The 1108306-nt window shown below is 46.7% G+C and overlaps 2 protein-coding genes and 3 long non-coding RNA genes across 7 annotated transcripts; 2 read left to right on the forward strand and 3 right to left on the reverse strand.

The window, feature by feature from the left end:
• Nucleotides 1-121896: 121896 nt before the first annotated feature.
• On the reverse strand, nucleotides 121897-297969 carry GOSR2 (golgi SNAP receptor complex member 2). 3 transcript variants are annotated; one of them, XM_069634156.1, is made up of 6 exons: nucleotides 297702-297969; nucleotides 279509-279573; nucleotides 265246-265354; nucleotides 234059-234191; nucleotides 231247-231387; nucleotides 121897-123110 (listed from the first exon to the last, which is right to left on the reverse strand). In XM_069634156.1, exons 1-6 carry the CDS (start codon nucleotides 297728-297730, stop codon nucleotides 122949-122951), a joined length of 639 nt encoding a protein of 212 aa, XP_069490257.1. In that variant the 5' UTR covers nucleotides 297731-297969; the 3' UTR covers nucleotides 121897-122948. The 3 variants fall into 3 exon arrangements, with proteins under 3 accessions (XP_069490257.1, XP_069490258.1, XP_069490259.1); XM_069634157.1 differs by lacking the exon at nucleotides 297702-297969 and adding an exon at nucleotides 297358-297376; XM_069634158.1 differs by lacking the exon at nucleotides 231247-231387 and having other exon boundaries at nucleotides 297702-297860.
• On the forward strand, nucleotides 297918-645230 carry LOC138521371 (uncharacterized). The gene is made up of 3 exons (XR_011283029.1): nucleotides 297918-298048; nucleotides 356113-356217; nucleotides 645027-645230. It is a non-coding gene; the product is annotated as an uncharacterized lncRNA (long non-coding RNA).
• LOC138520623 (uncharacterized) lies at nucleotides 420558-421078 on the reverse strand. Its single transcript, XR_011282819.1, has 2 exons — nucleotides 420955-421078; nucleotides 420558-420867 (listed from the first exon to the last, which is right to left on the reverse strand). It is a non-coding gene; the product is annotated as an uncharacterized lncRNA (long non-coding RNA).
• On the forward strand, nucleotides 421224-421968 carry LOC138520624 (uncharacterized). The gene is made up of 2 exons (XR_011282820.1): nucleotides 421224-421394; nucleotides 421497-421968. It is a non-coding gene; the product is annotated as an uncharacterized lncRNA (long non-coding RNA).
• Nucleotides 645231-763633: 118403 nt separating the features above from the next.
• Nucleotides 763634-827297, reverse strand: WNT9B (Wnt family member 9B). The gene is made up of 4 exons (XM_069634159.1): nucleotides 827117-827297; nucleotides 789741-789997; nucleotides 785276-785541; nucleotides 763634-769115 (listed from the first exon to the last, which is right to left on the reverse strand). Exons 1-4 carry the CDS (start codon nucleotides 827206-827208, stop codon nucleotides 768642-768644), a joined length of 1089 nt encoding a protein of 362 aa, XP_069490260.1. The 5' UTR covers nucleotides 827209-827297; the 3' UTR covers nucleotides 763634-768641.
• Between the last annotated feature and the right edge of the window lie 281009 nt (nucleotides 827298-1108306).

The raw sequence follows: 1108306 nt of genomic DNA on the forward strand, positions 1-1108306 counted from the left end.
TCCAGCTCCCAGCATTATGGGGAACCCACTGGGGAGAAGGGAGGCGATGGATACTTGAGGAAAGCTAAGTTCAAGGACCAGTGTATTAGCAGAGGGGGTTGCGAAGGAAGGCACCCAGGCTTGTGGGCCACATGATGGCCAAAACAAAACTCACAGCTTCTGCCAAAGGTGCCTAGCTAAGGGGAAAGGTATGTGACAGAATTGCTGCTGTGTCCGTGCATCCCTGTATCACCAATGACATCAAAAGCAGGCGGGTGGCCTCAAGCGGAGTGTATGTTCCATCAGCAAGACGCGCAGGCAGGAGTGCCGGCCACCGGAGGGAGTTCAGTGCCTGGTGCATTCATGCACCCGTGGGCGGCAACGCCTGCCTCGGTGGTAGACATCATGGGCATTACTGGAAGTGGTGATGCAGAGGTTGGGGCAGGCCTTCATGCTGCAGGTAGGGGGTACAGCATTATTTTATGTAAATGACTTGTGATGTAAGGCATGTACTAGCGCAAGATGGCGCATGAAGGGCAGGGCCACCTTGGCAATAAGAATAGTCTGGCGACCGCCACATTATCTCATTTCAACACACCAGCATGCAGAGCTCCTGGGGTTTCCCTGTCCATGCCTGAAAGGACCAACCAGGTTTGTTTTTGCTTTGGATTCTGGGACTTGTAGTTGCCCTAAATTTCAAATGAGAATGAAAAAGCTATAGGTTCCACAAATGAAAGGAAAGGAGCGTGACTGGGTGGTCTTCTCATGCATGGGTGGGGGTAACTTGACAGCTCTCTATCCAAGCCCAATTACATGTACCCATCACCTTATCCCACAGACCCTGGTGCAGGACCCACAGACACCAAACCATGCACACATGCACTACAGCTGCAGGCAATCCAAAAAGGAACCTCAAACACGCAGACAGCGATATGACATGTGCACACCACATTCCTGCCCACAAATGTAGGTCCAGAGTACAGAATCATGTTGTGCAAATGGCGACATGCCCCAGTGAAGTAATGTGTGGACTAGATACGTATATAATCTCACCCAAGTGCAGCCACAGATGCCACATCCAGCTCCCAAACAACTGCCACAGCGTGCCCTGCAATACACACCCCACTGACCAGCAAACTGAAAGTTAGGACTGCACCAACAGGGAAGAAGGTCCTCCTAAAATCAGCTGTCACTACTGCAGGCAAAGGAAAGAAAGGGAAGGTGAAGCCACTTGCCAACCCGCACAACCTACCTAGCAAACCCAGCCAGCACAACCTGCCTAGCAAAAACAGCCAGCACAACCTACCTAGCAAACCCAGCCAGCACAACATGCCTAGCAAAAACAGACAGCACAACCTGCTTAGCAAACACAGCCAGCACAATCTGCCTAGCAAAAACAGCCAGCACAACCTACCTAGCAAACCCAGCCAGCACAACCTGCCTAGTAAAAACAGCCAGCACAACCTGCCTAGCAAACCCAGCCAGCACAACCTGCCTAGCAAAAACAGCCAGCACAACCTACCTAGCAAACCCAGCCAGCACAACCTGCCTAGCAACAACAGCCAGCACAACCTGCCTAGCAAAAACAGCCAGCACAACCTGCCTAGCGAACACAGCCAGCACAACCTGCCCAGCGAACACAGCCAGCACAACCTGCCTAGAGAACACAGCCAGCACAACCTGCCTAGCAAACCCAGCCAGCACAACCTACCTAGCAAACACAGCCAGCACAACCTGCCGAGCAAACACAGCAAGCACAACCTACTAGCAAACACAGCCATCACAACCTGCGTAGCAAACACTGCCAGCACAACCTGCTTAGCCAACCCAGCCAGCACAACCTACTTAGCAACCCCAGTCAGCACAACCTACCTAGCAAACCCAGCCGGCACAACCTACCTAGCAAACCCAGCCTGCACAACCTGCCTAGCAAAAACAGCCAGCACAACCTACCTAGCAAACCCAGCCAGCACAACCTACCTAGCAAACCCAGCCAGCACAACCTGCCTAGTAAAAACAGCCAGCACAACCTGCCTAGCAAACACAGCCAGCACAACCTGCCTAGCAAAAACAGCCAGCACAACCTACCTAGCAAACCCAGCCAACACAACCTGCCTAGCAACAACAGCCAGCACAACCTGCCTAGCAAAAACAGCCAGCACATCCTGCTTAGCCAACCCAGCCAGCACAACCTGCCTAGCCATCCGAGCCAGCACAACCTACTTAGCAACCCCAGTCAGCACAACCTACCTAGCAAACCCAGCCAGCACAACCTACCTAGCAAACAAAGCCAGCACAACCTACCTAGAAAACAAATGAGACTGATAGAGACCCATGTGTGTATAACTGAGGGGGGGTGGTAGCCGCCAGTTTTGAATTAGAACATATCTTTAATATTGTATGTTATAGTATTCTGATATAGCTAGATCGGTGTTCAAAGCAATCACCAAAGACCCAACATGAGAGTGTTCTTTTAGTGCTCACATGCAATAAGATGCTGAGGCTAGTTTGGAATAAATAACAATCCTGTTCCTAGTCTCGTAGGTATCAAAACAGTACATGAGTTTAATTACATGTTATAAAATAAAATGATATTAGAACAGTTAAGGCAATACATACCATTTTAGCTATGCAAATGAAAGACAAAGACAGTATGCATATACATAAAGCTGAACCTTGGCCTGTGTGACATAGATTATTTACATAGGAAGGACATTACTTTGCAATTAAAAGAACCATCCATTGAGTTCAAACAAATCAAAAAGAAGCCAAAAGGAAATAATTGCAATACGGCTGTTGAAGTACAGTGATGGAACTCAGTAAGAGCAATTTTTCAAAAGCAATTGGAAAGAGAGAACAAAGCAGCAGACAAACAATGCTGAGGTCTGATAATGAATAATTTTCAACTAGTTGTAGGTCTAGAGAAAAAGGATGTTCTAAGTATGGGGATGTTCAAAGTCCAAGGGAACAATCAACTGGGTTGATGTCCTGTAAGGTGAATTACTTGTTTTTATGAAAAGAGAAGGATGAGGGTGTTTCACCCTAGTTTGGGAATGACCAGTCCTTGGTCTACGTTGGGAAAAAACTTCCCAGATTTTAGCTGCCGGCAGGCTGGTGGTGGGGCCTGCTTCAGGGACGTTTCGGCTTCCAGGTATGGTGCCTTCTTCTGGCCCGCTGGATTGTGTCACTGATAGAGACCCAAGCAGTGTAGGTGTGTGGTGCCAAGATGATCACATCCTATCTGATGACCATCACCACATCACTTCTACACAACAGTCCACACATCCCATGCCAGTCCACATGCCATCCAGGTTGGGCCAGGCTTCCAGGTTGTATGACTCCAGTGAGGCAGAACAACAGGCCATCATCGATTGCCTCTGGGAGCTGGAGACCCGACTCCAGCGGCAGGAGGACCTATTGATGCCCAGTATGAATGGGCTGTAGGACCTTAGAAAGGCCTTAGCAGTGTATGGCAAGATGTCGGGTCAGCATGTGTCCCATCTGGCATACAAAATGGATGGCCTTGTGGTGCCATAACTCTTCAAAGCCAGCACATGCGGGAGAGACGACTCAGCAGGGCTTCCACCTGCTACCTGGTATTTTGGAGCAAATGGAGCGGCCAATGCAGCAACTCCAGTCTGTGGTGTCCAGAACCCCCACAATATCCAAAGCTGTCATTCACAGCTCTCCATATGGCAATACAGGGCATGCAGACCCTCCACCTCTCAGCCCACACGGGAAAGGGAAACAACATGCCAGTAACTGTGGCCACTGAGGACAGTGGTATCACAAGCAGTCTTGTTCGAGCTTTGTCGGGGTTCACTTCTTGGAAGAAAGAGGTGTGTTGGGGTTCACTTCTGGGACAGAGAAAGGGGATTGTTGGGGGTCACTTCTGTGGAAAATGGAGGGAGGTGTGTTGACGTTCACTTCTGAAGAAAGGGGAGGGGTAGCAAACAAAACACATGCGAGCCAGCCGTGTACAATAAAGGGTGCGATGTATACATTTGCGTCAGACGTGTCATGCACCAGTGTTCACTTTGACAATGTTAGCAGGCAAGACCCTCGTGCTGATGGTGCAGTCTGAGATAGTTCTGTTCTACTGTACACATGCATGCATGCATGCATGCGCGTGCTTCCTTCAAGACGACATGCCGCATCTCCTGCTGCATTCACACGTGCAGCTAACAAAGGTGGTGATTTAGAGGTGCAAAGCTACGTAGGGGCCCTCCAGATCCGAAGGAATGTGTGCCTTGTGCTCAAGGGGGGTTAGCATTGCAGATATGCGTGAAGCCAAGAAAAGGCGCATGTCACCTCTCAAAAGAGAGAAGCCTGGTTGTACCACATATCAGCCCCATTCGGAGGACTGGGATGAGCACTCCATGCATCGGCGGGCGTGTTACTCCTGTGCACAACACCTAGGCCAACAATCTCATAGTGCCTGATTTGGCCATTTCCACTCCTTGAGCACTGTAGGGTGTACACCTTTGAGAGGGGTCACCTTATATGCACACTGAAAGGCCCCTTATGTGCTAGGACTATCTTTGATATTATAATTATAATTGGTTATTTATAACGCGCTTAATTCCCAGAGTTTTCTGAGCGCGGACCCGGGGATCGAACCTGTGTTGCTCCGCGTCGTCTTGCTTCCAAAGAGGGAGCGCGTTGCCTGAGACACTTAGAAAGTAACTCCACCAGATGCTGCCTCATGATCAGGTCTTCCCGCACATCCCAGTGGGGACGTCCTGCTGGTGGACCCCCCACATCATTATCCTCATCACCGCCAGGCGGAATGTTCACATTGTGGCGCATCAGCACATTGCGCTTTATGCACAGATTATGGAGCATGCAACATGCAATGACAATGTGGCCGACCTTCTGAGGAGCATATGCTAGGGCTCTACTGGTTCTCTGGAAGAACCAGAACCTTGCTTTAAGGAGTCCACATGTCTGCGTGATGATGACGCTGCACGTTTGAATGTGGGCAGCACTGTATTGCCTCTCCTCTAGCCTTTGGGCATTTCTGTAGGGTGTCAAGACCCATGACTGGGGGGGTTATCCAGTGTCATCTGTATAGTAGTGGGTAAGTTAAGAATGCTTCCATTAGTCCTATTTTATAGACATGACACGGGTGGTTGTGTGTTGATGGAGTGCATGGTTGATGAAGCTAAGGAGTTGTCTTGTGTCCCTAGCACAGTGTGTGGCATCTGTGCTCCCCCTCCCCAAGCACTCCCTGTGCTTAAACCACCCTCAACAGGCACTGACTTTGTTTAACCACCCGGCTTCCACCAGGCATTCCCTGAACCAAACCACACACTGTCACCAGACCCCCCATTTCTTTACCTCCTGTGCTCAACCACCCACAAGTCACTCTCTCATTTCAGTTTACCTAAGAACCACACCCATTGACCTCTGTGGGTAGCCATGTACGCTGGCACGGTACTGTTTCATGGTGCCATTGCATAATGCATGCTACCGATTTCTGTAGACATGCTCTGTCATATGAGGGGCCACCATGGCACATGTGTATGGCTCCTATAATATTAGGGAATTGTGCAAGGTCATTGAAGCATCTTTTGATTGCATGTATTGATTCAGGGGTTGTGGGCCATGCGAAGTGTGCTGCTGCATGACGTAGCAGGTCCATCAAAACCCGGATGAGGATTTGCGAGAAGGTTGGATGTGCAATGCCATGGACCATGCCAACTGGAGGTTAGAATGTGCCAGTTGCTAGGAAATGGAGGACAGCCCCCGGCTTCAATAGAGGTGATATGTCTGCGCACATTCTTATTGACTTTCAAACTCCCCCTCAATGAGTTGCAGCATGAAAGTGATTGCAGCCCTGTCCAAATAATATGTTCTCAGTACCTGGGAGTCAGTTAGGCATCATGTGGACAGTCTGACTCTGGGTATGGGTGGCCTGCATTCTTCCCGCCCTCAAAGATCAGGTGCAGCTCCCCAAGATGCAGCTGTACTGCTCCAGCATCTTGCATGGGGGTGTCTGTTGTGTGAGGTTTGGGTGGGCCTTTTGTGTTAAATGACCTGCACCTATGATTGCTTCCCCTTACCTGGCAGCCATTACCACCTCCTTTTTGCAGGAGGAAGCATTCGTAGGTGTTTCATGTGTTATTTTGAAGTTAGAATCCTCCAATACTTACTGCATCAATTATTTCAGTCCCCGCATCCAGGATGTTTCCCATTCAGTGTGCCACAGTTACCGTATGTGTTGCCCGCACACTTCATGTCCGGTGTTCTTGCATGTGGTATGCAACACCGGAACGTGCTGAGTGTTGAGACATCTGGCATTCAAAAATACTGTGGGCCCGATTCACAGAAGTGTTTTATAATGGCGCAATCCCATAGGAAAATTCTCTAGGAATCAGGCCCTTTAAGTCTTGCCACCATTGCCAAATTTGTGATCAGCTGCTAGAGAGCGTATCTGTAATGGCTGCTTAGGAGTCTAGCTCTGCCATTAAAGCGTTATCTGCAGTACAAGTGACTACATAAGATTAATGGGGGAGATCCCAAAATCCATTCCTTCTACGGAGTGGATACCTACCTTGGTTTTGGGAAAGACAAATAATTACTATAGAGAAAGGTAGGAGAAAGGTTTTGGTCAACAGTTATACCCTATTACGCCGAACTACATGCGTATTTCACAAAAATATATTTATTTTAATAATTTACATTATAAAATGTCTCATAAAATAGAGAAAAGTTTGTTACATTCATCATCACACTCTAGAAATAGAATAGATTCTAACAAAGACAAAGCACATAGATACAATAATTCTTAAAAAACAGATAAGCAGCAAATGTATATCTCTCATTGGTAAATAGACCGGTCTACAGGACAAATGTACAATCTCTAGGTAATTATGAATAATCTAGACTATTCATAATTACCTAGAGATTGTAAATGATCTAAAACTGTGTCCTAATAGGATTTGTCCTGTAGACCGATCTATTTACCAATGAGAGATATACATTTACTGCTTATCTGTTTTTTAAGAATTATTGTATCTATGTGCTTTGTCTTTGTTAGAATCTATTCTATTTCTAGAGTGTGATGATGAATGTAACAAACTTTTCTCTATTTTATGAGACATTTTATGCTGTAATTATTAAAATAAATATATTTTTGTGAAATACGCATGTAGTTCGTCGTAATAGGGTATAACTGTTGACCAAAACCTTTCTCCTACCTTTCTCTATAGTAAGTACAAGTGACTACACCTGAAGGGAAATTGAGCCCCTCGGATTCCTGATTCACCCGGACACTTCTACGGCTCTATCTTTTCACACAGTTTTCACACACTCTTCTCCTATGCACCCCCCCCCCTCATGCCCCTTCCCCTCCGCCCAGGGTCCCCAGGGCTGGAAAGTGAAATGGTCCTTGAGGGCACAGTAATTGCTGGGGCAGACACAAGATAGTAGGGGATATTAGGGGGAGTCAGGGAGGCTCTACAACCAGGCCTCCCCTCCCACCTGCAGTGCCCATCCACACACAATAGAATACAATCATGCAGAAATGTAAACACAGAAATAATGATCTCTTTTTGGAGTAGGGGTAGTAATCACATGATATGTTTACCCTGCTTTTAGATCACACCCATACAGAGCAGTGTTAAGGTACATGACAATGCAATGACAATATTGCTGAGAGATTATAAAGAGATGCCTGTGGGCCGGCGCCGCCATTATGGAGAGAAACGTGAGGCCGCTGGAAGAAGAGGCCTTTTTTTCAAAATACTAAACCTCCCGCGAATGAGCGGGAGCTTCAGGATTTTGAAAAAAAGGCCTCTTCTTCCAGCGGCCTCACCTTCTTACCATTAATGGTGACGCTGCCCCTCCCCCGCTGGCGTGGGGCAGCGCCACCATTAAGGCTGAAAAGGCGAGGCGCTGTCCCCTGCCAGGAAAGCCTTTAGAAAATAAAAGCTGAGATCAGCACCCACTCCCCCACAGGGGAGTGGGTGCTGATCTCTACAAAAGGCTGCCTGGGAGGGGTGCTTGTAGTTCATTGAGCCGGGCTCGTCAAGGGGGCGTGGCCTAACGTGTCAGCATGTGATCCCTGCCGTTAGGCCAGGCCCCTTTTATGAGCCCTGGCTCATTTTTTTGTCCCACTTAAGGCACTGGTCTCAGCCAAGGCTATGTTCAGGATGATACTGAGGGCAAATGTGGCTAGGAAGAAAAGAGAAAGGGAGTCGCAGGGGAATCGCCTTAAAGCATAGTTACGTGGCCCGAAACAGGAGGTTTATAGATCAGAGAGAGGAGATGAGGAGCCCATGGTCAATCTTCGAAAGGTGAAAGAAAAGCTCAAATCTCTGCTTTTACTCAGCCAATCAGGTGGTGGCAATGTGGTTGGGAACAGACAATGTACTGCCGATGTTTTCCTAACCACCTGAGAAACTTCCCCGGGTGCCGCCATCTTGTTGGCACCTCCCTGTCCCTGCCCTACCTTGATCCTTCCCCTCACCGCCCACGCCATCTCCAACCCGCACCCCACTTACCTGCTAGGGCTCCCGACACCGCCGCTCCTTCCTAGTCGTGGTCGTCATCGAAATAGAAAAGCAACTTGATCTCTTTTCTATTTTCTTTGGTGGCGGCCATTGTGTTTTATTTTTACGGAAGATTGGGAATCTCACAATACGTGTGAGCCCAGCACCTACAAAAAAAATATATACAGCTATTTGCACACCTGTCATACCACAGGGTGCGAATAGCAATCACCTCTGCATAGGGCGGGGGGTGGGAGGGCATACCGTACTGAGCCCTCACCGAGGCCCTAGCTGCTGTTGCCAGCCTCTTGCACCCTCCTAAATTGAGGTGTTTGCTACATTGATGGTAATTATATATAAGTACATTTTATGAAACAGAAATTCTATAAGAAAGGTGACAAGGCTGACACCATGATGTCCAGGAGATTACAGAAACAGAGAACAGATCTTCTGGTAGCATTGCTGTTGCATACTGTTATGAATCAGATGGACTCATCCCTGCTTTCCCAGCGGTGACCTCCTCCCTTGTGGCCAGGGGGCAGCCACCACCTGATCCTGGGAGATACCCTGAGTCCATCGGGGGAGATGCAGTATTCCCCCTTCCCCATGAGGAAGATTCTCTAATACGAGTTTTTAATGGCCTATTGTTACCCTCATCAGACCCCCACCTTTGACCCAAACACCCACAACTCTTACACAACACCTTTTGTTCTAATGTATCTTTATGTGAAACCTCTGAGAAAAATCATCTGAGAGTTGAAAGTCCAATGACATCCAACTCCCATAACCACTCAGGTACTGAGACGAGGGGGACTCAGTGCAAAGGAGCAGGAGCTCGAAATACAATATGCAGGCTAGTTGTTTTTCCAAGTCTTCAGTACGCAGGACATTTAAAGATGGCAACCGCATTAGTGTGGGGGAGATGTTTAAGCAAATGTTACCATAGACAGATAGACCAAGCGCCTTATGGTATGTGCTATTGTGGTACAGCTAAAAAAACTGTGAAACACACAAGAGAAGTCCTGGTAGGCAAGTATACCAGGCAGCTAAAATTGTATAAAGATTCCTTGCAGGAGAGTATACCAAGACCTGAAAATCATAAGATAAGTTCTGTCAGGCGAGTATAGCAGGCAACTAAAATTGTATCAAGATTCCTGGCAGGGGAGTATACTAGGTGATCTTCAAAGTTACAAGAAGTACCACAGAAAGATGACTACAGAACTTATTGGTTTAAAACAAGAACTTTGTGAGTCCAGTGAAGGCGCAAAGGAACTGTTATCTAAAGAGACATTTTTGCCATCCTCTTTAAAGAATCCAGGGGAAGGGGATCACCCTCTGGATCCAAGGGTCTTTTCCCTGGAGAACATTTTCGTTGGAGACATTTTCATACTTTTGGTTTTTAACACTTTTTCTAACATCACGTTAAAGACATTTCCTTGCACCCTTTGCTATTTTGTTTATAGTGTGAGGGTCAAGAGAGGAAGTTATGGACACAAGGATGGCTTTTCAGTTACTGACATCCTGACACAGACAGATCCTTAGTTCACAGATATTGTGCCTCGTATAGGCCTATATCATTGCTAAATGGTGATGCACATGTGTTTTATAGAGTGCTAGTGGGAGAAATTGGACTATCCACACGGCAAGCGTGCACTCACCTGGGCTTTTTCTGTTTGTTTAAAATAATGAATGATGGGGCCATTACTGTGCACATTTTCCATCGCTCTCTGCACAGCAGAAAAATAGTCATGTACTCTGGGAGGACACAGCTTACCAGCGCCGCCCTCCCGTGTCATGTGTAGCTGACACCTGACAGCCATGGGTACATCAAAAGCCTTTGGCCATGGGCAGCCTGATTAGAATTTCAAGGCCCCATGGATTTGCTTCTCCATTGTCAAACATTGCTGTTGGCGGCGAATACTGAAAACTGTTAATTAGCAGACCTCACGGAAGTCCTGGGTGCAGGAAGTGACAATGGAGACCAGACGCCAACACCTCTTTGTAATGCAATGTGTCAACTTGGTACTAACACCCCTGCTTGGTATGAAAGGGCAGTGAATGTCCTGTCCTGAAGCACTCTTTTCAGAGGAGGGAAGTATGTGAATTGTAGGAGACAAACGTCTGACTGGAACCCCCTACTTCAAAGGAGGCCCGTGTTGCGATCAAGCCCTGCATAGGGCTCAGTTAATTGTGGAGACACTTGGATATACAGCAGACAGGAAGATGGGTGGGACTTAGAAGTATATGTTGCCATCCTTCCCCTGTCTGTTGCCAAGTGCCCTGGTTCTGACCTGAAGCATCACTGAAGATTGTTGGTGGTGACCCAGGATTGGCTCACTCAAGTTAGGCTTGGCCTACACCCTTCTCTGGGCCCCATTTGCCTTTAAAAGAGGGCGAGCCCCTCACTGATCAGATCATCTGAAGACTTTGCAAGGAGTAAGAAGAAGGACTCATTTGGACCCGGCTGCAGCTCCCAGGGAACAGAGGGAGATACCGGACTCAGAGGACCCGTCCAGCAGCTCCTGAACTGGTACCCAGCCAGCACACAGCATGCCATGCTAGGTTCTGATAGCAAGCTTCCTAGATGGGAAGTGCCGGAGAGTCTCTGGACAAAGGACAAAGCTGTTGCCCTGCGAAAAAACCAAGAGGAGTGCCACACAAGCATCATCCAGCATCCATCTTTTTAAGGACAATTTCGAGACAGTCGAGTCCTCGAACTGCATCCGGCTGCACCGCTGACTGTTGTCACGCCATAGTCGCCAGAGCCATCCGAGACGCCTCAGCCAGCATTCCAGATCCGCCAACCAGCACAGAGACAACGAATCTTGGCCCCAAGCCACGCGCCAGACAGCCTGCAGATGTCTGTCCAGCCTCGCTTGCCGGAACTGCCTGCCGTCTGGTACCCGCAGCTGACTCCCGCCACTAACTCTGTCACTCGGGCTGGGAAGCGCCCTGGAACAGCCTCAATGCAGTTGAGCACCAAGAACTTCTACAGCACCAGGTACATTGTGGTTCTGCCCCCCTGGTCCTTCTCTGATAGCCCCTAGAGACAGTTAATACCCTTTGCCCCTTTGGTGTCTAAACTAAATAACCTTGAACAGTAAGACTGATTGCTTTACCAGCTACCCTTCCGTCAGTATCCAGAGTGCATCCCTACCTTCGTGAGACCGTCTTTCCTCTGTGTTCCTTTACAGTGTGGTTTGTAATTGTAGTGCGCTAGAACTGTCTGTTGTAGTAATAATAAAGTAGATATTTTTATACAATCTTGACTGGACAGTCCCTTTTATCATTAGGTAATAATTGTATTTTCGCTGTGTTGCAACTAACCAACGATCCACGACCTTGCAGAGATAAGCCTGCCGTTCCGTCCACATTACCAAAATTGGACAAGGCGGTCTTAAAATTCAGTTGTATACCAATCTGTTCGGATGCCTTCTGGTGTACTAGAGGTGTACAGTTAATTGATTGTTTAGAAACCAACATTCATCCCTGGACCACTGGTGCCCCGGAAGTTGATTCGTCACAGTTAGCTTCCACAATATGTCCAAATTTAACCTGACCAGATTGGCTTCCTAAGGGAACAACAGGGAGACAACAACATAAGGAATAGGATTGGCCTACAACATGCTGCAGTACACCTTCAGACTGACCCCTTTCACTCTCACCGGATGCCAAGAAGTCTTTCGATTGAGTCAAACGAATGTTGGTCACAGAGGAAGAAAACAGGGGATCTCCACAGCACCCTCATTGAGTTGCCAGAGTGGGCATGGGAATCGCCATGTGAAAACATACCAAGGATCCATTGATGTCTATTCGGGAGGCTCAAGCAGCACACCCTTGAAGACTTTTCGATCTGTCACCTGGCCCTGGCGACAATGTCCCTTCCTGATACCAAAGCCTTTTGGCTAAAATAAGAATGGTTGCCCGCCCCTGCAAGGGAACCAAGTTGCCAGACGTAGAAGTCAGCAGAAGCTTTAGGGATTCAATATAACTCTAAAATGAAAGACCCAAGGATACATTGTGTCCCCTGGCATCCCTGCTGGAGGAAGCTAAACTTTACATCGATTTTTTTGATGCATGTACTTCTTTTGCAACACAGCCGAAGAAATCATGCAAACAGGTGACACAGACCAGCGTGGTCCAGAGGTCCAGCGCTGATACAAGCACTCCACAACCAATGATTAATAACTAGCTCGTTGCGGTCCACCTGACTCGCCCTGGTACCTTGTTACAATCCGATGTTTCTCCTACTTTAGCTAGCATCACAGGAAAGACAACTCCTCCCGGACAAAAGCTTTCCATTACAGAAAAAAAGCTTCCCTAGCTCACCTACGGACTTCTGACTCCTGTTTTACATACTTAAGAGGCAGAGGGGCTCACAGTAACGCAGGAAGTCTCAGCGCGGCATCAAGGGGAAGAGAAGGGCATCCCTAAAGTGTCCGAGGCATTCTGGAATCCAAGATGGTAGCAGGCGTTGATATAACCTCTTGCCATGATCCATCCAGACCATATGACACACGCATGAGCCAATCTCAAACCACGCCAGCCTACCCTACACAGGTGCAACATCCTCCCCTATGCTCCATCTTAGCAGAGGAGGAACTGAGGGTTCAAGCAGGAGGTGGAGACATTTTTAAGTTGTTAGAGGAGAGTGGCGAGAGAAATGTGTGTAGACAAGGAAGGAGGTTAGAGGAAGTAGTTGGAGTTTGGAAGGAGGAATTCGCTTTGCAGGAGGAGGTTTGCCATCTAAGAAGAAGACGTTGTTTGGAGGAGGAGGTTTAGCATCTAAAATGACTTGTTGGGAAGAGGAGGTAACTTTGGAGGAGGAGGTTTACCATTTGGGGAAAGGAATTTATTGCTAGCAGATTGTTTGCCTGGAAGAGGGTTACCATCTGGGAAGGGAGTTTCTGTGCAGGAGGCCTACAGGGTGATAGTCAACCCTCAGGACAAGGCTGGGAGGGAGGCCATCTGGCGAGAGGAGGGAGATAGCCATCTTAAGCCTGAGAAGGTAGGCAGAGACGATGCTGCATGTATGAATAGGAAGGCTCCGGCAAGCCAAACTGGTACAGGACAGCCTTTAGAGGTGGGTAGAGGAACGAGCTGCTGCAACTCTACAAAGGGCAGTGAGTGTAAATTAGCCCCCCCTCCCATATCCCTCCTCCAGTAGTGGAATACGAGGGCCAAAACTGTACACCAGGAAGATTATCCACAAAGAGAAGTACATTCCAACCCTGTCCTGAGGACCTGGAAGAGTACATCATGGCGAGAGACGCTGCAGCACTGCTTGAGACTGCCAAGGTGAACGCCGGGTTCCTTCCTGTGTGGACAGATATGCTTGGGAGACGCATAGCCTTCTACCAGGTGCAGACACGTGGAGATGCTTGACATTTCCCTTGGCCCCCGACATTGGGGAATAAAAGTCTAGGTCTAGATTTGTGGGCAAAATTAGCACCCGAAACAATCAGAAAGAGAACCAAAGTCATAACACCCTGTCCTGGAGAATATAGGCGGCAGACACCCCAAATAGGGATCGATAAAATTGGAAAAACTACAAAGGCAAAGATCAGGGAGACCCCAGAATTGTGGGCTGTTGACTGAGTCCTGGTGGAGGGCTGCCTCAGAGAAGCGGGAAAGATATATGCTTATTTCTCAAAGCTGGGACATTGGATCCCTAACCTCTTGGCGCTCTGAAAGGATTAGCGAGAGAGACTCTGGACTGCTGGACTGCGCATTGCTGTGGTATTTTTGACCCCCTTTATTTTACCCTCCTGGGTGCAGAAATCTCAGTCCCGGGAGTGAGAACTAAACACCAACAGAACTCTATTGCAGAAGTAAAGCCATCTTTAGTTGGGCCCCCTTCTCACCCCCTGTTTAGAGCTGTAGTGAAACTATCCTCAGATGTGTTTTTCCGTACCTCTTCTCTAGGGACCACTTCTGTCTGTGGTATGTCAGCACGCTCATGCTCCTTTATGTGGGGGAGAACTACAAGTCCCAGCTACAACCTGGGACATGCAGAATTGTGGATCATGGAGCCAACGCTATCCATCCAAGCATGCATAAGAACATGAAGTCTGACAAGAGTCGCAGATCAAGCAGACGCTCCAAGATGGTGCCCGAGGCCACAAGCCTTTTTAAATCCTCAACCAGAAGTAATAGGATGACATCTTCAGGCTCAAATACCATTGACAACCCCCGAACTACCAGACACATCGCTCTTCTTGTATATTCTTTGCACATTTTGTATATTGGCTTCCATTATAACTAAGTTGAAAGTATACTTGTAACCTCTGTGTTAAAGGCGCCGGGATACCTTCGGGTCGGGTGCGCCATACAAATAAACTAAACATACAAACAAACAAACATCAGAACTGAGAAACGTGGAGGCTGTGGAAACAGTCAATCAGGAGTCAGTTTACAAGACTTGTGTGTAGAAGAGAGGCTGTTCGTGGCAATAATTGTGTTTCTTGGACCTGGAGGATGTAGATGCGCCTGATGCTGCCCCATGCCTGCAAGGGAGACTGCTACCTGTGTGACAAAATGCCTGCCTGACCACGCTCGCAGGTAGGATAACAGTCACATCTTTGGCCCCTTTAAGTAATTCAAAGAACAGCATTCCTGTGGGATCGGCAGCTCTCCTTCCACGGGCACTGAAGCTGCTCCAGAATCCCTTACAATTAGCAGATGAGCTTCCCAAAGCTGCGACCCAGATCCATCCAGGCCCAGAGAACTCTGATTCCCAAGTTCCCCATGAGAAACTGCCCCCCTGATCCCCATTCCACCAGAGGGAGCATGGAAGGAGGGTCCAAAGCCCTAGCTCTGCAATAGACCCTCTGCCTTCACCTGAATCTTCCCCTAGGGATTGGATTGGAGGGATCTCCTGGAGCTGATGCCTTCCTGGTCCCTGGCTCTGCCCATAGGAAACTCTCATGGTCTTCATTCTCTAGCACTTGATCTCTATCCGTCCTGCTCTTCCTCCTGCTCCTCGTCCTGCTCTTGCATCTCCACTACCTCCTTGTCCTGCTTATAACCCGCCTCCACATGCACCGATTGTTCTCACTCTTCCTTCTCCTCGCTCCTTCCTCTCTCATTTTATCCCTCTACTCCTCCCCCAAATCGTCTCTTCTTCCACAAACCACAGCTCCCAGGAACACTGACCTCTCCCCCACACATCGAGTGGAGACTGGCTTCTTTTGACACTGTTGGCAATGGGGTCATTAGAGCAAAGAGTGCTCTGATTGGCAGGTGTGTTCCTTTCTAGATTACACTGCCCTTAATTGGCCTGGCCCTGTGTGCTCACTGCCTCGCATTAACGTCAAACCTCCTGATCTCAAGGTAGGAGGAGTTTTTTTACTGGTTTAGTTCATGTGCACATCATGTTAGGGTCAGATCGGATGGTCATGGCTGCTTCGCAAACCAGAAATATACATGGGAAATTCAAGGCAAATGTCTTTCCCCGTGAAAAAAATATCCCTGGAAAGTTTGCCGGGAACTGGCTCGCTGTTCTCTGATCATGCATCTTTAACTGAATGCTTGATTCCTGTCTCTGCTGTAGGTTTTGCCTTAGACTCCAGTTCATGATCTATGTTGGACTTTGTCCCTCAGGAGTACCCCGTGCTGAGGCTCCAGCTCCGTGCATAGACTTGCGGACCTTAAACTGAATATATCTCTTACTCTCGACTGTGTGTGAGCTTTCAAACCCGGTTATCTGTTGGAAGCCTTTGTGCTCTAGGTCTGTCTTGCCAGCATTCAGCTGACTGAGGGAGCTCTGGGGGAGCTCTGGCGGACCTTGGCGGGAGCCCCACATGTATTGGCTCCAGGGGTCACAGCTCTCCTAGTCTCCCTTGTCTGGTGTTGCCATAGTTATTTCTCGCATCCCTCATGAATTAAAAGTATCATTCCATATCCTTCTTGTGCCAAGTCATCTTGGGCAACTCATCCATCTTTTTCTTAAACTCTGTCATAACCCAGCCGCCCAGCTCGCCTGTTCCCCTCATATACTTCTTGTATTGTCCATTAAATTTCAACAGGTTTTGCCACCCGTTGCTCTGGACATTTCTTCATCAGTGTACTAATAACTCTCTAAATGCTTTTTACCAATTTGCTCTGGAGCTTTCAAGCTTAAACTCTCCCCATGCTTTTTTCTAGCATTCTTTTTTGGTTGTTCGTGATTATTTCGAATATAAACATTTCAAATAAGAAAATGTTGAATTCTAAAGGTTCATATTCGAAAGAAGCACCCCAATGCTAAATGGCCTTTCTACACCCTGCTCCCCCCACGCACCTACTTACGTTTTGGCGGCACACTTCGCCGTGTGCCACCAAGTCCCTGCAGCGGAAGTTCTCTTCAGTTCCATGGATAGGAACCAGCGCTGCAGGGTCCTTTTCTTTTTTTTCTTTTTTCAGAACGTTGTTTTGGATGCAGGGTTACCCCTGCGACCTCTGATTCCATTATAGTGAACAAGGGTGCAGGGGATGCCCTCGATTCCCCTGTTCGCAATAATGAAAATCGAATGGTTGAAATATTCGTCATTTTCAGCTGTAAGTAATTTTGGTACAGCCGAAATCCAAACATTTCAACCATTCGTTTTTTTATTTATGATTTTTTTCGGTCTACAACGTCTTTTTTACCTTGTCATGAGATAGAAGGTAAAAGATATCAAGGTACTCCCTGCACCATATTCATTCCTTCACCATTGTGGGTACATTTCCCCCCAATTAACAGGGGTGCTATTGTTACCAGAGATTTCAGCTTTGCTGGTGTTATACGGATGGGATGCCTTCATACTGAGGGTGGATCTCCTTCTTTTCATTTGTTACTTGCCCACTTTGCACACTTGCCAGGGGATCTAATGGCACTGGAGCACTGAGTGTGATGGGTGTTAGCTGCTTGCTCGGAAGTGATGTGTACAGCTTCTATTGGGGGTCCAAGTGGTGTCAGCTCAGTGAACTTACTCCAAGATACCTTTGCTCTGTCAGGGGCAAGGGTGTCTCCTTGTCAGGACCCTACCCCCCTGCCACCCAGCACCGCTACATGCTCAATTTCAGAGACTCTTTTATGGCATATTTGTGAAGTTAAAACTTTCAAACTGCCTCTGCATTCATTTACTTGCTTTACTGCTGCAGTTTTGGACCAATCTAATTTCATGTTCCATTCCGATTTTTGGTTACAACCGCAGATGCATTCTGGTATGTGTATGCTGTCCAATACATTTGTTTGCAGCAAGCTACTAAGAGCTGGAGAGGCCCTGATTGCATTCACCTGTTCCAAGCTACTGCAGGCTAGGCTGCCAAGAGCTGGAGAGACTGTAATTACAATCGACTGCTGCAGGCAACTGAAGAGAAGACTGGGCTTGATTGACCACAGTTGCCTGAGACTGCAATCAGCTCCACCCTGTTGGGTTGTGGACTTGGAGGGATTTCCTAAGCTCACTGTGAACAGCAGTAGTTGTTCTGTCAACTGCTTCCATTGGGACTACTTGCTTTTGTGTTTCTGTGACCAGCTTTTGGACCTTTTCTGAATATCCTGCTTTTGGCTTCTGAATCCTATTATAGCCACTTTCCGTTGCCTTTTCCAATCTGCTTTTACAGCTTGCCTGTTTTTTAACCTTTCATTGAAATCCTGCTTTTGACTTCTGAATACTGCCTGCCGTAGCTGCTTTGTTGCACTCCTGTCCTGTTTTGCTGTTAAGGATATCCAATTCTAAATCGGTATCTTTGCTGCCTTTCTGACTTTCTGCAAACACTCTGGTTTCTGTGAGCATTTCTGCTTCACAGACTCATCCTGTTTCTGCCTATGCTGTTTTCTCTCTTTCTCTCTGCAATCCCAGTCTCCTGCTTTACTGACATTGGCTCCTGTTATTCAATGCCATGAATTTGCAGAGTCAGCTGCAACCTTGAGTATTACGCTTTCCTGTGTGTTTCTAACTTGCCTAATTACTAGACTTCAGTCCATAGTTTAAGTGCCTGCTCTTAAGTGCACTGAGTTTCCAGAACCCCTCATATTTGCGTGTTGGCAGGGACCTGACTTGCCTGAGCCTTTTGCTTTGTTTGTCCTGATATTCCAGTCTCTCTTTGTTTCTCTATCTGTCCTGTGCCTTATTTCTTTGAACGCTACTTTCAACCTGTATTACATCTTGGTCCACTGTTGTGCCTCTGCTCTGTATCCGTTTACAGTTTCTCCCCGGGGTTGGTCTCTGTTCAGATCAGGTAAGGGAAAGACTTCTGTTGCCTTCATCTAGTCCATTGGAGTCTTACCTGCCTCAGTATATGGTCTCCTGGTTTACCCTTACACTGAGTACAACAGTCTCTGCAGCACGCCTAACACATGACACTGCTGTATGACAGTTGTTAAGAGTAATCTGCTGGTACCGATCCCAAGGGCTTTCACTAAATCCTGGAGACACCTTATCATATTCCAGTACGCCCTTTATTCTGATCAATCCATGTTGCCCAGTGTATTTCCTTTCCTTTGTTTTCCCTGTGTCTCTTTGCTTACAGCCAGCTCATGCAGTCCATGTGAATACCTTTTTCAACTCAGATCAGCTTGGTGTGTACCCTGTTTTTGTTATATGCTAATGTTACCTCGGGAATTGCCCCTAATCTACATTGCATACCCTGAGGCATAGCTTTTGCCCTGTGCTCTCCAGCCAGACTTCTGACACTCATCCACCCTTTTTACCTTATTGCTGATTGGGTGAGGGGGTGGAATGACAACTCTGTATGTCCATGCCACTTAACTTTTCCAACCCCTTTGCATCATTTCAGCTTCACCCTTCCATCATCATGTTCATCACATCCAACAAAACCTTTTATTTGGCACCTTAATGTAGCTGTCTCTTGGGGTCCTTCTCTCTAGTCTGCTTCTTTTGTTGTACAACTGAAGTTCCGGATGTTGCTGGAACCAACCCCTAACTCCTTTCAATCAGCTGCTCTAACACTGTGTACCCAAAGTAGCTATGGGCTATGTACCTCTAATTGGGTTTCCGTGGCCCTCTTCTTTTCACTGTTTGGCCTGGGTTGTGGGAGTGGAACGGGACGGGTTTTATGAAGTTCCCTGCCTGTCTTTGGGGGTAGAGGGTGGGGTGGTCACAGGGGCCACGTTTCACCACCCATGGCATGATGCTGTGCCCAGTGCTAATATTTGGGGATCCCTTAGATCAACCCATCATGGCCCAGTTCTGTGGCAGACCACGGTCACATAAAGGATGCCATTGGTAAGGCTGTTCCTTTAAGTGATGCCCTGGTCTATATTGTACAGCCCTGTTCTGATGCCTGATACATTAATTCTACCTAGCCTGGTGAAGTGGGTGAGACTCACTGTAGCTGCAGGAATGTCTCAGTCCAGTTGGAAGCATGCTCTGGCAGGCTGGTGGTAGAGTTCTGCATAAGGGCTGATATCCCAGCAGCACTTAAACTGTGCATATAATTTTCAAGATGGCGGCCAAACACTATGAAGACATGATCAGTGTTACTTTCACAATTTGCTCCCTTTGTTCTCTCGTTCCCACCCGCTGTGGGCCTGCTTTGGGGTTCATTCCCTATTGGACTTCCCTTTCCAAAACTTATGAGACAGTGCTGTGGGAATTTGGGAGCTTTAAATCCATATTTTCCATGTCACTTCCCTTCTGGATCGATTCCAGGATTTTGGCAGCCAGTATGCTGCTTTTATCAACAGACTATGCTCCCCAGAATGCCTGGGCCACTGCTTCATCTAAACCCTTTCAGGACAAGGTTGAGTGTGGGATATACAGCACCGGCATGCTAGCAAACAGCACACCTGAGCTGTGTCCTCGTTAGCAAGCTTTAAAAGCTTCAGTTGGCTTCAGTCCAGTGTTGGTCATTGTTGCAGAGTTTCTGTTTGTAACCGGTTCCTTGTTCCGGGTTCTTCTGCTTAGTGTCTAGTTCTTATTTTCTTGCTCCTGGATCCTTGGATTCTGAATGTAGTGTGCTTATTAGTATTTTCTGCTTCCTGGATTCCCTTTTTGTCTTCCTCTGTTTTGCAGTCAACACTTCCCAGTGCTTTCCATTTCCTGTGCAGCCCAGTTTGTCTCTGTTCTTTATTCCTTTGGCATTGCCCTGTTTTTCAGTGTAACTGTGATCCTTTAGACACCCTCATCGAGAGGTTTGCTATTTTGAACCTGTTTCCTTCCATGGGTGGGATGACGGAGGTTTTGCACTTGTGATTTTGTTTTCCCTGCTCCTGTTCCTTTACTTTGTTTTGGAGCGTGTTCCTGGTTTTCCCTTGCACTTCTCTCTTTGTTCCTCATTGATTCTTAGGTGTGGTATGATGTTGTACCCAGCTCCTGTGTGAATGCTTTTGTGTTGCTGTGTAGCCGCGCCACTCCTCCAACACATTGAAACCAGGAACCTCCTTCAGTCCTACCAATCTGGCTTCAGATCCAGATGCATCACAGAAACAGCTACCATCATGGTAATTGAAAATGCCCTTAAAATCCTTGATCATGGCCATCCTTACCTCCTAGCTCTCCTTGATCTCTCAGCAGCATTTGACACAGTAGACCACCAGACACTGAACGGCAATCTACATCAACACATGGGGATCAGCGAGATAGTCCTCAGCTGGTTCAAATCCTACCTTGCTAATCGCCAACAGTGTGTACAAGTGGATTCTTCCACATCACCAACTCTGCCCATCATCTGTGGAGTCCCACAAGGATCCATCCTGTCCTCTGTGATCTTCAATCTTTACATGGAAGCACTCGTAACCCTCCTAGCTCCACACAACATCCACATCCACCAATACGCACATAACACACTGATCTACCTCAAGATATCCTCCATCGAAGACACCCACAGGCTCAAGGCCTGCCTCACACCGATCCAGTCCTGGATGTCTATTGCATACCTGAAGCTCAAACCCGCCAAGACTGTATTCCTATTGCTCACCAACAACACTGACCACCCGGACATCCAGACCTGGCTCTCTGCTATGAACATCGAGGGCTTTACAACCCAGCTGGCCACCTCTGCCAAGTCCCTTGGGTTCAACATTGATAGACAACTTACTTTTAAACAGCACATAGCAAGGAAGACACAAACGGCTTGGTACCAACTTTCTCTCCTGCTGAAAATCAAGCCCTTCATCCCAGAAAACGCCTTCAGGTCTGTTGTCATAGTATTGGTCCTCTCCCACCTCAACGGTGGCAGTGCTCTTTTGGAAGGTCTTCCAGCGACTACCCTGGCACACCAGAGATGTGCCCTGCATGCTGCAGCAAGACTCATCAAAGGACCTGCAAATTCGACTACATCACCTCGGCCTTCGTCAAACTGAATTGGCTCCCACAGAAAGCCTGTATCATCCTCAAATCCTGTTGCATCCTCTACAAGGCTATCACCCTGAAGTCCCAAAGCTACCTCACTAGGAAACTCAGCATCTCTGGAGGCCTGCGATCCACAGAAGGAAATATGCGGTCTTGAACTCAGACGGTGCAGAAAGGAAAGAATCAGAAGACAGGTCTTCTCTGTCTATGCTCCAAGGCTCTGGAACATCCTCCCTGTCAACATCAGGTTTACCCCATCGTTTCTAAAGTTCAGGCAAGGTCTCAAGAGCTTCCTCTTCTGGAAATGTCTCCTCCCTAACATCTAGGTCCACACACCTTGCTCTCCATTCCCTACCTGAGACTCTGTAATTTGATCCCCACTGTCTCCTCCCCTGGTTTCTTGCAGATCCTGTGCTGTCATTTGCCCTCCCCTGTTAGCACACCTCTCCCTTCTTCTCTGCTTCCCTCGCTGTGTTCTTCCCCCTTTGATTGTAAAGTGTTCTGTTGCTTCCCAAAGCTAGGTCTGCGCTCAATAAATATCCTAATAATAAAATAATAATAATATTCGGCTAGCACTATTAATACTTGTCGCTTGTCAGGAGTCTTATGTACTAAGTTAGCCTCCCTTTGCTGTAATAGCCTTTCTGGGTCCCTGTTAGATCAGCATGGTTTGTGGGCTTCGCTGACATTCCAGGTGGTGTGTCTCACACTTGTGAGTATTGTCTTTAAGTTACCGAATACAATACCATCAAGGGTGTTAGCTCAGAGGTCCTGTCATTGCTTGTCCTGTATGTGGGTTTAGCACTGTCAGTACCTGTAACAGCCATTGTGGGTGAGGAGCTTGCTGATGTTCTTTGTAACCATAAGGAGATTCTAAGTGCTTACACCACATCCCTTTTCATATATTTGTATTCTTATCACGCTCTACTTACACATCCTGGGTTTTAGTGTACATGTATCTTGGTTCCTGAATGCATTTTTGATACAAGTCTATTCACTGTATAGCACATTTTAGTTGGGGGTCCATCAATACCTCTAGTCCTTTGAATTGCATATCAGCCAGCCAACCTTTTTTTAGTCATTTCCTCACATGAAGCGAAGACCGTATTGGTTATCCCCCCCACCTCAATCCCCCCGTATCGGGTTCCAAATGTACTTTAATGAGGCGGTTGCACTAATTTTCAGACCACAATTGCGCAAGTTTGACTCCTAATGAATACTTCACGCTTTGAGTCACTTACATAGACAAGTGTATTCACCATAGATATAAATGTAACTAACGCTACATTTAGGAATCCACACACCATTGTAACTTTATAACTCTCAGGTCCACTTATCAGGATGCACCACACACACTTTCGAGAGTCAGAAAGAAGTTGACTCCTAATAAATACAGCACATTGGAGTCACTTACAAAGACATTTAGGTATGAAGTCATTTATTTAAGGTGTTTGTACGCTACGTGCTTTGTTTACCTATGAGATCATCCGTGAGTGCTCAGGATCGGGTGTGTTTTTTTTTGAAGTAGCAACAAGTGAATGCACGTTACGTTCTTGGTTTACGATTGAGGTCATCGGAGAGCGTTCCCATACGGAAGACCGCTAGCAATAAACTGACCATCACGCAGCTGTGCGCATGACGGTTGCAGGCGAAATAGACAGCACGGCCAGGCCATGCACGCATCAAGTATCTCCTGATCCCCTGCAGAATGAGGGTGGGTGCGATCCGTAGTTAAGTGTAATTAGCTGCACGTATAGTGCAACTCACACTAACCAAACTCCCTCTATACTTGTGATTATATTTCAGAACCACGTTGGTGCTCGAAGATTAAGACTAGCGTGCGTTCCTCACTGATAAGAATCTCTGAAAACTTGAAGTGTGCCCGTTTAGACAATGGTGGCATAGATTCGAATATGGTAGGATTTTCTGGACTGCAGTCTCAGTCCTATTACGATTTTGACGTTTTATCCTTGTGGCATGTATGTCATATGCTGAACACGACCATTTTATGTTTGACAGGGTACAGGTTCCCCCATAAGGGTTTTTGCACAAGTGGTGTTTAAGACGAATACCAATAAACCTACAGCCCTGGACCCTCACCAGGTAAATGACTACCATACAAATCATGACAGATTATAGACCTCTACAAATAGTACAATACACTAATGAGAAAAGTTAAGAAAGATTCTAATATGATGTAAACATGTCTTACAGATACTATCACAATAGGAAGAATATTGGTGATTGAAGGAAGATTGATTGCTCCTGATTAAGGGGATTCTCCCCGAAACGCATTGAGATTATGAAAAATTGGACTATGTTCATTGATTTATTTGTGTACAATTTCACTATATGTGTGAGTACTTGAATATATCTCTTAAGCAATTAAAATATACAGATTCTTTGCTCGGTTGGTTGATAAAGCAGAGTGAATGTGATTTCAAATTTGTATGAAATGTGTTTTCAAGATAGACTTCAATTAACAGTTATTATATGAACGTGCAATTCCCTCTCTTGGGGATCACTTATTCAATGTCTTCATTTAGAAACCAAAGTGTTGACTGGTACCCAGGTGTTATAGGTGTGCATGGGGCACGAGTGTCCCGCAGACTGTGAGCACTCTGATGTCTCTAACATCTCTAAGAAGTCAAACTATCAGCTGCACCTCCTCAGAGGTATTCTTCCTTTTCTCACTTTCCCCCAGAGGCTCACTGTCTCCAGAGCTCTGGTCCTCTCTAGGCTGGATTATTGCAATAGCCTCTTTCTAAATCTTTCTGCCTCTACTCTTCGACCTTTACTACTTATCCTGAGAGACTCGTCCTTGGCCTCAAGCCCAGGGATTGTATCTCTCCAGCTCTGAAATCTCTTCACTGGCTCTGCATGGCTGCAAGAATCAACTTCAAGTCCCTCTGCATCACCCACAAGTCTCTCTCTGTATCCAGGGACTGCTCGACCTCCAACTTTCTCTTCCAAAACATCTTCCTTCTCGAGCACTCTGCTCATCCACCTCCAACTCTCTTAGGGTCAGACGCTTTTCCAAGCAGAGAATTGGTGGCCGATCTATTTCCTCGGCTGGGGCCTCCCTCTGGAACAGCCTCCCTCTTCATATTTTTCTGGTTCCATACATAATTATGACACACACACAGAGTCAACACAACAACTTTTTCTGCCAAGATACCTTAAAATGAAACCGGTAAAAAGAACTATTACAATCCAATTTCACCTATGGACTTCAACTCCCAGCATTCTGAGACGAGGAGGATGCAGGAATTTGAACAAGATATCAAAGAACAGAAACCTAATGTGCACTCTAGTTGTTTTGCAAAAGCACCTGTGCGTGGGACATTTAAACCTGCAGAGCGCACTATTGATAGTGGCAGTACCGGAGGAAACATTGGCTCCTATCCACGAGCTCGAGAACACGAGGATCACGTACTGGCGTGGCAGAGCAGAGGAGGCTGCTACGCTAGAAGGAGAGACACAGTGCCAGAGATAGAAGTGCCATGCAGACATTGGGAGTCACGAGAGAGATCCTGAGCATTTGGCAAGTCAAGAAGGTGGCGTTCTCCATTCCGGGACCTGAAGGGAAGCATGCATGTAACCGGAGAGCCGCGAGGGAAGCCGACAGAATGTCTACAGCCTATAGTTGGAAAGCATGTGAAAATAACATGCGGCAGAAGCACAAACCGGACTCGAGATGCTGGAAAAGCTGGTGAGTCTACCTGAAGCCAGTGGGAACCGTGGGCCGCTCCGGCAACCGCACCAACAGCAATTGAAACCTAATGACATTGAAGAGTTATTTGAATGCAGAAAAGGACAAGTACAAGCCCCAATGAACTATGAATACCTAAAGTGCAATTGTGGGGAAAACCTTGAACAAACCTTAGCACAAACCTATACACTAGTCCAAGACGAATACATACAGAATTGGCAACTATGAGTAACTGTAACACGTATGAGAATGTCCTGGCAAGCAAGACACCAGGAATTTGAGATATAAAGAAAGTCCTGGCATGGGAGTATACCAGGCAAACGAAATCCATAAAGTGAAGTCCTGGCAGATGAGTTCACCAGGTAATTGATGTTGCAGAAAGAGTTCTGGCAGGAGAGTACACCAGGTATTGGTCATTGCATAAACAAACCTGGCAGGGGGGTATATCAGGCAATTTCAAGTCCAGAAAGGTTAAAGAAAGACTGTGCTTTCTGAATCAAGAAAAATATTGGTGCTAGTTTTCTAAACCAAGGAAACATTCATTAGTGCCTATTTTCTGAACCAAAGATACATTGGTGTTTGTATTCTGAACCAAGGAAAATATTGGTGCTTGTTTTCTAAACCAAGGAAAGATTGGTGCTTGTTTTCTGAACCAAAGGAAGACTGATGTTTTGTTTCTGAACCAAGGAAATGACTGGTCCTTGTATTCTAAACCAAGGGAAGATTGGTGTTAGTTTTCTACACTAAGAAAGTATTGGTGTTTGTTTTTTGAGACAAGGAAATATTGATGTTAAAGAAAGACACTGTTCTTCTAAATAAAGGAGAAAGTTGTATCTAAGAAGGATTGTTACAGAATGTGTTGTTTAGGAAGCAACACAGGAATTAAAGGAACTGCCAGTAAAAGAGACTGTTTTTCATTCTACTCAAGAATCCAGGGGAAGAGATTCACCCTCTGGAACCAAGGGCTTCCACCTTGCAGAACATTTTTTGGTTAGACCTAAATAGCCTGAGCGTCAGGAGTAGCTATCATTTGGGTGTGGTGGAACCGAGGTAGCCTAAGCTCCACGATAAGCTATTGTGTAGATGTGGTGGAACCTAAATAACCTGAGCTCCAGGAGAAGCTATCATGTGGGTGTGGTGAAACCTAAATAGCATGAGCTCCAGGAGAAGCCCTCCTGTGGGTGTGGAGGAACATAAATAGCCAGAGCACCAGGAGAAGCTACTCTGTGGGTGTGTCGGAACTTACGTAGCCTGAGCCCCTGGAGAAGCTATCCTGGGGGTGTAGTTAAACCTAAGTAGCTTGAGCTCCTGGAGAAGCTGTTATTTAGGTGTGGTGTAACCTTAATAGCCTGAGCTCCAGGAGAAGATATCATGTGGGTGTGTTGGGACCTAAATATCCTGAGCGCCAGGAGAAGCTATCATGTGAGGGCGGTGGAGCTTCAATAGCTTGAGGCAGCATGAGAAGCTATCTTGTGGGTGAATGTGGTGGACCCTAAGTAGACCAATCTAATGGAAAAGCTATGTTGTGGGTGTGGTGGAAACTAAATAGCCTGAGCACCAGGAGAAGCTATCATGTGGGTGTGGTGGAACCTAGGTAGCCTGAGCTCCACAATAAGCTATTGTGTGGATGTGGTGGAACCTAAATATCATAAGCTCCAGGAGAAGCTATCGTGTGGGCGTGGTGAAACCTAAATAGCCTGAGCTCCAGGAGAAGTTATCGTGTGGGCGTGGTGAAACCTAAATAGCCTGAACTCCAGGAGAAGGCATCCTGTGATGTGGTGGAACATAAGTAGTCTGAACTCCAGGAGAAGTCATCCTGTGGGTGGTACCTTATTAAGTTGAATCTTAGCAGAAGCCATCTTGTTATTGTTGACCTTTTAAGTTGCCTTTCATTATTTATTTGGTATAATTGTAATTATCACTAATAAACCCTATTTTAAGTATATCTCTCTGTGTCTGCCTGTTGTTGATTCCACTTGGCTTCATGACACGGGTAGCAAGGTCCAAAACTGCCACTGTTCCACACCCTTTCCAGTGCAGTAATGTGGGCATTTTGCCCGTTTATGTCTCCCACAGATTGTTCATGTGCCCATTCATTTGCCACACATCCGCTTGACTCTAATGCCCCGGGTAGGGTTGTAACGGTAAACCGGTATACCGGTATAAACACCGTTGTCAATTTCATTTTGCTTCAATAACCGTTACTGTGTTTAACGGTAAACCGAGTGAATACACTTCAATTAATGCATTGCAAATAGGGCTGGGCCGGCTGTGTGTTGTTCACTGACCCTGGGGTACTGGAGGAGGTGGAGTTTGCCTGGGCCCAGGCTGGGCTGGGCTGGCTTCAGCAAGCCTGTTTTTGTTTTCCACGTGTACTGCAGTGCACTTCAATTAATGCATTGTAAATGGGACTGGGCTGGCTGTGTTGTTCACTGAACATGGGGGACTGGAGGAGGTGGAGTTTGCCTGGGCCGAGGCTGGGCTGGCTTCAGCAAGCCTGTTTTTGTTTTTCAAGTGTACTGCAGTGCACTTCAATTAATGCATTGCAAATAGGGCTGGGCTGGCTGTGTTGTTCACTGAACCTGGGGGACTGGAGGTGGTGGAGTTTGCCTGGGCCCAGGCTGGCTTCAGCAAGCCTGTTTTTGTTTTCCACGTGTACTGCAGTGCACTTCAATTAATGCATTGCAAATAGGGCTGGGCTGGCTGTGTTGTTCACTGAACCTGGGGGGCTGGAGGAGGAGGAGTTTGCCCGGGCCCAGGCTGGGCTGGCTTCAGGGAGCCTGGACTCCCTGGAGGAGGTGGAGTTTGCCCGGGCCCAAGCTGGGCTGGGCTGGCTTCAGCAAGCATGGGAGTGGGAGGAGGTGGAGTTTGCCCAGGCCCAGGCTGGGCTGGCCTTAGCAGCCTGGGAGTGAAGGAGGTGGAGTTTGCCCAGGCTCAGGCTGGGCTGGGCTGGCCTTAGCAGCCTGGGAGTGAAGGAGGCGGAGTTTGCCCAGGCCCAGGCCCAGGCTGGAACATTCCTGAATCGTGCATGTGTCACTGTTTGGGCTGCATACCCTGCTGTCACACTTCCAAACTATACGTGCTGTGACTGTGCCACGGATTTCCAAGGTTCCAGGAAGGTAAACAGCCCCCAAACCAGGACCGCTTTCCTCTTTTTCTTCCCTCCCTTCTCATGGGCTTCTTTCCCTCTGTCCTGCTTCTCCCCCTTTGTTCAAATCTAGTGCTGTATGATTAATGCCCCCTTAATACGTGTGATTGCTACTTAAATGTGTTGTTATTATCTATCTACTATTATTTGAAATTCTATATTTTTAAACAATTGAACCGATTTGGGTGCATCACGCAAGGAAATTTGGCTATCACACTAAGTTGTCAGCACCAGCTCGTAACAAACTGTCCCCTGAGCTGCACGCTCCATAGACTGATAATGAAGGACATGTTTAATGAGCAGGTCGTAAATAGAGGAGGGTTCTACTAGTGCTGCGGGAGAAAAAAGAATGGCATTGCAGTTGGAAGCACGAGAAGGGTGTGTGTGATGGTGTCCCAAACTGAGCTAAAGGAGATGTGCCTATTGAGTTGCAATTAAGTGGTACGAGGGTGGACTTCCTACTTTAGGGTTCATACATTCACCAATGTTCCCAATAGTTGGGGTGACTGACAGTCTGTCAGGTTCTGAGACCTGTTGTCTGTATCACATGCAGTGGTCGAAGTGTGCAGGAGCAGTGCTCCCATGCTTTTCTTTTTTGCATTTCACTGTTCCTATACTTTTACTTTATAAAGAAACCGCTCCGGAATGGTTTCTTTTTTAAATAAAAGTATAGGAACTATTAGAAAGTCTGCGTCTGCTGTCTGACCCGGGTAAGGGTCGTGATGTCTCAGCTGTGCCTGTGCTTTTCTACATTAAATGCATGCGACCACTAGTGCGCAGGTCGTGTTGGAGTAAAGCACTCACTTTATGTGCCTGAGTTTCCCTGAAGTCTGCAGAGTGACACAGAACCTCTTAAGATTCTGCTGCTAGTGTGCGATTTCAGCACACCCCAAGGCACCTCACACTTAAAGGTAAGCCAGCCTTATAATTAACCAGTCGTTTCATCCCTGGGCCTGGCCAAGTTCTATTGCAATCTGTCAGCAAACGCACGAATGTTAATTTTTATTTTTGCATTTCATTACCGTTGGGTCCCACATGGCATATGAACAGAGATCTTTGCATTGCCAATGCCAATACTACGGTCATGAAATGCAAAAGTTAAAAGCTCAGTTGACATGTGTTTTTTTTCTCCATTACTTGAAAACCCATGTTTTAATTCAGTTGTGTGGCTGTGGTGGGCGGGAGCGGTGCTCCTATACTTTATTTTAAACATTTCACTGTTCCTATACTTTTATTTTGTAAAGAAACCGCTCCGGAATGGTTTCTTTTTTAAATAAAAGTATAGGAACTATTAGAAAGTCTGCGTCTGCTGTCTGACCCGGGTAAGGGTCGTGATGTCTCAGCTGTGCCTGTGCTTTTCTACATTAAATGCATGTGACCACTAAGTGCGCAGGTCGTGTTGGAATAAAGCACTCACTTTATGTGCCTGAGCTTCAGTGAAGTCTGCAGAGTGACACAGAACCTCTTAAGATTCTGCTGCTAGTGTGCGATTTCAGCACACCCCAGGGCACCTCACACTTAAAGGTAAGCCTGCCTTATAATTAACCAGTCGTTTTATCCCTGGGCCTGGCCAAGTTCTATGGCAATCTGTCAGCAAACACACAAATGTTAATTTTTATTTTTGTATTTCATTACCGTTGGGTCCCACATGGCATATGAACAGAGATCTTTGCGTTGCCAATGCTAATACTACGGTCATGAAATACAAAAGTTAAAAGCTCAGTTTATATGTGTTTTTTTTTTTCCATTCCTTGAAAACCCGTGTTTCAATTCAGTTGTGTTGCTGTGGTGGGCGGGAGCGGTGCTCCTATACTTTATTTTAAACGTTTTACTTTTCCCATGCTTTTATTTTAAAAAGAAACCAATCCAGAATGGTTTCATCTTAAAATAAATGTGTAGGTAGAAGTTGAAATTTGCACCTCAATGCATGAATGCACTGCACTCAACATTCCCTTAAACAGCAGGTGTCTTGTTTGGGGTTTTGAATTATGTGTGGGAGGGAGTGGGACGATGGGGTTTGGGGGAGCGTGGTTCAAGTCAGCAGGAAGCATAGCTCCACTACTTCATTTCGCACACTTCGACCACTGATCCATCCTCCCTTACTTGTCTCTTGGGAATGGTTTTTGTTTAGAGACCTGTATTTATATAAGTGATTTGTTTTTGAATGAGCATCATGGTCACTTTTGGTGGTTAAGTGATTGCCGTGTGTGGCCTTGCAAGGCAGTAACAAGCCTGTGCAATAAATAGTACGTTATAATTTCAATTATGTTGTATGACAAAAAGTGTTGTTGTCCAGTGTGTGGCCAGGCACTGCTCCTCGGTCTCTAATGGCAGAATGCAGTTGCTGGTGCTAGGCAGTACTTTGCACCCTCGGGTACTAGTGTCATGTAGGATTCCCTGTTGTGTTTGCTGGTGCCTGGGACTTAGTCCCTGGTGCCTTTCCCCTGATGACAGGGAAAACTCGAAAACGTGATTCTCTTATCAGGTAAAGCTCCCTCTCTTTGACCATACTATGTAATTTGTTAGTCCCTTTTGCAGCTTGTGGGGGGCAGTACCACTATACTCGGGCAGACACGATATTGCTCTGGTCTTTACACGGTAGGATTCTTTGCTAATTATTCTCCTGTTTGATTACCAAATTCCTTGCAGAACTGTTGGTGTCCACCATGCTTATAAACACACGTGCGCACTATACTGCAATAACCGCGGTATACCGTCATTTCAAATGAAGGTTATCATACCGTCAAAAAATCAATATCGTGACATCCCTAGCACCGGGGTCCACTGAATTCGACATCGGGACCTCCGCCAAGACTACACATATGCCCTTCATGCTAACGCCTTCCGCGCTAGCCCGCTATCGCGCAGATCACCTTTCAGGTTGGTGGTGCCAGCCCCAAAGCTTATACTACATGTCTTCACATTAAATGTTCCTATCTTCATGTGAACCCGTCACCCCCACCTCCCCAAGTCTTGTGTTTTGTCCTGTGCTCCAGACAACCACCTGTTTTAACATTATGCTCTCTCTCCCTTGTAGAGCGACATCCGTAGGCCCAGAAGAAGGCAGCCTTCACTTCCTGCCAAAACGTCTTTGGACCAGCACTTACCTTGCAGTCCTCTCCATACCACCAGGAAATTGTTTTCCGACGTTGACCTTGGATTGGTCTCTACATACCCACTATGACCATATACTGGTTAGCTGCATAGCCAGAACACAATTCCTTTTGAACTGGTTCAGAGCCTAGGATGTAACGCACAGGTGGCAGTAAGGCATGTTGCCCTCATCTGACTACATTAGGCTTAATTTTTAGTGGGTTGTTGATTTGACTTCATTTTTTATAATACTATTTTCTAAGAATTTGTTTGTGATGATCATGCGTTTACAAAACAGTTGTTGTTTTGATTTAGATATATATGCATTTCTGTATTAGATATACATGCATTTTTGTGTGAACCGTTGTTCAAAAATGCAATTTACTTTGTGACCTATGCACGCTCTATGTTAATTGGCTTTACCTTTTTGATTGCATGAATTATGTTTGGTGAAAAATATTACACAAATATAGTTAATAAATAACGGCTACTAGGCTAGCCGTTTTCTCTGTTTATATGGGCCCTTGGAGTGTGCCGTTTATTTAAATATGGCATGCCTGTGCTAATTGACTCTGTACACTTAGGGGCGTGACACATTCATCCCTCCTTCTGAGACTGGTTTGATGTATTCCTCCTCCATCTTTGTCTGAACATTATCCACACTGAAACTACAAGTGTGGATTTAAAACTGATATGGGAGGGCTACATTTCTGGTGTTAGGACATCTGCAGCCTCTCAGAGTGGGGTCAGCTCCTGTGCTGCACCCCGCCTCTTGGAGACATTCATGCAGTGGTGGTGTTCCGCCCCGGCCTTCCACCGCCTTACTTCAGCCCTCTGGGTAAGGACCTCTAGGTATCCTGGCCTGCTCCCCTCTTGATGCTGCCCTTTCGCCACCAAAATCCTTCTCTGGTTCTTCTCTCTGAATTGAACGTGAGGGAAAGGCGTATGTCGTGCATAGTTCAACTCAAGTTTGCTTTTCTTAGTTCCTTCCCTCTTGAGCTAGGAAACAACGTTTCCTCCCCTTTTTGCTGCCCACTTTTTACACATTTTATTATGTATACCTTACCTTGCTCTTTATTGACTGTTATTCAGCTGCCATGTTTCAATCTGCTTCTCACTACTGACTCCCTTCACGCACACATCAGTGACTGTCCCTTTTTCCTTTCAATGACATTAAGCCTGGAACTGTCCCTTGTTCCCTTTCAGAACACTGCGCGTCTGCTAATTCCACCTGACAGAGCTTCTCGCTTAAATTATAAAGGTATTGAGTAAAGCATCGAGCACACACTCTCCAACTACGGTAAAAATAATAATAATAATATGCACGTTACCTAGCCCCTGCGCTGTGCTGTCATACACTTTTAAGATGGGGCAGTTGGGCCGAAAGGGGGCAGCCATTCTGACGTGGGTTATTGGTGTCCCTTAACAGTAGTCCTCATCTTTTGTTATGCGGCGAACTCTAAAAGGTGCTTTGCTTGTGGCGGGAGGGCCTTTTCATTTCCTGTTGGCAGGAAGTGGCTACTCCTGGAGTGCCCTTATGTTGCACCCCACCCCCACTTGAACCCCTTCTTGCTTCCGCTCTACGACTTGCACCTATACATTTGCTACTGGTGGAATAGCATGTCTTATCCAAGTGTTCCTACAGCTCCTTGATTTAAATATGTTCTTTGCACTGAAGTCAGGTTAAAAAAACATTGACAAAGTCAACAATTTTGCCTTGTGAATAGATATCATATTGGATAGACATTTGGCAGGAACTGCTACCAGGGGCCCGTCGCCCAGGCAATCACTCTGTTTCTTAACTGTTGGGCTCTTTGGGCCAAGTAATACCGTATTGGCAGGTCCTGGAAAACGTCTATCGCGTTCCCACAGCCAAGTCTCCATTTCAGCATCGTACTTGCCCATCGCCACATACTTGAGTACCGCAAAACTCTCCTTCTGCTTGCAGACGTTTTGGTAATTAATATGAGCGAAAATTGGACATGTTGATATTGAGAACCTGGCAGTACTGGCCCATTCCAAGCACTAGCGACCCTCGGTTGGGTAGTGCAGGTGCTCCAGTTGGTAGCACATGCGCCCCCATACATGGTGTGAACAGGAAGGTCATTATCCAGATAGTCCTGAGATGCAATAACATCCTGACCCCACCAACCTGACCCCACCCCCACCATGCAAACCTAACATAACTAATTGCTTCTGAACGTCTGGGGCTATTACTGTGGGGCCCCAGAAGCAGCACCCCTTCATTGTTAGCTCATCATAGCTGCTGCAGAAGGTCCAACAATAGCACAGCTGCAAGGTGGCATTACTTTATGTGCGGTCACTCAATAACGGGGAAACGTACCTCGGCCAAAACGAATGTAAAGCAAGGGGAGTGCTCTCCCATGGGTGATAAACACAACAACACGTAGAGGAAGAATGTGCACACTTTTTATGAACAATCTCAGAGCAAAATCACAGAGCAAAATCACACCGTTTAAAAAAACGTAAAGTGCACGTGCCTCGTCTACGAGACGTTCGTTTCCTGATGCTTATTGTGTAAAATCAAGGAAGAGACAGCAATTCTGGTCCAGCCCCTGAAAGAGAGGTAGGACACTCGGTTCCCCTACACCATTGTAACACGCAGCCCACTAGGAACTCTTCCATCATGCTTCTGTTCCTCTGGCCCTTCTGGCATCCTCAGCGAGGGGTTCATCCACCCTATTTAGAGACCAATGGGCTACATTTGGCCCAGCAGCTGAGATACTGAGCAGCTGAGCAGCTCCACTGCCCCATTATACCATGAGGCACCATGTTGGATTGGGTTCTGGCTCACTCGTAACTCTGCTTCCCTCCATTTTGAGACAGGTCTGTCTCGACAGCCTTTCCATTCGCCTGGTTGGGCCTCTCTCCTTACTGTAGGGTTCTTCTGCCTTACTTAAGGAATGATCAGCAGCGCAACGGGAGCATGGTGTGTAAGCACGCTGCCAATGTGCTATTTGGCTGTTTGGCCTGCTGGCCCTGGCCTGCCTATAGTTCTCGAATCGTGCAGCATTCCTATATGGTCTGCCCAAGTGAGGAATTGTCAAGTAGGATACTTTTCTGCTGCCACCTCTTTCACCTACTGATTCTCCTCTTCCTGTATTCTCTACGCCCAGAACCACAATCTTCCCATCGCTTTCTACATATATTGTCTAAATCATCTCCAGGCACCTATAACCCAATTCATTGACCCTTCTTTTTTTATTTGCATTTAGTTTAAAACAAGCTTTTCACAATATGTATATAATACCACTTGCACCCTAAAAATATATTAAATGCATCTCAAATAAACATACTTCAAAATACACAATACATGGTTACCAAAATAGGCACTCATTACAAAAGCAATTCAAGCAGTTAATAGGAGTTCATGAAGCTTTTAACAAACATTTGCTGTCTCTAGAATTAATGATGTTTGAAGCCCATTTAAAAGGCAAATCCAAAACAACTTGGTAGTCAAAAACTCAGAATCATGAACAAAACATCATACCTCATTACTTCAGTGCTTTTGCAACTAATAAACCAAGGCAACTAATAAAGCAAAGTTTCCAAAGATCCCAATCTTTTGCAAAGTCTAAAGATCCATTAATCTTCCCCATGGTGATACTATGGCCTAATTCCTCCAGAGTATCCATGAAATTTCCCCCGAATATCATAAACAATGCTGCACCTTCCTATTCGGAAATCCTATCACATACTGCTGAGGTTGCTTATATGAGCGAAAGATTTGAACATACTCTCTTTGGATCCCAAATGCTGGTAAAGGATTAAATGATCCCATTTTAATGCCTTCATTTTAATTTTCTGCATTGCAAGGGCATAATGATCACTAGCGTCTACACAGTGATCAATCAATTCCAAAAGGTTTGTACAGCCAGACAACTATCGTTCCAAGACAAGGATTTCTCCCCTGTGCAGAATTTCCTTTAAAATGTAGAGACGCGAGTTAGGTTCAGCTGCCAAAATTTCAAGTACAATGCCAACCTTCTAGCATTGGCTGAAGGGTCTAATGACAAGAGTCCTATCTCTGTTCTAACCCCCAAATAGGGACCAATGTCGGCATCCCTATGTTGGTCGCCGTAAGCAACCTTTCAAAATATATATTTAGCCACTCCAAAGGGAAATCAAATCTCGTTTCAAAACCGTATGACATGGCAGTGACCAATTTCTTCTATATGCTTCAAGTAAAGGCTTTAAAGTATAACCTCCGTGACACTTATCAAATCCTCTTAGTGAGGCCAGCATACTTGAAGCTTTACGTTACATTTTATCATGCACCTGAAATTCAATTTTCCCTGTCAACAACCAAACTTCAAAGTGCAAAGATTCCATAACTTCCTCCAGTTTATAAGAGCCCAGGTTCCAAGAAAAGGAACTTTTTTTCTCTTCTTGTTGTGAAACTCATAATTTTGGTTTTACCAATAACGATTTCTAAAGAATTCTCCTTTGCAAATTCCCAAATGGCTTCTAGGCTATAATGAAGGCCTACATGGATTACATTGAAAATTACAACATCGTCTGCATATGCCAACCAATAAACGTGTTCAGAGTCCAACCTGGGGGGAGGGGGTTGAATTTGAGGTCTTGCAAATGGTCAGTTCGAGATATGCCAACTGTAACTTAAACAAGTAAGCAGCCAAAATGCACCCCTACTTTAAACCACAATTAATTGGATTCTCTTTAGAGAACACTCCTCCACCGTTCGGCCTTACCCAATGTGAAGTTCCAAGATGTATTAATAAAATCAACTTCAAAAGAACCTTATCCAGACTCCAAGCATTTAGTACGAACTATGGAAGGTCCCTATCTGTTGAAAAAGCGAGGTGAAATCCAGAAATGCCGCATTACCTCTAGACAATAATAGTTGCATTAATGTTCGTCTGCATTCCTTTACAGAAAACTGTTTGGCATTTTGAAATGATGTTAAAATCCTTTCGACCAGCTGGTAACTTACTTTGCAATAAAGGCAGCAAAAGATCTTGCTGGAGAAATCAAATAGTGCAATAAGCCTACAAGACCTCAGATCTTCTGGGCTCATTTTCTTCAAAATAGTAATCACCAATGATTGAGTTCATATTGCAGATAATATTAAAGAAGTCATTATTTTAACAAGTAAAACATGTCAAGTATTTTAGCCCCTTTTGTGGCATGTTTTTTCATAACTATATTTTCAGTGCCATAAAAATCAGGTACTCTAGAGTTGATTACTCTTTTGATAACTGCATTTATATTACCTTTACAAAAAAACATGAAATTCCCTGTTCTTGATTGTAAGAGTCACTTATCTATGAGACTGGACTACTGTCTTGGACAGATTTGTTCATAAGAGTCTTTACATTATGAATAATTCACCAGTCACATACACACCATACGTTTTTAAACTTACTTGCTAGGACCCCAACCTTTACCTCCTGTTTTGCCACCCATGGTAAAAGGTGTTATCTCTTTTTTACACACTGGGGTTCTTCCCTGTAATTCCACACCCTTTTTGTCATTGAGTACACTTAGACACAGAAAAACACAACCTCGCTGATTCCGTTTTAAAAATGCCTTTTTTATATGCACTATTGTTTGAAAAACAGGTTATGCAGTATAAACATTAATACAAAATAGCACCTCTACATTAGATTACATGACCAGCCTGTGTTCATAACAAAAACATTTGCATTTCATATCTTACCCAGACATTGGGTCCCAAGGCAATTGGCAGACTGTACAGTCTAAGAGAAGAAACAAAAAAAACAAAAGCCTGACAGCATACCAAGTTTTTTTCCATTTACACTTCAGCGTTGATTATTTCCAAATGCTAAAAAAAAACTGTTCATAAAGTGACCACTTAATCCTGACTGACTGTAAAGATAAACTCAGTTATCCACACATGCTCCTCAATTTTACAAATACTAACTTCCAATGTGTAAAACGTCTGTGCTGTTAGCACGGGAAACCTCTCTCTGAAGTGGATTATCAGCACACAGGAGTATCGCGAATTCCGCAGAGCTCTGCCACCCACGAAGGACAGCTCAAGGCCCCAGCTTCAGGGAAACCTTTGCAATGCACAATTCTGCTCTCTGTCTGCTGCTCTCCCATCCTTCTCTGAACCACATCTGCCAACACTCCTTCTGAATCCTGACTTTATATGTTAGCTCTGTCACTCTAACCAAAACCTGCCCTTTTCATGATGTCTACACATCATCCAAGCTGGTTGGCATTTCTTCCCTTAGGGAAAAACCTCCCAAGGATGTTTGTATCCATTGCTTCTCCCAATTGCATATTTTCCTTCGCAGCTTGTCTAAATTACAGCTAATGCACTCTGCATGTTATAATTCTACTATAAAAACAGCACATTACCTTTGACATTTCATCTGAGGCATTGTGCACTGCTTTGTTAAAGGGAAATGATCAATGAATGGGAAAGTGTTTGTTGGTTAGTTTGAATTAATATATGTATACAGTACAAACTGGACAGATGATCTGTTCACCCTGAAGTGGATCATTTTAAACGTGCTTAATGTACATTTCCATTTGTATGCCAGCTATGTGATGTTTGTATTCAGTTTACTGCCTCTTCTGAATATAATGTCATGGCTCACCTCCTTCCCCTCGTATACAGTATCCCTACATCTCCTCTCCTTCACTACCATTCTCAAAGTGTTTTCCTTCTTGTCGCAGCATAATAACCCTCCTCTCCTCCTCTTTCCATCGCCTCCACCCTCCAATCCCAAATTACTAAAAACCAGGCACAGAAGTCCTCCTGGTCAACTTTCTCACTCAAAACCTCCTCTACCCTACTACCATCCTCATTGGAACTCGTCTCTCACCTCCATTCCCCTTGCCTCAGTGTACCTTTCTCAAAGTTGGCCTTTTCTACTGAGTATATTGACACCATTATCCCCAGATTGCGGTCAGGACATCCTGAGACATGAGGCCACCCCCTGTGAAACAGCTACGCTTGTTGTCCTTCAAACTTAGGCTGCTGCTTTCTCCTGACTCCCTTTTTGACCAAGTTGTTCAACTCAATACCGGAGGGGGAGGCAATTCCCTCTTCTTTATTAGAGGCCCTCATTACGGTCATACACAAAGAGGGAAAGGATCCTAAGAGTTGTGCCTCGTACCACACCATCTCACTATTAAACCCAGATGTCAAGATGTTTGCTAAGGGCCTGGCCTCATTGTTAGATATGGTCTTGCCCAAGGTAATGCATACAGATCAAGTATTCTTTTTCATAGGATGTCAGGAGGCAGAATTTAATACAGTACATGAAGCAGAATGCAAATAACACAGTCCTGCTTTCCCAAGATGCCAAAAAGGCATTTGGTCGAGTCAGCTGGGATTTTATGCTGCAAGTCCTTGCCAGGGCAGAGTTTGAAGAGAGGTGGTTGTGGGGGATTAGGGCATTGTACTCTAACCACAAGACCCAGGTAATAGTTAATGGACACCAGTTGGGCATTTTTTCCATATGCAAAGGGGCCGCCAGGATTGCCCTCTGTCACCTATGTTGTTCATATTGGTGACGGAGTCCCTAGCGGAATCCATACTACAAACTCTCTAATAAAAGGGAACAAGAGTAAGGGGGTGAGAATTCAAATTAGAAATGTTCTCATATGACACTTACTATATCTGGAGCAGTCCCTCTTTTCTTTACCAGACCTTGGAAGACTACAGTCGTTACTCTGGTTGTTTAGTTTTTGTGTGCATATTGTTTATTAAAACTTATACTGAGGATTTAGAGAATACTATTATAAATCTGTATTATTCTGCTTGGGCAGCCCAGCTGAGAATACTTTGAATGACTTCGCCTCCCTCCCATTTGAGGTACAGTGATCAGCCATTAGGTACCTAGGGAATTACTTAAAAAACGTACAAGAAAAACCTTCTCCCTAAAATGCAAAAGACTGAGTGAAGATATTAATAGATGGTCTAAACTAACCATATCCTGGTTGGGAAGACTGAACACAATTAAAATGAATATGTTCCCAGTTAAAATGCCCAAATCAGGAATGTGGGAAATAACTACTAAAATGATGAGATTCCTTTGGCAAGGAAAAAGGCTGCAATTGCCTACCATAGCCGGGTTCTTCCTAAAGAGGAGGGTGGAGTAGGACGTCCACACATTGAGAAATACTATTAAGAGTTCCTAATTGAGTGTCATGGTTGACCATTGTGGGCGAATCTTATTTTTTCTTGAAAACCAAATCTTAGCACCACTAACATTATGTGAATGGCTTTGTGTGCCAGCGGATATGCTCCCCAGAAGAGCCAGGGATCATCCAATTTTGGGTTTGTTGCAGGACATTTGGGAGAAGGAGAAGGATATGATAAACATGTCGAAATGGCCAACCCATTCAATTTCCTGTGGGCACCATTGATCAGGTATTCCATAGTAGAACCCTTGTGATGTGGTTTATAGTCAAAGTTTTGAATACATAGGGCCTCATTACGAGTCCGGCGGTAACCTGCTGGTTTTTCCGGCTCGGTTACCGCCGGACTCGTCTTACCATTCCGCCTTCGTGATTCCCGGAATTACCGGGGCATTACGACCCCGGTGTCCCGGGAATTCCGGAGGCGGAATTCAGTAAATCCCCATTCCCATTGAGTCCAATAGGACTCAATGGGAATGGGGAAGTGGAAACACCGGCACCATCTCGTGTTGGTGCTGGTGTTTCCACGTCCGCCTGCAGGCGGGTGGTGTTAAACCCGCCAGGTCAGACCTGGCGGGAACGCCACCTCCCGCCTGCAGGACTCGAGATCGGGCGGTCCGGAATTAACAGTGGCAGCGGGTTTACCGCCATTGTTATTTCCGGACCGCCCAACCCGTAATGAGGCCCATAGTTTCGAAATGCAATGCTTTTGAAACACAAGGATCGAGAAAAAAATAATTCGAATGCACGTTTTTTGTGGTTTTTTTGGCGGAGTCCCCCCTCAACTGCTGTTTTTTGGGGGAAAACCACTTATTTTTCCTATACGAAACCCCCCCAAAAAAAAGACATTTAAAAAAAGCATTCTAATTATTTTTTCGATCCTTTTGTTTCGAAAGTATTGCATTTCAAAACTATGTAAACTTTGACTGGACACCTTGCGATGTTACTAAGGGCGGACTTGAACGAGTGGACCAATTATTTTAAAAAAAACTTCCTATTAATACAACAATTAGAAGAAGAGCTTAGTGTAGGTAGTCAGTTTGTCTTTATATACATACAACTGAAGGCTATCCTTTCAGCCCATACATGGATTCATTAAGCTACAAATGCACCTGCCATCCTTTGAAAAAGTTCTGGATACACATACAGGCTCTAACGGTCTGATAGCTCAGCTTTATGATTAAGGCTGACTCAAAGGGGCTTGGGAGAAATAACTAAAATACATGCATGGGTATAACCCTCACTGGTGACAAATGGGGATCCATGGGCACAATGGCCTTTACAAAATCAATAGCCTTCCAATATAAAAGGCACAAAATAAAACCATTACATAGGTGGCAACTCGCATCACTCATGCTATCATGAATCTTTCCAGATGTGAGTCCTATCTGCTGGAGGGGGGGGCAGGCTCATTTTGGCATGCTTGGTGGTCATGTACTAAGATGCAATCATACTGGAAAAAGGACCTGGGCTGGATTGAAGAATTAGAAGGCTTTCAAAGGGAGATTGACCCCATTCTAGTACTCTTCAGTATCCAATTTGAGGAGGAGAAAGTCTGTCAGCTGCAACATATGACTCACTTCCATGTTCCTAGCTGCCAGAGCCCATTTAACAACATAAGGACCATATCCACCCTCGAAGAAGGATTGACTATTGAGAGGTTGAAACATTTATGGAATGGAGAAACTGACAAACCTATTGAGGGAATCGGGTAAACACATTGAACTTGAGTGGTTTCAATTTCTGGAGAAATACCAAGATGCACAATCTCACAAGGCCGAACCAAACAGACAGGATCTGAAGACGAACAATACTTTGGGGCGTAATAGAGTTAATAAAAAAACGATCACTTGGGGAGGAGGAAAGGGGGGGTGGGAATGGGAATAGAGAAATACATTTGATGTTCTTTTATGTATATCAAGTCATGTTTTGTGCACATCGAATGTAAGATAGAAGTAAATTAAAGAAAAAAGAAAAGGCTGGTTAACATATCACTAATTTATACAATTTATTTAACATATCTAACAAAGCCACTTGCCAAGATATGGGGCCTCTGGGGCAGGTGACCAAGGAGGGCATGCATATCTTAAAACTAGTGCAAAGTTAGCATGAGGGAGGTAATGGGAGGATCTCTTGGGCACTCTCCAATGGTCCATGTTGCGTAACAGGGAACAGTCACAGAAGGAATCTATATGGACCTCTTAACAGGTGAAAGAGCTTCAAAGTCCCACTAACTAGACTCAAAGTCCCCCAGAAGAAAAACAAACACACCAATTAATCAACAGTCAACTTTGCACACAAGGTTATTGTAAAATCCACACTGTTCCTGTTGCCAGAAATCCAGTGGTAGACAATAACTCAGTTCAAAGGGTTCCATGTGTTAAAATTGCGGCAAAAATGGCAGTGGACACAAAATATTGCGGCAAAAAAGGCTGTGGTTTTGCCGCTGCAATCCATGTAAAGGATGCAGGGCACACCCCCGCAACCCCTGCTCCCCTTAAATGGTGTAATGGGGTACACCTTTAACGGGTCAAACCACAGCATTTTTGCTGCTATTTCTTTGTACAGGCGACATTTTTGCTGTGATTTCATCACTTCATACTGTTCAAAGGCCTGCAGAAATTCTCCCAGAACCCTGGGTTCATGCTAACGACACAATAGGCCTAATTACGACCCAGGCGCTTATGGGTTAACGGCACCGTAAAAGGCTGCAGCGCCGTTAACCTATTAGTGCCTAATTACAAGGTCCCTTTACGGGACCCGACCTTAACGGCTGGTGTAGACCAGCCGTTAAAGTAGGGACCCGCAAAGGGACCTTGGTGCTAATTACGGTGCCGCAATTTGCAGCACCATACTTAGCGCCTTCCCCATTCCCATTGAGCACTATGGGGCAAAAATGGGAATGGGGAAGGGCCATGGAGGAAGGGGGAATTACCGCCCCGCCAACCTTGTAATGGGGTGGTAATTCCCCCTTTCTCCATGGCGTAGTCGGTAACTTACCGGCATGGACCATGGTGCTAATAGCACCATGGTCTTCCGCCAGGGTTGTAATGAGGTCCAATGTTGCTGTTGGCAACTCCACACACCTGGATTGTCTTCAGGTTTCTTGTCCTGGTGAAGTGTTTTCGACCTTCACCAGTAGCCACAGTGCCTCCAGTTAGTACCGAATTGGTGGAAGAGTGGACCCCCGGGAAGTCACCAGAAGGGAAACCCTCACAGGGAAGAAACCCCTTCTCCACATGTCACCCAGAGATGTTCAGGGGTAGAGAAATGTTGCAAGGTGTTTTGCAAAATATCCAAGGCATTTGGAAGTCTTGACATGAACAGGAAGGACGGGTTAAGGAAAAAACAATACGAGTCAATAGAAGGGAGCAGTTGCAACTGAAGAAGAAGGCAGTGTTGGTAAGGAAAGGCAAGGACAAAACACAGGGGGTGCAACAGGAGAGCAAGGAGGCAGACAACTAGAAACTCCTGGAAGAGGCACTGGAGAAAGAAGTTGAAGGGACGAGGACTAACAGGGAAGGAGCGTCCACTACAGAAGGGCATACCGGAGCATTGAGATTCAGCTGCGGCAAACCGGAATGAGGTTTTAAGGTCCACAATGGAGGATACAATGAAGAAGCGGAAATGATGTAATGGTGTATGGCAGTCACCAGCATGGAAGGGGATAGATTCTCCTATGGTGGTCTCCATGTTAAGTGGGGACCATTGGTGTTGGAGCAGAAACTACGGTGTAACAGTGCCCGTTTATGGTTTTCCAACAGCAATTCTAAAAGTGAATGATACAAACTTGTCTTTACAATGCCTGAAACCAGAGTTTTCCTTTGTGGGTAATACAAAGGTGCATTTCTACTAAATATAAGCATTTGCTTCAAACTTAGAGGGATTTGAGAGACTATTAAAGGATTTCCCACTATCAGGGTCATACGCTGGGGAAGCAGGAACACTTCAGGAGTAGAATGGAGGAGTAGATTCCAAGATGGCGGGCAGGCCATATACATTCTTGGTCCAGTCCCTAAAACCAAGAATAAGCTCAGTTGAGCCTATGAAGGGCAGCCAATCACAGCTCCTCACCAATTGCAAGGCATAGGTGGAGACCCTCACACTGAGCCCAGCCCAGGAGGAGGCTGAAGAGGGCTGTATTGGCCCACAAGCTCATTCTGGGCGGTTGTGTGTTTTGGTAGATAAGGTCAGAGTTTACAGAAGCCAGAGAGAGGAGCTTGGAAAACGTTGGCAAGCGTGGAGAGTACAAGGTGGAGGTAGGAATAGAAATCCCAGAGGCTGGACGAGGCCAGGAAAGGAGGAACTGGGGGGGGATAAAGACCAAGGAGGCTGGGGACCAGGAGGTTGGTTGAGGCCATAATAGGGGATCAGGATAAAGACACGGGAGGTTGGAGGGGAGAACTGGGGGACTGGGTGCAGTCTTGCCAGGTGGGGCCTGATCTGGTTATATACCTGGGAGGCAGAAGGAGACATCTGGAGCTGTAAAGAAATCATCAGGAGGGGGTTGAAGATTCTAAGGAAAAGAATGGCGATTGTGAGGAGAATGTTGGTGACAACCAAGAGGGAGGTGAAAATAAAGGGGAGGTAAACAGAGAAGTTCTTAAAATTGTGGGGGAGACTAGTATTAGTGAGGAGAAGGTTGGAAGATGTCAAATCGAGAATGGGGTCATAAAGCAAATTGATGGTAGTGTGGTGTAGGTTGGTAAGTGTTAAGGGGGGGTGGAAAACAGCACGGTATCGAGGGAGATTTAAATGAGACATTAAGCAAGACTGAGGAGGAGGCTGGAAGCATTGAGGAGACAGTTGGTGACGGCAAGAAACAGGCTGGTGACCGCAAGGAGAACATTGGTGGAGACATTCTGGAAATTGTGGAGGAGACCAGTTACAGTGATACGGAGATTTGGGAATCAGCTGGAGAATGGAGAAGATTTGGAGAAAGTGCTTGGCATATTTGAAGAGAGTGTTGGTGTTGGTGGAAGATATTAGGAAATGGGCAGTGACCGTACAGTCGAGGTAGTTGGTGAGGGGGGTGGTAGGGGGTGGAAATTATCAGGATGTTGGAGGAGGAGAGCAGAAGATTAGAGTGTATGAAAAGGAGGGGTAGGAGAAGGAAGAACATGAGAGGGGTTGGCTTAAATCAGGAAGTGATAGACAGGGAGAACCTTTCAATCCTTGAGATAACGATGGTAGAAAGATGTAAAAAGGAGATTAGAGAACAGCAGGAGGAACAATTAATTAAAAGATAGTCAGATCAGGAAGGCTCTGGCAGGCTGGTTGACCCTAGGCAAGTGTTAGAGGTGGGCAAAGGACTAAGCACCTGGTAGAGAGTGTACCTCTACCGCCAAGAGGCAAAGAGGGGGCAAGCCCACAGAAGGAAGGGATAGGCAAGTCCAGGAAACTCAGCCAACAGCACAGCCCTCCTTGACTATTCCAACCCCCAGGAGAGAGGTTTCTCTAAAAAGGGAAAATATTGGTGGAAGAGCTGGGTGATGTTTTGGTAGACAAACTCCAGCTAAAAGTATCCTTCATTAACAAGGCCAAACAGATACAGCAGTGCAAAGATGAATCTGCTTGGCAACCTTTGGCATGGTGATGAAACCCTAAAACTAATGACTAATGTCTGAGACTGGAATTTATAGAAGGGTTGAGGAACCCATGGAAGCCAGCAGTGCTAGGTCTGGGAACCCCTGGAAGACCCACAAGAGCATGAGTCTTCAATTGTTCAATCGTTGGCTCTCCATATGTTTTGGACTGCAATTCTCATCAGCCCTAATCAGTATAGTCAATGCTGAGGGATCATGGGAGTCGTAGTCCAAAACATCTAGTGATCCACAGGTTGCAGACCCCTGCACTACTGAGTAGTTGGGGGAAAACGTTGTTCCCGGACTCATTGTTATCGACTTTTATTAGAGCACTTGAGGGACACAGAGAGTTTTTGATTAAGCTCCCAAGACGCTATCCAGACCCTGGAGAGATCATCCATGCTAACAATTTTATTTGATAAAGACACATTTCATTAGACATTATGGGCCCGTAAGTATGCTGTTTTCCAAATAAAACACTTCGTAAATTGGACTTGCTATCTGGCCGGACTTTTGATCTCGTCTCCTACGTGACATATTCTTTAATAATTTTTTCAATAGTCTGCCACACTCATATTTTGTACAAAATAGCAAACAAGACTCTTGACATGTTGTTTGACTTGGCATTGCAGCCTACACTCAGAGTATCATAGAATGGCAGTGGTAATAGGTGGGCGGTAGGAGCACTGACCCCAAGAGTGCGCTTTGCTTTGTTGTGTCAATTTTCCCAGACAATTTGCTGATTCTCCACAACCTTAATGAAGCAAGCATTCTCATGTGTGCACTTTGCCTCTGGAAAAGATAGCTGGAAGCTCCTGCCAATCGCCTTTATCCAAAACACACCCAACACTCAATTGTTCAAAGTCTGTAGACCCTCTCTGCATCCCGCCAGGCTGTGAAAAGACCTTTATTTCAAGCAGTATTTTTAAATATCAGTTTCTTGCTCTTTTATCTCTTTCCAACCAGGCTCGTACTGGCCCATAGGACAATAGGCCCATGGCGGAACCAAAAACACAAAATGCTGGTGGGGCCAGTATTTTTGGTCACAATGGAGCACTTTTGTGGCCAATTCGGGGCATTTTGATGAGTTAATTCTCTCTGCAAGTAGTATTTTTGATCAATGTTGCTGAATACATATTCTTTAAAATGCACAATTTTCATCACATTTTATCCAACAACCAAAAACCTTGGTTACTATTCAAACAGTGTCACAAAAGGAATGAATAGTCATTTGCAACTGTGGCCTCTTTTTCCATTGGTGCCTGAGACCATTTTATGTCCCAGTCCGACCCTGTTTCCAACAGTTCATCAGTTGCAATTCTTGCAGTGATTTCTGGAAATCTGGAGCTGATATTGACATGACGTGTCTCTTTGGGAAAACATGTATCCGCTCTCGCTGCCCCCTTCACTGGGAGTGACTTTAAGAGCCCTCAGGATTCTATGATGTACACGCTTTACAAATGTCCTCAATAAAAAGGCCAACAGAGGACCTGTCTGCTTTGAAAGAAGGTTCCGGTCTCTCCTGACTTAGAGAACATTCCATATGCAAAATGGACCACTGAACACATCCTGCCACCGTTTTTAGTTTTGGGGATTTAGTGCCACCCATGAAGCCAAAACCTATTGGCCTGGGAGGACAGATAGGAAGACGATGTGATCTGAGTAGGGACACACAGTCTGTAGCTGCTGTTTAGCTTTCTATACCTTACTGAACGCCTATGGCCATACTCATCCCTATGGCCTTTCCCACCCACTACTCGAGGCTCTCCACCCAAAAGGAACCCTCCTGCGTTCTCTTTGAGCTATCTCTGTGGTGCAGTAACATCAAACTATAGACTTTTAAGGGCCTGCCATTGATGTTTTTAAGCAGTCCTCTAAAAGGTAATAGATTAATTGCAGATGTTAATCAGATGCTACTGTAATACAATTCCTTGATCAAATTGTGCCTTCAGTTACTTGTTTAATGAGTAATATGTATGTCCTTGCATCGGTTCCTCACATTGAATTTCTGGTCTAAACTGGCACCGTTAAAGCCAACAGCTTTGGCTCTTTTAGATAGGGTTTTGCCATCCCTGAAAACATTGTTGCTATCTTATGCCGGCTAGTACTCCTATGACAGAGACAGTGCCTACACGAATACTAACGGGCTACCGTCCAGTTGCGCTTTCTACAATATTGATCGAAAGGTACTATCCAACTTCTAAACAATAGTATGTTGTACTTATGTGGATTTAGCTGGCATTGATCAGAAAGGGGTGCCTTGAGCCCAAGGTCACAAAGAGAGCCTATCTACATTGACTTGACCACTTGCGCTATACCATACTTCTTATTCAATAAAACGGGCTGTCTCATTAACTCAATATATGCACCAGTCCTTTGTAAATTGTTGAACAGTTTTAGTGGAAAGCCAACACGTGTTTCGACGCCTACAAGAGCTTTTCCTCGGGGAAATTCTCTCTATGCCTCCACTGAAATCAAATCTCACACCACAACGTGGTCACTTCCCTGAACTTAGTTCCTCGCTTTGTAGTTGTACACCACGTATAAGCACTCCCTCAAGTGGTACTTGTGGTAGAAAAAAGTTTTTACTGGGTTCAAATCCTGTCAAACCAAATTACTGAGAGTCAATCATTATATTCAATGCCTTCAGGCTGGATAGGCCCATGCACTCGGGCGGTTACCGCGGCATTCAATGTGGCTAATTGAGAAATGCCTGCCTATGTCATGCCTGCACAAAAGCCAGACCTGTTGGCTTTGTCAATGCTTGATTACGATGTACTGTCACCAAATATCAGGTGCTTTTAATACAATATATATTTAACAAATCATTTACTTTGTTCTCACCTTACTAGATTATTGCTGGCTGCTGAGAAGATGTACAGGCTGCTCCTTTCTTTTTTTTGTATTTGTGTTATATCAATAAAAGGATTTTTACAATGAAGTTGTCAACATAATTGTTCTTTAGATTCTTTCTTCGAACAACTTGGGTTTCTTCGGTCTTGGTTAAAATATCAATTTGATTCCTTGTCTCGTACAATTGTCATCACCTTACAGAGGGAAGGGGGGCTTCTTGTAGATCCGTCAACTTGGACATTATTTGTTGTAGGATTTTAAACGTAGCTAGTAGCCAGGAAGGTTTATCGCCGTTTATCACCCGGGACCACCAGAGGTCTTCATTTGTTACCAGAGAGTTTGACAAAAGGTGTTTCAGATACTGCGACCTGATTTCCGTTGTACCTGGACAGGTTAGAAGGAGATGTTGTATAGTCTCTTTTTCGTTTTCTCTTAAACAGAGCCTACAATTGTTTGTCACTGAAAGACCTCTGGTTGCACGAATTTCATTAGCAGATAAGAGGCTGAGGCGTGCTCTTAAAAGAAAATTTCGGGCCGATCTGCTAGGAAATTTTTTGATGAAGTTCTGCAGTTCATTCAGTTTTTCTATGTTCGCGGGTAAGTGGGCTGTCAGTCTGCCCTTTCCAAAATGTGAAGACTCCCACCTTTATACAGGCCTTGAGTGCCCATGGGAAAATAGAGCAACTAACCTCATTGCTCAGCAAGATGTTATTCACATCTGATGGGTGACCAACCGCAGCGATGGAATCGGTGTCCACCAATCAAATGGGACATCCTCATTGAACTCAGAAAGAGGAAAAGGGCATCCCAAGAGAGACTGCTTACAAGTGATGGGGCGTCCAGGAAGAAGTAACAGATGAGTAAGATCCCCTGTAGGAAAGAGATTCCAGGGATACACATGACAGAGGAAAGTTGGCAGCTATCCCATTCTCCCTTGAAGGAAGGAACAGGAAGTTGAGCCACGCTCTGATACCATAGTCAAGAGAACATGGAGTCGCAGTGTGATGGATCTGGAAACACCTGGGCCACACCATTTGTTTTAAAGAGACATCTAGAGCACGGTTACCAGTCATTTGGTCGAAAACCAAAGGATCGAATGCCATTTGATGGACAGTCAAATGGTCGAAAAAAATGGTCGATTTTATTTATTTATTTATTTATTATGGGGGGTCCCCACCCCAACCCCCCATTTTCTTTATTAAAAATATTTTTTAACCAACCAAAACTAAAAATATATATATAAATAAATAAATACAAAATTCGACCTTTTTTTCGACCATTTGACTGGACACCCTAGAGCACATCACTGAAGAACAGGACATTTCTGAATCAAGGCTTTAAGTGGCTGGGGAAGAGCCCAGGCAGTATCCAAAAGCGGCGCCTGAGCCGAGGCTCTCTGTATCACCCTTAAACAGCCCATGCGATTTCGCGTGTGCACGAGTCTATAGTCTGAACGTGCACTTCAGTAGACTCCAGATACGCAAGAAGGACTGGGTGGCTGATTTACAAGCTCAGCAAAGTGTTTAGAAACATGAGACATTGCCGTTCACTTGCATAACAGCCCAAGCCTCACAGCCATAAGCTGCCACTAATCGACAGTGTATACGTATTGTGGCTTACAGACATTTTACTGTTACACTGAGGGTTGTGACAAAATAAATAAGCACAGAGGTCAGTGTGTAGTCGATGCTCAGTAGGTTTGCAGGCTTGAATCACCATCAAAGACATATATAAAATATAAAATGGTCATTCTTAGGTTCCCAAAATACTGTTGGATGTTTTGCAAACCGCCAGCAAACCACATTGGTGCTATTTGTCCCCCTCCCCTTTCTCATAGCTGATTTATTTTCATAAATATGGTGACCTATTCACTGTTTGAATTGTTTATATATTAAAGTGAGAAAGGGATTAATTTACAAACCCTAGATACATGAATAAACAATATGCAGACTGGATGCTAACAGTACCATTGCATCCCACGTAAAACACTGCTCTGAATGATATTATGACTGAGTAGGAGGTGACAACCTTCCTGGCAGAAGAAAAGGACTACAGTGCTTGGAGAATCAGTTCAATTCAGATTCTGATTCCTCGATTTTGTTAAATATATCAAAATGCCCCTTGAAATAATAAATCTCCCATTAAGCTTATACAAACAAGTTACTTTCCCTATGCACCAATGGCACTGTAATGTCATCTCCAAGCATATAGTTCGCGGGTGCAGCCCAGGGTGTACAGCTGCAGTAAAGAACCGCTTGGTCTCTGACATGAGGGAGACCTGCAGTTTGCAAGCTGGTGCACCACCAGTGGCAATGCAAGCATTTGCTAAAATACCGCCACTTTTCTAATTTAAGAACATTTTCTTAAGCTTTCAGTAAATTTGAAAAGTGGTGCTGCAGTCTAGGAAATGCTCTTTTTTTATGAAAGGAAAATATGTGCAATAGAGTTTAGTGGCACCTCGCTTGTGCCGTATTCTAACTCCTTTTTTGACATGCAAAGTCGGGGCATTTGGAAGGCAATCGCCCTGACAGCACCTGCCCTGAATTCCCGTTGGTTGCCAGGACTGTTGTGAAGTCGTAAATCAGGCGCATGCAAACGTCAAGGCTTTGATGGCAGGTGTCACTTTGACAGAAAACGGTGCTTTTAAGAAACGCGTTGTTCCTTCAAGGAACGACACTTTTCTATTTTTGCATGCACCTCAGAATCGGGCCCAGATTCATTAGCTTGTGACGGCTACTAAAGTAGGCTTCTGCCATAACAGGACCTTAAATCAGTTCTACAGAAGGGAGCCCTCGAGAAGGGGGTGTGGAGCCTGAACAGTTTAGAAGATTTACATGGTTAGACCCAGTCTACCAGGTGACTGAGGCGAGCTCCAGGACTTGCAGCGCTCATGACCAAAACTGGCGTGCCAGGGTTTGGCTCATCCATGATGGGGTTGGGAAGGAACACAAAGCCTTCCTCAGTATTTGTGTTGAGGTACGCCGGCAAATAATTCTTTACACGTGTTAAGTTTAATCAAACAATGGTTTAACAATGGCAATAACACAAACCCTATCAACTGCGAAAGTGGAGATTGGGTGAGCTCTTAAAGAGAGTATCTGTTTCGAGCTGCCTATTACAGTGTAGACAGAGGGGTGATAGGGGCGTATGATTGCTGTGCAAGAGAGCAAAGGTCATGGAGTAATTGCATACTCTGATAGCCGCCCGTGATACTCGGCGCTTGCGAAGCCGGCTGTCTGAAACAATGAGTCTTATTTTATTTCGAATATAAAGAGTAAAGTCCATAACTGTGTTTGAAGTACTCGACTTAATTTTGTGGCGATAGCAGGGGCAGACAATAGAAAGTGTGTGTACTGTGTGGGGGGCGGCGTCTGGCACACAGAGGACAGGGTTTGGCGAGGCATTTAAATGTCCACTGTTGCCAGCATGATCCATTCCAATCTGTAGCAGCGTGTCCCTTCCTGGTTTTCTCTTTGCATTCTGGGACTTGCAGTTCTGTTTTTATCTAATTCTAAAACTCAGACTACATTTCCCAGAATGCAAAGGAAAAACAGGACTGGATAAGCAGCTACAGATTGCAGTGGATCATGCATACTTGCCAACCATACCGACAGATTTGGCTGTTTGATCCTAGCGCTTTAGTGTGTCTGTCAAGTCGCTTTATGGCTCCCCAGGCGCTGATGCCAGTGCCAGTAGCTGCAAAACTCGGACATAGCTGCAGAATGGAGTTCAACTGTGTGCGATTTCGGCTGGGGGGTGGATGTGAGTTATGGTCAGGGCTGATGAGATCTTTCTCTAGTTGGAGCCGAATGTTACCTGTCCCGACACCATTGCAACGTGGAATAACTTGGGAAGTTGACGTTACCAACCTTCTGCAGATCTTGTAGTAGCAGGCCCCTTATTGATGTAGAAGATAACCATTGCTTCTTCAATGCTTTTTTTGTAAGCACGCATCTGGAAGCTGCGGTTCCTTAGATTGTGCACATAACAAATGATATAAATAAAAGTCAAGCAAACTTAGCTGGGCCATCCCTTACTGTCGGTCCCCCTACCCCGGGATCCAATGCATTGATGCAATAGTTACCATTCCACTCACAATAACCACAGAAACAATTGTTTGTTTTTTGAAAACACAAAGATCAAATTTTATTGGAGCAAACAAATTGGGGCGGTCTCAGACACCTAAGCAAAGCAACGTCCTTAGAAATTTCTCAGGTGGCCCAACAGTTTCCCGGGCTTGCAACAATTATTGTCCACGGGTGACACGTGTCACTTCCGGTTTGCAATTTGCAAAGTAGCGGATGTCCGCCTCCGGTTATCAACTGCCAGGCCATTATAGACCTGGGACCATTGTACTTGACGAGGAGTCTCAACTGTTCCTAAGGGGGAGTCAGTGCCCGTCGTCTGAACTTGGCTTGAGTGCGGCCATTTGGAAGCGCGTGCGGCTGAAAACCGCAGCGTCAAAAGCCTCCGCGAGTTAGAACCGCCCCGTAACTCTGTCTGTGACAGAAAAATAAAATGCTAGCAGCACTATTACCAAATAACATGAACATCAGCAGTAGTATCCTATAGTACTCCATGCGTCACTGAAAAGGAAATGTTAGTATCAGAGTATACATTTTATATAATAAAAGCAATCCTTAAATCCTCACCATAGGAACTATTACCTCAGCTGGCCCTTATCTTTTGGACATTACTACAGAAAGAGGGAGGGTGGGACTTTAAGCAGAAATGCAAAAAATTGAAGGAACCTCAGCAGCCCCTGCCTTATGAGTGATTCCCGGAGCCTGTGCCGCATGCGCCTGGGCCCGTGGACGCCCCTTCGGCCTCCCAAGGAGGAGAAGCGAGGTGTTGGATACCGCCCCCCACCGGCGGTTGGCCTTTGTCTTCAGTGTTTCAAACAACGTACACTGCAGTGTAACTGTATTTAATAACCACGCCCATTCCTACATCGTCATATCCACTCAAAATATGAAACTTGCATTATCTAATTACATAAGTCATGACCTGTATTTGCATACGATATGTTGTACTGGGTTGAGTTGCTGGCACATTGAACTAACACTACATTCTGACCCTTTGCCGTGTCGATTTGCAGCAGTATCCTGATCAAGCCACTCTCGGTTCAACCTATAAATGACCAAATCGTGCATCTGCTTCAGGAACTCCCGGGCCCACTATCAGTTTGTGGAGCTCATCTAAAACAAATAGGGAACGGCATATCCGGTGTTTCTTGTGTGTTGTAGGTCAGTGGTAATATTCAGCATTTGTCTTTCGTGCCTACACAACGACACAACAGACAGAACTGCATTTACGCCCCTAGAGACCACGTACCATTGCAGTATGCCTCATGTTCGTTCCTGCAATGTGTGCAAAACACCTGTCTGCAAGCTGCTCTGCTTTTAGCTGTCGTGAAATTGTAGGGGAACTCTCGCTCTCGAACTGCAGAGTTCCCTTTTAGCTCTGCATCGTGTGCTTTCAGCCGTTAACCATTGAACGTATGCACAAGTAGCTCAGTTGTCCTGCATGGATTACTGCCCAGCCAAAAGCACTGTCTCTTGACCATCAGCAGTTCTCCTGCCGTTGCCAAGGCTCAGGAACGTATTAGAAACTGGCTCCGGAAAAAGACTTCTGCAATTGGTTACTTTATATGCAGAGGACTAAAGTTCAGAAACATTTGTCATTAATTCGCAAGTATGGAAGTTGGTGAAACTGGAACCAAATGGCCAAAGCATCTTCGTTAGAGAAGGATGTTTTCAGGCACGGCCCCAGGGTCTTTAGGCTTCTTCAGTGGAAATGGGCCACGAGCTCCTGTGGTGGCAGTTTTAGCACAAGTAAAATAGCTTTTAATAGAAAACGTTAAAGAGCCGATTCATGGAAAAGTGCGCATTTTTCCCGCAACGACACTGCAGGTGCCGGCGCGCAGAATAAAAAATGCACACCCTGCATGTTCATGTAATTTTCTGTACAAAGTAACGATATACCCAAGTTGCGGCCGGAATGCCCCCGACACGCCCCCACGCAAATGAAAGACAGCCAGAACAGCCACCTATACGTGCTCACACAGGTTCGAATACACGCACCCTTCAAACAGTGCGTGGGGTCCCCAGCAAGCAGGCCTGTATCTCAGGGAACCTGCACATGGTCCCCTGTAACTGTTACCGACACCACGACAACATGCGTACGATGTATCGTAATTGGGGTAAAACTTGGAAAATCTGCGTGCAAACCCCTTCAAACTGTCCCTGCACAACACTACACTGCGTACACAGTCCGATCGTATCCCCGGCTGCGTTCACGCACCCCTAAAACCAACATGCAAACCCACCTCCACGCTGCGATTCCTATGCACAAGTGTACTTATGCCTGCCTTCGGGTGGCGGAGAGATGGAGGGATTTGTGTGGCCATTTCGCAGACGAGAGGTTGCACGGTCACATCCATGAATATGCTTTGTCGTGCGTTTTTGTGGGCTGGGGCCAGCCGGGGCTCACTAATCTCCCCTGGCAGCCCCAGCCACTACATGACAAGGATTTTTTTCTAAAGCCTGAAGCTCTCGCCCATGTGCGAGAGCTTCAGTCTTCAGAAAAAAATGCCTTTCATCCATAAGGGATGCGCCACACCTGCGAAACATCCCTTCAAGCAAGAGATGCCCATGGGCCGGTGCCACCATTATGGAGAGAAAAGTGAGGCCGCTGGAAGCAGAGGCCTTGTTTTCTAAATCCTGAAGCTCCTGCGCCTTCGTGGGAGTTTCAGTCTTTAGGAAAAAGGCCTCAGCTACTAGCGTCCTCACCCTTTCAGCTTTAATGGTGATGCTGCCCCTCACAAGCTGGCGAGGCGCTGTCCCCTGCCAGGCAAGCCTATAGAAAATAAATGCAGATATCTCTACAAAAGGCTGCCTGGCGGGGGTGCCTGTAGCCCAATGAGAAGGCCCATCAAGGAGCGTGGCCTAATGCACCAGCAGCAGACCCCCCACGATTAGGTTATGTGCCCTTGATGAGCCCCAGGTCATTTTGCAGCCCGTCCCTTGTAATGCCCACTTTTCCTTTGTTCTTCCTCATTTTCCCAGTTCCGTCCCCTACTGCACCCTCTGCGCAGGCCTCGCCCATGCTCTGTGTGGTGTCTCGTGCAAAGCACTGGACCACCCGCAGAGACGTGCCGAGCACGCACAAAGTCCCCACAAGTTACAAAAAAGTGTAGCGCAGTCGATTCCACGAATCGATGAACAGGGTTTCGCCCAAATTCCTTGAATTTCTACTCGAATAATTCCATGAATCGGGCCCTAAATGTGCACTTTGCAGATCGCATGTTACAGGCTGCCTTTTCTAGTGCCCTTAGGCTGTCAACTCCCGCTGGCCTTGCAGTATCCGGCAGCATTGTCTGCCGCGCACAATGCAGCATTGAGAATCAACAAAATGGCCGCACTGGGTGCCAGGGCAACCAGCAACAACAAGACTCCAGCCCGGAGCGTCACCGCCACTGGCCCAAGCTTTCATTGGCCTCCTGTGCCTGCCTGCTCCACCCCTCCCACCTAAAAGGGAGAGGAGGGGGACCGGCAAGTTTGGAGGAACAAAGAAAGAAGAAGACCCCAGGGACACCGGAGTGCTCCCCTGCTTCCTCGCTGTCTGCCGCGCAACATGCGGCATGTAGAATCAATAAAACAGCTGGACTGGTTGTCAGGGCAACCAGCAACAACAAGACTCCAGCCTGGAGCGTCACAGCCGCTGGCCCGAGCTTTCAGTGGCCTCCTGTGCCTGCCTGTTCCTCCCCTCCCACCTTAAAGGGAGAGGAGGGACACCGGCAGGCAAAGCCGTTGGGTGAAGGCCTTGGGATAAGACCTCTGATGCGCTCTGCAGCTCTGCTGCGAGAGTCCCTGCCAAGTTCAGAGGAACAAACAAAGAAGCAGACCCCAGGGACACCCGAGTGCTCCCCTGCTTCCTCGCTGTCTGCCGCGCAACATGCAGCATTGAGAATCAACAAAATGGCCGGACTGGTTGCCAGGGCAACCAGCAACAACAAGACTCCAGCCCGGAGCGTCACTGCCGCTGGCCCGAGCTTTCATTGGCCTCCTGTGTCTGCCTGCTCCTCCCCTCCCGCCTTAAAGGGAGCGGAGGGAGACCGGCAGGCGAAGCCGCTGGGTGAAGGCCTTGGGATAAGGCCCCTGATCCTCCCTGCAGCTCTCCGCTGCTCGGAGATGCTGCCTGCTGCCAGCCCAGACATAAGCACTGCATACCGAGGTAACCAGCCACCCGCTAACTTAGCGGACATATCCTTTCCCAATTGTCTCCCTACGTATCACACGGCACGCCCACCCATGCAAAACTCCCTTGCAGTTAGAGCCACACGCCTTGGAGGGCGTACCCATACATCCCCACTCACCTCATTCGCCCAAACCATCTCTACTCGTAACCGACGGCTGGGGTCCAGGATCTCCCTCCCTTCTAGTGTCCCCCACGCCATGTTGCATCGAGTCTAACATGACAACATGTTCTCTACATTACCCTTGCAGGAATCCTCGAACTATAAAAAAACCACACAATAAAAACTCCACGCCAACGCTAACCTGGAGGCGCAGGGAGTCACGGCTTCCAGTTGCCAGGGCTATACAAAGACATCCCAAGAGCCCCAAAAGACTACCATGCTCTACAATTCTGAGGGAGCTGCACGGGTTACAAGCCCCACAAATCTGCATTTATTTCTACCTGTATTTTTGCAAAATGAATCTGCATTACTAGTTGCTCCCGTGTTAGCACCAGTGGCCCCCACGAATGTGCCTGTATTTTTGCAAAACGGAACTGTCTTACCAGCTGCCCCGGTGTTAACACCAGTTGCCCATACCTATGCGCACAATCATTCCTCACCTCCAGCTAATGTTGATGCTAGCCCCCCCCGGAACCTTCCCTCTCCTTCCCCATTCCTGTCAACTCCCCCGCCTCCTCTCAGTTGCGCCCTTTTTAACGCCTGGTTGCTCCCAGCACATGCTCTGGACATTCACGATTTCATCACCAGCCACAACCTTGGCCTACTGATCATCACCGAAAACTTGACTTCACAAAGCCTCTGGACCGGCTCTTGCCTTAGCCCTCCCTCAGGGATACACCATCTTCAGGCAAGATCGTCCCCTTCAGAAAGGCAGAGGGGTTGCCCTCATAGCTAAAGAAACTATTCCTATCAGAAAGGTGCAAGGAGAACTTGGCTTCAACAGTGACTACCCGCTCATCAAAGTTAACCCATCCCACAACTGTACTTACGTCCTCCACATAGTGTACCGACCACCAGGGCCTGGCACATATTTTCAAGATGCCCTGTTACACGCCATCTCAGATAATCTAAAGAAAACACCAAAGCAATCCTTCTGGGAGACCTCAACCTAGGTCTAAACGACCCGTCCGATTCCCACGCTGCCACCCTCAACAAATCCCCTAGGGTTCAAACAAGCAGTCAAGGAGCCCACCCACATCAAAGGACGCGCCGTTGACTGGGTCGCACACCACAATTGTCCCCCCATTTTCTCAGCCATCTCACCCATTCCGTGGTCTGACCACCACTCTGTTTGTTTCAATCTCAACTTTGCCAAAGGACCACCCCTGACAGTTATCCCACTCCCCCCCACTCTCGCCAGAAGAGCCACACAGCTTACCAAGGATAGGCTTCTACCCTGCCTAATGGTGCCTGCCCTCAAGGCCCCATTCTCCAATGACCCAGATATCCTGGCATCGAGCTACAACACCATCATCACCCAAGCGGTTGACGCCAATGCCCCATTCACTCTCAGGAAAGCTAAGCATAATAAACATACTGACAATTGGTTCTCCTCCGAACTACTCAATATGCGTGTTAGAAAAATAGCTGCACACTCCGTCTGGTTAGCTAAACCCAGTAACTCCAATGAAGTAACATTCAAGACAATCTCCAAAGAATACAAAACTGCCATTATAAAAGCCAAGGGCAATTCGTTCAACACTAGGATAGCAAACGCTAAATTAGGCTCCAAAGAAATCTTTGCTATCTTCAGAGAGTTCGAATCACCTGCCCCCACCCCGCCATCCACCACGAAAAATGAAGACTGGTGTAACAGCATCCAGTCTGCCCTGCTTGACAAGCTCGACACCTTGCAAAACAAGATCATCGCCCACCAACAGGCCCTGAGCCAACAAATTGCTGACATCCACACTAAAACCTCCTGTGACTCCCCCTCCTTTTCCTTCAAGGAAATGAACGAACCGTAAGTCATAGCCCTACTTAAATCAATCAAACCATCCAACTGCAAAGGTGACGTCTGTCCTGCACAACTTATTAAAGATTGTGCATCCACCCTTACCCCTTTCCTGACAGCTTTTATCAATGCCTCCTTCAAAACTGGACTTGTCCCAGCATGCCTCAAAGAAGCCTGGGTACACCCGCTCTTGAAGAAACCCACACTGGATCCAACAATCCCAGGGAACTACAGGCCCATTACCACAGGCCCTTTCCTGGTAAAACTCCTCGACAAAGCAACCTACCTGCATGTCCAATATTTCCTGGATACCAATAACCTTCTCAGTCTAAGCCAGTCAGGCTTCCATCTCGGCCATGGGAACGAAACCGCAGGTTTAGATCACAAAAATGAAACTGATGATCTCAAAGATACAGGCAAACCAGCACTCCTCCTTCTACTCGATCTATCGGCAGCTTTCGACTTGGTGGATCATAATACCCTCTGCCATCATCTCGCATCCACTGCCAACTTCTCCCCGAAAGCTACAGCTTGGATCGCATCATTTCTCCAGGATAGAGTTATGAACGTTTTCTCCGACCAAGCCTGCGCTAACCCTGATCTGATCAAATGTGGAGTCCCACAGGGCTCCTGCATCTCACACCCCCCCCTCCTCTACAACCTTTATTTAGCTTCCTGGACAAGCTAGGCATCTCGTACACTAACTACGCTGACGACACGCAAGTCCTCATCCCTATCACCGGCGACTATGAGGCTGACACGGAAAAGCTACACTCCATCTACTCTAAAATTCAAACATGGATGGCAGAAAATTGGCTTTGGCTTAACAGTGAAAATACGAATTGCTACTCATTGAGTCCCCAGCAACCCTAAAGAAACTTGATAAAAAGTACACCTCCTTTACCATTGACAATACTCCAATCCCCGTATCACATTCGGTCAAAACCTTGGGAATCTTCCTAGATTCCAACCTAACAATGAGCAGACAGGTAAACGCTATAGCATCTGCTGCAGCATGCCACTCCAAACTGCTCAATGCAGCAAGACCGTTCTTGTCCAAACAGAACTGCCTCACTATAGCAAGAGCTATAATCGGATCCCGGCTGGATCATTGCAACGCTCTTCTAGTAGGCACCTCCACAAAAAATATTTGAAAACTCCAGACCATCCAAAACAATGCCCTCCAAGCTGCTACCGTCGTCTCTAAAAGGGAACATATTTCAAACACCAGGAAACTAGTCCACTGGCTCCCCATCAAGGAACAAATCATCTTCAAAACTCTCGCCATCACACACAAATGTCTCCATAACACTGCCCCCCTTTACCTCTCTCAGAGATTTGTTAAACCCTCCACTGACCGACCTACTAGAACTGCCTACACTAACCTGATCACCATTTCCAAAAACCTGAGGACCCGCGCAGGAGGATCTTGCTTCCCTTTCATTGCCGCGACTCAATGGATCTCCCTACCAGTGGTGCCCAAGTAAATAAAGGTTTACATAGCTGCAGTCTTCATTTGATGAAATCCTCGTCTTCAACTGAGATATGTCCAAAACCTGACTCCCACCAGGCACAGCCGTTCCAGAGGGCCCGCCGTGAGAGAGGCACACATCACAAGAGTGCCACACGTGCCCCTCTCCCAAACAATTTAAACTAAAAAGTGCAGGTCCGCGAAGGGTAAGCTCTGCGTGGAAACCCACCGTACTGGCAGAGCCCTTTGGGCATGTGGCTAGGTCTTAGTAGTTGTATGCGCAATGCAGGGCAGCTGCAGGGCAGCTGCAGCATGATGCTCCATCCCGTCGGACTCGAAAGAAAGAAACTGGAGGTTGGGCGTGGCATGCAGAGGTGGTACCATGCAGTGGTTGGCAGGGTGCACCACATGCAAATATTCTGCATGGCTGCTTTGCAACACGCTCCAGTCCGGTCCCCAGTTCACAAGGATGTCCCATGAGTATGGACGAAAGGGGATGGGATGTAAGAGTACTTGTGATATCGTTTTCACATTTGCAAAAAATTTTGAAGCCTATTTATGAACAGATATGTTATGATTTTTTGTAGTGGTATTAAATAATATATTTTGCTTTGGCTCAGCAGAAACTAACTATCTTGAGGAAGTGCCGAATGTGGTGTGAAACGTGTCGACAATGCGTTGTTATCAATTTGAATACTGAGTATTTCGGAAGACCTCTGCACCGCAAGATTGACACTGAAAACAATAGAATGACATTCTTTGGTTCATTGAAACACTAGGGACATCGAACTTGTGAACATTCTTTCATGGTAACAGAACACAGGTGCTTCTTCTGGAGGAGTCCCCCACCCAATGTCAGAAATGAACTAAGGGAGTCTAGAAGTGGAGAGTACATCCATTGTTAACTCTCTGCCCCTTCATAATAGTATTATCAGGATAGATATTGAGCTGACTCAGGAACAGGGGTCAGTTAGGAAATGCTCATATATGCAGCTTTCATGCCATAGATTGTGTCCATGAAGGGTTGGTTATCTTTCCAATCATACACCAATTAGGTAAAGTAAGGTAACACCTGTGCATATGATCCAGCATTCCATATTCACCTCCCTGTAGGCCAGCAGGCTTGGATTTTAACAGGGTACCCTCTACAGCCTCCATAAACTTCAATTGGTAACTGCTAGAGCAGTCACAGCCAGCCATGCGAGAGTACTCACAGGACAAACCGGGCACATGGTGTACACTGACCCGGATAGAAATAGGGACTATAAGGCGCACATCAACAATATTAGTGTCCCTGCTTTAGCGCCCAATTAGAACTTGAAAAATAGATCAGGAAAAATTCAAAAACCTCAAGGGCACCTTGTCATAGTGGCAACCTTGACCCAGACAAGGCAACTACAAGGTCCGGCTCGCTCACGGTTTCTATGGCCTCTTCAGGGCTCCACCAGATTTCTGGGTCCTCCACAATGGTTAGAATTCAAAAACTCCAATGGATTATCAATTATATAGTATGCAATATGTATATAATAAATAGAAGAAAAGCATTTGATTCAGAATCAAAATATAAATAAAAAATAAAAATATATTACCTAGAATTAAAGAATAATAAATACATAATCATATATTAAATTAGGTAAAATGTGGTATCATATGTGATGTCATCAGTGTGCTTTAGTTTCCAGTGAGATCACTGATGGTCAGTATGCAGTGCTGTTTGTGATATCATTTTTTATTATTATTTATTTTATATAGTTCATTACAAACTTTTAAAATATCATACATTCATATTTTGCATTAGATTATTCTTTTTCATGCAGTTTAGAACTTCTTGCACGTTTCACACTAGGGCACAGACAATGATACATTTTTTCAACACACATCGGGTAAAACATAAGTTCAACATATAAGAGACAATCAGCAACCTCCACTCTCCTTATCAATCAGGTTGCGTTCTAGTTTTTCTAAGAAGAATATTAGCGCAAAGTTTAGCTTTTTATCGGTTCCTTCAGCCATCAAATTCCACCAATCATCTCCACTTAGATGAGGTCTTTTTGTGATTTTGTTCCCCAAGTGTGTGGTTCTGATATCAATTAATTTCCTGCAATATATCACCAGATGTTTCAGTGATTCTTTTCCCAGACCACAGAACCTACAGCAATCATCAGGATTCCTTTCGTTACTTCTCAGATTCACCACCATTTTAGTATGATGCAGATTTAAACAACACCTCATAAAAGTTTTCCTTTTTTTACCACACGGAAATGTTTCTAAGTACTTAGGTAGCATATTCATGGATCTAGATTCAGGAGCAGCCTGTACCATACACCTATGCAGCGCTCTCTGCTCCGAATTTTCACACTAATCTTGGTTCCACAATTTTTCTTAACTGCATTGGGTTTTGGATTAACGTTTCCTTGTCTACTTGCAGTTGAGGAAGGAGGGTTTCACAATTTTGCTTCCACTTACTCAATGACTCCGTCATGACATCTCCCATGTCTGATACACCTATAAGCTACTTAGCTACACTTCTCCAAATCTAAACCGATTGCCCATCTTAACACCTGGTTCACTCCCACACTAAAAGCCTTACTCAAAGAGAAACGACACGCAGAAGCTTGCTGGAGAAAAAACCCTTCTCCCCTCAATAAAAATCTCCTCACTACCCTTACTAATAGCTACAAAAAACAAATCATTCAGGCAAAAAAAGAGACCTTTAATGACAGAATCAAAAAAGCGAATTTGAATACCAGGGAAATCTTCTCCATCCTGATAGAATTAGAATCCCCTATCGCATCCATAGACTCTTGTACCAAAGACAAAGCCTGGTGCACTAACATTCAAAAGGCCTTATGCAATAAAATCACTATGCTACAAGACAAAATATTAGCCAAAAAATCTGCCCTCCACAACATCGCCCTCTCCACGCAAGAGACAATACTTCAGGAACTTGAAGGTGCCGCCAACCAAACTAAACCCCCGAACCAATTTAGTTTCAGAGCCATTTCTATTGCGGAAACCAAGAACATCATCATGTCGCTTAAACCGTCCCGATGCCTTGGTAACACCTGCCCAGCCCCAATCATTAAAGAGGCTGCTAATGAACTAGCCCCCTTTATCACTTAATTTATCAACTCATCATTCAAAACATGCTCTGTGCCAACTAACCTTAAAGATGCCTGGATATTACCTCTCCTTAAAAAAGGCAAACCTGGACCCCAATGTCCCAACAAACTATAGGCCCATAACAACTGTCCCGTTCCTCCTTAAAATCTTAGATAAAGCTGCATATCTACAAATCCAATCTTATCTGGAGATCAATAATCTACTAGGGACAAGACAATCAGGATTTAGACCGAGACATGGAACGGAAACGGCCCTCCTCGATCTTAAAAACCAACTAGACGAGCGCAAAGATAGAGGAAACATCTCTATTCTCCTACTCCTAGACCTATCAGCTGCCTTCGACCTGGTGAACCACAAGGTACTTTGTAATCACCTCAAATCGGCGGCCAACTTCTCCACAAAAGCCACGGAGTGGATAAACTCATTGTTGGATCAGAGAACCATAAGAGTCTTCTCACCTACATCAGCAGCGGACCCAGTCCCCATCACCTGTGGAGTCCCTCAAGGTTCATGTGTTTCCCCCACTTTGTACAATATTTTCACAAAGCCTCTCTTTGACATTTTGGACAAACTAGGGGTCTCATATACCAACTACGCTGATGATACCCAGATCCTTATCCCAATCCAAGGGGACTATGATAAGGACACTAGCCTCATAAATAAAATCTACCAAATCATCCAAACCTGGATGGCCACACACGACCTATGTCTTAACGACAAGAACAAGCTATTAATCATCGGATCCACCAGCAAACTTAACAAATGACCCCATCTGTACAACTCCATCACGATTGATGGTATCAAAATTAAGGTAGCCAAGGAAGTTAAAACCCTAGGATTCTACCTAGACTCGGCTCTCACCCTCGACAAGCAAGTAAATGCCACAGCCTCAGCAACCAGTTACACCTGCAAACTAATTCACGCATGTAAACCATACCTTTCCACAGACAGCTGCACCACCATAGCGCGAGCCCTCATCCTCTCCAAACTAGAATACTGTAATGGACTGTATTTAGGCACTAGTAAACATAACATTAACAAACTCCAAACCTTGCAGAACAATGCCCTTAGAACAGCCCTAGGTATTCCTAAAGGACATCGCATATCTGTCCACAGAAGAACCGCCAACTGGCTGGCCATCAATGACTGTATTAAATTTAAAACTCTGTACATTACACACAATTGTCTTAACAACAAAGCACCTGCATACCTCACAGAAAAATTCACTAAGCACACATCCGGACGACCGATCAGAAAGGCCCTCTCAAACAGCATCAAAATCCCAACTTTAAATTTAAAAGAACTGCTGGGTCCAGTTTCCCAGTTCTAGCAGCTCAGCTCTGGAACTCCATCCCAGACGCACTCAGAGCCACACCCTCATTCCATGTGTTCAAAGCTAACGTCAAACTTTGGCTTCACACTAATGACTGCTAAATGCCTCAACTGTACCAAATACCCTGTACACTTACTGTAAATTACTTGTAACTGCTACATATCCTACATGTAAATTGTCTGACATTGTAACATAAGAAATGCTTGATAGACGATCTTGTAACATAAGAAATGTAACATATTTATGTACTTGTAACCCAAGTTTTTACTTTTTGCAAGCGCCTGTAACATAAGAAATGCAACATATTTATGTACCTGTAACCCAAGATGTTAACTTTGCAAGCGCCCAGTTGCTTAACGGCCAGGTTGCGCTCTATAAATAAATAAACAATACAATACAATACAATACAATATCGATTCATCTGGGTTATGCGAAGCTGTACGCAGGATTTGGTATTGCGAGAGATCATCTGCACCAATTGCTTTCCTATAAAATGAAAGCATGTTCCACATAACCTTTGCATTGATCGAGGTTAAACCAAGCTCGTATCTGATGCAGGCAAGGGGGACTCCTCTCGGTAACTGTAAGATTTTGCTCCAATATGTATTTTCGTACCATGAACATATTGAAGACAGACATCCCAACATTGCCTCACCCCCAAATATCAATGATGGTACAACCTTCGATTTATAGAACTCAATTGCGGGCTTCAAGGTAAAGCTCCCATATTTTTGGTTTATTACTGCTCCTTGAACGGTGAAGAATTTACATTTCTGTCGGAATTTCTGCACCATTGGGTCGTCATTTATGCCTGAATTTATTAGCACTCCCAGGTATTGGGCCTCCATTGTGAGTTTTATTGGATCTTTACCAATTGACCACTTTAACTTTTTCGCAGTCATTCCTGTCAAGCCTGTTAAGTTTTGCAACACTAGTATCTCCGTTTTCGCGCTTGCAGCTTCCTCTGTAGACCAATCTGAGTAACATCTATTAGGACGCTGCCGTCAGCATACAGCATGTAACTCAGTCTGTTCCCATTGATCTTTGGTGGAAAGGCTCTTACTTCGTCTATCGAGCTTCCCACATCCGAAATGAGCATATTAAACAGGGTAGCTCCTAGAGGGCAACCCTGTTTCACTCCTCTTGATGTTTTCATTGCTGAGGAAAGGGTCCCCTTTTGACCGAGTCTGACTTTTATGTTAGTGTTCGAGTAGAGCTCTTATTTGCTCTTTATTTGCACAAAGCAGACTTGTTGGACATCACAGATAATCAATTTTAGTCCACAACAGCTCGTGATCGATGCTGTTGAAGGCGTGGGCCAAATCTATGAAGGCTAAAAAAATTTAGTTCTTTTCCTGATAGCCTCTATTTTCAGCAAGTTGATTAAGAATAATTTCATCCCACAGCCAACACCTTTGACAAAGCCTGTTTATCGAATGTCAGCAGCCTCTTTATGTTTTATCGGTTGCATCTCATTTCATCACGGGATATTTTTTCGCAGGTTTTTTTACCATGATTTTTTTCATGAAAAAACCCATTGAATTTTTTTTTTAACATTATTTTTGGGGGGTCCGCCTCCAGCCCCCTGTTCACTTTCAGTTTTTATCGATTCCCAAACACCCACATCTCATATATATATAATTTTCTAACCCCCCCAAAAATAATTAGATGGGTTTCTTCGTTAAAAAATTCACAGTAAAAAACCTGTGAAAAAACGTCCCATGATGAAAGGACGTTGTACCGTTTTATCCACTTTGTTAGTTGTTTCAACAGCTGAGATGCAAAAACTTTTCCCACAACATCCAAAAGTGCTATCGGCCTATAGTTTTTGGGGTCCGATCTTACTCCTTTTTAAAATATTGTCACGATTACAGCACTTTTCCATGAGACAGGCACCCTTTTTTCTATCACAATGTTCTTAAAAATGTTGTTACAGAATTCAGCCCACTCCTCTGGATGCTGTTTCAAGATTTGATTTGTCAGACCATCGAGCCACGGGGCCCTGTTTTCAAGGATATAATTCTTAGTGATGGTAATATCCCATGGGTCTGATGAATCATGTTGTTGGTATTGAATCTCTGTGCTCTTTTTAAACAGCTTTGTGTAGTGGTCTATCCATTGTGCTTCTGTCACCATGTTATTTTGAATTGCAAGAGTTTCAAGGTTATTAATGACTTCCCAGAACACTCTTGAATTTTTCAGGGATAAGATCTTCAGCATTTTTTCTGCGTCATTCTGCAGCAAGATACTTTTGTGGGAGCGTAGCCAGTTCTTATATCTTGCTTTGGCTATATTTTTTCTCTTTCTTATACTCACAGTCAGAGTTTTTCTGGAGGCCTCTGATGATTTTTCTTAGCTCCCGTTTTTGGGCAACAATATCAGCGTCATGAACATGATTCCTCTTAAAGTTGGTTAAATTCCATTCCCTTTTTGTTTCTGTGCAAGTCTGTAATAATAAACGGTATTCTATCTGATCTGTTATTTTGTCTTTCGTGTTTCCAAGTAGCATCTTTGTTAACTTTGTGATTTGTTCACCGTCCAGTCTGAGTCGGTTTCTGCCTGGCATTATCTTGGTAACATGATTCCATTTATCTTTGAGGATCAGGTTAAAACTGTGTAGGTTTATTTTCACCAGATTATGGTCACTATGTGGCATAGCTATAACATTTAGCTCGTTTATTTTATCAGCCAAGTTTTCAGAGGCATAGAAGTAGTCCAGAACTGATTTGGACTTTTCGCTTCTCCAAGTGGGCTTTGGGAGAATGTCACCATTGAGATTCCCATTAAATAGTAGCATACCTCTAACATCCATCTCTTCGTCCCAGGCTGCCTTTATTTGATCCTGTTGTTTATATACCTTTGCACTTGTTTGCTCCATGGTATTTTGCAACATTATACATTCCATATTGAGGTCTCCACAAAGTATGATGTTAGCACTCTTTTCATTATTCAGTATAGAGTCTATCAGTTCGCCTATTAAATCCAGGAATTCCCACTCATTCGTTGATTTATGCTGCCAATACTGGTTAAGAACATACAGTTTAACATTTTCTTCATGGTCTTTTCCCTGAATTTCCATGGTCACTTGTTGGATATAAGGAGATGGGTTTACTACATTCACAATACGTAAACCCTGTTCTACCTTGACCATTGTTATCAGACCAGCCATAGGGCGACCTTTTGCCTGCTTAATGGCGGGATTCAACACAATTTCAAAGCCTTCAGCAGATGGGGAGGCTGCCAGCCAGGTTTCCTGTAAGCAAATGATGTCAAGTGCTTCCATGCATCCCAAACTATTATTGAATACATTAGTGTGTTTAAGTTGCCTGCAATCCAACTCCAGTTTTTTTGATCATTTTCAGCACTTGAAACATTTCCCTCCCTTCTCGATGTTTCAACAGGCCTCTCTTTAGATGCAAATGTGTTTTTTATCTGTCTTTTTGCTTCTATCGTCTGCTCTTCAGGACTGACAAAATCAGGAACTCCTTCATCCACTTTGACCACAGATCTTGACTGTGTAGGTTTAGTATTCAACCTTGTTTGTAAGCTGGTGCAATCAGTTCTCTTGGGCCGAGAGTTATCCTTCTGATAATTTGTTGTTTGTTTAGCCTTGGAGGATAGAGCATCTACCCAGAGTTCCTTTATGTCAAAGCCTAAGGAGTTCAATTCAGGAATGTTTGCTACAATAATGTCTCTTATGGCTCTTGAATAGATGTGAAGTAGTACACGATCAGTCGTCGTGTCTTTTACAAATTCCACAGTTTTTATATCATTCGATGATATAGATCTCAATTGAGGGATATGATTTAATAGTTGTAGCACATTATATCTGTTCAGAATTAATCCGTCATCGGGTTGGAGAGATCTTTCTAGCAGAAGGCAAAAGTTTGAGGTTATTGTTTGCCTCTTCTTGGCCGATTGAGTTGCTGTTATTGGAGGCAATCTCTCATCCTCTCTCCAGTCCTCCGTGGCCTCCACATTTTTACGCTCTTTTAGCTCACTGATTTTACTGTAGCCTGTGTCTTCCACAGTCTCTGGTACATGAGAGGATCTATTTAACGGCCGGGGATCATGGGGCACCTCCCTCTGTTGATTCAAGAAATTGGCGGTTTTAGTTGTGACTGGCGCCCATCTCTCATTGAGTATTAGACATTTTTTTGAAGTCGTCACTTGATCGTGTTCTTTGTTACTCCATTTTTTGTCTTTACTTGGAGTAATAACAATTGTACATGTTCTTCTGTGCCCAGTTTCCAGTTCATACACCATCTGGGCGTCATTATCCCTGTGCGAATCCGATATAATTCGAACCACAGCGTCCTCCCCTTCTTCCTCTATTAGTTCTTCACTATCTATCTCATACGTTGATAGATTTGCTAGCTCTTCCATTACTCGGTTGTCATTGTTTTTATCGTTTTCCGTTGGAACAGACGTAGTTACTTCTTCCCTCTGAGTCTTAGCTGTCTCTTCAACAGCAACTACTGTGTTTTCTGTTTGCAATCTTGCTCCATGGTTGTTAGGGTCTGTTTGTATCATCATGTTTAAAGATGTAACATTCCGCAAGAATAAGCAAGAGTTCTTAGAGTTCAAATTTTTCCTATTTTGCATATTTTTTGGTTTTTTTGTCCGTTTTAGTGACAAGTGGGATTTCACATATTTCTTCGTCGCAGTCCCTCTTTTTGCTTTGTCAAAGATGGAAAAAGTGTTGTTTTTACCCATTGTGATCACTGTATTATCTTTAGGTGGTGAAAGTGGTTTTTCTGAGAGTCCCTCAGCGTTAGCTGAGGTAGAGGGAAGCGAAAAGTCACGCTCGGCTTCAATTGTCGCGGAAGTCGACTGTACTTTGTTGGTAATTATCATCACTTCTTCTGAGACATTGGACAGCCGTCCACTATGACTTGCTCCTGTGCTTATCGAGAAGACAGCCCCCTTGGACGACAAAATAGTTTCACTTATTTCTGAGCTCTTTACTTTCTCTTTTTCATTATCAGTTATGACGGTGATGGTTCCTCCTTCCTTGCGGTGTAGCTCATTTTTAAGCGAGCTATCTGCACTTTGCTCCATGGATATTCCTATCCTTTCATCATTGATTGTTTGTTTTCTTTTTAGGATTATTAGCACCTCTCTCGCCACTTCAGATAAAAGTCTTTTATCATCAGTGTAGATAATGCTTTGTTGTTCTTGATGTCATTGATCGCTTGGAGTCTTAAATCCTGCAATAACATTTCCATGTTTATCATTTTCGAGTTAGCAAGCGCCCTCAGAGTTTTTTGGTCTTTATAGCTCTCATTTAAATGTTCATATAACTTAATCAGAGGTGCAACAGTGATGGTTAGTGCAGAGATTATATTTGGTCTGAGTTGGTTAATCACTTGCGCAACCAACTCGAAACAATCGGGCAATGGCTTTGTGGAAGGTATGAAGTTCTTTTCATTTGACGCATGTGTTTGGCGTCTGACTTTTGGGAAGTCTCTTTCCACTATCGATGAATCAGAGTCAGAAGAGGTCTCATTGTTAACATCGGTGGGGGGTCTGATGTGGAGCTCCTCAGGTAGGATCTTACTGGAATCCTGTTTACTCTCCTTCTTAAGCGCGACGTGTCACGGTTTCTTTGTATTTCACTAGTTAGTCCTTTTTTGTTCTGGGAGCACGAAAGTGCTGTTATTGGACTAGTACTTGAGTCAAGTCTTCTTCGTTTGTTAGGTTGGCAGGACTGCTGTGAGCCATGTAACACTGTTTTGCTTAGTTCATTGATCTTACAAGTTTCTCTCACATATTCGTTCTCTTTAATCGGCAACTGAGATTTCACAGTGTTCTCAAGTGATTCTGAAATGGAGTCAGGGCCAGCTAACGTGGCATTGATTTTGATCAGGTCTTTAATAAGCTTGTCAGCCACAGAAAGCGAATTGCGCCTTATATTTTTTGTATCATTTTGTAGGTGTGGACCCCCGGTCATAGAATCACGAAGCACACTTGAGTCCAACCCGAGGATCATCTCACTTATGGAGTGAAAAACGTCTTTGTCTTTAGCTCGCTGCAGAGTATTCTTAATACACCTTGGGCCTCATTACGACCCTGGCGGTACGGGGTAAACGGCGCCGTAAAAGGTGCCGGCGCCGTTTACCCCGTACCACCTCATTACGAGGTCTTCTCGCGGGACCCAGGAAGCAACGCCTGGTCAAACCATGTGTGCTTACCGGGTCCCGCGAGGGGAAGAGGGAGCAAACAACGGGCCAACTCGTAATGGCCCGTTGTTTGCTCCCTCTCCCATTCCCATTCAGCCCTATAGGGGCTAAATGGGAATGGGGAAGGACCGGGTCCGGGTCCTTGGAGGGAGGAATTACCGGGCCTTCCGAACTCGGAATGGCCCGGTTATTCCTCAATCTGAGGACCCGGACCCGGACCCGGACGCGATTTCGGCGGCAGCCATGCCGCCAATAGCGGCATGGCTACCGCCAAACTCGTAATGAGGGCCCTTGTGTCATCACTTACGGATGCATTCTCGCAGCTCTGCCTCGTATTTTGCTGGCATTCCGAGCGAGCATTCAATCCGCTTTATTTACTTAATTCACTTTATTCGCTTTGTTTGCTTTATTGTCACAGTCGACTACACGCCAAGCCAAAACGCGGAGTGACGGCAACTCTGCGTGTGAACTGGTCTTTTCCATTATTTCCTTCTGCAGACACGGCTGACTTCCTTGATTATTACTCCGCCTTTGCAGTGGCCCGTTGTTTATGGAAAAATCTGTTTTTAACTCCGCCAACTGCAAACAGGAGCTTCGCGATACGCAACGGGCGCATTGAACATCATCCGCACCCCCGTCCCTTATTTACTTCTTCGTGTGCTGCCTTATTGCTTAAACAGCTTGCGGCTATGCGTGCGCGGCTGTCAGCACAGTCACCAGCACACGGAGCACATGAAGCTCAGCGATTATCTGAGGGATCATTTGAGTGGACATTTGAGGAGGATTAGCAGTCTCTCTAGGCGCGGGGGGCATATTAGGCAGCGCTCGCATGATATAATTAGTGTGATTAGATTCAGTTAGTTCTTTCTTTGTGAGTGCTCTTTCAAAACTTACTTTTTTGGTTTTGCTGGGAAGAACTCCCGTCGTCTCTGATCGATAGCGCTGCAGCCTCGCCCGTGTTAGAGGCAGGAGTGGTGACGGTGATGCCAGGTGCAGCTCCATTCAATCACGACACAAGACAACGTCTGTGGCTGCCCACGCCACCCACACCGATCACAAGGAACACTCCCAGACACTCTGCGACGCTCTGCGTTAGAGTAGGGATTTTAACCAGTTCCGCCTCCTTATGTAATGGAGATTAAAAAAATACTCAAATCCAGCAGCAGGGCAACAGAGCTCCGAACACAAGGAACACTCCCAGACACTCTGTGTGATATAATCAGTGTGCTTATGAGCTGCACAATGGGGGCCAAGGTGGCATAGCTTGCAAATCCTGCCACATTTCAGGGGGTTTGTTGCGTTAAACCAGCACTTTTACGTCACTTCAACTAAAGATAAGATCAACAGTTTTTCTGATAACAATGTTCAGACTAATTTAATTCAGGCTCCTCCTAAATTATTGAGAGTCTATTTTTTCAATTCTAAATGTATCCTAGATCTGTTGCGGAACTTGAATTCGGTTGTTTCCCTATTTTTTACATTTCATGGTCTTGAAAAGGGTTGCAGGCTCGCCGAAATGTTTTTTGTGAGGTTAGCTCTTGACTGCCCACTGTTGGATAAGATGCACGGAATCATATGGTGGTACGAGCTTGGGCATGGTGCATTGCAACACCTGTGTTCCTCTCATACTGCTTCTGGCCAGGATAAGTGATGCAATACATCCATTGGGGGTGGGAGAGAGGAATCCAGCAGGAAGATGGATTGGATTTACTTATATTTGTATCCAGGGCTTGATTTCATTTTTAGGATATCGCCTTTAGTAACCATGGTCTTTACATAGGGCCTCATTAGGACCCAGGCGGTAAGGGGTTTACGCCGGCGTAAACATAGCCGACCCTTACCGCCTGAGTACGAGTTCCCTTAGCGCCATGGCGGATCTAACACCTGCTTTTAGCAGGCGTTAAAATCCATGGCGCTAAGGGACCTTGTTGTTAATTACGCCACCGTAATTTACGGTGGCGTAATTAACGCCTTCCCCACTCCCATTATGCCCTATGGGGCAAAAATGGGAATGGGGAAGGGTAAATGGGGATTGGGGACTTACCGCCCCGCCAAGGTCGGAATGGGGCGGTAAGTCCGCCAACCACCATGGCGGAGTTGGCAGCTTAGCGCCATGGACCATGGTGCTAATAGCGCCATTGTCCTCCGCCAAGGTCCTAATGAGGGCCATAGCCTTTTAGAATTTCCTTTTAACAGATCTGCAATTGCTGAAGTGGCATCACAGGGCTACTGGCTTGCCTAGCCTGACAGCACCAATGTAGGTATCACTAGTTGCACTGTCTTATTTTAGATGTCTATGCACATTGTTGATTTGCTGTAGGCTTTAGATTCCTAGACGTGAATAGAAAAACAGTAGAATGGTAGGATTACATTTAAGCACATTATTAATCATATTGTGTGAATCGTTTGTTTGTCTACATTATTTTTAAATCTCATATCTCTACAAGATAATAATATACATACATGCTAAATAGACATGTGAGAGCATTCATTATGTGTTTGTTAATGCAGTGACATCCAAGCCTAAGAGAACCCTAGGGAAGAAAGAGGAAAGATGGACTTGCCCATTTCAGACCCAAAAGGCCCAAGGGTTCAACGACCACCAGAGGCCAGCTACCATCCCCGGAGGTGATGTGTCCAAGAAACCAGACCGCACTATGATAAACAAGAGGATGGGGGGCCCATATAAACTCATGAGGACTACCAGTGACTTTGTTGGACTTTGGGCATCTTGCTTTCTAGAACACGGCCTGAACCTTTAGAGGTGTACCAGTGATCGTTCTAGAGCAGAAAATACAGTGGCCCTCATTACGACCCAGGCGGTAAGGGGTTTACGCCGGCGTAAACATCGCCGACCCTTACCGCCTGAGTACGAGTTCCCTTAGCGCCATGGCGGATTTAACACCTGCTTTTAGCAGGTGTAAAAATCCATGGCGCTAAGGGACCTTGTTGTTAATTACGCCACCGTAATTTACGGTGGCGTAATTAACGCCTTCCCCACTCCCATTATGCCCTATGGGGCAAAAATGGGAATGGGGAAGGGTAAATGGGGATTGGGGACTTACCGCCCCGCCAAGGTCGGAATGGGGCGGTAAGTCCGCCAACCACCATGGCGGAGTTGGCAACTTAGCGCCATGGACCATGGTGCTAATAGCGCCATGGTCCTCCGCCAAGGTCCTAATGAGCGCCAGTGTGTTGTTTGACCAACTTGAAATTGTTTACAGAACAAATCCCCTCTTCTATTATATAAAGAAACTGCTATGGATTCCCCCAACACTTTCTTGTGATCCTCACTGTATGGGAGTCGTGGTCTGCCGGCTGTCAGCAGAAATAACCTGGGTAGGGAGACTGTGGGGTGAAGGGAGACATTGGCCCTCATTACAACCGAGGTGCTAAGTGCACCAACTTTACCACCATGGTGTAAACTACGTTTACACCATGGTGGATGGCGGATTTACCGCCCCATTACAAGGTGAGTGGGGCGGTAAATCCCCATTTCCCATTTTCCCTTCCCCATTCCCATTTTTGCCCCATAAGGCATAATGGGAGTGGGGAAGGCGCTAATTACGGCACCGTAAATTACGGTGCCGTAATTAGCACCAAGGTGCCTTAGCACCATGGAACTTAACGCCTGCAAAAAGCAGGCGTTAAGGTGGGAATCAGGCGTTAAGGGTTAACGGTGGCGTTAACCCTTAACGCCTGAGTTGTAATGAGGGCCTTTGTGCTGTGGTTTACTTCCGGTTTCCCAGTGGGTTTGCAATTTCTGTTATTCCCAAAGCGTGTATCCGTCCTCAGAGTGTAAATAAACCTATGTTGAGAACTCCAAATTACAGTCTCCAGCTTTTCTGTTCATCCCTCTTTGTGGCAAAATGGAGGAAGCATTTATGATAAAAAGTAAGCTCCATTCAAATTAAATCATATTATGTGCATGCCCTACTGTGCATGCCCTGTATGAGGAAGTGCAGAGCAGGCCAGAGAAGATGCAGATTTTGGTCAGATTTGCATATTGTTAAGTGGGTATCCTAATTACAGGGTTTATATGGCCCCGTTTATCGGGATTGCATGAACATCTGATTCCAACCACTAAAGCCATACAACGGCAAATAAATAATCATAGATGTATGTTACGTCAGTCAGAAGACTGTATAGTTATGTGTTTTGTGCTATCCTTTATTGTGTGGGGTGCTGAGGATTAGCTGTAATTTCTTTTATTTCGTACAGTAGTATTTCTCTTCATGGCTCCAGGACAATACATTTTTAAGGCCAGGTTCACAAGTCACTATATTGGCTGCGATCCGGAGTTAATAGACTCCCAGCATAGTAATGTTCAATTTGCTAAAAATGAAGCACTAATATAAACTACACCATAGTTAGATTGTCCCCTTGCAAATAGCTTGCTTTAATTTGAACTGACGGCTTTGGGGGTTTTCTCTGTTTTGTTAGATTTATCATGCAGCCACTATGGACTAGTCTCTAAGTGCATTTCAACTTTCCTAGTTTACCTCAACAGGATGATTTTTCAGGCTTTTCTGAGGGTAAATTGAATGAAGTCACTTGCAGTGTTGGTGTTGGTGGGGAAAGTGTTACAGAGGGTGGCAGCCTGGGCAGAGAAGCATCGGTCATCCTTTCAGCATATCTTGTATTGAGGGTGGACATTCTGAATTGACACAGAACAAAGAAGTCTGTTGGGAGTGCAAAGCCTTAATCGGTTTGAGAGGTAAACTGAGCCTGTGAGGGAACCCTGAGTTATTCCATCTTCCAGGTCCATACAAATATGATGCTTGTGGTACCGACAGGAGCATTGCACTGGCTGTACAAGTGCCTTGGAAGTGTTTTAAGGACATGTTAAAGCAAGGAATTACTGAAATAATGGGTCACTTCAACACTCTTGGAGTTGTAAGGTATTTGTGGCATTTGTTATGAGATTTAAGACACACAATAGATACTAAATAAGAGCAATGGCTCTCTGTTCCTTTCTATATTTACACTTACATGTCATTTATGAAGACATTTGTGTGCCTACATAAAGCAAAGGGACAGCATGGGCTGCATCCACAGAGGCCCCCCAACACTAAAACAGACCTCAGACCGGGGTTGTTGGACATGGGACCCTATGTCCACCCCTTGGGAAATTGGCTGATAGCAGTAAGATCATTCTAAATAATTCAACGAGTACCCACCAAGTTGTCACTTCTGGCTGGAGCCACTCTTGAATGCCGACGTAGAGCTGTACACATTCTCCAACACTATACCATGCTTGTTGTGATACATGCCAACCCAAATTGTCTCCAAGACCTGACTGTCTAGACAGTTCACCAATCCCCAAATTCCACCAGTACTGGGAAACTCCTAGGCTATCCTCAATCAACGTGATGAGATTGAAAAAGAGTAGACAAAATTAGAGGTCTGTGTGCATCCACAGCTTCACCTCTGCACAAGCTCCGCCAACATACACACCCATTAGCTTCCATGAATCAGTATCTGCCTGCCACTGTACGAGATCAGACAATTTCTTGCAGATCTATGCTGTGTCTGTAGCTACTACTTCTTTTTCTTTCCTCTTCCTCTGGCCTCTTTAAATGTCCTTTTTTCTATGCTCGTGCCTCAACAGATCAACTTCTAATTATTTACTGTGCAATTTTCTGAGGTAGATTCTCACTATGCGTTGGCCACTGGAATCGCAGTCCAAGCTAAACCCTTTGTGTTCTGCCCCTTAACAGTCATCCCCATTATGTGATGTTATTTACCTTCAAAGCTTAAAAAAATATCTCTGAAAAACCATTCCATAGAGCTGCGTGCTCGCAATCTTGCTTCAAAAGCTAATTTTCATAAACAATTCTTAGCTTTTGAAGCATGGTAGTGGGTACGTAGCTCCCTGGAATGGTTTTTGAGGGATACATTTTTAGGATGTTCTAGTCGCCTGAAGTGCTTACAGCATTTTCACTGTAGTGCTCCTTGAAGTTTTGGAACCTCTGAAATATATATATAAAAGCAACAAAAAACATTGTTCAAGGGACGTTATGGTTAAGTTGCGCTACTAAAAACCTATCACCTTCACTGAAAAATCTATACTGAAGGAACTTTCTGGATCCACTGCCCTACTAAAAACCTATCAAATAAACCTACAAAAAAAGTTGTTAAAGGCACGTTATGGTTAAGTTGCACTACTAGAAATCCTATGAAATTCAATGGAAAAACATTGCTACAGGGACGTTATGGTTACAGGTCAAACCGAAAATCCCCAGAAATGTGCCAGTTATGGTAAGGTACGCAACCATAACTTGCGCTACCACTGTGCACTGCAAGGACTAACACCCATGGCCTCAAAGATGACATCACAAATGTCATTAATGACATCACTGATGCCATCACATGTCTGGCTCGCTCTTTTTTTGTTCACTGACATATGTAGGGCAGGTGGTTTTATTCACTGACAGACACAAAGTGAACATTCAAAAGGCACTATATTTGTAGACCTTACCCTTCTCATACGTCCTTACACTCTTTTCTTAAGGGTTAAGTCACATAATGTGATACATGTACATAGGTGGAGAAGCAGGCCTGAAACAAAGCAATCATTTCTGTGCATGAAGATAATCAGTTAGGTTATGCACACTTTCTGGTAATACAGCTGCTTCTTTGCTTCCTTTACTTTCCCGATATGTGGGCATATTTGTGTGCGTTGTGCTCTCTTCATGGTTTGTGTGTAGTAGTACAAATATGTAGTAAGTGAGGGGGTATTAGGTACTTATTAAATGTTTCACAGTACACGAAACTCTGAAAATAAAGCATTCACCATTGTACTATGTAACAAGGCAAACATTTGAATATTGAACCTCTATGGTGCATGCTGCAGACAATGCCTATGTTTCTGCATGAGGGGTTTCTATACTGGAAAGAAGTCTGTAGTGCAATGGTGTTTATAGCAATGGATTGTATATTGATTTATGTATCTCATGATAGTTCTCCTAATGACCTCTGATAGTTTTGTGGCAACATTATACTAACAATCCCCTGTGGAGGCTTGTTATTCAAACTAAATGCACATGTTTTGGCATCAGTGATGTCATCAATTACATTTGTGATGTAATCTTTAAGGTCATGGGTGTTAATCCGTGCAGTGCACAGTGGTAGCACAAGTTATGGTTGCGTACCTTACCATAACTGGCGAATTTCTGGGGTTTTTCCGTTTTTACATGTAACCATAAGGTCCCTGTAGCAACTTTTTTCCATTGAATTTCATGGGTTTTTTAGTAGTGCAACTTAACCATAACGTCCCTTTAACAACGTTTTTTGTTGTTTTATTTGATAGGTTTTTAGTAGGCCAGTGGATCCAGAAAGTTCCTTCAGTATAGATTTTTCAGTGACCGGGATAGGTTTTTAGTAGCACAACTTAACCACAAGCATAACGTCCCTTTAACAATGTTAAATGATGAGCACAGTAACCACAAACTGTACGTTTGTGTGCATATAGCGGCTAGCAATCAAACTGCTGGAAACAGCATGAGTTCTCTTACATACTGCTACCATTCACCAAAGTGAATAAACATGTACAAATAGCATCATGTATGTACATTGCAAGGAGAATGAAGTGTGCAAACTCTGTACTTGTGAAACAAACAGACCAAAGGCATAGAGTGTGCACCATAATGGAATGTACCAGTACACGAAGTGACGTGTGCGTCCAACAATATTACCACACTGCCACTGTACATGGAAACAAAGAAGGAAATAGCAGAGTAAGGAATGCAAAGTATTGAGAGCAGAACATAACTGCAACATGGTAACTACACTGAAGTCTCTCCTATGATTGCAGAATTTCTGCAGTGTACAACAATAGCAAACCATGGGATTTGTTTTTTTTACACAACAATGCCATGCACTCTAAAATGGCTGGAAGAGAACGTCCCTCTTCACTAACTGAGTAATGATAGTAACTGCATTGGCAAGCAGCACAGTCTAAAAAGTGATGTAGTTATTATGTATTGCTTTATGTACACTTCACACATATGTTTGTGTGTAAAAGGACATACTTTACATTGAAGGAATGCATCAGAAGCGGCACCTCTTCCGCAACAGCATATAGCCACACAAAATCAATGAGACGCTGTAAAAAGCAACGTACAAAGCCTGTACATAAAAATGGAACAATTGCTAAACAATTAGTACTACCCCTACCCTGTCCTAATACTGGCGATGTTTCCTACAAATTAAAGGTGTACATGTAAACTGTCAGTGTGTGCGTAGTTGTTGCTTTGGTGCTGTAATTGCATTGTGACTCTGTAGCGCACAGTGCTGCCTGAGATGCCTGCAGGTAAGCAAAAGGGAGGTTTCCTACTGAGAGTGCACCGGCCCTGCGTATGTCCAATCACAATGGAAGTGTCTGTAGGACTACAGTACTGGCCTCATGTCTGCATCTTCTCATTCACTTTTAATTAGTCGTGGCAGCAGACGTCTGTCGGTTGCACAGCTATATGTATGTGTATGTCATCCTCTGTCTCCTGGTAATGCCGCCCCTTTCGCCAACCCTACCGATTCATGCGACAGGCTACAGCATTTCAAACAGTGCTGCCGTCTATGGATTTTGTGTTGCAAAGCTACCGATTTATGGCTGTGTCACGCCTTGCTGCCTGAGGCCCATTGGGAACAAGGAGCAAGATGCTCCAGTCTTCAGTGGGCGTGTTAAATGGCCCATTGATTTGATTGATGAGCTGGTTGCCCTTCCATGACCTGTGAAACAGACACACCGTCTCTGCACTTAGCACCGTGAGGTTACATAGCAACCTGTTCACTGCGGTTTGTACAGGTGCATAAAAGATTGCACTGCACATATGACAGTCCGTAGTGAGTCTGGAAAATATGAACGCTCTTGCTGCTTGCTAACTCGCAGACAGTTAAATGTAAGCACAGCTAAGTAAACAACAAAATCTTCGGATCTCAAAGATTATGAGTGCCGGTTGCAAAGGTACTGTGGCTGTGTGCAGCTGCCTAAACAACTGTCTTGTTGCTCTGCCAAATGAAACTGCATCTCTCCTGATGAAAAGCATTCCTATGTGGCAAAATGTATTCATCTCCTTGAATGCTACAGATACGGCTAATGTCGTGCCATCAAGTGACAGTACTTTTGCTTTGATGCACAGATTGCTGTATTTGAAGACGTACATATAGCAGTTTTGTGGCGTAATACATGTCATACAATATGCTGCAGATCAATATCTGCGAAAACACATTACCCGTGGTGAGACATTCAGACATATGGCAGCGCCACTGCACAAGCTGTTTAGGACTAGTGCTTCAGACGTTGGATATATACATTCGCTGTAGTATTGTACTGTTCATAGCAACCCGTAGAGTGGCCCTTTGTTCACAGACTAGTAGAAAGGAACACAGTGGGTGTTGGGAGCAATTTGCAGTTGACGGCTTTTATTCACAATGCGTGTCAAAATCCCTGCCCACCCTTTGCAGTAGCTATTGCAATTACCTGCTAGCAAGATTATATACAGTGCTATAATGGTTGCATACTAATTGACCTTTTTACAATTGACCTTGGGAGAATTGACCTCGGGAGAATTGACCTAATTTAGAAGGTCAATTAGGACATATATGTGGGGGGAAATCCCCCGTAACCCCCTACCCAATCCAAAACCCCCATGCCACCCCCCACCCAATCCCCCCAAAACCAACCCAATACATATATAAAATAACTAAAATATTATAAAGGTCAATTGTGCAGAAGGTCAATTCGGACCACTATAATTAGGTCAATTGTGCAAAATGTCAATTGTAAAAGGTCAATTTGGGTAATACCGCTATAATATTTAATTGGAGACTATTTTGCAAATGTTATGCTTCCAACACTTTCTTGCTCACACCATACCCAGAAGCCTTATTGCACAATCCCTTAGCTTCCACAGACCCATTTCAATGCGCGCCATTTTACAAATGGGCTGGATGTGGCACGTGGAATCCCGGAAGTAAAGCAGTGACCATGTACTTTTCGTGCTGTCTGTGGGCGTGGCAGAATTAATTTCAACCCGGACAGTGGTTTTCATATGTAGTGGTGGCTCTAAAAAGAGCCTTTTGTGGTTTTGTTTTTTAGATGCTTTTAAGGAAACACTCTCTGTGGTTTTTATAGAGATGTTTATTTTACTGCACTCTGCCCATTCTTACAGTTAGCTCTTCACCGCATCCTGTAGATGGAACAACAAAATACCATTGCCAATAATGGACAAAGAAATGCCATTGTCATGGAATAAGTCAGCATTTTTAGAATCAATTATGTAATTGTTGCAGAAGAACATTGCAGCATTGTGCAAAAAAGTAGATATGCTTCCATTGATGATACACCTTCCGCCCTCTCGCTGTTAACAAACTACATTCGAATATCGCATACTCTTCTTAGTGGTATGGATAAGAAAAGGATTTTCGCTTTTTATAGAGATTCTTTTTCTGTACTCCACACATTCTTACAGTAAGCTCTTCAACGCATCTTGTAAAAGGAACAACAAAATACCATTGCCGATTGTTGGACAAAGAAATGCCATTGTCATGGACTAAGTCTGCATTTTGAGAATCAATGATTTGTATTTGTTTATTATTTGTATCACGCACCAAACCCTGAGGTAATTTGGCGCTTGAGAAATGTATAGGCAATGTACAAAGGTGCAGGCATAATTCAAACATTAAAGATGACGATGAAGGACCCTGGTTACAGGTGGGTCGGTGCTTGAGAAAGGAGGCATAGAGTCAAATACCAATATGAAGAACACAAGATGAGTTAATTCTTAAATATAGTTCTTAAATACACAATGGTAAGTATGCAGGGTAGCGGTCTACTGAAAAAGAGACTTGCTGCTCAGCCAATTCTTTATATTGGCTTTGAGGTGTGGAATGAGGGTTCCTGTCTGAAAGGGATGGGAATGGAATTCCATCGTTTGGCAGCCTGTACTGGGAAGCTGTCTCCTCCAGCTGTTTTTAGCTTGTATCTTGGTACTATCAGATTATGTGAGTGGATGTCAGGATGGTCAGTTATGTCCTCTTCTTCCACTGAGGACTCTGTCTCTCCCACCTCTCCTTCCTCCTCACCTCTGCTTTTGCACCGAAGAGCCGGCTTCTTTCTTCCTTTTGGTCCGATCCTTCTTTTTTTATGCAGATAAGGGCGGCCGCGGAAGGACGCTGCAGTGTCACCTTATAGGTAAACTGTGGCAATTCTCCGCAGTCACCAAGAGGAGGGGAAAAAGCCAGTGGCACAAAAAAACCCCTAAGAAGTCTCCACAGGATAAGGTGAAGTAGTCGAGTTCCGGTAGACTTTGGAGGAGATTCCAAGAAGAGAGTCTTGAGATCTGGATAGTAGCAGATAGAATTCTGGGGTTGGAGATTCAACGTGAGTAATCCTCAGAAATTGTTGACAGCGGCACAAGAAGCGGCTCTAGCTGGAGCCCAGAGCCGGGCTTGAGGAGGCAGTCCAGGGACAGGTGTGGGTCAATAAACACGATGGCATAACTCAATGGCAAAAGGAGAAGGCGGACCAATCCAAGTAGCAGGACAGGAGTCGGTGCACAGTAGGTCAGTATGAGCGAATGGAGAAAGGTAAAAATGACAAGTGGAAAGGAAGGCGAGCAAGAGAGGAAGCAGAGAAATTAACGGGAGGCGGAAGGAATGGGAGGAAAGGTAAAAGGGAAATGAAAGGAAAGGAGGATGGGCAGAAAGCGGAGGGAAATGGAGAAAGGCAGAAAACAGAACGGGAAGGTTTAGAGGAAGGAAACGGAAAGGAACGGTAAGCAGAAAACAGCAGGAGCGTAGGCAACAGCAGACGGAATACAGGACGTTGCAACGCAACAAAAAACCCGGAAGTGAGGAAACAAAACAACCGGCGTCGGACGTGCTGCAAACAGGGAAGACTAGACCTGCACCCGGCGTTGTACGGAACGTAACGGAAACTTCATCGAAGGATGTCGTTTCCATCGGTTCCAGAGCCGCCAATTTCCCCAAGTCGTGACAGTGGGCTGATCTGGTAGTACTAGTGGGAAGGTGTTTGCAAAACTTATCAGCCAGATATTTTGGGGCAGAATTGGTTAGGCATTTGTGCGTGATGGCTAGGGTGCGTAACGTGATTCTATCACGGATGGGTAGCCAGTTGACATTCTGTCTGTGAAGGGAGATGTGGCTGGCTCTAGGGAGGCTGAGTGCTGCTCTCAAAGAGTTATTCTGAAGTACCTGGAGTTTGCGTAGGTTTTGTTCAGAAGAGCCCAGGAAAAGGGTGTTACAGTAATCGAGTTTGGAGAGCGCAAGAGCTCTGGCCAGTGTTAGGCAGCTACTTGTTGACAGGTAGGCTTTACAACTGTAGATCAGTTTGTTGGTGTAGGCAGTGGAGGATACTAGGATGTTTACCTGTTTTTTGAGCGAGAGAGTTGAATCAAGGTAGACCCCTAATGTTTTTATTTCTCTGGAAACCCTAATAGTGTTGCCAACAATGACAAAGGAGGAGTAGTTGGAGTCGAGTTTGTTCAGGGGGCAAGGTTTTTGGCACCTTCTTTGATTAGTGTAGCTGGACAAATGTCACCTTGGCAGTGAGAGGGTTTCAGGCTTTTAATAATGTCCTCTACTTCCTTCGGGGTGACTTGAGAGAAGCTGAAGTGGGTGCATGTGAGTGGGGATTTCTTAGGGTCCAAGGGATGCTGGGCGTTAGAAGTGAGGCTTGCCTTCTTGGCCTTGATCTTATTTTGGAGCAGGGTGATTTTATCAGAAAGTGCTTGCTGAATTTTACTGCACCACTCTGCATCTTTGATGCAGTCTTGTGAAGGTGCTGCAGGGGATTCAAGCTCTTTTAGGATACTGAAGAGTTCCTTGGTACTGGATTTTGCATTCTGGATTCTGGAGTTGTAGTTATCTTTTTTCGCTGAGAGGATAGCCTCTTCGTAGATAGCAGAAGCTGACGAGAATGCTATTTTGTTATTGAAGGACGGGGATTTGCGCCAGGTGGATTCGGTTGCTCTTTTTATGTTTCTGAGACTTTTTAGTTCGGGGGTGAACCATTTGTTAAGGTGAGCCTGGGTTTTGGCTTTTTTGAGTTTGAGAGGGCTTCAATATCCAGAGCACATTTGAGAATATTGTTGTATAAGTCGATCAAATTAGATGGGTCACAGGTGCTGAAATTGTTCTCGTTGAGGATGTCGCTAATGAGAGGATGGATGCTGTCTATGGTTATGTTACCACAGTTCATGGAAAGCAAAGGAGGTGCTAAAGAGGTTTTGGTGGGGGATGGGCCCAGGATTGAGAATAAGATGAGATGGTGATCTGACCAGGCTACAGGTTCATTTTGGGTAGTGGATTTGGAACAATTTAGATCCGCGATCCAGTCTAGCGTTCAACCTTTGGAATGGGTGGGTGTGGAGATTATATGCAAGAAACCCAAGTTGGAGATGGTGTTGTCCACCACTGGGGCATGCAGATCGTTGGGGTCTAGGAGGCCAAGGTTCATGTCTCCTAGGAGGATAGTTTGAGATCCTAATTTAGTATGCATGGAGAGGAGGTTCAGGATATCCTCCTCAAAGGAGAGAGGTGGGCCGCGAGACCGGTAGATAAGGTGCAAGAGTATGGTTTGGGTGGGTGAGAGGGTTAGTTTCACAGAGAGAGGTTCTGTTGACGGGAAGCTAGCAGATGGGGTGGCTCTGAGGCCTAGCTGGGTTTTGGCAATGAAGGCTAATCCTCCACCTTTGCCGACAGTTCTATCTGCCCTGATGATAGTATAGTCTTCAGGTAGGGCAAGGGAGAGTGCGGGTCCGGCTGCCTGGTGTAGCCAGGTTTCTGTGACTGCCAAGACGTCTAGGCTATTTGCAACGATTAGGTCGGCGATCTCTGCGGCATGGGCTATCAGGGATCGAGCGTTGATAAGGGATGCTTTAATAATGGGTGGTTGTGGCGCAGTGCTGGAGGATATCGACGTCAAGGTAGAGGGGGTGGGGATTATATTGTGCAGTGTGGGGTTGCAGTGTTGGGATTTGTAATGCGATTTTGTGAGCAGTAAAGTGTCATTGTGTTTGAGGAATCGGGAGCCTAGTCTTTGGTTCTTGATGTGGACTGAGAGAGGGATGAGTGGTGTAAGGGGTGTGTCAAAGTGGTGTAGCCATTCGAGCGGGCTCAGTGACTCACTCAAGGCAGTGTTTGCAGACATGCTGGTTGGTAAAAGAAGAGAGGTAGGAAACAGGGGTGATGGAGGGCGGTATGGGGTGGCTGGGTGCATTAAGGGAAGTAGTGAGGCTAGGGCCAGGGTGCTCCGTAGAATGAGGACATGGTGAGTTGTCTGTAGAGAGGATAGAGTGCGTTAGGGAGATGATCCAGGCAGACACGTACTGGTTCGACGTTAGCTAGGGTGTACACGCAGGGCAGGTTCAGAATTTGCCCAGAGGCTAACAGTAGGCACAGAGTAGGTAGGTTCGAGATTAGCTAGGGTGCACACAGTGGGCAGGTTCAACATTAGCTAGGATGCACACACTAGGCAGATTCAAAATTTAGCTAAGGTGCACAGATTCAACATTAGCTAAGATGCACAGAGTAGGCAGGTTCAGCATTAGCTAGGATGCATAAAATGGGCAGATTCAAAAATAGCCCATAGGCTAAAATGCACACAGTAGGCAGGTTTAACATTAGCTAGGTGCACACAATAGGCAACTTCAAAATAGTCCAGAGGCTAAGAAGCACACAGTGGGCAGATTCAACATTAACTAGGCTGCACATAATAGGCAGATTCAAAATAGCCCAGAGGCAAAAATGCACACAGTAGGCAGATTCAACATTAGCTAGGGTGCACACAGTAGCTAAAATGCACACCGTCGGCAGAGTCAGCATTAGCTAGGGTGCACACAGTAGGCAGATTCAATGTTAGCTAGGGTGTAGATTCAACATTAGCTAGGGTGCACACAGTAGCTAAAATGCACACAGTAGGCAGATTTAGCATTAGCTAGGGTGCACACAATAGGCAGATTCAAAAATAGTCAATAGGCTAAAATGCACACAGTGGGCAGGTTCAACATGAGATAGGGTGCACAGTTAGGATGGACACCGTAGTCAAAATTAGCTGGGATACACATAGTGGACAGGTTAGAGATTAGTTAGAGTGGGTACAGGGCTATGATTTAGCATATGCACCGATATCTAAGTACAAAGGTAAGCACACAGGTGAGCACAATGACTAAATATACACCAAACGATATTGTTATCATGAGCACAGTATCGAGACGTTCATAGAGCTGTGATTAGTGTAAGGGCACAGCAAAACAACATTCAGGCATTTACCGCGGCAATGATGAGCGAAGCATTAAGGCACACGTTGTGTTGTGCTGAATTCAACAGCGGGCAACGTACGGTCGGGAGGTCAAGTGCCAGCAGCATTAGAATGTCTTGTGGCAGGTTGCTGCGGGTGCAGAGGAAGTGTGCAACGCGTATGGAGGTCGGGCGTGGGGTTACAATGCCTCAATTAGCCGATCGCGTGCATTGGGATGCAAGTTTTGAACAATGCGGTATAGTGTCACGTGGGGCGAAGGGTGAGTGGGTTTGGGCGGGCAACGTTAAGACAGGGCAATATAGGGAACAAATGAATACACGTACTGTGAGCGCAGTATACAGATAGTAAGAGGTAGATCTTACCAGGGTGGCAGCAGCGCACAGTGCCCAAAGCCCATACGGCCGCAGACAGGCTCACAACAGGTATGTGCCTTGGTCTGGGCACTGCACCTGCAGTGGGAGGGGAGCTCCAGCTCCTCTTAGGGTTAAGGCAATACTGTTATGGGCCTCCAGGCTCACGACAGGTATGTGCCTTTGTGTGGGCCGGCTCAAGCCTGCCGGCTCACAATTGGTTACTGAAATAGGGCTAGGAGCCAATGGGGGAAAGCGATGGGGCCTGGTGTTACTCCTCACAGCCAGAAAGGCCAGGAAAGCACCTTGAACTCCTGGGTGACTATTTTGGAGGGGCTTTCTGCCTCGTGGTTGCAAATGGAGATTTGCACAGATCGGTGCCAAATCGAATCTATTTGGCAGAAACTGGGGATAAGAGGGACATCCAGGTAGAAGCGTCGAAATAGGGAGGTGATCCACTAGGATGTGGAATTAAATACCGGTGGCGGGCGGCATGCTACGTAGTGTTGCAGGAATTAGGCAGGCAGCCTAGCATCAATGCGGGTGCACATCAGAGCACCTCTGATCTGGGCACTGCTCCTGCAGTGGGAGGGGAGCTCCAGCTCCTCCTAGGGTTAAGGCAACACTGTTCTATGATGTCATTGTTGCAGAAAAACATTGCAGAATCACACAAAAAGGTAGCCATGCTTCCATTAATGATACACCTTCCACCCTATGGCTGTGAACAAACTGCATTAGAACAGTCCCACCCTCTTCTTGGCGGCATAGATGAGAATAGAATTTTCGCAGTGGGGAAAAAAACCTTCACTGCTTTCATCAATCTCTTGAGTTGATGCAACACATATGAACAAGACGCGTAACCCAAATGCTGACCTCCGTACTGTACCACGACAACATGAAAAGGCACTAAAGTGACCACTTTTTTGCAAAGGTCAAGGACAATGGCGAAATTGCAGACATCGGCAGCGCACCACAATGCCACCACTCCTTCGAACCCGAAATTGCCATGCAAGTCTCTTTCCTGGGCATACCTGTGCAAATCTACCACAAAAGCATCACCCAGTAACAGCACTTTGCGTCTCTCCATTTATGCCAGTCTGAGTGCACGAAGTAATGTAAGAAAATGTTACCGCCCCTTCCTGTGAAGCGGAACCTAAGCAGCTAATTGGATAATCCCCAGTCACATTACCATTGGCCAGCATGCTTAGAAGGGCAGAATGTGGCACGTGCTCTTTCCGAACTAGCGCAAGGTCCGTGCCCCAGTGAAGCAGGAGGAGTCTTCTTCCTATTGGTGTGCTTTCCTGTGACACACACCATGAGCACCTGATAGGACAATCCCTACAGTCCCATTTCCATAGGCCAGCATGGTGAGAAGCGCAGAATGTGGCACGTGTGCTTCCCCAAGTATGGCGAGGGCTGGGCCCGAGTGAAGCATTAGTCCTTCTTCCTATTGCCGCACAACCTAATCACCTGATTGTACAATCACCACAGTCCCATGTCAATTGGGGAACATGGTGGGAAGGGCAGATTGTGGCACTTGCGCCTCACAAACTACCGCTAGGGCCGCACCCCTGTAAAACTGGAGCAGTCTTTTTTCCCTTTCCACTATCATCTCTGCAGCACTATCTCATTGGGTTACGCGTAAATAGGCACACACGCATCCACCAATCTCATCGAAGCTGCCATCATCCAACACGGTCACTCCTGTACAACACTTCAAATGTACTGTTACACATTTACAGTACAAGTGTCGTGCCATTCCAAAGCACGTCCACTGCAAACTTCAGTAAAAGTATGCACGATTTCACCACCCGCATACATCCACATGGCAACCCTGGATGTGGCACGTGTAATCCTGAAAGTACTGCGGAATCCGCTACCTTTTCGTGATAGTGTGGGAGGGCGGCGGGGGGTGGCAGGGGAAGCAATATCAAGCTGGGTAGGGAATTGAGTCTTCCATCGTAGATGTATAAAGTTTTCTTTTTTTTAACGTGCGTGCGAGCAATTTACGGAACCACTGCATATTTTGCCACCTCATGATCTCATAGTGGGTGGAGAACATGCCAACACTGCATAAATTCACACATGCTTCTGTTTATAACACAACTTCTGACCTCTGGCTGGGGACAAATTGCACCAGCATGGGCCCATACTCCTCTTGGTGTTATGCATGAGAAAACGACCTTGGCAGTAGGAAAAATCTGCATCACTGCGTTCAGCAACCTCTTCAGGTGACAGATTAAACGTCCACATGACATGTAACCCAAATGTAGACTTTCATAGTGCACCACGACAAAGTCTACGTTTGTGACGGAGGCCACATATCTGCAAAGCGAACCATTCAGCCGAAACTGCATTCACCCTGACAGCCCCAGAAAGTGTCCATTCCTTACAACCTGAAATTACCAGCAACACTGCTTTGCACACAACACCTGCGCAGATGGCGCACAAAGGTATCACCGACGATAAGCACTGTGCGTCTCTCCATCTCGACCAACCTCACGACACAGTACTGGGAAGATATGGTACTGCCCCTTCCTGTCAACCACACCCTAAACACCTAATTGCCTATTTCCCACAATTCAATTTCCATGGCCGCATGCTCATAATGGCAGGATGTGCTACGTGCGCTTTCCCATCTAGAGTGAGGGCAAAGGCCCAGTAAATCGGACACACTACTTCATCCCTTTGCGGTGCCATTTTTGCAGCGTTCCCTCATTGGGTGCTGTCAATTTATCAAACACACATGCAGCAATCACATCCAAAACCTCTGCATTGCACACTATAATTTCTGTACATCACTCCATATTTACCGCTAAACACTGTCAGTGCACGTTCCGTTTGATTCCAAAACCCCTCCACCAGAAACTTCTGCTAACGAATGCACGATTGCAGCATCACCAAAGATCCTGCGGCGCTCCCAGCACACCTTTGGCCATGCACACAACAGTTCAGCCCTTGCCCACACCCACCACAACACTATGGATATATGCATGCGACCTTGTGGGCAGCTAACATTATGTATAAACGTAACATACGTACTGGCACTTCTACGCAACTCCCCCACACCACAGAACATCCATTCATGAAAATGTGTCACAATTAGCAAAATCCACAAACATACCACAGCCTGCACCACCCCACCTACTGCCATTCACAAAGTCTTATGTCACTGGCAACCTAAGCGCAACAGCTTCACAACATTGGGCCTACTTCATTAAATCTGCACACAGCACACTAACCAAGCACATTTAAGCTGCTCTTCAACCATACCCTCTTCCACTCACATTATATAAACACTGCACACCTTCACACTGCACCATCTCCTGCCACACACCAAATACTGTAGCATGTTGCAACTATCACCACAACCATGGAACTACAATGTGCTCCACACCCATTCTCCAAAGATCACCACCCTGTGCCTCAAGCACTGTCAAACCTGCATTGCTGCAGTGGGTGTGCTCCTTGCAAACATTCACTGCACCGTAATGCATCCATGCATGTCAGAATGTCACCAACTACCACTGTGCACATACGCACCACTGGCACCAGCACTCCTACCCAACCTCTGCACCGCAATGGAGCTATACAGCGCGAAATGGAACAGTTACCATATTCTACAAAAATGACACTGTCTCTGGCACCCCTACAGCCTTTCATTCATATACTATGGTCTTACCCACTTCCACTATTGTGTCACTGCCAACCTAACCACAAACTGTTCACAACATTGTCCCTACTCCAAGCAATCTGCCCACAGCGCTCTATCCAAGCACATATAAGCTACACTTCAACCAAACCCTCTTCCATACTGACAATATGCAAACACTGCACCCAGTGCCCGCACTGCATGACGTTTCACTGCACCATCTCCAACAACACATGAAAAACTTTACCATGTTCTAACAGTGACCTCACCTGCAAAACCAAACGTACACGCATGGCAGCTCACTTCCGCTGCTCTATTGCATCTGAACTGTGCTCCACAACCATTCCGTACAAGTCACCACCCTCTAACTGATGCAGAGTCACAAATGCATCACTGCCGTGGGTGTGCTCAAGCCCTAGGCTCTTGAGTGCATGGCCTACGGCCTACGGCCTTCGGCCATGCACCCAATAGTCTAGGCCTTAAACACACCACACCCACCGCAACTTAATGCCACCACGCATGTCACGATGTCACCAAACGTGTCACAAGCAGCATCCACAAACATACCACAGCCTGCACCACCACTACCGAGCTTCAGCTGCTTTGGAATTTCTTTCCAGCAGAGGACGCTGCATGTTGATGCCTGTCAACTCAATGTCCTTTGGGGGCCTCCGTCTCCATGTCAACGCCATTGATGGTATGAAGCGTGCGCAGCGACCGCTGGCTTCAGTTTCGTTTTTAAAGTGTGTATAGGATATCCTACACCCAACAATTAATCCTCCTGAAAGAGCGAAGACTGCAATCGCATGGAAGATTTTACTGCGGGGCAGGTTGGGTGGAGTGATGAGGAATACATCTAGTCGAAAAAATGTTACCATGGGTAAGTAACTTGTTCTTCGAATGGATTGTGTCATCCCACGTCTTCCTCATCGTATGATGAACTCCTAAAGCAGTGTATGTATTTCTAGAGGAGGGAGTCAAGAATTTTCAGACTCATGATAATTTAGGAGTTCCTTTATAGGTCTCTGTGCACAGAATGAAGCACTGCCTTTCCAAATAAACCTTCCCGGCTTGAGGAAGAGTCTAGATTATAGTATTTGGTAAAAGTATGTATGGAAGACCATGTGGCTGCCGCACAAATATCTTTAATGGGACACCCCTCTGTAATGCAGAGGAGGTAGCCATGCCCATGGTCGAATGACCTCTAAGACCCACGGAGGATCCTTTCCCGCTAATCTGTAGCATTGATATATTCCAAAAATAATCCAACTTGGTGAAGTTTGTTTTTTCGAAATTGTCATACCGAACTTGTGGCCTGTGTAACCTACAAAAAGTTGGTCATCGTGTCTTATTTTAGAGATCCTGGAGATGTAAAAACTCAGTGCATGCCTTAGATCAAGCCTGTCTAACCTCTCCTCTTCCTTTCCAGGGTGAAGATAAAATGAAGGTGAACATATTTTCTGAGTTAAATGGAACTCAGATACAATCTTAGGTAAGAAAGTAGGTTTATCAATAAGGACCAACCTTATAGAAAATTATATAAGGAGGCATGCAGAACAAGGCCTGAAGTTCACTCACTCTTCGGGCTGATGTGATGGCTATTAAAAAGATGGTCTTTAAAGTTAATAACCTTAAAGGACAGGTATGGATAGGCTCAAAAGGAGCACACATTAGAAATCTCAACACCAAGTTAAGGTCCCAAGTTGTGACTTGAAATGGGACCGGGGAAAATGTATTTGTCAGTCCTTTTAAGAATTGTATCACAAGTGGGATATTGAAGAAAGATACCGATTCAGAAGAGCGCTTAAAAATAGAGAGCGCTGCCAGATACCAATTAATTGTACAAACCTGGAACCCCAGGTTGGCCAGGTGTAATAAAAATAACACCATGGATGTACTGCATGTAAATGGATCCTTATTCATATCCTTGCACCAGCTGCTGAGGTTTCTCTCTTTGTGGAAGACGTATTGGAGGGCAGATGGACATGTCCAGAAGATCCGAGTACCACATCCTCCTGGGCCAATCCTCAGAAACTATGATCATGGATTTCCTGAACCTCCTGATGACTTGAGGAATGACGCGGACTAAAGGAAAAGCATACAGGAGTGTCAACGCCCAGTCCACTATGAACACGTCCAAAGGAGCTCCTCTTGCAGGAAATTCCCATCAAGAGTACCGCTCACACTTCTGGTTGACACTGGTCGTGAACAGATCCACTTGGGGGTTCCCCAAAGGGTGAAGATCTCTTGAAGGACTTCCCAAGCTAGTTCCCACTCATGGGAGACTGTGCTCTGCCTGGGTTGGGATGGAAATGAGCCTATCCCACCCCCTTAGGCGCTTTCAGGTGAGGAAAACACCATATGAGGTGATGTAGTGTATAAGGGGGAGCAAAACCGCATCAGTAAACACCATGTAGAAGCACTGTAGCATTAATAGTAGATGCACGGCATTAGAAAAAGACACAGCATATGAGTTCATTTTGTATTAGGCCTAAAAAGCCTAGGCTTACACGATCATGCTGTCTGCAACCCCAGTTCACTAGGCCCAATCTCAGTAAAACAGAATGAATCTGCAAAGACAGTTCTCATAGAAGTTCACTTCCCCCTTGTCCCTTCACTGTTGCAAACATTTAGTATCATTCAGAGGAATGTGCTTTGCAAGAGCGTGAAACAACACCAGGATCCGCGCTGCGTCCTTTCATCTCCACTAAAATGCCAATAGGCCTCTAACACCCACCCAGTCAATCCGGAAGCAGCCCCACACCACTGACCCGACCCCCACACCTTTGCATTCCCTGACAAGCAAGCGAAACCCCAGTCCCAACACAAATCAAGAGTACACACAAGATCTAAGCATGCATGGCTGTATTTCTTCAAACATGATGGCACGTCTCTTGCAACACGAGGTACAGGGAGGGATAAATTAAAGATCAAAACCACGGGTGGAGACCTTGAGTGCGGGAACCGCGATATCAACTAAACCCTGAATGTGTGGGTCAGCGTGACTGTATTTCATCCTCCCTTCCCGCACCATTTCGCATGCCGCCCAGGTGCATGCCACAATGATATATTAACTGTTAAGTTTAGAAAGAAACAATGTTGTATATGTGTGCCCCGACTTTCACCGCAACAATGAGCCCAGCTGACCCAAGTGGATCCTGATCGATGGGAACAAACCAACCAATTGTAGCCTGGAATCCCCTATCAAGCAGGCCCATGTGTAGGGTGCCACCAATCAGTGGCACCAGTTATACTGTATGTAATGATGTTTTCTGGGTTTGTAAGCCCTTGCTTGTATCAGGAAGAGCCAGAGTAGTCTCGAGCAGCAGAGTCCTTTGCTGATATTTATATTCTGTACATTTAAACCTGGTCACCCTTGCAAATCTATCTCCTGGCGTATTTCCCTAGAGGGTTGCCTTTATTCTGGAATGTGCGTAAAAAGGGACTTGCCTTTACCTGCTTAGAGAGTTTGCCGCTGTATTCTCCACTCCGGCTAGGTGAACTGCCAATAAGGAGATTCCTTCTTGAATTGCCCATTACCAGAGCTGCATTGCCTCTCTGCACAGTGGTAGTGACCCTACACCTCCTCTCTTGTTGAGGTAGTAAATGGCCACTTTGTTGTCCGTCATTATCAGGACATTCTTTCCCCGTACCGAGTGCAGAAAGGCCTTCAGCGCTAGTCTGATTGCCCTCAGCCCCAAAAGGTTATTTTTTATTTATTTATTGTGCAGTTATTCAACACATTTGATTTATGACTTTTTACACAGTTCCTTAAATTCAACTTTTATTGCAAAATGTGCTCTAGACCTTTCATCATTTATATGCTGTTAAAGGGTCATGATTGTTTATAATGATATTCTTGTACAGTTTAATTCATTTAATAATTTCAATAGCTGAATAGTCATGTAGATTTTTTTCCCAGTCGATAATCTTATCCAAAAGTCTTGCGTATTGATCCAGTCGGTATTGTGTACTGAGCTGGCAAAATATTTTATTCTTAACTTCAAAGTTGTTTTACATGTTATTAGCAGATGTCTAATGTCTTTTGTGAGTCCTTCTCCACATAGATCACATTATCCCATGTACACATCTAATTTTTGCCAAATTCTTTGAGTTTCCTTTGTTTTAATCAGGTTTAATCAAAAGTGCAAGAGTTCTGTACGCCAGCAGGATTTTGCAACATTTCATGTCACAGAACGAAGCTCTGGTTGAGATCCAATCTGTTTTCTTTACTGCATGTTTTACCTTGTCTGGATGTATTGTTTAGGGTCTTTTGCTAAACAGTATAGACCTTGCGAAGAAGCAACATGACAATATGTGGGCGTACAGCACGTTAACATGTCCCAGAAGCAGTACACACTTAACAGTAACATCTATGCCTCGTGCACAGTGTGGAAATACATATGGTATGGATGTAGGAACGCCCACCTTCAACATTTCCCTTACGCAACGGAAACATGTATTGGTATGCAGCGATGTTCCAGATTCAGTACACACCTAAGAGTAAAATCTATGCAGCGTAGACAGTGCGGAAATAGATGTTATATTGATGTAGGTACGTCCACCTTCAACAGTTCCCTTACACAATGCCAACACATATTGGTATGCGGCAATTAGCAATCCACTACACATTATATATCTTTAGCAAAAGTTGTACTTATCTGAAAATGACATCAACTAAAGGCATCTTTCCTTCCTAAGAAACAGTCGCATTTCTGTGATGATGAAGCATGAGAAACAGTGGCGCTACCGTATAAATGACAAAGGCACACAAGTTGGCGCCGTACATCTACCGACCCATATTACCGTTTGTTGCCTCTTTGCTCATTGGCGTTAGCAAATTGCCTTATGACCTGCCGTACCAAAAAATGAAGCCTACTGTAAACAAAGGTAATAATGCGGTAATTATGACCGTTCACAGTGCAAGAAACGTTTTTTTTTTTAAAGTACATACAATCCAAGTACAGCATATTTCTCAGTAGAATACATAGACGTAATAATTCTTGCCAGTAATAGTCTAAATTTGCAAAGCAGTAAAGTGTGCTAATAAAAAGGAAGATTACTTGTTGTAATCCGGGGCGGTTTTGGCGGGTCGGATTACAAAAGAAAAATATTTTTCAAGATGACCGCCATAGAAAGGGAAAGTGGTTATTTTGTACGTAGTTCCTCTTCCCTTTCCATGGTATGCTGCAAAAAGCACAAGTACTTGACGTGACGCAGGACCTGTACATAAAGATACAGCGAGGTGTACACTAATAACTTACATATCGAAAATAATAGACTGCACTGTAAAAGAAAATGTGAACATTTTAGAGTTTGTAAAGTAGGTTTATTTAACAGCAAACTGTCAGAGACCATCGGAGTAATGCCAATTTCAAAGCAATGTTAACAATGGTTGTAAGGGCGGCATTGCAAATGTTTATGTAGAGGAACACGTGGGTTGTTTCGCAAATTTTTTTTTCGGTTCTTGGTTAAAGTAGCCGCTTTGTTTACACAGTGATTTCCAATAAGGCGTCATGAACTGCGGCCTACAGCACCATAAATGATGTGATGGTGCTCCGAATAGAGAGTTCAGCGTAGGGACAAAGCGGAATTAGGGTGTCATCTCACATAATTGTTATGGACAGGCAACTGGCCACGAGCAGTTGTACTTGCCGTCCGAAAAAGCCCACACTTGGCACCTGGAAACCATGGCACGGACAGTACGTAAATATATCCCTAGGGGGGGGGGAAATGTTACAGGAAAGTACGTATCAATAAGCAACCTGGATCAAAAAATTTCAAAAAAGACACAACAAATGTGCAAAGTCATACACAAATGTTAGTGGCCAAACATTACATTGTACTCAAAACGTCTTAATGACCATGTGTAAATGTCGTAACAGTCTACAAAGGCCGGGAATCTGCATGCACCGTAAGAGAGAAAAAAAAAGCCAACTACACAGGAAGGCGACAATGTAGTTAGGGAAGCAAAATGAATGGACAATTAAAATATTATTACATCGCGTGATTTCAAAGAAAACCAAAATAGTGTGCAAATTAATACACAAAGCTATGTGGGCAAACATAACGTTTGAAACAAAAGTATTAGGGGTAAGAAAGGATGAGAGTAGGCATACTGTACAAATGAGGAACGTGTGCAATCTCCAATATTGGAGGAAAAATGTAATAGGGCAGAAAGGTAATACATGAGTTATATGGGCACAATTAGTAAAAATTAAGGGGCGGGACACTGTAGAGTGGGCAAAAGTAAACTTACATAATATTTGTCTCCATTCTGTTTCTGCAAGTCAGACACCAATGTGTTTGCAGCATAGATTCTTTGTCGACTGCTCTTGCATATCCCTCACAAACTTTTTACAACATAACCTTATCAATTGCTATTTTTTTCGAACCATTCATTCAGTGAATTTCTTCAAAGCTTTCCCTTTCGCTCAAGGTCAAAAAACAATTGCCCCTTATACTTTCACTGGGATGCACGGGCGTATTGTGCGTCCAACCAAAAAAAGCAACTCATGTGACCTTCACTCAGAAGCCAAGTACATTCTTAAGTTGAATCAACATATTGAAATTCAATTGTGAGAACCGCTACTCCCATACACCTCCATTATCGCTGTTTCTAGCAAAGAGTGCAGATGTTGCCTTAGTTTTGAAAACTTAGGACTCCAATCTGACGGCAATAGTATTCCAAAAACATTTTAACCCACACGCACTAATTGGTAATGGTACTGTGAAGACGAACTTCCATTTAAACGTATGACTTAGGTGACAAGAAAACTCCACTTTTTCAGTTTGTGCTCCCATTAGTGGGTACAAACTTTTTCCCCCATTCAGTCTAAGGTGAAAAGAGACATTGTGAGGAACAATCCCCCTTATAACTTTCCATCCCCTGCACTAAACATCACCAAAATGTGCAAAGAAAACCAGAGTGTTTGATATATTTGTTTTTCACAAACTTTGGTGAAGAATCGTCCAAGGGGAACAGATTTGTAAGGCACCCAAAAAGTGCTCCTCCTAAGAAAAGAGGAACTGCACCATAAGAACACAGCCACTAATGTACCTGTGTAATATGCAGTAGTGGTTGTCTGCAGGACCTAGGCATGTGGATATAAGGCCATAATGAGAATGTATGGGGGTACATTGGTTGATGACGTCACTGCTTATAATGTTGTTCCTGGGTGCATGGCCTTCGGCCATGCTCCCAAGACTGTACACACTCCCCACAACCATGTAATCGGCAATCAATAGTGCAGGTGTACGCATTGCTCTGGCATGCTGCGGTGGTTGTGGCCAGTGCCTAGAGTGTTGGAAGTATGGCCTTCGGCCTACGGCCATTCATCCAAGACTCTAGCCCCTGGCCACAACCACCGCAGTATGTCACACCCATGGCGGCGTAGTAATCAATAGCACACCCATAGTAAAATGGAAATGTAGTAATGATAGGTACTCAATTGTAGCGGTTGCTAACACCACACGTGTTCTTACATCAGTTTAAAGTTACCTGCCCACAGCATGGACTGAAACAGTACCCTTACTAGATCCCTCATTTTCTGCATGTACAAACATCCCAAACAAGGTGTGCAAAGAGAATACATCATTAACGACTGTTGCCCAAAGTACAGTATTTAACCCATTTCTAACTATCTGACCCTCCCAAAGCACTGTAGGAGATCAAAATAGGTTCCTAAACAGCAATTCGCATGGGGAATAGATCATTAACAACTGTCGGCCAAACAAGTGCATTATGTAACCCATCTCTTACGCTGTAAACCTCCCCACGCACTGTAGGACAGTAAAACAGTTTCGGAAACAACATTTCGGTTCTGCTGATGACCGCTCTGTCCTAGGATCCAAGATGCCGGGCGCATCCACACAATCTGACGCACATTACGGCTCTTTGCAGACAATCGGTGAAGATGTCGCATGTCCGCGGTCATGACACCACCCCCTGGCCAATCGGTATGTTGTCTGCGGAGCAAACAGGGAAGTGTGACCGCAGAGCGGACATAGATATCACACATTTTTTTAGACATTTTTTGGGTCATTTTAAAGGAAACTACTGGACGGATTGTCACCAAATTTACAAAAGCACGCTTTCCAGACCAAGCCCCTGCCGCAAATTTGGTGAAAATCCGTCCAATGGTTTGACCTGTATGCGTGTGCAAAGTTTTTCCCCCCATTCAGTCTATGGGAATAAAATACGTTTTGGGACCCCCCCCATAACTTTTGCCCATCTGCACCAAACAACACCAAACTTTGCAGAGTACCCCCTTACACTTTTTTTGCAAAGTTTGGTGAGGATTCGTCCAGGGGGAGCGGAGTTATAGGCCGCCCAAAAAGTGCTCTTCCTATGGAAACAGGAACTTAATCATAACAACACAGCCACTGACGTGGCTGTGTAATACTTTGCAAGGTCAGCAAGGTAAAGATTGAATAAGCAAGCTGCTAGAATGTATCCTTGACGGATTCTGTTTTCAATCGCAATTTCTGCCGACAGATCTCCCTTCATGTTCAGCCTCACTTGAATGGTTGTCCGGTCATGCAAGGCGATTAGGATGGCTAATAGGCCTTTGGGTATCCCCTAATTACTTAAACTTAATCCATCATTTTGCTCGAATAATCAGATCAAAAGCTTTAGTTAAGTCTATTAGGGCCATATGAATTGGTTTTTGGGTACTCATGGTACTTTCTACCTTAATAATGTTCAATATGAACCTGTTTGCTACTGTTGACAATCCCTTGCGAAAGCCGGTTTGTTGTTTGGATACAATTCCTCCAGACTGTGCCCAGATTTCAAGCTCCTGCAATACCATGCTGGAAAAGATTTTACTGTCACAACCCATTAAAGCGATGGGGCGATAATTGGCTGGATCTGTTCTATCACCCTTTTTATAAATGGCAATCACAATGGCGCGTTTCCAGGACTCTGGCAGGGTTTGGCTGGAAATGATATCTTTGAAAACTCCAAACAGTATTTCTGACCACATGACTGGATCTCTTTTGAAGATTATATTGGTCAGGCCATTTGGCCCAGCAGATCTTGATCTAGTTGATTTAATAATAAGGCCTTCTATCACTGCTCTCTCTATATGTAGTTCCCATTTTGCTTCTCTCAACATGTTAACTGATGAGGAGTTGGGTTCTGTCAATTGTTCTGTGTAGTATTTGACCAACATTATTTGCAGTGACTGTTAGTGTTGTTCGCTTTGAGATTGCGTCTGATTATTTATAATCGACCAGAGGTTTCTCACATTCATTGGAAGTAGTGCTTGTAGCATTATTTCGCCATCCCCGCATTGCGAGCTTATCTAGGAGCTCTTGACCAATTACGATGTGTTACGGAGCTCCTTTTGTTTATTTCGTAGCTGCTCTGTGCGAGACCTTGATGTTTTAGCTCATAGTGATTTTTCGTGAAAGCTTTTTATTTATATATACATCTCTTCAATAAAGTTATGTAAGTGATTTTTTAAATATACGGGGTCTTTATTTTTTAGGGGTTCCAAAACCCACAGGAATTTAATAAAGCTGCCCGGTGACAGGAAGTTCTGTCTTTCGTAGTCCGAGGTATCCGCTATCAGATTTCCAAGCTTTCTATTCCGAGTGGCACCTTGTTTATTGAATCGTACTAGGCGGTATCTGCTCAGGTTGACTTGGATCTTAGTTGAGTATACCTTTTTGATAGATGTCTTGTTTACAGCAAACTTTGGCTGCAAGGCGCTATGGTCGCTATATTTCATTGGTTTGACCTGGGAATGTGTGCAGATTTGGAAAAGGTCTTCAGATACAACCAAGTAATCAATTGTTGAATAGGTTCTCCCGTTTGACCATGTTTCAGCGGGCGCCAGGTCACCTACGTTTCCATTTAGGATCAATAGGTTCCATTCTTGGACATCTTTTCCCGGAGTTCTCCATTATTTCTATTTAAGCATTACTTGACTTTATTCCTACGGACGGTGGAACGGTGCATTTAGATCTCCTGCAATAGTTATAGCATATTTGGGGGTGGAAGAATCATGTTTATTTTCCGATGAATGAGTCTAGATCTTTGCTCCCTGTGTTCAATATACATTTATCCAGGTTAAACCCTTCATTGTAGACCCCCAGTTTACGCTGCATCTCACTGCAAGTATTCCCGGAGTGGTTGCATTTATACATTCCATATCATGTCCAATCGTATTTCGCATAGCTATTAATAGTCCTCCAGAGGGTCTTCCTCCATTGGGAAAAATAGCACATTGCTCAATAGTTCTAAAACCATCTCTGCATTTTTTCTCGAGTCATGTCTCTTGGAAAAAGATATCATGACCATGGAAAATGTGTGTACTTGTAGTATTGTCTCTAATGACAAGGGTCACCATGTATTCCAACACACAATTTTGATGTTAAATTTTTTTAAAGAAAATCTTTGCTTTCATTGAGTTTCGGAAAAACCTCACATAGAATTGTTGGTAAAAGCGCCCAGATTTTGTTTTTTTCTTTCTCCCCATTACGGTAGCTGCTTTCTTTTCTCTCAACGGACTTTGTAAATATTGCCACGTACTGTGTAGTGTCTTCCCTAGTATCATTCTTTTTTGTTTTCTCAATTATTATTGGTGGTTGGTGATCATAGACTTCTACCCCTAGTTCATTTATGCATGATGGGTAAAGTACGTGCTCCTTCTCTGGTTTTCAAGATGAGCTCCACTGTACGAGTATATTTTTTTGTAAGGAAATTATATGCATCAATGTCTTTACTTGAAATTAGTTAGAGATCAGGCACTTTTTTGTGTAATATAGAATGTTACTACGATTCATGGCCTTTTGATCGGACCTCTGGTTAATTTGTTGTATCCACACTTTCGGCGCCACACATGGTCTGCTCGTAGACTTTGGATAACCTTTGCTACTTATAGCCTCTAGATTATCTGTATGCATATTCGATTTTCCTTATCTGGAATAATTACATTGGTTCTACAAAAAATGGGAGCAATTCCTAATGTTTTAACTGGATCTTTTGAAATGTCTATGGTTTGAGAGCCTGTACTTGCTCTTGTTTTGCAATGGGGATTCAGGGCCTCTTTTTCTTTGAGAGTCGCTGGGACTTCTTTTTGACATTTCTTTTTGCTATTGTTTTGCGCATGCATCTCTGATTGTGTTTCAGATTTATCATCCATTGCACTGATTAAATTCATTTCAGCATGTTTATTTAGTGCATTGGAAAAGGTTTTTGCCTGATTTTTTTCAGTTGTTTATGCTTGTTTTTTGTTGCTTTCGGAGCCGCGTTCTGAGTAGTCTCCATTATTATAACAGAATCATTTTTCTTATTTGTTTTCCTTTTTTTCTTAGTGGGCTTATTAGATGCAGATATGTCATCCCCAGATTGTTGTGTTTCCCGGTACTTAAGTTTTGCCTGCACTCCGGGGGCATCTCTTAAAATCACATGCTCTTGCGGGTCAGGCCCTTCATGTGAATCAATTGATTTTATGTCCCATTTGGTTTTGGCATTCTGTTTTAGCTCTATCTCACTGGCTATTAAGGCTATACGCAAGAATTCCACCAAAACCGAAGCGGATAGGGGGTGTCATCTGCATAGAAAGTCTCTAGGGGCCTCATTACAAGAATGGAGGTAATGAAAAAAGGAAGGCGGAATGGTAATAGCGGCATCGTTAACGGGTCCGGGTCATTATGACCCGACAAACCGCCCATACCGGCACCGCCGGTACTGTGCCCCCTCATACCGGCATGGGCACATACACGCGCCCCTTCGGGGAGCAAATACCGGCATGCCAGTAATTGGAGGACATCACAACCCACGCGGGCATGCAAATACCGGCATCCCGAAGGCAGTAATTAGGGGCTGCACGAAGGCGGCCATACAGGCATCGCGGACCACCCGTAAACAGCAATCAAGGCAACTGCCACAGGTGCACACAATCACCACAGGTGGACTCAATGGTGTCTGGCCCAGTATAAAAGGAGTACACCCACACACCACACCCCTTCCTACACCAAAATGCTACCACTAGCTGTTGCAATCATGGCGCTGGAGGACATGCCTATACTGCTACAACTACACCAACAACAACTACAGCAGCAACAAGGGGCAGCACAGAGACGACGCAGGAGGAGAAAGAGGGTGAAACAGGCCCAGCAATTACCACCAGTGCAGCCAGTAGTTCCACGTAGGCAGCCGCCAATCCCTCGCATCAGGCCCAGTCCATTCAATCTAACCCCTGAGCAGATCCACACCCTGTACCGGTTGGACCGGGACACCATCACCACCATAGTGGACATGATACACAACGACATTGACAGCCTGAGAGAAATACGCACTGCCATCCCCCCGCTACTAAAGGTGGTGTCTGTGCTCCACTTCCTGGCCACAGGCACCTACCAGCACACAGTGGGCCAGCTGCATGGCATTTCACAACCACTATTTTCACGCATGCTGAACCAAGTGCTGGATGCACTCCTGAAGCACGCTAGCACCCACATATCCCTACCATGGACTGCCCAGGAGATAGCCGACACCAAAGTAGGCTTCCATGCACTGGCAGGCATGGCCAATTGTGTTGGTGCCCTGGACTGCACCCATGTAGAATTGGTAGTCCCCCATGTCGTAGAGGCGGTGTACCGCAATCGCAAGCTATACCACACCATCAATGTTCAGATGGTATGCGACTCCAGTAAGATCATCACGCATTGCTGCGTGAGATTTCCTGGATCAACACATGATGCCATGGTGCTGCGTTACTCCATGCTACCCCGTCACATGGAGAGACATGCTGGACCACCTGCCTGGCCGCTTGGTGAGTTGCCCGAGTGGGCCATGGCAGTGCATCAGGGTATGGATGTGTTGCAATGCATACTCCACCTGGGTGGGAATGGGGGGATGCATACTCCACCTGGGTGGGGACGGGCAGTGAGTGGAGAATGCATGCAGAGCTAATGACACCTGACCTGAACCCCCCAAACCCAACAGGACACATCATTGGCACACATCTGACCATTAACGCATATCAATGACCACATCTAAGACGCACAACCTGCCCACCATGTGTATGTCAAGTCAAGCAATGCATGACTAAACAGGATTGCAACTATGCAAATGTGGCTAGTGTGTCAATGCACAGTGTAGTATACACAGCATAAATGGGAGGCTAAACATTGTCGTACAACCACAGTACATCCGCCTCAGCATGCATTATTTCACCCTGCATCATCTATTGAACGCCATCCAGACTACCACTCCTCATAGCAGTATAGTATGCATCTAGATAACATTCGTGCATACGTACAGGGACATGTGCATATCCACACCAAATAGCTGCGGCCATGACTGTGATTCCTGAAGGTGGCTGCTCAGAGTGACACACACCTATTTGTATTTGCTTGCAGGTGATGGAGGATATCCCTTGAAGCCGTGGCTACTTACCCCTGTGCGGAACCCGCAGAACAGCCATGAAGAGGAGTACAATTGGCTACATACCCGTACCCGTGTTGTGATTGAGCAGACCTTTGGCCTGTTGAAGGCGTGGTTCCGCTGCCTGAGCTGGTCTGGTGGAGCACTCCTTTATAGGCCTGAGAAGGTGGCAAAGATCACCATGACCTGTGTCATGCTGCACAACATGTGCGTCCAGAGAAATGTACCACTGCCACCTGACATTGACATGCATGCACCGGGTGAGGATGATGAGGATGGAGACGGAGGTGAAGCAGCACCCGTGCTAGTACGTGATGCACAGGATGGTCATGCAGTACACCAATCACTGATTCACAAATACTTCTGAACCACAGGGACTATGATAGACATGTGTCAGTGACACACCGGGTCCATGTGGACATGCACACAGGGAATGTTTGGAGTTGGGCACTGAACACCGTCATACATTAAATGGATACACACAAAATTAACAATGTCCAGGCATTGAATGTTTTTTCTCACAACGGGTGTTGGTTCAAACTGCAAAAATATGACAACCCCCCACCCCTCAAACCCCCAGTGAACTCCCAAACCCCCCCAGTAAACTCCCAAACCCCCCAGTGAACTCCCAACCCCCCCCAGTAAACTCCAACCCCCCCCAGTGAACTCCCCAACCCCCCTAATAAACTCCCCCAAATGCTCCCATTCACCCCCAACACCATGTGAGCCACTCCCATTGTCCTCCCACACTATTTGCGGGACTTCTTTCTGTCCGGGGGCAGCATTTCAGTGTGCTTCGCACTCCTCCTAGGACACACAGGGCTGGTGGGGACAGAGGAAGCAGGTGTGGTGGCTGATGAGTCGGTGGGGATTTCCACGCCTGCTGCAAGTCGTGGACGCTGCATGTGCAGCAGGCTGGATATCAGTACCTGTGTTATGGCCCCCAGACAGTCTCTCATCAGCACTGCTGAGGCATTCACTGCGGCTGTTTTGGCTGTAATGGCGGATGTGGTCCCCGCTATGGCTATCTCCCACCTGGTGTCCTCGCCATCCGCTATGTATTGGCGCAGGAGCTCCAACATCGACTCCTGTCGTGCCTCGACTCTCACCAGCCGTGACTCAAGGCTGTTGGTGGGAGCAGGAGTGGTGGGGGGTGCTGTCACAGGGCCTGCATTATCAGTGCTGTCCTCGAGGAAGGGGCTCAGGTCGGAATCATGCAGGCAGGGATCAGCATTGCTGTAGGCGGGTGAGGGCTGAGTTTGGGGCGGGGGGTGGACACAGGGCTTAGGGTGGGTGGCCATGCCACTTCCGTGACTCCTTCCTGGTCCACATACTCCTCCAAGTCATCTTCAGTGGTGGCCAGTGCTCCTAGGGACTCCCCTTTCACTGGTGTGGGCAGCTGGGTGTCGACAGTGTCAGGCACACTGGCTGTAGGTGTTGGCAGCTGGGTGTCAACAGTGTCAGGCGCACTGGCTGTAGATGTGGCCTGCGAGGCTGCCCCGGAGGTGGTGGTGTTGGTTGCCCTTTTCTGTGGCCGGGACGTGGATGCCCTTGTGGTGGTATCCTGGCTGGCATCTTCTCCATCGGTGCCTGGGGGGTAGAAGAGATGCAGGGCATCAGTGATGGTGTTACATGCCAGATGCATACTATGGTGCTGTTCAGTATTTCATTAATCATGCATTCATATCTTACAGGTATGTCACACAGGGTAGTCTGAGGGGGCATTTTGGCATTTGCTGCATGGCAGGTGGCATGCCGTTGTATTGGGGTTTGTGTGATGTATTACATGGGAACTGTCCATGTGTGTTGGCCGTGTGTTGGTAATGGGATTGGCGCTCAGCATGCATTTCTGTGTGGCAGGGTTTGGCCCACCATCTGGACTTGGATATGTTCATGTGGGTGTTGGGACATGCATTGCCTTGCCTAGACTCTCTTCCACATCACTTGTGATACATCATAGTTTCTCCTACAGGGATCTGCAGGGTCACTCACATCCTTCTGGTGATGTTGCCGCACCCGTCTCCATCTCCCCAAAACCCTCGATGGACTCCGGACTGATGAAGGTGCTTGCCGTCTCCTCCCAGGTGGTCAGTTTCGCAGGAGTGTGGACCCCCGCCTGTGGCCATGGCCTCCCTCCTGTTGCTTTGAAGGATGTTATGGACCCTGTGGCGGAGGTCATCCCACCTCTTCTTGCAATCCCTAACAGTCCTTCTTGCGGTGCTGCACCTCTCGCTTCAGGTTCTGGGATTTGATCACATCAGCATGTACAGCAAGGGTGTCCGCAAGCATGTTTAGCTTAGCATTTGAAAAGCGCTGTTTCCGCAGGCGGGGGGTGGTCTTCCGGGTTGCCTTAGACATAACAAAAGTATTGTCACTGAGCTCTCCTGGAAACAACTGGTGGTTTGGGAGGATTGCAATGGATTGTGTTTTTAAAGATGGCTGCCGGCACATTTCCCGTTCCGACGCGATGACGTTACTTCCGGTCCGGTATTACGAGCCCATTATTAGCATGTTGTTATTACCGGGTTGGTATTAAGGGGGTTCCTCCTAGGTGGTGGCGGTATCAGCCGGTCCCGTGATGGCGCTATCGGGGGGTCGGAGGGCCTTTAGCAGCATGCCGGTATGGCCATTACCGGCATGGGGGTTTGTGCGTGCTCGCGCACTCGTAATCACCCACTTATAGCAGCGTCATACGAGCACAGACCCGCTCGTACCTCCATGCCGGTAATGACCCTGTTTTTACCACCCTACTCGTAATGAGGCCATATGTCTTTTCCCTCGGCACCTGATGTTACTACTTGGGTGTCCTTTTTTTGTTCGAGTAACTCTGATTTTTATTTCTTTCCAAATTTGTGAATGAGATGTTTTCAATGCTTGAATGTCAACTTTTAATTCATTTAGGTTGCCTGTATGTCCATTACCATTCTGTTTTATTAAGACCACAGGTCTTTCTTAATATGTTATCCGCTCTTGTATTTAGACCAATAGACACTTCACATACCCCCCATGTCTTTTCAGAGCTCCATTAGGATGCCAGAATAAATGTGGACCTCTCCTTTAAGAGATTCAAAAACATTCACAGGGGAATTAAAAACAAAACTCAAAGCAGTTATGGTTGGGTCTTGCCGTTTCGGTAGAACATAATTTTTAATGGAATTGTGCTGAGTATGCCTGTCTTGAGGTCGATTGTGTCGTTCTTTTTATAGAGGTGCTTCCACCGTTTGGGACTAATTGGAAACTCTTTGAAGTGTCTGCAGGGCTTAAGACTATCGGCCCATCGTTACTGGAAAGGGGTTTGTGACAGAAGTCAGGCTCCAGTTCCTTCTTCTGTTGTGTCTTCCGCATGTGTGGTAGGAACTTTTCTGCTAATATCAATCCAGTTGTGCAGCTGCTGGTTGCAGATCGTGAATGATATGTTTTCTATTGCACTGAAACTGCATTCTCTTTTCTTGTATTCTAAATTATGTATCGTTTTTTCATTGACGTTGTTTAAAGTGTGCAATCCAAGCGTTTGTTTAATTATGTCTTTTACGGAGTGTCTGGGTGTTGTTGCCAGATCCATGGAAACCGGGGCATCTGTTTGTTTGCCGTATTTGAACTGGACACATGAATCATTCTTGATTGAGAAGGAATTGTCACTTTTGTTCTTAACACATTTTTTGGAATTGCGCCAAGTGTTTCTAATTCTGGTGCTCTGAGGTCATCATTGAATATGGCACTTCTCAGATTATACATGCTCGTCATTTTGGCTTTGAACAGAAATGGCTCCTTATAATAATGAAGAGTCCCTCTTTGTCTTCTTTGCCAACTTAGTCAGCACGTTCTCAAGGTTTTCAGTGACTTAATCTGTCAATGTTTTTTTGATCTTGATGCGTTGGTAAACAGATGATTGCCTACGTTAAACAAGTTCAAAGGCACAGAGGCCCACAGCCACTTGTTTCTTAATTCTGTTATGCGGCTCATGCAGTGCAAGTATTGTTCAGAAGGGTCAGGAAGGAGCACAATTGAGAGTATGGCGATGGCGGCGAACAGAATCAAATCACGTGATTTGCTTATTAGCTTGTGTATTGCAAAGACTAAAAGTTTGCTTACTTGCTTGGTTATTTGCTTTGCCGTCCTGTGATTCGGGAAACAGCTTTGAAGTAAGATCGCTTTGCCTTGGCCTCCCACACCAGCAACACTCGGTGCACTCTGCCCACTCCTGGAATGGGTCATGAGAGGTACGCTCCTCCTCCACACATGAAAGCAATGGTAGGCAGTCTCTGGAATCAGAGGTAGATTTGTGGCAAAAACTGCAGAATGCAGAGCAACCAGCAACACTCTGCTTGCTCCGCTCCTGGAATGGATTATGAGTGGTAAGCTCCTCCTCCACACAGGGCAGCAATGGTAGGCAGACTCTGGAATTGGAGGTAGATTTGCAGCAAGAATGGCAGAATGCAGAGCAAACAGCAACACTCTGCGCACTCGAGTTGATATGTAGTTAGGACTCCGATGGAGACCAATAACTGCTCGTCAGTTCATTGGTATGTGCTCCCCACCCTTCGAACGAGGCATCTGTTACTACCTTTATATCTGGCCATGGCTACCAAAAAGGTTCTCCCTTCAGAATGTTGTCCTCGCAGGCCCACCACAGGAGATCCTGTGCGACCCTGCTTGGAACCTGAAGGAGATCTGACATCCTGCCTGAGAATTGAGACCCGAGAGCCCACTGGAGAGATCTCATTCTCAGGCGCGCCTCTGGCACCAGAGAAATGCAGGATGCCATGAGGCCGAGCAACTTAAGGAAGTCGAAGGCCGGGAGACGCTGGGCACTTTGGAATTTTGGTGACCATCTGCAGAATGTCTTGAGCTCTTCACTTCTGGTGGTGAGGCTTTTCCCAGGGATGCATCTAGGACTGCTCCAATGAAATGGAGCCTTTGAGATGGTATCATATGGGACATCTTGAAGTTGAGGGAGATGCCCAGCTTGTGGAGGGAATGACAGGTGTAGCTGAGATGTTCTAGGTCCTGATCGGGGGAATTGGCCCTGATCAGTCAATCATCCAGGTTGGGGTAGACGTGAATCCCCCCTCTCCTAAGACTCGCTGCCACCATCGCCATCAACTTGGTGAAAACCCTCAGGCGGAGGTCAGCCCAAATGGTAGAACTTTAAACTGACAATGAGAACCGCCGACGGCGAACCTCAGGTACTGTCTGTGCTTGTGAGTCTCTTAAGTCCAAAATGGGTCTCAATCCTCCGTCCTTCTTGGGAATTAGGAAGTACGGGGAATACCAACCCTTATTCCTCTCTGCTACAGGTACTAGTTCTATAGCACCTTTCTCTAGCAGGGTCAAGATTTCCTGGAACTTTAAAAGAGCTGTGCCCTGGTGGATGACTCTGAGGCTTTTTTAGAAAGAGAAGGCAGTAACCCTGGGCAACTGTTTCCAATGTCCATGCATCTGAAGTAATGCCTCACCATTATTTCAGATGCAGTGAGAGTCTGCCTCCCGCCGGAGTCTTGTAAACTAAGACCTCAGAGAGGTTTGAGGCAGCTGTAGCAGTGGCTGCTGCTTGGGCGGTCTTAGTACCTCTTCCCTGTCCACCACGGGGGAATCTTTTTTTTATTTTTAAATATATTTTTATTGTGATTGACAGGTGCATCGGCCATAAGGCTCAAAAACAATTAACAACTTAATGGGATCACAGAGTACATTTTTCAGTTTCCAGATAACATGTGTGGGAAAGATCCCCCGACCACATAAAAGGACTGAGTCGGAAGGTGGAGAGGGGATAGTAGAGAAGAGTCGAAGGATAGTTAAGAGAGAAGTAAAGAAATAAGAGACAAGGTGCCCGCCCCACCCCCTTGCCTCCTCTTGTGGGCCTGTTCATGGACGGCGGCGATCAACTAGTTGAGTTCAATGTTCGCCAAGTGAGCTTGACCAAAAATGTGAAGGAAGCTTGGCGAATCTGACGATGAGCGCGATGCAGGGGAACATTTCTGTGTGATGATCTCTTTGAGGACTACTTTCATGTGAGAGCTTCAGTTCAATTAGGATGCAGAGTCTTAACTGGCAACTTGACTCGCACTGCAACGTCGGCGAGGGGGTCCCCTCTAGGGCAGGGCAGCCAGAGCCTCTCTGTGATACTGCATGAATGGTAGCCATTGCTGGTCTATATGCGTATGTGTTAACATTAAAAGGGCGGTCAGGCTTTCCATCTCGTACATTTCTTTTGCTTTTCTCAGCCAATCCGCTTTTGAGGGAAGAGAGAGGGCTTTCCACTTAATTGTGACACAGCTGCGAGCTGCTATTAGCAAGTTTCTTGGCATGTGTGGGAGGAGCGTGTATCTATCTTCGACTTGTTCGACCCCAAAAAGGATCAGGAGGGGGGATAAGTCTACGAATGCCCTCAATCTTGTAGATCCACCCCAAGATCTCCTTCCAAAACAACTGAATCTGGGGACAGCCCCACCACTGGTGCCAATAAGTGCAAACCTGTGTACACCCTCTCCAGCAATAGGGGGAAATGCCTTGGTACATTTTGGCTAATTGTTGGGGGCGGAGGGGGGCATGGTGCCATTGCACTAGTATTCTACAGTTGTGCATCTTATACTGCATTGCAATGGAAGATTTCCACACCAACCTGTATATGGCATCCCAACCCGCCTGGTTGTCCTCCCATCCCAGATCCAGGTCCCACTTGGCTTTGGTACTTGGAGGGGGGGGAGATGGCCTCTGTCGATGAGTGCTCTGTACATGCATGTTATGAGACCTTTGGTGCCTGAGTGCGTGTTCAGTATTTTTTCAAATGCGGTCAAGGGCCGCTGCAGCTGGTCTTCCCATTTGCGGTCTGTGGGAACTCCTTTAAGTTGCAGATAGGGCAGGGGTTTGATGATCAGACCTTGCTGTGCAGCTTCAAGTTCCTCTTTGGTTAAAAAAGAGCCCTCCTTCCACATTTGCCCTGCTCTAACCAGGCCCTCCTTGTACTGGGGCTGGAATCGGAGGGGATTTACGATGGAGACCCTGATTGGTGGAGCCCAAATGCAACTAAGCGGCAACGGCCACGTTATAATACCCTTCATACCTGGGTTTCTCTTGTTCCAGAGGGCTCAGTGAGCTGACAGTACCGGGAGTTCCCTTGCTCTACGTGGGATAGCGTCTAGAGGGGCCCAGAGCCATTCTACCAAAGTCACTGGGGCGAACATTCCATTCTCTAGAGTCACCCACTGCTTACTTTTAGACTCCCAAATGTGATCCACTACGACGCGGAGTAAGGCTGCAGCGTAATAACAGTGGATGTATGGATAGGTGAGGCCCCTTTTTCTCTTTTGCTAGGATGAGAGTCTTGTATGTGATGAAGAAATGCTAGCAGAGTTTCTTTGACTGTGTTCAAAAATGTGCTGGGGAGTGTGATCGGGAGCGATTGGAAAAGGAGTCGTGGCAAGAGGTTCATTTTAATCGCTGTCAGTTTACCTGCCCAGGACAGGTTGAGTCTTCTCCAGTTGCCGAGATCCTGCTGGATCACTGCCCATAATGTTTTGTAATTGGACTGGAACAGGTCTTGGCTATGTCTGGTTATCGTTATCCCTAAATATTTTATGCTGGATTGTGAGACTTGGAAACCCCATGTCTGTGGGGTAGTGGCGGTGGACGGATCAGGGTCTTTGAGAGGGAGAATTATTGTTTTGTGTCAGTTTATGCGAAACCCAGATTGCGCCCCGTATTCCTTTATTTCAAGCAGGAGGGCTGGGATTGATTGTTCAGGGTGAGTGACATAGACCATCACATCATCTGCAAATAACGCTAATTTGTACTCTACGCCGAACCTGTGGAAGCCTCTGATCCCGGTGTTATGCCTGATACTTTGGGCCAGAGGCTCCATGACTATGACATATATCAACAGGGAGAGGGGGCACCCCTGCCTAGTTCCCCTTGTCAGAGTGAACTGCTGTGATGAGACTCTGTTTACCACTACTTTGGCTCGGGTACAGAGCTTTGGCACCCCCCTGATCCAGTCTGGACCCAGACCCGCCTTGTGCAGGACCTCTGACATGAACCTCCACTCTACCCGGTCGAAGGCTTTTTCAGAATCGACCGAAATCAAGGTGGGCTCTACTTCTGATGCTGGGATGGAGGCTATGAGATCCAGAGTTTTACAGACATTCTCCGTGCCCTGCCGTTCTGTAACGTACCCTGCCTGATCGCTGTGGATCAATTGGGGAAGGACTTTGCTCAATCGCTTGGCCAAAATGCTGGCATAGACCTTGGCGTCAACATTTAGCAGCGAGATCGGCCTGTATGAGCCACAGTCCAATTTGTCTTTCCCTTCCTTGGGTATAACTATGATACTTGCTTCTGTGAAGGAAGGCGGGGCAGTGCAAAACTCCAGTATGCTGTTAAAAAGGAGAGTAAGGAATGGGGTCAAAGCACCTTTAAATCTCTTGTAAATAGCGGGGGTGAACCCGTCGGTGCCCGGTGCCGAGTCTGCTTTCAGGCGGGAAATGGCATGATCAACCTCTTCTGTGGTTACTGGGCTGTTTAACTTGTTTTGGTCCTCACTCGTTAGCAGAGGGAACACAACCTTTGACATTTATTCTTTGGTGCTTTCAAGGGGAGGGGAGGGTGCATCTGAGGCGTAGAGCTGTTCATAGAATTGAGCAAATTGGGCCGTGATGTCAGTGGTATTTGTTTAGACTAAATTAGAGGATAACCTAATCTTCAAGACCGCCCTGTCCGCTCTCTCCTTTCGAAGTCTTGCTGCTAACAAAGTGTGGGCTTTGTCCCCTCTCTCATAATATTGCTGCTTTATAAACCACATAGTGGTTAATGCCTTCCCTTCCCATATATCCTTTAGCTCCTGCCTAAGGGATCGGATTTCTGCTCTGGTATCGGTGGCATCACCCCTCTCTTGCACAAGGGCTTGCTCTTTCTCTAATATCTGTTGCCTGACCTGGGTTTCCCTCATTTGTTTCAATCTTTTGACTGAGGCGCCTTGCGCTATTATGAGCCCTCTTATTGTAGCTTTTGCAGCCTCCCAGACAGTTGAAGTCGGGACATCCCCTGTGTTGTTTCTTTTGAAGAAGTCACGTATTTCCTCATTTAGGCCCTCCCGGAAGGGCGTGTCTTTGAACAGCGTATCGTTACACGTCCATCGACTATCTACAGGTGTGCTGCGCCCCAGATCCAGGTCGACCGTGACCACATCATGGTCCGACCATCCCACTACCTTTATGGCCGTCCCAGTGATCAAATGTTCTAGGTTACTTTCCAAGAATATGTAATCTATTCGTGTGACTGTTGGATGGGGATGTGAATAAAAAGTGTAGGCTTTTCGCGCTGGGTGTGTTGTGCGCCAAGCATCTATTAAAATGGTGAGCAGTAATCAGGTGCTGGAAAGACTGGTTGTCGGGGGGGGGAGGGGCTCCTGTGCGATAAGAACGCCAGTCTAGCGTGGGATCCGTTATTTGATTGAAATCTCCGCCAAAGATAAGAGGGCCCACTCGTTCCCCCTCCAAGGTCGCTAGCAGGTCTCTGCAGAAAGATAGTTGCTGAATATTTGATGCGTAGGCAGAGCACAATGTGACTGGGGTGGACCCCAAGGAGCCGTGTACAACTAGGAATGCTCCCCTCTGGTCTCTGCGTATGCGAGTAGTTTGGAGTCTCAAGGAGGAACGATATAGTATGCCTACTCCCCCCTTTTCTTCTGGCCCCGAGGTCCATAGCGACCCTCCTATGGAACCCCCTTTTATCTCAAATTCCCCCTTCTTTTTGAATTTTGCTTCCTCAACAAAGAGTATATCTAGTTTGGCTTGCTTGAAAGTTCGCCTCAATATTGACCTCTTCTGTGGCGAATTTAGTCCCTTCACGTTGAGAATCCCTATTCTGAGTGCATCAACCCCCATCGTCATTCACGTGGATGCCTGCCTGATGTTTTCCGAGGTCCGGATGGTTTGGTCAGGCCCTGCAATTCCCTCCCCCCACCCAACCCCAAGAAGGAATAAGGAATAGTGAAGGAACAAGAGAGATAGAAGAGAGTAAATACATTCCCTCCGTAGCTGCAGAGACGCCCCAGGTGTGAACATACGGCCACACAACGGGTGTCGTCCCTAGAACCTTTCTGCGAACGATCACTCCATGACTACATTGCGTTAGCGAATGCTCAATTTCAACTGTCTGTAGTGCCTAGACCGGCAACTCTTGAGTTTTTCTCTACATGCGTTGCCTTCTCTTTCCGTTTCATGTTACGGCATGTTTAGTCTCTGAAACTTTTTGCCGCCTTTAGTCTTGCTTTTTTCGCTTCCATGGGCCTGTGGGCTTTCGTGCCGGCTCCGATGTTGACGGTGCTTCCTCTCCTGCGTCCGTGTCCGGTACTGCTCGTCAGCTCTTGAGGACTCCCTCGGCCTCCTCTCATGGGGTGACCCTGAATTCTTCAGTCTAATAGGTGAAGACCAGGGCAAACGGATGATTCCACATGTATCTCGTTCTCTTTTCTCGCAGCCAGGTAGCGAGGGGACGGCATGCTCTCCTCTGGGCTATAGTGGTTGCTGAAAGATCCTGGAAGATTTTGACCTTGGAATCCTCAAAGTTTATTGAGTCCAGTACTCTCACCCTCTGGAGGATCTCCACCTTAGGTTTATAGTGATGGCATCTTGCCAGGACAGATCTTGGTCCGCCAGGTGGGCCCCGGTGGACCCTCTCGAACTACAGTTGCGGTGTGATCGGGGCAGGGAGTATAGACGCTATGAGATGTTTTACTCTCCTTTCTAGCGAAGCCAGCGTCTCGCCTGGGGAATCTTTAAGGCCTTGTATTCTGATGTTTGCCCTTCTCTCTCTATTTTCTAGGTCATCAACCTTCGCCTCTAAGTCTCGGTTTTTCTGTTCTAGCTCTTGAAAACTGCCCTCCATGCTCATTTCCATTATGTCTGCTGATACCTGGTAATTTTCCAGCGCCTCGACCATGTCCTCTATTTTGTGGATCTTATCCTGTAAAACACTGACCGCTGTGGTCATGCTGGTTCGAAATGCATGAATTACCCCCAGCAAGAGGCGGATGTCTACTTTGTTGGATAGTTCTTGGTCTCCCCTGGGATCAGAGGGTCTTCTTGGGTAGGGGGAGTGGCCATTCGTATGGTCTCTCAATGGTATTTCTGCAGCTTTTGGACAGATGTGACCGCGGTTCTGGTCTGCATACAGGGTGCGCTCTCGGTTCCTCTGCTGGGGTGCTTGTTTGTCGTTTGTGTATGGAGGGCGTGCCCCCATCAGCTACCCCCTGTGCAAGACTGTGTTGCCTGCTCCCTTTTGTAGCACCTGCCCCTGGCAAGGCCTTTGTTTTGTTGCTCTCTGTGCTGTCACCAGCAATGAGTTAATGAGCAGTGTGCTGGGTGTTGCTTGTTGCGCCTTTTGGGCAGAAGGAAGGTGTACTGTGGGCCCTTAACTTGGGTGACGTTTCCGCTCCGGGGTCTAAAACGCACCACTCATCTGAACCGTGGGTGAGGGAGTCGCTTTACTTTCCCCGTGGGAGCTGCGGAGGAAGATAGCCTTAAGCACTGTGTGCCACCTCCAACGCGCAAGTATTTCTGTTCACTTAACCACTCCTGGGGTGGAGAGTTGTCTTGTTTGGGAATGAGCAACCTTAGTACGAGACCCCTCCTGTTGGGCCAGGCAAGATGGTTCCGGTCACTGCTTGGTCTCCCAATTGAGCTGGCGCGCCCTTTCTGAGGGCCCTATCCAGGGCGGCGAGCCAGTGGTCACTGCTTTGCTAACCCTCCGCTGCATAGCGCTTTGCTGCACTCAAGGGGGTGGGGGGGTTTGGGTTGTCTCTGATGATGGTGAACATGGTGCGAAAGGTCCTTTCTGCGGGCTGCTCAGCCACGTAATTAGCGACCAGAAGGACAGGACCCCAGAATATCCTCCTGAATACTGATGGCACTTGTGGGCCTGTGTGCTGCCCGTGGCCCTCCCCCTCTCCTTACCTGGCCGGTGCGTGTTAGGCAATTAGGGCAGTCCTCTGAGGATTCCAGATGTTGGTGGGCGCCTGGCAGGCAGGGACCCCGCTTTCCCACCGGGGGGCTCTGCAGGCGGGAGCGAGCACACTGCGTGTGCCTGGGGGCCTCTCTCACTGTGGCGCTGTTTTCAAATCGGGGTAGTAGTGTCTCCAGGCTGTGCGGTTTACGTACCCGTGAAGTGGGTTTCCTACAGCCATGGTGGATCCAGATCTTGTTTCGACCTCTGGCCCTGTGTGCTGCCCGGTTCGCAGTAATAGGGGCGCGCCGTGAGAGCGCCTCTCCGGTATGACGCCACCTCGCTTCCCTCCGCCCCGGCTGTCTCTAGTGTTGGGGGGGCGCAGCGGCCCTCCACATCTGCAGTTCCGGTCTCTGCTCTGATGTGATGTGTCCGCCCCTACAAGGGCTCACTCCAACCCCCTTCCGGGTGCCAAGGCCACGGACCCCTCGGTGTTTCTGACTTCGGTTCGCTGCAGCCGACAACGCCTCTCCAGGTCCGCTCTGTCTCCTTCACTTCAGGCCGTTTCCCCCTTTGGAGCGTGCCGGGGCTCCGGCTCATCCGGGGACGGCCCTCTCTGGCACGATACAGAAAGCCTTAGAAGCATCCACGAGGAGGGCTGATACCGCTAGACACTGCGCTCCGCTAACAGTGTTCCTGACGCTGTTTAAGTTTAAGTCTCCCATGCCGGAAGACTCTCCCCTGTGTCTTCCCTTGCGGTCCGGGATCGCCCCCAGGCAACTCCGCACGAGCACTGCGCTCTGCCTCTGGAGGCCTTTGCCCTGGCGGGGGTGGGAGCAGATTGCAGGCAGCATTTTCAGGGATGACGGGTCTGATTTCAGCCAAGATTCGAGCTAATGGTGCTCGGCTCCTTCTGCTCACCGTCCAGCAAATTTCAACTGTTTGCCGGCTGGGCTAACTCCTGAAATTCGCTTTTCACCGAGCGTTTTAAGGGAGTTTGGCAGTCAGGCTTCCATGCAGCCTGCGCCTCCGGGGGAATCTTTTATGACCTCTCTGATTGGACAGTCTTCTCTCCCTTCCAATTGAGTAACATTGAAAGGACCTACCCCTCCAAGGTGTGCGGGTGGGGGCGATTTTGTGGCGGTCTAAATGCAGCACCAAGGGATTTTGCTGCTATTTTAGAGGTCTTCAGTTTCTCCAGGCTCTCGTCAGCCTTGCTACGAAATAATTGTGTGCCATCAAAAAGCATGTTAAGCAGTCTGGATTGCACATCAGGAGCAAAACCGGGCTTTCTTAACAAGGCAAATCTGCACAAAATTGTACTAGTCGCCATGCTGATACTGTGAGCTGTTTTGAGATCTGTCTGGAGGGATTTGCACATTGCATCCTTCCCATCCTTGACTAGATATAAAAATAGGTATCTTTTGTCCCCTTAGGGGATATGCTAAGCCACCATTGCTATACATTCCCAAATAGTATGAGTGAAACTGGCCAATGTGCACATAGCATTCACTAACTTTAGGGCCATACTTCTCGCAGAGAAAACTTTCTTGGCCAAGACGTCATAACCCGTGTCATCTCTGTCTGGAGGAATAGTCGGGTATGCATTTTGGCTTGAGGTGGATGTGGCAGCCTATACCACCACACTTTCAAGAGTGGGATGTTTCATCAGATAACTGGGGTCACTACTTGACGCCCTGTATTTGGATGTTGGTTTTTTATTTACTGCCGGAATTAATTCTGTCGTCTCCCAATTTGTATTTACTCTCCTTTGCAGTGCCACATGAAAAGGAAGAAAGGATCCTCCTGGGGGTACTTTATCTAGGATGTTAGTAAGATCATCCTGCTCATATATCCGTGTGGGTCTTTTCCACCCCAAGTATTCCACCACCCCGGACATTAAACGTCTGTAAGACCCTTCTGCATGGTCAGGAGGATAAGGTCTCCCAAACTCTAATTCTGGGGACGTATCTAGTGCACTTGCTTTTGCAGGGACTCCTGTACATTTTTCAACCTTGACACTTCTGAGATCAAGGGCTCAGGGACCCCAGGTGATCCATATTGTAGACCAAAGGGACGTGAATCATCAGAGGAATGTTCTGCTTCCTCATAAATCGAAGAAAGTGATTTAAAAAAATATTTTCTTGGTAGTGGTGTATATATTTTTCTGTAATCCTCGATGACGTCGATTGTGGTTGAGAAATCTTCGGCATCATTGACGTCGAGGACTTGCCAGGGTCTCACGAGGAGTCTTTCGGGCCGATGCAGCCAATGGCTTCCTCCTCGAGGAAGATTTGTCTCGACTCGAGGGATCCTTCGATCGCTCTTGCTGAGATTTTTCCTTGCCTCCCGGGCCCGAGGGTGCACAGGTTTTGCCCTTAACTTTCTTGTTGAGTTTTTCTACATGGACATGGCTTTCTTAAGTCTTCGAGGGGGTCAAGGACGCAATCTCGAATACTTGCATCATTTTAACTCTGAACTTCTCCCACTCAGCCGGGGAGGCTGACTTTGTCGTGCATTTAACCCGTTCTGGGGAGGAACTTGACGACGAAGACGGTGACCTATGGTCATTTTTTCTTTGAATGTTGCGAAGAGGAGTGGTGAGAACCACTGTGTGATCTCGATCTTTTTGTCTTCTTACAACGCAGAGAAATATTTCTTGACTCGTCTGAAGACTGTCGAAGTCGTTGACAGGGATTTTGACCTACCTGCCGCTAGTTTTCCTCTTCGCTCCTTCAGGGTTTTTGCCATAATCGATAGGCAGGCTTTACAGTCAAAGGTAGTGTGAGAGGAACCAAGGCACCACAGACACACCCAATGGGGGTCCGTAAGGGACATCTTCACCCCACAATCCTGCCACTTCTTAAACCCTGATCTCAGAGTCGAAGACGCTGATGCCATTTTAATGATTTTTACTCAAAGATTCTAAGGAACCTAAGCTCACCGTAGCCAAAGCAATAGCTTTCGCAGAAAAACGGAACTGCAGCTAACGGTCAATGCACACGCTTTATACCATCTATGATGTCGACATCGAGACAGAGGCCGCCAAGGGACATTGAGTCGACAGGCATCGACGTGCATCGCCCTTTGCTGGAAAACATTTATGTAGCTAGATATGGAAATACGTGGGAGGATACAACCCATTCGAAGTCTGCATCACAGTGCACACAGTTCGTAGAAGTGGTGCAGGCCAAAGCACTCTAAATAGGATGTGTAGTCTTTCTCTTCCAACCATGCATACTGCCAGCATTATGACATGCAGAGGGATGAGCCGTTAAGGGCAAAAAGGAATAAATGCAAGCTTAACAAAAAGCATTTTGTCAGCGAACAAGGAGAAAAAGGAATAGCCAGAAGTAGCTAAAGAGGGTGCCATTGCCAGGCATGCTGCCTAGCTTCACTTTTAAAAATTAGTTTTTGTGGTGCAAGACACCTCCTCTTTCATTGCTGCTGGGAAAGAAATCCATGAGTATGAAGGAACATTGTCTAGCAGTAATAAAGTAAAAGGCATCTGCAGAGCAGCAAATGTGGAATGACATTAGTGATCAATGCTGTCCGATTATAGAACACTTGCATTGATGACATATACATTGTTCTAATCTGTGGTGCAATGTCAGCCTCAGGGTCTTGCCCTACAGCACGAGAACGATACTGCTGCTTGACATCATTGTAGATTACGTTTTGAGAAAGGTTTCTGGGGAATACTATTACGAGGATATTGTGACTCCATTTACTTTTCCATAATATAATCTGCAGATAAAAGATTCACAAATTTTTAACTCCTTCAACACAAGCATACAGTTTCTCCCAGAAGATACCCACCTCTTTGGTTGCGAGTAAAAAACGTTGATTTTTTGTTTTTGTTTTTACGGAAAACCAGAAGATGGGGTGTTGGGGTTAGATATATACAAAGTGAGGGCCTGGGGAGGTAAGGGGGTCAGCAGGGGTTTCACCCGACATGTTGCAGTGAAACAAACCATTTTTTTTTTAAAAAAAAGGAGTGGCTTGTACCTGCAATCAAAATAATTTGTTGTTCTAACATACAGCCACCAAGAGGCAAACATGGGACCATATGGGGGTTGAAGTCACATTACATTATAACCAGCTGCAGGGTTTACTTGCACAATGTGATTGCAGGAGCTGCATTGCAAAAAAATGGGTAAGGAAGTATTGTACCCCACCAACAAGCCTGTAATCTTTTTTATACATGCTGTTGAACATACCCAAGTCACCAGTCTGGGATTCGGAGATGCCCTTTTCCATTCCTCCACAGATAACGTTTAGATACCTCTGGCAGAAGCACAATACATTACTGCTCAGAGAAGCCACAGAGCTGTTAGATCACTACCATGGTGGGCTGCGAGCAGCTGTCCCCCCACACCTTTCAGGCCTGGTTCCGATGTATTTGGTGGAGTATGTGGTAGGAGCATCCATGGTTGTTTTGAAATGCTGGAGTGCCTATGTGCTGCTGTGTGGGCAGGCCATCGGGTCCAGTGTTGGTGACAAGTTCAAGGAAACCAAGGATCCTCCTGCTTGTGCTTCTATGTGGCTTTGGGTCCTGGGAAGCGTGAGTTGGACTGGGTTTCTTCTATCACTTGATGTTCTGTCATTGATCAGGGACACCTCACCCTCAGGAGACCTAGCACCCACTCTGAGCTTAATGGGGCTAATAGCTCATTGTAGCTCAGCATCTAGTCTATATAACAAAGCTGTGGTACACTTTGAAGGCCATATTAGTTGTGCGTCATCTAACTCAAAGTAACTGTTCAAGATATTGAAGGAATTGGAGTGGCCGGATATTATTCTAGTAGATGATGTAGTCAAGGATAAAGATTGGTGTGTTAGAATACAACAGGCCATGCTCTTCAGGCATTCAGGTAGCTAACCTGAAGGCTGCGGCTTGCCACAAGGTGAACTTGATGATTCCCCAACGACCCTTCCTTCCACCATTATGGAGGTACTGCCATTTAGGAAGTTACGAACAGTGAAATCTCAGAAATAAGTCTGAGTCTTAAGCCAACTAACTGTCCAGGGAACCCTGTCCATTGAAGATGATTTGGTTTTAAACAGTGCACGTCTAGCCTTGCTTCCGCAATCTCAGGCTTTGTCAGCGCTTCCTTTAGGCCCTCAAGTGCCCCGCCTTCTGTTTAACAGACGTGGATTACTCCATCTTTTTAAAAAAAAAAAAAATCTCTGGACCCAGATATTGCAGCCAATTATAGACCTATCACTAATGTGCCCTCTTTGTTGAAGATTTTGGACCAGGTCACATACTTGCAAATATGAGTCTACCTGAAATGCCACAAGCTGTTGGGATTGAGACAGTCTGGCCTTCAGGAGTATATTATACTAAATACGCTGATCATACACACATTTTGTTCAAACTCTTGGGTAATTATGTTGATGAGACAGTCAGGATTAATACTGTGTTTGAAATAATCCAAACCTGGATGACACATAATGGTAAGGGCCTTAACGAATAAATGACAGAGCTGCTATTAGTGGGCCCTCGACAAAGACAGTACAAACTTCCTGCCCTATATAAGAACATCAATACATCAGGCTGTTCCATTGATGTGCTTCACAGAGTTAAAACCTTGGGGGTTTACCTTGATGCCACTCGATCCATAAGGGCCCATGTCAACCCTGCGATTGCTTCCTCAGTGCATCACCTTACATTGTTAGGCAAGATGCAGCCTTTTGTTTCAAAAGATAATTGTGCAGTGTTAGAAAAGGCAATCATGGGAGCCAGGATTGACTATTGTGGGAGTATCTTGGTTGAGACCGCTGAACACAATCGCTCGCCTTCAAGTAGTTCAGAACTGAGCAGTGAGGATTGTGTCACGTTTAAAGTACAGAGAACATGTCACTGCAGCGGCTTCCCGTGAGGGAACAGCTGAGGTTTAGGCTCCAGACAATCACTCACAAATGCCTTCTCAGCAATAATCCCAGGTATCCGAAGCAAAGACTGAGATCAAGTAATAGCAATCTGCTTTTTTGCCACAATTTAAATTGAAAAGAGCTGGCAAACGCTCATTTGGCTATCTGGAGCCTGATTTGTGCACTGGATTGCATGTTAATATTCAGGCAGAGGTCTCCATTGATCGCTTCAAAAAAAATTGCTTAAAACCTATTTTACATAAAGCTTGGTTTTTAGTCTGTTTTTATCCTTTGTTTCATGCATTGCCTTTTATTCTCAGGTTGTACTCATTTTATGGTGTATTATGCAGTTATTAGATTGAATTGTTTTAACTCTCTCTTTATATCTCTTCCCACTTTCTTTCAACTTTTAGGATTGTGTATTTGTCTCGCAGCACCCATTTTCCCATGGGCCTAAAGCAAGTGCATGAATAAATAAATAAGCCTAAAAGGGCCCAAAACATGGTTGACGGAGCTCTAAGGCAAATGTAGTTTTTTGTGTACATGCATGTAACTTGCTTTGTTAATGTCCTGAGGATCCCCAGTCTGATGACAGGGAATATTAACAGCATGAGAGTCTATGCTCATTCTCAGTGGAGGGGCTCGGACATTGATAAAAATAAATCATAACAATCGGACTAAGATGGCATTTGTCATATTTTGACTTGCTGGCATCTTTCAATTTATTGTGGGAATGAAGGTTACTCCACTCATCTGAACAAATGATCTGCTGAATGTATTTAATGGAACACGAAAAGACAAACAGCAGAACACTAACCTAATTTTAAAGGCAATTGTTATTGAACTGAGAAAAGCATCTCCCTGTTTTGGAACTCACCACTCCAAAACGAACGTTTCCTTAAGGTGCAATGTGTATTCCTAGCAAGAATTTCACAAAACAAACGATTTTCAAAGCACTGTACACGCTTGGATACTTTCCACTCTGAAAACTGAGCCAGACAACCTCTATTAGATGTTTACCGCATTTGTAGCACAATTTATGGTATTCTGCGGATGATTTGTGCATGCAACATTATTTATCTTTCTCACTAAATAGTCACAGAAACAAAATATATTAGATTAGGCAGCATAACCGTTGGTGGAAGAATAATTGCTCAACAGACCCTGAAATACAAACAGAAGCAAAATGGGAAGTTACAAGTAATGCACAAACATAGGATTAAAAGAGTAGGATTGCAACAGACATATACACACCTACATACAGGCACTTTTCTAATATGCCCACCCAGTTGAGAAGTCCTGTGATCTTTACTTTTTTTCCACACATCATCATATTGATTTCAAAATCCTATGCGGGTGGCATGAACATTTTCACAGGTTGTAAGGGAGTGGGTGAGGGCTGTTTTCGCAATATGAATCTTCTCAGAAGAGGCTTGAGAAATACAAAATGTTAATTCTCAGCAAGAGTCGGGCAATTGTACTTTGGCTATTCAGATAGCTCTGCACACAAATGTTATTTTAACCACAAATATGCGGTGCTGAGGAAACCGCAGGCTTTCAGTAGTGCATCAAACTACTTTGCGGAAAGCTCAACCACTCATCAATGTTGTTCTTGCTTTAGGCAAACGTGCTTCTGGTAGTAGGTCATTTCCAAGAGGTACAAAAAGTTTCCTTGGGGATTTCATCCTAATCACACTTGGACCATGGCACGTTTCTCCAGTTCAGCCATTTCACAGGTTAAATTCCAATATAGTTACTGTTTGAGGATGATAAGAGAACCACCATTCAGTAAGATCAGTTGGTCCGCAGCATGGGCTCAGGTCAGGTACTTGACGACAAGAAACATGAGGACACAGGTGATCACCATACCCCCAATCATAATGGCCTTGTCCTGGAAGGCTCGTTTCTCGATGAGTCTCATCACAGTGTTTGAGAGTCCCAGCATGTTGGCAACATCCAGGATCTTTTTTTGAGCACCCTGCAATATGAGAAGTGAACAAATATAAATGTAAGTAGTAACCAAAAGTGTGGAGTCACAAACAAAGTACTTGTGCGCTATTTATCACTACTCAATCCGTGAAGCACAATATCAATGAAAAGGGTGTTAGCAGCAGTCCAGTACCCACCAACCAATCCACATAGGCTGGCGCTAAATTAACAGTTATATATTGAGAGGGGTAGGATTGCGCTTAACACCATTAAAGTACAAAAATCAACAATCTGGGTACAATATTTTAATGAAGATATATTGAAGAACAGCCGAAACGTGTATCGACACTTGGGTCGTCTTCAAGGCTGAATCACAAACATCATTAGCAGATGATAATCAACATATTCAATAGATAACAGTGAAGAAAGTGTTGTTGAAATAAATGCGAAAAGGTGTTTAAAGGATATTACAGAATAAAAGACATACCAAGAAACAGGTAAGGGGTGTGGTACAGCAGTTGCGGATCAATGTAGGTACACAATAAAAATAAAAGAAGAAATGGACAATAATCAAAACAGGATTCATCAACATAAGTTAAGGTTAATACCCTATTGCCATCTCTAGACTAGTTATGACCAGCACCCCGTGGCACAACCACATGCGAATCCAGACACCAAAAGAGTTCAGGTGATAACCAAAAATCTAGATAACCCCAAAACAATAATTGTGATATTTAAAGGAAGAATACAGGAATGAACACATTAACCACTAAGTGGTGACAAAAGGCAACTCGAAACACCAATTATATAAAATCACAACATCCTATAGTAAGGAGTCCGTCAAAGAGTAATGGGACACAATAGAATCACTTACCACACAAAGCTACAAATAATCAGTTCAATGGCGATATCCTATTAAGTAAAGAAGTAAAATAGACCTCAGTTCGGAAGCTTCAAGGCGTCCTGAATCAGATAATAGAGATTTAAATAAAAACACTCACCGATTGTATATGCTGAGTGGTTCCCGTCAATCAGGACATATTACGAGTGAAAGAAAACAAAAGACAAGATGCCACATTGGCCGGCAAAAATATATAGCCTGAAAGATGACCAAAGTTAGTGAGAAACTGCGTTATTAGGGTGAGCAAGAAGCAGATACTCGCAAAGAGATGATTACTTACTCGACAAATCGAGTGAGATTCAAATATAACAGGACAAATCCAACCTTCGGTAATCGTGAACGCTCCGAAATAATAGATGCCGCCGGAGACGTCACAGGAGTGACGCCGACGGAACCATTGACACGTTACGTCGCTGTAGTGACGTATTATGTCAACAAAGTGACGGTAGTAGAAAGAAAAGCAACCGCAGTCGCAGGCAATGACGTTTAGTGTCAACACAGCATTGAAAAAAGTTCCAAATACCGGCGATTGCCGGAACACAATACAAGATCACGGTGAGGTTCAAATAGATCAACCTTTCCAACCGCAGAAGCGGGATAAAAAGAATGGAAAGTTGTTTGTTGAACTGGTCTCAAGTAGAGAGCAAATCATATATGGAATCCATCTGCACATTAGACAGAATATCCAAATGACACTGTTAAATAAAAGGTATGGTAGGTGCTGGCGATTGGACGCGCATTAGTGGTGCGCCACGGTGATGACTGGCCACAATCGGACAGATGGCTTAATCAATGATGCACACACCTGAGAACCCATTTAAAAATTCAGAATTAAACATTAATAGGTGAACTGGATTCACAAAAAAACGTGCATCTCATGGTCAGAGTTTAATCCACGTGTGGTGCATCTCAGAAGACATTAGTTTTGCTTCCATCTGCCGCAGTTTAAGCTGGAGATTCCCGCTCCTTTTCCCCTTATGTGCTTTCATCAGTCCAATAAAACGCAAATCAGCGATTGAATCAAGTTGATGTTCTAATTGCCAATGAATTGCTAGAGGAGATTTTGGTTCACACATCCGGAGACTGGCCAAGTGTTCTCTAATACGAATTCTAAGCTGGCGAACAGTACTGCCCACGTAGAGTCTGCTACAGACACATACAATGGCATATACCACATGGGTTGTCCTACAATTAATAAAATCCTTATAGTCACTATAGATCCAAACTTATCAGCGAAGGTTTCACACTTGGGAAAAGCCCAAGGACACTGATTGCAGTTCCCACATTTGCGAAAACCCGTAAGTTGCTGTAGCCATGAAGGATTAGCCATTTTGTTATAAAAAAATGAGGGACTCACCCATGACTTAATAGTAGGTGATCTCAGATAAGTGAATTTCAGTTTAAGTGTCAAATATGGCTCTAAATCCTTGTCGAGTCTCAGGATGTGCCAATGTTTAGCAACCATTTTGTACAACATAGAAGAATCAGCCGTAAATGGGGTAACCAAAGAAATATGTGGTGAAGAGTCTTTGGGTTTGGGCGCCTTGTTCAAAAGGTCCGGTTGAGTGACATTAGTAAACTTAGCATGGGCTACATTGATTACAGAGGCTTGATATCCTCTGTTTAGAAAGCGTTGATTAATGATATTACATTCCATATCAAAATAATTAGGGCGTGTGCAATTTCGCCTGGCCCTGTGGAACTCTCCCGCAGGGATATTGTTGATAGTAGTTCGTCGATGGTTGCTTTGTGCTGCTAATATGGAATTCACCTCAGTGGGTTTCCTATAAGTATGCGTATTAATTTGTTGATTCTCAACAAATATGTGTAAATCCCTTCCAAATCAGGAAAATAAAGCGTTGCCATGTAACGATATTGGCGTTATACTGATTTTGAAATTTGTCTTAGCTAATAATGTTTTTCTCTTTAATGATCAATTTTATCTCCAATTGAAGGGGGTGGCCATGGGGGCTAAATTTGCACCCTCCTTGGCTAATCTCTTCACGGCATATTTTGAAGAAACCCACATCTTGAATCAAAATCAGTATAACGCCAATATCGTTAAATGGCGACGCTTTATTGACGATATTTTCCTGATTTGGAAGGGTACTGAAGACACTTTCAATGACTTTCTTACCTATGCCAACACCAATACATTTGGGATTAATTTCACCAGTAAATGTCATTGTAAACAAATTGACTTTTTGGATTTACACATACTTGTTGAGAATCAACAAATTCATACGCGTACTTATAGGAAACCCACTGAGGTGAATTCCATATTAGCAGCACAAAGCAACCATCGACGAACTACTATCAACAATATCCCTGCGGGAGAGTTCCACAGGGCCTAGCGAAATTGCACACGCCCTAATGATTTTGATATGGAATGTAATATCATTAATCAATGCTTTCTAAACAGAGGATATCAAGCCTCTGTAATCAATGTAGCCCATGCTAAGTTTACTAATGTCACTCAACCGGACCTTTTGAACAAGGCGCCCAAACCCAAAGACTCTTCACCACATATTGCTTTGGTTACCCCATTTACGGCTGATTCTTCTATGTTGTACAAAATGGTTGCTAAACATTGGCACATCCTGAGACTCGACAAGGATTTAGAGCCATATTTGACACTTAAACCGAAATTCACTTATCTGAGATCACCTACTGTTAAGTCACGGGTGATTCTCTCATTTTTTTATAACAAAATGGCTAATCCTTCATGGCTACAGCAACTTACGGGTTTTCGCAAATGTGGGAACTGCAATCAGTGTCCTTGGGCTTTTCCCAAGTGTGAAACCTTCACTGATAAGTTTGGATCTATAGTGACTATTGAGGATTTTATTAATTGTAGGACAACCCATGTGGTATATGCCATTGTATGTGTCTGTGGCAGGCTCTACGTGGGCAGTACTATTCGCCAGCTTAGAATTCGTATTAGAGAACACTTGGCCAGTCTCCGGATGTGTGAACCAAAATCTCCTCTAGCAATTGATTGGCAATTAGAACATCAACTTGATTCAATCGCCGATTTGCGTTTTATTGGACTGATGAAAGCACATAAGGGGAAAAGGGGCGGGAATCTCCAGCTTAAACTGCAGCAGATGGAAGCAAAACTAATATGTCTTCTGAGATGCACCACACGTGGATTAAACTCTGATCATGAGATGCACTTTTTTTGTGAATCCAGTTCACCTATTAATGTTAAATTCTGCGTTTTTAAATGCGATCTCAGGTGTGTGCATCATTGATTAAGCCATCTGTCCGATTGTGGCCAGTCATCACCGTGGCGCACCACTGATGCGCGTCCAATCGCCAGCACCTACCATACCTTTTAACAGTGTCATTTGGATATTCTATGTTTAATGTGCAGATGGAGTTCATATACAATTTGCTCTCTACTTGAGTCCCGTTCAACAAACAACTTTCCATGCTTTTTATCCCGCTTCTGCGGTTGGAAAGGTTGATCTATTTGAACCTCACCGTGATCTTGTATTGTGTTCCGGCAATCGCCGGTATTTGGAACTTTTTTCGATGCTGTGTTGACACTAAACGTCATTGCCTGCGACTGCGGTTGCTTTTCTTTCTACTACCGTCACTTTGTTGACATAATACGTCACTACAGCGACGTAACGTGTCAACGTTTCTGTCGGTGTCACTCCTGTGACGTCTCCGGCGGCATCTATTATTTCGGAGCGTTCACGTTTACCGAAGGTTGGATTTGTCCTGTTATATTTGAATCTCACTCGATTTGTCGAGTAAGTAATCATCTCTTTGCGAGTATCTGCTTCTTGCTCACCCTAATACCGCAGTTTCTCACTAACTCTGGTCATCTTTCAGGCTATAAATTTTTGCCGGCCAATGTGGCATCTTGTCTTTTGTTTTCTTTCACTCGTAATATGTCCTGATTGACGGGAACCACTCAGCATATACAATCGGTGAGTGTTTTTATTTAAATCTCTATTATCTGATTCAGGACACATTGAAGCCTCCGAACTGAGGTCTATTTTACTTCTTTCCTTAATAGGATATCGCCATTGAACTGATTATTTGTAGCTTTGTGTGGTAAGTGATTCTATTGTGTCCCATTACTCTTTGACGGACTCCTTACTATAGGATGTTGTGATTTTATATAATTGGTGTTTCGAGTTGCCTTTTGTCACCACTTAGTGGTTAATGTGTTCATTCCTGTATTCTTCCTTTAAATATCACAATTATTGTTTTGGGGTTATCTAGATTTTTGGTTATCACCTGAACTCTTTTGGTGTCTGGATTGGCATGTGGTTGTGCCACGGGGTGCTGGTCATAACTAGTCTAGAGATGGCAATAGGGTATTAACCTTAACTTATGTTGATGAATCCTGTTTTGATTATTGTCCATTTCTTCTTTTATTTTTATTGTGTACCTACATTGATCTGCAACTGCTGTACCACACACCTTACCTGTTTCTTGGTATGTCTTTTATTCTGTAATATCCTTTAAACACCTTTTTGCATTTATTTCAACAACAATTTCTTCACTGTTATCTATTGAATATGTTAATTATCATCTGCTAATGATGTTTGTGATTCAGCCTTGAAGACGACCCAAGTGTCGAAACACGTGTCGGCTGTTCTTCAATATATCTTCATTAAAATACTGTACCCAGATTGTTGATTTTTGTACTTCAATGGTGTTAAGCGCAATCCTACCCCTCTCAATATATAACTATAAATGTAAGTAGGGCAACAGCTGCTGCATAACAAGACAATATGATGGTATACAGTGAAACACATTAGAATATCTCATCACCCATTGTTTCACTCAGTTCACTTTGCTCCAGTCATATATCCACACAACTCTTGCCTCTGCACTGCTTGTATCTTACAAAGGCTCTTACAGCTAACACATGGATCATGACACCATTGCTGCAGGCAGCGTGAACACTCACTTATGCTAGTGTACCACTCTCCGTCATGCTGGACAATAGAACTTTAATTCTTCAGTGTCTTAAATGTCACCTCAAATTCAAAATGAAACATTCTCCCTGTGCACATCAATACTCAACAAAGGGCAACGCACCCATGAATGTGTCCTTTTGAAATAACAGGACCCAAGATGTGGGCAGGACTTCAAGAGTAACCTACTTACAGTGTCTTCAATCGCATTCTTGCCCCACCCCCCCCCCTTCCGACTCCTGAGCAATCGTGCATGCATCAACTCAACGGAAAAACGTATGTCCGCTGTTGACAAGGGGTTCCTAAATGAAGTAAACTTGTGATGTCGCTAAGCGCCACTGGCACTACAAAAGTTGCCCGACTATAAAGGCCTTACTACTTTTCAAAAACTGAGACAAGGACCTGTTTTTTTTTTTTACATTCAATAACCTTTCTTTTAGGCTTGGCTATTTGTACTAAACACTGATCCTACTGCCCCACTTATCTTAAACCTAACACTTGGAACAGGGACCGGTCATTAGGGTGAAGTCGTTATAGATTTTTGTTCTCACCACTTTTATAATAAAGTGCATTTATGTTGATATTTCTTGAGGTTTATGTTGCATATAAGCCGTTAAAGCAACATTATGCCACGGTACTGGGTTTTCGTTTTTAGTACTTTAAATAAGAGGACCTTATTATTAATATGTGTACTTTCATAAAGAAGCCAACAAAACTCACTGGCACCTAGGCGCTGGTTACAAAGGCATAGAAACAGCTGTGGAAGAAATGAGACAAGTGGGAAACAGTTGAAGAGGTGGGTTTTGAGGAATTTGAGGTAGGTTTGTCTCACAGGTAGGGTTGGAGGTCATTCCAGAAGGCAGATGGACTCAGACTGGGAAGCTGAATCCCACCTGATCTTTTACAGTTGAATCTGGGAGGGATTAGGCAATGTTTGTAAGCCCATTTTAGAGGCCTTGCTGAAGAATTTTTCTTGATTTTTTGAGCAAGATATAGATATATATATATATATATGATATATTTTATTTGTATCTCACTCTTACACAAGTGTTTCAGAGCGCGACAAGGCAGGGGAGAACAAAACAACAATCTTACTAGGCCCAGTGACATTGAGATTATGCAAGTGCATGGGAAAGGGGAAAAGTGCATGGAAGGGGGAGAGTGGAAAGTGCAGGTCAGCGGAGAACAGATAGTCAAATACAAATACATAGATAATGGCACAATAAACAGGGGTAGTGCAGTCAGCAAGTGGCAATTGCTGGGTTTACGGCAGCAGAGCTGGGTAATTCTGATAAGTGCATAAAAAAGAAAATGGGAGGGGTGGGTGACTGTATGGGTACAGATATGGTCCCAAGTGCGAAGGGTGGCCGGGAGGCAGTGCAGAAGGGTGGCAGGGTGAGCAGGTACCAGGGCCCGGGGGACAGAGGGTGGCCAGGTGCACAGTGCCAAGAGAGCAGATCAGCAGGGCAGAGGGGGAGCAAAGGCAGATGCAATGAGGAAGGACTTGACGTGCTTCCGGAACCGGAAATGATTCTCCTCAAGTTTTAGAGTGGCAGGGAGGCTGTTCCAGAGGGAGGCTCCAGCCGAAAACAGGGATCTCCCTCCAGCTCGTTTCTTTGAAAAACGACTGACCCTGAGGGAGTTAGAGGTAGAGGAGTGAAGGGCTCGAGAGGGGAGGCATTTGCGGAGGGATCGCTGAAGGTACTTTGGACCCAGGCCCCAGAAAGCCTTGTGGACAATGCAGAGGGTTTTAAATTTAATCCTTGCATCCACTGGGAGCCAATGGAGAGATTTCAGAGCTGGAGAGATACGATCCGAGGGCTTGAGGCCAAGGACAAGTCTTGCAGTCCTGTTCTGGATTAGTTGCAGAGGGTGAATAGTAGAGGCACGTAAATTTAGAAAGTGGCTGTTACAGTAGTCGGACCTAGAGAGGACCAGAGCCTGGGAGACAGTGAGCTTCTGGGGGAAGGAGAGGAAAGGAAGAATGCCTCTGAGGAGGTGCAGTAGGAAGTTTGACTTTTCAGATACCTCCGAGATGTGGGCGGAGAAGGAAAGTGTAGAGTCAAAGATGACCCCAAGGTTCTTAGCCTCGCAGGTGGGGATACGAAGAGGGCCACGTGAGGCCGGCCAGAGAGAGAGAGAGAGAGAGAGAGAGGAAAGGATGGAGAAGGTGTGCCGATGAGGAGGATCTCGGTCTTGCTGGCATTCAGACAGAGATCATTGGCGGCAAACCAATCTTGAATGGCCGGTAGGCAATCTGAGATGAGAGAGGGAGAGGAGGTGGCCGAGGGCAGCCTGAAAATGAGTTGAGTGTCATCAGTGTAGCACTGGAAATTTGAGCATAGAATGGCAATGCAGTGGGCGAGAGTTGCCAGGTATTGGTTGAAAAGCCAGGGCGAGAGGTTAGACCCCTGGGGAACACCACAGGTAGAGAGGAAGATAGAGGATAGGAAGGACCCCAGTTGAACCTGGGAGGGTCGATCAGAGGGGAAAGAGGTCAGCCAGGCCAGAGCCTGATCAGTGATACCCAGGTTCTCATGGAGGCGATTGAGCAGGATGGTATGGTTGACCGTGTCGAAGGCAGAAGAGAGATCCAGCAGGATGAGGACAGACGGAATGTTTGAGTCAAGGATGGAGAGCAGATCTTCACGGATGTTCAGGAGAGCAGTTTCCGTGCTTCTGGCCACTCTGAAACCAGACTGGTGGTCATGGAGACAGCTAACAGAATCAGAATTAAGGTTAAGCTGAGAGATGGCCAGCTTTTCCAGGAGTTTGCCCAGAAAGGGAGTAAGATTGGGCGATAGTTAGCCAGACAGGAAGGATCAGCTGTGGGTTTCCTGAGAAGAGGATGCACTAGGGAGTGCTTTAGAGGGGAGGGGAGGGATCCTGAGGCAAAGGAATGGTTGCAGAAATCAGCAAGGGCTGGAGCGAGAGTGTCAATGTGGTCCATGATGGTTTTAGAGGAGCAGGGAGGGCGTTGTTAGAAAGGCATCGGTGGGTGATGGACAAGAGCTTGAACTTGATTCTGTCCTTGACTGGGATCCAGTGGGCAGATTTCCTGGGCTCCAAGATGCGATTGTGCATGCCAACGTCTAGTGCGACCCAAGGGCATTGTTTTGTATCATTTGTAATTTGTGAATGTTTTTCCGGAGGTGCCGCATAGCAGTGAGTTACAGCAGTCACATTTAGAATCTGAGGGCACGGGCTACTTTTAGACGATTCTTGGCAGACAGGAAGGATTTATTAGCGTTGATGAGCTTGGTACCGTTGCCCGATGACGAAGCAATGTGGTTGACTTAGTAAGTGTTGCTTAGTAAGGAGTCAAGGTACACGGCCAGATTTTTGACAGACAGAGATAGAAACGTTGTGACAGTCAATTATGAACGCTTAGTAGTCCTGGTTTAATTTTGCCAGGCGGAAGAGCCGATTCAGAGAAACTGTTTTTTCATCATTCAGACAGAGGCTGTGTGCGGCCATCCAGGATTGGATAGCTTCATCGATGGAGTTTATTCCGAGAGTGTCCTTGGAGTGTTCGCCAGTAAGGGGGGGGGGTGAGAATTTGTGTACCGTCGGCATTGATATGATATGATTTATTGGGCATTTATAAGGCACTTGTACAGCTAGAAAAGTGTTTCAAAGCACCACAAGGCAAAAGGGACTGAAGCAAGGGAACAAAACATGACAATGGAAGAAAATGGGAACGAAAAAACAATCACAGCAGCGTACCTACAAGGTCGTGTGATATTTGGAGCGTGCAAGTGCAGAGAGAGAGGGTAAGGGGGTGTGGGAGCAGAAGTGCAGGAGGGGACACCCAGGGGGCAAAAAGCCAGGGTGCCTGTTGCAGTGCAACAGATCAGTGTGAGGAATTGACCACCTGGTAGGGGAGGTCAGCAGCCAATCAAAAAGTGCACACCTGAGTAACACCAAAGGCAAGGGCCCGAAGGGCAAGTGCAGGGAGATAGGGGGCTGGGGGGCCATGCTTTAGGAGATTGGATAGAAGGCTAGGACCCCATTAGACTCTTAAGGGTCCAGGATGCCAATCTCATCCTGAGGAGAATTAGCAAGGGAGGGAAGGAAGAGGAGAAGAGGAAAGTCTTGAGATGCTTGCAGAATTTGAGGAGATCCGGCTCAAGAGAGAGGAAGGCTGTTCCAAAGGAAGGAGCCAGTAAAGTAATGGGAAAGACCATCAGCTCTCTGGGCTGGAGCCCCAAGGATATATCTCACAGCCCTATTCTGGATTAGTTGGAGAGGGAAGAGGAAGGTAGATTAAGGACGAGGCTAGGGAGAACCAGAGCTCTGGAGACATTGAGCTTCTGGGGGAAAGTGAGGAAAGGGAGAATGCCTCGGAGGAGGAGAAGTTGAAAGTGGGCCTTCTTGGCAAAGCCCAAGATGTGAGGAATGAAAGAGAGTGAAGAGTCGAAGAGGACTCCAAGGTTTCTAACTTTTGAGGAAGTCTGGGGTGAGAGGAGCTCAGAGGGTGGCCAGAGTGAAGGTGGGAAAAAGGGGACCGGAGTCCCGATGGGAAGGATCTCAGTTTTGCTGGAATTGAGACAGAGATCGCTTAAGGTACAACAAGACTGGATAGCAGAAAGGCAGTGAGGAATGACAGAGGAAGAGAGGCAGTGGGAAGTTTGAAGAAAAGCTGTGTATCATCTGCATAACACTGGGACTGCGGGGAGTAAGTAGAGATCAGGTGATCCAGAGGAGCAAGATAGATGTTAAAGAGCCTAGGCGAGAGGATAGAGCCCTGGGCAACACCACAGGTGGAAAAAGAGGTGGTGGAGGAGAAGGGATCCAGCATCACCGTGGAAGGACAGTTAGGGAGAAAGGAGGTCAGTCAACCCAGTGCATGGCCTGAAATACCAAGGTTATCATGGAGCCGCTTTATGAGGATGGGGTGGTTGGCTGTGTCAAAGGCAGAGGAGAGGTCAAGTAGAATGAGAACAGCAGGAGAGTTAGAATTGAAATTTGTGAGCTATTCTTCACGGGTGTTCAAGAGAGCAGTTTCCGTACCTCTGGATGCTCGTAATCCAGATTGATGGTCATGGAGGCAACCAACAAGCTCAGTATGCTGGGTCAGTTGGGGGAAGACCAACTTCTCCATTAGCTTCCCAAGGAAGGGAGTGAACGAGATGGGGCGATAGTTGGCCAGACACAAAGAGTCAGCAGAAGGCTTTTTCAGGAGGGGGTGCACAAGGGAGTGCTTGAGAGAGAAAGGGAAAGACTCAGATGCAAGAGTGGTTGCAGAAATCAGTGAGCGAGGGAACAGATATTGTCCTTGATAGTTCTGGAAGAACAGGGAGAGACCCATTTAAATGAGATGTTCATAGAGCTTTAGTGACCTCATCCGATGAGACAGGAGGGAGAGGGTCAGAGGGGAAGGGCCAAGAGGGGCAGGGGAATATGGGAATGAGTAGGGAAATTAGGGGGTGGGGGGAAGAGAGAAGTCAGGATGTTCCGAGTTGTAGCAGTGAAGTGGGTGGACAGTGCAGTGCAGAAGACCTGGGAAGGAAGAGATGAAGTAGAGCCTGTGGACAGATTGGCTAGTTCCTTGCAAATTTTGAAGAGTTCAGCCGTGTTGTTAGAAGTACCAGAGTCGCAGGCCTGGATGTTACCCCTCTTCTTGGAGCAAATAGAGAGACGATATTGCCTTTGGAGTAGGCGACAGGCCAGTTTATCAGAGGATAAGCTCAACGTCTGCACTTGCATTTAGAGCTGCAAAATCCGAATCGTACCAACTGTTACGTTTGCCGACAGGCACAAGATTATCGAGAGTGTTAGTGATAGCTGTAGATTGTTGAGAGCAAAGTCAGTGGGTGAGTCAGCAAGGGGGAGGGAGGTTACGGGGTGATGAAGGTGGAGGTAAATGCAGCAACTGACACTCGTCCCTTCAGCTGGATGACCACAAAAAAGGTTGTCAGCACAGTGGGTGGGGAGGGGGCTCAAGAGGTCCCAGGTGGGAGGAGACAAGGGAGTGGTCAGACCAGGAAAGCACGTTGGAGAGTGGGCAAGAGACGAAAAGATCAGTATGGATGAAGGCATCAAGAGTGTGTCCAGCAGAGTGGGTAGGACCCGAAGGAAGAATAGAGAGTGAGAGGGGTACAGAGTTCAAAGAAAAAGAGTGGAGGCCGTGACGGAGGAGTCAAGGTGGATATGGAAGTCACACAGGAGGAGGAGTTTGGAGGTCGAAGTCAGGAGAGAGGAAGAGGAATTGGCCCATTCCAATAGGAAAGGAGATGAGGCAGGGGGCCTGTAGATGGTGACAACAGTGAGAGAAGAAGTCAGTATATGAAATGGCGAGATGGTCAAACAATAGTTTTGTGTACACATTGTAGAGAGAGGAGGAGACACAGGAGCCAAGGGATAAACTGCAAGACGTAGGCATAGGTTTAGCGACAGCATTCATGGCAAAGACTTGAGAGGATCTATCAGCCAGGAAGGAGGCAACCCATTTGGGCTGAGGACATGAGGTCCTGGCAAAGGATCTGGTGGTCCACAAGTTTGAAGGCTGCCGATAGGTTAAAGAATAGGAAAAGTGAGAGGCTGCTGCGGTCGGTTGCATCATCAAACCGATTCTTCAGGTCTAGAAGAACAAGTGACTTACCCTTGGTAACATTCTTACGATTGGGTGTTCCTCCCACATATTCCTCATTTTATGATAATTATCCTTCCAGCTTCAGCTGCTTCGGAAAATCTTTGACAGGGGCGCTGTGTGCCATCTCATCGAGTCGATGTCCCTCGAGGGCCTCTGTTCAACTGTCGACACCATCATCAGTATAAATAGTGCACGTACTGCCCGTTGGCTGTTTACCCCTCCTCTAGAGGAATTACAAGGCGTACCATAGACCGTAGGCTCCAAGAAAGCGTAAAGAGTAAAGACGTAAATTCTACACCGCGGTACGCTCGGAGGGGCAATGAGGAATAAGTGGGAGGAACATCCAATGGAAAGAACGTTACCACGGGTAAGTAACTTGTTCTTCGAATGGATTGTGTCCTCTCACGTATTCCACATCTTATCATAGACTCCCAAAGCAGTAATAAGGTGGGAGTACGAATTATATTTAACTGTTGTCATGGACTGAATGAAGGACCGGTTTTCCAAATTGTCCTTCCCAACAGGAAGATGAATGCAGGCAGTAATGTTTCACAAACGTGTGAATAGACGACCAGGTGGCCGCTGAACAAATGTCTTTGATTGGAACACCTCTCTGAAGAGCAGCAGAGGTTGCCATGCCCCTTGTGGAATGTGTGCTCAAGCCTTCCAGCGGGTCTTTGCCCGCTAACCTGTAACATTCCCCAATAGCCAGGATGATCCATCTGGATAGGGTCTGTTTTGTAAAAGCTAAACCCGATTAAGGGCCTATATATAGCCAATGAATAATTGGTCATTTTGACCAAATTTAGCCATTCTTGATTTATAAAAACAGAGCCTTTTTTGGGTCTAGCCTATGTTATCTTTCCTCCTTATTTTCAGGATTACGAGGTGGGTAGAAAGATGGCAAAAGGATCTTTTGTGACAAGTGGCAGTCAGAGACTACTTTAGGTAGAAAAGAAGGTTTCACCCCGAGAACAGCCTGGTCTTTATAGTAAACCACCTGCGGGCTGACGTTACTGCAAAACAGTTCTCAAGGTTAACGGTCTTAGTCGGCATGAGTGTATAGTCTCAAAAGGAATGCATGTTAGAAACACTAACACCAGGTTAAGACCCCCATACAGGGACTTTGAATGGAACTAGTAGAAATATGTTAGTAGAAACCTTTAGGAATTGGAACAATCAGAGTGATTTAAAAATATGAATCCTCCTCTGAAGAGCGCTTGAAAATAGATGGCACCACCAAGTAACCTTTAATTGTTCCAATCTGGAGCAGCAGCTTCGCTAACTGTAACAAGAAAGAAAGCACCATAGGTGTGTCACATAGAATACTAATCCCTGCACCAACTGCTGTACTTGTTCCAACAGCAGCGGTACAAAGATTCTGTTGCTGGCCTTCTGGTCGAAAGCAAGATCTCCATTACGTCATCGGGGAGGTCCCAATCCTTGAATCTAAACCTCTCAGAAACCAGGCGTGACGGTTGAGAGTCTTAACCTATGGATGGAGAATCCAACCCTCCTCTCGCGAGAGAAGGTCCTCTCTTTGTGGAAGACGCATTGGAAGGCAGATGCACATATTCAGCCAGAAGGACCGGGTACCACATCCTCCTGGCCTAATACAGAGCATTAGGATCATGGATTTCCCGAATATTCTCAACCTCCTGATCACATGAGGAATGACTGGGACTGGAGGAAATGCATACAGGAGTGGAAATTCCCAGTCCACTACAAACACGTCCCCTAGAGCTCTTCTTGGAGGAAATTCTCTGGAGCAAAACAGTTCGCACTTCCGGGTTGACACTGGTCGCGAACAGATCCACTTGAAGGATTAACCAAAGGGTTAAGATCTCTTGACGGACTTCCCCAAGCTAGTTTCCACTCATGGGAGACTGTGCTCTGCCTGCTCAGATCGTCTGCTGCTGTGTTCTCTCCGGCTAGGTGAACTGCTGATAGAGAGATTCTTTCTTGAATTGCCCCAAACCAGAGCTGCAATGCTTATCTGCACAGTGTTAGTGATCCTTACATCTCCTCTCTTGTTGAGGTGGTACATGGCCACTATGTTGTCCATCATTATCAGGACATTCTTTCCCCGTACAGAGGGCAGAAACGCCTTCAGCGCTAGTCTGATTGCCCTAAGCTCCAAAAGGTTGATGTGTAGTTTGGACTCCGATGGAGACGACGACCGCCGATTGTCAGCTTCTTGGTGAGGCATCCACTAAAGTTATCTCCAACCATGGCTGGCAAAAAGATTCTCCTTTGAGAAGGTTGTCCTTGCAAGCCCACCACAGAAGGTCCTGAGCGACTCTGCTCAAAACATTCAGGTGGTCTGACATTCTGACTGAGAATTGGGACCATTGAGTCCTGAGAGCCCATTGGAGGGATCTCATTCAGAGACGAGCCTCTGGCACTAGAAAAATATAGGATTCCATGAGACCGAGCAACCAAAAAAAAAAAAAAAAATGTGACCATTTGCAGAATATGTTAGCTCTCACCTGGGAGGCCAGGCTTTCCCAGAGGAAGCATCCAGAACTACTCCAATAAATTGGAGTCTTTGAGATGGTATCAAGTGGGACTTATTGCAAATGAGGGAGAAGCCCAGTCTATGGACAGAGTGGCAGGTTACGCTGAGATGTTCACGGGCTTGTTCGGGTGAACGGGACCTGATCAGTCAATCGTCCAGGTAGGGATAGATGTGAATCCCCATATCCCCTCCTGAGACCCGCTGCCACCAACGCCATTAACTTGGTGAAAACACATTTGTGTGCAGGCCAGACCAAAAACGGCAGAAACTGAAACTGATAATGAGAACTGCCAACTGAGAATCTCAGGTACTTTCTGTGCTTGTGATCGATAGGCACATGAAAGTAAGCATCCTGAAGGTCCAAAGACACCATCCAGTCTTGGAGTTGAAGAACCTGAAGGATTTGGGAAATCGTAACCCTCTTGAACGTGTCCTTCCTGAGGAACTTGTTCAAGTTTCTTAAGTCCAAGATGAGTCTCAATACTCTGTCCTTTTTGGGAATTAGAAAGTATGGGGAGTACCAACCCTTGTTCTTTTCCGCTACAGGTACTGGTTCTATACAAACTTTCTCTAGCAGGGTCAAAATTTCCTGCACAAGGAGCGGATCCTGTACTTCGAAAGAGTTGCTCCCCGGTGGATGATCCCAAGTCCTTTTTTTTTTTTTAAAGGAAGGCAGTAACCTTGTTCTACTGTTGCCAGTGCCCAAGCACCTGAAGTAATGCTGCACCATTCTTTCAGATGCTAAGTCTGCCTCCCACCAGGGTCTTTGAGTCAAAGCCTCAGAGTGGTTGTGAGGCAGCTGAAGCAGCGGTTGAGGGTAAAACTGCCCCTGCTTGGGCTGACTTAACACGTCTCCCTCGTCCACCACAAGGAAATCTTCTCTGACCTCTTTGACTGGCTTGTCCTCTTCCTCTCCCAATTGAGGAGTAGAATCGAAAGGACTTACCCCTCCAAGATGATGAACCGGAGTAGGGGTGTTGAGGCTGTCTAATAGCGGGGAGCTTTTCCAAACTCTCATCAGCATTGCTGCCAAACAGCCTCGAGCCGTAAAAGGGCATATATTAAGGAGTATAGACTGCACATCTGGTGCAAATCTGGACTTCCTCAACGACGCATACCTGCACAACACAGTGCTAGTTGCCATGGATCTGCTGATGCTGTCAGCAATATCCAGACCTGACTGGAGGCATTCCCCAATTGCCTCCTTACCATCCTTGATGACAGCCAGGAAGCCGTCTCTTTATTCACCTTTCGGGATGTCAGCTGCCATAGCTAAGCACTCCCACAGGGTAAACGTAAATCTTGACACAGTACAAGTTGCGTTAGTTGACTTTATACTACCAGCAGTAAATATTTTTCTCGCCCAGGGATCCACTCTCTTATCCCTCTCAGGACGGATAGAGGTGTGAGCCGATTGCTTAGTAGATATAGCAGCTTCAACCACAAAACTTTCTGGTGTTGGATGTTTTGTTAAGTACTCTGGATCACTGCTGGATGGCCTATATTTTTTTTAGCAACATTTGTATTTACTGCAGTCGCAGACTCTGGTGTCTCCCAATTTGTTGAGACCCTTTTTTGTAGTGCAATGTGAAAAGGCAAAATTTTATTTTTTAGGGACCTTGATCCAAAATATCTGTCAGGTCATCCTGCTCGAAAGGAGTAGTAGGTATGCTCCAACCTAAAAACGATCACCTTGCTCATTAGCTTCCGATATGCGCAGTCAGCATGGTCAGTAGGATCTGGTTTACCAAATTCCAGTGCAGGGGAGGTTTCTATACCGCTGTCTGACTGAAGGTTATCATACAAGTCTTTTAACCTAGACTCAGAGATTAATTCCTCTGGCATATTAGGGGTGCCATATTGTAACCCAAATGGTTGTATGCTATCATCTGAACGTTCATTTTCTTCATAGAGGTTAAAGACTTTAAACAAATCTGTCTTTGGCAAGGGTTTGAAAACCTTTTCCTGGGTTACTGTTGGCTTTGACAACTTCAAGGAAATAGTCGACAAAAACTATTTTTTCGGGAGTCAACTTCGACACTGGTGTCAACAGCTCCAAAGCTAAGGGTGTTAGCGAAGGCGTCAGTGTTGTTGACTTTTTATGCTTTTTATAAAAAGGTACCCTCGATGGACTGGATTCCCGACTTGTCGAAGCCCTTCTCGTCGGATCAAGATTTTTCTCAATGCTGTTGCGGTTTATGGCTCAGTTTTGAACATTTTGTCTTAACTTCCCTTTGCCGCCTTGATGCAGATCGACAGGGGCATGGGCATTTTGCTTGTCCTTCGAGGGGATTCGGGGGGGGCGGAGCCACATTCTTGAAGATTTTTGGCATTTCTTTACAAAACTCATCCCATTTTTCTGGGGATTCCAACTAGTTGGACATTTGATTACCTCAGCATCACTAGAGGTCAAAGGTGACCTGTGACGCCGTTTCTGGACTTTCTTCGAAGAAGAATGGCGCGATCGACTTCTCAATCAAGATCTTTTCCGTAAAGGGAAATCTCTAGACTCATTGGTCTTTCTTTTTCAGCTCTTCGAAGGAGACTTCGAAGGCAACCTCCCCCCTGCCAATTTGCCTTTATGATCTCTCAGAGCCTTTACAGTCATCGACTGACTGGCGTTACAGTCGGCGGTACGGTGACCGGTACCAAGACAGCACAGACATACGCAGTGGGGGTCAGTGGTCGACATCTTCGATCCACAGTCTTGACACTTCTTGAAGCCTGTCTTAGGCGTTGATGGAGACGACGGGGAATACATTTTCCTTGATCGAAAATAACTGAAGCGCGCCGTAATTCTTTGAAGCATTAGCTCGGAAAATGGAACCGGAGCCAACAGGTGCAGCGTGCGCTATATTGACTGATGATGACATTGACAGTCGAATGGAGGCCCTCGAGCGAGATGGGACACAGCACCGCATGTAAGAAAAAAAATTCCAAAGCAGCTGAAGCTGGAAGGATAATAAATCATAAGTTGAGCAATACGTGGGAGGACACAATCCATTCAAAGGGCTGTTTCGGTCACATGTTTGGGGCAGAAACCAGATTGCCGTCTCCTCAAAATATGGTGAAGTTTGAGGAATTTCTGGATCTGCAAGTAAGTTAATGTCCATAATTTTCAGGAGGAAGGGGACCGTTGTTATGGGTCGGTAGTTGGTGGGGATTGCGGGGTCAAGAGAGGGTTTTGTGAGCAACTGGGAAATCCAGGATTCTTTCAGGGCAGGAGAGAAAGTGGCGAAGAACGAGTTAATGATGGAGGAGATGAGTGGCTAGACAGATATATCCTGTAAAACGTGAAGGCTTGAGACCTTTGATGATGATGTTGCCGAGGATAGAGGTACTGGTGGGTTGGAACTGTGGAGGATAGTGAACAGTTCACAAGAACTAGAGGCTGCCTTAGTGATTCTCTTGTTGTAGGTAGCAGCTTTAGAGCCGTGGATACATTGATTGCAGTGGAGGGAGATTTTTGAAAGGTGTGCTTTATTTACTGCAGTCAGGTCTTTGTGCCGAGCAGCTTCTGCAGCTTTTTTAGAGGCTCGTGTGGCACAAAGAGCAGGGGTGAACCAAAAATAAGAAATAAGTATAATTTCTCCTGCAGCTTAATAAGTTCAGCAATTTCCAGTATAATATCCATCTCCGCTCTGGGACCCAATATGCATGTACTCAGACAGGCATCAGCACTAAGAGATTACGATATCAGCTGGTGCATTATAAATGAAAATGTATTCATAATTGTAAAACATGAGCTTTGAAATATAGGAGCAGTACTTTAGATTCTTTCTTGCGTTGATATGCAAATTTAGCACTGGGGATTTCTCCCCGTCAAGTGATTCTCAGAAGACTAAGACCGGGACCCCGGGGTCATAAGAATGCAGTCTTTTGGATCAGATTAGCTTTAGACAGATCATGGCCTTCACATCAAGTTTAATTATAAAATGCAGCATTAGTACTTTCTCACTGTCGAGGAGTCTATTGCCAGAATGTGTGGCTAAAACAGGGCTGTAAAATGTATCAGCCATTTATTAACATTGACTATTAGTCACAAGGGCTTGTGTATAAGCCAACTATTTGGTGGATCAATGTGTTGAAATTAGCAAAGTGCTAAATTGCACCAGTAGATTGGGAAATAATTACGAAATAGTAAACAACCTCTAAAACATCGGGCTAGTTTGTGTGTTAAATTAGTTTAGTTTGATGAGCACAGTGCTCCAAACTTGCCCGTTTATATAGATAGATACGACTCGGACAACGCAGGCCACGTCTACCTTATCCATTGCAACACTATAGTCGTCAAATTGATGTATAAGCAAAAGGCTACCGACCTTCAAGCAATGATAAGACTGATAAACTAACACTAGTGAAGACAAACTGTAGGTGTGTGCACAAAACAAAAAGCAAGCCCCTTTAAAAAGTATGCTGAGACACCCCCTAAAACAATAAGGGGCTAATAGTCAAAAAGCAATAGTACAAGTATTTTAAACAAATTTTCTAAATGCAAGACAAAAGATGCACAGTAAGCAATTGCCAAAAATGCGCCATTGCCAAAAAAGGAAGTTTTTCTCAAGGACTAAAGCAACCTAATAGAACTGCATTCAGCCAGCCAAAATACCAAGAATAAATGACAAATGATTAAGACCAAGCATATAATGAAACCGTTTGCTAAAGCGCAAAGTGCTTGAAATCTAAGTGCATAAAGCAATCATATCAGCAACAATGTATGGTTTGTAATAACCGTGTGATAAGTATTCTCATAAAATGAGGTACATACAGTTACACATGTTGGAAGTGCAAAAGTGCTTAAGGTCTAAGTGCATAGTGCATTAGTATCACCGACAATATGAGATTTAGAACAATGTAATGTCTATTCGCATAAAATGAGATACATGTAATTAGTCCTTGAAGATAGGATAAAATATATTGCTAAAGTGCATGGTGCTCACGATCTGAGTGCATAATTCATGCATAGCAGCAACAGTTGGGAGGATACAATAGCAATGTAATTGTTGTTCTTATAAAATCAGAAACACAGAAGACAAAGTAGAGATAATCCCTTATCTAGAATAGTACATAATTGGTATGGTCTCTGGTCAAGCTTAGTGAATAATTATTATAGGCTAGTTGCTAAACGTGCATGGTGCTAGAGGACTATGTACATTAAGACTGCATGGGACGGAACAGATTGAGAAGGCAGTAAGAATCAAAGAATATCAGAGAATACCTAAACCTAGAAAGCAGAAGAGCAAACAAGCAGACAAGAGCTTCTTATGTTACAAGAAAAGTGTAAAGTTCTTCATAAAGGTTGTGTCCTTTCATTTATTTTGTTTCCAAGTTCAGAATACTTTTAGTTTCCAACATAAGTTGCAACATCAGATCACGGTTTCTGCCTCTAAAAGGTCTCTGGATGGTATGTATTGCAAAAAATCAAAGCGGTAAGTGTACTGCCATGTTTCTTTAAAATGGAGAGACATGGGATATGAGGTGTCACAGTTCTTTATGGCTTGCATGTATTGCAAGATTCGTAATTTTAGTTTGCCAATAAGATATCAAAGATTGCATGCCCACGTCAGAATGTAAGCTACAAAGTCTGTAATGCAACAAATTCTGGTTTGGATCAACATCATCTTCTTTATAAGCGGATGAACAGAACTATAATACCCAAGTAATGGCAGTTACTATGTATGGGGCACCAATTTGGGGCTTCCAGAGGGCTATGGAAGTGCAAATTAAAGAGAACCAATTTATCAGAAGACTGCTAGGCCTTCCAAACTCGGCTGCAAGTATTGCGATCCAGCATGAATTGGGACTAGTGTTTTGGGAAGACCTGTGGGCATTGGCCCCAATTTTGTTTTGGATTTAGCTGTGGACAAATGAATTTGCTTCCCTCTGCCATTTTATTATTCGCTCTGTATTGGGAAAGGGGGAATGGCGCAAAATTCCTTGGTTGTACTACATCTCTAAAGTCCTTGAGGAGGGTAACTTAGGAATTCTATTCCCACCTGATATGTTAATAACAGAGGCGGAAGGGAAAAGTTATAAAATAGTGGTGAGGGAGGCTGTCACAAGGAAAAGAATGCTATTAAAATATGGCACTAATTCAGGCCAAATACATTCTACGATTAGCAGGCCCATGGTGATTCAGCCATATTTAGTTTGGGGGTCTAAGAAAAAGACAGGTGGCTAATTACTAGGGCTAGATTTGATTGTCTTCGTCTGCGTTGTAATACAGCAGAATGGAAAGGATTCCCAGAGTCCACTTGTTGTCCGGTGTGTGGTTACTGGCGCGAAGATCTTTCCCACGTATTATCATTTTGTACGGGTTATGCTGGGATACGCAAAGTGACTTTGCTTCCTGTTTTAAAGAAGACAGAGATCCGTAGCTATAAGGCAGCTATCATCTATCTCTTGAGTGCAGATACCATATTTACCGCCTGGGCACTGCTCTCTTTTCTCAAAAGAGCGATGTATTTTAGAAAGGGGATGATTAGATTACAGGGAGGTGGAATGTCATAATAGTTTTAAAACTTGGCAGTGGTTTTTAAGGTTTTAAACATGGGAAGTTATACTACTGCATTTTTATGGATTTCTGAAATTGTATAATGTGGAAATGTGTTGTGTTTTGTATATGCATTTGTATGTTTAATGTATATTTTTATCCGAATAAACTTTTTTGACAGAACTAGTTTTGTTGTGTGCGTACGGACAGGATTTGCATGCTGACCATTTGTAGAAACCTGTGGGTTGCTTGTTTAGCCAAGTTTCCAATCCCCAGGGTCTTTCAGGTGCATATAGCTTGATAGCAGGAGATCTTTAAAAGGGGTTCATTTCATGTACGCTATACTGACTCTTTCACCAATGTCTAGATCAAGGACCCATCATAGCGGCAACAGACAGCCTCTTGGAACCATTGGCTAAATACTTGGAAACAATCCTACAACCCCTTGTACAGGAAACCCCAACCTATATCAAGACCACCACTCACTTTCTGACAAAATTAAAGGAGATAGAGTATCCCTATCCTTGACAAACTCTATTTACTATGGACGTAACCGCTCTCTGGACCAATATCGTGCATGAAGCTGGCCTAGAGGCTGTTGAATGGCTACTATTAAGATGTGACAACTGCCAGGGCAACAAGATATTTGTGTTAACATTGCTCAAACTGGTGCTAATGAATAATTTCTTCTTCAGATTCTACCTACAAGTCTCAGGGACCAGTATGGGGGCCGCAATGGCCCCAGTTTACATGGATACTTATATGTATCATCTGGAAACAGAACATGTCTTGACATTGGCAAGGTGGTTACGTCATTGACCATCTTTGTAAGATACATAGATGATGTTTTGGTATCTGGTCAAATCCGGACAATGAACTAAATGAATTCTTCTGCATGATGAATGAAATGCATCCGAGGATCAAGTTTAGACAAGCAAAGTTACGATCAATTTCCTGGATGTCGAAGTCTACTTCAAAGGAGATAATCTGGAGGGACAGATTTTCACTAAAGCCACCAACAGGAACAGCCTCCTGCTGGCAACGAGTTTTCATCCTCGTAGGACAATTGACAGCGTCCCCTTAAGCCAATTTCTACGCTATCAGAGGAACATCTCAGAAGACACCGAATTTGTAGGACAATCAGCATCCTTTTGTCACAAGTTCAAGGAAAGAGGCTACAACCCAACTACTATAGCCCAAATCGAGGAGAAAGTAGCAACCATCAAGAGAGATACCCTACTTGCATCCAAAAATCAGAACAAAGATGACTCGATGGTGTATGTTACTACATATTCCACTCAGAGTAAAAAAATCAGGAGCATTATCCAAAGAAACTGGCCAATGTTGCAAATGGACCCCCTAACACAACCACTCTTTCAACAAAAGCCAATTTTCGCTTACAGAAATAGCAATACCCTAAGAAATAGTCTAGTTAGAGCAGACTTACCCTTAGCTCAAGGGACACCGACAAACTATAAGGGGACACAACCACGTCATAACTGCCAGCATTGTAGTAACATCCTTCCAGGAAACACAATCTCACACCCACACACAGGAAAGCCCATTACACTAAAACACTTGTGTACTTGTGATTCCACAAATGTCGTTTATGCTCTCAAATGCTCCTGTGGTTTTTACTACGTGGGGATCACCATGAGAAAGGCGAAACTGCGTTGGTCTGAGCATAAATCCAACATTGGGACAAAAAGTCTCAGATCACCAGTGTCAATGCACATTTTGGAAGCAAGGCATTCAATTGGCCAACTAAAATGTATGATTTTGGAACAAGTGAAGGTGGGCCCAAGAGGGGGGAATGTCCACAAGAGACTACTCCAGAGGGAGATTGCTTGGATTGATCTATTGGATTGCCTGAGCCCAAGAGGAATGAATTGTGAATTTGACCTTATGTGTTTTTGTAGTGTTTTTTATAGTGTTGCTTGTAGTGTTTAATTGTAGTGCTTTTAACAGTGCACCTCATAGCACCCAGTACAGCAAGCTTGAGGTTAGATCTTGAGCAAGAGTCGTTGATAAAATTGAGTTGAACATATACTTGCCATCACATGATGTTAAGGCAACCTGTCTGAACATTAGCTAGCTGTCATGCTCCACTGTGACACTCCAGATTGTGAACGGCCTTGGCACTGGGAGATTCAAGTAGGTTTTGATAAATCTTTCAGGTCTGGATTTAAGTATCTGCTTAACCTACCAATTGATCAAAATGTGAACAGCTCTAACACCGGGAGATTGATAAAAATCCATATGCAACTGTTGGTTTTGTCCAGCTGTCTCACTGAGACCCATAAGCCTTGATGTATTTTTTATACTAGGAATATTGCCAAGTGTCTACACTATGCCATTAATGTGGTGACCCTCAGGGAGAGGGGGGAGTTGGCAGTCTGCCATTTGACAACCCCACTTTTGCCAGATGGTTACCTTAATTGCTAGCGGGAGGTAGGGGCACCACGGAGTAGAATGCTGCTTCGGTGCCCCTCCACCCACCCTTAATCTTCCTCTAGTGCCACTAGAATCCTGCTTATTAGCCATCTCTATTACTCATGTTGAATACACCTAGCTACTTTTATCTTCAAGTGCCATTATAATCTTACTTATCAGCCATCTCTATTACACATGTTTAATACACCTAGCTACCTACTCTGACCTTAATTGCTAGCGGGAGGTAGGGGCACCATGCAGTAGATTACTGCTTTGGGGCCCCTCCTCCTGATCTTAATCGTCCTCAAGCGCCACTTTATCCCGACTCATCGGCCATTTCCATCACTCGGGTTGAATACACTTTTTTACTGGTTTGGACTCGGGTATGAGTCAGGACTGACCAAGATAGACCGCTATCTCTTTTTATCATTTCCAATTGGTATGATATACACTGACATCCTCCCACTCATGACGCTGATGCGTTGAGTTAGCAGCGCCCCACAGGACACTGTACATACTAACATCTTGTTGTATACTATCAGGGGAACCCATGGACATGCGCACATCTACGTGCTGCTTTGGAGACTATAGTCTTGACGCGTGTGCGCAATGCGATCACATCTACCTTAGTCCCCCACACAACGGGGCTTCACAATACGGTCAGGCACTTGGTCCCCATGGAACCTGTGCCTTCGCGGGGCTCAGGCCCAGCTAGGAAGTGACATTTTTAGCAGTTACATCCTGTAAACATTATCTTGCAGACGACATGTCCCACACCAAGATTTAGCCGGGAGCATGGACGCGCGTGCACACTGCTTCCATGGCAACCACTAGTACAAGCCAGAGACAAGCAGCGCGTCTTTGCGACGGGCTGCTCGTTTTTCCTCGGTCTATTTTGGTCCTTGAAGGCGAGTGACTTTAGGGAGATACCCTGAGCCCTGACTCCTCCGCTCTCATATATTGCAGAATCACATTTGTCCTGTAGAAGACGAGCGAGCACTCGTCCAGGGGCACAATTTTCAAGACGCCATTTAGTGTCACACCACGGACGGTGTGTGCTATTATGGAGTTACATTTTTACCACACACGAATACAGTTACTTAAGTTTTCACTTTTCTGGTTCCAGTTAGATTCCTATTCAGCCACAGACTTTATTAATTTATAGGTCTATCCTGAAGCTATGGTGTATATTCCCTAGACATGAATTGAACACCTTCCACATCTCTCCTTGCCTTTAGCCGCCTACACTGGAAATCACAGTCTGCCACCTTCACATTACTCGGGGAGAGGAGTTGGTCTTCCCACCGGGTAATTAGATTAAACTACATATGTATCGCTCGAGAGTGAGACTCTTACTTTAGAATGGACACTTACAATTTGTGTTATTTTGCATTTACCACGCAGGTAGTTGCCAGTATTTTCTACTTACACAGCAATCAAGGTTAGTGTACTTCTACTTACATGAGAGCAACTTGATAAATCTCCCTGTTACCATAGAGGTCTAATTAGTTTATCTTTATCCATTTTAGGAATTGAAATCTGTTGAAACTAAAACGCGCCCTGCCCTGAAGATGGATTTTGATTAATCCGAAATGCGTTGGCACACATGATTTTATAGGAGTGTCTTTAGGAAGCTCTGAGCAGAGTGAATGATACTGCCCAGAAGGATAAACATGCTAATGTGGTTTTTTAGCCACAAATGAATCCCTTCTTTAAGTGCCTATACTAATGAGTTATATTGTGTATAAGCTTCTTTATATTTTACGGTTTTTGTGAGTGCTGCTTTCAGCTCAACTGTATGACTGCCATTGCTTTTGAATTGTATGAAGATATAATTTTGCTTAAGTGGTATCCCACACTATACTTTAATAGTGTGGTGTAAATCATTTTTTTGTCAATATATAAAATACATTATCTGTCTAACTTTTGGTTTGTCTCAGCCTTGTGGTTCCTGACTGCAGACAAGCAGATTGACAGAGCTTCATATACATTGCTAATAATTGAATACCATGTAAATGATGAGAAACTTATTACGTTGAAACAAATTTACAGAAGCAACCATCGTAAGTCAAAACACTTCCCACTGGGAGTGGAATTGGACTTACGAGGTTGAAAAAACATTGGGGACTAGGTCCCAATAGGAGTGCAGCTTAGGGCTACCAGCTGGTAACAGCGTGTGTGTGTCTTGTGCTTTAGATCAAGGACATGCCAATGACAGTGTAATATTTGGCGAATGACATTTGAATGTGCACCATATGTGAGAATGAGCCTTACTGTGTCCTAGTCTGGGTTGTTTTCAGATGTATTATTGGCACGCAGAAGCAGATTTCTATACAGTTCTCTTGCTTTTATGTAAATCACATTCAAGAATTGCCTTGGGATACCTTTGTTGGTGAAAATTCTGAGCAGTAATTCTACATTCTCTGTCGAAGCTTTCCAGTTTACTCCAATTCCGCCTTATTCTTACAACTTCACCATACAGTATACTCTACTTGAGCATGGGCGAATGATTGCTGCTTGCAAAAAGCAGTGTGTTCGAACTGGTTGGTTTACGATCTAGCTCTGTGATGATTTCACTTTGTTCCAATTTCACTAATACGTCCATGAAGATGATGGATTCCTTGTTGTGTGTTTCTGTAAACTTAAGGTTCAACTCATTGTTCAAAATGTGCACAAATTCCTTCCATTCATTTTCAGTGCCATTCCATAGGATGAATAAATCAATATAGTGTAGCCACAATAAGATTTTCTCAATATATTTATTGTTTTTGTCTGTTCACACAATGGATTTTTCCCACCAGCCCATGTTAAGGTTAGCATACGAAGGGGCAAAGATTGTGCACATTGCTGTTCCTTGGAGTTGAATCTAGAAATCGCTGTTGAAAAGGAAAGAAGACAATGTTGAGACACATCGATCATCTAGATGATAATTTTACTGTGGGACATGTAATTCAAAGACCTCGTGTCGGAAAACATTCACACGCTCGTTTTCCATCAGTGTGTTGGATCAAAGTGTATAAGGACACCACATTCACTGTAGCCAGCATGAAGGTAGCTTTCCATGGTTTGCCATTGATTTTAGCCAAAAAGAAATGAGGGGAGAGTGAGAACTAGAGGTAGAAGAGTTTCGTTCATGTATTTTGAAACATTCTCCAAAGTGGCTCCAATTAAGGTCACAATAGGTCTGCCCGGAGGAGTGGTCATGCTTTTGTGAAGCTTGGTAAGAAAATAGATGGTTGGCATAACTGGAAACTTGTTGTCAAGGAAACTACAATCATCATCCAGGATGCCTGCACCAGCCCATTTTCTGAGGAGAGTGGTAAGCTTAATGCTTATTTCTGCTGATGGATCAGTCTCTAATCTCATTTCTCATTGGTTATCTGAAAGTTGTCTAGCGGCTTCATGAACATAGTCGGTTTGGTTTTGAATAACAATGTTGGTACCTTTATCAGAAGCCTTGATGATACAGTTAGAGAGATTTTACAGTTCCTCCAAGGTGGTCCTTTCCTTTGCTGAACATTTTTTAGGCTGCTGTCACGCTCACCTGATTCCCACGGAGGCGCAGGTCTGGCTTCGAGTGCTGATGCTTCTTCAATGGTGAAGCGCAGGACTCTGAAGATGGACAGGTAGGGCCCCTCTACTCTGGCTTCTCTGGCTCGCAGGAATATTCCCCTGTGCGTGAAAAGGGAGTATTACCTACTGACGGAATAATGGTCACGCCTCCCCCTCCCTTCCAACCCTCCACGATACCCTTCCACGGTTCCCCGTGAAGTCTCACCTTAAGGTCTGGAAGGATGAGTTCTCCATCCTGCTTCTGATGCAGGGGCGCGTTGAAACCCAGTTACTTCACTGGATTGAGGTTTGATGGGAGTTCAAATAAGCTTGACTATTCAGGTAAGGCGCTGTAAGAGTTCTGTAGCAAGTTCAAAAGTTCAAGCTTGATAATAATGTTCATTGTCTTATTGCAGCAAGCGCTAACGCTTATGTCTTTTTCCCCTTAGGGGCCGGGGTTCGGAATGCCGGAGATATGGCGCCGACCCGAAGTGAAACGTACAGTTCCAGTAAATGACAGGTAAGTTCTGGATGAGCGTTCGGGTAATGTCTTTGCATTCGCTCATTCAATGTCTTTGTCTTTTTTCCCCATAGGGGCCGGGGTCCGGAATGCCAGGAAGCGGCAGGACCCGAAATGAAATGGGAATGACCCAACAGGTAAGTCTTAGAAGGAAACTGAGCTTTTCCTATTCCCTTCCTTCTCTCACCTTGTGTTCTTGTCTTTTTCTCTCTAGGCTCTGGGAAGTGGCTGCGGATCCGGATGATCGCTGCTGAAGATGGAGGTGCCCAGGAAAGGTGAGTGAAATGCAGCGCTGCAGCGATCGAAGCGAAATGCTTTTAAAATGATGTCTTCCCTTTCAGGATCGTCGGTGTGATGTCTCCGTGATGCAGCTCTAGCAGGTAAGGTCTTCTTTCTCTCCAATTCTCTCTTAGCAGGTGACCCAGGATGCTGACAGGCGTGGCTGAAGTCCAGATGCAGGAGCTGACACGGTGAGCGTCCAGCTGCGAGGAGCAGAACAACGCGAAGCGTGAGTTGCTGATCGGGCGTGGTTTAAATAGCTTTGGAAGAAGTTCAAGGTATGTATCCTTCCACCGATCAGGTATGTATCCTTCCCCGACCAACACCCAGGTGGAAAGTAGTCCCACAGGTAAAGTAGTTCCATTCAGGCCTAAAGAGGGCCTGGATGTAGCAGCATGGTCTGCATCAGGTAAGTGCACATTGAAACACTTGAACACATGTCTAGCTTTATGAGCCTGGCGCCTAAGGCGCCAGGACAGGGGTCCAACATGAGCCTGGCGCCTAAGCCGCCAGGACTGTGTCCAAAGGGCCCCAGCTTGGGCCCGCTGGAACTTCCCTGGGGGGAATGCCTGCCTGCCTCTGGGGTTGCTGGGTCGGACCTGGCTCCTTGGAGGTAGGCATCATGACAGCTGCTGGCTTCTCTGTCGCCTAGCTTTTTTTATTGAATGACCAAATCCTGAAAGGCTTCAGTATGTCCTCCAGCTTGGACTAGAGGATTGAATTTGAATTTGTTCCTTAGTTTACTTTTCATAGGCCAAGCTGTATTCATTTTTAGAGTATCAATAAATGCCATATCATTTATTATATATATATTATGGCAATTATAATACGCCTATACACAATTGTTTCAAGGCGATACATATATAGCACTGTCTTAGGACGTTTGCACGTTGGGAACAGAGCATGCGCACAGCCATCATTACCATGAGAACGGGATAACATTCAAGTGACATTATCACTGGACAGCTCGTGGAAACAACAGGGACTGACGTTGCAGCCATGCTATCCCCACATCCAAACCCAGAAGCTGTCCAAAATCAGAATATATGGTCAGGTAAATCAGGTTTCATTTTACAAACAAGTTAATGTAAGGGTGAATTGGAAAAAATTAATATCATGTTTAGTGTGCATTATTTACTTAGTGATTCAAGCATACAATCCTTTTTATCATGGACACCTTTGTCAAGATTTACAATGCATTTGCACCTTTATGCATTAGTGGATTTCCATCAGAGCTTTTTAAAGTGGTAGTTCGGTCAGAAAGATTATGGGCCCAATCAATCGGCATGTGTTTTAGAGCATAAATCGATCGTCCTCACCAACATCATAACGTTACCTAACGCAGGAACAAAAATACAAACATCCACAACGGAAACAATAAAAACAGTTTATTTTGAAGAAAACAGCAATAGTCAGGAGCGTAACAAGTACTTTTAATTTTGACATAACGTTGATTAGATGTAAGTGCACACTTTGCATGGTTCCAATTTTTGAACTGTGAACGGTTATCTTATAACCGATCGATTATTCAAAGTCTTTACATTCTTGTTAGGCAGAAACCTGTGCAGTTCCCTCAGGGACCACTGCAAAAGATTTAAGACTACAGGTGGTTGGCAGTAAACCCAATTGGTAGCAGTCTGTACCACCCAGATTTACCTGGTAGCTGTGGCTGAGCAGTCAGACTTCTCCTAAGAAGAGTTAGGCAGTATACAGAGCAGTATACAGAGTATTCACAATAGGTCAAAAGAACACAGTAGAACAAGCAAACACTGAGCAGAGCTTGGTGTAAAAGAGATATAATTATTTATTTAAAAACACATCTAGTAAAACAAACTGGCACTAATATCAAGCAGTTTAAAAACACGGTCACTAAAAGATATACACTCCCTTCAACGATTAGACAAGTCTTAAGTAAAGCAACACTTATTTTCAGACAGCGGTGAGCGCTTAACGAAGATGGCACTCTAATCAATCGGTTTAAGAGGGAGGGAAAGGCAGAGCAAAGATAGAAACAGATCCCAACACTTTCGGAAGAACACAGTAGGATTAGAAGGCAGATTAAAACCGTAAAGTCAAAGTTAACAAGGCCGGACCCACTTTAAGAGGCTCCGGTCGAAATGTGTCCAAGGTCACACGGTTCAAAGTGCCCAAAAGTCTCGCAATAAGTTCAGAAAGAGTTGGACAAAACAGAAAGGGACCAGTTAGATGGTCAAGGCGGCCAGCCCAGTCCAGAAGGTCAAGGGATTATTGTTACCTTCTAGCAATCTTTAGAAAGGGAGGCCTGGCGGACACGGTACCTTAAAATGGTGGGAACGCTCCAGCGGGGGCAGTTGTTCCTGGCAGCGGGTGCAAGTCGGTGCTTCGTCTGGAGGGAGAGAGGATCTCGTCGGGGAGGAAAGCAGGAGTCCGTTGCACTGCCAGGGAAGAAACCAGCCGTGGAGTTCTCAATTAAAAGGAGAGGTCCTTTTATTCGCGGTCCAGTGTTAAGTGGCTATCCGGTTGCCGGGGTGCTTGGCACAGGCAATTCGACCACAAGACGCCCTGGGATGCGAGAAAGGAAGGTAAACTGGTTGTGCCCACCAGTCAGGGGAAGAAGACTCTCGAGCAGGGAGATCTCCTCTGTCGTTGGGCAGTGGTGAGACGATTCAGCAGGGCTCCACCGGTGGTGTCGTCGTAGCAGGTCGGCTCAGCTTCTCCCTCGTCAGATTTTCAGGTCCTGTGGCGACTTCTAAAGTTCCAGTCCCAAAAGCCCTGCTTTTATGCAGCACACCCCCATTCACTCAGCCTAGCTGTCAATCAAAAATGCTAAGTGGTGAGCCGGCCGGCTCACCACTTGGGCCAATCACACAAGAGTGCGACTTGAGTTACCAAGGTAACTCAGTCCAGGGTGCCTAAACCCCCTCCCACAACCCCTGTGGTACCCAGACAGAGTGGCACCACTTTTGGAGGCTTCTGTGGAGAAGCCCGCCAAAAAGTGGAACAAAGGGCTTGACCTTTGTTTTGGAATTACAGAGGCAAACACAAACACCATTTTATAACCGAGTTCTGGCAGAAAATACCAACAAGTGAATTAATATTAAATAAATAAACCGGCGATATGTTAGAGGCTATGTTAAAAAGTATTAGCCTCAAACAATGGGAAAATCCCATAGAGATATATTTGCGGTTGAATGTAAAAAGTAGTATCCACTGCCACCAGCCAAAACTCGACGAGGGGGGACGGGACAGTGCCCCCTCGAACAACAGACCCAGGGGCAATCGAATTGCCCCTACCAGTACGTCCACAATATGATGGTTTGTACTGGTTCTGTTAGTAATTTGGGACTAGTAAAGCCAATGGTGACTTTACATGCCCTGGGAGACAGTATCAGTCCCAGGGTATGGAGTCTATGGTGTTACTGCACTGAGGGTGCGGTGTAACACATAGAAAAAACATATGAGACCCTATGGAGTAAAAGACCCCATAGCCCATGAAACACATTAACATTCAAAGGAACACCACAAATCATGTCCAAGAGTGGGAGAAAAAGAGTCTCACTCTTGGCAGGAGAAAAAAACAAACTCCAGAAATCCAGCAAAGCTGCTGGGGGACTCACTAGGTTAGGAAATTCAGCCTAAACCGAGAATTCTCGCTAACAATTCTTCACATAAAGTTATATTCCATCACTGATTTCTGATCGAGGCACATGGCGTTCCATTGCAGAGAAGAAACAAGTGGTTTAAATTTGAAATGCAACACTTTCACATGTGCATGTTTTCAAAACCTATAGGCTGCCATGTTGCACCTTGTTACTGCAACAGGAAAGATTGGTGTCTGGTGATCGTCCCAGATAATGGTCATCACAGATGCGTTGATAATTATAGTCCAATTGCAGTAAACTGTACCAATGACAGCCGCAGATCGGTATAATATAATTTAGGAAAATTGAGAATGCAAAAATATATTTCAGTACCCAATCTATAATTGTATATACACAGTACATATTTATGCTAACAATTTAAGTTACAATAAATACGTACAATGTCTATTATTTGCACCATATTGAACATTCATCAGGTCACAATGTAAATCATGTAGCATATACAGCACACTTGCCATCCTTACTTGCATAAATATTATTTAAAACGTTGCTTATTTTGTGTCCATTCTCCTCATGTAATGGATGACCAACCGCTTCAAAAGACAGATCTCAGTAACAGAAACATAAAATTCCTATGTAAGCTTTCAATGTAGTGTATCTTATCACTTATTTGTGGATATTGGACACATTTTGGCCTTCAAATTAATAGTGCAGTGGATTCAAGGACACATAATGCGACCCTTCATCTAGCATTCACAGAGTGTTAGAGGGAGTTTTGGGAACACATGCCACAAAATTAATAGCAAACTGTGCAGTGAAAAACAATTTAATATGTACTTCCATTTCAACTGTACTAATGCGCCTGGTACCACAACATGTTCGTATTGTTTCAAAGATGACCTTAGGCGAGGTGCAGACAGGCTCAGAGTTCCCTAAACTCAACTCCAATAGGGCAATGCCCTAAAACAAATAGTGTGGGGCAGTTTTTTGGGCCAAAATGGGCCACTTCTTTTCTGAAATAAACAGGATTCAAATACAAAAGTGGTGGGCTAATATATAAAGAAGGCACGAACGGACCGGGAAAGGGGGAGGAAGGGGGGGCATGTCACACAAGGGTGGGTGGAGTGTTGCAGCCAGGACAACACGTGCAATGAGCAACAATAAAAAGAAAAAAAAATGTACATCCCAAAAATGTCAGCATGCCTCGAATGAGAAGGAAGACTTACTGGCGTCTGGGTATATCTATTCCAGCAATTATATTGATTTCTGCACTGATGCATGAACGCCTGGTTTGTCTCCACAGTAACATGTAAATGTGCAAAGGCCACAGGCGCATGTTCATAGTGCACATTGGCAAGACATTCCTTTGCTCGTTATTTCAATGTTGGCGAACACTGTGGCATATGAACCTTTGGTCTACTGCTATTTGCAGCCATTTAACATGATTCCTACTTTCCAGCAAGATTAGACTTCTTTTATTTTGTTTATTTATTGGTTATCTATAAAGCGCCTATACAAAATAAATTGTGTTCAAGGCTCCACAAGACAAAAGCAATGTGGGGGGGGTGAGTGGGCAGGAAAGAAAAAGAAAACGGTCCTATTAGGCCTTGTGTCATTTGGAACGCAGTAACAAGAAGTGCAAGGGGGTCGGGGGGAGAAGAGGTGGTGTACTACGCTACGGGGCAGAAGGGAAAATGCTAGGGTGGGAAGGAGGAGCGGGGCAAGAGGACACAGGGAGGTATACAAGGGCAAGGAGGGGGGAGGGAGGTGGAGGAGAAGAAGAGGGCCAAGGGAGCTAGGCAAGTGCTAAGGGGAGGCCAGGTGGGCACATGCCAGGGGAAGCAGGGAGAGGGGACCACATGCAAAGCACAAGGAAGAGGTGGACCCGGCTCGGTATGAATGCACACCCCAGAAGGCTTGTCAGGGGAAAAGGGCAAAGAAGGGCAGGTTTTTGGGGGGAGGGGATGGAGGAAGGGGCCAGGATGCTGGGGTCTATTGGGCGAGGAGGGCCTGGTACCCTGTGAAACTCAGAAGGGACCAGGCAACCAGTCAATGTGGCAAAGCGGGGCATTAGCGGGGGGAATAGGATGATGAATAGAAAGGTTGGGTCGTGGAATCTTCCAGAACTTAAGGAGATCAGGCAGAAGCCCGAGAGGGGCTGGGAGGACATTACAGAGGGATGCTCCTGCCAAGGAAAGATCTACTCCACTCTCTCTGCTTGGAATAGCATCTGATCGCCAGAGAATTGCAGCTAGATGACAAAAGGTCTTCAAGAGGGAGGCATTTAGGGAAAGTGTCGGATGTAGTGGGGTAATTGGCCCCAGAACACCTTATGGATGATGCATAGGGTCTTGAACTTGATCCTCGCAGCCACCAGAGATATTTTTGGCCTTGAGAGATGCAGTCCCTGGGCTTGAGGCCCAGGATAAGTCCTGCAGTCCTATTCTGGATAAGTTGAAGGGGGTGAAGGGAGGATTTAGGCAGATTGAGGAAGAGGCTGTTGCAGTAGTCCAGTCTGGAGAGGACCAGTGCTCTGGAGACATTGAGTTTCTGTAGGTCTGTTGCTCAAGTTTTCTGCTTAGATTATTCAACTATTGTGAGTTCATTACAAACAAGGCTCTAAATTAGGATTGGATAAGCAGGAATTAGAAGCAGTGCCTGGGTATTCAGCAGTAACCGGTCACCAGGAGCTACCACCGTTAAACAAGGCGCTAGTTTATAGAGTTACATTTGTTGGCCTGGGGGAGCCAAAGGTAGCTCCTGGTAACTGTTGGTTTTAAGCTCACCAGTCTCTTCTACATTGAATTTGAGTCACATTCTTGAAATAATCAGACAGACATGTATTCTAATATAAATCAAATATATTGACAGCAATAAAAACACAAATCAAAGAAAAATAGAAATGTTAAGGCCTATCTAGCGACATTACTTCACAAACAGCAATTAAAAATGCTTTTAACAATTACAACTCAAGTGACATACTATTCCATTAAGTGTACAATGAAAACAGTTTACAAACACTGTGCAAATGCGTGATACTGTCTTTGTTAAACATTGTGAAGAGAACACGCATCATTTGAATCTTCAAGTAAACCTTTCAACAAGTTCAAGTTTGGGAGGACAACCCTCTTTTGCAATGTTCCATGGCATAGATTGCGCCCAGGAAACAAAATCTGGATCAATTCCATGTATTTGCATGGCCAGCAAATTCAATGTCAGATCTTCCACAAATTCAAAAATCATCATCTGCTGGAGGATTGCCTTTGCCACCCACTTTATGCTTCTTTTGATAAACTCCTTGTTGTAACGAGGCATCCTGAAAAATCCTTGCAGTTTTTGCATGTTCCCTTCCAACGTTCTCGTTGTGTGCAAGTACAGTCAGTGTTGTTCTGGCCTCCATACCGTCTATGCCAAAATGTAACCTATTAGGCCTGTACTTTAGGCACGGATTATGGAACACCTCCAAATCACCAGTGTGGCAAAACTCGGAGAGTCCCTTTATGTCTCTTGAAAGCGTTTTGTCGTACACAATCTTCTCAAGTGCTGTGAGAGGAGAGGAGGCTGGAACCAACCACCCTTTCTTATGCTTCTGGGCCTTGCTCAATGGTCCATGTGCACATTTGTGGAAATGTTTGTTTTCTTTCCAAGAGTGGATGTTAGAACAATGGTGCATCAATGAGCAAGCAGAATATCTACAGATCCATCACACGTTTTTGAGCTCCACCAAAGATGGTTGCTGATAGACTGACCCATTTAAAAGGTTCTCTGTAGCCTCTTTTTTCCAACACTGATTTTGCGACATTCCATATATCATACTGATGCTTTTTCTGGAAACTGCTCTTGCATAGCCTTGGCTATTGAAATGTGCCTATCAGTGGCTAACAGGTCTATTTGCATTTCTCTGGACTGCAGAAGTTCAATGCAACCATATTTTTCCATGGCAACAGATGTACATTCAGATGCTTGCACGATGACTAACTCACATTCTGTTTGGTTTCCATGTCTTGAAAGTGTAAGTGCAGTATTGAGCAACAAAAACTGGACTGTCACACAGTCCGGAGGAACAAACTCAGGGGAGATCCCAAAAATCCACTCTCAGGTGGACTCCTACCTCGATTTTGGGATACAGGAAACTTTCATAATATAAAGAAAGGTAGGAGAATGGAATGTCAACAGCTACTGCTTTTATCAAGAACTAGATATCATTCAAAATCTTGCAAACTTTATTAGTGGTTTCATGATAAAAATTTTCATAAATATGAGGGACAGTGCATAAAAAAATCCATATTCAGACACTCTAAAAAATTACACAGCTGTAACAATGACAAAACAATTTTTTCAAAAGGCTAATATTCTAAAACATAGAAACGTGTGTTAATACAACTATCTAAAGTCAAACCTTTGCCATGAATCCCTATATATTTTTAAGTTTCTGATCCTTTTGGATCTCTAAATGCTTCTACACAGTCTAGTTTTTCTACTAGATTGTAAACTCAACATGTTTCAGTCCTCTATAACAAATGGTGGGACTTTCTTCAGGAGTAGTCATAATCGTTAATAGAGTGATAAAGCAATTGGTCTGTGATCTTCTCTGGGTGAAGTCTCTTGTTTAAAATTGTAGTAGCTGTTGACAAAACCAAAACATGGCCAGAATCAGTATTTTATTAGTATTCTAGTAACACGATTATTAGTGTTGAGGAAAAACAGGATAAACTAATTACCCGAAAATCCTAGTGTAGTCGCTCCCTTAATAGGTTAAAAAAAAAAGTCCACATTAGTTGGGCGTATTTCCCTCCAGGGGGTTAGAATTCTTCCTCTGGTTCCTATCATTAAAATTATCAAAACAGGGAGTCATTAGCTCTGTGTTAAAAAAATAAGTCTTTGTTCTTTTCGAGCAGAATTTTATTTTTAGTGTTATGGTCGTAGCCTCGTATCATGAGCAATACGGTCCATTTGAAATCCTCAAAACCATGTTTAGCTTCCACAAAATGTTTCACTAGGGGGGCATTAGGTACCTTGTTTTTTAGGCAGCTCTTGTGTTCCAGCATTCTGACTTTAACTTTTCTGTTTGTTTTGCAGGGGCAGGTGATCATATATATGAGGTATTCAGAATTGCAATTTGTCATTTGTTTTTGTTGCCACAGATTGGGTAATCCGATGTTCACTTCTTTGGTTTTCTGTGTTAACTTGCACATCATGCAGCTTCCACATGGGTAATGTCCTACAATCTGATTAAGACCCCAGGTTTGGGTTGGGCTAGTTGTTTCGACCGTGTTAACTTTTAGTTTGCTACTGCTTACTCTTACCTATCGTGGCCGATTTCTTGTATGCAAACATAGGAGTGGGTATTTCGAAATTTCCATTTTCGAATATTTTCCATTGTTTCTTCACTATTTGGTTTATCTTTAGGCTTAGATTAGTGAAAGTATTAACACATACTAGACGCTCACAGGGAATTTTTTAGTTTATCGTCTAGGAGTGCGTCACAATTATTATTGAACGCTCTCTTGGCAGATTTCTTCACTAGCTTTCTGGGGTAGCCTCTGTCTTAATTTGATCATCAGGTGTTGTGCTTCCGCTTCAAATGCTGGTTTTTGACTGCTGTCCCTTTTGAGGCGCAAAAATTGGCCGTATGGTAAATTGTCCCTTAGATGTTTCACATGGTGACTTTCATAATGTAAAAGGGAGTTTTTCTCTGTAGGTTTATGAAAAGGTTTTACAAGTAGGCAGCCATCTTCATGAAATATGGTCAAATCTAGGAAGTCAATTGAGAGTTTTTGAATATTAATCGTGAACTGCAGGTGTCGATTACGGTTATTAAGCCAGTTGAGGAACTCCTCTGTTTTTTCTGCTGTTCCTGTCCATACCATCAGCACATCATCAATATATCTTGCTCATGACTGGATATGATCTTCAGACTGATTGGGCATATAAATTGTTTTTCAAAAAATTCCACAAATAAATTTGCTAGGCTTGGAGTCATAGTGGCTCCCATTGCTGTACCTTTCGATTTGCTGGAAAAAATGTACTTTGGAATTCAAAATAGTTACGTGTGAGGGCCAGTTCTATACGCCAGAGAATGAACGAGCTGGGTACTGGATCTGTATCAAGTCTTGTAAGTAAAATTTCACTCACTGTTTCTAGGGTGGCTTGTTGCGGAATGTTCGTGTAGAGTGAAACTATGCCGAGTCCTATTAGGTAGGAGTTCTCAGGGTTATACGGTAATTTTTCATATTTCCTTATTACGTATTTGGTATCTTTTAGGTATGATTTCATCTTGACCAAATAACCCTTAAAGTAGTGGTCAGCACATTTTGAAAGGGGTTCTAGGATAGAGTTTATCCCTGAAACTATAAGCCTACCATGGGGGTTCACTAATGATTTATGAATTTTTGGTAAACAGTAAAAGTTTGGTATGGTTGGTTCCGGATTGTTCAGAAAAGTCCATTCCTGTTTGCTGATCCAACACCTTTCCAGGGCCTTGGTGGTTTTCAATTCAATTAGGTGTTGTAGATCTTTAGTTAGATTTGCACTTAATCTCTTGTAGTAATCTTCATTTTCTAGTGGTCTCGAACATTCATCAACAGTCTTTTTATTCAGCATCACGATGGCATCGGCTCTTTTGATGCCGATTTTGTCGTTTGTTACGAATGATTCCATAGCTAATCTTTCTTGCGTCGTTAGATTATGGTACATAGGTATGTCTTGTTTTTCCAACTTAGTTACTTCTGCCAGAACTCTTTTCTCAAAGAGAATAGATTCTGGTGAGTAGGCATAAGTCGGAGGACAAAAAGTGGAGGGGTTCTTCAGAGCTGAATGGTTCGCTGTATTTGGGTCTCTCAGTGTATCTGGCTGTGTGGCAAAAAATTCTTTGAGCCTGATTTTGCGCATGAATTTGAAAAGTTCTGTAGGAAACAGAAAAGGATCAGGATTGTTGGAAAATACAAATCCTAGGCCTTTTTCCAATAGTTGTTTTTCTAGGCTGGTCGGTACATATGTCGATAAAACCCCCAATACACCATACGCAAACAACTCCACAAATACATACAAACGAAGGCTATGTTTAGAATATACTTTTGCACATACTATAGGTCCAGAATACAAGTAAGGACAACTCACAGATACAAAACGCTCGGAATATAAGCAAATACATACAATATACCCAATTTGCATATGCACAACAAATGCAATAAATGTGCATCACACATGTCATCCCCCAGACAGACAGGTGAATCCTCAGACTATGCGCAAGCACATACAATATGGACCTATACTACACTCTAAATATGTATACAGACACAATTTGTATATACATTACAATCAGAACACATGCAAGCAAGAGGCAGATGCTTGGCATGTGCATACACATTATGCACACATGGAACATGCACAGCCTCGGAAAAGGTCGTATGCACATCAAATACGCTCAGGCTGTAAATAAGCATGATATGCAGCTATAAAATCCAAAAAAACTTAAAGGACCACTAATAATAAGCTCTCAATCTGCATGCACAAACACACTATACACACAATGTGTTCTGAATGAAGGTAAACACAGACTATGCAACAAATAAGCATGCAAACTCCCAGGAACACAGTCAAACAAAGAAACTCAAATCAGTGAAAAAAACGAAAGACAAGTTATAGTTAATACCTATAAAAAGATTAAGCCTATTAATATTGGGAAATGCCAATTTGTGCAACAACTCAGTCCAAACAAACCATTTCCCCTGGTACTAAAGCCATCAAACTAGAAATTGAACCTTAAACTCTCACTGCACCACTAATTCAAAACACAGGCTTTAAATGTTTAGCAGCTTGCATCGAGTAGTGGAAGTAAAAATGTAATTCATAGTGTAATGGATTATGTTTCAGAGCAATATTTCATAAGGACTAAGTGTTTGCACTTTATCATTGCTGTTCCCAACTTTTGCAGACTTCACTGATGTTACCTTTAAACCGAGTGTGCTACAATGTTGACAATCCCAATGTGTCCAGATTCCTCCTTTTTAAAGGCAGAAACCTGAAGTCTTGAAAAAGATTTCCCTCATAGATTACCTATATGTTTAGCTATATATCATTCAGTGCGATCAGTAGCCGGGAGACAGAGGCTCTCATATTTTGAACAATTTGCCATTGTAGGATATAGTACAGAAGAACAAGTTACTTTTTTTACCTGGTAATGTTCTTTCGATGGGATGGTCCGACGACGTATTCCATACCTATGACAGGTAATCACCACAGCTGTGCTGCTTCGGAAAATTTTCGGCATCAGCGTCCTGGGTCGATGTCGATACGATGTCCTCGAGGGCCTCCGTCAAGCAGACGTCACCAGTAGGACGCACGACGCCCGTAGCCTCAGTTGTAGTTTTTTCCCCAGAATGTTTGGCACCAATCTTCTGCCAGTAGGACCACAAAAAGCCTTGCAGAAACGTAAGCGCCAATCGCATAAGAAATTCTGTAGCGGGGCAGGTAGGGAGGGAGCGATATGGAATACGTCGTCGGACCATCCCATCGAAAGAACGTTCCAGGTAAGAAAGTAACTTGTTCTTCGAGGGGATTGGGTCCTCCGACGTATTCCATATCTATGACAAGACTCCTAAAGCAGTATCAACGTATGGAGAAGGGAAAAGAATTTAGAATATAGAAATTTAGAATGCCCAATCAAATTGCAGAACAGAGGACCGCCTTGTCAAAGGCCAGATCCTGCCCATGGATAAAATCTAGGGAGTAGTGTCTTTCAAAAGTATGGACCGAAGCCCATGTGGCTGCTTCACAGATGCTACGAATAGGAACACCCCTCTGCAGGGCAGTAGAGGCAGCCATACCCCTAGTAGAATGGGCCCGTAAGCCTATCGGAGGGTCCTTACCCGCCAAGCGGTAACATTCAGAAATTGCCAAGATAATCCATCTAGACAAAGTCTGCTTAGTAACAGCTTGTCCCAAACGCCTTCCAACATATCCTATAAAGAGCCGATCGCGCACTCTAACCCGGGACATACGTGAAATGTAGAAACTTAAAGCTCTCCTAGGAGCCAACCTATGGAGCCTCTCCTCTTCCTTACCAGGATGCGGAGGAGGATAAAATGCCGCAAGAATGACCTTCTGGCTTAAATGAAATTCCAACACCACTTTCGGAAGAAAGGAAGGACGAACCCCAAGGACAACCCTGTCCTTATGAAACACTGTGAAGGGTGGCTTAATAGAAAGCGCCTGCAACTGACTCACTCTGCGAGCGGAAGTAACCGCAACTAAAAATACAGTTTTAAGGGTTAACAGTCTCAAAGGACAAGAAAGTAAAGGCTCAAATGGAGCACCCATTAGGAATTTTAGAACAAGGTTCAAATCCCACCCAGGCACCAGAAAAGGTGACGGTGGAAACAAATTAGTCAGCCCTTAATAGTAACTGAGAAATTAAAGGAATTTTGAAATAAGAACACTCCTCAGACGAGTGCTTAAATATGGACAGCACCGCCAGTTAACCTTTAAAATGGTACCCACTTGCAGGCCCTTGTGGGCTAAAGAAAGCAAAAAAGACAAAACCACAGGAATGTCACATGACAAAGGATCCACATTCTTAGCCCTGCACCAGACACAGAACTTTCTCCAACGACACCGGTACAGGGACTTAATTGCAGGCAGTCTGGTCGAAAGCGACACCTCTGTCACGTCTTCAGGGAGGTCTCAATCCTTATACCTCAACCTTTCAGAAGCCAAGCGCGAAGGTTGAGGGATCCGACCTCTGGATGGAGAACCTGACCCCCCCTCCCGTGAGAGCAGATCGCCTCGGTAGGGAAGACGGCGTGGAGGGCAGATGGACAAGTCGAGAAGGTACGGGTACCCCGTTCTCTGGGCCCATTCCGAAGCAATGAGGATCATCCGGGAAGCGAACCTCCGTAGCACTTGCGGGATGACGGGGACTGGAGGAAACACGTACAGCAGTGGAAAGGACCCCTCCACCACGAACGCGTCCCCTAAGGCTGCTCTTGGAGGAAATTCCCGCAAGCAGAACCTTTCGCACTTCCGGTTGATGCTGGAGGCGAAGAGATCCACTTGTGGGGTACCCCAAAGGGCGATGATCTCCAGGAGAATCTCCCGAGCCAGCTCCCACTCGTGAGAGATTGCGCTCTGCCTAATCAGAGCGTCTCGCCGTCTCGTTTTTTCGTCTCCGGCCAGATGAACTGCCGAGATCGAAATTTCCTGCTGGATGGCCCAGAACAGAGCTGCATCGCCTCCCTGCACAGAGGAAGTGACCCTGTCCCCCCTTTTTGTTGAGGTAGTGCATGGCCACTGTGTTGTCCGTCAGAATCAGGACATTTTTCCCCTCGCACAGTCGGCAGATAATCCTTCAGGGCAAGCCTGACGGCCCTCAGCTCCAACAGACTGATATGGAGTCTGGACCCCGACGGAGACCAACTCGTTGGCATGAGCTATCCATCCCGTGAGGGATGCGTCCGTCACGATCGTCACGTCCGGCCAGGGTAGCCAAAATGGAGCCCCCTTCATCAGATTGCCTTTGACGGCCCACCACAGAAGGTCCTAGGCACCTGAACGGGGTACGCCATCCTGCCGGAGGACTGTGACCACTGCATCTTGAGAGCCCACTGCAGAGATCTCATCCGCAGTCGAGCCTCTGGCACCAAAAGAATGCAGGATGCCATGAGGCCTAGCAACCTCAAGAACTCGAACGCTGGGAGACTCTGGGCATGTTGAAACTTGTGCACCATCTGCAGAATGTGATGAGCCCTTACCTGGGGAGGGAAACAGCCCCAGGGATGTGTCTAGCACTGCTCTGATCTACTGGAGCCACTGGGTTGGGGTCAAGTGGGACTTCAAGTTGAGGGAGAAGCCCAGCCTGTGAAGGGAGTGGCAGGTGACTGACAGATGATCCAGGACTAGCTCCGGAGAGCGCGCCCTGATCAACCAATCATCCAGGTAGGGGTAGACGTGAATCCATCCTTTCTTGAGATACGCTGCCACCAAAACCCTCGGGGCGGAGGTCAATCCGAACGGCAGGACCCAAAACTGAAAGTGCGAGTCGCCAACCGCGAACATCAGGTACTTCTTGTGCTTGGGATGAATCGGCACATGAAAGTAAGCGTCCTTGAGGTCGAGAGACATCAACCAGTCCTAAAGTTGAAGGGCCTGGAGGACTTCAGAGAGAGTAACCATCTTGAACTTGTCCTTCCTGAGGAGCTTGTTCAAACCACGCAAGTCCATGATGGGTCTCAATCCCCCGTCTTTCTTCAGAATCAAAAAATAAGCAGAATACCATCCCTTGTTCCTCTGCGCTACAGGCACCAGTTCCATGGCGCCTTTCTCCAGCAGGGATTTGATTTCCTGCTCAAGGAGCGGATCCAGACTCTTCAAAGAGATTCCCTGGTGGATTGTCGTGAGGTCTCTGCCGGAAAGAAAGACAGTAGCCGTGGGCTATGATCTCCAGAACCCACACATCTGAAGTAATGGCAGGCCATTCTACAAGATGCTGCGCCAGCCTTCCCCCAACCGGCGAACCATGGGACATGGTCTCATGACTGAGCTGAAGCGGCTGTGGCAGTGCCTGAGGGCAAAGAGGCAACTGCTTGAGCGGCCTTGGCACCTCAAGTACCCTGTTTTCCACCTCTGGTACTCCTACGTTGCCCCTTTGACTTGCAGCTCCCCTCGATTGACCAAAGGTCGAGTAATATGAAAAGAATCTCCCCTCCATTGCTGTCCCCTAGGACAAAAAGGCAGAGGTTGGCGAACTGCAGCGCTCACAACTTTGCTGCAGCCTTCGAGGTCTGCAACCTCTCAAGGCTCTCATCAGCTTTGCTTCCAAAAAGATGGTCACCATCAAAGGGCATGTTGAGAAGCTGGGCTTGTACATCCGGCGCAAACCCCGACTTCCGCAACCACGCAAATCTGCACATCACGGTGCTCGCCGCCATGGACCGGCTGACACAGTCTGCCACGTCCAGACCCGACTGAACGGATTCACACATGGCCTCCTTGCCATCCTGTACAAGAGCAAGAAAACCATCCTGTTCCTTCCCTTCGGGAATATGTTCACCCGCTAAGGAAACACAATTCCACAGAGTATGAGTGAAACGTGCTAAGGCACACACAGAGTTGACGGTTTTCAAAGCCATACCCCCTGAAGAAAACACTTCCTTCGCCCAACCGTCAAAACGCTTGTCCCGATCAGGAGGGATGGTAGAGTACGACGCCTGTTTAGCCGGGGCCGTGGGCGCCTGCACCACCAAACACTCCGGAGTAGGGTGCACGGACAAGTAGCCGGAGTCGCCACTGGCTGGACGGTATTTTCTTGGCAACGACTTCCCTACTGCTGGTAGACTCTCCGGAGCAGGCCAAGCTGCCGCCACCCTTCTTTGCAAGGCCATATGGAATGGCAGAACCGGGTCAATTGGTGGACCTAGGTCCAGGATATCTGTCAGGTCATCCTGCAGAAAATCCACTGGGGGTGCAGACCACCCTAAGTACTCCGACACCCTTGACATAAGCCGCAGGTACGAAGACTCGGCATGCGGACCAGGCTCAGGCCTACCAACTCCACCTCCGGGGAGGTGTCCAGACCACTGCTGTCATGCAACGACTGATGCAGGTCTTCAATCTGGCTATGACCAGACAATATTTCGTCAGGTACCTCATCAGGAACCAAACCTTCTTCGGACCCTTCTTCCACCTCAGAAATATAATCCAGAGGCTGGAATGGGGGCACAGAAAAAGGGACATACATTTTTGGGCTTGGTCAGAGCCTTTTTCGGGGGTTCCACCGTGCCACGGGGTACCTCCGACAAAGCATCCTCGAAAGGCGTCGAGGGTGTCGATGGAATCGGCGTTGACGTCTAGGTTAGGCACCGACGGCCTTGACAGTCCTCAGAGCCGGAGCCCCGAGTGAACCTCTCCAAAGACATGGCGCCGATGTCTTCAAAGAAGACCTCACAGGCTCCGATGGTCTTGAGGGCGTCGAGGACCGGGACCTGGAGCGGGCATGGCTAGAGCGATCCACCTTGTCCGATCGAGACCTCGAAGGTTCTCGATGATCGCGCCGACCACCCGAGCCCGAAGGCGTGCGAGCGGTGGCTCTAGCACGTCACGGCCGGCTTCTCTCGAAGGCGCGGACGGACTGGAGCACTGCGATTAAAAAATCACCAACATTTTCTTGCGAAATGCCTCCCATTCCGCAGGAGTAGAGTGCTTGTTGGGACAAGCAACCCGCCGATGGGCGGAGCCCTCGGACGAGGACGGGGAAGGCGACCGGTGACGGCGCTTCTGCGAGTGCCTCAAAGAGGCAGAGGAATGGTGGGACCGAGACCCCCCTGGACTTACGCCGACGACGCAGCGAGTCGCCCCTCGAAACGTCAGTGGAAAGTCCAGTGGACCTCGGTTTACGGGGTTTGGAAACCCTACCTAACGAAAGCTTCTTCTTCCGCTCCCACAAGGCCTTTGATGTGAGCGACTGGCATTTGTCACAATCGTCCGTAGCGTGCTCCTCCCTGAGGCCCCAGAAGCAGGCTTTGTGCGGGTCCGTCAGCGACATCTTGGAACCACAGTCCCAACACTTCTTGAAACCCGACCGCGGGACGGCTGAAGAGGAAGACATGATACAACCTTAAACCAAGTTCGAAGAACCGATAGAAACTCAGAAGAACCGAGGCGCGCTAAGATCTCCAAAGCGAACACGTTCGCGGAAAAAAAGGAACTGAGGCTACGGGCGTCGTGCATCCTACTTTTAACATCCAGTGACGCCGGCTCGACGGAGGACCTAGAGGACAGCGTATCGACGTCATCGACGCAGGAGCCGAACATTTTCCGAAGCAGCACAGCTGTGGGGATTACCTGTCATAGATATGTAATACGTCGAAGGACCCAATCCCCTCCAACCTAATAGTTTTATGTGGCATCACACACTGGTTATCAGTTGTAGGCAAAAACGTATTCTTATTTTCATTTAGAGTTATTTTATATTTGTTGCTGCCATTATGGCTCAGTATAAGTGAACTTTTAAATAAATGCAGTGAAAAATGGGCTGAACAGGTTCAAGCTGACAACAAAAGGAAACAAACCTAATGTATCTGATCAGCAATATTTAGCTTTCAACAATCTAAGAAAAGAAGAGTATTTTGTTCAAACCTTCAGACAAAGGAAGGAATATTGTGACTTGGTGTACTAAGGATCACATGAAAGCGGCTAATATTCAAGTGAACAACTGTAGTTCCTACTTTATTTTACCGTACGGAGCCTAGCTTAGATGTGAATCACTGAACCTACTTGAACAATGGCTTGCTAAGGGCCTGCATACAAAAATGCGTCCCACTGACCCCCTATTAGTTCTACAGGATCTATCACAGAACCTTCTAGTTTTGCAGATTTTATTTTTTGGGCGATTGCGAGTGCCCTTCCCTCTTGGACGAAGGATACTTGAACTGTCCTTAATAGATTACATTATGTTGCTTTGGAGTCAGACTTTCTTTTGGTAACGTTGAATTTTACATTACTATATAATGTCAATAGAGTACAAGCATGGTATTAAAAAAGAGTCGAGTACATATTTTACCGAACAGAGCAACCGGTTTGCTCGTGCACACTAATAGGTTAATGGAGATAAATTATTTTGTTATCTGAAATAATAACATTTTGTCTAACAGCCAATACTTTGGGTACCCAGTCCTTAGTATGCAGAGGAAAAGGAGTAGGGGGAACATGAGGATAATGGCCCAGGTGAAATGCCTCAGACATAGTGATGAAGGAGAAAAGGGAGCTTGGCTGTGTCTAGCACCATAAAGGTGGACCATATGTTGGGACTACAGAAAAGAAGGTGAGAACAAAATATATCTGGCATTAAAAAAAATGATGTCCTATGTGACGCAGGTTAGAGGGGCAATAGGTAGTTCATAAAAGTATCTTGTTGCATGATTTCTAGCCACCCACTTAAATCATGGCGCCTTCCGAATACAGGATTACTTGTTAAATTATTCCATGAGGCAAACTCACAAATGGTAATTTGGGACTGCGAAGGCGGGAAGCCAGATGTGGCCTGGTCTAGAATAAGACCAAGAAAGATGGATGCATTTGGAGAACGAAAGTGTACGATGGGACAGGGTTTGAAATTGCTACAAGCTACTTGGCTCATGCTTATAGTCTAGGAGAGCCTGGTTAGCTTCACACCAACAGCTACAAGGAGCTACTTTTGACTCATAGGTCCACTGTGCCACACACACACATATCGGTATCTGACATTAACTATGCCTTTGGTGTGGGAATATACATGATGGTGCCTTCTAATAACTTTAGGAGACATTTATGGAAAAATGGGTGATATATAATGGGCATACAAGACATGGTTTGCCTCTTATGTGGAAGTTTGATTTGCGGAATCTAGGTACTCCTTGTTCAGCAGCTCCTTGTTCCCCAGAGGAAGCTCTGGTTCATTCTGCAATGCCAGATAGCCAGGAGCTGTTTTTAGCTTCTGCTAATCAAATCCTTATTTCAATCTTTGTGGCTGCAATGAATCTGTTGAAACATTCAAGGATATGTTGCAATCCTAGCACTCATAAAAAGGAGGAACTCATTTGATATTCTGACCTATTGTTTGAAAGTGCAGTCACTGCATAGCTCAAGATTCTTGCACAGGAGGATGTGTATGTTATATGACCATCACCATAAGGCTATGACACACTCAAAGCATTCCTAGTGCTCTAGCCACAGAAAGAGCCCCCTCACAAGACTGCAAGTTCAAAATGAAACACCAGTGCCTCCAAAGATCATGAATGACCATTTATATAGAAGAAATATGTGGGTGACCTTCAAACCCTTTCCTGGTTAGGGTGACTGTCAGTATGCAGGGTCCCTGCTGAGGATACAGCCCCAATGTTGCTGTCCAAGCAGTCATTGGATCCTGCCAGCAAATCTGAGGACTCCAGGGGCGTATGACGAATAGGACACTCTTTGGCAGAAGGTGGGCTTCTTTGGGAAACATTTGCATATAAACCACCTGTTTCCAACCACTTCCCAGAGCTACACTTGGATCAACCTAAACATCTTTAGGCAAACATCTCAGTTTAGGCAAACATATCAGTTCAGTAGATAACCTGCTCCTTGTACAGCAGTGAGCTGTCTACACGCCCAGAGTCTCAGGACAGTCTCCAGATCCAAAGTGGAGAAAATTAACTTGATACACCAGGGAAATTTGATCATAAATTATGATTTCCAAACAAGAGAAATAGTGACAGAGTCAACAAATGCACCTAGCAATATAAACAATTGGGATTGGCTGAATACCAGACATGCAAATGCCCACTTTTATGACATCATACAAACTTTGCTAAATGTTAAGATTTCATTGGGGCAAAATGTTACATTTTTTCTTTGTTTCGTTACATTGCACATTTTTTTATACGGAGCCAAATAATCACCGTGGTCTCAGAACACCTAGGGTTTGGAAAATGCTCTATTGAAGACTGAAAAGAAGGAGGGGAAAAGGAAGAGTATAGGAAGAGAAAGTTACAGATAGCAAAAGATAAACTAGTAGGTAAAATAAAGAGGCGTAATATATGTGAACATTTTGGTGCATGATGCTCCAATAAGGCTGAAACATGACTTATTGTGCAGAAAGTTAGTAGCAAGTAGAAAAGGAGACTATAGATGAGGAAGGATTACCCTTGAGCGGTTTGTATAAAGTGTTCGCCTGCGCAATGCATTCAAAATGATCTCAAACTACCCATGGAAGCTTGTCGACTTGCATTACCCGGGTGTATGTTTAATTTCTCCCATAAAAACTCCAGTAATTCTGGCACTGCCAATCCCTTTGGCCAAGAGTAGTCATGTCAAGAACAGACAGTGTGAACAGCAAACGTGGATAGTGACAGACAGGGTGAATATGGCGCGAAGGGCTATATTATCTTCCAGCATGCAGGCACATTCTGGCACCTTTTTTGTGCAAAAGGTTCTAAGGACACAATTATGTTTTTAGCGCAGCAGTGGTGAGCCTTTTACTCCTTCCACAGATATATTGGAAACAGGGTCACAGAGCTCGAGCATGTTGAAAACATGAACAAGGGAATAGTAGAGCAAAGCCATTCCGATTACTACCATATCCCGCAAATAGCCAGGTTCTATCAAGAAGAACGCTGGGAGGAGCTAATGGCATTTTTACGTGAGGGTGGGTTTTGAAATGTGGCGGCCTCCAAAACAAAGCCCTAGAGAAAGCTCCCTGAAGTTCTTGAGGCCTGATGGGATCTTTATGGGGATGAGGGAAGAGTGGACTCCGCTGTTGTGCTGAAGCTGGGCTCTTCTGGTATTTAATCTGCACAATCCAGCCTCGCCCATCATTCTCAACCTGGGTTGCAGTTACTTTGTCCTGTTAAAAGAGTGCAGCATGGAGCTCTTAGTTCCAAAAGGTGTATGGAATTTGTTTACCAACTTTATTTGCAGGTCTACTTTGGGCGCTACAGCACTTTTCACGAATGAAGTACTGTTTTCAAGTATATAATTTATTGATTTATTTGTGTAGCTTTTGGCAGGTTACTAGTCACCATCAGGAAGCTTTAAATCACTTGCTTTGTACAGATTAACATGACATTCATGTGAAACAACATGAAAGAACAGGACAGGCTACAACACAACTTAATCAGCTTGAATGACAAAAAACATTAAGCACCAAAGCAAAATAAAAAGGGAAAAATGTATAAAAAGAGCAATTAAAACCAGAACATTTAATTTGGTTAAAAACTCATACACCTGGAACAGGTTTAGGTATAGATGAAGTCAGGGAGGAAGTTGAAATTCCAACTGGAGCGTCAGGGATGGGGGAGCGGGGAAACACTTCAAAAGGAAGGTGCACATGACATTTAAGGCAATGATGCATTTGGGAACAATGCACACAAATCAGAACTGAACCATCTTTGCACAGCACACCCTAAATGTGACATGGCATAGGATAATGTGACCTAATATAGCATACCAAGCCCAAGAAAGCATACCACTTTCGAAGCAATACATAGTGAAAATAGCACAAGGTAGCATAGAACAGTTACACAGCAAAATCATGGGATAGCGTAGCATGCCAGACAAATAATGTAATCCAGCAAAATAACACTGCAAAGGTAGCATGCAGTGAAACGTTGGCATATTGCCCAATAAAGATGCAACGAAAAGTACCCAAAATTGGCTGGAGTGATTGTTCTTGTAAAGGTTTGTTTTCAATACGGCAAAGACTGACCAATCACACAAACACACGCACCAACACGTCATAGCACCACACCTAGTTTGCTGCAACTCTTAGTAGACTAGTTGTGCTCGTCAATAAGATGCCAAAAGCCTTTCCCTACAAGCTGTTTCTGCATAGTGTGCGTTTATATATTTTGATCTGTAAAGAGGAGAAACATTTTCTTTTCCTATAAAATATACAGATGAAGAAAATTATCTTGAGGAAATGGAATTTTTATGGTTATTCTACCAACTAACCTTGAGTGGATTAGCTACCTCAGCTGTACTTCTAGTATTGAAAAGGTAGTCCTGGGATTTAAGGGAAAGGATCAATTATTCCTAGAAATCTGGACAAGATTTCTGGTCTCAAAGGGGAAGTTACAAGCAGCACTAGATGGACTGCATGAGGAGGTGCATTAAAGCGAATGCACTAACCCCACAGTCGAGTGTCTCAAACACACAATCTTAGAAATGTTCATTGTTCTGTAGGCTCATGGATGGATGATCAATATACAGCATAAGTATATGTGTCATAAACCACTGCTATTAGAGACATTGCTGCAGTGCACCCAATGAAGATGCGTTATGTTACCTTACTGAGATTTTATACTATGCCAGCAGCCAATCTCTTAGTTTTACAGCATCAAGGCTCGTCAGAAATTGACAGGTGCACTATGTGTTTTGTGAGTTTCATTCTAATTTAAATGCAATAAAATATTACATAGACTTGATGGCCAGTGAGACATGAACAAACTGCTTCAGATCAATGCGCTTGGCAGCACATTTCTGGACTTCGTGTAGGTTCACAAATGTTTTTGTAGGGAGTCCACCAATGTGCCCATTTAGGTAAGCGAATAGGACAGGACAACCTACAGAATGATGGTCACCCCTGGGGGAGGGAATGGATTTGAGGGTGGCTATGAAGTTTATGAGGAGATGTGGGATGCCAAGAGCAGAGCAGGGATTGCCCCAGTGTTCTAAGGAAATATAAAGTAGATTCATGATTTTGCTGATCTCAGGTTTGTAGATGCAGATATCTTATGCACCCTCTCCTGCCATAAAATGTCTTCACTGGCTCAAATTCAAATCTGTATCATTCACAAGGCCGTCTGGGGCCAGGGACCACACCATCCGCAACACTCTTACTAAATATTCACCCTCTAGACCTCTGCACTCCTCTGGCAACAACTCCTTGTGTGTAAAGCGTTCGCTAAACAGAGGGCAGGAGGACAATCACTTTCCTCAGCTGGCTCCATTCTTTGGAACAGCCTCCCCCTCCCTCTTGTGCAGGACTTTCTTAAATTAAATCCTCTCTCTCCTCTGCTAATCTCACAGTTGCTCGTTTGGGGTTCAGGGCCCTTATGCATCCTCGGGGCCCGACCTCACACACCGAATCGCCCCAGCTTCTATCTATCCTGAGTACTTGCCTTGGCTCACCCTCCACCCTTGGAGGCTCACGCTTACCTTACATTGCAGCACCTATCCCACTCACTCTCCCCTCTGCACTTCACGTTCTGAACACTCAAGGCATAGTAGGTTTGTACTCCCCCACCCCCCTCCACTGTATTCAATATTTTTTTAATGCATTTTAATTGTTTCTCATCCCATGTCCACTCCCTATTGCCCTGTGGGTGCTTTGAAACAGTATTTCCTTCCTGTATAAGTGCCCAACAAGCAAACAATAAATAAAATGTTTTCTTTCCATTATCAATCACGTGATCTTGTCTGTAATTTGTGCAATTCTTTTCACATCAATATTTTGAGTAGACGCCATTTCCTTTCTTTACAGCTAATAAGTATGGACTTAAACAGAATGGTTAGTTATTTATACTATGTGTTTCCCTGTTCACTGTACTTTTGGGACAAAGTGCATCATGTGATTGAAACATGGAATTTGCAGAGGCAGCAGTTGTGTGAGAGGCACCAGTTGTATCGTGTGGTATAAACAATCTCAAACTATGATTTGAGCAGGTAGACAATACCCAACGTGTTTGAGGTAGAAAATGGCAATCATCGACTTTATTTGGGCCTTCCAGAAGGATCCAGGTTAGTCAGGGGAGACAACTGCTTGGACAGCCATCTTTGATTATTGTAGAATGAACTGGACTGAGGAGGGAGGCCTCCTTTCACTGGACAGTGGACTACTGCATTTGGGAGTCTTCTTTGGGTTTCAGTTTTACTGATGGGGTTGAGAACATTTGTGGGATATATTTACCCACTCAGCAGTACTTCACCACATCACCAAGCTGCACTTCAGCCGAACCAGCAAAATGGCTGCGCTGGCTCTTGTGAGCACCACTGCCGCACACCAAAACTGCGTTTTTGCGACAAAAAGATGGCTGCACCACCTTGCCAAGCACATATTGGGCAGGATGGAACAAGGGGGCACACTGAAAGAGCCTGCCAGTGTGTTGCTTACATGTACAAAATAAGAGGCGCGAAGCAGCAGCACTGCTTTGCTGCAAAGCCCAAAATTCCCATTGAAAAGGGGAATATTTCACCTTTAAAATGATGCTGCTCTGATGCTTTTTTCCTCTGTTTTCATCAAACTGCTTTTATCAAAAAGACCCTCTCATGCCCAGCCATATTCACATTGTACTCCACATGTGTCAGAATGGGCTTTTACAAACCAGAGGAAAGAAAAGCCTGTTTTAAAAAGTACAATATTGAATGAAAGGTTGCACGTGCCTAGCAATATAAAGGGGGTTGTTGCTGGGGAAACATTTATAGGCTATTTTATTCAACAGGCTGTTTTGATTCAGGACAAAATAAAAGAAAAAGAAAACAAACTGCCTGTACTGGATTTTGCAAGCTCCCAAAACAGGTTATTCCTGTTGGCAGAGCCAAGGCTTCCCCCAAAAGGGAACCACCATAAACTTCCAGGACACCTGGCTGATAATTGCTAGGTTGGACAACTGACTGACCAAGACAAAAACTACACATACTAATCAGACTTGGGTCTGGGCTGAGCCATTTTACAATGGAACTTCTAGGACACGTATGTGCGAAGTGAGAAAAAAAAAGATCACACCTACTCGTGACTGCTACAGGAAGCTTCAAAGGAAATCTCTGACAACTCTGGATTGGGGGGGTAGCCTTGGAAAGGCATGGCCATGTATGGGGAACAATACTGACATTTGCCTCCAAAGACTATTTACTAATAGACTTTTCACATTTTTGCAAAGTGTTGCTGCAGAGATAAGTTAACCGTTTAAATGTGATTTTATGGGCTTTAATTTAAGATGTCAGAATTCACTGACACATGGGGAATAGAATAGAAATGGCAGAGAAATGGGTATTATAAGGGAAGTATCCATGATGCCATTACGGATTTTAATACTTACATGCCTGACGATAATCCAGACCCACGTATAAAGTAACAGAATTTTTTAGGCCAAATATTTCATACTCAAAATGACTAAAAGTATTAGAAGGGAGAAACAAGGTCTTGCAGATTGCAGAGATGGACTGGTATGTTTTGCATAAAATATGTAACCTGCTTATATAATTTGTTAAGATGCTTCAACTGTACAAATGGGTCCTATATGGCAAAACAGGATTTTAGCTAAAGTAACTGTGGGAGGTTTTTAACATTGTAAAACTCACATCATATAGCCAACATCCTGCCCCTGAAATCCAACCAGCTGAGAGTGAGGTGGGGACCATCACCCCTGACCAATCCAGTAGATTAGAGGCATGCTTAGCTAGGTCTGCCCCACCATATACTTCTATGATGTCACTATGCATTATAAATAAGAGTCGCTGACAGGACTCTTGACACTTCTGAATTTCTTGCGGCTTCATTCCTGATCTGCTCCATTAATCTAGCCGATTCCAGATTTCACTACAAGGCCAAAGCATTGCTGATCCTGTCGTAGCAAGGCCATTGATCCAGAAAAAAACCCACTAAAATCCCATTAAAAAATGGAAAGGCTGTGGTACCTTTTGCATCCTGAGATCAGACCAGCTTGCTGCCTACTACCCGAGTGCCTGCTGCAACCCTGCCATCCAGCTGTCCTTGCCATCCGGTGACCAGAATTGCCCAGTTGTTTGCTGTAAGGCGCGCCCGTCGTGTGGTGACCAGACCCAGTTGGCTGCTCCATAACTCCAAACCTAAGCGTGGATTGCAACTATCTCCCCATCACAGAGAAATACAGTCTCCTCATCTTGACCCTTTTCCATAACTCCAAACCTAAGCGTGGAATGTGAGTATCTCCCCATCAGAGAAATACAGTCTCCTCATCTTGACCCTTTTCCATAACTCCAAACCTAAGCGTGGAATGTGAGTATCTCCCCATCAGAGAAACACAGTCTCCCCATCTTGACCTTTTTGTCTGTATTACACTCTCTAAGAAATCCTATTTATACCCTGGTAACTTGTTAAAATTGGCAGAATTCTCTGTGCACCCTGTCCTTGATTTCTAAGTGCTAGCACCATCTCTCTTTTCATTTCTGTCTGGTGTAAATCCTAAACCCTTAGTTATATTTTGAGTAATCAAACTAATTTCCAGTTAAAGTTGAGCACTGGGGTGATAAGGTTCACCTCGCAAATCAACCTTGGAGCTTACTGTGATCCTCTAACAATATAGTCTAGATAATTAGTTTAAGTAACATTTGCCTTTCTTTCAAAACCAAAGTTCATTTTAACTGCTCTACTTTTCCTAAAACTGAACCACATTCCACCCCGAAAATCTCATGCAAATGTTCAACTACCACCATTCTTTCACCTTGATATTGTCCCTGTGATATACATCTGTTCCCCAGACCAAAAACCGCATTGCAATTTTCAGTATTTCACCCGTTTTTATAATAATAAAAAAAAAAAACGTTTGGGTCATTTTAAACAGGAATTGAGAAGATTGCAACTTTCCAACGTATCATTCGGCTGCAGCATGTTCTAACTTTCCACTCATTTTCGAATTGTATGCTTCTTGTTGATCCTTTGCATTGCGATTGCTAGTGTTTCTGCATTCCTGTTGTTGGGAGAAATCATATTTGCCTCACACATTTAAACGCACATTCATTATTTATCAATTTCCGAGTGTCATTACATGCCTTTGCAAAGGGTTTAAAATCTTTTTTTGGCTCTCATTCTGTGAGGAAAGGTCGGATTTTGATTCTGATTTTGATTCCGTTTCCTGCCACTGTTTCCTGGAGTACCTGCTGCTTCTTTCTATCCACTAATTTGATTAATTGCAGGTTTAGGGAACTTTGCAGGGGGAAATCCTAACTTGGGTGCTATCTATCCTAATTCAAAAAGTGTTCCTATTCACTTGTGCTTTGTATATGTTCTACTAAAAGGTTAACCAAGTACATTGCTTCCATTTTCTTTGTAATGATCATCCCATTGGCGATTGCTGCCCCATATTAAAAATGGAATGATTTCTTTTGAATTATAAAAACAAATGAATATTGCAATTTCACCAACCGGCCTGGTTCATGGTCCATTGTGACCCGGGGTATTTGAAAAAGGGGGTGTAAGATGAGTTGTGTACCATCTCAAATTGAATCTGCATACCCTAAAGAGAAAGGCATCTTAAGTGATTGCTCCATCCGAGGCTGAGACCAAGGTGTGCGTCGCCCGATCACAAATTTGGGGCTCGTAGCCGGGATTGGGTTTTGGTTGCCACCCGTAGCAGTCTAACACAGCAGACTAACCTGCAAGGTAGTGATACTTTGTGCGGTTGGAATACTGTGTTACACTGTACAAGCACCCCCCCCCCTTCCCCCCATAACAAATACTCTAAGTACCAGGCCTGTGTATAAATTGAAAGCTAAATCAACCCCAAAAAAGAAAGAAAGCAATAGAATGCAGGTTACCCCTACATAAAAAAATAAATTAATAAAGAAAGAACAAAATGACTGTTTCAGTACAGATCAATATGGCTAGGGAACACCTTCTGCACAAGTTATTTGTCAGAGGTGAATGGCCAGAACAAGATGAAAAAGTCTGGCTAGAAGAAACAACAGGTCACCGCCATGAACCTGGATATGTGGCAGGACGGTGGCCTATTACACCAAGCATTGAGTGAGTTATATATGACCCCAAAAATTAAAGAGGAGCAAATTAAAATAGTCAGAATCACGGCCTACATGTATCCCCCCACATGGGAGTGATGCAGGAACAGCATGAGGAAAAACTACTCTTGCGCAGAATCAATCTGAATTATTAAATAAAATCCAGACGGAACTAAAATTAGCAGAACTAAAATTACAAAAGAGCCACAATTTGGAGGTAGAATCTGGAAATTACATTCTAAAAAGTAAAAGAGGACTTGGCTCTCCAACAGCAGAATAATGTAGACATAGAGGCCCAAGTAAAAATAGAGTGTCAGGAAAAGGTCAACTCTCTGGAAGAGAGTCAACAGAAACAATTAACGTATAACAGGAGCTGCTCAGGACAAATAACCATGCTGCAAGATCAGGTCAAAAGGTTGGAAGAGGAGAATAGCAAATACATTATTAAAGAACTCCACTCCCAAGTAGAATTCGATCAAGAGCACCAAAAATTAAATACCATCAAGAAACAAAAGGGATGACCTGGCTGAACAGAGGGGCACCCTAAATCATGAGAAAGACGCCCTATGCCAGGAAGTAAGCAATTTAAAAAAGAGTTACAGGGAAGTGAGTTAGGCCTCCAGCAACTAAATGAACTCAAAACAGAATATGTGAATCTACTGGAGCACGCCAAATGGATAGAAGGTGCTCTGGAAGAGAATACCCAAACCAAAAATGCAAACTCAGGAGGTGAGTCTCCTGCAACAAAAATTGTCTCAGGGTGCCCAAACTATAGAGGTAGCACAAAGAGATAACGAGGCCCTCTGTGAAGAGAACGATGGGCTCCACAAACAAGTGGCAGTGCAAGAGCGGGTCATAGAGGCTAGTAAAACCCTGAGAGCTGAACAAAAGGCTCAGATCTTTGCCTATTATCAAGAGATAGGGGCTGAGAAAGAAAAACTAGCGAGGTTGGAGAACGAGTATCCTAGATCTAATACAAACTGGAGGGACCCCGAACAGGTAGAGGGACAGGGCAACCCCTGATCATAGTAGGATGACCTCTATACTAAAAGGGACTCGCACCCATTTAATCCTTTGCGCACTGCTGATTTCATGGCTACCGGTTCACATGAGCTGGAAACCATGAGGCCATCAGAATTTAATTTTAATAGGCCAAGCATAATGGAGCCGACAGGTCAGCATCCCCCAGAAATTGATAGAAGGGCGTCCCTATGCAGGTACAAAAATATAAAGGCTGATGGCTCTTACCAGGAAACCTCCTATGAGGAGAGAGGTCAGAGAATCAGACCTGCAGGAGCCCTACCTCCAAAGGGACCAGTTGGTTCAATTTGCTCAGGAACAACAGAAAAAGAGGCCCATAAGAGCATCCTGAAGACCACCACCCAATCAGGGCAGTGGGGCGGATACTCTGCCAACCCTGGGAGCAGGGAGGAGTCATAAGACTACTCTCCTGTGTGCCGTAGGAGTGAAGAAACTAGGCCCCACCATTCTGCAAGCCCCTCTCAAGCTCACAGAATCAGGGAGCGCCTAGATGATGAGGGGACCTCAAGTAGTAGCGCCTCTGAGGGCGAGTGGACTCAGGTGACCAAGCCAAAGAAGGCAAATAAACTCAAGGGAGTTATGACGAAGGACCCCATTAGGCAGATTAAGGCCATTAGGAGTTTCATAACCCCATACCATAAAAACGCAAAATATTCTGTCTGGGAACACTTGGAACTCTATGAGCAAACGATGGACACTTTTCACCTTAAAGACAACCAGAACTGCATAGAGTATGTTAAATGGACCATCTCTCCAGAGTACTCCAGCTTCTTTGCTGGACTGGAGGTCCAGAACCATTCAAGATGGTCCACCTACAGGGCGGCCATCTTGAAACACTTTTCCGCCCACAGAACCTCTCCCACCCCCCCAAGAGGCACGCAAAGCGGCCTACAATTTGCAGTGCCGGGAAGGTTAGGCCCCACGAGAATTTGTGCAGGAGCTCAAACGCGCCTTTGCACAAACTACTAGGAGGGTGCACACGGATAGCAGGGAGTTTATACCTTCTTTCATGCGCTCCAAAGTATATCATGACCCAGCTGGTGAGGGATTTCCACGGTAAAAGATCTCTGGGACTGGGTCATAGAGCAGGCGACCCGCATTTATGAAGTCCAAAAACCTGCAGAATACAAAAATCAGACCAAAAAACCCAAGCCAGCCAACACCCCTGCTGCTGCTAAGGTAGTAGAGGTGAAGGTTGCCCCCATTTTAGACCTAGAGATGGGGGGGAGCCTAAAAATGTACCTACAAAAAAATCAGAGATCCAGAAGGCCTTCAGGCCAATCACAAACAGGTGGCGGTCAGGGAAGTAATCCCACCAATGGGACCACTAACTCCCCTGATTATACAAGTCCCAGATACAAGGGCAACCAACCAATCTTGGGGTATGTATGGACTCCCCCAGCCCAAGGGGGGGATCCAATCAGGTAAGTACTGCCCCAGGAAACTTCCCTCCTAACCTCCCCCAGGAGGGCAGTAATCCCCCAAATGCTGGGTTAAATTGCTTTCCCCGGGACCCACAAAACCCCAACCTGCAGGACAACCCTCCTTTCTTTCCCCACTTTCAGGAAACCAGACAACCGAATATGGGAGAGGGGAGGCCAAGGGTGGAGGGTTACCAAAATTCACAATATCCAGGGTACTACGGGAGAAGGGATAGTTACCCTTCCCGTGATCCACCTAGATTTGAACAGAGACCCCGGTACCAGCTGGAACGGGTGTCCCAACTGGAGAGTCCAGGATCTGGGTCGCATGTTGAGGGCTCAACAGAACCCTCAAATGAACATGGCGGCTTAGAACCACACAAACTAAGGGTCTGGCACCCCAGAACAATGACGGGGAGACAACCCTGACAACTCACCGGTTCCAAAGGAGGCGGCACGGGGGAAAGGGGGTGTAAAGCCCTAGAGGAAGCTTTCTTCCTCACTTGTGAAAAGCCCCTGGACACCCAGGAACCGCAACAAAAATCTCCTGTCCCTGAAAATCTGCCACCCAGGGAACAGAGGGTGGTTAGGAGAAATAGAGACCTCAAAAAGGCCCATTTTGGGTAGTAAGTTAGTGTCCTCCAATTTGAAGGGGAAGAATCCTTAGAGGATTCTGGGAAAACAATCTTCTCCTTCAGGGACGGGGGAATTCCTCCCAAAAAAAAAATGGGTCCCAAGAGATCTAAATGAAGACTAGGTGGATGTGGGTCTGAATCAGAATCGCCCCTCCTTGAACCCCAGAATGAGCACCCTGAGAATCAAGTATTAAAAGGAGGGATCGCAAACCTCACAAACCGATTCTGGTGACTGCCTCCAAGAAGGGGTGAAGGTGGGGGTCAGCCCAGAATCAGAAAAAGGGGAGCCCGAAACTCCCCAAATATCAGAATGTCAAATTTTGCTTTCAGATGCCCAAACTCCAACACAGAATTATGCCCAAACTATCCATGTGTCGGAGTACAAAAAAAAAAAGAAAATGACCATCCAGCTTGCCCAAAATGGCCATTACCTTTGCCCAATGGAGGTGAAAGAAGGTAGATTCTATGCCTCCGTCCAAGTGCAAGGGCAATGTGCATTTCCAGCACTGGCGGACACTGGATCCCAAGCCACACTTCTGTCAAAATGGGCCTTTTAACAGCTAAATTCAGGGAAAGAGATACCAGATCCCTCGCACCCCTCTTCCTGTACAACTCCAGAACTTTGACAGGAATGAAATTCCTGTCGAGGAGACTGCAGAGCTGGAAATAAAAATTGGGCGACACAAGATAGCACCCGGTCATAGTCGTGGCTCCAGAGGGAACCCCGTCTATTAGGGAATGACATCCTTCGTAGGTTGTCTCCCCTAATCGACTATGTGAACAAGGTACTCTGGACCCAGACTCGCAGGCCAATAAAATTAAAACAGAGCGTCAACCATGTTAGTCTAAATGGCACATGCCACATGGTTGAACAAAAACCCAAGTTTCATCTTCAGAACAATCAAATACCTGACGTGACAGTAATTGCTGTTGGACAACAAACTGGTGATGGGAACTCCTCAATTCCTGAAAATCAACCTTCCTTACAGTTTTAAGTGGCATTCCACACTGGAAGGAAATACTTTGAAATTTTATACTGATTCACAATCTGAAGATCCCAATTATATAGTCAAAAGTGATGAGAAACCAGCTCAAAGTTTAGCTGATATTCAGAAAATTAGAGTACTGTTGTTCATCCCTATTCAGTTAAATGAGGGGAAGGAGTCTGTTCTCGCCCGAGTGTGCATGAACAACAGTAGGAGCTTCATCAGCGAAGCCATGTTCCGAATGCTCCCAGAAGATCCAGCTATTCCCACATTTAAATTGATCGCTAAGTGGGAAATGGGACTGGAAACTCCCAATTCCATACATCTCCTGCCTAGCAGGTGTATGCTCAAAATTTCTATAGGAAACAAAAGCATAGAACATAATTGTTGGGTTGTGCGAGATGTCCCTGCTGCATTCTATTTAGGCAGTGACATTCTCAATCGTTTTGCTATTAATTTGGACCTGATCAATTACAAAGCCTGGTCCCGACTAGGGGGAAATCCCATGGACTTTAATAACTGATTATTCAGAAAAAGCATTTCGGTCAGCCCAAATGCTGCCGTATGAAGTATAGGTTCAAATTGGAGAGAAGGTCACCATCCCAGGACGGACACTATTGTTCCCACATGAATTACAAATTAAAAGAGGACAGAAACTGAAATATTCTGACGCATATGTACACCTCAATGCCCATCTCCAACAGCAGGGGTTGGGGTTAAACCGAACACCATTAGTCAATACAGACTAGAACACCATTCCAACATTGGTGGATAACAGCGACCTCAGCAGTATCACTCTGGGCGCAGGCACCATTATTGGAATGGCGGTTGATGACCGACATTTTTCCATGGATCTAGGAAATGAACTTATAGGACCAATCCCCAATGACTGTTTTGAATATGACAGTGACAATGACTTACCACCAGACAGGATCTTCACCCGGCAAGGGGGGAATTTCCTGGTGTAGTCTTTCTGCCCTTGCGGTGAGGAAGAGGTGACCTGTGAGATCAGGCAGGATGAGGTGATATTCCAGGTCCACAAGGACTGCCTCTCCTACTCGAAACCCTCTGTCCAGGTCAATACTCAACTAGAGACCACGCCACCCAGCTGGAGGAGGCCGCTGAAACCGGAAGTCTTTCCAGGCTTCAGGCAAACAGTTGAAGAGCGGGTCGACCTAGCTGATGCCTGTGAGACTCCGGAGCAAAAGCAACAGTTGAAACAGGTATTCTTAGATTTTCAAGATCTTTACGATGGACTCGTACGACTGTGGTCGCACTGAAAATCCATACAACCATTCCCACGGACCCTGGAATGACTCCAGTGTTTGTGAAGCAATATCGCTTGCCTCTCGCATCCATGGAGTCCCCGACAGAAATCATCAAAAACCTTGAGTCCCGTGGGATAATTTGTCCAGTCGACAGCACCTTTAATAATCCAGTGCTGGGGATTTTAAAACCAAACGGCCAGTGGAGACTCTGTGCTGACCTTAGGGACCTAAATAAACGGGTTCACATGTCCCGATGGCCTCTCCCCTACATTGACCTGGGGTGGCCCAGATGCAGGGGTCAAAGGTATACACTGCCATTGACCTGACCAATGGGTACTGGACCGTACCCGTCAGTAGGGAGGACCAATACGAGCTGGCCTTTACGTTCGGGGGGCAGCAGTAGACGTGGACCCGGACTCCCTTCGGATACATAAACTCCGACAACAAATTCAACATCTTCCTACATAAGGCCATGCCCGACTTGGGTGAAAGGGGTAACCTGGCCTATGTGGATTATGTCCTGATAAAAAGCTCAACTGTGGAGGAACATATAGCAGAAATCTGTTATGTTCAGACCCAGTTGAGGGTAGCCGGAGCAAAACTGTCCTTCAAAAAGGCACAGTGGTGCAGGACCTGTGTCAACCTCTTGGGCCATGAGTACTCCATAGGGTCTCTGTCCCCAGGAAAAGAAAATGGAAGCACTCCTAAAACTAAAAGACCCCACAACTCTGCGTGCCTTAAGAAGCATCCTTGGACTGACAAATTACAGTAGTAAGTTCATTGAGGATTACGCAGAGATCACAAGACCCCTGATCCATCTGTTGAAGGGGGGGGGGGGTCAAGTGGGAGTGGGGTCCAGAACAAGCAAAGGCAGTAAAACAACCCAAAAGAAGCCTCTCACAAGCGCCCTGTCTAGCTTACCCTGTCAAAAACAAGTAGTTCTTCTTGGAAACAGGGTTCTGGAATACATGCTTGACAGCAGTATTATATCAAAAGCATGACAAGGTCAATAAAGTCATCTCCTATGCAAGTAAGACTTTATTCTCTGTGGAGAAAAAATTCAACGATTGTGTGAAGGCACTCCTGGCAACGATGTGGGCATTGAAAAATGACCACCCGTTCATCCAGGGGTAACATCATAGTGGAGACTCCACACCAGACTTTGCAATACCTCCAAAGTGACAGAATCTGGGACGGAAATGTGAGTAATTCCAGAATTACTTCTTGGATTCTGTCAATGCAAGGCTTTCCTGTGGAGGTCAGATATGACCAAAACAAAAAGACTCCTCGCGCAAGGTCTGGCTGACTTGCATGATTGTGCCAGAGAAAACTGTCTCGAGGACGAAAGTCTTAAAACCCGGGACAACATAGAGGCGTACCTGAATTCCCCGCACAAAGTCTTGAAGAAGACAAGTGCGAGGGAATGCCCACAGTTTATGTGGACGGGTGCTCCTACCATGTTGACAACAGGGAAAAGGAACTGGTGGCTGGTGTTGGGAATGCCTGGGTGAATGATGCCCCGCAACCCTCCACTCGGTACAAAAGCGGTCTTTGAAGAAGTCAAGTGGCGGAGTTGATGGCAGTTCATCAGGCCATCCTCATTGCCGTCCAACACCAACTCCACGAACTGTTCATAATCACCGATTATGTCTGGAACAGGTTTGTGGAGCACCTGGTAAATTGGAAAACCAGAGGCCTGCTATGTGCTAACAATAAAACGCTGAAACATGGCAAGCTAATCCAAAATATTGATGATCTGGTCACCTCTACTGGGATGACCATCTATTGGAAGAAGATAAGGGCCATTCCAGAATAGAGGGGCTAGACAAAACTGGAAATGTCTTAGCTGACCAGCTGGCCAAAACCAGAGCCATCCAGGGGGATGTCCTTGAGATCAAGTCCCTGTTGGGGGAAATCAAGGTCACTGCTATCACTAGGTCCCAGACAAATGCTCACAATGAACTCAACTGCCCAGTGGAGTAAGGAGACCCCAGATGCTGATTTAATAACGGCACAAAAAGGGGATCCGATTATTGGTAAATTTTATCAACACATTGAGGACCCTGAGAACTTTTGCCCTGACGGATACAGATTACATTGCGAAAGGGGACCTCAGAGTGTTGATGAAGTGTCCAAAAAATTTCCGAATCCAAGACGGCTTGTTGGTAAGGAGATCCATATATGGCTGTGAACAGTGGGTGGTCCCTACCTCATTCCGAAGCCTGATGTTGAGTCATGCCCATGATGCAGCCACAGTCGGTCATTGGGGGGTTTCACACTACTTTAGAAATCTTGCGGGAGGTTGCATACTGGCCACACATGGGACAGGACCTCGACCAATATTTGAAAGGGTGTCTTGTGTGTGCACAATTTCAGCCAACTTCACTCACCCACCGATCTCCCCTCCGATCTCCCCTCCAGAAGAGGGGGATGACACTGCCTTGGTCAGATTTACAAGTAGATTTCATCAGGCCAGTGATTCGTTCATCTAGGGGAAACAAGTACATGTTAACCGTAACATGCTTGTTTACCAAATGGGTGGAATGTTTCCGGGCCCCAAATTGCAAGGCAGAAACAGCAGCTGCCCATATGATCAACCACATCTTCTTGCGTTTTGGCCTACCCCAAAGGATTGAGTCAGACCGAGGTAGCCACTTCACCAGTGAAGTGATGACAAAGATGTGGGAGATACTTGGGGTATAAAGGAAACTTCACATTGCATACTGCTGTCCACTAGTGGGGGAGTCGAGAGGTACAATAAATATTGTGAGCATTCTAGCAGATTCTGGGCCAAGTTGGGACATCCGATTACCGCTTGTCCTGATGCCCATCAAATCTACACCGTCTTCTGCAACCAAGATGTCTCCGTTTGAGCTGATGACTGGACGAAGGATGGTGCTACCTCAGCATCTGCTCTATAGAACACAAGAGCAGACACTGATAAACACCTCCACCTCATGAGTATGTTGAGAATCTAAGAAAACACCTTCAACATGCTTTTGCGTATGTTCAACGGAATCTGGAAAGATCTGCAGAGGGTATGAAGACTCAATGATTTAAAAACCACCAAAAAGGAATACCAAGTAGGAGACAGGGTCTACTTGTACAATTTCCAAAGGAACCAGACCAAAGAGCGTACATTTTTGCCAAGCTGGACCTTTTGAAATTGTAGATAAAATTTCATCTGTCGCCTATACAATCCACATTCCCAAAAGAGATCAGACAGAAGAGAAATGGGTCCATATCAGTTAAAGAGTTGTCACCCTAGGTACACTTGCAGCTTATTGAGGAGCCAGAGAGAATCAAATAGAGGAGACATCTGAAGAATAAGAACCAGACAGAGAAGAACCAGAAGGGAACAGATAGATATATTGATAGGTATAATTATGTAACAGGGAGTATTTTTCTTCATTGTCAACTGTCATTATTGAATGAATGTGTGTCCAACTGATATCATCCTTCCGGGGGGGGGAGGGGCAGTCAGTGGGAAATTGTAGCAACCGGTTTGTTTTTATTTCATAGATTCGTACTGGTTGCACCTTCACAACCTCCCCGGGGACCTGGAAAGGAGAAATCGAAGAAGATCTGGGGGTGTTGCTCAACACCATAAAGGAAGATCCAAGAGAAGCTGTAGGTGTCGCTCCATACTACAACGAGCGACAACCGAAGGATCGTGGAGTACTGCTCCCGGATGATGAAAGGACTACACCTGATGAACCCCGTTTTGCCCCATTGATGAAATCCAACTTTCCCCTATTATCCCTCGACAAGGAATCTCAGTATAGTCAGAGGGGGGGGGGGGGGAGAGAGATTTGTGGGATATATTTACCCACTCGGCAGTACTTCCCTACATCACCAAGCTGCACTTCAGCAGAACCAGCACAATGGCTGTGCTGGCTCGCCTGTGAGCACCACTGCCTCACATCAAAACTGCATTTTGCAATGACAAAATGATGGCTGCACCACCTTGCCAAGCACATATTGGGCAGGATGGAACAAGGGGGCACACTGAAAGAGCCTGCTAGTATGTTGCTTACATGTACAAAATAAGGAGTGAAAAAGCAGCGCCGCTTTGCTGCAAAGACCAAAATTCCCATTGAAAATGGGAATATTTCACCTTTAAAATGATGCCGTTCTGAAGCTATTTTTCCCTGTTTTCATCAAACTGCTTTTATCAAAAAGACCCTGTCATGCCCAGTCATATTCACATTGTGCTCCATCAGAAAATAGCCTCATTCCTGAATGACAGACTCTGCCAGCCAAACCTGAGAAAATCAACAAAAGCTTTCCTTCAGCTACACAGGAAACGCTTACATTTTGCTACAAAATGTCAAAAAAAAAATCACTGCTTGAAAAGAAAATCATAGCTTTCTGTGCACATGTCAATTTCATGAAGACTTTTGCCTTGTACAGACTGTTGTGTAAAACAAGCTGACTACAGCTACAAAAGCATGTGGGAATCCAGATGGAAGAGCAAAACTGAATTTGAAAGGAATATGCCAGCTTTCACCATGTGTGTCAGAATGGGCTTTTACAAACCAGAGGGGAAAAAAATGCCTGTTTTAAAAAGTACAATGTTGAATGAAAGCTTGTCCGTGCCTAGCAATGTAAAGGGGTTTGTTGCTGCGGAGTTCGGGCAGAGTTCAGTCTGCGGCAGTCCGCGGCTGAACGCAGGTTGAGCCAGGAGCGTTGGGCTTACCTACTGGGGAAGGTAAGAATTCTAACCTTTACTCTAAAAACTAGATGACTGAGCCGGGGCCACTGACACGTGCTATGGCCAGGCAAACGCTCCACTCTAAAGAGAAGTCAGACACGCTTCGTTCGGAAAGTTCCCAGCTGCTCGGAATGGACGAGCGAGGGCTTGCCGAAGTTGCAGAATCTATGGAGCTTAATCCAATTGATGGAAACTTCATTCAGAGGGACCTTCAGCCTAAAGCTGGAGCGCTAGAGGGATACGAGTGGGGAAAACAGAGCGGGCATCATGCAGAAGGCGAAATGTTGCCTTCGGACGATTTATGCTCGGTAAAATCGGTTAGTCCCCACTCGGCGTCACTCCCTCCGTTACAAACAATGAGCAACGTACCCAGCGCTACCTTACTTCAGGTATCATCATCGGCCTCCTTAACAGTGATTGATACCGTAGTACGACTGTCTGAATTGGAAGTGGACGAGTCGTTCCAGCCGAGTCTCCTGTCTAAACAGCTAGTGAAGGTATTTCCAGTTGGAGGAACGTGCAAGCTAGCGGCTGGCATTGGGAGAGGCCCGCATGAGGAGGAGTGCTCTAATTTCCCAGCCAGTGCTCAAACTGAGTTCGAGAGAAAAGAAACAGCCGCCTCCATGAACGTTCCTCATCCTCTGACTAAGTAAATATGGCAACGCTCCAGTCCTCGTTTGATGTGACGGATCATGAACTTTTAGAGCTCGAGGTGGTGTCGGAATGCACTGAACCTATAAGGTCCAAACATAGGATTCCTGATAACAAGCGAGAAGACACACATATTATGGTGAGAACGAGCAGAGGATTAATCGACCGTGGGAAAGCGATGTCATGTTGTTTGCCGAGTCTTGCTGTAATAGAAAGGCCGAAAGTCGCAGCGAGAACAAATGCTGACATTGCGACTAGTTTCAACAAAGCAAAGGCAATTCGGAAGGAGCGATGCGCCGCTGCAGAGTTATTAAACAACTCTATGCATAATACCCTTGAAAACAACAGTACGGATTTTCAACAGGCGAGTTATAATGACTCGAATCATGTGCTGGACTTAGCCGGGCGTGAAGCTCGACTAGCGGAACGTCTGAAAGCTGACTTCGAGAGGATGAAGGAACGGTTGTCTGTCAGCTTTTCAAGACCCGAAATGGAGTTTGCTGATAAGCACACCACGAAGCCACCCTCCGTAGGTCAGGGCAGAGCTATAGTGGATCATGATCTGCCAATGGCCTGTCCTGAAACAAGGGAGGTGCTGGAGAAGGCGGACGAAGATATAATCCTCCCTACAAGTGGACTCCTATGGCATGAGGCCGCTGGTGGTGCCATTTTTCCAAGCGACTTGCAAAACTCGAACTAGAGGACAGCGTCTACATGCTCAACCCCCAAGGTGCAGGCAGCGTTCAACACCTTGAATAATAAGAGGGCTGAAAGTGAGGGTCTTAGTGTAAAGAAGAAAAAGGACTTGGAAAATCTAAATTATGAAATTGTCGCCGAAAGAGGTAGCGGCAGCACTTAAATCAAATTTGTCGGCAGCAGCAGCACTACAAATACACAATAATGTGCTAGCCGCGACTTCGGTTGCCCTCATGCCCTTTACTAAATTATATGAAAATTTACATGATGCCATCCAATCCAATGGAGGGCTGCTCTCCCACATCTTGGAAAAACTAGACAAGCAAGACCAACTCATCTCACAGTTGCAAAAAAATATTGAAACCGAAAAAATTTCACTAATCTTAATGCACAAGCAAGTAAATGAAGGCATGGTCAAAGAAAACCAGGAAAAGAAAGAACTGATAACAGCGATTACGGCCTGTTTAAATCAAACATCCACAACAATGAGATTGATGCTCCCGACAAAGGTCTGTAGCTCGGGAAAATCACAGGTCGTTAAAGCTCCTTTGGCGGAGTCTATTAGTGACTGCCAAAAGACAAGTCCATTAGGCGACTCAAAATTTGAACTCAAAAGAAAAAGAAATAGTTGGAACTACATCATCTGATATAACAGCGACTATGATGGAGGCGCCAGTAGAATTAGAAGGCGTGACCGTTGGAGTTGGAGCAGAGAAACCATCAACAGCGTCTCCTAAATCTAAGCAAGTAGTGGTGGAGACAGAGCAAAAGAAACTGGAATCCAAGAAATGTGTCAACTCAAGCTCAAAAACTTAAATAAAGAAAAAGTAAATATCACGAAATCAAAAAATATGCAACACTTCGAAAAAACGAAAAGAAAAGAAGAACAATTGCGAGCCTCGTCAACAAGCTAGTAAATCAAGGAAATTCATACGCAATTTGACGACTCCAGCCAAACCGAATTTTTTCTCAAGATCCATAAAAAGTAATGTACTGCAGTTTTTTTTTAAAGGGATGAAAAGAACTGGCAAAGACGTGTCTGAAACTGCAGAAGAAAAGGGAAATCCCAAAAAACGACAAAGACTGGAATCAGATGATTTGGTAAGTTTAGCTGGAACTCCATCTATTGACTTATGCAATCTATCTACGTATTCTATCGATGAAGATTGCGAAGCTATTAACTCATATGTGTCGAACAGCACGGTGAGTAGCTCTGATATAAATGAGTCCATCAAGTCTGAGGCGTCAGTGCTGGAAAATCCATGGATCTTAAAAGCAAAATCAGGCTCTACGGTCGCCGAGCCACAGAGAAAGCACAATCGTGCCATCACAAAGGCGCTCAGGGCCGCTACCAATAACGCGAGGTCAAATATCAAAATTCCAAGTGATGGGTTGTCTGCACAAGGACAACGTGGTGGCATAAACAACCTGAGAAGTCTGAATCCAAAATTAACAGCTGGACAGAGATCAAATGAGGCAAAAAAAACCATAGTTCAATGGACCGTGAGCCTCGAAATGAGAAAATTCCCCGAATCGCAATTGTGAACATACTTAAAGACGACCCTGATGCGCCTTTTACACTCGGTGCCGGCACTGAGAACGGTGACTACTGACGATATTGCGATCATTGAATATATGTCAGAAGAGCACGCGGATCAAGTATATTTACACAGAACTTCTTATGCAGTGCGTAAGGTAATCCTGGCAGCTAAAGACGAAATATTGCAGCTTGGCTTTGAGATCAGCGAATCTCTGACTGAACCCCTAAGATCTGTATCCCTGGGTGAGAGAAAGGCATCAAGCAGGTTGGCATACAGAGTACCGAACCAAGAGCAACGGAAACACGAAATAAGACAACAACTGAGAATAGAACCTCATCTATATCACTCTGTGAAACCTAATAAGCATGGGGCGATTACTCAGTAGCTGGCAGCTGATAAGGAACAAAAAGTGCTTTCATTGGTCTCTTGGAATACGAGAGGATTTCGTCATCTCTATGAAAGCTTCCCAATCAAGTTGGAAAACAATCTTATAATCTGTTTACAGCAAACGTGGTTAAGGAGCCCGCCAGTGAAAGATGGCTATGTCACAATGCCAAATCCAGCAGGAAAAAATGCCCATGGACGACCGTTTTCTGGTCTAATAACTATGATGAAAATTGGCTGCGATTGGGAGGTGCTCAAAAGTGAAAATCCCAACATGTTTGTGCAATGCACGCTATTGCAATGGAAAGGATGCGGTGTAAAATCACAGCAACACCTCCTAGTAATAAATGTGTATTGGAACCCGGTGATGATTACAACTAAGAACTTTGCAGCTACGGTAGCAACCTCGCTAGAAAAACACATGCAAGAGAAGATTAACACCACGATTATCATATGTGGCGACATGAACTTGACTTGGTTTGACAGGAATGGTGGCAGGATGCACAGCACCCGAACTCATGGTTTTATAAATCACGATAGAAGGAAAGTTTGGGATAACATTATGGAGTCCTACGACTGCGACATGGTGAATGGACAAATTGATGGTGACAGGCCACCAAAAAACACATGGCACAACATGGGCAATGCTAAGGTACTAGATTATATCTGGGTATCTAAACACGCTTGGGATACAATTAAAGAAATGAATGTAATCTCATCTAAAAACAGCAACCATGATATACTGGCGATGGACTTGAATATAAAATCGGGACAAAAAAAAGCTGCTATCGACACAATCCCTCGAAGTAAACAATGGGAAAAATAGGCTACGATTGTCTGCTGAATAAATATACAGCCTCACTAAGAAACTAGATGCTGAGAATATTCTGATCGGTGGTAATGTAGATTATGTGTCGCTTGTACCACGAAAAAACGAACCGACTTTATGGAAGAAAAACTCAGAGAAAGTGCACACTCACGAATGGAGCACGAGAGTAAATGAAGAAAAAAAGAAACTAAAACGTGAAATATGCAATTTGAAAGCACAAGGGGGCATCGATAGTATCAGCCTGATTCAAAAACGGAGACAAGCTTACCGCAACTGGTCCAAAGCATTTAAGTACCAACGTGATCAAGAACGGGGAGAAGTAATGCTGAAATTGTTGAAATCTCACAAATGCAGAGATATTTGGCAAATACTTAATAACTGCACGGCCAACCAAGTAATCAGAATGGCAAATGTGGTGACTGAATCTGAGTGGAATCAACATTTTAATAAAGTCTTCTTAGGAGATGTAGAAGTTGAAGTTAAACATCATGACTTAAGGTCCGTAAGGTGGGACTGCTCTGAATCCGCTGATGATATATTATCTGCAATTGAGAGACTGAAAAATTCACGGGCTGCCGGCCCTGATGGCATCACTAATGTAATGCTTAAACAAGATAAACTGGAATGGTCGAAATTTATTGAGATTCTATTTGCTAAGATCGCAAGGTATAGAAAAATCCCGGGATCTTGGACATCCGCAATCATTGTACCGTTTTTCAAGAAAGGCGACCGGGCAAACCCAGCTAATTATCGCCCGATCGCCTTGCTGGATACAATCGGCAAGGTGTTTGCGAATTTTTTGCAAAAAAAATTAACCAAGTGGGCCACAATAAGTAAAATCACAGATTGCAGACAAACGGGTTTTACAAAAGGCGTTGGCACTGAAAATAACTTGACTCTGCTCAACATACTAAAATTGAATGCAATAGCAAGAAAAACGAAGCTGTTTATAGCATTCATAGATCTTTATCAAGCCTTTGATTGTATTGATTGACCGGGAAATGCTGTGGGCGAAACTAAAAAACTGGAATTGCCCACAGGAGATCCTGTTCCCTATCATAGCACTACACACTGCCACAACCATCCAGATAAGGCTGAACGAAGCAGGGCAACTATCGGAGAAAATGAAGACCCAGAGAGGGGTCAAGCAAGGATGTCCAATTGCAGCTTGCTTATTCAAGCTATTCATTGCAGACATTCCAGTAGCCCTGAGTGACGTCCGTTGCTTTCCACCGAAATTAAATGGATCTCAAATAAACTGTTTGATATACGCGGACGACTTAATTCTAGTAGACACCACGCAGATTGGACTTCAACGTCTTCTACATAAATTACATCAGTACATGAACTTAAACCATTTGACTATAAATACGTCGAAAACAAAAATCATGAAAATCGGAACTCAGAAAGAATGAAAGAAAAATCCTTTTACTTGGAGAATTGGAAATACGATGGTAGAAGAAGTAACGGAAATCAGATATCTGGGCATCATGATATCTGCCTCGATATGCAAGAAGATCTGGGCCAATGATGTGGGTTACCGGATGAAGATTCTGGCAACTCAAGGAGTACGAATTCACAATCTCTTTGGCAAATTTTCTCTAACACTGATCCGTTTATTCTATCTCCAAAAAGTAATTCCATCCATCACCTATGGAGCCAAATCTGGTTGGAACCTTGACTATAAAATGTGGGCAAAATTGGAAGTTCAGTTCTGGAGACGTATATTAAGGTTACCGAATTGCTTTTCAATATCAGTCATAAGGCATGAATTAGCCTTGGATGACCTATATACAACAGTGATCTGGAAATCGTTAGCATTACTGAGAAAGACGCTAATAACGAATAATGAACCTGCCTATGCGATCCTGGCGGTGGATGACGAGCGAGTTGCTGGGGGAATACTCGCAAATTGGTCTGTGAAGCTACAGAAAGTCATGATAGCTGCTAATATAAGCAAAGAAATGCTGATAAAATGGCCACAAATAGCAAGGAAAAAATTAAAAGAATGGGCATGGGCGCGAAACATGGACAATCTGGAAAGTCAGGCATCTGCGCCCAAACTTGGGCCGACAATTAATAAAATGAACAAGATGCCGGGATATCTCCTACAGTTTCCATCAAGACATCATCGTGATCGTTTCCTCATATTACGAATTAATGCGATAAAAACAAAGGAAATCTTATTAAGAAGAAAGGATCCAGAGACTCGAGATAATTGGTGCAGATTTTGTCAAAGTGAAATTGAAACTGTGAGACACTTGGTAGTTGCTTGCCCTAAACTCCGATCCATAAAATCTATACATTTGAGCAAATACGCACCGAGAAATGAGAATATGGAGGCTGGTGGCATTGAATCCTGAGTGGGAGCTCGGTCCACCTTACGTGCTCGGTGATAAACTTTATTGATGCGCTCGATGTATAAGTACTAAAGTGGGACAAAGGGCCTTTTGCCATTGAGTAGAGAGGTGTCTGTAACAAAAAGTTTAATAATAAACTATGTTTAATTAAAAAAAAATATATATATATATAGGCTGTTTTATTCAACAGGCTGTTTTGACAAAAGAAAAGAAAAAGAAAAGAAAACTCCGTGGGCTGGATTTTGCAAGCTCCCAAAACAGATTATTCCTGTTGGCAGAGCTAAGGTTTCCCCCAAAAGGGAACCACCATAAACTTCCAGGACACCTGGCTGATAATTGCTAGGTTGCAAAACTTTGACTGACCAAGACAAAGAAACTTGACATACTAATCAGACTTGGGTCTGGGTTGAGCTATCTTATAATGGAACTTCTAGGACTGGGATGTGCGAAGTAAAGAATCGCACCTACTCGTGAGTTCTACAGGAAGCTTCAAAGGAAATCTCTGCGACAACCCGGGATTGATGGGGTAGCCTTGGAAAGACATGCCCATATATGGGGAACAATACTGACATTTGCCTCTAAAGACTATTTATTAAAAAAAGTGTTAAAGACTTTTATCTCTGCAGCAGGACTTTGTAAAAATGTGAAAAGTTAACCGTTTAAATATGATTTTATGGGCTTTAATTTAAGATGTCAGACTTCACTGACACATGGGGAATAGAAATGGCAGAGAATTGGGTATTATAAGGAAAGTATTCATGATGCCATTACGACTTGTAATACTTACATGCCTGACAATAATCCAGACCCACGTGTAAAGTGACAGAATTTTAGGCCGAATATTTCATACTCAAAATGACTAAAAGTATTAGAAGGGCAAAACAATGTCTTACAGATTGCAGAGTTGGACTGGTATGTTCTGCATAAAATATTTAACCTGCTTATATAATTTGTTAAGATGCTGCAACTGTACAAATGGGTCATATATGGCAAAACTGGATTTTAGCTAAAGTAACCGTGGGAGGTTTTGAACATTGTAAAACTCATCATGAATCTCACATCCTGCCCCCGAAATCCAACCAGCTGAGAGCGAGGCGGGGACTATCATCCCTGACCAATCCAGTGGTTTAGAGGTGTGCTTAGCTAAGCCTGCCTCACCATGTACTTCAATGTCACTAGGCTCTGGACACACTCTCTCCTGAATATCCTGCGGCTGCGTTCCTGATCTGCTTCATTCATCCTGCCGATTCCAGATTTCACTACAAGGCCAAAGCATTGCTGACCCTATTCCAGAAAGGCCAAAGCATTGCTGATCCTGTCCTAGCAAGGCCATTGATCCAGAAAAAAAAAACACTAACATCCCATTAAAAAAGGGAAAAGCTGTGTTACCTTTTGCATCCTGAAATCAGACAAGCTTGCTGCCCACTACCTGCATGCCCGCTGCAACCCTGCCATCCAGCTGTCCTTGCCATCCAGTGACCAGAATTCCCCAGCTGTTTGCTGTAAGGCGCGCCCGCTGTTTGGTGACCAGACCCAGTTGGCTGTTCCATAATTCCAAACCTAAGCGTGGAATGCGAGTATCTCCCCATCACAGAGAAACGCAGCCTCCCCATCTTGACCCTTTTGTCTGCATTACACTCTGTAAGCAATCCTATTTATACCCTGGTAACTAAATTGGCAGAATTCTCTGTGCACCCTGTCCTCGATTTCGAAGTGCTTTCGCCATCTCTCTTCATTTCTGTCTGGTGTAAATCCGAAACCCTTAGTTATATTTTGAGTAATCAAACTAATTTCCAGTTAAAGTTGAGCAATGGGGTGATAAGGTTGACCTCGCAAATCAACCTTGGAGCTGTGCTCCTCTTTAACAATATAGTCAAGATCAGGGGTGCACAACTGATTTTGACAGAGGGCCGAAAGTACCTTACATGATGGCTATAGTGGGCCGAAAAGTAAATGTGGGTAGGGCGGTAGGTGCGGCGGCGTGGGAGTAGGCTTTTTCAACCCCCAATTTGTATTAAACACATGGAAAAAGAATACGTTTTTGAGGTATAACGATTTTTATTTGCATTTCAAACTTATATTTTGTACTACACATTTTCCATGGTTATAATTTATTACCATTTAGTTATTGCATATCGTCTGTTTAATTAAATTAGATATATTTTATTGCCCCTTGATTGGACATTCCGTTATTTTGGACTGCTATACTTTGCTGTTTGTGTTGCCCAAGGGGAGTATGGCCTTCGTTGAGTCAGGTTTCCTCAAAAAGCAAAGTGTGTACATCTCCTAACTGCCACAGCTCAACCAAACATTAAGCCCCATGGCTCCCATGCCCCAACCAAAAACTATGCCCCACAGCCCCCACCCCTCAACCAAACATTATGCCCCATGCCCCCCACCCCTCAACCAAACATTATGCCCCATGGCCGCCACCCTCAACCAGATACTATGCCCCATGGCTCCCACCCCCGACCAAACACTATGCCCCATGGATCCCACCCCCAACCAAACACTATGCCCCACGGCCCCCACCCCCAACCAAACATTATGCCCCACGGCTCCCACCCCTCAACCAAACCCTATGCCCCACTACTCCCACCCCTCAACCAAACCCTATGCCCCATGTCCCCCCACCCCAACCAAACACTATGCCCCACGTCCCCTACCCCCAACCAAACACTATGCCCCATGGCCCGCACCCCTCAAGCAAACACCATGCCCCCACCCCCAACCAAACACAATGCCTCATGGCCCCCACCTCCCAACCAAACATTATGCCCCATGGCTCCCACTTCTCTACCAAACCCCATGTCCCATGGCTCCCACCCCTCAACCAAACACTATGCCCCATGGCCCCCACACCCCTCAAGCAAACACTATCCCCCATGCCCCCCCCATCCCCAACCAAACACTATGCCCCATGGCCCCCACCCCTCAAGCAAACACTATCCCCCATGCCCCCCATCCCCAACCAAACACTATGCCCCATGGCCCCCACCTCCCAACCAAACATTATAGCCCATGGCTCCCACCCCCAACCAAACACTATGCCCCATGCCACCAAGCATGCACCTTGCATACATACCCATACAGACCCCAACCCCCATCTCAACATACACTGCACATACATACAGAAACAAACATCCATACAGACCAGACACCCCCATCTCAACATACACTGCACATACACACAAATACAAACACCCTTACAGACCTGAACCCCCCCTCCACCCCACTCTCAATCATCTCAACCTACACAAAAAAAAAAACAAAAAAAAAAAAGGACAGACCCGAGACACACAAATATACAGCCCCCCATACACCTCCCCCCCCCACAGTACTTACCAGACGTGCTGGCATGCTGACAAGGCTTCTGGCACTACAGCTGGCGTAGGCGTGGCAATGCTGAAATGCCTTCCGGAATCAAGCCTTACTGACCACGCCAGCCATAGTGCTGGCACTCCATTGGTGCAGCTGCAGCATACACGCACTACATGGCTCGTAGGAGCGACATGGTGCGTGTGCACTGAACCAATGAGGGTCAGTGTTTTGTCCGGCCTGGAAGACAAAGACTTTCCTAATGGAGGGCGGCCGATGCAGCTTGCGGGCCGCACTCCATTAGGAAATTCTTTGTTGCTGGCGAGCCGGACAAAATGGCATGGCGGGCCGCAACTGGCCCGCGGGCCGTAAGTTGTGCACCCGTGGTCTAGATAATTTAGTAAGTAACATTTGCCTTTCTTTCAAAACCAAAGTTCATTTTAACTGCTCTATTTTTCCTAAAACTGAACCACATTCCACCCCGAAAATCTCATCCAAATCTTCAGCTACCACCATTCTTTCACCTCGATATGTCCCTGTGATATAAATCTGTTCCCCAGACTAAAAACCGCATTGCAATTTTCATATTTCACCAGTTTTTATTAAAAAAACGTTTGGGTCATTTTTAACAGGAATTGAGAAAATTGCAACTTTCCAACGTGACATTCGGCTGCAGCATATTTCAACTTTCCACTCATTTTCGAATTGTATGCTTCTTGTTGATCCATTGCATTGTGATGACTAGTGTTTCTGTATTCCTGTTGTTGGGAGAAATCATTTTTGCCTCACACATTTAACACACTTTAATTATTTATTTGTCGATTTCCAAGTGTCATTTCATGCCTTTGCAAAGGGTTTTTGCCTCTCATTCTGTGAAGGAAGGTCGGATTTTGATTGTTTTCTGCCACATATTCCTGCCTACCTGCTGCTTCCTTCTATCCACTCAGAATTTGATTAATTGTGGGTTGAGAGAACCTTGCAGGGGGAAAATCCTAACTTGGGTGGCATCTATCCTAATTCAAAAAGTGCTCCTATTCATTTGTGCTTTGTATATGTTCTATTAAAAGGATAACCAAGTACATTGCTTCCATTTTCATTGTAATTATCATCCCATTGGCGATTGCTGCCCCATATTAAAAAATTGTATATGTTTTCTTTTGAATTTTCAAAATAAATAAATATTGCTATTTCACCAACCAGCCTGGTTCATGGTCCATTGTGACCTAGGGTATTTGAAAAAGGGGGGTGAGACGAGTTGTGTACCATCTCAAATTGAATCTTCACAAAATAAAGAGAAAGGCATCTCAATTGAGCGCTACATCCTAGGCTGAGACCAAGGTGTGTGTCGCCCAATTGAAAACCTTAATATGAAGGAGAATGTCCGGTGAGTGGGGAATATTTTTGTGGGATTGTTCTGGCAGAGTGAACATGTAGCTCTGTAGATTGTCTTGCAAGAAAATAAAGCTGTGTCTGTCTTTGCTACAACATGAAAATTAGTGCGTGAGCACTGTTTCTCCAATAGGTTCAAACAATGGATTGGAGTCAAAGGATTGTTTATGGGCAACAGTACCAGGTTGGCCCGCCCAGGCTGATGAGTAAGCCTTCAGTAGTTTACAATGTGCAAACATCCACTCATGGATGAGAGATAGGATTAACAGACCCCAACCAATTGGCCCAATTACACAATTCCAGTTTCATGTGTGGTTGTGTGCCATCAGCAAACAAATGGATCAGACCAAAAAAACAATTTATGAAGTTTAATGTGACACACAACCTACAAAAAGGAGAGAACCTCGAGAGATATCTAAAAAGACAAACAAACAGCCCTACCCGGACTTAATGTCAGCACAATATATAAAGGGGTGTCATATATACAGATTATTTGCTGTAAAAATAAAATCTGCTTTAAACACCCCAGGTTTTGCGAAAATAGTACACCATCACAATTCATTTTTTTTTTTTACCAATCATGTGCTCCTGAAAAATGTTCAACATTGTTGCGAAAAGCAACAGAAATGTCAAGCTGATGTCTGGACATTGTATAGCTAAATATAAAGCTGAATGTATACATTGTTAGTAGGTTGTAACTCACAAGCATTTTACAGGCCATGGTGTTGCTGATAATTTATTGATGCATACAGTTGATGCAATCCTTTTTCCTGCCAAACATGTCTTGAAAACAAAAGGAAGACAGAACTGGTTAAAAATACAAATTGTTGGATTGGAAAATGAAATCGATGCATTATGCATGCTCTTTTTTGTGATGTCGCTTGTGATGAATAAATGAAATCCCTGATTTTTTGACTGCAAACTACCTGCATATACGACAACCGTTTATATAGTGTGTTGACACAAGCAGAGTATCAGAGATCAAGATAATCTTTCAAAATTAATCTTGCACAAAGAGTACACAATCAGTTGCGCATAGTTGGACTTTGTCTGCAAGCAGTATTCAAACCACTTCCAGGTAATGTCAGACATATCCATGGAATGTTACAACTGGTCAAGCAGGATAGCCTCATTACAGGACAAGGTCTACGGAGTAGTGACTGAGGATTCAATAGCTGAACAGAAGAGACCAGACATGAGTGGATAATAAGCCAGGACCTCTGTCTGATCAGTTGGATTTTTGAGGATTGGGTTGCTGGTGGCAGGCACAGCTCCAGGCGGCATTGTGCCCATACTACTAGAAGCATTGATGAACTTGGTGAGAAGAGGCCAAGTTTGGTATTGCAATCGAATGCTATTAACTAGTATGCCAAAATTAGTTAACGTGGTCCTTCTAGAAAATCAAATTGCATTTGAAAATTGGTTGTATACTAATTGACCTTTTCACTTTTGACCTCGGGAGAAAGGACCTCGGGACAATTGACCTAATTTAGAAAGTCAATTACGACATATCAGGGGGGGGGGGGGAGCCACCGCAAACCCCACACCGAATCCAAAAACCCCTGAAACCCCCCACCGAATCCCTTTATATTATTTATAATACAAAACCAACCCAATACATATATAAAATAACTAATATACTATAAGGTTAATTGTGCAAAAGGTCAATTGTAAAAGGTCAATTTGGGTAATACCTGATATACGTCCCTTTGACAATCCAGCCTCATTAGTTAGCCCATTGAACCAATTAGATTTAAATATCTGTTACTTTTGATTTTCCCACACAAAAATATGTGTTCATGCAGGCATACCAAATTTTGTTAGACGAAGGTGATTCTTGGAAAATTAAAAATGTGATGTTCACATTGTAATGACTCAAGACAACACCAGAACTCAGAAAACTGGATGGGGTTTAAACAAAGGTTTTGAGAGAGCTAGACCCAACCGGCATTTATTTATTTATATTATGTATACCGCGCACAGAGACAGGCCCGGCGGCATAGAGGTGCCAATAAAACATACAACAAATAACAGAGAAGCCATAAGGGTGAAGGAGAAGAGCAGGCATGGAAGGCAAAAGGTTAGCTTGTTGGCATGAGTTTACTCAAATAGATAGTTTTCAGCCTGCTCTTAAAGAGCATCAGATGATTCCAAGATGGCTGCCGACGGCAGCTCCGGGACTCTGCGGCCTGGATCGGGCGGCCCCACCACCCCCCCCTGTACTAAGGCACAGTTTCCTTGGGGCAAACAGTAAGGCAGTACAGGAGTGACTAGCGGAGGAGCCCACGGCGCCGGTGGAGCAGGTGCAGAGAGGAGAAGCAGGCAGCCCCTCCCCACTGCTGGAGGAGTGTGACGCAAGCCCGGGTGGCAAGATTCTAGCCCGGTGCGATCCAGCAGGAGTACCCGCGGAGGTGCGCCGGGCCCCCATGCAGTGCCGCCGGAGGAGCAGAGTGCAAACGGGGGGGGGGACAAACGGGGGGGGGAGAGGGAACCTAGCCCCTCCCCCCCACCCGAGTGGGTGCAGCTGAGACACGGGACAGCTGGGGAGGCCCGGCGGTGGAGGTACCCCGGCCCCTGGCGGCATCTAGGGAGGACAGTGGACTCGGGGGGGAAAGTCCCACCCCAGGAAGGGCGTGCATCGGAGCAAGTGGCCAGAGGAGAGGTGCCCCACAACGAAGCTGCGGGGAGAACTAGAGGCAGCTGGCAGAGGCCCCGGAGGAGCAGGCAAGGGAGGAGAATAGGAGACAAAGGCGCGGCACCCCCCCCCGGCGCTAATATATTACCGGCAAAGGTGAGGAGCGCAGCAGTGAGTAGTAAGGTGAGCAAAGAGCCCCAGTAGCTGCGGAGAATGAGAGGGGTGGCGGTGGGTGGACCCCTGCCGAGCGATAGGAGAAAGCGGAGGCCTGGAGGCCCTTGTATGGTGGAGGGGCTCCAGCAGTCAACACACAGCATTGAAGAGGACCCAAAGGCCTCTCTCTCAACGTAGGAGTGTTGTGGTGCTCAAGCAGTGTTGAACCACATCTGGGCTCAATAGACAGGGGGAGGAGCATACGCCAGGGCCTGCACAGGCCAGGGGACAGGAGACTAAAGGACACTGAGCCCAGCTGACAGTTACCTAGAGGCCCCCTGATGCCGGAACGGAGAGGACTGGGAGATAAGGAAGGCGGGGCCCACGGGCTCAGAAGGTAGTGGCGAGTGGAAGCCCGCTGGTAGAGGACTGTGCTACAGGGCTTAGCGGCTGAGACGGCCACCCACAGGAAAAAGGAGGGAGAGCCCCCCAAAGCAAGAGAGGAGACAGAGGAGGGCCAGGTTGTCGGAGAGCGACGTAGCCGAGTCGCGGGTCCAGCCTACTATATATGTCTTCCAGGTCCAAGGGGGGGACGGGGAAGGCTGGGCATCTTGCGGGCGAGCCCCAGGGGACATTGTCTGCGCTCTGGCCCGCAATGGATAGCAGGGACTCTGGCAAAGGAGGGGTGGTCAGTCGAAAGAGCAACGGGACAAGGAAGGCTTTGAGGAAACGTCGCAGATGACGAGGCAAGACCTTAGTTAGTTAGTTAATTTATAGAGCGCGACCGAACCCTCTGGTAACTGGGCGCATAATCATATGGACAAGGGGGAAATGCAGAACTTGAGGGAGTCCCTGGCTAAAACTTTCCAAGAACAATTCCAATTGATGAGGAGTGACCTCAATGTGGCCTTAGGAGGAAACGGCCCAGCTGGGGGAGAGGACAGATCTATTGGAAAGAGGCCTCCAGGAGTGTGAAAAGGACACAATGGCAAACAGCGAGGCCATAGACCGTCTGGACATTGCTACAAGGAATATGGAGGCATTGGTGGAGGATCAGGATTAAATCATTGCCGGAGTCCATCACGGATAGACAATTGAAGGAAGAGATCTAGGGGGTCTTTGCAGAGCTCCTGGGCGAGGAATCCCCGGGCGCGATCGAGCTGGACAGGGTACACAGGGTGGGCCGGGCCCCGGGACGTCCGTGCCAGACCGCGAGACACGTTGACGGCCTTCGCTCGGTATAGCCAAAAGGAGGTGGTGTTGAGTGCGGCCAGGCTGAATGAACCGGTTCTCTACAAAGGGCGGGAAATCTCCCTGTTCCAGGACCTGGCCGCTACCACGTTGATGAAGAGAAGAAGCATGGGCCCCGTAGTGAAGGAGCTGGCCAAGAAAGGAATGAAATACAAATGGTCCTTTTGGTTTGGATTGGTGTTCGAGTGGGAAGGGAGCCAGAGGCGAGCAACTACCCTTCAAGAGGCAGCTAGTATAATTCGTTTGGAACTGGAAGATGGGGGAGGAGGCCAGGAAGGGGGGGCCACCGATCTGAGGTAGGCAAAGGGAAAGAGGCAAACCGTGGGAATGGTCTACAGTGGGGGAGGGGGAACGAGGTAAGAGGAAGATGGCGCTGCAGGGACCAACAGCGGGGGCGACAGGCGGTGCTGGGGAGGGGAAGGATGGCAGCGGCGCAGGAGGACCAGGGTAACTAGATTCTCGGTAGAAGGCTCTCTTTGGGGTGGTGGGAACTGGGGCTTTTCATGGGGGCCTAGGAGGATGGATTTGAAAATATTCTGGAACGCATAAGGGCAGGAGTGTCCGAGGGGAGGTGCAAAGTTGAGCAGGGCGTGTGGGGGCGGTCTCACCCTAAGTTGGGAATTCAGGGTGGGAGAAGGAGGGGGAGGGTGCGGGGTAGGAGTTTTGGGGGGGCCATAGCGACCAGTAGAGCAACACAGGCTCGGTTGAACAGGGGGACGGAGGCAGAGGGAAAAGATGAGGGGTTGGGGGGTCGGTACACCCGCCGTAGGAGATGGGGGGAGATCCAGGGCAGACCCGGGGAGGAGATGGTGGGACGACCAAGAGGGGCATTCTCTAATCCAGCCCAGTTTTCAGGTGGCTAACACATAATGTTAGGGGGCTGAACTCCCCTCTTTAACAAACTAAACTGGAGCAATTTACTAGGTCCCATAAGCCAGATGTGCTGGCGCTGCAAGAGACCCACTTACTGAGGAAGGATCAGAATCGCCTGTGGCTTAGGGATTCACACAGATACTGTTTGCATCGGGCCCCACAAAGAAAGGTCGGGTGGCCCTAGCATTCGGGAGGGAGATAGACTTCAGAGTCCAAGATATAATTAGGGATAAAAATGGGAGATACATTATGGTGAGGGGAGAGTATATGGGCTCGCCTTACACCATAGCATCAGTGTATGGCCCGAATGCTGGTCAGGATCAGTTCATGCGAGACCACCTGGAGGACTTCGCGAGGGGGCAAGTAATATTGATGGGGGATTTCAATTTAGCTTGGGACAGGGGGTGCGACCGAATGCAATATGAGGAGGGCATGAGGGGGGTGGGGGGGGAGCGGTGGCCTCTCCCTAGCTGAAGGAGCGGCGGAAGCTGGATTGCGAGATGTATGGAGGGCGATACGGGGAGGGGAGGAGGGCTTCACGTTTATCTCCGATGTCCATAGAACCCAATCAAGAATCGACTACATCTGGGTGTCCGCAAGTCTGATCGGGGGGGGGCGGAGTCTGTCGAGGTAGGTGTCATGGGGATAGCAGACCACATGGTCGTGCAGATTAAGTTTTTGCTGTGGAGGCAAAGGCCAGGGGTGTGGAGCTGGAGATTCCCCGAGGCACTCCTGAGAGATCAGGTGATGCGGGAGGAGATTGGAAGCAAGATCCGGGACTTCTTCGAGAGGAATAATAGCTCGGACACGAGCCTCGGCACTAGGTGGGACGCCTTTAAAGCTACGTTGAGGGGGGGGGGACTCATTGGTCTTAAGACAGAGAGAAATAGACTGGCGAGAGGGCTGGAATCTCAGTTGGAAAGAGAGGTGCAGGCTGCCAGGGCACGAGTGAGGGAGACCCCCACAAGGAAGGTGTACAGGGAATACAGGTTAGCAGAGGGCCAACTGGGGATCCTAAGGACTAAAAAGGCGGAAGAGGCAATGCTGAGGGTTAGGCAAAAATTCTATGCGAAGGACAATAAGACAGACTCACTCCTGGCTCGCCTTCTGAGGGAAGCAGGGAACGGAATGTTACAACGGCCATGAGGGATGGGAGGGGAGAGAGACTCGCCCAGACCGAAGAGATAAAGGGGAGGATGGCAGAATTCTACGAAACTCTGTACTCTTCACAGTGCCCACAGCCTAGGCCACAGAGGGAATTCTTGGGGGCCTTTCCCCTCCCACGTTTAACTCGGGAAGAGGGGAAGGAGCTGGGTCAGGTTATTACGGAGGACGAGGTAAGAGCAATCATAATGGCACTCCCCCTCAATAAGGCCCCGGGTTCGGACGGCTACCCAGCATCATTTTACAAAACCTACTCCCACTTACTGGTTCCGCATTTAACGCAATTATTTAACTCATTTGGGTCCAGTGGCAGAATTACCCCCTCAATGGAGGAGGCTAAAATAACACTTATACATAAAGCGGGCAAGGATCTGGAAGAATGCACATCCTATCGACCTATTGCCCTTATAAACACAGCGGCAAAAATGTACACTAAAATATTGGCGAAACGTCTGGAAATGTATTTACCCTCGCTAATTCACCAGGACCAGACAGGGTTTGTGATAGGGAGGCAGACCGCTGACAATATCAGGCGGGTGGCCCACATGCTGGAGAAAACACAGAAGACATCCACTCCTGCGATCCTTTTAGCGCTAGACGCCGAAAAGGTGTTTGATCGGGTGGAGTGGTCGTTCCCGTTTCAAGTTATGGAAAAGATGGGTCTGGGGACAGAGTTTATTAGTAGGGTCTTGGTAAATAACAAGACTCCCACGTCGCGCATCTTAGTAAATGGAGAGATGTCCCATCCAATCAACCACCTCTCTCATCCACCTCCTCTCGGACAACCTCAAAAAGCAGTCTAAAGCCATTCTCCTGGGGGATGTCAACCTAGGGCTCCGGGATAGTAAGGACATAGCAGCAAAATCCCTTGACTCTGCCCTTAAGGCGCTAGGGTACAAGAACACCATACTTAGCCCAACTCACACCCAAGGCAGAACGCTGGACTGGATAGCACAACACAACTGTCCACTCATCATCACTGGAAACACTCCCACCCCATGGTCGGATCACCACACTATCACCTTCAGCATCCCCGCCACTAGTTCCCCTGCTACCCCTTCACCCCAACCACTCCCTCCCTGCCTCGCCAGAAGCTCCCGCCAACTCACTAAGGAGAGATTACTGCCCTTCCTCCAAGGCCCAGCCTTCAGACCACCTTTCTCTTCAGACCCTGAAACACTCGCATCAACCTATGATACTGCCATCAAAGCAGCCATCAAAACCATTGCCCCACTCAAACCTCGAAAATCCAAACCCACTGCACATTCCAATTCTTGGTTCACGCCGGACCTCCTCTCACTCCGCAACGAGAAAAAAGCCACACTCACACAGTGGCAAAGGTCCCACTCCGAAAAAGATAAGATGATCTTCAAAGCCCTTTCCACCAAATACAAAAAGGCAATCACCCAAGCCAAAGCCAAATCCTTTGAATCCAGAATCTTGGAAGCCCAATCCAGTACTAAAGAAATATTCGCCATTTTCAGAGAACTCGAAACACCCACTCCCGCCTCCCAGAATTTCACCAAAGACAAGGACTGGTGTGACGGAATACAGAAGGCCATGCAATCCAAAATTAGCCTCCTCAAAAACAAAATACTAGCCACTAAACAAGCTCTACCGAGTAAGCACATCCCAGTCCCACCGCCCGCCCCTGATCCCCCCCGTACCCTTCTCCTTCAAACCCATTCAGGAAAAAGACGTCATCAACATAATGAGGAACATTAAACCCTCTAACTGCAAAGGTGATGCTTGCCCAGCTTCCATTATCAAAGACTGCACAGAACCGCTAGCCCCCTTCCTAACAGCCTTTGTAAATGCCTCTTTTACCACAGGGATAGTCCCTGCCTCCCTCAAGGAAGCCTGGGTCCGCCCTCTTCTAAAGAAGCCAACGCTCGATCCCACCTCCCCCAATGACTACAGACCCATCACCACTGTCCCGTTCCTCCTCAAAATATTGGACAAAGCAGCCTACCTGCAGGTTCAACACTTCCTTGAAGAGAACAAACTCCTTGGTCTCCGCCAATCTGGTTTCCGCCCCAGACACGGAACAGAAACCGCCCTACTTGACTTGAAAAACCAGATGGACGATGCAAGAGACTTGGGCAAACCTGCACTCCTCCTACTCCTAGACCTCTCAGCGGCCTTCGACCTTGTGGATCATGGCATCCTATGCCACCACCTCACCACCACGGCCAAATTCTCCCCAGAGGCTACAGCATGGATCACCTCCTTCCTACAAGACAGAACCATGCAAGTATTCTCCGACTTAGCCGCCGCATCACCAACCACTATACTCTGTGGGGTGCCCCAAGGCTCCTGCCTCTCCCCCACGCTATACAACATTTTTACACGCCCCCTCTTCCTCATCCTCGACGCCATGGGCATCTCTTACACCAACTACGCTGACGACACACAAATCCTCATCACTCTCACAGGCAACTACAACACTGACTCCCTGGCCCTCAACAACCTTTACAATACCATCCAAGCCTGGATGGCAGACAACGGTCTATGCCTCAACTCTGACAAGACGGAACTCCTACTGGTAGGCTCTCCAGACACCCTAAAGAATCTAGATGCCCAATTCAGTCACTTCACCATTGATTCCATTAAAATTCCAGTCTCCGAATCTGTCAAAACCCTGGGAGTTTATCTGGATTCTAGCCTATCCATGGACAGACAAATCAATGCAATTGCCTCTGCAGCGGCATATCATGCCAAACTTATCAATGCAGTCAGACCATTTCTCTCCAAAGAGAACTGCACTAACATAGCCAGAGCCATCACCGGCTCTAGGCTAGACTACTGTAACGTACTCTTTCTAGGAACCTCTAAAAAAAACCTAGAGAGACTACAAGTAATACAGAACAACGCGCTCCGGGCAGCCCAAGGTATTGCAAAAAGAGAACACATCTCTGAGGCCAGAAAACTAGCCCACTGGCTCTCAATAAAAGAAAGGATATTATTCAAAGCCCTGACATTGACCCACAAGTGCATCCACCTCACTGCACCTGCATACCTCTCACAAAGGATACACCCTGTCTCCTCCACCAGGCCAACCAGATCACCCTACACCAACATGCTCTCAGTACCTCTAGTAAAAAAAGTAAAAGCGGGCGGATCCAGCTTCCCTTACCTTGCGCCCTCGCACTGGAATGCCCTACCACACACTATCCGTAGAGAGGCCTCCCTCACCACCTTCCGCAAACCGCTGAAGACTACCCTGTTCACTTAAGGCTAGACATACTAGCACGATTATCCCATGTATATCGTATCATATGTTCAAAAGCAATACTTGTAACAACAGTACGTCATCCTGCAACAATTACAATGTGTCAACATCCGCTATTTTACCTGTACCATGTAACTAAGTTCATTGCAAGTAACAGCGCCTCAATGCCCCTGGGCTGCTTGCGCGCTATATAAATGTAAATAAATAAATAAACCTCCGGCGGGGGACGAAACAGGGGTGCCCCTTATCCCCATTGATTTACGATATATATTTGGAGCCCCTTCTTCTGGCCATAAGAGAGGCAGACAATATTCAGGGTATACCATTCAGGGGATGCCAGCATAAAGTGGCGGCATTCGTTGATGATATGTTGCTTACGCTGACGAACCCGAAGGAGACCATCAAGGCAAGCATAGAGCTGCTGGCCAAATTCGGGGAGGTTTCGGGTTTGCGGGTCAACTGGCAGAAGTCGGAACTGATGAATTTGTGCCTAGGAGAGAATGAGGTGAAGGAGCTGAAGTCAATTTCCCCATTTAGGTGGAGCCCGGGTGGGCTACGATACTTCGGGTCAAGATAACCCCCACTCTGTCGGGATGGTATGGAGCGAACTATGCCCCCATGTTAACAGCGATTAAGAAAGACCTGAGGAAGTGGAGTGCCCTTAGGATATCTTGGCTAGGAAGGGGGGCAGTCCTCAAAATGGTGGTTCTTCCCTGTGTACTTTATCTATTTCAGGCGATTCCGCTCTACGTACCGGCAAGCTTCTTTAAGGAATTAAAATCGGGCGGTCAAAGAGTTTATCTGGGAGGGTAAGAGGCTGCGCATGTCCAGGCGTCTTCTTACGGCGTACAAAGGGGAGGCAGGCCTGGCTCTTCCAGACTTCCGACGATACCATGAGACCGCACAACTTCGGGTAATTAGGGAATGGTTCGCGGAGGACTACAATAAGCATTGGGTGAAAATTATAGAGCAGTAGCCCGACACCATCTGGGGAGGTATTATGGCTTCTACGAAGGTTGAGGCCGCCTCACATCTACTTGAGTGCCATAACAAAGGGAATTGTGGACATTTGGGACAGTGCGGTGGAGAAGCGGGGGATCACGTCCTTTCAATCCGTTTACCCCCATCTTCAATAATGGGGATTTTACGCCAGGGTTAGAGAGGGGGGCGTTCCGGGGGTGTGAGAGGGGGGGGTGGTGTAGGACACTGAGGCACATGTTTCACAACCGAAAGGTGAAAACATTTGAGGAATGCAAGCAGGAATTCGGGGTGGGCGAGGGAGAAAGGCACAGATACTTCCAGATTAGACACTGGGTCATATCTGCGGAGGTAAGGAAGGCAACTACACGTGACCTAACGCAGTTTGAACGGTTCCTCCTAATGCACGAGGGATCCAGAGGTCTAATCTCGGACCTATAGAGGCTCCTAGAGAGCGCTGGCCCGAAGGTTACTTGGGCGTACATGAGGGGATTCTGATGGAGCAAGACTTGGTAAGAAAAATGTGGGACAGTCTCGATGGAATGGGCAACATATGCGGCTAATAATAAGCTGGGGAGCTTCTCAGCAGACTGGGGAGAGACGCTGGACTACTTGAAGGGGGAGTTCAGGGAACAGTGGTGCCCCCAAAGACTAAAGTTTCTGGACATTCACGGTTAATCTGCTGGAAGGGGGGAAAGTGGAAAGAAGGACCTACTGGAGCCATGGCGGAAGTTGGGAGGGGTGGGGTTCATTTTGACGTTGCTTGGTTTGTTCATATGTTGAAAATAAGTTTTTTAAAAAAAAAAGCTTTAGATTAGTGACTTCAACTCTAAAGGAAGGGAATTCCATATCCGAGGAGCAGCATGAGGATAAGATCTATCCTGCACATAAGACAGATGCGTTCTTGGTGTTTCTAGTAAGCTAGTGTTGTTAGATCTCAGCACTCTAGGTGCCGATTGGCGCAAGACACGGTTGGCCAAATACGGGCTTGCCCTGAGATACAATTATGCGTAATGCATAACACTCGGTAGATAATGCGTCTGCAAATGGGGAGCCAATGTAACGCTCTAGCTATTGTGACGTGTTCTTTCCTTTGTAGACCTGCGACAATGCGCACTGCCTTATTCTGAAGCACCTGCAGCCGGGTCATGTCTGGTTTAGCGATTCCTAGCAATAATGTAGAGCAATAATCTATTTTAGTTCCAATAATGGCTCGCGTCACTATGGCGCAATTGGCTGATGACAAAAAGGGCTGTAACTGAGCTAGGAGCTTCAAATGTTAACACGTACAGGAGACAAGACTATTGACCTGATTTTTCATAGACCATTATCTTAACCTTATTCTGGGTATTGATATTGCAGTCCGCGATTTTAAAAGATATGTATTCTGTCTTAAGCTTCAGTTGTGTTGCAGTACCTAGTATCATATGTTCTGTCTTTGAACTATTTAGGGCCAACTTATTAACTTGCATCCAGGATTGGAAGAGTTCATAGATGGAATTTAACAAAGCAGAGTCAGAAATGTAATCCCCTGTCAGAGGCACAAAGCACTGCGTATCATCCGCATAATTCACCTACACTACACCAAGTTTATCTAATTACTCAAATAATGGGAGCATAAAGATGTTAAAAGAGTGAGTGCAACACATGAGCCCTGTGGGACCCACACACGACAGTGAACACCTCAGCCATGATGTCATCAAAGTAGACCCTTGCTCTACGGTCCCTCAGGAATGACTTGACCCACTCAATCGCTGGTCTAGAGAAATGTGCTGCTGTCTGCAAGCTCTCTGCCAAAATGCCATGATCCACGATATCAAATGAGGCAGAGAGATCCAGAAGCAGGAGCATGGTAATTTTGCCCCCTGCCATGGCTTGCATTATGTGGGTCTTCGGCTCAAGGAGAGTGGATTCCGTGCTGTGACCTTTTCTGAAGTCAGATTGTTAGGGCCCCAAGATGCCATTTGTGGCCAAATAGGCTTCAATCTGAAGATGAGCTACTTTTTCCAGGATCTTCAATAGATACAGTACATTTGTAATGGGGCGATAGTTGCACGCTACACTAGGGTCAAGCGAGTGCTTTTTTATAACTGGTGAGATCCATGCTCGTTTTATAATGCTCGGGACGGCATCTGCCCTAAAAGATACATTAACAAATGTTATCAAAAGGAACCAGATAAGGAGCACAGGCTTTAACAGTAATAGCCATACAGACATCACCCTTACAGTTAGTAGGCTTGAGTTTGCCCATGATCTCGGACAAGTCCTGCTCAGATTTAGGCTTGAAGGCAAACTCTGAGAACGATTTGGCAGCTGCCTGTTCTACAGTGTCGTTCACTTCCACCGGGCAGTCCTTATTTTTACGGCGAATGCTTTCCTGTGTCTTTTTCCAGTTTGTACAGGAGAGCCTCCTGGATATCATTACACCATTTGGCGTCTTACCACCTGATTAGGCTAAGAGCAGGGGCTTTCCAGCTCTTTAAGGATGATAAAGAGCTCCGTTGAGCTGGAAGCTGCTCCAGAGATGCGAAACTCAATTCCTTTTTGCAGAGGTAATGGATTATTTATAAGCCTTAACCGCCTGTAGATATAGTTTATCCTCATTGGAATTATTTTTATCCTATTGTTTATGTGCTGTGCGTACGTTATTGCTAATAGGCCAAATATCCGGAGTATACCATTTTTTGTCAGGTTGCTTGGTGAATACGCGCCACTTCACTGGCGCTAATCTTTCGACTGCTGTGTTCCCATGCCTTTTCCAATGCATTAAGACACAGCTTATCAAGGAACAATAAACTGATCTGACTTCAGACTGGACAAATACACAGGACAACTTACGATTGTAGGTTGTGTAAGGTTGGCATGGTATCCAACAGTAAGACAGACAAGTGCATCACAGTTCAAGGGTGTTTATTGAACTTCAACTGGGTTTGAAAAATACCTAACTAATCCTATATCTAAAGATGGGAGCAAGTTACGACCATCAAATAATAATAATGAAGTCCTAGTGGTGTCTTGTCAAAATAAAAGGGATTATACTAATAAACCTATTGCCAACCCTTACTTCCAATTACAAATAGTGTGGGAAACAATGTTAAGAAAAAGAAAAAAGTGTTCAAGAATTGATATGTCAGGATATTCAAGCCGTTGGCTTCCCTTCCCCACCTTTCCAGCACGGGACAAGGCAGCACACATTCGATCTTAGCAGTCTCTGGCTTCTCTAGCACAAGGATGCAGTTCAAATCTCAATATTAGGGCCTTCTGTACCAAAGTCTCTTTGCCATTCAAAGTCTCTTACTTCGGAGGGCCTGATACGACAAACATTCAAAAGTTCCTTTCTCCTCAGAATTCTCATTTGCAACTTCTTGGATGATTTTCACCCCGGGTCTCCCGCCGGGCTCAGGCCCACTTTAACACAAACTCTTCAACTGGTCAGCCGGCACACAATGCAGGATTCTTCAGCCTGTTTGCTTGGTATTATGTTTTCCAATCTTGCCGACTCATGAAAGCAATGGTTGCTTGTCAAAAAGGTCAAGGGTACTTCCTCCATGGGATCCCTTTCTGTTTCACCGTCGTTCTTCTCTCGTTAAACTGCCATCTTGGAACTGCTGTTTCCTCGTGCGTTTTGCCTCGCTCCGAGTGTGCTCTTGTGCTCCACCTTTTAGCTGTGTGGGGAAGTGTAACGGAAGTCAGGTGTGAATAATTGTTGATAATTGCCTGACCTTGCCTAACCATGGCATTGGGACAGGTCAGGTGCACGGCTCGGGTGTTAGTCTGTTTTCCCTTAGAGTAGGCCATCAGTGAGAATGTGTTTATGTTGTAAAAGGGGGTGGGGGTAGAGTTCCTAAATATCCTACCAGGTAGGATGGGGTAACAGTGTTTCAAGGAAGGGGATACTGCGTCTCACCATCTGGTGTCCCACTCCCACAAGGACCCTTGACCCAGGTGATACTCCCGCACTGGTCCAGCCCCAGTAGCTGGATCCAAAAGCAATGGCCCTGTACTGGACACCTGCATGACAGATCTCCAGGGACTAGTGGGTGAAACACTTTCTGGTTTCTCATAGTTGATATGAAGAGTGAGTGTATTATGTGAAGACTGATCGGTCTGATGAAAGGCAAAGGATATTTTATAGCAGTGAGCTGGTCAGCGGAGAAAAGGCAGTTTACAGTGACACACTCCTATTCTGGGCAGTAGAATTACATGGCTAGGTGGAATGGGGCGAGAGAAAGACTGATGCACAATTTCCAATCCTGTACCTCAACTTTGTGCAGAGGTGTTTTAACAGTTGTCCTTTCTGATGCAAAGTAGATCGCATATCTCCTTCAACTTACTTGGAAAGTACTACAATAAAAGGAATGTCCAAGCAAGACTCCGTAAAATAGGCTTTACTAAAATACAGAATAACTAGATACCAATAGCCCACCCCTGTAAAAACAAACCGTAATACAGACTAAATATATACCATGGGTAGGCTGAAAAATTGAGAATTGTAGTACAGAACCAAGGAATAACCAAAACAATATGTAAATGGTTAATAAAGGAAAGAAAATGTCTTCGGGCCACCAGGGGGAGCAGGCATAATGGCTGCCTGAATGCTGTGCTCCATCTCATGCCTCGAGTTATTGTGGAGTCCTAGTGGAGTTGGGCCAGAGAAACGAGGGCTAATGTGGAGAGGCCTGCGCAGGGACGCTGAGCCCTCAGTGTGCGGCCCAGCGGTGGACGAGCAGAACAGCCATGCTCTGGAATGCAAAGCCCCACGGACAGAGTGCTGGGCCCTGTCCGAGTCGCGATTGTGAAGCACTGACAGCTCGTGGAAAGAGCTCTGTTAGTTCAGTGGACAGCGCAACAGAGACTTGCTGATTGACTGGGGGCGGGGGCGGGGCGGGGGGGAGCACTGTGGATGCATGCCGGCAAGTTTACCCTTTCCTACGAGTAAACATTATCTGTGGATTGTTCAAGGGCTTGAGCACATAATGGGAGCTCCAAGCCCACGCTTAGTGCGACCACGTAGCCTAGCTCAGACATTGGTAGGTGGAGCGACCGAAGTAGTCCCACAGCATCAGTGTGGGGGGGGGGGCGGGCTCTGGTGCACCGCCTGCATGCAAGTCAGCAAGGAGAGATGCACCCCCCCAGGAGAGGCGGCAGTAAAGGCCTCCTACCGAGTGGGAGTTGGAGGACAGCATAGAAGTGTTGCAAGCTGGACTGGGTCAAGGTAGGCAGCAGAGGGAGCCGACAGTGGCGGACTTTACACAGAGACCAGTGTCAGGGGCACAGCGACATTACCAGCTTGGAGCAGCTTGAACAGTGTTAGGCAGCAGAGGCCAGGTGCTCTGGGGGTGGGGTGCACAGACATCTAGCAGTGTGAGCACCTTGACGTAGGAGGCCCACAGAGGAGCACTGGTCTGACGGGAACCACTGAGGAGGCTGCCCAGTAACAGAGGGCCTGGGTGGCGGGGGAACCACTCCATCCAGGTGGCTGCAATCACCTCCCCAGCAGCAGGGTGAGTGAGAACAAGAGAAACAGGGATCGGGGGGGCAAGGGGAGGGGCACGGTCTGGGCATCACCTCACAGGATGATGCAGCTTGGGGGAGCACAGGTGGATGAGCTGGAGAGGGGCGCTTTTGCAGTTCCACTTCACGGATAGCAGAGAGATGGAAAATGCGAAGGGAAATGTGAGGCCCCACCCATGCACCACAGAGATGGGTGCAATTAAGAGCAACATTCAAGTTATTCTGAAGGCAATACAGTGGATGAGGACTGACATAGGGGCCAAGGTGGTGGACCTCAATGAAGGTAGAGACTTTTGAGGAAAGGATGGAGAGTCTGGAGGCGAATCACCCCTCGGTGGAGATCCTGGAGTCACAGATGGAGGCAATTCTCCTGGAAGTGTAAAGGCAGGAGGACGAATTGTGCCTAAAAGTGAACGATGTTGAATCGCAAAAGGCGCAACAAATTCGGCTTCTTTGAAATGAAGGAAAAAGAGAGGGAATCGCTGGCAAGCCTGGAGCAAAAGATTCATGAGATCATAGCCATGGCTCTGGGTTCCAAGGAAGGTGAGCGGGTAGTTCTGGATAGAGTGCATCGAGCTGGCGGTGGATGTAGAGGGCCGCATTCGGTTCTGCCTCGACTACACTATTATGAGGACAAGGTGAAAATCCTGGAGAGGGCAAGGCAAATGGGGAACATGGCATATGAGGACTCTAAGGTTGAAACTTTCCAGGCCGATACACTTCTGAGGCGCAAGAAATGTGCCCCCCTCACCAGATGGCTTCAGGAGAAGAGTAAAATATTGCTGGGGCTACCCTTTTGCACTTGTGTTTGAGTGGGTGAGCAAGAGGTTCCAATTGGTTTCGGAGGGAGGCAATGTCCGTGCCATGGAGAAATGTATGGCTACCCAGGGAGAGGCGGGATCCAGGCCTCGCAGAGAACCCCAGGGTCTTAAGAGAAATTAATTTAATTTCAAATCTTGGAAGCCACAAAGTCCAGGGAGTGAGGTAATTACTATGTAATACTCCCGCACCTCGGAAAGACGACACGTGATGGGGTCTTGGTTCCTAGTCAGGGCCCTTCTTCTAAGTGTGCAACAAGGCCCACTTTTTGGGACCTCGTCAAGTCCCGTTGGCATGGAGGGAGGGAACTGAAAGAGGGTGAGCAGGAGGTCTGATGAGGTGAAAGGTTGACTCTTTAATGCAATGTTCGGGGGAAGGGGATGAGGGGAGTTTGGGGGAATGTTTTATGAAGGGGTGGAATGTTTGATTAAGGGGAGGGGGCAACTGTGGTGAGGGCTCCAACGGATTGCACTGTGATGGAGAAGTGGAGGCCTAGGGCTGCTTGAAAATGGTGGACAGCAATTGTGGTCAAGGCCAGGGTCGCATCTCTGGTGGTTCAGCTGGTGTGACCATGATTTTTGGGCCACATAGTCGAACGCCCCAGGGAGGGTTGGGGGCTGGGGGGGTGTGCTGTGTTCGTAAGGGTTGGAGGCTATGGGAGGGGAGGAAGGCAGAGTGGGGTGGGGTGGGGATGGATGGGGTGTGTTCTCATGCAGCAAGAAGCTTGTACTGGATGTGGGGGTGGGGGGTCTACAAGGAGCAGCAGGAGTGAGCAGAAAACTGTGAGAAGGGGTTATAATTTATAAAATCCAATCCTTGTTATTTTGGTGTAGGTATCCACAAAGCGGATATCCTTTCAAAATTATCCCATTGGAGTCTGAATGTTAACATCAATATGATTCAACAGTTTGAAATTTATTTTTAGAATTTGATTAGAAAACATAAAATGTGTGAAACATGGACGGGGTGTGTTCCGAACAAACACAATTATTGTCAGAATACAAAAATACACTTTTCAATGCGTTTCAAAGAAGCATAAAACAAAATGATCAGAGAACAAACAATATACAATAGGAAGGGCACATGAAGTGTGCACAAGAACTTCCAAATAGTCTAGACACACACTACAAGCTGGGTAAGGAATCCATAATAATAAAGGGTAGAGACATTGGAGTGTCTTTTGGGCTTCACACAAGGACCACAAGAAGGAAGGGGCGGATATTCTGCTGAGGAAAGCCTTTCAGATGATGGAGATTCAGGTTAAGAAGGGGTTTGGGTGTCGGTTCTCAGTGATTAAGGAGCTTTTTGAGGGGGCCAAAGCCACATTAGCCACAGTATATGCACCCAATGCAGTCCAGATGCGATGCCTGCGATAGATTTTAACATTGTTAGACGACTGGGCTGAGGGATCCATGCTCCTGGGGGCTACTTCCATATTATAGCTAATCCAGCGTTAGATTGGTGGTCGGCAAAGGGGGCGGGGGTGGGTGGGGGCTAGGTACTGGGAGTCCAAAGAAAGCTAGTAAGCACAATAGCGACTTTGGGTATCTTTTAAAGGATAATTTTTGGACTGATGTCTGGTGCCATCACTTCTCAGGCCGGGGGATGCACATTCTTTTCTCCTCCACACCAGACATATAGAAGGATAGACCTCCCTGTTGGTCCTGCAGGAACAGGCGGTGGACGTGGGGGCAGCCAGGGTATTCAGTGATAATGTTTCTGTGAAAATGGCTGCCAGGTGGTGACATTTGCCTCAAAATGCACCCTCCAGACAAATCCCCAAATATTTTAGGACTGGAGGCAATATATAATTATACCCCTCCTAGAATATTTGGGGAAAGAATTTTAGGGGGCAGGAAAACACAGCAACATTATCACATGGAACCACACCTAGGATAGAGATGATTATGTGGTCAGACCACGAGCTAGTAGCAAAATGGAAGGCAGCGAGGACCCACAGGCGAGTGCCTAAGTGGAGATGCAATGATCGGGTGTTCAGGGACTTTCTGGGTAAGGAGACAGGGCATATTGTGAAGTGACTGACAACAGGGAGAGCCTACCGCAACAGTATGGGAAGTGGCTAAAGCCACGATTAGAGGACTAATTATCGCTGAGGAGGAGAGGAAAAAGAAAAATGGGTTTGGAAGAAACCAGATTATGGGAGGAATTGAAGAGTTTGAGATCCCAGCTTGCGACGAAGGATTCTAAAAGGGAGAAGTTCTCTTAATGGAGACGAGGGACAAGAGGCAAGAGCTGTCTCGATAGGGGAAGTGGTTAAAAGATTGACAGACACCAGGCAGACAGGCAGAAATATAATGAAAAGGGAGACACAGTGGGTACTTTGCTGGCAAACAAGTTACAGGGGTGCCAAGATGCGAGTTGACCAGATACGCGGGGTAGATGGGACTCTAGTGGGTGGAGAGGGGGATATCCCAGCCCAATTGGCAGCCTACTATAGACAGCATTATGCCCAGCGAGCTACGACCATGAGAGATGGGATAAGATATCTTAGTAACTTGCAGATCCCCAGTCTCACAAAGGAGAGGGTGCTTTATTGGACGCGGAGATCACTAGAGAGGAGGTACTGCTAGAAATCCAAAAACTAAAGACGAGCAAGGCCCCTAGGCAGGATGGGTTCACCGCAGACTTTTATAAGCAATACCAGACTCGGTGGGCAGCACCCCTAGCCAAGCTCTTTAATCGATCACGGGAGAGGGAACAATACAGTTGATATTCCTTCAAGCATTACTAGGAGTTATCCTGAAGCCAGGGAAGGACCATACCCCACTGTGTTTCGTTAATGTCCCATCTCACTGTTAAACGTAAATGCAAACATAGTTTGCTAAAAATACTGGCGTCCAGGCTCAAAATCCATTTACCCAGGTTGATTCATCCAGATCAGACAGACAGGGACCTGACAATTTACGCAACATGCTGCATATTCTCAATGCGATGACGGTGGAAAGAGAGGGGACCCTACGCCTCAACCTGGATGCCGAAAAGGCTTTTGATCGGGGGAGTTAGATCTTTTTGGGGATGGAGGGGGGCTCTCAGCTATTGGGAAGGGCCAGAAATGGATGTGGTGGATTGCAGCTCTATACTTCAAACCAATGGCCAAGGTCGTCATAAAAGGGAGTGGATCCAGGGTTTCCCATTGCAAAGGGGCATGCGACAGGGGTGTCCGCTTTCACCACTATTTTATGCATTAGTCATGGAACCGTGGGCTATAGGGGTGAGAAAGAGTGCAGGAATCTCAGGGGTTTTAATAACGGGGAGTGGAACACAAGCCAAGCCTTCTTGCTGATGATGCCCTACATTACCAATCCTAGACAGCTGGTGCTGCGCTTGCTGGAGAGCGTAGAACGCTATGCGAGTTCTCCATATGCATAATAAGCAACATAAATCCTTATATGCCCCTTCTTTAGATCTCTAAGAACTAAACATCTTGGCCAAATGTTAAATGAATATCCACTGAGGAACGCCGAAGAATGGTGGCAGCAGATGTTCATGGGTTCAAACACAAAACTGACAAGGGTGTTAACCCTGTTTTTGCATGAGATTGAAAGGAGCCTTGAGATATCTGACACCGAAGTATAAGGACATTAGGATAGTGTCTAACATGGCTTAGTCATCACACGAAGCAAACTAATCACTCCCTGACAAGGCTCCTTTGGCACTAAAGACACAAACCGTGTCAAAAGGACAGAACTTTATCTCATGCATATGTTTTGTCTTGTTTTGTTATGTATTGGGTCTGGACTAACTCGAAGTGTTTTAAAGGTTTGTATAAACCAATAAAAAAAAAGAAGAAAAAAAAAAATGAACACGTTAAGACTAAAGAAAACCTTTGTGGTTTTAATTTTCAGATCCTGAATGGTAAACTAAGTCCCAGAATGCAAGATACATCTATTTAAGCCCACTGTACTTTGTGATTTAAGACGCGCAATAAAAGAAGTTGCCAGCTCGTTTTTATTCATGATGTTGAAAACATTAATTAGTGACATAAGTCAACTATTATTTTGCACGTCAAGACAGCAGACATTATGGATATAAACAAATCTTTAAATGGGCGCTATATTTGCAAGGTAACTGGTGCTTTGCAAGCTCAAGTTGGAAATGGTCCATCATGCATATGAAAGGCTCCGTTCCGTCACTGAGAAAAGCCCATAGGACTGCATCTCTCCAGCCCTAAAATCTCTCCACTGGCTCCCAGTTGCTGCAAGGATCAAGTTCAAGACCCTCTGCATCATCCACAAGGCCTTCTGGGGCCTGGGACCCCGCTACATCCAACCCTCTCTCCCCAAAGACCTTCCTGCTGGAGCCCTTCAGACTAGCTCCACATCTCTGCAGATCAGACGCTTCTCCAAGCAGAGAGTGGGGCTAGATCTCTCTCTGCCACAGGGGCCTCCCTCTGGAATGGCCTCTCTGCCCCCTCAGACTTGAGCCGGATCACCTTAAGTTCCAGAAGCTTCTCAAGACTTTTTCTCCGCCTCCTTCCCAGCTAATTTCCCTGTCTGCCTCTTAACTGGGTGCCTGGTTCCGTCAGATTCTTACAGAGCACCAGGCCCCTTCTCATCCATACCCCTGCAATTTGTCTCCCTCACCCCCCCCACACCACTTACTTGCCCTTCCAGGCTCCCTCCCCCCGCACTAGCCTGGCTGGGTCTGCACCCCTATGCCCTTCCAGCCCGTCACCTTGCACTTAGCTTGTGGACCTTCGTTCAGCTGCTCTCTGTCCACCTCTGTCCTGCTCTCTGGGAAGTCTCCTCTGGCACTTGTTTTCTCACAGACCCTAGGGCTCTGACCTGCACTCCTACACCCCTTCCATCTCCCCTGCACTTCTTGATACAGCACTTGCACAATCCAAATGTCAAAAAGCCTAGTAGGACCGTTTTGTTTTCGCTCCCCCCACCTCGAAACACTTGTGTATAGGCACATTATAAATGCCCTATAAATAAAAATAAATATCCAGTTTCAAAGTTAACCTGGAGAAGTTGGTGGCCTTTACGGGCAGAGGACTGTCAGTCAGAGACTACATAGGGTGTTGCCGTTTCAGGAGGTATGGTTTAGCTACATGGAAATACAGGTTTCGCACAATTATGGGGATCTGTTCGCAGATAATGGCTTGCCATTCTGGTCAGCGGTACTAAATGATCTACACAGATGGGCTCGGCTAAAGCTCTCTTGAATGGCATGCCTGAATTGCATTAAGATGGCATTTGTCCCCAAATGTTGGTTTTTATTTCAAATGCTCCCAGTGGCGGTTCCATCAGCCTTCCTGGATGAGGTGAAATGCACCCTGTTGAAATTCCTTTGGCCTTTGGGCAGGGGTCAAGCACAGGGTGGCCTATAGGGCACTGATTCTTCCAAAGCCAGGGGGAGTTGTGGGGGTTGGGTTCCCAGACTTTAAAGCATAAAACCTACTACATAAACCTACTACAGGGCAGCCCAACTCCAGGTACTGGTTATCACTTTGGCCCCCAGTCCAGAAAGCAGTGGGTGCATATGGATAACATAATACTGGCTTCAGGCTTTCCCAGTCTTTGCACGCTCACCATCTTGCCTGTAACCAATATGCTTGTTCTTGCACTTCACAATCTGACTATGCGCTTTCTGTAACTAGCCTCCACTCATCAAGGACCCCAGGAAAGTGTTTCTACCGCTTCTAATCAGACATTGACCATACAATAGGGCGATGGGCTGGACTATCAGCAGCTTGAACTGAGTGACGTGCTAACTCCATTTATAGGTTAAAATTGAAAAATTGTGGCTTCCATGCTACCTATTGGGCCAAATGCAGACATCGCTATTGTGAGGTGTCTCCTCCTGCCTTAATTCCCAGATTGCCTTGCTCTTGGTGGATTCAAAGGGAGCCAGAAGCGAACCATGTCGAGAGTCCCAAAACGTGGAAAGGATCCTCCCTGAGATTCAATGCTGCACTAGCTCTGCCCATATCATTACACCTATAGAACAAAACATCTGTCTGCAATTACCTTCCCTTGCCATAATTAGCCCCTGCGGATCAGTCTTCATTGGCCTGCTTTGGCACACAGTTCAGCCTTCTAAAGTCCCCCTTCAAATGTGAAGAGAATGTGAAAAGTGTCAATTGAAATTAGAAAATTGCTTCCTGGACAGGGTCCCTGCCAGCTGGTGTATTTCCCATGACAAAAACAACAATGGCCGCAACTTAAATTCAGTTCTTACACAGCAACATCATTTGTGAATATGCTGCTTTATATTATGATGTCTGTTGTGACAGTGCCAGAAGTAGGAGATGAAGTCAGCGGTACAAAATGTGCTTTATTTAACTTAAAAGAAAACGCCTACCTATCCCTAATTATAAAAGGAGTTATCCCGAACAGAAAAGAAAGCGCAGGAGTACATTGTCAGTATGCCCAAAACTGAAACATCAAGTCCTCCATTCGTAACTTCTACTCTAGCCCCGTCACAACTTCAACAAAACGAAAATAAAAAGGGCAACCCCCTCCTCCTAGTAGAAGGACCAACAGGATCGCAATGTCCCTCAAGTGCCGAGACTTGTTTGTTGAACCGGAAGAATGCCTCACACTGCCAATCAATTGAATCAGTTCCGCTGTACCTTTCTGTAAGGGTATTCTGTAGCTGCCAAGGTTACTTGCTTGTCAGCAGAGACCCGTTTCTCCCTTCAAAAGTTCAGTGGACTTATGTCTGCCGCTGCATAGAGGGACTCTCCCTCCCGACACTTTGTTTTTCTGATCACAGTTCACTTGGTTTCTATGGTCATGTGACAAGGCCTGAAGTAGGGACCAGTCTCTCTCACTCCTGCCCCTTCTGGACCACCTGTACTCCCAGTTACCTTTGCGGACCTCCGTGTACAGTGCCTGACCTTCCTGGGCTATGTGGGCGTCTCTTCCCAGCTTCCTTCGGCCTTCCTTAGCTTCAGTGGTTCTGCAGCAGTCCTGCGGTTCAAAGCTCCCTGCAGTATCAGCACAGCTGTTGGACCACACAGTCCACCTTCCACTGGAGGTCGCGCCAATGCCTCAACCAAAATCAGAGGTAAGGCTCTGTCAACAGTGCGGTTTATGAAATAATTGACACTGATGCAGTTGGTAGGTTTAAGGGGAGGGTTTTATTATGAACAACCAGTACTCTCCCAGGTCAGCCTCTGTCAGGACCAGGGTTGACACACCACAGCTTGGTGGTGCCAATACCCTCACTTCTCTGGGGTACGGCCTTTACCGAGGTCCGTTGATACCTGGTCAGTCCAAAAGTCCCACTTTGGATGGCGATCCGCAATCCTGCAAACTCCCCAAAATGTGGGAAAACCCCTGCAACCGCTTCCCATTTCTCTCACTGGCCCTTTTGGGAGCCGAGCAAAAGATCATCAAAAACACCCAAACCAAATACTGATGTTCCCTCGAGGGCGGCAATCCGCATTATGGGTAACTTCTCCCTTTTACCCAGTGACCCTTTTACCCATTGAATCGGGAAGGTTCTGTCACCTACCATTCCCAGGTCACTAAAGGCAAGTCAGAGCCTGCCCCACTCTTGCAGTCCCACGTTGGCGGCGTTTCGCATGGTAGTCCAGCCCACCCACCTCGCCTGGGAATTCTCTTTGTCCTTGTTCTCTCGGAAGCCTGCGAACCTCCACGTTCTTTGGTAATCGCTTCAGACATGAACATTGCTGCTTCCCAGGTCTCTGGCTTCTTTTCAGTGCATGTCTCCAACTCTCCACACAGGGATCCAGTCCTTAAAACACCCAGACAAGGGTGTTCTCTTCCGACACCACCTGCTCTCACGCCTCGACTTCGCCCGGCTCTGTCCTCTGTTGCGCGCCCTACAGAGAGCGAGAGAAGGGGAAAAAAAACCAAAAATAAACACACTTGGTTAATCCCCCACAGCTGTCCCTCCACCCGACTTCACTTTGTTCTCCCCGCCCTGCCACACCTCTGTAGCCGCGTTCTGACTCTGCAGCCCTGCTACCGTTGTGCTCCCTTCTCCCTGCAGCCCGCCTTCTACCATCCTGCCTGGTGGAGGATCCAGACTCAGGACTACTCACAGGCTCCTTGCAGTATCGGCACAGTTTTTGGATAGAACAGTCCACCTAACCCTGGAGGTCGTGTCACTGCCTTGCCAACTGCTTTCTAACTTTGCGTGAGGGTCCTCCGCACTCTGGTCAGTTGAGCCTCCAGGACACCTCTGCTAATGGCTATCCACCTTGTTGTTCTTCTGGTTCTGGCCGGGCCAGTTCGACAGCCATGTTGGTCTGTTTTCTGTTTTTGTAGGGCACGCTGGATGAAAACAAGGCCCAGTCTCTCGTTATTTTTCCAGACTTAATCCTCTTTACTCCTTGGTGATTACTGGAGTCACACTACAACATAGGTGAAGTCAGGGATGTGTTATGCAAGTCAGAGATAGGATGTGTGATGGGGAAAAGGGTGCGATTGTGTAGAATGAGCGTCATCTCCACAAGGGGAATCCTCCCCCGACAGATCCTCCCTCGTTGCATCACCCCAAGGGGGAATAGTCAGTAGCAGTCGCACCGCCCTGGCCTGACAGGAGAGGGTTTCCCCCATGGGTAGCAGTGACATTCTTAGAATTGCCACACTGACCGCAAACCAATTATGAGCCTGCTTGGGCTGACCCCCCCAGATATAACAAATAAAATGCCAATTGAGTATTGGCATGGGGCTTCATATTAGAAAAGAATAACATTCTGCTTAGGTATCGTTTTGGGCCAAGCTCTCACCAGGATTAATATTATACATTCTCGGAGTATTAGCTGTGGTGGAAAAAATAAATCAGCGGTGCCAAGCATAACAGGTATAATAGGATTTCAGTTTTCTGACACAAAGGTTTTTAAAGGGGAGTAAATGGCTGCTGTGACAGAATTACTACTGCTCTGGGCGAGTACATGCATAAGAAGTGGCTAAACTGCCTACTCTGCCCCACTTTACTACCAAACCAACAGTGCTGCCAATCCAATGGTGAAACTGACACAGCCCAAAAAGTTATGCCTCATTTGGTAACTTGGGTTTAGGGGAGGTTAAATCTTCAGATGGGGTGTGAACCGATAACAGTAGCCAGCCTAGCAGCTTTAGTGCAAAGGTTCCAAAATGAAATAAAGTGTACAATAAAAACAAAATATAGAAACTTTAATAGACAAATCAATGCAAGCTAACTAATTAAAAACACTAAAACTGCACCCCTGTAAAGGAAACGGAATACAGAACTTGTGAAAAAAGCACTCTGGGTTGATAAACAGGATTTCTGCAATTGCCAGTGTTCAAGGATATGTTCTTGTAGATGAAGGTAGAGATGAGGGGTGTTAAGTCACTATGGTCCCAAAAAGAGGACCAGGGCACAAGTCCTCTTCACAGTGCTTTCATTCTCGTCTTTGGTGCTCGACATGGTCGAGATGGGCTTCTAGGCACTCTGTTGACATTCAAGTCGATGCAATCCCACTGGCATTCTGCGTTAAGTTGGTGTGAAGGTGCACGCTCCCGTTGGCTAGAGTCAGATTTTGAGAAGATCTCTTCCAACAAGTCGAGGAAGCGGTCGAGTCGGCAGCGAGACAATGGCTCTGCTGGGTTAAATCGATGTGCGAGACGAACAAGTTCAATGGTTTACAGCAGGTCAGGTCAAGTCAGCCCTCGAGTCGTTGCTTCCACAGTGTCCATTTTGCAATCAAGGACAAGCCAGAGAAGCCAGTTCACGTGTCCTGTGGCAGCTCGAAGGCCATTGAGTACGGATAATCTGGTTTGAAGATGTCTCCGGGTGATGAAACAGGATTCCTGCTGCTTCTGGAATGCTAGGAGGCCCAATCTATGGTCCAGGACAAGGTACTTCAGTTATGAGTTTCCACTCCAGGATGTAGGCAGGCACATGCAGGGGGCTCTGCATGTCCAGTGCAGACTATTGGATCCAGTGCAACAGCCAGAAGAGGTGTCTTGGTCCACATCAGTTCGCCCCCCACTATTCCCTGGGTATGGTAAAAGGAAAGAGCTCCCTCTGCCTTGGATACCTTCTGTCTTCACCTCCCTGACAGAGGACTTTGGGATAGACTGTCCCCAACAGAGGTCCAGGGAATCCTTGTCTTGAAAATACAAAGAAGAATACAAGGAAAGGTAATTATCACAGGGGATTTGTCGAAAGCAAGCCTGGGGGCAGGGGAGGTTCCTGTGCCCTGGGGGAAGGTGGCTTCTTGACCATTGCCCCACATGGCTGAAGTGGAGACCTCCAGGCCAAACACTGTAATGCATCAGTTCTTTCCTAACTGAGACCTGCTCTCAGAACGGACACTAGTATATCAAAATGCTGTGGCTGTATAATGCGTTACCTTAGTAGCCACTATTGCACAATCAGGCAAGGCTTAAAGATCAATGTGCCACCAGGCTGACCAAGAGGCACAATTAATGTGTTTTGTATCAGAGGGGCAAAGATTAAAAATCAACTTCTGTCTGCAGTCACTGTGTTCCAGCAGCAGTCAGGAATGCAGAGGACCTTTGAACCCGCCCTGTGAAACTCCCTCAGAAAAGGCATGTTTACACCATAGTTTTGGCATGGAGCATTTATGAACGAGGGTATGATTAGCAGACACCCCCTCAAAAATATTTGCATGCATAATTTTATTTACCAAAAAAAGCACAAAACAAAAGTGGGTTTTAACACCCTTCCAGATGGCAATCCTTCACAGCCGCTATTCAGTACAGTGTGTGCACATTCCTCTGCTGTATGTAGCTCTATTAATGAGAAGGGTATATGTCCCCCAACAGCAGCTGGTTTGTCAGAATGCACAAGAGGAAGTGAACACATTAATTGATATATGGATGTCGGCTATGTCAATATGCTTTTATAATGCACCCAAAAGTCACCACCGTATTAGTATCAGAGCACCTAGGCTTTTCCGTTGAGTTGGGTACTGTGCTCCCCCATACCTTCGCCTGCTGGAAGAAAGCAATTGAGTGATTGGGAAGATAAGAGGATGCAAAAGCAGGGCAGATGTTACAAGTAGAGGGAGGTTGCGTCATATCATGGGTGCATGCCATTCCAGCTAGGTGAACCATGGTTCTGCAAAAAGGAGGAGGTGGACAAGTCCTAAAGCGTTGTGGTAATTGGATTGTGTTTCCAATGCATATTTGGAAAATTATAAGTGAATACACAATATAATGTTGGATGAATGAGGGGCTCAAGTGTTCGCGTAATCGTGTACATTTGGTGGCTTACTTGTTTAGGCAACTCTTTACAATGAACCCCAGGTAAAACTCCAGAATGTTAATTGTGTGAATGCCAAGCCTGAACCAAGAGTGGCATAGTCTAGAATAGACTGTGTGTAAAAGTGAATGTTGTTGGTAAACAGATGTAAAGGGGATGGAGAGAGGAATGGTACAGTAAAAAAATAAAAATAAACCTGGAACCTTGATGTCAAAAAGGTAATTATTAAGAGTTTATTCCTTGTCATGCCGAACTAAGTGCACAGCGAGACTGGGTGCTGGCTTATTTGGAAGTAAGCTATGCAAGTATAGAAAGAAAAAAAAAATTATATATATATATATATATATATATATATATATATATATATATATATATATATATATATATATATATATATATATATATATATATATATATATATATATACTGCGTTCCCAATGCAGGAGGTGTTTATTGGACAATGTGGAAAGCGGAAGTAAGGAGATGGAACAAGATCGGTTGTGGAGAAGGGCTAGAAATCTGTCCTGTATCCTTTGGTTAGGTTACTATGCGTTGACACTTCTAGGGCTATGGCATGCTTTGTACAGCGCTTTATGCCAAAGTACGTCCACCTGACAGAAATGAGGAGCAGGGAGGGAAGCTATAAAGTCACATGCCAACAAACGGAATACCAGTGTGCCCAGAGATCAGCACAGCCAGCTTTTCAGAGTGGAAAGAGCGTGAAACAAGCGAATGTGCTCCAAAAAGGACTTCAAGACAATTGTTAATCTGGACATCTTGTGTACCTGAAAAACCCTTTGATAACATTTGGGAGGAGTTGTACGCTAGAAATGCAAATTTACCATTTTCACAACTCCCTGTTAAACTGAAGAATTAGATATATGGTTTCCTTTTGTTTTCCCTTAATGTTTTAAAGATTTTATACTGCACCAAGTCACCACCAACACAGTCTAAAAGCACGTAGGCTTGTTCTTTTGTGCAAACGGTTTACGAACATGGGCAATGTCTTTGGCTCAGCAGTAGTCGGACCTTTAACAGTCCCCAGGTGTCATTGTGAGAGTGGGCATGTTGAACCCATCCCCAAGAAAACACAAAGGCAACGCACTTCCACTTACTCCCTTTGGTACTGAATGTCAACAAATGGGCAGGTTCGAGAGGCAAAGAAGCTGGACGGATTTTTAGGCGATGGTGGTTTTTGAACCATAGCTCCATGGCAGAAGCCCTGGATCTTGTTTTCTGGAAGTTCCTGAGGACTTTTATGAACATTATGGGAATGGTTCTACTGGTGTGCAAGTCCAGACTTCTCTAGAGCTGTGGCTGGGCTCTTCTGCCAGTTAATTTATATAATCCAGACTTGCCCAACCTTCTACCTTGGATGCAGGTACTTTGTTTGAACCCAAGATATGTATGGTGCCCTCTGTTAACAGGACAGGGTTGCAGAATCTGGTTACCAGATTACACTTGCTAATCTCCTTCGGGCATTGAGGTCCTTTTCATAAAGCAAGTGCTGCTATAAGAAAAATGCAGTTAGGCTAGCAGGTCCACTACTAACACAATGTTTACGCACAGATTGTATTAGGAAAGTGAGCTGGTGTGCCAAATCTAAAATGTCACGCAGAATCCATTTAACTAGACTTGGGGAAAATACAGATGTCACCTAGCAGATAGAAATCAGTCACAGTTAAGAGCAAGGACCTAGCAGAACCAGATCACTTCAAGATACACCTCTTGTATACCACGAGATACCATACATAGAGAAGTATGGGACATTATGTTGGGCTGACAAGCACATAATACAGGATTGAAAGACGGGTGGTGGAAATAAGTAATGAACTCAGGACACCGATCTTTTACATGACACATTTACAATTTCATACACAGGAAAAGAACATTGCTTGCTTAGAATCACTAGGTTGTTCATCACATGGCAATACCAGGATTAGAACACAGATCCCCGGGTTTCCAGGGCAATAAATAAACATACAGAAATGTATTGTATACTTTGACATTCTTTTTCTTAAGGCAAGCAGAGACCATACCATGTAGTCATAAAAAAGAAGCATAATTGCAGAAGGTTCTGCTCAAACGTCTCGAGAGCTGGAAGAGAGTGAGAATCTCAACAATGCAAAAGGGAACACCCAAAACCAGTGGTCAAGTTAAGTGCCGAGTTTGCATTTGGTCTAGAACCTCAAGAAGGCTTAATCCCATTCCCAGTGGACATGGTTTCAAACTGAAGTTATACATCATAGTTTCAGCGCCACTAGATCGTTTGAACAGCAGGACGTCTGGAGTGACATTTTCAGCTGGATATACAATTGAAGCACTGCACTTCACCAGAATTTTATAGATCAGAATCAAAGAACAATGCAAGATCTTGGAATGGATAAAGTACATGAAAAACAAAGATAGTCGCATTTATGGAGGATCAGAGTTCATACTGTGTAGTGCTGAACTTGCCAAACCATGTTATAGTAAAATCCAATCAGATTTTCAGGATATCCACAAGACACATTTTCGCTAATTGAATTTCAATTAAGATAATTAACATACCTCATGGTCATTTGGAAAACCAGACTCAGATTTTACCACAGGGTGGGATAGCATGCCAAGCCTCAAATGCTGTGCGTGGGGGGCTGCATGGTAAAGATCTAAGGTGGGGGCAATACTAAAATACAAAAGGGACCTGTCAGAGTGGTGCACTGGGAGCAGTCAGAGAATGGGCCAGTGATCATGCACACTAGTGATCCCTGAAGGAAGGCATATGCCTGCTTAAAATCATATATACGGTTTCCAAATACATGAACTACTATTCTTTGTACTAGACCGATACGATGCAGATCAGGGGTCTGGATGTCCAGACACTAAATATAGTGTGATGACTTCAGAAAAAACGTATTTGTTAAGTCATACTTATATATAACGCAAAAACCTTTGCCAAAAATAAGCAACGTTGGCAACAGAATACTTAACTAACAGAAAAGGTTTTGCCAAAGCATACATGTGCTGGCATTCAAAACCTTCCCACCAATGCCATCAGAGTGAATGAGGGCCAGTCCATATTGGTGCCCCCGTTGGCTTTCCACATTTGAAAAATGTCCCCCACCTTCAAGGTCCTTCTCTGGTCCCTCAGCCCTTCCAGGATGCTGGTTCCACTGCCCAGCAGTTCATCCATGCCCCGGTGGGCATCGTGCAGTGAAGAGTTAAACTGTAATGTCTCATCCATCGGGATGGTGGTCGCCGAATCCTGTGTGAGAAATGTAGTGTCCTGGTTATCGAGCTGAAGGTATTTAATGATGCAGTTCATTTGGCTCTTGTGAAGATGACAGCTTAACTTTTTATCCATAGATCAAAGCCTAAACCTCTAACACTGCCCTCTTCACCCATGTACAGCGTCCATGCTCTGCAACGAGGACGCTAACTTTGTGCAAACTGCACACAATGGAATCTGCGTACACAGATGCTGTGCTCCTATACAGCAGAACCAAGCCACAGATCCAGTCATGGCAGTCAGATCTGCATTTAGAGGACATTGCATGCCACCTGTTGCCAAAGTCACTCAGATTCTACGTAGACCATGAATGATCCATCAAAACTGAAAACAAACACATAGTTTGGTACCAGTTTAACCTTCCACACAAAATAAAACCATCCCTCATGCCCTACACCTTACACTCCATTCCCCAGTGCTCTTCCATATGGATGGTGGAAACAAGCTTCTAATTGGATATCCAAGCAGATCGCCCCTTCATGGGAGAGGAGAGAGAGAGAGAGACAGAAAGAGACAGAAAGAGACAAAGATTTCCATCTCCCAGAGAAAAGAGTTTTCCATCTCCCAGAATGCATCACATTAAATGTTTATCATCTACTAAGATTTGCATTTTTAAAAAACTCCATTATCTTTCCAACAAAACTTTCATCACCAGATGGTTCAGGTTAAATCGCGGTCACACCACTGCATAACTGTAGATCCAGAGCACAACCAAGTGAGAGAAATTTAAGACATGCGTTCTCCATCCATGCTCTGCAATTATAAACCTGTCAGTAAGGGTGGTCCATCTCGCCTTCACTTCCAAAAACAACTCTAGGCCAGGTTCTAACCTGGTTCTGTAACACCTTGACCATGCACTAGATACTCTACCTCACACCTAGCCCCATTTGTCCATGACCTTCACTTCTCTAATACTTCAGTCTTTTTGCAGCAGAGATCCTTAGTCATAAAGTGACGCCAACTTGTCAAGTCCACAACTAGAAACCATCTTGCATCCCCGTTCAGCTGTATACCACCCCCTCAAGTGCCATTTAACCATATTTCACTCGTAGATCATTGCTTGATCCAATAATACTATGGCACTGAAGCAAGCAGAGCCCTCAACTGGCAGCAAGCCAGAGTTGCCACTGCCTGCAAGACGATGTGGGGGAGAAGGGGAGCTTTTACTCCATCTAATTGAAGGACAAGCTATTGGTTACAATTAGATTTAAAGAACGTAATACAAGCAAGAGATTGTGTGATTGACTGTGGGTAGGAAAAGATGGAAGGTTTTGAGGGATGAATGGTAGGATTTGGAGCGTACTCCACAGTAAGGCAGAACAAGAGTTTATAGAAAGCACATATTTCAGAAGTATGAAATCTGTGTGCAGGTAAGGATGTGTTAAGAAAGATATTTTAAAAAGAGCATATATTTCAGAATAATGCAATCCATGAATGCCACTATTCTTATTCTAGGTCCAGTGACAAAAAGCACATACCATTCCTTCCTCGCCATTTACAATCACTCTTCTCTCATATGCATTCTCTCATTCACCAAGACTATACCAAGGCAATATAATAAAAAGTTGATGGGGCAATTGAGCTTGAACCAGCTGCGCTGATCAATTTAAGGAAATAATGTACAAAAAAAAAAAAAAAAAAAAAAAAAAAAAAAAAAAAAAAAGGGGGGGGGGGGGGGGTTGGTGGAACAGTATCTGTTGCTGGAGGCCGTGCCGGGAAAGGACCCCATACCCCAAGTGTCCTGCAAAACATGTAATTCAACAGGTACACAACCACACTGCGCCGATTAAAACTGTCAAGAAAGACTCAATTTAATTAAAAGCGAACAGCCGACACGTCAAACATTTAACTTGGCTCAGATGTCACCCAATTGTGGTTAACAGGTGGTTGATTTTGTATTCATTATGTAACCTAATTTCAATCTGTTCTGGTCTTTCCCAACCCAATTATTACTCATGGTCACTTGCTTTTGATGTGACCTATTGGTATTCTTTGGATTGTTATGTTGCGTTAAACCAATGGGCGGACAACGTACATTCAACATTTTGTTTTTTGCCTTTGTTGGACTCCATGGTCACAAAAACGTTGGTCTTTCTGACCCTCATGCTCTTGATGTTTGTGCTCTGTGTGTTTCAATGATATAATGTGTTGCTATGTTAATTTATAAAGTGTAATAGTCCATTATATTTTTTTCTTTTTGCTATGTTTGCACAAACGCCTGGAAGACTGAGGTCAAAACACGTGTTGGCTGTTCTTTTTATTAAATTGAGTCTTTCTTGACAAACAGTAATAAGCGCAGTGTGCTTGTGTACTGTTGATAAATGGAGGCAATATGTGCAAAGTGAAAAGGTTACAAACGGCCACTAATGGCCATGGAGGTCATCAGAATGCCAGGCAACAATCTCACACACAAAAGATCAAAAGTGAGGCTTCTGAATAAACACAGCAACAATAAAGCATTCCAGCAGATGGTGGGAAATGGTAGATCCAACTGGCTGCAGAGTACCCATCTGTTGTCCCTTAATCCAATAGATTTCTAGTCGTTTTTTGTTCAAAGCTCAAACTTACTGGTTTGTTTTTAGAAAGCCCAGTTGTGTTCTTAGAAAAAATCAATATCATGCTAGTCATTTTCCCTCGTGATACTTACATTTGTGGTGTATGTTCGTGTCATCAGCTCCTCTCGCTCCCTCTCCTGTTGTTCATGTGTATACCGCCGGTGCTGGAAATTCCGCAACGCCGTCTGTAGGTGTTGGACATCATATTTCAGCTGGTCAACTCGACTACAGAAAACAGATGAGGGTGAAATGCATTTCTGGTAGACAGATTTTCATAGCACAGTGGCACCAATGGATATGTCATTTAATTTAGGTTATTCTTAGCATTTCTTTGAGTGATTGACAGTGAATGGTGCATTATACTTAGAATATCCTAAAAGCTCCCATACCCTCAATTGCCTGATCAAATATTACCATATTATTGCTTTCCTCATCAGTTTAGCTTGCTCCCGCCTACAGAGCGCTAACAGAGGGTGAACTCTGATGACCGCCTTGAGTTAAAGAAAAGAAACAAATATACTTCATATGTCTTGCGGACACACAGGCCATGGCAGCGTCAAGAGATTCTCATTCAAAGATCTAACAAGGCCATTATGGCCAAAACCCAAACCATACCTCACACTAACCGATCTACAAGAGGCTAAAACAATCACGCACATCCAGATACTTACCATAAGGGCCAAGAAAAGCCTTGCATAACTCTCAGCTGTATTAGGAGGTGAAAATGCCACTAGGGAGCCCCAGTCCCTAACCACTTTAATAATCAAGAGATACCCTGCAAAGCCCCAAACAATGTACACACTTGGATGGAAGATAAGCTGTCCAAACACAGTACAGCATACAGCCCGATTCTCCCGAAGCCCCCCCAACCCCTCCACCGGCCCTAGCAACATATATTGGGCCCAAGTCTTGCATTGCATCAACCAGTACTTTTCACTGGCATAGGCTGCTGACATACAGCAATCGGTCTGCACATCTATCAACACCACAAAGGGTTTAGGGGTGGTCAGCTGTGCCAGTCACCGTCCAACTTGCCCACCCGGATCTAAAATATGCCTTGTGTGATCACCACAATGCTCACGCATAGGTCCAAAAAATGCTGCACACAATCCCTTATGCATTGATGGCCAGCACTTGCCCACAACACGATACACCCCACATTTTGAGACTAGAGATGAGCCTTGGATAGACGCCAGCTTTTCTGAGACTGAAGCATTACACTATACAAAAGCTAGATCTGTCTAGGAGGCAAATATTCTGATCAAGAATGGTATCGGCTAAGATCAAAGGAATGTCACAGATAACTGAGCACTGCTTAAACAGATACTATCTTAGCTTAAACCAACAAACGGCACACACCAAACCAAGTCCACCCAAGGAGGCAACATTGGTTACCTTTTATGAGAATGGTCTCTGCTAAGTGTTCTGTGAAGGAAATTGCACCAAGCATAAAGACCAAACAAGTACTTGCGTGTATTCTACAGCAAGCGCAAGCTAGTGACCTACACAGATGATGCCCCCCGCCGTGCTCCCACATCAGTCTATTCACATTGCTTTAACATACATGATTCAGGTACTCACAAATCACAGACAAACATGGCTTAAACACCTTTGCCATTCCTAAAAGAACGTCCCAGGCAGTATATAGTGTAAGTATATGGCAGTACAAGCGCTTTGGATTAAGGCGCTATATAAATAACACATCATTATATGGAAAGACTGCCTACAGCAATGATGCCTGTCTAATGGTAAACCAACACGTTTTTTTTAACTCTATTCTTGTGCAAACTTCCTCAGCTATCCTGCCAGTTGGCAGACAGCCCACAATGTAACAGATGAGGTAACCTCTGACTTTTTTCTAGATTTCCTGGGTTTTGGACCCCTCATCCAGGCTTTATCCAAAAATTGAAAGAATTACATTGTTTTTTTGCACTCCGCCTGGACAGTCATGACTCGTACAGCAGGGTTTTGCATAGTGTCCCAGAGAAGGTACCCCTTTGTCAGTCATATGGTTAGGCTGCTGGTGTTTTTTGTGTAAAATTGCTTCCACCTTGTCAAGACCACATTACCTGGCTGGGGTTCATTTATTTTGTTCCCTCCTCCATCATTCACAAAATGAAGGTTGTCTGTTGCCTAGAAGACCTGAGCAGTCACATGACTATCCCTTGTCCCCCTCTATGTGCATGGGAGAAAGTGGACATGTTTGGCCACTTGATGCCTCTATTCCAGGAATGGAAAGCCTGACCACAGTTCCGAGGCATACATACATGCCTGTGTGGGATAGTATGGATTCCCTTCTATGTGTATATGATACCCGCTCGAGTACCTTGATTTGCTTAAGTGTCAGACATTGGGTGAACACCCCTCTGTATGAATGATGCTTGGAGTGTGGTTGGCAGCTGCGTTCACTCACTGTCTCCTGAGGGGGATAAAAGGAGCCCGCTTATCACTCTCACCTGATCTACTGCTGGAACTTTGGATCTGCACTCCTAGAAAGGTTTGCTGTGCGAGAAAGGGCCAAAAGCTCTACACGAGCATTCTGTGAAACTCCACCAAATCAGATGACAATGCCCATCCTCGTTGAAGACTAGGATGCCATGCTCCCTCGCACAGATCCTGTGCAGAAAACTGATCCTGTGCAGAAAACTGGACCAACTCCACTGCTAGAAGGCCCAGTCTCCCTGAAGCTTTTGAACGTGCCTGCATTGCTGGATCCTTTGCTGCTGGGCTCCTGGAGACTGTGCCATCCGAACCCTAGCTTCTTCATTCCAGGACATCAAGCAAGAGCCCTGGTTCCATCAATGAATCTGTGAACCTCCAGGGGCATGGGTGGCACTTTTCCCTTCAGCCACACCACAAACTGTTCTCCCTGTCCCCCCTAAATTCCCAGGCCCTTCTCAGATGCATTTCAGGGGGTGACTATTCAACAATCATAATGCCCAGGTGGGCATTCAATGCTGACTGCAGCATCTTTGTTTTTAAGTGGCACTGGCATGGACCCTCGACCCTGAAAAAGCTAAATCTTCAGCAATCCTCCATTCCAAGGGTATTGGGGCCCCTCCTGCAATGGTGTGTAGTCGCTGAGCCCTTGGTTGTAGCCAAATACTGTGCACAGTGACCGCCTCTGGAAATCATAAAACTGCCTGCTGCGGGACTGCTTCTAGGACACAGGATATTGCTCACCCGGCACTCTGGCACTGCTGCAGAGCACTTTCTTCATATGGATCTCCATCTGGGGGATCCCCTTTCTTCACAAAGGGTCTTTGGTGGTGTGAATGCCACCAGAACTCCAGAAACTGCTTCTTTGGAAATGTTCACAAATGGTAACTTTACGCAAACTCCAGATCAAATCCACATAACTGGTTATCCGTGGCCTCTTTAAAACTCTTCTTTCCCCTAGACAGGAAAAAGATTTTTGTCATCTAGGAAAGACTCCATCTTGACCGTTTGAGAGTTCTTGAAACTTGAACTCCTACCCAACAGTGTAGCAGCTTTTGTTTTATAAAGTTTACTTACCAATAGTGCAGAGATCGATCTCTTAACCTTTATTCTTACAAATAATATATTTGCATACAAATAGTGTATGGACATTGTCCCATTTGGTATTTGTAAAATAAATGTGTATTGTACTGGTTAAGGTCCATGCTCATAAGATTGGTCTGTTCCACCAAACAAACTGATTCGACAGCCTGGTGAAGCTGTGGGAGTTAGTGGCCACCTCGTGGGACACTGGAAAGCAGGTGTCTGCGACGGCAGTGGGGGCACAGTGGAGAGGTCCGCCGTACGTGGAGTGACTGGAGCGTGAAGCAAGGCTAGGCCTGCATCAGGGGCCCAGCCCTGTAGCCCGAGACATCAGGAGAGGAGCGTGGGCGGCCACGGAGTGACCTGGAAATCCAGGTAGGAGGAGATTACCAGCTGGAGGTAAGCTCCTGCTGGTGGAGACGAGCAGAGACCCCAAGGGGCATCTGTATTGTACCAAGGAGAGCGGGCCTGCACCCCGTGCCCCCTGGTCCATGAGCTGGAGAGAGTCTCTACAGAGGTTCCACTTTGCAGACCGGGACAGGGTCGGTTCACCCTGGGACCAACATGGAAGGGGAGCAGGCAGCCACGAAGTCAGATGTTGCGGCCCTTATGGAGGAGATCAAGGGAATCAGATCAGCCCTTGACCAGAGGTTGGACAACATGGATCAGAGACTCTCATGTGTGGAAAATCAGATCCAAGGGCTAGGGGCCCAACCACACCTCAGTGGACACCCTGGAACTCAAAACGGGGGTGAGGTTTTCGGAACTGGAGGGAGGCGGAGCCCACTCTCAAATTAGACAACAGAAAACAGGGAACGCCGCAACAACCCTACTTTTTTGGCTTCCCAGAAAAGGAGGGAGAAACAGAGGGCGACATTAGGAGAGCCATTAGGGAGGTACTCTTGGAGGGTCCAGGGGGGCCCTGCTCAGTGTTGGCGGGCTTCTACTACTACAAACAGAGAACAAGGATCCTTGAGAGGGCCATGAAGGCAGGCCTCGCCCCCTCCCCCATCTACTACGGTGGGGCCCAGGTCTCCATCTTCCAGGACCTATCGGCTCTCACCCTTACAAGGAGAAGAATGTGTGGACCACTAACCAGGTGGCCGACGGAGAAGGGGGTTCGTTACCGTTGGGGTTTTCTATTCTACCTCAAATTTGAGCATGATGACCAAAACTATCGGCTGGCAATGGAGAGAGACATCAGTCGAGTTTCAGATGAACTCATAGGGGACTCACGGCTCCGGGCAGTATGCTCGGTAGAGACCGCTGGACCTACGGCTCAGCCTGCAGGTGCCAGAAACAGATGCAAGATGTCGGGTGCCAGCAAATATAAAAAGCTGAACACCCCGCCTAGGGATCGTCGGGTCCCTCTGACCCGGGATTAGGCGTTGCTTTGAGGGGAGGGGTATCCCTGAAGAGGGAGTGGGGTAAAGGTTTTTTTGGTTGCGTGTAATGAGTGGGAGGGTAGGAGGGGCTCAGACATGGTGAAGAGTTTTAGAAGGGAGTCCCGTTTCTGGACTTTTTTGGTGATCCTATCCTGGACGGAGGTGGGGCATGGTCAGGATTGGATGTCGGGGGGCCGGGGGGATGAGGGAGGGGTTGGGTAAGCTGAGGCTAAGCCATAGGGGTTTGACAAGGATGGTTCATTGTTTCAGGGTTAGCCCTTCATGGGGCGCAAATTGCTCAACTGTGTTTTTCGAGTTTCTCAGGGAGGGATGGTGCAAATGTGAGGCACGGGTACAGAGCCATGGCTTTGAGATGTGAACTTGTGATTGGCTCGCTCAATGTTTGGAGGGCTAAACCCGACTACCTAGTGATCATTGACCATGCAGGAATTCCGGAGAGCCAAATTGGATCTCATGATGGTACAAGAGACACATTGGCAGAGGGGCAGGGAGCCGTGTCTGTGCGGATGGCGGGTGATGGGGGTTTGTGGCCTCAGACCTGGAGAACAAAGGAGGGGTGGCAATCATTCTTTTGGCTTGGCCTGGTGGTGGACGAGGTACAGAGGGACCTGTGTGTGTGTGGGGTGGGGGTGGTATATGGGCTGTTCCTTTTTTTATAAAAAAAGGGATGCCTGAATGGTGAAAGGATCACAGTACGCTCGCTCTACGCACCCAACGTGGGCCAGGCAGATTTTTGGGAGGGTGTAAAAAAAACGAAGGCCACTAAACTGCGACTTTATAAAGCAAAGCTTAAGGCTATACTGTCAGGACACAGAAAATCAGCTGCTGGATTTATAACAAATAGCATGAGCACGGGGAAATAGACAAAATTCTGGCGTGGAAGCTACATGAGGAGAGGAAAAGAAGGTCGATTGGGACTATTAGTGGAGAAGGGGACAGGGAGGTGCATGATCCGGTGGGTATAGGGAAGGAATTTGCTAAATTCCACGAAGAGCTCCATTTGTCGGAATTTGCAGATAGCCACATTCCTGGATCCTCTGTCGCTGCCAGGAATACCTCTGGTGAGACTGAACGTTTCGGGGGAACATATTTCTGAACAGGAGATTGCACAGATAATCAAGAGAATGAAGTCAGGCAATGCTCCAGGGAGTGGCAGGTTCTTTGTGCTAGTCTATAAAAAAATTCAGATCCATGCTAGCCCCATACCTGGCTGCAGTATTAAATGCAGTGCTGTCAGGGGAACCCTTACAGACCCGAATGCTGGAGGCCACGATTGTCACAATACACAAGGAGGACAAAGAACCAGCAAGGTGTACCTCCTACCGTCCGATCTCGCCGTTAAATGATCTGAAGATCGTAGCTAAAATTCTAGGTTCCAGATTACAAGGTCTTCTTCCGTTCCCCAATCCATGGTGATCAAGTTGGCTTCATATAAGGCAGACAAGGTAGTGATAACTTTCAGAAGACTATTAACCTAATGTATCGGGCACAGACTCAGGGGAGTGATGCGTGCCAGATCGCCAGAGCCTCGAAAAAAAAGGCATTTGACAGGGTGGAATGGCCTTTGGTCATCGGGAGGTTGGGCCCCATACAAGGTTTCCTGAAATTGGTAGATGCCTTGTATATGCAGCCCACAGGTCAATAACATGCTATCTGATGCTTTTTGCCCGACACGCAGCACGAGACAGGGGTGTCCTCTGTCACCACTGCTGAATGCTCTCACAATGGAGCCACTAGCTGTCGCAATTAGAGCCAATCAGGGGATCAGTGGCATCCAGAGTGGAGAGGTGGAGATCAAACTGTGCCTGTTTGCAGAGGATATCCTAGAATATCTCACCGAAGTGGTCTCATCGCTTCCCAAACTCCTGGAACAAATAAGAGCTATAGACGCCTCTCAGGCCTTAAAATTAATGTAGACAAATCTAGCATTATTCCCATTGGTCTCTCGCTACTTGGGGATGAGGGTCGAACTAGGGGTAGTCCTCCCGAGAGACCTTTGAGGGATTGCCAAAGCTAACTCTGACCCAATACTGGTAAAGATCAATGAAGATCTCAAGAGGTGGGATCCCCTGACCGTCTTTTGCTATGGACGCACGATATCCGTGAAAATGAACATCCTCCTGTGCTTGCTCTATCTGTTCACCACCCTCCCTGGAGGCACCCGGCAGCTTTCTTTAGTGAGCTAAAGGGGGCACGGCCTAGATTTGTATGGCAGAATAAGACGCTGCGAGTGAAATGGGCCACCCTCATGCTCCTCCGTGAGCAGGGAGGTTTTGGTTCCTTGGACCTGTATTACAAAGCTGCACGAGTATTGCAGGAACATTCAAGGGAGGACCTGAGAACGTACTGGACTTATTTGGAAGACCTGGAAATGCACCCGCTGACAGTGAGGGATTACCTGTGGGCCCCCTTCAGGGATATCCCAGGGGTTGCAAGGGACCACCCCACGCTGGGTATTTTATGGGACCTTTGGAGAAATAGTGGAGTGAATAGGAACTTCTTGTCCTGGCCTTCGCTCATGTCTTCGAGGTGGGGCCTTCCATTCAATATGTCGAGGAAGGGGATGAGGTGCGCCCAGCAGTGGTCGGATAGGGGTCTGGAGAGAGGGGGTCAGTTGTTTGAGGAAGGCCACATTAGGAGGTACAGGAGGGCCCGGGTGGGAAAGGATCATGATCTTTGAGTACTTAAGGCTAAAAAGGGGTGTTCACAGACTTAGTGGTGCGCCCAGGTATCCAGGGACCTCACCCAGTTTGAGAAATGGTTGGACGGGTCTACCTCCCCGAACATCTCTCTTTCAAGCATATATAAATGATTGGTCTCTACCCCAGATGTAGGGAGCTATACATTTAAAAAAAAATAATAATAATTTAAAACAAAAAAAAGGTACTGGGTGGAACTCGCAGGGGAGGAGATCTGAGGAGGATTGGGTCACAAATTTTGGGGTAACTTTCCATGGCAATCTATTCACCTCCACCATGGAACACAATTACAAGATGCTACAGAGGTGGCATAGGGACCGGGTGAAGATCGAGAATGTTTGCCCCAGGGGATGTGGCTGGGTGGGTTTCCTCTCCCACATGTGGTGGGAGTGTCCCAGGATACGTATCTTTTGGCAGGAACTCTTAGCTGGATTAAGGACTATTTCGGGGTTCAGCTAAGCTGTTGAGGGTCCCGGCTAGAGACCGGGAGGGATACAGGTTGTCCAGGGTATGTGAGGCCATGCTAAGGGCTGGCAGACTGGCGATAGCACAAAACTGGCGGGGGGGGATGTTTGGGGGACACCCACAAAACTGGAATGGGAACGGAATCTTATGGAATGGAGACGATAACTGCCATTGTTAACGACTACATGGGATCCTTCCTGGAGGAGCAGGGTCCTCTGCTGGCTAAGATGGAGGGCAATAGAGCCTAACCAATGGGGATGGAGTATTCAGATGGTTATCATTAAATATGTCCTGAATGGGGGAGACAATCCATTCATCAACAGCTTTATTTAATGAACTTAATAACCATAAACAAACATATTTCGACATGAAATTCAAAAAAGCAGTACATCAAAATCACTTGGCAGATAAGTACTTACAATTAAGAACATATTCATTGTTTTACCCAACAAGCAGCTTAAAAACAAGTTGGTTCCTCTTCATCTGAGCATAAACCTAATATCTTGGCCTTTCTCATATGGATGTTTCCAGCCCAGCTCAGGTAGTTGCTTGTAGCAGAGATGGCCAATACATCTGCAATATCCAAACACTTAGCCATTGCTTCACTTAGTGACCTGCAGTCGCGATCTAAAAACAAGGGCTTCAAAAAACACTTCCTCAAGGGCTTAGTCACTGGGCAAAGCAATAGGTAATGCTGCAGTGTCATCGACCTCACCGCAGTGAATACATTTTGCGGGAACAGCATCATTCCATCGGTGCCAGAGAGGAGCCGTGGGCAGGACTCCAATGCAGAGCTTTAAATACACAGCCCATTCCCACCTGGAGGTGACTTATCCAGATACTCTTTGAAATCGACCCGTTTCTTAATAGCAAGGTATCGGGCCAGTTGCTCCGAGACCCCGGATTTCGCCAGGATATCACGCTGGCCCTTAGTCCCTGCTGCGCTCGTAATCGCTTCCTCAGACACAGATGTTATTGAAGAGGGGTTAGACCAATGCTCCAAGCCCAGCTGACCCCAATAACTTTTCACATGGATCACCCACTTCAAAGAGCTGCTCCCTTGTGGGATAAAACATCCATGACTGCTTCTTTATATTTGTGCAGATGGCTATTTGATCATAAACGGGCCCAGTAGAGCACTGGGCGCAATTTGCAGATGCACTCGAACCCTTCTAGACCAGTTTCCAATAGCACTGGAATGTTCGGGCAGTGGTGGGCAGTCCATGAATATTTCTCAGAAATGTGCTCTCCACCACTGCAAGGGGCTGAATCTCTGCTTGTCCCCAGAGCTCAGCCCCATACAGTGCTGCCTGGAATGCTTGTGCTTTATAAGCCTCCAACAAGACCCGTACCACCCCATTCCCATGCTCATTAGTGAATCTAGCAAGGGCCCCACTATACCTAACCAGCGTTAATATCTTCTCAACCTGCATTTTCCATCCACATGACGCCAAGACTCTCAAACCTAGGTAATCGCACGACTGGACTTGCACAATCGCAGCATACTCCAAAGAGTGTTAGAGCATTCTGCTTCTTCCTGGTGTTGGCATTAAAAATCATGGCCTTGGTTAGTAATTAGTAATGTTCAGGGAGAGCCTGTTCCTCTTGGTGAAAGCCACAAAGATCTCCAGACGTTTGCAGGCACTGGCAGGTGTTGGGAAGAGGAGTACTGCATCATCTGTAAACAACAGAGCTGGGAAGTTATCGACCGCTAGCGAATGGGCAGTCTGGGTGGCCAAGAGCCTCTTCAGGACTTCATTAATAAAGATACAGAACAGCTTGGGTGCCAAAACACACCATTGACAGACTCCCTTCGGTATGTCAATGCTGTGGGAAGTATTTCCATCAGCGCCTAAACGGACCACCGCAGAGTTCCCTGTATAAAGGCTCTGGATCGCTGACAGCAAAACAGTTGGAATGCCAAGCTCCTCAAGTATCTTCCAGAGACGTGCTCGGGGTACAGTGTCGAATGCAGTTTGTAAATCAACGAACACTGCATACACATTTGCCTTTCTAAGTACAGTGTATTTCTCACAAACCAGTCGGAGACCGTCCAGGTAGATTAAGAGTGCCCGGGCAAACACCCCCCACCCCCCAGAATCTAACAGGGAAATGGGTCTGAAATTAGCAGGCTCATCATGTGCCCCCTTTTTATGTATTGGGACAATTTCTGCCGAAGTCCAAGATTGCGGGACCTGTATGCTAGCCAGCACTACATTGAATAGTTCAGTCATATAAGATACCCATACCCTGGACTTGTTTCTGAAAAAGTTTCAGTATTCTGTCCGGGCCCGGCGCCTTATCTACCTTTTGGCGCATCAGTGTCAGCGCTACATGGGCATCAGTAACTATCAGTGGAGTGGGGAATTGATATTTTATTTGTATCGCGCTCGTACACAAGTGTTTTAGAGCACGACGAGGCAAGGGAGGGGAACAAGGAAGAAACAAAACAACAATCTTACTAGGCCCAGTGACATTGAGAACGCACAAGTGCAGGGGAGAGGGAAAGGGGAAAGTGCATGGGAGGGGTGGGGGAGGGTCGTGGAAAGTGCTGAGCAAAGGAATAAATAAATAAATACAAACAAACCAACAGACAGTGGTAGAGCAGCCTGCAAGTGGACAGTGAAAGGTTAAAGACAACAGACAGGGGGTGTCTGATAAGTGCAGAAAAAAAGGAGATGGAGGGGGAACTGTAGGGTTACAGATACAGACCCCAGTGCAAGGGATTGCCAGGAGGCAGTGCGGGTGGGTGGCAGGGTGAGCAGGCACCTGGGGCCGAAAGTCAGAGGGTAACCAGGTGGACGATGCAGAGGCAGAACAGATCAGCAGTGGAGAGGAGGAGCAAAGGTAGAAGCTAAGAGGAAGGTCTTGAGGTGCTTTGGGAACCAGAGATGGTTCTCCTCAAGTTTTAGAGTGGCAGAGAGGCTGTTCCAGAGGGAGGCCCCCTGCTGAAGACATATCTACCCCCAGCTCGTTTCTTAGAAAAACGACTGACCCTGAGGGAGTTGAGGTGGAGGAGCGAACTGCTCGGGGTGGGGTATTTACAAAGGGACAGCTGAAGATATTTTGGACCTAGGCCCCTGAAAGCCTTTTATTGCAATCCAAATGGTCTCGAATTGAATCCTTGCAGCCACTGGGAGCCAATGGAGAGATTTCAGGGATGGAGAGATACAAACCCAAGGCTTGCAGTCATGTTCTGGATAAGTTGTAAAGGACGGAGAGTAGAAGCTGGTAGATTTAGAAAGAGGCTGTTGCAATAATCCAAACTATAGAGAAACAGGGCTCGAGAGACAGTGAGCTTCTGGGGGAAGGAGAGGAAAGGAAGACTACTTCTGATGAGGTGCAGTAGAAAGTTTGACTTTTTAGAGACGTCAGAGATGTGGGCAGAGAAGGAAAGCGTGGAGTCAAAGATGACCCTGAAGTTCTTAGCCTCACAGGTGGGGGTAGGAGGAGGGCCAAGGAAGGCCGGCCAGAGAGCGACAGGAAATGAGGGTGTAGGTGTGCCGATGAGGAGAATCTCTGTCTTGCTGGCATTCAGGCAGAGATTGCTGGCGGCACACCAATTCTGAATGTCAGATAGGCAATCAGAGATGAGATAAGGAGAGGAGGTGGCCGAGGGAAGCCTGCAAACGAGTGGAGTGTCATCCACATGGCACTGAAATATTAGAGCAGAAAATTACAATGCAGCGGGCCAGAGTTTCCAGGTATTGGTTGAAAAGCCAGGGTGAGAGGTTAGACCCCTGGGCAACATCACAGGTAGAAAGGAAGATCGAGGAAAGAAGGACCCAAGTTGGACCTTGGTGGGTCGATCAGAGAGGAAAGAAGTCAGCCAGGCCAGAGCCTGATCAGTGATACCCAGGTTGTCACTGAGCAGGTTGAGCAGGATGATATGGTTGACAGTGTCGAAGGCAGAAGAGAGTAAGATAAGGACAGAGGGGATGTTAAGAGTCAAGGTTGGAGAGCAGATCTTCACGGATGTTCAGGAGAGAAGTTTCCGTGCTTCTGGCAGCTCTACAGCCAGACTGATGGTCGTGGGGACAACCAGCAGAATCAGAGTGAAGGTAAAGCTGCGAGATAGCCAGCTTTTCCAGGAGTTTTCCCAGAAAAGGAGTGATGGAGATCGGGTGATAGTTAGCCGGGCAAGAAGGATCGGCTATGGGTTTCTTGAGAAGAGCTCTTCAGAGGGGAGGGGATGGTTCCAGAGGTGACAGAGGTTGCAGAAATCAGCCAGGAAAGGAGCGAGGGTGTCAATGTGGTACTTGATGGTTTTGGAAGAGCAGGGAAGAACCTGTTTTGATGAGACTTTCATAAAATCAGACTTGTCTAGAGACCTCGTCAGGGGAGAAAAGAGGGAAGTCAGAGAAAGAGGGTGGGGAGGTGGCTGTAGGAGGGCCAGAGTTCACAAAAGGAGAGGGGAGAAGAGAGGGAGGTGACGAGAGGGTGGACAGGATATCCTGGGTTTTTTAGATGAAGTGAGAGGCAAGGGCCGTGCAAAGGGCCTGGGAGGCGACAGGAGAGGTAGAGACTGCAGCAGGGTTGGCCAGCTCCTTGCAGATTTTAAAGAGTTCGGCTGAGTTGATGCCGCAGAGACATAGGCTTGGTTGTGGGCTCTCTTCTTAGTGTGGACAGCGCCGGTATTGCCTTTGGAGCAGCCGGCAGGCCAGTTTGTTAGAGGATGAAAAAGAAGCCTTCCATTTCCTCTCAGCCACCCTACACTTTTAAGTGCATTTAAGTGTAGCTAGATCAGAGTTGTACCAAGAATTGCACTTGGCTTTGGGCTTCAAACGGATCGTCATGACAGGGGCAAGAGTATTAGAGATAGAAGAGTTGAGCATTGACAGGGCTCGGTCAAGATGTGAGCCTGCCAGAGGCTGGTGGGGGGGGGGCCTCGATGACACACGCTTTATGGCCCCGATGTCCGAGAAGGTAGGTGGCAATGTTGGGGTTGGCTTGGCCAGGGGGGGTGGTTGCGGAGGGGAGAGAGGGAGAGATGAGAAAAGAGGAGGGAGTGATCGCTGCTCCAGGAGAGAGGAGTGGTCAGAGGGATGGAGAGGGAAAGGTCAGAGGAGATCAAGACATCAAGTGTGTGCCATGCAGAGTGAGTCATCTCAGAGGGGAGCATAGAGAGGGAGAGGGAATCGCAGAGGTCACAGAAGAGTAGAGGAGGAACAAGGAGAGTCTAGATGGATATTGAGATCAGCAATAAGGAGGAGTTGAGTGGATGGGGCCAGGAGGCGGGAGGAGAGGTCCGCCCACTCAGAAATGCGGTTATCTGACCAGGAGGCCAGTAGATAGCTGAAGAGAGGAGGAGAAGAGAGGAGGAGAAGAGAGGCGAGGAGGAGAGGGGAGGAGGAGAAGAGAGGAGACCCCAGCTGGGGCAGCACATTCCCTGATGGTACACGACTCCATGAGTCCCACAATCCTCGCGATAAAGGTTACCATAGTATTCCGCCCATGTTGCTTCACGGATCAAGCCATGCTGCGGTCTATGGCTCCCTCGATGAGCGGCCCCCAACTTTGACCAGACGCCCTTTAAGTCCCTGCGACCAATTGCTTCCAGGAGTGCCTTCCACAGGTCATCATGCCACCCACTTTTCTTGTCATTCAACAACTTGTGATTTTTGCCTCTTACCCATCTAACCACAGCGGCCACTATGACCTGCCCCTTTGTCTCCTGGCACTATCATACCAGGGGTTTGCTTTCTCTTTAAAAATACGGGCTGCTTTAGCAGGTCTAGAGTAGTAAGCTCCCACCTGCGCTATGATTTCCTCGTGGAGTTTAATCAAGGGTGCGGCATCACTCGAATCCAAACTCGCAAAGGCCTCAAGGAGGGAAGAGATGTCAGCAGACACCAGTGGGAGTATTCCCTCCAGCTCCAAGCCACCCCACCTCAAATTCTTTCTGCCTCGCCGTGGACTTCAAGGGAGCATACTGTTCGCCCATATGCAGCTTGGCACCCTCCTAGCACCCTCCCAGAAGTGCTTTGTCACTGCCATACATAGGGGGTTGTGATCACTATCACCCTCTCAACCACTTCAAATGCACTGATAAATCTCCAACCCGCGAGATTAACAAACCTATAATCAATTTTACTTGAGGACCGGTCGTTATAAAAAATTGGGGGCAGCAGGCCAGTCCCCAGGAAATCGACGGTTACATGCCCCAAGATTGGCCGAGGCTAACATAATTGCCAATTCTTCTGCCGATTCGGGAGGGCCAGGCCCCAGAAGCTATCCTCCCGTCATGATATCTTCCAGAACACACATCAGCTCTATCTGTGCATTACGGTCCCCCATTACTAAAGTTTGTGGGTATCCGGTAAGACACACCCTCCAGGCCATGATTTTGTTTGAGATTCTTTCTACCAGTGCCACCCCCGCTCCCAGGGCCACCCCCGTTACAAAAATGAACAAGCAGCACTGATGTGCTGTCCAACAATGTTATGTCCAATGCCAAGACATCAGGCGAATGCATATCTATCACTGTTACTGTTTTAAATAAGGTCATATTGACCCAAGTCACCAGGCCCACACACAGACATTCCCTTGCTCCCTTAGATACTGGGATAGAAAGGGTTGCATACCCTTGCAAATGCGTAGGTTCGATGTCCCATGTTTCCTGGAGCAAATTCACATCAGACTCCCTGATAAATGTGCGACAGTCTTCGTCAATAAATTACTTGTTGACCTTGGCTATGTTCGAATAGAATTCCAACCCTGCTCAGGGTGCCCCGACATACTGTAGCCCAACCCCGATTCTCACTGAGCTGAACTAGGCGTTCTTGAATCCCAGGGATGTTGGGGACAAGGCATCCTAGTGATCCTTCTACATCTTTCTATGCCTCTGGAAATACTCTCAGTAGGGGGCCAAATACTGGGTGGCTGGGAAGAGTGTTGCTGTAGTCCTGGGTTACGATAGAGTCCGTTTAGCCATCCCAACTGTCACCTAGAGCCCCCCCACAGGGGGAGACTGGTGCCACCCAGGCCCCATTTAATGGACATTTTAATGGAAATCTGTAGGCGAGTCAGGGGTAGGGCCCACTGCTCCAATTTAAGGAGACCCTTGATGAGAGGAGCCCTTCACCCCGACTTTGATGGCGTCTGTCCCCTGTGGGCCTAATAGCCTCTCACATGAGACCAAGTCACTGTGGATCATTGACAGGCAACCCCTCCTATGCCTCAGCATTTTCTTCCCACATGAGCTCCAGGAATTTAAAAACATGAGTGCAGCCCTCACAGCCTATGCTAACCGTGTCCCCCACTCTTACAGTGTCACATCTGGGTCCCCCCCCATTAGGGGACAAGGGGGGGGGGGGGGGTGGCAACATAGTCAGGTACCTGCTAAAATGTGTAGCCATATCTTCTCCCAAGGTGGCCAAGATCTCGGTAGGGACCCCCTGGTGATACTGTATGTACTCTGCTGGGGTGCCGTCCCACTCGGCACTGGCGCCCTCCTTCACACTCTGGGGTGCTACCCTCCCCACTACACAATCCTGGCTTTTAAGCCAATTAGAGCAAACAGGAGGCGGGAGCCAGCCCGGAACAACTAAGGCCCATAATGAGGCCCCTCAGTCATTGATCCTCACCCCTCCATGAGAGACGACAGTGACGCAGAGCCTGCCCCTTGCTCAATCCACCATCTAAAGGCCTTGGACGTAAGGTTTGTCAATTTTCAAAACCACACGCAGTGCTTTTGGCATCCCTCCTTCATTTGATGTAAATTGGTGCCCTGCCTTTGCATCGCTTCACGGCCTCACAACATGCTCTGTGCTGACTGAATCTGCTGTTTTACATCCTTTGCTTGGACCCGCACCGCATTGCCCTTTGTTGTCGGGAGCTTCAAAAAATGGCAGAATCTTTGGCGCACTAAACTTGCTACCTGTGGCCTGGCCCTGCTCCCCTTCCCATTGGCTGCTCCTGGCTTTTAAGCCAATTAGAGCAACCGGGAGGCAGGAGTCGGCCCGGAACAACCAAGGCCCATAACGAAGGTCCCCGTCTGCTACCAGAACGCTACATGAGACTATTACCACAACCCAACCCTCCCTGAGGTTGACTCACTCAGCTATGAAATTGGACTACCAAGACTCACTCACCATGGGTTGGTTCCCTTCTTCAGACTGCCCCTTTTTCCCTTCTTGAGTGCTTCAATTGCTTCTCTCCTTGTTCTCAGTCCGTTATGCTCTCAAATGCACTTGTTTCTGCATTTCCCTCTAACTTCTGAATCATTCTGTGATTCTTTACCTACTGTGCTTTAGCATTTAACCTTGAAAGTCAAATGTAGGTGTGTATTGCATTTACCTTTGGCCATTGATTATAACTTGCTAGCCCAGTGACTATTCCATACCGCTGTACTTGCATTCTCCTCACACTGCCTCATCTCCTACTCACCCATGGCGCTTTCTGTTTCTCCTATCTATTCCAACTGCTTCTCTATCAACTATCCCTCCCTTCTAACTAAGTTTGGGAAGAAGTAGTTTAAAAAGGATATCTTGGCCTCCAACTCAAGTCTCCCTGTTGCTGATACCTATTCCAGCGCCTCTTCCAGACAGACATCCTCTGTCATTCCTTTGCCAGATCTATGGACCCCCATATGATCCATGTGCTCTGTCCTGTCTGCTCCTCTCCCATTAATGGTGGCACCCGCTGGGAAGTCCTCATGGATTCCATCGACTCTTCCAGAATCATCATTAATGTCTACTTAAATGGCACTGTCATGGTCCAAGGACCTCAGGCCAATCTCCTCTTCTATAGGCGGTTCCCTCGCCTCATCAACTTCCTTTCATCCCTGGCTGTCCCCCCCTCCCTTGGCTACCTTACCCTCTCTTCCCTCCTCATCAGCCCCACTTCAGGCTCCCTCCACACCTCCGCATGGCATACCTCTGATTTGTTCCCCTCCCGGAAGGTCTTTAAGGCTGGCAACCTTCATCTTGCCACCCTCAACCCTCGCTCTGCTGGCAAACACTCCTCTGACAACTGCCACCTCTTGGAAGATCTGGATGTCCCTGGTCTTACCCATACATGGGTCACGGCCAGCTCTGTCACAAGCTTTGACACTCTCCTCCGTGATGGCTACAAGATCCTCGCAGCACCCAGATCCACCGGGCCCGGAGGAGGATGTATCCCCGATCTTTCCTGAGTAGATTCCCGCCACTATCATTCCCACTCAGATTTACTCCTTCCTCCGTGATGGCTACAAGATCCTCGCAGCACCCAGATCCACCGGGCCCGGAGGAGGATGTAGCCCCGATCTTTCCTGAGTAGATTCCCGCCACTATCATTCCCACTCAGATTTACTCCTCTTTCAAATGCCTTGTCTGCAGGCTCTCTCTCTCTCCTAGACACTCTTACTGTTGCTACTCTCTACCGGCTCCCTGGTCAAATTACCTCTTCTCTCCGAGTGGGCAGACCTCTCCTCCTCCCTCCTGGCCTCAACCACTCAACTCCTCCTCCTTGGTGAACATCCATCTCGATTCTCCCTGTTCATATGTGCTCTTTTGCGACCTCTGCGATTCCCTGTCCCTCTCCATCCTCCCCTCTGGCCCGACTCACTCTGCAGGGGGAACACTTTCTCCTCTGGCCTCCCCCTCTCTACCTCGCCAACCACTCCTCTCTCTCTCTCCTGGAGTGACCACTGCCTCATCTAATCCCTGGAGTGACCACTGCCTCACCTCATAATATGCATCTCTCGCCCCCCACCCACCAATCCTACCCCAACATCGCCACCTACCTTCTCTGCCATCCAGCCCATGAAGCGTGTGTCAGTTGAGGCTTTCGCTGCCACCTTCAGCCCCGACCCCACCACTTCCGGCTGACTCACACCCGTACACAGCCCTGCCCTTCTCTACTCTTCTATTTCTGATACTCTTGATGCTCTTGCCCCGGTCACAAGGATCCGTTTGAAGTCCAAGGCCAAGTGCAATTCCTGGTACAACTCCAACCTAGCTACACTTAAACGTAAGTGTAGGGCGGCTGAGAGGAAATGGAGGGCTTCTTGTTCATCTCCTGACAAACTGGCCGGTCACCTGCTCCAAAGGAAATACTGACTCTGTCCTCACAAAGAAGAGTCTCTACATTAAAGCCCGTCTCTCTGCGGCATCTAACAACTCTGACAAACTCTTAAAATATCCAAGGAGCTGGCCAACCCTGCTGTAGTCTCTACCCCTCCCCTTGCCTCCCATGCTCTTTGCAATGTCCTTGCCTCTCACTTTATCTCAAAAACTCAGGACATCCAGTCCACCCAGGTTTGGATAGTGGCGTTATGATTTTTGAGGGTGTCTATGTCCGCCTCATAGTCACCGGTCAGGTGAATGATGACTCGTATGTCATCAGCATAATTAGTGTATGTGATGCCCAAGGCGTCCAGAATGCGGAATAGTGGCCTTGTGAACAGGTTGTAGAGGGTAGGAGAGATGCATGTGTCCTGAGGGACACTGCATTTAATGTTGTTAGTACGGGCACAGGTTGAGTCAGAGAAGACTCATGACTACCTTGCAGGAATGAGGTGATCCAAGCAATGGCTACGGGGGAGAAGTTGGCAGTGGATGAGAGATGGTGGCAAAGGGTAGTATGATCCACCAGGTCAAATGCTGCAGATAGATCCAGGAACAACAGGGATGCCAGCATCTCTGGAGTCGTCCAGTTGGTTCGTAAGGTCTAAAAGTGCCGTTTCGGTTCTGTGTCCTAGATGGAAACCAGACTGAGACCAAGCAGACTGTTCTCCTCAAGAAATTTCTAGACTTGCAGATAGGAAGCTGTGTCTAGAATTTTTAATAGGAATGGGACTGTGGTGATGGGCCTATAGTTCCCGTAACATGCCTCCTTGAGACCAGTAGGGACATGGCCTGACTGGAAGGAAGCATTAATAAAGGCTGCGATGAACAGATTTGGGGACGGGGCACAGTCTTTGATGAGTTCGCCGGGCAGGCATCCCCTTTGCAGGAGGAGGGTTTGATAGATTTGAGGAGAGCCGACCTCCTGTTCACTCGCTTGCCTAAAGGTAAAAGTAGGTAAGTCTCCATCAGTCCTGCCTTGTGCTTCAGAGATTTGGTGGCTGTGAGCCCGTTGGTGGGCAATGATTTTATCTTGCAAAGTGTGGAGTTCGTCAAGCCTGGCATTTTGTATTTTGTTACACCAGTCTTCGTTCTTGTGCAGAGAGGGTGGAGGGGGAGTGGCGTCTTTAGCTCCCGGAAGATGGCAAAGATTTCTCTGGTCCCCGATTTAGCATTTGCTATCCTACTATTAAACAAGGAGGCTTTTGCTTTCACAATGGCTACTTTATATTCTTTGGAGATAGCCTGAAAGGCTGCCTTGGAGGAGTCCGGACCCTCGCTCTGGCACTTGCTGATTGTTGCAACCTATCCTTTGCATCAGGATCCTTCCCCCTCCCCTCTTAAGCACCCCCTTGTGCATACTCTTCTAAAGAAACCCACAGCTGATCCTTCCTGTCTGGCTAACTATCACCCCATTTCCATTACTCCCTTCCTTGGTAAACTCCTGGAAAAACTGTCCATCTCTCAACTGAACCTTCATTCCTATTCTGTTGGCTCTCTCCATGACCACCAGTCTGGCTTCAGATCTGCCAGAAGCACGGAAACTGCTCTCCTGAACATCTGTGAAGATCTGCTCTCCAACCTGAACTCTAACATTCCCTCTGTCCTCATACTACTTGATCTCTCTTCTGCCTTCGACACGGTCAACCATATAACCCTGCTCAACCGTCTCCATGACAACCTGGGTATCATCGATCAGGCTCTGGCCTGGCTGACCTCTTTCCTCTCTGACCGACCCTCCAAGGTCCAACTTGGGTCCTTCCTATCATCCATCTCCCTCTCTACCTGTGGTGTTCCCCAGGGGTCTAAACTCTTGCCCTGGCTTTTCAACCAATACCTGGCAACTCTCGCCCACTGCATTGCCATTTACTGCTAAAGTTTTCAGTGCTACGCTGACAACAACTCATTTTCAGGCTGCCCTCGGCCACCTTCTTCCTCTCCTTCTCTCATCTCGGATTGCCTAACTGCCATTCAAGATTGGTGTGCCGCCAATGATCTTTGCCTAAATGCCAACAAGACTGAGATCCTCTTCATCATTACACCCTCACCATCCTTTCTCCTCACTCTCTGGCTAGCCTCCCTTGGACTACCTCCTACCCCTACCTGCAAGGCCAAGAACCTCAGGGTCATCTTTGACTCCACACTTCTCCGCCCACATTGCTGATGTCTTAAAAAGTCAAACTTCCTACTGCACCTCCTCATAGGTACTCTGCCTTTCCTCTCCTTCCCCCAGAAGCTAATCGTCTCCCAAGCTCTGGCTCTCTCCAGGGTGGGCTATTGTAACAGCCTCTTTCTAAATCTTCCTGACTCTACTCTCCGCCCTTTACAACTAATCCAGAACAGGACTGCAAGATTGTCCTTGGCCTCAAGCCCTGGGATCATATCTGTCCAGCTCTGAAATCCCTTCATTGGCTCCCAGTGGATGCAAGGATTACATTAAAAACCCTCTGCATTGTCCACAAGGCTTTCTGGGGCCTGGGTCCAAAATACCTTCAACTATCCCTCCGTAAATACCTCCCCTCTTGAGCTCTTTGCTCCTAACTCGCTCAGGGTGCGTTTTTCAAAAAAACGAGCTGGTGGTAGATCTGTCTTCGGCTGGGGCCTCCCTTTGGACAGACTCCCTGCCACTCTGAAACTTGAGGAGAACCATCTCCGGTTGCAGAAGCACCTCAAGACCTTCCTCTTTGCTTCTGCCTTCGTCCACCCTGTCCCTTGCTGATCCGTTTCTCTCTCTGCACTGTGCACCTGGCCACCCTCCGTCCTCCGGGCCCAGGTACCTGCTCACCCTGTCACCCTCCTGCACTGCCTACGGGCCACCCCTTGCACTGGGGTCTGTATCTGTACCCATACAGTCACTGAGTCCCTTTCTTTTCTTCTGCACTTATCAGACATAGGGTAACTGGGCGCTGGAGCAGAGGAAGTTACAGCATACAAGATGATAACAGTAAGTGCAGTTGACCGCGTTACATGATGGTTGGCAAAGAAAACGAGTACATTAAGTAGTGTGTCAGATAGCAGTGGGGTTCTTTTTGGTGAGCCGGGACTTTGTTTTGGCTCTGAAAGTCCAAAAGGAGGGTTCTGCTCCAAGGTTCAGCAGTATAGCGTTCCATTGTTTGGCAGCTAGGACCAGGAAGCTGGAACCGCCTGCTTTTTTTTAATATTTATTTATTTTTTTGGGAGAATTTGGGGATGGAAAGACAGTGAGAGTACAAAGTTCTAGTTGGTCTGATAGAGGTGTGTTTGATGAACGTGTCTGCCAGGTACTTGGGGGCGTCATTGGAGAGGCATTTGTGGACGATGACGAGGGATCGGAGAGTGATTCTATCTCGTACAGGGAGCCAATGGGCATCTTGTCTAAAGCTTGACATGTGCGAGTGTAGCGGGATACTGAGAGCGGCTCCGATTGCATTATTCTGTAGCACCTGCAGTTTATTCAAATTGCATTCGGAGGAGCCAAGAAAGAGTATTGCAGTAGTCAATTTTTGAAAGCACTAGCGCTCTGGCAAGTGTAATGCAGCTGGAGGGTGAGAGGAAGGGTTTGCAGGCATTGATGAGCTTAGTCGTATAAGCTGTGGAGGCGGCTGTGGCGTTAACCTGTTTTTTGAGCGATAATGTGGAATCTAGATAGACCCCTAGAGTTTTAATATCTTTGGCCACAGTGATTAGGTTACCGTCTATGTTGATAGATGCGTATCAACATAGATGGTAACCTAATCACTGCGGGGTCCAGTTTGTTTAACCGTGGTTGGGAGCTGACAATAAGGAGCTCAATGTTCTTGTTGTTGAGGCATAAGCCGTGTTCTGCCATCCAGGCTTGGATCTCCAGGTAAAGTTTGTTGATCCGTGTGGAATCCTCTTCATAGCAGCCTGATAGGGTGATGAGAACCTGGCTATCGTCAGCATAATTTGTGTATGTGACACCTAGGTTATCAAGGCGGTCAAACAATAGCTTAGTGAAGATATTGTATAGGGTCGTCGAGACGCACGACCCTAGTGGAATGCCACAGAGGATGGGGATGGGGTGCGCCGACGTCCCCGGAGAGAAGACCCAGGTGGTTCGGTCGGCTAGGAAGGATTGGACCCAGGCAGTCGCCTAGTTCAAGAAAGCAGCTGAGGCAGTCAGATGTTCTGTGAGGATCTGATGGTCGACAAGGTCAAAGGCTGCCGAGAGGTCAAGCAGCAGGAGAATGGCTAAATTGCCCTTATCCTTTGCCTCGTCCATCTGGATTTTTAAGTCCAGGAGGGCTGTCTCTGTTCCATGCCTTGGTCTTAAGCCAGACTGTCTAAGGCCCAGGAGGTTGTTCTCTTCCAGGTGCTTCTGGATTTGTAAGTAGGCCAGTCTGTCTAAGATCTTTAGGATGTATGGGACAGTGGTGATTAGCCTGTAGTTGGTTGGGTTATTACGGTCTAGGTTAGGTTTTTTCAGAAGGGGTATGACCAAGGCCCCATTGAGGCTGCTAGGGACTGAGCTCTATTTGAAGGAGTCGTTGATAAGGCTGTCATGAAGGGGCCAGATTGTTGGCGCCTTCCTGGATGATGGGAGCTGGCCAGGAGTCCCCTTGGCAAATGGAAGACTTGAGGCCTTTGATGATGCTTTCCACTTCTTTTGTAGACACCGGGGTAAAGGAGAAGGGGGGGCATGTTGGAGTTTCAGAGGTGGGTGGGGGGTTATTTTTTTGGCTAAGCTGAGCTTTTTCTGTTCGATTCTGGATTGAAGCATGGTGATTTTGTCCTCTAAGCCTTTTTGGATCCTTTCACGCCAATCTGCATCGTTCACGCAAGTTTCTGAGGGTGCGGAGCGGGACTCGAGTTCCCTAAGGATGGCGAAGAGCTCTTTTGTTTTAGATTTGGCTTTTTCAACTCTATTGTCATATGTCTCTTTTTTGGCTCTGAGGATAGAGGTTTTGTAGGTGGAGGCTGCTATCATGAATAGTGTTTTGTTGGCCTGGTTGGGAGTTTTTCTCCAAATGGCTTATGTTTCTCGTTTGGTGTTCGAGGATTTTAAGCTCTGGAGTGAACCATTTGTTCAAGTCGGCTGCTGGTTTATCTTTTGTGAGTTTGATAGGAGCAATGACATCTACTGCTGATTTGAGTGTTTTATTATAGAGGTCAGCAAGTTTATCCGTATTTAGGTTGGCATAGTTTGCGGGAGTGAGGATGCTGTGGTTGTTCCTGGAGAGGGTTTGCGGAATAGTAGCTGGAGGGGCGTTTGGATGAGTCTTAACTTGGATGGAGAAGGAAATCGCGTGATGTCTGACCATGGGATTGGCTCATTTTTAAGGATGGGTGTGGAGCAGTTGTGATCCGCTATCCAGTCCAAGGTTCTGCCCTTGTTATGTGTTGGATCTGCGATCCTGAGCTTGAACCCTAGTTGGGAGATGGTATTTTCCAGGGAGAGCGCATTGGCGTCACTGGGATCCCCGAGGCCCAGGTTAAGGTCTCCTAGTAGGATAATTTGAGATCCTATTTTGGTATTGGTGGACAGGAGGTCGGAAATCTCTTCCTCGAATGAGGAGATGGGGGTCTGGGGGTCTGTAAATGAGATGCAGAAGGACGGTTTGTGTAGCTGAAAGTTGGAACTTAGCAGACAGAAGTTTAGCGGACAGGAAGCTGGATGGAGGGGTCATTCTAAGGCAAAACAAAAGAGGTGATGGCTGAAAGGTTTAGAATTTTAGAATGAATCTTAACCTCTGGCATTGCTCTGGGCAACCCTCCAGACCATCCAAGCCATTACATAAGGGGGAAAAACCATATGCAAATCAGGCTTGGCCCCACCCCCAAAGGGGTAGTCCAGCCCGAACTGCTAGGTCACATCCCTTCTGCACGAGACCACAAGCATCCCCAGACATGTTTCAGCCTTGTTGGGCGTCATCAGTGAGGAGTAGCTTGGGTCTCTAGGCCCTGCAGGCACGGGACCCACGTCTGGGCATACCCGTCCCACTCGGGGTGACAAAGCAAAAACAAAGAGGTGATGGCTGGAAGGTTTAGAATGAATCTTAACCACTGGCAATGCTCTGGGCAACCCTCCAGACCACCGTTCTTCGCCTGCCAAGCCATTACAGGAGGGGAAAGACCATATGCAAATCAGGCTTGGCCCCACCCCCAAAGGGGTAGTCCAGCCCGAACTGCTAGGTCACATCCCTTCTGCACGAGACCACAACCTTCCAGCCATCACCCCTTTGTTTTTGCTTTGTCACCCCCGAGTGGGACGGGTATGCCCAGACGTGGGCCCCGTGCCTGCTGGGCCTAGAGACCCAAGCTACTCCTCACCGATGAGCCCCAACAAGGGCGAAACATGTTTGGGGATGCTTGTGGTCTCGCGCAGAAGGGATGTGGCCTAGCAGTTTGGACTGGACTGCCCCTTATGGGGTGGGGCCAAGCCGGATTTGCATATTGTCTTTCCCCTTCTGTAATGGCTTGGCAGGCGAAGAACGGTGGTCTGGAGGGTTGCCCAGAGCATTGCCAGTGGTTAAGATTCATTCTACACCTTCCAGCCATCACCTCTTTGTTTTTGCAGGGTCATTCTAAGGCCAAGAGATGATTTGGCGATAAAGGCTACTCCTTTACCAGAGTCCCCGTCGCTCCTTAAAATTGAGTAGCCTTCTGGGATGGCGAGGGATAGAGCTGGGCCTGCTGCAGCCAGGTTTCAGTGATAGTCAGAAAATGCAGGTTGTTAGTGGAAAGGAGGTCTGCGATGTCTAGCGCATGGCCGACCAGTGAACGGGCATTGATGAGAGCCCCTTTGATCAGGCTGTTCAGTTATGTTGATGGGGCTTTTTCAGGTTCCTCCAAAGTTTTTGAGGCGCTAGCTTGAGTTGGGTTAGGATGAGTGAGGGGGTGTTTTTTTATGAGACCTGCGGGTAAGAACTGTGTGCCGAGTCTCAGGTTTCTGTCCTTCACTTGGCAGGGGTTCCAGGGTGTGGGAAGAGTAGCAAATCGGCAGATCCATTCTAATGGGCTGATGGCGCAATTTGGTTGATCGAATTGTACATACCCAGTCTGCTGCCTTAAAACACAGCACTTGCCACTTGATGGCTGCACTATCACCGTCTTTTGCCTTTTTATTTATTCATTCATTTTATTATTATCAGTTTCTCCTTTGCTCCGCACTTTCTACTTCTCCCCCTTTCATCCACTTCTCCCCTTTCCCAGGCACTGGCGCGTTCTCAATGTCACTGGGCCTAGTAAGATCGTTGTTTTGTTCTCCCCTGTTCCCCTCTCTTGCCTGGCCGTGCTCTGAAATACTTGTGTACGAGCGCAATATAAATAAAATATCAAATCAAAATATTGGTGCAGGGGGAGCTGCTTAGACCTGATCGGGTTTATCACCAACTCAGCATCAGGATTAGCAGACTGGAGCCCCTGTTGTGCCACGGTAGGTGTGACTTCAATCACACAAGGCGCAACCCTTTTTCCTGGGTCTGAATTCCCTGCTACCAGCCTATACAAATTACCCTCCTGCTGGCCGGGCATTTTCCTCGATGGCATAATCCCCAAGAGATTCCTTCGATAAGGATATTGGCTTCCGTGTGGGAGCTCTTTTTAGTGGGTGAATAGGACGGCTTGTCGGGGGATCTGGGCCAATTTCAGTAATGCCATTGTGATGGTCCTCTGTCACACAGTTGATTTGGCCTTAGTGAATGGGGGGCGGGGGGTCCATCCGCTAGGTTATCCAATATCCCCTCAATTTCAGAGATTACAATATTAACATCTTGGATAGGTTTGGCTGTTGTGGCCTCTCTTTTCAACAGGACTATGGTTGTTTGTTGGAAGATACTCCAGCTACTATTAACTTTTTAGTGACAAGTGAAGGACTCGATGAGTGTAGTAATGCTGTTAGATCGCTCATATGACTAACAGTAGAAACCATTAAAACGTTTTTAAAAACCAGATAAAATAGCCAAGAACAGTTAAAGCTTAACAGATCAAAAAAACGACAGCATGGATCATGTAAACGATTAGCCCCCTTTGGATCCAATGTGTGGTGCAAGGTGGAGAACGCCCAACTGGCTAAGGGCATCCGTAGTCCGTCTCCCCCTCCTCCCCTAGTCTCACCAGGCAAGTTGAAATTTAAGAATTATCCAGCCCGGTCAGAGAGTTCCATGTACTAAAAGTACTGCAAGTGCGCAACCTGCTCGAGGCCCGCTGCACCAAATATATCCCTCTTTAAGAAGTGCTGCGCTAGGAGTCTAGCTCCGGCTCGATCTCTGCAGAGCTGCAGAGGCGAGACAGAACAGTAGCCGAAGCAGGCACACATTACAAGTGCCGAAATGACCAAGCTGCTCAGGACGCGCCACATCGGCAGAATCCCCCTACAGGAAGATACCGCACTGGGAGACTTGCTTCGGCTCAGCCTCGGTGATGGCAAAAAAGAGAAAGAAAGGTACAATAGTCAAAACAGGCATACAGTCACATGGATGGGGCCCACAGCGTGGAGGGAGAAGGGAAATAGGAGTGGGAATGGCCAATTGCGCAGTCCACTTACTATACACTTTATGTGGCGAAAGTGCAGTCTTGAAGTCGTGCTCAAAGAATACAGGGCGGCTCTTTTTCCTGGCAGCCCACTCCTTCAAACGGTGATGAGCCTGTTAGTTACCGTTCTTCCAGTGTACCTTTGCCCAACAGTAACAAGATACCCGCTTATGTATTGTTGGACTGTATGCAAAGGACGCTGATGACCAGAAGGTAGAATAGGGAGGCCAATGGTGGGTGGAAGGTTTCTACCCACTATCTGTGTAATTCTAATAAAGGAAACGTAAGCACCAACAATCCTGCATCCCTGTGGCAGTTCCATTAAGCAGATGCGTCTATTGGCGAAAAAGCTCTGTACATCTTATCTCCTAAAACTTTTGACACAAAGTGGCAAGAAACCCTGTGCTAACCCCAGGACATTGGCTCCAGTGGTATGAGGGCAGGCATCCCTGCCCAAATAAGACATGGCTCTCATACTGCAGGCCATGCTTCCCTGTGCGTTTCCCCTCTCCCCCAAGACATCTGGCTGAGGGGTGCTAGGCCCGATATCCCTGGGCCAATTTCCTAAATCAGCTTGCACACGTGGTATGCTACATATTCTGATGAGATTGCCCTAATGCACATGGCTCAAGAGGTGGACGGTTCTACATCCATCTAACGATTCTCTAAGACATCTGGCAATATTTAGGCCTGGCCTGTATCCCTATGCCCCTCGGCCAAGACTTCAGCCTCCAATATGGCTGTGTCTCTTCCTTAGCCTCACCCCTAAATGAGGCAGGTTTTCTATCCCTGTGCCACGACTCCAAGACACCTGGTTAATGTACGGTTAGAACTATATTCCTGTGCCACTTTGCCCAAGACATCTCGCTCTAAGAGTGGTGGTCCTAGCATCTCTGGCAAGCCCAAATCACCATTCGGAGGTGAAACACTGCAAATATATGCCAATACTGATAAGTAACTGATGGTTGATCCAGTAAGCTGCCAACTGAGGGGGGTGATGAGTGTGCCACTTCCGTGAATCTACCCAGTCAAAGAGGCAAACACATGTATATAAAACCATGATAAAAACAAAAGTGAGCGCCTGCATGTCAATACCAGAATTTCAAGTTGAAGAAATTCAAGGCGGAAAGCATGCTCTGTTCAATCCATAGAGCTAACATTTCCTAGAGGTGAATGCAGCCCTACAGATAAGGGGTGCATCAGCCACTTTTACTTCCCAAATAAATAACACTGGGAGAAAAATACTCACAGCAAAAAACAGGAAACTGGCACATGAGGTGCCCGTCCCCCCTACTTTCAACCACACAGCTTCATGGATAGGTTTCGACAAGTAGTGTCAAAGGAAGAAATTGCTATTATTACTGCCTGATCTGATGTACAAATGTATCTTTTAATGTGCATAAATATCTGGCTGCAAAGAAGATTTTGACAAAAACTTTTGTTTGACAGTAAAAAAAAAAAATTTTGCTCGCCTATAAAAAAAAAAAAAAACCCTTTAGGAATGGGACTTACTTTTTACTCTCTAAAAAATAATTATACTGCAAACTTTAAAAAATAGGGAGTAAAATACTCCCACTTAATTCTAGCTGGAGCACTGGGTGAAAGCATATCTGTACCAATACCCATAGCCATCCAAACAGAGGACAACATTGCCAGACCATATTCTTGTGCTAATCACTGGAGTGTTCCTGTGGAAAAGGTCTGTGAATCATTTAATTGAAACATGAATGAGCCAACTAATGCATGCCTACTGCACGACAACACCCAAGCAATCCCATCCTCTCGGTGAAGGACTATACACCATGGACTAATCCTATGACCACCAAGGTAAAACAATTTCAGCATTCGTTCTGGGAAGCTTGCTCCATGAACTCCAAGTTACCTTTCTTTTTAAGGAAATAGAAATGCCCCAGGTCAGTGTCGGAAATGTGAAAATATTTGTATCCCTTTTACTTTCCAATTATATTTTTATTGCTGTGAGGTCAGAATTCCATCAGAGAGTGAACATACAGAAGGTGATAACATCTAGTGCTGCAAATTCAAAGGCAGGATCAAACAGATCTTTAGCATAACCGCTAAACCTCAATCAGCCTCCAGAAGGGAACAGAGATGTAATACAGGAAGTAAAGTAAATTAATTATTACTGGGAACTTTGCGGACGCTTCTAAGTATTGTACTGCATTCCTATACCAAATGGTTTTAAATGGGAGCTTCTAGTTAGCCCTTTCAGAATTAATATCAGTAATAATGGTGAATCATGTAGCTAACACTACAAACTGAAATGTCCAGTGGAGCTCAAATAGCAGATTTAACTACCAAACGTAGTGGTACTTATTTTTAGAAATCTGCTTTAGAAATCTTAGAAGGAACAAAAAGGTAAAATCGTCACTACAGGATTCGAACCTCCGATCTGCGAGTCACTGCTCAGCCCATTCAGCTACCTTTCTGCGTCAACTCTACCCATTTTCTAAATGTTCTTCTGGCTGCTTACAAGCCATGTGGGGTAGTAAAACAGCATGATGTAATTTCAAATTAAAATCAGTCCAGACAGCGGCAAGCAAGCATCATTGGACCCAGCAATCCATGCCGGAGCCCCCAAATCTCAAATTGACACAAAAGGGATCCAAGAAGAGTTAATTGAACTATTACACAGGGTGTGAATATGCATTACACCATAGCCATCCAAACTTTTAAAGTACTGCTGATTATATAAGGGGATAAGAACCCAAATTAAATATATGGCAAACAAACTCACACATGATATTTTAATTACTGAGTGTAATAAAATGACAATCTTATAAATCAAACGAATAAAGCACTTTATCACAACAGTCAAGAGTAAATACCATAGCCACAAAACATGTCATATTCAAAAACCAAATTACTTCCAAAGTTCATCATTCATAAACTAACATGTGAACATGTCAGTTATGATGTTCTCTCTTGCAGACATATTTCCACATCCTAAAAGGTAGCCAGTCTACTCATCTTTTATCTTCCTCAAGTCTGACTATTGCGCTTCCTACGCAGGAATTCAGGAACTGAAAAACAGAATCAACGCATGCCTTAAGTGTCTTGTTTTACGACAACTGGCTATATTCAAAAGGTTATATATTTTGGCTGGAATCAGTCAACCATTTAGTGAGGAAAAAAGTGTATTTGTTTGCACACTCCGTTCCATATGTTTGGCTAACTAATCAATCCTTTTCCTGTAAATTATCCACTCCTCGGTGCCAACTTTAATTTTGTGGCGGGACCAGTTATAGTGGCACAAAGATGCAGCTCAATACACCCCAAGCTCTGAAAATCTACTGCTCCATGGGTATGAGATCTGGGTGGCAGAACGGAACTCTGGAGAAGGTGGGTTTAACTTAGTAGAAGCCCTGTAGCATGCTATGTCCAGTCCCTGTTCAGTAAACCCTTGCATCCTGGTAGCAAAATCTGGGGTGCTACTGGAGTGGAGCAGTTCACTCACTCAATATGAGAAGTCCAGTAGTCTGGCCTTGTCAAAAGGGGGGCAACTACAGTCCGCAGGAGGTTCGAGGGGTAAGAAGGCTTCTAGAGCCAGGCCCGGCCCAGAGAATAGCGACAGTAGAGAGGGTCCCAATTCCTGCCCTCTCCCATCCAACATGTGCCAATCTGCATTGGTACAGAACCATGTCTCCAGCCTTGCCTCCATGTGCAAATGCTTGCCAGTATCCTTTTGCCTTTTCAGATGCTGCCACGCAAGAAAAATAAGACTGGGAAGCCAGGAGGGCAGACAGATGAAACAGAAGCAATCACCTCCCTTTGCATAACTCCTACAGCACCGAGACCCGATCACCATGGCAGAGCGGTTCCCAAGCGAGAGGCAAACTCTAGCCACGTAGCAGCACATAACAGATGCGTCAACCCCCCTGAGCAGACACGCACGGAGCAGTACCAGGTAAAGGGACTAAAAGATATGACCCAATGTGGTTGTCTCGAAGATGTGAATTCCCACTGCATGCAACTTTTTCTTGCTGTAGAAATTCTTTCGTGCTGTAGAAATTGTCATGAGGAACAGACAACAATGCTGTATATTCCTGAAACAAAACCGCTGCATATAGTAGTGACATTTACATTTGAGAAACGAGCAATCACACATCCAGGTAAAAGTTGCAAGCCACTAGCCAGGCACAAAAATAAAATAAGAATAATAAAAGCAATTCACTGCCTCAATTCATGCATATGGTGCACATTTCTTACTCCCCACAGGTAAATTGACCCTTGACAACACAGTCATTGTGCAGAGGGGGCTTAGACTCACACCTCTGCAGCAAACAGATAAATATATATCTGTCCTTCAGAGACCCTGCCCTGCAGATTGTTAATAGAGTTCAGATTCTGTGATAACTGGATCCGTGTGCTTTCAAGACAAAGTTGTCAATTAGTAGAAACTATGGCAGATGTTCTACAGCAGTGGACTTCCTCCCATGCAAAAAGGGAGCGATCCCAAATTATGCATTTCACACATGCCGCCTAACATTTCCTAGAGGAAGTGTAATCCAGTGTCTAACTTGTGAAATTGAAAGGATACTAGCTACTTTACCAAATCGTGCTATCCTAAGGTAATTAATTGATGTTCCAGTAGATCAGTTCTCTAATTTGCAATAAAGGTTTTTGTGACAAATGTAAGGGGACTTACAGTTTGGCATTCTGGCGTTTATTGGGCGGCTCTTTGCTGGACAGGATTTCGAGGCGTTCCAGGTTACTGAAGATCTGGTCTATCCGAGCTTGGGTTTCGTTTTCCACCACTGGATAGCAATGCAAAGAGTTTGGTAAAGGCAAAGCTGCAAATTACTATACGCATACACAGCACCTCTTCAACAATACCAAGTACATAATGTTCACAAGTACATTTTTATTTTACAAACTGCCCAAATCACCCTCATTTTAGCACCATTGTATGTATAACAATGTATTGTATGGATTAAAACACCAAGGCTAGAAAACTTTACATTTAGCCCCATAAAAGTGGCTGAGTCTAAACTCCTGTGATCCTGCAGGCTGTCAAAGAAGGTGAGTTTATATGGCTATGTATCCTTAAAAATTTAAACACAGAGCGCTAGAGGGCCATCCAAGATGGCGGTCCCTCTGTGAGCTCCTGGTGGGCTCAGAATAAATCCTGGTAAAGCGCGGCGATCCTGACATTTTGGCGTATGGTCCAGACACTCGCAACATATCCAGCGTTCCGTGGGCGGTCTGAGCCCGAAATCGCAGCCAAAATCGCCCTAGAAGCACTGGTGTGCCTGGAAAGCGGTGACCTACATGGGACAAGGCCTGCAGAGCCCGGGCCGGCGCCCTCCCCCACCCCTCGATAGGAGCAGAGGTTTGCGGTACTGGACCGCGGGGCGCAGTTGCCGGTGATCCCGTGGAGCTGGGTTGCAGCACCCAGATCTGGGAAACCGGTGCAGGGCGCAGACTGGACCTGCGGCCCGGCGGCAGCGCCTGTGTCGGCATAGGGGATCACGGAGCATTGCAGCGGCAGGGCCGCAGAGGGGGAGGAGCAGGTCAGAGAAGAAGCCGCCAGCTTTGGCGAGGACCGCTTGCAGGAGGTAAGGAGTACAGCGAGGGCCCTGGCTACATCCCGGTTGCATAAAGGAGAGGGCGAGGAGGTCAACGGAGTGTGGCGGACCCGCGGGTGGGAGCTGGGAGAAGGCAGCCCCCCCCGCGGTGCTCCGTTACACGCTCCAGATCACACACTGCACATCCCCAGTTTCAGGAGCCCTGAAGACACCCCGTGTGCACAAAGGAGAGGGTGAAGAGGCCAACGAAGCGTGGCAGACTCGCGGGTGGGAGGCAGGAGGAGGTGGCCTTCCCGCGGTGCTCCGTCACGCCCTCCCTAACACACAGCACATTGTTAGAGTTTCAGAGCCCGGAGGGGGAGCTGAGAATGTGGGGCTCTCTCCCGCTGGGCCCGTGAAACAGTTAAAAAGGGGAAATAAAAAGACTGGCTCACGGACTCGCCTCCCCAGGAGGCATCAGCCAGTACAAGCCCTCACACCCCACCACAACCGGAGACCAGCAAGAGCCCAGGGGCTGTCCCCTGCAACAGCAGTCACTACATCTAGGCCCTTTCAGCACGTGTTGTGCCCGAGGAGCACATATTAGCATCTAGCAACCCTTCCCAGGGGCCTCATCTCAGCCCAAATCATCACCGCCCACCATCAGACCCCACGTGGCAGGCCGACTCGTCCACCCGCCGGTGACAACAGAGCCCGAACCTGCAACCCCCTGGCAGAACGGCTCCTACAACCATCACCAGCTTTATAAGCCATCACTTCGGGCAACCCGGCCCCACTTGATCTCCTACCCTATGGGTGCGGGACGCCCCCGACACTTGCCTTAACAACGCCAAGATGGGTAAGCATGACAAATCCCAACGGACACTTAATTTTGACGCTGGTCCTGCATCGAAAACTCCCAGACAGGAAAACTGCCCAGACTCCGAATTGGAGGATGAACACCGGTGGCAGGTAGACATCCGCGAGATCCTCCTAGAGCACAAGTCAGGGATCGGAAGCCTAGACAGTAAAATGGACAGGCTGTCGTCCAAGGTTGATCTTCAGCACAGCCTGGACAAGCATAAAGACCGATTGGATAATGTCGAACAGAGAATCTCGGACCTGGACGATGGCGCTACCTCACTAACTGCGAGAGTAACCTCCCTCGAAAACCAAATGAAAACAGTCATGGCTAAGAATGAAGATTTGGAAGGGCGCTACCGACGCAATATAAGAGTGGTCGGAATCCGGGAACAAGTAACTCTCAACAGAATGGAAGACCACGTGGAGTAAATGTGTAGAGATCTGTTTGGCGATGCAGCTCTTTCTCAATTATTTGTGATTGAAAGGGCCCACAGGATCCCAAACACCAGACCGGCCCCCGGGGCGCCCCCACGCCCAATTATAGCCAAGTTTTGAATTTCACCAAACGGACGAGTTGGGAGTTGTCCGTGTAAGGTTTGGTTCATCAGAGATGTTGCGTTTGAGCTCCGGCTGTCCCCAGACAGGTTCTTCCCCCTGCCGCCACGCACCGCGTCCGTCTTACGGAGCATAACTACATTTATAGACAGACAGCAGCGTCACCACAAGACAACACAGATTCGACCCCAGCCCAAGCAGCGTGAACAAAGATCCAGCCCAGCTAATTCAAGGTAGCAACGTGGAACATTAGGGGTGGCAACATTCCCGCAAAAACAAGGAAGATCCTACAGCTCCTCAAACGCCACGAAGTAGACGTGGCGATGATTCAAGAGACTCCCCTCACCCCGCAAAAAGAGCACCTATGGGCCCGCAGCTGGGGATGCCATCGCTAATTCTCCTCCTACTAGTCGTACGCTAGAGGAGTAGCCACTCTTATTAACTCCAAAGTCGGCTTTCACATGAAGAGGGTGGAGAAGGATTGCGAGGGAAGAGGCCTCTTGGTACAAGGCGTCATCTCAGGGAGAGATGTCACGCTTATAAACTCGTACGGCCCCAACGTTGATGGGGCGAACAACATTGACTGGGTCTTTTCACAACTCATGAAGCGAAGGTACAACCATCATCTGGGGCGGTGACCTTAACACCAACCTTGACCCGCAAAAAGATAAATTGCAGACCACCTCCGCAGACAGCTAGAGCGAGCCTTCAAGTACAGGAGATTTGCAAGGCATACAACTTGGTCGACATATGGAGACACAGAAACTGGGAGAAACGCGAGTACACTTTCCACCCTGAAGTTCACCATTCCAGCTCTCGTATAGACTATCTCCTTGTCTCCTCTCAAGGCGCATTCCATTGGGGGGTGCTGCCAGATCCTTCCGAAATCCCTTTTAGACCACGCCACAGTGACACTCAAATGAGACCTCCCCCCCCCCAATGCCCCACCAACGGCACCTCACTGGCGCTTCAAACCGGGTGCGCTGACGGACCAAGCATTTGCAGTGGAACTTTGCGAGGAGATCACTTCTTCATAGACAGCAATCAGGACTCAGTCGCCTAAGTAGGAACATTTTGGGAAGCGCTAAAGTGCTACATAAGAGGTGTGTGCATCGCGAAAGAAAATGGAATATTAAAGTCTATACGCCGTGAGTTAGCAGCCAGCGAGGAGCGTCTGAAAGGTCTAGAACGACAGAGTACTGACACACTCTCCAAACACACCCAAGCGGATCTCAAAGAAGAATTGCTTACATTTAGAGCGTTGGCGGAGCGAGAGTTGAAGTTTCTACGCCGCGGATATTAGATACGCCAATAAAGGGGGGCAACGCCCTGGAGCGCTCTTGGCCCGTCTGATTGCCACCGATAGAAAACCCACTCTAGTGGAGAGAATCCACACTCCACGGGGGACACTAGTCCCCACAGAAACAGAACTAGTCGACACTTTCCACACCTTCTATCAAAACCTGTACAGCACACACCACTCAAACGATTCCAAACGCCTACGCAACTACTTAGCAGATACAGAATTATACTGGGTGGAGCAGGCGCTACGCGAACCACTAAACAACCCCATCACGCAGAAAGAGATCCTAGAAGCGATAAAGAGCCTGCCCAACACCAAAGCCCTCGGACCTGATGGCCTAATTGGAGAGTTCTACAAAGCTTTTGCCCCATTGATAGCCCCCTCCTTTTGAAAGTGTATGAAGAAGCGGCAGAGAAAGGTATTCTTCCGCAGACCCCAAGGGAAGCAAACGTAATCTCCTTAATAGATTTAGATAATAAAATATTGGCTAAAATTCTCTCCACTAGACTAATCCCTCTGATGCCAGCATTGGTTCTCGCCGATCAGTCAGGTTTTGTGCCTGGTCGCAATACGTCATTTGGCATCAGGAGACTGTTTCGGGGCCATGGCAGCGATAGAACCCACACAACAGGCAGCTGCAGTTCTTTTAGACGCCGAGAAGGCCTTCGACTCTGTCGAATGGCCCTTCATGTTTGCGGTACTTGGCCTGGGAAAGCAGTTCATTAAACTAGTGGCACTACTATACAATAAACCCCAATCAACCATTATTCTAGGCGCATCAAAATCGGCGCCCGTCCACTTCCAACGCGGAACTAGACCAGGGTGTCCGTTGTCTGCGCTAATATTTGCACTGGTGATGGAGCCGCTGGCCACCGGCCAGCACACTCGGCATCTCCATAGAGGACTGTCTATGGGGCCCCCACAGGGTCATCTAACTCTACGCCGACGACGTAGTGCTACTCATTCAAAACCCCAAAGAAAATCTAAACCCCATAATGCAGGAGGTACTTAAATTTGGTCTGATCTCAGGTCTGACAATCATTCCAAGTCGATAATTTTCCTTTAACACACTGCACCAATAAATTCAGACGAGTTCAATTTCAAATGGGAATGCGCCCACGTTCGATACCTAGGGATCCTCCTGTCCTTGAACCACCGTGAAATCTTTAAAGATAATTATGAGTCCACCTTTAAGGCTCTACAAGAGACGGTAACCAGGTGGAAATTACTACCACATTAGTTAAGATGGTGATCCTACCAAAACTCCTCTACCTGTTCACTAACGTTCCACTCTTGCTCCCTCAACGCTATCTGGGGAAACTAAAAAGTCTCATCCTAGAGCTGGTCTGGCCCAGCAAACCGTTGAGGGTGGCTTCCACAACTCTCATATTGCTGACAACGCGGGGTGGGCACGCACTCCCATACATGGAACGCCATTACTGGGGCCGCGCAGGCACATTTCCTCAGCCACTGGTACTCTACTCCTATTGTCAGACCTCACGTACAAATAGAGCGAGCTCTGGCGTCGCCCAATCTATTGAGAGCTGTAATTATAAGCCAACAATCGGTACCACACACCACACTAAACATGGTGCTCACCACCTACGCAGTCTGAAAATAAAAAAAAAAAGATATGGAGTGTCAGTCGGGTACTCTCTGCTACTACCCATCAGATTCATCCATGGGATACCTCTGACGAACGAGAAAGTGTTCCTTCAGGGGGCAGATAAATTACAAATTCAATCACTCAGTGACTTGTTTGTCGAGGATACCTTCTTATCACCCCAACAGGCTAAGGAAAGAGGCAGCACATCCTCGCTAGATGTATTTATATACTTTAGATTGCGTCATGCCATTCAGGGTATTTTCCCATCCTTCCACGGCAACCTTCGACTTGATCACTTCTCCATGGCACGATACAAGCACAGGGGGGGGGGGGTAGATTGGTATCCTCATTATACAGAGCTATCCTAACAGACAGCACCTGCAAACAAGCACAAGAAAGAGAGGTGGGAAAAAACACTGCAGAGCACCATCCCTGAAGAAGAATGGACATACATACTCAACCAGACTCAGAAGATTGCACTAAACTCGCGGTTCAAACTTATTCACTTCCACTTCCTACATCAAACTTGCTACACCCTGCTAAGAGGTACACGCACAGTCCTGAATCCGAGGCGAAATGTGTGAGATGTGGGATGCTGGCAGCGGACTTCATTCACCTTGCATGGTGTTGCCCAGTACTGTCCAAATTCGGGGCACTGGTTATCCAAGAGGCTGAGGCGATAATTGGCGAAGAACTAACTCCGATCCCCACAGTTGCTCTGCTGGGAATGACTAAACTACCGTCACCCGCAGTGCAGAAATTAGCAAATATGTTGTTGATCCTGGCACATAGAAGGGTGATCATGGCCTGGGGTCAGGGCTCCCCTACCTCCGTTGCGAGCTGGCAGAGGGACATTCTCTACTGTCAGGACATGGAATCTGAGTTCATAAAAACATTCCCCTTACATGCACAACCTCTGGACATTTAGGGGCCCTATGTAACATACTTGATGAACTCCAAATGTGATTCCTCATCCACCTCATCCTCAGGTTCTTCCCCCTGGCTAGGCACTGATGGGCAGAAGCTGCAGGAGATGTTCCGAGAGCGAATAACAGCGGACACTTGTGAATGTTATTGGGGAGTGGTGTTGTGGGGGGTGGGAGGGGCGAGAGGGGCATTATTATCACAGGGCTTGTTATTCGTCCCATTGTTGGGCTGAGTGAGTGTTAACTCACGACTGCCCTTTTTTTTCCTCTTTTCTGTTTGGAAAAACAAAGTTTAAAAAAAAAAAAAATGTAAAAAAACTAGGATAAAACTCGTTTCATGGTATGTCGATCAGTGTATTGGTAAATGTGTCACCAGCATAATCAATATATGGAGAAGCAGCACTGAGAAAGCAAACGTAGAGGTGAGGAACACGCAGGTATTGTCCTACTAATAGTAGGCGTTGGAATGGTTAAAGTGGGTCTGTTTAGTAGCCCTTGTCAGAGTGAATTGTCCGTTTTCCATCTTACTGCCAAATAAACCTATGATCTGTAGCTAGGGCACCAGTTTTCTCTCCCATGAAAAAATATTCAGAGTGACGAAGTCCTCTCCCTGAACTTGGGAGATCGAAGGTGGGGTGGTCAAAATGGGCCAGAAACTGCCTAAACCTAATGGATGCTGGACAAAGTGGTATACGGGGGAAGTCACCAGACCACCACGCCGAAAATCCTCAGGTTATTTCTCCTTTCACGATTTTTCAAGTCATCAACCTTGAGTCGGCGATCCTCCTCGCAGCGTTGTAGCTCCCTAAACCTTGCTTCCATCTATGTTTCAAGGAGGTCCGTCAATGCCTGGTTGTTTTCCACCCCCTCCATCTGGTCCTCCAGCGTGGAGACCTTGGCTGTGAGGTCAGCCAACTTAGCCCCATGTCTGTCCTCATCCCTCCGATTTCATCGAGGATCGTCTGAATATTATTCTGGATGGTGTTCATGTCTGGGGCCGGTGCGGAGGGGGGTCCAGTTTCCATCTCTAATTTCCCTGGCGCAAATTGGTATTTCGCCAGGGTCTCTTTCCAACTCATGAGACGCCGGTGTTCCCGGGTTGCTGTGGCTTCTCAGTGTGCCCAGTGGTGTCCTCCTAGCAGCAAGGCTTGTGTCCCCACCACCACCATGGTCTGTCTATGCAGTTATGTAATGTGGGGGTCGCTGAAGCTCTTTTCACCTGTTCAGGGCGTGCGCCAATCCCTGGTCCCGCTTTGCTTCACTGGTCTCCCCCAAGTCAGCTTTCAGTGGTGCATTAAATGTGCGTTGGTGCCCTGGGGATGTTTTAGTGCCTTCCTTATTACTCCACTTAGGGGCCGGGGTGATTCCTCGTTGGGACCCCTGGGTCTGACGTCAAGATACTCCTCTTACCTTTGGCGCCACTTTATATGTCCCTCACGTGCCTCCCCAGTGTGGCGAGGAGGGGCAGTGTTCCCAGGAGGTCACCTGTGTCACCCCCTCCAGAAGTGCCCACTGCTAGCAGTTAGGTCCCAGTGAGTGCTCAGGTCAGGGTGGGGGCCCGCTGAGCTGGTGGCCCCCCCGAGTGCTCACCTGGGCTCAGCTACGTGCGCAGGCTGTCAGGGCCGCCTCCCGGTGATGCGGCAGGGCGGTGCAGTTAAGGCGCTCCGCTCCAGGGACTTCTGTTGCGGCCTCGCATTGTGAGGTTAGGGCTCCGCGCACTCCACGTTGTTAGGGAGGTTACCCAGACGTCCCTGGTTATGGGGGGGGTCAGATGAGAGGAGGTGGGGGGCCTGGCCGCGCTCCCGCGCCAGCCCAGGCCTGCCGAGGAGATGGTTGGGAGGGAGAGAGGGAGGGAGAGAGGGAGGGCAGGGTCGCCGGTGACTGTGGCGGGGCCCCTCTCCAGGCAGCCCCAGGCGAGCCCTCTCACTCGCCGTGTGTCCAGGAGGCCTTGTGTGCCCCGTGCAACGGGTCCAAAACACAGAAGGGGAGAAGGAGGGGCCCGGGCGCGCTCCCGCGTCGGCCCAGGCCTGCCGAAGAGATGGTTGGGAGGGAGGGCGGTGTCGCCGGTGGCCGTGGCGGGCCCCTCTCCAGGCAGTCCCGGCCGAGCCCTCTCACTCGCTGTGTGTCCAAGAGGCCTTGTGTGCCCCGTGCAACGGGGCAGAAACGCAGAAGGGGAGAAGGAGGGGCCCAGGCACGCTACCGCGTCGGCCCGAGCCGGTGGGGGTCTTCGCTGGGGGACCACGCTGCTGTCTGTCCTGGGACGCAGTCGCCCCCCCCTCTCCCCCCCTCAAGTATGTGAAGGGCTGCGCGGCGTCTCCGCCCGCTGCCCCTCCCGATGCCGCCTTGGATCTCAAAGGCCTCCGAGGGAGGAGGGCTGGGGGGCTCTCGCCACAGATTCTCCTCAGGTCGGAGGTCCCGGGGGGGGGGGGGGCAGCTCTGCCGCATGGTATCGGGGTGTCTCGAGCCTTCACTGGCGGCCAAGGAGGAAGCTCAGATGGGGCACCGGACTCCTCCCCTTCGGTGCGGTAGGCCACACCACGGTCTTCGTCCCGCATTGATTTCAGGGCCACGTGGGGGAGGGGGGAGTTCCAAGGCAAACACCCGAATATCTCTGGATCAGAGGCACCCCCAAAAGTACCTCCAATGCTCGTGGGTCCCCCAACAGTTCCCACCTCCAGATTTCGCCAATTGAGGGGGGTCACATTCCTTTAAGCGGCATAACTCTGCAAGTTTCCCGGGGCCATACAGTGAGCATGAGGATCAGGCTGCCATCTTGCCTGCGCCCCCTGGTAACACAAGGTTTTGATAACCTAGCATGCAACTTTTACAGACTGCTTGGAATAAAAATTGGTTTGCTATAAATCACTGTTGAAAAAAGAAATAGATGCTTAAATACAGATCAACATTGAAAAGTTCAGTAAGGAAGATCCACGGGAGAATCATGTCAATTGTTTACGCCTCTACTGACGTTTAGTGAAAGAATTATGAAGAGTATTACATAAAAATAAGAAATTACCGATAACCTGTGGTGGAGTTGATCCATTTGTAAAATGTAAATGTCTAGTTATTGATATAAGACTTAATACATAGCAGAGAACTGAGGAACGGGGAGATTAAGTGAATACCCAAGATCATGCATCGTAGTTAAGAAGAGAAATTGAACTAGAACCCATTTATCCTAGATGCACATTTCTTGAAAGGAGGAGTCAAGCAACAAGACAGGTGACTGGTTAGACGAGAATAGAATCAGAGACGGAGTGGCATCAGCTTTTAGCATTAAAATGCCCCTATTTAAAATGATCCACCTTAACTCTACTTGTATTACCGCCCTCAGAAGACAAAGGCTAAACCAGGCACACCCAAGATATGGCGGAGCCTATCCAGTCCGATCAGCCTTACAGTAGTATTGCCAATTATAAAGTCTCTACATTTTAGTATTTATTTATATAATACTAGCGGTACCACCCAGTGCTGCCCGGGTATGCATGTGGGGATCTGCTATAGCCTTGTGTACGTTTATAGCACCACCATTTGCTTTGGCTCCTGTAGCACTACCATTACATTTGACGAATAAGTGTTCTAGCTGGTAAGTGGGACTTTAACAGTAAACGGGGTGGGGGGGAGCAAGGGATTTGGTATAGATATGCGGGATATTATGTTTTATTAAAGCTTTTATACTACACTCTAGTCACCACTGTAGTGGTTTCAGAGCACCAAAGCTTGTCTGGAAGTTAGGGTACTGTGTCACATCAGGGGTAACCAGACACTAGTATGCAGAGTAAAAGGGATACAGGTGTAGAGGTAGGGAAAAGAGCAAGGATAAAACAAACCGGGATTCAGGCAAAGTCATGTTAAAGGGAGGTTGATGACGACTTGTAGCTTAGGTGCATGTTGATCCAGCCAAAATGGATTGGGAATCTGGAGTCCAGAGGCAGTTTTGTGGAAGATAAATAAGTATTAACAATTGTGGTTTGTGGCACTGATGGACCCAAGATATGCTCAAGGGAACCTCTGGACACATTGAGGTTTTTTGCCGTCAGGAAATGAGATCGATTTCTCTTACCAAAATAAACGCTAGCCTAGTTATACTGGACTACCAAATAGAGGCCAAGAGTAAGAATGTCAACAAAACAAAAAAAGATAGCTTAATGGACCAATTAGGAGCGCTGGGATGGGTGTGCAACCCTCGATATGCAGATGTCCGTCACCCCAATTGAATAAAGTGTTGTAGGGTTAACAATGGCTTGATTGTCAAGTTCCATCTAGTAATAGTTCAGCTAGTATTGATCTAGGTATGGTGAACTAAGAATACCCAATTGAAATGTGACATGCAACTGACAGTGCACATTGAAATGCACTGGAAATGGGAGGCAGGTGAGGCAGGGGAATGGATGCAAACTGCTCTATACTTTCATGTTGATTGTCCTTTAGCCATGCAGGCTTCTCCCAGTGGCTTCTCCCAGTCTCTCTGTGTAGACATGCACAGCAGGAGTTCCCTTTAGCAAATTCAAAACTAGTGGCTTTGCCAATACTTGTTTTAATTCACAGCCTATCTACTTCATATATCTACCTTACATCAGGCCTTAGGTTGGTGGATGTGATCTTAACTTTCCTTACAATGGTAATGCACAGTTACAATGAGACTTCACCATATTTAGCTAAATTCTAGAAGGTAAAAAAACAATCCAGAAACATTAATGCCATACCTTCGCCATTAGCCTCAGTTGGGATTAAATAATACATCCTACATAGTTCAGCCACAAATAACAGTAGTAAGAGGAGGTCTAATTCTACAGTGCGCCACACACCTTCAGATTTGCTTTTATACAGGTGTTAACTGTAAACATGGGGGCAGTAGACTGTGTGCGAGGGTGCAGAAAACGGAATGGTCTACCAATACGTCACCCAAGCAGAATCAGTCCTCAACAAAATTCCTGAAGTGCATCTCAACAAAACTAACACTAATGATGCTTCAAATAGATTGTCAGAATTCATAACAAGGAAATGAAAAAGAGAACCTTGTGTTTGGTTACCAGAAGCATCAACTTCACACATTAAAACCAATGAAAATGCCAAACTACAGAACTATACATGAAGCTCGGAGTGCTGGATCGGTTGATTAACACCACACGCAGCAGGAAGGATGCTACCTTGTATATTGCCTTCATTGATTTCCACAGTGCCTTTGATCAGGTGAACAGGGAGACACACTGTGGGCCAAACTCAGAGCTTCGAACTGTCCCAGCTGGCTTTTGCATATTTTGAATCTGATGCATAGTGACAATTCGGCTAAAGTCAGACTGAATAATGAGGGGGAGGTATCTGACCCAATATATATAAATCTGGGGGTGAAGCAGGGGTGTGTGGCAGCCTCCATGATTCAAAATCTTTATATTGCAGATCTCCTCCCTCGCATGGTCTCCAAGTCTAATTGCCCCCCTAAGATATGAAATTATCCTATCGTGGGCATGCTCTATGCCGATGACCCGATTCTGTTTGACAGGACCATGTCAGGGATAAAAAGTATGCTTAATGAGTTGGCCCGCTATGCGACACAGCTGGGACTGTCCATTAACTTGGGGAAAACTAACATCTTGGTGATTGCTGGAAATAAGATAGGCCGTACTGGAATTTACACCTCTCTGGGCACTATAGAATATACTCAATCTTATCCATATTTGGGCTTGGAGTTTGAGACACAGCCTAACTATGACCGGATTATCAGCAATAAAAAATAAAATTAAAATGAGCTAAAACACTCACGCTCCAAGCTTGTAAGTTTGCCAGACGCTCAGCGGGGTATAGTATGGCTGGGATTGTTAAGCTCTACCTACAATGCTTTGTCCAGGCCATTCTCTACGGCCTTGAAGCCCTTGCTATCCAGGACCTGTCATGGCTGAATAAACTGGAGGGCCATTACTGGAGAACTGTGCTGAGGCTAAACCCAACATGCCCCATGGAACACCTTCGGCTAGAATTAGGTCTAACATCTTTAAGAGGCATCGCCCTTTGTGCCAGGGGGTCTTTCTACCCAAAATCTTGTGCAGACCCTACCTGTAAGCTACTGGCAATGGTTGGGGATAGGTATGATTCTGAAAGGATCCTGCATGGTTGTAATCTTAAAACCCTAAATGAAACCATATTTATGAAGATTGACTGGCCATTTGCCAAAAAGAGGCCATTGCTTTGTTCATTTAAAAACATCTTTTGAACACAAACTCAACAGGTGGTACTAGTGTGAGAATTATATACATCTGGCAAAGTTAAAAGGATACGAGGCGGTATCACAGGTTGTGCACCGCTTTCATAAGATTCAACCTTACCTACAGATTTGCCCGGCCCCTGATGTTAGACAATTCATTTTAAAAGTTACGTATAAATCAACTGCCAATAATGGCGGTGTTGGGCTCCCGCTTGAAGGTACCCTTGGAACTAAGGTTTTGTCGAATATTTTGCAAATCTTACCAGGTGGAGACAGCACGACATTTCCTTACTCGATGCATGGAACTGGGGCCTTTATATATGTGTACACTGGGCAGCCTGGTCCATTCCTATGAGGCAATTACGGCTGACTGTTTTTGGGATTATTGTCTGAATGCACATTCTATCTCAGTCCAGCTTGCCTTATTTAGAATCTGATTAATGAAATTAGACAGTGGTGTTTTCCCCCCTTTCTCTCCCGAGCTTCCGTCTTTTCTCCATGAATTTGACCCATGATTTGATTTGAATTGCCTGATGCATTTGGTAGTACTTGGAAGTGGAATTTATTTTGCAGTGGAATTGAAATGCCCAGATGCGCATCGCACACTAGTCATACTTTAGTCACACTTAAATTATTTTTACTTTATATTTCCATTTTTATCGCTGCACTGGTTTGCTGAATTAAATACACACGAAGTGCCTGTAAGGGCTTAGCACCACAGAACTATTCGATATATTGTGATACAATTATGTTGCTGCGTTGCACTGTACTTTACTTGTATACTTTTATCTGTATTCTTTATCTGTATTTCTGCACATTTGTATTCTTGCTTTCTGTATTTTGTATACTAATAATTTTATGTTGTGTATAGTTCAAATGTTGGATTAGATCACAATAAACTAAATTATTATTATACATGAAGCTGTACTTGCGACCATCTATACTTTTAACAATAAGCGAAACAAGACGAATATTTAAGAACGTGCTTAAGAATTGCTATTCAGTTTTATTCATAGATTTATTGTATTCAATCTAAGTTTGTAAACTGTATTACAAATGTGATAAGGGACCAGGCCCTATTTGCAAATGGCCTTTCCCTTCTAAGATGGCATGGCAGGCCGATAAACTCTTGTTTGAGGTATCGTCCAGAGCAATGCCAGTCATTATGATGTATTCAAAACCTTTCAGCAATCATTCTTCATGTATTATAGTGCATTAAGTCACCCTAAGTGGGACAAGTATGCCCGGACGTGGGTTCCAAACGTGCTGTGCCTAGAGACCCAAAACTACTCACTCATAACCGCCAAAAAGCCCAACATTTTGAGGTGGTTTGTTGTCACAGGCAGAAAGAATGCGGCTTGGCAGTTCAGGCGAACATCCCATTTTAGGGTGGGACGAAGCAAGCCCAATTTGCATATGGACTTTCCCCTTCTATAACGGGATGGAAGGCTAAAGAATTTTGGTTTGAGGCTGAACAGAGCAATGAAGTTTTTAGGATGTATTCAAACCTTCCAGCCATTGATCTATGGGTTTACAAATGTCATGCAAATACTTCACATGTGCCAGCGATCTACCTAAAGCTCCTATCCACAGTGTAGCACCATGCCCTTCGAAGGAGAACATGCTCTTTGCAGTACGAATTTTGTGTGCTTGCCCTCCAAAAGTATATTTGATGCCTTCAAACTGGAAAATCTGTGCCATATTCAAATGTTGGGCAGATCATTTTGTGTGGAATCCTTATTGGCAATTAAATAGTACATATATACAGCATGGGAAAACCTTTGATGAGGAGAGCAGATCACACCTAGGACCAATATAAATACAGTGAATCAACTTATGGTTTGGACAACATTGGTCCTTGTCGCTAAAAGAGTGTCCCATATGTTAAGATGGTGGTGATGTATTCAAAATGAGTCCAAGACTGTCACCTTCTGCGCTAAATACTCACAGTGAACAGACTGCTTGTCCGAGGTTTCCAACCTCCCCATGTGGCTTTGCACCTCATGCACTTGCCTAGAAAAATAAGAAGATATTGTTACAGGTGAAATTTGACAAGAGTACAATTAATGATTTGTCATACTTTACAATTAAGTCACTCATTTCCGTGCCCAACTTGACCTGGAGTCACCCCATCTGAAAAGAACACAGGGAGGAGGACAGCGTATAGGCTGAGAGACTAACATATGTTTAATTTCTTTCACGCCTTCACTGGTTCCAACCCTCTAGCTTCAAACGTACATAGGTTGGAGTCAGGGCATGGGGTGTGTCAGACAGACGTAACCATGAAGAATGCAACATGTACGAATGATTATGCCACATTGTGATGAAGGCAATCCCTTACCGGAGAACCATCAGATGTCAGAGATAATGTAGGATGTATTCTCCTTGTCTAGTCCATCAGTAAGTACACATTAGCAACAGACAACGCCATTATGCAGGAAAAGTCACACATTATCCTGAACAACCTAGCTATATACACTGGCAGGTGAAAGTTAAGTTCCACTACAGGCCAAATGAGTAAAGAGCAAAAGAAATGTTCTTCGTCAGCGTGACATCACATTGGTAAAGAAAGGCTTTCTCTCACTGTCTAGCTGGTCTGCAGACTTGGAAATCAACCATCTAGTAACCTCAATAGTCTCAATTCCCAGTGATACAGGGAGATGGCTTTCGGAAACATAGCCACTGCCTATACCAGAATGACAGAAGTGCAGTGGAGTTTTCTGCCTATGGACTGTTCTATAGCTTCCCTGCACTTGCTGTGCACCCACATTTAGGTCTGCAAATGGGACTTAGTCACCAAGTACTAAATGTTTCAGTCCAGAGAATTACTTTAATAACCAAATATATTCTAGCGTATTTTTGCACCTTTAGTCCAACTTCATGTTCACAAACAATCGGGCCAAAGTACCAGATTGCTTTGGCTTGGTAAATGGAAAGGGGCATATGAACCAAGTGACTAAGAGAGCTATAGTAATCCTACTTACACAAGATGTTAAACAGGACCTCTAAAAACTATTGAGGCAATTGGTTGCAGGCCCATATAAAGCTCAAACCCCATGGACGCCCTTTCTACATCTGAAATGCAATCATCTGAAGAGGGCAGTTAGCCCCTCCATCATTAGAGGCACAGGGAAGTCCTTGTGAACTCCCAACTTTTGTACTTCCAAGAGAGATCATTGCAGGGTAGAGGGCAGCAGAAAGTACTACTAATTCTTCAACAGAAATAAGAGTTGGTGTTTCCCTTCAGAGAAAAAGATTAGATTTATATACATTACTCGGGGTTTGAAATCGTTGGGAGCCATTTATCCTGCTTCTAGCCCAAGAGAGCCTGGTAGCTTAAAACCAACAGTTACCAGAGGCTACTTTTAGCTCCCCCGGCCATCTAGTGCCTTAGTGACATTAACTTTCAGTGTTTGAGAATGCAAATAAAGAATTAGGACACATTTAAACATAAAGGATACTACCTAATGGGCAAAAAGTGTGCATCTCATGTGGAAGTTATTTTTAGTGTGCAGTGTATCCACTCCTGGTTCCCGCCTACTGGGGGATGACCAACTCCCAGGAGCTAGTTTTAGCTCCTGCTCTATCAACCTTAACTTTTAACTCTGCATTACTACAAAGTAAGAATGTGTCCCCGAAATACAATATATAGTCAATTAGAAAGTAGATGTAAAAATACTGTCACCTTTGGAGGTGGACTACATTTTACACCTGACTGTGCTACTCTGGAACTTTCTGAATTAATAACTTTGGCTGCAATTTTCTATGGAATATTAGCAACAAAATCAGAAGACTGTAAATGACAGCGGAGAAGCCCAACAGCTACAGGTGCCAGACACGTTACCGTAGATTTCTTTGACTAGCATTTCCCCTAATGAGATTTCACTGAATATATTTCACTGAAAAAAGGTAGAGGAAATGGTATATGTTTAATGCATAATTGGTGGGGTGTGGGGTTAAGGGTAAGAGCTAGGATAGGGAAGGGCCGTTTTATTTTTATACGCAAAGAAAAAGTAAAAAGAAGATTGTTTTTCAGTGAAATCTCCATTAGGAGAAATATTCGAAGAAATCCCATACATCCGCCAGAAGAGGTACAGAAAATGAATAGTAGGAAATGATGGCCCAGGTATTAGGAAGGGATGGTGCTAGTGAACTAGTCAGAAATAAATATTGTTGTGAGGAGTTGGCAGGAAAAGGATAGCAATAAAAAACCTGTTAAAATCCACTTGTGGTACACAGCACATCTCCTGCATGACATGCGATCATAGTGATGGACACCCACAAGAAGAAAAGGAAGGGACCTTTACTTGTGGAGAGGTCTTGACCACGCTGAGCATACCGTATCAGTAACGGTCACATAGGAAACCTGGAACAGGTGCAAAATGAAGGTAACACACTTCTAAAACGCACACTAAGAGAACCATCAACGCTTAGGTCAACTCTACTTTTCCGAAGCTCATAAACAGGTCATGTTTTGCATGAAAAGTCTTCTCGGAGAACTACAAGGAGCACTTTTCTATCCAGGTTATAGTTTATGTAGTGTCTGCCACTAAGTGTAACTAACCAGTTTTGATGGGAAGGCCGTTTAAAAGCAGCAATCCCATGGATTTAGAGCTGGGATAAATATTTCAGAAAGGTTTATGTTGTGTGGGAAAGCAACTAATATCAGTAGAACATTATTGCAACACAAAACGTATAAGCTATTCTTGGTTTCCCAGACTATTTTACCACCTTCAAAGGGGGGGGGGGGGTGAAGGGGCAGAGGGTCGGTTTTGCATTGCACCTACGTTGTGAAGCCTTTCCACCAGCAGCATGGAACTATAGTATCTTGGGGTGGATAAACATTTACATATGCTGGAGAGGATACATGACTAACACGTTATGTGAAATACAGTGCTAACTGCTTTGTGTTCAGACAACTAGAAGGTGAAACAATAACCATCAATACATCCTTTACTGTTTAGAAGAAAAGAAAAAATCTGGTGGAGATACGAAATAGAGAACATTGGACTTTGTTCAAACACTACTCATTAAAAAGCCAATCGTTGACAAAAGCAGATGTTGAAAAGAGGTGAAGTTAGGCCATCAAGTGATCTAACTCCATGGCAGCATGAAAGGAGAAGCCACCACCTCCAACTACACCATCGAAACATGGCAAAGACAATGTTTTTGTCATAAGATACATTTTTACGCTCTGATAAGGTAATTTACCTCTGGAATACTGACAATGGCTTCAGATATCGCGTCTATAAGAGAATTATAAGTTTAAGTGGTTCTTAGCAGCGTGCCCTAGTGGAAAGATCAGAATTGCCCAAACCAGCAGTTAACATGAGAGGCCAATACCCTGTATGTAAATGCAATCTAAGATAAAGCTTCTTTCCAAGGATGTTCTGTCCTAGGTAGGCCAAACATTAATAATGTGCAATGTGTGCTCAAAAGAAATAAGTCAATTGGCAGTACAAAAATATGCCTTCAAGTCTTAAATAGAGTGCCCTCAATCAGGCCTCAAAATCTGCACTCTCCACTAGCCATTGGCGAGTGATAATTGACTCTTGGTGAGTAAGAAATAGCGTGCATGTGAACAATTGAGGAGTGTTCGACTACCTACAGTACCCAGCAATTTAAAATGTTCACTCCTGTTCTCAACACAAAAGTCATGCAGGCTTCCAGCCATGGGCAGATGCAAGCTTATTGGTGTCAATATCTCTGAATAACAGGTTCTCTGCAGACCAGTTACGTAGCAATTTAACTAAATGCATTCTCAGTACTGAAAAAAGAACTCCATCACGTCAGTCAGTTCAAACTATTTGCAAACCTTTAGTGCTGTGTTTGGAACAGCAATCATTTTAAATTAAGGAAACCTGGCCATTCTTTGTACACTTTTATGAGAGGCTGTGTTCTATCAACACAGTAGTTGCGACAGGCATAAAATGAAAACCTGGGATGAAAGACTTTTTTCCAGATGCAAGCAGTTTTTTTGTAATCAATAACTCAAGCTATACATGTCTCACTGAATAAGACATCTTACCGATCCTTTTTGCAATCTGCAAGGATGGGGCAATTTCTTGCAAAATGTACTTGTATTGGCTAGTTATTTGTGACTCCCAGAAGTAACCCATGGTACCCTATTCCTGTACCCCAAATTCAGATCCCTTACTGATACTTGAAAATAAATATCTGTTTTCTGTGGAGCTACTGTATATTTGAGAGCCTGGCTTATGAATCTTGACAATCTCTTTAAAGATTTGAAAAATAGGTCTAGATCCTAGGAGCTCTGAGTAGAGCATAATCAATGAGGTTTTTGTTTTAAAAACAGAGACTGCAGCTGTTCTCACTTTTTCGGCGGTCCATGATCAGCATGTGCGGGGACTACCTTGTGAGGATACACACTGTGTGATATTCTATGCTGGGTTCTGGGTGCCATCTTTGTGAAGATAACTAGTGTTTTACAGTACAGTACCAGAGCTATTGGCACACACTCTTGGCAAGATCCGCTGTGAAAAATACCCTAATTTTGTAGCTCTCTCCATCTTGTTGCAAGACCCAACCAATTTGTATAAAAACATATACAAGTTAGAGCTCATCAGTTTAAAAGATTGCCAAAACGCATGAGTTCATACGGTTTTCGAATAATAGTGGACACCATATTTACACATGTATGCTGAATATAGGACCGACAAAACAAACCAAGCAGGGGCAAATTAAACGATTTTGGCGTTTGCAGTCGTTGACTAAATTTTACATGTATAGGCATGCATTTTTCTTGGCCCCACAAAGAATCATCTCATCACAGAGAACATGCAAGCTGATTATTAGGTGAGTTGTAGGATTCTGGTGGCCGATTAAGTACTTCTAACATTTTATATAAGCAGCTGAGGTCTGATGCTGGCAGCTTACACAACATGCTAAAACAGCCCAAACAAAGATTTTGATCTCTTTGCCATCCTGAATGGCATTTTCAGTGTTACAACATAACGTTTAGTCCCAATTACCCAGGCTGTTATGATGTGTAAGAGATCAGGGTAACCCCTAACAATTTGTAGGCAACAAGGCCAAAAAGCAGGACTGTACCACAGTGAAATAGAATAGAGAGACATTATATGGCACAATGTGTTGCTTGTTAACCTGTTTGCATAAAGATGAGAATATTTTGCTGTACCAAAATCAAGGACCAATTTACCCATCATGCCTATGCAAAGAGGGCATCAACATTCGGATAAACATTCTAGTTGTAACTAATGTAAGGAAGACCTGATTGCATCAGGCAAAAGGTCGGGGGAAAGGAGAACGAGACTACTACAAAGGCCAAGGGCTATGATGTTCAATGGAGAAGGAATGGGACTACAAAAAAAAAAAAAAAAAAAAGGACTGCCGCAGAGGAAGGGATGCGATAAAGAACTGTGGCAAAGGAAAAGGACCGATCAACGAATGATGAAGGAAAGACTGTGAAAGAGGACTGCGAACAAAGACTAAATTAAGGAGAAGGAAATACTGTGATAAAGATTAATTACTTTCTTAACACACTTTCCTATAGCACTGTTTTGGCCTCCGGGTGATGCTTATTTTTGACACAACAAGAAATACTGTGAAAGTTTTCCAACTTTCATCCAAAACAAAAAATGGGATGGGAGGAAGGTTTTGGCTTAATCTTAACCACTGGCAGTGCTCTTGGCAACCTTCAACACCACCATGTTTTAACTTGCCTCCACCACTGCACAAGGAGTACCGGACATATACAAATCACTGTTACCACTAGCACCAACTGGAGCAGTCCTCTCCAAACCGGCAGTTAATTTATTCCAAACTTACCATTCACCACTCTTCTGTGTTGCATATGACCACAACTTCTATATTCCCTTTGGGCGAGGACAGAATTTTACCTTGCTGGGTCAAAACGATTCAAATCTCTCAAAATAGTTAGATGCCATATACGAAGAGGATTTAATATCCCTCATTCTTCATGAAGAACATTTTCCGTGAAACATCAACCTCATAGCAATACTAATTTCCTTGCTCACAAGTCGGCACTCTGGTAAATTATATCAAAATTAGGAGTAGTGATGACCTAGCTTCAGGACATAGAAAAATGCTTATCTTCCGCTTATCTTCCAGGTACAAAATAAGGTATTTGGATTAGAAAGCCATCGCTCAAGCCCATCTCGACTAGGTCAAACCAACTGCCCTTATATTTAGAAGTGAGCAGATCGGTCCTCCAAGGTTGCTCTTGTACTCTTTGGATGGAACATGGTGTGCAGAACCAGATACATTAGGTGAGAGTGAAAGACTGAAATCTTTATCTTTTTTCTCTCTCTCGCAGAAATGCAGTGTAAACTGAAAGAGTGTCAACTACAACATGGCGGAGAGAGGTCTACGATTTAGAAAAACAAAGAAAAAGACTTTCTCAAGAGAGGGCTTGGATTATGAAAAATCCATCAAAAAAGCTGTGGCAAAATATTTTTTTAAAAAAGGAAAGAACCATGTTTTTAAAAATAAACTTACAAAGAAGAAAAAGTTAAGTTCTGAGAATGAAAGGTGTATTGATGATGTTATGAGAAAATAATAGTTGCCATCTTTGGGGTATTGGGTATGCCCATTGTATTCCCAAAGCTTCCAATCATCCCCAGATAGACAATGAGGGGACTTGAAAATGTGTTGAGCAATCTGTCCATTTATGGTACAATAGCTGAAACGTACTTTGTGCTGGAATTTGTCCACTTCCATGTGCTGTAATAATAAATATTATCTAATTTAATGGAACTCAATTTTAAGACCTCAGAAGGATGAATCGTATGTCAGCCCTGAAAAGATTCTGTCCTCTGAATGCAGTTCATACACTAAAGTATCAAGCAAGCAGGGAAATGACATTTAAAAATGGAAAGAGATGTCAGAAAACATTTTGAAGCATGGCAATTTGGGCAGAGGAGCGGGGAGATCAGGTTGCTAAAGAATAGTACAGCAAGTTATGATCTATTATTTCCGTGGATATATGCATATGCTACATATCTTTAAACGGAGGCATGCAATCTGTTCTAGCCAGGATGATATGATTGATTTTATTCGTGCGGCTTTGAGTTGTAGATCCTGAAAGACCTTTAGACTTTGTTCAGAGGTATGAATGAGAAATTAGAATGGCTAGATTGTCAGATGACCATGAATCAGCACAGGTTTGCCACCAATATTAAGCCGACAAATATGCAAACTGAGTAATATGTATAGGTTTTCTGGACCATATCCCCCCTCAACTGATTAAACTATGCAATCGTTGGCAAATGGCTCGACGTTTGCACTGCATAACACACCTAACACATACAAGGTTTACTAGGACTACCTGGTACGTTATTGGGTGTTCTATACAGCCCTCTGGTGCCGTTTGCATGGTCTGATGGTGCTATGCAAGTTGAAAAAGCGGGGGCTTGGTTTCAGAAATAGGGTGAAAGTGAACATCTAAGCTAGCTGTGTTTAGGTTGCAAAAACCCAGGTTCTTGTTGCAGGTGTGTTCCTAAGTGCTTTGTGCCAAGAGCACTTGAGGTATCTGTCCACAGAGGTATCTGTGTGCCCATAGTGCAAGAGTGACGGTAGGATTAGCAATAGGTATTAAAATTGTAGGCTTGACATAGGTTCCCTTAACAGATAACTGCGAACATGTTATTTTTAAAGAAGCCCTTAGCCTCCAAAACCATAGAATGTCCTTTTTAGGATTCAGCTGTTGACATGCGCTCACGAAGCAGGCACAGTGGGTTATATTAGCCTAGGAGCAGCTGTGTGAAGTAGAGTTAAACCACAGCAGGAGTTCAATTTTATCTGAGTCAATGGCCTGTTGTAAAACTATATGAAGATGTGCCTCTTGTCAATGGGGCGGGGGGGGGGACAAAGATACTCAGATGGTCGTTTGTAAACCATGCTAGGCACGCTGCAGCAGAATAAACCTGTCTCTCTGAGCTGTAAACCAACATTCTGTTCCAGTGTCTCATTTTGCCATAAAGTTATCTTTTGAACACAAGCGGGAATACCAGAAGTATTCTCTCAGAATTGGCGCCACCAGATGGGACCTCATTGCAGTTAAAATTCAGTTGGATTAAATGTGCAAAGGTCGGAGAGCAGGCAAAGGTTGGGGGTCAGGCATGGGGCACAGTGCGGTTATTTGGACAAGAGTTTTCTAGCAGCCACACCTTCACCAACCTGCTGACCTCCGACACGTTGATTCCTGCACCAAGGATCCCAGTTTGTGAAAGGAAAAGGGGATTTACAATCCTGGTGAAGCAGTGGCACAGAATACTGCAGAAAAAGGGGCAAGACCGTTTCAGTATTTCGTATGGTCTAATGTTCAAATGAAATGCATTTCCTATGGGAGCATACTGTTAATGAACAATGGAGAAATGCACCTTCAATATGTAATATGTTCCCTGTGGAATCATATTGTTAATGAACCACAGGGAAATACACTTATGTAATGTAGTGTTTTCTATATGGAGCATGCGGTTAATGGAACTATAGGGAAAAACAGTTGGTGTACACAAGTTGAAACCATGGTAGAGATTAATCATGATATAAGCATGTAGATTTCATTGACTGTGAGTGCACTGCACTTAAAGCAGGACATTATCAAAGCAGCTTTGTGATCACAAAGTAATGAAGAAACAGAAGTAATTAGGACAGAAATGGGATTGCAATGTTGTAAGAGTCGACCAGAATTAGAAACACATGTACCTGGCCCCCTGGAAGGTACGCCAGGATGGGAATTTATGAGCAGGAGAGGCTTGGGGGTGGTGTTTTTGCAAAAATGGCATTACAATTCCCAGTGCACGAGTCCTTCGACCCAGAAAAAAATATTTAAGGGAAATATTAGCCGCTAAGCGTGATAAGGCCATTAGACCCCTGCAATGGGAAACGTGTAAACAGGAAGAATATGCTCCACAAAGATCTAAAAAAAGGAAGCACAGATTTAAAAAACGTAAGCCACAATCTGAAAAAGTTAAAAGCGTGCACATTTGATAATGATAAAAAGAATTAAGGATTGCGTAGAAGGAGACCGTGAAGATATAAGAATTAGGGGTGTGTATGTAGCCAGGACTTACCCTCAGCCCCGACAGCCGAATCAAAAGTACCTTAGAGGATGAGTTAAGCAAAGAAAGAAGAATTGTTTACCCCTCTCTACACAGACCCGGAAATTTGAGATGGGAGTGGTACTTGCATGGTATTTAACATACAGAAAACATGGAGATCACACACTCGATGCATATCAAGAATGCAGTACAACTGAGATAATGAGAAAATATACCTATTTTAATAGTACATGGTACAAAACTTAAAAATGACATGTTAAAAAGACTGAACAAATAAATGTAGTTGGTACAGTCAACCCATCGAGCTGAAATAAGGAAAGCCTGAATCAGAAGAACACAGGGAAACCGGTCACTAAATGAACAGTACTTTATGAAGTTAATTCATTAGACTATTATCATTAGTAGTCTTTCTATGAGATAGTCAACATGTTTCGGCCATACAATACATTGGACACTCTCTCTGGTGTCTTTTGAAAAGTTGTTGTTGTGGCCATCTTCAGGACTAAGGATTTCTTCCAGAAACACTTCAGATAAATGATTAACCCTGTTAGTGATGTTTTGACAGCATCAAAGATTTTCTTTTCCAGGTCAGGTGAGAAACAGAGGTGACTTGAACAGATCAATCTAGAGGGCGAGGCAGATCCATTGTTAAAATGTTTAAAGGTAAAAAGGCCTCCTCCACCGCCATATCAGGTACCTAGTTATAAGGTGGTCTTCTCGCCACCTCGTGCCCACAGTATTACAGCTCACGACACAGAAACCGCAGAAAAGGTAGTGTTGGCATGGATCAAAAATGGGGTGAAGGAGTAGTACAGGCTAAAATGTATGTGCCCCAGCAACGAGATATGCTTATATTTGCAATAGTACAAAGGATATGTAAACAAATGTGGCTGTTACATAAAAGGGTGAATGAGAACAATGAAGTGTATACCCTGCCAGATGATCAAGCAATCCAAGAGTATAAACTTGATTCAAACTTCTGTCCTGCAATAGAGCCGAAATGTTTATTGTGGAGCATAAATGCCCCATCAAAGCCTATGGTAACTCAGACGTGTCCAATGAGAAGTGCCTGGGTTTGACATCGACAATCCAAGGCACCAGGTTCATGTCGCTTGGAACCGGATGAAATTACTGTCTTTTACTAAAGATTATCCAGATATTAGACAAAATCCAGAACAGTGGTATACCCTGACAGACCAGCTACTTACAACAGGTTGCCGATTGGAGTGTTGTCAAAACACCATTGGGGAGGCCAAGACACGCATCCAGGTGGATGACTGGGTATCTGTTGAGCAGGTATTGCACACCACTCAGACGGCAGCAAAGATATTGTGGCTGCTAGTTTTGGAGCCACACTTTTTGATTATCCACACCATTGTCTGCCGCGTTTTGTCCTACTAGCACCCTAAAAGAACATTCTGTTCTGGTGTTTCATTTTGCTTTAAAAGTTATTTTCTGAACACAGGTGAGAATACTAGAAGTATTCTCACAGTAGCTGGCAGTGGAGGCCACAATCAGCACTAAGTTTTTTATCCGATGTAGCCATGCAGACGTTCTCGTAGGGGTGCAACTTGGAGCAGAGTCAACGCGGAAGAGTCATGGGGCTCCCTACAGTGAGCAGAAATACAACTGCAAGTAAGATTGTAGGCAAAAGAAAATCTCAGTGGAGCAAAACAATGCAGAAGAGATCTGTGGAAGCCCAAACATGATAGGGTTTATCAGACTATTATACACCTCCCCCGGTGCGCGGGTTCGAGTTAACTCACTAACATCCGAGATTTTCACGTTATTCAGAGGCACCCGCCAGGGCTGCCCCTTCTCCCCAATTCTCTTCGCATTAGTGATAGAACCAATGGCGGACTATGTCCGCTCAAGACACTCTCATAAGGGAATAAGATTGACAGAGGAGCCTGAAATTATATCCCTATACGCAGACGACGTCCTACTCTATATTAGAGATGCCACAAATCATCTCAATCCCATATTGAGAGATGTCACCCGCATTGGCACCCATTCCGGTTTTACAATTAACTACTCCAAGTCAGAGATCTTCCCGCTCACTCAATCTACCATACAGCCCGTCTCCGAATATCCCCTGCGCTGGGCCTCTGAGGGCGTTAAATACCTGAGTGTACATGTATCCCTGACTAAACCCACCCTACTCACTGAGAATTACTCTGCGGTAGCGCTGATAGTTGAGGCCAAAATCTCACGATGGCGCACTCTTCCGTTATCTGTTGCGGGTCGGCTGTCACTGATTAAAATGATTCTGGTCCCCAAGCTCCTTTACACCTTTAGTAACATACCCGTTTGGCCTGGGAGGGCATACTTCACTAAATTGCACACACTCTGCGCACAATTTCTCTGGCACTCAGGTGCGGTCCGCAAGAAGTGGACTGACATGGCACTCTCATACAGACGGGGGGGTATTGCTGCCCCTGACTTTGCTACATACTGGATTGCGGCCCAAGCCCAATATGCCACTCACTGGTACCCGGGCGCCCCAGTGCGCCCTCATGTTAAGCTGGAACGGTTGGCAACCGCTGGCATTAATTTAATGTCCCTAGTGCTACAGCGACACTACGCCCCGGACTCCCCAGTTGATCCCGTCGCAGCTACCATGTTTGCCTGGACACGCATACTAGGCCCATCTGATGGGATCTCCCCGTACTACAAGTGGCTGCCCGCATGGGCCTGTCCCGGGTTAGAGCCCACGCTGGACGCTGCCTTGGCCCGCCACTGGGAGGCTCTGGGGTATAGGGCACTGTCAGACTTCTATCCAGAGGGTAAATTCATAGACCCCCAGACTTGGAGGCCGGGTCACACTAGATCCCCCTTAGAAACTCTTCAGTACTACAGGCTCTGCGCTGCGTTCCGCTCTAGGTGGCCCTCTTTCCCTGATGAGCCCCCTGATAACCCGGCAATAGCGTACATTGCTAACTCGGGCGGTGCACGAGGCGTCATCTCATCATTATATCATATCCTGCAAGACGTCCCCTCTACTCCGGTCCTCGGAGCGCGCAACAAATGGGCAGACGAACTGGGCCTAGAAATAACTGATGAGCTATGGGAGAGCATGTGTCTCCACACCCAAAAAGTTTCTCTCAACTTCCGCTTTCGGGCCATGCAATATAAGCTCCTTAATAGGCTATATTATACACCGCGCAGGACTTCCGGGTTTGCTCGTTTGGAGGTGCACCTCTGCCCACGGTGCGGGGCCTCGGACGCTGATCATCTACATATGTTCTGGACCTGTCCGAACTTGTTCAACTTTTGGGACAGGGTCCTAAAGACACTTAGTGCAGTAATTGAGACCACTATTGATCCCGATCCTATGGCAGTCCTATTTGGGGTGTGGAGCACTGAGGAAACTAAACGCCTGAAAAAGTTTTTAAATATAAGTTGTATGATTGCCAAGAAGTGTATACTCCAGAGTTGGAGGTGCCCCTCTCCCCCGACCCCGCAGAGATGGTTGGGCCTGCTTACTTGGTCACGGAACTGTGAGGAGGACTACTTGACCATGCTGCCGGCCCAGTCTCGTCCCAAGAACATTTGGAGTGAATTTAACACATATCTCAATATTCAGTCCGAGGCTGGGTCGGAGTCCTGTCTGTCCCCGGACATCACTCCTGCATCATGATCTCCTCAGCTCTCCTCCCCCATTCGCAAAACATTGTAGTCACTGCTGTAATGTTGATAAGGTAGCCTGTAGGCACCTCCATGTTGTATATGATTCATATGCCTGTTGCCTTGATGTTTGTACCTTGTGAACCTTTGCCGATAAAAATAAAAGTTTAAAAAAGAAGAGATCTGTGGAAAAGCAACAGGGGGGATTCTCAAAAGCAAATCACAGGTGGGACCACAAGGAGGAAATAACAGAGGGGCAATAGCATGAGGAACTACACTAATGAACTACAAGTTATTGTTATTGTTATTTTGCATTTATATAGCGCCTTATATACCATTGGTATGGTCTGAAGGCGCTGGTAGGTTGAACGCCCTTGGGAACCGAAGTTCATATCAGTAGAGAGAGTCAAAAAGGTGCGTGTGAGCACCAGGTATGTGTACAGCTCGTGCAGTATCAATGTAATAGCTGCTTTCTAGCGGTAGGTGTGGTGGTTGAGAGGTCAGGAGTATGTGTTCGTTCTGGCAGGATTAATCCAGATCGGATGTGGCTGCGTTAGGCCTGAGGAGAACGCCTCGCTGGGGGGTGTGTAACCAGCAGTGATTATTTAGAATGATGTGGAGAGAGCGGCGAATGTTGATATGAGAACAGTTATACCGAATGGTGTCATAGTATCTCTGTGTTCTAGTTGAGTGGTGATGTAAGGAGAGAGTAAGCGTGTTGGTGAGATATGATGGGTTTCATGCCCTTTCAGAGACTTCTAGTTCACAGGGAGGCTATTGGGGACACTTCTAAATTCAACTTCATAGAGAGGCTATTGGGCACATTTCTAAAATCAACTTTCAGGGAGAGGCTATTGGGCACATTTCTAAATTTAACTTTTCACAGAGAGGCTATTGAGCACAATTCTAACTGCAACATTTCACAGCTATTGGGTGCACTTCTGAATTCAACTTTCTAAATGTACTTCTAAATTCAACTTTTCACAGAGAAGCTATTGGCTACACTTCTAAATGCAACTTTCTAAATGTACTTCTAAATTCTACTTTTCACAGAGAGGCTATTGGGCACACTTCAAAATTCTACTTTTCCCGGAGAGGCTATTCGGCACACTTCTAAATTCAACATTCCACAGAGAGGCTATTGGGCACACTTCTATATTCTACTTTCATAGAGAGGCTATTGGGCACACTTCTGAATTCCACTTTTCACAGATAGGCTATTGGGCATACTTCTAAATTCAACTTTCCACAGAGAAGCTATTGGGTACACTTCTAAATGCAACTTTCTAAATGTACTTCTAAATTCAACTTTTCACAGAGATGCTATTGGGCACACTTCTATATTCTACTTTTCACAGAGAGGCTATTGGGCATACTTCTATATTCTACTTTTCACAGAGAGGCTATTGGGCACACTTCTAAATTCAACTTTCCACAGAGAGGCTATTGGGCACACTTCTAAATTCAACTTTTCACAGAGAGGCTATTGGGCACACTTCTATATTCTACTTTCATAGAGAGGCTATTGGGCACACTTCTGAATTCCACTTTTCACAGAGATGCTATTGGGTACACTTCTAAATGCAACTTTCTAAATGTACTTCTAAATTCAACTTTTCACAGAGATGCTATTGGGCACACTTCTATATTCTACTTTTCACAGAGAGGCTATTGGGCACACTTCTATATTCTACTTTTCACAGAGAGGCTATTGGGCACACTTCTAAATTCAACTTTCCACAGAGAGGCTATTGGGCACACTTCTAAATTCAACTTTTCACAGAGAGGCTATTGGGCACACTTCTAAATTCAACTTTTCACAGAGATGCTATTGGGCACACTTCTATATTCTACTTTTCACAGAGAGGCTATTGGGCACACTTCTATATTCTACTTTCCACAGAGAAGCTGTTGGGTACACATCTAAATGCAACTTTCTAAATGTACTTCTAAATTCAACTTTTCATAGAGAGGCTATTGAGCACAATTCTAAATGCAACATTTCACAGCTATTGGGCACACTTCTAAATTCAACTTTTCACAGAGATGCTATTGGGCACACTTCTATATTCTACTTTTCACAGAGAGGCTATTGGGCACACTTCTATATTCTACTTTTCACAGAGAGGCTATTGGGCACACTTCTAAATTCAACTTTCCACAGAGAGGCTATTGGGCACACTTCTATATTCTACTTTTCACAGAGAGGCTATTGGGCACACTTCTAAATTCAACTTTCCACAGAGAGGCTATTGGGCACACTTCTAAATTCTATTTTTCACAGAGAGGCTATTAGAGATGTCATCTAAGTGCGGCATATGCTAACAATCACATTACTGCCTAGAAGTGGCGCAGTCTAATCAGTGTGGTTCATCAGTGTGGTTCTCTAGGGCAATGGTGCTGGTTAACATTAGACTGCAGGCTATTGAAAGGTAAGTGAGAGTGGCAGGAGCTTTCCGGAGTAGAGTAATTGCTCTACCCCCCACCCAAGCCAGCACTTACAGTTTTGTCGGTGTCTGGTGGCTTCCTTGGCTTCCCCTGCGGACACCTGCTGACACTTCCTGGAGCCGCCCTTGGCCTTGGGGCCCTTAGCCGCTGGGGCTGCCGGGCAGAGGGCTGCCCTGGGAGGATGCGGCGGTGGGCGGGTTGGGAGGCGGGAGGGGAGCGGGAAGCAGGTGCGGGGTGGGAGAGGGACGCTCGGAGGGCGTGGGGGCCCAGTTGGCGCCCGGAAATCGGCGGCATGCCCGGATGGGCCTCCTTACCTCGCGTCGGCAGCCTGCAATGAATGCAGGGGCCGGTGCGAGGAGGGTTGCTAGACCCTTTCAGCTGGGCTCACGGCCCAATCAGAGCGGCGGTGGGCGGGTTGGGAGGCGGGAGGGGAGCGGGAAGCAGGAAGAGGGTGCGGGGTGGGAGAGGTTTGTGTTTGTAGGCGAGGGTCTTGCCTAGGGCACGAGTCTCAAATACGTAGGGAGTTTGCAGGCATGGTTCTCGTTACTCACCTCAACCTTGCCATAGAGCCTGTGGGCTTCACCTTTTGAATGGGGAATCCCACTGCCTTGGTCATGGTGGATGCTTGCTACCTGCAAGACATTTTCTCCCTCCTCTTCCACCATCCAGGGCATTTGCACCCCCCAACCCTCCCTCTCCCCCGTTTGCAGCCTCGAGAAGGGAAAACGTGTCCCCAGAGATTATGCCAACCAGCTCTGTTTGCAAATCCCACACTAAAACAAGGTGGACATGAGCCACCAATGTTACTCATATTATCAGCCTCAGAAGGATGGACCCGTTTGCCAACTCGCCCAAGGTGCAACCTACACACTTATCTGCAGCAGGTGCATCAACTGGCTGAGGAACCTTCGGAATTACAAAGTATATATAAGTGGGATTACCACCTGGAGGATAAGTAAAAAAAGGTTGGCACAAAATAAATGTAATTCTGGAGGGAAGAATGGAGTAAAAATCAAAATGTGATAGATGCAAGCCTTCTACTCTACAATTCTTTAGCAAGCATGTGCCATTACAGAAGGCAACTAGCTATAAACAAAAGAAGTCTTAGTCCAGAAATTGAAAGCTGAAGTTCAATCTCAACTGCTTGGCAACATCCTCACTACACTGGAACACAAGCCACCCCAGACATGTTTACACCTTGTGGTCTAGCAATTTGAGCCGGACTGCATACATTACTCATAAAACCAAGGTTTATATGCAAACAATGAAATTACATGGGATGCTGACAAGAGCAGTGCCAATGGTTATGATTGACTCAAAATATTACATCCATCCGTTTTCAGTTGTGGCTATAAGCTGAACCACTGCATTGGAGTACTGAGGAGATGGGCTGTGGGGAGGGACATAGGCTGTGGGCATCGTTTGGTTATTTACGCATCCACTACCTAACGCTCCACGGCCAAAACACACCCTTCTGTAGCTCTTTGGACTAGGTGTAACACAAAGTAACATCAAATTCTGTGCTTCACAGGATCTGACAGTATTTTCTTTTAGAGTTCCTGGCTTAAATAGCCTTGTAAATGGGGACCTGATAATCGAGTGGGCCTTCAGTCACTTGATGTATAAGAAATGTGGCTGTGCATGTATTACTTACAGTGAAGTCCTATAAATAATTAAATAAAACATTTGCAAAGCCAACTGTTTTGACTTGTATATAGGAATGTCAGGCATTTGCCAGCATATAACATCATATGCCCACTGGTACTAGCATCATTTTCCAGCTGTTGCCATCTTTTGGCCAAGTAGTACCCTTATGGCCCGACAAACACTAACCCCATGCCTACACAAAGCTGAAACCGTTAGCTTCGCCGATGCCTGTTGGTTTTAGTTTAAAGCTTGTTCCTTTTAGTTTGTACCCCCAAGTTAGCCTTAGATGTGGGGTTCCTTGAAGGCCATGCCTAGAGAATCAAGCTGTACTTCACTGACTAGGTCCAACAAGGGGTACCTTTAAAGGCCATGGCTAGGATGGAGAGTGTAGCCTACATTGAGTTCTTCACATCATGCGCACCTACCTGATGGTTTCTGACCTTAATAGAATAGATCTGTATGTGCCCGACAGAAGTTGTCATGGTTCGCAACCGCAAGTACTAACCCGATAACCACACACGGTTTTAATAACTTAAGAACTGTATGCCCCAATAACTATCATGAGTGTTGCGGGGCTTGTTTGGAACACTACATGATGCTAAGGGATAGACTACGTCTGCACCCACAACCAGTTAATTTGGTCATTTTGATTGCAACCTTAGACCACCCAAATAAAAACAAAACCTGGAGTCGGACATCACCTAGACACACACCACAGCACAATTATATCCGATAGGTTAACCACACACAGAGTTCTGCATCTCACTGTCACACGTCGGGAGCTCTAATGCAGACACTCACAACTGGGGTCCTAGACCTCGACTCCATATACACTTGGCAATCACACCGTAATCTCCTAAACAACATAGCATATTGACCCATGTATCAGAGCCAACCACCACAACTGGAACTCTGCACCTATGGGTTTGCGTTGATCCTCAAGACAGAGACCCGCCCTAGCCCCGCTCTTGGGACATTAAAGCTTTCAATCCTTCAATTGCAAAATCGATACCTCTCAATCTGTCAACTCGCCAAAGGGGCAAAAGTGGGGTGCTTGAATCCTCGGAGGACAACGTATGTTAACTTTTGTTTGAAGAAGCGTACAGTTTTGGTGCAAGGAGACTCCCATTGAAGACTATGGGTGGCATTGGGCTTGTTGGGTGGGAAAACATAATTTCATGGGAGTAGTAGTAGTATGACAACACATCGTACACACAGCTGGCTGCTGAAATCATCACCACCACCACCACTATCTTCTTTCCTCTCCCACATGCCTCCACTACTAATAATTCCCAGCATCACAAACAGTGTAACCCATTCATACAGTATGACCCGCCCCCCCGGACTCGCCCTCACTTGTTGGTCTGGTGATAGAGAGCCTCCATGCTGCTCGCCGGTGCCGCACTCCCCTCTGCTCCCTCCTCCTTGTCTCTGCGTGGCGGCGGCGGCGGCTCAAACTCCAGCTCTGACAGCCCACGTCACCATACGCAAGAACACTTCCGCCGGCAACAGAGTAACTTCCGGTACATTGAGCAGGCTTTGAGTTCTAAAGAATATGCTAGCGGTACAAGTGGCTAACGCAGTCCGGATTCCGGAGCTTGCCATAAACCTGGCAGTTCACACTAAAGTCCAGCGGCTGAAGTTTATAGATCACGACAGTCATGCATGCCCGTCTTCCGTTGCTATTACGTTTTGCCCAACAGGTAGTTATTTTCATTGTGGCACTCTATTATTGCCATGGGTAGAGCGTTCTTGTGTTTCAGCAAATTACATTAACTGTGCCTAGTTAAGTAATATTATTTAGGATTTATTTGTGTTGCTAATTTGCTGCACTGTAAATGGTAGTTATTTTAAAGATAAAACTCACATAGTGAAAGAACGAATGGTCAAGTATTCTCGGGATTTGTAACCCGTGAGTTGCATTTCACACACAGATATTTCCGCCAAGCATCACTGAGCCACATTAGCAGCTACTTGTAGGGTTGGTAATCCTCGAATTTCTTATACCGCTGTCGCTTTATAGCGGGCAACCTTACTTTAATGTCTAATGCATTTTAATGCAAAGCAAAGAAGCGGTGGCTGGAAGGTTTAGAACAGTGCTTTAAACGGAAAAAAAGAAGTGCAGGTACTCGGTGCTTTAAGTGGGGTAAGAAATTGAGGTGGGGTGCTCATTCAGCGCCCAGTTACCCTAGAGTTCGGTGCACGATATAAATAATAAACAAATACAAAAAAAATTCAGGAACATGGCTTGCATGGTGGGCGTGGTCTAAGACGTGATGGCCGCGGCCTAAATAACTAAGTGCATATCGCAACACATTCTTCTTGGTACAAACTAAATAGATAAATCAGCCTGTGCGCCGGGTACACAATGCATAAATAAACCGGGTTGTGTATGCAGGTGAGGCCTTGTGACCCAAGAACTGTTCCCGCTCAGCCAGGACCAGGTTTATTTATTTATGCATTGTTGGATACACCTGCAAACACCTCCAAAAATTCTTTGAAGTAGTTGCTCAGGTAGCCCAGCAAGAGCAACCATGTAGAAACTTGGAAGTGGGCCTCACTTACCGTATCAAAGGACCACAGTGGAGGTAAACTGGAGCCACAGGCAATGGGGGGAGCTTGATGACTGATGATGTCTATGCTGTAACACAACTATCAATGTGTTGCTAGCAATCCCCCCTGCCTGGGTGTTGCTCTGTGTCATGAATGCTGTGCGCATCGGAAGAGGAATGAACAGGTGCCACTTTTTTAGATGATAGACTGTAGAGGGAATGTGTGGGACCAAACACTTCAGCCTATCAAAATACTAACAAGGTTGCAGGGACAATCAAGATTCAAGGAAAACCAAAAAGAAACCGGCATGTAGTTGTTGAGTGCCTGTGTGATGAGTCTGTCTATGCATAAATGATGTCAAGCTGCTGTTAGGTCATTTTGCATTATTTCAAGAAGTTTCTTCCGATTAGCGTTTTGTCAATTAACTCTTCTCCAGGCTCCCTTTCATCCCTTTCTTGTTTGTTTGTTTGTTTGTTTATTTATTTATTTCTATGGCGCACCATACCCAGGGGCAGCAGGGCGCAGGCAGAAAGAATATGCGAGGCTTACAATGTTACAGAAATATACAGTTGAGATAAAGTTACATACATTTGCAATGAAGGATTACAGGAAAAAGAATATACAAATCTTCACACATAGAAATATCAATATCTATACAAGGAGTGAAATATACAGATATGTACAGGGGCTGTTTATGGCGACAGCAAAGGCCTCACACAGAAAGTATCCGTATCTATACAGAGGTGTAAAATGTATAATTAAATATGGGGGTTGTTGGAGTTCAAATGACTGATGAGATTCCTTCTAAAGTGCAAATAGGGTTGATCGGCTCTCAGGTTGTGCGGCAATGAATTCCAAAATGAAGCAGCTTTCACAGGGAAGCTGTTACCTCCAATGGTAGAGAGTTTAAATCTGGGAATTATCAGACAGTTGGAATTGATAGTTCTTGTTTGTCTGATGGATGACTTTCTCTTTACTTTGTCCATCAGATAACTGGGGGCAGCATTGTTGAGGGCTTTATGGGTTAGGGAGGCCAACTTTAGTTTGATTTTATTGTCAGTGGAGAGCCAATTGTGTTGGCGTCTGGTAGTGGAGACGTGTTCTCTTATATTAATGACGAGGGCAGCTCTCAAGGCATTATTTTGTAGGATTTGTAGCCTATGGGTAATGGCTTTGTTAGCACCGCTATGTAGGGCATTACAATAATCGAGCCTGGAGAGTATGAGTGCTCTTGCCAGGATCATACAGCTATCATTGGACAGGAATGGTCTGCCTGCTCTTATTAATTTGCAGGTGTACGCAGTGGTGGATGCTAGTGAGTTGACCTGTTTAGTGAATGACATAGTGGCATCCAGGTAAAAGCCGAGAGTTTTTATCTCCCTGGATACTTTGATAATGTTGCCGTCTATGTTGAATTCGGCATATTCAAGGCCTAATTTGTTGATATTAGCGGGGGTACCCAGGATGATGAGCTCTGTCTTGTCATCATTCAGGCATAGGCCATGAGATGCCATCCATGCCTGAATGATGAGATGCACTCTGTTCACCAACTCTCTGTCCTTGCTGTGATCCCCTGAAAGTGGGAGGAGAATCTGAGTGTCATCTGCGTAGTTGGTGTAGGTGACACCCAGATGATCCAGATTGTCGAACAGAGGTTTGGTGAAGATGTTGTATAATGTGGGAAAGACGCATGAGCCCTGCGGGACTCCGCAAGTAATAGGAGAGGGGTCTGCTCTGCTGATGGGGAGAAGACTCTCATTGTTCTCTCGCTCAGAAAGGATTCAATCCATCTGATAGCTTCTGGGGAGAAATGTGCAGCTGAGTCCAGGCGTCTGCAGAGGACCTTGTGGTCGACAAGGTCGAATGCCGCGGAGACGTCAAGTAGGAGGAGGAGTGCTGTCTTTCCCTTGTCCCTCAGATCATCAATTTGGGTCTTCAAGTCAATGAGTGCTGTTTCCGTGCCGTGTAGTGGACGGAAACCTGATTGTCTGGAGCCTAGTAATTTGTGTAGTTCTAGGTATTTTTGGATCTGGACATAGGCCACTTTGTCCAAGATTTTAGTAGAAAGGGTACCGTGGTGATGGGGCGGTAGTTAGTGGGGATGAGAGGATCAAGCGTCTGCTTTTTAGGGAGGGGGAGCACCCAGGATTGTTTTAAGTTGGAGGGGATGCTACCTGAGGAGAAAGATGTGTTTATAAGTTTGGAAATGAAGGGCGATAGGTCTCTAGCTGCGTCCTTGATTATGTGTGCAGGGCAGATGTCGCCTTTGCCGTTTGAGGGTTTGAGAGAGAGTACGATTTTCTCGACCTCCAGGGTGGTAGTTTTAGAGAAGGAGAATGAATTAGTGTGTGTGCTTGGTAAAACATTAGGCGGAGATGTAGGAGGGTTGGTGAGGTTTAAGGAGTCTTTTTTTAGTTGAATTTTATTTTGTAGGGTGTTTATTTTATTTGCTAAAGCCTGTTGGATGTCTGTGCACCAGGTCTGGTCCTTGGTGCAGGTGTCGGGTGTGCCAATGGGTGACTCAAGTTCCTTCAATATGGAGAAGAGCTCCTTCATGCTTGTGTTGGAATTGGCAATGCGGTTGTTGTAGGAGTTCCGTTTAGCTAGGCAGATTTCAGCTTTGTATTGACGAGAAATCGTATCTAGAGTTGCTTTCATTTCACTGGAAGGGCATAGTTTCCAAGCAGATTCACATTTTCTCTTTTTTTAGGCGGAGGGCTTTGAGTTCAGGTGTGTACCATTTATTTAGATGGGTTTTGGGCTTGCTGGTGCGAAGTTTAAGTGGGGCAATTTTGTCCATGGTATTTAACATAATTTTGTTGTATTCGTGAACTAGTGTGTTGGGATCTAGATTGTCTGGCTATGGTGGAGGCATGTATGTCTGCTGGATCATTAAACCCTAGGTTGAAGTCACCTAGTAGCAGTAGTTGTGAGGTGGTTTTTGTGTTGTTAGTTAGTAGGCTATGCAAATCTTCCTCGAAAGTCCAGAGCGGACCAGGTGGTCAATAGATCAGGTGGATGGTGAGGGATTGGGTGTTATTTATAGGGAGTTTGGCAGTGAGGGATTTGCATGGTTGCAAGGTTTGAGTCGGGGCTAGTCTGAGAGCTAAACTTTCTTTGGATATGATGGCGATGCCGCCGCCACGGTTGCCCACCCGGTCCTGCCTGGATATGGTATAGCCATCTGGGATGGCCAGCATTAGAGACGGGCTTGCTGTATTGTGTAGCCAAGTTTCAGTTAGAGCAATAAAGTCTAATTTGTCTTTAATGATTAGGTCTGCTATATCAAGGGCATGTGCGACCAGTTCTTGCCTTTCCTCTCTTTCCTTGCTCTCATTGCTTCACTCCTCTGCTCCATTCTCATCTTGCCTTTCCTTTCCTCCTCTTTTCAATCCTTCACCACTCTCACCCCTTTATTTCCTCTTCTTCCAGCTCTCCTGCTTCTCTTCCATTCCTTCACCCCTCTTCGGCATTCTCACCCTTGTCATTGCTCTTCTTCCATGGCTCCTCTCCTCCCTCTCATTCTTACCCCTGTCTTTCCTTTCCTCTTCTCTTTCATTCCTTCACCCCTCTTCACCAGTCTCACCCTTATATTTCCTCTCCTTCCATCTCTCCTTTCCTCCTTCTTTTCCCCATCTTCTCTATTTGCACCCATCTTTTCTTTCCTCTCCTCTGCTCTCATTCCTTCACCCCTCTTCTCCATTCTAACCTTCGACTTTCCTCTCCTCATTTTCTTACCTAATTTATCTAATTCTTTCTTCCATAACATCATCATTTTCTGTCACTTTCTTGTTTCTTTCCTCCTTTTCATTCTCTTTCCATAATTTTCTCCCTAATGTATGCACCCCTCGACTCTGTTCTGTCCCTATCTTTCCTCCCCTTATTTTTTTTCTCACGTTTCCTTTTCTCTATTTAATTTGAATGTTTCTCTCCTTTTTTTTCCCTCTACTTACCACATCGAATCTCCTCTTACATTTCTCCGTACTTTGCTTCTCCCCTTTTCACTCTCGCCTTTCATCATTAATCTGCTCTTCTACTTCGTTGGTAATTCCTGTGCCCTTTTCCGTCAAATATTTTCCATGATTCAACCTTCTCTCACCCCGTAGTTACTCTTGTTCTTTTCCCTCCCTTTGCTCCTTCATTTTTTCTGTTCCTTCATTCCCCTTGCTTGCCTTTCTTCCTCTCTGTTTTTCTTATGCTTTTCTGGATCTCTTCCCTACCGCCCTCTCCTCTTTGTTTCTCTTCATACCACAGCTTTTCCCTATTTAGCTCTCTTTTTCATCAATCTGCTCTTTTCTCTCCTTCCCCGTTTCCTTTCCTCTTTTATCTCCCTCTCTCTGTTGTTCCCCTCTTTGCATCGCTTCTTTTCACCACTTTTCTTTGTCACTCTGTCCTCTCCTACTTTTCCCTCTGTTCTTCAGTCTCACTTGTTACTCTACTTCTTTTCCCGCCCGCCCCCTCACCTTACTTCACTGCTACCTACTTGTTCCTTTCTCTGTTCTCACACCTTTGGTTTCGCTCCTTGAACAGACCTGATTTATTTATTTATGTATGCATTGTTTGTCGGATACGTGTATCCAGCAAACAATGAATAAATAAATAAATTAACCACGTTGTGCGCAGAGTGGGAACAGACGACGAGCTGGTTTATTTATGCATTGTTTGTCGAATACACATATCCGACAAAAAATGCATAAATAAATAAACTGGGTCTGTTCAATTGTGGGCTTCGTGATCGAATCTGCAGCACACAGCCCCAGGTTCCCCGAGGGTCAAAGTCGCTTCGGTAACCTGGGGAGGGAGGTGTGGGCATGATTCTGCCCACAGGCAACAAAGGGACTGTAACTTCATCGGAGGGTCAGGAGAGGAAGTTACAGTTTGGAGACGCTGCAGTATGTTTCCTGCAGACAGCTGTGACTGATAGAAGTGCCAGCAAAAAAAATAACAAGGGCTCCTGGCTAGGCCCTGATATGCCCAGGTGGGTAAAGCGTAGTATTTTTTAAAAAATCAGGGGGAGAGATCACATATAAGGTTCTTTTTTGCATTATTACATACTCATATATTGAAAGACTGGTAAACGGAACTGTTGGGGTTACCAACATTTTTTTTGACCCATTGTTGTTTATTTCGCAAGACAATTTCTTAGTGTTTATACATTTTTACCAGACAATCCCAAAAACAGATAACTCTCACTTTGGCAAAGTGATAGTACCACTGTGTACCATCCTCCTGGATGCAGAGGATTTAACTCAAAACAATGCACATTTTAGTATCATACATGATACAGTATTTACAAACAAGCATGTGCTTTCCAGGGCATGCTGCAACTCTGAAGTACCAAACCAAGACGTAATGTGACATAAAAAAACAAGACGTTGTGACAGGAAGGTCGACACTATAATGTTTCGGGCAAATGTAGCTTTTCTTGAAGCTTTTAGGGAGAGTGGCCTTCTTCAGGATGTGGGAGAAGTGTTCTCAGAGTCCGTAGGGTATCTGTCAAGGGATAATGTCAGTTGGAAGTGTATGTTAGAATGATGTGTGATCTCGATATAGGACTATTTAATAACTTAAGATTCTTATTAGATGCTCAATTGAGCTAAAATCGCCAATGTCCCAATGTGGAACGCTGGTGTAGAGCTTACCGTCATAAACAAATGCTGCGATAAATACTCATAAACCGGTCCCTCTATAATTGGCGGGGGCTGCTTTTTCAATAATGCTCCATGTCCACCACATGGGTGTTGAAGAATCCAGTGTCTCTCTATAAGATCAAATAATCAAAAGATAAAGGAGTGCCTGTGTCAGTATAGGCTTGTTGCTGTGCCCAGTGATTACTCTATTATCGGGGACAAAAATCTCTTCCCTCATGTGTACGTGACTAAACACATCTATTGAGAGGTCCAGCTCAGAGTTCAAAACGTGTATTGGTACCAGTCTTGATTTGTGGATCTGCGGATAAACATATTGAAGACTAGTGTCATCCAATGTTCTCCATGCAAATCCTACCAGTCAGCCCAATTGTGACTAATACAAATTCGGGGTTGTGCACGTTGTAGAAACGGCCCGTCTGCGGTTGGGTCATGCATGTGGTATCCGTTCCGTGTGATATAGTCATGCATTACATAGAGGCGACGGTATGTCTGTTTTGTGAATACGTGAGTAGTCCAGATCCACAGCTCCCGGAGGAGTGTCATGTTCGGGTGGTGGGGACTCGTGACACGGCAGATTAATTAGTGCCGGGCAATCTAATGTGATTAGAATAGGAACGCTGCGATGTGCAGCCCAAGTGATTGCCGTATTGTTTACTTGTAGAGGAGTCAAGCCGGACCCGCACGCCTGCCTCGTACGTGCGGATTCTTGCAGCAGTGCTGAGTAGCTGGTGCAACGTTGCTAAAGAGAAACTATAAATATTTGCCTCTTAGTCCCTCCCCTACTGGTGGCGTCCAATCCAGAGTGGACAAATGGACCTTACCTCACAGACACCTATTATAGCGATCTGCAACAACAACAATATAGCAATTACAACAGACGCACTAGGGGGTCAACTTTTTATGCAGTTCAGAATCATCAAGTGGCAGCGGCCCCAGTCTAACAGGCGGCAATACCACCTTAGCTCTGCCTCCTCAACACCCGTTTTTTCAGAGAGGGGGCCAACGGGGACGCCCCAGGAGGAGACAACAACAATCAGGCCAATATATGCGCACCCGACAATGGTATTCCAACCAGCCGTAACCCTCCAAATACCAATCTTCAACCTATCCTGCAGGATTCGCAAAGATTCAGAAAAAGCGCTTCTAGATAGAGGCCTTTCTTTTGTGCCACCTACGAAAGCAGACTCATTTCAGACTGAGGCTGAATTGAAAAGATTTTTTTGAAATCTAAGACTCAAATACTTCTTCGAAGTATATATAGCAAAAAATCAAGACACTCCAAGTGGTCCCGATGTAACACGAGAGAAAAAACAGGAAAACATCACGGGTTTCTAACCAAAATCCAATTTCATGCCACCTCCTCACACCATCCCAGTAGAATTTGACACTTTTGAAAAAGTGGTCATGAAAACAGTAATGGAGGGATTGTCCCACAAGAATTTCTATCAAGACAACCTCAGTCGGGAAGAAAGGCAGGCTATCAGTGAACTGAATGCAGATCAATCAATCCCCATAAAACCAGCGAACAAAGGAGGCGGTATAGTGATAATGGACACCTCCGAGTACAACACAGAATGCTTACGACTTCTAGCAGATGCTACTTCATACAAAAAATTAAACTGAGACCCCCACCCAGAGGATATAAGAGGAGATCATGAGCCTCACGAAGTACGCAGAAGAGGAGGGCTGGATCTGCGAGGATGAGCACACATTTCTTAACAAAACACACCCCAGGATTCCGGCATTCTATATTTTATCGAAGATGCACAAGCATGCGACCAAACTCCCAAGGAAGACCGATCGTGTCAGCATGCGACTCACTTCTGGAACCCTTATCCTTATACACAGACTTCTTTATGAAACCTTTTGTAGGCCAGATGAGCTTCTACATAAAAGACACGACAGACACCATAAATACACTACAAACAGTTTATCTAAGATCGAGTTGCATGGATGTGGAGTTGTTGTACATCTCTATCCCCCAACAAGAAGGCCTGGAAGCATTAACTATATGTCTCAACAAAAGAAGTGACATCACAACAACACCTACGAACCTCATTTTGGAATGCATCCGTTTATCCATGAACTTCTTCCTTTTTGAGAAACAAATTTACCAACAAATAAAGGGAGTAAGTATGGGCGCTACTTTCGCCCCAGATGTGGCACACCTGTACATGGCCCAATATGAGGATGACCATGTCTATAACAACCATAACCAAAACTAAACCAAATAACAAATAACCAAAAACTAGGTTCCATCTACTCCTCATTCATAATCGATGGCAACATCATAAAAGTAGAACGCAAGGTAAAAACACTTGGCTTTTACCTTGACTCAAACCTTTCATTCACTAGGTCAACTCCCTAGCATCCTCCATGGCCTACACGTGCAAACTGATACGCACTGGCAAGCCATTCCTCTCTAATAGCAGCTGCATCACTCTGGCCAGAGCCCTAATCCTGTCGCGCCTGCATTACTGTAATGCCCTTTACCTAGGATTGACTAAAGCCCCCCATCAAAAGAATCCAAACTTTACAAAATAATGCCCTTAGAGTGGCTTTAGGCATCTCCAGAAGAGACCACGTTTCAGAGATCTGTCGACAGAACAACTGGATCCCAACCTACGACAAAGTCCTCCTAAAAACTCTGTCGCTTACCCACAAATCTCTCAACAATGCCGCACCTATCTACTTCGCGGAGAGATTCCACAAACAGACCTCCATGAGACCAGTAAGACTAGCCAACAGAGATAGACTCTCCATACCATGCTTCAAACAATCCACAATTAGAGGTAACAGCTTCCCGGTGAAAGCGACCAAACTATGGAATTCTCTGCCTCCCAGCTTGAGAACAGAACAATCTTACCACAAGTTTAGATCCAACACCATCATATTGTTGTCATCTAATAACCAGCATTAATAACCACTGCTTAGGATACAGTTAGAACTGATCGGCCACCGGCATGGTACCCACCATATGATATGATATCTTCACTTCTATGCTAGTATCCTTGTAATTATCTCCCTTCACCCGATTTTATTCTGTATGTAATGCCCTCTGGTAACTGCTTGCATATTATTTGCTGTATACTATGCCTGTAAATAAGCACCCTCTGTATATACACCCTTGTAATTATTACCTGTATGTAAACTGTATACATTTCTGTGTAACTAAGCTTCGCATATACTTGTAACTGCTGCGCCCTGTTACCCTAGGGTATGATGCACATTATAAATAATAAAACAAACAAACAAACCTACAAATGGAACATTAAACTATGGCGACGATACATAGATGACGTCTTTTTGATATGGGAGGGCACGAAAGAAGATCAATTAGCCTTCCACAAATGGCTCAATTTACGCAATGACCACATAAGATTCACCATAGAATGGCACCACCAAACAGTAAATGTTCTAGACCTCCACATCTACCGATCTGGCAACAGCCTCAAGACCGAACTCTTTAGAAAACCTATGGACACGAATAGTCTCCTGCATTTCTCTTGCTACCACCCAGAAGGACTAAAGTACAATTTACCATATGGTCAATTTCTCTGCGTATGAAGAAACTGCACAGAAAGAGACATATATGAATTTCATGCGAAGCAATTGCAAACACGCCTCACTGAGAGAGGCTACCCCAAGAAGTCCATTAAAATGGCCAAAAAGAGAGCAGCTAAAACGGAGCGAGAGATCTGTCTCACAGCAAAAGAGGAACATCCTATAAATAGGACTGTATGTGTCACTACATACAACCCTCTCAGTAATTTGACAAAAGCATCCATCAACAAACATTGGTACCTCATCCAGAACGAGCGTTCTTTATACAGGAAACCCATGTTTGCTTTTAAGAAAAATAAAAACCTGAGGGACACATTGGTGCACACATTTAGCGAACCTGACAAAGAAACAAACACACTATAGAATCTACCACCTGTGGTGGGCAATTTTAGCTTTGGTCAATGTGTGGCCTGCAAATACCCGAAATCAAGCAAAACATTTCCACACAAGGTTTTCCATTGGACCCTCAGAAACCACACCAACTGCGAACGCAAATTCGTCATCTATGTCATCAGATCCCCCTGCGATCTAATCTACATCGGCAAAACCATCAGATCCATTAAACAACGTTTATGTGAGCATAGGTCATGTATCAAAAATAAGGTGGCAGATAAACCACTTGTAGACCATTTCGTGAGATTTAGACATACCAATGAGGATCTAACCTGGACGATTTTACAACAATTGTCCCCACAAAAAAGAGGCAGCGACATCAATCTATCCCTCACAAAATTGGAACAGCAGTGGGTACATAGACTGGACACTAAAACATGGATTAAATATCACAGTGGAATGGAAGCATTTCTGGAATTTAAAAAAAAGCAGAGAGAGAGGACATAAATATGCTCTAAGAACACAGTCTTAGACTGAATACAGGGCCCATCAGAGCCATTGATCCTACTAGAGCCAAATGTACAAACCAAAAACTCATGTTTTACCCATGTCAGGCATTTGAGAGAGAGGGACATTGATAATGATTGCATGCCAGTAATTCTCTACGCCCCAACATTCAATGATATGAGTAAAAACACATTCCGAAATTGGACAAGAAATTCATTACACATCAGTATCGTTTCATTTTTGCATTCTTGATCTTTCACAATTTCCCATTGGGTTTATCGATTGAAATATGTGTTCTCTTTCAAAATGCATTAGGTCTCTCCAAATCTAAGACTTGAGCTGCACAATTCAGATTGCCCATGTTTTAAGCCAATGCAAAATGTGTGTTTTTTCAAATGCATTATGTCTCTATCCAAATGTAATATTTATGTTGTACAATTCCAAGGGATGTGAGATAATATACACACTGCAAGGGCGACTATTTGCTCAGATCTGTTGTATTCCAATATACTCTGACTTTTAAAAGCGTGACATAACATCAGAAGGGTCCGCACACACCATTGATTTGAGAATCTCTTTATAGGCTCTTGCTGATGAGAACTACACGTCCCAGCATGCCTCATCCACGATGGCAGGCCACTATGGTATGCCAGTAGATGGCGCAGGGCAATATAAGATATAAAATGCATTAGGCCTCTCCAAATGTAAGACTTGAGCTGCAAAATTCAGATTGCCCATGCTGTATGCCAATGCAAAATGTGTGTTTTTTCAAATGCATTATGTCTCTATCCAAATGTAATATTTGTGTCATACAAGTTAAAGTGATGTGAGATATTATGCACACTGCATAGGCGACTATTTGTTCAGATCTATTTTATTCCAATATACTCCGACTTTTAAAAGCGGAACATAACATCAAAAGGGTCCACACCATTGATTTGAGAATCACTTTATAGGCTCTTGCACATGAGAACTACACGTCCCAGCATGCCTCTCATCAACGATGGCAGGCCACCTTGGTATGCCAGTAGATGGCGCAGGGCAATACAACACGAGTCCTACATGATGACTACCACTCGAAACATGAAGCTTTTTGCTCCACGCATGATCGCCGGACATTACACTCGATACAATTCCAAAGTACCGGCAGCTCATCACAGTTTATGACAGCGCGCTTTGGTGCGCCCACCCCTCTCCCCATTGGTCCATTTGTCCACTCTGGATTGGACGCCACCAGTAGGGGAGGGACTACGAGGCGAATAGTTAGTTTAGCTTTAGCAGCGTCGCCCCAGCAACTCAGCACTGCTGCAAGAATCTGCACATATGAGGCAAGCGCGCGGGTCCGGCTTGACTCCTCTACAAGTAAGTAATACGGCAATCACTTGGGCTGCACATCGCAACGTTCCTATTCTAGTCACATTAGATTGCCCGGCACTAATTAATCTGCCGTGTCACAAGTCCCCACCACCCGAACATGACACTCCTCCCGGGACCCGTGGATCCGGACTACTCACGTATTCACAAACAGACATACCCTCGCCTCTATGTAATGCATGACTATATCACACGGAACGCATACCACATGCATGACCCAACCGCAGACGGGCTGTTTCTACAGCGTGCACAAACCCGAATTTGTATTAGTCACAATTGGGGTGACGGTAAGATTCGCACAGAGAACATTGGATGACACTAGTCTTCAATATGTTTATCCGCAGATCCACGCATCAAGACTGGTACCAATACACGTTTTGAACTCCGAGCTGAACCTCTCAATAGATGTGTTTAGTCACGTACATATGAGGGAAGAGATTTTTGTCCCCCGATAATGAATAGAGTAGTCACTGGGCAGAGCAACAAGCCTATACTGACACAGGCACTACTTTTCCCTTTTCATTATTTGATCTTATAGAGAGTCACTGGATTCTTCAACACCCATGTGGTGGACATGGAGCATTGTTGAACAAGCAGCCGCCGCCAATTATAGAGGAACCTGTTTACAAATACTTACTGCAGCATTTGTTTATGACGGTAAGCTCCACACCAGTGTTCCAAATTGGGACATTGGCGTTTTTAGCTCAACTGAGCATCGTAAGAATCTTAAGTTATTAAATAGTCCTATATCGAGATCACACATCGTTCTAACACACACTTCCAACTGCCATTATCCCTTGACAGATACCCTACGGACTCGGAGAACACTTCCCCCCCCTGTACCAAAGAAGGCCACTCTCACTAAAAGCTTCAAGAAATAGCTACATTTCCCCGAACCATTATAGTGTCCACCTTCCTGTCACAAAGTCTTGTTTTTTTATGTCACATTACGTCTTGGTTTGGTACTCCAGAGTTGCACCATGCCCTGGAAAGCACATGCTTGTTTGTAAATACTGTATCGTGTATGATAGAAAATGTGCATTGTTTTGAGTTAAATCTTCTGCATCGAAGAGGATGGTACACAGTAGTACTATGACTTTGCCAAAGTGAAACAGTTGTCCGTTTTTGGGTTTGTCTTGTAAAAATGTATAAACACTGAGAAATTGTCTTGCGAAATAAACAACAAAGGGTCCAAAAAAATGTCAGTTCCATTTATCAGTCTTTCAATATAGGAGTGTGTAATAACGCAACAACGAACCTTATATGTGATCTCTCACCCTGATTTTTTGAAAAATCCTAAGAAGTGCCAGCCAGCCACAGCGTCGCTGAAACAGTTTGGGTGACGCTGTGGTTGGCTTGCACTTCTGTCAGTCACAGCTGCCTGACTCAATCATGGTGACGGGCTCATTTCCCGTCGAGGCTGCGGCAGGATAATGACCCAGCGCAGCGTGGTGGGACCGGGGGCTCAGCCTCACTTTTTTGAGACTGCCGGGGCTCAGCCCCGGCCCACTGAAAGCACCGTAGGTACTCAACAAACTATGAAGCCGGGCATTCCGCGCTGCGCTTTCGGTGCCAGCCGTTTTGGCGCAGGTCCTTGGGCCTAGGACCCTTTTAGGCACACCCTGTTTGCAGGTAATGCCCATGTGATTATATTATGTGCTAAGCAGCGCACACTTTGGTAAAGCAGTGTATCTGAGATTCTTACTCTCAAACTTCCAGTTTGTTGTTATGCACTGTGCTAAGAAAGTTTGAATAGCTATATTAAATGAGATTTTCTTTTTTGCGTATCAAACTAGCAGATGTCATAGCTGTAAGCAAGTTTAGAAGGGGAGTTTTATTATTGCTCGCTTTCACTGCCTAATAAAAAATTCAGTATGTAACTGGAGATGTGTATGAGTTTTCAGTCAAAAACAATCCATCACAACTCCAATTACTTAAACATTTGCATATACGAATAGGCACTGCTAATAACAAAGAAACTTAAAATGTAATTTTACAGGCTTCCCATTAAAGGACACCAATGGTAAAAGGTTAAGCCCCCTTAGCAAAACCGTGTTCTGCGCCTGTTGTGCTGAGAGTACAGTAGATACATGTTTGTGTCTCCTTTTTTCTGCAGGGTTGGCCCTGACAGGATATTATGGGCACTGTGGGTGGTGGAGAGAGGAGGAGGGAGGCTGCTGCTTTCCCTGACAAAGTCTGCAGGAGTTTAGTCCTTTACGTTGCAATGAAGTGAAATGAAAAGCTTTCATTTTCACCTTACAATATAATTGAGTACCGTACTCTCCTTCAGGTGTTGAGAAGTGCAGGTACTCAAATGCTCAAAAATAAGAAGTGCAGGTGCTGAAGGCCGGGTAGGACCGGCCCATTTAAAGCATTGGTTTAGAATAAATCTTAAACCTCTGGCAATTGCTCTGGGCAACCTGCCAGGCTATCGTTCTTTGCCTGCCAAGCCATTACAGAAGGGGGAAAGACCTATGCAAATCAGGCTTGGTCCCACCTCCGACGTGGCAGTTTCACCCGAACTGCTAAGTCACATCCCTTCTGCACGAGACCACAAGCATCCCCATATATGTTTCGGCCTCATTGGGCATCATCAGTGAGGAGTAGTTTGGGTTGTAGGCCTGCAGCGTGGGTCCTGTACCTGCTGGGACTACAGACCCAAGCTACTCCTCACTGGTGAGGGCCAACATGGCCGAAATATGTCTGGAGATGCTTGTGGTCGTGTGCAGAAGGAATGTGATCTAGCAGTTTGGCTAGACTGCCACTTTTGGCGTGGGGCCAGGCCTGATTTGCATTGGGTCTTTCCCCTTCTGCAATGGCTTGGCAGGCGATAGACGATGGTCTGGAGGGTTGCCTAGAGCAATTCCAAAGGTTAAGATTAATTCTAAACCTTCCAGCCATCACCTCCTGTGTTTTGCTAATGCATTTTAATGGCAGCTAAAATACATTTTTGTCTGCTTTATGGCAGGAATACATTCATGCTCTACACATCCCTGTTTATTTTTTAGGTAACACACATTGTAATTCTAAGGCAGTACACAAGGCTTCGTATTATGTTATTGGACTTTATAGCACATTCTGCTGATATTCGCATGATCTCTTGACACTCACGATCTGAAAAAGAGATGGTGTTTTTTTTATAGTGCAATGTTGTGTTGGTCTAGAGTTTGATTTATAAAAGTTTGTTGTAAGTGAAGTGTTTTGATGTCTGTTGGGATCGCAGTTCAATTGCCATATGTGGCCTGGTTGGTGTACATATTGTGTGTTGGAATGTAGAAGTTGAGCATGTTCGTGCAGAGACTGTCAGTGTCAACCCCACTGGGTCTTTGGAGTATCCATCAGGTGAGGCTGTGATGAAGTTGTGCATCTCGTTTAGGGTACTTATAAGTAGAAGTCGTGAGGCACTGTGGAATTAGATAGTATCCCTGGCAATGGACAGTGTGCATCACCTGGTCCTGTATCACAGTGAGAAACGACGGAGAAGACAGAGAGGAGCAGGCAGCAATGAGTGCTAAGTTAATAATGGAGCAAAACTGCTCCAAAGGTAATGTCACAGTGGGGACCTATGGTAGGCATAGTCATGGTGGGGCATCTAGGAGCAAAATCATGGTGGAGCAAATCACAGTTGGACACGTCGGAGCAAAATCACACCAGGCAAAATTACCCTCGGGCACCTGTCTGTGAAATACCTATAGAGGGCATCTAAGAACAAAATCGGATCAAGTTAAAATCACAGTAGGACACCGTCTGCAGCAGTTCGAAAAGGAACCTGCCCTCCCCCGTGACTCATCCCATAGCGTGGTAGTATGCCTAGTACCTGTGTGTGATACTATAATGGCAGAGCCTTAACTGCAGTGCAGAATGTAGAAAAGTGGTACAGCGTGAGGTCCCATGATGGTTTCTTGATCTGATCGGATAGACCACGGTTGTGTCGATTTCAGGAGAATCCTGGACAGGAAGTGCATCATGCATCTAGAGCCAATGAGTTCTGTCACCGCCAATAGACAAACTACTCGACACTCAGAAAGTAGGTTTCAACTGAGTTTATTTTGTAACACAATATATCCTAGGATTCAGAGGGGACTTGACATAATGGCAGGAAATGTTAATCCCATTCACCTTGCTTGATGACCTTACGTCAGTCAGTCCATCCCTTACTACCATGAGGTTCCATCTCCTGGCGGGTTAAAAAAAGAAAGCACTCCCAATCAGTAGGACTTTAAGTGTCCCTTGCACTTCTTTTGCGGTTGGTTTGGGTCAGAGGTCTGAAACCTTTGGCTCTCCAGATATTTTGGACTAGAATTCCCATCAACCCTACCAAACATAGTCAATGTTGAGACACCAGTGGAGTTGCAGTTCTAAACATCTGGAGAGCCGCTTGTCGAAAACCCCTGGTTTGGGTTTTTCTGTGGCTATCGTAGTAGCCAGGTGTTCACCCTCCTACTCTCCCTGAGCTCACGAAGCTTCCACGCCAAGATTTTATCAGCTTTTTCACCCTTCTCCATGTATTTTTGTTTAAGGAAGGACAGCTTCCTTTCCGTTTGTCCCTCAAGGAGAGATGCGAGTTTCGCTTTAAGTTGCTGGAGCTCAGCCCACTTCCCCGGAGATATCTGGGACTTTAAATTGCCCCCCGGCTGAATAGCTTCACTTTTATCCCTAAGGAGCCTCTCCTCCCTAACACTCTCCCGCTTCCTTGCTGCTCCCAGCCCTATAACGACACCTCTGATTGTGGCCTTGAAGGCTTCCCAGTCCCCTTCCAAACCCACCTGCCCATCATAGAATTCGAAGAACTCTTTTATGGCAGTTAGAATAACCTGAGCTAGCTCCCTGTCCTTCAGCAGGAGATCATTGCAGGTACACCTCCCAGGCCCTGGAACTCTAAGGGGGATCCCTAATTGGACCTTTACCATGTCTTGGTCGGACCACGGGGTCACCTGAAGAAATAAAACATCAAGACTCAGCCTATTAAACTCCTTCACCACCAAGGACCTTTTATAGGGAGAGTTAGACCTTGCATGTTTAAAGAGCCCAGCATCAGCGGATGATTACAATCGGCCATCAAGTAATTCAAGACTAGCCTTTGATCCCCGGGAGCTCAAACTCCCTTGAGATGACACTCCCGACTGATTCTCCAATGGCCCCACGAAACGTGCATCACAATCCAAGTAATCGGATCTCCAAATGGTTAGAATAAAAAAACACACCCAGAACCCCACAACAGAACACCCCTCCTTCTCTCTAGATCCCCTCCTTTCCGACCGCCTGGAATAACTGCAACATCAAGTTGTGGCACAACCAGGCCACCATGGGCCACCTCCACCAGGGCCGCCAGCAACCTGAAAAAACCACACCTTTCCGAGCCCCCCCCCCCACTCATGGATCAACATCAAATACTCCCCTCAGACCCCCCTCCCTTTTGTAATGTTACCCATTGCTTGGACCACCCCCCCTCCTGGAGGTACGCGGACCAGGGCACCCCCGGGGAATCCTGGACCGCCACCCCAAATCGCGTGGCACCTCAACACCCTTACAGGCAACCCAGGAAAAACGCACCCCTTTCAGTTAAGTCCCAGGCTGCCCGGGGGATGGCGGCACCACCTTTCTATATTTCCTGTGGCCCCGGATGCGACACCTTCCTACGAATTCTGAAGCCTCACGGTGGTCTCCGTCTACTCCACTCGCGCCTTCTTCACCGGCTTCGTGGAGGAGTCTCCCAAAAGTTCACTCGTCACTCTCTGAATATCGGATTCCGTAACTAGGGAATATTTATAACCTTCAACTTCAAATCAGAGCGAAAACGGGTGACCCCACCTGTATCGCACTCCCTTGGTCTGCAGCCACTTCGTCAGAGGCCTGCAAAGTCTCCGGCGTGAGCGCCGAAAGATACTGGTAGATCGTTTTTTAGCAGCCCTGCCAGTCAATGGGGCCTTTTCTTCGCGCTAGCTCCAGGATCTTGGTTTTTTCGGCATAGTAATGGAATTTCACGAGGATTGATCTAGGACCTCTAGCGCGAGCTCCCGCTCTATGGGCTCTATCAATTGTTGACTCGCTGGTGTGTCCTCCGTCAAACAGATTACTTATGATTGCTTTGACCATTCTCGCGATATCTGCCTGCGTAGCATATGCAGTAGCGGAGGCTGACAGACCACTAAAAGTTCCTTCCTCTGAGACCACAAGCAGGAACACTACCAGTAGGGAGATTAGACAGGGAGGGCACAGTGGGCAATGTCCCAGCCGGGCCACAGCTCTGGCGGTGAAAAGTCACAGGCTGTTCCTAGTAAGCACACAGTAGCTTGGATTATGTCCTCAAGGCCAGCCCGTCACCATCGCCTCCCACGGACCCTGTTTAACAGGCCAAGCTTCGTTACCATACAGCGCTCTCTCTTCACAGTACGTAGTCCTCCGCTAGGATGCCCGCCCTGCCCAACACCTCACCACCAATGAAGGGGCACCTATTGTCCCGGTGGGAGGGTGTAGCGCTCCCAACATCAGGGCGGGCACAGGTGGCCAACAAAGCTCTTTGGTGATCTTTATACGGCTGCCGAAGCACCTCTGTTACTGGGGCGCTCTCCTCTACCCCACACTCCAGTGAGGGGGCTCTCAATGCCCTCTCAATCTGGGGGGGTCCCAGCAGCGCCCTCAGTCTCTCCCCGGACAGCCGTTACAACAATCAAGGGATCCGCCAGACCGCAACCCGTACTCCTTCTCCCTACCTCACTCTGGGGGTATTGTTGCAGGCCCCTAGTCCAGCCAAGGAACGTGTCTGTTTTCGTTCGGAGGCACTCTATTCCCTGCTGCGCCGACGGATCCAGTCACGCCGGAGTATGGGGCGCCTCCTCGGCTGCTCGCTCAGGTGACTCCGCTGTCACATTCAAGAGCTAGCGTTCCAGGCTCCGCGCCTCTCACCAGCAGCGCCTCAAGGGGTCCACGGGATGACTCGGCCTCCTTCAGTGGTCCGCTCAGTCGGGGGATCGTCTGCCCATGATTGCCGCTTGTGTGGGGGCCTCCTCCGCTCACCAGACCATCAACAGTAGGGCTCCCAGGGCTCTTAGCTCAGGGGCCGCCAACGGCCAGGTCCGTCGCCAGATGCTACCACCTGAGTCCCGCAGTCCGGACAACGGGCTTCCTTCGGCACCTCTCTCACCGCACCTCACGGCCAGAGATGCCACAGCCGACGCCGCAGCCCTTCCCCCACCACCTAGCTGAAGGCTTCGGCGTGGGTTCCCCAGCCAGGGCGACCTCTGCACTGCTCCCGCTCACTGCCTGGATGCGTCCGTTCTCGGGTCTCATTGCCCCTTAAGACTCCAGGATTGCACTCAGCTGCCACTCGGGGGGGTGTCACACAACCTCTCGGGGGGGGTCCAGATTTTACTCCCGCAGGGCAGGGGGGCTCAATTCCCAAAATTAGGCAACCCCGGGGAGGAGACCGACTGAGACACGTCAACACATCTCAGCGCCTCCTGGTGGCTCTCCGTTCACCATTGTTAATGTAGTTAGGATGCAGAGCTTTTTTTAAACAATCCTGCCACCTGCCATAATCGTGGGGTTCAGGCTTGTTTAAGGTCCTTACACACTTTGGTCACACTTCACCAAATATCACTGTGTCCATGAAGCTCTGTGATTGCACCATATAATACTGGCAAATGGCTCTGCCACAATCGCTGTCAGCACAGATTTAACAAGTACACCATTCTTAGGACCTCTCTATTTTCCACTTTGTAAACAGTCTTTTTTTCCCTCTGTCTTCTGCCTCTATTTCCCCCTTAATGCCCTGCAACGATTTTGCATGTTTAACTTCCCCTCCTAACTTCTCTTCTTTTTTGTGGGTGATTTCTGAGTACTCACCCTCTGGAACCTCTTCTTCTTTGCGCTAAGGTCTTTCTTATACTCTTTCTGGCTTTTGCGCCTGTTGTCCACTGTCTGGGTCTGTCCCTTCTGCCACCATTTTTACATTCTCTTCCTCTCTCCAGGTGTTATTCCCCAGGTTCTGTCTCTCTTTTCCAAGGCTTTCTCACCCACTTTCCTCTTTGCTTTTTCCTTTCGCCCCCTCATCTTCGTATTTTAGCGTGCTTACTTTCCTCACCTTCCTGCTCACTCCATTCCTTTGATCTCCCCACCACTTCCTCTCTCTCCTATCTGCCCACTCTCTTTTCCTCCCCACCTCTACTGTTCTTCCCTTTCTGCTCCACTCCATTACTCTCCCGCCTCATCTGCTCTCTCCTGTTAACTCCAACCTTTCACTCTCCCCTCTTCCGCTGTCCTCTTTTATTTCCTTTCTGCCACTGCTGACTGCCTCCCAACACTCATTGCCACTGCCATCACACCAAATTGCCCCCTCAAACACATTTCAATGGACTGTGGACACACCGCCTGGGCCCACAAACAGTAAACTCCTATTAGCTGTGGTCCACGTTCTGCTCGCACCAGGGTATCCCAGGATATGCTTGCCTTATTCAAACTTCAGTTCACAGATGAATCTTGTTGGGCTTCCATGGACAATGGGACTCAGGGGCAAATCATTAATGAAGGTATCCGCCATATTCCTTTTCACATCGTCTGGGTAGCAGCTGCAGTACACGGAATGGTCCATGCTCTGACACCTGTCAAACTCTAATGGCAGTCCTTCAGAGCCCTTCTCTGCCATCACAGGGATATCCCATTGATGTTCTCCTCATATTAAAGCTTTGCACAAAACTAGGCTTATGTGCCCAGCAAAACCCCGCAGAAATGGTCTCAGACTCGCCCCATGCTCCTACAATTCTGAAAATAACTGTAGACCACCTCTTCAAGAAGTCTCTCCTCCTCAACACCTAGACCATCACATTGCCTCTTACGCCAGCTGACTCGATAGATGCCGACCGCCCCTCTCCTTCCTGCCCCCGGTACAGCTGTACCCCTCCTCTGTGCCCCTCTGTATCCTACCCCCGCTGTATATTTGTTCTGTTGTTACCTCTGAAAAGCGCTCCGTTATTGTATTTGTATTGTATTTATTGTGTTTATATAGCGCTTTAATCCAAAGCGCTTTACCTTATAACAACAGAATACATAGAATATTATAACAGTAGAAGCAATTTACATCATGAATCAAACCAATAAAAACAGTAAGTAGAGCAATTAATCTGTGAGGGAAGGGGTGAGGAAGGGGTGAGGAAGGGAAGGAAGAGGGAAACAGAAGGGGTATAAGGGTGAAAATAAAGGATGGTAAGGGGCAGGGTAGAGAGGTTCACAGGAAAGATGCGAGGCGAGGAGAGAGAATGAGAGGTGGGGAAGGTTTCATGGTGGAGAATGGAGAAGGAGAGATTTCAGGGAAGTGCAGAAGGAGGAAAAGGTAGGTACAGAGCGGATTGAGAGAGGTAAGGAGTTCCAGTGCACGGGGGCTAGGAGCTGAAAGGAGCGGAAGCGGGGGGAGGCACATGGGGAAGGAGGGACGGTGAGAAGGAAGTGGTCAACGGAACGAAGGGAGCAGGAAGGAGTGTAGAAAGAGAGGAGAGAGGAGAGATGAGGGGGAGCAAGATCATGGAGAGATTTAAAGACTAGACAGAGGAAATTAAATTTAAGTTGGGAATGAATGGGAAGCCAGCCAAGGAAGGAAGGCGAAGAAGAAATGGAGTTATGCATCCGTAATGGTGTACACCTCTGTAAAGCGCACCGTTATGTATCTGTATTAGTGTATACCTCTGTACAGTGCTCCATTGCTTCTCAAAGTCAGGTACGCCATCAATTAATACCATAATAATAAAACAAAATAAAATAAGGATGTCATTCCTTTGGGTCCATTTCCCAATGCATGCTGATTTCCCAAATCAATAGATCTGGTGAGTCATAATTATAACAAGGAGAGTCAGATGAGCAAGACATACAATATAGGTTAGAGAGGGGCTGGGGATCATCCCTTTACCTTCTTTAGGTCCTACATAACGTTGTTAGTGGCAACACCCGGCCCCCATTTCCTCCCCAACTTTATTGCCTAAGCTACAACAAGAGTATTATCACATCTTCCGGAAGACCTCCAGTGGAAGAACTGATGGTATAGCTTCTTAACATTTTTTACATTTGCTTGTCTCCGGCCTGCTCTGTGAACCACTGTAAAGGTGCATGACTGTAATGTGAGAAACCACCTAATAATTTGGTTTCTTTTTTCATTCTGGGTTACCCACTGTGAGAAACCAGAGGGTATCTCACCCGCTAGCCGCCAGGGATCGATCTCTCAGGTGGCCAGGCCACGGCCATTGCCTTTGGATCTAGACCCCGGTGGTGGACCTGTGCTGGAGGATCACCTGGGTGAGGGGTCTTTGGGGAGTGGGGGTGAGATAGCCGATGGTGAGACGCGGTATTCCCCCCTTTTTTGTCCATCTACCCCATCCTGTTGTTTAGGATTTTCCAAAGTCCCAACTCGCCCCCACCCCTTTTTACACGAAGAAGGTGACTGAGAGTAACAAGACTAACTCCCTCACATCATACTGGACATGACCCGTTAATCGGGTCAGGCAAAGCAGTGCATACACCTGATACCAATTAGCTCTCCTCAGACAAATAAAAGGCAACACCCAAAGACACACTCTGAGCAAGGTGGAACACGAGAACGAGCAGAACTTCTGAGACAAAGGCACGCCTACTGTAGCAGAGCAACGGACCAAGGGACGAGAGCAGCGGGCCGAAAACCCTGAGGCTTCCCTAATGGAGGTGGTTTCCTCCGGCACACCGTGAAAGACATGTGGAAAAGACCAGATCCCACAAGTGAAGATTGCATTCTGTTTCAAGGACGCCAGCTAACCTCCCGGGTGAACGGCAGAGTTGGAGAGGCAAGGTCAAGCCTGTGGTACTAACCATAACTCGAAAATTGTAAAATGCAAAACAAGAAAGAAGCACACACAGCCGTTGAGTTGGCAAGCGACCTGAGAGACCGGTGTGTGTTAAAGTGAATGAAGTAGCAATACCATATCACAAGTGAAGGCTGCACGCGTGTGAATGAAACGCAAAGAAAGGCAGACCTGTGAATGAACTTTTAAAGTAAAATACTGCAGCAAGATTAGCGATACTAATTAACAGAGTGGTCTGGTGAAAGGAAGTAGCCCATGTGAAAGGTGTGCATTGTTTGAAGCAAAAAGGCGAACAAACAGCAAGAGGGAAAGTAAATAGTGAACGTTGAGTCGCAGTGGTCCTGCGGTGGTCTGCAACCAAAAGCCACGCACATTCAAAAGACTGTGATATCCGTAAGTGGTCCAAGCCCGATTGAGGGAGACCCGAAGTGTATTGAGCTTGGGGAAGGGATCCCCCTTGCAACTTTGTGTAAACTACATTGTGAAAGGTCTGAGCCCAGCAGAGGGGGGCCTTTGTGAACGTTTTGGTTGAAACATTATTTTGAAAGCCAGAGAGAGGAACTTTAAAATGTGGGAGACCAGGCAGACGTTCCACGGTTGTGAACTGTGTACTGTGTTGAAAGCTGGGCCAGAGTTTGTCATCCTGCCTACAAGGTTTGCCTTACCTTGTGAGGCCTAACGTGGGGAGGAGAGCTGGTTCAGCCACATTATCATTTGAACATTGATTATTTTTCCTTTTGCATACATGTATCCCTTTTCCACAGCTATTCTATAAGTGTAAGGGCAGACATTGGTTTTCTTTTAGTATAGGCCATCGTTATTTCGACTAAAAGACTGACTAGGACTGTGTTTTCTTTATTTTTATGGTAAAGACTACTCCCATCTTAGTGTTAGGGCACGTTAGGAGTTTTCCAACACCACAAATATTAAATAAAGTTTTTGAAAACGTATTTCATTTGTGTCAGTCTCTACTTGTGATACCATACCTCCCCTACACCACTCAAAGGGTGGTTGATCGTTATTAGACAACATTGTCCCCTCATGTGGTAATACTTGAGACCCTCAATTGCCATTTTAGGGTGAGGTGTTCTAATTCTCTTATGGGATAATGCTTTTCCTGGGAAAATAAATTCCTGCTAATCTACAGAATAGGCAGTAACCCCCTTTCTCAAGATGTTACTGCTACCCCACTTTCCTGAGAAAGTACTGCTCACAACCCTACTCAAGAGGCATCTGTTTGCAGGATAAAGGGTTGAGTAAAATCTGTCGGCATTAGGACTGGCAGATGGCACAGGGAGCATTTACTTTTTTCAAAAGCTTCTGACGCGGTATTACCCAAATTGTTCGTTTACCATTGTTCGAATGAACAATTGACCGAATTTAAAGGGTCACAATTGACTGGTTTCGGGGGGGTTTGGCGTTTTGTGGGGGGTTTCCCGCCACATATATGGTACAATTGACCTTCACAATTCGGTCAATTTTGAAAAGGTCAATTGTCATTCGAACAGTTGTAAAACGAACAATTCGTATACAACCTTCTGACGCTGCTCATTCCACCAAAGTTTGGTAGGTTGCAAGGCTTTCATTTTGTGGACTAGCATCTAGGAACATCATGGTTCTATTAAAGAAACAGTTGTGAATGATTACACTTCTCAAACTTGAAATCTCTGTATTACATTAGTGATAAAATATATATGAAACCAGTTCTATGACTTACCTTCCCATTAACACCAAGGAAAGGAGTAGTCATAAGTGAAAATATCATGTGACCGTAGCTATGTAACAAAATGCATGGTATTGTCACTGCTGCCATGGGGGAAGCCCCTTCCCATGGGTCGAGGGAAGTGAGGCCACTACCCAATAGTGCCCCTGGGGGTGGTACTCAGCGGGTGGATCTCAAGGGGAGGGAAGTTCTCCAAAGGACCAGTTACAATCACTTTGGGAGAACACAGTATTCACCACCTTCATGTCAGTCTCCTCCTTCCTTTCACCCCACTCGGGACTCTCTGGTTCCTCACACCTCTATGTATCTTTGAAGAATAGAGGATTGCATTCCTACAAAATATACTGGGGCGAGGGAAGAGTGAGGCTTACCTTTCTAGAGTAAATACGATCACTGACATGAAGAAGATCAAGCAAAGAGGCAAAAGCCCACCGTGCAACCAACATATGCGGTGCAGTCTGTTGAAGTCTGGTTCAGTGATAAAAAGTGAGGAAGGACTATGTGTGAAGAGAAGGCAGCCCAGGAGCAGAGACGGAGCAAGCCAGCCCTGGAGGAGCGAGGAACCAGACGCTGGTTCCGTGGCAGGAGAGCCAATGTGAAGGGAACAAAACACCACCAAGGAAGCACGAGAGTCCTTTAGAGGCGCCATGGAGAGGAACCCTGTCCGGTGACTGGGAGAGAAGAGACCTGACCGGTGAAGCCAAAGCAATGAAGAGAAACGCAGCAGGGTACGCGAGAGAAAGCTTACCGCTGTTTAGCTGTCGAGGACAGAACACTGACCGCAGTAGTGAAGAAGTCCCACGCTGCTCCCATCCCAAGACAGACCAGAGACTGAGATACAATTTCCCAAAGGTAGGGAAAGGGTCTGGCCGGCTGGTGCGAGGCAGAGGGCACGAAACAAGTTAAACAGATACAAGCCAATATCCCGGGAGACAGAAAGGGATATTGAACAAACTATAAAAGCTGGAACAAACTTTGTAAAACTCCCTATGTGGAACAGTACTTGGCATGAGAGTGCACCAGGTCTGTTCAGTGGGACATTCAGTGGAGCAAGGGTAGAGCACCCACAGAACAGCACTCCAGGGTCTGGGACCCATATGAAGAGGCAGAAAGGGATAACCAACAAACTTTATTAAAAATACCCTATGTGGGACAGTACTTGGCAGGAGCGTAAACCAGGTCTGTTCAGTGGAGCAGGGATCCTCTATCAAAACAGTACACCAAGGTCTGGGACCCATATGAAGAGACAGAAAGGGATAACTAACGAACTGTAAAAGCTGGAATAAACTTTGTAAAACTTCCTATGTGGAACAGTACCTGGCGGGAGAGTACAGCAGGTCTGTTCAGTGGGGCATTGAGTGAAGCTGTGGTAGAGAACCCACAAACCAGGGTCTGGGACATATATGAAGAAGTAGAGGGTGATAATGGACAAACTGTAAATGCTGAAATAAACCTTATAAAATATTCTACGTGGACATTACCTAGCAGGAGAGTCCACCAGGTCTGTTCAGTTGGACATTGAGTGAAGCAGGGGTATAGAACCCACACCAGCAACACACCACAGTCTGGGACCCAAATAAAGTTGGGCGAGGCCCACAAAAGCTAAACACATGGGTCACAGACCCAAACAAGACACAGAGTCAAGGGGCTGAGGCCCATAACAAGTTGGGGAGAGCTAGAGAGAAAGGGGGCTGGTACTCATTCAGAGGAAGTAGAAGAATAAGTCGGGTGACCCTGAGATGCCTCAGAGGGATCTGGGACTCGTGATAAAGAAGAAAAGGTAAAAGAAGCTGAACAAAGAGGGTGAGGACCCATTGCCAAAGGAAGAGACAACTATTCGAATTACAAGCTCTACAGTCAAGCCTGGCAGAATAGTGTACCAGACTAGATGCTGCAAGTTTAAGTTGGAGAAAGAAACAAGCGGATAGGTCTTTCCCACTGCAAACAAGGAAAATCTATTTTGGGGATAAGAGGGTCTACAGTTAATTCGGGCAGGAGAGTGAACCAGAGTTAACATTACGTTTGTGAACTGAAGAAAAGAGCAAGGGGAAGAGGCTTCCCCTTGATACTTGGAAATGGTGTTAAAAGAATCAGTCATTGAATATGTTAATCAAGAACTGAACACTAAATCCAGAAGGAGAGAAGTCTTCTTTTGGATTAACAGAACACACAGTTTTCCTTAGTTAGTGTAAGGGACGGAAATAGGTTTGGACACAGGATGATGGACACTTACAAGACATTCTGACAGTCATTAGTGTTTTGTTGAGGTAGGGGAACCCCTCATAGCAATAGGGCAAGATACGTTTTTCCTTTTCTTTACGTTTATAATAAAACTTTTTGTCAACAAACATGCCAGCACTATGTCAGACTCATACTTTTGCACCTTTACACTACCAAACACTGCCCATCATCACATAAAATGTCCTTGAACCGGAACACTCGTCCTCTTCCTTGATGTGAAGATCTGTATGGTTTCACTACTCTAACAATGTACAACTTTAAACCACCAATGCTAATTAGCTGCTCTCATACTCCAATTCACTTGGTTCCTCTCGGCTGCCTTTGTCTCGGCTCCTAAAAGAAACAGCAAATATACTCCCATTAAGTATTGTGTGGGCAATTACTCTTTGCCAAATGCATTCCATAATTATTCATCAAAAACAATAAAAACACCTTTTCACAATATTAATTTGAGTCTTTTTAAGGATATGTAAGAAGCGGTCTAATTCCTTTAGCTAAGAACAGACATCACTCTTAATGCATCATCATCAGACTTTTAGATTGCTAGAGTGGCATAACACTTTGCCTCTGTGTAATAGGATCATGACTTTCCTAAATGATAGTATGGGAAATCTGTATTCTATGGCAAAATCATATTATCCTTGTTCAAATCTTATTTACTATAAACAAAGTTACTAGGTTGAACGGTTTGAAGTTAAAGCTCTTAAAAACGGATTCTCTCGACTAATCTACTACCTTCATAATGTCTTCCAATGTGGTACTCAGGTTTCTCACAGTACGTTTGCTCATGCCCATGTGTCATATGTGCATTGTTATGAATCTGATGATGTGATCGCTCCTTTTGCCGGGGTAGCGTCTCACCATGTGGCCAGGGAACGGCAGCCACTACCTGATCCTGACCGTGAGGATGGTTATATGAGGGATGACCACATGGGGGGGCGACCCTGAGGGGGATGACACAAAATCATTGGAGGGAGTCGCATACCCCCATTCCCTTTTAGGGATGTTCCCTCCATTCCTCATGCCCTGATGGCATTTTCTAACAATCTCCCTCAAACACTTGCTAGGTCTACTTCAAGTATTCCCCAATATCACACAAGGAACAGGGTGTCAACAACTGAGATGATGCTAGGCAAGGAGTAGTGATGATCACTCTCAATGAGTTTCAACATCAGTTTCCTCAAAGCCACGCAAGGAACAATGGTGCATGTATATAGTTAAGGGAAGTGTACATAGTTAAGGTGCTCTTCAGTGATGCATAATCTAGGAATTGTAAATTACAGGTGTTCGATAGTAGAGCACTATACATGTCATCAGCTGTGGGAAGAATGTTGGTTTGAGAAGAGAGAGGCAGTTGAGTTCTGGCTGCAGAAGTCTGGGGCTGCTGCAGCGTTATAGGAAATAAAGAACCTCGTGAAACTTACCAGTGCCTGCTTTCTTAATAAACAGCATGGTAAACACTGAGACGAGAAAGAGGGAAGGAGCAATGTAGATGACCAAGACCGGCAAACCAACACAGCAGTCTAGTCTTTGCAAGTTGTTCAATCATGCTGGGAAACTTAAATCTGCCACAGCTGACAGACAGGGGGGGAGATCTGCAGAGGCAGCGTTTTGCCGTGACCTGTCATGACCGATCGGACCGCTGAGAGAAAGCACACCGTCGGAACTAGTGTGAAGGTGAATCCAGGTAGCGGAAAGGGAAGCCGGAATGCAGAAAGCCTGAGAAAGCGAGACAGCAGGAACCGGGCACAGCAGAGAGGGACGCAGTGAAGCCGCACCAGCTAAGGGAACACATGATGAGCTGGCAAATGGAAAGCAACAGAAGCAGAGAAACATGAGAAACATTTGAAGTACCCGTTAAACTCAGGGAAGACGGCAGGTTACTGAGTTTGCTGAAAGTGTGTGCGGTTTCATAAAAGTAACGCGAGAGACATAAAGTGAAGCCTGTGAAGAGATTAACATATTTGTGAACCATGCTATGAATGGGTCGCTGAACCCTTATCTCAGGAGAGAAAGCAAAGTAAATATGAATTGTCTTGTCTTGGAAAGGGCCAGAGACTCTCTGTGTGAGAGAAGAAGTGAATATTGAAACAAACTGTAATAAACAGGGACCCTGACTGCAAGGTAAGCCCTGCCGGGCTTTAACTCAACGAGCCATTTAAAAATGGTGTCCACCACGACGACGGCCGCAACAGATACATTCAGCCTCACCATATGCCTGCTTATGCAGGCATGCGATTGGAGGCCAGTTGCAGAAAAATAGCATACCAGGGTGAGCCAGCAGGCGATACCGGCCCTCTGTAAAGGCCAACTTTCAAGTCCCTTTGCAGTGCTCCCTGTCTGGCCCAGTCCGGCAATGGCCCCAGGCCCAATACCTTACACACAGCATCCTTCATCATGCATACCCCACCAACATACCTAATCTGCTCACTCTCCCTTTGGAGACACATGCCCAGCCGGAGATATTCCAGGCATGGGCACTAACTAATGAATTGCCCCATGTATGCTGACCTCTTCTTTGACTGTCCGCCGACATCCTGCAGCCTACTCTTGCACCTAGACTGTTTCTGTCACCATACCTTAACATGTAAATGCACCCCAACTTTCATAGCCCTAGCAACACTAATGTGGCTACACCACCCTAGAACTATGCCTTTACAATGTGTCACCCATACTACACCTGATTAACTGTTCACAGCGGATGTAGCTCCTGGCAATGCTGAGTATGGCTTTACCAGCCTGTGCATCTACATTGCTACACACATTATACCTGCTTTTGAAATCATCATTGTGACACTTCCCTTTACTTTGCTTGCGAATAATGCATCGTACTAGCATTCCAGCCTCTTTCACCTTGGAGTGTGGCTACACTAGTATACAACTATATTTAATAAGTAGCTTTTTCACTTGACTTAACAATCATAGCCTTAAATAGTATTATATAACTGCCTGTGGTGTACCTCTTAATAACTGGTAACTGTAAAGGCTGGATGGGGGTATCTGTACTCCTGCTCTCTATATGGCAGAGTAGAAGTACAGCGCACCCCAGCCAAGATTCTCTGTTTGGTATATGTGGACGAGCAATCAAGGCTTAAGCTCTCAGGAGGTGATGTGGGCTGGATCTTAAGTACAGTGTACTCCCCAAGCACCCACAAAGGAATGTCCACACACTATGTTATTGATAACAGTCTTTATATAAATAAGGTTCAAGTTATATACACAATCACAATAACATACTTTGTACTCTGGCAATACTATAATGGCAAATATATATAGGTCTACGTGGTACCACTCTTAACCATCGATTCCTTTGGAATGCATCCACTGCTAACAGCTCAAATGACATACGAATCAAATGGTAAGATGAATCAACGATAGACCACAGAAAGAATGCAAGTTAAATTAAGCGATGGCAGAACCGTCTATCCCACTACCATGAGACCGTTCTGTGTGAGGATCCCCCCACCTAGGCAACGTAAATAAAGCGTATTGACAAGCCCAGTCCAGATATGCGTAGTATAGTCTTGGTTGCTTCTAAAGGTTCTACGACCCCAATGTACCTGGTTTCGTATGGGCCCTTCTTGAGTGAACTCCCTTTAAGGCAGGAGCCATGGGTCGTCGAGATTCCAAGTGAAGGAAAGGTGAACGATGTTGTCGGGGAAGCAGCTTCGATCCTCGCGTGCTTGTTGACGAAATCTTGTGAACGTCAAGAGAAGATGAGGCGTGCAGTGCCTCCTCAGCGATGATAGTTCGTTGCCGCAAAGAGTCAATGAAGAACTTTGGCCCAGCAAGGGCGTCTGTTCGTCTGCGTCAGCGATCGGGACGTGACCATGGCAGGTTGTCGGATCTTCAGTGGCTCCCTTGAGGTCTTCAGGTGGCAGGAAACCCACCGCCGGATTCTTCTCGGTCGTCTACGACCTTGACTTTATCCAGCCGGAAAAAGCGGTCAACGATGATGAGCAAGGGGGTCCCTGAATCAAATGTCTTTGGCAATGGAGCGTTGCGGCTCTGGTCGTTGAGCAGCACGACGTCAAGTAGTTCCCGCTTCTGGGCAACACACTTCAACGGGCTTCCTGCAGTTATAGCAAACCTGCGAACCCTGGTCAACAACGATGGACGGATGTCCAGGTGCTTCACTTCGGATTCCGCAGCGGTCCCCTTCTCCGGTCGGCAGCCTTTCGAGGGTCTTACTTCCAGGGAGCTTTGGCAAAGATCAGCTGGTGCACGATGGTACCTCGGAGTTCGGGAAGAGGTCTCCTAGGCAGGTCCTCTCTTGGATCAGTTTCTTGAAGGCACAGCAGCTTTCAGATTACGTGAAGGGAAACAGCAGTTAACCTTCTTCTTCGGCTCGGCTTAGAGAGTAAGCATCCATTTCGACTTCAGCTTCTGAACGATTTCCATCAGTGAGAGGTCCCCAGATATACTGTTCAGTCTCTCATTCACTCTGCTGGGTCACACTCAGGCAACCAATCATTCAGAAGGGCATTCAGGCAGGGAGCCAATCGGGCTCACAGTGCATTCAGGCCATTCTTCTCCATCCAAACACTCACAACAAGGAATGTGGATTGGGACAAGTACTCAGCCATTCAGCACTCCACACTGCATTCATACCAGTTTCGGGCAGGGCTGGCTCAGTCTTTGTGTCACATACCAGAAAGCAGACACCCATAACAGGAAATGTGTGTCACACATTCCATTCACCCAGGTCCCACCGCAAGGGTGTACCCACAACATACAGTCATTGGGAAGGCTCTGGCCAGTCTGGCCTGGACTTCCCCACAATATTGTAACTTCTACCCAAAAGCCAGTCAGGAGAAGGGACAGAGTCAGGGCTTCCCGGGACTTCGGGAAAATAAGGTAACAGGCAATAGAAAGCTAGAGGCCACAGGGGCCATCAGGAATCAAATGATTTCAATGGCATGGCCTGGGTATCCCAAAATGGAGGATAATCTGAGCACCTGTCAAATTCAGCATGGAGCTGCCACCAGACCATACCCTGCTCTGTGGGCCATGCACAAGTGCCCAAAACATACACTAGGAGTACATGGTTGTACCCCCCACCCATGGGTGCGATAGGGGTATCCCAAGGGTCTGTTCACCAAACCAAAAAGAGGAAGAGCTGCACTGCCAGGAGTCCCGCATGGATTCCTATGCAGAAAATAACACAGAACACACATGATAAAAGGACTACAGGACAAGGACAAGGAGGCCCTGTCCCTCCAATGCATTTCCAGCATCACAGTCGCCCCCCCAGACTGAGGTTAGGGTGGTCTAATCTCCCACGAGATTGACACCGTCGTCTAGACCGTCAACATACCTCCTGGAAAGGCCATCAGCCTTATCATGAGTCTTCCCTGGCCTATGCTCAATGGTGAAGTCTAGCCCTTGCAGGTTAATGGACCACCTGAGCAGTTTCGGGTTTTCACCCTTCATCTGCATAATCCACTTCAGGGGCTTATGGTCAGTTTGGATCTTGAAGGCAGACCCCGTAAGATAGTGCCTAAAACGCTTAAAGCTCCAAACTATGCTAAAACATTCCTTTTCAACAGTAGCCCACCTAAGTTCTCTACTCTTGAGTTGTCTACTGATGATTATGATAGGATGTTCTCTCCCTTTGTCATCTAACTGGGACAAGACGGCTCCAATTCCTTTGTCGCAGGCATCAGTCTGAACGATAAAGGGTTTGCTGTAGTCAGGCGCACACAACATAGGTGCCCTACTCAAGCCAGTAAAGGCCCTCTGACAGTCTTCAGTCCAATTAACTTTCTTTGGTTGTTTGGGCGAAGTCAGAGCTGTCAGAGGGGCAGCTATGGTTCCATATTCCGCCATGAAGTTGCGGTAATACCCAGTGAGGCCTAAAAAGGCTCTCACCTGGGTTTGAGTAGTGGGAGTCTCCCAGTCATGTACATGCTGTACCTTACTGGGGAGAGGTTGGATTCGACCCCCTCCTAAATCATAACCAAGATACGTGACTTTCCCCTGAGCTATATGGCACTTGGTGGCCTTGATAGTGAGGTTAGCCCTTTTCAAGGCCTGCAACACCTTATCCAAGTGAGTCAAATGCTCTTCCCAGGTGGAACTGTAGACAGCAATGTCGTCTAAGTAGGCCACACAAAAGGCCTCCAGCCCACTGCGCGCATGATTGACTAATCTTTGTAAGGTGGCAGGTGCATTTTTCAACCCAAAAGACATGACTCTAAACTGGTAGAGCCCCTCAGGTCTTGAGAATGCAGTCTTTTCCTTGGCATGGTCCCTCAGAGGTATTTGCCAATAGCCTGATGTAAGGCCAAAGGTGCTCACAAATTTGGCAGCACCTATGGTGTCCACAAGCTCATCAGCCCTGGGCAATGGGTGCGCGTCGGTTTTGGTGACAGCATTGACCCCTCTGTAGTCCACACAGACCCGGCAATCCTTGGTACCTGCCTTTAGAACTTGCCTTGGGGACAAGGATCACTGGACTGGACCAGGGACTGGTTGAGGATTCAATAACACCCAGATCCAACATCTTGGCAACCTCAGCCTGTATGCGGTTCTTCAGTGTTTGACATCCTGTAGCATATGCTTTTGACAGGTACATTGTCACCAGTGTCAATTTCGTGCCTGCACCACGGGGTGAGGCCTGGTGTCAGCAAGAACAGAGGGGCATACTGCCAGAGCAAAGCCTTGCAGGCCCTCCACTGCTCTAGTGTCAGATCTGGAGAGAGATGCACTCCCTCCACTGAGCCATACTGAGGGTTGCTATGCAGCACATCAGGAAGGGGTCACTCTCATCCTCTTCTTGCTCTGAAGCTAGCAAGAGACATGAGACTTCTGCTCGCCTATGGAAAGGCTTGAGCCTGTTGACATGGAATACCTGAGGGGCTACCCCAGGACTCCCATGTCAACCAGATAATTGACTTTGCCCATCTTCGAGATGATCCTGAAGGATCCAGTCCACTTATCTGCCAAAGCCCTAGGCTTGGTAAGCTCCATCACAGGGATCTCCTGTCCTGGAGTCCAATCCACTTGTGATGATTTAAGGTCATGCCAGTATATGTTCAGTTCCTGGCTTGCTGTTACCTGCCCCATCATCTGTGTCATCCTCTCTCTGAGGCCTAACACATGCCCCCCACTTGCTTGGCAGGACCTGGAGGGGTGGCTTCTAAACCTTCTCTGATCAAGGCCAGGGGCCCCCTCACAGGATTTCCAAAGTTTAACTCAAAGGGACTGAAACCAACAACCTCTTGAGGTACCTCTCTGTAAGCGAACAGCAGGCATGGTAGGAGGAGATCCCATTTCCTCCTTCGGGGCTCTTTCAAAGCACCCAGCATGCCCTTGAGAGTTGTGTTAAATCTCTCAACCAGACCATTGGTCGGGGGACGGTAGGAGGGGAACAACTTGTAGGTTACTCCGCACTCTTTCCACATTGTTTTCATGTAACTCGACATGAAGTTGGATCCTCTGTCAGAGACAACCTCCTTAGGGAATCCAACCCTAGTAAAAATGCCCAGGAGAGCCCTGGCAACCACCTTGGCAGTGACAGTTCGAAGGGGTATAGTCTCAGGGTACCTCGTGGCATGATCTACCAAGACCAGGATGAGCCGATGTCCACCTGAAGTGGGAGTGTAAAGGGGACTGAGAATGTCGATGCCCACCCTTTCAAATGGTGTGCCCACCACTGGCAACGGATGCAGTGGGGCAATGACACTGCTGCCAGTCTTGCCAGACAACTGACAAGTTGGGCAGGTCCTGAAGTGGGCCGCCACTTCTACTCCCATCCGGGGCCAGTAGAAATATGCAGAGAGCCTCTGCTTAGTCTTCTTGGTACCAAGATGACCAGCCAAAGGCACCTCATGCACCAACTGCAGTAGGAAGGGCCTGTAAACCTGGGGTACCACCAACCTATTGAAGGCACCAGGTTCAGGCTTAGTGGGCTCTCTACAAAGGAGCTCACCCTCCCAGTAAATTCGAAAAGACCTAGGTACTTCTCCTTGTGCCTGGGCCAGGGCCTGTTTCCTCAGACCCTTGAGAGAATGGCACTCTCTCTGACCCTTACAGAAGTCGGCTCTAGAGGGTCCCCCCTTCAGCCAGCAAGGATTGAATGTCGGGGTCATCCTCTGGGTTGAGCACCTGCCCAGCAGGAGGGCCTTCTGGCTCTTCTCCCTCAGGAGTTGAGTTTGGGTTTACCACTGGACGCAGCCCGTCCGGAGCATGAATCCCAGTGGGTGCTACTGAAGCAGCGGGAAGAAAAGGGGCCCCCTTCGCAGAGGTGGCCTTCTTACTCTTCCGTCTTCTTGCCTTGGGTTTCTCCCTTCGGTTTGGGTACCAGACTTTCAGCCGGACCCGGTGCGACCTGTGATTGGGTGACTGCCGCAGCAGTCATGGGTAGACCATCCGCGATCATCCCCAATTCCACCAAATCATTGCCTAACAAAATGTTAGCAGGTACATTGTCCTGAACCAGGATAAGAAGCTTCGCTGTCTTGTCTCCAATCGTAATGTTGACTAAGACTACAGGCGAGAATTTGGGAGGCCCACCAGCTAACCTGGTAGTTCTCAGAGGAGCACCTACATAGTCCTCTGGCTTGAGCAGGGTCCTGTCCACCACTGTCATGCTTTCCCCAGTGTCTCTCAAACCAGTAGAAGGCTGGCCATTCAAGAGGACACTTCTAAAAAACCTACAGGTGTTCTGTGGGGTTGTAGTCAGTACTTCTGCATACTGGTCCCAGGCCCCAAGGGACACTAGGGAAATCTCTACTAGAGCACCAAATGTGATTCCTGTAGAGGAGGGGAGGACAGTGGTCTCCACCTCAGGCTTGGGGTAAGGGTAGGTCAGGCTGACAGCCTGGACTCCAATGCCTTACCTTTACACTTGGGGCACCCTTCTTGTGGTCCAGAGCCCTGCCAACAAGTGCCAGGAATGCGCGGGTACGGTACTTCAGCCATTGGGAGCCTGCTTTGCAGCAAGAGGACCACTGTTACTCCCACCCACATAGGACTTATCCCCACTAGATTTTTGGGTCTTAGGAGAGGAAGTTTTTGGTTTACTCAACTGTGAATGCTTTTGGGACTCCTCAGCCTTCATAGGGGTCCCCTTTTCTTTGTCCTTGTCCTTCCCACTGGGTTCCTTATGGGACACCCACTTGCCAGCCAGCCTGGCCACCTTAAAGGGATCTAAAATGTTCTGGTCAGCAACATACTGACGCAGCTCGGGTGAACAGGCTTCAGAAAAATGCTCAAAAAACAAAAGGTGGGACAATTCAACAAACGTTTTCACTTTGTAACCATCAATCAAGCCCATCATGTTCATATGTGCAGCACTCAGGCAATCCAAGACACATTCTCTCTTTTCTGATATTCCCTGAATCTTTTAAGGTATTGGGTAGGTGTCTTGCCAAACTTGGCAATCAAAGCAGACTTCATGCACTCGTACTAACCCCTTTTGCTGTAAAGCGCATTGACAAGCCCAGTCCAGTTATGCTTAATATAGTCTCGGTTCCTTCTAAAGATTCTACGACCCCAATGTACCTGGTTTCTTATAGTTCTTCTACGAGTCGTCGAGGGGCCCTTCTTGAGTGAACTCCCTTTAAGGCAGGAGCCACGGGTCGTCGAGATTTCAAGTGAAGAAAAGGTGAATGCTTTTGTCGGTGAAGCAGCTTCGATCCTTGCGGTGCTCGTTGACGAAAGCTCGTGAATGTCCTCTGAAGATGATGCGTGGGGTATACCTCCTCGACGATGATTGTTGCCCCAAAGAGTCAATGAAGAACTTTAGCCCAGCAAGGGCGTCGGGTCATCAGCGTCTGGCGTCGGCGATCGGAAACGTGACCACAGCGGGTTGTCGGATCTTCGGTGGCGTCCTTGAGGTCTTCGGGTGGCGGGAAACCCACCTGCGGATTCTCCTTGGTCATCGACGACCTTGACTTTCTCCAGCCGGACGATGATGATGAGCAAGGGAGTCCCTGAAACAAATGTCTTAGGCAATGGAGTGGTGCGGCTCCGGTCGTTGAGCAACACAACGTCAATTGGTCCCCGCTTCTGGTCAACACACTTCGACGGGCTTCCAGCAGTTGTAGCAAACCTGCAAACCATGGTCAACGACGATGGACGGCTGTCCAGATGCTTTACTTCGGATTCTGCGGCGGTCCCCTTCTCCAGTCAGCACCCTTTCGAGGGTCTGACTTCCAGGGAGCTTTGGCAAAGATCAGCTGGTGCACGTTGGCCCCTCGTAGCTCGGGAAGAGGACTCCTAGCCAGTTCCTCTCTTGGATCAGTTTCTTGAAGACAAAGCAGCTTTCAGATTACGTTGAAGGGAAACAACAGTTAACCTTCTTCTTCCGGCTGGGCTTCGAGAGTAAGCATCAGTTTCGACTTCAGCTTCTGAACGATTTCCATTAGTGAGAGGACCCCAGATATACTGTTCAGTCTCTCATTCACTCTGCTGGGTCACACTCAGGCAACCAATTATTCGGAAGGGCATTCAGGCAGGCAGCCAATTAGGCTGACAGTGCATTCAGGCCATTCCTCTCCATCTAGACACTCGCAACAAGGAATGTGGATTGGGACAAGTACCCAGCCATTCAGCACTCCACACTGCATTCATACCAGTTTTGGGCAGGGCTGTCTCTGTCATTGTGTCAAATACCAGAAACCAGGCAGCCATAAAAGGAAATGTATATTGGTCACACGCTCCATTCACCCAGGTCCCACGCCAAAGGTGTACCCACAACATACAGTCATTGGGAAGCCTTGGGCCAGTCTTGCCTGCACTTCCCCACAATACCATATGGAACTTCCACCCAACAGCCAGTCAGGGAAGGAACAGAGTTAGGGATTCCCGGGACTTCGGGAAAACAAGGTAACAGGCAATAGAAAGCAAGAGGCCACAGGGGCCATCTTGTCTTCTATCAGGAATCTACTGATTCCAATGACAGGGCCTGGGTATCCCAAAATGGAGGATACTCAGAGCACCTGTCAAATTCAGCATGGAACTACCACCATCCCATACCCTGCTCTGTGGGCCACACACAGCTGCCCAAAACATACACTAGGAGTACAGGGCTTTACCCCCCACCCATGGGTGCCATAAGGGAATCCCAAGGGTCTGTTCACCAAACCAAAAAGAGGAAGAGCTGCACTGCCAGGAGTCCCGCATGGACTCCTGTGCAGAAAATAACACAGAACACACATGATAAAAGGACTACATGACAAGGACATAGAGGCCCTGTCCCTCAATGCATTTCCAGCATCACAGTAACTACACTTCGATTTACTGCAAACACATTATGACCTACTTGACCTGTGCACCCTTGCGTTGCAAATATAATTCCTCTAACATGACTTGTGTAGCCTTGTATTGCAAATCCTACTCGCCCTTTTGCCACTTATGTAACATAGCTTGTGCAACTACCTGTTTTGACATGGCTGCCTCTGTGCTGTATATGGAACCTACCTTGTATGCTGTTTCCTGTTTTGCATATGCCTGTCTGCAAGCCTGTTGTACCCCCTGTACCATGAGGTGATGCTTTCCCAGACTGCACACACGCACCTTCTTTGTCTCGTACGCTTGTCTGCATGCCTTGTTTAGCCCCATGTATTATGAGGTGAGGCTTTCCCAGACTGCACACACCCATCTACTTTGTCTCACATGCTTGTCAGCATGTTTGATGTAGCCCCCGTACCATGAGGTGAGGCTTAACGAGAATGCACACACACACCTACTCTGCTGTTGAACTTCACTAAATATACTATGCACTTTCTGAAAGAAGCATCTAGATGCCTCAGGGTGTTGTTCACTGAAATAAATGCAAAAATAAATAAAATGAGGCTCGATAAACCAACATTGTGCAAATATAATTTCATGGATGAAAGGAAAAATAACTGCATACAAGTCCTGAAAGGAGCATATACCAGGTAAAGCCACATGTTTGAAAGAAACCGCAAGAGAAGTGTTTCAAAGACTGCTGTAATGTCCTGGCAGGAGAGCATACCAGGCAAAGTCAAGTGTGTGTAATACGTTACGGTAAGAGGAGAACCTCAAGGAAGATCCATGCCATTGAGGGTTTCAATTGTTGTAAAATGTGGAAAAGAGCCTGGCAGTAGAGTATATCAGGTGACCTGCGGGTATGGGAGTCGCACCCAAATTGTAATGCAGTGAAAAGATAATCCCAAGGAGGACACATGCCCTTAGGATTGTGAACTACCTTGAATGTGAAGAGAAACCTAGGGAAGGGAGCCATTTCCCCAAGAACTGTGAACACGCCAAGAAGAGGGAGTTATCTTGGTTATTCTTTGTTTGAAATGTTTGTATTGGTAAAAAGGAATCTGGGGAAGGGAACCCTTCCCTGGAACTGTGAACCTTGTCCACTTGATTCATTGTTTGAACTTTTTGTCTTGGTAAAAACGAATCTGGGGAAGGGAGCGATTCCCGGAGCCATTCTCGGGAACTGTGAAACTTGTCCATTTGATTCTTTGTTTGAACTTTTCCTGTTGGTAAAAAGGAATCTTGGGAAAGGAGCCATTCCCTGGAACTGTGAACATTGTCCACTTGGAACGTTTTGCTTATACGTATGCCTTTTGTGTTGAATTTGAACTTTTGTGCACTTTGAAAACAAGGGGAGGATCACATGGGGGAAGGCAATCCTCAGGGCGATGGCACAACATCAGTGGAGGAAGTCACATAACCCCCATTCCCTTTTAGGGATGTACCCTCCTTTCCTCAAGCCTCGATGGCATATTTTAACATTATCCCTCAACCACTTGCTAGGTGTACCTCAAGTATTCCCCAATATCACACTATGAGCAGGGTGTCGACAACTGAGATGAGGAAGAGGTAGGGGCTAGTGATCATCACTGCCAATGAGTTCCAACATCAACTTCCTCAACATCACACGAAGAATAGCATGGTAACAACTGAGACAAGAAAGAAGGACGGAGCAATGAAGAAGACTAAGACCGGTAAACAAACACAGTGGTCGTGTCTTTGGAAGTTGTTAATTCATGCCGGAAAACTTAAATCTGCCACAGCTGACAGACAGGAGCGCTGAAAGAAAGCACACTGTGGGAAGCGGTGTGAAGGCAAATCCAGATAGCAGAAAGAGAGGCCGGAATGTAGAAAGCCCTCTGCCTGAGAAAGCGAGACAGCTGGAACCGGGCACCTTAGAGAGGGACATGGTGAAGGCTAAGGCGACTAACGGGACGTACGGCAAGCCAGGAAATTGAAAGGAACAGAAGTGGAGAAATGCAATAGACATTTAAAGTATCCAGTAAGCCCAGGTACGACAGATGGGTTACCGGGTTGCCTGAAAGTGTATGCCATTTCATGAAACTAAAATGAGACGCAAAGTGAAGTCTGTGAAGAGATTAACATATTTGTGAACCATGCTACAAACAGATTGCTGAACCTATATCGCAACAGAGAAAGTAAGTTATATGCTAATGGTCTTGGAAAAGGGGCAGAGACCCAGTCTGTGAGAGAAGAGGCGAATATTGAAACAAACTAACAAACAAGGGTCAATAAGCTAACATTGTGCAAATATTTAATGAATAAAAGGAAAAGTAACTGCATACAAATCCTGGCAGTAGAGTATACCAGGCGAAGTCAAGTGTGTATAATAAGTTACGGTAAAAGTAGAACCTCAAGGAAGATCCATGCCCTTGAGGGTTTCAATTGTTGTAAAATAAGGAAAAGAGCCTGGCAGGGGCATATACCAGGTAACCTGTCCGTTTGGGGCTTGCATCCAAATTGAAATACAGTGCAAAGAGAATCCCAAGGAGGACACATGCCCTTAGGATTTTAAACCATCTTGAATGTGAAGAGAAACCTGCGCAAGGGAGCCATTTCCCAGAGAGCTGTGAACACACCATGAGGAGGGAGTTATCCTCTTGGTTTACAAGAAACCTGTTTATTCTTTGTTTGAAATGTTTATATTGGTACAAAGGAATCTGGGGAAGGGAGCCATTCCCTTGAACTGTGAACGTTGTCCACTTGATTTTTTTCGTATTGGTAAAAAAGAATCTGGGGAAGGGAGCCATTGCCTGAACTGTGAACCATGTCCAGTTGATTCTTTGTTTGAACTTTTTGTATTGGTAAAAAAGAATCCGGGGAAGGGATCCATTCCCTTGGTTTAGTTGTCTCCTTGACCATCAGTCTGGCTCCAGAGCTGCCAGAAGCACTGAAACCGCTCTCCTGAACATCTGTGAAGAGCTGCTCTCCAACCTTGACTCCAATACCCCCTGTGTCCTCATCTTACTTGATCTCTCTTCTGCCGTTGACACGGTCAACCATGCCATTCTGCTCAACCGTCTCCGTGATAACCTGGGTATCACCGGTCAGGCCATTGGCTTGGCTGACCTCTTTCCTCTGCGATCGACCCTCCCAGGTCTCCTCCATCTCTCTCTACTTGTGATGTTCCCCAGTGGTCTAACCTCTCTCCCTGACTGTTCAACCAATACCTGGCACTTCTTGCCCACAGCATTGCCACTCTCTGCCCCAAATTTCAGTGCTATGCGGGTGACACTCAGCTCATTTTCAGGCTCCCTTCCGCCACCTCTTCTGCTTCTCTGTCTGTCCGCTATCCAGGAGTGGTGTGCCACCCATGATCTCTGCCTTGATGCCAGTAAGACTGAGATTCTCCTCATCGTCACACCTGCTCTCTCCTTTCCTGTCACTCTCTGGCCGGCCTCTCTTGGCCTTCTTCCTTCTCCCACCTGTGAGGCTAAAAGGCTTGGGATCATCTTCAACTCCACTCTCTCTCCTTCTCTCCTCACATATCTGACATCTCTAAGAAGTCACACTACTAGCTGCACCCCCTCAGAGATATTCTCCCTTTCCTCTCCTTCCCCCAGAAGCTCACTGTCTCCAGAGGTTTGGTTCTCTCTAGGCTGGACTCCTGCAACAGCCTCTTTCTAAATCTGCCTGCTTCTACTCTCTGCAACTCATCCGGAACAGGACTCCAAGACTTGTCCTTGGCCTCAAGCCCAGGGATGGTATCTCTTCAGGACTGAAATCTCTGCACTGTCTCCCAGTGGCTGCAAGGATTAAGTTCAAAACCTTCTGCATTGTCCACAAGGACCTATGAGGCCTCAATACCTCCAACTCTCTCTTCCTAAATATCTTCCTTCTCGAGCTCTTCACTCATCCGCCTTCAACTCCTGCAGGGTTAGTCGCTTCTCCTAGCAACGAGTTGGTGGTAGATCTTTCTTCATCTGGGGCCTCCCTCTGGAACAGCCTCCCTGCTTCCCTGAAACTTGAGAACGATCTCCGGTTCCGGAAGCACCTCAAGACCTTCCTCTTTTCTGCTACTTTTCTCTCCTCCTCTCCCCTGCTGAACTCCTGACTGAAATTGCACTGGTCACCTGGCTACCCTCTGATCTCGGGCCCAGGTCACCTCCCCCGTCAGCTGCACACCTGCACTGCCTCGCGGGCAACACTTGCACTTGGGGGCTGTTTCTGTTTCCCTACAGTCCCCACCAGCTCTTGACACTTGATGTCTGCATTTACCCCTGCACTTTTACTTACTGTTTTTATTGATTCTATTTATTTTTTACTGTTGGTCCTATGTATTGCACTGCCCCCTCCCCCTACCCGCACTTTCCCTTTCCCCCGTCCCCTGCACTTGCGGTATCTCAATGTCACCTGGCCTAGTCAGATTGTTGTCTCTGTCTTCCCTCTGTTCCCCCTCCCTTGCCTCGTCGCACTTTGAAACATTTGTGTATATGCACTATATAAATGCCATAACGTATATCCCTGGAACTGCGAAATTTGTCCACCTGATTCTTTGCTGAACTTTTCTTACTGGTAAAAAGGAATCTGGGGATTCCTGGAACACTCACCTACTTTGTTTCACACGCTGCACGCCTGTTGTAGCCGCCATACCATGAGGTGAGGCTTTCACAGACTGCAAACACCCACCTACTTTGTCTCATTCGCTTGTCTGCTTGCCTGATGTAGCCCCCATACCATGAGGTGAGGCATTCCCAGACTTCACACACACACCTACTCTGCTTTAACCCATATGCGTGCTCTTGCACTTCACTAAATATACTATGCACTTTCTGTAACTAGCACCTAGATGCCTCAGGGTTTTGTGTGCTTAAATAAATGCAAAAATAAATAAATAAAATAAGACTCGATAAGTTAATATTGTGCAAATATTTCATGGATAAAAGGAAAAGTAATTGCATACAATTCCTGGCAGGAGCGTATACCAGGCAAAGCCAAGTGTTTGAAAGAAACCACAAGGTAAGTATTTGAAATATTGCAGATATGTCCTGGGAGGCAGGAGAGTATACCAGGCAAAGTCAAGTGTGTGTAATAAGTTACGTTAAGAGGAGAACCTCAAGGAAGATGCCCTTGAGGTTTTGAATTGTGGTAAATGTGGAAAAGAGCCTGGCAGGGGAGTATACCAGGTGGCCTGTCTGAGTCTTGGACCTGCACCCAAATTGTAATACAGTGAAAAGAGAATCCCAAGGAGGACACATGGCCTTAGGATTGTGAACTTGATCTTGAATGTGAAAAGAAACCTGGAGCAGGGAGCCATTTCCCTGAGAACTTTGAACACACCAAGAGGAGGGAGTTATCCTCGTGGGTTACAAGAAACTTATTTATTCTTTGTTTGAACTTTTCGTATTGGTAAAAAGAAAATTGGGGAAGGGAGCCATTCCGTGGAACCGTGAACATGGCCCACGTGGAACATTTTGGTTGGAGTTATACCTTTGTGTTGAATTTGAACTTTTGTGCACTTTGAAAACCAGAGACAACCTACTTTGCACCTTAAAGTTGCTTTTAGAGTGTGAGGGACAGAATAGGATTTCGGACACAGGACATATTTTTGCTTTGGGCTTCTTGACAAAGGACAGATCCCTTTGGTTGAGGTAGGTAAATACCTCCCTAGATTAGGGTTAGTGAGGCATTTTCCAACCCCTTTTTGATTTAATAAAACTTTATGACCACAATCATAAGCATTCTGTTTCTGTGTCTCAAACATGGCTCCTGAAAGCATGTAGAGCATACACTTGCTCAAGGTGTTTCTCCCTGCTGCTGATTATTCTGTGTCAATGTGACATAATGCCATTTGTGAGGGCGGACTAGCATGAGCTTTTTCTTTTATTTTTGTAACCCAAAATGGCACTGGTAATTCTGCCTCTGAAAGTGAGCTTTGCTAATCAGGCTCACTTTCATAAAGATTTGTGCTGAGTATACTGTAAACCTGTAACTCTGCTGACATCTCTCAACAGCTTAGCTTCCTTATAGTTTGGTGACATGACCGTTACAGAATAACATGTTTATTCCTGCAAACTGCCTGATGGAACCCAAAGTACAAATAACCAAGGACTGCTTTTAACTGTGTGCAACCCTAATCACAATTATATAATGTTGTGCTCCCAGTGCCTGATGACAGAATACTACCTAAATAAAAGTCATGCCTCGTTTTAACATGATGGCCTCTGGGAAACTACAATTATGCTGGCCAGAACACATTGATGTCATTTTATTGTCCGCTTAATATCTAGTGACTACAGAGGTGGAAACAGGGACACTAACAATTCTGGTGTATTGGTGGACAATTTATTAGTAAAAAGCAACAACTGGACAGACCCAACTGCAGCACGAGTCTCTGATTCAAGTTCCCCCTTCCCTTTGAGCCCCATTCTCTTATACCCAACGGAAAACATTCTCTCCAATTGAAGAGGTGGTCCCAACAGGTCAAGGTCACATACTGAACTCCTCTTGCTAACGGAGAACAAAGCCGCATTATACAAGCTTTTGATACCAGCTGCATTCTTTCTTGTTAGCGAGTGTTATCAAAAAGGTCAACCTGTCGTAATTCTGTTAGTCAAGGAGAATATACTCCTTAAAGATTCTCTCTTGCTTTGAAGCAGGCGAGAGCGCTTGCAATAGGACGACTTCAACCCATTAGTGTCGCTTTTCCCAAAAAAGCAAGAGCCTAAAACGCGCTTGCATATGCCAAAAGGGAAACACATCAGAAGCGAGAGACATGAAGGGGAGCATTCCAACAAGCTAGGCGAGAGGCCCTCATTGCAAAGACATGTGCAGTACAATCTACAGTCTTTGCCTCGCATGAGCAAGAAACAGTACTTAAACATGGCAGTTAACAGCACCTATTGTGAAGGCATCATGAAGTACGAACAAAAGAATATTTATTAACTTAAAAGTCAGGATGGTTGAAAGCCTAACTTGCCCTACGCTAAAGTGGGATGTTCCGGAATGGAATTAAGGAAAGTCTGAGTCAAAGAATTCAATTTAAAAGTCTGTCTGTGTCCAAAACCTATCCTTGCCCTCACAACTGCAACAAACCATTGTGTAGGGATGTAACAGTCAAAAGACACAGTGGGCAATCAAACGTTCTGAGCTTCTTTCAGCTCGCAGCATTCTTTCAGCTCCCTTCCCCAAGTTTAAAACAGTTCCACAAAAAGTGTCAAAGTTGTCTTTTGTTTTCAAGTTCAGGATTGTACAATGTGGAAATAGTTCCCGGGGTTCCCGTTCCCCCAAGTTCCAAATGTCACAGTTCAAAACACCAAAAGAAAAGAGTCATGACATTTCAGGATTCCCTGTTCCAGGACTTGTATTTCACTGTAGTTCACAACTCAAAAGAAAAAGGGATGAGTCTCAGGGTTCCCTTCCCCATGACTTGTATTCCACCAAGTCAGTGATTTATTTTAACCTGAAAAGTTCAGTTGTGTCCAAAATGCAGTTTGCAGTTATTTTTAGTGATTGCACAGTTACTTTCACTGCTAAAGATATCGTGCAGTATTATCTGCTTAATTATAACGTTTACATTCAATTTTGGATTCTCTGGACATTGATTTACCTTAGGGTCTTGTTTTCATTCAGCCCACTATGGAATATTGGTGCCTTTGACTTTAAGAGAACTTCCCCATACTCAAAGACTTTTGTAACCGTTCTGCTTTAAGAAACGTGCCCAATCCGATACTAAGTATTTTGTATTCGTATTTGTTTTATTTATAACGCGCAAGCCATCAGGCCCGTAGGCATCAGGGTGCAATTTGTACAAAGTTACAATAATGCATATATACAGACATAACATTACATTAACAGAAAACTAACAGTGTTTCTATCTACATACATTACAGTGCTTACAGTACCGCTAGGGCTTAACAGTGGAAATAACCAGGGGTGTACGGAAGATAATAACGGAAGTCAGTGGGCCAGAGTATGTAAGACAAGGCCGCAGAGCATGTCTTAGTGCTGGTCAGAGAGCCATGATTTTGTTTTGGCCTTGAATGTGTTGAATGAGCCTTCAACTCTGATTGTAGCGGGGAGGGAGTTCCATAGCTTGGAAGCTAGGACAGGGGAAGCTGGTGCCCCCACTTTTTGAAGTGTAAACCTAGGAATCGATAGACAGTGAGTCTGGGCAGTTCTAAGAGGTTGGGAGGTCGAGTGGCGAGACAGCCGACTACAGAGGTAGGTAGGGGCCTTGTTAGCCAAGCATTTGTGCGTGAGGGCAAGTGTTTTTAGTGAGATTCTCTGCTCGACAGGTAGCCATTTTAGGTTGGTTCTGGATTCTGAAATGTGGTGGTTGCGGGGGAGGTTGAGGGCAGCTCGAATGGCATTGTTCTGTGTTGTTTGAAGTTTATTCAAGTTCTCTTGGCTGGTACGTAGGTAAAGAGCACTACAATAATCTATTTTGGCCATAATGAGAGTTCTTGCTAGTGTGACACTGTTAGGGGTGGTGAGAAACTGTCTGCAAGCTGCAATAAGTTTGCACGTGTATGCAGAGGCAGATCTAACTGCATTTATTTGTCGAGATAGGGATAGGGTGGCGTCAAGGTAGAAACCTAACGTTTTTCTGGCTCTTTGAAGTACACAATGGAAAAAGGCCTAGAAGTGCAGACCTTGCTCTTGTGAAACATGCTCTGATAATGCCCACGACTACTCCACTGCTAGTTACAATGTATTTCAACACAAAGGGAAATGTTCATCATTTGCACTTCATGCACCAGGTTTTTCATGTTGCAGAAATGCACTGGTCTCTTCAGTTGCTGTCCTCGCAGCATAGAGCACACGATCTGCAGAGTCTTCTGCTTGGCGTCCAACTCTGTCCCTTTTGACACCCCTTTGTTGGCTTCTCAGCAATGGGGAACAAGCACTTCTTTTTTTAAAATTTATTTTATTGTAACATATAGTTTATTACAAACTTTTATTGCAAAGAAGAAAATCCTCTCATTTCATTTCCTAATTTTCTGTCTTCCACCTATCGCATTGTGTATCTAGTAATTTCTGCTCTCTACAAGTCAGACTTTCCATTATAGTTTAACCCATGATTATGTCTATAAAATGTATGACTGAGCATGTCAGGTGCACAGAACTCCCACTTAATATTCGGAACCACCAATCGTCCATGTTCATATTTATGGGAGCATTTTTTGCTAGATGCAGAGTTCTCAAGTCTTTAAGCATTGGACAATCTCTTATTAAGTGTCTTATTGATTCTGTTTCGATCTCACAGTATCTACATATGTTGTCTTTAGTAGCCTGATCATGTCTCATTAGCAGCATTTCTTTAGTTTTGATGGCATTCAGTCGCAGGCGAAGAAATCCAACACGATGATATTGTGACGGAAATTGTAGCGGATATCTCAGCATTTTGTTCAATTTATTCTTAGTGGATCCGAGTTTCGGAGCTGTGGATAATCCTTCACACTTTGCCAGGTTTTGTATCCACGCCCATTGTTGCAATTTTCTTTTTGCAATTTGCGGTTGCGCCGTCAGCATATCACTGTTTATGTCGGTGGCTTGCAGAATCGCCTTTAGTCCTTGGACCCATTTCAAGAGTAATCCCGCATATGGTTGCCTGTTCTTAGGGGCGAGTATCTCGTACGCCGGTTCTGGATTTGGAATTATCATCTTTCTTAGGAGTGATAGCGACTTCCAGATCACATTTACGTACAGTTCATCTAATGCCAACTCGTGTCTGATGACGGTAATCAATATATGTTTTGGTAATTTTAATACTCGCTTCCAAAATAACCCTTCCAGTTTTGCCCAAATTCTGTGGTATAAGTTCCACCTTGCTTCAGAGCCAAAGGTGATGGCAGGTATTACTTTTTGCAAATAGAATGTCCGTACTGGCGTTAAGGTGAATTTTCCATACAGGCTGTGGATTTGTGCACCTTGTGAGGCCAAAGTTTTGATGCGTCGCACAATGTCTTGCACCCAACTCCATTCCCGTATTGATTTGTTGACCATAACCCCCAGATATCTGATTTCAACAATTTCTGCGATAGGTATGTTTTCGATCATCCAACAGAAGTTTTTATTTTTGGCTCCTTTAACTGATCCAATTTTCATGATTTTTGTTTTAGAGACATTTATTTTTAGCTCGTTGTAGTTCATGTAATACTGGAGCTTCGTCAGCAATCATTGAAGCCCTATCTGGGTCGTGTTGGCCAAAACCAAATCGTCAGCGTAAGTTATGCAATTAATGAGGGGGCCTTTATCTTTGATGGGAAGCATTTCACATCACTCAATGCCGCAAGCACATCGGCAATTAACAGTTTGAACAGGCATGCAGCAATCAGACAGCCCTGTTTCACTCCCTTTTGCGTCTTCATTGCTTCTGATAATTGTCAATTTTCATTTATTCTTATTTGGATTGATGTCATTGTATGTAGGGCTTTTATTGGTTGTAAAAGACTTTACGGGCATTCCCATTTTTTTTAGTTTCTGCCACAGCAATTTGCGATTGATTGTATCAAAAGCTTGGTGCTTATCAATAAAAGCTAGGAAGAGCTTTGACCTTTTTTCCAGGGCGTTCAATTTTAGCAGGTTTACCAATGTCAGATTGATTTCAGTCCTTACACCTTTTGTGAAGCCAGTTTGGCGACAGTCGGTAATTCTCTTCTTAGTTGCCCAAGCTGTTAGTTTCTGCTGTAAGAAATGTCCAAATATCTTGCCGATTGTGCCTAGAAAGGCAATCGGGCGGTAGTTAGCTGGATCGGCCCGATTTCCCTTCTTAAAGATTGGGACTATTATGGCACTTCACTTGAAAGGAAGAGGGGCAACCTTTCCGCCCAGATCCCGTATTTGCCGACAGTAAGTTCCACAGAGCTCTTCCTCCCACACTAGGCTGTTGCAGGTCACCTCTCCTGGCAGTCTTGAGCGTTTCGGTGTGCTGTACACCTCGGACCTCTCAACGGCAGTTCCCTCCATCGGCTCGCCTCTCTTCCAGCACGGTTCTCAACTTCTCATACAGGACTCCCTGCTGCTACTCTCTGTGGTGCTTTTTCCTCCTCCTTTTATACACCTGTAATCTCCCAACAGGTTGTACGTGTGTTATCTGAATCAGTTTTGCCTGACCATAATTACGAGGACATGCCTGACCTTCACACCACCTTGCAGGGATCTTCCTCGTCCCAGTACCAAAGTGGTGAAAGTGTGTGGCGTTCACTACTCTCAGTTGCCTCTTGCCTGTCGAAGTACTAGAGTGGTGAGAATGTATGGTGTTCATTACTCTCAGTTGGCTCTTCCTCGTCTCACTACCGTCAAGTGTCCCAAATGGGGAATTGAGGGGAGCAGTCTTAAAATATCCCATAAAGGTCGGGAGAGGGAAAGGTTGGTTGACATTAGGAAAAGGGAGATAACGTGTCTCGCCTGAGGTCATCCCACTCTCGATCCGCAAGGACCCTCCACCCAGGTGATCCTCCCTCGCTTTTCCGCCCCCAGAGTTAGGATCCAACAGCAATGGCTGTTCCGCTGCCACCTGCACAGAGGGTACAAGGGGGGTTAGGAGTGAAAACACCCTCAGGTTTCTCACATACCCTTCCCCAATGTGGGTTGGACCAAGGTGCTTCACAGGGAAACTGGGAGAGGAGGTCTACGTTACCTTGCTCTCTGCCTTTCCGGTGTTCTACTGTGAAGTAATGCGGTTGAAGGTCCAAGAACCACCGCATTACCCAAGGGTTGGACTTTTTTCTCTGAGCAATCCAAACTAAAGGGGACTGGTCTGTAACTAAACAAAACTTGCAACCTAAGAGGTAATACTTTATGTGAATTATGGTCCATTTGATTGCCAGTTCCTCTAGCTCGATGACTAAATAGGTCCTCTGTCTGTGAAAAAGCTTCCTGCTGATGTATAAGATGGGATGTTCAAACCCATAATAGTTTTGCGATAGAACTGCTCCTAATCCCGTTAAAGAAGCATCAGTCTGAAGAATGAATTCTTTGGAAAAATCTGCCGTGCCTAAAACGGGGCTCTGATATAAGGCCTGTTTCAAGTTCGTATAACAGATTTCATCCTCTTCTTCCCACCTGATCTTTTGGGGCTCAGCATATTTCAACTTGTCTTTAAGTCTAGATGTTTTACTGGAAAAATTTGGAATGGATCTGCGTTAGTACCCGATTAACCCCAAAAAGGCCCTTAGATCTTTGTTTTTGGAGAAGGTGTGTCCAAAACAGCCCTCACCTTCTCCTGTTGTGGTTGGATGGTGCCATTACCCCCAGAAAATCCAAGGTACTTTACCTCTGATTTGGCCAGCTTACTTTTTCTTGATTAAGGGTTAAACCCGCTTTCCTCAAGACTCATGATGGTATAGAGGTGGTATAAATGATCTTCTCAGGTCTTGCTATGTATCACTATGTCATCTATGTAGGCTCTGCAAAATTCCAAGTACGGTTGTAAAAGTTCATCCATGAGTCTCTGGAATGTTGCAGGAGCACCATGGAGCCCAAAAGGCAAGACTTTAAGTTGAAATAACCCTATAGGAGTGGCGAAAGCAGTTTTTTCTTTATCAGGCCCATACAAAGGAATTTGACAATATCCCTTAATAAGGTTGAGGGTTGACAGATCTGCAGTATTACCCAGCCAATCTATCAGATCATCGATGCGGTGCATTGGGTAACCATCAAAAGCAGAGATGGCATTCAACTTGCGAAAATCTATTCAGAATCTCCAACTCCCATCGGGTTTTGGCACCAGCATGATGGGAGAGGACCAAGGGCTATTAGAAAGTTCAACAATGTCAGATTTTAACATAGTTTTGTCTTCCTGAATTATGGTTTCATTCCTGGATTCAGGTAATGAATATGGTTTTAGATGTACAACTTTACCTACTGGAGTGCAGATATGATGATATACATCCTTCACTCTCCCTTGTTCTTCCCGAAACACATCAGTATATTCCCTTATCATTTCATATAGATCTTGTTTCTGATTGTTATTGAGGTGGAATGAAATTAGAGCCTTACTTTGTGTCTTCGGGCAATATGCAAGATAATATTATGGTTGGAGATTCCGTGGGATTCTCTTTCCATTTTTTTAAAAATAAATTGATGCGATAGGTGTGAGAAACCAAACGGTGTCTCACCCACTAGTCCTCAGGGACTTTTCGTCCAGGTGGCCTGCACACAGCCATTGCTCTTTGACCCAGTTCCTGGGGGTTGACCACTGCTGGAGGATCACCTGGGTGAGGGGTCTTCGGGGAGTGAGGGTGAGGCAGCTGGTGGCGTAGCTGGTGGCAAGACTCATTATTCACCCCTTTCCCATACCCATGATCCCTCCTATTTCATAGGATTCTCAGATGTTCCAACAGCCCCTCCTTTTCCACACAAACACTGGGCCAAGGAAGAGGGCGACTAAGTGTAATAATGCTAACTCTGACACATTGCATTGGACATGTCCTGCTAATAGGCTCAGGCAAAGTCGGGCACTTGACTCTAAGTGCATACATCTGATACCAATTTGCTCTCCTCACACGGATAAAAGGCGGAACATAGAGACACACTCTGAGCAAGGTGGAACGCGAGTAAGAGCAGAACTTCCGGGGCAAAGTCAAACCTACTGGAGCAGAGCAACGGACTGAGGGACGAGAGCCATGGTGGAGAACCCCAGGAGTTCCCTGTAGGTGGTCTTTGCCTCCAAAAGGCAGCGAAAGACACAGTCCCAAACTAGAAGACTGCATTGTCTTTCAAGGACGCCAGCGACCCTCCCGGGTGAACTGCAGGGTTGGGGAGGCGAGGCCAAGCCTGTGGTACTAACCTTGACTCGTAAACTGGAAGACAGTAAAGACAACAAAGAAACACACTCAGCTGGTGAGTTGGCATGCAACGTGAGAGACCGTGTGTGCTGAAGAATGATTGAAGTGCCAACAATATATCGCACAATTGAAGGCTGCACGCGTGTGGATGAGACACGAAGAAAGACAGACCTGCGTTTGAAACTTGAAGTAACGATAGCTGTAAAGTCAGCAATACTGAGTAACGCAGTGGTGCGGCGAAAGGAAGTAGCCTACTCAAAAGTCTCTGTGAAAGATGAAAAGTTTGTAGCGATAAAGTGAATGAACTGTAAAAGCGAGGTGATTGACCCTGAGAAAAGGGGAGAGTAAAAAGGTGAACGTTGAACTTTAGTGTATAATACAGTGAACTACCCAGACCAGGAAGCACTAGGGCAAATGACATAGGAGTGTGAGTGGAAAGCTGGAAAGTCAAAGTGGTCCTGCAGAGGTCTGTAGAAAAAAAGCCACGCACATTCGAAGGTCTTCGATATCAGTCTGATGGAGGGAGACCGAAGGTGTAATAAGTTAGGTGAAGGAACCCTAAGGGAGGTGAATTAAACTTGGGGAAGGGAGCCCCTGCAAGTGTTGTTAAACTATTGTTTTGAAAGGTCTGAGCCGGACAGATCGACAAGTACCTTTTGGTGAACTGTGTTTTGGAAATTGTAAAGTAAAACTTTAACGTAGAAGGCCAGCTGGGCCTCGATCCACGTCTTGGACTGCCTTTATGTTAAGAGCCTGAGCCAGAGTGTGTCATCTTGCCTACAGGGACCTCATCACTCTGTGCTGTCCAACGTGGGGAGGAGAGCTAACTCAGCAACATTTATTTTTTATATTTGAACACTGACTTTCCTTTGCATACATATTCTCCTTTTCACAATTTTTGTACAAGATATAGGGCAGGCATTAGGTGTTTGTTAGTATAGGCCATTTTGATTTGACGGACTGTAATGCTAGTGTGTAGATCGATATGAAAACTGGTCGGAATATTGTCCTGGATTCCTGAATCATTGTGTTCTGCTTTATTTTGGCTTTTTGGTATTGCTATAGTTTTAATTGGTCTTTGTTATTGTGTTTCATATGTTCCTAATATATAGAGAATGATTTATGGATTTTGGTAGTTGAGTGTTCAAGGGGTGGAGTATAATGCTAGTGTGTAAAATGCAAGCCAGATTTACATGGCGTCGATGAGCAGCCATTTTGAACACTCATCTCCCATTACAGTAATAAAGTCTGCGCTTCTGCAGGCCTCAAAGAATGAACGAGTAGCGGGGAAAACGAAGCAAGGTCACATAGATATTTTGCAAGCGGACTGACTACAGAGAATAATTATTGTATTGTCCAGTGAAGGACGAATACAGAAGGAGAGTTGGAGTGTGCTGCAGCTGCACAATAAGGGGTCTGGGAATGCATGCAAGTAGAGGAGCGCTGGGTTTTTCCACTTCCATCTGGAGTTTTCCAACCTCTGTCTCTTCGACTTGTGATCTGCCTTTCGGCCAAGGGCAGAACACAGTTGGAGGGCAGGGGTGGATGCCCCATAAAGGAGATGGCATCACAGAAAGGTCAGTGTTGGATGTTGAACCCTGGGTGTTGCAGTCTCGCTGAAAGGGAGGACGTTCCGCTTCAGACCCCGTTGACCACAGTAATCTCTTCACCTACCTGCTAAGGGACTAAGCATTGTTGTTTGGTGGCCAAGATGATGTTTTCCTCTGCCTCATGGATAACAGTGATGCAACCTATATTCTAATCTATCTGTGTGTATATGTTTGTATGTATTGTGTTCTCTTTGTTCATTATATAGTTATTTGGTATGAATAAAAGGCCTATAATGAGCCATTTTATAACCTAATGTGATGTGTGCATGTTTCTTCTGCTAGTTTGAGTCCAATTACTTATTATTGCGAGAAGGGGCTGGGGAGACGTAAGTGTTTGTGTTCTTCCCTTAGGTCCCAATAGACGCAATACATTATTGGCGCTGTGAGCAGGGCCTTTGTGCTGACATAGATGCCAAAGGATCTTGTTAATAAATGAAGGTTAAGGTTTATGATATTGAACAGTAGAAGAAGAAGAAAATAAAAGTGGAGAATTCTTTTTTTTCCCCCTCTGGAACAACGATCATTGAATATATTATTGTATAATGGCATATTTTTGTTAACGTGTAGGACGTGAAACATTCATTCTGTTATTATGGCTTCTTCATTTAAAAAAAGTGTAGCTCTGCTGGCGGAGATTGCCCAGATATAACGATTCCAGGATGGTCAAAAAGCCCTAATGATAAAATTGCACATACTTGGGCATGTGGTATGGGATTAAGTGAAACATGGGATACTAGCATAGGAGAAGCAAGTACGGGCAAACTAATTAAATGTTTACAATTGGTCCCCGTGGAGAAGGGGGAAGGAGTGTTCAGCTTTCAGGAGAAGGGGATGGATTTTATTGCATGCGTTCAGAAAGATGCATCAATTGAATGTAGGATTACAATCTTCTGTTCAAAAGTTAGAAAAATAATTGGCTGCTGAAAAACAGATTGCTTTGACGCAACAACTTCAATTGAAGTTATATCATAACAAAGCTGATAAATATCAAGCTGTAGCTGAACGTGCTGTAGTAAGAGCCGCACAATATAAATATCGGAAAAGAAAAGGCAGGGTTAATTCATGTAAGGTAGCGACGGTAATTGCTGCCTTAGATGTGAAATGGGATCCTGATGAATGGGATTGCGATGTTTTTGATAGTACTACTACGGGTAGTGATTCTGATACATCAGATCTTATAACAAAAGCGAAACCCGCATGTAAAGAAGTGACGGTTAATCCCATCATTCGCAGGAAAATAGGTCACCATCCATTGAATCCAGGAGGCGGTGTTGTAGATATGAATGCCCTTGAAGATTGCTCGCAACAAGAAGTTGGTGAAATAATCAATAGACTAAAACAAAGAACTGGTGAATCTTTGCTGGCTTGGATGGTCAGATTATTTGATTGAGGGGCTGCGGGTTTGTTGGTTGATACTACAGATTCTGCTAGATTTTTGCTTTTATCTAATGATGTTCAAATTCAGGAGACCCTGCGTGCAGGTCCTCCTCATGATTGTAATGGTGATGATGGACAATTATCTCTTTTACAATTGGCTGCACAGGGATGTAATCACAAATATCCAATTACGTCGGACTGGCTGACTAATGATAAAAACTAGTATACATTAAAGGAATCAATTCAAAGGATAAGAGAACATGCTATGAAGGAGGCTATTCATCCTGATACTCCTGAACATATGGGAATGGTATATTTGTCTGTCTCAGCTAGAAATGTGCTGGTACGTACGGCCCCTCCAGCATATAAACATGTTATAATGACCTTGTTGGTGGGAATGACAGGAAGGGTCACTGATGAGGTCGTGGAGGCGATTAGACAACTGTCGGATTTGGGTGAATGGGACAAACCCCAAGAACAATTTCATGAGAGGGCGAGTCCGTCAGAAAAAAGTACTCCTGGTAAAAGATTTGATAGCAGAGATTCCTGCGTATCCAGAAAGGATAGGTTTTTAGCTTTACTAAAAGATGGTGTCCCTAGGGAAGAAATAGATGGAATTCCAACACGTGATATGTATTTATTATATGCAAAACGAGGTTTGGATGGAAAAGAGCGCAACAAGACTTCCATAAGCAAAAAGATGAATTAGATCCTTTTGGATCGTCACAGGGGGGGGCTGATGAAGAACTCTCTCAGATTTCGATACCCTCCCAGCCAACATGTGCTGATTTGAGAAAAATGGTGAGTGCATTAGTAGACAGAGAATCGAAAGACAATTATTCTAAAGATGAATAGGATATTGGTCAAGCTTCAGTGTCAGCGCCCCATGTTGAAATAGACAGAAGACCTCATGTTAAAGTTAAATTGTTTTGGCATACCGGTAATATGCAAGAGGTTTTTGATTTAATTTATGCTGGAGCGGAGGCCTCTTTGATTCACGGAAACCCTTCCAGATTCAAAGGTAAACATTTAATGATTACTGGATTGGGTGGTAAAGAAACCTCAGCTGTACAAATTGAAATTGACATGAAAATCGGGCAATTGAAGAGAGGAACTTATCAAGTATTAATCGTTCCCTTGGCAAAATACATTATTGGATTTGATATTCTAGAGGGGCTGAACCTAGGATTAGGAGTTAAAACATATCAATTTGGATTAAATGCTTTTACTTGTTCACCAGTTGTAGTTGGTCAATTGAAAATACCCCCTGTGCAGGTTCCGATAGCAACTAAAAAAGTGTCTATGAAACAATATCGGATTCCGGGTGGGCAAAAGGAGATTTCAAACACTATCAAAGATTATGCTTAAGCAGGCGTATTACGTTCTGTGACTACTGCCTGGAACAATCCGATCTGGCCTGTCAAAAAACCTGATGGCAGTTACAGAATGACAATTGATTACCGCAAATTAAACAAATATACTCCGCCATTGGTGCCTGCGGTACCTGATGCTGTAACATTGGTTGAGAATATACAGAAATGTGAAGGCACCTGGTACATGGATTTGGATTTGGCTAACGCCTTTTTCACAATACCGATTGCAACTAATTGCCAGGAGCAATTTGCATTTTCAATCGTTTGCCTATGGGCTATATGCATAGTCTGCCTATTTGTCACCGGCTGGTGGCTGAGCATTTGGACAAAATCCCATGTAAACCTGATGTGCAGATTGTTACTATATTGATTTACTAATTCAGGGCAAACATGAGCTAAGTGTGGGCATACATTTGAACCTTATCATGGAAGGTTTGCGCAAAGAAGGGTGGGAAATAAATGATGCTAAAACACAAGGTCCAGCAGAGACCGTAATTTTTCTAGGAATACAATGGCATAATGGACATTGTGGAATGGTGCCTAAAGCTAAACAGAAAATTCTTGAATTTCCCACACTAAAAAACAAGCACAACAATTTATTGGTTTATTCGGATTTTGAAGGTGGCATATTCCACAATTGGGACAAATTATGGCACCCCTTTACAAAGTTACACGTAACAAATTTGAGTTTTTATGGGGTGAAGAGCAAGACATGTCATTTCAATTGGCTAAAAGTACCATTCAAAAAGTGCTTGATTTATGGCTGTTGAGGGAAGGTGAAGTTGAGTTGAATGTTTCTACTCAAGATTCCTACATGGATTGGAGTCTATGGCAAAAACAGCATAGAAAACAAGTACCTTTGGGGTTTTGGACTAGGAAATGACCTGATGCAGGTGATAGATATATCCCTTTTGAGAAACAATTATTAGCCTGTTATTGAGCTTTAATAGACACTGAACAGATGACTGTGGGTCATGACGTAGATATACAACGTGAAATACCTATCATGCAGTGGGTGCTTAGTTCTCCAAAGACACAGAATTGGGCATGCTCAAGAAGCTTGTGTTATTAAATGGAAATGGTATATACAAGACCGTGCCAAACCTGGTAAGACGGGCGTGGCAAAGCTACACGAACAAGTGGCAGGCATGCTGCTAATTGATCTCGAACCAGAGGGTGAGATGATGGTGGAGACATCTCCAGTTACTTGGGGGGGTTCTCCTATGGAGAATTACCTGTTGAACAAACTGTACATGCCTGGTTTACTGATGGCGCAGCTAAATATGTGGGGATTGAGCGATATTGGAAAGCGGTTGCATATAATCCCAAGACAAAAAAGGTGCTTACTACCTCAGGAAAAGGAAAAAGTAGCCAATTTGCAGAACTATATGCTGTACATTGGGCATTAAAACAGGAATCACCTGGTACCTGTCATATTTATACTGATTCATGGTCTGTTGCCAATGGTCTGGTAGTTTGGCTGCCAACTTGGAAAAAGAATGGATGGAAAATTCACAAAAAATAATTGTGGGGAAAAGAAATATGGCAAGACATTGCTGACATGCTGGTGCACAGTACCGTTACTGTATATCATGTAGATGCACATTGTGCAACAGATTCATTGGAAAAATGGTTACATTCTGTTGCAGATGGACATGCAAGAGTTTAAATTATGGACTCAAAAGCTGAGGAAGAGGACTTGCTAAAGGGGCCCACCAGAAAAGTGGACATCTCGGAGAGAACGCTACTATCAGGTGGGCACAAGACAGGGGAATTAATATCCCATTAGAGGTTGTGAAAACTGTGATTTTGCATTGCCCTGTATGCCAACATCAGAAACATCGGTCTATTTCTCACATAATTCATGGCACATTAAAACATGGAAAGTTACCAGGTCAAATTTGACAAATTGATTATATTGGCCCTATGCCCATAAGTAAGGGTTGTCAATATGCATGTACGATTGTGGACACATATTCAGGCTATCTAATGGTTTTGCCATGCAAGAGAGCTACCCAATTGAATACGAATAAATTACTTGATTTGGTAGCTGTATATTATGGAATCCCATTACAAATTCAAAGTGATAATGGCTCCCATTTTAAAGGTAAAATGGTCATTGATTATTGCGTTGACAAAGGGATAGAATGGATTTTTCACTTTGTAAAGACTGGAGGGGGGTGTCTGTACTCCTGCTCTCTATATGGTAGATGAGAGGCACAGAGGACGCCAGCCAAGATTCTCTATTGTTGGTAGCAATGGATGAGCAATCAAGGCCTAGCTTCTCAGGAGGTGATGCGGGCTGGTTCTTAAGTACAGTGTAGTCCCCAATCACCGACAAAGGAATGTCTGCACACTGTATTAGTTTAAACACAGTCTTTATATAATTAATGTTCAAGGTTATATACAATATCACAATAACTCACTTTGTATTCGGTTAATCTACAATGGCAAATCTATACAGTTCTACGTGGTACCACAATCACGATTCGATCTCTTTAATGTGCATCAACTGTACGGTTAAATGTCACACAAATCAGTTTGTATCGGGAACCAACAATAGATATAGGAGGAAAGCAGTTGGTTAGAACAATTGGAATACTGGCACCTACCGTTAGACACAGTTCTGGGTGGAGATCCCCCCCCCCAACCTGGGCAACCTATAAGATAAAGATATAACACAAGCCCAGTCCATATATTGTTCACAAGAGTCTTTCCAATATTTCAGCAACCCCAAAGTACCTGGTGTTGTAGAGTTCCTCGTCGGGAAATCGACGTCCCTTCTTGAGGTCACTCCCATTAAGGCAGGAGCCACGGGTCGTCGAACGTCTGGCGATGAACGGGGTGAACTACGGCGGTGAAGTGGCAGCTTTGTTCCTAGCGCTGCTCGTCGATGACGGAGCATAGACATCCTGCAAGGAAGAGGCGTGCGGGGCACCTCGATGTCGATAGTTCAGGACTGCAAAGTGTTTGAAGAACTGTGGCCCAGCAAGGGCATCGAGTCGTCATCGTCTCTGTGGTCTTTAGGTGGCGGAAAACCCACAGGTGGATGCCCCTCGGCGTGTTGACGGCCTCGACTCTCTCCGGCAGGACAAAGTGGTGGATGGTGCGGATGAGAGCACCCTTGGATCAAAAAGGTTCTTACGCAACGGGAGCACTGCGGCTCCGGTCGGCGACGGCGGTCGTCAACGGTGACGGACAACAGTCCGGGCGCTTCTCCTTGGGATTCCGCGGCAGTCCCCGTCTCCGGTCGGCAGCCTTTCGTAGGACTGTCTACCAGGAAGCTTTGGCAAAGATCAGCTTGTGCACAATGCTGCCTCGTAGCTCGGGGAGAGGTCTCCTTACCAGGTCCTCTCTTGGATCATTTCTTGGAGACACAATTGCTTTCAGATCGGCGAAGTAGAGCAACAGCAATTCTTCTCTTTCAGCAGGGCTTCAAGATCAAGCTTCAGTTTCAACACCAGTTTCTCTTCAGCTTCTGAACGAATTCTAGCAGTGAGAGGCCCCCAGATATACTAGTTGATCTCTCATTCATTCTGCTGGGTCGCACGTCATTCAGCAGAAAGTCAGCTAATCAGGCGCATGGTGCATTCAGGCCATTCTTCTCCATCCAGACACTCACAACACAGAATGTGGATTTGGACAAGTACCACGCCATTCAACACTACACACTGCATTCATACCAGTTTCGGGCAGGGCTGTCTCAGTCATTGTGTCAACCACCAGATACCAGAAATCCACAACAAGAAGTGTACATTCGTCACACACTCCATTCACCCAGGTCCCACCCACAGTTGTACCCACAACATATGGTCGTTGGGAAGGCTCCAGCCATTCTGGCCGGCACTTCCCCACACTACCATATATGGAACTTCCACCCAACAGCCAGTCAGGGGGAAGGGATAGAGTCAGGGCTTCCCGAGACTTCGGGAAAACCAAGGTAACAGGCGATGGAAGGCAAGAAGCCATGGGGGCCATCTTGTTTCCATCAGAAATCTACTGATTCCAATGACGGTGCCTGGGCATCCCAAAATGGAGGAGGCTCAGGGCACCTGTCAATTCAGCACAGAGCTGCCTCCAGCCCGCACCCTGCCCTGTGGGCCACACACAGGTGCCCAAAAACATACACTCGGGGCACAGGGTTGTACCACCACCCATGGGTGACATACGGGTATCCCATCGGTCTGTACACCAAACCAAAAGAGAGAGCTGCACCGCCTGGAGTTCCACATGAACTCCTGCGTGGAAAGCACAACAGAACATACAATAAAAAGCAGTAAAGGACAAGGATACGGAGGCCCTGTCCCTCCGATGCATTTCCAGCATCACACATGTCCCTTATCACCCGGAAGCATCTGGTCTGATTGAATACATGAACAGTTTATTGAAACAACAATTGTGCAAAATTGATGATGGTACTTTGCGAAGCTGGCGCAAACACTTCTCTGAAGCTGTCCAAATTTTAAACAACCGTCCTATTGCTAACGATGAAACTCTGTTAATGCGTATGTTGACGCCAGCCTTTCAAATGAATCCAAACCGTGCACATGAAACTTTGCTTTATTGGGAAACATCTCCTGGTGCTTTAGCTCCTTATCGCGCCACTCCAGAGTCTGCAGGTTTGGATTTACATGCTAGAGAAGAGATTTGTCTACAGTTTAGGGCATTGCTGTAATTGGTTTAATTGCTCCAAGATCAGGATTGGTCCTAAAAGATATCCAACTATCGGCAGTATAGTTGACGCAGATTATCAAGGCGTCATTAAAGTTATTCTTTTGAACATTGGTGAAAATATGCTGCCTATTCATAATGGAGATAGAATTGCACAATTGTGGTACCTGTTAAAATATCCATGATAACTAAAGGTGAACCTCCCACGGCATTGACTATTCGGGGGAATAAAGGATTTGGCTCATCTGACACAATGGTTCCTGGTGCAAAGGTATGGGTAGAGAAACCTACTGGTCCGCCCATGCCTGCTGATGTAATAGCATCCGGAGATGATCAAGTTGTTTTGGTTATGGAACCTGGAAAAAAGAAATGGATGCATATCCCGGCTGATAAGTGTTATTTACGTGAGTGATGTACTTCACTGATATCTTCCTTTTCTGAAACTATGTTTTAGATCCTGAATGTGTTGAGTGCCTGTGTTTGGCACTTTGGAGTCCTTTCGGAAGGGTCCTGGTTGCCACCCTTTTCCCTTCTTAAGGAACCCTCCAGCCCCTTTTCCTTTGCAGATGGGGAGCAGGTGCAAGTGGATCTAGGTCACCTGGCCTAAGCCCCGCCCACTTGATGCCTTCCATGTTGCAGCTGTCTTCCCCACTTAGTAAGCCCCGTCCACCTGGTTGCCGCTCTTTTCCCTACTTAAGGAGCCCTCCAGCCTCTTTTCCTTTGCAGATGGGGAGCAGGTGCAAGTGAATCTAGGTCATCTGGCCTAAGCACCACCCACCTTCTTAGACCTGCCTCTTCCTTCCTGCTCTTAACTCTTAGATCAAGGGTGTCTCTCGTCCGGGCATCTGAAGCGAAGGGCAGATGAAGAAAAGGTCAATTCCTGTTCGGACCAGGATGACCCACGGCCTGACCCCCTGCTCAGACAGCAGGTAAGCATGCACCAAGATGTGTTTACTCCCTCTGTCCCCACGGGCCATCCCCACTCCCTCTGGTCCCCCTGTGCGGTTCCCTTGTGCCTCCTCTTCTCGCACACAGGTCTTGCCTGTTTTGCTTGATTCTTCTATCCTGCTCACCCTCCCCTCCTCCAGCCTACTTCTGCAGGGGTCTGTCCTGATACATTCTGGTTTCACCATCACAGTCGTGTGGCCAATGCTGGATTTGACTTTTATGGACTTCATTGATTCACGGTGCGTCACCCTTTCTCAACTCGCATGCTGGACTTCCTTTGCATCTTGTACTCATGGTGGCCCTGAATCATGCTCTTCCCATCTTCATCTTGTATCCTGTCTTGCAACATTATCTGTTACTACTGACTCTGCAATTGTATTCGCTCTCCCCTCTTGCTTCTTCACTGTTTTTGACTGCTTACTCTCTGTCCTCTCCTCCTCAACCTTTCTCCATTCTCCTATCTCCTCCCCTCCTCCCCTTACTTTCTTCTATGCACTTACTCTATCAGAATTGTCCCTGGACCTAGTATGATAGCAACCTCGTCTGTCTCTTCCCCCCTCTTCTTACTTGTTTCCCCCTCCCTTCCTCCAGCACTAGCTGAAATGTCGTCAGGCCTAGTACGATAGTTGCTTGTTTTGTTCCTCCCCATCCCTCTCCCTCAGCTTTTTGTTTTTCTCCGGCTCTACGAGAAATGTCGTCACAGGACTAGTGTGGTAGTCACCTGTCTGTTTCCATTTCCTTCCCACTCTCCCCCTCACTTCCTTATCTATGTCTTATCTCTTGCACTATCTGAAATGTCGTCAGGCCGAGTACAATAGTTAATTTCACGTCCTTACTGTTCATGGCCTGTAAGAATGTAATTGTATTTTCCCTTGTTCCCTCCCTTGCCTTGAAGCGCTTTGAAACACATTGTGTATAGGCGCTATATAAATAAACTATCATATCATATATCATTTCCGAGGATGTTTCTCCATTCTGCAAGTGGAGCGTGACATCTGGATGAATAATGATTCACCGCCTATTGTCTACACTCCTGAGGATGCATCTATTGCCGCCTATCGGATTGCATTCAGAAAACGAAGTGAGCACAAAAACGAGAGTTTTGTCTTTGTCTCTTCCAGGAGTTACTACTTCCTTTTCCCATCAGGGTTACTCTGCGCTTGTCAAACAACCTGGAAATGTCTGGGTCTATTTGGCCCAAAGAGTGCTTAACATTTCACACTTTTGTTTGTCAGATTTTCACAGTTCTGCAGACCTGATTACTACTTGTTTAGTGGCCATTTCGACGCCCACGTTAGTTTTGAAAGACATATTTGGCACATTACACAATGATTCTTTGGTGCAACATTCGGACATTCAAAATTCGTTTTCAGTGTATGAATATGTAAAATTCTGCAAGGACACAATTCATAAATATAATAATATGACGTTTGTTACTACACACGACATTGCTCATGCTGACGTTTGTTAGAGCATGGCATGTGATGCTACATATATCAGAAAATGTCAACAATTGAAATTGGATAAACGATTGGAAAGTACTGATTTTGAGAAACGATTGTGTACAAGATCTATTGAAATGTGCGCTGATGTTTCCAACCATATGATATGCAATTTTACTATTGTCACTGCTAGCCACTAGAAGCACGTTAAACTTCTGCCTGGTTGGTTATTTTCTTGTGGTAATTTTTTCGATTCTTATATTCCTGCTAATATTTCAGGTGGCCCCTGTGCTTTGACGCGGCTTGGTTTGATGATGTACCCATTAACATCTGCAATTACACGTTCTGTACGTGCTGCTTCCTATTCTACCTTAACTCCTGATTGCAATTCTGATGTACATTTACTCTCGGAGTCTGAAGTGATAGCCCTAACTGTTTCTATTATTGGTGTTTGGGGTTTAGCTGCAGGTACTTATAAAACCATGATTAAGCTTGCTTGTTCAGTAGTTAAAGGGCTTAATGAAACCTTGCAAGCATTAACTGAATTATTACTAGATAATAGACATTTTAGAAAAGCTATTCTTCAGAATAGGGCAGCTATTGATTATTTATTCTTGAAACATAACTTAGGTTGTGACGCAATAGAAGGCATGTGTTGTTTTGATTTAGGTGATCATTCCCGCTCTACCGAAAAGCATATTAAGAATATAAAGGGTCTGGTTGCGAAAGTAACACAAGATCGATATGAAAACTGGTGGGAATATTTAATATTTCTGGATTCCTGAATCATTGCGTTCTGCTTTATTTTGGCTTTTTGGTATTGCTATAGTTTTAATTGGTCTTTATTGTTGTGTTTCATGTATTCCTAATATATGGAGAATGATTTATGGATTTTGGACTTCTCCTGAACAACATACCGGTTATGTTGAGTGTTCAAGGGGTGGAGTATAATGCTAGGGTGTAAAATGCGAGCCAGAATAACATGGCGTCAATGCACAGCCATTTTGAACACTCATCTCCCATTGCAGTGATAAAGTCTACGCTTCCGCGGGCCTCACAGAATGAACAAGTAGCAGGGAAAACAGACCAAGGTCACATAGATATTTTGCAAGCGGACTGACTACAGAGAATAGTTATTGCATTGTCCAGTGAAGGACGAATACAGAAGGGGAGTTGGAGTGCGCTGCAGCTGCACAATAAGGGGTCTGGTAATGCATGCAACTAGAGGAGCGCTGGGTTTTTCTACTTCCAACTGGATTTTTCCACCCTCTGTCTTTTCGACTTGTGATCTGCCTTTTGGCCTCGGGCAGAGCGCAGTTGGAGGGGGTGTGGGGTGGATGCCCCGTAAAGGAGATGGCATCACAGAAAGGTCAGTGTTGGATGTTGAACCCCGGGTGTTGCAGTCTTGCTGAAAGGGAGGATGCTCCGCTTCATGCCCCGTTGACCACAGTAATCTCTTTGCCTACCTGCTAAAGGACTAAGCAGTGTTGTTTGGTGGCCAAGATGAAGTTTTCCTCTGCCTCATGGATAATGGTGAAGCAACTTATATTCTAATCTATCTGTGTGTATATGTTTGTATGTATTGGTGTTCTCTTTGTTCATTATATAGTTATTTGGAATGAATAAAAGGCCTATAATGAGCCATTTTTATAACCTAATGTGATGTGCGCATGTAACTTCTGCTAATCTGAGTTGAATTACTTATTATTGCGAGAAGGGGCTGGGGAGACGTGTTTCTGTTCTTCCCTTAGGGCCAAATAGACGCAATATGCAGACTCAACTAGGACTGTTTTGATTTATTATTTGCTGGTCGAGATTACTCCTATTTTAGCTATAAGGCAAAGTAGGAGTTTCTCCAATCCCATTGAAACTTCAATAAAGGTTTTGTACCTTTTGTGTCAGTGTCACACTTGTGATACCATGAGAAAAATGTGTAGTTCCTATTGGTAATAGAAACTCCCGTCCCCTGCACACCATTCAAGAGTGGAAAGAACATTTTCCAAACAAATCTCAATATTTTCTGTAATTTCAAATATTCGATATATCACTCTTTCAAGAAGTTATTTCGCCACAATCAATGTAAACAAACATTGAAAGTAAAGTTCAATCAACAAATTTTCACCTTGAAGGTATTCGTTTTTTTTTAATAAAGATATTTATCAAAATTGTACAAAATAATATTGTTTTTTCTTTTGAGTTCAATTCACTCAAACCATTGTAATTCAACAAATAACCAAAAGTAATTTCTTTCAACAAATTCAACAAAATTCAGAAGAATTGATATGAATTTCTAACAGATTCAAGGGAGTCAAGACTGTTCAAAAAAATTGGTTTCTAAAGTAAATTTCTACACAAATTTCTAAAAAAGGGGGGATAGTAATGAGCTCAACGCGTTTCGAGAGATTTGCCTCTCTTCTTCAGGAGCAATGACTTACTGCTAACTAGTACAGTAGTCACTAATTTCAACAATTGTTCATAATAATTTCAAAATGATACTTCAGTGTGGAATGAGAACAACATCCCCTTTTTTTTATAGTGAGTATATCCTCAGGATTTTTCAGTGGCAACTATTCCATTGTGAGATGATGGAAACGTCGTCTTTTCGCAGTTCCCAATTCGTTTATAATTATCTGTGAATAATATAATATATGTATTATTGATTTAATGAGGCAATGAAAAGTTGTCTTTAGCTCTAAATAATGCAGAGTTGTACCTGTGTATTCCTCTACTCTCAGTTTAATGATGAAAAAGCTTCTTCCAAATTCATTTTCAGTATGGAATCTTAGCACGGTTTGAGCTTGACACAGAGTTCCATTCAGGGTATATGGAAGTATGTTGTGGTCAATTCAAGTTTCCTCCCTGTGTATTAACAATTGTTCGAGTTAGCGCACTATATGGCATTTTCATGTAAGAGTGATTTTCATTTTATAGTTAACATCACTGGAACGGTGACTGTTTGCAGCCGCGTACGTTTCTTTCCTCTGTGCTGTTTCCTATCGTGTCGCTGTGAATGTATCTACCTAATCAAAATGTTGTCTGTTAGCGTTATATTGAGCGTGTTACATAATCAAGTCAACGCTGTGCTCAGCATATTCATTATTCGAGTTGTTACCCCAGTAAGAAAGATTTCTGCTGTACCTGAGTTAAGTGCTCTGCCGTTCTTGAGCTTATTTCTCCTCCTTCCTGCTCACTCCAAGTCAACCCGTTATCTAGCAACTAGACCCTATATTATCATGTGATCTAGTCACCGGACTCTTAGGAATTATGGGAATCGTGGTTTGAATTACGCTTCATGCCTAATATCCGATCCCTCCTTCTATTCACAATGTAGTAGAGTGTGATCTCTTCCTATAACGACTGTGCATTCTGGAGATCGTAGTTACAACTGCATTTACTGCATATGTACAATTTACACGGAAAAGATGATCATATCTTTATAAAACAGTTCAATATGAGGCCACTGCTCATGATTCTTATAGTAATTTGCTTGGGTTTAAGTCACTCTCCCCTGTTTTTAACTAGGGACTGATATCTGCATGTTTAGTTCGTGATGTTGCATTTGGGTTATCCACAATTTGAAAAATTTAGATCGTCTTTCCATCAAATCACGATGTAATTTACATTAGTGTTGCTCTTACATTCAATTAAGTTTTTCAGCATTGCTTTCTCTGTGATGTAGTTTATACCACAGCCTCCATTTTCATGATTGGGAATGTTCCTGTAAATCGCCTACTTTATCCCTGTGTGGTGATGCTAAGTCAACCTTTCTTCATAGGAATGAACTCAGACTGTATTCTTCATTCATTCCTCTGGGTTCCAGAGCATCTAACTTGTGGACCCAGAACATTTCTCTGCGTGTTAATGTTTGTTCCAGATTACCTCCTCTAGCTGGTCTTGTGATTACCTCCAGGATTACAAATTTCAATTGTGAAATTGTATGGTGTTGCTCTTTAAAGTGTCTTGCAACAGGTGATTTTATATTTCCAGTCCTGATGTTCGATTTGTGTTCTGAGATGCGATCTTTTGCACGTCTAATGGTTTGTCCAACGTAATATTTGCCACAAGGACAGATCAGTCCATATATTACACATTTGTTCTCGCATGTTGCATAATGTTGTAGGGTGATTTTTTGTCCTGTGTATGGATGCCTGATTGTCGGACCTTTTTGCACGTTGTTGCATTGACTGCAATTCAGGCAAGGGAAGGTTCCCTTTTTTTGTTTTCCAAATAATCGTTGTTGCAACGTGTTGACTCTTTCGGCTTTTACTAGAGAGTCTCTTAAATTCTTTATTCTGCTATACGCCATTAGTGGTGGTTTTGGGAAAAGTCCACAGAGTTGTGGATCTAACTTTGTGATTTTCCAGTTCTTCTGTAATGTCCTTTTGATATGTGCACTCTTCGTAGAGTATTTTGTTAAATAAATCAGTGGAGGATTGTCTCTATCTTCTTTCCGTTGTTGCATTAAAAGTCTGGTTCTTTTCTTCAGTCGACATTTCTATTTAGCTTGGGATAAGATGGTTTCTGGAAAACCCTTTTCTTCAAATCTTCGGATTTGTTCCTTCTCCATGTCCTCATATGTATCTTCTTTAGAAATTATTTGTTTGATTCTTTGAAATTGGCTCAGTGGTAAATTCTTTTTCAGGTGGTGTGGGTGGTGACTTGTAAAGAACAAGCTGTTGTTCACATCTGTAGGTTTTCTAAACACAGTCGTATGCAATTTCCCTTGTTCTGGATAAATCTTCACATCCAAGAAGTGAACCGATGAATTGCCTATTTCCAGGGTGAACTTTATGCGGTTGTTACATGCATTTAGGCATTCAAGAAATAATTCTAGTTCCTGCTTAGTTCCTTTCCAAATTGCAAAGATATCGTCTATGTACAAGTATGTATTGAGTTTCGAAGTGGAACATGAAAATATTCGCATATGCTGGGGCCATTGCTGACCCCATCGATGTGCCGGATATCTGTAAGTAATATTTGCCTTGAAATCTGAAATAATTATTAAAGAGTATTATTTTTCCTAATTCTATGGCAAATACTTTATTGGCCGGAAAGAATTCTTGTTGTAATAATATCCATTCCAGAGCTTCCAAACCTTCTTCATGTGGAATCGATGTGTATAGTGATTGCACATCTAATGTAAATAGAATCCAACTATCGTCAATTTGGTCAATGTTGTTTAGGACATTCAAAAAATGTGTAGTGTCTCTCAAATATGTGCAGGTAGCTTGCACAATTGGCTGGAGTAGTTTGTCCAAGTATCTTGATAAAGGATCGAACACAGTCTCTGTAGCCGCCACGATTTGCCTAAATGGGGGATTCACAAGATTTTTATGGACTTTAGGAAGTCCATAAAATACTGGCAAAATGGGATTTTTGTTGGTCAGAAAATCTTTCGTCTTGTCCGTTATCCACTCTTCTGTTGCAGCCTTATTGACTATTTCTTCTACCAATCGTAGAATTTCTAAAGTAGGATCATGGTCCAGGATCATGTATGTGTTGGTATCTTCAAGCAGAGATAAACATCCTTGTTTATATAGATTTACATCCATTATTACAATTGCCCCACCTTTGTCTGCCGGCTTGATTTCAATTGTCCTGTCATCTGCTAGTTCCTTCAAAATTCTCACTTGATGTTTCCGGAGATTTTGACTTTTCATGTCCATATATTTGATTGATTTTAGGTCCTTTTTCATCTTCATTTCGAAGAGGTCCAGTGTGGAATTTCTGACATTCGGACTAACTGTACTTTTGGCTTTCATTTCCAAACTGTCAAAGGTGGCTGATCTTTCCTGCATCGGTGGTATTGAATCAAAAAATAGCTTTAATTTCATCTTCCTAATGAACTTAAAAAGATTTACTTCTTTGTTGAAAAGATTAGTTTGATTCGTTGGTACAAAAGATAACCCTAAACCCAGGAGATCCAATTGTTGTTTCGTAAATATTTTACCTGAGATGTTTATGATCAACTTTGGGTTTTCTTTTTGCTCCTTAGCTTTCTTCCTTCCTCTTCGTGCTCGGCGTCTTCTAAAAAAGGGTCCGGTAAAGTGTCCTCATTTTCTGGTATTGGAGTTATGGATGCTGTTGTGATTCCCGATGTTGAGGGTACCACTGTTGGTGGTTGGCTGGGCCTACTCTCCCTTCCTTCACTGAATAAGTCACTCGATGGGTCTGTGCTTTTGCTTCCTCTCCTAGGTGTTTTTTGAAAAGGTGCTAGTTTCTCTTTGTTTTGAAACTGTTGATTCTGTTGGTGATAATACTCTTGCCACGTATACACTATATCTCTTGAATAGTCCAAAGTATCTCTGCGATATTTTCGAATCTTTCTTTGTTCAATGTCTTTCTTGTAGGAATCAAGTTTCTGATTGGTTAAGGCTAAGGTATTTTTAAGTTCTTCTACTGATGTTAATACAACTAATTGTTCTTTTATTTCAGATATTTCTGTGTCTAATTTGGTTAATGATGCTGCCAATTCTTCAATTGTTAAAAGAATTAGATCTAGGGAACACTTATTTAAGATACGTTCCCATCTTGCTACAAAGTCACTGTTGTCTTTGCAGAGAGTAGGTTTAAGATATATTCTTAAACCTCTAGGGATTTTTTGAGATTTGTAGTATTCTGTTAACGTGGTGGCATGCAATTTTTGAGCAATCTCTCGTCTGATTAGTTTTTCTAAGTTGTTAATTATTCTATCTGGATTTTCTTGAGTTGTTGTTGGTTTGCTAGTGCTTTTAATTAGACCAAGTATTCTAATTGCTTCTTCTTGTGAAAAGGCTAACGTTTTTGCATGTTTTGTAGTCAATGCATTCATTTTGGAAAAAGACAGGTTATCCAAATATATTCTGATCGGTTCTTGATCCGTTTTGGGGTGCTAACCTCTTTGTGATACCACACCAAATGAATGGGATTTTTTAAAGCATAAAAGAAGAAAGTAGGGAAAGCACACCCTATCTTATGTGTATTTTCTATGTACAATATTTTAAGTGTTTTTTGTGTTTTCTAGTACTTGTGATACCATGCCTCCCTTAAATAGGGCGAAGAGGAGGAGGGAGGGTAACTGTGGGCTTAGTGCCAACCCTCGAGCATGATCACTGCTGCTGGCATTGTCCTTTTGCCATCTCTCGCGCTTTGCACTCAGTGTACTGGGCCGCGCTGCAGTAACTATTAAGGCAGACTGAAGCTGAATTAGTGAGTCTTGTAGTTGGAGCCGGAGTTAGAGTTGGATCCTGACTCTGAGCTGTTTGTCTGTTTGATTTTACTAGTGCTAGTAAACTACTTGACTTTGTGTTTTTAAACAGACCTTTCCCAATGTATACGATATTTGCAGTGAAGTGCTGTTGGGAAACCAGTGGGAGGGGGGGTAATAACTTCTACCCCACCTGTTTTTGCCTTGTTGTCTCGTTGTCTATTCGCTTTACGCATAGTGACAATTGTGGCAAAACTTGGACAAAAGAACATTAAAAACGCGCCAAGTAAGGCTACAAGTCAACATGTGCCTCATCCCATGGTGCTCCTGGTTAGCGCACCTAAAACAAGTCGACAATACTCTCAAACCACTATAAGGTGGACACTCAGAAGCCATACGCTGGAGGGCATAACCTCTATTAGCACCAGGGCAGCTGGAGGTGTAGATAGAGGAGAACGAGATCGAGGAGTTCTTGGAGGGTCTCCAACTTTCCCATTACAGACCCCTCCAGGCCAACAGAGACCCGGACCAATCCAACTTGAGCCATCGCCTGACATTGCACCGTTATTACTAGATCTGTCACCGCTGCTAAACTCGTCACTGAGTTCTGCTTCAGCTGTATGCCTGAGAGGACCTGGGACGCTTGAGGCAATTACCCAGCTGAGCCGAGAGAACAGTGAGAAAACTGATCATGTTAATTGAACTCCGGTTCCATTCACTTTTAACCACCAGGGGTGAGCCCCCACCCCCAGTAAGCGACAACCAGGAAGTGGAGGAATGCCATCGGAAATCACAGAGCCATCAGATAGATCTTTATTGGACACTGGTGCCATATGCAATGGCATCCTATGAAAGGACCGGGGGTAAAATAACTTTGTTGCACTCCGCGTCAGAGACTTACACCCAATCCCCGAGTACAGAGCGCATAGTTGGGCAATCCAAAAGTGACATTGTCCATAGAACACGTAGCCAACTGAAAGTTCTGAATTCCAGCTCAGCAATACCAGCATGCACTGGTGTGATTTTTTGATCCAATGGGCCCAGCCGGCAATGCGCTACCGGTACACAGGGGGGAAGTCCCAGATGAAACTGGACAAGCCGGCGGGGGTAGGGTGGGGTTTGATGCTCACAGATGAGAATCCCGCACCATCTGCATCACCCACTGCTCTGCCTATTATTCCCACCCAGACTGGGGCGGGGTCTTGTCGATTGATGAATGAGCAAATGGATTCCTTCTCTAGCACAGAGAACATACAGGACATTAATATTCAGTCCAATCAGTTTCAACCATATTACAATATAGACAGAAGTGGCCACCCCCTTCCTACCGCTAAGTAGAGAAATATACTCGCCCAACAGCCAGGTGCTCTCTCCGTGTTAACGTGCCATGTACCCTGGCAAAGTGGAGTACTGCAAAACCATTGAGTCGTGTGTCGATCCCGGGAAACGTGCACAGCAATGGGTAATGAGTTGTTCTGCATCACAGACCATCTGCACGTTCAGGGAGTGGAATTTTTTCTGATGTATATACACCATCTCAATGGCATTTCTGGAAGTCAACTCCACATGGGTGCAATCTAGCGCACCTATGCAATTGGGCATGCCAGCAAGGGTGATGAAGGCCACTTTGGTGACATTCACCTGTGCAAGGGTTTGGGGTAGGGCAATGTGGTCTGACACATGGCGCAGCAGCGCATCCAGTACCTGGAACAATATCCGTGAAAAACAGAGTTGCGACGGCCCGTGCGGCTCACCAACGATGTGCTGGTATGTGCCGGTTGCTAGGAAGTGCAATACCGACACTACCTTCAGCAAGGGTCGGATTGCAGTCTGGATGTTTATGATACTGCAGATGTCATTGAAGAGGCTGACTATTGACATTATGGTGTCTCTGTCAGGCCAGTATAAGGTGTGGATTTGGCTTGGGGTCAGGTTTCAGGGCAAGGCACTGTTGCGGGGTATTGGTGGCTGCCTGCGGGGTGGTACCGGCTGCAGAATGATGTTTGGGATGGCCACCTGGTTCCTCATTCGCCTCCCGCGCCTACGCCTCCTCCTCTGCCTCAGTGCTGCTTCTAACTCCATAGCTGCTTGCCGGTTCCCCAGCCCAATTGCTTCTAGACCGACTGCCAGCATGGTTGTGTTGGGAGGTGGGTTGGGTGTGGGTGTGGTCCATTTGTAGCTTTCCAGTGGCCAATGGTGTGCAGCTGGGCTAATGTTGGCCACCTTGGGCCTGCTTATCAGCATGGTTGTGTTGGGAGGTGGGTTGGGTGTGGGTGTGGTCCATTTGTAGCTTCCCAGTGGCCAATGGTGTGCAGCTGGGCTAATCTGGTGCTCTCCTGGCACTGTTTAATGCCTGAACAACAAAAGTATTTCCCCGTGTTGGAAATGTTTGGTTTCCTGATGGGATTTGTTTATATAAATGAATAATGCATTAGGAAATGTTAAGTGATTTAATCACATAATTCAATATGCATGGTAAATGTATATGGTATAGATGTGTATAGAAACAATACCACACAAGTGGATGAAAGAAAAGAAGAAACAAATTGAAAAAAGCAAGAAAAACAGAAGTTGTATTCTTTTTTAGTTTATGTGATATACCATGAGGTAATTTGCCAAGTTTGGTCGTATTGTTCGCGGGATGTGTTTATTGTCCCAGTCTCTACATATCAGAGATCTAGCACTCGCTCTTCTGTCTTTATTAGCTGAATTCGACCATGGGCTCCACCTAGGTCCATGCTGCACTTGCTGCAGAGTCAGATATACTTCCCAGCTGTGTGCACGGGACATCTCTAACCCAAGTCTACTTTTTTTGTTGTTGTAATAAATCTTTTTATCAGTTTGTCAACACAAACACCATTACAAACTCGAGAACGAAAGGTACCCCAACATCATCATTCATTACCTTACATTTGTTTGTCCCATCTTGGAACAGTAATAAGACAGCCATTGATACATTTAACATTACAGTACAATATTGCGCATATCCCATATGCAGTTCGAGCCAGTTGTTCATCTTTAATCAGTTTCCTTCCTCCCATTTGCCCCAAATGTTCATGGCTTTGATGGGGCATCCGTGCGCGGTATAGATCCGGCTTTCCAATGCAGCACACATGTCCATGTCGGCAGCCCATTGGGACAGAGCCGGGCCATCCGGCGAGCCCCATCTTTGTGCTATATTACATTTTATTAAGCCAGTTGCAGTGGATAGAAATAATCTCTCCCAGCGAGCAGTGAAATCCTACCCCGGGATTCCAAGCAATAGCAACTTGGGGTCCAAGGGCACTGTTTTCCCCAGAACATCTGACAATTGTCTACAGCATTGTTGTCAAAAGATGTGAATCCTAGGACATTCCCACAGGATGTGTATAAAGTTGCCCTCCTCCCTCTGACACCGCAGGCAGTTTGGATCTGGGGCTCGGTTCCACCTGTACAGTGCCACCCTAGGCTAGTAAATTCTATGCAAAATCTTTAGTTGTATCAGGCAGAGCCTGGAGCTAATTGCAGTTTCCCGTGGGTGCATTAGGGCCAATATCCACTCTTCCGGGTCGATACTGCCCACATAAACTTCCCATTTGAGTTTCAGATTGTTTAGTTCCGGGGTGGAAAATGCCATGATTGCAGAGTATAGTGTAGATGTGACTTTAGTAGGAATACGCTCTACCGAAAGGTTGCGCTCCAGAGGGGTGTTCTGGCGCATATCCGGGAATGAAGGTAGGTATCTGTGCAGTGTGTGGGTCATTTGTATATAGTGATATTGCTCCGCATCTAGAAGTTGAAATTTGGTATGGAGTGTTTCAAAAGGAGCAATCTTACCCTCAGCTAGAATATCTCCCACTGTTTCAATCTTAGCCCTAGCCCACTTTGTCCATCTCCGTAATTTGCCCATTTCTGATAGATTTGTGTTACTTCACAGGGGTTGCATCTGTTTTATCTTCCCTTCCCACCCAATGTATCTATGTGCTTTTTTCCATATTATTGTCATGTGCCCTGCCATCATCAGTGGGGGGGGGGGATTTCGGGAGGGACTGGAGGAGCCATTCCCTCAGTGTCATGTCCTGAAGCACCCTTCCTATTGCTTTAATGTGGGGTAATTCCCTGTCCCCGTGGAATATACAGTTCACAACCACCATCTGGCTGGCCCAATAATAAGTTTGAAGCCTTGGAAGTCCTATTCCTCCCTCCCATACAGACCTCTGCAATTTACTAAGGCCAATGCGGGGGTGCCCCCCTCCCCAGAGCAGCTTCCTCAAGCTACCTTCTATACAAAAAAATTCTGAATCTGGTATTAGGAGTGGGACATTTTGTGAAATGTAGAGGAACCGAGGGAAGGCCAGCATCTTGAAGAGCGTGCCCTGCCCAGTAGTGTCATGGGTAGAAGCGTCCAGTGTCAGACATCGTTGACAAACCGGTTAACAATCGGAGTGTAGTCCACTATGTCCCGTGAGATCTGGATTCCCAGATAGCGGAAGCTCTCCCTCTCAATTTGGTACGGGTAGGCCAGTGGTACAGCGTGCTCACCACCCTTCACCGGAAAGAAGGGTGAATTGACCCTCAATCCACTAAATGTCTCTGACCGTGCAAGCATGTCCATGACCACGAGTGGGCAGAGTCACCCAGGTATATTAGGAGATCGTCGGCATATAGGGAAAGTTTGTCTTCCCTTGCCACGCAGCGGTTTGGCGGAGCCAGCATGCCAGGGGCTCTATGGCTAAGGGGAACAGGAGCAGTGATAGGGGACAGCCCTGACGTGTTCCTCTGCCCAGCGGGAAGGATCTGGAGGGCCATCTGTTGATCCTAACATCTGCTTGTGGGGCATTATAAAGCAGTTTCACCCAGCTCAGAAAAACCTCCCCGAAACCCATCCTACCCTTGACTTCCCAATGGCTCTCCCAGATTACAGAATCAAACGCCTTCTCGAAGTCTATCGCCAGAAGGGCGAGGGGGGTGTCTAGGATTGGGGCCTGTTCCAAAAGTAGGTGGAGCCGCCATATATTCATGTATGTGGATTTTCCTGCCATGAAACTGCACTGATCCAGATGGGCCAATGAGGGCATCACCGCCTGTAATCTAGTAGCAAAGAGTTTCGCGAGGATTTTGGCCTCACCATTGATCAGAGAGATTGGCCTGTATGAGACACATCTTTCCGGGGCTTACCTGTCTTCGGAATCAACACTATGCTCCAAGTCTACCTTTTGATTCACCCATTGAAAGCTCGTACTGACTGATATTGTTATCCTTCAAATTAGTAAGTACTATTTTTGATCTGGAGCCTTTCCCTTTTAAGTTCACTCTTCAAAATAGATATTGGATCCCTCTTTCCTTTTTTTCCTTCTTCCATCAATAATCTATATTATGCACATCCCTAAACATTTACTCTAGGACTATGTAACCTCTCCCCACCACCTTTTTAAAAAGCACACTCGTAGTGTAGTGGGTGGTGTTGACTTTCGGTGTAGTTTCCTTGCTACCCTTTCTTGGACTGATTGCCTAGCTTCACCTACAAACAAATTTCATTGATTATTCTAGACATGGTAATTATACTATATGGGTCAAATTGAATGCTAAGCATAGCAGGATCTTTCATGGCCCGAACATTCCATTCAATATTTTATTCTTTACACTTTTTTAGGGGCTGAACAAAGACAGTTCTTCCTGACGAAGGTGGTGTATACTTCATTCCCCACGAAACACCAGCTGTGCCGCTCACGCTTGTGTACTTTTTATGTACAGCATTTTTTGTTATGACAATAGCGGTTGGCACATCACGCTAACATTGTAAGATTGGTTTATGGTTTAATGATAGCGGTCGGCGTAGAGCCTACTAATATCAGTCTAGTCTATCAGTCTATCAGCCTTAATTGCCAGTTCTATACTTGTTGATACTTTCATTGTACTTTCTGTAAAAATTAGATTAGGATGCCTCTTGGCCCCTTGGATGATTAAATTGATGTTAAAATCACATAACGTACATAAGTTAGCTAGGGCCAGATAGTAATCTTAGTTTAGCTCTGGCACCTGCATTATAATTTATGTTTTCAGAAGCCACATGCATGTGTTTAATATGTTTTTCAGATAAATGTTTGTGTTTTTTGTGTTAAGTTTTTCTCTGTTGTCGCTCCTTTTTGGAAGAGTGTCAACATAATTAGCACTCACTTTATCAATTTCCTTGCAATAGAGTTTGTGAATATTGTTGCTTTTCTACTGTCACACTAAAAGATTTGTTTATTTACCTCATGGTATATCACATAATATAAAAAAAGAATACAACTTCTGTTTTTCTTGATTTTTTTCAATTTTTTTCTTCTTTTGCTTTTGTTTTATCCACTTGTGTGGTATTGTTTGCATATAAATCTATATCATATACTTTTACCATGCATATTGAATTATGTTATTAAATCACTTAACATTTCCTAATGCATTATTAATTTATATAAACAAATCCCATCAAGAAACCAAACATTTTCCAACACAGGAACATACTTTTCTTGTTCATGCTATATTGCTCCTTTCAGTTCCCGTTGTTTCCCCTCAGTCTTCCCACTGTTTAACGCCTGGTCGGCGGTAGCGGTAATACAGACGTGGCGGTCACAGTGCTAACATCATTTTTATGGTGGTGTTTCCATGAGAGTGGTACTCGTAATGTACCCGGTATACCGGTGTGCTGGTAATTCAGGGGTGTCCAGTGATTCGTCCTGCTGTTTGGGGTCACTTTGCAGTGATGGTGTTTCCACCATCGTGGCTCGGAATGTAATGGTCCGGTAAACAGTGCCAGTACAGTGCTACCGGCACCGTTAATTCCGGACCGGAAACTTGTAATGAGGCCCACTAACTTCTAGTATCAGCAGTTTTTACCCCTTGCTAAAAAACATCGTCTTCCTTACGCAGACTTGGTTGCACTCACCTCCCGAATGAGTGGCTGATGGCAGGTAAGGCAGCGGAGAGGGAGTTTGCGACCAGTTTTGCTTGTTATTATGCCAATGTTAGGAGGGAAATTGAATTGAATTGAAAAAAAAGTGCAATTTTATTATGAGAATGCTAAACCCATAGCCCCAAGTGCCAGTTACGCTCACTGGTTCAAATATCTGAGAAAACGGAATTATTCTCTGCCTTATGGCAAACCTGCTTTTTGTGAGTGAGTCTACACTTTCGTTACAGAACAATGGCCCCACTGAGCAGAAACGCGCATGCTCGTAGAGCAATATACATGACATACTACATTTTCTGTTCTTCTCCCCAATATTTGTCGTCCCTAGGAAAATATTTCTCTTTCCATTGTTGAGGGAGTGTGGAGTGAGGCACGTGAAAGGAGCTCTTAAGCCAATTCTTTCAGTCACAGATTTGACCGCAGCACAGTGCATTTATTCTTATATTGAGAGCGCCCTTTCGCTTCGCACCGAGATGTTACAAATAAGTGTTGCTACTTTTTATTCATGCTTTAATTATTTTACATTGTTGTTTTACTGTTTGTATTATTTTTATCCTTTTACATTTGCATCCTATGATGGGAAAAATTGTTTCTGAATAAAGAAGATTTAATTGATATGATAGATTTGTGTTTTCAGGGGACGATCAGGTTGTGCGATTTCATAATTAGAAGTACTCGTCTGTTCTATTACTTCATATGGTCCATTCCACTTGGATACAAGTTTGTTTTCTGAAGTCGGTAACAGGGCAAGTACATTTTGACCAATCGAAAAGGACCTAAGTTAAACCTTTTCATCGTATGAGGTCTTTTGTTGTTTTTGCGCCTTAACCATGTCAGCCTGTACCAGAGATCTTACAACCTTCATGTGTTCTTTCAGTTTATTCACCATTTGGGAGAGCGAAATGAAAGCTGCCTCTCTCTCTCTTCCCAAGTCACAGCTAGGACATCCGGGATTCCTGTCCTTAAAGGAATTCAAACGGGGAATATCCTGTTAAGGCCTGAGGAGTTTTCCGTACTGCAAACAAGGCCTAGGGTATCCTCTTATCACATAAAAAGTAAACACAAGGACTCCTTTTGGTGCGCTCCAAAATTGATTTTATCTCAATTTGATTCTTGCAAATTTGAATTGGGAGATATGTTACACAGGCTCCTTGTCCACCTCTTTTACTGTGATTTGCATTTGAATGCTCAGAGACTTTCAAAACCGTTCTGCTTTAAGGAACGTGACCACTCTGATACTAAATATTTCTGGCTCTTTGAAGTTCACAATAGAAATAGGCCTACAAGCGGAGACCTTCGGAAACGTGTTTTGATAAAGCCTGTGACTACTCCGCTGCTAGTTACAATGTATTTTAACACAAACGGAAATGTTAATTGATTCACGCTTCGCACAAAGGGTTTCTCATGTTACAGAAACTCACCAGTCTCTTCGGGTGCTGTCCTCGAAGCATGGAGCACACGATCTGCAGCGTCTGCTGCTTGGGGTCCAACTTCTGCCCCTTGTGACAGCGCTGCGCAGGCTTCTCAGCAATGGGGAACAAGCACTTCACTTGAAAGGTAAAGGGGCAGCCTTTTTGCCCGGCTCCCTTATTTGCCGCCTGTCCATTCCACGGAGCTCTTGCTCCCACACTAGGCTGTTGCAGGTCACCTCTCCTGGCAGCCTTGAGCGTTTCGGTGTGCTGTACACCTCAGACCTCTCCACGGCACTTCCCTCCAGCGGCTCGCCTCTCTTCCAGCGCGGTTCTCTGCTTCTCATACAGGACTCCCTGCTGCTGCTCTCTGTGTTGCTTTTTCCTCCTCCTTTTATACACCTGTAATCTTCCAACAAGTTGCAGGTGTATTCTCTAAATCAGTTTTGCCAGACCATAATTAGGAGGACATGCCTGACCTTCACACCACCTTGCAGGCATCTTCCTCTCCCCAATACCAAAGTGGTGAAAGTATGTGGTGTTCATTACTCTCAGTTGTCTCTTCCTCGTTTCAGTACTTGAGTGGTGAGAATGTATGATGTTAATTACTCTCAGTTGCGTCTTCCTCTTCTCGACACTGTCAAGTGTACATATGGGGAATTGAGGGGAGCTGTCTTAAAATAACCCATAAAGGTCGGGGGAGGGTTAGGTAGGTCTTAATTAGGAAAAAGGGGATACGATGTCTCGCCTGAGGTCATCCCACTCTCAATCTTCAAGGACCCTCCACCTAGTTGATCCTCCCTCGCTTCTCCGCCCCCAGGGTTAGGATCCAACAGCGATGGCCTTTCCCTGGCCACCTGCACAGAGGATCCAAGAGGGTTAGGAGTGGGAACACCCTCAGGCTTCTCACACTATTCAATATCATAATGCAGTACTGTGGAAGGGGAGTACATAACATTTTTCTTTCCCAAATTTTCCTCCAGAGTCCCCTCCTATGAGACTTTCTCTCCAGTCTCATTCCACATATCGTAACACAGTCCATTTTTGGTAACATGACAGTACAGTACCCGAGCAGTTTGTGAAACTCCACAACAGGTATTGAACAATCGATAACAGAAGCACTTACACAAAACATCGATAGACGGGTGTGATTAATCTGAGGATGTTGTCCCTTCTTCCCTAGGGGGATACCTTTCCCATGGGGCCAGGGTGGTGCGTCCATAGTGCAATATCCCCCCTGGGAGTTGTGCACCGAGGGAGGATCACGTGGGAAGGAATCCCCCTGAGGGATTGGGGATGATCATCACTAGGGAACGCGTTACCACTCTGCTTTACTTCACTCTACCCTTTTCCCAAGACTAAAATGCTTATGACGAGTTTGCTGGTATCCAGCTGGTAATTCCAGCGAGATACCGGCAAACTGCCCCTACTGTCACCAGCGCCTGATATCCCAGTATTACCAGGATATTTATTCCAGGTGCCAGCAACGGCAGGAAATCCCCATGGGACTGCGTGGAGGTAATTGCAACATTGTTTTGCTGGTGGGGGCCTGGTTTGCCGGCAAGTCAGGCCTGGAGATGGATCCATGGCCCCCCACAGAAAACCTGTGTTTCCCTGGTCTGATTTAAAAATTCTGGTGCCAGCAATTTGACCGGCATTTTTGCCATACTGTGGAAACTGTAATGAGGCACTAACTCCTACTATCTCGATACAGCTAATACATCTTACTAAGAATGATACTTAGTGTAACAAATGTGGGTTATTATGTCAGTAATATTGCTTGTGTACTCTGGTATGAAAGTACAGCCTTCTCTCCTCACGACTGCACAGAAGCCGCCTTGTGAGGCTAGGACAATATCTAGAGCCATACGATTCTGGAGCACAATGGTTTGGATGGCTACTTGTTCATGGAACAACAAAGTCATGGAGGAGGCAGTGGCATTTGCGATATCCTCCAATAAACGTGACAGCTGGGTTAAATGATCTCTGTTTATCTTGACCCCAAGGGCTGATATCACATATTCCATCCATGCAACAAAGTTTGCCCAGGCAGGGCTTTTCTTAGAACGTGACTGAGCAGGAAAGGTAGGGGTATGACGCACTGCGGGCCGAATATACACCATGCACCCCATGCAGAAACCTCTCCCCAATCCATGGAAAGCCAAGGGTAAGCTTTGTCCCCACAGATGAAGTAAGTTCTGGAATATGTTGTGTATCAAGAACGGGAGAATTACAAATTCTGATCAAGGGCAAATCTGACCTTATTAATCACGACACAAGAATTAGTGGACAGATAATACTGAGATTTCTGCAGGTTTAATGCGTGCTTGTTCCGGAGTGATGAAATTCGGAGGACCAGTAAAACCCAAGTGGGAGTGGGCATCCCTACAAGGTCCTGGGCCTTGAGACTGAGTAACCAGCTTGAAATCGACACAGACATCATCCCACTGGAAGCGGATGGGTGCAGTAGGAAACCTGGTGGATAAATCATGTGGCAAATGAGCACAAACTGATAAATTGGTCGGATCACAAATGCAGGCATACTGTCAAGAGAGATGCAAGTAAGTATTTTCACCTGTACCCAGGGATGTGCAGAGGAACCATCATTATCATGGTAAGTAGTATGGAACGTATCTGTCAAAGTAAAGCAAGAATATATCAATATCTTACGGCAACAACAATAGCAGAATTAAAGCCGTACATTCTTCCCATTAGGTCCATTCCTCAACTGTCAAATATCTGAAATCGACTTGTTCCCTAAGGACAACAGTTTGTGGTTTGCAGAAAATGTCCACTTTGGTTTATCCCAGCTAGTAGGATACAGTGCATGGGTGAAAGAAATTTGCTAGACTAAATTTCCAGTTCAACTTTTCAGGCTCCGTGATGCTGCGACAAAGTGCATATCCCTGTCCCACCTAAGAGTCCAAAACTACAAAAACTTGAGAGGCCAGAGCCACACGAAGATAAGGGTCATTGTAACAGAAATAATGATCAGCAAATGATAGCGGCAAGAGCCAAAGCCTGCAGATGCTGGTGAATCAACAGCATTGGCACCTGCTCTTCGCCAGCGTACTGCCGCCTCAGGGGGACTCATATTCGTTGGCTGAACAAATCCAGAAGGGAGTGACTCGGCCAGTTGCCACTTTGGTCAAAACTACTGACTCTCTGGTATCTTTCCATGTGATCACAGTGCGTACCTCTTGCAAATTGCGTTGTGAGGGCCAGAGGGGTCAGGCACTGGAGATGGTATGCCAACACTGTAGTCTGAATCGAACCGCCTGATGAAAGAGCCTTCACACTGTTGAAAAGACTCAGAAGCTGCAGATCCTGACTCAGTACGTGGACGTATTGACTGATCAAGTGTCTTTCCCTCGAGCTTCTGATTCTGGCCACTCTGTTACAGGAACCCTGAAAGAGTCTGCCACCGGCAAATACTCAGAGTAGTCCCTGGTGGTGGTGGTGTTGGTGGTCGCAGAGGAACTGGAGCAATGGGGGACACATGGAACACTGGGACAATAGACAATAGGCATGTCTCCCCTGCTAATAGAGATGGACTGGACTTGAGAGATTCCAAAAAGGAATGACAAGGGAAAGACAGTTGGACAGTGACAGTTGAAAGAAGGATCACAACAGGAAAGACAGATGAACAAAAGAAGAGCAGAAGAAAATGAAGAGTCATCCTCCCTCGGGTGTGACAGACTTGAGTGCCTCTGCACCACCCACCCTGGCCTGATTTGAAGCCACATGTGGAGTGTGGCCTGGGTGAAGTAAACGCCCACGCCTGTGTCCACGTATGCAGGCGACCCCGAGATGAGAGCTTGGACTGGGAGGTGACGGCCTACCCCGAGGCCAGTCCGGACGGGCTAAGAGGAATGAACCGACGGGCTGTGTCATACCAGTAGCCCAGTGAAGTGACGACCCAGCCCGGGGCCACGGGAGACGCGTCCCGAACTGGGCCACGGCCTGCAGGGATACGGTCTGTACTGGGGCCAGACCGGGCAGACAGGAGAAAGTCCCAGGCCGCACATTTACAAGTTTTCATATAAAAGCCTGCAAGGGTAACAAAACTCCCCTCTGATGTACTTTGCCTTATTTAATATCAGGAACCCACGATTGTGGCCTATCTCCTGTACTAACAATTTTAATTGCAGGTTTCTCAGCGCATCACCGGAACAGCTGGTCTGGGATGGTGTGGTGGTTCCAGTGTGGTCCATTACTGACCCGGGATAATTTTAGTATTGTGCACCCCCGTACAGGGCCATAAAACTAGGGGCTACAAGAGCACTTCTGCTTTGGTAGAGTTTAACTTCAGAGAGTGCGAAGCCATTCAATGTTTAATGGCAGAAATATTGATAGCGAGATCAGAGGGGAGTTCAGAAAAAGAGAAGATTATTTAGGGGTCCTCCACGTAGAGGTGGTATGAGAACCCAAAGGAGGAGATTGGTGCTCCAATAGCAGAGGTATAACTGTGACCATGGCAGCTTCTCCCTTACTGAGTAACACTTTCCTGGTCCCAAAACACAGCAAGGGGTTTCCTCCTTAAATGCTTTTATGGTCTGCAGGTATATGAAGATGGAAGGTATTCACTTCTTATGGGGCACTCTCATCTAAAGAGACTGGGTGGTAGATGTGGTTTTGAAACATACCTATCCTCTGATTTCCATTTGGGACCATCACTAGGAATACCTGCAGTTTCTCTGGCAAAATTGCAGATGGCAATTTGCTTAACTCTTTGGTGCTTCACAAAGCTCCTGTAGTCGATGATATCTTACTGTGAGAAACCTGACAGTGTCTCCATGGCTGGTCACTGGGGATCTGTCATCCAGTTGGCCAGGACACGGCCATTGCTATTGGATCCAGTTCCTAGGGGTAGCCAATGAGGGAGGATCACCTGGATGGGGGGTCCTTGGGTAGTAAGAGTGGGACACTGACGGGCGAGATGCAGTATCCCCCTTCTTTTGACACCTTTTACCCATCCTACCACGTAGGATATTCCAAAACACTGCCCCCTCCCTTTTCTGTACAAAAACTTTTACACAACACGAAAGACAACAGACTAACACCAAAGCCGTTTACCTGACATATCCCAATACCAAAGTCAGGCAATTGACCCGAATCACACACACCTGACGGCCCTTTCCCTTCCCCACAGGGATAAAAGGTGGAGCACAAGAGCATAGGACGAGCAAGACAGCTTGCACGACATGAGAGCTTACTCAGCACAGCAGTTCAAAAGGAGGAGAAAGACGCCACAGACAGAGGGTGACAAACAAAGAATCAACATTGCCCTTTCTAACCAAGGCCTCTGAAACCTTGCTGAAAGTATAAGACCGTGAACAATAGCCAGCGGGTTTTGCAGCAGATGTCTACAGTACACAAAACCCTCCTCTGCTGATAAGCAAGCTGGGGAATGACGCTGGTCTTGGTGGTACCAACCTTGACGCCAAGGATAAAGAAAGGCACGTGCTTCATCGCAGCCGGTGAGTTGAGGGGAGAATTGATAAGAAACTGAACTGTGTTGAACGAAAAGTAGCCAACGGCTAATTTGAACTTTGAAAGACTTAATGATACATTGATAAAAGAAGGGGAAAACCAGCAACAGAGGAGTGTGGCACCATGTGGGTGCTCAAGCAGGAAACTCTGGGTCATTACCCGAAGGTAGAAACTACTGTAACGAGAAGCCCTTAGGATGAGGCGAAGAAATGTCAAAGTGGTCATACGTGGGTCTTGTAAAATCTTCTGTATTATCAAATGTCTTTGACCAGCAGGTGATTGCGAAAGCAAGGGAAGTGAATCCCGCACCAAAAGAAAGCAGGGGAAGTGAATCCCTCAATCCTTAAAAGTAAAAAAGGAATTGAGAAGTGGCAAGAGTGAACCCGATGGAGGGATGCCAATCGAGAGGAACAAAGTTTAAAGTCGCAAGAAACAGTGTGTTAACAAAATTAACCCGGCAGAGTGATGTCCACGAGAATTGTTTGAAAAGACATTGACTGCTGAAAGTTAAAAGGTGAACTGTCTTTGTGCAAAGCCATTGTGAACCCGGAAGAGGGCGGATGAGAACTGAGACAAATATTCGAAAGGTGCCTGCGCCCAGAAGAGGGGAACCCAGGGGTAAAGAATCCTCACCTCTAGTGCAATCCGAAAGGAACTTTTGAAAAAGACATTACGATTTGTGAAAGCAAGAAGTATTGAAAGAAAATGGGAAGGGGAGTGTCCCCCTTGTCATTTGGGATCCGAGCCTGGCCTACGGAGATACAGGGGTGTAAAGTTACCACCCAAAGTTTGCTAATAAACGAACTGTCTTGTTACTTAGTTGAAAGGGTTCAGAAGGGTCAGCGCCCAGTAGAGGGGGACCCAGGGGTGAAGCTGTCACCTAACGTCTTCGTAGAACAGAACTTTGTGTTTGTTTGTTGGAAGTATCAGGCCTCGAAGGGAAGAGACTTTTCATTATAAAGAGACTTAACTATCAAAGGACCTGATAGCTGATACAGAACTGTTAGCGCGTGTTCGGAAGGCTCGAGCGTGTGGTGTGCTCCAAAGTCCCACCTTGTCCCGTGCTAAAAACATGGGGAAGGGAGACCTCAAGGCAATTGCATCCTGACTTATTATTTGAACACTGTTTCTTTTGTTTTGATACCCTATCCCACACTCATTCTATGATTTAAGTTGTAAAGATTTGGCAATAGGCTTTTCTTAGTATAGGCTCTTTTATTTTGACACAACACCGCTAGTACCGCCTTATTTTTCATTTGATGGTCGACGCTTGTTCCAATCTTTTAGTTTAGCCGTTTTTCCACCCTGCATTTATAGTTCAATAAACACCCTTGAACTATGATCACTTGTGTCTGTCTTTTCTGTTGCTACCATGAGTTCCTTACACTTACCTACCAGGGAGTGGGAATAATTAATTTACCTAAACAATGGCCGTCATTCCGAGTCTGGCTGTAACCCTGCCGGTGCCACCGGTGGGTTGCCGCCGGACTCAGAATAATGTATTGCCATCTAACCACCAGGTGCCACCGGCTCATATCGAGTGCGGCGCCTGGGAAGTCAGGCGCCAGTATATTTGTAAATCCCCATTCCATGGAGTCCTATGAGACTCTATGTGAGTGGGGACATGGGGGCACCGGCACAGTGGCTAACAGCGCCGGTGCTCCCGTGGAAAGTCTGCCTACCATGACCGCTGCACCCAGCAGGGTCAGACCCGTCAGGCAAAGCGTTCCTGGCAGGCAGACTTGTTGTTTGCCGGTCCGGAAACAAGGTTCCCGGTGAGCTTCCCGGCTCCCTTGTTTTCAGACCGGCAAACTTATAATGAGGCCCAATATGTTGTTGTTGACACATGACAGCAAGTTCTTGGAAAGGAATCACTCCCCGACAGTGAATCTTCTGCAGAGTTTCAGCTTTTTGGTAAACACCAGACAACCCATGCAAACATCTACACAACCCACTATATTTCTGGGTTTGCTGTAGATTCACAATGGTGCATTCTGCTCCTTCAAAAGATTCAGATGGAAAGAATGATGCAGGAGATATGTAAAATAATAATAAACAGTGTGTTTTCTCCTAGAATGTTAGTAGGGGCAGCCGCTATCCAAGACATATTTCCAAAGACCCTCCATTTCAGAGCCCTCCAGACATTAAAAGACTGCCCCCAGTGCAACAAGCTCTCATATTTCGAGTTGGTTCAGCTATCCTGAGAAGCCAGGGAGGAACGTCTATGGGGCTGAAGTACATGGAGCCCCGCAACCGAAAAACAATTTCTGTTTCACTCAGTAACCTGGTGAGGCAAGCTTGTTAGAAATCTCTCTTAAGAAATGGTCAGCAGTAGAAAGACCCTTGGCGTTGTAGAGATTTGTAAAAGATCGAATTAATTGTTGTCTTTCATTATGTCAGCAATTCATTAGATCAAGTTCCTGGGAGAACGAAGTCTGAGGGCCTAGTAGAACTAGCTAAGGATTTCTGGCCTTTCTGCTTGGACAGGGACATTTCTCTTCAGGTGGAATATCTTGTCAATGAAGTGGCAGAGTATCTACAAGACACAAGAGATTGCACGTTAGACCAAACTTAGTTCCCAATGAAGGTTAGAGTTATGGTTAGGGAGGACTTGTTCACCTCTTGTTTCAAATGCCATATTTCCATATTCTGCAACTGGATCTGAACCCAGACTCTCTGGCATTAGACATGTTCCTTCAGGTTTGGTCAAATATTCAGGATTATGCATTGCCCCCTTTGCTATGATACCCTTAATTCATAACCCAAATTTGGTTACCATCACTTCGGGAACTGATGGTAGTCTTAGCCTTGCTTTTGTGTCGCTTTCACATCTGCTCATGGACCAGTAAGGGAGGTTCCAGAAGTTAATTCTTCTGCCAACTATCTCTGGTTGCTTAGATGATTGATTCAGTGCAACCTGTCCTTTCCTAGGACTTTCAACTGATACTTTCCTCGTCATCAGAGATTCTTAGGCAATGTCTACCTGGTTCAAATATGTATTTGCATGTGTGTATTGGGTTAACTGGCAGGTGGATGGGCACTTCAATTCCATTCCTGCTCCTCCTTTAGAGGTGGGCAGTTTCTTGCTTGTCCTTTTTAAAAAGGAATGGGGTAGTCAAGGGTGCCACCTCTCACCAGGACGGTTGCAGGGTATTCTCACCAAAGATATGCCCAAGCACTACCTGCGCTTTTAAGCAGGACCCGTGCAGGTAGCTCCTCAAACCCGATATAGGTCAATATATTCCTTTTCATGGAAGCCACCAGAGGTAGGTAATCTGGATGTTTATCTTACTGGGCATCTAAAGGAGAGCTGAGCTAAATCGGCAGCAATCTGCATGAAGGGTGTGCTGCAAAATCCCAGCGGGTGACTGATATGTGAAGGAGGTGCACATAGCAGCATTACAGCATGACGATGGATTTGAATATGGCAGACAAGTCTAAAAAAAGCTTGGTGCATGGTTCTGCGCAGTGTCGCATCTCCCAATTACCCATAGGTGAATCAAGTCTTCATTTCCTGCTGCACCAAACAAGACCACCAATCATCAGTCTGAGGTGTAGAAAATCACACACCTGACGGCCTCATTTGAGGGACTAGGACCCAATAAAAGCTGCAGGTGTTGTGGAGATTCGGATGGTGAGAGGAGTTGGAGTTTGAGCAGCGGAGGTGAGTGGTGGCAGAGAGAACTACAGGCCCGCAGAAGAGAGATAAAACAAACTGAGGTGGAGGCAAGGAGGAGAAAGACAGAGGAGGCTGAAGTGGAGGTGCGGAGGATAATGAAAGAGGAAGTTGAAGAAGGAGCATGGGGCAGGAGGAGGCGATAGAACAGAAAAGATGAAAGAGGGCAAGGCTTGGTGGTGGTGTGGCAGCTAAGATAAGAAGTAAAGCAGTGAGACAAGAGGGCCAAGGAAAGGACAGGAACAGCAAGATAAATGCCAGAGGAGGATACCAGAATCTTGAGAAGGGAAATACCTGAAAGGAGGTTGACTGGACAGGTAGACAGTAGAGGTACAGAGACGTTAAGGAAAGAGGTGGTATTACCATGGTAACCAGGCTCTTTTTAGAATTTTACAATGTTTTCATGAAAGTTGAATAAGCCATTTGAGCCAAGTCACGCATGCCACAGCGCCACCGAGTAGCCACCATTGGAAGTTCACCTTGAATTCAGGACCATATGAGCAAAGCATTGTGGATTGCGATTTTAGCCTCAATACTAGCTTCTAGCTCCAGAATATTGTATTTGTCTTACAGAGCAGTTATTTTATGCATGGCTTCTTCAACCAAAGACAGACAGCTTTCAAGGTTGTAGACAAATGCATGCTGGTTTCTCCCTTATTAGCGACCATTGTTAGGTAACATTTCACTTACTGCTATTTTACCTCGATATTTGTGGTCCCCCTAACTTTTGCTTTTTGCTTTTGATTCAGCTGCCTGTCCTGACTTTCTGCCATTGAAGCACTGCCTTCATGCCATCATGGACTACACAGACTGGGCTTTTGTTTATCGGAAACTGACTTTTCCTTCTGACAGTCAGTACTGGGAAACATTGTTTCCCGTAGTACTATGACTTTGTTGCCACTTTTGGCAACTGTATTTCAGTGCGCAAAGTACATTACAGTACTGCGCACTGGGGTCCCTGTGTTTTCGGGACCTAGACATCACTTAAGGATTTTTTGGTAACTGGACAATGTGCCTAGGAGTAGACTGGTGGCAGTAGAAGCTTTTTTCATGTATCTGTATTAATGTTTACGGCAGAAGTGTGGCTGAAGTGTTCAGATGTGTTCCAGGAAACGCTGTGCAGAGACACTCTGATTACGTTCTTTTCGTCCTTTCGTGCTTGGAGAGAGGAACAAAGTGCTTGCTTTATTCTTTTCATTTTCTGCTGGCTGCCGTCAGAAATTCTACACTGCACCTTTAACAAGATGGACAACAGGTGGGACAACAGACTGCTATAATAGCCATGGTGTACATGAAAGCGAAGCAGAAGTGTGGCTGAAGTGTTCAGGTGTGTTCGGGAGTGGCGCGGAGTGGCACATTCAAATAAGTTCTTTCTGACAAATCCTGTACTTAAATGCTCTCTCCAAACAATTAAGGATCTGGTAAGCACTATTTCAGCATGCCAGAGGATCTCGTGTTTTGAGTCAAAGATATAACATTCTGCGGATAATAAGCAGTCTGAAAGCTGCTAAAACAGCAGACTTTCCAGGCTAGAAATCAGCTGAGGGGAACGCGGGAACAGCGCCCCTTGGTGCTGGTTTTCTACAAGTGTGACATCCAATTATAGACTGCCACATTGATTACTCACACGAGTGGTGTTAAGCGGCACTTGGAAGTGGGTGGTGTGTGGGTGAATGATCATCGCCCCCTTGAAGCTGACCTCTGGAAATGTGACTTCACGTGTTTTATTATTCTCTGGAAGCATTTTGAAAATACGTTGTGGGCCAATCCTGAGACTGACTGCCCTGCAGTGATCTGTTGTGATTGAGAATTCAAACAACAAAGAAATCCTATAGAGCTTTTTGAAATACCACACTTGGCCCTGGGTTTGATTTAAAGCTTCTAACGTCCAGGAGACTATGGGGTTTTGCCCTTTGATCCTGGTGTTAGGGTGGCTTTGAAATAATACACTTAGCCTTGTGTTTGATTTAAAGCTGCTGACATCCAGGAGACAGCAGGACAACCCTTTGACCCTGGTATAGGGTAGCTTTGAATTTTCCAGGCAAAATCTGATGATCCTGATCAGATCCTATACAGAATTTAAGCTGCTTCTTATTTGCGGGTTCATTGTGGCAGTGAACCCTCAGGAGACTGTGGGGTTCTACCTTTGATCCTGGTGGAGAGGTGCTCCGAAAACAGCTATATGTTTTTCGAGAATTAGGCTTGAAGAATTTTGACGTTCAAACATGCCTTTCAATAATATTTGTATTTTGAAAAGAGATACAGAAGATTGTCACAAATGGTTACAATTTAAGAAGTGGCATAGGATGTTCCAGTACTATTTGGAAGGATGATCTTAGGGCTCCTGAGACTGACAATATGCAAGGTTTTGAAGATCAAGATGCCAGTATGTCAACACATTATCCTCAAATTCACCACGTTCATAACGAGGGGCCAGTTGATCTGAATACTGATTTCTCTGCTCAACTAGTAACATCTAGCCCCGCCCCCAGACTATCTTAATGTCAAATATACTGCTGAATAATTTGGACTATACACTTTCAACCTCATCAATCAAAAAAACTATTTGAATGGGAACATTTCAAAAATAACTTTTAAGTGATAGTGCCACATGCGATGGTCCGGATGAGGGTCCAAATCATAATGGCAGAGCAAATGAAGAAGAAGCGATGAATCTAACGGAACATGTCGAGGTGCAGACAAAAGAAGGGGGGGTGTCGGCGAATGTGATTTACGTTCTTGAATTTCAGGATCCCACTCCTATAGGGAGGGAAGTAAAAGATACAGAACAAAGCCATCAACATCAAAAGAAGACTCTAAGCTTTACGGAAAAATCTCATTCTCCTTCAGAGTATACACTCTCTGCATTGTTTTTTGTATTAAACTCTTTAGTCAGCGTGTCTGAACTGTTAAAATCAGAGGTCCAATCTAATTCAGGGACTTTATTGGAATTACCCAAGGAGGTGGGGGACTTTGAGTCTGCAATGATAGGGCGAAATGGTCTGACGCAAGCTTCAGTTGAAAAAGAGATAATTCTCTTGAGCAAAGAGGCAAAGCAGAATATAACATTGAGCAAGGAAATCAAGGCCCTTTTGGTCAAACTTGATTCAGATTTTGTATCCTTAAAATCTAATGCAATGTGCACGAGGAAGGATTTGTCGGAATTAAGAGAAGCAAATCGGGAGGCACTTATGGAACCTTTTCCATTAGATGACACTCCTCTGTCGCAATTAAGATTGAAAGAATTTGTAAGATTAGCGCAACTGGGTGATGATGTTGTGGTCATCGCTCCACGGGGTGCTTTTAAGGATAAAAAACAACAATAAGAACAATACAGATAAAGAATCTCAGGAGACAAATAATGGGGGGAAAACTTCTGGGAAAGCAACTTCAGGTTTACCTGACCAAAAGGAGGTATCACCCGAGAGTGATAATCTGAAGAATCAGCAAGGGGAAAAAAAGAAAAAATGATGCACAAATGTATGCGGAAGACTGGGAGGCACTGATTGTGCCTACTCAGCTGCATAAATCTAAAAATAAGAAACAAGGAAGACAAAAAGTTGGAAGTAAAAAGACATTTTTTAAGGCTTTAAATAAAATCTCAGAAACTCCACCACAGAATCGAATCGGGAAAAGCAAAAGGAAATAATTCTACAAAAGATCAGGAAGACAGCTCAGGAGTCTGGAGTTTGGGTATAGGAGTATCTAAAAGTCCACAAAAGGTCAGCAAGGTCAGCATATGCCTACAAACTGAAGATGTAATTGGACCCATTAAGACACCTCTCAGAGTAGCTCCTATATTTCTAAAAAGGAAAACAAAACAGTTTGAGGAATCAAAAGTAGAGAAACCCATTCAAGAACGTAACCTCGAAAAAGAAGTAATTGTCATAATTGATCAGGAGGAACAAAGTAAAACCAGGGATTTGGGTGAAGACATTCCACAGACGGAGGCAGCTCCACAGCCCATACAATTGAGCCAAGGTGTAGCCGCTAGCGAGGAGTTGGACATAGGTCAAGGTGGTCATGATCCTATGGAGAAACCTGTGACTCCTTTTGCGAGGCCATAATTGTGGCTCAAAAGGTCTAATTCTACTAAGGGCAAGGGACGTCTTCATAGAAGCTGTATCCTGTCTTTGACAAGATCAATACCTGACCTTTATCTTCTATCAACGCAAGACATTGATCATATCAGTTTTTCGTAAAATCAGGCTACATGGGTGGTGGAGGGGGGCACAGCTGTACAGAACGCGGCTGCTGACCTGAGCAAAGTCGGCTTCGAAGTCTGTCTATCACTGTCGATATTAGAGCATGAACAAGACCGACATCATTGCATTTCTGTCTCTCAGACAATGGGGCCTTCTAAAGCAGGTCATTCACCGAGGGAAGATGGAGTCACTGAGCTCACTAAGAGGGGAAAGAAGCAGGGGCAAAACCCAAAAAAATAAGATCTGGGCTCTCCTTGCGGGTATCATCACAGAGGTCTTTCAGAAGCTGTCTATGGTTGATGACTTTCTTTAGTGAAGAAAAGTTTGGGGTTGGTCAGTAGAAATACGCTGGGCTCTAGTTCATTTAGGGAGAGAAATATGAAGTCCTATATTTTTGAGACTTATGATGTCGTCCTTTTACAGGAGACTTGGCTTACAGAAAAATTGAATCTTGATGGTTTTACGTCATTTCATCAGGGAGTTGAAAAAGCTACAAAGGGAAGACCATCTGGTAGTATGACGACAATGATAAGAAACTCTCGCACATCCCGATTGGAACAACTGCCAATTAGTAGGCAAGGGATTCTTGCAGTGAGGGTATCGTTTGGCTGTGATAAACTCATTTTTAAAAACTGCTTGGACTATTATTTGTTTATACTGGAGCCCTGCCCATTCCAATCTGTCTGACTTCCTGGACAATCTTGCTGATCTCTTGTCAAATGTCTCAATAAAATATCCTGATAACATCTTGTTGTCAGAAGATTTAAACTCTTTTGAGGAATAATGTATGTGCCAATGAGAAAGCTCCCTCGGTCAGATGTGGTTGTCGATGGTCTAACGTCTTTGGGGATTCACTAATGGTTCAATAGAGGGTGACATTCCAGCTGCCAAAACATGGAGAAGTGGTGGAAAGTCGTCTACTATAGACTATTTTGTCATGTCAGACCACCTCTTTGCTAACTGCAGGGAATGTAAAGTTGTGGACAGAGGGTCTAGTGACCATATCCCGCTCTTTGTTTTTTGATTTACAGAAAACGTCACAAGCTAGGGACTTATATAACATTGCATTATCAGTAAGTCAGAGAGGAAATTGTGTCCGCAGGTTTAGGCAGGTTTAGGCAGCAGGGTGGTCAGTTAAATAAATTAGATAGACAATTGAACAGTACTAAGAGTGACATCATCCTACTAACATCTCCAGCTACATTTGTGGAATCCCTTTAGGAAATTGATAAACCTATGAAAAAAAGGGAGGTAACCAAGCTAAACACCTGCATAGTTTTCATCTAGAAACCGTATCCCGTAAAAGAAATTTGAACCGGCTTGTACGTAAGTGCAAACGGGAAAGGGGTGACTATGAAGTGATGCTCAGGGAAATAAAATCTCTACAAAATAAACATTGAAATTGGTCTCGACTCCAAAGGGCAGGTAGACTGGATTCAGATGGTAAAGGCATGTTGGGGGCACTAATGGAGTCTAATTGCAGACATTTCTGGAATTTAATCAATGGTTCCTCGTCCATGAATTCCATCTCTCAGTCTAATTGTATTGGCGAGTCGGCCTGGATAAAATATTTTCAATCTAAATTTGTGGAATCTAATCCAATTGATTGTCAGCTGGAAAACGGCCAGAAGTGGGTGTTAACAATGAATAGAAAACAGATTGAGCACCTTATTTCCACCTCTATTACACTATTTTTAAAAAGGGTGAGAGATCCAATCCTGCCAACTACAGACCTATAGCATTGATGGACGTGGACAGTAAAATCTTCACCAGACTGGTTCTCAAATTTTTGAAGATTGGGCAGATAAAGCAAATATAATATTGAAATATCAAGGGCCTTTCTACTGCAATAAATGGTACAATATTGACAATCTTGTCCACCCATAATTCAAAACAAACAGGTCTGTATGTGGCATGGATGGATCTCTCTTGTGCATTTGACACCATCAATAGAGGAAAGCTATGGTGCAAATTGAAGAAGTGGAGTATACCACAGCGGCTGCTAGCAATAGTTATCCCTCTCCACGAAGCCACCTCAACCCAGGTCCGTTTGATCTTGGGGGGGAGATTTGTCTACAAAAATAGAGACAACAAAGAGCATAAGACAGGGGTGCATAGTGGCCCCCTGTCTGTTCAACATGTTCTTGGATGACCTCTGGAATTACCTCATGGGCTTGGCATTTGCACCACCATGGTTGGGGGACCAAAAGATCTCTGCCCTAGGCTATGCTGACGACGTAATACTATTTGATTGTACTGAGATTGGTCTGCAAAGACTGATCCTTGCATTTGCAAACTATGCAAAAGAAAATGGTCTGCTGATGAATCCCTCTAAAACGGTTGTGATGGCCTTAAAATCAAGTAAAGGAGGTGTTGTAAAAAATGTAGGTGGTCTCTTGATAACATCAAACTGCCTACAGTAAAAGAAAATATCTGGGTTAACAAATCAGAGTAAATTCCTCAATTGTAGCGATTGAGACTTAGCTGAATAGTAAAATAAGACAGTTGGCAAGTCAGATGAAATCAATCCTACATAAATACTGCAATTCACTTTGGCTCCTCTGTGGAAATTTTATCAAGGCAAAGTAGTACCAGTTCTGATGTATGGGATGGAACTGGAATCCTTGACGTCGAAAATTAACTGGACTCGATTGGATGGTGGATTGTGGAAAAAACGTCTAAACCTGCCATCCTCCTTACCGATGTCGCAGTTAAGGTATGAACTGGGTATTCAAATGCTAGCTTCTCAAGCGGAATGGAAAATAATGGCCTTATATAGGCTCATTATAGTTCCAAGACATTGAGCGTCTTCTGGAACTAAATACCAACTGCTTCTCAAGTGACCTAAAAAGAGATGTTATGCAACAGCTCACACTTTGCAATTCAACAGAAAGGGAGTTGATTGAAAATCCAGTAAAAGTGAAGAGAAAGATAGCGGAGACTGACTGGATTGTAAAAAGATCTCAGTTTGTGGAGAAAAAAAGTTTTAATGACATGTTACTTCTGGACAAATCATTAGGTCATTTACCAAAGTACTTGTTAAAATTTCCAAATAATTACTGGAGATCTAATTTTTGAAGGTTCTGAATGAGCCTGGTGGTAACCAGAGAAACCCTTAGGATAAGAAATAAAGCTGTTGAGAGTGATGGAGTATGTGATCGATGTAACTCAGTTTTAAAACAAAATGTGAATCATTTGCTGATGGTATGTTCAGGTACTCTCATTCTGAGAATTAAGTTCTTCGGGCGAATTGTTCACGATCCCAATTGGTTGTTAGCTGAGGAATTTTGGAAAAGACTATGGGAAGGGAATGAGGTTTTCTTATCGTTAGAAGTCCTGAGATTCTTAAAAGGAATTGAAACCTTGACTAAGACTTGAATGTTCATTGGTTTACTTAATCTAGAAATGAAGTCTGAGCTTTCATAAAGAAACAGATATTCGAATAAGATTGGACTGCTTAGTTACTAAATTTGAGGAGTGGGGGCATATATTAAGAAATATGCTGAAAGTTTCTTTCCCTCTTGCTTTGTTTCTTTTATGAAAAGTCGTGTTCTTGTTTTAATTAAAGAATGTATTAGATAATGAATGACATTGTTTTTAAGTGATGTATTTGATTATTGTAAGAATGTTATTCTGTTATTAATTGTTTTGTGTTCTTTTTGTGTATTGTAAATTGATGTTTGTGTTTTGTGTTGGTATTTGTGGAAAAAGTAAAATTTGGACTGTCACAATAAAAATAAATGTTTTAAAAGAATTCACGTTTACCAAGCCATATCGAGCTTACCGCCTGTGGCTCATGACTGTGGCTAGTGGGCGTTATGGCCGTGCCACAAGGCCTTTTGTCTTCTCCTTTGGCCATTTTGTCTGTTGGCCTTACCCTTGCTCTTTGTGACCCGGGGTGTCCTTATGCATGTCAGGTGTGTGGGGATTGTGAGATATCTGAAAGTGTCTCACCTGCTAGTCCCCAGGGATCTGTCATCCATGTGGCAAGGACACAGCCATCGCTTCTGCATTCAGTTCCTGGGGTGGGCCCGTGTGGGAGGATCACCTGGATGAGGGGTCTTCGGGAAGTGGAAGTGGGACACCGGAGGGTGAGATGCGGTATGCCCTTCCTTGTAACACCTTTTCCCTATCCTACCAGGTAAGATACCTACGAACTCAACCCCCACCGATTTCCCGACACAAACACTTTCTCACGGACAGATCACCGTGAACGACAACGGACTAACACCAGAGTCGTATACCTGACATGTCCCATTTCAATGGTCAGGCAGGGTCAGGCAATTACTGATCATTATACACACCTGACTTCCATCACACTTCCCCCCCCACGGATGAAAGGCACGAGGAAACAGCAGTTCCTAGATGGCAGTTTAATACAAGGAGAAAGACGGCGAGTCCATAGAGGGGTGGCAAGGAGGGAAGTACCCTTGACCTTTAAAGATCGTTACCTGGAAAGTAAGTAGCCTAAAACCAGGAACCAAGGCTGACCAAACCTGCACAGTGTGTCGGAGGTCCCCAGGGCTCTCTCGCGTCGATAACCACAGCGGCGAGGAGCAATTGCCGCTGTGGTACTGTCCTTGGATCCAACAACAAAGCAGCGTCAGTAAAGACAGCACAGCCGGTGAGTCAGAGAGACTGATACCAAACCAGCTTGTGTTTTGATCCAAGTTTGCAAAAAGCAACATTGTATAAGAGAACAGTGTGTGAGGCGTTTGTGACGAGCGACGCAAATATAATTGGAAACCAAAGGGGTAGATGCACTTTATAAATGAATTTTGGGAGGCAAAGAATAGATACTGTAGACATAGTGGTTGGGCGCCATGTGGGTGCTCATTCGAAGGTCTCTGTTCAGAATCCAACTGATGCTGAGTGTAAGAAAAAGGAATATTGAGATCGAAGTGGTCATGCAACGGATCAAGCTAAACCCTGTGCACATTCGAAAGTCTTCGATAGTTCAATGTACATTACAATTGGTCCGAGCCCGGCTTCGGGAGACTAATTGAGTGAAAGAAAGGGATCTGAGCCCGGTTTAGGGGGATCTGGGGCGAACCGTGAGTCACCCGAGAAAGAATTCTCTGAACATTGTTTTGAAGGGGATCTGAACCCGGAAGATGGGGATCCAACGTTGAACTTTTCTTTTGAAAGGAATCTGAGTCCAGCTAAGGGCGATCCAGGGAAAACACCCAAATTGAATATTGGTAAAAGGAAAGGAATGTTTGCGTGTTGTTCTTGTACACCAGACCCTCTGAGTCAAGAGACTTGCAAGAAGTAAAGAGGCTTGGAGACAGAAGGTTGTGAACTGTGAAAATGGAACTGTATCCTTGTGCCGCAGAATCCAGAGTGTGTGCCTTGCTCAAGTAAACCGGCTTGCCTCGTGCTGAAAACATGCAGAAGGGAGGCCAATGGCCCAAACCTCCTGTCATATCATTTTGTGAAAACTCCTTTCACATTACCCCACATTATTTGTAAAGTAGTGGTATGGATTGGCAATCTTTTTTTTTTGTAAAAGCCCTTTAAATTTGATGAGACTCCACTAGGACTGCATTATTATTATTTGATGGCCATACCTTGCTTCCATCTGTAGATTTAGGTTTAGATAGGCAGTTATCACACCCTTACGAAAGTTCAATAAACTCCCTTGAACTGTGGTCACTTGTGTCTGTCTTACTGTTGAAACCATGCCTTCATTACCTTCCTTACAGTGTCCAGGAAGTGGGCTGGGACTGTCTGGTCCCAATCCACAATACTGGTGCCAGGATGTCTAGTGTGCACAAGAGCATGAGAGCTGCAGTGGTTCCTGATTCGACCACTGCTGGCATGCACGAGTGTGGCAGATCTCCTCATTGGCCAGTTGGGTGCACTCACTGGACTTCACGATATGAGGAGGGGCTCTGAGTGCAGACCTGCAGATGACTTTTAGGTCCGAATCAACCTAGACGCAGAGCCAAGTATCCTGAGAAGCGAAGCTGATCCAAGGACTGTCCGCAACCATGCAGAGAAGGTTTGGCACCCTGAGCCTGCTGTCTGGTAGAGCTCTGCTTTGCGCTCAATCTCCTAAAACCTGCAAATGTGCTGCAACCCTTTTGAGTGGTGCAACCAATCACTCTCAACGCCTCCTTGGTGGCCTGCAAACAAGCCTTCTCAGAACTGTCCCTGGGCCCTCCAGTGGACTGACCAGCTTTTACATTGGCACCCATGCTGGAGCGTTGCTAGATCGAGTTTTGGCTCCAGCCTTGGGAGAACCCTAGTTCGCACTGTAAAGCCTCTTCTTGCCAAATCTCTTCATCCGTACTGCTTTGGGCCGCAAGAGAGAAGCTTGTGTTAGTCTGCGAGACTTGTGTGTTCCTGCGTCACTGTGCGATAGAGCCGGTCACTGCTGGCGACTTTCCCGTCTTTCTTCAAGTGTCCTGAGACCAGCTGCATCAGTGCTTTCTGTATCCTGCATTTGTGACGAGAGATGCAACTCCAGATGTAAATCGGACCCGCATCTGCAACCCGCAGCACCTCTGCACTTTGAAGCGTAACCAAGGATGGGATTTCGTAGTCGAGGCGACCTTCTTCAAATCTGCCAAGTTTGAACCTGAAGTGAGCTAAGGGGGATCAGTAATCATACCACTTACTGGTGGCCCCTAGTTCATCCATACCGGTTTTTACACACAAAGGATCCCTTCTGGTCTGAAAGTAGGGGACAGCTTTGTTCTCCGTAGCAGACACGCCTCTGACCAGGGTCATCATTTAGGAGTTGCCAGTGGTCACAATTGGAGGTCTCCCTTGCTACCCCTGTGATCTCCCTTGCTACCCCTGAAAAAACAAAACTTTGTTTTAATTTTTTTTTAATTTTTTTTTTTAAATGCAACCCCTGGACTGTGACCAGCACCATGTGGCTCTTTGCTTCTGGAGTGGCTGGCTTTCTTGTTCAGGCCTCATTAAAAAAAAGAAATGTGAACACTTTCAGCAGTGACCCTAAATAAGAAAGAATAGGAATAACAAATAATTTGTCTTTCTGGAATTCTATACAAAAATTGCTAAACTAATTAAAGGTTTATTTCAGGGACACTTCAGGGGATGAGTCACTGATTTAGTCTGTTCTTAAAAACCTCAACTCAGCCTTTCATTCTTCTGAAGTCGATAAATGAATACCAACACAGATTGGGTATATTTGTTCTATATAAAGTGTTTAAGCGTGCGTGCTATATAATAACACATAATTATCATTTGGCCATGGGCGTCTGCTTGCATTCACAGTAATTTGGTAATATGGGCCTATACACACTGATCTTAACGATACATATGGTGATCCATTCTTGTATGAAATGTATATCACATTATAGTGATATCGTAACCATATTTTTCATAGTGTCATTAGGAATCCAAGTCCTCACTTGGATCCATGCCAATGACACTTAGCTTGACCTTCCCCTCCCACATAGACACTAGACGTCTGCAACCAGCTGAATGACATCCGATCAACTAGACTGAACCGTAGTTCCGCATTTTTTCTTCTTTTCCTTCTGCTTTCCTTCTATACTTACCTTTGATCTATCGTGAACTGTATAAACTGCACTTTTCTTGATTTAACTGCGAACTGCATAAATTGTATTTCTCCTGTAACTAAGTTCTTAAGCAATCTTGTACTGTTTGCGCCCAGCTACCCCTTCGGGTTTGGTTCTGCGCTATACCAAATAAACAAACAAACAAACAAACAATGCTATGTGATGCAACTTCTTGTTTTGTCAAGGGGTGAAAGGTGGTGTTCCATCGCTTCCCGTGATATCACTTTGGGGTGGGGTCAAATGATATCACTTCCTGTGATGTCATCAGAGGGCAAGGGTCACGTGATGTCACTTGAGCTACCCCTGGCGTTTTGGTGAAATGACGTCCCTGCCTCTGAGTCTTGGAACCAAATTCCTCATACTTCAGTTTCCGCTTCTTACTTTTCCTTCCCATTGAAGTTTGTCCCTTCTGAACTTTATGCATCGACAAGCGCTTTTACGCACGTACATAACATTGAGCACAAAGCTGCAATCTTCGTAGGGCTGGACTTCTTAAGTTAGGGATATCCATTTCTGGAGTTTGCCATTGTGCTGAAGTTTTTTTGCTTTCCCTCCTTAAAGGTTTTGGCGGGAATCCGCACTTTACTGCATTGACCGACAAGTGATTATATATATATATATATTAGTGTGTGTTTAAGTAGTAGGATTACTGTGTTCTTCATTATTCACTTGTGTTTGTTCCGGGCGTAATACATTGCATATTTTTGATATACTACTATCTAACGTTAATTCTTGTCCTAGTGTGCATGCTCATCTAAGACCTTCGATCACCACCACTACTCCTGAGACCTAGCCTTGACTGCTCTCCTAGTTACCTTGAATTGTCCTGGCTAACTTCGCAGAAGTTGTCCCTGTTTCACTAAACAAGGGTGGCCTCCTGAACATCTGTTCACCAGAGCCAAGTTTTCTAACAATCATCAGTGCATTGTAGTCTGACAGCCTTCGGATTGGAGGATAAGGGCATGTATAGCAAACACCAGTGAAGTGTTTAAAAAGGATTGGCAAAAACGAGATTCATAATAAACTGTGAAAGTATATGTGTAGTGAAACTCTGAGTATTGGTAGACTAAGTGTTAAACTCTTAGCGAACTGGAAAGAATTTGACTATTGAAAAATTGCATTTTGGGAACTGAGTGTTAAAAGATACATCAAACCGAATAATCATCTGTTTGCGGACATGCTGCATGTTTGGAAAGTGAACATGAAAGGGGCTATGTTTCTGAGTATGCGGTGGCCTTTAACACAATAGGCGTCATTACGAGTTTGGAGGTAGCCATGCCTTTCATAAGGGCATGGCTACCCCCAAACTTGGGTCCAGCTCCGGCTCCCGCAAAAGGGGATTTACCGGGCCATTCTGACCTTGGAGGGCCTGGTAATTCCCTTTCGCGGGACCCGGAGCCGGTATGTCCCCATTCTCAATTGAGCCCCCATAGGGCTCAATGGCAATTTGGACGATGGTAGCAGCAGTACCGTTCATAACGGTACCGTTGCTAACCTCCTGGTCGGCTCGCGGGTGCCGCTCTGCACGCCGGGTCTGACTAGGCGTCCAGGCGGCACCTGCGAGCAAACTCGTAATGTTGCGGCATGGCAACAACGGCACTGATGGCACTAACGTCGCTGCTGTTGCCTTAACGCAAAATTCGTAATGAGGCCCAATGCGTTTTCTCATATGCTATGTTTCAATTGTCCAATGCTGTCTCAGTTCACTGAAGAGTCAGTGAACTGAGAAAACTGAACTTGGAAAACTGAGTGTTAAAACCCATGTTAAACGGTGAAAACGTATGGTTACTGAAATATTTCATGTTGAAACATTGTTAAAGCCCACAGCAAACTGAGAAAACTATTTATTAAAGATTGAAGGTTGTGCAACAGAATGCTAAAGCCTACAATTAACTGAACGAAAACTTAATTACAGAAACACTGTTTTCACTGAGTTTTTCATAGTGGCACATGGTGTGATTGCTGCTCACAAAAGGCTTACAGGCATCTGAGCAGTTGAGTGGGAGGCAAGTGACAGACAAATGGGAGCAAAGGAAGCACACTAACACATGTGGAAGCAGAGGCAGAAGGCTCAGACATCTGGGTAGCAGCAGCAGCAGGCTCAGGGAGCCTTTGGTCAGCATTCCGCCTGGATACCAATTATCGAAAGGACTTTCGCCTGCTGAGAATGTGCTGCATTTAGCTCCATACCACTACCCAAAATAAACTTGCGACTCCCTCAATGGCTTTGAACTGATAGCTTGGGATACCCTTTCTGCTCACGGAAATGGAGGCGTCATCTGTATACATTCAATTTGCATGTACACATGTACCAGGGTTACATGTGATTTTAACGAATTAAATTACAGAGAATGCTGGAATAACGAAAATGTTATAACGAAAAATATCGAATTTCTTATTTTTTTATTTATTTTGGGCCCCCAACCCTCTGTTTCCCTATGCTTTTAAACCCACCCCAAACTCCTGTCCACCCATTTTAACCCCTTACCCCACCCCATATACATTTTAAAGAAAAATTCTATATTTTTTCATTATAACATTTTCGTTATTACAGCACTCTCTATAATTGAATTAGTTAAAATCACTGCATACCATATACCGGCTTTTTTAAGGTTCATTCCACTTCTTACAACGCACCATGCACAACAGCCAACCTCCACCCATAGTCAGATGGTAGCCAGCACTGCTAGTCCATAGTGAGAGATGGGCATGGCTGGAGCCGCCTCTTCTTCCCACGCTTTTACCCAGACTCCAAAGCAGGGACGTCAGGCTTGAGCGGGCAAGGCTCACCCAAAATAAATGCCCACTCAGGAGCTTAGCTGCGGGGGCAGCAGCGAGATGGAAGAGCTCAGACTCCACCATGCAAGTCAGGAACAAGGAAACTCTCTCTGCTTCCTAGTTCCTGTCTGCATGTAGCTCATGAGCTAGTGGCCTGAAGAGTACCATTGAATGCAAAGCTGGTTGAGAAACAGGTAAGATTTAAAAAAAACAGGTTTGTATGTGTTTGTGCTATAAGGGTGCAGAAGTAAGACTCTGACACTGAGAGGTCATAGTGTTTGCTATAAACCTTTATTCAAGGGTAAAAAGGAAAAGAAAACCCTATCTCACCCTAACTCTAAAAGGGGTTTCCCTGCCTCAATTGCAATAACTAGTATCAGAATGTCCAAAGCAAAAGTCCCAATGTCCAGTGTCAAAATCCTAACTTTGTCCCTTAAACACTAAGCTAACTAAATTAAGGAGATGTCTTGTTGGTCCAAAGGAATGACGCCCTTTCCGTGGACAAAAGGCAGTTCTTGTCTGGGTAAGATTTCCCTAATATGGTTTCAGCCACTGCTTGGCTGATAGGAAAGTGTCTCACTTTTCCTAGCCTTCCTCAGCCTTACAAATGTGCATACCGGGTTCCCTCTCACTAGGTACTGAGATGAAGAAGAATAGCCTGGACACACTTCCCAAGCTGTAGGGTGTCCTTGACCTTGGTGTGCAGACCTGGTTCCCTCTGACCAGGTACTGAGATGAAGAAGAATAGCCTGAATGTACTTCCCAAGCTGCAGTGGGTCCCTGACCTTGGTGTGCAAACCTGGTTCCCTTTGACCAGGTACTGCGATGAAGAACAATAGCCTGGACACACTTCCCAAGTTGTAGGGTGTCCTTGACCATGGTGTGCAGGCCTGGTTCCCTCTCACCAGGTACTGTAACAAAGAAGAGTAGCCTGGATGCACTTCCCAGGCTGTAATGGGTCATACAGGCTTAATTCACTAACCAGCCAAATACAGTATGGACATTTTATTGACTTCCAATTCTCTTTATTTGGGTGTGAGTCCCAGACTTGCAATTCTGGCTTTAGTTTTCCTTTCTGTGGGTTTGGTTTATTCTCCTGCTCAGCCTTAGTGCAAGTCCATGTACCTCTTTGCTTTTCTCGCACTGCGTTAGGGTCCCAGACCCTCCTTTCCCAGCCTTCTGATTTGTCCGACCACCTCGATGATCTTCAGAGCCTTCTCGGCTACCGGCGTAACTTGTAGTGTGGTTTGCATGAGTTTTGGCTCCCTTGTGATAGCAAGGGTTTGTACGCGGGACTCCGGTAACTTCCCATAGCTTCCTTTGCTCTGTGGCAGCTTTGCAGTCTTCTTTACTTCCGGGACAGTGTGGTTTCGCATTCTCGCACTTCCTGGCTCTCTGGGGCATTCAGAGTTTTAGTCCGCTAGCGGGCTGTGCCGTCCTCATGTCCTGGACCAGCCTCAGACTCTCCCTATTCTCGGCGTCCCGGTCAGCACCCACCAGCACGCCGGGCTCATCCTGGCTCTCGCGGTTCCTCCAGGGAGGGCTTCATGACCTGTCAAGTCCTTCTTCGGTTTTTATCTTGTTTCTTCCAATCAATTGTTGTGAACTACTAGACTGGTAAAAGTGGTTCTAATGGTTATTCAATATTGATCTGCACTTCCTCCTCATTTCAGTATTCAGTGAGTGCACTTGTCACTAAGATTTTTCCTCATCTCAGTACTCTCTATTTGGACTGCTTTACAAAAGTACATAGGGAATGAAGGTAGGATTGAAGAGGAGGGAACCGGGTCATTTTCGTAGTGCTGCATGGCATTTTTTACTTGCATTGAGGGCAAAGCCAACATGATGAGTGTTGCTACATGGCAGAGAGGGGGGCAATTGTACAGCCAGGCAGTAAATGTTTTTTTAATGTGGTATGCCATTTCTTTGCTGGAATTAAGGACAGTGACGAGCAATCTTACGAGGGGGACCTTTTTTACAGTCCAGCCAGAAAGAAAAGAAAATGTTTACTTCTCCAGCATTGGATCTTTCATGGATTCACATGCTTAGAATATTCCCTGTGGACAGACTGGGAAACCTCGGTACGCTTATAAAACCGTTTCCTATAGGAAAACGTTCGACACTTTTGTGTCCTATCTACTTCGTTTTGGGCCCGCGCACGCATGCCCCACTAGGACGTAGCGGTATAAATGCCCCGCCCCCACGGCTCCCTTCAGATTTCAACTGTCTCCAAAGTAGTGGGAGCACCTCGTGTAGTCTACTATTTTGTCTAGGTTGTGCTGTTGGAGTTTCTCCTGATGTCGGGGAAAGCGGTGTTCCGCCCGTGCGCTACGTGCGGGTTGAAGAAGGTGTACGAGGGGGACGGACATATGGATTGCATATATTGTCTACACCCTCATCGTTCAGCAGACATGTGCGACATATGTAAGGGCTTCTCCCAGAAGACTCTTAAAGATCGAAGTCGAAGACTTGTAGCATGGTTAAAAGATGGAGCGGGGGCATCCCTGCCTTTCGGAGGTGGGCTCCACGCGCAGCGTGGCCTCAGTGTCAAAATCTTCAGGGGCCCCGCGCCGCTCGACATCGTCGGAGCCCCGGTGAAGAAATTACGACCGGCGGAGAAGGAATCATCGAGAAGCCATTCTAAGGAGTCTTTGTCGAAGAAAGCCACGTCATCCTCATCTTCGACGAAGAAAGACAGAAAAGAAAAATCTAAATCCTCCTCGGGCGATCATCATAGATCGACCTCGAGTCGAGATGCAGAGAAGCGTAGGTCGAGTTTGGAAAAGGCGGGAACGCCTCAAGGACCTGCACGACCACCACCGTCGTCGACGGCAGGGCAGTCGTCGACCACTTCTCTGCCACTGACACAATTGGTCTCAACCGTTCTTGGACTGCAGACAGTAACGACGTCGACGACGGGGCCAGCTGTAGCTTCGTCGACGGAGATCCCGCAAGAGGCCTGGCGACCAGAGGTATACGACCCAGTTTTGCCGGAGACACTACTGCAGCAAGAGGCCTTGTCGGTGTCCTCGGGAGATGAGGATGTGAGAGTAGCTGGCCCTGCAGACCTCGGGTTACGAGGGATTACCAGGCCTCTCTCTGGGAGCATTCCGGGGTCTACCCGTCTTCTCAATCCGCAGTCACTCTTGTCGCTGGAGGTCTTATCCACGTTGCAAACGTTGCTGAAGACACAGGACGACAGACTACCTCAAGCAACTCCGGCTAGGGCGGCCATCGACGACCCGGGCCCGTCTCGTCGGCCACCTCCGTCAACCCCCATGGCATTGCCAGCGGATGGAGACCTCTTGGCTCCACGCCGCGAGGAAGGAGAGCTGATGGATTCGGACTTGGGCCTTAGAGCCTTATCAGATGTCTGGCTTTCCCCCTCCAGCAATCCAACCTGGGAGTTGGAAGCAGAATTAGAAACCCCGAGAAGCCCGGCTCAGCCGTCTCCCCCAGACGACATTGGGTCATTTCACACCATGATGGCCAAGGCTTGTACAGAATTCGGGCTGGCCCAGGAAGAGCAGAAAAAGGATTTTCTTTTCGACCACATGGGAAAGAGGAGAAGGTTGGTGTTTTCAGTACCCATCCTGGATCATGTGTGGCAGGAGGGGTTACAGACCATGCGCCACCCTTTCTCGGAACCAGCGATAAAAGGTCGTCTGGAGAAAAAATGTAAGGCTCCAGGGGCTCTCCTCCCAACCAACTCCTGACTCAGTGGTGTCGGCAGCGGCGGCGAGAAAGGGCGAGGGCCCAGCACAAGTGCACAACCCCCTCGGAAAGTGATGCCAGAAGACAAGATGCTTTTGGCAAAAAAGTGCTGTCGGTAGGTGCTACCACAGTGAAAGCGGGCAATTCTCTGGCCATAGTAGCCAGATACGACAGGGAGATGTGGCACCGACTGGCTCCTATGCTGGAGCATCTTACGGAAGAACATCGTAAGACGGCGATGTTCCTGGTCAGGGAAGGTGAAGAGGCCTCCAATCATGCCATAAACATTGCGGTGGACCTCGCGGAATCGGGGTTTAAGCAGGTGAATAACGGTGTTCTCCGAAGGCAGGCATGGCTGAAATGCACCAACTTCCGACCAGAGGTGCAATACAAGGTGCTGGATATGCCTTTTGAGGGAGACCATCTGTTCGGCGAGACGGTGGACGAGGCCCTGAAGGGCATGAAAGAGGACTCGGATACGGCGCGTTCCTTGGGGGCCCTCCAAAGTGGTCAAAGTTTACGGTCTTTTCGTCCCTTCAGGGGAGCATCGGGAAATTCCAGATTCTCAGCATCGAGAGACAGATCCTTCAGTAGGCCAGCATACCCCTTCCAGGGATACAGATGGGCTTCTCAAGTGGCAAAACGATGCCGGGTTACCAGGCCCCCAAGAAGAGAATAGGTTACTCGTCAACGAGGGATAAGCAGACCAAGGACCAGCAATGACGGGCATCGGAACGTTCTGGGAGGCAGGGTATCGTGCTACATCAACGAATAGGAGCAAATAACAACGGATCGATGGGTGTTGGACACTGTAAGATACGGACATTCCCTGCAATTCAAAAGCAACCCTCCGCACATTCCACCGGCGTTTGTAGCTCAACCCCATCTGAGCGTGTTGCAGCAGGAAGCAGCACTTATGCTACAAAAAGGTGCTATAGAATTGGTTCCGTCGTCACAGAGGGGTCAAGGGGTCTATTCCCGATACTTTGTGGTGAAAAAAACCAAACGGAAAGTGGCGTCCCATTCTAGACCTGCGCGATCTAAACAAAACGTTGAAAAGCCTAAAATTCAAGATGCTCACGCTCCAAGAAGTGATCCGGTCAGTTCAAGAAGGGGACTTTCTGGCATCTCTGGACATGCAGGGCGCGTACTTCCACATACCGATGTGTCGGCAACACAAAAAGTTCCTAAGGTTTGTGGTAGGGCGGACTCACTACCAGTTCACAGTACTCCCTTTTGGGCTGAAATCCTCTCCCAGAACGTTCACAAAATGTTTGGCCCCAGTGGCGGCCTGGCTGAGAAGGGAAGGCCATCATGTATACCCGTATCTCGACGACTGGTTGGTGAGGGGGTCCTCCCTTATGTCGACTCACACAAGTTTGCAGGCCACCATGCACCTCTTACAACGGCTGGGGTTTGCGGTAAACTTCGAGAAATCCTTGTTAACGCCATCGAGAAGCTTGGTGTTCCTGGGCGCACAGTTCGAGACCCAGTCAGGGTTAGTGAAGCCATCCCTCGACAGAATCACCAAACTCAATCGATTGGCAGGTCAGCTGAAAATCAATACCAGACTATCAGTGAGAAAATATATGTAAATTCTGGGCGCTATGGCGTCCTGCATTCCTCTGATGGGCAACTACTGCCTGTTCATGAGGCCGGTTCAAAAGTTTCTGGCGGACCGGTGGACGCAGGCCCAAGGGCTCTGGTCGGACAAACTGACCGTCGACGACGACGAGCTCCTACTAGCTCTTAAGTGGTGGCAGAGCTTCCAGAATCTATCCAGAGGGGTACCCCTACAGGAGCCGGAGTTTCGGCTAACCATAGTAACGGACGCGTCCCTGACAGGCTGGGGAGCACACATGGGCACTCTACAAACGCAAGGTCGTTGGTTTCGGAGGGAATCTCCCCTGCACATCAACGTTCTGGAACTGAGAGCAGTGCGCTGGGCCATGAAGTCGTTCCTGCCGCACATCAGAGGGTCCATAGTGAGAATATTGACAGACAACACAACAGCGATGTTTTACTTGAGGAAGCAAGGGGGCACGCGATCCAGAACCCTTTCCACCGAGGCTCAGAAGGTGTGGCATTGGGCTCTGAAACACGATATATCCATCGTAGCTCATCATCTTCCGGGTGTACAGAACGAGCAAGCGGACTCAATGAGCAGAAATATGGACTAAATTCACGAATGGGAGATAGAGAGCGTTCAGTTGTCGAAGGTCTTCGAGAAATGGGGACGGCCTCCGCTGGATCTCTTCGCTACGAAGAGGAACAAGAAGTGCGAAATGTATGCCAGCAGGTGGCCACAGGAAGGCTGTCTGGGGGAAGTGTTCTCCTTCCCGTGGACAGACAAGTTCCTCTACGCCTTCCCTCCGTTCCCTCTAATACGGAGAACTCTGCAGTGGATACGCAGGTACAGGTGCTGGGTCATCCTAGTGGCACCGTGTTGGCCGAGGCAGCCGTGGTTTTCCGACCTGCTTCACCTGTCAGTGGATCAACCAATAACATTCCCGAAGGTTCCCAATCTCCTGTCCCGGGACGAGGGAACAGTGTGGCATCACAATCCAGACAGTCACAATCTCACAACTTGGCTCCTGACTTTTTGGAATTTGGTGCCTTGAGCATTTCGTCGGAATTTCGGAGGATCCTGCAAGCAGCGCAAGCCCCTTCCACCAACAAGTCGTACAAGTGTAAGTGGAGAAGGTTCTGTACGTGGTGTCAAGGACAGACGGGAGTGCAACCTCTAAGGGTCACTCCGGAACAGCTTCTGCCGTATCTGCTACACCTAGCGAAGAGCGGATTATCTTTTTCATCAATAAAGGTACACCTGGCGGCCATCTCTAGATTCACGAGGAGAAGGAAGTCGTCTCCCTTGTTTAGTGACAGGTTGGTGAAACACTTCATGAGGGGTTTGTTCCGGACGTTCCCTCCGGTTAAACGTTTTCCACCAACGTGGAGCCTTAATATGGTGCTAGCAGGGTTAATGAAACCACCCTTTGAACCAATGGCCACATCGTCGATGAAGTTCTTGTCATGGAAAGTGGCCTTTCTAATAGCTATGACATCAGCTAGGCGGATCTCGGAGTTGCAAGCGTTGGTCATAGACCCTCCGTACCTAAGGTTTTTTAAGGACAAAGTGGTTCTGTCAATGAATCCTCGTTTCATTCCAAAAGTTCCTACGGCTTATCATAAGCACTCATCCATTGTCCTGCCCGCCTTTTTTTTCGCGACCCCCTCATCGGCTGCGGAAAAAGTCCTACATACCTTGGACGTCAAGAGAGCTCTAAAATGTTACCTTCATCGGACTCAGCAACTTAGATCTGGGTAACAACTCTTTGTTGCATATGGTCCTTCGGCGAAAGGAAAAGCAATTTCAAAGCAGGGACTGGCCCGATGGGTCTCGTCGACGATTGCCTTCTGTCATTCAAAAGCGGGAAAACCGCTACAAGGGCGTCCGAGAGCTCATTCCACAAGGGCAACTTCGTGGTCGACGGCGTTGTGGGCAGGAATCCCGCTGACAGACATTTGCCAGGCGGCGGCATGGTCAGTGGCTCACACATTTACCCGCCACTACTGCCTCGAACGGCAGCATGTGGACTTAATAGAAAAGGGAAGAGCAGTCTTGTGCCATCTGTTTCAATAAGGTAAGCCCTTTTCAAGAAGGGTCTGTGCTTATTTTGACATATGTATATATGGATGTATATAAGGATGTATATATATATTTATATATGTGTATATAGCTATTGATCTGTGCATGTACTGTTGCGCATTTTAAATTGGCATCCTACGTAAGCGTGGTTCGCTATACATATGCTTAGGAGGGTGCCGGATTGCATTCACAGCTCCTCTTTTTCAGGATCACTGCTGTGCATTCTATTCTAAGCATGTGAATCCATGAAAGATCCAATGCTGGAGAAGGGAATAGTTTCTTACCTGTAACTCCATTTCTCCAGCATTGGTATCTTTCATGGATTCACATGCGCCCGCCGGCCTCCCCGGAATGCAATCGTCTTGTATATCTAGGTTTCACCCCATTCTGCTTTGGAGGGGTTGAAATCGGAAGGGAGCCGCGGGGGCGGGGCATTTATACCGCTACATCCTAGTGGGGCATGCGTGTGTGGGCCCAAAACGACATAGATAGGACACAAAAGTCCTTAATGTTTTCCTATGGGAAACGGCTTTATAAGCGTATCGAGGGTTCCCAGTCTGTCGACGGGGAATATTCTAAGCATGTGAATCCATGAAAGATACCAATGCTGGAGAAATGGAGTTACAGGTAAGAAACTATTCCCTTACTGTGGCATGGCATTTTGTACTGGCATTAGGGACACAGTCAACCTGATGTGTCCTTACATGGGGCGGTGGGGTATTTGTGCAGCCAGCTAGGGTATGTTCTCTCACTGTGGAATGACCTATTTATTGGCATTAAGGGCACATGCAACATGAGAGTTCTTACATGGGAATATTTGTGCAGCCGGCAAGGAAATATTATCTTACTGTGGCATTGCATTTATATTGGCATTAAGGGCAAAGCTAGAATGAGTGTTCTGACTTGGTGGTGGGTGGGGGGGCTTTTGTGCAGCCAGCAAAGAGATATTTTCTTACTATAGCAAGGCTTTTTCACTAGCATTTAGGGCAAAGCCAACATGAGTCTACTTGCATGGGTGTGGGGCTGCGTTTGTGCAGCCAGCAAGGAGGAAATGTTTTCTTATGTGACACCGCATTGTTTACTGCCATAATGGTGGGGGAGTCATTTACACGGCCATAAAGGAGATTGTTTTTCTTACTGTGGCATAATATTTTTACTGGCATTAAGGACAAAGTCAACACGATGAGTGTTTTTACATGGGGGCATTTGTGCAGAGAACAAGTAGATGTTTTGTTGTGGTATGTCCCTTTTACGGGCATTAACCCCTTAAGTGCTAAGGACAAGCATGCTTGTCCTTTTTCCATAGACTTGATTAAAGCTCAGCAGTTAAACGGTGAAGGACAGAGTTCATATGAGTGTTCTTACTAGGGGAGGGACATTTGTGCAGCCAGCTAGGGTATATCGTCTTAGTGTGGCATTGCATTTTTATTTACTAGCATTAAGGACACAGCCAATATGATAAGTGCTTTTACTTGGTGGGGGAGGGGCATTTGTGCAGCCATCAAAGAAATGATCTTTTCTTACTGTGACAATGTGTTTTTACTGGCATTAAGGGCAAAGCCAACATGATGAATTTTCTTACATTATGGTAAGGGGCATTTGTGCAGCAAGCAAGGAAATGTTTTCTGCTGTGGCATTGCATTTTGTTCTGACATTACAGGCAAGGTCAACATCGTGAGTACTCTTACATGCTGGGGGGTGGGGGGGATTTATACAGCCATCAAGGAGATGATTGTTTTTTTTACTTTGGCATGGAATTGTTTTAATGGCATTAACGGCAAAGTCATCATGATGTGTTTTCTTAGATGGCGAGTGACCATTTGTGGAGCGAGCAATAAAATGTTTTTTTACTGTGCATTGCATTTTTTACTGGAATCAAGGGAAATGCCAACATGAGTAGGGTAGGCATGGTGGGGGAGGCATATGTAGAGCCATAAAGGAGATGAGGTTTTCTTACTCTGGCATGGCATGTTTTACTGGTGTTAAGGACAACATCAATGTTCCTACATGGGTGGTATTTGTGCAACTAGCAAGGGGTAGTTTTCTTACTCTGGCATGGCTTTTTTACTGGCATTAAGGGGCAAAGCCAACATGATGAGTGTTCTCATATGGCGGGGGAGGCATTTGTGCAACCATCAAGGATAGTGGTTTTTTTGCTGTGGCATGGCATTTTTGTACTTGTGTAAAGGACAAAGTCCACATGATGAGTGTTCTTACATGGGGCAGGGCGCATTTGTGGAGCCAGCAAGAACATGTTTTCTTAGTGTCACATGGCCTATGTATTGGCATCAAGCGCAACACCAACAGAAATATGTTATTACATGGAGATACTGGAACATATTGGCAGAGCTAGTATCAATAGGTTGTCTTAAAGTATCATTGCTGGCATTATGGGCACAGCCAACATAAGTATGTTTTTATGTGGGAATACTGGTAGATATTGGTGCAGTCAGCAACCAGAATGGACATATATGGGCAAAGTCAGCATGATTTTTTTTTTTTATACTGGCACATATTGTAAAATGCAACATGAAAATGATGCTATGCATTGTGTGACTTGGAATCTAACTGATTTTTTAATTTCTTACCCTAAAAAACGGATTATAAACTGTGTGGATTTTTACCCAATTTTTCACAAAACATGTGCTACAAAACGCACCATTTTAAACCATTATTTAAAAAAAGGTTTGTGGGGCCGTAACACCCCCCTGAATAGACTTTGCTTGGTTTAGGTTCCCTCTCTGCATGCAGTCGCTCCCACATATTTGACCAAGAACAAACCTCCTCTGCGGGCCTTGCTTAGAGTGGGCCCAACCACATTCACTTCAGACCCCACTTGTTAAACAATCCTGGCTATGCCTCTCCTCTAAAGACTGCAAGCAGATCTGCAAAGTATGACCACAGGTAGCTACACTTTTCTAAGTTGGTTTGTGTTGACAAGGCCAGTGTCCTTGACTTGTCGGGTGGGGCGGTCTCTCTCGACTGGCTTTAGAGGAAGAACCAGTCCTACCCCTGAGCCAGACATTGGCAGCAGACACTGCCCCAATTCCTGCCCCCAATTGCTGAGTTTTTTGTGTGCAAACCATTAATGTCTCCAGCCTTGACACCAAGAACAGACACTTTCCAGTATTTCTGTGTTGCTTTCACAAAATCAAAGACCGAAGATGAGAAGAAACCAAAAAGAATGCCAAACTGTGGCCAAACTGCAAAGAAGAGAGAGACTGCCAACTAGCTAGAAAGAGAAGAATCTGTCAAAGCTGCTGCCAGACACAGGAATTTACTGTGGTTGCGAATTAACTAGCCACTCGTTGAATCTGCTGATATATGCGGTGTACTCCTCACAGGGCTACTGAGCAATCAAAGGGAACTTTCCCAACATAACTGTGACACCCTTGACCATCAGAGACATAACAGGGAACCATATCCACCATTCCCCAATGACCTCACCGGGAGACCGGGTGAAAACAAAGTGAGGATCACGAACAGGAACTCTTGCTCTCATGGGCCACCATCCCAGTTATGCAGCAACCCCACGCAAAGAAAATGGGCGGGTCTCAGCCCTCTTCTTATGACTTTTCATTACACACACGCCTCAGGTGGGGAAGATTGGGCCTGATTGGCCAAGGAGAGCTACCCAATCTTGGCAGAGAAGGGGTGATATTAGCAAGGGACAGGAAACAGGAAGTGTGGGTTTTTTCAGGTGAGGTAGAGGTGGATGATGGGGAAGAGGCCAGAATGAGGAAGGAAGGTGTGGTGGATGATGAAGGGTAATTGTAGAGCAGGTGCGGTATTAGCTAAGGAGTGCTAGTGGTTCTGCAGTTTGAGTGTGTGTGGTTGTGTGGTGAATGGATAAACGAGGAAGTATAAGGAGTGATGGTGAAGCAACTGTTACTGAGTGAAATGAGGGTGCTTGAGTATTGGTTTAAAGGGTGGCGTAATGGTTTGGAAGGAGGTGTGGGTTGGAGGAAGGAGTAGGGGTTGAGAGCAAGGTTTTGTGGTTTGGAGGAAAGAGTGGGAGTGTGGGGGAGGGAGTAGAGCAGAGGAGGAGGATGAATAATAGTAGCAGAAGGAGAACTTACATCAATGGGTGGAGGCAAGGCCTAAGAGGAGTGAGAAAAGTGCATGGAGAGTAGATTGGTGTGAGGAGGGAGACAGCCTGGACAAGAGGAAAGCCTAGTAAAGGAAGAGATGAATGTGGACATGTTAGACACAGCCTGAACCAAGGCACAAGCCCATTACATCACTTACAACTGGATACAGTAGGGACAGATAGAAGTCCCTGAGGAAGGGCCATTCCATGACACAACTGTGTCTCAATTGTGCTTCCTGTCCCATTTGTCCTTCCGCTGTTATTGTGACTTTACTCTCCCTGGAGAGGTTTTTTTATCCACTGGCAGCCCATCTGACAGGAATGTATTCCTCTGTCTGGTTAGAGTAGGGACGGTTAGAAGTCCCCGAGGGAGTTTAGACAGCCATCATTTACATTATCATCTCTAGCATCAGCCAGCTTTTAGCCAGTATGTGTCAATATTCAGTAGCACTAACCAGGAGTTACAGAAACCTCAGTTAGGGGAAGGTCTTAATAAAATAAGAGAGAGAGGGGTGGTCCTAGACCCCACACAAATAAAAATAAAAACCCTTGATCCATCTCCACACCTTGGAGTGATTCCAGTGACACATGGTGCCAAAGTGGGATCTCTAAGCCATGGTACCGAATTCGCCTGTTCTAAAAGTGGTGCAAATTATGACAACAGCAAGGTTACCGTCCAGTGCCACCCCCACAGCTGCAGGCTATGACCTTTATTAGGACGAGGATGCAGTAGCCCCCATTAGAAGAAAGACGCTGGTCAGGATTTAGCGCCGTACTGGGGATCCCGAGGGAACATATGGGAGAAGCATCCCACGGCCCGGGTTAGCGCATAGGCACTCACTCGATGTAGGAGCAGGAGTGATTGAATGGGACTACCAATGAGAGATTAAGATCGTCGTCTTCAACCCTTCAGGATTAGACACAGCCAAATTATAGCCTAATTGTTGTGTGAGAACATCTTGAACCCAAAGGTAAAAGTTGAGTAAGCCGTCTATACAGCAGTACCTGAAGCGGGGTGGTAAAAGAAAAAGACCACGCCACTTGAAGTGATTCTTGTGCCACTTGTGACATTTGTAAATTGCAATTATCTCCTAAAATAAAAATGTATGGCATGCATCTTTACACTATGAATAAAACACATGCTATTGAATTAATGTTAAGTCATCTTTCAACCTGCTACATAAACATCCTGTTGAAACGTTATTTACAAATCTTCGACATGTTTTAGAATATAATGAACAATAACGTAGTACCTTTCTTACTTTTCTTACATTAAAAAGATCAGCCCGATCCATCTTCCGACATATAACATTAACACTGAACTACTAATCAATATCATTATCAATACACCACATAATTTCACTATAAAAGCTAAACCTATTTGCATTGTTGATCTCTTTTATTTTTTTCGATGGGAATTAGGATGGCGTGATCATTTGCTGGTGTAGTGTGGGTATAGTCTGACCAGAAGACAGGTTGGTATTCCAAGTATTGTATTTCGAAGTTGGGAGAAAATAGTAAGTGCCTCATTACGAGTTTGGTGGTATTACGGCGTTAAATATGCAGGAATACTGCCAAACGCAATTACCATTTCTGTCAGTTTTCCTGGCGGATTTACTGCTTGATTATGTTAGTCCCCATTTATTGGAGAGCATAGGAATTTAGACGGCATTACCGCAAGCAGTAATTCCGCTGGCAATAATTCTGCCGATTTACAGTGGTAACGCGGCAAGTTTACCCACTTCTTTTTGTTGGCGGTAAATCCTCCACTTCACCATTGAAATTGTAGTGCAGCAATGCAGCGGTAATGAAATTACCACTCTGTTACCGAAATGTTTTACTGCACTGCCATACTTGTAATGATGTCCAAAGTCCATAGCATGAACGGCCTTCTGGCTAGAGGAGTTCATGTGTTGGTCCAACTCCATTAGCTCCAGAGCCCATTGACAGAGATCCCTTTTTGTATGATATTTAGATAAATAGCTGGCCATTACATATCGTCTGCCCTTTCTATCCATAGCGAAGATTGGGTATCGTATGCAGATTGCACTACAGACAGACCGCTAGCTGACTTTGAAAAGTGGTGCAGAGAGTATTACGTATTGGCTAAAATGAAGGAGATGGAGAACAGATCTTTGGATAATGGTGGTCGTAGGGTGCTTTTAAGGGCATGATTATAGAAAAGATGGGAACCAGACGACCTGGCCCTTTTTCTCTGTTAGGACTTGGAACACAGTTTTGTAGTCAATTGTGGAGAAGGTGGTTGAGAGGTCCAGAAGGATGGGGACGGTCACGCCACATGCATAACACATTTACAATGGCGCCCATTTTGTAGGCTGAAAGCAATATTGTCTTCTTATTGGGGTCCCTCATTCTGTCTGGGAGGGTGCAGGGCTGCAGAGGCGATGCTGGGGGGAGGGCTCTAAGGGGGGTATAGCCTCTGGTCCTTTGGTTATAGCCCCAGATAGAACCTCAGGAGCTACAATCAAAAGTCTAGCTAGCCCCCAGTCCCGACATTAGCGTAGCCCCGGGTCTTTTCCAGACCTAGCAACACCCCTGTGCAGGGGTCAAGAGAGAGAATTTTCTGGTATTCATGGGTGGGTGGGGAAGAAGGAAGGTGAACATTTGAGAAAAAATAAGAAACAGCCGCCAGCTGTTTTACTAGCAACCTCTTCTTGACGTTTGCTGTGTCAAATTGAAATGAAAATGGTAAACACACCCGAATTCCTCAGATGAAAGGACTTCATATGTACTCGGTGCTTACTTCAAGTACTGCGTACCAAGCTGGCGATGTCAGTCCGCTCTGCGTCTCCTGGGCGCTTGTTCCCAATTGGTAAAGCTTCAGACATAAGGCAACGTAGGGGGACAAGAATGTAGTACTTCAGATGAAACGTGCACATTTGGAAACAAAACACAACACGTTAAGATGGCAGGAGGCTGGGCGAGCACAGCTCCAAGCGAAGGTCCGTCAGCAAATTGACTCTGGTAGCCACAACAGCCGGAAGCGCATGCGAAAAGGAGTCTTTTCGTGCAAGCAAAGCTGCTGTATTGTAAACAGGATAGGGGATAGAAAGAGTCACTTATCGTCGGCTGATGTGTCCTGGGGTCATTCCAACCCTGGACCCCTGCCAGCCGGGCTCACTGCAAGAATTCCATGTGTATTTATGCCCTGCCCAAGGAGAGACTGTAGCCAGGTCACCCTGCTTAGTCAATCGTGGCCTCAAATTATAAATATACCTATGATAATTTTCTTAAAATAGATACCCTTCTTTTTAGACTACGTTACGAGGCATTCTTCTCCCATCAGATCGACTCTAAAAGTGTTGGTCCTAGGGAAAGGCCAAGACCATGGACCTGCCAGTAAAACAGGATTTAGGCAGGTGAGAGCACATTGAAGTCTATGGATGGGTAACAGGCTTTGTGAGTGAGTGAACGGACTCCATGGAGGTTGCACTCAACCAAAAGCATGTGAGTTGAGATTTGTGTGCTAGGGCGCCACCAGCAAAAGGGGTTGGGTGGACGGATTTCCCCCACAAACTACAAGCAGCATTATAGTTGCCTTTGTGATGTGGCTAATGTTGTATTGTGCAGGGAGTCATAAATAGTTGAACCAGCCTTTCTCTAGCTAAGAAGACTGTGGACAGCAACGCTGTGGGCAGCTTGGATGCACAGGTTAAGTGCTCAGACTTTGAGTGTTATCCCAGAAATGTAGGTAATACTGCATCCAGCAAAAAGGGGTAAATTCCACTAGCAGAAGATTAGCCCCAATTCCATAAGTGTTCAATACAACTTGGCTGAAAAAATGCTTCACAGGTCTACTGTCAAATTACCTTCGGTGGTAAAACTGATGGTGATGGTGAAACAGTACCTTTTATTTTACACTGATATGCCCAACAGCTTCTCATTTCATTTTTTACATTTTCTCTTTAGTTGCTTTAAATAAATAACAATTCATGCAACTCAATATCAGAAACCAAATATATTATTTATTGGTATTTTCTTTTACCTGTCACCATTTCCGGTTCCCATTTTCTTCTTTCACAACCTTTCTTTGCATTCTATGTTATGTTAATGTTAAAGGACATTTGTACCGCGCACTATCACCACCGAAGTGGTCCCCTGGCGCTCTGGCGGCTCTGAAAAAGGGGAGGAGAGGGGGTGGGTTAGTGGGAATAAGCTGGGAAAGTGCAAGAGAGCAGTGATGTGCTGTTGGCAGCCTCAGCCCGGTGGATCTGTTGGCTGGGCTTGGGGGTGTTTTATGGTCCGTAGTCGTCGCGTGCTGTTGTGCAAGTCTATGTGTGGTTTGGTTTGTTGTTGCATTGTTGTGAAGTTTGTGCGGATTGCTACGTTTAAGGCTTGTGGTTGTGTTTGGTTATAGTTTGAGAGGTGTCTGCAGAGGGATGGAATTGTTAGTTGGTTGGTTAGTTGGCATTGCTGTCCTTGCAATTGTGGGATTCCTTCTAGGTGCGGTACATGCTAACAGTCACATTTCTATCTAGATGCCGCGCAAGCTAAAGTTCAGAATTCCATACTAGTGTGGCACAAGCTAACAGTCACATTTCTATCTAGATGCGACACAGGCTAGGTTCAGAAGTGTGGTGCATGCTAAGAATCACATATGCTAACAATCACATTTCTGAAATTCCATCTAAGTGTGTCATATGCTAACAATCATATTTCTATCTAGATGCAACGCGGGCTAAGCTTGAGAATTCCATCTAGGTGTGGCATATGCTAACAGTCATATTTCTGCCTAGATTCGGCGCAGACTAAACTTGAGAAATTCCATCTAAGTGTGGCATATTCTAACAATCACATTTCTGAAATTCCATCTAAGTGTGGCATATGCTAACAATCACATTTCTAAAATTCCATCTAGGTGTGGCATATGCTAACAATCACATTCCTGTCTAGCTTTGGCGCAGACTAAACTTGAGAATTCCATCTAAGTGTGGCATATGCGAACAATCACATTCCTGTCTAGATTTGGCTCAGGCTAATCTTTGTGGTTCTCTCAGGGTATGGTACTGGTTAACATTATACTGCAGACCATTCAAAGGTGAGTTAGAGTGGCAGGAGCTTTCTGGAGTAGAGTTATTGCTCTACCCCCCACTCATGCCAGCACTTAGTTTTGTCGGTGTCTGGTGGCTTCATTGGCTTCCCCTGATGACACCTGCAGACACTCTCTGGAGCCGCCAGTGTAGGAGCCACCCTTGGAGCCCTTAGCTGCAGGGGCCGCCGGGCAGAGGGCTGCCCTGGGAGGGGTCATGATATGGGGGGAAATGACCAGTGGGGCTTGGGGGAAGGGTCGGGAGGTCGGATTGACCAGGGCAGTTATGGGACATGGGGAAAAGTGCAAGTAGCGCAGATTGCGCTGGATCGCTATTTATTTAAACACTTTTACAGTGTTTCTGGCTGTTTGGGGGGCATTTGGGCAAGGCTCAGGGTCACAACTCACCTTAGTCTGCTGCCTTCCTTGTGATGGTGCCGGCGGGGACGCCTCGCTCCACTACTTTGCATATTGTTTCCAACCGATTTCATTTCTACAAGTATCTTTCCCCTGACGAGATCTCTAGACAAGTCTGATCTCTGAAAGTCTCGTCAAAACAGGTTGCTCCCTGTTCTTCCAAAGCCATCAAGGACCACATTGACACCCTCTCTCCTGCCCTGGCTGATTTCTGAAACTTCTCCTTCACCTCAGGAATCTTTCCCTGCCCCCTGAAACACTCTCTTGTGCACCCTTGTCTCAAAAAACCCAGCGCCGGCCCTTCTTGTCCGGCTAACTATCACCCAATCTCCATCACTCCCTTTCTGGGCAAACTCCTGGAAAAGCTGGCCATCTCGCAGCTTAACCTTCACTCTGATTCTGTTGGTTGTCTCCATGACCATCAATCTGGTTTTACAGCTGCCAGAAGCATGGACACTGCTCTCCTTAACATCTGTGAGTATCTGCTCTCCAACCTTGACTCTAACATCCCCTCTGTCCTCATCCTACTTGATCTCTCTTCTGGCTACGACACGGTCAACCATTCCATCCTGCTCAACCGTCTCCGTGACAGCCAGGGTATCACCGATCAGGCTCTGGACTGGGTGACCTCTTTCCTCTCTGAGCGACCCTCCCAGGTCCAACGTGGGTCCTTCCTTTCATCTATCTCCCTTTCTACCTACAGTGTTCCTCAGGGGTCTAACCTCTCACCCTGGCTCTTCAACCAATACCTGCCAACTCTCGCCCACCGCATTGCCATTTTCTGCTCCAATTGTCAGTGCTATGCTGACGACACTCAACAGATTTTCAGGCTTCCCTCAGCCACCTCCTCTCCTTCTCTCTCATCTCTGATTGCCTATCTGCCATTCAGGATTGGTGTGCCGTCAACGATCTCTGTCTGAATGCCAGCAAAACGGATATCCTCCTCATCGGCACACCTTTACCCTCCTTTCCCCTCACTCACTGGCCGGCCTCCCCTGGCCCTCCTCATACTCCCACCTGCCAGGCTAAGAACCTTGGGGCCATCTTTGACACCATGCTTTCCTTCTCTGCCCACATCTCTGATGTCTCTAAAAAGTCAAACTTCCTACTGCACCTCCTCAGAGGTATTCTGCCTTCCCTCTCCTTCCCCTAGAAGCTCACTGTCTACAGAGCCCTGGTTCTCTCTAGATTGGACTATTGTAACAGCCTCTTTCTAAATCTACCTGCTTGTACTCTCCGCCCTTTGCAACTTATCCAGAACAGGACTGCGAGACTTGTTCTTGGCCTCAATCTGTTACATCTCGCTGTGCACCTCATCCCAGAAGACGGGTTCGTACATCAAAGGGCATGCGCACTCTTGTATCCCTTCCTTCTGGTGTGCGGCGCTTCACTCCCCTGTTCCTTTCACAATGGAGATTACGGCAGGGAATCTAACAAACTATGATTCCCATGCCGCTCTGCTGCTCTGTCAGGTGCCCTGTTCCTCCAATCAACGTGCTCTGACGTCTTGCTTTCGGTTTGACAAAAAGCAGCGTTTCATTCAGCTCGCCGCTTCTGATTGAAGTTGCAATCCCCTTGAAGTTACGCCTTCAGCATTATCTTGATCTCTCTGTATACCTGACCTTTGTCTGCCTAACGGACTGCATTGTTTGCTGCTTTTGTCGTCTTTGTCAGGTTAGTGTACCAGGACTCGTATCTGCCTTCACGGACTGCCTTGCTTAACGATTTTGTACTCCTGCCGCCCGCCTGTTTACAGGACCTTTCTTCCTTCCTCCATTGATTGCTTTGCCTAACATTTTGTTCCAGTTATTGCCAGCATGTAAAAGAAGAAACTGCCTGTGTATTTTTGGGTTGCTTTCTTATTTGCACATTTGTCTCAGATACTGTTCAATTGCTTTCAGACATCACAGCTTATACCCAGCATTTTTGTAATCTGCACTGGCTCTTGTCGCCTATCCCCAGACACCAAATACAACAGCCATGTGGGGTCCACTGATATTGCTATCTTATGAACTACAAGATATTGGGACATCTTTTATCTCTATCCAACAAGTGCACAAGTGGACGCTGCGCAGGGTATGCACCCACCAGGACCTAGTGCGCTCCTCATGCCGTTTGGGTTAGAACCCTCACTAACCTTCCTGTTTTTTATTTTATACTGCCGTTTTGTTCACCCTTGGATTATTCCCAATACTACTAGTGGTAAGGAGTGTTTAATTACTATCCCAATTCATCTTAGAGTGCCCCGAACAGTCCTGATTTTGTTATCTGTTTTCTAGGTAGTAATCTGAGCCCCGATAACAAGATAAAACATCAGGTATAACTCATAGCAGTTTTGACTGTTTCTCACTGAGAATTTGTCACATAAAACTCATCCCTTCTTCTTTATTTTGCAGCTGGTATCTCGTGGCGGTGTGTTCTCCCCGCTCTTTTGAATGATCAGGCTCTTTATACTGTCCACTCAGTAGAGGGTCATATCATTTTAAAGATCTTTACCCTCACAGAGAGGAGGCTCGGTTGGAGGCTCCATCCGAGCTCTTCAATCAAAACTGTGCATACCAGACTGGTCCGAAGAAAAACCCGGCTGCATACCTAGCCTCATCCTAGTCGGTGAGTGACACAATCCCTGGGATTGTATCTCTCCAGCCCTGAAATCTCTCCATTGGCTCCCAGTGGCTGCAAGGATTACATTCAAAACCCTTTGCATTGTCCACAAGGCTTTCTAGGTAAATCCAACAGATTGTCCACAAGATTGTGGAACTCTCCCGTCCCCTGCACACCCTTTATACTGTAGAAACAGTCAATATTTCTATACAATGGTAATATTCAGTTTCTTTCAGAAAAAAGAAGAAATTAATGAGAGAAGCTAATTCATGACACTATTATAATAAAACAGAATGATGGGGACCATCGGTTTTAATTGAATTTTAAATTAATTGTTATAGATATGAATTTCAATTCATTCATCATCCAGTCTTTGTAAACATAATAACATAAATGTGTTCATTTTGAGGTTACATTCAATATAATAATACAAGGGCATACAAGGTACTCATCACACTTTCTATACAATAGGCTTTTCACATGGTATATCCACAGAAAGTAATGATGAATATTTTCTCGACGCGTTTCGGGGTGTCCCCTTCTTCAGGAATTGATAGCCCTCTTCATTGCCGTTAATCTTTGTTTCGTCTATAATGTATGATACAATGATCAAATTTTAGATTCTCACTGATAACTGTCATTTAACTCTTGGGAGAAATTTTTAATAATAATCACCTGGATGTTCAATGTGGAATATCCTAACTGGATTTATTATCAATAGCAATATCAGCCCAATAATGGTTATTCAACCTGTAGATGTGATAAAAAGACAATAGGGAAAGCTCAATTAAAAACGGGATCTTAATTCATGAAGGAAAACCTAGTCATGTAATATCTAAGAAAAAATATTACCTTTCTCAGGAAGGAGGTAAGAGAATCCTTTGTAAACAGCTCCCCAATTGCATATCATGAGCCTAGAGGCCTTCACAGAACACTCTCCACAGAATGATCCCACCCCATTGTTTTCGTGTATCTAATATAGTATATATACGTGTTTTTACAGACACGAGTGGAGGAATCGCCCATTACTGCACTACCTCCGTACCTGAGGACTCTCTACATACCACAGCGACCCATTCCATGGATGTAGTAGCTTTTTACAGAAATACCGAAAGGTAATATTTTTTCTTAGATATTACATGACTAGGTTTTCCTTCATGAATTAAGATCCCGTTTTTAATTGAGCTTTCCCTATTGTCTTTTTATCACATCTACAGGTTGAATAACCATTATTGGGCTGATATTGCTATTGATAATAAATCCAGTTAGGATATTCCACATTGAACATCCAGGTGATTATTATTAAAAATTTCTCCCAAGAGTTAAATGACAGTTATCAGTGAGAATCTAAAATTTGATCATTGTATCATACATTATAGACGAAACAAAGATTAACGGCAATGAAGAGGGCTATCAATTCCTGAAGAAGGGGACACCCCGAAACGCGTCGAGAAAATATTCATCATTACTTTCTGTGGATATACCATGTGAAAAGCCTATTGTATAGAAAGTGTGATGAGTACCTTGTATGCCCTTGTATTATTATATTGAATGTAACCTCAAAATGAACACATTTATGTTATTATGTTTACAAAGACTGGATGATGAATGAATTGAAATTCATATCTATAACAATTAATTTAAAATTCAATTAAAACCGATGGTCCCCATCATTCTGTTTTATTATAATAGTGTCATGAATTAGCTTCTCTCATTAATTTCTTCTTTTTTCTGAAAGAAACTGAATATTACCATTGTATAGAAATATTGACTGTTTCTACAGTATAAAGGGTGTGCAGGGGACGGGAGAGTTCCACAATCTTGTGGACAATCTGTTGGATTTACATAGGTTAAAACAACCCAGTGTCAAGGTTGTTATTCTCCCCGGCACCCCGTAAATTTTCAACAAATCCTGTAAAAAAACCTTAAACCTAGGTGTGCGCTAGGCAAACAAATATTGGATTCTCACAAGGCTTTCTAGGGCCTGGGTCCAAAATACCCCCAGCTTTCCCTCCGTAAATACCTCACCTCTCGAGCTCTTCACTCCTCTACCTCTAACTCCCTCAGGGTCAGTCGTTTTTCAGAGAAACAAGCTGGGGGTAGATCTCTGTCTTCTGGTGGGGCCTCTCTCTGAAACAGCCTCTCTGCCACTCTGAAACTCCTGGAAGTCTCGCAAGATGGGATCATCCCGATTGACTAGAGGCACCGACCAATCAGCCGCGCTGCCACTAAGGTAAGACAATACAAAGGCTACCCTTGACTGGTCGTTTGGAAAGGCCCCTGGCCTGCATAGAAAATGAAGTCGGCACTGGTTCATGAAAACCGCATACCTTTTCGGGTCTCCTGCAAAACGTTCTGGATGTGCCAAAGGTACGGCTCCTGGAAGGACCACTTGAACTGGATTGCTGGGTGCTGGCAGAACCGTTGATCCCAGTCCGGGTAGCGGTGTTTGTCCCGCGTGGGATTGTAGCAATTGCTTAGCAAGCTCATCGGTATGATCTTTAGCCACAATCAAGTCCCTTCTTAAAGCATTAGACTCCTGCCGGGCCGAATGTACCTCGGCCCTGAGTTCCCCCAAAAGCTGGGCCAATTGGTCAGTCTCTGAAGTCTCCATAACGCCCAGGTAGAGAATTTGTAGAAGGCTTCGGGTTCTGTCACGCTCACCTGGTCTCCACGGGGGCGTAGCACGTAGTCGTATGACCGATATCTGTGCTGGCGCAGTTTTGATGGTATATTGGCGTCCTCGCCCTTTTAACCTCCCCAGAAGGCGTTAGCCTGCAATGGGGAAACAAGATGTTAGCTATGAGTGGATTGGATTGGTCCCACTACTTGCCACCACCTGAGGCCCGACTCCTCTCCTCTTCACCTTTGAGTTTGATGAGGTTGGCTCTCCGTCCAGCTTAACCTTCAGCAGGGGCGCGGTAGGCACAGTATTTTTCTGGGCGCAGTTACCTCACTGTTCCAGAGTGCTGTTACTGTACATTTCGGAATGCTGGGATTATCGGGTGAGTATCTACCTCAATAGCAGCTTGGTATGCTCAAAGTCTTATTGTCCCAATGTTTAAACATATTTGTTTTCTCTTGCAGATGCAGTTTTGGTGCAGGAATCAAGTAGAAGATTCGACTCTCCCAGGATGCTAAATAGTTGCCTCCAGGTGACTATAATGCGGATGAAAGGTGCTAAGTGACTGGAATAAATGTTGGTTCAGTACTGAGCGCGACGAACCTGCTGTTCTTTTCCTGTTCCCTTTTGCAGGCCCGGCGCGGTCCCTAGATGAAGAATGGAAGAACCGGTCCAATGAAACCAGGAGGAACGCGGAATCCCGGGTGAGTATCGGCACCTGCGTGGATGTCCTTTCAACAGGGGCGGCGATCAGGAAACCAGCTGGAGATGCGACCGATGGACCGGATTGCAGGTAAGTGTTTGGTCGCTGAAGTAACATCTGTTCTTCTCTTTTTCTATTTCCAGGCTCCGATGGATGGAAGCTCTGACGGGCGTGGCTGTAGAAGCTTGAGGACAGAGCAGTCACGGTGAGCGTTACGCTGCAGGAGTTCAGAATAACGCGAAGCGTGTTCTGCATGCAGGGTGTGGCTTATATAGCCGTGTAAGTAGTTCCAGGTAAACTAGTCCCTTTGCCACACCCTGTCTTCCCAAGAAAAATAGTCCCTCTGCCCCTCCCTGGATTATACCAAGGCCTAGCCTCACTAGGCAGGTTAAATAGTTCAGCCCATTTCATGAGCCTGGCGCCAACGGCGCCAGGACTGAGTCCATGAGGCTCTGGGGCGCATCCTTGGGGCCTGACAAGCCCTTCAGGGTGGTGGGGACTGGGATGGGCCCAACAGCTCCAAGGGATTTCAGAGCTCATACCATGACAGCAGTCCCCCCCCCAAGCCTCCCCTAAAGGCGGGGTCTTCCCTTGGTCCTGGTGGCTATGATGGAACCTCTTTAACAAATGTGGTGCATGAATGTGTTCACTAGGTTCCCAAGATCTTTCTTGTGGTCCATATCCTTTCCAGTCTATTAGATAAAATAGTTTTCATTTTTGAGTCCAGGATATCCTTGATCTCAAATTCGGGTTCTCCGTCGACCAAGATCGGTTTCGGTGGTTTCAGTATCCGGGTTCCTGGTTGTACTGGCTTCAGAAGTGAGACATGAAACACAGGATGAATTTTCATGTGTGAAGGTAAATCCAACTTTACGGCTACCGGATTGATGATAGCCTTAATGGTGTATGGACCTACGTATCTGGGATTGAAGGTTCGGGTTCCTTGAAGGGTATGTGTTTGGATGACAACCAGACTTCATCTCCAACTTGATACCTTGGAGCTTCACTCCTATGGTCGTCTGCTGACTTCTTGTATCTTCCCTTGGCTTGTTTCAGCTGGTCTGTTGCTTGCTTAAAAGCTTGAGTTATGGTAGTGTGCAAGCTTTTCACTGCTGGCATTTCCAAAGCTTGAGGAGAGTCAAGATTAGAGGTTCTTGGATGCAATCCATAAATGGTGTAGAAGGGAGTTGTTGTAGGCGTATTCGGTTATCCATAAGATGTCTTTCCAATTTTTTTCTGATTGGTGTAACATACATCTGAGGTATTGTTCAAGAGTCTGGTTGGTCCTCTAGGTCTGACCATCGGTCTGGGGATGGTGGCTAGTAGAGAGTCTTACATCGATTTGCGCTAATTCGAAACACTTTTTCCAAAATCGAGAGATAAATTGGCTGCCGCGATCCGAAATTAGGATGGAAGGGAAACCATGTATTCGGACTATCTGTGCTAAAAATTCCTTAGCTAGGGTTGAGGCTGAGGGTAGGCCCTTCAGTGGAATAGAATGAGCCATCTTTGAAAACAAGTCCACCACCACCAGGATTGTGTTGAACCCGTCACAAGGAGGAAGGTCAGTTATGAAATCAAGAGACAATGTATGCCAAGGCGTAGGTGGAATGTCCAGTGGTTGCAGTTGACCTGGTGACCTCTTCTTCGAGGCCTTGTTTTGAGCGCAAACTCCACAGGATAACACAAATTGTTTGATGTCCTTACGCCAAGTCGGCCACCAATAGTATCGCTTGATCTTGGCTTCGGTCTTAGCAATCCCAGCTGGAGATGTGACCGATGGACCGGATTGCAGGTAAGTGTTTGGTCGCTGAAGTAACATCTGTTCTTCTCTTTTTCTATTTCCAGGCTCCGATGGATGGAAGCTCTGTCGGGCGTGGCTGTAGAAGCTTGAGGACAGAGCAGACACAGTGAGCGTAACGCTGCAGGAGTGCAGAATAACGCGAAGCGTGTTCTGCAGCAGGGTGTGGCTTATATAGCCTTGTAAGTAGTTCCAGGTTAAGTAGTCCCTTTGCCACACCCTGTCTTCCCAAGAAAAATAGTCCCTCTCCCCTCCCTGGATTATACCAAGGCCTAGCCTCACTAGGCAGGTTAAATAGTTCCATGAGTTCAGCCCATTTCAGTCCATGAGGCTCTGGGGCGCTTCCTTGGGGCCTGACAAGCTCTTCTGGGTGGTGGGGACTGGGATGGGCCCAACAGCTCCAGGGATTTCGGAGCTCGCACCATGACAATTTCAGTCTTGAGGATAGCTTTTCAATATATCAATACATTGCAGGAGCACCCAATATATAGGAGGTGATTCATAATACCTACTAATTGGGCAATATAGTAGTAACCATAACAAAAAGGAATAACAGATAATCAGAGAGAGCAATTACATGAATTTAAATCCCATTTAAAACAAACCATATTTTATTATACATGTTGAAACACATACAAATTCACAAAAATACACATCAAGAGAAAAACAACATTTGTAATGAAGAAGTACCCATACACAAATGAAGGATATAATATATAAAACAAGCATCAATCATATCAGTACATCATTATGCCTAGTCGATCTGGTAACAAATGCACAAAAGAATGAATCCTCTATTTTCAAAAAACATAATCATAGTGTTATGTCCCAACCCAACATGTTTATTTCCATAAGACTGCCAATGATGGATATTCCTCAGGGGTTATAATACTTAAATGTATCTCCTTAACCGTAGATGCCCCTGCTTAAGTAAGAATATTCACTGTAGATGTCTCTATTCAGCAGAAAAGAAGAATTCTATTTTGCTGAAATTAATTATAGCCAGACAGGCATATATTGAATAGATGTGACCAAAATTCCACTTAATGGCTGACAGAAAACAATTCTCATTTAATTGTTAATGATATTGTTAACTTCAACCAATTTGTACACACTTCAATTGTGCCAACTTCCAAATGATTTCAGACTTATATACATACTGGGTCTTAATTACGTTCACAGAGTCAAATATTCTCTAATCCGCCGTACAATCACGCGGCACCATGTTCACAACAAAGAGTGTTTAAATTAGAAGCTGTCTCACAGTTAACAGAGTTCCATGCGAGAGCCCCGTAACCACCTATTAATTTCCTAATTTTCTAGGGTATGAAAGATAACATCTGATGATGTAGAGGATCTTGGAATTGGTGAAGTTACCAATACCATCAACAATTATATGAGACTTGTTTTCTTTGTCGGTCATCAAGTGGATGGTTGGGTACCCTACTAAAAATCTCACCCCTCTGCATACATCTCTCAAACTTTGAACCAAACACAACCATATCTCAACAGCACAACAAACCGCATGCACTTCACTACACCACAACAACAAAACAAACCACACATAGCCTTGCACAACAGCATATGACGGCTACCAACCGAAAAACACACCTAAACTCAGTGAATGGTGTAAACCGAACTGAAGCTGCCAACAGCACATCAAAGCTCTATTGCTCTTTTCTGCCGCTCAGTCCCACTAACCTCCACCCCCTCACTCTCTTGCCTTACAGATCCGCCAAAGCACCAGGGGACCATGCAGGTGGTGATATTGTGCGGTATAAAAAACCTTTAACATAGCATATCATAACATCTGTTCAATGTATTCCTGACTGGCTATAATTAATTTTGGCAAAATAGAATTCTTCACTTTGGCGGAATACAGACATTTAAAGGTAACATTCTTACTTGAGGAGGGGCATCTACGGTTAAGGAGATACATTACAGCATTATACCCCCTGAGGAATATCTGTCATTGGCAGTTTTATGGACAGAAACATGTCAGGTTAGGACATAACACTATGATTATTAGTGAATCATTCTTTTGTGCATTTGATATCAGATTGATTAGGCATAATAATGTACTGATGTGATTGATGCTTGTTTTGTATATTATCTCCTTCATTTGTGTTTTGACACTTCTTCATTACAGGTGTTGTTTTTCACTTGATATGTATTTTTTGAATTTGTATGTGTTTTAAAATGTAAAATAAAATATGGATTGCTTTAAATGTGATTTAAATTCATGCAATTGTTCTCTCCGATTATCTTTTGTTTATGGAAAGCTTTTCAAAACATGTATCCTGGCGGTTGTGGTTTTACATCATTTACATTGAACCAGTTTGGGGAAAGTATCAGATGCAATTGTTTGTAAAGGGAAATCAATGATTGAAAACTATTTCTGCCCATGCCATAACCTCTTGATCAGGCTACACAATTCCATGCCTGCTACAAGCCTCTCTGAGAAAGGTGGTAAGGTCATGGGTCCCTATGGGAGAAATCAAATTAGGAAAGATACAATAAAATATATATATATATTTCTGAGGCTTGTGGATCTGCTTAGATCACATGCTATGCATAGGCCTACATCTAGTGATAGTCGCAGAGTATTACATGATTTGTTTTCGAAACTCAAAAAGGGTTGTTGACTGGGCGTGTCAGTAATACTATCCCTAGTGTAACGTCTACTTTACCCATGGTGCTTCATGCGGCGAGGTCCCTTCGATTGTTTTCTTTCTCCATCGTGGTTGGTCTATAGTTGCAGAGTTCCTCTCTGGCTAATGCCTTAAATTAGACTAAGTTTATTCGTAGACTTTCTCCCTATCATTTATAAACCTCCTGTTTACTGTGGGATCAGCAACTACCTCAACGGAGGCTCCATTGTCGACAACGCTTGACTCTCGACGACTGAAGACTGCGGCCTTCACAGGCCTCATCGGGCTTCGGCTTTTCACAGTAGAGAGAGTGGGGGGGAGGTTCATATAGCTGTACCCTTTTAGAAAATGCATCTTCAGACCCCCTATCTTCTGTTTTGTTTCTGCGCTGCCTTTTCCATTAGCAATGGCAAATACCCCTTTTAAATGTTGTCCTTCCTGCAATAGGAAGTTCCCTTGGAAAGATACACACAGGGTGTGCAACCACTGTCTACCCAAGGACCACCCTGAGAAAAGCTGCAAGTGCTGCAAAATGTTCTGCCCTAAAACACTAAAGGACCACTGAACTAAACGCTGGCCCGCCCACACCATGCAGGCCGAGGCCTCTGTTGACCTGGTGGGAGAATCGAGCAAGGGCAGCATCAACGTCCTTAGTGACACTGAAGGCGACCGGGGTTTGTCGGAATCCCGTGTGTGAGCCCCTGACTCCAATAAGCAGGCCAGCGGCCCTGTGACAGAGACTACACCCGGCGGCTCATGCGCTCACTCTTCCCATCACACTAAGCACACAGCCTAAGGCCGACCGTCGACAAAATCGTTGACAGCCACGTGGTGTCCATGCAGAGGTCTGCTAAATCATCCCTGTCCTCTGGGACATCACTATCACATGGGCCGCATGACAGAACTCCAAAACAGTCACTGAAAGCCATTTCGGACACCACGACTAAAAAGGCCCTCCTTTCACACGCCAAAGGGCATGCGTTGAAAGGTGCTTCGGTGTCCACAAAGCACATGCCAAAATTTAAAGAATTCATAAAGAAACACGTCCCGGCTACCCTTTTAGAGACAAAGCCATCGAAAATAGGTAAATCTTTGACGCCCTTACCTTCCCAGCCCTCGGTCTCCCAAGATATAGGTCTTTCTTCCCCTGAAGACTTCCTCTCAGGGACTATGCAGCACAAAGACCAGGCCTCCTCACTGCATACAACTACCCCCTCTGCTATTCCAACATCCTTTGAGTGGACCCCTGAACAATTTGACAGAATAATGAGGAGAATGTCTTGCTTTGTCGATTTTATGGACAGCCATCCTGATGAACTAAGGTTTCTTAGGAACTCTTCACAAGGCCGGCTGCTAGTAACCAGCCCCCTACCAAAAATCCACATCTGGATGTCTCGCAGCCCGCCACCTCCACCCAGACCGTGTCCACCACCCAACACCAGGACCCCTCTCAGGACCTGTATATCCTAGATCCGTCAGGATATCAGGGCCCCAGTTCTCACGACGATCCGGGAGATCAATATAATAAAGACCAATATTATCACGACGATGATGATGATATCTATGTTATCCAGTCGCCAGACCACCAAGACCAGCCCGTGGCTGACTCCCCAGTGGACAATCCGCTCCAATACAATGAGCTGCTCCTTAAGGCTGCCCAACATTTTAAAATAGACACCCAGGAGTCCCAGGTTGCCAAGGTCTTTGTGGGGGACAAGAAGTCAGCCACTCAGTTTATCCCTCTTTTGCAGTCCATCCAAAACCGCATCCAGCCTTCTCGGCCTACGCCAAATCTCACAAGGGCGGTGAACCCTTGTATTGAAACATTGTTCAGGCCAGCCCATACAGACGGCCTGTACATCAGGGATCAGCTCAAACCCAACTCGCTGGTCGTGACCACTATGAGGAAAGGAGCTGGCACACCTTTGGCCTCTGCTGAAGCCTTGCCAGATAAAGATAGTTAAAAGATGTACACCTTCGGCAGAAAGGTTGCTTCCTCGGCTGCTTATCAGGCCCTAATCGCCAATAATACCATGCAACTGGCTAGTCATAACTGCCATAAATGGAACGAGCTAGACCACCAAATTGAGGCAGTCCCAGAACCCCTAAAGTCTCAACTGCTAAGCACTATATCAGAGGGCAAGCAAGTATCGAACTGCATTCTTAAATATAGCCTTGACACCGCAAACAATGCAGGTCGCATCATTGCGGAGGGCACTTTAACCAAACACCATGCCTGGCTATGGCAGTCAGGGTTTCAATTAGAAACACAAGCCACCCTGCCCAACATGCTTGTTGAACATAATGCCCTTTTTGCCAAGGCGTGGAAGATGCCCTTAAAAGTTCAAAGGAGGAGTACAGCACACTTAAGTCGCTTGGACAATTAACAAACAAACCCTTTGTCCAACAGGGTTCCTTCAATACTAGAAGGTTTCGGGGGCAGAGCCCACAATGCTCATCTGGGTACAATCAAGGGGGCCAATCATCATCACGGGGCTCCTCACAGGGACAGTCCTCCTCTTCCAGCTTTCAAAGAGGCTATAAAAGGTCCAGAAGCTGAGGCAGAGCCTCCTCAGCCAGAGGCTCCACTTCTCCCAAACAATGACGCCCTGCTCCAGGTCCCCTCCCATGCCACTCCAGTAGGAGGTTGCATTTCTCAATTCACAGACACATGGGAAGGTGATCACATCAGACCAGTGGGTGTTGTCCATCACTGGGGGCTGGTACTGCATAAAACCACTATAAAAAAACGCAGAACCACCCACCAAAGCCCAGAAAGATGACGCCTGAAGAGAGGTGAATATTACTGGAGGAGAGGAAGCCTTGTTGGAAAAAGACGCCATAGAGATTGGCCCAGCAAACCAGGTAAATAAGGGTATTTATTCAACATACTTCTGTGTGCCAAAGAAAGACCTCACAATGTGTCCAGTACTAGACCTGCACCCAGCAAATACATACCCCAAAAGTTTTGCATGACCACGCTCCAAGAAGTAATCCCCCTCTTTAAAACGGGGGGATTACATAGCAACATTGGATATGAAAGATGCCTACTTTCATAGTTACCAGTGAACAGAAAATATCTGCGGTTTCAGATAGTGGAAAAACACTAACAGTTCAAGGTGCTTCCCATTGGCATCGCCTCAGCACCAAGAGTGTTCACAAAAGTACTTGCAGTAGTGGCGGCACACCTTCCAAGAGAGTCAATCCCAGTGTACCCTTGTTTAGACGACTGGCTAATAACCGGGGAGTCTCCTCTAATCTGCAGATACAACACGCAAAGAACTATCAACCTTCTGTTCCAATTGGTATTCTCCATCATCAAGAAAAAGTAAAGTCTTGTTCCCAGCCAAATATAAATAAATTCCGGGAGCCATTTTAAAAACAAAGGAGGAGCTAGCTTTCCTCAAAGCAGAGAGTACAAAATATGCTGTTACAAGTACCTCACTACCTAGCCGGTTGCCAGATAACTGTACGCAAAGCAACGTGTTTGCTTGGGATGATGGCCTCATGCATACACTTGGTTCCACACGCGTACCTGCGCATGCGCCCAATGCAGGAGTGGTTAGTGAAACAATGGTCTCAGGCAAGCGGTCAGTGGGACAATCTAGTGGTTATTTCACTAACCCTGGTACAGGCTCTTTGCTGGTGGCCCAGGGACAACCTGCTAAAAGGAAAGCCCTTTCGCAATCCACCCGTTCATGCGATACTATCCACAGATGCCTCACTCTCCGGATGGGAAGCCCATTACCTTCACCACAAAGCTCACCGCCTATGGACACACACCACAGCCCAAAACCACATCAACCTCTGAGAACTTCTGGCAGTTCTCAAGGCTCTACAGGCTGTTTAGCGGCAACTGGTAGGTCAGACAGTGCAAGTCCTCACAGACAGCACCACTGTCATGTTTTACATAAACAAAAAAGGGGGCACGCATTCTCCAAGGCTGTCCAGGCTGTCCCAAAAGGTTTGGAAGTGGGTACTGAAGCGGAACATGGTCCTAGTCTCACAACACGTTCCAGGGGTACTCAATGCTATAGCAGACTCCCTAAGCAGAAACCCACTGCCAGAGGAACAAGAGTGGCAACTCAACAGAGATATTCTAAACAAAATCTTTTCCCAGTGGGGTTATCCTCCCTTAGACTTGTTCACCACATGACAAAACATCCAATGCCCAGACTTTGCGTCCAGGTTTCCCCAACCAGGATTCAAGGGGGACACCCTGTGGATTAATTGGTCAAGGAAATTTGCCTACGCTTTCCACTGACACAACTATTCAGCAGGAAAGTGCACAAGATGCACCAGGAACAAGTCACTCCAATGTGGGCAAGGCAACCTTGGTTTCCACATCTGCGCAAACTGGCGATGTGCAATCCAATCAATCTTCTGTGCACCTCCAACACGAGGAAATGACACTCCATCCACATCCTCAGTCTATGAACTTGGCAGCCTGGCTCCTGAGTTCATAGAGTTTGTTCACTTAATTCTTCCTTAAAGGTGTATGGATATTCTAAAGGAGGCACGAAAACCCAACACCAGACACTGTTACTTCAACAAGTGGAAAAGGTATGTGGTATGGTGCCGATCACGGTCCTTAAACCCAATAGAATGTTCTCCATCCAACATTCTACACTACATGCTTCATCTACTAGACTCTGGCCTAGTATTTCACTCTATCAAAGTACACGTAACGGGCCTTGACCTCATGCACCATCTCGCAGAACAAGGTTTCTTGGTGGAAAGTGCCTGTTATCAAGGCTTTCATGGAGGGAGTTAAGTGATTATACCCTCCCATTTCTAACCCTCCACCAGGTTGGGACCTTAATGTGGTACTCTCAAAAATCATGGGTCCGCCCTTTGAGCCCATGCACAAAGCCAGCCTAAAACACTCAACATACAAAACTGCCTTCCTAGTAGCCATCACCTCAATATGATGAGTGCTACAGGCATTATCTGTACAATACCCTTTCTTTGTAATCCACAAGGACAAGGTGGTCCTTTGGACACATCCTAGGTGTTCACCTAAATTCATCTCCAAGTTCCATGTCAACCAATCCATTGAGCTACCTACTTTTTTCCAAAATCCATCTAACTCAACTGAAAGGAGCCTCCATACATTAGATGTAAGGAGACTTTGGTCTCAGCAAATGGTGCACATATGCGGGGCAATGAGCAGGCCTCAAACACACACTTCATTTGTATACATAACAAGGAACTTTAATGTTATCGGGCCTCATTACGAGTCCGGCGGTAACCGAGGTGGTAAAACCGCCTGGTTACCGCCAAACTTGTATTACCATTCCGCCTCTGTGATTCCTGGAATTACCGGGGCATTACAACCCCGGTGACCCGGGAATTCCGGAGGCGGAATGGTGTAAATCCCCATTCCCATTGAGTCCCACAGGACTCAATGGGAATGGGGACCATGGAAACACCGGCACCATCTCGTGATAGTGCCGGTGTTTCCACGTCCGCCTGCAGGACTCGAGATCGGGTGGTCCGGAATTAACAGTGGCGGCGGGTTTACCGCCACTGTTATTTCCGGACCGCCCGACCTGTAATGAGGCCCAATTGTCATTTTCTGGTGATGTTGTTTCTTTCTTACTTACTGTAGTTTCCCTATATGTGTCTCTGATTTTTCTGCATTGTGGGTTTTCATATGTATTGTTTGTACAAGTGTGTAGTAACTCTTGAATTGTTAGCTATTTATTCCATGTGTAATATTAGTCAAAATTCTCATGGGGTTGCATTCATTATTTTACCCCCCAATCTTACCAGATTCAAAATGCTGTACTTCTATGGTGCATGCTACAGCCATTGCCTATGTGTATGTGTTATTAGCTTCCCATATTAACAACACTGCAATCATGTTTTCTTTAGATTAGTGCATTTTTTAATACATTAAGTAGTTCATGAGAGGTCTCCCGATCACCCCTGACATCTTGTTACCAACATTGTAAACACAACCCATTGTAGTGACTTTTCATCACAATTAATTTCATTTGTGATGTCATCTTTGATGTCCTGGGTGTTAGTCTTAGCAGTGCACGGTGGTGGTGTGAGTTATGGTTGATTAGCTTACTAAAACCGGCGAATTTCTGTTTTTTCGGTTTTACTTGTAACCATAACACTCGGGAGGATAGCTCATGGGCAACGCTCTCACCTTGGACGCAAGACGACGTGGAGCAACACAGGTTCGATCCCCGGTTCTGGGTATTAAGCACGTTATAAATAACCAATTATACAATTATAAAACATCCCTTTAACAAAGTATTTTCACTGAATTGCATAGGTTTTTATTAGTGCAACTTAAGCATAATGTCCCTTTAACAAAGTTTCATAGGTTTTTACCAGACCCCCCCTTAATTTGCTACAAGTTCATTATATTATATTCACCCCCAATGTAGCAGCTGTAGAGTCCGCAGACAGTATAAAAGTCTGCAGACAGCAGGTATCAACAAAACCCAGAAGCACAGGGCACAACAGAAAATGTTGTACTCTTCAACCAACAAACATATACATAAACAACATTACTTATATTTACTACACCCAAATATACCTTTTTGTACAATTCAAAATGTAATCATTTTTTTTTTCATTTGGTACACAATATTATGGAATGCTCCAAGCACAAACCATAACTGCACACCTTATATTATCAGTTTAGTACAATTTTTCAAACAGACTGAGATACAACAGGAGCTCATTGGAAAACAACCTCTTACCAAATAGTAAGTACACTGTATTTATTTCTCTATTATTACCATTCATTATATAAACATTTCTCATAAGGAAATATCACTATTTCTTTTATTTTGACAGAAATGACAAACCCACTTGAGTGGCTAAAAGAAAACACCCCCAAAGAATAAATGAGTCATGATGACATCTCTAATGGTAAACTATACATCTTTCAATATAAACAAATAATGTAATTTATACAGAACTCATTGAAATAATACATTATTTTCTTAGTACATACTTTATATGAGGAAATAACACCACAAATTAATTATGGAGAATCTCAACAATCAGAAACACAATCCCAATCCCCTAATGTATGCAATGAAATCATGATCTTGTCTTCAAAATTGGATGAATTTAGCAATGATTTTAAAGAACGTTTAAATTATGTTAGAAATCATGTTATTAGAAATGTTGATTATCACTGTGCTACTTGTACCTGCCCCCTTGCCTCAAGCAATCACCCCAAGCAAATTCACAAAATATAAATCAAATGCGGTTTGATGAAATTTCCCTCCCTCTCCGATGATTACTTTATACAAATTCCATATTCTCCCATTTATGTTTCCCATTCCGATACCCCATCCCTTTCATAAATAAATGTATTTTGTATGCTATGATGAATATTATTCTGTGATAAATTCCCTTTTTAAAAAACGAAACAATTAATAGTCCTCAGACTATACGACTGTTCAGGGGGGTCTATTTACGAAATATGGTGTCCACAGACATCATGCCGTGTTCGGACATGTCCGGTTTCACATGATGCACTTTTAATTGGTCCACAGACAAGCCCCCTTTTGCAGACATCCCTACGCATGTGCAGAGTTCCACGGACACCTGTCAGCATCATGGACATCCCTGGATGTCATCATATGACTGCACCTGTGCGGCGTGACGGTGTGTCCGCAGACAGTGTCCATGCACCGTGGACAGTTTGAAACTGCATTTTTGACCAATCTAGGATGCTTCAAGTTCGAATTATACCCTTGCAGAGCTCCTGAACCCATTCTTAGTTGATCTGTGAACTTTTTACAACTTTTGAAGGCCTATTTTCCACTCGATAGAGTTGCCCCGTCTGCAGACGGTTCCTCTGAAGGGACCCACTCGTTACTTTTAGTCATTCTCAATCTGGCTATCTAGGAGGGAGCATCAGGAGGGAGCAGCTGCTTTGCAGATCACTTACCCTGTATCTATGGCTTCACTCATGGCTATTCCTCCTCCCTAGGAGCCACCACCACCATCACCACCTGCAGGGCCTGGACAGGGTCACAGGCATGACGATGCAAAGGAGGATCAAGAAGACTAGGAAGATGAGGTAGAGGAAGTTTCTACCACCAGCACCAGAGAGTTATGGTTGTGGCAGGTTTGTACTCCCGTATGGGGGTACCAAAGGCTCGGGCTGCCAAGGTGAAAAGCACTGAGTGTGGAGTCGTACTCGGTCATGGACAACCTGTGCAGTACTCTTTTAGTAGGTTATCTTCCTCTACCCCATCTTCCTCAACCACTCCTGCCACCACACATGCTACTCCTGGGGGGGCAGAGGATCCACTGGCTGCCTCACAGGCCATACAGGACACTGTTGATCCTTACCTTTCAAGGGTCACAGTCTGTATGCGCTGCAATATACCACTCTGCAGGTGGGAGCAGTTTCGGAGTGCTTTCGAGCCTTTGGTTAAGGAGCATGAGAAACACTGCCCCTACCTTTAGATTAAAGGCATGCCCAGCATCTTCCCCTATCCACCTGCTCCTCCGTATCTATGGTCGGTGCCCATTCCCTCCCTTCCCTCTCTTACCTCCACCACCTTTTCACCTCACCTCTCCTGGAGAAAATAAATCCCCAAAAATAAAAGCCAGACATACCCCAAAAAAAGGTTCGTTTTAGAGTCACCTTTCACAGTTAAAAAATAGAATAAAAAAAAACAATCAAAGCACCTTTTGCACTCTGTGTAGTCCGCGGACAGTATTATACCACAGACAGCTGGAAAATTCCAGGGGCGGGGTGGGAGAATTCAAATCAATTAACTTGTTTTTCTTCAAATAATTGTATCTCTTATAATAACCATTTAAAAAAAGAAATGGGGGGGGTTTATATACTGAACTAACAAATGTTCTACTGAACTTAATTATTTTTTCTAACTTTCACAAAAACTGCTTCTACTGCTTCAAATTATTTTTCTGTTTTTGCTTTTTTTACTACAACTACTAAAAAATACTTCAATGCATATTTTACGTGTTGACAGAAACGGTTGCAATGCATTTTGAACATTCTCAAGAAAAATCCGATTGCCAACATCAGTCAAATGCACTCCATCTCTTTGAAAAATATTGACAATTGATTGTGAAAAGATGTAATTCCAACATCCTGCTAAAAAGCGCATACAGCTTTGTTTACATTGCACTTTCCTTTCTCGATTTGTGGACAAAATAAATTAGAACGCTTCCATATTTGTCTTTGAACTATCTGAGAAAAAACAATCTCCGAATGTGGAAACAGTTCCATTAACTTTGCGGATGTATCCTTCATGGCAAATTCTGGTGACATAGCCCAAACTGTTTCATCCACAGTGGACTACAAAGATGTCCGGAACCTGCACAGTAACCATATACTCGCCAAAACAGGAGCCCACTTCATTCCTCAAACTCCATACCAGGAAACTTCAAATTCTTCAAATCCAAGATTCACAGGTAATTCACACTGCTCACAGTACACCTTTAGCCAATGGACCCAGGAATCACCCACCAACCAGACACCCTGCTTAGTTAGCCATAGCCATCTTCGCTGCACACAACAAAGATAACTCTGGCTACCCAGTCTTCTTGTACACCACACCCACAAAACCTGATTGGCTTGCCCCCGATGTTCACGACAGTAAGCGGTCACTGCATTGCTCTTTCCATGCCTGGCATCCTTAAAGGACCTGGATGGCATGCACGTTGTCAGCTGAATACTGCCGTGTCCGCGGACACTGTAGCACTGGTCAATCCTTCTACCCCTTTTACTTTTATCTTTGTAAGACTACCTCGTTGGCTGCTTTCAAACAGTCACACATCCATCCACCAATCACATCCAAAAACTCTACATGTAACTCTGTCATCTCAGTTCAACACTTCAGATGTACTCTTGAACTCTCAGAGCACATGTCTCCTGTTACTTACAGCCACCTGCATCAAAAACCACTGTGCATTTTTCTAATATTTCTATTTGCAGATTCAAGAACATCTGCATCTAACAAGACGTGGGGCCTCACTATGAGTGTGGTGGTCTGGAAACAAGGGTACCAGTAAGCTCACCGGCACCCTTGTTTCCAAGCCGCCACACTACGTGTCTGCCTGCAAGGACCATTGAACCCGGCAGGGTCAGACCTGCTGGGCGCAACTGCCCCTGCAGGTAGACTTTTCACGGAAGCACTGGCACCATTAGCAACAGTGCCTGTGCTTCCGAGTCCCCATTCCCATAAAGTCCTATGGGACTCCAATGGAATGGGGACTTACAGAATCCCCCGCCTGACTTCCCGCTTCGTCGGGATTTGTAATGTCCCACTGGCACCGGGAAGTCAGGCTGCGGATTCAGTGTTTCAAGGTCGGGAGCAACCCGCTGGTACTACCGGGGGGTTACCACCGACAGGCCCATAGTACAGGTAGGCCTATGTTTTTAAAAGTATATTTTTTCAACACTTTGACAAATATATATATATATATTTCTGAGGCTTGTGGAATCTGCTTAGATCACATGCTGTGCATAGGCCGACATCTAGTGGAAGCTGCGGAGTATTACAGTTGTTTTTCGAAACTCGAAAATGGGCGTCGACACAGGGCGTGCCAGTAATACTATCTCTAGTGTGACGTCCACTGTACCCAAGATCCCTCATGCGTCTAGGATCCTCAGATTGTTTTTTTTCCGCCATACTGGTCGGAAGCATTTTGCAGAGTCCCCTGGCCTTAGCCATACTTTTGCTAAAATATAAAATAATAATCTATTGACATCCTTCCCCACCCCAACGTCGAACTTCGACACTCGACGCCGGCTGGAGAAGAAATCGACCGTCGGCTGCTGCACGACAGATTTGGGCCTCGGCAGGCCGCTGGCCTCGGCCCGGGCCTGGTAGGCCGCTGGCTTCGGCCCTGCAAGTAGGGAGAGTGGGGGGTGGTACATACTCTACACTCTTGGTATATAGGTACACCTTATACATTTCCTACACTTAAAAGCCCGCTGCCTCAAAGTGCGTATGGAGGGTACCCCTTTTCAATTCTGCCCCAAGTGCAATCGCAAATACCCTTGGGTCGACAGGCACGCCACGTGCAATCTCTGCTTGCCGAGGGACCACCCCGAAGCGAACTGCAGAGCGTGTAGTAGGTTTAAACCTAAGACACTTAAGGACCTTTCGACGAAGCGTTGGGCCCACCACGCCAGACAGGCGGCCATGGCAGCGGAGGGCGCCTTCAGCGATGCCGTACTTTCGGACGGCGAGGGCATCACGGCGTCGAAAGACAGCTGAGTGCAGGTCCCCGACCTCGGAAGGTCGTCCGGCAGGGCGGCTATGGGGAAGACCCCCGGCGACACAAGCGCTTCACATACTACACACACTAAACACACTAAGTCCAACCGAGACTCGACGACGTCGAGTTCTCGGAAAGAGGCACAGACAGAACGGTCCGATTCGGTGTCCTCTGGGCGCTCTCGATCAAGATCGCTGCATGACTCCAGGCAATCATCCACTCTTGCCAAGAGTGCCTCGCTCCCTAGGCTAACAAAAGTTCGATCGTCGGAGTACGAAGACGACTTCCACCCCCAGGCTGCGCTCCAGGAGCCGGAGCCCGCAATTAAAGCCAGCGAGGCCCCACGCTCGAAGGACAGGGACACCTCTCCCGATCCTCGATGCCAGGCGTCGAAAAACTCCGGAGCCACTAAGGGACAGGGAAAACATTTTTCTACGCACGGGGAGGGGGGAAAACAGCAGAAGAAACTACCTGTACATTCTTCCACACCTGTGAAACACTCCACCCCCCCTAAACAGACAGACAAGCCCAGGTCTGCTGATAGGTCCACAACCAGCAAAGCTACTCAAGATAAATCCCATAGACTTGCTGAGAGAGTCATTCCCAGTTCCAAAAAATTGGTCCAGTGCAAGGGGCCACACCCTCAGGCTCTACTGATCCTATCCCCCCGAGTAAGAAGGCCCGGTTTGAAACTCCAATGAGGTCCGAACCCTTCGAGGTACAACCTTACGCAAGATCATTCTCACGGTATCAAGAAGAGGCTTTGAGGTACAACCTTACGCAAGACCATTCTCACGGTATCAAGAAGAGGCTTCTTTTTGTGAAGACCAAGATTTTGGGTTGATAGAAGAGCAAACCGGGACGCCCTACTATGGGGATGATGAGGACCAGAAGGAAGAAGAGGATGACCCGGAAACATACAGAGAAGATTCCCCGGTAGAGAACGAAGCCCCGGTTACCGACTCCCCGGTCGATAACCAACCCCTCCTAAATGAGGTTCTCGCTCGCGCAGCAGAACATTTCCACATTGACACCCACGGTGTACAGGAGGAAAGGGACTTCGCAGAAGAGTTCGTGGGAGAAAGGAGGCCTGTTGCCCAGACCATCCCTATCCTTAAATCCATTCAGCGGAGAATAGATCCGTCCCTGGTGAACCCAAACCTCACCAGAGCAGTCAATCCCAGGGTTGAAAAACTTTTCAGGGCAGCTCAGTCTGACCCTCTCTATATAAGAGGACATCTGAAGCCAGACTCCCTAGTTGTCACCAACACTCGTAAGAGGGCTGGGACACCCTTGTCTTCGTCAGAAGCTCCTCCCGACAAGGAGAGCAAAAAACTATACGGTTTGGGCAGGAAGGTAGCCTCAACGTCCGCCTATCAAGCAAGGATTGCTAACTCCACCACCCTGTTGGCCAGCTACAACTGCCATCAGTGGGAAGAAGTCGCGGCTCTCATAGCCTCTGCTCCTGAACCGTTAAAGGGCCAATTAGCACGGATTTCCGCAGAGGGTAGAGCCGTGTCTGGTTGCATTTTGAAAGCAACCTTCGACGCTGCGGACAACGCAGGCAGATTGATAGCAGAAGGTACTGTTATCAAGAGACATGCGTGGTTACGGCAGTCTGGTTTCAAGGCAGAAACACAGGCATCATTGTTAGACAAACCGGTGGAAGCCGATCTGTTGTTTGGTAAGGCGGTCGAAGACGCACTGAAAAATGCCAAGGACGAATACGAGACACTCAAATCCCTTGGTCAGTTAACCAATAAACCCCCTAACCAGAGAGGGAATAGTAATTTTCGTCGCCCACGCGGCCAAAATTCCCAGAGAGGATCTAACTATTCCCAAGGGCAGGGTACACAGTGGAACAACAACCAACAGTCTACCCAGGGTTACGGCAGAGGTAATAGGAGAGGTCGTGGTAAAGGCAGAGGCAGCCCCAGCAAGGGAGGCGGCACGCCTCCACCAAAGGAGTGACGCTCAGTTCAGGGTCCCTTCTCACGCAACCCCAGTAGGGGGACGCATTTCAAACTTCACCCAGGCTTGGGAAGGGATCACATCAGACAGATGGGTGCTGTCAACAGTATCCACGGGATATTGTATAGAGCTACTGCAGCGTCCCCGGAACCATCCTCCACGACAAAGAGTACACTCCTTAGAACATCAGAAGATTCTCCTCGAGGAGATCGCCATTCTTCTACAAAAGGACGCGATAGAACTCGTCCCGGGACACCAGGTAAACAAGGGTATTTATTCAACTAACTTCCTTGTGCCAAAGAAAGACTTGACAATGCGCCCAGTATTGGACTTACGGCCTGCCAACAAGTATGTCAAGCCCCAAAAATTTCGTATGACCACGCTACAAGAGGTAATCCCCCTCCTAAAAAAGGGGGATTACCTGGCAACCTTGGATATGAAAGATGCTTATTTTCATATTTCCATGTTCCCAGCGCACAGAAAGTACTTGCGCTTCAAGGTGGACAGTTAGCACTACCAATTCAAGGTACTGCCCTTCGGGATAGCTTCAGCACCAAGGGTATTCACCAAGGTACTGGCGGTGGCGGCTGCACACCTACGCAGGGAGGCAATCCCAGTGTACCCTTATCTGGACGACTGGCTCATAACGGGGGAAACCCCAGGAATTTGCAGAACAAACATTCAAAGGACTATCGGCCTTCTCCACGAGTTAGGCTTCTCAATCAACGAGAAGAAGTCAAGCCTGGTGCCAAGCACCTCAAAACAATTCCTAGGAGCAATCCTAGATACCCAGGAGGGGTTGACCTTTCCTTCAGAAGAAAGAATTAGGAATATACTACTGCAAATTCCGCATTATCAGTCCGGTCAACAAATAACGGTACGCAAAGAAATGCGTTTACTGGGCATGATGGTGTCATGCATTTACCTGGTCCCCCACGCGCGCCTGCGCATGCGTCCCATGCAAGAATGGTTGGCGAAACAGTGGTCTCAGGCAAGTGGTCAGTGGGACGATCTAGTGGTCGTTTCGCCAACACTGGTACAAAGCCTTCACTGGTGGACAAGAGAGAATCTCGCACAGGGGAAACCCTTTTACGATCCCGAGGTACAGGCAGTAGTCACTACCGATGCATGTCTGACGGGGTGGGGAGCTCACCATCTCCACCACACAGCTCAGGGTGTCTGGTCTCACTCAGTGGCCAAGAACCACATCAACCTGCTAGAGCTTCTGGCAGTATTTAGAGCGCTTCAGGCGTTCGAGCCCCACCTACTAAACCTGTCAGTGCAAATCCGGACGGACAGCACTACAGCCATGTTCTACCTGAACAAGCAAGGAGGGACTCGCTCGCCAAATCTGTCCAAGCTTGCCCCGAAAATCTGGATATTGGCACTCAGACGGAACATCTTCCTGTCATCACAACATGTTCCAGGGGAGCTCAATTCCCTAGCGGATGCTCTGAGCAGAGACTCCCTCCCAGAGGAACACGAATGGGTTCTTCACGGAGAGGTCGTAGAAGATCTCTTCTCTCAGTGGGGTTTCCCCACTATAGACTTATTCGCCACAAGCGAAAACAGACAATGCCCAGGATTTGCATCCAGGTTCCCCCAACCAGACTCCCAGGGGAACGCCCTGTGGATGAACTGGTCAGGGATGTTTGCGTACGATTTTCCACCAACTCCTCTCATCAGGAAGGTGGTGAACAAGATGAACAGGGAGTCGATGACGCTTGTCCTAGTTGCTCCCATGTGGGCAAGACAACCGTGGTTCCCAGACCTACGCAGGATGGCGGTGTGCAGGCCCATCAAACTTCCAGCCTGGTACGATCTACTGTCCCAGCACCAAGGTCAAACAGTGCACCAGCAACCCAACTCAATGAACCTGGCAGCATGGCTCCTGAGGTCATAGAGTTTGGACACCTCAATTTACCACAGAGGTGTATGGACATCCTAAAGGAATCTAGGAAACCAAACACAAGGCACTGTTACTTTGACAAGTGGAAGAGGTTCGTTATCTGGTGCCAGAGTAGACAAATCAACCCAGTTGATTGCACTCCTTCCACTATTTTTACATACATGCTCCACCTGCTAGATGCAGGATTGGTTTTTAACTCACTGAAAGTACACCTGGCAGCCCTCTCGGCTTACACCACTTCCCATAGCAAGGTTTTGTGGTGGAAAGTACCAGTAGTTAAAGCCTTCATGGAAGGAGTAAAGAGACTTCACGCTCCTATTTCAAACCCACCACCAGGGTGGGGCCTTAATGTGGTGCTAGCCAAGCTCATGGGCCCCCCTTTCGAACCCATGCATAAAAGCAGTCTCAAACACCTGACTTATAAAACGGCCTTCTTAGTAGCTATTACTTCTATAAGAAGGGTCAGTGAAATTCAGGCTCTGTCAGTGCAGGATCCCTTCTTTACGATCCATAAAGACAAACTGGTTTTACGCACACACCCTAGGTTCTCACCTAAATTTATATCTAAATTCCATGTAAACCAGTCCATCGAGCTTCCGGCTTTCTTCCAGAACCCGCAAAGCTCGGCTGAGGTGAAACTACACACCCTAGATGTGCGTAGGGCGGTCCTCTACTATGTAAATAAAACAAGACCACTAAGGAAAACCGATCAACTGTTTATCTCCGTAGCTACAGGCAGAGAGGGGGATCGCGTCTCTAAAGGTGCCATCTCGAAGTGGATTATTAACTGTATCCAGCTGTGTTACTCACTCTCTGAAAAGACTCTGCCTTTTATGCCAAGGGCCCACTCTACTAGAGGCATTGGGGCCACTCTGGCTTTCATTGCAAATGTACCCCTTGACACCATTTGCAAAGCAGCTACTTGGAGCTCTATTCACACTTTTACTCAGCATTACTGCATTGACACCCATTCCAAGGCAGATACACATGTGGGACAAGCGGTTCTAAGACACTTATTTGCTCATGACCCTTCTCACATCCCACCTCCTTCTTCTGGTACTGCTCGCTAATCTATGCACAGCATGTGATCTAAGCAGATTCCACAAGCCTCAGAAGGGATACATTACTCACCGTAATCGTATTTCTGATGCTTGTATCTGCTTAGATTCACATGCGACCCACCCTTCCTCCCCTCCGAGAGAAGGCGCATGATTGCTTGTAGTCTTACCTTTCTGTCTATCTGCTTGGATTATCTGTACTCGCGCTACTCCTCATGCTACCTCATGTCAGAAAAAATACAATCTGAGGATCCTAGACGCGTGAGGGATCTTGGGTACAGTGGACGTCACACTAGGGATAGTATTACTGGCACGCCCTGTGTCGACGCCCATTTTCGAGTTTCGAAAAACAACTGTAATACTCCGCAGCTTCCACTAGATGTCGGCCTATGCACAGCATGTGAATCTAAGCAGATACAAGCATCAGAAATACGATTACGGTGAGTAATGTATCCCATATATACGGGGTTGCTGCCACGTACTCTGTAATAAGATTCTCAATAAGCATATTCTCATTTTTAACCACTCTATCAAATGACATGTATTGCAGCATTCTGCACCTGGTCACATAAATTGGCAGTTACTTACATTAAACTTCCACGCACCAAGTGCCACTTAAAAAAGTTCTACAAATCGTTTGCATCTGTTTTTCCTTTCTTTTAGAAAAAAAGTTACACACAGTGCTGCTGTAAATGCACATATGCATTTTTTTACTTTCAACAAAATGCTCCTAAAAAGAAACATTTTTAAAGGCACAGCATTTTCTATTTTTCATTCCATATAAAGGTCATACTTTCCAACCTTTCTCATTACATCCCTTGTAGTGCTTCCATTCTCCACCTGTTCTCACATATGTTTATACTGCCAAAGTATCTATATACAACACTTCACCGCACATATAAACTACTGTTCTTTTCCAACCTCTACTATAAAACAGCAAGCACTGCTCCAACTACAATCTGCCAATGCATTACCACTATGCCACAGTTTCCCTATTCTTTAAAAATACTGCAACCCATTACAAATAATTGCACCACAAGCACATCACTTCTATAAAAATGACCAGCACATAAATAACCTAGAAATGCATCTTTTTACACACCCATTGCTCTGTTCCTTGTAATGTCCCAAACAGCACTAGACCATAGTCCAATTCTTCTAACAACATGCTTAACATGCTTTACTACACCACCCATAAAACAATTATTTTAACTTTTTTTCCACCAACCCCTCCTACCTGAATAAATAACAACCCCTCTTACTAAAAGTACTTCACCTTTACTACATATACCCACAAACCTTCTTTTACAATTATAGGAAAAAATAAGATTGACAAAGACAGCAACCGGAGAAAGAACACTCTTTACATCCTACAAAGTACATTACTATACCATGTATATCTCTCTAATTGTAAAAATATACTTTCACTATATATTAGACTAGAATATTCTGTTCTACTCGACAACATTGTATTTCACTCTTGCCCATTATATTGCAACATGCACACTTTCTATTCCGATCTAAACATTGATCTTTATTCAATACACCACCAATTCTTACTGCCTAACAACACGTCTATCCCTCATCAACCTATATGCCACAATTTAACTTCCTTACTATTCCATACCCCTGTGCACATGAGGCCCTAATTCCAACCCAACAACATTCAAACTCCTTGCATTCCAAATCACTAACACACCTAAACACACTTCTTCACCCATTTTCCATTACACCCACACAACCTTCATACCTATGCACTAAATCATGGCATTATAACAACCACTGTTTTCCTCAAAACATCATAATGTCCCTACTTATTCAATCACACCGCCACTCCCTTACTCACTAACCCAAGCCCATCACACCTGTACAGCCTCTTAATCTTACAGCCTTCCCAACCACACATATCATCCCAATGCAAAATCAAACAACACTCTATTAATCTGTGCAATCACACTCACACTCATGCATAATACATGCATAAACATTAAACAACTTTCAAACACAAACTTTCTTTTTTTTCCAACAGACAGAACAGAATGCCTATTAAAAACCAACTTTGTAGAAAACAAAGAAAAAATAGAGCAGAAAACAATTAAAAACAAGCCACATAGTCATTTGCCTTTAAAACAATATATAGGAAGCATTCAAACAAAACAGCTAGTAAGGTCACTCAACAAAACTAAAGCCGCTGCCACTATAAAAATAATGCCCTTTTTGCAAAATCTCAAAGTAAAAAAAGATGTACAATCAAAAGCAGACCTACTAATCAACCTAACAGTATATCTATCAATATTAACGTAGCTACAGTAAAACAATCCAAAACAATTATTTTATAAAACAATTTCCACCATAGAGTTTTTAGCAATCTTATGAAAACATTTACAAAGTCATGATCTTTCCTTAAAAACTACAGCAGAAAACAAATCCTAAAGCTCTAACTGGCATTGCATTTCTACTAAAGAGAAAGTTGTTTATATCAATTTTAAACAGAATATGAAACCACTGGCTAAATGAATCTATGCTTTACAAAAAGTACTTCTAAACATGTGCAATGCCAATATAGATACCTTTTCAAACTTATGTGAAGGTGAATGGATTCACACAGCAACACAGATCCATATTTCAAAGAACACGCTTATAAACAAAAAACAAAAAAACAATTGCTGTAGACAATGAGGGCCGAAGGTATGAAATGATAGGAGACACCATTATGGCAAAAGAAACCCTTATAGAAAAAATGTCCTCAACAAACTTTCAACCAAATGTTATTTTTGCTTAAACCAAACCATCCTGTGTACAAATGGACGTGCAGCTCAATAGTTAACGTACGCCTAGAATCCTTCAAATCTTTACGACAATTCCTCAATCAGTATTTGAAACTAAAAGATAAAAGTATAATAAAAACATTACAAATCATGAACTCCTACCCAGTGCGCGTCCACACTGGATTGTGAGGACATTCATTAGCCTGTATTTCAAGAACTGCTTGCCATGGCACCTTCCACCACATCAAAATGTAAGCAACAGCATTCCGCTATACGAAATCTTGTGCATAGACTGTACTATGCAAAAAGTCCTGCTCTAGAACTGAAAAATTTTAATAAAATTCTTGTACATGGAACAGCAAAGAACTCCTTCAAGAAATAAAGCACATCCAAAGTAAATATTTTGGAACTGAATTACACTTAGAAAATTCAGTAACTTTAGAAACTTTAGCGAAAACCTAACAAACACCACCCACCTTACAAACACATACAAAAAAGAAATAGCTAAGTTTCAATACACATCTGCTGAAATAACAGACAAAGTAGGTGTCTGTTGTCGCAGAACTTTTTATAAAAAGAACACAAAAGTAGTACATATGGCCTACAGAATAGAGGACAATGAGGAATACCAATGGTTCCAATTAGCTTTATATCTAACAGCAGAAAATAAATACAAAATAACTGACCCCTCAATAGTTTGCAAATACTGCAATACAAAGCTTGACAATAACCAAATGCCATCACAGCTATCACTAATAACTTAGAAATATTCCCACTTCCAAAAGCTCTCCAATAGCTTAACTTATATGAGAACATTATAATCCAAACAGTACACCCATTTCAAGCTATAATATGCCTTCAACCAAAATGGGCAAATTGCCTCCATCTGAGTTACTAAATGGCATTTGTGTCAAAGTAGTAAATTTGCCATTAGATCATAAAGAAAATATAGATCCTCTAGGAGTACAATGGCCAATAGATCAATAATTGATTGTACTACTTAATGGTGTACCAAGAAAAGACATAATTTGTGAACAACTAGTCGACTTAAACAAAGTTAGATAAGCCTTACAATATCTCAAAGAAAACAATGAATACTACAAAGATATAAACATAGAGGAAAACGTAAAAGAAACCACCCAAATAATTAAGGATTCACCACAAACTGGCCAATTTGAACATGTAGATCCTGTTACTGCAACCACCATTTTAGACCAGTATACAATTCACCCACTACACTCCAAAGACACCATAGAAGATGCATTAGAAACATATCAAATGCGTCAAGCCAAAGGCTCCCCAATGAGCATATGGAGAAAAGTGTAGAAGAATGTTATTTTCCTCTACTCTTTAATACAGGGAAAGGAGGAAGATATTGATGAAAGATCCACACAAATTACTGCATCAGAATATCGCTCTTTACGAATGTAATGTGAAGATACCAGATTCAGACAAAATGTAGAATACATTTTCCACCTCCTGTTTCAAAGTGAACTAGCAACTCTATGTTATGGAGTTGAACACTCATTAAAAACAGGCTCTGATTGTTTTAAACGTATTTGCTACCCAAATAATTCAAAAGATAAAAGACAAAGATTAAGTTTTGTAGTCAAGTGCCACAAATCTCTTGACAAACATGTGTGGTACAAAGGAATACTGGCTCCAATGTCACGCTGATCTCCGTTGTATGGTAAGGAACCTACGCCCACCCACATGGTGTTACTTTAAGTGGAGCAGAATATGCATTGGGATGACTTGCATGACCTCTTATGCACTGCAAACCAAAATAAAGAGGGAATAGATATAAAAGCACATGGAGAACTCTGTTCTCTTGACCATGTCAATGTATCAAGGTCCTTTCACCGTCGCTTCATTGCCATGCTGCACTTCATCTGCAGTAAAAACACCCCTCCACTCGGAGAAGTTAAACACTTCTTTTGGAGAAAAGTATATCAATCCAGAGACGCACCACACATCCACATGCTTTTGTGGATAAAAGATGCTGCCAAATTTGGCCATGAGAGTGACGCCACTGTTTTACAATTTATTCAATAATACATTACCTGTGACATCCCTTCAGAAACCACACATAGTGACCTAAGTACATAAATCTTACGCTTCCAAAAAAACATAACATTGGACAATACTGCCGATGTCGAAATAAAAACAGGTTAATACTATACCAAATATTGCTTTGGCTTCCCTAGACCAGTTTGCACAAAAAGGACACATAAATAGCTTGATATCTTCTGTTAGACACAGTGTAAAAGGGAAATCCCCTAAAAACACATACAACATTAAAAGAGACGACGCATCCATGTACATCAATGATTACAATGCAATCATTGCCCTCTTGTGGAATGCAAATATAGACATGCAATACATTGCAGACAATTCCACTGCAGTTGCACGATATGTCCCAGCCTATCTCACCAAAGCTGAGAAAACAGAGCTAATAGACTTCTGGGATGACATATCATCTGACAAAACACTGTCAAAACACTGTCACAAAAATTGTACAGCTTCGGTATAAAAATGATCTCCCTGTAAAGACCAATGAACTGAATTTCACTCTTGTTTTCCAATTAGTGGCAAGACTGCCAATGTAATGCTAGGGATAATCTTTGATCTTGGCTGCCCAAGCTGTGTATGTGCTCTCTAATTTGAATTCGACATGAGTGAAATTCAGTTCATTGGTCTTTACAGGGCCAGTTTGAGTAAGCGAGGGGGGGACATTATTCATCGCTTGAGATGTTTGGAATCTAAATTCTGAGCATGAAATGCATGTATGTTTTACTTGATGCTGGAATATGGCTTTTGCAATGTCTTATTCTTGTAATAGCCTACAGAATATGTCTGTCTGAATAATTATTCTAATGAGCCTTATGAATTGTATTTGCTATTGTGCAATAAGCAGCAATGATGTTTAATAATTGTAAGATGCCAGTGTTTTTGGTTATAGTTATTTGGACACTGCCAGTCTCATTATTTAGGAATGCCACTGTTACTGGCTTGTAACAGCCCCTAATGTTTTGAGATATCAACAAATGCCGATATACATGCAAGGATGAGGGCAGCATAATAAACATACCGATAAATGGGAATTGCAATAAAATATGTCATAGGATTTTTCAGGGAGAGAAATGAGGCTATTAATTCGATCTGCAGTATTAACAGTTTTCAGGAAGTCAAACATTTGTGAAATTGACAAGGTTCAACACTAATTTCTTAGTTGCGCTGGATGTTTAGAATTTTATCGGTCCAGTAGTAAAACGCATGGGATACGTTGAGTACGTTCTGCGTGTACCCGGAAACTAATTATTTAAAGGGAAGGGGCGCATGCGCTCGCTGTAAGCTCTGGTGCCGGAACAGATGAATCCAAATATAACATCTGTAGCTAATGATAAGTCTTCTGGTAAAGCAGATTACGGGAGCCACATTACGGCTAACAGTAAGGCATTTTTACAGAGTACACTCTGTATTATTTGTAGGGAGTTCAGAGCCACTAACTAGCGGGAGTGGAATGGAGATGAAAATATCGCATTGAAGGCACAATCCTTAGTACAACTCTACGTGCAGCAGGTAAAAAAAGGTAAGCGCTCGTGTGAAAATATCAGCCTCATAGCTAAATGAGACACACTCAAACTAATCATGATTGGGGTTACCACCCCTCAATCACGTTTATATTGTGGTTTATATCAAACAGCTAAATTGTGGAATACTAGTACACAGCGATCAGCAACAACATTACTGTTGCAGGACAAAAGATTCATCTAATTAAACACAAGGGGTAAGAGAATCATTATTTTACTACTGACACACTACTATTTTCAGATTTATTTTCTTCTGGGAAATTAACCCTGTCTCAGTCTCTGATTACTCATGTTGATATTACTTATTTACAGAGTGACACAAGTTCATGGGGTGAGTGTTCTAATATAGAAATTGGGAATCACCACACATATTCTCAGGTTGCAACACTGTTTAAAATTTTAGCTGATACTATTACACGGCATGAAGGGTCTTCACATTCATGTCACAACAAGTAGGGGGAGGCAGATATGCTAATCATGCTATCCAGACACCAATTTGGGTGATCATAAACCCTTGCATGGTATACTGGCATTTGGCTTTTCGCACAAGGATGTTATCCTTAATATTGTGTCATGTACCATGCGAGCCACAACAGACTATCACTTATAAGGTGATTTGTGGTGATAAGCACTGCAATACGATATTTAGTTTAACAATTGGTTAACCTTTTAGATATTCATACGTCATTATCATGTTTTTTTCCATGCAACTTCTGGTGATACTACCGCATACTCAACTCCACCCTGGTATGTAGAACTATGTTATTACCATATGTTATGATTTTGGGTTTTAATCAATTGAATATTATTTTTGTGATTGCTCACTGACAAATGGCACATGTTGCCATGATTCGATTACTTTGTTAAACTGTCATGTAAATATTGGTTCATGGGGCAGCCTTAAAAATGACAACTTTGTCGAAACAGGTGTTGGCTGCAACGGCATAATATGGGCACCAGATTATTATGAAGAACTGAATAAACATTAATTTGTGTTGCTAAGCGCATTGGACCAGTATATTTAACTTTGACAAATTGAGTAAATTGCTATACAAATGTAACAATCAATCTTCTTTTCCAATTGCCACCAATTGTTCACAACATTTGCTTAACTGGTTCAGACCAGTTGTGTTTGCAAATGCTCATCCTTCATAGAAATGCCACAAATAATCCTGACAGCACTTAGTGTCTCAGGTATAAGGCAGGAATTGGACTACTGTACAGAAATGGTAAAATTCACCATAAGCACACAGGCAGATCCACAAGAATTCCTACAAGTACTAGAAACCAAAAACATCCCTATGAAGGAAATCTTCCAAATTTCATACACGTGGAAACATACATGCATTCTGCAACCATGTTTCACAAGAGCACATCCCTAATGAACGATGTGGGTTTGTATCCATACCAAATTGTGAACCATTCCATTTCACCAGCTTCAGCAGAAGCAAATCATAGCATATTATGGCCTTTTTGCAATTCAGACAATCGTTCCAGCATACAAATAAACTCACATGGCCAATATGTCATACTACTGCTTCTAAGGTACCATGCAGAGGGCACCCAAAATAACTGTAAGCTCACTAGCTTTACACATGGCCAAGTATCTCTTGGCAAGAAAACCTTCACAGCAGTAGGCATAATCTACCACACTGGTGCCACAACCAGTTCAAGGTACTATACTGCATATGTCAAAAATGGAAGTGGGTGGTTTGAATGTAACAACACTTCTGTTACTCCAAAACATAGGTTACTAGCATATCTAACAAATGCCTACTTCATATTCTTTCAACCCAAATGTATTCACTAAAGTACAGTACAATGGAAAGTTAAAATACGGCAACGGGTACCTAACTACATCCATAATACTACAATAGTAATATTAAATTCCAAGACAGTTAGACTACGCCAACAGGTATCTAACTACTTTAAAAATACCTTTCAAATGGATTGTGTCCTCCCACGTATTTCTTATCTTTGATAAATCCACTTCCAGCTTGCTGGCCTCGGAAATATTTTTCCCAGTAGAGGGCGCTGCATGTCGACGTCCCTCGAGTCAGTGTGCCCTCGAAGGCCTCCATATCGGCACCGACGTCATCATAGGTATATATAGTCTTGCACAGCGTCCGTTGCTCAGTTCTGTTTTTCCGCGTTTCGTAAGCCTCGGAGACGCAACGCTCGGTTCCTCAGTGTATCTTTCCTAAACTTCGATTTATTGAAAAATTCTTCGAATCTACGATGGCATTTTAGTCCGCTTCATCGATGCCGTGATCCGATTTCAGAAAATGCCGGGATTGTGTAAAAAAGATGTTGTCAACCGATCCTGACTCGTGGTGCCTGGGATCAGAGCACCAGTGTTCGGAGTGTGAGGAATGTATGTGTCAGGAGTGGATCTCACCTGTATCTCGGTGTCTGATTCACTGGAGGATAATTCCGATCCAGATAGTTCTGTTGTCTCTTCGGAAATTCCTTTTTTAGAGAAGAGAAAGGGTCTGTTTCGGGAATGCGCCACAATGGTTGCTATTAGGAAACAGACTGCAATAATTTATGGCACTTCCCTCTACAGCCCAATATGGGGGAAAAAGTCAGTGGCATAAAAAACCCCAGTAGTATTCAACTCCGAGACCGAAGGAATAGGAATGTCCGAAGTCTTGGTCTTGAGATTCCGCAAACAGTACTTAAACAAAGGTTGGGCTGGAGATTTCCAAGAATGTCCTTAAGCAGAGGCTGGGCAGGAGTCTCCCAAGTCTGCAAACTGTATTACCAGGGGCTGAAGCATTCAAAAACCACTCGGTATCCAGATGGAAGGCAAGCCGGTGACACAGGAAGCTTAGGAGGAGGGGCTTCAGGTAAGCAAACATGCGAAACGAGTATAACAGAAGAAATTGCGTAAGCAAAAGAGAAAAGAAAGAAATAAGGAAAGAAAACGGACTAAGAGAAAGGATACCCCCAATCTCCACGGAAAAAACTCACCGAGCCGTGATGAAACCGGAGCCTTTAGAGATAAGAGTGAAAACCGAATGTCGTGAAATACTTAAGCACAGGAGAGAGAGCAGGGGGAAAGAATAGGAGGTGGTAAAGATGGCAGAAAGATGCCGGTAGAAAAGAAAAGCTATAGGGATAGACCAAACGCAAGCCTGGAAAAAAAAAAACGGAAGGTAACACGGAAAAATACAGATGAACGAATGGAGCTGAAAGTCTGGTAGGCAAAGTGGGAAAGAATCAGATGGGAAAGGAGACACAGGAGGGAAGGAGAATCCGAGGCTGGAAACGCTAGGAGCACTGAAGTAACGGCTTCAGTGGAGCGAGGAAACGAAGATTGTTGCAACGCACTGAGGGGGCGTGGCTAACCTCGTTATGAATGCCACAAAACATAACTACTAGAACGGCGCAGGAGGCGCCGTAATGTGTATGTTAATGGTGCTTCCATCGGGACCAAAGCTTCCAGCCTCCAGCCCTCATAACAGTATGTCCATGACGACGAAAGCCTTGAGGGAGCGTAGGGGGAAGCTGGAAAAAGGTAAGACAGTTAAATCATCTACCACTTCGGAATTGTCCTCGGCCGAGTCGAGACCTTCATCTCTTCGCCATCGGAGAAAACATTCCCGCTCGAGATCTCGTAGTGGTTCTCACCACTCATCCAGATCGAGACATACTAAGAAGAGGCATCATAGATCACCTCCCTCTTCATCTTCCAACTCACCAGAAAGGGTAACCTGCCCCACTAAACACAGCTCTCCAGCTAAGCGAGAGGAATTTCGTAAAAAAATGCTAAGGGTCTTCGAGAACTCAGCCTTGTCCCCCTCGGAGATTCCTGGAGGTGATACCCCGGGTGAAAGACCCGAAAAAGAGAAATGCAGTGAGTCGTTGACCTCAGCGAATAAAAACCCTCGAGAGCGTCATGAACCCTGGAGTAGAGACAAGGGCCCTTCGAACAAGACTGCGCCTTCGACACATAAAACAAGGTCATCGACACCGTCGTCGACCCCAACCATCAAAGCCTCATGCCCCGACCGCACCATCGGCACTCGGGGCGTCGAAGGATCCTTCGATGGCGTCGAAAGGGGCTTTGGCCACATCGACAACATTGAGTAAAATTCCGATTCTCTCAACGGCATTCAGGCCATACTCGAGTATATCGACGCCGTTTGTAAGTTTGTTTTGGCAACCATGGCCGGAGATAACAGTAGTCACAGACGCCTCACTCACGGGATGGGGAGCCCATACCAACAACTTAACCATCAGCGGTCGTTGGTCTCCATCGGAGTCCAGGATACACATCAACCTATTAGAGCTGATAACAATCAGACTAGCACTCAAAGCTTGTCTGCCATCAGTACAGAGAAAGATAATTCTGATAATGACGGACAACACAGTGGCCATGCACTAACTCAACAAAAGAGGAGGCGTAGGGTCATTGCCATTGTGCAGAGAGGCAATGCAGCTCTGGTTCTGGGCAATTCAAGAAGGAATCTCTCTATCGGCAGTTCACCTGGCTGGAGAGAAGAACACGGCGGCGGACGCTCCGATTAGACAGACCACAGACTCCCACAAGTGGGAACTAGCTCAGGAAGTCCTTGAAGAGATATTCACCCTTTGGAGAACCCCTCAGGTAGATCTGTTCTCAACGAGTGTTAACAGGAAATGAGACCGATACTGCTCAAGGGAATTTCCCCTGAGAGGAGGTCTAGGAGATACGTTTGCGTTGGACTGGGAGTTTCCACTTCTGTATGTGCTTCCTCCAGTCCCCGTCATTCCTCATGTAATAAGGAGGCTCAGGAGATTCCAGAAACCCATGATTCTAATTGCCCCAGATTGGGCCAGGAGAACATGGTTCCCGGATCTTCTAGGCATGTCCATCTGACTTCCGATTCGTTTTCCACAAAGAGACAATCTTCTCTCGCAAGAGGAAGGTCAGGTTCTCCATCCGGACATCAGGACTCTCAACCTTCACGCTTGGTTTCGGAAAGGTTGAGATACAAAGATTGGGACCTCCCGGATGACGTAATGGAGGTGTTGCTCTCGGCCAAAAGGCCAGCAACTCAATCTTTATACCGCTGCCGTTAGAAAAAGTTCTGCAGCTGGTGTAGAGATAAGGATATTGATCCTTTTTCATGTAGTACACCGATGGTGTTATCTTTCCTGCTATTTTTTGCCAAATTCAGGACTTCAAGTTGGCACAATCAAGGGTTACTTCGACGCGTTATCAATCTTTAAATGCACAGCGGAAGAACCCTCATATTTCAAGTTGCCTCTAGTCATTCAGTTTCTGAAAGGGTTGACTAATGTCTTTCCCCCAACTCCTTTTCAGGTTCCCCTGTGGGATTTAAATCTAGTCTTAACATTTCTAATGGGCTCTCCATTTGAACCTCTTCATTCCTGTCCATTAAGGTTTCTCACTCTAAAAACAGTCTTTCTAGTGGCTTTAACTTCTGCCAGAAGAGTGAGCGAACTACAAGATTTATCTTGCAAACCTCCACATAACATCTTTAACAAAGATAAAGTAGTTCTTCAAGTGAAGCCGAATTTCCTCCCACAGGTTGTCTCAGAATTTCATATCACACAAAAAATAACCTTGCCTTCATTTTACCCTCCTTCTCACTCAGGGAAAGAGGAAGAGAGATTGCACAGGCTGGATCCAAGGCGTGCCTTGAGTTTTTACATTAACAGACTTGCAAGGATTAGGCAAGCAGATCAGTTGTTTGTGGGGTATGCAGGACATAAACTAGGTTTACCTATCACAAAAAACACCATCTCAAGATGGATAATACTAACTATCATAGAGTGCTATAAATTGGCAGGAAACTATCCTCCTCAACACCTCAGGGCTCATTCAACCAGGGGTATCAAAGCCTCGTCAGCTCTCCAAAGAGGAGTTCCAATTAAAGACATGTGCGGCTGCCACATGGTCGTCCGCACATACTTACATCAAATTCTACAGTCTAGATTCCTCCACTAGCAAGGAGACTAAATTTGGGAAAGCTGTGTTGCACTCTGTGCATTCTTAAAATTGTACTCCCGCCTCCAGTACACATTACTGCTTTGGGAGTCTATCAAAGATAAGGAATACATGGGAGGACACAATCCATTTGAAGAACAAGTTACCAACTGTAACGTTCTTTCGACTGGATGTTCCACGTATTCCTTATCGCTCCTCCCATCCTACCCCGCAGTAAAACATCCCTTGTAGTTGCAGCCTACGCTTCTTCAAGGGTACTAACCATCTCATACTGGACAAACACAGCACCTCAAAACAGAACTGAGCAACGGACGCTGTGTGAGACTATATATACCCATGATGATGACAGCACCGATACGGAGGCCTTCGAGGGATGTTGACTTGCAGCGCCCTCTACTGGGAAACATTTTTCCGAGGCCAGCAAGCTGGAAGTGGATTTATCAAAGATAAGGAATACGTGGGAGGAACATCCAGTCGAAAGAATGTTACAGTTGGTAAGTAACTTGTTCTTCATTGTAATACACTTCAAATATTTACAGTTATTGTTACTGCAAAACGTCTTGTAAAATCCAATATAGTTACAATTTATCAACACACTTTAAACAAACATCATATCGCATTTAAACTCACATAATCTATCCATGCTACCACACACAAGTATTCTGGAGCATGTCCATTCCTTAAAACTATGTAAATGCCAAAAACTGTGTGTAATTGCAGCAGGTTTGTTTTAATGCACTATGGATTTTATTTTCCCAATGAACCAATGTTTATTTAATGTCAGTACAACAACAGTGTACCAGGCACTAATGTGTTACCAAACATAGTACGTATAATGTACTACTTATGAGGGTCAAAAAAGTAAATCTATATGTACAATTGTATGCAATGAAAGGTTTTAAACTATCTTGTTTAACAAATTATACTGTTTTTTCACAGAAAAAGAACCAGAGATTCCAGCTTTATTACCACCGTGGACAACAGCGGGAGTCCGCGGATCCAATATTTCGACCGTTTCAAAAATGACACACACCTTGTTTTTTAACATCCATCTTCTATGTCTGCAGACACCAAGCTGTCCCGATTGTCCCCGAGGCGTCCGTGGACTCCGAATCAGGAAATGAGTCTGAGGAGGACTGGACCCAGATATCACTAAGTATTTTAAACCTACTTTTTTGGCATTTTTTTTAAAAAACTACTGGATGGATTTACTCCAAATTTACAAAGGCACACTTTTAGGATCAAGCACATTTTTTTCTTCCATTGTGTCTATGAAGATTTCAAAAAATGTGGGACCCCTCCTATATCCCACCCGCCCCTGGATGAAACCACAGCAAACTTTGCAAAATCATTCCGAGGTGGCCATATACGTTCTCTGCAAAGTCTGGTGAGATTTGATTGAACGGCGCCAAAGTTATAAGCTGCGCAAAAAGTGCTCTTTCTATGAGTTGAGCAACTTAACCATAATTACTAGGCTGCTACCCCAAGCCATGTAATATATTTATTTATTTAGATATATATCTAACCTGTCCTTCTCCTACTCTTGGACCTATCTGCAGCATTTGACCTTGTGAACTACAACGTCCTCTTCCACCACCTTACATCTACAGCCCACTTCTCACCCAACGCAACCTCTTGGATCACATCCTTCTTGCAAGGTAGGACCATGCAAGTCTTCTCTGACCAAGCTTCTGCCTCCCCCGCCATCATCCTATGCGGCGTCCCACAAGGCTCCTGCATCTCCCCCAATCTATACAACTTATTCACTAGACCCCTTTTCCACATCCTTGACTCACTAGGTATCCCTTACACCAACTACTCGGACGATACACAAGTTCTCCTCCCACTAACTGGTGACTATGAGTCCGACGCCACAGCCCTCAACGACATGTGCACAACCATTCAAGCCTGGATGGCTGTCCTGGATGGCCGTGAATGGGCTATGCCTCAACAGTGACAAGACAGAGCTTCTCCTGATTGGCTCCTCTCCTTCCCCCAGAACCTCACTGTCTCTAGAACCCTGGTTCTCTCTAGGCTGGACTATTGCAACAGCCTCTTTCTAAATCTGCCTGCTTCTACCCTCCGCCCTCTGAAACTCATTCAGAATAGGACTGCGAGACTTGTCATTGGCCTCAAGCCCAGGGATCATATCTCTCCAGAACTGAAATCTCTGCATTGGCTCCCAGCGGCTGCGAGGATTAAGTGCAAAACCCTCTGCATTGTCCACAAGGCCTTTTGGGGCTTGGGGCCTCAATAACTGCAGCTCTCTCTTCCTAAATACCTTCCTTCTCGAGCTCTTCGCTCATCCGCCTCCAACTCCCTCAGGGTCAGTCGCTTCTCCAAGCAACGAGTTGGTGGTAGGTCTCTGTCTTCAGCTGGGGCCTCCCTCTGGAACAGTCTCCCTGCCTCCCTGAAACTTGAGGAGAACCGAGAACCATCTCCGGTTCCGGAAGCACCTCAAAACCTTTCTCTTTGCTTCTGCCTTTTCTCCTCCTCTCCCCTGCTGACCTCCTGGCTGAAATTGCACTGGTTATCTAGCACACCTGCACTGCCTTCCTGGCAACCCCTGCACTTGGTGTCTGTTTTCTGTATCCCTACAGTCCCATGACCAGCACTTGACTGCTGATGCCTGCACTTACCTTACTTTTACTTATTGTTATATATTCTATCATCCCATGTACTGCACTGTCCTCTCCTCCTGCACTTTCCCCTCTGCCCGCACTTTCCCCCTTTTACGATCTGAATGACACCTGGCCTAGTAGAATTGTTGTCTGTCTTCCCTTTTTTCCCCCTCCCTTGCCTCGTCGTGCCTTGAAACACTTGTGTATAGGTGCGTTATAAATGCCATATCATACCACTGAAAAAAGAAACTTGACAACCAATTCCTCCACTTTATGATTGATAACATCAAAATCACAGTCTCCGAAACAGTAAAAGCCCTCAGAGTTTACCTAGACTCAAACCTCTCTATGTCCAGGCAAGTCAACGACCATCACGTCTGCCGCAGCATACCGTGCCAAGCTGTTAAATGCAGCCAGACCGTTCCTCTCCAAGGAAAACTGCCTCACCATTGTCAGAGCTATAACAGGGTCCAGAATCGATTACTGCAATGCCCTCTTTGCGGGTACATCACTAGAAAATATGGAGAAGCTCCAAATGATCCAAAATGGCGCCCTCCGCGCAGCCATTGGTATCCCCAAGAGGTACCACATATCTGTCGCCAGGAAACAGGCACACTGGCTACCCATCAAAGAGCGCGTCCTCTTTAAAACCTTGGCTCACAAATGCGTCAATCAAGCGGCCCCTCTCTATCTTACCCAAAGAATACACAATGAAACTAGTCAGAGCGGGCGGCGCTAGCTTCCCTTACGTAGCAGCCTTGCAATGGAACACCCTTCCACCGTCCCTAAAAGCTGAAACCTCCCATCTAGCTTTCCGTAAAGCTATCAAGACACTGCTCTTCAACGAATCCTGTCGATGTTCTGTGTACGTTTTCTCTATGCCTGCCTGCACTATATGTATGATGTATATAATGATTCCACAATGTCTGAAACATGCCTCATGTAACTAAGTTCTTCACTTGTAACAGCACCTCGATACCTAAGGGGTATTTGTGCACTTTAAACATTTAAAAAATAAAAATGTAAATAATAATGTATTGTGTTTTATTCCAAAAATTAGAACTTTACACAAAACTTATTTACAAATTCCAAATTTGAATAAAGCAACAGCATTCCCAGTTATACAAAGATCCAAAAACTTCAAAATCATCAGACAGAATAAAATTACATAAAATAAATGTCTCTAATTAAATGAATAAGTACATGCATAAACAAGTGTAAGACTCAGTAAAGTGCCAATGCATACCTATAAATCAATACCAGCTGCTAAGGAAACAGAGTTTTATAATGGTATGTACAGATCAGCAGTAGTAAGTTGAATTGGTAGCAATAGATTTCTGACCTGTGACCACACTCTGAACAGGGCAAGTTGAGATGATATTGTATATGAATTGAGACAGTAATCCTAAAATGAGTCTCCAACAACGCTCTTGTATCTGTGTACCAGTCTTCCCAGCAGGTTCATATATAATGGTCCCAACTTAGGGCAAGAGGTAAGGACGTGTCTAGCAGTTTCAAGGGAGTCTGGTCTCTTACAGATGCGGCAGGCCCTGTCACTTAAAGCCAAAACCTGATGTAAATAAATATATAAATAACTGTCACCTTTCCTTATTTTTTTGTTTTCTTCTTACCTGATGCCTCCACAGTATTATTTGATTCTCTGTTCACAGTTCCCTTGACTCATGTCTTGATTTAAATGTTTGTTTCGTGAACCATGGACAGTTCGTTTGTCAATATATATTTCTTCTATTTTGCAGCAGTTTGGAAATTTACTAATTAGGTGACTGTTTTATATAATCCTGCATGTGTATCTGGCAGGGTAAGGTCTCTGCTTCAAATAAGGCTGTGCTTGCATAGGACTTGTCTGTTCAAGGTACCAAGAGTTTTTTTTTTCTCACAAAAACTGCATTAACAATTTGTAATAATCATAGGGGTCATGGCCCCCAGAGGTATGATCGTCTGGATGCGCAACTTTGCATGAGGTTTTGTTCTAGTTCTATAATATGCTTTTATAGATGTTTTCCTGTACAAATATTGCATTAGCACTTTAAATAGAATGAGAGCTTTTTGCAGATATTCTCACCTGTCAGGAAGAGCTTTTGTCTTCACAGGGTATTGTTCTGTTATCAAATATGTTGTGCAGAGGAAATATATATTCAGTTTGAAATATGCAGTTTTGACCATGTATTGCATTAGCACTTTACAGGTGACAACTCTACAATTTAAATGTTTACATGTCCAATGGGCATAAGCAGATACATTGCATTTGCACTTTATAAACAATCACAAGAGTGAAAACATGTTTACTTGCTAAACTTTACACAGGTTCCCTCCAGTATTGTATTAGAACTGTATATTCAATGAGGGGTGACCAGTGCTCCAGATAAGATTTTGAAGTGTTAGTATTTTACTCCACATTTTTTAAAGTTGGGAGTAAAAAAGTAAGTTCCATTTGCAATGGGAGTATTTTATAAGGGAATAAAAAATGTTTTACTGTAAAAGAGAAATATTTTTGTTTCAAAAAATGTATTGATCCTAGTTATTCATGCACATTAAAAGATGCACCTTTACCAATTTGGAATGGGCAGCGATCATTGTAGTTTCTTCCTGTGGTACTATGTGCACTACTGGTCCAAACCTATCCATGGAGCGGTGTGGGTGAAGGCAGAGGTGCAAGGTTCTATGAGTGTTTCCTATTTTTTAGGGTAGTATTTTTACTCCCTGTTTACATTTTTTGGGAGTATTTGCCTATTTTTAGGAAGTAAAAATGGTTGATACACCCCTTATCTGTCAGGCTTGTGGTGACTAATCGAGAGTGTACATTTGTTTATATGCTCAATTTTGCACTAGCACATATATTGCATCAACACTTTACATACAGTAAAGGGGGAACAATTCTAGAGTGCCAACATGTTTACATACTCAATTTTGCACAAGTCTACTTTAGCATGCATTGAGACCATGCCTTACACTCTTAGCTATTAGATTTTAGATATGACAGTGTTCATTACTAATGAGCGGAACCTGTGCCACTGCCATCATGGAAACACAGGCGGAGGCGGATGTACCGCCACAAATGTTTCTGGTACATCCGCCTCTGTGCGTGCATGCTGGACATGGCGGCACCGCATACGCGCAGCCGGAAACACCGGAACCGGAAATACCGTGATCGTCGGAACCAGAAAGAGAGCGGCGGCCATTACTAAAATCACAATCCACTGCAATCCCCATGTACCAGAAGCCATCCAGCATCAGTGAGTGGGCCAATACACACAGGGACATGGCTGCAAGGAGACCACAAAACCGTGTGTGCAAGCCACGCTTCAGTGAAGCAGAACTCACCATGCTGGTTGACCATATTGTGGAAACCTCAGGGGAGCTATTCTCTGCTGATCTGCTGCGCAGCACGCAGCTGAGGGGCAAGGCCATATGGGCTGAGGCTGCCCAGAAGGTGAGAGCTGTGGGTGTCACAGCCCGTAGCGTCAAGGACTGCCACAAGCAATGGGATGACCTCCTCCTAATGTTGCGGAACCTTCTGGCAGCCCACAGGTGTCGATGCACTGCAACAGGTGGCAGACCACACTCACCCTAAAGCTGCTCCAATGGGAGGACAAGTGCAGCAGTGTGCTGCAGCTCGAGGGCATCGATGGGAGTCGGTGCAGCGGAGGCAGGAGCTGGGACACCTGGCAAGGCTGGTGAGTACAGAAAGTGCACAAATTAGAAGCTGAATCAAGCTAATCTTGCCCCCCCATCAACGCACATCAATGCACATCACCCAGACCACACCCAGTACTCACATGGCCCCCCCTCACAGAACACAGTGCAAAGGAAGTAAGATGCCCTGCCCCCAGTTATTACCCATACACACACACATGACAATGCAGCACACCTAAATGTGTGTAACCACCATGTGATCTAGCTTGATGACTGTGTTGCATGTAATTGTACTATACTCATCCTGTCAGTCCACTAACAGCACGCTTTTCATCACCCAGAGGAACATCATCTGAGACCAATGGCGGACAACCAGGGACGTCGAGGGAGACGGGACCTGCATGTCGCACAGCACACCGGCCTTCAACATCTGCTGCAGTCACCTCGGCCATACCTGAAGTCACACAAGCCCAGGTACACCACGCCATGGAGACCGACACCCCTGCTGTCCCTGGGACACAGCAAGCACCTCAGCCCAACATCCCTGCTGCCCCTGAGACACAGCAAGCACCTCAGCCCAAAATCTATGCGGCCCCTGGGACACAGCAAGCACCTCAGTCTTACATCCCTGACGCATCTGCAATCCCACAGGGACGTGCACCACCACCACCACCCCACCAGGCCGTGTCCCATAGCATGGACAGAAGTGCAGATGAAGTGGTTGTTGAGGCAGTTGAATCGGCAGCGAGGAGAACCTGAACACCCCTGAAGCACTGGGCACATTCAGGCCCATGAGCCCCAGGAGTCCCATGCGCTCCCCCACCTCATATTTGCAGGAAATCAGCAGCCGTATCCAACGGATGCAGGAACGGCAGGACTTGCTGGCCAAACTGGTTCATCAGCACCTCGAGGAGTCTAGGTTACAACGTGAAAGCAACCAGACCATTGAGCACTGGGTTGCACGTGCCATTGGGTGTTGTGCCACATCAAATATGCAGATGTCATGGAAGGTCCGTGATGACAACAGTGTCCAGTCGAACATAGCAGAAACAATGGCGCTGGCTCTATAGGCCATCATGACACTCCTACCACTGCATAGCCCCACAATGCCCTCCACCAAGCACCACACCACCTAGCTCCCAGGCAGGCAGCCGCAGGAGAAGGTCCGCACGGCTGTCTGGGGCATCTCTGAGGGACAAAGATGCGGCCAAGCATGGCAGGAAGTAGTGTTGATTGACTGACACTTGTTGCACATGTTGCCATTTCCGGACTGGAGCCTGGGAGCTGGGTGGTTATGTTTGGGAGGGGGGTCCATAGTGGGGATAGGTAGTTGGGGCCTGGGAGCTGCGTCGGTATGTTTGGGAGGTTAAGGGTAGGTCCATAGTTGGGATAGGTAGTTGGGGTCTGGGAGCTGGGTGGGTATGTTTCTGTGGTGGAGCGGGGTTCCATAGTTGGGATAGGTAGTTGGGGCCTGGGAGCTGGGTGGTTACGTTTGTGAGGTGGGGGGGAGGTACATAGTTGGGATAGGTAGTTGGGGACTGGGAGCTGGTTGGGTACGTTTGGGAGGTGGAGGGGGGTCCATACTTGGGATAGGTATGTGGGGCCTTGGAGCTGGCTGGGTACGTTTTGGAGGTGGAGTGGGGTCCATAGTTGGGATAGTTAGTTGGGGCCTGGGAGCTGGGTGGGTACATTTGAGCAGGTATTGTTGTAGCACCTGTTTAATTTTGTCATAATACACTGGGTTGTTAATCTGAATAATGAGTGGACAATCATCATCTGTGTGTGTTATGCTCACCTGGTCTCTGCGGGGACGTTGGGGCACGGTTAGAGCCCTCCCTGGAAATGGCTTCCCTTTGTCAGGCTTCTTGCCCTGCTCGAGTGTTGTGGACTGCGCTGGTTGTTGGCACTGCCCCTGCAAGGATATGTGAGGTCGTGAGAATGCTTTGATATGACTGCTGTGTCCCTCGAACCCTTCTTCCCAGAATGTGGTGAGCATAGGCTGACCCATATAGTCTCACCTGTTTAATGATGATGGCGAGCTCTCCGTCCTGCTTCTCACTGCAGGGATGCTTTAGATGGACCGAGTTCCTTCACTGGTCCATGTGCGTGGCTGCCTAGACTGGCTGTGGCTGAACCACTCCAAAGGTAAGTATTAATTATTGTTCGTATCCTTTTATAATGTATTTCCTTGGCTTTCTCCCAATAGGTGATATGCGGCCCAGGGGTAGTTGCGGTGCAAGAAGCGAGCCCCAATGGAAGAGAACGGAGTTCACAATGTTCCAATAGATGGTAAATTTTAGTTTTAAGGTCAAGCGCAAGGATTTGTCTAAGTGCGACCTGAGCGTAATGTCTTTAGCAATTTTCTAACCTTGTTTTGTCTTTTTCTCTTGTAGGAACTGTCTGTCAATGTCGGACTGAAGTGCTGCTATCTGGAGATCTGCCTGCGAATGAAGGATGCCTGGTTCTGCGATGATGCTGGCCGTAAGCGGACTCCCGGGTAAGTGCTGTGGCTGGTAGTCAGAATCAGGTAAGGATGTGCTCCGACTGCGGTTGCTGTTGGAATCAGGTGAGGATGCGCTCCGACTGCAGTTGCTGTTGGAATCAGGTAAGGATGCGTTCCGAATGCGGTTACTGCTGGAATCAGGTAAAAGACGCTCCGACTGTGGTTGCTGCTGGAATCAGGTAAGGATGCCCTTCAGGCAGCGGTGAGCGTTACGCTGCCACAAGCAGATTAACGCGAAGCGCTTGAATGCGGGCGGGGCAGGCTTAAATAGCCTGGCTCCAGCCACGCCCATTAGTTCTGACTCGTGGCCCCACCCTGCCACTCCTAGAGGATGCTGCACCTGCAGCCCAACTCTCTCCTAAGGCCACGCCCGAACTGGCTGCATGTGGAGGCCCTGCAGGGGAAAACCAGCACTTGCACCAAAATAAAAGTGTGCAGGGCACACTTACTCATGAGCCTGGTGCCAAAGGTGCCAGGACTGGGTCCAACTGGACCCTTTATGTTGTGGAGTCTGTGGTTCTTGCCCAGTGGCCATGCCAGCACTCCCTCTCAGGGCCCCTCTCACGGGTGCTCTTCCTCCTGGTCCTGGCTTAGTGGGGTTGTTGTGATGGAAATGTCTGATTAGTCGTGGAGCATGGACAAACTCACTAGGTTCCCATGTACGGTCTTGAGGTCGTAACCTTTCCAGTCTATAAGGTAGTACAATTTAGAACACACTATCTTGGAATCCAGAATAGTCTTGACCTCGTATTCCGGTTCTCCTTCTATGATGTCGGGCTCGGGTGGTGCCTCAATCCGAGGTACCTGGTTTCATTGGTTTCAAGAGAGAAACATGGAACACTGGATGGATCCGCATATTAGATGGTAAATCCAATTTCATGGCAGCAGGGTTAATTATGGCCTTGATGGGATAATGTCCCAAGTACCTGGGACGGAAGGCCCATGGTCCTTTCAAGGGAATGTTCTTGGATGCCAACCAAACTTTGTCTCCGACCTGATAATGGGGAGCCTCTCTTCGTTGTCGATCTGCAAATTTCTTCTGTTGTTCTTTGGCTCTGGTCAGATTTTCGGCTGCTTCTTTAATGATTTGAGTGATAGTTTTGTGTAAGGTTATAACTGCTGGCATTTCTAATTCGTCAAGTGAATCAAAAGTGGACATTCAAGGATGTCGACTATTCCCTGTGTAGAATGGGGTCTGTCCGGTGCTAGTGTGGATGGAAATTATTGTAGGCGAATTCGGTCAACCAAAGGATGTTTTTCCAGGACTCCTCAGTATGTTGCAACATACACCTCAGGTATTGCTCAAAGGTCTGGTTGGTCCATTCGGTTTGGCCATCGGTTTGGGGATGATGACTAGTGGATAATCGGAGGTCAATTTTGGCTATTTTGCAACACCTCCTCCAGAGTGCTGAGACAAACTGTGTTCCGCGATCAGAGATCAATACCGATGGGAATCCGTGTAGCTTGACAATCTGTTCCAAAAACACAGTGGCAAGGGCGGAAGCAGTGGGAAGTCCCTTCAATGGAATAAAATTGGCATCTTGGAGAATAAGTCTACAATAACCACGATAGTGTTAAATCCGTTGCAGGGATGGAGATCAGTGATAAAGTCCACAGACAGCGTACGCCATGGTGCTGGTGGTACAGTCAACGGACATAGTAACCCTGCTGGACTTAACTTCTGAGATTTATGTTGTGCGCAGACACCACAGGTCGCAACGAATTGGGCAATGTCTTTTCTCCAGGTTGGCCACCAATAGACCTTTTGTATTTTAGCTCGAGTCTTGGCAATCCCTGGGTGTCCTTCCACTAATGAATCATGATAGTTTGCTATTATCTGGTCTTGTAATTTCTTGTCCTGAATTTATAGTCTCCCTTGACAATAAGGTAGATCATTTTCGATAGTGTATTGGTCTCCTCTAGCCAGCCACTCCTATTGTGTTGCTTGGTTCATCCGAGATTGGAGATCGTTTTCAAATCATCCAAACAGGTGGTTGCAGAGATTTGGTTTTGGATTCCTTCTTTGGGAATGATGACCACAGGCTCAGACGTGGTGAAAGCTTCTTTGTCCTCACTCATGCGTGACACAGAGTCTGCTTTCCCATTGCGTACTCTTGGTCTGTAAGTGATGATAAAACCTTATTCCGCAAAGAAGAGAGCCAAACGAAGCTGGTGTGCGGATTGGGCCTTGGTAGTCTTCAAGTATTGTAGATTGCGGTGATCCGTGATGACTGTGACCGTGTCTTGCCCCCAGAAAATAGTGTTGCCATGTTTTGAAGGCTCCCTTAATTGCTAGCAGTTCCTTGTCAGTGATTGCATAGTTCAACTCTGGTGCAGAAAACCTACGGGACCAAAATGCTATGGGATGTAACTGTCCTGTGTCGGGGTCTTTTTGCGATAATACCGTTCCAGTGGCTACGTTGGAGGCATTTGTTTCGACCACGTATGGCAGGTCTGGTCGAGGGTGTCGAAGAACTGGTGCTGTGGTGAAAGCAAGTTTCAGCTCCTGGAAGGCGTTCTCCGCTTCAGGAGACCAGAAGAATTTCTTATTTTTTCTCAGTAGGGAGGTAATTGGATGAACTATCTGCGAAAACCTTAGAATAAACCAATGATAAAAATTGGAAAATCCGAGCACACTCTGTTCTCCTTTTGTGGATGTTGGTGATGGCCATTGAAGGATAGCATCCACCTTGCATGTGTCCATGTGTACCCCTCGTGGTGTGAGCATGAAGCCCAAGAATTCAACTTCTGTAACATGGAAGAAACACTTTTCTAATTTGGCAAACAGCCGATGCTGTCGAAGTTTTTCCAAAACTGCTCTTACATGGCCGACGTGGTCCTCCTTGGAAGCTGAGTAAATAAGAATGTCATCAATGTAGACAAGTGTGCAAACGTCCAATAATTCATGAAGCACATTGTTCATAAAGAATTGAAATGCCACCGGGGCATTACATAACCCAAAAGGCATGACCAGGTACTCGAAAAGCCCATATTTGGTTCGGAATGCCGTCTTCCACTCGTCCCCCTTTTTAACTCTCTTAAGGTGATGTGCTCCTCGTAGGTCCAGTTTTGTGTAAATTTGAGCATTCTTCACCTGATCTAGAAGCTTTGGGATGAGTGGCAGGGGGTATCTGTTCTTTACCGTGATTTGGTTAAGCGCTCTATAATCTGTACAGGTTCTTAAGTCGCCCACCTTCTTTGGTACGAAAAAGAGAGCCAGGGAGGCAGGGGACTTAGACAGGCGGATATAATCGTTAGCTAGGTACTGATCCAGGTAAGATTTTAGATGCTGGTTTTCTTGCTCCGTTAGAGCATAAATTCTGCTGCAGAGAATTTGTGCTCTGGACACAAGATCGATTTGGCAGTCGTAAGGCCTGTGTGGAGGCAGGGTGTTCGCTTGCTCCTTCAGGAAGACATCCTGGTAATCCAGATATTCAGGGGGTAGGGAACCAGAAAGTTCCAGAATGGATTTTGCCTTGGGTTCCCGGCTCTTCACATTTTTGTTGTAGCAGATGCTAGTACATTCTTGAGGGAAGGTCAGAACTGGTTTTCGCCAGTCGATCCTAGGGTTGTGGGTTTCCAGCCAAGGCATTCCTAATATCATCTGGAACTGAGGAGCTCAAATGAGCTCGTAGGAGATGTCTTCTTGATGACCATCCTGACATATCAGCATGGCTTTTTTCGGTATGTTGCATCACTGGGCCGGATGACGACTGCGAACCATCCACTGCTTTGACGTTTTCTGATTTTAGCTTTTGCCGGAGAGGAAGGCCCATTCGTGCAGCCAGATCTTGATCAATGTATTTTCCCACTACTCCGCTATCAATATATGCCTCCAAGGCATGTATCTTGGACGGTTGTTGGTGGTTGACCAAAGGTACCGGCATGACCAAATGTGAGGTCTGTGCAGATTCCTTCTTGTCGGGCGTTGGGGTTTTCCGGATTTTGTTCCTTTTCATTGTTGCCATTGTCCATTGCACCAACTATCCTCTTGGGTGGTTTTACCGGGCATTCCCGGAGGAAATGTCCTGCTCTCCCGCAGTATAAACAGAGCTGTTGTTGTCTTCTTTTCTCTCTTTCTGCCTTGGTGATAGGACTCCATATTCTCTCAATCTGCATTGGTTCAGTTTGTTCGTGGGTTTTGGTTTGGTTGTCCCGGAGTCGCATATAGACCGACCTCCCTTCAGTTCTTGTACGATCAATTTTTTGATTCTGCAACCTATGGTCAAGCTGCATAGTCAGGTTGATGTATTCTGCACAACCCTCAGGGGATTGACCACTTGGGCTAGAACATCCTTACGTTCCCCATGCAACCGCCGCTAAAAGAGTGTGGTCCTCTTTCCTTCTGGCCAATTTGTCTGTGCTGCAAGACGATTAAAAGTAGCGATGTAGGTGAGCAGGTCTTGATTTCCCTGCTTGAGTGACAATAGTTCATTGTCCAGAGCTTGTCCCTGAGTATGCCTAGCAAACAATTTTTCCATCTCCCGCCGAAATTCCCCAAAGTCTCGGAGCAGTGGGTCATCCTGGTTTACTAATACCGACCAGTCCGCTGCACTGCCTCCTAAATATGAGAGAACAAAGGCGACTCTTGCGCTATCGTTAGGAAAAACCCCGAGCTGGCACAAAAATTGGAGGCGACATTGGTTCATGAATATAGCATACTTATAGGGGTCGCCGGTAAAGCGTTTGGGCGGGGCCAGTGGCACTGCACCTGGAAGAACCACTTGAACTGGTGGTGATGGCTGCGGTATGGGAGAATGGGCAAGCCCAGGTAATGGAACCTGACCTGCATGGGTCTGAAGCATTTGTCTTGCCAAGTCGTCAGTTCGTGCTCGAGCTACAACAAGGTCCCTTCTTAATGCATTGCTTTCTTGTCTGGAGGCATAGACTTCTGCCCGTAATTCCCCCAGTAGCTGGGCCAACTGGTCTGTTTGCAAGGTTTCCATAACACCCAGGCAGAGATTCGGAGTGGCTTTGTGTTCTGTTACGCTCAGCTGGTTTCTGCGGGGACGTTGGGGCACGGTTGCAGCCCTCCCTGGAAATGGCTTCCCTTGGCTTCTTCCCCTGCTCATGTGTTGTGGACTGCACTGGTTGTTGACACTGCCCCTGCAAGGATATGAGAGGTTGTGGGAATGCTGTGATATGACTGCTGTGTCCTTCAAACCCTTCTTCTCAGAATGTGGTGAGCATGCGCCAATCCATATAGTCACCTGCTCTCCGTCCTGCTTCTCACTGCAGGGGTGCTTTAGATGGACCGAGTTCCTTCACTGGTCCATGTGCGTGGCAGCCAAGACCGGCTGTCGCTGAACCACTCCAAAGGTAAGTATTGATTATTGTCCGTATCCTTTTATAATTACTTTCCTTTGCTTTCTTCCAATAGCTGATATGCGGCCGAGCAGTAGTTGCGGTGCAAGAAGAAAGCCCCAATGGAAGAGAATGGAGTTCACAATGTTCCAATAGATGGTAAGTTTTGTTTTTAAGGTGAAGCGCGAGGATTTGTCTAAGCGCAGCCTTAGCGTAATGTCTTTGGCGATTTTCTAACTTTGTTTTGTCTTTTTCTCTGGCAGGAACTGTCTGTCGATGTCGGACTGAAGTGCTGCTATCCGGAGATCTGCCGGCGAATGAAGGATGCCTGGATCCGCGATGATGCTGGCCGTAAGCGGACTTCCGGGTAAGTGCTGTGGCTGGTAGTCGGAATCCGGTAAGGATGCGCTCCAACTGCGGTTGCTGCTGGAATCAGGTAAGGATGTGCTCCCAGTGCGGTGGCTGTTGGAATCAGGTAAGGATGCGCTCAGACTGCGGTTGCTGCTGGAATCGGGTAAGGATGGGCTCTGACTGCGGTTGCTGCTGGAATCGGGTAAGGATGCGCTTCAGGCAGTGGTGAGCATTACGCTGCCATAAGCAGAATAACGTGAAGTGCTTGCATGCGGGCGGGTCAGGCTTAAATAGCCTGGCTCCAGCCACGCCCATTAGTTCTGACTCGTGGCCCCACCCTGCCACTCTTAGAGGATGCTGCATGTGCAGCCCAAATCTCTCCTAAGGCCACGCCCGACCTGGATGCACGTGGGGGCCCTGCAGGGGAAAACCAGCACTTGCACCAAAATAAAAGTATGCAGGGCACATGTCATGGCCACTAGTCAAGGGCCACCACCTTTATCATCCAAAGGGTCCAAATGGCGCTAGGCTCATAAGAAAGTGTGTTCTCCACACTTGGTGTCTACGGCACGTGTATCCAGGCCAGGCATGGCCATTAAGAAACATTGGAGGGCACGTGCAGAAGTCTGTGGGAGGGGCAAGGTGGAGCCACAAGGCACAAGGCAAGGTGGGGCCATGCTATTTAAGCCAGCCCCACCCGCATGCAAGCGCTTCGCGTTAGTTTGCCTTCTGCAGTGTAACGCTTACCGCCGCCTGAAGCGCTCTTACCTGTTTCCAGCTCATCATCTCAGCATCTCATCAGGTTCCTGAACTACTTCTTCAGCGCACACCTACCTGACTCCAGCCACACCATCGCTTGAAGCGCAGCTTACCTGATTGCAACTTTGCATCTTCAGTGCGCATCTTACCTGCCTCCAGCAATACCATTGCTCGACACGCAGCTTACCTGACTCCAGCAACTCCATCGCCGGACGCACGTCTTACCTGTCTGTCATGATGCCTACCCCCGGAGCACCAGGCCAGGCCCAGCACCCCCGGGAGCAGGCATCATGCCCCCGGGTAAAAGCCCAGCGGCCCTTTATAGGGGCTCTTTGGACTCTGTCCTGGCGCCGTTGGCGCCAGGCTCATGTTGGACATCAGTCCTGGCGCCATAGGCGCCAGGCTCATAAGGGGAAGTGTTTGGTGCACTTACCTGAAGCAGACCATGCTGCATGAAGACCCAAGCCAAATGAGGCTTAGGAGGGACTATTTTACTGAAGGGACTATTTTGTTACTTGGGTGGGGCTGTGGAAGAATACTCACCTGGAACTTCTTCCAAGGCTATTTAAGCCACGCCCGGACAGCCACACATGCTTTGCGTTGTTCTGCATCCCAGCAGCTGAACGCTCACCGTGTCTGCTCCTGCACCTGGACTCCAGCCACGCCCGCCTCGAACCTGGAACACCTGTAAGGAAAGAAGAGAAGAGAAAGGTGAAAACCAAGAACTTATTCAAACTTCTTACCTGCATCCGGAATCTTCACGCCAGCATTCCTGAAGAAAGACTTCCATTTAAAAGCACTGCGTTGCTCGCTGCAGCGCCGCGCTTCACTCACCTGTTCCCGAGACGCCGCCCGGCTCCATCGCGGCTCTCAGCACCGGTCGCCACATCTCTGCACCTAGGGGAGAGAAGAAGAGACAAAAGGTGAGCAAAGGGAACACAAGAGGAAAGCCGAATTTTCAGCCATATTACTTACCGGCTTTTCTTGGTGAACCATTCCACATCTCGGGTCGGCGCCGCTTCTTTGGCAGGTACCGCACCCCGGCCCCTATGGGGAAAGGACAAAAGACATTTAAAGGGGTCGCCCTCATCACTAACTCACCTGATTTTACCATCGGCAATTTAACCCCTCAACGCATCGCCTTCGTTCTGCACCTGAAATAAAGGACAGATCACAGGTTAGGAAAACAACATAAAAGGAGGCTCACACTTGAACTTTTGCATCTTCATACTTACGGCGTATCGCTCAGAAAAGTCAAGTGGATTTGCCAGCGCCATTCTGGAAACCAGTGAAGTAACTGGACGAACGCGCGCTCCTGCACCAGAAGCAGGATGGAGAGTTCATCCTTCCAAACCATAAGGTGAGCTTAAAACTGGGGTTTTGGAGGAAGTCCGAGAAGAACTAAGGGGGAAAGGGGGGAGCAAGCACACTATTCTGTAGGCAGTTAATCCCCTTTCTCGTCTGCAGAAGGATATTCCTACGGGCCAGACAAGCAAGATTTGGGGGTCCTGTTCAATCGGTGGTCCGAGTTCTGCGCATCACGCTTGAAGAGGCCACAGCAACCCAGACCAGACCAGCGCCTCCGTGGGAGCCAGGTGAGCGTTACAGAACGCAAAGCCTTCCTACAAATTCCCACCCAGGCGCTATTGAAACTTCTGAGACTGACTAGTTGGCCCAACTACTGGGGGAATTACGGGCCGAAGTACACGCCACTCGTCAAGAGACTAATGCTCTCAGGAGGGAAGTGATTGTAACAAAGGAAAGAGCTGATGACCTGGCTAGACAGCTTTTGCAAGGTCAAACTGGACAAACTCCTTTACCCGGTTCCGGAGGGAACCCCGCTCCTGTGCTTTCCAGTAACCCGGTGCAGATTAATCTACCTGGAAACATGCCGCTGGCCCCACTCGAACGCTTTGCTGGGGACCCCAAACGATTCGCCGTATTCATGAATCAGTGTCGTTTGCATTTCCTGTGCAGACCTGGGGCCTTCCCTAATGACCAGACCAAGGTAGCCTTTGTATTGTCATATCTCAGCGGCAGTGCTGCCGATTGGTCAGTTCCACTGGTAACTCAAGATGACCCGATTCTTCGTGATTTTCAAGGATTTCAAGCAAGCATGGAAAGGTTATTTGCTCGTCACTCCCAGTGGCAGGCTCTGGATGACGAACTTCTATCTCTGCGACAGGGCAATCAAGACCTCCTATCCTACATTGCAACCTTTAATAGACTAATTGTGGAAACTGGGTGGCCAGAGGATAAAAGAATCACGTTATTTTATCGAGGTCGACGTGGAGAACTTAAAGATGTCCTGGCCCAAGTTGTGAATCCGCCCCAAGAATGCTCAGAATATATAGACTTAGTGGTCCAATTGGATCACAGACTGCAAAACAGGAAAGCAGATCAGTCCAAGTTTGAGACCCGGGTGTTGGTCAAGACCCATGTTAACCTCAAGGGGGCTGAAGCCTCTGAGCCAATGCAAATCGGAGGGGTTAAAGGACCTCTAACTCAAAAGGAACGTGAAAGAAGACGACAGATGCAATTATGTCTTTATTGTGGGTCCTCTGGACACTTTCTACAAGATTGCCCGGCAAAGCCGCCCAAGAAGGTGGTAGGAGCCACTGATAAAATCCATGAAAACTCTGTATCGGGAAACGACCACGCTCGACAAGCGTAGGGGTCGGCTTGCCGAGCTTGAAAACGAACTCTCAGACCTCGCATTTCATTGTGCCAATGGTCCTCGTAGATCCGGAACAGCCTAAGCGGTTACATGCAATAAAAGCATACATCGATAGTGGGGCTATAGGAAACTATGTGGATCGTGAATTGGTCTCCAGGATTAACCTCCCTCTGCGTCCTAAAACCAGCAAAGATGTCATCACCACAGTTGATGGAACCGAAATTGCCTCTGGACCGGTAACACATTCCACAGCTGAGGTGACACTTGTAGGTCTGGACGGCCATCGGGAGGCAGTGTTTGATGTAATCAAGGCTCCACAGTTTCAGGTTATTCTCGGAATCCCTTGGTTAGAGACACATAATCCTCGAATTGATTGGCGAGCGAAGAGAATAACCTTCCCGGATTGTGCACAAACCTGCTACCCAGAAAATCTGAAGATCAGTCTAGCATCAGTAACCTCTGGCTCCATGCAACTACCTCCGGAATACCAAGACTTTCAGGACGTCTTCCAAAAGGAACAGGCCAACACGTTACCTCCTCACAGTTCGTACGATTGCCAAATCGATCTGGTACCCGGTGCACAACCCCCTTGTAGCAGGATTTATGCCCTTACTGAACCAGAGAATCTGCATTTGAGACAATATTTAGATCAATACCTAGCCAATGGTTTCATTCGCCCATCAAAGTCTCCGGCATCCTCGGCTTTGTTCTTCGTGCCAAAAAAAGAAGGCGACCTTAGAACTTGTATCGATTACCGCGCATTGAACCAGATAACTGTTAAAAATCGTTACCCTCTGCCTTTGATCCCTGAACTCCTTGACCAGGTGAAGGACGCTTGCGTATACACCAAGTTAGATCTCCGGGGGGCTTATCATATGGTACGAGTAAAAGAAGGCGACGAATGGAAAACGACCTTCCGTACAAAATATGGACTATTCGAATGATGCCTTTCGGGTTGTGCAACGCGCCTGCTGCCTTCAAATTCTTCAGGAACGATGTCCTTCGGGAACTCATCAATGTCTGTGTTGTCGTGTATATCGATGACATTCTGGTGTACTCCTCTTCGGAATCAGATCACAGAAAACATGTCATGACCGTCCTAGAGAAATTGCGCCAGCACAAACTGTTTGCAAAGCTGGAAAAATGCGTTTTCCATACCACCGAGGTTGAGTTTCTTGGATTCATCCTGACACCTAAAGGGGTCGGAATGGACTCACGGAAAGTGGATGCCATCCTCAAATGGCCATCACCTAGTTCGGTGAAAGGTGTCCAAACCATGCTTGGTTTTGCCAATTTTTATCGCAGGTTTATCCTGGAATTTTCACGGGTGGTGCAACCCATCACTGCACTCTTGCGGAAAAATAAACGTTTTGAATGGACCGAGGAGGCTGAACAGGCCTTTCAGGAATTGAAAGCTAAATTTACGTCCGCACCTATTCTGAAACACCCGCGTCCGATCTCCCATATATAGTCGAAACCGACGCATCCAGCTTAGCCATGGGAGCTGTCCTGTCTCAGAGAGACCCCGAAACCAACCAACTGCACCCCGTAGCATTTTGGTCCAGAAAGTTCTCGCCGCCGGAGATAAATTATGCAATCACTGATAAGTAATTATTAGCCATTAAGTCCGCCTTTAAGGCTTGGCGGCATTATCTTCTTGGCGCCAGGCATACCATCACCGTGATCAATGATCACTGAAATTTACAATATTTAAAAACTGCCAAGGCTCAGTCTTCACGACAGCTCTGATGGGCTTTGTTCTTTGCTGAGTTCGATTTTGTAATCACTTACCGTCCCGGCTGTAAGAATGGCAAAGCGGACGCGCTATCTCGAATTGGAATGGGAGAAATGGACACAAACTCAGAACCAGTGCCGATAATTCCCGAACAAAGAATTTTGGGGATACCCACTTTACAAACCCTTGAAGACCTTCAAGAACGGGTAAAACAATTCCTGGACTCTTCAGCCTTGCAGGATTGGATCAAAAGGGGGTCTTACTTTTCAGTCAACGATGGCTTACCTTACTTCCAAGGACGCTTATTTTTGCCAGAAAAAGAATTGCAAGAACTGGTTATTTCCCGTCATCATGATACTCTGATGGAAGGACATCCTGGCATTGCCAAAACAGAGGAAAAAATTAAACGACAATTCTGGTGGCCTTCCTGGCGAAAGGATATTAAATCTTTTGTGATGTCCTGTGGAGTTTGCGCCCAAAACAAAGGTCAAAAAACAACCCTTAGACATTCCACCAGCACCTTGGCACACCTTGTCACTCGATTTTATCACGGACCTGCCCTCTTGTAATGGATACAATACTATTCTGGTTGTGGTGGATTTATTTTCCAAGATGGCCCATTTTATTCCGTTGAAAGGATTACCTTCAGCTTTTGTTCTTGCCAAGGAATTCCTCAAAAATATCATCCGTTTGCATGGATTCCCGTCCATACTAGTCTCCGATCGGGGAAGCCAGTTTATTTCTCATTTTTGGAAAAAGTGTTGTCAACTGGCACAAATCGACGTAAGACTCTCAACCAGCCACCACCCACAGACCGATGGTCAGACGGAGAGAACGAACCAGACCCTTGAACAATATCTACGATGTATGTTGCACCAATCGGAAGGGTAATTGGAAGGATATTTTATGGGTGGCTGAATATGCATACAATAACTCTATACACTCTGGAACTGGTCTGAGCCCCTTTTATACCCTATATGGACATCACCCTCGTACTTCAGACTTGGACTCACCTTTGAGCCTTGAAATGCCCGCAGTGGACCATTTGCATTCTACGATTACTCAAGCCTTCAAGGATGCAGCTGCACACTTACAACATGCGAAAAGGAAATACAAAAAGAATGCGGATCTGCATCGAAGAGAGGCGCCTCCATACCAAATAGGGGATCAAGTATGGTTGGCTACCAAACACTTATCGCTCAAGGGACCTCAGACTTTTAATCCAAGGTATTTAGGCCCTTACTCATCAAAGCTATAATTAACCCAGTAGCAGTCAAGCTAGATCTACCAGCTAACATGCGGATTCACCCCGTTTTTCATGTGTCTTTTTTGAAACCAGTGCAACCAGGAACCAGATTAATAAAGCCACCAGAACCAATCCAGATAGATGGGGAGCCTGAATTCGAGGTGAAGAACATTTTGGATTCTAAGATCTCAAAATCAAAATTTTTCTATCTAATTGATTGGAAGGGGTACGGCCCTCAGGAAAGGTCTTGGGAACCCAGCGACCACGTACATGCACCTCGGCTAGTAAAAAGGTTCCATCGGAATTTCCCAAACAAACCGAAACCTCCAGAGGGAACGACCTTGGGAGGGGCCTTGGGGGGGGGAGTGCTGTCATGATGCCTACCCCCGGAGCACCAGGCCACGCCCAGCACCCCCGGGAGCACGCATCATGCCCCCGGGTAAAAGCCCAGCGGCCCTTTATAGGGGCTCTTGGACTCTGTCCTGGCGCCGTTGGCGCCGGGCTCATGTTGGACATCAGTCCTGGCGCCATAGGCGCCAGGCTCATAAGGGGAAGTGTTTGGTGCACTTACCTGAAGCAGACCATGCTGCACACTCACCTGTTGCAGACCATGCTGCATGAAGACCCAAGCCAAATGAGGCTTAGGAGGGACTATTTTACTGAAGGGACTATTTTGTTACTTGGGTGGGGCTGTGGAAGAATACTCACCTGGAACTTCTTCCAAGGCTATTTAAGCCACGCCCAGACAGCCACACGTGCTTCGCGTTGTTCTGCATCCCAGCAGCTGAACGCTCACCGTGTCTGCTCCTGCACCTGGACTCCAGCCACGCCCGCCTCGAACCTGGAACACCTGTAGGGAAAGAAGAGAAGAGAAAGGTGAAAACCAAGAACTTATTCAAACTTCTTACCTGCATCCGGAATCTTCACGCCAGCATTCCTGAAGAAAGACTTCCATTTAAAAGCACCGCGTTGCTCGCTGCAGCGCTGCGCTTCACTCACCTGTTCCCGAGACGCCGCCCGGCTCCATCGCGGCTCTCGGCACCGGTCGCCACATCCCTGCACCTAGGGGAGAGAAGAAGAGACAAAAGGTGAGCAAAGGGAACACAAGAGGAAAGCCGAATTTTCAGCCATATTACTTAGCGGCTTTTCTTGGTGAACCATTCCACATCTCGGGTCGGTGCCGCTTCTTTGGCAGGTACCGCACCCCAGCCCCTATGGGGAAAGGACAAAAGACATTACTGGGGAATATAAAGACATTTAAAGGGGTCGCCCTCATCACTAACTCACCTGATTTTACCATCGGCAATTTAACCCCTCAACGCATCGCCTTCGTTCTGCACCTGAAATAAAGGACAGATCACAGGTTAGGAAAACAACATAAAAGGAGGCTCACACTTGAACTTTTGCATCTTCATACTTCGTATCGCTCAGAAAAGTCAAGGGATTTGCCAGTGCCATTCTGGAAACCAGTGAAGTAACTGGACGAACGCGCGCCCCTGCACCAGAAGCAGGATGGAGAGTTCATCCTTCCAAACCATAAGGTGAGCTTAAAACGGGGGTTTTGGAGGAAGTCAGAGAAGAACTAAAGGGGAAAGGGGGGAGCAAGCACACTATTCTGCAGACAGTTAATCCCCTTTCTCGTCTGCAGAAGGATATTCCTACGGGCCAGACAAGCAAGATTTGGGGGTCCTGTTCAATCGGTGGTCTGAGTTCAGCGCATCACGCTTGAAGAGGCCACAGCAGACCAGACCAGCGCCTCCGTGGGAGCCAGGTGAGCGTTACACTGTCTCTGCAATACCATCGCCTGCAGCGCATCGCATCTTACCTGATACTCATTGTCATCGGAGTCTGAGCGCATCCTCACGTGTTCCGAGCGTCTAGCAGGAGCCGCCTTCTTGCCCAGCATCCTCACGGATCCATCCATCCAGCAAACTCTGTCAGGTCTTCGGATAGTCGCTCCTCTTCTCGTGCCGCCAGGCCATCCCTGCAAGAGAAAAGGAACACAAGTTAAGAAACTGCATAAATACCTTACACTTGGTCGCGCAACACATAAACCTTGCGTACAACCTTGAAACCCTACTTACCTTCTAAGTGGGTACCGCGCAACTCCCTCTGGCACCATTTGGACTTGCTTCGAAAACTGCAACTCCGCGTGGCCATCTTCACACCTATTGGGGAGAGAAAAGACATTACAGAGGTTACGGACAATAATCATTGGGAAAAGAATTGTAAAAGGATACGGACAATAAGCATTGCTACGAACACTTACCTTCAAGGTGGTTCGGTCACAGCTGGTCTGGGCTGCCAGGCATACGGACCAGTGAAGCAACTAGGTCCATCAACAGCGCCCCTGCTGATAAGCAGGACGGAGAGCTCATCCTCACAAGAAAACAGGTGAAACTATATGGGTAAACGCATGCTCACCTCATTCTGGAATGAAGTGTTAGAGGGGAGTCACAATCCAATCGCAGCATTCTCACTGCCTCTCGTCTTCTCTCCGGGGCAGTGCCAGCAACCAGAGCAACACACACTACAGCAGCTGGGAAAGAGGCTGATCCAGGGGAGCCAAGTCCAGGGAGTGCTCCAACTGTGCCCCAAGACTGCAGAGACCAGGTGAGCGTAACAGCACACTTACTCATGAGCCTGGCATCAAAGGCGCCAGGACTGGGTCCAACTGGACCCTTTATGTTGTGGAGTCTGTGGTTCTTGCCCAGTGGCCATGACAGTGTGTGTATGAATTATTTAATGTAAGTGTTACAAATTACGTGTGTTATAATGTGCTCCATGTGCTTGTGACGATTGTTCAGAAAAATTGTGAATAAGTGCTTCCCGTGCAAGTTGTCCATCCATGACACCCCACCCTGGTTGCACACCCATCCCATCATCATAATCGTCGCCATTCTCCTCCTCATCTGCAGGGTCCATGTCCGGGGGCGGTGCAATGTTCCACCGTATGCACATATTGCACAGCATGGCACATGCTAGCACAATTTTGCCAACCTTTACGGGTCTATACATCAATGTCCCACCGGATCTGCTGAGGCAGCGGAACCTGGCCTTCAGCAGTACAAAGGTTTGCTCTATGATGCCCCATGTACGTATGTGTGCCCGGTTGTAGGCCTCCTCATGCCTGTTCCATGGTCGTCTAACGGGTGTCATGAGCCATGGCGTGAGGGGGTATCCAGCATCAACTGCATGGGAGTGACAGAAAGGTGATAGGATGTTTATGGTGGGAATTTGGTGTTGACGATGATAGCATGTACACAGTCTCAGTATTTTGTTAGCACACAACGTAGTACATACCACAGATTTCAGAATGCATTCTGCTAAATTGTCTTGGATCAACTTTTCAATATTACACACTTGGCTCACTCATTCCTACTGAGACTGTTCGGCCTGCTCAACGTCTGCATTCATGATATGGACTTCTAGGCAACTACATGTCTTATTCCTTTCAGTTTACACAATGGTGTGTTTATACGTACTAGGTGCCTCATATCTTGTAAGGTGCTGACAAAATCAGCATCATGCATCCGCAGCGCACAAAAGTGAAGACACTGCTGCATGGAGCGGGAGAAATAGGCATTTATTGTGCACATGGGAACACCCGATACTCCCATTCACATGTCCCCATTGCATGGTGTGCCACTCCATGGTTAGGGGGTATTTCCATTAGCCAGTATATGGATTCCTGTCACATGCCAAACTGTCATATACCTATTGCAGCGGTAAGCTGGGTGAACTCTGGTGAGTGTCTGTTTGCCCCCCCACTGCACAGAGGACTTGCATTGGTCATTCTACTCACCCAACAGCCAGGTGCTTTCTCCGATGTAACTTGCCATGTACCCTGGCAACGTGGAGTTCCGCAAAACCATTGAGTCACGTGTCGATCCCAGGAAATGTGCACAGCAATCGGTGGAGTTGTTCTGCATCACAGACCATCTGCACGTTCAGGGAGTGGAATTTTTTCCCATTTCTATTCGCCGCCTCAATGGCATGTCTGTCAGTCAACTCCACATGGGTGTAATGTAACGCACCAATGCAATAGGGCATGCCGGCAAGGGCGTGGAAGACCACTTTGGTGGCATTGATCTGTGCAGGGGTTCGAGGTAGGACAATGTGGTCTGACACATGGATCAGCAGCGCATCCAGTACCTGGAACCTTATCCTTGAAAACAGGGTTGTGATAGCTTGTGCAGCTCACCGACGGTACGCTGGTATGTGCCGGTTGCAAGGAAGTGCAGTACCGACACTACCTTCAGCAAGGGTGGAATTACAGTCCGGATGTTTATGATGCTGCAGATGTCGTCATTGATGAGGGTGACTATTGATATAATGGTGTCCCTGTCAAGCCGGTATAAGGTGTGGATTTGGCTTAGGGTAAGGGTCCAGGGCGAGGCCCTGATGCAGGGTATTGGTGGCTGCTTGCGGGGTGGTACCTGCTGCACAATGATGTTTGGGATGGCCACCAGGTTCCTCATTTGCCTCCTGCACCTACACCTCCTCCTCTACCTCAGTGCTGCTTCTGCCTCAATAGCTGCTTGCAGGTTCCCCAATCCAATTGCTGCTAGACAGACTGCCAGCATGGTTGTGCTGGGAGGTGGGTTGGGTGTGGGTGTGGTCCTTTTGTAAGTTCCTAGTGGCCAATGGTGTGCAGCTGTGCTGGTTTTGTACACCTGTGACCTGTTTACCAGCATGGTTGTTTTGGAAGGTGGGTTGGGTGTGGGTGTGGTCCTTTTGTAAGTTCCGAGTGGCCAATGGTGTGCAGCTCGGCTAACTCCTGTGGCCTGTGGTTGTGTTGGGAGGTGTGTTGGGTGTGGGTGTGGTCCTTTTGTAAGTTCCCAGTGCCCAATGGTGTGCAGTTGTGCTGGTTTTGGTCACCTGGGAACTGTTGCTGCTCACCTAGCACTGTTTAACGCCCGGTCTGCGGTGGCGCACGGTGGTCACAGTGCTACCGCCATTTTGATGATGGTGTTTCTGTGTAGGTGGAACTACTAATGTACCCGGTATACTGGCATGCCGGTAATTCAGGGACGTCTGGCGACTGGTCCCGCTGTTTGCGATCACTGTGCTACCGGGTGCGGTTGAACTGTGCGGGTCACTTTGCGGTGACAGTGTTTCTGCCATCAATGGTCGGAATATGCCGGTCTGGAAAACAGTACTACCGACACCGTTGATTCCAGACCGGAAAGGTTGTAATGAGGCCCATTGTCTCTTATTGGGAACGAGGTTGTATCTAAATGGAAGATTTTATATTAGTACTAAAATCTTGCGCACTATTCAATAAATTACAGCATATTTGTTGTTCCTGTGTTCATCTGTGGAAAGGCCTACTCACCTACATTGGAAGTACTGTTTATTGGCACTGTGCCGTTAACACATGTTGGAATATCTCAGCATTCATTATTTCTATTGGTACCGGCACTATACCGACATTATAATGCTGTGGTTCAATTAATGTTTTCCTGTTTAAAAATGGCTACCATGTTAACAGCAGTACACCTGTACTACATAAACCTGAGTGAAAGTAACAAAGGACTAAGCAGTTACCAACTACACTACAGTCGGATAGAAGAACGTTGGGTTCTCTTACTTTTTATATATGAACAAGCACCTGGGGAGGTGCGAAACGCATCAATCAGGCGAAAACATTCTGCCTGTTTTGAAATGAAGATGTCATAATAAAGGATTACGTCTTACTCCGGCTATTCAGCTTGTTGATTTCATGGGTACCTTGGAGTGCAGTTTTTTTATAGCTTTGCTCGAGCTCCTTAAATATATATATATAGGGATCTGGTAGCTATTTAGCTCCTGCTTGTTGCCTTTTGGAGCTTGGTTAGCTTGACATCAAAATCTACTAGGAGCTACTTTTGACTCCTCAGGCCAACTGATGTCGAACAAACACCTATTTGAATTTAACTCTGTGCATTTGGGACAGTCCATAAATAGACATTAGGACACATCTATATAACATTTAAAGCATAAGAGATAATAAATAATTGACAAAAGTATATGTTTGCATATTATATGGAATTTAGATTTGCAGAAACACTTTGTACTAACTCCTTGTGTCTGGTGATACTCCTGATCAGTGGCTAATGCTGGATAACCAGGACAGGGTGCAAAATGTGCACTCGCCACTAGCTATTGGCTAGTGATATTTGACCCTTGGCCAGTACGAAATGGTGTGTTGTGTGTATGTTTAGAATTGAGGTGGCAAGCAACTTTTTATGCCTGGCTAGTAGAATGCGACTTGAATTTTGTTCCCTGACCAGGAGCTACTTTTAGCTCCTGCTTATACAATAGTAATTTTGATTAATGTGTGTGTCTGTATTATAGTGCAGCGGTCGGCGCACTATATTTAAGAATTGGTGATAACTTTTGACTTGGACAACAAATTTAGCTGACATTTTGCAGACAATTTTGTATGTGTGGGCCTCCCCCAGGCTGGAAATTCTGGGAAAGATTTGTTAAAAAATAAAAACGTTATTAAGAAAACAAAAAAAAACACTTGCAGCCTAGTCCCCATTCACTTTCCTGTACACAAAAAAGGTCTGTTTTGGGAAGCCCGCACAGCCAAAAATGCTGAATGGGTTTGGACCAGGTGTGAAACAACTTGGGCACAAAGCGTTGACTCACAATCCTTTTTTGGTTTGGGATTTTTTTGTTCGGTAGTTTTTTTTATATTTGACGGAAAAGGGGGTGCCCCTTCTCCCCAAAGAATAGAGATATCTCCCAGGGTGCATTGCAGCAGAGAGGTTTTTGAGAAATTAAAATGCTGCCATCTTGTTCTTTTTCCAATTTGAGAGATAGCTGCGGCTATACCCATGAATACCAGAAAACCACAGCATGTGAAATTTGGGAGTTGGACGGGAGCCAGGGACCAAGTTAAGGGCACAAACCATTTCCCTTAGCTGCGATTACACAGAAGGCTATTTGTGGCTACAGAAGAAAAGGCAAGCAGGAGTTAAAGTGTGTCACACAGAAACGATTGTTGTGGGCGAATGGGAGAGGGCTGAGTAAGTGAGGAGGCCTTGAGGGGAGTGGAGAGAGCAGGCACATGTGAGGAGGCACTTTGTGAGTGCCAGGGAGGGCAGGAAAGATTTTTTCCTGTTGTTTTTCCCGATAACCGCAGTTATGTAAAAACTACAAATAACGCAGCTAACTGTAAAACATTTTTATTATATCCGTGCTTATGGGGGTAAAGTTAAATAATATATATATATTTTTTTACAGCTGGTTGGAGTTGATAAATCACTAGTCGTGGCCAAAGGCTAGTGTCCTGGTAGTGTTTTAAACAATAAAGTGGGCGTGGGCGAAGGCCGGTAGGGTTGTAAAATATAGAGTGGGCATGGCCGAAGGCCATGGCTAGTGGCCTGGTAATGTTGTAAAATATAGAGTGCCTGTGGACACTGGCTATGGCCAAACGTTGTAAAATATAAAGTGGAAACGGCTGAGGGCCATGGCTAGTGGCCTGGTAGTGTGGTCAAATATACAGTGGCCTTGGCCGAAGGCTATAGCCAGTGAGACGGAAAAAATGATGCTATTGCAAAACCCCTGAAATTCACTGAAAAAACTTTAGTTAAGGTGCCCAAATTTATCGCAACAAAACCCCTGAAATTCAGCGCATTTGGGAAGTCAAGACCGGCTTAACTCGGCCCGTTCCCGTTGCAAAGCCCATGAGCAAATACATATTATATAAGAAGGGATTCACAAAGACATACAATACGGCATTCTGAGTGGCTGTAGCATTATTGGTGGACATCAACGGGAACGCGCTGAGTCTGCCGACTTCCAAAAAATGCGCTGAATTGCAGGTGTTTTGTTGCGATTAATTGTGGCACTTTAACTAAACTTAAAGTTTGTTCACATATATATATATATATATATGTGATATATTAGGCTCAGAAGAAGCACAGAAGCAGCTGTGAAAAAGGCTTACTTGTTACAGGATTGGCCTCTGTTTTAATCAGCATGTACTGAACTTGTACATTTGTTTCACTTTCACTGATGGATGATCGAGATTCTCTTCAGGTTTAACTGCCTTGATGGTCTCTCTTTTGCCTCGGAGTTATGCCACTTCAGTTGTGAGAACAACTAAAAGCATATGTAAATATGAAGTTGTTACTGGTTTTATTGAGTCAACGGTACCGTATTCACTACAAAAAAGGCATAACCACTTCACATCCGGTTTAAGAATGTACAAACTTCAGCAAACGTTTAAAAGTAGCACAATTGCTAGAAAGCCGTACATGAATTGGCAGCCAGTTGTACTATAGCGCTCGCACATGCATACCTTTCGTGCTAAGCCTCTCATTTTACTGAAAGGTGCTGGGCCCCTTCTCAATGTGTTGGCTGACCCTAGAACCCCGGTCGGAATGGGATGCGCCCGAGGTCAGACGTATACCGTGGCCCCTTTCCTGACTACAGCATTATTATGAATACCACAACATCGCTTTGATTTCAATCGGCTATTGTATTGTTAGCTCTTTAGGATTTTTTCTGGCTGTGGTTGGATAGTTACATGATTTCAGGCTAATAGTATTCCTGGACCCTCTCTACTGCATGCTGGCTTGGTTATTTAGTTTTTAGTTTTGGCTATTGGGTGACACTTAAGCTCCATCTATTAGCCAAAACTAGTTTATTGGAGTACAGCCAGGAGAGAGATTGTCATGTGTGTTGGGACACACAGTTGTGGGTGTTATTTGGTTATTTACCCACCCATTGACTACCTCTGGACATGTCAATCCATATGGACATTCTCACCCACTACCTGCCGCACCCTGCCCAAACCACATCCTCCGGTGATCTCTTTGAAGCTAGCTGTGTGAAGCAGTAACATCAAACGTGTGCCCTGCCAGTTTATCTGTAAGCACTATGCTGATATGTAATGGATTAACTGTAGCTGTAATTGTGCTCCTAGTGTCTTAACCAAGTGGCCTTCAGCCACTTGATTTACATCTGTTCTTTGCACAGAAATCCAGTTAAAAAAGCATTGAGAAAGCCAACGGTTTTGGCTTAGGTATTAAGCAGTTAACGTCAGTCGGACGTGTGGAACCTTGCTGGTATTTCCAGCAAGCAGTTTTTGGTGTGACACAGTTTTAAAAACCGTACTGGTCACGTACGGAGTGCCAGCAGACTGGGTGAGTCGTCTTTGTTATTCCAAAGACTTGCGATAAGCAAGCTGAACCCCTTCATAGTAATTACTTCAATTTTAAGCCTGTGTCCTTTCGAACACAGCGAATACTGCAACATTGCCACACTTTGAATCGCACTCTTTGCCGGCTCTAAATACTTTCTATGTACAACTTGAGGAGTCGAGCTATCGGTATGCAAGTTGAAGAACAAAAACACAAAAACCCTAATAGGTGGGAGGCACTAATGTAAAGCCCATGACATGGCCCCATAGGGGCTTAGGGCACCATGGCATAACATGACGGAGGGGCCAAGCCCCCCATCTCCACCCGCTCGCTTTCTTCTCCTTGGGAGAAGGAGCAAGAAGGAGTCGTCACTGGGAAGGTGACCCCACAGGAAGAGGAAAAAAATCAATAAAGGGACTTGAGGAACAGGAACGGGAGGAAGTCCCCTCCCCTGGGTTGTCCCCTTATTGGAGAGCGAAAGTATCGTCGTACCTACATAGGTGACATCAGGGGGCCTCTATATTTAGTGAAGGTGCAGGGGGATCGTTCTCTTTCCCCGCTCTAGACAAATACCAGGTGTACAGAACAGCATCGCTGATGCTGTCACGACCCACTTCCTGAAACCCCCCGGCAGGCCCATGGACCAGGAGGGGTCTCGGCTCGGGCCCCCAACAAGCTTAGGCATCCTTTGCCTAGGCCCTCTTGGGGCCAGTCCTGGCGCCTTTTGGCGCCAGCCTCATACTTAATGGAGACTTGTGCTTGGGAACTACTTTATTTCAATGCCAGTCAACATGGAGGCATCCACATACCTTGGCTCCTTGGAACCAAGCTATGCAGTATAGTGTTTTGGGTGTGGTAGCCTGGGGACTATTTTACCTGGACTACTTTGTTGATGCTATTTAAACCACACCTGACTTGGAGAACAAGCTTCGCGTTGCTTGGCAATCCTGCAACGTGACGCTCATCGTGTTCAGCAGCATCTGCGAACCTCGGAAGAACAGCACCTGAAAAACAAAAGGGACATCGTTATTAGCAGCAGCTTACCTGTGATTCCACCGTTAGCTGCCCTCTGCTCCTGCAAAACAAAAGAGTTGATGGCTGGAAGGTTTAGAATAAATCTTGACCTCTGGCATTGCTCTGGGCAACCCTCCAGACCATCGTTCTTCGCCTGCCAAGCCATTACAAAAGGGGAAAAACCATATGCAAATCAGGCTTGGTCCCACCCCCAAAGGGGTAGTCCATCCCGAACTGCTAGGTCACATCCCTTTTGCACGAGACCACAAGCATCCCCAGACATGTTTCAGCCTTTTTGGGCGTCATCAGTGAGGAGTAGCTTGGGTCTCTAGGCCCAGCAGGCAAGGGACCCACGTCTGGGCATACCCTTCCCACTCGGGGTGACAATAGCAAAACAAAAGAGTTGATGGCTGGAAGGTTTAGAATAAATCTTGACCTCTGGCATTGCTCTGGGCAACCCTCCAGACCATCGTTCTTCGCCTGCCAAGCCATTACAAAAGGGGAAAAACCATATGCAAATCAGGCTTGGTCCCACCCCCAAAGGGGTAGTCCATCCCGAACAGCATCCAAGGAACAGCGAGCCTCCCGGACCGTCGGATCTGCAAAAGGAGAGAAACAAGACATTAGACATTTACAATTGTGCCGGCAGCTTACCTCTCAAGTCGCCCATCGACCACCACCGCCTTGGGACTTCTTGCTCCGGGTGAGCACCGCAGAAGACAACAGGTTAGCAAAGGCAAGGCATCATAGCGCTGCGCATAGCGCCTACTTACCGCATCAAGGCGCTCTCGAAACACCATCACCTGCCGGTGAGTCCAAATTCAGCCAACGTTCCACAGCGAACTTCCGCGCATGTAAGGAGAGAGAAAAGACATTATTGAATCCAAGAAAGGCTTACAGTATAACAGTAATAAGACCTATCTGAAAGACTCTAAAGGGCAGCATCAGTGAAGTAACTAGATCGCACTCGCCCACAAAGGACAACGCGCCCCTGCCAAGAAGGCAGGACGGAGAGCACACCAAAATCCATAACAAGGTGAGGAAAGGTCCGGGGAGGGGCTGCGGGCATACGGGGTGTTGGGAGGCTCTTACCCCAGTTGCCCAGTCTTGAACATTGCCCACCTGTTTTCCAGGCAGAACTTCCCCACTGATTATACCAGGGAGCGGCTGAGAAGGGCACCACAGTCCCCGCAGCTGGGTGGCGTCCCCGTGGATACCAGGTGAGCGTAACAGATGCATTGTCTCGTTTCCAGTGGCAGAGATTCAGGCAGCGCACACTAGTGGCAGAGGAGAAGATGACTAATGCTGGAGTGTGTCTGGGGGATAGCAAGATGCTCTAGGAACATTTGTGGAGAACTTGTTGGCCCCAGGTCTGTTGCAATGTTACAAGGGTCGTTTTGACAACTTCTTGACAACAATGAAGCCCAGGGGAGCAATTCAAGAGTAAAATGTGGTAGACTTCATAAAAAAAAGTGATACAAGGCCAAGAAGGGTAGGGAAGGGCATGGGCAGCAACGAGTTTAGCAGCAGTGGCACTTCATTGGGACCAGAGGTGTGAAGGACACCACAAAAAGCAAGCTTACAAGAGCAGCCATGAAAGGCTGGGACAGGCTGGAATGTAGGGAGCCAGATCATAGGTGCCCCATTACATTCCAAGACCTGACAGAAATTATGAGCAAGATCTCACTCGTTTGCAAAGGTGAATACGAGATGAAGCTCTTCAGGGCAGTGTTCGTCTTTAGGGTAAGTGAAATTGCTGTGGCCAACAAGGCAGGTGATGGCCAACGGGGCTTGAGAGAGGCCGACGTAGCGTTACAAGAACAGAAGGTTAGGATATTACTGAGAAGGTCAAAGACGAACCAGGCAGGTAAAGGGCAATGGGTCAGGCTGCAGTGCATACGAGATGGCAGCTGCTGCCCTGTGTGTTTGCTAAGTAATTATATGGCCGTCAACCTATGGGTGCAAATAACCTGCTGACCCACAAAAACGGGCTACCATTACCACTTTTTCAGTTCGGGACAGTGATGGGCATGTGTTAAGAAGAGTAGGTAAGGATCCAAAACATTACGCCACACACTCATTCAGAATAGGGGCAGCCACCACGGTAGCATGATCAGGGGCAATCATTTATGGAATTAAGGATATCGGTCGATGGAGATCGGGTGCTTACAGAAAGTACATTAGGATTGAAATGATGTGGAGCATGCCAATGACGGTTATATAGTTTTCTCTCCCTGTGATGTTGTTGGCGGCAATTAGGATACATCATTATATTATGCAGGGAGGTGACAATTGGTGGTATACATTTGTTTGATGTCTCATCAGAAAGTAGGTTTAAATCCAAATGAATCTGTTCAAAGTGGACAGATTTAAACACCAAAATGATACGCGGATGAAATCATTTATTTAATCAAATACCACCGAAAATGACAGGGCACAATGAAGGCTGAGAAAGCAGCAGATCAGAAAGATACCTCTCTAATAATGTAACTAACACTAACAATGTGGGAAATCCTAGATTAGAATTAGGAGTAAAGCAGCCCCTGAACTATCATAAACTGACCTCAAAAAGGGTATAAGTAACGGCCAAGAAAAGAGAAGGTGTCCTCACACTGTCAGAATAACTGGAAACAAGAGGCTGGGGCAGCATGGAAGACAGAGAGGCTGGTGAAGAGGACCACGAAATTGGCCTCTAAGCCAACAAGCTAAATGCTTCTAGTGGGGCAACATGTCTTCAGTCAAGAACACCTAAAAGCAAGGCATGCCAACAGGAACAAAATGGATCAGTATTTTATTTCAAAATCCAACTAAGATGCAGCAAGAAACGGGTGAGGTTTGGTTCAGATGTACAGCGTTATGGCAATTGTGAGTACAGGGAGCTTTGAGGCCACAGAGTGTATAAAGTCGGCTCTTACCAGGAGTGTAATCAGTGAGTCGCATCAAGGAATTCCACCTCCTGAGCATATTTTTCCAGGTTCTGATGATGATGCCCCACCACTCCTAATCTCAGAACCTGGAAATCATACGGACAGGAATAGAATCCAGATTGCTCAAACTGAACAGGGACAAAACATGTGTTTCTCCTCATCAACCTTCACGGTAGACCTCTGCAACCTCTCATCATGACCCCTCTGTCATTCTTTCCCATTGCGTTCTAAACTCAAGAACTTTAGTTTCCATTTCAATGCCAACTTGTACATCCCCACTCTTACAACCAATCAGTGAGCTCCTGCTTCTTTTACTTACACCATCTAAAAAGAATGCCCCTGCCTGAATGTGGTGTTCATCTCCCGTTCCAGGGGCTGGAACGGAGGATGAAGACCATTAGCACCCCGGGTTACCAAAGCGGTAAACCGGGGTGTTAAAAAAAAGGATATTCCTTCCTGCAACAGGACACGCACGTCATTCCCGCTGTAGGAAGGAAAATCCTTTTCCAAGATGGCCGCCATTGAAAGAGAAGTGGGGCTCTGTACAGAGCCCCTCTTCCCTTGCCATGGCGTCCTGCAGGAGGTAAAGGGAAGGAGCGGATGCAGCGGTCGAAATAGAGTAAGTACAGGTGTGGGAAGATTTAAAAATAAAATGGGACGCAGGGTGGCAGGCGTCTTGGAACACGGGCTTGTACCGACGGTTCAAGTCCGCATTACTAGCCATCTGATTGGTTGGCTCCCCCTGCCCAGGTGCTAATGCACATTATCAAACAAAGTCACAGTGACCAGCACAGTTTCTTTTCCAAGGCTGAACTACGGCAACAGCCTATACGTTGTACTTTTCACATTCCTTCTCTACAGGCACCAGAGATTGCAGAATGTTGTGGTCTGCTTGCTACTAATAATCCAGAGACACACAAACATCTCCATATCCCTGCCCTTACTGTACTGCTTCCCGTGGATAAAAGACTACAGCTTAAGTCTCTCTCAATCATCCACCTCTGGGACTAATCATCCACTCCTACTCCTGCGAGAAAAAAAAATGGTAAGTTAGATCAGTGAGAAAAAAGTGCACTCGCCACAAACTATTCGCTAATGATTGTCTCTTGGCGAGTAAGAAATGCTGTGCTTTTTGCATGTGTAGAATTGTGGTGGAGAGTGACTTTTTATGGCTGGCTAGTAGCTTGTAACTTAAAATTGTTACCCTTGAGTTAATGTTTTAGCAACCTTTTCACCCCGCAAATTCACAGCTCCATGTGGTGAATTCATGAAACACACAAAAAGAGTATATGACAAAAATTGGCAAAAATATGCAAAATCAGCGGAATTACTGCAGCAGTAATTCCGGTGAAATCCCCCATGCAGTCCTATGGACTCCAGATTAATGGGGACTAGCACTGCCACCACCACTTGTAATCCAGCGATAAATCCACCAGACCAAGTGCTGGTAATAGTAATTCCATTGGGTGGTATTCCAGCGGATTTACCATCGGAATACCGCCCAACTTGTAATGAGGTATTTTTTCTGAAACAGGCAGAGGACAATTGGAGCTGCTGTATTCAGAGGGTGCTCCACACACCCTCTCAATCACAGTACGTAGCAGCCACATGGATGATGTCTGAAGAAATTCCTGAGAAGCTGAAAACTGCTTAGAACCTGAGACAGCCTGGAAATCCACGAATAGAGCCATGAACATGATGGGCATCATGAAGTAAGACACAGACAACATATTCACTTTTCTAAAATAAAATGATTTATTTCTTTATTTTAAAATGGACTAAGGCCTAACTTGCCCTATGCTAAAGTGGGATTTCCCTACCTAAAGAAACTAAGGATGGTCTGTGTAATTAAGTTCAGCTTGAAAGTCTGTCTGTGTCCAAAATCTATACTTGCCCTCACAACTAACGATATACAATTTGTATGGATGTCAGCAATAAAAGAAACAGTGTTTTAACATAAACCACAGAGCTTTTTCCAGCTCCTGGCCTGCTTTTCAGCTTCCCCTTCCTCAAATTCAAAATGGTTCCACAAAAAGGTTTTAGGGTTCCACACACACAGTTCAAACATACCTTGGGGTTCCCTTCCCCAAGGTCAACACAGTTCACAAAGAGCTGGGGTTCCCTTCCCCAAGAAGGCAGCTCTTTCAGCTTCAAAACCACAGTCAATTTAAATCTCAGCTTTCAATAATGATTCCAAATGAACTTTATAATATAATCTTTCTGGCTTTTGAACAGTTCACGTAGAGTTCCCCTGCCTTTAATCACTTCAACACTTGTTAGGCAAAATAGCTTCAGTATATTAACTTTCCTTGGTTCTAGCCAAGTAGGGGTTACTCGGTCTAGGCGCAGGTATCGGACCACACGGTCTACACATTACACATCACCCAACCGATAACCATTGGCACTTTGTTATATTTAAATGTTCTTATTGAACTTCCTTGCCAACACGAACCTTCCCTCTAAACCTGTGTCATTAGTGCACTTTCAATTCTGTTTCTCCTTGGCAGTCTCTTGACTCTGCCACAACGTGCTTTGTGGTGTTTATTCCTTTTCACCACCTTGCTTTCATATTGTCCATAAGTGCTCATTACTGGATTTCACTTTATTCATATGTTCACATTGTCCATCAATGTATCTTTTGCTTTCATTTACCCCATAAGTGTTCGTCACTTGTTTTCACTTTGTTCATACCTTTGCATTACTTCCTTTTCACTCATGCAGTGTTTTCATATACTTTGCATATATACTTGCATAGCTTTCTTCTAGTTCGGTATTCAATAATATTTTTTGTATCTCAAAAGTATTTTGCAGCTTGTTCGGTATTCAGAATTCTTCTATTCTGTCTCCAGAGCTATTCATCATATGTTTTCATTCGATCTGCATTTTCATCTGCCCAAATCCAGCCCCTGTGGCGCCCCGGCATGAGTGTTCCCTCTTTGTCACTCACTGGTGTACGGCCGCTCCTCCAGTTGCCTTCTGTTTCTTCTCCGGCTTTCTCTTGTTCCTCTATCACTTGTCAGGAGCTCCAGAGAGCAGCGTTCACCTCTCCTCGACCTTGCTACTGCGGTCAGTGGCACACTGGACCCACAGCTCCGGTTCAGGAGGCTGCGGCCCATTCAGGCCTTTAGCGTCTTCCTCGCCCCTGTGCAGCGTTCAGCATCCCTTTTACCGGCCTCTGTCCAGCCTGCTCCACGTCGGTTTACCGCCTCTTTTGCCGGTCTCTCTTTTTTTGCACCTGTATCTCTCAATTAGTTGCATGTGCAAGTCCTTTGCCTGACCATAGTTAAATTGATTAGTGGGGGATACCTGACCTTTGTAGTGGTACTCCATAGTCCTCTTCCTCATCACAGTACCAAAGTAGTGTTTATGAATGGAAGTGTGCATAACTCCCTGTTGCCTAAAGAAATATGAATGTGGGACAGTGTGTATGTGCGAAAGCGAGACTGACAATAACCTACAATGACAGGGGGGTAGGGTGCCTTCAGACAAGGGAAAGGGGGATACCATGCCTCAACTAAAGACATCCTCCCCCCACTGGTCCCTCCACCCGGGTGATCCTACCTCACATATCCACCACCAGGGTCGGGATCCAAAAGCGATGGCCTTTCCCTGGCCACCTGAGAGGAAGATGGGAGGATGCCCTCAGGTTCCTCACAGCACCTAGACCTGAGCAGGGCACTGGAAACTCTCACCTGCACCTAGGCTGTGAAAGGTGTGCTGAGAGCCCCCAAAAAGCACCCAGAACTAGGGATGGGTGGTAGGAATCCTGGAATGTGCCCCGAAAAGAGCTCAGGATAGGAGGGCATGCCAATTTCTGTCATCCTCATCAACCAGGTTTGGTAGAAGGTATTTCAAAGTCTGATTAAAACGCTCAACTTGACAGTCATTCTGGGCCAATACACAGAAGGACAGTGGGTTTCAATGTGTATGAGAGCTTTTAGTTCTGTCACACGTTTGGATATAAAAGTGGACCTTTGCTCCATAAGGATTTCCTAAGGCAAGCGCACAAAAGAGAAATGGGGTGCAAGATGATTTATAATTTGTTGGGTAGTATTGTTGTGGAGCGGCAAGGCTCCAGGGTGCAAGGGTGACGTAGTTGACAATGACATGTGTGTAACGCTTAGTGACTGTGGATTGACTGAGTGGCCCCATGATGTCAACTTATTACACCTTCTCTGTCCATTCTCTTTTGCACTTGTGGGGCAACCAATTCTGAGTCACATATTGTGGCTCCTCCTTTCCTCTTACCATTTAAAAGAGAAATTCCATGGCACCATTGTGTCTCAGTTGCGCTTCCTGTCCCATTTGTCCTTAGTTTGTTATTGTGATACTCCTATGTCCCATCCTCCTCCTCCATACTGTATGGGGGCGTCCCTCACTAGGGACAAGAACTGAACCTTTTTCACCAGAAGAAATGTATTTCCCCTTTAGATTTAATTGTGCGTGGGGGCGCGGCCCCAGGAGCATGCACTCCCCTGACTTCACCCACCAGCGCCACACCTCCATCCTCTTTTCTGCGGCGACAGGAGCCGACCTGCCACACCAACGCTGTGGTTCAGGACTTTGAGTGGCCCGTAATTCCATGCGTGTTAAGTCTTCCCCCGGGATGTTTGTCTGAATAATTTGTATCTTTATTTCCTTTTTTTTCTTTTGGATTGTATTGTACACCGTCCACCAGTGCCTCGCCCCTCCCCAGCGCATGTCAGCCTCGACGGGTTTTAGTAGGTGCCCAGCCTGTGACGGTTCCTTCCCTACGTCATCCCTGCACGTGCTCTGCCTCCAGTGCCTAGGCAAAGACCACAACTGGGAAGGTTTTACAGCATGTAGTGCACTTAGACCCCGGTCTCCAAAGAACAGGCCGTCGACGTGGTTAGAGCTTGTTAACAGATTTTCTCCGGACCACATAAAGGAGCATGTAAGGAGAATGACATAGAAGGTACGTATCTTGTTTTCGAAAGCACCCCGCAAAGGCGACTGCTTCACTGGAAAAAGACCTAGCGGCAGGGGCCTAGTAGGTTCTGTTACCAGCAAGGGTATCGAGCTCAGGTAACTACCGGCCTAGGGTTCCATGGATCCTCCCAGTCCGTTAGCTGAGGGGCCACACTGCTCTCATACCGGGCCAATTCCTGAGGGGCTTTGCTCTGATACCGGGTTTATGCCTGAGGGAGTGCCTAAACGCTGGGATCAATGCACTACCGGCACCATGTCCGAGGGCGAACAGCCTACCAGATCTACACGTGAGGTGCAAGGCAGGTCTGAGCTTACGCGATCAGGCAAATAGGCGAAGTCCAAAGCCAGTACGTCCATGGACTCGCAGGCTGCACGTGGGGAGGTACACGACAAAATGGCAGCACAGCCAGTCAAAATGGTGACACGTTCAGAAGCGTGCCATTCAAGCAAACCCCAGAGGCTGGATTTCACTCTGAGAGTGCAATGGTTTCCCATGTCAACGCAGCAGGTCACATGGTGCACTCCTTCCTAATCTCATTGGGGCAAATGTGCTACCCGGACATGGGCTACGCCCAGAGCAGACACAGCACAGGGACAACTCAGCCATACATGCCGATCCAGGCAGCCGTAACGGTGCAGGAGCATGCTTCACCAGCATGTGAAGAATGCTTTTTTGACAAATTCCTCACACTCATGAAATCACCACAAATGTGGAACATACTCGAGGGGCTCATTCAGGACATGATCCTGACTATGCTCCCTCCACCGCCAGCTCCAGTGCAACCACCAGCTTCAGTACAGCCACTGTCTCCAAGTACCGCGGTAGCCTTGTCGCAGCCCATGTAGACCCCGGCACATGCCCATCCCAGTAGCCCGGGCCAGTCTCTGCCTCCTGCGGTACCCCACCCTGCGGCTCCCCTAACTACACAGCCCACAGATCCTACGGACCCGCAGGACGCAGCAGACAAGGTAACATGGATGATGAGGAGCGAGACACCTCTTCGTCCACAACGGCTTTCCATGACAGATTAGCCGGCCTGGCGAGTACCTTGGGAATTCCTCAGCCATAAAAGGAGCAGCCAGAGTGGAGGTATGAACCATCCGCTCATCCACCAGATCAGGTATACTGCTACAAAAGGATGTGGAGGCCCTGGCTAAGAAAGGCTGGACAAAACCCCATTCCAACCAACAAACGACTGGATGGAAAATACAGGAAGGCAGAAGGCGATTCTCTCCTTCTGTCTGTGAACCCACCCACAGCTGCACTTGTTGGTTATTGTGGCAGCGACAATGTACGCCAAACCTCAGACATCCACACCAGCATCCACTTCAGCCCTCTTAGTCAAGGACGAAAAAATCCTGGAGGCTGATGGGGGGGAAAAAGGTGTACTCGTACGCCACTCTCCACCTATGGCAAGCCAATGTGGCTACCATGCCATCTGCCGCAATTCAAAGACTATGGAGGGAGATTGACGATTTTTTCCCGGATATGCCGGTTCACAGACAGGCTTGCTTCAAGGCCAGCCTTGCAGAAGCCAGAATGGTGGCACAAAACCTAATGGAGTAATCTGTGGCTCATATTAATACAGCTGGCAGGGCCATCTTTACGGCTATGGACATGAGGCGGACAGCGTGGCTCAAGGCTACCAGGTTTAATCCAAATGTGCAAGACTGCATCCTCAACCTCCCATTTGAAGGAGGGTACTTCTTCCACTGATAAAGAGTTGGACAAGAAAAAGATCAGCTCCCAGACAGCCAAATTACTGGCTATACTTGCAAAGCCGGCTTCTAAGAACTTTGGGCAGGGCCAGTCGCGATCTGGCAGAGGTGGTACCTTTGGCGGTTTTAGGGGCTTCAAAGACCGCCGTACTAAACAGTCCGACAAACAGCAGAAAATGTAACACAAAGGCTTCTGCCAATCCCCATCTCAGGCACCAACCTCAGAGGGAAAAAAGCAATGACTGGGTCATCAAGATCCACAGCTCTCCGGTGCGGGGCAGGCTTGCTCTTCACTTTCACTCCTGGCAGACATGGTTCGCGGCCCTGTGGATACTATCATTGGTATTCCAGGGCTTCTTCCTTCCCTTACCACAAGTCCCCCATGTCCTCCCCCACCCTCCCACAGATTGGGACGCCATCTCTCCTTGCAGAGATTTGCCCTATGGTAGTGAGCGAGGCAGTAGAGGAAGTCCCCCCTCCCCTTGCAGAGAGGCTTGGGATTTTACTCTTGTATCTTTGCAGTACAGAAGAACAAACAGGCAGGGCTACGGGTCGCCCTTAATCTGTCCTTAAAATGTTACCTACCCCTCCAAAAGTTCAAGATCTTTACGCCAGCACTGATATCGGAGTCCCTACGTGGGGGAGACTGGACGTACTCCCTGGTTCTGAAGGATGCGTACCTACACGTCCCAATTTGGCAGTCCCATCGCTCGTTCCTACGGTTTCAGGTCAAGGGCTCACACTTCCAATACAAAGGCCTTCCGTTTGGGCTCAATTCAGCCCCAAGGATATTTACAAGGCTCATGAATGCGGTGGCGGCACTACGCAGGTCAGAGGGAACCATTTATACCCATACCTCGACACCTGGTTGGTTTGCGCGGATTCGCCAGCGGAGGTCGACAACACAGCAGCCAGGCTAATGCATATGCTCTATGAACTGGGGTTCTCCATCAACCTCAAGAAGTCGCAGCTCCAGCCTACACAGTCTTTGACCTTCTTGGGTCTCAAATGGGATACGAAAGCAGAGATGATATTCCCCACTGTGGACAAGGTTGCAGCGATCAAAGCAGCAATGGGGCATTTCCTCAGCAGGGCGGTGACTTCGGCATGGTGGTACCAGCACTTGCTAAGCATGCTCAAGTATCTGGCAAACCGTATTTTACCTAGGTTGTCATGTTCCCAGCACAGACGCTTACCCACAAGACAACAAGCACTTGTCTTATCTTGGGATTTTGTTTTCCTGTTTTCCAGGGAATAGATTACTACAGATTGCTGGCTGTAAAAGGTGAGCACCTTTTATACTTTGCCAGCATGTTTATTGGTACATTTCCTCTCCAGTTAATTTTTCTGTTGTTCGTTACTTTGTTTTAAAGGTCCAATGCTGTTTTGGCTTGCGTACTTTCAATTGAACTACATTTGTACATTTCACTTTAAGATATGTTCACTTACTGTGCGTATAGTCATGGGTGCCAGCTTTTGATTTTCGCTATGGGGGCAAAGGTTCTCACACAGAGTGAAGGGAGAGAGCTGTGGTCATCCCCAGTCAAAACAACACATTTTAAAGCAAATGTTGCAGCGGGGATAGGAACAAAGACATGATTTACAGGAAAGCATAAACATATAGCATCTCAGCAACAATCACCTAACCTGCTGAGTTGCCTTTTCAACATTCTGCTATAGGATCCCCTGATATTTCCACAGACGGCAAACCGTTTTGGCCTGCTCACCCCCTCCAATCAAGGCTCAGTGGGTACATTAATGAGACTCCTGTAAGGAACTCATGGTGGCAACAGGAAAGAAAAACACAAGTGATCACAGTTCAAGGGTGTTTATTAAATTGTATATGCGGGTTGGAAAAACGCCTAATCTAAACCTACATCTAAGATGGGAGCAAGCTACAACCATCAAATACTAATAAAGCAGTCCTAGTGGCGTCTTGTCAAATAAAAAGGCCTATACTAAAAAAAAAACTATTGCCAATCCTTACAACTAATACAAAAGGGTGTGGGATAAGATCACAAGAAAGAAAGAGGTGTTTGCAAATGATAAGTCAGGAAGTGGTAGCCAGGGGTCTCCCTTCCCCGCGTTTTGAGCAAGGGACACAATGGGATTCTGGAGCACAGCACACGCTCGAGCTTTCCCAGCATGAGCCAACAGTTATGCTCCCAACAATCAGGGCCTTCAGTGGTTAAGTCTCTTTTCTACAAAAAGTCTCTTGCCTCAGAGGACCTGATGTATCCAAAATAATAAACAAAAGGTTCCTTTTCTGCTGTATGCTGGGTGATGCCTTTTTATTTGCTGCCGCCTTTCTCCTCCTCTTGAACGGCAATGCTGGTTTAGCTCTCTCGTCATGTGGTCTGCCTTGCTCGTATTGTGCTCTCGTGCTCCACCTTTTATCCCTGTGGGGAAGGGAAAGGACTGTCATGTGTGTGTGATTCTGGTCAATTGCCAGACTTTGCCTGACCCTTGTGTTGCGACATGCCAGGTAAACAGCTCTGGTGTTTGTCCATCGTCTTTCGTGGTGTACGAAAGTGTTTGTCGGAAAGGGGGGGGCTGTTTGAGTATCCTACGTGGTAGGATGGGGGAAAAGTGTTCTAAGAAGGGGGATACTGTGTCTCACCTGTCGGGGTCCCACTTCCACTCTCTAAGGACCCCCCATCCAGGTGATCCTCCCTCACTGGTCCACCCCCAGGAACTGGATCCAATAGTGATGGCCGTGTCCTGGCCACCTGGATGACATATCCCCGGGGACTAGTCAGGGAGACACCTTCAGGTTTCTCACACTCCCTTCTCATTCTGTAATGAGAAGCACTTGACAAAGATAGTTATCTGCTTGAAGTTTATTTCTTTTGATAGTCAAAATAATCCTTATCTCCACCAAATTGAGTGCTCCCAGTCAAATCATTTTATCACACTATGCGTTATCTACTAAAATTAGAAGCCTCTACAAAGTGGAAAGGTCGTTTTCACAAATCAAAGTCTTCATGGGAAGAAAAGGAAGGAGAAGGATGGACACAATGTCCCTGAAAAAGTATTGCATGATTTACTACTATAATTTACACATGTAAAAATGTTAGATATTATTGGATTAGATTAGACGACCCTTCATCTCGCAGATTACATTAGTGAAAAGCCTAAAATCACATACCGTAAAGCCAAAACTATAAAAATGACTCCGAGTCCTTCACTACTGCCAGACCTAAATCCAGAACTAACAAGAACTTGGCTGGACACCGGAGTGTCGGGCTTTTGTAAATGTGGGACATGTATTATGTGCCTTTATGCTAATGAAACTACTACAAGCTTTGAGGATGCAAGAGGAACACGCATGAGCATAAATGAGAATATTAACTGTCGCTCCAAATATACGGTTTATGCTATAATCTGTCCGTGCAAGATGATATATATTGGGAGCACAAGAAGAGAAGTTAGAATCCGCATCCGCGAACATTTCGCATCATTTGGGAGCCACGATGCGTCACTGCCGCTGGCCCAACACTGGCAATTACACCACCAGATGGATGATAAAAAAGACAGAAGGAGGTGTCATTTCTGAGGAGAGTGGGGAGGGCATTCCACAACTTAGGAGCAATAGTAGGGAAGCTTGATCCTCCTGCTTTCTGTCTTCTGTACATGGGAGTGATGAGCAGATTGGTGTACGGGGAGCGGGTTAGTCTGTTGGATTGAGCTTTGCGGATAAGATTACTGAGGTATAAGGGTGCCTTGTTAGCAAAACATTTGTGACTAAGCATGAGGATTTTGAAATTAATTCTGTCCTGGACAGGGAGCCAGTGGATCGTCTTGCTGATGGTAGAAATGTGTTTGTGTCGAGGAATGTTTAAGGCAGCCTTGATGGTGTTTTTCTGAACAACCTGTAATTTCTTAATATTTCCTGTGCTGGTTCCTGCAAATAGTGAGTTGCAGTAGTCGATCCTGGATAATGTCAAGGCTCTGGCCAGGCTGATAGAATTATCGGCAGAGAGGAACGGTCTACTGGTTTTTATAAGTTTGGCCATGTAAGCTGCAGGGGAGACAACAGCTTTGACCTGTCTATTTAAGGTAAGAGAGGAGTTGATGTACACCCCCAATGTTTTTATTTAATTAGCGACAGTAATAGTATTACCATTAAAGGAATGGTTCGGTAAAGTTTTTTTATTGCCCCTACGGGTCGGCCATGTGTTTTTAAGCCTAAGTCGCTCGATTTTAGAAAAATTTCCTATGGACCTTACCCGAGTTTTCGTCCATTAAACGCACGCGAAAACAGGCATCAGGGAGCTGCCATTTTGTGATAATCCTATCATTTCCCCCATCGCCCTGGCTGACCTGCTTTTGCGGCACTAAATCATATCCCCCACCCCTGAGCCTGTCATCAGCAGACGTGTACCGCCCATTTCCCAACGCCAAAGCACGTCTCGTGTCAACATTCGCTGCGCTTCAGCTAATGACGTGTCGCCATGGAAATGGCAGGACGCCTCTTTCCTCAATAAGTATAAACAGACCGTTTCACAACACACAGCAGCAGATTTTCGATTCCATTCCTCTCTCTGTGTTACTTTGAGTATTCTGTGACTCGTTTCTGTGCTCTGGTCAGCTACCTTCGTTGCTTGTAGCCCGTGTGAAAAGATCCCAGTACCACCGCTGTAGATTATTTTAGTTTGTTTAACACACAATGGCTACAATAATGCCCTACATGTACGAGCCGAGGATACCGAGGAGGAACTACTGGAAAGGGAAAAACGCAAAAACGATGGGGCTTCGGACGGCAGTTGGGAGGACGATTCAACAGCTGAAGAGCCTGGAGCCATGGACGGTGTTTCCACCTGGTGCACATGCAATCGGTACGAGCTAATGCCAACCGAGGACGAGAACTGCTGCTGCTGTGAAAACTCGGGATGCGTGGCCTACATTTCGGAAGTCGAGCCAAGACCGCAATGCATCACCGAGCTGCCAGACTTCAGGGCAGCCTGCCTTACACGGTCCGTGTTGAGGATAATGATGGTGCTTATGCACGAACTTCGCGCAACTGTTCGTCCTCGTAATCCGAGTAACGAGTATGTATACTCTGCTTGTCATGTTTCGATTTTTTAAATGAATCAAGTGTGTCTCCATTCAAGGATGGACGTCAGACATCTGTGATCCGAATGGGTGAAGGTCAGGTCGCTGTGAAGCAGGGTGGTCACTATCTATCTAAGCTAACATAAAATATTCTCAATAATGCATGCACTAAATAACACTTGTTCACAGTCTTTCAGTAGGTTATGTCTCTATAAATGTCACACATATATCTATACTATCAATTAACATTGGCTTATACAGGCCTTAGGTTAAGGGTCTTGACCACTATAATACACTGGTTGAAGTGTGGGTCTGTGCTCACAAGAATCTCCGGTATGTGGCATTTGTTATTGATAGGCAACGATATACTGCAGTAGGGGTCTAATGTTAATTGGGGATCTGCTAGGTGGGCATCATGTCGTGGTCAGTGGTCTGGCACATGACGAGAATACCTTGCAGGGACACAGGTTCACAATTGCAGTAACTTTCCACTGGCGAGGGTGCGTGGGCAAGGACACGTTAATGGAGATGAACGAGCTATGTGCTTATTCAGGCTGGTTCACATGCAGGACAGTGATCTCAGAGGAAGCGTGATGTGTTACATTTATTAGCTGTTGCAAATACCTCTGGAGTTTTCCAGTCAGATTGGGAACGAGGGTGGGGGCCATGTGCTCTGCGCGCTGTACTATCTCAGTGAGGCCTCGTCAATAAGATGGAGTCGAAAGGGGGTACAAAAATGGATGCCCCGTGTCCTACTCAGTGGTCCCATCTATTGTCAACCAAAGTTATCACATAAGGGCAAGGGGAGAACCCACTACTGGAGGCACTTGGTCCGAGTTTCTACTGAGAAGTAAAGCATGAGAGGGGCCTGATGGCCCCTCGCTCCCACACACTTATCTGCACGCCCACCGGCCCATCCCCCCCCCCTATCAAAGGCGGTTCGCACCATTGGATGCGCGCTGGCATGGGTAGCTGTCTGGGGCGCAAACGGCCAAGGTGCCAAACAGCATGTACACTTCAAAAGGTATCCCACGCCAAAGGGGCAATCGCTCACATGGCCTCCTCAGACCCTGTGTCTCCAGGCAGGCCTCCCCTGAGGCAGGCCGCCCCCCTGCAATCCACATAAGTGTGTCTCCATTCAGCAGTCTTCCTGTGCCTTATCTGCACGCCCACCGGCCCATCCACCCCCCCCCCATCAAAGGCAGTTTGCACCCGTGGATGAGCGCTGGCATGGGGGGCTGTCTGGGGCGCAAACGGCCAAGGTGCCAAACAGCATGTACACTTCAAAAGGTATCCCACGCCAAAGGGGCAATCGCTCACATGGCCTCCTCAGACCCCGTGTCTCCAGGCAGGCCTCCCCTGAGGGAGGCCGCCGCCCTGCAATCCACATAAGTGTGTCTCCATTCAGCAGTCTTCCTGTGCTTTATCTGCACGCCCACCGGCCCATCCACCCCCTCCCCCTATCAAAGGCAGTTCGCACCCGTGGATGAGCGCTGGCATGGGGGGCTGTCTGGGGCGCAAACGGCCAAGGTGCCAAACAGCATGTACACTTCAAAAGGTATCCCACGCCAAAGGGGAAATCGCTCACATGGCCTCCTCAGGCCCTGTGTCTCCAGGCAGGCATCCCCTGAGGCAGGCCGCCCCCCTGCAATCCACATAATACCACGACATACACACGTCATTTATTCACAAACACACCCCTGTTTCTAATACTTTATAAAACACTTGATATGTCTCATGAGAACATCTTTGCAAGTCAACTCCTGAACGTTCTAACTGAGAAGCACTGAGATCTATGCTAATCTACTCGTCGTCGTGCCATCTGTGACCGCTTCGAGCAAACTCGTCAGTGTGCGACCTGTGGCCATCTACCTGTTCTCCTGCAACATACTGCTCGGCCTGCTGAATCCAACTGTTTGTTGGTCAAGGTAAGGCCATGTATCCTACTCATATTTCGGTCATTTTTAAATGTCTATCTATTTGCGATTAGAGTACCCAATAGTGCTATGTTCATTTGGCTCATTGCTATTGACTTGAGTTTCAATTGTTCTGCTATCAATAGATCTATTTATTTTCATCTGTGTCAATTGTCATCGAATTGCATCCTTCTGGGGTCCAGTTTATAATGTAAGCATGTTCCCTTCTCATGCAAGACAGAACATCCAAGGGACGAGTCACATGTTCAGAGTTTAGTCACATTATTTTACAAAATTCTGCAACTTATGCAAATACTAAGCCGCACATGATGAACTGGTATAGTTCCGGCGAGTAAAACAAACTTTGCATTGAACATTGTATGGGTCATTTACTTTTGTATCACATTTTTATTCATCTAGATTGTTTAATAATGTCGATATTTACTTTTCAGAATTTTCAACAATGCCTGCCTGTTCGATTAGCGGTTGCCCTTCGAAGACCCATGCTAAATCTGAAGGCACTACAATGCATGTATTCCCAAAAACTGTTGATCGAATAAGAGAATGGGTCAGACATTGCAGATATCCACTGGATGAGCTTGAAAGTAGAGTCCAAGAAGTATCACAGGACAAGAGGGGTGATCGATTCCGCATCTGCAGCCGGCACTTTTTCTCGAACATGTATGCTACATCTTGGGTAACAAAGAAGAATAAACGGCGAACAACACGAAAATTGCTCGCAAACGCTATTCCCACTCTATTCGTCCACATTCCGCCACTGGTAAGTCAAGTGTCCGTTTTTAGCTTTAGGCCTTGCGGTAGTGTGTAGGTTGCCGAATTGATTCATTGATATTTTAGGTGTTGTTTCCAATTTGTAATACTTTTGACATTGATATGAGTGTATAGTTTTTGGAATAAGGACATTTATCAATATATTATTTTTAGATTTCATAACCCACAAACGAAATCTATATATGGGCACAGGGAACTGTGCTATATTGCGCATTTTCAATAGCATTACTCAAGTATTCTGTCTCCTTACATGGCAATTTTAAATATTGACATTTCATTATCAAACAATAATTTACCTTTACAACTGCTTGACTATCCCTTGAATCTGAAGCAAGAACATTCTACTTCCGTGACGTGCTCGCAGTTATCAACCACTTCTAGCGCGTATCAGGTAATCTTACTTGGCTATTCCGCTACAGGCTTGTTTTATGCATGTCAAGTAATAGTTTTTATGTATTGTGTGATTATTTTACCAATTGTTTGGTTAGTGCTTTCCAATTGATATACACCTTAGTTGTCGTCCCCTGGTGTTTGTTTTCAGTTATAATTAGTGTTATCCATACTAATGCAAGTACTGTCTTTCAGGGAGATGCTGAAGCGTCCACCACATTGACAACAGCTCTAGATGTTCTTCAGCAGCACGAGGTATGGATACTGACAGCTCCATCGACCGCGATCATCAGGACTGGAACACTTGTCGTTTGTTCTACACCATGTTTCATTTGTGGTTATCCATTGATATGTACCTGTGCGGTCGACCCCAAGTATGTGTTATGTTTTCAATATTGTAATCCTTACTAATGCAAATACTATGTTTCAGGCAGTTGTTGAAGCGTCAACACCCGCACTTGATGCAGAGCCTGACAATCAAGTAATTCCAGGTGAAGTGGAAGCAGGACCATGTGGATACGAATCGGCGCAACAGCTTTCGGAAGTGCGCACATTTACAACATCCCTAGATGTTCTTCAGCAGCACGAGGCATGGATACTGACAGCTCCATCGAGCGTGATCATATAAGGTGATTCCATTTGCTATACTTTCTTCCCTATTAACGCAAGTACTGTGTTTCAGGGAGACGATGGAGCTTCCACTACAATCACAACATCCCATTTAGATGATGCAGATGTAAAGAAATCAGACAAATAAGTCGATTAAATCTGATCATATTTAAATATTCCTTGATTCTTTTAGACAAAGCATCATTTGTGGTTATCTCTTTAGATGTACCTGTGCCGTCAACCGCAAGTGTGTGTATGTTAACAATATTGAAAACCATTCTAACGCAAGTACTGTGTTTCAGGGAGTTGCTGATGCATCCTCTTCAATACAATCATTCGTGGCAGTCCATGCAGAGCCAGAGGTATTGATACTGACAGCTCCATCGAACTAGGTCATCAAAGCTCGAATACTTGTCGTTTGATTGTTCCACACAATGTTTAAATCGTGTTTGGCTATTGAGATGTACCTGTGTGTTCGTCCTCACGTGTGTTTTATGCTAACAATATTTTGATACATAGTAATGAAAGTACTATGTTTCAGGGAGTCGATGGAGCCTCATTCCGTGCTGCCTATGCGGATACAGAAAATATAGTCGTTGCAACGCAACAGGAAGGGAAGAGATGCGGAAACGAACCGGAGCTACAGCGTGCAGATGTTGAAGGTCGAGTCAAAAAAGTTGCAAAGAAAAGAAACAAAAATAAGGTTAGTTACAAACAGTTCATAACTTTAGAATTTTTTTTTGTGGTGCTGGGGACTATTTTATGTTTTTTTCCAGTCTATTGTACTATACTTTATCTTGTGTTTAAACTGAACATCCCTTTTCCAATCTATCCTCTAATTACCCGTGGGTGTCCGAACTATACATACACAGACAGTGAAGCGAATAAGAGATGGTGCTTGCCAGACCATTTACACTATGGAGGAACTATTAATTCAGACGCGGCGTGTTGAGACTCGAGATGCTCATGTCCAATGGCCAGAACATGAAATGAATGTGTCCGGAGAATCCAGCAAATTTGTATTGGACCATTGCTACAGTACGACCGCAACAACATGATACTGGATGTATTGAGGATAGCTCTAAAGTAGTCGCAGATCAATTTACACAATCTACACCCGCCAAAAAATTGCCACCAAAAAAGCTGTCGACATTGTTGTGTTCTCCCATCAATGTTGAAGTAGCAGATGTTGAAATGACAGAGAATGAACCAGCAGCAGCATTCACCGGCGCATCAGAACTTGATAGCAGCAAAATGTCTTTCAAATGTGGTTATATATCCTCAACGTCACAGGCCGAAACAACTTTGACGCCGGATGACAGTCTAATGAAAGAGGGCAAATACATAGTATGTGACAGTTGTTTGATGAATATTATAAGTATTCTGAAATGTGGGCATTCCGTTACAGGGGAAGTATGTGGGAAGCCATTGATTCATGTCACTCGTCCAAAAAAAGGCAGTAATGTCAAAATAAATGCCGCCTGTAGATTAAATCATACGTTCCCATGTTCTGCACAACCGATGCTGGGGAAACTGCCAGCAGGCAATCTACTGTGTGCAGCTGCATCACTTTTTAGTGGGTCCAGTTTTAGTCTTTCTTTCAGTTTGTGGGACTCCATTTCATTTAAAAAACGCAGTACTACAAATACCAACATGATTATCTGTTTCCGGCCATTAGTGATGCTTGGAAAATTGAACAATTGTCTGTAGCAAGTACATTCGAAGGGAAACGATTCAGGCTAGCCGGCGATGGACAGTGCGACAGCCCTGGATTTTCTGCCAAGTACTGCACCTACCACTTTCAGGACATGGATAGTAAGAAAATTGTGAGTTCGGTGGTTGTGCAGGTAACACAATGTACATCCTCAGTGGCCATGGAGAAACTAGGATTTATAAAATCAGTGGAATATCTACAATCGAGGGGAATGCACATCGACCTCATAGCCACGGACAGACATGTTTCAATTGCCAAGACAATGAGAGAGCAGTTCCCACATATTAAACATCAATTTGACGTATGGCATCTTGCTAAATCAATCAATAAGAAAATCTCGGCTTCAGGGAAAACAAAAGGTTTGGAAAGTATTTCAGAGTGGTCCCAGTCTATCAGCAACCATCTTTGGTGGAGCCCCAAAACTTGTGAAGGGTCAGTGGAAATACTACTTGAAAAATGGCGGTCACTGATGCGCCACTGTACCAACGTGCACCGCTGGTCAGAAAATCTACATTTCCACCAATGTGAACATTATTATTATTATTTTTATTTTTAATTCTTATAAAGCGCCAACATGCCCGTAGGCCTCAGGGTGCACATAGAACCTTAACAGGACAGACAAACATATAGAGTAGCCTGTAAAGAGCAGAGAAGGAGCAAGGTCAAGGAGTTATTCCATGTTGAAAAAATTGATTTTTACGGCGTGTTTGAATACGGAGTAGTTCTGAATCTGCCGCATCTGGGCTGGAAGTTTGTTCCCAGAGGAGGCACGGAAGAAGAAGTGGTTGATTCCATCTTCACCGACACACAAAGCCATTGAGAAGATTGTTTTCGATAAAACTCTATCAAGAGATTTGAGGGGACTGACAGAATTCTGTCACACGGGAGGTTTAGAGGTGTTCCACAATATGTGCCTAAAGTACAGGCCAAAGCGCTTGCATTTCAGCATACAGGGCATGAGACATATGACTCTACTTGCCGTCTTGCCCCATAATGAGAATCTCGGCCATGAACAATCTAGGACTACGGGTTATGTAAGGATGCCTCGCTACACTAAGGCCTTTTCAAAAAGAAGTAAGCAATGGGTGATCAAACCAGTCTATGAGGAAATGGAGTTCGACTTTGTCAAAAGCCTTATTGTTGCTGTATTAGAGAAGCACAGATATGGAATTTTGAACGTTTCTGTGCAGAGCACTGATCCATTGCCACCAAACATTGCCACTGTGCCATGTCCACCCAAAGGAGAGCTGGTTGTGAAGTACAAATCCCGGTTTAAATAATTGTAATACGATTGTCTTTTTGTAAATAAATGTTATTGTACAGTGTACATACAAAGTATGCTAACCCTAACCCCTACCTTCACCATCCTGGGTGGCGAACAACCTGGGTGTCATCTTTGAATTCTCTCTCTATTCACCTCATATTGCTGACCTTGTCTATATGTGTATGTATATATTTTTGTTGATGTAACACATTTTTCGCAATCTCATGTAAATGCTGCGCACTGTTAACCGAGGGGTGGCTTGCGTATTGCAAATAATAAACCAAACAAACAATAAATCTCACTTTCAACTCAACTCCTTGGGTACTTTATACCTTCCCTGACCTTCCCCCAAAAATTATCAGGCCGATTCATGGAATTAATGTGCGCTGAAATTTTCAGCACAAGCGTGCGAATCGCAGTGCCAGTGCAAAAATCGCAGCGAAAACCGGCACATCGATTCATGGAAGTCCGTGCGCGTGTGTTAAGACGGATTTCTGAACTCTGTCCTGGTGGCGCAGAAGTTCAGAAGGCCAACCTAATTACTTGGAACAGGGTAACCTCTGGACGAGCCAGACCAATCAAGGTAGCGCTCGCGGCGGTCAAGACTAGGTCTCAAGAGGGGTGAGGGTGACTGAAAGCCCGCAATGAGCACACAAAGCAAGGACACTTACAAACTACTCCAAACAGGTGTTATATTAAAAATATATACACATTTATTCCAAGGCCTTTAAAACAATGACCGTAGCGAGAAATCACAATACAACTCTAGTAAACCAACACATACCATACCAATACAATATCTATACAAATACAACAAGTCTCAAGCGTTAGATGCACGAAATGTGTAGTCCACCTAAAAGGGAAGGAAAACAGGCAGTGCGAAATAATGCTTAGACCCAGTCCGCCTTCAGAGGCACCTAACTAAAAGGAAGTCCGAGCCCTACGAAGAGTGGAGCCTTGTGCTCAAAAGTACCTGCAAACGCTGGTGCCAACGGGCAAAAAGGGGAGTCTCTACGAGGGAAATCAGGCAGTTCAGTTTAGTGCACAAATGAAGAAGAACAAAGTTCCGCGACTCAAGCGCAGCCTCCACTGTGGGCAGAAGCAGAGCGCGAGTACGGAAAAGGGTGCTGTTTTGACACAGCGGGGAAAAGCTATGGGCTCCTGCAGGAGGGCGACCAGTTCCTAGCTATGCTACTCACCGGTCCCCGATGCAAGCAGACCCAGGCTTCTCCGCGTCCGTTTCAGTCGCTGGCAGGTTCAGAAGAGCAGGGGACCTCTCGTCGTCGTGTTGAGTCTGCAGCAGCAGAGTTGAGTAAAAGACGTCCCAAACGAAGGAACCCGCACAGTTTGTTACCACAGCAGGGCAACGGAGCGGCCGTGTGTATCTGAGCCAAATGTACACTACTCACTTCAGACCTGGGAACGCCAAGTGTACGAAGCGTGTGAGAGTGACAAGGACTCGAAATACTACACAACCTGGCGGCAGTTACAGAGCAAGACTCCTGTGTAAGATGGTCAGTCTGCTGGATGGCCCAGAGACGCTTCCGAAGGCTTACTGGCAGGAGATGGTAGAGATACCGAGAATAGCTGTTCCCGCTATTCCAAGGGTCGAAGTACCAGTACAGGCCTTCTGGTTTGATCAAAGGTGAAAAGGGTTTCACAAGGTGACAGCAGTGCAGGGGTGCAGTCCTTCAGCGGGTCACCAGCGATTCCTCGGTTCAGCCTCTTGGTTGCAGGATACTTGGCTCCTGTATTCCTTTGTTCGTGAGAACTCAGGAGATCGACATGGTAGTGGTGTTCCCAGCCCCCTCTTATCCACGGTTCCCTTCACGCCAAAACGGAGGGGACCCTATGGGAGATCCGCTCATCAACACTCACACCATTCGTGGACCAATCACGGACCACGGTGGTCCCAGGCATTCACACCACCCTAGACTCTGGCACCCAGGATGTGTATTGGGACCAGACATCCCAGCCCACATCCTGGAGGCACACACTAGGCATGTAGAACCCCGCGAAAGCATCTGTGTTTCGCGGGAAAGTACATGCCCAAATAAGGAAGGCCCCGGGTCGGCTCGACCTGGGGAAGGTGAAGGGAGCAAGACGGTCAGCGGACAGGACAAAGGAGCCTCGTGGTCTGGCCATTTTGGGAGCCAGGCCACCATTTTGGGTTAAGCGCGAAAAACGTGCTTAGAACGCCAAAAGGAGCTCAAAACACAAGAAACGATCGCTGCCACTATTCCCGTCCGTGAATCACTTGCACCGATCAGTTACAGTCCTAAAAGAGTATCTAGGGCCCGTAGAAGGCTAGAGACCCAAGAGAGCAGTAACTTGGCTTACAGTGCCGTCTTGTGTCATGTTGCACGAAAGCCGCAACATGATAAAAGAAACTACGGAAAACAGCGTTTCCCGGTACTGACTGTCTTAAGGGCATGTCAGTTTCCCCGTAAGAAAGGAGCGAAAGCCCAGAGGAGTGCGGCAGAAGGCTGCACTTCTCTGGCAAAGTCGAGAACAAGGTGAAAAACAACAGCAAAAAGTTTAGGGGTTGCCACATGGAAGTAAAATTACCTACAATTACGAAATCTTTCCTAACAGCGTGTAAATCCCAGGATGTGCGCCAAAATTCTGCGTGGCGCACGCTGGCGCACACATCTCCAAACAGCGTACGCTAAGCGCACAGCAAAATTGCACATAGCGCGGCGCACACAACAAAAGTAGGAGGAACAGAGGGAGTGACACGCGGAATGGGGAAAAACGTGTGAAAATGTGGGTGTCACGGGGGAAGTACAGGAGGCAAATGCGCGGAACGCCCACACGCACGTTCAAAACACGTATTCATGGATTCGAACGGGGCTAACGCGTGCGCCAAAAAAGACGCGCTAATCCGGAAACACGTACGCCAGCAGGAAGCAGGCGTACGTGGACCCGCACAGCATAAAAATGCACGCTAACAACAAACAAGCTCAGACGCCAGTATGAATATACCGTTCCTAGCAGCAGTGGTCGTGGGATACCACAAGAGGAGGAGGAGGATAGTCAGGCCCAGAATGTTCACACCCAGAACCAGCCTTTTTGGGATGCCTGATGACCAGATGTATGGGAGGTACAGGTTTCCACCTCACATAATACTCGACCTGGTGAGTGAGTGGGAGGATGACCTCACATCAACCACCCTGTGCTCCCAAGCACTCAGCCCCCTGGAGAAGGTCCTCAATGTACTGCACTTCTTGGCCACTGGATCATTTCAGCGGACAAGTGCTATAGTGGGGGGGGGTGTCATAGGCCACGCAGTCACGCTGCCTACACCAGGCCTTGGCCATCATGACAGCACGCCCATCAGTCCGCAGGCACATATACCTGCCCAGAACACCTGCAGAAAGGCAGGCTGCCGTCCAGGATTTCTACGGGGTGACACAATTCCCCAAAGTCCTAGGTGCCATTGATTGCACCCATGTGGCTCTACGTCCCCCCAGGGCATCAGAACACATCTATAGAAACCGCAAGCACTGGCATTCCATCAACGTCCAGGTAGTATGTGATGCCATGGGAATCATCACCTCAGTATATGCCAACTATCCAGGGTCCACCCACGACAGTTTTATTTACAGAATGTCAACCCTAAACCGGGACCTAGAAGCTGGACGGCATGGCGATACATGGCTGCTCGGTGAGTATAAATGCCACAGCACATGCATGCATGTCAGACACTGAGTAATGTCACAACCCCACTAATGATACCCATCACCACCTCCCCAGGGGACAGTGCCTACCCTCTGAGCACCCACATGATGACGTCAATTCGGAACCCCACCACGCCACCCGAGGTAAGATACAACACAGCCCACATTGCAACCCGGGGCATAATGGAGCGCACATTTGGAGTGCTCAAGTCACGCTTTCGCTCCCTTGACCGTTCTGGCGGGCAGCTGTTATACGCTCCCCCAGTAGTGTGCAGGATCATAGTGGCAGCATGTGTCCTGCACAACGTTGCAACACGCCGGGGCCTGCCCGTGGACATGGTGGTGCCCCCACATCCCCAACCACATGCACGGCCACTGCGCATGGGAGAGGAAAGGGCACGGGGTGAGGCAGCCCGTACGCAGCTGGTGGCTAATTACTTCATCTAAAATCACACCCCTGTGGAGTGCACACAGCCCTGGCACATACCATCTGACAATCAATGATAATGACATAAGGGACAGTCAACTGTCACAACCATACCAGCCTGAGATTGGTCACCTGGAAGTGTTACATTGTGTGCATCCCTACCTACACAAACACCCCCAATGCTGTGTCATCAAAAGACACGCTTCTATACTGCTAAATTCATTACCCCCTTGCAAAATACAACATGATAACAGTGCCATGTCACCCAACCCCTCCCCAGCACGCCACCCAACACACCATGGCATGTCATGCTATGTGAGAGCAAACAAAGCAATCCCCAAAACATGACACAAGTGTCACAAAGTACAGTGTCCCTAATGGAAACTGGCCACACACAATATGCTCCCAGTAATGTAGAACTAACAACACACATGACCAAATACTTACCAACAATACAATGCAACTACACAACCTCAAACATAGCATAAACATGACAGTACTAAGTTAAAGTAGTGGTAGTCTTACAACCTGATTATGCCAGTACATCGACCACTTCCAACTGTACAGTGTTGCTGCCACGCAAATGTGTAAATGCACTGCTTACAACATGAACTCCATCTCCAAAGTAGACGGCCTTGTGAAGACATGAGGAATGAACCTGCAAATTAGGAGGAAGACATGGATGCACAAGCACATATCAATAACACCATGCAGTGTACAATACAACAACAATATCCACTAGGAATGTATACACAGTATTGACTACAGACTGCCCACACAGCTCATGGGAGTCCAACGTCACTGTGTGAGTCACTGTCACTTGGGCACACCATTTGCAAGCCCATGGAAACGGGAAGCAGGAGGGGTGTGTCTCACGAACCCAAGCATCTAACCCAAACTCAGGACAAGCCTGCATGTGCCCAGCCGGAATACAGTGGATGCCCACGGGAGCCACACAAGGCAACACACTGTAAAAAAAATTTAAAAAAATCAAAAATGGCCATGTGGGGGGCACGGGGGGGGCACCCAGGAGGTCCGAGGACAGGGTGCGCACCAACAGCCACCTGTGTGGATGTTGGGAAAAAAAAACACCTCCATGGGCTCATGGCCTGCACGGCTATGCCAATGTGGGAGAACTTCTGCTGTCGCTCTCATCACCCTCTGCTGCTGCCACAGGAGGTGGTGGTGCTATGGGAGGCAGCCCACGCAAAGCCCTGGTATGGTCCTCCATGGCAGCAAGCATGCGGGTGTGGAAGGTCTCGTTCTGGAGGATTATAGTGTGGAGATCCCCATGCACCACCTGACGTGATGCCCGGTCTCCTCCCGATTTGCCTGCATCTCAGCTGAGAGCGAACGTATGAGCCGCTCCAGCTGCTGTTCTGTCCTCAAGTTAGTGGAAGCCTCAAGGTCAACAGAGTGTCCCTGAGGTGATGGAGTTCTACCCTCAGGGCTTCCCTGTGGCCCTGGGACTCTATTGATATCGATTGGCGTAGAGTCTCCAGTGCCGCCAGTCTGTCCCTGTTGGGCGCCAACATGTCCTCCCTGTGTGATTTGCAAATGGAGTCTGTTGCCTGCTGTAGTTGCTCCATCTGCCTTTCAGGGGGGACAGTGGAAGTGGCCACCCTCTCCATTGCTTGACCCATCATCTCAACTGATGCTGCCTGTTGGGTTGCCATACCGTACATGGATTGTTCCCATCCGGTATTGCCTGGTGGCGTACGGCCACCACGTCGGCGGGCACCACACCTGTTTGGGGCAAGGCGATTTGCGCCTTGCTGTGCCGGCACTGCCTGAGGCTGCAGGACTGCATTCCTGCTCTGATCTGCTGGCCCAGGAACAGGGTCAGATGTTGTGGAGTGTGACCCTGCATCCTTAACCACCAAAGGCGGACTTTCCAACACTGACATCCCCATAGAGGGTTCTACCCCTGGTGCAGGTGGGTTGGACAGAACAGAATCCCTGGCAGAAACACTTACCTGCGACGGCACATAGGTCTCATCATCCGAATCAGCACCTGAATAGAGGTCTGGGGAGGTGCACCTAGAGACACCCCTGGACAGAATGGTCTGCAGCAAGATTGGGTTCTCACCCACCACCACACCACATCCCCCACTGGTGCCCAGTCGTGCCTGAGATCCCTACTGGGTCTGCACCATCTCCTCAACAGCATCACGTGCGTCATCCCCTGCAAAAACATGAAAGACAAAAAATGCAAACAGGCATTAGCACCATAGCACACAAATAAGCCTGACAAGCTACAGAACCAGTACATGATTTACACATATCCCACATGACTATAACCCTCCCATGCATGCACTGTCACTGAGTTGGAAGGGGAGGCAAAAGGCATACACTGATGACACCAAGATGGAAGAGCAACACATTTGCTGCATGCTGGGTAGCACTGCCATCACACATTGGCCTGTGAGTGGCATGTCCAATACACATACATGACACATGCCATCACACAGATGGCATGTACCATAGCCATGGTACATTCCACAAGTACATCCATATGTCAGTGAATGAGTACTGCCAGCCATCCATGTGAGATGGACATGATGAGATGAAAAATGCTACATAGTGTGACAAAATAGGCATATGCCACACACTGAAACACATCCAGTGCACAAAAATACAGTGATTGCAGGCTGATGTACACATCAATGATTGTGCACTTCAACATGACAGGAAACAACTATCATGTTCCACATTCAAAGAGGCCCCAAAAATGTATGTCATCAGGCCAATACTCAATCAGCCTGAATGGTCAAATCATTCACCTAACAAGGTAACACATGTGGGCCAATGTGGGGTTCATCAATGACAGAAGCATGTCACAAATGTGACAATAGGGCTGAGGAATGCGTAGCAAAAGTGGGAGAATTGAAACAATCAGCCTGAACGAACACTGAAAAATACAAACAATGCTGTTGCAAGATACCACTTCAAGGGCAACTGCCGTAATGTTGCGCTAAATTACTATTGTGGGCAGAAGGGATACTGTCACACCCAAATCCAAGGCCTCTGAATGTTTTGGATGAAGCACATGGGTGACCCATACCACTCAGGCACACACACCCTCAACTGGCACTCAATCAGAACCCGTCACCCAAACAACATACACATGCATCACACACACATGCATGGGCACTCACCGGAAAATGCATCATAATCAGGTAGTTCTCCGACTCCTTGGATCTGTTCCTCTGTGACGAAGGCCCCAGCAACAGACTCATGTTCAGTGAGTTTGTTGTCCTCTTGTGGAGACCCACCGCCAGTCACCAGAGTAGCGGCATGATTTGAGGCCAGCTTGTTCTTTGCTCTGCGTTTCAGGTCATTCTACTGCTTGTAGCAATCAGCAGCTGTGCGCCTCACAAATCCAAGGGCACTTATGCGGTCGGCGATGATCTGCCAGTGTGCCTTACGTGGACCAGTTGTGGTCTTGGACCCTGCAGCCACCAGCATTTCGTGGCTATGTGTCGACACATAGGACACAAGTGCATCAAGTTCTGCCTCATTAAAGCAAGGCTTCCTTGAGGTACCGGAGTGTGTAGCCATTTCTGGGGTCTCAGCCTGTCGTGCCAGAGCACCCTTCTTCCTCTTCTTTAAAGGTGGAGCAGAGCCAGAGTGGCTTACGCCGCTCTGGTCAGTAGGGGCAGAATCACCGGTGGACTGGGTAGTAGGAGTGTGGGAATGCACAATGACCATAGGTCTTGATGCAGGCATTGGTTGCAGGGTAATGTTGTCAGGGGGAACGTCAGTTTGATGGACCTGGACTGACACTGTCCTGGCTGGGAGAGTCAGAGCTGGGGCGGATGGAGCTACAGCTGCCCCTGCAGCTTCCCCACCCTGCATACTTGGGGCAGCAGATGACATAGCTACCCCAGATCCACGTGGCTTGGTGACAACTTGCACTGCCACACGTGGCCTAGATTTGCTGACCTGGAAGTCAGCCAGGGATTCATCCTGTGCCAGGTCAGGTGCCACAGTGGGCTGGTCCAACAGGGGCTGAGCTGGGATGGTGTCAGCCACGTTTCCCTCAACCATGGGCGGGGGGGCATGGGTGTCCCTGATTGTTCCTCCACACATGGGGGTATAGGGGCACCCTGCAAATTCCGGCCACGTCTCCTACCGCGCCCACCACGCCCACCTTTTGAAGGTCGGCCACCTTTGCCTCCCTTACCGCTTGGTCGCCTCCCAACCATGGCACTGATGTTGTTGGGCGTATGGGAGTTGTGGTAAATATTGTCCTGGGCAATTGGGGGTCAAAGGGGTAGGATACTAGATGGAATTCTTACCCTAGTGCTTTAAGAAGGCTGTCTGTGACCCCTGGGGGAAGATGACGGGTTACGCAACGCACAGGCAGCCCAAAATCAAAAATTAACATGCACGCAACCCCTCGTAGACCACGTGCGTGAAAAAATGAACCCGCACTACACTGTGGCACCCAGAAACCCAAAAATAAGCGTATGTGTAATACACGCAGCCTACAATAACCTCTGATGGGGAACGCGACACACGGGGCAAGCACAGTTGCTAAGTACATGCGGAACTCACCGTCTGCCTGGAAAAAGAATGTGAAAAATACGCGTTGGCAACACCCCGCCAAAAGAAGAATTGTACGCTGTCTGAGGAGACAGGACAAAAAGAGAAGTGAACTCTGTTTGAGGAAACAGGCCCAACAAAAATTCAGAAAGGAGCTGTCAGAGGTAACAGGGAGTACGAACTAGAAACGCTGTGAAGTAATCGCGGGTGAACCGACAAGAAGTACAGATTTCACCCACTCGCTCTCCACGAAAAGCACGTACAAGGAAATGGCGTCCTATACGTAGCTTTTAAACCGGCCCACACGTACATGTCAGATACGCGTGTACGTGGGCGCTTTCCTCCAATTACACGCGATGACACTCGGACGTGCAGTTTTTCCACGTGTGCTCTGTCATCACGTGCTATGAGGGAAACGCCCGCACGTGTAATGTAACTTACGCGCTAAGGTGATGACACTCGTATGTGCAGTTTTTCCACGTGTGCTCTGTCGTCACGTGCTATGAGGGAAACGCCTACACGCATAATGTAACTTACGCGCGGACGCGCTAAGGGCCTTTGGTCCAATGAAATCACGTGCGTGTGCTGACGTGCTTACGCGCTAAGGCCCTTTCCTCGAATTACACGCTGACGTGCAATTTTTTCACGTGCCAAATCACTCCGTATCAAGCTGGCCACGCGAAAACACACGGAAGACCACGCTCCTGCCCAGAAGGCCGAATTACTGCCCCCCAGAGCCCTGAGCACGATCCCACCTGCCATCTGCTGCTGCCTGACTGCCTGCTGCCCACATGCCCTGCCATTTGCTGCCTGCACGTCAGCCAGGGGTGTAGTTGCTGTGACCACCCCTGCTGGAACCGAAGACTCCCGACTGGGATTCCATCGCTCCACGGCCCAGCCCCAGGACCCAGTTGCCCACCCACTCCTGCCTCTGGGGTTGCCATGTCCAGCACAACACCATCTGGCAGCACTGGCAACCCCCAGCCAGAGAGGCAGAGGGCCACCAGCTTCACTGCCACTGAAGTTGGTGTCCTGGTGGAGCAAGTCCTGGGGGAGTATGATGCCCTCTTTGGAAGTTCGCGCGCCGACAATGAAGGACGGACCAGGATCTGGATGGACATCGTGACTGCCATCAACGCGGAGGGGGTGGCAGTCCACGACTTACATCATGTCAAGAAGCGCTGGGAGGACTTCAGGTCCAGGACCCTCAACAAGGCCCGGCGCCTCGCTAAGGCAGCAGATGCCAAGGGGCTCCGGGGCCAGCTGTCGAACCATCAAATGAGGGTCCTGGAACGCATATGCCCAGCGCTCTACGTCCAGATCCTTGAGAGGCAGACCCGTCTGGAGTCGAGCGGTAAGTGTACATGCATGTTGATAGTATTTGTGTGCGTGTCGTGGTGTGCCAGTAGTGTGCAGGTTGCACATGTGTTTATGTAGGGCCATCTAGGGATGTGTATGAACATGGGCGTGAGGCTGCCACATGTGAGTCCTCTCAGTTGTGAGACACGTTCATGGTGTATGTGTTGGTAAGCATGCTGGGCAAATGCAGGTGTGGGAGCACACATGTTTGAATTTCTGTGTATGTACTTTGCCATGGTTGTGGCATGGATGGTGGTTCATAATGCATGTATCTGCACTGTGTACATGTGCATGTATGTGTATCTGACAAGTGTGCAACTGTGATGCAACATGGATGCATGTGACACTGATATGTAGAAGGATGAATGGCAGATGTGACATGTATGGCGATCTCATCACTGCAACAGTTGAAGGAGATGTAGACATGCATGTAAGTGTGGTGGCGTGTGTGCATGTCTAGTGCACTCCTTGTGTTTCATGTGATGTCAGGCTCACCTTTGGCTGTTCATGCTGTTGTATGTGTATGGATGGTGCTGCCTAGTGCAATATTGCTGTTGAAATGTTCATGTGTGTGAGTTAAAATGAAATGTGTGTCGTGGAGTGTGATGCCGTGTCTGTAGTTAAACAATGCCACTCATGTGCAACTGTCATGTGTGTATGAGTCCATTGTACAGTGCCCTGATGCCTGTGTTTTATCTCTCCCTGTCTGCAGCGTCAACTGAAGAAGAGGACGGAGAGGGTGCTGTGGAGCACAGCGGCAGGGATCATCCCGCCAGCCGGAGATGCAAGGCCCGGCTCCCCTCCCAGGTTGTCATCTTGTCGGGGAGTGATGAGTCTGGTGCCGCGTCCCAGAGAGGTCCAAGAGGCGGAGGTCGGAGTTGGACTCCTCGGCAGCAGAAGGGGCAGCTGAGACCCCACAGGGTGCGACGGAGGAAGATGGCACAGAGTCATCAAGGTTGGTGGGGGGTTTGGTGGAGGAAGAGGCTGTGCAAGGGACAGACAAGGGGTCTGGAGATGGGAATTCCACTGGTGCTAGTGGTGCAGTGCAGGGGCAGGGACAGGAGGCAGCACAGGCCACTGCGGAGGTGCCTGTGTGTAATCCTGTCCCCGATCCTGTGTCTGCATCATCCCGCACCAGCAGGGATGCCTACGTCCGGACCCGTTTTCAGGGAGGGGATCCGCTTACAACAACTGGCCTTCCTCTCCCTGCGGACGTGGCTATCCGGGACCGGGTTGAGCCTGTCCTGGGTGGGGTGGCGTTGCGTCAACGGGCCATGTGAGGTGACATGCAGTCTTTTTATGAGGAGAATGCACGTCTTCTCGAATGGTTCGTTGACCTACTGGGACAGCTCACCAGGGCCGGATTCCTCCATTTTCTGGACCTTGTTCCGAACCCCTCCTCAACTGAACCCCCTATGCGCCAGTCGTACTCCATGCCATCTTCCCACCCATGTATAACCTGGGTACCCTGTGGAGCTGCCTCTGACCCTGCGGCCAGGCTGGTGGAGGACACATCCCTGCCACAGTTGGGAGTCAGACGTCCAGCAGGAGTGGCCATATCAACAACTGCACCCCAGCCGGAGGAGGATGTGCAGGCAACAAGAGCCAGGGCACAGGCAGAGGCACAGCAGCAGCAGCAACAAGGTGGGAGCCATGATGGCTCGGGGCCTTCGTCATCGGGGCAGAGGGCAGGAGGACCCAGGACTGGAAGTGTCTTCCGTGTGGCAGCGGTTAGGCCATGCTATAGATGCGGAGCGGCACAGGGCCCTTTCGCGTGTAAAACTTCCCGCAAACCCCCGGAATACACGTACCCTGCTGAAATGGCGTGTGAGACTTCCCGCGAACCCCAGTAATACACGTACCCCGCTCGCACAGGGCCCTTTCGCGTGTAAAACTTCCCACGCACCCACGAAATACACGTACCCTGCTGAAATGGCGTGTGAGACTTCCCGCGAACCCCAGTAATACACGAACCCCACTCGCACAGGGCACTTTCGCGTGTAAAACTTCCCGCGAACCCCAGGAATATTGTCCCTGTGCGAGTGGGGTACGTGTATTGAGTATTAAGAATAAAAAAAAAATAATAATCCAAAGAAATCCAAAAGAAATGGTGTCCAAAGTCACAGTCCAACAAAGCAAATCCAAGGGAAAAAAGAAAGTGAAAACCACTGCTCCATGGTAAAAATAAAAAAAAAGAGAACAATCCAATGGTGAACTATGTACAGATGAACAATCCAGGGTCCATGAGCCCAACTGATGAAATGAAACCTATCAAAAATACTACCTAATAAAAAGCCATATACAAAAACCTGGTGCATTGTCCAAGCGCAACCAAAATAAAGAAAAAACAAAAGGAAACCTAACACTATCTAACTATATACAATGGCGGCTGGCAAGTCCAGCGGCTCACTCTGTGGTGTCCCGGGCCAGGGCATCATCGAACTCCATGTCTATTTGGCGCAGGCGGGCCTCTGTCCTGGCCCCGAGGTCACGCAGGGAGGCACTCATGGCCTGTTCCAACTCCCTGCGAGTTGCCTCGAGGCACTCTGCCCGCCTCAAAGCCCGACGCATGGAGAACTCTGCCCTGACCATGGTGAGCCACGCCTCTTCCGCCCGCCGCTGCTCCGCACCTATCTGCTGGTCCAACCGGTGCCACACGGAAGACACTCCCATTCCTGGGTCCTCCTGCCCTCTGGCCGATGCCTGCCCCTCCGATGTTGATGGCCCCGAGCCATCATTGCTCCCACCTAGAGCCTGCTCCTGCTGTCCATGTGCCGTGTCTGATGGTGCCTGCACATCCTCCATCAGCTGGTCTCCAGTTGTGGTGTCCACCCCTGCTGGGCCGCCGACTCCCGCCTGTGGCAGGGATGTGAGCTCCACCAAGCTGGCTGTGTTGGTCGGGCCAGGTCCACAGGGGGCCCTGGTGGAATCTGGGCCGGAAGACGATGTGGAGAACGACTGGCGCATAGTCTCCACAGAGGAGGATATGTCCGCCAGAGTGCGCGACACATGTAGGAACCCAACAACCAGGGCCCCTCCCAGCAGTGCCACGTCATGACGCTGCTCTCCGTGATGGCGTGCGTTCTCCGCCCAGGAAGAATGCATGTCATCACGAATGACACGCGTACGCAACGCAACACCAACCAGGACGGAGCCCATACATTTGTGGGACCCCTCGTCCGCAGGTAGTGGAGAGGCAGATGACATGCCACTCTCCCCTACCTGCGGACGGGCCTGGGACGGGGCCTCCCTGCTGGTGCATGGTGGTGCAGTCACAGGGTCAGGCACAGTGACATGCACAGGCCCCTCCCCGGTGACCTGTGCTGCCTCCTGGCCCTGGACTGCACCACTTGCACCAGTGGTACTACCCCCACCAGGCCCCATGTGCGGCTCAGTAGCGGGCTCCTCCTCCTCTGTGGAGACCACCAACCTGGATGTCTCCACACCGTCTTCCGCCATTGGAAGCCCCTGTGGGGTCTCACCCGGCCCTTCCGCCACAGCCGTTGTGGCAGACGCAGCACCAGCCCCCTCGGTCCCGGATGATGATAATTCCTGGGAGGGTGGCTGGGCCTTGCGTCACCGCCCAGTGGAGGCATCCCCGCCGCTTGGCTCCACAGCGCCGTCTCCGCCCTCTTCTTCACTTGACGCTGCGTAGAGGGAGACATAGAACACAAGCATCAGGGTACAGTACAAAATACCCTAGATAGGAAGCAATAACACATGAGTGGCACTGTCAAATGTCACTTCCATCCTGTCATTCCACAACACATGGGTGAATGCACACAACACACATGCAGAAACAGTCCTGCCGCCTGCAATCAACATCCATGTAGAAGGGCCCCTGTAAACCAAGATGTTGCCTTCAAAGTCACATGCATCCATGGCGTTTCAAAGTCACACACACACTTCTCAGGCACACACACACATGTGCACCATACATGTACATGACATCAGCACCCATTCCTCACCCCCACTTCATGTCCAGGAACAGAGACAGCCATGCTTTCATGTGTGCATTCCGCATAGAGCTCCCCATGTTGCATTAAAACACATGCACCAACCATGTGGTTCACACATAACTGGTCTCACATGCATGACCATGATGTCCCTGCACACACACATCCATACATGGCCTATGTAACACATACAGGCAAGCATCAGACTACCAGCACACTGCAACATGCCCTGTCTCACACAGCAATGCTTGGCCACTTACCGCTCAACTCCAGACGGGTCTGCCTCCGAAGGATCTGGGCGTGGAGCGCTGGGCCTACACGTTCCAGGGCCCTCATCTGGATGTTACTCATGCGTGCCCGGCCCCCCTCAGCGAGGTGCCGGGCCTTGTGGAGGGTCCTGGACCTGAAATCCTCCCAGCGCTTCTTGACGTGCTTGATGTCTCGTGTTGCCACCCGCTCCGCGTTGATGGCAACCACTACATCGTCCCAGATCCTCTCCCGTCCTTCCTTGTTGGCGCGTGATGTTCCGAAGAGGGCATCATAATGCCCCAGGGCATGCTCCACCAGGACACCAACTTCGGTGGCAGTGAAGCTGGTGGGCCTCTGCCTCTCTGGCTGGGGGTTGCCAGTGGTGCCAGATGGAGATGTGCCCGACATGGCAACCACAGAGGCAGGAGTGGGTGGGCAACTGGGTCCTGGGGCTGGGCAGTGGAGCGATGGTATCCCAGTCTGGAGTCTTCTGTTCCTGCAGGGGTGGACACAGCAACTGGACCCCTGCAGATGGCTGATGTGCAGGCACCAAATAGCAGGGCACGTGGGCAGCAGACAGTCAGGCAGCAGCAGATGGCAGGTGGGAGCGTGCTCAGGGCTCTGGGGGGCAGGAAAATGGCCTTCATGGCAGGACTTTGGTCTTCTGTGTGTGTGTGTGCGTGGCCAGCTTGATATGGAGTGATTTGGCACGTGAAAAAATTGCATGTCAGCGTGCAATTCGAGGAAAGGCCCTTAGCGTGTAAGCAGGTCAGCACACGTACGCGATTTCATTGGACCAAAGGCCCTTAGCGCGTAAGCGCGTCTGTGACGTATCGCGCACGGGCGTTTCCCTTTCGCGTGTAAAACTTCACGCGAACCCCAGGAATACACATACCCCACTCGCACAGGGCCCTTTCGCGTGTAAAACTTCACGCGCACCCCCGTAATACACGTACCCTTCTGAAATCACATGTGAGACTTCACGCAAACCCCACTTATACACCCCAATCGCACAGGCCCTTTCACGTGTGAAACTTCCCACGAACCCCAGTAATACACGTACCCCGTTCGCACAGGGCCTATCGCGTGTGAAACTTCCCGCAAACCCCAGTTATACACATACCCCACTCGCACAAGCCCTTTCGCATGTGAAACTTCCCGCGCACCCCCGAAATACACGTACCCAGATCCAATCGCGTGTTAGACTTCCCGCGAACCCCCATAATGCACGTACCCTCTGAAATCGCGTGTGAAACTTCCCGCGAACCCCAGTTATACACATACCCCACTCGCACAGGCCCTTTCGCGTGTGAAACTTCCCGCGAACCCTGTAATACACGTACCCTGCTCCAATCGCATGTGAAACTTCACGCGAACCCCAGTTATACACGTACCCCACTCGCACAGACCCTTTCGTGTGTGAAACTTCACGCGAACCCCAGTAATACACGTTTCCCGCTTGGCGTTTGCTGTTTGGCAGCCCTGTAAACTGGTCCAGGGTTAGCGCAGCCCTTTGCGCTGGATTGGGGATTTTGATGGCTTTTCCTTGCGTGAGGGCGTTCTTGGGGGCGTAACTGGCGCTGCTGCAGGGTCGCTGCGCCACTCTGCGCCACGGCTGGTTTTGGAGGCTAAAATCCATGAATACGCTGTGCGCGGAAATCGATTTTAGCGCACGCGGCTGGCGCAGACATTCACACGCGCACACTGTGCGCCAGCCGCGTGCGCCACTTGTGCGCGAAATTCTATGAATTACCCCCTCAATGTCTCCATAGTTATGGTTCTTTGGGGCTGCAAAGCTCGCAGACGAGGACAAAATTGGGGGCCTTAGAACGCGCCAGGCAAGCCATTGCAGATGGGAGAGAAGCCAGTTCGCATTTGCACATTGAGGCACAGTACATAGATGGATTCGAAACTTCAAGTTCTCACAGATGGCTTTACTACGGGATGTTGCAAAGAAAGAATGTATGCTTATTACTAGTGAAGGTCAGCGGCTTTGATTTTCAGCTTGCGGCCTGAAGTGGCCCACAACTCGCACTGGCAGTATAAGGTTCTATTGTTTTTTGACCTTGAGAGACAGGGACCATGCCGAAAGAACTTCATTTGAAGGGGGGGGGCAATAACGTAAGAGACGATAAGGCAGAAAATTCTGAAACTAGACAGAGTTTCATGTTAGTTCAGTATACGAAAAATCGTTGTCAAGAGCACAGTGGGATTTACGGACTGCATTACGCAGAGACACAATGGAAATTGCAAATATAATGTAAGTAACTCCTTAGACGCTTTTATACTGGAATGAAGAATTAATGAATGGATGCATGAATAAATGAATGAATGAAGAGCTAGGAAAACGTTTGTGGGATCGTCCTTGTAGTGGGCACATGGGCATGCAGGTCCACATTCCACACGCATGTAGACAAACAGTCGTTTCTCATTGTGTGCTAACCTCGATTTATTTTGTTACTTTTCGCATTGATTTTAGAGCCGAACATATTCCATTGCACTATCCTTGCAAGCAAATAGTTTCAGATCGGCCGTAATAAATAAAATGAACAATTTTAATAAAGATCGGCTGGCGAGACTAATTATAATTTTTATGTTTTCAAAACAGGTATATCCTACCCTACTGCTACTGCCACCAGTTTCAGACCCCAGCAGACGGCTTCTTCAACCACGAGCTGCAGCTTCTTGTCAACAACTGCACCACTTTGATGATTTTATGGGACGATCGTCAAGGGCCCATATGCCCTTATGCGGTACTAGCGGCTAGAAGCAACATATCAACCTTTACGCTGGCCTAGTGCCTAGTTGATGGAACAGCCCTGCGGTTCACTGTGCGACCAAAGTGCTTCTTCTAGCGAAAACCAACACCCTGTGTACCATAAAGGAACAGTGCGTGACTCATGATAAAACGGAGCAGTTTTTGCGGATAGAGATAAAAGAAAATAAATGGCATTCCAAGTTAATATGGCAATTGCTGAATATTCTATAAACATTTAATGCCAAATAAATGTACTTTACCAAACGTACCGTGTTGCTGTTTGATTTTAAAGTACAGTTTCATATTCCGAATTGTGGCGCGCTGTGTTGTGAGTTGATCTGTGTTGGTTTCCGGGTTCTGTGTGAAGCCGGGTAGAAGACGACTGGGCACGTTTGCCTACGCAGCAAAGAAACGTCACAGAGAGAGGCGGGGAATATGAATGTTTTGATAATGTCAGGCTCAGGGGCGGGGGATATGATTTAGTGCAGCAAAAGCAAGTCAGCCAGGGCGATGGGGGAAATGATAGGATTATCACAAAATGGCAGCTCTCTGATGCCTGTTTTCGCGTGCGTTTAATGGACGAAAACTCGGGTAAGTGTCAGCCCTCTGAGAATGTTCAATCTCCACCCTTAACCTTTCTCCCCTTTCCTCCTCCTCACCTGAAGATTGTTCTTGAATGGATGATATCTGTGGTCTTCTAGCGCAATAATCCTTCTCCTTCTTTCTCCTTTCTTTTTTTTCTGAGAAAGTGTCTTTCTCACGAAAGGAAGCCACAGTGTACTGCTGTGAATAGCACTACCTGCGGCCCCTCTCTAGAGAGGGACAAACTGGGGAAAAAGCAAGCCGGCACAAAAAAACCCAGACGTAGAACAGCAGCAGCGGAGGTCCGTCGTAAGGATTCCAGGTGGAAGGTAGGCTCCAAAGGAACCGTGAGGTAGCCGATAATGACGGCCAGCGGGAGTCAACAGTACGGAGAAAGAACCGAAAGGGAGCCGGAGAAAGGGAGGCAAAACGGAGAGATAAAAGGGAGCAGGAGGAAGAGGGAAAGGATAACAAGAGGACCGGGAAAACGGGGAGGCAAGAAGCGGCCCGAGGGGCGGCAGAGGAGAGAGGGGAAAAAGGAAAGAAAACAAGCGTAACCGCAACCGAAAGAAAGCAGTCAGGGAGCTGACCAAGTGGGTTGCAACGCACTGTGAGCCAGGGAGGCGTGGCTGTAAGCTTCCCGGCTCGCAGTGAAGGAAACACTAGACTGCTACAGCGACGTTCGAAAACGTGGTGGAACGCTGCAATGGCAGCCCCCAAGCCGCACCCTGGACCATAACGTCCACGGGAGGCGGCGTATGACAGTATGCCCCCTTCCAATGTTGCAACCCCCGGCTTTCCAGGGTGAGCCCTGTGAAACTTCCGCAACAACCTAGGAGCATGAACAAAGGTAGAGGGTTCCCATGAATCTTCCGCCCTCGAGTATTCCTTCCAGTGTATCAAGTATTCCAAGCGACCTCGCCTGTATCGAGAATCACATATTTGAGATACCTCAAACTCTGCTTCCTACTGGGGCGGTGGATTCAGTGGAACTGAACGGGTAGAGGATCCCACGGGAGCCTCCCTGAGAAGAGAGGAATGAAAGACAGGATGGACCCTGTGCAAACAGGGAGGCAATTTCAGGCGAAAAGCCACTGGGTTGATTTTAGCCATGATAGGATAGGGTCCAATGAAACAGGGGGAAAGTTTGGAGGGACGAGTCCACCGGGGAAAATACTTCGTAGAAAGCCATACCAGGGTGCCCACCTTCCACTCCGGCACCGTCTGACGGTGTCAATCCGCTTGAGCTTTATTTGCCACTTGACTGTCCAAAAGACTGGACTGGGCAGTCTTGTGAGCCTCCGGAATCTTGGACAACACACCTTCTACAGCGGGTAGGTTGGATTCAATGGATGGAACAGGGAAAATAGTGCGAGGATGAAACCCATAAGTACAGTAGAACGGAGTGAGCCCAGAAGCGGAATGACGAGTGTTGTTGTAGGAAAACTCTGCCGTGGGAAGAAGAGACACCCAATTGTCCTGTTCCTGGTTTATGTAACAGCGTAAGTAATGTTCGAGAGTGCCATTTAATTGCTCAGTCTGCCCGTTGGTCTGAGGGTGAAAACCGGATGATAATGCCCGTTCAATGCCCAACCGATGACATAAGGCTGTCCAAAATTTGGAGACATATTGGCTGCCTCTATCTGACGTAATTTTGTCGTGAAGACCATCCAGACGGAAAATATCCTTGAGAAATACCTCTGCCATTTCTGATGCCGTGGGCAATCCGGGAAGAGGGGAGAAATGAGCCATCTTGGACATATAATCCACTGTTACCATGATGCAGGTACAAGCACTAGTAACTGGTAGATCCACCACAAAATCAGTGGAGATGTGGCTCCACGGATGTAAGGGTATCGCACTCTGTTCAAGTAAACCCAAAGGTTTGGTAGTGCGATTCTTACTGCTGTTGCAGAGCCTGCAGGATTGGACATACTGTCTGATTCCGGATCGCATTCCGGGCCAGTAGAAATACCTTTTGACGAGATCTAATTTGCCAGCCTGACCTCTATGTCCGGCCGTCTGGTGATCATGACACCATTGAATGACTTGTCGTTGAAGGGGACCTGGGGGAATAAACAACCGATGGTCCTGAAACAAAAGCCCTTCTCTGTCAATTAAAGCTATCTTCTCCTTGGGGGTAGCCAGAATCGTAGCTTCTTTAACCTGCTGGAGAAAACTGGTAACATGCAGGAAAACCCGATTTCTGGGAAACAGTCTTTCTGCCGGTGGTAAATGGGATGCTTCCAATCCACCCTTCCGAGATAGCGCATCAGCAAGAAGATTCTGACTTCCAGGGATGTACGTAATGCGGAAATCATACTGGGAAAAGAAATGGGCCCATCGGGCTTGGCGAGAATTGACGCAGTCCATAGACTGAAGGACTTTTAAGTTCTTGTGGTCTGTTCGAATGGTGAATGGACAGTTACTTCCCTGCAGCAGGTGTCGCCATTCCTCACACGCGAGTTTCATGGCCAAGAGTTCCCTCTCAATGACCAAATAATTCTGTTGACTGGAAGTGAGGGTGCGTGACAGATGGGATGTTCATTTCCGTTATGTTCCTGGAGTAGGACTGCTCCTACGGCGGCAGCAGAGGATTCAGTCTCTAGAATAAAGGGTTTTGTCTGGTCCGGGTGCCGCAGAATGGGAGCTTGACAAAACAGTTCTTTCAGGTGTTTGAAATTTCTTTCAGCTTGGTCATTCCATAAGAATGGCAACGAGGACTTTTTTAGCAACTGAGTAATGGGTAACACAACTTCAGAAAAAGAGGGAATGAAACGCCTATAGAAGTTGGCTACTCCCAGGAACTTCTGTACTTCCTTGACTGATCTGGGAGAGTGCCAGCCTAGAATGGCGTCCAACTTTCTTTGATCCATAAGAACCCCCTGTGATGAGAGTACATACCCCCGATAGGGCACGGTGCTGACCCCAAACAGACATTTCTCCTTCTTTATCAGAAGCTTATGTGCTTTCAGACGAGTTAAGACTTTCGGTGAGGTGTTTCTGATGCTGTTCGGAATCTCTAGAAAATACAAGTATATCGTCCAGATAGACTATAACCGAAACAAACATAAGATCTGAGAAGACCCAGTCGATAAATCTGTGAAACACTGCCGGCGCGTTGACTAGTCCAAAAGGCATAACATGGTATTCGAATAGCCCAAATGGAGTACGGAATGCCGTCTTCCATTCGTCCCCTGATTGTATGCGCAAAAGGTGATAGGCACTACGTAGGTCTAATTTGGAAAAAATAGTCGCTCTTTGTACAGCCTCTATTATGTCAGAGATAAGGGGCATGGGATAGCGATCCCGTATCGTGACTTTGTTCAAACCACGATAATCAATACATGGTCTGAGTTCAGGAGAATCCCTCTTTGGTATGAAAAACAAGGGAGCACCTGCTGGGGACTTGGAGGGACGGATTAGACCATTCTGCAAGTTGTCGTCCAAATAAGTCCTGAGGGCTCTCTTTTCTGTTTGTGATAGGGAGAACATTCGACCAAAAGGAACTAGGGCATTAGGAAGAAGATCAATGGTGCAGTCCTCTGGCCTGTGAGGAGGTAGTTCCAAAGGGTTCTTTTCTAAAAAGATATCTTCGAAAGCTGAGAAGTCCATGGGAAGGGAGTTTACACCTACGGTACTGGCTTGAGGAACGGTATGGGCCTTGGCTTCCATAAACCATAGGTCCTTTAAACAGGTCTGTCGACAAAACCCCGATTCAAAGGTAATACTGTTGGTGGACCAATTAATCTGCGGATTGTGTTTGCGCAGCCAGGTAATGCCCAAAATGAGTGGAAAATGGGCCGCACGGATGATATTGAACTGAATGGTTTCTGAATGTTGTTGTATGAACATTTGAAGAAACTCAGTAGTCTGCGTAATAAGGCCTGAACTGAGGGGACTACCATCCACCCCCTCGACCTTCTGATCCTCCTTGCGGTCCATGCGTCGTAAGCCGACAGAATCGGCCCAGATGGTGTCCACAAAGTTGCCGGCGGCCCCACAATCCAGTAGGGCCAATGCTTCAATCTTGCGGTGGTCTATAAACAATAGTACCTTGAGTACCATTAGCCTCGAATCTTCCTGTGGATTCCCTGGACCCACTGATAACGACACATAGGGACTGGTTACTTCCCCTCGGATTCCCGTCCCTCCTAGGTCTGAGGGTTCTCGTTTACCGCTCGTCGTGAAGGAATCTCGGAGCAATTCTTTATTTGATGTGGGTCGGATCCACAATAGGCGCATAACCCCAAGTCTCTTCTTCGCTTTCTTTCCTCTGGAGTTAAGGACGAAAGTGTGGTTCCAATCTGCATAGGTTCTTCTGATCGTGCCGATGCTGAAACTGGAGGAGGAGGAATATGGGGGGGAAAGGTAGTATTCCAATTCCGTCGCCTTTCTATTCGGCGTTCGTAGAGTCGATGTTCAATTTGTAAAGCTGAGGTTGTCAATTCTGGAAAGGATGCAGGCCGGGGAGATCGGGCTAACTCATCTTTAATATCTTCCCGCAATCCTCTTCTGAAGATGACATATTGGGTCTGCTCCTGCCAACCAGCTTCTGTGGCTAAGCGTTTGAACGTGGTAAGATAGGTGTGCACATCCGTCTGGCCTTGACGGATGTCTAACAGGTCTTCGCCTGCAGAAAACGAAATTTCAGGCCTCTCGAACTCTTGTTTTAGTCAGCCTACAAAAGCCTCGTAGCCTTGCAGTATAGGGTCTGTTCCCAACACAAGCGGAGTGGCCCAGGCCAGGGCATTACTCAACATGTTGGAAATCATGAATCCCACCCGGATATGACCGGTGGGAAATGTATGAGGTCTAAAGGCAAAATGGATACTACAAGCTTCCAAGAATTCCTTGAGCTTCTTTGAAGCCCCGTCATATTTCCCTGATGGGAGTGCCATGGGAGGCAAGTCCACTGGCTTGGGTTCACGATTAGAAACCAGTTGTTTTAACATGTTATTTTCAGTCCTTAAGGTTTGCACCTCCATAGATAAATTTCGAACCTCTGCTGAGAGGTTTTGAACAGCGGCCACCATCTCTTGCAATTGTAAGGTCCATAGGAAATTTTTCTAAAATCGAGCGACTTAGGCTTAAAAACACATGGCCGACCCGTAGGGGCAGTAAAACATTTTTACCGAAGCATTCCTTTAATATTGAATGATTTGTATGTCTGGGGGAGGTTGCTGAGTTTGGTTTTGTTTCCAATGAGGATTAACTCAGTCTTGTCGTCGTTAAGGCACAATTCATCAAGCGGCATCCAGGCCTGGATGGCCAGGTATATCTTATTTAAGTTTTGGTGTCGGTGTCGTGGCATCCAGTAATGGGTATGAGTATTTGCGTATCATCCACATAGTTTGTATATGTGATACCCATATTGTCTAGTTTATCAAATAAGAGCTTAGTGAAGGCATTATATAATGTGGGTGACACGCAAGAGCCTTGCAGGATGCCACAGATTACGGGGACTGGAGGGACTGTCGAGTTGTCAGAAAAGACCCTCATTGTCCGATTGGTAAGAAATGATTTAATCCATTTGATGGAGTCTGCTGAGAATTGGGAAGCGGTCTCAAGGTGTTGGCAGAGAATGTCGTGATTGACCAAATCGAAGGCTGCAGAGAGATCTAGGAGAAGGAGAATGCACAATTCCCCTTTGTTTTATATTGATCCATTTGTGTTTTCAAATCTAATAGGGCGGTCTCTGTGCCGTGACCTGATCTGAAGCCAGATTGTCTTAGACCCAGGAGGTTATTATCTTCCAAGTGTTTTTGGATCTGCAGATAGGCTGCACGATCGAGTATTTTTTAGGAAAAACGGTACAGTAGTGATGGGACGGAAGTTGGTGGGGATGGTGGGGTCTAGTGTTGGTTTTTTGAGTAGAGGTAGAACCCAAGCTGTTTTTAGGTTGCGTGGTCCTGTATTAGAAGCAAATGAGCTGTTGATGAGGCTGGTGATAAAGGGTGCAAATGCTGATGCACATACTTTTATCAAGGTTTGCCGGGCAGATGTCACCTTTGCATCTCAATGGTTTTAAAATGTGGATAATATTAATAGTATCGGATATGGAAAGTGGTGAGAATGCAAATGTATTAGCCTCCACTGCGGGAGGTGGAGTTGGCTGTTTTTGGTTGAGGCAAAGTTCAGATTTTTTTTGTTATTGTTTTAGTTGAAGTGCAGAGATTTTGTCAGCTAAGGCATTTTGAATGTTAGAACACCATAGTTCGTCTTTGACAGTATGATCTGCTGTAGGTGCTCGAGATTCTAATTCACATGGATGGTGAATGGTGAATAGTTCTCTAGTATTGGATTGGGCATTGGATATTCTCTGGTTATAGACCTTGCTTTTAGCTGACAGAATTTCTTTTTTTATAGTTATTAGCTACTGTCTGAAAGAGGTTTTTGTTTGCTATAATTGGCAATTTGCGCCAGTTATTTTCTGAGGATCTTTTTGATGAATCCAAATGCATTGTTCTGGGGTGAACCAAGGGTTGATGTGTGCTGAGCGTTTAGATTTTTTCTTTATAGGGGAGCAAATTTTTCAATAACTTCTGACATGATTTCGTTGTATTGACATATCAGAATTGATGGGTCATTGTCTAGATGCGGTGAGTATAATAAGAGTGTTAGGAGAGGTAGCATGTTATCTTTATTCATATTCATGAGACATCTGGAAGGTGCTGTAAGTGCTGGTGCTGGATAGTTCTGAATTTTAGTTATAATAGTGGTGGTAAAGATTATGGTGTTGTGGTCCGACCAGGGCGTAGGGATATTAGATTGTATGTTAGTAGTAAAGTTAGTGTCCGCTAACCAATCCAGAGTACGTCCTTTTTCATGGTTAGGGGCATAGATCCTTTGGGTGAACCCTTGGGCTTCAATGGATTTGGCTAATAGGTCTGTATGGATGTCTGATGGGTTGTTCAAACCTAAGTTGAAGTCGCCCATGATGACTACTTTGGAATGAGGTTTCATATTGTGTACCAGGAGTGTTGTGATATCGTCTTCGAAGGTGGAGCTAGCCCAAGGTGGCCTGTAGACGATGTGAAGAGTGAGTGTGCAGGATGGAGTAAGGGATATTTTTAAGGTGATGACTTCACCCGCATTGAAGGGGAGATCAGGGATATCCTGATACTTAGAGCATCCTTAGCTAGTACGGCTACGCTGCATCCTCTTGATGTGTCTCTATCCTTTCTTAAAATGGGGTACCCCTCTGACATGGCTAGGGAGAGCTGTGGCCCTGAGGCTGAGTTTAACCCAGTTTCTGTAACTGCTAAGAAGTCGGGGTCATTAGATGTGTTAATGCCTGCAATATCCAGGGAGTGCACAGTGATGGATCAGGCTTTGAGTGCCCCTTTTAGTGTAATTGCATTCATGCTAGCAGAGGCTTTTCTAGGGGAAGCTTTGTGGGGTTTAGAAATATTTGGTGTATGTGGGAGTGGTGTGATATGATTCGTGGCGGTGAGGCTTTGACTTTGGCTTTGACCTGTGATGAAGGTAATCGTGAACAAATATTTGATGGCAGATAAATTACTTGTAGACGTCTTAAAACAGAAAAAAGCAAAGCTGCTGTGATAATACATTTTAAAAAAAGGAGAGGAAAATAAATCAGTCTGACATATTTAATCAGGCGCCTCCACATCAGCCCAAATTACCAAGATCGCATTATTTGAGTCAACAGCAGAGCTATGAAAGTATTTAGGAGATCAAGAATGAAGAGGAAATTCAAGCAGTAGAGTATGAAAGGGCAAATGATCAAGTTAGTGGGGAGCAAAGAAAGGACATAAGGGGAAAGAAGATGATGCAAGTAACAGGGCAACACAAGGTAGTTGAGTGCTGTCCCAAGAAGATCGGGAACATTAGAACACAGGAGAAGGAGGATTAAAGGAACAGATTGGGTCTATTGGAAGTGGAGATTAGGGACCTGGTGCGAAGTATTTTGGAGGCTAAGAATATGAGAAAGTAGTAGAATCAGAAAAAGAGTTTTTTTTTAAATCAAAGTCAGATGTTATTTACCAGGATAAGATAAGCCAGCAAGAAGGGGAAAGAATGGCTAAATGGCAGGACGAAAACTTAGATTGCTGTGTATCAGGGGGGTTTAAAGGGAAAAGCAACAATAGAGGGAGTGGTGAAGAAATAAGATCACAGACTACTCAGTTACGCGTACCTAAAAATCCTGATGGCCCACGCTTAATTCTGAACTATTTATTTGATATGGGGGGGGGCTGAATTCTTTGCACAGGATGGGAATACTGGCTTTGTTTAATGAGATTCCGGCACTTAAATTTATAACATCAGGTGATATACAACTGGTGGCTTTTATCCACCTGTTACGTTATGATTTTGTGAGACTTATTATTGAATCACCTCTGGTAAGAAACATACTGTTGAACGAAACACTTAGCCTGCAGAAATATGGATACAATATTTCAGTCTTCAAACAGGAGGGCTTTGTAGAGAAGACTCAATAATAGAGGTGGGAAGAAATGAGGAATGAAGGAAAGTGAATGAAGAAGAACTTAGACAAAGTATATCTAATGGTGAAGTACCTATTTGGAGGTGGTTGGCAATAACTTAAAAAAAATAATCAATTCCCCAGATGAAATCTTTAAGCCAACCCCTTTAGAAATAATGGAACACTCAAGTTCCTGACCTGGAATATCAGGAGTCATAAGCACTTAATTATCAATGAAAAGTCCTGTGCGGGTTGAAGGAAAATTATATAATCTTCTTTCAAGGATCTTGGTCCACTTCTAACCTAATTTGGGATGGGTTTGTGACAGCAAATATCTGTGCGGTACAGGCATCGAAGGGAAGACCCAAGGGAGGCATGACAATAGCGATCAAAAAGGGTCACAGTTTAAAGAAAAGTCTGGAATGGATAACATGTTGAGAATTGGGTTAGAGGTTAAGGGGGTCAATGGAATCTTGTACTCCTAATAGACGTATATTGGCCTGTTGCGATTAATTTGGAAAGTGCAATTGTCATGCTAAACCAAAGAATAGAAGAATGGTATTTGTTGCATTCGGCGGGGGGGATTCACGTAGGAGATTTTAACGCGCAATGCAACATTCTAAGCATGGATAGGTTGAATCATCTAATGGTGCATTATGCACAGTTACCTAGATATAAGAGAAAATAGCTGAGGGAGGGATGTGGTTGAATTTCACAGAGAGTTGGGGTTTGATACTAATGAAGAATGATTGCCCCACGTCCGTGGCTAGGGCATACACCTCGGAAATTGATTCTATTTTTATGTCCATACATCTTTTTGCCAGGATACTGAATTTTGAGGTACAATTCACAGAATTGAGTGATCATGCACAAGTGAGTGTTCAATTAAATTGGACTCTGCGTAGGCCATTTCAATATGGGAACCTGAGTGATTTGAAGGTCAATAAAAGTGGGAACAGATTGAGATGGATGACGAAGAATGTGAGCAAGATGAATTCGATAATGTTGAGGAATTTGATGCAAGTTGTTTGGATGATAAATTGATTATTGAGGAATTCATATAAAACTAAAGGCAGACATGTCTTTAATCTTGAGATTAAGAAAAGGAAGACTGAACTGCATAGAGAGATTGGAATGACCCAAAGGTATGGGGGGAATGGTGAAACTGGGATAGAGAGGATCAGGTTACTAAAACAAAGGTATACAAACTCGTTGAAGTTTGAACAAGCTAGGTTGCATCAAATTGACGGAGAAAAACTATTTGAGAGTCTCAAAGGGACATCAACTAGAGCTTTCTAGGACATAATAAATAAGACGGAAGAAATCCAATCTTTATTAGTCAGGAATCCTATTACCGAGAAGATTTGGGTACAGTATTTAGAGGATATGCATAATATAAGTGTTCCTAAAACTAATGCACAGAAAATTGTGGGCTATAAGTGGGAAATAGACATCTCAGTAGATAACATCGAAGCAAATACTAAGAAAGTTAATCTTTCTAGAGCAGCAGGCCCTAATAAACTAACCGATATTATCCTGAAACAAAATGTGGGATTATGGGCCAACGTTATTCATATAGAATTTAATAATATTATAGATCTTCAGGTTATTCCAGAAACATGGAAAATGTCTCATGTGGTACCTATATTCGAGAAGGGTCCCAAGCGACTTCCAAAGAATTATAGATCCATCTCTATTATGTATGTGGATTCTAAAATGTTTGCATCCATTGTGCTAGAGCACATCGAGAAATGAATTGCTGCTAATAATATTCTAGACTACAGGCAAATTGGATTCCGAAAGAATATGTGGACAGATTGTGGGGGATTATTGTTAAATTGTCTGCATAGACGGGCCTGGCCGTGTACTAATTTTGCAATATATATGGCCTCAATGGACTTAAGTAAAGCGTCCGATATGGTAATCAGAAATTTACTGTGGGAAAAATTAGATAGATTTGGCATGCCTAAGGGTTTATTGAATATCGTGACACATCTACACAGGGATTAAAAAATGAGGATCAGATGGACTACTTTCAAAGGAATGTAAAACTGGGAGGGGGATATGTCAGGGTTGTATTTTGGGATCCACATTGTATAACCTATACGTTTCCGAAGTAGGTTAAGTTTTGAACAAGCACACTCTGGCCTAGAAGAATCGCCAAAGGGAAGGATAAAAAAAAACTACGTTTAAATGGGTCTGGGAAAATAGTGTGCTGGCAGTAAAAGACAACCTGTTATTCTTAGGCTACCCAATTGTGGCAAGATTTACAAAGATTTTTTATAGGAACATTTTTTATAGGAATTACTTAAAGATAAAAATCGGTGGGAGTATCGGACAAATTGGCAAATTTTCTCTGATGCCATATAGAAAATTCTATAGGTGTAAAGTATTAACATCGATTTGTTATGGTCTAGAATTTCGGCCAAGAGGTTTACAGGTGGAATTTAAGGCAATAGAATGCTTAATTTGGAGATCTATTCTTTATTATTTTCCTAAATGTGTCCTGATTCAGGTTATTCGGTACGACCTTGACCTGCAGTCAATTGTCAGCATTGTGTCTTGGAAAATGTTTTCTTTATTAAGAAAGTGTGAAACCTCACAGGATGGGTCCTTGTACAGATTATTGGAGACTAATGATATGATGGGATATGTGAAGGATCTTTGGGAAGATTGTGCAATAATCCTAGGGAATTTGGGACTTTCTCTTGAAATATTAAGAACCAAACCGACAAAAGTTAAAAAGATTGTAAAGAGTATGGATTGGGAGAGAAATAAGTCGGTGGTATTGCACTCTTGTGTGTAAGGACAAGTTGTTTCTCCACAAAAAATTCCGGGGTCTATTCAGAAGTACTTAATAAAATATTCTAGTAGAAAGGTAAAAATCGGTATAATGAGGTTTAGATTTAATGTGATGTTAACTAATTAGATACATTTATTCGACATCCTTGTCAAAGGACTACAGGTATTTGCAGATATTGTAAAAATTAATTGGAAAAGGAATAATAATAATAATAAATAATAATAATAAGAATCATTGTTTCATTTATTAGTGATGTGTCTGGAATTGCTTATCAGTAGGAGACAATATTTTAAAGATTTTATAAATCAAGAGTGCATCGAGCGGCAGCATTTTTGGCTTATCCTATTACATGGTGACTCAATGTCTTTAAAGCTGATTGTCTTATCATTCTTGAAAGTTGGTTGTAACATTGACTAATCGAGTGAACTGAAAAAACATGGGAGTAGCAAATAATGCAATATTATACACTATTTATGTATTTGATTATTGTTTATATAATTTGTATAATAGGGTAATGAGGACAAATAATGCTGTATGATTTGAATAGGATTGTCCATTTGGGTTGAAAAGTGATGACATTGAAAGGATTAATTTGTTTTAATATATTCTTAGTTTTTAATGTAATTTCTCTTATTGTAAAAAAAACATGTCATATGTAAGATGTATTTGAAGATGTATTCTTGATTAAAAAAAACTATGTTTCATCTTTGTAAAGGTTTATATTAACCAAATACAAATAATAATAGAAAGTCCTACATTTTCTGCTTAATTCCTTCATTCTTTTTCTCCTTCCTTGCATCCCAGCTTCCTTCTCTATTACCTTTTGTCTTCCTTTGTCTGTATCTTCCTTCCTTCCATTATTTTGATCATTATTCCTATCCCCACTCTTCCTTCATGTTTCCATCCTAGTCTTCTTTTTATGCATGCTTCCTTCATTCCCTGCTATTTTTCTTCCTTCCTCCCTCTGTCCCTCCCTTCCCTCCTTCCTTCCCTCCCTTCTTCCCTCTCTCCATCCCTTCCTTACTTCCTTCTTTCCTTCCTCCCCTGGTCCTTCTCCATTGCTCCATCCTTCATCGGTACCTCTCTCACTCCCTCTTCTCCTCCCTCCCCTTTCTTCCTTCCTTCCCGCCCTCCATTCCTGATCCTCCCTCCCCTTGTTTCCTTCTTTCTGCCCTCAGTCATCTTTTTAACTCTCTCCTGCTCTCCCTCCTTCCTTCCTTCCTTCCTTCCTTCCTTCCTCCCCCCTCCTTCCTCCCACCTACCATCCCTCCCTCCTTCCTCCCCTCTCCCACCCCTCCCTCCTTCCTCCCCCCTCCGACACCTCCCTCCTTCCCACTCTCTCCCTCTCTTCCTTCCTTCCCTTCCTTCTTCCATTCCTTCATCCCTTCCATCCCTCCTCCTGTCACTCCCTCCCTGTTCCGACCCTCCCTTTTTTCCTTCATTCTTCCTAACTCCCTTCCTCCTTCGCTCCATCCTTCATACCTGCCTCTCCCACTCTCTACTTCCTCCCTCCCTGCATCCCTTCCTTCCTCCCACCTCCCCTCTTCCCTCCCTCCCCACTCTCTCCCTCCCTCTCTTCCTTCCTTTCCTTCCTTCCTCCATTCCTTCATCCCTTCCTTACCTCCTCCTGTCACTCCCTCCCTGTTCCGACCCTCCCTTTTTTCCTAAATCCTTCCTTCCTTCCTTCCTTCCTTCCTTCCCTCCGTCACTTCCTCCCTGGCCATTCCTTCATACCTGCCTCTCCCACTCTCTCCTTCCTCCCTCCCTGCACCCCCTCCTTCCTTCCTTCCTTCCTTCCTTCCTTCCTTCCTTCCTTCCTTCCTTCCTTCCTTCCCACCCTCCTCCTTTTCCTTCCTTCCTTCCTTCCTTCCCTCCATCACTCCCTCCCTGGCCATTCCTTTCCTTTCCTTCATTCTTCCTCTGGGTCTTCTCTTCCTAACTCCCTTCCTCCATCGTTCCGTCCTTCATCCCTGACTCTCTCGCTACCTCTCACCTTCCTTCCCTCCCACCTTCTTTCTGTCCCTTCCTTCCTCCATTACTTTCTTCCTTCACTCCCTCTGTCACTACCTCCCTGGCCCTTCCCTCCCTTTACTTTCCTTCATTCTTCCTCTGGTCCTTCTCTTCCTAATTCCCCTTCTCCATTGCTCCTTCATTCATCCCTACCTTTCTCACTCCCTCTCTCCCTCCTTCCTTCCTTCCTTCCTTCCTTCCTCTCGCTCCGTCTCACATTCCCCATCCTCTCTCCCTTCCTCCCTTCCTCTCTCTCCTCTCGCCTTCCCTCTTCCTCTCTCCCTTCCTTCCTCCCTCACTCCTCCCTTCCTCTCGCATTCCTCCTTCCTCCGTCCACTCCTCTCTCTCCCTTCCTTCACCCCTCTCTCCTCCCTTCCTCCCTTCCTCTCGCATTCCTCCTTCCTCCCTCCCTTCCTCTCTCTCCCTCTCACCTTCCCCCTTCCTCTCTCCCTTGCTTTTCCTCCTTCTCTCCTTCCTTCCTCCCTCCCTACCTTCATTCTTCCCCTGGTCCTTCTCCATTGCTCCTTCATTCACCCCTACTTTTCTCACTCCCTCTCTTCCTCCTTCCTTCCTTCCTCCCTTCCTCCCTTCCTTCCTTCCTTCCTTCCTTCCTCCCTGGTCAATCTCCTCCCTTACATTTCCTTGATTCTTCCCTTGGTCCTTCCCTTCCTAACTCCCTCCATCACTCCGTCCTTCATCCCTGCCTCTCTCACTCCCTCTCGCCTGCCTTCCTTTCCATCATTCCCTCCCTCCTTCTCTCCATTCCTTCCTTTATTCCTTCCCTCCCTCCCCCGTCATTCCCTCCCTGTTCCTTCCTTCCCTCCCTGGTCCTTTCCATCATTCTTCCTGTAGTCCTTCTCTTCCTAACTCCCTTCCTCCATCGCTCCATCCTTCATCCCTGCCTCTCCCACTCTCTCCTTCCCCCTTCCTTCCCTTCCTTCTTCTCTCCATCCATCCCTTCCTTCCTTCCTTCCTTCATTCTTCCCCTGGTCCTTCTTCATTGCTCCTTCATTCATCCCTACCTTTCTCACTCCCTCTCTCCTTCCTTCCTTCCTTCCTTCCCTCTCCTTCCTTTCTTCCTTCCTTCCTTCCACCCCTATCCTTCCTTCCCCGTCTCTCCTTCCTTCCTTCCTTCCTTCCCACATCCATTCCTGGTCCTTCCCTCACCTTTCTTTCCTTCTTTCTGCCCTCGGTCATCTTTTTAACTCCCCTTCCTTCCTTCCTTCCTTCCTTCCTTCCTTCCTTCCTTCCTTCCTTCCTTCCTTCCTTCCTTCCTCCCTCCCTTCCTCTCGCTCCCTCTCGCATTCCCCCATCCTCTCTCCCTTCCTCCCTTCCTCTCTCTCCCTCTCACCTTCCCTCTTCCTCTCTCCCTTGCTTTTCCTCCTTCTCTCCTTCCTTCCTTCCTTCCTCCCTACCTTCATTCTTCCCCTGGTCCTTCTCCATTGCTCCTTCATTCACCCCTACCTTTCTCACTCCCTCTCTCCCTCCTTCCTTCCTCCCTTCCTTCCTTCCTTCCTTCCTCCCTCCGTCCCTCCCTGGTCAATCTCCTCCCTTACATTTCCTTGATTCTTCCCCTGGTCCTTCCCTTCCTAACTCCCTCCATCGCTCTGTCCTTCATCCCTGCCTCTCTCACTCCCTCTCGCCTGCCTTCCTTGCCATCATCCCCTCTCTCCTCCCTTCCTCCCGCATTCCTCCTTCCTCCCTCCCTTCCTCTCTCTCCCACTCGCCTTCCCCCTTCCTCTCTCCCTTGCTTTTCCTCCTTCTCTCCTTCCTTCCTTCCTCCCTACCTTCATTCTTCCCTGGTCCTTCTCCATTGCTCCTTCATTCACCCCTACCTTTCTCACTCCCTCTCTCTCTCCTTCCTTCCTTCCTTCCTTCCTTCCTTCCTTCCTTCCTTCCTTCCTTCCTTCCTTCCTTCCTTCCTTCCTTCCTTCCTTCCTTCCTTCCTTCCTTCCTTCCTTCCTTCCTTCCTCCCTCCCTCCCTCCCTCCCTCCCTCCCTCCCTGGTCAATCTCCTCCCTTACATTTCCTTGATTCTTCCCCTGGTCCTTCCCTTCCTAACTCCCTCCATCGCTCCGTCCTTCATCCCTGCCTCTCTCACTCCCTCTCGCCTGCCTTCCTTTCCATCATTCCCTCCCTCCTTCTCTCCATTCCTTCCTTTATTCCTTCCCTCCCTCCCCCGTCATTCCCTCCCTGGTCCTTCCTTCCCTCCCTGGTCCTTTCCTTCATTCTTCCTGTAGTCCTTCTCTTCCTAACTCCCTTCCTCCATCGCTCCATCCTTCATCCCTGCCTCTCACACTCTCTCCTTGCCCCTTCCTTCCCTTCCTTCTTCTCTCCATCCATCCCTTCCTTCCTTCCTTCATTCTTCCCCTGGTCCTTCTCCATTGCTCCATCCTTCATCCGTACCTCTCTCACTCCCTCTCGTCCGTCCTTCCTTCCTTCCTTCCTTCCTTCCTTCCGCCCCTCTCCTTCCTTTCCTCCTTCCTTCCTTCCACCCCTATCCTTCCTTCCCCCCTCTCCTTCCTTCCTTCCTTTCTTCCACCCCTCTCCTTCCTTTCTTCCTTCCTTCCTTCCCCCATCCATTCCTGGTCCTTCCCTCACCTTTCTTTCCGTCTTTCTGCCCTCGGTCATCTTTTTAACTCCCTCCCTCCCTTCCTTCCTTCCTTCCTCCCTTCCTCCCTTCCTTCCTCCCTTCCTCCCTTCCTCTCGCTCCCTCTCGCATTCCCCCATCCTCTCACCCTTCCTCCCTTCTTCTCTCTCCCTCTCGCCTTCCTCTTCCTCTCTCCCTCCCTCTTCCTCTCTCCCTTCCTTCCTCCCTCTCCTCTCTTCCTCTCGCATTCCTCCTTGCTCCCTCCCTTCCTCTCGCATTCCTCCTTCCTCCCTCCCTTCCTCTCTCTCCCTTCCTTCCTACCTCTCTCCTCCCTTCCTCTAGCATTCCTCCTTCCTCCCTCCCTTCCTCTCTCTCCCTCTCGCCTTCCCCCTTCCTCTCTCCCTTCCTTCTTTCCTCCCTCTCTCCTTCCTTCCTTCCTTCCTTCCTTCCTTCCTCCCTCCCTACCTTCATTCTTCCCCTGGTCCTTCTTCATTGCTCCTTCATTCATCCCTACCTTTCTCACTCCCTCTCTCTCTCCTTCCTTCCTTCCTTCCTTCCTCCCTCCCTCCCTCCCTCCCTGGTCAATCTCCTCCCTTACATTTCCTTGATTCTTCCCCTGGTCCTTCCCTTCCTAACTCCCTCCCTCCCTACCTCCCTTCCTTCCTTCCCCCTCTTTCCTCCCCTCTTCCCTCCTACCCCTCCCTCCCCACTCTCTCCCTCTCTTCCTTCCTTTCCTTCCTTCCTCCATTCCTTCATCCCTCCTTCCCTCCTCCTGTCACTCCCTCCCTGTTCTGACCCTCCCTTTTTTCCTTCATTCTTCCTAACTTCCTTCCTACCTTCCTTCCTTCCTTCCTTCCTTTGTCCCTCCCTCCCTCTCTTCCTTCCTTCCTTCCCTCTGTCACTCCCTCCCTGGCCATTCCTTCATACCTTCCTTCCTTCCTTCCTTCCTCTCTCACTCCCTCTCGTCCGTCCTTCCTTCCTTCCTTACGCCCCTCTCCTTCCTTCCGCCCCTCTCCTTTCTTTCTTCCTTCCTTCCTTCCACCCTTATCCTTCCTTCCGCCCCTCTCCTTCCTTCCTTCCTTTTTTCCTTCCTTCCTTTCTTCCGCCCCTCTCCTTCCTTTCTTCCTTCCATCCTTCCCGCCATCCATTCCTGGTCCTTCCCTCACCTTTCTTTCCTTCTTTCTGCCCTCGGCCATCTTTTTAACTTCCTTCCTTCCTCCCCTCTTCCCTCCCACCCCTCCCTCCCCACTCTCTCCCTCTCTTCCTTCCTTTCCTTCCTTCCTTCATTCATTCATCCCTTCCTTCCCTCCTCCTGTCACTCCTTCCCTGTTATGACCCTCCCTTCCTTCCTTCATTCTTCCTTCCTTCCTTTCTTCCTTCCTTCCTTTGTCCCTCCCTCTCTTCTTTCCTTCCTTTGTCCCACCCTCTCTTCCTTCCTTCCTTCCCTCCGTCACTCCCTCCCTGGCCATTCCTTCATACCTGCCTCTCCCACTCTTTCCTTCCTCCCTCCCTGCATCCCTACCTCCCATCCTTCCTTCCTTCCTTCCTTCCTTCCTTCCTTCCTTCCTTCCTTCCTTCCTTCCTTCCTTCCTTCCTTCCTTCCTCCCTCCCTCCCTCCCTCCCTCCCTCCCTCCCTCCCTCCCTCTCTCCCTTCCTTCCTTCCTTCATTCCTTCATTCCTTCCTTCATTCCTTCCCTCCCTCCCTCCCTCCCTCCTTCTTTCCCTTCCTTTGTCCCTCCCTCTCTTCTTCCTTCCTTCTCTCCGTCACTCCCTCCCTGGCCATTCCTTTCCTTTCCTTCATTCTTCCTCTGGTCCTTCTCTTCCTTACTCCCTTCCTCCATCGTCCCGTCCTTCATCCCTGCCTCTCTCACTCTCTCGCTACCTCTCACCTTCCTTCCCTCCCACCTTCTTTCTGTCCCTTCCTTCCTCCATTACTTTCTTCCTTCCCTCCCTATGTCACTACCTCCCTGGCCCTTCCCTCCCTTTACTTTCCTTCATTCTTCCTCTGGTCCTTCTCTTCCTAACTCTCCTCCTCCATTGCTCCAAACTTCATCCCTGCCTCTCCCACTCCTTTTTCTTTCTTTCCTTCTTTCCTTCTTTCTTTCTTTCTTTCTTTCTTTCTTTCTTTCTTTCTTTCTTTCTTTCTTTCTTTCTTTCTTTCTTTCTTCCTGAGCAATCCCCTCCCTTAACTTTCCTTGATTCTTCCCCTGGTCCTTCCCTTCCTAACTCCCTCCATCGCTCCGTCCTTCATCCCTGCCTCTCCCACTCTCTCGCCTTCCTTCCTTCCTTCCTTCCTTCCTTCCTTCCTTCCTTCCTTCCTTCCTTCCTTCCTTCCTTATCCTTCCTTCCTTCCACCCCTACCCTTCCTTCCTTCCTTCCTTCCTTCCACCCCTACCCTTCCTTCTGCTCCTCTCCTTCCTTCCCACCATCCATTCCTGGTCCTTCCCTCACCTTTCTTTCCTTCTTTCTGCCCTCGGTCATCTTTTTAACTCCCTCCCTCTCTTCCTTCCTTCCTTCCTTCCTTCCTTCCTCCCCCCTTCTTCCTCCCCTCTTCCCTCCTACCCCTCCCTCCCCACTCTCTCCCTCTCTTCCTTCCTTTCCTTCCTTCCTTCCTTCCTTCCTCCATTCCTTCATCCTTCCTTCCCTCCTCCTGTCACTCCCTCCCTGTTCTGACCCTCCCTTTTTTCCTTCCTTCCTTCCTTCCTTCCTTCCTTCCTCCCTCCCTCCCTCCCTCCCTCCTTCCCTCCCTCCCTCCCTCCCTCCCTCTCTTCCTTCCTTCCCTCCGTCACTCCCTCCCTGGCCATTCCTTCATACCTGCCCCTCCCACTCTCTCCATCCTCCCTCCCTGCATCTCCCTCACTCCCTTCCTTCCTTCCTTCCTTCCTTTGTCCCTCCCTCCCTCTCTTCCTTCCTTCCTTCCTTCCCTCTGTCACTCCCTCCCTGGCCATTCCTTCATACCTTCCTTCCTTCCTTCCTTCCTCTCTCACTCCCTCTCGTCCGTCCTTCCTTCCTTCCTTACGCCCCTCTCCTTCCTTCTGCCCCTCTCCTTCCTTTCTTCCTTCCTTCCTTCCACCCTTATCCTTCCTTCCGCCCCTCTCCTTCCTTCCTTCCTTCCTTCCTTTCTTCCGCCCCTCTCCTTCCTTTCTTCCTTCCATCCTTCCCGCCATCCATTCCTGGTCCTTCCCTCACCTTTCTTTCCTTCTTTCTGCCCTCGGCCATCTTTTTAACTTCCTTCCTTCCTTCCTCCCCTCTTCCCTCCCACCCCTCCCTCCCCACTCTCTCCCTCTCTTCCTTCCTTTCCTTCCTTCCTTTCCTTCCTTCCTTCATTCATTCATCCCTTCCTTCCCTCCTCCTGTCACTCCTTCCCTGTTATGACCCTCCCTTCCTTCCTTCATTCTTCCTTCCTTCCTTTCTTCCTTCCTTCCTTTGTCCCTCCCTCTCTTCTTTCCTTCCTTTGTCCCACCCTCTCTTCCTTCCTTCGTTCCCTCCGTCACTCCCTCCCTGGCCATTCCTTCATACCTGCCTCTCCCACTCTTTCCTTCCTCCCTCCCTGCATCCCTCCCTCCCTCCCTTCCTTCCTTCCTTCCTCCCTCCCTCCCTCCCTCCCTCCCTCCCTTCCTTCCTTCCTTCCTTCCTTCATTCCTTCCTTCCTTCCCTCCCTCCCTCCCTCCCTCCTTCTTTCCCTTCCTTTGTCCCTCCCTCTCTTCTTCCTTCCTTCTCTCCGTCACTCCCTCCCTGGCCATTCCTTTCCTTTCCTTCATTCTTCCTCTGGTCCTTCTCTTCCTTACTCCCTTCCTCCATCGTCCCGTCCTTCATCCCTGCCTCTCTCACTCTCTCGCTACCTCTCACCTTCCTTCCCTCCCACCTTCTTTCTGTCCCTTCCTCCCTCCATTACTTTCTTCCTTCCCTCCCTCTGTCACTACCTCCCTGGCCCTTCCCTCCCTTTACTTTCCTTCATTCTTCCTCTGGTCCTTCTCTTCCTAACTCTCCTCCTCCATTGCTCCAAACTTCATCCCTGCCTCTCCCACTCCTTTTTCTTTCTTTCTTTCTTTCTTTCTTTCTTTCTTTCTTTCTTTCTTTCTTTCTTTCTTTCTTTCTTTCTTTCCTTCTTCCTCCCTGAGCAATCCCCTCCCTTAACTTTCCTTGATTCTTCCCCTGGTCCTTCCCTTCCTAACTCCCTCCATCGCTCCGTCCTTCATCCCTGCCTCTCCCACTCTCTCGCCTTCCTTCCTTCTTTCCTTCCTTCTTCCTTCCTTCCACTCCTACCCTTCCTTCCTTCCACCCCTACCCTTCCTTCTGCTCCTCTCTTTCCTTCCCACCATCCATTCCTGGTCCTTCCCTCACCTTTCTTTCCTTCTTTCTGCCCTCGGTCATCTTTTTAACTCCCTCCCTCTCTTCCTTCCTTCCTTCCTCCCCCCTTCTTCCTCCCCTCTTCCCTCCTACCCCTCCCTCCCCACTCTCTCCCCCTCTTCCTTCCTTTCCTTCCTTCCTTCATTCCTTCATCCCTCCTTCCCTCCTCCTGTCACTCCCTCCCTGTTCTGACCCTCCCTTTCTTCCTTCCTTCCTTCCTTCCTTCCTTCCTTCCTTCCTTCCTTCCTTCCTTCCTTCCTTCCTTCCTTCCTTCCTTCCTTCCTTCCTTCCTTCCTTCCTTCCTTTCTTCCTTCCTTATGCCCCTCTCCTTCCTTCTGCCCCTCTCCTTCCTTTCTTCCTTCCTTCCTTCCTTCCACCCCTATCCTTCCTTCCGCCCCTCTCCTTCCTTTCTTCCTTCCTTCCTTCCCGTCATCCATTCCTGGTCCTTCCCTCACCTTTCTTTCCTTCTTTCTGCCCTCGGTCATCTTTTTAACTCCCTCCCTTCCTTCCTTCCTTCCCCTCCTTCCTCCCCTCGTCCCTCCTACCCCTCCCTCCCCACTCTCTCCCTCTCTTCCTTCCTTTCCTTCCTTCCTCCATCCCTTCCTTCCCTCCTCCTGTCACTCCTTCCCTGTTATGACCCTCCCTTCGTTCCTTCCTTCCCTCCTACCCTTCCTTCCTTCCTTCCTTCCTTCCTTCCTTCCTTCCTTCCTTCCTTCCTTCCTTCCTTCCTTCCTTCCTTCCTTCCTTCCTTCCTTCCTTCCTTCCTTCCTTCCTTCCTTCCTTCCTTCCTTCCTTCCTTCCTTCCTTCCTTCCCCCCCGTCACTCCCTCCCTGGCGATTCCTTTCCTTTCCTTCATTCTTCCTCTGGTCTTTCTCTTCCTAACTCCCTTCCTCCATCATTCCGTCCTTCATCCTTGCCTCTCTCACTCTCTCGCTACCTCTCACCTTCCTTCCCTCCCACCTTCTTTCTGTCCCTTCCTTCCTCCATTACTTTCTTCCTTCCCCCCCTCTGTCACTACCTCCCAGGCCCTTCCCTCCCTTTACTTTCCTTCATTCTTCCTCTGGTCCTTCTCTTCCTAACTCTCCTCCTCCATTGCTCCAAACTTCATCCCTGCCTCTCCCACTCCTTTCTTTCTTTCTCTCTTTCTTTCTTTCTTTCTTTCTTCTTCCTTCCTCCCTCCCTCCCTGGTCAATCTCCTCCCTTACCTTTCCTTTATTCTTCCCCTGGTCCTTCGCTTCCTAACTCCCTCCATCGCTCCGTCCTTCATCCCTGCCTCTCCCACTCTCTCACTCCCTCTTGCCTTCCTTCCTTCCTCCCTCCCTCCCTCCCTTCCTCCCTCACCTCCCTCCCTCCCTCCCTCCCTCCCTGGTCAATCTCCTCCCTTACCTTTCATTGATTCTTCCCCTGGTCCTTCCCTTCCTAACTCCCTCCATCGCTCAGTTCTTCATCCCTGCCTCTCTCACTCCCTCTCGCCTGCCTTCCTTTCAATCATTCCCTCCCTCCTTCTCTCCATTCCTTCCTTCATTCCTTCCCTCCTTTCCCCGTCATTCCCCCCCTGGTCTTTCCTTCCCTCCCTGGTCCTTTCCTTCATTCTTCCTGTAGTCCTTCTCTTACTAACTCCCTTCCTCCATCGCTCCATCCTTCATCCCTGCCTCTCCCACTCTCTCCTTCCCCCTTCCTTCCGTTCCTTCTTCTCTCCCTCCATCCCTTCCATCCTTCATTCTTCCCCAGGTCCTTCTGCATTGCTCCATCCTTCATCTGTACCTCTCTCACTCCCTCTCGTCCATCCGTCCGTCCTTCCTTCCTTCGTTCCACCCCTATCCGTCCTTCCGCCCCTCTCCTTCCTTCCTTCCTTTCTTCCACCCCTCTCCTTCCTTTCTTCCACCCCTCTCCTTCCTTTCTTCCACCCCCTCCTTCCTTTCTTCCTTCCTGCCTTCCTGCCATCCATTCCTGGTCCTTCCCTCACCTTTCTTTCCTTCTTTCTGCCCTCGGTCATCTTTTTAACTCCCTCCCTCCCTCCCTTCCTCCCTCCCTCTCTTCCTTCCTTCCTTCCTTCCTATTTCCTCCCTTTTTTTTCCTTCATTCTTCACCTGGTCCTTCTCTTTCTAACTCCCTCCATCGCTCCGTCCTTCATCCCTGCCTCTCAGTCCCTCTCGGCTTTCTTCCTTTCCTTCATTCCCTCCCTCCTTCTCTTCCTTCCCTCCCTGTCACTCCTTCCCTCCTTTTCCTTTTCTTCATTCTTCCTCTAGTCCTTCTCGTCCTAACTCCCTGCCTCCTTCGTTCCGCCCTTCATCCCTGCCTCTCTCACTCCCTCTCGCCTTCTTTCCCTCCCACCTTCTCTCCCTCCCTTCCTTCCTTCATTACTTCCCTCCTTCCCTCCATGTCACTCCTTCGCTCCCTTTACTTTCCTTCATTCTTCTTCTGGTCCTTCTCTTCCCACCTCCCCTCCTCCATCGCTCCATCCTTCATCCCTGCCTCTCTCACTCTCTCGCCCTTCCTTCCTTCCTTCCTTCCTTCCTTCCCATTTCCTCCCTTTCCTTTCCTTCATTCTTCCCCTGGTCCTTCTCTTCCTAACTCCCTCCATCACTCAGTCCTTCATCACTGCCTCTCAGGCCCTCTCAGCTTTCTTCCTTTCCTTCATTCCCTCCCTCCTTCTCTTCCTTCCCTCCCCTGTCACTCCTTCCCTCCCTTTCCTTCCCTCCCTTTCCTTTCTTTCCTTCCTTCCTCCCCCGTCCTTCTCCATTGCTCCATCCGTCATCCCTACCCCTCTCGCTCCCTCTCGTCCTTCCGTCCTCTGTCACTCCTTCCCTCCCTTTCCCTCCTTTCCTTTCCTTTCCTTTCCTTTCCTTTCCTTTCCCTTCCCTTCCCTTCCCTTCCCTCCTCCTTCCCTCCCTCGTCCTTCTCCATTGCTCCATCCGTCATCCCTACCTCTCTCACTCCTTCTCGTCCTTCCGTGCGTTCTTCCTTCCTTCCTGCCTGCCTCCCTGCCTGCTTGCCTTCCTTCCCTCTCTCTCCTTGCTTTCTTCCTTCTTTTCCGCCCTCCATTCCTGGTCCTTCCATCCCCTTTCTTTTCTTCTTTCTGCCCTCGGTCATCTTTTTAACTCTCTCCCTCCCCCCTCCCTCCCTTCCCTGGCCATTCCCTCCCTTCCTTCTTTCATTCTTCCCCTGGTCCTTCTCTTTCTAACTTCCTCCTTTGCTCCGTCCTTCATCCCTGCCTCTTTCACTCTCTCCTACTCTCTCATTCCTCCCCTCCTTGCTCCGTCCTTCATCCCTGCCTCTTTCACTCTCTCCTACTCTCTCATTCCTCCCCTCCTTGCTCCGTCCTTCATCCCTGCCTCATTCACTCTCTCATTCCTCCCCTCCTTCCTTTCCCCCTTCCTCTCCTCGCTCAGTCCCCACCTCCCTTCGTTCCTGCCTCCCTCCATCACTGCTTCCATCGCTCTGCCCTTCATCCCTGCCTCTTGTACGCCCCCGTGCCATGTTTGCTCGCCTCTCCTCTGCCCCACACTGCGCTAGCTTGTCTCGTGAGCTGAGCCCGCCACCCTAATTCCAGGTCGTGTATGGCTTTGAAAGTGAATCAGAGCAGGACGCGGGGACAGACAGAGAGAGAGAACTCCCCACAACTCCCCACTGGCCGATGAGCCTCATACCTGAATTCAGCTGGAGGCCACTGGGATGACATGCTCGAACTTTGACATGCTCGGCTGCAGCAGTCAGACCGCACAGAGCGCCTGCCATGCCTTCGGGCGCATTGCAGGGGTGGGGTGGGCGGACATGACAGGGGGTAAGCGCTTCATCCATCTCCATCTTTCAAACATTTGGGCAATGTCTGAACCTCGGGCTTGCCTGGGCATTCCCGCGCTCTGGCAGGAGGTGGGTGAGGTCTGGTGGCCCGAGGTCTGCAGGCGTCATGGCTCCAGCCTGACTTCAGGCGCATCACTGCTCCTTCAGCTATAAACCTATGCAGGGGGCAGTGGTAGTACAGCACGATAAGGCCTGCCAGTGGGCGCAGCATCCTCGTGATACCCAGCCCCCCCCCCTTTACTTCGTTAAGGTTGTAGTAAGAATGGTATGTGACAGAGCGGAAGCGCTAGCTATCCTATTTGGGGTTACTGGTGTACTGGTGGAGCAGTTTATTGGGGTTCAAATACTGGCACTGAAGGAGACGCTTCAAGTTCGGAGTTGAGATGCAGGCACAGACTGGCTTATAGGGCAGTGCCCAAAGTGTTGGCCCAAAATGCCAGTGTGGCTAAAGTGGGCTAAGCACTGTGCAATAGGTTACAATAGTACAGGAAGACACGCAAATGATGAAAGGAAGGAAGTTACATTAGGCAGGAGAGGAGGCGAGGTGGGGAGTGGATAGCAAGTGGAAAAGAGTTCCAGTATTTAGGGAAAGAAGGGAGAAAGAAGGGAAATGGGACTGTGCGCATTGCTGGCTGGGTCCAGAAAGAAGACAGAGTGATTAAGATCGGAGAGACCAAGGGGAGGAAATACAAGGGAATGAGTGAAGACAAGACCGTGAAGACATTTAAATCTAAGGCATAGAAAATGGAAAAGAAGCCGGGATTCAAAGTAGATCCAAAACAGCGAGTGGAGGGCAGCAGAGAGACCGAGGAGGGAGAGATAGGACAATTCCAACCGAGTAGTAAATGGAGCAAAGCGGGGCTCAACGAAAAGCGGGGAGACCCATAAGAAGGGAAGAGCAGTAAAAAGCGAGAAAATACCAGTGCCGACACAAGGATATTGGTAGCGAGAAAAGAAGGAACAGTTCTAATTTTCACAATATTGAACAGTGGGTATCAACAGTTTCGGGAGATATTAGAAATGTGGGTAGAGAACGTGAGAGAGGAGTCGAAAGTTACGCCAAAAGATTGTGTGCAGAATCAGAGAAAGGAAGAAAGACAGAAGAAATGGGAGGGGAGGATAAAGTATCAGAAGATTGAGGCAAGAGCACTTCTGTTTGTGTTTAAAGTGTGGATGGTTGTTGAGTGGACGAGTAGGGATTATCAGAAAAGTTCGAAAGGATTGAAAGATCTATGAGTCGTCAGCATAAAAGTGATATGGGAACCATTTAGCCATAACAGCGGGGAGAGGAGAAGTACAGAGAGAGAAAAGAAGGGGCCCAAGGACTGAGCTCTCAGGAACACCGAATTGTAGAGGGAGGGGAGTGAGGAAGTACCTGCCCAAGATACTGTGAAAGAAGGACCAGAGAGATGAGAAGACAACCAGGGGATAAGACCATGCCAGGGAAACGAGAGAGGGGTGCTCCACGGTATCAACATTCACACAGAGGTAGAGGAGCACAAGAACAGAGGACTGTTTGAGAAGGTTTTTAGATGATCTGCAGAAAGTAAGGCATACGTGAAGTAGAGCAGGGGAATGCATAGGCCCAAAACCTGATTGGTGGAGAGGAAGCAGAGAGTGTGTAAGAAGAAAATCAGACACTTCGCCATAGACAACTCGCTCTAGAAGGCTAGAGAGGAAGGGGTGGAGGGAGATAGTACAGTGGCTAGAAGCGAGGGATGGACCGAGTGGTTTTTTTTAGGATAGGAATGTTTGAAAGCCGAGGGAAAGGTAGCATTGGCGAGAAACGAGTTAAAGGGTGCGGTAAGATAAGATTTTAGGAAAAAGAACAGAGTCTAGAGGGCCATTAGGAGATAGCTAGCTTGATGAGTTACTTCACTATGCAGCGAGTAGTGTCCCCCATTGTTACTGAAGAAATATTCTGTAAAATGCACAATGTACAACATTTAGTAGTACCCTAGCGGAAGTGTTTACCAAAACACTTCCGCTAGGGTACTACTGAAGCAGTGTGTCACAAAAGGGATGAATTGCCATTTGCGGCGGTGAGCCACTGTTTCATTGGTGCCCGAACCGATGTAGTGCCCCAGTCCGACCTTGTTGAGATGCCTATGTAGGCTGTTGAGAAGTACTGGTAAACTGTTGGGGGGCTTACTACTGAAATGGCAGCAGCTGCTGTAAGTGGGAAGCGGCCTGAGGGGGCAGTCGTTCCTGAGGGAACTGTGGTCTGCAAGGCACGCAGCCTGAGTGTTGGGGATGTTCTGTGAACTGAAATCAAGGTGCACTGCAGAGCTGGGGCCATGTAGGCAGTGCACTGCAGAGCCGTGGCCATGTAGGCAGTGCACTGCAGTGCTGTGGCCATGTAGGCAGTGCACTGCAGAGCTGGGGCCATGTAGGCAGTGCACTGCAGAGCCGTGGCCATGTAGGCAGTGCACTGCAGAGCTGTGGCCATGTAGGCAGTGCACTGCAGAGCCGGGGCCATGTAGGCAGTGCACTGCAGAGCCGTGGCCATGTAGGCAGTGCACTGCAGAGCTGTGGCCATGTAGGCAGTGCACTGCCGTGGCCATGTAGGCAGTGCACTGCAGAGCTGGGGCCATGTAGGCAGTGCACTGCAGAGCCGTGGCCATGTAGGCAGTGCACTGCAGAGCTGTGGCCATGTAGGCAGTGCACTGCAGTGCTGTGGCCATGTAGGCAGTGCACTGGAATAGAAGTGGGATAGGGCCGAAGTGCATTATCAGCAATGTGTTAGGCCCCACCGGTACTAGATTAGTAGGTAGCGACAGAGGTCTGTACCCCTTAGGAGCCGTGAGAGCACCATCAAAAAGGTTGGGCACTGACAGCGCTGGCTGGGAGTAGAAATGCTGTGTGCCCTTTAGCACAGCTGTGAGTGGGCAGTAGCAGAGACATGTGGGCACTAATAGAGCTACGCGGGCAATAACACAACTGTGTGTAGACACTCGCACAGCTCTGTGTGGGCAATAGCAGATCGGTTTGTGGGCATTAGTAGGAGTACGTGTGGGCATCAGCAACGCTAGGTGCATGCTAACAGAGTCAGACGGGCACTTGCCAAAGTGTATGGACACTATGATAGCTGGTTGTGTGGACCATAGCAGTAGCAAAGATATATGGACAGGACTTTAGTAGTGCTGACTGCATGTGTGTGTGCACAAAGTTATGTGGGCACGGGTGGAGATGTGCGGTACTAGAACAGCTGCATCTGGAAAATAACAGCTGCATGGGCACTCGCATGTGTGTGCCACAAGTGTAGCGGTGTGGCAGTAGAAAAGCTGCGTGTGGGTACTGTCAAAGGTATGTGGACACAAATGGAGATCAGCAGTGTGGGCACTAGAAAAGCTGCGTGTGGGTACACAAATGGAAATCAGCAGTGTGGGCACTAGAAAAGCTGCGTGTGGGTACACAAATGGAGATCAGCAGTGTGGGCACTAGAAAAGCTGCGTGTGGGTACACAAATGGAAATCAGCAGTGTGGGCCCTAGAAAAGCTGCGTGTGGGTACACAAATGGAGATCAGCAGTGTGGGCACTAGAAAAGCTGCGTGTGGGTACACAAATGGAGATCAGCAGTGTGGGCACTAGAAAAGCTGCGTGTGGGTACTGTCAAAGGTATGTGGACACAAATGGAGATCAGCAGTGTGGGCACTAGAAAAGCTGCGTGTGGGTACTGTCAAAGGTATGTGGACACAAATGGAGATCAGCAGTGTGGGCACTAGAAAAGCTGCGTGTGGGTACACAAATGGAGATCAGCAGTGTGGGCACTAGAAAAGCTGCGTGTGGGTACACAAATGGAAATCAGCAGTGTGGGCACTAGAAAAGCTGCGTGTGGGTACACAAATGGAGATCAGCAGTGTGGGCACTAGAAAAGCTGCGTGTGGGTACACAAATGGAGATCAGCAGTGTGGGCACTAGAAAAGCTGTGTGTGGGTACTGGCAAATGTATGTGGACACTGGTGGAGATGTGTAGGCACTAAAACAGGGTAACAGCTGTATGGGGAGTAGCAAAAATATGTGTTCTGCTAGCACAGCGGTGTGGACACTAGAAACACTTTGTGTGTGTACTGACAACGTTTTGCGGACACAAGTGGAGATGTTAGCAGTGTGGGCACTAGCATGTGTGTGCCACAGGCATAGCAGTGTCATAACTAGAAAAGCTGTGTGTGAGACCTGGCAAAGGTATGTGTACTTAAGTGGAGCTGTGCGGGTACTAGATCAGCTGCATGTGGAAAATAAAGCTGTGTGGGCACTAGCAAGGATATTGTGCTACTAGCTCATCACTGTGGGCACAAGCAAAGCTGTCTGTGGGCAGTAGCAAGGATATTGTGCTACTAGCTCATCACTGTGGGCACAAGCAAAGCTGTGTGGGCACTAGCAAGGATATTGTGCTACTAGCTCATCACTGTGGGCACAAGCAAAGCTGTCTGTGGGCAGTAGCAAGGATATTGTGCTACTAGCTCATCACTGTGGGCACAAGCAAAGCTGTCTGTGGGCAGTAGCAGAGCTGGGTGTGGGTACTAGCAAAGGTGAGGGCGTGTTAGTAGAGCTGTGTAGCTACGAGCACATAATGTTGTGGGTGCTATTAAATCTGTGTGGGCCCTTTTAGAGCTGCGCAGTGTCTGCACATGAGCGCTAACAGGGCGGTGGAAAGCGGCCTTGGGACGAGCAAGCTGGAGCATTAGCAGAGCTGGCTGCGCACTGACACAGTTGTGGGGACACTAGCAGAGCTGCGTGGCCTCTTAAAGGGCTGTTTGGAACGTTACTAAGTACCTTTGGCACTATCAGTCCTGTATAGGCATTTGCAGAGTTGTAAGGGCACTAGCGAAGCTGTATGGACAGACTAATGTGGCATCTGTTGGCTGCCTAAATATCCATGTAGGCAATAACAGAGCTCCGTGGGTAATAGTCGAGTTGCTTGAGGACTGGCAGGGTTGTGAGGGCACAACCTGTATTGTAGGGTTGTTTGGGCACTGATATGACGGTGGGAGCACTTAACAGTTTGGCACCTAAACATCTGTTTTGACAATAGCAGGGCTCCATGGTTAATAGCAGCGTTGCTTGGGGAGTGGTAGAGGGGTGAGGGCGGAACCAGTATGACAGACTTTCTAGGCACTAGGAGAGTGATGCTGGCACAAACAGAGCCCGATGGGTGCTAGTAAACATGTGTGAACTCCTGCCTCCGGTAACTCTGTAGCCGCAATCAGAACTGTGTGGCACTATACCAGAGCTATGTGGGCACTAGCTGAACTGTGCCAGCAGCACTACATCAGGTCTGCGTGTAAGCAACACCATGCAGGATTTCAAAGCGCAGTCGTGCTGTATTGTATTTTATGGAGAGTGCAGGGTGTTTCGATCGGAAACACTTTACAAAGTTAAATAACGCAGCCCGCATTTCCCAGCATATGGCACAATGATGTTAAATACAAAGTTCCACAGCGCCATGTTTTAAAGGATACTGCAGTCAGCTCCTGCTGCCAGTAGGCAGTGATGTAGAGAGTAAGGGCCTCCAGGGCGCGGCATTGGACGTTCTTGGAGCAGCAGCTTGAGGATGGATTACAACTAGAGGTTCCGTCGTTCGTATGTACCATTGTAAATACATGTATATGTCACATTTCTGGCTATTATTAACAGCACTGGTTTCCAATCCCTAATTGACTAGAATGATGTCATACCCCTCCATTATTTTGTATAATTGATAGAATTTATATCAATCCTTGGATTCTTTTTACAGAGAACATAAAAAGTGCAACAGGCAATACTTGAAATGGGAATACACAAGTGCAGGTACCTATTATCCCAGACTATCTGCTACTGTTGAGAAGTGCAGGTACTCCTTCATTAAAAGTGTTGTCTTCCTACTAAGAAGTGCCGGTACTAGCAACAAGTAACATGTATTGTGGTCCTATATTGCATTCAAGGGTTTCTAATGTATTTGCAAACCACTCACTCTGTCTTCAAACCACACATACCAACACGGTGTCAAAATATATATATGTTTGTTTTTTTTTTTCACAGAAAAAACGTTGTTAATGGGACGTTATGGTTAAGTTGCACAAATGAAAACCTATGAAATTCTGTGAACAAACTTTGTTAAAGGGACGTAATGGTTACAAGTAAAACCGAACCCCCCAGAATTTCACCAGTTATGGTAAGCTAAGCAACCATAACTCACACCACCACAGTGCGCCGCTAAGACTAACACCCAGGACATCAAAGATGACATCACAAATGTCATTCACCAAAGATATTTCACTATTTTTTGTACTTACATTATGACACTTTTCAAAAAATATAACACGGACCCATTTGCAAAACCATGCTTTTGGGCACTTGCCAATGCTCCTTGCTCGAGTTTGCTGCAAATCTGTCCTTGTTTTATTTTTTGAAAAGTGTCAAAATGTATGTACAAAAATAGTCATATAACTTAGCCCCCCACTTGACAAAATCCATTCAGACTTTGCAAAAACGTTCAAAGTTGGGTCTACAATCTTTCTGCAAACGTTTGTTTCGATTTGTCAAATGGCAACAAAGTTATAAGCCATCTAAAAATGTTGAGACCCCCTCTAATTTTTCCCCCTCTTGACAAAATCCCACCACACTTTGCAAAAACATTCAAATCAGGGTCTAAAATATTTTTGGAAACATTTGTGCAGATTCGCCAGACCAAGTGTATAAGCCTTTCAAACATTTTGGGACCACCCTCTAATGTTGTTTCCTCTTGGCAAAACAGCACAAAACTTTGCAAAACCATTCAGGCTTATGTCTTGAATGATACTACAAAAATACATGCGAAACCTCACCAAACTTTACAAAAAATGTATATTGCCCCCTCGGAATGATTTTGTGATATTTTGTGCGGTTTCGTCCAGGGCGAGCAAAGTAATAGGGGGGTCCCAACATTTTTTTAAATCCTCCTAGACGTAATGGAAAACCTTTTTTGCTCACGCCTACAGCCCAAACCGCTGGACGGATTTTCACCACATTTGCCCCCGCACACCCATCTCCCCAATTCACATGGTGTCCTCTTTCCTCCTCCCACCATAAGCCAAATGACATTTCATCGTTTTTCCTCTTCCAAATGGCTTTTTTTTCTCCATGTTTTGTTTTTCGGATAACCCCAAATATTACCCTGAATATTTGTGAATATCTCTCATATCGAACAAAAAGCCTTGCTTCTGCAAAGCACCATGGGGGATATCACTATGATTTTGGGAAAAGAGGGCATTGCCCCCCCTGCACCCACCTGGAAATTCATGAATACGATTTTGTTTGCGAAATTTCAGCCAAATCCGTTGTACAAGTGAAAAGTTATTAGTAATCAATTTTTCGGTTTTCCTATGGTGTTTGATACACAAACACCCTATAATATCTAGAATTTTCAGTTTGATACAATTCACACATGTTACAACGCCACCTAGTAGCCATCCAGCATATAATATTTGCCTAAATTGTGAATTCAAATTGTACAAATAGTCTGCCATATAATGCCCACATAATTTGCAGAAGTAATATAATGTTTACAAGATTGGGGCAGTTTTGTCTAGATGAATGGTATAGATTGGCTAAACTTATATAATGAAACAATCCTTTTCAAAATGGCTGCATTGATGGCCGACAGCTCTCTGGTAATATCACCTGATTGCCATGGATGGGGCTAAATGTGGTGCTCTGTTTGTCGTTATAAACCGGCAAACGAGTCAATGGGCCTCATTATGACTCCGGCGGTAAAAACAGCATGGCTGCCGCCGGAGTCATGTTTTTTCCAACGCCGAAAAAAGAAACTCCCCATTCCCATTCGAGTCCCATTGGACTCAATGGGAATGGGGAGGATGAATGCACCGGCACCGTTTATAACGGTACTGGTGCAAACATCAAAGTCTGTGTGCTGTTCCAGCTACCAGATCACTCGGAACTCGGAGTATGCCGGTCCGGTAACAACAGTGCCGGTATACTCATAATGAGGCCCAATGACTGTAAAGTACTATAGACTGAAGAAGCTCGAGTATAGAGCGGAAACCTGTGGCGTTTTTAACCCGGATGGGTGAATTAAATTCTGTTGTTTGGTTCACCATGATTGTCTACATTGTCAATCTTTTAACTGTGTGATGCACCTTATATAGTAAAAGCTGTAGTACCAAGCATTATCTACCAGTGCCCGGGCATTTTGTTGTTTATTTGTTTGACATGAGGAGGCAGTCTGTTTGAGAAACAGAGCTGAGCCCATATATATATATATATATATATATATATATATATATATATATATATATATATATATCCACATCAGCAAGACATTTTGGATATACATATAACATATTATATGCTCTCTGAGGAGGAGTCAAGAAGAGGCAACGTGTTCACATCCCCCCCCCGCCCCATCCTCTGAAACGAACAATGCGCACCTGCCAACATCCTTTAACCAGGGAGAGGTGGGATTTGCAAGCTTCAATTAGAATATTAGAATGATGGTGGCATCACAGGGAATGACATGGCGTGACCTTTGACACAGTGACATGACATGGCATGGCATTGTTATCAAAGAAGTTGTGTCCGTACACGATGTGCCATACAATGTATGTCCAGAAATAAACCAATCACCAGAAGAAAATGACAACCCACACCTGCCTACATGTCACCTGCCGACTCGAAAATACACTTTCAAATTGGCACACTTCTTGTCACTGAACCTCAGACACAGTGTTAAGTTCGATAAGTAGATTAACATAGCCGGGAAAACAAGATCAATGCTATGAGAGTCGGCAAGGAAGGAAAGGAAATGGTGCAAAGCATGTGTCTGGTAATATGTCATTCCCGTGTCAACTTCTTTCATCTGTTTACACCCCATCGTACAAATGTAAGCACTTGTGAGTTATCCTTGTATATGCCATAAAAGTGGCAGGATCTGGTAGTAAAATCTATAGGTAGTAAGACCACTTAAAAGCAGTAGGCTACTGCCTAAACCTGTAAGGAGGACAGGTATACGCCAGCATTGGCAATGCCAACAGTTTGGGCTTTTGTGTGGGCATGGGAAAGGCACTTGCTAGGTACTTCCGTAGTGGTATTTATTGGCCATAGATGGTAGCAGGTGAAAATATTGTGAGTACCTGGCCATCAAATAACAGTGCCTGTCAAATGCCCAATACTTATACAGAAGCCAAAACTGTTGGCTTTGCCAATGCTTGATTTTAACAGGACTTCTGTAAAGGACACCCATCATGCTTAAAAAATGAGTGGCTGAAGGCAGGCCTCGTTAAGACATTTTTATTACACAAGTAGTGCTTTTACAGCTCAAAATAAGTCACTAAGGGCCTTATCACAAGTTGGGCGTTAGACCTTAAATGCGGCGGTAACAGTGTTACTGCTGCATTTAAGGGCTGGCCCAATCACAAGTCTGGCTTGTTTACCCCCAGCTCAGAGCTGGGATAAACACACTGAGAAAATGCCCATTTTCAGAGCAATTACCGCCAGCAGTATTACTGTGCGGTAATTGCGATGAAAATTCCTCATTGAGTCCAATGGACCCAATGGGGAATGGGGACTTACAGTTAGCGCCCAACCCATGATCCGGCGGTAATACTGCCGGACGGGGGGGGGCGCTAACGCTAATAAAGTTGGCCGGTATCCCAGACGGGATACATCCCAACTCGTGATCAGGCCCTACCTCTCAGAAGACTGCTTTGAAAAATCACTGGCAGGCACTTCAAGCTCAAAGTTTGATGGTAAGACTTGATTAAAGCGGTCTCAGAGAGTTCCCATGAGGAGGTGCTTCGGGCGGGGAGGGGCAGGAACTGGGTGGGAATGGCCATAGGGATTAGCATGGCCTGGGCAGTCAATGGATTAGTAAATCACCAAACAACACGTACAAGCTTTGTGTCCCTCCTCATATGCCATTTCTCCCGTGGTATAATACAAGCTGCGAGCCATGCTGTGGGAGCCCCTCTTACCCTCAAGCTCCTCAACAATGCAACAAACCACAGGACACGTCACTCTCCGGGCCGGCCTGGACCACCATGCATCCACAATGTCCCTGATGATCATGCTGTTGCAGGGGTACACACACACTTTGCACAGGAACATTTCCTAATGCATTTTCATGCCCTTCCATGCAATATATGCCAGCATAAAAAACATGTTCATGCTTGCTTTGCCCATACATCTCCACACTGTTTTCACCAATATATGCCAGTATTCCCATAATAGAACATACTCATGTTTGATTTGCGGGTAATGCCAGTAATGATGCTATAAGAAGAAATGTCGAAGCTGCCTCTATCAGTACATACAAGTACCCACATACAGACATAGTCCTGTTGGCATTACCATTAAAAATGCCATACCACAATAGAAAACATGCCCAAACTGGGTCTTATGTAGGCCAGTTTAGACATGTAAGTGCACATATCCTTGCTTGATTTATCGTAGATGCTCAGTAGAAAATGTAATGTCACAGTAAGAAATAGCTAGGCTTGCTGCACCAAAATGCCAGTCTAGCCATGTAATAACACATATCATGATTGTTTGCTTTATTATAGATGCCAGTTACAAAATGTCAATACATTTTATGAAATGGTTAGACTGACTGCAGCAAAATGCTGTCTATCCAAGTTATGACATATCATGCTTGCTTTTTCATAGAATCACAGAAGAAAATGTCCTCCACAGTAAGCAATTGCTAGACTGGCTGCACCAAAATGACAATCTAGTGACGTAATAACACCAATCAAGTTTGCTTTGCCCAAAAATGCCATTAAAACATGCCATGCAACTTGGGGAAACGCAACATTGCTCTGGTGCTCCCCAGGCACACTCACACATAATCACATTCAAACCCATTCAACCACCAGTCATTCACCCAAAAAAAGTTCTCCCACATTCACTTGCACATGCACCCAGATAATTCACACTGCAGTACCCAAACATACACCCACAATCACATTCATACCCATTCACCCCCGAGCCACTCACCAATACACTTTATCTCACATTCACATACACATGCTCTCAGAACAGTCACAATGCATTCTGCAAGCGTGCACCCACAATCGCCTTTGTACCCAATCCATTCACTAAACAGTCACTTACCCATGCACCTTTCACGTTCACTCAGACTGCATTCTCCATACATACACCCACCAACAAAGAACACTCAGTCACATTCGTACCCATTTACTCACCTGCCACTCACCCTTACGCCTTCTCTCACAGTCACTCACACTGAATTCTCCATATGACCACTGGCACCCACCCACCCAGAACATTCAATGTCACATTCATACCAATTCACTCACCTATCCCTCACTCATACATCTTCTCCCATAGGCACTCATTCTGCATTCTCCACAGTACCCACCACCCAGAACAATCACATTCTTACCCATTCACCCACCCGTCACTCACCCATACACCTCTCACATTCACTCACACTGCATTCTCAATCACACGAGCACCCAGAACATTCATTCACACACACTGCATTCTCAATCAGATGACAGATGTGCACACACCACCCATACATACATGCACCATTCATATGGACGCACAAACATATATCCATAACATGACATACTTACATACACAATCACAACAGACGCACTCACACATACACATTTCCACAAAAAAAGTTTCTTTGCCTGTTCCGTGCGAGTGATGCACCTTCTTGCCTCCGGGTCTCCAGCTCCTGTGCGGCATGCAGACAGGAAGCAGGGACTCTGCTTCCTGTCTGACGTGTGCAGCGAGCCACAGGTGAAGTGCCTCCTTACCGCACCAACAGAAGTCAGGCCAAGCTCAGCCCTCACCCTGACTTAAAGTCAGTGCCCCTCTGGATCTGGTGTGGCCGGGGCCCCCCCACACCTCAGGCGCTGCCGGTGTCCCTGTTAGACCAGTGCATTTCTCCCTATCTGTACTCTAATGCAATAGTTTTGGCTTATAGGTTGTGCTTTCGGCCAAACTAAAAATGGAGGCTCACCCACCATAGTGGCAGCTGACACGGGCCACCAGGCTCGGACACTCCGGGCTCTGCAGCTGGGCCTTAGTCTGTTTACGCTTTTAACACTAGATTGGGCCCTCTCTGCACTGCTGCCCCCAAAGCACGCTACCAGCCTCTCCAGGGGCTGGTGCTTGTTTGTTGTTTGATTCCCAACAAAAACCAAAACTTCCTGATGAAAACAGAACCTGCAAAAGCAGCCCGAAAACGAGCCGCAATCTGATGAAGGGCTTGTCCAGTGTCACTCCAGAGGACGCTTCCCTGCCCGGGGGTGGAAGCGTCGGTGTGGGCGCCATCTCACAGCGATCCCCTTTCACAGCGCAGACCTCCAGGAGAGGGAGACTTATTGTTATTTCCCTGTCTTTGCATTCTTCTCTGGTAGTTGGGGGAGGTGGACACTTTAAGGAGCACAATCCAAGTAAAGCATGTGGACCTTTTGCAATAGGCCTCTTTCTGTGACAGACACAACAACAACACTTGACAAGTGTGATATCCAGGCGGAATGGCGCAAAAACGGGTATTCCATTCTCGGGTGGCCCAGACATGGAGGGAGTTCTCTTTTGTTATCATCTTGTGGTCTGCAAACCATGCCCCACACCCGCCCCCAAATTGCACATACTAGTCTGTTTTTTTTAAATTCATTTGTTAAAGATACACATAAGTCGTGGCTGAAGATGTGCTTGGTTTTAGGCGCTATATAAATTAAATAAATACAATACAATGTGTGGGGCCCATTTCAACATGATGGCGCTCCCCCCCCCCCCCCCCGTTGCTGCCACTCATCACGAGACAGCGAGCCAGCAGGGCGATGAAACACTGAATGCCCGCTGCACAGCTATATGAATCCTTCATTGTAAGCAAGTGGCTGACATGGAGGAACCAGTGCTGATAGGCAACACAGTGAAAAAACTTCTGATTTCACCGATAGAAGTGACACCCGGATGGGCTCCCGCAAATGCAGCTTGTAAGGCGAGCGCTGCAAAGCGCACACTGTAAGCTCCAGAACGTAAATAATGTATAAAGGAATATTTTGCTGTGTTATTATGCTGCTGACTGGCAATATGGGGGCAGTTGCTGGGGCCTCCCCTGAGGCTCCTTTTGTTTGAAAAGGTTGAATGGCCTTGATACCGGCACTGCTTGCATGATGCGCTATTTTCAGAAGGATAGGTTTGCAGTTATAGGGTATGGTTAGGTCTGTGCTCTATATTGTCGCCTCACAGTGGCTTGTTCGATGTGCATGTAATGGGAATGTGGCCATACTGGGCGGCCTGTGGGCCAGAAAGAGAAGCCGTTCAAGGAAACATGGAGGTTTTCCCCGAGAGATCAAGAGATGGCATGGGATGCGGTAGGGCCGATTTGTGGTCACATCTGGTGTCTGCAGATGTTGGGTACATTGGTCAAGGCAGCATTGGTCTTATTGCCAAAGTTTCAGCATTGCTTATCTCTTGATTGGGTAGGGGCAGCGCTGTGGGTAGGTACCGCCACAGCGGCTTAGGATGGCTCGTCTGTGGTCACAGGTAATAATAAAAAAAAAATAATAATAATTTGGCATTTATATAGCACTACGAACCCTCAGGTATCTGAGCGCTACTTATTATTACCCACGGTTTGTGGTGCTCATTTATCGACCTCGGAAGGATGAAAGGCTGAGTTTGGCCCTGCCGGGATTCGAACCTGCGTTAGCAGGTTGGAGGGGGAGGTTGTTTTTTGTATCTGGTATATCTCGTAGTGGGCCACCTCACTGCGGCTGTCTCCCTGCATTTTTTGCGGCACATTTAAACCCTCAACTACCATTAAATATTTAAACACAATATTATCTAATACCGAACACCCATAAAATGCAGGGAAACGGCCGTGAAAAAAAAAGCAGGGAAACGGCCACAGTGAGTTCGGCCGGTACAGTGTTTTTTGTCAGGACCTCGTGTTTATTAATAATCAGGTGGTTGGTTCCAGTCTTGTTGAGTGGCTAACATTGGAAATGCGCTTCTGTGGTTGTGGCCGGTTCGTGGAGTAGCTTTTGCAGACATACAGTGTTATATTATGCTATGTTATGTTGATTTATCCCAAGCACCGTGCACCGCTACCACCCCAAGGGCAGTCTACAGGGGCTCACGTGGCTCTGCAAGAAAGAGGACGGGGTTGGTTAGCTAGGGTAGAGTGAGAGGATAGGTCCAGAACCAGGAGAAACTGGCATCTGTGTGTGTTGGCTTGCAGATGGTAGGTTGCATGCACTGGCTTGTTGTATCTGTACGTGTGAGGTCCAATGCTTGCGATGATTTCTATGTGACTGTTATGTGTATTTTATGTGTAGGTTGGCAGGTAGTTTAGGTTGTACGCATTGGCTTATTGTGTCCGTACGGGTATGGTCCTGGATCTGGGATTGCTTGTTGTGTGTGTTACTTGTGTTGGGTGTGTGTTAGGGTATAGGTTGGCTAGCCCGGTGGGCGTGTATAGTGTTTGGGTGGCGTGTTTGAGGAAGTTGGAGCGGGGTGGTTAGTACATTGGCTACTAAGTTCTTCTATGTGGCTGATCTACACAATCCTATCTGTTGTTACGCATGACTAATCTCAACAATTCTTTCTAGTGATGCGGATGGTTAACACACGGACCGCCTGATCAGTGCTGGGGCACCCAGCATTTTACGTAACTGCCGTGATCACACGTACTTGGACAGTTGCCGGGGGCACCAGGTTATTCAATATAGTCGTCAGCACATGAATGGACAGTGGCCTGGGGGCACCCAGGTTACACATACAGATCTGGGGGCAACCAGATCAGCAGGGGGGCTGCAGTACCGTGGCCACACAGCATCAGCCTGCAGTCCCAAAATGAGACAGAGACAGAAGTGCCACGCAGGGAGTCTGCCGCCATGCCAACCACACGTACCGGCTGATGCTCCTTTTACTGGAAGCCCGTTATGACAAAGTCATGATACACAGTCTTAACGGGGACAACACCACACTCCTCCTATTTCATAATAAACAAAACAACAGTAACCAAATAAACATATGCATAGAGCATGTTAACTAAACAGCATAGCAGTGGATGCATTCGAGATTCTTACTCCAGTCTCCTGATGTAGCTTTTCCCCTGGATTGATGGTAAGACTCCTGCTCATCTTCCTGGGCACTAGCTAGGAAGAAAACATCCTTCCTCAGCCTCGTCTTCTTCCCATATGGGCCCTCTTCCCTCTGGTGGCGCAAGCTGAGCCACAGAGGGTCTGGGCGGTGGCCTTCCAGCTCCTTTTCGGGTATACTCCGTTGAGTGGGTGGCTGGTGATGGGGCTTGACAGACCCTTGCAAAGTGGTCAGCTTTACGCACCTCCCACATATGTGCACTTTGGCCGGACACTAGACAGACGAAACCGTGAGTTTCCACATGGTAACCCCATATGCACTCCTCACGGGACGATATCCTTTAGGTAATTAAAGCAATTCACTATGTCATAAGTAATTAATATGCATAGCTCTCAAATAGAGAGCAGGTGCTCATTCATAGTAAACTTGAAGTATTGGCAATGGAGCCAATTATAGTAACTACAAAAATGTTCTAACAAAGCTATAAGCATAGGTTTTTATGTTTTAATACAAGAATAGCGATTTTCCTAAACACAACAAAATTCACCAAATGTTTTCAAATCAATGCATAAATAACTAGTGTTTACATCATTCACACTAGCGTTTTTATGAACTCATTGAAGTCTCTAAAACACATTCCAAATAGCACCATTAGATTCAATCATTTGCCAACGCGTTTCGGATTATCACAGAATCCATCCTCAGGGCTAAGGTAACTATTTGTTCCCATTCTTCATAATGTTTCACAATTCAGATCACTAGAAAGTAACAGAAAGATATAATCACTAATAATTAACATACTATACCTTAATTCAATCACTAGCAATAAAGGCTAAAGAAATATTAGCAAGTCAAATATTTACGCGCTAGTGCCTCCCACCCCCCATTGTTTTGTCACTTTGGCCGGACACTCACATGCGTGCAGCAGTTCCCATCCACACTGTGGGCGGAATGAGGCACCTCCTACGCCAATACCATTCCTGGGCCATTCACTTTTCCTGAAGGCCCTGCTTCCCTGCTCTTTTCCTATTGCACAGACTTCCTCCAGCTTTACCCTCTGAATGGACATGTCCATGGCAGATGCTCTTACTTCTGCAAGTTCATGGGATCACCCCATCTCCAGAATCCTCGCCAGTGTTATATCGGGCGCTCTGAGGGCCTGCCTCCTCAATTTGGCTGAGTTGCAGACAAAGATGGCTTGTTGCCTGATTTCATCATCCTTTCTGTTGCCCAATGCACAGGATAGTGCAATGTGCCTCAGCCTTCCATGGAATGTGTCCAAGCTCTCAACCTCGTTCTGCCTTGCAGATCTTAGCCTGAGCCGCTCATAATCGATGGTAATCATGGCGTAACGTACTAATTTAGTAGTTCAATGGCAGCTGCATACGAGGGATCTTTAGGCCGAAGTGTCTTAAACCGTTTTTGTACTTCTGGACCTGCAGAGTAGAGCATGGTCGGACGTTTCGTCACGGTCACTGACCTCAACAGCTACGAAGTATAGCTCCAGCCTTTTGACCCATGGGGTCCACCAAGGCCCAAGGCTGGATGGGGCCCCCATGATGTCAACTCATGCCAGTTGTCCCTTTTGACGGGGCACTCTGCCAGGCCCTTGTTCTCCACCCCTGTCATCTTCCATGTCGATAGCACAGGTTTGTTCCCCAGAGCCGTCGTTGAATACCTCAGATTATGTGGCCCTTGTGTGTTTGGGCACACTTTTCATCCACTCTTCACTATTGGGGCTTGGTGAATGGGGTGCACCTTCCGAAAAGTGATATTGCACAAAGTCTCCGCTGGAGATAAACACACACCCAAGACGCAGGGCACATGAGCACCCCACCAGTACCTGTGTTGACTGGGATGGCCTCACCTGGTAGGCTGAGTCTCTTCCTCTTCAGCTCTGATCTCAGGGTATGGAGGAATCATTTTCCACCAGCTCTTTTAAATTTATGTTTCGGTTCAGTACCACAGCCTCAGACACGCAGTGCACATAAACACACCTTCCCCGTAGCTCCAATCATGGATCACATAGTAGCATGGGATGTGCAGCCTGCATTCTTTCTTTTACATTAACTTTGTAGCTCCAAACACGAAGCATGTGCATATACTGCTGTCTTAGCGCCGACACTCTCAGTGGGGGCACAGCTACACAAGCTTCTCACACCCACACACCCTGCATCCCCCTGTTTCCTACCCGCTACCCTCCTCCCTGAGAGCCAGCACACAACAAATGGCATGCCCCGCCGCTGGTATATATATATATTTTCAGCTCTGGTGACGGAGTGCGATGCAGGCACTTGACTTTTTTTTTCCAGCTTCAGGCTCTGATCTTGGAGTGCAGGAGTGCCCACACAGAGGGCTCTTTTTCTTTTTTTGAAACTCAGATCATGGAGCAAACTGAAACTTTTCTCCAATTGAAGCTCTGGTCACGGAGTGCAGACACTGCACCGCCGGAGGCCCGGGATTACCCAGGGAGGAGTGCTCTCTCTCTTCCAGCTCCGAACGCAGAGCACGACGAAACGCTTTCCACGTCACGCTCTGATCACGGAGCACTTCTAATTCGCAGCCTCGCGGGCCGGGGACACTGTGGCAGGATCGACGCGGGGCTAGCCACCAGGCAAATGAGACGCTCGCCACTGCAGGGACTGCCAGGTCACCCGGCAAATGCATTCGGCAGTCGGCACCACTGGGGTCTAGCTTCCCTTGTCGCCATTGTTATAGGGCGGTCCGATGGGCACACGGCCATCTTGATCAGTGCTGGGGGCACCCATTATGTCACTCAGTTGCCATGATCATACGGACTTGGACTGTTGCCGGGGGCGCCCAGTTCTTTGATAAAGCCGTGAGCACATGGTTGGACAGTGGCCTGGGGACACCGGGGTTACACATACAGAGCTGGGGGCTGCACTACCGTGTTCACACAGCATCAGTATGCAGGCCCGAAATGAGGCACTGAGACAGAAATACCATGCAGGGAGTCTGCCGCTGTACCAACCATACAATATTGGGAGCCTGTCATGACAAAGTCATGACACACATTCTTAAAGGGAACAACACCACATAGTGTCGAGGATGGTCTATTGAGAGATACCAAGTTTACACAAGCTTTACACAAGTCGATTGTGTAAGTAGAAGAAGCGGTTGAAGCGGGCAGGAATTAAAGGGTACCACTTTCCTCTCCTTTTTGCTAAAATCAGCCATTGTTTTGTTAGTGTATGTCAGCTAAGAGCACACTTGTTTTTTTTTCTGCCCCCTTACTGGGGATTCGAACCTTGGTTCTGATGTATCACTTTTAATGTCGCATCCGATTTGTGCTATCGTCCAGCTGCGGGTGTTTATTTCAGTAGCATGATCAGGACATAATGCCCATTCCCAAACCGGCTAATAGCCCTTCTCATGCAGTGATCAGTATTTGTCTTCTGTATTTAAGCAACTGATTAACGTGAATTTGCTGCAGGCACAGCTGTGTTTGTAGGTAATGGGTAGGAGGTTAGTTGTGGCTTCATTTTGTGGCAAGGAATAGTGTGCTCAAAATCGTTTTGGTCTTAAAACAAAGGCAATAATAAAAAATATACAATAAACATATTTTTATTGAAAGTTCCTATGTAAAATTTTACACAAATCATGTTTAAACCCCTTTCAAATCAAGCACTAGGAGGCGTCCATTTTGTGAAATGGACGAGCCTCCTGTGCTTGAGTTAATCTCTGCCCTCACGGCACTAATGAAGCAGAAGCCACCGGCTGGTAGCTTTTATTACAGCTGTGGCTTTTGCTTCATTAGTGAGACGCGGAGAGCAGAGAAGTGCTTTTATAAATACAACGTTGTATTTATGATTGCTGTGGTTAGAAAACCATGAAAATCATAATACGTTGTATTTATAATTGCAGTGTCTTTCGCTTTGAGTCTACCGGGCTCCATGTGAGACTCGAAGCGAAAGCCAGCATAATCATAAATACACAGCGTTGTATTTATGACTGTAGCGGCTTTTGTTTTGAGTCTCCTGGGCTCCCCCGGCTCGGAGAGCCCTTTCTGGAGATGGCCGAGGCTTGGCCATGGCTAGCCCCGGCTCACTTAAAACCCTGTGTGGGGGACAATTAATGAAAGTAATGGTGGTCGTTTAAGTGTTTGTAGTACAATTGTAAAACACAGTGGTGGGGTAGAGTGGAGGGAAAGCAAAATCTAGGTATGGGGTTTGTATTGTGGGGTGTAGGTATGGTGTTCGTGGTAGAGGGCCAGCAGAAAATATAGTTCCACTACTTTTTTGGGTACACTTCAACCCCTGAGTAGCAGCATTGAAAAATGCATATCTGTATGGACTTATCTGTGTTATTAAAAGAGGAGGAAGCCGCAAGATCGACAAAGAAGGATATGATGGCAGTTATTCCTTCTTCCACTGTTGGTCACCTTGAAAGTGGATCACTTCAAAGCTGGGTTTACCAGTGCCCCGACTTGTGCGATGAGCTTGACCACAGACATCAGACTCCGATTCTCCTGTCGTGGCTGAAGGGCGGTCAGCAATTTGAAAGACTTGGATGCATGTGATATGAAATAGGAGAGAATGTTTGCTCATAGTGTAGGTTGGCAAAGTAACTTTGAAGTGATTGTTCCAGAGTTTGAGCTTTGGGGCTCATTTGGGGCATTTGTTTCCAGTAATATCTGAACTCCTTTTCATTTTTGGGGCGAGCCTTCACCTGTTTAATATAGTATATTTTGTGTTTTCCCTTTGGGCTGGGTGCACAGGGCTACTTTTTCTGATGTCAAGGACCTGAGTGTGACATCACTATTTTTTTATTGGAAAGTCTGCTTGGACTGCAGTGAGGGACTTTTCGTCATGTGGGCAGTTCGATATCCAGTGATTTTGTATCAGGGAAGGACCCGTTGCCATGCAACATTGAAAGACGGGTGACGGGACCAATAACAGAGGACAGCATGACAGGGCTTGACAGTTGGTGCTCACATGTTCCTAAGGAGAACGTGAATGGAGACTGAGGCAACCAGACATGGGTTCAGGTAAGGGAGGATTTATACAAGTCCCAGGACTAGGGGCTTCCCAATGTGAGAGCACTTGCCACCCAAGAAGGAGGCTGTTTGAAGGATAGCCAAGAAAGAGCACCTGGTCAGATTTTGGTAGCAGGTTGCTACGAATTATGACTTCACAGACTGACCGGCAGGAGGACTGAGAAAGACTTGTTCACATTCAGCTTTAAGGGTTCTATAACCCCATAAATGCCCTATATTTACCTTAAGTAGTTATAAGAGAGTTCACAAGCCCCCAATGCACTACCACTTTATTACATGTTTTAATCAGGGTGAGGGTTCTACAGTCCATTAAAGCCCCTTTTATTTATGTGAAGCCATTCTGGAAGAGTGAGGGTCCAGAAGACTCTCAAGTATCAAATCTCAGGAGGAGTTCAGAGGTTGAGGGTCCGTCAGCCTTTGTGATTCTGGAAATTTTCTTTAGGTGCTCAGCAGGTACCATGGAGGTAAATATGTAGTGGAATAGGTATTCTGAGGTGCTCCTCGGGTCCTCCGTCATCTGTGTATTTGGGAAATTAGGAAAATAAAGGCTCCTGTTGCATCCCCTCTCAGATCCCACTTTGTGCCTCCAAGCGCTGTAGTGGTCAGGAGCGCTGGTAGTGGTGCCACCCGCTGTCCCACTACGGTATGGCTGCTGGGCAGTGAGATGAAAATTCTTCACCGCCCGCCATATTATTTCCTCAGATCACTACTGAAATAGTCTCGCTGGCTGTTCATCTGGTTTGGCAATGGGAACTATAAGCTTTGGAGAAAACAAAATTAGTTCCAAGGCATGGCTAGGAGGCTTCCTATTATGCACTTCTTTCTTTTTTTTCACTCCGCAGCAGTAAGAAAAACAATTCATGAAAACGCACTACAACCTCCCACAATCCCCTTATCACAGCCTTTCTTCCATGCTTCCTGTAAATGACCTCTTCTCCCAAAGTCCTAGCTCTTTCTTACTGCTCCACAGATAAGTTAACCTTTCGTTCCTGCTTCCGGTGGGTGGGACACTGCTAGCAAATTGTTTTCTTGTGCTAATCTCAGGTGGCCTCATAGGACCGGACAGGCACTGGTAGAATGTGGTGTGCACATTGCATTGCCAGGGAGGAGACGCAGCGGGTAGAGTAAGCCCTTCTAGTACTGGTGCAAGAAAGCTTGCTGGGCCGTACCGCCTCTCTGGGTATGCATTCTCACTAGGAGCAGCACGTGTTGGGACAGCTGCCTGCGGCTAATAAGATCAGTAGCTGCAGAGGGTGAGACAAGTTTGAGTTACTGGGTGCTTTAGAGGAAAGCACCTGGCAACATGTGTATGCACAATGTTCTGCCCAGAGATTTTGATCCCACCCCAACTCCCGGGAGTGGGTCACTTCATGGCCCGAAGGGGAGTGTGCAGGGATCTTTCTTAAACAGAAATCGCATGAGGGCTGAGTGCCCTGGCCCGTTATAGCGGCAGCAGAAACCTCTGCACCTTCAGAAGACCCCAAACTTGTTATGTTTTTCCCCTTGTATGAGAGAGATAGCTCAAAGGGAGTGGACAGAGCGTGACAACCTGTGAGGACAGGTTTCTCAGCATGGTGGGGCCCCTGACTAATATAATCGATTTGGCAGAGGAGGCCAAGATAGCTGGGATGCTGTTAGACTCCCCTGAGATAAGCAACTGGGCTCAGAGGGCCATCTTTTTCTTTGGGGATGCCAACGCCTACATTATACAGGCGAGAAGGAAAGGCATTCTACTCAAGATCAGTCCTAAACTAGGAGGCCTGGCAGGCGCTAAGGTACCAGATTCTTCCGGGCCCATTTTATCCATGTGACAGCTTTGTCAATTAGTTGGGTAGATCATGCTTCACTGAAAAATATATTTGTGGCTGCGGTTTCTCCTAGGGCTGGTCGGGGAAGTGGTAATTTGACCGGTTGGGGACAACGTGTTGCTGGCGCCTCCATCAACGGGCAAAATCAAGCTTTCCCCACACCTAGGGACTCTGTCTTTCATCCCACAGAGATCCCAAAGGTCAGGGGATAGGTTCGGGAGGATAGCTCAGGAGCAACATGCTCGCCTTGGAAGCAAGACAACACAGAGCACCACAAGCTCAATCCCGGGTCCGCGCTTAGAAACCTCTGGGTATTAAGCACGTTATAAACAACCTACCATATCATATCATATCAGGCGGTAGAGGCTTCAGTGTTGGTCATGGACAAGCTCACTTCACCCAAGGTGCGGGACCCGCCTATTTGGGGAGGTTATGATTTTTTACTAAAATGTAGCTAAAGGTTTCACAAGATCCTAGGTTCTGCAAACTACACAGGTCTTCCGGAAAGAGTTTGTGACTCCCCCAGTGCCGTGCCCCCCCGAAGGGTGAGCTTCATGTCTCAAGCGCAGAACAGGCTAATAGATCAACGGATCATGGAATTGTTGGTCAAAGAAGCAATACAGCAGGCATCAATTCATCTCAGTGGGTTTTGCAGTAATATATTTTTAGTCCGGAGTTGTATCAATTTGTGCTGTATCGTCACTTCAAAATGGAACGGATTACTATCTTGAAGAATGTCCTGCAGCCGGGGTATTGGTTTGTGAGACTGGATCTCAAGGATGGTTATCTAACTGTGCCAATTTATTGGCCACCAGGTGGTTTCTGCAGTTTACATGGGAGAGCAGGTGTTACCAGTTTGTGGCCCTTCCCTTTGTCCTGTCGACCGCACCTTGGTGCTTCACCAAGCTTCTCAGGCTGGTAGCAGAGTTTCTCAGAGCCAGGGGGTCCATCTCATCATCTACCTAGATGATATCCTGATTATGATGTCATCCCTGAGTCTAGCTCAGGCTTTCGCCTGGTGGGTGGTGGATCTTTTTCCGTCTTTGGGGTTTGTACTGAACAGAAAGAAATAGGACCTCACCCTGGCACAGTTAATGACATTTTTGGAGTTTTTGGAGGACTGCAGGGTGTCGACTCTTTGGCTTCCCCATCAAACATCAAAAGGTTGTTTGCATAAATAAAGAGGTTCGAAGAGCTGCCGGGCTATCAGTTATTTCGATCAGACATCTGACTCAGTTAATATATCTTCTGTCGTCATCAATCCAAGCAGTATTCCTGGCACCTCTGCATTACAGGGCCCTACAGGGGTTACACATTTAGGCTTTGCATACAGGTTTAGGTTTTGTGGATTGCGTGCCGCTTTCCGTAGATGCAAGAGAAGAGTTACTTTGGGGGGGTGTGCATTTGTACGCTTGGAACAGCAGGGCTATCTTCCCTTCTTCCCCCAAACTACCATTAGTATTAGAATCTGACACAAGTCAGAGGGTTTGTGTGAGGAATTCAACCATCCGCATGGTGGGAGTGCACTCACCTGGGCTTTTTTTTTTAGCTTTTAAAAGAAATTGAATGATGGTAGATGAACCTCTGGAAAATGTGTGGAGCTAATGCGCACACATTTTCCTATGGTCACTGCATGACATACACATGACATGATATGATATGGCATTTATAACGTGCCTATACACAAGTGTTTCAAGGCACAAAGAGGCAAGGGAGGGGGAACAGAGGGAAGACATACAGCCTCATTACACGGATGGCGGAGAACCAGCACCGCCTTGGCGGAAAGGGGAATTACCGCCTCATTCCAAGGTTGGCGGGGCTGTAATTCCCCCTTCCACCATTGCCCTTCCCCATTCCCATTTTTGCCCTATAGGGCTCAATGGGAATGGGGAAGGCGCTAATTACGGTACCGCAAATTGCGGTACTGTAATTAGCTCCATGGGTCCCTTTGCGGGTTGGTTTTTAACGCCTGCAAAAAGCAGGCGTTAAATCCCCCAACCCACAAAGGGACCTCGTAGTAAGGCAGTAAGGATTTACCGGTACCGGTATATTATCGGTACCGGTAAATCCTTGCCGCCATCCGTGTAATGAGGCCCATAGACAGCGATCTTACAAGGCCAGGTGACATTTGAGATAGCACAAGTGAAAGGGAGGGGAAAAGTGCGAGGGGAAAGGGGAAGGGGCAGTGCAGTACATGGGATCAACAGTAATAATAAATAAAACCAATAATTAAAAACCAATAAATAACATTTTTCGGCCAGCTGGTGGCAAGTGCAATGGTAAGTGCAGACATCAAGTGTCAAGTGCTGGTAGGGGACTGTAAGGATAAAGAAACTGCCCCTGAGTGCAAGGGTTGCCAGGGGGGCAGTGCGGGTGTGCAACTGGCAGGGAGGGGACCTGGGCCCGAGGTCAGAGGGTTGCCAGGTGACCAGTGCAGTTTTGGTTTCAGCCAGGAGTTCCGCAGAGGAGAGGAAGAGAGAAAGCAGAAGCAAAGAGGAAGGTCTTGAGGTGCTTCTGGAACCGGAGATGGTTCTCAAGTTTCGGAGAGACAGGGAGGCTATTCCAGAGGTAGGCTCCAGCCGAAGAAAGAGATCTACCACCAACTCATTGCATGGAGAAGTGACTGACCCTGAGGAATTTGGAGGCGGATGAGCGAAGAGCTCGAGAAGGAAGATATTTACGAAGAGAGAGCAATCCCAATATGAAAGTGTACATTCTTAAAGGCGTAAAGTAACCATGAGAGAACAATCATTTTCACTATGGCTACCCGAAAGTGGAAATTTATCCCAGAATTTCATGGATCCTTTCACTCCATCCGCCACACTAACCGTGTTTCTAACATGCATATCCTCAGGCCTATGTGCTATTTGAATACCCGGGTACCAGTATGCATTTCCCATTTCAACCCCAAGTCCGGCAAGTTCTCGACATCATACTCCCAAAGCTCAGACAGAGGGAAGAGACATGACTTCTGCTACTGAATGAAATTCCAGACAACTTTGCAAAGTCATCCAAAACATCGAGGATGATGGGTAGGTTGTGATCTGGCTAACACAGATATGTTATTATTATTATGATTATTTATTTTTTATATAGCAGCACTTGCCCATGGGCCTCAGGGCACACACAGAACTGTAAAAGACAAACAGAACAGGAAGGCAAAATAGTGAGTCAGGGTGGGGGAGGCTGTGGAATCACGTACTCATCACCCTGGTTTGAGGTTAAACAGGTAGGTTTTCATAGCTCTCTGAAATTCTGTCAGGGATTGGGAGGCTCTTAGCGCTAGAGAAAGCGCATTCCATTCTTTAAGTGCCAGCACGACAAAACTGGTTCCTCCATATTTTGCCAGCCTGCACCACGGTTGCTTAAATTTATGACTGTCATTAGAATGCAAATGCTGGCTTGGTTTATTAACGGTCAGGCGGTCCAAGAGGTATCATGAGCAGTGGCGGTCCAGCATTTGTAGGAGAGTGCTAAAACGTGTGAGAAATCCTGTGCCTGACAGGAAGCCAGTGTAATGCTTTTCTAGAAAAAGTTATGGGTTCACATTTAGATGAACCATAAACCACTCGTACAGCGGTGTTCTGGGTGGTTTGAAGGGAATGGAGATTAGCTTGGCAAGTCCTGATGAGAAGGCTATTGTGAGTCTGATATTTACTAGGGCTGTGGCCAAAAGCGATCTGTTGCTGATGGAGATATAGGGCCTGATTTGATTCAAGAGCATTGTGATATAACCACAAGTTGATCGTATATGAGCCACCTGGGACTTCATAGTCAGTTTGGCATCCAAATGGACACCCAAGGTCTTGACACGGTGTACCGTCCTTTGATCGCGGGACTTTTCATCGCAGGGTTTTTTACTGCAAATTTATTTTCGAAAAAAAACTCATCGTATTTATTTGGGGGTGGGGGTTAAAAAATGTAAAAAATGTGTGTAAGGGAATAAAAAAATAAATAAAGTGAACGGGGGTTTGGGGGGGTAACCCCCCACAAAAAAACAAAAACATTTGATGGTTTTTTTTTTCGAAAATAAAATCGCGGTAAAAAACCCTGCGATGAAAAGTCCCACGATTAAATAACGTAGAACCCTTGACACATCTGGTTACAGTAATCTTGCTGACTGCGATATTAAAGCTTGTGTAGGCTGGATCCAATTTCTTGAGCGGCGGCCCCATAGCCACAATGAGAAGCTCCATTTTCTCATTTTGGGCACTAGGGAGCTTGAAGCCATCCAGGACTGGATGGCAGCATAGACCCCATTCAGGGCCTCAGAAGAGTCACCCGACAACTCTAGGACCACCTCAGTGTCATCAGTGAAGTTGGTATAACGGACACCCAAGCAGTCCAGGAGGACGTGGTTAGTGTAAAGGGATATAAGGTGCCTGTATCCCCCCACCTCAATACCATCTTCCAGGTATTCTTGTCACAAATACAGTGACATGGTTCTAATGCCAGTATATACAGCATAGCCGATTATGGGCACCCATAGTGAGTACCTCGCTATATATCCCATGAGTCCGATAACCTGCCTCCCATTTTTCACCCTGGCTACCCATTGTGTATACAATAACTTGACCCAGCGAATAAAGCCCCCCAACCCAAAACCCCCCTGCAGTACCGCACACATCCATTCCCAAAAAACAGAATCAAATGCCTTGATGGCGTCCAGGTATGCCACTACATACATTGCATGCTGGGGGTCAGTTTGGTCTATTATGTGTTGTAAGTAGCAGAAATTCATTGAGGTACTCCGTCCAGGCACAAAGCCCATCTGGTCTTCATGTATTAAGGCGCCAATTACTTTACGCAGTGGCCCAGCCAACAATGCAGTCAATATTTTTATGTCGTGGTTCAACATAGGGAGAGGGCAATAAGGTTCTAAACGTTCTGCCGGTTTCCCTGGCTTAGGGATGGAAACCACGAGTGTCTCTCGCATACTAGGCGGAAGCAGGCCCTTCTCATAAGCCTCTTCAAACACTTCATGCTTATACAGGCAGATATAGGATGCGCTAAATATGTCATTTATCGCCGCCTGAGACTGCCATGGTGCGCCACATTCATCATACAGTAATGTAGTTGCACGTCTAGACTGCTCCTTCCTGAATAGCCACGCTAGTAACCTTCCTGACTTATCACGTGCAACCTGTGCTGTACAATCAAATTTGTGAAGCCTCTCCCATGCCTCTGTGCACTGTGTTTCGCATCACAATAAGGTCCACCTCTATCGGCAGTGACTCAGGCTATGCATGCTCTATAATACAGATCTGATGTTCCATAGCACCCAAGTCTTCGCGCAGTGATCTCCTGATACCCCCTGTGTCAGCATTATTTCTTTCTAGTTACCACCTTTAGAATCCCCCAGATAGTCCCCCGGCTATCAGCACTACCCACATTAGATTCAAGGAAGGTCTCTAGGAACTCCTCCATCTGGTCCCTGAAAATGTCATCCCGCAATACATCTGTGGGCATACGTCAGAGTGGAACGGGAGGTCTAGGTCCCCTACTATCCCAACAAACCATCAATGGGGAGTGTTCAGATATGGAGCGCCCCATATACTCTGCGTCCAAGAAACTGCTAAATGTTCAGTCCCAATGAACAAATAATCAATCCTGGTGTACAACAAATGCGGGGCAGAGTAAAAGGACTACCCCCTTCTGTCGGTATGCAATTCCCTCCAGACATCTACGAATCCTAGTTCAGACAGGGCCATGTTAAGGGCCCCCAAAGCCTGCAAAGGCCTGCCCATGCAGGAAACGACCTATCTAGTATGGGGTCACAAATACAATTAAATCCCCTCTCCAAAGAAGCAAAGGGTTCTTCTTCATGGTGAGTCGGCCACACATTGGGCGCACATATACCAGTATCATATGATTTAGGAAAGTAGGAGTTCACAATACATATTTCCTGGTGTTCCACATAGCCATGCACCAGCACATACCTTCCCTCTCTATCTGACTCCACCTCTACAAGTTGGAATGGGACCGCTGCATCCACCCACACAAGTACCCCTCTAGCCAACTTCGAGTATGTGGAGCCGTAGCCAGACCCCTTTGCCCACACACCTAGCAATAACCAGATCCTGTTTTTCAGGGAGTAATTGTGTTTCCTGTGATAAAGCAATGAATCTCTTCTTCCTGTATACGTAGGATCACACTCGGTTCCTACGCATATAGGAGCCCAAGCCCCTGACATTCCAGGTCAATATTCTAATCGGCATCATCTGAATAACTTGGCAACCACTTCAGCAACAACTGCCAACTTTCCAAGTATAGCCTCCATCTCACTATCACCCCAAGAATTGCACCCGCAACAATAAATCGACCGTACCCCCACACATTACTTCCAAGCTTCAATGCACTCGACCTCGACTTCTATCCATACCCAGAATTCTAAAAGCAATCGTCACCAAACCACATAAAGCAAAAATAATATAACAAAAACAATGCGCCCTCAATCAGAGGGCCAGAACAGTGCGCAACAGCAACTAGCTGTTCGGGCGAGCCCGCACCTCCAAGGCCACTCAGAGGCATTGGGTACCAGGCCAAGGTACCAGCAACAGACCGGCACCAACTGTGTCAACTATTCCAGGAGTGTCAGAGATCCACGCTATGGGCAGTGGCATCTCACTCCTGCTGCAAAGCGGCTCTCTAGCTGCGCTGTCCAGACCATCCTCAGGTATAATCAATAACCAGCCGCATTTCCCACCTTCCAGATGAACCAAGGATTCCCCCTTCCGTTATCCGATCCACCATCCAACCCCTTTACTGCCATGCCATTGTGGTCCATCCATAGATTTGCTGCCTGTGGGCTCTCAAAAAAGAGCGCTTTACCTTGTAGAGGGCCTTCAACTTGGCCGGGTAGACAAGCATGCATTGAGTCCCAGCTGATGAAGCTGATCCTTTGTGAGGATGAACATGTTCCTTCTCCTCTGCACTAGCGGCGTGTAATCAGGATAAATGGCAAGCATGGAGTTGCCCCTCTGTATTATACCGCCCACCCTGGAATGTTGTAATACCCCCTGGCCTTAAAATTAAGAACCCTAGAGGGGGCGTGGCTTATAGCGCCATCGATGTGGTCGCTCCTCTGAGGCCGCCCGTGGGATGCCCGCCGCCGCCGTCAAATCCCGGCGGTTCTAAGCGGGTTTCCGCGTCGCCAATGCCATCTAAGGTGACCGGAACCGACATGGCACAACCTGGCCAAACATAGCCTTCGACCGAGGAGGCGTTCTACCAGAATTCAGCGGCCGAACTTCTCCCCCGTCTCCAACCGAAGAAACCAAGATGGCCGCCAAGCCGGAACCCAGCAGCACACTCCGCACCTAGTGGTAGCGGGGCCCTAGAACGCCAGGGAGCTGGAGAGGGGGAGCGGACTCTAGCACAGAACCATCCGATTCATACCAAGGCGGCCCAGAACACACCAGTGTGCACCCTCGGCGGCTGGGGCCTGAGTTCCCGGCGCACACTCCGAGGGACCAGGAGAGCGGGCTTCCACCCCTCCCCCGCTACGCGGAACGAGTCGGGACCTCCGCTCAGCGACAGCCGGCATCATCACAGAACCGCGCACGAGAGGCTCATAGAGGGACCTGGAACTTCCACCAGCGAGGGACCACCGATGGAGAAGCAGCGGAAGACTTGCTTTCATCCAGAGAGGCCTTGAACCTGTGGGCCTCATCGTAGCGACATACCCCCCGCCCTCATGCAACAATCGGCCATCCTGCACCGTTCCCAACAGAGACCCTCCCCCACACCAACGCTTCCTGGGGCGCCCCTGCCCACTCAGCCAGATCTGGCCCAGAGTGGAGGTCGAGTGCGATATACACCCCGAGTGCAGTCTCCCACCGTCCTAGGCCCCGCTGCTACTCTCTCAATCAAGACCGCCTGACACGAGTAGTATGTCGAGGCAAACGAAGGTGAGCAAGGGCACAGATATCTCCGCCATGTTTACTGCACCGGAGAAACCCAAGAAACAGGATCCTCCTAAACTGACCCCACAGAAGCCACAAGAAGACAGGGGCACTCTCGCTACCAAAGGAGACCTGATGCCTTCATGGCGGATATTAAATCGGAGTTTCGCTCCTGCCTCTCGGAACTCACCGCTAAAGTTGATCAGAAGGACCAAAGGGTCACAGAAATCGAACAGAGACTCGGAGAAATCGAGGACCATTCTCAGGATCACACTACCACACTGGGGGAAGTGCAAAAATCCATTGATTCCCTGCACCACAAATACGAGATCCTGGAGTTCAAACATGAAGACCTTGAAAATAGGGCACGTCGCAATAACCTCCGCATTCGGGGCGTCCCATCCTCTATCCCCGACAACAAGTTAGCGGATTACGTGGGAAGCTTCTTTGAGGCCCTACTCCCGGACCTGGACAAATCCCAGCTCCTGCTGGACCGGACCCACAGACTCCGCCCGCGCCGTGGGACAGATTCGGACCCCCCCCAGATGTTATTACCAGGGTCCACTTCTTCACGACCAAAGAGGCAATATCAGCGATCAGTCGCCAAGGAGATGAGATCACTTTTCAGAGCACCCCACTTCAAATATACCAGGACCTCTCACCACTTACTCTCCAGAAAAGAAGAGCACTTCGGCCTCTGGCAGTGTTCCTTCTGGAGCAACAGATCCGCTACAGGTGGCTGTTTCCGACAGCTCTCCAGTTTACATATAATGGCACCCTACGCCGAATCAGCCATTTGGAAGACGCAGAGAAAATCTTACACCCAGCCTCGCCCCGAGATCCTTCCACGCCAAACCCGGAGGGGACCGAAGACTCTGGACCGCCTCCCTCCCCAAAGCCCAAACGCACGCCATGGTCGTCAACCCAGCGGAGCAACAGAAAGAGATGAACAAGGACGCTTCCACGGTCCCAGGTTCCGTCAGCAATTGAGCCTGGACGCAGATGCCCCATACCTAAAGTAGGACCCGCCACCTATGTTTCGAGCTAAGGAACCTTGAAGGCGGTGGCGGCGGGCCATACCAATGGTTCATACCCACTCCAAGGATACTTTCCAACCTTTGTTCCTTGGAAACCCACAGTACACGATACGTGATGGGACAGTTGGCCCTGTTGGCCGAGGGTACGACCGTACTTACAATGTCGGTCTACCCCCCAGTTAAAGTTGCGCCCCCCCGTTGGCGTTCCGCGTTAAAACCTCAAGTGCAGGATGATATCAAGAGATTCCCTAACAGACATGGCAGTTGAATCACCGCCCCACGACCCCCCCTAACCCAAGGAAAGGAGAGTGAGTCTTCAGCGGACCTCCAGACGCTTCGGGTCCTCTCCCTGAATGTTAATGGCCTGAACTCCCCTAACAAGCAAAAGGCAATTCTACTGAAACTCCGGGACGAAGACGCAGTGATAGCCATTCTCCAAGAGACTCACCTGCTGCCGGCAGATGTGACCCGGCTTTGTTCCCGGTTATTCCCGCTCCAATTCTTCGCCTCTGGCACAAACAAAAAAGGAGGTACGGCGATCCTCTTCAGGAAAGACTTGAACCCACAGATCCTGGAAACGAAAATATGCCCAGAAGGCCGAATACAGAGGTCAAATGCCTCCTAATGGGAGACCTATATACTCTCATCTCAGTGTACGCCTCTAACACTGGACAATCACACTTCTATGACTCCTTGGGCACATCTCTCGCTAGCTTTGTGGAGGGCCAAACAATTGTCGGTGGGGACTTCAATGGGGTTCCCGACCCCACCAAAGACCGGTCACACCCCCCGACTCCAAGCGACTTCGCCCAAGCACTTAGCCTCCTCCGACTCTTCAGGACCCTGGAGATAATAGACTCATGGCGGGTGTTCCACCCTGACGAAAAAGATTTCTTTTTTTACTCTTTCGTCCATCGCACCTTTTCAAGGATCGACCTGTTCCTGATCTCTCAGCAAATGTTCCCCTCAGTCAAAGAAGTCTCCATCGGCATAAGAGCGATATCCAACCACGCCCCAGTGCTCCTGGAACTCCGGGTTCAGAACCCTAACCTCAATAACCCACATAAATGGATGTTGTGCGACCCGATCCTTAACGACATGGCCACCAGAGACAAGATCGCAACAGGAATAAGAAATTTCTTTAACGAAAACCCAGCCTCAGACACCTCATTAGCGAACAACTGGGACGCCATGAAGGCAGTAATCAGGGGCTCCCTGATAGCCCAAGGTGCGGCCTACCACCGAGACAGGTGCCAGACCCGGACGGCTCTAGAGAACGAACTAAGAGAGGCTGAGGCACTCCATAAGGAGAAAGGCTGGTCCCCCAAAACGCAATGGATCATTCGTACAGCACGGAAAAAACTGGAAGCCCACTATGCGGAACAAACCGCCCAACTAATGGCGAAGGCCAAACAGTCATACTACGCGAAGGGTAACAAGGCGAACAAGTTCCTGGTGGCCAAGCTAGCCAAGCAGAGACGCGTCAACGCAATCACGGGCCTGCGTGATTCCAACAGGGTCACACTATACTCAGAGCCCGAAAAGCAACGCCTCGCAATAGATTATCTGACCCAAATCATGAAGGCAACCCCACGAAACTTACCTCAACAGAAGGAATACCTGCAGCAGGCAGCAGTGCCCCGTCTCTCCGACGCAACGAGAGACGAACTGGAGGAGCCCATTACAGGGGAGGAAATTGAGGAAGCCATCAAATCACTTAAAACATGGGCCCCTGGCCCAGACGGCTTTTCAACCAGGTTTTACAAACTATTCAGAGCACAACTGACCCCCCACCTGGTTACCCTATTCAACTCCTTCAGGGAAACGGGAGCGGTGACCACATCGATGCAGGAATCAACCATCATCCTCCTGCCTAAACCTGGAAAAGATCCAAGAAGCATAACGTCCTACAGACCGATCGCACTTTTAAACATCGATGCGAACATATACTCAAAAATTCTAGCAACCCGCTTAAACCGCATCTTGCCGAAGATCATTCGCCCCGACCAGGCAGGTTTCATCCTACACCGGACAGCAGGTGACAACATCCGGAGAACCCTGAACCTGGTGGACCTTGCCTCCCGGAACTCCCAAAAACTAGTCTTAGTGGCTCTCGACGCAGCTAAGGCATTTGATAGGGTGGATTGGACATTCATGAGACACACCCTAGGGGCCTTCGGCTTTGGGCCAGCTTTCCAAACGATGGTTCTAGCCAACTATAATAGCCCTAAAACTAGCCTGAGAATCAACGGACATAACTCGGCCCCAATCCCCTTATCGTGCGGAACCCGGCAAGGCTGTCCACTGTCGCCCTTGCTCTTTGCACTCACCATGGAGCCCTTCGCACAAAAGATCAGGCGAAATGACCAAATCAAGGGCATACAAAGTGGCCCCACGCACCACAAAATCGCCCTATACGCGGATGACATTCTGCTCACGATCTCGGAGGCCCACTCATCTCTAAAACATGCGATACGTGAAGTCGCCAGCTATGGCGAAGTCTCAGGCCTCACCATAAACTTCGATAAATCACCCGCCCTGGGTATCGGTCTCACCCCAGCAGAACGAGAACCACTGACTAAGATGTGCCCGATAACATGGGAAAAGAGTGCCATCCCCTATCTAGGGGTCCACATCCCGGCTGACCCAAGAGACACGTACAAAGCCAATTTCCCCCGACTCTTTAAAGAACTGGAAGGCGACTTGAAGCGCTGGGAGACCCAAGAGATCTCACTGCTCGGGCGCATCACTGCATGCAAGATGAACCTCCTTCCGAGATTCCTATACGCCTGTGCCTCCCTACCAGTAGCGATCCCCACACCAACTCTTCGAGGGATCCAGAGAAAAATGCTGAACTTTATCTGGAAAGGTAAGAAAGCGAGAATCCCTCTCGGAACTATGCTGGGGAGTTCCAAACTGGGAGGGCTGGGGGTCCCAGACTTGCAGGCCTACAGAGTGGCAGCCCAACTGGCCCAGGTCCAGGCTTGGCAAAATACGACAAACCGCCCTAGATGGGTAGAGCTGGAACAATCACGAGTGCCCCTACCCTTACGATTTCTACCACACATCCCGCCCCCCCTCATGACCCAATGGGGAGAGCTCCTGCTATCAACCAAACACACCCTTAGCACCTGGGACTGGGCGCTAAAACAAAAGGGAGTGCCAAGAGGACTGAGCCCACGCTCCCCGGTCTTCCATAAACCAATGTTCGCACCGGGAACGAATCCTCGCAATTTTCGTAACTGGATCAAAGGCGGGCTGGAGACCATAGACCAGCTGTATACGGGGGGGAGACCTCTCACATTCACCCAATGCAAGGAGAAATTCCAACTCCAGGAAAGGGATAGATTCACATACATTCAATTACGCCACTGGTGCTCACATCCCCAAACTCTGCAAGCAGCGACACACCCTCCTACTGCCCTAGAACTCAACCTGGGAGACCTTCCAACCCGCGGCAGAGTATCCACCCTATACAGGCGCTTCCTAAGTGACTTCCTGACCACAAAAACCTGCTGCATGGCCCAATGGGAGGCGGACCTGGGTCACCCGATAGAGGATCAAACTTGGGTGGACATATGGACCAGAACACACACCTCGTCCACCTGCATCACCAATAGGGAATGTGCGTACAAGATCACGCTGCTGTGGTACTACCCGCCCCTCAGACATCACCATATGAACCCCAGGTGGATCATTCTTGCTGGAGAGGATGCGGCCACCCAGGCTCTTTCTTCCACATGTGGTGGGCTTGCCCGAAGATCCAACAATTCTGGAAAGCATGCATGGGGTCCCTCACACAAATTACCGGAACAACGATTCCCCTGGAACCAGAACCGGTTTTGCTGGGAGCTCCAATTCCCGGGACCTACCCGCGCTCCGGGACCAGAACGAAACTACTAACCCACTGCCAGGGAAGCAGGGAAAACGGTGGTGGCCCGAGCTTGGAAAACTCCGGAAGGCCCTCACATAGCCCAATGGTGGACCAAACTTTGGGACATTCTGGTAGCGGAGAAGGTGACGGCAGCACAAGCGGGAACTCTTCATCGTTTCCAGAATATCTCGGCCCCAGTGCTGGAATTCGACCAGCGCTTCCCCGCCCTGACCTATAAACCTACCGGGGCCCGCTGGATCTTAAAAAATCAGGAGATCCCGGAGGAAGATACATAGACGCTGAGGCGCAAACTGGACAGCCCGGGAGGGAAGAGTCCGCCTACAATGCCTAAGGGACGGATGGACCAAAGGGAGGAGGGAGGGAGGAGACTCAGGGGGGATAAAGGACTGGGGATCAACATGCCTAAATAATCACTGCTTATAATGTTTGTACTTGTCATCCTGCCTTGATTTAAAATAAACAAAGTTAAAAAAAAAAAAATTAAGAACCCTAGCGATTACAGGGCACAGGTGGGATTCCTGTGGTGGCCTCTTCTGTAGTGCTCAATGGGCCCTTTCTATTGTGAAGCTGTGAGGCAGCCTCCCGTGGCCAACTTCTTGCAATATCAAGTTCTCAATGTATGAGGTAAACTGCTGTCTACAACTTCTTTGAATGTGTGTCACACACTGAGTAAAATGCGGGCAGCCCCAGCACCCATCACACCATCCATCATCAGAGGGTTCCATCCTCCTTCCAGCAGCCTGCCATGCGCCATCCAAAGCCCTGTCTGCACATATTTGGAGCCCGGCTATCCAACACGGTAAGCTCAGCCCCTCCATAATGGCGACCACATGGCCAACCAGCTAGATTCAAGGTTGCTGTATGTGTGCAGAGACAGGATCGTCTTCCACGCTTATGTGAATAAGAGCAGGAGCCAGCAAGGTCACAGGATCCTCTGTATGCTGGAGTGCCGCACCCAACAGCCCCTATCAGCCTCTTCACTGGCGTCCCGTCTTTCCGTTGTGGGTCCGGGTCTCCTCCCAGCAGACATGCAGCACCGGAGCAAAGTCTCCTCTGTGCACCATTCTTCAGGTAGCTCTTATACCTCAAGAGAAGTCAGTACATGCTCCTGTCTGTTACGACACAGCTTTGATCAGGACAAGGGCACTGGGGCCAGCTCCAGACCGGTAGCCGCTACCACTGCATCGGGTGAGCTGCCGCGGTCGCCATCTTGGGACATGCATGTCACGGTAGGCCGCCAGGATTCCTCGGCTTCCCAGGCTCCGATCCACGTTTTAAACACACGTAGGGGGGTCACCCAAATGAACCATTCAGCAACTGATTTAGTGGCCCAGTTTTAGCTCATACCAGGTCCCATTCCATATGCTGTTTGAATCACCACACAGAATAATACATATAATACACAGTGTTTGTCATTTTATACAAAATAGTTATCATTTATTGCGTAGGCCATTGATCCTACGTTAACAAAGTAAAAAAAACACATAAATACATATATCGATATGGAAGATGTATATATACATCTAATAGCATTTCAGTGATTCAATCATAAAACGAAAGGTGACACAGAAACAATTCTGCAATAGGGAGGAAAGCAGGCACAAAACACTGTCTTCCTGGCCCTATCTGGCTAATGAGTCGCAGAAATCCTCCAAAAAATAGTGTCACCTAATACACATTCTAGATCCACGTTTGACAGACACCGCAGTCACAGGCAGCGGTAATCCAACTCTACAGGTTTTAGGATGTCAGCCCATCAAATGGCACCACAGCGAGGATCATTAATAGGATTGAAGCACAAGCAGACACCCGAGAAACATCCTACTGCATGGACTCTGGCCACGCCCCCTGTCTTCTTGGTACTTATCTGAAGGTACAGTATGCCTTACATCTTCCTCCAGTGAAGGAAGGCCAGGACCTCCAAGAGGGAAGCATGATCCCTCCATTAAACATTTCCCAGGGAACAGAGGGAGATAATAAATCCAGATGACCCCCCAGCAGCTCCTGAACCAGTACCCAGCCAGCACACAGCGTGCCCTGCTCGGCTCTGCAGCAGGCTTCCTAGGTGGAAAGTGCCAGAGAGTCTCTGAACCCAAAGAAGGACAAGGCTGTTGCCTGCAACACTCTCCTCAGCTTTGGGCCGTCCACCTTAAAGGATGACACAAGCCCAGTGAACAAGCTAGGAGAAGTGCATCGACAAGCATCTACCGAAAAAGAATCTACCTAAAAGAACATTTTTGAGGCAGGCGAGTCCCTCGAGCTGCAAACCGACTGCACCGCTGACTGTTGTTAAGCCACAGTCGCTAATGCTATCTGAGGCGCCTCACCAGTGCTTCAGACTCACTGACCAGCACTGAGACAAAGATTCCTGACCACAAGCTAACGTGTAGGCCAGCCTGCAGCCCTCTGTCCTGCCTCGCTCGCCGAACTGCCTGCTGCCTGATACTCGCAGCTGTTTCCCGCCTTGAACTCTGTTGCAGAAGCTGCAGAGCACCCCGAAACCGACTTGACCCTGTCGAGCAACAAGAACCTCTACAAGTACAGGTTACATTGTGGTTCTGTCCCCCTGGTCCTTCTCCGAAGGCCCCTAGTGACATTTTTTACGACCCATTGCTCCATTTGTGTTGAAATCAAGTATCCTTGTACTATTGCAATTAATTACTTTACCGACTACCCTCCTGTCAGTAACCAGACTGCATCCCTTTTCCTTCTTGAAACTGTCTGTCCTCTGCATTCCTTTACAGGGTGGGTTGTATTGTGTAGTGTGCTAGAACTGTCTGTTGTGATAATAATAAAATAGATATTTTTATAGTACCTTGACTGGACAGTCCCTTTTATCATTGGGTGATAATTGTATTTTTGCTGTGTTGCAACTAACCTGATCCACAACCTTGCATAGATAAGTCTGCCGTTCCAGACACGTTACCAAAATTGGGCAAGGAGGTTTATAATGTGCTTGTGTTTCCAATCTGTTTGAATCCCTTCTGGTGTACTAGAGGTGTGGGGCTGATTGATGGTTTAGAAACCAATATTCATCCCTGGACCACTGGTGACCCCCGGTAAGTTGATTCGTCTCAGGTTTGAGTGCTAGGTGTGAATGGGGGGGGCTCTGGTTTCTGCAGGAGTCATATTGGCACATCCTGTTTAGAACTTCCTGCTGGCTCTTTTGCAGTGCACTGCTTTGCAGGAAGATTCTCGCATTATGTGGCATGCTTCCTGATGGACAATGCAGCAGCAGTATGATACATCAACAAGCTGCGGGGCATTCAGTCCAAAGCGCTCACCAATCTGGTGAGCAGGCTTGGGGGATTTTTGCCTGAGATACCGTGCCAAGGTTCAGGCCAAACATCTGCCAGGAACATTCAGTCTGACAAAGGACTGGTGTTCAAAGAATTGGGTCGACAACAGCGACTGGAGACTCCATCAGAGTCTTTTTCTGGGGTTGCGGGCTGCCTGGGGGCAATTGCATATGGATCTCTTTGCGTTCAGTTTAAACACCCAGTTACCAAATTATTACAGGTGGTGGTCAGATCCCTTTGCCAGGTCAACCAATACAATTCCAGAATGTGACAAGGGGAAACATTACGCATTTTGCCCCTTTTCGGTTATTGCTTGGACTCTCTCCTAGATACAACTACAGGGATTAGAGTTGATTTTGGTAACCTATCTGGAGGGAGCAGCCTTGGTGTCCACTGGTGCTGTCCATGGCACTGGCTCCTCCCGCACATCTTCTATTTTTCCCAGGGCTCCTGTCAGATCCGGCGTGGTGCCCTCACACACTGGTGCTCACATGGACACTTCAGCTGGTAGCGTGGTTGGTAGCAAGGGACACTGGACTTCGAAGGGCTTTCGGAGTCGGCTTCATCCAGTTCTCTGCTGCAACCAGCACCGCTCGGTCCTCCAAGTCGGCTTGGGATTCTAGGTTCACTGGTGCTTACCCAGGGGTCTGGATCCCTTTCATGCCAGAGTCGTTAATGTCGTAAATTTGTAGGCAAGTCTTGCTTCGCCATTGCCCTACTGCGCAACCAATGTCTACCGTTGGGCGGTTTTCTCCTAACACAGACTGGTGTCTCGGTTCCCGCTGGGGGATCATCCTTTAGTTTGTAGGTTACTGAAAGGTATCCGAGTTGCCAAACCTCCTGCATTGTCTGTGTACTTCTGCCTGTGGGATGTTGATTTGGAGATTTCTTTGTGTGGACATAGCCCGCAAATTCCAAACAGTCTTTGCAAACCCTTTCAGACAAATCGGTGATGCTTGTGTGCTTAATATCCTTCTGGAGAGTGGGCAACGTTAGAGTTTCCAACCTCTCTGATAGGCTCTTCTATTCGGAAGGCGTGCGCTTCCAAGTCAGGCGTAGGACCAGGTCAGGTTCTATGGTTATTTCCTGTTCCCTCTTTTCCGGATTCTCTGCAGATGTGTGTGGCGCAATGTCTTAGAGAATAGGAGTCTCGCACTTCACACGTGAGTGAGAAGTGGTGTGTGGATCAGTTGTTTCCGTCCTGGCTTTAGCCCTTTAGGCTGATATCTTCCCCGCACACTGGTGTGTTGGGTTCTGTGGCTGATGGGGCAGGCTGGGGTTCATGTTTCTCTCTTTGGGGCCGACTCTGCAAGAGGGGCCATGACTTCTAAAGCCTTTTGGGCTGGCGCTAGACTTGAGGATATTCTGCACGCTGCAGATAGGTCCAATGCTGAAACATTTTGCAGGATTTATTGCAAATATATTGTGCACGGATTGAACGTGCATAATAGGAAGGCTGCGTGCAGTGGGCGATGACTCATACGAGCGAAGGGGGGAGTTCGATCGTCGGTGTTTTATCTCTGCTGTACTAGATGACTTGTTCTTGCAGCCTGTCCCTTTAAAAGGCTGCCTCAAAGGGAGAGCGTGGATTGTCTCAGCAAAGAAAGGCTGGCCTTGAACAACACTGTGCTATGAAAAATGCTGTTTCAAGAATGCCAAGGTACAGGGGCTCTCCCTTGCACTGCACAGTGGTAGTCCCACGCAGATAACGTTGATGCTATAGCGCTCATCTACAGGCCCGATTCTGAGGTGTCGGCAAACGTAGGAAAGTGTTCTTCCATGAAGGAGAAACACTTTCCATACATCTTTTGGGTGTGCCTGATTTATGGCTTGACAACAGCCCTAGCAGACATCGGGAATTCAGGGCAGCCACATGGATAGGATTATCCTCCCAGCAGCACTGGTTTATGACAGCATAAAAGGAGCTAAAATACGGCACCTGCTTATGGCACACTTTTTCCCTTTATAAAAATAGCCTTTCTTAGACCTGAGCATTACTTTTCTAGTTTACTGAAAGTTTAAGAAACCTTTCTTCAATTAGAAATGCTTGCAATGCCACTGGAGCGCATGTTTCTCCCACAATGAGAGATTTTAGCAGCTTTTGCTCCTGGAAAGCACGACATCTCCCCTCCAATACTTCCACCCACGTTATTTATTTATAGCCTTTGTTAAACGTCCAAACCCCGAGGTATCACGGCATACGTTACGGAGTGCACACTTGTCTGGTTACAGGGTAGAAACGTTACATAATAAGCAGAATTGACATTAGGATAGATACAGAATACATATTCACATTTGGCTTACAGGTGGGTTATGCAAGCAGGTAAGAAAACAGTTCTAGGTTACTATATAAGCAGTGCTATGTTGAAGACGGGTAGCAAGTTACAAATTAGAACTTGTTGAAGAGCCATGTTTTAATGAGACTCTTAAAAGGCTGGTGTGAGGGCTCGTTTCTAATGTGGGAGGGGAGGGAGGTCCAGATTTTGGGTGCTGCTACTGGGAAACTCAGTATTGAGCCCTAAATGTTGATGGGGCGCTACGCGTGGCCCTTGAGGGGTCCTTCCTTCCAGGAAGCGTAAAAGCGTCTAGGACTGTCCAAAGAGTGGCATTGAGGGACTCATTGACTTGGCGCAATAAATGCCTGTCAGGTAATTAATGAATATTTGCTTGCCAGTTAATTAATATGTTTATTTATAATATGCTTAATACCAAACAGGGTTCTAAGCGCAACCCGGGATTCAAATCTGTGTGCTCTATGTCGTCTTGCTTCCAAGTCGAGCGCGTTGCCACTGGGCTATTCTACCCCTGTAGATCTATTACCCAAGCCTTGTTTGGATGAAAAATGTTTAGTGAGGTAAGGGAGGAGACGGGGCAACTCACGAGGACCTGCATGACATGGAGGCCTGAGATTTTTGGTAAAGTGTCCAGTAAGGACTGCTTTCCCTCAATATGACTGAAAACATTCAAACGTTCCAAAATTGGCAAAGATCTACGTTTGCCCCACAGGCAATTATAAAAAAGGATGCACTGCTATTCCTGCATGGCAACATGCCCATGTAATTTGGGAAAGCCTCAGTCCTGTTCTTTTTGTTTGCATTCTGGGATTCGTAGTTTTGGTTTTCCCATTAAAAAATCAAGGATTTCAAGTTTCATAAAAATGCAAAGAAAAAATAGGCCTGGGTGATCATCTGCCAAGTAACTAAACGTTCAGGCTTTATTTGTGTACTTTCTTAAATTACAATTATACAATTGTAAATTCATGCAGTGCAATCTTTATATATAAAGCTGAATGTATGTATGTGTGTGTGTATGTTCTTCCGGCTATACAAATCCACACTGTTGAACCCACGCCTACCAAATTTTGCATGGATTCCTCTTTTGTCCTTGGCAAGATCTATGTTTGGATGCAAAAATCTTATATGCAAAAAAATGTTTGTGTGTGTGTATGTTTGTCCGGCTAAAGAAAATCCACACCGTTGAACCCACTGGTACCAAATTATGCATGATTGCTCATTTGTTGGCGGCAAGATTGTAGTCTCTGGATGCAAAAAATGTACTCCGTAGACACCATCGTTTGCTGATGCCCACCCCGATTCACTACAGTAGGTACTAGAAGGAGGCAAAAATTGGAAAAGTGCCTGAAGCAAAATGTTCGATATGTTGGTTATTCCTTTAAAATGTATTAGTACTGTATACAGTTTGAAACTATTTATTAAAACATTTTTAAAGGGAATTACAAAAATAATTTTACATTCATTCATGAGACGAGAGCACACTCAATCTTTCTTCAACATTTTCTCAAATGTGCTGAAGCCATTAAGTGACTGAAACATGGCGCACAAAAAACGAACATCACTTGGAAAAGCTCCATCTGATGCAAAGCGAAAATCAATATCAAGAGCTTCTGAAACACAACAACAAACAGCAGCACGACTTGCCAACCAGAGGACAAGAGCACAGTTCTACAGGGCAAATGGGATGCCAGAGCAAACGGAAGCAAGACTTGCCGACAAGAGGACAAGAGCAACATCCTCCAGGGCACATGAGATAGCACTCGATAAGTACATGGGCAACACCGGGTACCCCAGCTATGAGTTATACAGTATAGAGGCTGATACATAAATACACGTTTTACAGACGAAAAACAACAACAGTCATGTGTGGAAGTGTAAACACATTTTAGGAGGCCTCCTACGCACTGGGCTATCACTTCAGATGTCTAAAGCTCCCGTGTTTCAGAGAAGCAATGCTTTTAGTGGGATTCAGTTCTGAGTTGCCATCACCCAATGAAGCACTGTTGTCATTTTAGAATACCCATTTTGTCTAAATGTTTGAGATTTTCCTGTTATTGCATCACTAAGTGAAATTCGTGCTTACTTGGCTGTTGGCCCTTTTAGGAATGTTGGTTGTCCATTCTGAATTTTATCTTGGGCCTAAAATGAAGTATGTTGTTAATTTCTATGTATAGAAGATAGCATGGCAATAGTAGCTGCGCCCTATTAAAAATGCCATGTTCGGGATCTGAAAGCAATATATGAACTACCATGGCAATGTGCTTACCTGGAGAAAAATGTGGACGCTCCTCTTTAAATTTGCATGGCATTATGTGATTAATTGGGGCAGTTTGAAACTGGTTTGGTAATCTGGAAATTGGCTTTGCAATGTGTAAGCTAACTGGCATGCACACTGAGCTGCGCGCCGCTGAATGTGAGAGTGCCATGGTGTATATGAGCAATAACCCTGACCGATAGGCATCTTGAACATCCTCTTGTTAGCAGCACACTGGGTTATATGAGAGGTAATCATTCATTCTCTCTCTCTCTCTCTCTCTCTCTCTCTCTCTCTCTCTCTCTATATATATATATACTTTTCAAATAATCTGGAATAGGGCGTCAGCACCCTTGCGCATAGAAGCAGCATTGAACACTGTCAATTCCGATTTATTTGAATTAGGACGTTGAAGATGATGCATCATATCTTAAGGCACAGTATTTAAAAATGGTATGGAATTTGCTGTCGCATAGCTTATGATAGTTTTTTCCCAATGTGGTAGGGGGCACTGCTTAAGGATGTGACACACATACCTGCTACTGTGCCAGCCTGTGGATCAGTAAAATAGATGATTTGCTGCAGAGAATTACTTCTGTGTACAATGGCAGACCAAGTATCTGGAGGATTGGAAGTTGGCAGGTGATCCCATTCAGAACTACCTAGCTATGTTTTTTTTTTCTTTTATAAATTGTGCTTCCAAATTTACCAGTCCAATCCATAATCTGAAAGAGCCTTCAGGGGTATAGTCAACCCAAACTCCTCTTGAGGGAGCTGAGCTCTCGCATTGGTTTTACGCTCGCCTTTCTTTTGGGTGTGTCTTTCCGCCCACCTAATGGTCTTGTTTGTGTTCGGAGAGTTGGAATTCTATTAATGGCATGGCGGCGAATACTATCCTTCACTGTGCTAACCCCCTAATGGTCTTGTTTGTGTTCGGAGAGTCAGGATTCTATTAATGGCACGGAGGCGAGTGGTATCCCTCAATGTGCTGTCCCCCTAATGGTTTTGTTTGTGTTCAGAGAGTCGGGATTCTATTAATGGCACGGAGGCAAGTGGTATCCCTCACTGAGCTGCCCCCCTAATGGTCTTGTTTGTGTTCGGAGAGTCGGGATTCTATTAATGGCACGGAGGCGAGGTGGTATCCCTCACTGTGCTACCCCCCTAATGGTCTTGATTGTGTTCGTAGAGTCAGGATTCTATTGATGGCACCGGGGCGAGTGGTATCCCTCACTGAGCTCCCCCCCTAATGGTCTTGTTTGTGTTCGGAGAGTCGGGATTCTATTAATGGCACGGAGGCGAGTGGTATCCCTCACTGTGCTGTCCCCCTAATGGTCCTGTTTGTGTTCGGAAAGTCAGGACTCTATTAACGGCACAGAGGTGAGTGGTATCCCACTGTGCTGGCCCCATAATGGACTTGTTTGTGTTCGGAGGGATGGGATTCTATCAAAGACACGCTGCTGCCCTGCTAATGGTCTTGTTTCTGTTTGGAGAGTTGGGATTCTATTAATGGCATGGAGGCAAGTGGTATCCCTCACTGTGCTGCCCCCCTAATGGTCTTGTTTGTGTTCGGAGGGATGGGATTCTATCAAAGACACGCTGCTGCCCTGCTAATGGTCTTGTTTCTGTTTGGAGAGTTGGGATTCTATTAATGGCACGGAGGCGAGTGGTATCCCTCACTGTGCTGTCCCCCTAATGGCCTTGCTTGTGTTCGGGGAGCCAGTATTCTATTAATGGCACAGAGGCGAGTACTATCCCTCACTGTGCTGCCCCCCTAATGGCCTTGCTTGTGTTCGGGGAGCCAGTATTCTATTAATGGCACAGAGGCGAGTCCTATCCCTCACTGTGCTGCCCCCCTAATGGCCTTGCTTGTGTGTGCTTGTAGATGACGGATTCGGGAGGCAGACAGGGCTTCCACTAGACGTGGACCGGGTATAGAAGGATGGTCTCATTGGAGGTTGTCCTTACTGGCATTGCTGTTCTTCCTACCTCAGACATCATTGGCAGGCGGCTTGCGTGTCGCAGTGGGAAAGAGGAAGGACTTTGGGAGGAGATGCCTTTTATGGGAAGCATGAAAGAGAGAGGCTGCGATTGGGCGATTATGGGAATCGTAATGTGTATTCATACATTGATTTTCTTATGGCTGTGGAGTGAAACAAAGGAAAGAAGTGCACATTGCTCCCCTCTGTGCCATTAATAGAGGCCTGACTCGCTGTCACAAGCTAGGAGTAATAGAAATCCATGCTTGTGTGCCAATATGGATCTATGGGCATAAATAAACCGTATGAATTGATACACAGTCCGGCTAATCATGATGAAATCATTGACTTGCAGAACAATGTTCTCGTGTCTGTGGTGCACTTTTTACTCATGTTTATTCCATGGCACATTATGTTTGTAAGGGGAGGAGGACACATTTACCAGTTGCCCTTCATTCTGGGATTTGGGGCTCTCGAGTGCCACTCGGACGCATTCCTCCATCCATCAGCAGGCAGGTGTTACCATGGTGAGCTCAGCTGGCATGTGCTGATTGCCTCTTCTGCTGCAGACTGTGCAGTTTTTTTCCTCACACATGACGTGCACATTAATAAAAGAGGTGTTGCACAAAGGCCGGGCAGTCCAGAGTTGCCAGCTATGGGTCATTCGACGCATTCAGCCCAGCTGCGTCTGTCATTAAAGAGCTGAGAATGGATGCGTGTCATGTGACCTGCAAGATGTCTATCCACTGGTCGGAGGTCAGGTTATGGTCAGTTCCTCTTGATGGAGCTATTTCAGGCATGATGGTTGAGGCACGTGCAAGTTTGGGGTTGAGTGTGGGTCCGCGTTTGGTTGTGGGACAGAAGGAAGGGTCTGACGGAGAAATTCCAGCATATGTTGAAATCGTGGCACCCGTACATGAACTTCTCATGGTCAGATGGAGACAGTGTTGGAAATGTAGTTGGTAAACTGATACAATGGCATTGTTTCACCTCAATGCAAACTCAACTAAACTACTACAGACTGGATATGTTATGTGACGATGACCTTTATAAGTGATGCTATGTAAAGAGTCGTCAAAGCACAAAGAAGCACAATTGAGACCGGAGTACAGAGTAGGTCATTAAAGACAGAATAAATCTTACGCCTACATGCGAAAATCCAGCTTGCACTACATGCACGTAAAAGCTGCTGTGAAATAGCCGGTCCCCTCTCCCCCCAACTTTGAAGACCCAAGCCAAGTCTCACTGAAGCAGCAGAGTGCCCTGCTAGCCACTACAATACACGGCCTACCTGGCCGGATAACATTGCAAGGGATCATGAATGGTACAATACGTGCGTTGGACTATGTCTTATGTGTAAATGTACCTTCCTAAACGTCCTCTAGAGAAATTAAATGAAGTATAAAGGGTCAAACTGATGATACTATTCATGACATAGTCAAGCCATCAATGACAGTGATATTTTATTTGTAGCGCGCCTATACACAAGTGTTTCACGACTCTGAATGAAGGGGGCATGGTAGGACACTCGTGGTTCCCCACATGTGTGGGCTTACCTCTGGTGGATGAGCCCGGGGTCCCTGGCTAGCCTGCCAGTCATGCAGGGCCCTTTATGAGCAGAAGAGTCTTGCATTATTGCTCCGCCTCTCTAGCACTATACCCTTGGTGTCGATCAGCCGGGTGAGGTGGTGTGGGTAGCGGGGGATCAGAGAAGACAGAAAGCAAGCCTCCGGCCCAAGGGAAAGCCAAAGGGCTCCATCTGGAGTGACCTATTTGGTGTCCATCTTGTCTTGTCCAACGGGACAGCCTCCAGTGGAAGGTCGAAAGCACGGGTACAGCCAGAATCTCACCACCACTTTGGCATCCACCACTCACAGTAACAGCCTTTTGGAAAAGGCCAAATTAGAGGTGTAACCAAGACCCCATCACACATGGGCATAAACCACACATGAGGGTAAAGGGCAAGGGTCCCCACAAAGCAATGGACAAATACCCATCCAATCATGATTTCCTCTCCGGCAACCAAACCTATGATGGATCCTTCACAGCCCCCCGCTCGCATCACCCCGAACAATCCGATGCCGCCACTAACCAGCTAAGGAGCCACCCATTAATCCACAGTGTAAGGAAGAAACGCCAAAAGAAAACTCTGCCGGAATATGAAGGCATGAATGCAAGTTCCACAGACATCTTTGAAGAGGCCCATACAGGTAATGGCCGACAGGATGAACCCTCCATGCAGCATCCCCTGGTGCTCTGTCCCTACATGTCCCCCCTCCTCGCACAGCACTCCATTTCCCGTCAGCTGGGACTGTGCCAAATGCATCTACATAATTAAAATGCTTTTCATACTTCGGCACTACATTAACCTGCCTGCACATCCACTGAGATTGAAAGCTCAAAGCAAGCAATGCAGACACCGCGCTCCTCACCACTCCCATCCACCTACTTCATTGCCACTGCTGTTTCCACCAATAGATGCTCAAACAGAGGCAGAGACCAGGTTCACCCTCTGACTGTCCTGCCTCTGTCTGAACATGTGACCCTGCCTCCAGCACATCCCACAGAACCCAGAGCCACCTGCTCCAGCCAACATACAGCATGATGTGAGCCCGTAGGCCCAGACAGGACCCTGCATCGACACCTGACATGGGACAACCCCTGAAAGATCCCTGCGCGCACGACCCCCACACATACTAGGGGAACCGTGCACAGAGCGTGTGTTGCCCTGCAGGTGCTTCAAAGCATTGACCAGGAAAGGAGATATGCTAAGTTGTAACATGATGGTATTTTAGTTCGTTTATAGCACTTCTGCTTCCCCAATTCGTCTTTAAAATGTTAAAGAGGAACTGGAGTGAAGAAAGAATGGGACAGGGAGAGGGTAAGGAGCTATATCAGGGTTATGTTCTCGACTATATGAAGTTTAATTGTTAGTGATAGTGTGATGGCGTGATGAGGGTGTGTGGTGGTCTGTTGTAGCTATGCAGGGGTCTGTTGCAGGAGTGTGATGGTTCGCTTGGAGCTATGTAAGAGTCTGAGGAGGATATGTGAAGGCCTATGGATCTGTGAGGAGCGGCTGATGAGGGTGTCTGAAGGTTTGTTGGGGACTATGTGAGTGTCTGATGAGGATATTTGAAGGCCTGTTGGAGCTGTGAGGAGCGGCTGATGAGGGTGTCTGAAGGTTTGTTGGGGGACTATGTGAGTGTCTGATGAGGATATTTGAAGGCCTGTTGGAGCTGTGAGGAGCGGCTGATGAGGGTGTCGGAAGGTTTGTGTGGGACTATGTGAGTGTCTGATGAGGATATGTGAAGGCCTGTTGGAGCTGTGAGGAGCGGCTGATGAGGGTGTCTGAAGGTTTAATGGGGACTATGTGAGGGTCTAGTGAGGATATTTGAAGGTCTGTTTGAAGTAATGTGAAGGCCCTTTGGGAGCTATGAAAAGCGATGACTTTCGAAATGACGTGTTGGGAAACATTGACATGCGACTGAGAGCCTGGAAAGCCAGCAGAAAATCCTTGCCAATGCAAGCACTGGTAACATGCAAGCATGCAAGACTTGCTCATGAAAATGCAGCCCAGGAGGGAAACTCATATGCGGATAACCTTCCAGGAGAATAGCATGCGAGAGGGAAAACAAAGACAGGCGATGCGACGCAGACTGCGAAACAGTGACTGCAGGGAGAGAGTAGATTGCAGAGGCGTCTAGAGGTCAAACACGCAGCCTTAACATCATGTGCAGGGAGAGGTCATCACAGTCATGGAGGAGCATGTTAAAGCAGTAGTGTAGCTTGAATCAGCAACAGACACCCACATAATAAGGAACCCAACAACCTCTGCCTGTGGACCAGAAGTAAACTATAGACTTCCCGCTGAGTCAACGGTAAAAACATGGTCATTTAGCAAAAAATACCAGCAAGCGAGCACAACTAAGAACGCAGCACCCGGCCTTCATAAACCCAATTGGGATATATTGTGCTGTTTCCATAGGACTGATGCGTCCTTATACTGACGTGTATAGATGATAATAAAGGCATTTACCCATCTATCTTTATAATGCTGTTACATGGCATTTCTATATTGCTAAACTATCTTTGCAATGCCATCAAATACTGTGGGCATTGCCAAACCCGTTCTGGTTTCTCTAATCTATACCGTAATATGGCATTACACTCAGCAAATAACAAGTGTTCCTAATTCTGCAGGAAACACCTAGGGGGGTGCATAGTCGAGTCCTGACGTAATTCGGCGACCTGTACGCATGCACTTTGGCGTGCACATGTCTCTGCCCCAAATTACGGTAATGTGCTTGGTGAAGTGCATAAGTACAGGGCAGAAGGCAGTGTAAAGGCATGCACACCGCCGTTTGCCCTGCATTTTTGCACTCTGATGTGCAAACGAGTAAACACTGCCTACCAGGTGTGCCTACCAGGTGTCCTTGGGAGGATAGCTCAGCGGCAACGTGCTTGCCTTGGAAGCAAGACGACACGGAGCACCACAGGTTCGATCCCAAGGTCTGCGCTTAGAAACCTCTGGGTATTAAGCGCGTTATAAATAACCTATCATATCATATCATGGCAGGAAAGTGTTTACAATGGATAACTACTGAGTCCGCCTGCTTTATGCTGGCACATAAAACCTGTGTGCTGCATAGGGATCGATCACATTGCAAAGGCTAGAGTATTTGTATGGTGGGGAGGAAGGGAGTCAGTGGAAACGCAAGTTGCGCTCTGCCCCTCCGGCCTCCGCCATACAAATAGACTAAAACGGGACGTGACGTTAAAGGAAGGAGAAAAAGCCCTTTGCGGGGCTTTTATGCCTTCCATTAACGTTACGCCTCTCACCAAAATGAGCCCCCAAGGCAGGGTCGGAAAGGGGCATAACATTGGCTCCGGCATCAATGGAAAAGTGCCCACGTTTGCAAATTACAATTTACTCCTTTTGTGACAGACTGTTTGAGTAGCACCAAAGGGGGCGTTTTTTGTTAAAATGTGATGCAAATTGTGCATTTTAAAGAATATTTATTCAGCGACACTGGTCAAATATACTAGCCGCAGAGTGAAGTAACTCATCAAAGTGGGCCACATTGACCGAAAAAACTGGCCCACACTAGCATTTTGGCTTCAGGCGTTTCCCTATTGCCCTATAGGCCAGTCCGAGCCTCCCGCTAGGCGGGTGTTTGCATTGTAAAAATTGTCTTCAGGTAACACACGTGCTTCTTCAACAATCCGTCCAAAGATCATGGGTAAGAACAGCAGATGCTATTAGAAAAGTCTGACTAAGGTGGACACTGGCACCCACAAAGATGCAGTAGGAAACTACATGTATTTGTGTACAGTGATGAAGTGGGATAACTGCTTGCCACAGTGCACCCAGACATTGTAATTGGAAAGGCAGTTGACCAATGACATGTGTGGATCATATATAAACTGTCCGATTTAAAATAAAATTCAGGTAATTGTTATGAAAAGTAATTAGGTCCTTAGTGCAAAATGTTACCTTTGATATGTTAAAAAACGATTTTGGGCCTCATTACAAGTAGGGCAGTAAATTGAGTGGTAATTCTGCTGAATGAAATTACTGTTACCACCGTGCTGTCTGGTGGAATTACCGTCATATCACAGGTTGACGGGAGTGTGCACAAACCATCAGCGGTAACAGTAATTCTAACGATAATCAACTAAGAACAGTAAATCCGCTGGAAAAATGGAAGAATTACTGAACGGTAATTCTGCCGGCGGAATTATCTCTGGGCGGAAGTAGCGTCATTTCGCAAACAGAAGCTCAGCGGTGACCATCTTTAAAAACACAATGCGTCTTCAATCCACCATTTCCCTGTGCCATCCAGCTGCCAAACTTTGAAACATGCCAGGGGACAAGGGCAAGATGAGGGGACTGAATTGAGGGTCTGCAAACCCAAATTCAGTGTGGCAGTGCTGCAGGTATTGGCAGATGAGGTGGTGGTCAATTCTGAATATCTGCTTGGAGCAAATACACGCAAAATATTTGTCTGCTGCAAGAGCACAATATGGGCCAACATAAGAGACAAGGTAGTGGATTTGGCTACCGTGCAGTTGGAAATGGAAGACTACAGGAAGAGGTGGAATGACCTCAAGGCGCGTGTCCGCAGTCTCCTTGCCACTCATAACTGTGAGACGACTGCCACTAGAAGAGGTATAGTGGAGCCATGGTACCTTATACCCTGGGAGGAGAGTGTGGCAAGCATCCTTCAGACGGAAGGGATAAAGGGATTCAGAGCAGCCGAGACAGGAGCAGGAAGCCACCCAGAACCGTGTGAGTACCAGAGAACACCAAAAAGGAAGGGAAACGTGAAGGCAGTGCGTGTGTCCCAGCTATCATTAGGCTAACACACAGGTGACAATGTTGTGGTTAATCCCTCTCTGGCTCACCGTCAACACTGCCACAGGAATACGTACGACGACACATTCCATGTGTACACCTAGAAGCTGCACCATGTGTCAAGACATTTAAACAAATGTTATTACTGTAGACATCAACAAACTAGTCATCTCATGCACCCTTGACAGCTAGAAATGCACAATGCCATGACAAGCAACCCAGAAATACCCCTGGTCATGCCATAATCACCATGTCAGATAATTATTACCAGGCCCCCACACATGAGCTAACACGTGCCATACAGCATCAAAAAAGGTATCCACCCTATGAGTCAGAGCACTATTCCAAGCATGGGAGGACGCATAGGGCTGGACAGACAACCTCCACAAGTGTAGTCCTAGGACTGTATCCATCTGTGCCAACATCCCAGAGGACATCACACCAGGATGATGACACACATGCACCCTGTATCAGTCACAGACCAGCTAAGTAATGTTGAAGGTGCATAGGCAACACACACCCCAGTGCACTATACAGAGGACAGGCCTGAGACCCAGACGCGTAGATGAACCCAGGCCCCTGACCATTCCCTGTGTTCCGTGCATGTGCATGCCACAGTATGTATACTGAATCTAGGTCTTTACTCTCATTACAGGCACGCAAGGCAGCCAGAGTGAAGGTACCAGTGGCAATGAAGAAGCGCCTCCACACACTATGCGCATCAACACAGCAGTAGACCCTGCACCCCCAAGCACCACTTCTGCCACACATGCACTACAGACATCAGGCAGTCAGTGCAAGAACCCAGCCAAAAAAGCTGGATCAAAGATGTACCCGGAAGCAGCTGCCACCTGTACCAGCATTGTCATCTCTGTAGTGACCTCTGCACTAGTCACTACCACAAAGCTGCCTGCCCCTATACCTGCTGCTGCACCCATCACCCCTCTAGCTGCAATTCCCTTGCCAGTTGTACCATCCCTCACCTCAAATGCCAGCAATGTACCTGGGTCAAGTAAAACAGGATTACCACTGGCGACCGCTACCATCAGGCACCCTTTATCAGTCTCCAGCATCAGCTCTTTGTCACAGGTCAGGGGTGGGGCATAGTTGACCTGCCCTCATCCAAGCCACCCCATGCAGGCATTGGTTCTCCTGTGTTCAGTCCTCCCCAATACCTTGTGACCTACAGTCACGCACACAGCCTGATGACGGTGGTGATGCTTCCATCAGTGGTGGTGCAGCAATCTTTGAGAGTGATGTCACACCCACCACCTCACCTGTTCCCCTACCTGCTGCCCGCCAAATGATGCCTTATCTACCATCTCAGAGAGGCTCACAAGAATGGAGCAGTGCCAGGATGGTAGAGGATGGATGGAAGAGCTCACAGAGCTCCACCAGCAGCATACACAGGCAATGCAGAATGCCGTGCAAGGGACACATGGAGAATATCCAGGGAAATGGAACGTCAGTGTCAACACCTGTCTGAGGATACAGTGGCAAATACTGTGGTGGGCATGAGGGTGCAGAAACTTACAGAGGCACTGTTATATGGCTTGGCAAATATGCAGAGGGCACTTCTCACGATGCAACACATTTGTGGCCTGGAGTCTGTCAGCTCTGCCTCCATTACCCCCACAGAAGCGTCATAAGCAGGGAGTGCCCGCAGGGGATCACTGCACCGCCATTTAGACACTAAAGGTTTCTTCAGGCCAGGGGGAAGCTCTGTGAAAAATAATTGCGTGACACCAAGATGATATTGGGGATTGAGGGAGGTGGGAGCACATGCGTGTTGGGGGTTGAGGGAGGAGGGAAGGCATGGGTACTGGGGATTGAGGGAGGTGGCAAGGCATGGGTGTTGGGGCTTGAGGGAGGTGGAAGGGCATGGGTGTTGGGGATTGAGGGAGGTGGGAGGGCATGGGGTTCACAGACTGAATACATGGAGTTTGCATCACAGGTGAAGACCAGTAGTCTGTTGGGTCGTGTCATAGATTTTAATGTAGTGATTGACTACAATGTGCATTGTGGATATTGTTTTCAGAAACATTGTGTATCAGTTCTTAACGCTGCATGTACCGATCCCTTCCTTCTGCACAGCCATCCTTTTCTGGTCTGCCAGTCCATGTCTTGTCACCCTCCTCCTCTGAGTCTGCCTGTGCCACGTCCTCCTCCGCAGGCAATGGCACATTCCTCCTGATGCACATATTATGCAGCATCACACCCACAAGTACTATCTTCCCAACCTTCTTTGAACTGTACATAAGTGCCCCTCCAGTTGAGTGGAGGCACCAGGATCTACCTCTCAAGAGTCCCAAAGTGTGTTGTAGGCATCCCGTGGTCCCTGTGTGTGCCTTGATGTAGGCAATTTTATGTGGCATCCCAGTGTTCCTTATTGGCGCCATGAGCCGCCATCTTAGCAGTGGGTAGCCACAGTCACCATGCAAGTGAAAAGAAACTGTGTTACTTTCAAATAGTTCATGGTCATATGTCCCTGTCCTGACTACGTGGTGCATGCTTTTCACTTCCATGCAGTTGTTTGAGTACACCCTAGTGCCATCGGGGTGCGGTTCCCTTGCATTTGACAATGCACAGTGACTTGTGCCCATCCTGCTCTGCAGCATCTGTATGTGCCCCTATAGTCTGGATTCCCCAATCGTCCCTTCACATCCCAATGGTTAATTTGAATGCTGCGTCCTGTGATCCCTTTTACTTGGCCATTGCAGTGTATTTGATGTGTGCCTGTGGCAGTCTGTTTGCTTGGTGTTTTGTGTGTTCCTGGACTGTTGTGTGCTACAGGCTATGGTAGGGTGCTTTCCTTTCTGCTACCGTGGGTGACCTCCTGGGCCCGGCATCATTGCTGAGGGGGAGGGAGGGAGGCGCTCTACCACAAAAATACATTTTAAGATATGGTTTCCTATGCATTGAGGGACTTGTGGTCCCTTCAGCCCAGCTGCTTTAGTGTGATGGGGCATGTCATGTGGTTTTTCTGAGGCCATATGGATCATGTCCCACGATACTTTGTGCTACATGTGCATCTTTAACCCCCCCTTTCACTTTCACATTCACATTTGTGGATACATACCTAGAATCCAAGTGTGCTGTCCTCTGTGGGTCTCGATCTACGCAGGAAGGGTTCTGCTTCGTAGAACCATGGCATCATGAAGTCACCTGGGAAATAGGCACAGCAGTGGGTCACAGTGAGGTCTATGTCGCATGTACATTGAACATTCAGGCAATGCTACTGTTTCCTGTTTTGAAACACATGCTTTAATACCTGGGGTGCCACCATTGCTACATGCGTACAGTTCAGAGCTGCTATTACATTGGGGAAGTGGGCAGTGGTGTAAAATCTGGCCTTTGTGGCGTGGACCTCTGATGGGGTACTGTGCAGGGAGATGTGCTGGTGCACATGTTTCAGTAGTGCATGCAGCACTTCCCAGCATTTTGGAAAAGGTTGGTTGTGACATGCCATGCACCATGCCAGCAGTGTGCTGATATGTGCCTGTGGTACAGAAGTGCAGTACTGATACCAGCTTCAGCAGCAGTGGTATGGTTGTTTGTATGTTGATGGAACTCTCAATGTCCGGCTGGATAAGGGTGAGGATGTTTGCAGTTGTTTGGAGGTTGAGGCGATACAGTGTTATCAACTGTGCATCTGTCAGTGAACAGGGCGAGGGTCTGACTCTGGGTATGGGTGCTTTCCTTCTCCTCCGTCTTGGCCCTGGTGAGATCTGTTGTTGGTGCTAGTGTGCTTTCCTCTGTAGGTCAATATATAGTAGGAGTCCCTGGATGTCATATTTGGCAACTGCCATGGGCTGCATGGTGCTGGGGAATGAGTTTGGGGAAGGTGTGTCCCATTGCATACCTTGTTTGAGCCAGTTGGGTGCCCCTAAGGCTTCATTTTCTTCACCTGGATGCATTTACCTCCACCTTCTTGGTAGAAGCAACTGCACCCACTTTTTGGTGGATTTACCATCCATTTTTGGCAGTTTGTCTGCAGTATTTCCTCTTGCAATGCAGTGGAATTTCCATTTTTATTCCTGACGGTTATTTCGCTGGCGGAATTAGTGCCGAGTCTAATTCCACTGGATTTCAATGGTAATACCACTGCTGCTACTTCCACCTGTGCTAAGTCTGCTGGTGGAATTTGCGCCTATTTCCTGGAACCCTTAACGCAGCGGAGTGGTAAAATTGGAAGTAACGGAATTACTGCCACCTTTCCCACTTACCGCCGTACTTGTAATGAGGCCTTTTGTCTCTACGATATTCCAGCATCAAGGTTTTTTTTATTTTTCATTCGCAGAGGCTGAATTAAACAGCTGTGATAGAAATAGTTTTGTGTCCTTTTATGGTGCTTCATGTCAAACCCCCCCAGCTACTAAGCACTGTAATAACGGGTGGTATTATTACCCATTTTCTAATGATACTTTATATATCAACCTTGGGGAAATGAAAGGCCAAAGAACCATTGCTGAGGTATTTCAACTTGGGAATTTCAGCATTCTCTCATATCAGAGACTATGGGCCTCATTACAAGTAGGGCGATAAGGGATACCGGGCACCGGTAAGGAGACCGGTGCCGCTAATCCCTTACTGCCCTACTACGAGTTCCCTTAGTGGGTCCCTCCTCTAACGCCTGGTCTGACCGGGCGTTATGGACGGGACCCGTTAAGGGAAATCAGAGCCAATAACAGTACCTCAATTTGCGGTACCGTTGTTAGCGCCTTACCCATTCCCATTGCGCCTATGAGGGATCAAATGGGAATGGGGAATGGCTTTTTCAATGGGGACTTACCGGTCCCGCAAAGGTCAGACTACACCGGTAAGTCCCCATTGAACCAAGTCGGAGTCGGTACCGGTATGGGAGGTAGTCATGGCGCAAATAGTGCCATGACTACCACCATACTCGGAATGAGGCCCTATCTCTTTGCTCGTGAAGCTGTCCATCATTGCGATTGGAATAGTGTTAAAGATTCATTTTGAATGTCAAACCAGCTCTTTTCCATAAGCAAGACGCACAAGTTAACAATCCCACACTGTAAAATGAGGATTGCAAGTATGGCCCACAACCAAAGAAGCTGCGAGAGAAACCAAGGAGATAAGGCAGTTCCAGGTAATGGGAAAACCCACAGTGATAACTGAGCCTATTCCAGTCCCACAATAAACACTTAGAGCACCTGGAGTCACATGAAGGAGGTAAACATGAGGAATAAAAAAAAGAGAGAAACCAGCCAGTAAGTACTCAGTGAAGTTAGTCAACTGGTGCAAGTGGACCTAGGTCACGTGAACTCTGCCCCAACCCACCCCACCTGCTAATAATTTGTGTGCCTTTTTTGGCACTCTTTTTCTTTGCCCCTCACCTCTATTTTCCTTCTTAAGCTTTTCTTTTTCAGTTGTTCAGCTGGTGCAAGTGGATCTAGGTCATGTGACCTTGCCCCAGCCACCTGCTAATCACTGCTAATGTTTTGGTGCCCTTTTTCTTAGCTCCACCCCTCACCTTCCCATCTTAAGCTGCCTTTGAGACTTTTCTATTGTAGTTGGTCAACTGGTGCAAGTGAAGCTCTGTCACGTGAACACTGCCCCACCGACTTGCTAGACACTGCTAACCTGTTGGTGCTCCTTTTAGTAGCTCTGCCCTATTTCTTTCTCTTCTTAACTCTTAGATCACAGTGCGTCTCTCACCCGGGAAGACGAAGCGAAGAGCAAACATAGCAAAGGACTGTTCCTGTTTGGCCTTGGAAAGGGCCTGAAACCCTGCCCAATGCCTCCCAGGAAAGCCAGCATCTCTTGCTTCCCACCTCACTCAACCCTTCCCATCCTCAGCCTCACTCACACACGCAAACACTCAGACTGCACCCCTCTCCCAGTCACTTACAACCCACAGAACCTCATCCACATCCCTCTCATCACAATCCACGCTTTACCCCAAAATACAAACGCAACCTCATGCTCATTCTACAGTACTACCTGCAGCAGACATTGCTGAGATCATCACTACTCACAGCCTACACACACCCCGTATCACAAAGACATGGTTCACCCCAACCTCTACACACATCCTGCATTTTCTTGCCCCACTGATGACAGCATCCAACAGAAGGACAGCAAAGGGAAGTCTGGCAGAGAGCTCACTATTATCCACAAGGCCTCATAGTTATGCAACCTCCTGGAGCATACCACACCTGCATACAGCGAACTCAACACTTGCCATTTCACGCACTATCAAACAGTTACTTTCTACCTGATACAACAGCCACCCCAAAACAACAAGTCAATTCTCGATTAAATCATATACCTCATCAGAACAGCACCCATCAACCACCACAAATAACATATTTTTCAGAGGCGTCAACCTGCATGAGACCCAAGCCACTAAGAAAACCAAAGAGATACTGCTTATACTGCTCAAAACCATGGACATCGAGCAACTTGTCACAGAACCAACCTAATATTCATCAACCCCCCCATCCATGGCTTGTCTTCCCACTACCTTTGGACTGGACAGAACGCACAGCAATCCCCGTCCTGCTAAGCCACACACCTCACTCTCATCAGGTCCATACCAAACCAACTAAGAACCCCACACCTCTTTCAAGAACTTCCCCCTGGGTGTACTGGAAAGAAACTGCATCACCTTTGCCTCTAAATCCGACCACTTGGAGATTGTCAAGCACTGCTCAGAGAACTCAACCAAACCCTAAATCAGACTACCATCACCCATGCACCATTGAAACTTTGACCCAATAAACATAAGCCCTCCACACATTGGTACACACAAGAATCATTAACAGCAAGTGCCATCCACAGAAAATAAATGTTCCAGAGAAAATCCCAACTAGAAGACCACGTCACCCCGATAATCCTCTGATCAACATGCAGGGCCCTCATAACGAAAGACAGAGCAAACTACTATACAACGACCTTCATGTAAGCATTCCAAAAAAGAAGAACAATCTTCTGAGCTGAAAACAGTGCATCAATCTCCTGCCACACCCAACAATACCACAATCCACTGACAAATGCAACACCATCATCAGTTTCTTCACAGACAAGCTAAATAAGATAAGGCGGCTCCAAACAGACCACAGATATCCCACCCATCCCAGCATGCAACATATTAAGGTGGATCAGGGATCAGTCACACGGTATGAGCAGATGCAATCAAGACGGCTCCAGTATTTTGCTAAGTTTGTCTTTGTCTCTCCCTGCGATACGCGGACGGCGCTGCCGCTTTCCCCATTAATCACTTCTGCCTATTTGACCGCACATGAAAGGGACATCGGAATTTACAACGTGTCCGTGTCTAATGCCAGCGCTCGCGGCTTACCACTCCATCAAGGAGTTGGTAGTGTCTACTACGAAGACCTGTTTATCCATCCGTCTAGTAACATTAATTGTGAATAACTATACGGTTGCATGAAATCCACCATGAAGATAATACAATCTTGTTGATATATGGTGTATTAGGAGCCAAGACCTATTGTTTTGATAAATCGCCATCTTTCTCACCCCTGAAGAAGTTCTCACATTGTCTCTACTAGTGTTAGAGAACGAAACATGTCGGGTTTTTTCTGTGTGTTGTACTCTAACCAACACTGTGCAATGAAGAATTGAATAATTGAGAACTGCATACCAGGTCTGAAGCGGATTCATTGAATAAAAACATAAAGTGTTGAAAGAAAGTACCCCCTATGATAAGGACTATCTTTGGTATTTAATAGGAGAGTTTTATCACTTTATAGGGTCTCTTTTTCTGTACTATTAGTCAGTTATTTCTGTTAATTAGTTTATCAGATTAGGTTTTTTAGAATGTTTTGAGTTATGGTTTAACGACACTTTGTAATTTGTATATTTAAAATGATATGAAATGTGTTTTTAACAGTTCAGTGTTTTTTGCTGTATTTTACAATCATATTAATATGATCATATTACTGTCAATTTAATAAAATATTAAAAGTGTATGTATTACCCACTGGCATAATTGGTTTGTTTGCTAAGGTGGCTATCTAATTGGTGGTTTTCATGCTTAGGGAGGGCCTACATGGGAGTCACGAGATTCTCTTGTTCGGAAGCAGTCGCAAGCCTTATTAAGGGGACGAATCTCTGGGCTATTTGCAATCCCCTGAGTCTTTCTTTTGTTAAATGGGGGATCGAATTGAGGACAATTACTTCAGAAGGCCTGACCAACACTCTTGCAGCCCTCAAACCACTAACTACTAAGACAAAATTCTCTCTTCCATTGTAAGGGTCATCAAAGGTGAAGCGCTCACACCACTTCCCAATGTCATCAATGCATCCTTCATGCAAGGCACCTTCCCAGATGCACTGAACTCATGGCAGGCCCTTCCCGTGCTGAAAGAAAACTCATTTGACCCACATGACCTAGCCAACTATTGCCTTATCATGTATCTACCCTTCTCGGGAAGGTGATTGATAAAATGGTACCCTCTAGTTTCTCAAAAGGATCACTTAGCAGAATCTCCTAAATGTTTAAGTCTCAGAGATGGTCCAAGTGTTTTTATTTTTGTTTTTCCAAACTCTCAGGCTGTCCCTCCCTCATATGAAAAGCCCCACTCCTCCCTAGCTCAGGTGACCCTATTCCTTGCTTAGTATATACCACAGGTTTCACTCTAGTGTCTAAATTATCGCTTATGCTCATTGGGACAATCTAAAGGCCAGCACCTTATCTATGTAAACTCCCTCAGGTACTTCCTTAACTGTCCCTACACTATCCATTGGTTAGTTACCTAAAGAAGGATTTGTGATTGTGACTTCCAGGCACTCTGCCCGATTGGGTCTTCCTATTACGCTCACATACTCCTCTCCTTCCTCTTCCTGATGTTCCCCTACTGCTACTCCCCTCCTTTAATCACCATCCACATTCTCTTTTACTGGTGTCCCTTTCCACTATCCCTCTGATGTCTCTCCTCTGTCCCTCCAATGTCTCTCGCTGCTTCTAAGCCTTTCCTCCACCCTTCGATGTTACTACTATGCCCAGTGCAGTACTACTTCCTCCTACCTACAACTCCCCCTGCCTTCACACTACTACCATGCACGCTACTAATCGCTCTGCCACACTACTAGTACTGCACCCCATCTTTTACTCAAACACCCTCCTTTCACACACACGTACTTCACATTCACTCTCTACTAGTCCCTCTCATAGACACGCTTGCCACTCTTTCACACACACTCACAATGGGCTACCACTTGCGCTCACTAACCACTGCCTCTCCTGACAGAAAAGTCGCCTCCACACTCCACTCCACCGTCCTCCCTCTTAATGGTCTTTTGTTCTTCCACCTCCTCCAGTTCTGACCTCATTCAAACAACCCACGGCTCCCTGTTTCCTGGTCCTCTTTAACCCTCTCCCTCTCCTCTGGGTCTGCTGGCTCCGGCCAATCTAGCCCTGCCTTCCCCAACTGGGAGTTTACAAGAAAACTTACACATAGGTCCTCATTATGATGTTGGTGGTGACAGTATGAACGGTGCCGGTAAGGCACCGGCACCGTTCATATCGTCCCGCCGAATTACGAGTTATACGTGCGGGTGCCTGACAGCCCGCCAGGTCTTACCTAGCGGGCTGTGTGGCACCTGCGAGCATAACTCGTAATTGCGCCGGCACCGTTATCAACGGTGCCGGCGCATCCATGCTCCCCACCCCCATTCTGCCCTATGGGCAGAATGGGGATTGGGAGCCCGGCAATACCGCCACCCACGAATGGGCAATTACCCGCCCATTCAACTCGTAATCGGCCGGTTATTTCCCAATCGCGGGTGGCAGTGCCGGTAGCGAGCATGGCGGTAGCCGTGCCTGCCATACAGGCATGGCTACCACCATGCTCGTAATGATGCCCATAGTATCTTAAGCCTGTCCCCTTTCTATGCGCTGGGCAATGCAGAACAACAGTGGAAGTTCGTTTTGTACAATACCCCAGTTAATTCTATTGGGGTCTGGCTGGTAGCCCCTAAAGTAAGTCTCATATGTATTGGTGGGGTTTTCCTTCATGCCCCTACTGGTCAAGGAGGGGCCACACTGTTCTCCTTTTTAGGTGGGCCGAGACTGGCATATGGAAATCAGCTGCACAGGACCTCTGGCTCCTCTGTCTGATGCTTACCCTCCAGCAGTGCTTTCTGTGTGCCCTTCAGGTAGGACTTCTGGCGGGGGAGCCGTGGCTCTGTCTTTCTTCCTGTTAGCTCTCTGCCAGAGTGTTCAAAAAGCTTGTTAAAATACTATTATGGAGCCATCCAGTAGTCTGATTTAAAATTTTGGCTAGTGTTAATTCTCCTTTTTTCCAGGACTACAACACCTAGAAGTCCTTCTGCGAAAGGAGGAAGAGAGCAACCCAACAGCCAGAGAGCCGGTGGTAATCAGCAATACTGTGGAGTGAGACAAATTGCAAACCATCCATTGGGAAGATCCAAGCTACGCGACTAAGAGCTTGGAGAGTCAATGCCTTTGTAGCGGCCTCCCGGGGCACAATTCTGGCTGGACCGCACTGAAGATCAAATAAATAAGAACTTTGAAAATTACTATAGTTCATGCGGGCAGCTGTTTTAGAACTCGGGCAGATCCACACTTCAAAACCACATGCCTATGATATGAACTCTGAAAGTGGGCCACCAGGGCAAAACTCCTGTGGTTCTACGGTTGAGGAGGGGGCAGGGCTTCAGCGGCCTTTGAAAGCCTCACATCTGTACAAAATGACCCTGGAGAAAGAACAGGCTGGTAATTGGTGCAGCGATCAATGGGGAGGGTGAGGAGGAGCATAAAAGGGGACCTGGGAAGCAGGGCAGTGTGGGTTGTTTGGGTGAGGTCAAGGGAGGAGAAGGCCGCCGGAGAGACCAGCCATAGGAAGGACGGTGCAGCGGAGCGTGAAGGAAGTTTATTGAGCGCCTGCGCAAGGTGAGGCATTGGTTGGTGAGGGAAGGTGGTCAGCATCAGGTAAAAAGCATGAGGGTCTTCTGCGGAAAGGCCCTGAGACCCCCCCCCAATTGTCGCTAGGGGGCTTGCCTGGCCTTGCCGTGCAGCCCTCTCCCGCCCATTTAAAAAAATCCAGCTGTGAGGGCTGCCAGGGCAAGACCCAGCGACCCCTCGCAATTGTGCTGGGGAGGGACACCGGACCTTGCCCTTTCGGCCACTCCCGCCAATTAAAAAATCGAATGCATCTGTGGGTGCCACCACGGCAAGACCCGGGGACCCCTCCAGTAAATGAAAAAAACCAATTCAGCTGCAGGATCTGCTATAGCAAGACCCAGCGACCTCTGCAGTTGTGCTGGGGGCACGGGGGGAGGGGGATTTGCCGGAACTTGGGAGCTTGCCCAAAATGTGCCCAAAAAATGCAGCTTTGGGGTTTCCGCCAGCGCAAGACCGGGCGCCTGCCTACAATTGTGCTGGGTGGGCCGGTTTGCCAGGCTTTGCCCTGGTGGCCCCTCCCACCAATAATAAAAAACGATGCACCTCCCAGCGACCCTTGCAATTGTGCTGGGGGACTGCCTGGCCTTGCTCTGGCAACTTCGTCCTATTTTTAAAAAAAATGCAGCATTGTGGGCCACCGGGGCAAGACCCGGCGACCCCCACAATTGTGCTCTAGGGTCACCTGGCCTTGTCCTGATGGGCCCCTCTCCCAATAACAAAAAAATGACTTGGGGAGCTGCCCAGCAAGACCCTGCGATCCCTGAAATTGTACAGGGCTTTGCTGGGGGGGTCATCAGGCTTTGCCCTGATGGCCCCATCTCCCTATCAAAAATAAAGTGGCTGCAGGGGCTGCCAGGGGGAGACCTGGTGACCCTCTCAGTTGTGCTGGGGGTGTCACTGGGCCTTGCCCTCATGGCACCCACTCCCATTAAAAAAATATAACTCCCATTTGAAAAGCAGGTGCAGGGGGCACTAGCGCAAGGCCCAGTGAGCCCCGCACTTGTGTATAGAGTTTTAAAATACAAAACAATATGGGGGGCTAGCATGGCAAGGTAGGTTCACCGACCCCCACCCCATGCAACAATTGGGGGGTCACCAGGCCTTACACTTGCATACTCCATATTGTTTTGTCTTTTAAAGCTATTCAGGTTACTTTTTGGCTCCAGACGAATACTTGGACCAACTATTCGGTATTCATCCGAATAGTAGATTCACTATTCGGTACAGCTCTACTTTAAATAGGTTATTTCATGAAAGGTTGTCCAAGCAGACAGTTAAATAAGATGCTAAATGAACTATCATTGTCCTTGACAGCCTCCACAGAACTTTTGAATCAAGGAATGAAAGGCCTCATTTAGTGTATGCTGGTGAGGAATTAGAATGCTGGTAATTCTGTTTACCGGAACGTTTCCCCACCAGCAGACTCCAAATTTGATGGTGGAGTGGACAGAATGACCTCCTAGCTCGGAGCTGAAGGTAATTCTGGCACCTCACCATGGAAAACTGATGGTATTACTGTGGTGCCGGTAATACCAGCTACTACCCCCATGGAGTCCTATGGGATTCAATGGAATGGGGAGTAACTACCCTTGCCTGCACTTGGAATCTCCCGGTAATTCCTGTAGACCAAGTGCCAGTAACGGTAATTCTGTTTGGTGGTATCCTGCTGGATTTACTGGCGGGCTACCACCAAATTTGTAATGAGGCCCTCAGTGATGGTCAATGTTTTGAGTGACCTTTGACCCTCAGAAATTCTACAAAGGAGCACGGAAAACGGCCTTTGATCAGGGATGGTACTCCGCATGCTGCCTGCTTTGGAGAGCTCGAGCCTGCAGAAGGCCTGGCCGCTCTGCCCCCTCATTATAGTCTTAGTATGGGGGTTTAATGGCTCTCAAGCGATTCCTCCTACCTGAAGCCAGCGCTCGCTGCTTTCAAGCTCTCTCCAACCTGTCATGGGACACTAATCGCTCACCTTCTGCAACTGGCTGCCAAGGAAGGGGCTCTGCGTTCGGGTTCAATTATCGCCGCGTCCGGCCGAGTGTGTCACGCCTCGAAATTGAAAGCGAGCTCTCCTGAGCTCAGTTCGGGGGCAGAGATTATGGGGGGTGCTGTTCTAAATCCTCCTTCGTGTGTGACGTCTCCGTGAGGCCAGCTTCTCCCCCCTTGCTCTGTGCACCACAGCAGCATATCATTCCTGTTCGTCCCCATCACTTCTTCACAACCACCACAGCAGGGCCAACCCACTGGCAACGCACCACTTTCGAATCAAGACTTGCATTGTGCCCCCTTGCACACGGCACTTTTTTTATAATCTCAATTCCTAAACGCTACACGCCTACTGCACACCTTTTCTGTGGTAATCAAAACCCCCACAACAGCAAAAGCCAACCCACTGGAAACGTTACTCTCGCAAACCCACTCATTGCTGCCATGACATCTTCCTTAATGCACCTCAGGACCTCTGTGAATGTGCTATAGTGAGTACCTCTCCTCGCCTCCTGCATGAAATCAGTGACACCACCTCACTTAACCACACTACTAAAATCCTAACATCCACAAAGGCGCACACTGCCAAACAGTCACTTCACCAAGCATGTGTGTGCCAAACAGCAGACACTAGGCTGTTATAAAGAGCAATTGCTCCATTTAATGGTTAACCCATCCCACTCTGCACACCACACCGGAAAACCATCACACCTACACACTAATCACCCAGAAAGTATGCAAAACCACCACATACAGAACATACCACATCCGTGGCACACCAACCAGTCACATTTTCAGACCCGCTCTGCATGATTCTGAGAACTCTGTGCCACAGCGCAACCAAGAAGGGCAATTGTGACCCCCCCATCCCAACCAGCCAACAAATAGAAGTCGCATTATCAATGCACACTCAAACTTGAAGACATAGAATGTCCTAGACACCCACACAAGAAGGACGCTACACTTATCTTGGGTTTCAAATAAGCTGCAAACAACCGAATGTTCACAAATTATAAATGATCTGAATTGGTGGGGAAATGCTCCTGATTTTGGGTTTACCTATTTAGGCGCCCTGCCAAGAGAGCTGGTAGCTCAGGGTCAATGCAGGGAGGTTCATTGCCCACCAGATCCGGCTTAACCTCCACCATATTGGTACCCTACCACACCACCACCAGATTGACCCACTGGGCCTCATTATAAGTGTGGCGGTCTGGAAATAAGGGTGCACCGTGCCGCCACCCTTTCCAGACCACCACAGTAAAATTCTGTGGGTGGGCGCCATTGCGCCCAGCTGGTCTGAACTGCCGGGCGCAACGGCACTCGCCAGCAGAGTTTTCACAGAAGCCCCGGCACCATTCCTAATGGTGCCGGTGCTTCCGTCTCCCCACTCCTATGGATTCCTATAGGACTCCATGGCAATGGAGATTAACATTTACGGGCACCGGACCTCCCGATCTTGTAATGTCCCAATGGCAACGGGAAGTCAGGCGCTGGTAAAGTGTTGCGAGTCTGGCGGCAACCCGCTGGAAGCAGCAGCTGTGTTACTGCCAGACTCGTAATGAGGTCCACCGTCATTGACGGACTTGGACCTCTAAATTGATGTTTCTCTTGGGGTTGAATGCACCATTTTGCACCTTGCTTCCCATTGTCAGAGACAGCATACTAGACCCATCCATTTCCCGGCTACGTTGGTGCATCCATGTGAGGCCACCTGATGCCACCACAGCTATGCAGGCACAGAGACTCCATGGCTGGTCATGCCCTTACCAAAAACTATCAGCTGCCCACAAACACTAGCTTTCCCTGCCAACCAATAGACACACACCAATCACATGCACTCCGTAGTCCCGCTCCCGTTTCAGAGAGTCAAACCCATAGCAACCCCTCTAGTGTGGGGGAGAACAGGCTGTCCGAATTTTGTTTATAAACTCTTATTATGCCTTTATGGCTCAACCAGTCCTGGTGACTCTCCCTCTGCAAACATTGTCCAGTACATCCGTTCTGAGGACAAAAGCCACATTCATAAAACCCTTAGGAGAAAAGTTGGAATGTAATTTCCCCATGCTCCCCGAAAAGTAGCCAGTTGACCAAGACATGCACCCTCTTTTCATTCGCTGGCAGATGATGGAGTTCCCTGCAGCTCCTCTGGCCGAGTGCGCTCATAGGGCTTTTAATAATCAGCCAACATGTCCCACATTCTTGGTGTACTCCCCAAACCTCCTCATGAGTTGCTTAGAATAATGTCCCATTTCTGACTGAGTGGGTCCTAAAACCCTGGCTTCCAAACCGTGCTGGACCAGCCTCAACACAGTGTCAAGTTGATGTACTAACATTGATGTATCATCCCTGTGCTGGAGCCAGCTTCCTTGTGCTCTTGGCACAAGGTTTTTTTTAATCTTACTTTAGGCACAAAGGCCCATGGGTCTCCCTTTGTGCCGCCACTACCTCCTGCCAACGTGGCGGTTAGGGTTGTCTCATTAATCTTGGGGGATGAAAGCACTGCCATCATATTGTCTTATGCACCCAGGTCAACACTACTCGGGGTTCCTGGGAAGGCCCAGAAGGATGAAACCTGAGAAGGTGAGATGTGGGGTCCTGGAGAGATGTAACTGTGATCTCTGAAAAAGGGTGTAGTATAAGGTTCAGAGAGGGGGTGCATTGAGATCCAGAGACAGGGTGGACTGTGATGTCCAAAGATATAAAACCTTGAGGTCAGGGTACCTGGAACCTTTTGCCCCTTGAGGGTAGTCCGCAAGGACAAGAGTGGTGACACCATGCGGTCAAGAGAGGTGGACTGCTGAGCAGGATGGCCATAAGATCTAGGAGCTGAGAACAGTCAGGCCACTGGGAATGAGTTTTGTTTGCGAGTGTTTGTAGGGGGTGGGGTACGTTATACTTGCCATGTTAGGCTGCCTGGTCATAATGGTGTTTGTCATAAATTGCCTGCGTGTGCTAAAAGCTGCCCTTTGCGCAACTCCCATGTTCATTTGGCTATCACACTGTCAGTCTTAACGTAAGGTTCACCTCGTTCTGTGAAATGAGCAGCCCTCTTCGTGTAGTGCTTCGACTTATTGTATTGCCCAAAATGAAACTGAGAGCTATAAAGCCATCTCTGGGGCAAGCTGACACTCATAATCGTTCTTGAAAGCCATGTCACTGGAACACACTCCTCAAGTCTTGAACCTCCCTTTAGCAAACAGATGCACCATGGGAGTTGCACTTTTGGCTATTATGGGAAGTCCGACTCAGGAGGCGGACAGGAGGTCATGAATCTTAAGTCTTCCTTATTGTGACAGGAAATAAGGCATAACTTTTACCTTTGTCTAACAAGGTTTTTTCCCTAGAATATCAAAATAAATGTTTCACAGGTGCTTGTCAGGATGTCTTGCAATGAAAATCAGCCCTCCGTCAGAAGCCTAGTCTACTCTGAGTCTGTCCCTGCCACCAACAAGAAAGGATGAACAAACATTCTACCAGAACATGTCCGGAAAGAGATTTCTTCTCAATCATGTAAACTGTTGGCTGATTTCTGACTCATGCCTAAATGTCTCTCAGGTGTCCTTCCACCTCACAGTTCAAAGTCCCTTAGGAAAACAATGGGCCTCATTACAAGTTTGCCGGTCCGGCAACAACGGACCAACAAACTCTGAGTTCCGGTAACCCGCGAGCAGACCATGTCGGATGCACCGGCACCTGCCAATGGGAATGGGGAGTAATTAATACCGGCACCTGCCAATGGCGAAATACAGGGTCCACCAGGGCTGTAATGCACCTGTATTTCCCCATTGCCAGGTGCCTGTAAAATTCGCAAGTTCGGCAACAGCCTGCCGGTTTTACTGGCACGGCTACTGCCAAACTTGTAATGAGGCCCAATGTCTCTTTTCTCAGGTTTCTTCCAAGCCATTTCCTTGGTTTTACAGTTCCAAATTCTGATTTGTGCTTTTCTCCCTGTCTTGTTTTTGTTGTTGTTGCTTTCCGGTGCACCACAATAGACTATTGGGATTCTCACCTCCACTTGGGGTATAGTATTTCTCATATCTTCCTGGATTGTAGTATTTTTCAACCCTTCATGGGGCATCTGGGCTTCCACCCCTACTTGGACTACTTTCTCTCTCACCCCGGCTTGCGGCTCTTTCTCACTTTCCTCGACTGGGACACTTTCTCTGTCACTCCGGCTTGGGGCTGTTTTTCCCTCACTCTGGCTTGGGGCTCTATCTCTCTCACCCCTGCTTTGGGTTGCTAATCTCTTCCCCGGCTTGGGGCACTTTCTCTCTCACCCCAGCTTGGGGTTGTTTCCCTCTCACCCTGGCTTGGGGCACTTTCTCTCTCCCCCCCTGCTTGCGGTTGCTTCTCTCTTTTCCATCTTGGGGCTTGGCCGATCTTCTCCGCCCTCCCTCTGCTTCCCTTGAACAACTGTGTACCTTGCTTGCTGTGGCAGCGTTCCTCCAGGGAGGTGGTCTCTTGGTTGGATGCAGAGCCGCAGCTCAGGTTCCTTCTTGATCTTCAGCACCTTTTCAGAGGTGTCGGTTCGTTTCGTCGATACTCGACGGGTCTTTAGCGTCGTCAGTTGCATGTGCTGGTTGACCAGCTCTGGCATGGTCAGATCCCTCTTCAGGCAGGGTTGAGCCCCCTTCACTGGGTACTGCACAGGGTAGAGCGGCGTTACGTGGATCCTGTAGCTCCTCAGCTCTGCACATCATCTGCGTGGGGCAGTCTCACGACTCTGTCCTGCAGTGGGACGTCTCTTCCTGCTGCTCTACCCATGGGAATTCCTTCTCTCTCTGTGTCGATTCTCACAAGTCTTTTAAACTCCAGGTTTAATTTAATTTAATGTATTGTTCATTTGTAATGCGCCTATACACACGTGTTTCGGGCGCAGGAAGGCAGGAGGGATGAGGAACGGGTAGGAGAAAAGGTAGCGAACCTAATAGGCTTTATGACATTCAGATCGTGCAAGTAAAGTAACAAGAAGTGCAGGGTGGGGGTTAGGGGAGTGCAGGAACATGGCAGAAGGGCCCCTGGGAAGGGGGAGTGCCCGGGGAGGCCAGGTGGACAGGGCCATAGGGAGGCAGAGTGTGCAGGGGAAGGGTCCACAAGCTAAGTGCAAGGTAAGGGGCTGGAATGATTCAAGGGGTGCAGGCCAGCCAGACAAGTGCAGGGGGGGTGTGAGGGCAAGTGCAGGATGGGGGTTGGTAGCGGTGGGTCAGGGGAGAACAAATGCAGGGGTAGATTGGGCAAGGGGTGGGGGCTGGTGCCTTGTATGACTGAAGGAACCAGGCCGCCAGTCTAAGGCAGATGGGGAATTTAGCTGGGTAGGGGAAAGGAAGAAGAGAAAAGGAAGGTCTTGAGGAGCTTCTGGAACTTAAGGAGATCCGGTTCAAGCCTGAGAGGGGCAGGGAGGCCATTCCAGAGGAAGGCATCTGCAGAGGAGAGAGAGATCTACCCCCCACTCTCTGCTTGGAAAAAAGTTTTATTTGCAGAAAATTAGAGGTAGACGAGCGAAGGGGTCTAGCAGGGGGGTATTTAGGGAGAGAGAGTTGGATGTAGCAGGGTCCCAGGCCCCAGAAAGCCTTTTAGATGATGCAGAGGGTCTTGAACTTGATCCTTGCAGCAACCGGGCGCCAGTGGAGAGATTTAAAGGCTGGAGAGATGTGGTCCATGGGCTTGAAGCCAAGGATGTGATGAGATTGGACAACCTCCTGTTTTTGTGAGTTGGTGTAAAAACTGGAGGTGGTATCTGTATTTCTGCCCCATAGGCAGTTAGGGAAGAGGCCCAGAGCTCCTCAGCCAAGGTTCCCTAATGGTAGCAATTGACAAGCAACCAAGGCTGACACTCAAGGGAGGTGATGCAGTCTGGTTCTTAGGTACAGTGAATCCCCAAACCCCCACAAAGGAACGTCCACACACTATGGTATGTGCTAATACAGTACCTTTATATGAAAGTTCAGGTAAATATATATACACAAATAGCGGGGCCTCATCACGACTTGGGCGGTAACGGTAACGCTATTAGCGCGGGCGGTATTAGCCCTACCGCCGAACTCCCCGGCGCTAATAGCGCCGGATCACGAGTTCGGTGATAATGTAAGTCCCCATTCCCCACTGAGCCCATTCGGGAATGCCCCATTGGGCTCAATGGGGAATCTTCGCGCTAATACCGCCGGCGGATTTCCCGCCGGCGGTAATAGCGCAAATTTTCGGCGGATTTCCCCCAGCTCAGAGCTGGGGCGAAATCCGACGAAGCCCTGATTCGGCAGACCCTTAAATCCGGCGGTAATAGCGCTACCGCCAGATTTATGGGTTACCACCGAAGTCGTGATGAGGCCCTTTGTATTCAAGCAGCACTATCCTAATATTGGCAATTATGTACACACTTTGTGGTACCACAATATGATTTTATATGATTGGTTATTTATAACGCTCTTAATACTCAGAGGTTTCTAAGAGCGGACCAGGGGATCAAACCTGTGTTGCTCTGTGTCGTCTTGCTTCCAAGGGGAGCACGTTCCCCCTGAGCTATCCTCCGGAGACAATACTTGGATTAAGTAAATATGCACCAACTGCTGACAGTTATTAAAAAACATGAGGATTCTAAGCAAGGTGTAACTTCATAGATTACTGTAGGAAGGCAGAAACTTTGGTAGAATGCTTTCTTTGAGTAGATAAACAATACTCTGTGAGGATCCCCCTACCTGGGCAACCTATATGGTAAAGGTTATGGTGTACCTTATCTTATATATTACAGCCCAGTCCAAATATGTTGAATAATAGTCTTCTTCTCTTTCTACAGATCCCACTACCCGCAAAGTACATGGGAAGCCACAGAAGAACAGGATCCAAGACGAATGTGGGACTCCTGGCTGGATGCTCTTCCTCGTTACAGTACCTTGGGTGCCTTGGCAGGCGAAGTGGTGGAGTTTCTTGGCTTTACTCAATGAGACCCCTTGAGGATGGACTCCCTCACCCCCTTGGAATAAGGAGTCACTGGGATGTCGAGAAGAATAAGGGAACAAAGCAGTGTCGGAAAGGCAGCACTTTCAGTCTTTGTCGTGGTCTCCATTGGCAGGTCGTTACTCCGGCTGTGGATGTCCCACAAAGGTGAGGCTTGCTATGGACCTTGACATGGTCTGACTGAAGATGATAAGACCCTTGGTGGCCTTGGATGACTTTCGCTAATGATGGGTGCAGTGGCAGAATTAGGTGTTGTGTTTTGGGATTTTGTACTTTACCGCCTTTCGGTTCTTCCGTGCTGCAGCTGCAGCACAGACCTCAGGATGGCTTCTGGAAAATGGACAGGACCACTGGACTGGACTGTGGACCCTCATCAAGTCTGGACACTCGGCACATCTTTTTCGGATTTTGGTGGCGGGAAACCCACCGGCAGACACTCCTCTGCAGGCAGCGACCCTCGACCTTTTACGGCATGGAAAAGTGGGCATATGTAGTGGCAGGGATGTCCCTTGAAGGATTCTTCAATGATTTGGAACTTTTGCAGCTCTCGATGTCAAGCAGCAGTATGCCAAGGTACCCCCTCCTCTGGGTGATACGCAGCAACTTGGCTTCCAGTGGTCATGAACACTGCTCTGGACCCTGGGCAACACAGATGAGCTTCTTAGCTTCAGGATATTCAGGTACTCCTCTTCTGGATCCACGAAAATCCCTTTTCCAGACAGCAGGCACACAGGACTGGCTTCCAGAACAGTTTCAGTGAAGAACAGCAGTTGCATGATGTTCGCTCATGGCCTTTGTAGAAGGTGTCTCTAGGATGCTGGTGTCAAGAAGGGAACCAAGCAGTGTCTCCAAGGCAGCATTTCAGCCTTTGTGGTGGTCTCCATTGGCGGGTCGTTACTTCGGCTGTGGATGTCCCACAAAGGTAAAACTTTCTATGGACCTTGACAAGGCCTGGCTGAAGATGATACGACCCTTGGTGGCTTCGGATGACTTTGACTGATGATGGGTGCAGTGGCAGAATTAGCGTTTTGGGATTTTGCAGTTTACTGCCTTTCGTTTCTTCGGTGATGCAACCGCAACACAGACCTCAGGGTGGCTTCTGGAAACCTGGATATGACCACTGTACTGGACTGTGGACCCTCACCAAGTCTGGACACCCGGGACATCTTCTTTGAAGTTTGGTGGTGGAAAACCCACCAGCGGACACTCAACTGCAGGCAGCGACCCTGGACCTTTTCCGGCATTGACAAGTGGGCATTTGTAGTGGCAGTGATGCCCCTTGAAGGATTCTTCAATGATTTGGAACTTTTGCAGCTCCGGGTGTCAAGCACCACTATGCCAAGGTACCCCCTCTTGTGGGTGATACGCATCAACTTTGCTTCCAGCTGTCATGAACACTGCTCTGGACCCTTGGCAATACAGACAAGCTTCTTGGCTTCAAGATATTCAGGCACTCATCGTCTGGACCCACGGAGATCCCTTTTCCAGACGGCAGGCACACAGGGCTTCCAGGACACTTCGGGTGAAGAGCAGCAGTTGCACGATGTTCCCGCGCGGCTATGGAAAAGGTTGCCTATCGAAGTCCTCTCTGGTTCAGTCCTTTAATCAGCACGGCAGTTTCTGGATTTGATGAAGAGATGCTTCTGCAGAGTTCTTCCTCCAACTGGATTCCAGGATACAAGTTTAAGATTACTGTTTCAGGTGTCTTGTTACAGCTTCTGACGAGGAAGTTAGTGTGAGGCCCCCTGTTATACAAAACACTCCCCATTCAACTCAGGCTGAGCCGGGCTCAGCCAGCCAATCAAACACAAATGCATTCATGCAGAAAGCACCCAATCATGCTCACAGGGTTCAGGATATTCACCAGAAACCAGACACCGACAACACAGGATGTGGATTGGGGGCTACTCCCCAGCCTTTCAATGCACCACAATGCATTCATTCCAGTTTCAGTCAGGGCTGGCTCAAGCATTGTGTCACACAACCAAAACCAGAGACAACACAGAATACATATTGACTACTCACTCCATTCAGCTAGGCGCTGTCTCAAGGGTGTACCCACAACAAGCAGCCCCAGGGAAGGCTCCAGCCAGTCTGGCAGGAGGCAGCCCCAGAGCTATATGTGGTCCTTCCACCCAACAGCCATTCAGGGGAAGGGGACAGAGCCAGGGCTTCTCATGACTTTGTAAAACAAGGGGGTAAGGCAAAGGAAACTAAGAGGCCACAAGTGACCATCTTGCCTTTGTTTAGGAATCCATTGATGCCTATGGCAGGGACTTGGAATCCCAAAAATTGAGGAAACCTGGAGCCACTGTTACATCATCATGTAGCTGCCACAGGCCCATTCCCTGCTCTATGGGCAACACACATGTGCGCAAAAACTTACAGTAGGGGTACTGGGTTGTACCCCTACTAGTGAGTGCCCTAAGGGTATCCCATGGGTCTTTGTCCACCAAGAACAAAATGAAGAGCTGCACTGTCAGGGGACCAAACTGAACTCCTGTGCAGAAAATAAGCAGAACACACAGAATAAGGAGGTATAGGACAAGGGCAAGGAGGCCCTGTCCCTCCAACACATTCCCAGCATCACAGGTGGAAAACGTTGTTAGCATAACAGGATCAAAAACCATACCAACCATGTCTAAAGGGACTTGCATACAATTGTCCTCTTTAATTCCCATATAACCAAAAAATAAATGGGACTTTTCAGGTAAGCGAGGATGAATAAAAACTAGGTTTGGATTTTCTTGTCCTCTAAGGGGGAGCCCCCCCCAGTGGATTCTGCTTGCCCTGGCCCCTAGGGGGTGTTAAGTGTATCAGGCTCACCTCCATATTCCCAAAGAGGGTGCAGGGGGGGGGTTCCCATTGGGGAGAAGGGGCCAATTCTCGGAGGGACTTCAAAAATAAATGGTTTCTTTTTGAAGGAATAGGGCTCCCCTCAACACTATGATGTGTGCGTGTGTGAGTGTATAGTGAAAGGGTACACACTTAAATGTATAGGTGGGTGCCTGTGTGAGTGTATGGTGAAAGGGTGCACACTTAAATGTATAGGTGGCTGCCTGTGTGAGTGTATGGTGAAAGGGTGCACACTTGAATGTATGGGTGACTGCCTGAGTGTGTGTGTGTGCTTGTATAGCTAAAGAGTGCACACTTAAATGTATGGGTGGCTGCCAAGGTGTGCCTGTATGGTGAAAGAGTACATATTTAAATGTATGGGTGGCTGGGTGTGCGTGCATGCGTGTGTTTGCATGTTGAATGGTGTGTATGCTTGTGTTTAGGGGTGCAACAAACCCTACATTTTTGGCAGGGGGTGCTAACCCTTCAAATGTTGGGAGAGGTGCTAACTTCACGTGCAGCTGGGGAGGGGCAAACTTATTTGTGTGGGGCATCTAAATTCTTTATGCATTCTAATTAGACTATTCTAGTGCAGCTTCAATGTTACAAGCAGTTAACTCTCCTTTAAGTCTGAAAGCACCCACTTATGGCATTTGAATGCAGGTACTAACAGTGAAATGCGTTATGGTAGTAATTGCTTTGCCTTTGTTAGCAGCGAAACCCAGGTGGTGTTTAACATCTGTGTCCTGTTCTGTCTGGCAACGGCTCTCTAGGTCAGCCAGGTCGAGTCCACATAGCCCAAAATGTCAAGGGGGCGGGGCTGGCTGAAACCCAGCCAGCTCAATTGCGTTGTGCCACTACTTGTGTTTAATCCCTTGGTTACTTTTTGGTAAACTTCATTACTCATAGTCCTATTCTTCCTTGTCTCAGTACTTGTGTATCAGGCACTTTGACTCATACACACGTATTGGGATGAGATAGAGGGGCATGGAGGTAATGCCTGGCTTAGTTACCTGTTATTTTCATTACTCCTAGGCCCATTCTTCCTCATCCCAGTACTTACCTATGAGGCAAGCATCGTCATATGCAAGCACCGGGACAAGGAAAAGGGACGTGGAGGTAATTCTGGGCCAAGAAGCTGATTTTGGGGTTTGGGGCAAGGGGTGGGAGGGAGAGGGGATGTGTGGTGGGGAGTGGGGTGAGATGGGGATTATGCGATAAATTGTAATGGTCATCCATGTCCAGGCTAAGCAGGCTTGCTATGTGGTATTAATGACTAGAGAGGCATTTTGGTGCAGCCAGTCTAGTAATTTCTTAGTTTGGCTTGACTTTCTTTAACTGGGTATCTCTGATAAAGCAGTCCTGCTAAGTGCAATTACCTGGCTAGACTGGCATTTGCGTGCTGCCAGCCTAGCCTTTTCTTAAGGCAGCATTGTATATTTTTCTGGGCATCTGTGATAAAATAACCATGATCAGTGTTATTGCTTGGACTGGCATTTTGGTTGCAACCATTCTAGGTATGTCTAAATGTGGCCTGGCATGCTTTACTGTAATATGTGTCTAGACTGGTCTACATTGTGAAGCCATTTGGACATGTTTTCATTGTAGCATGACATTTTTAATAGCAAAGCATTATATTAATTAAAGCATTAATGTTCCTGTGCACTGTTGGTGACTTGCTTGTATTGGATTATTAGATTGGTGTTACCCTACAAAACAATTGCAAACGCTCTGGCCTTTTAGACAATTTTTCTCAGAAAGTGTGCTGTATAATGCATTGAAACACATATTTATATCTTTCTCCTAGTGCAGTGTGCGGTGTATCCCTGCAGCAGCATGTTTGTGTGTATTGCACAAGCGTGGTAATCTAGGCCGGCCCAGAGTGTGGCGCAACCCGTGATTTGTTACCAAGTTGCAGGGGGCGGGTCTCAGCATGGCTCACAGGGGGGCCCCCAAATTTTGTGTTACGCCGCTGATTACAAGCCATGGGAAACAAAGTGCTCTTGGGTATTAAGTACATTCTGGCTTAATATTTAACTGTACGATACGGGGCCACTTAGTGGCCATGTTGGAAACTGCTTTTTAGGGTTGTGACATGCATCGCGCTCTTCCCTTCTGATTTTTGGTAAATATAAATATAATCAGATTCTGGTTCCAATCAATTCTGATTATTTATTGTTGTTGTAGCGCCAGCCGACACGTGTTTTGACTTGAGCGTCGTTTTCAAGGCTGACAACATCATTTAAAGTAATTGTGTAGTGATTTTCAAAATGTTCAACAAGTCATGGGATATGCGAGTACAGAATCCTATTCAAAATCACAAACATTAAATTGAAAATGTAACAACATTTAGATACCCCAATAGCAGTCATATTCACAGGATACAGGGAGGGAGAACAGAACAGCTAAGGACAGAATAAATAAAAAGAAATTTAGAAACAAAGTTCTAATGGAAACTGCATGACTACTTCAAGAGTCAGAAAGGGGGGAAATGGCTACCTTTAACAGAGTAGGTGAAAAGTAAAACCTGACCGTTAACACATTTTTAAAGCAGCTCTGATATAATTGCCAGACAGAAATTCTCACTCCACTTGGAAGATGCTTTTTCAGTGCAATTTTTTCTTTGCTTTCTGGGACTTGAAGTCGTATGTCTGATGGATCATTTGGAATTACAAGTCATACAGCTCATTTTGGACTGTGGCGTAACGTGAATAGAAGGTGTAAAAGCCTTGAGTAAGGCTGTAACACCTTCCATTCCCACCACACCACATTTTCATACATTTGTATGGCAGAGAGAAGGGGCGGAACGCAACTTGCGTTTCCTGCACCTTCGTTTCTCTCTGCCATACAAATGCTCCAGCATTTGCGCCAGCATGGATTTTCATGGCAGCGCAAATGCTGGAGATCCCTATGGGCTCCACCAGCTTTATTCACAAGCATAAAGCAGGCAGACCCCATAGAGATCCATTGCAAACACATTTAAAATTACAATTAAACACTGCCTGAAATGCTTGCATGTCTGAATTTGTTTATTTGTGATAGTGAGCAGCATTTATTTGGAATTGTGAACACTGCTTATGATTTGCGCATTGTAAGCCATTCTCACAATAAACATTAAATGCTGCCCGACATGCGAGCATGTCGGGCAGTGTTTAATTGTAAGTGTGAGCGCCACTTGCCATACAAGCATGGCAAGCAGCGCTTAAAATTAAAAGGAGCATGACACTCAGCATTTACTCACTTTGTACAGCAGAGTGCAAAAGTGCATGGTAAAAGGCGTTTTTTTTTTCTTTTTAAACTGTTATTTCTGTTATATATCCATTGCCATATATTAACTTTTTAAATTGGTGTTTGTACAAGTGTGAGGGAGAGAAACCTTTTGTTAGAGTGTTTCTTGTAGTTTATTTTGATAGGCAGGGAAATCATTATCAGGGTAGGGATAGTGAGGCGTTTATCCAACCTTTTGTGTTAATAAAATAGCATCTTTTTGAAAAAATCTTCACAAAGTTGTCTGCCTCACATTTCTGACCCCTCACAAGTTACATTTGAAGATACAAAAGTGAAAACAGACAGCATGAAGAGAATGACATCAAACTAAACACAATACAATAATCTACAAATCTTCTTAATGATGAGTAACTAGGCTTAACTGCTTTAAAATTGTAGAGCTCAGAGATAAGAATATTGACATGGGAACTAGGTATTTAAAACAGAGTCAGTCTTTTGGAACAATATATAACCAAATCTCTCTTACTACATCTGTACGTCCTGAAACAACTTCATTTGGACATAAAAGAAAAAGCAAGACTAGTGATTTTAAGAGGATCAATAATTCCAATTTGGATATTTATCTGTCCTATTCAAGTAGAACTTTGCCATTACAAATAACAGAATACATTTCATTCTTCATTAATTTAATTCCACCAGGAATGACAGTGTTCAACCTGTCCATCCAGTATCCTTCACATTGTTCTAATCTTTTAGATTTTAGAAGGTGGTCGGTTTGACGTCAATTACTTCTAAGATTTGCAATCACATTAGTGTTACTTGGTGTCTGTGGGCAGAAAAATGTCAAACAATGGATGAATTTGGATTGTAAGTTTGGCTGTTGAAACAATATTCATTCCACCTAACGTTCGCGTTTCATTTGGTTTGTCCCACATAATACAAATCACATGGACATCTGATTGAATATACAATGTTTGTGGTGTCACAGGTTGCACAATGTTTAAGTGGAATCATACTGCATGTTATAGAATGAAAAACCACACCTCCTTTAATTATGAAATTACTGTTGCTGCAATGTAGGAACAAGTAGGTACTGTGAGAAACCAGAGAGTGTCACACCCACTAGTCCCCTGGGATCTCTCTGAGGTGGCCAGGGCACCGCCATCGCCTTTGGACCCAGACCCTGGGGGTGGAACAGTGTGGGAGGATCACCTTGGTGAGGGCCCTTCGGGGAGTGGGGGTGAGGCAGCCAATGGTGAGATGCAGTATATCCTGATACCAGTTAGCTCTCCACACATGAATAAAAGGTAACACCTAAAGACACACTCTGAGCAAGGCGGAACACGAGCATGAGCAGAACTTCTGGGACGAGTGCACAGCTACTGGAACAGAGCAATGGACCAAGGGATGAGAGCAGTGGGCCAAAAACCCAGAGGGTTCCATGCTGTCGGTTGTTGCCTCCGACTGACCATGAAAGACACATGGAGAAGGCCAGATCCCATAAGTGAGATCGCATTGTGTTCCAAGGATGCCAGCGAACCTCCCAGGTTAACGGCAGAGTTGGGGAGGCGAGGCCAAGCCTGTTGTACTAACCTTGACTCGTGAATTGAAAATAAAAAAACAAGAAAGAAGTGCACACTGCCGGTGAGTTGGCAAGCGACCTGAGAGACCGGTGTGTGTAAAAGCGAATTAAATAGCAACATTGTATCACAAGTGAAGGCTGCAAGCGTATGGATGAGACACAAAGAAAGGCAGACCTGTGAATGAACTTTGAAGTAAAAAGCAGCTGTGAGATCAGCAATACTAAGTAACGGAATGGTCCAGCAAAAGGAACTAGCTCTTTCGAAAGTCTCTGTGATGGGTACATTGTTTTGTAGTTTAAAAAGCAAATAGACAGCAAGAGCAAATCAAGTAAACGTTACTGTGAACTTTGAGTCGAAATGGTCCTGCGATGGTCTGGTAAAAGTGCCACGCACATTCGAGAGTTTTCGAAAGGGGTCCGAGCCCGATAGAGGGAGACCCGAAGTACAGTAAACTTGGGGGAGGGAGCCCCTTGCAATTTCTGTTGAACCGTGACGTGAAGGTCTGAGCCCAGCAGAGGGGGACCTTTGTAAACTATGTGCTGTAATGTCTGAGCCCGGCAGAGGGGGACCTTTGTGAACTTTGTGTTTTAAGGTCTGAGCCCAGCAGAGGGGGACCTTTTTGAACTGTGAACTTTATGCTGGAAATACAATTTTGGAAAGTCAAGGAAAAGACTTTAACGTGGAAGGCCAGATGGGCCTCAATTCACGATTTGGAAATGCTTAGAGTGTTAGAAACCGAGCCAGAGTATGTCATCCTGCCTACAGGGACAGCCTTACTCCATGAGGTGTAACGTGAAGTGGAGAGCTGGTTCAACTACCTTTATTCTTTTGAATACTGATTTTTCCTTTTACATACATTTCTCCTTTTACACGTTTTGTATAAGAGGTAGGGCAGGCAATAGGTTTTGTTAGCATAGGCCATTTTGATTTGATAAGCACCATTTGGACTGTTTTGTTTATCATTTTGTGGTTGAGACTACTCCCATCTTACTTATAGGGCAAATTAAGAGTCTCTCTGACCCCCAACATTTTCAATAAAGGTTTTACAAATTGTATCCATTGTGTCAGTGTCATACTTGTGAGACCATGCCTTCCCTACAGTATCCGTTCTACTGTTACTAGTCCTGGTGATCTTATCCGGATTAGTACAAACCAATAAACCCTCAAATACAGGAGGTGTTACAAAGCGTTTACCTATGCAGTTTTCACATTGTAGAATTTCCCAGTGTTTTAAGGCACTCTTTTTAATCTTATTACCCTGTGTGGAATATTTAGTCACAAAAACTAGAGCCGTCTGAGACCGGGAAGATTTGTTGTGGATAAGAAATTCTCTCATCTTGATTGCCACTTTCAACTCTGCTTCATTAAGCTCTTCCAGTAGGTACCCACTTTCCACAACATTTCCCATTTGTTTCTCAAATTCATCACAACACTGGTCATCGTTATTGACAATAGGGTTAAGCCTTAGCATTTGACTGTATGGTAAGCCTTTTAAAGTATGGACTGGATGGAAGCTGAGGCGATGAGAAAAGGTTATTTCTGTCAGCCAGTTTGTGAAAAATGTTAGGATGAAGTTGAATGATGTGGTTTGTGGATGTGGTTTAACATCCACATCCAAAGAAGGAACTCATGGATGTCCAATGTTTGATCAGAAATGAATATGTTCATGTATGGCGTTTAAATAGCAAGAATATTCCCTAGAATTTTTTGCAGTCCATGTCAAATTGCAAACATGTCATCTATGTAACGTCCCCAATATTTGAAGCCCTTGTGCCAGACTGGCTGATTAATAATATGGTCATTTTTAAATATATGCATGAGGCAATTGGCATACACAGGGGCCATTGTGGCCCCCATTGAAGTTCCAGCTATCTGTAAATGATGTTGGGCCTCATTATAAGGTTGCTGGTCTGGTAGCAATGGTACCGGTAAGCTTGCCGGTACTGTTGTTACCGGACCGGTAAACTATGAGTTCTGGTTGCGAAAGCCTTTTCGTCTGCCAGGTCTAACCTGGAGGGCAGACAGGCACCCGCGAGCAGGCCATGTCAGATGCACCGGCACCATTCACGAATAGTGCCGGTGCATCCAGCCTCCCCATTCCCATTGAGTCCAATGGGACTCAAATGGGAATGGGGACTAATATTTTCCGGCGGCCGGGAATGGGCAAGTAACGGGTCTCCCCGGGCTGTAATGACCTGGTAATTGCCCATTCCCGGATGCCGGTAAAAAATGACTCCGGCGGCAGCCGCGCCGGTATTTACCAGCACGGCTACCGCCATTGCCATAATGAGGCCCGTTGTCCCTTGAATTTGAAATATTAATTTTGTGAGATGAACTCAAGGAATAAAATGATAAACTCTTTTGCTGCACCAATTTAAATATTCTGCAATCATTTCCACTCAACTGTTTCTATGCCTACGGAATGTAGTATCGAAGTGTAAAGACTTTTTACATCTGTTGTTACAAGAACATCTTCCTCTTCCAATTTAACAAATTCTAGAATTCGTAGGAAAGGTGTTGTGTATTTTATGTATGTTGTAGATTTTTGTATTATAGGCTGAAGAAAGAAGTCAATCTATAATCCCAGGGTTTGCAGAATTCCTTTGGTGGTTGCTACAATTGGTCTGCCTGGTAGTTTAAAAATTGTTTCTGCATTTTAGATAACACATAGAATACTAGAGTTTTGGGATACATACAAACCAAAATTGTATTTTTCTTATAATTAATCCTACCCCTTTCTTCAGCGTAGTTCATAATAGGTATTACATTCGTTTGAATGTACCTAGAAGGAGCTCCATCAAGTAGAGCATACGCTTCATTGTCACTGAGTTGACAATAACACTCCTCTTCGTATTCAAAAGTATTTAAGCTAACTAGTGCTCTTCCTTTGTCTGCTGGGCAGATTGTAATGCTCTCATATCCATGAAATAATCTTACAATGCCCATGCCGTTTGTTTCAGCCTCTTAAAGGATAATTTTCCAAGATCTTTCAAAACTGACTCATAAAAATGTCAATAGAAGGGGTAGTTATCAGTGGCCTAAATATGCTTTTTGGGCTGGATTCTACATATTCATCTTCCAAGCTATCATCATCATTTACCTGTGTGGTGTCTAGATTGGCAAAAAAGCTTTCAGATTTAGTTTATGAATAAACCTGAATTATTCAACCTTGATATCAAAAAGGTTAGTGCTGTAGATGGCTACGAAATGTAGTCCTTTCTGTGAAACACTATGTTATTTCATGTTTAAGTTCTGTCTGATAAGTTAATGAGTACTTTTTTTGTCTGAATGTGTGTCTGAGCTTGCTGGTTGTGGAGGTTTTCTCCGTCCCCTCCTTGTTCTTTTTCTGTTGATGTTTTCTCTAAAAAAGGGTCAGTTGTTATGTGTCTATTTTCTAGAATTTCTTGAGGTGCCTAGCTAGCTCATTGAGTCTATCAAGTTATGCTCATGTGGTACTACAAGGAGTGCCATCCAAAAAAGACAGAACATTGCACATACAATAATCCCTTCTGCGTACCTCAAGAAATACCATGCAGTGAGCTGTTGCAATGTGTTGCCATGTTTCTTCAGATGCTGCTTAGCGCCCATGAGTCCATAGGATCCTGATCCTGTTAGATCAGTTATAAAAGTGGTACACGAACTGAAGCAAAGTCCTGGATGTAGCATGTGCAATAACTGGCCATCCCCAAGAAGGAGCACAAAGCCAAACGATTCTGAGGACTAGGAGTCGATGTAAGTGCCGACATTTTTTCAGGATAAGGTTGCATTACTTCTTTGGAGGAAATGTGCCTGAGTAATGTTAAGGTGTGCTTGCAAAATTCACTTTTTTCTCTGGTCAGAGTCAAATTTGTTTCTTTGAGAGCCATGCATACTCAGTCCACAGTGTGGCATCTAGGGCTATGTGAAATTGTTAAATTCTATTCCTCCAGCCGCAGAAGCAAAATGTTGATCCGTTTTGCCCCAAGCCCCGTTCCGCCACCCCTCGGTTTTGAAAAGAGCACTGCAAAGTTTCTTGTGCCACTGCGGGAACCTAGCGTGAAACGAAATGATCCGCACAATGTTTCTTGTGATGCTGCGTGAACCTAGCACGGATCGAAAAGAGCAGCACAAAGTTTCTCAAGCCGCAGCGCAAACCTAGCACAAATGGAAATGAACCACTCAAAGTTTTTCGTGCCACTGCGTGAACATAGTACAGATCAAACAGTGTCGCACAAAGGTTCTCGTCGTGCTGCGTGACCCTAGTATGAATTGAACAAAATCTGTGCTGAGTTTCTCATGCTGCTGTGCAGATCTAGCACGGCTTGAAAAAAAATGTGCGAAGTTTCTCTTCCTGCAACAGAAAACTATCACAGATCAGTGAAACCGTGTGAAGTTTCTCATGTTGTTGCACAAAATTACCACAGATCGAAAAAGAACTGCATAAGGTTTCTCGTGTTGCTGTGCAAAACTAGCACAAATCAAAAAAAAACTTGCACAAAGTTTCTCATGTCGCTGTGCGAACCTATCACAAATTGTAAAACCGTGCAAAGGTTCTTGTGGCACTGCACGGAACTAGCATGGATAAAAAAAAGACCTGTGTTAAGTTTCTTGTCAAGTTATGGAATGAAACACCATGCTCCATGGGAATCTGCAAAAAACTGAGTGAAATTTCAGTGGTGACGGAACCGTAATGCTGATTTCACAGAACAGGCTGAAGCAGATTCCAATGCAAATTCCACAGTTTTCACTTCGCTGGCAGAAGTTTCACTCTCCCATAGTGGCATCATGAGCTTCCTGAGATGTTTCAAAGAACAGACTATCAACACTGTAGTTGAAGTATTGGGACTATGTCGAATGATACTGTGAATTTCAGCTTGAAAGATGTCATCTTCAGATCCATTCTTAACTGCAGAGTCTAACTGTGTGGCTAACATCTTGACGAAATTTCCAGTTCTAATTGGTGATAGGCCTTGCTTAAGTTGAGCTTCTAGAACGTTGTTGCACCACTGAAGAGGTGCATTGTGTAATCATTGGAAATGTATGCACTTCCCTGTGTATTGCCTAATTGGTATTCTCACATTCACACAAATACTAATGCGATTGTCCGAGCCTATTTTAGAACAGGAACTGTGGGCGAAATCCAGTGTCAGTCCCTTGGCAGGTACGATAATGTCCTGGTCTAACAATGCAGGGGGTTCATTTTCAATATGTTACAGAATGTTGAATGAGTTGCCTCGATAATATGCAATGGGTTTAATTTTAGTATCAATCTGTAGTTTTATCTGATGATTCTTTCAATTTGCCAAGTCCTTGAAGCAAAAACAAGAAAAGTGTCTCTATTGAGTCCATATCATTGTAGTGATGACATACCATCACATGATATAGGATGTGTACTAGCCTGATTTGCAAAACTACCTTCAAGTTAAGGGTAAGTCCATTGCTAGACTTTGTTTGAATGACATTTATGCCAATTTTGGCAGTGTGTTCCTTATACAAAGAGATGGATGAGAACATCTCTAGAAAGGGTAGTGCCAACTGGGAGTCATGTGGAAAAAGGTCAATATCAGTTGTGTGAATATGTGGTGGTCTTTTCGGGGTTGTAGATTTCTTTTTACCTATAGCGGTAACTGTGGCTCCTGTATCAATGAGGAATTCTAATGAGTTTACATTAGTTTTCAGCAGGACGATCATGACATATTTAGTAGCTGCTGAAATATATAATTATAATTATAATTGTTCTTTTAGAACGCGCTTAATACCAGCGAGTGGTTTCTAAGTGCGGGATTGGGATTCAAACCCATGCTATGCAAATACATAATATTCCTTTCTGTTGTTGGTTGATGAGGAATCAGTGTCACTGGGCCTCATTACAAGCATGGTGGTCCGGGAACTACGGTACCGGTAAGCATGCCAGTACCGTAGATCCCGACCGGCCATACTACGAGCTGTGCTTGCGGGTGCCTGACAGCCCGCCAGTTGTTTCCTGGCAGGCTGACCGGCACCCGTGAGCACAGCACGTCGGATGCAACGGCAGCATTCTGAATACGCCGGTGCATCCGACATCCCCATTCCCATTCAGCCGTATGGGTCCGAATGGGGATGGGGAGTCCCTTGTTTCTGGCACCCGCAAATGGGCAATTACTGGGTCCGCCGAACTCGGCATGACCCGGTTCTTGCCCATTCACGTGTGCCGGAAAAAATGCAACTCCGCCGGCAGCCGTGACGGTTTTACCGGCACGGCTACTGCCAGGGTTGTAATGAGGCCCTGTATCACTAAGACTTGGCCAAAAGGTGCTGAAGTTTGAGATGCTGCTTGCATATATAGTCAGGATTTGGTGAGGTATATGTGTATTGTGGCGATCCTCTGTGCTTTTCAGGCGAGTTTCTTCTGTTCTTTTCCCGCTATGGTGAGCGTCTCAGGCCACGTGCACTGGATGTTTCTCTCATGCGAATGCAGGCATTGCTGGAGATGTGGGAAACTGCTAGAAAAATGAATACATGGGCCGCAGGATTTTTCCATTACTGGGCATGTGCCTTCATGTGGAAAGACAGATCCACGGGGCATTTTCCCAGTAGACTTCTTCGCCTTGGTGTGTCACTCACTGGAGAAGGCATTATTTGAACTTGTGACAATGTGCCATCTGTGAGGGCACACCAGCCTGGGCTTTTTTGATTGTTAATACAAAAAAAATGATGCCGGTACTTCTATCTCAGAAAGTGAGATCTGCTAATCAGGCCTTACTTTCAGAAATGTTCCATTCTAAACAGTGTACATGTGCTCTCTGAATACTGACATACCAGCAACTGAACTGTAGTTGGGCAGAAAAAGAGTAACATGTACATTCCTGACAGTCTGCTGAAAGTAAATTCACCTGCATCAGCACTGGGTAGCACTTTCAAAAGGGTTCCATCTGATTTCTTCCATTAAAAAAAAGGGTTTTGGTTGCCAGAGTTGCTACAAAAGATATTACAGTCAGCAAATGGGTACGCAGGCATTTATGACTACTCCAGGAAGGTGCTGTAAGGAGGATGTCTTACTGCGTGTGCAGAACCATAGTTATTTCAACATTCACACTTTTATTTTTTTAGAATAAAAACGAGAATCCCTTTGAAAGAAAATAAGCAGTTTTCAGTTATATATAACTGTATCACTCTTTGACCTGTTGGCAGTTGGATTAATAAATAAATGTAAGCCATATCTGGGTTGAAATGTTGGCTCATGGGACGATACAGCTATACTGGCCGAGAAACCCCTTCGATGTAAGGTTATTGTCAGTCTGGTTTCTAGTGACTCATTCAATTGTCAAGGTTTTTGTGTAGTACTCTCTGGGACTAAGCTATACCCAAAACAAACCATTTGGATTGAGCCCTAAAAGCCCCTCTAGTCTCACTGCGAAGGGTTGTCACCTTCCCAAGAGGACAGGATATAAACCCAGGGAGTAAGCTGGGACCAAGTGCTTCAAAGTCAAGCCATGTATGGACAATGGAGAGGCCACACCCGGGTGACAAATACTGAAGTCTATTTAATGTAAGGCAGACCGTAGCTGGGGAAGTTAGTTGCGGCCACAAGAAGGGTTCTATCATCTTTGGTTGTGTTGGGCCACTCTCACTTCCTGTGCTCCCGCCCAACATACTGCAGACAAAGCATACTGAGACTGACATCACCAATAAGAGACGCTTGACATAGCAGTCAGAACTGGACACTTACAGGAGGATTTTAATGGACAACCCACTGTGGCAAAATGAGTAGATAGGGGGGTAAGACCCCTCCTTAAGTTGAATCACCTTTGGGCATCAGAGGAAGAAGGTTTTACCTTCACATTTATTATGGGGCAGACTATCGAAAGTTCACTGTGATAGAGGTGAATATAAAGCCTCCAGGGAGAGAGCAAGACCCTCCCCTTCACTGATCCCAGTTGACCATTTGCAGTGACCTGCTTGCTATCTGAGCACTGGGAAGCAGGAACGTTCCCACTGCAAGTGGCAGCCCCTGCAGGTGCTCTCTGGCAAACTTGAGATCACTGCTGGCTTAGTAGTAGTGTGTGGCTGAGTAGGTGTTTTAGACACTACTCATCCCTGTACTGCTGCAGAACAGTAGTCATTTCGTCACAGTAAAGCTCCTAATCCACTTTTTTTGTTCGGTGTAAAGTTATCATTTATACTCTCTTTAAGATCTACAAATATGATTGGTCATAGGTGATTTTACAAACGTTCGCACCTGCAGACAGAATTAGCAACTGTCTCTTGATTATTGACTTGTGGCCCGTGGTACAGAGATTAACGTCGAAGTTGTGCAACCATCACACCCACCTGTAGCCCAGATTGCTGGAGTCAACGATGCCAAAAGGCAAAGGTGCGAGGAAGGAAAATGACTCCATGTTCACATGTCCCTTTTGAAACGGAGTAAATGGAGCGGAGGTAGAGTAGGACACGTCCTCATACAACGTGATAGCAACATGTATAAAGCTCACACAGGGATGTCATTTCACAAAAATGGTAGGGGTAGCGGACCCTTGATCTCTGATGACATCACATGACGTGATGTAATTTGGCCCCACCCCGAAGAGATATCACAGGAAGCAATGGAACACGATCTTTCACCCCTTGACAAAACAGGAAGTGGCATCACATAGCAGTGTTCCTAAGCACACTTCAAAAAATATGGTTACAATGTCACTACAATGTGATATACATTTCATACAAGAATGGATCGCCTTATGTATCGTTAGGATCAGTGTTTATAGGCCCATATTACCAAATTACTGTGAATGCAAGCAGACGTCCATGACCAAATGATAATGATGTGCTATTATATAGCACTTACGCTTAGCGACTTTATATAGACAAATATGCATACAATATCACCCAACCTGTGTTGGTACTCATTTATCGACCTCAGAAGGATGAAAGGCTGAGTTGAGGTGTTTAAGAACAGGGTAAATCAGTGACTCACCCCCTGAAGTGTGCCTGAAATAAACCTTTAACGAGTATAGCAATTATTGTATAGAATTCTAGAAAGACTAATTATTTGGTATTCCCATTCTTTCTTATTTAGGGTCACTGCTGAAAGTGTTAGACTTGTGGAACCTCTGGTCTTTTATATAAAAAGAAAAATTTAAGAGGCCTGAACAAGAAAGCCAGCCACTTCAGCAGCAAAGAACCCCATGGTACTAGCCACAGCCCCGGACCTTGCATTTAAAAAAATGTTTGAGGTGTTGCAAGGGAGACCACAGGGGTAGCAAAGGAGACCTTCGGGGTCGCAGTTGCGACCCCTAAATGACGTCCCTGTGCTCACATGACTAGAATGTTAATGGCGGTCATGCCACAGACCACAAGAGCCAGCGAAGAAGAAACAACTGCTATTGCCACAATGGAGCCACCATTGAATCAGCAGTCAATACATCTCTACTCCAGTGGTAAACCAGAGTATATGCAGAGAACCACATCACACCCCAGACACTGGGTCATGCCTGCCAACAATTGCAGGAACGACTGCACACATGTATGAAAACGGAAGTGCGCCATTCAGCCCACTGCAGGAGCGGAGCATCAGAAGGATCATCGAACACCACAACAGCATCTTAACTGAGGCTGCAGTACAGAGAAGTGATACGAGTGTGGGACCTGCACGCACAGCACCAGTGTGGAGTCCTATTCAAATAAAGCACAGGAGAACATGCGTGGTACTTGCTTCCTTCTTTATATCTTACTATCTGTGTCCCCCCCCAAACTTTTCCAATACTAACCCCTTTATTTCATGACCTAATTTCCTCCTTCCCAACCTAAGCCATAGTCACATAACGATGCAGACTGGGTTAGGACATCACATCCCTTTGCTTATAGAAAGGAAAGTGGGCTCAGGATAGCGTGACCAGATTTCTTGGCTTTGCGGGGATAGTCACAGCTGTTTACACTGTGTGCCCTGGTCTGGGGTGGACTGGGAATTTATAAGAGGCCCTGGAAATAATTTGAAAAGTGGCCCCATATTAAACATTTTCAGCAAGCCCAACCCTTTTCCTATGAGAAAATGTGGAAATAAAATAGGTTATCACACAAAAGAGGTGCAAAAGCCTACTGGGAAATCTCCAGGGTTCCCTGTAAGCCAGTCCACCCCTGGCCCTGGTCCCCTTGTCCACTACAGACTACAACAAAAGAGTGACTTTCAGCCTCAAAGCTAGATCTTTTTTCAGAGCATGTTTCAACTGTGTAGAAAGCCCGGTGTGAGGGGGGGGACACCACAAATGTAGTCTTGTCTAATTGCTGGCAGAAGATCAGGTGGCTGGCACATCAAGAGAGGAATGGGTGAAAGAGAGTGTGAGGAAGTGAGAAAATGTGTAATGAGGCCAGGTGGGAATAGAAGGTGTATAAAATGATAGAGGGTGCAGAGGAGAGACATAGAAAATGCAGGCACATCCATTCCCCCAATAAATATGCTAACCCTCCTGCTTTAGGTGGGAGACTTAAACTGTTTCTCTCAAAAATGTTGCTATTTTTTTCTTTCTCCCTCCTAAAAGAACTCTAACTCGTTTTATAATCATTGCATCGAATGCAAAAGCATCTAATGCCATACTAGAGAAAAAAAGCATCGAAAAAAAGCATCGAATGCATTTTGTTCATGTTTTTTTTTTAATGGGGGGGACGCACCCCAACCCCGGTTTTTTAACCGTTAAACCCATTTTAATTCAACTAAACCCTTTACATTTAAAAAAAACATTCAATGCTTAGTTTTCTCGATGCTTTATTTTGACCAGATACCCTCTATATAACTCCAATGCAATCCAGTGGGAAAATTCAGTTCTCCCGCTTTCTGTGACAAAATCTCAGTCCCAAGTGGCCCACAATGTTGGCATGTCTGCCAATATATCAATGGTGCCATCAGTCACCAAAGCGTATCATCCTCAGTTCACCCAACTACTCTACATGAAAATACCCCCAAATCTCCATAAAATTGCACTTGAAATAACCCTTAAATGCCAGTGAAAGAGATTAAGGCTACCAACAATTAGCTGTAACAGAAAAAAAAAAAAACTCTGACGGTCTGGGCATTGTAGTCCACAGGTGGGCATAGCTCTATACTCTCGTTGGTCATCGACTCATTTCATGTATCTCAGCTGAGGGCCAGGGGGGCTGGTTTGGAATATTAGGTATAAACCCCACCCTCAAAGGCAGGCGCTATACAGTGGCAACGCGTGCCTGCCCAGGACGATGGTAAAAGATCTAGCCGTGTTTTCAAAGGTGCTGCCGCCTCCAAAGCCCGGCCCTCTCCTTAATTGGGAACTAGGGTCATGACCTCTCATTGCGCCCGGGGGTGGCCGTGCCAGAGCTGGGGGAGGGAGTCGGCCGGGTCATGCACTCTGCCTTTGTTCTTAAACTGTCCAATTTCCCTTCTTTTTGAGACGGAAAAGAACTTTATTTCGGATTAGCGTAAATCTCATGTCTGCGACAATTTTAACCAAAGAAGGGAGGTAGCAGTGGACAGAGAGTCTACTTCCGGGTCTGACTGACTACAGTCAAGACGTGACGCTTCTGTACCCTATCTTCGCTATCTGTACTGAATATCAAATCGTTTAGCCAAAAGGACAAAGTGAGGGGGCGCCCAGCCCTGGAATGAGGATTTTTGGGGTGTGTAAGTTAACTGATAAATGGCGTCGCCGGCCGGTTTTAGTGTGTTAGCTTAATTCACCGTTTGAGGGCAGTTTTCTGGAGCCAGAGGCGTGCAGGACAGATTGAGGTGCATTGGCAGTTCACAATGTGATGCCAACATGGCACATTGCTTTGGGGAGATGTTGCTCTAGTCCAGGTTATCATTTGCATTCTGGGATCTGTCAAATCTTGCACTTAGAGTCCCAGGATGCCAAAGCTGTAATCAGGCCATGCCTAGCAGCTCCCGAATAGAATGGGGCATGCATGCTATAGGGCTAATAAGTGCTCTCACACAGGTGCCAAGTGGAACCTTGGTAAGTATAACACCTTGAAATTGTAATGGCTGGCGATGCAACATCTAATTGCATTCTGGGACTTTGAGTTCGTTTTCCCATTACAAGCTTTGCCTACACGGCCTAGCATGCAACTTGCTGTTGGCTAAAAAGTCAGGGCACAATTCTGTCTGACAGGGCGATGCCCATCATGGCACGGGCATGGCAGATCACGGGTGAGGGTTGAAACTGGGGTCACATTGCACAAACACATAGATCCGTGGTGCATCGAGATGTGTGGGCACTCATGAATTACCCCTCCCCCCGCCTCCCTCCAGCCCCCTGAGCTTTGCCAGTAACTGTGTCTATTAATCCAATCAGGAGTGATTGTATAGAAATGGCTATATAAACGATTGTAACCTGCATCGCGAAATATGCAGTTTTAGTGCAGTGTATTTAATATAGTTCCCATGAAACAACTTCTGGAAGGTTCATAAACCTCCAAACATGATCTGAAGGCAAGCACATAATATTTTCCTGGTGTTTTTAGATAAACTAAGGATGGCCATGTGTCCACGAGACTGTGTAACCTAATCCATGAGACTCGGGGTTAAATGAGAGTTCCTAGGATGTGGTTTGATACAGCTGGGGCATCGGCTCGGTTTTGCCATTCAGGTGGGCGGGGGCACATAGAGAGAGCTGGGTGGTGTCTATATAAGCATAATTGCAGGGTCTGCTAGAGGTCAGGGCTGGGGCAGCGACAGAACTCTTCTTTGCTCGGCAAATGTTTTCTCTCACTTTCACAGGCGCAAATCTGTGCCTTGCACAGAGGTCAGATCATTAGCATGCGAGGTGTGGCTGCCAGCACGTCTAGTCTAGCGGCTCTGCAAGATGGCGGCCAAGGCGGAAAAGACGCTGCTGCAGGTGCTGCTGGATTCCCACCTGCATGCAACACCGGCTCCCTTCCCCCAACTGTCCCTGCCTCCACTCCCGCCTGACCTACAGTTTTCTAACCAGCAACGTTGGTGGTGAGAACAGCAAATGCAATTCGGGGTCAGATCCTGTGGAATTTGGCTGTAGGCCTTTTGCTGTCTCTGGGAGTCATAGCACGCCTAGTTGGAAGATCTAAGACTTGGGCTCCACCGCCTTCCCGGCCCACCCTTGAATGGATTTCAACCGATATTGGCTAATTTCTCTTCCACCTCCTTTCTCAACCCTGCCTCAAATCATACCCTGACCTGCCCCCTCGTCAGTGGATTAATCTTTAATATGACTTCAACCGCCCTGGGCCAGATGACTCAGCTGACTCAAGCCTGATAAAACTGATAATTAACTTGTGGGTGTGTGTATGCACATTGTTGCTTTTCCATTCGGTACGTGCATCGAAAGGCCTCCCGTTGCCCATTGACTATCACTGACGTCAGTTCGCCGGAGGTCTTCAAGCAGACATACTGCAGGTGCGCGTGCCTAATGGTTGGTTTCCAAGCTCAGGGGCGCATGACGCCCACGTGCTTGTTGAATGGCGGATCAGACCTGCTGATACTTGCTGGATCCAACCTCCAAACCTATGTCTAGGATTGGAATAGGATTTTGCCTCTTTATTTCTGAGACGCTTAGTCTGCTCTGTCTGCCGCCCGGCACGTCCTGAGGCCAGAGACTATGTATTGTTTAGTGCAGCCATACAGACAGTGAGCAGGCTTGTTGCGTCATAGATTTGAGTGCCCGGAATAGACCTAGTGCAAATCAGTAGCGGCAGCAACCAGTCACATGAAGCTGTTCGCTAGCGAGCAAGTGCTTGGAAGACATTGTACTAGACTTTGTGATTACACACTGCAGATTTCCGACTGTAGGCCTGCCATCTTTAGCCATCTCTAAGGAGCTTCAACTAGCATCCACCAATGATGTATTTCGTAGGCCCCGCGCTTAATCGCTTTCATAATGTAGACTATTTGATGTTCTTATAGGTAATGACAAATTCTCAACCCTGTGCCTCCTTAAATTGGATTAAACAGGGATCCCTCTTACTGCTGTAGGGATCAAGCTCAAAAGGAGAGAGCAAATGTTGGTTCCACACCACTGACCAATGAAATGAGTCCTTGGCTTTTTTAATACCTCCCCTGCAGCACAGGGAATTTTCCCTGATAAGTCTCAATCCCTCCTGATCTGACTAGGATTTTCCAGCCCACTGTGCAAAGTGCTATGGGGTAATGTTTATACCAGCCCCTCCTGACTCCTAATAATAAAAGAGCAATCCTGTTCTTTAAATAAGTTCAAAGATATCAGTGAGGGCATATATTTCTACCACTCACCCCAGGGCTTCCAGCTTCTATTATGGGACCAATAATCACACCAGGTTTTCAGGATAACAACAGGCTGTGTAAATAGCTGCCATGTAGGTTCAGCATATTCAGATTTATGTTGTGTCCTTACCTGAAAACAGGGAGTGGATTTGGATTGGAGAACATTTATTTATTTTGCATAAGGTGCTGTTATGAGCCAAGGGGTGCCTCTAAACCGTGCAACAGGAGAGGATGCAAATACAAAAAAACCACAAAATGGATGCATATGTGTGCTTAAGAGAATGCTTCTTAAGTACTGGTAATACCTCTGGCTAATGCTCCATTGCATAATTTATAGCTTGTATGCATCATTGCAAATTTGGGCAACTATCAACAAATCAATCTTGACACCCCAAATAGGGGGCCGTTCACCTTCAACAGCCAGACTGTGCCTGCTCTGCATGGGAGCACAACCAGCATCAGACTTGCTTCACCCTTGCCAGGCCTCAGCTATGAGGTGAGGCTTGACTCTGTGGGCAGCGTGAGCAAAGGAGCCACGCCTACATATACCGTACCCCACGCCACCATATGCCATGCGTAACACCTTCTGAAATTCCAGGCTCAAGAGTACAGCCAACCCCAGACATGTTTGGGCCTAAAAGTGTGATGTCAGCAGTACAGTGACGACCTCAGGGGGACTACAGTGATCCACGCAGAGTGAGGCACCATTGATGTGAATGTTGTATTTTAAAGTTGCTGCCATTGGTATGTTTTGCAGTTCTTTATCCTAGTCAGAAAGTGCATTCCCTGCACAGCTCAGGTGTCTGACTGACCAGAGTCTGGTGTCTGAATGCATGATGGCTTGGCAGGATGGCTTGGCTGCAGATTGCCTTTCTGTGGTTACTTAAGGGTTACTTAAGGGTGTGTAGCGTAGTTGGAGGAGTTCTGAACTAACAATGTGTGCTTGTGGCTGCAACAAAAAATAAAGAAACGCATCACCAGTTGAACTTGTCTAAACTAGAAAACTGTATTCTTTTAGAAGTTGTAAATCTTCACGTCCTTGCTTTTTCTACTAGAAACCTTGTAAAAATCGCTTTCAGCGATTATAATCTCGTAAATAAAATAAATAAATAATAAGAAAAAAATAATAAAGTTCATGTATTCTTTTAAAGTGGTTCATGCTGCATTTCTCCTGCTTCTAAGCACTCTTAATAGGTGTTATCATCAAATGTAATGGTATTCAATTTGTCAACCTCTGAAGTATGAACGACTGAGTAAATCTTGCCAGGATTTAAACTTGCAGACTGTACTCTGGCCCCATGTCGGAGATGAGAGTTTAACTAGCTAAGCTCTCCACCTGGGCTACATTTAGTGAAGGTGGGCAGTGAGGTGAGTAGTGCATGCAGTGACTGGTGCCATGCAGGATAGCCTCTGGTATTGGGTTTCTCGCAATGGCTCCTCGGCCGGAGCAATGTGCATTTAGCATAGTCTAGCTTGAGGGCAGGTTTGAGGTTTGAAGTTACCTGGAATTGTGTGTGTCTGGCGGTCGCCCATACCCAAGAGTTGAATGAGTTCAGCCATAAGTGAAGCTAAGGTCACACATGTGGGAATTTATTGTGATCTATGGGCCCATCCTTATTTTTCTTTTTTACCATTCCTTACTCTATTCAATATTCATGCTTCTATCACAACCCACGGTTACTTAAAACCGGTGACTCTGAAATCAGCAATTGAATGACTCTGTTGCCAGTCCCACAGAATGATGAGTACCGAGCCAATGTTCATGTTTTCATGAACAACGTTATACTAACCTAATCACTATATAAGAATAAGTTATGTAATTTTGAATTTCGGTTAACGAGGAGATTCAGTATTATCTAAAGTCATGGAATATTACATATGTACACTATGTAACTGTATAATTCACTGAAATTGAATAATAGTTTTTGGTTTTTTACAAGCAACTGAATGAATGTTTTCTTTTTGTGTTAAGAATCCAATTTGGGCCATATGAAGAAAAGGAAAGTATCCTCGAAACGCGTCGCCAAGTGAATTGGACTCCATATGTATACATCTCTTTCTTCAGAAAAAATCCTTTTTCGCTTTTCAGAAAAAATGTTTTTCTCTCCAAACTTGATGTGATCTTTTGATACCATTTGTGCTTCTTTATGTTGTAAATTTCATGTCGAAAGAATTGAACCACATTATTTGTGATATATAAAAAATGTCTTTGTATAATTTTGTCTATTGACATTTCTTTTTATGAAGTATTACTCCTTAAACATTCTGTTGATGTATAAAAATAACAGTATTGGACTTGATCCAAACACCCAAAAGTGTGCAGGGGACGGGAGGATTCCTAGGTTGAATCCTTTTCTTTTTTCGTTTTATGTGTCAGGGTTTTGTGCCATGACTCCAGTTCCTCCTCAGTACCTAAAATTATCTGAATACAACTTCAAACTACCTAACAATCTTTATTGAACCAGAGGTGTGCACCTATACTCAACCTTTCTCTATGGGCCCATTTTCCACAGGCTATATCAGGGCTTGCTTTCCGATGAGTGACTCTCCATTCACGTTTGGGCCTCATTATGGGTTCAGTGTAATCCGCTGGGTCTACTGGCGGGTTGCCGCCAAACACATAACACTGTGTCCGCCGCCTGATATCCCGGTGCCACCGGGACATTACAAGCCCTGCTGGCCCGGGGTATCAGACGGTGGAAAGTGTAAGTCACCATTCCCATGGACTCTGATAGGACTCCATGGGAATGGGTACATAGAAGAATCCGCACTGTTGCTAACAGTGCCATTGCTTCCATGACAACTTCGCATACCAGGGCCGTTGCGCCCGGCAGGTCAGACCTGCTGCGTGCAACGGCCCAGGACAGCAGAGTTGGAGTGTGGCAGTCCGGAAAGAGTGCTGGTACGGTGCGACCAGCACCATCATTTCACACTCGGAAGTTGGCTATGAGTGAGGCCAGGCTTCAAATAGGTCAGCCCACTTGTAACAATTGAGTATTAAGAGATCTGTGTGTAATAATGGGAATCTGATTCATCCGTTGAGTTCAACATCAAGGAAGATTGGTTTAGAGCACCATGCAAGGCTCACCTGTCTCCGAGTTTTGGCAAAGCTTCCCAAGGTCGTGTTCTAGTGTCAGAGCACCATCAGACCAAAAAGGATCCGTAGAAGCTGAAGCAACCTGTGTGCTCCAAGAGACGAGGCCTTTCGATGTTTCCGGCTTATCCATGATTCCTTCCTCTTGGGTACTCATTCCCAATTGCATGTCTGGTGTAGTAGGATTTTTCTTCACAATTTACAAACCATCGCGATCTGCTACAATTCCAAAGGCATTTTTTCGAGACAATAATCTGCTGCTGGAGTAGTGAGTGAATGATGTCATTGAGCAATTAAGGTCTCAGGGGTATAGACATCCAGCGATACAGAAGAGGCCAGTTCAAATAACCTTAATGTTGTGACTTTTCCTGATAGGTGCATGGAATCCTGTCCCACCCAGGCTGAGGGAATACTCTCTGTGATGCTGATGGTACTGAAATAAGGGACTGGTCTACCAACATGGTGTCACTTGGGACAACAAACATTAAAAGCTCTGGGTGAACAGGCAGGTGGTTGGGTGGCTAAAGGGATGGATAGCGAAGGATGGGAAGGATTGATGAAAGGGTGTATAAGTAAGCTGGATAAAAGGAGGAGATAAATGTCTAGGTAGGCAGGTGTAAGCATTGATAGCGAGTACGCGGATGGGTAGATGGATTTCTGGATAAATCAATAGTTTTGATGTAGGATAAGACTGTTTCATGTTTTTATGGGGGCATGAGCACATGGATGTTTAGGTGGGTACTGTGAGTTCATAGGTGGAGTGAGATGTGAAAGATAAGAAAGCATGACTTCCTAGGAGCATGGGCAGAGGATGGGATGACTGTGTGTGGGTGTTTGCATGGACTGACGGATGGAAGATGGGATGGCTATGTGTGTGCATGAGTGTATTGCTGGTTGGATGGGGATGGGTGAATTGTTGGGTGACTGGAGGGAAGAATGAGTCTGTGCAAGGCTGAATGGTTTTATGGATGGGGAATAAGATGTGTGAGGTTGTGAATGGGTGCATGGTTCCAAGGATGGAGGATGACATGAGTCTATGTGTTCATGGGTTAAAACACTACAGCATTGAGTAGGTTGCTGGTCACATGACCAATCCCTGCCACTCAGTTGCTCCGCCCCCACCTTCAGTTTTTGCACCTTCCAAGCTTCTACTTAAGGACTCTAGGCAGGGGTCAAGTCCTAAAATTCAAGTGGGGGGACTCTTCAAAAAACGCAATGGGATGTGACGTTGCCAGAAATTAACATATCAAGATGAAATATGCACATTTCATCAAATTGGCTTTGCATAACAACTGAAATTGCACAGGATGAAGAGATTTGCCTTTCATAAAATCAACACACACACAAAACCAAGAGAGGATATTTTCTTCTAATAGTGTTTTTGAAAACATTAAAAAGTGTGCATGTTTTAAACTTCAAGAACCAATGCAAATGTTTTCCCTGGGACTTGGGAAATCTCACCTTTAGTTGTTTGTTATTTTTCATCATGTTATAGTGAAGTGTTGAAATGTCCAGCCTGCAAACCTGACAGCTGCAGTTCGATCCCAGAGGTCAGCTTTAAATAGTAAATTCAAAGAGGACATTCAATATTTGTCATTTTAGCTGGGGGGACTAAGTCCACCCTCTGAAAGAAGTGGGTGGACTCCGTCCCCCCGCATGTACCCTCGACTTGAGCCCTGACTCTAGGCCAGCTCCAGGCAGACAGCATTTAGTGGCTGCTGGTCACGTGACCAGGCCCTGCCACTCAGTTGCTCTGCCCACTACCTAGTTACTCAGTCCTCCTTAGGTGTCCTCTGCAAAAGACAGGCAAAGACATGGAGCTCACCTGTTTGTGCCTGTTGGGGCCTAATAGCGCCAAGGGCATGGCCTGCTAAACTGCATTTCACCTACAAACTAGTCACTACTACTGTTACTCACCAAAAGACATCACAATGTGTCTCTTCCCCCCACGGCCAATCCACACTCTCACTAGGGGTTCAATGGCCACGTGCCCTGAGCCGCCCCAGCAAGCTACCCTAGCGATCCTCCTCAATATTGCCCTTGCCCCCATCCAACACCCAGGGACCACATGCACACGCCCTCTCATGTTGATCAAAGCTCGCTCAGCAGTCACTAACACTGCAGATATCGCTGACCTTATCTCATACTACAACCTTGATGCCCTGTGCATCACTGAAACATGGCTTACCCCATCCTTCCCACATGTTTTCGACGTTCTCCTACCCCAAGGGTACTGCACCCAACATGTGGACTGGCAAGGAAGGGCAAGAGACGGAGTGGCAATCATCCACAGGAGCGATTGGCCATGCTCCATCATCCCCTCTTTCAGAACAAGCTTATTTGAATCAGTCACCTGCCGGTTCCCTCTCGCGCAAGGAATCCATCACCTTTGACCTTATCTACAGACCACCTCGTAGGGTTGACTTTTTCTTTGCAGACATCTCCAACTTACTCCCCTCTATCAAATTAGCACATTCTAGTAATGTCTTTCTGGGTGATTTTAACATCCCCGGGTCACAGACTGACAAATACACTCAAAGCATGCTTTTTGCACTGACTACTTCCATGGACCTTAAGCAAATTGTGCTCTCCCCCATACATAATAAAGGCAACACCCTAGACTTCATTTTCCCCATCTTCCCCCTGTATCACCTGTGCAGATCCTATCCCACTTGACTGGTCTGACCACGCCGCCATCCCATCATCAGTGGCCCACTCGACTACAGCTCACAAAAGCCAGGCTAAAATATCCCTCACTCAATGCAGCTGATTCTAAACCTTCCTGATCAATGACCTGGAAGCAAACTTTACAGATTTCCCCACCACAGGCAATGCCTCTGACCTCCTGGAGTTATTCAGCAACATTGCTATGAAACTGGTGGACACTCAAGCCCCCCTAACATCCCGCCGGCCAAAGACCAAACCATCTGCCCCATGGTAAAGCCCAAGCTAGCCTCCAACAAACTCTCCAACTTGGGAGACCTCACCAACCTCAAATTTCTCTGCACAAACCATAGGATTCTGTTACCGAGGCCAAAGCTGCTTTCTACTCCACCACCTTTGTGGCAGCCTCCAACAGGAACAAAACCCGCTTTGTAGTAGTGAAGCAGTGTACCAAACCCTCACCCGACCCCGAGATACCAGCAACTCTGGAAAAATGCGATGGAATCAACACATCTATTATTGAAAAATAGACAAATCCGAGAGACCATTGAATCGACCTCTCACATCATTATCATCCCCTGCACCACGGCACGCACACTGCCTCTCTGGACCGAATTCTCTCCTCTCTTTCCCCCGGATCTCCTAAAAATGATGATCTCCCTCAAACCTACTTCTTACTCTGACAGGATAATTCCACCCTCCATCATTGAACAATCCTTAGCATCATCAATGCCTCCTTTGCAGAAGGAAACCCTCAAACCTGGTCTCATATGACCTCTTTTTAAAAAACCAACCCTAGATCCAGATGACCTAGCTAACTACCGGCCCATTACGAACTTCCTGTTTATTGGAAAAATGTTGGAAAAAGTAGTTGATACACAACTACTTGCCAGAATCGAAAAACTCCACCTCCTAAATGACCATCAGTTAGGGCTCTGCCCCAAGTGTAACATCGAGTCAGCCACTATCCATGTGGTGGATGATGCCCGCCAAATCATAGATAAGGGCAACTCATCCCTCTTCTTTCTCCTTGACCTCTCGGCTGTATTCGACATCATCGACCACTGTATCCTTCTCTCCCTCCTTGCTGACAGGATGGGATTCTCTGGCACTTTCCTGAATTGGTTTACCTCCTGCCTCTCAGGCAGACACCAGGCTGTCAAATGAACTTGTTATGCTCTAACCGACTCCAGGTCTCCTGCAGAGTCCCCCAAGACTCCATCCTCTCACCAATCCCTTTTAACCTTTACATGGAGCCTTTGGTCACTCTCATCAAAGATCCCAATATGTGTATGCTAATTGACCTTTTCACAATTGACCTCAGGCGAATTGACCTTGGGAGAATTGACCTAATTTAAAAGATCTATTAGGACATATATGCGGGGGGGATACCCACTGTAACCCCCCCACCCATTCCAAAAACCCCTGTAGCCCCCCCACCCAATCCCCTTATATTATTTATAATCCACAGCCAACCGAAATACATACATAAAAAAACTAAAATAATATAAAGGTCAATTGTGCAGAAGGTCAATTAAGACCACTATAATTAGGTCAATTAGGACAAAAGGTCACTTGTAAAAGGTCAATTTGGGTAATACCTAGCCATCCACCAAAATGCAGATGATACTCTGTTGTACATAAGAGTAAATAGCGTGCAACACATCATTTGTTTCCGCGATTACCTAGCCATCATCCAGTCCTGTAGGATGATGGCTGTGTGTGCATGTATGGGTAGCTCGAAGATGACAGTCTGTGTGTGCATAGTTGCATGGCTTGATGGACGAAGGATGGAATGAGTATGTGGGCCCATAGCTCAATGGATGGAGGATGAAATGGGTCGGTGGGTGGGTCCATGGCTTAGTGGACGAAGTATTGGGGTGAGCCTCTGTGTGTATGGCTGGATGGAATTAGTTTGTGTGTGAATAATTTCTTGGCTCGATGGATGGAGGATGAGCTGAGACTATTGGTGCATGGCTCAATAGATGGATGGGTGCTTTTATGTGTATGTTGCTGGAGGGTGGGATGAGTGTGATTACTTGAGTGTGTGACTTGCTGGCTGGAGGATGAGGTGGGTGTGTATGTGCATAGGGCCATGGCTGGGTGGATGGAGGATCAGATGATTCATTCTGTGTGTGCATGGGTGCATGGCTTAATAGATGCTGGATGGAATGACTCTAGGTGTGCATGGCTCAATGAATGGATGGCGTGAGGAGTTTGTGTGTGCATGGGTGTATCATGGCTAGGTGGCTGATCGGGTGTGTCTGTGTGCGTGGCTGGATGACTGGAGGATGGGGTGAGTTTGTGGGTGCATGGCTGGGTAGCTGGAGGATGAGACGAGTCTGTGTGAACATGGGCGTACAGCTCAAAGAATGCCTGATCGGATGTGTCTGTATGCATAGCTCGATTGATAGAGGAGGGGATGAATCTGTGTGTGCTTACTTGCACAATACATGGCTCGTTGCATGGACGATGAGATGAGTTTGTGTGGGCATGTCTGGGTGGCTGTAAGATGAGAGTCTGTGTGTGCATGGGTGCATTGCTCAATAGATGGAGGATGCAATAAGCCTTTGGGTGCGTGGCTCAATGGATGGAGGATGGAATTAGTATGTGGGTGCATGGCTCAATGGATGGGGGCTGGTATGAGCAAGTGGGTGCGTAGCTCAATGGATGGAGGATGGAATTAGTCTGTGGGTGCACGGCTAAATGGATTGAGGCTGGTATGAGCCTCTGGGTGCGTGGCTCAATGGATGGAGGCTGGTTTGAGCCTTTGGGTGCATGGCTCAATGGATGGAGGCTGGTATAAGCCTGTGGGTGTGTGGCTCAATGGATGGAGGATGGACTGAGTTTGTGGGTGCATGGCTCAATGGGTGGAGGATGGAATTAGTCTGTGGGTGCATTGCTCAATAGATGGAGGATGGAATGAGTCTGTGGGTGCATTGCTCAATGGAAGGAGGATGGAATGAGTCTGTGGGTGCATTGCTCAATAGATGGAGGATGGAATGAGTCTGTGGGTACATTGCTCAATAGATGGAGGATGGAATGAGTCTGTGGGTACATTGCTCAATAGATGGAGGATGGAATGAGTCTGTGGGTGCGTGGTTCAATGGATGGACTGAGTCTGTGGGTGCAGGGCTTAGTGGATGAAGATGGCATGCGTTTGTGTGTGCATGCATGGATGAGTTGGGTTTTTGCATGAATGGGTGCATAGCTCGATGGCAGGGTGATGAGCTCAGACTATGGGTGCATGGCACAATGTATGGAATAGTCTGTGTGTGCATGGGTGCATGGCTTCATACATGGTGGATGGGAGGAGTCTGTGTGTGCATAGGTGCATGTCTCAATGGATGGGGCGTGGTGAGTTTATATGGGCATGAGAGCATGATTGGGTGGCTGGAGGATGAGGCGAGCCTGGGTGAGGAGGGGTGCATGGCACGATGCATCGAGATGTGGTCTAATGGCTACATTGCTGACTTTGATTCCTGTGGAACTGGGTTCTAATGTCATCTTAGGCACCAAATGATCATGTGATTTTTATCACCCTGGGTCTAACATTGTAACTATGCGTAATGTAAACATGCGCAGCCAACTGTGTTGTCTACTGTAGTCCAATTGCATGATGGCTCAACCCTTGCTCATCAGATCTTGGTTTATGTAATCCAGGCTCAACTGGGCCTCGGATACACCACGCTGCTCTTTGGCCCTCGTCTGCTTTTTTTAGATGCTTCTGCTACAATACATTTTTAATATAAATCTTTCGGCTGCACCAGAGGGAATCTATCCTCGGTGTATGATTTCCCTAAAAAAGATGGAGAGCAGGTGAGTATGGGTGTGGGGCTTGGTCGGTGGGACAAATGGAAGATGGCATAAGTTACTGAGCTGAACACGTTGCATGTGGGTGGGAGTTCAGATGTGTGCGTGTGTCTGGATGGTGGGTAGAATGCATTTGATGTGGTTATATATCTTTTGGTGGGTAGCCGGATTAAAGGAGGGAATCCCGAGGGCACGGATACGCTAAGGGAGAGTTCACGTTTTAATGGCTCGGTGGGTTTCTGCATGGAAGGAGATCATGTGTGTGTGGGAGCATGATAAGGTGAGTCCACATGCGAGAGGGCTGGGTACATTGCTTCAGCTTGCCATATCTTTAGGGCATGCGTGAGTACTAGGTGGAAGATGAAATGAGCTCATCTGTTCCATGTGTAGGGGGGACGAGTTGATGTGTGCAGGAGGGTGCTATGCATTTGCCTGTGCATGGGTAGGTGAGGGGTTTGAGAATCACTTGAATGTGTGCACGGATAGTGGATGTGGATCACTGCATAGGAGAAGAATGGGGGGAGTCCATGTGTGCATAGGTTGATGGGTAGGGAGGTGGATTCAGGAAGTTATGACATGACTGGTAGGTACATGGGTGGGTGAGTAGATGCAAGATGGAATTATTTGTGTCCAACATCTATGGTGGATACGTTGCATGGTGCTTTGGGTGGTTCGTGGATGGGGAGATGAGGTGTACACATGTGTGGGTGGTTGGATGAATTGATGGCAGCATGCTATCACGTCTGCAGGGGTCAGTGGCTCGTTCTTTGGGCTGAGGACAGAATGGCTGGGGCCGGCAAGGCAGATGGTTGGATGGAGGGAGAATGGGAAGAACGGCTGTGGTACACCCGGGTAAATGTGTGAATGCATGGATGGAGGATACAGGGATTTATGTATGCTTTGGTGGGTGGATCACAATGTCAAGAGTGTGTGCATGCGTGCGAGGGGGCAGTAACGGAGGGTAGATGGAGGAATGAAGATATGTCAATTTCATTGATGGAGGGAGTTCATGCATGCGTGTGTATGTATGAGCATCAGTGGTTGGTTGAATGGGGATGATTACGTTTCATGTGTGCATGGGTGGATGGATTCAGGATCTCAGGTGTGTGTGTGTGTATGGAAGGGTGCTTCAGAGTGGGTGGCAGGAGTTTTGTACAATATGTGAACAGACGTGTGAATTGGGTCGATATCGTTAGTCCCTGCATCCATATGCGTGTGTGTCAGTGGTTGGATGAATGGGGATGGCCTGATATCTCATGTGCACATTGGTGGATGGGCAGGTGGATGGGTTCTGGACGTCAAGAGTCAGTGTGTTTGAGTGAAAGGTTGGGCAGTAGGTGGAGGCTGGAACGAGTCGTGTGCGATATGTGAACTGATGCATGCATTGGGTGGATGGCGGAATTTCACGCATGCATGTGTGTGTGTCAGCGGTTGGCTGACTGGGGGTGGCATAATTTCATGGGTGCTTCGATAGGCGGAAGATCTCATAAAGGTATAGATGGGGTGGATGGAAGGACAATGGAATTCATTGATGGATGAATGGGAATTTCTTACGATGGATGGTAGTAGCAGAGCTGAACAGGCGGATTAAAGGGTAGAGGATAGGGGAGGTAGCTGGTGAGTGGGGGAAGGAGAGAGTGGGTAGACGTGTTATCAGCTACACGACAAAGCATTTGAGGCACAGCACAGAAAAAAACAGGCTCTAGTCTATTGGTCATTGAAAAGTGGATCGGCTCAATTGCTTATCATTTTTAAAGATAGCAAATACATGCCCTCTTACCATAATTGTCGATGCCCATGTTCTTTGCATTGTCAAGAGTCGCCAAGATTTCCTATGTACCTTCCAATCATGTGAAGGGTTGTATTTTCTCACCCCCATGCTGTCCCCCACTGCCCCAGCCTCGCCAGCCACCCCCCATTAACCTTTTCAATAATCCACACGGAATCCAATAAGAGCGCCTGAGGAATTCTCAGAATCGCATTCCTCCCGCTTGCCAAAAAAAATCATCCCAGCCACCCCCCCCCCCCCCTCTCACTTATGGAACTATTCTGAGTGTGAAACCACAAGTATTTTAAGCTGAGATGAAGGGGGATGGAGTTTTTTAATCCGAAGTGACAGGCACATTATGACCAGGGGCAAAAGGAGTGGGTGAAGGGTAGACTGCCATTAGCTGGGTCGGGGTGGGGGCTTTGGGGGGTGGGGGAGCGCCGTGCACCGCCACATCTGGCAGGCACCGGCTTGCGAGGAGGCGAGAGAGAGGCTGGTGGGAGAACGCACCGGGATGTCTGTGAGCTCACACAATGCTTGGCGGGACTGTCCCAAAAAAAACGGTGTGTTTTAAAGTGTTTTTGTTTTAATGAAGATCCATTCCCTGTTTATTTCCTGCTATCCCCGACAGAGCTGTGCGCGTGCTCTTCCCTGCTTGGGAGCAAATAGGGTCGGACTAAGCCCACAAATGCGACGCAAAACCAACGAGGTTCGCATTGTTTAGTCGCGATTCGTGATTTTTCCTGGCCAGTAGCTGGTGGGCATTTCTCAGAACAGTTGTGCATTTAAACAGGTCAGTTTCTTGCAAATAATGCACCCTTGGCTAAATACTAGAATGCACCCACCACACCTGCCACAAACACACATGCCAACGCGACCCATTGCATTCAGGAGATGTTTGTTCAGCCCTCTTATTTAGTTTGGGGTATTAGGTGTCGCTTGCACCACCTATAAGCCAAAACTGTAGCCTTACAGTACAGATAGGGTGAAATGGCACATGAGGAGGGACACACAGCTTGTAGGTGTTGTTTGGCTATTTGCCCTCTCATTGACTGCCCATGGCCATGCTAATCCCTATGGTTTTTCCCACCGAGTTCCTGCCCCTGCCCACCCAAAACACCTCCTCATGGAAACTCTTTAAGCTCACTTTATTCAAGCCTTACCATCAAACGTTGCACTCGGTTGCCTGCCAGTGTTTTTTCAAAGCAGTCTTCTGAGACTAAGGGCCTGATTCATGGAATGTTTTGCACAGTTCAAACTGCTGAAAAGTGACTTTGCACTGCCGACACAAAACCTGATTCATGGAACTGTGCAAAGTGTATTTTTGCAGTGCAAAGTCCGCGCAAAATCATGTAGTACTGCAAAAATGACTATGCACTGACTTTGCTCTGCAAAAATACACTTTGAACAGTTCCATGAATCAGCGTTTGCGTTGGCAGTGCAAAGTCACTTTTCAGCAGTGCAAAGTCACTTTGAACCGTGCAATAAATTCCATGAATTGGACGCTTAATGACTTAATTGGAGCTGTCAATCCGCTGCTGGTGTAATAAAAATGTCTTAACCAGGTCTGCCTTCAGCAACTCGATTTATAAGCACTATCTGTGTCCTTCACCAAAGTACTGTTAACAAAAAAAAGCATTGGCAAAGCCAACAGCTTTGGCTTGTGTATAAGTCTTAAGCATTTGCCCGGCACTGCCATTAGATGCCCAGGTACTGGAACCATTTTTCACCTGCTAAAATCAATGGCCAGTTAATACCACTATGCAGTGCCTGGCAAGTGTCTTTCCCATGCCTGCACAAAAGCCCAAACTGTTGACATTACCAATGCTTGTTTTATTTGCATGGTGGGACTTGAGATCCCAGATTAATAATGGTAAAATCATGCACTACAAGTCCCAAAATGCAAAGAAAATACTAGGGCTAGACTTCTATCTCCTAAATGGAATGGAGTATGTTGGCATGTATGGGCAAACCCTCCACTGAATCCCTCCCCAAACTCATCTACTTCTTGAGATTTAAACCATTTTATTGACTTGTACTTAAAATTAGTAAGGAGACCGCCGCAGATCACACAGGAAAGAAGAACATTTCCTGAGGGAGCAGTATCTTGAATGCTGAGATCAACTTACCACGCTCCATCACTCCCAATATTCAGCATTCTGCCTATTGAGGCAATCTTGTGCAGTTCCCGAGCATCTGCACTGCCTACAGTGTGTTTTTGAACTGTAGCACCTCTACTTGATATTGCGTGCAGCGTGGTCAATGGCCGCCGCCTTTTCCATAAAGCCGTTGCCTGCCTGACGCCCGACTTCCTGCCTGACCATTGCACAGCCACGGATTGGCTGAGCTTGTTTTTATACCCACGCCTCCAGCACTGTTAGGCGGAAGCCGCCGAGAGGAAGCGCTCGCAGAAGGGCGAGCAAAAGGGCCTGTCTCTGCCTGTCTACGCCGGGCGAGCGCGAGGCACGTCCCCTTGCCCTACCAACTTTCCAAAAACTGAACCTCACCCAGGCACCCAAAGGACTCTTAACAGCTAGAAAATGTGGTAAGATCTGCCTATGCTTAGCCACCCTTAGCATATCATGTATTAGCACACCTCGTTACAGCTTGTATCCTTGTCCATCCTCTACCTAAACACGAATGCTATGCCCAAATCGTAAGCTGCCGGTTGCACCTGGCCTGCCTCCCACCCACCGGCCTATACTCCCGTAGTATTCAAAGTGCCTCCACCCAGCATGCCCCATCTATAAAGTGCTGTCGCTCCTGTTCAATCCTGCATAATCTTCACATGCGCAGCCGTAGCAGCCTTTGCTTGGAACCAGTATATTGCTTTAACTGCCCATGCCAATCCTACTGCAGCCCGCTGTATGCCTAGCCTGTGTTGAATCTAGCATCTCGTGCAGCCTGTGTTCACCTAACTTCCCATGCCAATCCTTATTGTTTCCCACTGTATGCCTAGCCTGTGTTGAATCTAGCATCTCGTGCAGCCTGTGTTGACCTAACTGCCCATGCCAATCCTTATTGTTGCCCACTGTATGCCTAGCCTGTGTTGAATCTAGCATCTTGTGCAGCCTATGTTGACCCAACTGCCCATGCCAATCCTTATTGTTGCCCACTGTATGCCTAGCCTATGTTGAAATTATCATCTTGTGCAGCCGGTGTTGAAATTTGCTTCTTGACCTAACTGCCCATGCCAATCCTTTCTGCCGCCCACCTCATGACTAGCACATGTTGAAACTTGCATATTGACTTAACTGCCCACGCCAGTCCTTATTGCAGCCCACTGTATACCCAGCCTGAGTTGAAACTAGCATCTTGTGCAGCCTGTGTTGAAATTTGCATCTTGCTTAACTGCCCACCCCCAGCCTTCCACTATGTCCTCCTTCCACAGAGCCACGCTAGCGCTTGCCTCTCTCCTTCCACTAGTCCACCCAGGGACACCAGCACTCCCCAACCGCTCCCACGACACCTTACCCCTACCCAAACCCCACTCTCCCCTCACCACCCTTCCCATAGTCCATGTGGCCCCACTCAGCCCATCTGAATGGTTACAACGTTACGCCACACGTCCCACACCTCTTGTCCCACCACCACTCCACATACGTAACCAAAGACTTGGCACTCGGTTTACTAAACCCTAAGCCTCTGCCAAGCCCAAAATCATACCCAGCCCCTCCTCTCACCCTCCTCCCCACATGAGCACTAAAATCACTGATCCCGCGCTAGTACCTTCTAACATCAAAGGAGCCCTAATCAATGCTCGGTCCCTTGTGGCACACGCCCAAGAGATCTCGGACATTATCACCCTCAACAGTTTGGACATCCTAGCAGTAACCGAAACCTGGCTCCACCAGGCAGCAGGCCCTGCTCTCTCCTCAGCTCTACCAGAAGGCTATACCATCATCAGAGCCGACAGAACTTCCAACAAAGGCGGGGGAGTGGCCTTCATCACCAAATCCCACGTAGCACTTAGAACCACACCCCAAATCAACTTCCACTCCGCAGAACTCTTATCTGTGAAACTCTCATTGACTCCAACCACCACAATACTCATGCACCTTGTCGACCAGCCCCCCGGCCCGTCATCCACTTTCGAGACCAACATTCTTGATCTCCTCTCCACACACACCAAACTCGCATCAAAAACTATCCTCCTAGGCGACCTAAACCTCGGCCTCCATGACCCCAACGACCCACATGCCCTATCTTTGGCCAACTCCATATCCAACCTCAGTTTTGCACACAGAATTTCCACGGCAACTCACTCCAAAGGCAGAACCCTGGATTGGATCGCTGACCTTAACTGTGCTATCACCATCACCCAAAATGATGATGTTGCATGGTCCGACCACCACCTCATCCAGTTCTCCATCCCGGGACCACCCCCTACAAAAGCCAACATCGAACCTCCATCGCTAGCCAGAAACTGTCGAAACATCTCCATAGAAAGCCTCCAACCTCTCATTAAAAATATTCTTGGCGAGCCAAAAGTTAACAACCTCGACCCAACATACCTAGTGGATCTCTACAACACCCTCAAGTCAGCCTTAGACATTGTCGCACCTCTCAAACTCAGGAAACCTAAGCCCCAAGCTCACCTCAACAAATGGTTTACTCCTGAGTTGAAAAACCTTAGAACTTTAAAAAGAGCCGCCGAAACAAACTCATATATAGTTGCAAATCCTTCCTATCCATAAGTAGCTGCCTAACACTAGCCAGAGCACTCGCTCTCTCCAAAATTGATTACTGCAACACACTATTCCTCAGCACCTCGGAACATAACCTCCACAAACTTCAGGTGCTCCAGAATAACTCATTAAGAGCAGCACTTAGCCTCCCGAGATCCTGCCACATCACCACTCACAGACAAAATGCCGAATGGCTGCCCATCCGTGACAGAATTACCCTTCGCACCCAGGCCATCACGCACAAATGCCTCACCAATTCCGCCCCGAAATATCTCGCAGATAAACTCTGCCTCCACCAACCCACCCGCATCACTAGATCTTCAAACTCCACAAACTTAATGATCCCAAGATACAACCTCAAATCAGCAGGCGGCGCCAGCTTCCCAGTTCAAGCAACCAAACGCTGGAATGCCATCCCCATCACCCTCAAACAGGAACCCTCCTTCCTTACCTTCAAAGCTGGCATAAAAACATGGCTAAACAGCAACCCTTCTCAGTAAGAGACCAACCACCTCACTTACAGATCCCAATGTAACCAGCATCCACCGCTGCTTTATCATCTGTGTATCTTGTAAATCGACCCAACTGTAACCAGGGTTACTGTAACTCGCAATCGACCCAACTGTAACCAGGGTCACTCCCTCAGTTATTTACTGTTATAATCTGCATACCTGCTGTAACCTGCAACCTACATTCTCAAGCGCCCAGTTACCCCTGGGTTCGGCACGCGATACAAGTAATAAACAAATACAAAATACAAATACAAAAACATAGAGAACACTCGTACAAACTGGCATGCATTTTCTTAATCTATGTGATTGTCTGAATGAAGGGCAGTCTCCTGGATTTTGCTGCCATAGAAGCATCTATTGCTGCTGCGTGATGTAGCCTTCCAAGCATTAAAAACAGCAATTAGAAATGTTATCATGCAGTGAAAAACCTCTTTTAAGTACATATGTAATGTTAGGCTATTGACTGACAGTGCTTCACACATCTGTTAGGAGGCAGATGAATACGTCTTTCATAGCTTCTGCCCTTCCCATGGCCCAATGTCGTAAATGTGAGAAACGCTACTCACTAAGACAACCGTACTACCCTTATCTCTGCACGTACAGCTAGAAATAGACACAGTCTATGCTGAAGATAGCAAAGGTAATCAAACTAATTTTGTAACAATAGATGTGCATGCATTAGACATGAAGCAAAAGTGCACTCAACATAAAGAACACGCACACTAGGTAATATATGCACTTATACATGAAGAATATTAACATAGCATCCATAAGACATGAAGAATACTAGCATAAGCAATGTATAGGCTGAATGCGACATGAATGACTGCGAATATAGCTCACTAACAAAGAAACTCGAGAGTAATGAGAAACCGTCTTTTCCAAAATGAACGCCACAGCACGCTTTCAGATAGACAAAGCCTCAATGATGCTTCGAGAGAACAAAATGCTGGAACCACTGAAATACAGATCTGTGCAGAGCCCAGGCAAAAGCTGTTAACCACAGCCAAAGTTACCATGAATTAGGGTAGGGTCATAACGTTGCTGAGAAGGCACGAGATAGTAATTCCCAGGATGCAGATGTATACTCCCATATTAAAGTTTAGAAGAGAAGAGCACAACAACCATTGCTAGCCAGGTTTGTGCAATTCTAAGTCGAGAGAAATCCACCCAGAATAACTCAATACTGTCCCCAGTGGTAAAAGAAACCATAAAACTCACATTAATATTTGCTAAAATCCCAATAAATGTGGGGGGAAATAATTTCAAACATGGTCCCATCACACGTGACCCATAATTGAAGAACACTGTCTATTCATTAGCAACGAACACAGATAGGACACCTGCCTTGCGTCTTACACATACACTCAGACATGAGACGCTGCAAAAGGGCAAATACAAAGAGAAAGAGATCACTGTGGATCATAGCCTAGAACTGAGGGATGGTATCTTCTTTAAGTGAAAGGAAAGCAGTCCGTGGACCTCTCTGCCCAGCTCCTGTCTGCCTCATATCTTGACAGCTGTCAGTTGACCAAGGTTGGTTAGTACAATGCCAACCAATGAAAATCCCCAATGTTACGCCACCCATGAAGTAGGGTGCCAGTCAATTACCTATTGCAGAGTTGATATCCTTTTACCTTTATCAATTTAGAGGTGGTCTCAGGAGGAGCCATCAGAAAAGCATTACCCAATTAGAAATGTAACCCCTATAGAATGTATATATAATCACCATCACTAACCAATTCCCATTCTCTTTAGGTATTTGGTAAATAAGATTACAGTATGATGTCAGTTAGGACAAATGCTGACTATATAAACCATTGGTTTTATGTAACGAGCGAGAGCTCCTACACATTCAATGCTAGTATGCTATCCCTGCTTTATTTTGATTAAAATAAAGCTGGGTTTTTCCTTGCACTTTGCCTATTTCCATTATTTAGTCTGATATGACTGATTCATGAACCTCTGTGTAAATTGGGACTTTCCAGGCCATCTTAACAGGTGATAGCAGAGGTCATGATTTGCTACAGGTCTTCAGAGTCTCAAGGGATCCCTGCGGCGTCCCTGCAGGCTGTGCAGGTGACCTGTGGAGATTGGCAATGCGTACAACCTCAGAGAGGTTGACAGGAGCCCATTTTGGAGAAAATCCTGTCTGGTCACCACAGACCGCCCAGTGGGGCGTCAAGGAGTCGTGAGGCTGATAGGGGTGACCTAATGCCGAACACCCTCTGCAGATCCACAGATTTAAGTATGACATTGGCCTGGCAAAATGGGGGGAGGAGATTGTTTGTATATTGAGGGATTGTGATGAAATGATGAGATAAACGATGAAGTGATTGCTTCTGACAAGGGTCAGGAAAGATCATGTGTTAAACTTCATTACACGGTAATAACAAAAAGAGATGAATACCTCACCAGGCGTTGGGAAGATGGCCGTATTGTATTTATTTTTGTTGTAATTGCTGGCACCAGCCTTATGTTGTAAGATAGCTTAGGATTTGTAAAAAGTGGACATTTTGTGTATATTGGTATATACTGTGGAGGATGTCAAGTTGTGGTGTGGACCGAGGAGGGTGGCCCGGTATGGGAGCTGCGAGGTGGGGCTGATCAGAGCATGATGGTTGTGCTGTCACTCAGATGGTTTGGAGGGAACAGCGAGGTTTGGCTGTTCGAAGGGTGAGTGGTGTTTGCAGTGCTGCTCTGAGGCATTGGGTGACGCAGGAGGCATGGTCTCAGAGAGAGAGATGCAGAAGTATTCATTTGTGGAAAGGGTGTGAAAGGGAGGCAAAATGAGGGTGAGTGAGAATTGAAATAACATTTGTTAAGTATTGGTAAGTTGAGCTGTGATGTATTATCCTGGGAGACACCTGTGCAAGACAACCGGTAAAATGACAACATCCTTAAATACGACACACAGGGGGTGTGAGACACGGCAGACAAACTGTTTATGCCCTGGCCACAAGAAGACCGTTTTGCAACACATGTGCACCTATTTACATGCCACGGATAAGGGAAAACAGTTGCAGAATCAACTAGCCATTCAGGAACTTTGAAAAATATATGGAGAAGAGTTAGAGGAGCCACTGGCTAAAGACTGGATGCTTAATCAGCATGCTCAGATGAGTACAGCACCCATTGCTCCCCCCTCCCCACGAGAGCAGTGATCCATCTTCAGAAGCACAGGGAGTATATCCATTACCAGCATTAAAAGCAGCGACAGGGTATACTGATCCCACATATAACCCCCCGCATACAGTATTGAAGACATTATAATCGCGGAAAAAATTAAGTAAGCAAGGACCAGTGTCCACACACGTGGAATTGACAAGCACTGCGATTTACAAGCAAAATTCACTCAAGCCAAGGAGGAGGTCCAAAGAGAAAGAGGCAGGCAGGGCAACATGGATGAGACAGAGATTGTACCAAATTAATGGATAGAAGGACAGATATTGCTCAAATTAGAAAGGGCATGAATTATTTTAAAGAACGGGAAGTTAGGGAAAGAAGAAGAAGAGAAAAGGGCACAGGAGGAGAGAGAAAGAGAACGAAAAAGAGAGGAGAGAGGGAAAGAAGGAATAAGGAAGACAGAGAAGAAGTGACAGAGAGAGAAAGAGAGAAGAGGCGAGAAGAAGAGAGAAACAATGAGAAATGAAGAAGTGAGGCGAGAGAAAGAGAAATGAAAAAAGAAGAAGAAATTGAAAGAGAGACAACGAGATGAGGAAAGAAGTAGGGAATGGCAATAAAAAAATGTTGGTGATATTATTAGGGGGCGTATGCTTCCAGACATAGAGAGAGAGGAAACAAGGACAGAGAGAAAGAGAGAGATGAGCTTAGAGAGACGACGCAAGGAAGTTGATGAGATTCTTAAAAAAACAATCTTCCAGATGAAGGGGACGAAGGGGCTATACAGAGGAGGATTGGCAATCTATGCGGGAGTAGGAGAGATGGCACCGGCCGTATAAAGGGGAGTAGATGAGGGTCTCCGCAAGATGGGGGAAGGAATATATTGGAGGAGGTGATGAGTGGAACGTATAGGATGAATCCCTTTGTGAGACTAGATTTTGAAGATAGAGAAGATGAAGGTGATGGCAGTGACAATACTATGTTGGAAGATGAAGAGAGAGAGGAAGGCAGAGAGGAGGAGGCTGCACAAGCCTGGGGATAGGGAAAGAGAGAGCATGTTTAGATTTGGAAGAACCAGTGAGGAGGCCAGAGTCCGTTGAATATCCCAGATGCCTGAAGATGCGATCAAACCGAGGAGAGAACGCTGTATGTTATTGCTAGAAAGAGAGTTAGTATGACAGACGCAGTGACAAAGACAAAGGGTGAGGCTGCACTCGCAAAGAGCTCTGGGTTTACAGAATTCCCCTTATTTGAGAAAGGGGGAGGACTGCCACAATGCATCCATGCCCACAAATGAATACAAATAATTTGATTTGTAAAATTCCCTCACTTATATCAGGGGTGGGCAAATGAATCAGTTAGAAATAATGACAGCTGGGGTGACCTTAGCATCAGGTGATATAAAAAGCCTGCTTGCTTCCATATTAGGAGAGCATCAGATGACATTTGGAAGTGAGCAGGATATCCTGGAGTGACAGCACAAAATACTAACCATGACGGAGCACTTTTTAATAATTGTCGAGCTGACGTAAGGCGAACACTTAGGGTCCAGTAGCCGGACTCGTTGTACATGAGCGCAATTATGACTCATAAATGAGAACAGACGAAGATATGAAGGCTTATATTCAGGATATTCAAGTAAAATAACGGGTAGAAATTAGAGCACTGTGTGACAAAAACATAGCTATTTTTATCACATTTTATGTCAGGGACTTCCTGAGGAAGTGCAAAGACAATTGAGAAAAATTGTGGGAATGGAAACAAAGCCATGGGTGCAGATACAACTGACGATTGTTCACCATTGTCAGTTAAAACAAGAGAAAGACAGAAAGGTGAGGACAGGAAGATTGATCAAGCAAAGTTAGTTCAGAAGAAATTGTTGAAATGTTTAGTGGAAGGAACAGTATTGAGAAGTGGAGGAGAATGTTTTAATCCACAAGGGCCACAGCAGGTACAGCCAGCAGCGAACGGAAATTTTTCTGGAAGGGGAAAGTATAATTATTTTCCAGAAGGGCGAGGGTTTGCACCGAGAGGCAGAGGGTTCTGGTTTCAAGATCCACAAGGAGGAGGGTTTAATGGGGGGCAACCAAGGTTTGGAGGACAGCCACAGCAGTGTTGGACATGTGGGAAGATGGGACACATTTCACGTGTATATAAAAGTAGGGGAGGGATGCAACAGAACTAGCAAGGAGCAGATCCAAGAGGGGGGACAGCATACCACCCACCATGTAATGCAGATCCACCCAAATATTATGTCCAAGATCACACGCAGTGTCAGGCACAAGCACCATAAATACAACAGACGCAACAAGGGATGCCACCCCTAACACAACAAGCACTAATGCACACATAGCAAGCCCCAATGCAGATACTGCAAGCACAAATTCAGGCTCAGGCAACAGCACAACAGAAAGCAGTTACATTTTGGAACGCAAACATATTGCTGCAGGCACCTACACCTAGGATAGAGGGTATAACATTAGTGGGAGGGGATCCTTTCACCAGCACAGGACTGGACACGTATCCACAATAGGACAGCCTACAGAAACACTGGATGAGTTCTATCCTATTGATTGAGGTATTACACAAATTGACCTTTTACAATTGACCTTTTGTCATAATTGACCTAATTATAGTGGTCCTAATTGACCTTCTGCACAATTTACCTTTATATTATTTTAGTTATTTTATATATGTATTGGGTTGGTTTTGTATTATAAGCAATATAAGGGGATTGGGTGGGTGGTTGCAGGGGGTTTTGGATTGGGTTTGGGGTTGCAGTGGGTTTCCCCCACATATATGTCCTAATTGACCTTTTAAATTAGGTCAATTCGCCTGAGGTCAATTCTCCCGAGGTCAATTGTGAAAAGGTCAATTTGTGTTACACTCACCTGGTCTCTGCGGAGGCGTTGGGGCACGGTTGCAGCCCTCCCTGAACTTGACTCACGCCCTTTCAGGGCTCTCCCTTGGTAGACAAGCAGTGAGTGGTGGAACGTGGCGATACTGCTCCTGTGAATTATGGAAGGTAAGCTCTCCATCCTGCTACTTCTGGCAGGGGCGCGTTGAATGGGATCTAGTTCCTTCACTGATCCCTGGTCAGGATTAGTCCAGTCCATCTGCGACTGTGCTTCTCCTTATGATTGGTAAGTGTCTCTTGGGCTCTTGTGATTCTGTTTGTTCTGTTTAATGTTTTTATATGTTGCTCCTTATGCCCGCAATAATGTCTCTCTTCTGTTTTCTTCCCTTAGATGGAAATGTCTTCTCAATGCAGCTGTGAGACGCGGTCGGATTGGAAGATTGATGCTACCGCAAAGTTCGACAGCAGGTAAGTGATGGTTTAAGGAAAAGCGCAAAGTATGGTGAAGCACGACATTGAACTGACTGTTTTTTCGATGTCTAACCTTGTCTTCTGTTTTTCTTCGCAGGCGCTGCTGTCGATGATGGAGCGTGTTGTGCTGCGGTGCCAAGATGAAGATTTTGGCGTTCCGGAAAGTGTAAAGATGAATGCTCGGTTCGCCGAAGAGATGTACAGGTAAGAACAGCTTCGCCCAGTTGGTAAGTATGCTGGCAGGAAGCAGGATGTCCAGGATGCGACCTCAGGCGACGGTGAGCGTTACACTGCTGGTAAGTGCAAAATAACGCGAAGCATCTATCTTGAGGATTAGGGCAGCTTATATAGCTGTGAATCCATTAGCAGTCACACCCAAGAATACACTTGGAGCTGCTTAATGGATGGAATGTTCAAGGTTAATGCACCTGAAGTGCTTAATGGATGGAATGTTCAAGGTTAATGCATCTGAAGTGCTTAATAGATGGAATGTTCAAGGTTAATGCATCTGAAGTGCTTAATGGATGAAATGTTCAAGGTTAATGCATCTGAAGTGCTATGTCCATAATAAAAGCTTTTTGGTGTTAAATGGATGTTCTTGTGTACTTTTGTTCATGAGCATGGCGCCAAAGGCGCCAGGACAGTGTCCACCCAGGTCTCCTGTGCATGCAACCCCTGCATGCCTGTGCCCCTGACTTCATGACCATGACAGCACTCCCCCTCAAGGCCCCTCTCAAGGGTGGTTCTCCTCCCGGTCCTGGTTTGTTGGGATTATTGCGATGGAACTGTCTGATTAAACGCAGAGCATGGACATGTTCACTGGGTTCCCATGTTCGGTCTTGAGGTCCGTAACCTTTCCAGTCAATTAGGTAATACAATTTTGATCCAACCACCTTGGAGTCCAGGATGGATTTAACTTCATATTCTGGTTCTCCATCTATTACTTCGGGCTCTGGCAGAGAACTAAGACGTGTGTTGGATTTCATTGGTTTGAGGAGAGAGACATGAAATACGGGGTGAAATTTCATGTGAGATGGTAACTCCAATTTCATGGCTACAGGATTGATTATGGACTTTATAGTATAGGGGCCTAGGTATCTTGCACGGAAAGCTCTTGGCCCCTTCAGGGGAATATATTTGGATGCTAACCACACCTTTTCTCCAATCTGGTAGGCGGGAGCTTCCTTCCGATGCCGATCAGCAAACAGTTTTTTTGGTGCTCTGTCACCTCCTTAAGAACCTGAGTGATGGTTTTATGCAAGTTTATTATGGCTAGCATTTCCAGGGTTTCGGGTGGATCAAATACTGATGTCCTCGGATGTCTTCCGTTCACAGTGCAGTTGTCCTGTGCTTGTGTGAACTGAGTTAGTTGTATGCATACTCAGCTATCCAGAGAATATTTTTCCAAGAATCCTCGGACTGTTGCAACATACACCTGAGATATTGCTCTAAAGTTTGGTTGGTTCGTTCAGTCTGCCCATCAGTTTGAGGGTGATGGCTTGTGGACAGCCGGTGGTCGATTTTGGCAATCGTATAACACTTTCTCCAAAAGGCAGAAAGAAATTGAGTTCTGCGATCAGATACTAATATTGATGGAAATCCATGCAATCAAACAATTTGCTCTAGGAACACAGAAGCGAGATTTGATGCAGTTGGGAGTCTCTTCAGAGGGATGAAATGGGCCATTTTGGAGAATAAATCCACAATGACTAATATGGTGTTGTATTCATTGCAGGGTGGAAGATCTGTGATGAAGTCCATCGATAAGGTATGCCAAGGTGCTGGTGGTACTGTTAGGGGATGTAGTAAGCTAGCAGGGTTCTGTTTCTGAGACTTGTGTTGTGCACAGACTCCGCAGGTTTCAATTAATTGGGTGATGTCCTTTCGCCAGGTTGGCCACCAGTAGTTTTGTTTTACCTTAGCCTGAGTTTTGGCTATTCCTGGGTGTCCTTCCACTAATGAATCGTAGTAATTTGTGATGATTTGCTTTTGCAGTTCTTGGTCTTGGACATATAATCATCCTTGGAACTACGGTAGATTGTCTTCGATGGTATACTGGCCACCTTTTAACAGCCATTCCTGTTGTGTTGATTGATCCATTGGGGAATCCAAACTGGTTCTTTCGTCATCCACACACGTGGTGGCAGCTATTCTGGTTTGAATCCTTTCCTCAGGAATTTTGGCCACGGTGTCAGATTCTGTAAAAGCCTCTTTTTCTTCACTCATGCATGATAGAGCATCTGCCTTCCCATTGCATACTCCAGGTCTATAAGTGATAATGAAATCGTATTCTGGGAAAAAGAGGGCCCAACGAAGTTGATGCGAGGATTGTGCTTTTGCGGTTTTCAAATATTGCAAGTTACGGTGGTCCGTGATGACAGTGACAGTATGTCTCGCCCCAAGAAGGTAATGCCTCCAGACCTTGAATGTTGCTTTAATCGCCAGTAATTCCTTATCTGTGATTGCATAGTTCAACTCGGGGGCTGAAAATTTGTGGAACCAGAATGCAACGGGGTGTAATTGTCCTGTTTCAGGGTCTCGTTGTGACAATACTGCTCCCATGGCTATTTTTGAAGCATCTGCCTCAACTATGTAAGGTAGGTCTAGCCGTGCATGTCGAAATACTGGTGCTGTAATGAATGCTAGTTTCAACTTCTTGAAGGCCTCCTCAGCTTCTGTCGACCAATGGAACTTTTGATTTTTCTTTAACAAGGAGGTAATTGGATGTACAATTTGTGAAAACCCAGGTATAAACCAACGGTAAAAGTTGGCGAATCCGAGTACGCTTTGAACTCCTTTCGTGGAAGTTGGTGAGGGCCATTGGAGGATTGCATCCACCTTTCGTGTGTCCATATGTATGCTTTGTGGTGTGAGTATGAAACTGAGAAACTCGACCTTGGTTACATGGAAAGAACATTTTTCCAACTTGGCATACAATTGGTATTGTTGAAGCTCCTCTAAGACTGCCCGGACATGGCCTACATGTTCTTCTATGGAATTTGAGTAGATAAGAATGTCGTCAATGTAAACAAGAGCGCAAATGGCCAATAGTTCACAGAGTACATCATTCATAAAAAATTGGAATGCCGCAGGGGCATTACGTAGCCCGAAGGGCATGATCTGGTATTCAAAGAGCCGTACTTCGTGCGGAAGGCCATGTTCCACTCGTCTCCTTCTTTTACTCTTACAAGATGGTACGCTCCTCTTAAATCCAGTTTTGTGTAGATTTGAGCATGTTTCACTTGATCCAGGAGCTCTGGTGTAAGTGGTAAGGGATATCGATTTTTTACTGTGATCTGATTGATGGCTCTATAGTCGATGCAAGTTCTTAAGTCCCCCTCCTTTTTAGGCATGAAGAATAAGGGCGAGGAGCCAGGTGACTTGGACGGGCAAATGAAACCGTTCGCCAGGTACTGATCCAGATAAATTCTAAGATGCTGGTTTTCCTGTTCTGTTAGAGCATAAAATCGGCTGCAAGGGATCTGGGCTCCGGGTATAAGATCTATTTGAAAATCATAGGATCTGTGCAGGGGCAGAACGTTGGCTTGCTCTTTTTTGAAGACATCCTGGTAATCTTGGTATTCAAGCGGTAAGGAGCTGATGAGGCCCAACACGATTCCTTTCTTCGGTTTGATATTGGTGTCTCATTTTTTGTTACATGTGTCGGCATAATCATGAGGAAATGTCAGTACTCGTTTCTGCCAGTCGATCCTAGGATTGTGGGTCTACAGCAAGGGCATTCCCAATATCATCTGGAACTGAGGAGCACTGATGAGATCGAAAGTAAGGTCCTCTTGATGCCCGTCCTGACACAGAAGCTTGACTTTCTCGGTGTACTGTGTCACCAGGCCGGATGATAGCTGAGAACCATCTACAGCAGTGACATTTTCCGATTCCTGCTTCTGTCGGAGAGCAAGGCCTATTCGGAGAGCCAAATCCTGGTCAATGTAGTTACCCACAGCTCCACAACCAATATATGCCTCCAAGGCATGTATTTTTGATGGTTGCTTGTGATTCACCAAAAGCACTGGAAGCACTAGATGTAAGGTCTACACGGATTCCTTTTCCTGCTCGACAAGCGGACCCTACACTTGCCGTGCATTGGCGTTTCCCGACTTCTGTTCTTCTTCTTCATCAGTTTTTTCTGTTGCCTCAACAGTTTTCTTGGTTGGTTTTACCGGGCAGTCACGGAGGAAGTGACCTGCTTGTCCACAATATAAGCACAGCTGTTGTTGTCTTCTTTTTTCCCTTTGTGCTTTGGTAATGGGACTTCGTAATCCACCAATTTGCATTGGTTCAGACTGTTCATGTGGTTTAGTCTGATTCTTACGAGGTCGTACGTAAACTGACCATCCCTCTGATCTAGCTCGATCCATTTTCCGATTCTGCAACCTATGATCGAGTTGCACCGTCAGGTCTATGTAGTCCGCACACCTCTCAGGGGGATTCACCACTTGTGCCAGTACATCCTTAAGTTCTCCATGTAACCCTCTGTAAAAGAGTGTAGTCCTCTTCTCCTCTGGCCAGTTAATCTGGGCTACAAGACAATTGAAGGTTGCAATATAGGTTAATAGATCTTGACTCCCTTGTCTGAGTGACAACAACTCGTTATCCAGAGCTTGTCCTTGAGTATGAGGGGCAAACAATTTCTCCATCTCATGTTGGAAATTTCCAGAGTTCCGGAGTAAAGGGTCATCTTGGTTTACCAAAGGTATAGACCAGTCTGCCGCACTACCTCCTAAATACGAGAGTACAAACGCCACTTTGGCTTGGTCATTAGGAATGGCTCCTGGTCTGCACAAGAAATGAAGGTGACATTGGTTCATAAATATAGCTAATTTGTTTGTGTGGCACTTCTCCAGGAAGAACCACCTGAACCGGTGTTGTTTGCTGTGGTTTGGAAGAATGAGAAGAATGGGTTACTCCAGGCATTGGAGCCTGTCCTGCTTGTGCTTATAGCATTTGTCTTGCCAATTTGTCAGTTCTTTCTTCAGTTACAATAAGATCCCTCCGTAATGCATTGGTTTCCTGTCTTGAAGCATGTACTTCAGCCTGTAATTCCCCTAGTAAGAGGGCTAACTGATCTGTTTCTGAAGTTTCCATAATGCCCAGGCAGAGAGTTTCTGAGGCTTCATGTTCTGTTACGCTCACCTGGCCTCTGTGGAGGCGTTGGGGCATGGTTGGAGCCCTCCCTGAACTTGACTCACCCCCTTTCAGGCCTCTCCCTCGGTAGAAAAGCAGTGAGCGGTGGTACGTGCTGATAATGCTCCTGTGAATTATGGAAGGTAAGCTCTCCGTCCTGCTACTTCTGGCAGGGGCGTGTTGAATGGGATCTAGTTCCTTCACTGATCCCTGATAAGGATTAGTCCAGTCCAGCTGCGACTATGGTTCTCCTTATGATTGGTAAGTGTCTCTTGAGCTCTTGTAATTCTGTTTGTTCTGTTTAATATTTTCATATGTTTCTCCTTATGCTCGCAATAATGTCTCTCTTCTGTTTTCTTCCCTTAGATAGAAATGCGGTCTCAATGCAGCTGTGAGACGCAGCCGGATGGAAGATTGGGGCTACTGCAATGTTCGACAGCAGGTAAGTGATGGTTTAAGGAAAAGCGGGAAGTATGGCGAAGCGCGACCTTAAACTGACTGTTTTTTCGATGTCTAACTTTGTCTTTTGTTTTTCCTTGCAGGCGCTGCTGTCGACGATGGAGCGTGTCATGCTGCGGTGCCAAGATGAAGATTTTGGCGTTCCGGAAGTGTAAAGAAGAATGATCGGTTCGCCGAAGAGATGTACAGGTAAGAACAGCTTCGCCCAGTTGGTAAGTATGCTGGCAGGAAGCAGGATGTCCAGGAAGCAGGGTCTTCAAAGGTAAGCAGGTCTGACCTCAGGTGATGGTGAGCGTTATGCTGCTGGTAAGTGCAGAATAACGGGAAGCGTCTGTCTTGAGGATCAGGGCAGCTTATATAGCTGTGAATCCATTAGCAGCCAAACCCAAGAATACACTTGGGGCTGCTTAATGGATGGAATGTTCAAGGTTAATGCATCTGAAGTGCTATGTCCATAATAAAAGCATTTTGGTGTTAAATGGATGTTCTTGTTTACTTTTGTTCATGAGCAAGGCGCCAAAGGCGCTAGGACAGTGTCCACCCAGGTCTCCTGTGCATGTGACCCCTGCATGCCTGTGCCCCGGACTCCATGACCATGACAATTTGTATACAACCATTGATTACACCAGATCCACAAGAGGAGCTGAGGGTTAGGGTGACCATAGGTGACAAAATATTTTCCTTCTTAGTAGATATGGGGGCGACTCAATCTTGTGTTAAATAGGGAAGGTTCCCAATGTCAGGCATTGCCATGAACGCACAAGGATTTTCTGGGGCAACAATTACGGTTCCTTTTACAGACGCTTTACCCATCACCATAGGCGAACATAACAAGTCTATGCCATTGTTGTACTCTCGCGAGACACAAGTGAACATGTTGGGGAGAGACTTGATGAGTAAATTAAATATGACAATCTCATTTACTGACCAGGGGATGATCTATCCTATCCCAGGGACCCATTGTGTGAATGCACAAAAATTCATACCAGCATTTTATGGTCAGGAAGCACAACGATGAGTGCCATTAAACCGAGAAGTATTCCTTCACGGGTTACACATATTGTTAGCATGGCTTCCAAGAGTACAGGACAGACTATTGTGGTTACCCAGAGAATTTTTGTTTCGGCCGGAAGTACCCACGAACGTGTAGGAAAGGTACATCATTTCTGTTAAGTTAGAAGCAGCAATATTGAGGGAAGACAGAGCAATTTTACACGGAGTTGATGAGGAGGGGGCAAACTGCAGAACAGTGATAGCTCTTGACGAATGACATAGATTGACTGATTTAACAGATGAAAGCTTATTTACAGATGATGACTCAGATGACAAAGTGATGTTTAATATAAGTCTTACATATCAGTTAAAAATTAAGAATAGGGAAATACCTCAGAGAATGTCACTAATAGAGAAAGTACTGTCCTTTCTCCAGGAAGATTTTGCATACGTACGGAGCACATTGTGTACCAGCAGTCCATAAGACGTTGGTCTATTGAAAGGAGTAGGGGTGGTCAAAATGAAATTGAAGCAAGGAGCTATTGTACCACGAGTAAGAAAATATCCCATGTCCAAAGAAGCTGACAAATGTATCTATGAAACTATTGCCTCCTTAGTGTGACAAGGGATATTAGTGCCTTCAGAATCCCAATGTAACACGGCTTTGTACCCAGTGAAAAAAGCGACAGGGTCATGGAGATTTATCCAGGACTTACGCCCCCCTGAATAATATTATTGAGGCAGGGTTTCCGTTGGTCCAAAAGAATGCTTTCTTTTCCATCACCTTGCATGACGAGTCACAATATTTGACCTTGTTCACTTGCCACAGAATTAAACTAAAACATACTCATTTATCCCAAGGGTACTGTGAATCCCCCTCAGTCTTTAATCGAGTGCTGCAGATGGACTTTGGAAATATAAAACTTGACAGCACAGTAATAGAATATGTAGATGGCATTTTAGTGTGCAGCAAAACAGAGGAAGAGTGCAGGAGAGACTTGTGTGAGGGGTCAGAAATGTGAGGTAGACAACTGTTTGATATTTGTTCAAAATATCCCATTTTATTAGAACAAAAATAATATCAAAATACCTCATTTGCCCTATTCTACTGTGGGATTCCCTTTCTAACAACACTAAGGGGAAACCGTTTAACACAGGAATGCTGGCCCTCACTGTAAACATCAAATACAAAAGAAAATAGATGTCAATTCAGTTAACATCAACAATGGCATTTACAATATATTGATAACCTTTTAGCAACGTTTGTGAACCCCCTTCCCCAGAATCCAAGGTGTATTCCTCTTTAATTTTCAGCAAAAAGAACATCAGGAAAATCCATATAGGTAGTAAAGTCTCAGATCAGTTCTTGAAAAGTCAATATCAAGGTAAAGATTTGTTAACCACTGCTCCAACAACAAAAGTTCTTCCTCTGATGGAAAAGAGACCTTCCACTTTCTCAGAATAGCGTCAATGTTTTTCTCAGCCACAATGCCATTTTATCACTTCCCTTTATCCAAGAAGACTTGAAATAGTTCAAAAAGAAATACAATTTGCAAAAGGTTCATGGAACAAAAGGTCTTGGTTAACAATGAGTATTCGTCTACGAAGTAGGTATATTTGTCAGAATGACTTTTCACTTCTGCTGCTTCTACTTCAACTACTTCACTTATACCACAGTTTACCACAAGGACATTCTCTTTGACCCCATAGCCTTCCACTTCATTTGAACTACTGAAGTCTTGCATCCACTGACATCCCAAATATACCACCACAGCTTCAGTACTTTGTATTTGAAAAACAGGTTTGGACAAAATTCACTTTAATGCACTGCAGTACCTTACATTTTAAGTGTGCCTCTACATTTACTAAGGTTCGAGCTAGAACGGGCAGAGGTGCATTGTTGTTTTTGAGAGCTGTAGAGTCAGGGTAGTCACCAGCCTTGCGCATTTGTATAATTAGTGCAAAGTAGCACTTACAAATTTGTGAATGTAGTGGGGCATCACTATCACCTTTTGAGAGAAAGGAACTGTTATTCAAAAGGGAGAGCATTACATTTGTCACAAACCTTGGTATTTAATGGATAGTTTTTGAATTAGTTCTGTCTAAATAAAATGTATTGTGGTATCTCAGCACAGGTGGTATTGCCCGGGACAGGTTTCCTCAACTGATGTTTTTGCTGTTTTGTTTTCAGAGCTGTTAGTGTCTACTATGACGACCAGTTTATCCATCCGTCCATTAACATTAATTGTGAATGAGAATACGGTACACCATCAGCAGGACAGTTTTATTCCTGCTGGATTTTGTGCTTGAAGTTAAGAGTGTACAACTCAAACTCATAGCTGTCTTTCCAGGTTGTCCTTCCTTAGGTTGCATGAAGTTCACCATGAAGATAACATAATCTTATTGACGTATGGTGTTTTAAGGAGCCAAGACCTGTTTTTGTTTGATAAATCGCCATTTTCTACCCTTGAAGAAGTTCTCACATTGTACCAACTATCGTTAGAGAACGAAACATGTCGGTTTTATTTGTGTGTTGTACACTAGCCAACATTTAATAATGAAGTATTGAAATGTTGAGAACCGCATACGAGTATTGATGCGGATTCACTGAATAAGGACATAAGGTGTTGAAAGAAAGTACCCTCCAGAATAGGGACTATGGTATCTATCGGGAGTGTTTATCATTTTATAGGATCTTCTTATTTTGTACAAACAACCGGTCATTTATGATAATAGTTTGTGATATAGGGTTTTTAGAGTTTTTTGGTTTATGGTTTAACAGCACTTTGTAATTTATATAATTGAAATGAAATTAAATAGGTGTTTTAACAGTTCAGTGTTTATCACTGTATTTTATAACTATATAAATATGTTCATACAAATGTCAATTTAATAAAATATTAAAAGTATATGTATTACCCAATGGCATAATTGGTTTGTTTGCTAAGGTGGTCATCAACTTGGTGAATTTCATGTTTAAGGAGGGCCCACATGTGAGCCACAAGATTCTCTTGTTTGGAAACAGTCGTAAGCCTTGCTAAGGGGACGAATCTCGGGGCCATTTGAATTCCCCAGAGTCTTTCATGTTTTATATGTTGTACCTTACACTAGACAAGGCACTCTTCCTCTGAAAATCTCTTCAAAAGGGGCAGCCTCTTTGCCTCTCTTGTCTGTCTACAACCACAACACCTTCACTATTGTATTTTAGCAGCAAGGTTTTCCTTCCCCAACTTTGCCTTCTCCTCTTTGCCACTGTCAGCCACACAATTACTCAAAAGCCCTAATGCCACTCTCTTGGCTTTTGGTAATGCTTGCACAATTGTACCATAGGCAACTTTGACCTTCTATTGGGCTCACAATAATTATTAGTACATTTTTTGGCTTTAAGAAAGGCTGCTTCACTCTCAATAGGGGAATACTCTAGGCTTGGGCAATGCGTGTGCTCTCGCCAACTTGCAGATATAGAATTGAACACTTGACTTCCTTTAGGAACAATTATTGTTTGTTTCACTGAAGATGTAAAGTTCACTCTTCCCTTTGAAAACAAAACTAGGCAGACGCGACCACTTCTTCATGTAGTTTAAAGGCTTTACGTGTTGAACAATGGTGTTTTGGTAGCATTCAGCTTCTACACGAGTAAAGGAAACATTTCCATTCACACGCAAGTGCTACTTTCCATTGTTCCCTCATTAGAAAATGCATCAAACAACTTCAGCTCGCTTCTGCACAAGTGAAAGATAGAGTGGATAATGTTGCCGGCATTGCTCGCGCAAGGAATCAGAATGTCAGTTTAGACTCACCGGCTTCTGTGATCCTTGTTCTGCGGGTTACTCGACTTCCATGACTTCGGGCACAACCTCTACTGCTTCTGGCTTCACAGGGACACACATCCATCCTCTGCTCAGGTGTTTCAGGCCTGCCACTCGATCAAGGAGCACCTCTCGCTCCTGAGACCTACGACTCGCCCACATCTCTTCGCTTTGGTCTGCGGCAGGTTTCCTTCCCAGCAACCACAGTAATCAGGCTCACATGGGGAAAGACAGCCTCTCTGCACGTCTTCCGCTGCACAGCCTCTGCACTTCAAAGTTTGGGGGAACAGGACCCTCTCAGAACAAGCAGGTGAAATCTGCTTTATCCACGTTCCGGCATCCCTCTGGTTCGCCCACTTCTGCTTGGTTTGCCATCTCTGTGCCTTCTTCTTTCTACTTCTACTGCTCCAGATAGGAGCTGAGAAAATGGGGGCAGTTCCAAGCTATACCGTTAGATTCCAGGGTTGGTGCCTAAGAGCACTGTGACACCTAGCCCACATTTGCCAACCTCCATTTTCACTGAATACTTTTGTACACATTATTTTTACACTTTGTTTGCTGCAAAAATGCATACGGTAAGTGGGGATAAGGTATATATAGAGGTGGGGGTAGTAAGGGGAGGGTTGGGGGTCTCCCCCTGAATTGTGGCCACACAAAAAGTGGAACAATCAGTGAAATGAAGTTTGCCGTACATGTAGGTCGGCAAAGAAATGCAGCCAACTTTCATAGAACCACTGTGAAGCTATCTTAAAGTGTTATAGAGGAGGAGGAGAGAAAAGCAGGTATATCATGAGGTGACCCAGTCATGTTGTCATATGATGTGAGTATGTAGGCAAAGGACAACAATATCTGCCATATGGTCTGAGTACATTGGCATGTAAGGGCAAAAACTAGCACATGGTGACAGTGAATATATGATGCCACTATGCAAAAAATCGAATGAGTACCTGGGCATAGGATAGCACTAGCTCTCTAATGCTGTAAGTACCTGGACAACTCCCGATCCCTTTGCCTAAAACCTGAAAAACAGAACGTAATGGGCAAAAAAATTGTGTTCCCAAGTTGAGCAATAGTTTTTTTTCCCCTGTGTCCAGGTAAACAGTATGGAGTGTGTCTCTAAGTCACCAGCACACCTGTTTTTGAATGAGGTGATGGGCTTTCATTTAGCAAAGCAATGCATTCTGGGAGATTTATTCAGTCTTGTTGATTTCAATGATATTAATGTACTAGAAAACAGTGATGTGTAAAAAAACATGGACAGCTTTCGAGAAATGGTGTTCCTTTGACATATAGTCACCCATTTGATTGCCCTAAAAAAGCAAACACAAGAAAATGGGCCCAGTAAGATCCCGCCCCCTTCCAGCCCTCTTCTCCATACAGTTTTTGTTTCAACCAGCACAAAAAAACAAAATGCCGTTATGGCCTTCCATTAGCCCCCAACCCTTTATTCTGTCAGTCCAGTGACTCTGGAGCAATTGCCATTCTCTGACCGAGATGTTTATTTTCGCAACGACATGCAACAGTGTTGTGCATTGTTAGCATCTAAAAACGTTAATCAGAGCATTTAAGCCTTTGCCTGCCTCATGAGGGTATACATTGACATGATCCGGGCAGGCTTCTGTCTTCTGCCACTGTCCCTTGCTGCTGCTGCCTGTTAACCCCTTAAGGTCGCCCTTTTTTGCATAGACTTGCATAATAGCCGGGCACTTATTTTTTTTTTTTCTTCACATTTTGGGAAACTTTATTACCATTCAACAAAATGTACTGACACTATAATGTCGTGGACAAACATCCCAATATTCATACGAGTAAAATACATTGATATAGTTGGTAAGTATGCTAAATAGTGATGCCACCCAAAGCCGCCTCTTGTATCTAAAACAGTGGCTTGTAAGCTGGGCACTTATTAATGATTAACAAAACTAAAAGCACGCTTCTGCTTCTCCCTGGTGAGATTAACTAGGCGTCAAGAAGTGCCCCCTCCCATCTGTATCCCAGGACATCGCCCAGTTTGCCTGCTCCCAGAAACATCCTTGCATTTAAAGCACACTGGGCCAGCAACCTTTGTAAAAACCACTAGGTGCACAGTTCACCAAGTCATCGAACCAGCAGAAAACCGACACTCACTGATTGGCCTTTTCAATCGGTACTTTGGGAATTGTCTATTCCTTTGCATGCCAGTCGGATGTTGGTTGCAACCAGTATCGAACTCCATCTGTGTTCTCCCCATTTCTGACTGCAAAATATTTCCTTTGTCATTTTTGCTTATTTGTTTATTTTCTTGGTTTCCGTACAACTTAATCAGGATACCCAGTTGGTTGCCATGAGTCCTGAATGCAGCTCCATGCTTAGAGAGTTATTCCAAGAAAGATGGCCATTAACGAAAACTGTGCACTTGACTGAGCCTTAGATACCAGAATTCCTAAAATCGGGAATGTTTTTCTCCAAATTTTAGATCCATAGTTTTATCAGCAACGCTGCTTTCATGTTGTACTCAATATGTTTTGGCATTAATCGTCCACATTAAATAAAACATAGTCAACACACTGAACAAGCTGCCCCCTGATCCAGCACATCTGGCATAACCAGGGATCCAGATTAGATTTTGTAGTGGGAGTATTTTACTCCCTATTTTTTGAAGTTTGGAGTAAAATGATTTTTATAGCAGCAAAAACGTAAATCCCATTCCCAATAGGGGTATTTTTTAAGAGGAGTACACATGTTTTAACACTTAAAATATGTTTCTTTTTGTACTTCATACTTTAGCACCTAGTAATTCATGCACATTTAAAGGTTCCTTTTTCATCTTCAGATCAGGGAGTAATTATAATAGTAGAACTCCTTCCTGTGGCTCTGATAGGAACATATTCATGGATCAGTGAGGGTGGAAATAGGGAACAACGTCCCACGTGTCCTTTTTTCCCTATATTTTGTTGAGAGTATTTTTACTCCTTGGTTAATTTCTTTGAGGGAAGTGAAGGCCTGCCTTTAGGAAGTTACAGTGGCTTTTACACTGCTTATATGTAGGGCCTAACCCTCAGAAACGGTAATTACATTATCGTCAGAGACAAAGAAAGCGGGAACCTGCACCCTGTGGTTTTTCAGCAGGCCAACAATCAAGTTTGGCAAACACCAGGCACCCTTCAGTTGTGCAGTAGTAAGTGTAACGTTGATATTATCCTATTTTAGGGGGACCAACTATCTCAGGGGTCTGCAATCTTTGTCTCTCAAGATGTTTTGGACTACAACACCCACCAGCCCGTGCCATCATATGTCAATGGTAAGGGATCATGGGATGCAAAGCTCAAAACAATTGGCGAGCCGTAGGTTTCAGGCCCTGGAACTATCACATCTGCTATTTGTCAACACACACACAGCCAAGCTTTCAATTATGAATTTGCTCAGCCTCCCACTTTGGTTAATACATTAATTCCTGCACGAGATCCGCTAGAACCAGAGGCCCCAAAGGGGTTAGCTCTCTGTACATAATGCCTCACCATTCAATACGCTCTACGCGTAACACCTTCATGGACATCATGCAATCGAAAAGGGCAAAAGCCACCCTTTAGCCCTCATTCAGGTGTGGTTTGGCCACAGCTAAACCACTGTATTGGATGAGTTTCTTCTTCAAGTCATGAAACTATCTTCAAGTATAGAGAGTCCAACAGAGGAGAAAGAGTTGCCATGAGCTCTGCCGAAGGTTAACCAATCGCTGCAGTCAGTGGCCTGACGAACCAGCCTTCGAGTCCTTGCCCACATCCCGAAACTACCACTAATGCCTTCTTAATCATTGAAGTTGCGTGCCAGGAGACGGGGTATAATGCCTTGTTTAGAAGAAATCTTCAATCAGGCCTTGTTCCTCATTAACATGTCAGGCAGAAAATCCTTCTCATGGGTATTTTCAGTACTTGGCAAGATGCTGAAGTGAACCGTGGGGCGCATTACGAGTCTGGCGGTAGCCATGCTGGTAAAACTGGCAGGCTGACGCCGGACACGTAGTGAATTACCGGCGCCGGACTTGTCAGAATTACTGGGGCATTACAGCGCTGGTGGTCCGGTAAATCCGACACCTGCAATTCTTTAAATCCCCAATCAAGTGGTGTCCCACTCCATGGAAATGGGGACCACGGAAACACCAGCACCATGTCGTAATGATGCCGGTGTGTCCGTGCATCTCTGAGGGCGGGTGCCATTCCTCTACAGGTGAGACCTGGTGGGTGGGACAGCACCCGCCCACAGAACTCATAGTTTGCCCGTTCCGAAAACAACGCTGGTACGGTTCTACTGGCACCGTTAATTCCAGACTGGCAAACCTGTACCCATGTCTCTCTTTACACCTTTCACTGAAGGTCTTGAGAGAAGCACATTTCCCCACCTGCAGTCTGAGCGAGAGAGAGAGAGAGCAATTTATGGGGAGAAGTTGCAGGAACTGCCAATGTGACTTTGGAACAGTAAAGTCCCAGATAGAAAGGGAGGTGGATTTGCAATAGGCTACTGAGAAGCATGAGTTGTCAGCTCATTAACTAGGGAGACACTTCAGTAAAATGGGCTGTCACTGCTTCCGAGGGGATTTTATGGAGTGTGAGACTGGGAGTTTGGATAATTCAAAAGACGCCCAAAGACACTTTTGGTAGATACCTGGGGAACAACTCCCCTACTTACCTTGTTATGGATTTGTTTCCTTTAATGTGACGAAGATCACACAACTGAAAGCATGCGCCCATTGAGATGTGTAAGAGTGTGTCTGTGCCAGCATTACAGGTATACAGCCCCCACATGCATAAAAGATGCTTAAGGCGCTAGCGTTTGAAATGCATGACGCCTGGATTCACTCCAACCTGGATGTCAAAGTAGCTAGTCCTGAACTGTCTTCTAAACATCCTGACTTTGGTCTTTGCTCTTTATACCTCATGCTGGAAGATGTCACGTGCCAGGTCTCCTGTTATGAGCGGATTGTTATAGCAGTGTAACTACAGAGGCCAGAAAAATCACTTGAGAGTAGGAACATCGTCACTCATTGTGTAAGGCATTGACAACATATGGAGTGCTGTTTGTTCTCTCTTGTGTGATGTCAGGTAGTTAAACAGTGGCTGTTGAACCCTATACCCTGACAAGTAGGAGTAGATTACCAAAACCCACTGTGGACATCATGGAATCTATTACAGTTTTGCCATGAGTAATCCACTGGTGGGAGTGTGTGTCGGGTGCGGTTTGAAGCCCCTGTGCTGAAGTGTGAGAGGGGATGTGGATACTGATGTGGGAAGGGCGTGAGGGGAGTGCCGGGCTGCGACCAGGGAAATCATACTTGCTTCCTGTTGGCAAGGGAGAGGTCAGGTGACAGTCTACTAAGGCCGGTGAGGTGATCAGGGAGCTGGCCTCTAGGGGATCAAGGGAGTGGTGTCTGGTGTAATTGCCGGATGTGTTGGTTGCCAGGTTGAAGAGAGATTTCACTGGGTTAGGTGGCATGGGGAAGTCCATAAGGGTGTATGTGAGGAGGATGTCTTGGATCTGGAAGAGGGATAGGGTCAGGAGTGAAGTATAGAATGCGTCTGGGTGGTGTGGTGTCTGTTTTTTAGGGGATTCTGGGGGGTCTGGGGTTTGTGTGTGTGAGGGTTGGATGGGTGGCTGAGCGGGGTGTTGCGGCTAGAACTTCCCAGGCTGAATTTAGGTATCCAAAGAGTGGGTCATGGCGGCGTGGAGAGGAGGAATTATGTGATGGAGTGGAGGTAGGGAGGTCTTAAGGAGGAGGGGTCTTGTTGAGGGCAGGGACAAGTGCCGGTGGCCTGGGAAATTGATGTGGGAGGCTTGAGTGGGTGAGGCGGGAGGGTGGGCCTGGGATGGCCAGGCGGCAGGTTGTGTTCTCTTGGGGGGTGGCAGGCTGGTGAGGGTGAGGTGGCATGTAGGGGCGGGGTCTGGACGACAGTGTAGTAGAGTTTTTGGTGCGACAGAGTGCCTCTCTAACTTTGGAGCTACTAGGCATGATGGGGGACCTGCAATCTCGGCTCTAAGGGAGGGAGGTGTTAGAGTGTGGGAACAAAGAAGAGCAGCAACTGCAATCAGGTGAGTGCGCCACAATAGCGGGTTGGGGGTGCCGACAGATCTCTTATCGGAGGTACTGTGTAGGCAAGTGCAGTGAGGTGGAATATGACGGTATTGTCCAGAGACCAGCACCTACATCCCTGCGAAAACAAAATGCAAGCCTACAACACAGAGCAATTGCCAGATGTTTACGATTAATTCTAAACATTCCAGCCCTCACCTCTTTGTTTTTGCTGTGTCACCCCGAGTGCGACGGGTATGCCCAAACGTGGGTCTCGTGCCTGCTGGACCTAGAGACCCAAGCTACTCCTCACTGCTGATGCCCAATGAGGCCAAACATGTCTGGGGATGCTTGTGGTCTCATGCAGAAGGGATGTGATTTAGCAGTTCGGGTTGGACTGCTCCTTTGGCGGTGGGACCAAGCCTGATTTGCATATGGTCTTTCCCCTTCTGTAATGGCTTGGCAGGTGAAGAACGATGGTCTGGAGGGTTGCGCAGAGCAATGCCAGAGGTTTACATATAATTGTAAATCTTCCAGCCATCGCCTCTTTGTTTTAGCCCACAATATTATCCCTGTGGAGAAAGATGCAGAGTAGTGGCAAACAACAGCAGCAAGGTTCAGAATGTAGGCCTACAACCCTATCCCTGTGGAAAAAGATGCAGAGTAGTGGCAAACAACAGCAGCAAGGTTCAGAATGTAGGCCTACAACCCTATCCCTGTGGAAAAAGATGCAGAGTAGTGGTAGACAAGAGCAGTGCAATTCCAATGCACGCCTACAACACTATCTCCTACCTGATTGTCGCTGCAGCCAGGGGTCAGGTCTGGCAGGGCTGGGTCATCCCGGGCAAACAGACAAACAAGTATGGAAGGTGTCCAAGGAAGGTGCCCGGGCAGGCTGCCCTGGTTGATGCGCGGAAAATGCTTCAGACCTAGGTGAGCTGATCCGAATGGGCAGCCAATCCGTGTGAAGGGGGGGCAGACTAGGGGAGGGAGAGAGGAGGCCCCGGTGGAAAGAGGCAGGGGAACACTGCACCAAGCACAGAAGTAGGTTCAAGGGCCATAAGCTCACCAACTTACCCACGAGGTGGATGCGGCAGCTGAGTTCTTAACATGGAAAAGACAGAGTCCATTCGGAGATGGATGGATGGTGTTCCTTGGAACTCTAGCCAGCCAATATGTGTGAAGGCGGGCGTGCTGGGGGAGGCCGAGAGAGGGCCTGGGGGAAGGAGGCAGGGAAACACTGAGCCGAGCACCGAAGTAGAGTCGAGGGCCTGGTGCCCTGCAAACACAGTCAGGGTCCTGCAAGGGCCCAAGGGGGGGATGCAGCAGCTGAATCCTCAATGTGAGGAAGCAGATTACACTAACAGAATAACAGATTATAGCATGTCTTTGTATGTGCTGCGACATTTACCCCAATTAACTCTAATTTTGAAACAATGACCAACCAATCACCCTTATTAGAGGATCATCTGCTCAAGCTACTCGAGCTAGACATGTAGGAAAGGGGAAAGCAGCATATTTGGCTTTGGCACCTAGGCTATGAGACCGTCTCCCGCACGGATGTATCTGCTCCCTGACCTGATCTCTTTACTGGAGAAGGAAATGGCTTCAAGTTGGCAAGAAGACTTCTCACTGGTTCTTTCTGGCTGTATAGATCTCTTTGTGTAGGCCTTGCCCTCTATTAAGGGCCCGGTGTTGCCTATTAAGAGTCCCAAAAATCCAACAATTATTAAACGTTTGACAATATTCCATCCTAAAGCCATCAAGAGAATATCAACATCAAACCTATTATCACACAGTGGCTTACCAATTCATCAAAGAAAACTTGACCTCTAACAACAACCAATCCACTTTCGTTACCGCCAAACACTATGCTTGTTACACACATGTCATTTCAATGTATCCATAAGAAACAATGGAAACATAATCCTCAAAGAATTGCCAACCCTCTTCTGTCATCACCCAAAAACCATAAAAATGTGTTAATCGGACAACAGCCAGCCCACTGTCTCGACAGATAGTTATTACCATAGGGTCTTTGACCAGTAATAAATAACCCACTGTCTTCACAAGACATCAGCTAACCAAATGTCCACATCCTGTCATGAACAACCCACTGCTTTATTCACTCACATGTCACCCAGCTGTCTTTAACAAACACGGAGATCATGGGTTTGAGACAACGGTCAATTCCCTGTTTGGTGAGCACATGCAGAATCCTGTATAGTCAGTAGTCTACTCAGGTTCTTATGATGTGTCCTACCTGAAAGGAATCTGGATCAGCCTCGTGTTGGGGTTTCCGGTGTCCAGTCATAATGTCGAATACAATAATGTCGAAAGTCAAAATGTCGAAAATATTTAGTCGAAAATAAAAATGTCGAATTACAAAAATGTCGAATTTTTTTCGATTTTTTTTTCGAATTAATGTTTAAATAAATAATTAATTAATTATATTGTATAAAACATAATTTTTTTAAATGGTTAAAGGTATATCCATGGTGAGTGGGGGGATGGGGAGGAGGGGGGGTTTGGGGTAGGGGTTTGGGATGGGGTTTTTTAATAATTAATTATTTAATTAATGTTTTATTAAATACTTTTTAAAAAAAATTAAAGGTATATCCATGGGGGGTGTTGGGGGGGATGGGGAGGAGTGGAGGGTTGGGGTAGGGGTTTGGGATGGGGGGTTTGGGGGGGACCCCCCCCAATAAAAAACGTTAGTATGTGTGACATTTTACATAGTTATTTTAACATTGGTTTTTCGATTTTTTTTCGACATTTTATTTTCGAATTAATGACTTTTTCTATTATATGTATGTGTTTTCGACATTTTTGAATTCGACATTTTTGAATTCGACATTTTTGTAATTCGACATTATTTTTTCGATATTATGACTATAAACTGGGGTTTCCATATCTTGGGCGTAGAATAATAGAAAGGGACTGTACATAGCATGTAATGCCCCAAGCTTAATACCCAGCTCTCATTTGAATTGTTCTGGACATGGGTTTCAGACAAGTCACCAAAGCACTTTGCCAAAGCATTGCATGGTATGGCTAAGGGTTAGGCTCCCTTCACCGTAGTGGGCTACCAGTCATAATGTTAGTATGCTTCAAACACAATTACAATAAACCTTGTCACTATAGAGGACCCTCTGCCTCCTGCAACTGGAACAAGCATTGAATCTTCCAGAGATGCCTGCAGGTAAAACTCCCCCTAGGAGTTCATCAGAGGTTCAGCTCCAGTCAAGACGATTACCCAAATAGATCTGCATGAAGGCCTACCCTGGAAGCTTCCCGTCCAGGCTGACATTTTAGGGACAGTCTATCTTGATGCTGTCTTGGTGACGAGGCATTTCAGGGCAAGCACAGCAGAGGGTTGTTGACTGTTCTGTGGCAGAACTCATAGTTGCATCCCTGTCTTCATTGGAAAATGTAGGCATTTTCCTTCACTGTCCAACTATAGGTGCCCTGTAGCTGGGAGGTGTGCCTTTTTTCCCCAGTAGAGTTGAAAGTCTTACCTGTGTTTGGTTTCTGAAAAGGAAGAGGTTGAGCCGTTAATAGCTCTGATGTGTTTTTAGTAGTGCAAGTCAGGCGATCATCCTTAAAAACCACTTTGGTTGTCAATGTATGGAGTTTAGGTCACCTGAATGTCAGAGGTTCCAATTTGCTTCGCAGAAACCTGTCCCACATGGGTGTGCAAACACCAAGGCAGAGAAGGGGTTACGACATCCGTTATGCTAATGCCAAGTGTCAAAGTCATCACGAGAGAGAGCATTAAGAGGCTGACACAAAGATATTGCTTTTAAGGTCATGTGGTTGTATTTTCAGTGCAAAAGAAGGTCAGGACAATTCTCAAATAATTAATTGGGATCAAAGCAATGTGACTGTTACAAAGGGCTGGGTTTGTCCTGACTCTGTTCCAATGTCCAATAGTTTACCCACTTCCTTGTCTTTGGGTCGCAGGTTTTTGAGTTTCCTGAGCCCACTTCCTCTATGATGAGGGTATAAGCCATCCAAAGCACACATGCCGCGGGCGGGTAACAGCCTTAGGTTCTCCTCCAAAGGTTTGAAGTACCATTGGATAGTCTTTCACAGTGGTTTTCTCACTCAGGGCCTAGGCAAAAGGCTCAAGGTCTCTCCTCCTCCAACGACCTCCTCAATCTATCTATAACTCCAGATGTTTCCAACACCTCCTCCAACCTCGTCAATTCTCTCCCTCTATACTCCAAATGAAATCTCTCTCCTTCTTGCCTCATAGATATTCTCCATATAGCCTCCAACTCTCCCCGGCAACATCCAGCCTCTGTCCTCCAGCTTAACTCTCAAAAGACCTCTGGCTCACTCTCCTCCTCCAAATACCTTGCTCTAGCTCCTTCTCAAACACCACACACGGCCAGCCTGAGCTGGCTGACTTTTATTGTCTGGTCCCTCCTCCTCCGAGTATGGCGCTTAGATTCATTGATTGTCTTGGGATTGGGCCATGTGGGTTGCAAGGAATTTAGCCTGAGGTTATATTAAGGCCTGCTGCCATCTTCAACTTCACCATCTGGACATGTGTGTCATCCCCTTCCCCCTGGTCTCTGTGTGTACATCTCGAGCAAGGAAACCCTCTAGTAAGCATGTCGAGCTGTTCATTGTACATTTCATTCTTTTGTTCTGGGGAACTTGAAACTTTTTAAACCCCATGAGGCTAACTGGAGTGGGAGAAGAGTGTGTGTTTATTTACTTTTTTCACGTGGACAACGTGAGTCAATTTCACATTGCTTGAGTGCAACTTTATATACGATCGCTTCAGTCTGCGCAAGTTTCGCTCATGATCAGAAATGTTTCGCCTCAGCATTGGTGCCCAAGAAAGAAAAGTATTTCGCAGCTTGCTGGTGAATTTGAAATTGTACATCGTTGTTTCCTTGAAGGGGAAGGCTTTATTTTTTACACTGGGTGTTTGGGTCTGTCTAAGGAACTAAAATGGCTCCTTAGGACAACATTACTTTTTAAGGGATTCTGACTCCCCCTGCCTCCTTGTTGGTCATGGGTGTTTGTTAGAGGAGTGAAGGGAGTTGAGTGCCCACGTGGCTGGCCCCTGCCCCCTGCCTGGGGAGCCAGTTAAGGTGGTTTGACAATCCCTTGTATGCTTCCTCCGAGTCCAGCATCCACTAGCCTAGGGCAGCCCCCGGTCCTACTGCCCACCCATCTGTCGGTCCCCAAGGTTAGGCAAGGGACCTCACCACACAGGTGATCCCACTTCCATAGAATAACATAATGGCTATGAAATAAGAGAAGTATGGATGTTGCCATTATCTATAGGTATTTCCAAAGTGTAAAATCCCAGCAAAGTATTAGCAAGCCAATGCTTTCCTCCCTGCTTCTAATACTAGGGCGATAGTTATGATTAGAGAGAAGAGTGCTGAGTGACACTGCCTTAGACACATATCTGTCCAGTAGACATCCAAAGGGTGCCGTAAGAATGAATTGGGCGCACTCACCATTGAGCATTGGGGGATGTGTTGTCTCCTCCTCCAACCCTATCCATTGTCCGCTGATGCGAATGGACACTCTGCGAATATCCTCGAGAATTACCAAAAACATGCGTCAGGGCAGCCACCAACCACACACATCCATCATTGACGGCCCACCCAGTGTCCTAATTAGGGGACCTTCAACTTCTTCAAATCAGACTGCATTGAACCTGTTCTAGAATTCAAACAATGCCCAGCTTGTTATAATCTAACACTGGCCAATTAATCGAAATGAGACCACGCCCAACGTGGTTTGTTCTTTTATTCATAGCTATTTTATTCATTCAAAGGGAAACATCTTACAGTTCACATAGACCAAAAAAGAAATGATTACCAGTCAACTGCCTAATCTCATTAAGCTTTCCCATTTTGTAATTGCACAATGTGACAATGACTCATAAATGAGGGAAAGGGTAACGTCGGGCGTAAAACAAACAATCCTCACTTGTACTAAAAGAGTATCATTATAAAACTTCAACCACAGGAGTTCACCATTTAATTCCTTCTCGGGAAACCAAACGTTTCTATTGTACAAGCGTGTTTCTTTCTTACAGAATGCTCTTTGCTCCTAATTTGAAAGCAGGGGCATGGCTGATATCAACCAACAGCCTCTTCCATTTGGATTCCCAAAATGTTAATGTTTAATTCATAGCTACTGTATGCAACAATAATAATAGTTATCATTCGTATAGCGCACACCATAAACTAAATTGTCTCCGGGCGCTGGGAAGAGGGGTTATTATCACCCAACACATTGATACCTACCCCAGTAACCTCTGAATGATAAAGGGCTGACTTAGCCAGGCTGGGATTTGAACCTGTGATGGCAGGATGCACACGGGTGGCAGATGTGGGCGCTTAACTGGCAGATCCTACTAGAAAGAGGGGCACCGTTACAGTGAGACCCAGTGGTAGAGACAGAGAATATAAGTGTTTCGCTGCAGAGACAATACATTCAAAGGAGTACACCTAGTAATTGGTAGATTCTACCGGATCAATCCTGCCTAATACTTCAGCCCGACTCCTGAGGAGCAGCCCCAGCGCATGTGCACTAAGGTGCCTGCATAGCTTTAACACAGCCAACAGTAATCCAAGACCAAGCCGGGCTAGTTGGACAGGTTCCCCGCGCGATCAGAACATTATTTTCTCTTGTGCATATCACAGCTGTAGATTGATTTTTCTGCTCTAAATATGGTGACAAATTATCATGCATTGGGCATCACCAATCACCACATTCATGTCCCTCGGGAGGCGACACCGCTTTTCTCATCATCCGCTATAAGCTCAAGTTCACATCATATTAAATCATTTGCATCCTCACAATCAGGGAGTACTCCACTCGTCATAGTCCTAGTCCGGCAATGCACTGCTTGCTCGCATAATTGTATACATCTATCAGCCCGCTGTTATATTCATAAAAGAGTAATAGGAAAGTCTTGTTTAGTCAATGGCACATCCACTCTTGTTATTGGACTACAGACCTTTGGTTTTATCTGAAATTCCAGACTCAGCGAGTAACGGTCCCTACCTACATTGTGTTAAGGCTCCAATAGTTTCAAAATTGATGTTCCAAGTAACAAGGCATAAGGGAGTGAGTATCTCTTCTAGCATTTGGGACTCGGTGATGTAGAATATTTCAGGGATGTTGTTATCCATGATGGAGGTCTAGGTCTTCTTCTCCTCCTTCTCCTCCTTCTCCTTCTCCTCCTTCCCCTTCTCCTCCTTCTCCTCCTTCTCCTCCTCATCTTTCTCTTCTTTCTCCTCCTCCTTCTCTTTCCCCTTCTCCTCCTTCATCTCCTTCTCCTCATTCTTCTCCTTCTTCGCCTTCCCCTTCTCCTCTTCTCCTCCCCCTCCTTCCCCTTCCCCTTCTTCTTCTTCCTCATGCTAAGGCCAGTTCACATCTTTTGCGCTCCAATTGGCATTTCCCTTTCATCCCTGACATATTCTACATCACCCGAGTCCCGGATGCTAGTACTGATACTCACTCCCTTACCTTGGAACATACATTTTGAAACTATTGGAGCCTTCACACAATCTAGGCAGGGACCGTTACTCGTGGTGTCTGGAATTTCCTGACACAGATACGGAAAGCTCGTACATCAGCTGTCTCTTAACACCTTTGCCCGATTCTTAGGTTACCTTTACATATTTTGCACTTTGCCTAAATCCGTCTCAGATTGCTCAACCCAAGGGTCCATGCTGCACGCACCACTGCATTCCTCCTCCATGGTGAATGCGCGTGTGCCAGTACCGCCACGCATGTGCAGTTGTCTTTGCACCGTCACAAAGACAGAATCACGCCTGTCCATTGACCACCGATTGTGCTGAATGGGTATGCATCGGAGTACTGTTGTGTGACACAGGGGCCCCGAGTAGCGGGCCCTGCTAATCATAAACCTTCGCTTGATGCCTCAAAGAGCCCAGGCCTCCGGGGAATCCGGTAAAGGCAAGGTTGTGGAATTTTAATATTCCTGCAAAGAGCAGACAAAAAAGCAGGGCTTCTACAAAACTATAGGCTCTTTTGACAACATAAAATGGACATGCAATGAGAAATCCAAAAAAAGGGGGATGGCGAGGCGCGCACTCCAGTTCCCAGTCAAAATAGACCTGATACAAAAAGTAACTGGGTTAGATCCCAAAAACAATTTTACAAGTATTAACAGGGTTGAATCCCAAAACATTGAAAAAGTATTAACAGGGTTGGATCACATCTGCTGTTCAGTTGCTCTGTTTTTCTTCTCCTCCTGGGAACTGGAGTGCGTGCCTCGCCATCCCCCTTTTTTTGGATTGCCCGGAGTCCCGGACTCCAGAGGCAGCAGCACTGGGGTTACTGTGCCCCACTTTAGAGAACCACACAGATGTTTTTCGCCCCTCCCCAAAATTTGGGAAAGACGTGCACTAGGAGGGGTGTTGGTTCCTGGTCACCTGATTTGGTAACATGTTAACACTACAGCTACCAGAATCCCTAGAGACTATATGAGCTGCTAATTGGAATCACATGAATACCAGCACAGCCTCCCTGATGATTGTTTGTGACAAGAAAGCGCTAGGAGGAGAAGAAAAACAGAGCAACTGAACAGCAGACGGGATCCAACCCTGTTAATACTTTTTCAATGTTTTGGGATTCAACCCTGTTAATACTTGTTAAATTGTTTTTGGGATCTAACCCAGTTACTTTTTGTATCAGATCTATTTTGAATGGGAACTGGAGTGCACGCCTTGCCATCCCCTTTTTTTCTTACAATGAGCAATCCATCCTACAAATGGATTATCGAACTACTGAGGACACAGCAGGGTCACCCAAAATGAATTTTGTGGCCGGGAGTGCAAACATCTTCTGGCCCCCCGAACCAAAACAATGAGAGGACCTAAGAATTACTAGACACACCCTTCCTTCCTCCCAAGCCTGTAAGATGGCTAAGCGGGTTAAACGCTCCCTGCTGTGTTTTGTGTTTGACCTGCAGGTCGTAGGTTCGAAATCCCAGCAAGGCCAACTCAGTCTTTCATCGATAAATGAGTACCAATTTCGATTCGGTAATTAAAGTAATGTGTGTAAATATGTCATATGTAACATGCTTTAGATTAAAGTGCTATATAATAACAAATTATTATTATAACATAACAATCATAACCCATAGATTGATGTTTCCTGGCAGCAATTTAAATAAGCATGGGTACTGCCTTGACGTCCCCTTACTCCATCCATGCTAGAAGGACAATAATAGCCAAATGGCAACGATATCTGTCCATGAGGAGGGTAAGTGTGTTCTAGCAGAGGTACATGACGCATTTAACGACAGCAGTCATGTCGGGGTGGTATACCGGCTGTAGTATGGATGCATGACAAACATCAGTAGCCACATGAAAAAGGTGCACATACGCAGGTTATAGATAGAGAACTCACATTACCAGCCTCACAGAATGCGCCCGGGTACAGGGCATTCACTGGAAACAATGAGTAGGGTACACATAGCATCACTTAGATGACAGGTATACATTAGGATACATAAGCTTCATTTACCTGAGCATAGACTGAACTAAGAAGAGGGCCATAGTTTTCAACTATGGTTTCCATGAGTGAGCCAAGAATCGAATTTTGGAGTGTAATCAATAATGGACTCCATATTATTATCTATGAAACAACACTAAGGCTAGTTAAATTATGAGTGAGGTTTTTTGAAAACAGTACCCTGGCTACTAAATTACTTTTACGGACTTGCAATTCTGAAATATTTAGTACTGGCAATTTTGGCAGTTTGGGAGTTGACCAGGGTCACATATTTTGGTGAAGTGGTGAAGCTAGGATTTGAGTCCAATTTACAATGTACAATGTTGTCACTTGTCCACATTGTTTCCCAGATCTAGTGACATAGTAAGGAGTAATTATTTGTGAAAGTTTGTCTTTCAAGAATTACAAATAAAACAATTTTTAGTAGAATTTCCTTACAGAGTACACAAAATGGGCATTGACACTTTGACCCCAGTGTCTAGAATTTGTTTAACTAATCATCTCTTCTGATTTGCACCCAATGCTCTTCATTGTATGTGGCAGTCTAGTTTTTACAAATCTCATTTGGCACTACAAAGCTCTAGATCTGCACCATACTGAAACTATGTTGCTTTTTACAACTGGCGTGTTCTGGTACATGGATGTTGTTTTGTAGAATAGTAGGCATGACTGTCACCAACGTTTATATACTCAGGTTTATCGATCTCAGAGCGAGGGGACAGGCTCAATGTGCCTTTCCAGGCTTTGGAATGGTTATTTATCATATGAACCCAGATCTTTGCCACAAGTGCTTAACACACTGAGCTATCGTCTGAACCATTGTTGCACTCAGGTCTACCAACATGAATGTTAACCTTAGTTAATGCACATGATCAATATATTACCCGAAGAAAGGTGAACATGCTACACAAGTTGTGTCCAAGTTAACACGCAAACTCAAATGTACTACAGAAACCATGGAACGCATTACGGAATGAATTGATGAAATCAGAACTTACTTGTCAACAACAGCCAGGCAGCAGCTCAGTGCCTCAGTAGCACACTAGGCAATATCATGGTGTGTGTTCTTTATGTTCTGTAAAAATGTGCGCTGGGTTCTTTGAATCAGGAGCCAGGTGGGGGTCCACGGCAAGTAACGGTCCAGGGCAAGCACCCCTTTTGCCCTCCCATTATGATGTCACTTTCCAGTAGTAAAGAGTGCATCCATTGAAACGTACTCTCTGTTAATAATTATTGGCCTGATATTGAGGGAATCCGACCTTCCTTTGTATTCATTATTCACAGGTTGATCAATGCCACTGTAGTGAGGTGATCTGGGATTAACATTTTGAGTGGCTAGGTGCCTTCTCCGCCTAGGTCAGCAGTCTGCAACCTTTGGCTCTCCAGATGTTTTGGACTTTTACTCACATCAGCCTTTGCCAGCAGAATCAAAGGGGAGGAATCATGGGAGTCATTGTCCAAAACATTTGGAAAGCCCCAGGTGGCATATCCCTGGCCTAGGTGTGTGTGCATCCCAGTGCTAGAGGATTTCTATTAATACCTCATTAAGGCACCTTGGAATTCATGCCATAGTATTATGCCATTCACATAGATATGTGGTCTCCTCGTCCGGGCCTCAAGAGCCAAATCCACTTTTAGTTTTTAGGATATCCATGCAAAACTCATTTGAATACAACAAATCTGAATTTGGTAGTTTTGTTGTTGGTGGTTATCCTGGAATCCTGGTGAAGTTGGGTCTCTCGAGAGCCCTACTTGGGGACCTTAGCTCTAATTTAGGGTCCTGCAACCTTTGGTTTTCAGGGTACTTTGTACTACAACTCCCATCAGCCCCATCCAGAACAGTCAATGGTCAGTGAATTAAACTTATTGAATTTGTATAGCGAGGCCACTGACCCGGAGGCTTAAGGGCGCTAGGAGATAAAGACGACAAGAAAAACAAACAAGTATTTAAAAAGGAGAAGTGGGCAAAGTCCCATCTAATAAAACAGTGCTCAAAAGGGGGTGAGTCAGGTTAGTTGACTAGAAATGTCTTGAGTCTTTTCCTAAAGATTGTGATTGAAGGTTCCTCTCTCAGACTCAGCGGAAGGCTGTTTGAGGCAGCCGGCCCTGTTGCATAGAAAGCTCCTTTCTTATCCTGTGCCAGTCTGCAAGCAGGGATTTTCAAGTGAGAGGAGTTGTTGGATCTCAAATTGTGAGCATTGGATTTAACAAGCAATTCCTCCTTCAGGTAGGCTGGAGCTGTGCTTCTCAAGCATTTATGGGTGATCACCATGAGACGGAAGACAATTCTATTTTTGATCAGAAGCCAACGTAGGATTCTTTTGGCCTCAGATATATGAATCCTCTTCTCGCGATCCATAATAACCCTAACCACATTATTTTGCACCACTTGTAGTCTATTAGCCTCTGTTTTTGGTAAACCAATAAGGAGGCAACTGCAGTAGTCAATTCTTGATCCCATTGTCATGATTCCTGACCCTCATGTCCCCAGCCCTCCAAGATGTCAGGCTGGAGCCAGGCCACGATCACCTACATGGCCCTCATTGGGGATTGGACTTGTAGTGCATTGATGGGGACAAGATGGATGCCCCCACATATTTCGGTTCCCAGAACTGTATGTGTAGTATAGTCTTTTGGGTGTGGTTCAGCCCAGAGAGACCTGGGATACCCAAAGACTATTTAAGCCACGCCCCGGCTGAGAAACATGCTTTGTGTTTTCTGCACCTGCAGCGTGACACTCACCGTGTTCGGATCGGTCTCCAGTAGGCCTGCATCTTTCTTCTGCGTTCAGCTCCTGCAAGAACAAGAACACTGTTAGGAACAGCCTTGCCTTGCGGCGCTCTGCCCATCATTCATCGCTCCTTCTGTTCTGCGGGCATCTTCGGCGGTGTCATTCCCATCCCGGCACTCAGCTTCCTAAGGAAAAGGGAAAAGAACAGAAAAAAGGCATTACTAAGCCTTCAGCAAATCTTTGCTTATTTTTAAAGACTGTATGAGCTTCAAACGCTTACCTGAATCCCAGCCACTCTGGGGGAACTCTGTCTCTGGAACTTCTCATCCATCTGCAAGAGGGAAAAGACACTCCAGGTTAGCTTGGAAACATCTAGCGGCGCCGCATACCGCGCTTACTCACCGCACTTCTTCTTCATAACCAGCATCCACGCTGAAAACGTTGCGGCACCTAAAAGACACAGAAAAAGAACTCAGTTCAATACAAATACGAAAGGGTCGCATCGCGCTCTCACTCACCTTCAGCTCTGCTCATCTCAGCAGCACGTCGCCATCCCTGAACGCCGGCCATCATCTAAGGAAGGAAAGGAACAAAGTTAGAGAACTGTTCAAAAGACTCATTATACTTACGTGTCGAACTCTTGCCAGTGAAGTAACTAGGCAGCAACGAGCCCGCATCAATCAACGCACCCCTGCGCTGAAAGCAGGACGTAAAGCACACTTTCCAAGAAAACAAGGTGAGCTGTGGATCAAAGGGAAGGGTTGGACCCCGGGGAAGAAGGGGTTCAAGCACACAGAGACAATAGGGAGTTAAACTCTACCAATCCTGTGTTTCAGGCCCAGTCTCCAGTCGAGTATACTCCAGGGACGGGTTCGAGGTCGTAAGTGGTCAGAACAGGCTGAGTGACGTCCCTGTGGCTACCAGGTGAGCATTACACCCATCAGCGTTCTTGCCAACATTTCCCGATTCTCTATCAAAATAAATGGGAGCGCATGGGTCCATAGCTCGATATAATAAGAGGCCGAAGGGACCAAGCTTCTAACTTGGGCTTTCATGTTCAAGTTGTGATCCAGGTAAACCCCCGAGGGTGTTGACTTTATTTTTAGTTTTGATCACAAAACCATCAATCTGAAGCTGAGCATATTCCACCTCCATTTTACAGGTTTTAAATTCAGTCCCAAGTAGCATCCGCTCGGTTTTGCTAGTATTAAGTGAGAGGCCATTGTTGCACATCCAACTTTGTATTAGACCAAAGACCCTGTTGATGTTAAGTTCATCGTCTACAAAGTTGCCAGACAGGGGGATGACACATTGTGTGTCGTCGGCGAATTGTAGTCGGAAACATCAGGCGAGCCGCAGGTTGCAGGCCCATGCTGTATATGCCCTTGATGATGCATGCAACTTCCTTCTTAAGGGTCCGCACATGCTTACGTAGCACCAACAGTCCACTCAGCATTGTGCAGAGGAAATAACACATTCAAATGGATTAGACCAAAAAACTCAAATTACAGTAATCAGACACAATCAAATTGGGTTTAGTGAGGCTCTGCAGTGCTTAAACTCTTGCCCAAGAAAATACTGGGCACCCTTGAGTTAGCCGGTACTTGAACTCAGTAACATCTGATGTGACGACGTATCCACTGATAATACTAATCACATCTGCAGGAAGAAAGGGGCAATCCATGGCTTTCACAGGGAGGCGTTTCAGGGGGGGCAGAGGGTCGTGAAGTGGGCGACCGGATAACCCTAATGCCTACAGCACTTTCTTTCACAAACACACATTCTTTGGCAGCCGCACGCACAGTATGAAGATTACAGGAACATTGATTGGCTCTCTTCTCTTTGTAAATATTGTTTTTTAATATTGCATAAGCCAAATAGCCACTTGAACCTTTGCTTGAGCACACGAAAAGCAAAAAGGTAGAATAAACAGCCGAGTGCAAAGAAGACAAAAAGGGAGGGCATCAGGGTGACTTTAAAAAAGACACCACAATCCAGATGTTGTAATGGTAATGCTTGCACCTGTGCATAGCAGGTACTTGGCAAAGACCCCCTGATCTGCCTACTGTCATCCGTTGTGCTATAGGCTGTGCTCCTGCAGGATTTGAATGCAGCCTTAGCTAGGATTGGGTGTGCAGATGCAGTCGTGTGCTTGCTGTGACGAGGGACTCCATCCACACATCACTGATGAACTCCAAAGAGGCCGAAACATGTATGGACTTTCAGCGTCTTCTTACTGGAGAGGATGTGGTTTAGAAGCTTGTACAGGACTCCTCCAATTGGAGGAGGGTCAGAATAACCTGCACGTGGTTGGTCCTACTTATTTCATCTAAAAGGCCCTGTAACCTTTGACTCTCCGGATGTTTGCACTACAATTCCCATCAGCCCTATCCTGCAGAGCCAATGGGGGGTGAGGATAATGGGGGTCATAGTCAAAGGATGATACCACTTGGGAAAGGTGCAATTATTCTTATCATAACTCTTGATAAAGGAAGGAAAAGCGGGGAAAATGTATGAAGAGGAAAAGGAAGAAAGAATGAGCCACTAGTTATATAAATGAGATGCAAGACAAAAGTAGAAAGGCAAGGAAGGTAAGTAAAAGATATAAGATGCAAGATCATTATGAAAGTGAAGAAATACAACCGTAAGGAATAATTCCAGGAAGCATATGTAGATTAAAAGAGAATGGTGTAACAAGGTATACAAATGTAAAACGAGGAATAAGAAAAATGAGGTCAAAATGAAAAAAAAGGTGTTTAAACTTACTAACAAAGCAATGCACTAGAACTGTACAGAACAGCTGAAGGCCGTTCCCATCGTAAGAGAAACGAGGTAAAGGGAGAGTGAGAGTCAAAGGCAGGGCAGGCTAACACTGGGGGAATGAAAGAGCTGACAGCTGATGCCATGAAACATGAAGATGAACATAAAATGTCCGTGCAATGAAAGACAAAACTGGAAAATATAAAGAGGTGGAGAAAAAAAAGGTGAAACATTAAAAGGATCAATTCAACGAGGTGCAAAGTAACAGATTGTAAAACAGTACACCAGGGACAAAAGAATCAAGAAAGGGCCCAATCAAATGTACGCATGTTTAGAGAAAAAGAAGAAGAGAAACATGAACACGGAGGGAGGAAAGCAGAATATGGACGTTGCAAAGGAAAGGAGAAGGGGGGACACGATCCAATGACATGAAGTGTGGCTGAAGGAAGCAAGGAACGGCGAGAGGGAAGATGCACACGAGGGCCATAGATTCTGCATGAAGGCAAAGGCTGAGCACGGTCTGAACTTGCAGGTCTCTAGCCCCCAGCTGATTAGCATGCGAATTGTGTCAGAAGCTGCTCAGACCCAAAGTGCTTAACCGTCCTAATCCACAGTGACTCACATTCCGCCCGACAGAAAGATCCCCCAGCGAAGCTCTCATTTTTCCCTTTAATGAAGGGCTGCGTGATTTTGGGAGGGCGGGGGTTCGAGTCCAGGCTGGGGGAGCAAGACGGGTGTGTGTCTAGGAGCTCGGAGATGAACTGGAGTGGCAGGATGAGCCCTCGTCCTGCCTCCTTGAGTCGGGGCAGATTAAAATGTCATGGGAAAGAGCTTCTGGCAAATGAGGCGGACGGTATGTCCCGTCTGTCTGCTCATCCGTTCGGCCATGCCTCTAATCCTCCTTCCCCGGCTTCATCCGGATTCCCATGGCCAAGGCTACAGTATAAATGCTCCCTGAGGACCCACCTGCTGAGCTAAAGGATATTGATTTCTCTGAAGGGCATTTGGCCACCTAGGTGCCTTGCGTTACTGCGTCACATACCACCCGCATGGCCAGAGCATCCTATGCCGTATATTGCAACCCCCCTCCGTATGGCAAATATTACCCCCGGTGCATGTACAGCACGCTGTTTCTTCGTAGCTGGTGCCTTGCGTTACTGCGTCACATCCCACCCGCATGGCCAGAGCATCCGGTGCCGTATATTGCAACCCCCTCCGTATGGCAAATGTTACCCCCGGTGCATGTACAGCACGCTGTTGCTTCGTAGCTGGTGCCTTGAGTTACTGGGTCACATCCCACCCGCATGGCCAGAGCATCCGGTGCCGTATATTGCAACCCCCTCCGTATGGCAAATGTTACCCCCGGTGCATGTACAGCACGCTGTTGCTTCGTAGCTGGTGCCTTGCGTTACTGCGTCACATCCCACCCGCATGGCCAGAGCATCCTGTGCCGTATATTGCAACCCCCCTCCGTATGGCAAATGTTACCCCCGGTGCATGTACAGCACGCTGTTGCTTCGTAGCTGGTGCCTTGCGTTACTGCGTCACATCCCACCCGCATGGCCAGAGCATCCGGTGCCGTATATTGCAACCTCCTCCGTATGGCAAATGTTACCCCCGGTGCATGTACAGCACGCTGTTGCTTCGTAGCTGGTGCCTTGCGTTACTGCGTCACATCCCAGCCGCATGGCCAGAGCATCCTGTGCCGTATATTGCAACCCCCCTCCGTATGGCAAATGTTACCCCCGGTGGATGTACAGCACGCTGTTTCTTCGTAGCTGGTGCCTTGCGTTACTGCGTCACATCCCACCCGCATGGCCAGAGCATCCGGTGCCGTATATTGCAACCCCCTCCGTATGGCAAATGTTACCCCCGGTGCATGTACAGCACGCTGTTGCTTCGTAGCTGGTGCCTTGCGTTACTGCGTCACATCCCACCCGCATGGCCAGAGCATCCAGTGCCGTATATTGCAACCTCCTCCGTATGGCAAATGTTACCCCCGGTGCATGTACAGCACGCTGTTGCTTCGTAGCTGGTGCCTTGCGTTACTGCGTCACATCCCAGCCGCATGGCCAGAGCATCCTGTGCCGTATATTGCAACCCCCCTCCGTATGGCAAATGTTACCCCCGGTGGATGTACAGCACGCTGTTTCTTCGTAGCTGGTGCCTTGCGTTACTGCGTCACATCCCACCCGCATGGCCAGAGCATCCGGTGCCGTATATTGCAACCCCCTCCGTATGGCAAATGTTACCCCCGGTGCATGTACAGCACGCTGTTGCTTCGTAGCTGGTGCCTTGCGTTACTGCGTCACATCCCACCCGCATGGCCAGAGCATCCTGTGCCGTATATTGCAACCCCCCTCCGTATGGCAAATGTTGCCCCCGGTGCATGTACAGCACGCTGTTTCTTCGTAGCTGGTGCCTTGCGTTACTGCGTCACATCCCACCCGCATGGCCAGAGCATCCGGTGCCGTGGCTTCCTAGCGTTACCGCATCACATCCCACCAGCCTGGCCAGGGCATCCCGTGCTGTATATTGCAACACCCCTCTGTACCGCAAATGTTACCCCAATGCATGCACAGCACTCGGTTGCTCCCTAGCGCTTTATAAAACCCAAGCAGAGACTGCAAATACATCATCAATTCCTTTCTTTACTGGCAACAGGCCAGTCACTTGTGTGGTGAATGGGATGTAACAAAAGTTGACTTGGGGTTGACTTATATAAGGGGAGAGGAAAGTCAGCAATGTAAGGTTGAAAAAGTTACAAACTTACTTGCAAGAAGTTGCTTTGCTTCCTTCAAACGCCCACAAAAGCCTCATCCCATAAAGTACCGCCCGCGTTCTGTGCATCCTGATTGGCTGGCTCCGCCCCTTCAGGGCGCTAATGTCAGATAGCTATTGGAATATTGCAATGGATTGGTTTTGAGCCGTCCCAAGAAAGTTGATTGGTAACATTCCGACTGCACCATCACCCATAATAGCCCAAATGCAATGTTCATGCCATATTACTCCTATGCTCCTGTGATTACGTTACTACCGGTGGCAGCAACGATTTCTTTTTTTAACTTTTTTTTATTGCTTTAAATGATTACAATTTTTCAGCAAAAAGTATCAAATTCCATCCAATTTAGAAATGAAGTACAAACAATGAAAAGATGCTTATAAAATTACAAAGGAGTTTTCCATGAGAGCGAACGTCTAGTCTCCCTATTTTTGTTTGATTATTTTGTCCATAAACGAGACAACTGCTATCACAAGTGAAGTTTTTTCTCCGCTCATCAAGACAGCCCACCAGTCCTCGCGTCAAGTGAGGGGAACTTTGATATCAGCTGACCGAGTAGTTTCGTCCTCTCCTCGGTTAAACCTGGCCAGTGCAGCAAAAGATGTTTCAATGTTTCAACACTGTCTTCTTCTCTGCAAAATCGGCACAGATTCTGGTTGGATTTAGCTCAAATTGCAAGGACTTCGTTTGTTAGTATGAGATTCAAACGTGTTATAAGACAGTGGTCGTGATAGAATATATTCGGAAACTTTTCTAGGGAGCCGGGAGGTGCGTTTAGTTTTCGTGTCTCCGCCGCCAGGTGTGCAGTGGATTGGTAGCAAAAGGCACTTGCAGGAGTAGTTATCCAATCGTTCTCTCCTAGCTTCATTTTTTCTCTTATCAGGTTTTCTTTTAGGTCGTCTTCAGAGCATTCAATTTCACTTTGTCTGTTATTTCTAGTCCAATTTTTTAAGGTTACGTTGGATTCTGCCATTAGTTCTTTGTTGATGATGTCCAAAATCAAGGGCTGAGAGGCTAAGATGCACTTTCTGTACAAAGCCAGGCTGTTCCATTCTACTGTGGCTTTTAAAGAGAGAAGGCCAACCTCTCGTCGGATGATCTGTATAGGTGTTGACATTGCGACTACCGGAATTTTCTTCCAAAAGAGTCCCTCTAGCCGAGGCCATACTTTGTCCGACATATTTAGCATCACCTCCGTACCATAAGTCAGCGACGGGACCACCTTTGATATGTAATAATTTACCACTGGCAGTATTGAGAAGCGGCTAAATTTCCTATTCAGTGACGCTGCTTGGCTGGCCAGAATCTTTGTTCTCTCTCGAAGATGATGCACCATTGGGGTTTTGACTGTGCTGTTGTTAAACCATACTGCTAGGTACTTGAAAGATTTGACTTGTTCGATAGGTGTACTACCGAGGAACCATTTCGGGTTTTCTTTGTGCCTATTGGTTCTTTCAAAACACATTATTTTCATGTTTCCTTTATTTATTTCTAGGGCGTTGATGTCGATGTAGTTTTTGAGGATGTCTAGCTGTCGCTGAAGACCCACTGGAGTTTGGTCTGTTAAGACCAAGTCATCAGCCTATAGTAGTCGGTTTAGGACGACGCCTCCTATGGTTGGTGGAAAACATCTGAGCGAGGTCTGTGGCTCCATGATGTCTGCCAGAAAGAAATTGCACAGGGCCGGGGCCATTGGGCATCCTTGTTTTACTCCTCTTGCATTAGGAATTTCAGTTGATAAGAGACCTGACCGATTCAGACGTACTCTCATGCTGGTCTGGGAGTGCAATGCTGTCAAGGGTTCCAAAATGGATTTCGGACAGTTCTGAGCAGCCAGTTTTTCCCACAGGCGTTGTCACTTTACTTGATCGAATTCTTGGGCGAGGTCCACGAAAGCCACAAAGATCCTTGGTGTGCCCTCCTGTCCTCTCCCTTTCAGCATAATGAGAAGTAATATGTTTACTGCTGTGCCAATGCCCTTGACAAAGCCAGTTTGGAAAGGGTTGTTGCGCCCTACTGCGTGGGTCCATTCTTTCAGCCTCTGTAGGAGCAGAGAGAGAAAAATCTTTCTTTCTGACTATGTCCAGGAGGGCAATGGGACGGTATTTCTTTGGGGTTTTTCTCTTCCCCCTCTTGAAGATTGGGACCACTATCACCTTCTTCCAGGAACTCAGAATCAGGTGTGTTTGGGTTATTTGGTCAAAGAGTTTATGGATGAATTTAGCCCATGCCTTCGGATGTTCTTTCCGGATGGCATTTGTTAAGCCATCAGGCCTGGGGGCCCGCAAGCTACTTAGATTCTGAATTTTCCTGGTTATATCCAGTACGTATTGGGGGATGTCCCAGGGTGAAATTGTGCTTACTAGAATTGGGGTGTCAACAGGGTTCTTATTTGCACTAAAGAGTTTTGAAAAGTGACTTACCCAATCTTGTTTGCTGACACTATTCAAATGCAGGTCGATAGAGTTGCCTGCAGCAGACTTGGCCATGGTCCAGAAAACTTTTACCTTCCTTCCTCAGATCACTTGTAGCATTTTTTCAGCGTCGTGTTGGTAAATGTTTAATCTATACGAGTGCAGCCAGTTTTTATAGCGTTTACGAGCCATTGTCGCTTTATGTTGGTCGTCAGGATGGTTTGATTTTTTCGCTACTTGTCTGGCTTTTCTCAAAGTTCTTCTTTTTTCTACAAGCAGTGCATCAAAGGCGTGAGATCTATTTGTAGTCTCGGGGTGTGATCCCCATTTATTAGTGCGGTAGCATTCTAGGAGGGGGTGTATTCCACTTTAGAGCCCTCAGAAACAAAACCTGTTGTGAGTTTGTCGATTGCTGACTTAACCATCTTTAATCTGGCTTCTCCGTTATATTCGATCACTGCTGAGGCCATTCTTAGACTGTCGCAGACCGCCACGGCAGGCCAGTCCATGTACAGCAAGTTGTGATTGCTGCTGGCTGTCTACACCACTTTGAACAATGTGATGAATGACAGGAGGTTCCTAGATACAAATATATAGTCAATTACTCATGATTGTCCTTCTCTCCCCCAGGTTGCAGCGGCGATATGTCCCCATTGGGTTGACTGTTTAACATATGCATGTCTCTTGAGGCTATGAGTGACATCCATAAGGTACCTCTTGCGGCCTATGCACTTTCCTCCTGGGGGCCCTCCTATTGATTGGTCATCCTTTAAACATCTGGCATTTAAGTCACCACAAGTATGCTGGTTAGTATATGCATCATCCATCAGGTTGGCCGTCAGGTCCAGGAAGGCCTAGTTGGAAATAGCCTGTGGGTTCCAGTAGAGGTTTATCACGGCCATGGAAGAAAGCTTGTTTTGGGCTTCTGATTTTGATGGTTGCTGCCACCCTACTAACAGTTCTTGGGCGTATAAATTAGAAACAATTGTTTTTATAAGGTTGAGGTCACTCCCAGATTTTAACGCGGTCAGTAGGCCAGAGGTGGGCCTACCTTTTTTCCCTTTTGCTGCTGGGTTTAAGATAATTTCGTACCCGTCGAGTGTGGGTTTATCACGTAGCCAGGTCTCCTGGAAGCATAACAGGTCGTAGTCCCCCAGATTTACATCGCTTATTCATGTCAGGTGTTTGAATCCTCTGGTGTTCCATAAATCCATCTTTAGGCATTTACTTATGGTCCCATCAGGGTTCTGACAGGCTGTCTTTGGCGGAGAGGGGGATGATCATCTTAGGTGGCTACACGTGCTCATGATGTGCTAGAGCACTTGGCAGCCACGACCAATTAGGTGGTTTTCTCCCTTGTTCAGAGTCCCTCGTGGTTATTCTGCCTTGGCCCGATTGCTGGTCTGGTAAGATGGTAATGCTGAGATTGGATCTGGGCCCTCTGGCACACAACCCATCCACAGGGGGTCGTGAAGGTGGTGTGTTTCTGGTGAACCTTTTGATCCTGCTCTTCCCTGGTAAACTGGTTTGTCAACTCTTTCCGCTCTCCCATTGTCCCCCCGGTTAGCCACCTCTTGATCTAATGGTGGGTCTGGAGACTCTGTGGGCACTTTCACCTGTGTTAGGTCGAAGCCTAACATTAACAGACTTTCGGCTGTGTCCAGCAGCATCTCCTTGACCACGGGGAGGGGGTTATATGGAGATATATGCTGCCCATGCATCGTTCATCCCCAAATTCGATGATTCTCAAATCTTTTGACATCACTTGCCTTAGGTTTGGGATGCAATGGAACAATTCCATTACGGTTTTTCTATTAAGTATTAAGTCGTCCTCCCTATCCCAGACTCTTTCAAGTTTCAAAGCATTCACACTAGTACCTTTTGTTCTCACAGGTTTGAGCCTGGGATTTTGAGAGTTGGGTTAATTCTCCCCTGTTGACCTCTGATTCGCTGTTCTGTTAGTGACAAAAAGTCTTTCTCTGGATGAAGTTGGATAAAAAGTGATGTTAACATTTTTTCCCTTATGTAGGATTTTCCCTCCACAGGTAGGAATTTGGTCCTGTTCTGCCTTTGCTCTTGCTGGATGTATCCCAGGTGTTCTCTGCTCGTGGTATTACCAGAGTGTAGTGTCTTGGCCTCACTGGGTTCTTCAAGACTTAGTTTCCCCAACGCTCTCTTTCTTTTCTCAGACAGGATCAGAATGAAAGGGGAGCCAGGGTCCAAGGATGGCATTGGTGTGTTGATGTCATTATCAATCTGGGGCTTAGAGACCTGGGCTCTTTTGTCCTCTGTAACCAGTTTGGACTCTGAGTCTCTGATTGAATATAGAGATAAATTCATCAGTACTTCTAACGTTGGAGTTTCTTCTTTGTCGTTTGCTGATGTTTTCCTGGGTTCCGCATCTCCAGACCCGGTATTCAGTGGAGATGGTTTGAGAAGGTTCAGAGCATTAAGTGTCCACCCTTTTGGAGGGGCTGGTTTGGGTGCTGCCTTTGAGCCTGGTTTTGGTTGGTTGACTTCAGTGTAAGACGTCAATGATGTACTTGGGGGTTTTGCCAGCTCCACTGTCCGGTCTCTCCCGGTGTCTTTCTTCTTCAGCCTCTGAGAAAAGATCGAGAAATCCTGGTTGATTGAGCATGAGGATCTCGGTTCATCTTTCTGAATTATTTCCACCTCCTTTTCTGTTGACACACTTGGCCCCTTTGGGACTGCTAAAGGGCCAATGTTAACATCCCCCTTTGACGATTTCAGGGGGCTAGGTTTTACGGTGGCACTTTCTTCACCGCTAGGATCAATTTGCACTAAGCCCATGGTTGAGTCTGTGTGGATTGTGGGCGTTTTGTAGGGAAACATGGTTTTCTGTTGATCTTGCGTTTATAGGGTAGAGGTGCGAATTTCCTGTGTTGTGGTTTCTTGACTCATTGGAAGTTAGGTAGCCTTCTATGGACAAGAGTTTAGAATGCACGATCGCCATCAGTGTCGTCTGATCCTTTAATGTATCGTTCATCGACTCGTAGAGTTTGATGAATGGTGCTAAGGCAATGGTTAGTGATGACTTGATTGTTAGGTAGACTGGTTTGCTTTTTCTAACAGGCAATTGCGTTTGCTCTGACCGTTTGTTGTTTTCCAGTGTATGTAAAGTGGAGAAATCCAGTGAGGAGTCAGACATGGGTGTCGGGTTCTGGGAGTCCTGGGATACCCCCCTTGGATGATGGTATCTGTCACGGTCAGGAGTGGAAAATCCTACTCCCATAGTTGCAGACCGCCTCTGGGGGATGGTGGTCCGGGACCCCGACATCCTTTTTCTTTTCTGCTAATAACTTAGTTCTTGGTGCCCAGTTTAGATGTTGCTAAACCTTAGATGGGAACTGGCTGGGTTTTCCTCAGGACAGTTTCTGGACAACCTGTATCCTCCCCCGCGTGGACTTCCATGTGGCCTTTCTTTCCCCCGCTCTCCTCCTGTCCCTGTGTAGTAAAGGCGGGGGCTGTTGATTGTTGCAGGGCTTGCTGTGTTTGGTTCTCTCTGTCTTGGGCAATTTTGTATTGACAGGAGTTGGATGTAACGAGGGAGCTCTCGTTCCGGGGCACGCAATCCTTGTCCCCAGGCTCAAGTGGGTCACCCACGACTACCAGGCCACTGTCCCCTATTCCCTCGACCATTTCAGTGTCTGACAATTCTCCTAATGTAATAAGCGCGATGTTTCTCGCTGTTTTGGGTTGAAAAAAAAAACAGACATTTTAATGCCTGATCAACTTCCTTTGGGAATTGCCTTGTGATAAGTTCTTGGTGGGTTATTTGGTTTCGCCCCTTTGCCGGAGTTTGATTTGGAGTGGAGGGACAGGGGCAAAGCAGATGTCTTTTTTGTCTTCCTCATGGCTATTTGACTTGGATCATTAGCCAAGACTGATGTTGTTGAATTTGTTTGTGCGGATGGCCTTCCATTCGCCACTCAGGCTTCTGTTCCATATTCAGGATCCTTAAGTCCATGGGTAAGTGCTGGGAGTCTGGTTGGGAGACATCCTCCCTCATGTCAGCTCTAGACAGGGCAGCCGGAGACCCCTCATGGTCCTTATCAAGGGCTGCATCACCAGAGGTCAGGATAGTCGGATGGTCGTTTGATCTTGGTTGGGAAGCCTCCTGTACAGTGTTCAAGTCGTATGGGTGGAAGTTGTGCACCCGGGCCCGCACCAAGATCTGAGTTTTGCAATGAATTGGGGTTTTTAGATTCCAACTGCTCGAAAGTGAGGCTGTTGAGATCTTTAAGAGGGTCGTCGATGATGTTGGTGAACTCAATGGAGTGGTTGTGGTGCACCCTGGTCCTGAACTACATGTTTGTCTTCCCCAGTGGCCCAAGGCCATCCCCTCACCCCTGCACTTTCGGGCCACAGAGGTCCAACTGCCTCCAGTTGGGCTGCTTCTGAGTCGGCCACTATGCTCCTTTTCTCCACACTTTTTGTACAGGGGTGAGGTGCGTCCTGCCCCACCAGGCCTAGCCGTGGCTAGGTGCAGTTTATGCTTGGACTGCATTCTGACCCAAATACAAATAGTTCAGAGAGTGCTGAGGAGCAAGATGGCTCCTGAATACTCTGGCTCTCGCTCGAGGTGAGGATGGTGGTCACCTGAGCAATCGGTTCTTGCAGGAACAGATGGGGTGGCTATTGGCTAGTTTTTGGTTTAGGTGATTTCGGGATAGGGGTGGGGGATGAGGCCAGGGAAATGTTGATTGTTGAAATTTTGCAGTGTCGCTTACCCGCTGAGTTTGTTGGCCCACCTTTGGGGGGTTGTGTTGTCTTTGTCATTGCTGCAGCTCAGGTGTGTTTGCGGGGGTCTTCTTCTTTACGCACCTCAGAACTTCTGAGGTTCCGTCCCTCCTCCATCCCTCAGGCTGCCTTCTAGCCTGCGCAGACTATGCAGACTGTGAGTCCACTCGACGTCTAACTCTGCGGAGAGAGTGGGGTTTTGGTTGCAACTCCTCCTCTTTCAGCACAACGATACGCCTTAATGTTCCACGTGAGGAGCAGTGTAAGGAGTGTTTCTTTGGTGGTGGCACAAGGTCAGGCCCACGGGCCTCACAGATCACCAAAAACCACAAAGACCACTTGCCATCCACTTAAGATAAGGACACAGTAATACTCCACTGGACGGCAAGAAGACGGCACACTCGGATCCCCAACAGTGTTTTTCAACATGTGTAGCTTGGGTTGTTATCTGCTGCAGCTCACAAATCCATGATTAAAGCCCAGGAAGCCAAGGAACACCAAGAACACCCCTGCAAAGATTGTTTACAAGGAACAATCTATCATGCAATGTTCGATGAGTTTGAATGTCCCTCACGAATTGTAAAAACAAATCCTGTGGGACGCACCACAACTACCTCTAGGATGAGCATCTAGTGTAAGGTAGTGGGACAGTGCTCCCAGAAGTCTTGAATTGGGGGTGTAATGTTTTCTGCAGAGGGATGTTAAAATATGCTAAGACCTGCCCACTTCAAAACCCCCTCACCCCCTTAAAAGCCTCCCTGTGAAAGCCAGGGATTGCCCCTTTCTTCCTGCAGATGTGATTGGTATAATCAGTGGGAAAAAAAGTTCTGTTTAATGTCCATAGGTCGTTAAATAAGATGTTACTGAGTTCAAGTACTGACTGACTCAATGGCGCCCAGTATTTTCTTGGGCAAGAGTTTAAGCACTACAGAGGGTAATTAAACACAATTTAATTGGGTCTGATTACTGTAATTTGAACTTTTTGGTGTAATCTATTTCAATGGGCGTCATTCCAGTGTGGCCGTCTGGAAATAAGGGTGCCGGTTGCACTGTACCGGCACCCTTTTCGGACCACCACACTCCAACTCTGCCTCCCGGGGCCATTGCGTCACGGTAGACAGAGTTATCATGGATGCACCAGCACCGTTAGCAACGGTGCCGGTGCTTCTGTGTCCCCATTCCCTTGGAGTCCTACGGTACTCCATGGGAATGGGGACTTTGCGCCTCCTGACATCCCGGGCCAACAGGACTTGTAATGTCCCAGTGACACCAGGATATCAGGGGGTGGAAACAGTGGTACGAGTTTGGCGGTAAACCGTTGGTGCTACTGGTGGGTTGCCGCCGACCTTGTAACAATGTGCAAGTAATTCTGACCCTCCTCCAATTGGAGGAGTCCTGTACAAGCTTCTAAGCCACATCCTCTCCACTAAGAACATGCTGAAAGTCCATAAATGTTTCAGCCTCTTTGGACTTCATCAGTGATGTGTGGATGGAGTCCCTCGTCACAGCAAGCACAAGACTGCTCCTGGACACCCAATCCTAGCTAAGGCTGCATTAAAATCCTGGAGGATCACGGCCTATAGCACAGTCCGAAAATGACCTATTGTGTTTCAGAATGAAACTCAAAAGCAACTTACCTTTATAACCACCATCTTCTCACAACTAAACAGTGATGCATGCAAGCATTTGGATACCGTCACAAAGGTTTGAGTTCTCTACAGCTCTCTACAAATTTACGAAATAAAACAAAAGAGTCCATGGGAGCTGTAGTGAAAGGATTCACACCTAACGTGAATGCTACAGCTGAAAAATGGCTTGTTCCCTGTTGTGAAATGTTGATGCCAATGGGGCGTCTGCTGGGTTCTGTGAGAAACCTGAAGGTGTTTCTCTATCTAGTCCCCGGGGATCTGTCATCCAGGTGGTCAGGACACGGCCATCGCTTTCGGATCCAGTTCATACGGGTGGACCAGTGCGGGAGGACCGCCTGGATGGGGGGTCCTTGGGGAGTGGGAGTGGGACACCGATGGGTGAAACGCGGTATCCCGCTTCCTTTAACACCTTTTACCATCCTAACACATAGGATATTCCAAAACACAGCCCCCCCCTTCTGAAAAAAACACGAAAGACAATGGACTAAAACCAGAGCCATTTACCTGAAATGTCTCAATATAAGGGTCAGTTAAAGTCAGGCAATTGATCAGAATCACACACACCTGCCATCCCTTTCCCTCCCCCACAGGGATAAAAGGTGGAGCACGGCAGCACCCTACGAGCAAGGCAGACCACACGATGTGAGAGCTAACTCAGCACAGCAGTTCAAGAGGAGGCAAAAGACGGTGCAAGTCGAGAGGATAGTAAGGGGAGAAGTGACCTTTCCCTTATCAACAGAGACCCGTGAAGCCTCAAGAGAAGGAATCGCAAGACCACGAACAATAGCCAGCGTGTGTTGCAGCAGATGTCAACTGTGCCCGGGAGCCTCCTCTTCTGACAGCCATGCTGGGGGTAGACTCATGGCCCAATGGTGCCGGCCTTGACTCTACAGACTAGAAAGCAAAGCAGTTCATCACAACTGATGAGTCAAGGGAAAAGCTGATAAAGAAACCGAACTGTGTTGAACGAAAGTAGCAAACAACTAATTTGAACTTTGAAAGGTTTAAAGAAACTAATGATGAAAGGGGGGAACCACAGGAACAGAGGCATCCGGCACCACGTGGGTGCTCCCACAGGAAACTCTGGGAGAGTACCCGATGATAGAGACTACCGTAACCAGAAACCCTTGGAAAGAGGCAAAGAGAGGTCAAAGTGGTCATACATGGGTCTTGTAAAATCATCTGTTCCGTAGAAAGTCTTTGACTGACATATGATTGTGAAGGAAAGGGAGTTGAATCCTGCATGGTGAAGTTAGCGAATGCACAGTGTGAGGGTCTAAAGTTCTATGAACAGTGTGTTGAAAACCCAAAAGAGGGAGATACAGAGATGGGAAATCACCACCCAACGTTTGTTGAGAATGGAACTGTTGAATTGTCGAGTATGACTGGGAAAGTCTGCACCCGGAAGGGTGGGTCCAGGGGTGAGACCGTCACACAAAGCCATACGTGGAATAGAACTTTTGTGTTTGTTTGTTGAGAATATCAGGCCCTCGAAGGCAAGAGACTTTTTATTGAAAAGAGACTCAACCATAGAAGAACCTGATTGTAGCTGGAACGGAACTTTCGACTTGTTCTGGGAAAGCTGGAGTCTTTGCTGTGCTGAGGAGATCCACCTTGTCCGGTGCCGAAAATTTCGGGAAGGGAGACCCCTGGCAATCACATCCTGACTTAATATTTGTGAACACTTTTTCCTTTATTGAAATACCTATCGCACACTCTTTCTATAATTAGTTGTAGGGATTTGGCAATAGGTTTTTATTAGTATAGGCCCTTTTTACTTTGACAAGACGCCACGAAGACTCCCTTATTTTTCATTTTGATGGTTGACGCTTCGTCCCATCTTAGATTTAGGTTTAGCTTAGGCGTTTTTCCAACCTGCATATTGTTTAAATAAACACACTTGAATCGTGATCACTTGTGACTGTCTTTACTGTTGCCACCAAGAGTTCCTTGCAGTTTCTATTGGTGTAAACTAAGATTCAAATAGATTACTGGTATGGACCCACTACTGTAGCTAATTCCATGATCAGATATGGAGAGAGAGAGAGAGAGAGAGAGAGAGAGAGAGAGAGAGAGAGAGAGAGAGAGAGAGAGAACATATTTATATATATATATATATTATATATATTCACTGAAAAAACTTTAAAGTGTCGTTAAGTTAAGCAGATTTAACGCAACAAAACCTTTGAAATTTAGTGGATGAGGGAAGTCACAACCAGCTTAACTCTGCGTGTTCCAGTTGTAAATTCTATGAGCACATACATATATGGGGGCATGGCATTATGGGGGACTTCAACAGGATTGTGCTGAGTCAAGCTGGTCATGGCTTCCCACATTCACTGATTTTAAAGGGTTATGTTGTGGTAAATCTGCTCAACTACACTTTAACTAAAGTTTTTTCTGTGAATTTCAAGGGTTTTGTTATACAATCGTTTGTTACAGGCCAGTAGCAATGGCCTTCGACCAAGGCCAGTGGCCATGATTTCGGCCGTGTCCACTGAACATGTTCCCCCAATATCTTTTTATTTGGACCCACTAGGTGGCCATGGGATTTGGCTATGGCCACTATACATGTCTTTCGGGCCAATCTGGCCAGTGAGCATGGACTTCTGCCGTGCCCTCTGTATCTTTTAACCCACTCACTAGCCATGCTCTTCACCCATGACCATTGGCCCCGGCCTTTGGCTGTGGCCCATTTACATGTTGCGCCAATAGCTTTCTTCCGTTCCCACTAGCCATGGCTTTAGGCCATGCCCAGTGCCCATGTCCTTCGGCTGTGGCCACTCTACATATTGCTCCAATAGTTTTCCTAAATTGGCCCACTAGCCATGGCCTTCGGCCATGAATAGTGGCCCGGCCAGTTATCCATAAATGCTCACGAATAACTGCGGTTATCCATCAAAGCACGCCAAATTGCAAATTCTTCCCTGCCCTCCCAGGCACTCACCAAGTGCCCTCTCATTGTACCATGCTCTCCTGACTCCCCTTAAGTTCTTTTTCCCTGTACAGCCCTCTTGCATTCTCCTCAACACTCAACCTTTCCTCTGACACACTTTCATTCCCAATCTAGTTTTCTATCATAACCGCAGTTATCCCACCAGAATTCCCGGTAATGCAAAAATGTTCAAGCTCTGAACCCTGGCATCCGCCCCACCTACAACTCCCCAATTTCACATGGTATCTTCTTTCCGCGTCACCACCTCTAGCCTGATGCCATTACATCCCTTTTCCTCCTCCAAATGTCATTAGTTCCACTTTCCAGGTTTGGCTAACTCTGGTTATAACTGTTATAGCCGCGGTTATCTCTCGCATTGAGCAAACAAAATATGGCAACTTTTTCATTTCGGAAAGGTTTCTCTGATGCATTGTGGGACACCCCCTTCTCCGGCAAATATTTTAACAACTGCTGGCCGTAATAACTCCAGACTCCTCCTGGAAATTGTATTATGCCTTTCTCAGGCTCTCTGCTGCAATGCATCAAGACCAATATAAAGGTTTTAAGGACCAGGGGGCACGCCACTCTCTTTTGAATATTTTAAGAACTACTGGATGGATTTACCCTAAATAGGTCAAGGAAATTAAGGGCCTCATTACCCGGTAGGCGGTGAGCCATGGCGCTATTAGCGCCATGGCTCATGCCGGTAAAATACCGGCACTGCCTTGGCGGAAAGGGGATTTACCGCCCCATTCCAAGGTTGGAGGGGCGGTAAATCCCCTTTCCGCCATTGCCCTTCCCCATTCCCATTTCTGCCCCATAGGGCTCTATGGGAATGGGGAAGGCGCTAATTACGGCACCGCAATTTTGTGGTGCCGTAATTAGCTCCGAGGTCCCTTAGCGGGTTGGATTTTAACGCCTGCAAAAAGCAGGCGTTAAATCCCCCAACCCGCAAAGGGACCTCGTAGTAAGGCGGTAGGGATTTACCGGTACCGGTATTTTACCAGTACCGGTAAATCCCTACCGCCATCCGTGTAATGAGGCCCTAAGTCATTGTTTCGTGCCCAAATTGTTTCTTATTTGGTCCAAATCTTCCAACCGGTTTTCATGCTATGGCTGTTAGAAAACTCCACTTTTTCTCTAATGAAAAGGAATGGGAGTAGGCTGACAACTGCATTTCTATTTTTTCTTAAGAACTTTTTCATTTTTTGACTAATTGTTCCCAGAATTTCCAGTTTGGTGGGGGCCCTGACAAAACCTTTGTTTAGAAAATGTCCTCCAAATCCATCCAGCAAGTCAAAAGTTATTAGCCTCGCTCATCCTCTCTGCTGTATAAAGCACCAAGGCCGATATAAAGGTTTTAAGGAGCAGGTGACCCCTTTCTCTGTCAAATAGTTTAAAAACTACTGGATGGATTTACCCTCAAACCAGTCAAGAAATATAAGTCAACGCTTTGTGCCCAAGTAGTTTCTTCTTTGGTTCAAATCTGCGGTTTTCACGCTACAGCTAGGAATGGGAACATGATTGAGCTGAAAACTGCGAAACTGTGGTGTTTTGTTTTCCTAATAACTTGTTTCATTTTGCATTTTGTTCCCGGAATTGGCAGTTTTGAGGGGGAGGGGGGATGGGTGCCCTTGCCAACTCTTTGTTTTGAAAATTTCATCCAAATCCAACCAGCTAGTCAAAAGGTATTAGCAATACAATTTATGTAAACAATGGGTGCTTTTTCATTTCTGAAAAGCCTGTCAGCCTCTCTGCGGCAAAGCACCATGGGGATATAGCTATAATTGTTGTAGAAGGGGGCACACCCTACCCCGTCAGATATTTTGAAAATTACTGGACCGAATAACGCCAGACCCAACCCTGGAAATCGAGTCAGCGCTCTGTGCCCAAATTCATTCGTACCTGGCCCAATTCCTTCGAGCAGTTATGGCTGTGCGCTGGACCAAAATGTTGACTTTTTCTCTGTGGGGAAAATGAATGGGGACTAGGCAGAAACAGTGTTTTTTTTTAAACTTTTTTTAACTTTTTAATGGCTCTTTCCCAGAATTTCCAGTCTGGAGGGGTGGGGGTTTCAGGCTGTCGGTAAACATTTTGTTTCCAGAATTTCAGCCAAATCCATCATGCGAGTCAAACGTTATTAGCAATTCATTTTTCAGATTTCCTATGTATCACAGTACTCAACTGTAGAGAGGCAGATGTACACGTCATTTATAGAGCCCATCCCCTCACCTACGTCATAGTGGAGGAACAACAAGAAAGCACTGTGTTTGACACCTGGTATTATCCTAATACCACATCGAAGCTATGAGAGACACTATGCACTCAGACAACCGTATTGAATGTACCCTCGAACCGATACAGTAGACATGAGCCTGCAGACACCACTGTACATAGAAGAAATAAAAGTAAAGTCTGACAGATGTAAAGGGCTGCTACAAAAGAAAAGAGAAGATAGATGGGCGTACTGAACTCGATCTATGAATATCTAAAGAGCGAAGAATGAAGTAAACATATATGCGAATATGAAGAAAACCATATACACTAAGAAGACAAGTGACAAGAGATGTGATAAATGTATATATGCAGAAACGCAAGGTAGATGAGACATATAGAAGCTTGGTAAAGTAGGAAATAGAACATGAGTAAAGCAGCCATGCTAAAAGAAATGGATATCAGCATTGTATAAATAGTAAGCAAGAAGCCTCAAGAAGGGAAATCAAGGCTTCAATGCTGACAGGCACTAGAATACAAATTTGTGTAAGAGCAAAGGGTATTTGCTTGGCTCAGAATCAAGGATGCATTTTCACAAAGCAAGAGCAACTACAGGGACGTAACTTCACCAAAATGCCAGGGATAGTGGAAGTGACATCACATGACCTTTGACCTCTGATGACATCACAGAAAGTGATGTCATTTGAACCTCACCCTGAAGTGACATCACAGGAAGCGATGGAACACAACCTTTCACCCCTTGACAAAACAGGCAGTGGCAGCACATAGCATTGTTTCTAAATACAATGCGAAAAATATGGTTACGATATCACTGTAAAGTGATATATATTTCATGCAATAATGGATCACCATATGTATTGTTAATATTAGCGCATATAGGCCCACATTACCAAATGACTGAATGCAAGCAGACATCAAAGGCCAAATGATAATGATGTAGTATTATATATCACTTACGCTTAAGTGCTTCATATGTAACAAATATACATACAATATCACACAACCTATGTTGATACTCGTTTATATACCTCAGCAGAATGAAAAGCTGAGTTGACCTTGCCAGAAGTCACACCTGCAACCTGCAGATCACACACATAGTGCAGCAGCGAGTGCTCAACCCAGTGAGCTATTTTACCGGCTAGAGCTATCAGAAAACCGGCCATTGCAGAAACAAAGAGCCACATGCTGCTGGCCAAAGCCCAGGAGCCTCAATAAAAAACAAAACCTGGTGACCCCTAAATGATGTCCCTGAGCAACTACATGGCTCGAAAGGAGTCAAAGAGGATAAGCTCTGTACGCAGGATATATTTCTCTTAGATTAAGTAAAGGAGTGAACAGTTGTGAATGACAAGTATTGGTCAAATGAAGGTGCAGAAAACACATACAGAATGGAGCAACCAAGTCCCCATAGGCCAAGGAGAGTAAAAGCACCCAATATAATTGAATCAAATAGTACTAAATAGAAGGGTAAAATGAACAAAATCATGGTCTCCTCACACGTGATTCAGGACTGGAGAACAAGGCCTATTCATAAAGCTCCAGACGAAGATAGCAATGTGTCTTCACTCCCTTTAAGATTCTGAGGAAGAGAACAGTGATCAAGGTCAACTACGACAAAGCCTTGGTTTAGGGCCTAACTGATGAGAGATGGTAGGCTAATTAGCTAAGAAAGGCAGTTGTCTGATGTTCCTTTGCACCTGGGTTCCGTTGCTTATGTGCTGCTAACGAGCCGAATGTTCAAGGTTGGTAAGAGAGTGCCAACCAATCATGAGGGTCTATATAATGGTGGACCAATGATTGTTGCATGGGCCTATCTGCTGCTGGTATTACGTTATTATCTGTATTTTATGTAGTTAGATGTGGCTCAAGGCGTGCCAACCAGATAAGAGGCATCCAACGATGATACTAACACTTACACAAACTATATGTATAGGTTTCCCTTAACCAATCCCCCCAGCCAGTAGGTCTTTACTGTTAGCCATGTAGAATGACATCAGAGCTGACGTATATCGAGGTATAAATGCTTTTGTGTAACCGAAATGCATTGCGAGTGTATGAGCTGCAATCTGGAATCTGTTTGTTCACCAGGTTTCCCTACCACATTGAATTGATAATAAAGTAGCATTTTGCCATATTCTTTGAGTCTGTCTGGTTATTTGGGCCTGAGATCGTTTATTGTGGTATTCCACTTGAAACACTCCACATGCTTTTTCACACAACTAAACAAGAGAGAGAAAGACAGGGAGAGAGCACTATTATCAGATGTGGGTTGGCATCATAACATCAAGGTGGTATTAAGACAGATAGGTTTTAAGTAGTCCCCTTTAGGTCATTATGTTCGCAGGGTGGCAACCTGTGGCTCTACAGATGCTTTGGCCTACAACTCCCATTAGCCATAGAATATGTGGTCAATGGTAAGGGATCATGTTTGCCCTAGGCCAAAACATCTGGAAAACTCCCGTTTTGCCTACCCCTCCAAAGTTTGTCTGTCAGAGAGCCAAAATATTCCTGCTTTGCTCATGCATTTGCCAGGTTAGTCACGCCAGGTGTTCAGCTAAACCCTGACTATGTAAATAATCTCCCTTTTAGATTCACTCTAATGACATTTATTTTGACTAGATATCCTGAAATTATGGAATGGATTTGGCTCTCGAGGACCAGACTTGAAGAATGTGCACTAGATATAAACAAATACAAAATCATAATCCTGCAGTAAATATATTTTGGCTTCATGTTGTATGTACTATTATTTTTCACATTTGTTTAAAAATGTGCAACACACCACCAAGTGACTTTATGCATCACATGTTTACTCGGGATCAGTGCCCCCAGGCAGCCGAGGATGAGTGTACCATTATTTGTGGGCCTCTCAGATCTGACTTCGTTTGACATGTTAATGTTAATGTTAAAGGATATTTGTACCGCACACTATCACCACCGCAGTGGTCCCCTGGCGCTCTGCCGGCTCTGAAAAAGGGAGCAAGGGGGGTGAGTTAGTGGGAATAAGCTGAAAAAGTGCAAGAGAGCAGTGATGTGATGTTAGCAGCCTCAGCCTGGCGGTTTCGTTGGCTGGGCTTGGGGTGTTTTAAGTCTATGAGTGGTTTGTTTTGTTGTTGCAATGTAGTGAAGTTTGTGCGGATTGCTGTGTTTTAGGTTTGTGGTTATGTTTGGTTACAGTGTGAGAGGTGTATGCAGAGGGATGAAATTGTTAGTGGATTGGTTAGTTGGTATTGCTGTCCTTGCAATTGTGTCTAGGTGTGATGCTTGCTATCATTCACTATTCCATCCGAGTGTGGCACTTGCTAAACTTATATTTTGTCTAGATGTGAGGCAGGCTAGTGATCAGGATTCTATCAAGTGTGGCACTTGTCATCATTCACTGTTTCATTTAAGTGTGGCGCATGATAACATTCACAGTCCTGTCTAGATGTGACGAACCTAGAGTTAAGAATTCCATCTAAGCGTGGCACATGCTAACATTCATATTTCTATAAAGATGCGACGCAAGCTAGAAGTTAAGAATTCCATCTAAGTGTGGCAGATGCTAACATTCATATTCCTATCTAGATGCGACGCAAGCTAAAAGTTAAGAATTTCATCTAAGTGTGGCACATGCTAGCATTCATATTTCTATTTAGGTGCGACGCAAGCTAAAAGTTAGAAATTTAATGTAAGTGTGGCACATGCTAACATTTATATTTCTATCTAGATGCGACGCAAACTAAAAGTTAAGAATTTCATCAAAGTGTGGCGCATGCTAACATTCATATTTCTATCTAGATGCGACGCAAGCTAAAAGTTAAGAACTTCATTTAAGTTTGGCGCATGCTAACTTTCATATTTCTATCTAGATGTGACGCTAGAGTTAAGAATTCCACCTAAATGTGGTGCAATTCTGTGGCAGTTTACGCTACGGAAGGTTAAGGTAGAGTGGCAAGGGCTTTCTGGAGTAGAGTGATTGCTCTACACCCCACCCATGCCACACTCACAGTTTTGTTGGTGTCTGGCTTCCTTTGCTTCCCCTGCGGACACCTGCAGACATATCTTGGAGCCGCCTCTGTAGGAGCCGCCCTTTGCCTTGGGGCCCTTATCCGCAGGGCTGCACGGGCAGAGGGCTGCCCAGGAAGGCTCAGCTAAGACAGGCGAGGTGGCCAATCAGGAGCGGGGGGAGGAGGGTGTAAGAGGGATCGGGAAGAGAGGGAGGACTGGGGCTAGGAGGTAACAGAGGAGGGGCAAGGGGACTGGGCCCCACTAAAGGTGGATTTTGGGGTGATTGAGGCCCGGAGGGTCGCTGAGGAGGTTGCTCCCACCTGGATTGCTGGAGCAGCACTGGGTGGAGGCGCGAGAAGCGTGGGTCTGTAGGCCCAGCTGACTCGTGATCTGAACCAATCAGGGCCAGTGTTATGGGCCTCAGATAGCCCATCAGGAGCGGCAGGAGGTGGGTGTAAGAGGGATCGGGAAGAGAAGGAGGGCTGGGGCTAGGAGGTAACGGAGGAGCGGTAAGGGGACTGAGCCCCACTAAAGGTGGATTTTGGGATAATTGACGCCCGGAGGGTCGCTGAGGGGGTTGCTCCCATCTGGATTGCTGGAGCAGCATTGGGTGGAGGCGTGAGCAGCGTGGGTCTGTAGGCCCAGCTGACTCGCGATCTGAACCAATCAGGGTCGGTGTTATGGGCCTCAGATGGCCAATCTGGAGCGGCGGGTGTAAGAGGGATCGGGAAGAGAGGGAGGGCTGGGGCTAGGAGGTAACGGAGGAGCGGCAAGGGGACTGGGCCCCACTAAAGGTGGATTTTGGGCTGATTGAAGCCCAGAGGGTCGCTGAGGGGGTTGTTCTCACCTGCGTTGCTGGAGCAGCTCTGGGTGGAGGCGCGAGCAGCGCGGGTCTGTAGGCCCAGCTGACTCGTGATCTGAACCAATCAGGGCCAGTGTTATGGGCCTCAGATGGCCAATCAGGAGCGGCAGGAGGTGGGTGTAAGAGGGATCGGGAAGAGAGGGAGGGCTGGGGCTAGGAGGTAACGGAGGAGCGGTAAGGGGACTGAGCCCCACTAAAGGTGGATTTTGGGCTGATTGAAGCGAAGAGGGTCACTGAGGGGTTTGCTCTCACCTGGATTGCTGGAGCAGCACTGGGTGGAGGCGCGAGCAGCGTGGGTCTGTAGGCCCAGGTGACTCGTGATCTGAAGCAATCAGGCTCAGAGTTATGGGCTTCAGATGGCCAATCAGGAGCGGCGGGAGGCGGGTGTAAGAGGGATTGGGAAGAGAGGGAGGGCTGGGGCTAGAGGGTAACAGAGGAGTGGCAAGGGGACTGCGCCCCACTAAAGGTGGATTTTGGGCTGATTGAGGCCCGGAGGGTCGCTGAGGGGGTTGCTCTCACCTGGATTGCTGGAGCAGAGGGTTAGGTCTCACGTTGGAATGGTGAGGACCTTGAATTATATCTTCACCCCAACAGGTAGACAAAGGAGCCTGCTGATAGCCCGTGTAAAGTGTGCCCTCGCTGCTGAATGCTTCATCATTAGCAGGTAGTGGGCCAGTGCATGTCACCCATTCTTCATGGGGCAAAGGCTGCCTGGTATGGCAGGGCGATGGTCATCCACTGTTCCCCTGTAGGGTTGCAGCCAGGATTTCATGAAAAAGATGGTCGGGCCCCATAAACAGGGGACCCAGGAGTCCCCAATAACTATTATTAGCGTGTTTATGTTTGCATGGTCCCGCACACTAGCCTGAAGCCTGTGATTTTTGGGGCTATTGAAAAGTTACAAACAGACACAATTCAGCCAAATGCTACGTCAAATCTTGATCTTGATTGTTGAGGCCATTTATTTACCCGATATCACTCACTTTCTCCCGATCACTTATTCCCCGTCTTCCGTCTACCCAACCACTGCTCAAGCTTCATCTCTAAAACCTCTTTCCCTGCTCCCTGCCTTAGCTCTGCCCACAATTAGTGATTTGTTTTCTTTATGTAGTACTCACCACCAGTTTTGCACTTTGATAATGCTGCCAATAACTATTGTTACTATGACCAAGCTAAATGGAAATGCTTCTATGAACCTCAGAGATGACAGAGCAAGTCGTCACTGCTGGCAGTGAAAAATATACAGGTCGGCTACACGCAGATCTTAGAGAGCTACGTATAAATGTTTACCTGGCCCATTGGGGTGAGCACTCTTAATTATCATTTGCACCCGGGACTCCGGGCGCAGCCAATCAGGTTGTTCGGAATACAAGCTTCACCCACCAGTAGAAGCCTGCATTCCAGGTAGCCTACTGGCTGCTTTGGCTCTAAGCTGCTCCCTCCTCCCATGACCCTCCTATCAAATAAAAAAAGCCAAACTTACCTGCCCACGAACCCACTCTTCAACTGCCATCCTCCCCTCTGCCTTCAGCTGGCGCTGGAAATGGAAAATAAACTACTCCATTTATTGGTGGCAAACTTACCTCTATGTTCTTTAGCGGGAAAAAATGTGTTGCATCCTCTGTATGACTCAATTTTTCCCTAAACTATTTCCACCCTCAAAAAATATAATAGGGTACTAATTAGGTGTGTGACAAAATGACTACTCCTCTGCAGGAGTAGAGGGATGAGTAGTGGATAAAACGCCTACTCAGATCCACACTACTACTAAACCAGCAGTAAAGCCAACAATAAAGGTGAAGCAGGCACATCCCGAGAGGTATACCTCCTTCGCCTCTTTTGATACCATGTGCCGAGGGCAGTCTATATTCTTCAGGAGAGCTGTGAGCTGGTACAGTTGTAAGACAAACAACAATAGTAAGGTGACACCAAAATAAAAGAATGCCCAACAAAGGTTCTAGAAAAATAGGAACTTTAATAAAAACTATCAATGCACACAACTAATTATGAACATTAAAGACCCACCCCTGTTAAGACAAAACAGAGAATGTAGACCTTAAGAATAATGGGAGCACTCTGGGTGAAGACAGGAGACGGGGGAGGCACATGATTTGAGCAGGAAATGTCAATCTTCAGGGGTATGCCTTTTAAAAGGCAAATAAGGGGAGGCTTAAAAGTCACTAACGTCCCATAAGGTGAACCAGGGGGACATGGCCTCCTCAATTACCTTTGGGTGCTTGTTTTTGGGACTCAACAGAACCGCGCCAGGCTTCTTGGTGCTTTTCTACAATCAAGACAGTGTCAAGATTTTCGATTCATGCTTTTGTATTGGTGAGTCGGAATTGAGTCAGCTTTGAGAGAGGGATCTCTGTGGATCAAGTCGGCCCTCGAGATGTACGTTTGTTCTCATGTTACCTTAATATGCGTGCTATTTTGGTGCGCATTCCTATCTAGCGTGGGTTGTCTGTTGTGCTTTACTTCTTCATTCACTTCATGGCTTTGCGCTCGGTGCATGGTTCAACTCCTGGCGTGGACTTGGGAGCTTGGCCCAGTGCTGTATCATATCGTCCACATACACCTACTCTGCCAACACATTTCTGGGATCTTCCACTTCTCACCCGAGGCAGTCCGATGGATCACATCCTTCCTAAGTGACTGTACCTCCCGAGTCTTCATTGATAACCACTCAGCCGACCCCATCACTGTCCCGCAAGGTTCTTTCCTTTCCCCAACCCTCTGCAATACCTATGCTAAACCCCTCTTTGATACACTTGACACAATAGGCATCACCTACACCAACTTTGCAGATAACACACACATTTTCATCCCCATTTCTGGCAAATACACTAATGACTCTAACACAATTAACAAAGTCTTGAGCATCATTCAGTCATGGATTGCTACCCATAACCTTTACCTCAATGACGAGAAGACAGAGTTACTCATGGTAGACTCAGCCACTCGCCTCAAAGCCTTCAACCCCTCTTATGCCTCCTTCATCATTGACGGCTCTACCATTCCTGTCCTGAAACATGTACCTTGATGCAGTATTAACAATGATGAGGCATGTCAATGCTTTGGCATCTTCAACCTGCCACACGGCCTAACTTAACTCATTAAGCAGACAATTCCTGAGCCCCAACAACTGTCTCACACTCTCTAGAGCCATTATCCTGAGTAAACTAGACTATTGTAACACCCTATTCAAGGACACAATCGTGTCCAATCTAGCTAAACTACAGCTGCTTCAAAACAAAGCCATACGGGCGGCTCTGAGCATCTGCAAATCAGACCACATTTCTGCAACTCGATGAGAAGTCCATTGGCTAGTGCACTGTTGCATCTACAATGAAGCCCCCATGTACTTGAACCATTGCATCACAAATAAATATCACTGTCGCTCATTCCGCTCCTCCTACCTGCTTACCCTAGCTGTCCCATGCTTTAAACTAGCCAGACCAGGAGGTGTTAGTTTCAGCACCTCGGCCTACCCTTTGGAACTCCTTACCTCCACACGTAAGAAATTAGCCATCCTACCCAGCATTCAAGCGACAGTTGAAAACTTGTGCATTCAATAAGTATGACTAACACTTTAAGCATGATCTGTCTCCTACTGTGCCCTTACTACTTCTTACTAATTCAATGATCAGTAACGTTTATTTTTACTCTGTTACTACCCTGTACAAACGCTGTGATACCTGTGGGTCAGGGAGTGTTAGGAAAGATTTCGTAATTGTAGGGAATTTTCCTTCCATGTGGCAACCCCTAAACTTTTTTGCTATTGTTTTTAACCTTGTTCTTGACTTTGCCAGAGAAGTACAGCCTTCTGCCGCACTTCTCTGGGCTTTCGCTCCTTTTCTTACGGGGAAACTGACATGCCCTTAAGACAGTCAGTACCGGGGAACGCTGTTTCCCGTAGTTTCTTTTATCGTGTTGCGGCTTTAGTGCAACATGACACAAGAGGGCACTGTAAGCTAAGTTACAGCTCTCTTGGGTCTCTAGCCTTCTACAGACCCTAGATACTCTTTTAGGATGGTATTTGATCGGTGCAAGTCATTCAGGGACTCGAATGGTGGCAGCGATCGTTTTGTTTATTTTGAGCTCCTTTTGGCGTTCTGAGCACGTTTTTGCACTGAACCCAAAATGGTGGCCTGGCTCCCAAAATGGCCAGGCCGCGAGGCTCCTTTGTCTTGTCCACTGACCGTCTTACTCCCTTCACCTTCCCCCGGTCGGGCGACCCGGGGCCTTCCTTATTTGGGCATGTACTTTCCCGCGAAACGTGGTTGCTTTCGCGGGCTTCTACATGTCGTTTGTGTGCCTCCAGGGTGTGGGCTGGGATGTCTGGTCCCAATACACATCCTGGGTGCCAGAGAGTCTAGGGTGGTGTGAATGCCTGGGACCACCGTGGTCCGTGATTGGTCCACGTATGGTATGTGTGTTGATGAGCGGATCTCCCATTGGCTCCCCTCCGTTTTGGCGCGAAGGGAACCATGGATAAGAGGGAGCTGGAAACACCACTACCATGTCGATCTCCTGAGTTCTCACGAACGAAGGAATACAGGAGCCAAGTATCCTGCAACCAAGAGGCTGGACCGAGGAATCGCTGGTGACCCGCTGAAGGAATCCTCCTTTGCACTGCTGTCGTCCTGTGAAGCCCTTTCCTCCTTGGATCGAACCAGAAGGCCTGTACTGGTGCTTCGACCTTTGGAATAGCAGGAACAGCTATTCCCGGCGACTTCATCATCTCCTGCCAAGTAAGCCTTCGGAAGTGTCTCTGGGCCATCCAGTTGACTGACCAGTTTACAAGGGAGTCCTGCTCTGTAACTGCCGCCAGGTTGTGTTGTATTTCGGGTCCTTGTCACTCTCCCACGCTTCGTACGCTTGGCGTCCCCAGGTCTGAAGGGAGGAGTGTACATTTGGCTTGAATACACACAGCCGCTCCGTTGTCCTTCCTGCAGCAACAAAACTGTGCTGGTTTCGTCGATTGGGACGTCTTTTTGCTCTACACGACTACGAGGCGTTCCCTGCTCTTCTGAACCTGCCAGCTGCTGAAACTAACGTGGAGAAGCCTGGGTCTGCTTGCTTCGGGGACCGGTGAGTAGTTTAGCTAGGATCTGGTCGCCCTCCTGCAGTATCCCATTGCTTTTCCCTGCTGTGTAAAAACAGCACCCTTTTGGCCGTACTCGCGCTCTGCTTCTGCCCGCTGTGGAGGCTGCGCTTGAGTTGCGGAACCTGTTCTCCTGCTGTGCACTAACCCGAACTGCCTGACTTCCTCCGAAGAGCTTCCCCTTTTGCCCGTTGGCACCGGCGTGGCAGGTACTTTGAGCACAAGGCTCCACTCTTCGCAGGGCTCGGACTTCCATCTAGTTAGGTGCCTCTAAAGGCGAACTGAGTCTAAAGCGTTATCGCACTGCCTGTTTTCCTTCCCTGGCAGGTGGACTACATATTTCGTGCTTTAAACGCTTGCGACTGTGTATTTGTATATATATTGTGTTGATTTGGTATGTGTTGGCTTAATACTGTGTTATTGTGATTTTCTCGCTACGGTCGTTGTTTTAAAGGCCTTAAAATAAATGTGTTTATATTTTTGATATAACACCTGTTTGGAGTAGTTTGTAAGCGCTCTTGCTTTGTGTGCTCATTGCGGGCTTTCAGTCACCCTCACCCCTCCTGAGACCTAGTCTTGACCGCCGCGATCGCTACCTTGATTGGTCTGGCTTGTCCAGAGGTTACCCTGTTCCAAGTAATTAGGTTGGCCTTCTGAACTTCTGCGCCACCAGGACAGAGTTCAGAAATCCGTCTTAACAGGGAGTTACACAAATGTTAAAATAAATAAATAAAATAAATAAACTGTATTAATGCCTTCTTCCTTGAAGTACAACAAATACAATACAAATATGATGCTATGCGGTGCTATACAGTTCTATTGTCCTCTTCTTGCTAGCTAACATTTTTCCCTCGCATCTAACTTGCCTCTGTCCCTCACTTCCTCTGCCTCCAGTGTAGCACGTCACCCATCATGGTCACATCCCAAGCACAGCTGGCCATATTGCCTACCTGCACTTAAACATTTTGAATGTTGATTATCCTTTATCTATGTATGTACACTTATTCATTTTCCCTGGTGACTGTTCGATTTACCCCCTCTCCACAAGCTGGTCAGAATGTCCCTCAAGCTCACCCCATTGTAAGAAGCTCACTGCTTCCGATGCAATCTGATTCCTTATGGGGGGACGCTTGTGAGCCCGATCAAAATGGCCACAAGTCTGTGAGCTCTTGGCTGCTCTTGCAGAAATCCGATGATTAGTCTGATGAAGTGGTGCCAGACCGCCACAAAATATTGTGCCTCTGCCTTGTAAGCCTGCTGGGGCATCGCCTGGTAGTTACTGGGATCCAGATCAATCCTGATCCGCTTGTTAATGGGAGAGACTGTAGTGGCATGAGTGCCCGAGGTGGCGTGCCGGGCCGGTGTGTGGCGCATCAGCTGGAGACTTCCAGATTGAGAGGCTGGGCTAGCCATAGCACGCAGCAGCAGCTCGGATGAGGGGCATGGCTTACTGTGACTCTGGCCAGTTGCTGGGGGAAGGCAAAGGTGAGAGAGGAGTGAAGTGACTCTGGTGCGGACAGTGGTGAGGACCGGCGGGAGCAGATGGAGCCCATGTCCACAGGGTTTGGCCGCGGCGGTGGGCCTGAGGCCCCATCTGTGGATGACAGGGGTGCCCAGTTGGGTGAGTGAGTGCAGGATCTCAAGCATGTTGATCCTCTGGTCGGCGGCCCACTGAGTGCCAGTTTTCCCATCCATGGTTTTAGGGTTTGGGGTCTGTGCAATGCCCGTAGACACTGAGCATGCTGGGGAGGAAAGTTGAAGAAGAAGACTGGATCGGGCAAGGGAGGCCTGTCTATCTGCTTGCCGAAATCAGTGATGGCTATATGTACTGTGTGACTGGTGTCTGTCATGTACCAAGGGGCACTTGACACCCGTTGGTTCTTCTGGTGGGTGGCTTTTGCTGGCAGCAGGATCCTCCTGACTCTCTTCAGGGATCTGTGTGGCATCAGCATCTTGTAAAGGAGTCCAATTTGGGCATAGATCTGTAGCGCGGATTCACTGGAGTATAAAATACAGCCATGCATGCTGAGATGTGTTAACTGCTGGAGGAGCTACATATATTCTGGAAGATTTGATGGATTTGGGCTGTACTGTGGCCCATCATGGGTAAAATGGAGAAAAATCAAACCAAGCTCCATTTTGACACCTCTTCCCATTCTAAGAAAACTAAAGCTACTAAAGAAATACCTTCTAGAGAGGATCCCCCTCTGTTGGTAGCGGCCTCAGGTGCGGCTCTAAATGACATCCATGAAATGTTTACACATGTACAAGCAGGTATTCAGTCTGTTGATGGTGAAATTGATACATTAACCTGTAAAGTGGATTACATGCAGATCCGGCTGGACAAACATGGGGAAAGATTGGATGAAGCTGAGACAAGATTATCTGCGGTGGAGGATGAGTCTTCTACGACATTGTGGGAGCTTACTCAGGTTCAGAGGGTACTCAAAGACTTAGCTGATAAGCAGGAGGATTTGGAATCTCACTCAAGGAGAAACAACCTAAGGATTGTTGGTGTACCTGAATTGGCTAACAAAAAATCCTTGGAGCTGTTGGTGGAACACATTATACACTAGGCGTTGGGTTCTGAGGGTTTTTCCTCAGCAGTTATTGTTGAGCGTGCGCATCGGATTCTCAGTGGGGGGAGGCCAATTACTGGTGCACAGGCCCGTCCAATCATAGCAAAATGGCTGAACTATCGGGACAGAGACTTGGCACTTCATAGAGCGAGTGAAAAAAGGTGCTCTGACATACAAAGGCGATAACATAAAATTCTTCCCTGACTTTTATAACAAAGTACAGGCCTCCAGGAAAATATACGTCGATGTTAAGAAAAAGCTCGGCAAGGGATACTTGAAATATGCTATGTTGTTCCCTACGAAACTCAGGGTAGAACACAATGGGTGTGCATTATTTTTTCAATCACCGGAAGAGTCCAACAATTTTTTGAACTCTTTGCCACAGGCTCCCAGACATGTGGGGCATGGCAGTGATTATGGTGCCACTCCGTCGAGGGGCATTGAGTGATAAAAGCAGTTGTTGAGGGCTGGGTGTATAATGTTGGAGTTGGAAGTGGTGATGGGGACCACATGAAATAGAGGGTGAAGGGGTGACTGGTCTCTCCAGGGTTCCTCAAGCGTTCGCATATGGAGGGTGTTGTTCATGGGGGGTCTAACTGGTGGGTTGGGGTTGCCGGCGGGGGGAAACAGGAGGAGGTTCATTAGATCCTGCCTGCACCCTCCCAATTTTACAATGTGAACAGCCAAAATATCGGGTTGCAAAATTTAAAATCCAGGTAAATAGCTCACCCAGATAGAAGCCCCCTTAGTTATAATTTGCATTCAGTGTTAGTCCGATTCCTTGATCAGATTGCATTGTATTGGTTTGGACAGGGGGTGAGGAACTGTTAAACATCCCCGTCACAATAGAGGAAGTGCATCAAGCGATAAAGTTCGGGAGGGCGACGGGGCCCGACCGCCTTACGGCAAAATCTTATACAACGTATGCGAATATCCTGGCCCCTCATTTGTTGGGATTGTATCAGCAGGCAGAAGAGGATGGAGTATTTCCTAGCACAGTGCGTGAGGCGGTGGTTACTATACTGATGAAGCCTGGAAGCCTGGGAAGGCGGCTGACGAATGTGCATCCTACAGACCCATCTCACTAATCAATCTGGATAAGATATTGGCCAAGACGTTGGCTGCTAGGCTGGCCCCTCTAGTGGGTCAATGTGTCACAATCTGGATTTATACTGGGACAGTTTTATAGAAGACCCATCATCCACACTCACACGGAAACCTGGAGACACAAAATAGCATGGACAAAAATACAAGAATAACATTCCATTTTATTTGATGGTTGCACATTAGAGGGAAATCCATATTGGTCGTTTCACCTGTTTGAAGTCCCTGTCAAAGAGACTGTGCGATGTGAGGATGATCCTTAAAAGGGACTGGGTGCATTATTACCATCTCTGGACCTGTCCCCTTGGCACAAAGTTGCACAAGGGGACTGGGTGCATTTTACTAACATCACTGTGCATGGCGCAGTGACCGAATTCTCTTTGCCGTCGGGTGGTTGGGTTAGACCATCTCCGGACCTTGCCCCCCTCTGTTTCTCCAGGATAGTTGCCAGCGCAGTTCATTGTAACGTGTTGTGTGCAGACTGAGCATGCAGTGAATGAACATCTGGAGCCTGCTTTCTGGCACTGCAGCTGCCCCTGGTGGGGCTGGAAAGCTGGGGCCTGGTGGCCGGCGCCTTGAGTCTTACTTGCCAGGTTGGGCGTGTGTATGTGTGACTCTTGATATTCCACACCTATCCTTAACTTGTCACCTGGATTCCTGAATTGGACTCATGTGGCCTGACTTTCAACTTCACCATTGTTCTGGATTAACACTGCATTTCTTCTTTATGGGTTATCTTTTTCTTTTTCCTTTCTTTTGTATCCTGTTCTTCTATGGCATCCTTGCTATGTTTGTCCCAACCTGTTAAGTTTTGTATAGCCCCTTGGCATTAGGTGCTATAGAAGCAAATACAATACAAATACAAAATACAAATGTGTTCTGCATATTCTTCAGCTATGTCAAGTCATGCTATGTTATAATGTGCTGTGCATTGTTATGGTATTATGTTCTATGTTACACTATACCATGATATTCTGTGTTACGTTATCATATGCTGGGATTGTTTTAATTTATATAATAATAATTTTATTGTGATTTAGTTTACAATGAAACTTTACACATAAAATATACCTTAAATAAGAACAAAGTTATAACGAGAGAAAACATTTAATTTATATTGTTTTTAAGTTTTATGATAGTAAACTAGGCCGAAATGTGTGTCAGATAACCGAACATGAATGACACACATTATATAGATTGCCAAGTGAACAAGCTTTTACAAAGTCAATAGTTTAGTCGTTAGTTTGATCAACAACTTCACTGCCCAAGTCCCACCCATCTCAGCGAACCTGCAGCGTATTGCCAAAGATTATCATCAACTTCCCGGTAACTTGTCCCATTGCCAAAGATTATCATCACCTTCCCGGTAACTTGACCCATTGCCAAAGATTATCATCAACTTCCTGGTAACTTGTCCCATTGCCAAAGATTATCATCAACTTCCAGGTAACTTGACCCATTGCCAAAGATTATCATCAACTTCCCGGTAACTTGTCCCATTGCCAAAGATTATCATCAACTTCCCGGTAACTTGACCCATTGCCAAAGATTATCATCAACTTCCTGGTAACTTGTCCCATTGCCAAAGATTATCATCAACTTCCCGGTAACTTGTCCCATTGCCAAAGATTATCATAAACTTCCTGGTAACTTGTCCCATTGCCAAAGATTATCATCAACTTCCCGGTAACTTGACCCATTGCCAAAGATTATCATCAACTTCCTGGTAACTTGTCCCATTGCCAAAGATTATCATCAACTTCCCGGTAACTTGACCCATTGCCAAAGATTATCATCAACTTCCTGGTAACTTGCCCCATTGCCAAAGATTATCATCAACTTCCCGGTAACTTGTCCCATTGCCAAAGATTATCATCAACTTCCCGGTAACGTGTCCCATTGCCAAAGATTATCATCAATTTACCAGTAACTTGTCCCATTGCCAAAGATTATCATCAACTTCCCGTTAACTTTCCCCATTGCCAAAGATTGTCATCAATTACCCACGTGCCTGCCCCATCGCCAAGGATTGCCATCACATACCCAGGAAAAATATGGTTCATTGACAGGTTTGCCAATAACTGGCCAGGTATTATCCCCATGGTTTAAGATTGTCATCAAACGCACATGAACATGTCCAATTGCCAATGATTGCCAACAACTGGCATAGTTCTTTCCCCATTGCCAAGGATTGAAATCAAATTCTGTGAATTTGCCTCATTACCGAGATTGATATGCACGGCTATGGTTCTTACACCAGGGAATATTAATGGTATTAACTGTCCGGACACATGCTCCTTTGTCAAGGATTGCTATCACCAAGGATCGCCATCAAAAGTCGAAACGGTTGTCGCATTGCTGAGGATTGGCATGTAATGTCCGAAAGCTTGTCCAATTGTCAAGGAGAGCCAGCACTTTCACTGATACTTTCCATTTGCCAATGAGTGCCATCAACTGCACAGGTACTTGCCCCCTTGCCAGGGATTGCCTCTCATGCATTCCCTCCCCTGACCCTTCCCACTGCCACTGCCTATATCTGGTCCCCCAAAGCTTCCATGAGCGGGAGAATGCTGCATTGTGGCGCTCTCCTGGCCCAGCCACTTTTACCCAGCAGAGAATGGGCAAGGCTGAGAGAGTGCGGCTATAAGGTTTGGCATGGGTGGAAGCAAGACATGGCGCACAGGTACTGCATGCATGCCACGCTTTATATCCTTGCTGCCAGGTGCGCTGGATCCACGCTCCACCCAAATTCCGTATTGGCCTCGCCTTCCCTTCCCGCCATGCCACATCCTTCCTCAGCATGGCATCTTCCTGGAACTTTAAGGAAACAAAACCCCCAAAATGTAGTCTGTTTCTGCAATCTAACTGCAATACCTTCGCATGTTTCAGTGAAGCATCTGACCCAAGGGAGCAGCTCCTTTACTGGGATGAGGCTGAGGTTGCTCTGTTGGTTTGTCATAACTTCTTTGCGCTACATTGGACGACGCCAAAGTCGCTTGAAACCTCTGAAAAGGCAACGAATTTGTCATTGCTGTCTTGTCTCTTCGCTTGGCTTCGCCATGGAGCCTTTGATCGAAACCAGCATCAAAGGTTCTGCGACAAAAACCGGTGTGGTGGTCCTGTAAGCCATCAACTGTCAGAATAGAACTGCAGCACCCTGTTCAAGGGGCTTTTGCATTCTAGGGGTTTCATTTTGCATTTTGCGTTGGCATCACTGGATGTCAGCTGATCTGCCACCTCAGGCTGCCCTGACCAGATGGTATAGATGAGGTACACAGGTCCTAGCATCCGACCAAACAACAGCCTCAAAGAGAATGTATTGATAGTACCAGGGGGTGCATTGTGATAGTCTTTAGCAGCTGGCGTAGCCCTGCATCGGTGGGACCGTTGCGCAAGAACATTCTAGAACGTTTGTTGTTACTGCCCATGAATCGTTCTACTAAGCCATTCGCCTGCATTCTTTGGCTATACGTTACATTCTCTTCCACACAAAAAAGGCCTATTATCAGTTGGAATCTCAAATGCCGGGAAAACTCTGTCCAACGCCAGGATGCAGTGGCCGCAGAAGTAGACGTCACTGCTTGAAAGTCAGGATATCTCAAGTGTTTGTCTCGTATTAGAAGCAGGTAGTGCCCGGTGGGAAGTGGAGGGAAGATGGTTGCTGCTGCGCCTTCCCAAAAGCCCTTTGGAAAATGTGCGATTTGTAGAGACAAAAAAATGCTTGTAGGCCCCTCTTCCCAAATGACCTCGGGCATTGGTACCATTTGTAGAGGCGTGGGACTGACCTTTCGCATAATGTGGAAGGTTTTCAGGGTTGTCTCGAACATGTGGTTAACAGGGGGAACTAGACTTCCTGGCAGATTGGTTGTTGCTACTATGACACGATGACCCTCATGTGCAGTGTCCACCATTTTCTGTCTGAGGGAGTCTGCGACGATGATGCAGTGGCTTCTTAGTAGGACACCATCAGTTAGAGTGAAAGTGCCGCTTGTTTCAAAATGAAAGTAGGCATTTCCTTCACATTGACCTGGAAGGTTCTTTCGCAGGCTTCCAGCTATATGATGGTATGAGCATGTTCACCAATTTCAGCATGGCGTCCAACTGCAAGGCCAGGCTCAAGGTCCCCTGCCTCCTTGCACTTACCCAGAGCCGCACTGCCCTGCCTGCACTTACTCAGAACAATGCTGTCCTGATTACACTTCCCCCTTCACTCTCCGTGTCACTCTCCCTCTCCCTTCCCCCTGCACTTTGCGTTGTCGCACTTGCATGATTCGAATGCCTCTAGGCCTCGTTAGATCGTTTGTCTTTTCCACCCCTCTGTCTTCCCTCCCTTGTCTTGTCACGCCTAGAAACACTTGTGTACAGGCGCATTATAAATGACATATATCATAAGGCTGTCAGTGACACAGTCAGGGGTTTGGCTTGATGCAAAGCAAAGTAAATCTATGCATCAGCAGTTGTCTTGTGCTCTCACTGGGGTAGAGGATGTCTTGGGAATTAGTTGGTAGGATTCTGTTCCTTCATTGGATGGCAAATCATATTGGATTTTTAGCTCCAGTGACCTTTTGATTTTAGGTGGACCTTTTACCCATAGGTTGCTATAAATAGTCCCATGGGTCAGAGGGTCTGTCACCACATCTCCTATGGGGACAAATAGGGATGTACTCAGGCCCACACAACTGCCAGACTTTCCCTTTCTGCCTGAAAATATGCCCTTTCGGTATCTGATAGGCCGCTGCTGGTACGTTACATGGGGTCATGACCTGGGTTGTACTGCCCCCAAATCAGTTGGACAAGTGTCAACACTCAGTTCAGTGTATAGTAGTGGGTGGAAGTAGACGATGGAATCGGCATTAGCAATCATGTTCTTGATTTGCATGAAACACTGTTTGACACAAAGGCATTAAAGTGAATTTTCACCAATGACAGGGCACTGATCGAAGAAAAATTGGGAATGTAGAAGGCACAGTAACGGGCCATGCCTAGAAAGGACCGTAGGTATGACAGCCTGGTATGGCGAGGCATAGAGGTAAGATCTTGCCCTTTGTCAGGGTTGGAAAGAGTGTGTGCCCGTAGAACTTGAGAGTTGATTTGGTGAACTCGATAATCTTTATTCATTGTTAAATATGCTTCTTTGAGGGTCATGTAGACTCTCCTCAGCACATCATCATGCGCCTCTTGATCAACCCAAAATACCAAGATATCCTTGCTGCAGGTTACAGGGTGAGGAACATGTGCCTTCCCATCAACTCAAGATTCCAAGATGTCATCACTGTAGTTACAGTGGAGAAACTGCCTTATGACCTTTTGTCATGGGGGGCATGGCCTGGAGCTCATGGCGCACAGAGGCTGAATTGCTGAGCTCCGGCCGAGGCGCCGTTTCTAGACCCTGTTGCCGACCTAATCTACACTCTCGGAGACAGAAAAGCGACTCCGAGGACGGAGGAAGCGGTCCCCGACAAGGCAGAGCTGTTCCGCTGAGAAAACGGATCAACAGGACGCGAGGGACCGCACTCGAACCGGTCCCCCCTGCCCGTCCTTGACGACATCCAAGATGGCGGATAGCCGATGAATGCAGCCTTCCTTGGGGGCGAAGCCAGCCGCCGCCGCTCCTAAGGGCGCTCCTCCCGGAGCTTACTGGAACACACTGAGCCCCGGCCTGCCTCAAGAATACCGGCGAGACACGCCCCGGCGCCCCTCACCACACCAAGGACTGCCGTGGGGTTCCTGCCCCGAGGGGGATTGGGGTCGGCGCGGACCGCGAGCCGCCTGGAACTGGGGAGCGGCTCGTGTGGCCCGGAGTCTCCCGTCCAGAACTCCTTCCCGTCGCGGCCACGCCAAGCACACTTGCCCGGATACCCGGGGGCTCGAGACTGCGGCCGGAGGCGGCGGGCCCCTGATTACCCGACCTCACTGAAGCGGAGGCGGATGGTTCAGGTGAGGAGCTGGAGGGAATCACCCATTGCGCCCGCCATACGTGTTCCCTGAGACGCATCCAGTAGATGCGAAGGGCCTCGCCACCGGACATAAATGTACAACAGACCCTTGACGACTAAGCATATGCAATTGGGCCCGAGGCACGGGAAGCCAACTTCTGGCTCTCTGTGTCGTCGGACATAATCCTGCCTCAACGTACAAAGACTGGTACGCCCGCCCAGTCCTGAACTTATCCGGATCACCCCACAAATTGTATGCCTTGCCTCTGCAGCACGTCGGACAACTCACGACTTGAAGATGGCTGCCAGGAACAAAGGGAAACCAGCTACCATGGATTCATATGTTTCCACTAAATCCAAGACCTCCACGCAAACTCTCCCTCCCACCCCCGAACCGGCACAGGCAAGAGAGGGTGAAACAGCTGACAACCATACCCAAGTAATGGAGGCTATAGCTTCGCTAAGAACACACATAGACACTAAAATGGAGGAATTCAGATCCGACATCCAACTTATACGCCAAGATGCCAGAAACTTGTCTGAGAGGGTGAAAAACGCTGAGACAACCATTTGTGAAACGACTGAAGATACCGTAGCCCTGAAGGCCAAAGTCATAGACCTAGAAAGGAAGGTGACGGCACTAGAGACAAGATCTGAGGAAGCCGAGGGTCGGGCCAGAAGGGGAAATATCAGAATACTGGGAGTGCCCGAGGGAAGCGAAGGCCCGAATCCAACGGCCTACACTGAGTCTCTGATACTACAGGAGATTGGCGCAGCGAAGCTAACCCAAGGGTTCTCAGTCGAAAGGGCGCATAGGTCCCTCCAGAAGAGGCCTCCGCCTGGCTCGCACCCCCGACCCATAATCGCCAAAATACTCAACTTTCAGGACAGGGAGACCATCCTGAGGTATTCCAGAGAGGAAGGCCCAATAGAACGGGGTAACTCCAAAATCGCTATCTACCCTGATTATACCCAGAAAGTTCAGAGGGAAAGAAACTCATTTGTACCAGTGAAAGCGAGACTAAGACAGCTAAACCTGAAATACATGCTCCTCTACCCCTCGAGATTGAAGGTCATCTTCAAGGGAAGGGCGATATTTCTCGAAAATCCAACAGCCGCCAATATGTGGCTAGAAGATAACAACCTCGCAGAAGGGACGGACGCTCCCCAGACCGCATGAGATACGACCCCAAGGAGGGACACGTCAACCACAAGTGGCCGGACCACGGAAGGTAATCCAGCTAACAGTCAGCTATACAGAAACGGCCCTCGTTCGGCCTCGCCGCCAGGCACCAGACCTATCCCCCGCAAACAACCTAGGTCGGGCCAATCACCTGTCTAACCTACCTCACGCCCGATACCCGGATGGGTCCTGACGGCTTGAGAGCGCCTGAGCACCACAATGACGATGTAATCGCTGGGCGCACCAGTTTGAGTTTTGTTAATTGTTTTGTTAGTTACACAGTCTACATATCACTGACGTCGAAAATGGGCAAGAAGAAAGTATATTACGTCTCTGGGGGTGTGGAACCGGACTACCTTCGCCTGCTGTATCATAACTCACGACTAGGATTGATCCGAACTCCCGTTGAAGAGTGGCCCGCTGGGCCCGAAGCGCTGCCCCGATGGCGTCACATCTCAAAGTAATGACGTGGAATGTGAGGGGGATGAGCTCATATTTGAGGCGGAATCGAATACAGTCCTATCTCCGTAGGAAGAAAATATCGATTGCAATGTTGCAAGAGACACATCTCACGGAGGAAGCCATGTCTAAACTAGCCGAAAAATGGGCTGGGACCGGGAGAGGATCATCTTACTCCAAATACTCGAGGGGAGTGTTCACCTGGGTGAACCCGAATGTACCCTTCCAATTACAAGGATTCGAATCTGACAAGGAAGGAAGGTACGTGATAATGTGGGGTACTATTGAACAGACTCCAATTTGTTTAGTCAATTCGTACTTCCCGCAACATGGAATACCTTCGCACCTCAAGGCAATATGCTCACGGATGACACACCATCGAAATAAGACCTTCATATGGGGAGGGGACTTCAATTGTGTCATAGATGGCTCTAAAGACAGGTCCACGCCACCCCCACACCCAAGAAACCCTGCTACGTCTGCCTTGACAGACGCGCTGGAACACCTTGACTTGGTTGACATCTGGAGGGAACAGCATCCCGAAGAAAGGAACTACTCCTACTATTCGGCCCCACACAAGGTCTACACAAGAATCGACCACTTGTTTGTCGACAGAGAACAAGCCTCACTGGTTGAAACCACAATGTACTTGGGAAGATCAATCTCTGACCATTCCCCGCTGGTCATGCAATGGCAAATCGTAAGGCCTAGACCTCCAATCCCTATGTGGAGAATGCCCACGGCGACCCTCGCTGACCCTGTGTTTAAAGAAGACCTCGCCGAAAAACTTGAGGAATATATTGATATTAACAAAGGCTCAGTATCCACCTGGAGCACATTGTGGGAGGCCATGAAGGTAGTAATCAGAGGAGAAATAATATCCAAAGCTGGGGGCACTCGTAGACAACTGAGGGCCGATCTCGAAACACAGGAGGAGGAGATCCTACGACTGGAATCCACCTCATCCACTACACCAGAAGCTGAAGGGAGACTGAAGGAAGCCCGCGAGAAATGCCAAGCTTCCTGGGATAGACTGGAGAAGTTTGATTTTGCAACATACACCACTAGATCCCACAGGGAGTCCGACAAGCCCGGAAGACTGCTGGCTTGGCTGTGTAAGCGAGAACACCCCAAACACCTCCCAACGGAGATACTTGATGAAAAAGGGATACGGCACAGGACACAACTGGGTATCAATGAAACGTTTGCCGAATTCTACTCCACGTTATACTCCCATGACACTCAAATACCCAGGGAGGATTTTAGAGACACACTAGATGAGATAGGCCTCCCTAGAATATCCAGCGAACAAAGAGAAGCATTAGAATTGGAAATCACGGCTGAAGACGTGACTGCAGCAATAAGATCACTGGCCACCAGCAAGGCCCCAGGAAGCGACGGCCTTCCGCCCGAATTCTACAAAACGTATGAAGCCATTCTCACCCCGATTCTTCACGGGGTTTATCAGGAGGCTTATGAAAATGGGGTATTACCTAACACAATGAAGGAGACGATAATAATCCCCATGCTTAAACCGAACAAACCACCCAACGATTGTGACTCCTACCGCCCTTTGGCCATGTTAAATTACGACAGCAAGATTCTTACCACCATACTGGCCTGCAGACTTGCTAGGGTGGTCGGGTCCCTCATACACGAGGATCAGAATGGCTTTGTTCCAGGACGCAACACCACGGCCAACCTGAGACGGCTCCAGCATGTCATGGCCGAAACCCGTGAGAGCGAAGAGGATCTAGCGATTTTATCGCTCGACGCCATTAAGGCCTTTGATTCCATCTACTGGGAGTGGCTTATCGAGGTACTGAGAGGGTTTGGGTTTGGCGAAGGCTTCATCAGATGGATCACAGTGCTTTACAATTCTCCCGTAGCAAGAGTGAAGACCGGCCGAATGGTGTCTGAATCCTGGAAAATACAGAGGGGCACCAGACAAGGGTGTCCGCTGTCGCCCATGCTATAAATATTGGGCCTGGAGCCGATTGCCATATACTTTAGGAAACAGTTTTTTGATGCAGGCATCTCGGTAGGCAACGAACACAATATAATATCACTGTACGCGGATGATGTGCTGCTATACCTGAGGGATCCCCAAGCCAACGCACCAATCACACTGGAAGTAGTAGACAACTTCGCAAAATACTCTGGGATCAAATTCAGCAGACTGAAATCCTCAGCTTTCCCTTTGGCCAGCTTGAGAGGCCTCGATGAGGCAAAACTCCCGAATATAGGGATGAGGTGGCAAATCGACAAGTTCCGGTACTTAGGAATCAATGTGGGCCACACCCCAGAGATCACACACGACCACAACACTGAAGCAGCAATAACCAATCTCCGCAGATCTATGAAATTCTGGTCAAGACTTCCACTTGCGATGGTAGGAAGAGCAGCAATTATCAAGATGATAGTTCTTCCCCGTTTTTTATATTTCTTTGCCAACATATGCCACTACGTCAGACCGCCATTCTTTAAGAAACTGGAGTCACTCATCAAGGACTTCCTGTGGGGACCTACCAGACACAAACTGTCCTTAGCTACCCTATCCCTACCACATAAGGAAGGAGGAATACAACTCCCAGACCTCCAGCTGTACTATCTTGCGGCACAACTCAGCCATGTGACTAAGTGGATCTCAGACGAACCATCGGCTGAGCTGGGACTGATACGGCAAGCATCTCCCGAAGTACTTCCCAGAGAAACGCTTTGGAACCCATTACAACAGAAATCTGGTGCCCCCATGATTGTCGAACTTGGAAGGCAGATCTGGTCCAGAACTTGCTACATTAGGCAAGTGAAACACCCCTACTCTCCAGACAACCCCATCCTGGCTGACATATGCAAAAAACAAACGGATCTTTCAATAGCCAGGAGATGGGAGGACGCTGGAATTTACACATGGGGAGATATGTTTGAGGATGGCGAGTTCAGGGACTTTGAATCCTTACAGACCAACGAAGGGCTACCGAGTGGCCAATTTCTCTGGTACCATCGTATTAAACAAATCGCCAAGAAAAACTGGAGCAGCTGGCCAGAGGAACCCACCCCGGACCCACTGTTGCAAGAAATGCATGACCTTACAGATGGCTGGAAACCCGTCTCTCGATTGTATAAAAGACTCAATGACAAACCTAAACCCAAAAGCTCGGCGCTAAAGGCGAAGTGGGAAGTGGATCTTGAAACTGCACTCACAGACAAGGAATGGGAGAGAGTACTTTTACACCCCAAGAAGGTCTCGAGGAACTCTAGATTTGGTCAGATACAACTAAACGTTCTATACCGGACGTACATGACCCCGCACAGGGTGGCCTCCTTCAACAAACAGGCCTCCTCAGCATGCCCATGGTGTGGGAGTGACAGGGCTGATCTTATCCACATGTTCTGGACTTGTACCAAGGCAATGGCGTTGTGGTCCAGAGTACAACAGACCTGCACAGACGCCGGAATAAGCAGATATGCGTGGACTCCCGGAGAATGCCTATTAGGGACTTACCCTAGGCCAAGCAAATACAAACACGTCATAAAGCTGATGGATATCGCATGCATACTGGCGAAGAGAACCATAGCCATGGCATGGAAGACACCAGGGGGACCGAGACATGAACGCTGGTTGAGAGAATTGGAGAGATGGACCGCAGCCGAAACCAGAGCCTGGCAGGATGGAGTCGTCTCTGGAGGAGACATGACGAGTGGCACCCTTGACTCTTGGAAGGCCCTACTGCGAGACATACACTTCAGCGCAGATCATAAACCCCCCTGAAGAACTGTACCACTATCACTATACCCGAACTCATGCATTGAAACACAGATGATGTCATCTCGATCACTGTCCCCTTCACTTCCTGAGAAATGGAACTTTTTACCGGTGACATACCCGCCTGAGCCAGACGCTTCTTCCATATGTAGACTGTTGTTGTTTAGTATTAGAAGTTGTATTTTTGGTAACTCCACACATTTCCTAATGCACCTAATATAAAAGCTAAAGGAACGCGTTACAAATTACCCCACTCTAAAGTGTTGCAAATAATAGGATGAAAAGCATTTGGAGGCAGTTACTGTTGGTTATTGCTCGGTTAAAATGTTCTTATACTTGTGTTATATATTATACGTTGGCAACCATGCACATTGATGGTACCATGTTGATTTAAGAAATGCCAATAAAAACATTTTAAAATAAAAAAATGACCTTTTGTCATTTTCTCTTGAATGACTTCTGTTGCATTTGAAATTCCAAAGTGTTTTAGCTTGTAGCCGTCCAAAATCACATGTGGGGCAAAGGTGATACTATACCTTGATGCAGGGTCAAATTCCAAGAGCCTTGGTTAAGGTTTCCCAATTCAAAATAGGGTGTCCCAGTTGAGTTGGTGACTCATCTCTTTAGTATCTGGTGGCCAATGCCTTTCTCTTTTAATTGACATATTTGATTACCATACGTCTGTGCATATATACGAATCTGATGAGCTGCATGTTTCTTTGGCACAGGAACAATTGGCGAAATGTATGCCACTGGACCACTGACTGGTTTGATGATGATAACATGATCTACGAGTGATTAGATCGCAGCCGCCACTTGTTTCATGACATTATATGGCGCCCCTTGTTACTAATGGGCTATCCGGTTGACTGACTTGTCAATCTGCTGTATTTTTTTGGCGACCTTTACCATTTTCAGAGTGGTAAAAAAGGATGGAAAGGGCTTTTGTCATCCCAGTGTCTACTCATTAGTACCTAGATGATATGAAGGAGACCCATATGGACTGCAGGCCTGAAGCTAAGAAGGCATCCATTGCTAGCTTCTGCTAAGTGCTTGAAATGGAAAACATTTATTGGGGGAACCGTCACTACTTAGGAGGGGCAGGACTTTGGGAAGGAGGGGGCGGGGCCAAGGGTTGTGGCCCTAGATCTGGTTGTGCAACAGTATCTCTATATAGAACTCAATCCTGGCGATTTGCATAAAAGCAATGAGCATTATGGGAACAACATTATGAACCACAATTTTAAATGTTAAACATGTTTTATAGTGATTCATTAAGAAAACCTTTTAAGAAAATAATGGACTCTTCTGTTTTGATTGGTCACAATATTCGCCCTAATAAAGAGATGTTTGTAAAATGCAGGATATACATACCAGTTTGAATAGCAACAAAACTGTATGTGAGGGTTTGGCAGTTTCTTGCAATACTGCATGTTCTGATGAAGAATGGGTTGTGAAGCGGGTGCAGACTGCAGCTACAACGAGCAGACTGCTTTCATAAGACTCAGCATGACCGCTAAGTATTCTGAAAGCGGTCTTCTAGATGAGACACAGGGCCCGATTCATGGAATTTGTTGCATGATATGATGTGATATGGCATTTATAGAGCGCCTATACACAAGTGTTTCAAGGCGTGACGAGGCAAGGGAGGCGGAACAAAGGGAAGACAGAGACAGTGATCTTACTAGGTCAGGTGACATTGAGATTGCGCAAGTGCAGGGCAGGGGGGAAGCGGAAAAGTGCTGGGGAAAAGGCAGAGAGTGCAGTGCACTACATAGATAACTGTAATAAAGATAAATAAATAAAATAAAGACAATAAATAAAAAGTGCAGCCAGCTGGTGGCAAGTGCAAGGCTAAGGGCAGACATTGGGTGTCAAGTGCTGGTTGCGGGCTGTAGGGATACAGACACAGCCCCCGAGAGCAGGGGTTGCCAGGGGGCAGTGCAGGTGTGCAACTGGCGGGGAGGGGACCTGGGCTAGAGATCAGAGGGTAGCCAGGTAACCAGTGCAGTTTCAGTTTCAACCAGGAGATCAGCAGGGGAGAGGAGGAGAGAAAGCAGAAGTGAAGGGGAAGGTCTTGAGGTGCTTCCAGAACCAGAGATGGTTCTCCTCAAGTTTCAGAGATGCAGGGAGGCTGTTCCAGAGGGAGGCCCCAGCAGAAGAAAGAAATCTACCACCAACTGGTTGCTTGGAAAAGCAACTGACCTTGAGAGAGTTGCAGGCGGATGAGCGAAGAGCTTGAGAAGGAAGATATTTAGGAAGAGAGAGTTGAAGGTATTGAGCCAAAAGGCCAGAAGGCCTTGTGGACAATGCAGATGGTTTTGAACATGGTCCTCGCCGCCACTGGGAGGCAGTGCAGAGATTTCTGTCCTGGAGAGATACGATCCCTGGGCTTGAGGCCAAGGGCAAGACTCGCAGTCCTGTGTGGATGAGTTTCAGGGGGCGGCGAGTAGAGGCAGGCAGATTTAGGAAGAGGCTGTTGCAGTAGTCCAGCCTAGAGAGAACCAGAGCTCTGGAGACAGTGAGCTTCTGGGGGAAGGTGAGGAAAGGAAGAATACCTCTGGGGAGGTGCAGCTGGTAGTGTGACTTCTTAGAGACGTCAGAGATGTGAGGAGAGAAGGAGAGTGTGGTGTCAAAGATGACCCTGAGGTTTTTAGCCTCACAGGTGGGAGCAGGAAGAGGGCCAAGAGAGGCTGGCCAGAGAGTGACAGGAATGGAGGGAGAAGGTGTACCGATTAGGAAAGTCTCGGTCTTACTGGCATAAATGCAGAGATCATTGGCAGCACACCACTCCTTGATAGCAGACAGACAGTCAGAGATGAGAGAAGGAGAAGAGGTGGTGGAAGGGAGCCTGAAAATGAATTAAGTGTCATCCGCATAGCACTAAAAGTTGGGATAGAGAGTGGCAATGCGGTGGGCAAAGTGTGACAGGTATTGGTTGAACAGCAAGTGAGAGAGGTTAGACCCCTGGGGAACACCACAGTTAGAGATAGAGGAGAGGAAGGACCCAAGTTGGACCTGGGAGGGTCGATCGGAGAGGAAAGAAGCCAGCAAGCCAGGGCCTGATCAATGATACACAGGTTATCACGTAGACAGTTGAGCAGGATGGCATAGTTGACTGTGTCAAAGGCAGAGGAGAGATCGACTAGGATGAGGACACAGGCAGTATTCGAGTCAAGGTTGGAGAGCAGGTTTTCATGGATGTTCAGGAGAGCAGTTTCTGTGTTTCTGGTAGCTCTGAAACCAGACTGATGGTCATGTAGACAATCAACAGCTTCAGTGTGAAGCTTAAGCTGGAAGATGGCCAGCTTTTCCAGGAGTTTGCCCAGGAAAGGAGTGATGGAGATTGGGCGATAGTTAGCAGGGCAGGATGGATCAGCAGCGAGTTTCTTAAGAAGAGGGTGCGCAAGGGATTGCGTCAGGGGGCAAGGGAAGACTCCAGTAGCGAAGGAGTGGTTGCAGAAGTCAGCCAGAGCAGGTGCCAGGGTGTCAATCAGGTCCTTGATGGTTTTGAAGGAGCAGGGGTGAACCTGTTTTGACGAGACTTTCATAGATCAGACTTGTCTAGAAACCTTACCAGAGGAGAAAAGGGGAAAGGCAGAGAAGGAGAGAGGAGAGGTGGCCGAAGAAAGACCAGAGGAAGAGCAGGGAGCAGAGGGAGGGGTGGGAGAGGATGAGAGAGAGGACAGGATGTCCTGAGTTTTAGAGATGAAATGAGAAGCCAGGACCATGTAGAAGGCCTGGGAAGGGACAGGAGAAGTAGAGACTGCAGCAGGATTGGCCAATTCCTTGCAGATTTTAAAGAGTTTGGCTGAGTTGTAGATGCCTCCGAGATGCGATCTTGAATGTGGGCTCTCTTCTTGGTGCTGACAGAGAGCCGGTATTGCCTTTGGAGCAGGCGACAGGCCAGTTTGCCAGAGGGTGTACCGGAAGCACACCATTTCCTCTCAGCCACCCTGCACTTGCGTTTAAGGGTGACCAGGTCTGAGTTGTACCAGGAGTTGCACTTGGCTTTCGGCTTCAGGCAGATCCTCATGACAGGGGCAAGAACATCGAGAGTTTCATATATAGCAGAGTGGAGCATGGAAAGGGCTGTGTCAGGGTGTGAGTCAGCCAAGGGTGGAGGGGGGGTGAGAAAGTGGCGGTGAAAGTCTTATGGGAATTTCTAGCAGTCCTCATCGTTCTTCGTATGGGGCGGATGCCTTGAATACTCCTAGCTAATCGAACAGATTCGATATAAGTTTATGGCAGTAGAAGCACGAGATGGCCAGACAGGCTGGGTGTTTTCTATTCTGCCTGCATATGGGTCCACTGGTTATCTTGCAGTCACCCTTACCCTGGGCATTCGTGGTAGCTTCAGAATCAATCAGAAATTCATTGTATGGGCTTTCACCTGTAGAGCCAGGTTGGGGCCATCCTCTGTTGCTTCTTAAGGCATAGATGCAGTTTGTTTGGCGCCCATCACTGGAAGAGGACCTCGAAGCAACTTGTGGACTTGTCAGCTTTCCAAGGCCTCGGCCTTCAGGCTCTAGGCGGTAAAGATGGAGCCTCCTCTAGCCAGCTCCGTAGCACTGCGGACCCGATTCATGGCTTGGCATCCTACTTGAAAGTGATAGTCTTTGCCACAGATCCTGCACATTAGCCCTAGAGCTGGGCACTCACCTTTTAGCAGTCACTGTGTGAGACATCCTGGCTCTAGGCCTGCCTGCGATCTTACCTGTGGCGTCCTGCTGTGTCGTTAGAGGCCGTCACCAATCCAATTCTTTCACTTGAAAATTAGCTGTGGGAGCAGCTGCCATTGCTAGTTTGTCGTCAAATCACATTTTTTCATTTTTTGTAGAAATTGAAATACGACGGATCAGTTTAACCCTTCATCACCAGCAATGTCAGTGTTAGAACTTTGCTTTTGGAAACAGCACAAAATGATCCATGGTCTCACCCTTTTGTTGCAGAGTGGAAGGAAAGACATAACATTCATACTCCACGTTCTTCTGGTATCACTTCATATTATCCCCACCCAAAATATTGGCGTATATATCGCCGTCTGGAACGGCCATGGGCGATATTTTTGGGGGGGATCATTTTTGGGGTTTTTGGGAGCAGGGGTTGCAGGGGTGTCCCCCGCTCCTTTAAAAATAGTGTGGGAGTTGCGGGGTGTCCCCCCATGTTCCATACCTTCATGTAGCATCAAAAATTTGGCGATATTTTTGTATGGCGATATTTTTGCTGGGATATTAACACATGAAACCGTTCTCCTTTGACATAACGTAGGTGGAATGTGGCTTTGACCTTCTCATGGGAGTGTCCGAATCAGGCAGTGTTGTCACGAACATCGCGGCCCATGCAGTGCACAAGAAGGCCCTTCCTTCTGCTTCAATCCTTGGCACCCATGGCAACGGTTACAATGCCCAAATCCTTCATTCATCAGGGCCAACCTGGATGCATGTTGCTGGACCATGACATGTCGAACTGTAATGGCAATTATACCAACATGGTATCAGTGGCCGTCCCAGCTTCAAAGGATGCTGCTGCCATTTTAGAATGTCTATGGGTGCTCAGAGGGGATCTTTCCCAGGATTGCCTGAAAATGGAGGTGTGTTTGCACAAACCGGGAAGAACTGGTTGGCTTGCACCAAGGAATGAAACGCTGGCAGAAAGTACTCCACTTAGTGTCTTGCACACTGGGCAACAAATACTCTCAATTGGGCGCACATCCGGGATGATCAGTTTGCAAGTGACGACGAACAGATAGCCCAAAGCAAAATGGAGGAGGCACCCCCGATAACCAGGGCAGTGTCCTCCTTCTGGCCTCCCCCTCCTGGGAAGAAGGGGAGGCGCCGGCCTCAGCGTGGCAAAAGGGAAGGAAAGCCTGCGAAGAAAGAAAGCGCGGCAAAAGCAAGGAAAAGCCCGCGGTACCCAGCGGAGGGCGGCATGCCCCCCCCACTCACCCCTGTTATGGGGTCGTTTTTATGTGCCTATTCAGCGGTTGCAATTCAAAGATTGGGAGTCCCAGGGGGGCAAGAACATGACTGGGGGAATGCATTTTGTTTTGGGGTCCCACAGCTGGCTAATGCCTGGTGGGGGGATTATTGGGAACTATCAGCACTTAAGGGGGCATTTTCACAGAATAGTTCTGTTGATTAAGGAGGCCATGATGATCTGGGACCTCATGTCTCCTAGCGCACGGTTGTCCTTGAACCCATGTACTGGGTAGTTGGAGGCCGGATGAAATAAACCCTCTGGAAGGTACAGGGAAGCGGAAAGGAGAGACAGGGGTGCCATTGCCGGGACAGATTGGAGCAGGGAGGTAAAACGTGCATTTCTTTTACCGGTTATATACAAAGTGGCATGGCATGGCAAACTAATCAGAGAACGGCCACTAATCCGTAGATGGCAAGCCTTTAAATCTAATGTTATGGTTGTGGCTTTTAAGGATCAATCATTTGATTAAGTTACTTCTTCCCCATCATTCCATTAGGCTTTGAAAAGGGAGCAGTGTGGAATGCATGACCCGCCCAGAATTCTCGGGGGATAGCCCAGGGGCAACACGCTCGCCTTGAAAGCAAGACGACGCGGAGCAACACAGGTGCGATCCCCGGGTTCGCATTTAGAAGCCTCTGGGACTAAGCATGTTCCAAATAACCAATCACCAGTTCTGAAAATGAGAAAAGAGGATCAGGGTCAAGTGATGGGCTTCTAAAAAGTATACAAAAAACATAGCTAAAATAAATGTTTTGCAGTAACGACAGGGGTATAATGGGGTCTCGTCCACAGTCACACAATGGCGCACAAATCTGTGCGAGAGGCCATGGAAAAGAATGGAAGGCGGATGAGGCCAGGGGGAACAGTCAGTTACCAGAGCGGGCATATCATCAGCTGGGTTTGGTTAAGCACTCGCCGGTCCCCTACCGCGGTGGGTTTAGTACAAAAAGAGGGCGAAAGCTAGAAGGATAGAATGGAAGGGCTACTAGCTTGAAGAGGGCTGAGGCTTTGTGAACGGAGTGCTGCACAGAGGGCATTGGGTTTCATTTATGGACGGGCTTCATGGTTGTGCAGATGAATACTGTCCGGAATGGCTATTGGGAGGTAGAGATAGTCACAGTGGGAGGTGCACCCGGCTTGGGTTAACTGAGGCTGGGCACAGGGCCAACATTAGGCGTAGGAGCAGTTTGCCGGAGGTCAGAGATGCAATAGGGCAACTGGTCAGTACCCTCAGTCAATGTTATGGGACATATGCGGTAGAGGGTTAAGGTATGGAGAGGGTTCCTTTTATAATATGGAGCAGGTTGCCGGCTACTAAGGGAGCAATTCCATTGTGTTATTTATGTCTGCCCTCAGCAACTAGTAGAAGCACAAAGAAGATTGGAGCAGCGCCTAATCCAGTTTGGTTTCACCCCGAGTAAGTGGCAAAGCGAACAACTCATTAGTGGAATTGTGCAGTCATCTGTTCCAAAATGTAAAATACTTTTTCTCACTCCCGAATTAATACAGGGTCAGGAACGGGTAACTCTGCTTTTCGGCTTACAAGAATTGGGTTTTGTCTGCCTGATTTCTGGCCTTCTCGAAGTAGGTGGGCTTATAGTCTTTGATAGTTCCGGCAGGCCAGTGCTGGTGCCGGTTTGCAATCCTTATTGAGGTATGCCATTCACCATCTATTTTCCATGAACATTCCTTAATTAAAGCGGAATTGGGTCTAGGAGTGGGTGACATGCACAATTATAAGGTCAGGTGCACAGAGTGTTGAGCACGAAGCAGAAACCAGACTCATTGGTCATTTACCGGGGGGTAAAGACGTGACAAGTTTAAAGAGAGGGACCCTGATGCGGGAAAGGGTGTTTTCAGTACAGGAGCTGGCGGGGCAATTGGGGGAGCCTGAGATAACTTGGTCTGAGATTATACCCAGGGCGGAATGGAGAGGTGCCGATAGGCGCACAGCAGAGGAGAAGTCCGGGCGCAAGCTCAATTGCGCTATGGCCAAATTCTGCAGGGGTAGAGGCCTTGGCCAGAGCAGGCACGGCCTTGTCAGCTTGAAAGCTCCTGAATATTGCCTTAATGGAGGGGTGCACCTGTCAGCATTAGGCATGAAGTTGTCTTTATGGAATATCGGCACAAGGAGCTAGGAAATGTAAGGAGAGGAGCAAGGAGGGAGCCACAGTGGGCGGTAACCCACTTGTGGCGTGGCGGTGTTTGGACGAACAAACACATGAGACAGACTCCGGATGAGCCAGGAGAATGCAGGAAGGGTCTTCGCTCTTCTCAGACCCAGCACCCCTTGGGAGCCTAAGCAGCAGGGGCGTCTGGGAGCAACAACTAAGGCTCAGCTTCCCCCAAGGAAATGGCACTCTCCATGCCTAGGTGCGCCTGCAGGGGCAGGAGGGGCTCGGACGCAAGGTTGGGAGAGTTGGGCCTATTCTGGACTTTTGGGGAAAGGAAGGGGGAAGCAGGTTCTTTTGGACACGGAGCAGTCGCCGCATTTTATGAGTAATTTTTCACAAATGTGTGCAGTTTACTTGTGTTGTTGTGGAATAAATCTGCAGCCTTTTTATGCCAAAAAACAAACAGGACTCATTCTACATTTCTCTGGGGGGAAAGGGGAATGAGCTATGTGCTATGTATATGTGTTGAATACAAATGGACAGATGCCGGGGTTATGCAAGTGACGACGAACACATACCCCAAAGCAAAATGGAGGAGGCACCCCCGATAACCAGGGCAGTGTCCTCCTTCTGGCCTCCCCCTCCTGGGAAGAAGGGGAGGCGCTGGCCTCAGCGTGCAAAAGGGAAGGAAAGCCTGCGAAGAAAGAAGGCGCAGCAAAAGCAAGGAAAAGCCCGCGAAGGGCTGACAAAAGAAAGGGGAGGGGCTTCCCCTTTATAATGAGCAGGGGTCCGTAGGATGACAGCATCCAGCCGCTGCCGTAGGACGCCCGCCGGCTACCCAGAGAAGAAGGTTTTCGTTTTCCCACCCACCAACCCTACGAGCGGAGCAAGCAGAATCACCTGGTCGTCGGCGTCGCAGGACGACAAGGCGGTGTGGCGGTGTTTGGACGAACAAACACATGAGACAGACTCCGGATGATCCAGGAGAAAGCAGGAAGGGTCTTCGCTCTTCTCAGACCCAGCGTCCCTTGGGAGTCTAAGCGGCAGGGTCATCTGGGAGCAACAACTAAGCCTCAGCTTCCCCCAAGGAAACGGCACTCTCCCTGCCCAGGAGCGCCTGCAGGGGCAGGAGGGGCTCGGACGCAAGGTTGGGAGTTGGGCCTATTATGGACTTTTGGGTAAAGGAAGGGGGAAGGGGGAAGCAGGTTCTTTTGGACACGGAGCAGTCGCCGCATCTTATGAGTAATTTTCCACAAATGTGTGCAGTTTACTTGTGTTGTTGTGGAATAAATCTGCGGCCTTTTTATGCCAAAAAACAAACAGGACCATTCTACATTTCTCTGGGGGGAAAGGGGAATGAGCTATGTGCTATGTATATGTGTTGAATACAAATGGACAGATGCCGGGGTTATGGGAAATGGACGACAATGATGAAAATGCCATGAAATGTGCCCAGGGCACGGCAGAAAGAAAATGCGGCCATACTGAGCAGTTCTGCCTCCGTCCCCTCCGTCCCCCCCTGCCCCCCGCCACACAAGCCCTTTTGCACTCGTCTTCCATGGAGGAGGCAAACAACAGGATATTTCTCGCAGAGCTCACAGGTTCAATTAGGTATGTCTTTTGCCATGAGAGGCTCAGGACTACACTCGCCCTGTTCTGCCAATCCCAGCTTTCAACACCACTGTAATGTTTGGCGTGGCTGGAAGCAAGACATGGAACCCATGTGCTGCAGGATACCTCTTTCTCATAGTTGCCAATATGACCCATTCCAATCTGTAGGTGCTTATTTAGTCCTTTTTTTCTTTGCATTCTGGGACTTGCAGTCCGAGTTTTATAATGGGAACAGTGGAACTACAAGTCCCAAAATGCAAAGTGAATCATACAAGAATGGATACGCACCTATCGATTGGAATGGGTCATGGTGGCAACTATGCTTTCTATTTCCATGCTGCCAAATGCCCTCCCTCCGCACTCTACCCTGTCTCCTTACTCCCTGCTGTTCCCCTTCCTGCCAGGCCACATTCTTCTGCGAGCGGACCACAGCAATGCTGCCACATCACGTGCTTTCCCGGTGCTTTCTTTGTTCTGCTCAACTCCCAGCTCCCAATGCTTGCAGGGTTGGGTGGGAAGGTGTGGTGGGACAACATGGGAAAATCAGTAGGCGAGATGCTTGGCGTCCATGCTGTGCCCTTGCCACCCCTACCCTGTGGATGCAGGGGCACTGAAGCATGCAAGGCAGGGGCAGCTGCTTGTATAGCGCCTCCTAGACTGATCATCCCATCGAGGAGGGAGGCACAGCAGCTAGGAAACTCATGTATTGCTTCATAGTGGGATGCATGATCATAGAGTGTATCACTTTTCATGCTATCATGCCCTGCTACGACGTGGGCAACAAGAGGAAACACTCATCAGCACAGCACAACCTTGCAATGGCAGAAGCTTGTTATCATCTTGTCTTTCCTCACTGGTGAGGCAGAACCAGGCCGAAACATGTCTGAGGTTGCTTCTTTTCCTGTGTAGAGGGGATTTGGTCGAGCAGTTTGGACTGGACTGCTGCCATAAGTAGCAGGACGGAGTGATTTGGCAATGGCTGGCCCCCTTATGCCCAGGTGTGGGTGTCTTGCTCACCATTCCTGGGGCATCAAGCTGCACCCAATGAGGCCCAAAAAGACCTAAATATGTCTTGAACTGCTTCTGTTCCTGTAGACACTACATTTCATGTGTCTCCCTCCAACAGCATTAGAACTTTCACGCTGTGTTTATTTGGTTTGTTCCCCTAAAAAATTGTGTAAAATAACCAACATTTTGAAAACAGTTTGTCAAGGTGATCTGCTACAACTATCACTATACCAACTCTAGACACCACTAGTAGAAAAAATGTGTTTTTGCTGGACTTTTTTAATTTCTGAGTTCTTTGAATGTGTTTTAAACTTGTGAGGTGTCTTGTGGAAAGCACCCACCATGTTCTTTTGTGTTACTAAATTGATGTGATTAAAAATGTGTTTTGTACTCTGCTTACTCTTCTGAAAACAACATTTGTCCTATGTGCCTCTCAGATAGATGAAATAGATAATCTATCCCCATCTCCTTTTCCGAGGTGCACTAAGAGGGGTAATTGAGCTTGATTTTTTGCGTGTTTGACACCTGTGTAGCAGGGACATGGCCTTGCAGCTCTGACTGAACTGCTCCCATTTGTGGCAGTACCGAGCATGTAATCGCACAGCCGGAATAAACAACAATACTATGGAGAGGTGCCCAACGCAATGCCAGTGGTTATGATTAAGTCAAAGCCTTCCATCCGTCACTTTTTAGTTATAGCACACTCTTTCCAGGGCATCATGCAAAGAGAAGATAGACTACAAGCCTGTCTTATTGTACTGCACGCGAAGATTGATTGACAGTATAGTGTTTGTGCTTCGGAGAGACATGGCTGTGGCATGCTGCTGATAGGCGCACAAAATGGATGGCAAGATGTCCACTGTTTAAGCCCTGAACTAAAAATGAGCCAAAACCAAAAATGCAATAAACAAAAACAAACTGTATGGGTTGCCAAGTAATAATCATGTAAATATATAATATACATATGCGTCGTTGTCAGGGCATAATGCATGGAATATGAATATCCATACATGTCTGCTTGCTCTAAAGGTGCTCTGCTAAACGAATCTTCTCTAGGAGTGACCCCATGCTGCTATGAAGTCTCAATGAGGCATTGGGCACTATATGACTGACATGCTAACTCAGGGCACTTTTAGTTTTTTCTAATAACGTCCAAATAAATCATTTGTGCACCTACACAAACTCAACATAAATCTTGGGTGGTTAAACTGGTGCCAGCCAACATAACAGTATTTCACGCGGTGGGACCAAACAGTAATTGAAGGGGGCCAAACCCCTATAGCGGATCATAGCACTTGAAAGAGTCTCAATGGTGTTATTGCTCAGGCTCTATCCATGGCGTGGAATGTCTTAGTCCTCTTGCGTCAGAGATCATGGGGTGTGGCCCAGTCAGCCCTCAACAGTACTGTTCTACAGGATCTCTTTTTTACTCCTCGGGCTCCGACTATAGAAACAGAAAGAGATTGTGTTTGGAGTATCCTTCCAGGATTTCGTCCAGCCTCCCCTTTAAGAAAATTGCAGTTGACCAGTTACAAATGGTTTCATTGGGTCCACTTGCTTGCAAATGGCTCATTGGGCAGCTTGTGGCAGGCAATGGAGAAAATGCATCTTGGACCTGGTCATTGCCGTCTATGAGTTTCTGTCATTTTTACATATTACCAACAACATTTAACTTGCCTGGACTGTTGGTCGCAGGTAGGCTGTCGCCCAAGAGTACGTGTCTCAACTGGACCCAGTGCCAACCACCTGTAAGGGGTCAACATTCGTTTTCACTGGAGCATGACCGGACTCTCTCAATATGAGTACCTCTTCCCCTCACCCAGTGTAACCTCAACACCATGTACACAAAAAGAAATGTAGCTGCACACCTTATGTGTGGAGTCAATTAGGGAACAGTTCAAATATAATCAAGAAAATGTGAGTGCAGAGGAGGTGACTCAACTTTGACATGAGGTTGGAAATACAATGGCCACTGAGGCCCATGGGCGTGTTGTGCTATGTAAGAAATAATCTAAACTAAACTAAAAGTATCGGATACTCCCGTCCCCTGTACATCTTAGTGCTGAAAAAATCAGTCAAACTTACTAAGGAGTATATCATTTTTCAAATATATATGAAACATCCATTGATTTCTCTGTGAATTGACAATAATTCAATTCCACCGTAGATCAGTTGATAACATTTTCTTCGTATTTGATGCCATCAGCACAAAACTGACTCCTCCAGTGGAGAGGACATGTCATCCTAGACCTCCCGCTCCCTCACAACCATTACTGTACATCCATTCAGTCTGTTGGCTCAATTTCTTTCTCAGACCTCATTAAGCTTTGCCATTGTTGAACCCCATTGCCTACTGAGAACTTCCCTTATGTATTTTGCTAATGCTAGACCTGCAGTGCACCCTATGGGTGGGCATTTAGCATAAGGCATCCATGGGGAGGATAGGGATCCAGTCGGATGCGGCTGGTGGCCCGGTGCATCCCCCTTATGACGATCAAGCTGGGTGACATCCTCTTGCCTGGCTAAGTGGTGTCATGAGCTAACTCTATTGCTATAAGAGTAGGGTCATCACCTGACTCTCTGTCCCTTGGATTTGGAAGACCAGAGTGGACAGGTTTGTTTTCTCCTCTCACCACCCATTAGCATGAAAGCATCAATGGCTCTTCTGTGTCACCGCTGTCAGACCGTGTCACAGTGTAGCACCAATCTAGTCGTGTTTTGGATGGGCCCCAGTGGGAGGTCTCACACAAAGAAAGTGCTGACGTGGGTAGTGCTTTGGACCTGTGAGTGAAAGGTGGATTGGATGTTTAAGCTGGCCAACACCAGTGGGCCAACCGGTTTATATTGAAAAAGTCGACTGCAAAAATGTCGATTGCAAAAATGTCGAAAAAAATACATTTCAAATGTTTTTTTTATTTAATTTTTTTAATGAGGGGGTGCCCCCAACCCCTTGTTTATTTTTTATAGCTAAACCCAAAAAAACATAACAATTCAAAAAAACACATTCGATTTTATTTTTCGAATTTTTGTTGTCGCCTTTTTGCAGTCGACATTATAACTGCACACCGGGCCAACCAGATATGAATGTGTTTCAGTGTAGTTGATAAAGAGCCAGATCCTCTCCTATTGACCTCCCACTGTTTACTCCCAGGTACCTGATCTTGCTGGTGGGTCCACAGAGGTGAAATCAAAATCCAAGGCCTTTTCATCCCCACTTTGGATCTCCCGGTTATTTGTAACCTGATGATGGTTAGCCTTTTTACATACACGATATGTGCTAGCACCTTATTGTCGTATTTCCCGCTTCAGCGTTTCGGTGTGTTTGTGAATCGTGGGCTATGTCTTAGGGATGGGAGCGGGCCCTTGTCTTTTGGTCAGAGCAAGCTTGAGCTGGGAATGCGCCTGGACCAAGTAGCATTCCAGTGCATGTAATACTCCAGAACTCTTTGGGCCTCATTACGAGGTGGGCGGTAAGGGTTAACGGGCACCGGTAAGGAGACCGGTGACGGTAAACCCTTACCGCCCTATTCCGAGCTCCCTTAGCGGGAGCCGCTAAGGGACCAGGGAGCTAATAACGGGCCTGCTACTAGCGGGCCCCATTTTAGCCCTATCTCCATTCCCATTGAGCCTTATGGGGGCTCGTTTGGGGAATGGTTCTCGGAATGGGGCCTTACCGGGTCCTCCAAGGTTGGAATGACCCGGTAAGTCCCTATTTCGAGAACCCGGACCCGGAATGCGGTAAGGGGTAGCCACGGTGTTAATAGCACCATGACTACCTCCTACCTCGTAATGAGGCCCATTGTCTTTATGTGGCCTTGCCATGGAATCCAAAGAGCTGGCACTGAAGGGACGAGAGCAGTTAATGGGAATTGTACTTCTAAGATGAAGAGCAACGTTTCCAGATCTAAACACAGAACAAAATGGGAGAAGTTGGGGAGAGATTGAATGTTATGATGAGTGAGTCACATGAATGACACAAATCCTGCACACACCCAAGCAGAAGACCTAAAGAATAGAGCATGTTAACATGAAGCATTCCCTTGAAGGCAGCTTTGATACAGATTGCAGTCTTAAAATGGCCGCCTCTAGCTGGTAAGATAGCTCAGTGGGTTGAGCACTCGCTGCTGCGATCTGAGCGTGATCTGCAGGTCGCAGGTTTGAATTCCGGCAAGGCCAACTCAGCCTTTCATTCTTCCGAGGTCGATAAATGAGTACCAATTTCGTTTGGGTGATATTGTATGTAAATATGTGCTCTGTAAAGCACTTTCGATTAAGGCGCTATATAAATAACACATCATTATCATTATCATTACATTGTCATCGAGCATATGCGGAGGAGAGGAGAAGATGCCAAATGCCTATTAAGCACCCATGAGAGCACAATGCTCATGCTCGATGCTAGGACACTATTTTGAGAAGCACTCCCCGGGCCAGCTTGTATAAAGGGGGGGCCATATTAAAGAAGCCGACTAACTCGTAATTTCTCACCTGCCAAGATGATCCTGTTCTTGTCCTGGCAGAGGCCTTCTGGATTTTGTGATTTTGTGGTAGAAGTCACATGGATTTAGTAATCTCTTGTGATTGGCCGGAAGTATGGTAAGGCGATCTGGACCCCAACACCCCTGGATAATGCCACCCCACCCAGTATTACATATCGTGTGGCGTCCGCCTTCCCAACCCAGAGTGACACATCCGCTTCTATTTCTCTTGGATCTTGGCAGCCACTATTTGTGACACAGATCCATTCAGGGATGCATTCCAGTGATCGAAGTGAGTGGGAACGGTCGGGAACGGTGTTCAACTAATTTTTGTTTTTTCTGTTTACCATTCCTCTACTTTTTACGGCCATATTCACGATTCTATATAGAGGCTTTGTCCATTCATGTCCTTGTGCAGGTGTAAAGTTACTAGTTACTAGTCACTTACACTATTGTAATGCCCCGGCCGCAACACCTGGCCACATGTTGTACTATGCTTCTGCCTACCCGCTCCCTGCCGGGACCACAGTTCCACTACTTTCTTTTTGTACACTTCTACCACTGATGCATTCATGACCAGAATTGGTGTGTTTTTTCTGGCAAATTCTAAAGAGCACGAAACACTGCCCATACTCTCCACACAGGAATACATCGAGGGCAAAAGAGGACATTGTGAAGTATCTTTGATGCCCATAAGGCACAAATAGTCCGCTTATAAAGCTCCAGGGGCACTCCATTTTGTGGATCTGCCCAGTGTTAATTGGCTGAAGGCTGAATTGAGGTTCAATGGTAACAAGGCCCCCCCCCACCCCAAAGCATGATAAGATAGCAACTCGGATACGTAGAGCATTTATTGATGTACAAACAACACAGGAGTGGCAGGTGGATGATACTACACATACAAGGGGTGCAAGGGAAGCGATATAAATACCAAAACATGAATATAGGGTGAAGAGGATGTATGTGCAACTCGCTAACATATACAAGCAGCAAGCAGGGCAGTACCAAATCCATTTCTTTTATTTTAGGTGTACAAAGGCGATAAATAACATAAATATTTTCATATATTTTATCCTAAAAGCTGTACATCTGAGGTAGAAAAATATCACTTTGTTTCCGGTTTCCCTTAAAGCATTAAAAAAAAGTTATACAAAAGTGTGGTACATGTAAATTATTTACAGGAAAATATAATTGCTCAATTCCGTTTGTGGCAAACCACTCCATGGCTGGTCAGGATCCACGCCTGAAATAAACAGCACTCCTTGCCTGACTGCGCAGAACCAACCACACGCTCCCCCAACCCCAAGGCAGTTGCCAGTCTAAAAACACATGCCCTCCTCTACACTCTTGAGTAGCAACCTCAGTCTTGTACTCAAGATGGACTGATTTGGACAAGTACACTGTGGTCGGCGCCTAAGGCTCTCCTCCAACATTGGCACCTTTTGACTGGCCTTTAAGGGCCTTCTATAAAGTCACCAGAAGCAGCAGCTCTTCAGAAGAAAGGCATTGTCTAGATATGGTCTTATTTTACACCAAAAATAAAACCTGAAAAGATCATTCTCAAAAGTTTGAATGGAATGCGGTCAGGTTTTCTTTGGAAATGTGTGTCAAATCTTCGGCCCTCTGTCGTGCAGCTCTTCTGCTTACCCTAGGATGGGTGGAGAGCAAGGATCCATGACCATCATGGCGGGTGGACTTCCTCGCTGCTGGCGCGAGGGCATAGTCGGGGAAAGCAAAACAAAACAGGAAGTGCTATTGAAAGGCACGATATTGAAGAATCCAAAGGGAGGGAAAAGCTAAATGATCATAGAATAAACATATACAATATTTTAGAAGAATATTACGCAAGAAACCCATTTTTTTCGTAGTAGAACTCAAGGGAAATGCTGGTTGGAGAAGTCTAAATAGAGAGATTAAAATAGGGAGGTTACCCCTCCAGCAGGCTTGGTGTTTGTTTGCTGTCGCTAGGTCAATAGACAGAGGTTTCCAAGGCAAATGACCTGCACTGGTTATTTATTTGTTAAATTGATTGTGCTCATACTACCATGCTAACGCTTCAATGTGCTTTTGTCAAAGGGAGAGGAAGAGGTATGGGGAGGAAGGCGGTTGACAAGACTACAGGCCTAGCCTGAGTTGTATGGACAAAAGGCATATTCTTCTGGTTTGTCCTAACTAAAAGGTTGGGACCCTAGATTCTAACTGCTGACGTGATGTGATGTATTGGAGTACATGGAAACAGGGGAGTAGACTTTTGGTTTTCCCGGTTAGCGGGGGGCAGTGGGCAAAATTTCAGGACGACCCATTGTAAGAATTGGGACTTTAGGACAGATGGCCTTTCCGGGGGGAGAGGGACCACGCCCCGGAGCATCCGGATACTCGGCACCCCTGCATGAAAATGCAATTCTGTGAATGGGATCTTTTTGACAAATGTAACTGTTGGCTGCTTTGGCATCATGGGACCCCAATGCCCCAGTGCCAAGGGTTAGATAAAGCTTTGCTCAGAGTTCCTCAAGACTTGGGATGGAAGGATGGAAAGGGAAGCACAGAACTGTATTGCCACCAAGCCGGCAGGGTTTAGGATGTATATATGCAGGTGCTAATGGCAAAATTGGTTCACTTTGTAGGAATCCATATATGTCCATTGGTCACTGGAAAGCTTAATAGTTCCCCCCTGCAAGGAGGGACGTGCGGCCATCCCATGAACAGTGTCTGGCTGCTCACGACTCCTATGGAGACCTACCCTTTAATGGGAGGTCATGGAAGATCCTCAAGATGTAGGAATCGGGGTAGGCTTTTTCTAAGCAGACAGGCCTTTTCATCGCAAACATATGGATGCTCTACGAGGTCAAAAATAGCATATTCCAAGTATGGGAGGATAGCTCAGGGGCAACGCGCTCGGCTTGGAAGCAAGACGACGCAGAGCAACACAGTTTTGATCCCTGGGTCCGCGCTTAGAAACCTCTGGGTATTACGTGCGTTATAAATAACCTATTATATATATGTGAATCTAGAAAATAAACCAATACTGGAGGCTTACACTTGCAGAAAAGTCCCATTTTCTTCCCATTGTCAAAAATCTTAAGTCGTTCTATAATGCAAAATGGAGTCCAAAAGGTCTGTCCTCCTCTCTCTCTTCAAGAAGGAAATCGAAGAAAGAAGTGGATCACGCATCCCCGGGACCTACCGGCGGAACATTGGCTTGTGATGGTGGAGACAATGCTACTGGTGTCTCTGTGGGTTTTGGCAAATTCTTCCCACCTTCCACCAGATGAAGGTCTCTGGCAAAGAGACTTATTTTCTTTACAGGGCTGGAGGGGAGTTAAAGGGATAACCTACAGTGGAAACGGTCTATTGTGCAAGTGCCGTAGTTTAGATCCCTTCATGGGTCTGCAGCCACTGTGCTGATCCCACTTCTGACTTCCAGTGACAGTGGTTTGTGCTTCATATGGAAGGAATTCTACAGGTGCACACCTAACACGGTATTGTGTCCTATTTTGGACTTTAGCGAGGGGCAGAGGAGTGTGTAGCAACCATGACACTAGATTGCAGTTATAGCGAACAGAAGAAATCGGGGGTGTCCAGGCTTTGTGCACCAGCCATCAATTGCTGAAACTCCAATCTGCTCAGTCAGGGCATTTTCATGACCAAAGGCTCCCGAAAGCATAGGAAGAAGGAAGAGCTTCTGCGGGCATGGGCCAGACACTCCGGAACCCCACTCTGCAGGGAAGGAGAATCAAAACTGACCACCTCTCCTTCAGGGTGGTCTAGAAAACGCTCAATTCCAAATATGTGATGTGGGTGCCTATATCCCTTTTCTGACGTTTCTATTTTTGGTTAGATATCTGATTTCCACCTATAGCTGGCACATCAATGCTATACATGCCCATACATTTCCTCAGCCAGTGCAATCCCCCAAACAACCAACAACTCCTCCATCAATCCAATGAGGACTGATAGGAATGTCCTACTGCCCGACATGGATCTCACAAACCTCATGGTTTATCAGTACAGCAGTACCCTAAGCGCGGAGGCTGACAGCTTGATGTGCAAAGACCTGGGCATAGCCATGTATGCCAGCATAACTTTAGGCCTTCGGAAGTCACTTTGGCTTTGCATGTTCCCGGAAAGACTCAATGCGAGGTTGGTGGTCTGGTGGTGATTCTGTTACTGCCAATTTTCCCACACCGTCAAATTACAAGTTTAGCAGAATTATCACTTTGTAATTCTGGCAGTGGTGATTCCGTCAAAAATCCCCACTGCATAAATGGGAACTAACACCGCCTTACCACCATTTGTAAACCTGTGGTAAACCGACGGGACCAAGTGGCGGTAACAGTAATTCCATTTGGCAGCATTCAGGCAGATGTACTGCTGCAATACTGCTAAACTCATAATCAAGCCCTAAGTTATATGAAACCCTTATGCCTCCTCCCTTCCTTGACTTTATTTTGTTGAACCCAGTGCTGGGCTTTTCTGATAACATAAAAATATCCACTCATTAAAATATATACTTTTTGTACCATTTTTACACATCTTTTCACAAACAAGTTTTTTGTTTACCAAACCTGTTTATGAAAGTCTAATATAGACTAGTATAAGACTAAATAGAAAGCAGATTCTATCCAGAGAGGTGTTGAATCACAATTAAAATGTCTTTGGCTACACTGCGGAGCTTGGGAACACACCAGCGTTACTGTGGTGGGCAAGGTTACCCTGTGCGTCTTACTTGTGTTACACGACTTTCGTGCACAGAATACACTGGACAAACCGTCCGAACCCTTGTGCTCCCTCATCTCACCCTGTGTGCAAGTCCACTAGTTCCAGAGGGGATTGCTGTGCAGGGAGAGGTGCTGGCTAGCTCCTCCACGCATAAGTAAATGCCCAGCATGTGCCACACGCTCACATACCCAGTGATACCTATATGGGTGGCGTGGTGCAATCATCACCCCGCCCATGTGGGTGGCAGCCGGGTGCTTACTTGTAGAGCTGGTCTTCATGGTCTAGTTAATACAAATTACATTTTTGCATTCCTGCTCCTGTAACAAGGGTGAAACAGTAAAATAAATAATAGAAATGCTCATGCTTTACTTGAGCACTTCTATCAGGGGCTGAGAAAGGTAGGCTGGGGGCTGTGCAAACCTCTGTCTGCATGTGTCTTTCTCCTGCGCCAGGCCTGTGACAGGGGAGCCCAGATGCAGAGGAAACCGTCACAAGAACATCCTAAAATTCAGATTCACTTAAGGCACCAAGCCAAATGTCAAAAGGTAGGTTACCACGAGGCCCGACATCATGAGAACAGAGGATGGCGCGCTGTACGGGGCTTCTCCAGTGCGGAACTTGCTTCAGCTCGGACATAAGGCCACCGTGAAAAGAGTTAGGGGGACTTGGACACACCAAAGGGATTTCAGGCTCCCTGGAGTCTGATGGAAGGTGGGAGAGGGTCTCCACGTGCAGGAGACGGCAGCCAGGTGACAGAGGATTGGCTCCGGCTTCTCGCAGACAGAAGTCCAGAGATGGCACTAGTGCAGCCCTTGCAGGGTCACACCATGAGTGCAGGGGGTGCGTCGCTCTCACAGAGCCTGAGGTAAGACATTAGGGCCCGAGCCATGGAATTTGTTGCACGGCTCAAAGTGACTTTGCACTGCTGAAAAGTGACTTTGCACTGCCGACACGAACCCTGATTCATGGCACTGTGCAAAGTGTATTTTTGCAGTGCAAGGTCCGTGCAAAATCATTTATACTGCAAAAATGACTATGCACTGACTTTGCACTGCAAAAATACACTTTGCACAGATATGCATTGGCATAGACCTCTGGACTAAAGGTCTGATTTTTAAGGCTAGTAAGGGTAGACTTACACCAGTAAGCTAAAAACATGTTTTCACCACACAGGACACCTGTTATTTAAGGGACATGCAACCCATGGCACCCCCTCATTCCCAACCTTGGGGCCTAAATGCTGGCGATAGTATTGACATAATGGACATGGCTGTTCTTCCTTTTATCTCAATGAAAGGTATGTAGCCTTGCTAGTGTTAGGTTGGAGCCAGCTGCATCCTATCCTGGGGGCCTGCAACTGGTAACCCCACAGATGTTTTGAACTATGACTCCCATGATCCGGCACCATTGGCTATTCTGGCTTTGGCTGAAGGGAGGTGTGCTGTAGAACATCTCGAAATCCAAAGGTTGCAGAGCCCTGTCCTAGCCTCTCTGCAATGCAGTGAAGGTAGACGAGGAGGCGGGTTCACCACTGATGTACGTTTACAGCCACGTGGCGCGTGCATACTGCAAGGCCGCGTGCAGATCCTATGCAGAACCTTGCAAAAGCCTTGCTCTAGCTCAGAGCATACCGATGTATCCAAAATGATGTCGATGCAGAGTTGACCCGACGCCTACAACAAGGGCAACCGATTTTACTCAAGGTCTTGGGATGATTGAGAGATTGAATTAGCCATATTTCGGCTTTAAAAAGGTGGATCTACTGTTGAGCAACGTGGGTGGGGGAGGAGTAGAAAGAGTAGAAAGGATTCATGTGTTGGCTTGGAAATGGGTGACCTACACAAATCAATGGGATGGTTGGAGGAAACATAGGTGGCCTGGAAAAGGATGGCCCACAGTGACGGAAAGCAATGGGGGCATACAGTGAGCCATTTTGCAACTTTAAACAGGGTGCCCCGGTGTATTGCGAACCAATGGGGTCCAGAGAGGAATCAAATCATGGCTTGGAAATAGGGGGGGTCACAGTAACAGGAATTAACAGGAGGATTGAAGGGGTCATTTGGCAGCTTTGGAAAGCATGGCCTGCTGTGGCGAGAAGCAATTGGGGTGATGTCAGGAGCTGTATACTGGCTAGAAAAAAGATGGTTCACTCTGGCAGGAAGCAATGGGGTGATGGTAGGAGTCATATGTAGCTAGGAAACGGATGGTCCACTGGCAGGAAGCAATAAGGGGATGGAAGGAGTCATATGTAGCTAGGAAAAGGATGGACCACTGGCAGGAAGCAATGGGGTGATGGTAGGAGTCATATGTAGCTAGGAAGCGGATGGTCCACTGGCAGGAAGCAATAAGGGGATGGAAGGAGTTATATGTAGCTAGGAAAAGGATGGACCACTGGCAGGAAGCAATAAGGGGACGGAAGGAGTCATATGTAGCTAGGAAAAGGATGGGCCACTGGCAGGAAGCAATGGGGTGATGGTAGGAGTCATATGTAGCTAAGAAACGGATGGTCCACTGGCAGGAAGCAATAAGGGGATGGAAGAAGTCATATGTAGCTAGGAAAAGGATGGACCACTGGCAGGAAGCAATGGGGTGATGGTAGGAGTCATATGTAGCTAGGAAGCGGATGGTCCACTGGCAGGAAGCAATAAGGGGATGGAAGGAGTCATATGTAGCTAGGAAAAGGATGGACCACTGGCAGGAAGCAATAAGGGGACGGAAGGAGTCATATGTAGCTAGGAAAAGGATGGACCACTGGCAGGAAGCAATGGGGTGATGGTAGGAGTCATATGTAGCTAGGAAAAGGATGGTCCACTGGCAGGAAGCAATGGGGTGATGGTAGGAGTCATATGTAGCTAGGAAGCGGATGGTCCACTGGCAGGAAGCAATAAGGGGATGGAAGGAGTCATATGTAGCTAGGAAAAGGATGGACCACTGGCAGGAAGCAATAAGGGGACGGAAGGAGTCATATGTAGCTAGGAAAAGGATGGACCACTGGCAGGAAGCAATGGGGTGATGGTAGGAGTCATATGTAGCTAGGAAAAGGATGGTCCACTGGCAGGAAGCAATGGGGTGATGGTAGGAGTCATATGTAGCTAGGAAACGGATGGTCCACTGGCAGGAAGCAATAAGGGGATGGTAGGAGTCATATGTAGCTAGGAAAAGGATGGACCACTGGCAGGAAGCAATAAGGGGATGGAAGGAGTTATATGTAGCTAGGAAAAGGATGGACCACTGGCAGGAAGCAATAAGGGGATGGAAGGAGTCATGTAGCTAGGAAAAGGATGGACCACTGGCAGGAAGCAATGGGGTGATGGTAGGAGTCATGTAGCTAGGAAAAGGATGGTCCACTGGCAGGAAGCAATAAGGGGATGGAAGGAGTCATATGTAGCTAGGAAAAGGATGGACCACTGGCAGGAAGCAATAAGGGGATGGAAGGAGTTATATGTAGCTAGGAAAAGGATGGACCACTGGCAGGAAGCAATAAGGGGATGGAAGGAGTCATGTAGCTAGGAAAAGGATGGACCACTGGCAGGAAGCAATGGGGTGATGGTAGGAGTCATATGTAGCTAGGAAAAGGATGGTCCACTGGCAAGAAGCAATAAGGGGATGGTAGGAGTCATATGTAGCTAGGAAATGGATGGACCACTGGCAGGAAGCAATAAGGGGATGGAAGGAGTTATATGTAGCTAGGAAAAGGATGGACCACTGGCAGGAAGCAATAAGGGGATGGAAGGAGTCATGTAGCTAGGAAAAGGATGGACCACTGGCAGGAAGCAATGGGGTGATGGTAGGAGTCATATGTAGCTAGGAAAAGGATGGTCCACTGGCAGGAAGCAATGGGGTGATGGTAGGAGTCATATGTAGCTAGGAAACGGATGGTCCACTGGCAGGAAGCAATAAGGGGATGGTAGGAGTCATATGTAGCTAGGAAAAGGATGGACCACTGGCAGGAAGCAATAAGGGGGTGGAAGGAGTTATATGTAGCTAGGAAAAGGATGGACCACTGGCAGGAAGCAATAAGGGGATGGAAGGAGTCATGTAGCTAGGAAAAGGATGGACCACTGGCAGGAAGCAATAAGGGGATGGAAGGAGTTATATGTAGCTAGGAAAAGGATGGACCACTGGCAGGAAGCAATAAGGGGATGGAAGGAGTTATATGTAGCTAGGAAACGGATGGTCCACTGGCAGGAAGCAATAAGGGGATGGTAGGAGTCATATGTAGCTAGGAAAAGGATGGACCACTGGCAGGAAGCAATAAGGGGATGGAAGGAGTTATATGTAGCTAGGAAAAGGATGGACCACTGGCAGGAAGCAATAAGGGGATGGAAGGAGTCATGTAGCTAGGAAAAGGATGGACCACTGGCAGGAAGCAATAAGGGGATGGAAGGAGTCATGTAGCTAGGAAAAGGATGGACCACTGGCAGGAAGCAATAAGGGGATGGAAGGAGTCATGTAGCTAGGAAAAGGATGGACCACTGGCAGGAAGCAATAAGGGGATGGAAGGAGTTATATGTAGCTAGGAAAAGGATGGACCACTGGCAGGAAGCAATAAGGGGATGGAAGGAGTTATATGTAGCTAGGAAAAGGATGGACCACTGGCAGGAAGCAGTGGGGACAGAGTCTTAGCAATGGGTAGCAGATGAGGGCATCAGGCTGTCTGATCTGCCCGTATACCTGGCTGTGCCTTTTAAATTCGCCCTAACGAGGCTGTTTCATAATATCAGCGTTTGTTTCCCTGCCTTGTTTGCAAGCACAAAGGAACCCAATGAATGGAAAGTGTATTTGCCAGTGACGCGAACATTTCAAAGGCAGCACAGATAAGAAGAGAGGCGTTTTAGTCATGGCGGCATTTCCCCGCTTAAGCAAAGCAGATTCTGACCCCAACACTCACGAAATGGGAAAGCTCCTGCCGATAAGCCCTGGTAGTGTTCCCAAGCCTCACACACCTGCATCACATGTCGAAAGCGGCCCTTGCAGGGCATAGATATGCCTGTGTAGGTGGGGACTGAAGCCTGGACTGTGGGAGCTATGTGAGAAGTATGTCGCCAACCTGTCCCCAGCCCGGGGGGTTATCTGAACTGCAAGACCTGCATGTTTGCCCATGCGATAAGAGGCCTCCAAGAAGGATACGCTCCCAGACCCAGATCCTCATAGTGGGAGGCTTGGGACTGCGCTCTACTGCTGTGCTGGGGAGTCCTCTGTTTGCGCATCCTTACGCATTCTGCGGTGTGGCTGACTCACCCTACCAGGAACCATGGAAGATGTAGCACCACTTCACTTTACTCTACGGTAGGGTGACCAGACATCACAGTTTTGCCGGGAACTGTCCGGGTATTTGCACCTCCGTCCCAGGGTCCCGAGATTTTTTTAAGTTTAATAACCCTGTCCCAGGATTTGGAGCTCGGTGGATACCATTAAGGTTCTTGGCCGGATTTCATGATTTTTCCATCGGTTTGTCAAAGACCGGGATGGTATCCACCTGATCCCAAAATCCCGAGCAGGGTTTTTAAACTTAAAATAGCCTCGGGATTCCGGGTGCTGCAACATGACAAGGGACAGGCCACCTGCATAGAAGTAGGACTACAGTTTTACCGCTGAAGCTATAATCCTACTTCTATGTCAGTGGCGTCCTGGTTTTTTATTTTCAAAATCTGGTCACCCTACACTACGGTAGGATAAAAGTGCTAGCTTCAGGTACTCAGCAACAGTACATGTCAATGACAAACTGGTAAATGAGAAGTGTCAATGAACTTCCCCAACACAGGCTAACTTACTTAGTACAGCCCATGGTCGGGGTAACCTACTGGCCGCTTTTCTCTTTCCATTTGGTACCCAGCAGCTGCTCATAGTGCAAAGGTGAATGGGTGACTGCAGGAGTGAGTGAATATCTTCATGAAGCAGGCCTTACAAAAGGAGCGAATTCTGTGCTCCATTTATAGTGTTAACTATCTTTCCCAGGCCGCATTAAAACTGCAGGTCTTTACCACGCTGTATTAGCTGTGTGGGCAGCTGCAGCCCCAAATTAGCGACACAGGTGGGAGTGAATGTCTGGGTCGGGAAGGCGCAAGGTTGTTGCTAGGTCTGGAGACGATCCGGGGCTACGCTAATGTTGGGACTGTCGGGATTCGGGGCTAGCTAGCCTTTTGGTTGAAGCCTCTGAGCTTCTATCTGGGGCTACAACCAAAAGACCTGGCCTATAGCCTCCCAGGACAGCCTAGCGACACCTCTGGGAAGGAGCGAGCGTGCGGGTAAGGGGTGCGAAAGTGTCATTGACAGATGTGGGAAGCAAGAAGTGGGCGGGATGTGGACCAAGCATGACTCGTGCAAGGGGAGTTACATGGGACAGAGCAAAGACAAAAGGCAGACACGGCGGGAGACACGGCAGGCGGCGGGGCTGAGAGACGGGATGGTGTGTAGCAGGTGACCCACCATTACAAGAAACAGCATGGGAGGGAGTGAGGTGTGGGGGAAAGCGCGGACCTCCTCCTCAAAGGGTGAAAACGGTGCAAGGCAAGAGCCGTATCCAAGCAAAGGGCAACCTGGGAACCGCAGCGCGGGAAAGACCTGCGTGGAATGAACGGCGTGGTGTGGATTCCAGGGAGACTGGGTTTCCTGTAAGTAAGCAATAAGATGTGTCTTTAAGAGCCTACAATGATTTCCTATGGGAATTCAGGACGAACATACACGCCCCTAGCACATCCGATATCCGGTAAAGTGTATGACGATGGACGTCTAGAGCTAAGTAAAGCACGCTTGGAAAACAACACCCCATCAGCCACCAGCAACCAATGGGAATCTTTCAACTTAATCCAGGCTGAATTGCGAGGTGTAATCCTTCGGCCTCTCTTACTGCGAAATGTTTGGCTTTTTGCAACTAATGTATGTATTTCATAGTCCAAAATACAACGGTTGCAGCAGTAAAGGCCCGGGTCATTCCTGACGGAGAACGAATGGCAAAACGCAGGTGTACAGAGACGCTGCGTATCTGCCGTATTCCTTAAAATAGGGCAAATACACCAAGTAAAACAAAATTTTAAAAAATAATTGGGAGTCAAATTATTCCCAACTAAAAATAGGAAACCATCGACACATTGAATGCTGCGCCCCTCTCCCAGCCACACAGGTCCACAGATTTGATTAGATCTGTAGTAGCTGCGGAGTAGGATCATAGAAAGGAGAGATAGTGGTATTACTGCCTGATCTTAAGAGGACCTTTAAGGAAGAAATCCATCGTTCAGTTTACATAGTATAGCAATATAGTGCGGATTCCAAAAATATATCTGTTTTAGAGTTAAAATACATATTTACTCTCCTAACTAGTACTCCTGTTGGGAATGGTTGTTACATTTTTACGCCAAAAATACCCATTTTACCCCCACCTTCGAAAATAAGGGAGTAAAATAATCCCGATCGAAATCTTATCTAGATCGCTGGCAAATACCCTACGGGTCCGCACAGTGGTGAAAAGTATACTTGGATCACTTGGGTTAACCTGTAGGATTGTGTCAACTTTCTTGTGAAACGTGAGCGCTGGGCTTTTGGATTGGGTTAAACCGGGGAAGGTTTCGCCATTTTGTTGAGACGCTGGCAGGTCTAGTGCATCCGTGTCTACTGTTGTTGACAATGAGAATCTGGGCTGTGGACAGGGTAATGTAGTCACGTGTCTCTAGCGAGTGTCACCATGGGCAACTCTTGACATTTTAATTTTGTGTATGAAGAGGGACCTTGCATATGTTTGATGGTATCACGGATGTTGGTGTCAGAGATCATATCTTGGGGGGAACTGATTCTGGGGATTTACCTGCTCGCACAGAATGGCCTTGTATTGTATTTGGGGTGCTATGCAGCAGAAGCCTGGCTAGGAAGCAATGGGGTGCCATACATGTTGTTAAGGGGAACATACAAGGTACGGAGGGAAGGGTTTCTGCATGTGGCATGGGGATGGGCTGTGGATGCCGGAACACAAGGAGACCAGGTGGCACTCAGGCTCTCAGAGTTTCTACGGTGCCTAGAGTTTCTAAGCATCCTACTCATGTCTGTCAAGGGGTGTCGGATAGATGTGTGATCTAGAGGTGTGGCAGGGGGGTCTATAATCACTCACCCATCCTTGCCTGTCTTCTTATGGCAACACGGATCAGCTGAAGGCGCACCCGGGATCAGCTGACCCACACCATCCCAATCACGTCAATCTCAGGGCCACCTAGACACACTTTGGTTGATGTTCACGTGCGGACACACACATTTTAACAGGTTCCAGGAGTGGGATCCCCCACCTTCTGAAAGGCAACAGGGAGACGTGTCACCTGCTAGAAAACAAAGAGGGTGGAACGATCCAGCCTCATCCCACTGAAAAGGGGAAGAGGTCATACTTAAGTTTGCCTGTTTCACATAATGCTGAACTCTGCCTGTTGGCCCATTTCTGAGCCCTTAGAGTGGTTTTAGTTGATAAAGGAACTCGTTTACAGGAAGGGAGAGATAAGGATTGCACCAGGATCACACAATCCGGTGAGGTAGGGAACCCAGGGCTAGAAATAGAGTCTCTTGCTTCACCACCAAGCTGTTTGGCCACAGGATCACATCCCCTCCCACATCATACACAATGCTCATCATGGTTACCTAGAAACAGTCTGTATTTTTCTCTCGAGCTACACCTCCTCATTTAGGGGACAGAGTCAGCAGGCTGGGCTTCTGATGGGATTCTGGCTGTAGGCCAAAGAGCGGGAGGCCTTCCTGCCTTTCCAGGACAAAGAGGAAACTCAACAGAAGGCATCTGCTCATGTACTGAGGGCAAGGCAGGCTTTCCCAGCACTTCCTGCTCTGACCGTAGTGTCCAACTTCCCCCTTTGATCCTCCATCCTACCATCCTCTGCCAAAGCCATCTACTTCCTGTGGGAGCGCAAGGGGGCGGGTGGCTGAGGATATATGAGCAAGATCGCTTGACTGTCAACACCTCTTCTCACTGATGAAGAGTGCCTCAGACAAATATAAACTCATGCTTGAGCTACAATAGGTGAGCAGGAGTCAGGAAAAGATCCCAGAACGCATTGCAGTGTTTGCCATTCTGCATATAGTAATTGAGCTAATGGGTTCGGGGTTCTTACAATGTTTTCCATAATCTATTATCTTATCCACTGGTTACTTCTACCTCGTCCCCTTCAAGAGTTCTCAGATTGGCCATCTCTGATGTTTCTGAAGACAAAACCTTAACTTAATGAGACCCTCTTCCAATGAACTATACACCCCTGGTTACTAGATAGTAGCTAATGTCATGTGAGATTACGTCGCTACTCAGAGGGTGCGTCATATGTGGGAAGATGACTTCTTGATGACTGAAGGGGAGCCGTGCCAGGTCTAGAGACTTGCGGCGTGCACCACCCACTGTATACAATTCTGACATGCTTCCTTCCATGTCCTTTTTTGTCCTTCTTCAGTCTCTCCTATCATTCCGTTCTCAGAGCCCCAGGTCACGGCTTGCAAGTGTACACCTCCTCCAGTTGCATGCACTTCTGGCACTCCACGTGGCAGCACCACTGCACCTGACAGTGGCAGGAGAAGGTCACCACCTGACTCTGCGTGTTGTAGCCCCGCCCACAGCACATGCTCTCGCAGTTGGCTTCCTTGGAGCAGGCCCTGCCGGCGGTGCCCAGAGAGTACTTGCTGGGCCGGCAGAAGCTGGGAGAGTCTTCTATGGAGACAAGGTCAGTGTTGCGCGGGGCACGGCTGGAGGGCGAGTGCCCCAACTTTGGGGGCACCATGAGTTCTGAGTGACCAACAGCGTCATTGGTGGCACTGAAAATCTTCAATGTATTGTCGTACTTGATTTTCAGCAACGTGCCAGTCTCATGGAAGGGCGAAAGCTGCTTCCAACAGGTCCTTACAGCGCAGGAGCCGGACACGCCGTGGCATTTGCATGTGGTCTTCAAGCCACTCTTCACGGCCTAGGGGAGAAAGTGGCAGAGAACAGCAGTCATTCTCAGGAATTACACACAACAATGAACTTATATTTGACAATGGCAGCGAACCTACCAAACACTATTAATTACAAAATATGCCACAGGTCAGTCAGTAGGTGTTTGTTCAACAATCAATTATCAGCACATAATAGAATTCTCAGTTTCTTCTCCAGCAGGGCCCTGATTTCTACTTGTTACAACATAAACAAAACAATCATGTGGCCACCATGTCTCCCCATCTTTTGTATTCTGAGGGTGGAGGAAAACAGGCAATTTAGTTTTTGGCGGGTGCGAGCCCATTGAAGTGTATGGGCAGCTAAGGGGCTTGGCGGATGAGTGAACTGATTGCATGGCCGGTGACACCATCCAAAAGCGTGTGAGTTGAGAGTCATGGATCACAGCAAAGTACAGCACTTGATACAGTAAACGTTGAACTCTTGTTATCAACACGAGCAGCTAAAAACAACTCCTAATAAGGGGCACATCTTGTTGGGTGATGATAATTCTGCCAAGTACTTGAATGGTTGTAATCTTAATTTAGTATTAGCGTGTCTTCTTTGGAACATTCAGAAACTCACTCTGGTTGTCTTTGACTTGGGGACTCAGTACCACTTCTCAACACTGCTTTCAAATCAGAGGCTTTATAGCATCCAATAAGCGACCTATCCAGAAGGTTTTTAGCAGCCTATAAGAGACATATCCAGGAGCTTTTTAGCTGCCAATTAGAGACTTCTCCAGAACCTTTTTAGCAGCCTAAGAGACCTATCCAGGAGCTCTTCAGCAGCCTAAGAGACATATCCAGAAGCTTTTTAGCAGCCAACCAGAGACGTAGCCAGAATCTTTTTAGCAGCCAGTAAGAGACCTATCCAGAACCTTTTTAGCAACCTAAGAGACCTATCCAGAACCTTTTTAGCAGCCTAAGAGCCCTTTTCGTAAGCTTTTTAGCAGCCAATAAGAGACCTATCCACAAGCTTTTTAGCAGCCAATAAGAGACCTATCCAGAACCTTGTTAGCGGACTAAGAGACCTATCCAGAACCATTTTAGCAGCCTAAGAGCCCTTTTCGGAAGCTTTTTAGCAGCTAATAAGAGACCTATCCAGATGCTTTTTAGCAGCCAATAAGAGACCTATCCAGAACCTTGTTAGCAGCCTAAGAGACCTATCCAGAAGCGTTTTAGCAGCCAATAAGAGACTCGGGAGGATAGCTCAGGGCCAAAGTGCTCGCCTTGGAAGCAAGACGACATGGAGCAACACAGGTTTGATCCCCGGTTCCGCGCTTAGAAACCTCTGGGTATTAAGCGCGTTATAAATAGCCAATCATATCATATCATACCTATCCAGAAGCCTTTTAGCAGCCAATACGAGACCTACCCAGAAGCTGTTTAGTAGCCAATAAGATACCTATCCACAAGCTTTTTTAGCAGCCAATAAGAGTCCTATCCAGTGGTTTTTTAGCAGCCTAAGAGACCTATCCAGAACCTTTTTAGCAGCCAATAAGAGTCCTATCCAGTGTGTTTTTAGCAGCCTAAGAGACCTATCCAGAACCTTTTTAGCAGCCTAAGAGACCTATCCAGAACCTTTTTTAGCAGCCTAAGAGACTTATCCAGAGGCGTTTTAGAACTCTATGGATCGACAAGATAGCCTTAAAGGGAATGTTTCCTATAAAAGAGGAATTTCCGAAGCAGAGTAAAGGACAATAGAATCCCTTTTCAATTCACATTTTGCAAAAGTACTATTGATGTGAACTCAGATTAATTTATTTCAAAGTTCCTTCATAGAGCTTGGTTACAAAGAGCAAAAATTGTAAAGTAAGAGCGTGTACAAATATTATGCAATTACTAACGAATTTCACTGTGTAATGATGATGATTTGGGATTTTATAATATATTTTTTTGTAATAAGACAGCGTTAGGTGTTGCAAGTAATTGCTGAGTATGGGCTGTTGGACTTAGTATGTGCTATTTGTATATTGTGATGAAATGATGCTTGTATGATTCTTAAAGCCGAATAAAGTGAGGTTTGAATGCTGGCTTTCAGGGCATGTTGTGAGTGGTGGTATTCACAAGACTATTGTCCTCTTGTCTGGGTGGATGGAATTAGATCTACAATAGAGTAAAACCTTTAAGACTCACTTGGTTACATGTCCTTGAGCTCGAAAATGCCCTTGACTTGCCTTCTGCTACATCCCTTTAAGCAGGATGAACATTGCTTGCCCTCTCAAAGGGAGTTTGAGGTGTACCTTTACTCTCCCACCTTAGGTTCCCTTTCTATCCCTCCAGCTGTATCTAACCATCTGCGTTTATGTATAGGTGCATCAGGAGCTGCCCTCTGTAGACTTGTCACTTCATGGCACCCCAAGTGGGAGACGGAGGAAATGATCTTTGCAGACTTGTCATATTCCGAACATAGATGTGCCCACGAAAAGTGGGGGGGGGGGGTGTAAGTGCAAGGTCACATGCAGGTGCCCACACATTATCAACAGGACAGAGCCAGAAGCTGCACAGATACAGCACCCCAGAAAACATCAAGTAAAGTAAGTACCTAAAGCATAAGTTCCAGACTGTGCAGGGGTCAACAGTCTAACCCCAGATGGAAATGGACCTGCGGAACCCTGTCCCTGAGGCCTTCAAATGACCTTTCCTATGAAGCCTGACAAAACATCCTCACTTTGGAGTTGGCACACTGAATCACTATCGCTGGCCTACTTATACTTACCTGGCAGTCTTTAACCGCCGGCGGGATGGTCTTCGGTGTAGAGCTTGGTAAGCCCAGAGGAGATGGGGCCGGCCCGGGTCAAAACTGGGACTCTGCTCCGACCCTCATCTCGGGTCTGCGCCTGTCCAAAGCAGGGGCCGGCCCAAGCCCCTCCAGGTGTCCGCCCCATAACAGAAAACAATATATTATTTTAAAAAACACGCTCCCGAAGTGCCGACAGTGCAACAGGAGTGTGATCGCCTGACTTTCTTTCCCGCCGCAGACACTCATTGACAGGAAGTCAGGCGGCCGGGACAGGAAGTCAGGTGAGTGGGCTTCTGTTGTGCGGCAGCGCATTTAAAGATAAGTCCCTCCCCCCTTACAACTTATTTTGTGCTCCCTCCCCATATCCTCTCCTATAAACCCACCCTTTAAAATATACTGGCGCTGTCCCTGCCCATGCCCCCCCCACACCACCATGCTCCTTTCCTTGCCCCAGCCCAGCACCAGCCTCCAGACCTCTGCTGAGTACTACCAGCCCCTTTCTCTCCCTTTGCTTCCACAAAATCATTGGTACATCCTCCTCCGCTCCCCAGGGCCGATGCCCCTTTTCTCATCTCCCAGCCCAAGTCATGCTTCTTCTCGGCCTGCTGCCCCTCGCACTGCTTTCTCTGCCCCAAGGCCCCCCTCGCACTGCTTTTCTCAGCCCACCCCCTCACACCTCTTTTCTCAGCCCGCAGCCCCCTCGCACTGCTTTTGTTGTCTCCCAGGTCCCGTCATGCCCCCTTTTTTCGGCCCTATCCCCTCACATGAGCAATTTGAAACACTTGCATGTATATATATAGGCGCTAATAAATACAAAATACCATACCACATCCCTTTCCTCGGCCCCTAGCCTCCTCACACCACTTTTCTATGCCCCTAATCTAGTTTCACCCCTTTTTCTCGGCCCCCAATACCCTCACCCCCTTTTTCTCAACACCCACTCCCTCACACCCCTTTTCTTGGCCCCCTGAAACCTCTTTGATCAGACCAATCACACCACTATTCCTGCTCCAGACCCTTTTCACCGCTTTTCTATGCTCCCAGCCCCTGACACAGACCCCCCCCTGTTTCGTGCATCCCTTTTCCTGGCTCGACTCGCACTTGGGTCTAAGACCGAGCCCAGACCCCCTGGCTCAGCCCTAGCCAAGAGATCCCTGGCTCCCCCAGCTCTACTTTGGTGGGATTTCTATGCACACCCATAGTTACCGCACTCCGATCCGAAAAGACTCTTAGTGTGGCTTGTATTGCAGAGCATATAAGACTCTGGAATGGGGCATTATTTGAGTGCTTCCATATTCGGTCTGATGCATCTCCCCCTGCCACAGGGAAGCGGACATGATGACCCTAGAAATGTGTCAGTCCTGAGTAAATGACAAATCCCTTCATGGTGGTTAGCAAACTAGGTCCCAATTACAGTCAGTTGACTTGATGATGAACACACCTATTGGGATCCGCATTTAAGACTATTCCCCCCACGCCTTCCACTTAACAGGAGAGCTCCATCCTTACTCGTGAGACTCTTGTTTCCAGAGGAACTGAGAAGATTGTCGGTGACGAGTGGCGACCTTGGGCCTCACTATGACCCTGGCGCTAATGGGTTAACGGCGCCGTAAAAGGCTGCGGCTCCGTTAACCCATTAGCGCCTAAGTACGAGGTCACTTTGCAGGACCCGACCTGAACGGCTGGTCTAGACCAGCTGTTAAAGTAGGGACCCGCAAAGGGACCTTGGTGCTAAGTACGGTACCGCAATTTGCGGTACTGTACTTAGCGCCTTCCCCAGTCTCATTGAGCCCAATGGGACGAAAATGGGGAAGGGCCAATGTTCAATGGGGAATTACCACCCGCCAACCTTGGAATGGGGTGGTAATTCCCCATTGAACATTGGCAGACTCGTTACAAATCCGGCAGCAACCATGGTGCTAATAGCGCCATGGTTTAGCGCCAATATCGTAAGGAGGGCTCTTGTCTTGTTACCTAACATGAAGGAAATACCTTTGAGATAAGAGTATTGCCTTCGACAGTGGGATGCGTCGCATAGTACAACATTCTGTTTCAGAGAAACTGGCCCAAGATTGTTTTTTTCTGAGAATAGCAAATAGGCCATTCCATGTGAATGGATCAAGGACTTTTCGGTGTCTAAATCGCCAAATGCCAAAGATTCTTGGTTTTATTTTTCTGCAGTGACTATACTATACAGCCGCTTCAATTTAAGCCCAGTGGATCGTGTTGGCATACATTTCTGCCGATGCGTACGCACAATTAACTCACTCCCTACAGTAGCCTCTGTACCAAGAGTTTGCCTAGAATGTAAATGTCTATATGTAGATGAGATATTGGATGGTTTGAGTGACGAGACTCAAGTTGACTGGTGTGAGAAATCCAAAGGTGTCTCACTTACTAGTCCCCGGGATCTGTGGTCCAGGTGGCCAGGACATGGCCATCACTATTGGATCCAATTCCTGAGGGTGGACCAGTGGGGGAGGATCACCTGGGCAAGGAGTCTTCGGGCAGTGGAAGTCAGACACTGAGGGTTGAGACGCGGTATCCCCTTGCCTATAACACCTTTTCCTCATCCTATCCTGTAGGGTATTTAGAAGCTCTACCCCCCTTTTTCCCCATACAAACACTTTCTTACACAGTAACAGACAACGGACTAACACCAGAGCTGTTTGTTTACCTAACATAGGGATTTACACCGTCCTACCAGCACTTGCAATCCCATGGAAATGACATGAGATTGAGTGGCAGCAATGGTAAACATGTTTGGTGGTAAAGCAGTGGATATACCGCCCATTTACTGTCAAACACATAATGAGGCCCTTTGTTTTCCTCTTTCCCTGTTGAGCTTCTTTTGGATTGTTTTCCTCACGCACCCTCCCCCTTTTTGGGGTTTAGTTTTGATCTCTCTTTGGATTTCTTGGAGAACCCTCATGTGGGTTACGATAAATTGCTGTTGTGCAACAACATTGTAGTCATAGTACCAGTATTGGAAACCCAATCCCTGAAAAACAAACTTTCCTGCCCCATGTACCAGGTGTTGACTACAGGACCAGGCCAACCTCTGTGCGAACGTCGAAGAAAGACCGTGGTGAAAAGGTCTTTAATTATGTATCAAATGTCTTCTTCGGTCTATGTTGAACAATTTTCCATGGTTACCAGTAGCAAAGAGGGCTTCGGTTGCGGTTGAGGAATCCTGATATTGATGAGATATATATATATATATATATATATATGAGAGATGAAACTCAGCCTTGGGACAGGGACCCCTTCCTGAGTCCCTCCCTAGCACCCAGCTTTACGTCTGTCAACAGGCGGGGCAGACCGAGGGTGGCTTTTGGAATTCCATTTCTGGTGGTTACAGGGTGCGCAGATGATCCCGTGGCTGGGGAACGAGGTATGGAGGAGCCACAGAGCCACTCAGAGGTCCAGCGTAGGATCCCACTGTAATGTATAGGGACTTTTACACAATCGGCCTTTCGTACTCAGTGCCCCTGATCCGAGGTCTGATAAGGGACATTCACGGTTTCGTGTGGCCTTTCTTGATATGAGCTTGGCATCCTTGATGGAGATTGTGTCCTTCTCTGGGTGACTTGTTTATTAACGCTGTTCATCAATCCCTGAGTTGCCCACCTCTGGGTGGTAGTGCAGCTTTTCATGTGTGCCCTCCTGGTTTCAGAGAACCAGTCACATGATTACATGAGACATTCAGATGACTCTGATGCATAGCACATTATTCTTGCCTGCTTTTATAAAAGTATTTACCAATTTACCAATTAAACGCCCTTCATCAAATTGTTGAAAAGCATAAAATTCCCAGGCAGGGTTGGACCGAGAACAAAAAGTACCCTTTAGAAAGGTTTTTCAAAGTGGTTCCACATTACACCATGCAAACAAGCCCAACCTCTTTGGGTAGAATTTCGGGGGGTTTGCCAAATAAAAATTATTGAAGGAATGGGACAAATAGTGAATTTGAAAGCACATCTGTCCGTAAAGCGTGAATTAAAAAGTTCTTCAATAGAACAAAACAAATCTGTTAAGAGTGAGGAATTAGATACTGGAAGCTTCACAACACATTCTTTACTTCAAAGGTATGTGGGGGTGAGCAGAGAGGGAACAGAGGGGGTGGAGTTGAAGTGGGAGATGAAAAGAGGGGCACAAAAGAAAGGTACCCACACAAAAGAGGCCCATGGTGCAGGGGCTATCTGGGAAATCTCCAGAGCTCCCTGTTGGACAGTCCACTGCTGTTCCCAGGCTTCCACCCATAAACCCTTTCTGCTGTGACCCGTGCACCTAGCAAACTAGGCTTTTAAAGAGGTGCTGCTTGGCAGGCCTACTAGGAAAACATATTCCCAGTGAGTGATTTATTCCTGGATGGTGCAGTCCCAGCATGTGTTTCCGCCTTTGCCTGATGTAGCGGTGGGGGTGGCATTTCTGTTCTTTTGATGATGGCGCAGTGTTGACAGGTGTGATGGTGGTGCTTCCGCTTTTTCAGTGCACTGCTCGCATTAGAAAGAACAAACAATGCAGCTCAGGACCAACATTTGGTGATGTATTTACATGGGAAAGTTTTGCGATGGTTATAAGACCTTCATTTCACAGGAGGAATATTAATTTCGTTGTCTATACACAGTGCTCTAGAAAAGATTTTGATGTGAGAGTATTTTACACCCTACTTTTTAAAGTTGGGAGTATAATGATTTTTTGGGGGAGTACAAATGTAAGCCCAACTCCCAACGGGAGCATTTTATAAGTGAGTGAAAATATGTTTTAACTGGAAAACAGAAATGTTTTTGTGATAATTATTTCTTTGCACGTAATTATTCATGCACATTAAAAGCTACATGTTTACTTCTTCCGATCAGGCAGTAATAATAGCAGCTTCTTCCTGTGGTACTATGTGCAGTACTAGTCCAAACATATCCAGGGAGCTGTGTGGGTGAAATCAAGGGCACAAGGTCCTATGTACTGGTTTCCTATTTTTTTTTTTTTTAGTCCCTATTTTTATTTTTGGGGAGTATTTGCCTATTTTTAGGGAGTAAAAGTGGCTGGTACACCTCTTATCTGTAGGTCTGCCTGTACATATATTATTAGGGCATAAATGGGCAATTTGCCCTCATCAAGTGTGTTGGTGGTGGGGGCCTGGTGTTGTGAACAGTTTCCAACATTTACAACCACCAGGTAGGCCGATAGTGTCCCTATGCGTGTCCATATTACAACAGATGGGCCAGTTTGTGGATTGTTTTCATAAACCACTCACCTTTACCCTACGTGCACTTTTGAAAGACACAAGGGATGTTATCAACCTGATCAAAGATCTTGAGTTTGATACTAGAACAGATTACCTGGTACCTCTGGATATCACAGCTCTCTACACTAATATTGCACAAGATGAGGCATTATGAGTGGCAGTAATAGTGCTCAACACACTTGAGATTCCACATACTGTACCAACTGAATTTTTGACACAGCTCTCGAAAATTGCTTTGAATTGCAGTTCCTTTTTGCTCGGCACGAAAAGATACCTGCCGATCAAGGGCACGGTGATGGGGGGCGCTTTTGCCCCCAGCATCGCTAATCTGTACATGGAAGCGTTTGAAGACAAGTACATCTTTCCCACACATCAGTTTACCTTTTAATGTCGGTACATTGATGACATTTTATGCATCTGGCATGGCAATACTGAAGAATTGCATCAATTCTTAACATGGCTTAAGACCTTTACGCCCAATTTACAGTTTACTGCACGAGTAAAGATGAGATTTCATTTCTCGATTGAACTAACAGTTTATATACCACATTGCATACCAAACCCACGAACGCAACACATTGCTACAATATTCTAGTCAACATCCTCAACATATTTGGGACAGTCTTCTGTACAGTACACTTTTGTGCCTACAGCGCAACTGTACCAAAAAGGCAGATTATACCATCCAAGCCAACTGCATGATTGAAAAATGTCTTGGTTACCCATTACACCTACTGAAAAGAATGGCCAAGAGAGTTTGGTTATGAATTGAGAAACACTTCTTCACTCTGCAGAACAACAGGCAAATACTAACCAGATGTGTGCCTTTGTAACCACTTTATCCAGATTTACTCCCAGGTTAAAACAGCTGGTTCGCAAATATTGGACAGCATTAGACATCTCCAAATTTGCCGGGTCTCGACTATTGTTCTCCCTCAAAAGGGATTACAACCTGCACAATAAACTAGTTCATTCGACTCGTGATACACCTATAAGGTCAACCAACATCGCCAGGCTATTTGGAAATCTTACCTCATCACTCATTGGACATCACCAATTTGGACATTGCACTGCATGTCCCTTCACTAAAAATATGCATTCAGTTACTTAGAAACATTTCCAGTGGACTCTGCAACAGTTCCCTCTTGTCAGACTAAATACTCTGTATATGTGATTGTCTGCCCCTGTGATCTGTGGTACATTGGCATGACCACATGGAACACCTGTACGTGCATGAATGAACACTGTTCAAAGATCAGAACAGCTTAGATTCAAGTGCCCCTGGTTAAACACTTTCTGGAAAGAGGGAACACGGCCAATGACCTTCAGTGGTTTAAATTGGAAGCCATCTGCCCTGACATGAATAACGTTTCCATTATACTCAGGTTACACAAATAAGAACAGCACTGGATACTCAGACTAAATACACACAACTCTGGTCTTAATGAGTCCATCAATTGGTCCATTTTACTTTAAAGTCATCCTCACTGTTGCCATTTTCAATTGTCTAGGACCCTGTGCCCTGTGTACCTTGCCGGTGGCACCAGCACTCGCATTCCCCACACAGGCTGTGTGGCACTGTGTGGCACTGCATTTTAGCTCGGTTCTTTAGAGCCACACTCTTTCATCTCTGTGTGCACAGTGCACACAGCTATGCCATTCCTTAGCATTCTGTGATCTAGACATTAGGCTCCCATCTGCAAACTTCGCTAAAAGATGGCCACCGCTGTTTTAACATTCAACATGCCTACTTGGAAGCCACGTCGGGCTAGGCGACTCTATTCCTACTTTGATTTTCTTCATGCTGTACTGGATATGTCTTGATGAAAGGAACCGAGATAGCAGCTGTTTTCAGTCTGGTTCAACACTTCTGGACACATACGGAGACAGTTTGGTTTTCGGTTCCACCTATATCTCCCTTTGCCCTGAAACGGTGCACTGGTGCACGCATGTCGCGTTTAGGCATAGGGCTGCACCAACGTTCCCAGTGAGGGTTTTGTGACAGCCCTCCAGGATACGTTGCGGTACTTGGTTTGTCTCGTTCTGTCTCTTTTTCTAGCACATGATGCACTGCTTCAGACCCCAGTCCATGACACGTTATGAGGATACCTTCCACTTCCATCACTTGAAAGCATTACTATATTGAACAGAGGCATGTTTTCTACTCCATGGCGGCTCATAATTAGCACCCTTACAGTGTTTTTCTTCATTGCCCCTCAGGAGCCTCACCTGATATATCCCGGGTTGCAGTGCTGGCATTCGTTCATTATATGGTGGCATTGGAATACGATCCACATCGCTAGCACCACCTCCTCCTTTAAAAGAATAAGGGTTGAAGACCTTCTTTGCAGGCACACGATCTCTATTCCAAATGGCATTTTGGCCTCCTTTACACTTTGAAATTGGAGTGGGCCTGTTTACTTACACCTACTCCATTGGACCTATCCTTTTTAGCATCCATTGTTGCTGGGAACCACATACGGAGTTGGAAGCCTTAGAAAAAGTCATTAAAAAAACATATAGCCAATTTGTCATTGGAAAAAAAACATAAATCCATATTGTCGATCAAGGGGACCAGGGGTTGCGGCGGTGCCCCCCATTTCCCTTGACTGACAATATGGTACTACGTGGGTTGCAGGGATGTACCCCACTTACATTAAAAGGAAAGCGGGGACAAAGAGTGTAAAAAAAAAAGAAAAGGACCCTGCGGCGGAAGTTCCGCCTCTCGATGGAGAGGCGGAATTCACTTTGCAGGGTGAGAGTTGCAGTGAAGGAGAATAGGTAAGTTGGGTGCCGGAAGTAAGTATGGTAGTATTAATGGTTAAGGAGGTGAAGGGAGGGCAGATGGCGGGTGGTGCCAATGTGCGCGATTTTTTACTTTATGAAAATTTCGAGTTCGGAATTTTCAGATCAGAATTGTTGGTAAACAAAATATTCACGTATATCCAACAAAGTTAACCTACCGATGCAACGTTGTACCTTGTTTGGATTCGTCCTGTATACACCCTAAAGAGGGCCAGGCCCAGGCCCATTTTTTGGTTAGAATGTGAACCCTGGTATTGGTACGAAACTCTTCAGTCGACGACAGATAACTCTGGGGGTTGTGTTACCCACTCTAGTTTTTTTTAACTTTGTTTATTGAGTGCTTGGCATTACACAGACATGGATAGAGACAGCATCAACAGTTGTGAGTACATTACATTGGACAAACATTTGGTTATACATTAGTTATGACATGGTCTGTTATGATCAGGACTACGCACATGGGTGGAGTAGCGAGTCTAGTGAAAAGAACAAATGTGCATTAGTCAATTTATGGGGTGTCAGCATCCTGTGCTTGCATTTGAGATGATAACAGGTAGTTACGGAAGGGGGGGCATATGTCACTGGGTTTACAGTTCATGGGTTGCAATAGGGACCATCGTTCTTCCATATCTGATGCCCATGTGACGGTGATGGTCTGCAGCCATTGTGCCACAGTGGGGCAGGTGGTGCGAAGCCATAACAATATAAAAATCGAATTGCCAGTAGCATGCAGAGGTTTGCCAGTTTATGCAAGCCGCATCATAATTGGGTAAATTGTTCAAATAGACAGTTTAACGGGGTTGGTTTTATAGTACAATCAAAGATATCTGACATGGTATCGCAGGCCCCTTTCCAGTACTCTCCCAATTTCAGACAGTTCCAGAGCATGTGAAGGTATCCCGCCCCCTCGGTAAGACATCTACGCCACAGATCAGAGTGGGCGTGTTTGAACTGGTGCAGTCTGGCTGGAGTGTAATGGAATCTGTGCAGCACCTTGAATTGCATTAGCCTAAATCTGGAGTTGAAGGATACTACACGAGTCTGTAGGCACATAGATTCCCAAATGTCATCAGTGATATTCATTTCAAGGTCGCTAGCCCATGCTTACTGGAGCTTAGTCAAGGTTTTATCGTTGCTGTTGTGCAACATGTTGGATAGTGTGTCCACCCCTCTCTGCGCGGCGGTCCCCTTCATGATGGCACCAAGTAATGGCTCGTCAGGTGGCTGAATCGGAAACTCAGCCCAGGCCTTTTTCGTTGCCCTACAGAGCCCAGCATACTGTAACCAACGCTGTGTCTATCTGCATGGGGGGCCTGGCAGGTCTCGGAACGTAATAAAGAATTCCATGCTGTCCAAATCGCCCATAGTTGTGTATCCGTCTGCCGCCCATTGCCGTAATGCCGTTGTACTTATGCCAGGGAATGATGGAAAAAAGTTCCACAACGGTAGGTTTCTATGGGTTTGCCCACCATTTTCCATATCTCAACCCAGGCTAGCGCTGGTGTGTGGGTTGGGTCACTGCTCTCTGGGTCCTTCTGCTTTGATGGGAGTATCAACGATCGAATGTCACAAGCACCTGCCGCTAGTCACTCGATTTTTAGGTGCGTATGTTTTGTGTCTTCATCGAACCAGTAGGGACTCGTTAGGGTCTCCCATTCAAGCCAGAATGCATTAGCGTGCCACATGAAGTTTTTGATTGCTGCCTTAAGTGTATCGAAAAATATTGCCCCCGGCCACAATGGTATGTTCGAGAAATAGTATAGTAATTTGGGAAGGGTAATCATTTGAAGAAGTACTGCATGGCCTGCTATTGTGAATGGGAGTTTCGCCCAGGTAAATAATTTAGCTGTCAACTAGGGCAGGTATACCCGATAGTTGCGGGCAGATGCCTTGCTGGGTCACAAATGAATAGTAGGGTATCGTCAGCATAAAGCAAGATAATTTCTGATTCGGCAGTAAGTTGGATCCCCTTCTGCGTGTGCCTGCTGAGAATTGCATCTGCAAATGGCTCCATCACTATAGCGAATAGTAGGGGAGACAGTGGACAGCCCTGTCGGGTTCTGCTACTGATGACTATAGGGCGTGAAAGTACTTCATTTACTCTGACTTTAGCGTTGGGCTTCGTGTACAATAGTCGAACCCATGACATAAATCCGGGCCCAAAAATGCACTTTTCAAACACTGCCCCCATAAATTGCCAGTAACAGAATCAAAGGCCTTCTGCACTTTTAGGGCTGCAGCAGCCGCCTGTGTGTCTGGGTCAATCTGTGCCAGGAAATTAAAAAGACACCTCAGGTTAAGTGCTGTGGAGCGGCCAGGGACAAAACCAGATTGATCTGGATGAACAATATGTTCCATATACGGAGCTAGCTGTAATGCCAGCACCGTAGCGATTATTTAGACGTCAGAATTTATAAGTGAGAGGGGATGGTAGGAGCCTCATTGCTCAGGATGTTTATCGGGTTTGAGTAAAGTGGAGATAACTGCCTCTCAAAGGGTAGGGGGGAGCATTCCGACAGCACATGCCTCTTCCCATACAGCAAGCAATCTAGGTGAAACGGAGGATTTAAAGTGTTTAAAGAACTCCATCGTGAGACCGTCTGGGCCAGGGGCCTTGCTGGGTGGGAGTGCTTCGATGACACGGGATATTTCTTCAACATTAATGGGATGGTCGAGAGTAGCCCTGGCTTCTTCAGACAGTATTGACAATGGACGGTTGTCTAGGAACGCTTCTATATCTGGAAGGGTCGCCGTTTCTGAGTTGGCATACAGCGCAGAAAAGTGGAACACTCGGTTCACGTCTGCCGTGTTGTGGACCGACCGAACCGATAAGTCCTGTATTAATGGAATGTGGTGACTGCCTTGTGATTGTTTCACCATCCTGGCTAGTAGCCTACCAGGGCGCTCGCCCTCTGCGTATTTCCTCACCAGGCCTAGGTTATCCAGGAATTTCTGCTCCCTATCGGTATATTGCCGGAATTTGTCCAGTTCGGTTTTAATATCCCCCAGGACCACTATTTCAGGTAAAGATGTACATATCTGCTCCAGGTGACGCAGTTTGGTTTCTCTGGTGTGGATATCCCTGCGTATTGTTTTAAGTATGCCCTACTCTGCTGCCAGGGCAATTCCACGTATATATGCCTTAAAGGCTTTGTGTTGCTTGGCTGCTAATGGTGCCAGTATTCATCACGAAATACTCGTCCACTCGCTTTTTCAACTCTGTTGCGAAAATGGGGTATAATAGCGATGGTGGCTTAAATCTCCACAGTCTGTTAATTACTAGTCCCTCCCCCAAGGACAGTTTCAGCGTAATTGGAGAGTGGTCCAAATACGTCCTAGCTAATATGTCAGTTTGTTTGAGCTGGCCAACTAGTGTATGGGACACCAACCATAGGTCTATACAGGAATGGAGTCGTGTACCATGGAGTAAAAGGTGTATTTGCACAATGTAGGATTTAGAGTCCTCCAGGCTTCTATCACTCCCATTTCACTCAGGCCTTTCTGCAACGCCAGGGCCGCTTTTGTCATCTCCGGGGTTTGGATCTGGACCTGTCCAGGTCAACGTCCATAATGCTATTGAAATCGCCGCCCCACAGCACTGGTATTAAGGGGTAGAGTGACAATAGTGACAATAGACCCATCAGCTCTGTATAGAAATCGGAGTCATTGATATTAGGCCCGTACAGATTTAGTAGGGTTATTTCACAGCCTAGAAGGACACCACGCAGTAGTACATATCGTCCCAATGGATCTAAGTGCGCTTCAATGTGAGTGTATTGTAAGGATTTATGTATAATGGTCATGACCCCTCTGCACTGAGACGAATACGAGGTGTAATAACGTTGTGTGCCCCAGTTTCTGGCAAATCTTTCACTGTTCTTGGTGAGTGCGCAGTACAAGCAGGATATGTACCCACTCTGTTTTGACAGAGATTTGTGTTTCATCTAAATTGGTTGCATTCTGAGCTACATGTGATAGATTCCAGTTTGCAATTAAGCTGCACTGTACATTTTTCGTGTATGTCTCTCATATTTTTTTTGTCTATATGGTTACATCATGTATGCATTTTTTAAATTGTTTTGGTTCATTTGAACTCTGTTTTCTAGTCATGTAAAGGGTTTTCTTTGTTTCTAAAGTTTCTTTGTGTTTTCAATGCATTTGTGTATTTCTTTTATGCTTTACTCACACAAGCAGCCACGGTCTGTGTGTGCGTCATTTGATGTTTTGATTGTACTTTGGTTCATCAAGTAAATGAACATTCATCAAGTAAATGAACAACTTGTGCTTCTGCTTTTCATAATTTATGTCACAGTTGAATCTTTTTTTCTGTTGCATTAAACAACTATTACTGAGTACATTCGCATTTGCTTGTATGTGTGTTTGTTGGGGCTCATGCACGACTCACGTCCAGACTGTATAAATGCATTCACATGATGTTTGGTCAACTCGGTACAGTTGTATGATATAGGATTTTCCAGCAGCAGCAGGCGTGTGTCCCTTGCTAATATGTGTTTGTGGTGGGGGCCAGTTGGTGCGGGGGGCTTTGGATTGGAGGCATTGCCTTCCCAGTATCAGCTACTAAGTGTGATTTATTGCTGCTTGAGCGTAATTTATTGATGGGTGTGTATTCGTATTTGTTTATTATTTATATCGCGCACCGAACCCTGAGGTAACTGGGCGCTGGAAAAGACTTAAGGGTTACAAACATGGAAACAATGGAGAGAACACATTTAAAGTTAGAATGACCTGTGGTTACAGAAGGTCTGGAAACAAGAAGCATTCATAGCATGGTCAAAAGTGCAATCAGGTGAGAATAAAGATTGAGTTCTGGGTGGGAGGAAGATACAGTTGTGGGTCCTTATTGTAGAGGCTTGTTGATCAGCCAGTTTTTGATTCCAGATTTGAAAGCAAGGAAAGAGAGCTCTTGTCTGTAAGCAATAGGAATGGAATTCCAGCGTTTGGCTGCTTGGACTGGGAAGCTGGTTTCCTCCAGCAGTTTTTAGGTTGAACCTAGGTACTGTAAGGCAGTGCGATAGGGCAGATCTGGTGGTGCGGACTGAGTGATGCTTGCAGATTTTGTCAGGAAGGTATTTGGAAAGGTATCTGGAAAGGTATCTGTGTAGATGCGCCGGGGTGGGTGGAACAACACAAATCCAAATAGTATGACTGCAAAGCAACCATAAAGATCTCAATACAAGAATCCCCAACATGCCGCTTGCACCAGAAGATATGTCCTGGACAGAGCCATATGACTGGGAATAGCAGCTTCAAAACCTCCACCCACAATACCTTCAGTGCAGGATACCAAATTACAATGCCCTCCACCGGCCGCCTTAAACCTAGGCCAGACTCACCTTTATGCCAACAAGGGTGTTATGGATGTCCACCTTGGCGCGCAGGTCTTTGCCAGTCTTCTTCTGCCCCAGGAAGTTTTTGAGAAAGCGGGTGCTGTACTTGAGGTTGTCACCACACACACCCCACTGCCAGGCCTTCTGGTACTCCAGATCCGGCGAGTCGTCGCACGTGCAGCGCTCCATGCGCCCGCTGCTGCACGCCTTGGCCAGGGAGTGGCTGAGGGCCGCCGCAGAGACTGCATACAGGAAGGCAGTCTCCTTGAAGCCTGAAAGGAGAAGATTAAGATTATGACAGATCTTCATAAAGTTCTGGTTGGGGGCACCATTGAGTTCTGAGATGAAGGGAGAATGCAGACACCTCCAAATAATGTATGCATGAGGACAACTGTGAAAGTAACTGGGTCACTGTGGTGAAAAGCATAGCTGTCAATTGGCACCAGGTCCTGCTGGACAATCTCAGCCGGGCCTTACTTTTTAACCTACAGTACTCTTTATTCTGTGACCTGTAGTTTTGTTGTTCACACTAAGTACACTCCCAGTTCAACAAAGGATTGAGTTCAAGAACCTCTGTGTCTTCACCAGAGAGCTCTGGAACTTGGAACCACAATCCCCAGGAAACTGACTCACTCATTGGGGGCAGAAGCAAAATGCTCGCCCTCGAAGGTGCTGAGTTGTGGAATAATCCTTCACCGCGTAAATTGGGATCTGAACCTACTCACTTGAGACTCAGTAAATCTCTGAAAGCCTTACTCTTAAGCAAAGCTTTCCAGCCAGAATCACACTGTTCAACTGATGTATATCATATAATCTAAACGTTTTGTCGTAAACGTTTACTTTGTTAGGTTATGTGGCATGCATAGCTTCGAAATGTCCACGCAATGGGTTTTGTTAGGCTTGAACTAGTCTATAGGACAATAGGCTCATGGCTAAACCAAAAGCATAAAATGCTGGAGTGGGCCAGTTTTTTTGCTCAAATTGGGCCACTTATTTGGCCAGTTTGGGCCAGTTTGATGAGTTAATTCACTCTGCGGCTAGTAGTTTTAGCTTGTGTTGCTGACTAAGGGCCTCATTACACGGAAGGCGGTAATGGTTAACGGCCACCGTTAATGGTAACGGTGACCGTTAACCATTACCGCCTTACTACGAGGTCCCTTAGCGGGTTGGTACTTTAACGCCTGCTTTTTGTAGGCGTTAAAAACCAACCCGCTAAGGGACCTCGGAGCTAATTACGGCACCGCAAAATTGCGGTGCCGTAATTAGCGCCTTCCCCATTCCCATAGAGCCCTATGGGGCAGAAATGGGAATGGGGAAGGGCAATGGCGGAAGGGGGATTTACCGCCCCACCAACCTTGGAATGGGGCGGTAAATCCCCTTTCCGCCAAGGCGGTGCCAGTAATTTACCGGCATGGTCCAGGGTGCTAATAGCACCCTGGATCACCGCCTTCCGTGTAATGAGGCCCTAAATGTTCATTAAAATGCACATATTGCATCACACTTTAATACTTTACTTTATCACTTTAACACTTTACTGTTATACCCCTCGTATGAATCAAGCTCGTACATAAATGTAACTGGCCTGCAACAGCGCCCTGGTGCCTGAGGGTTTAGGTGCTTTACAAATGAAAATACAAATAAAAAAATAAATAAATAAAACGTCCCCTTGGTTACTATTCAAACAGTGTCACAAAAGGAATGAATCGCCATTTGCAACTGTGGGCCGCTTTTTCATTTGTGCCCGAGACAATTGTATGGCCCAGTCAGACCTTGCTCACACTACTGCAGTGGTAAGGGGAGTGGGCCTTAAAGTTGGGGACTAGCCACTGCAAGAAAGCCTTTGCCACTTTGCACATGCTGGGTATTGTGATTAAGAGGAAGAGGGAGAATCAAAAGTGGGCACATGCAGTTACCGTGGGGAGGGGCTTATCACTGCCAGGAACCTTGGTAAATGGGCACATGTGAGCAGTGTAGGGCAGACTACCAGTAAAGGGAACACGTAAGCAGTGTAGGGAAGTGTTGATCACTGCCAGGGTACCTGAAAGGGAACATTTAAGCAGTGTTGGGAATAGTTGGTCACTGCCAGGAAACCAGAAAGGGAACAGTTAAGCAGTGTAGGGAAGAGTTGACCAAGCCAGGAAACCTGAAAGGGAACAGGTAAGCAGTGTAGGGAAGACTTGAGCACGGCCAGGAAACCTGAAAGGGAACAGGTATGCAGCATAGGGAAGTAATAATCACTGTCAGGAAACCTGAAGGGGAACAGGTAAGCAGTGTAGGGAAGAGTTGATCGCTGCCAGGAAACCAGAAAGTGAACAGGTAAGCAGTGTAGGGAAGAGTTGAGCACTGCCAGGAAACCTGAAAGGGAACAAGTATGCAGCATAGGGAAGTATTAATCACTGTGAGGAAACCTGAAAGGGAACAGGTAAGAAGTGTAGGGAAGAGTTGAACACTGCCAAGAAACCTGAAAGGGAACAGGTAAGCAGTGTAGGGAAGAGTTGAGCACTGCCAGGAAACCTGAAAGGGAACAGGTAAGCAGCATAGGGAAGTATTAATCACTGTGAGGAAACCTGAAAGGGAACAGGGAAGTGGTGTATGGAAGAGTTTTTCACTTCCAGGAAACCTGAAAGGAAATAGGTAGGCAGTGTAGGGAAGAGTAGAGCACTGCCGGGAAACCTAAAAGGGAATGGGTAAGCAGAGTAGGGAAGAGTTGTTCACTTCCATGAAACCTGAAAGGGGACCAGTAAGCAGTGTAGGGAAGAGTAGAGCACTGCCAGGAAACCTGAAAGGGAACCGGTAAGCAGTTGTATAGCACTGTCAGGAAACCTGAAAGGTAACAGGTAAGCAGTGTAGGGAAGAGTAGAGCACTGCAAGGAAATCTGAAAGGGAACAGGTATACAGTGTAGGAAGGAGTAGAACACCTCCAGGAAACCTGAAACAGAACAGGTAAGCTGTGTAGGGAAGGGTCGAGCACTTTAAGGAAATCTGAAAGGGAACAGGTAAGCGGTAGTATGCACTGTCAGGAAACCCGAAAGGGACAGGTAAGCAGTGTTTGTAAGAGTAGAGCACTGCCAGGAAACATGAAAGGGAACAGGTAAGCAGTGTAGGTAAGAGTAAAGCACTGCTGGGAAACCTGAAAGGGAACAGGTAAGCAGTAGTATAGCACTGTCAGAAAACCTGAAAGAGAACAGGTAAGCAGTGTAGGAAAGAGTAGAGCACTGCCAGGAAACCTGAAAAGGAACAGGTAAGCAGCATAGGGAAGTATTAATCACTGTCAGGAAACCTGAAAGGGAACAGGTAAGCAGTGTAGGAAAGAGTAGAGCACTGCCAGGAAACCTGAAAGGGAACAGGTAAGCAGTCTAGGGAATAGTAGAGCACCGCCAGGAAACATGAAAGAGACAGGTAAGAAGTGTTTGTAAGAGTAGCGCACTGTCAGGAAACATGAAAGGGAACAGGTAAGCAGTCTAGGGAAGAGTAGAGCACCGCCAGGAAACATGAAAGAGACAGGTAAGAAGTGTTTGTAAGAGTAGCGCACTGCCAGGAAACATGAAAGGGAACAGGTATGCAGCATAGGGAAGTATTAATCACTGTCACACTGTCAGGAAACCTGAAGGGGAACAGGTAAGCAGTGTAGGGAAGGGGCCTGATCTCTGCTGGGAATCCTTAGAGAATGAGTGTGGGAAGGGGCCTCTGGAATGGGCACATGCAGGCAGTGGGGTGATGGGCTTCATCTCTACTGGGAAACCTCAGAGAATGGGCACGTGTGGGCACTATAGAAGAGGCCTGAAGGATGGGCACATGCCGACAGTGTAAGGAGGGGCATCCTCTCTGCTGAACATGGAAAAATAGAAAGAGAATGGCCTCCCACTGGCATTGTGGGAAGGGCAGGCTGGGATCGGCCTAATGGGCAACAGGGCAATACCTGCTGAAGTGTAGGCCCAACATAATAGGGTGAGACCATTTTTTTTTTATCGAAGTGGTTCTGTTTTCGGGCCAAAGTGGGTTCGCTTGATGAGTTACTTCACCCTGCACCTAATAGGTTTGACCATTTTATTCTCAACAAATATTCTTTCAAATGCAGTTTACAACACATTTTACCAGAACACTCCCCTTTTGGCACTACTCAAATGCTCCGTTATGAAAAATGAATTGTCATTTGTGACGGTGGCACACTTTTTCACTGGTATCTGGCCCAATTTTGTGACCCAGTCCAACTTTGGGGAAGAGTCAGAAGTTTTGACACTCTGTGAGGAATCCCTTTTCAATGTACAAGAGTAGGTGCTAGCGGTGGAAAGTTCTGGAAGACTCTGGAATACAGCACAAATTGACTATATCATATGATGTAGCTTTGCCTAAAGGGCCCACATAAGGGATGAGCACACAATTCCGGTTTCCATGGAAGCGCTATGCATGCTGCACAAATCAAAATAAAGGCATATATATATATATATATATAATATTGTACAAGTCTTACCTCGTTTCAAGAGGTTGACCCTGCCTTCCAGGCTGCAGTTCCAGCGTTCGTTGCGGAACTGGTACTGGCACTCGAGCAGGCCCAGGCGGATGGCATCCCGCAGGGTGGTGGCCAGTCCAGGCTCTTTGCGGCACAGCCGCCTCTGCTTCCGGGTCAGCTTCAGCAGGTCGCACTGCTTCAGGTGCTCCCTCCGAAGCGACGGGTTGGGGGAGGGTCCGGGTGAAGGGAAGTGGGTCAGAGCCTCTTTACTCGTCAGTCTGAAAGCAAAGGAAACAAGATGGAACCGTTAATGGGCTGAATGCCTCAGCATAGATCAGGAGACTATGAGTCTCGTCCTCTAGAGGAAAATCCACTCCATGCTTTCAGGATGACCTGGTAAAGTACATTGGAATACAGTGAATCTAAACCAGAGTCCTTTACACAGTCAGTATTTATCTTGAAACCCTGGTGTGATGCGGCTTTACAGTACATGCTACCGAATATTATGCAGTGTCGGGCACCACGTCGGTGACCCTGTAGAGTGGTGTGGTGCCTGCTGGTTCATTGTGGTACAGGGCTTAGAGAGGCGTTCACCTCACCACTTTTTCAAACTGATGGAGGTCGACATGACTGAGTAGTACGCGTACCCTTTCCAATCCCTCAAGATGACGTTACACTGCAGCCTTCCTGCACAGAAAGTTCTATTTGCTGAGTGCCACCCTTCTCGTGGAATTGGCAATGGGTTTGTTTGTTTTGTTTTTTTGCATTTATATAGCGCTGCAAACGCTCAGGCATCTGAGCGCTGGTTACCCACGGTGTGTGGTGCTCATTTATCGACCTCGGAAGGATGAAAGGTTGAGTTTGGCCCTGCCGGGATTCCTCTGCAGGCTCTGACCGGATGTCAAAGCGAGCGCTCTACCACTGTCCTACGTGTCATGAGCTGCAGGTCTCATAGCTCCTAGTGTATAGGTGTTTGCGTTGAACTGGAACCACTGTGACAACCAGCACTCGCTCAAAGGTTGGGTTGTGTGATATTGGGTTGTAGCACTGATTCCACTCTTGAGAGTGTTATAGAGGAACAGAAGTGAAGTAAGAAGGAAACGGGTAAGAGAGAGAGCTAGAGGAGAGAGGGATGAAGGCAACAGGAAGCCAAGCCACTTAGATAAGAGGAGAGAGCCGCAGACACTGGTGCGCAGAACTTTTCAACAGTCGAGATCCAACACACAACAGTAGTGATGATAACAATTGCAACAACCAAGGGAACGAAAAGGGTGGGGAGACTCTACTTCAGGCACCTTTAGTGATTTTGGGCAGGGACCGAGTCTAGTTACTACTGGATATTATTCCAATATTACGAACTTTCACGGTGGCGAAAATTATTTCCGTGAACAGCGGCATATACTTCTCTGTCCACGCCAGTGCAGTTCTCGTTATATATGCTTAGGTATTTTGCGGGTCATCTTTTGGCGATAGACCCACGCTGGCAAGCTTTGGCACGAGCATGGGATGCTCACCATCATGTTGGCTTTCCGGGCAAAGACCAGGGGTCTGCAACCTTTGGCTCTCCAGATGTTTTGATGTACAACCCCCATCAGGGCCAGGCACTATAGTCAGAGAGGAGGACTCACAGAGCTATAGTACACATAATATGGAGAGCCACTGCTGGCAGAGCCCCACCATAGAGGCGGAAGGATGTGCACCACTGTGCACTTGTAAAAAAGCAAGGGTGGTCCTGGGAGTTCCTCTGCCAGACATTAGTCCTTGTTACAAGGGCCTTACCCAGATTCTTTAGCCCACTATCTTTCACAGAGGAGAAATATCCTAAACATATCAGTCTTTGTCCTGCCCTGGGGCAGTCCAGCACCGAAATGCTAGGCAATTCTCCTCTGAACACGAGTACCGACAGCAACCCCAGACACGTGTTTCGGTCTGGTTGGACCTCATCAGTAGGGTGGAGCTGTGCCTCTCTAAGAATAGTGAGCAAGGGGTCCACGTCTGGATTCCCCTAGTAACTTAGGGTGAGACCCAAAGTTACTTAAAATAGGAAAAAAACAAGGGGAGGTCCTGGGAGTCCCTCTGCCAGACATTAGTCCTGGTTACAAGGGCCTTACCCAGATTCTTTAGCTCACTAGCTTTCACAGAGGAGAACTATCCAAAGCTCTGGGTAAGGCTCCTGTAACCAGGACTAATGTCTGGCAAAGAGACTCCCATGACAGTCGACATTTTCACTATAAACCACTTGGGCCTTATGTGTGCATTTATCCCATTAGTGGCAGGGGCATCCCGGGCAGCAGCCTGCCCGCATCCCCTCACAACGTCCTCTGGTATGCGCTGCATCCCTGTATGGGAACCAGCATTGCAGCCACAATAGGCACCGGGTACATGGGGGCATAAGGGCAGTGGCCCCCGTTCCTCTTTAACAATAAAGGCGAAGTATCATTTTGCCCTCTTGGAGATTCTGCAAGTATTTGCATCGGGCTACCAAAACCGGGGGAAAAACAAGCATTGGCAATACCAATAGTTTGGGATTTTCTGTAGGCATAGCTAATGAGGTATTAGCTGGCCATCGATGGTAGCAGGTGCAAAATGGTACGAGTACCTAGGCATCTAAAAGCAGTGCCTAGCAAATGTCTTGTACACAAACCACAACTGTTGGCTTTGCCAATGCTTGTTTTAACAGGACTTCAGTGAAGGACATGCAGAGTGGTTATAAATCGAGTGGCTGAAAGCAGACCTGGTAAGACATTTTTCTTACACCAGCAGTGCATTTACAACTCCAATTAAGTCATTAACGCTCAGAAGACTGCTTGAAAAAACACTGGCAAGCACTTTGAGTGCAAAGTTTCATAGTACGGTTTGATTAACGTTATCTCAAAGAGTTCCCATGGGGAAATGTTTTGGGCAGGGAGTAGCAGGAACTGGGTGGGAATGGCCACAGGGATTAGTATGGCCATGGGCAGTGTAAAGAACTCTTGGTGGCAACAGTAGAGGCAGACACAAGTGATCACAGTTCAAGGTTGTTTATTAAACTGTAAATGCAGGGTGGAAAACTCCTAAACTAAACCTAAATCTAAGATGAGAGCAAGCTTCAACCATCAAATGAAAAATAAAGCAGTCCTTGTGGCTTTGTGTCAAAATAAAAAGACCTAAAAAAAATGATTGCCAAATCCTTACAACTAGTTGCAGAAAGAGTGTGGGATAGGGTTTTAAATAAAGAAAGAAGTGTTCACAAATAATAAGTCAGGATGCGATTGCCAGAGGTCTCCCTTCCCCACGTTTTGAGCATGTAACAAAGTGGATCTCCTGAGCACAACACATGCTCAAGCTTTCCCAGCACGAGCCGATAGTTCTGTACCAGCTACTATCAGGTTCTTCGATGGCCACGTCTCTTGTGAATACAAAGTTCTTGCCTTCGAGGCTTGATGTATCCGACAAACAAACCCAAAGTTCTGTTCCAACAATACTGTGAGTCATGGCTTCAACCCTGGGTCCCCCTCTTCCGGGCGTAGACCTTTCACGATTTGTATTCAACCATCTAAATAAAAAGTTCCTTTTCCAATCAACTTTTGGGTGGTAACTTCCCACCCCTGTATCTCTCTCGGCCGGGCTCGGATCCAAATGACAATGGGGACAATTCACTTTCCCATGTCTTCCAATTCTTCTTGCAATCACGAATCTTAATGGCTTTTTAAACAATTCAGGCTTTGCCCTTTTTGGCGGCTTCACTCTGCCGGGTTCACACTTGCCAGCTTTCGCCCAAACAGTTCACTGTGGACATTCCTTGGTCGGGTTCACGTCTGACATCACTCTATTCACAGGGACTTCAGGCTTCGCACCCTTTTGTTAGAATCCCTCAGTCGGGTTCACTTCAGCCAACCTTTGCTAAACAGTTTACTGTTTTTTCGGGACTTCAGACTTTGCCCCTCTTCATCAGCATCCCTCCGCCGGGTTCACTCTTGACAAATTTTGTGCCACTCTGTTCATACACTCATTTCACCATGCAGGATTAATTTCCCTTAGCTTCTCAATGATCTACCGGTCAAAGACTTTCAACAGTACAGAGGATTTTATAAGACCCCTGTATGACCACTTGACCTCCTTTCGCCTCTTCCCAAGGCGCTCTGGTTAAGCTAGTCTCTACCATCGGGTAATCGCCCAGAGTTTCCTGCGTTAGCACCCATGTGATGCAGGCCTCCCCTGTTGCTGGCTTTCCCCCTCTCTCTTCAATAATATCTTTAAATCTTTCAAAGTTCAAATGAACCGTTGGCTACTTTTTGCTCAACACAGTCCGGTTTCTTATTGATTCTCCCCTCGACTCACTGGCTGTGATGAACCGGTTGGCTTTCTTTATCCTTGGAGTCAAGGTTGGTACTACCGAGACCAGCATCCTTCCCTGGCTTGTTTATCAGCGGAGGAGGGTCTTGTGTACCGTAGGCATCTGCTGCAACACACGCTGGCTATTATTTGCAGTCTTATGCTTCCATCTGCAGAGGTTTCATGGGTCTTGGTCGGAAAGGGCAAGCTCGCTTCTCTCCTTGACACGCCCTTGATATTCACCATCTCTCTCCTCTTGAACTGCTGTGCTGAGTAAGTTCTCGCATTGTGCGGTCTCCCTTGCTCGTCTTGTGCTCTTGTGCTCCACCTTTTATCCCTGTGGGGAAGGGAAAGAGCCATCAGGTGTGTGTAAACGGCTCTAGTGTTAGTCCGTTGTCTTTTATGTTGTGCGAAAGTGTTCATGGGGGAAGGGCGGGGCAGTGTTTTGGAATATGCTACGTGGTAGGATGGGATAAGGTGTTAAAGAAAGGGTATACCATGTCTCACCCATCGGTTTCTCACTCCCACTCCCTGAGGCACCCCCATCAAGGTGATCCTCCCTCACTGGTCCACCCCCAGGAACTGGATCCCATAGCGATGGCTGTGTCCTGGCCACCTGGATGACAGATCCCCGGGGATTAGCCAGGGAGACACCTTCAGGTTTCTCACAGCAGTCAATGGGTGGGCACATAATCAAACAACACTTACAGGCTGTGTGCCCTCCTCATATGCCATCCCACCTTATCTGAACACTAATGCAATAGTTTTGGCTTATGACACCAAATAGCCCAAACTAAAAAGTCAGGATTGAGTGCCGTGCTGGTCTACCTCACTGGGTGCGGCAGTGTTACTATCTCCTCTCCCGCTGGGCTCAGGCTTGTTGGCATGTTAGCATGCATCTTGCACAATTAGCGGGTAAAACTCAATTTAAAGTGGGAAGGGTACCCACGCAATGGGCCATCTATGCTTTGATGGGTGGGGTGGGGCAGGACAACACGGTTTGTCAGGTGGGGGAGTTAGTAAGGGGGAGTAGGGGATCTTTAAGCAAAATGCTGCAAAGAGAGCTCAGCAGTGTAGACGGCTGCAATTCCTGCTGCAAAATGCACTGCAAAAGATATTGTTTTGACCACGGGATGGGCACGACTGCTTCACTTGGCTCGGTGTGGGAATTTCTCTGCCCTAGCGAAAATCTAAAGTTGGCACACATGCCAGCCAAATCCTAGCAAGCCCCTGATAACACCCAGGCCGCCTAGAGCCTCCTGGCCGTCTCGGAAAGTCACAGAAAATTAAACATTATGCATTAAACGATATCAGCAACCAAAACTTATGACGCGGCAGCAAGTGGCGACACTTAAGGGAGAGCCGCGGTTGCAATCTTGATCCAAGGTAATAGAACGTTGGTAAATAGATCTTGGGTCAAGAAGGTGCTGAAATGTGCTTGTACCTGGTGTAATGTGCAAAGCACACTTCCCAAGTACAAAGAGCACTGTTCAAACATGAAGTCTGGAGGGCTGATTAGGGCCCTGGGCTTGGAAGCAGGCAGCATTTCAAGTCTCTGCTCAGTCTCTGAACGCACTGTGTGCTCTTGGGCATATCCCTTCAGGTTGAGCATCAGCTACTGAGCTGTCACCCTAAAGAGGTGGACAGTTAGATGTTCCTTCATGAAAGGCCATAGCAATGTGGCCAAAGACTTTTTTTGATGCTTTTGTTTTTGACCACACAGATGACAACACTGAGGTCCTGCCAGTGCAAAAACCTTTTTTTCTCTCAAATAGATATGTATTGAAAGAGATTGACAACTAAATACACGTTAGCTACTAACATGCGCCAAACAAAAGCAGTACTGTAAGTATCCAGAACCTTGGTCTCTTCATAAAGGAATCAAAAAAACCTTCAATCATGGGTTTGTGTGTGATTGCAGCCGCGAGAGTCCATTTGGTAACATAAGGTGTCCATGCCATATGCAACTACATTCTTTAGCGGGAGCAACACTCTGGATCACGTAGAAGCTCATTTTGCTCCTAGACGTAACATGACGGCAGAGAACTGGTACGTTTGCATTGAGGCATAGCCAGGTCCCTGCGCCAGATTGCCTCATTTGCACTGCGGGCTGCAAATGTAAAGGGCAAAAGGCGGCATACAAGCTTGCACACCACATTTTGCCCTTCACATTTGCACTCTGCATTGCAAAGTGAGAAAACGCTGCCTGACATGCTTGCATGCTAGGCATCGTTAATGCTTCATTGCATGGCAAGCGGCGATCACAATTACAATGGGGAGTGTTTCATTTCAACTGTGAACACTGCTTAACATGTTTTCTCATGTGTTGTCACGTGTTGTACGTGTAGCATCCAAAATGCTTTTTCCAACAAAATCATAGGTCTTCAGACTAAAATAGCTGACAAACTGTATCAACTAACCGCCCGTGGTCCAACTACTCCGATACCTACCGCCTCCCCTCATCAACTATCAGGCTTTAAATTCACCAATGTATCTGTACCAGAGGTACAAAAAGTTATAGCCTCACTAAAACCATCAAACTGCCAAGGCGACAGATGTCCAGCGCAGATTATAAAAGATGCGGCCAGAGACCTGGCTCCATTCATTACCAAACTAATCAACTCGTCATTCTCTAGTAATTCCATACCTTGCAACCTGAAGGAATCGTGGGTACTCCCCATACTCAAAAAACAAATGCTAAACCCGTCAATACTGGCAAATTAGAGACCGAACACTACGGTTCCCTTCCTATTAAAAATTCTAGATAGGGTTGCATATTTGCAAATGCAAGACTATCTAGAGACAAACAAACTATTAGGAACACAACAATCTGGCTTCAGACCTCAGCATGGAACTGAAACGGCCCTTGTTGACCTCAAAAGCCAGCTTGACGACCTAAAAGATAAAGGAAAAGTGGCCATCCTATTTCTCCTTGATCTATCGGCGGCGTTGGACCTGGTCGACCACAAGGTACTCTGTGATCACCTCACCACGGCAGCTCACTTCTCAAGCACCGCCATCACCTGGATTCAGTCGTTCCTCAATAACATGACCATGCGTGTCTTCTCACCATTAGCAGCGGCAGACCCTATACCCATTACCTGCGGTGTGCCCAAAGGCTCATGAGTCTTGCCTACTTTGTATAATATCTTTACAAAGCCTTTGTTTGATAAACTGGACCATCTGGGTGTTACCTACACCAACTACCCAGATGACACCCAGATACTCCTACCCCTATCAGGAAACTATGACACAGATGCATCTCGGATAAACGAAATCTAAACCATCACTCAGGCATGGATCGCCATCCACGGCCTCTGCCTGAATGATGACAAGACTGAAATCCTCCTGGTTAGTTCACCCACCAACTTAAACAAACTTAGCCGAAACTATACCAGCATCAGCATAGATGGGAACAACATACCCATCGCCTAAGATGTAAAAACTCTAGGTTTTTACTTCGACGCTAACTCCAATCTAACCAAACAAGTGAACATGACTGCCCAGCCACTGCCTACACAGGCAAGCTGATCAGGGCATGTAGACCTTTGTTGTCATCCAACAGCTGCCTTATACTAGCCAGAGCACTCATAAAGTCCAAATTGAACTAATGTAATGGTCTCTACATAGGCGCTAATAAGTCCATACTCAACAAACTGCAGATTTTGCAGAACAACGTGCTCAGAGCTGCCCTAAACATACCTAGAAGAGAGCACATCTTAGCAACCAGAAAACTCTGCTAATGGCTCTCCATACTGATGGCTAATCCGAGCATGTAGACCATTCCTAACAGAGGCTAGCTGTATTACCTTAGCTAATGCACTTATCATATCCAGATTGGACTACTGCAATGCACTATATGCGGGATCTAACAAGTATATCCTTAACAAACTCCAAACACTCCAAAATAACGCTATTAGAGTAGCTTTAAACATTCCTAACAGAGCCATGTCTCTACTTCCAGAAGGAACATCCACTGGCTAAAAATTAAAGACAGAATTACCCTCAAAATTCTCTCACTCATGTCCAAAGGCCTTAACAATATAGCTCCTCCCTACCTAGCAAATAGAATTAACAAAAGAATCTCAAACCGCCCCATAAGAATGACTAACGCTTATACACTGATGGTGCCTAGATACAAAAAGAGCACAGCTGGCGGTGCTAGCTTTCCAGTCATAGCAGCCCAAACATGGAACAAAATCCCCTTAGAACTTAGAAAGGACCAACCTTATCCAAGTTTCAGGCGCAAGATCCTTTCATGGATACGATTGAATGACATCTAACGTAATCACTCTCTCTCACCAGAACCACTTGTACTGAGTGTCACCCCGTCTATGCCCTTTGTTAAACCTGACCCCCTATAGGGACTTCCGTCTACTACTGCTACTATCTAGGAATCTCACTGGATCCTCTGGGACTACAATACTTTGGCTGATTGTTACTTAACACTTCATGCTCCTGACACCCGGCATCAATTGTTACTTAGCACTTTATGCTCCTGACACCTGGCATTAATTGTTACTTAGCACTTTATGCTCCTGACACCTGGCATTAATTGTTACTTAGCACTTTATGCTCCTGACACCTGGCATTAATTGTATAGCATATTCAGACTGTAACGCTGCTGAACTGTCCCACTGCCTATTCTGTTTTCTATTGTAACTTAAGTTCTCAAGTTTCCTTGTAATGCTTGCGCCCGGCTACCTGCGGGTTTGGTTTTTGCGCTATATCAAATAAACAAACAAACAAACAACCAAACAAACAAACAAACAAGAAAAGATCAAATTGAAGACTCTTTGCCTCACCCACAAAGCGCTAAACCACCTAGCCCCACTTATCTCAACGACAAATTCACACGGAGACCCTACACTCGTACTTCTAGATCTACCAACAACTCTTGTGCCTAGTGGTACCTAGATACAACCTAAAATGAGCAGGTGGTTCCAGCTTCCCGGTCATGGCCTCCCAACTATGGAACACACTCCCACCGAACATCAAATCCATCCAAGTATTTGTAAAATTCAGGAGTAGTATTATCGCCTGACTACTTAATAATAATGAACTTAATTCCTTCCTGTAATTATGTATCCCTCACTACTCTGTGAACGTCCATGTATGCTTGTATTTACTATGCATTCATGACTGAATTCAAACTTGTACTATGTAGTATCTGAATTCTTGCTCTGCACTATGTATCGCATGTGCTATGTATCTGACTGAATGCATGAGTGTACTATGTATTACCTGAACTCTTGCTTTATACTATGTATCATATGCATTTTGTGTCTGAAATGTAACATGTAACCTTCTTCTTACTCACTAGCGCCCAGATACTCCTGGGTCAGGTGCGTGATACAAGTAAAATAAACAAACTTGTCTGTCCTGTGGCCGCACACTTATAAATTCTCATACTCTAAACCAACTGTACACACTGGCACAGGGCATAATGCTTTATTGCATACAATTGTAACTTTGAATGACCTGTCCTGCTGACCACCACATGAATATTGCTGTTGTAATCGCATCATAATGTTGCACACAACGTGCCTTTGTGCTGATATGTAAATGATGATTGATGAACTTTGGATCAGGCGGGAAAATTAGGCCCTGAGGAAGGACGCTTTTCGGTCCGAAATGCATTGCCATGTTTTCGTATCTGCACTTTTATATGATCGAATTGAACACCTCAATTTCAAAACCACTACGAATTGTAAATGTGTGCTTAAGTGAAACACTAATCTAGAAGGCTTTTCACCACAAAGTTCTTTCTACCTCTAAATCATCTTTAAGCAAACCCAGCATGGGATATAGAGTGTACAGCCCACACCGAAGGTTGATTAGCCTAGGTCTCTTCTGTTTTCTAGTTATCTCGAGTGCCTAGCATGGTGGCAGCAATTAGTGGGCTGCACCCCACACACACAGATCTACTTGTTAAGACAACATTACCTAAAAAACAAGTAAACAAGCTATGCCCACTCACAACGCCCTGCAAATAAAGCAAACTCTCTCCCATGGCCAATATATTCCCACTCGAGGAATAATGCTTAGAATTGGCAAACTGCTCTTTAAAAAAATATATATATAAACACTTACACAAAATAAGAAGCCAAATGACCACCTCCATAACAACGAAATACATAAACTGTGTGTCAAAAAAGCAATCGAACCATCCGATTTTGCCTGCCAGACATGCACAGACCTACACACACCTTTGACATTACTTAGACCAAGGAGTTCCTACCCTTCCCACGGACCCATGTCAAAGTATCCTCCAGAACCATCGGCCCATCTTACTAAGCATAGCACTTTCCTCTCCCAGAGAGATGCTCACATGGGTTCAATGTAACCCCCTCCTCTTCTCTCCCTCTCACCAACAGTCTCACCCAATCTCCATCCAACACCATGCCAAAACGATTGCAAATGTATATGTTTCTCCCCTACTGATCAAGGTAGTCTCATGGATGCCCCAGTGATCTCCTGCAACCACTGGTCTACGGCCTTCAACTCCTATGTGGCTCCCTTTGGAATCAGGTTCCACAGCATGAGCTTCACCAGGACATTGATTGCACCCAATTGTACCTAACCACAAAACACAACTAAGCCCACTGTAGACAAACGTTCAGCAACTTCCTTCCTCGTCCGCTGGGCTCCAGGCAGGGCTGGTGAACTGAACCAGCAGTGGAGAGGGTTCATCCCTTGGGCGAATTAATATACATCTCCAAGTTTACCGCAGGACATCCCTCTGCCTAGACATGTCCAGCAGTAACATGTTCAGCTTCTACTGCAGCTAAAGACATGAGGCCTCATTACGAGTTCAGCGGTTTGGTAGAAAACGGTGGTAATGCAGTGGTAACAGAGTTACCTTTTAAGCAGTTAGAGGAGGTGTGAGCTAGACAGCACCAGATAGTAGTTATCTGGCAACCATGTCCTTGGCTCCACATGTGTTTATGGATGCTGTTGCGTAGAAATATTGCATGCTTGACGATGCATAAAATCCCAAACCAATGGTGGAATGAAGATAAAGTAATTTCATGGAATTAAGGTAGGATTTGTTGCTTGTCTTTAATGGGTTTGTATATGTGTGTGCATGTGTCCAATGCTATACAGTTTGTGTGTTTGCATATCTGTGTGTGTGTGTGTGTGTGTGTGTGTGTGTGTGTGTTTGTGTGTGTGTGTGCAAGAGGCTTTGAATGAGAGCGCACACACGTGAATGCTTCTGGGCATGTTTGTTTGAGTGACTGAACGAATGTTTGTGAGTGCACATGCATGTGTGTGTAGGTGAGTGTGCATGCAAACATGTGTTAATTTGGTGGAGGTTGAATGGTCAGCACCGGCAGGATGATGAATATCCTTTTTTTCACATACAAGTTTTGTTGGCATTATAATAAAAGGTTTTTAGATTGTAATACGGCCCTGTAATTGGGCAGATAATAATATAGTGGTCTGCCACTAATTATATCTTAAAGAAAATATGTTTGATCAACTTAAGTCTAAGTTGTGGTTGCAGGCTTAATCAAGATCTGACACACACGATCCAAGGAAATTCAAGCAATAGGATGTCTCACAGATTAAAACTGTCAAAAAGAAGACTGAACTCTGTGTGTGTACTCTAAGGTATACAAATGAATTAAGATAGAATAACTTCTCACCTGGACAGTAAAAGAGATATTTCATAACATTGCACAAAATATCGTCAAAATCTGTTTTTAATGTTAATGTCAACAAATGTACAGAAAAGTATATTAAGCACCATTCAAAATAAAATTTGCAGCTCAACGTCAAGTATAGTAGTGTACCACAAAATGTTTTTAACAAGGTCTATCCTTGATTTAATTTGTATTCATAACAAAATTATATCCAGGCAGTATAATATTCATTAAGTTAAAAGACATTTTAAACCTCTTTGATGGTTGAAGGCCCTCTAAGGCAATGTACACCTTTCTGGTATCACCCTTCATAAGGATTAGGGCACTTCTATCTTCCTATATAGGTTAAATAATGATAAGCTAATTATCCAGTCTAATTCAAAATTATCCGTATTTTTCTAAAAAAAACTCATATAATGTAAAGAGACTAACCACCCTCTTTATAATCTTTCACCTAAAATCCATGGATGTGATCATCTAAACAAATTAGGGTGATTCGTTGTGGATAGTCCAATAATTCTGTGGATTCTTCGAGTAGTCAATAGTTCATCCAGTTCTCCGTAAAAATAGGGAATATATACATAACTTGTTTGAAAGTGTAGAATCAAATATACATATAAATCTAAATGATGTTCGATGGGGATTAATCAACGAAAGTGGGTCACACTTCTTTTTACTTTATTTGTCCCAAATAGTAAATACCACAAGGAGGACTCGATCAATCCTACAATTAAAATTGTTGAGTAAATGATTCTAATAATTTACGATAATGGTCAAATAACAGGATAATTCACGTATATGTCTAAAAAAATGGGGATCTTACTCTTAAATGTGTATTCATTCCCCGTCACTTATCTATCATTGTCGGAAGGAGTTAAACTGCTCATCCATGAGCGTTCTCCTTATAAGGAGTTAATTCTAGGAAGAGGTATGTTATGATGTCATTTCCGGTTAAAAAGCAAGTCCATGGCCCACGTAAAATGTCATCAAAGTAAGCGCCATCTCAAATGGAACTCTGCAAACTAGTGAAGGGCAAAGTACTGTAGTATACTAGAACGTCATTACCAGTAAGAACTCAAGTACATGGCTTGCATACAATTTCGTCAAGGTAAATACCATTTCAAATCAAATTTCATTTACCTTTAAAGTACAGAATTAGTATGGTATATCCATATCAAAAATTATATGCAACAATTTAAACAGTCTTGTGAGAAGACCATGGAAGACCCAATTATTGGCCAAGTACCAGTTATTGTCAATCAAACCTTTTGTAGCGTGTAATCTTTAGCATGCCTCTGGTAATGCCAACCGTCAAGAGGTGTACGGGAGGAGGTTTTAGAGTTCCAAGATATGTGGAAGGAGCGGTCAAGTGCAGCATCTTTAGAGCCCATGGAGGAGACGATAAGTAGGAGGGACGGATGCTCGCCACTCTCAAAGACTGCCCAGGGATCAAATAGTAGAAGAATGGGGGGGAATCAAGAGTGCTAATTAGTGGCCAGAAAGTCATGGATGTGAGTGTGGTCAGTTTCAGGAGAGTACTTGCTCCAGAGGCCAGACTAAAAGGAGGGGGAAGGATCACCCAGTGAGTGGTCATCAAGGTAGCTTACAATATGGTTTAAGATGACTCTTTGAAGGATTTTCGCGTGATGAGTTAAGAGGAAGGCAGAACCGAAGAAGGATTATTGGTATCTGCTAAGGTTTTCTACCCTGTTCGGATGACAGTGGCTATTTTATTGCAGGTGGGTTAGGAAGAGATTAAAGTGAGAGGAGAGGTAGAACCAGATCTTTGATTAATTGCAGTGTGAGGGGCTCAACGGAAGCAGAGGACGGATTATATTTTGATTTTTTTGATTTTGAGGAATTTCTTACGCGAATAAACTATATTCGGGCGCAGGTAACAACTGAAGGTCAGGGCATAAGGAAAAACAGATATTTGACTATAATAGATTGAATTTATCTGAATAAAAAGGTTTTAATCAGGTCCACAGTCTCACATGTTCTGATCTCCAGTGGAAGTTGGTTCCAAATTCTTGGCCCAAACACTCCAAATCTTCTATCTCCCCTGGAGACACAGTTCGACCGTGGAACACAGATCAAAAATGTATCTCCAGAACTGAGCTTTCTAGTTGGGCAGTATGGAATGATTTTCTCTGTGAGGTAATTCGGGGCAAGCAACTTCAGGCCCTTATAGACCAAACAGGCTACCTTAAATGTGATTCTATGCTCCACCATAAGTCAGTGGAGGGATCTCTGCATCGTAGAGACATGGTCCCATTTCCTAACATGTCTGATTACTCTAGCTGCGGCATTCTGCGCCTTTTGCAATCTAGCAACTTGTTTATCTGGAATTCCTGCTAGCGGGCTATTGCAGTAGTCTAGGTGGGGTTAGTCATTGCCCACACCACCACTGCCCTATCCTCTGTTGGCATAAAAGGAAGCACATTCCTCAATAGACTTAATGAGTAGAACACTGCCTTCACTTATGCCCCCACCTGTGCTTCACTCCCCAGATGTTCATGCCATATACAACCCAGGTTTTTGATTTTTTTGGCATAGTGAAGTTGTTCCCCTAGGATCGGGGGGTGGGGGGGAAGTACTCTGTCTCTCTTCCAGCATTTTATTCTTAGGGCCAAACAGTACAATCTGTGCTTTGGTTGCATTCAACTGTAGATGATTAGAAGTCATCGGGCCTCATTCTGGGTTTGGAGCTAGCCATGGAGTAATTAGCTCCATGGTTGCCTCCGAAATCGTCCCAAATCCAGCATGGTGAATGGAGTAATTACCGGTCCATTCCAGGGTTGGAGGGACCGGTAATTCTCTATTCACCTTTTGCCCTTCCCCATTCCCATTTCTGCCCCATAGGGCTCAATGGGAATGGGGAAGGAGGTAATTACGGCACCGTAAATTACGGTACCATAGTTACCTCCGAAGTACCTTTGCGGGTCCCATACTTTACTCCTGCTAAAAGCAGGAGGTAAGAAAGGACCCGCAAAGGGACCTCGGAATATGGAGGTAAGGGATTACCGGCATAGGCACCCTTACCGGTGCCGGTAATTCCTTACCTCCAACCTCGGAATGACCCCCAATAGTCACTCTTCAAGCTCATTCCTACACATTGATTTTTTCAAAAGCATCAGCGATGTTCTGAATCTCAATATAAATCTGAGTACCATCTGCGTATGAATGAAGCCGCAGACCGTACTTCTTAAAAATGTTGAATACTGGACGAAAGTATAAGTTAAAGAGTAGGGGCGACAAAGATGAACCCTGTGGCACTCCACATTCCAAGTCCACCATTTCCAACGTGAAACCTTCCAGTAGAACTCTTTGCGTCCTATCTTTTAGGAAGGATTGGAACCTGTGTACTAACAGTTCTGAGGCGCCCCCCCACGTGCCTGATGAGGTGTGGCATAATAGGGTGGTGCACAGTGTCAGCTGAGAGAAGAATGGGTGGAATCTTTGAGGGGGAAGTGGGGTAAAGAAGACAGAGGAGAGAAGAGAGTATGGGTTCTAGAATGTGGAGATAAGGGGAAGAGAGAGAAGTGGGTGGTAAGGATGCAGAAAATTTAAGAGACCATGGAGGAGAAGGATGAAACAAAGTTATTAGCAGAGAGAGAGGAATGTGTGGAGCTGCTTTTGGGAGGGGAGAGTTGGGCCTGGAGGAACATGGAGAGTTTATGGGGGCGGGAACAGAGAGAGGCCATCAATCCAATGTGTTAAGAGGATTTAGTAAAGTGGAAAGGAAAGAGGCTTTGTAGGCTTTGCAAAGAGCCTGGGAGCAATCCTTGCACCAGCGGCCAAGGTGGCGATGCATGATTGCCTTCAGCTGTCGGATGGCTGGACAGATCAAGGGTTAGGGGCAGGGGCAAAAGGAGGTGAAAAAACAAGTAGGACAGTGAATGTCGTAAGCGGTGTCAAGTGCAGTATTGAATTCTTCGAAGGCAAGTCTGATGAGTGGGTGAATGTAAGAGAGAAGTCTTGGAAAGAACCTGAAGGGAGGACCCTTTGGTGGTGGATGAGTAAAGGGGCTTGGGAGAGTAGGAGTAGATAAGGAAGTGGGTGCGTGAGTAGTTGGAGGCCAAGTAGTTGGTGGAGACAGCAGAGGAGTTGAGTGTGGAGGGTAGAAGATGGCCTCGAGGGAGTTGCCATGGGTGTGAGTTGGATGGTTGTGCAGCCTGACCAGGGAGTGGTAGGAAGGCGTGAAATCCATTTTCAATTGGTGAGCTTTAGGTTGAGGCCACTCAGTACGACCAGGGGGACGTCTGCTAGGATTGCTTCACATAGTGGCTCTAGTTTAGAGTAAGAAAGGTTGTAACAAGTAGCGGAGAATGCTTTTGGTCCCGGGGATTTTGGGGGGGTGGCTAATATCGCGCCAGCGGGAGGCTTGGGGGAGCAGCGGGCACCAGTGGGGCAGCCGCCCCCCTTTTACCCACCTCATTCCACCACTGACTGTACCAGTGTGTCGTAAAGGATGGCGATGCTCTAATTCGTTTTACATCACTGGTGATGTCTTTTTAGGGGACAGCACAGCCAGAACATGCATTTGACAGAAGGACAGCCCGAATATAATGAGACCGTGCCAGCTCTTCTCAAAAAGAGTGTGATGTTTTGAATGAGACAACACTCCCACTTCTCAGAAGGACTGCATGTCTTGTCCCATGGGCCGCTGTGCGGTTAATGGGGCAGTGACATCTATTCTCCAAAGAACACAAGTGGGTTGTGATGCTTTTAAGGGTTCATGGTCAGCTCTTTTCTCAAGGGGAAGAATACAGCCAATGAAAAAGTAGTAGCATTTGCCACAAGGGCAGCTATGCCTTAAATGGGACCACATCGTCAATTCTCAAAAAGTCTGCTGTGGTTTTAAAGAGACATTGGCCCTCATTCCGAGTATGGAGGTAGTCATGGCGCTATTTGCGCCATGACTACCTCTCATAGCGGTACCGACTCTGACTTGGTTCAATGGGGACTTACCGGTGTAGTCCGACCTTTACGGGACCAGTAAGTTCCCCATTGAAAAATCCATTCCCTATTCCCATTTGAGCCCCCATAGGGCTCAATGGGAATGGGGAAGTAGCTAATAATGGTACCGCAATTTGCAGTACCGTTATTGGCTTTGAAGTCCGTTAACGGATCCCGTCCATAACGCCTGGTCAGGTAATCCCTTTGCGCCCAACTCGGAACGAGGCCCATTATCGGAGGGTTTTAATGCTTTTAATGGTTCAGGGTAAGCTCTTTTCACAAGGGCAAGGATACGGCCAATGGAACTGCGGGAGCGCTGCCACACTTGGTAGATTTGCTCATCCACCTCCACGCACCTCTCGCTAAGGTAAACAATTCGACTGAAAATAAAGTTACTAACCGGAACTTTCAAAAAGTACATGCACTGGATTTTCAGAGATGTACCACTAAAATCACAACCATTACATCTACAGCTGACCCCCCCCCCCCCAATCCCCTCCTGAGCAACTCGTTTGTTGAATCTTTCAACACTGAGCTTGGATGCCTACTAGATAAATTGGCCCCGCTTAAAACCAAAACAGTTTGTGACAATGTAGGACGTGGAAAATGGTTCAAGCAAAATCTTAAATCGTTAAAGTCAGGTAAAAGAAAAGCCGCGAGAAGTTGGCTGAAATGCCCCTCCACGGAAACCAAAGCTGCCTGGAAAGTTTTAGAAGGCACCCACAAAACTGCCATAATCGAATCTAAAAAAAACCTTCTCAACAAGCCGAGAATAAAGCTAAGAAGTTACTTGACATTTTTAAACTCTTAAAAATACCACAAGCACAATCAGTCGCATTTGTTCCCTCCAACTTGGACTGCACTAAGGCGCAGCTGGCCTTCTAGGCTAAAGCCTCTAAAGCAAGAGACAACATTCAAAAGGACCGGGCAATGCATGACATGAATAACCCTACTATTAAAGTCCTTCTCTAAACTTAGACCCCCCCCTGCATTTAACTTTCACCCAGTATCCATCCCCGAACTAGTGGGTATCCTGGGCACAATGCATCTGTCAGCCTGTCCGGGAAATACCGTTCCACCTAAATTGATCCTAGACAATAAGGACATTTTTGCCCCATTCTTGGTTAGACTTATCAATGCCTCTTTTCGGACCTGTGTCAGAAAATGTTAAAAATGTAACTGCGACCCCCTTGTTAAAAAAATGTGGCTATATCCCAACGACTCGAATAACTTGAGGCCATTAACGAATTGCAATTTTCTATTAAAAATCATGGAGATGGTGGCCACTCCACATTTATCTATCAATGCTCTGCACCCTAGACAGTCGGGTTTTCGACCCCATCACAGCACTGAGACCGCTCCTATCAATCTACAGACACATATGCTGGGAATCATGGACAGACGAAAGGCCGGCATACTTGTCCTGCTGGACTTATCGGCGGATTTTGACCTCCTGCACCATGAGCACTTACTCTACACCCTGAGAGATATGGGCCACTGCCCTGAGGTGACCTCTAAATGGGTCCAGTCGTTCCTGAGCGGACGGCTGTCCAGAGTCTGCTGGGGGGATGCCTCCTCTTCACCTGGCCCTTTAACCAATGGGGAGTCTCAGGGGGCATGTATGTCCCCGGTACTCTTTAACTTATATGCTAGACCTCTCTGCAGTCTCCTGGAAGAATCAGGGGTCATTTTCTACCAACTATGCAGACAATACCCCGTTGGTTCTGGAGCTCTCTGGAGACCAACTACTGCAATTCTCTTCTCACTGGAGCTGACAAACAGCGCATGCAGAGATTACAGATTGTCCAAAATGATGCGGTACAAATCATCCCACAGACAGGCACTGAGCTGGCTCCCTGTGAAAGCTCGGATACAATTTAAGGTAGCCACCTTGGTGCACAAATATCTGTAAGGAATAACCCCAGCTTACTTGAAATCTTTAGTGACACGGTATGAGCCAACTAGATCACTGGGCTCATCTAATTTGATGCAGGTTGCCTGACCAACCTTTAAGCGGACCAAAGGTCTGCAATTTCAGCAAAATCCTGGAATACTCTTCCAGTCTCTGTATGACTAGAAAACAACTCTAGAACTTTCAGGAGAACTCTCAAGACTCCCATTTATTTTTTCAGTGATCTCTGACTATCCCATTCTTGATCCTCTTTTCCTGTCCAGTGATATTGTTGTCCACTGTGTATTTGTGTGCCCTGATCCCTGCGGGCTCCGGCGCATTATCAATAAATAAATAAATAAATAAATAAATAAATAAATAAAGGCAGCTATGCTTTAAACAGGGCAATACCCTCTATTCTCAAAGGGCAGCTGTGATTTTAATGAGTCATTATCAGCTCTACTGAAGAAGGCCAGCTATCCTGTTAATTGTACATTACAAGCTCTTCTCACAATGGTGGGGATACATCTATAGAATAGCAGACACACTTGTGTCATGGGCAGCTATGCCTTTAATTGTATAGTGCCAGCTCTACGCAAATGGGCTGCGATGCTTTGACTGGTTCAGTACCAGCTCTTTACCCCTCAGCGAACCTGGGGACTGTGTGACATAATACAAGGTTTATAAAAGGTGGCTTGAAAAGTACACTATTCAAGCCACCTTTTATAAAGAGTTGCCGACGGACAAAGACGTCTTGGGCTGTATCCGTCGTAAAAGCTTTATAAAAGATGGATCGAATTGTGTACTTTTCAAGCCATCTTTTATAAACATAGAAATATTTTTATTATTATTATTATCTTTATTGTTTTGGTTTATATAAACATTTACAATTATACAGAAGAAAATTAAATTTACAAACAGAAATATGCTACATATTTCTGTGCTTAAAAAAGAAGGCTTCAAAAGCACACAAACCACAGTAAGGTATGCACGCAAATATATAAATGCTATATATTTGTGTGCCCACCTTACTGTGGTTTGTGTACTTTTTAAGCCATCTTGAAGTACACAAACCATGGTAAAGCACGCAAACAAATATATAAATGCTTACATACATTTATATATTTGTTTGCGTACCTTACTACGGTTTGTGTACTTTTCAGGCCATGCCGATCATGCAAGCCACGCCCCCAAACGAGGCCCCACCACTCAATGGGCCTCATTCCGAGTATGGCGGTAAGGGATAGCGGCCACCGGTAACGAGACCGGTGGCGGTAATCCCTTACCGCCATACTCCGAGTTCCCTCTGCGCCCTCGCCCTTAACGCCTGCTTTGAGCAGGTGTTAAAGTCGAGGGCGCAAAGGGGCCTCCAAGCCAATAACGGTGACCGTAATGAACGGTCACCGTTATTTGCATCTTCCCCATTCCCATTGAGCCCTATGGGGGCTCATTTGGGAATGGGGAAGAGCCTTGGTGAATGGGGAATTACCGCCCCGCCAACCTTGGAATGGGGCGGTGATTCCGCCATCCACCAAGGCGCTGCCGGTCCGGGTACGGCGTCAACCAAGGCGTTAATAGCGCCAATTGTTAGCGCCGTACTCGGAATGAGGCCCAATGTCTTACCCCACTTAAGGCGGCATTACTCAAATTTGTAATTTTAATTTACTGAATGGTACAACTGGCCGAATTCCGCCAGTACCATTTGGTCGTTTGGAAACAACCAATTTGGGTAATCAGTCACTACCAAACATGGGGAGCGGTGGTTGCAGGGGTGTCCCCCGCTCCCCATGTTTGGTAGTGATTACCTTTGGGGGTAGCGGGGGTGTCCCCCGCTTCCGGAGGTCTGGAGGCAGGGGACAAATAAAAAATAAGAAAAGCGGACCCTGCAGCGTCGAATCCGACCCGCGTAGGAGGGATGGATCCGATGCTGCAGGGTCAGCTCATGCCTCGATGGTGAGAAGGTAAGTAGGGGGCTGGTGGGGGGGTATGCGAGTGGGTGGGGGTTTTCATTGGGGCAGTTTTGGCCACGGCAAAATTGGCTTTGCGGCCGAATTTACTATGGTCAATTTGTCTGCAAACAATTGTGCCACGGCCAAAACGTATACATCCCTTAAAGCCCTGCTGCTAATGGCCAGGTGGTAGCACTTGTCACATGTGGGCAGCGATGCCTTGAATGGTGCAGTACCAGCTCTTTTCGAATAGGCTGTGGCGCATTCATGGGACAGTAGCAGGACTTCTGGGGAAAGCTGCTATATTTTCATAGGCACAGGACATGCACTTCTTAACATGTCCGGAGCACTTTTAATGGGACCCACCTGCCATTTCTCGGTAGGAAGGGGACATGTTTGCTTAGGACACTGCGCTTAGGGCACGGCTGCCATTTCTCAGCAAGACTGGGACATGTTTCCTTACGACACTGCGCTCAGGGCACGGCTGCCATTTCTCAGCAAGACTGGGACATGTTTCCTTACGACACTGCGCTCAGGGCACGGCTGCCATTTCTCAGCAAGACGGGGACATGTTTCCTTAGGACACTGCGCTTAGGGCACGGCTGCCATTCCTCGGCAGGACGGGGACATGTTTCTTAGGACACTGCGCTTAGGGCACGGCTGCCATTTCTCGGCAGGACGGGGACATGTTTCCTTACGACACTGCGCTTAGGACACGCTGCCATTCCTCGGCAGGACGGGGACATGTTTGCTTAGGACACTGCGCTTAGGGCACGGCTGCCATTTCTCAGCAAGACGGTGACATGTTTCCTTAGGACACTGCGCTTAGGGCACGGCTGCCATTCCTCGGCAGGACGGGGACATGTTTCTTAGGACACTGCGCTTAGGGCACGGCTGCCATTTCTCGGCAGGACGGGGACATGTTTCCTTACGACACTGCGCTTAGGACACGCTGCCATTCCTCGGCAGGACGGGGACATGTTTGCTTAGGACACTGCGCTTAGGGCACGGCTGCCATTTCTCAGCAAGACGGTGACATGTTTCCTTAGGACACTGCGCTTAGGGCACGGCTGCCATTCCTCGGCAGGACGGGGACATGTTTCCTTAGGACACTGCGCTTAGGGCACGGCTGCCATTTCTCAGCAAGACGGGGACATGTTTGCTTAGGACACTGCGTTTAGGGCACGGCTGCCATTTCTCGGCAAGACGGGGGGACATGTTTGCTTAGGACACTGCGCTTAGGGCACGGCTGCCATTCCTCGGCAGGACGGGGACATGTTTCCTTAGGACACTGCAGGCCAGTTTGAATGCACGCTGCTGCTTCTGATTGGGCGGCGCAGGCACTTTGCAGAAGGAACAGGGAGGCAGAACACGTGTGCATGTCTTTCCTATGTCCGGCGCTGCTGTTCCTACATGCCTTGTTGCATGTCTACACCCTTAGCCCTCTTCCCCTCCCCTGCCCCTCACCGCTTGGAGTTTGTGTGCGGCTGTCCTACAGCCTCTGAGTGGCACTTCCAATAACCCCCAGACCTCTGCACAAAAAAGCACTATGGACGTCAATCAAAGGGAATTGTGCTTTCAAACTGCTCAGGCGCGGCTGCTATATTTACACCCCAAACGTACGTGCCATCATCTCACATAAACAGACATTCGCGATTTAATTAATCACGGGGGTATGCGGGCATTTCATTATAGAGTTTCATGTGGTGAGCGCAGCTTCTCAAGGCGGCTTTACTGTGCGATTCGGGTTAAATCTATTCGTCTCCCCTTGCCCCCCCTTCCCTTATTTTCCCAAATCTACATTTATTGCAGAATGGGTGCATGCCACTAAACCGGCCCTGTGTGAAAAGCGAAACAGCCAAAAAGGAAGGCGGGGGGGGGGGGTCGTGGCGTTCTATAGACGGCATATGATGTGTAGGAAGAGAGAGTCCGTAGATGTTATGTTATGTTCTTTGATATTTGTATAGCGCCTACTGCCATTGTCATGGCTTTGAAGCGCTGTGGTGGATGAATGCCCTTCAGAAGACCGTGGTCTGTGCAAACATGTAAATAAAAGGAGCAATTCAATGCGCCCGAACAGTCATTAGGAATCGGTGATACGCAGAGATGACTAGGCTAAAGCATTTTAAATCGTGGAGTGCATATTGCAAAGGCATAAGGAAAGACTGCGATGTCAGTGGCAATGTGACAGCTGGACTGAATTTTTGGGGGGACTCTGCTGTATTTCTCTGGGTTGCAGGTCAAGGGGGAGCATGGATATTATAGTCTATCAATGCCTAGAGCAGCTGTCTACAGTTGAGGGATCTGCTATACTTTACATTCAGAACACATGCACAATAACTAACATGCAGTCACATGCAAATCACATATGCAAAATTGTCAGCTAAGACACAGATGCAATCATCGCATGTCTTCTTGCCTGTATCATCTCGTTAATGCAGTAAAGGTGTATCATATTGGATTCAAACGTGGAGGTGGTAATACATAGTCACCTATAGAGAAAAGTACTGACCTCTTCCTCCATGCCATCACCAGTCTCTGGGACACCCAGTCCTCTAGAGAAAAACCATGCGCTAGCCCCCACCCCTTAATCCACACACATGAGTCCCCCTGAATGTCCATGTCCCTGCCCGGAGAAGTCCGGAGTGCCTGATCCTTGAAAAATGGGAATTAGTGTTTCGGGCTTTGGCGCTTTAGAAATACATTAACATAACGTAACATACATTGACAAATGGGTTGCTCTCTAAAATACATGCAGAGTAACAGACAGTCTGGAACAGGTGCAGAGGGAGGTGCATTGCGTGACAGGGTCATTCCTGACCTTGGCATGCCTTCTTTCTATGTGTAACAGTAACGCTGCTGACCCAGTTGCATTTCTATCCCTCAGGCAGGGATAGAAATGCTTTTTTCGGTACTTTGAAGGCATAGCACTGTGAAATGCGCTCCCAGCACCCAGGTGGGTGATGGGTCCCTGTCTGGCACTATTGTATCCAAAGGCGCTGGCCAGCACACTTTTTGTGCTCCTGCACAGCCCCGTTCACATGCACAGTTCCCCTTAGTGAAAAAGGTGACCAGCACATTTCTCGAACTAGGGCAAATCAAAAAAAGCGCACCCACTGCACATTTTTGATTTGTGCCACATTTCGAGAATCCGACTCAGAGTGAGGTTCTTGAGTATGGAGCCATGTCCCATTATATTTGGCAGGTTTCAATTTATGGACACAGACTAAATTGTGGGAGGCTGATCTTAGATTTCGTGATGCGGCGAGTGGCTACCAGATCTTGGGGAGGTCATCCAGTGTACAGCCGTATCGGAATGCACGGACGATGCAAAGAGCCTTAAACTGTTTCTTGTCCAACATTACACTTCATCATGGTCTGTAGTCCTTTGAAGCTTGGTCTAGACTTTTCCTGGGAGACCAGTATTTTTTTATTTATTTAATTTATAAAGCGCACAAACAACCCAGAGGCATTGAGTATTTAAAGAATTTCAGTAATTTGGGGGTGAAATCACTTATGGCCACGGTAAGATCCTATGGAATATACGGAGGGGTTGAAATGTGTTTTTTGGTGATGTGGTTGGCCAGTGGGTGAAATAAGAGAGAGCTACAAAATAGCACCCCCACATTTCAAGCTGTTTCTGCTTTGTCTGTCGAGCGGCCTAATGATCCATGGCAGTCAAGAGTAGTGGCGATGAGTTGGGGTGGCCATCATCATCTCAATCGTTGGTACAGTTAAAGAGAGGCAATTTTTACACATCATTGTTGTACTTGGGCCAAACAGTCGAGGCCTGTCTTTGAGCTTGGGGATAATCACAGTATCTATCGCCTGCGTACATGAGGAAACCGATGTTCAAAGATTCCTCCAAGTGGAACCTGGTCTTGAAGGATAAAGACCAGCGTTGCCTATCCAGTTCAATGTTTGCCCGGCAGAGGAGTTGCTAGGAGGGTTCCTGGGGGACGATAGCCCCGGGTCTTTTGGTTGTAGGCCCGAATAGAAGCTCAGGGGCTATAACCAAAAGGCTAGCTGGCCCCGTGTCCCGCCAGTCCGGACTTTAGCGTAGCCCCGGATCCTTTCCAGACCTAGCAATACCCCGGTTGCCCGGCATGCTACGTCTGCGTAGACCCTACATTTCCTCAAGCTCTGGTTTCATTCTTAACCTACGACTTCCCAACTGTGTCTCCCACAAGAGTTTTTTAGGTCCAGCTGGTGACAGCTTTAGATCTCTTGCATACCTTTTCTCGCTTTTACAAGTGCTCTGTTGCCTGGTGACGCATAGAGTGCTTCTAATTGGTCCATTGCGTGTTGGTCGACTCATGCTCTTTTATTGGCCTGTTGCAGGTCCCCAGTCTATTTGGAGCAGGTGGAGGTAACAGTGAGCGCATCCCACAAGGAAAACGAGTGTCTGGGGCGAGAGAAACACTCCATTTTGACAATGCGTGTTTACTTCTGTTACTGATCCAAGCAGAATTAAACAGAACCATAAAACAAAACCAATACCACATACAAAAAAGGTTCTGTTTGCTGCACCCCTTTTCCCTTCGGATAAAGCAAGGGACTGACATTTCAGGAACTATGTGAATGGTGATTAAGGCACCAGGCCGCGCCTGCGCTCGCGCTGAGAAGGCTGCTTGTGTACGGAAATTGACCCGTGTACTTGTTACAAGACAATCAGCCCCGGGCGCAGAAGGCGAACAGAGGGCAGGAGCCAGGTGAGGGGGGCACCTCTTAAGCGGTGGCAGTCTCCTATCTGTGCGTGCCCTGACAGGCCGCAGCGCCACACCTGTGAAACTGGAGGGCGCCCCCCCACCCCACTCCTGTGCAGAGCACTGCATATCGCTGATAGTGTCATAATAACATCCTCGCTGGTAAGCAGCGCACCCAAACCTTTGACTCCTTAAAAAGGAGCAAATCCTCCCGACACAAAAAATGAGGAGTTAAACTACTCCAAAAAAACAATAGGAAACAAGAGCCATATGTGCCCGCCCCCTACTTCCAGCCACTCACCTCCACCGATATGTTCGGAACAGTGCCACCAGCAGGGCAAGGCCACAGGAAGGGGCTGTAATATTATTGCGGCCCGGCCTGGAGAGGAACTTCAAGGTGAATGTGTTGGAATGACTATGTGCAAAGAAGTAAGGATTGCAGTGAGATACCTCTGAAAAAGGTTTATAGTGCTAACCATATGCCCGTGATAACATGTTTTAAAACAAAATAAGATGTCTGTTTTAGAATTCAAATATATAATTGAGTCACTTTAAAAACACCCGGGTTGAGAATGGGAATAACTTTTTCACTTTCTAAAAAATGATTCGTAAGTAGGGAGCAGGGGTCAAGTCCTAAAAAAAGAAAGTGGGGGGAACTCATTAACATACCAATTGAATGTGGTGTCACCAGAAATTAGCATATCAAGATGCCCCCTGAAAAAAGTGGGGGGACTTCTGAAAAAAGTGGCGGGACTGCATCAACCCGCGTGTCCCCTCGACTTGAGCCCTGGTAGGGAGTGACATACTCGGCTCTAACATCTTCCCCGAAGCCCTGAAAGACGGCGATTATAATAGAGTCTGATGTGGAAGAGGATGAGCCGGAGGGCTCCTGTGGCCTAGGGTGACCAGATTTCCCAAACGGAGAACCGGGACGCCAACAACATAAAAGAGGGACTACCCTATCGCTGCCCACCAATGACAGTTCCACTACTTTTTTGGATACACTTCTACCACTGTCTATAGGCGACGCCTAGCATAGCCACTGGCAGATCCAAAATGAAGGCCGGTGCCAGGAACGGTTCTCTTTACATATATGACTAAAAGGCACCACCCTTTAAAAACAGGCATGCCAACACAATGAATTGAGTTTTTAAATGCTGCAGACATGATGAGGGTGGATTAGGAAATCACCTGGTTTTAATGCAGCATGTTGGGGAATTAGGAATATATTTTAGATGCCGCAAGACTTCTTTTTGGGGTGTTAAATTAGAAGCTGTGGAATGAGCTATGTAGGGAGTGATGTGAACTGGGGATGTGTATTATAAGTGGAATTGCAGAGACCCAATCAAAGCTTTACTTTGTAGGGGAATAGTAATAATAAAAGTTTAGCATTTATATAGCGCTACGAACCCTCAGGCATCGGAGCGCTGCTTATTACTACCCACGGCGTTTGGTGCTCGTTTATCGACCTCAGAAGGATGAAAGGCTGAGTTTGGCCCAGCCTGATTCCAACCTGCGTCGGCAGGCTCTGCACAGATGTCAAAGCGAGCGCTGTCCTCCTTGTGTGCTATCTGACCGGCTGATAAACTTGCTCTATGTGCAGGTGTTATCCCACCCCAATCCCGAGTAAATCGTGGTGAATATGTGGAACTGTGTGGCAGGCCGGGCACGTACTTTTCTCCCTGAAGGCGGATATGAACCCCACCGAGCAGCAGTTCCATGAAGCGTGCCTTCAGGTTAGTGGTCGTGGCACGAAGGAAAGGCGCAAGGGAGATAGATATATGTGTGTCCTAACTACACCCCGCGTGGAGAGCTTGTTTGGCTACAGGTGTTTGTGTAGCTCCCATCTGCAATTGCTACGGGCGTGAAGTCCTGCAGGTGCGTCTGAAGCGCGTAACTGCAGTGGCTCTGGGATGGTATGCAGTCTTTATAACACATTTTAAAATAATGGCTTTGTTTCCAATATTTTCATTATTTTATTTAAATGCACTAGCCAACACTTTCCCCAAATATTCTAGGTCTGGAGTTAGTATATAAAATTACACCAGTCCTAAAATACGTTCTACCTTGATCTCGGTGGAAGAGGGCAGTATAATTCAGAAGCAGCCTAAGGACTGCCCTGATCCTGGCGACCTGCCCTTCCCAGGATGAACACGCGTGGATCCTACCGCTGCCTAAGAGACTGAACATGGCTTCTCAGACGGAGAAACCAAGAACCAGGCGCCCAGAGTAACATGCGGAATGCAGCTGTGAAAGATGGCTAGCTTCTTCAGCTTCCTCAAGCCCACCCCCCCCCCCCCCGTCCGCCCACTTCACCCATATTTCCTCCATCCGACCCCATCCTCTGGACCAGGGGTCTGCAATCTTTGACTCTCCAGATGTTTCAGCCTACAACTCCCATCAGCTGTATCCAGCATAGTTATTGGTGAGGGCTCATGGGAATCGCAGTCCAACATCTGGAGAGCCGCATGCTGGAGTCCTGTGATATAGACCCTTGATGTTCTGATGTGACGTCTCTTGGTGTGCTGGATGGTATAAAGCGCCGACGACGAAATGAATAAGGATGCAAGCAGTGTTGTGATGGCAAGGCCTCAGGATGTCAAGGGCTGCCCACTGCGTCAGGTGGCACTGCACTGAAAGCGTGCGTATTAGGAGTCAGGGTCGCTGCATTGACAGCAAGCATCTAATGGCTTATCTGCTGTGTGGCACCAAAAGGCAATCCTACTTTTATGCTCACCCTCTCAACTTGACAAGCGTGTGATCCTGGGCAAATCACTTCATCGCCCAATGCCTCAGTTGTCTAGTGCGTCAGAAGTAGGCACCAGTGTTAAGTGATGTGAGGAATGCTGTCATGTATGTTCTACCAAGCCTTGTCCATGACCTTCACTGGAGAGAGACCATTGGGACAGATGGCACTGGGCCAAGCAGAAGAGACTTTCTACAGTGTTCGGGAGCTGTGCCATCACATCCTCAAGCCAGCGACGACGGGTGCCCCATGCACTGGGCGGGCAATGCTCCTTGGCAGGCAACTCCTGTCAATGAACCCGCCGCTCCATTTGCTCGCACAGCGACTGACACTTACGTTAGGTGTGCGCCGAAGTTCGGTTTTGATCAGAAATTCGCCCGAAGTTCGGCCAAAATTCAGATCTTCAGCCAAAATGCATTTTTAAAACCTCAATCGAGACTGAACAGTAAAAGCGTGGTGTTTGGTAATTCGGGTGAAAAACAGCTGAACTAGAGAGCTTTCAGTGTTACAAATTAACTCAAATCACTCCTTACTGATCGCTTAATTGCTGGATTTTCAGCTTTAGTCGCCAAAGTTGGGCTGGGGAAAGTGGAAGGAGTGAAAGGAACAGACACACCACATTATCAGAGGGTTTTAATTGCGTTTATCAAGTTTGATATGTTAGGCAAACACATCAAGTAACACACCTCAGCGCCTGAGTAAAGGAACCACCGTGAAGTCAACCCAAACCTGATGGCCAGCCTCAGAGAACAGAAGTAAGACGCTGGGGAACGCAGGGGAGGCGAGTTCCGGGAGTTACATCACTGCCGGAACACAGACCTAGCAGGGCATGACAGGGGTGGACATTTTCTGTAGCCTAAAAACTGAGTTCAGCTAAATTTCCCTTTGCCACCACACCCTCGCGGCGCTCACTTTCCAACCCTCGTGCCACAATCTTCAGTGACGCTAGGGGGTATTTAAATGGCAACATTTTCTAAAGAAATGGCTGCGGCCGCAGGATGGCGATAATGCCTTAAGTTCATAGGAAGGGAAATGGTGCCTTGCACTGCCCAACTAGATGGGGCGGGGTCTTCCCCCACTTTCCCCAACATAGAGCAGAATAGTGGGCTCCCTTGGTGATGTTAGGGGGAGGGGGCTGAGCATGGGGGGGGGGGTGCTTCCCTGTCGCTGCCCATACATGTAATATCACAAGGATGCACGCTGGGGCGTGTGCGCTATGGTCCAATAATGAGCTCTCCGGGCCCTCCAGCCCCCTGAATGTTCAACTCCTCAGAACGTCTCGAGGGCATTATAGGGCCATAATAAACGGGTTGCCCTTTTAATCGCTGATTAACTGCAGACAAAGAGAGGCAAGAAAGACATGAAGAGATAGTTAGACAGAGAGAGAGAGAGACGGATAGAGAGACAGGGAGAGGGAGGGAGAAAGAGATAGGCAGGTACAGAGAGATTGAGATAACTAGATACACTCGACAGATACACAGATGGATGCATAGGTAGATAGGTGATATATGTCGATAGGGCTACAGATAGCGATAGAGAGATAGATTAGATAGAGAGATAACGAGACAGACAGACGGCCAGCTGGACAAATAGATGAATATGGACACATAGAGAGAGAAGGAGAAAAAAGGAGAGACAGGCAGTGAGAGAACAGATGTAGATAGAGGGATAGAGATAGCGAGGGTAATAGGGTGTATGAGAAAGGGATCTATAGGGGGATAGAGAGAGAGAGGGTAATAGAGTATACGAGAGAGGGATCTATAGGGGATAAAGATAGAGAGGGTAATAGAGTGTATGAGAGGGATCTATATGGGTACAGAGATAGAGAGGGAAATAGGGTGTATGAGAGGGGTCTATAGGGGGAGAGAGATAGATGTAGATAGGGGGATAGAGCTAGAGTGGGTAATAGCGTGTATGAGAGAGGGATCTATAGGGGGATAAAGATAGAGATGGTGATAGAGTGTATGAGAGAGGGATCTTAGGGGGATAGAGATAGATGTAGATATGAGGATAGAGAGGGACATAGGGTGTATGAGAGGGTTCTATATGGGTATGGAGATAGAGAGGGTAACAGGGTGTAAGAGAGAGGGATCTATAGGGGGATAGAGATAGATGTAGCTAGGGGGATAGAGATAGGACGAGTAATAGAGTGTGTGAGGGAGGGATCTATAGGGTGATAGAGATAGAGATGGGAATAGAGCGTATGAGAGAGGGACCTATAGGGGGTAAAGATAGAGATGGTAATAGAGTTTATGAAAGAGGGCTCTATATGGGGATAGAGATAGATGTAGCTAGGGGGTAGAGATAGAGCGGCTAATAGAGTGTATGAGAGAGGGATCTATAGGGGGTAAAGATAGAGATGGTAATAGAGTGTATGAGAGAGGGATCTATAGGGGGTAAAGATAGAGATGGTAATAGAGTTTATGAAAGAGGGCTCTATATGGGGATAGCGATAGATGTAGCTAGGGGGATAGAGATAGAGCGGGTAATAGAGTGTATGAGAGAGGGATCTATAGGGGGATAAAGATAGAGATGGGAATAGAGTGTATGAGAGAGGGATCTATAGGGGGTAAAGATATAGATGGTAATAGAGTTTATGAAAGAGGGCTCTATATGGGGATCGAGATAGATAGGGGGATAGAGATAGAGCGGGAAATAGAGTGTATGAGGGAGGGATCTATAGGGTGATAGAGATAGAGATGGGAATAGAGCGTATGAGAGAGGGACCTATAGGGGGTAAAGATAGAGATGGTAATAGAGTTTATGAAAGAGGGCTCTATATGGGGATAGAGATAGATGTAGCTAGGGGGTAGAGATAGAGCGGCTAATAGAGTGTATGAGAGAGGGATCTATAGGGGGTAAAGATAGAGATGGTAATAGAGTGTATGAGAGAGGGATCTATAGGGGGTAAAGATAGAGATTGTAATATACTGTATGAGAGAGGGATCTATAGGGGGATAGAGATAGATGTAGCTAGGGGGATAGAGATAGAGCGGGTAATAGTGTGTATGAGAGAGGGATCTATAGGGGGATAAAGATAGAGATTGTAATATACTGTATGAGAGAGGGATCTATAGGGGGATAGAGATAGATGTAGATATGGGGATAGAGAGGGAAATAGGGTGTATGAGAGGGATCTATATGGGGATATAGATAGATAGGGGGATAGAGATAGAGCGAGTAATAGAGTGTATGAGAGAAGGATCTATAGGGGGATAGAGATAGAACGAGTAATAGAGTGTATGAGAGAGGGATCTATAGGGGGATAAAGATAGAGATGGTAATAGAGTGTATGAAAGAGGGATCTATATGGGGATAGAGATAGATAGGGGGATAGAGATAGAGCAGGTAATAGAGTGTATGAGAGAGGGATCTATAGGGGGATAAAGATAGAGATGGGAATAGAGTGTATGAGAGAGGGATCTATAGGGGATAAAGATAGAGATGGTAATAGAGTGTATGAAAGAGGGATCTATATGGGGATAGAGATAGATAGGGGGATAGAGATAGAGCAGGTAATAGAGTGTATGAGAGAGGGATCTATAGGGGGATAAAGATAGAGATGGGAATAGAGTGTATGAAAGAGGGATCTATATGGGGATAGAGATAGATAGGGGGATAGAGATAGAGCAGGTAATAGAGTGTATGAGAGAGGGATCTATAGGGGGATAAAGATAGAGATGGGAATAGAGTGTATGAGAGAGGGATCTATAGGGGATAAAGATAGAGATGGTAATAGAGTGTATGAGAGAGGGATCTATAGGGGGATAAAGATAGAGATGGTAATAGATTGTATGAGGGAGGCATCTATAGGGTAATAGAGATAGAGCGAGTAAGAGAGAGGGGTCTATGTGAAAGTATCGAGAATAAATGTGAATCCGAAAATAATGTTTTTCTTTTTCTTTTACCCCACTTCACTTCATATATATGCCTGGGGAGACCCCCCGCAGCTCACCCATAGCCCCCACATGTATTATCAAAGCAACCCACCCCACTATGAAGCAGTTCTGAGTACCTTCATCTGACAGTTCTAGGTACTGTCGTCTGGGAGTATGGAACAGATGCATGTACCTTTATGTGTGTAGGTACGCATCTCCAAGTACTTTCACCTGCGAGTATGAGCTGGCACCAAGTACCTTCATCTCGGGGTACTGGGCAGCTTTACGTACCTTCCCCTGGGAGTATGGAGAGCTGCCGGTGCCGCATCTGCGAGTATTAGCTGCCCCAAATACCTGCATAAAGTTATGTGTGAAACCGCCAGTTCCTCCATCTACTGTAGCACCCACAAGGGGCCGAGTCAGTCATCTCTCCAAAGGCACTGCAAACTCCCCACAGACGAGCAGTACTGTGTAGATGTTCCATATACCGAACTCAGGAAGATGAAATGCGGAGCCCGCCGCCATTCTAGCCCGTGAGCTGCCGGGTGTACCGCCTGTGCAGCAGGTGCCTAAACCCAGAGAGCTATCCTCCCAGGAGTGACCTTTCTTTCCAGCTGAGAGGTTATCACTAATTCCTGACCTTGTGGCCACTGGCATGCTGTGCCCCAGGCTCTCTGTAGCCGAGGTTAGGTAACCTTTTGCCACTGCCTCGTGTTTCAACCGTGATCTTTGCGTTTCGTATTTAAAAAAAAAATGCAGATAACGCATTCCTGCGCCGCTCGCCCTCTCTTACCCCAACCTCGCCGTTCTCCCTTCCCCCGGGTTCCCCTGCACTGCTACTCCTAATTACCCATTACCCACTTCACCCCGTATCACCACACCCTTTATACAACATGTGAGCAACATAAGCGACACCGTCCAGCACCACGGTGTCACTCTTGTCCCCAAACTATCGATTTCTCGCGCCCGCTTCACCCGGCACCCCCAAACACTGCTTCTAAAGGGCCGATCGACGTATTAACGACTTATTCCGCAGAAACCGGAAAAGTGGTCGAACCAACGTGCCGGCCGCTGGGTGTGTATTTCCCATTTTTGCTCATGCCGCGTGAAGTCGTGTGATGTTTTCGCTTCGAATCTATTCACCATGGACCTGCCGCAGAAATACGATTCCGGCGCAAACGGTAGTAAAAATAAATTAGCGGACAAATCCATCTCGCGGGGGGGGGGGGGGAGTGGGAGCACAAATGAACGAAGCTGGAAATCGGACAAAACCAACGAAATGCTTATTATAAATAATCAGACGCAAAGTGATGGCGGACGGAAAAAACAGCCTTTCAAAGAATTGATGCTGACGCGAATTGCCTTATTAAAGGGGCAGGAAAAAAATGACATCAAATTATGAAAAGGAATTGCGAAAATCTGGGGATGCGAGGCCGCAAAAATACACACGATTTAGCGATACGATGACGGCGTGCAGTGTGGGGGTGCAACATCATTACATCGCGATTTGGCGGAGATAGAAAGGGTCAACCGTGGGCAAATGTAATGGGAACTGTGGCGAAAATAAAAGAGTAGGAGATGCTGTGCAGCCCAGAGGCGGGTGCAGGAACCGAGAGACGCCGGGGGAAGGGGCCCGGAGCAGGAGCATCGAAAAATTAGGGTGCCCAGGGGAAGGATGGCAAAGAAAAGGGAGGAAGATCGGCGCATAAAGAGCAAGAAATGAAAAAAGAAGCTAAGCGAAAGAGAGGGGGAAAGATCGGGGAGCGGAGTCACTGCGAGGAAAGAGTGTAGAAATGGCGGGAAAGAGGGAGGCAATAGGAAATGAAAGGCGGGGGGTGAAAGAACGAAGGGAGGTGATAAGGGGAGAAGAAAGAAAGAAAGAAAGAAAGAAAGAAAGAAAGAAAGAAAGAAAGAAAGAAAGAAAGAAAGAAAGAAAGAAAGAAAGAAAGAAAGAAAAGAGAAAGAAAGAATAACGAAAGAAGAAACGAAAGATGCAGCATGTGGGAGTGTAGATTCAAGAGAGGAATTAGCCGGTCCAATAGCACAGCAAGTAGACGGCTTGCTTTGCAGAGCCTGCTGATGGAGGTTCGGATCCCGGCGGGGCCAAACTCAGTCGATAAATGAGCACCACACACCCTGGGTAATAAGCAGCGCCCAGATACTCGAAGGTTCGTAGCGCTATATAAATGCTAAATTATTATTAGGGAGGGCAATGATTCCTAACCCACTCACTCTCTCGGATCCCCCGCATCGCCTATAGAACACACAACAACAATAACATCAAGTAAAGGGGGGAGCCAGGAGAGAGGAAGAAACAAGCGAAGGTACAGTAGAGAGCAGGAAAATAAACAGGCGCAGAGAGAACACATCTAGCAAATGGAAAGCGTATAAGCACACGAGCGCACATACTGGGCCAAAAAGCGCGAGACGAAATGGCTATGCCATCCTATTTGCTCGACTCCAAGAAAACCTAGATGTGCACGGGACCGACCAAGAGAAGCGACAGCCAAACAGTGGGCGCTTTACAGAAAGAGATCCCCTCCACATTATGGGGAGTCATTTCGGGGTACCGCAGAGTGGAAGGCGCCCGGGAAGGGAGGGTGTCCGGGGTGTGGTGAGGGTGTTCAGTGGGCGCGGGGCCAGCCTGGGAGACGGTGTCCCGGGGAGCGTCTGGAGCTAGAGAGGGAACTACCGATGCTGGGGCCTGGGCACCCCCCGGCAAAGGCTATCGCCGGTGAATGATCGTGTCCCTAAACTAATAATGGCACGCCCACTCCCCTGCACAGAGGTGGCCGGTGTGTGCGGAGTACGCCCGTAGGCAGAAGTTATGCCCCCCCCTATAGACAGTAGCTGCGGCCCCTATGGGCGGCGCCCCATCAGTGCCGGCCCTCGCTCTCCTCCCCTACACACAGAGACTATGCAGGTGCCCTTATACACGGGGGCTGTCTCCTGTATACCCAGACCCTAACCCTTAAGTGTGTACATATTATGCATACCCTGCGTGTAATGGGGAAGTGCCCCATATGCATAGCACGCCCTCTATACTAGACATGCCCCTCCTATATGCGCGTGTTGCCCTTGCACGGAGTCCACGTTACCTATACGCATGGATGTCCCTTTTGTGCATAGTGTTGGGTTCCCTAAAAAGAGGCAGCCGGGCCCCCTGTGTACAGATAATGTTCATTATATATAGCGCCTGCCTATATATATATATAGATCATCACCTCTATATACAGGGCATAGCCGCGTGAGAAGAGCATGGCCGCGCCCGTCGACGGGTCCTGTCTATTCAGACCCTGCCGCGTTTGCAGAGATGTGCGTGACCCCTGTATGCAGGCACTGCCCCCTGAACTCACGGCTTGCCCTCACCTGCCAACTCGACCCTCGCTCTGAACCTGTGCGCAGAGACTGTTCAATCCCCTACATACATGCCCTGTCCCATGTGTGCGCAGTGTATGGCCTCCGCTATAGGCAGGTCCTGTATACTGTCCCCTGCGTGCATGCACGTCCTGCCCCCCGTGTTCGCAGATTACAGTGTCACCTACATACAGGTCATGTATACGCAGGTACTGTCCCCTGTGTGCAGAGACTCCTCTGCCCCCTTAGATGTACGTCCTGTCCCCGTGTTCGCAGATTACAGTGTCACCTACATACAGGTCATGTATACGCAGGTACTGTCCCCGGTATGCAGAGACTCCTCTGCCCCCTTAGATGTACGCCCTGTCCCCCGTGTTCGCAGATTAGATTATCACCTGTATAATCAGCTACTGTTCCCCTGTGTGGATGCACATCGTGCCCCCCGTGTTCGCAGATTACAGTGTCACCTGCATGCAGCTCCTGTATTCTCAGGCACTGTCCCCGGTATGCAGAGACTCCTCTGCCTGCCCCCTTAGATGTACGTCCTGTCCCCCGTGTTCGCAGATTACAGTGTCACCTGCATGCAGCTCCTGCATACTCAAATACTGTCCCTTCTGTGCATGCACGTCCTGTCCCCCATGTTCGCAGATTACAGTGTCACCTGCATGCAGCTCCTGTATTCTCAGGCACTGTCCCCGGTATGCAGAGACTCCTCTGCCTGCCCCCTTAGATGTACGTCCTGTCCCCCGTGTTCGCAGATTACAGTGTCACCTGCATGCAGCTCCTGCATACTCAAATACTGTCCGTTCTGTGCATGCAGGTCCTGTCCCCCATGTTCGCAGATTACAGTGTCACCTGCATGCAGCTCCTGTATTCTCAGGCACTGTCCCCGGTATGCAAAGACTCCTCTGCCTGCCCCCTTAGATGTACGTCCTGTCCCCCGTGTTCGCAGATTAGAGTGTCACCTGCATGCAGGTCCTGTATAATCATCTACTGTCCCCGGTGTGCATGCACGTTCTGTCCCCCGTGTTCGCAGATTACAGTGTCACCTACATGCAGGTCCTGTATAATCAGCTACTGTCCCCTGTGTGCATGCACGTCCCGTCTCCCGTGTTCGCAGATTAGAGTGTCACCTGCATGCAGCTCCTGTATAATCAGCTACTGTCCCCTGAGTGCATGCACGTCCCGTCCCCCGTGTTCGCAGATTACAGTGTCACCTGCATGCAGCTCCTGTATACTCAGTCACTGTCCCCAGTATGCAGAGACTCCTCTGCCTGCCCCCTTAGATGTACGTCCTGTCCCCCGCGTTCGCAGATTAGAGTGTCACCTGCATGCAGGTCCTGTATAATCATCTACTGTCCCCGGTGTGCATGCACGTCCTGTCCCCCGTGTTCGCAGATTACAGTGTCACCTACATGCAGGTCCTGTATAATCAGATACTGTCCCCTGTGTGCATGCACGTCCCGTCTCCCGTGTTCGCAGATTAGAGTGTCACCTGCATGCAGCTCCTGTATAATCAGCTACTGTCCCCTGTGTGCATGCACGTCCCGTCCCCCGTGTTCGCAGATTAGAGTGTCACCTGCTGCAGCTCCTGTATAATCAGCTTCTGTCCCCTGTGCGCATGCACGTCCCGTCCCCCGTGTTCGCAGATTACAGTGTCACCTGCATGCAGCTCCTGTATACTCAGTCACTGTCCCCGGTATGCAGAGACTCCTCTGCCTGCCCCCTTAGATGTACGTCCTGTCCCCTGTGTTCGCAGATTAGAGTGTCGCCTACATGCAGTTTGTGCACCCAGGTATTGTCCCCCGCGCGCAGGCATTGTTTTGTCCCATGCAGTCAGGCCCCGGACCCTGTGTGCCGGAATGGCTGTGTCTATAGTGCCGTCCCCTTGTGCAGAGTTGGCAGTCTGCCCCCTATACATAGAGCCCTGGGTAGGGAGGTCGCCTCTCACCCAAAGTAGCCTGTCCCCGGGCGTGGCTCCAGCAGCAGCAGCAGCATGAGTGCGGGCAGCAGCAGGCAGGTGTCCGGGGGGCAGCAGCGCATGGTGCCGCCTCTTCATCTCTCCGCTCGGGCTGCAGAGCTGCTCGGTGCCCGGCCTCTGAGCGGCCCCTATGCAGGGAGCGCAGCATCCCCACCAGACTCTGCCCCGCTCCGCCACCGGCCGCCCCAGGACACCTCCCATTGGCTGCCACTGGCCCGCCCGCCTGCTGATTGGCCACCCGCCCCCCTGGGCCAGATCACTGAAGAGGGTGTGGCCGAGGAGGGCGAGGTGAGCTCACCTGCAGCCTCAGGGGTGGGCACTCAGGCGAGGCCGAGAATTTCTACCCTGGCCGAAAAGTTCAATTCTAAACATTCAACACTGTAGCCAAAATTGCACAGGTAACGTTTGTTACGGCAAAGGGGGCATCGCAGGCGTAGGCATTGTGTGCTGTAACACTCAGGAATGGGTGCCTCCTTTAATTTCCACTAGGTGGCAAAAACAGAAAAAAACCCAACATATCTTCTTTCTTTCTTTCTTTCTTTCTTTCTTTCTTTCTTTCTTTCTTTCTTTCTTTCTTTCTTTCTTTCTTTCTTTCTTTCTTTCTTTCTTTCTTTCTTTCTTTCTTTCTCGTGTATATGTGTGTGTGTACTTATATGTCTATTCAGGCATACATATTGATACATTATATGACTTTTAATGCGCAAATCAAGCTCGGAAGTCATCGGGTTATATACAAGATTAGAATTGGGGGGGGCCTCTGAAAAGTGGTCCGTTATGCATCTGTACTGTTGTATACCTCTGAAAAGCACTCTGTTATGCATCTGTACTGTTGTATACCTCTGTAAAGCACTGCATTAGGCATCTGTACTGTTGTATACCTCTGAAAAGCACTCTGTTATGCATCTGTACTGTTGCATATCTCTGTAAAACGCTCCGTTATGCATCTGTACTGTTGCATATCTCTGTAAAGCGCTCCGTTATGCATCTGTACTGTTGCATATCTCTGTAAAGCGCTCTGTTATGCATCTGTACTGTTGCATATCTCTGTAAAGCACTCCGTTATGCATCTGTACTGTTGCATATCTCTGTAAAGCGCTCAGTTATGCTGCATATCTCTGTAAAGCGCTCCGTTATGCATCTGTACTGTTGCATATCTCTGTAAAGCGCTCAGTTATGCTGCATATCTCTGTAAAGCACTCCGTTATGCATCTGTACTGTTGTATACCTCTGAAAAGCACAGCAGTTATGCATCTGTACTGTTGCATATCTCTGTAAAGCGCTCAGTTATGCATCTGTACTGTTGCATATCTCTGTAAAGCGCTCTGTTATGCATCTGTACTGTTGCATATCTCTGTAAAGCGCTCAGTTATGCATCTGTACTGTTGCATATCTCTGTAAAGCACTCCGTTATGCATCTGTACTGTTATATACCTCTGTAAAGCGCTGGTTTGCTTCTCGGAGCTCGGTCCGCGCTCATTAAATACCATAATAATAAAACAAAATAAAGTCTCATGTTCTGGGAGCACAGTCTGGTTCATTGGGTTTTACCCTCATATTTCAAAGGACAGTCCCACTCATTGGGTGTGGGTCAGGTGGGTCTCCCTCTCCCGAGCAATCTCGCTGATTTTGTGTGGCTCATGCTCCAGAGACCTCTATCCCGTGTGTTTGCTGTGAGTCCGACCCACCTGAGCAGTTTTCTTCTTGTGCAGCTCACTCCTAGCTGTACAATGACACTCAATGGGCCTGATTTATGGAATTGTATCGTGGTGCAAAGTGACTTTGCACTGGTGCACAGTGAGAACGGTGCAAAAGTGTATTTTTGGAGTGCAAAGACTTTGCACTACAAAAGTACTCTGCACCACGCTAAATGGGCCTAAGTCATGGTCCAAAGAGTACTTTTGCAGTGCAAATTAACTTTGCACTGCAAAATACACTTTGCACCGCTCTGTGAATCAGGAGGTTTATTGGCAATGCATAGTGACTTTGCACTAGGGTAAAGAGTTCATAAATCAGGTCCAATGAGTGTCAGTCTCACACCCGACCGGCAGAGGAAAGTCTTACTCTTTCGGTGCAAATATCAAACCTTGGAGCATTGACATTTCAGAAACATTTACACACACAGTTTCTCATTGGTTTTCAAACTATAAGATCCTTCATTATATGGAGTGATATAATTGGTTGGCATGTTTGTGCCATGTCTGGAACATTCGGTTCAATTAGCAGCACGTAAGCTCAAACCCAGGTGCAAGGAGACAGGACATCAAACTACCTCACCACCCAATTAGCCCAGCATCTCTCATCACCCATGTCTTCTGCCATGAAATTGTCTTTGTATTTGACCTTGCAGTGTATCCTTGTATTTGAGAATGCACAGGAGTGGAGACGCTCGCTATCGTGTCTGGAACTCCAAGTTCAAGCTCTATTTTCATCCTTGGCTCATGTGACAGGAGTCGACAGTTTGGTCCATTTTGCAGTTCTTTAATGCTCTAAATGAATTAAAGCTTGGCATCCTTTGTGTTCTTTCTTGCACCTTAACGTGAGAAGGTTCGTCCTCAACATACTCGTTCTTATTCAGAGTAGATAGCTGACCTCAATTTCTATAATCTTGACTTCAGCCCAGGCAGCCTCACCACTCAGCTTCATGAGCCTATTATTTGTGCTGTGACACCGTTTTCCATGATACCAATGTCCAGTTTTCTGTGCAATGGCGGCATCGCCTGCATTCTATTCACTACTCATAGCTGGCTTCTACAATGACTTAATCTACCCTGCGTTTCAGCGTCTGCACATTTATTGAACAGTTATTCTCTGCAGCACTTGATACATGTGTAATCTCCTTCTTTTATACTTAAGAGTTCACTTGATCCTTACTTCACCATTAGCCCTCTATGATCCATACATCATCTTCAGCCAGTGTCGCAAGACGTCGTGCACACTTTCTTATGACGTCCCTAGCTCTTCTTCTTTGCTCTTTTTCATATTCCTTCAGGGAGTTCCTCCCACAGGTTATCGTCACTTCGAGGGTACATTCAATAATGTTCTCTAAATGGGTATCTTCTCCAAACGCTTGCTGCGGTATTGGCACAACGGCTGGTGTCAAACACGGCACAGTCTCATGTCTCCAATACAGGGGAGCTAGGGGGCGGGCTCTCCTGCAGATGTATACAGCTGCTCCTCTACACTCTAATGTAAATCTCACCCCCTACTGGTATAATGGCAATGAGATTATGAAAGCAGGAAAGGAAAAATGCAAGGAAGGAAAGAAGGAAAACAAGAAGGACAGATGGAAAGACAAAGGAAGAAATGATGCAACGAAGGAAGGAAAGAATGAAAAAAGAAAAAAGGAAAGAAGGAAGAACAACAAGGCTAGAAGGAAGATGGAAGAAAGCACAGCATGAAACAGGAAGGAAAGAAGGTAAGAAAGAGGAAGTAAAAAGGGAAGACAGAACGACAGATGGACCGAAGCACATACAGAAAAACAAAAAAGTGAAGGTACGTGGCAAGGGACGAAGAAAATAAAAAGAAGAAAGAAAGAGGAAAAAGAAGACCAGAAGTAAAGAACTAAGGGAAAAAAAGAGGGCAAGTTAAATGGACAAAAGAAAGAACAAAAACAGAAGGAAATTAGGAAAAAATAAAGAAGGAAGGATCACAAGAAGAAAAGAAAGATAAAAAGAACATAAGAAAGAAAGCAGTAAAGGAACAAAAAAGAAGGAAAGAAAGAATGAAGGATAGAAGTATGTAAGGAAAGATAGACAGATGGAAGGAAAGAAGGAAGTAAGGAAAAGGGATGAATGAATGATAGAAAGGAGGGAATATGAAAAGAAGCCAGTGTGGAAAGAAGATACAATGGAAGGAAAGAGTGAATAAATAAGGAAAGGAAGAAAGCAAGTAAGAAAGAAAAGAGTGAAACAAAGGAGGACCGATGGCCCAATTGAAAGAAAGGAACAACAGATGAAGGAAGGAACGAACGAACGAACGTTAAAAGCAAGTATAGAACGAACAAAGGAAACACTTAAGAAAAAAAGAAAGGAAGAAGAGAAGGAAAGAAAAGGAATTGAGGACAAAAGAAGGAAGGGAAGAAAGGGCAGAAGAAAGAAAATCAGCGGGACAGGTGAAAGGAAAGAAGGAACAAAGAAAGACAACAAAGGGAAGAAACTAAGGAGGAAATAAACAAGAGAACAAAAAAGGAAATAACGAAAGTAAGATCAAGGAAATCTTGTACAAAAAAGATCTGAACCAAAGAACGAAAGGTGGAGTAAAGAAGCAAGGCAAGAAGGGAGAGTAGATGGAAAAAGAAGTAAAGAGTAAAGGCAGGAAGGAAAGAAGGACAGGGAACTACAAAGGGGAGGAGAAAAGAAAGAAGACAAGAAGAAAGAAGGTAAAGAAAGAAGAAAATGTTAGTGGAAGGAACACAACTGCACACAGGGGATAAAAGGCCCGATCGCGGAATGGCCTGCAAGATGCCAGGTGTGGAGAGAAGGGTAGTGTTTATGTTGGGTGTATGTATGTGTGTTGGGTGAGGGTGGGGTGCGAAAGGAGGGTTTTGGGTGTTAAAACCCTCAGAGTAGAAATAAATCCCAACAATGCACAAGGGGATGGGCATGGGTGCGGGTAAGGGCAAGGTGTGGGGGTAAACCCACCCGAAATGGCTATGAAAGCCAAACCAAATTAGCCTAATAAATGCATCCTTTTTGGTGTGCTGCCTTCAAAGGGCAGAGTTTGGACATAGATCCATACATTCAAGTACTATGCAAATGCGCACAATTGTTCAGATATTGGAACTCAACCCTAAATGTGACGAAAGTCAAACTCAGCAACGATAGACTCCGAACCCAGGTTTGATGCACCTTAAATCGCACTGGGTCACAATCCAAACTATGCTGTGATGAGTTCCATCCCACGCTCTGATGTCTTCCTAAATTAACTGAGATACATTGCGCAATGAAGTCATAGGCCCTCATTACAACACCAGCGCTAAACCATTCCAAGGTTGGCGGGGCGGTAATTCCCCATTGAACCATGGCCCTTCCCCATTCCCATTTTCGCCCCATAGGGCTCTATGGGAATGGGGAAGGCGCTAAGTACAGTACTGCAAATTGCGGTACCGTACTTAGCACCAAGGTCCCTTTGCGGGTCCCTACTTTAACGGCTGGTGTAGACCAGCCGTTAAGGTCGGGTCCGGCAAAGGGAACTTGTAGTAAGGCGCTAAGTGTTTAACGGCGCCGCAGCCTTTTACGGCGCCGTTAAACACTTAGCGCCAGGGTCGTAATGAGGCCCATAGACCCCAAACTAGCTGCCATGCATCTCACACCTTCTGATGTGCACCTGCTTCCTTAGACCTGGTTCAGAAAGCCTCAGATGCCCGAGCATGTCTGAGATGCCCTTGAGAAAATCTTCAGGAATCGCGGCCTTTGGGCTTTTCGAAGGTGCTCCAGGCCTCTCGCGAGGTGCTCCAGTCCCTGTGACTGTGATGTAGATAGGAGGAGCACTTCCGAGACTCTCTTTCACATCTTGTTTTCTCCAGCCCAAATCCTTGTGTATCAGACCCTAGAGGTCCTTAAATCTGTAAATAGTTTCACTCAGATATTACCTCAAACTAATTTTGAAATGCTTATGTTTTTTTGGGATTGGGATAGTTGCTGTTTGCGACAATTGCATATCCTTTGTTTGTAATGTTACAATTGAAAAGAAGAAATTACTTCAATTTATAGTTCAATAATAACTCGTTTATTTTGATTTCTTGTTGTTTTTTACTTTTTTCCAAAATTTAAATTAATTCTCTCTACACGTGTTTCACCATTCTGTAATTTATGAATGGATCATCAGGAGGGATCCGGTTTTTAGTACAAACAGAAAAAATCCCTAAAAAACAAACAAAGGAAAACAGTACATTGGGTCAAATTGCACATCCTATTCATCTTCATAGAATACCAATTGTGAAACAATCAAAAGGTTTAAACAGAAAATGATTACTTGGTAATACATGAATGTTTTGCAAAAATGTGAACTTTCCCATTTTTATTTCATCCACTCACTTTATCTCCATTTACAATCTTAATAAATTGATTATGCCCCCAAAGTTCACATTTTTATTTTCTGAAAATACACTAAATTAATTTTTAAAATATCTTTTACATTTAGTAAATTGAGCTGCTTTGCCCCTTTTAAGAGATTTTAATTTTCTGAAAATACACTTATTTTGTTCTGAAATACCAGCTTTTTATCCTGAACTAATATTCAGGCTTATATGCGCATGCATGACCATCATATGTTTGGAGGCACTTCATATGGAACCTTTAGCTTCCCACTTCCAGGTCCAGCCTCATATGCCCAGGGCCGTCCTTATAGGCAAATGCATTGCTGTTAAAAGGGAAGAGCCGCTTCATCTGCCCAGTTTTGCACCAACTGCTTAGGCGCAGCCTCACAAACTCAGTTACAGCCATATATGCCGGGGACTACTGTCATATGGCAGCACAGCTTTGTATGCCCAGGTTCTGTCTCACATGCTCAACCTCATAAAAGCAGGTACAGCCCATTAATGCCTGTGAACTGATATCATATTCCAGAACTCAATGTGGAGCAGGCTCTCTCCCTCTTCCCCCCTCTGTCTCTCTCTTAGTTTACTATCACATTTCAGATGCAGTTTTTAATTAAGTCACTATAAACGCATCATGATATTGCTGATGTATTATTTATGTACTAATTGTAGAACTGAAGACTATATATATGCCACCCTTAAGGTTTTGTTTGCAAATCTAACTGGAGACTGTGGCTCCAGAGGGGCTGCACCTGGGCTACTCTTGCCTAACTTTGGAGTGCCATACTGATGGTAACTCCCTCCCCCTCCCTGCTGAGGGCTAACATTCAACATGGGGGAGAGTTGGATCCTGTCTGGCTCTACACTATAGTTACCAGAATGTCCTGCTGCCACTTCCTGGTAAATACCAGAGGGATTCAACCCTGCACACCTGCATCCAATCAGCCTCCCTGAAGATTGCGGAGGTATGAAGGCACGCTAGGAGGAGAACATCTTTGGACCGTTTGAGCTTACTGCAGCTGGGACCCAGAGTAGCGCCCCTGCTACCCCTCAAGTTTTGTTTACATATCTAACTGGAGACTGGGGCTCCAGAGGGGCTGCACCTGGACTACTCCTGCTAACTTTGTAGTGCCATACTGATGGTAACTCCCTCCCCTTCCCCACTGAGGGCTAACATATACATGGGGGAGAGTTGGATCCTGGCTGGCTCTACACTACAGTTACCAGAATTCCCTGCTGCCACTTCCTGGTACATACCAGAGGGATGCAACCCTGAACACCTGCATCCAATCAGCCTCGCTGAAGATTGCTGAGGCATGAAAGCACGCTAGGAGGAGAACATCTTTGGACTGTTTGAGCTTACTGCAGCTGGGAACCAGAGTAGCACCCCTGCCACCCCTCAAGTTTTGTTTGTATATAGATATATATATTAACTGAAAAAACTTTAGTTAAGATGATCAGATTTTACGCAATAAAGCGCTTGAAATTCAGTGGATGTGAGAAGTGATGATCATCTTAACTCAGCTTCCCCAGATGATGACCCTAGGATCTAATGATGTGCTATTTATATAGCACTTACGCCTAAGCACTTTACATAGAACACTTACATACAATATCAATGAAAAAATATACGCCACACACTTGAAGAACTGCGCCGCACTTGTATGGGGTAACTAGTTCTGTAACAGACAGCAGGAGAATGCCATGAAACTTTGGAGGGGGATTCATCCCGTGAATATTGTGGTTCTTCAGATGGAAAAATGTATTTGGAATATAGCTATTAGTCCTGATTTGAAAAAGACACTGGTGTGTCGAAACACGTGTTATCTTAAAAGGGCATCGCCTGTTAATTTATGTTAGTGATTCAAACTAAATAAATCCAAAACTAGTTACCCCATAGTGTGGCGCAGTTCTTCAAGTGTGTGGCGTATATTTTTTCATTGTTTTACCAAGGGGTTGGGGTCTTGCCCCTTTGTGCCCCACACAACTGCAACACTATTTTGAATTATAAATAGCTATTTGGTGCATGGGTATAAGTTAAATTGGCACCAAAAAAACCCAACAACGGTGATCATGCATACAATATCACCCAACCAGAGTTGGTACTCATTTATTGACCTCGGAAGGATGAAAGGCTGAGTTTGCCAGGATTCAAACTTGTGACCTTCAGATCACAGCAGCAAGCGCTCAACCCAATGTGCTATTGTGACAACCTCTAATTTTGTATGTTATTGTGAATACCATCTGTTATGTATATGTTTGTGGGCTTTGCAGCAGGGGGAACACTGAGTTAAGATTTCTTTGCTACACATTAGCCATGGCCTTTGGCCATGGCCACTGTATGTACAGCACCAATAGGTTTCTTTGGGCCAACTAGCCCTGGCCTTCGGTCATGGTCACTGTGTATATTGCACCAATAGGTATCTTAGGGGCCCACTAACCATGGCCTTCAGCCGTGGCCACTGTTCATGTTGCCCCAATAGGTTCCTTTGATCCCACTAGGTATAACATTTATTCTTTTTCCACTCTCTTCCAATTCCCACAAGATTTCCCTGATGTAGAGGATATTTTGGTGTGCAGTGAGACAGAAGAAGAGTGCAGAAGAGACTCAATAAGGTTGATGGCAGTATTGGCAGAGAAGGGGTACACGGTTGACAAAGAGAAGATGCAACATTGCCAGGAAGAAGTCCTTTACGTAGGCCAATTGATATCACAGGAAGGAAGGAAAGTAACAAATGAAAGAGCAGAAGCAATCATGAAGACACCTAGGCCAGACACAGTTAAATGATTACAACAATTCTTAGGCCTTTGTAACTATTGCAGTTCGTGGATCTTGAATTATAGCACATATGTAAGGCCACTTTTAGAAGGACTCAAAGAGCCGCAGAGAGAAAACAGTGATATCAAATGGACAGGCAAGATGGTAGATGCTTTTGATGTCTTGGAATCAGCAGTCAGCACATCACCTGTGTTAGGGATCACTGATGATAATTAGGTATGTTTCCTATTTTCCCATTAAAATGGAATAATGATGACTACTATCTTTGCACAAAGCACTACCATGGGGCACAAGCCAATAGCATTTTACAGGGGACTAGATTCAGTAATGAGAGTAAAGAGAGGCCATTACCCGTGTGAACAAACATTGGAGCCAGCAGTCTTCACGATTGAGAAATCTGCAAGCATTACAATCAGCTGCACAGTCACATTGTATGCTGAGAATGCACTGATTGCTATCCTTGAAAAGCCTAAATGCACATTGACCATACAGAGAGCCTTATGAGGCAATTATATCAAACCCATCAATCAAAATTATTAGATGCAGAGTAGCAAACCAAGCCAGATTCATAATGGAGCCAGTAAAGGAGGGAGACAATGTGCACAATTGCACTAAGCACACTGAATATTAAAGAAAATGCCCTAGGAGCAAGGACAATTCTCTTTATTGGCGAGTCACCATCAATTGACCAGCGCAAGGGTGAGAGGCGTACTGGAACAGCAGTGGTTAAAGCAAAACTAAATGATAGCTTTGAGAAAGTGACAAGGGCAAGATTGCCATCCTATTTCTCAGTACGGGCTACAGAATTGGTAGCGCTGATTTTAGCACTTGAGATATATGAAGATGAGGCAGTAAAAGTGTGCACCGGCCTACGTGATGTGAATGGTACATGCAGGATTGTCACGTTGGAAGAGTTGTGGCTTCTTACATACAGATGGCATGCCAGTTCAACACGTGCTGTTATTGGACAGGCTCATAAATGTACTTCAACTCCCATCACCCTTTTTCGTGGTGAAGTGTGCAGTTCACACCAGAGGTGTACATTTAATTTCTAGTGGTAATGAAGCTGCCGACATAGAAGCAAAGAGAGCAGCACATTTTCCTGAAATATCTGAATTTGATATTGCACTGAATAAATACACATGTGCATGCAATATGGTGATGAAGGGGGGCTTTAACACATTACCCATAGCTCAAATAATAGAAATACAGGCAAGGGCACCACTAGAAGAGCAAGAATGATGGAAATGAGGAAGGTGCTCATTGTCCCCCACAGATGCAATGTGGCGGCAGGATAGCACCAGGAAATCAGTTAAGCCTCTAGGGCTGCTCAAAATAGCATTAGACCAACTACATCACCCAACACAAAAATCATGAGAGTGTCTTATAGTAATGATTTCCGGAGGACTGGTGGTTCTCAAACGTTACATAACATGTTGCTGAATTTGTTAAGAATTGTCTAACGTGCCAGCAGTTCACTGCTGGCCATACATTGCAAACAGTGAGAGAAGCAATACCCTGTCCTACTGGACCATTTCGGCATTTGCATATCGAATATGCTAGTAGTCATATATCCCTTTTCCCAATGGCTTGAAGCACGGCCATTCACATATCCTGATGCCACATGTGCTTCAAAATTCCTCGTATCTGAGATATTTCCAAGGTGGGGAATGTGCGAAGTGCTCTGGCCTGATAATGGACCACATTTTATAAATTAAGTATTTCAGCACATCACTCTCTTGTTAGGTATTAAGCACACATTTTCTTCTGCTTAGCAACCACAAGTGAACAGCGTTTGTGAGCGCCTCAACAGCCTCCTAAAAGAGCATATTGCCAAATTAAAAGAGACCCTGAAGAAAGGATGGTTCCATTGCCTTCCTTTAGCCTGTTTGCATTACTTAATTAGCCCGGCTCTGACCATCACCTGACCCTGCATGAGCTGGTGACAGGATGCCATATGCCCATATCCCTTGCTCCTCCCACTTAATCTTAAACTGATGCACATAGTGCTGCAAATGTGTTGGGAGCTGAAATGCATGATTATTTGGCTGCTATACGAAGTCTGTTAAACGTATGTCTTGACAGCTTTGAGCACAGCAAGGTAGGCCGAAGACTGATGAAGAAAATGAACAAGTTGTTCCCGATGTTTTGTTGCAGCCACTGAAGCTGTTTCTGGCAGACAAGGTCCTCTGCAAGAGTTTCACGAGACAATGCAGTATGCCACATTTTAATGGACACTTTATCATAGAGATAGCTACCACAAAAGCTAGGAAAGAAGGCCTGGATGCACCTTAGCGACGCCAAGCCCTACAAAGGAGAGGCCTCCCTGCCAGACCACCCATAGCCCGAAGGCAAAGGAAAGATAAGAAAAGTGCAGACAAGATCTATGCCGAGAAACATTCTGCAGCAAAAAAGACTTGTAGACATTGGTTTATTTTACAAACACTCAAAGGATTTAGTTTACATCCTTAACCGACATTTGCCTAAAAAAGTGAAGTGTGTTAATTACACAACATAGACGAGACACAACAAATGATTGATTTGAGTTATTTGTACCACGTACCTGATGAAATCAATCATATCTGGGCGCTGATGTAAAGTATAACAGCAGAGTTTCTTAACGACCACTATTGTATCAAAGCAAACTATACACAGTCCAGTAACTGCTCAGTTGATATTCCCTTAGCACAATAGATGGGCTTCACATCTTTACGAAATGCAGTGAGTGTTTTCATTTCTCTGATATTTCTCGGGAAGCAGTTCCAGAGTCCAGGTCCACAGACTACAAATGTTCTGTCCCCTTTGCTCACACATCTAGACCGTGGCACCTTCAACAAATTCTTGTCACTCGAACAAAAGTGACAGCCTGGGATATAAGTCATATAAATATTGCCTATTACAGTTATATTCTTTATTGTTTTGTCTTATCTTATGTGCACTTACCCCCTTCTAGGAGCGTGGACTATAAGCATCAACGTGTTGCTTTTCAACATTAAGGCATATCTTATTTTTGAAAGAAGTTGTGCTATAGCACCTTGAAGCATATTTTGTGCTGGATGGAATTACAATAATGGTCGTAAACCAAATAACCAGACAGACTCAAGTAATATGGCAAAGTACTACTTTATTCTCAGTTTAATAAAGCAGGGCAAACTGGCAGACATCGGACTGATGCTTGCACACTCACACAGCAACTTGATTACATGGAGGTCTTATACCTCGATTTGCGACATCTACGATGTCATTCTATGTGGCAAAATACAAAACCTATGAAGGGTAGGGATTGGTGAAGGGAACGTATGTAATTTATGGAACTTATATGGATTAGTGCTTCATTGGCTCCCCCTTGTCTGTAGGGCATGCCCTGAACTGCCTCTAAATGCATACAGTACTGATTATATGAGACAAAATATCAGTGGATTGGCTCCTACAACATTGTTTATTAGGTTGCCCCCCAACCCTACTGCTTGGTTGGCATACTAACGCAACCTTGTCGGCTCCTTAGTAGCATGGTTGACATCACATAGATGGAGTCAGAGTACACTGTCACTTCCTCACCTTCAAAGCTCTGCAGCGCTTAATGGGTGGCACTAATTCTGCATTCTGTGCTGAATAATTCAAAGACAGCCTCATGCTTGTTACCACCTCAAATTCACCTTCTCTATTCAGTTTCACTACTGCTGATCCTGTATGCCTTTCCCCAGTCGCTGGGTCAATTTTGAAAGATCTATCAATAAAACCAACTCCCCACATCCCAATGGCATTCTCTGTAACTTGGGGGATTTCATTATAATTCTCAATATACCTTGTGCAATCATGCACATAATCAGCATCTCCTACTGGGCCTGCTATAAATGCTATATTTGCTGTCTTGCATCTAACAATTTTAACTGTAGGGTTAGAAATAATTACCTCGTACCCTGATGCTCTTTGTGTAGCCAATGTACCTTTAGGCTTCTCTAAAATTGCAAATAGTGCATGCTCTATGAATAATGTCATTGGGTACCTCATCATTATACTTGAAGCCTTTTCAATTGAAAATGTAGCAGCAGCTAAAGATTGCTCACAGGGATAGTGTCCCTTCATTACCGGATCTAGAATCCCGCTATAATATGCTAATGGTTTGTGTACATGTCCTAATGTCGTTTTCTGTGGAAGAACTGCTGTCATAACTTCTCCATCTGAATGGGAGAATAAATACAACTCTTCATTGTAATCTGGGATCCATAGCACAGGGGCTGTACTGATTGCTCTTTTAAATTCTTTAGTCATCTCGCCTGTCAAAGTTATTGTGCTTTTCCCTACCTGTGCTTCTTTAAGTCCTATTAAAAGTGGTTGAATGTATGTGCTGTAATCAAAAACCCAGACCATGCAATAATTGCATAAGTTTAGAAACTGCTGCATTTCCTTCACTGTTTTGGTGCTACTGTTTTCATGATTGCTTCTTCTCTTTCTGGTGTCATTTTTCTCTCCTCATGAGAGATCAACTGTCCTATATACAAGACTTCTTCCTGGCAATATTGTAGTTTCTCCTTGTCTACCTCCTATCCTTTCTCTGAGAGTATGGTCATGAGTTTAACAGAGTTTTATCTGCACCTTTCTTCTGTCTCACTACACACCAAAATGTCATGCACATAGTGAATTATTGTGCTTTCGAGTAGGACATTACCCAAGTCCATCTGGACGACTCTGTTGAAGATCAAGGGGGACTCACAGTACCCTTGAGGCAGCCTAGTCTGTTTCAGATGCGTATTTCTATACGAAAAGGAGGTCAAATCCTGTGATTCTTCATGAAGGGGAATCGCAGAAAATGCATTTTTCAAATCAACAACTGTATAATACTTGCCCGTGGATGGAATGTTGCATAATATCATCACAGGATTTGGAACCAAAGCAAACTCAGCTTCGACTATATTGTTTAAGGGGCGAAGGTCCTAGATAAATCTCCACAACCCCCCCCTTTCATGTTTTCACAGGATACACCGCCGTTTTTCATGATTAATCTGATGGCACCAATATCCCTTGCTTCATTAATGCGGAGATGTTCTCAAATATACCTTCATCCACCTCTCTGGACATAGGGTATTGCTTTTTTCCTCGTGGTAAAAGAGCTTCTGGTTTTAATTTAATTTTAACTGCATCTATCCCATTTAATAGCCCCACATCATACAGGCTCTTAGTCTATAAAACCTCTGGCACCTTCTCCAAGTCTTCCTGAAACAATGGTGGCTTTCTTTTTACCAATGCCATTTTCTACAGCATTTCTATATTCTTCACTTTAATCCAATAAGTGATACTTATAAAAAAACACAAATTCATCATCAGAGTAATCATCTCTGAACAGTTCTTTTTCTGTCAAATCTGTCAACCTGTATCCTTCAGCTAGGGCTATCACTGTTCTCCATCCCCTTATCCCCTTCCCTCATCGTTTGTTCCATGGAGCACCACTCTTTCTTCTCTGACCAATGCTAATTCCAACTCTAAGGAAATGATCTACCCTTCCTCATCGTCCATGGGGATTTCTGTCTGAACAAAAATTAATTAGGTATTCTCAATATTTTACCTTCCAATCTTGGTAACCAGGATAATAGAATGGTCACTCCATACAGAAATACTTCTGGATCGAAAGATACTCCTCGTAATGCCTTTTAGCCTGTAAAGACTAGAATAAACTCTCCTACATTCAAATAGTGTATCCCTGGAGTAGAGCACACTATCCCTTCATCAGTAAAAGATGGCATCATGTTAAGTTTCGGCATTAAGTCATGTCCCAGTATATTAACTGGCGTCTGCATTGACATGCCATGGTCTCCAATATAGATTGGTAATTTGTCTGTAAAAGGTACTAAATTTGTTGCGCCAGAGAACCCTTGAGCATTCATGGCAATACCTGACATTGGGTATTTTCCCGCATGGACACAGGAACGAGTGGCTCCAGTGTCTACTAGAAATTAAAATGTCTTGCCTCCTGTCATCACCTTTCACTGTTGGTTCCTCTTGGGGGTATGTGTCACTGATAACACTGAACACATCAAGTCACTCTGTGGGTTGTCCTATTGTGGATTAATACCCGCACCTGTTAAAGGATTTCCTCCTTTTCCTCCTATCATAGTCATGCTCCTCATTTTGGGTGCAAGTGTCTGTTGTGTTCCTGGGGTCCTTCTCCATTGTGGTACCATAGCCTGCTGCATCTGTGCTTGCTGCGGTTGTGCTTGTGTTTGCATGGGTGCCTGTCGTGGTTGCCCTTGCGGTGATTGCATTTGCTGCTGTTCAGGTGGCATTTGTTTTTGGTTGCAGCGCATATGTCTGAGCATATGTGTGATGTTGGGCATAATATTCCTGTAGTTCTGCATTATATTGTGGAGAGTAGCCCATCCTGCCTCTTGGAGCTTGCCAATTCTGTTGCATGCCTTCCTCTGCTTCTGCATGTCCTAGCTATATGTCCAATTCTCCCACAATTCCAACATTGTTGTGGCTGTCCATCATTAAATCCTCCTTTTATAACGGTTCATTGAGAAGCCACCCTCAACAAAGGGAGTTCCTTCCCTCCCCACTCAAGGTGTTATGCAACAAACTGTTTAACTGATTCTTTTATTCAGCCCCATTTCAGACACATATGCCCCTTGTATCCCTCCCCCTGAGCTACCAATGTGCCAGGAACCAGGCTGGTGTACAGGAAATATATTTGTATTTATTTAAATTAAAAGTAATAGAAATCGCACAACTACACACACCACCTTCTTTGTGGATCACCATTAACTTCTTGTTACACAAATCTATTATACAAAATAATTTAGAAAAAAAACACATATCACAATTCTTTACTTTCTACAAATTTCACTTCAAGAAATAATTAAACTGATCAATAACCAAAACCATTTATAAATGTAGTGCTGTGAAATGTGTATTTCCCTGCAGACTTAAAAGGCTAGCAGTAGGGTTTCAAGATTGGTACAAATACATATGGTAATTGTGATTTAACCCACATTTTCGGTTTAAAATAAACACAGGGTGATTTAGCGGTTTGTTTTTCAGACCCCCCCTAGTTTGGTCTGTGTTGGGAAAGTTAGACAGAAAAATTGGAATGATTTGGGGAAATTTGGATTTTCAGAACCCCCTCCACTGAAAGGTCTGTGTTAGGGCAAGCTGGACAAAAAGATTGGACTGGTTTAAACACAAAGATACCCCTCTTCCATAAAGAAGTCAGGGTCAACCGGACAAAAAGGATTACCCAATTAAGTTATATGCTATAGTTTTTCAGTGCACACTGGGAAGTGAGCACTGTTAATTTAGAATTTTAACTAAAATCACCCCATAGTGTTCCACCAAATAGGGAATGAATGAAATTAATCTTTTCAGTTAAATAGGATAAGGATCTACACAGTTTTGTCCCCCACTCCTTATAAAGGGAAAGGATTTAAGGCAAGCAGACTCCCCTACCTTTTGGTTTCCCTGGGCTCAGTTCTACGTACATAGAAAGCCTCTGTTTAAAGTGCAGGAGAGCCGGCTGCACACCAGCACCCTCTGGAAAGATAGGGCAGGGGGCTGGTCACTCCAATCTCAAGGATGGCCTCCCGCTCTCTACCATAGGACCCAGTCAGCATTTAGGCCTTCCTAGAAATAGACAGCTCCACACAGATGCCCTCTCAGCAATCTCCTCTGGTGTTTCCTTGCAGCTGTCAAATGTAAGTTGCAGCAGCACTCTTTTGATGATAAATTTCAGCATCTCTGTCCCTTCCTCCTAGTACAGCCCCCCTTATACAGCACCAATGAAGCAATGACACCACCCATTTTACAATCTTGAGGGAGTACCCTGCAAGAGGTCATGCAAATAGGATTGGACAGTTACACTTCTTTCTCCTGCCCATTCCCGCTCCTCTCTAGGGATTGGTTTAAGAGTCTGGAGCAGACATATGGCAGCTTAATTTACAAGTCCCATTTGTTCTCATGACACATTTTTGGCAAAAACTAGTTATGTGGCAAAACTTCATAATTTTAGTAATAACTGCCATAATATAGATATTTTCAGATCGGCCAGAAACCTAGTATAACTGGCCATTACAGTTCCCTAACTTGTAAGTGCATGCATTTTATATCTCAAAATTGCCTGGAAATTACCTAAAGAATGGTACATAAATGAGGAAAATCTGCCTTATGATTTCTGGGGAAAAGGCCCAAGTTGTAATAGTCCTTTTGAATTAATTGTAAATCTGTATGTCCAGCAAATGTGAGATATGCTTCATACAGCACAGCCATCTGTCTCCCTGTGCCAGCCTGTGACTAGAGGTTTTTTATGAGTCTCTTCAAAGTTGGTATTACAGTGTATTGGCACAGCCTTAAAACAGCGGTTGGCTAGTCCCAAATTATGCTAAGTTGTTAATATACTGTGGAAATAGCTGTGGAAATTGGCTGCAATGTCGGATCCTTGTGGTACTGAGGTAATTTTGTACACTACTTGCAAAATGAAGAAAATGATCCTATTTGTTGCGCCAAAATTGCTTGTTTTTAATTGTAAATTATATATTCCAAAAGACAGAGGTTTCTTGAACACTAATGGCGGGATTTAATACAGTCTCTCAACCCCTTAATGTCATCTCTCAATTGCTTCAACATAAATTAGTAGTGTCACTAAATATGTCTTGACTTGTTCCTTATGGGATATGATACTGTCTCTCAATCCCTTTGAATTGGTAGGGTTTTTTACTATCTCTTCACTTGTCCCCTCTGGAATATGGTATTGTCTCAAAATCCCTTTGAAAAAGTCTCTCAATGACTCATGTTTGATTCCCTCGCCACGTGTTTCTCCATCTTGTGTCTATAGATGGTTCATCAGGATGGTTCACGTTCAGCAATGAATCCAAAATTATGGAATGTTTATACTCACTATTTGCGGTGAGTATTGTGCTCTATAATGGCTCCTCTTTCACTTGTCTCTCTCTTTAGGAGTACTAAGTGACTCTGCTGTACGATAGATGTAGTCTTGTTTCTGGAATAAATGAGTAAATGTATCCCTTTAACTGATGCAATTGGTTAAGTGCTGTCAGTAACTTACAAAATGCTTATGCTTAAAAGGGATATCTGGTTTCAATCTCGCTTACCTGTAGTTATTCAATTGCGGTTTCCTAAGCTGGAAAGTTTTCCTCCCGGCATGATAACCGTGGGAAAATGGAAATGGCCGGTATTTGAATTGACGCGATGACAAAGTCGCGTGAATTATGCGTGACCATGTCATCACGTTTCCAGCATTTTGCTTTGGGTTGCTTGGGAGTGCTATCCTACGAGCACATGTTAAATGTTTTCGAAAACGTGCTGTTTTGACCTCGACCATTGATTCGGTTTGCATTTGTAAACTTAAAATTGCAATAAAGATTGTCACCTGAAACTTATTTATATGGGAAATTGAACATTTTAGTAGCCATCGGTAACAAAAATGTTAGTTCTATTTTACCTCAAATTTGAATGTGTGCTCTGATACAATGGTAAATATAAACATCTCACTGTGATGGTCTAATAAACTGTGCTGATATATAATGAGATTCCTAAAAAAAGAAACACGCAGTAATGAGCAGTGACAGAGGCTGGACATGCTATAATCTGAAAGAAATTAATGTAGTTGTCGAGGTGACTAAATGTAATTGAAGAATGAACTGGTAAGGTTCGTGCAAAGTAATCAAAGAAAGTGATGCATCTCCATATCTGCATTTAACCCTGTGAGACAGGTGTCCATCAAGCAAATCCATGATGCTTCTTTGCATCTTAGTATCTTCTCTTTGTACCCCCTCTGGGAGGCATATGTATTTTCTCTAGTCAAAAAAATGTGATGTTGTCCATAGATTCTGCATTGTGATACTGCTGGAAGTGGTAAACCAAAGGGAAACGTAGGTCCTTGTTTCTGATTGATCTGAAATGTTCTCCTATTAAAATTTTATGGACCGGATAGTGCTACCACATATTTGGTATTGCAGTTTATGAAACGACTGATTTAGCTAATTGTGCCATTGGGCATCAAGATGTTTTTCTTGCCATTGTCTGAAAATTGACATACTTGGCAATTACCACACTTGTAGTTTCCATGTAATGTTTTGTGAGTCCACATTTTTGGAAGACCTGTGTCTTGCTGTTTATCCAAAAAGCGTGATGGGCTCACATGCTTTTCAGGTTTTTTGCTTTGCGAAATGTCAAACAGGGTGTACTGTCCAAATACATCATTAGATCTGCATCTAGTTGTAAAATGTTCCAATGTTTAGACAGAATTTTTCTGATTGATTGCATGCTTGAACTGTAGGTGGTTATGGACCATACCTTGTTTGTATCAGCTGATATACTTGGTTTGGGGTTATTAATGAGTAGGTACGCTCTTGTGCGTAGCTTAGTCTTGTGATATATTTTTGTGAGATGCTTGTAATTGTATCCTCTTTCTTTAAATGTGCGGATTGAGTCTTGTACATGTTTCTCAAATTCCAGATTGTTGGTGCAGTTTCTCTTAATTCTTAAAAGTTCTCCATATGGAATGTTTGAGATCACGTGATTGGGATGGTTACTTGTAGCATGAAGAATACTGTTCACTGCTGTAGGTTTTCCAAAAAGGTTTGTGTGGATGGTATTGTTGTCAATATACAGGTGCAGATCCAAAAAGTCTATTGCAGATGTGCTTTCTTGTAGAGTGAATTGTAAATTGCAATCATTTGCATTGAGGTAGTTTTGAAATTCTTTGAGTTGTTGTTGGCTGCCATTCCAAATGATCAGTATATTGTCAATATACCATCCCCAGATACTATATTGTTGCCAGTTGTAAATGTGGGGTGTTGCCAGGCGTATTTGTGGCAAAGTGGCCCATGTATAGATAGGCATACAGTGGTGTAAATGTTGCCCCCATCGCCATACCCTGGTGTTGACGATTTAGTTGATTGTTGAAGGTGAAGGTATTGTTATGAAGAGTACAGTTAAACATTTCTTTGAGCATAAGGTTTTGCTGATGGAAGGACACAGATCTGGTTTTGAGAAAATAGTAGGTGGTGTCAACACCCTTTTTGTGTAGGATGCCTATGTAGAGGGCAGAGACGTCCAGTGTGACTAACCTGCAGTTTGCCTCCCATGTGACTAGTTTGAGTTGCTGAATCACATGTTTAGTATCTTGTATGTATGATGATAGACCTGCAGCTAGTGGTTGCAGGTGTCGGTCTATGTATTGTGAAATTGGTTCAGTTAGCGATCCTATTGATGATTGGTCTGCAGGATGGTAAAGTCAAGTAAGGCTTGTGGATTTTGGGAATTAAGTATATTGTTGCTGTCATTAGAAATGGGTTGTACATGAAGTTGTGTTCCTCTTTAGTTAGCAGGCCTATTTCTTGCCATTGGGTGCTCATAATCCTCCAGTCTTGTATCACTTTGGGCAATGGATCCACAGTCAATTTTTCATAGCATAATTCTTCATTTAAATGTTCAGGTGCCAATTTGGCATAGTCTTTAGTATACATTAAGACAATATTGCCTCGTTTGTCTGCTATTTTGACTGTCACATTTGAGTTTTTCCTCAACTCTGCTAGAGCATTTTTCTGTTGTAGTGATAGATTGTGACAGATTTTGGGTTTGGTGCCTGACAAACATTCACTTCTTAAATCCTACTGTGCCGCTTTGAAGAATATATCAATAACATTATACATAGCTAGGTGTGGGATAAACTGTGATTTGGTTCTTAATGATGTTTCTTCTGATAGCCCCGTAGTAATATTAAGATCAGCTGAGAATGATACTGGGAGCTGGCTCGGTAGGCTCACAAAAGTTGTGCGGGGCCCAAACGGTGATCAAGTTCACCTGGTGTTTGCGTGGACCCTGAGGGTCAGCTAACCGGAGGCTGGCCTATAAGGGTTTTGCCGAGGACGGATGAATAGACTCCTAAGGACTTGAACTCAGAGGAGACATGCTCCTATTTCTCATTTGTTTTGGTTTGACCCTTGCCCATATATTGGTAGACAAAAGCTCAGCACCGTTATCGCCTGTACCTCTTTTTCCTCTTTTCTCTTTTCTCTTCCTTTTTTCTATTCCTGTTCTTCTCTCTCTTCTTTTCTGTGTCTTTCCTTTTACCTACTTGCCCTACTCAGGTTATAAAGCTACCAGAGATTAAGCGTCTCTACTTTTCCCCCAGAGGGTGCTCAAACAACTAGGAACCTGAGGGATTATAAAAGGCTAAATGAAATTTTGATGTTGGATGTAGAGATTAATCGCTGTATCATTTCCAGTGACAAACGATGAATTTATTCTCCCAAAGTTATTTAACTCATAGCAACTAATGAAGTGCGGACAAGTTCGATCTAAGTTTTGGATGCAATGGGTTGAGATGAACAGGGGTGTTATTTATAATGAATTTGGATGAACTTAAGGTTTTATTAATCCCTCAGTAAATAAGGGTGGAGAATGGAACTGGGGGAAAGCAATGATTTGCCAAGGTTCACAATGAGAAACTTATGGTAGAATTCATGGGTACGGGCAAAGTGTTCTTAAGCGTATCCTCACATGTTGCTTACGTGGTTTGGGTTGGACTGTGAACTGGGGTTGTTGAATGAAATGGGAGGGGGTTATTACTGTTTGATGCATTTATGATGTGATTCACTGTTCTGTTTATTATGGTTTAATTAATTTTATGAGGAATCTTATCGATCTGTCTACCTCTGCTGATCGTGGTTTATGCATTTGAAAATCTAATAAAAATATTTGTTTAAAAAAAAAAAGATCAGCTGAGAATGATTGAAGGGTATGTGTCTCTTGTAGTTCTTGTTTGTTTAGCAAGTTAACCATGTCTTCGACATGTGCTACTGATAGTTCTGAAGGAATTTGTGGAGGTTGAAGCCGTTTGCTTGTTGCCATATTAGAAAAATACTTCTTTAGTTTGAGTCACCTACAAAATTTGAAAAGTCAATATTGCTTGTAAAATAGTCTGATGAGTTTGTTGGGCAAAAGGATAAACCTTTGTTGAGGGTTGTGGTTAGTTCTGGTGAAAGCTCCAAATTCGTGAGGTTGACTATTAGGTTTTCCTGTGGGGGAGTAGATTTCTGGATTTGGTTAGCATGCCTTTGTTGCTTGTTGTGAGATTTGGAGCAGCTGCCACTCCTCTCCTTCGTCCCCCTCCTTGTCCTCCTCCTCTTGTAGGGGGATATTGTTGTGTATCTGATTTCTGCTGATTTTGTGATTGTTGAGGCTGCAGGTTGTTCCTTGAATATTTGTGTTTTTTTAATTCTTCTAAAAAAGAACTATGTTCTTGGATTGTTGTTGATGATGAAGATGGAGTTATGGCCATGTCTTGTTCTGTTTCACTAGCTGAGTTTACGTCCGATGACTGAGGCAACATTTGTGGAGGTGTGGGTGTCATGGGCTTGTTTTGAGGTATTGATTTATAATTCCTGGTGGTTTGAGGTTTTTGAAAAGTGTAGACTGATTTGAATTTATAGTCCATCTCATCTCGAAAAATGTTGCTCTGTTTTTATATTTTTAATTCTTTAGTATAGTGGGCTACGATATCCATAATTTGATAATCTTTGAATGTGGCTTCAGGTAGGTTTAGAGCATCTATATCTTTCTTGATGGTAGCAGTCTCTTCAATTGTTTTCATGGGCCTTTTTGGCATATTGAATGATTCTATGTATAATTTCCTTGGATTTATTTGTTAATAGTTCCTCCCATTCTGTCAGGCCTTCCAAATCTTCTTCATCAAATGAAGTTGGTAGTTTTCTCTTTGAAAGTTGCAGCCCCCCGTCTTTACACCTTTTAGTCATGCTCCAACCAAGGGGAACTGTGCTGCTATCACTGCCTTTAGAGCCAGCAAGTCTGGGGAACACTGGGGTTTCTACACCTTTAGCAGGACACACGTTATTGCAGTTGTAATTAGATGGGGATGTAACATCCAGACTTGCAGTGGGGGGATTTCCTTGTGATGTTTGCCCACCCACAAGCCAAAAGGGTGTGCTTTGGGCTGACAGACATTTTTCCATGGAAAACAAAGTGGCTTTTCAAATGTCACTGGTATTTTGTATGTGAAACATAATACACATTACTTTTTGTCAGCACGCACTGTCTTTTTCCCTGGCATTTTTCTGTTAGCAGTGGTACATTTTCACATTTAAACTGCAAAGCCGTTTGTGTGTCAGTGTTGAAAAAGAAAAAAAAATTGTGTGAAAGGGACCTTAAGCTTTCCTTTGCAGCCACAGATGCAAAGCTGTTTTTGAGTCAATGTTGAAAATCCTACTTTTTAGGTGAAAGGAACTTCAGTTTGTGTCCTTTGAATGCACTCCACACTTCCTTGAAAGTTTTCAAATCTACCTCGTCCTCCTCCTCTAGGCCCATTCACTCTTCCTCTTTGCCAACAATTGTACCCACTCTGATCTTGGGAATATGCGTTATTCTGCTGCACAGGCTGTGTCTCCTGTGTCACCCCTGCTTCATTACTTGCCAATACCTCTCCCTCGATGGCTATTTTAGACAACTTCTTCTGAACTGACTTTGCTTCCACCTGCTCTCTGTTTTCAACCGTCTTCTTATTTTTCTCCTGCATAAATCTGCAGTGATGCACGATTGTCAATTGTATCTCTGATCATGGTCTTGCTTCCATTCGCACTTGTTTTTTCAATTGCGATTGCAGTGGCTCAGGCAGCCCCTGACACAAAAAGTGGTAAAATAATGCTACTGTTTTATCGCATGGTTCACAAGTTTCCTGCTGCCATTTGTCTTGGATGTCTTGAATATAAACAATAGGATCTTCATCCTCTCCCATCTTCCTAGTCATAATCACACCCACGTCTGATGTATCGGGAGATTGCACTCTGAGCCCTTGCCATACGTCTGCTCTACCATTATTAAATGGCGCTCCATCATGTGTCGTGTTCTGCACAGTCACACCTGTGTATCCTGCTTGCTTCCAAATTTCATCAGCTCTCTCCCCAGAATAGCAGCTAGCAGCCCTTATGTGTCACCTATAGCTTACATCATCCCTGATGTCATCCTTTCTAATTCATAAATACATTTTCCTGCACCAGAAGTTAAACTCATCAATTTACACTTTAAAATATCTTTATCCATCTGTGGCCATGGTATATATTGTGGTCATCATCCCCCTTTCTCCAATAATGGGAATTGTGAAAATCCTGATTCAAAATCATATTTACCTATACTCCTTGTCTTCAAGGCAGAGCTTGTCTTGCCCATTTGTTTCCTTCCTGGTGTTGGTCTTAACCTACTTACATACGTCAGGGATATATCCCCTGTACTACATGATCGTACTGGTGCTAGCTCAGTATATGCTGTTGGTTCTGATGTCCTCTCTTCAGGGTCCTCTACATCTGACCATTTTACCCCTTTGTCTACACTCGATTCTTTTCAAAACCTGCATGTGCCCTCTCTTTGCACCCTTTCATTCTCCTCCCTTTCTTCGTCTGACATCATTATGCCCCAGCTCGTGTGACTATTGTCTCCTTCCGCATCATCAAGATTTAATATATTTAAGGACAATGGGCCTCATTCTAAGTGTGGCCGTCCAGAAATAAGGGTGCAGGTAGCAGCGTACCAGCAGCCTTTCCGGACTGCCAGGCTACAAGTATGCCTGCAGTGGCCGTTGCTCCTGGCAGTTCTGGCCTGCCGGGGGCTCCGGCCCCTGCAGGCATGGTTTTCACGGAAGCACTGGTACCGTTAGCAATGGTGCCGGTGCTTCGGTGTCCCCATTCCCATGGAGTCCTATGGGACTCCACGAGAATGGGAACTTACACTTCCTGACATCCTAGGCCATTGGGACTTGTAATATCCCTGTGGCACCGGGATATCAGGTGGCAGAAACAGTGTTACGAGTTTGGTGGTAACCCTCTGGTAGCACCGGCGGGTTACCGCCAAACTCGTTATGAGGTCAATGACCAATACTCATTATGATGTCACCTGATCTACCTTCAGTTCCCTTTAATAGGGATCCTCCTATATTCTCTTGGGTTCTATACCTTCCTCTGTCCCTCATTAGCCTGAATAACTTCCCAGGCCTCTGTTCTATGTCTTCTGTATCCTGCCCAGCAGCCCATGCTGATTGCGCGTTCCTTGCAGCCCCCCACGGGTCTGTTATGACCCTCTCTCTACCTCCAATCATTCTTGTGCCTCAATCAGCACTATGCTCCTATGGCATAAATAATTCTTGCCTCATATCTTCTTCGTTATTTCCTTCGCTTGCATTCTTTATCCCTCTCTTCCATGTATGCTATTTCTTCTTCTTTCTCTTTTTTCCCCACTCTTCTCTCTCCTCTTTCTCAAACCCCATCAATGCCCTTATCATCTAGTTTAAGCGATATTTGTCCTCTGTACTATTGTATTGTTATTTCCTTAACTTTGTCCTTTAATTTCTTTCAGATTCCCTGCTTCTTCCTCTATCTCTATGTGTCTATCTTGTCTGTCCTTTCTCTCATCACTCTGTTGACTCTCATTCCGTGTTAATATATCTTTGCGTTCTCTGCTCTTGCTCTCTTCCGCATTATCCTCGCTGCTGTAAGCGGGAGGTGCATACGTTGGATTAACATATGCTGATGCTGCTTTAATTCCTTTAAGGGATGAAATCCCTTCTCCTCTGTGTCTGCACTTTTCTCTTCAGGATGGGAAAGGGGAGCCAAAGGCGTTTTATCCTCCCCTTTATGCAGATTCAGCATCCACTCCCTATAGGCTGGATCTTCCTTCTCACTCTGATACATTTTCTAAAGCTCTAAAATGCCCAGTCTTTTCTGAAACTTTTTTCCCTTGTATGTAACATGCAAATATGTTGTCATATGCTGCAATACATATTTCGACAGCGAACCCTCCTGAGGCCACTGTATGAGTGTCTTATTGGTCGTGCTTCAAACCCAGTCCGAATGATATTTCCTTATGTTCGCTGCGTATCTGGGTAGTGAACAACATAAATGTAAAAAAGGTGTATCCCCCATGATCGGTTTCAATCATCGATACCTACCTGTTGTTTTATTTGATTCTTTATTTTATCAAATATACCACACCATCAATCACTGTTTATAATCCCAATCAAAATATATTTTCACTGTTCACTTTATTATTTTTTTTTTTTTAAATCTATGCGGTTGAATTTTGTTTCCTCCTTCGGTTACACTTTAATTCAATTTGTATTATATCGTTCTTGTACTATTAGTATGTTAAGAGTCGATTCTTTACATATATATTACTTTCCTTTAATTTTTTCCCTCCTAATTGACGTCAATCTTCGTCCACATTTTTCACAAATCTCTTTCATTATTTTACTATCATTTTATATTCATCAGTATAGACACAAATGAAGATTTATTTTAATAGTTTTATAACACCACACATGTGCACTTTACATTTCTTTTACTGCGTACGCCTTCCTTTACTGTTTTAGTAAATGTATCCCGTCTCCGTTTCACTCCAGTCTGGAGTTTGATACACCCCCTTCTGTGGGCCTTGCCTAAGGAATCTTTAATAATTGAGTGTGTACCATTTTGCCCCCTTGTGATCTGGAATCGAGGTATCTTTTTTTTGCTTTATAAACTTTCCAGAAAATCCTGTTACCTTTTACACATATTTATTTACAGCACAATCTCTCCTCTATGTTTGCCATGCTCATTGTTCTACTTACATCCGTGACTCAGTTTGAGTGCTCCGGCATCGACTCTCCCCTCAACCGACCAGTTCGCCTTCTATCCACGGGGCAGCTGTGGGGACTGGACAGGAATTTCTTCAAACAGGGACATGCTGACCAAATCTTATTCACACCTGATTCTGTGCGCCGATCTCCACAGTCAATTCTGTGGTCTTCTGGCTAATGGCGGGATCAGCCGAGTGTCCGTGGGCCTAGATATGGCCTAGGGGGATTAGACAGTAACCATCCAAACTGCTACCAAATTGTGCTGTATCACCTTGCAACATCTTTTGTGCTTGATGGAATTACAATAATGATAATAAACCAAATAACCAAGGAATTTGGCAAAGTACTATGTTATTCTCAGTTTAAGAAGGAGGGCAAACTGGCAGACATCAGACTGATGCTTACACACTCACACAGCAACTTGATTACATGGAGGTTTTATACCTCGATATGCATCATCTATGATGTCATTTTATGTGGCAAAATACAAAACCCATGAAGGGTAGGGATTGGTGAAGCGGACATATCTACTTATAGAACATATAAGGATTAGTGCTTCATTGGCTACCCCTTGTCTGTAGGTCACGCCTTGATCTACCTCTAAATGCACACAGTACTGATTATAGCGGACAAAATGTCAGTGAATTGGCTCAAGCAACGCTGTGTATTAGATTGCCCAACTCCACTGATTGGTTGGCATACTATCCCAAACTTGGACTGTCAGCTCCTTAGTAGGGGTATAACGTTATACTGTTATGGATACCGTGAACAGCTTAATTGAACTACAATAACCGTCACGTTGTTTATACCGGTATACCGTTTTAGGGCCTGCAGCTATTAAGTGAGCTTTTCAATCTGATTTGGAAAGGCTGCAGTAAGCAAGTGCTGCGCATTCTGGATCTTGCACTGTGGGATGTGGCGTTTGGCAGACAAGAGCACAGGGAAAGTGAGACCACATTAGTAAATGCAGCTTTGATGCTGTGACCGCTCTTTCTCTGTGATCAGTAGAGTTGGATTAAAGATCAGACGATTTGTAGTTTTCGCACCAATTTGAAAGATGCGGAACTACACATTCCAGAATTCAAATGGGGGAATTAACTGGATGCCCTTCTGATGCATGTCCACAAAAAATGTTAGCTATGTAGACTGTATGAACACTGGGCCTATCGGTGCTTTGTGCTAGTATATAAACTCCCTCCCACCCCCACTGTCCTCCCTGTAGTTTTACACATTGGCACTAGAGTTGTTGCTTCACTTGATCCTCACCTGCCTGCCTTCTGCATATGGCACTGGACTCAAGCAGGCATAACAGATTCTACATTCAATTTGAAGTGTCTACAGCAATGGGGGTGGGATATTTCTCAGGTCTATCCTCGATTTGTGACACCTCCCATGAAAGCATTCCTCCGTCTCAACTCACATGACAAGGGTCCTAATGCGCTCAGACCTGAGGAAATGGTAATTATGGGGATGTGGTGATGTTGTGGTATAGGCCATATTTGTGCTGGTATGTATTTTAACTTTGTCATTTTCAAAAGGTTTTGGTGCCATATCTTTAAGAAGGTAAATGAATATGTATTGCAAGAATCAAGAAAGAAATCAATAGCGCCCACTGAACGCTGTCCTGTTAGGATTACATGGTCAGAGGTGTCTCCAACATCAGACCTTTATAATACACCAGGCAGATGGTAAACGAGCTATAGTGATTTGATCAATATGCAACCTTTTGGTGAGTGTGTGTTGGCTATGACTTTTTTACAAAAGAAACACAATGACATGGGACCTCATTACGACCCTGGTGGTACGGTATGGCGGTCTGTGCAGCACCAGCAAGCAGAACCCATGATTGCAGCGGCACCGTTATAAACGGTGCCAGTGCAACCATGCTTCTGACCCCCATTGTGCCCTATATATATATAATGAGGCCCATGGGCATTCAGACCTCACATGAGTGACTTTTCTCCCTTTAATGGGATAAAGCGTTATCAAAACAAACTTGTATGACTGATCGCATCGAGGGGTCATGATGCCCATGCCATGTGGTTCCAAAATAATGCAGGTCGAGGGCGATTTTCAAAGCAATGACCTGTGACTGAGCAGCAAGCTCATTGCTCAAGATGTGCATTTTAACACTTCCACTAGTCACTCCTTCATTCAAGGGGATCAACGAGTGAGCGCCATGAAAGACCAAATCTGCAGCCGCCTTAGATTCCTGGAGGATCAGCTAAATATGTGCAGAGACAAGTTTCAAAATGCTGACAATTATGATCTTTAAAAAAATATTTGTTAAGATTAGTTAACTCCACCTGCTATACCGAGATAACCATGATAAACCGTCATTTGGCAAGAAAGTTATCATACCACCATAAAACCAATACCGTGACACCCCTACTCCTTAGCAGCAAGTACGTGAAATGAAACTTAGGTGTTTGAATTTGAACTACTCCCCATTTACCCAATTAGTCCATTATCTCTCATCGGTAGGCCATCAGCCAAAGTCTTCCGTTTGTAGTTGATTTAATTATGCAGGGTTCTGTTGCTCCTCTTGGCCTCTAGAGACTTGCTCACTCTATCTCCCATGAACTTTGGCTCTCACAGATGTTTTTGTCTTCTTTCATCTATGAAGAATGTTCTACATTCCGAGCTTATCCATGTACTCCATGTGTGCTTTGTACTTATCCTTCAAAATAGCATCTTTGCTCTAAGCCAACCTTGACTCATCGTCAGGTCTGCTGACAGGGCTGTTTTTCCACATCTCCTGATTCTTACAGCCTCTGCCTGTTTCTGAAGTAGCTTGGTTAAGTTCAACGTGAACTGTCATCCATTTTCCTGATATGGCTGTCCATGCCACGTTATATATTCCTCTATAGAAAACTTCTCTACGTTGTCTTTCTACCTTGCGCTAGTGCTTATTTACAGTTATTGGTCGGTAAGTAACTCCATCTCCTTTTAGATCCATAATTAGTTTAGCTTTAGGTTCATGTTACTCTTAGTGCTTCAGTTACATTGTTACTCAATATTTTCATATCGATTCAACATAGGTTCATATATATTCTTTGTGACATTCCTTTGTCTTCATCAGATTTCATTTTAAAGTCCAGTCACGATATTCATGGATGCATTCTGACATCTCGGCAGGCGACATCCTTCCATGTAACATTCTTCCATGTGATATTCTTCTACACTTTCAGGCAAAGGGTACATTCTAAATGGCTGTCTGTGTGCTTAACGTCTCTCATACACTCGATGCGGTATAGGAGCAGCTCTTCTCTGACTGTACAAAATTACGGTGGTGAGGGGGCGGCAACTGGCAAGATAGCATCTACCTACTCCTTTACAAAGCTTTCTTCCAATAGTATCACAGTTGTTTCTTTGAACACTTATTTTTGGAAAAGGAAGAAAAATAAAGACTTGTGCACAGTAGAAGGAATGGGATTATTCAATCATGTTAGGTATTCGCTCCTAACACTCAGAAGGAACAATACCTCTAGTTATTTGCAGAAGGTAGACAGGCTAGCTATAATGCTTATTGCAATGTTTTTCATATTTTGTAGCCTGCATTGTATTATCCTCCTGGCATTAAAAGAGCTTGTTCTATACAATGTAACTAGATAAGTATATAGAAGTGTATCTACAGTTACTATGACAAGTGAAATGTCAATGAAAGAACTCCCTATTGTAAGCACAAAGATGTACAGATTAATGAGAAATGTGGCAGATGACTCTAGGCACCTGAGTAAATATATAGCAAATTCTATCCTTATTATTAATTCGTGGTATCAGCACATGAGCCGAGTGGGGAGGGAGAGACCTCTGACGAGAGCTGTTTTGTGTGTTCCCTTGTTCCCTATACCATGACTGCCTCTAAAGTATTCATACCTCAAGAAGTATCTCAACCCAGAGCACATTGCCTGGTACATCTTGTATTGTGCCTGACAAAAAAGGGCAGTTTGAAGGACAATCGGCCATTATAAAATTCTTGACATCACCAGACTTCCATTACGTAGATAGCTATATGAAATAAAAACACATGATGGATAACATCGAGGTATGCTTGACATTTAAAGCACCTCCCATCAAGGTACTAAAATATACCCTGACAGGTCCAAAAACAGGAGAGGTCCCGGTAGTAGCTCATGAAATATTAATAAGCCAAGATGAACACTGGAGGCCAATAGGTAACTGCTTTAACAGGCCACAGTTGTAGATAAGTGGAAAAGCATACTTCTCAGGAGAATGGGTTGATGGAGTAATGGGATGCAGAGCAGAGGCCTTGGTGACTGCACCCATAGATCCAATACAAAATGCAGATAAGGTATGCAGTGAAGAGTGTAAACAAACAGCCAAACTTTTAACATGGGTGGAAGATGAAGCAGGACCATGCACATAGATGAAGATGAAGACACCCGCACATACAATCTACCTCATGCCACCCTAAGGGAAGGCCCTATTGCCCCTCCAGGATCAAAATGTACTTATCCCCAGGAACCTCCTAATTACGCTGGATGATGGGTATATTGTAATTCAAATTGGGAGAGAGGCTATATGACCTGGCGCATGGACGAACCCATAAGACATGCAGGCACCTTCAGCGGGGGGTGACTAAAATATGGACGCCAAAATACCTTATGTGGGGGAGGATATGAAGGAGGATGTGGTTGCGGACTCGACAAGAGTGAGGAATGCTGAGAGACAGATGAATGCAACATCCATCGATTTTGCCCCTCTTCCGTCCTATTATCGTAAATGTGAAAAATTATACTCCTTAAAACAACCATACCACCCCTATCCCAGGCAGGTGCAGCAAGGGCTGAACACGATGTAAGCTGAACATGGCGAGAATAACTAAAAGTTATCATGGAACCATACCTATGCATCCACTAGACATGAAGCACATATACACCCACCATGAAGAAAACACACTGGGGCTCATCACGACCCAGGCGGTAAGTTACCGCCTTGGCCGTGACTTTACCACCATGGCGTAAACTACGTTAACGCCATGGTGGTTGGCGGACTTACCGCCCCATTCGGACCTTGGCGGGGCGGTAAGTCCCCAATCCCCATTTACCCTTCCCCATTCCCATTTTTGCCCCATAGGGCATAATGGGAGTGGGGAAGGCGTTAATTACGCCACCGTAAATTACGGTGGCGTAATTAACTCCATGGTCCCTTAGCGCCATGGATTTTAACACCTGCTAAAAGCAGGTGTTAAATTCGCCATGGCGCTAAGGGACCTCGTACTCAGGCGGTAAGGGTCGGCGCTGTTTACGGCGCCGTAAACCCCTTACCGCCTGGGTCGTGATGAGGCCCACTATGTCAAATGCGTATTTATACATGAATATTAACAATGCAACCATATACATATGAAGAATACTAATATAAGCAATATATAAGCTGGATACAGCATGAATGACACGTGAGGATAGCTCACTAACATAGGAATGGGAAGATACTGGGTAATGGTTTTTTTCAAAATGGAAGTCATAATACGCCTTCTAAATACATGAGCCTCCAAGCTTTCAGAAAGCACATAATGCTGGATTAGGTGTATAGTCATAAAATCGAAAACAAAAAAGTCGAAAGTCAAAATATCGATTAAAAAATGTGGACAAAAATAAAGTCGAATTTCTTTTTTATTACGTTTTTTATTCGAAATGGGGCGTTCCCCCCCAACACCCCCCTTTTTTTTTACCTTTTTTTTTTTACATGCGAGAGACAACAAATAAATATAAATAAAAAAATAAATAATTCGACTTTTTTTTTTCAGCATTATTTTTTTGATTTTTTTTTACTTTCGACATTTATTTTCTCGATATTTTGACTGCACACCGCTGGATTAATGAAATACAGATCCATGCAGAGCTCAGAAAGTAGCTTGAAGCCCAAGCCAAGGTTACTGAGAATTTAGGGAGGGTCTGCATGCTACAGAGAAAGTTCAAGATAAGGATTCCCAGGATGCGAGAAGTGTACTCCCAAATTAATTAAAGTCTGCAAAAGCACACCCTGCCATTGCGTGTCAAGGACAGGATAATTATAAGCCAGAAGACTCAATAAAGGATAAGCTCAAGAGTGTCTCCAGTGGTGGAGGAGACCAAAACAGGCGTATTAATATTAGCCAAAATACTCATAAATGCAGGGTGAAATAATTAAAAATGCGGTCTTCTCACACGAGATCCATCATTCAAGAAAACTGTCTCTTTATTAGTCACAGACACAGATAAAAGACCTGCTTCACCTCTCACGCATATTCCCAGACATGAGGTGCTGCATAAGGTTAGTTAACTACAAAGCCAATCATCATGGCTCATGACCTAGGAGAGGAGGGATGGTATTTTCTCGGACTTAAGAAAGCAGCCCATAGACCTCTCTACCCCATCTCCCATTTGGCTCATGTCTTGACTTGTTAGTTGCCCAAGGTTGGTTAGTAGAAGCCAACTAATCGAAGTTCCCCAATATCAGGCCACCCAGTACGTATTGTGCCAGCCAATTAATTATTGTATTGATGTTGTATTTTTGCTGTTATCAATTTAGAGGTTTTCCCGGGAGGAGCCAGTAGATAAGTATTATCCAATCCTAAATTTAAAAACTATAGAGTACATATATAGCTACTAATATTATTATTTATTTACTTAATGTGTTTTAGTTCACAAATAACTTTTCACATATAACATCAGCCAACACGTTAAACACATATTAAACATCACAATAGTAAAAAAGCAAGAGGCGTATACAAAATGAATACTAATATTAACCAATCCCCTCACCTCATAGGTTTTGATACAGTATGACATCAATAATGACGAATGTTCACCTTAAAACCTGTTGTTCCTGATAATCTTGCTGAGAGCAGCGACCTATTTGCTTGTATAATGTCCCGCTTTATTTTGGATGTTAATAAATCTGGGTTTTGCCTTTCACTTTCACTATTTCTGTTACTGAGTCTGGGTTTTTCTTGCTCATCATCCTCTGCGTAATTTGGGATTTTCCAGACCATATTAAGAGTAGGAGCCTCCTTCCGGAGGCAAGGGCACAACTTCCCACTGAGGGAGAACGAAACTGCTCACCAGAGGCAGTAAAACACAGGGAAGTTTAAGCACTTGAACCTAGTTAATTCACAGTAATAATGAACACATCTCACGCCTCCCCTTCACATCTGAACATTCAAATCTACTTAAGAACAGGGGTCCCTTCCCTGTGACCATGCCCCCAGGAGAGTTCCTGATAGTATACGACAGCAGCACATGGGCATGTGAGGGCGTATGCAGCATAGTGTGACTATGCCTAGAATATGCAGCGCTGCCCACCCTGTGATGGCAGTATCTGTGTACACAAGACTGCACTTAGCATATGAGGGCTGCACAGGGGCACGTACGAACACATTTAGAAAATGCTGACTGTACCTGACATAAGATGGCAGCTCATGGGTACACGGGGATACCATGAAAGGGCCTATTCATGTGATGGTGCATTTCTAATATGGTGACCATACATGCGATATCAGGTTTTACCTGGCACAAAGTGTCAGCAACTGGACACATGATGCTCTACTGGCATATGATGGCAATTCCCCTGCCATATGATGTGTGTGCTGATTAAGTCCTATGCATATCAAGGCTGCCCTTGGGCATCACAAGACAGAACGCTGGGCAATTTATGGTTGGCAGTGATGTTATCAGTGTCAAACTTCATGTAAAATCACTTTCTGTGATTTTGGGGGAAGAAGGGGTCGTCCAATTGAAGGTATTTCCGTAGTGTCCCTGTGCACGTGAGCTCACTCACACTACTCTTCGCATTTTGGTGAATTGACATCACTGAGATGATGTTGTGAGTAAAGGAACTCTTCAACACACTTCTTCAGTGTTTGAATAGCATGGAATTGGGGTGTACTTTGTAGATGTGAACTATTTGTTTGGTGGAGAGAAATCTAGGGAAGGGAGTCCTCCCTAGGGCTTGTGAACATTGTCCAGTTGGAACCTTCCCATTGGATTCACATCTTTTGGATAAACTTGAACATTTATGCACTTCTGAAAGCCGAAGACCTTACCCTTCACACATTAGAGTTACTTCTACATGAGAGGGCTAGGATAGGATTTCGGACACAGGAGGTTTTTGTTTTGTTTTGTTTGTTTGTTTGTTTGTTTGTTTATTTGTTTGGTAATGCGCACCAAGCCCTTAGGTAGACGGGTATCAGTATATGCACACCCACATATACACATATGTATAAGCCACTTTACATGTCTACCTTGTCATATGTCCATATTGCTTACAACCATGACAGAGCAGACGACTATGCGTGCATAGTTAGCCAGGCTATGGTGTAGTTAGGTGGAATCAAAAGGGTGGGGCTGGAAATATAGGAATATAGTTCATTAGGTGTCGTTAGTGTGTAGCCAATTGAGTATCTTAGGTCTGAATTTAGGGTAGGGTTGTTCTAGTCTGAGGTCAAGTGGTAATTTGTTCCAACATTGTGCCGCTTTAACAGGGAAACTAGATCCTCCTGCTGTCGAGCGTTTGGACCTAGGGATCTCCAGCATATATGAGTTGGCAGATCTCGTAGGGCGGGTAGTTGTTCTCCTAGTAATTTTACCCATTAGGACATCTTGACACATCTTAACACAGAACAGACCCTTAGTTTTGGTTGAGGTAGGGAAATATCTCCTAGATTAGAGCATTTTCCAACCCCCCTTAATGATTTAATAAAAGATTGTAGCAACACACATGAGTGCTCTGTGTTCGCGTCTCACACTAATGGAAAACACATATCTCTATGAGTGCAAGCATAGTCCAGCCATCATCTATATTATGCAGGAACACCCCATTAGGACTTGGTACTTCAACAACCCTCTGCCTTTTCTGACCTTCCACCTACGTCTGGTTATTGGCAGCACCACTGTGGCGTTATCAGCAGCCTGTCAGCTGTGCACTGCCTGCCAGAGCATGGAGTGTTCATCACAATCAGAAAGGAAAAGAGCACATGTGCACTCCTAAAGAATTAAGGAATGGACCTGTTTGGTAATTTCACGATAACTCATGAGGTGCAGAGGAGAAAAAGCACAACCCCGACACTAGGTTGTGAGTTTAAGAAAACAGAAAAAAAGAGGGTATCCACAAATTGTGGGCCCCCCGCATCCCCTGCACACTCCGGGTACTGTAACTAGACAGTCAATAGGTAGAAGTTTCTGAAAAGAGTTACTTATCAATTATATGTTTCTGGCAAATAAATGTAACAATGATTTCTAACTTACCAGAGTTTTTCACATGTTCACATATGAATTGCAACAAATTTCAAGTACAAAATTAAGTCAATTATATATGTTGCAAAAAAATATATAACTATAGATATATGCACAAGTATGTAACAGTCTCTGTTATTTTTCACAGATAGTGATACATTGCATTCTCAACGCGTTTCGGGAAACTTCCCTTCATCAAGAGTGCTTATAAAAATTCCTCAAAGTCTATTCTTCTTCATAAACCTTCATCAATTTGTAAACTTCAGCGGCGAGTTTTGCAGGATATCTATAAGAGAGATCATAAGTCTCAGAATCTGTTATGCTCATATATTACAGTTCTTTTATTAGATGTGGGTTCTATCGTACATCATAAAGGTTTCCTACCTCGCATCGGTGCCACCACAATCACCCAGGTCCTGCTCGGCGATCCCGACCAGGCAGTGTATCCGACGGTCCTTACAAGGTCCCCCTAGTCCACGCGTATTGGCCAGCCTCATCTCTGTTAAGCTCTGGTAGGTGATGCTGCTGGATTATTTTATGTGCTGGTGTCTGAAATTAGGCAATCCCCTCCCTGCTCAGGTCCCCAATATGGCACCCGTCCTAGCATATGCAAAGAGGACTCGTCATGATGAGACCCACTATCAAGCTTTTTTGCATGATGTACTGGGTTCATCTACCAATTTAACTCCAGTGCTATCATATAATTGGGTGGGCACAATATTGAAGTATTGTTCACTTCTCTATATGTCATTATTATGGTTTAGAGCCATTAATGGCGTCAGTGTTTGCCCAAATGCAATTACTGTTACTGCATGTCGCTACCACGTGGTAATGGGAAGGGACTGCATGATTTAGAGTCATGCAGAACGTTCACTGATTCCTCATTTTGGAGTCCTATTGGCATTGGCGATGGGCATATCACATGCAGAATATACTAATTATGCTCCTATTGGATGCAAAATGTTTTTGTGTGGAGGAATAGTCCTCCACATAAAAGCAGGTTGTTTTAAATTTGAAATCTCAATTTGGCAGTGTGGCTTAAATTTGAAATCTCAATTTGACATTGTGGCACTGCCAAACTCTACATGCATTGCCGGCAGCAGGGCCTTTCAACTTCTTTCTATTGAAATGGGTCATCACACCGTGTGGCTGGGGGGGATGTGACTCTGGAAAAGGCCATAAAGGATTTCATCTACCTGCTGGCTTCCTTTCTTTGTTCTGCTGTGTAGAGGCCAATAAACATGTCACTTGATAATCTGCAGGTACTCACACCTTCCCTCCATTGCTTTATCTAAGATCTCCCACAGAATAAAGTGGTAAAATAGGACTGATGGTACGCACATATTCCCCAAGGACATTTCATGCCTTCACAAATTCCAGACAAAACTCTTTCAAATGTGTTAACTTGGCACCAACATGTTTTACCCTGGTTTCAGATATTTGGTTTCGAAGCAGTGAATATACTTGGAGATTAATTAAGTTCACTTTGGGGCTCACTCTATGCCACTACAATGATAAAACCAGGGAAGTCCCCCATTGGTAGGGTGACCATATTTTCAAGCCATAAAACCAGGACGACCAACAACATAACAGAAGTACTACCCCCTCAAAGCACGTCCCCCAACACTAAACTATCCCCCCTCAAACCGCACCCACACCGACCCCCATTGCCCCTTCTTCCCCTCTGTATTTCCAGCACTGCTTCTGCATATAACTTGCTGGTTTTGACCGTGGATATAAGCATACTAATAAAACAATGCTCTTGCTCTGATACATATTACAGGCCTTGCTGTTCATTCGTTTACCAAATGGTCTGGTGGCACAATCCGTTAATGCATGAGGTTGGCAACTTTAAGGTTGGAGGTTTCAGCCCAACCTGCCATGGCAAAGTTCTGAGTGTAGTGTATTGTTTATCAATTTCCCCAAAACTGGGATGGGGTTTTTAAATTTAAGAAATCTTGGGACGGGGAGACAAACGGCCGAATACCGGGACATCTGGTCACCCTACCCATTGCAGTTTTCTTTATAATACATCCTCCTTATAATCTATCCACCAGACAGGTTTTTGTTGTTGTATGCAGTGGCGTAGCACAAAATTTAGGGGGCCCCCTTTGAGCCATGCCGAGGACCCTCTACCCCCAAGTTTGGCAACAAATCACGGTTCACGCCACACTCTGGGCCAGCCTAGATTACCACTCTTGCGCAATATACACAAACGTGCTGCTGTAGGGGTATGCTGCACACTGCACTGGGAGAAAGATATAACTATGTGTTTTAATGCGTTATACAACACACTTTCTGAGAAAAATTGGCTAAAAAGCCAGAACATTTGCAATTGTTTTGTAGGGTAACACCAATCCAAAAATCCAATGCATCCGAGTCACCAACAGTGCACAGAAACGTTAATGCTTTAATTAATGTAATGCTTTGCTATTAAAAATGCCATGCCACAATGAAAACAGGTCCAACTGGCTGCACAATGTAGACCATGCAAAGCCACATTTAGACAAACCTAGACTGGTTGCACCAAAATGCCAGTTGAAGCAATATCATTTATCTTTGATATTGTATCACATATTTATTTATTTGTATATTTGTATAGCGCTCAAAACCCAGGGGTATCTAGGCGCTTATGCTTAAGAGATTGGTTACAGTGCTTCGGGTTACAGAAATGAAGCGTAAGATGTAATTACATCAACAAGGAATGTACAGAGGTAAAACATCTCACGGAAAGTGAAGAAAAGAACACAACTGTGCAGATGTATGGTACCTGACTCCATGTTGCAGGGCGATTGTAATATACAAATGCAGTAAGTCAATTAGGCGGCATATACATGGAGCCTAACCCCATGCTGCAGGGCGGCAGCAGCAAGCAAAAGCAAAAAGTCAATTAGTCGACAGATACATGGTGCCTAACCCCATTTTGTAGGGCGGCAGCAGCATACAAATGCAAAAGTCAATTAGTCGGCATGTCCATGGTGCTAAGTCCCCACGTTGCAGGGGCCACAAAAACATACAATGCCACAGTAAGAAATTACTAGATTGACAGCACCCAAATGCCAGTCTAGCCAGGTAATTACACTTAGCAGGGCTGCTTTATCAGAGATGCCCAGTCAAAAAAAAGTCAAGCCAAACTAAGAAATTACTAGACTGGATTTACCAAAATGTCTCTCTAGCCACTAATACCACATATCATACCTGCTTAGCCTAAACATGGATGAGCATTATAATGTTTTGCCCAATCCTGCCTCACCTGACCTCCCACACGTGCCCTTTCCCTCCCACGCCCTGCCCCAACCCCCAAAATCAGCTACTCAGTCCAGAATCACCTCCCTCTTCCTTGTGCCAGTGCTTATGTATGAGGCACCTTGCCTCATAGGTAAATACTGGGACGAGGACGAATAGGGCTAGGAGTAATACAGATGACCAGTAAGTAACCAAGGCATTAAACACAAGCAGTGGCAGAATATAATTGAACTGACTGGGCTGCAGCCCCTCCCCTGAAACTTTGGGCCATTTTGACTCGACCTGGCTGACCTAAAGAGCCACTGTTGGACAGAACAGGACAGAGATTTTAAATGGCACCTGAGCTTCGCTGTTAACAAAAGCCACGCAATTAATAACGTAAAGCATTTCACTGTTAGTATCTGCATACAAATACATAATCTTTTAGGCAACTGAAATCGTGATGTGGGTTTAGTGCTTGTATGCCAGGGAAGTGATTGATAGGGTAGAGAGGGCACAGGAGACCGCTCATTCTCACAGCAGTCCTTAAGTGCGTGCTTTTAGATGTGAAGGAGAGAGTGAACTGCTTGTAACATTGAAGCTGGACTGGAATAGTGTCACTAGAATGCGTAAAGAAGTCAGATGCCCCCACACAAATAAGTGTGCACAACCCCCACCACCCGTGAAGTTAGCACCTCTGCCAACATTTGAAGGGTTAACCCCCTAACCCAGTAAATTTAGGTTTCATTGCACCCCTGAACACAAGCACACACACCATTCACCATACACACACAAACACACCCAACCACCCATACATTGAAGTGTGCACCCTTTCACCATACTCACACTCAGACATCCATACATTTAATGTGCGCCCCTTCACCATACACTCACACAGGCACACCCAGGCAGCCACCCATGTATCATGCACGCACTCATTCATGCACATAAAATGATATACATATATACACACACACTCACATCCACGCACATACATTTAAAGAAAATGCATTTTCTTACCTGTAATCCGTTGGTCCCGGGAACGAGGCCTTCAGTTCCATGCAGCAGCCAGGAACGCTTGTTCCCGTCATCTGCAGAAGATCTGGAGTCCTAAATGTCATGGGGTGGAGGAGAGCCCTATTATTTAAAAAATAAATGGTTTCTTTTTGAAGTCACTCAGACTTAATAAAGACATTATTTCCAGTAAAGGACTGAACCTAACAGAAATAATTTTGAAGGCAGAGTGACTTCAAAAAGAGACTATTTTATTTTGAAGTCATAGTGCTCCCCAACCCCATGAAATGGAGGCCTCGAGTCTGCAGGGTTCCATGTCATAGGGTGGGGAGCCTTCGTACTTCAAAAAGAAATCTTTCTTTTTGTAGTCACTCTGCCTTCATAAAGACATTATTTCTGTTGAAGTCTGCGGGGGTCCCCTGCCAGGACATGTGATGGCAGGGCCCCCACCACGCCAGTGGGTGCAGGCAGTGGGGCACTCAAACATCATTTTGAAAAAGGCCACCATGCACCGTCAGCTGGCCCTGTCTAAATGAGACGCAAGGTGCATGTCGAGACTGTATGGGAGCGATTTTCTTTTGGCTGAGATTACTGTTCACTTCCCGTGAGGACTTTGCTTGAACTTTTGCCTCCCTCCTTATTTCAGCACAGCACACCTACATCATACGATGCTGTGGAGCCTGGAAAACAAATGATTGTGCTTTTTGGTCTGCCTTGTTGCACACGCCCAATGCAAACGCCCACGACCGTAGAGAATCCCACTCAAACCCTGCAGTTTCCATCCCGCCCCCACTTGAGAAACAAAGCATCAAGCGATGACCCCCCACAACAGACAGAAATAGCCTCGGCCCGCGCCTGGCGTAGCTAGTTCTATATTTATGGCCCCTGCGATGTTGTGACTGCTAAGGACGCAGACCACGTCTTCCTTCCAATTAAGTGACTATAAACACGCGGTCATGTGTGAGTCGGCGTGTGACGTCACTGACGCTCAGACGCCCCTCCGCCTATCTTCCTCTTTCGGCTTCCCTTCTTCCCACACTTTACTGGCTCCTTGTCGTTTCCCGGCCCTCCAAAAAGAATGCCACCTATTCTCTTGTTTTTATTAGTTAATTGGGACCCACAGTACATGAAAAAGATAATAAAGGCCTTGTTTCTTGGATGCTGAGGTGAACCTCAAAACTTTTTCCTGTTGCCAAAACGTCCCGCGTGACGCTGCCTTTTGAACTGCGAGCTTTCCTGTAAACAGGGGAATAGGATTAGACAAAGCAACTCAGGCTCCATTATTCCCCGTCCATCACAATTGCAGGGCCCATGAGGGCTCCAGCGGCCTGCTCCTCATTCCCACTGTACATCTGCCTCCTGTCTCCCTTCATCCATAGCTGCCACTCTTGGGCCTCTCTATAACTTAAAATATTACATTGTTTGAGCCAATATGTATTCTGTACCCATCACCACTGCAATGGCCGTACGGCGCCTGACCTTGTCTGAGAGGTGGCGTAGCGCAACACTACCAGGTGTCGGCAGATCTTAGTCTGTGAATAGTAAAGAAGAGGTTTGAGGGGGTGGAGATAGGAAAGGGGTATTAGCCAGTAAACAACCCTATTCAGTAGGAGACACACATATGGGACGATAGGAGGTAATATGGTTGCAGTGGTAGGGCTGCATGTTCCTTCTCTGTGATTAGTTATCGGTAAGAGAAACATTTCAGGAATGCCAAGCTCGGTTTAAAGCATAGGCTTTACTGTGGTATATGATATATATATATATATATATATATATATATATATATATATATATATATATATATATATATATATATTTATTTATATATGGAGTTTGCAAAGTGCCTACAAGGTCTCCTTGTGGACTACTCAATTTGACTGGATTATATAGCAGGGTCAGCACCAAAAGCAGACACAGGTTTTATATAAAATGAAAATACATGGGTGCCCCCTTCGATGGGCACATGGGGCCTTGATCCTCACCAATATGTGACCTCCTGGACTGTAACGGGTAGGGCTAGGTCCGATATGTGCTGTCTAAGTCATGGCAAGCACTTGAGCAGTGATTCTGTGCAGCCCCCCTTAGGGCAGGGATAGGATAAGGATAGGGTAAGGACCTGAAGATTTGGTATAATAGAGAGAGAAGACAGTTTTATCTTAGGAGGGAGAGCGGACTGCAGGAGGGTAAAGAACTTGTAGTAATGCAAAGGTGCAACAGAGACACTTACAACCAGAAGAAATAAAGGTTTATAATGAGTGCAGTCAGGCACATTTAGCCTTGGGCAAGTGCTTTGTCACAAAGCATTAAACGCATTAAAAAACACAACACAATGCTTGAAGGTGCACAGACCTAGGCACCCCCTACCCCCGCCACAATACCTGCAGTTCTAACAAAGTGAGACTGCACCAAACACATGTAGTAGAGGATCACCTATCCAGGGGGAGTGTGCACTCCTGTCACTTCCGAATTCCTAACAGCACGTACCACAAGGTATTGCAATGTAAGATTGGACGGATAGTTTAAGTGCAATGGCCATTTTTTGCAAAATATGGTATTAGCCCCAGGTCAGGGACCCTGGAGTGGAAGGTGTACATGTGTTACCGGGGCCTTGGTTGGCCCGGGACCTTGCGATAGCTAATAGTACAGGATACAAGGATGCTGGGGAAATGTGAGCAGAGAAAGCATGTTACGGCCATAGGGATGGAAAACTAGCTAACATGGTGGGCTACTGATAAATAAGGTATGACAGCCCAGCGCCACCCCCTGCAAACTGTGGCCAGCGGGATATTGATTGAGCAAGGAAAATATGGGAGCAATGGCAGGGCTCCTTCAGAGATGGGAAAGGTTGAAAAGACAGCTATAACATGTTATCGTCTCGTTTCAAGAGCTGGGATATCTCTGGGGGTCGAGTGCTCACTGTAGCAATCTGGGTTTGGGAACTGCATGCTGCAGATCAATATGCCGGTCGACTGAGCCCCTCAATTTTGGGAAGCAGATAAATTAGTACTGACTACGTTGGTATGGTAATAGTAGGTGAATTTGTGCTATGTGCAACAGTTTGGCAGAAAAGTGAAACTGGGCTACGCTGGAATACAACCCTTGCTGGCTGGTGTCAGCCAGACCATGGGCACTGCAGAAGGGCCCAGATGTTTGGTAAGGTGTGGGATACTCCCACGGGTTACAGGCTCAGCTGTAAGATTGGATAGTAATCCAAATATTTCAGGGAAAGCTTACGATTAGAAGTATCCAATACAGTTAGGCAGAGTGAGGCCTTGGCAAAGTACTTTGCATACAGTCATCGGAATATTAAATTAACACCAGGCAAGCCTAGAAGGTACACAGACCAAAAGCATAAAACTTGTTATGACCAAACAATTGTTTTCAGGTGCTTTGCACCATGCAGAATGGACACACGAAAGGAGGGATGTGAGAACAGTGGCCCGAAAATGTGGGTCCAGTGTGGAGAGAGTACGGACATGGTGGTCAGACATCAGAGGTAGGCCGTTCTCACAAGAACTGAGACATGAGTGATCCATACAAAGGTTAGGGTAATGACTGACCGGCAGTCAGAAAGAATACGGCGAATGTTTACCTGTGGTGTGTTTGCAGCTGTAAAATGGGCAGAATGTGCTAATGAGAAAGGGGGAGGGGGTGTAGATGCAGGTAGATATGGTCAGTTAGTTATTGGGGGCAGTGGGGGACCACCCCCAAAGCGTGGCAGAGTCATGGGGTGGTCCTAGCCGGGGAGGAGTTTGACACTGCAGTTTTGGCTGTGGGCGGTTTCCCAATGAGTTTGGCCCTCAAGCCAAATTCGGACAACTTGCACTGATTCCCTTATGGACAGTTGAGACTCCTCCTCAATGAGATTCAGGGTTCCCGGAAAATTACTGCTTGGAAGTTGATAACCAGAGGCGGACGTCCGCTACTCTGTAAAACCGGAAGTGACAAGTGTACCCCGGACCATAAGAACTATTGCAAGCCCGGGTAAAACCCTAAAGGCCCCTTAGAAGTCTAAGGAGATTGCTTCACTTAGGGTTGGGACCACCCCCCCAAATTGTGTATGATCCAATAAATGTGATCTTGTGTTTCCAAATTCTATACACATTGTCTGTGTGATCATTACACATAATGTAACCACTGCATCTATGTATTGGACCCTGGGGGAGAGAGAGGGGCCATAGTAAGGCATGGCTCGCTAAGGAGTTGGCCAGCTCCCGTAGGGAGCGCTAGAGGGACCCCCACCCCGATGACCACACTCAAGCTAAATTCGGACGACGGCACTGAGTGCCTTATGGACAGTTGAGACTCCTCGTAATCGAGATTCAGTGGTCTGGGAAAATTACTGCTTGGCAGTTGATAACCAGAGGCGAACGTCCGCTACTCTGCAAAACCGGAAGTGACAAGTGTCGCCCCGGACAATAAGAACTATTGCAAGCCCGGGTACCTCTTGATATCCGTGCGGCTTCATCTTTGGAAATATTTAGGAAAAAACGTAAAACATATCTCTTTCTTTGATTCTTTTACTTCCTGTATTTGTGGCCTGGCACTATTTCGATTGGTTTGGCTTGGCGCTTTCTTCTATACAATATGTGCTCCTCGATACTGGTTCGCCTGTTTGGTTCCCTTGGAAACTGTGCAATATAAATGACAAATAAAATAAAATCATAGAAGAAGAGCAGGGATGCGAGGAGGCCTTCCAGGACCAGTTGCAAACCTCAAGCCAGGCAGGAAGTTGGGCACTCGACATCTCTGAGCGCCCAGACGTTTCCAGCATTGATTCACAGAGCCACAAAAACTGTTCAGTGGCAGAGCTGCACATCCAGGATGAAGGCTGAGCCGCGGACTGGGGCCAATCCATACCGAAGCGCAGGTGAGTCAGTTTCAAGGGGGCAGGCACATAAAAGGAGGGAGGGAGCTAGTGTGAGGAAGCTGACGAATGGATGGAGAGCAGGTGCTGGCCAGAGGGGACAGTAAAAAGAGAGAAGAAGAACGAAATGAGAGAATGTGGAGAGGTGTGGGAGGAGGGAGAATAAAGTAGAGAAGAGAAGTAGGACCAGGAGTGAGCTGAAGAGAAGTGAGAGAGGAAGAGAAAGGAAGTGAAGAAGGGGAAGAAGACCCATGGAAGACCGATTCGGCCTAGACATTGGGCCATGCCAGCTGCAAGCTACTAGCCAGCCATAACAAAGTCACTTACAACCTCAATTCTGTACATACAGACAGCACGCATTGTTTTACTCGCCGAGAGTCAAATATCACTAGCCAATGGCTAGTGGCGAGTGCAGATCCTACAGCCTGGATGAATGAATAAGCACGCAATAGGTTAACATTTTTGTGATATCTATATATGTCTGAATAGAATGCATGAAGCACAACTCAAATACAAATCTGCACCTTCCAATCAGACCCGCTGGGGGTGCCATGGAGCAATACAAATGCTTGGTGGTGCTTGAATTGTATGTTTCTATGACATTTGGTGTTGTACGCGTATTGTTACCAAAGGAGGGGGTGCCAGAGAATTAAGGGTTACAGCTGAGCCAGAGCCAAGACAGGTGTTCCAGCTAAGAGCCAAATGTGAGCTGAGGCAACAAGATAGCTCACTGGGTTATGCGCTTGCTGCTGATATATATGTGTGATCTGCAGGTGGCAAGGTTTCAAGCTCAGTCTTTTATTCTTTTAAGGTCATTAATGAGTACCAACTTTGGGTGGGTATATAAAAACAGGAAAACAAAGAATGCCTGTGTCAGTGCCTTGTCCTGCCTCTCCACGCCTGTGGGGCTCGGTCACCTCTAGTTTTATCAAAGAGAAGACAGAAACTAGGACCAGTCTCGATGTTGCTAAGCCCACAAATGTGCATATATGTTGACATCAGAACGGTATATTAGGACCAGGGGAAAAGAGTGTTGGCCTTCACCCTCATGCCACACACTGCCAAGAGACTGGAAAGGGGTATCAGGGGACGGAGACCTCGAGACTTCATCAAGCACTTTAAAGACCTCTGCTCAGGGGTTCTTGGTGCAGAATGACCTGGGAGAGTAATAGGCCTTTTCTACGTGGCCAGCGCAGGCTTTGTAGGACTTGACATGACTTAGCTAAGTGTTTTTTTTAACTAGGAATTGGTGTATATGATAGGTTATTTATAATGCGCTTAATACCCAGAGGTTTCCAAGCGCTGACCCGGGGATCGAACCTGTGTTTCTCTGTGTCGTCTTGCTTCCAAGGTGAGCACTTTCCCCCTAAGCTATCGTCCTGAGTCCAGTACTGCAACATTCTTTAAGTGTGCCACCTTCCTCTTTGGACTTGCAGGGAAGGTGGGCTATTTTGCAGAGAGGGGCTTGCGGTGTGGCCTGGTGGTTTTGAGTGAGAGGATTTTGCCAAAGGCAGCAGAGAGGATCGATCGATGAATGTCATTCACTTTCCTTTGCAGAGGGAACTGGGTGTGATTAGGTGTTCACAGGTTTGGCAGGGGTGGTTCGGTCGGTGGTATTGAGGTGGTGTGGTCAATTGGGATTACAATGCAACGAATGGTGTTTGGCGACTGTTGCTTTTGTCCCATGTGCAAATCTGACGTGAAGGGTGCGACCAGCATTATGGGAGGGAGAGGCCAGAAGCTGGGTTAGTCCTAAAGAGTCCAGGTTGAGTTTCATGTCACCGACAGATGGGTTATCTGGTTGGCGCCCATCATATCTTCATGTCTGTAGAGGCAATGAGATGCTGTGATATGAGGTTCATCAGGTCATTAGCAAAGGTGGGGTGGTCACCTTGGTGGCCCATCATGGACATCCATGACATTGGGGCCATTCCTAAATGCCCTCTTCCATTGATTCCATAGAATGGGGGCGGCCAATGGGTCTGTAGGAAAGACGGCATTGCTTCTGCTCTTTGAATGGCATGGCCTGCTAGTGGTTGTGGCGGTAGAGCAGCGCTGCTATATAGAAATGCACCAATCAGGAAGGCCGGATAGTGCGATAGGTCTGGGAAAAGGATGACAGAAGCAAATCGTGGTCTGTATCTGGGTTCCTAGTATTGCATCGAATGCCAAAGCATCTAAAAAAAGCAACAAAAAAGGCATTGAATGCATTTTTCTTTTTTTTAATGGGGGGTCCCCTCCAACTCCCGTTTTCTTACGCCTTAAAACCCATTATACTTAAAATAAAACCTTTACCTTTGGAAAAAAAATGCATTTGATGCTTTTTTTCGATGCATTTTTTTTGTTGCTTTTGGCATTCAATGCTTTGTATTCGATGCAATGACTGGATACCCTGTGTCTGCTGGCATTAGCAGTAGACGGTCCTTTGAAGGAAACAAGGACTGCACATCAATGCCGTGCTGTGCACTAGGTCTACGCGGGAGAGGAGGTCTGGAAGGGGGCTGCTTGCTGGCGAGCCGCTCTACGAACGCAATCTCTGTGAGAGCCATGTGAGGCGGAGATCAATGAGGCATTCATTGTTATTCAAATACACATGGCTTGACTAACCAGCTCCTCTTCACTGAACTTGAGTTTTAAATGCCCCACCGGTATGTGGTTACTGGGGCACTGCTAACAGAGACTGGTCACCAGTTCTGTGTACGGCGGCCCATTCGTTGCTTAGCAGTGGTGCAGAAAAAATGCGCAGACCTGGTGGGCCTCATTACGACTGTTGTATTTATCTGTAAGATGTGTTGGACCTCAATAAATATTCATCTCGAGAAGGCTGGATGTTTTGCCGAATTTAAAAGCAGTCACTTGCTAGGATCTATAGGGTGCTCAAATTCTGCACTGCCGCTCACTTTCCTCGTTTCTTCCACCCGCCTGTGCTGCGGCTGTGCTCACTCTCCTAGACACTTCTTTTTATCTCTGCAGCGAGGATCTAGGCCTCACTGTTTCAGCTGCCTGGCACCTGTGCGGCACTGGGCGGATAGGTTAGTTAGGTCCACTGTATTCCTGCACAGTTCTATCCCTGTCAGTCTGCATGTCCCTTGTCTTTGGGGCCCTGACTGGAAATGGTCCCCACACAAGTTGCGTGCCTTCCTTTTATGCTCTGGAGTAAACAACATGGACCTAACTGTATTGGTTGGAACAAGCTTTCTAACAGCTCCCGAGGGTTTCTGGAAATTGCACCGGTCAATGGAAATGTACACACCCTATTGTGCCTGTATAATGGTTCAGTGTTTATTTATTTATTTTATTGGGCATTTGTAAGGTGCTTATACATCAAGAAAATTGTATTTCAAAGCGCCGACAGGGCAAAGGGACAGGAACAAGGGCAAAACAGCAAGGCAATGGAATATGCAAAATACAAGAAAGCGGTCCTACTAGGCCTTGTGAAGATTTGGATCGTGCAAGTGCAGAGAGAGAGAAGGGACAGGGAAGGGGGTAAGTGCTAGAGGATCCACAGACGGGGGGGGGGGGAGTGCCAGGGAGACATTTGCAAGGCAACAGGTAAGGGCAAGAGATGGTTGTGAAGGCAGCATGTAAGTGGCAAGCAGTGACCACTAGATGGAAGAGGGGTCAACAGCCAATACAATAGTGCAGACCTGTGAGGCAGCAGGCCAAGTGGTGCAGAAGGCAAGTGCAGGGAGAGGGCAGATTCTGCGGGCGATCGGACAGTAGCCCAAGACCCAGAAGGACACATAAGGGCCCAGGCCACCAATCACAGCTACTGTGGGGTTTAGCATGGGAGGGAGGGAGAGAGAGAAGGAGGAGGAGAAGAGGAAAGTTGCAAGATGTTTGTGGAATTTGAGGAGATCCGTCTCAAGATGGAGAGAAAGTGGGAGGCTGTTCCAGAGGAGGGAGCCAGCTGAGGAGAGGGAACGGCTGCCCGCTCTCTGCTTAGAAACGTGCTTGACAAGCAGAGAGTTGGAGCCAGAGGATTGGAGGGATCTGGAAGGAGAGTATTTGGTGAGAGCAAGTTGCAGATACTGTGGTCCCTGGCCCCAGAAAGCCTTATGGGTGATGCAGAGGGATTTAAATGTGATCTTTGCAACAACCCGGGAGCCAGTGGAGAGATTGTAGGGTAGGAGAGATACTGTCCCACGACTTAAGGCCAAGGATAAGTCTTGCAGCCCTGTTCTGGATTAGCTGGCGGAGGCAGATAGTAGAGAAAGGTAGATTAAGGAAGAGGTTGTTGCAGCAGTCCAGCCTGGAGAGTACTAGAGGTCTGGAGACATTGAGCTTCTGGGGGAAAGTGAGGAAAGGGAGGCTGCCTCTGAGGAGGATGAGTTGGAAGTGAGCCTTCTTGTAAAGGTCCAGGAGGTGAGGAATGAAAGAGAGAGAAAGGAGTCGAAGATAACTCCCAGGTTTCTCGTCTCAGAGGAAGGTGGTTGGGGAGAGCCCATCGAGGGCGGCCAGAGTGAAGGGGGAAAAGAGGAAACAGGAGTCCCGATAGGGAGAATCTCAGTCCTGCTGCCATTGAGAAAGAGATCATTGGAGGTGCACCAAGACTGGATAGCGGACAGGTAATCAGGAATGACAGAGGCGGTGAGAAGAGATGCAGAGGGTAGCCTGAAGAAGAGTTGGCTGTCGTCTGCATAGCACTCGAAGTGTGGTGAAAAGGTGTAGATAAGGTGAGCAAGAGGAGCGAGATAGAAATTAAAGCATGTTACATTAGCACACCGCAGCTCTGTCTCCCATGCTATTGTCATGTCTCATTGTATGGCGGTACGGTGAGGGAACGGCAAGCAGACGCAATCCCACTCAGCCACTCCGCCAGTCTATCACACCACTCTGTGGTCCGGAGGCGTGACCAGTGCTCCCTCTGAGGTAAGCCCAAGAGCCCATCAGAACAACACGTCTCAGTGTGGGAAAGTCCTACTAAGAATACAAGGCCCTACGATGCCTTGAAATTTAGGAAGTATGGAAGGATTTTTCTGTACAGATGTTTCCTATATTCTTTTGTGGTTTGGGGGAAGTATTGGTACATAGCGTGAAATAAAATCTTTAAAAAAATGCAAATAGGCATTTAGTTGTGTAATCAGTGGTGGAAATGGGAAAAAAATTGGTGGGGATCCCACAAGGGCCGGGGTGGGGGCAGAGTTTGTGGGGGGTGGTGGCCAAGGAGGCGGGGTTAAGGGGGCGAAGCTCACAGTTGACCTCCGATCATCAAAGGAAATGTCCAAAATAATAGTTTAAAACAGCACTATTTCTTTCATTCCGCTTCTTTTCCAAACAATATATCAATTCCACTTTAAACCACTTCCATGGCACTGGTGATGAGTTACTTCCCTATGCGGAAAATATTTTTGACTAGTGTTGCTGAGTAAATATTCTTTAAAAGGCACAATTTGCATTCCATTTTATTAAAAAAAACTTACCCTTGGGTACTATTCAAACATGGTGATTTCTGTTCGCCATAAGCAATGTTTTCGTTTACTTGAACCACACCCGGCACAGCTCCTGCAGCTCCCCTATGAAAGCAGTTGGGTGGCTGCATGGTGTGTGATGTTAATAGGGTTATTTATGTATGCAATGTTTCTGCGATACAGGTATCCGACAAACATTCCACAAATAAATAATCTGGATCCATGATCCGACAAACAATTGCATAAATCAATAAATAAATAAACCAGGTTGTGGCTAAGGACTGTAACTTCCTCTGTGACCTCTTGCATGGGGTCACCAGAGGAAGTTACAGTTTGCACGCGTGCCCTTTTTTTTCCCCTTCTTCTCCCCAGCACAGAGCAGGGGTTTGGGGTGGCTGACCCTGGCCGGATCCCAAGATCTGTCTACACTCTGTACGTAATAATTACCGGTGGGTGAACTAGGCATTGATCATCTGACTAGCCATGGTTCATTGGCTGGCTCAAGCTCGACTCGAGCCGCGCATGCGCATGTATATTTATTTTGATGGCAGTATCCGTTCAGGCTTAACGAAAAGTACAAGGTGCTGAGAAAGTACTGCATAAAGTACCGTAGTCCTTAAATCGTAAATATCCCATGTGAGTCCCACCGCATAATTAGGTGATATTTTAACAATACAACACATTTAAAATAACACTTTTTTAGCATTACCGTCTGACTCACATCGGGGGCAGCACTGAGGGCCTAGACACATGGCAAGATTATAATAAGGTTACCATGAGTTTAAGACAGAGGTCTTCAAACTGTGGGGCGCACCCCCCCAGGGGGGCGCGGCAGCCTCCTAGGGGGGGGCGCCAGAGCCCAGCATGAAATGTGTAAAAAAAAAAAATAATAATAAAAAAAAATCTTTTTTATTTTTTTTTTTAGATTGAGGGAATGGGAGGGGGCAGATCACATGGACCATAAAACAGCCTTAGGCACCAATGAAAACATGGCCAGCAGTTGCAAATGGATATTCAGTCCTTTAGTCACAGACTGAATAGTACCCAAGGGGTTGTTTTTTATTCAAATGTAAACAAATTGTGATATTTAAAGAATATTTATTCAGCAACAATGGTCAAAACTACTAGCTGCATAGTGAAGCAACTCCTCAAACTGGCCCACATTGACCAAAAAAGTGGCCCATTTTGATTGGCCTACACTAGCATTTTGCATTTTTCGTACAGTCATCGCCTATAGGCCAGTCCAAGCCTCCCGACTCATCCATAATGGGTGAGGAGGCATCCACCCACTGGCCACCTCACCTATTATGGAGGAGCCGAGGAGCCAGCGCAGTGAAACACTGAGCACTCCCTCAGCTGCTTTATCCAGCTGAGGGAGTGCTCCTGGGCTGGTTGAACTGTCAAAGGGACACACAGTTTGCCTTTGACAGTTCGTTTCCCCAGCCGCACATGACCACTGAGCCATGCAACGTTGGGGGTGTTTTGCTTCGCCAGCCTTGCATAGCTCATTGGAAATGCTGGCTGGGGCACTGCATGTATGTATGTGCGAGGGGGTGCTCCTGCGCCTCCTCGCACATACGGGCAGAGCAACCTGGAGCGGGGCATTTTAGCAACCACACGCAGGCCCCTGCAGAAGGTACGTTTATGGCGATTTATTTTTTATTTAAATGTGTATGAATGTGTGTATGCTTGTGTTATGGGACTGTGGTGGGAGCAGGATGGGCGGCAGCACTGGGAAAGTGGTGAGAGTAGGGTGGGGGAGAGCCCAGGGTCTGTACTGGGAGTAGGGTGCGGTGACGGCACGCAAAAGTTCATAGCGATTTCTACAGACTGTCCATCCAGCACTTTTAGGGGGGCCCGGCCTGCCCAAACTTGGCTCAGGGGGGGCCCGAGCCAAAAAAGTTTGAAGAACACTGGTTTAAGAGATTGTACTGAAGATGAGCGGACAGACAAAATAAAACCGGATAGCATTGTCATGCTGAGCGTCGGGACGCAAAATGAAGCGGGCGGGGGACTGCAAAGCACGGCGTGTGCCCTCCTGATATTACTGCCCCAAAACATATGGTCATTGGGCCATTTTGGCGGCTTCTAAATAGCGGAGGCTCTCCCAAAGCGCAGGGGCTGCAGGAGTGGCCGTTGCTCCCCTGGTCGTGCCAAACAGTTAATATGTATGGAGCGTGCACAGCTTTGTAGGGAACATGGAATCTTCTCTATTGCAATGAAAAATAATGCAAAGGAAAGGAACAGCATGACCTCCAAAAGAGGATTGTTGGGTACTGATCGCCATCTAGCGACCTATTTTGTGTACTACAGAAACCGAGGGAAGTGGGTTTATTTATTTATGGTGACACCGCTGAAATTATTTGTATCTAAATTCTAAAATATGCAGTGTCACTTTTTGCGCCTGAGCGAAATTTCCAGTTATTAGTTGATTTTCGTCATTTCCTTAACAATAATGAAATTCATTAGCCTACCCTTTCCCCCATATTTCTCTCCAGAGCATAAACAAGCGCCGCTGTCTGCATTTCTAGGCTTTCTGTCTCTGGGAGGAAGGTGGTGGGGTCGAAAGAGAGACCCTTCAAGGCACTATGAGTGGGATTGTGAGCAGGTTCGGACTGGGGCATACAATTGTCTCGGGCACCAATAAAAAAGTGTGATGCAAATTGTCCATTTTAAAGAATATTTATCAGCAACACTGGTCACAACTGCTAGCTGCATAGTCAAGCAACTCATCAAACTGGCCCACAAGGGTCAAAAAAGTGGCCCGCACTAGCATTTTGGGTTTTTGGTTTGGGCATTGCACTGTTGCCCTATAGTCCAGTCCGAGCGTGATTGTGAGAGGGGGGCTGTGGCAGGCAGTGCGGGAGAATACGATCGGTGGGCACTGTTGTCAGATGGTCCACATGCTCAGGACCACTTGGTGCCAGTGGGTCCCCACATTGTACTTTACGTGCAGAGCTAAAGAGGACGTGGCATTCCTTCTACTAGCTAAATCCCTGGAGTTAATACATTGGAGTGAATATATTCTAAAACCACAGGTCGTAGTTGTGGAACTTTTCCACCAGCACACTCCCCCTGTCTCACCAACTGTAAACAAATCCTGGAAATGTATTTAGTTGCCACCCTCGACATGACCCAACATGTAAACGCTGTCACTTCCTCCACCATCCACACCATTAAACTTCTAAATGCCAGTAGACCCTTCCTATCCCCCAACAACTGCCTCACTATTGCCAGAGCCGTCATTGGGTCCTGACTACAACTACTGCAATGCGCTACTGCCCGTTACCACCGAATGAAACCTATGCAAATTGCAAGTCATCCAAAACAATGCCCTCCATACCACCCTAGGCATATCAAAACACGATCACATCTCAGAAACCAGAAGAAAGGCACGCCGGCTCCCAATACAAGAACCCATCAAGTTCAAAACTCTATCCATGACACATCGCTGCCTCTCCAAAATGGCCCCAGCATATTTGTCACAAAGACTTGAATTACCCAAACTACTTCGGCCGACTCGCTCAGCAAATTCCCACTGTCTCAGAGTTCCCAGATTCCAATGCTCTAGAGCCAGAGGCTTGAGCTTCCCAGTCACCGCTGCCAATCTCGGAAACGCCCTTCCTCCTGCCCTCCGGGAAGAACTGTCTTTTAGAAAAGACTTAAAAACGTGGTTAGTCTCCTAAAGGCCCAGCCGGCCTGCACTGTGTCTCACTTCCTCTTTCTTGTATGAAACACAATGTAACCAGCGCCTAGTTGAGTCAGGGTTAAGTGTGCAATCCATAAATGGAAATAAATAAATAAATGAAGCTAAGCAGCACCTAAAAAACCAGAAGCTGCCATGCATGAAAGCCTAGTTCAAAATCTGCGCTACAGATCACGAAGAGGACTTTAGTGGGAGCATGGTGGTACCGACATGCCCTCTAAGCCTACACTGACAGGTTCTTATAGTATCATATGGGTCGCGGTGGCACAGGAAGAGTTGTTTCTAGGGGCGGGTGAAGCGGGTGGCTGCCCGGGGCTCAGTGTTGGGGACAGACCCTTTGTGGCAGGTGTGAAGTAAACAATAAAGAAAGGCAGGGAGTGTATTTTCCCTTTTGAAATCTGGGCAGGCGAACGACGATGGCTTGGAAGGTTGCCCAGAGCAAGGCCAGATGTTAGGGATGATTCCAAACCTTCCAGCCATCACCTCTTTTGTTTTGTGTAAGTCACCCCAAAAGGGACGGGTATGCCCAGACGTGGGTCCTGTGCCTGCTGAGCCTCGAGATGCAAGCTACTCATCACTGATGAGGCCCAACTAGGCCAAAATATGTTTGGGGATGCTTGTGGTCTTGTGCAGAAGGAATGTGACCAAGCAATTCGGGCTGTCCTGCCCCTTTTGGGGTGGGGCCAAGCCTGATTTGCATATTGCCTTTGCCCTTCTGTAATGGCTTGGCAGGAAAAGAACGACGATCTGGAAGGTTGCCCAGAGCAATGCCAAAGGTTAGGATTAATTCCATCCCTTCCAGCCATCACCTCTTTTGTTTTGCATGATGCCAAGTGCCGACACGGAAGGGATGCTCTCACCTCTATCTGGATCTTGAGTGCCTCCTACTCCATACCAAGTTGGTTCCCTGCCTGGAACCGTTGTATGTTACCTACTTGGTGGTGGTGGCCCAGATAAGTGTCTGAACTCAGTGCTATCTGATGATTACTGGCGTCAGTGGTGCCATACCATTGAGCTGACTGGGCTTCAACCCCATCTCCCCCCAAATTTAGGGCTGTGCTAACTCAACCTGGCTGACCTACAGAGCTGTGGTTAGACAGAACAGGATACTTCGCTGTTAACAAAGTATCAGCAATTACTAACATATAGCATTTTATGGGTTAGCACCTGCATTCCTTGTCATACATTTTTAGGCAATTGAAATCATGATGGGGGGTGGTTAGTATACTTGCATGCCAGGGGAGTGATTGGAAGAGTAACGAGGGGACAGGAGACCGCTCATTCTCACAGCAGGCCTTACATGGGTGTTTTCAGATTTAAAAGAGAGAGGTAACTGCTTGTAACATTGAAGCTGCACTAGAATAGTCTCTTTAGAATGCATAAAGAAGTTAGATGCCCCCACTCAAATAATGTTGCCCCTCCCCCACCATCTGTGAAGTTAGTGCCTCTCCCAAGATTTGAACGGTTAGACGCCTCCTCCAGAAATGTAGGTAACTTGTTACTCCGATCCTACCCTACCCATCACAGCACTTACAAACAGGGTCCTTTTAAATGAGCTAGGGTGGTAAATCGGGATGTAAAAGCATAGTGTGATGCTGACCTCCTCCATCTTGTCAGTGTGATTCATTTTGCCCCTGCAGGAGATTTTCATGCAGGGGTAAAACTAAGGAATTCCTATTGAATCTATCTCAGCTTTCCACCTAATCAAGATCAGGGAGATTCCACAGGAGGCCATTATTAATGACTGCCTACAAAGCATTATTTACGGACAGTATTCAAAATCCTTCAAAAGACAGAGAGGAAAACTGACGAGTGAAAGAGAATGCACCTTAGTGTTTCGCTCCGCCTTGTAAACATTTGGTTTGCATGCAGGTCCCCCGGCAGCATGGAGGTGCGAACGTTCCTGGTTCCTTGAATGCAATTTGCATTTCATGACTGTGACGAGGAAGAAGGGTGTTGGGCTAATTGGTGGTCTTTAATGTTGGAGTTGGATGATGACAAAAATGATGAGACTTGTGAGCATCCATGAAACCCACTCCTTGTGTTCATGGTCGGCAAAGCAAGTGCAGGGTGAGGATGTGTAAAAAGCCAAGCTATGTTGCTCAAAGGGCACAGAGTGATTGGGGTACATTTTAAACCAGGCAGCGTGGGAAATGGAGGCGTAAAAGCAATGCTTAATGCTTTTATGTGAGTTGACTGGGAATAAAACTAAAAACGTGTGCTAAACACCTGGGAGTATAGGTAAACTGGAGTCGCAAATAAAACGCTTCCCTGACGTCAACCAAAATATATGAAGGACAAAAGACAAACTGAGTTTCAAAGTGCGCCTCATAAAAATGTTACCTACGAAATAATGAGAAATATAATGCACTGATTAGTGAAAACACTAGAAAATGTATTTAGTTGTTTTTCAGAATAGTGTACTGAAGGTGCTGAATCTGCGCCATGTAGAGGGGCGGGCCCACAACTTGCGGGAGTGAGCAAGGGGGAATGTAGCACCCAAAAGGGGCGTTGGGAAAACAAGGGACACTCAAAATACAGACATAGCATAAGAAGAGACCATATGGGGAATTGCGGGAGTGGGATTGTCTTACGTATATTAAAAGCCCAAAGGGCCCACGTACAATTAAGCACCCAATAGTAACAGCCTATCCTAAACAGACCACATTCAACAGGGAAAATCACCATGTCTGGGAAATCCCACTCCAAGCACATGATCATCCTTCCGCTGGCCAGGAGGGCGGGGCAGCAGAGCTCACGCAGCACATCACTGGCACACTGAGCCAGCTGTAATCTCACTGGGTGATGTCAACACAGCACAGCAAGCCAATTCAGTGGCACTCACGGATGGAGGGTAGGTGCACCTGAGCCAGCGATCCGTTCACAGGGTCATTAATGCTGATCGGCAGGTGGTTATGTGAATGCAAGCTGAGTGGAGTGACGATCCTGGAGGAACCAATCAAGGGGTACGCTTTGTGTGCCTGGGATGCGACCAGCCTTCAGAGTATAAACTACAAACAATGCAAAAGTCAATATTCAGAAGGTACCATGCGGCTGTCTTCCTTCCCCCCAGAAGCAGAATGCCTCGTGTCTCATTCGCAACTGTGCTGACCAATGGCAGAATAATAAAGCCCCAGCAGTGAGCAAAAATGTTGTATTATTAATTACAAATTGTTCCAGGGAGGGGGGAGAATTGATTGGTGGGGAACCACACAGGAGGGTTGTCTTGGGATAATGTTGATCTGGCTGCTCCAATCACATTTCACTAGCATACGCACAGCACTAAGGATATGACATAACACAGCCAAAAACTGTCCTGGGAACGATGGGAAATATGTACATTCCAACCGTAACAGTTTCACCCTATAAAACAAATGTTTGTTGAGTGCCCTATTGTCAGCTCTCATCAAGCAGTGCCTGCCCACTGTCCTGTATGATTTGTGCGTACCCAGCTCTAATAAACAGGGTTACTTCTTGCCCAGTGTGTGCTCCTTTTGACTACAATTTTGTATGCTAAGGTGTATGCTGTTTGGTTGCCTGGACCCATTTTCTGCTCCGTTCTGGTGTTGAACATTAGCAACGTGGACTTGTTGTCGTGTTGCCGTGGTCCCTCCCACCCTATTACCCAGAAGCATATAACGAGGAGTGCATGCGCATAGCACGCGCACATGCAAGTTGCATGCTAAGGTGTATGCTTGGCTGGCTGGACCCATTTTCTGCTCCGTTCTGGTGTTGAACATTAGCAACGTTGACGTGTTGTTGTGTTGCCGTGGTACGTGCTTCTGCTACGAGCTGTTTTTGTGGAACTTTTGTGGAACTTTTAAAGCAGATTGAAATAGTAATTTTCTGCCTTTCCCTCTGCTTACAGGTCCCCCCCATCCTATTACCCAGAAGCATATAACGAGGTGTGTACGCACATAGCCCGTGCGCATGCAAAGTTGCATGCTAAGGTGTATGCTGTTTGGCTGTTCAGCTGTTTGCAGCGAGCACCCAATACACTAACTCCTGTGGAAGGCTACAATTCGTTGTAATCTAAGGTGTATACATATAAACATTCTGAAATTTGATTTTTTTCTGACACATACAATCTAAGCGAGAAGGGAGCAAATGTATTCAGCACTTGCGTGGCCATGTCCAACGGACTCTACCCACTGAAAACGGGAATGCAGTCCAACATGGTGGTCTACCGGGCGTGCGTGACGCTGAAATCTACTCCCCTTAAACCATCCCCTATTATTGCTAATCGAAAAAAGCTTACGGGGTTGAACTCATTCATACTGGACAAAAAATTTGAGGCTGACGATACACATAATATCCGTGAGTTTTGTCCATTATCTCAGGAGGTTCTGCTCTGGCGGATAATGTTGATCACTCCGGATTGGCGAACACTCCAATCCCGCAGGTAAATACATTAAACATTTCACCTACTGATACCCAGTTAATGTCGGGGGGATCGTTTCGCCAGTTCGGGGGGCTCCAGTGCTGCCCATTGTTGATTTAACTAGTCAACCCATAAATGATTGTGAAAACCATAACCGTCGGGTTGAGGAAAATCTGAATAACAGCACTATGATAGATGAATGTTGTAAGGACGTAGTTCCTGATGTGTGTACTGTTGATCCGATGTGGAATGCTGATAATGAGTTAAGTCACTCATCAATTGGAGTGCCAGAATGTTTTTCTCTACCCAACTGCTCAAAAAAAGGATACACTAATCGAATCAATCTCAAAGCTTATTTGAGCCTGAAAATCAAATGATAACCCACCTCTCAGTATACTTCATTAATCCCACACATAGACGTCCTCAGCACATTTCTTCACCCCTAAATATTCATAACGAGAATGCAGGGGGAAGTATGGAGCTGTGGCCGATGTTGCAAATAACTCTAACTGCAATAAGCACTTCGGTCTCATCACTGTTAAAGCTCTTTGAAAGCCTAGAGGCCAAAATCAACCACCAGTCGAAACAGATTGACGGCTTGATGTTATCGATAAAAAGTATTGAGACTCAATTAAAAGAACAACGACTTCACAGGAAAACAACCATTCCTGTTCACAGATGCAACTTATGTAAAGCATCTGTATCTGACCCATTGCATGTTATAGGGCGTGTTTTACCTACTTTTCCTTCAATCATCAGGCCGGTTAATCTATCTGAGATACCATGCATGAATAGATCAATTCTTCATGTATCTGACTCAGATATGGCTTTAGATAGGAATCAAGAAGCATCAACAGTTTGTACTAAGGAGACTTCACCAAATACAATACCAGACACAGACTCACAACAACCTACCATTAGTTTGCCTCCTGAACAGATTAATACGAAAGATAAGACACCAGCAACAATATATAATATGTTTCATATTAAATCTGTCAAGAAAGTAAAAGGTAGGTTAAATAAGGCCAAAAAAAGAAACCAAAAAAATGCTACTCAGATCTCGAAGGCTAGCATAAAACTGTTTGTTGAACGAGTGTTAGCAAAAGGAAATGCTGAAGTTCTCCAACCGGTAGCTAAAAAATTCTGCAAACTTGCTAAAAGAAAGAATTTGGACTCTTCGATTTTAGAGAGCAGCTCTACTGATTATGCACCACTTAATGCTTTGATCTCAGCACTAGCAGGAGGAGATCAACATGAAAAACATAAGGAAGTTGTATCTACTGTGACTATTGGTATGTTGCCTGCAGTGGACAGTCAACCAAAAAATCCAGAGAAAATGTCTAGTGTACCATTAGTTGAGGATAAAACTGCTGCACTCAGGGACAAAAGATGCATCACTCTGCCTGTCGATACTAAAATACAAGAGCCCATACGAGAGTCGGACATAACAAAAAGTCTGTTTCCACAAATTAGAGATATGATATATTCTACATTTAGAGATCTAGTGGCCTCTCAAAATCAGATCATTCTCAGGGAAGAAGGAACTATTCAAACGCACAGAACACTGGGAGGTGGTCAGCATGATCAACATGAAAAACGTGAAGTGAATAATAATGTTGCAAACAAAGCCACCAATAGTACATCTAATATCACTGGTGGTGAAGATGTACCCTCGAGGAAATTTGTTAAAGCTGATCACTGCTTCATCCTAAAGTGTCGTGTAGCTCCATTCCCTATGTATGATCTGAACAGAACGTCAATTCTAGCAATTTTCGAATATGTTCACAGCTTGCAAGATATAAATACCAACAATATTTCTCAGGTGGAATTTCTGAATGATTTGGACTTATCTATAGTGAGAGTTTGGATTCCGTCTAGTGTTGTTAGAAATGTCATTTGGAAAGCAAAGTTAGAGCTTTTTGCCCTAGGGTTTCTTCTGGCACAAGATCCATTAGCCATTTAGGAAGTCTCGGAGAATGAATCTTCTAGAATACAAGATCTAAAGTCAGGCATCCACAGATCTCAGGGTTATAATTCTCAGCTAGGTGGTGAATATCGGGGTGGTTTGATCCATCACCCCCCTTCAATCCTGTAACTACCTGATAAAAAAGTTAATAAAACACTAAGGGCCTCCTTACACGGTAGGCGGTAAGGTTTTACCGGTACCGGTAAGGGCACCGGTACCGGTAAACCCTTACCTCCTTACTGTGAGGTCCCTTTGCGGGACCCGACCTTAACGGCTGGTGAAGACCAGCCGTTAAAGTTGGGACCCGCAAAGGGACCTGGTGCTAATTACGGTACCGCAATTTGCGGTACCGTAATTAGCTCCTTCCCCATTCCCATTGAGCCCTATGGGGCAAAAATGGGAATGGGGAAGGGCCATGGAGAAAGGGGGAATTACCGCCCAACCTTGGAATGGGGTGGTAATTCCCCTTTTCTCCATGGTGGTACCGGTATGGTACCGGCGGCAACCATGGTGCTAATAGCACCATGGTTTACCACCTGCCGTGTAATGAGGCCCTAAGCCTAGTCAGTTGGAATACTTGTGGATCATCGCACTTAACTGAATCGACCTCCAGCATTTTATCGTCATTTCAGATTCGGGCTTTCCAAGAGACTTGGTTGGTTACTTCGCCAGTATGGAATGGGTATGACATCAGGCTACATCCGGCAAAATCCAATGGTAAGGGCAGAGCGTCTTCAAGACGTATGGTTGCACTAGCTAACCAGGAGGGATTAGAAATATTCCCCATGTCAACTCCTAACCTTAACATACAATTGGTTAGAATTACGTTTGGTAAATATAACATAGCGTTATTCAACCTATACCCTAACCCTTTGCCGTTTCTGATGGCGTCTTCTTTAAATGATTTGGAATCACTGTTAGATATAGTGGCTCAGACTACAGACATCACCAATGTAATTTTGGTTGGTGATTTAAATTTGCAATGTTTTGGGCCAAGTTATTCTAAATCTAAAAGAAAGACCGAGGTCGCTGAAAGGTGGATAACTCTCATTGAAGATCGACAGTTGGTGATGCTAAATGGTGCATTCCTGAAGGATATTCCACCTATAAGTACATGGCGTAGGAACAAGAGTGAATCCATCATTGACTATATATTTATGGACCTTTAGCCATATTAGTGATTTTGAGATAGATCCTCAAATCTATAGTGACCACAACTTACTGGTGACAAAATGGCCTGTTGATCATAACGAATTCTGCCCTGGTGTGAATGTATACAAATACATTGGCCCTCATTACGACCCTGGCGGTAAGGGGTTTACGCCAGCGTTAGCTGCGCCGACCCCTTACCGCCAACTACGAGTTCCCAGAGCGCCATGGTCACTTTTCCGCCCGCTTTTTGCGGGCGTAAAAATCCATGGCGCTATGGGACCTCGGTGTTAATTACGCCACCGTAGTGTACGGTGGCGTAATTAACACCTTCCCCACTCCCATTGAGCCCTATGGGGCCGAAATGGGAATGGGGAAGGGTAAATGGGTCAATGGGGACTTACCGCCCCGCCGACCTCGGAATGGGGCGGTAAGTCCGCCATCCGCCATGGCGTAAAGGGACTTTGCGCCATGGCGGAAAAGTCCGCCGATGGCGGAAAAAATCCGGCAGGGTCGTAATGGGGGCCATTGTAATTATGAATAATGCTGGTAACCGCTTTAAGTGGAATGAAGCAGGTTTATATAACTTGCTCCAGAATGGATGGAGAGATGAACACTACACTGACACTCTCCAACTTTATCTAACACAAATTCGTAAGTCTTTACATAAAGCGACCACAACTAGACACGTTTTTGATGCAGAGGTGAATGCGCGCAAGATGACTCTACACAAAGAATTGAAAGTGGACGGACTTGCTCCTCTTGCCTCGCGAAAACAATGTATTCGCTCATTAAAATGTAAATATAGGAATTGGTTGTGCCTGTACAGGAGTACATTATATCTCCATGATGGCGAAGATATGCTAAGAGCCATCCGAAGCAAAAATACTTCTGATACATGGACTCTGTTAAATAATGCCACAGCACCCAAGTAACTGGCAGTACAGATAAACAGGGTAACACAGCATCAATGAAGAGAATTTTTTTTAAAGATGTATGCACTACCAGAAGGCAAGAGAGAGAGTAATAACAACCCTAAACATAGCTATAAAAACCTGCAAATCACCAGAGAAGATATTTTATTCTTCATAAATAAATCCAGCAGTTCACAGGCTCCAGGCCCGGATGGGTTAAGCAATTGGACTTTCAAGCAGTATTCACAAATATGGTCTCAAATTCTCTACAATCTCTTTCATCAAATCATTAAGACAAACTGTCTTCCTGAGTCACGGAAGAGCTCCGTGGTTGTGCCTATATTCAAGAGGGACGATCTGTCATGTCCGTCAAACTACACGCCGATCGCCCTCCTGGATGCACCAGGCAAGCTTTTCTCCAGATTTATCTTACAAGAATTTACTGCCTGGTCAGTGAAATATGCTCAACGCAAACCTTTTCAAACTGGGTTTATATTGGGAATGGGAACTTCTATTAATCTGCTCACCATTAAAGCCATTGTTTCCCATTTTCTTCCCCTGAATCAATCACTCTATATGATTTTTGTAGACCTGAAGGCAGCGTTTGACTCTGTCTCCAGGGAAATTCTTATAGAGAAGTTGATTAGGGCTGACTGTCCTGCGCATTTAGTACAACTCATAAGGAACCTGCATACGAACACCAGAATGCAGGTCAGATTGGATTTACAGGGCACGCTGTCCCCAGATATTGAGACATGAAGGGGGATGAGGCAGGGATGTATATTTTGTGGATATTTTAGCTGACACTCCTAAGTTAGCTTCTAGACCAATATCTGCTATTTTGTATGCTGTTGACCTTGTTCTTATTTCAAAATCACTGCAGGGTTTGCAGAGAATGTTGGATGCGCTTTCTCTATATGTACATGAAAATTGTTTGACTATCAACTTGACAAAAAACTAAAATTCTAATGTGTCACAAAAATAATCACAAACGAAAAAGGAGATATAAATGGCTATTACAGGGTGAAGTGCTGGAACAAGTACATCATTATATATACTTGGGTGTAACTGTAGCGGATCAAGCAGATGACAAAGCCCACTTTCAATGCTTGGAATTAAAACTGAACCGATCCATTTTGCAGGCCACAATTATTGATGGCAAATATGGAAAATTCTCACTTGCATCCACTCTGACGTACTTTTTACAAAAGACAACTCCCATAATTTTGTATGGCGCAGAAACTAAAAATCCCTTTACTGAAGTGATGTGGAATAAATTGGAATATAGATTTTGGAAACATCTTCTTAAATTGCCTAGATGTGTTCCATGTGTAATGATTAGACATGAATTGGGAATTATCTCCTTGTATGCACGCTATATTTGGCAGATTATTGCACTTTTTAGGACGTGCCTCATGGCAATTGAATCAACATCCCTTATAGGTATTCCATCAAGGCACATGTTTCAATCTCATGATTTGTATGTCAGAAGATGGAGACAGACAGCCTCTCGTGCTTTAACTGATGCTAATTTATCCCTAGACACCTTGATTCTGAATCCTACTAAGGCCAAGACTCTACTATTCCAACTAGACTGGATACAGACTAGACACAAATGTATGAAGTACCAAGATTTCTGTAATTACCCATTTGCCTATAAGAAATATAGTCAACCAGAAAAATATCTGGAGTGCTCCCCGTCTGCACAGCATAGTGCTGATTTTATCCGATCACGCTTCAATTTGTGGCCTACTAAAGAAATACAGAATAGGTGAAATATAATGATAGTAAGTGTACCAACTTTCCGATTTTGTAAAATAATTGGAGAGACAGAGACTCTGAAACAAATACTCACATCATGTAAAAATCTAAATAACTTGCGCACAAAGTTTCTTGGAAGGCCTTTAATGTTGTTCAAAGAATTATCGGCAGATCACATGTGGGAAATGATATTCTCAGGCTGCTTGACATCGCTCAGAATTTCGAGCCTTAAAACTCGAGGATGTAAACATGAATTTGAATACTGAAATCAAGTCTGTTTGTTGAATCATCTCTTGGTAGAAGGTGATTTCTTATATTTTTATTACTAAAGGTTCTTACTGATCAGACTTTTTATTTTATTCATTCTTTAAACTTTTACTAACTAAAATTGTCTTTTCATTTTTCTTTTCCTCTTTTTTATTTCATCCTATTTTAGTAAGACATTCATGTTAGTAAGATTTATATCATGATCTGAATTTAGACCTTTTGTTTTGTTTTAAATCAATATGCTGTTATTTGTGAGAATGAATTTAGCCTTGTTCTTCGATTTTTGATGTCTGTTAAATTAAATTGTAAAAGTTGATTAAATCAGCTAAAAACAATTAAAAAAAAGACTACAATGTTTCATGATGTGATCAGAGGACCCCTGTGTACATTGTTTGGAGTCCCAGCAAGATCCTCAGTCTGCCTGGTTAGCATAGGGTATCCTACTCGCCCCCCCTAGCGGGCGCGGGTCCAGGGACCGCAGACTTGATCAAGGTGCATCAACAAGGAGGCCCTGCAAATGCCAAGTTCACGAAGGTCTGCCAGGTTTTCGAGCGCAGCCCGCGCAAAGGGGGAGCTCGTACTGGATGCTCGGTATCGAGGGGAATCAAGGGTCTCCATGATGTGAGTATAACCATGCAAGAACATGCTGTATCGTGGTGGCATGCCCAAGGTGGGGGAGGGATCAATTTGTTATGGTGCTTAGGATGCATCCTCAAGGAGGGAGGACAATCGGCCAAAGTAGTAGTTAGAAAATAGTGTTTGCCAGCCAACAGGAGTTGGGTGCAGGTGTGTGCACGCATGCATTAGGCAGAAGCGGTGTGTAGTGTGTGGTGAAGATCGTTGGACGGGAGTTGCACCTAGTACCAGCGATTGTATAGTTGAATCATAGGGCTGACAATTATGTTGTTGACTTTGTCGTATTTCTTGAAGGTCTAAAGAGGGACACACGTATGGTAGTTAGTGTTGTTTTCATGATACAAGACGCATTGTGGTGGATTCAGCATTAGCAGGTACCTCATTGTAAGATTGCACACTTGGCATTGTAGCGGCGGTTGTGTGCAGGTAGCATGGCGAAGGCACACCGTCTGTTTTAACACAAAGCACGGTGAGCCCGAGGAGAGGGCTGTCTGATACTAACAACAAGTGAATGTTTTGGCCTGTGGAGAAGGCCAGTGTAATGAGTGGAGCGTCTGGTCGAGCGTGTGTAGAGGGCCGGAGTGAATTGTTTGGAGAGGGAGAGAGTGCGTGGGTAAACAGGGTAGCAGGGGCACAATAGGGTGGCAAAAAGCAGGTAAATGTCATATACTGATATCCCCCTGGGCCATATGTGTTGTTTTATCATGAAAAATATTAAAATACAGCTTTCAGTGGGCCCGGAGACTCATGTCAGTGTTTCCATGCGTGGCCCCGGGAGGGTATTTTTGACAGTAAAATAATAGAAAATGCGTTCTCATACCTATTAACGAAATACAAGAGCTCTAAGCTGAAGAGCAGACAGAACATACTGGGGCTGTGGAAACAAAAGAGGAACACATGAAAAAAGAGGAGGGAGAGACCGTGGAAGGGAGCAGACCGAGCTCACCACCCCCACCCTACAGTTTATGCCCATCGTTACGGCCCGCAGCAGGCTACACTAATCCCCAGTGAAAAATGTTAGGAGGGAACGGAAAAAAGGGTAGGGGAGAAGGACAAAGCCACATGAAGGGAGGAACTGCACACCAATGGAGAGATGAAATACCTAGTAGATATAGAGAAGACGTGACAACATGTGGATGCAATATTCAGTGAGGCGTAGAGGGTGATAGAAGAAGAAGTTTAAAGGAAAAGTAAGGGAGAAAAGGGGGAATGGCTATTCGGAAGAATATAATTCAAGCTTTAAATGGGGCTAACTCAAGCGACCGCACCGGGAGAAGGAACAGGTCAAAAGACGCAAGTACTGCCACTACTACAGAAAGGGAGAGGGGGGCATGCATTATGTTCCATGGCAGACAATGGACATGAACAATCTAATATGCAGCCTGCCTTCCCCCATTGCAGGGGCCAGTAAATGGATACAGGCACTCAAGAGAAAGATGGCAGGGATGACATTAGCAATCAGGGACATGAAATGTTTATTCAAAGCCGTAATATGAGACCAGGCAAACAAAATATGGAACTAGGCAGGGTACAAAGAAGTGAAGTTGGTCACCAATGCTCATGACGGGGCTCCCTTCAACAACTGTCGAGCACATGTTTGGGAGGTTCTGAGAAGTATGTATCCCGACATTTATGACTTAGGGACAGTGATTACCCATAAAATGAAAAGCAACAATGACCCCAGCAGACTATATAAAACAAGTACAAGAATTATGGACACAAGAGACGCAGAGGTATTGGGATGAATGTATACCCTTGTTCTATCACATGCTGATAAAGGGATTTCCGACAGAAGTACAGGCATCATTGGATAAGATTGTGGCCATTGAAGCTAAGGGGTGGCCAGAAATACAGGCAATACTAGTGCATTTCTGCAAGCGAAAGCTGGAGAGTGAGAGACAGGCAGCAGAAAATGCTGCCAAAGCAGAGAATTAACTAGTACAGAAAAAACTGGCTAAATATACAATGGAAGGGGTATTGCTGGTACAAGACACTGCTGCAGTGGCACCTGCCCCACAGGGAGGGTTTTACACAGGGAACATGCCATAACAAGGGAGCTATATGCTGGCACAGTACACACCACAATGGGTAAAACCCCCACCTGGGAATTAAATGGAGATGGGATTATTCCTAATAGGAAGATGGTACCCACAGCAGGGAAGAGTGGGAAATAGAGGACTAGAGTACAGGGTCCTCGGACCGTGTTACATGTGTCAAAACATGGGGCACCTGATGCGTACCTGCCCTTTCGTGCAACAGGCGCAGGCGTGAGCCATTGAGGTAGCACAGCAACAGGGGTTTGGCACACCACCACAGTGTCAGCAGGTACAGCTTCTTCTGGTAAATACACAACAAGCACAAATGCCCACCAGCCATAACGATGGGAAAAGACAGAACGTGGTGCCCCACTACACTGGGTCAGCGTTGTGGGGGGAAACCCGTTCCCATTTCCACCAGGCAACTCACAGCAACAGGAGGGCCCACAGAAAGCCTGAGTGTGTCCAGTCCTAGCAGTAACTGATGACTACTAAGAGGAACCCCAGGTGGCAGTGAAAATAGGACTAAGAGAGTTTTCCTTTCTCATAGATACAGGTGCTACCAAATCCTGCATCAGGGAGGTAAAATTCCCAGTATCAAACAAAGTCATGGATATGCAGGGCTTCTCCGGGGCGGTGGTCACGTTTCCAGTTATAAAAGATTTACCCTTGACAATTGTGGCGCATCATCTTGTGGCGCCCCTACTGTACTCGAAAGACACCTCTATCAATATACTGTGTATTGATTTGCTCAGCAAGTTAAATGCAACAATCTTCTTCACGGAGAAAGGAATATTGTGTACCACACTAGGCATATATTACACATGCGTAATCACACTTCTCTTGGCAGCACACGGCCAAAGCACATTGCAAGCATGGCCCTTGTGCCCAAGCATGTTCTTGTACAGGGTCGCGATTCTGCTACAATGAGTCCCAGGGATACAGGGGAAGGTGTGCTGACGGGCCTCAGAATTCCTGTTCAGACCCCTGTGCCAGAAAGATGACATTAAAGGGACCACACTTGTGCTGCAACTAGAAGAGGTGGTAGCGTGCACAGACATGATGATCCTGTGTGGGACAGACAATGGCTGCAACAAATGGTGTACGGCGCTATGCATCGACACAATACTGACAATTACACGAGTAACGGATGAACCATTGTTCTCCGATGAGGAGGAGGAGGCAGAGATGGTGTTTCAGATACAAATACCTTGTCCAGTGCAAGTAAAAGAGAAACTGATACCAATACTAACACAGTTAGAAAAAAGAGGGAACAGGCACAAAGAAGAAGTCTCAAGAAGGTGCCAGAGATACTATGGACCAAGAGGCCCCACGATGTAGCAGTGCTTAAGTGAGTGGGGTCATTAAAGATAAAACTGAGGGAGGGGGCGCTGATGCCCTGAGCGAAGCAATACCCCTTGTCCATAGAAGTAGATGAGGAAATATACTGTACCCTACATGCACTATGGCAACAGGGCATCATCCAGCCCTCCTCATCGCCATGTAACACAGCAATATACCCGATAAAGAAATCAAAGGGTGGGTTGTGGCGTTTCATCCAGGATTTATGCCCCCCCACCCAGCCCACTGAACGATGTGGTTGAAGCAGGGGTTCCCTTCGTTCAAAACCCTGCCACAATCTTGTGTAACTATTCAACAAAGGCAAAGTACTTCACAATCATCGACATGAAGAACGCCTTCTTTTCCATCCCATTACACCCACATTCAAGATACTTGACTGCATTTACATATTGCGGTACCAGATTTGAGCACACTCGGCTGTACTTTGAGTCCTAGGTTTACTGGGAGTCACCCAGCATCTTTAATATAGAGATCCAGATGGACCTGAAAAATGTGCACATTTCAAGCACAGTGATCCAGTATGCTGATGATTTATTGATATGCAGTGACACAGAGGAAGAGTGTAAAGCAGATTCAGCGCATTTTCTGACCTTGCTGGCAGACAAGGGATGCAAGGTGGACAAAGCAAAGCTATAGTATTGCCAGGAAGAGGTTGTGTAACTAGGACAAATAATATCCTTTGAGGGGCGCAGGATAACACCAGAAAGGGTGCAGGCAATACACTCCACCGCACGCCAGTGCACAATAAAAGAGATGCAGAAGTTCCTGGGGTTGTCCAACTATTGCAGGGCATGGGTTTTCGAGTACTCCACATACACAAAGCCAGTATTACAGGACCTAAAAGAAGCACAAAAAGAGAAGAGGGAACTAAAATGGACAGCAGAAATGAATGAGAATATCACCAAACCAAAAGATGCATTGGTTCACGCGCCAGTGCTAGCAACTCCAAACTACAGAGAGAAATATTATCTGTTCTCACACTCAGACGACTCAGTGATGACAGCGGTCCTCACACAAAAGAAGCCATAGGGACACAAGCCAGTAGCTTAATACAGTAGCACCTTAGATCCTGTAATGCAAGGACACTTCCTCTGTGAACAAGCGCTTGCAGATGCAGCATCTGCCATAGTAAAGGCAGCAACAATTTCAATGGGGTGTCCTGTAGTACTCTACGTGGTGCATTCACTAATTGCTATCCTCAAGAAATCCAAGAGCACACTAACCACACAGAGGGCATCTGGCTACAAGGTAATACTGAAAAACCCATACATTGAAGTAGTGAGGTGCTCATTGGCCAACCCAGCTACCTTCACAGCAGAGCCCATAGAGGAAGGGGACTACATAAATGAATGTGGTGCGCACATGGACAGACTAGAAGGGAACATACAGGTAAAAGAAGAAGAGATAGCAGGGGCAGATTTGGTTTATATTGACGGGTCATCAAGTATAGATGCAGGGACGGGAAAGAGACATACTGGCGCTGCAGAAGTGTGCAATATAAATGGGGAAAATGTAATAGCATCCCAACTGTGATTACCCTCACACTATTCGGCACAAGCGGCGGAATTGGTGGCAATGATCAGTGTGTTACACATGATGGAAGGGAATGCCACCAACATTGTTTCCGATTCAGCCTACGTCACCTCCACAATACATTTGGGATTAGCACAATGGGAGAGGAGAGGGTTCAGGAGAAGTGATGGGTGCTGTGAGACAGGAATGGTATCAAGAGAGACACAGACTCAAGTGGGTTTGTTCGAAAAACCTATATTGACTAAAGTTCTTGGGTTGGTATAATGCCTGACTGACCCTGACTTTAAAGGGATAATTCCTTCAACTGATGTTTCTAATGGTCATTGCAGTCTAAGAGTCCAAAATAAAATGTTGTCTCTGTCTATACCTATGCTTGCCCTCACTCCATACAAAAATGCGATGCAAAGTGTTTTAAAAAATAAGAAAAATAGTGGTTAAACAAAAATGAAACAGGAGAGAACAGCTCAGTGGCACTTCCACTGAACTTTGGAGATGCCTGTTTTTGTAGTAAATATTACTTCAAATGTATTGCCATTCAGACTTCAAGGTTTTATAGTACTTTGTTCGTAGTCAATCATCCATAGATCGGCTCATGTTATTTGCTTGTATTTCAATCACTTATGCATCTTTATTTTCAAGTTTTTCTTAATTCTAATCATGGCAGAAGCCCTCGCTGATGCATTTCGGACTGTGACCTTCCTCAGGGCAAGTTTCTAAAAAACATTAACAACTTGGGGTTAACTTCACACCAGATATAATCAACTTAAATTAAACAATGCAATCTGTGTTTATCAACATTCACGTTCTTTCTTTTGTAGTTAAGCATGCCAACGAAATAACACATACCTGCCAACTTTTTGTACGCTTTTCCTTTTTGTGCAAGATCATCAAATCACACACTGTGTTAGCTGCAAACAATTCTTGTCTTAAACTTCTGTGTCGTATCACATGATAGTAAACCAGGGTATATTAAGCTCTGGAGCTGATTGTGTTGATACTCATGGTATGGGTACATTCAGAGAAATTCTGGAAGGAAATTAACAATACTCTGCTTTACATACATTTGAAATGTATGCCCTAACTCTTAGTGATTGTTTTCGTACTAACTCACACTTTGTGTAAAAATACACATGGGTGAATCTATATACTAGCTTACCTCAGCCAGCCGCCGGTGAGGAGTGCTCTTAGTCAGATCCCATTTTAGAATCTCGTGGCGGTGTGTTGCATGTAGCTGGTCCTCTCTAAAAGAAGGACACTTGTATCAGTTAGGTGACTAGCGTGTGTTTGCTAATAATACGTGTACTACTGCAAGCATCGTTCAAATTCTTACCTGTTCGTACTTCCTTGCGGGGTCATCTCGAGGGTCCACAGCGTTGTGGTGTCCGGGGCAACAGTAGTTTCCCTTGGCTACAGAATGCTGCACACCACTGGTCGCGGTTAAATCTGCTACGTCATTACGTCGGAAAGCACGATGACGCGATCTGGTAGTTTATGAGTAAATAGGAATTGTAGTTCCCTGTGTACGTATCTATGTGTGAGGTAAAATGAATTCTGCTTGAAGATAGGGCTACTATGCGTCCTTAGGTGCTTCATATTTCTGACTTGCTCTCCAAATAATGTGAGGCATGGTCAAGTGTCACCAGTGTCCCAAAGTGTAACTATGATAGTTATATACTGTTATAAGTACGAGACAGTCCATACTGCATACGTTGTATGGAGAAATGTGCTGGTATGAGCGTAATAAGTCCTGAAGCTCCGTAAATGTTACCCAGCCTCATAATGATGATTGTTAAATTCAGAATATCAATTGTCTCCTCTTGGTGTCTCTAAATAAATGCATTAAAATATCTTGCCTATTTCATTAGCTGCTCGATGTGGATTCATCTATACATGCTGTACGTACAGTTGTCACGGAATGGCAAGGTTATTAGTTAACAATGGTTATTGCTGAATCACGGCTCATATCCGTTCCTATGCATCCATGTGAATTACTTAGTACATATTGTGCATACTGATATTGTGGCGTGGCATGGCATGGTTATTCATTGACACGTGTTATTTCTTGTATCACATAGTGGCTCAATTACGGTCCCGTGCATTATGAGAGCAGCTTGCCCTGATTCTTGGTCAGCTGCTTCTCATCAGTCTCAGCTTTATGTCCAATACTGCCATTCTTCTGGCTTCTCATTATCTAATGAGGTAATTACCTTTGTGAGTAACATTCTTCCATTATACCAAGTTCACAAAAAACTAAATAAGTCTAGTTCTTTATTCAAATCTGTGGGAGCAACCGTTCCAAGCCTATCAATCCAATACGCTTCTCGTTGTTCCAGTTTCTTTGTGATGTTCATGCGTAAATCTTTAGTCCTAATTACTTCCAAAATTTGAAACCTCATTTGAGATAACTGATGTTGATGGTCTTGAAAATGCCTTGCTATAGGTGAATGACGGTTGTTTGTTCTTAAATTGGATTTATGTTCATTCCAGCGTATACGTGCTTTACGACTGGTTCGTCCAAAATATGTAAGGCCACATGGGCATTTGATTGCATATACTACATTCTGTGTTTCACATGTAGCATAATCTTTCAACAACAATTTTTCGCCAGTACATGAATGATTAATGATGTTGCCCTTAGTCACGTTATTACAGTTATTGCATGAAAGACAAGGATACGTTCCTGGATGTTTGCTGTGTTGTTTTTTGATTCGATTAGGGTTAGTATCCACTAGAAGGTCTTTTAAATTGTGGCTTTTTTGAAAAGCAAAAATGGGTTTATTGCTGAAGTTACCTTGTAGTCTTGTGTCACATTCTAGAACTGGCTAATGCTTAAGTATTGTTTTCCTGATCCTGTTAGATTGGATACTGTCAGGAATCAGGACTGGCAAAGGCGTGGAGTGTGTAAATACGCCTATTGAGACATTATGGGCTGAATTGGGTGGGAAAACTACAATTCCCAGCATCCTTGGTGGTTCTGGGTAGTTCGGCCAATGCGCGCCTTGTCAGCTGCAATGGATTAAGAATCAACGCAGCTTAAAGGCATGCAACGGCTACCGGCAGGTGTGGCTCATTGTTTTTTCAGTGTGCGGCGGAAGGCAGATGGCCGCGTTCGGCCTCAAGGAGTTGGAATTTGCGTGCTACTGAGGCAAGGCACGCTCGGGAGTTTACGCGTTCACTGTGCAGCATGAAGCAGGAGGGGCGCTGAGTCACCGGCAATACAACGCTTGAAGTTCTTCGTCTGGGAAATTCCTCGGGGTTTCCCAGACTCCAGTTAAGTACTCATGAGGGCAATACGGGGCACTATTGGCAAAACGGCTTGAAGTGATTGTTCAGCTATTTTCATTTGTGTCTGGGAGGTCCTGAGGGCCCCCCAGATCTAAGATAAGTAACAACCGCATTTCTTGTACTTTACATGTTGGGATCAAAACTAACAGGATAATTCATAGAATTTCGCAGAAAAGTGTCGCAAGCGGCTGGCGCAGAGTGTCCGCGTGCGATTGACTGCGCCAGGCACGTGCGCTAAAACCGATTTCCGCGCACAGCCTATTCATGGATTTCAGGCTTCCAAACCAGCCGTGGCGCAGAGAATCGCAGTGACCCTGCAGCAGCGCCAGTAACGCCCCCAAGAACGCCCTCGCGCAAGGAAAAGCCATCCAAATCGCTAAATCATCGCAAAGGGCTGCGCTAACCCTGGACCAGTTCACCGGGCTGGCAAACAGCAAACGGCAAGCGGGGAACGGGTATTGCAGGGGTGCGCGGGAAGTTCCACACGCGACTGGCCCCGTGCAAGCAGGGTACGTGAATTTCAGGGGTGCGCGGGAAGTTGCACACGCGATTTCTGCAGGGTACGTGCATTTCAGGGGTGCGCGGGAAGTTCCACACGCGAATGGGCCAGTGCGAGCAGGGTACGTGTATTCCATGTGTGTGCGGGAAGTTCCACACGCGATTTCATCAGGGTACATGTATTTGAGGGGTGCGCGGGAAGTTACACACGCGATTGGCCCAGTGCGAGCAGGGTACGTGTATTCCATGGGTGCGCGGGAAGTTCCACACGCGATTTCATCAGGGTACGTGTATTTGAGGGGTGCGCGGGAAGTTACACACGCGATTGGCCCAGTGCGAGCAGGGTACGTGTATTTCAGGGGTGCGCGTGAAGTTCCACACACGATAGTCCCAGTGCGAGCAGCGTACGTGAATTTCAGGGGTGCGCGGGAAGTTGCACACGCGATTTCAGCAGGGTACGTGTATTTCAGGGGTGCGCGGCAAGTTCCACACGCGATTTCTGCAGGGTACGTGCATTTCAGGGGTGCGTGGGAAGTTCCACACGCGAATGGGAATGTGCGAGCAGGGTACGTGTATTCCATGGGTGCGCGGGAAGTTCCACACGCGATTTCATCAGGGTACGTGTATTTGAGGGGTGCGCGGGAAGTTACACACGCGATTGGCCCAGTGCGAGCAGGGTACGTGTATTTCAGGGGTGCGCGGGAAGTTGCACACGCGATTGTCCCAGTGCGAGCAGGGTACGTGTATTTCAGGGGTGCGCGGGAAGTTCCACACGCGATTTCAGCAAGGTATGTGTAGTTCAGGGGTGCGCGGGAAGTTGCACACGCGATTGTCCCAGTGCGAGCAGGGTACGTGTATTTCAGGGGTGCGCGGGAAGTTGCACACGCGATTGTCCCAGTGCGAGCAGGGTACGTGTATTTCAGGGGTGCGCGGGAAGTTCCACACGCGATAGCAGCAGGGAATGCGTATTTCAGGGGTTCTGGGGAGTACTACACGTGAATTGGCCGTGTGGGTCCTCCCAGGTGTACGCTCCACAACCTCCACGGCCCCTGCAGGCAGCCCACACCACGGGGGACTACCCTGCACCCCTGCCCATGTCCCGCAGGCAGCCCATCCACCATGGGCATGCCCCCCAGCCAACCCACATGTCACCTTGCACTACTGATCAACAATGCATGTCTCCCACCACCCCCACCCCCCAGCAGTGCAGAGGCAGCCTCCACCAGGCCCCCACTCATGTCTCCCACCACCCCCACCCCCCTGCCACCATGGCCACCCTCCACCAGGCCCCCACTCATGTCCCCCTGCACCCCCACCCCCCGGCAGTGCAGGGGCAGCCTCCAGCAGGCCCCCACTCATGTCTCCCACCACCCCCACCCCCCGGCAGTGCAGGGGCAGCCTCCAGCAGGCCCCCACTCATGTCTCCCACCACCCCCACCCCCCGGCAGTGCAGGGGCAGCCTCCAGCAGGCCCCCACTCATGTCTCCCACCACCCCCACCCCCCAGCCACCAGGGCCAGCCTCCACCAGGCCCCCACTCATGTCTCCCACCACCCCCACCCCCCAGCCACCAGGGGCAGCCTCCACCAGGCCCCCACTCATGTCCCCCTGCACCCCCACCCCCCTGCCACCATGGGCATCCTCCACCAGGCCCCCACTCATGTCTCCCACCACCCCCACCCCCCAGCAGTGCAGGGGCAGCCTCCACCAGGCCCCCACTCATGCCTCCCACCACCCCCACCCCCCACCAGTGCAGGGGCAGCCTCCACCAGGCCCCCACTCATGTCCCCCTGCACCCCCACCCCCCAGCATCCAGGGTCACCCTCCACCAGGCCCCCACTCATGTCCCCCTGCACCCCCACCCCCCAGCCACCAGGGTCACCCTCCACCAGGCCCCCACTCATGTCCCCCTGCAACCCCACCCCCCATCATCCAGGGTCGCCCTCCACCAGGCCCCCACTCATGTCCCCCTGCACCCCCACCCCCCAGCCACCAGGGGCAGCCTCCAGCAGGCCCCCACTCATGTCTCCCACCACCCCCACCCCCCAGCAGTGCAGGGGCAGCCTCCAGCAGGCCCCCACTCATGTCTCCCACCACCCCCACCCCCCGGCAGTGCAGGGGCAGCCTCCACCAGGCCCCCACTCATGTCCCCCTGCACCCCTACCCCCCAGCATCCAGGGTCAGCCTCCACCAGGCCCCCACTCATGTCCCCCTGCACCCCCACCCCCCAGCATCCAGGGTCAGCCTCCACCAGGCCCCAACTCATGTCCCCCTGCACCCACACCCCCCTGCCACCATGGGCAGCCCCCACCAGGTCCTCACAATCCCCAATCATGTGCGTAATGGTCAGCCTCCACAGCCAAAAAGCCCTACCAAGTAACCCATTCACCCACATGGAAATGGAAATCACATGTTACACCCCCAATGTTCATGAAGCTAATGAACCCATGTCCGTCACACACAATGGTTGCAATTGAATGGGAAAACACACTACATGACATGTATGAAACCAATGAGATGATACCACACAGTGAAGTATGCAAACAAAATTGTATTAAAAAAAATAAAGAATGCCAAAGAAAGAAAACAAACTACAATGTGAATGAGAAAAAATAAGCTGTATGTCCGTATAAAAACACAAAACTGGAAATCCAAATACAAAAAAATTTTGTCCAAAGTCAAATGTAAAAAAATCTCCATACAATAAAGAACTATGTACAAAAATACCAAGGGTCCATGAGCCCAACTGAACAAAGGAAACCTACTAAAAAACCTACCCAAAAATCAACTATATACAAAAAGTGGAGCAGTGTCCGTGGACTCCAAATCATAATAAGAAAGAAAGGAAACCTAAAACTAAAGAACTATATACAAAGGCGGCGGGCAAGTCCAGCGGCTCACTCCGTGGTGTCCCGGGCCAGGGCATCATCGAACTCCTGTTCGATGTCCCGGAGGCGGTCCAGTTCCATGGCCCCGAGGGTCCGCAGGGACGACGCCGTGTCCTCCTCCAACCCCCTGCGGATTGCCTCGAGGCACTTGGCCCGCCTCAGGGCCCTCCGCATGGAGTTCTCCGCCCTGACCATTGTGAGCCGCGCCTCTTCCACCCGCCGCCACTCCGCACCTATGGCGTGGCCCAACCGCTGCCACAGGGAAGACACTCTCTGTCCTGGGTCCCCCTGCCCTCCGGCCGATGCCTGCCCCTCTGATGTCGAAAGCCCCGAGCCTTCATGTCTCCCACCATGTTGCTGCTGCTGCTGCTCTGCCTCTGCCCGTGCACTGCCTCCTGCTGCCTGCACATCCTCCGCCGGCTGGGGTGCACTTGTTGATGTGGCCACCCCTGCTGGACCTCCGACTCCTGACTGTGGCAGGGATGCCTCCTCCACCAGCCTGGCCGCACCGTCAGAGGCAGATCCACAGGGCACCCAGGTGACTGATGGGTGGGAAGATGGCACAGAGGAGGACTGGCGCATAGGGGGTCCAGTTGAGGAGGGGGTCGAAGCAAGCCCCATCAGACAGCGGAATCCGGCCTGGGTGACCTGTCCCAGCAGGCTGACGTGGTCAACGAGCCATTCGAGATGACGTGCAGTCTCTCCATGAAAAGACTGCAGGTCACCTCGCATGGCCCATTGACGCAACGCCACACCAGCCAGGACAGGCTCAACCCGGACCTGGATGGCCACGTCCGCAGGCATTGGAAGGCCAGTTGATGTCAGCTCATCCCCTGCCTGAAAACGGGTCTGGACGTAGGAATCCCTGCTGGTGCAAGATGATGCGGGGACAGGATCGGGGACAGGATTGCACACAGGCACCTCCGCGGCCGCCTGTGCTGCCTCCTGTCCCTGGTCCTGCACTGCACCACTAGCACCAGTGGGATCCCCACCTCCAGACCCCGTCTCTGGTGCTTGCGCGGCCCCCTCCTCCACCAAATCCCCCACCAACCTGGATGACTCCGTGCCATCTTCCCCTGTTGGGCCCTGTGGGGTCCCAGCTGCCCCTTCTGCTGCCGAGGAGTCCAACTGCAACCTCAGCCTCTTGGACCTCCTCCCGGCAGCTGCGGCCTGGGACGCGGCACCGGACTCCTCACTCCCCGACGAGATGACAACACGGGAGGGGAGCCGGGCCTTGCGTCTCCAGCTGGCGGTCGGATCCCCGCCGCTGTGCTCCACAGCACCTTCTCCGCCCTCTTCATCAGTTGACGCTGCAGACAGGGAGAAACAAAACACAGGCATCAGGGCACTGTACAATGGACACATACACGCATGACAGTTGCACATGAGTGGCATTGGCAAACCTCAGACATGTCATCACAATCCCCAACACACATGTCATTGCAACTGGCACACATGAGCCATACCACAGCCATATCGCAACTGCCACCACCATCCCTACACATACAACAGCATCAGCAGCCAAAGGGGAGCCAGAAATCACATGCAACACAGGAAGTGCACCACACATGTACACACACCACCACACTTGCATGCATGTCTACACCTCTGCCAAGTGTCGCACTGTTCAGACGGGCATCCATGTCACATCTGCCAATCAGGCTTCCACATACCGCTGTCACATGCATCCATGTTGCATCACTGTTGCACCCTTGTCAAATACACACACATGCACATGTACACAGTGCTCATACATGCAGCAGAAAACAACATACATGCCTGACATCACGGACATGTCTACTTACATACACATTCATCCAAACATGTGTGCACGCACAACTGGATTTGCCATGCAAGCCCACACACACAAGCACCATCCATGTCTCACACATTACAGCCCTCGCATGTGTCAGCCCCACGGCCCTGTACACCCCCACCCATACTCGACCCCATACAAACAGATGTGCAACCGGCACAATGCCGAATAATCACCACACGCACTGCTCACAATCAGGATGCATGTACACTCACCGCTCGATTCCAGATGGGTCTGCTTCTCTAGGACCTGGACATGGAGCGCTGGGGATATGCGTTCCAGGACCCCCATCTGTTCTTCCGACAAGTGGCCCCGGCGCCCCTTGGCATCCGCTGCCTTCAAGAGGCGCCGGGCCTTGTTCAGGGTCCAGTACCTGAAGTCCTCCCAACGCTTCCTGACATGTTGGAAGTCCCGGACTGCCACCCCCTCCGCGTTGATGGCAGTCACAATGTCAGTCCAGATCCGAGTCCGTCCTTCCTTGTTGGCGCGGGAACTTCCGAAGAGGGCATCATACTGCCCCAGGACTTGCTCCACCAGGACACCAACTTCGGTGGCACTGAAGCTGGTGCCCCTCTGCCTCTCTGGCCGGGGGTTGTCAGTGGTCACAGATGGTGTTTGCCCGACATGACAACCCCAGAGGCAGGAGTGGGTGGGCAACTGGGTCCTGGGGCTGGGCTGTGGAGCGATGGAATTCCAGTCGGGAGTCTTCGGTTCCAGCAGGGGTGGTCACAGCAACAGCACCCCTGGCTGATGTGCAGGCAGCAAATGGCAGTGCACGTGGGCAGCAGGCAGTCAGGCAGCAGCAGATGGCAGGTGGGAGCGTGCTCGGGGCTCTGGGGGGCAGTAGTTCGGCCTTCTGGGCAGGAGCGTGGTCTTCCGTGTGCTTACGCGTGGCCAGCTTGGTACGGAGTGATTTGGCACGTAAAAATCCTGCACGTCAGCGTGAAAACCGAGGAAAGGCCCTTAGCGCGTAAGCGCGTCAGCACGCATACGCGATTCTATTGGACCAAAGGCCCTCAGCGCGTAAGCGCGTCTGTGACGTGACCCGCACGGGTGTTTTCCACACAGCACGTGATGACAGAGCACACGTGGAAAGACTGCACGTCAGAGTGTCATCGCGTGTAATTGGACAGCACGTCAGAGTCTGATCGCGTGTAATTGGACAAAAGTGCGCGTGCACGCGATTGGCCTATGTACGTGTATATCAGGTGTGCGCGGACACTTACACACGCAAGTACGTCAGCGCACCTGTATCCCGGTGTGCGCGGCAATTTCCACACGATATTGGACTGGGTACTGGATTTCAGGGGTGCGCGGGTCACACGCTCGCCTACAACACGCGCAACGCATTAATTTGCGCGCTAACAAAATAACAAGCTCAGACCCAGGATGAACATACCGTTCCTAGCAGCAGTGGGCGTGGCCTACCAAAGGAGGAGGAGGAGGATAGTCAGGGCCAGAATATTCACACCCAGAACCAGCCTTTTCGGGATGCCTGATGACCAGGTGCATGGGAGGTACAGGTTTCCACCACACATCATACTGGACCTGGTGAGTGAGTGGGAGGATGACCTCACATCACCCACCCTGTGCTCCCAAGCTCTCAGCCCCCTGGAGAAGGTCCTCAATGTACTGCACTTCTTAGCCACTGGATCATTTCAGCGGACAAGTGCCATTGTGGGTGGTGTATCACAGGCCACCCAGTCACGCTGCCTACACCAGGTCTTGAACATCATCACTGCACGCCCATCAGTCCGCAGGCACATATACCTGCCCAGAACCCCTGCAGAAAGGCATGCTGCCGCCCTGGATTTTTACGCTGTGGCACGATTCCCCAAAGTGCTAGGTGCCATCGACTGCACCCATGTGGCTCTACGTCCCCCCAGGGCATCTGAGCACATCTATAGGAACCGCAAGCACTGGCATTCCATCAACGTGCAGGTAGTATGTAATGCCAAGGGAATCATCACCTCAGTATATGCCAACTATCCCGGGTCAACCCACGACAGCTTCATTTACCGAATGTCCACCCTAAGCCGGGACCTAGAAGCTGGCCGGCATGGCGATACATGGCTGCTTGGTGAGTATGAATGCCACTGCACATGCATGCATGTCAGATACTGAGCAAGGTCACAACCCCACCAATGATACCAATCACCACCTCCACAGGGGACAGTGCCTACCCTCTCAGCCCCCACATGATGACGCCAATTCGGAACCCCACCAAGCCACCCCAGGTAAGATATAACGCAGCCCACATTACAACCCGGGGCATAGTGGAGCGCACATTCGGAGTGCTGAAGTCACGCTTTCGCTCCCTTGACCGTTCTGGCGGGCAGCTGTTGTACGCTCCCCCAGTAGTGTGCAGGATCATAGTGGCAGCATGTGTCCTGCACAACGTTGCAACACGCCGGGGCCTGGCCGTGGACATGGTGGTGCCCCCCCATCCCCAACCACATGCACGCCGCTGCGCATGGGAGGGGAAAGGGCACGGGGCGAGGCAGCCCTTACACAGATAGTGGCTAATTACTTCACATAGAAATCACACCCCTGTGGAGTGCACACCGCCCTGGCACATTCCATCTGACAATCAATGATGACTCAACCTGACACTGATCCTGAATGTCTGGAGAAAGAACCGTGAAAACCATATCAGCCTGAGATTGTTCACCTGGAAGTGTCACAATGTGTGCATCCCTACCAACACTGACACCACCAATGCAGTTTTGTGAAGTTACACATTCAAGCAGCTAAAATGAATACCCACTTGCAAAATGCAACAAGAGGACAGTGCCATGTCAGCCAACCCAACCCCAGCACCGCCACACGACACACCGTGCCATGTCATGCTATTTGCAGGTAAACAAAGTAATCCCCACAATATGATACTAGTGTCACAATGTACAGTGTCCCTATTAGAAACTTGCAACACCTGAAATGCTCACAGTAATGCCGGACCAACAACAAACTTGAGCACGTACTACCATTAACATGACATCACTAATGTTTAATATTAGTAGTCTCACCACCTGGAAATGCCTGCACTCCCACCACTACCAACTGTGCAGTGTTGGCGCCATGTAGAGTTGTAGGTGCACTGCTGCCAACATGGACCACATCTCCAGACTAGAGGTCCTTGTGTAGACATGAGGAAGGGACCTGCAAATTGGGAGGTAGACACAGAAGATGAGTTACACATCAATGCAACATGCAGTGTACAACACAACAGCAATATGCACTAGGAATGTATACACAGTATTGACTACAGACTGCCCACACAGCTCATGGGAGTCCAACGTCACTGTGTAATTCACTGTCACTTGGGCACACCCTTTGCAAGCCCATGGAAACGGGAAGCAGGAGGGGTGTGTGTGACTCAAACCCAAGCATCTGAACCAAATACATTACAAGCCTGCATGTGCCCAGCCACAATGCAGCGTATGCCCACAGGAACCACGGAAGCCAACAAATCGTCCCAAAAAAATTGGGAATAAAAGAAATAAAAATAAAAATAAAAATAAAAATAAAAATAAACAAAAAAAACAAAAATGGCCATTGAAGAGCCCGGGGGGGTTGGGGAGGCCACCCAGGAGGTCCAAGGACAGGATGCACACCAGAACCCACCTGTGTGGATCCTGGGAAAAAAAACACCTCCATGGGCTCATGGCCCACACGGCTACCCTATTGTGGGAGTATCACTGCTGTCGCTATTATCACCCTGTGCAGCTGCATCCGGAGGTGGTTGCACTATGGGAGGCAGCCCACTCAAGGCCCTAGTCTGCTCCTCCATGGCTGCAAGCATGCGGGTGTGGTAGGTCTGGTTCTGGAGGATGAGTGTGCGGCGGTCCCCATGCAACAACTCACGGGATGCCCGGACCTCCGCCCTCGTTGCCTGAATCTCAGCTGAGAGCGTACGGGTGAGACGCTCCAGCTGCTGTTCTGTCCTTTGGTGTGTTGAAGCCTCAAGCTCAACAAGAGTCGTCCTGAGGTGAAGGAGCTCCTGCCTCAGGGCTTCCCTGTGGCCCTGGGACTCAATGGAGATGGCCTCCTGCAGAGTCGCCAGTGCCGCCCGCCTGTCCCTGTTGGACCCCAACATGTCCTCCCTGTGTGACTGGCAGATGGAGTCGGTTGCCTGCTCTAGTCGCTCCAACAGCCTTTCAGGGGGGACAATGGAAGTGGCCACCCTATCCATGGCCTGAGCCATCATCTCGGATGATGCTGCCTGTTGGGTTGCCATACCGTAAATGGATTGCTCCCATGCAGTATTGCCAGGTGGCGTACGGCCACCACGTCGGCGGGCACCACACCTGTCTGGGGCAAGGCGAACTGCGCCTTGCTGTGCCGGCACTGCCTGAGGCTGCAGGACTGCATTCCCCCTCTGATCTGCTGGCCCAGGAACAGGATCAGATGTCGCGGAGTGTGACCCTGCATCCGTAACCACCAAAGGCGTAGCTGCCAACACTGACATCCCCATTGAGGGTTCTGACCCTGGTGCAGGTGGGTGAGACAGAACAGAATCCCTCCCTGGAACACTCACCTGCGACGGCACGTAGGTCTCATCCGAATCAACACCTGAGTACAGCTCGGGGGAGGTGCAGCCAGAGACACCCCTTGAGAGCAGGACCTGCAGCACTTGTGGGTTCTCACCCACCACCACACCACGTCCCGCACTGGTGGTTGCTCGGCCCTCGGACCCCTCCTGGGTCTGCACCATCTCCACAACCCCAGCAGTATCAGGTGCGTCTTCCCCTGCAAAGACGTAAAAACAAAGAAATGGAAACAGGCATTAGCACCATGGCACACAATGAGGGCTGAGAAGCAAGAGAACCAGTACTTGTTTGACACATGGCCCACATGACTAAAACCCTCCCATGCATGCACCCTCACTGCGTATGAAGGGCAGGCAAATGGCACACACTGATGACACCAAGATTGAAGATTAACACATTTTCTGCATGCTGCCTGGCAGTGGCATCACACATTGGCCTGTGATTGGCAGGTGAAACACACATGCCATCACACAGATCGCATGTACCATTGCTATTGAGTGAAGATGGAGAGGAGGGCAGCACCTATTCATTCTGTCCAGTTCCCGCATGTAATAGCTTTTCTAATTCAAACAGGTCAGATTCTTCACCTGGAGCTGCCAGTCCGAAATGGTGCAATTGCACAGGGACATGTTTGAACAAATGATATCCAGGTAACAAAGTCACTCCACTTTACCATAGCCATGTCAGACATGTGACTAGAGGACTGCGACATGCCTAGTAAAAGTGGTGGAATGCAAACAATCTGACTAAATGAACAGTGGAAAATTTAGCAACAATGTTGTGGCAAGGTGACACTTCAAGGGCAACTGGCGTGCAGTTGGGCTAGATGTCTACTGTTGGCAGAAGGGATACTGCTATGGCCAAATGCAGCTGCGCAGGATGTATTGCATGAAGCACATGGCTGACCCATACGACTCAGACGCACACACTCTCACCTGTCACACAAACAGAAGCCCTCACACACACCATGCACATGGATGACACACACATGCATGTGCACTCACCGGACAATGCCTCGTAATCAGCCAAATCTCCCACGCCTTGGATCTGTTCCTCCGTGACGTAGGTCCCAGCGACTGACTCATGTGGAGTGAGTTCCATGTCTACTACTGGAGACCCACCTCCAGTCACTAGAGTTGCGGCATGACTTGAGGCCAGCTTACTCTTTGCCCTGCGCTTTAGGTCATTCCAGCGCTTATAGCAATCATTGGCTGTGCGCCTCACGATTCCAAGGGCACTTACGATGTCCGCAACGGTCTGCCAGTGTGCCTGGCGTTGTGCAGGTGTGGTCTTGGATCCTGCAACAATGACCATCTCATTGTCATGTGCGGACACATACTCGACAAGTGCATTCAGTTCGTCATCCGTGAAGCTGGGCTTCCTGGACGGGCCGGACTGTGTAGCCGTGTCTGTGGCATCAGCCTGTGCCGGACGAGCACTCTTCCTCTTCCGCTTGGAAGGTGGGGTTATCCTGAGTGTCCTGCGCCGCTCTGGACACTAGGGGCAGGAGCCCTGGTGGACTCTGTATCAGGAGTGTGGGATTGCACACTCAGCATGGGAGTTGGTGCAGGCATTGGCTCTAGTGTGATGGTGTCAGGGGGAATATCAGCAGCATGGACTAGGACCGACACTGTCCTGGCTGGGTGTGTGAGGGCTGGGGTGGATGGAGCCGCAGCTGCCCCTGCAGCCTCTCCGCCCTGCCTACTTGGTGCAGCAGATGACCTTGCTGCCCCAGATGCACGTGGCATGGTGACATCAACGTGCACCAGCGCACGTGTCATAGGCCTGCTGACCTGGAAGTCAGCCATGGAGCCAGCCAGGTCTGGTGCCACAATGGGCTGGTCCAACAAGGGCTGAGCATGGACGGTGTCAGCCACATCAGCCTCAACGGGAGGGGGGGGTGGATTATGGGTGCCCTTGACTGGTCCTCCACACATGGGGGGACAGGCTCACCCTGCAAGTAACGACAACGTCCCCTACCGGATCCACCACGGCCACCACTTGTGGCTCTTCCACCTTTGCCACCCTTACGGAATCCTCGCCTCCCAGCCATGGCACTGATGTTAATGTGCATATGGGAGTGGCTGTAAAATATTGTCCTGGGCAATTGGGGGTCAAAGGTGTTGGGTACCAGATGGTAATTGTACCCTAGTGCTCTTGCAAGGCTGATTGTAACCCCTGGGGAAAGATGACGGGTCACGCTATGCACAGGAGCCCCAAAAAAGGGAGATGACGTGCACGCAACCCCTCCTAGACCACGTGTGCAGAAAGAAAAACCTGCACTACGCTGTGGCACCCAGTAACACAAGAATGAACGTATGCGTGTCACACGCAGCCTAGAATGACCTCTGAAGGGGTAGGCTACACACGGGGCAAGCACAGATGTTAGATACGTGCGTGACTCACCGTCTGCCAGGTAAAAGAGCGTGAAAAAGGAGCGGGTTTGGTTGGCAACACCCCCGCCAAAAGAAGATTTGTACGCTGTCTGAGGAGACAGGACAACAGTAGAAGGGAACACTGTTTGAGGGAACAGGCCCAGGTAAACCAGTAAAAGAGAAAAAAGAGAAAAATCTGTCAGAGGTAACAGGGAATACGAACTTGAAACGCCGTGAAGTAAATCGCGTGTGAACCGACAAGAAGTACAGCATTCACCCACTCGCTTTCCACGAAAAGCACGTACAAGGAAATGGTGTTCTGCGCGTACCTTTTATACAGGCCCACACGTCCAGCGTCACTTACGCGGCGTGTACGCGCTAGGGCCATTTCCACCAATTACACGCTTTGTCACTTATGCGTGTAGGGCCATTTCCACCAATTACACGCTTTGTCACTTATGCGTGTAGCGCCATTTCCACCAATTACACGCTTTGTGACTTATGCGTGTACGGCCATTTCCACCAATTACACGCTTTGTCACATCTGCGTGTACGCCCATTTCCACCAATCACACGCGATGACACTCTGACGTGCAGTCTTTCCACGTGTGCTCTGTCATCACGTGCTGTGTGGGAAACACCCGTGCGGGTCACGTCACAGACGCGCGTACGCGCTCAGGGCCTTTGGTCCAATAGAATCGCGTATGCGTGCTGACGCGCTTACGCGCTAAGGGCCTTTCCTCGGTTTTCACGCTGACGTGCAGGATTTTCACGTGCCAAATCACTCCGTACCAAGCTGGCCACGCGTAAGCACACGGAAGACCAAGCTCCTGCCCAGAAGGCCGAACTACTGCCCCCCAGAGCCCCGAGGACGCTCCCACCTGCCATCTGCTGCTGCCTGACTGCCTGCTGCCCATGTGCACTGCCATTTGCTGCCTGCACATCAGCCAGGGGTGCTGTTGCTGTGACCACCCCTGCTGGAACCGAAGACTCCCGACTGGAATTCCATCGCTCCACAGCCCAGCCCCAGGACCCAGTTGCCCACCCACTCCTGCCTCTGGGGTTGTCATGTCGGGGCAAACACCATCTGTGACCACTGACAACCCCCGGCCAGAGAGGCAGAGGGGCACCAGCTTCAGTGCCACCGAAGTTGGTGTCCTGGTGGAGCAAGTCCTGGGGCAGTATGATGCCCTCTTCGGAAGTTCCCGCGCCGAAAAGGAAGGACGGACTCGGATCTGGACTGACATCGTGACTGCCATCAACGCGGAGGGGGTGGCAGTCCGGGACTTACAACATGTCAGGAAGCGCTGGGAGGACTTCAGGTCCAGGACCCTGAACAAGGCCCGGCGCCTCTTGAAGGCAGCGGATGCCAAGGGGCGCCGGGGCCACTTGTCGGAAGAACAGATGGGTGTCCTGGAACACATATCTCCAGCGCTCCACGTCCAGGTCCTAGAGAAACAGACCCGTCTGGAGTCGAGCGGTGAGTGTACATGCATCCTGATTGTGAGCAGTGCATGTGGTGATTATTCGGCATTGTGCCGGTTGCACATCTGTTTGTATGGGGTCGAGTATGGGTGGGGGTGTACAGGGCCGTGGGGCTGACACATGCGAGGGCTGTAATGTGTGAGACATGGATGGTGCTTGTGTGTGTGGGCTTGCATGGCAAATACAGTTGTGCGTGCACACATGTTTGGATGAATGTGTATGTAAGTAGACATGTCCGTGATGTCAGGCATGTATGTTGTTTTCTGCTGCATGTATGAGCACTGTGTACATGTGCATGTGTGTGTATTTGACAAGGGTGCAACAGTGATGCAACATGGATGCATGTGACAGCGGTATGTGGAAGCCTGATTGGCAGATGTGACATGGATGCCCGTCTGAACAGTGCGACACTTGGCAGAGGTGTAGACATGCATTCAAGTGTGGTGGTGTGTGTACATGTGTGGTGCACTTCCTGTGTTGCATGTGATGTCTGGCTCCCCTTTGGCTGCTGATGCTGTTGTATGTGTAGGGATGGTGGTGGCAGTTGCGATATGGCTGTGGTATGGCTCATGTGTGCCAGTTGCAATGACATGTGTGTAGGGGATTGTGATGACATGTCTGAGGTTTGCCAATGCCACTCATGTGCAACTGTCATGCGTGTATGTGTCCATTGTACAGTGCCCTGATGCCTGTGTTTTGTTTCTCCCTGTCTGCAGCGTCAACTGATGAAGAGGGCGGAGAAGGTGCTGTGGAGCACAGCGGCGGGGATCCGACCGCCAGCCGGAGACGCAAGGCCCGGCTCCCCTCCCGTGTTGTCATCTCGTCGGGGAGTGAGGAGTCTGGTGCCGCGTCCCAGGCCGCAGCTGCCGGGAGGAGGTCCAAGAGGCGGAGGTTGCAGTTGGACTCCTCGGCAGCAGAAGGGGCAGCTGGGACCCCACAGGGCCCAACAGGGGAAGATGGCACGGAGTCATCCAGGTTGGTGGGGGGTTTGGTGGAGGAGGGGGCCGCGCAAGCACCAGAGACGGGGTCTGGAGGTGGGGATCCCACTGGTGCTAGTGGTGCAGTGCAGGACCAGGGACAGGAGGCAGCACAGGCGGCCGCGGAGGTGCCTGTGTGCAATCCTGTCCCCGATCCTGTCCCTGCATCATCTTGCACCAGCAGGGATGCCTACGTCCAGACCCGTTTTCAGGCAGGGGATGAGCTGACGTCAACTGGCCTTCCTCTGCCTGCGGACGTGGCCATCCAGGTCCGTGTTGAGCCTGTCCTGGCTGGTGTGGCGTTGCGTCAACGGGCCATGCGAGGTGACCTGCAGTCTTTTCATGGAGAGACTGCACGTCATCTCGAATGGCTCGTTGACCACGTCAGCCTGCTGGGACAGGTCACCCAGGCTGGATTCCTCCGTCTGATGGGGCTTGCTCCGACCCCCTCCTCAACTGGACCCCCTACGCGCCAGTCGTCCTCTGTGCCATCTTCCCACCCATCAGTCACCTGGGTGCCCTGTGGAGCTGCCTCTGACGGTGCGGCCAGGCTGGTGGAGGAGGCATCCCTGCCACAGTCGGGAGTCGGAGGTCCAGCAAGGGTGGCCACATCAACAAGTGCACCCCAGCCGGCAGAGGATGTGCAGGCAGCAGGAGGCAGTGCACGGGCAGAGGCAGAGCAGCAGCAGCAGCAACATGGTGGGAGACATGAAGGCTCGGGGCTTTCGACATCGGAGGGGCAGGCATCGGCCGGAGGGCAGGGGGACCCAGGACAGAGAGTGTCTTCCGTGTGGCAGCGGTTGGGCCACGCCATAGGTGCAGAGCGGCGGCGGGCGGAAGAGGCGCGGCTCACAATGGTCAGGGCGGAGAACTCCATGCGGAGGGCCCTGAGGCGGGCCGAGTGCCTCGAGGCAATCCGCAGGGGGTTGGAGGAGGACACGGCGTCGTCCTGCGGACCCTTGGGGCCATGGAACTGGACCGCCTCCGGGACATCGAACAGGAGTTCGATGATGCCCTGGCCCGGGACACCACGGAGTGAGCCGCTAAACTTGCCCGCCGCCTTTGTATATAGTTCTTTAGTTTTAGGTTTCCTTTCTTTCTTATTATGATTTGGAGTCGACGGACACTGCTCCACTTTTTGTATATAGTTGAATTTTAGGTAGGTTTTTTAGTAGGTTTCCTTTGTTCAGTTGGGCTCATGGACCCTTGGTAGTTTTTTACATAGTTCTTTATTGCATGGAGATTTTTTTAATTTTGACTTTGGCCAAATATTTTTTGGATTCTGATTTCCAGTTTTGTGTTTTTATACGGACATGCAGATTTTTTTTTATCATTCACATTGTAGTTTGTTTTCTTTCTTTAGCATTCTTTATTTTTTTCAATACAATTTTGTTTGCATACTTCACTGTGTGGTATCATCTCATTGGTTTCATGCATGTCATGTTGTGTGTTTTCCCATTCAATTGCAACCATTGTGTGTGACGGACATGGGTTCATTAGCTTCATGAACATTGGGGGTGTAACATGTGATTTCCATTTCCATGTGGGTGAATGGGTTACTTGGTAGGGCTTTTTGGCTGTGGAGGCTGTCCATTACACACATGATTGTGGATTGTGAGGACCTGGTGGGGGCTGCCCATGGTGGCAGGGGGGTGGGGGTGGTGGGAGACATGAGTGGGGGCCTGGTGGAGGATGCCCATGGTGGCAGGGGGGTGGGGGTGGTGGGAGACATGAGTGGGGGCCTGGTGGAGGATGCCCCTGGTGGCAGGGGGGTGGGCTGGTGGGAGACATGAGTGGGGGCCTGGTGGAGGCTGCCCCTGCACTGCTGGGGGGTGGGGGTGGTGGGAGACATGAGTGGGGGCCTGGTGGAGGCTGCCCCTGCACTGCTGGGGGGTGGGGGTGGTGGGAGACATGAGTGGGGGCCTGGTGGAGGCTGCCCCTGGTGGCTGGGGGGTGGGGGTGGTGGGAGACATGAGTGGGGGCCTGGTGGAGGCTGCCCCTGGTGGCTGGGGGGTGGGGGTGGTGGGAGACATGAGTGGGGGCCTGGTGGAGGATGCCCATGGTGGCAGGGGGGTGGGGGTGGTGGGAGACATGAGTGGGGGCCTGGTGGAGGGTGACCCTGGATGCTGGGGGGTGGGGGTGCAGGGGGACATGAGTGGGGGCCTGGTGGAGGATGCCCATGGTGGCAGGGGGGTGGGGGTGGTAGGAGACATGAGTGGGGGCCTGGTGGAGGCTGCCCCTGGTGGCAGGGGGGTGGGCTGGTGGGAGACATGAGTGGGGGCCTGGTAGAGGATGCCCATGGTGGCAGGGGGGTGGGGGTGCAGGGGGACATGAGTGGGTGCCTGGTGGAGGCTGCCCCTGGTGGCTGGGGGGTGGGGGTGGTGGGAGACATGAGTGGGGGCCTGGTGGAGGCTGCCCCTGGTGGCAGGGGGGGTGGGGGTGGTGGGAGACATGAGTGGGGGCCTGGTGGGGGATGCCCATGGTGGCAGGGGGGTGGGGGTGCAGGGGGACATGAGTGGGGGCCTGGCGGAGGCTGCCCCTGGTGGCTGGGGGGTGGGGGTGGTGGGAGACATGAGTGGGGGCCTGGTGGAGGATGCCCATGGTGGCAGGAGGGTGGGGGTGCAGGGGGACATGAGTGGGGGCCTGGTGGAGGCTGCCCCTGGTGGCTGGGGGGTGGGGGTGGTGGGAGACATGAGTGGGGGCCTGGTGGAGGCTGCCCCTGGTGGCAGGGGGGTGGGGGTGGTGGGAGACATGAGTGGGGGCCTGGTGGAGGATGCCCATGGTGGCAGTGGGGTGGGGGTGCAGGGGGACATGAGTGGGGGCCTGGTGGAGGCTGCCCCTGGTGGCTGGGGGGTGGGGGTGGTGGGAGACATGAGTGGGGGCCTGGTGGAGGCTGCCCCTGGTGGCAGGGGGGTGGGGGTGGTGGGAGACATGAGTGGGGGCCTGGTGGAGGATGCCCATGGTGGCAGGGGGGTGGGGATGCAGGGGGACATGAGTGGGGGCCTGGTGGAGGCTGCCCCTGGTGGCTGGGGGGTGGGGGTGGTGGGAGACATGAGTGGGGGCCTTGTGGAGGCTGCCCCTGGTGGCTGGGGGGTGGGGGTTGTGGGAGACATGAGTGGGGGCCTGGTGGAGGCTGCCCCTGCACTGCTGGGGTGTGGGGGTGGTGGGAGACATGAGTGGGGGCCTGGTGGAGGCTGCCCCTGCACTGCTGGGGGGTGGGGGTGGTGGGAGACATGAGTGGGGGCCTGGTGGAGGCTGCCCCTGGTGGCTGGGGGGTGGGGGTGGTGGGAGACATGAGTGGGGGCCTGGTGGAGGATGCCCATGGTGGCAGGGGGGTGGGGGTGCAGGGGGACATGAGTGGGGGCCTGGTGGAGGATGCCCCTGGTGGCAGGGGGTGGGGGTGGTGGGAGACATGAGTGGGGGCCTGGTGGAGGATGCCCATGGTGGCAGGGGGTGGGGGTGGTGGGAGACATGAGTGGGGGCCTGGTGGAGGCTGACCCTGGTGGCAGGGGGGTGGGGGTGGTGGGAGACATGAGTGGGGGCCTGGTGGAGGATGCCCATGGTGGCAGGGGGGTAGGGGTGCAGGGGGACATGAGTAGGGGCCTGGTGGAGGCTGCCCCTGGTGGCTGGGGGGTGGGGGTGGTGGGAGACATGAGTGGGGGCCTGGTGGAGGATGCCCCTGGTGGCAGGGGGGTGGGGGTGGTGGGAGACATGAGTGGGGGCCTGGTGGAGGATGCCCATGGTGGCAGGGGGGTGGGGGTGGTGAGAGACATGAGTGGGGGCCTTATGGAGGCTGCCCCTGCACTGCTGGGGGGTGGGGGTGGTGGGAGACATGAGTGGGGGCCTGGTGGAGGATGCCCATGGTGGCAGGGGGGTGGGGTTGGTGGGAGACATGAGTGGGGGCCTGGTGGAGGCTGCCCCTGCACTGCTGGGGGGTGGGGGTGGTGGGAGACATGAGTGGGGGCCTGGTGGAGGCTGCCCCTGGTGGCTGGGGGGTGGGGGTGTGGGAGACATGAGTGGGGGCCTGGTGGAGGATGCCCATGGTGGCAAGGGGGTGGGGTGGTGGGAGACATGAGTGGGGGCCTGGTGGAGGCTGACCCTGGATGCTGGGGGGTGGAGGTGCAGGGGGACATGAGTGGGGGCCTGGTGGAGGATGCCCATGGTGGCAGGGGGGTGGGGGTGGTGGGAGACATGAGTGGGTGCCTGGTGGAGGCTGCCCCTGGTGGCAGGGGGGTGGGGGTGGTGGGAGACATGAGTGGGGGCCTGGTGGAGGATGCCCATGGTGGCAGGGTGGTGGGGGTGCAGGGGGACTTGAGTGGGGGCCTGGTGGAGGCTGCCCCTGGTGGCTGGGGGGGTGAGGGTGGTGGGAGACATGAGTGGGGGCCTGGTGGAGGCTGCCCCTGGTGGCAGGGGGGTGGGGGTGGTGGGAGACATGAGTGGGGGCCTGGTGGAGGATGCCCATGGTGGCAGAGGGGTGGGGGTGCAGGGGGACATGAGTGGGGGCCTGGTGGAGGATGCCCATGGTGGCAGGGGGGTGGGGGTGGTGGGAGACATGAGTGGGGGCCTGGTGGAGGATGCCCCTGGTGGCAGGGGGGTGGGCTGGTGGGAGACATGAGTGGGGGCCTGGTGGAGGCTGCCCCTGCACTGCTGGGGGGTGGGGGTGGTGGGAGACATGAGTGGGGGCCTGGTGGAGGCTGCCCCTGGTGGCTGGGGGGTGGGGGTGGTGGGAGACATGAGTGGGGGCCTGGTGGAGGCTGCCCCTGCACTCCTGGGGGGTGGGGGTGGTGGGAGACATGAGTGGGGGCCTGGTGGAGGCTGCCCCTGGTGGCTGGGGGGTGGGGGTGGTGGGAGACATGAGTGGGGGCCTGGTGGAGGATGCCCATGGTGGCAGGGGGGTGGGGGTGCAGGGGGACATGAGTGGGGGCCTGGTGGAGGATGCCCATGGTGGCAGGGGGGTGGGGGTGGTGGGAGACATGAGTGGGGGCCTGGTGGAGGCTGCCCCTGCACTGCTGGGGGGTGGGGGTGGTGGGAGACATGAGTGGGGGCCTGGTGGAGGATGCCCATGGTGGCAGGGGGGTGGGGGTGGTGGGAGACATGAGTGGGGGCCTGGTGGAGGCTGCCCCTGCACTGCTGGGGGGTGGGGGTGGTGGGAGACATGAGTGGGGGCCTGGTGGAGGCTGCCCCTGCACTGCTGGGGGGTGGGGGTGGTGGGAGACATGAGTGGGGGCCTGGTGGAGGCTGCCCCTGGTGGCTGGGGGGTGGGGGTGGTGGGAGACATGAGTGGGGGCCTGGTGGAGGATGCCCATGGTGGCAGGGGGGTGGGGGTGGTGGGAGACATGAGTGGGGGCCTGGTGGAGGGTGACCCTGGATGCTGGGGGTGGGGGTGCAGGGGGACATGAGTGGGGGCCTGGTGGAGGATGCCCATGGTGGCAGGGGGGTGGGGGTGGTGGGACACATGAGTGGGGGCCTGCTGGAGGCTGCCCCTGCACTGCTGGGGGGTGGGGGTGGTGGGAGACATGAGTGGGGGCCTGGTGGAGGATGCCCATGGTGGCAGGGGGGTGGGGGTGGTGGGAGACATGAGTGGGGGCCTGGTGGAGGCTGCCCCTGGTGGCAGGGGGTGGTGGGAGACATGGGTGGGGGCCTGGTGGAGGCTGCCCCTGGTGGCAGGGGGGTGGGGGTGGTGGGAGACATGAGTGGGGGCCTGGTGGAGGATGCCCATGGTGGCAGGGGGGTGGGGGTGGTGGGAGACTTGCATTGTTGATCAGTAGTGCAAGGTGACATGTGGGTTGGCTGGGGGTATGCCCATGGTGGATGGGCTGCCTGCGGGACATGAGCATGGGTGCAGGGTAGTCCCCCGTGGTGTGGGCTGCCTGCAGGGTCCGTGGAGGTGGTGGAGCGTACACCTGGGAGGGCCCACACGGCCAATTCACGTGTGGTACTCCCCAGAACCCCTGAAATACACATACCCTGCTGAAATCGTGTGTGGAACTTCCCGCGCACCCCTGAAATACACATGCCTTGCTGAAATCGCGTGTGGAAATTCCCGCGCACCCCTGAAATACACGTACCCTGCTGAAATCGCGTGTGGAACTTCCCGCGCACCCCTGAAATACACATACCTTGCTGAAATCGCGTGTGGAACTTCCCGCGCACCCCTGAAATACACGTACCCTGCTCGCACTGGGCCAATCGCGTGTGGAACTTCCAGCGCACCCCTGAAATACACATACCTTGCTGAAATCGCGTGTGGAACTTCCCGCGCACCCCTGAAATACACGTACCCTGCTCGCACTGGGCCAATCGCGTGTGGAACTTCCAGCGCACCCCTGAAATACACATGCCTTGCTGAAATCGCTTGTGGAAATTCCCGCGCACCCCTGAAATACACGTACCCTGCTGAAATCGCGTGTGGAACTTCCCGCGCACCCCTGAAATACACATACCTTGCTGAAATCGCGTGTGGAACTTCCCACGCACCCCTGAAATACACGTACCCTGCTCGCACTGGGACAATCGCGTGTGAAACTTCCCGCGCACCCCTGAAATACACATGCCTTGCTGAAATCGCGTGTGGAAATTTCCGCGCACCCCTGAAATACACGTACCCTGCTGAAATCGCATGTGGAACTTCCCGCGCACCCCTGAAATACACATACCTTGCTGAAATCGCGTGTGGAACTTCCCGCGCACCCCTGAAATACACGTACCCTGCTCGCACTGGGCCAATCGTGTGTGGAACTTCCCGCGCACCCCTGAAATACACATACCTTGCTCGCACTGGGCCAATCGCGTGTGGAACTTCCCGCGCACCCCTGAAATACACGTACCCTGCTGAAATCGCGTGTGGAACTTCCCGCGCACCCCTGAAATACACGTACCCTGCTCGCACTGGGCCAATCGCGTGTGGAACTTCCCGCACACCCCTGAAATACACATACCTTGCTCGCACTGGGCCAATCGCGTGTGGAACTTCCCGCGCACCCCTGAAATACACGTACCCTGCTGAAATCGCGTGTGGAACTTCCCGCACACCCCTGAAATACACATACCTTGCTGAAATCGCGTGTGGAACTTCCCGCACACCCCTGAAATACACGTACCCTGCTCGCACTGGGCCAATCGCGTGTGGAACTTCCCGCGCACCCCTGAAATACACATACCTTGCTCGCACTGGGCCAATCGCGTGTGGAACTTCCCGCGCACCCCTGAAATACACGTACCCGGCCAAATCGCGTGTGAGACTTCCCGCGCACCCCGGTATACACGCACACGTATTTTTTGTCAGCGGGTGTCCGTGTTTGTGGGTACCCCTTTGCACGTCATTTGTCCTGGAGGGCCACAGTATACGACATTCATCATGGCAGTATATAGGTGCTATTTGTTGGCGCACCTTTTGGCGCACATTTCTTACAGCCGCAGAGACGCTACCGCCTGCTTTCTTGTGGCGGCCGTGTTTGTGCCTGTGCGCTGGTTTGAGCGTGCGCTTTTTTGCCCTATTCTATTCCATGAATACGTGTTGTAGGCGAGCGTGTAGGCGTTCCGCGCACTTGTGCCCTGTACTTCCCCCGTGACGCCTACGTTTTGGCAAGTTGTTCCCCATTCCGAGTGTTACGCCCGTGTTCCGCCTACTTTTGTTGTGTGCGCCGCGCTATGTGCGAATTTCGCTGTGGCCTGTGCGATTTTCACTGTGACCTGGCGCACGCTGTTAGATGGCCTGTGCGCCAACGTGCGCCGCGCACTTTTTTATCGCACATCCGCTGGTTTTCTCGCGCACGGACTTCCATGAATCGATGTGCGCTGCTTTTCGTGCGATTTTCGCACTTGCACTGCGATTTTCGCTATTCCACTGCGATTTGCACGTTTTTGCCCACTTGCGCCGCGCTAATTATTCCATGAATCGGCCTCTAAGTGTCTTGGTTGCACATGTGGCACACAAACATTCTAAAGTGTGTATTTAGGTCATTCCGGACTTATTGCCAATTGACCATAACTTTTCGCTAGTGAATGATACTAAGGAAAGTGTATTTATGTTGTACGTTGCTAACGCTGCCCTACGGGCCATGTGTAATGTTCAATCATTTGGGGAAGTTGACCCTTATGTGTTCATATCGCTTGCTTATGTGTTGTTTCAGTCAGAGTCTGATGTAAGCATGGTATAGTACACGTATTAAGGTGTACTATTATGGAGTTAAACACATGTCAGGAGTACTGGTGAAAGTAATGTTTGTTGTATGTTAAACAGAGTAGGGTTTTTTCCTGGTGCTTCCCTGATCCCATCCACTGTAGGAGTTCCTCATCCTCTTTCCGGTTTACCTAAATTCCCCTTCCTATCCACAACCTCTCCCTAACCCCTCTTCCCTCATTGGCTGCCATGTGGTGACCTGTTAGCTAAATTAGGCGCCTGTGCCAACCACGGTGGGAGGGTTGAGTTCATTCGGCTTCCGTGGTTTGGGGGAGAGTGTCGATCTCTCTTCCCTCCAGTGAATGTGATTGTGACATAATAAGCCACCCCCAAATTGGGATACTCACAACCACCTAAGCCAGATGGAACCGACACCTCCACCTTTAGCAGATGTGCTAAAGGCTTTACAGGATATCCAGTTGGAATTAGCAAATGCTAGGTCGGAAGCTGCCACACTGAAGGCGCAAGTACAAGGTTTGGTAGCACAAGGTACTCCATTAGAGGGGCCCAGTACTTCCTCTACTGTGGGCATGCCCACTGGGGGAAGTCCTACGGTTATTGTTATACCACTGAGTAATGTACCTTTGGCAGCGCCAGAACGTTTTTCAGGAGATCCTAGAAAATACATGACCTTTCTAACTCAATGTAGACTCCATTTTTTGTGCAAACTGGCGGCATTTGAGACCATCCAAGCCAGAACCGCTTTTGTAATATGTTATTTGACGGGAGATGCAGCAGCCTGGGCGATGCCTTTGGTACATAAAGATGACCCCTTGTTATATAACTGGGATAATTTTCTAGCAGAATTTGGGAGATTGTTTGACAGAAGGGAGGTTTCATTGGCCCAAGACAAGGAGTTGTTAGGACTAAAACAGGGATCACGAGATTTGGTTACATATGTGACACAGTTCAATAGTTTAGTGATTGAAACTGAATGGCCAGTGGCAAAACAGACGGTACTGTTCTATCAAGGGCTACGGGAGGAACTGAAAGACGCCATTGTGCAAGTAGAACCGCAACCTGGTACTTGTACGGCGATGATAGATTTAGCCCTTAGATTAGATCATATAATGAATGAGAGAAGGGGAGACAAGAAGAAACCAGAAGCAGTCCCTTTTGTGAGATTGGACAGGAGTAGAGGAGGAAGTAGTAGCGATGTTGAACCAATGCAGATTGGGAGCATCCGAGGACCTTTATCAGAGGCAGAAAAGGAACAGCGGAAGCTTAATAAATTGTGTTTGTATTGTGGCCAGGCAGGTCATTTTATCCGTACCTGTCCTAATACTCCACAGAGGAGTACTGGAGGGGATCGAGGCAAGAAGGAGGCAGGAAAAGAATTGGGCCGACCTTAGGGGGAACTCAGGTGACAGGCCCGAAGGAAGCAAAGTTCCCCAAATGGGTGGCAAATACAGTTGGAAGTAAGACATCTTATTTGTATATTTTGGTAACATTATGTTGGGCAATGTCTGAACAGGGGGTGATGGCAATGGTGGATTCAGGAGCCACAGGTAACTTTGTGGATATTACATTGGCACACCAGTTAGGACTGCCAATACATGATAAAACAAGAGTGGAAGGGGTGCAGTCGGTGGACGCTTCTCCTTTAGTGTCAGGTCCAATCAGACAACAAACGCAAACTTTACAGATGGCATTTGCATCAGGTCACACATAAAACATTATTTATGACTTGATAGCTGCTCCACAGTTTGGTTTAATTTTAGGCATGCCTTGGTTAGTGCAACACAATCCCAGAATTGATTGGGGAAAGCAGACTGTTGAATTTACAGAACAAACATGTCAAGAACATATGGTATCAGAGGTGGGACTGGCGAAAGGGTTGGTTAATCAAGAAGGAAGAAATCAGTTGGTGGGAACAGTGGATGTAGGGATTCCCTTGCAATATAGAGAGTTCGCAAAGGTGTTTGACAAAAGTGGGGTGGAACAGCTGCCACCCCATCACCCATATGATTGTGTCATTAAATTGGAAGCAGGGGCGAAGTTGCCTTGCAGTAGGATTTACGCCCTGACAGAAACAGAAAATAACCATTTAAGAGAGTATTTGGATGAAATGCTGGCGAAGGGATTCATTAGACCGTCCACGTCCCCGGTCTCTTCTCCCTTGCTTTTTGTCCCAAAAAAAGAGGGGACATTACGAACTTGTATAGATTACCGCGCACTGAACAAAGTAACCATTAAGAATAGGTTTCCATTACCGCTAATTTCAGTATTATTGGATCAGGTGCAGGAGGCCAAAATGTACACTAAGTTGGACTTAAGGGGGGCATACCACTTGATCAGAGTACAGGAGGGGGATGAGTGGAAAACGGCCTTTCGGACAAAGTTTGGTTTGTTTGAATATTTGGTCATGCCGTTCGGATTATGTAATGCTCCTGCGGCATTTCAATTCTTCATGCAAGAGGTCTTGAGGGATTTCATTGATGTGTTTGTAATTGTATACATTGATGATATTTTGATTTATTCAGATTCACCAGAGCAGCATGTTCAGCATGTGAGGGCAGTGCTTCAGAGGTTGCAGGAGTATCAGCTATGTGTAAAATTGGAGAAATGTGAATTTCACACCAGGCAGGTGGAGTTTCTAGGATTTATTCTCACTCCAGAAGGTGTAGTGATGGATGCCAAGAAAGTACAAACTGTCACAGATTGGCCATCTCCTCAATGCATCAAGGATGTCCAATCATTTCTAGGATTTGCCAATTTCTATTGGCGTTTTATTAGTAATTTCTCAAACATTGTAACACCAATTACGTGATTGCTTAAGAAGGCAACACCATTCATTTGGGGTCCTGAAGCAGAAAAGGCTTTTCATACTGTAAAGGTTGCCTTTGCAACTGCACCGGTGTTGAAACATACAGATACCAGTCAAGTCTTCCAGGTGGAGACAGACGCTAGTAATTTGGCAGTATGGGCCATATTGTCACAGAAGGATAAGGAGGGGGTATGGCATCCAGTGGCATTCTTTTCTAGAAAGTTATCAGGTTGTGAACAAAACTATTCCATCACGGATAAGGAGTTGTTGGCTATTCGATCAGCATTTTTAGAGTGGAGACATTACCTATTGGGGGCTAGGCATCAGGTAGTAGTGGTAACTGATCATAAGAATTTGCAATACTTTAAAACTGCTCACAAACTTAGTCCCAGACAACTCCGCTGGTCTCAGTTTTTTAATGAATTTGACTTTGTGGTAAGATTCAGGCCAGGCAAGAATAATGAAAAGCGGGTGCACTGTCTAGTCAGCAAAATATGGAGAGTGGGGTGAGTGAAGTTAAAACAATTATTCCCCCTGAGAAAATCATTGGAGCAATCACCACAAACTTAATAGGGGAGGTTAAGAAGTCATTACCACCTCGGCAACTCCAGAAGTGGTGCGACAGTCATCCAGCAAGAAAGGTGCGTCAAGGGTTGCCATACCATCAAGATCGATTGTTTCTACCTACTAAAGAAGTACAGGAAAAAGCATTATATTGGTGTCATAATTCTCCCTTAGTGGGACATGCTGGGCAAAGGAAAATGCAAAATATGCTAGAAAAATATTTCTGGTTGCCTACGTTGAGACAGGATGTGGGCCATTATCTAGTGAAATGTGAAAATTGTATGAGAAACAAAGCAGATCATGTAAAGAAAAGAGGGTTACAACAACCATTACCAACCCCTGAGAAAGTATGAACTCACATATCAATGGATTTCATTACCGACCTTCCATCTGATAAGCAATTTGACACTATTTGGGTAGTGGTGGATTTTTTGTCCAAGCAAGCGCATTTTATTCCTTGTGAAGGCATACCTGGAGCAGGCAGGTTAGCGGAATTGTTTCTTCAACATGTGGTTAGACTGCATGGTTTGCCAAAAAGTATTGTTTCGGACAGAGGTCCTCAATTTACTTCACAATTTTGGCGTGTTTTTTGTCGCATGTTGGGAATCAACTGTGCTCTTTCCACTAGTTATCACCCTCAAACTGAAGGTCAGACAGAACGAGTCAATCAAACACTCGAACAATACTTGAGAGGCTTTTTAGGTGATGGCCGGGAGTCGTGGGTACAGGCACTCTGGTTGATGGAATTTACATATAACAACACGCTGCATACGTCCTTGGGTATGTCTCCTAACGAATGCCTATTTAGGTATGAGCAGAATATGATACCAGAACATTTACCGGAAGTGGAGAATCTACCAGTGTTACAAGACCGAAAACAGTTGCTTCTCAAGATCCGACAGAAAGCACGCACTAATTTGGAACAGGCTAAGAAAGCCTATAAAAAACATGCTGACAAACACAGACAGGATAGTCCGCCTTATAAAGTAGGGGACAGAGTTTGGTTATCAACCAGAAATCTCACTATAGTGGGATCTCGAAAATGTATGCCTAGATATATTGGACCTTATGAAATCATTGCATGCGTGTCACAATCAGCTATGAAACTGCGTTTGCCAAAAATCCTACACATACACCCAGTATTCCATGTTTCTTTGCTTAAACCCGCAGCTCCAGGGACAACTACGAAAAAACCTCTGGCTATAGTGAAAGATGGGAACATGGAATACGAAGTAAAACGCATCGTGGATTCTAAAAGAAGATACGGACGACTATGGTATTTGATCCATTGGGAAGGTCATGGTCCTGAGGATTGTTCTTTGGAACCAACTAGAGAGGTCCATGCTCCCAGGTTAGTGAACCAATTTCATTTACGCAACCCGGGTAAACCAGGTCCTGGAAGGAGCCCTGGAAGAAGAGGTAATGTCAGGAATCAGGGCTGGCAAAGGCATGGAGTGTGTAAATATGCCTATTGAGACATTATGGGCTGAATTGGATGTGAAAACTACAATTCCCAGCATCCTTGGTGTTTCTGGGTAGTTCGGCCCGTGCGCGCCTTGTCAGCTGCAATGCATTAAGAATCAATCAACACAGCTTAAAGGCAGGCAACGGCTACCGGCAGGTGTGGCTTATTGTTTTTTCAGTGTGCGGCGGAAGGCAGACGGCCACGTTCGGCCTGAAGGAGTTGGAATACGCGTGCTACTGAGGCAAGACACGCTCGGGAGTTTACGCGTTCACTGTGCAGCATGAAGCAGGAGGGGCGCTGAGTCACCGGCAATACAATGCTTGAAGTTCTTTGTCTGGGAAATTCCTCGGGGTTTCCCAGACTCCAGTTAAGTACTCATGAGGGCAAAACGGGGCACTATAGCAAAACGGCTTGAAGTGATTGTTCAGCTATTTTCATTTGTGTCTGGGAGGTCCCGAGGGGCCCCCAGATCTAAGATAAGTAACAACCGCATTTCTTGTATTTTACATGTTGGGAACAAAACTAAGTGTCTTGGTTACGCATGTGGCACACAAACATTCTAAAGTGTGTATTTAGGTCATTCCGGACTTATTGCAAATGGACCATAATTTTTGCTAGTGAATGAAACTAAGGAAAGTGTATTTATGTTGTACGTTGCTAGCGCTGCCCTACGGGCCATGTGTAATGTTTAATCATTCGGGGAAGTTGTCCCTTATGTGTTCGTATTGCTTGCTTATGTGTTGTTTCAGTCAGAGTCTGATGTAAGCATGGTATAGTACACGTATTAAGGTGTACTATTCTGGAGTTAAACACATGTCAGGAGTACTGGTGAAAGTAATGTTTGTTGTATGTTAAACAGAGTAGGGTTTTATTCCTGGTGCTTCCCTGATCCCATCCACTGTAGGAGTTCCTCATCCTCTTTCCGGTTTACATAAATTCCCCTTCCTATCCACAACCTCTCCCTAACCCCTCTTCCCCCCATTGTCTGCCACATGGTGACCTGTTATCTAAATCAGGCGCCTGTGCAAACCACGGTGGGAGGGTCGAGTTCATTCGGCTTCCGTGGTTCGGGGGAGAGTGTCGATCTCTCTTCCTTCCAGTGACTGTGATTGTGACAGATACTGTACTTACTTACAAATACCAGCTGTGGGTCCGTTTTACTATCACGAGTTTTTGGTGTTAGCAACTGAGCTCGTTCTTTTTGATCCACTTTTTTGCTTTGCTTCTTGTAATTCTGGTTCATTGGATCCTCTTAATCTGAACTTGTCAAGCATTTTAGTTGATTAACATTCCCAGTTTGTGTCGGTATTGACAATTCTTTTAACTCTTAGTAATTGACTGTATGGTAAGCTCTTAATGGTTGTGGGTGGGTGAAAACTTAGCCTGTGAAGGATATTGTTCCTGTCTGTTGGTTTGTGGAAGATGTTTGTCTCAAAGTTAGGAACTGATGGTTTGATCTGTACGTCTAGGAAATGTAAACCAGGATTTCCAATTTCTGATGTGAACTGAAGTCTTGTGTCAATCGTGTTGAGATATTGCAGATTCAGTTGTAGATTCTCCATTGTGTCTTTCCAAATCCAAAAAATGTTGTCTATATAACGACCCGAGTGTTTGATATTCTTTTGCCAGACTGGATGGTGCAAGACATAGTCCTCCTCAAATTTGATCATAAAGGCATTGGCATAGGCTGGCACCATAGTGGCTCCCTATGCGGTTCCACTTATTTTTTGGAAAAAGGTTTTGTTACGTCTGAAGTATGCGTTCCGTGCTATTATTCAAGCAAGATCATCATGAATTCTTTAGAGGCTTCTACATTCTCTTCATTCAACAAGATCCACTCCGCTGCTTGTATTCCTAAATCATGTGGTATTGATGTATACAAACTGCATACATCAATGGTGACTAAGATGTCTGTCGGTTCTATTACTATGGTGTGCAGTCTGTTTAGAAAATCTGTAGTATCCTTAATGTAAGAAGGAAATTTCTCAATGATAGTTTGTATAATCTTGTCGATATAAATTCCCAGGGGTTGCAATAGTCCTTCGGTTGCTGCAACGATTGGTCTTCCCAGTGGCTTTTCAAGAGTCTTATCTATTTTTGGTAATAAATAAAAGTGGGGAATCTTCGGGTATTTTGTTGTTAGAAATGATTTAGTTGCTGGAGAGATCCATCCATTTTCTTCAGCATCACATAGCATTTCTTCGATTTTGAGCTTAATGTCTTGTGTGGGGTCATTGGGTAGGACCTTATATGTATTAGTATCTTGAAGTTGTCTTTGGCACTCTTCTTCATAATCTGTTGTGTTCAATATTACCAAGGCTCCTCCTTTATCAGCTGAGCGAATTGTAATATCTGGGTCTTCGTACAACTTTCTTATTACTGACATGTCTTTTTTATCGAGGTTCCTGTATTTGGGTGGCTTAAAAGAAACTTTTTGCAAATCCTTCAACACTGCTTCTTGAAACACATCTATCGTTCCATGCGTAACCGGAGGCATATAAGTGCTTTTTGAGCGTAACTCCAGAAGTTCTGAATCTCTACTGACTGGATCAACCGACGTGTCAGCAAAAAAGTCTTTGAGTTTCAGCTTACGTATGAATTTAAACAGTGCTATTTTCATTTCAAACAAGGTGGACGTGTGAGTGGTAACGAAGTTTAAGCCTTTCTGCAGTATTGTTAATTCAGTTGTTGTAAGATTTCTCTGTGATAGATTGATCTCTAAAGCCTTCTGTTCGGATATCTGCTTTGAGTGCCTGATGCTCCTGCTGTTTCTCTTTCCCCTTCATGTTCTTTTCTGCGCTCTTGTCCTTTCCCTAAAAAAGGCTGTTTGCGTGGTGGTGGTGTGGTTCGATCTGCTGCAGGTCTTCCTGTATCACTTGGTTGTTGTTCCGTATGGTTATCAGTAGTTTTGCTTGATTCTGCTTCAGACCCTGAGCTTGAGTTGTCTGTTGAGGTTTTGTTCTGGGGACGATTCTGGTTGTTGTACTTATTCATCCAGTTGTAATCCTCGTCATTACAATAATCGTAGGTATCTCTTTTAAACCTACGTATCTTTTTGTTCTCTAACTCGTCTCTGTAAGATTCTAATTTATGGTTAATTTCCTCTAATGTTTTCTTGAGATCTTCTTCACTGATGGTTGTGCTTAATTCAATCTTGATATCCTCGATTTCTGAATTAATTATGGCAAGCTCCTTCGATAATTCCTGTATCGTTAATAATATCAAGTCAAGTGAACACTTGTTTACAATGCTTTCCCATTTTTTAACAAAATCTTTATTATCCTTGCATAATGTTGGTCGTAAGGGCATTCGCAACCCTCTTGGGATCCTTTGAGCTCTGTGATATTTGGTCAATGTGATGGCATGCAATTTCCTGTTGATTTCCTTACGAACAAGGTATTCCAGTTGTTTAATCTTTTTGATAGGATCTGTGGGTTGTAGTCAGATTCATGAGTCTGAAATGAGTTTTAGTATTGCTTCTGCCTCCTCAGATGAGAATCCTAAAGTTTCTGCGTGCTTGTTAGTGATATTTCTTCGTAAAACATTCTGTGCGTGCCTCCACCTTGTGTTTGTGTAACTATATGGTGAACAAGTTCAATGAATAAGGCGGGCACTGCTTATATTCAAAAAGTTTGTTGAACTCTAATCACAGCTTATTGTTAAAATTCAAGGCGTCATCCAAAACATGTGACATACACAATATCACAAAAAAGGTAACAGGAGAGAACAGCTCAGTGGCACTTCCACTGAGCTTTGGAGACGCCTGTTTTTGTAGTAAATACTACTTCAAATGTATTGCCATTCAGACTTCAAGGTTTTATAGTAGTTTGTTCGTAGTCAATCATCCATAGATCGACTCATGTTATTTGCTTGTATTTCAATCACTTATGCATCTTTATTTTCAAGTTTTTCTTTATTGTAATCATTATGGCAGAAGCCCTTGCCGATGCATTTCGGACTGTGTCCTTCCTCAGGGCGAGTTTCTAAAAAACATTAACAACTTGGGGTTAACTTCACCCCAGATATAATCAACTTAAATTAAACAATGCAATCTGTGTTTATCAACATTCACGTTCTTTCTTTTGTAGTTAAGCATGCCAATGAAATAACACATACCTGCCAACTTTTTGTACGCTTTTCCTTTTTGTGCAAGATCATCAAATCACACACTGTGTTAGCTGCGAACTATTCTTGTCTTAAACTTCTGTGTCGTATCACATGATAGTAAACCAGGGTATATTAAGCTCTGGAGCTGCTTGTGTTGATACTCATGGTATGGGTACATTCAGAGAGATTCTGGAAGGAAATTAGCTTCAATTTTCAGCTTTGAAACACAAAATTCAGTTTGTTATTGGGATGTACTTTGATTTCTTAAACAGGCCACTCTGGATCTCCTTCCCCAAGCTGTAGGCCTCTTCCAGCTTACAAACACAATATATGATTTCTTACAGTTCTGTCTTGAATTCATAAACCATTCCTTCAGGGGGTAGAATCAGAGGCTTTCGAAACAAACGCCAGGCTCTTTGCTTTTCCTAGGCATGACCACTCTGACCCTCTTGCCCTTCTCTTCACTCTCACATTCTTCTGCTACCCTTTCGTTTTCTTTGGATGCTTACTGCATCCCTTTTCCTTCTACTTTCCTTTCTGTGCACACCTGCACCTCTGCTTTTCCTTCCATGCACTCTTGCACCCTCTTTTACGTGCCCCCTTTTTCACCTGTGTCGTGCCCCTCTCTTACTACAGGCCACTCGCTGTTTGTTCCCGCTTTCCCTCGCTTTCTGCTTTCAATCGGGCTTTTCCTTGCCTTCTGCTTTCTAACTTCTTTTCTCTCACTTTCTGTCTTCTTGCTGCATGTTCAGCCTTTTCACTTTGCTTTCATGTTTAATTTTCACACTTTTCTTTCTTTCTAAATCTGTGCTGCTTTTCCTTTTTGTGCCTGTATCCCACTCCTCTCTCATTTAAACACACGCTCTCGATTTTCTCTTCCATTCCCCATGAAACTCACTGGGCAGCATCTCGTCGAGAGGCGGTTACTCTGGCACTGCAGGATTGAGGCCAGGGTCTCACCACCTGACCCTCAGGCAACCTTGTGGTCGGCACTGGTCCCAGGGGAATGAGCACTTTGATGGACCAAGCCTGCGGAATGCAGGCAGTGTTTCTCCAGCTTGCTGGAGGCACTGCTCCCTCGCCATGCTTCAGCCCACTCACCGGGCCAGTGTCTCTGCGTCTCTGCGTGCTGTCTTCCTCCTGCCTGCAACTCCTGCTCCTGGGCTTCATGGGTCTGGACTGCATCCCCAGCTCGTTCGAGCCTCTGTGAATGACCACACCTTTTATAGTTGAACACGCAGTCAAATGGAGTCAGGTGTGAATGGTTACTTACCCATGCTTGACTCTGCCTGACTCTATTAGTGGGACAGTCGTACTTTCTAAATTCAGTTTCCCTTTCTTTCCCCATGTTATTCCTATGGGTAATCTACATTGATCTTAGTGGTCTCCACCTCGTCTCAGTATTTCTTGGAAAAGCGCAGGGGAGATGAGGTGAGAGTGTAAACCTTCCCTTGAGATTAGAGGAGAGTGTTTAAAGGGATAATTGAGTTTAAGTTGAGTTCTGGTCACTTTATCTGAATAGTGCCAGGTGATATATGGATTTCCCCTGGTTAGTTCTTCCCCACACAAGGAAATTGTCCGTTCGTTCGGGTCCATTGATGATCTATGTGTATAGGGCTTTAGGTGGTTTTCTCTATGAGTTGGGGAGAATGAATAATTCTTATTCTCAGCGCTTTGATCCTGTGTCACTTGCACTTACCTCCCTCTCCCAATTGGGAATCAACTTCTTCCCTCCTTATTTTGGGGTTATGATGGATAGTGCGAGATTTAAGGATCCTGGCACGTGGATTTAGGTTATGGGAGTCAAGATATCCCAAGAACGCATCTGGGATTTCCTCTTCCAACAGTGTCTGGTGAGAATACTGCATCTCCCCTAGGGTATTCTCCTGAGGGCAACCCGACCTCCCCAACTCAGGTGATTCTCCCTCACTTGCCTATGACCAGGTTTGGGATACAAAAGCGATGGCCCTCCCCATGTCAACTGAATAGAGGATTCTCAGGGTCTTAGTGGGAAAATACCCCCAGGTTTCTCACAGTCCACTGTGTAACATGCAGAATTGCTCAAGCAGGTAATTGAGGCCCTGAAAGTACCAGCGGAGGTGGCAATTATAAAATGTGCCGCCCACACAGGTAGGCAAGACAGAATATCATTAGGGAACAAAATGGCAGAAAGAGCAGTGAAAGAAGCAGCGTACTTACCTGAAGGAAGCACTAGAATGTACCTAGGTTCGAAAGACAGAGCACCGCTCATGGCAGTACAAAGGTAGTTGGGAGAAGAGGAAGAAAGAGAGGAAAACCTCAGTTCAATAGCCATCATACAAATCATTGAGCTACATGGGAAAGTTCCAATAGAGGGAAAACATCGGTGGATACAACATGGATGTTCCTTGTCTCCAACCGGTCTGATATGGATGCAGAAGAGCACTGAAAACCTTGTAATGCCCCAGAAATTGGTAAGTGTTCCATTAGAGCAGCTTCACTACCCCACCCATTCATACAAAGAAAGTAAAGCAGCAGAAATAAATGATGGTACATGCCTAAAATGCATGAGAGAGTGGCAGAGTTTGTGGGGAATTGTGTGAAATGTCAAGAGTTTTTGTGTGCCCATACTCTGAAGGCAATGCAGGAAAAAATACCTCAGCCGGAAGGACCCTTCCAGCACTTGCATATTGATTACTTTGACATGCAAGAAAGATGTGCCTCCTATCGGTGCATGATAACAATTGTCTGTCCCTTCTCACATTGGCTCGAGGCCGGAACCTGTGCAAAGAACGACACAAAGTACAGCAAAGTCTTTGGTGAGAGAGGTGTTCCCAAGATGGGGTATATATGAGGAAATAAGGTTGGACAATGACCAGCACTTTGCCAACAACCTTTTTGAGGAAATTGCACTCCTCATGGGAATAAAACACAAACTTTGCACAGTGTTCCAGCTGCAAGCAAATGGGACCAGAGAGAGAATTAATGGTTTACTAAAAGAATGCTTGGCGAAGCTAACCACTACTCCGTGCCGAAATTGGATTTTTTGCCTTCCTCTCACCCTTTTAGCCCTACACATCTCACCCAGTGCGGATCACCATTTAACTCTGCTTGAAATTGTAATAGGTTGGAGGATTATGCACCTGTGCCTCCTACACGTTCAATTTCAGATGCTAACCCTTGCTCAGAAATCCTTGGAGATGAAATGAAAGCATATAGGCCAGAAATGGCTAAAGCTCTCTGCTACATCTCCCGCCAGGTTCAGCGACCTACCTGTCAGATGGTCAACACTGAAAAATAGCAAAGTGCTCATCAGAGTAATGACTTTCCAGGATCACAGCCTCTTTACCCGTGTGACCGGGTACCAATCCCCAACCTGGTTCGAAAGTGGATGGAACCAAGGTTTGGCGGCCTCTACGAGGTGATATATGCAACACCAATACCAGTGAAGATCAAAGAGAGATGGGCATGGATATATTTGTCCGATGTATGCAAAGACAATAGCAGCACAACAGGACTACCAAGCCCCACCTAATGCAAAGTACTGTACTTAGATGGTATCGCAGGCCCACCCATGGACAAGAAAATGGGCAGGAGAGTACTAGGGAAAATAGGGGACAGAGGAGAGATACTGTAAATACAATGGCTATTGGAATACTGTGTGCATTCGGCTTTTGTCTTCTTCTTCTTCTCCGTTCCCTATGGTTCTTAATTCAAAGGGGCAGTATGAGCACACCTGCTCATGGTGAAGGGCAGACACGCACTAAAAGGAGTATATCCAAAATTTTACAATTATATAATGCAATTGGGGAAGGAGAGGACCTGGCTTCCAGAAACACCTGGTACAGGGAAATGTAAAGTGTGGGGTGAGGGAGCACCAATGGTCCCTGGTACGTGTGCTCACTCATCCCACACATAGAAGGGACAGCAAAACTATTTTTGCCGCAAGAGGATGACCGTAAAGGAAGGGAAGGGGAATGTCTGATGCGCTTGTCTCTGTGCAAAACAAGGGGCCTATTCAGGGACATGAAGTAGATGTTAAATGGATTGATGAAGGGGAACAAGTCTTGGAGGATAACTTCATACAATTAGAAAGCATGGCCTGGTTTGAAGCATCCGAACGTGTGGTTTTAGAATATAAAATAGAAGGACCCCAGAAAGGAAAATAGTTACTAGCTACCCATAAGAAAATATGGTGCAAAACAACAGCAGGTCATGATATACCATGGTGCGATACCAGATCCTGCATGCAAATAAGAGGTTTGGTGTATCACAATGAAAAGTGGGAAAGAGCTATGGTGCTATGTCGTGCGGAGGGATTGGTGGGGTTTGAAAAAAGGGTGGTGAAGAGGGTAAATGCACAGTGTGGGGGGCTATGGAACAGCAACATACATGCCTTAACTGGAATAGATGAAAACCACTACCCCTGTAACATAAAACCACTTACACGGTATAATTTATGCTTCAGAGCAAACAGAACAGTGGCACTGGGGATGAACTCTGGCTGTGAAAGGGCAATGAGCATTGCAGGGTTGGAGAGAAGGACTGCTGCAGTAATGGACATCTGGTGGGCCTGTGGAATGAAAGCATATGCCCAGCTGCCACTTGATTGGTGCAGAGTGTGCGCACTGGTGACCTTACAAACCAGCATTGGTGGTGCCTCTGTGCAGATTTGGCACCATTTGGTAACGTGTTGTCACAAAAAAGAATGAAGGAGGATACTGGGCCCCGCAAGACACAAGAGGAGAAGCCCAGGACAACAAGGCGTACAAGGGCCAGCAACTACATCTCGGCCGAATCCTCCCAAAGTTTGAATGCTATCCTGCCACATTTCAGACTCTTCAGCACTTCAGCAAGGCATCTGTGCTCTTCACCTCCCTCCTGCTGCCTGGGGTGAAAGCCGCCACTAATGCAAAATGGATGCAGATTACCAGATACGAGTTGCTTCAATTGGCAAATGCAATGGAAAAGGGACCAAATGCAGTCAAAGAGGAGCTTTGAGCTTTGCATTTAATGACTGTCCAGAACAGATGTGTACTTGATTTACTGACAGCCATGGAAGGGGATGTGTGCCACAAGATTGGCAGCACCTGCTGCACCACCACACCCACAAATGATTCAGCAAATGGAACACTGACAGAGGCTGTCAAGGATATACAAACAATACACAAAATAATGACATAGGAAACACAGGACGTTACGTCAAACACCTTTTTAGAGAACCTATTGTCATGGGTATTGGATTGGACTGGTTGGCAGCAATGTTCAAAATAACTGTCCCCCTCCTCGTCATGATGCTCGTCGCCATCTGCATCGGCCGGTGGGTCATCAGCTGGTGCAATTGCTAGCAAAGGAGAACTGGGTATATAATGAATACCAATAAAATAGAGCTTAATAATGTGTTAGGTGAGGGACACCCAGGTGTGAATGAAAGTGAGGATGAAGTGGAGATGATTTATACAGTGCCCCCACAAGATTTAGAACACTACAAGGCCCTGTAGGGTGAGTGCTCACCTAACGGCGAGAAAATATTGGTTTTTGGAAAATACATAGATGGATATGAAGAGGAAGGAGACTTGAACAGGGTCACATGGGTGGGGGTGTGCAAGTAAAAAGGTAAAGAAATGAGTGGGCAAGAGATATTGATAGAAAGATCAATCAGAGGGGGGAATGTACTGAAGGTGAGCAAGAGGTCTACATCTGGATTACCCTGGGTTACTTAGGGTGAAAACCCAAGTTTTACAAAGTTGCAAAGGAGTGTGGGATCACTTCTACTGAGAATGAACATGGGCCAAATACCCTTTTCTATGGAATTTCTATCAACCTAAGTAACCGAGGGTAATCCAGATATGGACCCCTTGCTCACTGCGTCTTAGAGAGGCTCAGCTTCACCTCACTGATGAGGCCCGACTAGGCTGAAACATGTGTCTGGGGTTTCTGATGGTACTCTTGTTCAGAGGAGATTTGTCTAGCATTTTGGTGCTGGACTACCCTTGTGGGTGGGACAAAGACTGAGATGCAAATGGAATTTCCCCTCTGTGGAGGTTGCAGTGAGATAAATCATGGTTGTAGACTCTCCTGAGTGGACGAAATTCCATATTACAGGGTATTTGACCCATGTCCGTTCTCAGTAGAGGGGCTCCCACACTCCTTTGTAAATTCCAGCTGTAACAGTTTCATATGCTTGGACTATTGTGCTCACCCTATAAAACTAATGTTCATTGTGGACCCTCATTTCTCTCATCAACCAGTGCCTGTCCACTGTCCTGTATGATTTGTGCTTACCCAACTGTAATAAACAGTGTTACTTCTTGCCCGGTGTGTGCTCCTTTTGGCTACAAATTTTTATGGCGTGATCAGAGTACCCCTGTTTATAATAGTAACAGTAACATTGTTAGGTAGCCAACACATGTTTTGAGCTCTGCTCTTCTTCTGGGCTATTCTGAAATAATCTGGTAACATATAACATGGTATCAACCGATAAGTACAAGACATTCAATATGAACATATGTGTACAGGTTGAACAAAAACATATGAGATAACAACAAAAAAGATTAACAGAGACAGGTAAACAGACACAAATATTCTATAAGTAAGAGAATCTTGGAGCAATTCATTTACAACATTGTAGTCTAAATGCCCATACTATCTCATGTTGTGTTCCTTATTAACAAACCTAACACCAATTAATGCCGGATTGACATGGGTTTGGTAAGGTGCAAGAGAACAGTCTGTAACGCATAATGCTGTGAGATGTCAATTTGAAAAACTGTTGAGACTGTAGCATGCACTTGGTTAAAGAGTGCAGAAATAATTGTTGCCACTTTGTGAGTAATACGTGTTCAAAATACTGAGTACAAAAAGTGCTGTGCATTGAGAATGCCACTAAAATCGTGCCAGGATCCTCCCTTCATATCTGATCTTCGATGCTAGTTCGTGCTGAGAATTTACCCTGAATTTACACTTGTGATGGCTCTGGTGTGTCCATGAACTATGTAGTGTCTGATCAAATTAATGCAATGACTTGTGTGAGAATACGAAATGCGGCATGGTAATTTACAGATCATTCAGACAGGGACTCTAATAGTAGGCCAATGGTTAACTTGGTTGTTCATAATTATTTGGGCTCATGATAAAACCTAATTGCTCCGTCCATGCCTGAAAATGCATGAATACGTTCAAGTTATAGTCCTGCCGCTCATCGCCGATGTGGTTGCAAAATTGCAACAATACGTAACGCTGGTGTGGCACCTGAAATTATAAAACAAAAAGAATGCGCTGCTTTACCTCTGATAGGGGATCTGCAGACCTGGAATAACCCCACGCATCTGGTGATCGGTACAATAGCCGAATGCAATGATGCGTTTCGGTGGCTTATTTGCTAGCATGGGATGTGAGAAAGAAAGAAGGTACTGCTTTACCCATTAATGCAGCCACACAAATGTCAGTGCCATATTGAAACGGTGATATGTTTATATCATGTTCTTGTTAATAATACAAGCCTTTTCCAATATTCTATGTCAAGACTGGAGGCGAGCATTAAGCTTAACTTTCTTTCTTGCTGCCATTTCAGCACTTCAAAACAACAAACATTTAAACTGGTATTTCCTGTTTTCTTTAAAGAACTGTGAGAAAAAAAGGTAAATGCAAAGTTTAAAAATTAAGTTCAGTACTCTCTTCCCTGAACTACTAGTCCCATAAGTCTCCTAGCCTCTGGTAGTTCTGAGGCTCCTCTCCTCCACCTATCAGTTGCTTGCCCGGGGTATAAGATCCTCCAGCCTCAGGTCCCTTCCTCTTTCTTTTTGCTGTCTAACATGAGATAAGTGACTTCTTGCTTGTGTCTTGAATGAAGTGTTAAACAGCTATTTCATAAAGTAGAGTTGCTTAACGGAGTAGACATGCAATATGCCTGAATGATATAGCTCTGCCATGTGCTTAGTAGGGAACGTGTAAATTGGAATGTTGTTGAACAGCAGTAGCTGTGTAATGCGCGCAGAATGCTTTTTTCGGTTACTTCGATCGCGCATACATTAGTGAATTCCTAGGTTTTCTTCAGATTGCAGGCTCCGGTGTTGTCTGTGCAGTGGAGGCAGGGCCGGAGCCATGAGCGAACGCGCTGGTGTGAGACGACCGGCCCCGTGCCACACATTTTCACATGCACGCCACCAAAGAAGGCGCACGTTAGGACCCGGAGGAGCGGGAGGCTTCTAAGCTTCCCAGCATCGCCTGGGCCGTTCCGATTGCTCGCACTCATTTCAATTAACTCGGGCAGGCGCACAGCACGGAAAAAAAGCGATTTGGTTGGAAGTTGGATACTACGTAAAGAAAATGTTTTTTAAAAGCGGGCAATATATAAACAGCAAAGCGTTTATTTCACCGCTTCTCTCAGAAGTCCCAGAGCAGCGTGGTGGTGCTACTGCTCTGTTAAGAGCCAGTTGGATCAGCTGACAGTACAAACGTCTTGCCAACCTCTGGTTACAATGGATAATTATGGAGGAGGTTTCCAGTCCACAACACCAGAATGGAGTGAGGAGGAATGGGAGGAAGTGCCCATGCAACAGGAGATTGCATTGTCACTCAGTTTTAAAAAGGTTTTGTGGGACTCCTTGTTGCAGGCAGTCTCTCAAGGGGTGTAGCCCATAACCCAGAGACTGGATATGCTGGAGGCATGGATGGCAGAGAGAGAGCAAATGACCTCCAGGAAAAGACGGCTCTCAGCCCAGGAGAAGGTACGTCAGCTGGACACCCCCAAAGAGGGGTTGAGCAGAAGGGGTGTAAAGCTCGGAAGAGGAAAGACTCTTTGACCCCCCCAAGTGAGGAAAAAAGGGTGGATACAGACCCCAAAGAGAAGATGACCCTGTCACCAGACTAAAAAAGGCCTTCCTGGTGAAAACAACTGATCGCCATAACAGACCCCATACTCCAGGGATGGATAATTTAGGGGACATGGATGTGGACTAATTGCACAATGATGAAGGGGGAGAAGATGAGGAGAACCCCAGAGAAAATGTGGTAGAGAACATTGTCCCAGATGAAGAGGACAATACAGGGGACATGCTTGACCCCAAAGCCATTAGACACCCAAAATCTTCAGAGTGGGTGCCTTCGCCTAGGGTCGCGCTATATATGGCGCAACACATCAGGAAGCACCTAGACAGAGAGGTGCGCTCCCGAATGAGGGCAGAGTGCCCACGGCCGGAATTGACTGACAAGTTGGCAGAAACCCCGGACCTCGATCCAAAGATGCTCATTTTCGTGACCAAGTCGGCAAGAGACATCAGGAAAGGGGTGGACAGAGCATGGAGAGGGTGCCAAGATAAAGTCCTGGACCTGGCCGGCCCTTTGGCAAAAATAATGCACTTGGCAGAAAGACGCCAGTGGATGCCCAAGCGCTGGGTAACTGGGCGCAGCGAGCGATGTGCCTCCTTGGCAATTCCAACTGCGCCCTCTCCTCAGCAAGGAGGAGAGGGGTATTGCTGAAGATAGACGGAAAGCTCAGCGACCTGTCATCCTACGAAGCAGGAGAAGGCGCTAAAGGACTCCTGTTTGGAGAAGCATTTGCTAAAGAAATGTCTCAATTTGTGGGGACCTACTCCGCATTGGAGAAGGCACAAAGCTCTTTCAGAAAGATATTCCTGGGGCGAGTTTTTGCCGGGATCGCACGTCATCGGGGTGGGTCGTCCAGTCGCTACAATTTCCAAGGCAGACTCCACGGGCCGCGAGCCCAGTATTACAATCGGATACAATCATTTCAAGATGGAGGGTATACACCTGCTCAGGGACCTCCTACGGTCGGGAGATTGGCTAGCATGACTAGACCTCAAGGACGCATATCTCACGATACTGATAGCGACAACGTATCGCAGATATCTGCGCGTCCGATGGAACAGAGAGATTTGGCGCTTCTCGTGTCTCCCATTCAGCCCGGCATCCACGCCTTGGGCTTTTACCAAACTAATGAGACCGGCAGCCGTAGCCATAAGAGAAAGGGGAATTTGGATTATAATTTATTTATACAATATTCTCGTGCTAGGACCAGACAAGGTAATGCTCACCGGCAATGTGCGTTGGGTCTTCAACCTACTATCTTCGCTGGGATTTCTAGTGAACCTAGACAAATCTCAGCTTCAACCAGTTCAGAGAATAGAGTTCTTGGGGTTCACGATAGATACCACAAAAGCTACTCTGGAACCTCCGGGGCACAAAGTGAGAGCAATCACGAAAGAACTCAGAGCAGCATTAGAGAAGAAGATTATTTCACTTCATAGTCTAGCCAGGATAGTTGGACTGCTTGCAGCCTCAATCCAAGTGATTTATCCCAGACCGCTCCATTATCCAGCGCTCCAGAGACTCAAGATCAAACATCTGCAAGGAGGGGTTGATTATCACCAGTGAGTGACCGTGGGCCATGAACCAATCACAGAACTGTATTGGTGGCTGCAAAATATGGAGGCCTGGAATGGTCGGCAATCTTCAGCGACGTGCCAGAAATAGTAATAGAGTCAGATGCAAGCAGCGCAGGTTGGGGAGCCAGGTGCGATCAAGCAGAGACAGGAGGGGAATGGTCGGAAGAAGAATTGAAATTACACATAAACTGTCTCAAACTCCTAGCAGGTTCTTTCGCAGTACAAGCGTTCACCAAAGACAAAGTCAGGTGTTGTGTGTTACTCAAGATGGACAACATCTCAGTGGTACGCTACATAAACAAGCTAGGAGGGACCAGATCCAGGATGCTCGCAGAGCTGGCAAAGGATTTCTGGCACTATTACCTCCAGCACCAGATCGCAGTAGCAGCAGAGTACATTCCAGGGGCACAGTACAGCATAGCAGACTGGAATTAACAATATCTTGTAGACTCCAGCGATTGGAAGCTACATCCTCAGGTGTTCAAGTGGTTACAGGAGACCTGGGGCCCCCTACAGACAGATCTATTTGCATCCAGACTGAACGCACAGACGCGCAGGTACGTCAGCTGGAGGATAGACCCGGGCCAGCGGCTACAGATGCGCTCCTGCACCTGTGGACAGGCGCAGTGCAGTATGCCTTCCCGCCATTCATCATGATCACCAGGGTACTGGCGAAAGCTCGCAGAGGGAAAGCAGAGCTTGTGATGATCGTACCGTTTTGGAAGTCCCAGGCATGGTTTCCAGTAGTGATGGAACTTTCTTTGGATTTTCCGAGGATAGTTCTGCATTGCCTGGACCTTCTGCTCAGTCCTACCGGCCGGTGTCACCCATTGATAAACTAACATGGTCATGAGCCTCCTAGATAATAGAGACAGTTACCAACTGCTTAAAAAAGATCCTACCAAAGAAATTAAATTGGACATTTCTGAAATGGTAGCCTTTGCGCTGGAAAGAAATTGTATCACTGACACTGAAGCCACTTTTCTAACCACATCTCAAGGACGAACCCCATGCCTATATGCCCTACCTAAAATCCATAAAGATGCCCTGATTCCACCAGGCAGGCCTATAGTTTCCTGCTGCTGCTTCTCCCTATTGGAACCGATATGTACATTTGTTGAGTTTTTTCTTAAGCCAATCAGCATCAAGACAGAATCATATTTTAGGGATACCACACATACTATTCAGACCTTTGAGGAATTCCCTTTGACTCCACCTCTCAATTCTTGGTTACTATGGATATAAAATCTTTGTACATGTCTATTCCCCAAGCGGCGGCAATTGACCGTGTCTATGAACACGTGATCGAGACTAATCTACAGTCCCGGGTCCCACCATCATTTATTATGGAACTAATGACTTTGGCCCTCTGTAAAAATGTGTTTACATTTAACAACCAATTATATTTGCAAGCTAAAGGAACCGTCATGGGGGCCAAATTCGCCCTGAGTTTAGCCATTTTGTTCATGGCCTCCTTTGAAAAGAAATATATCTCCAGTTAACTCAATCCCTGGCTATCTAATGTGAAACAATGACATAGTTACATCGACACCGTCATATTTATATGGGTAGGAGAAGAGGATTTGCTTAATAATTTCTTCACCTGGCTTCACACCTGCAGCAATGACATACAATTCACGATGGACTACAGTAACTCCACCATACACTTTCTGGATGTCCAGATTATTTGCCAAGAGGGCAAACTCATGTGTAACCTGTTCCCAAAAACCGACAGATCGCAACACCCTGCTGCATTTTACAAGCAACCATCCTAATCACATAAAGGAAAACTTACCGCATGGAAAGTTTTTAAGAATATGCGAAACTGCTCATCCCTGGATGACTTTTATAGCAATGCCACTGACCTTGGCAACAGATTACGCCAAAGAGGATATCGACCTACAGAAAGAGAGCTAGATTTACAAACCGTGACACTCTGCTCTCTCTACATGATCCACAACAACAAGAGGAATCAGACAGAGTCACGTGTGCAATTACACATGGCCCCAACACCTTCGGCATTAAAAAGACTATCTGAAGATATTGGCCGATAGTCAGGTTACATCTGCCCGATGAACCAGTACCCCGGTTTGCGTTTAAAAGATCACGCAACTTAAAGGAACACCTAGTTTACTCCCTGTTTGTTAAAAATGCCCATGAACAGGACTTTGGAACTTATGTAGAGTTACCGGTCACTACCCATGTGGCTCCTGTTCAGTGTGCCAGTTCACTAAAAAGATCCAGACATTTCCAATTGGCCACAAGAATTGGACCCTGAAACATCAACTGTAAAACCAGTCAAGTGGTCTATTGTATTGAGTGTCCTTGTGGACTACGCCATGTCGGTCAAACCATGCGGAGCGTTGGTATCCGCGTTTCAGAACACGGTTCGAGAATTAGGTGTAAGAACCTTACATCTCCCCTTGTGGAACATTATCTTACTAACCACCATAAACCCAATGATTTGAGTTGGTGGGTTTTGGAAAGAGTCCAGGTGGGCCCCAATATACAAGGCCACCTTTTGGACCTCGAAAGTAGGTGGATCCATACAATGGACACTTTTGATCATGGGTTGAATGAGCAGTTTATTCCGAATAAATCCAAATGGATCTGTGACATTATGACACATTTTTTTGACTCAACAGATTTGCACAGATGTAATGTAGAAGTGTGCACATCACCTGCTCCTGTTACCCCTTTATCCACAGAATGCAGCAATGACTCATCTTGGCTCTCTCAACGATGCGGAATGGATATGCATTGCTGCTGGACTCTCAGCGTTGCAACCCTTACAGGGTGATTTTTCTGCACCCTCTCCCCTGTTTCATTTCACATATGAACCCACCGGTTCTCTGTCCCCTTGATTCTGGATACGCCTAATTGTATACAATCATATATTGGCTACAACACCATGTCGGTCTGTATCGCTTCCCCATTCTTTGCCTACCTGTTTTGCTACTGGTTCAGTCTCACACACCCCTATCAGCATTTTTTAACACACCCAGGATTGGCTCACTTTATGACACACCTTAGCCGCTTCCAAACATGTCTCGGATTGGCTCATTTGATGACAACACCCACATCCAGCAACGTGGTAACCGGGACTATGGGTCAACCGCGCGATTCCTTTATTGAATCAGTCACAGTAAAACACAGATCGTTCAGCGCACTTACGCGACCGTGGATGTCTGAAATACGACTCGGAACAGACGATTTCTGGTTGACCGCACGCCTCGGCCTACTCATAAGCAGGCACTTAGACCCCTTTATTTTCTTCTATTTCAAGATTCCTGATTTCATCTTTCTAGTTTTCTGCTTTCTGCGCATGTACAAACATGACTCTTGTCAATATTTTGAATTTTCCTTTTCTCCATCTACCCTGTCTGATCGGTTCATTGCTCCCTCCCACTTTTCTCTGTAGGTGTTGTTGAATGACATGCCGGCCGAGAAATTGAATGCACTTTGAGCCATACATATAACACAGGAACAACCTTACCCAGTGAACCATCAAGTTTTCCCGCGTGCACGAAAAGAGAAGAAACGATTCCTCCTGTGCCCATAAGCTGCATATACTTTGGTTCGGATTTCCACCAAGTGACCACGCAAAGCACACTATTCAGGTGAGCAGATGACTCCTTCATTTTGCACCTCCCCCATCTGTTGCAACCTACTGCCAGTCCTGTATCACAACAGTGACTGCGAATAGGCCTCGGATCCTACCAACGGAGTCGCACTACACCACTTCACTTGAGAATAGACAATACCTATTTACACATGTTCATCTCCCTTTACAGGACATGTTCTAGTCCCCTGTTGCCTTCTCCTTCTTCTTCCGATGCGACCTGGCCATATCGATGCCAGCAAAAAACATATGACCCGGACGGTGACGATGATTCTGGTGTCTGGTGTGGTCCAGCAGTGAGGGAGAAGGGGATTATACTTTTTCGTGGTGAGTCCGCTTCCCCTTCCTACCATGAAAGAGCTTTTAAGTTGCCTTTAACAAAAAACCTTTTTTTTAATCCTTTTTCTAAAAACATACTTTTGGCCATGTTCTATCAATGCCAGAAAACCCGCACAGACCAATTTTTTTGCTTTTACATCTACAGGGTCTTTCACCCAACACCCTGATAAAGGCGGCTATGAGGACCTTCATCCACATCACCACTGAAACGCGATTTTTATGAGGGCACAGACGTTGCTTCTACACCGGGCTACACGTCGATCTTTTGGACATAGCCTGTGCTATTCTTAACAATTTCCTTGTCCCCCATTGCGTTGGCAGACCCCACTCTGAGCAAAAAGACTTTTCTGGAAAGGACTTAATAACAAAATTGTATCCTGCTCTCATTCATTTGCATGAATGATGAATTCAAATTAATGCCTTTACCTTTAAGCACAAGCATTGATCTCCTGTGTTGTAGGTGACCAACTTTGGCAAGAAATGAAAAACTGTTGGAATACCAGGATTCACACTTTGTATATAATCACTGTATTTGTTTCTTGATTTTCATTAGGAACTGGTTTATATTTCCACCAATATGAATCTAACATCAATTATCGATTGATCATTGATCTCTGGATTACCTACATAAGTCAACAAGACAATTTTTGAGTGACCTTCTTTGATGAATTATTAATCTTTAAAATTTCTGTTTATTCATGTGTTCTTTCTTCCTGAGACCGTTAGCTCTACATGGACTATTTCTTGGGGTTTCTTCTAACTATGCTTCCCTTTTCTAATTTGTCACCTTTATCTCACAACCTTAATTAAGTTTTCATGTTTTGTTATTTTTTTGACATTGTTGATGTGAAATTATGCATCCGACTTCTTTACATTCTAGTCTGTTTCATTTAACATTCATGTTTATTTTTCAACACAATACACTTCTGGCATAGAACATAGTGAATAATTCGACTTTGAGCTTCTTATAAATTAGTGGTTGAACCAACTAGGTTCTGAATAATATAACCTTTTTGCAGTCAACCAGGTGTAGCAGTTCCCCTTCTTGTTTGTATTATTGTATTTGCCCAACACTGCTACCCTTCTACTAGGGCAACCAAACCCACCACTAGGTGTCTTTTTGCATCACCCATTAATAGAAGCAGGCACGCTACACTTGATCGCCTGCAGAGTTTCAGGAAGAGATGGGAGTTGCCAGGCATTTCGCAACTCTCTGCTGACTGTACCAGAGACTCCTGGGCGCCTTCCACCATTAGGAGCTACGGTGCCGCATGGGACTGGTGGTCCCAATGGTGCACGGAACAAGGTTTGGATCCTGATTCAGCCTCTAGAGTGCAGGTTCAAAATGTTCTAGTGGGCAGATTTCAGGACAGCTGCGCTTACAGAACGTTAGGGGTCTATAGATCTGCATTATCAGTGGGACACGACAAGGTAGAGGGCGGTCCAGTAGGTCAACACCCAGCGGTCATTAGACTTCGGAAAAGAATAAAGATGAAGAGACTGCCAGAACCCAAATACGCAGTCTTGCAACTCTTTCTTAGACGGCCAGAGAATGGCAGCCTTTCCCGCTCTCAACTCTCAGGGAAGCTAGCGATGCTGCTGTGTTTAGTAGTTTGCTGAGGGTGTCCGATGTCAAGGCCCTGGAAATTGATAGAAAGATATTTTACCCGGAAGGGATGGCTTTCAACATAGCGAAGAGAACAAAGAGCGATTCCAGAATAATTTCCTACCCTTACTTCGTAGATAATAAGAACTTATGCGTAGCACAATGCTTTAAGGATTTTGAGGCAGAGACAGCTCAACTTAGGCCGCAAGGCGTGACGCAACTGTTTAAAGCGCATAGGAAGCCCCACCATGCCTTAGCCACAGCGACGATTGCTAGGTGGGTGAGAAAGGTGATGCAATGGGCTGGAATAGACTTGGCTTTATTTGGCGCGCATTCTGTTAGAGGTGCAATGGCTTCTTGAGCTTTCACAGCAGGTGTTTCCTTGCAAGACATAATGAAATCAGCAGATTGGTCATCAGAATCTACGTTTAAAACGTTTTATTTCAAACCTGTGTCGGATGTGACTAATAGGGTGGTAGCAAGCTTTGAACAAGCATAATGCTTGCCTCCTGTCTTGACATAGAATGAAGATTGCCCATGCTTACAGCGCAGGCCAGTCTTGATTCTATTAAAGACACGGAGGTGAGCATTATGCTTAGCTTTGTTTATTGCTGCCATTTCAGCACTTCAAAACAACAAACATTTAAACTGGTATTTCCTGTTTTATTTAAGAACGGTGAGAAAAAAGGGTAAATGCAAAGTTTAAAAGTTAAGTTCAGTACTCTCTTCCCTGAACTACTAGTCCCATGAGTCTGTTCAGAGGCTCCTCTCTCGCCTCTGTGTCTTTAATAGAATCAAGGCTGGCCTGTGCTGTAAGCATGGGCAATCTTCATTACAGGTGATAGATTACCTTGAACGTGAGATGAAAAAACAAATATCTACTCTGTTTCATGGCCTAATGCTTGTATGCCTCCATTACCCACCGAACCAACTTTCGATTGCACACATGGTGGAAAAGAGGCACTGAGCAGAGTTTACATCTGCGCTGTGCATTCCTCATCCGTCTTGTGTGCGCACCTATTTTTACTCCTGTATGAGATTTTTATGCAGGTGTAAAACAAAGGAATTCTTATGGAATCGACTGCAAAACAGCACCTACTAAAGAGTAGGATGATTCTTCAGGAATCCATTAGTAAACACTGCCTGCAAAGCCTAATTTGACCACAGTTCTCATGTTTTTAAAAGACAGAGAGTAAACATGAAGAGTAAAGGCAATTTTGCCCGGTTTAACTCTCACTTTCACACTACACCGTGTTTAAGATTGCATGCAGGTAACCCAATGCCTAATGCCTTGCACAGCCCTCAAACCGAGTCTCTAAAGATTAATTATGCAATTGTAAGGATAATATGTTCTGTGACCTGTGCTACGGCTTCTTAGAAATTAAACGGCGGTAAGGATGCTGGTGCCGTTAACCCCTTACCGCCGCTTTCTGAGGTCCTTTAGCGGGTCCCGCTAAGGGCAGCTGGTAAAATCAGCCACCCTTAGTGGGAGCCGCTAAAGGACCGGGCCCGTTATTAGCTCCCTCCCAATTCCCATTGAGCCCTATGGGGGCTCGAATGGGAATGGGGATGGCTTCGCTGAATGTGGAAATACCGGGTCCTCCAAGGTTGGAATGACCCGGTAAGTCCCCATTCAGGGAACCCGGACCCGGTATGCGGTATGGGGGTAGCCTTGGCGCTAATAGCACCATGGCTACCTCCATACTCGTAATGAGGCCCCATGTCTTTATAACGATACCCTAAATAACAACATACTTTTAAAATGACACCTGAATAACGAAAAAAGTAAATTTATTTTCTATTTGGGTTCTCACCCCAAACTCCCCATTTCTACTGCCTTTTTACCCTCCCACAACTACCCCCGCTCCTTTTAATCCCTTACCCCACACCCCATATACACTTTTACTAAAAAAATGGCCTTTTTGTCGTTGTTTAGGTGTCATTTAAAAAGTGTGTTATTTTTGTTATGTTATGGATGTTGTATAAAGCACAACGAATTACCCAAAGGTGTCTTGACACTATAGAGAATGAAGAGTGAGCAAGTCAGGTGCCAGTCTCCATGCCTTCTGAAAAACACAAGACAATTCATATTCGACAGAAGGAATTGGGCTGAGACCCATCAAATAATTTCACAAGTCTCGTTAAACATATGTTGGCTGTCCTTTGGCCAAGCAAAAACAAACTGTGGACAAAAGGATTTGTCACCCCAGTACCAACAAGGAAATTACCCAGTTCCAAATCCAACCAGGGAATTGTACTGTTGAGGAAACCAAATGTATGTGCTTCTCATTCCTGCTTGTCACTTATACAGATGACCGAGCCCAACCAGATGTCACCAAGTGAGGCCAAAACATGTCTGGGGTTGCCTGTGGTCTCCAGCAGAAGGGAAGTGTGCTGACAGTTCAGGCTGGACTGCCCCTTTTGGGATGTGGTCAAGCGTGATTTGCATATGGTTTACCCCTTTCAGCTTAAACACAGTATTGCCCTCTTCCCTGAAACTGATCTCCATAAAGACAGAATTAATTCTCCTTATGGGCGTCATCAAACACACTCAAAACCAGAACTCGTTGATGGAAGTGAAAGTTGGTGGGTTTTTTCCTTCTCTCACATCCAGCGCTAAATCCCTGGCTTCGTCATTGACAGCAACATCTCCATGAAGACCCACATCCCAAAGAAAATCCAAACAACCTGGTGCCATCTCTTGCACCTTCCCTTCATCCCACCACCGACTTCAGGATAATCTTCACAGCCCCGGTCCTTTCACACTTGACGGGCTCAATACTTCCCTTAGCAGAGTTTGGACCTCTTCGCTCCCTCCTGAAGCTGCCCAGCATGGTGCAACCTGTCTCATTACAAGAATAAAGAAATACGATCCCAGTCATCGAGAGCTACACTGGATGCTCCTAGTAGACCCTAGTACCTTCAAAACAGTTTGCATCTCTTTATTTCTTTATTGTATTGGTCAAAGACAACTTCAACCTTTACAAAGCATATGCAAACACATCACCTCAAATGATACATAAAATGCAATACAAATACTGTCAATTATTAAAATCCAAAGTTGTCATAAAACAATTCATATTGCATTTGTATCATTCTTAATCAAATTAAACATACCAATTCATTTAATACACAATAACATATTTCTTAAGAATCCAACTACTGCAATACAGACAGATGTACAGGGTCCACCTAAACAATACCTCCAGAAAGATTCACAGCCTTCAAAATGTATCACTTCAGTCAGTCGGCTAAACTATAAGGTGCATTGTGCCACAAGGGCTGTACAAAAAAACAAAACATGCTTTATCCTTTCAAATTGAGTAACATCCTTACAATACCTACAGTAAGCAGCAGAAACTGGAATCATTGAACGTCGGCACAAAACTTCCCCAGTATGAAGAAGAGTCCAGTGCAAACGACTGATATCTTCTCTATAATGACAATAAGGGCATTTCTCCAAGTAAGGCTCCAAAACCCCAATTGTTTTATGTACCCAACTTAAGTGCTGCATAGATGGATAACCATGAAATGTATTACTTGCATGGCACCAATCCTGTTGATATAGCCCTCTTTTGACATTGTTGGTAAGAGAAACCAGGTCCTCCTTTGTCTGACCAATTTCTTCAAGTATTAAAGCAGAGAGGTCACCCAGCTTCACCAATGTATAATTCTTCTTGTACTTCATGGTAACACCCATATCAAAAAACAAAGTATTCAATAGGGGAGCAAGAAATGGCCTATATAATGATAAAAGGCGCCATTCAAATCTGACCTGCAAGGACCCAGTTCCCAACTCGTATCTGATAGCCACCACAGACACGGCATTGGGGATTTTCAGAACCTTGCACCAAATAATAGCTTCTCATTTATCACAAAGGCTCCAGAAATCTAAACACAACAACTCTGCCCCATAAAGCAGCTTTGGGACAGCTTTCCCAGTAATAACCGGTTTGAGAGAAAATCTCCCATACCTGTAATGTATCCTCAGCATTTGATTTGCCAAGACAATGGCCTTCTGTTTTAAGATCACCTCCATAGATTTGTTATCTGGCTTGTTACAAACCACAAACTCCAGATAAACCAAATTATTGACAGGCTCCAGTCTCTCCCCATCCATATATCATGTTATTTTATGAATTTCCTTTTATTATTGAAGTGTAATATGCTAATGTTTTTAGGATTTATTACCAAAAAATAGTTTTGAGCAAAGTTAGCAAAAGATGACAAAAGTCTCTGAAGACCCACGTAGTTTGATCAAACAAAAATAATCATCAGCATAGGCCGTCCAAAACAAGATGAGCTGACCAATTCTAGGGGGGACCAAAAGAAGAGGGACCAAGAAATTCAGTCACGTCTGAGACATATAAATTAAAAAGACAAGGGGCAGAATACACCCCTGTCTTAACCCTGAACATGTGACAATCTTCTTAGAAAGCGAGCCCTCATGGTCCAATCTTATCTGAATGGACGGGTGCTCATGAAATCGCAATTAATCAGCTTCAATAAGCCAGATGAAATATTCCAATTGGCAAGCTTGGACCACAGAAGTTGCCAATCAACCTTGTCAAAGGCGGCAGAAAGATCATGTGATGCCGCATTTACTGATTTATATTTAGCTGACCAAAAAAGGTCCTGTATACACCTGGTAATCAGCCTATTCAATATGGTACCCCGGGCTTTACGAAACCTTAGTTTGACAAATGTGACAACAAGAGGGATGCAAAGGTCCTACCATCAGCATCTAAGAATCGGCCGGTAATTTGCAGGATCCGTCCTTGCACCCCTCTTGAAAATTGGAATGACATATGTGTTATTCCGAGACCCAGGATATCTGTCACCCTTCAGAATTTCCATGAACAGAATAGTAAAAATTGTAGACCAAAGTACAGGATCTTTCTTAAATAATATATTACAGAACCGATTTGGCCCTGGAGCTCTACAGTTGCTCGCCTTATATGTAAGATTCAGCACAATGTCCTGGTGTATCTCTAGAGACCCAGACCTGTCATTTAGCATATGAGCATCCCATTTATTTAAAGAACCTAAAGGACGCTTATCAGAGAAATATAATGCAGTAAAGTGCACAACCCACTCTTCTTCAGTTATCATATTCATTTGGTTAACTATTATCCCCTGATGAATACTATTAATCACTTCCCAGGTCACCCCAACATCCTTATCCTTAAGAGTGCCCAATATAGATTTTGCATCTCTTTGTAAAATGTCTCCTCAGTAGGATTTTAGAAGTTGTTTTTATTTCATTTTGACCTTCTTCTTCATACAAGTTTTTAAACATGAATTAAGACTAGATTGGTCAACATATCCTAACTTTCTTCTCATTGTCCGTTTCTCCTGAACAATGACCACATTGTACGCATGAGTATGTACAGATTTTCTGGGGAATGGAGCCCCAGGCTTCCCAGTAAACACAACAGATTTATCTAAAACAAAGGGTTTACAATTTCCACTCAAGGGTAGTGTCAGCCATCTAGTCAACCATCTTCCTATTAATTTTGTTAATTGACCCATTATTCCACAGTGCATGGTTTTTGGCACTATTACAAGATAACAAAACAGACCCACTTGTATCCACACAACCCAGTTCAAAATTGAAATCTAAAAATATCATGTGGTGGTCACTCCAATCAGTTGACAAAATAGTCATGTTGGAGCATACATTAAATAACAGTTCCTCCAAGAAAGAATAGTCCACCGTATACTTACTATTGCTTCTGTGCCAAGCAGCGCAGCTCTGGATATCCCCACAAATAGCCCCATTGGTCATATACAAACAGAGGGATGCCATTGCAATAGATCATTTAGCCCTACATTGATCTTTGAGATGAGTGTTTGAAAAATGTTTAGATCAATTCTGAAAAATCGACCTCTCGAGAGATCAGAGAACACGAAGAGTTGAGATCGCCAGCCAGCACAATCCGACCCAAAACATGGAGAGAGTTCCAGACTGTGACATACTGTACTAATTCCAACAAACAAGTGTCCAGATCCTTAACCCCAACATGTCAATATATATTCATCTGCAATACTTGCTGTAACTCCAAAGCACAAACCAAAGTCACTTCTGCAAACTGTACACCCTCAATAAATGAGTGTAGATGTTTAGCTCCAAGATCATTACATGTCTTAATTCCTAACAACAGGCCTCCGGAAAGGCGACTGTTAAGTGATGTTTTAGCCGGTTCTACAAATACAGTGTAGCTGTCAAAAAATCAGGCACACCATCAACCATGTTTCCTGCAAGAATTTCACAGTATTGTCCCTTAAGAGATTCTTGGCTTCCACATTGGTAAATAAATGAAGTTTGGGCTGGGCTGCTACCATTGGGTGCAGTACCTGGCTGATTTGCATATGGCTGGACCCCTTTTGAAATGGCGCAGACGGGCTGAGAAATGGTGGTGTGGAAGGTTGCCCAGAGCAGTGCCAGTGGTTCAGATTTATTCAAAATCTTCCACCCATCACCTTTTTGATTGCAAATAAATGAGCATAGCCTCTTCTGTTCCTGGAAACAGATTTGAAATAGCCATTGCCACTTATTATATTTGGTGCCCCCCCCCCCGGTCTTTATTTTGCCTTGGATGGCGCCCATCAACCATGACCAGTCATCAGCGGGAGCCTTAACAATACAGGCATGTTTTGAGAATTCCACTCTCCTGGCGGAAATTCCACCATTATTAACAGATACCAAAATATCTTTTCCCCCACGATCAGTGGAACATATGGTTAGACCTGCACCAGCACTGTTGACATATTCAATCATCTCAAAACCCAAGCATCTCAATGCCCCAGATTCCTTCATAATGGTATCTAGTGTCGATCCTAGGTGTGTGACACAAACGTCAAATCTATGAGGGTCACAGAATTCTTTTCTGTCGATGCCACTGGTCGAGATCATGCTTAACGATCAGATCTCCTCAAAGATCACTAAAACACTAGACCTGTTCAGACATAACTCTGTTTCTTCCCGAAACAAACTACGAATCTGTATTTTAAAAGCATGGGGTGAAGCAAAAATCTCTTCTCACTCTCCCATCTCATAGGCAATTTCTTCAAACCACGCAAAGAGTTACGCGAATCGTCCACGTAACTAGGGCCCTTCAATGTCACATCCCTACCCTGCGCACCCCTCAGAAAACGGAACACCCGTGATTGCCGAGCACTTTTATCCTTTTCAGACAATGGATCCGAGCTGCACACATTCTTTTGTCAGTAGAACGATAAGTGTCCCGCTCACATCGGGGTTTACAGTTTTCCATGCTCACAACTTTATCCAATAAGTTGCGCCCCTGACTACTTTCTCAACTGGTGACGAAGAGGATGCTGCAGAGAAAAACACCTCAACAGTGTCCAAGGGAGCAGCAACGGGGAATGACCCACATACTTAGAGCTAGCGTTACTATTACACACAGATCTAGACATCAAAGCATGCCGGCCAGTGGAAGGATAACCCTCCATTCTAAAATCTGGAGCACCACTGGGTCCCTGTAAGTCACTATGTGTTGCGACTGATGTAAAATGACTAACCATTAAGTAATCAATCTTTGGCAAAACCACGTGTGAGCTGTAAGCTGTTTGCACACCATTCTTAGCAATACATTGAGGAAACAGTGTATCTGATGAGCCACCTTCACAGTCAATCGCCTAAACCAACTCCAAGTCTTGCTCCATACGTGCAGCATTTACTCCACCAATTTGCGTGACACACTCGACTGAAGGGGTACGTTGCCGCTGAGGAATAGCCTCCCCAATTGTGAGGTTACTTAAAAATGTCCTCAGAGAAGCACCATTAACTGTCTTAGGCTTCAAGTTCTTTGACTTCTTAGGCTGCTTACCTGAACCCTTTTTTATATTTCCTGCAAACCCGAGATTAGCCTACCGCACTTGCTAGCATCCCCCGTGTCCTCCCCATCGGGTACCATCAGCGCCACCTGACCAGGTAGAAATATAATTGGTGCAGCGACTGCAACAACCTCACCATCGGGACCCACACCCGTATCGGCCATCACCGAATCGGCACCCGCTTGAATAGTAGTAAGGTGTTCCAAAGAGTCAGGACCAACAGAGATAACACAATTTGTTGGCCCATTCTGCTGTTCAGAAGAAAAGGACGTGGACCTGGGTAATCAATTTAGCTAAGCATGAAAGTATGTGCCAAACCTTCGTCCTTAATGTTGTCATACATTGACACAAAAGCACTCAAAACTGAATTCAAAGCAGATACACTTGGTGAGGATAGATTTTTCCATTCATCCATAGCCTGTAGTGTGTGTTGTAATGGGGCATTAGTGATGTTACCCATGTCCATTGTAGAAGAGGCCTCAACACTATTCAGCAAGTCAATTAGTCCAGACGGGGAGGCCCCCACAAGGTGGGCTCGCGGCGAGAAAATCCAAGACAGGGCTAATATCCGGCAGAGAAGCCGCAGCAACGACATCAACACCTTAAGAAGCAGAGTCTACATCCACCAGCAGGAGAGCACTCGTGGAAGCCTCTGTGGAGACACAGATAGAGTCCGCATCGAAGTCAGCATTGTCCTGCGCAAAGTCTACAAGACATGTGAGAACTGAAGGGCAGCCACGGTGCATCTATTCATGTTAGGTCTCATTTCCGTGCTGGTACCAGATTTGGGAAAAAAGTCAAACATCTTTTGATCTTGAATGGGAGTGCCCACACTCCTCTTAGAGGACCTGTCCAGGGATGACAGCAGGGTTGAATTAGACGTTGCGTGGACGTGCACAGGTGCATCAACTTCACGCATCCTCGAATTGTTTTTTAAAGAGGTAATCAAGTTCTCTTCTGACATGGGATCTCCAGCATTAGTCGCATTCCCATCCTGCTTAAGGAGAATAGATAGGCAGCGTGACTCCATATTGAAAACGGAACTTTCAGAAACACGTTGAAACGGGCGAGACTGATGAAGGGCCCCTCGAAATGTTACTAGGGGCAGGGACTGCCGAGCCGCTCCTCAGTGAATAAATGTGCCTTCAAGCCATAAATCCAAATGCTGACGTGCAATACAAATTTTCACAGCTGAATTCTAGAGCAGTCAAGGCAGTCAGACAGACAGCAGAAAATACCTTACCAGGAATGCTGGAGGAACGCCGGCAAGGCAAAGTCGTCCCTTAGTGTCCGGTCAGGTCAGGCCCAACCCCACAGTCTCACTGCTGAACTGTAGAACTGCACTAAGCACACCGCGCACAACGCGCGCGTACCGCAGAGAGTGGGGATTATAAGTACTTCCCACTTCAACCAGCAGCAACGAAAGAAAGACTGTCCGCTCCAGCAGACTGCTCACACCAGTAACTCCTGCAGAACTGCACTAAGCACACTGCGCACACCGCACGCGTACCACGAGTAGTGGGGATAATAAGTCCTTACCACTTCAACCAGCAGCAACGAAAGAAAGACGGTCCGCCTCTAGCAGACTGCTCACACCAGTAACTCCTGCAGAACTGCACTAAGCACACTGCGCACACCACACGTGTACCACAAGGAGTTGGGATTATAAATTTTTCCCGCTTCAACCACCAGCAACGAAAGAAAGACTGTCCGCTCCAGCAGGCTGCTCACACCGGTAACTCCTGCAGAACTGCACTAAGCACACTGCGCACACCGCACGCGTACTACGAGGAGTGGGGATTATAAGTCCCGGCAGATGGGGAGCAGGTGCAAGTGGATCTGGTCACCTGGCCTAAGCCCCGCCGACCTGGTGCCTTCCTGGTTGCCACTCTTTTTCCCCACTTAAGGATGCCTATGCCCCGCCCACCTGGTACCTTCCTGGTTGCCACTCTTTTTCCCTACTTAAGGAGCCCTCCATCCTCTTTTCCTTTGCAGATGGGGAGCAGGTGCAAGTGGATCTAGGTCACCTGGCCTAAGTCCCGCCCACCTGGTGCCTTCCAGGTTGCTGCTCTTTTCCCACACTTAAGGATGCCTAAACCCCACCCACATGGTTGCTTCATGGTTGCTGCTCTTTTTCCCCACTTAAGGATGCCTAAGCCCCACCCACATGGTGCCTTCCTGGTTGCCTCTCTTTTTCCCTACTTAAGGAGTCCTCCAGCCTCTTTTCCTTTGCAGATGGGGAGCAGGTGCAAGTGGATCTAGGTCACCTGGCCTAAGCCCCGCCCACCTGGTGCCTTCCTGGTTGCCGCTCTTTTTCCCCACTTAAGGATGCCTAAGCCCCGGCCACCTGGTGCCTTCCTGGTTGCTGCTTTTTTTTCCCTACTTAAGGAGCTCTCAAGCCTCTCTTCCTTTGCAGATGGGGAGCAGGTGCAAGTGGATCTAGGTCACCTGGCCTAAGCCAGGCCCACTTCTTAGCCCTGCCTCTTCCTTTCTGCTCTTAAGTCATAGATCAAGGGCGTCTCTCACCCGGGCATCCAAAGCGAAGGGCAGATGAAAAAAAGGGCAATTCCTGTTTGGACCTGTTCGGGTCGGTAGGACCCAGGGCCCGAACCCCTGCTCAGACAGCAGGTAAGTATGTACCAACATGTGTTTACCCCCTCTGTCCCCACAGGCCATCCACACCATCATCAGGCAACGGCAACATCAACTTCTCCGGTGCTGGGGTGAGGACAGGTTCTCCGTGGCTCACCCCCTTCCTGCTCCCCAGTGATATCGTTGATGCCCCCCAGCGCCTTCCTGGTCCCCCGTGATTTTATTGTGCCCCCACTCCCTTGTCCCCTGTGATGTCCTTGAGCCCCCCTCCAACTCCCTGTCCCTTTCTTGCCCCTCATGATGCCCCCCTGCTTGCCAGCTCTCTTCTTCCCTTCTCCCTCATTCTTTCTGCCACCCCCCCTTCACATCTTTCACTACAGGAGTTGGCTCGATTCACTATTGTCTCACCATCACCGACCTGTTGCCGACGCTTGGATTTGACTTTATGGGCACATTGACTTGATGTCTCACCATCTCAACTCTCATACTGGACCTCCCCGGGATCTCGCACTCAGGGTGGCTCTGAATCATGCTGTGCCCTTCTTGTTTCCTTGCCTACATTCTTTGTTCCCAGCGAAATTATGTGTTTTACTGACCTCTGAAACTGTATTCACTCTCCTCTCTGCTTCTCTGCTCTTTTCACTGTTTATTCTCTGTTCTCTCCTCTCCCTTCTCCCTCCCTCCTGCCGCCCTACCTTTCTTTTCTATGCACTTATTCTAACAGAATTGTCCCTTGACCTAGTATGATAGCAACAACGTTTGTCTCCTCCCCCCTATTCTTGTTCTCCTCCCCCTCTTCCAGCACTATCTGAAATGTCATCAGGCCTAGTATGATAGTCACCTGTTTTTTTCTTCTACCTCCTTCTCATCCCTTCTCCCTCTCCTCTTGTAAAATTCCTGCTCTACCAGAAATGTTGTCAGGCCTGGTACGGTAGTCACATGTTTGTTTCCCATTCCTTCCTATCTGTGTCTTTGCACTTGCTCTATCTGAAATGTCGCCAGGCTCAGTGTGATAGTTAATTTCACATTCTTGTTGTTCATGGCCTGTAAGAATGACATTGTATTTTTCCCTTGTTCCCTCCCTTGCCTTGAAGCGATTTGAAACACATTGAGTATAGGCGCTATATCAATAAACTATCATATCATATCATATCACTGCACGCAGTGTGCGTGTACCGCGAGGAGGGGGGATTATAAGTCCTTCCCACTTCAATCAGCAGCAAAGAAAGCAATACTATCCACTCCAGCAGACTGCTCACAGCAGTAACTCCTGCAGAACTGCACTAAGCACACTGTGTGTTCCGCAAGGAGTGGGTATTATAAGTCCTTCCCATTTCCAACAGCAGCAATGAAAGAAAGACTGTTCGTTCCAGCAGACTGCTCACACCAGTGCTGAGTGCAGCACTGCACTAAGCAGACTGCACACCTGTGTGTATGATATACAAGGCAATCACAAAGTTCCCTCCTACCCGTCTACAAATCTCACTATAGAGTCCTCAACAACACCAGAAGCCACCACATCATCTCACTAGAAACTAAGCTATGCAAGAAGGAAAGAACCAGAAAACAAAACTTCGACTACTATGCACACAGACTTTTTGAAGAACATACTGGTGCATATCAGATTGGCTGCATCTCTGCGGCACTTCAGGAAAGAACTGAAGGTCCTGCTCTTCAATGGAAACCTTGTTGCCCCTGACCTTTTGATAGCACCACTAACACCTTTCACCTCCCCCTTATCTCTCCCTGCCTTTTAATCATTATATTTGTGCCCTCTTTTTTGTACAGCGCTCTATTGCTTGCTCTCTCCAGTTCACGCTATGTAAATCTCATAGATACCTACGTCCTGTGAGATGGAGTACCTTGAGAGCGAGCGCCATTTTTCAATTATTTAAAGAATAACTACAATTCCACTGTGTCCTTCTTGTTGAGCCATCCGTGATACGTGGTGTCACAATGTGAACCTATAGACCTCGATACAGAGGTAACCCACTGCCATCCAGAATTGTGAGATTTGTGAGACTGGCAAATATGGCCCCGTGAGAGTCACTCCAGGGGCAGCCGGGTGTGATCAATATTGGGACTAAGAAGTAAAAATCCCCCGCAGAGGTCAAGCAATGGATTGGACTAGTTTACGTATGTAAATACCAGAGGGAACCTATGGAGGATTCGCGTCAAACTCCAGATTGCCCCATAAATATTCCCTGGAGGTAACAGCAGGAGTTAGCGACTAAGATTACTACGGAGAGGTCAAAATAATCTTGTTGAACCTTAGGAATGCCCCCTTATTTTTGAAGCATGGCCAGCCAGTGGTGCAACAAAACCTACATCTTGGGCGAGGCTAGCTGGTGATGGCAGAGGCCACTTCAGAAAATGGGTGGGGCAACTTTGGAGTCTTTGCCACCTCTGTTCAATCTTAAGTGTTGTCTGGCGTGGGGCACCTACAGTTGCTTTGATCATTTTTAAATCTAAAGCCCAGGTATCCGATCAGGCATCACCCTTTAAGCAAAAGCAAACACTAGGGGACCAGGTGATAGTGCAGTGTGCCACAAATCCAACTTCCACATGAAATACAAAACATTATACCATTATACCACTATATGCCAGTGTAAAAACATTTTCACCCTGGCGGTGCCCATACATTTCCATTCACTAATATTCCCATATATGACAATATTCATGTTTGCTTTGGGCATAATGCCAATAATGATACTATAAGAAAACCTGTCCGGGCTCTGCCAATATATGGCAGTATCCCCACATGAAGACATACTTCAGGTGGCTTTGCCATTAAAAATGCCCTATCACAATAAGAAAACATGTCCAAAGTGGCTGCACAATATGGGCCAGTCTAGACAAGTAATAACACTTACCATGATTACTTTACAAGAGATTCCCAGTAAAAAAAAATGTCAAGTCACAGAAAGAAATTGCTAGACTGACTGCACAGAAATGCCAGTCTAGCCACATAATAACATGTCATGCCTACTTTATTATAGATGCCTGGTCAAAAAAGTCATGCCACAGTAATAAAGGACTAGACTGGCTGCACCAAAATTCCCTTCTAGCCATATAGCACATATTATGCTTACTTTATCATGGAAGCCCACCATAATGCCATGTTTAGCTAATTCCCCCCTCCCCACCCCTCCTTATCCCATCCACCTCCATACCCCCCAACTCCTACCCTCTACCGGCCAAAATATGTTCCCCAGCATACCATTACACATAAGCAGACACACACACATTTACACAACATTCACTCACTCGTTTAAACATACCATTCACTCAAGCCCCATTCACCCTATGCTGGCTCATTCACACCTAGTCTCCCATTCATCATGCACTTATTCACACACACATTACATAATACATATGCACACTCCTTGCACACATGCATACATACAATCAGGATGAGGAGATCCAAAACAGAGACACAAAAGTGCTGTGTGTGTGTGTTTATTATGTACTCACACAGGAAGTAGTTAGTGGCTCAACAATTTACTTTACATTTCTTCCGATAAGCACGAAAGATGGTTGAAATCGACGAACAGACAAAGTTAGTTATACAGTAGTAGCACAAATTGGTGTCGGCCTCTGGAGTGTAGAGGTCAAAACTACATTGGGATACATGTTTCCTTACAGATCGAGGGGGTATAAGAACCCACTGGTACAGGAAAAACATGAACCTGAGACTGGGGATGGTCTGAGGCGTGGTAAACAAAAAGTGCACACAACAATCTTTGAATATGACAAATACAGGGTAGTGATACAGTACGCTGCCGTGATGAACGGGGACTTCTGAGAGCCGTGTTAGTCAGAGGCCGAGGAGGCCGTGACAGTCTGTATAAAACACAGCCTGTTGCTGAGAACAGGCAAATGGGTGCCCGCGGTCAAAAAGAGGCTGCCTGCGGGAGCCAATCAGATGGCTGTGCGTGGTATCCCAATCAAAGTGCGAGACGACGCACTTACCCCCGCGCTGGGTACTATGTTGTTGAGATGCACCACAAGTTAAGCCTTTGAGATGAATTACTCGTGCACCACACTCGAGTCATTCTCCACACTCCAGGCACTACCACTGAGCTCACTTTTGCATGTGGTGTATCACCTGGGCACTAATTGGCCTGCATTTTATACCTTTAGTACTTTATGAACAACCACCCGAGATCCTAACAGTTCTGTTTCACCCACAGACATCACGGACAGCACCGCCACCGGTGCCATTTCCTGACGAAGGCCAGCATAAAGACGGCTCCAACCAAGCCACTTTCTTTGGCCGAAACACACCCTGTGTCACACCCTGTGTCGAACTACATGACACAACTGTATCACTACCCTGTATTTGTCATATTCAAAGATTGTTGTGTGCACTTTTTGTTTACCACGCCTCAGACCATCCCCAGTCTCAGGCTTGTGTTTTTCCTGTACCAGTGGGTTCTTATACCCCCTCGATCTGTAAGGAAACATGTATCCCAATGTAGTTTTGACCTCTACACTCCAGAGGCCGACACCAATTTGTGCTACTACTGTATAGCTAACTTTGTCCGTTCGTCGATTTCAACCATCTTTCGTGCTTATCGGAAGAAATGTAAAGTAAATTGTTGAGCCACTAACTACTTCCTGTGTGAGTACATAATAAACATTATTTGTTTAAAATACGTATACCCACCTGGGTAAATCAGGACCCCGCCAGGTGCCCTATGATTTATAGCATGCATACATACATACATACATAATGATCTAACATGCAGCAATGCTTCCCTCACCTCTCGACTTAACAAAAAGAAAGTGCACACATCAGCTCCCTCCCCTTGGATACGAAAGAGCACATACGTTGTTATATGTTGTCTCGCCTCCATAGGGAGGGTACTGCTGATGTGTTCATTTGATTTTTGATAGGCAGAGCTGTGAGGGAAGCCTTTCCTGAAACTGGCAGCTTTAAGGTTTTGCTGTGTTTGTGCAAATACATTTTTCTGCAAGAACACAGTAACACTTTAAGGCTGCCAGTTACAGGAAAGGCTTCCTTCACCTCTCTGCCTAACAAAAAGAAGAAGCCACGCCCCTCAACTCACATTTCGGGGGGGGCTGGAGCTTGGTTAGCTCAATGGTGTTGCGCACTTCTGGCCAACCCATATCACAACTAATCTGTGAGAAGATACTGTTCGCATATATAGAGGAAGTTGAAACGCTGGAACAAGCCGAAAGAGCTGAGGTGGGGTTCGGTGAAGTGACAGAAGCACAAGAAGGAGTCCAGTCCAGAGGACCCCCGGGACCCACCTCCATGGAATATGTAGAGGCTCAGAAATGATCTTCTTCTAGAACAGGCTCGATAGAACTTAGTCTCGAAAGCCGAGACCTGAACCCTGAAGATCCTACATTTTACATACAAGGGAGGACTCTTACATCGAGGCATCGTTGATTCAAGAGGAGACGGCATCAACTATCACCAATGATTGGTGCTGAAGCAATTCAGGAAGGCTGTACTGGAGATTGCCCACTCTAATATGACGGGGGGGGCATCTTAGGCTGGAGAAGACCCAGCTCAGCCCGTTTTGCTGGCCAGGGATATATGTGCTGAGACTAAACTGTTTCATGCTTGCTGCCCAATCCAACAGAAAACCTCTCCTGGTGATATACTCCGAGCACCACTCCCGCTTTTGCCAAATGAGCTCAGTGCATATGCTTGACTCACAAGAGGTGTCTTGCTTAAATGCAGAATCGAGCTGCGTTTCGAAGTTGTGAAACATGTAAAAGTTATGCAGTGCCATGTATAGTGCGTTTCCAGCATGGTGAGTGCAACCTGTTCTTGCCTTTCAATCTGTGGAGTGTTCTTTATTGTAGATTGGAGGGGGGTGACACCTATCCAATCACCTCTTTGCAGCATTATATCACCCTACTTTGCTTACCCTTTATAACTGTTTCGTTTATTTTTCTAGTAAGCAACACATATACATAAGACATTTGTCTTTGGACTTGGGCAGCCTATTTATCTATACCTTTTAAAAAGACAATGGGCCTCATTATGGGTCAGGCGGTCCGGAAATAACAGTGGCGGTAAACCCGCCACCACTGTTAATTCCGGACCACCCGATCTCGAGTCCTGCTGGCGGGAGGTGGCGTTCCCGCCAGGTCTGACCTGGCAGGTTTAACACCACCCACCTGCAGGCGGACGTGGAAACACCGGCACCATCACGAGATGGTGCCGGTGTTTCCACGTCCCCATTCCCATTGAGTCCTACCGGACTCAATGGGATTGGGGATTTACCGAATTCCGCCTCCGGAATTCCCGGGACACCAGGGTCGTAATGCCCTGGTATTTCCAGGAGTCACGGAGGCAGAATGGTAATACGAGTCCGGCAGTAACCGAGCCGGAAAAACCAGCTGGTTGCCACCGGATTCATAATGAGACCCAATGACCATCCATCAGTAGGACCCTGTCCAACCATGCCCACAACATACTCGCACATCTCGGGCCACCACGCATCCAGACTTTACATATATATTTAATATTCAGCCATCTCCACCTCTGGAACACCTGCTTGCACACTTTCTCGTGCTCTGTGCCATTGTTTGCTTCTACACATCTCTCTCTTCTTGTGTTACACCATTTTCCAGTCAATGCATCCTAAACAGATTACGGTCCTGCTCTCTGTCGGTGGGACCTAGCGCACCTTTGCACTTTGAGACTACTATGGTGGTGAGCTGGCGCAGTGCAAAACACCTAATAATAATAATAATAATTTAGTGTAGTAGCAGTATTTGCTTGATACATGGATAATGCAATTCAAGATTTATCAAAGGAATGTTTACTTAGTTTCTTCACTGACATGTGTTTTGTTACTTCTTCAGACCTATGAATGTCGAACGACAAAATGGAAGTATAGGTATTCTTTCAATAATTGGGAAATGGCGCTCACTTTCTAAACCTGGTGCACAAACATGTTGTATCCTGTGCTTAATATAGATTTAGATCGTGGGAATGTCTCCAACTCTTGGAGGGTCAGCATTCCTGTGCCAACAAACATGAAAAGACATTGAGGCTCATTACGGGTCTGGAGGTAACTGTGCCAGTGCTACCGGCAGGTTGCCGCCAGACCTGTAAATATTTACCATGCCTGACTTCCTGATGCCACCGGGGGATTACAACCTCGGCGGCCCGGAAAGTCAGGCGCTGGCAAATTGTAAGTCCCCATTCCCATAGAGTCCAATAGGGACCACGGAAGCCCCGGCACTGTTGCTAATTGTGCCGGGGGTTCTGTGACGGTCTGCCTACCATGGCCGCTGTGCCCGGCAGGGTCAGAGCTGTTAGGCACGGCAGCTCCGGCAGGCAGACCTGTAATATGCCGGTCTAGAAACATCGGTGCTGGTAAGCTTACTGGCACCGTTGTTTCCAGACCGGCAAGGTCTGACTGAGGCCCCTAGACATTCTGCTCGATGTTTGTGAAAAAGCTCTGGAAAAATGGTCTTGAAGGATCTCAAGGAATGGGTTGACCAGGCTGACCTGATCCCTTGAACACAGTTGGATTTTTGCAAAGGGTATTCTTCAACATATGAACCTCTGGTTCAACGCATTGCCCAATAGATATGCTCGGCAGAAAGGCAAGAGGTGTTACTGTTGTTTCATTGACATGAGAACAGCGTTAGAGTCAATAAACCAAACCTTCCTGTGAACTAAGCTCTCGAAGTGGGGCATTCCACCAACTTTGTTGTGTGCTGTTATAGCTCCCCACTTTCAAACATGGCGTGGGGAACAGCTTTGATTGCCCCCCCCCAGTGCCCCTGCTGTGCCATGTGCCCCTGCCGCATCTCGGCAGACCAGATGATGCTTTAGGAGGCCTGGAGGCAATGTTTGTTTGTTTGTTTGTTTATTTATTTATATTGCGCACCTAACCCGGAGGTATCTGGGCACATTCTAGAGGCTAAATCAGTACCTGTAGATCCAGGGAAGATGGGTTCTAAACTAATCTTTCCCATGTGGTCAGAGCCTGTGATCCTGAGCATGTCGCAATGTCTTCCTATGCCTACGGCTAGACTGGCTATTGACCTCACTGGGCAAATACCCAACCCATCTGCTGCACCAAAGCCCTGAGGGCTCGTGCCCTGCAGATTCTAGGGCTACATGACTGAATGTGATGACCACTCCTCATCCCCTGCCAATCAACACAAGGAATGCCTCAGCAGAGACAATACAGTAATGCTCTGTGAGACTAGATGTAACATGTTCCTACCACAGTCAAAAATGTGAAGAAATGGCTAGCTACTCGGCCGCCACAAGCACACAGTGCATGGACCCATGCAGATTACTTATCTGAGTGATAATCAGTTCAGCACTTGCCATAGGCATCAGTGTTCATCCATGAGGTCACCTTATTGCCAACTCACCTTGTTACCCATATGAGGTACATAAATTGCCTACCCTTAAGCTGTGCGTTATTTCTTCAATACTGTGATTTGCCACTTTCACAAAGACCCAAATAAACAAATAATACACATTAGCGGCCCTAGGTCCTGGAAACTGGCCAAAGCGCCAAACGTAGACCTGCAAATGTAAGCAGGTAAGCAGACCCTACAACCCTTTGTAACCTATGAATACGCTGCTGCCCTCTATTATCAGGAGGAGGCGAACGTTACTGAGGTTGAGCAGGGTGGACATGGCTGAATTATGCTGATTAAATCCTAAAAGAACCCAGTTTAAGGCCATGAGGATGCCAAGCAAAAATAGCTGCTAGTAGGCCTCAAGAACTTCCAGCAGCCAGGTCCAGGGCCGTACTCAGAGAGTAACCCCAGATCAAAACCCACCATCATGGATGATGACGTGCACAATCCATGAAAGACTAATAAAATAACATCACTTTCAGGCTGTGTAAATAGCAGATTTTCTGTTTGAGTTCAGTGTAGCATAACATTTACAGCACTACAAAACATCAAAAACAGCGCTATAAAATCAAGTTATTGTTAGTATGGTTCAGGGGTGGACTGGGAACTAAAAGAGGCCCTGGAAATAATTACTGGGGACCAAAAGAGGCCCTGGAAATAATTGTCAAAGGGGCCCCATATGACACATTTTCAGCAAGCCCAATGATTTTCCTATGTGAACATTTGGAAATGCCAGACAAAGGAATCCCATGGTGCAGAGGCCAACCGGGAAATCTCCAGAGTTCCACATAGGCCAGTCCACCCATGGTATGGTTTAGTATGGCCCAGCCGCACAACCATGTTTGGCAATGGGGCCTTTTTCCAGTGCCAGCCCACTAAAGCACAGTGGAGGTAGTTCACCGTACACGTGCAGGGGGTGCTCTGCAGTCTCTTCCTCCTGCCTAAATCTATCCCACACAGTCAGTGTCTCACTTACTGATCTACCCAGATTGGGGGTGCAAAAGAACAACAGGGTAGTAGCAGTCATTCCGAGGTACTTTTGGTGCAAGGGAGGAGCACAGAAATAGAGCACGGCCTAGCGCGCGTCAAACTGACCAGCAGAGGTCAGCCTTAGACAAGGAATACAGTCCATCAATAACTTCAGCGATTTGCTTATTTTACTTCAACAGCGCTCTGAGCAGCGGGAATAAAGTGGAACCGATACATTAGAATTACCTTCATCTCTGTAATTCTGTTGCATTATTCAGGATGGGCCTGCTTGTATTTCTCCAAGATCGTCCACGTTCACGTTTCCCATTAAATAACGTGATGCAATGACGTTTGGGTTCTAATCCTGGCTGCGACAGAAGGCCAACGAATTGTATGAATCTGGGCAAATCACGTTTCATCTCTGTGCCCGCAATTGCACAAGTGTGAAGTGTAATTGTGTAAAGCAGGTGTGCCTCGTAGTCCCGCCCCAATAACATGTTACCTCGCCCTCCACATCACACACACACACCGTGCCACTAATTCACTCGTCATGGGGACACACTTTCTCCCATTTTGCACGGCGCTTTTTGCTGTAGTTCAGTGTCCCATCGAAAATCAGTGGGGAGACTTGGCTGCAGCGAATGAGAGTGCGAGCAAGTGGGCGGGGGAGACAGGAGTGAGCGTGTGAGTGAAGGGGGTAGATGTAGGCAGCCATGGCTCACGTTCCAAAACAACATGGGTGGACTCAGGCAAAAGCAATGGGAAGTGACGTCACAGTAAGGGAACATATCCCAAAGTCAAATATGCATATTCCATTCAGTCTGTCGTTCCCAATTGAAGAATGTTCACAGGACAAACAAGCCATATACGTGACAGACCAGGTGGAGGAGGAGGTGGATGTGGCAGTGGAGTGGGGTGGAGGTGTAGTGGAGGTGGAGTGGAAGTGAACGGGAGGTGGAAGTGGAGGTGATGCTGGAGGTGAAGGTGGAGATGGCGGTGGAGTGGAGGTGGAGGTGTAGTGGAGGTGGAGTGGAAGTGATGGTGGAGGTCAAGGTGGAGATGGCGGTGGAGTGGAGTGGACGTAAAATGGAAGTGGAAGTGGAGGTGGCAGTGGAGGTGGAGCTGGGGTGGAAGTAGAAGTGGAAGTGAAGGTGGAAGTGGAGGTGGAGGTGAAGGTGGAGATGGCAGTAGAGTGGAGTGGAGGTGAAATGGAGGTGGAGTGGAGGTGGAAGTGGAGGTGGAATGGGAGTGGAGGTGGAAGTGGAGGTGGAGGTGGAAGTGAACTAGAGGTGGAAGTGGAGGTGAAGGTGGAGATGGCAGTAGAGTGGAGTGGAGGTGAAATGGAGGTGGAGTGGAGGTGGAAGTGGAGGTGGAATGGGAGTGGAGGTGGAAGTGGAGGTGGAGGTGGAAGTGAACTGGAGGTGGAAGTGGAGGTGAAGGTGGAGATGGCGGTGGAGTGGAGTGGAGATGAAGTGGAGGTGGAGGTGGCGGTGGAGTGGAGATGAAGTGGAGGTGGAGGAGGGGTGGTGGAGAGAACTGCATCAGGAGCAGGAGGGAGTGGTAAAAGTTCAGGAAGAGATGGTATCAGAGCAGAGACAGCCCAGGAAGGGAGTGCTTAAGGGGGAAAGAAGAAAGAGTTAAGGGAGACCTAGAGGAAGAAAGGGCAGCAGAATCTGCAGGAGGAGGAGGGGAGCCTGGATGAGAAGTAGAAACCCCATATATGCCCTTCCTGTGGGGTGGGAGGCAGTGGGAGCCTGTTGCACAGCAAGAAGAGGCTCAAGGGACTACAGGGTGTGGAAAAAGTGAGTGGTCAAGCAAAGAGAGAGCGAGGAAGGAATCACTGTTTACAGGCTCATTACAGAGGTGCAAGACCAGCTGGGGGAGAATTGGGGTATAGTCAGAGAACACCTAAGTCTATGTTAGTGGACCTTCCCTCCAAGACTCCAGCTAACCTGCTAAAGACTGGGTATGGCCCTTGACAAATAAGTTTGGTGACGCTCACCCTCCTTCTACTGGTCGCCCACATGCCCAGCAGAAGTGTCCAGTGAAGAACAAAAGAACAACACCAACAGACTGCAAACTCCGCAGACTGGGAGGCACAATCATCCCCTTGTGGCTTGCATGGAAGGGGAACCCAGATGTTGTTAGTGTGATAATCCAGAAACTGATGTTTGGCTCTATCACACCGCAAGGAGAAGCTATGCGGTCATTCGCCTATTACCTGGCTCTGTTTTAAGCCAAGAAGAAATATTTTGACTATTTTTCTGAGGTGGTGCCTTCAACTTGTGCTTCCTCAAAATAAACAGCTTTGCACCCTGACATTAGTCTCAGGAGGATAGCTCGGGGGCAACGTGCTCGCCTTGGAAGAAAGATGACATGGAGCAACACAGGTTTGATCCCCGGGTCCGTGCTTAGAAACCTCTGGGTATTAAGTGCATTATAAATAACCAGTCACTCATATCATGTCGATGTGTGACAAACCTTTTTCCTGCCTCAATGGGCCCTCTCAAGTCCCAGCAGGCCACTGACCACAGCACCTGAACATGCTAGAGTTAGGTTTGAGGCATCTCTCAGCCTGCAAACCAATTTACTAAGGAGGGTGAAATGGGTGACTGTGGTCCTCAAATGTCAAGCTGCCCTTCCTCTGAAACAAAATGTCTTCTATTCTATAAACCTTAGCAGGTATATCATGGTAATGTATGGAGTTTCCAGGCTGCTACTTCCCCCCTCCTGCCAACTAGCAGATACTTGTTTTTGTTCCCCATAGAATACAATGGACTTCATTCCTAGGTCAGCAGTTGCCACTGACCCAGAAACACAGAATTGGCTTTGCTAATGGTGCCAGTGCTTCTGTGGCAACTCTGCCTACTGGGGCCGAAGCGCCAGGCAGGGCCAGACCTGCCAGGTGCTATGGCCTCTGCAGGCAGACTCATAGTGTGGCAGTCCGGAAATAAGGGTGCCAGTAAACTTACCTTGCACTTCTCCTGTGGCTCACCCTCGAGCATGGACACCCCTGCACCTACCCCACAGCCATCTTCCTTGCTGCACAAGGCATAGTAGGTTTGGCAGTGCCTTCCACCACTGTATTTTCCTGTTTTATATTCTAATTGTACTGCAATCCCATGTTCCCTTCCTGTTTCCCTGTGGGCACTTTGAAACAGAATGCATTTGCGCCTAACAAGCGAGCAATAAACTACCCCTCGGGACACCTGTTTTTTTTATGTGCTCATCCACACTCCAGGTCATATAGCAGCACCCCCATCTGGTTTGCAGAATACCCAATACCCCACGTAATTACAAGGGTCTCGGGGATAACAACATTTTGATCCTGGAAGGATGATAGGACTTTGTCTTATGTCCATATGAGGTAGATCAGAGGTTTGTGTGCATTAATGGATGTTAGTGTCCTAGTTTATCACTATTTTCATTCCTAACACTCTTTTAGCAGTCTTCTTACATTGTCTTATTGCTGCTCTCAGGGTGCGGAATCCCAATAGCACTAATACTAATATAGCTATTAGTATTTTGGAGGTATTAGCCAGCCAGGAGGGGATCCATGAGAATAGATAAGAGAGCCAGTCATCATTTAGGATTTGTTCCACCTCCTCTACCATTTTGGTATGTAAATCTGTTCACAGAGTCGTGGACTCTACAAGGGTCCAATTTCCCTCATCATTAGCAGGTCTGTATGTACAGCAAGACAGGACAATTTGTTTGCACATGCCACCCTCAATGGCTGTTATCAGATCAAGGACATACATGATTTGGAGTGCCATGAGTCTTATTGCTCTCAGCTCCTCTCTTAAGGCATTAAAGCCCTTCAATGTTGTATTAATTGTTTCCAACAGCTCCTACCTCATTATTTGCAGCCAATTTCCATCTGCGGCTGCCTGTAGACTGGGGACAAACATGGCTGAGAGAACCATTTCTGTCATGCTGAATAACTTGTACTCACCTGGAATGTCATAATAGACGTTAGTTAATTTGTTGAGAAATAATGTTCCCTCTTAAAGAGTTTCAGGGTAAGGAATCTCTTCTTCCTTAAATGTGTATCAGTTGTAGGGAACTCTGTAATGTGTATATCGCCTTGGGGTATTACCAGAGCGGGTATGTTTATTAGCACTATGGAACACAACCCTCCCCAATGTGGGGGCAACTTCATGTATACTCTGAATCTACAAGCCCAATAGTGGTCCATCAGCACTACTGTTCCTGTCTTCATGCCTGGTGCATCAAAGATTAATTTACACACAATATTTTTCCCAATGTTTATTGTATCATTATTTCGGAAGCATAGGGTGGCATTTCTCAGGGGTATTATATCTACTGGTCCCCACTCATCATCGACCCATGAAGGTAGCTTTGTAATTTTAGGCCACTGATCAAGGCATACTTTATTTGCATTTACCACCACCTCTTGCCATTGTTCCAGCAGTGCTAGTTCCTTGCACACCACTAATCCATCGGTCAATCCTTCCGCTGTGGGGACAATGCCCTTTATTTACAGTTGGCCTCGTTCCCAACATCCAGGTATTTCCTTCCTTTTCTTGTCATTAAACTGCAACATTTTATTTTCCTCTAGCGTAATCCCTGCTCGGTTTGTTCCACTTCCATAACTCCTGCTCTTCTGGTGGAGCGCGTCCCTGTAATTCAGTGATCTGTAATATCAGCATGGTATTAAGGCCTTCTTTCATTACCATGCTGCACGTGCATACGTATTTATTAGGTGCTGTGTCAAATTCAGATACTTCACAAAAATACACTTCTTTTTTGGCCTCTATATCGGCGGCTTCATTGCAGTGGAAAATTAAATCTACCCCTTTAGTGTGGGCTACGCACTTCACCACAGCGATGGCCGATGGTAATTGTAGTGCGTTTATGAGCCGGTTCGATAATTCAAGCCCAGCCTCTTCCAACATGAAAGTCCTGCGTGTACTGTTGATGTCACATAGGTGGAGTCAGAATGTACTGTTACTTCCTCATCATCATGCATTTCAAGTGCCGCAATATGTGCTACTAATTCTGCTGCTTGCGCTGAAAAATGTAAAGGCAATCTCGCACTTGCCACGGTCTCAAAGTTGCCATTCAGTTTTACTTTTACCCCTGCAATCCCAGTGTGTCTCTCGCCTGAGTTCTGGTCGATCGTCGAAGAATCATCAATGAAGAGGACCCCCCCCCTCCTAGGGCATTTTCTTTGACATGGGGTATAGCGTCATAATATTCAATGTACTTGGTGCAGTCGTGCACGTAATCTCCTTCCTCCACTGGCTCTGCTATGAATGTTGCTGGATTCACTACTCTACACCTGACCATTTTGATCGCAGGGTTTGAGATGATCACCTTGTACCCAGATGCTCTCTGTGTGGTCAATGTGCTTTTGGGTTTTTCAAGATTGGCAAAGAGGGTATGCTCTACATATAATGTTACTGAACAGTCCATCGCAATACTGGCAGATTTCCCAATTGCAAAGGCTGCTGCCTCCAATGATTGCTCACAGGGAATGGCCTCTCATCATGTGGATCTAGAATCCTACTGTAGTATGCTAGTGGTTTATGTCGTAGAGCAGTCTTCTGTTTGAGAACTGTTGTCCTTACCACTCCATCTGAATGAGGGAACAAGAACAATTATGCACTTTAATCAGGTATCCCTAGAACGGGTGCTGTGAATATTGGCCTTTTTAACTCATCGAAGGCTTCTGTCATTTCACCTGTCCAAGCTATGTCACTGTCATCTTTCTAAGCTTTCTTGAGTTGCTTTAAGAGGGGTCTTGTGTATGCACGGTAATAAAAGACCCATGCCATGCAGTAATTGCAGAGGCCCAGAAATTGTTGCATCTCCATCACTGTCTTTGCTTTAGGTGTTTTCATGATTGCTTCTGCTCTCTCAGGAGTCACTTTTCTTCCTTCTTGATGTATCAACTGCCCTATGTACAAGACCTCTTCCTGGCAATATTGTAATTTCTGCTTGTCTATTTTGTACCCCTTCTCTGCCAAGACTGTCATCAACTGTATTGAGGCCTTCCTGCTGTAGACGGGGGCCAAATATGACCCACATGCCCCCCACATGACTTTCAGCATGAAGGCTGAGAAACAACAGATGTTCCTCACTCTCAGGCCCATCAATGCGATCCTCAATGTATAGCAGGTGTGAGAAGCGTTACTATCTAAGACAGCTATTCAGACCATACCCAGTGGATGATTTGGATGGTATGGAAATGACATTGCTCAAGCAAGTTGACTGACTGCAAGGCCAGAAATCAATGTCATCATCACTGACATCATGATATAGCTGCACCTGTACATAAAGTATATATACATCCAGTCATAAAGTTACATGAACATTCACTAGTAGATTGCATATAGGCATGAAGGGCATGCTTATAACCCACATAGGTAGAGGACGGACATACATAAATATCTAAATATTCACATCTTTCGCCAAAGCTGAAACCGCAAAATACAAAGTATTCATATATTTAGCTTCCATATGCTTGACTGCTACTAACATAGAGAAGCCATAAGAGACAATATGGAAGCTATAGATATATGAAGCGAACAGAGAAGGAGAGACAAGCTTTGGATACATAGAAAGGCAGACACGATTGCTGAAGCCAGAGGCAAGCAGAAACAAGGCACCAAGCCAAGGACAAGTGGAGACGGGAACGTTCTAGTTACCAAGGCAATGAGTCACCTGCAGAAAATCAGGCTAAAATCCTGATAATTATAAGCAGTACAGCTTCATTTTGTGGTCTCAACACACGTGACCCAGCAGAACAGGCCATGCCCATTCAACCGAGGTAGACGAAGATGACTGTGCCCATCGAACCAAGTTACATGTGTTGCCCAGGAACTGCTAAATGAATGCACTCTCCCAGGCTCAGGTGATTAGAGATGGCAACATTAGAGTACACTTCGCACCTCCATTTTCATTCCCATTGCCTTGAAAAGGTACAGTCTGGTAACCATCCAGGGTCCCAGGGATAGGAGGACCTATTCTGCCTGATCCAGATTCACCTTTCATGTGGGGATATAATTTGTTGCAAGGGTCAATGGTCTCTCTGCAACCCTGCAACATTGTAGATTGACACTGATAGAGGTGGCCATAGGAGGAGCCACTAGATATGGCTATTCAATAGTAGAAATAACCCACATAGCCCCTATATGTAGCTCCCCCAAACTGACCAATGTGAATGTCTGATAGGTTTCTGGGATGGAACCTGAACTTGTGATGTCATACCCCGGGATAAGATTGAGTGACACATGCTTAGAAGACAAGAGCTCCGGAGGTTCTTGTTTTTCTGGTGAGATCCCTGTCATTTTTTGTTTGATAATAAAAGACTAAATTTGCCCCATGAGTCTTCCGTTCTTGTGGGCCCAGGTGTTCTCTACTAATAATTGGCATGACTGCTAGAGTGCCCCGGCAACACACCTCCATGCTAAGTGGTAGCAGAGGATGGTTTGCTGGGATTTTTCATCGAGAAACCGTCTCATCCCACTGCATGCCCGAGGGGCTGTGTGGCAACCCCTGGGAACCGATGTCTAACAATACGTGTGTCTGAACAGAGAAGAGGTCGCGACGAGCCAACTTTGGAGGGATTTCCTGCCCGCTTCCCGTGGGATGCTTATCAAACTGGACAGCAGAGTGGCAGGTTGTGGGAGAGTCGGTGTCAAAAAGACCTCAGCGGATTGCAGAGTATAAGTATAGACTGAGCTGCATTGCAAATGGGGGGATAGGGGTTGACTTGGTGTTTTTTGCTGAAGTTTTTTGTTTCATGTAAGGATACCTGTTCGTTAGGAAGTCAGTTTGGGCGGTCAGTTTAGACAGTCAGCTTTGCTTGCAGTTGGAAAAAAGAAACTTTGAAAACAAATGTATATAATGGTTTCCCTGTGAGTTAGGCAATTTAGCTTGCTTCATTGATGAATATATAATGGTTTACCTGGGTATATTGGTTAGCTGAAGAAACTACCTTATACCGTGGAAGGTGGTTTCCTGATTTACCTTTCTGAGGTGCATTCCTATTAGGCGACGCTATAGAAGAGGGACCACAAGATTTATTGGTTTACCTTGTAAGGAGACAGGAAGGCAGCCGTTTAAATGTTATGTTGTGTTCGTTGTTGTATTTGGGGTAATTCATAAGCAGACATATCTATTGAAAGATCAAGCATCAACAATTCTTCCTCTACAGTATTTGTGACGTCACCTGTGAGGTTGTTTAATAGGACTTGAGATGCAGATCGAGGTAGAACTTGCTGGGTAGTTTGCCGATTGGGATTGAAAACTAGTGTGCCATTGAGCAGAGCTTGAGAAGCTCATGGGTGGAGTTGTGACTTGAGCCCTCAGGGCGGAGAACCACAGGGGGGCAGTGCATGGAACATGCCTGCGTTTATGGTGGTGAGCCAGAGAGGCTAAGAAAAGATTTTTTGTATTCTATTGATGTATCGAAATCCCGATTTGAGGTCAAGTAAGTATTGATAAGGTGTTACATAAAGTGACGAAAATGAGGGCTATACCTCTTCAACATTTATTCAAGTCCCTCCCACAGTATCAAGACAAAATATGCAAGTATAGCACAGAGTGAACTGGCAACACAGAGGGCAAGTTGGCAAAGCCATGGCCCAAACACAGAAGCGTTTCCAAATGTGTGAAGCAACAAATGACCACTTATTTGCAGGCAGCTTATAAGGGGAGTGAACTAAGCAAACGATTGGCCATATTAGAGTTATGGAAAATGTTTCAGGATGAGGAAGGAGACCCAGTCGGCAGCACTGGGTGCTGAGCCAATGGGACATGGGGGGCGAATAGCCCTGAGCTCCCACTCCCCATCCTCCTCCTCAAACAGCAGATATAGCAACAGAAAGCAAGGGATTTTACCACAGGGAGGAATTAAAAGCAACGGCGGGTTACACCAATCCCACTTTCGTGCCTCCAGCGTATAGTAGTGAAGGTGCACTTGATGGCACAAGCAAGTGAGTAAAGTAGCACAAGACACTAGCCGTGAATATAAGGAGTGCAGCGAGATGCAAGAGAAGCTACAGAAGAATGATTTGGGGAAAATGGGGTTTAGTGAAGGCCAAGAATTAGTACCGAATGAATGGATAGGCGGAGAGGTAGTGCTCAAACTGGACGGGAAAACAGTAAGCGAGACAGGGCAAATGGGAAAGGAATTATCGAGTAGTAAAGATGCAGAGGAGGAAGATAAATAATGGGCTAAGATAAAGGAGGAAGTGCATAGAAGGAAAAGGGAGGAAAAGGAGGAAAGTGAGAGATTGTAAAAAGAAAGGGAGAGAGCAGAAGCACGAGAAAGAGAGGAAAGAGGGAAAAGAAAACAGAGAGAGCTAGAAGACATAGCAAGGAGGAAAGCAGAAGAAGAACAGGAAAGGCAATTGCAAATAAAGAAAGAGAAAAGGAGGTTAGATGTCGAGCGGCTCGTTAAAGAACGCTGACTCAGGGAAAAGGAGGAGTGCAGAAGTAAATGAGATAGAGACCAGAGATGAAAAAGGCGCTCTTTGAAAGCGGTAGAGATTAAGATGGACTTGTCACGTTTGGATGATGATGATGGTATACGAAGAATAATAGGGGAACTCTATATTAGTAGAAGAAGCAGCAGCACGACTGCCACACAGGCAGACAGGAGTGCTGGGAAACCCTCAGTAATGGGGGGATGCAAAGTTACAGATGGAGCAAAGGGAAAGCAGCAGGAAGACACAACATTAAGGAGACTTAACTTCAATGAAGACAGAGAATGGGACAGTTACAGTAGTATGGGGTCAGACGAGGATTCACACGGGAGTGAGGACGACGAGGAGAGAAGGCACTCTCACCTCTCCACAGAAGCAAGCCCAGACAAAGACATAATATGGGGAGGTGACAAAAATTGGATAGAGGAGAGGAGGACATCGATGGACGACTGCCACGTCCCAAGTGGGGGTTGCGGAGCACGGACAATATCACTCCGTATGTGCAGAGGCTCAGGGCCCTTCCAGGATGGAAAAGGACAGAGATGGCAAGGGTGTTCACCACTACAAAAGACATGGGGAGACAGGGCTGAGGAATGACACTGGCACAGTTCCCATTATTGGAAAAGGGTGGTGGGTGACCTCAGTATATCCCCTGGCAACAAAGTGACAAAGGCAATTTTAGATGCAGGCTACCCTCATAACTGCTGGGGCTGGCAAGTGGATTTATGAGATCAAAAGATTGACAGCAGGAATGACATTAGGGATAAGGGGCATGAAGAGCTTACTCTCAGCCATTCTTGGGGAGGTATCATACGATGTATGGAAAAGAGCAGGGTACCCCGGAGTGACAGCACAAAACACTGCACATGATGGCGTGCTGTTCAATAATTGCAGAGTGGGGGCGTATGGCAAGCTCGAAGGTTGCAATACCCAGGGGGCGTGGCCTAAGCGCCATGGGATAAGACGTGTTCTGGAGAGTCTCTGCTGATCCTTCAATATCTTGAAGCACGAAACCATCAACACTGAGGCATCCGCGCCGCAAAATGAACCTACAGATGTCGGAACATGTGAGGAACAATGTGAGCGCACTCCTGTAAAAATCAGAGCACGAGGAATGCCAAGGCGCCCATCCGCAACCACTGAGTGCCCCGACCTGGACTGATATAAAATGGCAGCTGCCCCTAGACAAAGGACCCTGCCGTGAAGCGGTTGAAATGGCGTAACGAAACTGAGCAGCGACCCGAGCCAGCTGTAAGCGGGCTCCACCGCACACAAGTCATAACTGACGGCAAGCGACACTGTTCGGTGTGCAAAGGACCAACATGCTGCTGACAAGGACAAGCCCCTGGTTCGGAGCGCAGAAGAGCAAAAAAAGAGGCACGGTAGCCCGAAGCTTCCGCAACGCGGAGCGGTGCAGATTCCGCATCCACACCTGGAGCACTGCAGCCGATGGAATAGACTGCTGTGAAGCACCCCAGGGTCGGACCAAACATGCGGAGAGGCTGAAGCCTGACGCCGGCACACACGAGTGCACATCGCAGCACAAGAAGAGGAAAGGACAAACACGTGAAGCGGCGCAAATGGAGCCCCGTGTACAAGAAGCAGTGAAGCCGACAAGGTAAACCAAGCCGCTCCAGGAGAAACAGTATCCGATACAAAGGAGCCGGCCGGGAAGAGGAGTGAGCGCCAATCACATGCGACCGCTATGCATAAGCGGATGGGCAAGATACAAAGTATCCGCAGGCTGGATGCGCTCGGATGAGGGAGGCAAAACATCCATAGGAAGAAACCCCAACAAAGGGACGCGAAGAAGCGATGCAAGAGGGCGGGCTGCCGCAGATGTACTACACTGCTTGGCGAGCCACAATAGAAAGTGCAAGCACAACGAATACCGGGGAAGCTCCCCACCCAACAGTGGCAACCCATGGCCAGTGGGAAGTAATGAGGGAAATACCCACAAACGATTATTAATGGAAAACGAGCATTAACGGGTGGAGGGCCTCACAGCGTGAGCAGTGGACAACATCAATGGTATCACTGCAACACCCGCAAACAAGCGCGCAATAACACACTGGGAAGGATAGGGGCAGATGACACACCAGGGGTGCCCGCGCTACCACAAAACACGCATATAAGCACAGGCGCCACCACAGTGTGGCCCAAGAACAGTGCAGGCAGATGGACAGACAGCCCCGGGGACCAGATAAAGCCTCAGAAGTAACAGCACAACGCCAAGGGGCAGCAATAACACCGCAGCAACCGATAGCAGTGACAACACACAGGAGGGGCACTGGTGCAAAAAGTGGAGTAACACATAAGCCTCAACCATACCAGCTGTGGCCAGGGACAGGGCACTACAGAAAGGAAGCAAAGGCACGCTGTAATAGAAATAACAGTATTAGAAGCGTGGAGGAGCCAGAGGCACATGCAGCCATAAAGAAGGCGCTCGGACAACATCCAGGCAGACAGACTGGCGACCGCAGCACCAATAACTGGGTAGACCACACATGGCCAGTAATGACATCCAAGGTGAACAAACAGAAGGGGAAGCAACAGACGATGGAGGATTTTGCCAAGCCGACTCAAGCTGAGGAGGTGGTGAGACCTAAGAAGCAAGAAGGCCAAGTTGGAGAACCCCCGGGGCGAACTGATCAACCTATCCTGGACGCCATAGCAGAGCTAAAGACTTTGTGGGAAAGCAAACCAGACAGAGCAATGGCGGACCTGAAAGCCTCACTCGAACTGAACATTGGTGAGGTTTGTGTGGATTTCAACCTCCTGCGTCAGGATGTGCGGAAGCTGGCAGAGCGAACGGGGGAGCTAGAGAAAGAAGCGAAATCGAACAGAGAGACCTGCACTGCAAACTCTAAGGAACTCTCTGCACTGCAACAGAAGGTCCATAACCTGGAAAACAGGGCAGAGGAGGCATAGGAGGCGGAGGAGGCGGAGGAGGCGGAGCAGGGAGATAGGCGGGCACGTAGAAACAACATCTGCATTATCGGACTCCCGGAGGGCACAGAAGGATCGGACCCCACTAACTACGTTGAGAATATGTTACTGCAGGAAATAGTTGGCGGGGCATCGTCGCAGGGTTTTGCGGTGGAAAAAGCACACAGGACCAGGAGACCGCCACCGGTAGACCCAACATGCCCACTCATTGCCAAGATCCTAAACTACAAAGATAGGGAGAAAATACTCAAGCATTTCCGCAAGGGCGGTACCATCAGTAGAGGATCCGCTACAGTCACAGCGTACGCGGAGTACACCTTTTTGGTGCAAAGGCAGCAGCTGAACTACAGGACCATTAAGAAGAGGATGTGGGAAGCGGGGTATAAATATTTCTTTGAAGCCCCGGAAGAAGCGACAGTATGGTTGGATGCGCGCAACTGCCCAGCAGAGACGGATGATCAGATGGAAGACAGGCAGGACAAATGAACTTGGCTCCTCAGAGAAGTACCCGGGGCAGTACGGGGGAGGCGGGCCAACATGGTAAAGACAATCACTAGGACTGCAATATAGCCACAGTGGGGAGGATACACACATAATTCATGCTGAACATAAGTGCAGTAACTGGAATAGCAATTCAGAAACACAGCTGGAACTCATTATCCTCCCCAAGTTAGTTCATAGATGGGGTGGTCCCCCCTGTTGGGATCCAAGTACCGGTATAGCCGAGAAAGGGCTAGATGCGGGGTAGCCTGAGATCCAGGGATGGAGCTGGGCAAAAGTTGGGGGAAGGGAGGGTGGGGGTTGGGGAGGGAGTTGGAAGGGTTGCGACGGTTGGGGATAGGGAGGGTAGGGGAGGGGAAGTTTGGAGAGGTAACTGTTTGGGAACGAGCCTGCAACCAAGTGCTGCTGTACACTAAGCGGAGGACTGGAGAAGATGGTGGAGGGACTGGATATGGATGACAATAGGAAACCTCAGGATAGCAACCTGGAACGTCAGGGGACTCAATAGGTACTTGAAGAGGAATAAGATCATGACATACCTGAGGAGGCAAAAAAATAGACATAGCCCTGTTACAGGAAACCCACCTCACCAAAGAAAAACAAGATGCAATAGGCAGAAGGTGGGGAGGTGCTCACCTGGGTGGTGCCACACGTACACTTTCAACTACTGCAATCCAAGGTAGAGCCTGACGGGAGGATGGTAATGATACAGGGAATGCTGAAAATAGAGAATCATGCATCCTCAACACATATGCCCCAAATCAGGATACAGTAGCCTACTTTAAGACCCTGTATTGGAAAGTCAGCTCACACCTAGACGGCACAGTCATTTGGGGAGGGGATTTTAACTGTACGCTCGACCCCAGAGTAGATAGATCAGATACAAAATTAGATAAGCCCACCCCCGCAGCCAGAACCCTGAGGGCCTTGCTAGATGACTTCCAGCTGGAAGACATATGGAGGCAGCACCATCCACAAGATGGACACTACTCTCACTATTTGGCTCCACAAAACCTGCACACGCAGTTAGATTACATGTTTGCTAACCCGGAACTCACCAGGGAGATAGTGGGCTCAGAATATAAAGCAAGGTTACTATCAGACCACTCACCCTTCGTCCTAACATGGCAACACCAGCCCCCCAGAGCTAGGATCCCAATGTGGAGACTTAGAGCCGAAGCACTGAAAGATATAGGGTTCAGAGAGGACCTGAGAGAGGAAATCATAGAATATTTTGAGAACAACATTTGCAGTGTAACATCAGAAGGCACTCTGTGGGAGGCATTTCAGGTGGTGCTGAGGGGCGCGGCTATATCCAATTCCAAGGGACTCCAAGGGGGCATAATTCGAGAGCTGCAAGAAGCAGAAGAGAAACTAGAAGTTATTATGAGCAAAGGAGACACCTCACAGGAGGTCGTTGAGTCTATGCGCCAGCTACAACGAGAATGTGGCGAGCTCTGGGAGAGATTATGTAACCTAAATTACAAGAAATATATAGAGAGACCGCACGCAGGAGGAGATAAACCGGGGAGTCTGCTGGCATGGCTATACAAAAATGAGACGCCCAGATCAGCGATAAGGGAGATAAGGGGAGAAGACAGTCAAATAAGGGATACCCAAGAGAGTGTAAACGAGGGATTCCTTAAATTCTATCAACACCTATATAGAAACACCGGGGGGATAAAAGCACAGGAGATAAGAGAGACGCTAGAAGACATAGGGTTACCCAAACTGAGCACAGAAGAAAGAGAGAACGTACACGCTCCAATTACACTAGAGGAGCTGGAAGCAGTGATAAAACAACTACCCACTAACAAAGCCCCAGGCGCGGACGGGCTCCCTAGCGAGTTTTATAAAGCATATGGGCTAGAGGTGCTACCCCGCTATTGGCTATGCTAAACAAAGCCTTCGAGAAGGGGAGATTGCCAGAATCCGTAAGGGAGGCGATAATCATCCCGCTCCTCAAATCAAATAAACCAAGCACGAAATGTGGGTCGTATAGACTGCTGTCCATGCTAAACCAGGATAGCAAAATACTCACGGCGGTGCTGGCAAACAGACACAAACTGGTTATAGGCAAGCTCATACACCCTGACCAGACTGGGTATGTGCCGAACAGAAGTATATCCGACAACCATAGGAGGCTTCACCGGGTCATAGAACAAGCAGAGGGTGACGCAGGGGAAATAGCATGTGGGCCCGGGGTACTTGAGATGGGTTAAACTATTGTATAGTGTGCCACTTGCCAGAGTCAAAACGGGAGGATCATTTCAGACAAATGGCAACTCAGCAGAGGAACCAGACAAGGCTGCCCATGGTCTCCAATGTTGTACATCCTGGTGTTAGAACCCCTAGCGATTTATCTGATCTGAGACAACAATATGAGGAGGTGGGGGTCCACACCAAAGGGGAGCCGCATCTCATATCACTGTATGCAGGCGATATGCTGCTGTACCTAAGATACCCCGAGGAAAACCTGCAGTACATCTTAGAGGCAATGGAGCGATTTGCGTCACTCTCCGGCATAGCGATTAACCCCCAAAAATCGTGCATGTTTCCCCTTGGGAGATACAAAGGAATCCCACAGGAAGACCTACCGGTATTACAGATACCGTGAGAGACCAAAATGTTCAGATACCTGGGGATAGATATCTATCGTGGCATAAAAAGACGAACACAAACATAACACGGAAATGGCAGTAGCAAAAATCGAAAACAGCATGAAATTCTGGGCTAAATTCCCCTGGCATTGGTGGGTAGGGTAGCACTATTGAAGATGGTCGTATTGCCTAAGTTGCTGCACTTCTTCGTGAATATTCCATATATGCCGCCTACAGGCTTCTTTGGTAAATTGCAGAGTTTATGTAAAGGCTTCATCTGGCATAACACCAGAAATAGGATCACCCTATCGAAATTACAAAATGCATATACCAGAGGGGGTAAAAAATTGCCCAACTTTGAGATATACCATCTGGCAGGGCAGCTACAGTACGTGGCTAAGTGGCTAATGAACACTACAGCAGAATCAAGGTTATGGAAGGATGAATGTGCCCCGTTTTACCTGAACAAACTAGTATGGCTGTCCAAATCGGAGTTGAAAGGGCGATCAGGCTTGCTGGAACTGGGGTGGAAGACATGGCCTAAGACATGCCAGGTTATGGAGAACCCGATGCCGTGCTCCCCGCAAGTGCCGCTAGTGGCATTGCTGGGAATAGATGGGCAACTGAGAAAAACGATACAGAGACACTGGGAACCGGTGGGTATAGCAACTCTGGGAGACATGTGGCGGGGCGGGAAAGCACTAGAATTCCAAACGCTGGTGGAGGAGACGGGAGTCCACCTGGGGCAACATATTACCTACACTAGACTGGTTAAGCAAGTAAGGAAGACCTGGTCTGAAATAGAACTGGAAGACCAGCCAGATACAGCAATAGAAACGATGTATGACATTTTGGAAGGGGGGCATGAGATATCCCGGATCTACGAACTGGTGATGTTCAGGGTGGGGAAGGAGGTGACCCAGCTAAGACAGGAGTGGGAAGAGGATGCGGGGGAGCCCATGCAGGACGGGCAATGGGAAAGAGCACAGAGATATCACAAAAAGGTCTCCAGAAACACGAGATTACAACAAATCCAGCTATACGTAATCCATAGGGCGTACATGACACCTCAGAAGGTCGCCCGATTCAAGAACGCGAGAGCACAAACTTGCCCTAAATGTGGGGAGGTAAACGCGAGGATGATACATATGTTCTGGGCATGCCCGGAGGTCGGGATATTCTGGGAGGAGGTTACCCAACGCCTAACCGAGAAAGGGATCAAGCTAGATGTGGGATCCGTGTGGGCATGTATGATTGGACGTTTCACTAGGCCACGTAAGCTAAAACATGTCAGAAAACTTAAAGACCCGGCATACATCCTGGCCAAACGCAGAATAGCAATGGGCTGGAAAGCAAGTCATAGACCCAGAATAGAGGCATGGTGGCACGACCTCCTAAAGTGGGCCGAAGTGGAAACAGGGGTATGTTACGAAGTGGTGAATAGGGGGGAGGAGGATGAAGTGGGAGCACTGATAGCCTGGAGACAATTAGTGGCCACAATATTTGGGCCTACCCCAGCCAGTACAAGCGTGCATAATGCTTCTGAGAACACGGAAAAAGAAGAGCCTCCGGAGAAATGATAAGGGAAGGGACAGAGGAGTAGGCTCGACTTAAGGAGGGAGGGTTAGTAGAGGGCAGTGACAATTGCACATATATGTATAAGATGTTAAGAAGCAGAGAATGTATACTGTCGGGTGTGTTTGTGTTGTTGATAAAATGCAAAAACCAATAAAAATAGTTTAACAAAATAAAAAGGTCCAATACCCAAACACTTCGACCATAAGCATGATCATGACACGCAAAATGCATGAGGATGAAGACCCACTTCAATATATTCAAGAAATTCAAGTTATTCCAAGACGATCGATCAGATAGCGAGGTGCTGTTTTACATAAGCATTACACACTGGGTGGAAATACATTACAGAGAAGTGCCACAGAGAATGGCTGTGTTGTGCAAACCACCACCACCATTTCTCGAGGAAGACCTAGGGCAGGTACCCAGTGTCGTATCGATCAATAGTCCCTATGACGTGGGTCTGTTAAAAGGGATAGGAGCGGACAAGATAAAGCTTAAAACAGGGGCTATTTTACCAATGGCCAAACAGTATCCCCTATCGGGGGCTTTTATGAGACGATTGCTGCATTGGTGAAGCAAGGCATTCTGGTACCTTCAGAATTGCAGTGTAACACTGCTGTGTATCCGGTGAAAAAGTGACAGGGGGATCATGGCATTTCATTCAGGAGTTGTGCCCTTTGAACCAGATTGTTGAAGCAGAATTCTCATTAGTTCCGAATCCAATGACAATTCGGTGCAGCATTCCAACAGAAGCTACACACTTCACAGTAATAGACCTGAAGAGCATATTCTTTTCTATACAACTCCATGAAGAGTCACAGCACTTAACCACATTTCTATACAGAAACCGGAAGTGGAAACATCCAATATTACCACAGGGGTATTGTGAGTCACCTTCCATCTTGAATAGGGTCCTTCTGACGGATCTTGGCAACATACAGATAGCTAGCACAGCTATACAATACGTGCACAACATTTTTATGTGTAGCAAATCAGAGGAACAGTGTCAAAAGGACTCAGTATACTTGCTGGCAGTCTTGGCAGACAAGGGTTATAAGGTGGACAAGCCCAAATTACAATATTGCCAAAGGGAAGTGCTATATGTAGGGCAGCTGATATCACAAGAAAGGCGAAAAGTGATTTTAGAAAGGGCTGAGCCGATTCGTAGTACACAGATGCCAAAGACAGTGAGAGAAATGCAGCAGTTAATTAGGCCTTTGTAATTACTGCAGAGCATGGGTGTTTGACTATAGCACATATATGAGACCCTTGTTGAGCGGGCTCAGGGAAGCACAGAAAGGGAATGGCAAGTTGTTATGAACACACAAAATGACTGAAGTATTCGAGGAGCAGAAGAAAGCAATATGCACAGCTCCAGTACTAGGGATCCCCGACTATCATGGCCATTTATATTTGTTCTCACACTCTAATGGAGTAGTGATGACTGCTGTACTAACACAGAACACTAGCCTAAGGCACAAGCCGTTGGCTCATTATAGTGGGCATTTAGACCCAGTAATGAGTGGACATTACCTTTGTGAACAGGCTCTGGCTGCTGCCGCATTCACGGTTGAGAAGTCAACGAGTATTACTATGGGGTGTAGCACCACACTTTACGTGGAGCACACCCTCTTTGCAATTCTCGAAACACCCAAGAGTACATTGACCACACAGAGAGCTTCTGGATACAAGGTCATTATCTCGAATCCAGCAATCAAGGTAGTTAGGTGCATAACTGTCAACCCGGCAATGTTTCTAGCTGAACCAGTAGAGGAGGGAGACTATGTACACGACTGTACTACATACATGGAACAGTATGACGACCTTTCTAAAGTCGGGGAGAAGCCACTGGAGGGGGGAGAAGTGCTTCATATTGACGGGTCATCAACAATAGACCAAACAACATGGGAATTACGGTATCCAGTTAATATGTCGAAAACATTTTTTCGAATGACAAATATGTCGAAAACATTTTACCGAAAACATTTTTTTCGAATGTATTATTTTTTAATTGACATGTTTTTTTGTTTTGTGAGTACAAAATAGTGTTAAAAGAAAAAAAGAACAGGGGGGGTTGGAGGGGAACCCCCCCCCCCCATTGCAAAAAAAAAAAAAAAAAAAGACATTATGGCATTCGAAATAGTCACTAGGAACCGGGAACGACATAAAGGGACTGCAGTGGTGAGATTAAAAGCACACGGTACAGCAGAAGTAATAGCAAGTGCGAGATTGCCTTCACATTTTTCAGCACAAATAGCAGAATTAGTGGCTCTCATAATGGCATTAGAAGCATGCAGGGACCAGGAAGTTACAGTCTATTCAGATTTGGCCTACAGGACGTCTACAATACACTCTGGGCTGTCATGATGGCAGAGGAGGGGCTTCTGGCGTGCTGACGGCACGCCAGTGCAGCATGCGCCCAGAGGCGTCTTTTCACCAAAATTCCAGGGGTAGCGTAAGTGACATCGGCAACCCTTGACCTCTGATGACATCACAAGGAAGTGATGTAATTTGACCCCAACCCAAAGTGACATCCTGGGAAACGATGGAACAAAACCTATTATCCCTTAACAAAACAGGAAGAGGCATCACATAGCATTGTTCCTAAGTACACTACGAAAAAATATGGTTACCATATCACTGTAATGTGATATACCTTTCATACAAGAATGGATCACCATATGTATCATAGGCCCATATTACCAAATTACTGTGAAGGAAAGCAGATGTCCAAGACCAAATGATAATGATGGGTCATTATGTAGCACTTAAGCTTAAGCGCTTTATATAGAACAAATATACCTACAATATCACCTAACCAGTGTTGGTACTCATTTATCAACCTCAAAAGGATGAAAGGCTGAGTTGGCCTTGCCGGGGTTAGAACGTGCAACCTGCAGATCACACTCACATCGGAGCAGCAAGCGCTCAACCCATAGAGCTATCTTACCGGCTATAGCTATTTTACCGGCTAAAGTAAAATGAACAATTACATGTCTGAATGTTCTCAAAGTCAGAAAGCAAATTACATTCTGCAGTGGATACCATTAAACTGGTAACTGAGATTTAACATCAGGCCAGTTCATCTGCAGGCCTGGTGCAAAGTTGGCCACATGTCAAGCCTGCGTGGATCTACTTTTTATGCTTCAGATGTTTCCAAAATACATACCATTGGGAGGGTTCCTAACTGTTTATTCACAAATGTAGAGTAGCGCAGGGAAAGCAGCGCACTCACACTGCATCCTGTACTCTAGTCACTCCTAACCTCATACATGCAAACTAACATCCTGAACAGCATGCCATGGTGAGAGGAAAGATAGCCCCATTACAACAAACCATTAATTGTGGCACAATGAAATCAAGGGCCACTTTATGTGCTATGGTCAAACATTTCTACAATGTACAGAAGCTTTTAGGCACAAGGATGTTGTCAAGTGACTGAGGACACCGAGAGGTTGTGTCTGGTGATGATCATAACAAAGACAATGGCAGAAAAAAAACATGCTATAATTGCAACTTGCAAAAAGCAAAATACATAGTCCAAAATATATGCTTATTCTACTCCAAATGCTTTTTGGAAGTTTCTGTCTGCATTGTGAATTTGAGGTGTTTAAGAACAGACTAAATCAGTGACTCACCCCCTGAAGAGTGCCTAAAATAAACCTTTAGCAATTGTTGTATAGACTTCCAGAAAGACAAATGATTTGTTATTCCTATTCTTTCTTATTTAGGGTGACTGCTCAAAGTGTTACACTTGTGAAACCAGCTATTTTTTTAAGAGGCCTGAACAAGAAAGCCAGCCACTCCAGAAACAAAGAGCCACGTGGCGTGGGCCACAACCCAGGAGCTTCCATTAAAAAAGAAATTATAATAAATAAGATATTTTATTTTAGATCTTTTGTTTAGGGGCAGCAAGGGAGACCACAGGGGAAGGGAGGCAGACCTCATGGGTCGCACGCACGACCCCTATTGACCCCCAAATGATGTCCCTGCATGCGCCCCTATTGGGCAGACTCATAGATGCACATCCACTCCCAGCAGCAATAGGGTCTGTAAAGTGCCAGGCCCACACCATGGGGGAAGCCGCGGTCTCCCAGTGCAAAGATGCAGCAGACCAGGAAGCAAAGTGTGCATCATATTTTTCAGGAATGGCAGACTTTGATACCCCATTGAACACACGTATTCGTGTGTGCAATTTGATTCTAAAAGAAGGCTATAATACGTTACCAGCCACACAGATAATGGAGTTTCAGGGAAGGGCACTGACGCCGGAGAAAGACATATGGGTTAGAAGGGGATGTTCAATATCTCCTACGGATGCTTTGTGGTGACAGGAAAGCACAGGCAAGCTAGTACTCCCAACAGCATTACTGCAGATTGCACTCACGCAACTGCATTATCCTACTCACACGTGTAAAGAGGCACTTGCTGCTCACATTGGGGAAGATTGGTTCTGTCCTAAAATGACAGAGCATATAGCCGAAGTTTATGGAAAACTGTGTTACCTGTAAAAGGGTTACTGCAGGACATACTTTATGTGTAGTGCGAGGAGCCATACCCCACCCAATCAGGCCTTTCCAAAATCTCCACATTGACTATGTTGATATGATCCAGGTGTGCCAGGGTACCACTACATGATAGTGGTTGTATCCCTGATCTCCCGATGGATTGAAGCTGGTTACTGTTGACACCCTCAGATCAGCAGAATTCCTTGTTTAGAGAGGTGTCCCCATGATGGGGGGTGTGGTGAGGTCCTGTGGTCAGACAATAGGCCTCATTTCATGAATTAGACTTTTGAGCACATCATGACCCTACTGGAGATACAGCACAAATTCTCCTGTGGCTATCACCCGCAAGAGAACAGGGTTTGTGGGTGCCTCAACGGCCTGCTCAAAGAGAAAATTGCAAAGATAAAAGTCACTTTAAAAAAGGATGGCTTCACTGTTTCCCTGCATCACTGTTTGCTTTAAGCAATCAGCCCGGATCCGACCAACAAATAACGCCCCATGAGGTGGTATCAGGACGTCGCATGCGACTACCCCTGGCTCCTCCCACTAGGGCATTGACAGATGCAAAGGCAACCTCTGATGTTCTTGGATATTAAATGTATGAATATGTGGCTTTCTTGATAGCTATTGCGTCTTTTATTTCTCGCCAACTGCAGGCATAGGGGGAGAGGTGGCAGAACAGCGAGGAAGATATCATCCCAACCGCAAGTGAAGGACTTCTCAAACAACCACTAATTTATCCGGGTGACACTGTCTTACTGCAGAATTTTCTGAGGCCCTGGTACAAACCAAGATTCGAGAGGCCCTATGTCGTAGAGCAAGCCACAGATTGTGCAGTGAAATTGAATGGGAAAAAAGTGTGGAATTACATTGCATACGTTAAGCTCTGCCGAGGCGAGACCTCTTTCCGTCTAAAAAAAGATGATTTGATTCTAGAAGAAGGCAAAGAAGGAGAACAACAACCGTGGATAACATGGTCCAGAGAGTTAGGGAAGGACAATATACTAGAGTAGGCAAACTATCTTTTTCTTACAATAGGTATTCATTGAGAAAGTAAAGACTGTCCAAGCCATATGGTTTTCAATAGACATAACTCATTCCAGGAATGTTTCATCCAGTTCATGATACGGACATAGACCGAAAGAACGATTCCTTTAAGGATATTCTTTCATGCTTTTCTGTTATATGTTGCCCTAACCTACCCACAGCTGACACAGGGACATCTTTCTATCATTACTCTGGTTGGTGATTCGTGAATCTGTATAGTGTGGGAGTGATTGATCTTTGCAGCACTTGCCCAACATTATAGGCGTACAGCTTCATTTAACACATACTAACATAATAATAACGTATATCTCAGGCTTTTCAGGTGAGTTGCACAAACCTTTGAACCAACACAAAGAAACACTCAAGAATAACATCATGGGAAATGTAATTCGTACTATTGAGATAATGTTTTGTGCCTTCTGCTGTCTCTACCTCTTTACACTCCTTGTTCTACGAAGATTGTTGCTCTCTCAAGCACAAGCTCAATAAAGTAACCTCGATCCATGCTGTTACGGAAGCCGTATCTGGGCAGGCGATAAGCACTGCTAAGGAAGTTAGGAGCAGTACAGAAGTAGATTTTGACCAGGTAAAGTCATATATAACTTATTCAGCCCGTATATATGAAACAATATGTGGTATAGCCATATGGCCAAAGTGGGGAAGCAAACAACAAAAGAGAGCTGTTATGTCTGCTCTCTCATCCCCTGTGCAATCCGTGCATCCAGAACGTTCGTAGCAACTGAAATTTCAGTGGCAAAAGCACAATGCCTCATGCATTTATCACTCTGCACCACAAGATGATGATTTCAAAGGAAATGTGCCACACTAAGGTGGATGTCAAAGAAGACATTCCCGTTGAAGATACCCACATAAAGACTCAGGAAATGTTGGATGATTACTGGAATAGAGATAAAAGTATAGAATATAACACAGAGGGTCAGCATAAGGGGGAAGTACAGACAGTAACACAAAAGTACTAAGTGTCCCAAGACAGGACCCAGAGAAATAGGAGGAATGCCAGGATGCTTGAAAGGACCGCAGATGCTGGTGTATGGACAAGAATACAGAACAGACAGATGGAAAAAATGAGTAGTTGGGAGAAAAGCACATGCTCTCCTAACAGTTCCAGTGGAAGTAGTAGCAAGAAAATGACAAGTTCCTCAAGGAATGGGAAGCGAGTGCCAAACTGCTCACACAAGTAGAAAACAAAGCAGGGCCCATGCCCATTGTACCGCTCAAGGGAGCAGCTTTATGTTTCCAGAAATACAGCTAAGTAGAGGTTGGAGAAAATCCAGGATGTAAGAAGATTTCAAAGATACCAAGAATGAAGGTCAGAACAGCAGTGCTCATGGACCACTATTGGCCCTGCAAGGTGAATCCATACTTGCAGCTGCCACCCAACTGGGGAAGAATATGTTCACTTGTACATCTGAACACACCAGCATTGGTAGTGCCTCGGAAAGACATACAAATCAAAGGCTTCCCTAAAATGGATACGAGCAAAAGAAAGAAGAGATCTGTAGGGTTGACCAGAGTGAAAAGGGGAACTATGCCTCATCAGATAAGTAAAAGGCATTGGATACGATACCACCAGATCACAAGCTGTTCAGCAGAACTGAGATGTTCTTTGCATCTGTCGTTCCAGCAGTACAAGCAAGCACAAATGCCAAATTGCTCCAGATTACGCGTTGGGAGCTGATGCAGGCAATAAACTCTATTGTCAAGGAGTTCAATGCCATCAAGGAAGAGCTAAAAGCAGTTAGGCTAATGGCCCTCAAAAATTGATACATTCTATATCTCCTCACAGCCATGGAGGTGGGTGTTTGTTCCAAGATCGGGTCTTCTTGCATTACATTCATTCCTACCAATGATGAAGACAATGGGATGCTGACAGAGGCCATCACCCGGCTCTCTGAACTGCACACGAAGATAGAGGCAGAAACAAAAACGTTAAAAAAAGACAAAGGTTGGCTGTTTTATATATTCTCATGGATACCAGCATGGATGGCCAATGGACTGAAAGTAGTGGCAGCAGCTCAATTTAATTAGTGTTACTGGCATTGTGTGTCATCGGGAAAATCATCACACAGTGTAGAAAGACAGCTAAAAAGATATTAGGGATAAAGGTGCTGATAGATCTAGAGACTGAAGAAGATGAGGAAACAGAAACACGGAATGCACTGAAATCACAACTGGCACAGTGTCATCTGTTCCCGACAGGAACAGCATTCCAGTACCCATACAACACCTGTGATTACTGGGGAAAATGGGTTTGGTGCAACCCTGATGACACTGCAATTATGTGATATGGAGCCTGGATGATCATGCAAAATACTATGGACATCTCAGAGAGATAACAAAGGTTTGGCTCCCGAAATTGCAGATAAACCAAGAGACTGGTGAGAGTGGTGTAGGTAGTGTGGTCGACAGGTCGACTTGAGGGTGGTTTGTAGACGAGGGGGGCAAATATGACCCTTATTTTCCCCACACAATTCTCAGCACGAAGGCAGAGAAACAACAAATGCGCCTCACTCTTAGGCCCATCACTGCGATCCTCAATGTATCCCAGGTGTGAGTAGCGTTCTCTCTCAGACAGCTGTTCAGTGATTTGTATGATATAGAAATGACATTGATCGAGCAAGTCGACTGACTGCAAGATCAGAAATCAATGACATCATCACTGACATCATGACATAGCAACACTTATACATGAAGTATATATACATCCATTCATGAAGTTACATGAACATCCACTAGTTTATTACATATAGGCACTAAGCACATGCTTATGACCCACGCAGGTAGAGTACGGACACACATACATATCTATATATTGGTATCTTTCACCAAAGCTGAAATCGCAAGATGATAAGTGTTCATATATTTAGCTTGCATATGCTGCACTGCTACTAACAAAGAGAAGCCATAAGGGACAATATGAAAGCTATAGGCCTATGAAGCGAACAGAGAAGGAGAGACAGGCTTTGGGTACATGGAAAGGCTGACATGATCACTGAAGCCAGAAGCAAGCAGAAACAAGGCACCCAGCCAAGGACAAGTGGAGACGGCAAGGTTCTAGTTACCAAGGCAATGAGCCACCTGCAGAAAATCAGGCTAAAATCCTCATAATTAAAAGTAGGACCACTTCATCTTGTGGTCTTAACACACGTGATCCAGCCAAACAGGGCAATGCCCATTCAACCGAGGTAGACAAAGACTACTTTTCCCTCAAACCAGAGGAGTAAAGTTACTACAAGTGTTGCCCACGAACTGATAACTGAATGCAACCTCCCAGGCATAGGTGTTCAGAGAGGGCAACATTAGAGTACACTTCACACCACCATGTTCATTCACATTCCCTTGAAAAGGTACACTGAATCTGGTAACCGCCCAGGGTCCCAGGGATGGGAGGACACATTCTGCCTGATCCAGATTCGCCTTTGTTAGGGAGAATTCTATCTTTAGGCTGAATTTCCTAACCTAGTGAGTCCCCCACCAGCTTTGCTGGATATCTGGAGTTTGTTTTTTTCCTCCTGCCAAGAGTGAGACTCTTTTTCTCCCACTCTTGGACATGATGTATGGTATTCCTTTGACTGGTAATGTGTTTTATGGGCTATGGGGTCCTTTACTCCATAGGGTCTCATTTGTTTTTCCTATGTGTGTTACATAGCACCCTCCGTGCAGTAACACAGGGGTGTCATAGTGACACCCCACCATAGACTCCATACCCTGGGACTGACTACTGTCTCCCAGGGCATGTAAAGTCACCATTGGCTTTACTAGTCCCAAATTATTAACAGAAACCAGTACAAACCATCATATTGTGGACGTACTGGTCGGGGCAATTCGATTGCTCCGGGGTCTGTTAGTCGAGGGGGCACCTCTCCGTCCCCCCTGATCGAGTTTTGGCTGGTGGCAGTGGAAACTACTTTTTATATTCGACCGCAAATATTTCCCTATGGGATTTTCACATTGTTCGAGGCTACCAACTTTAATTATTTAATTCTCATAGCCTCGAACATACCGCCGGTTTATTTAATTAATATTAGTTCTCCGATTGGTATTTTTTGCCAAGACTCGATTCTAAAATGATGTTTGTGTTCTCTTCTGTGACTCCAACCCAAGTCGAGCCCTTTGTTCCACTTTTTGGCGGGCTTCTCCACAGAAGCCTCCAAATGTGGTGCCACTCTGTCTGGGTACCACAGGGGGTGTGGGAGGGGGTTTAGGCACCCTGGACTGAGTTACCTTGGTAACTCAAGTCGCACTCTTGTGTGATTGGCCCAAGTGGTGAGCCGGCCGGCTCACCACTTAGCATGTTTGATTGACAGCTAGGCTGAATAAATGGGGGTATGCTGCATAAAAGCAGGGCTTTGGGGACTGGAACTTCAGAAGTCGCCACAGGACCTGAGAATCCGACGAGGGAGAAGCTGAGCCGACCTACCACGACGACACCATCAGTGGAGCCCTGCCGAACCGACTCACCACTTCCCGACGACAGAGAAGATCTCCCGGCTGGAGAGGCTTCTTCCCCTGACTGGTGGGCACAACCAGTTTTACCTTCCTTCTTCGCATCCCAGACCGGTTTGTGGTCGAACTGCCCGTGCCAAGCACCCCGGCGGCCGGATAGCCACTCACTACTGAACCGCGAATCAACGGACCGCTCCTTGTACCTGAGAAACTGGAGCGTTCTCACCACTTTAAGGTACCGTGTCCGCCAGGCCTCCCTTTCTAAAGATTGCAACAAGGTAATAATAACTCCTTAACCTTCTGGACTGGGCTGGCCGCCTTGACCCTCTAACTGGTGCCTTTCTTTGATCCAACTCCTTTTTGAACCAGTACAAGACTTTTGTGCACTGCAACCGTGTGACCTTGGACACATTTTGTTTCGATCCTCTTAAAGCGGATCCGGCCTACTGACTCTGAATTCACGGTTTTACTTTGCCTTCCTCTCTTGTTCTGTTCTTGTAAAAGTGTTGTGATCTGTTACAAATTGTTCTCTGCTTTTCTCTCCCTTTTTAAAAATGAACTATTAGAGTGCCATCTACGTTAAGCGCTCACCGCTGTCTGAAAATAAGTGGGGCTTTACTTAAGACTTGTCTAATATTCTTTTAAGGGAGTGTATATCTTTTAGTGACCATGTTTTTGAATTGCTTACTATTAGTGCCTGTGTGTTTTTCTAGATGTGGTTTTAAATAAATTATTATATCTATTTTACACCAAGCCCTGGTCAGTGTTTACTTGTTCTATTGTGTGCTCTTGACCTATTTTGAATACTCTGTATACTGACTAACTCTTCTTGAGGGAGGTCTGACTGCTCAGCCACAGCTACCAAGGGAATCTGTGTGGTACAGACTGCTACCAAGTGGGTTTACTGCCAAACACCTGTAGTCCTAAATCTTTTGCAGTGGTCCCAGAGGGAACTGCACAGGTTTCTGCCTAACACTGGTGACAGTGGTGGGATTTGTATTGAGTATACACTTTAGAGTGCTTGTTGAACACTTTAGGACAACTAACCACAGAGCTTAGCACTAAAAAGCTGATTTTCTAACTATGGGCCTCATTACAACCCAGGTCGGTTGCTACTAGCACCATGGTCCATGCCGGAATCTGTCATGGTGAATGGCGGAATTACCGCCCCATTCCAAGGTTGGCGGGGCGGTAATTCCCCATTCACCATGGCCCCTTCCCCATTCCCATTTTTGGCCCATAGGGCTCAATGGAATGGGGAAGGCGCTATTTACGGCACTGTAAATTACGGTGCCGTAATTAGCTCCTAGGTCCCTTTGCGGGTTGGTTTTTTCGCCTGCTAAAAAAAGGCGTTAAAGTGCAACCCGCAAAGGGACCTCGTAATCTGGCGTTAAGGGTTTAACAGCGCCGACACCTTTTACGGCGCCGTTAACTCCTTAACGCCTGGGTGTAATGAGGCCTTATGTCTGCTATGGAGAGTTATACCCTAGAATCATTGTCTGTCAAAACTGCTGATTGCTTAAAAGTATTGTGTAGACATAGGAATCTCTCTGAGAAGGGCAAGAAAATGGAACTTATAGAAAGATTGTTAGAAAACCAAAGTCTGGGTGGTACAGAGGAATCTACCCACCCAGCAAATGTAGAAAACAGTGACGGTATTGATCTGAATCAAAGTCTTGATAATGAGGCAGAAGAGGAAAGTGAACCTAATGAAGTTAGCCACTCTGAGCCTCTGTCTGCCTTACCTACTGTACCTACTGGGCCGATACCAGGTCCTACATGTAACCCTGCTTATTTTGAACTTGAAAAAATGAAGCTTGAATTAGAGTCCAAATGTTTTATTGCTCAATCTGAAAGAAACCAAGAGCTAGAGTTCAGAAGAATGAATGCACAGGCTGAGCAGAAGCAAGCTGAGTTAAGACTCAGAGAAATAGAGCTTAATCATGAATTAGAAATGAAAAAGTTGTCTGTGGAAAATGCTTCTCTCTCCTCTGGTTCTTCTAGGAGTTCCAGTCCCAAAAGACCCGGGATGCCTAAGGAATTAGTGGGTATGTATGAACCTAGATTGGATGTGTTGGATTGGTTGAAAATGTTTGAGTATAATCATGGGCTCCAGGACATCACAGGGAATGAGTTACTTCCCTGGTTGTTCTCTAGGCTTCCCCCTGTTGCAACTGATGTGGTAATGGAGTTGGGGGAGGTGGATAAGAAGGGTTATGAATGTGTGAAACTAGCTTTGATAGCTAGATTTGGGAAGACCCCTTCCCAGTACCTTGAGAGGTTTAGGATCCTCAAAAAGCATGATGGTACCCCTTGGGCTACCTGGGTGAGTGAAAGTTTGAAAAACTTAGAGGGATGGATTAAGGGTTACAGAGTTAACACTTATGAAGGAATGAAGAATCTTGTAATGTTGGAGTCAATTTATGATGCCTGCTCTCCTGAGCTCAGACAGCACTTGGCTGATTCAAAGGAATTAGATTCCAGGAAGTTAGCTAAGGCTGCTGACTTGTGGGTTGCCAACAGGGCCACTCACAAGGATTCTGGGGCTACTCAGAAAAAGGATGAGGGAAAACAGCCAAAAAAGGACTCCAAAGAGAATTCTAATAATTCCAATTCCAAAGAGGGCCCCAAACAGAACCAAAAGGGTAAGCCACCAAGGAAACCAAATCAGGCTAGTATACCTCCTGGCGCCAAACCAGAAGGAGGTCAGAACAAGCCACCATTCCAGAAAACATTTGGTAAATGCTTTGTTTGTGGCTCTACTGACCATGTGAAAGGAGATCCCAGATGTAAGGGTAAACCTTCAGGGGTCCAACTTGTCTCCTTAGCCTTCGCTCCAGAGGAGGAAGTCCAAATGGCAAGTGGAAACTTTCTATTATTAACTGACGAACCCATTGGAGTCTCAGCTAGTGTTTCTTTAGTGTCTCTGGGTCTGTGGTAACAACAGAACTTAGATGTCTATAATTCTATCCCAGATAATACTAAAGAGTATTATAAGGACAGTGTCCAGGTGAATGGTCAGGAGACTCCTGCCATTAGGGACACTGGGGCCAGCATAACTGTGGTGGAAAAATCATTATTTCAGGCTGAGGATTTTGCTAAGGCACCCAAACGCCTCACCAAGTTAGCTGGAGGGCCTGTGCAGATGCTTCCCCAATTACCAGTTCTCATCCAGTGTAATGACATGACTGTGAAGATACCTGTCAGCATACACAGTGAGGTGCCAGGAAGGGTTCTGCTGGGTAATGACTTGAAAACTCTTGGAGTAGTGTCACACACCCCCAGACCTCCTAGTAAAAGGTTACAGGAGCTCACCAGACCTGCAAGGGAGAGAACCATGAGAGGTACTCCCAAGGAGATGATGAAGAAAGAGATCACTCCTGCTCCACTGGAGATGTCAGCTGCTGTCTCTAAGAAAATAGAAGAAAAAGGGAAACCTAAAACTTCTAAAAAGAACCTCACAGCCAGCACTCCAGTGCAGCCAACAAGGACTTCCCCTAGGTTGTCCAAAGTTACACCAGTAACTCCCCCTCCAGCTGAGGCTGAGAGGGAGGTACAACCCTGTGTGGTTGAACTGGACTCTGAAGAAGAGCTAGTGGAAGGCCAGGAACTCATTGGAGATCTGGATCCTGTTGACCATCCTGAGCTGCAGTCTTTACTGATGTGGTAATGGAGTTGGGGGAGGTGGATAAGAAGGATTATGAATGTGTGAAACTAGCTTTGATAGCTAGATTTGGGAAGACCCCTTCCCAGTACCTTGAGAGGTTTAGGACCCTCAAAAAGCATGATGGTACCCCTTGGGCTACCTGGGTGAGTGAAAGTTTGAAAAACTTAGAGGGATGGATTAAGGGTTACAGAGTTAACACTTATGAAGGAATGAAGAATCTTGTAATGTTGGAGTCAATTTGTGATGCCTGCTCTCCTGAGCTCAGACAGCACTTGGCTGATTCAAAGGAATTAGATTCCAGGAAGTTAGCTAAGGCTGCTGACTTGTGGGTTGCCAACAGGGCCACTCACAAGGATTCTGGGGCTACTCAGAAAAAGGATGAGGGAAAACAGCCAAAAAAGGACTCCAAAGAGAATTCTAATAATTCCAATTCCAAAGAGGGCCCCAAACAGAACCAAAAGGGTAAGCCACCAGGGAAATCAAATCAGGCTAGTATACCTCCTGGCGCCAAACCAGAAGGAGGTCAGAACAAGCCACCATTCCAGAAAACATTTGGTAAATGCTTTGTTTGTGGCTCTACTGACCATGTGAAAGGAGATCCCAGATGTAAGGGTAAACCTTCAGGGGTCCAACTTGTCTCCTTAGCCTTCGCTCCAGAGGAGGAAGTCCAAATGGCAAGTGGAAACTTTCTATTATTAACTGACGAACCCATTGGAGTCTCAGCTAGTGTTTCTTTAGTGTCTCTGGGTCTGTGGTAACAACAGAACTTAGATGTCTATAATTCTATCCCAGATAATACTAAAGAGTATTATAAGGACAGTGTCCAGGTGAATGGTCAGGAGACTCCTGCCATTAGGGACACTGGGGCCAGCATAACTGTGGTGGAAAAATCATTATTTCAGGCTGAGGATTTTGCTAAGGCACCCAAACGCCTCACCAAGTTAGCTGGAGGGCCTGTGCAGATGCTTCCCCAATTACCAGTTCTCATCCAGTGTAATGACATGACTGTGAAGATACCTGTCAGCATACACAGTGAGGTGCCAGGAAGGGTTCTGCTGGGTAATGACTTGAAAACTCTTGGAGTAGTGTCACACACCCCCAGACCTCCTAGTAAAAGGTTACAGGAGCTCACCAGACCTGCAAGGGAGAGAACCATGAGAGGTACTCCCAAGGAGATGATGAAGAAAGAGATCACTCCTGCTCCACTGGAGATGTCAGCTGCTGTCTCTAAGAAAATAGAAGAAAAAGGGAAACCTAAAACTTCTAAAAAGAACCTCACAGCCAGCACTCCAGTGCAGCCAACAAGGACTTCCCCTAGGTTGTCCAAAGTTACACCAGTAACTCCCCCTCCAGCTGAGGCTGAGAGGGAGGTACAACCCTGTGTGGTTGAACTAGACTCTGAAGAAGAGCTAGTGGAAGGCCAGGAACTCATTGGAGATCTGGATCCTGTTGACCATCCGGAGCTGCAGTCTTTACTGGCAGAAGGTGGACCCAACAGGGCGGACTTCAGTAAGGGACAGAGAGAATGTCCAACTCTGGAAGGTCTTCGCCACCAGGCAGATGCTCAGGCTGAAGGGCAAGAGCCTGGGAAATATAGGTTACACTGGGAAGATGGCCTCTTCTACAGTGAACCAACCGAGTCTGCACCTGGGGACAACAAACGACTTGTAGTACCCCAAGAGAACAGACCACAGTTCTTGCAGTTAGCCCATGAGATTCCTTTGGCTGGTCACTTGAGTTTCAAGAAGACTAAGGAAAGGCTCTCACTCTACTTTTATTGGCCAAAGATGGGGGCTGTAGTAGATAAATACTGCAGGAGCTGCCACACCTGCCAGACTTCTGGTAAGGTTGGCTCCAAGAATGTGGCACCTTTAGTGCCTCTCCCAGTTGTGGGAGTCCCATTTGAGAGAGTAGGGATTGACATTGTTGGTCCCCTTGATCCTCCAACTTCCTCAGGCAACAGGTTTATACTTGTTGTAGTAGACCATGCTACTAGATACCCTGAGGCAATTCCTATGAGGACTGTTACAGCTCCGGCTCTGGCTAAGGCCCTCCTTGGTATTTTTACCAGGGTTGGGTTTCCTAAGGAAGTAATCTCTGACAGGGGGTCAAATTTTATGTCCCACTACATGAAAGCCATGTGGAAAACCTGCGGAGTTACTTACAAGTTCACAACCGCATACCACCCTCAGACAGTATGGGCTGGTTGAAAGGTTCAACAGAACCATGAAGAGCATGTTAGGTGCTTTAGAGGACCTCCTTAAAAGAAAGTGGGACCTTCTACTGCCATGCCTTCTCTTTGCTTATAGAGAAGTCCCTCAGGAGGGAGTAGGTTATTCTCCCTTTGAACTTCTTTACGTCATCCGGTCAGAGGTCCATTGGCCCTGATCAAGGAGGGGTTGGAGAGTGCTCCTTCCCCCAAGCCAGTCAGAGTGACTGACTATGTGATAGGTCTCCGGAGGAGAATGTCACAAATGATGGCAGAAGCAAGTGATAACTTGAAAGCTGGACAAGCATTGGTCAAGCACTGGCATGACCAAAAGGCTAACATGGTTGAGTTTACTCAAGACCAGCTAGTTCTCGTTATGATTCCAACAAGGCAGAGGGCCTTGCAAGACAAATGGATGGGACCCTTCAAAGTTGTGGGTAAACTTGGAGAGGTCAACGATCTGGTGGACTTGGGCAACCCCAAGGAGGCTTCAACAGTCTTCCACACCAACAGGCTAAAAGCGTATGTCTCCAGACCTGATGTAGGAGCTTTGCTTCTAGCATCATCAAAGGAAGAAGAAGAGAGTGGAGCTCTTCCTGATCTCCTCAGAGGCTTACATTTAGATGAAAAGATTGAAGGAGTAAATCTCTCTTCAAATCTGACACCTGAGCAACAGGAAGAGTGCAAATCTATGTTAAATCAGTTTGCCTCTCTGTTCTCACTTTCACCAGGCTTGACCCCTTGGGGACAGCATGACATACTCACTGGTGATTGCCTGCCAGTCAAAAGCAGAGGATATCGAATGTCCGAAAATGTAAGAACCCACATCATAGGTGAGGTGAACAAGATGCTTGATCTCGGGGTAATAGAGCCCTCTACTAGTCCATGGTCTAGCCCTGTTGTGTTAGTACCAAAGGCAGGATCTAAAGAACTTAGATTCTGTGTGGATTACAGAGCTCTTAATGCAGTCACTAAGACTGGTGCCCACCCTTTGCCAAGAACAGATGAGTTGGTGGATAGACTTGGTGCAGCCAAGTTCCTCAGCACATTTCACTTGACGTCAGGCTATTGGCAAATAGCCCTGACAGACCATGCCAAGGAGAAAACTGCATTTTCTACCCCAGTTGGCTTATACCAGTTTAAGGTTATGCCTTTTGGATTGAAAAATGCACCTGCTACGTTTCAAAGGATGGTAAACGAGGTTCTGAATGGGATGGAGGACTTCTGCATGGCATACATGGATGACATAGCAGTGTTCAGCAATTCCTGGGAAGAACATGTGGACCACCTGAGATATGTTTTGCAGGCTCTTGGAAAGGCCAATCTGACCATAAAGGCAAGTAAATGCCAGATTGGACAGGGTAAAGTGGTCTACCTTGGACATGAGGTAGGAGGTGGAGAAATAAGGCCTTTGCCCAGTAAGATTGAAGCTGTGCAAAATTGGACAACACCTACTACTCAGACCCAGGTGAGAGCCTTCTTATGTCTCACTGGGTATTACAGGAATTTCATTGAGAACTATGGGTCCATAGCTTCTCCACTGAATGTCATCTCCTCTCCTAAATTCCCTAAAAAGGTTAGGTGGAATGAGGAATGCAATCAGGCCTTTGAAACCCTGAAAAAGGCTCTTTGCCAAGCCCCAGTACTCAGAGCTCCTGACTATCACCAAACTTTCATTGTGCAAACAGATGCTTCAAATGTAGGAATAGGTGCAGTCCTCAGTCAACTGGATGGGAAAGGTAGGGAGCACCCCATTTGCTTCATCAGTAGAAAACTGAAGGATCCTGAAACAAGGTGGGCAACCATTGAACGAGAGTGTTTTTCTATTGTGTGGGCTCTGAAGAAATTTAGGCCATACTTGTATGGTTCTACTTTTGTCATTCAGACTGACCACCAACCCTTGAGATGGTTAATGCAAATGAAAGGGGAAAACCCAAAACTATTGAGATGGTCAATCTGCCTGCAAGAGTTCGATTTCACCATTGAGCACAGGTCAGGGTGTCACCACCAAAATGCTGATGGTCTCTCTAGGATGTATGTCATCAACTAGAGGTATGAGATTCATCCAGGAGTGGATAAAATCCTCCTGTCCCTTAGTCTAGGGGGGGGGGGCGAGTGTTCGGGAGAATTCTCTCTTTAGGCTGAATGTCCTAACCTAGTGAGTCCCCCAGCAGCTTTGCTGGAGTTCTGGAGTTTGTTTTTTTTCTCCTGCCAAGAGTGAGACTCTTTTTCTCCCACTCTTGGACATGATGTATGGTATTCCTTTGACTGGTAATGTGTTTTATGGGCTATGTGGTCCTTTACTCCATAGGGTCTCATGTGTTTTTCCTATGTGTGTTACACAGCACCCTCCGTGCAGTAACACAGGGGTGTCATAGTGATACCCCACCATAGACTCCATACCCTGGGACTGACTACTGTCTCCCAGGGCATGTAAAGTCACCATTGGCTTTACTAGTCCCAAATTATTAACAGAAACCAGTACAAACCATCATATTGTGGACATACTGGTCGGGGCAATTCGATTGCCCCGGGGTCTGTTAGTCGAGGGGGCACGTCTCCGTCCCCCCTGATCGAGTTTTGGCTGGTGGCAGTGGAAACTACTTTTTATATTCGACCGCAAATATTTCCCTATGGGATTTTCACATTGTTCGAGGCTACCAACTTTAATTATTTAATTCTCATAGCGTCGAACATACCGCCTGTTTATTTAATTAATATTAATTCTCTGGTTGGTATTTTTTGCCAAGACTCAATTCGAAAATGGCGTTTGTGTTCTCTTCTGTGACTCCAACCCAAGTCGAGCCCTTTGTTCCACTTTTTGGCAGGCTTCTCCACAGAAGCCTCCAAAAGTGGTGCCACTCTGTCTGGGTACCACAGGGGGTGAGGGAGGGGGTTTAGGCACCCTGGACTGAGTTACCTTGGTAACTCAAGTCGCACTCTTGTGTGATTGGCCCAAATGGTGAGCCGGCCGGCTCACCACTTAGCATGTTTGATTGACAGCTAGGCTGAATGAATGTGGGTATGCTGCATAAAAGCAGGGCTTTGGGGACTGGAACTTCAGAAGTCGCCACAGGACCTGAGAATCCGACGAGGGAGAAACTGAGCTGACCTACCACGACGATACCACCGGTGGAGCCCTGCGGAACCAACTCACCACTTTCCGACGACAGAGAAGATCTCCCGGCTGGAGAGGCTTCTTCCCCTGACTGGTGGGCACAACCAGTTTTACCTTCCTTCTTCGCACCCCAGACCGGTTTGTGGTCGAACTGCCCGTGCCAAGCACCCCGGCGGCCGGATAGCCACTCACCACTGAACCGCGAATCAACGGACCGCTCCTTGTACCTGAGAAACTCCGCGGATGATTTCTTCCCTGGCAGTGCAACGGACTCCTGTCTTCCTCCACGACGAGATCCTCTCTTCCCCCGGACGAAGCACCGACTTGCATCCGCTGCCAGGAACAACTGCCCCCGCTGGAGCGTTCTCACCACTTTAAGGTACCATGTCCGCCAGGCCTCCCTTTCTAAAGATTGCAACAAGGTAATAATAACTCCTTAACCTTCTGGACTGGGCTGGCCGCCTTGACCCTTTAATTGGTCCCTTTCTTTGATCCAACTCCTTTTTGAACCAGTACAAGACTTTTGTGCACTGCATCTGTGTGACCTTGGACACATTTTGTTTCGATCCTCTTAAAGCGGATCCGCCCTACTGACTCTGAATTCACGGTTTTACTTTGCCTTCCTCTCTTGTTCTGTTCTTGTAAAAGTGTTGGGATCTGTTACAAATTGTTCTCTGCTTTTCTCTCCCTTTTTAAAAACGAACTATTAGAGTGCCATCTACGTTAAGCGCTCACCGCTGTCTGAAAATAAGTGGGGCTTTACTTAAGACTTGTCTAATATTCTTTTAAGGGAGTGTATATCTTTTAGTGACCGTGTTTTTGAATTGCTTACTATTAGTGCCTGTGTGTTTTTCTAGATGTGGTTTTAAATAAATAATTATATCTCTTTTACACCAAGCCCTGGTCAGTGTTTACTTGTTCTATTGTGTGCTCTTGACCTATTGTGAATACTCTGTATACTGCCTAACTCTTCTTGAGGGAAGTCTGACTGCTCAGCCACAGCTACCAAGTGAATCTGTGTGGTACAGACTGCTACCAAGTGGGTTTACTGCCAAACACCTGTAGTCCTAAATCTTTTGAGTGGTCCCAGAGGGAACTGCACAGGTTTCTGCCTAACAGCCTTTCACGTATAATTTATTGCAAGGGTCAATGGTCTCTCTGTGACCCTGCAACATTGTAGATTGACACTAGTAGAGGTCTTCCTAGTAGGAGTCATAATATATGGCTATCCAATAGTAGAAATAACCTGTACAGCTCCTATATGTAGCTCACCCAAACTGACCCATGTGAATGTCTGATAGGTTTCTGGGATGGAACCTGAACATGTGCTGTCACACTGGGATAAAACCTGGTGACACATGCTTAGAAGACGAGCGCTCCGGAGGATATTTGTTTTTCTGGTGTTATCCCTGTCATTTATTGTTTGCTAATAAAAGACAGTAACATTTCCCCATGGCTGAGTCTTCCATTCTTGTGGCAGGGAGTCTTTGATGGCCCAAGTGTTCTCTGCTAGTAATTGGGTTGACTGCTAGAGAGCCCCGGCCACACACCTCTATACACTGCACTGTTCTTCTGTCTCACTGCACACTAAAATGTCATCAATGTACTGGATCACTACACTCAGTGTTCCCTATAGGATTTTGAGGTGGCAGTATTTTACTTCCTATTTTGAGATTTGAAGAGAAAATCCTAATTCAAGAGAGTAAACAAGAGAATTCACCTTTGCAAGAGAGTAAAAGTTGTTGGACATCCATCCAATGTGTGCATAAAGTTAAACATTTGGAGAATACTAGAAACAATATAGTCGTAGTTCATGTTATCCAGCTTAAAATAATTTATCACACTTGTGGAAAAGGGCTCTCTCACGCAATAACTTGTAGGCATGTGCTTTCTAGCTGCATCTTCATGACATTAGGATACAGGACCTCTTATGTATTTACTATAGCTACAGAAGCACATACTAACTGGTTGGGTAGTCATAAATAAAGTCCCTTTCTCTACCAGGATCACTACTTTGGGGCTCATTACGGGGTTACTGGTAAAACCTGGCAGTAGCCGGCGGGTTACCAGGAAACTCGTGACACCCCTACAGCTGCCTGATATCTATCACAAGTGGCTGTGGTAACAGTTACTCCCCATTTCCATGGAGTCAATGAAGTGCAGGCACCATTGCTAATGTTGCCGGTGCTTCAGTGAGAAACATGCAGGTAGGGGCCTGAATACCCGGCAGGTCAGGCCTGCCGGGGGTTCCGTGGCCCCTACTAGCATTCTCGTAGTATGACGGTCTGGAAAGGGTGCTGGTACATTGCTACCAGCTCCCTTATTTCCATACCGCTATACTTGGAATGAGGGCCTATGTCTTTTCCCTCTAACTTTTGCTGCCTCTTTATCTATGTTTCATGGCCTCTTCCTCATGTTCTGGCTCTGCCCTTCCTGTTGCTACTTTTTTCCCCTGTCTCCCACTTGGCTGCTCTACCTCGACCCTCTTAGAAAAGAAACACGTTGCATGTCTCTGCACACCACCGACCTGTTTACTTACATCTATCCGGCTGACCTTATTCAGGATTGGAACCCGGTCTTCCATGACGGCCTACCTTTTGTTCAAGAGCGATTGTTCCTACCTAACCATGACACTCCCAGGCAAGCATTGGAATGGTCTCACAATGCTGTTATCAACGGGCATCCTGGCCAAAAACGCACATTGACCCTTCTCCAACGTTGGTGCTGGTGGCCCACTATGGTTAGGGACGTCTATGAGTAAGTTACCAACTGCTCCATCTGTGCCCAGTGCAAGAACCGTAAAGGATGACCCCTGGGCCTGCTCCAACCTATACCGATTCCGCAGGGACCGTGGCATACAGTGACCATGGACTTCATCACAGACATGCCTACGGTGAAGGGATATGACACAATCTGGGTGGTGGTGGATGCATTATCTAAGATGGCTCAGTTCATAACCTGTACAGGTGTCCCTTCAGCCCCCGTATTGGCTGATTTCTTTTTTTGTTCTGTTTATTGCCTCTTTGGTCTCCCTACTGTCTTGGTCACAGACCGGGGTTCCCAGTTCACTTCAAAGTTCTGGCGGGCTCTCACAAAACTCCTGGGTATTGATGCTCAGTTCTCTTCCTCTTACCACCCCGAGGCCGTTGGGAAGACAGAACATGTCAACCAAACGCTCGAACAGTACTTGCACTGTTTGTCTCTCCAATGTCAACACTCTTGGTACTAAGTCCTGCACATTGCTGAGTTTGCCTACAACAATGCCCCTCACTCTTTCACTGGTTTTTCTCCCTTCTACACTCTTTACGGCCAACATCCCTGTGTTTTACCATTTCCTCATCTACCTGCATCACTCACACCTGCTACCAACGCATGTCTTAGGGACCTGAAGGCTGTACACAACCAGACCCATGTCCATCTCCGGGAAGCCCAAGTTGTCATGAGCCACTCAGCAAACAAGAAACACTCTCGGGCTTCGCTCTATGTCGTTGATGACAGGGTATGGTTATCCACCAAGCACCTCCGCATACCTGGCTGTAGGAAGCTGCTTCCCCGTTTTGTAGGTCCCTAAAGGATCACTAAGGTTGTTAATGCTGTTGCTTATCGCATGGCCTTGCCTGTGTCTTGGTGCATACACCGCGTCACACTTCCCTTCTGAAACCCTGTTCCCCCTCTACTCGTGTTGTCTTGGCTCCTTCGCCAGTTCTGCAAGGTTCCCCAGAGCAATACCAAGTGCATTTCCTCATCTACCTGCATCACTCACACCTGCTACCAACGCATGTCTTAGGGACCTGAAGGCTGTACACAACCAGACCCATGTCCATCTCCGGGAAGCCCAGGTTGTCATGAGCCACTCAGCAAACAAGAAACACTCTCGGGCTTCGCTCTATGTCGTTGATGACAGGGTATGGTTATCCACCAAGCACCTCCGCATACCTGGCTGTAGGAAGCTGCTTCCCCGTTTTGTAGGTCCATAAAGGATCACTAAGGTTGTTAATGCTGTTGCTTATCGCATGGCCTTGCCTGTGTCTTGGCGCATACACCGCGTCACACTTCCCTTCTGAAACCCTGTTCCCCCTCCACTCGTGTTGTCTTGGCTCCTTCGCCAGTTCTGCAAGGTTCCCCAGAGCAATACCAAGTGCATGAGATCCTCGACACTCGTCTTCGGAGAGGTCAACTGTATTACTTGGTTGACTGGGTTGGTTTTGACCCCGAGAATAGGACTTGGGAACCTGCTGGTAATGTTCATGCCCCTCTCCTGGTGGCCCGTTTCCATAGGGAGCACCCATCTTGCCCATGGGTCGTGGGCCTTTGGGGGTGGCTCTATCATGCACCCAGCAAGTTTTGCCAGGACTCCACCACATTCATTATACCAATTCCTTCCACCCACACAAAACACTCACCTTGGTCCTGCCTTTCCACGTTGCATCGACGCGCACACTAGTAGAGGCACTACATCATCAAAGCAGTTGTTTCCGTGGCGGCTTCAGCCGCGCTTTAGCTGGCAGTTGCATGGAGAATGGGGAGAATGGGGAACGCTCGCTCAGCACGGCCGCCCGCTCTAGTGACACAGACGCCGCCACGTGACCCTGTGACTATGGCAATGGTATAGAGAGAACGCTGGTTGCTGGGCTTGGCGCTTCTCAGCTGTTTTTGTTGCTAAGCTCATGGCGTTCTCTATTTTTTCTTCGTCTGGATTTTGACCTCGATTCTTCTCTTGGACTGCCTCTTGGAACTTTGCTCAACTAGACGCTACTTTCTATTCGGATTATACGAACTGCTATGCTATGACCCTTGGCAACGTTCTTACGGACTTCTTCTGGTAACGTTTTGTCACGTCGCTCTTCCCTTGTGCTCCTGGAACCATCTGACCTTGGACTTTGTTTATTGGGCTGCATTTGGATTCTCCTTCTTCATCACCCATGCCCGTCTACTTGGATACTTGTCAACTCCAGTAGCCACTACAAGTGGTACCACGTCACGTGTTCATTCTTGGACCAGGTACCCAGAATGCTGGTACTTCATGTCTTCACCACATTGCACCGCCTAGTGAAGGGGCTCCTACCTGAAGTCAGGGATCCTGTCCCCCTCCTTCACTTACATACCCTCCTTAGTGCAAAACTGCTAGGCATCATTTCTGCTTGTCTGGTTGTGTTGTTATACCGTATACAGTACAGTGACTGATTTCTAATCCCTGCTTCCATTGCAGCTACCTGGGGACCCAGTGCCTTTGTTCCAGCCACCTGTAGCCCCAATAACCGGTCAGGGAGTGAATATTTATCTCCCTTACTGGTACTTGGGGACGGAGGTATACATAGTCCACGCGGACACCAAGTTATGACAGAATATTATCAGTGGGGAGATTGAGTAGCATCTAAACCCTTGGTGAATAAACAGCCCTTGGGCGGCTGCAGTCTTAGCCTTTTGACGAAGATGGTCTATATAAGGAGCTTCAGTCAGATTGTCATTTATACATACGCCCAAGTATCTGTATTCATCCACCATCATTAAGGGCAAGGCATGAAGCACCATTTGAAAATAGCTCATATCTCGCCTTTCGTTTCCTCACATTTGACTTGTCTACTTTGACTCGACATCGGCATATGATTGGACCATAGCTAGATAGCTCTGCAACCCTACAGGTGTGTGGTCCAGAAGGACCAGCTCATCTGCAGATAGCAGCCATCGGATCATGCTTTTGCCAAATCTCGGAGGAAAGGAGTGGGATTTGGAAAGTTGGGCCCCCAGATCAGCAATAAACCAGTTAAACAAGGACATTTAAAAATGGTTAAATTAAGTTGACCAAAACACATAGAACCGTACAAACCACTACTACGCAATACACAGCCCTAAACATAAGTGTTGCCAGTATCTTATGAGGATACATTTTAACTTATTACATACATATGAAAAATATTAGGCATTAGATTAAAATATTCCCAGAGAAAAACTGTTCTATCGTTTGTGTAAGAGTACTGTAGTTATTGAAACCTTACTTTATTTATTTATTTTCAGTGTAGTGCTACAAAATATAAGAATGTTGCATTTTAGAAACATTGCATTTAACAAAAACTCACTTTCTTCCTCTGGTTTCGTGCGTTATCTGGAAATCAACTATGTTTGACATTGAATGTAATTAGATGTGTTTTACTCATTTTTGATATGGACAATATGTGTATGTAATTACAATGTTTATTCTTACTTGACGATGTTTTAATTTTGTAATTAGATTTTCTCTTTTGTGAAAGGTTTCATTAGGCCAACTCCCAATAAAATAGCCACTTAAGTGGATTTAAAGAAAGCAGCAAGCACCACTGCTGGAATGCTGGTAACAGCTCGCAATACCACTGCTGCTATAACTGGGTCAGTTGTTATAAGTCTGAAGTGGGTGGATTGCCGGGAATACTGCCAATAGTAGTGTTAAGTATTCCTGGTACAAAATCCAGCCAACATATAGTGCAGCACTTAATTCTGCTGCATTCTAAAGGAGAACTTCTTGAAATAACGTGAACGGAATCACTTCTAACATTTTTTACAGAAAAGGCACCGTGAGAATACATTTACCCAAGATCACACACTTTGGGTAAACAGTGTAACCGGGATTTCAATCTACTTTTAAGCATTTGGTCACATACCTTTCATCCTCTAGTTGATACAAATATTCACAGGGTAATTCATAGAATTTCGCACAAAAGTGGCGCACGCGGCTGGCGCACAGTGTCCCCGTGCGATACACTGTGCCAGCCGCCTGCGAAAAAATCCATTTCATCGCACAGCGTATTCATGGATTTTAGCCTCCAAAACCAGCCGTGGCGCAGAGTGGCGCAGCGACCCTGCAGCAGCGCCAGTTACGCCCCCAAGAACGCTCTTGCGCAAGGAAAAGCCATCAAAATTCCCAATTCATCGCAAATGTCTGCGCTAACCCTGGACCAGTTCACAGGGCTGCCAAACAGCAAACGCCAAGCGGGGAACGTGTATTTCAGTGGTTCGCTGGAAGTTTCACACGCGAATGTCCTGGGTACGTGAACATCAGGGGTGCGCGTGAAGTAATACACGCAAATCCATCAGGGCACGTGTATTCCAGGGGTGCGCGGGAAGTATCACACGCAAATTCAGCAGGGTACGTGTATTTCCGGGGTGCGCGGGAAGTATCACACGCGATTCCATCAGGGCACGTGTATTTCAGGAGTGCGCGGGGAGTACTACACGTGAATTGGCCGTGTGGGTCCTCCTAGGTGTTCCCTCTACACCCTCCACGGCCCCTGCAGGCCGCCCACACCACAGGGGACTACCCTGCACCCCTGCTCATGTCCCGCAGGCAGCCCATCCACCATGGGCATGCCCCCCAGCCAACCCACATGTCACCTTGCACCACTGATCAACAACGCATGTCTCCCAGCACCCTCACCCCCCAGCACTGTGGGGCACCTGCCAGCAGGCCCCCACACATGTCCAGCTCATGTCCCCCTGCCCCCCCACCCCCAGCACTGTGGTGCACCCTCCACCAGGCCCTCACTCATGTCTCCCAGCACCCCACCCCCCCCCCGCAGTGCAGGGCACCCTCCACCGGGCCCCACTCATGTCCAACTCATGTCCCCCTGCACCTCCACCCCCCTGCATCCAGGGCCACCCTCCACCAGGCCCCCACACATGTCCAACTCATGTCCCCCTGCACCCCCACCCCCCCAGCATCCAGGGGCACCCTCCACCAGGCCCCCACTCCTGTCTCCCTGCACCCCCACCCCCAGCATCCAGGGGCACCCTCCACCAGGCCCCCACTCCTGTCTACCACCCCCTCCCACCCCCAGCAGTGCGATTCGCCTGGGTATGTGTATTTCAGGGGTGCGCATGTAGTCTGACACGCAAATTCATCAGGGTACGTGTATTATGGGTCCGCGTGAACTTCCACACGTGATATCAGCAGGGTACGTGTATTACGGGGTTCGCGGGAAGTTCCACACGCGATTGCCCTGGGTACGTGTATTCCGGGGTTGCTTGGGAAGTACCACACGCGATTGCCCTGGGTACGTGTATTTCGGGTTGCTTGGGAAGTTCCACACGCGATTGCCCTGGGTACGTGTATTTCGGGGTGCGCGGGAAATTCCACACGCAATTGTCCGTGGTGCGTGTATTTCTGGTTGCGCGTGAAGTTTCACACGCGATTTCAGCAGGGTACGTGTATTCCAAGGTGCGCGGGAAGTTCCACACGCGATTGTCCGTGGTGCGTGTATTTCTGGTTGCGTGAAGTTTCACACGCGATTTCAGCAGGGTACGTGTATTCCAAGGTGCGTGGTAAATTCCACACGCGAATCCAGCAGCCTACGTGTATTCCGGGGGTGCCGTGGAGTCCTACACATGAATCGGCCGTGTGGGTCCTCCCAGCTGTTCACTCTACACCCTCCACGGCCCCTGCAGGCGGCCAACACCACAGGGGACTACCCTGCACATGTCCCGCAGGCAGCCCATCCACCATGGCCATGCCCCCCAGCCAACCCACATGTCACCTTGCACCACTGCCCACCAACGCATGTCTCCCAGCACCCCCACCCCCCAGGAGTGTGGGGCACCCTCCACCAGGCCCCCACTCATGTCCAACTCATGTCGCCCTGCACCCTCACCCCCCAGCACTGTGGTGCACCCTCCACCAGGCCCCCACTCATGTCCCCCTGCACCCCCGCCCCCCAGCACTGTGGGGCACCCTCCACCAGGCCCCCACTCATGTCCCCCTGCACCCCCACCCCCAGCACTGTAGGGCACCCTCCACCAGGCCCCCACTCCTGTCCCCCTGCACCCCCACCACCCAGCACTGTAGGGCACCCTCCACCAGGCCCCCACTCCTGTCCCCCTGCACCCCCACCCCCCAGCACTGTAGGGCACCCTCCACCAGGCCCCCACTCATGTCCAACTCATGTCCCCCTGCACCCCCACACCCCAGCACTGTGGTGCACCCTCCACCAGGCCCCACTCATGTCCCCCTGCACCCCCACCCCCCAGCACTGTGGGGCACCCTCCACCAGGGCCCCACTCATGTCCCCCGGCACCACCACCCCCCAGCACTGTAGGGCACCCTCCACCAGGCCCCCACTCCTGTCCCCCTGCACCCCCACCCCCCAGCACTGTAGGGCACCCTCCACCAGGCCCCCACTCCTGTCCACCTGCACCTCCACCCCCAGCACTGTAGGGCACCCTCCACCAGGCCCCCACTCATGTCCCCCTGCACCCGCACCCCCCAGCACTGTAGGGCCCCCTCCACCAGGCTCCCACTCCTGTCCCCCTGCACCCCACCCCCCAGCACTGTGGGGCACCCTCCACCAGGCCCCCACTCATGTCCAACTCATGTCCCCCTGCACCCCCACCCCCCTGCATCCAGGGGCACCCTCCACCAGGCCCCACTCATGTCCAACTCATGTCCCCCTGCACCCCCACCCCCCAGCACTGTGGGGCACCCTCCACCAGGCCCCCACTCATGTCCAACTCATGTCCCCCTGCGCCCCCACCCGCCTGCATCCAGGGGCACCCTGCACCAGGCCCCACTCATGTCCAACTCATGTCCCCCTGCACCCCCACACCCCAGCACTGTGGAGCACCCTCCACCAGGCCCCCACTCATGTCCAACTCATGTCCCCCTGCGCCCCCACCCCCCAGCACTGTGGGGCACCCTCCACCAGGCCCCCACTCATGTCCAACTCATGTCCCCCTGCACCCCCACCCCCCTGCATCCAGGGGCACCCTCCACCAGGCCCACTCATGTCCAACTCATGTCCCCCTGCACCCCCACCCCCCAGCACTGTGGGGCACCCTCCACCAGGCCCCCACTCATGTCCAACTCATGTCCCCCTGCACCCCCACCCCCCAGCACTGTGGTGCACCCTCCACCAGGCCCCCACTCATGTCCCCCTACACCCCCACCCCCCAGCACTGTAGGGCACCCTCCACCAGGCCCCCACTCCTGTCCCCCTGCCCCACATCCCCAGCACTGTAGGGCACCCTCCACCAGGCCCCCACTCCTGTCCCCCTGCACCCCACCCCCCAGCACTGTAGGGCACCCTCCACCAGGCCCCCACTCCTGTCCCCCTGCACCCCACCCCCCAGCACTGTGGGGCACCCTCCACCAGGCCCCCACTCATGTCCAACTCATGTCCCCTTGCACCCCCACCCCACAGCACTGTGGTGCACGCTCCACCAGGCCCCCACTCATGTCCCCCTGCACCCCCACCCCCCAGCACTGTGGGGCACCCTCCACCAGGGCCCCACTCATGTCCCCCTGCACCCCCACCCCCCAGCACAGTAGGGCACCCTCCTCCAGGCCCCCACTCCTGTCCCCCTGCACCCCCACTCCCCAGCACTGTAGGGCACCCTCCACCAGGCCCCCACTCCTGTCCCCCTGCACCTCCACCCCCAGCACTGTAGGGCTCCCTCCACCAGGCCCCCACTCCTGTCCCCCTGCACCCCCGCCCCCCAGCACTGTAGGGCACCCTCCACCAGGCTCCCACTCCTGTCCCCCTGCACCCCCACCCCCCAGCACTGTGGGACACCCTCCACCGGGCCCCCACCCATGTCCAACTCATGTCCCCCTGCACCCCCACCGCCCTGCATCCAGGGGCACCCTCCACCAGGCCCCACTCATGTCCAACTCATGTCCCCCTGCACCCCCACCCCCCAGCACTGTAGGGCACCCTCCACAAGGCCCCCACTCCTGTCCCCCTGCACCTCCACCCCCAGCACTGTAGGGCACCCTCCACCAGGCCCCCACTCCTGTCCCCCTGCACCCCCACCCCCCAGCACTGTGGTGCACCCTCCACCAGGCCCCCACTCATGTCCCCCTGACCCCCCACCCCCCAGCACTGTGGGGCACCCTCCACCAGGGCCCCACTCATGTCCCCCTGCACCCCCACCCCCCAGCACTGTGGGGCACCCTCCACCAGGCCCACACTCATGCCCAACTCATGTCCCCCTGCACCCCCACCCCCCTGCATCCAGGGGCACCCTGCACCAGGCCCCACTCATGTCCAACTCATGTCCCCCTGCACCCCCACACCCCAGCACTGTGAGGCACCCTCCACCAGGCCCCCACTCATGTCCAACTCATGTCCCCCTGCACCCCCACCCCCCTGCTTCCAGGAGCACCCTCCACCAGGCCCCACTAATGTCCAACTCATGTCCCCCTGCACCCCCACCCCCCAGCACTGTGGGGCACCCTCCACCAGGCCCCCACTCATGTCCAACTCATGTCCCCCTGCACCCCCACCCCCCAGCACTGTGGGGCACCCTCCACCAGGCCTCCACTCATGTCCAACTCATGTCCCCCTGCACCCCCACCCCCCTGCATCCAGGGGCACCCTCCACCAGGCCTCACTCATGTCCAACTCATGTCCCTCTGCACCCCCACCCCCCAGCACTGTGGGGCACCCTCCTCCAGGCCCCCACTCATGTCCAACTCATGTCCCCCTGCATCCCCACCCCCCTGCATCCAGGGGCACCCTGCACCAGACCCACTCATGTCCAACTCATGTCCCCCTGCACCCCCACCCCCCAGCACTGTGGTGCACCCTCCACCAGGCCCCCACTCATGTCCCCCTGCACCCCCACCCCCCAGCACTGTGGGGCACCCTCCACCAGGGCCCCACTCATGTCCCCCTGCACCCCCACCCCCCAGCACTGTAGGGCACCCTCCACCAGGCCCCCACTCCTGTCCCCCTGCACCCCCACCCCCCAGCACTGTAGGGCACCCTCCACCAGGCCCCCACTCCTGTCCCCCTGCACCCCCACCCCCCAGCATCCAGGGGCACCCTCCACCAGGCCCCCACTCCTGTCTCCCTGCACCCCCACCCCCAGCATCCAGGGGCACCCTCCACCAGTCCCCCACTCCTGTCTACCACCCCCTCCCACCCCCAGCAGTGCGATTCGCCTGGGTATGTGTATTTCAGGGGTGCGCATGTAGTCTGACACGCAAATTCATCAGGGTACGTGTATTATGGGTCCGCGTGAACTTCCACACGTGATATCAGCAGGGTACGTGTATTACGGGGTTCGCGGGAAGTTCCACACGCGATTGCCCTGGGTACGTGTATTCCGGGGTTGCTTGGGAAGTACCACACGCGATTGCCCTGGGTACGTGTATTTCGGGTTGCTTGGGAAGTTCCACACGCGATTGCCCTGGGTACGTGTATTTCGGGGTGCGCGGGAAGTTCCACACGCGATTGCCCTGTGTACAAGTATTTTGGGGTGCGCGGGATGTTCCACACGCAATTTCAGCAGGGTACGTGTATTCCAAGGTGCGCGGGAAATTCCACACGCAATTGTCCGTGGTGCGTGTATTTCTGGTTGCGCGTGAAGTTTCACACGCGATTTCAGCAGGGTACGTGTATTCCAAGGTGCGCGGGAAGTTCGACACGCGATTGTCCGTGGTGCGTGTATTTCTGGTTGCGTGAAGTTTCACACGCGATTTCAGCAGGGTACGTGTATTCCAAGGTGCGTGGTAAATTCCACACGTGAATCCAGCAGCCTACGTGTATTCCGGGGGTGCCGTGGAGTCCTACACGTGAATCGGCCGTGTGGGTCCTCCCAGCTGTTCACTCTACACCCTCCACGGCCCCTGCAGGCGGCCAACACCACAGGGGACTACCCTGCACACGTCCCGCAGGCAGCCCATCCACCATGGCCATGCCCCCCAGCCAACCCACATGTCATCTTGCACCACTGCCCACCAACGCATGTCTCCCAGCACCCCCACCCCCCAGCACTGTGGGGCACCCTCCACCAGGCCCCCACTCATGTCCAACTCATGTCGCCCTGCACCCTCACCCCCCAGCACTGTGGTGCACCCTCCACCAGGCCCCCACTCATGTCCCCCTGCACCCCCGCCCCCCAGCACTGTGGGGCACCCTCCACCAGGCCCCCACTCATGTCCCCCTGCACCCCCACCCCCCAGCACTGTAGGGCACCCTCCACCAGGCCCCCACTCCTGTCCTCCTGCCCCCCCACCCCCAGCACTGTAGGGCACCCTCCACCAGGCCCCCACTCCTGTCCCCCTGCACCCCCACCACCCAGCACTGTAGGGCACCCTCCACCAGGCCCCCACTCCTGTCCCCCTGCACCCCCACCCCCCAGCACTGTAGGGCACCCTCCACCAGGCCCCCACTCATGTCCAACTCACGTCCCCCTGCACCCCCACCCCCCAGCACTGTGGTGCACCCTCCACCAGGCCCCCACTCATGTCCCCCTGCACCCCCCACCCCCCAGCACTGTGGGGCACCCTCCACCAGGGCCCCACTCATGTCCCCCGGCACCACCACCCCCCAGCACTGTAGGGCACCCTCCACCAGGCCCCCACTCCTGTCCCCCTGCACCCCCACCCCCCAGCACTGTAGGGCACCCTCCACCAGGCCCCCACTCCTGTCCACCTGCACCTCCACCCCCAGCACTGTAGGGCACCCTCCACCAGGCCCCCACTCATGTCCCCCTGCACCCGCACCCCCCAGCACTGTAGGGCCCCCTCCACCAGGCTCCCACTCCTGTCCCCCTGCACCCCACCCCCCAGCACTGTGGGGCACCCTCCACCAGGCCCCCACTCATGTCCAACTCATGTCCCCCTGCACCCCCACCCCCCTGCATCCAGGGGCACCCTCCACCAGGCCCCACTCATGTCCAACTCATGTCCCCCTGCACCCCCACCCCCCAGCACTGTGGGGGACCCTCCACCAGGCCCCCACTCATGTCCAACTCATGTCCCCCTGCGCCCCCACCCCCCTGCATCCAGGGGCACCCTGCACCAGGCCCCACTCATGTCCAACTCATGTCCCCCTGCACCCCCACACCCCAGCACTGTGGAGCACCCTCCACCAGGCCCCCACTCATGTCCAACTCATGTCCCCCTGCGCCCCCACCCCCCAGCACTGTGGGGCACCCTCCACCAGGCCCCCACTCATGTCCAACTCATGTCCCCCTGCACCCCCACCCCCCTGCATCCAGGGGCACCCTCCACCAGGCCCACTCATGTCCAACTCATGTCCCCCTGCACCCCCACCCCCCAGCACTGTGGTGCACCCTCCACCAGGCCCCCACTCATGTCCCCCTACACCCCCACCCCCCAGCACTGTAGGGCACCCTCCACCAGGCCCCCACTCCTGTCCCCCTGCCCCCCACCCCCAGCACTGTAGGGCACCCTCCACCAGGCCCCCACTCCTGTCCCCCTGCACCCCCACCCCCCAGCACTGTAGGGCACCCTCCACCAGGCCCCCACTCCTGTCCCCCTGCACCCCACCCCCCAGCACTGTGGGGCACCCTCCACCAGGCCCCCACTCATGTCCAACTCATGTCCCCTTGCACCCCCACCCCACAGCACGGTGGTGCACCCTCCACCAGGCCCCCACTCATGTCCCCCTGCACCCCCACCCCCCAGCACTGTGGGGCACCCTCCACCAGGGCCCCACTCATGTCCCCCTGCACCCCCACCCCCCAGCACTGTAGGGCACCCTCCTCCAGGCCCCCACTCCTGTCCCCCTGCACCCCCACCCCCCAGCACTGTAGGGCACCCTCCACCAGGCCCCCACTCCTGTCCCCCTGCACCTCCACCCCTAGCACTGTAGGGCTCCCTCCACCAGGCCCCCACTCCTGTCCCCCTGCACCCCCACCCCCCAGCACTGTAGGGCACCCTCCACCAGGCTCCCACTCCTGTCCCCCTGCACCCCCACCCCCCAGCACTGTGGGACACCCTCCACCAGGCCCCCACTCATGTCCAACTCATGTCCCCCTGCACCCCCACCGCCCTGCATCCAGGGGCACCCTCCACCAGGCCCCACTCATGTCCAACTCATGTCCCCCTGCACCCCCACCCCCCAGCACTGTAGGGCACCCTCCACCAGGCCCCCACTCCTCTCCCCCTGCACCTCCACCCCCAGCACTGTAGGGTACCCTCCACCAGGCCCCCACTCCTGTCCCCCTGCACCCCCACCCCCCAGCACTGTGGTGCACCCTCCACCAGGCCCCCACTCATGTCCCCCTGCACCCCCACCCCCCAGCACTGTGGGGCACCCTCCACCAGGGCCCCACTCATGTCCCCCTGCACCCCCACCCCCCAGCACTGTGGGGCACCCTCCACCAGGCCCCCACTCATGTCCAACTCATGTCCCCCTGCACCCCCACCCCCCTGCATCCAGGGGCACCCTGCACCAGGCCCCACTCATGTCCAACTCATGTCCCACTGCACCCCCACACCCCAGCACTGTGAGGCACCCTCCACCAGGCCCCCACTCATGTCCAACTCATGTCCCCCTGCACCCCCACCCCCCTGCTTCCAGGAGCACCCTCCACCAGGCCCCACTAATGTCCAACTCATGTCCCCCTGCACCCCCACCCCCCAGCACTGTGGGGCACCCTCCACCAGGCCCCCACTCATGTCCAACTCATGTCCCCCTGCACCCCCACCCCCCAGCACTGTGGGGCACCCTCCACCAGGCCTCCACTCATGTCCAACTCATGTCCCCCTGCACCCCCACCCCCCTGCATCCAGGGGCACCCTCCACCAGGCCCCACTCATGTCCAACTCATGTCCCTCTGCACCCCCACCCCCCAGCACTGTGGAGCACCCTCCACCAGGCCCCCACTCATGTCCAACTCATGTCCCCCTGCACCCCCACCCCCCTGCATCCAGGGGCACCCTGCACCAGACCCCACTCATGTCCAACTCATGTCCCCCTGCACCCCCACCCCCCAGCACTGTGGTGCACCCTCCACCAGGCCCCCACTCATGTCCCCCTGCACCCCCACCCCCCAGCACTGTGGGGCACCCTCCACCAGGGCCCCACTCATGTCCCCCTGCACCCCCACCCCCCAGCACTGTAGGGCACCCTCCACCAGGCCCCCACTCCTGTCCCCCTGCACCCCCACCCCCCAGCACTGTAGGGCACCCTCCACCAGGCCCCCACTCCTGTCCCCCTGCACCTCCACCCCCAGCACTGTAGGGCACCCTCCACCAGGCCCCCACTCCTGTCCCCCTGCACCCCCACCCCCCAGCACTGTAGGGCACCCTCCACCAGGCTCCCACTCCTGCCCCCCTGCACCCCCACCCCACAGCACTGTGGGGCACCCTCCACCAGGCCCCCACTCATGTCCAACTCATGTCCCCCTGCACCCCCACCCCCCTCCATCCAGGGGCACCCTCCACCAGGCCCCACTCATGTCCAACTCATGTCCCCATGCACCCCACCCCCCAGCACTGTGGGGTACCCTCCACCAGGCCCCCACTCATGTCCAACTCATGTCCCCCTGCACCCCCACCCCCCTGCATCCAGGGGGACCCTCCACCAGGCCCCACTAATGTCCAACTCATGTCCCCCTGCACCCCCACCCCCCAGCACTGTGGGGCACCCTCCACCAGGCCCCCGCTCATGTCCAACTCATGTCCCCCTGCACCCGCACCCCTCAGAACTGTGGGGCACCCTCCACCAGGCCCCCACTCATGTCCAACTCATGTCCCCCTGCACCCCCACCCCCCTGCATCCAGGGGCAATCTCCACCAGGCCCACTCATGTCCAACTCATGTCCCCCTGCACCCCCACCCCCCAGCACTGTGGGGCATCCTCCACCAGGCCCCCACTCATGTCCAACTCATGTCCCCCTGCACCCCCACCCACCAGCACTGTGGTGCACCCTCCACCAGGCCCCCACTCATGTCCCCCTGCACCCCCACCCACCAGCACTGTAGGGCACCCTCCACCAGGCCCCCACTCCTGTCCCCCTGCACCCCCACCCCCCCAGCACTGTAGGGCACCCTCCACCAGGCCCCCACTCCTGTCCCCCTGCACCCCCACCCCCCCAGCACTGTGGGGCACCCTCCACCAGGCCCCCACTCATGTTGCCCTGCACCCCCACCCCCCAGCACTGTGGGGCACCCTCCACCAGGGCCCCACTCATGTCCCCCTGCACCCCCACCCCCAGCACTGTAGGGCACCCTCCTCCAGGCCCCCACTCCTGTCCCCCTGCACCCCCACCCCCAGCACTGTAGGGCACCCTCCACCAGGCCCCCACTCCTGTCCCCCTGCACCTCCACCCCCAGCACTGTAGGGCACCCTCCACCAGGCCCCCACTCCTGTCCCCCTGCACCCCCACCCCCCAGCACTGTAGGGCACCCTCCACCAGGCCCCCACTCCTGTCCCCCTGCACCCCCACCCCCCAGCACTGTGGGGCACCCTCCACCAGGCCCCCACTCATGTCCAACTCATGTCCCCCTGCACCCCCATCGCCCTGCATCCAGGGGCACCCTCCACCAGGCCCCACTCATGTCCAACTCATGTCCCCGTGCACCCCCACCCCCCAGCACTGTGGGGCACCCTCCACCAGGCCCCCACTCATGTCCAACTCATGTCCCCCTGCACCCCCACCCCCCTGCATCCAGGGGCACCCTGCACCAGGCCCCACTCATGTCCAACTCATGACCTCCTGCACCCCCACACCCCAGCACTTTGAGGCACCCTCCACCAGGCCCCCACTCATGTCCAACTCATGTCCCCCTGCACTCCCACCCCCCTGCTTCCAGGGGCACCCTCCACCAGGCCCCACTAATGTCCAACTCATGTCCCCCTGCACCCCCACCCCCCCAGCACTGTGGGGCACCCTCCACCAGGCCCCCACTCATGTCCAACTCATGTCCCCCTGCACCCCCACCCCCAGCACTGTGGGGCACCCTCCACCAGGCCCCCACTCATGTCCACCTCATGTCCCCCTGCACCCCCACCCCCCTGCATCCAGGGGCACCCTCCACCAGGCCCACTCATGTCCAACTCATGTCCCTCTGCACCCCCACCCCCCAGCACTGTGGAGCACCCTCCACCAGGCCCCCACTCATGTCCAACTCATGTCCCCCTGCACCCCCACCCCCCTGCATCCAGGGGCACCCTGCACCAGACCCCACTCATGTCCAACTCATGTCCCCCTGCACCCCCACCCCCCAGCACTGTGGTGCACCCTCCACCAGGCCCCCACTCATGTCCCCCTGCACCCCCACCCCCCAGCACTGTGGGGCACCCTCCACCAGGGCCCCACTCATGTCCCCCTGCACCCCCACCCCCCAGCACTGTAGGGCACCCTCCACCAGGCCCCCACTCCTGTCCCCCTGCACCCCCACCCCCCAGCACTGTAGGGCACCCTCCACCAGGCCCCCACTCCTGTCCCCCTGCACCTCCACCCCCAGCACTGTAGGGCACCCTCCACCAGGCCCCCACTCCTGTCCCCCTGCACCCCCACCCCCCAGCACTGTAGGGCACCCTCCACCAGGCTCCCACTCCTGCCCCCCTGCACCCCCACCCCACAGCACTGTGGGGCACCCTCCACCAGGCCCCCACTCATGTCCAACTCATGTCCCCCTGCACCCCCACCCCCCTCCATCCAGGGGCACCCTCCACCAGGCCCCACTCATGTCCAACTCATGTCCCCATGCACCCCACCCCCCAGCACTGTGGGGTACCCTCCACCAGGCCCCCACTCATGTCCAACTCATGTCCCCCTGCACCCCCACCCCCCTGCATCCAGGGGGACCCTCCACCAGGCCCCACTAATGTCCAACTCATGTCCCCCTGCACCCCCACCCCCCAGCACTGTGGGGCACCCTCCACCAGGCCCCCGCTCATGTCCAACTCATGTCCCCCTGCACCCGCACCCCTCAGAACTGTGGGGCACCCTCCACCAGGCCCCCACTCATGTCCAACTCATGTCCCCCTGCACCCCCACCCCCCTGCATCCAGGGGCAATCTCCACCAGGCCCACTCATGTCCAACTCATGTCCCCCTGCACCCCCACCCCCCAGCACTGTGGGGCATCCTCCACCAGGCCCCCACTCATGTCCAACTCATGTCCCCCTGCACCCCCACCCACCAGCACTGTGGTGCACCCTCCACCAGGCCCCCACTCATGTCCCCCTGCACCCCCACCCACCAGCACTGTAGGGCACCCTCCACCAGGCCCCCACTCCTGTCCCCCTGCACCCCCACCCCCCCAGCACTGTAGGGCACCCTCCACCAGGCCCCCACTCCTGTCCCCCTGCACCCCCACCCCCCCAGCACTGTGGGGCACCCTCCACCAGGCCCCCACTCATGTTGCCCTGCACCCCCACCCCCCAGCACTGTGGGGCACCCTCCACCAGGGCCCCACTCATGTCCCCCTGCACCCCCACCCCCAGCACTGTAGGGCACCCTCCTCCAGGCCCCCACTCCTGTCCCCCTGCACCCCCACCCCCAGCACTGTAGGGCACCCTCCACCAGGCCCCCACTCCTGTCCCCCTGCACCTCCACCCCCAGCACTGTAGGGCACCCTCCACCAGGCCCCCACTCCTGTCCCCCTGCACCCCCACCCCCCAGCACTGTAGGGCACCCTCCACCAGGCCCCCACTCCTGTCCCCCTGCACCCCCACCCCCCAGCACTGTGGGGCACCCTCCACCAGGCCCCCACTCATGTCCAACTCATGTCCCCCTGCACCCCCATCGCCCTGCATCCAGGGGCACCCTCCACCAGGCCCCACTCATGTCCAACTCATGTCCCCGTGCACCCCCACCCCCCAGCACTGTGGGGCACCCTCCACCAGGCCCCCACTCATGTCCAACTCATGTCCCCCTGCACCCCCACCCCCCTGCATCCAGGGGCACCCTGCACCAGGCCCCACTCATGTCCAACTCATGACCTCCTGCACCCCCACACCCCAGCACTTTGAGGCACCCTCCACCAGGCCCCCACTCATGTCCAACTCATGTCCCCCTGCACTCCCACCCCCCTGCTTCCAGGGGCACCCTCCACCAGGCCCCACTAATGTCCAACTCATGTCCCCCTGCACCCCCACCCCCCCAGCACTGTGGGGCACCCTCCACCAGGCCCCCACTCATGTCCAACTCATGTCCCCCTGCACCCCCACCCCCAGCACTGTGGGGCACCCTCCACCAGGCCCCCACTCATGTCCAACTCATGTCCCCCTGCACCCCCACCCCCCTGCATCCAGGGGCACCCTCCACCAGGCCCACTCATGTCCAACTCATGTCCCTCTGCACCCCCACCCCCCAGGACTGTGGGCCACCCTCCACCAGGCCCCCACTCATGTCCAACTCATGTCCCCCTGCACCCCCACCCCCCAGCACTGTGGGGCACCCTCCACCAGGCCCCCACTCATGTCCAACTCATGTCCCCGTGCACCCCCACCCGCCTGCACTGTGGGGCACCCTCCACCAGGCCCCCACTCATGTCCCCCTGCACCCCCACCCCCCAGCACTGTAGGGCACCCTCCACCAGGCCCCCACTCATGTCCCCCTGCACCCCCACCCCCCAGCACTGTGGGGCACCCTCCACCAGGCCCCCACTCATGTCCAACTCATGTCCCCCTGCACCCCCACCCCCCAGCACTGTAGGGCACCCTCCACCAGGCCCCCACTCATGTCCCCCTGCACCCCCACCCCCCAGCACTGTAGGGCACCCTCCACCAGGCCCCCACTCCTGTCTCCCAGCACCGCCACCCCCCAGCAGTCAGGGGCCCCTGCCAGCAGGCCCCCACACATGTCCCCGAGCTAACACGTCATCACAATCTAGATCCCTGGCCCTTATGGGCAGCCTCCACATGCCAAACACCCACCCAAGTATTGCATCCACCCACTTAGAAATGCCAATTACATGATACAACCCCAATGGCAAGTATGAAAATGAACACATGTCCCTCACATACACACAATGGGTGTCAGTGAATGTTAAAACCCATATCATGACATGCATAAAACCAATGAGATGATACTACACATTGAAGTATGATGAAAATATATGTATTAAAAGCAACATAAATGGAATCAAAAATAAACAAACGAAAATGGGAATTTAAAACAAAAAGCAGCATGTCCATAAAATAATGTAAAACCACAAATCATAATCCAAAGGAAAGGTGTCCAAAGTCACAGCTCACAAAAGTAAATCCAATGGAAAATTAAAACCAAAAACCATTGCTCCATGGGTAAAATAAAAATAAATTAAAAAATTCCCAACAGTCAACTATATACAGATAAACAATCCAGGGTCCATGATCCCAACAGAAGAAATGAAACCTATCTAATAACACTACCTAATAAAAAAAACTATATACAAAAATGTGCTCCATTGTCCAAAAGGTCCAAAAAATATGATAAAGCAACGGAAACCTAACACTAACTACAGAACTATTTACAAGGGCAGCGGGCCAGTCCGACGGCTCACTTCGGGATGTTCCGGGCCAGGGCATCATCGAACTCCTGCTCAATGTCCCGGAGGCGTCCTCCTCCATGGCCCGAGGGTCCGCAGGGCCGACGACATGTTCACCTCCAACTCCCTGCGGATTGCCTCGAGGCACTCGGCCCGCCTCAGGGCCCTCTACATGGAGTTCTCCGCCCTGACCATCGTGAGCCGTGCCTCTTCCGCCCGCTGCCACTCCGCATCTATGGCGTGGCCCAACCGCTGCCACGCGGAAGACACTTCCCGTCCTGGGTCCCTCTGCCCTCCGGCCGATGCCTGCCCCTCCGATGTCGAAGGCCCCAAGCCATCATGGCTCCCACCTCGTTGCTGCTGCTGCTGTGCCTGTGCCCGTGCCCTGGCTCCTGCTGCCTGCACATCCTCCACCGGCTGGGGTGCAGTCGTTGATGTGGCCACCCCTGCTGAACGTCCGACTCCCGACTGTGGCAGGGATGCCTCCTCCACCAGCCTGGCCGCACCGTCAGAGGCAGCTCCACAGGGCACCCAGGTGACAAATGGGTGGGAAGATGGCACGGAGGATGACTGGCACATAGGGTGTTCAGTTGAGGAGGGGGTCGGAGCAAGCTGCAGCAAACGGAGGAATCCGGTCTGGGTGACCTGTCCCAGTAGGCCGACACGGTCAACGAGCCATTCGAGATGACGTGCAGTCTCCTCATGAAAAGACTGCAGGTCACCTCGCATGGCCCGTTGACGCAACGCCACACCAGTCAGGACAGGCTCAACCCGTACCTGGATAACAACGTCCGCAGGCAGAGGAAGGCCAGTTGTTGTGAGCTCATCCCCTGCCTGAAAACGGGTCTGGACGTAGGCATCCCTGCTGGTGCAAGATGATGCAGTGACAGGATCAGGGACAGGATTGCACACAGGCACCTCCGCGGCGGCCTGTGCTGCCTCCTGTCCCTGGTCCTGCACTGCAACACTAGCACCAGTGGAATCCCCACCTCCAGACCCCGTCTCTGTCGCTTGCACGGCCTCCTCCTCCACCAAACACCCCACCAACCTGGATGGCTCCGTGCCATCTTCCCCCGTTGGGCCCTATGGGGTTCCAGCTGCCCCTTCTGCTGCCGAGGAGTCCAACTCCGACCTCCGCCTCTTGGACCTCCCCCCGGCAGCTGCGGCCTGGGATGCGGCACCGGACTCCTCACTCCCCGACAAGATCACAACCTGGGAGGGGAGCCGGGCCTTGCGTCTCTGGCTGGCGGTGCGATCCCCGCCGCTGTGCTCCACAGCACCTTCTCCGCCCTCTTCATCATTTGACGCTGCAGACAGGGAGAAATAAAACACAGGCATCAGGGCACTGTACAATGGACACATACACACATGACAGTTGTACATGAGAGGCATTGGCAAAACTCAGACATGGCATCACAATCGCCAACACACATGTCATTTCAACTCGCACACATGAGCCATACCACAGCCATATCACAACAGCCAGCACCATCCATACACATACAACAGCATGAGCAGGCAAAGGTGAGCCAGACATCACATGCAACACAGGGAGTGCACTACACATGCACACACACCACCACACTTGCATGCATGTGTACACCTCTGCCAACTGTCGCAGTGTTCAGATTGGCATCCATGTCACATCTGCCAATCAGGCTTCCACATCCCGCTGTCACATGCATCCATGTTGCATCACTGTTGCACCCTTGTCAAATACACATACATTCACATGTACACAGTGCTGATACATGCAGCGAAAACAACATCCATGTGTGACATCACGAACATGCCTACTTACATACACATTCATCCAAACATGTGTGCCCACACAACTGCATTTGGCATGCAAGCCTACACACACAAGCACCATCCATGTCTCACACATGACAGCCCTCGCATGTGTTAGTCTCACGGCCCTGTACTCCCCCCCATACTTGGCCCCATAAAAACACATGTGCAACCTGCACACTACTGGCACATCACCACACGCACAGCTCACAATCATGATGCATGTACACTTACCGCTGGACTCCAGACGGGTCTGCCTCTCAAGGACCTGGACGTGGAGCGCTGGGGATAAGCGTTCCAGGGCCCTCATCTGATCGTCCGACAAGTGGCCCCGGCGCCCCTTAGTATCCGCTGCCTTCAAGAGGCACCAGGCCTTGTTGAGGGTCCTGGACCTGAAGTCCTCCCAGCGCTTCTTGACATGATGGAATAGTCAGACTGCCACCCCCGCCGCGTTGATGGCAGTCATGATGTCTGTCCAGATCCGAGTCCGTCCTTCCTTGTCGGCGCGCAAACTTCCGAAGAGGGCATCATACTGCCCCAGGACTTGCTCCACCAGGACACCAACTTCGGTGGCAGTGAAGCTGGTGCCACTCTGCCTCTCTGGCCGGGGGTTGTCAGTGGTGCCAGATGTTGCAGTGCCCGACATGACAACCCCAGAGGCAGGAGTGGGTGGGCAACTGGGTCCTGGGGCTGGTCTGTGGAGCGATGGAATCCCAGTCAGGAGTCTTCGGTTCCAGCAGGGGTGGTCACAGCAACAGCACCCCTGGCTGATGTGCAGGCAGCAAATGGCAGGGCACGTGGAAAGCAGGCAATCAGGCAGCAGCAGATGGCAGGTGGGAGCGTGCTCGGGGCTCTGGGGGGCAGTAATTCGGCCTTCTGGGCAGGAGCATGGTCTTCCGTGTGCTTACGCATGGCCAGCTTGATACGGAGTGATTTGGCACGTGAAAATCCAGCACGTCTGTGTGTAATTCGAGGAAAGGGCCTTAGCGCGTAAGCGCGTCAGCACACGTACGCGAATTCATTGGCCCAAAGGCCACCAGCGTGTATGCGCGTCTGTGACGTGCGTGCGCAGGCGTTTCCCTGTACACGGGTGCATGTTACACGTCCAATGACTGCACCTCAGAGTGTCAGCCTCAGAGTGTCAGTTCGTGTAATTGGAGGATGGGGCCTTAGCGCGTACACACGGAAGTGACGCTGGACGTGTGGGCATGTTTAAAAGGTACGTGTAGAACTCCATTTCCTTGTACGTGCTTTTCGTGGAGAGCGAGTGGGTGAAATCTGTACTTCTTGTCGGTTCACACGCGATTTACTTCACGCCGTTCCCAGTTCGTACTCCCTGTTACCTCTGACAGCTTTTTCTCTTTTTGTCTTTTTCCTGGGCCTGTTTCCTCAAACAGCGTTCACTTCTCCTGTTGTCCTGTCTCCTCAGACAGCGTACAATTCTTCTTTTGGCGGGGGTGTTGCCAACGCGCACACACGTGTATTTTTCACACGTTATTTCCTGGCAGACGGTGAGTCGCGCACGTATTTGACATCTGTGCTTGCCCGTGTGTTGCCAACCCCTTCAGAGGTCAGTCTAGGCTGCGTGTGACATGCATACGTTCATTTTTGTGTTTCTGGGTTCCACAGCGTAGTGCAGGTTTATTTTTCCACGCACGTGGTCTAGGAGGGGTTGCGTACACATTATCTCCCTTTTTCGGGGTGCCTGTGCGTTGCGTGACCCGTCATCTTCCCCCAGGGGTCACATACAGCCTTGCTAGAGCACTAGGGTACGAATTCCATCTAGTACCCTACCCCTTTGACCCCCAATTGCCCAGGACAATAGTTTACTGCAACTCCCATACGCACAACTACATCAGTGCCATGGTTGGGAGGCGAGCACGCGGTAAGGGTGGCAAAGGTGGACGAGCCACAAGAGGTGGCCGTGGTGGATATGGTAGGGGACGTGGCTGGGACTTGCAGGGTGCCCCTAGCCCCCCATGTGTGTGTGACCAGTCAGGGACACCCATGCTCCCCCCCCGGTTGAGGGTAACGTGGCTGACACCATCCCTGCTCAGCCCTTGTTGGACCAGCCCATTGTGGCACCAGACCTGGCACAGGGTGACTCCATGACTGACTTCCAGGTCAGCAGGTCTAGGCCACATGTGGCGGTGCACGTTGGTGTCACCAGCCCACGTGGATCAGGGGCAGCTATTCCCCATTTTCCAGCACTTGTTCTGCACTTACCTTGCACTTGCCACCAGCTGGCCCTATTTATTTATTACTTTACGCCACTTACATTGTACTGCACTTCCCCCCCTCCCCTTCCCCTTGCACTTTTCCCCCTCCCCCACCCCTGCACTTGCGCGATCTGAATGACACCTGGCCTAGTAGGATCGTTGTCTGTCTCCCCTTGTTCCTCCCCTCCCTGCCTCGTCGCGCCTTGAAACACCTGTGTATAGGCGCGTTACAAATGCCATATCATATCATATCATATCTGCTGCCCCGAGTAGGCAGGGTGGGGAGGCTGCAGGGGCAGCTGCGGCTCCATCCACCCCAGCTCTGAGTCTCCCAGCCAGGACAGTGTCGGTCCTAGTCCATCCTGCTGATGTTCCCCCTGACTACATCACACTTCAGCTAATGCCTGCACCAAGTCCCATGGTGAGTGTTCATTCCCACACTCCTGGTCCACAGTCCACCGGGGCTCCTGCCCCTAGTGTCCAGAGCGGCGTAGGACACTCAGTATCACCACCACCTTCCAAGCGGAAGAGGAAGAGTGCTCGTCCAATGCAGGCTGATGCCCCAGACACGGCTACACAGTCCGGCCCAGCTTCAATCAGGCCGAACTTGATGCACTTGTGGAGTATGTGTCCACACATGACAGCGAAATGGTGATTACTGCAGGATGCAAGACCACGCCTGCACAACGTCAGGCACACTGGCAGACCATCGTGGAACTCATAAGTGCCCTTGGATTCGTGAGGCGCACAGCTAATGATTGCTACAAGCGCTGGAATGACCTGAAGCGCAGGGCAAAGAAAAAGCTGGCCTCAAGTCATGCTGCAACTCTAGTGACTGGAGGTGGGTCTCCAGTAGAGGACATAGAACTCACTCCACATGAGTATGTTGCTGGGACCTACGTCACGGAGGAACAGATCCAAGGCGTGGGAGACCTGCCAGATTACGAGGCATTGTCCGGTGAGTGCACATGCATGTGTGTGTCATCCATGTGCATGGTGTGTGTGTGAGTGCTTCTGATTGAGTGCCAGGTGAGGGGGTGTGTGCCTGAGTGGTTTGGGTCACCCATGTACTTCATCCAATACATTCTGCGCACCAGGATTTGGGTGTTGCAGTATCCCTTCTGGCAACAGTAGATATTCAACCCAACCTCACGCCAGTTGCCCTTGAAGTGTCATCTTGCCACAACATAGTTGCATATTATTCTGTGTTCATTCAGGCTGATTGTCTGCATTCCACCACTTTCACTAGGCATTTCTCAGTCCTATTGTCACATGTATGACATGGCTAGGGTATATGCCATCTGTGTGATGGCATGTGTCATGTATGTGTATTGGACATGCCAACCACAGGCCAATGTGTGATGGCACTGCTAGCCAGCATGCAGCAAATGTGTTGGTCTTCCATCTTGGTGTCATCAATGTGTGCCATTTGCCTCCCCTTCACACGCAGTGACAGTGCATGCATGGGAGGGTTATAGTCATATGGGACATGTGTCAATGAAGTACTGTTTCTGTTGCTTCTCAGCCCTAATTGTGTGCCATAGTGCTAATGCCTGTTCCCGTTTCTTTTCTTTCATGTCTTTGCAGGGGATGCCGCACTTGATACTGCTGAGGTTGTGGAGATGGTGCAGACCCAGGAGGGGTCTCAGGCCCGACCGGGCACCAGTGAGGGATGTGGTGTGGTGGTGGGTGAGAACCCACACTTGCTGCAGACCATCATCTCTAGGGGTGTGTGTGGGTGCACCTCCCACGAGCTCTATTCAGGTGTCGATTCGGATGATGAGACCTATGTGCAGTCGCAGGTAAGTGTTTCTGGGCGGGATTCTGTACTGTCCAACCCACCTGCACCAGGGGTAGAACCCTCAATGGGGATATCAGTGTTGGTAGGTCGCCTTTGGTGGTTACGGATGCAGGGTCACACTCAGCTACATCTGATCCTGTTCCTGGGCCAGATGATCAGAGGGGGAATGCAGTCCTGCAGCCTCAGGCAGTGCCGGCACAGCAAGGTGTAGTTCGCCTTGCCCCAGACAGGTGTGGTGCCCACCGACGCGGTGGCCGTACGCCACCTGGCAATACTGCATGGGAGCAATCCATATACGGTATGGCAAACCAACAGGCAGCATCAACTGAGATGATGGCTCAGGCCATGGATAAGGTGGCCACTTCCATTGTCAACCAAGAAAGGCTGATTGAACACAGCAGGCAACAGACTTCATTAGCAAGTCACACAGGGAGGACATGTTGGCGTCTAACAGGGACAGGCGAACGGCACTGGAGACTCTGCGGGAAGCCATTTCTATTGTGTCCCAGGGCCACAGGGAAGCCCTGAGGGTGGAACTCCCTCAGCTCAGGGTAACTCTGGTTGAGCTTGAGGCTTCAGCTAACACGAGGACAGAACAGCAGCTGGAGCGGCTCACACATACGCTCTCAGCTGAGATGCAGGCAACTAGGGAGGAGCTCCGGGCATCCTGTGAGTTGTTGCATGGGGACCTCCGCACAATTATCCTCCAGAACCAGACCTTTCACACCCGCATGCTTGCAGCCATGGAGGACCAGACTAGGGCTTTGCGTGGGCTGCCTCCCATAGCGCCACCACCTCCTGATGCAGCTGCAGAGGGTGTGGAGAGCGACAGCAGCGATTCTCCCACAATAGGGTAGCCGTGCAGGCCATGAGCCCATGGAGGTGTTTTTCTTTCGCAAGATCCACACAGGTGGGTTTTGGTGTGCACCCTGTCCTCGGACCTCCTGGGTGGCCTCGCCCACCCTCCCCCCCGGCCCATTCATGGCCATTTTGGATTTTTGATTTTTGATATTTTTTTTTTTATTTTTGGACAGTGTGTTGCCTTGTGTGGCTCCCGTGGGCATACGCTGTATTGTAGCTGGGCACATGCAGGCTTGTCCCGAATTTGGGTCAGATGCTTGGGTTTGTGTGACACACACCCCTCCTGCTTCCCGTTCCCATGGGCTTGCAAAGGGTGTGCCCAAGTGACATTGACTTACACGGTGACGTTGGACTCCCATTTGATGTGTGGGCAGTCTGTAGTCAATACTGTGTATACATTCCTAGTGCATATTGTTGTTGTATTGTACCCTGCATTGTGTATTGATATGTGCCTCTGCATCCATCTCATCCTCCTAATTTGCAGGTCCATTTGTCATGTCTTCACAAGGCGGTCTACTTTGGAAATGGAGTACATGTTGTAAGCAGTGCACCTACACGTTTGCGTGGCGCTAACACTGTACAGTTGGAAGTGTTCGAAGTGCTGGCATTATCAGGTAGTGAGGCTACCAATTTTTTAAGTCCGTACGGTCATGTTTATGGTAGGTTGGAGGTTGTGTAGGTGATTAGTATTATTGGTAAGTATTTGGTAATGTGTGTTGTTGGTCCTGCATTACTGTGAGCATTTCATGTGTGTCCAGTCTCCATTAGGGACACTGTAGTTTGTGACAGTTGGGTCGGGTGGGTCATGTTGTGGGGATTAATTTGTTTGCTCACACATCGCATGACATGCCATGGTGTGTTGTGTGGCCGTGCCGGGGAGGGGTTGGTTGATATGGCACTGTTCTCATGTTGTATTTTGCAAGTGGGTATTCATTTTTGCTGCATGGAAGTGTGTCTTTTGATGACACTGCATTGGTGGTGTTTGTGTAGGTAGGGATGCACACATTGTGTCACTTCCAGATGAACAATCTCAGGCTGCTATGGTTCTGACAGTTGACTGTCCCTTAATTCATCATAATTGTCAGATTGAGTCATCATTGATTGTCAGATGGTATGTGCCAGGGCTGTGTGCACTCCACAGGGGTGTGATTTCTATGTGCAGTAATTAGCCACCAGCTGCGTATGGGCTGCCTCACCCAGTGCCCTTTCCCCTCCCATGCGCAGCGGGCGTGCATGTGGTTGGGGATGTGGGGGCACCACCATGTCCACAGCCAGGCCCCGGCGTGTTGCCACATTGTGCAGGACACATGCTGCCACTATGATCCTGCACACTACTGGGGGAGCGTATAACAGCTGCCCGCCAGAACGGTCAAGGGAGCGAAAGCGTGACTTGAGCACTCCGAATGTGCGCTCCACTATGCCCCGTGTTGCAATATGGGCTGTGTTGTATCTTACCTCTGGAGGCGTGATGGGGTTCCGAATTGGCATCATCATGTGGGTGCTCAGAGGGTAGGCACTGTGCCCTGGGGAGGTGGTGATGGGGATCATTAGTGGAGTATTGACATTACTCTGTATCTGTCATGCATGCGTGTGCTGTGGCATTTATACTCACCAAGCAGCCATGCATCGCCATGCCGCCCAGCTTCCATGTCCCGGTTTAGGGTTGACATCCTGTAAATGAAGCTGTCGTGGGTGTACACTGGATAGTTGGCATATGCTGAGGTGATGATTCCCTTGGAATCACATACTACCTGGACGTTGATGGAATGCCAGTGCTTGCGGTTTCTGTAGATGTGCTCAGATGCCCTGGGGGGACGTAGAGCCACATGGGTGCAATCAATGGCACATAGCACTTTGGGGAATTGTGCCACCCTTTAGAAATCCTGGCTGACAGCCTGCCTTTCTGCAGGTGTTCTGGGCAGGTATATGTGCCTGCAGACTGATGGGCGTGCAGTGATGATGGCCAACACCTGGCGTAGGCACCGTGACTGCGTGGCCTGTGACACCCCCCCCCACTGTGGCACTTGTCCGCTGAAATGATCCGGTAGCCAAGAAGTGCAGTACATTGAGGACCTTCTCCAGGGGGCTGAGTGCTTGGGAGCACAGGGTGGGTGATGTGAGGTCAACCTCCCACTCACTGACCAGGTCGAGTATTATGTGTGGTGGAAACCTGTACCTCCCATACACCTAGTCATCAGGCATACCAAATAGGCTGGTTCTGGGTGTGAAGATTCTGGCCCTGACTATCCTTCTCCTCCTGCGGTATCCCACGGCCACTGCTGCTAGGAACGGTATATTCATCCTGGCGTCTGAGCTTGTTTGTTGTTTGCACACTCTTTCATGCTGCGCGGGACGTGCGCCTGCTTCATGCTGGCGTACGTGTTTCCGGATTGGACCTTTTCTTTTTTTGCGCGTTGTAGGCGACCGTGTAAATCTTCCCACCCACCCCAGGAATACACGTAACACGCTCTCCCGGGCCCAGTCGCGAGTACATATTCCCGCCCACCCCTGAAATACACGTACCCTGCAAATTCGCGTGTGAAACTTCCCGCGCACCCCGAAATACACGTACCCTGCTGATATTGCGTGTGGAAGTTCACGCGGACCCATAATACACGTAACCTGATGAAATCCCGTGTAAGGCTACCCTCGCACCCCTGGAATACACGTACCCTGGCAAATCGCACTGCTGGGGGGTGGGGGGGTGGGAGACATGAGTTGGACATGAGTGGGGGCCTGGTGGAGGGTGCCCTACAGTGCTGGGGGGTGGGGGTGCAGGGGGACATGAGTTGGACATGAGTGGGGGCCTGGTGGAGGGTGCCCCACAGTGCTGGGGGGTGGAGGTGCAGGGGGACAGGAGTGGGGGCCTGGTGGAGGGTGCCCCACAGTGCTGGGGGGTGGGGGTGCATGGGGACAGGAGTGGGGGCCTGGTGGAGGGTGCCCTGCACTGCTGGGGGGTGGTGGTGCAGGGGGACAGGAGTGGGGGCCTGGTGGAGGGTGCCCTGCACTGTTGGGGGGTGGGGGTGCAGGGAGACAGGAGTGGGGGCATGGTGGAGGGTGCCCTACAGTGCTGGGGGGTGGGGGTGCAGGGGGACATGAGTTGGACATGAGTGGGGCCTGGTGGAGGGTGCCCCTGACTGCTGGTGGGTGGGGGTGCAGGGGCACAGGAGTGGGGGCCTGGTGGAAGGTGCCCTACAGTGCTGGGGGGTGGGGGTGCAGGGGGACATGAGTTGGACATGAGTGGGGGCCTGGTGGAGGGTGCCCCACAGTGCTGGGGGGTGGAGGTGCAGGGGGACAGGAGTGGGGGCCTGGTGGAGGGTGCCCCACAGTGCTGGGGGGTGGGGGTGCATGGGGACAGGAGTGGGGGCCTGGTGGAGGGTGCCCTGCACTGCTGGGGGGTGGTGGTGCAGGGGGACAGGAGTGGGGGCCTGGTGGATGGTGCCCCTTACTGCTGGTGGGTGGAGGTGCAGGGGGACAGGAGTGGGGGCCTGGTGGAGGGCGCCCTACAGTGCTGGGGGGTGGGGGTGCAGGGGGACATGAGTTGGACATGAGTGGGGCCTGGTGGAGGGTGCCCCTGACTGCTGGTGGGTGGGGGTGCAGGGGCACAGGAGTGGGGGCCTGGTGGAAGGTGCCCTGCACTGCTGGGGGGTGGGGGTGCTGGGAGACATGCGTTGGTGGGCAGTAGTGCAAGGTGACATGTGGGTTGGCTGGGGGGCATGGCCATGGTGGATGGGCTGCCTGCGGGACATGTGCAGGGGTGCAGGGTAGTCCCCTGTGGTGTGGGCCGCCTGCAGGGGCCGTGGAGGGTGTAGAGGGTGTAGAGGGAACAGCTGGGAGGACCCACACGCCCAATTCACGTGTGGGACTCCCCGGCACACCCGAAATACATGTAGGCTGCTGGATTCGCGTGTGGAATTTCCCCCGCAACCGGAGTACACGTACCCTGCTGAAATTGTGTGTGGAACTTCACACGCACACCGAAATACACGTACCCTGCAAATTCGCGTGTGGAACTTCCCGCGCACCCCAAAATACACGTTCCCACGAACCCCGTAATACACGTACCCTGCTGATATCGCGTGTGGAAGTTCACGCGGACCCATAATACACGTACCTTGATTGAATTGCGTGTAAGACTACCCGCGCACCCCTGGAATAGACGTACCCAGGCAAATCGCACTGCTGGGGGGTGGGAGACATGAGTGGGGGCCTGGTGGAGGGTGCCCCACAGTGCTGGCGGTGGGGGTGCAGGGAGACAGGAGTGGGGGCCTGGTGGAGGGTGCCCTACAGTGCTGGGGGGTGGGGGTGCAGGGGGACATGAGTTGGACATGAGTGGGGGCCTGGTGGAGGGTGCCCCTGACTGCTGGTGGGTGGGGGTGCAGGGGGACAGGAGTTGGGGCCTGGTGGAGGGTGCCCTGCACTGCTGGGGGGTGGGGGTGCAGGGGTCAGGTGTGGGGGCCTGGTGGAGGGTGCCCTACAATGCTGGGGGGTGGGGGTGCAGGGAGAAAGGATTGGGGGCATGGTGGAGGGTGCCCCTGGATGCAAGGGAGTGGGGGTGCAGGGGGACAGGAGTGGGGGCCTGGTGGAGGGTGCCCTACAGTGCTGGGGGGTGGAGGTGCAGGGAGACATGAGTGGGGGCCTGGTGGAGGGTGCCCCTGACTGCTGGTGGGTGGGGGTGCAGGGGGACAGGAGTGGGGGCCTGGTGAAGGGTGCCCTGCACTGCTGGGGGGTGGGGGTGCAGGGAGACAGGAGTGGGGGCATGGTGGAGGGTGCCCCTGGATGCAGGGGGGTGGGGGTGCAGGGGGACAGGAGTGGGGGCCGGTGGAGGGTGCCCTTACAGTGCTGGGGGGTGGGGGTGCAGGGGGACATGAGTTGGACATGAGTGGGGGCCTGGTGGAGGGTGCCCCTGACTGCTGGTGGGTGGGGGTGCAGGGGGACAGGAGTGGGGGCCTGGTGGAGGGTGCCCTGCACTGCTGGGTGGTGGGGGTGCTGGGAGACATGTGTTGGTGGGCAGTAGTGCAAGGTGACATGTGGGTTGGCTGGGGGGCATGGCCATGGTGGATGGGCTGCCTGCGGGACATGTGCAGGGGTGCAGGGTAGTCCCCTGTGGTGTGGGCCGCCTGCAGGGGCTGTGGAGGGTGTGGAGGGTGTAGAGGGAACTGCTGGGAGGACCCACACGGCCAATTCACGTGTGGGACTCCCCGGCACCCCCGAAATACACGTAGGCTGCTGGATTCGCATGTGGAATTTCCCGCGCACCCGGAGTGCACGTACCCTGCTGAAATTGCATGTGGAACTTCACGCGCACACCGAAATACACGTACCCTGCAAATTTGCCTGTGGAACTTCCCGCACACCCCGAAATACACGTACCCAGGCCAATCGCGTGTGGAACTTCCCACGAACCCCGTAATACACGCACACGATATTTTTCACACAGCGGGTGTCCGTGTTTTTTTCGGTACCCCTTTGCACCTCATTTGTCCTAGAGGGCCACAGTATGGATCATTCATCATAGCTGTATATGGGTGCTTTTTGTTAGCGCACATTTGGGCGAACATTTATTTCAGGTGCAGGGAGGCTACCGCCTGCTTTCTTGTGGCGTACTTGTTTGGCCCTGTGCGCGTCTTTGACCGTGCGCTGGTTTGCCCTATTCGATTCCATGAATACGAGTTGTAGGCCAGCGTGTGGGCGTTCCGTGCACTTGCCTCCTGTACTTCCCCCGTGACGCCCATATTTTCACGTGTTGTTCCCCATTCCGAGTGTTACGCCCCGTGTTCCGCCTACTTTTGTAATGTGCGCCGCGCTATGTGCGATTTCGCAGCGGCCGTGGCGCACGCCGTGGATTGGCCTGTGTGCCGGCGTGCGCCGCGCATTTTTTCAGCGCTCATCCAATATATTTCTCGCGCACGGACTTCCATGAATCGATGTGCGCTGGTTTCCCTGCGATTTTCGCAGTTGCACTGCGATTTTCGCACTTTTACTGCGAATCGCACGTTTTGGCACCTCTGCGCCGGAATTTTCGGCGCACATTAATTCCATGAATCGGCCTGTCAATGTGTGGTATTCACGAGCTACAATAATAATTTCTTATGCAGTTAACTTACAGAGTATACAAATCACACAACAAATTAACCAGACAATACATACATTCTAACAGTGATATGTTAAGCCAAAAGAGCTTGATTTTCCCCATCCTGAAGGGAAAACTGCAAGCCCCAGAATACAAAATAATGTACTCCTGAAAAAGCACTCTGTTTTACATCACTAAACTTTCAGCACTTAACGAGACACGCTCAAAGCAATTGTGTGATAGAGTCACCTACCTTTAGTCATTGTTTGACACAAATATCGAGATTGTGGTTATGTACGGTAAGAAAATGTGAATATCCAAATGACAGCAAACCTTTTTTCTGCATGTCACACTAGCAGACTACATACACAAATATTTTTAAGAATTTGCTTTGATTCACTTTAACTGCCTTGGTGGAAGGGACAGATTTGGTAGTTAACTGGAGCGTTATGGGGGATTTCATTTGTAAATGTCCCATCCCAGTTCACTCACATCTAAGAAAAGGTTCTGCTGATAACAGAGTTACGTGTTAACAAAGTATTTTGCCAAACCCTTGTTAAGGTGCTGGCTGCACAGTGGTGTCCTATCCACTATTTATCATTGGGATCCTGTACTCTTCAAGAAGTCTCTGGAGGCAGGGGGGTCCTGAGAGCGATGGCCAAGAATTTTGAGGTGGGGACGACTAAAGCCTAATTAGTCCAATAGTGTTGCATGTGAGGTCCTGGCAGACAGGTGAAACTCCGGCCAGACCGCGTCAAAACGTGGGCCCAGCCCTGACCCTCCTTTTGGATCAGCACCTATCCAAAACAGCCAAGGAAGCCACAAGCCCCACTTGCTGCCGGGGTCACCTGTGAACAATAAAAAAAAGTTCAAAGAAAATATTGGCTGGGGCAGGTGGGACAGGGAGTCTAAGCATTCCCTTTTGTTAGGTTGGAGAAGCGGAGTGGCAACTGGTGGCGGCCTTGAAGCATATTGCTTCATAAGGTAAGTACTTCACCATTTTCCACTCCCCTTGCCCTGACCCCACCAACGCTACCATCCTCATTTCTCTCCACATTTCCCGTGCCACCAACCACCGTTCTCTCCTCCCTTACCTGCGCCACAATCCACAATTCCCCCATCTCATCCAGAGTGCTGCCAGCCCCTTTACTCCCCCTTGCCTGTGCCTCCATTCACAAATACTGGTGAAAACACCCCCACCCCAAGTGCCACCACCACCATTTCTCGCCCCAGCTCCTTTTCTCACCACCAGCTTCTTTTTCAAGGCCAGCTCCTTTCTCATCTCCAGCCACTTTCCTCAAATGCAACCACTTGCCTCACCTGTAGCCCCTTTTCTTGCCCTAAGCCGCTTTTTCACCCCAGCTCCTTTTTGCACCCATCCCCGTTTCTCACACCAGCCCCTTGTCTCTGCCACAGACCTTTTTCTCTTTTAGCTCCTTTTCTATGCCCTCAGCACCTGACAGAGACCCCACCCTCCCCATTTTGTGCAGCCATTTCCCTGGCTCGTCTCATGTTTGGCCGTAAGAGCCAGGCCACACACCCTGCTCGGCCCTAGCCATGAGATCCATGGCTCTCCCAGTTCTAGGGTTCAGGTACCTATAGAACTTGAAAAACGGTCTGGGATATTTCCCCTCTGTGAAAGGTCCACTGAGTGAAAACGTGGTTGTAGACTCTCCTGAGTGGGAACCTACTCAGAGAACAGGTTATTTGGCTGTGTTCATTCTCGGTAGAGAGGCTCTCAGACCTTTTGTTTATATGTTTAGGGACTTGGGGTTTCATCCTAAATTACCCAGGGTAATCCAGACGTGGACCCCTTGCTCACTGCGCTTAGAGAGGCTCAGTTTCACCTCACTGAGGAGACCCAACTAGACAGAAACACGTGTCTCTGGTTGTTGTTGGTAGTTTTGGTCTGAGGAAAAGTGCTTAGCATTTCGGTTCTGGATTGCCCAAGTGGGTGCGTCCAGACTGATATGCAAATGGATAGTTCTCCTCTGTGAAAGGTACAGTGAGCTAAAACATTGTTATAGACCCTCCTGAGTGGGAACCTACCCAGAGAACAGGTTATTTGGCTGTGTTCGTTCTCAGTAGAGGGGCTGCCAGACCTTTTGTGTTTACCTATAAAACGTCCCCATCCCCTACTGCTCCGCGTTTGGTAACTGTAATACATGAGCGCCTGTGACAGCCTTCGTTGGTGCTGTCCAGGAATTATCACTGCCCCCAGGTCTGTGAAATGTGCTGTCATGGCAGGAGGGTCAGATACCAGGAGGTCCTGCCCCTTTTGACTTTGTGGATGGCATGCATGGATGAATGTGTGACAGAAGAGCAGTTCTCTGAGGAATACATGTATACAGTGCCGTTACCTGTGAAAGAGACTCACCCTATAAAATGCAAACTGAGGCACTGATTTATAGCACAACATTAAACCTGTGAGAGAGGGCTGAAACTGAACGATGGTGTGTTTGGTTTTTTTCAGTCTTTTTCCAGGTGTAAATCGGTTAAAGCCAGGTATCCCAGGAGGAGGTGGGTCACCAGTAGGGGTGCACATAGGCTAACATTTCAGGGGGTGGGGGGTAACCCTTCAAATGTTGGGAGAGGCGCTAACTTCATGGACTGTGGGGGAGCGGCAAACGTACTGTGTAGGGGTATCTAACTTTTTACACATTCTAGTGTGACTATTCTGGTTTAGCCTCAATGTTAAAAGCAGTTAACTCTCCCCTTCACATCTGAAACCAGACACCAACTGATGTGAGAATGAGCTGTCTCCTCCCCATCTTTCCAACCGCTCCCCTGACATGGAAGTACTAACCCCGATCATGATTTCAATTGCCTAAAAAGGTATGCATAAGATTACAGGTGCTAACAATGAAACGTTTTACAGGCATTTGTGTGACTAATCAGCTTCCGGGGGATAAGTGGACCAGAGATGAATATCGGTTTCAAAACCATCAATCAGCCCCACACCTCTAGTACGCCAGAAGAGAACCAAACAGATTGGAATACAAGTAAATTATAAACCTCCTTGTCCAATTTTTGGTAACGTGGACGGAACTGCAGGCTTATCTATGCAAGGTAGTGGATCGTTGGTTAGTTGCAAAACAGTGAAAATACATTTATTACCCAATGATAAAAGGGACTGTCCGGTCAAGGTTGTATAAAATTATCTGCTTTACTATTCCCACAACAGACAGTTCTAGCACACTACAAAATACCACCCACCCTGTAAAGAAACACAGAGGACATTTTCACGAAGGAAAGGGATGGACTCTGGATACTGACAGGAGCGTAGCTGGTAAAGTAATCAGTCTTACTGTTCAAGGTTATTTGGTTTCTGCATCAGGGGGCAAAGGGTCGTAACTGTCTCTAGGGGTCTTCGGAGAAGGACCCGGGGGACAGAACCACAATATACCTGGTGCTTAAGAAGTTCTTGATGCTCAACAGCGTTGAGGTGGTTCCAGGGTGCTCGGCAGTGCCTAAAACAGAGTTTGTGGCGGGAGACAGCTGCGGGTATCAGGCGGCAGGCAGTTCGGCAAGCGAAGCTGGACAGACGTCTGCAGGCTGGACTACACGACGACTCGGGGTCAAGAATCGTTGTCTCTGTGCTGGTTGACGGATCTGGAATGCTGGTTGAGGTGTCTCGGATGGCTCTTGAGGATGCAGCATGACAACAGTCAGCGGTGCAGCCGGTTGCTGTTCGATGGCTCGGCTGTCTCGAAAATGTTCTTAAAAGATGGACGCTGGTTGATGCTTATAGGGGCACTCCTCCTAGCTTCTTCGCAGGGCTTGTGTCATCCTTTCAAGGCGGACAGCCCAAAGCTCAGGAGAGTGTTTGCAGGCAACAGCCTTGTCCTTAGTTCAGATACTCTCCGGCACTACCCACCTAGGAAGCTTGCTGGCAGAACCTAGCTGAGCACGCTGTGTGCTGGTTGGGTACCGGTTCTGGAGCTGCTGGGCGGGTCCTCTGGGTCTGGTATCTTCCTCTGTTACCTGGGAAATGTTTAGGGGAAAGATCTTCCTTAGCTCTTGGACCTCCTGGCCTTCCTTCACTGGCAGAAGATGTAAGGTAGACTGTACCTTCAGCCTGGGTCCAAATGAGTCCTTCTTCTTACTCCTCTCGAAGTCGTCGGATGATCTGCTAAGTGAGTGGTTCAGCCCTCTTTTAAAGCCAAATGGGCCCCAGTGATTGTTGCAGGCTAAGTCTACCTTAATGAACCAATCCTGGGTCCCCACCAACAATCTTCTGTTGTGCATGAGGTCAGGACCAGAGTGTTCTGGAACAGGAAAGGTAAGGGGTGACAACCAATACCCAAGTCCCAGCCATTTTCCTGTCTGTTGTAGATCAAAGTATCTCTCTGGTTAACCGATCCCTCTGTGACTCTTGATTAAAGTGCAAGCCTCCCTTGAAGTTTGTGACGAGAGCAGACTTCCTGTCCCCCTCAAATCACATACTTCTCCCCTCCCAAAGGGGTCCGCTCTGCAGAGGTACCTACGGTAACTCATGGACCCAGACATGCCATTCACTGCCTTTTATACAGAGGGATGGGAACTAGCTTCAAGTTGACACATTGCATACCAAAGGGGTGTTAGCCCCACCTTCCTGTTATCTATTCGGCGACCAAGCTCCTTCACCAGGCATGCCTCAATTATCTCTCATTAATATGCACTACCACCAGCCGAACTAAACAATAGGAAAGCAGATCCATGGAGCCTTTGATATTTTAATTAGGCTGCCCATGGCCACAGGAAGGTATGCCTTGCCCGTTCTTGAGCTGCTTTAATATACCCGTGGCAGTCACATTCCATCTGAACATGACAGGGGAGGACAGCGCCTGTAAACTGTGTCCTCTCGGAGTATGCATGACTATGCGTTTGGTGCGGTGAGCAGAGAAAATATGTGCGGAATGGCCTCACACATTTTCAGAGGTTGATCTCTCATCATTCATTTTCATTATCCAAAAATCAAAAAGCCCAGGCGAGTGCACTCTCCCGTGCGAATGGTCAAATTCCCCACAAGTTGTTACCCGTGAAGCCCCAGGCCCGTGTCTTCTCTGTGTTCTGTTCTGTCTGGCCAAGGCTCTGTAGTTCATCCAGGTCATGGTCAAGTCAACATAGCCCAACATTTCGAGGGGGTTGAGGGGACTAAAGCCTAATCTGCCCAATGGTGTTGCGCCACGGTGTGTACACAATGCACTCTTAGGCAGTGGCGCACCAAACAATGGTTTAGCCCCCCCAGAAAATATTGGGCTCTGTTGACTTGATCTGACTGACCTACAGAGCTGTAGCCACTCAATAAACGGTGTCAGTTAGCATAGGCCCACCAATTTCTAATGTAAAGCATTTAATTTAATAGTTAGCACCTGCATTCTAATGCATACATGTTTAGGCTATTGAAATCGTGATGGGAGTGGGTAAGGACTTGCATGTCAGGGTAGTGATTGGCAGGGTAGAGGGGACAGGAGACAGCTCCTTCTCAAGCACTCCTTACGTGTGTGGTTTCAGACATGAAGGAACGAGTTAACTGCTTGTATCATTGAAGCTTCATCAGAATAGTCGCATTAGAATGTGTAAAGAAGTTAGATGCCACTACAGAAGTAAGTTTGCCCCTGTCCCACAGTCTACAAAGTCCAAACATTTGACGGGGTTAGTAGCCCCTGCACCCCCTAATCTCCCCCACCCCCTTTAGCCTAGGTGCACCCGTGATCTTGGGATATTATCGCGCGAGACAGGTGTATTGACTACTAAGCCACTGCGAGCATGGACGTTGTCACGTTTCCCGGCTGAAGTGATGGCACTCGCTGTTCCCTTTTCATCCTCCCAACGCCAGCTCGAGAGCGTCATCAGCTCCGCTTAATTACCAAGACTCAAAGGGGTACGTCAACAATGTCGGAATCCCTGGTGTGGTTCAAAGGCAGTGCACGGCGGCGGGGTGAGAACACCAGCGCGTCGCGCCCCCGGGGCCTCTGTTTACGCCGCGCAGGGGCCTAGTCGCTGCTTGTGCGGGGCTGGGCGGCGGGGGACCACCCTGCGCCTCCCGTCCTCCCTGTGCGTGCCTGCGATCATCCACCGTGGAGGGCGTGCGGCGAGAGTGACTCGCCGAGAGACAGTCAGAAGGGAGTCCTTGGTGGACGGCTGCTGATTCAGCGCTCACTTGAAATGTCACCCAGGAATGCGCGCGGTGCTGCAGGCCGTGTTTGGGTTTTCCTGGAATTAAATGAGCTGAAGTCTGTGGCAGAGCTAGAGAAACGGCGCGGCGTTCAGCGCACCGCCTCCCCAGTGTGTTCATCTCCGGGAGGATAGCTCAGCGGCAGCGTGCGCGTCTTGGAAGCAGGACGACACGAAGCAACAACAGGTTCGATCCCCGGGTCCGCGCTTAAAAACCTCTGGGTGTTTAAGCGCGTTATAAATACGCAACTAAGAGAAAAAAAAAACAATTACGCAACTAAGAAAAAACAAACAATCCCTGTAACAGCGCCTCGATGGTGAGCGCTTTATAAATGTTAAATAAAAAAAAAAAAAATCCTGGACGTGCAAGTCACCCGCACCTGGATGGTGTCACCCGCCTTGGACATATAGATACCCTCACAGCACACCGCTGTCTTCCATAGACTTCAATAGGAAATCATTACAAAAAATATATACCTCTCAACCTACACCATTTTGGCGGTTGTCAGCCGCCAGGGAACTAGTCCACTCACCCGCCAAGCACCGTATCGCTTTATTCTCCTCAACCGACTCTAATCTGCCAAAAAATGAAATTGTGTGTTCGAAAGGTTGAGCGGTATGAAAATATTAGGCGGTTACCCTGCAAGCGCACCTGGGGCCAGATCACACGAAGTTTGCACCAGTGCCAAGTTTGCACAGGATTAGCACTAGGACAAAGTTTGCTCTAGTGCTAAAATGTAGTCAAAATGCCCCAGTGCTAATACCGTGCAAACTTTGCACTGGTGCAACATTTCTGAATTACAGAGAGTCTAAATGTGATGCGGTCCTTCTCTGGATGCTAGTGAAGTAGCCGGAGCAAAGGCTGTGACCGAGACAGTCTGGGATCATTGAAAGCAAGATGTGCTGCAGAGTTCTGAAAAGCATGTAGATGCCGGATTAAAAAGGGCAGTTGGCCAAGAGAAACTGACGGCTGGAGTGTCACGCCCACACCTTTCACTCCATTACTAGGGACTGGGCAAATGCCCATGGAGTCTCGCCAGTATTCAGCATTCCAGACCTTGTTGGAATGAGGCGAATCAAGCTAGTACTTCAGTTTTTTCATCGTTAGATTTTAGCCAAGTTCCTTGTCATCCTGTCCCCTATTGCAGATAAGCAATTATGGAGTTTAGATAACGGTTCAGCTGATGGAGAATCAAGATGAAACAGTAACTGAGTGTCGTAAGCGTACGTATAGAAACCAACCCGGTGTGCAGAGAAAAGATCAACCAGAGGGCGCAGATAAAGATTAAAGAGAATAGGTCACAGTGAAGAACCCTGAGGGACACCACAGGTGAGGGCAGTAGAGACAGAATGATACGGATGGAAGGATACAGTTTGCATACAATCCTTAAGAAAAGAGGAGAACCAGGCAAGAGCCAGATATCGCCGTCTGTTCAAGCCGATCAAAGAAAATGCCATGGTCAACCGTATCAAAGGCCACACAGAGGTCAAGGAGAATCAACACAAAGACCCCACTGTGGTCCTGAAGAAGAGCAAGGTCATCTAAAAGGGAGACCATAACAGACTCCGTACCCATACGGGGTCTGAACCCAGACTGCAAACAGTGCAGGAGGTGTTTAGACTAAAAGAAACGAGAGACTTGGGGAGTCACAATAGCTTCCATCAGCTTCATGAAACTACAAAGAAGAGACATAGGGTGATCATTTGCTGCCGATGTAGGATCCAAGCAAGACTTCGTCAGAAATGGAGTAACTATCGTATGCTTCAACTGAGCCAGAATCCCACCGGAACTAAACAAATGCTGAAGAGCAGTAATAAACAGGGGAAGGGTTTTGTCAGGAAGAGTCTGTATGACATAGAGTGGGACCGGATCACTCTGAGAGGTTGATTCAAGCTGACCTAGAGCAGCAAGCACCACCTCATCCATAACAGGTTCAACTTGAAAGAGATCCAGGGAGTTCCCCCCATTACAGATGTATTCAGAATGTAAGGAATCCGGAGACGCTAGACTGCCGTTGGAAATAACCTGACAAATCTTTTCGATGTTGTCAGTAAAGGGTGAACTAATAGCATCGCACCGAGCCTGAGACGGAGAATGGTCAATTTCTGGCAGAGGCGGAGTGGAACGTTCTTTTGCTTCTCTGAAAAGTTCCTGAGAAGAGCATGAGGCAGAAGTAATGCGACTTGAATAAAAAAGCGGTTTAGCTAATAGCGTTGTGATGATGAAAAGGCTCCTGCCTATATCCCCGAGTCATAACTAATACGCAATTTCCATTCTAGGCGACAGCAATCCTGTTTCCGTGCCCGAAGATCCGAAGAGAACCATGGGGCAGACGGTGTAGACTGGCACAACTGAGTTTTTAAAGGTGCAAATGTATTAGCTACATCCGTAAGAGCATTGGGGGGTGGTACATGGTTCCTGCCCCTTACTATTTATGGGGTTATTAGTACTATCCAGTAAGCCGTCTGCCAACAAGATGGGAGAAACCTTACCCCAATGGCGACGAGTCTGAAAGGCTTTTGGAGGCGGCTGGGAAAGAATAGCATGACAAATAATACATGGCAAAAGAAAATGGTCCACCCGTAATACAGATATTGGGTTAAAAGTAGCTGTAACTGATCTGTCCAGAGCGTTTCCCAAACAGTGAGTAGGATGGTGATTGCAGAGTAACATAGAAGCATCCACCAGGGAAGCAACAAGGGCTCTTGAATATGAATCTGCTGGGTCACTAGGGTGAAGATTAGAGTTGGCCATAAGAATGAGCTTTGATGAGCATAAGAATGTGCCTTACAAATGCGCAATAAATAAATAAATAACTTAGAACCAAATCCACAACTAGTTGTGCAAAAGCCCCAACAAAACTACTCAAAAGTAGGGTGTCAGTACACCAAAACGATATGCATGGAGGTGTTCGGAGTGGGCTGTAAACAAACTAAGATCCGTTCACATTGCTGGTTTTGTGTAATTTATTTATTTGTTTATTTGTCATTTATATAGCACACATAGCCCGGAGGCATCTAGGCGTTTTTACTTAAGAGGGTTGGTTACAGTGGTTGCTTGCACAGGTAGCAGGTTACAGACATTCCAAGATTAGCTTGCTTGGGTAATAGGTTAAGAGGTTGCTTACATTGGTAAAGGCAACTTTACAGACAATCCAAAATTAGCTTGCTTGGGTAATAGGTTACAGAGGTTGTTTATATGGGTTACAGGCAAATTTACAGACCATCCAAGATTTGCTTGCTTGGGTGATAGGTTAAGAGGTTGCTTACATTGGTTACAGGCAAAGTTACAGACAATCCAAGATTAGCTTGCTTGGGTAATAGGTTCAGAGGTTGCTTACATTGGTTACAGGCAAATTTAGGTTACAGGTAAATTTACAGACAATCCAAGATTTGCTTGCTTGGGTGATAGGTTAAGAGGTTGCTTACATTGGTTACAGGCAAAGTTACAGACAATCCAAGATTAGCTTGCTTGTGTAATAGTTTCAGAGGTTGCTTACATTGGTTACAGGCAAATTTAGGTTACAGATAAATTTACAGACAATCCAAGATTTGCTTGCTTGGGTGATAGGTTAAGAGGTTGCTTACATTGGTTACAGGCAAAGTTACAGACAATCCAAGATTAGCTTGCTTGTGTAATAGGTTCAGAGGTTGCTTACATTGGTTACAGGCAAATTTAGGTTACAGGCAAATTTACAAACAATCCAAGATTAGCTTGCTTGGGTAATAGGTTAAGAGGTTGCTTACATTAGTTGCAGTTGCAAGTTTACAGACATTCCAATATTAGCTTGCTTGGGCAATAGGTTACAGAGAGTTTCTAGGATTCTTGGGAGAAGAGCCAGGTTTTGGGGCCTTTGCGGAATGACCAAAGGGATAGGTCTGATCTCAGGGCCAGGGGTATAGAATTCCGATGTTTGGCTGCAATGACCGGGAAGCTGCAACCTCCAGCTTTTTGTCGTCTAAACCTGGGGATGGCAAGGTGACAAGCGTAAGCTGCACGGGTGGGTCTGTTGGACTGGGCTTTAGAGATTTGTCTAGCTAGATAGACTGGGGCTTTATTAGAGAGGCACTTGTGCTTTAGTGAGAGGGTTTTGAATTTGATGCGATCGTGAACCGGCAGCAAGTGGAATGCTGCGTCTGGCTGATGAGATATGTTCTTTTTTCGGGATGTTGAGGGTGGCTCTGACTGCATTGTTTTGAATTATTTGTAGTTTGTTGATGTTTTAGGCGCTGGAGCCTACAAAGAGGGGGTTACAGTAGTCGATCCTTGAGAGGATACATGCTCTGGCAAGGGCCATACAGTTGTCTGGGGTCATGGGGACTGAAGAACAATGAATAGACGCCGCCATATAGATCCAAGCCAGAACCCACCCCACCAGGGGAGATGGGCGATCAAAGTGAAGCCGTTTGTACCCAGAGGCGGCATCTGCATAATAGCAGGGTCAGAATTGGGTGGTTAAAGATGGGCCCGGTGCATTAGATGATCCATGCTGTCTGATACATTCACTTTTATTTTAGTTAATTACAAACTTTAAAAAAAAAAAAAAGTTTTACAAATCCGTCCTTACAATTCCTTTCATAAGAAAAGTCATCAAGCAGAGAAAAAGCAAGAAAAAGAAGAACAAAGCGAAGAAACATTCACTGCAAGCATGTGGCCTGACCATGCATAGCTTTTTAAGTGCTCATAGAATAGTTGTAAAAACAAGAGGAGATTTGTTTAGGTCTCTACTACATGCATCCTGGTAATTGTAGTCTTCCATTTAGTGGGAGGTGGAGGTGGGGAGCTACAATAATCCACTTTTTGCTCAACATATTTCTAAAATGATTTTCATTTTATCAGGTGGGCTTCCTACATGTTTTGTGTACGTTTCAAGTCATCGTTATAAAGCAGAATACTAGTTAACCTCTTGGAGGACAAACATCAGTACATATCTGTACCAACTATAGTTGGGAAGATCTATGGTTGAGTGACTAACTAGCAGCCTAGGCTAAAATCCTGTCTTCAACACTTAATGACAGTGTGTGATCCTGGGTACGTCGTTCCATTTCACTGTGCCCTGTCTCTCAAAACTGTGAGCCCATAGAAGTGATTTAGTTTACAGTGTGTACTATTACAAAATAAACCATCAATTGTGGTTTACTGGCCTATAATGTAGCATTGGGACAGCCAATAGAATAGAGAACATGTAGCTTTGGTGAAGCCTATTCGCCGGACAAAGAAATGTTTGTTGTTTCCAAAAGTGTGAGTTCCCCGAGGATCTCAGCTTCAAGTGCTGTTGCTGATTGTTGAGGGGGGGTTGCAGTAAATTAAAAGTGCTACTTTTAAGCACTTTAATTAAAAAGTAAATGAATTTGTTGTTTTTTTAACAATGATTTTATAATGTCGGGTTAGGTTGCGGGACAAGGTTTGTGGCATGTGGAGGGTTCTACTGGTGTTTCACACTGGGAGCTGTGTTGTCTAGAAAGAAGTAGATGCCTGTGGAAATGTGCCATTAAAGTCAATGAGAGGCGGGCAGCAGTCACACGTGGTACACTTGCGATACCTAAACTCCAATAGTGGAACAGGGGCCCCTGCAGCCCCTGCGGTGTGGGGGGCCCCGCGAACACATGTTCTGGCAGTTGGCCCCACTTAAAAAAAAGATTTTTTTTCCAACATTTTTTTTTTTTACATTTTCTTTTTGAATTCACTCTGCGTTTATAAAGAAATTATTTCCGTAACAGAAATAATTTGTTTATGATGGCAGGGTGAATACAAAAAGAAACTTTCTTTTTGAAGTCCGGGGGCTACCCCCAACCCATGACATGAAGACCATAGGCTGGAGGCCTCAATGTCATGGGGTGGGGGAAGCCCTATGACTTCAACAATAAATAGTTTCTTTTTGAAGTCACTCTGCCTTCATAAAGAAATTATTTCCGCTATGGATCAGTCCTTAACGGAAATAATTTCTTTATGAAGTCAGAGTGACTACAAAAAGAAACCATTCATTTTTAAAGTATTATGGCTCCCCTCAACCCCATGAGGTGTGTGTGTGTGCGTGTACGGTGAAAGGATGCACACTTAAATGTATGGGTGGCTGCCTGGGTGTGCCTGTGTGGTGAACGTGTCCACACTTAAATGTGTAGGTGACTGTCTGTGTGAGGATATGGTGAAAGGGTGCACACTTAAATGTATATGTGGCTACTTGTGTGAGTGTATGGTGAAAGGGTACACACAAATGTATGGGTGGCTGGGTGTGCATGTACGGTGAAACGATGCACACTTAAATGTATGGGTGGCTGCCTGGGTGTGCCTGTATGGTGAAAGGGTGAACACCTAAATGTATGGGTAGGTGCCTGGGTGTGTGTGCCTGTATGGTGAAAGTTTGCACACTTAAATGTATGGGTAGGTGCCTGGGTGTGTGTGCCTGTATGGTGAAAGAGTGCACTCTTAAATATATGGATGGCTGGGTGTACGTGTGTATATATGGTGAATGGTGTGTGTGCTTGTGTTCAGGGGCGCAACAAAACCTACATTTCAGAGGACCTAACCCTTCAAATGTTGGGAGATGTGCTAACTTCACGTGTGGTGGGGAGGAGCAAACTTATTTGTGTGGGGACATCTAACTTCTTTACGCATTTTAATGAGACTATGCTAGTGCTGCTTCAATGTTACAAGTAGTTCACTCTCTCCTTTAAGTCTGAAAGCACCCTTTTATGGACTGCTGTGAGAATGACTGGTCTCCTGTTCCCCCTCTACCCTTCCAACCAATACCCTGGCATGCAAGTACTAAACCCACATCACAATTTCAATTGCTTAAAAAATTGGGCATTTGAATGCAGGTACTAACAGTGAAATGTTGTACATTAGTAATTGATGGGCCGGGCCCTTGTTAACAGCGAAACCCAGGTGCTGTTTAACATCTGTGTCCTTTTCTGTCCGGCAACTGCTCTGTAGGTCAGCCAGGTCAAGTCAACATAGCCCACAATTTCAGTGGGGGGGAGTGCTGAAGCCCAGTCAGCTCAATGGTGTTGCACCACTACTTGTGTTTAATGCCTTGAATTCCTATTGGTAATCTTCATTACACCTAGCCCTATTCTTCCTCATTCCAGTACTTGTGTATGAGGCAGTACTAGTGTATGAGGCACTATGCCTCATACACAAGTACTGGGAAACGACAGAGGTACATGAAGGTAATGCCTGATTTAGCTACATGTAATCTTCATTACTCCTAGTCCCACTCTTCCTCATCCCAGTACTTACCAGTGAGGCAAGGAGCCTCATACGTAAGCACTGGAACAAGGAAGAGGGACGTGGAGGTAATTCTGGGCCAATTAGCTGATTTTGGAGGTTGGGGTATGGAATGGGAGGGGGAAGGGATGTGTGGGGGGTGGGGTTGTGAAATAAATCATAATGGTCGTCCATGTCCATGCTAAGCAGGCATGATATGTGGTATTAGTGGCTAGAGAGACATTTTGGTGCAGCCAGTCTAGTCATTCCTCAGTTTTGTATGACTTTTTTTAACTTGGCATTTCTGATAAAGCAGTCCTGCTAAGTGTAATTATCTGGGTAGACTGGTAGTTGGATTCTGACAGTCTAGCCGTTTCTTACTGCGGCACTGTATATTTTTCTGGGCATCTGTGATAAAATTATATGATATTATATATGATATGATAAGTCATATGTAACGCACCTCTAAACACGTGTTTTTAGGTACGACAAGACAAGGGAAGGAAAACAGAGGGAGGACAAGACAAATTATCTTAGTAAGCATTGTGTCAATCAGATCGTGCAAGTGCGAGAAAGAGAAGTGCAAGTGGAAAGGGAGGGGGGAAGTGCAAGGGAGAGGGGAGGGGAAAACAGGGCAGCAATGCTCTAAGTAAGTGCAGCGAGGGCAGCGCGGCTCTGGGTAGTGCAAGGAGAACAAGGGACTGTAGGGTTACAGTTACAGCCCCTAACTGCATGGTAGGCCCGTAGGCAGTGCAAGGGTGACTGATCAAGAAAGAGCCTGGACTCAGTGAGGCTGAGGGTAGCCAAGCAACCAGTTGGTACAGCGGACAGTTAGGTCAGGTAGGTCAGCAGGGGAGGGAGAGAGAGAGAGCAGAGGAGAAGAGGAACATTTTGAGCTGCTTCCGGAACTTCAGGTGGTCCGGTTCAAGTTTGGGAGGGGCAGGGAGGCCATTCCAGAGGGAGGCACCTGCAGGGGAGAAGGATCTACCCCCACTCTCTGCCTGGAGAAGAATCTAACCCTTCAGGCTCGAGAAGGAGGTATTTTGGAAGAGAACGTTGGATGTAGTGCGGATCCCAGCCCCAGAAAGCCTTGTGTACAATGCAAAGGGTCTTGAACTTGATCCTTGCAGTCACCGAGAGCCAGTGGAGGGACTTAATGGCTGGAGAGATATAGTCCATGGGCTTGAGGCCATGGATAAGTCTTGCAGTCCTGTTCTGAATTAGTTGCAGAGGGCAGAGGGCAGAGAGTAGAGGAAGGCAGATTGAGAAAGTGTCTGTTGCAGTAGTCCAGCCTAGAGAGAACCAGAGGTCTGGAGACAGAGAGTTTCTGGGGAAAGTAAGAAAGGGAAGTGTCCCTTTGAGGAGGTGCAGCTGGTAGTGTGACTTCTTGGCGAATGAATGAAGGAATGAGCGAGAGAGGAGAGTAGGCTGGGGGAGCCTGAAGGAAAGCTGGGTGTCATCCCTATAACACCGAAAGTTAGAGAAGGTGGAGATCTGGTGGGCCAAAGGGGCAAAGTAGAGGTTGAAAAACCAAGGTGAGAGGATAGAGCCCTGGAGAACGCCACATGTAGAGAGAGGTGGCAGAGTGAAAGGGACCAATTTGGACCTGGGAGGCTCGGTCCAAGAGGAAGGAGGTCAGCCACTCGAGGGCCTGATCCAGGATGCCCAGGTTCTCACAGAGTCAATTGATCAGGATGGCGTGGTTGACCGTGTCGAAAGCAGAGGAAGGTTCCAGGAAGACGAGGACAGAAGGAACGCTGGAATCAAGGTTAGAGATCAGATCTTCAGAGGTGTTTAGGAGAGCAGTTTCCGTGCCTCTGGCAGCTTTTAAGCCACTCTGATGGTCATGAAGATAACCAACAGATTCAGTGTGGAGAATAAGCTGGTAGTTGGTCAGCTTTTCCAAGAGTTTGGGAGAGGGGAAAGTTCCAGTGGCAAAAGAATGATTACAGAAATCGGCCAAGGCTGGAACAAGGGTGGCAATGTGGTCCTTGATGATTCTGGAGGAGCAGGCGAGCACCTGATCAAAGACACTTCCATAGATGGGACTTGTCTAGAAACCTTGTCAGGTATTAGAGAGAAAGGAGGAGGAGAGGGAGAGATGGCCAAAGGGGGCCGAGAGAGGAAGAGGGAGAGGAAGAGGAGATAGTGGACAGGATGTCCTGAGTTTTAGCGGAGAAGCAAGAGGCCAAAGTACAGAGGGCTTGTTGAGGGAACAGGAGAGGTAGAAACCGCAACAGGATTGGCCAGTTCCTTGCAGATTTTAAAGAGTTTGACTGTGTTGTTAGAGGGCGCAGAGACGCAGGCTTGAATGTGTGCTCTCTTCTTGATGAGTCTCATTGCTTCGACTGGCATTTTGCTGCAACCAGTCTAGGTATGTCTTAATGCGGCCTGGCATGCCTTACTGTAATTTTATTATGTGTCTACACTGGTCTACATTGTGCAGCCAGTTGGACATGTTTTCATTGTGGTATGGCATTTTTAATAGCAAAGCATTAATGTTCATGTGCACTGTTGGTGACTTGCATGTATTGGATTGGTGTTACCCTACACAACAAAATCAAACATTTAGCCAATTTTTCTCAGAAAGTGTGTTGTATATTGTATTAAAACACATATTTATATCTTTCTCCTAGTGCAGTGTGTGGCATACCCCTTCAGCAACATATTTGTGCGTATTGCGCAAGCGTGGTAATCTAGGCCGGCCCAGAGTGTGGCGCAACTCGTGATTTGTTGCCGAGTTGGGAGGGGCCCTCAGCATGGATCGCAGGGGGGGCCCCCAGATCTTGTGTTATGCCACTGCTAAGCTCTGGGGGCTCTCAGTGTTCTGATGAGTCGCCTTCAAGAGGCCCAGCACCTGCAGGAGCTGAGAAACAGACGCCCTTGAGCACAGCCCCCCTTCTGCAGGAACCCGCCTGGAAGTGATGCTCAGGCAGGCTCTGGCATGTGCCCTGTAAGGTGAGCCATTGTTTAGAGCTTATCTGGCATTGCCTTTTATCTTCTTCAACATTTCAAATGTAATTAGCAGTTTCATGGTTCAGGTATTTCTTAATCATTTCCTGTAATTAATTCCCCACTAATGATGTGTACTGTCACTTCTTGTGAAGAAACCAGGGTCAAAGCTCATGTGATGTCACTTCCTGGGATGTCATCAGTGATTCAGAGGATATGTAATGTCACTTCTGTCATGCTGAGGATGTTGGTGCATTTTCTGGCACTAGTGCCTCATACCCCAAAACCCAAAGGTTGGGGTAATACAGGTACGTCATTTAGAGGTCACCTGGGGTCGCAAGTGGGAAACCTGAGGTCTCCATTGCTACCCCTAAAAAAAAACGTTTTCAACATTTTGTTTTTATGCTAGCTCCAGGGTTGTGGCCATCGTCATGTGGCTCTTTGCTTCTCGAGTGTCTGGCTTTCTTGTTCATGCCTCTAAAAAAAAAAATAAAATAACAAATAAAAAAAAACAAAGCAACAGGGGTTCCACAGGTCTAACACTTTTAGCAGTGACCCTAAATGAGAAAGAATAGGAATACCAAATAATTTGTCTTTCTGGAATTCTAAACAATAATTGCTAGACTCATTAAAGGTTTATTTCAGGAACACTTCAGGGGGTGAGTAACTGATTTAGTCTGTTGTTAAACACCTCAACTCAGCCTTCCATCCTTCTGAGGTTGATAAATGAGTACCACCAGAGGTTGGGTGATATTGTATGCATATTTGTTCGATGTAATACGCTTAAGCATAAGTACTATGTAATAACACATCATTATCATTTGGCCAGGGACGTCTGCTTGCATTCACAGTAATTTGGTAATATGCGCCTATACACACTGATCTTAACGATACATATGGCGATCCATTCTTGTATGAAACGTATGTCACATTTAAAGCGATATCGTAATCTTATTTTTCGTAGTGTACTTATGAACAATGCTATGTGATGCCACTTCTTGTTTTGTCAAGGGATGAAAGGTCATGTTCCATCACTTCCCGTGGTATCACTTCGGGGTGGGATCAAATGGCATCACTTCCTGTGATGTCATCAGAGATCAGGGGGGGGGCCGTGTGATGTCACTTCCGCTACCCCTGGCATTTTGGTGAAATGACATCCGTGGGGTAACACCTCTGAGCGAGAAGTTCAAACCTCGCTCAGGTCCAGATCATATCCTTTCATGGATGAAGGATTGTTATGATGAAAGAGAAGGCAGTAACTTCTGGCCTTGGGCAGCAAGTAGCATTTAGAAAGTGTTGCCCCTTCACGCATCCACAACACCTCCAATCCTTTGCAAACAACTGTGATTAGCTGTTCCTGAAAGCCCACGACATGTGACCCACTATACTCCTGTTGGCTGGATCACATGTTTAAAGACATGACGAAAAAACTAAAATATCATGTTGAATAAAAGCAGAGAGAGAGAGAGAGAGAGAGAGAGAGAGAGAGAGAGAGAGAGAGAGAGAGAGAGAGAGAGAGAGAGAGAGAGAGTGTGTGTGTGTGTGTGTGTGTTTTTTTTTTTTTTTTGAGGGTTTATAGGGGATACAGAACCCTATTCCCTGTCCTTTCGTTGTGGACTCAAGTGTCCCCCGAATACATGTTCTCTTCTTCTCGTGCAGTTGTTAATGTCTCAGGAATTTGCATTTGGTAGTGCCATTATACGGCATGGAATCGCTTCAACAACCACTTGCTGAACAGGAACCTCTCTGCTATCTGTGCAAACTCTGGCTGAATGGGTTAGGCTTGGCTGGGCCAGGTGCCTCTTCTGTGGTACAGGCCCAAACCTTGTCTGTCACCTCCCTACATCTGGGCTGAGCTTGACCCTCATCGATGCTCCATCACATTCTCGTTCCTCCGCCTGGCATCCGTCTCACCTTCGCAGATTGGTGTCTTCTACCTGGCAAGTTTCTTGACAAAATATGCTTCCTCCTACCTTCCAGGTCTGACTGACCATCAGCTCCTCCTGATGTTCCTCGAGCTTTTCTTCAGCCGCCTGCTGCTGATGGTCACCCACCTTCTGCAACCAACTCCTGATGTCCACCCTGCTACTCCACGTCTCCCTCCATTTCCTTCTGGTGTTTACCTCCTCTTTCTCGTCAACATCTCCTGCCAAATCCTTCTCCCCCTCTGGGCACCAACCTCCTCCTCCTTGTCAGACTCGATCCAACTCTTTCTGCAACTCTACATCCACAACACCTTCCTCTTGAAACTCCTTTTGCTTGCCCACCATTGCCAAACTCCTTCCGGCAGTTCCTTGCTCCAAACACCCACACTCTCTGAGTGATAGATCAGGCTTTTATATCCCTGTAAGCCCTCCCCCTGGGCTGGCGTCCCAGTGAGAGTATGCACCAGTGTTGGGGAACTGGTATGGGAATGGGATTGGTTGGCCCTAATTGGTCCATCTGAAGTGATGGAGGAGTTCGGAGGGTGGACCAAACTTGCAAAGGGCGTGTCCACCATCTTGGCAATTACTGGGATATTTGGTATTGTGGATGCAGTAGCGGGGGTCTGTCGCCAAGCTCTCTTGCTGCATCATGACCTCAAGGGAAATGAAGCTGGTTTCCTATGGACTTTGTGTGTAAGGCAGCGAATGGCAACTTTGTATCTCCAGTGGTCTGTTTTGTTAATATACCTTGCAGTACAAGTCTTTTGGAGAACTCTATCCGGTCTAGTATAGGTTTCATCTACCATTGCCAGGGAGATTGAATCCCTCGCTACAATGTTGCCCTTACACGTGGAATGAGTAGCAAAGTTTTCAGAGAGGCCATTGTTGTGTGAGTTTTCTCTGGCTTTCTTTTGTCAATGCAAGAGTAATTGAATCCCTTGCTACAACGTCCACTGCGTGAATACGTAGGGCGATGAAGTTATATGCCTTACTAGATGCCAGGCAAGGGTGGGGGTTAACCAGCTGACACTTTAGGGGAGCCCCTGGGCCCTTTGATGTACTTTCTAATGTGCCAGTGTCCCCGGTGATTTTCCCCTACCCTATGATGGGGGCCAAGTGGGAGTGAGCACATGGTCCTCCGTTTAATACCTCCAGGTGCAGCCTGCCCTAGTTTGGGGTGGTACTCGGCCCCTTTGGTCACCCCACTAAACATTCACAGAGTCAGAGAGGGGGAATTGTCCCATATCTACTCCCTTCCGTCTAATCCTCTTGCGGATCCAGCAAAGGATATGGGCTGGAATAGTTAATGGACCTGATCTTGTTCAGGTCTTCTAGGAGTTGGGACATAACCAGGGTTCCGTGGTCCATTAGGAGTTCCTTGGGAATCGCACCCTGCAAATATAGTGTACATATATTTTAACGATTTTCTGACTGGGCACCAGATGTTTTAATGTAATCAACCTCTGTGCGAAACAATTCTGGATATCCAGTGGTGTAATCAAGAATTACTAAGTTGTACCGATTCCCAGATTTGGAGGGACTCACGGGTAGGGTCCTATACCATCCATCCCAATCCAGGAGAAGAGGATCTCAATGATACCGAGAGGCTTCAAGGGAACTTCATCACATCACTCCGGGAGGTATTCTAGCAAGACGGCATTCCAGACATTATTTTTTTTCTGTTGATATTCCCTGTCCCACCAGGACCTGCTGAATATTTGTTCTTGGGTATTCATTCCCCCATGGGGTCCCACTGGGAGATGGGAATAGGCCAGATCTAGCAGAGCCTTCTGGAACTTTGGGGACACTAACAAGAGGTACCTCATCTCTCCATCCCCTTTGACATTAATCGTAACCCGGTAAAGGAGCACACTTCTTGCCAGAAAACAGTTCCCAGTCATTTGACTCCCTCCTCAGCTGATTTATTGACCGCAAATGCTGTTCTAACAGAGGGATAATTTCTTTGGGCTGAAGATCACACTGGCCCTAGGGAAGCATGCCTACCTCGTGGTCTGTCTCAGGCATGGGCTCATGGGGTTCTATCAAGGTTTCATCTGGTTCTTGTCTCAAATCCAGTGCTGTATACTCGGGACCTCATTTTGGTAGGTAAGAGAAGCCAAACCCAGCTTCACCCTCTGCAGTTTCTTCTAAGAACCAACATTAATTCCATTCCCTAGCCGTCCCCTCTCCATCACCAATCTTTCTTTGTCGTGATCTCCAGTCCTTTGACCCTTCCTCTTTCATCTCTGTTCTCTCTTCTCTCGCTCAATGTTTTTCCCTCGCTTTCACCTGACCCTGCTGCCTCTGTTCTGTCTTTGACACTACTTGACCCTCTGGACTCTGTATCCTTCCTCTCCCTTTCACCCCTCCCACAACCCTCCACAACCCTGGATGAACCCCTCTCTCCGTCTTCTTAGGCGGCTTCTACATAAAACGGAATGTAGCTGGCGTAAGACCCACTTGCTTGCCGAACTTGCTTTCGCTTTCCTCTCTCCACTCTACCTTGAAGTCGCTCTTACTGATGGCAAAAAAGCAATACGTTAGCAACCTCCTTAGTTCTCTTTCTTCTCAACCCTGTTACCTATTCCGTACCCTTAGTTGCATCCTCTCTCCCTCTGCTCCTGATTCTGCTACTCTTTCTAATCTTACGGCTCCTGGCGTCGCTAATTTTTTCTCTTCTAAAATCCCTTTGCTATGCTTTTCTATTGGATCATCTTCATCCTTGACTCCCAACACGCCTCCTCCCTCTCCACCCACGCTAATGTCTTCATTTCGCCCTCTTTGTGACTGATGTTTCTACCATTCTCTCTAGGGCTAATCCCACTTCTGCAGCCCCTGACCACCTCCCTTCATGACTGGTTCCGTCAGCCTAACCCCTTCTCATGCCTTTTCTCACTGCTTTATTTAACTCGTCTATTCTTCGTGCCGTTTTTCCCTCCTTCCCCTTCACCAATCTGGCTATCGACCTTCACACTCTACCGAAACAGCTTTTCTTGGGGTCTCTAATTCCATTCTTACTGCCTGATATTCTAAACATTCCTCTCTTCTTCTTCTTCTTGGTCTTGCTTCGGCTTTTGACACAGTGGATCACTCTATCCTGCTTTACTCTCTTTATAACCATGACTTTCGTGGCACGGTTTTGGACTGGTTTTCTTGTTATCCATCATCCTGTACTTTCTCTGTCTCCTGGCCCAACCAATCTTCCTCCATTCACCCGCTCATGTATGGCGTTCCTCAGGGTTCTGTCCTTGGTCCTGTTCTGTTCTCTTTATATACCAGCCCTCTTGCTGCTATTATCTCTTCCTTTGCAGTCTCCCATCACGTTTATGCCGATGAATCCCAGATGTTTCTTTCCTTTTCTTTTAAAATCTTTTCTAATCTTTCTGCTTGTCTACTTGCCATCCAGTCTTGGACTTCTCACTTCACCTAAATCCCTCAAAGACGGATGTGATTCTCTTTCCTGCTTCCACTATTCCTCCCCCACTTTCTCCTCCTTCTATAATCTTTTGCCCATCTTCTTCTATTACTCCCTCTCCCACGGCCCATAAACTGGGCATTATCTTAGATTCCTCTCTCACCTTTTCTTCCCAAATATCTTCGATTTCGCGATCATGCCGACACCAGCTGTATAATATATGGAAGGCTTGCCTGTTTCTTACCACTCATGCCACTAAACAACTTCTATCTTCATTGGTTTTTTTCCTGTTTATTCTTTTGCTCTTCTATCCTCTTTGGCCCCCCTCCACTCAATATATAACGCTTATAGTCATTTTATAATCTCTCCATCTACTGTTGAATCAAGCCGCCCGGCCCACGTCTCTCTATACAGGCTTTCCATTGAATACCGTTCACCGTTTCATTTTCTTTGTATAGTTTTTAAATGACTGAACCACCTTGCCCCTCCTTATCTTGTTTCTTTCTACTCCCCTACCCGTTATCTTCGGTCTCAATCTCTTCTATCTATCCCCCGCCCTCTATGCACGCCCCCTTGCTTCCGATCTTTCTCTTTGCTTGCTCGAAAATTCTGGAATACTCTTCCGCTTTTCAATCCGCTCTATCTCATCGCTATCTCCAGCGCTTTGATGTAGGGCGCCATAGAAGTCAAATAAAATCATACTTTAATGCCAGTCTGGATTTCAGGCTTCTTTCATACGTGCCCTCTTAGAGAGCTCTTCTGAGCCCTGCAGGGATAAGGCCTGGTTTCTGGTGGAATGGTGAAATATCGTGGTTCTCGAAGCAATCACCAAGCCGAGCCAGCAGGTACATTACTGTAAGGTTTATTCTGCTTCTAGTACATGTCTGGAAATATTGTAGTCAGCAACACCGGCACATCCCATCAAGCCAGCTACAAACTGTCAACTGCCGTCCTCAGAACTCCAGTCATAAGATCACGACATCCCAACACTCCACACTGACCTCACACATTCCACAGTCAGTGACATCACACCGCCAAGCAACACATTACAACAAATGGCTACTTAATCCACATTGTATAAGTCGAAGCCCACCATGTGAGGCATGGTCTTCATAGGGAGGTGAGCCATTTGGGAGGTATGCTCGAGCTGTACCACGGGTCATGGAAATCATGGGTAGGCTTCCAGCACAGCCCTTGCGCATCCAGATTTTGACACCATCTGTCATGTAGCTGTGTGGCATCACAAAGAGACCAGACACTGAGGTTCAAGCAAAAAGTCAGGTTTATTTATTGTCACCAAAATCTGAATCACAGGAGTGTTATAAAACGAGACTCACAACTCTTCTACTAGTCTGTTCAGTCCTTGGGCTCCCCATCCCTGGGCTGGATCCTCACGTTGCTTTCATCACGAACAGTCTCTCTCAAACCCTTCATGGCTTTGCTTATTGCAGGTTGTAAAAGATTCCTGATCCCTACTATTCAAGCATGCTCAATTTCCCTGAAACAAAAAGTAAAAACAAAATGGCCACCATGAAAACAGTAGAGTGTGTAAGTCTCTTTTTGATTTTCGTGGTGACTATGAGGAAGGGTGGGTTTGAGACCTGGGAGAGCAGGTAAGTGCGGGACTCAAATAGGGGTGGGGCGGTGAAGGTGATGAACTCATGTGGGAGTAATGGGGGGAATGAAGTTGCGGTATTCTGGAGGTGGAAGGAGGCATAGTGTGAAGGGGCCTGGGTTACGGGCCAAATCAAAACCGAAAATGGCATACACCCGGGACAAAGCCATAGGTGGCTAACGAAACAAGGGCAGTAACTATCCGATTCCGCATGGGAACACAGTCACTTGATTAACCAGACGCTCTCTCCCAGGCGCTAATAAAGGCATATGGTGACCCCACACTAGCACAAAACAGATTCCAAAAGACCAGTCCTTCGCGTGCATCACCTGTAGGCGAGTCATTTTCAGTCGCACGTGATCTAGGCCTCAATTCATTGGAAAGCTTGTATTCCAAGGGGAAGGCGCGTTACATATCTGAAAGGCAGGTATGTGGACTGTGATCTGCTTCCTTGCTGCGCACCCTCTTCTCTCAGCTCGTTCTTCAGCGCTCCCCCTCCCGCCCTTACCTCCCCCCCCACCCCCCCTCCCCCCCTCGCCGTCCTTACCCTCCACCGCTAAGAGTATAGGTTTCAGTGGCTACGCTCTAGGCCTCGTTAGCAGCCCCGCGCCTCGCCACGGCTGAAGAAGGCCTTGAAAGGATCTCAGCTGGTTGCGCCTCCCCAGTGGTCTCCGTGGTAACCGGCCCGGCAGGAGTCCTTTCTCCAGCCCGCTGCCATTTTCGCGTGTTTTCCTTATCGAGACTTCCCCGTCCTGGAACTGGGATTGTCTCCTTCAGGGATGCTGTCCCTCGGCCCTCTGCATCACTCTGGCAGCTGGCGAGTGACAGGTCCCGGCTTCTGGGCTGAATGGGCCTGGGATTAGAAGGCCAGTGGTATTAAGCTGGGCTCCCACAAAGATAGGGCCTCTTACCAACACTGGCCTTGTACATCCAAGGTCCAAGTACCCCCCAAAAATGCATGGGACCAATTAGCATACAGATTGCTGAACACCACAGGCCGTGGCGTCAGAGGACCAGCCGTCGAAGTGTACGAAAAGAAGTAGTGGAACTATGTTCCCTGCTGGCCTGCGCCCACTCTCGACAAAGCCCATCGCTGCGCCCCCTCCCACACACAATCCAAAACCCCAAACACACCTGCTATTTATGGGAATGTTCAGTGCCGTGCACTCAAGTGGAAGCTTCAACTTCTTCCTACACTTTTATTTTAAAACTAAACCATTACAGAACGGTTTATTTAAAAAAAAAAAAAAAAAGTATTGGAACAGTGAAACTTAAAAATAAAAAGTATAGGAGCGCCGCTCCCGACCGCTCCCGCCCACTTCGACCTCTGCAGAGGACGCGAAGGCAAAGCAATGGCAGCAGCTCTCAGTGATCGGGGGTGCATGTGACCCCTTGGAGTTCCCTTGCTAAGCAGGAGAACGTGCCTTCTCGTCTGCCACACGGTAGTAATCAGCACAGAAAGTAACTGCTGAGAAAGAACTGCCAAATTACAATAAACCTAATTCTTTTGAGAGAAATACTGGCCACTTTTCTCACTAAACGTCACCACTTCATCAGTCACACTTATTTGTATGAAAATATGCAGACCCCACAGGTGATGCGCTGCACGTTCTGGCTATTAGTCCATGTCATTTTGAAATCCTGTAATTCATACGCAGTGTTATTTTCTCTTTATAATGTAAGACTACAAGTACCAGAATTCAGGGTGATGTGCGCTATAACGCCAAGACTGGCTGAACAACTTCCATCTGATAAAGGACAATTTGGGATCTCTGCAAAACCTCCCACTGCTTTAAAGATCTGATGACACCCTCCAAAACAGCCTGTGATATAGTTACATGATTTTAGTCATTCTTTAACCCACATGTGAGGCATATATTGTTGTGCACAGTGAGTTATGAATTTTAACGTTATGGAAAGGGAACAGATAGCTTGAAATAGCCTGTTATGATCAATTTTTGTTGTTCTTGTATGCGAGTGAGCAGCCAATTGGAAGCAGATAATAAACGCAACTCCAAAGAAATAGTGGCAGAAAGCAAAGTCCTTTCAGACCAACATACAGCCCTGTTCAGGTGCTCGACCCCTCACTGAAATGGGTCACTGACCCTTCCTTCCGCAGATGGCCGAAGGGGGATTGAATCCCCTCTCCGCAAATAATCCAGGGACTCGCTTCACTTATGTAGACCATCAGCCTGAGCCATGTGTATACCTCTATATAGCGTATTTCTGGATGCAGGGTGCACTCCTAGATTAGTAAAGGATTCATTGTTTAAGAATAATTAGAGGGGTGCAAGGGAGAAAAACCAGCCCTGACACTGGGTGGTACTCAAACTGAAAGCACAATGGATGTACACAAATTATGTGGAACTCTCCCCTCCCTCGCACACCCGATTTGTGTTAATAAACTACAGAAAAAGTATAGATCTATACATTCATATTAGAAAAATAAAGATGTTACAGTTTTTTGGTAAAACATTCACGTTGAATAATATTTCTTCATATATTCAATGCAATTTAGATACAAAAATATCTCAATAACCATTTGGCATTCAACCTGCAAAGACCTGTGCTCTATTATTAATATAGTTCACTTCAAATCAATAATTACATGAAAACAATTAATCAAACATATAAATGAATCTGCATCAAATATTAGGATGATTTCACATTTGTTCATCGAAAGGAATTCTTGATGTTCTCTTATCCTAGTTCGTTCAATGCGTTTCGGGAATGTATTCCCTTCATCAGGAGCTCTTACACTTGTTACAACTCTTAGTACTTGATTAAATCTAGAAGGAATTATACAGAAAGTATGAATGAGTTTCTGCTTTGGCTCTATTTCACCAATTTACTGTCATTCTGTCATGTTCTATACAAATAAATCCCCTGTAATAATTAATGTATAGATCTGTACTTTGTCTTTAGATTATTAACACAAATCGGGTGTGCGAGGACGGGAGAGTTCCACATAATTTGTGGACATCCATTATACCTCTATATAGTTCAATACTCACATTACTAGCCTTGTGCATGTCTGAGCACTTGACTATATCAAATGTTTGTATAGCGCTTCATACTGGAACCATAACACTTCCAAGCACTGTTTTGTTAAGTGTTATTATCTCCAAATCAATGGTACTCATTTAATAAACAAGGAAGAAGGTCCTGTTGGGATTTGAACCAGCGACTGCAGGTTGCATACAGATCTCTAAATAATAGGCTTACATTATTCAGCTCACGGTTGTAGCGCTACGCCAATGGGCTTGTCATGTCTGTAGAGCCCCATTCTCACAACGGTGGCTTTCTAACCCCTGCAGAGGACTTTCCTGAAAACACTAGCCCCATAATGTCTGCAGATCTCCACCCCTACATCCCTGTCAATGGACCAAGACGTACATATGCGCCCAGATAGAAAATTATCAAGGGCATAATTGAAGCCCAGCCGTCATCCAATGGACTGACCGCTCATCACCACCCTACCCCACTTGGGGCATCTATTCCATACCACCTGCCTTAATAAAGACCTACGCGGTCGAAACACGTGTTGGCTGACCACCATTGGGACTATGAGTCCACATGAAACAATGGATAAATAAATAAATAATTGCATGAAAGACAGACTTTTAAAACTTTTTAACAAAAAGTGTGGTAAAACCACTGTTTTGAGAAAACAAATAAAACGTAAGGTATCCAGGATAAACCCCCAAAACGTCCAACAAAGGGGGCGTGGGCTTCACCTCAACCCCATCCTGTAACCTAGCAGAAAAATCAAAATAGGACACCTCACTAATCGTCGGAGCTAAGCAAAGATGGTTCCAAACCTAGGGCCCAATCAAGAATACTGTCATTGTAATGCTTCATTTTTTCAATTACAAAGACCAGTGCAGTGAATGGGCCGAAACAAGACGGAGCCATCCTCCAGAGCCAGCCCATGACTCACCAAGGGGCCAGCACATGACTCTAGCAGGTCCTGGGCCTCAATGAGTAGACCGACAGCACTGCCTACTCGTTGCTTTGCAACACACGAGTAACCCGTTTTCAACTGAGCGTTCAGAAGACTCAGCACTGCCGGCAGAAACTGCCAGATCCTTGCATACGGTATTGCAGCGTTCCAAATTAGTGTCCTGCAAATCACAGACATCTCTTAATTAGGGTGAGTATTGTGACCAATCAAAACAGAAGAGTGCATTATTCACTTAAAGGAGCTTCTTATTGAATCACTTTACGATATGTTTAACGTTTAAAATTTTGGACATCATGATGTTCTCATAATACTCTTTGCTTTTATGCAAATCACTAGGACTGGGTTCTTGTCCGGGGGCCACACCCCTTGCCCTGCCCCTCCTTCCCACAGCCCCGCCACTCCAAAGAGGTGACAGTTCCCCCAATGCATTTTGCACTGACAAAGATGCTGGCCTTGTAAATAATGCAGCCCCCAATACCTGCAAGCCTGGATTTAGAACATCTTCGTAGCTCAACCCCTACACCTCTGTCCTTGGGGAAATCCTTAGGCCCCTTAATTTGTACATCTTTGTATAGGTCACTCCCTACAACACTGGACTTGTGATGGTGGCATAAATATATCTCTGCACCTTTGACCGCGTCAGCATTAACAAGCAATTGAGTCTAGGGGCCTCATTACAACCCTGGCGGAACAGGTTAACGGGTCCTGCAAAAGGATGCAGACCCGTTAAATCCATTCCGCCACATTACGAGGTCCCCTCATGGAACCCGGTAAGCACGCCTGGCCACTCGTAATCGGCCCGTTGTTTGCTCCATCTCCCATTCCCATTCAGCCCTATGGGGGCTGAATGGGAATGGGGAAGGTAGGGGTCCGGGTCCTTGGAGGGAGGAATTACCGGGCCCTCCGAACTCAGAATGGCCCTGTAATTCCTAATTCTGGGAACCCGGACGCGATTTCGCCGGCAGCCATGCCGCCAATAGTGGTATGGCTACCGCCGAGGTCGTAATGAGGCCCTATGTGTTTTTATGGAAACATTTCTCACTAACCATATTTTACCACAATGTTTTTACCATTTTCCCCCACAAAAATATGGGAGGAGATCCCCACACACCACCTTTCATCACCCCCACTAAACCCCCAACACCTACCACTCCAATATTGCCTCAACCAAACCTACCATCTACTTTATTTTGCAGGAAAATGAAGTAAAAAAAAAAGAGTGGTAAAAACTGTTTGGTCAATATTATCTAGTAAAAAGAATCCTATGACTGCCCTTCCCCAGGTCTGCAGAGCTCAGGTCTCAAATCCCCAGCCTCGCCCGCTTGCACAGTACGTAATCCCTGCAACCCCAGCCTCCTTGCTTTCAGTCCCCTCATGAATGGTCTCATCCAATGCCACCTGATTTGCATAGGACACAGCAAGGGCTTCTGGGAACAACACGTTAAACAGACAGAAGTAGATAGAGAGCCTAAAGTAGCGCCATTCACCTCCTCTTTCCCTTCTAATGTGAGACCCAGACCTCTCTGGGTTACATGGTTTTTCAATGGCTCCCATTGAAACATTGCACTGACTTCCAGACTCTGTGTCGGTACAACGTTCATACATCGAAAGTCTTTTTTTTCCGATGGGGGTTTTGACGATTTATTTGCCTCGAAAATACCCATTGAAAATCTAAGGGGGGTGTGTGGAAGGGAATATAAATGGTAGGGGCGGGTCAGGAATAGAGTTAAATTAATAGGGGAAGAGGGAACCCCCCCAAAAATAAAAAATACAATTTCAATGGGTTTTTTCGAGAGAGATAAATCGGCAAAAAAACAATTGAAAAAATGAAGGTCGAAAAACGAACTTAGATCCCTCTGTGCCTGGCACACAGTGCCTACCATGGCCACGCACGGACCTACCGCTACACTTGCATTCCAGATACCCACAGTGACCCCACAGAACCTGCTGGCCACTGAGCTACTTTTGAATGAAAATCTCCTCATTTCAAAGTCCCCATTACCTGGAACTTCCTCCTCAGGTACCTCTGACGTCATGACGTTCAGAAGAACGCTGCAGACCAACTAGTTCCACGCAGTTTCTGGCCCTTAGGTGCTGAACCAAGTTGACCCAAGTTCTACTCTGTTTCTATCGCCCCTTTTGTGAACGTAATGTAATGTGGCCTAATATGGCCCCCTGCTGACATTTGTGTGGCTTTGCTCTGCGTGGCTAAGCAAGGAAACAGGGAGGTTGTTAGTGGGATAGAAGGAGAGGCCGATGCGAAACCTGTGGTGTTGATACTTGCAGGCCGGAACTGCCTGAGTCTGAGTCCCGCGTCCCCATATGATTCTTAGCGGGCAGTGGCCAAAAAACCCTGCTTGTGTGTTATCCAGGAAGGCGAGCCTAAGGTCAAACAATAAAAATCAGCTCTGGAAGGACCTGGTTAGTCGCTGATGTAGGGGCGTGTTGTAGGGCCAGAGAAGTGAGTGGTGATGTTTGAGCGGTAATGTGATCTGCCTGTAGGCAGCGTGCTGCTACGTACACGGGTAACTTGTGTGAGTAGTTCAAGGTGGGGGAGAGTAATAAGAGAGTTAATCGGAGGAAATGGGGTAGTTGTTAAATGAAAGGGAACCTTTTGGTTCAAGATTGTTGGTCTTGAGTTTGTGGAGTGTTTGGTTGTCATCTATATTAAAGCAGATCCGTGCTGCTCTGGTTTAGTTTAATGGGCACGGTTGGACTGTCCGAGCTCCTGTAGGTCTTGACTGGCGCGTTGTGTCCTGGCACATTGCATATTTGTGAGACTATTGGTCCGATTCCATTTACTAGTCAAGGGAAGCCAGACCCAAATGAGACCATGGTCCTTGGCTAAAGAGAAGTGCTGGAAAGGGGTTCAGCTGGAGCTATAAGCACAATATGAATACATTGGAAATAAAACAAAATATATTGTTTTGAACTCATTGGAAGTTTAAGGGAGAGGAGAGAGGAGTTCAGGGTGCTCCAAGATACGCCAGATACATCTTTAACTAGAGGGATAATCCCCAATACTAGGACCTGTGGTTAGAATACTATTTAACCTGAAGATGTCCCAGTAGGTTTATTTCGGAGCACAATGGTGTGCATTCAAATTCTCTATTGCTGTTTTACAATGAATGTCTTCAAGCATACCAGCATAATTGGCAACAGCAAGACACAGGGCCTCATTACACGGTAGGCTATTAGCACCTTGGTCCATGCCGGTAAAATACCGGCACCACCTTGGAGGAAAGGGGAATTACCGCCCTATTCCAAGGTTGGTGGGGCGGTAATTCCCCCTTCCCCCATTGCCCTTCCCCATTCCCATTTTTGCCCCAATGGGCATAATGGGAATGGGGAAGGTGCTAATTACGGTACCGCAAATTGCGGTACCGTAATTAGCACCCTGGTCCCTTTGCAGGTTGGTTTTTAACGCCTGCTAAAAAGCAGGCGTTAAAGTACCAACCCGCAAAGGGACCTTGTAGTAAGGCGGTAAGGGTTAACGGTCACCGGTACCATTACCGTTAACCGTTAACCCTTACCGCCTTCCGTGTAATGAGGCCCACAATCACCATTTCATGGTGATTCAAAATGTTATATATTTAGGTGCAGAGTGATGGAACATCAATCCCCATCCTCTTATTTTTTCATTCTTCAAAATGGTTTCACCCAAATTTGCTGTTTCCTTTCAGTGCAAAATACTAACAAGGTATATGGCATTTAACCGTACCTATTTCTGCACAGGTTCATATGTGTCATTATTTCATATATGGTGACGTACATTAATTTCTCAAAGTTCCTTAAATCCACGAGGCTCTGATTGATATACAGACAAATAATTCATATATAGGTACAAATCAAGGTTCCTTCAACAAGACATTATATACAGTAAAGAAAAGAGTGAGATAAGCTACGTAAGGCATCAACATCTAACATTTAAGAAGAGTTTAAAACGTTTTTCTACACTTGTAATTACAACGCTTAGTGTTCCAGTATTTACAGTGAATATTTATTCCACGTAGTCTTGGTGGAAGTGTACTCCTCATAGGTCCCTAGTCAATAAAACCTGGGGAACTACTTAATGTTGATCGACGTCACTGTTTATTAGCAAATAGTTCTGGGCAGGTCTTTCTACTTTCAAGCCCTGACACTTCTTAAGACGTTTCGGCAGGTTACGATTAAGTCTGCCTTCATCTGGACCTGGTTGGTGAAATGCCTAGTGGGAAACACCAAATGACTGAATTATTACGAGATTTAACTGCTGGTTAAAACAATTTTGTAGCCGGATGTGCACGTATGCAGACTGCTACATAAACAAAACGAGGGGGTTTTAAAATGCCCCAAAGAGACTGACTTTTGGGGAGTGGAGTTTCTTCACTCGAGGCTGTAAGTGGGTGCTGTTGCGTGGTATACTTGCACCACTGTGGAGGGATTACACATTGGGGATCTAGTGTAGGAATACGGGAAGTACCAGTGAGGCGTGTGCCATGTGGTTCAAAAACTGCAGGGTGTTTTAAGTTCATATGGTAAAATTATAAGTGCACCCACCTGCATGAGCGTGCTGTCAAGTGGTCGTGTTGCTAACTGGTTCGTGGCCCCGAAATCACGTACTCTGTTGATGTAGCAAGCTGGGGGCGATCAAGATGAGTCGAGGTTTGGTCAAGAGTGGATATGGTAATGTCCCGCAATCGTTACATTAGTTCGTTAGGTATGCGTAGCGGAGTATAACCAGTGATACACATTGCTGAGGGGTAGAGTTATTGCTGGTTCAATGGTCTGCTTCGATGGATGGCAGCGCAGTCATATTTAGGGGTATGCCTGGAGAGAGAAAGGGAACCTGGCAAAGACAGGCATGCCAGCAGTCCAGATGGACGATGGGACACTACTCATCAATGTTATGCATAGCAGGCAAGGATCTACTTTTGGGAGAGTTGGGGTGCGGGAGAAGGGCGTGGGTTGCAACTCTCTACTTGTAACTGCCCTTACCCTGGCATGATGCGGCGGGTCCAAGCAGTGAAGCAGTGCCTTCCGAAGTGTTTCTATCATAGGTTCGGCTCTTGTTACTAAACGGAGCGCTGCTGTCCACTTTGGTGTGAATGTACAGTGCTCGGTTCGATTCTGGCTATGTCCGTGCTCCAAAAGCACCTGTTTCACTGATGCACCCATTCCCCCGTAACCACATCACACACCTCCTCCATGTGCCTCAGTCTCCACGTCACTGACCTCATAAGCCCAAATAGCAGCTTGCCTAATGCCCACATCAGTGTCCGAGCTGTGTGGGGGCACAGTGGCATTTGGGCACTGTTGTATGACCGTGACCTTTCGGGTTATCCTAACATGATAATGTCCAAGAACTTTCCAGCCAGACGCCCACAGGCCTGGTTGTGAGATTTGAGACGCAACACTGCCACCTTTTGGCCATGTTATTTAATGCCATAAAACAAGGGACAACGTATCCCTCGTGGTGTAACAGGATGCCAGCAGAGCAGCACGCCCGTTCGAACAAAGCAGGGTCATCTCCAGCCCAGAGTCGGACTGGGACAAGAAATAGGCACGGGCACCCAAAGAAAAGTGGCCCACCCTTCGCCTCTAAAAAGTGGCCCATGCCTCGCCTCACGACCCTTGACATCTGATGACATCATCGGAAGTGATGTCATTTGACCCCACCCCAAAGTGACATCCTGGGAAGCGATGAAACACGACCTTTCACCACTTGACAAAACAGAAAGTGGCATCAAATAGCATTGTTCCTAAGTAAACTACGAAAAACATGGTTATGATTTCACTAATGTGATATACATTTCATACAAGAATGGATCACCATATGTATCATTAATATCTGGGTGTATAGCTCCATCTTGTCAAATTACTGTGAATCCGAGCAGACGTCCAAGGCCAAATGATAATATGTGAAAAGGAATGTGTGTGCTGGAGACTTTACAGAACACGCAAAGGGGGCGAAGCCCCTGTTAGAACGGATTTCAAGTAAGCAGTGAATTAGAAAGAAACACCAAAGAGGAACCCTCTCTCCCTATGAATCTGTGCTGTGGAGCAACACAAAGCAGTGATGTGCAAGGGGAATACATTTTAGAAGGATTTTGAGGGTAAGTTGAGGGTCAGACAGTGTTATGTTATGTTAACGTTTTTCGCACCCGAAGGTGCAGCGCAACCGACACCATAGGCGACCAGGCGCTAAAACTGAGAAACCAATGATCATAACAGCAGAAGAGGGAAGACTAAAAGAGTAAGGTTGTAAAGAGTAAAGAGTAAGAGTAAACGGTAACAGTGATAGGGCACGGTTACAGGTCATTTGGTCGAAAAAAAGGTCGACAGGACAAATGGTCGACGCAATTTGGTCGAAAGACAAAAGGTCGAATTTTTTTTTGTATTTTCACATATTTTCTTTTTGGGGGGGGGTCTTTTTTGGGGGGGACCCCCCCCCCCCCAACTCCCTTTTTTTGCTAAAAAACCCTTTTTTTTCCTAAACGAAAACCTGAAAAATATATATAAAAATAAATTAAAAAATTCGACCATTTGTCTTTCGACCAAATTGCGTCGACCATTTGTCTGTCGACCAATTGTCTGTCGACCAAATGACTGGACAGCATAGGGCCCCAGTCAGTAGAGGTGAAACATGAAACACTTCCTTCTCAGTGCACTAAAATAATCCCCATTGCTTCCCACTGGCCTGCCCCATACTCCGCGATTCTGGGTTAAAGTTGCACTCCACCCTAGGCCGAATGACGAACCAGTTAGAAACTTTAAGGAGACAGCACAAAGGCATTTTAATGGCCGTTCACTGTTTCCAGTGCTTAATTTGTGGGGGTATTTGCCAGGGCTCATCCCTGGCACTCATTTCTGAGCCCCGGCACTTATTGTCTCAGACTCCGATTATGAAATGATGACAGCCAGAGCATCCATTAACCCCAATGGGTGCGAGCTGTAGTTTAACCCCAATTTTGTCGACACTGTGGGCAGCAGCTGGGGGTTGTGGCAGCAATGGTCTGATACTGCAAGCCCACAGTGTCACAAGCATGCTAGAAAATATGTGGGCCCTGGCACTTATTTTCTTAAAAATTAAGCATTGATTGATTGTTTCGCTGAAAATGGTAACTCGAAAAAGAGGGACAAACTCCTCATTTCAAGATAGGTTTTGGAATTCCCACTTGGAAGGTGCCCACAAATATATCTAGGGAGCAAAGGAATGGTATATTTAAGGAGGGTGTGGAGGGGAGTGCATGGGGAGTAAAAGGGAGCCCAACCATGAATAGAAGAGATATGGCTTTAAGTGGGCCGGGTCTCTCAAAAACATGTTCAATCTGGGCCCCCCATGGTCCACTCCTATGGGAAACCTTTGCTCGACAATGACAGAACACTCAGAGTTGTGTTTGCAAGTCGGTGTACTCTTGTGGTCAGTTAAAAGACTTGCAGCCCCACAAGTCCCTTGTGTGCCATTTTTCACCAGTGGCGGTGTCACAGTGGGAGTGCTTTGCGCCGATGCCACCCACAGCAATGGACAGAACGGAACTGTGAGGTAAGTGCTCACTTTTGGAGGCTGCGCTGGCACCGTGGGGGCGGCTGCATTATAGTTCACAGACACGGCTTCCCACGCTATCAAAATTCTACACCGTAGATTATCACGGGACAGGCAGACAGCAGGGTGGTTAAATCTATTTCGCCTGCATCGCCTGGGCCATTTATTTACAGAATGAAGGTGATCTACTCACTGATTGAACTGCTTATATACTTTGAAAAACTAATTTATTGCCCCACAGCAGTTCATTCAGAAACGGAATCAGAGGGATTTGTATTGACCGTATCCAGACAATACCAAGTGAGACAATGCAGTGTCACCCAAAATACTTGTTTGCAGGGCCTCAAGGCGCAGTGCATGTTTGGGGCAGGTGGCCCTTGCAGGTGCCCCCTTCCAGAGCCCACCCGACCCCTCGATTTCATATCCCACTTAAAGCACTGGGAAGGGGAGCCGGGGGGTGGGGGGGTCGGCGGGGGTGCTTAAATAAGTAAAAAGGAAGATTGCACATTAGTAGCAACCTGGATTCGATGCAACAGCACAGATCCATCCAGTTAGGATGAGAGCAGAACGTGTCCTTCCAGCTAGGCAGCAGTGGCTAACCCCTTAACTTGGCTTGACTTGCAGGCCTGGAAGTCTTGCTAATGGCTCTGATATGGGCAAGTGCTTCTTTCTGTCCTCAGCACAGAGATGTGTGTCAATGGAAGTACTCTGTGCTTGTGTCCGTCTGGAGGCTGGCTGTTTGCACAGGCAGCTGGGGGAGTTATCCATGTAGAGTGCCTGCCCTGTGTTCCTCCCCTATCCTCTCATCCGATTCCATGTGGCCGCAGGTGGGTTATGGGAGGGCCAGTGGGTGGGAACTCTTCTTCCCATCCGCAATATGTCAGCAGGGCAGAGCGGTAGGGGAGGGCGGTAGTGTGGGTGATCAGTGCTGGGAGCCAAAGGCTGGGTGTCTCTTTAGGTACGTTTGGTGGGCAGGCCTGGCTGAGGGAGAACGCCTGGTAATGTGCGGTTAAACCATCCATACGCTGGCCAGGAGGAAGGGGGGTATGGGGGGCAATGTACCTCACATATGGTGGATTGTGGCTCCACCATCTATAAGAAGCCTTAAATTCCACTGGAAAGCATTGTTCTGGCATGTGTTGCTGTGTTTGCCATATGATGGCAGCAACTGGACATGTCAGGCTGCACAGTACATATGGTGGCTATAGCTGTCAGGGCAGAATTCAATTTTGGGGGGTTCTGAAGTCGCATTTTGTGGGACCCCTGCTCTTTCCCCCTTCATGTTTTGGGGTTCCAAATTTGTTTTGGTGGTGTGAGGGACTTCTGCTGATGTCCCCCTGCCACTATATCCCTTTGCCCATAATTAAGGGCTATCAGGTAATATTATCCCCATATATATGGTCACCGTACATAATATCGCCGGGAAAAGGTTGTGGCGATATTATATGGGGATTGGGGCAGCCAAAAAAAAAGAATAAATAAACGGTTTGGGGTTGCGGGGGTGTCCCCCGCATGTTCCATGCAATAATGTCCCCACAAAAAACGGCCATTTTTCGGCGATATTTTTGCATGGCAATATTTTTGTGGGGACATTATTACATGGAACCAATTAAGGTATATGGTATTGAGTTGACCATACGGTGCCCAGTCCTAGGGGAGCCTCTCAGGCATCTCATTTTTGCCCTTGTGTGATTTAATCAGGGTACATTCGTTTTAAGGGGTAGGCTGGTGGCAGCTAACATGTAGTTTTGGCTTTGCCAGGGGTGCAAGCTGGTTTAATGCATTAATGGCTCTATGTACCTTAACGGTTTTAAGGACCTTAAAGTCCTACTCTACACCATTTTGCTTTAGGGGCATTCCTTGTTCAGGGAAACCATGAAACAGGATTTAACATTGCCGTTCTGCCAATGTGGGCTCTTTGTGAGCCCAAGGTGGCAGCCTCTGTTGTGGTTTGAACGGGTTTAGACCAGTTGGGCAGACCGCTATGTTTCCTTTGGGGGTCTGCCTGTGTGTGTGGCGATTTTTGAAGAAAACCTGATTTGCTAGTCGCCAAAACCTTTGATTTAAATCTCCAAACAGGGCTAGTGGGCCAACAGAAGGCTGCCTTTGTGAGTGAAGGGAGTTATTGGGGAATCCCTCATCCCTGTTGCCAAGTTCAATACTGCTGGGGTTTTGGGGGGGTAAGCGGGTCTGCTTACCTGTTCAATGCTTTGTGGCTGCTTCTTGCCATTTCTGCATTTCTAGGCGCTCTTCTGGCCATACTGTCTGGATGCAGTTTTCTGGGCATAACTCCAGTTTAAGATTTTGGGGCTGATTCATGGAATTTGTGCACCGAAAAACGGGGATTTGTGCGGCCAGAATGGTGCACAAATCCCCGTATTTCGGCACACAAATTCCATGAATCAGCCCCTTTGGCTACTGTGTGTCCTTGCCAAGATTTCAGCTCAAGACTCAGCTTGTCTACCAATCACTCTGAAAGCAATGAAAGATAATAGCAACCGACGGGAAACTGTGCACCAGAAACTTGGGCTACTTTACGAGCAATTGCAAACCTACTCGCACGTCCATTTGCGGCAAACTGATTTGATTGATGGATACTCTGCTGCGCAACATTGTTCTGCGCCTGAATCTCGGTGAAATCTACAACCAAGAGCCAGGAAGAAACACCCTAAATCCCCTTCCACCTACCCCATCCCATGGGCGTAAGACATGGGGGGCAGGGGGGACAAATCCCCCTCCCCACAATTGTAAGTGGGGGGATGTAATGTCATTTATCCCCCCCAGAATATGTGTTTGGTGTGTCGTTCAGGGATCTGTTTTTGAAGTGGGGGGAGGTCTGCTTACTATGTAAGCTGCCCTCTCCCCCTGGCCCCCAAAGCATGGGGGAAATACCCTGGGGACAGATGGGTGATCATCTGCCCCCAGGGAAGGGGGGCAAACAAAAAAAACGTTTTTTTTAAAAAACGTAGTTTTGGGTGGGGTGGGTGCGGGTGGGACCACTAGCCACCAGGGATTTTTGCAAGCAGGGTGGCCCTCTCCCCCCCACCCTAAGTGGATGGGGGTACTTTATGTAGCCCTCCCTGAGGGCAGATTTCTGCCCCTACGAAGGAGTACATGAGATGCCCTCCATCCATTTGGGGTGGGTGGGAGAGGCCACTGCAAATATTGGCAGAGCCACCCCTCCCAAGCCTGGGGCAGTACGTTTTGACCCCCTCTGGGGGAAGATGGTCACACCCATGTGCCCATCTGCCCCTAGGGAAGGGCAAAACAAATATATGTATATATTATAACTTGTTTTGGGTGGGGGGGCACTAGACCACAAGGATTGTTTGTGTTTGAAGGGGGGTGGCCCTCCCCCCCACCCTAAGTGGATGGGGGGCACCTTATGTAGCCCTCCCTGGCGGCAGATTTCTGCCCCTAGGCAGGGGTACATGAGATGCGCCCATCCATTTGGGGTGAGGGGAGAGGCCACAGCAAATATTGGCAGAGCCTCCCCACCCCCAAGCCTGGGGGAGTACGTTTTGCCACCCCCCTGGGGGCAGATGGTCACACACTTGTGCCATCTGCCCCTAGGGAAGGGCAAAACAAATATATATATATTATAACTTGTTTTGGGTGGGGGGCCCACTAGACCACCAGGATTTTTTGTGTTTGAAAGGGGGGGTGGCCCTCTCCCCCCAACCAAAGTGGATGGGGACACCTTATGTAGCCTTCCCTGGGGGCAGATTTCTGCCCCTAGGCAGGGGTACATGAGATGCCCCCATCCATTTGGGTTGGGGGGAGGCCACTGCAAATACTGGCAGAGCCACCCCCAAGCCAGGGGCAGTACGTTTTGCCCCCCTGCCCCGGAGGCAGATGGCCACACACATGTGCCCATCTGCCCCTAGGAAAGGGGCAAAACAAAAATAAAACAAATTATAACTTGTTTTGGGTGGGTGTGGGTGGCCACTGAACCACCAAGGGTGTTTTAGTGGAAAGGGGGGAGGCCCTCTCCCCCCCCCCCCAAATGGATGGGGGGCATCTCATGTAGCCCTCCCTGGGGGCAGATTGCTAGCACAATCTGCCCCTAGGAAAGAGGCAAAACAAAAACAAAAATAAAAAAATGATAACTTGTTTTGGGTGGGTGTGGGCGTCACTAAACCACCATGGATGTTTTTAGTGGAAAAGAGGGTGCCCACGGGTGTCATCTTTTCAGAAATGCATGGGGTTCCCCGTTTTCCTTGGTGGCTTCGACACCCTAGGCCCAACTCTGTAGGTTGTCCACATGAGCAAAATCTGCTTTGCCGAAAGGCTTGGGGTTATCAGTGGGTTATCCTTTTCCCTTTTCGCCGAGGTAGGTGCATCCACACATGTGAGGTACCGTTTTTGTCGGGACACCTGTGGGAATACGGGAAGGTAGGACATATGTTGTTGACGGCGTGTTTCAGGTGGGTGGGTACAGGGAAATGTCTCTGAAATTTGGTGAAAAAACTACAATTTTCAGACATTTCCCTCTTGCCACCCACCGAAACACGCCGCCCACACCACATGTCCTACCTTCCCGCGTACCTCACATGTGTGGATGCACCTACCTGGGGGCAAAGGGAAAAGCTTAAACCACTGGTAACCCCCAAAAGGTTTGGGGAGACAACCTACAGATTAGGGCCTAGGGTGTCGAAGCCAGGAAGGAAAACAGGGTACCCCATGCATTTCCGAAAAGAAGACACCCGTGGGAATCCACAGAGGTCTGACTTGCGCGAATCACCCCAGAATGTATTACCCACAATCCCAGAAAAAGTGAAAATTGTGTTTTTTCCACCAAATTTCAGACTTTGTCAGCGATTGTGGGTCATATATTATGGGGCGATTCGCGCAGGTCAGACCTCTGTGGATTCCCATAGGTGTCTTCTTTTTCGGAAATGCATGGGGTTCCCTGTTTTCCTTCGTGGCTTCGACACCTTAGCCCCAAATCTGTAGGTTGTCCACAAGAGCAAAATTCCTGAAAATCTGCTGTGCGAAAAGACTTGGGGTTACCAGTGTTTTAGGCTTTTCCCTTTGCACCCAGGTAGGTGCACACACACATGTGAGGAACCGTTTTCGTCGGGAAACCTGTAGGAACGCGGGAAGGTAGGCCATGTATTGTTTCGGTGGGTGACCAGAGTGAAAGGTGTAGAATTTGTGTTTTTTTTCTGTCATTTTCCCAATTTCCCCCCAAACTATGGAATCTTACCCTACATAGTTGTTGCCTGACCTGGGCAAATCACCCCTTCCTAAACTTAGAATATTGTCTACTTTTCAGAAATGTATGCCTTTCTGGCTTCCCATTCAGCTTTCCTACCCTTTTCTTCCATTCCGTCCACGCATGTCCTATTGGACAAAAAACGCCAAAATCGCCTACCTCTCACAAAACGGCTGATTAGCATATCAAAATATGTTATTTTGGTTTCCACTCAATCTGTTCTTGAAAGCCTGGAAAATGGCGAATCCAGCACAACAAACCATTTGTTCCTAGCTCTTACAAGGAAAACACCACAGGCTTCTTTGTACATTTTATTGGCATTTTCTGAAGAAAAAAAAATGTTCTCCTTTTTGGTTATTTTCTCTCAATCACCTACAGCAAACTAGGATTCCTGGGTGGCGTAACGACCGCCTACATGTGGGAAAAAAGGGGCCAACTTTGGCCGAGATATCTCATGTAACAAAGAAGTTACAAGGGATTGAATGGTGACATACCGAAATCACCAAAAAAAGCTTTGGCAATGGGGGGAAATACCCATGGTAGTTAAGGGGTTAAGACGGTAAAGCCCCAGAGGCGATATCATTTGTAAGGTAGCTCATCTAGTCAATGCTCCAAATGTAGATTGTGCACAGGAATATGTAACACCTGTGTTCAGCACCTGGCTTAATCTTCCGGTGGGATAATAGGCAGAGTGAATGCATTCAGCTTCCGATGCAACACAGCATTTTCCAGGTCAATTGGTTCAGAAAAAGTGGTGGAAAACACTATTACTGTCGCTTTTTCTAATTGGCCAGATTTCCGTGCATTTTCTGGGTGGAGTTCGGGAGCAGAGTGGACATACCAGGACCCCATGTATTTCCCGCTCCATCAGACAAATTCGGCCTTACTGCCAGCATGGATTCTCATGCTGGAAATCAGGAAAGGGATTCCTCTGGGATCTGCTTGGAAATGAAACCTGGTAAAAGTGGGCGGAGTCCAGAGGAAGCCATTGTCAATTCTGCCAGCAATCGCTAATTGCGCGAGGTATTTACACTCTTCCAAAGTGGAAAAGCAATGTGATTTCACCCGCCTTTTACGCTAAAATCTTCCTTTTTGTGGCGGAAAAGTAAAAACGTACGCCAACGGAAGTGGTCCACTCCATGCAGTTTACTTTGCGCCTTGATGCTTGGGGGTTTTGCGTGATGCTACACATGTAATAAATAAATACATTTAACATGACCCCAGATAAATGGCAATTCGTGATCAGAATGAGTGAGCATGGCATGTCGCTGGTAAGAGGGTGTCCTGTGCTTCTTGAGTGTGTTGGCAAATGCCCTTAATTACCATCACGCGTTAAGCAGGTGCTTAAACCCATCAGTGTGGATTGCGCAATAATAGGTCGACAGAGGTATTTCAAATGGCCAATTTTGCTCTTTGGGTGACATTGTCAAAATGGGAGAATGTTGCCCAGCATGTGCCACTTTCTCTGCGGAGTGAATTGTGCCCACCCCAAGGAAGAAATGTGAAAAACTCACAAGGGCACTGTGCCCTGCTCTTCTGTGTTTGTGTTCCCCACAGGGCGACAGATGCCGACTCAGACATGGGTAAGTCTCAGGTGGCAAGCCTCTACCCTAGTTGATGTGGCAAAGGATTCCAGACTTCTGAGGCTGATAACATTAGTAGCATTGAGTTACATGCCACCTGACAGGTATGTGTGATAAAGTTGCAAAGCAGAGCTGTTAGTGGGCTAAAGCAGGAGGCAATGTCTGCCCACCCTCAAAGGGTACGTACAACCAAAAGGAATAGTCCCCTCCCCCCATCATGGCTGTAGGGGCCAGGCTCCAAACCAGGGCAAGAATAATGTAACAGGGCAGAGGACCCATGCTCTGCCGTCCTAGTAACATATGAGATAATCAAATAGATCAGGCTTTGCAGCAAATGTTAAAACGAGAAAGGAACAGAGTACAGCTCTGCATTCAGAATGACGAAGGCAAAGAAAGGCTATACTCTGAAGCCAGCATGAGATGGAATAAGAGGGACCAGACTCATCGTGAGAGGCTGGCCTGGCCCTCGCAGGGGCGCTAGAGGGGCAGGCCACATAGCGGGCTGCCCCTCTGGCCACCCCCCTGGGTCCACATACACCCCACCTACGAGGCATCCCCCGGGTCCGATAATCCGGCTTCGGGGGTGGGCTTGCGATTGCTCTTCCTCCTTGTTTGCTGTACCACCCCCTGGAGGACAGTCAGAGCAGCAACATCACACACCTGGTCCCTCTACTCCCGTAACAGGGCTTACTCAGAGGTACAAACAAGATTCCCTCTTTCTTTGAAACCCCCATCCTTCCATTCCAAGAGACACACACGACTCCTTGCCCCACACAAAAAAAGTTGCAACTTGCAGTTGGTAGAAAAGGCTGCAACTCCTTTATTTGGCAGGAGTCCACTTATAGGTGATCTGCTTCTTAACGATCTGGCGTCCTAGCTGTGGCTCACTGGAAGTAATTGTTATTTCCTCTCTCTTACCATGCGCTCATAGTCAGATGAAAAATCCAGAAATGCAACATACAAAGACATGTTCTTTGCTGCTGCATCCTTTAATTTTCTTCTGTTTTCTTTTCTTCTTTTCTCTTGTTTTATACAGTGATATTTGTAATTTAATAAGTACTGCTATTTTAATTCTAATTTTGTGAAAAGTCGAGTTCTTTGACTAAAACACAATAAATAAACAAAGCAAAGTTCCCAAGATGTCCCCTGTCCCCCCCAGATATTATGTGTCTCCTACGCCCCTGCCCCATCCCATTCCTCATCTAACTCCTCCCTACTTAAATCTTGCATCCTTACCCTACCTGCACTCCTTCAGATGACCGACAGGTCATCTAAAGCTGTGTGGGTAGTGTAAGGATGACTAGTACACTTAACAAGTCTAGTGCACTTAACAAACTCAGTCCCTATCCCTCTTCTATCAACAACAACCATTCTGTCAATTTTGGCACTCCACAATATGGGGGATTCCTATAAACCTAACCTGTCCAGTCAATACCAACCACGAACAACAGAGATTTTCATATCAGCGCACACGTAACGGGTACTTTTGACCTGTAATCATCAACACCACAACTGCCTTCCTGATATCCAACTAACACACCCTTCCCTCTTTTCTTAGAGAGCCATCCTCAGCGAGACCAACATTGTTGGCGCTATATAAGACCCCTTTACATTACATTTACTGGTCCTCCTCATGTGCGCGGGCCAGGCCATCCATCCCGAGACTGTTTTCCATGTAATTTTACCACATTTTCCTGCTGTTTCCTACCAGTGTGTTCTGCCTTGATTAAGGAAGCTGCCACCGACTGGAAGGTTGTTGTGACTCCAGCACCCTGCAAAATCTGCTTTTCTGGGTCATCTATGGTCTCAGGATGATCGCTCTTCTTTTGGACTGTCTGGGTCTTAGTTTGCATGGTGCAGGACCCTGGGTGACCGGATCCTTGATTTTGTTTTTTCAAAAGAAGGCTTTACTTACCAGATTGTTCGGCCTTCCGGGAACTGACCTTCTGGAAGCAAATACTGTATGTACTTACCTGGGTCCCTGTGCTGCTGCTTTATTCCTGATACTCGCTCTAAGGGGTCCCTGTGGTCTGTGGCCATCTGGTTCTGCAGGTTCCCTTCTACTGCATTTCCCTATTGGTTAACATTGGGGGTGAATCCTGCCTGCTCCTCTTCTCCTGGGGATGCTGGGTCTTGGACCCTCCACTGGATCTCTTCTTCTGGGTCCCCACCAATGTCCACTGGGGTCTATTGCTTTCTTCTGGGTGCCTGTGGTGAGGAACTGAGACTTACATGGTTTTTCCTGTTGTTTCCTGTGGGGCACTGTTCCCAAGACTGGAACTCCTACAAGTGACAGTGCAAGGTACTTACCTGTACTGTCGCATTTTTGTTAGGGTCCACCTAGAGGCCCTGCAGTTCATCACTACGCCCTGGATTAGAGACGTCCCATGACGTATTAGGGATTTTAGATCTATGTATTACACTCCTGCATAGGGTATACACTGTATCATTGTGTGTTGCAACTGTTTCCCTCCTTGGAGTGTAATATGCTCTTCCAGGGCATCGGAATATCTCATTACAGTATAACCTGCCCTTTGATGGCCCACCTGGCCATGTTGGACACTATGTTCCCCTCTTCATTACATCTAAATGTTACAACTGTGTTATAAGCATATGTAATATGTATATTATTTGATATAGAGTACAGCAGGAAACCTCTGCTATGTTCTGTGTGGTACCCTTGTATCCTGTCTAGTCTGTTAATTACTCTCTGTAATGTTATTTAGGGGTCTACTCTTTAGCTCACATCTGGATGTCTACATGTATTGCATCTGACACCAGATATGGGGCTTACATTTTAGAGTAACATGTGAGTTGGGCTTTAACTGTCCATTTACTGTTTTATTAACTTACACTGTGCTCTGCATTGTGTAGCCTGAGCATTTATTTTTCCCATCATAAATATTCTATGTGTGACCCTATATTAAAATGTATATTATTTTAGTATGCCAGTGTGGTGTATTATTTTGTGGTGTCTGTTGGGATTAATTGTACCTCCTGCGAGACAGGCATGGTAGCAAGAGAGACACAGACACAAGTGTTATAGTTTCAAAACCTTTATTTACTACAATGCTGGGGTTGGTGTAATACCTAACTGGCCCTAACTCTAAAAGGATGGTCCCCTCAACTGATGTTTCTAAAGGGAAAGTCCAAAACCAAAATCTGTCTGTGACTAAACCTATGCTTGCCCTCACTCTTTGATAAAATGTGGTAGGAAGTCTCTTTCAAGAAAAGTAGTGATTCAAAAAGAAAAATATATCAAGGCTGGTTTCAGGTGGTCTTCTCACCAGGTGTGGCTCGGTCTGTATAATCAAAGTTCAGCACAATCAAAAAGAGGTTGTTCATTAACTCTTCTCCACAAAGTTCTTGCACTCTGTTCCATATGCTTCCTTGTTTCCCCAAATAAGTATTCACCTCTGTTAGGCCTCTTACGGTGCCATTCCCCAAGCTTAGGCCTTCAGTTCCGAACACAAGTGCAGTTTGATAACACAGTTCCTCTTAGGCTTATCAGGGTTCCCTTCCCCAACTTAGGCTCCTTCAGTTTCAAAACACAAAATTCACCTTGTCAGGATGGACATTTTACTTACCCACAGTTCCTTTTACACAGAACCTTCTTATGGAGTAAAATCAGAGTCTTTACGAAAACACTAGGTTCTTTGCTCCTTCCAAGCACGACCACTCTAATCTTTGTCGCCTCTCTGTATTTCCTGCACTTGCTTTTCTTCTATCCTTTCATCTTCAGGTGCTTCCTGCACCCCTTTGTTATCTTCCACTTTGCTGTGCACACCTGCACCTTCTTTGTCTTTCCCTTCTCTTGCCTTGCCATGCCCCTGGCACCTTCCTTTGATTCACTTTCTCTTCACTGTGCCTCTTGCACATTTACTTCTTTACTTTCGTGCACCCTGGCACCTGTCCTTTTCCTTATCGTGTCTCTTGCACACTTATTTCGCTCTTCAGTGCTCACTTGCACCTTTCCTTTACTTTCGGGTCACTCGCACCCTTCTTATTCACTTTCAAGCCTTTTGCTTTCGTTCCACTCTCTTAGCGCCTTTCTCTTGCTTTCCATTCACTTTCTGCTTTCTCTCTTGCTTTTGTTGCGTTGGCAAGCGGTCTCTCTGGGCATGTGTGTGGGATCCAGGTTAGGGTCTCACCACCTGCCCCTCATTCCCCCTTGGGACTGGCACATGCCCCAAGGGAACAAGCACTTTTCTACACACCGCCAGCACGACAAAGGCTGGCTCACTGCAGCTCCCTGGAGACACGACACCCTACCCATGCTGCAGCCACTCACAAACATTGCATCTCTGCATGCCGCTCTTCTCTGGATCCTCCAGGCTTCTCTCCCTGCAGCTCCCTGCTCCTTGACTTCCCGGCTCCAATCAGGATTCACAGCTCGCTCTTCTGATTGTGCAAAACCAAAAAGCGAGTCAAGTGGAGTCAGGTGTGAGCAGTCAGTATTAAATGCCTGACTCTATTAATGGGACAGCCTAATGGTAGCAGGTAGCAGTCTTCCTTCTGTTTCTCAAGGTGTTTCTTAAGGGTAATCCTCACTACTCTTGGTTGCCTCTTCTTCTTCCCAGTATTAGTCGGGAATTGGGAGGGAGAATTGAATTGATGGTTAATTCTATTTACTAGAATACTGTTAGGAGATCGAAAGTGAAGATAAGAATATTCTCTTGCCTTGTTTTTATTTAATAAGATAACTTCCCCTTGTGGCAGAGCATTCCATCTGTCTAATGTTTTATCATACAGGCATGGGTCTTGATAGTATTCCCTGTGGTCTAGATGGGAAACAGATGAATGGATGTTAATATCATGGTCCTGCCTCCCTTGTGCTTGATCTTTCTTCTCACCCGCTCTCATGTAATTAACTCTTCTCCTCCTCTTACTTGTACCATGAATAATGGGTTTTGAATTTGGAGAATGAGACCTGGATCAGGATAAGAGAGTCAAAATTTTCCATAAAGGCATCTGGGACTTCTACCTCCTCTTTTATTGTCATGTGGGTATACCACATCTCACCTCGGATAGACCTATGGCTACAACCTCGGACTCCCCTACCCAGGTGATCATCCCTTGCTTGTCCACCCCCAGGGTTGGGATCCAAAAGCGATGGCCCTCTCCCGGCCACCTGAGTAGAGGGTTCTCAGGGTTTACATGGGAGAATACCCCCTAGGTTTCTCACACTCCTCTCAACCTTCCTCCCTCCTAAAGTTAAGCCTGATTGCTCTGTTACCGCTCCCATTGTAGTGTCTGGTCTTTCCTTTTGTGTGACGCAGTGCTCCACCACTAGGTTAGATGATTACCCAGCCCTCACCAGAGGGTTGTGGAAAGATCTCCCTAACAATAGCATATGCATGCAAGGCATTAACTAGCCCTGGATGACATTATTTGGATATAAGATGCTAGTAGCTGGACATATGAGACTGGACATTAGATATATTGAATCTACCATGCATTTTAGGCTTTAACCACCGATAATAGGTATTGTAGTTATGGACACCAAGATACAAACAGGAAATGGTGAGGCATTTGCACGATATGAGGTATTACATCCTTCTAGTAAATGACACCATATTTAAAATACAAACACATGTCAGCAGTCTAGTGGAAGAAAAAAGAATAGAGGGTCGATAAGTGAATTATAAAAAAGGGCTAGCATGAAAAATGTTACTGTCATTCCAGCTATATGGAAGCTCCAGAAAGTTTCTTTTTTGTTTCTAAACTTGAAATCCACAAGGGGTCCAATTACATTTTGGATTAATTCTATATTGCAACCACTGTCCATTTTTGTGAATTTCTACTGGTTCCCAGTCATCTTGGAAATGTCCTTTACGTGAAGGACTCCACAAAAATGAATAACATCTTGACTGATGTCACATTCGATCAAACCAATGAATTCCAATGTTCATAGGATGGTACATCCCTATATTTAAATATTCACCCAAAAGGGGTGTTGGAGATAATCAGAGATGGACTAGAGCACAGGGAACTGAAATTAGTACGTTCCTTTGATTTTCCATGTAAGTTTAAAGATTTGCTTTATTTTATGTATTTTATTGTGCATTTGTAAGGTGCTTATACAGCAAGTAAATTGTGTTTCAAAGTTCACACAGGGCAGCGGGGAGGGAACATGGAAAAGAAAGGCAAAATAACAATGAAGAAAGAGCGAGGCAGACCTACTAGGCCTTGTGAGCATTCAGAACGTGCAAGTGCAGAGAGAGAGAAGGGAAGGGGGAGGGAAGGTCAGTGCTAGGAGTGCCATGGAGTTACATTGGAATTAGTACATATTCAAGAATTTGTCCCAGATTTTCGCATAAGTGTTTAGCTTTGCCTGTCTCCGGTAGATTATCTTTTCCATGCTAGCGAGACAATACATGTTCTGAATCCAATCTGTAGATTGCGGCGCAAATTGAGACTTCCAGCCACTTAAAATCATTTTCTTGCATAATGACGCTCCTCTGAATAGTATCTTTTTTTGTGATGAAGAAAGGGCCTCTAGCAAATCATCACATCCTAAATTCATAGTTTTGAAATCCAGAGAGATATCCAAGTCTAAAACTCTCAAACACATTTTACAGACATCATGCCAGAGACCTCGTACTCGTGCACAATGCCAGAGACTGCCCACATCACACCTCCAGCTCCAGCAAACATCAGAATCTAGCAAGCCTCTTTTCATCAGCCTTTCCGGGCTCCAATACACTCTGTTGAGAATCTTAATTTGTCTAGACCGTGACCGTTCACTCAGGCTAAGTGAACATAGATTTACATTTGTACAAATATAACACCACATCTCAGATGAAATTTCATACCCCAACCTTCTACTCCATTCATCTCCGAGTTCAGTATTGTCTTTATATTTTGTCACAAATTGCTTATATACTCTACTTGCGACTGATCCCTTGCCTGGTTCATTTTCTCTAGTGAAAAGATCAAGATTAACATCTCTGCTCCACTCCATCTCTTTAATACACCTTTTCAGTTTTCTGAAGTCTGCATCTGAGTAGTTAACAATGTTGTATTTTGTACATAACTCTTCACCATTAATCAATTTTCCATCCTTGCAGATGTCACTAATCCAATTTACCCCACCAATAAACCACTCCGTCCAGAACAAAGTCTTTCCTGTATCTGTGATTGCAGGGTTCAGCCAGATCGAAGCATTATGCGATTTTAAAGCAACAGAACCCAACATGTCATATAGATTTTTCCACTTGTCCGGCAATAACTCAGTCATGGGGACTTTCTTATTAGTCATGTTCGTTGTCCTGAGAACTGCCCTAGGGACAAGTGGGCCTGAAAGACTCGCCTCTGCTACAACCCAGTTATCTGGTTGATTTCTCAAAAAGGGTAAAATAAATTGACTTGAGAATACCAGATGATATGCTCTGAAGTTAGGTACACCAAGACCTCCTTTATCTGCCAGAAGCTGAAGCTTCCATAGCTTAAGTCTAGGGGGTGTATGGTCCCAAATAAACGACTGTAGCAAGTCATCAAATGTTTTCCAATAAGATTGCTTAATTTTCATGGGAAGCATGCTCAATATGTAATTGATTTTTGGAACAGCGGTCATCTTCAGGGCGTTCATTTTACCCCAAAGTGATAGATATAACAAAGACCATCTCTCTAGGTACAGTTTGAGATCTCGACACATCACCCATATTCTCTTCCACCATATTTCCAATCAAAGGTGTCAATCATATTCCCAAATAGTGTATTCTTTTTTCACACCATTGGAAGCCCCAGCCAGTTACAAAGGTCTTATTGCGTAGATGGGTTAAAGGCATAACCTCTGATTTGGACCAATTGATTTTGTATCCAGCTACCTCATGAAATCTTTCTAGTGTATCCATCAGTACGGGTAGCAACCTTTCCAGATCTCTTAGCACTAGCAGTAGGTCATCCGCATAAAACCATATCTTTTGTTCAACTCCCTGAAAGCTTATTCCTCTCAAACCCTGATCACACCTCAAAGCAATTGCAAGTGGCTCGATGGCTAAAACAAATAACAATGGTGATAAAGGACAGCCCTGCCTCGTACTTCTCATTAATTCAAAAGAGTTAGACCGCAATCCATTTGTCTTGACACCTGCTGTAGGGTGAGCATATAATAGGGCGATCCATGAAATAAAGCCGTCCCCTAGATTCATGGCACGTAAAACCGAAAACAAGTACTCCCAGTTCACTTGGTCAATCGCCTTTTCCGCGTCAAGAGAGAACACTGCCATGTCCTCCTCTGCATACTGGGCCTGTGATATTGTTAGTAGCAGGTTTTGTATATTGCCGGATTTTCTACGGTTCTTAACAAACCCAGATTGATTATCATGGACCAGCGTCTGCAGTAAGTGCTCAATTCTCAAGGCCAGCACTTTTGCAAAAATTTGGTGCCAGAATTAATCAAGCTTATTGGTCGGTAGCTTGAGGCTAGATTACTATCTTTGCCCTTCTTTAAAAAAACAGAAACGGTGCCATGGTTGGTAGATACTGGTAACAGACCCCCCCTCCTAGATTCCATGATCATATCCCTTAACAAGTCTAATGCTGACTCTGGCATTATTGACTGGCAGTATTTTGTAAAATTCAATAGGTAAACCAACATTTAAAAAAAAAATGTTCTCTCTCATATGAATAACTCTTACACAGTTTTTTTTTAATTGTTCTTGATAAATTTTACTGTATTACAAAGTTGGTTGTGCTAGGTTTTGTTTGTTAATTGTTACTGTTCACTGTTTACTTAAAACGAATAAAGAATTCAAACATTTTAAAACATTTAAAAAATAAAGAGCAAGGAAAAAAGGGAAAAAAAAGCAGCTGTTAAGTGCCTGGCAGAGATCACTTGGTAAGAGTGGTCAGCTAACAAAAAACAATAAGTACAGGCCTGTGAGACAGCACAGGCCAGTGGGAGTCCAACGACAAGCGCTGGGAGTGGGCATAGGCTGGAGGCTATTGGGGGGACTCCAGGACACAGAAGGCCGTGGTCACCAATATCAGCGACAGTGGGGTTTAGCACGGGAGGGAGAGGGGGGAAGGAGGATGTGAAAAGGAAAGTCTTTTTAGCTTTAGCTCTTAAGGAAATAATATCTGTGTGAGAGATCTTTATGTCCAAATTAATGGAACAAGCTGGGGAGCTACTCTTGTCACATATGTGGCACATTTGTATGTCTCCTGATTTTAAATGACATGGATCTAATCATGTTGTAACCAATTGAAGTCTAATTTCAGGTTCTGGCATACATTTATAGAGGATGTTTTCATCATTTCTGCTGTTACAGTGGAGCGTCTAATGGAATTTCATTCTCAGCTAAAGACCGGGTGATGAATTTAAAAATCACCATAAGTTACAACTGCAGCGAAATTCAATTTTCGGGTCTTCTTTTTTTTTTTTTTTTTTTTTCTTTTTTTTTTTTTTTTTTTTTTGGTGCCGTGACTCGGATTTTCGGTCTTCTTGTAAAAGAAGATGGTGGACAATAGTGCACAAACCTGTATGCAACCCGACAGAAGCTATCTATGACAGACAGAGGTTCCTTCCCCACACAATGAATGGCAATGTGTTGTATGGGCACTTCTCCCCACTTCAAAATCCTTGTAGCAATTGGTCTCAGTTTGAATAGCACCAAGAGGCACCCTGCCTGAAAACTCAGGAATATGGGTATCTATGCGCCATCATGAAAAGAGCCATAAAAGGAGCATGTTTTAATCCAAGAAAAACACCTTTGGCTAAGATCAAATAGGATCATTATAGTCTATACTTTTTTCCCATTGTTGAATCATATAAAAATGTTTAATGGCAGCTTGCATTTGTTTGACCCATGTGTCCATTCTTTCATTGTTTCCATGTTTGCACTGAAGAGGGGTGGCAATCTGCGGACTCCTTTAGTAAAGAAATATCCTGAGGGTACATTCAACCACATTCACTGGTCATCATACGTGTGGGGAATGTACCTCATGTGCATTCTCCCATGATTATAATGCCTTTGAAGATGAGGGTCGCACATGGCTCATTGTGAATTTGTGAATTGCAACTCATCATAGGTTATTTATTATCTACAATCCCTATATAGATTTGTCGGACCACCAGAAAATTGAGTATATGTACAACGGAACAAAGGTCATGGATTCATACTAGCACACTACTAAGACAATCAATCTCTTACTTCCAGGTGTTAATCCACAGCGGCAATGCTGTCAACTGTGGTTCTTTAGACAACATCAAGTTCTGCCACAGAGGAGGCAACATGAGTGAAGTTTTACAGCAAAGCAATAGCGAAATGGTGGATTATCGCACTACACTCCAATCAGAAAGGTTTGAAAGAGAATTGGGAAACATTGTGTTACATCTGGTACAAACCGTCTTCACATTAGGGTGATATAATGGATACTCCAGTATGATGTCCTGCATGTTCCCTAACATAAATGCATCAGCGTATTCTGTTTTTATGATCCATGGGACCTACACTAGCCATTATGCGCCCTTATGCTTATAACTACAGAAGACCCCGGCAGCCAATCCTTACAGTAAATGGTTACTGTGGACTACACTGCTCATGGGGAGCGGCAGATATTAGAAGTGTCCGATAATGAATCTCCGGAATCCTGGTGTCGGGCTTGTGTCATACTGCTTGGATGGTTTTCAGTTCAAATGACGGTATGTGGTTCTGGTGCCCCACGCCCATATTCCACAATGGGTGGCAGAGGATCTGCTTCAAGCCATACAGCAGATACTTCGATCGAAATGTAAGAATCTATTGCAGTTTGTATGTGCAGGATTAGGACTGTGAATGCATTTTGTGTGGTACGGCAAGAGTGTCATGCTATCTTTTTTTGCCGGGATTATTATTTCAGCACATATTGTACCTGTATTCCCGTTCAGAGTTCACTTACAGAATTATATGGTTCCCTCACTCAAAATACTCAACGGATCTCTTTTTTTTATGTCAGATGTTCTAACACTGATACATATTTGGTTTAAGATAATGTTGTGGACAGTGGTAACTGCTCCCACAGAACGCTCTGCAGGTGTAGCAGGGAGGGTACGTGAGTTCATACCTTTATACATTGAAGGAGGCATACTGTCTTCATTAGCTTCTTCCATTGTCCCTTCCATTTCATGTTGGACAAGCTTCGGCACTTTAAGACAACTACTTTGGTGATGGGCGCCATATGCATGCTTTTTAATATAACATAACATATACTTTGACTTTGGGTAATGTGCCCAAAGTCTACAAACGTGGTGTTTTCAAAATTAAAAATTACCTCTTGGTATGTTTTCTGGTTTGGACAGCTACTGTCTACATTGCATCTGGCTTCATTTTATGGTTTGTTTGTTTGTTCGAGGAGGTCTATTTGGATAGTTGCACGTGAAAAACCATTCCAGACATGAATGCTTTGATTTCCTGTTGACTAGATATACCTATATGCACGAATATAGGATGATTCCTATAGTTCAGTGTGATAAACTAAATGTACTGAGTGGTCAAATGAATTTTGAAATGTAATGGTTGGATACTGATAAGGTGTTGGGCTCTTTTAAGGTGTGTTAATTTAGTAGCTTGTTTCCAATACACTACTCAATTGTTTTATGTAATGTGTGTTATTTTTGATTTAGAATTATATTGCTTTTATGATGTTTAAAAAATATATTGTTACCTTTCTGTCAATCAATTTGATTCCATTACATTAATGTGTTTTGATTATGAGGGTGTCTTCTCGTAAACCTTTGCTCCTGATGAATATCCTAAAAAGGGAACAGTGAACTCAAATGTCGATCATCTCATGAACACAAAGTGCTTCTTTCTCACTTGCAGAACAAAACTTTGTTAAAGGGACCTTATGGTTACAAGTAAAACCAAACAACCTCAGAATTTCACCAGGTATGGTAAGAAAAGCAACCATAACTCGCGGCACTACCGTGCACTGCTAAGACTAACACCCAGGACATCAAAGATGACATCACAAATGTCATTGATGACATCACATATCTGGTATTTACCAAGACCAGGTAAAGTTCCGAAATTTTTTCTTACGGGGATTAGAACTCAAAGGGAACTGTATCTAAACGAAGAAAAACATAAAGTGAGTCTAATTACCCCTCTTTCCTTTACTCCAATGTTTAAAAATGACCCACACATACTAGTTAAACAAATATCATATTGATGTTAATATTGTTTAGACACCATGGACCCAACACAAACAAATCATTACAAAATTACAATTTAATCATCATTTATTTCATATAAAAAAGGCACACATTGCCACATATATAATATTGCACATTTCAACAAAACGATAATTCACAATTAATAAAAACAAAAAAAAATGTAAGAAAAAACAACACTGAATGAAAACAAAAATGAACACAGATACACAGGGGGTGTACGCAACACAAAGTGTAGATGTTATTTGGGCACACTTTGTTTGCAAGTGAAATCCCACAGACAAGAGGTATAGGTATTTCAAATGACTGTCGACATGTTTCGGCTGTATACTGTTTTAGACACTATCTCTAGTGTCTTAACTTCTTTTCTTTGAAAAGGCCATCTTCAGGACAATATTTCTTTTTGGAAAGTCAAAAACGACTTTGTACCCCAAGAGTTGATCACCAGGACCAATCCTACAATGAAATGTACAAAAAATACTATAAGAGACCAACTCTAATACATGTCATGGGTTCATGGTCTTTCTCAAACACATATGTTAATAATTCTGCAACATACACATTTAAACTATTAGACGAATACCATTACCAACCATCCACCAAGGCAACAATAAGGGTCCCTTTGAAAAAAGATTTTTGACATTGGACAAAAGTAAGCAGACTGTTCATAACTCCAGCTCATACAGTTATTTTAAAAAAGTCCTAACTCAAAACAGCTACTTATGAAGAGGAGCGTTAAGGATACATTAATGCACCTCCGTTCTTCTAATTTGTGTGACAACATTGCTTAGAGTACACACATATCACATTTTAGTTTATAGACACAGGTTTTGCCAGAATTTTTGTTGAACACAGAAAGGGTAGGAAGGGAAGACCGAACAATAGGGGGTGGAGGAAGGGGAGGGCAAAGAAGGGAGGGGACTGTCTTTCCTAACATCCCCCAGTTGTTTCTACTCTCACATAAATGTTGAGGCAAAACTGCGAAAGAGGGATCAAGAGCAGTACAGTGTTATTATTGTAACCCTATGAAGATGGAAAACGCCACCATAGGTTCTATCACCCTTACTGTTGTAGCAGGGGGTGTGGGCCCAAGAATGTTCTATCAGAGCAACACTTCTTTTGTGGCCTGGCCTCTTCACACTGCCGTAAAGTGATGATTAAAAACTTCTTACTGTTTTAAATGTAATGAACGAACGAACGATTCCAACCGGATTAAGTGCATTTTGCAGAACTTTGAACACGGCAGACTTCTGATATATATTCCCCACTTGATTAATACATATGAAAGGAAAGGACATACAGCTCTGCAGTGCCCTATGCAGACAACAGAGAGAATGGTGTAAATTAGTGTCTAAATACACTTAAAGTAATCATGGTGTCACTTTTGTTGTTTTTTTTAAATAAAACTCGTGCAGTTCACACCCGAGCAACAGATGGACTACATTGCAGTCTCTAGGCGTCGGATTGTATGCATAATGCTTACCCACTTTGCAACAATACTGTTCACGCTTTTACGATTTCCAGCGATGTGCGTTGCGGAAGACCACGGATAGTTACGAAGTTGTTGAATGTTTATAGAACACCACGCGTCTCACATAGGGGGCGTATAAACGCCAGTTTCTTCATGCACTCTCTGACACGTAGAAAAAAGCTAGGACAAATGGAAAACAACGGTGTTTACGCTTGAAAAGCGGGATAGACACGCTCCACATCAAACTATCGCATATTGCTGGAAGATTAGGATGAAAAAAGAATTTCTAACGAGAGGCCACGCAGTATACAGACACTTACCAGTGATTGCGAGGCAGTTTCTTCCAACGAGCCGCGATCGTCTGCTAACTCGGGCAGACTAATTCTAGCTCGATTTATGACTGGTTCACTAAATCACGTGATTATTTCAAGTCACGTGAGACCGGCAGATATTTTAACGAAGGGAATCGTTGTCAGCGGGGTTACCGTATATATCAGTGTGACAAAGACTCAAAAAAGGCAAATAGCACCACCCACGTTGATTCTCAAAGCGAACCAAACATATCAAAGCTGCATCATGTAAGCTCTGAGATTGTTTGTAATGGGTGTCGAACTTCCATTGAGGGAGGCAGAAAAAAAACCCAAAAACATGTTTTGTGGAGTCGGTTACAAAAGCATTTTGTGAATGAGACCGAATATAAGGATTTTGGCACCCATAGTGCATTACTTTAAAGATCAGTCCAATACTCAAAAACCAAGGATCTATATAAGTATGGTCAAGAACCCCACAGCGTTGCAGAATTCTGGATGGTAAAACGTGGCTCAGCCTATACTGGTGTCAGGAGAAACCTCTGCTTGAATGATACATGAATGTGACAGAGGGAACCCGTTGTGAGATGGACAAACAGACGATTAAAGAAGGAGATTCCACTCAACCGATAAGTTCAAACCTTGTTGTGCTGTTTTTAAAGAGTAAATCCATCATTGTTCACATAAAACTAATTTTAATTAAAACAGATCGGTATATTTGTGTTTTTTCGCTTCAAAATCGGCGACTAAAGGTTTATTGGCCACTTTAATTTTGTTCACAGATGCGTTGTCTCACTGGTCTCGTTGTTTTACCAATATACAGTAAGTAGCACGGGCATTTAATACCGTAAATCACCCAATCTGTGGCACAAGTGGCGAAGGTGCGTAACTGCCACATTTTCCCGTTAAGGTCGATGGCAGAAAGATTTTTAGTCAAGCCACATACGGAACAATGTCCTCATTTGTGATGACCTATTACTTGTGGCAGGTTCCAGAGTGTTAATTGTGACGTGCTATCCTGTTTTGTTGGATAGGAATGAACTAAAAGGTCCCTATAATTCTTTTGCCTTTTAAAGGCAAATCTCGGGACGGTGGGATTAAACTCTGCGGTTTTCAAAAAATGCCAATGTTTTTTCACTATTCTTCTTAGGTCATTGCTTATCGGGCTGTATGTCATGACACACATGATTTTGTCATCTTTTACGGTCTTCTCCGGAAAAAGACACCTTTCCCGTTTGGTATGTTGAGCCCGCTTAAAAGCTCGATGAACTATCCTGTTCGGATATCCACAAGATTTCAGGCGAATTTTCAGATCTTTACCTTCATTTATAAAATCACTCATTGATGAACAATTCCTCCTGATCCTTAGAAATTGACCTACTGGGAGGTTATCCCGGAGGCTAAGAGGATGGAAGCTATTGTATTTCAACAAAGTATTTTTATCGGTTGGTTTCCGAAAGAGAGTAGTCGACAAATGGCCCGACGGGGCCTTTTTAATCAAGATGTCTAAAAAAGGAATTTGCCATGGATCCGAAGTCATGGTGAATTGAATGCAAGTGTTTTGCTCATTCAGCCATTTAAAGAAAAGATTTAGAGTAATTATGTCGCCCTTCCATATCATAAACACATCGTCGATGTATCGAACCCATTTGGTCACGTTATTTTTGAAAGGATTGTTTTCATGAAAAATGGAAGCTGCCTCAAAAAAAATCCATGAATAAGTTAGCTAAATCAGGGGCGAAAGTCGCGCTCATACTCGTACCATGTATTTGTTGGTAGAACGAGCCAGCATACAGAAAGAAATTCTCTGTTAATGCCAGGCGTATACATTCTAAGATGAAATTGGTGGGTACTGCTTCCTGAGTTGTGGTACGTTTGTTCAAGTAAAATTTCATGACTTTAAGACACTCTATTTGCGGAATACTGGTATATAAAGCTGTAACATCTAGGGTTACAAGTAGATCCGCCTGGTCAATCACCAGATCTGTAACGTGATTGATCAAACTCGTAGTGTCTTTAATGAATGATTTCATAGTCTGGACAAACGGTCGCAGGAACCAATCGGTATAGATGGAAAGGGGTTCCAGAATGGAGTTCAGGGCCGACACAATCGGTCTACCTGGTGGTTTAGACCTATTCTTATGATTTTAGGTAACAAATAAAATGCTGGGATCGATGGACTCTTATTTATCAGGAAACTCTGTTTGTCTATAGAGATCCAACCCTCTTTCAAGGCATGATCCATGGGGCTTTTAATCTCATCTCTGATTCTAGGAGTAGGGTCCCGATCTAATTTTTTTGTAAAGATGTAATTATTCAATTGGGCTGACGCTTCTGTTTCATACAGCACTGTGTCCCATAAAACTATTCTTCCCCCTTTATCGGCTGGTTTGATCAGGAAGGAGGAATTGATTTGGAGGGATTTTAGGGCCTCTCGTTGGCCACGGGACATATTGTCCCTCAAATGGTTTCGAGTGCGCAGTAAAACTTGCGTGTCTTCTGTGACTTTATTTTCAAAAGCCAAAACTGCCAGGGAAACCATCTAATTATTGGGAAAGAAGGTCAAAAGTGGTCTCAAACCAGTAATACTTGGTTCTTTAATAGACGGTGGTCTATTATTGAAGAAGAATTTCAAACGTATCAACCGGAAAAACCTCTGTAATTCAATTTGTGTCTCAAAGTCCCGGGCCCTAGTAGTAGGAACAAAGCTGAGCCCATTTTTCAATATATCGCTTTCCAAGGTGGTTAGTACATGGGAAGAAAGGTTAAATACAGGGATCACCTAAAATCAATATGATATTTGTTTAACTAGTATGTGTTGGTCATCACATATCTGGGCCACTTGTTTTTGTTCACTGACATATCTAGGGCAGGCAGTTTTGTTCACGGACAGTCAGAATATTAAAATTCAAAAGGTGCTATATATCTAGACCTTAACATTGTCATATGTGCTTAAAGTACTTTCCTTAGGGTTTGGTCTCAGCTCATGGTGTACGTACCTGGGGCAATAGGCAGGCCTCAAACACAATTCATTTGTGTGCATGAAGATGAACTTTAATGTTATTACCATTTTCTGGTGTTACTGTTTCTTTCTTCCTTACTTTTTTTATTTCCCTTTATGTGCCTCTGATTTGTATGCATTGTGGGTCTTCATATGTACTGTTTGTACTATAACAAGTGTGTAGTAAGTCTTGAATTGTTAGCTATTTATTCCATGTTTAACATTACTCAAAACTCTGATAAGGTAGCATTCATTATTTTACTATCCAAAATTACAAGATCATATATATTCTATGCTTTAGCATGCTTTAGCCATTGCCTATGTTGATGTATAATTAGGTTCCTGTATTAACAACACTCCAATAAAATGGTTTGTTTAAATGAGTACATTATTTAATACATTAAGTAGTTCACGATAGGTCACCCCTAAAATCTTGTTACCAACATTATAAACACAACCCCTTGTAGTGACTTTTCATTAAAATGAATTTCATTTGTGATGTCATCTTTCATATCCTGGGTGTTAGTCTTAGCAGTGCACGGTGGTGGCACAAGTTATGGTTGCTTAGCTTACCATAACTGGCGAATTTCAGAGGTTTTTCGGTTTTACTTGTAACCATAACGTCCCTTTAACATAGTTTTTTCATTGAATTTCATAGGTTTTTATTAGTGCAACTTAACCATAATGTCCCTTTAACAAGTTTTTTTCAGTGAATTTGATAGGTTTTTATTAGTGCAACTTAACCATAACTTCCCTTTAAGAAAGTTTTTCAGTGAATTTCATAGGTTTTTATTAGTGCAATTTAACAATAACGTCCCTTTAACAAAGTTTTTCTGTGAATTTCATAGGTTTTTACCAGTGCACACTAATTTCCTACAATGTACTAATATTATACTTAACCCAATTTAGCAAAATTTGCGTCTAATTTACAAAGTATCACCTTAAAACTCTGCCTTTCTCCAACTTTTCGCATCATTTTTAACACTTCTATACACTTTTTGCAACTTTTTCCAGTGTTTTTTTGTTTGTTGACATTCGCAAACATCTCACATCATCGCAGGCTTGTCGTACAGTGTCATGTCACCACACGTGCAGCATGATGACGTGTTTGCCCACGTGTCTGCACTTCACAAACGGGTGCATGCTTCACAAACAGTTCAGAACTGCATTTTCTCCTGATCTAGGAACTTTCTAGTTCAAAATGTACCCTTGCACAGCTCCTACATATATTCTTATCCATTAACAATCTAGCACAGAGCACATACTTGGAAAAATATTAGCAAATCTGCTAATAATCTTAAAAATTGCATCAGCTTTTGCCATCCCTCCTCCCCAAGAGCCGCCACCACCACCAGCTGGACAACCTACACAAACAAAAAAAGCGCAGTACTTACAAACACAATAAAGAGGACCAAGATGATGAGGTAGAGGAAGTGCCTACCTCTAGAACACAGAGAGAATCATGGGCCTGGCAGTTCTTTACCACTGTTGGGAATGTACCAAAGGCTGAAGCTAACAAAGTGAAATTCACAGAGTGCAACGTTGTACTCAGTCGTGGACTACCTGGACAGTACTCCTACATGACCACCTCCATGAGCCGCCACACCAAATCCAACCACTGCAGTGCTCTCACAAAGGTTGTTCCTTTATTAGCAAGTAGTAGGCTGTCTTCCTCTACCTCATCTTCCTCACCCAATACTGTAACCACAAGCCTACTTCTGTGGGACACAAAATCCCAACATGTACCTTGCAAATGATAAAAGAGGCTGTTGATCCATATCTTTCGAAGACAATAGCCCTCTGTATATACTGCAACACACCACTCTGCAGGGAGAGAAATGTCAACATGCTTTTGAAGCTGTAACCAAGCAGCATGAGAAACATTGCCCCCTACCTTAGATGTAACACACGTGCAACATCTTCCCCTGTCCACCTGCCCTCTATATTAGTGGTTGGTGCCTCTTTTCTCATTTCCCTCTCCACCTTACTTTCTGAAATTTCCTGCAAAATAGAAAAATAACGATTCCTTTAGGATCCACCTTTGAGTTAAAAAATAGAACTAAAAGAAATAATCTGATAGACTCCATCTACTTTACATGTCTCAATAAAGAATATAGACTCAATAAGATTCCCCAACATTTCCATTAGCATTTTGTGTTATGCTAATTGAAATAATGGTGTGTCATCCCCCGTTCCAAAGGCTGGAACGGTGGAAAACAGCCTAGCAGCCCAAGTTATTGGCCCAAGTGAAGCGAGGGCGGATAAAGAGGGATCCAGCCCGTTATCCCTGTTCCAGCCCCTGCACTGGGGGATGTAAGCCATTAGCACCACGCGTTGCCAAAGCAGTAACACGGGGTACTAGAAAAAAGGATTTTCCTTCCTACAGCGGGACACGAGCGGTGTCCCGCTGCAGGAAGGGAAATCCTTTTCCAAGAGGGCCACCATGTGAAGGGAAGGCAGGGCTCCATATGGAGCCCCTCTTCCCTTTCCATGGTGGCCTGTGGGAGGTGAAGAGAAAGAGCAAATGCGGCAGCGGCACCCCCCACTGCCGAAATGAGGTAAGTAGGAGGCCTGGGGGTTGAGAAAACAAGATGGGAGGGATGGTGGGGGGGAGATGGTGGTGGGGGGAAACCGGCTGTCAGGTGGCTTGGAATATCGGCTTTTAAGAATCCACCATGACCCTAGCTAAACCAAACCACACCTATTATTTACTGCACCTACCCTACATCCTAGCTCAGGGTCCACTGTATCCTAATAATGTACCAATGGCCAGTGCTCATGGCTTGCAGCCATGGCTAGTCTCCAAATCCATGGGGCATAGGCTTCGGCCATGCCGCATTCTCCAATAAGCAAATCAGAGTACACATTTGCGTTTGCCGAGGGCCAGGCCCACTACCCAGACACCAAATGTATATCACTAGTTGTTCTACTTACATTCTTAAACTTTGGAAAAAAAAACAGACATGTTTCCAAAAACATGCTTTCAGGTCCTTTCTAGGGCTTGTCGTGCAGGTTTGTTGTAATCTAGTCCACCACTTCAGGCTGTAACCGTAAGTAGAATATGTTTTTCCATTCAAACCTACTACTTCGGCCATCCCACATGCCCCAATAAGCAAATTGCAGTACACATTTCTCCTTGCTGACGGCCAGACCCATTGCCCAGACCCCAATGTTATATCACTGTGTTGTGTACTTACAATCTACACTTTTGAAAAAAATAAAACACAGGACATATTTGCAAAGCCATGCTTTCATGTTCTTGCTGACATTTTCTGCAATCCCATCCAGCACTTCAACCTGTACCCACCAGCAGATTTTTTTTTCCCATTCAAACCTATCCCAATTTCGAAAAATGTTACCACATATCCGGTCCTGTTGGCCTTGCTCTCTTTAACCCCATTGCTGGTCCCTCGTGGTCATGGCCAGTACCCAGATTTAAACTGGCCACTGCCCATGGCCACAGGCTATACCTCAGTCACCAAAGGTATATCACTATTTGTTGTAGCTACATTATGACACTTTTCAAAAAATAAAACACGGACACATTTGCAAAACTATGCTTTCAAGTCCTTATCAATGCTCCTTACACGTGTTTGCTGCAAACCAGCCCATGTTTTATTTTTTCCAAAGTGTCAAAATATACGTACATGCAATAGTCATATAACTTAGCCCCCACTTGACAAAATCTTTTTCAAAACATTCATCCACATTCGTCAAATGGCAACAAAGTTTTAAGCCTTTGAAATATTGTGGGACCCCTCCTCTAATTCTGTTCCCTCTTGACAAAACAGCACCACAATTTGCCAAATTGTCATGCAGTTACATTGAGTGGCGCGAAAGTTATAAACCATCCAAAAACTGTTTTTCACCAACCCTGTGATGCAGAAATAAACATACATGCCCCTGACATCTCAGATGTTCGTGAACATTACAGGACTGCCCGGTCATCCGGACTGTTCGCGGACATCAGAGTTGAAGAACACCCATTTTGGGTGCATTTTAAGGCCAAGCACCTCACACGTTTCCCTATCCAATCAGCAGGCACATCCGGGAGTCTGCAGAGATCATGTCACCCTCTGGACCAATCGGAGGCCCATCCGCAGACCAAACAGGGAAGTAAGTCCGCAGACCGAACCCAGATATCACTAATTTATTCTGACCTACTTTTTGGTCATTTTCTAAAAAACTACTGGATGATGTACACCAAAATTACAAAAACACTCTTTCGGGACCAAGCCGTCGCTTCTACTGCAAATTTGGTGAAAATCCGTCCAACCGTTTGGGCTGTAGGCATGAGATAAATTATTTTTCCACTGCGTCTATGGGAAAAACCACACATTTTATTACCTCTGCCCCTATATCTTTGCCCCCCTGCAGGAAACCTCACCATACTTCCCAAAAAGTGCTCTTCCTGTGGGTTAATTAATGTACAACCTAACCATAATTATAGGGCTGCTACCGCAGGCCCTGTAAAATATATATATATATACATTTGAAAACAAAGAACTGCGCAAAATGCGCATAGTTCGCACTCCGCCACACCATCTACGAAAGATTGCTCACCAATCCACAAATTCACATAAAAATTGGAGAAAGTTTAATATTTTATAAGAAATGCCGTGGCAACAAGACAGGAGAAAAACATGTATACATAGTAAATAATTGCTTAGAGGCTGCATCATGTATATATGCATGTAATAAATATGTACTTATTTGGCTTTGCGGAGCAGGATTGGCATATTGGTAATGATTCGGATGGCGTTATGCATGTGTGTTGGGTTGGATAACTACACCATCGATGGAAGGGAAATGACACAATGAGTGAGTGGCTGAGTCCTGCTGCTTCTTCTTCAGATTTACTAGGAGGCATTGCTGGGGCATTGGAGGCTGTTCTTAGCATATGTAGTGCAATGCAACGTGGTTTTATATAGTGCGATTTCTGCCATTTGTCACCATCCTGGAGCTAGGTCCTGTAGGAGAAGGGGAAGGTGAGGTTTCTGACAGGAGCAATTGTAATTGTAATTGGTTATTTATAACGGGCATAATACCCAGAGGTTTCTAAACGCAGGCCTGGGGATCAAACCTGTGTTGCTCCGCATCGTCTTGCTTCCAAGGCGAGTGTGTTGCCCCTGAGAGGGGCGCAATGAGAAACATGAAGTACTCATACGTGTAGATCAGAAGAAGCCGCTTTCTATGTACTGGTATATTCCCAGCTGCATTTTGCAGTGGGGGGGAGGGGTTGTGTGAGCACTTGCGGTAGGTGAAGCCAGAAGGGAGCTAAAGGAGTAGGTATTATGCTTGGTTTGCAACCAACGAGGTCCACCAAGAAAGCGGAGATGGGTTGGGAGTTGCTGGAAGTTTGCGTATGACAGGCTGGTGGGAAAGGTGTCATGCTCAGACGTGGTTAATGAGTGGAAAGGAAAGGGGTACACCGACTATGAGTTGCTATCTGATGTGTGTAGTGTAAGGTGAAAATTAGAATGGTGAGCATGTAAGTGAGGGTGCAAATAATCAATACTGCACTCCATACCTGAAGGGCAACTGATTAAGGAGCAACATATAATAAGCAATAATGGAGGCGCCGTGTGTGGGACGCAACAGACGATGAACAGTGCCCATGAGGAATCAATCAATGAAGTAGGAAGTAGATAATCTACTTCATTTATTCATTCTACAATTGTTATGTGAATAGGGTTGTTCAACTCCAGGCCTCGAGGACCGGATCCACGCCAAGTTTTCAGGATACCCCTCATTAATATTCATTAGATACTTTTGCATACAATGATTCTAAATGTATGCACATTTTTCCTCATGAATTCTGATTACAGATATCCTGTAAACCTGTCAGGATTCCGGCCCGCAAAGCAGCAATCAAAAGGCAACAGTGAAGGCATCATACACATGAAGCAACAGACGATAAAGAGTGCCCATAAGGGAGTAATCAGTGAAATAGATCAAATATACAAGGCAGCCATCAAGGAGCAATACATACTAAGTAGCAATCCAGGCACCATGCCATAAGGTGAGCAATCTAGGAGAAGGGTGTCGGGTGCAACCATCAGTTCATGGATTTAAGCAATTGAAGAACAATATGTTGGATGCAATAGTCAAGGAGCAGAACAAGAGATGCAATAATCAATACATGGAATTCAACCATCAAGAGGCATCGTATGAGATGGCACAATCAATGGATGACATATGGGAAGCACAATCAATAAATGGGGCCAATCATCAACTCAACGGGCCTCATTACGAGTATGGAGGTAGCCATGCCACTTTTAGCCGCATGGCTACCCCCATACTGGGTACCGGGTCTGGGTTCCAGGAACAAGGAATTACCGGGCCATTCCAACCTTGGAGGGCCCGGTAATTCCCTTTCCTGGAACCCGGACCCGGTACATCCCCATTCCCATTTGAGCTCCCATAGGGCTCAATGGGAATGGGGAGGTTGCTAACAACAGGCCCGTTAATGACAGGCCCGTTGTTAGCATCCTGGTCTGCTAGCGGGTCCCGCTAAGGACGCCTGGTTTTACCAGACGTCCTTAGCAGGACCCGCGAGCAGACCTCGTAATGAGGCGGTAGAGGGTTAATGGCGCCTGCAGCTCTACCGGCGCCGTTAACCCTCTACCGCCTTCCTCGTAATGAGGCCCAATGTCTGAAGGGAAGCAACTTCAAAGCAGCTTTAGGGATTCATCATTCCCTGTATGGAATACAGCGATTAAGCAACAGTATACTGGATGCAACAATCAAGGGACGGTGTAAGAGATGTACTGTTCAACCAATGGAAAGCTGCCATCTAGGAGGAATATATATGATGCTGCGCTCAAGGGGCAATCTATGAGGTTTAGAAATCGATGAGCAATATAGAAGATGCAACAATCAAGAGGTGATACATGGGTATAGCAATCACTAGATGGGATGCAATACCAAATCAATATATGGAATAGGGCAGCATAGGAGAAATGTGTGAGATACCTACACCAATCAAAATATGGAATAGGGAAAAATAGGAGAAATGTGTGAGATACCTACACCTATCAATATATGGAATAGGGCAACATAGGAGAAATGTGTGAGATACATACACCTGTCAATCTATGGACTAGGGCAACATAGGAGAAATGTGTGCAATAACTACAACTACCAATATATGGAATAGGGCAACATAGTAGAAATGTGAGAGATACCTATGCCTATCAATATATACAATAGGGTAACATGAGAGAAATGTGTGAGATGCCTACACCTATCAATATGTGGAATAGGGCAATATAGGAGAAATGTGTGAGATACCTACACCTATCAATCTATTGACTAGGGCAACATAGGAGAAATGTGTGCAATACCTACACCTACCAATATATGGAATAGGGCAACATAGGATTAATGTGTGAGATACCTACACCTATCAATATATGGACTAGGGCAACATAGGAGAAATGTGTGCAATACCTACACCTATCAATATATGGAATAGGGCAACATAGGAGAAATGTGTGTGATACTTGCACCCATCAATATAAGGAATAGGACATCATAGGAGAAATGTGTGGGATACTCACACCTATCAATATATGGAATAGGGCAACATAGGAGAAATGTGTGAGCTATCTACACCTATTAATATATGGAATAGAGTGACATTGGGGAAATGTGTGTGATACCAACGTCTATCAATACATAGAATAGGGCAACATAGGAGGAATGTGTGAGATACCTACACCTATCAATATATGGAAAAGGGAAACATAGGAGAATTGTGCGATATACCCAGATGTATCAATATATGGAATAGGGCACATAGAAGAAGTGTGTGCGAGAACTACACCTATCAATATAAGGAATAGGACGACATAGGAGAAATGTGTGAGATACCCAATATATGGAATGCAGGAATTCAAGGACAGCACTGTATATGGATGCAACAGTTAATGAGCAATATGACTGGTGCATTAATCAATGCATGGAATTCAATAGACAAAGACCATGTATATAGATGAGATGGAACATTCAAGGAGTAGCATGTGGAATGTGATGATCCAGGAGCAATTCATGAGATTCAAGACCAAGACAGTATATGAGATGCTCCAATCCAGGAGCAATACATGGAATGCACCAATCAAGGACCTTACATATGAGATGCGACAATCCATGAGTAGGTGTGGGATGCAGCAACCAAGAAACAATATGTGACATGAAAAAATAAAGAAAAGGGTGTGGGGGATGCAGAAAATACATGTGGAGCAGCAATCACGGCTTGATAGAAGGGGCCACAGGCAATGTAACTGTAAATCCTACACTGGTTGGTGTTGGACGCATGTTCCAGGGCTAAAAAGTGCAGTAAAATCAGAACCATCAAAAGGGAAGACAGGAGTCCCCTTAAGCAGGGGCCTTACTGGAAGCCAGGCAGGACACCCAGAGGGGTCCTGGGATGTAGAGTCTTCGGGGTCACAGGATCCCGGTCAAGGCTCATCAGAGCGTGGCGGAAGTGATGGGCTGTGGACGTGAAGGTGGCTGGAGCACGAGTGGTGTTAATACCATGCATATCTGCCATTGGATGGCATCACTGCGGCGTTTGAGGCTGTGCTTGGCATATGGTGGCAGCACCTGCCTTTGTGAGGCTACGACTAAAAAAAAGCTACCTATGAGTGAACATGAAAAAAAACCTTTTCAGTACAAACTGTATTGGCTTTGCTAGTGCCTATTACATCAGTGTGCTATATCTGTTTCTTGTTCAGAACAACTACATGGGAAATAAGGACTCATGACGTTAATCATCTCAGAGGTTTCTCGTGTGTTATGTTGTGTGAATAGCTGCATTGATGCTCAAAATCAGCACTCAGTCATTTCAGAGCCTCTAGGCCTGGGCCTGGATTCACGTACAGTGCCCCTATCAGGGGCTTTGGCCTGCTGGAGGAACGAAAATGAGCAAAGGGAAGATAAGAGGGTGGGAAAGTGGCAATAGATGCTACAAACACAGGAAGGGAGGCATGCAGTGCATGACAAACGTGTGATGATAGCGTGGGTTGTTGTCACTCCTGTTAGGTGGACCATTGTTCTGCAAAAGAGAGAAATATGATATGTCTTTAAGTGTTGTGATAATTGGGTTGTGTCTCCAAGGCAGATTTGGAGAATTGTAAGTTAGGGCACAACATATTGTTGAACTGCAGGAGGGGCTCAAGGGGGTGCTCAGACAATGCTGGAAGTTTGGGGTCTTATTTGCCCGGGCATCTCTACTCGTTGAAACCCGGGTCAGACTCCAGGATGTTAATTCTGGGACTGCCAAGCCTGAGCCAAGGGTGACCTCGTTTAGAATAGACTGTGTATAACGGGGAATGGCATCGTTACAAAAGGTGAGGGATTGAGGTGGTCAAAATAATATGGTAACTTTGAAAAAACCTGGCACCTTGTTGTCAAAAAGGTTATTATTAAGAGTTTGTTCCATGTCATGTCATTCAAAACGTTATTTTAGTTCATGGTGAGACAGGGTGGTGCCTTACTTAGAAGTAGGCTATCAAAGTGTAGTTACGCATACCCAGCTATAGTGGGAATGCATCCTGAGCTCCCTGCATGGGCTGCGATAACTAGATTCTGTGAGTGGCGGATGTGGTTGTGTTACACACAGGGTGAGTAGGGAGAAAGGGGCCACATATTTGTCCTCCTTTGGGATCATCTGGCACCTTTTTCTGGGAATTGAGGATGTGAGCTTGTCTTTGACTCAAAGGCAGCCAGGCTTTTAAGCCTTCCATAACACCAGGGTGTCACCGTGAGCCTGAGTGTGTTGAAACCATGCATTGGAGAACATGTTCCCTTATATTTGCTACCTGGGCCACGAACAACCAGGTTTTATAGATAGGAAATCCAGGAGGAACTACAGAAACTTTTAAATGAGGGTGAGTTTGGAACTGTTGCTCTCCAGCAGGAAAGCCGTGAGCTGGGATTATTGGGAGTTCTTGAGGCCTGCTTGGTTCTCTCATGTTGTACAACCTAGGTGTCAAGTTTGTCTTTTTCTCCTCAGCACCTCGAACTCTACCTTAATACACCTCACTAGAAATACTAAGCCTTACGCAACTACCATCTAAACTGTCACCTAGGGGTGTCAAGGTATTAGTTTTATGACGGTACAATAACCTTCTTGCCAAATGACGGTATATCATGGTTATCGCGGTATAGCAGGTGGAGTTAACTAATCTTAACAAATATTTTCTAAAAGGTCATAAATTGTCAGATTTATCATCACAGACAAAACCAGGGACCCAGGGCCAGAATTGGGCTTTTCAACATACTTTCCACTGAAATGCCACCCCTTGCTTCCACCAAAAACAAAAACACGTGTGGAGAGGAGGAGAGAGGGGTGTGGGGGTTTGGGGAGTCCTGCTGCGACTGGCAAAGCAAACTGAATAGCTTTTCTTAGGTGGTCATTTAGGCTTTTAGCTCCCCCCACTGGCTACTGGTGAAGATGAACATGTTGCCATCTTGATAACCTGCATGCCACAGATCAATGGAGGCTGATGGTAGTATACGCTTGTGCGCATACACACACACGCACACACACACACGCACACGCACTTTCTCTTCATGTTACAGCCTTTAGTTTACTTGCGGGCCAAAAGGTGTTCAGTAATCACGGACATGTTACCCTTTGGTATGGCAGCAGGGAATACCCACAGAGATGAGTGAATTTCACAGTGTGACTTATTATATGTAAATTCAATGATAGGACCAGGGAAATCCCCCATTGTCATATGTTTAGAAAACATTATCCATTACAAATATATAAACCCCCAAAGCTGCCAACCCAAAGTAAACCCTTTTCCTTCTTGGCAATGTATTTATTCTTCCTATTGCTAACATATTGATTTTGTGTCAGGCACGTGTGGCTTATGGAATGGCATTAAAAACTGCTGCAACTGAAACTACTTGGCAGACGGCACATCCATCAGTGCAAGACCAAGAGTGCGCAGCACTTGCTTACTCCAGCCTTTCCAAATCAGATTGAAAAGCACACTTAACGGTATACCGGTATAAACAATGTGACGGTTATTATTGTTCAATTAAGTGGTTCATGGTATCCTTAACGGTATACCCTAATACCATTACATCCCTACTTTCACCGTCCGCAAAAGGGTGTGCTAAGAGTGTTGATCATTTGTTTATTCACCCATACGGGACAGTCAGAAGCCTGCTAAAGAGATCGTTTTAGTGGGCGGCTACATGTCAAGGGGATGGTAATAGTGTTGTAAGAGGCAAGATTCCTCTTGGCCTGAGATTGGGGTCTTCTGGGAATTAATCTGCATAATCCATCCATTTATACCATTTTCAACCTGGGCTGCAATAACCTTGTCCTGTTAATAGAGGGCAGCAGTGGGCTCTTAAGTCCAACATGGGGCTAGAGTCTGCTTATATTTTCACTTTGAGGTGATAGCCCTTTTCCTGAACTGACAGTCATTCATGTGTATTATTTAGCTATACAAAAGCCATTTTATGGCTGCTTCAAAGCACTTAACATTTCACATTAATGCAAAATGACATAACTAAAAATGACATAATATAACTTCATGTAACCTGAAATGTCAAGCTATTAGAACGAAACTGACATAATGTCCCAAAAACGACAATGAATAGGTACATTTTTTTTTTTTTAAAGAATGAAAAATGAGCTAAACTCACTTAAAAACCAAACAATTCAGGTTGGGTTACTGGATCGCGTTTGGGAAAGGAGAAATCAAAAAGGAAAAACACAAGGGTGGAGTAGAGTTTGCTTTAGATGCATTGAGGGATGACATGGTAGTCCAAAAAGGAGGGGGGGCGTGTGTGTGACACATAACTTGAATTTAATTTACCACTCTCTCCTTCCCTCCTTGGCATTGGTCCTTACCCCCCTCCTGCACTTCCCCGCCTCCCACCTCCCCTGTTTTTCATGTTACAGCACTTGCACGGCCCGAATGTCTCAAGGCCTAGTAGGAATGTTTTTTGTTATGTTTTCTTCT

Source organism: Ambystoma mexicanum, chromosome 13 (genome assembly GCF_040938575.1).
Source record: "Ambystoma mexicanum isolate Mex_15411 chromosome 13, UKY_AmexF1_1, whole genome shotgun sequence".
Classification (NCBI taxonomy): Eukaryota; Metazoa; Chordata; class Amphibia; order Caudata; family Ambystomatidae; genus Ambystoma; species Ambystoma mexicanum.

Bases quoted from the DNA above. Each gene is read 5' to 3' on its own strand.
- GOSR2 (XM_069634156.1), bottom strand. From the start codon at position 297,730: ATGGAGGCTCTCTATCACCAGACCAACAA. The intron at 234,192-265,245 runs GTAAGTCCCCTT...TGTTTTCTGTAG, and splicing joins AAACGCCAGAATGCCAAACT to TCGAGTTGACCAGCTGAAAT. The intron at 231,388-234,058 runs GTAAGTATCACG...TTTCTCACACAG, and splicing joins CACGAACATACACCACAAAT to GATTCGGCGACCACCATCCC.
- WNT9B (XM_069634159.1), bottom strand. From the start codon at position 827,208: ATGCGCTGCTGCCCCCCGGACACCTGCCTGCTGCTGCCCGCACTCATG. The intron at 789,998-827,116 runs GTGAGAGGCGAC...CTTTGCTTTCAG, and splicing joins CCGGGGACAGGCTACTTTGG to ACTGACGAGTAAAGAGGCTC. The intron at 785,542-789,740 runs GTAAGACTTGTA...TTCTCCTTTCAG, and splicing joins GGTCAACCTCTTGAAACGAG to GCTTCAAGGAGACTGCCTTC.